The following is a 1,153,433-nucleotide window of genomic DNA, read 5'->3' as shown; positions in this document are numbered from 1 at the left end:
CTACTGTATAGTAGTGTTCTTGGCTGACTGTTGAAGTGTCCCTGGTCCTTGTCTCTTTGCCACAGTATTTCCACCCCTCAGGATGGTAGAGAGTCAGAAATGATGCATGTAGAGTACTTGGCATGGATGAAGTTATAACTGCAACACCATAAAGCTGTTAGCTGTAGTTTTCCAATAGCGAGCACGCCACAAAATATAGATTCCATGCAGTGTTGTTCAACAAAATGGCTGGAGCACTGTGGTCCCCATACCCAACACCAAGTCTAACATAAGGGTGGTATCCATAGAAAATTGCTAAAGAGTGATCAAGTGGGAAAAAGTCCAAAAATGAGAGGCCTGAGAAACCCTGCTTTGGGAGGGGGGTGTGGTTGAACCTTGTAGTTATCAACACTTCCAAATTTGTGTCACAGATCCTACCCACCCAATACTTGTGAGCTGCCTGGAGCACTATTAGAGTGAGTGAAATTCCAGCCCCTCCCTGAGGTGGAGAGATTATAGTCAGGGAGACAAATGAGTTAGAGCCTGAAGGGGCCTCCATTACAGCACTTGCCAATTTTACAAAATTCTGGGAGTGTTTTTCTTATATAAAACTGAAGCTGAACAGAGGTCATGGCAGTACATGCCTGTAATCCTAGCACTTGAGAATGAGGCAGAAGGCTCTCAAATTGGAAGCCATCCTGGTTTACTGGTTTACTCGGTAAGACCCTGTCTTTAAAAAGGGAAAGGGAAAACAAGAGATAAAATTAACTGCCTTAGAAAATGCTAATTTCACTCTCGGTATACAAAAGAAAAATAATAATTAAGAAGGAAGCTCAGATCCATGCTATAACATAGATGAACTCTGAGGACGTTATGCTAAGTGACAAAAGCTAGGCACAAATTTTTTTAAAATTTGCACAATTAGACTCTTATGAAGTACTTAAAACTACCAAATCCATAGAGACTGAAAGTAGACTGTGGTGGTCAGAACTGTGGTGGAGGGAGCACTGGTGCTCGTATGCACAGGACAGAGACTTGACGGTCACAATCAGGTACACATATTGAATTCTACTCCACGGAACTATGTGCCGTCAAATTATTAGATAGCGAGTTTCAGGCTCAGCAGGTAAAGGCGTTTGCTCCTGAGTCTAACTACCTGAACTGGATCCCCAGAACTCACATGGTCGAAAGAGAGAACTCCCACAAGCTGTCCTCTTATCTCCACATGTATGCCATGGCACACACATGAGTGGGCATGCATACACACACAAACACACGCAAACTTAATTTAACGTTTCACAGTTTAGTCATGCATGACAATGTAACTGCAGTCCCTGACCAAGGAAGAAGGATTACCAGTTCAAGGTCAGCCTGAGCTACACAGTGACTCTCTCCCAAAGTAAAAGGGAAATTAAAACAAGACAAATGTTAAACCAGCTATTGTTTTCTGATTCCCCACCCCCACCCCGCCCTGGATGGCATTGACACTTACACACTGTCGCCTCAACATCGCCAAGCGCCAAGCTTGTGTTCTACCTGGCCTGGCCTCTCAGCCACCATAACTGTTACCACTTCTTATCCACTGGGGTGGAAGGTGCTTCATGGGATGCTGTGCTTTGTCTGAGGTAGTGACTTCTCTCAGGCACTACCTCTCCTGATAGGTGAGGTTGCCAGGAGGTAGCTCAGAAAACTCGGCACACCACCGACTCCAACGGCCCTAGGCGGGGCGCTGGCCAGACACTTGGCAAAGGATCTCCTCTACTGGTGTTCTTGCACAATCCCTGCTCTACAAAATGTTTTCTTAAAGTACCTCTGCCCATAAACGCAACACAAACAACTTGCCCATGAGTCATAAGACTTGAACACACGCTAAGTCCATGTAATGATCTTTATGTAGTTTGCTTCTTAGTCATTGTCTGGCCCATTAGGCAAATATGCAGGGTGCATTTCTTTGAAAATAATCAAGGCCTCCATAGAAACTATGGCTGTAAATAGATCAAGCAATAAAGAGCTCCACATTGAGTTTAACTATAAGGAATTTTTGAACGATAAGCGCAGGCTTACAGCCTCTGAGATGAGGGAGCTCCCCAAGTCTAGCTAGGCATTGATTGTCTTTTTATGACTCAGCTGAGGACTCAGAAGAAACACAGAAGTCTTCCAGCTGAGGTCAACTCTGCCTAGGACTAAAAGCCATATGGCCAGTGGGAGGAGCATGGAGCTCACCTTCCTAGCATCCTTTGGCAAGCTTGACTCCAACCACCCCATTGTCATAGGGGGAAATGGCTAGCCTAGCAAAGAGGCTCCCAAGAAAGGCACAGCAGCTTTAGTGTATGCTCATGCAGTAAGCAGTGGACCTGCTCCTTTCTTACTGCTATAGGAACAAGCTATAGCTCCAAGCTATAGGAACAAAGCTGCTTCCATTTATCCTTTTACAGATGGCCATTTACATAATGGTTCCACTTAACATTTCTCTCTTCTACTAGTGTGAGCATGACCCCTGAATCTACTATCCTCACTTTCGGTTCGTGTTCAAGAACTTACTGGGAAATGCAAAACTCAACACCCTACTGTAAAATGGACTTGGTGTTACATGACGTTGCCTGACTCCAGCTAATGTAATCATTTGTGGTTGGCAGCCTAAGCAGTGATGTTTTATGTCATAGCTATCTGTGGGAGCTGTAGCAAATAGCTTTTTTGGCTTTTGATATTTTCAACTTACTAGGGGTCCGTTAAGTTGTAGCATCCGTATATAAGATAGAAAGAGAGCCAGCCATGGTGGTATATGCCTGGAACTGTACAACTGTAATCCCAGCCCTAGGGAGGTTAGAGGCAGGAGGTTAGAGATTTTTGAAGTTAGCTTGAGCCAAACAATCAGACCCTGTCACAGAAGAATGAACATTTTAGAAAAAGAATGATAGTCAATTTCCATTGGAAAATCAAGAAGAACTTGAGGGAGATAGACACTCGCCTACACAGTATATTCACACTTTTATACCCTCACACTCATCTTTGACAACACACACACACATACTTATACACTCTCAGGCATTCAAGCACATCATTCATAGACATATTCTTATGTACACTCATATACGCTTCACAAAACTACATATACTCCCACTCATATACTCACACACTGTACAGATAAACACAGAGATTCATACTCCCATGAATACATGATTTCCCACACACATCACATTCATACACACACACACACACACTTGTTCTCAGCTATTCTGCTGGGCAGGGCAAGAAACAGACAGCAGCATCCATATCCCCTCTGAGACCATGACAGTTCCTAACTGTGACACTCTCTTCCCCTCCTAGTCTCTGAGCCTACACCCCTTCAGGCAGCACCTACCATCCGACTTCTCACTTGATATGAAGCCCTCCTTATCCAAGTATCTTCCTTCTCGAACCTAGAAATCTTAAGAGAGTAATAAAACACAGATGAATGTCACAGCAGAACATGATTCACTTTTGCAAATCTATCATGGAGGGAAACACACATTAATATGAAAGGCAGGTTACATGAGACTTCTGCAATGTCATCCTGGTTATTTCAGTGAATAATTATTTCATGATGGCATTAACCTTGACGTCATTACTCCAAAGTGAACATGAGACTGGAATGGGACTGGTGGTTTTGATATAATGAGCTATGGAAGGAGTCTGAGTCTCAAACGTACAGGGGAATGTTGGGATAGCTCCGACACCCAAGGCTGTCAATCACCTTCCAGAGCTCCCTGCATCCAGTAAATCCCAGCTTTGATATTTGACAACCAACATGGTTAAAGACTCAGATAGGATACAAAATGCCAAAGGAAATCAAAATTTCCCCAAAAACCCTTTAAGTATCATCACCCACAAACTCCTTTGCTACTACATCACAGAAGAGTGACACAGCCCAAAGTCACCCTGGCATGCAACTATCATGTTCTTCTCACCATATCCTTGCAATGCATAGGACAGAGAGTCAAGGAACAGTGAGCTCTGCCAATATCAGCTGCTGTATCCAGAGGTAAAGGAGATTTCATGACTCCAGGTCAAGAATGTGCCTCTTAGGCCCCAGAATGAACTCCTGTGTCTCACTACCCATACAAATACTTGATCCCACTCTGGTGGAGCCCCTAATGAGTACCTGGGTCTTCCTATATGTCTATCAGTTCTACCCTTAAGTAAACATACCTCACACCTTAGTGAGATTAGTATCAAGAAACAGAGATAGGTATTAAATGGAAGTTGAAGTATACTAATTAAAAATCAAATTGAGGAAGATGTGGTATAATTCTGCAAGATGTCTGCTTGCTGTATCCCAGCCTTCTCTTTCTGGAAAGTCCTGAGTTCCTCTCATCCTTCCGGATTAGGCTGTCTCAAGGGAACTTTTGGGTGAACCTTCTTTTTTTCATCTGAGCTCCCTCTGAATCCTTGGTTTGGCACTGGCCACACCGTCTAGCAACTGCTGCCTGGTTGACTTGCTGCACTGGAATTGGAGTTCTATGAAACAAGGAATGTTCTTTCTTCATCTTCATATATCCAGCTTAGTGTCTTGTGTAACAAGTGATGGGAGAATGTCACAAAACATAGATCCAAACCAACCTACCAATAGGTACATGATGAGTGTCTGCTCTCAGACTTTAGTTCAAAGATGCTACAGGAGTCTAAAGACATGGCTGCTTTCACCTAAGCATATTATTATTTGTAGGGGAAAATGGAATATGATATCAGGCAAGAAAGGACACATTTGGGCAGCGATTGATTATAGGTAAATTTCTAAGACAAACCAAAAAAGAGGGAGAGTAATTGGTTAGAGAAGCCATGGAATACTGATAAAGATCTCCCAGATTTGGGATGTGAAAGGGTGGGCTTGGATGGAGAGGGAAGGCTTGCAAAAGCTACAAGAACCGGGAGGCTGTGGATCCAAGGGTTGTAACTTGTCCATTTTGTGTAGCTACCATGGAGTGCTTGATATTGGAGAGGATGTAAAGAAAGATATTTCTACTTCACTCATAATTCTAGTGGCTGAGGGGTCCAAAGAGCATAGCATTAGTACTCTAATGAGGACCCCTCAGCTGCATCGTGACATGTTAGAGAAGCCATAAAACACAGTCTTAGCCTTGCTTTCTAACAACACACTCCCATAGGGTGAACATCAATCCCTTCCCAGAGCAGAAGCCTTATGACATCACTATTTCACTGCACCCCATCTCTTCAAGGTCTCACAACCTGCAACATTGCCACATTGGAGCCCAAACTCCCAGCCCCCAAAACTTGGGGAGATACAACACAGCCACATTATAGCAAGTGATCCCAATGGTTGAGCCTTCCATTTAGTCTTTTTTTTTTTTTTTTAAGTTGCTGTTTTACTCTGAGTTTGTCACTCCCTATGGATGCTCCCTACCTCCCATTATCTCTAGCAAATGGGAACATGATAATAATAACAACCTCAAAGCATATGAGGATTAAAGGGGATCATCTGTGTGAAGCCCTCCATGTGATGCTGTGTGCAAGGCTCTCTCCATGACAGCGCTTGCTTACTTACTCTGTGCCATGTGGGAAAAGCTCTGAAGAGAGGAGATCCTTAGCAACCTTAGAGATATGGCAGACCTGATCATTCAGGTCTCGGAGAACCAGAAATTACCGTAACTGGAAAGAAACAGAAGGCCCTGAAGGGGTTTTCTTCCCCCACAGAAAAGAAGGAAGTGCAACCTACCGTCCTATGCAAAAGCTCTGGCCATTCTAGGATGCTCAATGGCTTGCTCAAGCTTCAACACGTCCTTCCCAACACAGCAGTCTGCCTCCTGGGAGTTCTGACAAATAAGTGTTTCTCATCTCACTGAACCTTCTGCAGCACTTTGATGGCTGAGTGGGTTTTCGTTTTGTTCCTATTAACAAAGAGTACTGCAGTGGGTCATTAAACTCTTCTCACCTCGCCTTCCTTAACTCTGCAATCTACACCATCTTTATCTCAGCTCAAAGGATGCAATCCTGTGCTTCCTCCACCTCTTTCCTGTCTGACACTGAACCCAGGGCCTCACACAGCTTGGCAAACACTTTGCTACTGAAATACCTACCCAGACTGGCTTTGTCTGTCTTTCTGTCTGTCTGACTTTCTCTCTTCTTCTTCCTTGTTTTCTGTTTCTTTCTTCCTCCCCCCTCTTTCCCTCCCTCCCTCCGTTCCTCCCTCTCTCTCTTTCTGAACTAAAGTTGCCCAGGCTAGCCTTGATCTCATTCTATATTACAAGCAAGTCTTGAATATGTGAAGTTCCTTGCCTCAGCCTCCTGGATAACTAAGTTTACAGGAATGTGCCACGAAGCTCAGGGAAATTTGCACCCACCAAACACATAGGAGCTCTGGTGATATGTAGCTATAGAATTGCTGTAGTTACTGTCTTATGAGAAGCAAAAGCCACTGTGCTTTCCCACAGCTTACAGTCTTGAGGTTTTTCCCACCCTAGACTCTCCTCATCTCCTCTCTCTTTTCACACACGTGCTTCTCCCTTTGAAAGGCAGGCACTTTTTGTCTCCTCTCCTCTCCACGTGTTTCTTTTGCTCCAGGTTTCCATGATTGCTTCACATCATGTAAATGCTGCTTTTTGCCACTGTTCCTGAAGAGCCTGTGGACGCTATCCAAGTAGGGGTGGTAGTCATTAAGTCTTCTTTTAAATTGGTCATTGGAAACCAGCCATAGTGAGATCGTGAGAATTTTGTTGTTGTTTTGGTTTGGGTTTTTTGTTTGTTTGTTTGTTGTTATTATTATTTTGACATCTTGAGGCAAAGTTGAGTTATCTGAGAAAAGGAATATCAGTAAACAAAATGCCTGCATCAGATTGCTGGTGAGCAAGTCTACAGGACATTTTCTTGAATAATGATTGATGTGGGAGAGCCCTGCCCACTATGGGTGGTGCCACCCCTAGTGCAGGAGGTCCTGGGCATTTAAGAGAGGTTGCTGAGTAAGGAAGAAAGCAAGCCGGAAGACAGCCTCCATGGGCTCTGTATCAGTTCCTGCCTCCGTGTTCCTGTTTTGGCTTCCCTCAGTGATAGACTGTGATCAGGATATGTAAGCCAGACAAACCCTTTCCTCCCCATGTTGCTTTTGGTCATGGCAGCAATAAAAAGCAAACTAAGTCAGAGTGTTTACTCATAGAAATGGACACATTATATAAATCAGTGATTGATTTATTATTTGATCAATTTCTAGACATAGGAAAATTCCAGAAAAACTATTAATGTTAATAGAGTTGGTTGCCAAACATTTAATGGTTGATAAGTTGTATTTTCAATCCAGGGCATCTATACGCACCACACTATTAACAACAGCATGTTCTCCTCCAGAGTCTAAAGACCACTGTGTGATGCGGAATTGAGTGTGCACATCATGTCTTCACTGCTGCATCTTACTAGTTAAAGATTCACAAAAATGCCATCTAATATTCCTATTGGAACGATTTTCTATGGGCTAGTTGGGACCCATCTACCAGCATCTACCCATCTGTGGGAAAGGACAAAAGTTTTGCATTTTATTTCCTGCATGGAGCCTGCACAGTATCTACATGGTAACCCCCACTGCGGACTACCTCAAGTCATAAAAACAGTCTTTCAAAATATCAGTATATCAAAGCAATCTCTGCACGCCCATATCTATTAATTGCACTGCTCATAGATTCTAAAATATCAAGTCAGCCTAGATGACTCTCAGTTGACAAAGAGTATATAGAATAACACGTGAATAACATTCAGCCATAAAAAGGATTAAACCCAGCCTTTGAAGGACCACAGATGGAACTCCAGTATACTGAGTATGATGGCCAATCTTGGTTATCACCTGGACTGCATTTGGAAGTAACTAAACCCAAGCAAATAGGCACACATGTGAAGAAAATTTGAGGTCAGAAGATCCACCCTAAACCTGGGCCACATCTTCTGGCGGCAGCCTACATAGAGAACATGAACAAAGGAAGCTTGTGCTCTTTTTCTGCCTGCCCTCACTCTCACTGGCATCTACCCTATTTCTTCCTTGCTGTTAGAGCCTACTTCTTTGGGATTCCAGTGAGGACTGAGAACTGGCATCTCTCTAGGACCCTCCTGGACTCCAGCACCTGATTAGGACTAAACAACTACTGGATTCTTGGCCTTTCTGTCAAGGATGCAAGACTTGTTGGGACACCCAGACCACAGCCCATAAGTCACTTAATAAATCCCTTACATATGCACATATATGTATATACATGTTCATACTAAGACATGTTCATACTAATAAGATGTTTAGTAAAAATGGACACAGAAGGAAAAATTGCATGTTCTCTCTTATGTGTGGATGTTTTAAATATATATGGGTAGAACATGGATTACTTCAGGCTGAGAAAGGTTGGGAGGATAGAGGGAGAGGTTGGCTGATAGGTGCCACAAAACACAGTAACATGGGAAGGATAAAATCCCGTGTTCCGTAGCTTGGGTGGGGTGGCTGCACTTCACAGCAACCGATTGTTTATCTTGTGAAGAGCTGACAGACAGGAACTTGAGCTTCCAAGTAACGATAAAGAAAATCGTCAGCCTCATGTACTCAGTCACATTGCATGAAATGTCGCACATCCTCACAAACATATAATTGTATGCATGAAAACTTTTTTAAATGTTTAAGGGGATGGAAATAGCCATCTTAACTTCAACATTGTACACTAACATCTCATAAACATTCTACTTTCCACGCAGCCTACCACATCATTACAAGGTCATTTGAACAAGCACAAAGGACTGTGGAACCAGTAGCTCCTTTTGTGGGTGCCACCATTCTTGATTTCTCTGTTCACAGGCTTCAGCATTTGAGAATTTCCCATAGTGAGAAGCCTCAGAAATCAGGAAGAAGACAGGAACACATTTTTAAGCACGTTGTTTATATACTAACGGAAAGCAAAATAAATGCTCCTGGGGTTGACATCACTAAATATCTATGGCAGTCTTTACAGATGTTCAACTAGTCTTCATTTTTCTTCACTGTTCTGCAGTCAGAAAGCTTGCATTTGAGCACAAATTTGTTTTTGCAAACCGGTTGCACCTGCAGGGGCTAATTAGAGGGGCAAGGATCCAGCCATGCTAGCAATTAGGCAGCTTCTCTGTATAATTTCTTCCCTAAGAACAATGCTCACTTTTAGACAACACTGCCCATGTCAAGTGGATCGTTGGCATGATTCAGCTGCCCTCTTCATTACCCTTGCACAGCCTGTCCATTTGCCACATGGTAAGTCAAGCAGATAGCCAGCACGCAGCCAGAACAGAGGCCTTGCTTGAGGTTTCTCCCTAGCAGAAGGGGACTTGGGAGAAATGATGTGATCTAACCCTGCAGGCAGCAGCACCTCACGATTCTGGGCCTGAAGCCAGCTACAGCACCCAGTGTTTCAGGGAGCTGTATGATCTCTTCCTCATGAACCTTGTTCTGCCTCGCCTGTCTCATCTTCCCCTTGTCCCACTTCTGAGGAGCAGTGTCTGCTCCAGCTGTGTACCCCTGTCCTTTCCTCTCCGTATGACACACTGGGTTAACACCAGGTGTTGGGAGGTGGTCAGCTGCTCTCCGATCTCATTGGCTCAGTTGTCACCACTCTTGAACAGACTTCACAACACCCCAGGTGAGGATAGTCACTAGATGTAGCTTGAGCAAAGGGGACCTCGAAGCCCGTCCTCACAGTGACACACTTCCTCCAACAAGGCCACACCTCCTTAGTGCCACTTCCTTTGGAGGCCATTTTCTTTCAAACCACCACATTGAGCAATGCTACCTCACCTACTATGTGACAATAAGTCATTTCTCTTATTTGTCTTTGCAGTTAAACTAAAAATGATCTAGAGTAGAAACAATCTTGTATTCTTTCAGTTTGTCTTTGGAGCCAGCTTACAACAGCCTACAGTGAGGGAAAAGCAAACTTGGCTTGTTCCAGGAAGTCAATGAATTTGACTCCTTTAGCCAAGCCATAGGTGCTGCTAAGAAAGTCTAAGGGTACATGTGGGAAAGGTTAAGGTATAAGATAGACCAAAGGCTGCCCCAGCCCTGTTACCCATACTCAGAGGATATGCCTTCAAAGGAGGTGTGGGAGGAGCTCTTCTCTTCGTTGGAATAGAGTGAACAATGACTGTACATCCTGAAAGGCCATCCTGTGTCCTCTGTATTATCTTAACCTTCAGTGGTAAAGTCAGCCAACTAAATATGACATTTCCATCCAAAGGTAGATTCTACAAAATTAATTTGTACTTTGTAATTTTCTTTTCTGACTTAAAGCATCATTATAGATCCAATGGCCCAAGATAGCAGGGGCTTCTTTCTACCCACCATCACAGTGTGAGCTGTCTATGAAGCGGGAACCCCATCATCACCTGCTTGCTTCCTCTTTGCCCCTTTCATTCATTTGGCCCACTGGACCTACCTCCAACTCACTTCCCGGACTCAGTCCAAATGCCTCACTGACTTCCCACTGCAATGAACTCCAAAGATGAAACTCATGTTCAGGAACAGAACCAGGGGCTTCCTGTTGGAAACCTGATCGGGGTGACTCAATGAAAGAAACCACCAGGATAATCAAAACACAACAATCTCTAGACCTTAGAATACAGTAACTGTAAAGTAACTTATCCAACCAAGGGAAATCCCCTGGCAAAGAAGGCAGGAGCTGCTACAGAGTGTTCAGTAGCAGCCAGCCAGAAGGAGAGACCCAGCAGGGCCAATGGAATTGCAGAAGAAGACATGTCTACACACATGCACGCATGCACGCTGTGGTTAGCTGGTTGCCAAGGACTAGATCCATATCTGGTCATGACATCCAGGAGCTGAAGACGGAAACAAAATGAGGTTTAACTGAGGTTTATGGGAAACTGCCAGACAAGGCCTTCCATCCACCCCCCTCTCCACCATAACCCTGAACACCCTTGGAGGGAAGAGCTGCAACAGAGCCCAGAACCTGTGGATCCAGGGCCCCAACACACTTATGTAGGCAGGGAGGAAAGGGGTTGAGGTAGCTACTTAGCAAGCTGCTTCTAAGGTCAGTGGGAACCAACAGTAAGGCCCCTCCCCTCCTGTCTCCAGCATAACACTGCTGAGCCAGAGATCCCATCAAGGAGGGAACTGACAACTATATTCAGTTGTGCTCCACTCAGCACAGCCCTGCTGAAAAGTCAGTCTAAAGGTAATTGGCCTAAACTCCATGGAGACAATGCACACCTCAAATGTGGTGTAATAAGAATGAACCAGAATTGCAAACAGTGCCTGCCACAGCAGCATAGTTTGTCACATGAAATATCACAGGAAGGACAAATTCAAAACTCATCCCACCAAGGAACAGATATTAACCACATTGGTTTAAAAAAAAATTGTGGAAATCAATGTGGTGGCCTCTCAAGTAGATGAGAATTGATCTACCTCAAGATCCAGCTATATTACTCTTAGGCATACCCAAAGGTTGCTTCATCCTAGCACAAAGATACTTGCTTAGCCATGTTCACTGCTGCTCCATTCATAATAAACAAAATTTGGGAATGACCTAGATGTCCCTCAGTGGAAAAATGGATAAAGAAAGTGTGGCACATTTACAAATGAGTTACTACTCAGACATTTTAAACATGGAAATCATGGAATTCACAGGTGAATGGATAGAACTAGAAAAATAATCATCCTGAGAGAGGTAATCCAGACCCAGAAAGATAAATATGGTATTTTTTTGTTTACATGTGGTTTTTAGATATTTAATCAATGATAACTAAGCTACAGTCTGTAGAACCTCAGAGGTCTGGTATAGAGTATGGGACAGGGTGAGAGGCACAGATATATCATCCTGGAAAAGGAAAATAGAATAGATAGTTTTGGAAGTATGAGGGGGATTGGAATGTGAGGATCAAGTAAAGAGAGGAAGAAAGTGGGGGAGGAGAGAGGGAATACAGGGAGAGAGCTAATATTAGGGCCCTAATCCAGTAGAAGCTTCCACATATACATACATATATAGGTAGGCAAATTAAATGAAATTGCCAAGCAATGAGGGAGAGAGAGCCCCAACTGGCTATCTCTTGTCACCAAATGAGACAATTTTCCAGTGCCACTATTGGGTTATATCTAATTGAGTTGTTGACCAGGAAGCTATAGGAAAAATTAACCTATGCTGAAAGAGTAGTTAAGGAGTATGAACAGGAAAACATAAACAATCAACAAAATAGCAAGCAGGAACTAATACATATCTTTATATCTTTGAACAGCAATGGTCTACACGACCCAATAAAAGAAACAGGCTAGCAGAATGAATTTAAAAAAAAAAAAAAAATCCACCTCCTTATAACCCCAGAAATGCACCTTGCCATCAATGACAATTGCAAACTTAGAGAGAAGGATGATTAAAGGTTTCAAAGTTAATGAAATTAGAAAGCAAGCATAGACCACTGTTTAACATCTGACAAAATAGGCATCAACAAAAATTAATTAAAAAAGAGAAAGATGATCACATCCTATTGATTAAATGAATATGCCATCAAGTGGACATTACAAATCTAAGCATATATGTAGCAAACTTTAATGTACCTAATTTGGTAAAACAAACAACATGTTTTAAAGACACAGATTATCCTTAACACAATGATGCTTTATTTTAGTATTACATTCTTGTCTAAAGACAGGTTATCCTAACAAAGAAATAGGAACATTCGAGATAAATGATATAATAGACCTAATGGACCTAAAAATTATCTCTAGAACATTCCATATAAACACAAAAGAATACATGTGACTCTACAGCCAGGATTTCTGCATCTTCTTAGAATCCCCCATGACAGCGCCCCTTACCAGCAGGAAGTAGTTTGGAAAGAACGATGCCCAAATTCCCAAATATTGTCTATAAATGTTTGTTTTCATTTAAATGGACTTGGTTATATAAAATAAATTAAAAAAGAAATAAACAAATTTAAAAGAAAAAAAGAATACATGTGACTTTCAGCAGCCTGTGGTACTTTGTCTAAATTACATTATATAACAGAATACAAACAAATTTCAAAAAATGTAGGAAGGTGAAATAATGTGTTGTATTCTATTTGGACTCAATAGAATAAAGCTAGAAATCAGCAGCAAGAGAAACTATAGACTACACACCAGCTCATGGAAACCAAGGAACATGCTATTGAATAACACATAGGTTATTAAAAACCTTAAGAAGGGAATTTTTAATTCATAGAAACTGAATGAAAATGAAAACACAACATGCCAAAATCCATTGAATACAATGAAAGCAGTACCAAAAATAAAGTTCACAGCTATAAGCACCTGCATTGAACAATCAGAAATATCTCTCTTGTATAAATACTACAACGCTGTACCTTTGAGCCCTGTCAAAACAAGAACAAACAAAATTCAAAGCCAGTAGACAAAAATAAGCAATCAAGATCAAGTCAATAGCCAAAAACAAGCAACCAATATCAGGTCAGAAATGAATAAAATTGCAATAAGGCTCCTGTTGCTGTGACGACAAAACCCCATGACCAAATGTAACCTGGGAAGGAAAAAGTTTACTTGGATTATATATCCTGAGTCAAGATCCACTGAGGGAAACCAAGGCAGGAACGCAGAGTGGGACGGAACCTGGGGGCTGAAGCTGATGCAGGAACTATGGAAGAGTGTTGCTTACTGCCTTGTTCCCCATGGCTTTCTCAGCCTGCTTTCTTATAGGATCAAGAACCACCAGCCCAGCAGTAACATCACCCACAGTGGTCTGGACAATCCACCATCAATCACTAGTTAAGAATATGTCCTACAGGTCTGCCTACAGCATGATCTTATGGAAGCATTTTCTCAATTGAGGTTCCTTCCTCTCAAATGACTCATTTGTGTCCAAGTTGACATAAAACCAGCCAGCACAGAAATAAACATTTAGTTCAAAGAAAAGATGAGCAACAGGTCATTGAAATGGCTTAGTGGATAAAAGCACTTGCCATGCAAACCTGTCAGCCTGTGTTAGATGCCTGGAGCTCACAGTGGAAGGAAAGACTGGCTCCTGAAAGTTGTCCTCTGACCTCTACATACATGCCATGTTACATGCCTCCCATAGATACACAGAGGAACACCCACATCTACATATATACACACAATAATGACAATAGGATGCATTTACAAGATTTTTCCAAATAAAAAGATAAAAATCAACAAATGCTTAGTGAAACTAACAAAAAGGAAAGGGAAGACCTGAATTAAGAAAAGTAGTGATAAAAGGGGAAATGTGATAACAGATCCCAATGAGATTTGGAAAATCATTAGAAAATACCTTTAAAAACCACTGAACGAAAATATAAAATAAGCCTATATATAGACTCATATGAAGTACCAACGTTAAATCAAGATGAGATAAACAATGTAAGGACAGACTAGACACACAGGAAAGGGCCTAGGCCCTACTCCAAATGATGTGACAGACTTTGAAGATCCCCCATGGGATGGCCTCACCCTCCCTGGGGAACAGAAATGGGATGGGATAGGGGGTTGGTGGGAAGCAGGGGAGGAGGGGAGGGAGAGGGAACTGGGATTGACATGTAAAACAAGATTGTTTCTAATTTAAATTTAAAAATCATTAAAACAAACAAACAATGTAAGGAGTTCAACAACAAGCAATAAGACTGAAACAGTAATAAAAACAAACTCTCCCAACCAAAAAAAAAAAACTCAAGTCTTGGGAAGATGGCTCAGTGAGTAAAGCACTTGCCCAGCAAGTGTGAAGACCAGAGTTTGGATCCACAGATCACACACAAATGCCAGGTGAACATGGTAGCTTCCTGGGCTCAGAAGGCACAGGCAGGGAGATGTCCGGAGCAAGAAGCTAGCAAGGCTAACCATTTCAGTGATCTCTGGGTTTGACTGAGAAGCGCTGCCTCTGTGAATGAGGTATAAGAGTTATGGGGCCCCTGGCTCTCCTGTTGACGGCCTGCCCTGCTATGTGGTCTCACCACCAGCAACAGTCCTTTGTCAGATGATACCAGACCGGCACTGGCTCCTCATCTCACTGGGGCCTATAGCAAAGGTGCTAAATTTTGTGTGGATGCTCAAGACTTAATACTCCAAGATGTAGACTATAGGCCTTCTACCCAATGTTGTAGGTGTTGCAATGGGGCCAAAGGAAAGAACAGAGTTTATGGAATAGAGCTGGGGAGGTCCCAAAGTAAAGTAACAAAAGATTGTGTCACTGTTGCAAAGTCAGTTGACTTAAAGGATAATTAAAAACATATATATTTGAGATAAACTTGTTCAATATGTTGCCAGTTATGCAAATAAAGAGGCTGGGCATAGTACTACCACTGCTACTGTTCTGAAATGTTCTATTACCAAGGAGGGCTTTGAGAAGGTCAGCAAAGGGGCAAATGTGGTAGAAATCCAGGGTGATGTGACATTGGCTGTTGATGCTGCAATTGCTGAACTTAGAAAACAATCTAAACCTGTGACATCCCCTAAAGGAATCTGATGGGAGATGCCATTATATGTGTGTGTGTGTGTGTGTGTGTGTGTGTGTGTGTTTCTCATACTGGTTAATGAATAAAGCACTGTTGACCAATAGGAAAGGAAGATAGGAGGGACTAGGAAACAAGGAGGAAAGAGGAAGTAAAGGGAGACAAGATGGAGAGTCTGGAGAGAGCAGTACGGCAGCCGGCTCCCCAGTAAGAGAAGACCACGTGAAAATACATAGATCAGCAGAAATGGGTTAATACTTAAGACAGAGCTAGCCGATAAGAAACTAGTACGGGGCCAACAGAATTATATCAAATACAGAGTCTCTGTGTGTTAATTGGGGCTGGGGCAGCGGCGGGACCAGACCAGCGGCGGGAGGAAAAACCCTACGCCTTACAGGAATCCTTCAGGTTGCTACCATTTCTGCAAATGGAGACAAATACATTGGAAACACCATTTCTGATGCAATGAAAAAGGTTGGAAAAAAGTGTATCATTACAGTAAAGGATGGAAAACCCCTGAATGATGAATTAGAAGTTATTGAAGGTATGAAGTCTGAGAAAGGATATGTCCTTTCCCCATATTTTATAGGCTGAAATTTGGTCTTTGGGTTGGACAGTCAAAGGTTTAGGGTTTGGAGACAACAGAAAAAAACACCTGCAAGAAGTGATTATTGCTACTGGTGGTTCAGGGTTCTGGAGAGGTGGAATCTCAACGATGTTCAAGCTCATGACTTAGGAAAAGTTGGAAAGGTCACTGTCACCAAAAATGCCATGCTTTTGAAAGGAGACAGCAACAAAGCTCAAAATGAAAAACATATCTGCGAAATAACTTAGCCATTAGATACCACTGGTGAATATAAAAAGGGAAAGCTGAATGGTTAAGTGGCTGAAGTTTCAAACGGAGTAGCTGTGCTGAAAGTTGGAGCGACAAATGATGGAGACGTGAATGAGAAGAAAACCAATAGTGTACGCTTTTTTCTCATTCCTGGACATTGTAGGTATATAAAATTGTATATGGTGTAAAAGTAGAAGCAAAATTATCTAAGGGAACAAAGGAGACTAAGGGAGGGAAGAGCATGAGGAAGGAGAGATAGGTGGATATGAGGGCAATGTGCTCAAAGTACAGTATAGAGACCAGTGCGATGGTACGAGGGTAGAGGCGTTTGCTGCTAAGCCTAAGATGACCTGAGTTTGATCCCTGGGACCCATGTGGTAAAAAGACAGAACCAGTTCCTACAAGTTGTTCTCTGACATGAGTGACTTGTCACATGAGTATCTACACACACACACACACACACACACACACACACACACACACTAATAGATGTCATTTAAAAATACTTCAAAGTTGATTATGTATCTCCATGAGGACTTCTGTTATGTAACTCTGTGTAACAACATGAAAGAAAGACCATGAAGCACATTGAAAATCTGTTCTGTTGTGTCTCCCACACTTGCCCATACCACGATTCCTCGATGCTTATAGGAAGATAGAGAGCATGTGTTCAAACATGTGCACCCTCTCATCTTCTGCTACTAGGAGTGCTATGGGCAAGGGTGCAAGGGTGCCCTGCAGAGCACAAAAGGAGACAAAATTGTTCATAGTGAGCTTTAACACCTCCCCAGACAACTCTGTTTTCTAGAATTCTTACTCCTGGGACTTGGGCTTAAGAGTTGTTTATTGGGAGAAGGTCTCAGGAAAACAGACATAATCTAATAATTTTCATATTTTAAAAATGTAAGATCACTAACTCATATTAATTAGAATTCAACTATTTTTAATCCACAGCTCAAAACACTGGAAAGAGAAACCGAAGAAGACACTAGAAGGTGGAGCAATCTCCCACGTATGAGGACTGGGATAATTTGTATTGTCAAAACATCTATGTGTGACAGACTTTCAAGATCCCCCATGGAAGGCCTTGCCCTCCCTGGGGAGCAGAAAGGGGATGGGGTGGAGGTTGGGGAGGACAAGGGAGGAGAGGAGGATAAGGGACTAGGATTGACACGTAAAACAAGCTTGTTTCAAATTTAAATAAAAAAATATTATCATAAAAAAAATTCATGCTACCTAAAGCAATCTACGAATTCAGTACAAAACTCATCAAAATTCTTCTAATAGTCTTCATAGAGCTATGGCAATACAGAGGACTTTAAATATCCAGAGCAATCCTGAACAAAAAGATCAATGCTGAAGGCATCATCATACCTGATTTCAAATCTTACAAGATCATAGTAACAAAACCAACATGTCACTGGGCTAAAAACAGCCTCACAGACTACAGAAAAAGATGAAAAAGTCAGGCAACACTTATTCTCAACAAAGAGGTCAAAAACATGCTTTGGAAGAAGGGTGACCTCTTCAACAAATGATGCTGGGAAAACAGGATATTTGTGTGTACAAGAATGAAACTAGATCTCTGGGTCTTGCCTTGTTCCGAAGCCAACTCAAAATAGATCAAAGACGTTAGTATAAGACCCACAACACTGAAAGAAAGGAAAGGAAAATATAGGAGGACAACATCAAGATACAGGCCCAGGCAAAATTTCCTGATTAGGACTCCAATAACTCAGAGAACAAGAGCAAAAAAAAAAAAAAAAAAATGATGACTGAGATTTCATGAAATTTAAAAGCTTCTATATAATAGTAACCAAGAGTGAAAAGTCAGAACAAAGACTATGGGGGAAAATCCTTGCCAGCCATTGTTCTTAGAATTAATATCCAGAATATATAAGGAACTCAAAAAAATCTTAACAAAAAAAAATCATCCAATCAATAAAACATCAAATGTCCTCAAGATATACTTCACAAAAACGTTAAGGACAAATGACCAATGGTTACAGAAAAATTGCTAAGCATATTTAAGCTATCAGGAAACTACAAACCTATCTCACAACAGTAAGAATTGCTCTTATCAGAAAGAACAAATGCAATGGGGGGGGGGGCGGTGAAACCTTTAAACACCATTGGTGGAGATGTATAAACTGGCACCACCACTCAGAAATTAGTATACAGGGTCCTCAAAAATCAAAAACTACCATTCCACTGCCAGACAGAAACATAAAGGAAATAAAGTCATCCACATATGTGTGCTTATGTTAGCCCCACTCATAGTCACCAAAGTATAGATGCAAACAGCCTATGTGCCCATCAGCAGATGAATGGATAAAGAAAATATGGTCTCTATACAAAATGCTGCACCATCCAGCCATAGAAATCAAATGCTATCATTCCCGGGAAATGAATGGGACTATAAGATACTGTGTTAAAACAAACAAGACAGTAAAACAGATATCGTGGTTTTCCTCCATGTATGGGAACAGAAGGAGAAGGGGGAGGAGGCACAAGGATGGCCTGAGAGAAGACAGAGTCTATTAGGGTCTGGAGAGGTGGTCAGGTGGATGAGTGTGAAAAGAGGGGATAGAATAAGACAAGATGGGACCAAAGGTGAAACAGGGCAGGACCAAAGCTTGTTATAATCAGGCATCATGGTACAGGCTTTTAATCTCAGCACTTGGGAGGCAGAGGCAGGCAGATCTCTGTTAAGTTGAATATTTGTGCATATGATATTTGTGTGTGTAGACCTGGTCTACAGCCTGGTAAGTTACAGACCAAGCACGGATATACAGTGAGACTCTGTCTAAATAAAAAAGAAAAGATATATTTATATGCATACACATGAAAATGCCATGGAAAAAAACATTATTATGTATTCTCAATAATTATATATAATTGTATAACTAACTTTAAATCCACCGAGACTAATAAATTGGACAGCTATGTAGACAATTCTGGTTCTTATGTACTGCTGTAAATAATATAAAATGGTACAACCTGTATGGAACATAGAATAGGGTTCCTTAACAAGTGAACAAAGACAATTACCTCCGGATCCAGCCACTCCACATGTGATATACACACACACAAGAATTGAAGGCTGGGAGCTGAAGAGACATTTCTACACCTAAACTCATGACAGCATGTGAAAGCAGCCCAAATGTCATCAGTGAGTGAAAAATATGTGTGTGTGTGTGTGTGTGTGTTACTATTCAGCCTTAAAAGGAAGGAAATCCTAACACACACCACAGCATGATGAAGCCTGAGAACATTAACCCAAGCCAGTGACAGAAAAACCAGTAGGAAACAATTCTGGGATGTGACTGTCTAAATGCTTAAATTCAAAAAAAAAAAAAGAAAAGAAAAGAAAAGAGTATTGTGGCTTCCTGGAACAGAGAGAGAGAGAGAGAGAGAGAGAGAGAGAGAGAGAGAGAGAGAGAGAGAGAGAGAGAGAGAGAGAGAGAGAACAATGGGACAAAGTTTCAGTTTGGAATGACAGAAACATTCTGGAGGTGGACGGTGATGCTAATTGCACGATGAAAACATCACTGGTGCCTCTGAACCGTGCGCTGAAATGTTTTAAACGATAAACCTCATGTTCTTGGGTCCAGATAGAACTAATGAAATCCCCCACTGAAGGTTTTTACTGAACTTCCCTTCCATTGTGATCTACATGTCTCAGCATGGTTTTAGGGTCATCATCTTTAATGTCCATTTCCCCCATTATGTTTAAATTTTAGAGGTGTGGGGACATGTCTGTCTTGCTGACTCTCAGAGCCAACATTGAGCATTCTACCACTCACTATGGGCTCCAAAAGAGCAAGAGAAGAACACAGGTGCCACACGCACAGAACTCCAATGTGAATCTCTGCACCCATTTCTTTCTCACACAGCTCCTGCTAATTCAAAGCCCAATATCTTAGTTAGGGTTTCTATTGCTGTGACCAAAAAAAAAAAAAAAATGGCCAAAAAGTAAGTTGGGGAGGAAAGGTTTTATTTGCTTTCTACTTCCATACCATAGTTCGTCATTAAAGGAAGTCAGAACAGGAACTAAAACAGGGCAGGAACCTGGAGGCAGGATCGGATGCAGAGGCCATGGAGGGGAGCTGCTTACTGGCTTGCTCAGCCTACATTCTTACAGAACCCAGGACCACCAGCCAAGGGATGGCATCATCCACCATGAGCTGTGCCATCCCTCATTAATTACGAATTGAAGAAAAACCTTACAGTTGGATCTCATGGAGGCATTTCCTCGACTGAGGCTCCTTCTCTGATGACTCTAGCTTGTGTCAAGTTGACACACAAAACCAGTTAGTACACCTACAATACAAAAAAGAAAAGGAAACGTGGGATATATGTAATACAGCTTTCTCCCTACTTTGCCTAATATGGCAGCTCTTAGCTATGAGGGGCTATTTAAATTTAAATTAATTATCACTGAATGACACTAAGAAAACTCAGCATTTTTTAATTAATTAATTTTTTTTTACATATCAATCCCATTTCCCTCTCCCTGCCTCCCTTCCTCTCTCTCTCTCTCTTTCCCTCTCTCCCCCCCTCAATGCACCCGGACTAACCTCCACTCCCATTCCCCCCCCACTCCACATGTAGAGCAATGCCATCCACATGGGGTCATGTAAATGTGTCAAGTCATTTAAAGTAGGGACTAGGACTTCTCTCCTGTCTCTAGGAAAAAGGCAGTATCCCTCCATGGGGGATGTGTCCACAAGGTCCTTTTGTGCACCAGGAATACATCCTGGTTCCACTGTCTGAGGTCTTTTAGAAAGCTCAGGCCTTCTAGCTGAGACCCATGTTCAGGGGGGTCTGAGTCAGTCCCGTGCTGGATTCCCAGCTATCAGACTGGGGGCCCGTTAGCTCCTTCTTGTTCAGGTCAGCTGTCTCTATGTGTTTCTGCAGCCTGGTCTTGTCTTCCCTCTCTGCATCTGGATTCTAGTTTGGCTACGTGTTTAGGTATGGGTGTTTGCTTCTGTTTCCAACAGGTACAAGATCAGGGCTCCATGATGGTAGATAAGTTAGTTGTTGATCCCATTATCAGGGAAGGGCATTTATGGTAGCCTTTCCACGGTTGCTCAAATTGTTAGTTGGAGTCAGTCTTGTAGGTCTCTAGATATTTCTTTAGGTTCACTTTTCTCTTCACACCAATAATGGCTCCCTTTTTATGCTCTCTCTCTCTCTCTCTCTCTGTCTCTGTCTCTCTCTCTCTCTCTCTCTCTCTCTCTTATGCCTTCTATTCCTCCCCTGACTCAATCTTTCTAGTCGCACATGCTTTCCTCTCCTCCCCTTCTCTTTCTCCTAGTTCCCTCTCCACTAAGCCCTCCATTTCCCATGTGCTCTGGGGGACTTGTACCTTCCCACTTCTGTGAGGGACTTTATATGAATCTCTTAGAATACACCTTGTATCCTAGTTCCTCTGGTGGTGTGAATTATAGGCTGGTGACCCTTTGCTCTAGGTCTAAAATCCATATATGAGTGAGTACATACCATGTTCTTTTTGTGACTGGGTTACCTCATTCAGGATGGCTTCTTCAAGTACAGTCCACTTGCCTGCGAATTTCAAGATTTCATTTTTTTTGTTTTGGTTTTTTTTTTTGTTTGTTTGTTTGTTTTTGTTTTTCCCCTCAGAGTAGTATTTCATTGTATAGATGTGCCACATCTTCTATATCCATTCTTCAGTTGAGGGGTATCTAGGTTGCTTCCAGGTTCTTACTATTACAAATGATGCTGCTATGAACATAGTTGCGCACATGTCTCTGTTGCATGGGTGCGGATCATTTCGGTATATGCCTAATAGAGGGATTGCTGGGTCCTATGGTAAACTAATTCCCATTTTCCTGAGGAACTGCCATACTGATCTCCAAAATGGCTGTATGAGTTTGCACTCCCACCACCAGTGGAGGAGTGTTCCCCTTTCTCCACATCCTCTCCAGCATGAGTCCTCATTGGTGTTTCTAATTTTAACAATTCTGGCAGGAGTAAGATGGCATCTCAAAGTTATTTAGATTTGTATTTCCCTTATAGCTAAGGATGTTGAGCACTTTAAGTGTCTTTCAGCCTTTTTGATCTCCTCTACCGAGAATTCTGTCTTCAGTTCTGTACCCCATTTTTTAATAGAGTTATTTGGTGTTTTGTTGACTAGTTTCTTGAGTTCTTTGTATATTTTGGAGATCAGCCCTTTGTCAGATGTAGGATTGGTGAAAATCTTTTCCCAGTCTGTGGGCTGCCGTTTGGTCTTGTCCACTGTGTCCTTTGCCTTAGAAGCTTCTAAGTTTGAGGAGGTCCCATTTATTAATTGTTGATCTCAGTGTCTGTGCTACTGGCGTTATGTTCAGGAAGCAGTCTCCTATTACAATTTGTTCAAGGGTACCTCCTACTTTCTCTTCAAAGAGGTTTCAGTGTGGCTGGATTGATGTTGAGGTCTTTGAACCATTTGGACTTGAGTTTTGTGTGTGGTGATAGACATGGGTCTATCTGCAGTCTTCTACACACCATCATCCAATTGTGCCAGCACCATTTCTTGAAGTTGCTTTCCTTTCCCCATTGTATTCTTTTAGATGTTTTGTCGAAAATCAAGTGTTCATAGGTGCGTGGATTAATATCAGGATTTTCAATTCGATTCCATTGGTCTACCTGTCTATTTTTGGGCCAATACCAGGCTGTTTTCTGGACTATCGCTCTATAGTAGAGCTTGAAGTCAGGGATGGTGATGCCTCCTGAAGTTCTTTTATTGTACAGGGTTATGTTGGCTATCCTAGGCCTTTTGTTTTTCCATATAAAGTTGATTATTATCCTTTCAAGGTCAGTGAAGAATTGTGCTGGGATTTTAATGGGGATTGCACTGAATCTGTAGATTGCTTTCGGCAAGATTGCCATTTTTACTATATTTATCCTACCTATCCAGGAGCATGGAAGATCTTTCCATTTTCTGATATCTTCTTTAATTTCTTTCTTTAAAGCCACAAAGTTCTTACTATATAGGTCTTTTACTTGTTTGGTAAGCATTACCCCAAGATATACTGTATGTTGTTTGTGGCTATTGTAAAGGGTGATGTTTCTCTGATTTCTTTCTCAGCCTCTTTGTCGTCTGAATAAAGTAGGGCTACTGATTTTTTTTTTTTTTTTTGAGTTTATCTTGTATCCTGCTAGTTTGCTGAAGGTGTTTATCAGCTATAGGAGTTCCCTGGTACAGTTTATTGGGTCGCTTATGTAAACTATCATATCATCTGCAAATAGAGACAGTTTGACTTCTTCCTTTCCAATTTGGATCCCCTTGATCTCCTTTTGTTGTCTTATAGCTTTAGCTAGAACTTCCAGTACGATATTGAAGAGATATGGAGAGACAGGGCAGCCTTCTTGTTCCTGATTTTAGAGGAATCGTTTTAAGCTTCTTTCCATTCAGTTTGATGTTGGTTGTTGGTTTACTGTATATTGCTCTTATTATGTTTCGTTATGTTCCTGTTATCCCTGATCTCTCCAAGACCTTTATCATGAAAGGGTGTTGAATTTTGTTGAAGGCTTTTTCAGCATCTAGGGAGATGATCATATGGTTTTTCTTTTTTCAGTTTGTTTATAGATTTTCATATGTTAAACCATCCCTGCAACCCAGGGATGAAGCCTACTTGGTCATGGTGGATGATTTCTCTGATGTATTCTTGGATTCGGTTACCAGTATTTTACTGAGTATTTTTGCATTGATGTTCATCAGGGATATTGGTCTGTAGTTTTCTTTCTTAGTTGTGTCTTTGTGAGGCTTGGGTACCAAGGTGATTGTGGCCTCGTAGAAAGAGTTTGGCAATGAACCTTCTGTTTCTATTGTGTGGAACAATTTGAGGAGTATTAGTATTAGCTCTTACTTGAATTTCTGGTAGAATTCTTCACTGAAGCCATCTGGCCCTGGGCTTTTTTTTTTTTTTTTTTTTTTTTTTTTTGGTTGGAAGGCTTTCGATGACTGCTTCTATTTCATTGTGGGTTATAGGTCTATTTAAGTTGTTTGTCCTTGATTTAATTTTGGTTAGTGGTAGATATGCAAAAATTTGTCCATTTCCTTTGAATTTTCAAATTTTGTGGAATACAGGTTTTCAAAGTATGACCTGAAAATAGTCTGGATTTCCTCTGTGTCTGTTGTTATGTCCCCCTTTTCATTTCTGATTTTGTTAATTTGCATGTTCTCTCTCTGCTTTTTGTTACTTTGAATAAAGGTTTATCTTGTTGATTTTCTCGAAAAACCAGCACTTTGTTGCATTGATATTTTTTGTATTGTTTTCCTGGTTTCTATTTTATTAATTTCAGCCCTCAAACTAATTATTTCCTGGCCTCTACTCCTCCGGGATGAGTTTGCTTCTTTTTGTCCTAAGGCTTTCACTTGTGCTGTTAATTCTCTAATGTGACTGTCCTCCGTTTTCTTCATATGGGCACTTAGTGCAATGAACTTCCCTCCTAACACTGCTTTCAAGGTGTCCCATAAGTTCGGGTATATTGTGTCCTCATTTCCATTGAATTTTAGGAAGTCCTTAATTTCTTTCTTTATTTCTTCTTTGACCCAGGTATGATGCAATTGCGCATTGTTCAGTTTCCATGAGAAAACACAGTCTTCTAACTGCATTTCACATGCACAAAAGCCACCTGTGGCTTGGAACTATATTATACAGTTCAGGTCTGGAACAATTTGTGGCTTCAGGAGATGCTACCAGATAGCACCATTCTACCAAGGCTGAGAAGAAAACATCTATTTCAGGTTTTCTTTAATGGCACATTTCTGGGTCTGTTCAATGCTGACTGTAACAGCTTGAAATTTCCAATTTTCTGAACATCCATCACCTTGTGGGTTTGGGGGAATGGTCTCAGCTGACCAGGATTCCACTGAAAAACTCCTCCCAAGTGAGGTTCCATTGCAGTAAAAAAAAAAAAAAAAATCAGGAATAGTGGACTCTAAACACATGGGAACATGGGAACAGGTAGAGACATGGTTAAGACTCACTCAACACACTCTGTAGATGGTAGAGGGAGGTGGTGCCAGGATAGTTTAACCCGGGGCTTCTCCATGCTGGCTGCATGTAAGAATCCTTAGGCTTTCCCCAATAGCAAGGGATTGAAATCCTGGAAGATGCTGAAGATGACAGGCCAGAGTTCTCCAGACTTACAATGTGAACAGTGTCCCCAGCTCACAGGGACCTAGTGATTTTTCATCATTATGATGGTTTCAGACCAATTCTCATTCAGTAGAAATAATTTTCAATGTACACCTTTCCCCAGGGTATTGATACATGCCACAACTTCTCTCAATACTGGGCACTAAGTCACTATTCCCATGAGTTCCAAGATCACTAAGGAAAGTAGATACCATGATACCCATGTCTTTGATAGCTTAGTGCCTTAAATAAATGTTTTACTTAAGAGAGCTGCATCTCACATTGGACTTAAATATAAGAATAGCCTTGGTCAAGAAGCTTTTGTGTAATTGCTACTTCTGAACATTTTCAAATGACCCTTCAAAATGTTTTTATGTTTTTTTATTTTTGAGATTGTACTATAATTATGCCATTTCCTCCCTCCCTTTCCTCTTTCTAAAGCCTCCTGTCTACTCCATTCCTTTGCTCTCTTTCAAATTCATGTCCTTTTATTCTTTGTTGTTTCATGTCTTAGTCACTGTTCTATTGTTTCAAAGGGACAATAAGACCAAGGCAACTGTTATAAAAGAAAACGTTTAATCAAAGATTTAGTTACAGTTTCAGAGAGTCAGCCCCTGATTGTCACAGTACACAGCAAACAGGCATGATACTGGAGCAGTAGCTGAAAGTTTTACATCCTGACCCACAGGCAGCAGGTGGAAAAGAAGACACTGGGCCTTGCATGAGCTTTTTGAAACCTCAAAGCTCATCCCAGGAACACACCTTCTCCAATAAGACCACAACTCTTAATCCTTCTGAAACAGTTCCATCAACTATGGACCATTCAAATATATGAGCTATGGAAAACCATTCTCATTCAAACCATTAAATTGTGTGTGTGTGTGTGTGTGTGGTATTTATACCCACAACTTTCATCAAGGAAACTTCTTTTTATAATAGATTATAGAAAACCACAACCAATAAAAATGCAGAGTTGTAGAGCCCAGTCCCAACTGATACATCTACAACACAACTTCTACACCTTAGGCTCAGGGATTATTGCAGAAGAGGGACAAGACTGTAACAGGGAGAGGAATGGGGAGTTTGCTATCAGATCGTACCTCCTATAACTGTCATAAGGTACACCCATAAATTTTCATCAACATGGCTGTCATTTTGATGGCATTTATATGGCAGTTTTCTCCTCAAAGTCACAGGAGCCCTGGGTGAACAATATCCATTCAGACTTCTTTCAGTCTCCAACTTGACCTGGGCCTCCAGCTGCTCAATACTGGAAAAGTGTGACAATGCTGTGTGTAGTCCTTTTTGTAAGTGTAGGCTGCACACATGGTTGATTCTATCACCAAATGTACCTGCAAGCAGTGGTCAGTATTTATTCATGCCTAAAGTGCAACTAAAAATAACCTGTTTTCTCATTGCTAGTGGAAACTATTTTAAGAACTAAGTTGTATAATCACCAAAAACTACCTTGTGCCAAAAAAAAGTTAGGTTCACCAGCGGCAAGGGAGGGAGTCCAGTCGTGGCATTAGAAGTGACCTGGAGCTATCACCACCCAATGACCTCCTTACCCAGGATACTTGAGCTCTGACCCTCCTATTTGAACCCAAGCTCTGGATCACTGGGATTGATTATTAACATCAATCCTAGACTTTCTAGAATAATTCAAAAAACTCACCCCAGCACTTTTGTCCATAGCTTCTTTACTTCACTATAGGTCTCAAAAGCTCCCTTTAAATACTTCAAAATATAATTTAAAAGTCCTCTTCCCTGATGGTTAAGATCCTCTGCTTCACACCCCTATTACACACTGGTTCATATATTTGGAGCCATTTACATAATCCAATAAGATTAATAACCCAAAGGAGAGCCCATTGCCCAGGCTCAGAACTGGCCTGCCTCCCAGCCCACTATATGGAGTCCTATAGGATTGGCAGTATGTCCTTCCTCAATGTCAGTCCACTCCTGCACGGATGCTCAACTCTCATATGGATTACATGCTTCACAGAAGGTACATGCATTCATGCCCACCAGTTCTTATCTTCAAGGATTAACGGAGGTTTCTCCCTTCTTGATCTCTCACACTAGACTCTGAACATAACATAACATGTACTAGGTACCCTTGGACAGAACTGCTTTCACTCAGTGTCCAAAAACACGAGGGTTATTGACTCTAACTATTACAGAGTTGTTCTCAATACAACACAGATACTGACCCTCACCAGTACACCAACAGACAGGCTAAGTATAGCTCTGTGTGGACACAGGAACACTCTCACCTACCCTCTCTGGCAACAAGATAACAGGTTGTTCCTTTAAGAATGTTTCTAATGATTCTGTGCATCTGGTCCTAAAAATGGAAAATGAATCATTATAGGGACCTTGCTAAGCTACTTTGGATAGAATGATTCCAATTGCTCATTCAATAACCTGTCATCCACTCAGATCTTGTGAGTATGTGCAGGGTCATGTTTGTGAACAACTAAGCACACATTTGCACAGGCACAGGGTGTTCTGGTTCATCCAGAACTGTTCCATAGGAAGGACCAATAGGAATCTGACAGTACGATATAAGCACAAACTGGCATGAGTCCTTGAGGGCAGAGGGGAGGTGCTGAATCTTAACCAGAAGCAGTTTTCCAGGGAGTTTTCCAGTTCCCTAAGATCCATATATACTAAAGTGCTATCCTTCAACGTGGTGGTGTTGGGAGAGGCTACTTTGGGAGGTGATGGTCATAGGGATGAAGTCTTTCTGGTTGAGCCTTATAACAGGAACTCCGGTGAGCTCTCCTGCTCTCTTTCCACTCTGCGAGAAGAAAAAGGCAGCCTGTGTGTTGGAAAGCATGGCCTCACCACACTGGACACAGACCCATGGTAACTAGCCTTGGGCTGTGGGAAATACATGTCTCTTGTTGACATGCCACTGTGTATGGTTGGAGCAGCCCACAGCAAGGTAGCAGAGACACCTGACTTGTACTTCTCACAGCTTGCCTGAGGAAGGAAGTCTATTCCAAACTAGTTAAATGAATTAACAGATGAATGAGTAGATATACAGAGGAATGACACAACAGATATGCAAACGAGAAGAGTAACCTTAAGAGCAGTTGCCCAACACATGCTGAAGATAAACAGAGCCTGGGAAATATTCTGCGCAAAGAGAGACGAGATGTCGTTTTCTTATCCATTTCCCCCCCTGCTGCTTGAAATGTGGACACAATGGCTAGAACTCAAGCATCCACTGTGGATTAGAATATGTGGGAAAGCATGAGTCCAGATCTCCCTGACTTAGAGGAGCAGCCATATTCAATCCCGGGTGCCTCTTTTCACCTTGTGGAGAAACAGCCAATGTTTTTGTGATGTGTTCGTTGTTGATTTGGACCTTCTAGCTATTACTAGTGGGGATTATTGCTAATCTTGTTGCTGCCTGATATCGGTAACAACAATGTGGACTACTGCTTTTCCCCTAAATTAAATATTTATCATCTGCCGAGTGGTGCTGATTAGTGGGACAACAGAGGCTGCTCTGCACCATGGGCATTCCTGTCCTCCACACCACATTTCACCCTGGGTCGGGGGTGACCACAATAGAAGGCAGTACATTTTGCAGCTGAATAAGCAAACCATCCAATCTGCATCATTTCTGTTCTGGTTTCTCAGGGCCTATTTCTGGCTTTTGTTCTGCCCCATTAAATACTAACGAAAACTCCATCCATCTTCTGGCCCACACAGAACCCAGAAGTCCAGCAGCCAGGGCATCTTTCTCTTCATTGAGGCAATAGAAACCCGCACATCTACACTTTACCTCCAATGACAAGGTCCTGAGAATGATCTTTTTTCATTAATGACTGACTGCATTTGTTAGGGTTATTTTCCCCCTTCCTGTTATTTCTAATGCAGATCAGAAGAATGGGGTCTTCTGGGAAGACACAGGATGATGGACAGAGCCTTCTTTGGCCTGTGAGCTACCACTCACAACACTCTGAAGCTGGCTGTCAGAGACCATTCTATGCTATATTTCTGTGGATCTTTGATTCCAGTGACTTCTACCTTCTGAACACCGGAAGCTGAGATTCTGCAAAATGCCTTTGGTCTGAGCCAGCTAGTCTAAACTCCAAACACCAGGCTCTTAGACCACAAGGAAGCTAGCTGTCCGGTCCCTGAGCTGCAGCCACAGGAGTTTTCTCAGACACTTAATCTTCACTTACAATCTGAATTCTTGCTGTATATTAAATTATAAATGTTTAAATTTATGAATAACATAAATTTTTACATGAATGATTCATGTAAAAAAAAATCTAAGAAGTTTCTGTCAAATTTGTTTTCTCTAGATGTCAAAGAAGAGCAGTGCTTTGGCAGAAAGAGGAAAATTTCAAATATCCCAGTTAAGGAGCCAGCATCTCTGGTCCAGCCAAGTACTGGCTGTTTGTTCTCATGGCAAAAATGGGGGTGGGGGGAAGCTCACCTCTGAACACTCGGGCAATGGAGTGAGGTTGCCACCTGTGAGATGCTCAGAAGAAACCCACATGGTTTCACTGGACTCTGAGTCTGACCTGATCGTTTGCAGTGTGTAACTGGAGAAAAGAAGCGTGGCATCAATAGTTAGCTGTCTGTTCTAGGAACTGAAAGGAAGGAATATACCCTAACCCTACATGTAGGTCACATAATAGACAGACCTTCAGAATAAAGCAAACACTTAATAATAGAAATACGTGTCTGCTCAGTACTATGTGGCTAGCACTGTGCTGAACATATCTATGCACAAGCTACCCCATGGGGAGGTATTAGTGTCTTTATTTTGCAGATACAGGCATAGACAGGACAATAGAGGCAGCAGAAGACTCAAGAAAAATCCAGAGCCTTGGGGCTAGGATGGAAAAAAACAGCCTAAAGACCAGACAGGCCAGCAGGGGGGGGGGTGCAGAGTGAGTGGCAGGGGTGTTTTGACACTCCATGCAGTCAAGTGTCAGACAGCTGTAATTATAAACAGCTCCAGGAAAGAGGGGGAATTGTAAGGTATTTAGCAGAAATAATGAAGAGGCCAAATCTGGGAAGCCTAAAGCAAACAGGCAAGGTGAACTTCTCCTAGTGGACTCATTTCTGTTTTTGAATTTTAGCTTCGAGGAGCCTCTGAGCTCCACACAAGGCATTTGCTTCCTTGCCTATTAAAAACAAAAGGTGGTTGGCAAGTGTCTTATTTATGTAAGTTTCCTGTGTTTATCGGATTCCAAAGTGACCTACCTGCCTGCTGAAAAAGTGAAGGACCTGCTCCAGACATCCCCCGCTGAGAGTCAGATGGCCCCTCCCTGGGAGGCTGCTCCTTAGGGTCTGCCCCCGCTGCTGGTTCAGGAAGCCCTGAAGCCAGATATGCTAGGAATAAAACAATGGTGTGGACCTCAGCTAGGTGCAGTGGATGAAACACCCCTGATTGGGCAGTGGGCTGGGGAAGCCCCCTCAGACACAGGCAGGAAAGCTGACACCAAACTCGCCAGAACACTCTAAGAAGGCAAAAGTCAGATTTCTGGCTGCCCATCCTACCGTTTCCCTCCCAGACATAGAGGAGGACGGAAGGCATAAAGGGAAACAAATGTTTTGAGATGTTCCAGGCACACCTGCCCATCACCACCTGCACCATGCTCGGCCTTAAGCCTCCCTCTTTCACACATCTCAGCTCTACACATGGAACACTGTAGCGTCCCATGCAGATGGTGGTGCTATATGCAGAATCAGATCAAAGCACCCAGGAATCCCCTAGCTTCAGATGAGTCCCCAGCATCCTCCCCGAAGTCTCTGAGAAAGAGAAGAATGGACTAAAGTGACTGATTTAAAACAGAGCTGAGTCATTGTATGGCAACATCTTAATTTTTTTTTTTTTACAACATGTGTGGGGGAGTTGGTAAAAATGGGGCACTAAGGCTGGAGAGCTGGATCATTGCTTAAGAGCACTGGCTACTCTTCTAGAGGACCCTAACTCCATTCCAGGCACCATAGGGCATCTCACAACTGTCTGTGGCACCAGTCCCAGGAAATCAGACACCCTAAACTAGCCTCCAAGGGTACATGGTGCACAAATATACATGCAGACAAGACACCCATACATATAAAAATAAATACCTTTTAAAAAGTAAACTTTCCTAAAACAATATTAAAATAAAGTAGCTCTTTACATTGTCCCAGTGCCTCTGTCTCCAGGCAGATGAGACAGTTCAGGTCACGGAGCAAGAATCCTTCTGCTGTAAGTCCTAGCCAAACAAGCAAATGAAGTTTCGAGTTTGTTTGGTTGTGGATGTCATTTGCCCTGCGGCTAGTCTTTGATAGCACCTGAATGTCTAGGGCTGACCAGTTCTTTCTGACTCATTCCACCCCTGTAGCGCCTTAGGAATCCGTGCAACCTCTTCATTATCGATGAAGCAAGGAGAGTGAGTACACACCTCTTACTGGAGCAACCCTGATGTTCTTTCTATTTCATGGAAAGGTGTTGCAAAACATTGCTTCCAATGTCTTCTCGCATGAGTCATCGAGTCAGGAATGGAGAAACACTTCTGAGTGACAAACAAGAAAGAGAGAAAAGGAAGAAAGCGCTGATGATGGGTTCTTGGAACACAACCTCGAGTCAGTTTACATGAGCGAAATCAACGTGTGGATCTCAGTACAGGGCGTGCTGCTAAAGGACAAAAAGCCCATTGGTTTTCTTCTTTGCTGATTAAAAAGATAATATTCACATAAAAGTAGAATAAGAAAATCAGTTCCCAAGGAGGAAGCACTGCCAGCATTTTAAAATATATCTTCCCACGCATGTCTCTTCTACTGAACAGGTGGCTGTATAGCAATGCTGGCAGTGTGCAGATGTTATCTGGGAAGCCACATTTGCTGTCTATCGGTGTCCAGTGACATTTTCCTCTAGTACCCCTATTTTAAAATAAAAGCAAAAGCTTACAGTGGTTGGCTTACTGGAGGCCATGAAGCCATTGAGAATCAGGCAACCCTTCCCCCAAAGCCCTTGTCTTTCCTGTTGCTATGACAAAATATTCAGATGAGAGCAAATTAAGGAGGAAAGGGTTTATTGCAGCTCACAATTTAAAGTTCATTTCTTGGGGGGGGGGGTGGATCAGAGTGGGCGGGAGCTTGAAGCAGCTAGCCACATTGTATCCACAGTAAAAAAGCAAAGAGTAGCAAATGAATGTTAGAGACCAGCTCACTTTGACCCCTTATACACCTTCCAGGATCCCCTGCTCAGAGACTGGTCTCACCCACCATAGCAAGCCATTCCCCACCCCACCCCTCGCCTCAATTAATGTCTGGTCCTACCCTTGGTGGCAGGCTACCCCCCCCCATCAATTGATGTCTGGCCCCACCCTTGGTGGCAGGCCATCCCCCCAATTGATGTCTGGCCCCACCCTTGGTGGCAGGCCATTCCCCCCTCATTTGACACAATCGGGATAATCCCCCATTGGCATGCCTAGAAGCCATCTGTTGAGTGGCCCCCAGATCTTATGAAGCTGACAATTAGTACTAACCATTACAGTCCACACCATGTCACAGCATTGTACTTCCAGCCCTGACCTTGGTTTTAGACAGTTTCCTCTTTCCTCAGCTGCTCTTTAGCTCTACTTGGTGAGATAGAAAAATGGGTTTGGACTTTGTTTAGGATTCTTGAGAAAATCTGAGACTTGGGAACTCTCTCCCTGATCGGCTTTGCCTTCTTGTCCACTTTTGGACTCTTTTGACCAGTTTGAGGGTACCTTTTAACCATCTGAGGTGGCTGCCACCTGGTGACTGGCTTTGTCTTCCAGTTCTTCTGTTAAACAGTACTGGGGTGTTGCACATCACCCATGGAAGTGGAGCAGAAAGCTGGAGAAGGCACGGGGAACCAACTCAAAGTCAGGGACATCAGAGCCAGGGAGCCCCGCTCTGCCATTGCTGCAGCCAGAGGCGTCAGGGAGACATGGTTAGATCAATCTCCCTGTCTTGGGGCTTGCTTCCTACCTGCTGAAACCAGTTCAAGGAAGGAGCCTGGGTTAAATAGACAGAATCATACTCTAACAGTGATGCCATGCCTGTACGAGGCCTTGTCAATCAGGGAGCTCCTCTGAGCAGAAGTGGAGAGCTGTTGAACTATTTGGGGAATCCACAGTGTGACAGGAGAGGTTTGGGGCTTTGCTGAGCTGTTCGGATGTTGTGGGACCATTTGGAATAGACAGAGAAACAAGGATGTTGAGATCTGCCATGATTTCTGTAATCATGAAGGCATGAAGGCATGAAGTCATCACCAGCTTGGTACCCCCTAGGGAAAAATGTGGATGACTAGTCTCCTGTAATCTTAGAATTTTGGCACAGCCGTTAACAGCTGGGCCATCTCTCCAGCCCATAGTCTCTTATAATCTTAAAATAGTCTCTAAAACAGGAATGGGGTAAAAACTCAGTCTCTGCCCCTGGATCTTCTAAAGTGAAAACTCCGGCCCAATCAGTCTTGGGGCCCAGGTTATGACCCTAAGTTTGATAACAGCCACAAGTGTGCTCATCCTATCTTTCTTCTGTGTATGTCTTCATAGATGAGTTTCATATGTCTGTCCTTTGCCCATCTTGTCTCAACTATAGTGTTTGTCTTTTTCTTGTTAGTGAGAAATAACTCTTTGTATATTAAGGACATATACTTTTGTCATTTTCTCCTATGGAATGTATTGATACTCAGTGTTCTTCCACTTTTGTTCGTGATTAGTGTAACGATGTGAGCAATGGCTGTGTTACATTCACAATGAAGCCTAAAATTCACAGGAACAAAAGAAGGTGGGTGAGCCAAGCCAATGGTACTAGTGTTGCTAGTAACCCAACCTGTCCAAGACAAAGCAGATAGCCATAAAGAAAGAAAAGAAATAAGAGAGAAAACAGGTAGACGGAATCCTCTAGCAATGACCTCCTCTTCAACAAGCTATCATAGGAAAACGCTCTCTTTCTAGGGTTTCTCTCTCTGCAAGACTTTTTCTGGCAATTTCCCACACTTTTCCCACCACCTCCCAAGAACTAGAGTTCCATGAAGCAGTGGCAATTTATAAGGCTCCAAATATTTTCATTCCCAAACGTAAAGCATCCTTTTGACCACAGTGTAGGATTCTACTACTAAACTAGTACCTCAGGATATATGGCTCCAAAATTATCCCAAGAGGCCCTGCCAGGGATGCACAAGACAGCAAGCATGATGGTTCAGTCCCAGCTCCTCTGGACTATGCCAGGCACCTTCAGCCTTCTGCTGCAGTCCACGCCTGGAATCTACAGCATCATGGCAGTCTCTGTATTCCACATGCCACTGGAGTGTCTGTCATTGTCTTTGGTTGTGAGTAACAGTGGAGTTTCATTTGAACTGATATACTGGATTCATTGCCTAACTTTAGAACTCTCTGAAAGTAAGATGAGAAAGGCTGTCTTTCTAACCCACTAGGAAGGATGAAGCCTACCTCCTTTCCTTTCTTTTCCTTTGCTGCTACCTACTACATGTCCCCAGGCATTCTTCGCATGGCTTCCCCATGGCCCTGAGTTCTGTGGTTGTGGCATAGTCTTCTTGTGTAAAGCCCTGTGGACTCAGAGGAAGTGGGACTTCCCAGGCTGCTCACTTCCTCTAAAGAGCATTGCTGACACACACTCTGTCCTAAAAGTCACCTAATGAGGCCCATATTGTTGCCTACTTAGCAAAGAAGGAAAATGGGGTTTGGGAAGGTGTGAAGTTCCTAAAGCCACATAGCTTGCCAGCAACCAGGTAAGGAATGCCACCTGCAGCCCATCCGCTCTCACCATGCCATGCCTCATCCTGCACCCTCAGCAAAGTGCTCTCCACACATTTCCTCCTGAATGCTTCAAAGTAGCACAACTTGTCCCCTGCTGATGCAAGGTCAAAAGAAGCTACAGCATACATTCCCTCATCACTGTAGGGCAGGCAGTGGGCAGGAATCAGGGCCCAGCATGGCCTCACTCTTTCCCAACTAGCCTTTCACAGCTAGGCCAATGGGATGGAGGCCTCCCCAGGAGCTCTGTAGTCCACTGTGAAAGAAGACAAAAATATTTGCACTAGTTTTGTGACCCAAAATAGTCAACTTAGAAACGCTTCTGGATCTTTCTTTCCCTCTTTCATTTTCAGTATGTGTGTGCATTCATGCACATGCTAGAGCTGCCACCCAGGACATTAAGAGAGCAAAGATGTTTTCAGTAGGATTCTGATAACTCAAGGAGTATTAGCAAGAGTTAATAACTAAGGGGAAAAAAAAGAGTTAACAACTCGGACAAAGGAAACAATCAATAGAGTAAAGAAATAGCTGCAGGATGGGAGAAAAAAAAAAATATCTGCCAGATATCCAGGGAGTTGGGATTAACATCTAAAATATATAAAGCACTAAAAAAAAAAAATCACAAAAACAACAGAAAGAAACCTGAAACTAAGTGAATAATGGAACAGAATAGAGGCTGTCAGATGAAGAAGTACAAATGAACAATCAATAGATGGAAACATACTCAGCATGTTCAGAGAAACATAAATTAAAGTGTGTTGATATTTCACTTCATCTGTCAGCCTGGCCATCAAGGAGGAAAACATCCCACAGAAGCTAGTGAGGATGGGGTGGGGTTAAGACACCCTTATTCATCCCAGTTTGGAAATGTGAATTATTCTCAGAACTATGGAAACAGGCATTCGTCAGAATAATAGTAATAATAATAATGTAATTCCTATATGATCCAGCCATACAACTCCTCCTGGGTTCCACCAAAAAAAATCAAAGTCAGATTTCCACGGAGAAGCCTGCACACCATTATATCATTCACAGTAACCACACTATGCAATCAGCCTGATACCCATCAAAGGATAGGTGGGTGAAAAAAATGTGCATATAACACAATTAAGTAAAGATTCAGCCAAAGCTAAGATCGAATATATGTTGCTTGCATGACAATAGGTGGAATTGGGAAACCATTGTGTTAAAGGAAATAAGCCCCACAAAGACAATTATCTCATGTTTTCTTTAAGATGAGGACTGTAATAGAAAAAAGACATGACAGTCCAATAGGGTCTGCTGGGAAAGATGAAAATGAAGAGGGGGTAAAGAAACTGGTGAATACAATAAAAGTACATTGTATTCATAAATGGAAATGTCAAAATAAAACAACTCATTTTGTACAATTAATATACAATAATAAAAAGAAAGAATTCTGGATGCTTTTTAAAAATGAAGTCAACACTAACCAACTCATGTGGAATCTGGACTTCAGAGGCCTTGAGCTTCCAACCCTCTTCCCTAAGGCTTCAGCAAGAAGGCTGCCCACACAGGGTATCCACCTCCCTAGAGGTAAGGTCATAGCTCAGCTTGCTTGTAAACATCTCTCAATGCAACTAGACCATGATGGTGGCATCTACCTAAAGAAGAAAAACCACCTCTATCAAAGGAGCAAGCATCAAGATGCTACCAACAAGTCTGATGAAGGATTACAATAAAACTCTAAGAAGATCTAGCTTGATAAAGCACACTCAGCCTGCCATATTCAAGGGTACATGACAGGAAGGACTATACCTCTGTGACAAACATGCCATGGTAGCCAACCTGAAGCCATTAAGCTGTTTTCAGTGAAGTGTTCCAAGCCGTGGGCTGGAATCACTAACTTTTCAAGCTGAAGATGATCTTTGGATTAATTCAGTCTAGTCCTTGTACTTAACATTTCATGAAACTAATGACCATATAAGTTCAGTGACTTCCTGAAAGGTGAACAGATGGTCAGTAACAAAAATTGTTCATAAATGAGGAGGCAGGATTCAACTAACACCCTCATACATATTGCTAATACTCAAATTTACTTTCCTCTAACTCCTGCATAAACATATACATACACATAGAGATACATTTATGCATGTGTCTATGTTTTATACATATGAGTGTGAAAATATGTGTGCATACATGTACATATAAATCTGTCCAGGTATACTTACTGTGGTGGTTTGAATGAAAATGGCCCCGATAAGCTCATAGGGAGTGGTACTATTAGAAGGTATGGCCTTGTTGGAGTGGGTGTAGCCTTGATGGAGGAAGTGTGTCACTGGGGTGGGCTTTGAGGTTCTAAATGCTTGAGCAAGGCCCAGTATCATTCTCTTTTCCTGTTACCTGAAGATCCAATGTATAACTCTTAGCTCCTTCTCCAGCAACACGTCTGCCAGGTGTGGCACCATGCTTCCCACTATGATGATAATGGACTGAACCTGTGAACTGTAAGCCAACCCCAATTAAATGCTCTCCTTTATAAGAGTTGCCATGGTCATAGTGTCTCTTCACAGCAATAAAAATCCTAAGACACCTTATTAAAAACATATATATTTGAACACATTTATCCCTTAATGCCTCAGACTAAACACTGCATGCCCCTCAGACTCTTCAGACATCTAAGCAAGAACCCAGCCCCAGGAACATGGAGCTTATGACGCTTATGAAGAGAAACATTACGCACCAGGAGGGACCCTAGTCACTGTGACATGATTGGGTTAAGGAGTATCTGAAAGATGTGTAAAGCACACCACTCTGTGAGGGCATCTCTATAGACTACTATACTATAAGGGCTGTGACTAAAGGATGGTTTAATACCCTGATGGATTCATATCACGATTACATTAAGAGAAGACAGTAAAAGGCAAGAGTTGGAATCTAATGAGAGGAACTATGTATGTTTCTAGGGGTGTATCTAAATCTTGCTCTGACCCCTTTCCTGTAGGTTTCTCTGTTTATTACCCAAAATGAACTGAAGCGGTACCTAACATATGCTCTAAAACTAAGGGGCCAAGCATAAGCATCTCTGAGTTCAACCTCCCCGCCCCCCAGAACCATGAACCAAAACAAATCCTTATTCTTTTAAGGTTTTCCTACAGCAATTGCACCACAACCACACAATAGTTACTTTTTTTTTTTTTTTTTTTTTTTTTTTGTTAACACTTGGCACCTACTGATACAGTGACACCTACAGAGCTGTCAAATGACTGAGTAAGTAAAATCTCAGGGTCCCAGACAGTGGAAGTACCTTACAGGCTGTCCTGGGGGTGAGGAATAGAGGTGACATGTGCCATTTCATAGGAGCAGGTATCCTCCATTCCTTCAGCTCTGGTATCCATGCCTACCTGACCATCAGAAGTAAATGAAATAATTTATGTTGATTGTCTGGATGTGCCAGAAAATAATACATGCTAAGCTAGAAAAACGGCAAACAACACTGAATTTTCATGTGGTGGAGATATGTACTATCCTACCTCTTCCTTTCCCCCAAATCCAGTCACCAGTTCCCTTCTAGAGAATGATATTTGCCACCTTGTGGCACCATTACAATGGGTATGGTAAGCATTCAGTACCCAATCCACTCTCAGGAAAGGGAAACTCCAAAACTTTTCCAAAATGCACCTCATCTGCAAACCTTGGCCAAAGAACTAGGAACTATGAAGCAATGTGGGTGTGTCTTTCCTGGTAGACACCAGCACTCTGCCCTGCAGTGCCTTCCTTGTGTTGCTGAGGTACTTCCTAAGAGTTTTCATTTCATCCCAGGTTGCTCTTCCCAATTGGGTCACAATGTCCCATGGGGCAATAATTAACTCTTGGCAGCTGAGAGAATACACTACCCAGTAGATGCTCAGATGTCTTGAAAGGAGGCCCCAAGCATCTTTTAAGAGGAACTGAAAAGTCATTGTTCCCTAAGAGCTAGTTAGTTCAGTGTGGCTAATAGTCTGGACCAAAGTCCATAATAGCACTGTTTCTACTTCTTCTCATATCCTCTGCCAAGGTCAAGAGTACAAGCATCCTCTACCAGAAGCAGGAAGGCAGATAGACACCTACAGAACATCTTGATACAGAGGAGATTGGGAGCTTCTTGGGGCCCACCATGCCTGACATGTTCCCAGCATAAAAAAAATCAGTTACTGTCAGCCCTCAAGTCTAGGAATATTAGAAAAAAGGGCAGTAAGACACAAAATAAATAGCTGTGTGCAAGAATTAACTCTGGAAAACCCACCCCTATAAATTAGTCTTGTTTTCTAGAACAGTGGTTCTGAACCTTTCTAATGCTGTGACCCTTTAATATAGTTCCTCATGGTATGGTGACCTCCCCCCCAACCACAAAATTATTTCATGGTTACTTCATACCCTGTAGTTGTGCCACTGTTTTGAATCATAATGTAAATATCTGATATGCATCTCCCAAAGATGTTGGGACTCACAGGTTGAGAAACATTGTTCTAAAATCTTTTACTATGCAGTAGCCCTCAGATTGTTTCAAAAACACCATAATATTTAACTGAGTCCTTGCCTTAACTCTTCTTTCCACAGAGGGGTTGTAACTGCAGAGAAAAAAAAAAAAAAAAAAAAGCACTTTGACAAGCATATGCTGCTAGAAAGTGTTAGAAACCTTGCTCAACACAAAGCAGTCCTATAAGCAAATAACCTGTTCCTGCTCACTAGCCTGGCAACTTCAAACGAGCTCCTCCTGCCTTCTTCTCCTTGTTAGGGTAAAGCCAGGGCCAATATCATCCTTGGCATTACTCATGAGGACTGACTGCTTTGAAATATGTGAAGAGGGAAACATACTGAATAGTATGTACAGTCACTGTAGACATGTTCAGTTGTTTCTGACACTTTATTCTGCCTGTGCCAGCTCACCTCTCAGTAGGACTTTAGAGACTCTGAAGGTAGTTCTCAGTGCTCCACCCACACCCAACCAAGGACATTTTGTTATTACAAAGTTACGCTGTCCTTCTAGGTGGCAAGATGCTCTCTATCATCGTAAGAGTGATAGCACAACCATCGTAGCACTAATCATCGTTAACATAACCAAATAAAGGCATTCAATTTCTATATCTCCCACCATCCAAGTCTAGTCATCATTTAAAAGACAAAGAGAAGCCCGGTGGTGGTGGTACATACCTTTAATCACAGCATGTGGGAGGCAGAGGCAGAGGCAGAGGCAGAGGCAGAGGCAGAGGCAGAGGCAGAGGCAGAGGCAGAGGCAGAGGCAGAGGCAGAGGCAGAGGCAGAGGCAGAGGCAGAGGCAGGTGGATCTCTGAGCTCAAGGCCTACCTGGTCTACGGAGCAACTTCCAGGGCAGCCAGGGATACACAGAGAAACCTTGTCTCAAACAAACAAACAAGACAAAGGTAATATCAAAAAGGACTCACAATTATCTGGAGGAGACCTTGGTTCCAGAGAAAAACTGTAGCCCCATAAAACCATATTTGTGTAGGTGATCTTGCTCTATGCATTTCCCCAGGGTGTGAGCCAAGTCTCCACTGGAAATGCACTACTTTAAAGAATGCTATGGGAGCACTTTAACGGATACTGTCAGCAGCACTGTGACAGGACAGGGGGCTGTCCTTTTTTATCTCTACTCACCATCAATGCAAACTTAAATCTGAAAGGATTTTCTTAATCTTGAAACATATACGTGCTGACCTTTTAGCCCCGTCTCCCAGTGAGTAGTAACTGATGTCTCTGGTGTGTACCACAAAACTCCTTAGCTGTGTTCATGCCCTCCTCGGTGGTGCTCCCTCCAGCTCTGCTGTGGTCACCCCGTGTAGTAGGACATCAGGACAGTAGCTCACCCAAGCTTCTCAGTGCCTCCTGGGACCCCACCCCCACCCTGCCCGGGACACTCACACACTTCTCAGTGTTGAAGTTCAGGAACTTAACTCTCATGGACACTACCCCACACATGGTCCAATGAGAGCTGAGTCTCTCAAGAATCTTCCTGTAGAAAAGCAGGCCGTTCTCAAATACATTTCTGAGGGCTGCTTAGGACATCCCCAGACTACAGGCCCCTGTTGTGACATGTCTATCTCCATCCCCCTGCTCCCTGCATTTGCTCTGTGCTGGTGGAACCCAGTGTCACACTAAAAGTCAGTAAACCGGTTGTGAGAACTTTCCATCTGTCTGCCTGCTCTTTTTAAGGTGGTCAGGGAGACTTGGACTAGGGTTGAGATGTCTGAGTTTCATTGACATTTCATTGGCCAGTGTAGACAATTACTCGGGAAGTTTGAAACATGGCTAGCCCCTAAACAGCTACTAAACTTCTTCCATGGTGAAAATCAGGTTTAGCTTAACTTCCCTCAAAGGACTGAGGTAGAGAAACCCAGAATAACCAGGTTTCATCTGGCCACAAGCCAAAGTGTGGCCACATCAAGGCTTAGAGGTTGTCACCACACCTGAGTTTAGATGGCTGAAGTAGCTTTGAAAACATAGTTTTCAGAAAGCTGAGACCAAAAATCTCATACTAAACAAATATTTTACCTCAGGAGAGAAGGTTGCCTCTGAGTGGACTTGCAGTGTTCAGGCAGAGGAAAGGGTACTAATTCCACAGTACTCCAAAAATAAACAACATAAAGATTGAGCAACTAACACTGAGCTTTACCAAATATACAAAAGATCTTGGGAACACTCCAGAAGGACAAGGGTTACCTGCAGACTTGTATGAAGAACCAGACTGACTGCCTGTATAGCTCAGAGCTGCTTCTAGGAGGCCGCCTACGCACAGGCTTATCCGGCATACCACCAAAGATCACACCAGCGGAAGGCTGTTCCGTGGTTTCCGAGGCTTCACAGCGAAATGGAGTTGACAGTAAGACACCAGCAAGCCTGACCTGCATAGCTCTGGCGAAAGTTGTTAGAAAAACAACGCCCTTGGTTCCGCACAGGTGTAGTGAACAAGGAAAAAGAGATCTTTTTCCCCACTGTGCCCAAGGCATGGAGCGCAGGTGGGCAACCACCAGGGTACTGGAGGCAGGAGGCTCTGACTAAAGGACTTCCCTCAAGTCCCCGAGTCTTCGCACTCCAGTTTCCAAGTCTTGCACAATTCATCTGATCTAATAAGAGGAAAACCTTGCAGAATTAACAAGGGGCACAAAAGAAAGTGCTTTGTAAGAACCGCTTTGTGACTACTCTCTAAGCACCGGGGCAGACATTCAGGTTTGCTGCAAAGCCCCTATGTTCACAGCTAAAATCAGTCTGAGTCATAAGTGATGAAGGAAGGAAACACAGCCACTCCTCAGGACAGCCATGGTCTCAGACTGGAAAACCTCTAAAGCCAGATTTTACAACAAAACTGTTTCTGATAACAAAACGCAAGGGTTCTTTAAATAAGTTGCTAGTTCTAGATAGATCTGCACCAAGAAATACAAAGTGAGCCTGGAGTAACTCACCTTACAAGTTCAGGACACTATGAAGGGATTTAGAGCAAATACTGTAAGATTTCAAGGATATTCGGGTCCTCTGTATACAATGACCTACTATTTGCATAGAACTCACACACCTAACTCTAGATGACTTATGATGCCTAACACAAGGAAAGTGCTAGGCAGCTGGGCTGCTATATTATGTAGGAAAGAATACCAAAGAGAAACATTCACAAGTGTTTATACAGATATAATTATTTTTCTAGTTATAATCTTAATCTGTTCTTGTTTGAGCCCATCGATATGATATGGGCCTCACTACATTTAAGTAAATTTAGACTATAACTAGCTCCTATGTAATCATAAACACTGCAGAAGCATCCTTGTTTTGTGGCTTCTGAAAAGGCCATTCTTGTCTCCTTCAGGAAGACTCAAGGTTGCCTTCTCTCCAGGCAGTACCACTAAATCCAGCTTTACTCAGAGTGTAACCTTGAAAATAACACATGGATTGACACAACTCTGGCTGGCCTCTTTCTTGCTGGCCAACTTTTTCTTGAGCAAGTTTAAAAAAAAAAAATCTGTCTTGAAATGTTTTCCAATTATACTTATTTAGGGGGGTGGCACACACACATCAAGTTCAGAGGACGCACACACACATCAAGTTCAGAGGACAACTTGTGGGAGCTGGTTATCTCTCTCTCCGCCGTGACCCTAGGGATCACACTCAGGTTATCAGGCCTGACCATAACCCTTTCACCACCCCACAATCTCTCCAACATGGCACCCCACTATTTAATATGAGCTACATTTTATTATTATTGCAATTGACATTTTTGACAATCACATGTCTAGAAATAATTAGTTCCATTTGTATAGAACGGAATCCAAGCTGCTTGAGTCTCAGACTCAGTGGGAATTATCAAACTCAATAAAGCTTCCATATTATTTGGGGAAAAATGGGTCTGATAATAAGATCAGGAAGACTAGCACATGGAATGAGTTCAAGGCCATTTAGCCTGACACACACGGTTCTTCCTTTTATGGCTCAAGTATCTCTCCTGCCTTCTTTACAGTCAAAAGACTGACTTAAAAGCAAATATACAGTCAGAAAATTCTGAGCCAACCGACAGTCAAAACATTGTCTTCCAAATAGGACCATCTCCTTGACTGCTATAGAATAATATCTAAGATATTGTATCAAGAGAAGCATAGAGAGCTATAACTATAATGAGTATTTGATACTGAGCTCAGGGAAAGAAGTATTAATATTTTGTATTTTAAATGGGCTGTGTCGTATGATGAATTCTGCCATCCCTATATTTATATATTGATGTGGCCTAATGCCCCGCACCTGAGGATGAGACCTTATAGGCAAGAATCATGGGAGAAGCCATTAAGTTAAAGTAAGGTCTTTATGCCAAGTGTGATGGTGTGTACCTTTAATGGCAGGGCTCTGGAGGCTCTCTGTGTGTCTCTGGTCACCTTTGTCTGCACAGCCCAAGCTAGCTAGGACTACACAGAAAGATCCTGTCTCAACAACAAATGAAGGGAGTCTTTAGGGTGAGAGGACTCTGATCCAATGTGGCTGATGCATTTACGACAGAAGATGAGGACATACACACCCACCCACCCCCCACACACACACACACAGTGACCCAGGAACAGGACACCACCTGCAAAGCAAGGAGAAAGGCCTCGGAAATAAGCAGCCCTGATCACACTTGAACTTGAACTTCCAGCTTTCAGAACTAAGAAAATAACATGTTCTTTAAGCTACTTGTTCTGTGGTATTTTGTGTGATAGCCCACATCAGACAGATGTGAAAATCTGTCACCAAATCATTCCCCATAAACAGATGAAGGGCAGAATAAAGAAACAAGGATGAAAACTAATTTTTTATGACTGTGCCTCATCTCACAGCTTTGACTGTAAAACCAGGTCAGTATACATAATTATGAAACAAACTCGGGGAAAATGAAGAAAATAAAAGGCAAAGCAGCAAGCAGTGTTAGCTGACTATCAAGCTGGCAGCTTAATCACTAGAGGCTAATTATCTCAAATAACTTCAGATTTAGCAATTTGACTATGTGGCCAATGGAATCTAAGCCCTAAGGGCCAAAACACAGTGAGAAAGGAAAAGCCTTGGCACGCAAACTGCTTTTAGTTATCACATTGTTACTGACTTAATTCCATTGCTGTGAAGAGACACCATGACCAAGAAAACTCTTACTAAAGACAGCGTTTAACTGGGGGCTTGCTTACTGTTTCAGAGAATTAGTCCATTACATCATGTTGGGGAATGACACATTGTCACCATGGTGGGGAGCATGGTGGCACACAGGCAGGCATGATGCTGGATGGAGTAGTAGCTCCATATCTTGATCTGTAGGCAAAGACAGAAACCCGGGCCTGGCATGGGATTTTGAAACCTCAAAACCTACCCCCAGTGACACACTTCCTCCACCAAGACTGCACCTCCTAATTTTTATAATCCTTCCAAATAGTTCCACTCCATGGCTTTGGGCGTATAAGCCTATCAGGCCTCCAGAAATATGATGCATTTTTTTCCTCTAAAAAAAAAAAAAAAAAAAAAAACTTTCTTCCTAGCACTGTCCACTGTAATGTTCTGGAAATAATAACTATTCCAGGAGCAGTGAACATGGGTATGGTCCATATTTGGCCTAAATACAATCTCTGACTATATTTAAAAGGGCTGGAGTCTGAGTATACCTCAGTCAGAAAAGTGTTGGCCTCACAATGGTGAGGACCTGAGTTCATTCTCCAGAATGATACAGAGGTGAACACTTAGCCCTGGGGAGGCAGAAATGGGTAGATCCCTGGTGTCCACTTGCCAGCCATCCTCTCGTAATCAGTAAGTTCTAAGTCAGATGAGTCATTCTGCTTTAAACACACACACACACACACACACACACACACACACACACACTGACAGCTAAAGAACCATACCCAAGGTTGACCTCTGGCTTCCACTTGTGCAAGCACACACATGGATGTACAGTCACACACATATACCTGCATACACTCATGCACACCATATAAATACAATAAATAAAAGCAAACAGTCCTTAAATGAATAGAACATACCAGGTTTGAGACAATAAATGTAAACTAACCTTGTAGTATCTTGTCACTAGAAACCCATAAAGGTTTAAATGGATGTATACCAAATGTATTAAAAGCCTCCTAGCACATGATGCATATATGAATGTGTGTGTAGGAGTGCACAAGCACAAGTGTGCACACATGTGTGCACTGTGTGTGAACTGTGTACCTGCCACAGTGAGTAGTGGAGATCTTTCTGCTGTAGATTCTAGGGAAGGGTATCAGGGCACTAGGCTTGCATAGCAAGCACTTTTACCAGTGGCCATATCACTGGCCCCATATTTTTATTTTTAATAAGACTTTGAGTATTTTAGTTAGGGTTTCTATTGCTGCAATGAAACACTATGACCATAAAGCAAGTTGAGGAGGAAAGTGTTTACTTTGCTTACACTTCTACAATGCTATTTATCACTGAAGGAAGTCAAGACTGAACTCACACAGGGCAGGATCCTGGAGGCAGGAGCTGAGCAGAGGCCATAGAGGGATGCTCCTTACTGGCTTGCTTCCCCTGGCTTGCTCAGTCTGCTTTCTTAGAGAACTCAGGACCACCAGTTCAGGGATGGCATCACCCACAATGGGATGGGCCCTCCCCCAATGATAACTAATTGAGAAAATGCCTTACAGGTGGATTTTATTTCCTCAGAGGCTCCTTCCTGTCTAATGACTCTAGCTTGAGTCAAGATGACACACAAAACCAGCCAGTACAACTGACCCCATTCAACTTGACATACAAGCATGTCACTATTAAGCTACAACCTTTCCTTTCTTATTCACCCCCAAGATCTCACATTAAAATCATAAATAATTTTAAAAGTCCCACAGTCTTCGCAAATTCAAACACACTAAAATTCCAGACTCTTTAAAATATTCAATCTCTTTTTCTTTTTTAAGTTCAAGTCTTTTATCTGGAGGCCCTTTAAAAATCAAAATTAAATTAAATACCTCTTCAAGAGTGAAGAGCCAGGACATAGTCATAATCTGAACCAAGCAAAACCAAACCCCAACGGTGTAAATAACTCAGTTCTTCTGGGCTCCTCCAAAGAGCTTGTGTCATTTCTCAGGCTCTGCTCTCTGCAACACACATGGCTGGCCTTCTGGCTCTGGCTGGCTCCATTCATTGCTGCTGCTGTTCTTGGTGGCCATCCCATGCTACCTGCATCTCCAAAATACTGGGGTCTTCTGCTGCAACCGGGTTGCACTTTTACCAACAGCCTTTCATAGACTTTTTCTTTGTGATGCCAAGCCTCACCTTCTTTGCATGACCCCTTCAGTCCTGGGCCTTCAACTGCCATTGAGGCTGCACCCTCACCAATGGCCTCTCCTGGACCCTCACAGTGCCAAGCCTCAGCTTCATGCTATTAAAACAAGTTGTAACATGGAAAATAAATGACCCAGAGACTGATATTGGAGTTCAAATTTCAAGCTGAATATCAATCAGAAAAGCAAAGCAGCCAGCCACTAGCTCTCACGCTAGCTCAGGCTGAAAGGGCTGAACCACATGCAAGCTCTTCACTGTCTCAAACTGCTGCATCTCCTCGTTGTGCCTGGAGAACTAATGCCTGTGCTCTACAGTGTGGCTGGAGACTGAATGCCTCTCAGAGACCTTGCTTCTGTCTTATATACTTCCCTGATGTTGGGATTAAAGGTGTGAGCTATAATTCTCTTTTAGACTGATTCATTCACTCTTCTGTATATCTGGGTGGCCTTAGACTCACAGAGATCTGTCTGTCTCTTAATCCTGAGTCCTAAGATTAAAGGTATGTACCACCACCTCCTAGTTCTGGCTTCTGAGATTAAAGGTATGTCCTGACTTCTAAGGTTTGTGGCTGACTTTGCTTTTTTGACTCAAGTCTTAATAAATCATGAATAATATATTACTACAATTAGTACTACCTGGGTGACTCTTACATGTTACCAAGTCCTAGTGCACAAGCTACAATCTTGGCTGCCTCTGGGACACAACTTCTCTATTCTCCCAGAAAACACTTTCCAGATTTTTATCTCGGTGATGCTGGTCTCTTCTTAATCACCATTAATTTCTTGGCTCCAGCTAGCCAACATCAATTGTCCCATAATGTTAAGGTTTCACTTCAGTAGTTCTTATATCTTGTTAATCATAGCTGATTCTTCAATCCCAGCTAATAAAAAACATGGAATATAAAATAAAAATAGCAAACTACTCTGATAGAGACTTTAATACTCCCTCTGAAATTTCACAAACCAGACCTCCATCTTCTGAACTGCTCTTAACATTCTTGTTTTTTAGCTCCTACAGAACATCCCACTGAGGTCTCAAAACTCACTGTAGTTGGAAGTGTCTCACCCCATCCCCCAGTTCCCAAATAACAACTCTAAGCTTAATATTAATTACAATTGTTTGACCGATTGCTCAGGCACATTACTGGCTAGCTCTCACAATTAAATTAACCCATATTTACTAATCTGTGTATCACCAGGTGGCCATGGCTTACCAGTAATGTTCTGGCATCTTACTCCTTCAATGGCTACATGGCATCTCCTTGACTCCACCTTCTTTCTTTCTCTATGTCTGTTTGGATTTTCTCCTAGCTATATTCTTCCCTGCCATGGACCAAAACAGCTTTATTCACCAACCAATAAAAGCAACACACATTCGAAGCATACAGAAGGGCATCTCATATCAACTCACTGGCTTTTTTAGCCCAAAGTTCCAAAGTCCTTCCAAATCCTCCCAAAAACACGATCAGGTCTGTCACAGCAATACCCCATTCCTGGTACCAACTTGACTTATTTAGGGTTTCTGTTGCTGTGATGAAACACAAGCCAGGGTGGAAAGGAATTACTTGGCTTACACATACACAATACTGTTAATCACTGAAGGAAATCAAGACAGGAACTCAAACAGGAAAGTATCCTGGAGGCAGGAGCTGATGCAGAGGCCATGGGTGTGGGGTGCTTACTGGCCTGCTTCCCCTGGCTGAAAGCCAGCATGGATTACAAAGTAGGACCCTGTCTCAAAAACAAAACAAACAAAAACCTTGGGTTACAGCTCAGTGCCAAAGTGCTTGTCTAGCACACACAGGCCCTGTATTCAATTCCCAGCACTGTGAGAGGCAAAAGGAAAAAAAAAAATGGTATGGGGAAGATAGGCTAACAAGGAGCTCACAGACTGCTAAATGCTAATCTAGATGATTGCATGGCATTTTTTAAATGCTCCCCACTCTCTTTCTCCCCTTTGGAATATATTCCAAATCTTTATAACAAGTATATAAATGGATTTTTCATGGGTGGGTGGATGGATAGGTAGGTAGGTAGGTAGGTAGATAGATAGATAGATAGATAGATATTTTCTTCACAGCTCCACCATAACCTTTCTTTCCTTTTTAACTTTCTTTTTTATTTATTCTTTGTGTCTTTCACATTATGCATCTCCATCCTATTCATTTCCCATCCCTTTGTATCTACTCTCTGCCCTTGCAACATGCCCCCCAAAATAAATAAACAAGTAAATGAAATTTAAGAAAAACTAAAGAAAAATCAGTATACTAATGGAAGCTTTAGGGTGGTACAGTGGGTACAGGGTAAACCATTTTCTCCACATAGCTTTACTTGTACATGTTCATTGCAAAAGTCACTGGCCTGGTTCAAGGACTCTGGTTTCTCCTCAATGCTGGGCCCTCACTGGGTCTCCTCTTGGTTGTCCTATGGTTGCCCTGTTTTGTGGAGATCCTGCAGCTTTGGATCTGCAGGACTTGTCCCTTCATCTGCTCCAACAGATCATATATGTGGTGGATGTTGGGATGGGTTCCGGGCCTGGGTAGTCACAGGGTTGGTCAGCCCACTGGCTCTCCCCTGTGCTCACCATCAGGGGGCGCTCTCCTGCATTGCCCTGGCTAGTTCCCCCCTTGCAGCAATGAGCAAAGGGCAGGGCCAGTTCTCCTGTTTTCACATCCTCAGGGTTGGCTCTCTCACTCCTACCCTTTCAGGGGTCAACTCTACTGTGTGGCCTAAGAGTAGCATAGGAGCCAGTCTCTCAAGTGCTGCAGCTGATGAAGGCCAGGGACAGGTCTCCCTCTCTTATGACTTCAGGGCCAGCTCTGCCACCTACCTCATGTGCTGATGAACAACGAAAGGGCATCTCTCCCCCACCCATGCCGCCACATGACTGAGAAGTAACTTCAGGACTGGCTCACCCACACCTCCACCAATAAGTCACCACAACCTTTCTTACATGATCTGCTAAATATATTTTATCCCTCTGGACGACACAACTATCAAGTCCCACCAGGTGTTCAAGCAGGAGGCCTGTGACTTTCTCTTTCTGGAATACAGGTGCTGGCCATAGACTAGGAGTAAATGGCTGAAGGAAATTGTTCATTCACCTAGGAACTTTCTTTTCCCTTTCCAGGTTTATGCCTGACAACTTTGCTGGGTTACCACAAGGAAATTGGCCATCTGTGATTCAAAAGACAGTCTCTCCCTGCAAAATGACCTCCCTAGACTTTAAGGCACAAAAAGCACCTAGAAGAGTCTAAAATCTGGTGGCTGAGGTTATTATTGGTATTAGTGCTAGTATTGGTATTATTGTTCTGTGTATGTTCTGTGTATGTTTGTGCATAGGTGTGTAGAGGCTAAAGATAATTTTTTGGATATCTGCTTTGTTTGTTGGTTTGTTTAAGACAAGGTTTCTCACTGGCCTAGAACTAAATAAGTAGGCTGGCTGGTGAGTCCTAGGGATCTACCTGTCTGTGTCTTCCCAGTGCTAGAATTAAAACTGTTTGCCACCAGACCTGGCTTTATTTTCATGCTGATTTGGGGAACTGAACTCAGGTACTTATGCTTGTATCTTACTGACTGAGCTATCCTCACAGTCTATACCATCAACTTAACAGCACCTCTTCTGAAAGATGAGAGTCACTTGTCTTCATGGAAAAACAGGCCTCTTCCCATGATAAACAACAGGAAAGGTCTGGTTTTTAATTTATTCTAGAAATAGCAACCTCAAAATTAAGAATTTTAAAGACTAGAATTAACTTATGGCAAGGACACTCAAAAGTTCTGCTTTTCAATATGAAAGTTTAAAGAACATTAGACAATAAGGAAACTGAACTAAATCTGAGCACTGAGAATTCCTCAGGTCTGGTCAGGTTTAAAGGATGGATCAGTGCCCCCAGGGTTGAAGCTAGGAGCCTATTGTAATAAAGAAGCCTAGGGCTTTCTTTCATTCCTGGATAATACCTTCCCACACCATGCTACAGTAATTGGGATTTTGTCTCTTGGTTACAGAATCAGGTCACTTTCTCAAGCATCTCTACCTTCTATCTTGCCCTAGATAATCTATTTTTTATCTTGCCCAATTTTTACTTAGCAAAACAGCTAAGAAGAATTATGGAACCAAGTGAACCCAATTTCTAGGAGGTGGGTCTTGTAGAGTGCAACTGGCCGAGAAGGAGGCCAAAAAAAAATAGTGGAAAAGAGAGAGAACTATTGGGTGATTCTGTGACTTTCCTTGTACTACAAGGCAGTTCACTATCCCGATACAGAAAACAAGTTGTCTATGTTCCTAATGGGAATCTATCCCAGTCTGCCAAGTCACCTGACTGTTTAGGGATTAAGTGCTTTCCTTTCTAGATTAATGTTTAGGAACTGGCCAGGAAAACATTAAGAAAAACATCAGTTCCTACAGATAAATTCCTGCTGGAGTCTAGAGATTGTGCCTCACTTTTCTCTTCCTAAAACCACTTCAGGGAGGAAAAAAGAGGTGTGGATGTCCCCTTTGTAGAGTTCAGCCACTTATATTCATGAAAATTAAAGGGCAAGGGGAGAGATGAGCTAATAGGTCTTCCTCACCCACAGGCACTTACTATTAATCCATCAATAACATAATCCTAAATAGACAAAATTAGAGAGGAGAAACCTCCATATTGAATTTTTCTTTTGGAAACTTGTCGAAAATGGAGATGGGAGGGTTCAGTGATGGTTCTTTTAAACTTTTCAACCCCCACCAACATCTGGATGTGTGGATAGAAATGATAGAGATGCAGAGAACAGGTATTCCTCCTGCTGCTTTCTCTTAACATCCAAAAAAGGTGAATGATTTCCCAGCTACAAAACAACCACTAATAATAATAATAATGATAATGCCAAAATCTACTGGGACAGGATAGAGTGGTTTTATTTCGGATTTTAACTGAAGACAAATAACTCCCAACACATGACATGGATGGGGCAAAGATAAGAGATAAAGCCATGAAATAAAGATAAGATCCATCTTGGTGGAAACTATATCCTAGTTCCTGGGCTCCTTTTCCCCTTCCCACATGGCTAGACCTGGCCATTTTCTCCCAGGGGTCTTCCTTTCCAAAGTCCTAGTAGTAGGCTATAGGCAGTCCCAACCTCCCAAAGGACTCATAAAGTAGAAAAAGTTGTCCTGCTGAGAATTCTCCATCCCCACTTCCCTCCCATCTGCCCAAATTTTCACAAACTCCAAACCCAATAGGAATAAGGAATGGGCAGTTCTTGACCTACCCAAGATCAAGGTAAGCAGAATGTCTGTTAGGGGCCAGAGAGGACACTGGGTAAGAAAAGTGGAAATGGAGTGCAGGATAGGTTGAGGTAGTCTGCCCTATCTGGCAGCCACCAAGGCTCCCAGAACTGGGATCTCCTCTTGGCCTTTCTGAGTCTCAACTCTCCTAGATGTATCTCCCCCATTAAACAGGCATGAGTCCTCCTGTCCTGCCCTGCCTACCCCCTGAGTTCAAACAAGGCCAACCTTCATTAAGAATGTCTTTTATCCCTGGCCAAAGCAATGCCTTGCCTCCTTGCTGGGCTAATTCCTCATCCCAATTCATTTCCCTGGCCAGGACCTGGGAACCCCCCATTCCCAGGCTAAAGTGAAGGCAAACCCCTCCAAAGTAGCTCCTTTCCAGGACTGGAGGGAGCCACACATCCCCAGAAACACAGCTTTAGCTGTGCACCACATAGTAATGTAATCCATAACATAGACTATCAGATTCCTCCCTGACTGTCATAGTGCCCACTGCATCTTGACTGAAGATAAGAGATGCTTGTGTATGTTTCCACACAAATGGTGGAAAGTAATAAAATAAACTTCAAAGATGCGCTCCCACATAGTCGCAACCTTCTACTCTGTTTGCAACAAAAGCAGGAAGAAGGAGGAAGCTGGTGTGGTAGGCACAGGGTCAGAAGTGCACACTTCCGGGTCTAAGGCCCGCTTTCCTCCTGCTCCTGCTGGAGCAGGTCTGGAGAGTCCAGGGAATAATTGAAAGGGCCTCCTTTCCTATCTGAAACCAGTGCCACTGAAGCCAAGGCAAGTCCTACAGAATGGCTAGAGACAAATGGCGCAAACGTCCCTTACTCTTGGATGAAGCTCCAAGGAACACACACTCCCCTATGACTCTGTCACTTGCCAAACCTGAGAACAGGGCTGTGGGCTCTGTCTACTGACCTGGAGACTTCAGAAGGGACTCAAGTGCAGATAGAGCCTGGCACCCTCCTGGCAACAGTCTTCCCGCAGAAGAATGGGGCGTTGCCTCCCTCCCCAGAGCCTCCAGCTAGGTAAGACAAAATAAAAGTGAAAGTCGGAGGCTGGCTAAGGAGCAACAGACATGATCAACCAAAAAAACTCATAATTTCTAGCTCAGGTTTTTAATTGTTACAAGAGTAAACGTTAGCCATAGAAAGGAAATCAATCATAAGAAGGGCGCGTGGCTCCGGGGAAAAGTCTGTTGTGCGAGGTTTCTGCAGTTCAATGATTCAGACATCACCAGAGGGGTTTGCTTTCTTAAGAATCGCGGCTCTCCCTGCCAAAACTACACATGCAGCACGCAGTTCAGTAAGGCCACCAGACCTATACAAAGTCCCAGTCCGTCGACCCGGCCCTTGAAGGTGTCCCCCTGGGAGTATCCAAATGTGTCAGCACTACCAGATACAGTAGTACGATCGTCTCAGTCAATCCCGGGAAGTAGAAACCCCTCCACGGTGGCCGCGGGAGGCCAGGAGCTCCTACCTGCCCGGGACGGGCGCGGCCGCCGCACAGGCGCACACACGCGCACACCCCGCCGCGCGCTCGCTCCCCATTGGCGAGACCGGGAGGGCGGGGCCGGCCAGACCCAAAACAAACAACCTGCGCCCGGGGAGACTCTGTGGCCGCGCCGCCGCGTGGCCTCGGCCTGGTGAGCGCCGGGGGGAGCCGCGGCCACCTTGTTCCCCCACCCCCTGGCCGTGGGCGCCCAGGCCCCGCCCCCGCCGCATGGTTATATTGGGCCGGACCGAAGGTGAAGGCGAGATTCTGCTGCGGCCGGCCAGCGCGGACATGCTGCGCGGGAGGCCGGCGGTGGCAAGGCGGCTGCGGACGCGGCGGCCACGAAGACTGTGTTCCTTGGGCTCTCGAGGCTAAAGACGTCTGATCCTCAAGAGTAGCGGGGACTCTATCGGACGTCAGTTCGGTGCCTTGAGGACGCCTGCCTGATACCTGGACGTCAAACGAAGGAATCCTTCTGGACGCCTGGACAGATAGCAGATGCACCGGCTCCTTCCTCCCAGAACGAAACCCTGAGGTTGCTTTGGCACCCGCTACGCCGGGTGGCCCCTTCATCCCTCGCTTTCTTTCCGCCTAAAGTCTCTAAACCTCGGAGTAAGGACAGCCCTGCACTAACTTCTGCTTCTCCTCCCCTCAAGTCACTCAACACTCATAACACCTCCAAAAAACACTCCAGCAGAAGAGAACCTTTCTACGGAAAAGTGCCTCTCGGGAAGAGGCAGGAGCGGTCCCTCCTGGGAGAAGCCTGCCTCCTGCGCGCGGGATCGCCACGCCGCGCGCCACTCGCTTCCTACGACCTCGCAGGAAAAGGGTACAGCACCGGACCAGAAGCATCAGCGCCGGCATGAAATTGGAGGTGTTCGCCCCACGCGCCGCCCACGGGGACAAGATGGGCAGTGACCTGGAAGGTGCTGGCAGCAGCGACGCGCCATCTCCGCTGTCCGCGGCTGGTGACGACTCCTTAGGCTCTGACGGGGACTGCGCGGCCAACAGCCCAGCAGCGGGTGGTGGCGCGGGAGATCTGGAGGGCGGTGGCGGCAAGAGGAGCTCGGGTGGCGGGCCCAGTTCCCAGGACGGTTCCGAGGTGACCGACGACAGAGCGCATACCTCCGCGGCAGGGCCGTGCGCGGGTAGCGTGGGCAGCGGCGAGGGCGCGCGCAGCAAGCCCTACACGCGGCGACCCAAGCCCCCGTACTCCTACATCGCGCTCATCGCCATGGCCATCCGCGACTCTGCGGGCGGACGCCTGACGCTGGCCGAGATCAACGAGTACCTCATGGGCAAGTTCCCGTTTTTCCGCGGCAGCTACACCGGCTGGCGCAACTCCGTGCGCCACAACCTCTCTCTCAACGACTGCTTCGTCAAGGTGCTGCGCGACCCCTCGCGGCCCTGGGGCAAGGACAACTACTGGATGCTCAACCCCAACAGCGAATACACCTTCGCAGACGGGGTCTTCCGCCGCCGCCGAAAGCGCCTCAGCCACCGGACGACAGTCCCGGCGTCGGGGCTGCGGCCCGAGGAAGTTCCACCCGGTCCCGCCGGGACCCCGCAGCCGGCTCCTGCCACCGGATCCTCCCCGATCGCGCGCTCGCCTGCTCGCCAGGAAGAGCGCTCCAGCCCCGCGACCAAGTTCTCCAGCTCCTTCGCCATCGACAGCATCCTCAGCAAGCCGTTCCGCAGTCGCCGCGACGGCGACACGGCTCTGGGGGTGCAGCTGTCTTGGGGCGCTGCTCCATGCCCGCCGCTGCGTGCTTACCCCGCGCTCCTTCCCCCGGCGCCCGGCGGCTCCCTGCTGCCGCTCTGTGCCTACGGCGCGGGCGAGCCCACGCAGCTGACATCGCGCGGAGCCGAGGTGCAGTCCGCAGCGCCTTTGCTGCTGGCACCCCTGTCCACCGCGGCCGCAGCCAAGCCATTCCGAGGTCTCGAGACCGGCGGTGCGGCGCACCTGTACTGCCCCCTACGGCTGCCCGCGGCCCTGCAAGCAGCTTCGGCCTGCGGTCCGGGCCCGCACCTGTCCTACCCCGTGGAGACGCTGCTGGCTTGAAAGGAGCTCTGAGCTCAGCAGAGGGCCTGGGATGGGATCGGGGACTTCATTTGTTGAGGAGGTTGGAAGGCAGGCTCCAGGGCTGTGCACCTTCCACTTTCCAGAGGAATAGAGATTTTTTTTTCTTTTTGTTTTTTCTCCTTGAGACGTGCCTTAAAGTTAAGCATTTTGACCCAAGTGTTTTAACTTAGTCCAGACTAGTTTCCCTTGTCTTTTGTAACTGTAAGGAGGATCAAAGCCGTTCTGTTCTATTTTTCGGCTAAGCCTGTCCTCTTCTGCATAAAGCCTTTCCTCTCCCTCCTACTCCTATTATTTTTGTTGCACCTTCCACTGATTTATCTTCCCTACCCACAAAAAAAGAAAGAAAAAAAGAAAGAAAGAAAGAGGAAGGAAGGAAGAAAGAAAGAAAGGAAGAAGTACATCAGGGAACCACTCCATGGGATAAATGATATGACTACTATTTGGGGCCTTCAGACCCCGCTGGGTGTGCGTATATGGTGTTCATAGGCATGACTGAGTGTGAGAGAGCTATCAATCTTCAGATATTTTCTCTGCTATCAACCAATGCTTCACTGTGCCAAAAAAGGGGGAAATGTTGGGTTTTGTAATTAAATTATTTATATATTTTTTTGAAAACTGAATTGAAATGTTGCAGGCAACGGCTACAGCTTTATTAGTGGTTACCCAACTGTGGTCTTCTTGGGCCAAGCAATTTCTGTAAAGGAAAAGTTAACATTATGTTTGTGGGGTGCCAGGGTCACCACCACACGAAACCCAGTGTGATTTTTATTTTAATATTATTTGTGTTTGTGTATATATTCATGTATAAATTTTATGAAGCCCAGGCATACTGCTTTTTTTTTTTAATAAAACTCACAATTGATCTACAAAACACTGTGTGGTGACAGATTGGGGTGGAGCTTTACAACCAGGCCCCCAAAATGGGTTCAGAAGTGAGTCTCAGAAAACTTCATACTGGGATCAAAATATTGCTGGCTTCATTTTCAGATATTGCTTTACAGTGTCCAAGATGAGCCTTCAATATGGTTCCCTAGACTAAAAGACATGCAGGAGTTAGCACAACACATAGATCTGCCTGTCTCTTGCCCACTAAGACTCTTTATCGGGCCAGTTGAGCAATGCAAAAAAAAAAAAAAAAAAAAAAAAAAAAAACAGTTTATACTCAGGTGGATATCTTCAAGTCAGTTGATTGAAGCTTGAAACTGGATCTTGGCATAATACTTATTGGACATACCAAAAAAAGTACCTTCAGGCAATTTTCAGGACAACTTGAATGTCGGTTTTTGTTTTTTTTTTTTTTTTTTTTTTTTTTTTGTTTTTTTATCAGAATCAAGCTATCTTTTAGTGAACTAAAACATTTGCTTGGGTGTGAACACTTGGGTGTGGACACTAGTTTCTTGGTACATTCAAAAGCAATGGGTCCTTGACAGTTTGCACATTCAGAAATTCTAAAGAATTGTGCAAGTGGTGAGAAAACCAGAGAGAAGAAACCTGGGCCTCCTTGCCATCCCTTCCAGTCTTGCTTAAATAAAGCCTATCTCATCCCAGAAAGATGACCTGGAATCTAAACATTTCAAGGTGAAGAAAGCAATTGAGTCTGTTGGAGAATGCTCCTTCTGGGGCAGGCATAGAAGAAAGATCATGTCTAAGTCTAGCTGACAGTAACAAGCCATCAGTGATTGGAGTTCTAGCTACTGAGTTATCACAAGAGCTATACTAATGGGGTTAAGTTGCACCCACAAAACTGAGAATTAGATGGGAAAATAAAACTGAAGCAGATCAACAAATGGTTCTATTCCCAGGAATCATGCTCAATGATGCTCCCAGAGTCTTCCATGAGTGTGAGAGCAGGAGTGGGTAGCTTGCACAGCTACCTCAGATTTCCACCTGTCTTCTCGCCAGTTAGGAACCCTACCTGTGCAGTGTGCTGCTGTGTTCCAAAAGCTGATGCTCATGTCCCCATTGATACTTACTCTTTTTTTTTTCCAGATGATAATATGTTTTGTCATTTCCTAAAATCACTGTTTATGTTAAAGAATACAAAATAACAATTTCAAAGAGACATGGAAAGGTGGTATTGTTTTAAATCACAACTGTTGCTCCTCCCCTCAAAAGAAACAATCCCTTCTAATAAGCCAAGAGTCAACACACTCTGGTCCCTCCTAAGCCTTTGTCCCTAGGGACTGAAGGATTTTCAAAGGAATTGTCAGAGTCCCGGGAGTTTCTTGCCTAGGTTGAGCTTTTCACAGTCAGTTCCATATCCTCTGCCTGGACTGGGAAGGCTGAGGAATGTACTTTTCAGGGTGCTGGGCTGCCAGATCCACACACAGAACAGCTTCACTGCAGGGGTTGCAGGGGTGGGGTGTGGCACTGTACCAACACTTTCATTTCAGGCTGCACTGCAGCTTTACAAGACAGAAAGACACAGGCCTTCTGATCTGATTGATCAGTCTGCTGGTAAGATCAGCTTCAAGCTCAGCAGCCCCAGGACTCATCGTCAGCATGGAGGAGATCTCAGGACATGGAGCTTCAGAAGCAGGACCAAGGTCATAACACACAGGCATAGTATCCTCTAGTCCTCTCTCTGCCCCTTCCCACAATCACCCTCCACCACCACCACTCCCATTGCCCAGAGCCCTGCTTGCTGCTGGACCACCATCCTGCATACAAATACTAGCTAGCAGGACAGGGGTGCTGACCCTGGCCAGGAAGAGGAAACTAAAAAGAATGGATATCAGGTTTGGTTGAGGAAATACCTTTTGATGCCTGCCAGGTCTGTCTGGGCCTAGGGTTGATGGTAAAGAACCTTCCTAGTTCCTGTCATCCCAGACAGCTCAGCACCCAACCACCTAGAAATTTCCAGGCCAATGAATGTCTGAGTTGTGGTGGAGAGGAAGGATCGATGTCCACTCAGTCTTCCTAGCTCAGCAGCCAAGGATCAAGGCTGTGGAAGCAAGGAGGTCTCTGGATAGTGGCATCTCCTTCTGGTCAGTCCATTCAATCTTCTGGCCCCTTGCACGGTATTATTCTCACGGTACTATTCTGGAGAGACAGAAGGTGATGAACTTGACCAATATTAGGCCAATAGAATTCAGTGTTTAGGAGCCTCTGCTGCCTGCATGAGCTGGGCGAGGGGAGAATTTCCACTATTGTGCATGGTTAACTCCAAAGGATCCTTCAAGAACTGAGTCAGATTCTTGACATCCCTCACCTTCACCATCACCACCTCCCACACACAAAAGCCAAGCACCCCATCCAGCAAATAAAGATTCTCCTAGAAGCTCAATAGAGCTCTCTGGGGTTAGCCTTGCTGGTCTGTGAGCATCAATAAGTAAAACCTATTGTGTCTACTCTCACCCCTTTGAAGTTAAACAAATTACAATTTTTTCTGCCTCTGGGAATGTATATCCACATCAACATACAAAACAAATCCACAGACTGTTGGATGGACTCATAATTTTGAATCTAAGAAAGAACACTCACTTTATAGACAAGAAAACAGAGGCCCGTGGGCTGGCTATCTTTAAGTAATCCACTCTATATAACAAATCTGGCTCTGGAATCCAGAGATTACAACTCCCAAATTAGAATTCTTTCCACAATTATCCATAGATTTCAGACCCAAACATTCTTTGGTCTGAATCTAGCTGAATAAATGAAATTGCCTCAGTCCAGTTTTACAACAATGGTGAGCAGATTTCCCAACCCGCAAGTAGTTTCTCTCATCACCAAAAACTCTTTCCTCCTTCCCCAAAACTGCACCCTCCCCCCCCAAAAAAGTGGCCACTGGCATCGCCCCATTGTGCATGATAGAGCCAACACTGCTTTCCATCCCCTTCTACAGAGTCCCAGAGGTACATTGCTGCAGACTACAACAAGCAGAATTCTGCTTGGAAAAGAGGGCCTTCAAGGACCTGCCTGTGACCCAGATGTCCCTCCTCTCTTGGAACAAGTAGCAGAGTAGGGGGCATTACCCACAGCCATTGCTTTTCCCATACCAGGTATCAACACCCCCCTCCAAAAAAAAACCCATTCTACATTAAAAAGAAAGTAGACTGTCTCTCCTTTATGTTCAATTTTTAGCTTAAAATAGCTAACTCAATATATTTACATTCACAGTATGGGGGAGGGGTGCCCACAGTCACCCAATGTAAAAGGATTTTGCTTCTCTTTGTTACTATTTTATTGTAATTCTTTTGACCACAAAAGCTGAGCTTTGCCTCAGTTCTAGAAAATAGACTCTGAAGAGACTTTTTGTAAATATTTCGTGCTTTCCAATACCACAATATTCCTCTCTTAAGTAACAGACTTTATAGCCCCCTAATGAGACCATTAAACTTTTGTTATCCTTTAACAACATAATTTGTTAATTCTTAATGTTGTCAACAAATGGCCCTAATAAGAATCTTCCAAGAAGATCATGATCAAAACCATAGAGCTGTAACTCGCCCCAGATTTGAGGATCTCTTTCAACTTGGCAAAGATTCCGGGGTCACAAAGCACTAGTGATTGCACAGTTCTAGGCCCCTGTATCTTTTCAGCATTATTAAGATGGGTGAGTGATTAGAAGCAAATGTCATTCCTAACATTGGCCAACTCCTGCACAGACTGGAAAAAGAACTGCGTCAGCCTTTGTTTTGGGGGACCTAGAGCCAAATATAAACATCCACGTGGACCACACTTCCCAGGCCTTTCCTAGACCTCTCTGGGGCTCAGGAAGTTCCACTCTGAGAACATGCGGTAACCGAGCCTTTTTATCGATAGCCTCTGTCCTATGCTCCAACTAATATACATATTCGGTGTCCCTCACATGTGTTTGTTGCATCTGATAGCCAATTTCTAACCATCAGGGAAAAGGTGGGGAGATTTTGCAATATATCAATGCTCAAGTGTCTCACACATGTGCGTACACACACACACCACACTACATACTAGGCAAAACTCACTCAAGAAAGAGATCAAAACAAAAATGCTACGGAGGCTCCATCTGACCTTCAGCTGGGTACCTTGTGGCAGTGATCACCTCTGTGGGCTTCAGTAGAACAACAGCTAGGAGAGTCATATCTTACATGCTTCTCCTCACCACTCACCTCCATGAAAACTCCAACCAAGTGTCAAAGATGGCAGGCAAATGTTTCTTTGTTTTCCCTACACTAGGTAGACTTGGAACCAAATGTATGTTTCAGTGTGGCAGTGTTTCAGAGTGTGGCAACATTGTAGTGCATGGTTAAAGTTCTCCCAGACATTGTAAAACCTATCAGCAACCATTAACTAGAAAGAACACTTCCAGCCTGTCATTCTGACTTGTCACCATATGTGTTCTTGACTGCCTTGATTTTTCACTGAAGTCTCAGTTTGGGGAAATAGGCATACAACACTGGTCTGCTTCTTTCAAGAGGCAAGAGGCAGAGGCTAAGAGACTTTGGAGCTGTTTCCAACAGATGTCATCAGAATCTGTTGGAAACAAGGCATTTAGGATGCAGACACTGAGTTGAGCTATCAAGTCAGTCCTTCGTTTTTTTATTTAAGAGGCAATTCTCAGGCCTGCAGAAATGATGCAACTTAAGACTACAGCTAGCACTCATGTCCTGAAGACATGAAAATACATATGTCCACATGTCTGTATAGATGTAACTTGAAAATATATTAGTCATTAAATGTGAGAAACCTTAAGGAAGATAAATCTTGGAACTAGCAAAGAGCCCTACCAGCCCAAATAATGACCCATATTTAGTCTTAGAAAAATATATCTCAGGCTACACAATTGTCCCTACAGAGTGAACTACTCTGGGAGGGGAAATGCTATTTTTATGGTGTAGCTCACATTTCCTTTTGCCATCTTCTGGTCCTAGAATCCTGGCTTTCCCTTCCTGGAGTAGGTATTTGACATCTGTCTCCAAAGATGGATGTTGCTCCCTAACCACAGGATGCCAGTCAGTTACAGGCAGGACTCAAAGGTTAGGCATGAGTGATGTTAGTGTATCTCCAATGCAGTTGGAAACCCTGTATCCTTTATCAAGGCTTCTATTGCTCCCAGATCTGAATCTGTTCCTCTGGCATCACTGGGCACAGTTCCAGGAAGCCAGGATTCTTTGGAGCTTTTATCCTCTTAGAAAACCATCCTTATCTCAGTGGTATCCACAGACATTTCAGTGCCCCAGCCGAAGGATGCCAGGTCCTAGAAGCCAGGAGAATTATGAAGCAAAAGTGGATGGAACTCAGCAGCTCAGCAGCTCCATACTAAGCCCGAGCACTGTGGCACTGAGAATGCTGTTCAGGGTGCTTGATGACACAGAAGGGTCTCTGAGGCTTTAAACGGTGACAGCTGTACACTCCATGCCCTTGATACCCTGAAAAAGGTCAAATCGTATCAACAATTTCCAGGGGCCAGGACAAGGGAACTCCCAGGTGATGGAGCTGCTCTCCATGTTGACCAGAATAGTTGCTACTGCTGACACTTAAGTCACATACCTCAAATAGGGTGTGTAAACCATGCCTCAATCACTCTGACTTATGAGAATGATGATACTTATAAGGCATGCTTCTTACCAACAGCTAAATAAAGGAGACAGCCCCTTCTTTGTGGAATTCAGAATTCAGTTAACTGGACCTTTTAGGGTACTCTTGGAGGTAAGATTAAACTCTCCCATAACTTTAAATTTAGACATGCTCCTCACAGCCCTTCCCAACTTGGGCAAGGCTGCACAGGTCGCTAGTGCCTATTACTCCTCAGTACATGGGCAAGAAGCACAAGCAGAACACACACTCTTCTTCAGTGGTGTGTGGGCTAGGGAAAGGTGGTCACAGGAGCACAGCAGACAGCCCAACTGGGAAGAATCTCTGTTTCTGTAGACAGATTAAAAACAAACAAACAAACAAAAAAATGAAATCAGTGGCTCCTGGGATCCCTCCCATTCCCGAGATGCAAACTGCAAGCCTAGAACCCAGAAAAGAAGGATTCCTATAAGAAGGACCTGAGCATGAACTTGCTGGGCTCTATGGCACCCCACACATGACTAAACACCCTTAGCCATCCCTGCTTTCAGAAAGCAGCCCCATATGAAAGGGGTCATGTGAACACAGCTCCCTCTGTTTCCTGACCTCACCTGCACTCTGATTCTGTAATCACAAGAATCAGAATGCTGCAGCAGTGTTGAGCAAACGTAACACTTTTGACCCCTCAGAGAAGTTACACACAGCTAGCAATCTGAAACAGAATAATTATTAGTTGTCTTATTTATTAGATGAACCCTTTTGAGTAATAGCCTCGGGGGACATTTATAAATGCAATAAAAGTCCTCATCATAGTCAAATGCACAAGGATGTGGCTCATTCGAGGTTTTTACTGAAGCAAGACCATGAAGTTAGGAATGTCTCTATAGATGTGTGAAAAGCCTTGTTCCTGCTCCCTTCCTGGGCCCGGCATCAGCATCTGCTACAGAAACATCGGTCCAACTTGGGAGATCGAATCAGTAAGATACACCTGCCAGTTTGGATCTCCTAAAGAAAATTGAGTGAGCCTGTGTTTTCTAAAATGTAACCCCAGCATGACTTGTGGAAGACAAGTGAGGTGTAATGACACTGGCTTCCCTCTCAAGCTGTGTCCCTGAGCAAAGCTGAAGTACCTGAGCGCACTTATGGGGCCCAGAAGCCTATCTTGCCCAGTGAGTCACAGGAAACGAAAACCACTGTATCTTTAGTCAGTGTTGATTCAATAGAACCCAGAGCCAGGCCCCAGCAGGGCCCATGGCAAGTAGCTTACACTGTGAGTCATGAAAGAGGGCCAAAACAAAGCCCTTTCATACACTATTCTGCTGGTTTCACCAATCCAGCTCCACCCCAACCCCTCCCACTGGAACCAGTTTGCCACAATTTAAAATGAGCAGAAATTCTACTTTAAGTGGGGAGGGGGGTGAGAGTGAATGACACTAGTAGCCACCATTTCATTAAAATGCCACTTCCCCTTTACCCCTTTGCTAAGAGCAAAGCTTAGGAGGGCTGATGTGCCGGCCTGGGAGGATTCATTTTCTTGTGTAGCATACTGATGCTACAAACAAACCACAGTCTTCAAAGACAATCATCATCTGATTGGAACCTTAAGCTTTGTCTTACACCCCCTCACTGGCAGGGGTGTCCAGGATGAATGAAATAACCCATGATCCCTCTAGGAATTAGAAATGAACAGAATTCACAAAATCAGTGTCACAATCTTCTGTACATAAATCACAATGGGTCCCCTCCCAGTGACCATTATTCCCTGTGAAAAATACTAGAGGGCGTAGCTGGAACCAATTTGCCTCGAAGCTCCTTGAACAGATTATCTTGCTCTTGTCCACAGTTTTCTCAAGAAAGGAAGCAAGTGCAGGACATGGTAGAACAGGCAACCTAGTCTAGATTCAGGCACCACAGTGGGGAAGGGTTGCAGAGTGTCCAGATCAACAATGCTGAGAACTGGAAGCCTCTCCAACCCAGCTCCTGTACCAGCCACTGCTCGGGCTCCTCAGCCCCTACTCCCCTCCTCTCTTTGCCCTTGGGGAGGATAAAATCACACTATCACCTAGCATGCCCAGTAGCCAGAGACTGATTTAGCTGTAAGTGAGAAGCAGTAAAAAGGATAAGGGGGATCAGTGTTTTCAAACATAGCAGCCCCAAACCTCTATTCTGCCAGGCTCAGGAAGCACAAATAAAACAAAACAAACAAACAAGAAGAATCAAAACAAACAAACAAAATGCTAGAGAACCCTGTGTCCATACACCTACAACCAGCATCAGCATACTTTCCTAGGGGTGAGGAGACCGACCCCTAGGGGTTCATTCTGACTGTGTCAAAAATCACCTCTCCCCTCCTCCTTCCTGTCCTAAAGCATGTCTAGACACTAGCGCATCACCTCTAGGGAAAAATGTAATTCCCTGACCAGCAAACAGTTGTCAGTCAAGCATGTAGTTATCTGGGAGTGGGTGCAGGAGTGTGGTGGGCTGGCTAGGGGTAAGTGCTACAAGCTACAAGCAAAGCCACACATCCAAGCCCCTCAGCTAAAGCCCCTGGAAAGGCCGCCATAGAGAAGGGCTGAGGTAGTCAGCTCCCTGCCCAGGAATAAAGATGGGATACAGAGCCAGACTACACCCTGGGTTGCTGAAGGACTCCCTGGCAGACAGATCTGTCTGCCCAGCCCTTCCTTCAGTTGAGGTGCCTTCAGAAGCAAACGTTCAAAAGAAACAAGGCATCAATTAATTTGACTGATACAAGTTACAGGGAGGGAAGCAAGCCTGGAGCAGTAGGCCCAGGGTGGTTGCCAAGCCAGATGTCACCAAGAATCTGTGAAGGTGACAACGGCATTCAAGAGTCTGTGAGATACTTGTTTTACAAAAACCCCTCTGGTGAGTGGGGGACAGGAGGACATTGGCTGAGACGACAGGAGAACCTGATTCTTTGGAATGTCTGAGAGTAGAGAATAGCCCAGAGTAGAGAAAGCAGTTGACAGCAAGCAATAGGCCTTCAGTCTTCACTACTCTGTCCCATTAACACAAGATATGTGTTCTCAGCAAAGACTGAGCATCTCCACCGGGCACACTGACTTGGAACATGGTCTCTGATTTATAGTACCTGCCAATGCTCATGGTGCCAATGTTTCTATGCTGGCCAGTGTTAAGACACCAATAGTTAAGACATCCTTTCCTGAACATTTGACAGCTAGTCTCTACATACTCTGTTTCTGGATGCATCATTCCTTAACAGCCATAGTTACACTGAGAGCTGATAGGGGAGTCTACTATAGGGTACCACTGATGTGGACAGAGGTTGCCATGCTAACCCTGATGTTCAGGTCCTTAGTTATACAGGCCTTAGCGTCCTTTGCTGTCATCTGGAGATAGAGGTCTTTAAAATCAGATCAATGTGATCTGATTCTACCAAGCTCTACCTTGTAAATACTCATTGCAAACTTAACGTTAATTATGTCACCTCTCTACTTAGTAACTCTTTGGAAACGGCCTTACAGTGTCCTTGTAAAAGTTGCTACATGCAAGGTGGGGAAAGCTGAGTCTAGCACACAGTGAACACTGCTTATGGCCAGCTGTGAGGAACAGCTGGGAAACTAGGACTACAGGAGTCATGAGGGTGCCTGGCTGTCCTGAAGATTCTGTATTCCTACAGCTGGCTCAATCCAGAAATCACTCTGGAAGACAGAGATACAGACCCATAGTTTGCTTTGTGAGACAGACTTTTTAATGCCACAATAAATGAGGCAGATCTATTAAACCTGGGGCCATGAAAGGATGACCTGGGTGCTTGGGAATTGGTGCCATGCAAGGCTCAGAACAAAGGTTAGTTTGTTTTTGTATGAATTATAAGATGATTGGTTCAAGCTAATTAAGATACCCATTTATTTGACATGCTTCTCATTGCTTGTAGTGAGAACATTCAAGAGCCATTATCCCAGCAAATTTCTTCTGCTTATTTATCCATCATTTTTCTGTCACTGTTGAGACAAGGTCTCGCTGCATAGCCCAAACTTCCCTTAAACCCACACTCCTCCTACCTCAGCCTTTTGAACAATGGGATTACAGGAGTGCACCACCATGCCTGACACAATTTTCAAATGTACCATGCATCACTATAGTCTGCTGTACAGTAGATGGCTTGAACTCACATAGAACTGCAACTTTGTACTTCTGATGAACACCTCCCCTCCATCTTCCTAGCAAGGGACTGGCACTCACCATTCCCAATCCTGTTTCTCCAAGTTCAACGTTTTCAGATTCCACATGTAAGTGAGAATATTTAGCATCAGTCCTTTGGTGCCAGGCTTGTCCAGAACGACACAGCATAGCCATTCTAAGATTGTTCATCCATCGAGCATTGCTGAAGAAAGGAAAAAGAATTCTAGGTCCACACATGCTGTCAAAGACTTTAGCATACTGGTTGTGTCTGTACATCATGTACTCTTTATCCTCTCATTCAGTTATGTTGACTTCACACCTAGACTACCATGACCTTCTGCATGCCAGTTTCATGGTCTTTGATAGATATTCAATTGCAGGATTGCTGGATCATAAGCAGCCCCATTTTAAATGTATGTAGGCCTCTCTATCCCACTTCCATGACAGCTGTGCTAATTTATGTCCCTGCCAACAGTGTAGAGGAGTCAGTCCCTTTTCTCCACACCCTTGCTAACGTGAATCTTTAGACATTTCTAAATTAATAATTTATTTTTTGAGATTATAATTACATCATTTTCCTCTTCCCTTCCTCCTTCTAAATCCTCCTGTATACCTCTCTTTTCTCTCTGTCAAATTCATGGCCTCTATTTTCATTAAGCATTTATATATACATATATCATATATATGTAACAACATTGTAGCATATGTGTGGTACATATGCTATAGAATACATATATACATTATATGTATGTTTGTGCATGTGTGTATAAATAGAGCAATACAATAATGCATGTTACATTTGAAAAAGTGTTGTTATACATACACACATACATATATACTCATAAATACATCCTACGTAGTCTGTATAGTGTTATATATACATGTATGTATGTATGTATTTCCATGGTTGGCCAGGTATTTAGTCCCTTTGATAGCAGCCATTCTAACAGACATGAAATAATATATCGTTGTGACTTTAATTTGCATTTTTCTGCTCATTAGTGCACATTTTATCATGTACTATTGCTCATTTGTATGTGTTCTATTGGGAAATAGCTATTCCAATGCTTTGCCCATTTTTCAGACCGGGTTATTTCTTTTCTTGCTGTTTAGTTGTTAGAGTTCTATGTACATTTTAATAATGGATGTCATATCTCTCTTTGATATCTATAGCTTTGGGGCTTGTCACACATTTGTGATAAAATAAAGGCGTTCAATTGAATTATCCAAATAGGAAAACCAAAGTTAACGTCAAGTTTTTCTCTAGCCCTAACTTCAGTCGTAAACCTTTATGAGCACCTTACCATGTCCCAGGCATGTAGCACAGAAGCAAAGGCAAGAGTGCATGCAGCATAGCCCCTGCCCCAAGGCTCTGGCTGTAAACAGGCAAGCACAGCACAGTGGCCACAAGGAGCTGAGAGGAGATGCAAGGTGTGCGGCTAAGCCGTGCATCACACTCGTGGCTCCAGGCATTCTGAAAGCACTTGCATTTGTACTGACACCAAAACCCTGACTAAGCTGAGCTGGGAGTGAAAAGAAACATTTCACGTGGAGGGAACAGTGTAAACAGCGACCCAGAGCCAAAAGAGAGCAGCGCACAAGCAGGGGACTGCAACTTGTCTACACTGAGAAGCTGTAGAGCCTGTGCTCTGCCATGGGTAGGGAGGTAATGGAGAGAGAGGGAGGCAGGCTGCATTTAGGGAGACCTTGGTATGTATTCTGAAGATATTACAGTCCCCACCGTGCGTATAACTTATAACTGGAAACTGACCTTGACCCCACAAGAGTGACACTGACTGCTCTGTGAAGTACAGAATGAAGGGGACAGAAGCAGAGGCAACCAGGAGAGCCTGTCACATGAGCAAGGTGAGTCAGGATGATCTTAATCAGCAAGGCATGATAAGGGTAGAAAGGAGACAGGTTTCAACAAGTAATGGAGGTACATCCCCAGGACTGGGAGATGACTGGACATGGAGGTTATGAGGAGGACACTGGGTGGGCAGAGAGAGCCATTCACACAATCAAGGCACCAAGCAGTGTGTGTGTGTGTGTGTGTGTGTGTGTGTATGCACAGCTGGTTTTTCAGAGCCATCACATCATGCACAAATAAAAGTGGAGACATATGAAATCATAAGCATTTTGACTATCAATTGCAGTAGTTCTTAAACCAAGAAGAATAAAGCATTTTGAGGAAAGCATATCATTTCTCTGAGTCATCAACAGCCTATGCTCAGTGCGAAGGGGCTCTGGGCACATGTGCATGTGTGTGTGTTAGGAGATGGGGATTAACACCTTTGCTGAAACTGTTAATACACTGCTTCTGAAAGGGAACAGAACAGCCAGCCATGTAAGAGTGTGAGACCTGAGTAAAGAGAGTGTGGCCATGGGTTTCATCCTTAGGATTAATTAATAAACAAATAAATAAATAATTATTGAAGGGAGAAGAGCAAGAGAGGACACTATGAAACCAAGGAGAAACTGCATGAGAACCAGGGTCTCAGCCAGTAGTTCATAACCAGGTCCCTAGCCTTCACCAATGTGTTTGGTGTGTAGCAAGATCCACATCGACCTTGGAAAACTCACTGGAGATAATGGGGTGGGAGCAGAACCAGTGAGGAGCAGCTAAGGGACTAGCTGGGCTGAGGACAGGAGCAGGGAATGGGATGGACGCTCTCAGAAGCACTAACGCAGAAGGACTCAGGAAAAGCTAGGGAAGGGGACTTGGGGGAAGGTGCTATTACTAAAGGAAACTGCAGATAGGTGACAGGTGTGATAAGAAAGCACGGGGGGGGGGTTGTTATGGTGAGAAGGGCGGGAACCGCAGGAGATGTGCAGAGGGGCACAATGGAGGGCAGCAGAGGAAAATGAGAACTAAGGATCATGGTATGTATGTAAGAAGCTATTATTATGAAACCCTACACTTACATCTGAAACTGTAGTTTGAGTAGTTACTCAAATGAGGCAGGAGAGTAGCAAAGTCCAAACCCCTGAGAGGGGCAGCATGATCAGGTATGGGAGACCACTACAATCAAGGAAGAGAACTAAACCTCCAGTGATAGGTGGGAGGTGTCAGAGACTGGGTAGACCTCTTTCTTAACTCTCCTGGCCTTCTGGTTTCTCAATTTCCACCTCAGCACCCTCACCTTCCCAGAGCCAGCCAAGGGCCATCTTAGAACAGCTAGAATAGCCATCAGGGGCAGGATGGAGGCTTATGGAATCCTTAGAGCTATGGTTTCTGTGACAACAGTTAGATAACCTACCTCATGGGGAGGCAAGCAAAAAAAAAAAAAAAAAAAAGTGAGGTTGATGCTCATTTCTTAAGCTGACATAAAATTAAGGCTCCAGCAGGATATGGTGACAAGTGCCTTTAATCCCAGAACTCAGGAAGCAGAGGTAGGTGACTCTCCATAAATTCGATGCCAGCCAGATCTACAGAGGGAATTCCAGGTTAGCCACAGGTACACAGAGGAATCCTGTCTCAAAAAACAGCCATGAAAATTCTAAAGGGAGAGCTATGGCCCTGGGGTTCACCGTCTGCTTTCGGGGAGCAGCTAGGGTCAGAGCACAGTAGTAGAATTTGGGATGAGAAAGTTCTGTTTAGAACTGAGACTCATCCTGGATGGTTGTTAGATGTCACATTGGGTAACATCCACCCGAACTTCTGTTTTATTCACAGGTGGAGACTACAGGACGAACCAAGGCTGTGGGTCTTACAAGAGGCACAGGAGTCATATTAAGATATATATACAAATTTTATATGTCATATATGTATGTGCCATTCACTCACATACACACACACACACACACACACACACACACACACACACACACTACACAGTATAGGGTGTATGCTCAACAAATGGTAATCAGTATTAACATTGGTAATACTACACCCTTAATGATGAAATCAATCCTCATCAAATCAACTTATAATTATACAAATTGCACAATTTACCATGAGGTAGACACTAGAAGGAAACAGTCCTCCAGGACCTTTTAACTAAATTACCTGGAATTTGATCTACAGGATTATATTATTTATGCTGCAAATCAAAGCTATGTAGGTTCCTGCCAACATGCATATCACATCAAGCAAGCCAAGAAATATAAACCTCTAATGTTACTGATTGTGCAATTAACTCATTTGGTCTTTAAGGAAAACACCCCACATATTTAGGAACTATGAGAGGGATACCAGAAGCTCTAGGCTGTGTATGAGATGTCTTGAGCTAGTCATTTTTGTCTATTGAGAGAATACATTGAAGAAATACTGCTAAAATCAAAGTACATATATCTTTTATAAAATCTTTTATTTTTCTTATTTCTTTCTTCAGCAAGCTCAATGAACCCAAGCTAAGCAGATTCTAGCTCCTTTTTTTTTTTTTTTTCCAGCCCAGGATTTGTACCTTTAGGTTCATACTATTAAAGCTGAAATAGGCCCAATTAGTGGCGTATTTCACTAAGAGTAGGCAACTAGACTTACTCTTCTTTTTTTGTTTGTTTGTTGTTGTTTGTTTGTTTGTTTGTTTTATTTGAATTTCTTTGTCACCAGAAAATGTCCATCTCCCTCTCACAATCTTCCTTCCATTTGCCCTATGAGCCTCCTCCAAAGATACGCTAAGTTGTCTCTTGACTGGAATAAGACAATCTTTGATCCCAGAAGTAAAAGGAATGCAGCAAGCTGTTTGCTGGGACCTTCCTCATCAGCCTAGTCACTGGAGCCTTTCTGTTTTCAAGGGGCCTGAGGCCTCCCTGGGCAGCAGGCCATAAGAGCTAACAGGTTGACCTACAAGATTGCTGAAAGCCAGTGAGATCACCTCCTGCCAGCCTCATGCCTCTCACCAAGTCTGAGAAGCAAAACCTGCCGTGCATATAGCAAAGGTATAAGGAAGAGTATCCACAGCAGCAATGAAGGACACATATCAAGTCCTTGTGTGGGAGGACACTCCAAAGAATGGCAACAAACTCCGAGTGCTATCACAGGAAGGCCAGGTCCTTTGACTACCAATTAATTTGAAAAAGCTAAGCAAGCAGAGGAAAAAATTGTGGCCTTTCTGACTAATAAAGGCTGGTGACAACTCATAGTTTGGGTGATTAATTTTAAGTAACTACAAAAAAAAAAAACGAGAAATAGACAAGATCATAGTTTCATTTACAAAAAAAAAAACAGTTTGTGGCAAATAAGCAATAAACATGTGAAACAAGGTTCATTTTGTAATTAAAATGCAAATTTAAATGATAATGACCTGCCATCTGTGCCTATTGGCAAATACTTAAAAGTTAGCCGGAACAGAGAGCTGGTGAGGCTTTGAGGAAACAGGCAGTTCACACAATGTTAATGGGGTTGTAAATTGGAGCAACCTTTTCGCAGGGCAATTTGGCAATATCTATTAAAATGTAAAGTGCACATAGCCTTTGACCCAGCAATTCCACTGCTAGGAATTTACCCGCAGGGTATGATCTCTCAAATGGGCACCAGTACACTTATACCAGGGTGTGTGCCGGAGTATTTGTGATCTCCCCAAATGAAAAAGGATGTATGCCAGTTTAAGAGGCTGGTTAAATTCCTCGGGGTATAACCACACAGTAGGCTGCCAAGCAGCTATGAAGTGCCAGGGAGGGTCTCCAGGCCGCTGTGGAAAGGAGTCTAAGAAACACTGTCAAATGGGAAAAACAAGTGTCAGAATAAGATGCTAATACTAAATGGAAAAATGCTTCACACTGGAGATCTTTAACTATAGACCCACAGATACAGCATGTATAGGAGCATTTGTACACAGAGGAACGTGTAGGAAAAATGCTGAGAAAGGCTTGGGTTGAAGGTCCAGAGAGATCTGGGGTGTAGGGAGGAACTCTTTTTACCTTTACCTCCTGATCCTAATTTTTTTTAATTGTTTTTACTGTGAGAATATGGTGATATATCATTTAAATCACTAAATTGAAGAAAACCAGAGAATGAGATAGAGGAAGTAAAGGCCTAAGGAAGTGAAGGAGGGAGGGAGAAAGGGAGAAAGAAAAGGAAAAGAAGTGGCCTTTTAAAACTCCAGCATGTTGCCGAACCTCACAGGCACTAGCTGTGGCTCCTTTCATAAATGAAAACAAGGAAAGGCTCCACAGTCGGCTTTGTGCGCACTCTTCCTTCATCTCTGCAAACCACACTGGGATAAAGTCTCCTCCAGCTTGGGCCCAGGCTGACTCCAGGAAGCCAGTGTGTTTCCTCCCCTAATGCACAAATGTGTGTTTTGCCTGATGTTTTTGTCTCTGTGCCCAGATCCCACAGTGATAGGCGCCACCAAAGCGCACAGACAGAGGACTGGACTGCTTCTGAAGAGAGGGGTCAGGCACTTGGGAGGTCAAGAGGCTAACCTTCCAAATGCCACAGAATGAGACCTGAGCTTGCAACCCTGGGCCAGGGTGAAGCCAGGTTTTCTGGTGTGTGTGTGTGTGTGTGTGTGTGTGTGTGTGTGTCTCCCCAGAAGGGATGGTTAATATTCTAGTAACTGAACAGAAGCTAAAGGAAACATTTATTTGAGGTAGTTCTTATAAAATGAGGCACTGTCCCACACTTTTTTCAAAGAAGTAAATTTTTTAATTGAGAAATTTGGGGCCTGAGGTGTGGCTCTCAATAGCATTTGGCCAGCAAGCATGAGGTTCTGGGATCCATCCCTAGTACCACAAAAAAGAAATAATCATAAAAATTGAGGATTGGTGATGCTTAATTTCTTTTCTATGGCAAAAGGAGGGAGTTTAGAACCCCTCCAGGGCCAACATTTGTAAAAGAACAAAAGTCCCCAAGGAAACCCCACTAGAACACTGTTCCCTGCCCTCCTCTAACCGGCTTGTCCTGGGTCCTAGACTGGCACTGAGTCCTGGGGCCATTCCTGAAGCTTACAAAATATTCTGCTGCTGTTCGGCAGTTTAAATATTAACGAGCATGTAAAGCCACTGGGGGTAAAGCCTGGAGCCTGTAATGAGAAGCAAGCCTCGGCTGGATTCTGTAATTACTTCTTGCGCAACTCCAAGACCCAGTCAAGGCTTCTGAGGATTACATACTTCCAGCCTCTCTGGCAGGAGGGCGGCAACTCCACCAGAGTTGCATAAGTATTTCATAGCATGATAATTAGTCATTAAGAAGCAGAACAAAGGGCCATTGGACCAAGGTGCCACTCTAACAGGGTCTCAGGGTCTGTATTTGTTTGTAACAAAGGAGACTTTTTTTTTGGCACACTCTGCCCCACAGTTGGGGGAAAGGTGATGCAAAGAAAAGGAGGTTAGCTCAAGAGGAAGCAGAGTGCAGACCCCAGGGATTGGGACACTGAAGCTGTCTTTCCTCTAGCTACAGCTGTTTGAATTCAACCAGGCCAGCATGCTCCCCTGACCGTGTTCCTGGACTGCTTAGTGGGAGGATTCCACATCAGGTCCTCTGTGCTCCTAGTGTCGGGTGTGTACCAGCCTTCTCTGATCAGCAAGAGAACTGTCTGGTGTATCTGCACAGCTAGGATTCACCCATGGAAGGAAATAGCCCAAAGCAAGGGCTAAACTCCCATTGTTCTGATCCTTTTTACTGAAATCATTACACTCGTAGGTCAACCTTCCTCACTGAAGCGTCTTTGGGCAGTAGATACCAGTTAATACAGAGACTCACGACTGGTCAGTGTGCAGAGTAGGAGACTGTGGACATCTGTATCACAGCCCTTCCTGCAAAGGCTCAGACTAGAGGAGCCAGAGGTGGTGGGTGACTACCGTCGAACAGTCTTCTCTGGAGATGAGAGAGCATGACCGTGTCCGTGAGTACAGGGACAAGGCTTTCACATGACCAAGCCAAACAAGAAGCCCAGCATGACGTGGAAACCCCACCACTAGCTGAGGAACCACTGGTAACTGACTGCTTCTGGGAAAGGAAGAGTAAGCTTTCTGCAGGAATGTGGCTGTGAAAGGATACCCATACTGCAGTGGGTGGCCCTACATGTATGCACATACTGGTGGCACTTAGTGGACTCCTGGGTTAAAAAAGAACAACACAATATGAAGTTGAGAGGAAGATGGTGAGAAGGATGAGGGAGGAAGCGGAGTGGAGGGGCGATGGGGTGGGGTGGGGGGCTGGACCTGATCAAAACACATTGTATGCATGTACAAAATCCCCTAACAATAAACAAACAAACAAAATGTACTTCCAAGAACCTCAAGTTTAAGGCTCTTTGCTTTAAATGCCCACTCACTCTACATATGAAAAGGCTGAGGCCAAAGATGCCTGTGTGGATTCAGGGCCTACCTGCAGCCTCAGCACAACCTGTTCCTACCCTTGGAAAAACCTGCTGTGCGAGGCTGGGAGATAGATAACCACGGCAACAGTGCAGCCTGCAGGCCACAGTGAGGATCACAGGGCACACCTGGAGAGCCACCTAGCAGGTAGAGGTGAGCCCTAGGCAGCCTGGTCCTGAGGATGGGGTGCCCCAATGGGAGAGTTCAGAAGCATCGGGCTGCTGCAACTGAGTCAAAAGGCATGTCTATCATTCAGTTACAGGTGTCCCCATTTACCAGGGGAGACATCAGTTCCCAAAGAATGGAGTGTTTTCTTTCTGGACAAAGTCTGTGAGAATGGAAAGTGGCCTGGGTTGCCCCTCTTCCTTTGCACCCAGCCAGAAGCCATCACTTCTCAGGGTGCCTCTTGGTAAGCGCAACTTCAAGTTAAGAAACAAAAAAGCATCTCTTTTGTTCACTTCTAAGTGTTTTACTAGATAACATCAGGGAGACACCCCCCCCCCCAATGCAGAATCCAAGTTTCAAAATGTCAAAGAACCTACACAGAAGTGGAAACAGGCTAATTAAACGTCAGGGGAATCTGATGGGTGAATCAACTGCATCCTAAAGGCACCAGAGAATGAATCAGTGTCGACCTATAGGGAGGGCTCTAGTAACAGATCAAAGAACCGTTTTCCACTGTGGTTCTCAATGAACTGTACAGAAGCATCTTCAGAAGCATATCTGCTCACACACCATTTCTTGAAACATTTTTGTTTTGGTTTGGTTTGGTTGGGTTTTACTCCCATCTACTCTAAGGTTCAAGAAGTCTCTCTTCACTTCCTGCCCCCCTCCCTGGCTTATTTTCCTCCTTGGCACTTGGAGTCATTGATGTCACACACATGACTTCCTATCTCTGCCTGGTGTCTGTGTCCTCACTCGAGGAAATCTCTAGGAAGACAAGGGTGTCTTTCTGTGTTCATTGCCACATTCTCAGCACTGAGGCCCCTACCTGACACATCCAAGGGCACCCAATGAATCTCAGTTACTGAATGAGCACACAAATGGAGACATGAAGACAATAGAAGCCCAGGAGGCCAGGGGATATACTAGATGACAAAGTCAACAACTGTAGCTATCCTGATAGGCAATAACCATAGTCTAAAGTGAACGTGATGGAATTTAACAGGCTCTGTAAATCAATCCCACACTTAAGAGTTCAGAAAAACAATTACATAAGAACTAGATAAGGGAGATAATGTGGCTGAATAACAGCAAGTATAGAAATGACAGGGTCTTGGGTGACTGCCAGCTCAATCTGAGTCCAAAAGAAATCATCCTCTCATGAAAGTGTAATTCCTAGTGTCATCACTAATGAAAATAGTCGCAGTGTCAGTGTGCAGGTGTGCTCAGATACATGCCCTCTCTGGAAGGCACATCTTTGCATGTAGCAAGGTTGTCCTCTGTGACCTGCTCTGGAGGAGCACAGATGAGAAATTCTATAAATGTCCATTAACAAGGAACAGACTGAATTCATAACAAAAGCTCTGCTGTGCAATCCATTTTCACAGGAAAACAGGAAGACTCTTTACTGACTCGTTGATGGAAAGTGACTAGGAAGGGAGAGGCCTAACAGAAAGAAAAGAAGTGTCCCTGGGTGGCGGCGAACTCACACTTGGGAGGCAGAGGCAGAGGCAGGTGGATCTCTGTGAGTGTGAGGTCAACCTGATCTCAGAGGAAGTTCCAAAACAGCCAGAACTACACAGCGAAACTGTCCCCAAAACAAAACAAAATACAAAAGAAAGAAAAGAAGTGCCAACCTTTCTTTACACTTTGAGTTTTGCTATCGAGGTAACACTTGTCCATTGGTCTGGACAATCTGGGAAGCCTATGAGAAACAGAAAATACAGAAAAATGTCCTCTGCCAGGACCCATAAACCCCACTCCAACAGAAATGACATGGTGTTGAGATTCTCAAATGATTCCTACATATATTAAAATCTGAAAAGTACTATTTTATTTTCCTATTCATAAACATGTCTATGATGATAACTACACCTGGAATAAGATTTATCACTTTAACACAAAGTCTTGCCTCTAACAAAAAAGCGAAAAATCCGTTTTCTTCAATAGAATGTCACTGGGTATTTCAACCACACTCCAGATCAGGCCCCATACCCAGGAGTAGTTGCCCAACACAAAACAGATTCCATGTGTGTGCTGTTGGTTTTGAGTAATTTTTGTTTTGTATGGGTTTTTGTTGTTTGTGTGTTTTGACCTTTGTTTTTCATGACTTTTGAAAGCAACAGAGAATATTAAGTTGGGTGGGCAGGGAGATGGGAGGATTTGACAAAGGAGAAAGAATATGCTCAAAATATATTGTATGAAAAATTCTAATTTTTAAAAAGAAGATGTACTACTTGATTTCTTTTTAAGGGTACAGTTCAGTGGTGCTTACTACATTTGCAATGCTGTACAATTCTGCCACTATTCACTTTAGAACTTATCTTGACTAGAGGGGTAACAACATTTATTGATTCTTTAAAACAGCTAATTTACTATTCTATCTTTCTCATTTGGGTCTTCACACACATCCCTGATTTGCTTAGTCACACATTCACCCAGTGTAAATCTATTGATGGTTTATACTCCTGAAGGCATAGTCATAGGCATAGAGGTCTATGCTAATAACTAGAAAGCCATGAAGCTTATAACCAGTGAGTTGGCTGGCATCATTCACTCATCAACATTTTCCAGACTTATTTGGGTATGAGATATATATTCATTATGAAAAACAATACGTATATTCCCCCAAAAAAGAAATTACAATATGATCAAAGTACTCCACTTCTAGGTGTATAAACAAGAAATATTCAGTAATATCAAAGTGTTTGCTGAGCCAGTATTAGCAATAGTCAGATAAGGAAAGAACCCCAAGGCCCATTAGCTGATGAGTAAGTAGATAAAGAAAACATGGTATGTATATTCAATGGAATAATATGCACTCTTTAAAAAGAAGGAAACCCTGCGTTAGCAACAATATGGGTGAGCCTGGAAGATACCGTGTTAAGTGATATTGGTCAGACACATACAGACATTTAGTGAGCAGCAAAGCCTGGTCCAGAGACACAGTGGGGTGAACAGGCCCAGTAGAGAGGAGCAGTGGGAGTATCTGAGAGTAAGACAGCAGATCTGAGAACAGGTGCCTGGAAGTAGGGCTCTACCAGCAGCCACTGGAAAGGAAGAAGCCACCCAGTCAAAAAGACACCTGCCGAGTTGGAACCACACCTTGCCATCGAGGAAGAAGAATTCACTTTAAAGACATGGAAAACATTTTCAGCAAAATTATAAAGAAAAATTTCCCAAAGGTAAGGAAGGAGATTAATCACCAATAGAATGGAAGATCTATTGAAGAAAAGAGTTCTGTCAGGGTGAAGTTACAGAATGGCGTGAACGTATTTAACACTACAAGTGAAATGTTCAGTAAATGGCAAGTTCTATGCTTATGTGTATTTTACCATGATTAAATATTTAAAATCCAAATTACTCTCAGAAGAAACCCCAACTGATGATGTGATCCTTGGAAGTAGAATGGTTATGTGCCGTGATGGCTGACCGTCACGGTACCAGGCCTTTTCTTTTGGACCTCCAACCAGCTAGCAAATCATGACTCAGATGCTTACTAGTTTTTAATGTTCCTCCTAGCTTAGGCATGTTTCTGGTTAGCTCTTTTAACGTAACCTGTTTTTGCTTTATCTACCTTTTGTCTCAATGCTCTTTACCTTCCCTCCTTCTGTCTATCTTACTTCTACTGCTTCTCATGTCTGTCTGGGTTCTTGCCCCAGGCACGTCCCACTTCCATTTCTCATTATTTCTTTCTTTCTTTTTTCCTCTCTTCTTCCTCTTTTGTCCACCAGACACAGCCTATCTGTACATAGTTAAACATTCATCCTTATATCATTAATCAAATGCAACACACCTTTACACAGTTAAAGTAATTTTATGCACCATAAATAAACATGACACATCTTTGACTAGTAAATGGTATTCCACAACAAATCATTGTCAAGTGAACTGAACCTGGGATCACTTAAGAAAACCCACCTCTGTCTGTCTGAAATGGGAGGCCATTTCCAGAGAGGTGTAACTGAGGAGGAGAGTCTCACCCTGAAAGTGAGCACACAGTATCACGCACTGACTGATTTAAAAGGTGAAATAGGAGTGTACATTGAGTACTGGTGCCCCCCACTTTTGCCCTGACTATAGAAGCAATATGTCCAGCCTGCTCACTCTCTGGCTGCCATACTTCCTCCACCATATGAGCTACATCCTCCCAAACTGTGAGCCAAAAGCAAGACCCCCTTTCCTTTGAGCTGCTTGTTGAAGGTGATTTGTCCCAGCAGTAAGAAGAGTAACTATCACAGACCTGGTTCTGAGGAGTAGGGTGGTTGCTGGGACAAACCTGACCATGTGCTTCTCGGGTCTTTGGAACTTCTTTTTAGGAGGAATGCAGAAGAGTTTGTGATTTCAGGCTATAGAAACCCTAAACTTCTATAAACAGAGATTAATGGACTGTATTGGTGAACATTTGAAATAACAGAATGCCAAGAGAAATGTGGATAGTGCAGTCCTAGATCATGAGGTGTCGGAAGAGAGCAATTCATATACAACTAATTAGAGCAGGACACACAGCACCAGTAACAAAAGTCACAGATTCCACCTCAGAGGGGATCTTGGTTGGCCATGTCTCTGGTGATCCACCATACTCTCTCACACTCAATCAGAACCCTGATGCACCCGCAACCTCTAGGTGACTATGGGCTGAGCCATTTCCCAATATACAGGTGACACTTGGTGTCTGCTAGATTTGTACACACAGTTTCAACCAAGTGTGAACCAAAAACTATTAGGAAAAACTGTGGTCTGTACTCGTATCTATAGGTCTTATCATTGTTCTCTAAGCAGTGTGCACAACAACCATTTTCACTGTATTTGCATTATATTAGATACTCTAAGCATCCAGAGATGAGATGCAGTACACAAGAGAATGTGCATAGACTCTATATAAACACTAACCATTTTCACAAGGAATTAGAGCACCGTTGTGCTTTAATTCTCTTGTAGGTCCTTAAAGCAACACCCCTAGATAATGAGGGTGATGGTGTACACACTTACATTGTGTACACATGGTGATGCTTCTAGAGCAGTGATGGATGTGGTCTCCTGCTATATCAACACATTCTACCCACTATCCACATCTCCTCCTCATCCTCTCACATACCACAAGGATTGGCAATGAGGGATGTATCCTAGACAACACAAGAACAGCATCATTACCCCATCAAGATGTCACTTAAATTGCACATTTGTTATAACCAAAAGAAATGAGTGAGCCTAAGAGAAAGGAGATCATCAAAAGTGGAAAGAAAAGTAGCAGGGAAGAGCAATAGCCTACTCCCAATCCCCAGACACAAACACCTTGCCATTGTTTGCCATAGAACTGTGGTTGCAGACCCTTACCTCCACAGGGTATCAGCATCACCCCAGTGCACACCCATGAAATGGCAATACCTTAGAGACAAAGAGGAGGTTGGGAGGTATTTTTGCTCTTATGGCCCAGCGAACCATAGAAAAGAGAGCATGGTCAAAGAACAGACCAGAGTTTCCACAAGACTGTCCAGGAGGTCCATCACATCTGGACCAGGCCCTCAGCACTACTCTCTCAGGTATACCCTTTGAACTTGGAACATACTCTGTGCAAGCTAAAGTAAGGTGGTAAATAACTTGGAATCTCTCCTGCAACAATTTTTTTCTCTCAGAAATAAAGAGATTCTCTCCTTGCTTTTATTGAAAAAAATTTTTTCATATAATATATTCTGACCACGGTTCCCCACCCCCCCAACTCCTCCAAGATCCTCCCCACCCACTCAACTCCATGCACCTTCTTTCTCTCCATCTTTAGAAACAGTCAACAAAAAGATTTTTTTAAGGAAGAACACAAGAAATACACATGTAAAACAAAAAAGCACAAAATCAGAAACCATAATATACAAGCAAAAGACCAGTAAGACCAAAAAAAAAATTGACCAAACAAAGCAATATGAGGCAAAATATCTACAAAAATACCATTGAGTTTGTTTTGTGTTAGCCACCTACTGCTGTCAATGAGGCCCTACCCTTACGTGTGGTTAATACTCAGTGAATCTCCATTGAAGAAAATGAACTATTCCTTTGCAAGCATATGTCAATTGCAGACAGCTTCTAAGGAGTGGGAGTCACTGTCCACTTTCCCCTCTCAACACTGGTGCCCCAACTGCCTTCAATTTGTACAGGTATAAAGGGTAGCTTTCATGTTTTTGGGTGATAAAATGTTTTAAAGTGATCACATGAAGACTAAGTGCACAGGGCAAAAGGTCCCAGGAGACCTAGCCAAGCTTGCCTGAACTGCTACTTCCCTCTCATCACATTCCGAGGATGTTTAGTGGTTGGCAGGAAACAATGCCTACAGAAGTCCTTGCCAGTAGCTTCTGCTATCATCACTTGATCATAAGACATTGGCATATTCTGGGATCTGTAAGACACCCATCTCTTCTGAGTCTAAATTTAGTACCACCAAATAGCATGCAATATTTAATTTTAAACAACGAAGCATTCAGATGTCCATGAAAAATAATCCAAACATATGTTGTGAGTGTGGGAAAGCCTAGATATGGCTATAGAAAGCAAAGGAAAAATGTTAAAATTGAAATCCCTTTGGTTGTAGAAAGATGGATAGTTTTGTCCAATAAATACATATTAAGATAATGTCATCTTCAGAAATGACAAATGTGGGGATGGGGATTTAGCTCAATGATAGGGTACTTGCCTAGCAAATGTAAAGGCCTGGGTTTGGTGCTCAACTCTAGAAAAGAAAAGGACAAAGTTACATAAAAGAAACCCCCTTAAAAAAAAAAAAAAAACAAGACAACGACAACAGAAATTGCAAATGTAACATAGCCTTCACTGTCTCAGAAATTATGTAAAAGAAGGGCAAAGCTAAGAGGCTATCATGTTCTTTCTCTACTTAGTCCAAAAATCCTTACATGCCCCACACTCAGAAGTAAATACAGGGGGCTAGGAAATGTCTCAGAGAGCCTGTTTCCAAATCTGAGGATGTGAGTTTCACCCTGGAATCTGTATGGTAGAGGGAGGGAACTGACTCCCACAAGTTGTCCTCTGACTCCATGGGCATACTGGGACATGGGGCATGGTCTCACCCACACATATAAAAACACACAGATGCCCCCAACACACACAATAAATAAATGTTTTTTTTAAACTTTATATTTCTATTTTTGGAAAGGAGAAAATGTAGACACGCAGGAGCTTTGAGTCTAAGAAACAAATGGAAGATAGATAAATACATGCAGTCATACTATATATGTGCAAGTGTTCTCTCTCTCTCTCTCTCTCTCTCTCTCTCTCTCTCAACTTTTCTCATCTAAAAAGTTACAGTCACCAGGCATAGTGGTGGTGGTAAACACTTGAAATTTCAGCATGTGGGAGGCAGAAGAATTAGATCATGTGTTCTAGGCCAGTCTGGGTTGTATAGCAAGACTTTGTCTCAGAAGAAGAAATCAAATCACAGACACCTCTCTCTCCAGGTGGAGAGACACAGCAGAGAGTGACTCCTCTAGGTACCTGCACAGTCTTCTATGAATGATCCATGGCACATTAAACTCTAGTTGATGGACCATCAAATTGTCAGGCTGTTTTCAGGCTTTTATTGAAAAGCAATGCATACATATGCGCCGTGAATGACAGACTTATAAACTCCAGAAATCTCCTCCCTGTAACAGCAACAAACACATTGGCAGAAATTGCCACAGGCAGCTCTCCTGACCTCTGGAAATTAGCCAAGGCTCACAACAACCAAGGGATCCTTGACTCAAGTAGAAGAGCAGAATCTCGACAAGAACAGAAAGCTGTGGCATTGAACTTGCCCTGTTCCCACCTCGCCCGTAGCTCCTTCAGCTCTGAACCCCAGCAGCTGTCTGTCTCAGCCTGTGGCCAGCAGATGGAGAAAGCATTGAAAGCCCTTCAAAGACACAGTCCCAGAGAATTATAGCTACTGGACTTCTCGGGTGCTTTTCTAGGAGACCCAGGCTTGCCTTCATCTGACCTGTCTCAAATAAAGGACCCCAGGGTAAAGGCCTGCTAGAAGGATGGGGCTCAACGGAGGAACAACTGCCTAGCATGCATGAGGCCACAAGTTCAGTCTCCAACACCAGAAAAAAAATGTGTGAGCACCGCTTCCTTAAGAAGCTCAACCCAACGGTCTTACCAGAAATTCACAGTCAGAACAGCTATCATTTAAAAATGAATGAGAAATTAAGAAATGTGTTTGTAGCAGACCTAGCCTGAAACAAACAGTAAGAAAGGGGTCATTGGAGGGGAAAAAAAAATGAAACGACACTGGACAATAAAAGCCCACATAAACAATGAGTACAGATAAAAGTCACCGCAAAGAGAAATGTGAGAGTGTTTTCATTTATAATTGCTTTCTGGATTTCTAATTTAAAAGATGTTCCATAAAGCAATGGCTACAGATGTAAGCCAGCAGCTATCAACTATGCCCACCCACGCATATGTAGTTTGTATGTTAACAACAGGGAGAAGGAGAGGAAGTGAGATGAGCAGCAACAGTTTTCATATGCTATTGATATTATTTGGGATTAACCAGAAGTAGGTTATCATGTGAGATACTGTTACCCCCCAGGGCAACCACTGAGAAAACAACTCCACCAAAAATGGCTCCAAGGTTGACAGCGCTGGTGGCTTTTCCAGAGGACCCCCTGTTCAATCCCTTACACCCATGTGTAACTCCAGTACTAGGGCATCCAACACCTTCTTCTAGCCTCTGGAGGCATGCAAATGGTGCATAGTCATACATGCAGGCAAAACAATTCTGCATTTTTAAATGCAGCTTTAAATGACAGGAATGTAAGGGGAACAATAAAACAAGATCTATGTAGTACAGTGTTACTTGCATAATAGAGGAATAAAGAGACATAGGACGTACAGAAAATAGTAACACAGTGAATATGAATCCACCACTAATTAAGTACAAATAAATAAAATGTCCACTAAAAGGGAGAGAATGATGAACAGACTTTCAAAACAATCCAAATAAATACATGTTGTCTAAAGTAGACATACTTTATACACAAAAACACAAATCATAAGTAAACATAGAAGAAGATTCAAGGAACAACAAAAAGAGAGCTATAATGAGCCTGGGACGATGGCTTAGTGGAAGAGTGGTTGGCTATCATGTGCAAGGTCCTGGGTTCAATGCCCAGAATGAATTAAAAAAAGAGCTACAATGGCTACATCAGTATCAGACAAAATATCTTTTAAGATAAAAAGTGTTTCCACACATGGTGCTGCAGGCCTTTAATCCCAGCTGGAGAAGCAGAGTCAGGCAGATCTCTGTGAGCTTGAAGCCAACCTGGACTATAGAATGAGTTCCAGGACAGCCAGAGCTATACAGAGAAATGCTGATGGGGGGGGGGGGGGATTACTAAAGACCAAAAAACCCATTTTTACCATGATAAAAGGAACAATTCATAAAAATATATAATGACAAAAAAACATAGGCATCTAATATGTATGTTGAATAACCAAGCTTTAAAATACAAAAAAAAAAGCAAAAGCTAACAAAAATGAAAAGAACAACTAAGCAGTAACAGTGAACTCGGAAGACTACATTCAACAACAGGTAAGACCCCAAGGCAGAAGGAAACATAACTGCACAACACTGTAAGAAACTAGACCTAGCTGAAGACTCTAGAGAATTCCATCAGCAGCAGGTGACACATTTCTTCTCCAATGGACAAGAGACAATCTCCTCTATGAACTAATCCAAAAATACAAAGGGTCTGAAATATACAAAAACTTCTTCTGAGCAAAATGTAGATTGATATTTAAAAAGTCATTGGACATAGTGGGGCCTGCCATGCTTCCTTTACCAGAGAGGTTGAAGCAAGCGAATTATGCGTTTGAGAGAAGGAAGTGTGATACAAATATATAGGAAATAAATGGCATATATCTAAGTAGCCAACGACTCCAAAAGAGAAATCAAAAAAATGTAAACAAAACACACCAACATTTGATGGGACACAGTAAAATCAGTGTTTACAAAGTAAATATATACCTATAAATGCATCTATCCCAAAGAATGAAAGACTTTTCTGATAGTACTAGTTACTTTTCCCCTTGCAGTGACAGTAACAGCTTGATGGAAGGCCTTGTTTGGGGCCTAGCTTGTATCCCCTCTGAGTTTGAGGGCATCCTGGTCTGTTCTGGTTGCACTCAAGAGTGTAATTTTCTCACACTTGAAAAAAAAAAATCTCTGGATGGGGGATAGGATGAAGGTGCATGGGAGGATGAGAGGGAAAAGGAACTGGGATTGATATGTAAAATAACAAAAAATATTTTTAAAAACCTCAAACTTTAAAAACTGAGAGCCCCAGAGAGGTTTTACATAGCTAGTTTATATGTATTCATTTTTACTGTATTTGAAATTAAACCAAATTATTCATTTATTTTTAAAGATCAACTATGGGTTCCATATTACTATTAATAAAATATTATATAGAAAATAACTATTTTCTAAAGTAAAATGTTAGTGAGACAGGTGGCATTGTCTTACATTTTCACAAATTCCTTCATTTCTGGCTTGACAGAAGATGGCTGGGGTCTCATACGAGTCATATGTTTAATTTACTGCAAGATGGTATTTTCCTTGAAATTCATAAGAAATCCAGCCTCATACAGCATGCTGGCACCAGGCAGCACTCACATGCCTTTTCAGATAATTGTTGAGTATTCATCTGTGGTATATATCAAAACTTGCAAAGTAATGGTTTCTTGAGGATCGGTTATATATGGAATCTGAAGCCACACCAATGAACTTAACACTGTCCCATAAGAACCTATGGGTCAGGACTGGTGTGATGGCTCAATGATTAAGAGCACTGGCTGCTCTTCCAGAGAACCAGGGCTCAATTCCCAGCACTCACATGGCAGCTCACAACTGTCTGTAACTCCAGTTCCAGGAGATCTAATGCCTTCACATAAAACACCAATGCACATAAAATAAAAAGTCAAAGAAGTAGGAGGAGGAGGAGAAAAAAAAAACTGGAAACACTGATTCACCAAAGCATATATATTTTTCTATATTAGCTATATTTCATGACACAGTTTTTAAAAATAACCTTTATTAATATCATCATATACTCTAGCTGAGAATCATTTAATTTTAAGGAGTCTACCAAGCTGACAATGGTCAGCACACATTTTCCAAAATTCTAGTTTGTAATAGAAAGTCAAAATTCAATCATTGGAAACCAAATGCATCAGTTATTGTTTCCCAGGCGTGATGATCTCACTGTTGATTTTTAAGAAAAAGTCTTTCAAATTCTGAGTCAGAATAACCAGGTTTTTTTTTTTGGGGGGGGGGGGGTTGGTCATTGTGCCAGGTAAAATAGTGTGACCTGTGAAGATAGCAGTTGCTTCAGCCACCAAGTTAAGTAATGACACTCTAGCTTTGGCTGGAGATGGCAGGTAGCTGGACACAGGGAAGAAGGACATGGTACTTCCCACTCTGACCTTAAGCATGCAAGAATGCATAACACCAAGGGCTGGTTTAAAAAAAAAAAAAAAAAAAAAAAAAGAATCCAGTGAGGATTTGTCAGTAGGATGGGCTGGAAGGTACCAGCAACTTGACCCTTCCTGTCTTCTGCACCCTCAGCACAAATGTCAACACAGCCCACCCAGAATAAACCGTGAGATGAGGAAAGTCACTTACTTATTTGAATGTTTCAGTACTAATCGTTTGTTCCTCAAAAGCCCCCTAGAAGAAACTTCCCTCGGTGAGTCATTCATTTGGTACCAGCTAAATATAAACAAAACAGTAAGTTCAGACTCCGTTTATAAGCCCAGTTTTTCCGACAAACTGCTAACTCAGACTTTACATTCTTAGCGTCATCCCACGGGTTCTGGCACTGATGGGAAAAGCCAGTGCCCCAGCTTCAGCTTGACTGACTTTTCCACCCATAGACGTTCAGCCAGGCTGGCTGTGCCAGCTTTGTTCTTTTCTAGACAGCTGCCCCCACATACCCCGCCCAAGTGACCGATGACTGATCGATACAGTGCTCCTGAGGCTTTTCCAGTCTGGTCTATAAATCCATAATAATGGGGGGGGAGGGGGTAAAGGAATTCATCATGTCTGTATTTCAAGTACGGAGTTTCTTTTTTCTTTATGCTCTAAACACTTGGTCCAAAAATAAGATCATAATTCAACTATCATTATAATACACTTTTATTTTCCATTAACATAAGACACAAAAACATAAAACTTTAAGATCTGTAGACCTGAGGGGGAAGTACCTTTGAACAAATTTTTCATTTCTTATTTACAGTTTGACCCAGCCTCTTTGGACTGAGTTTATGCCTTCATAAGTAACAGAATTCTCTGGTACATCAACTTTATCCTTTTTATGTCTTTTTTAAAAAAGAGCTATTTAACTTTATTTTGCCATTAAGAGTGTTTGTCTGCATGTATATAGGTACATTACATACATGTCCAGGTCCCATGGAGGCCACAAGGAATTAGGTGTCCTACAAGTGGGATTCCATGTGGGTGCTGGGAACCCAACAGGCCCTCTACAGGAGCAGCAAGTGTCCTTATGCTGAACCATCTCCCGGGTTCCTGATTTTCAGCATCTTAGCATACAATTTAAGAAAGAAAATCTTGCACATCCCTTTCCAAAACCAATCACACATCAATAAATATATTAGAAATACGTTGCAAATCTCATTTTATTTAGAACAAAATGCTAGATTTTAAAGCACTACGTTTCACATGATATGAATACCTTAAAGTTTGTCAGTGAAAACAGAATATTAAAACAAAAACATTTTTCATTTCTTTTTTTGCAACTATTTTTTTACAAAATTACATTTTGTATTCCAGTATAACTCAAAAAAAAACTATTAGAATTTGAATACAACAGTTTATGAGACTCTGGTGGGTGCAGGTAAGATGCCAGGAAGAACGGGGCAATGTTGAAAACTGAGTTTTCAGAGAGCACACACATGCATGGCAACCCCTACCAACTTTGAACAGTCTGGAGAATGTAAGACAGTGCATGTTCCGTTAGCCATCGGAGGAATAACATTGCCACATTCCACGTAGCCTCTGGAAATCTCTACTGTGTTGCCCTGTAAAGAGGGAAGGCTGTCTTAGTATTACTATGAAAATAGTATCAACCTCAAACTCTCTGAATAGGTCAGAAAGGCCCCAGACATCTTCAGGTTGCATCGTGAGAATGGCTCTCTTGGGTAGTTTGTTTTCACTCTAGTAGCACTGGGTTGAACTAGTCCTGAGAGCAGGATCCAGAAAAAGAAGTCAGTCTTGGAAGTGGATGTGAGCTCTCCTGCAGCCCTCGAGGCTTCTAAGAGGCCTGGGGAGCTTTGATTCTTCGAACAGGAAGAGTCTGTAAACAAGCATGTGCTGCTGGGCCTTCTCCAGCAGCCTCGGGCTGAAAAGACATTCAACAACAGCCCACTCCGTTGTTCTTGCTTCTCTGCAACTGTTCCCTCCACTCCTAGGGATGTGCGCAAACTGCACCATCAACCTCGCACATGTGCACACCATTCTGGAGATGGGTCATAAACACTTGAACTATCTTGGCTCCATAATGGGGACATTTTGGCTCCAGACTATGCTGAACTTTGCCCATTCCAGAAATAACCCGTAAGACATTCCCAAGGCACTGAGTGATGCAAACCACATTTATCCACTTACCATGGACAGACCAGTGAGTGCAAAGCAGCTCGCCTTAAAGAGAGGGAATGGGAACAGTGCTCATGACATTGAACCCCCTTTTCTGGAGCTTGAGGAATTGTTCCTGGGCACATGGAGTAGCCGTTCTGTTGCAGGAGCTCTCTTGTTTAGTATGAATAGCAAGTGTTCCTCTTTGCTCATCTCTAAAACATGGAATTATAGGTAAGGTCTGGCCGAGGACAGTTTGCATCCTTCGGGAGGTTCTGCTACTAAAAATAACAGCTGAAAGCAGTAACCATTGGTCCACCTCATTTGTTGTTAGGGACGCTATCAAATATTTGCATTTATTTTGCACGTACTTTTTAAATTGCACTCTTATTCAGGCCTACAGTAAGATGACAGTGCCTGTGTCTGGCCTGGAAGCCCCCAGGGCTACTACTCCCTTTCACTTTCAGTCTCACAGGAATTTTCTATCTGGATCAGCCAGCTCTCACTGCTGTAACAATATAGCACGGACTCTGCAGTTTAAACATTTATTTTATTTAGGCCAAGATTAAGGCCTGGGCAGGACTCTCCCCTTGGCTTACAGTCTTCACCCTGTGTCCTCACCTGGTCTACCTCTCTCTGGTCTCCTCTTCTTCCAAGAACATCAGTTACCTTGTGGGTAGGAACCATTCCATTCCGTTCTAATTGCCTATTACAAGACACAGTGTCCAGCCTTAGACATTCGAAGTGCTGGGTGTTATAATGTCAATAAACAGATTTTGGGGGACTCCATTCAGCCCCCAACCACTAGCTAGTCTGTTGCTGTTTTGGGTTCCATTAGATTCTTCCAGTGTGTGCCAGAAAGCAGACCAATCCACCCTGTTTACCTTATTATTGATCCCATGTGGCAAAGGTGGCTTGCACATGGCAATGGCCCTAGAAATACTTTTTTGGAAATATGAAAGTTTTATAAATGTGCACATGTAGAAATAACCAAAGATTAAACCAAAGAAGTTATTCTTAAGCCTTCAATCACTTCCTGAGTGGTAACTCAAAACACCTGTAAGAATAATCCACTTAATGTCTTTTACCCTTATTTTAAAGGGAAGAGAGCTGAGTAAACTTTCAAAAGACCCTTTCCAGGGGGGCGTCTTAGAACCACTTACCGTGTCTCTAAGAAAGTTTATGTTGGACTACGCTGTACACTGACTAACTCCTTCCATGTCGATAGGTTACTCTGCGTGTGAATACAAACTCCCACAAACCGCAGCATGTGCACATTAGAGAAGAATGCTGCTCCAGTCAAAATCCCTCCACATATGCTATCACCATCCAATTTCATATGCAAATGAGCTCATTTAAAGCACAAATGTTTAAAGCAGGAAGTTGAGCAAATCTGGGTCACTGAGTTTTGGGTTTTTCCCCCCTTTCTCTCCTTCTCTCTAAATAGAAAAACGGATGCGTCCCAAGGCATACAGGAAAAGTGGGAACATTTATATCCTCCATTCTGTGAACTCGTAAGCATCTGTGTTTGCATCTGGCATTATACGACCTGAGTATCTACACCCAAAGTCATCCCCATACGCTATCTAAAACTTCACAAGAAGGAAGAGTATTTCAAAACGTAGCCTGGTGAAGGTCACAGAAAAATTCAGGGCAGAAGGGCAGATTTGATTCTGAGTCCCACAGCATGGACTGGAAAATTCCAAAGCCCAGGATTTGTCTCTGCCACTTTTAATTCTTAAACAGCAGTGCTCTGAAATGCCTTGGGGGTGGGGGGCAACAGAGAGAAACAGAAATAGCGACACTGAGTTGGCCTCAGTGGCCAGCGATTTCCACAGAGCACAGCAATCGCTCCCACCATGTTTGGGGGGGGGGAGCACAATTTTAGGAAATCCAAACAACCTGTGAACCCACTGACCTCCAGACGACCTCGTCAACAACAATGAAGCTTGAAAGGGATTTCAGTTGGAGGAAAAAATGGAAAAGGAAAAGAAAACATATGGAAGGGAAGGATAAAAAGGCTTCCCTATTTCAGGAGACCTGAGTTTTCAGATTCCTGGGCTGGCTCTAAGCCATGTTGTGGCCCCCAATGCAGAACATAGCATTGACTAGATGGCACACAGCGGTAATCTACAAGACACGGGGAAGCATCCTTAAGATGTTTTGCTCTGTACCCAACACTACAGGACATAATCACTACGGAGCCCCTGGGCCTTTCTGAGGTAAGATATCTTCTGTGAGATAAAAGGCACAACCTTTTTATGTATGGATCTCAAGGATGAAGATTGGGGCCAAACTTCGCCCTGTGGGAAGTGCTGATGTACTGCCCTACCTCCACCCTGTAAAGACCCTAGGACTCACCTGACTCCAGCCATAACAAAATGTGCTTGAAACACTTGCACACTCTGTTTTCATATTCACATTGTGGACACCTGGAAAAGCATGAAGACTCTGACTCCAACCTCCTCCCCCACCACCCCCGCCCTGTTTGGCTAGCTTCTGCTTCAAAGTTTCATCAGGATTTCAAAACCCAAGTGAAGAAGGCTGAAATCACCACACTGAACTATTTGGTTCCAATCAAAGCAGGGGAACAAGGGGGTTTTGTTTTGCTTTGCTTTGTTTTGTTTTATTGAGACAGGGTTTCTCTGTATTGTTTTGGTGCCTGCCCTGGAACTAGCCCTGTAGACCAGGCTGGCTTGGAACTCAGAGATTCCTCTCCTCTGCCTCTCTGCCTCTCTGCCACTCTGCCTCTCTGCCTCTGCCTCCTGAGTGCTGAGATTAAAGGCATGTGCACCACCAACACCTGGCCGGGGTTTTGTTTTTTGTTTTGTTGTTGTTGTTGATTTTTGTTTTTTGTTTTTAAAGCCTTTTTACATAGAAGTGATTGGCCATGAGAGAACAAAGAAGATCCTGAATGACCCATCTCTGGTGCCAGTGCCGGAGCCGAGCAGCACAGCAAGGGTTGCTGTGGGTCCCTTCAGGATACACCTTTATGATCACCTTCTCTCCGTGTGTCTAGCTTTTAAAGGGCCAGGGAAGAGAGACTGACCCAACTGGGCCAACCAAAGAAGAGTCCCATCCACAAGGGCCAGTGCTGGCCAAGGACCTCAGAGCCAAATCACTTCTCCTCTTACATGATGCTAAAAGGGATCCCTGGGCTGATCCATCATCTCTCCACACCTTAAGATACTTGTAGATTTCAGGTCCTAAAAGATGGCCCCTGGGGCCCACATTTTATATTTTATGAGTAAAAAAAAAAAAAAAAAAAAAAAAGACCATCTATAATCCCAGGACCCAGGATTGCAAAATGCAGACCTGGATAGCATTTGAAATAAGAAACACTATTGAGTTGGGCAGAAGAACTGAGAACGTACGTTCACTCCACGGTTAATAAGTGTTTATGTGCTGAGCAGTTTGTCTGCAGTTGTGGGACATTTTGTGACCAATGGCCCACCCTGTGAAGTGGAATCATAAAACAATTCCATCAATCCCCCTTAAATTATACAAATTAAACCAGATGGCTCCTAATGCCTTGGAGGTACCAACACGACTCATTTTCATGAACTCTGATCTATTGTTCCAGTTGTCTTCATCTGTGTGCCAGAGATGTTCAGGATGGACCAGCCAAAGGTAGAGAGGCTCAACATGTCAGCCCCTGGCTTCCAACACCACTACGTGGGAAAGCTTCCTCCACTCATAAAGAACAGAATTGCTCTCTCCTTCTCTCTCTCCTTCTCTCTCTCCCTCTCCCTCTCCCCCTCTCTCTCTCCCTCACTCGCTCTCCTTTCTCATCTCTCTTACTCTGCATGCACTAAGCATGTGCTATGCCACTGAGCTACATGCCCAGCCTCATTTGTCCCACTTTCTTTGAAACTTTTCCAACTTTGCACCCCCTGCAAAAGACACACAAAGACTAACATTTGACTGTTTCCCAAGCCATCTTCCTGCACTCATGTTTCAACTTACATTCTTTCACTCATTCAAAAATAATGTCCAAATATATCAAGATTTCCAAAATTTCAGCCCAGTGTTGGTGGCTCACGCCTTTCATCCCAGCACTCAGGAGGCAGAGGCAGGTGAATCTCTGTGAGTTCCAAACCAGCCTGTTCCAGAGCCAGTTCCAGGACAGGCTCCAAAGCAATACAGAGAAACCCTGTCTCAAAAAACAAAAATATTTCCAAAATTTCATGGGTCCCAAGAGGACTAAATCCCAAAGAGACACAAGAAATAAGTTTGGCTCCATCACCCTTGGATTAGGACTACAGAGTTTCTCCTCAAATGCACCATTCTGCAGCCAGAATTGAAGACGTGTGTGATTCAGGGCTTGTGCACTGAATTCTAGCAGTCCTTAAGGAAGCATGGCAGAGGAAATTACTTGACCATGAAAAGTGACCTCACTGAAAACAGAAAATGGGGATGGATGTATAATAAGGTTTCTAATAGGACGTCCAAGTAGGGCTAGGCCTGTTGCTCAGCTTTGGGGTATGTGGCTAATAAAAGCAAGTGCTGGCCAGCCTGCTGTTTGTAAGTGCCACGGGCCTATGATGTCACAATTCATTATGCTCACAGGGGCTATTTTCTGCCTTATAAACTTGTAGACAAGGAAATTGTTAGTGAAGAAAAAGTGCGGAGGGTTCCAAACCTAAAATGCAATCACTCATTGAGCAGATTCTCCCCAAGGACCACCAATCCATTGTTAAGGACTTTTCCAGCCAAAAGCAAAATCCTGTGTCCAGAGTAATAAACCTTCCTGCCCTGGTTCTATTTTGAAAATGTATGTGGTGTTCGAGACAGGCCTGGGATAGGGTGAAGAACATTCGGTGTGTATCTGTTTCTCTATTCTGGCTAAGATGGGAGTGGGGGAGGAGAGATGGGGGAGAAAGAAAGGAATGAGAGCCAAGAAGCTCCCCATTATCAGTGGCTCTGGTGAGAGGTTGCGGGAAGCCTTGACGATATAGGCTGCCCTTTTCTTTTTAATGCTTTTATTACATTTTTATTTTATTCATTTCAAGGGGACAGAGCACATTTTTGGGGGGACAACACACATGAAGCATTCAAAAAACAACTTTCTGGAGTCAGCTCTCACCTTCCACTGTGTGTTATTTCTGAGACTGAAGCCAACTCAGCCTTCCCAGCAAGTGCCTTGAGCTATTGAGCCATCTCATTGGCCTGAGGCCAACTCTTTAAAACTTCAGTTGAACTGGTAATATTAAGTACCGCCACATACTAAATGCTATTCAAGACATGAAACCCACATTTGTACACAGTAGGCATTCAGAATTATTTACCAGATGAGTGAGAGGTAAGAGTTCTATCATCCCTAGGCTTTGGCCCAGAATGGAGGAGATAAATCAGGAATAACCCTTCTGAAGGAAAAAAAATACAAGGATGTCCCACTCATTGCAGGAGCCTTCATCTTTTATGGCCTTGGGGAGTATCACTAAGCATCAGAAACTCTGTGCAGAGGCTGAGGCATAATAGCTCTGTAGTACAGTATTCAACTAATGTGCACAAGGCTTATCTTCAACCCCCAGCTCTACAATTGAGCACATGCCTGTGTGCGACATATCCATATAAGAGTTCCTTTACTGAGTTAACAGAATACAGTTACATCTTCTCCTCTCCTTTACTTAAGAGGCTGGTGCCATATCATTAACATCCAATTCTAGTTCTGTAAGTCAAAAAATAAGAAACAGAGGATTTTTATTTAATGTAATAAATGGTATCTGAATCCGTCTTAAATACACACTCAACATAATAGTTAATGATGAAATGCTAGGAACAATCTCATTAAGCCAGGGAACAATAAAATATCCACTATCACCAATATCATTTATGCTGTCTAGACATTCTAGCCAATGCAATAAAACATGAAACAAAAAGAAAAAGAAAAAAAAATAAAAGGTACAGCACTTGGCGGCGTTTCCCAAGGCTTACCCCTTTAGAATAGTACTTTCCTGGAATGCTAAAAACAGTTTCTTAGCTGTAAAGCATCCCAAAGATTTGAATAGCCTGGTATTTGCTGTGATTCTCGAAGGATGGAAGCATTACTAGAAATTTCTTTTTTTTTTAATTTCTTAACTTTTTAAATATTGGGTTGATTTAAGTTTTTAAACTTCTCATCTGCTGAACCTGGTGATACAAACCTGTAATGTCAGCTACTCAGGAGGCTGAGGCAGGAGGATTGCCAGTTCAAGTCCTGTCTGGGCTACAGAGTTACTTCAATGTCAGCTAATGACACTATTTTTGACATTCAGACATTTTAATTCATTTGCTCAATAAGTTTCTCTGCCCTCTGTAATCTAAAACATTTGCTACCAATAAGGAATTTGGAATCAGAAAGTAAGGATGTAAATCCAACATTCCTGCTGAGGGACTTGGAGATTATTATTTTATCTTCCTAGAAATTCAGTCTTCTCAACTGTGAGATGGAGATTTTCTTTACAATATATTATAAATATTGCATTAGCTCTGAGGGTTAAGAAGAATCAAATGAGTAAAGTTCTCAGGAGTCCAAACTGTGTATAATCACAAGGACATGCCGTATGCAGCAAAAGAAAAAAAAAAAAAAAAAAAAAAAAACGTCGTTTTTCATTGTGGCAAATAAGCATTTAATTGAATCCACTACACCTGGAGGAGTATAAAAACACATTCCAAGAACAATTTCATGTTTAAAAAGCTGAGGTCACATACTTTCTGACAGCTGATTTTTAAAATTTCAAATTTAACCAATCATGAAGTACCACTTTCCTATGAAATAAGGCTGAAAAATATGACATAAAATAGGTTCTTCTTGAGGGCTGGGGAGAAGGCTCAGTGGTTAGGAGCACTGACTGTTCTTCCAGAGGATCAAGGTTCAATTCTCAGCACTCACATGGGCAGCTTACAACTGTCTGTAACTCTAGTTCCAGGGAAATCTGATACCTTCACACCCCAATGCAAGGTTAAATAATTTATTTTTTTTTAAAAATAGGTTCTTCCTTAACTGTGGCTTTGAAGCTGGAAACTCTTACTACCGCCAAAAGAAATGGTTTGACCACTTAATAAAAATAAAATAGAATACTTCCTATTTCATGGTATAAAAAATTCACTTCTGGGAAACCAGAGTATGGTAAAGATGTTTATTAGAACTGACTTGTAGGTATCAGATACTGGACAGAATACAAGCTCCATCAATAGGATCCCAGTGACAACTCAAATTTCTGGTGTTGGATATGTGTTTTTGTGAGCTTCCCTTTGGGGGCATTTCCTATGTGTAAGATCTTCTTGAGAGTTGGTGCTTGCCAACCAAAAACTGAGATAGGTATAGGGATAGCTAATAACTCAGTCACTGTTTGTAACTCAGCATGCTTTCTTGAATGAATAAATAATTAGTAGTTTATAAACTGAATTACTGGAGGAGTGGAGAGGTAGCTCTGTGTTTAAGAGCACCTGTTGCCTTTGCAGAGAACCTGAGCTCTGTTCTCATCACCCACATAGCTCACAACTGGCCAAAACGGCAGCTCCAAGTGATGGAATGCTAGGAACATTCTCATCAAATCAGAGGGGAACAATAAAATATCCACTACCACCAGTACCAGCTACTGCCATCTAGATGTCCTAGCCAATGCAATAAAACATGAAATGAAAAACAATAAAACATGACCTGCATGGGCACTGCACTAAGACACATATGCCTATCTATAATAGACAGTGTATACTGGCATATACATAATTGAAAATAAATACTTTTATGTTAAATTTAAGGGACTGGGGGTGGCTTAATCACAGAGTATATGCTTGGAAGGTCCTGAGTTTAAATCCCAAATATCCTGATGTTATGCATCAAAATAGGAAGTCTATCTTATAACTCTTTTCAAAGAAACACTGCTTCCGTAGTGACTTGACATTGCAGAAGGGGGTCTGCCATTATCTTCATTATCTCCTTCCTTCCTAAGTGTGGGAGGCATTTCTCATGCACTGCTGCTCCACCCCCACGCCCAGGGAATTTCCTCATAATGAGCTCTGTCTCCCTAGGTAGAAGCTTAAAGCTCACTTTTCCAGGCCCCTGCCCCTAGAAGTTTCACATGCAACCAGATTCTGCCCATCAGACCAAGTCCTGTCAAATTATGTTTGGAGGTAAGCAGCATAAGCACCCAAACAGCACATTTGTCACTACAATTTCCTTTCTGGCCAGGGTGATCTCAGGACGTTAGCACAGCCTGTTTCAGTGGTTATTGAACAGTACTGCCTCTGCTGCCATAGTGAGATATTCACCTTGCCTGCACCTGTGGCATAAACCACGCCCATTGGGGGTGGAGACAGGGCCTGATATGACTTGGGGGAACTAAGGCTGAGGAGGGGGCTCGGAGAGTTCCCTTGCTTGCAACACGGGGACAGGAGCACTCCCAGAGCCATCCTTGGGACCAGGAACTTGCTGGTGTTCATCTGTCTATGTTGTGAGTTATTTCTCCCTGAATAAACATCTGTTCGGCCTATTTGTTTATCCTGATCCTTATTAAACATCAATACCTGGCATCAAACACAGACAGACAGGCAGGCAGACAAAGACACAACACACACACACACACACACACACACACACACACACACAGAGAGAGAGAGAGAGAGAGAGAGAGAGAGAGAGAGAGAGAGAGAGAGAGAGAGAGAGAGAGAGAGAGAGAGAAGGGGGAAGGAAAGACTTACTAGTGTTTCTTAATTTTTGACCATTGGTGTTAGCGCTATAAAGTTCTCAAGTAATATGTTAGCTAGAATTTGAGGGAATTCTCCCAAATATGTTATTAAAATATCTTTTTTTTCATGTCGTTATAAATATGTAATTGTGGGGCTAAAGATGGCTCAGTGGTTAAGAGCACTGACTGCTCTTCCAGAGGACCCCGGTTCCATTCCCAGCACCCACATGGCAGCTCCAGTTCCAGGGGCTCGGACACCATCACACAGACACACATGCAAGTAAAACAAACACCAATGCACATAAAATAATGATAAATAAATGTAAACGTACTGCATTGTGCTGAGCACCTGCAACTCATTTGATGTTAATTCTTTGAAAATAATTGAGACATCAATGGCCTAGGACATGGCTGATCTTTATGAATATTCCAAGCTCAAAACCATATTTCTATTCTATCTTCGTTTTCGGTGTTTTCCACACGGAGCTGGCAAGCTCCATGTGACATACAAATCACTGCTTAAAAGCAGGTCACCCTGGCTCTCCCCACCTGCTGCCTTCATCTTCATCCATAAGTGAGGCTCCTCCCCCCTGTCAGGGTAAGTAGCACCTCAGGGAATCCAAATGGAAAATACAAGAATCTCTCCCTTGCTCTCACTCCACCTTGCCCCAAGTTTAGATGGAAACAATGATATAAATGAGACAAATTTCTGTCATTAAAAACAAAGAAAGCTGGTGTCACTTCATACTGTTTTCTCAATATTGCCTGTTAGCTTATCCTTCCTCATATCTGTTGTATTGTATAGCTGTTTCCTCAAAAGTGAAAAATTCCCTCTTCGAGTAGAGCAATCAAATCCACATACAATTTCATGATTCCTAACCCTGGATGAATGTACAGGATTGTGCAAGGTTTTATGAGCAGTAAATTGTTGCTAGGAGACAATACAGTTCTTCGGTGGAGTTTCTACCTCAACAGTGTGAACAGACTGCAGTGATACAGCACCCTGAAGTGATCATCTGTGCTAGGGCGGCCTTTTCGGCGAGGAAGCTGTCCAGTAAACTCTCTGGTTCACTGTGGTGATGTTTTGTTTATGTTCTCATAAAGCTTACCTGAAGATCAGAATGCAACGCTAGCCACAGCCATTGAGGCCAGGCAGTAGTGGTGCACACCTTTAATCCCAGCACTTGGGAGACAGAGGCAGACGGATCTCTGTTAGTTCAAGGCCACCATGAGCTACACAAAACTGATCCAATCTAAAAGAGAAACAGAGCTCACACGCAGGTGATCCCAGCCCTTGGGATACCATGCATTTAACCCCAGCACTAGAGCGGATAAGGCCGGAGGAGACAGGAGCTCAGTGCAGCCTAGGCAGTGTGTAGTCTGAGGTTTGATGGTGACAGATGCAAGTCGGATTCAATCTGAGGATTAATGGAGACCAAGATTGCCCTTTCAGTCTGAGGTAGAGGTAAGAACTAGTTAGTGGCTGGCCACTTTGCTTCCCTGATCTTTAGTTTAAACCCCATTATCTGTCTCTGGGTTTTTATCATTCATATTACAGTTCACAAAACTGGGGTTGGATGGAAATGATTGTTTGGACAGTCTTTGTCCTCCCTCTCTGAGGTGAAGAAACTTCCCAGGAAAAGTCACACAGCATTATTGTAGAAGTGTCATGGTCAATAAGGCTCATTGTCCATTCTGCTTGTGTAGATGCATGCTTCATTTCCTAAGCAATAAGACCCATGAGAGTACCTTAAAGGAGCTAATCCATCACCACATATGGAAGGGAGTCCTGAGCCCTGTTCTTATCCATGATGGATTATGTGAGTTGTAAACTAACTTCCTTTGAACACTAACACTGGATGCACCCTAAAAAAGAAGAGGTCCTTCATTCCACTATCAAGAGACAGAACTTTTTTCTTTCATGCTAATTTTCTTAGATGCAAACAGTGAAACACAACTCTCATTGATGTTATTGTACTCTTGCAGAGGACCCAGATTCAATTCCCAACACCTACATGGTGGCTCACAACTGTCAACAATCCAGTTGGAGAGAATTCAGCATGCTCTTCTGGCCTCCATGGCCATCAAACATGCTTGTGCTCCACAGACTTACATGCTGGCAAAACACACACATATAAAATAAATACATGTAAAAAATATTAGACGTTCAGAGCAGTTTCTAGACTGAAATGGATTCCAAAGCCAACAAGGTAGAACGGAAGAAAGAATGTGGGTCATTGGTGTCATCTCTGAGCTACCAGCACAGTATGGTTCAGATTCCCTGTGATGAAAGCTTCATCCTTCAAATCTGTGCTACTTGAGTGAGGATTTCTGTTGTTTGCAGCCTAAATCACATCAATGGAAACATTCTTGGGTTCTGTTTTACTGAGTTGAAATTCCACACACCATTTTGATTTGGGAAGCAAGACTCTATAATCTACATTAAGACCACAATAAAGCCCCACTTTTTATGTGACATGGTCTCACTGTGTAGCTCTGGCTGGCCTGGAACTCACTATGTAGACCAGGCTGGCCCCAAATCTCACAGACCTGGCTGCCTCTACCTCCCAAGGTGGGATAGTTATGTGCCACCACTCCTGACCTAAGATCCTCCTTAGTCTTATTCCACAACTGCTTTCCTTCATCTCTTTAATCAGAGTTGTGGTTCTTTTTGGACCTCCCCCAGGGCCTCCCCCAGCATCCTGAGCTCCAGGCCTGTGTGCATATATCAGCACAGTTTGAACTCGGACTCTTCACTGTAATGATCCTGAGGGCTGGCCTCAGTGCCTTCAGGATGTAGGGATAATGTGAGTGCAACTGGATTAGAGAAAAGCAATTCTCACACACACACATGCCACTAAAAAAAAAATGGGCTACCTCACAGAAAAGACTATTGGAGAGTCTGGTGACCATCAAAGGATTTAGTCAACTGTGCCATATTGAGGAAGTCTGTGGAGATATCACATGCTTGTCTTAGGGAGAGTGACTGCATAGAAACAGAAAAGGCCCCAGGCAGACCTTCTCCTTGTTTACTCATCTTTCATCTAAGTGGCACCTAGAGAGGAGAATGACTGTCCAAGCTCCCTTGTTCTTTTGACATCCTTTGGACAATCCAAGATCATTCATTGGAACCTCTGAATATCTAACTCCATCTAAATCATGTCTTCCCATAACTGGTTCCTCTTAGTCATCAACCCTCATATCAACATGACCTGAGGGCCAGGACCACCACCAGCATCTAACTGTCTAGCATACCACCCTCCTGTACTACCACCATAGTGCCTAACTTCTCACTGAGGTAGCCTCCATTCTGGAGCCACTTTATCTATCTGAAAGATTGTATGTATTTCCTTGTGGACCCTCATCTTTCGAATTTAAGCTTTGAAGACAGAGTCCTTGAAATCTTCCATGAGTATTTCCCCTATACTCAGAGCAAGCACTTACAATGCGTTTGTGGGACAAAAGAGCTGGTGATTAATGAGATCTCAGGGTGCTGTCAGCTCTCCACCTCTAATAATACTGTCCCCAAAGTCTCTAAATCCTCAACCATAAACACACACACACACACACACACACACACACACACCTGTGTGTGTTTGTGTACTGGCCTCATTTTATTCTGTTACAAAGAGCTTCTGAAAAGTCAGAAAAGTCATGTGAAAAGTATCCTCAATGCCCACATCCCAGAAAAAGGAAGGTGGAGGAAGACCCTCCCCTACTGCCTTTGCTAAGAAGCCCAGAGAATTACTCTGAGTGGTAGATGCTATTCTGTGTCTGTACTTGACGGACCACTAAGGCAGCAGAGCAGGCAGGGATTACATGACCATCCCCCCAGGTCTCATGGCTGGGTGACTGTACGCAAAGCAGGATGGAGTTCTCCTTATGGATATGGAAATGATGTTCCCTGGAGAAGAAGAAAGAAATATCAGGCAAACCCAAGGAACATGACTTCTGTCTCTGTGGGCTTCAAATCCTTAAACTCAACCAAATTTGAGTGGTAAACATTCAGAAAACGTAACTAACTGCATCTCTACTGAACATGTTCACACACTCTTCTCATCATGATTTACACATGTTTATGTTATATTAGGTTCTGTGAGTCATCTGGATGTGAGTTAAAGTTGGAAGGCTATGCACAGGCAAAATGCAAATACTGTACCCCTAAGAACTTATGCATCATAATTATATATACTTATGGCACAATGCTACATTGTAATACATGAATACATTGTGTGATAATTAAGCCCAAGTCTGGATAGGGTTTCCATCACCTCGTATTTTTATCATTTCTTTGTGGGAAACCACATAAGAACTTCTCTTTAGCTTGGTGTTGGTGGTGCATGCCTTTAATCCCAGCAGTCAGGAAGCAGAGGTAGGTGGATCTCTTGAGTTTGAGGCCAGACTGATTTACAAAGCAAGTTCCAGGACAGTCAGGATTACCTAGAGAAATCCTGTGTCAAAAAAAAGTCAATAAATAATAATAACAAAAAAGTCTTCTAGCTGTTTCAAAGTATAGACTACTATCATCACCTATAGTCACTTTACTACGCAACAGGTAGCCAAAACTTATTTCTCTCATACAACTGTAACCTGGCACCTACTGAGCAGCCTGTTCCCTTGCCCTCCTCTTCCTCTCTCCACCTACAGTCTCTAGGAATCACTGTCCCATTCTTCACTCCTGTGAGGTCACCTTTTCTAAATTCCCCCTGTGAATGAGCTACTGTTATGTATTTGCCTCTCTGCTTATTACACACAATATCTTCCAGGTCTATCCATATAGTCACAAATAAAAGAATTTTATCCTTTAAGGATACATAGTATCCCACTGTATATTTATCCTATGTTGTGTGCTTAGGTCAATTCTACACCTTAGCCATTACAAATAATGCTGCAGTGAATGAGGGAATGCAAATATCTCTTCCAACTACTGAGTTATTTCCTTTGGGAAATACCTAGAAGTGAGATTACTGTGTCTTAGGAAGGCAACTGTTTTTAGTTTCCTGAGGAACTTACGTCGTGTTTTTCATAATGGCTATACTAAAATTCTCACCAATACTATGCACTGGATCCTGGACAACAGTTTGTGTCTTTGTCTTTTTGATGACTGCTATTCTAGTAGACTAAGATGGGGTCTCCTTGTGGTTCATGAGGTTGAGCATCTCTTCCTATATTTGTTGGCTGTTTGCATGTCCTCTTTTGCAAAAATGTATTAAAGTAATGTATCCACTTTTAACAGAATGGTTTCTTTTCTGTCATGTTGCTGCTGTTACTGTTGCTTTGTTATTGTCACTTGAGTTCCATATCAGACAGATAATTCGAAAACATCTTCTCCCATTTTACAAGTTATCTTTTTGCCTACATGGTTATCTCCTTTGCATTACATCAGCTTTTTAGTTTGATATGATCCTACCAGTCTATTTTTGCTTTTGTTTAGATATATGAGACTTGAGCATCTAAGACTCTAGATTTCTCTAGGACATCCTGACACTGTACTCTATGAATGCCAGCATGTCTAGAAGATTCCCTAGGTATGAATGGGTACTGATATTTTTGTTCCATCTTTTACCATCCTTCTCTTTCAAAATTTCTGATTATTAATAGCAGTGTCAGCCTCTATTGACCTAAAGGTTTACTTTGAATCTTCCAGTGACTTCATTTTTCTAGTTTCAGAGGTTTTCCCTCTTTGAGAGGTCCTTAGATCTAACAAGTCCCTTCTAGGTCTCCAGAAAAGGGAAAGTGTATCCCATTGTGAGAAAATGCATTGTGGGTTGCCACAGCAAATCAACAATGGACTTCAGAATATCTTAGGCTCTCTTGCTTGCATTTTCAAAATTAAATCAGTAGTGGCTGTGTTTAAGAGCAAGGTAGGTTTGTTTACCTGGTTATCGGACATGATTTCTTTTGGAGAATGGTTCCCAGAGAGTAAATACTGGTTCAAGTGAACGTTTCTGCTTTGTCTGAGCACAATGATTTCCTCCACTCACATCAAATGAAATTCCACATCAACCCAAGACTGATGATGAATTTATCACAAACCTTGTATCCTTTTCACATTACTAGAAATCCACAAATGCAGACCTATGAAATCCAGTCTGAAAGTACACAACAGAACAGCAAATCTGCCTCTCCAGCCATTTCCCTCACCTGCTCTCCGTGCTTCTGAAATCCCGAAGCCACATTGTGTTGCACCTGGGAAAACCATCCTCTCCCAAGATCTTTCCAAGAGCCTCCCACTTTCAGAAAGCTTTTCCATGGGGGAGGAGGCAGGCAGAAAGCATTGAAGTTTGCCCTCCATCCATCACAGCTGGTCCATCCAGCAGGCAGCCTCTCCTATTCTGCTACCACCACCTATACCTACACAGAGCCTTTGGCTAGAGGTAGGTGAGGGTACCTCAACCTGTTTTGTGGGTAGAATGTTCTCCAGAACACCATCTGTCCTCCTCACCCCTTGCCTTTACTTCTCTTTCTGACTCCAGGCAGAGCTCCAAATGCATTCTGTCTCCCTCCTCTCTATTCCGAAGTCCATGCCTTTGCTCCAACTGGCCTGCTTAAGCCCCACACTCCTGTCCAGCACAGATTCTGCAATTAGTTTGTTTTCAGGTTATCAAGCAGGATTTCTTTGGGGGAGGGGTAGTGACACCCCATTCCTTGCTGAATGAAAAGATGACATGAAAACGACTCATAGTTTCCCAGGTTCTTAACACGCTTTGAATCCAAAGATTTGGAAGGAGGTGGGTGAATATCTGTCCCTAAGACCATGCCTAAGCAGTTAGGTGTGATGACTAAAGAGGAAACCCGAGCTCGCACAGCCAGAAAAAGAAGAAGAAAAAGGGGGGGGGGGAAGGCGCTGGGATAAAGAAAGGCTATCCCAACTAAGAGTTTACATGAATACTTTATTTAAGGGGCTATTAAAGGACAAAGGTGTTTATATATGTAAAATATGCATATGAGTGGAAGTCAAATGATAGTCTAACCCTCCCTATTGAAAAGCCAAAGTCAGTGACCAGAGGTCCTCCTACCGGAGAAGGCAGCAATCCTGGGGGGCCTGGATGTCTTAAAAGGCCATTGAAGCCTCAGGTGGACTCACAGCTCCACAGTCCCAGGCCCTTACCCTTTTGTCCTCCCTGTCCCCAACTCCCTACTCCCACACCCTGACCCTCACCATCCAGGCCTGGGCAGCATTGAGTGGATGATTCCCTCCTGGCACCCTGTGAGTCCTGCGACTTTCCCCAAGCAGTATCAGCTTGCTGGCAGCCACTGCCCTTCAAAGTGAAGCAGCAAGGCAGTCCCCAAAGGAGCAGCGGCTAGGTCTAAGCCTTGGACAGGACAAACCACTAGCCAAGGCCAGCCAGCCCTGGCAAAGAAGGAAAGGACCGTCCAGGTCCAGTTCTAGTTTCTAGGTTGTAACCTTAATGATCTCTGGCCACCTTCTTATGGTAAGGTAGGTTTTGTCCAGTGCTGCTGGGAGCATGTCATAGCCACAAGTATTTCGACATTAAGCAGGAGGCTTGTGCCTTGGAGCCAATAACATACAACCTGGACCGTTATGGGCCACCGGTCCCTTCTCCAAGAACTTTCCTGGCCATGCACCTGCTTGCCTTAGCTGACTTTCTTCCCCTGCATGTCTACTTCTCAGACCATAAAATGAGGTGAAGAGTCTGGTTAGGGACTGGCACCGGAGGCAGAACCCAGTTCTCCCCAAGCATCGAGGGCTTCCGGAAATCCCTGCGTGCGGACTGGCAGCCACAGGGATCCGCCCAGGCTCAGCCAAATCTGCTCCCTCTGTTTCAGGGCGACCTTCATCCCTTGCTGCCCACCGGCCAAGGGGGCACAAATTCGTTTAATGGTCCCACAATAACTCTCTGTCTTCACATATAGAAAAATAGCCCCACCCCACCCCCAAAAAAATCTGACCAAGGGCAAGCAACTAGCGAAACGTCGGGTGCGCAGAAGATGGAAAGGGAGCGCACAAAACCCATTTACCAGCAGCACCTTAAGTCTTCAAGGCTAAGATCAGATGTAGAGGCCTAGGGGTGATGTGGGCGGGTAGGATGCTGAGAAATAGATGCCTTTTTATGTACTGGCTAGAAATGGAGACTCATTGACCTAAAAGGACGTGATGGGGGGGGGGCGTTCCTTGGAGCTTGTGGACCTTGGGGATACCTTGCTACTCCTTGCCTTCCACCGGATGACCCTGGGGCTGTGTCTTGCACAAAAGGGAAACTTTCAGCTTCAAATTGAAGAGACTGCTTTGCGAGTACCCAAACTACCCAGCAACCCCGCAGGGTTCCCGCTGAGAGTCCACTTTGGAAGGACTGCGGGCACATTTTCTTTCCGCAGCACTTTCGCGCTTTCCGGGATGGGCCATACTCCTATAATGCAGGCCAGCAGAACGTGGCTCCTCCCACGTGAGCCCTCGCAGGACCCACAGACCAAGACAGAGCAAGACCCAATGCAACCCAACTTGCAGCGCAGGCTTTTCTGCCCGGAAAGTTTTGCTTTAGAGCTGCTGTCTGCAACTGACACAACCACCATCACTCCTGGGCGAATATGTACCCCTTTACCCCATTCTATGTACAGGAGCGCCTACAACGCGCGCGCGCGCGCGCGCACACACACACACACACACACACACACACACACACACACTCCAAGGCACAGTGCCCTGTTGCATGGTGCCAGTACACACCACCCGCTGGAGGTCTCGAATCTCTTCCCGGGTGCAACGAAGGAGTCAAAGCCTTCTGAGGGCTTCTCCGTCCCAGCCTGAACAACATCCCATCATTTCCAGAACTGATCTGGGCATTGAGTCCCACCCACAGCCTAGAAATTTCATTCCGTGAAAGAGGGATCTCCTTAAACAAACCGATAAGCATGCACTTGAGAGATTGCTGGGGGGACGCGGGGGGGCTGCAATTCTGCGTAGGAATGAAACCGGGTGACTTAAACAGAGCTTTTATTGGCTTGAGCCAAAAGTAACAGCATGGATGCCTATACATTTTTACAACCAACCATTGTTTCTTTTTTATAGTCACTGTGGGAGGGTGCATCGTCATTATCTCTTAATTTTTATTATTCTATTTTACGGAGACGGGGGGGTTAAAAACAGAAGTTTGGGTATATTTAGCAACGGATTCCAAATCAGTAAGACCAGGTGCAACTTGCAAGCAGTAAATGCAGAGCTACCTGTCACCGTCCCAGATTTGCCCGCCAAGGATTTTATTGAACAAGAAGGAACTCTTGCTGTTAGGGGTACAAAAAAAATCAGTCTATCATCAAATAATTATTAATTGTATGTATAACGACTTGACCTAGGCCAAGGAAAACAAGGCCAATAAATGCCTTCTCCAGGCAAGTGTCAAGTTCCCTTAGCCCCTCTAGCCAATTAATTACTGGTACATTCAAACTACGGGGAATGTTCTTCTTCAGCTAGTCACTGCAGAGAGAAGTATTTGAAAATGCTGTACAGCAAGAAGGATCATCTCAAGCACACACACAGAGAGAGAGAGGGGGGGGGATTCATTAGGTGCTAAAGAAAGCAATGTAGAATTGACTGATGATGGGGGAGGGGCAGGACACACCCCATTGGACAGCCCTTTCACCAGTGATGAACACACACACACACACACACACACACACACACACACACACACAATTTTCAGTGGAGAGTAGCCCAGGCAAAACCAAAATTTGGGTTTAAAGTTGCTCTGGAGGGAGCACCACACTGGAGAATTGTTTGTGAAATACAGAGAAAGGTGTCCTGCTCTGATTTCGAACTGGGGGGGGAGGGGTGGGTGCTGCTCATTTACACACCCAAAATGAAGCATTTAGTCTTGAAAGAGTCAGATCTGGGGTGTGAAGTGGAACAAGAAGGTGTGCTTTCAAAAACATGACCTTTAAGGTGTTTTAAATATTTCAGCAATAAATGAGAATAAGCGAAAATAATTAAGGAAAACGAAATAAAAACTTGATACTTAAGTGCCAGGAGTGTGGGAGGGGGTATCTTTGCACACTCTGATAACTCACCCACTGTGAATTTCTTCATAACACTAAGTACAAAGGTACCAAGGTAAAACTCGATTTATTATATGTGAAGTTTGTACCAATAAAACTCATTTTAAAGGACTTCCTTCTTTCATTCCTTTCTTCCTTCCTTCCAACTAAGTGTGATTGAGAACAAAGCCGGGTTCATTCTCAGACATCACGGCCCAGTGGGATACCTGGGTCAGAAGGTTGCTTGGGTCTCTGGTTCAAGCCCAGCATGCCGGCAGAACTTACTCCCGTGCCTCTGCTTTGGGCCCAGCCTGCCATGCCCCCAAAGGACCGGTTTCACCTTCAGAATTTCACCAGAACAAATTTAGGAAGCCACAAGTTTTCCTCCGTCAAAAAGAGTGACCTAGTCACTCAGGTCACTGAAGACAACAGGAGACCAGAGGGTTGAGGTCCAGAAAGGAAAAAGATGGTCGCTGCTGAACGCCACCATAACAGGATTGGGGGATGGTTAGTTCGTTCTTACTGAGCCAGTTGGTCGTCCATTTGTTTTCAGTTCACTGGTTTGTTTACAACAAGGTCGGAGCTCCCCTTGTAATTTGAAAACGAAAAACAAAGCGCCCCCCCCCAAAACCGCTTCTGCGAACCAAAAACTAAGAATGAATTCTTCCCGTCTACTGAGTTGATTTTCATCTGAAAACAGAACTAGAAAATGGGCCCTAAGGGCTAGTATTGGAAGGTACCTGTCAGCTCAGGGGCAACACTAGCAGGACTCAGCCAGATCCTGGGACACACACACACACACACACACACACACACACACACACACACACACACACGGCTCCAACACTAGCGGGACTCATCCAGGTGCGCAGGTCTTGGGACACACACTCACACGTGGCTCCAGCTCCCAGCAGGTGAGCCCTAGCAGTTGGTTGTGGACCGCTATGCGCTGTCCCCACAGGATGCTATTTCCAAGACCCTGGCGCCACCCAGCGGAATCAAGAGGAACTCCGGGCACCTCTCAGCCCCTCAGCTCACAAAAGCAAGCAGATATTCCTCACTCCTCCCAGTACTCAAAAAGTCCACACCCGGACTTTGCAGCTCACTCCTTTTTTTTTTTTTTTTTACCAGCAAGGACATTATGGCCAGACCCCATAAGTATGTCAGCCAGGCTATACTCTCCTCTTTGAGCCCCAAGAAGCAAAGTGTGTCCTCCCAAAACACAAAGCAAGAAGCATTCCGAGTTGATACCACTCGGAGCAGGGGTTTGGGTTGACAGAGACATGGCGAAGGTGGGAAAGAGAACGAGGAGATCAATAAATCATTTGGAGGGATTTTTGGCCTTGGTCCTTGTTTCCGAAAGGTTTCGGAGCGGCTTTGACGTTGGTTACATAGTTACTCTATTTTCTAGCACGCCCCTCCCCACCGCGGACTCTCTGGTGTCCTAGGATTGTATTTGAAAGGGAGGAAGCATTCTTGAAGTGGTGGGTGATGGATTGTCTAAACCCTCCTAAAATATTCTGGACGGGAGATTTTGAGGCAACTCAGTCATGAAGATCCCCTAGGGAGAAGGCACCCACACACAATCCATTCTGGAGCCAGAGACAACATAATTATGGAGGTGGGCAATGCCTGTCGGGAGGGGGAGGACCTGGGACAGGTGGAAGCTCTGTCCTGTACCCTTGGCAGCCGCGATCCCCAATCTTTCAGGATGGTCCCCGTGAGTGCATGGGGTGATTGGTGGGCTCTCAACACCCTGGTGTCAAGAGACAGGGGAGGGGTAGAGTTGTGGGACATTCTCGAGCCACTTTCTCATCTTTAGGATTTCACTGATTTCTTCGCCACTTTGCTACCTGTGGTTTGCCTCGCTGTTGAGTTCTTTTCCCTATGCCAGTGGAAAACATAGCTAAAGCAGAAGGCATAATTGTGGGGAGGAAGACCTTAAGGATGACCAAACTCATGCCAAACAAACACACGGGGCTGAGACTGATAACCTTGCCAGGCTACAGCCACTGACTCTGCAGATGCCCATCGCTGCTTCTGGAGAAGCAGCAGCTCTAAGGATGCCCCAAGAAGGGTCCCCTCGGCCTGATGTAGGGCATTCTGGGGTCCTCCTGGTACTACTGGAACCAGAGCCTCCTCCCAGAAGGATCAGGCTTATGCGAGTGTGGACTGAGAAACTGAAGGCTGGGTGGGGGTGTGTGTGTGGAAGAAATTGTTTAGGCCCAGGTCTCCTGGCCTCCTTTCCCCTTGGGCCAGCCTAGAAGCCATTAGCCCTCTAAGACTCCAAGAACCGAAAGACAAGCCGAAGAGGGACCCATGGCCCGGCCAGGGTGGTAACAGAGGGTGGGAGACCCAGAAGCAGCACTTTAGAGGCGGCATCTGGGCGCCCCGAGGTCCCTAGTCGGCCTCTGGGCGCCGAGCACGTTTTATTTATCCCTACAGAGGATGCTGGAGGACAAAAGAAATATTTGGACGTCAGAACTGATTTATATTTTTGGAAGAGCTACGTTTCCTTTTCTGAAGAGAGGCGAGCGCGCCCCATATCCTGCGCTCGGCAGGAGGACTGCAGCGAGTTTTGATGCGCCAGGAAGTTCATTTGCGCGGAGGCTCAGGGCCCGGCGCCCCGCCGTGATTGCTGCCCTCCCAGATATTTATTTATTTGGGGGGAAGGGAAGGCAGTGGGTGAGAAGACCCAGCCAGACAAGAGGAGAAAACCCGGCCACTGGGTTGAGACCTCCTGGGCGCTTCCGCGAAAGCCCGCCCGCCCACAGCCAGCCGGCCTCCCCGCTCCGTCGGGGGCGTCTGGGGCCAACCTTGCCGCCTCCGGGTGTTCGGTGGGTGCTTCCGTAGCAACCCCGCGCTCAATGCTTAGTGTCCTCCCGGAGTGACCACTCCAGGATCTGCAGTGCCTCCGCCTGAGCCCGGGTGGCCGGCCTACGCACCTCCCTCCCAGAAAGTTGGACGGGGGGGGGTGATGAGAAAATCCCCAAAGAGACAGGAGGGTGTACAAGAATTCCCAAGACTAAAGGTACTCAAGGGCAGGGTGGTTATCCTGGAGCAGGGTTCTGGGAAGTGCAGTGGCCCAGGGCTTCCGAGGGCGCTTGTGCTGTAAACTTGCACCCAAGAGGCCGCCAGGGTCCCACCGGTTTCCAGATATCTCAAAAGCTAGATCCTGAACCCTGAAGAAGTCCGTAAGTTTTTTTCCCAGCTGCACAAAGGACGCAGAATCAAGGTGCCTACAGACACTGCACTCACACTTGCTTCCAGGGTGTTAAGTTCAAGCTCCCCTAACTTCTTTTTCATCACCTCATTGGAGATGCAGGGGCAAGTGCCCCTAGCGTTTCCACCCCAAATACAGCAGGCTGCGGAAACCTAAAAGGCATTTGTTCCTGACACATCCCACCTTGGGTGGGGGTGGGGTGGGGTATTGTGCACTGAAAGACTGGCTCCCAGGACATTCCCACATTTCAGAATGCATAACCTCTTGGAACTCACAGTCTGGCCATCTAAAAAGGAGTGAAAGAGGCCTTGACTTCTGCATGGGAGTTTGGTAGATTAGCCCATTCTCTTCCCTCAAGCACCTCTGACCTGGCCAGCTGGGTCATGGAGTCATGCCTACAGCCAAGCCCAGGAGCTGTGGACTGATCTCTCAAGATGGGGCTATAAAAAATTCCTGCCCTGAACATACACACTTGGAGAGCTAAAGGATGGATCCAAATAATATGTGGCTCTGGGCTTTCATAACAAGGGGTTTAAGGTTCTGGACCAAGGAAAGAGAAAGACTCCAGAGAGAATATAAAATAGTGCAACCTTCTCGCTCAAGTCCCTTTCTCCAAACCCTGCTTTCGCAGCAACCACCAAACACCAGAGATAGCTGATCCTGCCTGATGTTTTAGAGGCCTCTTAGGCAGTGGTGGTGTGCAAGATCCCCACCTCTGCTCCACCACACACAAACCTGAAGCCCAATGCCATGAGTGGTTAGAACGCTATCTTGAGCAATTAGAAACCTTCTGCCCACAATGACTTAGTACCTAAACCCACGGACAAAACAGTGGGGTGTCTTCTGACTGACCAGCAAGAGGCCTTCCCCACTCAGGCTCAGGCTGAAGGAAAGAAGGGTATAAAACAAGCCAGCTCCAGGATGGCACATCCTAAATGCCCCAAGCACTGCTAGTGTAGATGGGTCTCTCCCATCTCTACTGGTTTAGTCTAAACCAATTCATGTAAAACCCACGGAACAAAGGAAACATGCTAAGAAAAGATGTGAACCACAATAACGAAGAGATTTCCTAGAATAAAATGTAGATTACAGAACAAAATCAGAGAAGCCCAATTTTCACTGAGTTTACATTCCCTTAGTCTGGGGGCAGGGGTGGGACTCTATGGGCTTGGAACAGGAAGGGAACCCGCAGCCCAGATGGAGACAGTAGACCAACTCAAAAGCCATGGGCTGAGGACTGCTCTGAGACATATATTTCTTGGTTAACGATGAAACACGATGAAACGTGGGCTGATCTAGAATCATTTAATGAGTCATACCTGTACTTCCTCATTTAAAAAAATACAAGATTTTTTTGTTGTTTACAGGGAATGAAAATCTGTGACAGTGTGACAGGCCCACACCAGAGACCTCCTAGGGAGTGGTACTGATCTAAACAAGACGGGATATGAGCAATGGGACTTCCATTTTAACCTTGCAGCGGGGCTGGGGGTCAGGTAGAGCATCTCCCTAGTTTGCTTCAATCCCCAACCCATCAAAAATAAACAAGCAAACCCTTTCTGTCCACTAGAAACGGATACTATTGCAGGGAGAAAGAAACTGACCTATTTGTTATGCGATGGATGTGTTCTTACCCAATAGATTTAGATATACCCATGGTTGAAATAGAGGTTTCGCCACAATAAAACGAAAAGAGAACTAAATTTGGAGTTCCAGAACCAGTCTATCCCTAAACCACCTGCACCACTTGCCCCTAAGCAGCCCCTGTCAAAGAACAGGTTAGAAGCGGGATCTCCTAGAATGTGTTTTGGAGAAGACCTCTTCCTGCCCAACAGCTTACCTACCAAGCTCTCCACCTTTCTGGACTTGGGAAAGGGCAGTGTATAGGCTTCTAGGAAGAAGTAGGCTTCAAGATTTCAGGATACCCCCACCCCCATCCCGGCAAACACCACTGCCTGGGATCTGCTGCAGATTACAAAAGCGATTTCTCCGAGTTAGAGAATCTTGGTAACAACGTGTGATGGATACCTAGATGATAAATGGGATTCTTTTAAAGTCTCTTGCAACTTAACCAGTAGAAACTAAAAATCAATAGAAACTAAAAATACATCAAGTTTTTTTTTTTTTGTAAAATAGGAGTTACAACTAATATTTGTAACACTCCTAAAATCTCAGGTATCCATTATAAAAGGAGCCCCTGGCTCCCAAACCGGGAGCTAACGGTATGGAAGGGTTATATTATTAAACCTTGCTGTGAGTTTAAAAGGGTTTAGTGCCTTCAGTCCCTTCAGATGCAAAACCTTTCTGGGCCAGTTTTAAAACAAGTACCAAGGGAATCAAGGGGATAGAGATACATAGACTCCCCAGGTGCAGGAAAGCAGAGCAGCTGCATAGCTGAGTTACCACAATTCTAACTTCAAGTTTTCCCAACCTGTTGCCTGACAGCAAAGTAACAGCCCATCCCACCCCTTCTCCCTGAACCAATGCGTTTCCCATCTCCAAACACACTCACACCAAACACATTTATGAACACTGAAGTATTCCCGTGGAGCTCCTTTAAGCCAATACCACCCTTTATACCCAATTTCTACTTCATTAAATAAATTATTTTCAGACACTTAGAACTTCGGTTTAATGAGCACATATTTACTTCCATCTTAAAATTTCATCAAAAAAATTGTTCAGGCAAATGACAACAGAGGATGAGGAGAAAACCCGCATGAAATAAGTGGGGACTTGCCCCCCAAATGTTCAGTCGTCACTCAAAAAAGAAAATCTTAGAAAGTCGAAACAACTTCAACCCCCAACCCAATCAAAACATCCCTTCCGGAAAAGAGCGACTTGTTTCTTTTTTTCTCTTGCAAATGAGCGGTCCACTCAGTTCTGCTTGGCGGTGTTTTCTTAGCTGACTCCCGGCTACAATCGGGCCATTTTCGGACACATTCCCATGTAGGTACCAGGGGTGCTCTGGAGGAAGCTGTCGACGCCTGTTCAGCTAATTTAGGTTTTCTTTGTCTAATTACTGTGGAGCTTAGGGAAAAGGAGCCGGGCTCAGGGCAGTAAACTGACACTCGGGCTCTGTGTGTGGTATCCAGGCAGGGTTTGATGGAAAAAGCCTGCTTCCACTCAACTTCAGGTCACTGTCTGGGGCCAGCCCCCTCCCCCCTCCCGCACCCGCCCTTTCCTCTGCTCCTCAGACCCACCAGCACTCTGTATCAGGGGCAGTCCCCATGCACTAGGGCACTGAGGGCTGCTGCAGCCCCCCACCGCGAGGGACCAGACCCCACTCCGCTCCACAAGATTCTTTGTTGCAACTTTACTGAGGTCCCTACACCTTCCTTCTTGTCCTCCCACCTTTCCAGGCTCTCCATCACACAGGGCAACCCAGTCCTTTCTGGGCTGCTACAGAAGTGTGCGCTGCTGCCTCCCATTTGCTCCCCTGGTGGGCATCTCTTTCCCTCTGGGCCTAGCCACCAGCCCTTGTGTGGCCAGGCCTGCTTCAGCCTGCAGCTCTCTTTGCAGCCCCTGTCCGGGGTCAGACTACATTTCCCCGCACGTGTAATCCAATAACTAACTGTCGGGTCTCATTGGAATGATTTCTCCCGAGGGCCATCTCTCTCTGAGACTACTTTTACCGATGAATAAGTCACAAGTGGGGAAGTGTTCTAGGATGAAGTGAGCTTGGCCATGGCTCAGAGGTGGGGGGGGGGCACCGGAAGACTGACGCTGTAAACCCACTGGCAGATGTGTGGACCTTCAGTATTGACGATAAATACAGCTATCTCCTCACCTCAGGGTCGGTGTCTCTCTCTCTCTCTCTCTCTCTCTCTCTCTCTCTCTCTCTCTCTCTCTCTCTCTCTCAGAAAACGACTAGTAGGTGGAAGCAAATGAAAACGAATCCCTTCCACTCAAGTGTCTCTAAAAGTTGGCCCAGGTTTCTGCACCCAAACTCCAGTGCTCAGCTTAAAATATGTTCACAACTGCCCCCGGGGAGCCCAATGCTTGCCCTTTACTATGAACTCTCAGAAGCCTGCATGTCCAGCCAGAGAGAGAGAGAGACCCAGCATTGGCACGTTACCTTGGGACGTCTGGTACCCTGGCGTGTGGCTGAGGGCGGCACTGTCTAAATGAAGTTGACAGATGGTGTCAGTTCGGGCACTGGGGATCGTGGCTAAGGAGGCTCTTCCAGGGCACCGCTGCCCCAAGACTCAGCCCCCACAGGGTCCAGCAGAGGTGGAGGAGGGGCAGGGTGGATCCATTCCCGAAGCGGGGATGGGGTGGGGTGGGGGGCTTCTGAGATAGTAAATGGGTTGCTGGAAGGGATAGAGAAAGAATTGCCGAAGTCAGGGGGTAGACGAGGCTTACCAAGGTTGGGAGTTCTCCTCCCAGCAGAAGGGGAAAGGGAAAGATACCAGAGAAGTGTTAGCAGAGAGAGTAGGACCCGGGAGAGTCAGGGAGGCGATAAGAGAAGGAGCCGGCCGCCAGGTCCAGAGGGGGAGGAGTGACGCGGGCCCAGTGCGCCCTCCCCGCGGCGGGCGGCGCGGAGCGAGGAGGGGGCAGGGCGGGGAGGGGTGAAGGGAGGGAGCGAGGGAGGGAGCGGGGAGGGCGCGCCAGGGAGGAAGTCCAAGAGACAGAGAGAGGAGCCCTCCTGAAAGAAGACGACTGGGTAGTCCCCGGGGTCCGGGCTGAAGTCTCGGCTCGGAGGCGCAGCTGTCCGGCTACGGGCAGCGTCGCCTTGGTGGCCTGCGAGGGGTTGCGCAAGGCGCCGGCCGGAGGCTCGGAAGAGGGATGCGCCGGGCGTTGCCTCCGACCCGCCGCCGCCGCCCGAAGCCCCAGAGGAGCTGAGGGAGGCTACGCCGAAGCGCTGGCCCGGAGTGGCCCCGGCTGCAGCGCAGCCGGCATACTAGGGCGCTCGCCCGGCTTGTGGGCCGACCCGGCTCCGGCGCCGCTGGTCCCGGTTCGGGGTCCGCCCCCCAGGCCCGGCCTCACTCCAGGGTCCCAGATGACCACCGAAGGCGGGCCCCCGCCGCCCCCGCCGCGCCCGCCGCCTGCCCCACTCCGCCGCGCGTGCAGCCCGGCAGCCGGCGCGCTCCAGGCCGCCTTGATGAGCCCGCCGCCCGCCGCCACCCTGGAGACCACCTCGTCGTCGTCATCTTCATCCTCTGCCTCCTGCGCCTCGTCCTCTTCCAACTCGGTCAGCGCCTCGGCGAGTGCCTGCAAGAGTGCAGCGGGTGGCGGTGGCGCGGGTTCCGGGAGCGGGGCCACCAAGAAGGCGACCTCGGGGCTGCGGCGGCCCGAGAAGCCGCCCTACTCATACATCGCACTCATCGTCATGGCCATCCAGAGCTCGCCCAGCAAGCGCCTGACGCTCAGCGAGATCTATCAGTTCCTGCAAGCGCGTTTCCCCTTCTTCCGCGGCGCCTACCAGGGCTGGAAGAACTCTGTGCGCCACAACCTCTCGCTCAACGAGTGCTTCATCAAGCTACCCAAGGGCCTCGGGCGACCCGGCAAGGGCCACTACTGGACCATCGACCCTGCCAGTGAGTTCATGTTCGAGGAGGGCTCGTTCCGCCGGCGGCCGCGCGGCTTCAGGCGGAAGTGCCAGGCGCTCAAGCCCATGTACCATCGCGTGGTGAGCGGCTTGGGCTTCGGGGCCTCGCTGCTGCCTCAGGGCTTCGACTTCCAAGCGCCCCCTTCAGCGCCTCTGGGCTGCCATGGCCAGGGTGGCTATGGTGGCCTCGACATGATGCCCGCAGGCTATGACACAGGCGCCGGTGCTCCGGGCCATGCGCATCCACACCACCTCCACCACCACCACGTCCCCCACATGTCGCCCAACCCGGGCTCTACTTACATGGCCAGCTGTCCGGTGCCCGCAGGTCCTGCGGGCGTCGGTGCGGGAGCGGGTAGCAGCGGTGGCGGTGGTGACTATGGGCCGGACAGCAGCAGTAGCCCAGTGCCCTCATCCCCGGCCATGGCGAGTGCAATCGAATGTCACTCGCCCTACACTAGCCCTGCGGCACATTGGAGTTCGCCTGGCGCCTCACCTTACCTCAAGCAGCCTGCCCTGACGCCAAGCAGTAACCCTGCAGCCTCTGCTGGCCTGCACCCCAGCATGTCCTCCTACTCGCTGGAGCAGAGCTACTTGCACCAGAATGCCCGCGAGGATCTCTCAGGTAAAACACAGTTCCCAGGCCCACTGCAGCCAAGGCCTGAGGGGCTGGGGCTACTTCATCCTCGTCCCCTTAGCTGGGGTCTATGGAACTGAGATGCTGGGGGGATTCTGCACCCTATTCGTGGTTAAGAGGCGAGGATTTGCTCTTATAGCCTTCTATGGATTCTTGTTGGGCTCCAGAATTCACAGACTGGAGAAGGGAGGTGCCGAGCCTTAACCTTCTTGGCCTGCATTAGGTCACTTACAGACTTTCTCCCAATTAGGCCAGACGTGGCTCTGAAAGAAGGTATGTGACTTTTGCAGACCTTGGTAGAGGAACTGGCTTTGGTTCATGTTGTTCTCCGTACTCTTTTCAAGGTTCATTTTGCTCTACTTTAATTCCAAAAGTAGATCACGAGCAAATAAGGAAGAGTCCATACCTGATCAAGTAATGAAAGGAGATGGCGGGGGGGGGGGTGAGAGAGGGAGGCAGAGCAGAGTTGAATTCCAAGGACATTGCCAGTGACAAGAGGCACCCAAGTATTAAGTCATTGAACACACACACACACACACACACACACACACACACACACACACGATATATTTATCGACAGGAGTTTGTCCTGAGCATGGGTGCCATGGTGCGACATACCCCGAGAAATGTGCCTAGAGGCCACTTGTAGTGTGGCTGGCTTATGCTGTGTGGGTTGCAGGTTATGAAAATTTATTGACTTGTGAAAAGTGGTGAAGGGTGGGAGGAGAGGAAAGAGTGGAGGAGAGAATTTTGTGTTTGGCTAACTTTATCTGAGGATAGAGATAAACCTTCATTAATTCCCCCGAGGCTTCCACGGGGTTCAGATTGAAATCTGGGAGTCTGCCTGTCAAGGGCAAAATACTTCCCACCCCAATCAGAAAATTCATAGCGTGATGCATCCCTTCATATTTGTGACTACATGTACAACAGGAGCTTGGGGGAAGGGGGAAGCCAAGAAACAGCAAAAGATCTTGGAGAAATTTCCCAAATAAGCCTTTTAACTGGGGGTCTCAGAGGTTAACTAAACAAAGACAGTCTAGGCAGGACCACACGGGAGAGGATTTTAGGCTGACTTAACCCACAGAGAACAGAGTCTTGTTCAATTTTATGGGAATTTCAACAAGTAACCAATACAGATGACCCTCTCTCATATTCCCCACCCCACCCCACCCCCACCTCCCGCCCTGTGGGCTAGCTGTCAGTCTCCCTCCTACACACTGAACTGGAACCTGTGCCTCCCTACCCCCTTCTAGGCCTACTGCTCTGGCCCTGTCCTCTGTCCCTCCCTTTTGGGTAGACCTAGCTTACATTGTACCCAGGCTTCCCGGCTATCAGGAATCTATATTCTAGGAAGAAATGAACAAATGTGCAGGAAAAATCTTTCTAGGTCCATGTCGCACGCCAAGCTTTGTAGGCCGTCCACAAAACCCCCAGAAGTTCCCGGATATAGAGGCTTAATCCTTTAACTTGGACAGAATAAGAACTGTCCAGCCAAGAAGGCAGACCTCTGATCTCTTGTCCTGTGCCTTGCCGTGACCCGCTTTTCCTGCAAGCAATAGCTTAGGCCGACATGGCCCTACTGCCTTTTCTTGCTGGGTATTTGCCCTCCTCCTCTCTTGCTAGAATATTATTACGGTTTTGTCATCTCCGGTAAAGACATTATGTAGGGGGTTTCAGAGAGCCCAGACATTGTAAATGAGTCCTCTGCAGGGCCTGGTCCCATGGGCTGCCCACATGACTGCGGCCCACTGAAACCAGAAGGTCCTGCGAGGACAGTCACAGTTAAGGTGGTGGCCCAGGAACATATGGCAGTCCCCAGCACACATCGTCAGGCACATAGTTCACGACCCTCCTTCTACCGCACGATCCGCACGCTCCAATTTTTAAAGTTTCTAAGACGATGGCAGAGGCTGGGTCCTCGGGGACGAGGTGGCACCTCGACACCGCTAAGGCCGAGAGTAGTCAGATCTCATAGCGCAGCCCTGCAGCCCTCAACAGTCTGCTCTCTATGGTCCATCCCGGCGCAACAGAGAGCCAGCAGCGGCCTTGGGTGGAGGCGTGAGCTTCGGTCCTCGCAGGCAGCGGGACGCGGTGGGCGGCTTCCTGGAGCCAACCGGCTCTGAGGGGTCCCTCCTAGCCACCGAGGCGGAGTCACACCCGCTGCTGAGCGGCCTGATCTCTGCCGGGCAGGCAGGCAGCCTTAGGGCTCAGGCATCGCCGGCCGCACGTTATGCTTTTCTTCTGCTTGCAACCGCGTCGAGGGTGACGCAGGCTTTCGGTTGATGCCTATCACATCAACCAGGTGCGTGAGGAAAGCCTCGCAAACGCCTACCCACGCGGCGGCGGAGATACGCCCAGGATCCCGGAGCCCACTGACACTCTCCCTCCCCCCGCCCCGGGGCCGAGAAAGCAAAAGCAAAAGTGGGCAGCAGGTTGGACTACCCAGGACCCGCCGGTAGTTCCCTAGGGGGCTCGGTGCGCAGCTTGACGTCCTGGCCAAAGAGCACTCCTCCATTCATTCCCTAAACCGGCTTGAAAAGGCAAGGCCTAGGGGTTCGGGGCTTCCAGTGATGGATGCCTGCTGCCTGAGGGTGGGAAGAGGCCTGCTCCCCCCGCCCTCCTCACAGGCCCTCTCCTCCAGGGTATTGTCTTTGTCATCCTCTGTTGACGGTGGGGGCAGCCCCCTGATTCCAGCGTCTTGAGCCCAGACAGAAAACAAGTCACAAAAGTAGAGATGAAGGTTTGTAGAGGTGTTGGCAGGGTGCTTGTGCCCGGTGCAGCCTGGAGGCAGAGAGATCTCCGAGCCCAAGAAAGGGAAAAAGGAATTCACGAACAGATTACCTCTCAAGGAGGGACACTTAAAACCAAAGCAGGGCAAACATCTTGGGACTTGAGGGGGGGGGACGCTCTGAGAGCTGGGGTTGTTTGTTGTTTGTTTTTCTTTTTTCTCTTTCCCGCCAGCTTTATAGCCATACACTCAAAGGCCACCCGCTGCGTTTGCTGTCTCAGTCAAAATACCACAAATTAAATTGAAATTTTAGAAGTAATATACCCCACCGTCATCGGGCTGACTTTTACTAAAAAGATTTGTTTTTTCCCTTTATTCTTTCAGTGGGACTGCCTCGTTATCAGCATCACTCCACTCCAGTGTGTGACAGGAAAGATTTCGTCCTCAATTTCAATGGCATTTCTTCTTTCCACCCCTCCGCTAGCGGCTCTTACTATCACCATCACCATCAGAGCATGTGCCAGGATATTAAGCCCTGTGTTATGTGAATGGACAGAGGCCTTGAAGGCTATTCCACTCTTCTACCCTTTCCTCCTCTCCCCTCCGAGAGGGGCAGCTAGGAACTGCAAAGGCGCTCACAAACTGTGCACGCGGACAGCAGTAAGTAGCACACCCATCACTTACCTGCGCAGGGGATCCCTGCTCCCCGATATTTGCCCACCCATGGAAGAAGGAACTGTTGGCAAGGCAATATCCCAGAGGAGGGACAGACAGAGGTGGTAACCGTTAAATGTTACTACATGTACATAAACTCTCAGTTCTGGGTGGTCACTGCATTCACTGATCAGGGTCCAGAAAGGTAGGTAGAGGGGTGTGTGTGTGTGTGTGTGTGTGTGTATGTGCGCGCGTGCGCGAGTGTGTGCACTTCTCAAACAGGCAGTGCTAAAAGCACAGTATTTCAAGAAAGCCTTGTTTAGTTGCCTGGCCCAGTAGGAGATTTTTGCCCAGCACCACCCCCAACACTCCCTTCGGATACAGGTGCCAAAGAACATTGTGAAGAAATGAACCGATGAGCCTAGCTTAAGAAAATGGCTCTCAGTATTGTGACAGTTTTTCTACCACCATATTTTAAAAAATATTTTTATGATCTTCGTATACTCACACTTCGCTTGTATTTTTAAAGGAGGGTATATTTGCACTTATGTATACTTTTACAGTTTGCCAAAATATTTTGATGTAAGTTTTTTTTCAATAAAATATGTATAACAAACGGTTGTTTTAGGGACCCTTTCCTCTGCAGTCACCCTGCCATGGCCACACCCCCAGGCAGCTTTGCAATTCTACACTGCCCATCCCCAAGCTGTAGAACTGACTCGATGTGAGGTCTCTGTTTTGAGTAAGCCAGGCCAGTCCTGATTGTGGGTCTTCTCAGGAGAGGATACTGCTGTTAATTCTTTCTCTAATTCACTCTCACTTTTTCTGGCCAAACAAAAACCAGAAGGTGAAAGAAACTTCACACAATCACACACACACACACACACACACACACACACACACACCCCAAAACAACAAAAGCAGGCGAGATACTGAAAGCTAAGGGTTTGATCTGAGGAAGCCAAGTTTTTGTGCCCCCTTCGTTTCCTTTCCTTTGCCTAAGAGTTCTGCTTTTTGTTTTTTGTTTTTTCTCTCCTTCCTCTAGCTGGAAGATTTGAGGGCAGAGCAGTGAGCCACCACCCAGAGCCTCAGAGCACCCCCCACAAGCCCCCATACAGACTGCAGTTTGCTTTGGGTGGTGGTCACATCAAAGGGACCTAGAGAGCAGACTGCTGCATGGGGGTTTTAAACTGGCACCCTCCACAAAGGCTCCCACAGGATCGCAGAGCATCTGTCTTTCTTGCTCGGTTTCCCAATCCTGAATGTTACCCACACAACTGGCAGGACATGGGGATAAAACTGAAAAAATAGTCCAGTGAGGCAGAAGGATTAACTTCCCACCCAGAACACCCTTGTTGGGAGGAGAGCCATAGTCATTTTCTCTTCAACTCAAGGCTGGATTTTTGTTTTTGCTTTTGCTTCTTGAGTGGAAAACTTTTCTTTTCAGCTTACCACCAGGTACTTATTGGTAACTCAGGAGAAAGGTTTTTTTTTTTTTTTTTTTCCTTAACTATTTCAATGACTCGAAACCTGAGGTGGTTTCCTGGATAAAACTTGTAGTTTCAAAACTCTTAGCCATATTCCTAACCCCTAGGCCTCTTTTACGTATTTTAAAAAATTAAGCACGGGGTTAAACACTTTGTCTCTTTATTTCTGCATTATCATATTTGCATTATAAATACAGTATTTTCTCCACCCACCCCCTTTTTGTCCTTTATTCTGAGTTACTCGGGGGGCCTGCTATAAATTATGAAGTCAGTCTCAGAGTTTGCTCCGACCACAGTGCTGTGTTTACATTCCTTCCAAGGCAGCCGGCATGGTCGTAATTTATATCCTAAACACTTGAACGTAACTTGTTTATACAGAGAATGACGGGACCTCAAACTCCAGGCCGATCTGGCCAACCGCATCCGGAGGACCAGCGCGCCCCCTGGTGGAGTAAGAGACAGGTGCATGAGGATGTGGGCTCAAAAAGCGCTAATAACAGGACCAAACAATACTGGTGTTTCTCAGTATAGACATTTAGAACACCTCACCGTCAGGAATTTGCTTTGTGCTTTTTAGGGATCACTCCTGATTTTCTATATTGTATCCTTTCCCATCTACAATTTCATCTTGAAAGCTGAAGGAGACTCATGAACCCTCCTGACCTTATTTACTATCTGCTAAGATCTTGACACCTTTAAGCTGCTCTCAGCTAAGGTCACTGTTTCCTTCACAATTGCTTCCCTCTTAGCTGCCTCTCTCTCCAAGACACTAGCCCACAGACATGTTAATCGTCATTTCTTTTATTTCTTCTTCAAGTTAAGAAACATGTTTAAATGTTTCTGAAATATTATTGGTAAGACTTTCTAAAATAAGTGCTGCAGTACTTTTAGGAGTGAAAATAAGTAGATAACTCAATGAGGGGGTTCTGAGTCCCTCAACTATTTGTATACTTTGGGGAGTGAACCCGGATGCTAAACACTTGCTGTGCTGCTGAGGTTACCAGCCCCACACTTTCCATCAAGAGTGTCTCCAGTCCTCAGAACTGCTCATTGGCAGAATAAAATGATACGCAAAAGGATACCGGAATATTTTCTGAAAGGATGATGACTGGCTTTTTGTGTGTCTGTTTTTAGTTGGAACGATGTAAACCAAGAAGGAAGGCAACAGGCAAAGAAGCCCATGCCAGCGCTGGGCAGTGGTTGTCAGGAAGTCCCACCAAAGTTACCTAGCTAATCCTATGTGCTTCCCCATGAGGTGGGGGCAGTGAGGTTCCATCCACACTCGTAGCTCACAAAGAGCAAAGGGTAGCCCGTGGATTTGGCAGGTGTTTTCTGGGCCTGAATGGTGTAGCATACCACAAAGTGTGTGGGGTGGAGCAAACCAACCACCCCAGATATGGCGGATTAGAAAGAAGAGAAAGGATGTAGTCCCACAACCTGTCTAGTTAAGTGATCTGAAGACCTCCCACTTAGATCCACCACCTAAAGGTCTTACAGCTCCACTAACACCAGAGACTGCACATGGGCCTTGGGGGCATTCCAGAGAGACCAACTTTAGCAGGGGGTCTTGATCCAATTTACAGAGAATCCTTAGACCATGGGTTTGAGGGGCCTGGCCCACATCCATGTGTTTTCCAGAACTTTCCAGGAAAGCTTTTTCATCTGACACTGGAGACACAGGCGGGGTGGCGTCTTCTCTCAGAAGCAATGGCTCTCAGACCCTATGGAACCTAAGAATGGCCTGGAGGGCTTACTAATAAGGGGCTGCTGTGATCCAGTGGCCCAGACAGTTCAGGAACTAGTATTTCCCATAAACTCTCAGAGATGATGAAGATATTCAGGGGCCACACTCTGAAGCCCAGGCCTCTAGAAAGACACTTGGGTAAGGTACTTTATAGGTTTGCCTGGCCCATGTTCAGGCTAACCCATTACTAAGTGAGCACAGGTATAAAAAGTTGGTTGATTAAAAAAAAAAAACAGAAACAAAACAGTTTTTCTATCCCAAGTATCTTCCCTCATTGATTACTAGAAAACACAAGGTCAAAATTTGAAGCCTATACCAACAAACATGATCTTTTCATTTTTATCCAGATGTATAAGAGTACTTGTTTTAGTCTGGCAGATACTGCAAAATAAGAGTCAAGTGACATCGTTCCACTTGTGACCTCCCCACCTTAGAACACAAACTCTCAACATACCACACAACACTGGACAGGCTTCTCCAAACAGAAGGTGGCTAAGGAAGACATTCCTCTACTTTCTGTTCAAAGGCTGAGATGGTTAATAGCGAGAAGGCTAAGCAGGCTGGGATCTCTGAAAACAAGCAGTGACAAGTAAGCCCTAGGCAAAGGGGGTCAGGCAAGAGCAGGGGTGGGCGAAGGAAGCAGGAAGGGGCGGGCGGGGGGGGGGAGAGGAAGGAGGGGAGACAAGATAAAAGAAGGGAGGGAAGTGAAAAAATGAGAAAGGGTAAGGAAAGGAAGGAGGGAAGGCAAGTCAGAGAAAAGGAGAAAGAGAAGGGGACAGGGACAAAGGGAGGGGATGGGGAGAAGGTAAAAGGAGAGGGGGAAGCTCTGGCCTGGAGGGACTGGGGACATTGGCAGCTCCAGCCCATAGGGAGAGCAGCCCCAGAGTCTGGATTCCTGTCCTCTGAGGCCCCTTGCTAGGTCTGGTCTCTACCAACCCGTTGGCTGAAAGGCCAGCACACTTGTTTCTGTGGGCTTCTTCCTGGATTCTGGAAAGGGAGTTTTCTAGCTCTGAACAGCTGCAGCCGGTTCCAGAAATTTAAGCAGAGCACTTCCTTCAGGAAGTAGGAGTCTGGCTTTTATGGAGAGATTGGTCCATCAGGACCAACACTGCATGGCATAAAATGTAGTAGGATGCGTTTTCTAAAGAAAACTTGCAGATTCCAGGCTTACTAATTACTGTGCATCATGGGGATTAGTTCAGAAAGGCACCAGCTTATTTAGGATGGAAATAATATATTCATCAGAAGGGAAATACATTTTACACAACCTGCTTATGTGAAATACAATCTTACTTAGCAAGGGAAAATACCAGAGATGTAGACATGGGGCCAGGGAGGCCACAGCAGCACACCAGCGCACAGACTGCAAGATCATGGTGCCTGGGTGGGGAGGGTGGGGGAGGAGGGTTGAGGGGATGGGGGAGGGGGGAAGAAAGCCATGGAGGCTCTTTTGGAGTTCACAGTGCTCCAAGGCCACAGCAAGCCAATCAATAATCAGTTTGCCACTCTCTAGAGGCCTTGTGTGATAGATGGAAGTTAAGGATCCTGTCCCTCCAGCCTTGGCTCACCAAGCCAGTTACTACAAATGTTTGTGAGACAACAACTAAGTTCTGAGGGGCAGTTGAGAGCCCCCAGACTGCTTTACTCACATAAAGGCCTACCACAAGCTTAAAATTGCTTTTAAATGAGCCGTGTCTGGCCAGAACGTAGGGTGGAAAAAATTGCTCCCTCTGTCTCTGTCTCTCTGTCTCTTTCTCTCTGTCTCCATCTTTCTGTCTCTGTCTCTCTCCCTCTCTGTGTATCTGTCTGTCTCTGTCTCTCTGTCTCCCTCTCTGCATGTCTGTCTCTGTCTTTGTCTCCATCTCTCTGTCTCTGTATCTCTCTCCTGTTGGTCATCAGCTACCATTCTGGTCCTTCCTGCCACTCACTTCTAATTCCTCCCAGCACCAAGCATGCTGGGACCATCAAGAGACAGTGTGGATGGACCAGCTGATCCAGGGGACCCAGTGATGGTCACAACCCACACAGCCACTCTTCCCAAAGAAGGAAAGCAGAGCACTTTGCTCCCAGAACAGAATTGCTCCATAGGGTTGAAGCACACGCTCCCCAGATTCCAGACATCAAGTAACCTAACAGACATTCACCCTCGGGGGTGGCAGTGCCCTAATGACACATCTGTGTTCACAGATGGCTAGCAGGCTATGTGAGCTTCAAGAAACTGGGAGCAGTAAATGGGTACCCATAACGGTGGAAGCCTGAGGGGCTCCTGTTTGGTCATCTCATATGGCGAGGGTTGGCCTCCATTTCTTTTTTTAGAAACTCTTAGGATGATCAGAATCTTATGGATATTTTTCTAAGTACTCCAAGGATGACCATCAACAGATGAGGAAACCTTGTATGCTAAGAGGCCCAGGAGGTCTCCTGATCATGAGACTGCCTTGCATACATGTACACCTACCTACCTGCCAAGATCTTTCATGACCAGTTACCCACCAACACCCAACTCATGACAGTCAGTGCAGCCAAAGCTGGGACTGGTTTCTTCACAGCCACAGGCCAGGCAGGCTGCTCCATCAGCTTATAGACATTTTTTGCTTTAGGATAAATTCTGCAGAGAAGGCCATCCCAGCAGGCAGCTAGCTGTGACTTAATACATTACTAAGACTTTGTAAAGGCCTTGTTGGGGTCAAGGGGATACACTAATTTGCATCCAGGACATAGGATAGTGGGACAATGGGCTCAATGGCCTGGCTTCACCTTCTCCTGGGCCTGCCAGATGCCAATATATTAATTGGTATGAAAGCCAAGACTGTAGAGACCCTAAAGCAGATATAAAGCCCTACAACCCCATTCACTGAGCTAGACCTTCTCTATCCTGGGAACTAGAGCACAACAAAGGTAACCAGGCAGGGCACTCCAGACCTTGCATGCCAAAGCTACCACTAAGAGAAAAATGTATCCAGGCAGGCACACATACACATGCTAACACATACCTGGACTTTTGTGCATGTGGTTGTGCACAAAAGGCCATGTGCGCACATCCGCAAAGAAGTACAGACATAGCGAGGCACTTGTGCACATTCAGGGTTGTAGTCATACGAACACCCACACCTGGGCTCTTGTGCATACACAGATGCACTCACAAAAAAGACATGCAGACACATTGGAACATTTGTGCGATCATAGAGACACACGAATACACATTACTCACAGGAAGGCATATAGATACATCTTTTCTTCTGGTTCTCGTCCTGCCATAACAGACTGCATCCTCTGAAACTGTGCTCTAAATAAATATAAATAAAGCCTTATCTCCATCAAAATAAAATAAAATATAGGAATTTTCTAGATGCCCAAAGTCCTAACTCTCAGGTTCAGCAGGAACATTCCTTCTCAGAGATGGAGGGGAAGGTCTGCTAAGGGCTTCTCCTTGACATGAGAGAACATCTTCTCTCTGGCCTTCTGATCTGCATGTCTCTTCTGTGTCCAAATGTTCCCTTTATATGAGGGGCTGATCAGGTTAGACTGGGGCCTGCCTTAGGGACCTGACTTAAGGACTTTCTCTGCCTCAGTAAAGATGTGGTCTTCAGATGAGACCACTGGTGATTTGGACTCTGTATTTGAGTTCTCCAGAGCAATAGGGCTATGGGAAAGGGACTCACACAGACAAAGGCTAGATGGTGCCACAGTGGTAGCATTAGAGAACTGGGAGAAACACTTGCTTCTGAGTCCTAAAGGCCAAAAGTCTTGGGATAAGAGAAACTCATGGGGGCCAGAGATAGCTAAGTGGTTAAAAGTACTGGCTGCTCTTACAGAGGGCCAGACTTCAGTTCTCAGCATCCATGTATCTCCATCTTCAGGAATCTTATGCCCTCTTATGGCCTCAAAGGGCACCCACATTTACATGAGGCTTAAGGCCTGAAAGTCCATGGGAGAGTTATTATGAGAACCCATGTTCAAAGCATAAGGAGCCTAGAGCTTAATGTCCACCATTGATGGGAGTGGGCGGTAGGGAGTTCCCACTTGGAGTCTAGCACAGGAACCTGTAAGCTTCTACTTCTACTTTTGGCCATTGGGCTACCAGCATCTGAGAAGGTGCTGCCCATATTGTAAGGGTGTTCAGTTCACTGGCCCACATGCCAGCCATCTCTGGAAACATCCTCAGGTACATCCAAAAGTCTTCCTAGGAGACTCTGTCAATCCAGTCAAACTGACAAATTAACACAAAGTCTCTAGCTTACTAGTGTGTGTGTGTGTGTGTGTGTGTGTGTGTGTGTGATGAGCTCAATTCAACCCATAACCATTGTTAATTAGGTCTGCAGCAAATCGGAGATACTCCTAATCTCCACCGTTCTCCACACAGGCTACCTGAGCAGCTCTATGCTTGTTGAAGCAGGCCCAAAGGACAGTGATGGAGGAATAGCTCACTTCCATCTCTTTCCTTGAACCCTCAGTGTCTGCATGACAGATTCTACGTCCTTTAATGTAAGCAGTGGGGTCAGGACCCTCTAGAGTGCACTCTTTGGGGCAAAGGCTGAAGTTCCTCTCCACATAGTCCTGGCAGGGGCTAGGCTGTCTGCAGCATTGAGGGCTTCTGATCCCCAAAAGAAGAAGATCAGATGGGGCAATGATGTCCCATTTTCTGAACTTGGGAAATTCCATGAGCATCATGAGCAGCAAGGCTGCCTGAATCAACTCTCCCCGGTGCTCCTGCAGCATGGTAGACATCACAAAAGAGATGCCCTGAGCACCATTCTCTGCTAATTAGCCCTATGCCACACCCTGGGTAGTCATTCAAATGTCTCATAAGGTAGAGCTCACTACTCATTTTTATTTTATTTTATTTTACATAAGCTGACTTGCTAATGGTCACAGTTCACAACTGGGGTTCCTGAGATTCCAACTTGGGTGCCCCCTACCCCCACACACATCTGAGTCAGGCACTTCGAGGGGGATAAACTGAATACAGCCACGATGTGCAGTGTGTAAGCTACTCTGGAAAGATATGCATGCCCACCAGTGTGTTCATGTCATAGACCCAAATTATGGTCAATCTCACAGTGGACTTGCTATCCTTAGCCCATAGGAACAGAATGGACAACAGCAAACTCAGTGTACTTGGCTCCAGGGTTCCTGTTTTCTCCTGAGGAGATAGGTTTTCTGTCCCCAATAGTAAGCTGACACAGTGAGCCAGATCAAGAAGCCAAACTGAAAAAGTCTACCAACAGATATTTTGAGCAAAGCAACTCTTGGGTAGATTGTCCAGTCCCAGAGATTGATGCCAAAGAAGCCACATGCCTGAACTAAAGCAGGGAGAGTCTATAGGTTGTAGGTGAGGGGTGATGACATGTCCGTCACACTGGGCTTTTCCTTTGTTTGGAGATTCTGTGTGGGCTGGGTTTGGAGGGGTAAAGGGGAGGGGGCTTTCTGGACCATGCGGGCACCAACAGCACACCAGGTCCCCCAAGCTGTCCCGTTAGCTTGAGTTGTAGCAAAGCACGTCTAGCTTGGCTGGTTAGTAATTGATGTGGAAGGGCCCAGATTCCTGTGAGTGGTGCCACCCTGGGCTGGCGCTCCTGGATTCTGTAAGGACACCGGGTAAGCTGTGAAGAACAAGCCGGTGAGCTCCATGGGCTCTGCATCAGCTTCTACTTCCAGCTGCCTTTCCAGGTTGACTTCTCGCCTTGGCTTCCTTCATTAGATTGTGACTCCAAAGAAACCCCTTCCTGCCCAAGTTGCTTCTTTCTGATCACAGTGTTTGATCACAGCGATGGTGACACTACCTAAGACAACACCTTAGGGGTAGAGGCTACTGAGTTGGGAGCTCCCAGTGAGAAGAAGCCACATTTACAGTTAGGATACAGGGCAGAACAACCTGAGGAAGACAGGCAGATCTGGAGTGGGCAGAAGGACACACTACGGATTGCTGGGTATGGGGGTGTGGGGGCAGCAGAAGCAGACCGTGGACATGTGTCCTGCCTGAGAGTATGGTCCCACCCCTGCATCCCTAGGAGAATTCCCCAGCTCCAATGATTAGATTCCCCACAACCCACTCTCCAGCTTCTTTGTTTCTCAGATCAGAGCTGAGGGTGAGTCACTGAGGGTTTTTAATTTGGAAAACAAGGTCACATAAGAAAGAAAGAAACCACAATTCTATTAACAATTATGTGCAATACAAGGGCAGGGTTACAACTTTCCTTTTTCTTCCCCGAATTCAGTGCCAACAGTAAAGAGGAGGCTTTTCAAAACCTCTGAGCAGGCTCAAGCCTTCTGGAACAAACAAGAGATGACTTCGGAGTTGGGGAGGAGGTGGGGTAGAGCACGGATAGTTTGATTCTAATATTGTATTTGTTGCCATTGCACCCCAGGTGAGGACAGTAAACCTGGCTGAACTTACCAGGTTTTTAGGAAGAGTTGGGGTACAAAGATGCTCTGGGGAATGGGCATTAAGAACTCAAATCAAGCAGCCCACATGAAGGAGATCAAATATGATAAGTTGAAATCCTCACAGCCACTCGGGGTTGTCACTTTGCACCCTAAGCAAACAGAAACAGAGGTCAGGGCGCTCAGAGAAAGGTGACTTGAAGGCCACCCTGTATCATTGACTTTGCAGTTTTGAAAATCAGTCCCGAAGCTCTGAACAGCAGGGCAGTTTGCTTTGCTTTCCTGCCCCCTCTGACTTTGTGGTAGCCCTGCATTGTTGCTACCCCGTTTGATATTGGACTGCAGCAATAGATTGGGGGATAGGGGTCCCCAGCTCTACCGACACCCCTTCGTACTGTATTCACACCCTCAGCACTGTGGAAATCTCACAAGGAGCTCAGATGTCCCCTCACACACCTATATGCCTACGGCTCAGCACAGCAGTGGTTGTCAGGAATCATCTGTGAGTACAGAAGCCTCCTCTGTCCCTGGAAAAATCACCAGCACATTATTAACTTCGGAGGCCAGACACATGTTTTCCATAGATTTCCTCAAGTGCTAGTGGCCACCGCAGAGGAACACGGCCTTTGAGAATGAAGAGCATGTAATTAAGACATAATCTCTCCCGCTTTGTAATATATGAAGCAGTAAATGGCTGCTGAGGTTGCGCCGGTACATCAGCTTCCCTGGGTACTGAAATAGCCACAAGCTGCCCACCTTCCCCTTCGGGCTTCCTTTGAAGGTTGTTGCAACACAGAGCAGCTGCACACACACAAGCCCAAAGCTTTTCTTCTGAGCCTCTGTGCTTGGTGTTGGTTGATGGAGATTTACACTCAGGCCCACCTGGGAGCCCAGCTGCATTGACAGCAGAGCCAGGGCAAAGCAGACTGCAATGCTCACTCGCAGATAGCGAGGGGGCTCTGCTTTAACTGGAGCAAGGGCTGCTGGTCAGGGAGTTTTGATTGTGTAAACATACAGCTTCCCATCAGGGCTTCCTGCATCAGGTGCGAGCCAGGAAAAAAAAAAGGCTCATATGGCGTTTTCATGTTTTCAGAACTCTGCCTTTGATAGGTCAAAAGCCCCAAGCTTCTTGGATCTTTCCATGGGAGAGAAGCTTCAACAATTTTACATTCGTCTGTGCAGAGCTAACAAGGGACTGTGACTGATCACCCAAGAATATGGGCAGGCTGTAATTGGTCATTCAAGAATATGGATTTGCATATTTTTGGCAATTTAGAGGCTCTATATTGAAATTTTTGCTAGATATCTTAAACTTTGGGGACAAATCCAATTTAAAAAAAAAAACTTCTAAATTGTTTTGCTTTTGAGATGAGTCTTACTATATTAGCCAGGCTGGCCTTAAACTCTAGGCCCAAGCAATCCTGCCTCAGGCTCCACACTGGGTGAAAGGAAGGCATGGGGCTATACTGGTCTAAAGCTAATGTCTAGGGAAGAACGTCACGCCCCCCAAGACATGCAACCCATCTACTCAACCATCCACCGTACCTCACTTACCGCCCTGTGCTGCCTTCTGAGTGGCACATGGGCAGGGATCTGAGGCCACCATGAAGGGACCGTGTTCCAAGTCAGTGAAGTTTATGTGGAAGAGGGCTCTTCCGGTCATAGCCATTCCAGGTACCAGCTGTCTTCTGGCTAGTGGAATCCAGGTCAGGTTAAGTCCTTGTCACTCTTAGCTGTGATCTAAGAAATTCTGAACCAAGTCCCCTCTTGCCCAGCTCCAGAAACTAGAAACATACAACTTGTTTCTACAGTTCACGTGTTACTTTCCTGCAGCTCTCCGATCCCCAACTTCTTGTCTTGTGACATACATTAACCTCATTTCCTTTTCCTCTCAGGAGCTTTGATCACACTGTAGGTGGTGGGAGGCGGGAGTGGGGAAGTGTGCATGTACCCATGTGAGCTTGGGTGCAGAGGTCAGAGGTCAACATCAGATGCCTTTCTGGACTGCTTTCTACCTTATTTTTGAGACAGGGTCTCTTACCAAACCTGAAGCTCACTGATGCTGCTCAGCTGGCAGGCCTGCATGCTCCAGCACCTGTCTGTCTGTCTGCTCCCCAGCACTAGCGTTACATAGGTTACTATAGGAACAGAAATAACTCAAAACAGCAGCCTGGCTTTTTATGTGGGAGCTGAGGATCTGAACCCAGGTCCTCATGCTGGCAAGGCAAGTGCCTTAGCTGTCTCTCTAGCCTTCTTGAATGTATTCTATTTTTCATGGACACATAATGACACATCGTAGTTGTATAATGTCTTACATACACAAATACATTTTGTGCAACTAAGTTGACTAGCCCCCCCAGCATCACTTTCCTTACAAAAGGATCCTGTGTCTGCATATGTGTGTGTGTTTCATTTCTTTTTGAGATAGTGTGTATAAACCCAGCATTTAGATATGCTCCTAGACTCACAGTTGGGTTGCACCCTGTTCGAGTCATCGTAACAACTTGCAAATGTCCTTAGTTGAAAACACGTTTAGTGCACCAAACTCACAGCAGATCCTAGCTAGGCAACACAGTTGCATGGAGACTTGGTTTTCTTGCCAGGTCCTGGAGCCAACAGGAAGCTGTCACTCATTGCATCAAGAGAGAGACTCAAAGGCAAACCTGCAACTATGGTTTCTACCAAATGTGTATCATTTATGCCACAATGAAGTCGAAGCACAGAGTTCAACCACTGTAAGTGGAAATCATCTACAAATAAGTAAAATTAACTTTTCTGTGTGCTATAATCTCGACACGCCCTAAAATAAAGTGTACCTCCCTCTAGCTTTGCAATTGATTCTCATGCAGCTACTGCTTAAGACACCAAGGATCTTATTGAACAAAGGGGTGATGTTCCTTGAACACAAATCACTTTCTTCCTGTATAGGAAGAGTTGACACTTCTGCCTGAATGGTGACCTGCATATATGTTGTGACACTATTCCTATGGAGATGTGTATGAATGTCTATTTTCCCCAGAGAAGGGACCAACGGCTGACCAAAATGAAGATACATGACTTGGTGAACCAATGAATTTTATTAGGATTACTTATAGAGGCAAAAATGGCTGAAAGACAGCTGTGATAACAAATCCCACTCAAGCGTGGGTCACAGTTCATGAAAACTGGAAACCTGGAATACACAGCACAGCCCAGAGCACCTCAACAACGTAGAGGGTGTCTCTCCCAGGAATCCCAGCTGGGCTCTCCTCCCAGACAGCTCCCACTGACCTGACCCTCACTAGGTAGCTCAGCTCATCTAGGTGTGTCTCTCTGTGATCTTACAGCTTATGTATGCTTGCAGGGGGAAGGGACCTAGCAAATCTGGTCAGTTTCAGGGCCCTCCTGAAGCTACTAAGTTGTTTACTTCCTGAGTTTAACGAGCTTCCTGGCAGGATGGAATGTTTCACCTTCCTTGGAAGATCCTGGATCATAAGGAACTTCCTCCAAGGGAGAAGTTTTATCCCTGAAACTGTTAACACACCACCACCAAGGGAAGAAAGGAACAGGAGTTGAAGAAATCCAGGTGCCAGGGAGCTTGCCTGGGGAAGATGTTCCCAACAGCTGCCCCGGGGAAAGTTTGGCTGGCCTTTCACAGAGACCTTTGCAGGAGCCTGCCTTGCTCCTTAGCTGCCTTTGGACTTCCTAGTCCAACCAGAGCAGAGCATTGTCTTGTGGAGCCGCTGTGCCCTGTGGTGGAAGGGCAGTGTGCACGGAAGGGAAACCTCAAGCCATGTTTTGGAGCTACAAACAGAGTTCTGTGGCTTTGGGTTTTCTTACAAGAATCCAAAAAAAAAAAAAAAAAAAAAAAAAAAACCAACACTTTATGTGTATATGCAGAAACCATTGAATGTCAGTATAAATGGCAATCTGGGGAGGGTGACACAACAAACTCCATCTGTAGACCAGTAGATGATTCCTGAATTACGGTGGTACCATTCAGCTAGGCTGGGCCACATGGATGGCCTTCCCCTTTTAGCACTGGGAGAGCATGGAGTTCAGGCATCCTTGTCTAAGTGCCCAGCATCCAAGGCCCTGGGCCAGTTGGCTGCTGGGAAATGGAGATGGAAATGCTGCTAACATTTTCTGACCTGTGTTTACCTTGCCAGGGACCCTTCATGGGCAAGAGCTGACTGAGAGGTGGGAAGGGGACAGCAAGGTGAAGAACCAGGCCCACTAACAGCACAGCCTGCCCATATGTGTCATCTCCCCAGGGGCTGCCCTTAACCTTTAGCAGAGAGGCCTCAGGCATTGTATAGAAAGAAGGGAGTGGAAGCTGAGAAAAATGAAGTGTTTTACCTAGCCATGAGGCGGCTTACCAACAGGCCAGGAAAGGTCAGCACTTAGATTTCCAAAGGGAGTCCACTGTCTCAGGGAGCCAGAGGGAATAAGGTTTTCCTAATGTCTAAATCCTGTTTGCAGTCTAATGAGCCATTCTCAGCAAAGTCAAGAGATGTCAGAAAGGACCCATGAGATGGCTTAGGAACTAAAGTGTACTTGCCTTATAATCACAATGCCGGATTCTATCCACAGAACCCACGTTAAAAAACAAAACAATCAAAAACTGGGTATGGCAGTGTGTGATTGTAATCTCAGCCCTGGGGGAGACAAAGGTAGATTCCTGGGACTTGCTGGCGACCCAGTCTCAAGCATAGCCTACTTGGTAAGTTCCAGGATAGTGAGAGACCCTTTTTAAAAAAGTGTATGACTCCAAGGTTGTCTTCTGGCACACACACACACACACACACACACACACACACACACACACGCACGCACGCACACACTCCAGAAAGACTAGTGGTTCTCCACCAGGCATAATATTGTGTGCAGAGAATATTTGTTAGTATTGAGAACATTTTGGTTGTAACCCTGTGAGGAAGGGTTTTAAAGTCCAGAGAGGCCCCGCATTGGGCAGTTCTCCACAACAAGGGCCACTTGTCCTCAAGTGCCTTTTCATAAAAGCTGAGACAATGTAGTTTACTGGGGTAAAACAAGCAAACCTTCTAATTCCTTCTAAGAAGTGTCATAAACCAGATGTGGTGACACACACCTGTAATCCCAGCTCTTGGAAAGCAGGGGAATATCTGAGTTCGAGGCCAGCCTGGTCTGCATAGTAAGTTCCAGGCCAGCTAAGACTACATAGTAAAACCTTGTTTTGAAACAAACAAAGTGTCATACATCTTTAAGGGAACCATGTCCTCTGGAGCCACATCATGTTCTTCAAATGAAACCATCTTGGTAAAAGTTTCTCTTGGTTAAAGTTTCTCTTGGTAGAAGTTGTACTGTTTTTGGTGCCTACCCTTGGAGACCATGTTGCCTAAATACATGTGCCATGGCTCCTCGATCCAAGGCTTTGCTTTCCATGGTTTCAGTTATCCACAGTTGACCACAATCTGAAAATACTAAATGGAAAATTCCAGAAATAAATAATTCATGTTTTAAATTGCCCAACATTTCTGGATAGCAGGATGAAATTTCCCACAGTCCTCTTCCCTACTGCCTGGGATCTGAATGATCTCTTTGTTCATCATATCCATTCTGTGGACACTACCCACCCGGAAGTCACTTAATGTCTTGGTTAACAGATGGGCTATGGTGGCTCCACTGCGATTCTATGCAAGCAACTTCTTATTTAACAAGAGGAGTAAAAGAGATGTAGTACTGGTAACTTTGTCACGACACATTTTCCTAATTACTCTATTTATTAGTGGTTACCGCTTTTTATCCTCTTACTGTACCTAACTGATAAATTTATCTTAAGCATGCATATTTAAGAAAAAACAATGTGCAATGTTCAGGAGCATCTGCATGTTCGGAAACCCACAGACTCTTCCCCTGAGCATGGTGAGAGTGGATTCTCAGTAACATCTCCTTAAAACAGCTAGGTCCCACTACAAGTTGATACATCATGACCTGAAGTGTCACATGAATGGAAAGGAAGGATCTGCATGGTTCAACATGAAAAGAGACAGGGTACACGTACAGGGCACTTCCTGTGCTCCAGCACAGACTTTGAAAACCCTGAAACCTCCAGTGGCAACAGTTGTTTGCAGCTCCTGATGAAGTGATGTTCCCAGAGTTCTCTGGGTTTATGATGGGATGTTAACATCCTTTCTCAATGACAGCTAGTTCATCGTCGTTCCATACCATCCCAGATGGAGGCAGCTCTAGCTGCACAAGCCCATGGGGACCTCAAGAGAAATCCCAGCCCAGGGACAGCTCTTCCTCCCCAGATGACAAAGGAGATGTTTGTGACGTGGCAGTTCCCAGCTCCACCGCTCTGGGGCATTTCTACATCTGGCAATACCAGAAACCACAAGCCAAACACAGAATAATTCAAGTCCTAACAAAGGAACCATCCAGAAGGCCTCCAGCTCATGAACCTACTATCATTTCATTTCTCTTCCTCAGCTCTCCCATTCTAAAATCTTCAATTATGGAAGGGCAATTTTAACTACCAAACATAGACATATTAATCCCTTATTCAATAAATTAAGTTTCTCCACAGCTATTTTAGTTTTTCATTAAGCAAAACTTCAATTATAATTTGAAAACAAAACAAAACCAGAAAACAGATTAACCATAATGCCACACTTCCAGGAACCTGAACAATAGGCACCAGAGGTGCTATGAGTCAGTCAGTCTGCCAGGCTCAGCTGATGAAAGCCATGGTCATGGCAGCTGTGGCCGTGTATAAGTAGGGCTGATTTGCCAGCAACTCAGACTTCGTGTAGAATCTCCAGATTTTCAAATATTGGTTTATTTATTTTAAGCTTTGTACTGGCTAATAAAAGGCATCTGCAGGTTAAGTGCAAACGACAGGCCACCCTTTTGAAAGCTGGCTATGGCGTTTAGCCTCAAACCAAGACGAATGGGAGAAACTGCCACAGGCTTGAATATTTTACACTTTTCATAATCTGAACACACTGAAAGGAATGTCCTCAATATTATTTATCAATGGACCCATCTCTGAACTTACTAAGAGACCAACAAAAGGATAATGCCACAGAAGGAAAGATGCCAGTGAATCAAAACTCCTCATTGTGTGCTTTACCAGGAAGACATCTCAACTGTCAGAGATGCATGCATGTAATTAAAACCTTTAACGAGAGGATCTGAAGATTAGAAGAGTTTCAGACAAGTAATGACATCACTATGATGCCATAAGGTCAGGACTTCTGGTGCCAACCCAAGTGTAAGGGACATCTTGAAAGGATTAGTGAATATTAAGAATAGTAAAACCCTCTTTTCAACTCTCATGCCATAAGAATTGGAATTTCCCTTTTCAGAAGTGGTTGTTGGGTAGCTGGGGCATCACACCATCATTCTGCAAAGACCTTCCCAGCTTCACTAGAGAACATCTGCAGTAACACAGGGTTCCAACTTAATTGTTCATAAGTCAAGCTCACTCATAGGCTAAAGTTTAGCTATTCCCTTTTCTTCCCCATAGAGTCCCATTGTGAAGCCTAGGCTGGCTTTGAACTCATGACCCTCCTGCCACAGCCTCCTGAGTGCTGAAATCATAATTCTGGCCACATGCCCAGCTAGTTTATCTGCTTTTTGTATGGGCATTTATGCCACAGACCCCAAGAATATAGAAATGAGAGAGCGCTGGGGTGACATATTGTTTATGATCTAATAAACAGAATGCAAAGCTAGCCACAACCAAAGAGGCCAGGCAGTGGTGGCACACACCTTTAATCCCAGGAGGCAGATAGATCTCTGTGAGTTCAAGGCCACCCAGAGCTACATGACCGTCAATCAGTCTAAAAGAGTAACAGAGCTCACGCCTTTAACCTCAGCACTGGAGAGGTATATAAGGAAGAAGCAATGAGTCTCAGGGAGATTCTGTTTCCAGTCACAGGGAAGACAGGATCTCCATTTCAGAGGTAAGAGCTAATGGATGGCTACTTTGCTTCTCTGATCTTCAGCTTGACCCCAATATCTATCTCTGGTTTTGTATTGTTTGTACTACAGAACACTTACTAACTTGATGGGAGATGTCATTCTGTAAATATGTTTCTCATACTGGTTAATGAATAAAGCACTGTTGGCCAATAGGAAAGGTAGATAGGAGGGACTAGGAGACAAGGAGGAAAGAGGAAGTAATAAGGAAGAGCCAAAATGGAGAGTCTGGAGAAAGCAGTATGCCGGCTGGCTCCCCGGTTAGAGAAATACATAGATCAGCAGAAATGGGTTAATACTTAAGACAGAGCTAGCCGATAAGAAGTAACGGGCCAACAGAATTATATCAAATACAGAGTCTCAGTGTGTTAATTAGGGCTGGCGTGGCGGCTGGACCAGACCAGCGGCGGGAGGAAAAACCGTACTCGTTACACTAACTGTGAGGATTCTTAGGGAAAAAGTGAAATTAACATGGGTACCCAAAGATCCATGGGATTGTGAAGCAGTAACTAGTTCAGGGACAGCCTCAAGCAGCCTCCAGTAGTGTGCACACAGGGTGGGAGATCAAGCTAATCAACTCTGTGGGGTGCCTGACTCTGGGAAAGTATGCAGTTTTCTCCGGGACCTCTGTGAAAATGCAGCAGTGCCATAAGCTACCGAGGTATCATTAGCAAAAGTGTGTCCATGAAAACAGTCATCTGATTACACACTGGGCCAGTTAGGAGACCTGACTGAGAGGGTACCAGGGAAAGTCATCTTCTCCATTAAGGAAAGACCGAGGGTGAACTCATTGTCGTTAGCCCTGGTGAGCCCTAGCAAAGACTGGGCTAGTCCTGAAGGGGACCTTGGAGGTGAGAGTCCCCACTTCCAGTCTCTAGGATGCCCCCTTCAAGCTCCAGGCTGAAGTGCCCTGTGCTTCTTCCAAAGCGTTCTGTAACTTGGGTTTTCTTAATGAACAGAGGAAAGAACACTCGCTGTGCAGGAGAGTAGGACTTTTCACAAACAGCTAGCTGTTTGTTCCCTGAGCTTATTTGCCAGTTACAACCCAGTTTGGCAGGAACACCAGGAGACATGCAGATGACAGCTCTAGGTCCTGGTTCACAACTCCACACCCGCACCCACAGCCCAGACCATGGATGGCAGGTGGCAGTTCTGTCCACCTTCTAGACAGTTTCAATGTACTTGTCCTTTCATGAAGCCAGCAAGAAGCAGCGTCAAGGTGGGTACCAGAAAGCCTGCCATAAAGTTCCAGGGAGATACTTCGGCCAGGTGCTTTTCCCATCACATGGCAAACTCCTTTAGTTGAGGTATCGATGGGTTACTGAAGACCAGCTGCCTAGTCACATCTCTGCTCCACTCCTTCATCAAAACCAAAACATGGGTCATGTCACTTCTGAATGTCTTCCTGGTTGCCACACTCCAGGACAGAGCTCATTCCCAGAGCCTTCAGAGCAGGAATCTCTTTTGTAAGGCTATAGCCACAGGGCTGGAGGCTAGCTCAGTAGCAGGGAGTTTGACTTGCACAGGTAAAGGCCTGGATTCCATACAGTTCCCAGCACTATGGAGAGAAAGGCAGGAAGTGGGGAGGAACAGTCAGTGTGGAGAGGTGGAAAGGGAGGGTACAAAGGAAATTACAGGGCTTCAACCCTCTGTTGGACTCTCAAGCCTCGAGTAAAGTGTGTCATTAAAATCTCATTTGATAGTGAGGTCGGAGGCTGCTCCAGACTCACCAGAATCCTTAGCAAATGTGACTACAGAAAGTATCCACTTTCTCCACGTTCAACTTGTCTCCTGTCTCATGTATTGTATGGCAATAATCCACCCTGTTTGACTGTTACAGTTAGCAAATACTCGTATGTGCTAGACAGTACAGTGAAGATTTAATCTCCCCACCCTGAACCTCTGCAACTATTACCTGGTAGGTTTTCACAGAAAAGAAAACAAGTCTTAGCAAGAGCAAGGAACTTGCCCAGAGTCACAGAGCTATTTCCACACCAAGTGACTGCTCAGTCTACATCAGGAAGGCCAGGGCTGCCAAGCTCCAAGGCCACTCTGTCCACCTGCCCCATGCCTTGCTGTTTGTTCAATACTTGTGTAGCAGGAACTTCTCATCAGTGTACACAAAACAAGCCACACCCGCTTTGCTGGCTGAGAGCCAGTGAGGATCCAGAGCCATACCCCACAGGGTGCTTGGGCACCTCTGGATGCCTGCATCCCTCCCAGAGAGGTAGCCAGGTTAGCCGAGGTAACCAAAGAGGCCCTAGATGTTGAGTGTACCGTGAAGAAAAGCCACTCTCCAATTTCTGCTCCATGTGGCTTCTCCCTGTTGGAAAAACCAAGGCTGTTGGTGTCACCCACTGCCAAAGAGCATAGCTGGAGCCCTGGGGGGGGGGGAGGGACCACCCGCAGGAGGCCTAATCAGCGGCAGGCTTCCCAGAAATAAGGACACGGGGGCACCATGATGAGACAGTCACAACCGTGAAATGCCTCCCACCCTCCTTTAGGAGACCACAAGAGCAGCACAAGGGCTGAGGCAGATTCCGAGGCTGCAGTCTTGTGGTACAGAGGTAACTCCAGGAGGCCTGGGTCCCCCACCAGGAGGCCTGGGTCCCGAGTCCCTTTACAGAGCCCAACTGGGGCCACTGCCAGCCACACACACAGACTCCAGGTTTCTTGACCCAGCTGAAGTTCACTCTTCCAGAACCACATTAAGAGCCACGTCCTTCCCAGGATCTATTCCTTAGGGGTGGTATCTTCGACTGCCTTTTACATAAGAAATGACAAAGGCTCAGAGAAAGAGTCAATTTATCTGTGCCACAGAGCATAACTGGTAGAATTTGGTTCCTGTCCTGGTCCGTCACATACAAACAGCAACATGCAGAGAACTACGTGTTAAAATGACCGTTGGGGTATGGCTCAGCGGTGCATGGCTGCTTGGCAATTGCGCCTCAGCTCTTAAGCATCACAGATAAACAGGTCAACTCCACAGCAGCAGCGATATGTTGCTGACCCTGTCACGGGCTTGGATGATGCTTCTGTGCTATCCCTAACATTCAGCAACAGAGAGGAATTTGGAAGTGGGGGATGGGGCCATTAAGAGCCTCTGCCTTCTCTGAGGACTTCACAATCTGAAGCTTCTCTCCACTTTTTCCTCCTCACTGGGACTCTCGCTCCACAGCCTCCCTCTACTCAGGTGCCATGCCTCGCCTTCATCCTCCTGGGACTGCCCCTTGGCTCTCTCCTCGGCCAGCACCAGAGCTCTGTACTACAGCTAAAGGTACACTGTATAGTGTCCTGTGTCATCAGGGTGGTGAAGAGCTCTCGGTGTCTTGTAAGAATCTGGCCTCGCTGGACCCGAACACCTTACAGTCTGGACACAGAAAGGCATCTGGCACTTTTAAGTTCCTGCCCAGTGCTGAAGGGCCAGTGGTAAGGTCAGCACAGATGTCAAACTACCAAAGGTGGTCCCCCACATAGATATTTCTTTGCAAATCTTTTTGCATTTTTTCCCCATTTGGATGAGGTTCCTTTTCTTCTGCCCTGTAGGCACGCTGGGAGGCTGAGGCAAGGCGACAGTTTGGCTAACTTTGTAGAGGCACAGGAAGCCTCTGTTAGGATGCAGGGCCAACCAGAAACACTGAGGCTGTTCCTAAAGTGTCTCAAAGCCCTTTCCTGCTCTAGCCTTCCCTCTGACACATACTTTGGGCATCCCTCATATAAACTGGAGACACTATTATTAATGCTCTCTTCCACTAATAACACCCCCCCACACACACACACACCATGCAGTTTTAGGTGGGGGTGTGTGGAGGGTTTGCCCTGTAAAGATTGGCAAATATTTCTTTGTAGGGGAAGATGGTAAATAGTTTCATGTTGCAAAAGAGTAGTCTTAGAGAATACATAAATGAATGGCCTGGTTGTGTTCCAGTAAATTTTGTTAAAACAGTGGGTTGGCCAGTCCCCGCTCTAGGGTGTTGATTTTTGATTGGATCCTTCAAGTGAACCAGAGAAAATTGCTGGCTAGAGGACTTCTGATTCCCCAGGCATGTGGTTTTTGGGTTCACATATCATCATATTAAGATGCAAATATTGCAGGATATGAAGTAAACATCTGGTAATGTAACTGTAATGCTTATACTTTTAACAGGTAACATTTATTGGACAATTCCTGAATGCTGGGCACAATGGTTTGAATGTCTCTGCCCAACCCTTCAATCTCCCCGGCCGAGTTCATAAACAGTCCCATCACAACCAAGTTGAGAGGTGGGACCCTTTAAGAAATGATTAGGCCGTGAAGGCTCTGAGTTCATACACGAACTAAGAACACACCCGCACCCTACTCCTGCCTCCCACTGACTGTCTTTCTCTTTCTGTTTGTTGTGATGTCTTCTGTGGTGCAGCCCCTAGATCTTGGGCTTCCACAGCCAAGTGAACAACCAAGTGAACCTTCCTCCCACCCCGGCCTCCCCACATCAGGTGCCATGGAGGAAGGGTGTCCTTTAACTTGCACGATACCCATCTGAAATGCCCAAGATAGACAAAACTGGAATTCCAGAGAGGACACCTTAGGCTGGGGTTGCAACTTAGTGGGAGAACGCCTGTCCAGCATGTGTAAGGCCCTGGGTTTAATACCTAGCACCTCATAAACCATGCATGGTAGTTTATGCCCATAATCCCAGCACTTAAGAGGTAAAGGCAGAGAGATCAGAAGTTCAAGGTTATCTTAGGCTACATAGAGTTTGAAGCCAGTCTGGTCTTAACAAAAAAGAAAGAAGTCGGGGAGGGTGTTTATGAAAGGGGGGTAGGTAACACAAAGAAAACAAAAGAAAAAGAAGAGGCTGCTTATCTAAAGTAAGGAGTGGTGGCTGACTCTGGGGGTGTGGAGGCTAGGTGAGACTAGGGATGTGGAGGCTGCAGGAGGCTGGGGGTGTGAGGCTGGCTGACTCTGACGATATGGAGGTTGGACATACATGCTTTCTCATAGCTCTGGGAGTTTCCTAGGCTTTGCCCAGGTTCTAGGTCAGCTGGTTGGAGCTGGACCAGCTAAAGGGTGTTGCTTTCTGCTCTGGGGTCACTTGGCAGGAGACCCTGCAAAGACAGAGGGAGGCATAGAAGTTCAGGACACCCAGGACCTAGACTTTGAAATTGGCATAACTCTGCTTGTGCTACAATTTACAAGTGAAGCGAGGGCTACCGGGCACTGGCCAGGGTGACGTTCCGCAGCATGAAGCTGTGGAATGACTGCTAGAAATCTTCACTTGCTGCAACTATGTCTTGGCTCTATGACCCCAAAGCCCAGCCTGCCACTCTCTCTGCTACTGGTTGCCATACACCTTCCCACAGTGAGTGCTACCCAGGTCATTTCCTTAGCCACCAGCCAATCAGAGATCTTCTCTTGCCCCAGAAATCTGACGACCTGTCGTTCTTTAAATGCTGTGGTCTTCATTGTGCCACAGAAGTATGAGGACACTTGTATTGTATCTGGTGAGTCCTTGCTATATAGGAGAACTTGGGTCTGGATCCCTGATGCCCCTTCAGACTCCTACAAAAGTCTGCTCTTCACTCAGCAAGCCATGAGAAAATAGACCAGGTGTCTTCGCTGCCCTCTAGTGACACTGTTGTCACTTAGCAGGATTCAATTTAAATGTGGATGGTCAAGTTAGACTAGAGAAATTAGGTTAGAATTTTAGATTAGTTTTTATTTTGAAGCACTAGGGAATGGAGGTTGGTAGTCCATATTTCTTTCTCCTTTGGAGGTGCTGGTGGGGTGCATTGAGACAGGTCTCACTATGTAGCCTCTGCTGGCCTGGAACTCACTATGTACACCAGGCTGCCCTCTAACTCACAGAGATTCTCTTGCTTCTGCCTGCCAAGTGCTAGAGTTAAAGGCCTGTGCCACTGTGCCTAGCTTAGAGCACTGGCTGCTCTTCCAAAGGACCTGGGTTCAATTTTCAGCACCCACACTGTGGCTCACAACTGTCTGCAATGTGAGTTCCAGGAGATCTGATGCCCTCTACTGGCCTCCATGGGCACCAGGCACCAAACATGCACAGCTGTATGTGCAGACAAACAAACAAACAAAAACAAACAAACAAACAAACAAAAAACACAATAAAAATATAAATAAGATAGTCCCTAGAGCCCAACTACTGATGTTGGTCCCCAGTTCTGGCACATAAGAGCTGCGTGATCTTGTTAATGCCACTTACCCTCTCTGAACTGGGCCTGCAATACTTCCTCTGTAAGACGGCTGTACATATTAATAACCTGACTATGTGGAAGTATTCAGGACAATGTGCACACAGCTTTAATTATGTCATTGCTAGGACAATTCTTCCTTCAAAAAGTTGTAGCTTTCCTCTCTTGGGCCAGAGCTTTGGTTCTTCTACACAACTAATGGCAGGTTGAACTCTTTGGCTTGGCTCTCAGAGAGCTACCCCAGTGCTGGTTACCTGGCTCCACTCTGGATGCTGTTGGAACTGCCTGTTTGATCTGCTTGCATAACAGTTTTATCTTCCATTTTTAAAACATGTGTACAGCGTCATTCAGTTCACTGAAACATCTCCTGTAGATAAGACTCCTTTAAAATGACACATTGTAATGGGGCTTTTAAAACCCATGGATTAGCACTCTTCTGGGCAAAACAAGTGAGCTTATGACAACACAGATTTTCCTGTTAAGCTGTACATAGTCATGACATGCAGTCTCTATGTGCACACATAAGGATTGGGCACCAGCAGACAGAATCCTCCAAGACAGTACCTTGGGCAGGTGCATGGGACAGTTGCTCAAGCCACACACTCAAGACAATGTTCACTCTCTTAGGGACCCAAATGAGCCTTATGATGAGCATCTGGACAGCTCATCATCTAACCACAGTACACCAAAGTTATTTCACTGAGAAATGCCAAAACCCCATACAATTCTTAAACAGGGAAATGAAACTTTCTATGGATGTCAAAAAGGCAGAAGTCATGTTAGTGACATCATCAGTCTCAAGTTGTTTCATGCAGATCTTCACCCCAAACTTCCATGTCTTTCGTAGAAACCAGCTTAAGAAGGAAGACATCGGAGTTTGGGCTGAAGGTCTCCATGTTAGCTTTTGTTCAGGATACTGTATGTGGGTTACAGTTGGCCAGCCCCACTCTCAAGCTCTGCCCCAGCTGCTGGCCCAGAGGCCTCATACATGAGCCTCCCTGACATCCTTCTCCATACGCAGTGACCTGAAACTGGTATGCTCAGCACTACACTTCGCCTAGAGACACCATCAAAAGATTCCTCTCAGACTCTTCCCACCCACTTTGCACCCTAGGGACACTGCTGGTGGGGCTGTAAACTGCTGCAGCTACTATGAAAAGCATGGCGGTGCCCCCCCCCCAAGGCTTAATGCAGAATTACCACGTGATCCGGTAATTCAGCTTTGGGTACACATACACGATAATTGAAAACAGAGACTCAAAGACATGCTCGCGCATCCAGCTAAGGGGTAGAAATGATGCAAAGGTTCATTTCTGGATGATCGTTACAAATGTGTGTGTGCGCATGCAAAGGCGTAGCGAAATAGCACTTGGTGCTAAAAACGGGAGGAATCCAATAAAGCTAACACATGTTAAACCCTGAGGTTTATAAACCTCAGGTTTTCCCTTTAAGCTGCGTGTCATCATTACATGCTGTCTCTAAGTGTGCACACATAAGGATTGGGTGCCGGCAGTCACAAAGCAAGTCACAAAGGAACACACGCTGCATTGCGCTTGAGGTACCTAGAAAAGTGAAACTCATAGGAACAGTAGAGGGGCAGGCAGTGACTGATTAAACGAGGAGGCCAGGGGAGTCAGTGTTCCATTGGGTTGGGAAAGTGGAACAGTCCCAGCGGTGGGTGGTGGGGATGGCTACACGGCAGCATGATGTACTGATGCCACCAAGCTGTGCTAAGGTGGTGAACCGCGTTCCTCCTTGAGGTCCGCGCTGAAGGGACAGCCCTCTCTAGCTCACTGGGGGCACATGGACCAGGTGAACCCCAAGGTGCAGGGAGTGTGTTTGCTGCTTCTTGCCTCCGTGCAATAGCAGAATTATTTTCCAGGAGGCTGATAGACCAGATTGGCCAGAGGAACCAGAGACGCAGAAGACACTGAAAAAGTAGTAGGAACAAACTGGGCAAACTGGATTCAAGAGTAGAACGGGTTCAAGAGCTTGTAAACCTAAAAAGAAGCCAGGGGCTGCTTAAAGTTTCAGTTAAGGAGCCAGGAATGCGGTCTCCGAGTCTTGTGAAAAGTTGGTAATGGATTGGGATAGACAGAATAATCTTTTTTAGAAAGTTGCACCTGGGTTTTGCTGAGCAATAGCTGGAAAAGGTTTCCTTTCGTGGCACAACATCGCCACCTCATGGACAACATTTATATGACACAAAGTTCTTGTAGAATGCGGTGAGACTTTTTAATGCCCTGCCTCAAATGCCATTTCTTTTCGGAGAACCCATACAGAGCAGTCTCCTATTTGCAAAATAAATATTTGGGGGCAAGATTGGACTCTCATGTTGCCTTGATTTCCAGCACTTGAATATCAGGATAAGGTGTGGGTACCATTCTGTGGGATAAAACAAAAGAAGGGGGAGGAAGATGGGGAGTAGGAAGAGGGGGGTAATGGAGGAGGAAAAGGAGGCCACTGCTCTCTTCCTACCCCGCCTCCATGTCATTTCCTGCCTACCTCTGCTCGCCCCTTCGGCAGATGCCCAGTAGCGCTGTTACGATCGATCGCAGTGCCTATTTCTCTCTAGGACTCACTCTATCTACCCAAGCACCATGGAGCTGGCTCCACCCTAGTCCTGGGGCCATCTTGGTTCTCAGCTTGTCTGGAGGAGCCCATCAGCCACGCCCCCTCTTCTGGAACCCCGGGCTCCCTGTCTTCAGCTCCCCTCTCTTCCAGCTCCCATGACCTCTTTTGGCCCTCATAGCTCCAGGCACCTCTGCTGTGTCCTATTCCCAGCTAAGTAGTCCCTGAAGTACCCTGGGTCAGGTTTCATTCCAGCAAGAAGCTAGGGTGTCTCCAACTTGTAGCTCTCATGGCTGTCATGTGGACTTCTCTGTCCTTACAGACAGCCCCCACATGCAAGCACCCCAAACCTGACCACAGTCCCAAGAAGCTTGATTACCCCCCCCCCACAGCTTTCCTGCTAGCACAGCCAGAACACTTTCTGCCTTAATATTTTTATCTCCTTTCCCCTGTCCCTCCTCTCTGACCCACCCTATCTAACCCACCAGAAAATTCTTTAAGGTTTATATTCAAAACAGGCCCAACTATTTGTATCCAACCCTGTCTAGCCATTCTGAGGTGATGATCACCCAAGATGCTCAGTTTCTCACCTCAGCTATCTGCAGAGCTTCTTCTAGGTGTTCGGTCTGTTCTCAGCCTGGCACTTGGAGTATCCCTGCACAATGCCTTTGGAGACTTCCTCTAGGGAAATCCAGGTCTTTGTTTTGCCTTCAGGGGCCAATGCAGCTCCTTCCTTCAGCAATGGCTCCCAGACCCTACCCTCTCTAACCTCTACTATTCCTAAGCATGCCAAGATGAAGTCAGTAGGACCTTCTTATCATCCATCATCATGGGGCCTCAAAGACGCTATCCCTGCCTATTCCACTTGCCATATCCTTTTCTACAGAAAGACAGCTGCCTTATTGCTGGCATGATACAAGCTCCCCTCTCCCAGCCTGGAGACACCCTGTCAGCTGCAGCTTCAGAGTCTGGCACGTGATGAAGGCTCCCACGGCAGCTGGCAAGTTCACAAGCACAGTGGTGTGAGGGGAAGCACGTGGCCTGAGAAACCAAGTCAACAGATTTGAGTCCCAAGTCCGTTTTTATTAGCCAAAGATCTTGGAAACACAGCACCAAAAACTTAAGAGATCAAAATCCACCATCTAGAGTCCTTCAAAATTAAAAATGTCTGCTCCTCCAAAAGCATTACTGGGGAACTACAAAGATCAGTCACAGACTGGGAGTAAGTTCATGAGTTACATGTCTGATTAAGGACCTGTATCTGGTTTACAGAAGGAATTCTCCACACTGGTTCTGCTTTTTAGACATTTTAGAAAATAAGACTGGGCAGTCAGGGAAAGCCTCCTGAGGCTAAGAAGAGGGATTGCTTCGGTGAGGAAACTTTGGGGATGAGGAATGTATTTATCACAGTGATTGGAGGTTCGCAGTGCTAATCTGTGGCAAGAGTTAAAGCTGCCCCGTTCTCCAGTATCCTTTCTGTGAGTGCAGACCAGTGGTGGCATTCTCTCTGGTCAGTGTGTTACCTGCTGCCTCGCTGTGGATGTATGCCATCTGCACTCTGCTAGTGAGCCAAGCTGGCGGGCTTCTGCCCTTTCAGGTAAAAGCTTAACAATTTCATGGTGCTTAAGTGTGAACAAGCTGGCCTGGCTTCTAGTTTGGACAGGTTTGGACTTAGTCATGTTCTACAGAGTCAGACACATTCTGAGCACAGCTGGTTTCATGGGTGTTCCCCGCCACCAGGCAATGGCACAGGGGCACGAACACCCTTTGATGACCTACTGTCCCTATCTGAAAATTCCTAATCAGGACAGAGTACCTTATGCTTTCGTGTTACATTGGACCCCACAAATTATGTCACCATGCCTGCCCTCAAATGAAGCCCCACAAATTTGATTCATTAATTCCAGTTCCTTTATGTTAATTGGTACTAGGTAAAGAGGAGCCATGGGGAAATTTTGAGTTAAATTAAGTCGAAAACTTTCCAACTTGGCAGGAAAACACGCCATCTTGGTTCAGATCAGGAACTAATGTTACTTCTTGTTGGTAGTGAGTCCTTGCCATCACCACACAGGTTTCTTTGGACTGCTCACACTACAGTTTCTGTTGTTAGGATGAGCGTTGGGTGAAAAAAACTTCACAGGCCTTAGGTAAGTAAAGAACGTCTCCATTGTTTCCATGATGATGCTGGTTATCTCACGCTCTGACCTGCTATCTTCAGGCTGGCCCTCAGGGAGAGCCGCTTCCAGCTCTGCAGTTTATATGCTGCTTCCTTCCTTCATTCTCTCTGAGCCTCTCGTTCTTCAAGGTGCCCAGGGCAACTTATCCTAGGATGGGGGAGTAGTCAGGATTCTCTAGAGGAATAGAATATATATATACATACATACATACATACACACATACATACATATATGGTTTTTATTATACATTTATAAAAAAAGCAAAAGAAAAAGTCCCTCACAGGCGTACCCAGCTGCTTGGGTTTTAGTTAATTCCATATGTAGTAAGTTGACAACCAAAAACAGCCACCACAACCCTTGTCAACTTGACACACAGTCATATCTCCTCATGCCATGCTTAATCTCCAAATGAAAACAATAAGCAGGTCATAATTATGCCTATGTTAACTATCCCTCATATAAATTTTAGAATAGGTGGCAACATCTCTTGAGGAACATTCTTTTGGTATCTCAAAAGTTAAAAATAGTGGCTATCAATATTTTCCTAATTGATGTTACGTTACCTGGTAGAGAAATTGAGGAAAGAAAACATAAGTATCTGTACAAACACATTATATACATATATATATGTATGTGTGTGTGTATAATTTATTTTTTTATTTTATATATCGAACTTAGTTTCCTCTCCCTCCCTCTTTCCCTCTCTTCCACCCTCTCATGCCCCCTGACCACCCTCCCCTCCCATCCACCCCACATGTAGGGTGATGCACTCCAGGAGGGGTCATCTAAATCTGTCAAGTCATATGGAGTAGGGACTAGGTCTTCTCTCCTATCTCTAGGTTAAGGGAGTATCCCTTCATGAGGGATGTGCCCCCAAAGTCCTTTCCTGCACCAGGAATACATCCTGGTTCCACTGTCTGAAGGCCCTTAGTCTGCCTAGGCCTTCTGGCTGAGACCCATGTTCAGGGTCAGTCCCATGCTAGATTCCCAGCTACCAGTCTGGGGGCCCGTTAGCTCCTCTTTGTTCAGGTCAGCTGTCTCATTGTGTTTCTGTAGCCTGGTCTTGTCCTCCCTCTCTGCATCTGGATTCCAGTGTTTAGCTGTGGGTGTCTGTTTCTGTTTCCATCAGCTACTAGATGAGGGCTCTATGATGGTGGGTAAGTTAGTCGTCGTTCTTATTATCAGGGAAGAGCATTTATGTTAGCCTTTCCACTGTTGCTCAAATTGTTAGTTGGGCTCAGTCTTGTAGGTCTCTGGACATTTGTCTAGGTTCAGTTTTTTTCTTCAAACCTATAATGGTTCCCTCTTTTATGGTCTCTCTCTCTCTCTCATCTATTCCTCCCCTGACTCAATCTTTCTAGTCCCATGTGCTTTCTTCTCCTCCCCTTCTCTTTCTCCTAGCTCCCTCTCCACTCACTGCCCCCCTACTCCCCATATGCTCTGGAGATCTTGTCCTTTTCCCCTTCTGTGAGGGACATTATATGAATCTCTTAAGTTCCTCCTTGTATCCTAGTTTCTCTGGAGGTGTGAATTTTAGGCTGATGATCCTTTGCTCTATGTCTACATCCATATATGAGTGAGTACATAGCAGGTTTCTCTTTTTGTGACTGGGTTACTGATGGGAGAGGTCATTCTGTATGTTTCTCATACTGGTTAATAATAAAGCACTGTTGGCCAATAGGAAAGGAAGATAGGAGGGACTAGGAGACAAGGAGGAAATAGGAAGTAGGAAGGAGGAGTCAAGATGGAGAGTCTGGAGAGAGCTGGACGCCAGCCGCCTCCCCGGTAAGAGAAGGCCATGTGAAAATACATAGATCAACAGAAATGGGTTAATAATTAAGACAGAGCTAGCCGATAAGAAACAAGTAACCGGGCCAACGGCATTGTATCAAATACAGAATCTCTGTGTATTATTTGGGGCTGGCGGCATGGCGGCGGGACAAGACCAGCGGTGGCGGGCGGAAAACCCATACTCGTTACAGGTTACCTCATTCAGGATGGTTTCTTCAAGTTCCATCCATTTGCCTGTGAATTTCAAGATTCCATTGTTTTGTTTTATTTTTTTCCATAGAGTAGTATTCCATTGTGTAAATATGCCACATCTTTATCCATTCTTCAGTTGAGGGGCATCTAAGTTGCTTCTAGTTTCTTGTTATTACAAATAATGCTGCTATGAACATAGTTGAGCATATGTCTTTGTTGCATGGATGTGGATCATTTGGGTATATGCCTAAGAGGGGATTGCCTGGTCCTGTGGTAGACTGATTACCATTTTCCTGAGGAACCGCCATACTGATCTCCAAAATGTCTGTACGAGTTTGCACTCCCACCAGCAGTGGAGGAGTGTTCCCCTTTCTCCACATCCTCTCCAGCATAAGTTGCCATTGGTGTTTCTAATTTTAGCCATTCTGGCAGGAGTAAGATGGTATCTCAAAGTTGTTTTGATTTGCATTTCCCTGATAACTAAGACACTTTCTTAAGTGTCTTTCAGCCTGTTTGATTTCCTCTATTGAGAGTTCTCTCTTCTGTACCCCATTTTTAAATAGGGTTATTTGGTGTTTTGTTGACTAGTTTCTTGAGTTCTTTGTATATTTTGGAGATCAGCTCTCTGTCAGATGTGGGGTTGGTGAAGATCTTTTCCCAGTCTGTGGGCTGCCGTTTGGTCTTGTCCACAGTGTCCTTTGCCTTACAGAAGCTTCTCAGTTTGAGGAGGTCCCATTTATAGTTGTCTATCTCAGTGTCTGTGCCCTTGGAGTTATGTTCAGGAAGCAGTCTCCTGTACCAATTTGTTCAAGGTACCTCCCATTTTTTCTTCTAAGAGGTTCAGTGTGGCTGGATTTATGTTGAGGTCTTTGATCCATTTGGACTATACAAACATATTCTTACCAAAATACTCACATACACTTGTCAGTTACAATCTCCATGTTTGCTACTGGCCACATGGCCTTAGCTGGTCTTTATAACTACCTTCCTCTGTTACCCATTCTGTGTTTGACTGCACACCAGGTGCTTCCTTCCACTAAACTGGTTCACGAAGTTTCCTTTTGCAGTGAAGTGTGGAGTTACTCTTACAGCATCAGATCGTTTCCCTCTGCTTAGAGGTGAGTTAGCCTCAATCAGAAGGGCTGCATTCATCATTTACAGGATCCCCAGCATGGCAAGAACAGCCCAAAGAAGTGAGGGAAATCAACATTTCCTGGAGACTGACCACTGCTCAGACACCTCTGTGTGGCTTGAGGTGAGCCATTTTAGAGGAAAATAATAGAGATGCATGCCTCTGGATAGACAATTCTCCATTCCCCACCTGGAGGTCACAGACAACAATGTCATTTTGAAAGGTTCCAAAAGAAGTTTCCATAGGACAAAGAACTCAAAACAAGCACCCTCCAGGGCTTGCACGCCTCCACTTATGCTGCTATTTCTTCGGGAACATGAGGTACCCGAGTGCGACACTCAAAGGCTGTGCAAACTGTGACCCCACTGATTTCTCACTGGTCTAGTCCCACCAGCCAGTGGATTTGGTAACCCATTGCCCTTGTCAGCCTGATGCAACAACCAAGCCAGCTGGACTTCTTCCTTTGTTCTTAATGAGCTAGCTGTCTGCTGGGTTATTTGTGAACTGCCTGATCAACATATTTTCTACATTTTCATTTGTATTTGTTCTTTTTCTTTAGTGAGTTCTTTACTTCACAATAAAGTTAATCCATTACCATATACATTGCAGATATTCCCTTGGATTAAGTTTTCAACGTGTTTATTTTTCATACAGTGGTATTTCTTTTGTACATCTTCAAATAGAGGGGATTAGGGATTTTGGACCTCCTTTAGCCAAGATTATGAAGTCATTCAAAGTTCCTTACAGTATCTTAGTGTCTATAGTTATGATATTCAGGAACAAAGATGAGCAGCCATTGTGATGAACTAAGCTCCTGCAATGGGCTCCACAGACCAGACAAGACTAAATAAAAATGGAACCTACTGTGGGAAGCTGTCTTTGTGAGGCTGCAGTCAGAGCCAGCTGACTTGCCCACGATTCATACCTGAGAGGGGCAGTGTGGATTAAGAAAGGCTAGCTAAAGACATTAAAGGAAAAGATGGAAATGCAGGATGGCTGTCAGGAGGGCAATTCACTCAATACTGAATGCTTGAGTTTATTCTTCACCATTCTTAAATACATTAACCAAAAAGGGGAACAGACATTTCCTCAGTTCTAGAAGGATTCAGTCACCACTCCTTATATTTAATTTCTCTTTATCTGGCCTTAAGGGTCAGAAGTAATCACACCCCAGACCAAGTCTGTTGTTATTTAGATAAGACACCCAAGACCAAGATCAAACATCCTACTGTAGTCAAGTCTTTGACCTTTTGTAGTGAGATATCCACCCCACCCACACCTGTAGCACTGACCACACCCATTTGGGCATGATCACAGGCTTGGAAATGATGGAGAGTGGGTTTTAGGTTTGGGGTTGGGACAGGTGGCCCTCTTTTGCTTCTGGTCAGGTCACAGAGGACAGCCTGTGTGGATCCTTGAAGAGGGACCTTGCAGCAGTCACCTGCTTCTTGTGTAAGTGACTTCTTCCCGAATAAAGCTCATTTAACCTGTACTGACTCTAGTGAATCTTGATTCCCTCGAAAAAATATTTAGGTCTTATGACTTACTAAGGACAGTTTTGAATTCTCTGATCTTTAGTCAAGATGGAGTGGAGCTATCTTTCTGGGCCCTGACAACCTACCATGTCAGATGTCAAACTAAACAGAGAGAGGAAGATAGCGCTTGTAGATCAGCCTCCACACAAGGGAGTCTAGTTTCTTGAGCTAGTACAAGGAAACTCCCTTTGCATTTAACTCACAGAAAAGAGTGGCAGCCTAGCCAGTCTTTAGCCTCCTGCTTTGTTCCCACTGCCCTGCTCTGTGTCCCCAGTGTTCTTCAAGCACTCAGAAGGATTTTCTGTTGGGTTTTACAGAAGCAGAAATTTATAAAACATCCCAGAGTCGCCATTTAGAGCTATGATTCAGTTTGATGTAATTTTGACCTCCAACCATAATTAAATCCTCAATTCAACCTTACTTTCATATGAGGTCTAAATTAGCCCACCATTACATCTAAAATTAGGTAATTTATTTTTTAACTCAAAGAGGAGATAATGTGCTTTAAATTTGTTTTCCGTTTAAATATTAAATTTAATGAAATTGACTTCGGGTGTATAGAGGTTTGTTTTGCTTTGTTTTTGTGGAGCGAGGGATGGAACCCAGGGTTCTGCTCATACCATGAAAGTGCTGTACCAGTGGCCTGCATCTCCAGATCCACCAGCTACGGTTTTGAGTCACCATAATCACAAAATGCTGAACAGTCCTGCCACCCCCAGACTCCTTCTCATGATCCCTTTGTAGTCATTCCCACCCACACCCACTCCCTCTTCAGGGCGGCCCACTAATCTCTTCTTTATCCCCATTTGTGTTTGCCAGAGTACCATAAAGAAGGAGTGGTCTGGTGTGCATCTGTCTTAGCTTCACAGTACTGAAAGGGGGTGCCTAGATTAATAAGACACAAAGGGAAAAGGCCCCTTTTGCTTCACAGTTGTGCTGGCTGGTTTTTATGTCAACTTGACACAGGCTGGAGATACAGAACCTCAACTGAGAAAATGCCACCAGATAGCATTTTCCTAAGGCCTCCCAAGTTACATAAGAAAGAAGGTTGAGTGAGCCATGGGGAGGAAGCCAGTAAGCAGCACCCTCCATGGCTTCTGCTTCAGTCCCTGACTCCAGGTTCCTGCTCTGAGTTCCTGCCCCGAGTTTCCTCAATGATGGACTGTAATGAGATATTCACTTTGTCCACACTTGTGGGATAGGCCACACCCATTGGGGGCTGGGGACAGGGGTGATGTTACCTGGGGGAACTAAGTCTGAGGAAGGGGCTCCAGGGATGCGCTTGCTTGCAGCACAGGGACAGGAGGACATCCGGAGGCATCCTTGGGACCAGGAATGTGCTGGTGTTCATCTGTCTATGTTGTGAGTTATTTCTCCCTGAATAAACATCTCTTTGGCCTATCTGTTTCTCCTGATCCTTATTAAACCCCACTGTAACTCGGAAGTGTAAATGGAAATAAACACTTCCCTCACCAGGTTGCTTTTGGTCATGGTGTTTTATTACAGCAGTAAGACCCAGAACTAAGACAAGAATTTTGGTGGTTTCAGCCCCAAATGGGGTGACGCAACACTTCTGTAGTGGGAATACAGGATGGAAGTGGTGTGTGTGTGTGTGTGTGTGTGTGTGTGTGTGTGTGTGTGTGTGCAATGGTAGAAGAAGAAGAGGACACTTTGTGGCCAGGAGGAAGCGTAAGAGGACAGACCCAGGGTCCCACAATCACAAGAGCACCTGCTCAGGAACCTCTCACTGTCTCAGAACTGAAAGAAAGAGAGGGGGAGAAGAGGGAGGAGGAAGAAGGGAAGAGGAGAGGGAGAGAGCGAGAGTACGTGCCTCACCAGACTGTATCACATCCTAGAGTGGCACTCGGGGAACCAAATATTAGTATATGGGCCCCTGGAGACATTCTGCATCTAACCTATAGCAGCCTCCTTCACTGGGCATTCACAGATACAGTCATGATCACCAGCCTGTTGCCTTTCATGGCTCCTAAGATTCTAATGTTGCCCATTTTTTTTCCTTTGTACACCAGCTGAAGGGCATGCAAGGTGTTCTCTCTCTGAACAGAGGTGCTGTGAAGGTCTACCTATGGGTTTTTATTTTACGAGCATGTGTTTTCCTCTCTCGTGGGTGTGCCCTTGGGGAAGGGGAATCAGTGACTCGTCATGTCATAAGGCAAGTAGTCTCACCTGTGTAGGAGGCAGCTGCCTGTTTTCAAAGCTATAGTGTTCTCCTGTGTTCCCTCCTGGAAGGCAGCCAGCTCCTGTTGCTAGAGTTTTCCTTGGCACTTGATTTTCTGTTACTGCATTGTTCTAGGTTTTTCTTAACTTACTCAAACAGCCATGGTGTTTCACTTTGGCCATAATTTGCATTTCCCTAATGGCTTACAGCATTGATAGCCCTTTCATGAGTTTGTCTGCAGTTTGTTAGATCTTTGGTGAGGTATCCCTTCCAATCTATGCCAAATGTCATTACGTTGGTTTTTTTTTTTTTTTTTTTTGTTTTTGTTTTGTTTTTGCCCCCATTTTTGAGTGGACAGACTAGTTTTGTTATACACAATGAGATCTGTGAGATTTTATTTCTGGATTCTCTGTCCTAGCCCATGAATCCACTTGTCTGTCTCGGGGCCAGGACCACACTGTTTTTATTGCTGTAACTGTTTTAGTGTTGCAAGAGCATATTTCATTGCTCTACGGAAAGTCCTCCCTTCATTTTCAAAACGGTGCTCAGTTATTTCTAAATAGTATTTTCAGCTCAGCATTAGCACAATTTTTGTTAAGTTCTCCCCAAATACGGATAGGACACTGACCTGAAGTGATGGGAAATTAACCAGAATAGCTTAGGGGGAATGACCATCTCCGGTAACTTCCTTCCAACACAAGGACCGACAGACAGACAGATTATGCATTTTATTAAAGTCCACATTTGTGTTGGCTGGCTGGCTTCCTCTCGGGTGTTCAGACATGCAGAGGGGCCCTTAATAAAACAGCAGGGAGCACAGGGCACACTGGCAGGACTAGGTCAGACTGGAGGCTCCATGGTCAATGATGGTTCGTACATCCAACTCTTTCAGCTATTGGTTCTAACAGCATTAAGTCTGAAGACTCGGCCAGCAAAAGGCCCCGGTATAGTGAAGGCGCCATCTCTTGATGTAGCCGTAAGTCTTGGCAGAGAACGGACTCTCTTTCAGTTCATTTTTCACTGGGGAGAGCTGACCACTGACAGAAGGGAGCCACATTCCAACATTAAGGGAGCCACATTCCAACATTTGCGACACACTGAACACTTTCTGAGATTTCAGTGTAAACACGGCCCCAGGTGGACGTCTTTGGAAAGGAGCTACTTAGCCTGATCCGGAGAAGAATTTGGGGGAGTAAAACACAAGCCTCCAGCATGCTGCTACAGCTACATGTTTGAATTCCTCCCATTGTACTCAAAGTGACAGGCCCTTCGCAGGTGCCTCTGCCCAACAGTCACTTGCACAGTCCACATCTCACTTTCAAGACACCGATTTCTGCTAACTGCTGCTTTAAAGGCAGAAAGTGGCTCTCACCCTCCAGACCGTAAGTCTCTCTATCAATGTCCAGTGACATCAATGCCTCAGCTTTTTTAAAAAAATTTATTCTTCACTCATACATTACATCCCTACCAGTTTACCCTCCCTCTGATCCTCCAAGATCCCCCATCTCCCTCTGCCCCAGATCCATTTTTCCATTTTCCTTCAGAAGGATATCAACTAAACATGGCACAAGTTACAATAAGCCTCATACCAAGGCTGGATTTGGCAACCCAGTCAGAGGAAAAGGGTCTCAGGCATAGATAAAAGAGACAAAGATATGCTCTACTCTCATTATTAGCAGCCCCATGACAGCACCAAACTACACAACTGTAGCACATAGGCAGAGAACCTTGCTCAGACCCATGCAGGCTCCATTATTGTCTTCAGTCACTATCAGCCCTGAAGAATTGTTCTCTGTGTTCTCCTGGTGTCCTTGACCCTCTGACTCCTACAATCCTTCCTTCCTCTCTTCTGGGAGTTCTCCGAGTGCCACCTAATGTTTGGCTGTGAGTCTGTGCATCTGCTCCCATCAGTTGCTGGGTGAAGCCTCTCTGATGACAGTTGGGCTAAGCATCAATCTTCGTGTATAACAGGATATCATTAGGAATCATTTCATTGACATCTGTATTTGGTTCTATCCAGGTCTCTGGGCCATCCAGCCTCTGGTTCCTGGTTCCTGGCAGTGCCAGGCATGGGCTCCCTCTCATGGCATGGGCCTCAAGTTGGACCAGTTATTGGTTGGCCAATCTCATATGTCCTGCCTTACCATTACCCCAGCACATCTTGTAGGCAAGACAAATTGTAGGTTGAAGGTTTTATAGCGGGGTTGATGTCCTTGTCCCACCCCTGGAAGCCTTGCTTGGTTACAGAAGATGCTGATTCAGGCTCTGCATCCTCCATTACTAGGATCTTCCTCTAGGGTCACCCTTGTAGATTCCAGAGAGTTTCCACTGCACTAGGTTTGCTTCTTTGAAGATTAATCCCATGACTTTTGCTTCCAGGAAGAGTTCAAGAAAGAATTACAGCAGAATTTGGGTAACTGCCTCAGCCACAATGGAGGTTCAGCTTTCTTATGTAGAAACCCCGGGTCACATAGCTTAAAGAAGACAGTGCCTGTGTTCCTTATTATTATTATTATTATTATTATTATTATTATTATTATTATTATTATCTTTTATATCATAGTCAGCTTCACAAGATAGTCAGGGATCAGGCTACTTCTCCCTTATAGCTTTATCCTCTTTCAGGTGCCTCCATTATTTCCATGGTCTGATGTGAGGCCATAGTGACATCCAGGCATTGGGGAAGAACACATTTATTACCCCCCCCCCCCCTTTCTAAAGGTCAGGGGTTTATACTTGGCTGAGCAAGGCCCCTGGTTTTAGGTCCCTTAGGAACTTTCAGAGATGCTGTCAATGGCATTCATTCCCATATGAAGCTTTGCCCAGGAGAGGGCAGGATGAACTTCCTGCAGGGCCCAGAACTGAAGGCCCCAGCCCCTCCTGACTGTGGGACAGAGGTGGCCTTTGGTTCCTTTGCCCCTGGACATATGCATAGAAAGGCTGGGAGACCAGCAGGATGCTTCCTGGAAGATAAGCAAGCAAACTTGATGGGAGACACAGCCTTTCATAATCTAACACTGGAAGGAACACCTTACTTTTTGTTCCATCTGAGGCAGGATACAGTAGAGGCAGACATACCCAGTTTCCCTGGGACAACTTGTTTTACTTATATTCAAAAAAGAAAAAAGAAAAGGAAAGGAAAGAAAAGAAAAGGGAACCACACTGATCTGGGCACAGCAGGCTGCCATGATAGCTCAGTAGCATAGCCATTTCCAAATTGTGAGGGAGGTTAAGGAAATGTCACTTTCCCTGTACATATTCATTTGCACCCAGATAAAGATGCTATGAGATTCTGAGGAGGAGAGAAAGATACTAAAGGGTGGTGGGCTGGGCCAAGATGAAAAAGTTACAAAACAACCCCCAAATCTCAGTGGCCATGAGCACTTGCAGAGAGTGTTGCCAGTATCAGACACTTTCAGTATCCTCTTTGGATGGCTTCATATTACAGGCTGCTTCATGTAGACCACCAGTACAATGCTCTGTGTGCTTCATCCTTACCAGCAGGGAAGACACACCAGCTCTGGTTCCCACCCAGCTCTGCTCCTACCCAGAGATGCTAAGCAGTGCAGTGTTTCTGTTCAGATGTCACTGGCCAGAGTGAATGGCATGCCACACCTAACCACAGTCAACTCATACTGTACACCCCTACCTGTGAACATAGAAGAAAAGAGGGCCACAAGAATGGCCTATAACAGAGTGTGATGCTATGTGGGGCTTCAACTTAGCCCTGTACAACAGAACATTCTTGGGGTGTGCAGGGAATAGGACAGCTTGGCACCTACAATGGCTCCAGAGCCAGGCTCTCATCCCAGCCCGAATTCTGGCTGATGCTACCCCCGGGGTTCCCAGGTTTGGATTCAACGAGTGTTCATTCGTTTATAGCCAAGCTCAGTTTTCAGTCTGAATGAGTTTGTGAATTTGGAACTCATCCCAAAGCAGGAACAAAAAGGATCACAGATAAATTATGTTGTTTACCCATCAAGATGGACCACCCACTTCTTAATTACTCGAGTGCTTTGCTGACGTATTAAGTAACTTAGAAAACCTTACACACAGTGAGCTTCACATGAACAGTCCTGGCAGGGGGAGCCAACATAAACACCAACATTTTTTTTTTTTTGTATTTTCTGCCCCAGCTGTTGTTTATCAGCATGGGACCCAATCATTTTTTTCTAAATGAGAATCATCCACTCAAGGTTTTAGTCCCAGATCATGGTTTCTTTCTTGTGGCATTATGAGGTTTAAACACTCACTCTCTCTTTCCTGAAGAACACGCCACAATCAAAGCACTGTCCCATTTCACCCATCTTCTCCTTGTCACCTTGGAGTGAGTGGTGACTGTGAAGGATGCCAGGTGTGGCCACTTGTCCCCCTCACGTGCCTTGAGGGTGTCTCTGTTTAGGGGGATCAATTTTAGCTGATTGATAGACTAACTGGGTCTGGGTGGCCTCATGTTTTGAGCTTATTATCCTTGTTCTTAACCAAATGGATTTCCCCGACTGCCATCAATGGCAGGCTCTAGCCCAAAGCGATTTCTAGACTCGTCTAATAGAGTCATAGAGTCATTATCTTCAATGCACTCCCAAGTTTGTCCTAAGCGCCTACCTCACACCCAGAATAGAGGGAAAGAGAGCAGAGAAAGCATGCACAGTGCACGTGTCTGTGCTGGCTGCTCTAACAAATGCCACAGACTGATATAAGTAACAGATTGTTCCTTGTAAGCCTAGAGGCTTGAAGATAAGGCAATGGTTGATTCTTCCAGAGTTATCTCATCTTAACTTCTAGATAACCATCTCCCCTCTGTCTCCTTACATGTTTCCCATTCCCCACCCCCCACTCTGTGGTATGTGTGTCCTAATCTAATCTTCATATAAGGACACTTGTCAGATTATACTGGATCATTCTATAATGACCACATTTAACCTTAAGCTTTAAAGGTCATAGCTTTACATACAGTAGCTTCTAATATACTGGGGTAATAACTTCACCATCTGAATTGAGGGGTATGCAAGCCAGACCACAGCACACTCTAAGTAATGAAATGGTATCCACGATGGCCATTGCCTGCAGGGAACTGAGCAGCTGCTCTCTCCCTCCACTGTGACAGCTGGACATTGGCCACAGCAGAAGCTCTGTCTCACACACCCACCTCTCATCAGTGGATTGTCCAGTGGAAAGAATTTGAACCTCCAGATGACTTCCACAGAATACCAAATCAAGTCAGCTCTCCCACATACTTTCTTACCTGTGCCATGTGATAAGACTGTGCTGGTAAGTTTTTGTCACTTTGTCACAACCCAGATTCTGCCTGGGAAGAGGGACTTGCATCTGAGGGGTTGCCTCCATCAGATAGGCCTATGGACAAGTCTTTGAGTTATTTTCTTAACTGATCATTGCTATAGGAGGGCCCAGCCCAGTGTGAGTAGTGCAATCCTTAGGCAGGTGGGCCAGGGTTGTACAAGAAAGGTAGGGTAGCAAGCCAGTAAGCAGTGCTCCTCCATAGTCTCTGCTTTTATTCCTGCCTCCAGGTTTCTGACTCCAGGTTCTTGCCCCAAGTTCCTCCCTTGATGGCAGGCTATAACCTGTAAGCCACAAGTTACTTCTGGTCATGGTGTTTTTATCACACCAGTAGAAAGCAAACTAAGAGGAAGACCATATACAAGTGTCCAGCTTTTTCAATTCTGTACTCAATGTAAACTAAATTCCTTTTTATTTATTTATTTATTTATTTATTTATTTATTTATTTATTTATTATTTTACATGTTGATCCCAGTTCTCTTTCCCTCCCTCCCTCTTACCTTCTCTGCCCCCTCACATGCACCCTGACCACCCTCTCCTCCCATCCCCCCACCCCAATTCCACATGTACAGCAATGCCATCCAGGTGGGGTCATGTAAAACTGTCAAGTCATTTGAAGTAGGGACTAGGATTTCTCTCCTGTCTCTAGGTTAAGGCAGTTATCTCTCCATGGGGAATGTGTTCACAAGGTCTTTTTATGCACCAGGAATACATCCTGGTTCCACTGTCTGAGGTCCCTTAGACTGCTCAGTCCTTCTAGCTGAGACCCATATTCAGGGGGTCTAAGTCAGTCCCATGCTGGCTTCCCAGCTATCAGTCTGGGGACCCGTTAGCTCCTCCTTGTTCAGGTCAGCTGTCTCTATGTGTTTCTGCAACCTGGACTAGACTCCTTTTTTAAGTTATGTCTTTGATAATTACTGTCTAATTTGATGTCTTCATCAAAAAAAGAAAAAGAAAAAGAAAAGAAAGAAAGAAAAGAAAAAAGAGTAAATGCTATGACTAAAGAGAGCTGATATTTTTTTAAAAAAAATTCTTTTAACCCTACATAATAGCTAGGAAAGAATGTTCCAAATGCCTGCCTTAATTCTCATCTTTATATTATAACCTCACAAAAAACTTCAGCCCATCAAGCAGTGGGACTTTTCAGATGCCTGTGAAATACTAGCTGATGTTGAGAGCAGCTACATGATCCCATTATGAACCTTAGCTTAAATGTCATCCAAGAGGGTTCCATATACACAAGCTCCCATTCTAACAGGCAATCAACAGAGAACAAGTCTTAACAAAGACACTGGGGTAAGCGGAAGTGGTGTGAGCCAAAGCCTAACTATTTGTTTACCATAGAGCTTAGTTGTTAGTCAACCCTTTCCATCCTGTATGACCCTCAAAATCACACGGAAACTGTACCAAAATGAGATATGATATCTGTCAAAAGTGGTGATCATCTATCAATGCAGAATTTTCTTTAATCCACAGGTTTCCCCTCAAACTGTACATGTAGAAATACTGTGTGTGTGTGTGTGTGTGTGTGTGTATGTGTGTTTTAAATGGAATTAGATTCATTGAGTGTATGTTCATCTACTGTAAACCTTTTGACTTAATAATGTATCTACTTTATTGTATATCTTGCCAGTTTATGAAGCTCAAGACCTCTTTAATTATTTGGTAGATGGTTGGTTGGATGGATGGATGGACAGATGGATGGATGGATGGATGGATGGATAGACGGTTGGATGGAGGGATAGATGGATAGATAGGTGGATGGAGGGATGGGTGGATGGAGGGATGGGTGGATGGAGGGATGGGTGGATGGAGGGATGGGTGGATGGAGGGATGGATGATGGATGGATGGAGGGATGGATGCATGGATGATGGATAGATGTATGATGGAGGGAGGGAGGGATGGATGATGGATGGAAACTGATTGGCTCTTATATAAATGAAGTTACATCAGAAATATTTTCATCTGTTTCCTTTCTGTTTGCCCCTCTACCTGTTTGCTCTTTATGACACCTTCTCTTTGCCCCAGTCCAAGTTGAGGACCTGGCACATATTCTTGGCACTTCATCCATGTGGTAGTTTGAAAGAAAATGGCCCCATAAGGGAGTGGCACTATTAGTAAGTGTGGCTTTGTTGGAGTAGGTGTGACCTTGCTGGAGGAAGTGTGTTGCTATGGGGGTGGGCTTTGAGTTCTCCTATGCTCAAGCTACTCCCAGTGTCATCAGTCAACTTCCTGTTGCCTGTAAGATGTAGGACTCTCAACTACTTTTCCAGCGCCACATCTATGTTCATGCTGCCATGTTTCCTGTCATGGTGATGATGGACTGAACCTCTGAACTGCAAGCCACCATCTCAATTAAATGTTTTTCTTTATAAGAGGTGCCATGCTCATGGTGTTTCTTCAGATTAATAAAAATACTAATCAAGACAATCCATGTTTGTCTAACCATCTGTGCCTATACTCTGTCTCACATAGACATTATGTAGAGCCATATTCCTGTTTGTGTCACAAGTGTAGAGTCACAGTATTCACTTCCCTTGCCTCACTCTTTCTACTGACACACATAGAAACCCGTCAGGTTAGTTGTCAGGGCAACTGCCTTTTATTCCTAGTGGCTGCATAACACTCCATAGTGTGGATTTTTCATAATTTCTATGTCAAAAGCCATTTGGTTCACAATACTACACAATTTTCTGTAAGAAGATAATTATTGGAAATTTCACAACACGTACAAATGTGTACAAGTAAAGCATCATCTTCATTAGCTAGGTGAACACTTTTCTTATTTCAGGGCTTAGCATTTTTTAAATTACTTTATACCATTTATTTAATTATTTGTTTGGTTTTTAGAGACAGGGTTTCTCTGTGTAGTTCTGGCCATCCTGGAACTACCTCTGTAAACCAGGCTGACCTCAAATTGATCCACCTGCCTCTGCCTGCTGACTGTTTGGATTAAAGGTGTGCACCACCACTGTCTGGCTCATTATTTCTTTTCTTTCTTTCTTTATCTGGTTGGGCTTGAACTTGCCGGCCTTGAACTCACAGAGATCTTCCTATTTCTGCCTCCCAAGTGATGAGATTATAGGCATGCACCACTACACCCAGCCATGGCTTAGCATGCGTATAACCAGATTCCTTACAGTAGAACCAAAGTTCTCTGTGGGAACCACATATGTTAAAGGTCGTGAAGACAACTTGACCTTAGCTGAGTAGAGTATCATGACTGTGCAGAATTGGGATGTTAGGTATAGAAAACAGACATCATCTTGTATAGCTCAACCTCTGTGTCTGACCTCTGACCTCACATCTTTATGGGTATTGGGCAAAACTCTCAACTAACCCCAGAGCTGAGAATGCTATAAGGTAACACCAGGAACTTGTAGAAAGGTTTCCTTGTGTCAGGTGTAGTGGTACACACCTGTAGTCTCTGCATCCAGAAGGCTGAGGCATGAGGATCAAGAGTTCAAGGCCAGCCTGGATCACTTGGCAAGACTGCCTCAAAAGCAAAGTTTTCTCCTGTAACACAAATAATAAAACTCAGAGACAGACATTGTGGTTTAAGATGAAGATCAGAAGAGCAAAGCAGACAGCCACTAGCTCTTACCTCTTCCTTAGACCAAAGGGGTGAGCCTGTCCTCAGACTGCATGTCCAGACCTTGCTCCTCAGACTCCTAGACTGCACGGCTCTCCACCAACCCTCTTCTGCCTAGACTGCACTGTCTCCTCCTATCTTATATTTCTCTCCAGTGCTGAGATTCAGGCATAGGATCCCAAGTACTAAGATGACCTTTGTGTGAGCTCTTGTTTTTTAGACTTATTTACTATCATGTAGCCAAGGGTGGCCTTGAACTCACAGAGATCTGTCTGCCTCTGCTTTTGAGAGTTGAGATTAAATGTGTACACCACCACTGCCTGGCCTGAGTGGCTAGCTTTGCACTCTAACCTTCAGGCAAGTTTTATTTGTTATATCATAAATGAAGATATCACCACATTCTTCACTCTGCTGTGGCCTGTCCATCTGGTTCCCCACCAATATATTTGGCAAATGAATAGATTTATAGCTTTCTTTTGTTCTGTGACAATGAAAGTTCATGTCACACCTTCCACAGTACAGCACACTGTGCCAGGTAACCCTAGTCCACCTGAGTCTGCATTGCAGACCTTGTTAACTTATATCAGCTCAGAACAAAGTATCTGATGTTGTCTTTGAGGAAAGAGTTATGCTCTCACAACCACTTGGATGGTGTAAATGTTACCCTCCTTTGGACTATAGCAGGCCTCCTACTATGCACATTATGTCCCGCACAGTCTCATCTTTCCTCAGTGTTTGCTTTCTATGTTTCCTGCTTGCCCAGCTCTGAGCTTTCTCACCCCCTCCATGAATTCCCTAAGACTTGCATTTTTGAAAGGTAGCAAAATTCTGGGGCTCCAACAAGCATACAAAGCAGCAACGCACTTGGGGGATACCTGGGATTGTACAGGGCTTCCCTGCCTGCTCTTAAGGGGCTTCAGCTGGAACTCATCATCTGGCAGCTATTAGACCCCTCACAGAGGTCTTTTCCTACCTGATTTTTATCCCTGCAGTGGTTAACACCTCTGCCCTGGTTCCACGCTCCCCCACCTCCAGTCTATGTTCCATGTAGCTGGTGAATGGGAACTGCTTCCTTGTTCTGCTTGGACAGACAAACATCCCCAAGCCCTTCAGAGAGAAATTCAAGTGGTCCCCCACTTACTCTAAATCATTTTCAACAGTAGATTTCTTCTTTAGTGGAGATAAGCAGAACTGGGTGGAAAAGGCAGCATAGACCTGGGCGTTCAATCTGGTGGGAGCATTTTCTGTATTGTGGTTCCTTCTTCCAAGTGACTCTAGCTTGTGTCAAGGTAACACAGCTACACAATTCTATTTCAGTAATTTAACTACCTATTACTCTTCTTGACAAGATTTAATAAAGTAGTCTTTTATCTGTTAGGTGAAGAGTAATAGACTGATGCAAATATTAATGTTACTGTCTAGAGGCTGGTATCTTCTGTAATCTTATCACGGAAAAGCAATCTTATGCCATACAGATTTAACACAGAAATGTTTAACAAACATGTATATCTGTCATTTTATATAAATAGCAGCCTTAGGAAATCTTCACAGAAATACAGAGATGCATGGGAATGTCATAAACATTGTGTGTGTGTGTGTTATGCAAACTTCTGCTACTTGGAGTGAAAATGCTCTCCTCTTTTATCCTCAAAAGTATAAAACAGTATTTAAAAGCGGCTCTTGTATACCTTAAACATCTAGTGAATTGTCCTTACAGTAATTAGAGACTCTGGTTGTTGATGGACAAATGTAACTCATGATTCTCTTAAAGCTCCATTTCCTAGGTTCTATTTCTTTTCAGTTATTAGCTCTTGTTTAGGTAAAGCTCTGCTTTAGAGACTTTCTCTCTTCAGAACCTTCCTGCTGTTAGGATTTACAATATTCCCTCTGTGCACCCCCTTTCTCTTCTCAGGTCCAGGGGGATTTCATCTGCATTTCAGTTAAGTCTCAGACAACAGTTCCGGAGACAGTAACAAAACCAAACCAAACAGAAGAGGAAATGGAAAAAGAAAAACAGTTGGAAAGAGAGAGGAGGAAAGGGCAGGGTAGAGGGAGAGAGAGAGGAAGAAGGAGGAGAGGAAGACAGGGAGAGGAAGAGGGAGAGGGGGAAGGAGAGAAGAAGGAGGGACACATACACACACACACACACACACACACAGAGAGAGAGAGAGAGAGAGAGAGAGAGAGAGAGAGAGAATCTATTTATTAGCCCTGTCATTACTTCAATGAGTACAAAAGGAAAGAAAAGCCTCCAACCTCTTTTTAAGGAATCAGTATTACTTCAAAACCAAAACTAAACAGATATTACAACAGCAAAAAAGAAGATTACAGAATGAATATACAAAATTTCATACAAATGAACATACAAAACTTCCCAACAAAATACTGGCAAACTAACCCAAAATCATATTTAAAAGCTAATTCATTCATCATGGCCAAGTTGGCATCATTCCAGAGATGCAAGAATGGCCTTGCATGTGCAAATCAATAAACACTATCCATCATAAATACAAAAAGAAAAAAAATCACATTATCATCTTATTAGATGCACAAAAGCCTTTGACTATATCCGATATTATTACCTCATGATAAAAGTCATGGAGAGGGTAGGAATGGAGGGAACATATCTGAACATAAAAAAGACTGCATTCAACAAACCTATAGACAACATCATGGTGAGTGGAGAAAAAGTCAAAGTATTCCCATTAAAATTAGGAATAAAATCAGTCTCCATTATCTCCCCATATTTAGCATAGCACTTGAAATCTTAGCTAGAGCAATAAGACAAGAAATGGAAATAAAAATGACTCACATAGGAAAATAAGTCAAAGTAGCCCTTCTTGCTGATGATAGGATTCTATACATTAGCAATCCAAAAGACAGACAGACAGAAACACCACACACACACACACACACACACACACACACACACACACACACACACACACACCCTCTGGCTTGCTCAGTTTTTTTTTTTTCTTTTTCATTTTTATACATCCCAGCATAAGGTGGGTTGAGCCCTGCCATGTCAATCACCAAACAAGAAAATCCCCCACAGGCTTGCCTCAGGCCAATCTGATGCAGGCCATTTATTTTTCAAATGAGGTTCCCTCTTCCAATGATCCTAGATTATGTCAAATTGAAAAAAAAAAAGTTCAACCAGGATAATTAGCTCTTGTCAATTTGACATACAAATGCATCACTATCCAACTGTAACTGTTCCTTTCTTGTTCACCTCCAAGATCTCATATTAATATCAATATCACAATGTGAAACATCCCAACCTTTAAAAGTCTGATAGTCTTCAAAAGTTCAAACACTTTAAAATTCCAGTCTTTTAACTGTGGGCTCCTGTAAAATAAAAAGTGAGCCACATGCTATGTCATAAAGGAAGAGGCAGGGCACAGTTATAATCATATTAAGGCAATATCAAAGTTCAACAGTGTAAATCTCAGTAGTGGATGCCTGAGACTCACGCATGACCCCAGCTAAGACTCCTAGCAATAGGGGATATATAGCCTGAACTGGCCAACTCTTGTGGCCAGGCAAGGCTTCCAGTAGAGGGGTTAGGACACAAACCAGCCACACAATCTTTGACCTACAGCCTGTCCTGCCTATGGGATGTGCTGGGGTAAGGATGTCATAGAGAGTGGTCAACCAATGACTGGTCCAGCCTCAGACCCATGCCATGAGAGTGAACCCACTCCTGACACTGCCTGGGGACTAGGACTCAGAGGCTAGATGGCCCAGAGACCTAGGATAGAGCCAAACACAATTAGAGAAAACAAATGTCAATGTAATGATGCCTAGCAATATTCTGTTACATTCATAGATTGGTTATTACCACAATTATCATCAGAGAGCCTTCATCTGGTAACTGACAAAAACCAATGCAGAGACCCACAGCCGAACATCAGGCCAAACTCTGAGAATTCTGCTGAACAGAGGGAGGAAAGTTTGTAGGAGCCAGAGAGGTCAAGGACATCACAAGAAAACCCACAGACTAATAGCTGGGAAACCAGCATAGGACTGACCCAGACCCCTTGAACGTGGGTCTCAGTTAGAAGGCCTGGGCAGTCTATGAGGCCTCTGACAGTGGAACCAGGATGTAACCCTGATGCACAAAAGGGCGTCAGGAGCATATTCCCCAAGGAGAGATACTCCCTTAGCCTAGAGACACCAGAGAGGGCCTAGGCCCTACCCACAAATGACTTGACAGATTTTGATGATTCCTCCTAGAAGGCCTTACCCTCCCTGTGGATGGGTGGGGAATGGGATGGGGGGGCAGGGGACATAGGAAGATGGGAGGGAGAGGGAACTGGAACGATATGTAAAATAAGAAAAAAAATAATAAAAACAAATAAAAAAAAAAAGGGAACCCATAGAAACAACTAAACTAGGCTCAGTGGAGCTCACAGAACCTGAACCAACCAGAGAGCCTGCATGGGACCAACTTAGGTCCTCTACATATATGAGACAGTTGTGTAGCTTGGTCTATCCATGGGACTCCTAACAGTGGGAATAGACGCTGTCCCTAATGCTTTGGCTGGCTTTTGGGAACCTATTCCTCATACTGGGTTTCCTTGCCCAGCTTCAATATAAGTGGAAGTGCTTAGTCTCACTGCAACCTGATAATGGCATGCTTTGTTGATACCCATGGGAGGTCTGCCCCTTTCTGAACAGAAACAGGAGGAGTGGAGCAGAGGGAATGGGAGAGGGAAGGGAAGGGAAGGAGGAGGGGAAACTGCATTCAGGGTATTACATAATTTTTTTTTTTTTAATAAAAAAGACTCTGTAGTGAGATATCCACCCTGCCCTCACCTGTTGCACTGACCACACCCATTGGGAGCATGGGGACAGGTGTGGACATAACCTGTGGTGTGTAGGTCTGGGGTCTTACTTCCTGGTCAGAGACAGAGCATCCGGGGGCATCCTGCAGCGGTCATTTGTTTCTAGTGTAAGTGATTTCTCCATGAATAAACATCAATCAGCCTATATTGTGTCCCAGAATCTTATTTCCCAAGCAATAATTCTATTAGGATCAATAGATGTTTTGACTTAGGACAATATGCTTCTGGTCATCTGGAGCTGAAGAATTGGTTGTGACTATCAAGGGATAAGAACCACTAAAACGAAACCTTTGCTTTACCTGGACAACTGGTACACACTGATGACCTGGGACTAAAGAGTCAGCACTGATGAGAAAAGTGTCCTAGTTATTATTAACTGTCAACTTGACACGGCCTGATGTCATCTGAGAGGTCTCAGTTGGGGAATTGCCTAGACCAGGTTAGTCTGGAGGCACGTCTGTAAGGGACTGGCTTGATTCTCTTAATTGATTTAGGAGGGCCCAGCCCTCTGTGGGAGATGCTGTTTTGGGGGCAGATTGCCCTAGGCTAAATAAGAAATCTAGCTAAGCACAGTGAGAGTGTGAGCCAACAAACAGCTTTCCTCGGGGTTCCTGTCTTGAGTACCCGTCCCCACTTTCCTCAGTGATAGACTGTGATCTGGAAGTGTAAGTCACACAAACCTTTACCTTCCCCAGGTTGCTTTTTTGTTTGTTTGTTTTCCAAGACAGCGTCTCTCCCTGTAATGGCCCTAGCTGTCCTGGAACTTGCCTGGTAGACCAGGCTGTTCTCAGACTCACAGAGATATGTCTCCCTGTGCCTCCCGAGTGGTGGCATTAAAGGCATGCACCACAATGCCTGACTTCCCCAAGTTGCTTTTTAAAAAGTTATTTGTTTTTGTGTGTATGTATGAATGTTTTGCCTGCATGTATGTTTGTGTGCTACATGTGTGCCTGATGCTTGTGGAAGTCAGAAGGGGGCATCAGATCCCCTGGAACTGGAGTTATAGGTGGTTATGAGCCACCATGTGGGTGCTGGGAATTGAACCTTGATCCTCTGAAAGAACAGCCATGCTCTTAACGTCTGAGTCATCTCTCAAGCCCCATACTCTTACCCAAGTTTCTTTTGATCAGAGTGTTTGTCATAGCAACAGAGAAGCAAAATAGGACAAAAGGCATCCATCTCCTTGGAGAATTCAAAGGAGTGCTTGTACTTTATGTGAACCCATCAACTCCAAAAAGCTGAAGATCACCACTGTCTACTCAGGGAAGATCAAAAGTGCTCCTCCTGGAAGTAGGGATTGTCCAGCCTTCCCATCACAGCGTCAACAGAAATCGGGGCAAAGACTCAGAAGGGTGATGGAGAAAGGTGGGCCTTCTGGGAATGAGAAGTGAGTGTAGGCCTGTGTGGGTGCATAATGTTTGTATGAAAGTATGAGAGGTAATGAGAGAGGACATTCCTGGTCAGGGAGTTTCCAGTTATCTCTTTTCTCCAGAGCTGCCCCCCACACACACACAGAGCCAGCGCTATCTTGAGCTAGTTCAAGTTTCCAGGTACCGTGTCTTGCATTTAGTTCAGTTTTATTTCAAATCTGTGGAATGTCTTTCATCCCCCTTTTTCCAAAGGAGCTAGGAATGGAACAGTAGGGAATGTGTGAAGTACCACCACAGGGAACCCATAATATTAATAAAGAAGCAGGACCATGTGAGGCCAGCTCTCTGAGCACCTGTGTTAAGAGTTACACTCAGTTCTCTAGCACCTTGCAAGCCCCTGTGCAAGGTGCTTACCCACCTCATTTTTTTTCTTTTTCTTTTTGGTTTTTCAAGACAGAGTTTCTTTGATAATACAGCCCTAGCTGTTCTGGAACTCACTCTGTAGACCAGGCTGACCTTGAATTTACAGAAATCTGCCCGCCTCTGCCTCCCAAGTGCTGGGATTAAAGGTGTGTGCCACCACTGACTGCCCTGTCCACCTCATATTTTTCCAGAGCATTTGATAAGCTTACAAATCTTAATAATTGCCTGACATGGCGGGGCATGGTAGAGCACACCTTTAATCCTAGAATTTGGAAAGGAGGAGGCAGGTGAATCTCTGTGAGTTTGAGGCCAGCCTGCTTTACATATTAAGTTTCAGGATGCCAGGGCTACACAGAGAGACTTTATCTCAAAAAAACAATCTGACAAAAACAAACAAACAAACAACAACAACAACAAAAATGCCTGCCAGAATACCTATACCAGGAAAGAGGTTAGCGCCAGGAGTACAGCTCTGCCTTAGACATTTTCACAGCTTGCATGAGGACATTGCCTTGGTTATCACAACAAGATAAGAAAAAAAGGTAGAGGGAACCCTGAAAACAGCACCAGATGCCCATTTTTATGTGCCAAAATAAAGCTAAGTCTGGCATGTGACTTCATTGTCATTAAATGTCTTCTGTACTGAGCATTAATCATAATTACTGAAAATTTAACCCTTAACCCACCCACCCCCCAAAAAATCCATGTCTTGGAGTTGGGCTTCTTAAAATACTCAAAAGAGAAAGAAGAAAGTCTTAGTGACGGTAGATAAAGCACAGAACTGTTTCCATTCATCCAGCTAGAATGGTGCACCAGGAAAAGTGACAACAAAGAGTAGATAAAACCACAGTGAGCATCAGCACAAAGCAGACCAGAAACATACAACACTCATCAAATGAGGGTTTGGCTGAACTGCACAGTTATACGCCAACTAGGACCTGATTCTGACATATGATCCACAACAGAATGTCCTGTTTGGAAGGATTTCATAACCAATGGCTGGCAAATTCGGGGTTTAAATCTTCCAAGAAGATTGTTCAATATAAGCCTGAGGCGTCCAAGCACTGCTAACAATTTGTTCGAACTTTTAGCTTAAGCTATCTGCCCTGAACTTTGAGGATGAGATGGTGATAATGGTGCTGCTGCTGACAGTGATAATAGTGGTGATGATGTTAATGGTGGTGGTGATGATGGCAATGGTTGTCATGGTGACAGTGGGGGTGACGATAACAGTGCTGGTGATGACATAGGCAATGATGGCATAACCTTCTGTAGTAGCATCAGTGTAGGGCATGACCTTAGAATGAGATACAATGACGTGCCCAATTCTCCTTACAGAAGTCTCCAATACCCAGGACTGGTTATAATGGCACATACCTTTAATCTCAGCATAGAGCAGGCAGATCTCTTTGGGTTTGAGGCCAACCTGACCTATAAAGAGAATCACAGGCCATCCAGCACTACACAGTAAACCCTATCTCAGAAGTGTACCCCCTCACAAAAAACACAAAACAACTGCAGAGTTAAATATCAAATTAAACAGATAAAGCCTGGAGATTTCCAATCAGGCTCCTCCCTCCTTTTTCCCACCACTCCCTCCCTTCCCCAGAGTTCAGTAACCTCTTTGGTTCACATTTAGTTTTGCACTGTAAGCCAGCATACATTTTCAGAACATTTGTTGCCAACTTGGTTTGGCTTTGCCTGCTGCCCAACCTAGAGTGAACTTAGATAAATGGCACTGTCACACAGAGTTTTGTGCTCTGGGGTATATGCCCCTTTACCCTACAGAGGAGCCTATGTGGTCTTTTGGGAGAACATTTGGAATCAGACACATCTGTTTGAAGTTATTCTGAACATAGAGATTCCAAGCCTTAGGAAAATGGAAAAACGATTTTGTGTGGTTTTCAAAGCAAGTTAAGGAGCCAAAATCACTTATGTTTCTTAATCCTCGGCATAGCCACTGGGGCCTTCAATCTTCCATTTAAGTCCCTTCCAAATCAGTTACTTCCATAATTGGATGTCTTTAATCTTTTCTCTCAGCTTTTCCCTCGGCATAGTTGTAGGATGTGTAGGTGCAACACAAATCTCTGATCCCAACAAAACTTACTGGCAAGGACCTTCCAATTTGTTTTAAAATTTATGTTTCAGGCCTTTGAGTCCAAAGAGAAAATACCTGGAGAGTGGGCACAGCTTAGAAACCCAGTGGCCAGCTTGAAACAATTTAAATGAACTTTATTCTGAGCTGAAGTTTTTGTTCATTCTCAAAAAGGAAAAGCCAATTCAGAATGCAAGCCATTAAAGTCTCCATAGGAAATGCCATGGCTACAAGTGCTTTTCTCTTCAGTTTTAGAAAAGATGGGGAAAGAGAAAGAGGAAGAAGAGGAGGAAATTGTGTGCATGGAATTTTCTGGAAAGTCTAATGTCCTAGACCATCTATTCTTCCGTTACCAAAACTAGATATTAACTAGTTGTTTTGGATCCAGAATCATCAAAATATCAAAAAAAAAAAAAAAAAAAAAAAAAAAAAAAAAACTTCTACTAGGGACAAAGTGGTGGAGTGCACACTTGTGATCTCAGCACTTGGGGGACTAAGGTTGGGGATAGCAAGTTTGGGGTCAGTATAGGCTACCTAGAAAGACCCCATCTCAAAAAAAATAGTCTTCCTTTAGGAAAATATAGTCTATGACTGTGCATGAAATCCATATCATCCATTCATCTAATACAAAACGACTGCATGCAGACAATGTTCTAAGTCCACACTGAAGGATAGTGATGCTTTTCTCTGTAAAGATATCTTCCTAGATTCTCTTCCATCTTGAAGTACACTGCAATGCTTGCTGGATGGCTCTGCTTAGATGCCAGCTCAACAAAAAAGTCACTTCCCTCTAGCTGCAGTCTGAGTAAGGTCTGTCCCTCAGTGGCTCCTGTACAGGAGGCTTGGTCCCCAGGGCAGCACTGTGGGGTAGTGGGACCTTTAATAAGCGGGGCCCAGTGGAGCTGGATTTGGTCACAGGCTCAGTTCTCATGGATGGATTAATGCTGTCTCTCAGGAGTGGGTTAGGAGTCCTGTAATTTGTTTGGTTCTTTTGAGAACCTATTGTTCTAAGTAAAGTCACTCCACAATCTCAGCTGACCTTTCCTCCTCTGCTTCTCCACCGAGCTGTGATATATCATGAACACTGCAACACCAGTGTCACACTGTGAGGATCTTTCCAGCCACTAGGTCCACAAGGCAAATATACAACATTTCTAAGATGTAATGTCTATCCTTGTGTCCTAGTTTGCTTTCTCTTGCTACGATAAAGACCTTAACCTAAAACAATGCATGGGAAGAAAAGGGTTTATCTTATGCTTCCATGTAGTGGTCCATGGGTGAAGGAAGTCAGGGCAGGAACCCAAGACAGGAATGCAGCTTTCTGGCTAACTTCTCATGGCTCACTCAGCTCACATTTAAAAACAACACAGGACCACCCACATAGGAGTGACATCATCTACAATGGGATGGATTCTCCTGTATCGACCATTAATCAAGAAAATGCCCCATAGACGTTCCTAGAAGTCAACCTGACGGAGGCATTGTCTCAATTGAGATCCCTTCTTTCCAGATTACTCTAGCTGTGTCAAGTTGTCAAAAAACAAAACAAAACAAAAAACAAACAAAAAACTAACCAACATGCCTCTGGTAGCTCATTGTAGCAGCACAAAATGAGTTAAGATATTCCCAAACACACTCTTCTTCATCGGCCTTGCAAATAATAAAAACTGGTTAAAACTGGCTTCAGAAAAAAAATCACTTACCATAAGGACATAGAGAACAAGAGATCAAAGACAAGGAGTACATACAATCAGTCCCCAAGGGGACAAGAAATCAGAAATGCAAATCACATAAGGAAGACAAGTCTGTCCTCCACAGATATACACATATACCAAACCAATCAATCAATCTTTTTTTTTTCAAAAAAAGAGACGTAACAGAGATGAGTCTCAGATACACTGTGCTAAGTTAAAAATAGAGTCAAACAGAAATCCACATACTGCATTATTTTATTCTGTAATTTGAATGCTAGATATTCTCCCAAGGCCCATGTTTAAGCCTTAATCCACAGCAAAGCTCTTGGGGGGGGGGTGCTTTCATGAAATTGGACCTACCAGCAGGTCTTCAGTCACTGTGGGAATGCACTCAAAGAACACTGTGATCTTCCTTTTTCCCACCCATGAGGTGATTTTGCTCAATGGCACACTCCCACCGTAATGTGCAGCCCCAGCCAAGGCAATGGGCCCATTGATTGTGGCCTGGGACCTCTAAAAGTGTGAGCCAAAATAAACATTTTCTTTGCCAGTTATCCCAAGACAGAAAGATGACTAACACATGCTCTGTGTGTGAAGTGTCCAGAGTGGCAAGTCTATAGAGTCAGAAAGATACTAACTGTTTGGGGATCGCACAGAAGTGAGAGACAAAAATGCAAATGGGTACTTTCCAAAGCTGAGTGGCATAACTGTGAACTTGTTAAAAATGTCATTGAATTATTCCCTTACAATGGGAACAATTTATTTTATGTACATTATATTTTAGAAATGTCCTTGTTAAATGTAAATAGTCTGTGTGTGTGTGTGTGTGTGTGTGTGTGTGTGTGTGTGTGTTTAGTGAGATAGCTCATATTAAAAGTGTGTGGTGGGGCTGGAAAGATGACATACTGCTCATGCAGAGAATACAAGTTCAGTTCCCAGCACCCAAGTCAGGTGGTTCACAATGGCCTGTAACTCTAGCTTCAGGGAGATGTAATGCCTCTGACCTTCACAGGATCTTGCACTCATATGCACATACTCCTACACACATATACACACAACTTTTTTTTGTAATAATGTATACAATAAAGTTCTCAGCCAGTATGGATCTTAGCAGTGATGATGATGATTGTGGTGATGATAATGATGGAGATAGTGCTGATTACAGTCACAAGGTGGTACTGTAAGATGTCATGTTTGTAAAAATCTAAATAAGGTATTTATTATTTTAAGTAAGGTAGTTCCTCCAAATAGTTGGAAGAATTTGGGTTAAATATAAAGTGAAACATGAATGCTTTTTTCAAAAAAAAATTATTGTTAAACCCCACACAATTCAGAATCATCCCAGTTGCTATGTATTCTATTCTTGAAGTGAGTGACCCTTCATCTTGACTTACTAGCTTGCAGGGATGTGAAGGAAAAGAATGTTTGTAATTTTTGACTGTTCTCTTAATTCATGTTCTTAGGATCCTTAGCCACCATCATAAACATTTTACAAACAGATGGCATTGAATTCTTGTCAGTTTTGTCATCCATTATTCATTTACCCCATCTTTGTATTTAATTACTATTTCTCAGACTTCTGTGCTTCCAGTCATATTCAGGATATTTTGCACATATTTACCATTTGCATGCATTACAAGCTCATCTGAGGTCCAACCAAATAAAAATTCCCTCAGGAGGTTTCCGCAGGGTGATAGGCATTCAGGAACTCACAGGACACAGTACTAGGAAAGGACAGTGACAAGCTTTCCACGCCCAAGTGTTAGATGACAACTTTGGACCTGACCACCTACCAACCTTTCCCAAATAGGTTAACTCCTTTCTCTTATTTTTGTCCTTGTTTTTCCAGAACCCACTTCTTGTTTTTAAGTCCCGACTCTTCTTTCCTAGGGGATTCATTTATTTTTAATAATAGTATCTGGACCAACTTAATGACAAAAGACAAGGAACCCCTTCCTGTAATGGAACAAGCAGCTAAGAGCATGAAAAAGACATGATGGTAGAATAAATCACTTAAAAAAAATAAGGGATTTTATGGGTGAATGATGGGATATGTCATTTTGTAAATATGTTTCTCTTATTGGTTAATGAATAAAGCACTGTTGGTCAATAGGAAAGCAAGATAGGTGGGACTAGGAGACTAGGAGGAGAGAGGAAGTAGTAGGGAGGAGATTCAAGATGGAGGACAGGGAGAAGAACACTAGCCCCTCTCTCCAGTAACATAAGACCACGTGGAAGTACTTAGATTAATAGAAATGGGTTAATATTTAAGACAGAGCTAGCCAATAAGAAACAAGTAACTGGCCAACAGAATTATATCCAATACAATGTCTCAGTGTGTTATTTGGGGCTGGTGTGGTGGTGGGACCAGACTGGTGGCAAAAACCTACTCAAAACAGGTGAACTCTATGATATTCTGCAACAGATAAAACTATGCTGATGTCTAAAGGTCAGTGGTTGACAGGGATTCAAGGAGGACAGATGAGCAGATGGATCAGAGGAAAAATGCTTCAGTATGATAGTATAAATGTTGACATATGCCATCATACAGTTGCCAAACTACAGAATATCTCACAATAAGAGTAGCTGAATTGGGAGACCACTAGAAGAGTATTTACACCCTCTGAATGAATCTGTCACAGTGTTTCCAGAAACAGATCATGAGGCCTCTGACCTAATATGAATGAATTAATCCCTTGGTGGCATTATTGAAAAGCAAGAAGATGATGTGCTTGTAGCTGAAGAAGCCATGAATAAATATGTAAGGAGTGGATGGAATCCTGAGTGTATGTATATTGTTGACATGGGCATAGCCATATCAAAGATGCCAATGTTTCAGACCCATGGGAGTGTCAAAGTCTTCCCCAGTGAGGCTCAGAGGGATGGCAAAGCCTGCCTCTGGTCCAACATGAATGTTTAGGAAAGACCAATCAGTGTATGCAAAAACTAGCAATGGCAGCCTTTTTTCTTCCATATGACTTTAACTTAAGACTGCTTCCCCGCAGAGACCTCCTTCAGAGATTAGCTAGCCTCTCCTTCTGTTCTGAACTGAAGAAATGTTCTGACATTTCTGCTTATGATGCACCATCCAAGTGAGCACAGTCCATCTGATACCAGCTTTTCTATACCTTTGTCTGTGTGTCTGTCCTTTCTTTATTCCCCCTTTTCTCAAGTCTGATCTCTAGAACCAAGCTGTAGAGGTTGAAGTGACAGGCACCCAAAGTAGGGACAACTGGACTATTCTATGGTCAGATGAGAAAACACTTCAAAGAGAAGTGAATAAATAAATGTAACCATAGAGGTAGAAATAAAGGAAAGAGGGGGAGCACAACTGTAAGTGGTGGGTACTTTATTGTCAACAGGGAAATGCTATGTTGCTTGCTTTTGTATGAAATTGTTACATTCGATACTCTCCAATACGTTTTAAATCAAGTACCCACTTAAGCAGATCACCAAACCCACAGGGAGCCCATACTTAGAGATATACAAGGTTATCTCAAGATATGTTTCTTCCTCCATTTATAAAATACTACACACATGGTCCATTCAAAGACCACATTATTACAGGTATGATCTGCAACAAAATAAGAGAGTAGCTAGGGAGGGAACAGGGTCCCCAACATTGTACCAAGGACTGTGAGGTACTCCCTGCAGCCATGCTTTTTTAATGGGAGGGGGGAAGACTTTTATTTAATGATACTTCTGATGAGACGGAACCTAGGGGTTTGTGTCCTAGACTCCTAGAGAGATGTCCTTGGCTGTGACCGACATGGTTTGTAACCCAGAATTGATGCTTATTTGGAGAAGAACCTTGGGTGCAGGACAAAGGGTCTCCTTAGTGCACTTGCACCCTGTACAGAGCTGTCAATTTTGTAAGACCTTTAGCACACTGATTAAGGTGCAATAAGCATATTATAAAGATAGAAGCAGGATATAATAAACATTGATAAAATTCAGAGAAATATTGGAGCTCTAGTGTACTGCTGATAGAAAAGTAAAATGTTCCAGTTGCTATGAAAAATTACATGGTAATCCCTTAAAAAGTTAAACATATAAAACAATATGATGCAGCAATTAAATTTCTGGGAATGTTATACACAAAGATTAAAAGAAAGTGATCAAATATACACAAGGATTAAAAGAAGGTGATCAAATAGATGTTTGTATGTCCATGTTTATAACAGCATTCTTCATAACACCAATTGGTAGATGCAACTTGTGTCTATCTTTGAATTAATGGACAAACAAAATTTGGCATATATAAAAATTAAAATATTATTCATCTCTTAAAAGTAAATTTCTTACATATTTTATAGCATTGTTTTGTGTTGAATATGAAATGCTCACCACCATAGGTTCATGGGTTGAAGGATTGGTAATTAGCTGGTAAGTCCAGCCATTATGAAGTAACTGGATCTCATAAGCTCTTACCTAATCAGCAGATTAATGCCTTGATGAATTCATAAGATGATGTCATTGAGGAGGTTGAGCCTGCTTGGAGAAAGTAGCTCACTGTAGATATGTGGGAAGATATACCATGTCTGGGCCATTCGTATCTCTGTGCATCCTGGACACCATGAGGTGAAGAAATTTGTTCATCCGGCTAAAGCAATAAGACAACAAAAGGAGATCAAGGGAATACAAATTGGAAAGGAAGAAGTCAAACTGTCACTATTTGCAGATGATATGATAGTTTACATAAGTGACCCAAAAACCTCTATCAGGGAACTCCTACTGCTGATAAACACCTTCAGCAAACTAGCAGGATACAAGATGAACTCAAAAAAATCAGTAGCCCTACTATATACTGAGGACAAAGGGGCTGAGAAAGAAATCAGAGAAACATCCCCCTTTACAATAACATAAAGTATCTTGGGGTAATGCTTACCAAACAAGTAAAAGACCTATATAGCAAGAACTTTGTGTCATTAAAGAAAGAAATTAAAGAAGATACCAGAAAATGGAAAAATCTTCCATGCTCTTGGATAGGTAGGATAAACATAGTAAAAACGGAAGTCTTGCCAAAAGCAATCTACAGATTCAATGCAATCCCCATCAAAATCCCAGCATAATTCTTCACTGACCTTGAAAGGATAATAATCAACTTCATATGGAAAAACAAAAGACCTAGGATAGCCAAAACAACCCTGTACAATAAAGGATCTTCAGGAGGCATCACCATCCCTGACTTCAAGCTCTACTACAGAGCTATAGTCCTGAAAACAGCTTGGTACTGGCACAAAAATAGACAAGTAGACCAATGGAATCAAATAAAAAAATCCTGATATCAACCCACACACCTCAAACACCTGATTTTTGACAAAACAGCTAAAAGTATACAATGGAAGGAGGAAAGCATCTTCAACAAATGGTGCTGGCACAATTGGATGGTGGTATGTAGAAGACTGCAGATAGACCCATATCTGTCGCCATGCACAAAACTCAAGTCCAAATGGATCAAAGACCTCAACATAAATTCAGCCACACTGAACCTCTTAGAAGAGAAAGTGGGAAGTACCCTTGAACAAATTTGTACAGGAGACCGCTTCCTGACCATAACTCCAGTAGCACAGACACTGAGATAGACAACTATAAATGGGATCTCCTCAAACTGAGAAGCTTCTGTAAGGAAAAGGACACAGTGGACAAGACCAAATGGCAGCTCACAGACTGGGAAAAGATATTCACCAGTCCTACATCTGACAGAGGGCTGATCTCCAAAATACACAAAGAACTCAAGAAACTAGTCAACAAAACACCAAATAACACTATTATAAAATGGGGTACAGAACTGAAGAGAGAATTCTCAATAGAGAAAATCAAAAAGGCTAAAAGACACTTAAGAAAGTGCTCAACATCCTTAGTTATTAGGGAAATGCAAATCAAAACAACTTTGAGATACCATCTTACTCTTGCCAGAATGGCTAAAATTAGAAACACCAATGACAACTTATGCTGGAGAGGATATGAAGGAAGAGGACCACTCCTCCACTGCTGGTGGGAGTGCAAACTCATACAGCGATTTTGGGGATCAGTATGGCAGTTCCTCAAGAAAATGGGAATCAGTCTACCACAGGACCCAGCAATCCCACTCTTAGGCATACACCCAAATGATCTGCATCCAAGCAACAAAAACATCTATATGTTCAACTATGTTCATAGCAGCATTATTTGTAATAGCAAGAACCTGGAAGCAATCTAGATGCTCCTCAACTGAAGGAATGGATAAAGAAGAAGTGGCACATTTACACAATGGAATACTACTCAGTGGAAAAAAACAAAACAAACAAACAAACAAAAAACAAAAAACAATGGAATCTTGAAATTCGCAGGCAAATGGATGGAACTTGAAGAAACCATCCTGAGTGAGGTAACCCAGTCACAAAGAACCTGCTATGTACTCACTCATATATGGATTTTAGACATAGAGCAAAGGATCACCAGCCTATAATTCACACCACCAGAGAAACTTGGATACAAGGAGGAACCTAAGAGTTTCATACAAGGTGCCTCATAGAAGGGGAAAGGAACAAAAATCTCCTGAGCATATTGGAAGTGTGGGGGTGGCAGTGAGTGGAGAGGGAGCTAGGAGAAAGAGAAGGGGAGGAGAGGGAAGCACATGGGACTAGGAAGATTGAGTCAGGGGAGGAATAAATGAGAGAACACACAAGAGAGAGACAGAGAGAGACAAAGAGAGCATAAAAGAGGGAGCCATTATAGGTTTGAAGAGAAAAGTGCCTCTAGAGAAATGACCAGAGACCTACAACGATGACCCCAACTAACATGACGAGGCCAGAGATCAATGGCAACTGTCTTCCACTATCACTCTCCACAGTATTCATTGAAATGAAATCTCTCTCTGAGCTGGGAGCTCATGGTTGGTTAGAATAAGTAGCCATTGAGCTGTGGAGCTCTCTGCCTACACCCCAGCTCTCACTTACAGATGCATGCTGCTGCACCTGCCTTTTGCATGGGTCCTGGAGAAGTCAAACTCAGATCCCCATGCTTGTGTGTCAGTCACTTTACTGACCCAGCCATCTCTATAGAGCCTATTGATTGGTTTTCAAGGTGACCTCAAAATGCTTTCAATTGATACCTAGAACTGATCAGTGGGGTCATATTTTACTTCAGAGAGTACTGGTTGTTAAGGCTACCAAACATAATTATCAAGATCCAGCAGCTTATACAACTGGCATCTAGGCCCTTAGAAAACTCAAAATTAGTGGACACAGGGTACAGAATGTGAGTTTCCAGGTGTTGGGGTGGGGGTGATAGAACTGGGAGTTGGTGTTTAATGAGAACAGTCCCCTCATGGTCCTGAAGGCTGGGGTCCAAGATCAAGTCTTGACAGGCTTCCCCTGATACTGTATCCTCGGCTTGTAAATAGCATCCTTTCCTGTGTCCTTACATAATCTCAGTGTGTGTGTGTGTGTGTGTGTGTGTGTGTGTGTGTTCCATGCCTCTTTTTTCAAGGCCATCAGTCATCTTGGGTGAGGATCCACCCTATCATAATGAACCTTAATTACTTCTTTAAGGGTAATTACCTTCCCAGTTCAGTCACATTCTGAAACATTAAAGTTGGCATAACCACAGGATCTTGGGACAGAGGACACAACTGAGCCCATAACATGAATAGAGGACCCTGAAAGTCTGCCTGTTTGTATAAATTCAGGTCAACCCAGACCCACACCAACTACTTCTTTCACAGTAGCAGATTCCCTGATTTGTACATCCCTTTGGATATCGAAGAACATTTTTCAAGTATGTTTATCTGAGCATCCTCATTGACTGACAGACAATGGTGGAGCCTCTTCAAGCCTTTCCAAGTCAAAATCCTCTCTTGCTTTCACCATCACATCTAAGGCTGATCTTATCTCAAGGCTTTGTGGGCACAGAGTCTTTGGATTACTGGGGGCTCTTGAGGAAGCTGCATGTGTCCAGAACTCTAGCCTCCCTTTTGGTAACCAGATTGATATGTGATACTCTTCATCATCTTGTTTTTCAGCTTCAGTCATATATTCCCCAAGTCCCTGGCTGAATAAATACATTGCATTAAGGATGGGGGGGTGCTCCATTTGCATACCATTGGTCCTTCTCTGGGAAACTTGAGAGGCCTTTGTCTAAGACCTAAACCAGTGGTTCTTGCTGGGCATAATGCTTGAATTCTCAAATTAATCTTCTTAGTTTGATAAAGGGCCAAGAAGTGCAGACTCAGCTCTGAAATGACCATTTCCTAGCAAGGCCCTGGCAAAGCCAGCTATCTGTGGGACATGGGAAAGGGCTTTTGCTTCTATTTTTGTGGTCTCCCAAAGGATAAAGTGTTCCTTTCATGTACACTTTGATGTAGAAATAAAAGGGTACTTCTACATCAGTGTGCCTTAGCATGTACATTTTATAGGAGACTCTCTGTCCCCATGGTTCCAAACTTCAATGGTTTTGCAAGTCATGGAAAACAATGACCAACTCAAGCCAGGTAAGGGGCACAGCTGGGAATCAAGCCCTGTCACTCATCTGCCCCATCCCCATCTCCATGTCTCTAGACCACTCCACCAGCCCAGAGACTTAACAGTTTGCAGCAAAGTCTCACCATAGATAAAACTAACTGGCTGGACATCCCCATTCCCAGGAGGCTGGCATGAAAGTTGGGTCTAGGGCAAGCTTTTTAGGAAAGCAGGAAGTCCTTCCTGTGGGCTTCAGGGCTGAGGGGTCTCACTAGTGTGTTTTGTGAGTGAAAGTCGGAACTTGGGGTAAAGAATAGAAAAGCTGTTCGGGCCAAAGGCCAAGATAAAGCGAGGAACTCATGGTTGCAAGCAAGCAGGGGCTATGTGCAGATTGGCATGGACAAATCTGAATTTGCCTACTTGAGCTGTCTCAAATGGGCTTTATCATAGCCACCCCCAACTGGGAACAAAGTCCAGAGGCAGCAGAATCTGGGCCTGATGCTAAAGACTCTTTAGAACTTGTGAAGTTCCATATTCCTGGGGTTTCCTAACCAAGACTCACTTCCCTCAGATGCCTCCTATTTCTTGGGATCAGTTTCAGCTCTTACCCATGCCAGGGTTAAGTCCTAAGATCTTGGTTAAAATACTACCTTTGCCATTTGCAAGCTATGTCACCCTAGGCAAAGCAATTGCCCCATGATTTTCTCACAGCGCTCTCAAATCTCTACTATAAAATAATGTGTATTTGTGAGGAACCTACACGCATCCCCTTTCATAAACTTTCAGTCATCTAGATGACATATGACACAATATAATGCAAAATCTGGGCAAATACTTGTTAGACCATATTGTTAAGAAACAATCACCAGGAAGAGAAATCTTTTCATGTCCTCTACAAGCTACAAGTGAAACCTCTCTCTCTCTCTCTCTCTCATACACACACACACACACACACACACACACACACACACACACACACACATTATTTTAGCCATTGATGGTTGATTTCAAAGAGGCAGAACCTATGGATGTGAAAGGCTGACTGTAGTCACTATAATTTATTTCTTCATTACTGAATTAGTGCTCATTACCCCTTCCTAAGGATGCTGTGTGGATTGCATAGAGTACTGACCAAACCTGGTGCCCAATGTTAAAGTCATTATGCTCCTGAGGATATGTTTCCAGAAGAACTAGTGCAGCATGGTGCTCCTTGGGTGGCCTGCACAGCAGACAATGTGCTAGTGCCCCCAGGGTTCACGTCTCTATGTTATCTCATGCTCAGAGGCCTCTAGCTCTTTTTTGATCATAGAAGGACCTACCATGTGTCCATTGACCCCTGGCACTGGAGACATCAAATAGGAGGTCCTGGTAAACAAAGGGTGTCCATCTCTTCTTGCCATGCTATGCCCTCTGGAGTGTTGAGGAGGACACTGGAGTTCTGAGTGAGGTAGCTCCAGATAAATATTGTCTTAGTCTATTGGGAACTGCTGTAACAGAATACCTGAGACTATTTCATTTATAACACAGAGGTTTACTTTTTGCAATCCTAAAGACTATCAAATCAAAGATTAAGGGGCCAAGTCTAGCAAAAGACTCCTTCTATGTCACATCATGGTGGAAGGTGTCACATAGGTCACACCTTCCAAAATGGTTGCATGGGGGCTAAGACTTCCAATACATGAGCTATGAGCATATATTCAAGCCATGTACTTTGTTTTATGAGAACCCAGGCAAATCCAACTATAGTGAGATATCCACCCTGCCCCGCCCACACCTGTTGCACTGACCACGCCCATTGGGGCATGGGGACAGATGCCGATGAGACCTGTGGGGTCTGGGACCCCAGCTCACTCTTACTTCCTGGTCAGAGACAGGGAGCATTCAGGGGCATCCTTGGAGCAGGAACCCTTGCGGTCATCTGTTTCTGGTGTAAGTGATTTCTTCTCGAATAAACATCGATCAGCCTATATTGTGTCCCAGAATCGTATTTCCCATACAATATCCAACAGGATACTTACTTGCCAAAGTCTCTCCTCCATGTTATACAAATGAAGTTCAAGTTTCTAAAACTCAATACCCAGGGAATGCTGAAGAAACAGCCTGACATTTAATTGGTTCTCATCTCTCAGACTGAGAGATCCATGAGAGGTGGGGGAATGGGATCTATCATAAACTTCTGTATCCATAGGACAGCAGCATCTGGCACGCAGTAATGGCATGATCAATAATGACTGATTGATTGCACATGAACATATATGGATACACACTGAATTTAAACTTCTTGGATCTCATTTCTCTAATAATTAAAACTAGGACAATTTATCAAAGGCTTGATTTTTGCCATCTGTATAATGGGGCTAAACTATACCTAAATTTTAGAATTGACTTCAGAATATCTAACTCTAGATCTCATCCCACTTGCATATCACAAAATCAATGTGGTGGTTTTAATGAGAATGGCACCCAAGACTAATATGTTTGAATGCTTGGTCCCTTGTTGGTGCAACTGTTTTGGAAAGGATTAGGAGATGTGGCCTTGTTGGAGGTGTGTGACTGAGGACAGACTTTGAGGTTGCAAAAACTTATACCAGGCCCAGGCTCTCTCTCTGTCTCTCTTTCTCTCTCTCTCTCTCTCTCTCTCTCTCTCTCTCTCTCTCTCTCTCTCTGCCTGCCTGCAAGCATGCTGCCACACTCTCCATCATGATGGGCATGAACTCACCCTCTAAAACTCTAAGCAAGCCCCTAATTCAGTGTTTTCTTTTATACGTTGCCTTAGTCATGGTATCTCTTTTCAGCAATAGAAAAGTAACTAAGACAGTTGGCTTGAATCAGCTGCTGGAGACCATGTCAGAGGAGCATCAAGTGGCAGTTGAAGTTCTCTGATGTGGGAATCTAAGAATGTCTTTTGCTTCCGCTGTGCCTTTACATGTTTGTTATTGCAATATTCCTCTGGTATCTAGCATGGTGTGGGTGGATGTGGGGACTTCTGCACTGCTTGTAATACAGTGTGTTTATCTCATGGAAACATCCATTTTACTGGGCATTTTTAATCTGTGGATTGTCAGGAAGATGACCTCTCCCTAACTGTATTGTCTAAATTGATAATAATAATAATAATAGCTTATACAGTTTTGGTGAATAAAAATAAATACAAGGATATGTTTCACAGCCAGGACCTGTGAGTTTCACCTAAGAAGCTGCATAGATTGTAGCATAAGCTAATGATTAAGGAAAAAAATTGATACCAAGTAGCCTAGCTAGTTTAAATTCTTTTAACCTTAGTGTCTGGAGATGTGTTCACAGGTTTCAGAGTACATCATGGCTGAAACAAAGCTTTGAAAATAACAAAGTTAGACTAAGATGTTCTTGTTAAATAGCTTTGAGGTGAATAACCCAAGAAGACAATCTAAAGTTCTAGAAAGGCACTTAGTTAAATGAGGGACTGGATAAGGTCAGGGGACAATTACCCTTGACTGATGTACCTTTCTTGATAGGACTGATGGGTGATCAAAGGTGATTATTAGTTCCTTATACCCATTTCTGTCCTCAGTCTCCTGATATGAAAAACTATTGATGAGTGGGTATGTACCCAAAAATTTAAAGTAGAACTGACTGAACCTTTTTTTACATATAAAAGATTAAGATTGTGATTCCTTTAAGATTCCTTATAAGATTACCTTTCAAGATAAGCAATAAAATAATTGGTCCTTTCTTTATAAATGTAAAATTCAGCCTACCAGTAAAAGACCTGACAAAAATAGCTTGCTTGCCTACATGATTATTCTATAGCAAGTTGCTTGTGTATGAATGTATATGGGTTCTTGGGATAATTTTTTTTCACTTATATAGAATGTAAAATGTTTAATCATGTAAGGAAAGTTTAAAAAACACCCTTGTTTTTAAGCTGTATTCACTATAATCATTCACTTGAAAAATAAAATGTAACCACATGTAATACCTATATTTCCCAAAAAACTTTTGTTGTGTATATAAGCTGTAGAAAAAAGTCTACATTAAAGTGAGAACATGGAAAGAACATGAGAAGAACAGAGAATAAAGAAAGAAGCCATCAAGAGAGTGTGTGAGTGTCTATTCCCTAACCCGCCTCAGAAAAGCCTTAGCTTACACTGATTCAGTGGACTCTTTTCAAGGTCCGGTTCTGCTGGAGGTTGGGCCCCCAGACAGCGGTGATCAGCATTTTCTAATGAGATGAAAGATAAAGTCATGGCAGAAAAATTTGATTAGATGTATCAGGGAAGATTCATAGGATATTAGATCTGAAATAAATCGCTGTTTTGTGAGATGTTTGCTCTGATACAGTATGCACTGGATTGCAATGTCATATTTTCTTCTTTCAGTGCTGAGATGGAGCCTACAATCCCAAGCAGATAGGCGATCCACCACTGAGCCATACCCCAAACCCTAAACTGTATTTCTTGATGTCCACTCTGGGAAAGGGATTGAAAGTCGCCATTCTCTGGTCTCAGCTCTGCCTGGATGGAACCACCACCTGTGGAGCCCCATTGTCCCTTGGAATCAAAGAACATTTTTCTAAGATCTTGGGATAGCTGCTGCTATCTCTGGATGTGTTTGCTTTACCACACTGCAAAGATAGATTTCACCAAAAAAAAAAAAGTTTCTGGGTGAAAAGCTGAGACACATGGAGGTCTGGCATATTTACTACTGAGAGGTAAAGAAACCTTGATTCAGGTTAATTTTCTCATACCCCAGAACATTCTGGAAGGAACTTTTGGCATATTTTGGAGATCCCACGAGAAGATTTTGAATCTCAAAGTTTATCTAAAGAGAAGCTTAAGTTTGGGGCTGTATAACTCCCCAAGCTTGAAGGGGGAAAGGGCCTAGGAGTCAAATGGCAGCCATCTTGCCAGTGTAAGGATGGAAAAATTTAGCCTAACTCTCCCTAGACTCTGCCCCCTAGCAGTGAGTAGGCAAAAGGTCATATTCTTAACTTTACAACAGGGTGGTTTACCGATAGCACATGTGAGTGAATGAACACAGGAAATGAGCCTTGTCACACCACCCAGAAGCCCTAGCGAAAGCAGACTTCCTGGGCTAAGCGCGGGCTTGGATAGTTCAATTAATTGGTCTGCACTGGATGCTATGAGATGATTGGTTAGTGATGCGTGGGCTTTGTTGTAACCCTATAAAAGCTGTCTGAACCCTGTACCCAGGGTTCCCAGTCCCCTACTTCCACATGGAGTATGGCTGTGGACCCCAGTGCACTGGAATATAAAAGACCTCATGCATTTGCATCAAGACTCTTCTCATGAGTGATTTGGGGGGGGCACCTTTCCTGAGTCGGGGTGTGAGGGTCCACACCCTTTCACTTAGTCATCATTAAGTTCTCCTTTTCTCTTGCTTATTTTGTCACTGAATATGACTTCACACAACACAAACTGAATTGGAAACTGGAGACTGTCATTACCTGAATGTAACACAAATAGTCACAAAGAGGGCCTATGCAGATACCACCTGACTCCAGCCCCAGTCTCCCTGGGGAAGAACTGAACAGAGGTCTGAGAAGAGGACATATCTGAAGATAGGCAGGACAGATGGGAGGTAGCCCCTTCCCCTTGGTGAGTCTGAAAAACTACCCACTGCCCTCCATATTTACACTGTAGGACCTCTTATGAGAATGTGTGGGCATTCCCTGGACTCTTTGAGGACAGTTGAGATGCAATGGAATCTTCTCTATTGAGGTCAACCCCCACTGTGCAAGAACAACAAGGGAAATTCACTTGAGCTGTGGTGTTGCATCTTGGAGTGTTGCTTTCCCAGGCCTGCCTGCGACCCTGCACTGGTTCTTTCCAGACTAACTCCATCTGCTCTATCCCATCTGGAATCTGAGTTAGGAAACTGTGTCTTAAAATGTTAGCACCTTAACCTCTGTGTTCTGCATCCAGAGCCTCCCAGCCCAGTCCTGACACACAACTCTCTCATGTGTGAGCGGCTATGCTGTCAGAAGGTTTATTTGGTAGCTGAGTCTATTCATAGCAATGTATACAATGTTGATCATCTTTGGATCCCATAGATAAGCCATCGAGCAGCCATCTTGTCATTCCAGGCCTGCCCTCCCATAAGAGAAAGCTGCAGATTGCCTTCTCCAAGATTATAAAAACTATTGCTGTGGATGAACACACTGAAGGGTTGACTTACTGGCTTTTTGTTGACATGGTGAAATGTTCAAGGTGGTTACTTTATAAAGAAAACAAATTTTTTTATTAAAATTGGATTATATCAATTATATGAAATGATGGATTTGAAAACATTTTCTATGTGTATACAGCATATTTCAATCATACTATGAATAATTTCCTTTATTTAAAATTTTTTTTCAAAATATATTTTCTCATACAATGTATTCTGACTATGGTTCCCCTTCCTCCACTCCTGTATATCCTCCCCACCAGCCCAAATCCATAACCTTTCTTGAACCTTCTCATTATAAAACAGACAGGCACCTAAATAAAGAAAACTAATAATTAAATAAGTTAAAAATACAAATAAACAAAAAGAAAAACCACAAGAAATGCATATAGTTGCAAACACACTTGCATTGACAAATACAGAAATTCTGTAAGATTTGAAACTACAATATATAAGCAAAAGACCTGTAGGGTAAGTGCAAGAAGAGAAAAACAAAACAAATAAAACAAAACAAAAAGACCAGACAAAGCATTATGAGACAAAACAAACAAAAATTCCAAAACCACCATTGAGTTTGTTTTATGTTGGGCATCTACTTAGAGGAATGAGGCTCAGATTAAGAGTGATTTGTATCCCCATCCCCTACTTTCACAACCTCTAAGTAGTGCCACAGGCTGGGGACCAAGCATTCAGAACATGAGCCTCTGAAGAGCATTTTGGATGCAAATCCTAGCACTGAAGTCCCAAGCTCTTATTGTTTCTCGATGTTATGCATATTAAAGGGACAGTCGATCAATAACTGCTGAACAAAATAGCTGGTAAAGGAGATTTTGGAATGTTTACAACACAAAGAAATGATAGATGATCTGAGTAGCTGTGATGTCAATCATCCTGATCTGATTGTTACTCACTGTATCTGCATATTGAAATGTCACACTGTCTATATATCATATGTAAATATGAGTTCATTGCATCAAGTGAAATTAAAACAAATATTTATTGAATGAATGAGTGAATAAATGACTTTCCAGGCCCCAGTTTAAAAAAAAGGGGGGGGTGATTTGTATACCCAGTGAAACTCAATTGGAGATAGATTTTGGGTTAGTTGGGTTAGGGATAGGGATTGCCTACTTCTACTCTCAGTTCTGGGACCTCACACAGGCCTTGTGCATGCTACCACAGTCTCTGTGAATACATGTGGACATTGGTCCTGCTGGGTTTAAAGGCCTTGTTTCCAAACTGTTCTCCATCCCCTCTGGAGCTCACAGTCCTGCCTCTTCTTCCTCAGGGTTCCCTGAGCTGTGAAGGGAGGAAATTGATGGAGACATCTCATTTAGGATCAAATGTCTCAAGGCTTCTCACTCGCTACACATTGTCCAGCTGTGGTCTCTGTGTTTGTTTGTTCCCACATGCTGCAGAAGGAAGCTTCTCTAATGATGGCTGAGCAAGACACTGATCTATGAGTATAGCAGAATGTTATTAGGGGACATTTGGTTGTTACATCTCCTTAGCAAAATGGTAGTATTTGGTTTTCTCCTAGGTCCCTTGGCCTATATAGTTTCAGGTTGTTGACTACCTGCACAGTGTTGGGGATGGGTTCTAGCTCATAGAGTGGGCCTTAAATCCAAGCAGATATTGGTTTGTTTTATGAAACGCTTTTATGCCATGGTTGAATAGAACATCTTACATGCAGGTCACTATTGTAGATAGTAGGATTTGTACCTGGGTTGGTGTTTACCTTTTTCCTTTGGTAACAATCAGAGTATGAAATAATGCCTTTCTATTTTCACGATTTTTGTCTTGTATTGTTTTGCTTTTTAGTTGAGACAAGATTTCTTTGTGCAGCCCTGTCTGTCCTGGAAATTACTCTGTAGCCCAGGCTGGCCTCAAACTCACAGAGATCTGTCTGCCTCTACCTCCCAAGTGCTGGGATTGAAGGTGTGAACCACCACTGCTGGGATATTTTCATGGTTTTTTTTTTTAAATGTTTTCTGCCATTTGTTCATTTCATTTAAAAATTTTAATGTTAGCATCTTGTGGAATATTCCTTTACCCTGTGTGGAAATATGTTGCTGTAACTAGTTTAATAAAAGACTAAAGAGTCAAAAGCTAGGCAGGAATCCAAGGCACAGAGGGCCCTGGGAAGAACTGAGGAAACACCAGGACACAGGGCAAGCAGCAGGGACATTAAAATAAAGGTGACAAAGTCACATAAAAGAACATAGATTAAAAGATATGGGCTAATTTAAATTATGAGAGCTCATTAGAAACAAGACTAAGCTACTGGCCAAGCTTCCATAATTAATAATAAGTCTCTGCCATTATTGGGGAGCTGACAGTCCCGACAAAAAGTCTAACTACATCACCACACAAAGTAATGGCTTCCATTCTGGCATTCCCAGGCTGTGCCATACTCTTTCTTCTTTCTTCTTGTTTAATCCCCTTCCCCAATTTTCCTCTCCCATCTCCCTAACACATGCACACACACAAACAAGCATACACATGAACATGTACACAAACATACATATATGCACACAAGTACAGTTATACACACACTCAAGTATATGTGCATATACACAACCACACACAGAAACACATGTAGCACAAATAATAAAATCCCAGAGACGGATATTGGGGTTCAAGCTGAAGATAAGAAAAGCAAAGCAACCAGCCAGTAGTTCTTACCTCTACCAAGGATGAAATAGAGACCCTGTCTTCCCTGTGACTGGAAACTAAATCTCTCATAAGACCTTTTGCCTCTCTTCCTTATATACTTCTATAATTCTGCTATTAAAGCCATGAGCTCTGTTTCTCTTTTAGACTGATTCACTCTCAGGTAGCTCTGGGTGGCCTTGAACTCACTGAGATCCATCTGTCTCTGTCTCCTGAGTCCTGGGATTAAAAGTGTGTGCCACAACTGCCAAGCTTCTATGGATGTGGCTAGCTTTGAATTCTGATCTTCAGTGACTCTATTAGACCATAAACAATCTCTCTCTCTCTCTCTCTCTCTCTCTCTCTCTCTCTCTCTCTCACACACACACACACACACACACACACGCACACACACGCACATACACTCAAATAGACATACATATTCATGCAATCATTTACTTTCTAGTTCCTGCACTAGTTTCCATCCCACCCCCCCCCAAAAAAAATCATAAGAGTGTTTTTTCCCGGGGAAAACCACTGCTATATGTGCCTGCATTAAAACAAAAATCAGAAAGAATCTCAAGTTAGTAACTCAGTGGTGCATTTTAGGGTTTTGGAAGAGTAAGAATGAGCCCAAATCCACAAGCAGTGTGCAGAAAGACCAGAGAAGAAATTAATGAAGTTAAGATTAAAAAAATAATAGTGCAAAGAATCAATGAAATGAAGAGGTTCTTTGAAAAGACAAACAAGATTGATGAATTCTTAGCTAACTGGCCAATGGAAAGTGAAAAAGGACCCAGATTAACAGAAAACAGATAGGAAAGGGGAGCTGTTACCACAGACACAAATGAATTCAGAAAGTAATTAAGAAAATTATTAAAAACATACTCCAGGAAATGGAAAAATCTAAATGGATAAATTTCTAGGCTCATGATCGATCAAAAGAAAATAAAAATGAGATAAACAACTTAAATAGATCTTTAATGAGCAAGGAAATTGAATCGGCTATTATAAAACAAAATCTTCTAACTAACAAATGGGCAGGCCCAAATGAACTCACTGCTGAATTCTTCCAAACCTTTAAAACAAAATGAATACCAGTATTCCTCAAACTATTCATAACATAAGGACACTACCAAACTCATTTTATAGAAAGAGTATTATCCTTATATCCAATACACACACACACACACACACACACACACACACACACACACACACACACACACACCCCTACCTAAAGGTCAAGCTCCCCAATGTACATAGGTTAAAAATGTCTCAAAAAAGTACAGGCAAATCAAATTCAAGAGCACATCAAATATATTTATTTATCATGATCAAGATGACCTCATTATAGAGATTCAGGGGTCATTTGACAAATGAAAATCAGTAAATATAACACATCACATGAAAGGATTCAAGGACAAAATCATGTGAACATATTAAGAGAGGCAGAAAAGTCCTTCGCCAAAAGCCAACATTGCTGAAGAGATCCACATGTGTGAACTGTATCACAACTCAGCCGAGGCAATCCTGAGCAAAAAGAACAATGCTGGAGGGTCATCACACATGACTTCAAATTATTGCCAGAGGGAAACAACACAGTGCTTGCTCAACAGGACACACTGGACAGTGGGACAGTGGGACAGAACACCCAGATAGGAGGCCATGAAGCTACAGCAACAGGCTTTTTGACAAAGATGCCACATGTACACATTGAAAAAAAAAAAAAAAGACAACTATATCAAAGGCTTTGATGTTAAGACCTGAAACTGAAACTAACAGAGGAAAAAGTAGGGTGAATTCATCAAGATAGAGGCATAAGCAAGAACTTTCTCAATAGGATTTTAGTTCCTCAGGAAACCAGGCCAACAATTGACAAATTGGACCTCGTGAAATTAAACAGCTTCTGTATAGCAAAGGAAACAATTAATCCCATGAAGAGACAGTCTACAGAATGGGAGGAAATTGTTGCTACAGTTAACCAGAGTTCCTGGGAAGACACTGTGACAAGGCTGGGTGACTGGGACTTCAGTAATTGTGGAGAAGGTGGAAAGCCGCAGGCCCATAGCCACACTATTATAAAGCATCTTTGTCATCTTACACAGACATTTATTGTCCTCCTCTATGTATGACATAACATCCTTGTGAAAAAGCCAACGGTGTTATTAGCATCTGAGGCCTATGGCATTTCCCTGATTTGCTCTAACAGCTCTATTAAGAAGTATGTAGTTTATGATTTTCTTTGTTCTGTTACTATAAAAGCTTATCTCATTCAAACATGGCATTTGGCACAATCTGACTGTTAGAAGCCATGGTCATTCATATTTGGCTTCAGAATAAATTATGTTTTTTTCATTTGATTTTAGAAATGCATCTTCATGTCAACATAGATATATGAATGATATATATACATATATGTATGTGTGTGTATGTGCGTATATTTAAAATATTTACAATATGTAGATAACTTAAAAGAACTAGACAAGAAGTTAAACAATACTGTTAATAAATGGACTATGAAATGAGAAAATTTCAAAAAATGAAGTAAAACTGGATAAGTATGTGGGAAAGGTCTGATTTCACTATCAGAGAAATGAAAATTAGAATGACATTGATATCTATCTTACCTCAGTTGGAATGGCAGTCATTAACAAAAACAAGTGTTGGTTTACTTCTAGTAAAAATGTAAACCAACATAACCACTGTGGAAATCAGTGTGGAGTTTTCTCAAAATATTAAAAGTAATCCCACCATATGATCCAGCTATCACAGTCCTGGGTATGAACCTAAAAGATTCCAAATTAATACATAACAGAGATATTTTCATGTTGATTTTTACTTCAGTACTATTCATAATAGCGAAGATATGGCAGCAACTTAGGTGTCCATTACCTCATGACTAAGGAAAATGTGATGTAAAATACACACATATAAATAATATATATAGTATTTTCAGTCATGAAGAATGGAGTTATGACATTTGCAGAGAAATGGATGGAATTGGAGACAATTATATTAAATAAATTGAGTTTCAGAAAGATAAACCGTGTGTTTTCTCTCATTTGTGGGTTCTAGGTTTTATGTAGTCACATAAATTCATATAATATCCTAGTTTGGTTTCTGTTGCTATGACAAAACGCTGATTAAAACCAACTTGGGAAGAAAGAATTTATTTCAGATTAAAGGTATAAGTCCATCATCAAGGGAGGACAGAACAGGGGATCAAAGCAGGAACCTTCAGGCTGTAACTGATGCTGGGACCATGGAGCAATGCTACTATTGACTTGTTCCCCATGGCTTTTTCAACTTAGATTTTGATATAACCTGGGACCACCTCCCCAGGGAAGGTACCACCCACAGTGAGTCAGTCACTCCAACATCAATTAGCAATTAAGATAGACAAGTCCACGGACTAATTTGGTAGGAGCAATTCTTCAATCAAGTTTCTCTCTTCCCAGCTGTTTTAAGTTGATAACTGAAGCTCACGATGACATGCATGCACAAATGACATGAGAACAGACATGAAAGTATGTAAAGAACAAAGGGAGGAGAGGGTGGGGAGTCAAGAAGGGGACTGGGATTGGTTAATTGGGATGTTATGCTCAGAATACATTATATACTTATGTGAAAATGGCCGTATGTAACCCAGCTATAAAATTTAATGAAATGGTCCTCTTTCCATGCATTCCCACCAGGATTTGTTTTTTCTTTTCTTGATAAGGGCTATTCCGACTAGGGTGAAATCTCTAAGTAATTTAATACTGCCTTTCCTTGATAGATAAGGATGCCGAACAGTTTTTAAAGGATTTATTGAATTTTTATATTTCACCTCTTGAGAACTGCCTGTTCATTTTTTGATTGTTTGACCCATTCATTGATTAGATAGTTGAGGTAAAGCATAAATAGCATGTACACACCCAGCATGAACACACTTCTCATGACCTCCCAGAATGCTGTACACAGCAGCTGGAGAAATGTAGCCAAATACTTTTTGTCCTTCTTTATAATGAGAGATGGCACCCTCAATAGCGTAAGGTGAAAATATGCTCATTCTACTGTTAGGTCAAAAATAGCCATCTAGTATCCATTTGCTTGGTAGAACACTCACTCTTAGAATCCCTAAGCCACCATATTTGAACTCTAGCTCTCCACATGCTGTGGCAAGTCATACAGATACTCTTCAGCCTTCAGGCCTGTTGTTGAGGAGCTATTTCTCGAAGCTGTGACATGACTAACGGCCATCGTGAAGTGGAGCTACTGTGGTGGCCTACAGCATAACTTGGCCAGCATAGCAATGAAATAAACAGAAGAATGCAATGATAGCAAGGTCTATGGCAATGCTACTGAGACTTCTAACATCCTCTTAGGAGAAATGGGGAGGCTCATCAGACTCTCACCTGAGATGCAAGTTGGCCCTCTTTTCTCCCCACCCAGCTGGGGATGCTAAAGGAGACAGGAGGTGGAAGGCTGCCTCAAGCTGGGGAGTCTTTGCTTGCGCACCTCTCATGAGTCCTCAATCATGTTGGGTGGGCCATTTCTGTGGTGCAACTGTCTTCGAGAACCACACCACTGTAATTCCTCCCTAAAGTCTTTTTTAACTTATGACTTCATCAATCAGTTAGTGCCCTATCTGAGGTAAACAGATGTCTTTATTCCCTTATGAAAGGTGACATAAATACAACCTCACTGACATGTGACTCTTAAACTATCTAGACCAGCTAATACCACCAAGAAACTTTGGTTAGTCACATGTAGAGTGAAGGGATTCCTCTCCTGGCTAGATTTTGTCAACACAAGTTAGAGTTATCTTGGAAGAGGAACCTCAGCTGAGAAAGTGCCTTTATCAGATTACAGACATCACTATTGAGCATTTTTTTAAAAATTAATGATTGACTGTGGGAGGGTGCAGCCCAGGGCAGTGCCACCCTGGGCTTGTGTTCCTGGATGGTATTTTTTAAAAAAGGAGGCTAAGTCCACCCTTTACTGCAACTCTTCATAGTACTGGAAGGTGCTCTGCACACTACCAGAGGAGAAAGATAAACACCAACCCAGCTGGAAATCCTGCCATTTGCAATGGTGAATTACATGCAAGATATGCTGGTGTAACAGTGGCACGAAAGTTGTGGGACCAACCAACCAATATTCAATAGGATTTAAGGCCCGCTCTATGAGATGGAACCCATTCCCAATATTGCCCATGTGGCCAAGAACCTGGAAGTAGATAGGTCAGGGAAAAATAGACTACTATTATACTAAGAGAAGATAGCATCACAATAATTCCTAATGGGTTCTGCTATATTCATAGATCAGTGTTTTGCTCACTTATCAGAGAAACTTCTTCCTCCTGTAGATGGGAACAAATACAGTGATTCATAGCTGGACAATGAGCAGATAGTGAGAGGCCTTGGGATACTCAGTCCTAAATGGGATTCTCCAAATCTCTCCCCCTCAAGGCTCTGGGAACTTTGTGAAAGAGGAGGCATAAAGACTGTAAGAGCCAGTGAGGATGGAGGATACCAAGAAGCCTTCTGGACACAATAGGACTGATTCACATGTGAACTCCCAGAGCCGGGAGCATGCACAGGACCTGCACAAGTCTAAGCCAGATGGGGTGCCGGTGCCGAGATTAAAAGTGGACACAAGTTCCTATTCCAAACTAGAAGCTATTTACAGTTGATAACTGCTCACAAAGAAAATTTTAGATTTTTTACACTAATATATGTGGAATTTATACTATGTGTGGATATACAAACCACACTTAAGACCAGAACTGAACAAGGGAAAGACCTATATAATAAGAACTTTGTGCCTTTAAAGAAAAAATTAAAGAAGATACCAGAAAATGGAAAGATCTCCCATGCTCTTAGATAGGTATGATAAACATAGTAAAAATGGCAGTCTTACCAAAAGCAATCTACAGATTCAATGCAATCCCCATCAGAATCCCAGCATAATTCTTCACTGACCTTGAAAGGATAATAATCAACTTCATATGGAAAAACAAAAGACCCAGGATAGCCAAAATAACCCTGTACAATAAAGGATCTTCAGGAAGCATCACCATCCCCAACTTCAAGCTCTACTACAGAGCTATAGTCCTGAAAACAGCTTGGTACTGGCACATAAATAGGCAGATAGACCAATGGAATCAAATTGAAAATCCTGATATTAACCCATACACCTACGAACACCTGAGTTTTGACAAAACAGCTAAAAGTTTACAATGGAAGGAGGAAAGCACAGTTGTGCCGGCACAACTGGATGATGGTGTGTAGAAGACTGCAGATAGACCCATGTCTATCGCCATGCACAAAACTCAAGTCCAAATGGATCAAAGACCTCAACATAAATTCAGCCACACTGAACCTCTTAGAAGAGAAAGTAGGAGGTACCTTTGAACAAAGTGGTACAGGAGACTGCTTCTTGAACATAACTCTAGTAGCACAGACACTGAGATAGATAATTAATAAATGGTACCTCTTCAAACTTAGAAGCTTCTGTAAGGCAAAGGACACATTGGACTAGACCAAATGGCAGCTCACAGACTGGGAAAAGATCTTCACCAACCCTACATCTGTCAGAGGGCTGATCTCCAAAATATACAAAGAACTCAAGAAACTAGTCAACAAAACACCAAATAACACTATTATAAAATGGGGTACAGAACTGAAGAGAGAATTCTCAATAGAGGAAATCAAACAGGCTGAAAGACACTTAAGAAAGTGCTCAACATCCTTAGCTATCAGGGAAATGCAAATCAAAACAACTCTGAGATACTATCTTACTCCTGTCAGAATAGCTAAAATGAGAAACACCAGTGACAGCTTATGCTGGAACACCCCTCCACTGCTGGTGAGAGTGCAAACTTGTACAGCCACTTTGGAGATCAGTATGGTGGTTCCTCAGGAAAATGGGAATCAGTCTACCACAGGACCCGGCAATTCTGCTCTTAGGCATATACCCAAATGATCCACATCCATGCAACAAAGACATCAGTTCAACTACATTTGTAGCAGCATTATTTGTAATAGCAAGAACCTGAAAGCAACCTAGATTCCCCTCAACTGAAGAATGGATAAAGAAGATATGGTACATTTACACAATGTAACCTAGACCCTACTACAAATTACTTGACAGCAGAAAAAAACAATGGAATCTTGAAATTTGCAGGCAAATGGATGGAACTTGAAGAAACCATCCTGAGTGAGGTAACCTAGTCACAAAAATAGTAACATGGTATGTACTCACTCATATATGGGTTTTAGATTAGACATAGAGCAAAGGATCACCAGCCTATAATTCACACCATCAGAGAAACTAGGGTACAAGGAGAAACCTAAGAGATTCATTCATACAAGGTCCCTCATAGAAGGAGAAGGGAACAAGATCTCCTGAACATATTGGGAGGGGGTGCAGTGAGTGAAGAGGGAGTTAGGAGAAAGAGAAGGGGAGGAGAGGAGAACATGTGGGACCAGGAAGATTGAGTCAGGGAAATAGATGAAAGCAAAATAGAGAGAGAGGGGAGAGAGAGAGAGAGAGAGAGAGAGAGAGAGAGAGAGAGAGAGAGAGAGAGAGAGAAAGAAAGAAAGAGATTGAGAGATCCCATAATAGAGGGAGTCATTATAGATTTGAAGAGAAAACTGACTCTAAAAGAAGTGTCCAGAGACTTACAAGGATGACCCCAACTAACAATCTGAGCAACAGTGGAGAGGCTACCTTAAATGCCCTTCCCTGATAATGAGGTTGATAACTAACTTATATGTCATAATAGAGCACTCATCTAGTAGCTGATGGAAACAGAAGCAGACACCCACAGCTAAACACTGAGCCAAACTGAAATCCAGTTGCAGAGAGGGAGAAGTGATAAGAAAAGGTGTCAAGACCAGGCTACAGAAACCCACAGGCAGCTGACCTGAACAAAGGAAAGCTAATGGAGACCCCTGCCACAGACTGATAGCTGGGAAACCAGCATTAGACTTACCCAGATCCCCTGTACATGGGTCTCAGTTAGAAGGCCTGGACAGTCTAAGGGACCTCTGACAGTGGAACCAGGACATATCCCTGGTTCACAAAAGGACTTTGGGAGCACATTCCCCCATGGAGGGATACTCCCTTAGCCTAGAGGCAGGAGGGAGGGCCTAGACACTACTACAAATTACTTGAAAGATTTTGATGATCCCTCCTGGAAGGCATCACCTTCCCTGTGGAGGGGGGGGGGAAGAAATGAGATGGGAGGGGGCAGGGGCATAGGAAGGAGGGAGGGAGAGGGATCAATATGTAAAATAAGAAAAACTCATATATATATATATGTATATATGTATATGTATATATGTATATGTATATGTATATGTATATGTAGCCAATGGCTAAGCAGAAGAAATCCAGGTGGAAAATCTGAAGAGAGATAGAGAAAAAGAAAGAATTGTGTGTGTGTGTGTGTGTGTGTGTGAGAGAGAGAGAGAGAGAGAGAGAGAGAGAGAGAGAGAGAGAGAGAAGGCAGAGTGGAGGAGATAAAACCATGTAGCAGCCAGGGAGGCCAGATGCTAGGACATCATCAGTAAACCACAGCTACATGGTGATACACAGATTAGTAGAAATGGGTTAATTTGTAAGAGAGAGAGCTACAATAATAAGCATAAGCCATTGCAATACCAAACAATTATAAATGTATATTAAACCTCAGAGTGGCTATCTTACAAGTGGCTACGGGGCCCCGGTGGGTAGAAAGAAGATGGTTCAGGGGGACCGGACTGAGGGGAAAAAGGTCTCCACTCCATAATCTCATAGGGAGTGTCATTATTAGGAGATGGAGCTTTGTTGGAATAGGCATGGCCTTGTTGGAGGAGGTGTGTCACTGTGGGGATGGGCTTTGAGGTTTCTTATACTCAGGATACCTGCCAGCCTGTCAGTTGATTTCCTGTGGTCTGCAAGATGTAGTAGTCTCAGCTCCAGCCTCACATTTACCTGCACACTGCCATGCTCCCCTTCATGATCATAATGGACTGAACCTCTGAAAATGTGAGCAAGCCACCCTCAATTAAATGTTTTCTTTGTAAGAGTTGCCAGGGTCATGGTGTCTCTTCACAGCAGTAGTAAACCCTAACTAAGACAGTGCATAAATTTAACTTCAGTTAATATGTAGTTTCTCTGTAATCTCTTCATTAGAAGCAAGAAGCAAGAGGCTCTCCATCAACTAAGCCCACCCTCAAAATTACATTTAGTCCACAGGCAGCTTTCTGGAGCCTCAGCTTCAGTCAACCATGGATCAAAGAAAAACCATAAAACTGTATGACATGGCTATCCCATTCTTGGGTATATATCGGAAGGACCCTAAGTCAACATGCCACAGAGACACTTGCACACCCAAATTTAACTGTACCGTTCAAAGTAGTAGCCAGCTTAAATGTCCATCAACAGGTAAGTGGATAAAAAAAGTGTAGCACATAAACAAGTAGGAATTTTATGAAACCATAAAGAAAAACAAAGTCATGGCATTTGTAAGGAGATGGCTACTACTGCAAATATTTGTGAAGCAAAATAAGCTTTGTCTGAAGAACAAATTCTTTGTGTTTTCTCATATGCAGGGCCTAGGTTTAAAATTGTGTGCTGTCCCAGAAAGACAAATAGTGTGTGTTTTTATTTATGGATCCTAATCTTTAGATTTTAGCCTATAACCTGGAGTAACCACAGAAAGAAGGAAAGAAAAGGGAACCCATGTGTGGAGTGAGAAAGAGCTCTAGAGAGAGGGATAGTAGAACACAGGTGCTATGAGGGGGAAATTTAGAAAAGGGGTATAACTGGGAAAGGGAAGGACAATGCAGAATAAGAAGGTGAGGGACAAATATGGATATTTGAAAAAGGCATAGAGAAACAAATTTTATGTTTATTTAAAATACATATTTTGGGGTTGAAGGATGACTTAGCCATTAAAGGCTAGGCTCACAATCAAAAAATAAAATACATATTTTGTGCATGTGTGTCTGCATGTGTGTGTGTGTGTGTGTGTGTGTGTGTGTGTGTGTGTGTGTGTGTTTTGCCACTTGGAGTGAAAATGCTCCCCTAAGAGCCATAGACCATTTAACAAGACTCCAGCAGCGGGCATGAGAAATCTCCCCTTTGAGTTGTTAGCCAGGGGAATCAAATAGACTCCCTACATCATAGAGGCTATCTATCGTTGCCCTTGCCCTTGGTTGTCTCCTAAAGACCTTATATCTGAAGAAACCACAAACCTTGGACACAGGATTTGGAGGGATAACCCTGAAACTAGTCCAAAAGCTTCCTCCTTGAGGACTAGCTCTCATAGTATTCAATGGTGCTCCACAACCTGCCAAGGGGAAAAAGCAGTCAATCATCCTTCTGGTTCTAACACCTATGAACCACAATAACATGGAGTATTGAAAGATATCCCCAAGGGTGCAATAGTTACATTTATTTCTTGGGGGTAACAAACAGCTGTCTAACTGGACTGAGGACCCATTCAACAGGAAGGAATTCATATCCAAGATGAGTGAGGTCATGAGCCCCACACAACTGCCACATTCATAAACCAGTGTTTAACTGCATTCATACTTACCCTTATACGCACCAGTAAGTAGCGCTCTCTCCCTTCATCAAAGAAACTTCTTCTTTGTCCAGTTGTTCATTTTTAAAAAGCTACATGCATAGGTGAGTTTTTAATCCATAGGGTTGTCCTTCATGCTTCTATATATTTTCTATATTTTTGTAACTTCTTTTATGCTGAGACATGCTTTTTGTTGATAGAATTTTTCACTTATCAAAATACAAATTCTCTCGTGGTTTTAAAAAAATAAAGAAAAATTAAGGTTATGTGTCTGTGTGTTTTTATAGATGTATATGTCTATGGGCTACAAAACTCAGAAGATGGTCATGAGAAGGGTTGAAAACCTCTTAAGGGGAGGGGAAGTAAGGAGCGTAGTGAAGTACGTGTAATGAGAAAGCAGAAAGAAGGCTGATCAGAAGAAGATGAGGAACTAAAGGAAGGAGGGAGGAGGGAGAAGGGAGGATGAAGAACGGAATGGATGACAGCAATGTGACACTTAAGATGAAGACTCCATGTTGAAATCCATTGTTTTGTCTACAACTCTAAAAAAAATAAGGAGAAAGCATTGGAGGAAGAAAAAGTGCACCAGTACTGGGTGGGTAGATTACTTATCATCTTCCCCTAAACTACGTCATGATGACTATCTGCTTGACAGTTACACTATAATAAGTGTAACTAGGCATCTGGAGACAGTCTGCAGTAGGATCTATGCAAATACTTCCCCATTAGATATGATGGACTTGAACATCCCCAGACTTGGTGTCTGTGGGGAAGGGTGGTCTTAGAACTAATTTCCTGTGGATAAAAAGGGTTACTGTGTTGCTAGTGCTAAATAACCAAGCCAGTGCTCATACCTGTACTTTGCCTTCAGGTGCTCTCTCTCACTTGGGCTTAACATTTACCCGGATTTAGCAGTATAAAGCCTTGGCTCATTTTATGAAGATCCCACATCTGGCTTCTGAAAGGTCATCAAGCTGGGTATGAAGCAGTCTGCAGTCACTGAGGACAGGATGCCATCTCTTTGGTCTTAGCCTTGGTAGAGGTAATAACTCTGTAGTGGTTGGCTGCTTTTCTGATCTTCATCTTGAATCCCAATATCTGTCTCTGGGGGTTTATTTATCATACTAGAGGCAGGGTTAGGAAGGGAAGGATGTGGGTCTAGGCTCTTCCCCCAACATCTGCCACCCCAGGCCTTTGAGTTATTTCATTTTCTCTTGATATGAGCATCTGCCCATCCCATAGGTTTCCCTCCTGCCCAAGGAGGGAATGAAGCAGAGACCCAGGACAGGCTCAGGAATGCCATCCTGAAATGACCCCAAACCATGTAAACATGTTCTGCACATGATGTCAGATTGTCATTAGCTCCAAGTTCACCCTTAATGGCCTGCTTGAGAAAGCAGAGAAGCCTTCCCCCCCCCCCCATCACAGTTAGTAATTCTTTATAGTCAGCCTTCCCTGTTCAAAGTGGTCAATGGCTTCTGTCTCCTGATTGTTGTTCTGTTGTTCTGCTGTTCTGGTTGACATATCACCTATGTGGTTCTTGTTTTCGCCATAAAACTCCAAAGGGCTCATCCCAGTGCAGAGAAGGGATGGGCAAGCCAGCTGCAGATGTGAAATCACACCATGCTAGTTATAACTGTGCAAACAGATTGACCAAATAAGCTGCCTTGTGAAAATGGACTTGGTCTTGGCCTGTTGGACTGGGAATTCAGAGAGTGTCAGGAAGCAGACACTGTAGAGAAGGGCAAATTCCTATTTCACACCGTAAGAGCTTTCTAATCCAGCTGCTAGGACTGCCAGGTCTGCATCTGCCCAAACAAATGTTGGGCACAGGAGGTACATGCTGAACAATCACTAGGGAGAGCATTATGGAGAATTGAAATGTGATAAGTGAGATTTCTAAGAATCCATGACTATAAGGTAATAGGTGAAATACAGAGTAAAGAATTGCAGTAAGAAAAGCTAAATGAAAATATTGTACATGTTTAATTTAAAATCAGAGTCTCCATGATATTCTAACATGGTGGTAATTGATAGTCGTTGTGATAATGACTTTTCTTTATTTTTTGTTTATTTTTAATTTGTGTGCACGTGTGTGTGCACATGGCATGTGTATGTGTGTGCAGAGGTCAATGTTGAGAGTCTTCCTATGTGGCTCTCCTCTTTTTATATTGAGATGGGGTCTCTTACTAAGCCTGAAGCTCACTGTCAGCTAGTTGGTTGGCAAGTGAGTCACCCCTCCCTCCACAGTGGGATCTTCCCATCTCTACCTCCCCAGTATGAGGAGTACAACTGCGTGTCTTCACACCCAGCTATCTACAGGTCCAAGAACTCCAAATTCATGTCTTTACACAGGAGTACTTTACCAACAGAGCCATCTCTTCGGTCCCAGTTTTCAATATCTTAGAATATATCTAGCCTGACAAAATCACAAGAAAAAAAATTATATTGGTGTTTGGACCATATCAAACACACAGAAAAATACTTATTCAACTAAAATGAAAAATGGTACTGCTAAAATTTACACTTTTCAAGGCTCTACAACTGAATTTTCAGTTTGATCCTCAACATGTCTGATGGTTTTTTGTTTGTTTGTTTGTTTTTGTTTTGTTTTTTGTTATGTCAGAAACACTAAAGCTGTTTAATGTAGACATTTATGATGTACCAAAGTCACCAAGAGACTTTTTAAACAGTATTAGAGGATGTGAATTTATGGTTCTATAAATGTCTTCTTGAATTGTAGAAAAGTTAGCACTACTGGAAACCTAGCTGTCACCTTCAAGTCCAGATAATCATTTTTCTTTTTAAGCAAGAAGCAGTGTTTTCTTCTTGCTGGTATAAGAAAAATCACTCGAACCTTATACGGAAAAGCTTGATAATTTTACAAATACGCAGTGCTTGGTTTTGGGAAAACAATCATTTTCTTCGTATGTGTTCTGTATGATCCAAAGTATGATCTAAATAGCTGTGCTTGGACTTGGATAAATGAGCTTATTAATAATAATATAGCAAGGAGAGCAAAAACATAAATAGTATCAGTTAGAGGAAGCAGATAGATAGCGTCAGTAAACCAATTTATAATATCTGGCTAACAGTACTGCTAACACCGGTGATGTCGTCCAAACCAGGGTTTACAAAATCCAACGGAAACTGACTGAGGCCAAGGGGCAGCTGAGGCCATCAGCTGGGTTTCCTAATTGAGTTTCTCTAGGTGGATGAGCTCCCAGCTGCCCCTTCCCACCATGGCCATTTATAAACCATGGTGTAAACACCTTGAACCTCTGTTGGAGATGAGTCACCTTCTAGCTGTCATCCAGTAGTATTTTAATAGCCTTAAAACTGCTGTTTCTCCTTCTTTCTTCTACAAGGACAGGAGGCCAGCTGATCAAGGACAAGGGGCTCTGGGGGAAGAAAGGGGACCCTCATCATTCCCAGAGTCTACTTTCAATAAACTTAAATAGCACACAAATGTTCAGGAAATGTGGACATCAGAGGCCCAGCTCATGAGGTTTTAGAGGATAACTCTACCAGGATCTAGACTGGGGGCCCTTTGTGTGATACTTTGGTCAAGAATCTGAGTTTATTTTGCCTGGGTCCTGAGTACTTTAGAGAAGTTGAATGGAAGAAATATGGTTGCCAGAGAGTATTACTGGAAAGGAGAATGTTCAGGCTGGTGCTGAGCAGGCAGCTGTGATTGTGAGAGACCAACATCAATGAAGAGAAACCTGTGGGACAATAAGAAATACATAAAGAGGCTAAAACCCCAACCTTCATGGGCTTCTTTCAAAGGAAATATGCCTAAGCTGAAAAGGTTTCCTACCATTCAAAAACACCCGCCTAGAAAAGCATCTCTGCAGGGTCAGCATCCAAAAGTAGATGGAGGTGTGCTCCAATGGGCTAGGCTGCATCTTGAGCCAGCAGCAGAACTTTGCAACATCATCCTGGTTTCACAGGAATGAAAAATGCAGGACTGAAGGATTCACGGAAAGCAGCTGAGGACAGGTGTATGGGGGTTTGCAAAGAGGTCCCAAGAGGCCATCGTACAAAGCTGTGAGAGGGAAGCCTTAGTTCCAGTAGAGACCCTAGAATTTTGAGATGCCGAATCATAGGACATCCACCAAAGAGAGCTATGGGATATGGAGTAGAGCTGACCTAGGAGAAACTCTATGTGGGCCGGAAGAGGCAGAGCTGGAGTGGGGCCTTCCTAAGCCATTTGGAGCCCATTATATCATGTTGAGTCCTATATGCTGGACATGGAGTAGCAAGATTTAGTGTTTACCTTTCTGGATTTTAGTTTTGCTTTGTTGTATTTGTGTCCCAGTTTTTTCATTTGGGGACAGAAGTATTTGTTCTGTGCCATTGTTTGTTAGAGGCATGCAACTTGATTTTTGTTTTAAAGGAAGAAGCACACAGTTAAACTTTGAACAATTTAAAGTGTTGGAATTGTTAAAGACTATGGGGACTTTTAAAGTTGGACTGCATGCATTTAGAGTATAACATGGTCATGAGCCTATGGCGACAAGCCATGGGAGATTATGGCTTAAAAGTGACATGTTTGGGTGTCGATTAACAAGGAGTGGCTTGTCAGCTTAATAGAGTCTAGACCCATCTGAGAGGCAGAAATCTGGGCATGCCATTGTGGATATATTGATTATGCTAGTTGATGTGAGAAAACCCATCTTACTTGTGGGTGGCACCATTCCCTAGGCAAGGGATCCTGGAGAGTATAAAATGGGAAAAAACAAAAAAACAAGCTGCAGTTCTCTACTTCTTGAGTGAATGCAACATGACCCGCTCCCTCAAGCTTCTGTCACTGTGACTTTCCCCAGATGGTGGACTATAACCTTGAACTGTGAACTCTTAAGTTGCATTTGTCAACTTGTTTTATCACAGCAACAGAAGAGAAACTAGAACAATGGGAACAACATACGCTGTTTGTATTGATATTAACTTCTTGCTTCTGATTCTTGTGATTCTGATGATGAGGTGTCAGGATTAGGACAAGCTGGGAAACAGGTATACAAGTATTTTCTCTTTTTGCTTTTTCAGCTTTTCTGAGTCTAAATTCCTTTTAAAATGGAAAGCACGGGGTAGCGATAACAGAGTGGTTAAGAGCACTGGCTGCTCTTGCAGAGAACCAGGTTGGTTCCCAGAACTCACACGGTGGCTCACAACTATCTATAATGCTAGTTCCAGGGGATATAACGCCCTTGTGTATTGCATGTTTGTGGCACACAGACATACATGCAGGCAAGACACTTTATACACATCAAATCAGCTTATGTGCTTAATTCAAAGAAATGGGCAAAAACACTTTGAAGGGGAAACTAACCAAGACTTTAAATCCTCAGAGCAGGTCTCAGATCTGTAAATATTTCCTAAAGATTTCTTTCTGGAGGACTCTATGACTAACATCAGCAAGGACAACTTCACATCTGTGGCATCACTGAAAATCTTCACAATGTTTTGACAGTTCTGTTGGCTTTGCCCTTATTTATTTATTCATTGTACCTTTGCATAGCCACTTAACCTCATCTGAGCCCATGGTATTGAGAATACTGTATTCCACCCACTGCTAATAAGTGAGATAGCTTTATTGGCTCTTTGAAAAATGAGATTCTGTATCTTTTTGTTTTGTTTAAAATTCTCTGTGTCACTTTAATAAAGTGTTGTGTGTGTTGCTTTTTTAAATATCTACAGCAGTCTCTTTTCTCCACCCCACCATTTCCTTTCTACAACCGCAAATAGTCCTAATGATCATATACATACGCGGTCTCTGCTCTCAAAGACGACATGAGTACATGGCCACTCCACACAGTAGCCGTCTCTGTGCTCTGGTTCACGCAGGGAAAACATGGTAAAAACAACACATGGTGAGCCAAACACTGGGTCGCCTCTTGTCATAGCAAAAACAATGAAGCCTTACTGTATCACCAGGAAACACTCGCTCTCCTGTCCCAGCTCACTCTATTATTTGTACATGTACTAAGTGTTAGGAGGGAGAGAGTTTGCCAAAATCAGCAAACTCTATTTAAAAAAATAGTCCTGCTATTTGGCTCCATCAGGTTTCTCTGGCCAGATTCTGGTGGTATTTTTTTTTTTCCCAGCCCAAGACCTGCCTTGTAATCACAGGGCACCTAGAGGTCTGGCAATCCCAGAAACAGCTATGGTAGATAGATGCATGGATGCCCAAAGCATTTCACAATGGAAATGCATCTCAGCAGTATAGAACTCACTTGAAGTCTCAGATACAAGAAAATGAATTCCACAGGAAAATGCATTACCCAGAATAGCCTTGATCAGACAAAAATGGCTTCATCAAACAAGCACTGACCCACCCACCTTAAGGACAAGTTTTCTGAAGAAACCACCAAGAAGAATAGCTCCAACTATAATACAGCAGAGAGAGAAAAAGGCCAGATGGTTTGGGACTGAATGTACAGAGACCCTGCTACTTGGGACAGTGCCCTTTCCATCAATCCCTTCCAGTCCCTCAGCTGGTTCATTAATGAACCAGCATGTTCCAGCGGGAGTTGAGGATGGCATCCAAGGAAGCTCTCAACTGCCCTGTAAGCTGGGTAAGTGGTTTTCTTCGAGAGGCCTTCCACCACCAAATTCTCTACTTCCTGCTTAGCTGAAAGTGTTGATGCCTCAAGGTTCACAGGGCGGTCCAATCCAGTCCAGCCACCAGAAACACAAAATTAAGTTTTCACTGAGGCGTATGAGAGACTCCTCATCAGGACCATCACAACACCCCTCCACCTACAGACTAGTTCTGAAGGAAGAGTCATGAAATACAATGGGAGTGTAGCTTAAGCTCTTGAGGAGACACTGTGAGGACCAGTAATCCCTGTGTGAGTGCTGAGAGGGTTTTAGTTCTGCTGATTGTGAGAAGACAGTCCACAAGAGTATAACTATGCAGCACATGTCAAAAGTATCAACTAAGCTAGACAGCCAGAAATCTTAAAATAGGGTGCTAACCCAGCCTCACTGAATCAAAAAGTACTCATGTTCTGTGGCATCTAGGGATCAGAGGAGAAACCCTAAAGGCTTCAAAGGCCCAGGCAGAGCTAGGACAGCAGGGGGCAACATTGACCCACGCTGGTGGACTGCCCCAACACCTGCAGTGGCTGAGGGAGTGCTTTGTCTGGTGACAGCCTTGAGCAGAGAGAACAAAACAGTCATGGCAAATCCTTTTGTCCACACAAACATTGTGAGAGTCTCCTTGGCCCTCTACCTAAGATCAAGTACAGGAACAAGGCTGGGCACAGACTAGAACATTTCTGTTTTCTTGATCAGTTTGCTCTCACTCAGACTGAATGAAGAAGATGGACACAACAGGTGTCTGGGACTTACAGAGGCTGCTGCAAGTCAAGGTCACTCAGAGGCATCAGAGCATGGGACACCTCCCTCTCTGGACCTGTGACTGGCTTCCTTTTTAAAACAAGGTCTTGGTGCTCGGGTGGCCCCTATTTTAGTCAAGTTTCTCTCAGGTCTCTGCTCCATGGGATGAGACTTGAGAAGATACTTCGGTGTCTGAGGATAGTGCCCTGTGGCTCTGCATTGGACTCACAGCTGGTCTCCAGGCAAATCCCATGTGGCCCACCTTCAAAGTGGTCCACATGCTGCTACCACCCTGGGTCATCTTTTGTCCCCTCTTTTCTCCTAAAACATTACAGCAGCCTTCCTGGTTAGTCTGCCTGGATCTGTCTGTGTTCCTGTCAATGACCAATTAGATCATTTGGTCACCGCACTGCTCAAACTGATGTTGACGTCCCACCATCCATCCATACTAGAAAAGCTGAAGACCTCCTTTGATCCTAGCACCTCTCTTCCTGCTGTCCTCCCCAGTCATTCTGCCCTCTTCTTGCCTCTTCTCAGACTTTTCCAGGCATGGCCCCTCTTTGGAGCCCTTGCATGTGCTGCTCCCACCACCTTTGAGACCTTTCCCCAACATACTACCTTGCTCATTCCGCACCTCTCAGAGCTGTACTTAAAGACATACCCATGGCTCCTGTCTCCATCACCTTTATTTTACTTGCTACCACACATTAGCATATAACAGACACTGGTTTCACTTATTTCTCTTGTTTAATATATGGTTCTCTTAACCAGAATGTGAAGACCAAGAGTCAAGATACTGTCTTATTTTGTTCAATGATGCACCCCTAGTGCCTGGAACTGAAATGTGTGTGGTGTCCAAACAGTGCTTAGTAACTCACTTACTCCTTTGCTAGTGGAATAAATGAATCTCAGATGGGCTGCATACAGAAGAAGATGCATAGCAGGATAAAACTGGGCCAAAGGATGCCAAAAGTGCTGAGTAACCCAGACCGTGCCAAGCTTGGTCTTCCTGCTCCTTCCTTTCCTTCCTTCTCAGCACTGGGAATTGAACCTAGAACCTCAGAAGCTAAGCTATATTCCCAGTCCCATTTTCTTATTTTTTATTGATCTCACTAAATTGTTCAAAAATTGTCCACTGAGTAGCTAGGACTGCAGGCCTACTGCCAGCCCCAAACAGCTTGTGCTCTCAGCCAGTTCCATTTTCTCTGTTTAATATAGGGCCCCTGAGTGTAGCCTAGATCCTGCCTTCATGGTGTGTGTGTTTTTGGTCATTCTCTGTCTCCCACCAAGGTTAGCAGATCCTGGATTGTCCTTCATGAAAAGGTATTACTAGACAGCCAAGAGTAGTGACTGTATGCACCTGGCTTCCCTGAGTTGCCCTTGATTTACTCTGGGACAGGGTAATTTTTTTTAGCTTGCATTTGGTCAGAGGTTGTGCATGAGTTCCTGAACCTTCCTGGGTCCTCTAATGGGCTCTCTGTGGCTGGTCTCGCATCCTGGAGTGATGCCCCACAAGTACAGATAGGGATAGTTCTGTCTGATCTCCTTGCCTGTCCTTGCTGTTGGGAGTTCTACCCTACTGACAGATGAGAACCGGACAATTGGGCCTTAGTATTCTTGTCCAAAACACACACACCATGAAGGCAGGATCTAGGCTACACTCAGGGGCCCTATATTAAACAGAGAAAATGGAACTGGCTGAGAGCACAAGCTGTTTGGGGCTGGCAGTAGGCCTGCAGTCCTAGCTACTCAGTGGACAATTTTTGAACAATTTAGTGAGATCAATAAAAAATAAGAAAATGGGACTGGGAATATAGCTTAGCTTCTGAGGTTCTAGGTTCAATTCCCAGTGCTGAGAAGGAAGGAAAGGAAGGAGCAGGAAGACCAAGCTTGGCACGGTCTGGGTTACTCAGCACTTTTGGCTGAGTTATCCTGTGGCCTGTTAGATGACAACCCCATGAGAGGCTTCATGGGGGAGACCCAACCTTATAGATCATGGTTTGAGGCAAGACTACATCCCAACTTCTTGGTTCTACCAGCTGCAATGCTGACATCTTGCTCTTCCTTCCACATTGTCATAGGTTTCCCTGAATAACTGGTCTCCCTTTGCTATGTGGCCTTGAAAACATTAAGTGAAGAGTTTCCAAAGCAACTCGTAGCTATTTTCTCATGGATGGAGTGCAGAGTGTTACCATGGGATCCAGGCCCTCAGCATATCCACCTCACTCATCACGTCTCTCCGTTAAGTCCTTATATTCCCACTGTTTATTCCTATACATGTGTAACAAATTGATGTGGCCTGTCTGTCCTCACCCTGCCACGTCATAGAAACTAGACCTCTTCCCTCCAATCCAAGTGTAATTTGTTATCTATTATTCCTCCTTTACCCCCTCTCTCCTACCTGTTCTGCCTCTAATGATCTCTACCCTGTTCTTTCTTCAGTAGAACCATTGAGCGATGTGGAAGACAGATGTGGTCATACAGGAGGATTTCAAGTTCAAGGCTATCCTAAGTGTCACAGCAAGACAGTGCCTTAAAGACATATAGTCATCAGGTTGCATTTTTTTCTTTTAAAAATTATTTTCGCCAACTAAATGACTGTTGTGCGGAGGTCTGGGGCTTATTGGAACCTCACTCTGTCTTTTTAGGAGTCCTGGCTTACACAGGATCATCTGCACCATCTACACCCAGTCTTGTCTGAGAGTAGCTCTCTAAGAAAAGTCTGGAAAGAGATACCTGGACCAGCCCCTCCCCTAACTTTCTGCAGGTACCTGTGCTATGTGACTCTCGCACCTAAATTCTTTGGCTTGACTCACTGAGGCACTGGGGGAGAGTGAGGCAGAAAGGGAGTACATAGCTCCTCCACAGAGCTCTGCCTCAGCCCCAAAAGGCAAACATACAGAGGTGTATTCCAGTTTCTCAGCCCTCAGTGATTGTCCCTTCCTTTCATATGTCCACCTCTTTCAGATGTGAAGGTTGGAAGGGAGGGTGTTGTTCATATTGCCCAGTAGCTCTGTTTACTTTGTGCATCCCTGGATTATAGTGCTTGATACAGCTGAGTATACACTGTTTGTGGAGCGAATAGCTACTTCCTCCAGCCACTGGTGACTAGAGGCAAGAGGGCGAGGATTCTTCAGATGACCTTAAGTGTCTTTACCCTGATACCTGCTCTGGGATGCCATCAATTGCCACATCCCATCATGGCTGCCATCCATAGCATTTGAGGGGATTCATGTGTCTCACCAAAACACTAGCAGAGCCACTGCCTAATGGCAATGCTTCTTCTCCCTTGCATATAGACCTTAGCTGTCTGGGTGCAACAGAGAAAATGGCTAGAAGAAACGCTCTAGGAAAGGAGGAGAAATGAGTCACCCACTCTGCTATTAAAAATAATTATTGACCAGGCTAAGGAGATGGCCCAGCAGAGGACCTGATTTCAGTTCCCAGCACCCACACTGGGTGGGCCACAATCATCTGTAACTATGTCATCTGGTCTCTGAGGGCACTGCATTCACACATGTGCGTGCATGTGTGTGAGCATGGACAGACACAGATGCACGCGTGCACATGCGCGCACGCACACACACGCACACAAATAAAACTGCTCTTCCAGAGGACTCGAGTTCCATTCCCAGCACCCACATGATGGCTTACAACCACCATGATCCAGGGGATCTGATGCCTTCTGACCTCCACAGGCACCGGACATGCAAGTAAGGCACAGATTTACATGCAGACAAATGCCTATGCACAGAAAATAAAGCTAAAGAGAAACCAAATACTTTTTATAAAGAATAATTAAAATAGGCTATAAAATTTCAAAAACATTGACAAATACATTTTGTGCCATGGGCATCAAGCATGGAGGAACTGTTCTGTGTGATAGTTAATCTAAGCATGGCCAAGGTGAGGAGTACCAGACCTTTCATAGTTGAGGAATTGAGGATTACAGAGGAAATTGCTTTAACATCACAAGACCAGCAGGTTTAGCAGGCACAGGACTACAGTCTGGCATATCTTCCTCAAAGCACCTGTCCTTCCTACTGTTCATTCTTTGTCTTCTGGTGAGAAGGGAATGGTCCTGAATTATCCTCATGGGTGTGAAGTACAGGCAGAAACATCTCCCCTTTTTTTTTTTTTTTTTTTTTTTTTCATTCAACTGTGAATTTTTTTTTTTTTAAAGACAGGGTTTCTCCTCTGTCTTGGAACTCCCTCTGTAGACTAGGCTGACTTCGAACTCACTGAGATCTGCCTGCCTCTACCTCCCTAGTGCTGGGATTAAAGATGTGTGCCACCACTACCTGGCCCATACCCTTACTTTTACACAAGCTTGAGGACCCATTGTCAGAAAATAATTATCTATTGTCTGATCTGGAGTGGCCATGGTGGGCTGTAATTTGCCTTTATTGATTCCCTGACTCCCATCTCATAGACTGTCGTCTCAAATTTTATTTTTATCAAGTACATAGCACCTTCCTCTGATTGAGGTTTGAAGGCTGGCATCGGAGGCTACTGGCCTTTGTTGTTGTCATCTATTGCTACCTCTAGAGAAGTCAGAAGCTGTGGCTGGCAGTTGAACAGACTGGGATCTGAGTGGCAGATTTTACCTTACTCAAAACTCCATGGAAGCAAAGAGCACACAGGTTGAGTGAACATTTTTAGTTTCCAAACTCAAACTTTGAAAATGTTCCAAAATCCCAAACTTTTTGAGTGCTGGAATGACAACCCAAGTGGAAAATTCCACATCATAAAACTTGGTTTCATGCACAAAATTATTTAAATTATTGTATTAACTTACCTGCAGGCTATGTCTACAAGGTGTATATAAAATATAAATGAATTTTGTGTTTAAACTTGGTTCTTGTTGCCAATGTGTTGCACTATGTACATGCAAATTATTCAAAAATCTAAAAAAAAAAAAAATCCCAAATCAAAACCACTTTGGTCTGAAACATGTGGGATAAGGGTTATTCAATCTATTTTATATAGTCTTTCTAACCCACTATTGAACTGTCATTTTCCCTATGAAAGACAGCTTTTCTTTGTTATTTAATATTAATTCTATCATATGCCTGAACCAGAACTGGTCAAAAACAAACTCTCTCGAGGCTACTGAGCCCTGGGTTTTGACTACACAGGAGAGTCCCTCTAATGACCATGCAGTTTTTCTGTGACCCTTCAGCCTGGCCAAGAAACTCCCCTCTGCCTCTGTGTAAGGGGCCCACCGCCCAGAGCACATGGTCACACTGGGATCTGGAGCTCTGGCCAGAAGCAAAGACTGCCAATTGTACTGTGTCGAACTTAATTAAGTAATAGTTTTATGAGGTGGGCGGCAATCCCCCAGGGAACAACTTAAGGCCACAGGATTTATTGAGCTCTAACTGCAAGCTGACAGTCTCCAGCATACACACAAGAGAGCCTGTGTTACCAGAAAGTTAACGTTGCAAGAGAATACTCTTAAGGCAAAGTGAAGTGCCACTCTCTAGCTGAGGCCTCTACACCACGAAGGATTTCAGGTGGACACCAGCAAGTGACATGCACATCGACAATGAGGAGGCACAATTCCAGATGAAGGCTCTTTCTCAGGAATACCGAGAGCAGGGGCAGGGAGGAGGCAGTGTCACTCTTGCAGAGAACCCAGGTTCAGTTTCCAGTCCCCAGGTCAGGTGGCTAATGACGGTCTGTAACTCCAGCTCCAGGGAATTGATGTCCTCTTCTGGCCTCCCAAACACCTGCACTCATTTGATGCACATGAGACAGACAGACAGACAGACAGACACACCTTTTAACAATAATGATATAGCCTGGAGGTGGTGGCATACACCTTTAATCCTAGCACCTAGACTGAGGCAAGAAGATCTCTGAGTTCAAAGCCAGCCTGGTCTACAGAGTACGTTCCAGGACAACCAGGATTACACAGAGACACCCTGTCTCAAACAACCACAACAAATAATCATAATAATGAGGAGGAGGAAGAGGAGGATGATATTTAAGAGAGAGAGAGAGTGAGAGAGAGAGTACCTTGAACAGTAGGGTTTTAATGGGGGTGCTGGGGGAAGACTAGGGACAAGACTGGCCAGGCAGGGGCAAGCTAATTAAGTTTGGCTTCTCTAACAGAAGACCAGAAAACCACCAAGTGCTGAGAATCTATCCTCCACCAGATAGATAACGGGGAACAGGCAGAAAGGCAACTATGAAAACCTGACTCACCCCTTTCATCACGTCAGGTTTGGGAACTCATTTTTGAGTCCTGATTTTAAGACAACACCGAAAGTCTAAGAGTCACAGCCCTTGTATAGGTCACATCTATTAGAACCGCCTTTGATGCCCTGATTTTCATTTTCTGTGCCATGCCACAATGTTGATCCCTCTACAAGGACCCAGGAGGAAAGTAAATGTGAAGCTTGGTAAGTAGTTCTATTCCTGGCAATGCTACTAAGCCCCAGCCTGGGAGCATCTCTATCATCTATGACCCAGGACTTCCAAGGTTGCTGGGAGAATTTGTTTCCTTGCGACTTGTATGAAAAATAAAGGCTTTGTGTATTCTTTTTATGAATCAATAGAATTGCAACTCGAGTCAAAACAAACAAATGAAAACACATGGGGAACATATGGGAGGAAAGACATTTGCTGGAGGAGACCTTAGAGACACTCACATATTTAAGCCAGGGCACTGGTGAGGACCCTTTGGGCCTTTGTGGGAGCTCATGGATGTTGAGGCAAAGCCCATCCATCCTAGTTTGTCCAAGGCTATATTATTCCTTTCTGCTCCAGGATTCACTGATAATCTCAAGTATTTTGAAAGGTGTCCCAGTTTGAACATTAAATTATATGATGGCCTGGAACTGGAAACCTGTCCTCTAATGAAGGCTCAAACATCTAGCAAGGTCATTCAAATTGGACCATGATCAGCAGCCCCAGGAACATCTGAGGAGCAAAGCCATCTCAGCCACAGTGCTCACCAAGAATGGTGTCTGTCTAGTACTAGTATCCAGGGTCACAGTGTGGTTTCTGTGCCATCTGCCTCCTGACTCACCTCTGGTAGATGGTACTAACCTGAAGACAGGAGGTATTTTCCAGGTATATGACTTGGAATTGAAGACTTTCTTCTCCCATCTCAGTTAAAGAATCCTTTTTTAAAATTTGCCCATTTGGTAATCATGGAAAACAGTACTTTAAAATCCCATCTGGGTAAGAAATATCATAGGGGCTGGAGAGATGGTTCAGGGGTTAAGAGCATGTGTTATTCTTGTAGAGGATCTGGGTTCAGTTCCCATAACTCACATGGTAGCTCACAACTGTCTGCATCTCTAGTTTCAGGGGACCCAATGCCTGGTACACCTACGTACTCATACATGTAAAATAAACACATTTAATAAAAATAAAATTCAAAAAGTCAGGTTTAGTGGTACAAACCTTCAGTCCCAGCACTTGAGAGGTAGAGAGAAGCAGGTGGATATCTGTGTGTTCAAGACCAGCCTGGTCTATAGAGTGTTCCAGGACAGCCAGAGCTAGATAGTGAAACCCTGTCTCAAATAAATAAACAAACAAACAAACAAACAAACAAACAGACAGACAGATTTTAAAAATAGACCTGGGAAGTCACTTCCCAGAAAGTCTGGAAAACTGGGCAGAACTCACATGGAAGATGGATGAGCTTGGTGTATGTGACCCTGGAAGGGCACATTTGGGATGTGGGCACCAAACAGTACCTTCTCCTCATGGTTTCTAGGAAGACCTCTGCTTCCTACAGTTGCCAGTGCTACCCTGGGGCACGAATCGCATAAACTATGTGTGAGCTTTCCTTTACTGTGACAAAATACCTGAGATAACCCACTCAGAGGAAAAGGAGCCATGCCTGATGTTGCAAACCTATAATCCCAGCTGCTCAGTGGGAAGAGAAGGAAAATCATGAGTTCAAAGCCTGCCTCTGCTACAGAGAGAGTTCAAAACCAACCTGATCGACTTAGCAAGGTCATTTCTTTAAAAAAAATGTGTATATATATATATATATATATATATATATATATATACACACATATGTATATATATATATGTATGTGTGTATGTGTATATATATGTGTGTACATATGTGTATGTGTATATAGATATGTGTGTATGTATATGTGTGTTTATGTGTGTGTATGTATATATGTGTGTGTTCATGTGTATAAATATGTGTGTGTTCATGTGTATATACATGTGTGTATATGTATATTTATGTGTGTGTATGTATAGTGTGTATATGTATATAAATGTGTGTGTGCATGTGTATATACATGTGTGTATATGTATATTTATGTGTGTGTATGTATGTGTGTATATGTATATAAATGTGTGTATATGTGTACGTGTGTGTATGTGTGTGTGCATGCGTATATATGTGTGTATATGTATATATGTATATATATGTGTGTGTATATATATATAAATATATGTATATATGTGTGTGTGTATATATGTGTGTGTGTATATACATATACATATATACATTTGTATATGTATATATATCTGGGGATACATCTAAGCAGTAGAACACCTGCTTTGTTAATATATGTGAACCATAAGTTCCTTTAACACACATACACACACAATAAGTAAACATGAAAATAAAATAAAGTACTTTAAAGTACCCAATGTTGGCTTATAAAAAAAAAGAAACAGGAAATATGTATAGCACCACACTGACCTTCTAAGTCTCAGAAGAGGCAAGCAGCTCCTTTCACATGTCTTAAGTCCAATGTCTTCCTGGGGTGAGAGAGAGAGAGAGACTGTGATTGGTTATGCACCAGCCCCAAGGCAAAGAATGAAGGGCAGACACACAGAAAACTGGTGCTGTGCCATAGTCTGCCAAAGGTCATTGCAGCTGCCCCAGGGACAAACAACAGCACCCAGCCACCCTTGCCAGCAGCCAGCAGCCAGCCACCAGATGGTCTGTGCTGTGGTGGGAAGTGTGTGTGTGGTGTGGGGGAGGCGGGGGGGGGGGGGGTAAGTCCTCAGGACAGGCAGTTGGAAAATCAAGGAGGAGCCTGAAGTATGTTAGCCAGTGAACGAGCCAGCTACAAAAGGACCCACTTTGTAAGGCTGATTATGCAGTCAGCTGCTTGTCACTGTGGTCAGAGCTGCATTAACACAATGCCACAGGCCAGGTGGCTTGTAAACAGTAAAAGCTTGCCTCACAGAGCCCCAGCTGTGTCTTCTGGAGGCTGAAAGTCCAAGGCTAAGCCACCAACAGAGGTGAGGTCCAAAGAAGGCCATCTTTTCATTGTAGCCTTGCATAGCAGAAGGCACAATGGGTCTCTTTTACAATGGCACTCATCAGGATTCCACTTCTGCCTTAGTTACTTTTCTGTTGCTGTGATGAAACACTACGACCAAGGTAACTTATAGAAGAAAGCATTCATTTGGGTTTGAGGTGCCAGGGGGCTAAGAGTCCATGAGAGCAGAGAATGGGGCACAGGCATGGCCTCAGGGACAGGAAGCTGACAGCTCACCTCCCAACCATGAGAGCAGAGGGCAAATGGAAATGGCAAATGCTTAAACTCTCGAAGCCTGCCTCCAGTGGCATCCCTCCTCCAACAAACTGGGGACCAAGTGTTCAAATACATGAGTCTCGGGGAAACATCCTCCTTCAAACCCCACAGCCTCTAATAACCTTCCCAAATGGATGGAACTAGGAAAAAGCAAACAACAACAACCAAAAAATACCATTCCGAGTGAGGTAACTCAGACCCAGAAAGGCAAATACAATTATGTACTCACTCATAAGTGGATAGTAGTCATAAAGCAAAGGACAACCAGCATAACGGCCCACAGAAAGACATACATGTGTAACACGAACTAATAAGTGACCCAGAGGCTGATATTGGAGTTCAAACTTCAAGCTGAATATCAAAAAGCAAAGCAGTGGGCCACTAACTCACACCTCTAGCTCAAGCTGAAAGAGCTTTACCAAGACTCTTTACCAAGACTCAGACTGCTGCCTCTCCTCAGTGTGGCTGGAGAATGAAGATCCTATCTTCAGTGTGGCTGGCTGGAGAATGATTGCCCAAGACCTTGACTCTCTCTTATGTACTTCCCTAATGTTGGGTGTGAGCTCTAATTCTCTTTTAGACTGATTCACTCTTGTGTAGCTCTGGGTGGCCTTGGACTCACAGAGATCCATCTATCTCTTAATCCTGGGTCCTAGGATTAAAGGTGTGAACCACCACCTCCTAGCTTCTGGATGCTGGGATTAAAGGTGTATGCCTGGCTTCTATAGCCCGTGACTGACTTTGCTTTCTGAATCCTGAGGCAAGTTTTAATAAATCATAAACAATATCTCACCACACACATGGATCCACCTAGGAAGGCGGGAGGAAAGACAAGATCTCCTGAGTAAATTGGGAGCATGGGGGGATATGGGAGGGCATGGGGGAGGGTGGAAGGGGAGAGGAGAAGAGGGAATGGGAGTGAGGAAAAATATATATAGCTCAATAAAAACAAGTTTAAAAAAAGCAAGTTGGGGAGGAAAGGGTTTTTCCAGCTTACACTTCAGCATTGCTGTTCATCACTGAAGGAAGTCAGGACAGGAGTTCAAACAGGGCAGGAACCTGGAGGCAGGAGCTGATGCAGAGGCGATGGAGAGGGGCTGCTTGCTGGCTTGCTTCCCTGGCTTGCTCAGCCTGCTTTCTTACAGAACCCAGGACCAGCAGCCCAGGGATGACATCACCCACCATGGGCTGGGTCCTCCCACATCGATTACTAATTGAGAAAATGCCTCACAGCTGGGTCTCATGGCAGCATTCACAGCTGAGGCTCCTTCCTCTGATGACTCTAGCTTGTGTCAAGTTGCACACAAAACCACCCCACCTTTGGTGTTAGGACTTCAAATCCAGAATAGAGTACAGGCCTTCAGACCGTTGCATAGATGTTACTCAACTCAGACAGAAAAAGCAGAATGGTGGGTACCAGGTACTCAGCAGAGGGTGTTGGCAATCATTTCAGTTCTGACAGAAACTGCATTGGGTGGGTAATAATGATGGAGCCACTACAGTGTGGATTTTCTAAGGCCATTTTCTGAAAATTCTTAAGATGAAAAATTTTACAGTGTGCATTATATGATTTTAGCATGAAAGAATCAATTCCCACCTGTCCCAGGTTTAGGGAAACACATTGGCAAAGGCGGGTGAATATCCATGCCCAGCCCTTGTGTATTACATGTTGCCCAAGCCCTAGGGTATATTCTATATCTCCTGTCCCAAGGCCTATTTTTGGACTCCTTCCCTCAGAAGATAACATCAGTCTCTTGGCCTGCACAGTACCTGCTGGTCCTACCGGGACGGTGGGGATGGTGCACTGGGTAGGCAGTAGCTCACCATTCACCGTTGCCAAGGCAGAGCAAGTGTGCCCAAACTTCGGTAGTCACACTCTTCAGAGGAGTCAGAGAATTCCTTAAATTTACAACTGCTCTGACCTTAGGACCTATGTGAGAAACTGGAGAAAGTTCCACAGTTTGGAAACATCTGCCTCCCAGGCCTGCTATCTAGTCTCTGGGAGTCCTGCAAACTCTCACAGCCTTGGGTCCCTTGTTGGTACAACGAGAGTACTAAAATCACAGCATGGGGGGGGGGGGCTTACACAGGAGGCTTGCTGTATGCAGGAAGCCTGGGCTACATAGTGAGTTCTGGGTCAGCCTGGGCTATGCAGTAAGAAAGAACTTGTCTTTAAAAAAGAAAAAGAAAAAAAAAAAGATGCTGATGCTGGTATGAGTCAGGGGCATCCCCAAGCTTCCCAAGCACAGAATGGGTTTGTCCTGTCCTGTCTATCCAGTCCCTACGGGTTCCCTGGAAGCGTATTTAAGGGGACCATGCCCCCTCCCCCAGGCAGTCCAGCCTGCCTAGCTCCTGTCACTTACAAAGTGGGATTGAGACTCAGCCTGCACTGCTTAGATTCCTCAGAGTGACCCAACAGGCCCCCTCCCAAACAGCCAGCCTGCCTGGATCAGCATGGCCATTAATTAGGCAGTGGTTTTATGAGGTGAATGGAGTCCTCCAGGGCTGAGGTTGGAACTGTAGATTTATGGAGCTTTCCCAGCTGACCCAAGACTAGCTGGGTCTCCTAGGGGCAACCCCGTGGGAGGCAGATATCTCTTGGCCTTTCCTCTGTGGGGTGTCATGTGGAATGCACTCGGAGTGGAGAGAGTGAACCACGAGGGTGGCAGCAAAGCTGTCCTTGGCCTCTGAAATACAGCTTTCTCAGAAGGAATGCTGAGAAACCGCAAACTCCAAGTGTAGCAGAGTGGTCAGCACTTGCCTGCCTGGTGTGCCCAAAACCTGGGTGTGGCCAGCAATGAATAAAGAAAAGAAGGAAGAGAAGGAGGGAGGGATGAAGGGAGAGAGAGAGGGGCAGGGAGAGAAGAGGGAGAGAAGGAAGGGCAGGTAGGTTAAACAATAATTCAGCACATGGCTGGGCTCACACTATAGCATGGCTTCTAAGTAATAATGGTCTTCATTTACCTATAGGATGAAAAGGGGGATGTGAGTCTGTCACCCCGTAGAGAGGCTCTCAAGGCAGCCTTCTGCCTACAGCAAGCACCTCAGACCAATCACAACCACGGGGCAGTCTAAAGAGAGGCCAGAAGCGCATGAGTGGCATAGCATGTACACATCCATGCTATTGTGGGGGCATACAAATACACTTGTGTGCATGCATTTAACTGCGCATACACGTGACAAGTTTCTAGAGGTGGTAGGCACTCCCATGTGGAGGATGAAAGTTTGGTTGTCTGTTCTTGTGATATTAGTGTAGCTTTGAATGTGTGCACAGTTTGAAGTGTTATTGGGCCACTCGGGCTTTTTGGAAGCAAGCTGACGCAGGGGCCGGTCTGCATGTTCTGCCCTGAAAAGGGCCATTCTTCTCTCTGTGCCTGCCCTGCCCTGCCCCCTCCACAACCCTCCTCCAGTGAAACCTGAGTGTTTCCTTTCCCAGAAGGCTTCTAGAAGCCTTTTCACCCCCACCAAGCCCTGCAGCTCAAGCAGGCCCACGTGACTCCTGAATGGTAGACCCAGGTCCCAAGGTGGGAAACGGTTTGTCAACAACCCCTATCTCTATTAATGACCACAAGCCCCCAGCTGCTCTCCGGTATAGCAATGTAGTTCAAACCACCAATCACGCAGAAAAGGCCTAGGACTTTGGAGTTTCACTTCCAGAAAAGAAGCTTTTCACCTGCCCAGAGATCATTGTGATTTGGGGTTTCAGTTTAGGAGGCACCCACAGTCTCTCTGTGAAAAGAAGCTCCCCCCTTAAACTTAGGTCACAAAATCCCTGATGTTTTCTTTGTCTTTGACACTTTGCTTTCAGCCAGAGAGATCCCCTTGGGGCTAGACACTCTCGATTTCTCCCAGTAGACATCATGGCTGGGTTTCCTAAAATACCAAGTGGGTTCTAAGGATCTGCAAAGGGCTTGCTTTCAGAGTGCCCCGGGATGCCAAGATTGTCAAGCAGCTCTTATTCTTTATGGAATAACACATAACACAGCGCTTACATAGAACCTGCACACATCCACTCGTGGACTTTAAATCATCTCCAGATGACTTGTGAGACTTGGCACAGTGTAAATGCTAAACACATGGCTGTTGCTACTGTACCATTTAGGAATGATGACGGTTAGGTTTTTGTTGTTATTGCTGTTGTTATCAATTTGACACAAGCTAGAATTATCTAGGAGAGGGAAACTCAATTTGAGAAAATGCCCTTGACAGATTGCCCTGTAAGCAAGTCTGAGGAAACATTTTCTAAATTAACGATTGGGGTAGAAGGGCCTGACATAGTTGGGTATTGCCACCCCTGGGCGTACAAAAGCAGACTGTGCAAGCTTTCTTCCATGATCCCTGCTTCAGTTCCTGCCTCCAAGTTCCTGCCCTGACTTCCTGCTCTCTGTGATAGATTATAAATCTTAAGCTCAGGTGAACCCTTTTCTCTCCAAGTTGCTTTTTACGAATGTATCGTAGTAGTAAAAACCTAAGGAAGACAGAAATTGGTACCAGATTTGTTGAGTACTGCTGTGACAGACCTGACCATCCTCTTTTGAAGATTATGGAAGTGTTTGCAACTTTGGGCTAGAAAAGCCTTTGAGTTCTTACAGTTTAATGAGTTTTTCTGAGAACTTGGGAGATCATTATTAATCCCAAAGATGGGAGGAGAAAGACCACCAATCCAAGTCATCGTGGCCAAATTAATTAAAGCAAGCAATGAATTAAAGCAAGCTCTTTTATTCTTGTGCACTGTCTGTCTTCCTCTAAGATGGAGTTCAAGAGATCTGAAATGGATGTGAAGAAGACAAGGATTTTATAGTTCAAGAGTAGGGGGTTTCCAAATGGATTTGGTGAACACAATAGACAGGTTTACAGGAGCAGGCCCAGTTAATTCCTCCTGAAACAAAGACATGGTTGCAAAATAATCATTGGTTGCAAGATGGTTATAAACAATATATTGAAACAAAGACATGATTGCCATTCCAAGGACATGCTGTACAGAACTATTTGTAGTTAAGGGTTATTGGTGGGCATAGCCCAATCTTTGAGAAACAGAGGTCTAATCATAAACATGAATTAACTTCCTTTGATTTTACTATAAAATGGCTTTTAAGACAAAGATGGAGGCAGGCTGGTTCTTCAATAATATTGAAAAAAGAGCAAGTGATGAAGGTCTGGTTTATGCAGTTTCAAAGGAAAGTTTGAGGTCCCCTCAAAGACTCTGTTAGGGCAGTTTGTATGGCGTATTTGAAATAAGACTCTCAGTGTCTGCTCAGCTGGAATCAGAACATCAGCTGTGATTAACAAGAGACCAGAACCACAAAGTAGAACCTAAACTTTACCAGGACAAATGATGCTGGAGCTGAGACATTAGCTGTGATTAAGAAGAAATCAGAATCACTGAGGCGAGATCTTCCAGGAGCATTTCCTCAGGGTCAGGAAAAGGAAGATGTCTGTGGTCCAGTGGAAGGTGAGACTGCGCCTAATGTTGGCAGCTGAACTTAATAATGTGAAGAATTAGCTTTGTGCTACTGGTTTTGAGAGCATGGAAGAGTCATGGAGAACATCTGAGGCTTGGCACTGTGTGGCAGGGCTCGAATCCCAGAAGAAAGACTAGAAGAAACCATTGACGAAAGTACAACCTCAGTAGTTCCAGAGACCCCAGCATATTGGAGGAAATAGTACCAGGGGAAGGCCACCACCAGCAGCCACAGCTGAGCGTAGAACCAAGCTGAATCCTTGAGACTGTGGCTAGCACAGCTGGAGAAATGGAGCTACCCAAGACCTTTGGAGCCCAGAAGTTCATGAGTTATTCACACTTCTGGGATGACTTGGGTTTTTTACTTTGATTGTAACTGTGCCCAGGCTCTTCCCTGTTGCAACAGAAAGTATAAAGCTTATTTTGATTTTACAGGAGCCTACAGTTAAGAGACTTTGGATCTTAAAGTGATTAAACTTTTTTATTTTTTTTTAGATTTATTTATTTATTGTGATTAAAGTGTTTGAATTTTTAAAGACTGTGGGATTCTTAAAAGTTGGAGTGTATTTTGTATTGTGATACTGATATTCATATGAGGTCTTGGGGATAAACAAGAAAGGAACGGTTATGGTTTAATAGTAATTGTGTGATAAGTTAATAAATGACCAGTTATCCTGATTAGTTTTTTGTCAACTTGATATAAGCTGGAGGCATCTGGGAAGAAGAACTTCAACTGAGAAAATACTCCTATTTTATTGGCCTATAGGCAAGCCTATGGATCATTTTCTTAATTAATGACTGATATTGGGGGGGGCTCCATTCCACTGTAGGCAGTGCTACCACCAGGCAAATAGTGCTTGGCAGTATAAGATAGCAAACTTAGTAAGCCACGAGAAGCAAGCAAGTAAGAAATATTTCTCAAGCCCAGTGGTGGTGGCGCATGCCTTTAATCCCAGCACTCAGGAGGCAGAGGCAGGTAGATCTCTGTGAGTTCGAGTTCAGCCTGGTCTACAAAGCTACACAGAGAAACCCTGTATCGAAAAACAAACAGAAGAAGAAGAAGAGGAAGAGGAAGAAGAAAGAAAGAAAATGAAGTTTTTCTCCATGACCTCTGCTTCAGTTCCTGCCTTTGGGTTCCTGTCTTTGCTTTTCCTCTGATGATGGACTTGGCGCTTCATCTGTGAGCCAAATTAGTAAATAACCAGTAGTATTATATACAGACTGAAAAGCCTGAGAGGGGAGCTCAAGGGTAAAACCAGACAATTTTGGGTGATATGGACTTTATTAGAAGAATTACTAATGCTGTGGACAGACAGACAGAAAGATAGTAGGATGGTTGAGGCTCTGAGAATTCAGGTCCTGGCACCAGAGACAGACAGTATAGCAGGAACACTGAAGAAAGGAACCAGAGTCCACATTGGCAGAAGTGAGAGTCTCTTCCTTCTCCTTTCTGAGGATGAGGGTGGCATTATATTACCAATCTGTAGTCAAGCTCGCTGATTCTCAGAAAGGAGTTGCAGAAGCAGGTGGGAAGCAGGTTGTGTAGCCATCAATGCCGCTTAGATGAAAACTTATTTCCCCAGGTGAGAGACCCTTCACGTGGTAGCTAGGGTGCCTGTCAGTAGGGTGCCTGTCAGTAGCTGAGAGAGAAGAAAGGCAGGGGCATGTAGCATGGTCTGTGCAGCAGCTGGATTCTAACAATCCATTCTTGCACATATATTACATATTACACACACATTACATATATGCATTATTTAAAGCCATCTCCAGTTGTATTCTGCTCACTTTCACTTCTAGTGCTCCCCTGCTGCATTCAGAAAACATGATGGATAGTGAGGGCTTTGTTTTGTGTTGGGCTTTGAGGGTTTTATTTTGCTTTGGTCCCCCTCCCCCAAACTCCATGCATTTTTAATAGCCTCTGGCTGTACCTTCATCTTACATCCCTAACTCTAGCTTCAAAGCCAAGAATGCCTGAGGGTGAGAAGGGAGTCTACAGACTGAAGCCTGGATAAAATATGTGCTTGGCTTTCTCCGGTTTTCTGAGGTAATCAAAGATTGTGTGAGGCAATGGAGCCAAAGTACAGACGGTTTTCAACCTAGATTGCATGAGGCCCTGAGTTCAAAGCCTAGTACCACGAAAGGGAGGGGGAAATAAGGGCAGAGCAGGGCTCATAGGAGGGGCATGTTCCACTCACCCCAGGCTTGGGCATCTGTGGGGATTTCTTCTTGTGAGTTGTTAATCCAGATACACTAATCTCTCTATTCAGACATCAGACAGCACTTTTGAAGAAAGCTTTTGCATTCTCCTAAAATGGATATATCCGTCTATGAACCATCAGCATGGTCCTAGGGACAGCCTAAGCTCCAGGTTCCTGCTCAGGGACATGCATTCCTCTGGCACAGCAATGTCACCCACATTGGCTATTTCTGCATGCCTATATCTCTCCCACTGAACCAATTCCTGAAGAAAAGCACAGTTCTCACCCCCTTATCATCAGTATAGGCTGATGGCTCTTCTTGGATTAGTAGCAGATAAAGCTCTGAGCCCCTGGGACCAACAGGACATTTACACCATCCCAGGAGGTCCTGCTGAGATGGATCATTTGTGACAAACTTGCTAATATAGCTACTGGGCCCGAGCAGTAGCAAGCTTCTTTGAGAATCCTGGCCTAGTCTCTCAAACTGGATGTCATAAGAAACAATCTTTTCCACTTGGTTTGAATTTATTTGAATGTCACCCCCCCTCCCCCGAAAGCCTCAGGTCACCACCTGTTTGTGCTTTGTTCTGGTTTTATTTCACTGTATTGCACACCACTACTGTTCGTTCATAGCACTCTGCATAGTTTTTAAGGGGCATGTGTGGGGAGAGAGAAAGAAAGTGATAGAGTGGAGGAGTGAAGAAGGGAAGGAAATAGAGAGGGAGTAAAAGATGGGGGTTAAAATGTGTTTGAGCACCTAGTGCAGTTTTGGAAGGTTGTGGATAGGTGGCATGGCTTTCAGAAGTAATTCACCGTGGAAGAGCCATTGGGATTATAATTTGGTCTTTCTGCCAGCCCTAGCACTTTATTTGTCTGGCTGTCATTGGATGCATCTCCCCTCCCCAGACAGAAGAGACTCTTGATGCCAGAGCTCTACTCCCTACACTATGAACCAAAACCAAGCTTTGCTTCCTTACATTGCTTCTCTTAGGAGGAAAGAAACCAATACAGAAAATTAACACCAAGAAATGGGGTGTTGTGATCAACCAGGACATGTGGCTCATAGGCCTTTGGAAATTGTTTGCAAGAGGAAGGTGAAAGAATTTGAACCTGTGGACTACAGAAGCTTTAGAATGCTGTCAGGAGAGCTTAACGGGCCATTCTAGTGGGAGTTTAGAAGACCAGAGTGCCCATAGAAATGTGGACAGCTCATGAGGTTTCAGAGGGATTGGGATAGAGGACATTATATTCTAGCAAAGACTCTGGCCACATTTCATCCAAGGCCTCAGATTTGGAGTAAGGATGAGTTAAGAAGTGATGGACAAACGTTTTTGGTCAAGGGAATTTCATGACAGAATAACATGGATATTGCTGTGTCTGGTTACTGCTAGATCAATTTAGCCAGATTTACAGTGAGAATGGAGAGGGGAGAGTAGAAAGGAAGGGAAAAGCACACAGTTGAGAGCATCAGCCTGTTTAAAGTAGTGACAAGGTAGACAAAGCAAGTACGTATAAAGAACAGAACAATTGTTCAAGAGGTTATCACTATTGATTGATATGTAAAATAAGAAAAATATTCAAAAAAGAGATTATCACCATTAGGATAAATTGCAGTCTTTGGAAAGTAAACATAAGAAAGATATATCCAGATCAATATCTCACCCACAGAAGGCACTCAGGGTATAAAAATGCAAATTCATTAGAAGGCAGAGAGAGAAAGATGTTTGCTTCTGGGGGTTCCCTGATTGAACAGGGTTGCCTTGAGAAACGTTGTCCTGGGTTCAGCCAAGCTGGCATTTACCGTCACAGGAGGCATGGCTACATTCCAGACTGGCAGCAGAATTGACATTGTCCTCATGATGCTGGTTTTGCTAGCAGTAGAATCTAAGAGTTATAGGTCATCAAGGCTTATATCAGTTTTCCAGGAAAAAATAAAGCCAGGCAGTATGTAGATGTTTTGATTTTTCTGAAAAGGGGCCTGAGTGACCAATGTGTTAGGTTATGAAGGTGAAGCCTAAGTTGCAATAAAGCACGAGACATGTTGAAGATCATAAGAATAGAGAATGTCTGCTAAAGAAAGTTGAAGGTATTAAACGGAGCCAGCTCAAAAGGGAGCTCATTTATGTTGCAGAGGCCGCAACATCCCCGGGTGCTGTACATGTGCTGTTGGGGCTTGACTTACTTTGTCCTAGCCTTTCTTTGCTAAGTCCATATTCTCTTCTGGAATGGAAATATTTACCCTGTACGGTGATATATTGAAAGCATGAGACTTGCTATTTATTTATTTTAATTTTACCAAGGCTCATAGTTAAGAGGTGGTCTTGAATCTCAGAAGAGACTTCAGAATTACAGAGAATATTGAGGATTTTAAGACTATGGAAACTTTTAGAAGTTGACTGGATGCAGGTTTCAGTCTGAGATGCCCATTAAGCTATGGAGCTCTGGGATGAGATGAAATGTCATGGCTTGAATATGAAATGCCTCCCAGAGGCCGATATCGAACACTTGGTCATCAGCTTGCGGTATATATTGAAGGCTTTGAACTTCTGAGATGAGAGGCATGGCTTTTGAAGATGGGTCACCACCGAGGGATATAAACCTACCCTGCTTCAAGCCTTCATTCTCTACTTCCTGACTGTCACCAGTGTGGGTGGCCACCTCATGCTTCCTCTTCCACTGCCAATAACTAGTCCCACCACCATTTCTTCCCATAATAGGCTGTTCCCTTTAAACTTTGAGCCCAAACAAACCCAAACCTTCCCTTCCTTCAGTTACTTCTGTGGAGTATCTGGCCACAGCAGTGAGCAAAAAAAGCTAATAAAATACAGTTTCTATTTGGGACATGGCAGCACAATGTTACCTGTTATTTTGTCTTGAAGCTTATTATATATTGATATGTTTAAAGCTTATTTCTTTTTCCTGGCTGTGTGCTATTCCCTTGTGTGTGTTTACTACAATATTTTCACCAACCCCCCCCATGGATAGATATTTAAGTTGTTCTCAGTTTTTTGCTATTGCAACTAATGTTCATATTCTTGTGAGATTATATCTGCAGGATATGTCTCTTTTGCAGGGTTGCTGGGGTAGAGGGCATGTGTGTTTTTAGACTGGGTAGGAATTGTCTAGATGCTCTTCATGGACCCTACTAAATTTCTCTCAAACTCACCACTTATGAGTGCCTGTCTTTCTAAACCCAGGCTGCGTAGTTTCTCTGAACAATTAGTGGAAAGAATTCCAAGGATGTTTTGAGCTGTAATTCTTATATGAAGGTGCATACATTTCCTCATGTTTGAGAGTCACTAATTCTCATTACTTGTCTTTCATTTCACCTACTTTGCCCAGGTGCCTACTGAGTTCTTCATTACTTGTAAGAACTCTGGAGTTATATATTAAGAACAGTAGGTCTCTGTGTGGTGTGTATTCAAGTGCCTCCCCATTTTGCTTGTTATGCATTCAGTAGAAAGTGACATTTAATTGTGAATTGTACCTTTCCCTAGGCTAGTGATGCGGTACAACCCTCCCTCATTGTACTAGGTATCAGCCACTAGATACAGCTCTCAGTAAGCCTGGGACAGTCTGGGGACAGGACCACCACTCCATAATGTTCCATGGCTAAGCTGTGATCTACACAAGACGGGTGCATGCATTTCCATCTCAACAAGGCTTACCCAGAGCTAGCCTCTCCATAAACTCAGAACTGTCTGGAAACTGGTGAGATGATAGCATCATCTTTAAGGAATGTATATGAAAATGTTTGTAGGTGAAATGATAAGGGCATGGGCAGGGAGTGAGCAAGCCACAGATGAAGCTGTGTAGTAGACACAGAGATTCCATTACACCACTTCACTGGCTTTTGTGTCTGAAATCCTCCACCTAGTTGTATGTGTTTATGAGGTGCGATGTGCTAGTTTAACACATGAATACAATGCATGAGCCAGCACTTCTAACCCCATAAACATTTTCTGATTTGACTCATATGTAAGTGTACATATTTGGGGTGTATCAGTGAATGTATAATGAAGATGGAAGTTTCTGCACCGCCTGGGCCAATAGCCATTTGGACCCAAATAAACACACAGAGATTTACATTAATTACAAATTATTTGGCTGATAACTTAGGCTTCTTATTGGTTAGCTCTCTCTTAATTATTAATCCGTTTCTATTAAACTATGTATTGCCACAAGGCTGTGTCTTACTTGTAATGTTAGGAGTAAGGTTTTTCTCCTGCCAACCTGGGCCCAGAGCTGCACCAGCCCCAAATAACACACAGAGACCCTGTATTTGATATAAAGCTGTTGGCCAGGTACTAATTTCTTATTGGCTAGCTCTGTCTTAATGATTAACCCATTTCTAGTAATCTAAGTATTTCCACATGGTCTCATCTTACCGGAGAGAGGGGCCAGTGTTCTGCACTCTACAGTCTCTCCATGTTGACTCCTCCTTATTACTTCTTCTCTCCTCCTTGTCTCCTAGTCCCGCCTATCTTGCTTTCCTATTGGCCAACAGTGCTTTATTCATTAACCATTAAGAGAAACATATTTACAGAATGACATCTCCCATAACTTCTACATGTAACTCTTTCGGCGGCTACATGCTGTCTCCCTCATAAATCACTCTCTGCATTCCTCTTCCTAGCATCTCCTAGTCTGATCACCTTAGCTATACTTCCTACCTGGGTACTGGCCAGTCACCATTTATTCATCAACCAATAAGAGAAACATTTATATTCACAGCATACCAATGGCTATCCCCCATCAGTATAAGATGTGCACTGACCAAAGTACACTAATGAATATTTATGTCTTATCATTACTTTGTGTTCAGAGTCTTGTAATTCTTGGTAAAGCATATAATAGATCATCACACACTGTTGTTACTCCTGCTCTGTCAACACTGGAACTGATTCCTTTTTGTCATGCATCTCCCCTCTGTCCTCTCCTGTCCACTCCAGCTGCTGGAGCATACTACAGCACATTCAGATGGACTTTGTTTTACCCACATACGAGACAGAACATGCAGTGTTTGTCTTCCTGTGCCTGGCTTATTTCACTTAACTGTGTGAACAGTTCCATACTGAATAACACATTTTCACAAACTTGATCTTGGAATCTGTACAACAACCAAACTATTTTATCTTATGTGTTATTAATATGTAGAGTTATCATTAGTGATCCAAACTTGACTTCCGGGGGGGGGGAATCTACTTTATCATGGTTTATCTTTGTACGAATGAGTTATAGAGTTTTCTCTCCTGATATTTTAATAGGGACTTTGGGACAAAGTCTCATGATACATCCTCAGCTGACCTCAAACTTTCAGTCCTCCTGCCTCAGCCTCTTGAACGCTGGAATTTTAGGCATGCACTAGTGAAGACCTTGCTTTCAGAGTAAATCCAAATGTTGAAGGAATCTGGGGTCCTTGTAGTTATGATGGCACCAGTAAGTACCAATTATCTGTTACTTGGCCTTTTAGCTGCCCTCCTCTATCTTATTGGTTCCCAAGGCCAGCATTCACCAGTGATCCCTGGAGTCAGGCTTCTAGAATATCTTGAGACTCCCGTTTCCTGGCACTGTGGTGGCCTCTCATGAAAAATAACATTATGAATTTAACTGACAATGTAATCTCATGCATTTAATTAACATAAATATAACACAATGACTGTGGTAGGCAGGCAGAGGTGTCTTGATGTGATATTGAATGAAAACAAGGTTAAAGGCTTGGGAGATTGCTCAGTGGGTAAAGGATATTGCTGCCAAGCCTGACCACCTGAGTTTGATCCCCAGGACCTATATGATGAAAGGTGAGACCTGACTCCAGTTTGTTCTCTGACCTCCATAGGTTTGCCATGGCAGGTGTGCATCCAAACACACACATCCCAAATCTGAATTCAGGTTCATACCATAGCATTTCTACCTCCTCAAATGTTTTCTGACATTAGCATGAACATGGCCATGGTTACTAGCTTGGCTCCTGGGATGGTTTACAGTGTTGGGAAAATATCTCGGATGTTTCTTCCGAGATAAACTATGCCAGGAGTCCCTGTGGCCCTTCCTGAAGATTTGGCTCCTTTCAGTTTGAAATAATTACTGTACCATCAGGTCATATTTGAGGACAAAGGCTCTACAGTCCTTCACAATCTGTGATGAGCTGACATTCTTCCTCTTGACCATGAGACTGAGGGAGAAGACACACACAGGCTGGAGGACTGTCACCACTCCATGAACAAACTTACAGGACCATGGCCATGTGGGCACCATCACCAGCAGAAAAAAAATAGAAAAGAAAAATACTAAACCATGAGCAATGACTCTATTGGATAACTGGAGAGGGGAGTTAGATGTGGATTTTTTTTTTTTTTACAAATATTCTACAATGAATGTACCTTAATTTTAAAAAGTCAAATAACAGAGCAGGCAGTCAGTCAAAAGCCAGCAGCTAGCTCTTTCTACTTATCGGATGTTTATCCTGTTTAGTTAGATTTCCAGAAACAATCTATTGGCTCTGCATTAATTTTTAAATTGTTTTATATTTTCTGTTCCTTCCATTGCAAGATACTATAAATATCTCCTTATAAACAAAAACCCAAAACCTTTAAAGGAAGCTATAAGCAGCCATGAACTGCCAGGATTCACAAGTGTCACCCTTGGAGGTCAACTTCCACCTGACCACGGCTCACACACACACACACACACACACACACACACACACACACACACACACACACACACTGCAGAATGGATCTCTGTGCTGACTTTTTGTGTCTCTTTGTTCTTTTTTCCCCCAGTACTGAGGACTGAATTGGGCCTTTCATATGCCAGTCTCCTACTAAACTGTGTCCTCGGCCCTTTTTTTTTAACCTTTTATTTAGAAACAAAGTCTCACAGAGTTGCGCAGGCTGGCCTAGAACTCACTCTGTAGCCCTCTTGGAACTTGCAATTCTCTTGCTTCAGCTTCTGGAGTAGCTGGAATTTCAGGTCTGTGTCACTAGGCTGGCAAAGGCTCTATTCATGTAACTCGTGGACCCACATTTCTAGCCTTTTACTAGGCCACTGCCCACATATACATAGAAACCACACAAAGATCCAGGGCTTTTTTTTTTTTTTTTTTTTTTTTTTTTTTTTTTTTGAAACTACAAAATAGGCCAACACTGGGCCACTGAAATTCGTTTGCCTCCTTCGGCAACATAAATCATTGATGCAATAGTACCCTGAGTTTTCAGGTGCCTCATCTGAAGGAAACCCAAGGTCTCCATCCTTCAGGGAGCCCTATGTGTAAACCACAGGAAGGGCCCACAAGCTGATTTCCTGCTGGCTTTTATGAAATTTGGGGTTTCTGCTTGTCAAAGACACCTCAAATCAACTGGCATGCTACAGTGTCAGAAAAAAGCAGGGTCAGAAATAAGACCCCAAACCATCAGATCCAAAGGTTTGGGGGCAGAGCAGGGGATGCCTGGGAAGCTGCTCACACACCACCCAAAACCAGGCTAGCTCAGTCAGGCACAGCTGAGTGCCAAATAAATGACCCTCTTTTTAAAGAAAAAATCCTAAGAGGGCTGGGGATGTGTCTCAGTGGTAAAGCACCTGCCTAGTGTATGTGAGTTTCCAGTATTACCCCTTCCACAAAAGGACAGAGGGAGAGAAAGATGGAAAGGGAGAGGGAAAGAAAGAGACGGCGTCTGGTCCAGGAGAAACAAAGGTTCGCCTATAAAAGGAAGAAGTGAAATACTTTGGCTCTCTTCTTAGTACCAATAGTGCCATTTACAAAAATAACAGAGGCCTCAAAATTGTCCCAATCCATCCCTCTGGGTTGCCAAGGCAGGATTCCAGGAGCTTGGGTGGTCAGCGAGCTGAGGCAAAGGCAAGCAGCCCAGGAAACTGTGGAAAGAAGTATTTCTTCAGACAGAACACTGCTGGGGAATGTTGCTGGGAACTGTGGGACAATGGCTACATTTAAAGTGGGGTGCAGAGATGGAGGAACCCCTGAGACACTGATGGGTGATCGGCATGGAGCCCGTGTGTAGACTCCCTGCAGTAGTGGAGTCTTCGTCGGAAACGCTTGCTCTTATGTGCTCAGGCCACATTTAACTGTGCACTGGGACGCAGTCAATTTTGAGATCTAATGCATCCAAAGTGGCAGTGGATTAGGATTAAGGTCTCTGTCACCGCCAAGTTAAGTTTTGTTTTGTTTTGTTTTAATTATAATCCATGGTGACAGCTTTAGGGAATTGGCACTTTTCAGATACTCCATGATAGAGCAAAAGATGTTAACCAAATAAAAAAATACATACCTCAGTGATTATCTTAATTTATGGACACAATAAGCAGGCACAGTTCAAAGAAGCTCCCATCTCTTGGCTTTCCTGTATACAAACTGGCTTCTGGGTACAACCAGGCCTGAAAGCAGTTATGTGTCCCCTGGCCAGTGGGTCTAGAATAGGAAAAGGGTCTACAACCAGAGGAAGCAGCAGGGAGGCCTATTAGACACCCATGACTACACTCATCTCCTCTTGCTGGTGAAACCCCTGCCTCTGCATCTCCATTGGCCATGTCCACAGCAACAGTCTGAACAAACTGTATGCAAGGCAATGTGAGCTCAAGGTCTTCATGAACTCCCTGTCACAGGCATCCCCTCCTCCCGAGACAGGAGGGCTGACTTTCCAGAGTTGGTGTTGTCAGGAATTGCTGAATTCAGCTGAGTCCACTGTCTGGGAACCTGGGGTCCCTCGCTGTGCCAATGCTCCTTCAAGGATGTGAGACTTTGGGGGAAGAAAGCGGGGGAAAGATGACTACATTGCAGCCACACTAGTACAGTGCCTGGATATCAAGATAAGCCTGAATACCCTTTGTGCAGACACACTTACCTGTCCCCATGACTGAGGAGTCCCTGAGTGAAGCTTTTGCAAGCCATCACCTCTGATTCATGATTTAAGAGAATTTGGCCATGGTTATTTTGCCTGTTGTTTTGGGCCTACAACAACACAGTGTATTATGGAAGGAGACTGTGGTACGGTAGCCTGAGCCCCAGTGAACCCAGCAAGGCACGCTTTCGTTAAATAAGATCTTCCTACTATACCTCACTTTCCAATAGCGCCAAAGAATGGAGATCATGCCTTCAGCACAGCGGCCTTTTGGGGACACTCAAGATACAAACTATAGGCCATGTTCCCAAACAGCACTAGAGTTCACAAAGCCTCTCTTCTACTTTGACAGTTTGACAGAGAGAGTAATATTAATAACTTATACTCTTATATATTTCACCATAGTGAACTATATCACAAAAAATGTTTTTGTTTGTTTTGTTTTTTTCTGTGCAACTATTGCCATTCTCCCCTTTCCCAATCCCTGGCTACCATTCCTCTGCTTTCTATCCAAGAGTCGCCTTCCAAAGCCAGGAAACCCTAGTTCACAGCTGAGTGGGCACAGGCCCCATCATCCTCTGTGTGACATTGAATCTGGAGGGTGAGGCTGGTCTAAAAACTGTTCTTGGTGGGAGGCACTGTAGTGTTCAGATGGGGAATAGAGTCTGGTATCAACTTCTAATAACTTTTCTTATTATATTCTTCGACTCTCAGATAGATCAGGATTACGACCCAAAAGCCAGAGCATAAAGAACCTGGAAGTGGGAAAGGAGAGGAAAGCAGGCATGCCCACTCCTGCAAGACCATGAGACATTTGGTCACAGCAGGGAACACACTATTCTGAGTTCTCCATCATCCGATCACAGCTTCCCAGATGTATCAGGTTACAGAGAAAGTTCAGTAATACGAAGAAATGGAAAGCCTGGTCCAGTCCCCCAAACCTCACGGTATTTTATTTCCTCTTCTGTCCTTGGGGGGAACACTGAGCCCTCCCTGCAGGGCACTGTAGCCCAGAGATAGAGAAGTGAATTCCACAGAGTCCCAGGCACTTGGGGGCTATCATTTCCAAAGAGGCAAAGGGCACATTAATAAAACAAAGTGTGGAGAAAATAATAATTTTATAGTAAATGTGTCCCTTTGCTTAATTTCATCATTGACAGTTACTGATAGCCCATGATTCTGGAAGTTGTGAGAACATACCTCTGGATGTGATGGCCCCTAACAATCAGTTGCTAGAAAATAGTTCCTTTCTTATTATCTGAGGTGTTTTGGAATTGATGATGTATCATAAACCATGGATGTCAAAAATAAAGTGGCAAATTCTCTTAATTGTCTTATCCTGTCCCTTCTTTTCCTTGGGCAACATACCCAAACAATAAGCGCCTTTCCTACCCTCTTATGTCACTATTCATCACTGCCAAGAACTGCATTCTAAGCACTGAGAGTGTCCATGAGGGACTTCCTGGAAGATTTCTTAATGAAAGCTAATTCAGTTGGGTAATGAACCCATTTTGCCTTTTCATGGCTCCCTGGAACACATGTGCACTGACAGGAGACCCATGCAGCTGCCCTGAAATTGAACTCGATGCATTGAGGGTATAGAGATCAGAAAGGCAGAAGTTTTGGATCTCTACTGAAAAGAAGTTGGCCATAGCAATGCAGAATGCAAAAAGAACACTTATAGGTCAATTTGTTTTTCCTGGGGATTTTCTTTAAATGCACTGGAGTTTGCTTGTTAACCAAAGAAATCAGAGTAGCCACTTGAGAGAGTTTATTGACACTTCTCATGTCAGGGATCTGGCCATCTTTCCAATAACCTTCCATCTTCCCAGCTGCTACCCCAACTAAAACATTGCCTGATAACGAACAGCAAAACTCCTTTCTGTCTAGGGATTCCTCCTCACCCCAGATGTGGCCCATGGCCCCTTTGTCCTTTCTGCAGGATGGACCTATAGTTTCCTGGCCAGATTCCTTACACAGCTACAGTCCCGAGTTCCCACCAGTCTTTGCTTTCACAATGAGTGTTTCTCCCGTAAATCTTAATTGCATTTACTTGTGTGTCTCCCATTTGGACAGAGGCTCTCGCCATGAGGTTGCCATGTCACTTGGCAGTGATGTTTTCTACAGGTTTGTACCACTTTCTCTCCATTTGTCAGGAATAGAGTTTCCAGTAAGAGGAAGTTTCTTTCTGATGCAGTCAATTGATGTAAAATGAGGAGAAAACAACTGTGGTTGGGACATATTTGCCTAGATACCTTTTCCAGCTGTCTGACCCGGTTCCAAAACTTGTTATATATCTCTATGCATAAAATAAAAATAAAGCAAGGCCTGTTATAGAAATAAATGGCTTTTCAGAGCAGAAGTATTTGATCCTTTATCTCAGAAATGATTGCATCTAAGGAAATAGTCTCCAGCTAAATGTGGCATACACATCTGTGAGTGTGTGTGTGTGTGTGTGATGTATGTGCTTGTGTAGATTATGCACAAAGGTGAGCATATATGCATATGTGTTTAAAGATCAATGTTTCGTGCTTCTTTTATATCTCTCGGCCTTCTTTTTTTGAGAAAGGGCTCTCACTGAACCAGAGGCTATTAATTGACTAATCTGGCTGGCCAGTGAGCCATAGGAATATCCTGTGTCTGCCTTGCCACCCCCCCCCAATGCTGGGTTTACAATCATGTGTCACTACACTCAGCTCTTACATAGGTGCTGTGGATCCAAGCTCCGTTCTGAATGCTTATATGGCAAGCATTTTACCAACAGTCCTCTCCAGCCTCTGCTTTCTTCTTTTACACATTTATATACAATACGGAGTGAAGCATTCGAGCTGGACTTTATGCAAACATGGCAGTTTGATTGCTAGAGGAGAATAGATGGCTAGAGATTGATAGATAATTATTGACAGGAAGAAAGAGAGAGAAATGTGTGGGAGGGTAGACGGGTGGGTGAGTGGATGAATGGATGAGAGGAAAGCATGAAATATTAAGTTATAAGCTGACTGAGAGAAAATGTAGCTCAATTCTCTGCCACTATTGTAAGAAAGTGGAAGAGATCAAATGTGTATTTCCCTTAGCAACACCTGAAGTCTAGTTCAGAAGTCCATGGTTGATACTTTCCCGCATCCTTAATAAACTTAGCTCAATTATCCCACAATAGGAAGCACTCCCCAAACTTTATGATTCACAATGACAGTTAATGTTCATGTGCACATCTGTCAAGCAGGAGGAGCCTTGTTCCTCTCAGTTGTTAGCCTAGGGAGGGTCATTTGAAGCTAAAAACATCCTCTCCTCCATTTCCACACGTCTTCATTCTTATACCACCAAGAAAATTCACTTGGTCCCTCAACAGCTCTTTGGTGTCCCCTGAAAAGAGATCTGACACAGCCAACAGCCTCTAGAAATAATCTTCTTTTGGAGAGGAGAGTATTCTAGAATGAGAGAGTTAGACACTGGGAGGGAGGTGCCAGAGATGTTTTCTTCCTTAGATCACTACATAGGCCCCATCTAATAACTCACAGTCCATGTATGGAACTGTCCACACCAGCCATATTGTGTTTCACAAAAAACAAGGCAGGAGCGGGGGGGGGGGGCAAAAGCTAGGTTTACCTAGTAAAGCCTTTAGTCTTTCTCCAGATGGCATAGGATTGATCAGTCATAAAGGCTTAGTAAAATCCCAAGCCAAAGCCATAGGGCACCCTTGGCATCTCTAATTCTGATTCTTCATTACCAAGTCTATAATAGTGATGGTAAGAGTTTACACAATGACATTGTGATCATACAGGGAACTGGTTTTAGGGGATAATGCATTTCTAAGATCAACGGTCTTCAGAAGATGTTCAACCCATCCTGTAACCAGCCCCATTCACCTCCCAAGGAGATGTCATTGTCATAGTTTATGGGTGATGAAGGTATAGAAGACTAAGAAGAGTTGATCAAGTTTATCAACAAGATAATTTGGGGTACCCCAGGACAACAAAAATAAAAATTGCACTCTGACAGCCCAGAGAAGCATAGGTACACTCCTGCTCACACTACATTTACCTCAGGTTGCCAGGGAGTTCTCCTCTACGCCATCACTTGGGAGTCTGAGGCAATGTTTGTGCCCCGCCCTGTGGTCACAGCATCAATGGCACAGTCTGTTCAGTTATCACAGCAGGGAGACAGGCAGATACCAACACCAACATGTCCCTGCCTGCACAGAGCACCAGTCATTTCTGCTCCCAGAACATTAAGCCAAACCAGCACATGGCTCCAGCCCCCAGCAGTCTAGAGGTACATGCCCCTGTGTGCATGCAACACGTGAGTACTGCCATCTTTGCTGAGTCAGGTCACTCCAGAGCAGAGTGTGGTCCAGAGTCCAACACCCCTGCATTTTTCTCAGGCTCAACTTGGTGCTGAGTTAGCTGGGGTCTGACTCAGTGGCCTTGGGTGAGCTGCTTCTTATGAAGGTTCAGCACCTTTGTAAATAACTGTAGCTTCCAAGGGTCATTTCCCTTTGCCTGAGATCACTGACATTAAGCTCTGCGGCATATGACCCAAAGTGACCCTCGTGTAACAGTGATAGACGTTGTCATTTTAAAGCCATGTGGCACATCAAGCCTATCACTTTGGTGTCAGAAGTAGATAATGTTGTTAATGTGATGGACACACTGGTCTCTTCTCTGTAGATCTTGGACTTGTTCAAAAGAACCCACTGGAGCCAGGCATAGTGGGTCACATTCCCAGTAAGCTCAGGACTCGGGAGGCAGAGGAAGGAGTGCTCTGAGTTGCAAGACTGCCTGAGAAAGCCTCTTAGTTTCTTTTCTTGTAGCTGTGATAAATTATTTTGATAACAGTTCAGGATACAGGCCATCATGACAGGTAAGTCACAGCAGCAGGAGCTTGTCACATTGCATCTGCCATCAAGAAGCAGAGTGTTGAATTCTTACATGCTTGTGCTCAGCTCACTTTCTCCACTTTATACAGTTCAGAATCCCCTGCCTGGGGAATGGTGCCACCCACAGTGGATGGGCCTTCCAGATCAATTAATATAACCCCGCATAGACATGCCCAGAGAATGGTCTCCCAGAAGATTCTAGACCCTGTCAAGTTGACAGTTAATACTAGACACTAAAACTCTGCCCCTTGACAACTTGACACCCAAATACATCACTATTGAGCCACAACTTTCCACCTCCTGCCCCCATAGGCTCATAACCATGTTATAATGTAAATGTACTCAGTCCAACTTTAAAAGTCCCCATGGTCTTTAACAATTCCAACACTTTAAATTGTCCAAAGTCTCTTAACTGTGAGCTCCTATAAAATAAAAAACAAGTTACATACTTCCAACATATGGCACAAAGTAAACATTCTTCTTCCAAAAGGGAAGAACTGGGACATAAAACAATTACAACAAAGCTAAACCAAAATCCAGCTGGGCAAATAGCAAATCTTGCAACTCCATGGCAGGTATACTGGGCTCCTGATGACTCTGGCTAGGCTCCAAAGGGCTTGCATAGCCCCGCCTCTTCAGCTCTACAGCCCCCAACACACATAAATTCTCTCCTGGGGTTCCATCCCATGCTCATGGCTCTCCTTAGCACACATGGTCTAGGAATCAGAACACCCAGTTCTTTGCGATGACACCATGCTGGGCTGGCAATCTGTCACACAGTCATTAGAAAAAAAAAAAAAAAAAAAAAAAGTCATCGTAGATAGGCCAACAAGTCTTCTGAATTAATTTTATCAGTTAATTTAGTCCCCATGCTCCTCCTTCATGTAATTACATCTAGTTAAATCTGTGGTAAATGGAAACTATCTCAAGCCAAGACTGCATTTAATGCTCCCTCCTGTCATACATGTGGGCCTGACAGCCCAATTGTATCATAGAGTCAGTTGCTTCCTCTGAAGATCACAGGGCTGAGGGGGAGCTGCTGACCACTGGCTGCTCAGCATCACCAAAGGGGATTGGACCTCATATAGCTAGTGCAGGGAAGACCCAGGTTTTAGTATGCGTGCTTCTGGGTATGTCTTGATTTTATACCACCACCAAGGTGAATCTCAGCTGAACCATTGTAAGGTGGGAACAGTCTGTTTATTAAGCACTTCCAGTGTCTTGGGCTGTATTCTGTATGACTGGATAATGGAAAACCCACAAACAACAACAGTAACAACAATAACAATCCCCCCTCCCCCAAAGAAACCAAAATAACCCTGCCCTGAGGTTATGTGGAAATGTGAGGTTACGCAGTACGTCCTTTGGAGATGTGAGGAGATGAGCAGACAAACTGAAGTGACTAGGAAGCTGTCCAGCAAACACCAAGGCTCAGATCTGTGTCTCCCGAGAACCCAGCTCTGTGCTTAGAGGCACCAACTCTTCCATGTAGGTGAAGATGGACACACAGAACCTGTTGTTGCTGCCTTAATGCTGAGCCCCTGGAGAAGTGCATTCCCTTCTTCATCAGATTGTACTTCTCCCAAAAACCACGGCAAGATAGGCAACTTTGACCCTCTCAGTTTCTTCCTTCTCCCTTACTATACTTCCCTAACTCTGCTACGTCTCAGAGTCTTCTCAGAAACCCTGGGGAAATGTGGCCTCCATATCTGACCCTCCATCTGGTTGCTAGACAGAATGTGGGCATTTCAATCCTTTTATAATGTACCTACTTTACACAAGGGCCAGAAATAGGGTGGTGACAGCACCCTGGGCTGAAGCCATACTATAAAACGTTTCAAATGGCCAGGAAGCTGTTTGGCCAGAAAAGGATCACATGCTCCGACTGTGTGGGACTCTGGATACACCTTAGAGGAGCCAGGAAGCACCTATTCGCTCCCCTTCCTCGACAGGTCCCCGGCCCAATAACACCCTATAGCACATTCCTTTCTGCTCCAACTACCGAGAGGATTCTGTCTGGTAGGTGAACCCTGACAGGCACCAGACTGATGTCAGGAGGGCTGGCAGGCAGACCTAAGTGACAGAAAGCTAAGATCTACTAACTCGATGACTCCCGAACTGCATCCAAGGGTTACACAGACAATGTGGAGAATCTGTCCTCTCACCTGAGTGTGCTAGCCTCAAGAATGTGCTTTAACACACACTTTACAAAGGAAAGTAACACTCTGAGCCTCCCCAGACTTCCTCAGTGCTTCAGGAATATTCAAAGGCACAAAATAGCTACCAACAGGGCCAGACGTCCTGGCACCCTCCATCTGTCTGGTCTCGTTCCTCTCTGTTAGGAAAGGGGCTTGCTTTAGGAACAATGTTCTGGTTTCAGTTGACATGTTCTGAACTGAGATGCAAGGAAAGGGGAAATGATGAAGAGCAGCTCTTGTCAATAGCTTTATCCCTGGTGTCCCTTTGCTGCATCTTTGGGAGGGGCATCTAAGGAAAATCCAGGTGAGGAATGCTGTGTATTTCCAATGCACATTTTGCCTGTATCAGGAGTACAATAGTGTTTTATCGATGTTGACGGTTTTGGTGTGGCCTTCATCAGTTGTGCTTGACAGTAACCAATGCGATGATGACTCAAGATAGAAGATATTTTAATCCTCTAAAGCCTTCAGTCACAGGAAATAAATATAACTGAAAAACATTAATTCGTATTCATGTTTGGATCACAGAAAGTAAAGAGTAATAAAATTTTTCAAGCATAAACACAAGGTAAACCTTGAAAATGTTGCACTAACACAAGGAAGCCAGGTATAGGTGACCATGTGTTCCAAGCCTGACATGAAATCTTCATGAAAGGAGCTCCACAGAAACAGAAATAGATGAATGGATGCCTAGTCCAGGTATCTAACTGGTGTTGACTATCCCAGTAAAGCAAAGATTCATTTGAGTGTCACTGGATAATCACAGCTATTTCTTCAGTCCCAGATGACCAGAAACCACAGATTGTTAATTCAATTATCACACAAACAGTCTCAATAGAGTCTTTGCCTACCTCTAAAACTGAACAAATCAGGTCTCTTCTTGCACCTCTCAGTCTTATTATCCAAGTTCACATGGAACAATTAACTAATCTCCAAGCATTCAACAGCTTTTGTAGCTCCAAGTTTCAAACAGTTCCACAGTCCTCCCCCAAAACATGGTCAGGCCACACACACATTGACACCCCACTCTTGGTACTAGTTTCTGCTTCAGTTTGCTATCCATTACTGTGATAAACACCAAGGTCAAACCATCTTGAAAGGGGAGACTTTATTTTATCTTACAGCTCATAGTCCATCTCTGAAGGAAGCCAAAGAGGAAACTGGAGGAAAGAACCTAGAGGCTAGGATGGAAGCAAAGGCTTGCTCTCTATGACTCATCTAGTTTGCTTTTTATACAACCCTGGGCCATGTGCACAGGGATAACACCATGTACAGTGGGACTGGGACCTCCCACATCAATCATTTATTTAAAAAGTGCCTCCACATACTTGCCTACAGGCCAATCTGATAGAAGCATTTTCTCAATTAAGACATCCTCCTAAGGCACAAAGAAGACCAAGCTTTCTGACTTGAGTTAAAAGCACAAAGGTCTCACTGGCATTCAAAGGTGGAACACTGATGTTCCACAGCCTAGAATGACAATTATCTGAACTCTGCTTTGCAAAATTGGAGCTATAGGAGCCAAGTGATAGTTTTGAACTCAAGTCCTCATCACAAACACTGTGAGTCTACAAATGTATGCCACAATTCTCAGTTTAGAACATTTTCTATGCACTCAATGTTCTGATCCTAGAGAAAGATCCTAAGTACAAAATGTCCACTTTCATCCCTTGCCTGAGAAGTGAGAACTACACTTCACTCTACAGACTTACAGCCACAGACTGACTAGAAGAAAGAAAGTCTATAAAGTACTTGCCTACTGTGTAGATAGCCTAGGTTCTATGCCCAACACTTAGGAAGCTTCCAGTACTAGGACTGGGTTACAGCTAGTTGAATTGTTGACCAAAGGGGGTCTCTTGGGAATCCTCAAACAATCCAGGCTTGCTTTCCACAAACTGTCAGCTATTGCTGAAGACAACATCTACATAACCCATTGAACACAGAGGAGAAGTAAAACTGGTGCCTACATAGAGCATTCACTCCTACTTTCCAGCACTTTTGGCACAGAAAAGTACTCTGCTCACTATCAAAAGAGAAACATAAATACCAACCCCACCATAAACCCTTTGATCTAACAACGCTGTCCTTCCTACAAAATATGCTAGGGCAATGGTGGCAAAGCTTGTTGGAGTAACTAACCAATATCTGAATGTAGCAGTAAGGTGACTCCTAATGGCATTCTACCATACTCATAAATCACTGCCTTGCTCAGTCATCATTAGAGAAGCTGCCCCTGAATACAAATACATTTAGAGACCCACAATTGGACAATGTGCAGAGAATGAGAGATCTTGGAACACCTAGCCCTAAATGGGATGTCTCTATCCAGTGCCTTTCTTCAGAGCTCAGGGAACCCCAAGAAAGAGGCAACAGAAAGAGTATAAGAGCAAGGGGGCATGGAAGGATACCAAGAAAAAAGGTTCTCTAAACCAACATGATCAAAGCTCATAGAGACTGAAGCAGCATGCACAGGGCCTGCACCGGTCTGTACCAATTCCTTTGCATATTTATTATGGCTTCCAGTTTTGTGTTTTTATGGGATTCCTAAATGCACAGAATGAGTGTGTTTCTGACTCTTGGGCCTTCTCTTGGGATCTTTTCCTTCTGTTTGTTTATCTCGCCCAACTCTGTTGTGATTGTTTTTGTTTTGGCTTTTATTTTATCTTACTATATTCTACTGTTATACTTTAGAAGCCTGTTTGTTTTTTATTGGGAGGGAGAAAGGGAGTGGATCCATATCGGAGGTGAGGTGAGGAGGAACTTGGAGGAGTAGAGAGAGGGGAAACTGTAATCAGGGTATATAATGTGAGGGGAAAACGGTTTTCAATAAAAGTGGGGGGGGAGAAGTTTGTTCCCCAGCATTGCAATAAGATAAAAAAGGATAGTAAGCCATCCAACCATTGACTCCAAATCTTAATAAGCTCCAAAATGCCATCGTTGTTTTCTGACATATCTAATGTGTTCTTCACATTCATAGTCTAATTGGATCAAATATCAACCCAGCCCCCAATCCTCTCTAACTTTATTACACATCATCGACCATCCTCCTCAAAGTCTTCCTCAGGTGCTTTGAAGTTTTCACTGCAGAAATCTCTTCTTTCCGTGATTAGGTTTAATCCAAGGTTTTTTGTTTTATTCTATTTTGAGGTAATGGTGAATAGGATTGTATCCTTGCTTTCTCCCTCAGCGTGTTAGTTATTGATACAGAATGAGGCTGTTTTCTGTGTGTTAATTTTTATCTGGTCACTTTGATGAAAGTGTTTATCAGCTCTAAAGAGTTTTCTGTGGAATCTTTAGGGTCTTGTATATAAAATTATGTCTATAAACAAGATAACTGTGACAACTTTGCTACATGTATTCCATTTACCTCCCTTTCTTGTCTTATTGCTCTAGCAAAGACTTTAAGCACTATATTAAATAAGAGTGGAGAAAGTGGGCCCCTTGTTTTGAGTGATATAGTAGAATTTTCCTCTATTTAGCATGATGTTGGCTATCGGTTTGCTATTTATGGCCTTTATTATGTTGAGATATGTTCCCTGCATTCCTAGTTTCTTCAAGATTTTCTCTTTTTGTTTGTTTTGTTTTTCGAGACAGGGTTTCTCTGTGTAGCTTTGGAACCTATCCTGGCACTTGCTCAATAGCCCAGGCTGGCCTCGAACTCACGAGATCCACCTGCCTCTGCCTCCTGAGTGCTGGGATTAAAGGCATGCAGCGCCATTACCCAGCCCAGGATTTTCATCATGAAAGGATGTTAGATTTTTATTTTAAAAAAAAAAAAAAACCTTTTCATTGACATTATGAGACTTATGTCCTTGAGCCCGTTCATGTAATGTATTACATTTATTGATTTGTACATACTAATAAACCATTTTTGGATCTTTGGACTGAAGTCAATTTTATCATGATGAATGGTGCTTTTGATGTCATCTTAAATTCATTTTTCAAGTACTTTACTGAGAATTTTTGCATCTATATTCACCAGGGAGATTGGTCTATAACAACTCCCCTCTCCTCCCAACCCCCGTGTGTGTGTGTGTGTGTGTGTGTGTGTGTGTGTGTGTGTGTGTGAGTGAGTTTGGGAGCATACCTTCCTTTTCCATTTAGTGGAATAATTTGAGAAGGATTGGTGTTAGAATATCTTTAATGGTTGCTAGTCCCCCTGGCCCTGAACTTCTTTTATCTGAGAGAGTATTATGATTATTACCACTATTATTGTTATTATTATTTCGGTTTCCTTCTTACATTTGCTTCAACTATTTTTCTCTTTGAAGCTTAGGTTTTGTTTTTAGTAAATTGTCCTGGTGAGGAATTGAAAACATAGTTTTCTTGTCAGTGTTGATTTGTTCTGGGAACCTTTCTATTATGTGGCAATGTAGGTCTTAAAAACTATGCAGATAATTTTTATTCTCAAAAAAGGCTTTAAAATTACATCCTAGTCTTACATAATTCAATGAGCCAAATACTACAGTGTTTTGTTTGTCTGTTTAATGTGTAGGGTGTTTTGCTTGCATGTGTGTCTGTGTATATCTGGAAGAGTGGGTCTGATCACCTAGAATTGGAGTTACAGATGGCTGTGAACAATTACATCGGTGGTGGAAAGCAAGGCCTGCCCCCTAGCAGGGCAACCGGGGCTCTTAACTGCTGAGCCAACTCTGCATCAAATACTGCAGTTTTTACTGAATTCAGTTAATGCATAAGTCTTAATTTCTAAGTTCGTGAAAAGCTCTTTAGTGATAGATTGCTGTAGAAAATTCCCACAGATGAAGCAAATCCTAAAGCCCCTTTTATTTTAGCATATCAACACGATTTTATTTCACGACCATCCTCACATTTTCTAGGTGCTCACTGAAATTGGGATAGTGCTTTTCTATTCATCAGCTAATGATGCTGTAAAAGGCAACAACGTGATGGTGAATCACCAGGTGCCAGCACTCAAGAGATCTGGGCTGGAATCTCTTAAGCCTTCACTTTAGTGTGTTTGCTGTTAAGTCTTCATATGCTCAAAAGAGCGATAGAATGATAGCATCACAGCAGCCTCCTAAGACTTTTGTGAGGTAAGCCTGTGGGAGAATGCATGCACCCCACATAGACAATTTTCACATTATTAATGTGGGAGCCCCTTTGTGCATTATAAAGACAATACAGGAGTAGCAGGACAGGCACAAGGTGAGCCATGAGATTCTGGCTCATCACACAAGCTGAAAGCAAGCAGCTACTGTGTCTGGTGCTTGCAAAATGTGTTCCTCAAATACAGCATGGTGAGAACCCAGGTCCTTCCTGTTCTTAGGTAACCGTCACCATGCTGAGCTTGCCATCTAGCCATAAAAAGGATACATTCATTTAGGATGATCCCACATGCTTATGGGCAGGAAATTGAAAGTTTTTCTCCAAAAATGCTGGAAAAGTGTTGCTTCTTCTGCTTTTTTGTTTGTTCGTTCGTCTTTGAGACAAGGTCTCTCTACATAACTCTGACTACCTAGAACTCACTATGTATGCCACATTGGTCTTGAACTCACAGAGATCTGCCTGAGTGCTGGGATTCACAGTGTGCACCACAAAGCCCAGAAAATGGAATTTCAAGAGTATGTATTCACACTCTGTAGTAGCAGCCATACATGCTATACTTATCACTACATTTAATTTTCAGTTGAGGACTGTAGCTTATCGGCATGCATGTGTATGCCCATGCATGATAATAAAAAACCCAGGACTTTGTACAAGCCACGCATGAACTCTGCCAGGATCTGGGACCCAGTCTTTAAAAAAGAAAAAAAGAAAAAAGAAAAAGAAAGACCTTCTCAAAACAGGATGTTAGAAATATATCTCAACCTTTCCTTTTAGTCAGCATAAAGGAGAACCTCCTGGGTGGCATGTGACTTTTGCATATTCATGCCTTCCAAACACTGAGTTTCCAGGATTTGTCTTTTTCTAACTGAAGATGAAATTGTAGAAGGAGTGGGCAGCTGCTGGCTTTCTGACACCCACCCTTTGTTTTTACAGTATCTTTGAGGAGACTACACTTCAGGATGGTTGGTTCCTTTGATGTATCAAGTTTATGGGCCAGATTTTATGTCTAATAGGGAGCTTTTCATGAGAAATCTCAAGTGGAGATGTTCTGGGCCCCTTCTATGCCTCAGTGTTGACAACATGACCAGAGAGCCAGTGACAAAATGGTTAGCATGACACAAAACAAAACCTCTTTCAATGTTTAGCTGATTCCTGCTAAGGCAATCTCTCTGTCTCTTTCTCTCTCTGTGTGTGTGTGTGTGTGCAAAAGTCATTGCTGATTTGTGTAAATGTTCCCCAAAAACCTATGTGTTGAAGGCTTGGCTCCTGCTAATGGGGGTGGAGCCTAGTTGAAAAAGTGAGGTCATCGGGCATGTGTCTTGAATGGGATGTTGGGTCCCACCCCTTCCCCACAGTCTCTGTTTTTCCATGGTGAGGGGAACAGTTTTCTGTATCATCTGCTCCCATCATGATAAGATATCTTACCATGGACTCAAAAGCAATAGGAACAGAGACCCTGAACTGAAACCTCTGAAAATGTACCCACATCTGTCCTCTCAATAAGTTGGTCTTCTCTGGTGTTTTGTCACACCACAGAAAAGTTACAGTTTTGTAATATAATCCAGCCATTAAAGGAAAGACGAATGTGAAAACAGAGTAGGGAAGCACACTTTCCAATTAAGGAATCTTTTCACATGTTTTTGTTTAAAATCCTAAATTTTGATTTAGGGACTCAAATTCCTAGAAAAGTTCGCTTTATTATTCAATGAATATTGAGTTTTGGAACTGACATATGACCAACTAGTATGTCTGACATTTTCTTTAGTTTTGCAAAATCTGAATGTAGATTGTGTTTTTAATTGCTAATTACTATCTTGTTAAAATTTTCTGTATCGTTGGTAGTGCTGGTATCAATCACTGAAGTGTAGTAGCACCACTTTGGGCAAGGTGGGAATGATTTTATTTTATTTAAATCAGAATTTTGAAAAGAAATGGCAGGTAGAAGGAAACACATTTTAGGTATATCTATGATTTTTCATGTATTTAATGGATTACATATGATGTTTGCTTGAATAACCACTGTTCATTTGATTGTCATTTACATTTTTTTTCTTGCAAAATGCTCTGTGAGTTTGTTTCTGTGTTCTTATAACCAGAAGGACAGTCTACAGCTATGAAATGGACCAATGATACCCAGGGCAGCCCAGGAGCAGTGCCAGCACTCAGCCACAAGGGTGCTGTATACCACCTGTAGGGCCTCTGGTACCACTGGACTCTTGGGAATGTGTGTGCTGTAGAGCATTCCACACCTTGGAGGTTGAGGCCTCCTAAAGGGATGTGTTTTGCCCACAGATTTGCGTATTAGATCTGAATGACTCTTCTCATTGATGTAATAAACTACTCTGTCTCTGCTGCCAAGAGCTTAGGGACAGAGCAAACAAGGGAAAGGAGAGAAGTTGTTTGGCCTTAAACCCACATTTTTTTGTCTTTGTCTGCCTAGTAAAGGTCAGAGCACTTTTGACTTGATATAAAAAATGCTTCCCAGGGAAGATGTCTGCATCCAGTTTTGAAGATGATTGATATTCTCAAGGCCCAGAACTGTTGCTGAAGGTCTGGACTACAGATTCCCAAGAAATGGGATGCACTTTTGAAGCCATCTAAATAACTTTGCAGAGGGTAAATCTCAAGTTGATTTTTTTTTCTTTAAAGAAGGGAAATCCTGTGGTTTGGCCATGAGGACTGAATAATGCGTTCTAGATCCGTGAGTAGTGACTTGGTTTGTGGGCAGAAGTATATATTTGGACAGGAACAATGAAGAGGATTGTGTGGTATATAGATCAGGTTTGTTTGCAAAGTACAGAAGTCAGTAGAATTAGTTTAAGCAGACAGGGATTTGTGACAGGATATGCAGTTGTTTCCAGACACTGGGAAAGACTGAAAAATCAGATTCCAGACTGATCCTATAAGAACACCACCCAATGCCGTCCTGAAGAATTCACAGAGCAGTTGCCTCTTCTCTGACTCAGCAGGCATCAACCATGTAGACAGTGACAGCCACCATGTCTATCCACAGAACCATAACACCTGCCAGAATGAGGTGCCTGACGGTTCATTGGCATAATGCTGATGCCAATATAAAACAGCTTTCGGTACTGCGGCTCCAAAACCTGCCCCACCTGACATTTATATCATGAGCAAACGGCTTTCCTGGGTTGTGTTTAAACACCCACACCCACACACACACCCACACACACACACACACACACACACACACACACACACACACACAAAGCCAGACAACAGATGCCGTCATAGAGCAAGCTTTGTACTCTCCTGAAGAAGCCAGATGCCAGCAAGCAGTACTTGTGAGCCGACGTTAGATGTTCGTTCAGTCTCTCTACTCCTGCAGTTAGTGTTTTGCCCCTTGTGGGGTTTTGTTTGGTTTGTTTTAAAGCCTTAGTCTAAATCTCGGCACTATTGGAAGATGTGGAAATTTAAGAAGACAGGACCCATTGGGTGGTCACTAGAGGAGTGTCCATGAAGTAGGACCCTGTCCCTTACTTTCTTTCTCATGTTCTAGTCATGAGCAGCTTCCTTTCCCACGTTACTGCTGTGGTACACTGTCATACTACATTCCCCAAAGCAACAGGCCAACCCATCATCCTCCTGAAAACGCTCATTTTATAAATTGGTTATCTCAGATGTTTGTTACAGTACAAAGGATCTACCAACACAATGGTCCTGAGACATGGGACCCAGTCACTAGGGGATCCTAGGTACAAGGAATATGGAGAGGTATTGTAAGAACACTCAGTGTTCTACCCCTCAGGACATGAGACACACTAGAAGGATGTTGTCATGGACACTGATTTATCCAAATTGGTCACATCAACACTTTCTCCTTGGTGACTGTGACAGCTAATCTTGGTTGTCAACTTGACAGCATCTGGAATCAACTAAAATGTAAGCTGCCAGGCATACTTGTGAGGGGTTTCCTTAATCAGATTTTCCAAAACAGGGAGACCCATCCTAAATGGGGGCAGCGCCTTCTGGTGACAGCCCCGATAAAAGACATGGAAGAAGGAAACTGCTTTTTGCCTGCTTGTCCTCACCTTCCCTGGCAAGTCCATCTATCCTGTTGCTATGGCCTTCCTTCATCAATATTAGAATCAGCTTCTCCAGCAGACTGAAGACCAGCAGCTCTCCAGGAATCCTTTAGCCTCCCAGCACCAGATTGGGACTGAGCTACCCTACCTCATGGACTGAGCACTGAGCAACTACTGGATTTTCGTCATCTCCAGTGTGAGATAGCCACTGTTGGACCACAGGACTGCCTCCTGTAAGCCACTCTAGTAAATCCCCCTCTAATATATAATAAGTACACATTTTAATGACTATTCATTCTAACAGGTCTATTCTTTCAGAGAACCCTAACATAGTATCCTTAAACATGTAAACATTAATTATTATTTACTAATAAAAATTGGTGCTGGGCAGTGGTGGCACACGCCCTTAATCCCAGCACTTGAGAGACAGAAACAGGCAGATTTCCCAAGATGAGGCCAGCCTGGTCTACAAGTGAGTTAAAAAAAACAAAACAGAAAACAAACAGCAACTACAGCAAAAACAAAAAGGGAAGGAAGGAAGGAAGGAAGGAAAGAAGGAAGGAAAGAAGGAAGAAAAGAAGGATGAATGGAAGGAAGGAAGAAAATACTAGTGATTATTTCTTCCCCTGAGACCAAAGTTCTATCAACCATTGTGTCATTTTTCTTAGAAGTTACACATTGTCATATAAATACTGCACACTAACCAATTGTTCCACTAGTCTGTGTGTTCTGTCTTCCTAGTTTACATATAATCCCATCTTGATATGTTATAGATAAGCCCAGATCTCTACTCCTCTTCTTATAGGGTTCCAAGCTTATCTCGGGAGGCTCCCACATGACTCCATCTACCCCTACTTGCTGTACACATGTCTCATGGACACATAAACTTGAGGGTTGCATTTCTAGCATGTGAACTTGAGAAACACATTCAAATCACAACAGTTCTGTCCTCAAATTTGTTTCCTTCACTCATATATCTTTATCAACAGGTGGAAATTACTGGAACATTGTGAAATGCTGGAAGATCCAGTGCCACTTGCCACCATGCTGGGAATCCCCAAGCCAGTGTTCAGTGAGTTAGAGCTGTTAACCCACGTGGTCTCAGGTCATAGATACCAAAAGAAGGTCTGATGAGGTAGGGGGCCCAGACATCTCACAAGGAAGAGTTTACCTAGTTGTGTTCATGGTCAGATATGATACTCAGCCTCAAAGCTCATGAATATCCAGGAATCAACAATCACAGAACCAACAAGGGACCAATGAATGGTGTACTCAGAAGTGTGTGCCTCCTCATAACAGGACCACCACACTGCAAGTCCTCTCTCACTCAGGGTGGTATGCTATTGAAGGTAAATTAGACTTGAGTTTTATAAACAAAGGATCAAAACAAAGGCTGTTATTTTAAAGTGCTGGGCTGGGGAGAAGCTCAGTAGTAAAGTCTTAGCCAGCATTTCTGAGAGCCTGGGCTCTCAGCCCAGCATTGCAATAACAGAAGCAAAACAACAAAATCAAAAATATTGAATCTGGGGGTGGGGGCTGGATTCAAAGAGATGGGAGGACCCACAGAGGTAGAGGTGGGGAGCTCAGGCATTGTGCCTGCTGTGTTCACACCCGTTTCCTATCTGATCCTATCTACAGATGTGTAGATTCCTCTCCCAGGCTGGTAGGGGCTTCCCACAGCGAGCATCACGTGGGCTGCAGGTGCAGTACTGTCTGATAATTCTGAGTTTTGGAACAGAATCTAGAAACTCAAGTCTAGGTTTTTAAAATAATGACTCAGAATGTTTGGAAATTCTAGTGGATCCAACTAAACATGTCTGCAGAAGGAATGTGACCTGCAGGGCTGCCAGGATTCAACCTCTAGGTGAAAAGCCGGTCTCCTCAGAGGGCAAGGCGGGACCAGACCTGCTCATGGAAAGCCCCTAGCAGGCTTCATAGGGAAACTCCCACTCCAAGGAGGCTGACAGCCTAGAACTAACTCTATCCACACAAACCTCAGCCTCAGGATGTGTGACATGCCAGCGCATTGCCTTGTAAGGTTGTATCTGCTGTTTCTGGTACAGATGTGGCTGGAAATATATGAGACAGGGAACAAACGCACCATTCAGTGTTCCTCCACACTGGCAGACACACTATACCCTGCACCGTGCAGGCTGCCAACAGTTAGGAGCTGCACAGCTCTGAGACCCCACGTGGGCAATAGGAGCCACAGCCACCATCTGCAGCCTGTCTCTTATGCACTTCTCACTGCTTCAAGACAAGGCAAAATAAAGTGATAACATTGTCCCAACTGTACAGGGAAACATTCCTGAACCCCAGTGGACCATGGGAACTACAGATACAGATATGTAAGGAGTTGGGTTTTTCCTCCCGCCACCGAGTCTTGTCCCTGCCGCGCCAGCCCCAAATAACACACAGAGACTCTGTATATGATATGATTCTGTTGGCCAGTTACTAGTTTCTTATCAGCTAGCTCTGTGTTAATTATTAACCCATTTCTATGTATTTCCACGTGGTCTTACCAGCGAGAGGCGGCTGGCGGTTCTATTTTCTCCAGAGTCTCCATCTTGACTCCTCCCTACTACTTCCTCTTTCCTCCTCATCTCCTAGTCCGGCCTATCTAGCTTTCCTATTGGCTAACAGTGCTTTATTCATTAACCAGTATGAGAAACATATACAGAATGACATCTCCCATCACAGATACAGCTGGGCTCTCTTTCCATCTGTGTGTATGTCTATGATGAAGCTTAACAACAATAACATACTACATAGGACAATTATAGCAATGACCTATAATTTAAAACAACTATGTGAATGTAAGATACCTCTTATTGTACCTTATCTTTTTTAGTTAAGGAAGACTTCTTGGCTTCTCTTTGGCACCTATGAATTGCCCAGATCAGTACCCTGGTGCCTTGGGATCATGTTTTTGGGAAATAAGTTATTGGTTTGATTATGACATGTCATCTAGCACTGAGTGCTCCAAAGTCCCTCAAGGCTCAGGGAACTCTGTGTAAGAGGAGGTAGAAAGCTTATAAGAGTCACTGGTGAGGGACGACTCCAAGAAAACAGTGTTTTCCAGAATCAACAGGACCCTCAGAGGACATGGCAGCATGCATATGCCCTTAACAGATCCAAGTCAGATGGGCTCACAACACTGAGATGGAGAATTGAACACAGGGCCCCACCTAGAGCCAAGAAATTATTTTCAATTGATACTACCCACTGCCAAAGGGAAAATCGGTTTTCTCCAATGGAGTGTCAACCACACTCCAGGACAGACTCCATTCCCTGGAGTTCACGAAAAATGAACTTCAAGGGTATGTTTTGTGAATTTTTTTTTCATTTTGTTTTGTTTTTGGATTTTATGTTGTCTTATTGCTTTTTGTTTGCTCTGATTTTAATTTTTGTTTTTGGTTTTTATTTTAAAGAAAGAACAAGAGAGAGAGAGAGAAAGCATAGTTGGGATAAGGAAAAGACAATCAAAATACATTATATTTAAAAAACTTTTAAAATATATAAAGAAAGAAAATAAGTTATTGGGACATGATCACTAAAACACCTCAACAGTCTGAGGACAAGACTGCTTCCAGGTATGGTTGAGGAGAAGGTTTCTATTGTAGAAGTGAGGGAGAGCATAGCCAGAGACATCTGGAAGAGTCCAGAGCAGGGAGAGAAGTAATAAACTGAACATGGCCAGCAGACTGGACCAGTCCATGAGAGGAGAAAGGGGAGGACAAGAGAGTAAGAGAAAGAGAGTGGAGCCAAAGAGACCAAGAGAGCGAGCCCAGAGAGCGGTTTGAGAGAGGAAGACAAAACAGAGAATGCATAGATTAAATGGCAGAAACAAGGAATGGGGGGAAGAGGAGAGCCCATGCACTGGAGTTTAGGGGAGGGGTGGGGTGATAAGAACTGAGAGGAGCCACAAGTACTTGTGCTACTGAGTGAGCCTGAAGGCCAGCTTGCACTTTACTATGCTAATAAGCACCAGGGGTAGCCATTTGTCCCTGCTGACAGCCATGTGGAAATGGCTCCTTTGGTAGGGGAATAGGCCCCAGGATTTGGGGAGTGGGGCTTCCATTGGACCTGACATTCCTGCCTTTTGTTGGTAGTAAGGGGCAACATAATCTCCTCTATAACTGCTTCTTAGCTGAAATTAGTGTCATTGCCAGGGCCCAGGAAAGCTGGAAGCCCAGGCAAAGGCCAGGAGTAGGACAGGAGTGCAGGCTAGGGACATCTGTCTTGCTCACTGCCCAGGTTCTGTGGGAACACCTGAGGCTAGCAAAGTGCAGACCACTTCGGAGAAGTCTGGAATGCTGGTCCAAACAGAGGCTCAAGCTGGTGGAAATTAATCAAAAGCATTGGTTTATACTGGCTTTCAGCAAGTTCACAACTTTCTGGTTCTGAAGGATGACCGGGGGTTGGCATGTGGTTTTGGAGCATTTGGCAGTCTGTAGTTGACTAGAAATCTTCTAGCACAGATAAACACTAGGAACAGAAGGTAAGGTTAAGGAACGTATGGGAAAATCTTTTATTATGGGTGCATACTTGAAACTTCCAGGCCTGTGGTCTGGGTGGTTGTAGGGGAAATAAAGAGATAGTTCACCTTCAGGCTGGGAAGCTTATGCTGTTGATTGACAAGGTTACTTATCTGGAGTTCTGTGACAGTAGATTCAAGCATTGGCTCCCTAAGACTTACATATTTTTTAAGTTTATAAAAAGAGATAAAAGTTATAATATATTAGCATTACCACTGTTTATAATCTGCACAAAGATAAATCCTCATTGTAGAAAAAGCAGTTAATGATATTTGTAAACATCTGGAATACACTCACACCTTTAAGTCATAACAAAACATCGTGCACCCAGAAAATGGTTCTGAGTTAAAAGTATGAACACTCTTTCCTCTGTATGAAGGTGATAGATATAGATAGATAGATGATAGATAGAACAGATATGGTTTCTGCAAAGTGAGAAGCACTTTAAGTCTATTCTTTGAAAACAACCAAAGGAAATTTAAAATTTTGAGCTTATGATTAAGACAATAGTCAGTGCATTACCAGGGCTATATTAATAGCTTATCAGAACTCCATTGATTAATGTTAAAACTCTTAACTTTTGAAGTCTTAATATAACAATAGCATAGTAAGAGTTAAAGAAATCTGAAATGTTTCTTATTTTTATATACTGTCTTAGGGCTCTTATTACTATGACAACCATGACCAAAAAGCAAGATGGGAAGGAAAGGATTTATCTGACTTACTGTTCCATATTACCGTTCATCATCAAAGAACATCAGGACAGGAACTCAAACTGAATATGATCTAGAGATTGGAGCTGATGCAGAGTCTATAGAGGGATGCTTCTTACTGGCTTGCTCTCCATGGCTTGCTCTACCTGTTTCCTTCCAGACCATCAGCCCAGGAATGGCACCACCCACAATGGGCTGAGCTCTCCCATATCAATCACTAATTAAGAAAGTGTCCTACAGGCTTGCCTGAAGAATGATTTTATGGAGGCATTTTCTCAATTGAGGCTCCCTCCTCTCTGATGATTTTAGCTTATGTAGCTTGTAGTATAGACACATACCTTAAATCACTTCCTCAGACATTTACAATTTGCATTTATACACATTGTTACTTTCTTAGCTCCTCACAACTTATATAACTTTAAAACTTTTCTTTTCCCATAGGAATTAGTTTACCACAGGACCCCGCAATCCCCCTCTTAGGCATATACCGAAATGATCCACATACATGCAACAAAGACATCTATCTGTTCAACTATGTTCATAGCAACACTATTTGTAATAGCAAGAACCTGGAAGCAACCTAGATGCCCCTCAATTGAAGAATGGATAATGAAGATGTGGCACATCCACACAATGGAATACTACCCTGCAGAAAAAAAAAATGGTATCTTGAAATTCGCAGGCAAGTGGATGGCACTTGAAGAAACCATCCTGAATGAGGTGACCCAGTCACAAAAAGAGGAATATAGTATGTACTCACTCATATATGGATTTTAGACCTAGAGCAAAGGATCACCAGCCTATATTCACACCACCAGAGGAACTAGGATACAAGGTGTATTCTAAGAGATTCATATAAAGTCCCTCATAGAACCAGGAAGGGACAAGTCCCCCAGAGCTCAGGTGAAGTGTGGGGGGGGGCAGTGAATGGAGAGAGAAGTAGGAGAAAGAGAGGGGGAGGAGAGGAAAACACATGCGACCAGGAAGATTGAGCCCAGTTAGGAATAGAAGACAGGAGAGAGAGAGAGAGAGAGAGAGAGAGAGAGAGAGAGAGAGAGAGAGAGACATAAAAGAAGGAGCCAATATTGGTTTGAAGATAAAATTGAACACAAAGAAAGGTCTAGAGAACTACAAGACTGCCGCCAACTAACAATTTGAGCATCCGTGGAAAGGCTACCATAAATATCCTTCCCGGATAGTGAGATCAACAACTAACTTATCCATGGAGCCCTCATCTAATGCCTGTTGGAAACAGGAGCAAACACCCATACATAAACACTGAGTCAAACTAGAACCCAGATGCAGATGGAGAGGACAAGACCAGGCTGCAGAAACACATAGAGACAGCTTACCTGAACAAGGAGGAGCTAATGGGCCACCAGACTAATAGCTGGGAAGCCAGCATGGGACTGACTCAGACCCCCCTGAATATGGGTCTCAGCCAGAAGGACTGAGCAGTCTAAGAGACCTCAGACAGTGGAGCCAGGATGTATCTCTGGTGCACAAAAGGACCTTGCTAACACATCCCCCATGGAAGGATACTGCCTTAACCTAGAGATAGGAGAGAAGCCCTGGTCCCTACTTCACATGATCTGTCAGATCTACATGACCCCAACTGGATGGCATTCTCCTACATATGGAATTGGGATGGGGGGATGGGAGGGGAGTGTGGTTAGGGTGCATGTGAGAGGGCAGAGAGGGTAAAAGAGAGGGAGGGAGGGAAGGAAGGAGGGAGAGAGGGAGGGAGAGGGAGCTGGGATTGACATGTAAAATAATAAATTAAATTTTAAAAAATGCTTTGACTCCAAAATTTAAGTTCAAGGACAAGTTACTGGGGAAAAGGATTTCTATTTTTGTTTCCACAGAAAATGAAAAGATGTGGATTCCTTCCAAACTAATGTGGTTTGATCACGCCAGACCGCCTGAAACAGAGTACCAGGTGATCCTACATTCCAAACAGCTGGACAAAGCAGCCTTACAGACTACAGCCAGGATTTCTGCATCTTCTTAGAATCACCCATAACAGCGCCCCTTACCAGCAGGAAGTAGTTTGGAAAGAACAACACCCAAATTCCCAAATATTGTCTATAAAGATTTGTTTTCATTTAAATGGACTTGGCTATATAAAATAAAAAAAAAAGAAAAGAAAACTTTTCCCATTCAGTCATTTACCAGGAAACACGGGTAGGTGATTGCTGAGAGCAGTCATTGGAAAGCACGTTCCTTTAAATACAGGAATTGTGAAAAGTTACACTGAAGCCTGTTTTGTGAGTTTATCAGTGTGAGCCTGTCTGAAAAAGCAAGGCCTGAATTTTACATATGAAATAAAAGACCAGACAGCTGCAGTTGTTGGGCAGAGAGCTGGTTACTTGCTGTGGTTAAACTAAGAACGCTATAGTTAGGCATCAACACCATCAGAGATCTGAGAAGGATAAATTTTAACAGGCAGTATAATCCAAATGGCCTCTGTATAAGTTAAAACGACAGAGACTTTCCCACAACCTGGATAGTTACCCTAGGCTCCTCTTGATGACCTTGATGGTTCTGGGGCAGACGGAGAGCATTAACTCTTTAGCTTCCACACAGGGCAGTATTGGCCTTTGGCCACCAGACCCAAAAGGTCTGAGAAATTTTCCTCTGGACAAGGAACCGGGGAAAACTGACCCACAGTGGTCAGGCAGATAGGGCAGTCAACTGAAAACTGTCCCCATTTTGTCAGGGTCTTGGCAGCAGGCAAGGCATGGGGCAGCTTTTTGCCCAGTAGCTGGCTTTGCCACATCTGAAGCAAGTTCTTGATAGAGTTCATTTGTGCCCCATCATCTTCTTTGGGGGAAACCTTAGGGCCAATTCAAGGACCTGGCATTTCTATCTACCATAGGAAGCTTTTTCATTAAACACTTAATTACCATAGTCAGCAGATCTATCAAGAGTTTTGAGGGCTATTTACTAAATATACATGCTTTTAAACAATTTTAATTGTTTTTAGTCACTTGCTTCAGGCTTTAATTTTGAAAACATATACAGGAAGCTAAATAAACTATCCCTGGAGGGCTAGAGAGATGGCTGAGGTTAAGAACATTGGCTATTCTTCTAAAGGTCCTGAGTTCAGTTCCCAGCAACACCTTGGTGGCTCACAACCATCTGCAATGAAATCTGGTGCCCTCTTCTGGTCTGGAGGCATGCATGCTGGCAGAATACTGTAAACATAATAAATAAATAAATCTTAAAAAAAAAAAAAAAAAAAAAAAACTTGTCCATGGGTATGAATTACATTTGTACTTAGCATGGCTATGAATATAATTCTAAGCATATTAAAGAAATTTGATCATTTACAAGGTGACTGACCATTAACTTGCCTGCTTTAATTATATTTTAACAGTTTGCAATAACTTAGTAGCTTTTATAAGATTAGAATTTTATGGTTTAATTTGCTAAGTTTGAGCCTTAAAAATTTGAGTTGAAGATCTAATTAAAGATCATTAGCATCAAAATAAAACTTTAAACCATCAATACAGTTCATAGAAAGCCTGGGAGCCCGATCCATTCAAAGTACACCATTAGAGAATATCAGTTTCTTGCCTGACTCAGTTTATTCAAATAGCTAAAGCGCAACAAAGTTAGCAAAGACAAAGAGGCTAGACATAGACCTGTGTCAGTTACTGTTAACCTGAGTAGACCTTGGGAATTTATAGAACTTATTTATCAAACATGCCTTATTTACCAAACATACATTGTTTCTCAACTAAAATTTTATAAACCTGGTGTTGAACAGTTAGCAAAGACATAAGTGGTTAGATATACATCCCTAAGTCAGTTTCTGTTCAGCCGAGTATGCCTTGGTAACCTTAGAAATTTGTAAACCTTATTTATCAAATATACCTTATTATTCAAACATGTTGTTTCTTATCTAAAATGTTTGCTCTCAGGACAAAAATCATCATACAAAAAAAAAAACCATTCTAATCCAAAATATCTTGGAGATCTGCTGTTGCCTCCTTAGCCTAAAAGGCAATACAAGAATAAACAGAGGGCTCAATAGGACTAAGAAGTTTTATGAGTGCTTCCTTAATTGCTTTATACTGCTGGTGAAGTTACATGACACATACTCTTTTTTAACCTTAGTAAAGATGGCTGCCAGTCATATGATTTCTTCCTTCACCATGTTCTCCTAGCATCCCTCAGTCCCTACCTGCTACAGAGTCCTTCTGGCTGCCATACTCCATCGCCTACCCTAAACTTCTCTAGCTAAGGGGCTGGACTGCCCTGGCCCCAACTGCCCTTCCCTATATAATCCAGCCATTTTTGTTACTTGGCCTTTTTGTCTACTTTTTACTCTCCTGACTCTTCCCTCTGCCCCCCCTTACATGGCCCGGCTCAGGGTCATGTCCACTCTGTACTGTCCCAGATGTCCCTGCCTCTGGTTATGCTCTCCCTTTTATCTATAATAAACCTTCTCCTCCACCATACCTAGCATGTCCCTCCTTTCCTTTTTCTTTTTTTCATTCAATATATAATATGCTGAAGCAAATTAAGGACACCTATGTATAGATTTTTAAACTATCAACCTAGTGTCACAAGTTTTAACCTGTTTTTGTTACTGGTTTTATGTATTTTAATCATACCCAATTAATTTACAAATTCTGAGATAAAGAGAGTTTATATAATAGTACTGTGAGATTTATTTTTTGAACAGAGAGCAAAGAAATCATACAGAGAGACAATTTTAAGAGTGGAAAGTAGCCAGGCTGTAGTGTATGCCTTGGGAGGCAGAGGCAAGTAGATCTCTGAGTTTGAGGCCAGCCTGGTCTACAAAGTTCCAAGGCAAGCCAGGACTACACAGAGAAACCCTAGCTCCAAAAACAAAACATACAAACAACCACAACAATGACAAAAAGTGGAAAATAGAAAAGGCTTAGAGATAAGAGAACTTGGGGATCATTTGCTTATCCTGTGGTAGAAGTTGTTACAATCTAAAAGAATTTGTCAAAGTTACCAGAGGGAAGGTCCCAACAAGTTTCAGAAGGAGGCTGAGAGACACAGGGACAAGGGCCACAAACAGGAACTCCCCCAGATGGAGGAGTCCAATAGCTTAGAAGCTCGGAAGGGTGTAAGGCAGCTTTGGGACTTAAAGAGCAGGCTCCAGTGAGCCAGAGACAGAGCAGTCAATTCCTAGGGACAGGCAAGGAAACTCCAGGAGCTGAGCACTTAGCGGGTAGGGGTGAGAAGGGTGGCAGAGACAAAGTGTAGGAGAGAGTATATCAGGGAGAGACAGTCTTTCATATGCCAGGTATCTGGGAGGGCCTAGCAGGCTCTGGGAACCAAAGCCACCAGGAGATGCCCAGATTCACTTGGGAGACACATAATAGGTGGAGGGGGGAAGCAGTTGGAGACAGCCTCTAGAGTTCAGATTGGAACATGATGGGTGTAGAAGGCAGCAGGAACTGATGACCCATACCTACCTCAGGAGAGCCGAATCAGCAGCTCTGTACAGTTAGGAGAGGCCAGGCCCCTTGGCCCCTTTCCACGGACCCCCTTTGTCCATGTATGCCCCACCCAAACGTTTTCTCTCAAGATGCATAAACTGAGGCCATGACCATTTCAAGGTATGACTGAGGGGAAGGATTTGTTGTAGATCTGAGGGACAGTAAAGCCAGAGTCCAGAGCAGGGAGAGAAAGTAGATTTTGAACATGGCCGGCAGACCAGACATGACTCTGAGGGGTAGCGGGGGAGAAGGAGCGAGGGCAAAGGAAACCAAGGGAGAGGGCCCAGAGAGAGGGGTCCAAGGCCCAGAGAGAGGTGGGAGTGAGCAGCTGGGGGAAGGGAGCCCAGGAACTGGAGAAGTTTAAGGTAGGGGGAGGGGTGAGAAGAGCCACAGGGCCTGGTGGCACTGAGCGATCCTGGAGACCAGTGTGTACTTTGGTGCTAATAAGCGGTGCTAATAAGCACTGCAGATAGCCATTTGCCCCCTCTGACGGTGATGAGGAATGGCTCCTCTGGTAGGGGTACCAGAATTTGGGGGAGTAGAGTTTCCTTGGACATGTGACTAGTGGGTGAAATTCTCAGCATGGACACGCTGCAGAAACAGCTCAGCAGTAGAGAGTACTTACTGTTCTTGCAGAGGACCCAGGTTCCCAGCACTCACACTGGACAACTGCTGTAACTCCAGTTCCAGGGGATCCTACTGCTTCTTCTGGCTTCCCTGGGCACTGGCATACATGGAACACACAAGCATGCATGCAGGCAAGTGCATACTCATAAGCTAAAATTTGATTTGTTTTAAAAGGTTAATTGGAGTCCTGGGTGGGTAAAGCCAATGGACAAGACATTATCACAATATTCAGAATAATGTGCTGTTTATGAATTGTTTATTTCTGGAAGTTGTCATGTGATATTTTTGGACCTCTGTGGGACACAGTCAATACAGCTCCAGATCCACGCAAAAAGGTTCCTCAGCTGGACCATTTTCAATTTTAAGTAATCCTGAGTAAGTTGGCGTCTCCTGTCCCAGAGTTCCTGGCTCTCACAGGCATCCAGGTTAAAAGGAAAAGTGTTCCCTGCCTTGACTCTCAGGAGGCTCTGCATCTGGTCCACAGTCCTAGTACTTGAACTAAGCCCGCCTTTCCCATCATGGCCAAATGGCCACAGTGTCAACTATCTGTGGTAGTTTCCACAATGAATAGTGTGTGTGTGTGTGTGTGTGTGTGTGTGTGTGTGTGTGTGTGTGTGGTGTTTCCAGATCAAGACTGCAAAAGCTGCCCCTGTAGGGATAAAAATGCAAGAATCTGGGGACAAATTCCAGCCTTCCCCAGTGCCAAGTCCTCCAGCTCAGCATGAACCCTCCTACAGTCTCTGGTTTCTGCTCTGTGAACTGGAGATTAGAGGCAGCACTTGTCCAGCTAAGGCCCCAGGTTCCATCCCAGCACCACAAAAAGAGACCCCGATCCACCTTTCCCACAGTACTGCTGCTGCTTGGGGTCTTTTCAGGGTCTGGAAACTGCAAGAGACTGACTCACATTTGCACTCAGTGGGTCCCTCCCCTCCTGCACATGGAAGTGTTAATCGTGGTCCCAGGTCAGCAGCTCAATAAACCAATAAACGCCCCCTTCCTCCTAATCCTCCCTCCCAGATTGCATCTCCACATGAACCCCTTAGCTTCTCAGGGCAAAGCTAAATTATTGCCCTGTGCTTGCCCTGGGGTTGGCCGACCACACAGGAGCCTGGAGCCTGGGATGGCCTCTGGGGCTGCGACCCCTTCTGGACCTTCCCTCCCACTGGCTCTGTAGGTGTGGGTAGGTGTGGGAACCCAGGCCTTTAATAGCCCTAGAGGGCTTTGCTGAAGGAGTAGAGTTGGGACAATAAAACTTCCAGCCTCCCAGTTCCCAGGCTCTTTGTCAACCACCCAGCCATGTCACCTGACAGCTAAGACTGTGGCTCTTTGCTCCCCTGAGATGAGGCTTTAAAACACAAGTCTGGTTTGTAGAAAATCCAGAGGCTGACAGTTCTTGGCAGTTCCAAGCTGTGAGCAGCTAACAGGAAGAAGGGAGCTGGAGCCTTCAGCGGGACTCTCAGGAGACACCATTTCTACCTGGGAAAGGAGGCAGTCTCTTCCTCTATCTAAGAGCCAAAACCCAAAGCATCCATCCTCCTCCAGCTAGCAACTAGTCACACTGGGCCAGTGCTCAGTCAACACACCCACAGCCCACCAAGCCACAGTCTGAGAGTTCTGGTCTCAACTGGTTCCTTTGCACAAATCAAGGTTTCCAAAAAGTTCTCTTTCCAAGACAGTAAACCTAGATGCTCTGTTTTGGTTTCTTCACACCCAGACCTCAGCCAGTGTTGGGGGGCAGAGCCTGCACTGTCTGCAGTCAGCCCCACAGGGAAAGAAAGGCTGCCCTTGTTCCACCGGGAAAGTGGCTGTGGCTCCCCACAATGGAGAGGCAGTGTATGATGAAATGCATTTCAACAGGCTTTGTGAGAGGCCTTCCGGGTGGGAGGTGGGTGAGGTCCAGGGAGGAGGCTGCCAGTGGGTGCCTGCCAGTCCTGCTTTCTCTGAACTTCTGGCCCCAGTGGGAAAGGAAATTCAAACTTTGTTTTTAATTTTTAGTGTGACCCACAGTGCTGAGGGATCAAGGTCTGGGGTTTGGGAAACTTAGAGGTGCTGCAAAAAGCTCATGAAATGTATTGGAGGTCAGTTCAGGAGCTGAGGGTCCCCGCTACCACAGAAAACTCAAAGGCACGACCAGGGGTAGTGACATCTCTGCGTCACTCTGCAGTCAGGAGGTGAGATGAGCATTCCTTAAGCGATGAAAGTAGAGGGATTCTTACACTGGTAACTTCCCTAATGATGCCTCCAGTCCTGGTCTGCGCTGCACAGAGATTGGACAATGTGAGGCACATATGCTTACATACTTAGTAGCTTACAGAGCTCAGTACAGTAACGTGTATTTAGGTTCATAGCCAACAAGTGATGACCTGGGAGTCCTCAGATGTGCCAGAAGGTTTGCGTGGTGTGCTCTGGCACAATGAAAACTCTTGACTATAGCATCCTTGGCACACAACCCATCACTAAGCAACCCCATGACTGTATGTGACTGCTTGCGATTTACCTAATGAGAGCCACTGTATGTTTGCCCTTGGAATTTCACTCTCACTTGGCAGGCTCCTAGTTCTTAAACCCTAACAAGATACTGTCATTGCAAAAGCAAGCAGGGGCCTTCTAATGTGCATTTTGTCAAGATCACTCTGTGCAGCGTCGTACAGGACAACCCGTCCCGGAAATAACAAAAGAGAAGTCACGGCTCAGTGGATTGCTGCGTGCCATGTGTGACTCACATCTCAGTGACATGGGCCAGGGGTACAGCTCAGCATTTTCCCAGTGTGTCTGAGGCCCGTGTTTCATCCCCAGCATTGCATCCAAACAACAACAAAACAAAACCCTCCCTGGAACATAGGAGGAGTGACTGATGTGCTCTCTATTCCTGACACCAGGAGGCACTCAAGGAAAAACCGAGAGGAAGCAGACAGACCCCAGAGCTCAGGTGGCCTCCCTTGCTTTCCTAGCTGGCTTGTGTTACTGTTGCCTGTGGTTCTTCTGGGACCTTGCCCCGCTTCTAGGCAAGCGCTTTACCACCGAATGGGGTCACACACCGGACCTGCAGTTTTCTTGTTTCCTTTCTGAAAGACCTTGGATTGGAAGTTCAAGAGGGACAGTGTGGGATGAATTGTCATTGGAATAGAATTTATTTTAAAAAATGTATTAGTGTCATACAGACCAAGTGTGGCTAGGGGAGGTTTCACAGCACAAACTTGTACTCAGGCTTTCTGATTCATGGGCAGAGACAGAGAAGGTAGGGAGCAGGGTGTGTGGCTGCCAGTCCCGCTCCCATATAAAGCCACTTCTTCAGGTGATGTATCCTGGCACCTGGGAGTCTGTTAGGGCCCTCTTATGGCATCTACATCCTCTGTGCCCTCACCCTCTGGTCCTCATCTCTGATGCCTCCATTGCCAGCTCCTTCAGCAAAAAGAGGACTCTCGTTCTTCGTCCAAGACCCCCACTGTTCAGACCTGCAGTCTCACAGCCAGGGCTCTGAACTGAAGTTGTGCATTGATGGTATCCATGCTCCTCCCCATTGCAGAAGTCCCACCCACTGCTATCCAACTAGAGGGGAGACTCCTAATGGCTATTTATATCCATTAAGGGTAGCAATGCAGACTTGGCCAGTGGCTGTAGTAAAACTGCCTGCCCTGCCTGTGGCCGTGGCACAAGGCAATACCCTTACCCAGGACACAGCCCTCCTATGAAGCCTGGGGCTTGCCAGGTTCCAATGATGGGTCATAAGTCCCAAATAAGGGAGAGTATCTGAAAATGGTCACCAAAAAAGAGAGGAACACTTGGTCATAAAACTGAGTTTCCCTGCCTGACATTTGGAAATATTAACAAGCCCCAATGTTTTCACGTCCTGATCTTTAAAGTGTAAGAAATAACTATGCAGAGGACAAAGAGAACCTTGGATTCTGCTCATGTCCCTAGAAAGAAGGAACAAGGAGTCTTAACGACAGAGGAACAAAGGCTGTCCTACCCAGAGCAGTCTAGGACTGGCATCAACAACACAGCTCGCTGGTTAGGCACAGAGCATCTTAATTAAACTCTTTAGGTGGCATTTGACACTCAGGGTTTATTGAATATCTAGAAAAACTGAAACAAAGGAACCACGAGGTAAAATCAATAAGACAAGGAGAGAGTTTGGGTGTGGGGCACGGTAGGACAAGTGTAAGAAGATCCCAGAATTCTTTATTTTTTTGCTGGAATGTATTATCCACCCAAGAATAATGGATCATCAAAAAAGGGTATCCCACCACCTCTCCAAAAACAATAATGCTACATTTCCAAAATTTCACAGTTGCAAAAGCCCTGTATCCAGAAACTTGTGGAGGTCCTCCCCTCTCCACCCCATGGTAACCACCTCATACCAAATAAATCCTGCTGCCGTCACAGGCTGGTTGTAATTCTTTCCATTTCTTACATGGGCCCTGCACAGACCATAAATTCATTGATGAGTGAGTCAGATTTTGACCACAATCCTTTCCACAAAGGCTGGGTGAGGTATGATGAATTTAAGCTTCTTGGCCATCTACAGGAAAAACCATATGAATTCCCTCTCCATAAATTGAGAGTGGGACATTGAAAGAAGATGCCTGGTGGCTTCACTTATATCCAGACCCACTAAACCTTTCTTTAATAGCTGTCTGGATGAACAACCAGAAATGCCTGGTCTAGTCCAGTAGCCACCAGCCATGACTGTGGCTGGCTCACCCGTCTTCTGACCTTAGAGGCCTTGTCCTAAGGTTGGTCTCACATATGCATGCCAGGCTTCCATCTCTGAGACAGTTCAATTTCACCTTGAGATTTTTTTTTTTTCAAGAGGCAGAATACCTCAGAGACATGAACAGTAAGCTTGAAGATAAGTTGAAATGTCATGAGTGGGTAGCCCTGCCTCATGTGACCCAAGAGAGAGCAAGCCCTCTGAACTCTGGCTGCCGTGAAGGTGTATCAGGTAATCCCAGGAGATGAGGAAATCTTGCTCTAAAGTACATCATCTGCAGCTGAAGACTGAGCAGCATACGACATAACTATGCATAGGGACCTAAGCATAACACAGCAGAGGTCCACAAGATGAGAGGCCAGCAGGTTATTGGTTCATTTTTGTAGCAGAGACACAAAGGAGAGGTGTCAAAGGGCCAGCATGTCTAAGGAAAGGTCCAGGGGTATCAGTGAACAGACAGTCTTTCTAAATCCGTGATATCATACAGCTACTAACAGGGCTTGAGGGGAAAATGACACACAGTGCACACAAAGAAGCAAAACGCTGTGGCCTGAGAAGGAACAAGGCTTTCTTTATTCTGCAGATCATAGCCTTGGTTCAGCCCCATAAGAAGACCGCAGACAGTGTGGAGCACCCCAAGTTCAGAGGAACATTGACACCTTGGAAGCTGTCCAGACGGGAACCGCAAAGCTGAGTTACAGGCTGTGAAGGCTGGAGCAGTGGAGAGGTCAGTGACATTAAATACTGATTGAGGGCAGCAGCTGTAAGTCACTGGGGCCAGAGGACCTAAAAATAATGACAAGTTCTCCCCCAGGAAGGAGGAGTGGGACCTAGGCAGCTACAACCCTCACCGAAGCTCTTGGCCAAAGAGCCACAAATACATTTAACATGCAGCTGCCACGGCCCTTGGTTGGTGGCCTCCCTGTACCAGAATTAGATGGGTCATCTGTCAGAGACATGGTGCTATGTAAGGTGACAGCACAGACCAATGAAGTCTCCAGGAGAAGAGAGCCTAGAAAAGGATAGATATGGTTAGCTCTCCCTTTCAGCCCATCTCTCTCTCTTTCTCTCTCATGTCCTCTTTCCTTCCTCCTCATCCATGCTGCAATTCCCTATGACCTCCTATGTCAGCTGGACATCTCCATCTTGGACTATAGAGATGGTACAAGAGGATGCTCAGATCAAGAGTGGCAACTCTGAGGTATGGATGACTCTGCAGAACACAAAAAGCCATGAGGCCTAGGGGACCAGCAGCTGCTGAGGAGGTCACTGCAAACCTCCTTTACCATGACCTCTCCTTCCCCCAGTCCCTTCACAGCCTGTTGGGACAAGAGCAACACAGGCCAGATCATGAGATCTAAATTTGGAAGTCAAATGAAAATAGGTGCAAAAAGATGCTGGAGAATTTCTTGTAATTTTTAGCTTTGAAGCCAATGTTATGGAAGGGGGATGACTTTTAGGTGCAATTTGAACAATTTAAAGATTCATAATTTATCTTCAGCTAATGAAATATCTAAAGAATAGTTTGTTTTAGTTTGATAATATGAGGTAGCACCCTGGAGTCTCAGTTTCCTCATTGAAGATTCTACCAAACACCAATGAAATCAACCACAGATTGAAAATATAGGGCAAAATATTACAACTTTCATGCATTTTATTTTCATTACTCTTACAATGGCTATCGCATGGTGCATATATTATGTTAGGCATTACAAGTTAGCTAGACATGAAGCAGAGAAGAGGCTATATGTGGCTTATCTACAAATACTATAACACTTTATACAAAGTCTTGAACATCAGTGTTAGGCATATGCTTTCCTCTAGCCTGGTCACACAGCCGTGGCACCAACCCCAATTAATACACACAGAGACACTGTATTTGATATAACGCTGTTGGCCAGGTACTAGTTTTTTATCAGCTATCTCTGTCCTAATTATTAACCCATTTCTATTAATCTAAGTACTTCCACGTGGTCTTATCTTACTGGAGAGAGGGGCCAGCGGTTCTGCTCTCTCCAGTCTCTCCATGTTGACTCCTCCTTACTCCTTCCTCCAATCCTCCTTGTCTCCTAGTCCTGCCTATCTTGCTTTCCTATTGGCCAACAGTGCTTTATTCATTAACCAGTATGAGAAACATATTTACAGAATGGCATCTCCCATCACATCAGGGGACTGGGTGTCTAAGAAGATACTGAATCCAATCCATAGCAGATTGCCGAAGATTGACTGCATCTTAAGGACCAAAACCAAGCTACACTTCCATCTTGAGATAAAACCAGTGTGAAGAAAATCCTCCAGCCACAGAGCTGGAGAAAGAGATGCCTAGTGCTGTCATAGAAATTGGGACACACACACACACACACCACACCACACACATATACCACACACACACATATCACACCACACACATACACCACACACACCACACCACACACACACCACACCACACACACACACACCACACCACACACACACACACACACACCACACCACACCACACACATATACCACACACCACACACCACACACACACACACCATACCACACACACCACACCACACACACACACACACACCACACACCACACCACACACACCACACCACACCACACCACACACATATACCACACACACACCATACCACACACATATACCACACACCACACACACACACACACACCACACACATATACCACACACCACACCACACACACACACACACACACACACACCACACCACACACATATACCACACACACACACCACACCACACACATACACCACACACACCACACCACACACACACACACCACACCACACACACACACACACACACCACACCACACCACACACACACATATACCACCCTTGCATGCCCATAAGTCCTTACTTCCCAAGTGCATTAGTGAAACTGAAGACCACGAAAGGGACATCACACTGTAGGCAGCCATGGTTCTGAAAATCTTCCAAACCTATGTCCACTTCCTTGCTTGGAACATAACCTCAAAAATCACCCATGTCACATGTGATCATGAGCCATCGTCATTCATGATTTCACATCTTGGGCTAGAATATTTGTTGACAAGCTCCAGATGAATAGAGGTTAAGAGGCCAGCAAGGTTCCAGTGAACAGTGTTTCCCTAGAGCAGGAGCCAGTGAGTTGTGCTCCAACCACCTCTTTCCTCCTGCTACCCCACATGTGGATCTCTGTTATTGTGTCACAACAGCTTGTGACTCGAGGGCACTGTGACTATTGTGAGATGAATATGATACTGTTTATACTGAAGAAACCCTTGAATACACATCATCTGAGGACCACGAGAGGGATTCATGAGTAGTTAAAGGCTAGAGCCTTGCAGATGAGAGTAAAAAGATAATAATCTGGCATTACGGCTCCCAGACAATGGAGTGGCTTGAGCCACTCATGGAGACTGAGTAGACCACAGGTGAACCCTTGTGGGAAGAAAAGCTCTGTAGCCACTATCAAGCAAGCTGACCCACCAATGAGACACTGTGGTGTTATTAGGATTGCTAGCCACCATGGATGAGCTCAGCCTGACAGCAGACCCTGGATGACAGCTGTGTCTCACACACTTCTGCTCTGCACATGTCTTGGCTCTGTCTTCTCAAGACATCCCACTCTTCATATGTGACTGCCTACCTGCTCAGCAGTAGTAACACCACCATGGCCTCTCCAGTGCCCACAGGTTTTTGACTGAAGGAAAGCATGGGGGCTCTTGGGACCCAAAACTAGATGAAGCAATGTCCAGAGAAGGAGAAATGACACAGAAAACAGAAGCTGAGCCTTTAGTCAAGACACTCAAGATTGGGATTCGGAGCTGCCTGGAGTCTTAGGGAAGGCATGAACCATCAGTAACTCAGCTATGGTCTAAGGAGCCTACACTACATTGAAAATATCAATGCCAATATGTATACCTTCTGACCTAATACTTCCACCTCTTGGAATATGCATAACATTAACAGGCGCGTGTGTACATTATAAATTTCTCAGAGGACAGTTCACTGCTGCACTGAAGTGAAAACAACACAAACAAACATCTAGCGGGGATAAATAAATATGACCAAGGAATGTTATAAGCAATTCATGCAATAAGCTTCAGCTACACACACTAAAAAGGGTCAGTCTCATGAGCCAACTGTTGAGGAAAAGCAAGACTCCAGGGATAGAACTTGATTTATATAAAATCAAAGAAGGTGAAAGATGAACCTGTGTGGCTTGGGCATTATAACTGGGTGATGATGTACGAGAAAGAGAGAGAGAGAGAGAGAGAGAGAGGCAGACTGTCCAGAGAGGGGAGTAAGGATGGAACTAAGAATGACCCCTGGTACCTCTCAAACAGGTAGGAAGAGGTCCTGGGGGTTGGCCGTTTTGATTATTCATTTTCATTGTAGATTTGATTGTATTTAGGCATGGGAATCTCTATGCTTATCTGTGAGAATGTGTCAAGCGATGTTTAACTGAGGAGAAACGACCCACCTTGAATGTGAGACGCACTATTCTGTGTGCTGCTGCCCTGGACTGAACAAATAGGAAGAAGAAAGAGGAAGCACAGCTCCAGCATCCATCTCTCCTTCCGTGTGTGTGGTTGAAGTACAACAGGCTGCCCCCTGTCCCTACTGAGGGGTCCTTCCTGCAAGATGGGCAAGACCCCTTCTTAAAGCGGGAGCCCAAATAAGTCTTTTCCCCCGAGCTGCTTTGATTAGCTATTTTCTTACAACAAGGAGGAAAATAACTAACATAGAAAACTGGTAACAAGGAGTGGGGCTTCTGTAATAAATCTGACCATGTGGTTCATAGGCCATCAGAACTGGTTTGCAAGAAGCATATGTACAATTTAGAGATGTGAGATAGAAAAATTCTAGAACACACTAATCAGAGTTAAATGGGCCACTCTGACAGAAGTTCAGAAAATTAGAAACAGAGACAAATGCAATAGGAAATGAGGACTCTACCACAAACCATTCATGTTACATTCTGGAAAATAATTCAGCTATGTCCTGTGATTGCTCTGAATTTTTGAATGAATCTGAATTTAAAAGCAACGGACAAATTGTTTGACAGAGGATATTTCAACATTGCATACTATCCAAGGATAGTTACAAGTCACCGCTGTTAGCCAAATCTACAGTGGAAGAAAGCAAAAAATAGTGAAAATGTACAGTTTGGCAAGTGGAAAAAAAATGCCAAGAGTGAGTTTACCAATTCAGGTAATGCTGGTGAGTCCAGAGAAAACACTTGAAATTGTTGGATTTGTGCCATTAAAGAGAAACCTTGTAGCAAGACAGCTAATCTCTGTGAGTTCCAGGACAAGGAGGACTCCATAGATAAACGCTGTCTCAGAGAGAGAGAGAGAGAGAGAGAGAGAGAGAGAGAGAGAGAGAGAGAGAGAGAGAGAGAGAACATGTGCTCTGCTGCACTGGGACAATAGGATCAGAGTCCTGAGGATAAGACCCAGCTATCAAGGGCTCTAACATGTGAAAATACAAGTATATTTGAAAGAAGGAAGCTCTGAGTTAGGAAGAGTTAGGAACACCACTGAAAGGGCTCCTTCCCCAAAATAAGCCACACCAAAGGAAACATTTCCCAAATTCAGCAGTGAAGGTAAGCACACAGAGTCTTGAAGGAAGAAGTCAGATGGTGTCCCTCACTGGCAGGAGATCTTGGCAGCATTAAGGACTGGTGCTGCTTTTGCAGACAGGCAAAATGCCAAAGGGCTGGTATCATGGAAGTTTCCATCAAGGTCCCAGGCTGCCAGGAGACCAGATAATGTGTGGCAGGGCCATTTCCCCTGTGGGCCATTGAGTGAAGTAAAGCCTAAGTTGCATGGAGACACCAGGATATTGAAAATACTCAAACCGTGGAATTTCCAACAAGAAAACATAGCGGCTAAATGGAGCTGGCCCAAGAGAAAGGCTATGTGCACTGGAGGTATGAGACTACCACAGCCCTTTCGGGTTCCAGATGATGAATGGCCTTTAAAATTTGGAAATTCTGGCACATGTATGACCTGGACCCATCAGCAATAAAGACAGGGCTCTACACCAGCACCACTACTGCCTAACACTGTAGTGGATGTGCTAGCCAAATCAGTTAAACATTGGATGCCTAAAAAGTAAATGGTTGACTGAGGCTCTGGGAGACAGATGTAAAGTCAAAGACCTTTACCAGGCCTTTGCTCAATTTATCCAAAGTATCCCAACTACAAGTGTGCCTCATTCTGATGTTCATAGGTCTGTGGGCATGGCTTCCATACAGCAGGCTGAATTTCAGCTCCGTGTCCCTTCCACCAGATGTCCTGTGCAGGGATATAAGTCCATAAATGCAGCATCTCAGTGATGGGAGACGTCATTCTGAAAATATGTTTCTCTTATTGGTTAATGAATAAAGTACTGTTGGCCAATAGGAAAGCAAGATAGGCGGGACTAGGAGACAAGGAGAATTCCGGGACAGGTCAACATATAAGACCAAGAGAGCAGAGGTCTGAGCCCTCTCTCCGGTAAGCCAAGACTACATGGAAATACTTAGATTGATAGAAATGGGTTAATATTTAAGACAGAGCTAGGCAATAAGAAACACTAGTAACAGGCCAACAGCTTTATATCTAATACAGCGTTTCTGTGTATTATTTGGGGCTGGGGGGAAAACCTGCTCATAACATCTCAGTGGAATTGTTTGGGAAGGATTACAGGTTATGGCCTTGTTGAAGGAGGTGTGTCACTGAGGGTAGAATATGAGGTTTCAAAGCCTGCGCATGGTATTTCCAGTTAGCTTTCTCTCTCTGCCTCATACTTGCAGATCAAATGTAGGCTGTCACCTACTTCCCAAATGCCATTCCTACCTGCTTGCTGCCACACTCCACACCATGGTGGTCATGGTCTTGAACCCCCTGAAACCTCAAGCCTCAGTAACTCTTTCATCTTTGAGTTTACTTGGTCATGGGGTCTTATCACAGTAACAGAAAGTAACTAAGACATCCATTAAGTTGTTGCTATAGCAAAAAAATTGGCAGCAACCTATGAATGTGTCTATAGGGAAATTTGTAAATAAGATAGCATTTCCGCCCCCATGGAACCCTGGCAGCTTTAATAGTGAAGTTCCTAGGTACAAAGGAGACAGCAAGAGGATTCAATGCCACATGAAAAATTAAGGTTGTATTAATTTTGGAATTAAGGAAATTCAGAATTTTTACTATTTATTTACTTTTGATAATTTCATTGATTCACTGAGAAATTCATTAACCTATATAGGAAAAAATGAAAAAATTTGAAAATGTTTATTTCTATAATGGAAGCATGTGCTTCCTCCACACCCCTTACAAACTGATAAAAATATTCTACCAAGGGTAGGGTTGGACTAGAGGCTGGTATCTCAATATCTACCTTGTTTTGCCTTTTTCTTATTTTGGTCATACTTGTGGTTTGCTTCTTCAGATTAAAAAAAAAAAAAAAGAATTTAAAGGTCCCCAAGAGTGTTTTCTAACTTTTAAATAAGGATTTTTTTTCCTATTTATTTATTTATTTATTTTGATTTTCTGAGACAGGCTCTCTCTGTGTAGCCCTAGATATCTTGGAACTCACTCTGTAGACCAGGCTGGCCTCGAACTCATTGAGATCCACCTTCCTCTGCCTCCCAAGTGCCGGAATTAAAGGCATTCACCAGCAGGATTTATTACATGTTAATGATACCTTCTTTGCAGGTTATGTTGTTGGTTTCCTGAGCAAAATGTTGATTTTCACCATCCTATAACACTAGTCATCCCTCAATTTTGCAAACTAATGAGCCACCTGGGCCATGGGGAGAGGCCCACTCAGAAATTCAGGGCTGAAAACATGAGGCTGTCATCAAGGTACCCCACTGACTTTGTCAATTGAGTTTGCTTGTGGAAACAGCAGCACTTTTCAGCCAAGTTCCTCTGAGCGCTTCATCTCAGACAAATGGAGCCGCCTTCCCAGACCGTTCTTAGACAAAGATGGAGGTGAAAAGTCAACAGTGCAGGAGGGCTGGCTGCTGTCCAGGAAGGGAGGGGGTAAGCATTGCTCCATGAGAGCCTCACCCAAAACACGGCCACACCCTCTGAGCCACCCACATGCAGACCGTCACACGTGCTGACTCCAGCTCTGTTGTTGAGAAAGAAGTTTGTATGTGTCTCTCCAGTGCCTCCAAGGTATGCGGTGAACTCGTCGGAAACCCACCGCCCTCTGCCAGGTTCTGCTTGAAAACACGCTACTCTGCAGAACCCAGCTGCCCATCCAGACAGTGCCTCCCAACTGCTCTCCTCCCTGACGGGGGCATTACGGGGAAGGAAGCCAGGGTAGGCCATTCGTGTCCCCTCACCCCAGGATCTCCTGCTGTGCGCTATCACATCTATATCAAGGTCTAGACACATAGTTTCTGAGAGAACAAACAATGCAATGCACTCTCTCAACAGAAGGGATAGTCTGCAGACCCAAGGAGTTGCATTTCCCAGGGTGCCACGGGATAACAAACAGGTGGCCTGTGGGAGAAAGCACCTTTGTAGGTGTGTGGTAATGTCAGTGTCACACACCTGACCAATTTAGTAGAAACTGACTGGCTGGCTGGCTGCAGGGCAGAGCCCTACAAGAATGTGGCCTTGAAGAATCCTCAGGATTCTTCCCTGTTCAGCCTGGATTGAGCCATTCTCTGGATTTTCCATTCCCTATCAGGGCACAGACCAATCAAGGTCAGACCGCATTTGACCCTTCGGGGACTCAGCCCGCTAACTCAGCTATGTGCCCCTGGAACACATTGCCCCAGACATTTAATTTTTGTCCTTCAGTTTACGTTCCTATTTTTTTTGCCCTCATCACTCTGTGACTTAAGTCCATCTGTTTTCCTTTGTAAAGTAAAACCACACAGGGCAATGAAAGATTTGATATTTTCTTTTTTTAATTAGAGGCCAGTTTTTTCCCAAATCAGGTAATGTTCGTGTTTATTGTTCAGAACCCATCTGAAGAGAGCTGCAGGTTATAAAAGGGGGAGAAATGAAGGCGCTGTCTTGGAGACAGCAGCAAACGCCTCAGCCTTTGCTCCAATCATGTCCTATGCCTTCCTCCTTCCTTTTCCCCCCAAAGGTCATTGGTCCCTACCAGCACAAAGCACAAGACCTTGGTGATGAGATAGGGGTGGCATCCTCACCCTGAGCCCCCCTCTTCAGGTGACAGCAGAGTTGTGGGGTGTGGCCCAACTTCCACACTGCCACTATGTCCTTCCAGCCCTCCCTCCCCCTCAGACTTAACTTTCCCCGTGTCAGAACCTGGAAGAGCGGTGTCTTTGTTGGTGTGAGAAATTACCACAGGCAGCCAAGCCCTGCTCTTCTGACTGCCCTCCCTCCTCCCTCTTAGAACTGTCACACAGCCATCATCTACTGCCCACAGAAGAATGACCCTTCATCACCATTTGTGTGTCCAAACTGAGAAGTGTGAGCTCTGGTCAGTGTGTCCACACGTGAGAGTGCAAGTGTGTGTGTGTGAGCTGGATTAGGAATGCCTGCACACACACACGTGTGTGTGTGTGTGTGTGTGTGTGTGTGTGTGTGTGTGAACACTGATTCCTGTCTTCACTCAGGCTTAGTCCCCTGTAATCAGCAGACTTGACTCACCTGGCTTGGTGACTGTAACAGGATGCCCCATGAAGATGTCTGTGAGACTATGTGATGTGTCCTTTATGTAAATACAATGTAAACTGAGTCTCCAGGGAAAGCTGCCATACACACCTGTTCTTCCCATGCCCCCTCCCCTGAACACTCACTCTTCCTACACAACTCAAGCATAATTGAGAGTGCTACACGGTTTGGTTCGTGTTTACACTTTCATGTCCCAGAACATTTCCAAGCCATAGGATCACTTTCTAACTACTCCGTGACATCAAGCTTCAAGTATGAATACAAAGCAAGAAGGTGTCTGCCAGGGGCTGGAGAGATGGCTCAGAGGGTAAGAGCACTGACTGCTCTTCCAGAGGTCCTGAGTCAATTCCCAGCAACCACATGGTGGCTCACAACCATCTATCGCGGGTTCTGATGCCCTCTTCTGGCATAACGGTGTACAGGCAGATAGAGTGCTCATACATAAAATAAATCTTTTTTTTAAAAAAAGGTGTCTGCTACAGACTGACACATTTTCTACTTCACTTTACATGTGTCACCACTCTCCTAAGTGACAAAAATGACCCATGGCCACTCTGTTTTACTGAGGTGACTGTCCTATACTCTCTAAGTCATCATCATTTGTCCTTAGAAGACAAAGATGAGTAAGAAAGAGATGCAGGGGTGGAAAGATGGCTCTGCAGTTAAGTAGAACACTTGCTGGTCTTGCAGTGTGCATGCGCATGTGCACGATGCACATAAAGACGAATACAAAATACTCCAACACATCAAGAACTGAAATGAAGAGTCAGATGTCTCCCTGTGTTGCGGCTACGTCAGCTGGATTTCCCGTACCACTGCTTTGTGTTGATACTGCACTTGGAGTTTTACACTTTCTTATCCCAAGCAATTATAGTCAAGTCCTCTCAAAAACCCTCTGTTACAAACACTTGAGAATCACAGTTTCTGTGTGGAGCATAAGGCATGGAGTGGATATGGAGAAAAGGCAGCCAACATTGTCACTGCTAAGTGCAAACCTTTGTTTCAATGGGGACAGGGACAAAATGTTGTTTATCTTGTTTACTAGGCCTCTGAATACCTAGCATAGTGACTGGCGCACACTAGACATTTGCTATCAATGCTATCATCGTTTTTCATATACAGAGATGACTAATACCAAGTGTCACATTTTATCAACTAAAAGAGGAACATTAAGAATCTGTGGCCACCAGGGACAATGCTACATGCCTTTAATCCCACACTGGTGAAGTAGAGGCAGGCAGGTAGGCAGGTGGGTCTCTGTGATTGTAAGGTTAGCCTGATCTACATTGTCTATGTAATGATTCTAGGCTAGCCAGAGATACCCTGTCTCAAAACAATAAAAATTCAAAGAGAAAGCAAGGAAAGAAAGCAGAAAATAAAAAGGTTTCCAGTCATGGACAGAAACCTTCAAAATCATGAAACAAAATAATCTTTCCATGCATGTGAGTGAGTGTCTATCTATGTGGTATATAGGTATGATTTATGTGCATATCAGGAGACATGCATGCCCACACTTGCATACAGAGGTCAGGGGAGGGTTTGGGCTATCTGAGTCTATCACTCACTACCTTGTTATTTGGAGAGAGTCTCTCACTAGATGTAGAACTAAGCTGGTAGTTATCCTCCTGTCTCAGCCCCCCCCCCATAGTTCTGGAGTCATGAGCATAAGTGCACACATGACTGTGGGTTCTAGCGATTTAAACTCAGGTCTTCCTGTTTATACAGCAAGTATAAATTTCTCTATGGAGCCATCTCCGTGCCTGCATGCGTGACTCTGTGTGTGTGTGTGTGTGTGTGTAGATAGGGTCTCACCATGTAGATCAGACTGATCTGCAGCTTGTCCCTCATCCTGCCATCCTGCCTCAGCATCCTGAGGGCTGTGATTACAGGCTCATGCCACTGTATGGACTCAGCTTCTACTCGTTCTATGCTGATCATCTCTGTTGTTTGTAGGGTGGCAAGTCTCCTGATGCACCCTGTGTATACTGTACCAGACAATCCCTAACTTAAGTTTTCCTAGAAAAGGACTCTACCCGTTTTCTTTAAGGGTGTGGCCCCGAGTAGGTCTACCAGGTGTTGCATCAGAATAGGCTCTACATCCAAGAGGATTTGGACAGCACAAATTGGATTGGATGGGTTTGAAGCAAAAAGGACAGGAAGGTGGGTAGGCAGGGTGGTGGGGGTGGATCTGGGAGGACTTGAGGTGAATATGATTAAAACATATTATATGAAATTCACAATTTGATTAATTAAAATATTTGTGTTTTAAAGGGGGCCCCCTCCTCTCAAAAAAAGGCCCCTTTAGAGTAGTTTTTAAGCATATTATCATCTGTTCCCTCTGCATGCTCTGCTGTCTACGGGAGGAAGGCGAAAGGAGAGAGGAGAGCAAGGTCAACAGCTACAAACCTGGTACCCATCCCACTTAGGCTCAACGGGGTTCAAAGACAGGTGAATTTGTGCCAAGGCTCTTCTCCAAATATTTGCTTTGGTAACTGAGGTTGAGATGATTATCGATGCCATGAAAAACAAGATCAAAGGGAAGTCACTGTGAGTCCCTAATAGTGGCAACTCAGCACTCTGCTCTTGGCATGACCCTGACCAAGCACAGCTTCTGCTCCCTGGCGGTTACTGATGAGCTTCTTGTGAAATCGCCTGTGAGACAGTGGCATGGCTGTTTCAGAACCTCAGAACCAGGAAGCCATTCCGTGGAAGAACAGAGGGAGGCTCAGTGTGGTTGCCCTGGAAGAGGGGAGAGGTTTCCAATTTCCACAGAACTGTGGCCCAGCCTGCCCCTGTGCATCTCTCTGTGGGGAACCACGCCCCAGCCCACACCCCACAGGCAGTGCCTCAGCACAGACAGTCCTTGTGTGGCGTCTCAAATGACCTCAGAGGTCCACGTGGTCCTCAGAATGGCACTATGGACAGGCATGCTCTCAAAGGGGATACTGGAGTCTATTCCCCCACACACACTCAGCTATGGAGAGAATGGCTTTGCTCCACCACACTCTACCTCACCACAGTTCCAAAAGTAACAGGGGCAACAAGTGGTGGACTAGAACCTCTAATAATGTGGACCAAAATAAACCCCATCCCTTTAGGTGTTCATCATCTTAAGTAACTAATTCCCACAGGCTCAGAAAGCTCACTAATAACCACTGTGTACACTGTGCCCTGCCATCCCCATCCCCTGAGGTCATCCCAAGGTGCCTTCTATGTGCACCTTGCTCAAGGCTACTACGCCACTGGCCAAACATTGGCTTTGCTCTGAAATGACAAAGCTCTTCTTTCTGGGACTTCACAGAACTCACTCTAGGCAATGGTGCCATAGAGTAGGAGCTTTAAAGCCTCAAGTTAAAAATCCCCGGTAAAAGTTTCTTAATATAAAAAATATAAAAACGATACCTGAAAAAGACCTTTTCTTAGCAACATATTCTCTAAGGACAGAAACACTTGCAACTACTTACCCCTAGTGCATTAGAAACACTCATCACAGTCCATTAATGGCAAAATTCTCATCCTGAGGACATCCCTAAACCCTGTCATTGTGACTAGTTAATGAGGCTTAAAACTAGGACCAGAGCTGCAGGAGTTTTTGATCGTGTAGAAAGCTCAAGAGAGAGGCATCACTATTCAAGGGTGAGATAGGGCAAAAGCTTCCAAAATGCATCTTTATGGGAAAACCCATAGAAGTGTAGTTCATTTTTAAAATGTTTTATGCTGCATAAATATAAAATTAAATGTCAGGTAGATATCCATTATCCATGTCAACCAGCCTTCAAAATGCCTGTTGGCATCATCAATATGTTGTCAGTTTTCATTACTCTTGGGTTTTGTTTACAGATCTTTTATTCATTAAAATGTATTTCTTACCCCAAAATAGAAGTTTAATTCTGTTTTCACAACTGGTTACAGACATATGAAGGACAGTTAAAGTTGTCCAAGTGTGACCCCAACTGAACCAGGCCACACCCTGCCCTCATGTTTCAGACTACAAGCAGAAGTCCTGGCTGCTTCGGCCTTAGGTCCTATTTTCACACTTCTGGTTGGGTTTTCACTGCTCTCAACAGCCCCCACCTGTACTAATGGGGCTCGTCTAAAGTTTGTGAGCACACGAGGCAGGATGAGCCCAAGGGAAGACTAGTGTGCTGCAGAAACTATACAGAGGGGACCAGAACAACTCAGTGACATTAGCATCAGCAAAGCCTTGTATTCGATCCCAAACACGACAAAAGATGAATGCCGTTCGGGCCTACCTTACAGAGCTTGCAGCTATGAGTTCCATGTGTCAAAGTAGTCTTCAAATGAAGCCCTAGAGGACAAGATTGCACTCCGGTCAGTTGATGGAAACGTGAGCAAGTACTTGAAGGAGCCTAACACTGTAGCTCCCCTAGGAACAACTGTTCTAAGGTACCCCAAAGCCCCAAGGAAGCATGCCAAATCTTCCCAGACCCCTGAAAGTACAGCTAGTACCAAACTGTGTTTATGTGGTGTGGCCTAACATGTTTAAAAGAAAGCACAACATGCAAATTAGATGAAGCAAGAAGCACAGTCAATAATACAACAGACTGATTATAGGAATATATTATAACAAATGTTATTAAGACCTTATGAAATGCTTCTGTCTAGAAATTTCTTTATAATTTATTTTCAGGGGATGGTTTTTCAAGGGACACTGGATTAAGAAAGGGGCCTATATTTGCTACTTTGGGGGTTTCAGTCTATAACTGGTGATTACAGCTGGACTGAGAGTGTTCAGGTCCACGCTACCTTATTCAAGAGAAATAAGTACGCAAATAATACAAAATAGAAAACCCAAAGGCAAATAATAGCACGTATCAGAAAGAAATATGCAATCGTGAGTAACAGCAGCCCCCAGGGGTGAGCACACTCAATGACCCCAGTTTGTGTTTGAGCTCTTTTTATGGGGTTTGAGAGAGGAGTTTGGTTCCTATGGGACATGGAATAGGTGGGTCTCTTATTTTGATCAATAGGTTTGGATCATGTAAGCCTTAGCTCATTGCACATATCTCTTCCTGTGATACATCTGATTTTAATCATATCCATGCCCAGTTATGCATAGGCACTCAGGTCACTCAGAGGACATAGTGTGTCTTAGTGCACATGCATCCAAAGCCAGTCTAAGTCAAACTGGTCTCCTGCCTTCCATACCTGGCTATGTTCTGAAATATGTTTGAATAGAAACTATCTGTGAAAGGGGAGTTTTTGAGAGTGGTTAGAAGGAGTTATTCCATTGTTCCAAGGGGAATGTATGCACAGACCAGTGCAGATGGAGTCCTGGACCACCGTGTACTGTCAGAAGTGCTGTCCTGGTTAGTTGTCAACTAGACACAAACTAGAAGCTGGGAAGAGGGATGTCAGTGGAGAAAATGCCTCCTTTGTATTGCCAGCAGGCCAGCCTGTATTGCATTTTCTGATGAATGAATGATGTGGGAGAGCCCAAGCCACAGGACAGTGTCATCCCCAGGCACGTGGTTCTGGGGTGTATAAAAAGCAAGCAATGGCTTTAATCCCAGAACTTGGGAGGAAGAGACAGGCGGATCTCTGTGGGTTTGAGACCAGCTTGGTCCATATAGTGTGTTTCAGGACAGCCAGGCTTATATAGTGAGGCCCTGTCTCAAAAACAATAATAAAAATAAACAAGCAAAAAAAGGAAGAAAGAGGGAGGGAGGGAAGGAGAAAGGGAGGGGGAAGGAAGGAAGGAGGGAAGGAAGGGAAGAAGGACGGAAGGAAGGAAGGACCCTTGAGTGCCATTCAGTAAGCCGAGTCCCTCTATGGCTTCTGCTCCTGTCCCTACCTTGAGTTCCCTCAAAGACAAACTGTGATATGGAAGCAGAAGCCAAATAAACCCTTTCCAGTTGGAGCGGCTTTTGGTCACGGTCTTCAATACCTCAGCTAACATAGGTTACACGCATGTGCAAGCCAGGTAGAGCTCCAGGTCACTAACCTGTCTCCTCTGCTTGCCTGCCTAGCACATGGCTGCCAGCCTTCCTAATACTTCAACCCTTTAACACAGTTCCTCATGTTGTGGTGACCCCAACCATAAAATTATTTTTGTTGCTACTTTGTAATTGTCATTTTGCTACTGTTGTGAATTGTCATGTAAATATTTGTGTTTTCCATGGTTTTGAGCAACCCTTGTGAAAGGGGAACAGCCCACAAGTTGTGAACAACTGCATTAGATGCAAGTATGGTGGTTTAATATGGATCAGGAGAAACAAATAGGTCAAATAGATGTTTATTCAGGGAGAAATAACTTACAACCTAGACAGATGAACACCAGCAGGCTCCTGGTCTCAAGGATGTCTCCAGATGCTCCTCTGTCCCTGTCCTGCAAGCAAGAGAGCTCCCCAGCTCCCCCCCCCCCCCACCTAGTTCCCCCAGGTAACATCCGCCCCTGTCCCCACCCCCAATGGGCGTGGTCAGTGCCACAGGTGCTGACAAAGTGAATATCTCACTACAAGCAAGGGAGCAGTACTTTTGTGTAGGTACTGTACACTGCAAAATCTTTGGGCGGAAACCACCATCTGCCACCCACAAAATATTGCTGGTGGATCACAAAGGCCAACCTGCTGCTCCGACAAGATCTTCAACCAGTTGGAAGCGTGATCAGCCTGCTCCTTCCTCCATCCTTCCACAGTTCTTTCTGGTTCCTGGGAGAAGCAGCCAAGGGCAGCTTCCTTAGAAGGCAAACTTTCATTCACACTGGTGAGGAACTCTGTTCTCTCCCTGGCTCACATTCGGCCAAGATCTATTGAGTCAGAAACATGGTGCTGGAAGCTGAGTTACAGCTCAGTGGGCCAGCACACGCCCAGCAGGCACCAGGCTCTGGCTCTACCCTCAGAATCGTCATCATCTCTTAAGGAGCATAATCAGATACACACCAATCTGTGATTGCACTTTTTCCAGCTCCAGTTTCCCATGCCTAAACACTGATTTAAAAAAAAAAAAAAAAAAAAAAAAAAAAAAAAAAGAAAGTTCTAGAAACACATAGTTCATAAGGTTGGCTTTTTAAATTTGTTTTCTATGCATTTGGGTGTTTTGCCTGAGTGCATGTCTGTGTACAATGTGCATGCATGATGCCGGAGGAAGCCATAAAAGGGTGTCAGATCCCATAGCTGGAGTTACATGTGGTTGTGGGCAGCAGCCATCTGGGTGCTGAGAATCAAGCCTGAGTCCTCCAGAAAAGCTGTCGGTGACCTTAATCATAGAGCCATCTCTCCAGCTCCTAGTTCACAAGTTTTAAATGTTTTTATTTGGTTATTCGGTTGTTGTTGGTTTGTTGTTGTTGTTGTTTTTCAAAACAGGGTTTCTCTGTGTAGCCCTGACTGTCCTAGAACTTGCTCTGTAGACCAGCCCGGTCTCAGACTCAGAAATCCTCCTGCCTTTGCCTTCTGAGTGCTGGGATTAAAGGTTTGAGACTTTACATTGTATTTATATTAAGTTATGCATTCTATTAGAATTGCTCTGTTGACTACCGGTTGCTAATTTATAATATTTATCATGAGTGCACATGCAGGGAGAAGCAGCATGGGCAGCATTTCCTCTGCCCTCCTTCTCCTGTATCCTTGCCTTGGAACGTGTGCCTCACAGCGGAGAGGGGCGGGCCGCAACCTCCATGAATGCTTTTCTTTAGTGATTCTGGTTGGAAGTTGGCTATGGCTGCATGTATGTATAGTCTCAGCATTTAGGTGTCGGAGGCTGGAGGATAAGGAGTTTAAGGTCCTCCTCCACCGAGAAAGTTTGAGCGACACGAGACTATCTAAAAATGAGAAGTAAATAAAAGTTACTCTAGTTGGTCTTTAACATGAACCACATTCAGACGCCATAGCTCGTCTCAGCTGTGTCAACCACAGCTATTGGTTGAGCATATCTCAGCTGTGTCAGCCACAGCTATTGGTTGAGCATGTCTCAGCTGTGTCAGCCACAGCTATTGGTTGAGCATGTCTCAGCTGTGTCAGCCACAGCTATTGGTTGAGCATGGCTTTGCCCGACTTTAAAGAGCTCTAAGACAGTGGTTCTCAACTGTGGGTCTCAGCCCTTTTGGAGGTCAAATGACTCTTTCACAGGATGTCAGATATCCTGCATAACAGATATTTACATTATGATTCATAACAATAGGAAAATTACAGTTATGAAGTATCAATGAAAATAATTTTATGGTTGGGGTCACCACAACACGAGGAACTGTATTAAGGGTCACAGCCTTGGGAAGTGTGAGACCACTGCTCTAGGACACAGGTATTGCCTAATGACAAAGACAAAGCTCAAGGATACCTCCTACTACCGCAGTTTGGCCAACTTGGCATTTTACAGGTTAAGAAGAAAATTCACCTCTATGTGTCCATCTCACCTGGCTTGTCTTCCTACTTCCCATACACACACAGAAAAAGAAAAAAAAAAAGTAAAAATAAAGAAACACTCCAGCCACACTGATCTTATACAGCCTTTTTAAAAAAGGAAAAGAAGCCTGGGTCTAAGCCCGAAAACTGAAGGGTACAGCCAAGGCAGCATGGTTATTAACTATACTCACTGTACTCACTGGAAAATCCATAACACACACACACACACACACACACACAGAGCATAATGTTCCCACCCCCAACCCCCAGGTGCAGCATGCATATTACATGACGTGATAGCTCCACAGCTCTAAAGAGATACATTAGTAGATTGAAATAACACATTTTTCCTTTGAACTGACGAAAAGATCCCAGGGCAATTTTGAAGGCTGGGCTGGGTGTTTGTGAAGAGTGAAGTAATTCACAAGAGGTTTGCTAGGCTTGTGCAAATACACCACAGGCGGAAGGAAAACAGATGCAAAAACTTGGCTTCATGGGCATGAGGAGGAGCTTTTGCTCCTTGGGTGAGTTTTCTGGAAGCCCGGCAGAGGGTATGTCTACCCCACACATGCCCAATGCGCTGGGCATCTTGGGCTCACCAGGCCCGTTTGTGGACAACATGTGCCAAACCAAAGAAACACAGAGCCTGATGCCTGTGGGACAAAGTCACAGGTGAGTGCTTGGAGTGGATCCTAACTGCCTGCTGCAGGGCAGCCTTGGAAACGGCTTCTGTTCAGGAAAGAAAGGAGTTGGGAGAAGACTGTGGCAGGGCCAGAAGGTGTCCTCCTCTCCTTTGGCCTTTTACCAACAGAACGGATCTCTGGGAAGAGATTGCTGGAAAAGGAAGAGTCTCCAATTTCACTGGTCTTCATTTCTCTGCCCTGGCCTCTGCAGAAGAGCGCAGCATACGTTTGTGTGACGCCTGTGGGTGAGTGTAGGTATGTGTGTGTGTGTGTGCATGTGTGCTTAGGTGTATGTGTGTGTGTGCATATGTGTGTAGGAATGTGTGTGTAGGATTGTGTGTGCATGTGTGTATGTGTAGGTATGTATGTCTGTGTGTATAGGGATGGGTGTGTTTGTGAGTGTGTGTGTGTGTAAGTATGTGTGTGTGTGCATGTGTGTTTAGGTGTGTGTATGTGTGTGTGTGTGTATAAGTATGTGTGTATAGGAATGTGTGTGTGTGTGTGTCTGAGGGCACTCATGCTTTCTAAAGTTATTATTTTGCTGTCTTTGAAATGTACCCGGGGGTGGGGAGGGCTGGAGAGGTGACTCAAGCGTTCAGGGTATTGGTACTCCTGCAGAGGGAGCTGGGTGGGACTGCCAGCACCCACAGGGGTACAGGTTACAACCAACAACCTGCAACTCCAGCTCCAGGGGATCTGACACCTTCTGATTTCTCCAGGTACCTGCACACATGTGCATACATATAGACAAGACACTCACACACATAAAACAAAAATTAAAAAAAATATTTAAAAAGAAAAACAAGGACAAAAGCACAAAAACTAATTACCTGGAGGGGGTGCAAAAATGCTAGAAGCCCAGGTTAGCCCAGGTTAGCCCAAGTTAGCCCAGGGTCAGGGTTCCTTGCCGTTGCTTCTCTTGCCTCAGCGACGCTTCATCAGGCCAGCAAGGAGGCAAACTTTTCTTGCTGTGGACTCTCCCTGTTAAGAGGGCGAATGAGCCGTAATATATCTGGCAAGCTGCAAGTCTGCCCGGCTGAAACCCAAACTTGAGAATGTACTTACATTGAAAGTTTCTACTCCAGAGAGGGTGGGTTGTGTTATGAATAACAGGATCCAAAGGGGGGTTAGCACTCACCTGCTTGGGCCAGGCCCTGGGTTCCAGATTCACCAGAAATAAAAAGGGGTTAGCCTTCAATAATTTCCCTTTCTAAACACAGAGGAGGGAAAGCCAGCCCTGCTTCCTCTTCATAAATGCCCTGTGAAAGCTGTGCTGTGGCTGAGACTTCTAGCATGCCTAACAGACAGGTTGAGCTGACTGGAGCACCAGTCAGGGGGAGACCATGCTACATGCACTCTCTCTCTCCCTCTCTCTCTCCCTCCCTCTCTCTAAGGCCTTTAACCAAATGTTGCCAGGAAGTCCCTGGGCAGGCATCCCCCAGCCTCAGCATCTGGGCAGCAGGAGCCACTGGTACCTTGTTCTGACTTGTGTCCTCAGGTGAAGCCCTTCCCCAGCCCTGGCCACATTTAATCAGGCCCACTCTGCCTCAGGTCTGTTCTGCAAACTCACCCAGCTCCTCTGGCTTGGTCTGGGTTTCAGAAGTTTACAACATCCCAACCAATGACCAAGACAGCAAAGCAAACCCCTGGAACCCAGAACCCTGGAAATCAACCAAGTCTTCGGGGCTGGTGGTAGAACAGTGTCCTTGTGGGGGTGCTGGATCCTGTGTGGATGATTAGAGGGAGGAGGGAAGCTAGTGAGGAAGGGAAGAAGTCTGCCTTCTCACAGAAAAGATTAAATTAGTCAGGCTCTGTCTAACCTCTCAGCCAATAAAACAATTCTCAAAACTACAGCCATCCCAAGGTCGCACTGCCCTCTGCCTGTCCACCTAAATAGTCGTCGCTTTCCTGTCCAGTATTTGGTGCCTTGTGGCAGTGCTGAGGCTGAAAGAAAAGACAGCTGGTTGAATGCACCTGCCACCTGCCACCTGCCACCAGAAATGCTCAGGAAGTCTTCCTGGGGACCCAGACTGAAGAGGCCCCAGGGAGATGAACTTACAGCTGAAAGCGGCCTTCCCACGGGCATCGTCTGTTTCGTTTGTTCATGTGTCTGTCCTTGTATGGTATTCCATTGCTGTGATAAAACATTGAGAGGGAAGGCTGGATCCTACTTTATCTTACAACTTCTGGGGGTCACGATCCATCACTGAGGGATGTCAAGGCTGAGACCAGGAAGCAGGAACTCAAGTGGAGGCTCTGGAGGGATGTTGCTTGCTGACTTGGTCTCCGTGGCTTGCTCAGCTTGCTTTCTTATACAACCTAGGGGCCACCAGCCCATGAATGGCACCACCACCCCCATTAATTATTAATCAAGAAAATACCCTACAGACTTGCCTATAGTCCAGTCTATTGGAGGCATTAGTTTCAATTGAGATTTCCTTCCCCCGGATAACCCTAGCTTGTGTCAAGCTGATGAAAACCTAGCCTGCATGGTGGCTACTCATGGCCCTTGTCACTTACCGGCATGGATTTTTGGTGGCACACATAAATTTACAGCTTCCAGGATGCTCAGAAAACATGAGCCAACTGAACTGAGCTTGCTGGAATATCCTGGCTGGAACACAGCCTGGCCAAGGTGAATGACCCTCTACCCCTACCTCCTCTGTCCAGGCATCTGGGTGAAATGAGGACGGCCCCCTCCTCACACAGACTTTTCCCTGAGAACACATCCTGGAAAGGTCTGAGCCTTGGGGTCTGTGTGTCCCGCACAGCAGGTGCCTGGGCAAGGGGTGGTTTTTGAGAACTCTGCTACAACCTCCCCCACACTCATCTTCCTGAGGCTATTCTTTAGACTCCCTTCCCGACCCCGGGTCTGAGCCAGCCTGTGTTTTTTCAGAGCACAGGCAAAAGCTCTGCCCACCCGCATTCTAGCTCCTTTCACACACTGAAGCTTACCAAAGGGACAGTTTGCTGTGATGAGGGGCCAAATATCAGTGTGGGGGCATGACCTGTCCAAAGGCCATGCTACAGCACCGCAGTTGCACCACTCCAAGACCTCCGTGTCTTGTGGAAACAGGAGTTCAGAACCAGGGTGTGGGGATTTCATTTGGAACTCTTTTTGCCCGCTTTGGAGAAACAAGCCCTAGAGTAGACCTCAGTTGGATATCATGGTATTCAGTTATTCTGATGACGAGGCTCTCTGAAGATCCAACCTTAAGCTCAGGAAGTATGTTGCCACCCTAGACCCAGTGGGAAATTTTAGCTCAAACAGACAGGCAGCACAGAGTTTTTTGCCTTGGACTTTTCGGAGGCTTCCACATGCACAGCTCATTTGCAGCCACTAGATGACGCCAGAGCTCCACCCTAGTCCCTGTAGATGGTCAGTGAAAAAGGACCCACCACCTAGATTCCTAGGGGAAGACAGAGAAGCAAAAAGTTGGTGGAAAGGTGAGAAATAACTTTCGGCCAGGCATACGTAAAATCACTTGTTTGTGTCTTCCAAACTGATGTCCGATTATAGCTTATTTGGAGCCACAAGCAGACACACAACAGAACACATCCTAACCACACAATTCAGGGCAACTGCGGCAATTGCACGTGTGACATCAGACAAGAAACCCTAACCAAACAGCTCTGGTGGCATTCTGTGTGTCAAACATAAGCTGTGTAGAAGTTGTTTTGGCTGTCACTGAGCACAACCCTCTTGATTTTTCACCCCTTTCCTAGTCCTCGTCACAAAATAAGTCTTCGATTTAAGATTGGCATGTAAGAACCCTGGCTCTTCCTTCCTGTGTAACATCACAGCAAAGCTCCAACAATCATGAAAATTCTCCTATAGAGGAAGCCAGAGTCATGCCTGCTGCAGGTGCGCGCGCATGCCCCCCCCCTCCGCGCGCGCGCACACACACACACACACACACACACACACACACAGAGAGAGAGAGAGAGAGAGAGAGAGAGAGAGAGAGAGAGAGAGAGAGAGAGAGAGAGAGCGAAACTAGGAGAGCAGCCTAGATAACCAGGCTGCCCCCCTCTTCTACCACAGCCTCACCCCCCTTTCCTGCTGCCTTGCTTCCCAACACATAGTCTTCCTACAACTAACAGAAGTCCTTAGTCCTGGCAGTGCGGCCTGAGACCCACTCACATTAAGTTAATTCACTGCACCTTCATTTTGTGAAGCAGCAAATGTTATATAAACGATTTACCATTTTTGAGCTGTGATAACATCAGACCCTGGGGAGATAAAGGGCTTTGTGTGAAACCCAATGCCTGGTGTTGGGAGTAAGCAAGGCTTTGCTTCTAGCTGCAGGAGCTTTAGGCTGGTTTATCTCTCCTCTCACCACATTACCTCAGGCCGTTCACACCTCTCCTTCCCCCACCAACACTGGCTTCTTTCTCTTCCCAGCCCTCACTCCCTTGTTCATGGGGGACTTACTGGAAGGCTCTAGATGGGATCTCATGTCTCACGTTGCAATCAGCCTCTGAATCCCAGCGGCCTACTCAGTAATCAACAATTGACACCAATGTGTGCCACGAAGCAGTGCTTTCCAGGGGTGCAAACATCAATCTTCTTCCCAGAGTCAAATTTTGACAGTTTGTTGTTGTTGTTGTTGTTGTTTTTCTTTTCTTTTCTTTCTTTTTTTTTTGTTTTTTTTTTTGTTGTTGTTGTTGTTTTGTTTTGTTTTGTTTTTGTTTTTGCCTAAAGGAACTTAGCAGCAAAGTGTTCACCCTCTGTTCTGCCATCTCAGGAAGCCAATGTTTTTTGTTAATGCACATATAGTTAACTTCAAAATTTTTATGTTAACAGAAAAAAAAAAATGTATGGCTCAGACCCAGTGTTTGCTTACTGTGCTTGTGCTAGAGGTCTTTGGTTCTGTTCTACAACGCTGCAAGAAAGGAAAAAATTCTCATGTGTGTGCCAACCAGCTCACGCTACAGTAGACAAGGCTAGCATGTGCACCGGTAACTCTGTGCCTTCACAGATCTAAGTAGCAGATCTGTGTTCCCCAGCCTTCCACAGATGCTTCTAGTACATTTCAGAGGCTAATTGGAATGTGACAGGACCTGTTCTCATTTGTCAGTCTTTATTTTAAGCTTCCTTGTCTTTGCAATTTCTCTTTGCAGAGGTATATTGAAGGTTCCCCGCTGAGACTATATATAGAATTTCAGTCAGACACACATTTCAGTGTAAACTGAGGCACAACTAAGCACTTCATGTGGGGGCCTTGAACCAACCTGGCCACCAGGGCCTTGTAGTGGAAGGAATAATGCTACCCAAAGGTAGCCTGAGCCCTTGGGACACCTCAGGGTCTCACAGCCCTTGCGCTTTAATGGAGGAAAAGTTATTTTCCTGTCAGATCTGCCCTGACCAGCCTACTACTTTGTTCCATTGAGATTCCTGGGACAAGCTACTTTCCCCATAGGCGTCCTGCCTGCACTTCATTGCGTGTGTTGTTTTGGATCTGCTTCAAAAAGGAAAATGGCCTTTCATAGTATATACTGCATGTTAGCAGAATTTGGACCAGGCTCTTAGAGCTCTGTGCCCAGATGGAAACTATTCATGAACACCCACATTCTCCCCAAGGGAGGGGGAAGAGCCTTTCAGATGGAGCCTCTAAGTCATGGCACCAAAATGTGGCCCCACGCTTGCTAGATGAGTAGACCATGGACTCCTACATCACCCAGAATGTTGCTGTGAGTTTTTCTCCTGCCCTGTGGCGAAAATGTCCCAGAAGTTTCTCAAATTCTGCCAGGTATAAAAGCCTGAGCTACAAGGGGCAACTAGGGACCACAAATCTGCTGTCTGGTGTGTCACCAGCTCCCGATGGCAAGGGCAAACTCTGGATCTCACGCTTAGATCACGGCTGTTAGGACAATGGACATGGGTCTTGCTGGATCTCTGCAAACAGGATCAACTGGCCACAGATAGGATGGGAAGCTGTGCTACCCTCTATTATCCCCTTTCGTTCCTGGGCCCAGAGTCTCTGATGAATGAAAGCCTTAGTATAAAAACAACTTGCCCTGATGTTCCAGAGGCATCATGCAGCTTTTGAAAACAGAAAACAGCAGCAGGGGTCTGTTCCAGGGATAGAACCTGGGGCCCTGGATTCAATTCCCAGCCCCTCAAAAGCAAAGAAAGATGAGGGCTCACACTTGGAAAATAACCCCCTACTATCCCAGGAAAGCAATTCAGCTAATCTAATTGGGGGAGCACCCTGTGTCCCCTGTGCCCAGTCCTAGGGACTCCTACCTACCAGATTCTGCCTCAGTTGTCTACTAACAAATCCTTCAAAATATGGGAAAGTCACCGTTATCATCACAAATCACCCAGTCCAGCAAGATGGTGCATTTGCTAAAGGTGCCTGCTGCCAAGCCTGATGACCTGTGTTCCATCCCCAGCACTCACATGATGGGAGAGAACCAATTCAGCAAAGTTGTTCTCTAGTGTTCACACACACACTTAAGTTTATGAAAAATTAAAATATATCTTTCATATTTCCTTCAGAACTGTGGGCCTTATTTTGTTTTGTTTTATTTAATTTGACACATAATAATATTCAGCACTGCTTGAATTGGTGCAAACACAGATCACTTGCCGCCTATAAATAGTGTTGTGATCTTTCTGGCCACACCTTCATTTCGCCTCCCAAAGCCCACATCTGCTTAACAGAGTTTTCAAATGATAGTAAATCGCTAGAAATGGGTCAAAATAGGAGATGGTTACTAAAACCTAGTAAGATGTACAAAACCCCATAAATTTTCCTAAGAGGACATTACTCACCCAACATTCTTTTCCCCAAATATAGACACGATATTTGTTTAGTGGGTAGACGGGAAAGCATAGCCAAGAGCTTCTGAAGCCAGCACTTGACCTGTGTCTAATGTCGCTTGGATCTGCTTCGGAATGCTTTCTGGGTTCTAAATACTTTCTTAGAAAATGTCTGGCAGAGCTGCAAAATGAGCTCCAACTCTTCATTTGTGAGATTTACAACAGACTGTCAACACCATCTGATAACCGATTCTCCTGGAAATCGGCAGGGCTGTAGAGATATCATCAGAATGCTGATGTGCAAGCCATCAAGAAAGGAAGAAACGAGGAAGGGAAAATCATGTATCACCAGGGAAACACAAAAGTTGCCAAACTTAACTCAGGAAAAATAGGCTATACAGGTTTCATTTTCAACTTCCATTCACAAGTAAGAATTTACTGTTATCACAATGCATTCACATCTGGTATTCAATTGTTTCTTTTCTGTTTTGTGGTATTACTTATGGAATCCAGGGCCTTACACAAGCTAGGCAAGAGGTTTTTGTTTTGTTTTGTTTTTGTATTTTTTTACCACCGGAAAAACTCTTACCAAAGAATTTGGGATTTTTTGTTTTTTTAATCTCATTGAACTTTTCCTGCCTGCGTATGGATTCATATCTACTGTGCACACACGCGCGCGCTCGCGCGCACACACACACACACACACATACACACTCACGCACGCACGCACGGGCATACATGCACACATAATAAGGATTGAATATGAATCATACATCTCCACCACTGAAGTACATTCAACCCAAATCTCTTAAAACAGCCAACGATAAACTAAAATCTGGAGTGAACAGAGAGCAGTGTGGAACCTGAGCGAATCTATGAGCCCATTCCAGGAAAAACAAAACAAAAAAAAAAGCAGTTGGCATGACTGACAGTGGTGTTTACTAGAAAACTAGCTGGCTTCCAGCACACAGTAGACAATGCACTGCTACTAAACAAAATGCGTGAGTGTCCTGGCCTTGCGTCGGGAGGGCTGGCTCTGAAGGCCTTCCCTGCCCACTGCCAAAACATTTCCCAGCGCCTCGTCAGCCTGCCTTTGGACACGTTCCTTACTAAAACAAATAGGTCTAACAAATAATCTTTGATAGCAAATACTCATAAAGACAAACAATGAAAACTACTATGTTGTATGTCTTAGAGCAGCCAGCGTGGTGTAGAATTGCCACACAGAAGCAAAACAGCCAGGCTTGCCAGACCAGCTCCCAGAAGTCAGCAGCTCATAGCAACCTGCTCCTTTTAGGTGAGTAATTTTTCTGGCTTCGGGCAATGGTGGTCTTCTCCTTGGGCAGTCACAGTGTACCTCTATGTTGTCTGTTTGTGAGAGGGGGCAACTACCTAAAACCAAATTGAGTAGTAGCATTCACTCTGGCAAATTGAAGGCTCTCGTCTCGTGGGCCACCCTGGCACCCTATGAAAGCCTGTTTAGCGTTATCTAATCTCCTGGCTGTTTCATCACAGGGGTAGCCAATAATGTAAACCTTTGTGTTGAAGGAAGGAGGAAAAGAGCACCTAGCCGGCCAGCCGGGCTGCTCCCTGGTGACCCAGCCCCCACTCTGCCCAATAGTCAGGAGTTTGCCATCCTGTGACGTTACGGTAAGTGAGAAAATGATGGATGGGCAGGGGTACTGGGAGGCAGAATGGCTAAGAGACTCGTTTCCTTTTCCCATCTGTTCAGGAAGGACATCGGCGAGGTAGACTAAACACAGGTCCTGCTCAGGGTTCCGAGTGCGTGCCTGTGGCCTGTGTGAACGCAGCAGCCGCCTGCAAAGGGACCTTCCTCCACGCTGTGGCAAACAAAGGCACTCAGATGCCAGCCTGCTGGGCTTGAAGAGAAGCAGAGCAGTCCTAGACTGTCGCAGTAGTCAGCAAGGACTGGGGGTGGCTCCTCTGGCAGCCTGGCTTGGTAGTGGCCACAACCTGTACTGGCCACTGTAGGAATACAGTGGGTTAGGACTGGCGCTCATGTGCCCTTTCAGGCCCTCTGAGCATCACCTTAGTGGTCCCTACAGCCCCCGACACAAATCTTGGTCCATGGGAAGGCTGAGCCCCTGCTACCCTTCTTGGTAGATGGTGTCCAAGCACCTCCACTCCAGCATTGCGCTGGGCCCTGGTCCTGCCTGAGGTCTTAGGGCCCCTTTCAGTCTTCTGCCCCAGGCGCCTTCACCCCGTCCTGGCCTCAATCTTCCAGACCAAATCTTCAGTTGAGTAATGAAATACTTCTGAGGGAAGGCCTTGTGTCATTGGCTCTCCTCCTCTCCTGCCCACCTTTCTCCGCGGCTGTGACCTGCTCCTACTCTCTTCTCCAAGCAACCTGAAGTTGTCACCTGCACCAGACATTAGAGCCTTGGTGGGATTTAAGGTGGAGGAGCTCAGTGGTGTGCTGTGGCAAGGCTAGGCCAGACTTTGCCAGTACTAAGTATTAGTATCCCTGCCTTATCATGGGCCACTTTACTCTCCCAAGCCTCGGTCCCAGTTCCGCACACCCTCTCCCCGCCCTGTGATTCAAACAGTCTGATTTTGATGAGTTGGGGGAGCCTGGCATGAGACCCTAGAGATAACCACAGTTATTACGGGTCATGCCTTCCCAACCCCCTTGGACTGAGTCCTGTAATAAGGACTGAGATAAACGCTCCCAACCTAGCCATGGGGTTCTGCAGTTTCCTAGGTGCAAGATCCTATCTGGCTGGTCCCTGAGATCAGTGGCTATAGCTAAGTGTAAAGACGGAGACCATACACTGGAGAAACTACATAGGGAGAGTCACCAAATAGCTTCCAAAGAGCCAGGTTCAGGAGGCTGAGGAAAGAGAATCTTGAGTTCAAAGCCAGCCTGGGCAACTTGGTGGTGAGATATTTGCCTAATGTGTGCAGTCCTGAGTTCATTCACTAATATACACATTTATAAATTAACATGCTTGTACTTTATAGCATTTATCCAGCTTATGCCCATCCCCCCCATGTGAGCAGCTCTGAAGTCATGTATAGGTGTGCAGATAAACTAGCCCAGCCAAGGCCAATGCATTTCACATACACAGAATATTAAGTATTGATATGTGTAGGTGTTCTTTCCATAGTTACTCAAATAGAGCTTTGAAGAGAAGTGCTGAAAAGGGCATCCTGTGTGTGCCCGGCTGCTGGAATCAGCCCAAAGGAAAAGAAAAAGCATGTCCCACATGCATGATGACTAATTGTTTAGTATAGGTATCACTGATCTGAAATGTACTTTAAAATTGACACCTGAAGAAAAGGTAAAATGGGCCATTGTGACACTGAATAATTTAAACTTCCCTCTCTTGTTGGCACATAAACTGTGTAGTTACAGGTGGCATGTTAAGGCCCAAAGAGTCACAGTGAGTCAAACTGGGAGGTTATATAGCCTCTTGGCAGGATATTTATTCTCTTTAAGCTTCCCTTTCTCACGTGTAAGATGCAGATAATAGCATCAATGTCAGGGTCCTTGGGAGTGTTAAATGGAGTGCTTATTTGTAGCACTTGGCAGGATGGCAACATAAGTGCTCCAAGCATCTTAAGTATCCTTATTAGTGTGCTTATTAGTGTCTATGCTTAAGAAGAGAGAAACAGCCTATGGAACAAGTTCACCTTTCATTACCATTGGTAGTATTGCCCTAAACCAAGCTTTGGGGGCAGGGGTTGGGGTGGGGCGTAGTAGCTTCATTCCTGGGGTAGAGAGATTTTCTAATTCCAGCTGGGGTCTTTGTGACCTCTAACCAAAGGAAACCTTTCCTAAAAGTAATTGGGGGTGGGGGCAGTTGGGGGTGTAATTCACGGTTGCAGCCAGCTAGGGGCGCTGGAGTCTATGCTCAACACCAAAGGGGAGAAAAACCAATTCTGGATTTGTTGTCCTATCTTACAGTTCACACATGATCAACTATTGGTGTTTAAATGTATTGTGGCAGCCATAGCTAAGCACTATGGAGTAAATGTCTCCTTTCTTTGCGCACATTTATTTCTGTCCAATATTCTGCTGCCACTTGCTTCTGTATTGTGCCGTAGTTTGTCTTTTCTTAAAGCCTCACTTCCAAACTAAACAGCATTCACTAATCCGAATGCATACCTCCTCGTGTGCCAGCGCTGAGCCTGTGTCTATGTCTGCAGTGTATGTAAATACTGGCGCGCCTCTGCATTGGTAAGGCCGTAGGTGTGCATGGTCTGTTCTCACGCGGCGAGTTCGGGTGTGTAAATGCATGCGTGGGTGTGAGACCTCACCAACAGCCACCATCACTGCCACTCACTAGTCCTGTTCTTTAAACCGGTTTTTTGGAGGTCCAGTTTTTGGTAATGAAGACTAAGGAGTGTTTTAAAAAGTACATTTTCCTGGAAACCAGCAGTCTTCATTTGCAACTTTTATTGGCAGACCTGGCGGCCAGTAAATGCATTCCTTGGCATCTCCCAGAAAGTAATTCACTCTGTGAAGGCGCTTTGCTTTTTCTGTAATGTGTACATCCATTTAAAGGGGCCCCCTGGAAGGAATGTGTCGCCGGTGGCTGAGAGCCCCAATATCAGGTCACTTCCGGCTCTAGGAAGACCGTCCTAAATATATGCCTGGGGAAATGCTCACCGGGATGGGATGGACTAGTCCCGGGGGTCTCTGGGGAAGTGAGAGTTGCTGCCTGAGAAAACAGGGAGCCAGAGCCCGTGGGGCTTCCTTCCATCCTCAAGGTCCTGGATCAACCCGCTTCCCCCGAGAGGCTCGGAAAAGAAAAGGACCGTCCTCCGCCAGCCTCTGGAATCGGGACGCTCAGAGAGGCGATGCGGAGGTGAAGACTCGGGCGGCAGGGGGCGCTCAGGGCACGCGCAGTGTCCCGGACCGTTCTTGCTGCTCGGGAGGCTCGAGACAGGCAGAGAGATTCGCTCGCCCAGCCGGGGAGCTCTGTCCCCGGCTGCCCAGCGGCCCGGGGTTCCACACGTTCCCTCCTTTCTTGCCTTTGCCGCCGGGGTAGTGGAAAGCATGTGGAGGTGGGAAGGAGCTGCGGGTCCCCGCGCCACCAATTCCATTTCAGATCTTCTGGGAGTGTCCTTCCTTGAGCAAAACTCGCGGCGCTGAGCCAAATGTTAATTTTCTTATGTTGAATCTTAAGAGGTGCAAACACCTAGCTTTATCTCAGGTCCCCTCGTCTGCCTCCCAGAAAACTAGGGTTCTGCAGCAGACCTTCTTGCGCACTGGAGGTACCCATGGCGGCTGGCCCCAGAGTACAGCGAGGTGTACTATGGGTAGAGTCCCAGAGCCGGGGTCAGTGGGGACCTCAAGCCAGCTGGGAGCATCTGAGAAGGGTACCCTGGGAAGCAGAAAGACTCTCGTTGTGGCAGTGGTGCTTGGGTTTGGGGCAGGTGACCTGGGACCAGTCCTCAGTTTATAAGGTGCATCCATCTTCACCGGCCTGGGCATCCCGAATCATTTGCGGGCCAGCTTCTCTGAGCACAGCAGTTCCTCGCAGAACCTATGGCTCAGCGGTGTGGGTTCGGGAGCGCAAACTTTCCTCTTGCAGCCCGGGGAAGGCGCTGGCCTTCGCCCCACTACCCGACAGCCGGCTGTGGCAGCTCGAACCCGCAGTCTCCCGGGTCTGGGGGCCTGCTTGCATTTTACAGATCACCAGCGATGAGCGCGGAGATTGGGAAATGAAGGATCCTGTGCCTTCTCGGGTCTTAAAGTTTGACTGCCACCATGAATCTATTGGGAATCTATATCATGAGGAATCTAGGCGCGGGCATACACAATCCACCCTTTCCCGTTGCCCACCGTCCTTCTTTTTTAAAAAAAGAGGTGCCAGTTTGGCTTTTTATCCACCTCTTCCTAGACAAAGAAAGGCCCGACTCTTTTGTGACCAGGCTCCAAAGTTAAAGATTCATTTTTCCCATGGTTTGTGGCCCTTTTATGGTTCAACTCCGCTCTGAACCCGGGAACAGCTCAGGAAGAGTGGCACTTTCCCGCAGAGGGGTGACAAATGGGTCCACCCCAGGGGTTAAAGAGCAGGTGTTGGGTCTCTCTCCCTCCCTCCCTGTAAGCAATTAGAGAGGCCAAGAAGACTAACCTTGAGGACTTGGAATATGACATTAAATTATCTCATACAAAGTTCCCATGGAGGGCCACGTCTAAATGGGCGACTATCGGATTAATTTAGCCGTATAGACAAGCAATGCGATCATTTTGTGTTAGATGTAATCGAAAAATAAACGCTGTTTTCGTTTTTTGTAGGAATTATTCAAAGAAAGGGTTGGATTAGAGGAACCTCGTTAAGAACGAATGCTCTGCTGTCAAGCCTCCAAGGGAGGAAGTCGACCGGCCCCGAAGTCGCAGCCACCCAGGTGTCTCCCCCACGCCCTGCCTCCTCCCTCTGGTGAAAATTCACACTAATGACAAACTCTACATGCCGCCTGACGTTTGATAACGAATAACGGGCTTTGACCCCAGGACATCCTCCCCTCCCGCCGACTTCGGGTAAGGAAAAGGGCCAAATGGAGAACTAAGGAAATTCTTTAAATAGTTTAAGACACCTCCAAACGGACTTTGCCCTGCTTGTCTGTCGTGGTAGCCTCGTGGGAAGTTTTCCACACGCACTTCTGGGACAATTGTTCACGTCTCACTTCATCTTTGGGGGGGGGGGTGCAGCCTCTAATAACCACAGCCTCCTGGGAAGCCCAGCAGAATTGGCCCCTCTCTCAAACCTGGGACTACGGTTGGGCCACTGGGACCAGCACGCAGGACCCTCAATACCCACTCATGGGCTTCCAGGGCTAAACTCTGAACCAAGAGAGAGAAACTCCCTCAAACTGGCGAAGGAGTCGTATAGGTCGGCCTGGACTGAGCCGGCCTGGAGGGTACCTCACAGCGAACACCAGTGGATCTGCTTCACACCCTGTAGGAGTGAGTATCTGCACTCCCTACTTCGCTAACTAGAAGACAAAAAAAAAAAAAAATTGCTTTTCCAGGTTCTGATGACCCGCCTTGGTGTTGCTGGCCCTTGGCCCCACTCCCCATTCCTGTGGTGTCACCACGTCCCCAATCCGGGCATTCCAGAAGCTCGGGCCACATCCCGGTTCCCGGTGTTTTTGTGCAGGAGGGGCCCACAGAGGCCTTGTTTTTTAACCATTACTGTGACGTCATGACCCCCACCCCCGTCTCCAAGCTAAGATCCCTTCGGTGGGCCCGGGGAATTGTAACCTCTCCTGGCGGGTCAGAGAGGAGAATGAGGGTCGGCTGCTCCCAGCCACCATTCCGCCAAACATTCATTACTGCTGTCGCCTGCGGGGGCTTTCAAGCTGCCAGTACCCAAGGTGTCAAAAAAGATGCCCAAGGGGTCCTGTGGTATTTCTTCCAATCAAGGCTTGGGTTGTAGGGAAGGTGGCAGAATGATTACCCGTGGCACAACAGAAAAGGGGTACCCAAACTTCAGTTCGAAAATGAAAACTTTAGTTTGTGACCCAGCCTTTCAAGACTGCATCTTCACGTTCAAGCAACCAACAGCCAGTAACAACAATAATAAAACAGCGAGTGCTTGAAATACAATCAAACCGTTCACTTGAGGTTTGCTTCCGAGTAAGCATATAAAAACCAAATGCAAATATCTTTTCCTGGCGATTATCCAGAGCCAAACCATGGAAAGTTGATCTCTGAAAAACCGAGCCCCCCCCACACACACACACACTCCCACATGCCAAATACGAATTTCACAATGGTAATTTTTATGCCCAAAGCCGGGAGGGCAACAGAGAACACCACTGCTGTTCGATTTGTTGTTTACAGGACAAACTGTTTACACTTCTCTGTGCTGGGGATGAGAGGGCAACCAGGGACTGGGGGAGGGTAGTTCAGCACATTGTCTATTGCAGAGCCCCGCCCGCTGGAATGTGAAAACCCCACATTCGGAAAACAAACAAGTTGCTAAAAGCTGCGTTCATCACCCCGCACAGATGGTTGTACACACACAGCTTAAAAACCAAATGCCAAGGTGTCAAGGACGATAACTTTCTAATTGTATTCCAGCTACAGCAGGACCCAGAACTTAAAGTGGCTGGTGAGGCCGTAGGTGACACGAATTTATTTTTTAATGCTCCGGACTTTCACGATACTCTCTCCACATCCAAGTATCTTCAGGAAATCAACTGCTGACCCTTCCTCTGAGAAATCTGGTCCTCCTCCCAAAGCAAGAGTGCCTTGGGATTGAAAACTTTTGGGAGCAGGGTCTCAAGTGAGCCCAAATGTGCTGGAGGTTAGGATGCAACTGTGTGTGTGTGTGTGTTCTAGAAACATAGTTCTTCCTCTTCCCTTGATATAAATGCCCATTTTGAAATTACATATACATGTATGGTATGGTATATATGTATGTTTAAGCAACTCCTAGCTATTCCTACTACATAAATTAGCATCCTTGTCATCTACCAAGGGGGCTACAGTGGTGTGTGTGTGTGTGTGTGTGTGTGTGTGTGTGTGTGTGAATGAGGGAAGGAGAGTTCAAGCTGGCAAACCAAAAAGAACTCCCAGCAAGTCCCTGAGTTAAAAATTTCCAGAAATCAGAGGAACCCAGGTGTAAAATGAGTCACAGATGCTTTTTTATAGGTTCCCAAAGCCATCGACCCCCTGCTTCTAGTAAACGACCTGGTGTCCACTCCGAGCCAGAGTTTTTTCTGCAACAGTTGCTGAAATGCAAGGTCCCTTTGCAGGCAGAGGGGGAGGCCCGGCCTCTGGGATCCTCCATTTCCCCCCTCACCTCGTTCCTCATCACGCTCTAGTCACCCAGAGGCTGCAGCCCTCGGGTACAACCGCAAATATCTAGGATCATTCAAGGCTTATCTCTTCAGAATCTTGAGCTGTCTTGTAGGTGCGATTCTGAACACTTCCCCCGACACAGACTAATCTCTATGAGACAGCTGCCCCAGGATGGGTAAAGATGGAGGGTGGCTTGGGGAAACCTTAAGTTCTGGGACATACTTATCTGACTCTTTTTCATCATCATGCCTGCTGAACTGACCCCTTTTAACTTAACTGGCCCTTTGAACCAAAACGTGCTGGGCAGGACAGAGGGGCTGCGCCTGCTTTGCCAAGGAAACTTCTGGAATCCTCCTAGTCCGAACTCTCTGGCCCCTTTTTAAGCCATGGAACGCCCAACAAACCCGAGCTCCTCAACGTGGCCTACACAGTGTATCAGCTTAACCAAGTTTCGGGAGGTTTCTATCCCCTCCTCTTACTGCGAGTAGGGTGTGGGGCTAGATATCCGAAATTCCACCTTCGTCCTCACTGGAAACCCGACGACTGTGACTGAACCTTCGTACCCTAGAGCCGGACTGGAGAACCTGCCGGCGGAGAAAGGATGGGACGTCGGTGTGACCGATGATAGCCTGGGGAGGGAAGTTCGGCAAGCAGAAGTGGGGGTGGGTAGGGGGAGGGCTGTGAAGACCGGAGAAAGCCGGGTGCTGGAGCCAGCCAGCCAGACTACGGATTGAGGCAGATCCTGTGCAGGGGAGAATCGAGGGCTCCGTGGAGGCCTGGGAACGGTGGACGCGAGAAGGGTCCTGGGGCCCCGTGAGGAACAATGGGAGTCCCCGAGGATGGCAGGCAGTGAGGGGCAGTGTTTGGCAGTGAATGGGTGGGTGCGGTGGGAGAACCGACCGCGAGCGGCGGGCAGGGGTGCGGGCGCCGGGCCCGGGCAGCCGGCGCGCGTGTGGTCAGCCCCGCGGTCCTCCAGCCGCCGGGAGCGGGCCGGCAGGGCTCGGCCTCTGGCTCATTCAGAGGCGGCTCTCGCCTCCCATTGGCTGCCGCCTCTGTGGCGGGGCGGGGCTCCGCTGCCCGGAAAAAATGTAACTGCGTAAAAAAGTCCTCGCCTGGGTGACGGATGCTCAAAAGTTCAGAAGTTTTCCCAATGCTTCCTTAAGCGGCCGGCGCAAGAGACTGAGAAAGGTGACGCGGGGGCCCGGGAAGGCGGCCGGCGCGCTGCCCCCGCCCCTGGTTATTTGGCCGCCTTCGCCAGCAGCCCCGAGCAGTGTCTCCTGGAAGGCGCAAGCAGTGTGGCGAGCCGGGCGCCTTCTTGTTTTTTTGGATTTTTTTTTTTTTTTTTTTTAACTTTTGTCTCTCTTTCTTTTTTTTTTTTTTTTTTTTTTTTTTTTTTTTTTTTTTTTTTTTTTTTTTTTTTTTGCGCGGACTGCGCCTGGAAGTTACTCTGAGCGTTCCTCCGAGGCAGCTTGCGGCTTCTCGTCCGGCCCCCTCCCTGTGCAACTCCCCTCCCTAGCTGCCCGCGCGGGAACTGAGGGGGGTGCGAGGCGCCGGGCGAGCGCAGGGACAGGCCGAGCGGCCCCGGGTAGAAGGAGGCCTCCGCGGCCGGGACAGACGCAGCCCGGCGGGGCCCGCAGCAGCTCGGCGCGGCCCGGACTCGGACTCGGCGGCCGGTGCGGCGCGGCCCGGCCCGAGCGAGGGTGGGGGGAAGCGGGCTGCGCCGGGCGGCGGCGAGCCGGGGCCATGCAGGCGCGCTACTCCGTGTCCAGCCCCAACTCCCTGGGAGTGGTGCCCTACCTCGGCGGCGAGCAGAGCTACTACCGCGCGGCGGCGGCGGCGGCCGGGGGCGGCTACACCGCCATGCCGGCCCCTATGAGCGTGTACTCGCACCCCGCGCACGCTGAACAGTACCCGGGCAGCATGGCGCGCGCCTACGGGCCTTACACGCCGCAGCCGCAGCCCAAGGACATGGTGAAGCCGCCCTACAGCTACATCGCTCTTATCACCATGGCCATCCAGAATGCCCCGGACAAGAAGATCACCCTGAATGGCATCTACCAGTTTATCATGGACCGCTTCCCTTTCTACCGGGACAATAAACAGGGCTGGCAGAACAGCATCCGCCACAACCTCTCGCTCAACGAGTGCTTCGTCAAGGTGCCCCGCGACGACAAGAAGCCGGGCAAGGGCAGCTACTGGACGCTCGACCCGGACTCCTACAACATGTTCGAGAACGGTAGCTTCCTGCGGCGGCGGCGGCGCTTCAAGAAGAAGGACGCGGTGAAGGACAAGGAGGAGAAGGGCCGGCTGCACCTTCAGGACCCGCCGCCGCCGCAGGCCGCTCGCCAGCCCGCGCCCGCGCCCCCGGAACAGGCCGAGGGCTCCGCTGCCGGGCCGCAGCCGCCGCCCGTGCGCATCCAGGACATCAAGACGGAGAACGGTACGTGTCCCTCGCCGCCCCAGCCCCTGTCCCCGGCTGCCGCCCTAGGCAGCGGCGGCGCCGCCACGGTGCCCAAAATCGAGAGCCCCGACAGCAGCAGCAGCAGCCTGTCGAGCGGGAGCAGCCCCCCGGGCAGCCTGCCGTCGGCGCGGCCGCTCAGCCTGGACACTGCGGAACCCGCGCCGCCTCCACAGCCCGCTCAGCCGCCGCATCACAGCCAGGGCTTCAGCGTGGACAACATCATGACGTCGTTGCGGGGGTCGCCCCAGGGCTCGGCCGCTGAGCTGGGCTCCGGCCTGCTGGCCTCGGCGGCGGCAGCGTCCTCGCGCGCGGGCATCGCGCCCCCGCTGGCGCTGGGCGCCTACTCTCCGGGCCAGAGCTCCCTCTACAGCTCCCCCTGCAGCCAGAGCTCCAGTGCGGGCAGCTCGGGAGGCGGCGGCGGCGGTGGCGGCGGCGGCGCGGGGGGCACAGGGGGCGCGGGCACCTATCACTGCAACCTGCAGGCCATGAGTCTGTACGCGGCGGGCGAGCGCGGCGGCCACTTGCAGGGCCCGCCCGGGGGCGCGGGCAGCGCGGCGGTAGACGACCCCCTGCCCGACTACTCGCTGCCCCCAGTCACCAGCAGCAGCTCTTCGTCCCTGAGTCACGGAGGGGGCGGCCAGGAGGCCAGCCACCATCCTGCAGCCCACCAAGGTCGGCTCACATCATGGTACCTGAACCAGGCAGGTGGAGACCTGGGCCACTTGGCGAGCGCGGCTGCGGCGGCGGCAGCCGCGGGCTATCCTGGGCAGCAGCAGAACTTCCACTCGGTGCGGGAGATGTTCGAGTCGCAGCGGATAGGGTTGAACAACTCTCCGGTGAATGGGAATAATAGCTGTCAGATGGCCTTTCCTACCAGCCAGTCCCTGTACCGCACGTCGGGGGCGTTCGTCTATGACTGTAGTAAATTTTGACTCCATCCTCAGAACCCTCAGAGCCGAACGGAAAGGAACCCCAGAGCAGGAACACTAAAAGAACCCAGCAGTGCAAAATCGAAACTAAAAACATACAAATTTTAAAACTTGAGAAAATTCATCACACCAGCGAACAGAATCTCTCCCGGTATTCAACTCACCAGCAGCAGCTCCAAGAAAATTGATTTTCCCAACAGGTTAACTCAGAGCCTCCTCCACTTTGCCTTATCTAAGTAAGCAAAAACGGTAAACTATTTTGTACAGACAGCAAAAACCATGGTTTATTAAAGGACAGTTTACTGCAGATACCACGTAAGTTTCCTCTTGCGTTCAGAGACTTTCCTGCTCCTTCGTCTTGTCGCTCTGCCTTGCCTCTCACCTGTAAGATAGTATTTTATCCTATGATGAAAGAAGGGGAAAGTCCCTGTTTATGAAAATCGCTTTCTTTTTATTCATGGACTTGTTTTTAAATGTAAATTGCAACATAGTAATTTATTTTTAATTTGTAGTTGGATGTTACGGACCAAACACCAAGAAAGTGTTCCAAAAGCTTTTAAAGTTAAATTGCCTGAAACTTTAAAATGTGCCTTTTCTCTCGTTATAAAAAAGGGAAACTGTATTAATCTCATTCTATCATTCTTTTCTTTTTGTTGATCATATCCATTGTTCGTTTATAAATAAATTGCCATTCAGTTTGAATAAGACCTATATGTCTGGATACTTTAATACAGCTTTAATATAAAGGAAAGATTTCAGAGCAGAAATTGTAGAGTTCCCTAATCTCTGCCACATCTCTGAAATGTAGAGAAAACCTCCTCTAGTTCATGCCACATTTCGCTGAAAGCATTTTAAAAATTATTTACTAGATTTTTTTTCCTACAGTATTTTCTGCAAAACGTGCTATATAGTCAGCTTGCTTTGTGGCTATTAAAAAGATAATTTCCTAAACAGATCTGAGTTGGCATATGAACAAATACTTTTCCTCAGTAACTACAAAACATGATTTGGCAATTTTTAAGGCCATGAATCAGCAGCAGTGTTACCACAGTGGGACCTGTGCGCAGAAATGTAGAGATGCCTCAAGATACTCACAGCTGGGCAGTGGCTTTCCTGTCCCACAGAGATGGCAATGGGGTTATACATACCTGTGAGCCAGATGCCAAATAGTTTTTTTTTTTCTGTCAATTTCATTCCTTCGTAAGAGGAAAAATAAACTAGTTTTAAAACGTATGTATATAACTCACCCACAGTTACAATTCTTCACGTAGCACACAGAAGGATTTAATATAAATATACTGTGGGTTGGAAATGGATATTTAATCCTGGGGAAACTTTTAGAAGGTATGTTTGTAGAACAATTATTTTTGAACATTTACAGCAATAACCAGAAAGAAGCGTGAGAAGGCAGAAAGAATATTAGTCTAGGGTGGCTTCTTTTCAAACCAATTTTTCTTGTTAATTTACAGTTAAACCTAGAGGGCAATCCGGACTGGCCCTTCCCCCTTTTGTAAATAACCCAGGAAATGTAATAAATTCATTATCTTAGGGTGATCTGCCCTGTCAATCAGACTTGGGGAGATGGCGGTTTGATTACAGACATTCAGGCCTTCAGTTTGTTTTCGAGATAAAGCAGGTTCCTATCTGCCGCTCCTATCTAGAGGCAACACTTAAGCAGTAATTGCTGTTGCTTGTTGTCAAAATTTGATCATTGTTAAAGGATTGCTGCAAATAAATACACTCTAATTTCAGTCAAAAACTGCCTTACGTGGCCTCTGATTCTCTCGGTTCCCTCCGCTCAGAGCGGTAACCTAATAGCCAGGGAAGTTCACAGTGGTGCTGGCAGGGCGTCTCCTCCGGGCAGGCCGGCTGGGACTGGCCTCACTGGGCGTTAAGTGTTTTCTGGGCTGTCCTAGCCTTGAGTGTCTAGGCTGCCCCCTCCTCCTCAGGTTACCCCTTTCAGGGGATGGGGTGGGAAGAGGAGAAGGTAGAGTCTGTTTACAGATCTCCAGGAGTTGGAGCCCAACTCTACTTTGGGGAGTCCAGCGTGGAGCTGGGAATTAAACACCCAGAGTGGTCGCCTGAGCTGGGCATTGCCTAGGCCCACGGGAGACCTGAGCAGGTGGCCGATGGCCCTGTCCCTTTGCTTGAGCGACCCGAGGCCGGATCGGAGAAGGCTGGCCGGTTCTCGGGATGTCCGTTTCATCTGTTTGGACTAGGGGTGGCGAGCGGAGACCCGGCGGCCTCGGGCTTTGCAGCTGGGCCCCTACGGGCGCCGGTGCATTTCCGAGTGGCGTCCAGCCCCGACGCCGGCCTCCAGGACGCCGCTCGGGGCCGGGAAGGCTCCTGAGCTAATGAGCTGTAATTACCCGCGGTGGCGGCCGGCTTCTGTTTGCGTTCGCAGCGGCTTCCTCCTCCCCCGCGCGCCCCCGCCCCGCCGCCGCCCTCCGCTTCCCGCTCGGGTCCCCGTGGCCTCTTCCCGAAAGAAGTGGTCCGTGGGACAAATGGCGTCAATGGAGACCCCGACACCCCCTCTCCCCAGCCTGAGTTGGGGTGCCCAGAAGACTGCGCCGAGGGAAGGTCGGGAGCTGGAGCGTGGGGACCGGGGTCGCAGTGGCAGAAGCAGTGGCCTCGAGGGCCTCGGTGTCCCGCACCCGCGGCGCCCTCTCCCTTCCTCGCCCCGCGGCTGTAGCTGGCCCGCGGCCTCGCTGCTCCTGTTTCCTCCGCGCTCGCCGCCTTTGTTTTGGAGACACACGTGTGTTTAGGAGCCTAGACCTGATGTAAAGGTCACAGGCACTTCATTGCTCACGGGTGACAACGTGTCCCGCAGCCTCGGCAGGCGCAGGAGCCCAGTTGTTTTGTCCAATCAGTCCCTGCTGGCTGCACCGACCTGCCCCAGGCGGCCTTGCCCGCACAATGCGACCTACTGTGACAGGGACGCGAATTATTTGATCCACAAACTCCCTAGGCAGCAGGAGGGTGAGCGGGGTTCTGCAAGCTCGGGTCTAAGAGCCCAGACCCTTGCATCTACTCTACCTAGGCTTTGTGATTCTGAGGACGTCTAGGCCGCAGCTCCAGGCCCAGGCGACCAAGGGAAAGCTGGTTGTCCCCGAGTTTTGTCGTCTTTGTAGCTGTATTGGGGTGCAGCGAGGGAAAGAATGTCTGCCTCCTAGGAGTGGTATTCTGTGGGTGCCCCTTGCTTTTCCTTCTCTGGGCTAGGCAGCTGGTGGAGCAGATTTCTAGTGTGAGCTTGTGGCTTCCGAGGAACCCTCGCAGCAACTCCATGCTTGCTTCATACTGTCCAGAGGAGAGAGGAGAGCTTCCTCTTCTGTTTGGAGGTTTGAAAAATTAAGAATGGAAGATGTGCATGTTTAGGAAGGTTTTGTGTTAGACACACATTGCTATTAATGCAAGAATTGCCACTGCAGTAGTTTTGACTCGTGTGCTAGTTGAAGAAAAGAGCTACTCGAGACTTTTTAAAAAAAAAATGCATGTGTAATGTTTTCTATTGTCTATACACTTGCTTTTTTTCTGTTTTGATTTGTTTTGTTTTTTGGACTTGGAATGTCTTATTCCTCAGTGGCTTGTATGGTTGGTTTGCAGTTTTTCAGTAAAGTCTTGTAAGAAAAACTGCTTGATAGTTAACAGATAGCCAGCACATTTGGAAATTAGCCTACTGGTGACATGCAGGATGCAGGTGACAAGTCCGCTCATTTTGTAAATTGTCTCTGTCGAAATCATTAGGATAGTATTTTGTCCCAAAAGGAGAAGCAGAGCACATTTATTTTCTTAGTAATTCGTACGCAAATGCCAGCATGGTATGTGCCATGTAAAATCTTGCATTTGGCATCCTACATGTGGTAGGAACACGTGCTGTTTTCCAGGATAGTGTAGTTAGCAGGCCCTTTTCAACAGGCTGCACACAAACAACCATGCATTTTACAATTTATCATTCCACATAGTTTGTGTCATTAATAATAGATGCTAGCAGAGTAATAAGGCGCGGTTGTGCTGGTCCTATGTGAGCTCTGGGCTGCTTTCTGCCACTAGAGTGTCTTATAGCCCTTTTGGGTGTCCTTAACTTTGAGAGGTGAAGAACACAGCACTTTTTCCCCCCTCCCATCCTGGTTACTGGGATTCTTTGTCTTGAAGGTAGAGGGCCATTTGTTTTGTTCAAAGTGGTATAGAACGCTGAGGCCCCAAACTCTGATGGTTCAGGCCACCTGGTCAGGCAGCTCTGGAAAGCCAAGAGGCAACCTTACTTACTAGGCCATGTCCTCATCCAAGGAAGAATAGTTGGAGTAACAGGTCCCCTCTTTACCCTTCCCCACACCTTACTGAGAAAGCCTTTGCAGCCCTACCCTAAAGACCCTACCATGGCATACTGTGGTATTATAGGGCCTTCATTTTTGACTCCTGTCTACTCATCTCATGACTCGCTCATGAAGCCATTAGCTTTTCCCACCAGTGAATAAACAAATATGCTGTTAGGGGTAAGATTGATGATAGTTAAGTAATAAAGCCAGCTAGGCAAGGCAGACGATGATGGTGGGGCCAGTCAGAGAGATTGGGGCTTGGGGAGGAAGGGACCAAGGGACTTGCCAGAGGCCTCATTGTACTGCCTGAGGATCAGGAGCAGAGAAGAGGGTTCCAGAAGCTCAAAGCTCTTGGCAAGTGAAATCTGATATATTCAGATAGTGGACACTTGGCAGGAAGGGAAACCCACAGAAATTTGCCAGAGGGATCAATTGCCAGCTTCAAGAAATTCTACTGCCCTGGATTTTCCTATCTGGATTGATAATATGGCCCAAAGCCCCCCCTCCTGGCAGTTTTCCTTGCTATATAGGCACATAGGCTCTACAATCACAGCTGGAACTTCTCTAGGCTGAATTCCCCACCCCTTTATTTCAACACCTTATTTTCTATACACCATTTGATTCTCTGTGTTTATGTCCCTGTCCCTTTGTCTCCCTGTCACTTTATCCCATCCTTCCTCTTCCCCACAGAAAATTCTTGGGTCCCCCAAAGTGCCTCTGAATGTGATGCCCCCCCACTCCCAGCCTGTACCACCTCTGGTGGTCCCACTGCTCACCCTCCACTAAGACTTCTGGGGGATGGGCTAGATATGACCCTAGTTAGTGTCCAGGTATGGGATAGAGTTGGGGCCACAGGAGAGCCAGATGGGCAGGTGCTGTATCCAAGTCAGGCTGAGAAACGAACAATACCCAATTAAATGACTTCCAGCTCCAAAACCCATCCAAGGTTCTCAACATGATTAGGGGTGGAAAATTGAGCAAAATGTACCATGTCCATCTTATTGGAAACCAAAATAAGGCACAGAGAACTCAACTTCAGACCTTTATTGCCTCCTCCTTCCATCTTACCTTGCTCCCAGAGAAACTCTGTTTTATATTAGTTTTTTGTTGTTTACTTGATTTTTTCCTTCACTGGTTTTAAATTTGTAGCATATTGAGCGTATTATAGGCAATGCAGTAGGAGCTGGAATTTCCTTCCACGTACATGAGGGCTAGAGCTGCCCCTAAGTGGGGAGGTCTGCCTGCAGTGACTTAAGATTGGGCTTGTGTGGCATTGCTTCTAGGTCAGAGTCCCTGGGCCTGGGTTTGAGAGTGACTCCGAAAGTCACTGGGGCCCTTCTTCAGGCCCTAGGCTCTCAGGAAAGCCTCTTCCTATCTTCTCCCAGACAGCATCTTTTTGCTCTACACTGACTGCCCAAGGGCCTCCTTGAGTGCAGAAGGTCTGGTAGTGCCTCATTTGGACTAGTCTTTTCTGCTCCTTCCAGCTGCCGAGGTAGGGGACTCCTGAGAAGGGGACTGTGGGCAAGCCTGTCCTTTGTTCTTAAGTGAACATAGATAGCATCATCTATGTGAGAGCAATTTGTGAGCTCAAGACCAGCAGTGGGTGGATAGTCAAGGCTGGGAGGTAGAGAGGTCTGGCGTTCCACCCTAAAGAAGCATAAAAGACTGAAGGGGAGGGTCTTGGTTTCGGGGGAATTTGAGTTTGGGAAATCCAAGTATTTAAAGGGCTTTGGGAATGATTTAAGGGAGGGGAGAGAGAAGCCCTCCCATTTTCTACCCTAGGGTAAAAGCAGGAAAACCAATACGTTTAGTGCCTGTAACTCTCTAGGCCTCTGAATTTCCATCATTATCAAAAAAACAAAAACAAAAACAACAAAAAACGGGTAGTTGTTCCCCTGCTGTGCACGGATCCTTCAGGGCTGCCGGCCTGCAAGCCATCAGGGATAGGGTACTGGTTTCAGCGCCGAGATCGCATTCTTTAAAAATCTGCTGGTAGAGGGAGCGATGAAAACTGACCTCTGAGTTGGGCAAGATCAGCGCTGCAAGCTGCTCAGATGGGGCCTTGGCAAGCCTGCCGGGGAAGGCCTGTGTGAGCTGCAGTTCCCCAAGTTAAGCTCAGTTCCGCCTGAAGTTCTCCAGCAGCCTGTTCTGGGCCTGGGAGATTTTTCTGGAGTCTCAGAAGCCACAGCAGCAGTGCCCCAGGAGCCCTTGCTGCCTCCAAAGAGAAGTTTATCATACTACCTAGGAAGGACACTAATAATGGCAAGCACAGCAGCCAAGGCTTCCTCTTCAAGTGTCCTTTAAGTGTCCTGAAGAGAGCCTTCTTCGGGGAAGCAAAGGGCAGTGTGGGTACTAGATTTTCCGAGAAAACTAGGACAGTGAAAACCCCGGACCGCAAGGGGGTCTCTCTGCAGCCTCCTTGACCCACTCACACCCAGCTCAGCATCCAGACTATCTGGGAGGTGCAGGAAAGTGATTTACAGCAATGTATTTGGTGACAGTAGAGAATGTGGCATTTCCCGTATTTGTGTATTTGTCCATTGGTTCCAGGGTAGGTCGTGCCCACCCTGAACACAGTCACTACCCGGCTACGGTCCCTGATCCTGGACCTCGACGCCAGGGAAAAAGCCTCCCCCCATCTCTGGGGCAACCATGCACTGCAAACAGCGCTGCCAGGAGGGGCGGGGGCGGGGGATAAAGTGGCACAACAGGAAAGCCAGAAGGCCCTTCCCAGTCAGTTTCCTCGCCATAAAAAGCCAGACTCCAGTCGAGGTCCTGACCCCTTCCAAATATACATTCCCTCGCCCATGGCCCGCCACTGCAGTCCGACCTCGGGCTGCTCTGCTTCCTCCCCGTCAGCCTGGGCCCAGTGGCTCCCTTGGAGCAGTGAGGTTGGTGGAGCCTTGGTTTTCAGTTGACTTCCCAAGCGTCCCAGCTTTGTGCCTTCGACCCAGGGCTGTGATTCTCCCCAGTATCCAGGCCAAAGCATATTTTACAGCCAGGGCTCTTTTCTTTGAAGGACATTGCTTCCTCTCTACCTCTCCTCTGCTGGGTTTAGGGTATGAAGTTGGAGGGTGGATGGTGGGTGAGGTTGGATAGGTGCATCCCCAGGAATCTTTGGTTGATCCAGGATTGCAACAACTTCCCCCTCCCACCTGCCCCAAGGTCACAGCTAGGAAGCCAGGAGACTCAGAACCTCAGTGAGATGAGGTGACCAGTAGAGGACAAGCCTTTGGCATCAGCAGGTTACCGTTTTTCACCAGCAAGCAGATGGGTGCACTCCAGCTGTGTACACTCTAGCAGGTACCCAGGAATTCAGAGGCCAGAGGAGCAGCCAAGACTCTGAATTGGCTGGCAGCATATGGCCCCTTGATGCTGGAAGATGGGCAGGGACTGGGAATTAGGCCACAGGGCAAGGGGTCGGGCTAGGAGAGATGAGATTGTTTGCTAGGGGCATACCCTTTGGTAGAGGACAGAAAGGACTTGAGTGAGGGTGGATGGGGTGGGACCTTGGAAAGTCCCTGGGTCTTTGGGAGAGAGTTGACTCTGAATACATTTGGAGGGAGGAACCTGTAGGGTGGGGTGGTGAGGGAAGGGCACAGTATCACCCCCTAAGAACAGCCAAAGGTTTCAGGCCTAGTGGCCATAGCCTGGCACACTCCCTGAATGCTTATTCCTTGTAGCCCAGATGAGCATATGGGAGACCTAGGGGAGGGTGGAACCTCAAGGCTTAGTGCTCTCAGAAGACACTTTGGTCCATGGGAAGGCAGGGCTGAGCTTCTAGAACTGCAGTGTGTCTCAGATGCTATTGTTACTTGTGGAAGTGTTTAGTGCTCTCCCTGAGGTACTTTTGGAGAGGTACGGACGTCATATGACATGTTGATCTCTTGTAAGACAAGCACATAGGAACACACAATCTTTGTGTAAAAGCTGGGTGGACGTTCTCTCCACCCATGCTGCCTGCTGGGTAGTTAAGGGTGAAGCAAAGATGCCCGGAGATATGAAAAAGTAAAGTTGGACTAATTAGAGCACAACTAAATAGACAGCCGTTCTAATCCCCAAATAGGAAGAAGGTGCCTGAACGCTTTTTTTCTCTTTTGTGGTAGAACCGAAGTTGTTTTTGAATGATCCATTTAAGGTCTTTTATGTATGTAGTGATGTTATGTATAAATTCGCAGTCTATCTAACTAGATGAGTCTTCCACACTGAGGTATGTCCCCAGTACCCAGGGCAGTCATTGTAAGATGGAAGGCGACAGTGCTGCTTGAACAACATTCCTGTGAAGACCTTGTCTTGACTGACAGGCTTCTGCTGGGTTCGGAGGCTGGCTTTGGTGAAGGCCATGTAAGGCAATGAAAAGAAGCCCAAAGCAACTCTGCTGGATGTGCCCTCACCTCACACACCTTCTGTTCATTTAGGGCCCCTTCTGGTTCCTCTCCCAGGGGAGCACAGCTTTCCCAACTTTCCCTTCAGATTGACAGTCCCAACTATGCCTGCTCCCTATGCAGTTGCAGAAGCTGGCAGGGCCAGGATTAAAGACAAAGGGCACCATACATACATAGGCGGGTCTGAAGGATACTAAGCCAGTATACTAAGCCCTAGTGCCCAAGCACTTGCCCTTTCTCTGAGAAACAAACGTGGACTTGCCTCAGGAATATCTGAGAGTACTAATAACTCTCAGTTTTTATGGCAGTTTCAAGCTTGGAGAGGTGTTATAGTATCTAAAATACCCAATGCTTGCAGAGTGAGGTGAGCGGAGGGGAGAAGTGTGGACATACAAAAATCCCTGAAAATAAGGTAAGATAGAAGAAACCTTTTAATTAGGTATTGAAGATGGCCACATGAAATTCTTTCAGCTAATAAAGTTAAATTCTGGAGTGCAATTGCTGTTTTCCTTTTAAACACACACACAATCAAGAATCCAAAGGAGTCCCCAACAGTGATTGAGAGGCCGCCACTAGTGACAAGGTTGCCATTAAAAAGACTTCTGTCAGAAATCCATGCTTGTGCCCACTTAGCTTCTCTGGAGTCATACAGAACCCCTGCCCAGGGCTTCTCCTGGTCTGCCCCAAGGAGCTCATTATGGCTTTGGGCTAGAAAGCCACCAAACATTGAATTAAACACCACAGTAGGCCTGCAGCCTTTGGGATAGCTTTTCCTGGACATTGAATGAGGGACTTACATGGTCAGAGAAAGGCTTGTGCATCAAAGTCAAGTCCAGGGTGCATGTGATTAGCTATGAGACTTGACAGTATGTGTGATGGGACAGTAGACGTCTGAGTATGTTTGCATGTGTTTGCCTGTGATAGTGTGTGAGATGGCATATTTGTGAGTGAGTTTGTATGTGTGAGTGGATGTGTATTTTAGATTGTACGTGACAGTGCATGCCTATGTGTGAGGGCACATGTATGTATGCCCCCCAGTCTTCCCAGTCCTACAAGCCCCCCTCCCAGAGACCATCTGCTTCTAATTAGCAGCATCCCATGTGGGAATAGAAACAGCAGGCTCTTCTTGGGGTGGCTTCTGAGAACCGGGTGGGCCAGCCTGGCTGCCCTCATTCTGCTGCATGGGGGCTGAGGCTCACAATGTAGAGAGCTTCACAAAGAGCCCTCTCTGCACCAGCCCCGGAGCCCTAGTCCTCCCTCAGATCATAAACCTGCCTGTGAAGACATTCGGAAATCGTTCACCCTCAGTCTCATGCATGTGCAAAGATTGGAATGCCATTCGCTCAAGTTTTATTTTATTTTGTTTGGAAGGGGGGTGAGGGGGAGAAGAGTCCTGACCTAATTTGTTCTAGGCCAAAATGCTATTTCATGCAAGAGTGTATACCTGCAAACAAATCCTTGCTTGCCCTCTGGAGGTATTCATCTGTAGCAGCGCAATGCACAGCGGCCCAGGGATGCAGGCCTGTGGTCACAATTCTAGTACTTAAATGATAAACTCAGCGAAGCTGGATCCTGGGTTTTAAGTCTTTTTATCATAACTTCTAATTCATGTTGATGCAGTTGAAGTATCAGCATAATATCCGCTATGTATTAGGCAGTGGATTGAATTAATGAGTCAAAACTCAGTTTAAAAAGCGATCTAGTGCCAATGGGAAGAGGTTGGGAATAAATATTGTTGGAAAGACCATAGAAGAGGATTAAGTTAGGGGGAAGCCTAGGTCTGGGCTTAGGTCTGGGTAGCCCTGGGGCTTTCACATGTATGCTCCAACAATATTTACTTACCACCAAGTCCCTTCTTTTAACCTTTGTTTCATGAGCCTTTCTCTCTGAGTGGGTGAGAGCTCAGTGGTTCTAGTTAAAATCAGCAGAAACCAGAAGAGCCATGCATGCTTCAATTCAGCAGGGGATAGGCATGTCCAAGGCAGACACTGAACCAGGTGCTCTGCCTAGGGCAGCTCAGGCTCTGGTCTTCTCAGCAGGCCCATTCCTAAAGGAACCCAGACTATTTCATCCCCAGCTGTGGATTTTGTTATTGTTCAGGGCCATAAACTGCCTGCATTATAACCTGGAGAAAACGCACACAAGTGACTCTGTTAGTGCTGGTTCATAGAAAGATCATTTAATAAGAAAAGAGAAAAACAATCTCAAGACTCCAAAATTTAAGTTGTCTACTGACATAATTTCAAGTAAAATGAGCATGTGATTTAAATTTCTTGATTTCCCAAAATCATTCAGAGGAGCCTTCGACAAAAGCAAAGTGGCCTTAGCTCTGGAGTGTCCTGTCCTGGTGCCTACAAACCTGTGGCCCAGCTCTTAGCTTTGGGGACAACACAGGAGGTCGAGGGTCTATGGTCAATGGTCGCAGGAGTGGCTGGCTCTGCACTATAGTCCATGCCTCGCGAATTTTTGCAGAGGTGCTCAGGCGTTGGGGTTGGTCCTCATGAGCTCCACGTCGGCCTGTACCATCTCTCTCACCAGCTCCTGCACCAAGATCCAGGGGATTGGGGGGCGGTGAGGGTGGAGTTTCTGACACCCTCTCCCGCAATACCTCCTCCCAGGGCCCTGAAAGGTCTCCAGCTTGAACATAGCAAGGTCTCAAAACCAACAGCCATGAGAACTTGCACTGGAGATATAACTTACGTCAAAGGCAACGCGGGGCTTCCAGTTCAACTTCTGCTGCGCCTTGGAGCAGTCTCCCTGCAAGAAGTCCTAAGGAGAGAGAGAAGAAGAGGTGTTCTTGCGGGTGCTCTGGCATGTGCACCCCTTTCCCAATCTGTCACAGCAGGTATGGTACAGTCAGTCTGGTTTAAGCTAGGACTTTGCCATCCCCAACTCCGGCTGGGCTCAATCCCCTAGCTCTACTTCGTCTAGTGATGCTGATAGTTTTTTTTTTTTTTTTTTGATATTAAGTTGTTAGGAGAGCTACTGGGAAAACTGTTTCGAATTACTGCACTTCTCCAGAAGGGCTTGAATGTCCAAGACTCGAAGTTCAATTCAGAATGGCCATTCCAGGTCCTCGACTCACAGGACTCCAACCCCATCGGTGGGGCCTGGTCCCTAGAACCCACCCACTCTCCTCCAGATCCAGCCTTAGGTCTACTGACTTTGCCCTGTCCCTGGCACTTGAGTCTCCGTCCTGGATTCGGAATCTTCGGAAACCCCGCCTCCCCTTCAGTCTCCAGCTTTTGGGACTGGCAGCAGGCAGTTGCAGGCGGCCAGGCATGCAGGCCAGCTAGGGAGCTCCGACCTTGCAGTTGCTCAGCTCTGGCTTTGCTGAGGTGAACACAGTTCTTTGCCAGCTAGCAGCTCACCCGAAAGCTCCTAAACTGAAAGTTCCATTTCCCGGCTACAGTAGAGGGTCTGTTATAATCTACTCTTCTCTTTCTTCCTTAGAAATCCGGGCTTTCTTTCTCGACTCTGGGGACAAACCTCAGTTTCAGACCCTGTGCATCTGAGACCATGCATCTCTGGTCAGCCCAGGCTCCTTCTCTAGTTCTTTGTCACCTCCATCTGCTCCTTCAAGGTTGACTTTCAGAGGAGACGACTGACCACTGTTTCAGTCCAGGGCTGAGCCTTACCAACATATAAAGCTGAGGTCAAGCCTCCTGGTCTCCTTGCACAGTTCTGACTTTATGGGGAGGGAAACACATAAGTACTCGAGCTTCCTGGATAATCTAGCAAGAGAAGTTCACTTTCGTTTAATAGCCTCCCTTGGAAGGAAGAAGACTGGCAACAAACGAGAATGGGTAAAGACCAAAATCCTGTGCTTTTCCTCACTCAGTTCTTTATTGTAGGTCTCAAGACTAAATGGGGATTTCAAGACCAGTTTAAACGGAAGAAAGGGAGGAAAGGAGCGGGGAAAGAGCCAGAAAAAGTCAGTTAGGTATATTCACATGAGTGCATCAATGGTGCATACGCAGCAATGCAAAATAAACAGGGGCCAGGAAGGCAGGAGGTACGAAAGGGGATCTTTATGATGATAAGTACTCCATCAAGATGCTCTATTTTAGCTGTCCACTATTGGACAGCAAGTGAAGCAGCTGCTCTGAGTGATAGCCACAGATAACCAAGCTGCAGTAAAAGGCCTCTCTTGAACTTGGCAGGCAAAGCCACTTTCTTCTGGGTTTCAGATGGGTAGGCCAAGAGTGTTAGGTGCTCACCTGTATTCCATTTCCCTGCCTGAGTCCTTCCTCTGGCAGAGGACACTCAGGGACTCACATTCTCAATCATCCATCATTGCTTCTTAGGCTTGAATACATCAAATTCCCAAAGGTTTTGCATTGCACAATATGCTGAAGTACCCACTTCCTCCCCAGAGTGTTAACCAAAGTGAAGCAAGTTATTTCTGCTGGCCTAAAAGCCCATTTCCAGACTCCCTGGGAAAGGTAGGATGCAAGAATTAGTAATTAGCATTTTTAGCACAGCACTACCTGGAGCTGCCAATGCAAGTGGAAAAACAAACCAAGTAATTTATTTCTCTTTACTCTCCCTAAATAAACTTGTATATACTTTTACAATGCTTCCCTTTTAGTGTAAAAGCCGCACAAAGATATTCCTTCTTTTTCCCCAGAGCAAGCTGTGTAACTTGGGGTCATGAAGCACTGTTCGCCTGCCCCTCTCTCAGTCCTACAGCAGCTTCAGGAGAACATGGTTACTACTGAATCACATTCCACCGGCTGTAAATCAACCAGCACAGCATGGATGCAATTCATGGCTGTGAACATACAGTTTTAAAAAAAGCCCTAAAATTCAGTTTGGTTTCAAATGATCTCAGTAGGCTTGGGAAAGGGAGCTTTGTATTGTGATTATGTTTCCTGTATTTTTCTACAAGTAGCTCATAATATAAAAACAACCAGGCATCTACAATTAAGGAAACAGAAAAATGGTTTTCAAAAGCTTAGCAACAGACACTACTAAATACACTGTAAAAGTATTTCATTGAAACCAGAGACAGGCCCGCTGAACTTCCCAATTTAGTTCTGAGCCCTCTCTTAGGCTATGGCCTCAGAGCTTCCTTAGCCTTCTGCCAAAGCTCGGTCTCCCTGAAAGCTAATTAGATCAAGAGGCCTTGGGAAGGGAGAGTATGTGGTCCTATTAGAACAAAACAGTCACTCAAAAAGTTTCTGTCCCATCAACTCTTCTGTTAGGCAAATGCTTTACCACTGAGCTCTCCCTTGTCCCACCACCCCAGCGTGCATTGTACTTCACTGTCCTAAGGGAAACATCTTAAGGGTGGTGGCACATGTCTTTAATCTCAGCAATCAAGAGGCAGAGGCAGGCAGATCTCTGAGTTCAAGAGCAGCCTGGTCTACAGAGTGAGTTCCAGGCCAGCTAGGGCTACACAGAGAAACCCTGTCTCACAAAGAAAAAAAAAAAATCTTATTTTCTACCATGGGTTATAGCCAATGGTTTGTTCCATTTGCAAAATCCTGGCTCAGGCACCCTTCAGGGGTGGCATGACAAGGCCTGCCTGCGTGTGAAGGCGCAGTGCTGTACAGGAGGGCAGACAGGAAATGCTCCTTTAAACATCGTTTCCTCTGACCCACAGAGAAGTCAGGGTTGGGAGCTGGACTCCTACAGGGAAGGGAGGAGTTGCTGTGCTCACACAGGGATGTGGGGAGAAAGGCCTTGGTATGCATGCCTTTTATATTTAAGTCTTTTAAGACACCTGAACTTCCACAAAAACCCTCCAACAGGCCCAACCAGCTCCTAAGGACAAATGAAAAGAATGAGTTTGTGTATATTGTCCTACATTTTGAATTATTTGGTTTTCATAGGTTTACAGCCAGCATATGACAACAGAGGCAAAACTGTAATTAAAGTGATTTTTATGTTGCATTTCCATAGAATGTCTGAATTTCTAGAAAGAACTTCATAAAATGGGTGGTCTGGAGTTTTTCTGGAAAAAACAAAACAAAACAAAACAAAACAAAAAAAAAAAAAAAAAAAAAAAAAAAAAAAAAAAACCAAAACAGGCAACAAAACTCTAAGAAAAATTTAAAGCATTTTAATGTGAATATGACATTTCCTAAATCTGGCTTCTGGTACCTTGCCATTTTCACTGCTATTCCTTAGGTGAACTATACAGTTTCAATATGTAATTTATTATTGTCAAATTCAATTAGGCTTAACTAAGCATTTTACAGCACCTAAACAGCACGAGGAACAGGGAAACCTGTGGACAAGCTCTCTCTCACAGACCCCAGCTTGTTTACCCCTCCGAGTGTGTCCTGCAGCTTTCAAGGCAATGGAGATGCAAGCATCAGCCTGAGAAAAGGGCATGGTTTGTTGCAACAAAATCTGGGCTTTCCTGGCTCTCAGTCTTGTTATAGTGGATAGATAAAGTGCCAGACCGAGTCCCGGGGAAGTCATTAGGCCAGTTCCTGAGCCCACAGCAGTTAACGCAATCCAGAAAAGGAGGGTTCACCCTGCCATTATTGTCTCCTCTAATTAGAGGCCACTTCTGTGAAGGTCTCTGGGTTCCCTGTGCATTGCTGTCAAGATAACAAGACACCTTTCAGCCACACAGGTTACTTTTCTTCCCCTAATGTGATTTTGATTGTTCTTATACAAATTAAGTCCCTTCAGTACACTAAACTGGATCATGCAGGGTAACTCCAAGCTCACACCCTCATTTCTTTTTCTTCCCTTTCTCTAAGTTTGATTTGGGGGAAATTATAACATTTAGATTGAATTACAAGTTGGATTGGGTTTCCTCAGTAGGTTTGTGGTAAGGTTGGAAGGAACGTCTGCTAGGGCAGGGACTTTAAGAACATGAGAGCTTCTGGCAGGATGCTGTTAAATTTCTAATGTACATATGGAAAGAGATTGAGTTTTGAGTGCCATAGACAAGAAGGTGCAAAGACAGGGATGTGACTAAGGAGAACCTCGCTCTCGCTCGATGGAAACCTTGGCTAAGCATCTTCAGGGATTTAAGACATGGAGCTGTGAGTGGCACAAAAATACTCATTTTCCCCTCCTGCTTTTCTTAGCAAAGTGAAATTGAAGACTAGCTTAGGTTCCAAGGGAATAGAAGAATGCCAATGAGTTAGGTCCTTGATCTGACTTTATGCTAATGGAGTGAGGAGGCAACTTCCCTCCTAGGATAAAGCTTCTCTTGGGAAACATAGAACTGCTAAAAACAAAACAAAACAACAGAACTTCAGGGAAGTCTTTGAAGTTGCACTACACATCCCAATCAAGATTCTAGACAGGCAGGGAGGGGGGCATGGAGGAAAGGGGAGAAAGAAGCCTGAAGAGTCCCCCCTCCCCCACTGCAATGCTCTTTTCAAGGACCCATGTAGTTTTAGCTCTCATATGCTGGAATTTACCCATGGCTTAATCCTACCCAGGGACAGAGCTAACCTCAGAGCATTTCCCACTCCTCCCCTGGACTGCTTTAGAATAGCAAAGACTGAAGTGGTCACCAGGCCTCTCCTTTAATGACAAGGGTGATAAGAGACAATGAGAGAAGAGCAGGTTGTCTCAGCCTGTTCAGGAAGTGGGCTCAGGGGACTGCCCATCCAGCAGGGCTGACAGAGCACCATTCCAGAGTGTAGCACAGCATGGGACATAAAGCAGAGGGGCAGGCCTGTAAAAGCCGTCCATTTTCTGCACAAAGGACACTGTAGGCCCATCGGCTACGTGCAGTCCCACATGGCCTTAGACTAAAACCACTGCTCAGAGTTCAACACTTCCACTGTGCACTCTACAAGGGGCTCACTCAAGAACCTGTTAGTCATGCTGCCTGTTCTTCTGGATGATGTCTCCTCTTACGGGGTCTTTAAGATCCTGTGGTTCCTTTACTGATCCCATTTTTCTGTGAGAGACTATGCAGCAGCTACTAAGAGGTACCAAACAAAGAAAAGAAACATCCATTTACATGTGGGCCTCACACACTTATAAAAGAGGCTACAACTTTCTGGAAAGTGAATGAGGATGTATCTTTTTCCTAATGTGTCTATTCATCAATATAACATGATATAAAAACATATTCCATTATACTTTAAAAATATAGTTAGCATAAGTAGAGAAATACAGTTAGGCGCAAAAAAAAAAGGCTCTACAAATTACACAGAAAATATATTTATAGCTGGTCCTTCAAATCTGTGGACTTTGCATAGATAGAATCAAGTAAGCATTGGTTAAAAATAATAGAGAAAATAACAGAGAAATAGACACCTGTATTGAAGATGTGCAGATGCCATGTTTGTCATTGTTGCTTAGTGATCATAATACTTGCTGACAGCATCCACACTGTATTAGACACTAAATTTCCTAGGATGATTCACTGAGTATATCAAGACATGCATAGGTCTGCAAGTCATCTTGCACAGGGGCTTAAAAGTCTGAGGATTTTGGTGTCAGAGGGGGATCTCTGACTATGCTGAGGGATGACTGTATTGGGCAGGGGAGAAGGGCTCTCAGATTATTAATTTCCCTTTAGAGTTTTAATGAGTCATGAGAAAGTCCTCCCAGGCCAACAAGTTTGAGACATGGGCAGATGTCCATTCTTCCCTGTGAACTGGATCATATACCCCACACCATTCACACTAATCAAACTGTAGCACCTCCCTGCCTGTCTGCCTATTACCCATCACCCACCTACTACAGAGCTTCCCCTGGGGCATAGAAAGGGGAACCAACCCAGGAACACTTTTACCAGTCTGTCTGACCTTATGGGGCCTAGGCTTAGCCCATTCCAACAGGGCCACTCTGAATGAACAAGCAAAGGAAATAATTTCTCAGGCGCAATGCCCAGTAACTTGGGCGAGTTACCTGCTCACAGGTAGAGATCTAACAGGTTACAGGTGAGACTCTGAGGATGTCACCTTGCAACATCCAGATTTATGACCCCCCTGTACCTGTTCTTTGTCTATAGTTTCAGTCATGGAATTAACTCCCCCCCCCCCTCCTGTTAACCTGGGGTTTTGAAGCCTAGTGCTTACAGCAGCATGGATGCAGGGAAAGTAAACTGTATGATTCACTATAACTGAGGCCCTTTGGTCCTAATCCCTTCCCTAAAGTTCATCCTAACCAGCTGATGGGGGTGGTGGTGGTGACTCACACTTTTAATGTAAGGGCCACTTAATGACAGGGAGATAAGATTGTTAGTGACCTCAGCATTCCAGGCTTCAAAGTCAGCACCATCTTCTTAGAAAATTACTGGCTACTGTTAATAACTGGATCTCGGGTGTAAAGATTTGCCCATGCTAGTAGGAGGTGGCATAAACCCCGAGGAAAGGAGATAAAGTACCTTTAAGTGGACCGATTAGGGACTGTTGTGACATAATTGGCAAGTGGCGTTCTGGACATAAGATGCAGGCTGCATTTCTTTTGCCACTTAGCACTTTTTGCCCTCAAAGCACTTTGCAGAGTTCAGCTAATTAAACTTGAAGACAGCTACACTCAAGATGCAACTCAGGAGATCTTATATCTGCTTCAGAGGCCTCTTTCTAGAGATGAAAGTTCTCTACAAAGTGTCTTAGAGCTAAAAGCCCAACTCTGTTATCCAGCTTATCTTGAGCCTGCACCCTCTTATCCAGGAAGACAACTGAGGCCATCCCGGATTGCATAAGACAAAGGCAATTTTCCTTAAGCTCGCTTCCTTCTTGTTTGTTAGGCAATCTATCATCTTAGAGAAAATCCCTATCCTTATTTCGAACACACATGGAAAAGAACATTGTAACTAATACAAAGCTCCTTACAATAAAAATGGGATTGTTTTTCCTTTAGGTGTTTCTCAATTTATATAGTATAAAGATCTCCTAATTCAGGAGATCTCTCTTCAGTAACTTACCTATCTACCCATGCTTTGCCTCCTCCTCTCTCTTTCCCCAAATTAGATGGAAATGGCTTCAGAGGGCTACAGCCACACGTTCAGGCACCACTTCCCCAGAAGCTTATGACTCAAGGGCTAGCTGCACAAACAAGGGCAGCTACCACACTAGACCCTGAATTTGGTTGCTTCCTCACCCAAGGAACTTCTTGAGGAAAAAAACTTAAACTACCCGGCATTTGTGAGTTTCTTGAGGTTCACAGAGGAAAGGTAAGCATTAATACAGATCCTTAGGTTTTCCACTGTTTGACTTCTTTAGTTATGTTCCCACCACCGAGGCTAAGAAAGATCCAGCAGGCTGTGGGGATCTGTACTGCATGGCTACCTGTTACTCTTCATCTTTCCATGAGAAGAACAGAATCCCCATGTCTATCTGTAGATATATTTTAGCCAGATGTCATGAAGCCATCTAGTGGCAGAGGCTTGGACTAGAAGGCAGCATTTCTGATTCTTGGTCTAGCAGTCTCCATGTTCAAAGGACCAAGCCCTCCAAGGAAAACAGTGTACTTGTGCCACATTAATGTGAGAGGCAAAGAGACTTCCAAATAATATGTCAGCATATGATGGTGTCAGTACATGCCAATGGGGATAGATGTTGACACAGAAATGCAGCCATTGTATAACTCAATGACTGTATTGTTATAGAACAAACTCAGCCACGGTGATGAAACAAGAGTAGGGACTAAGGGAGGATACTGACTAGCAAGATGCTAGGGTTAGAGACCTTGGGGGAAATTAAATAAATGTCCCCTAGGTGGGCAGAAGCATGTTACAGGAGCCCATGCTTTTGTTAGAACCAATCCAACTGCAGTAAAAATCTGCTCATTTCAGCCTAAGTTTTGTCTCAACAATATTGTTCTTAAACATTACTAAAGACACAGAGATATCACTGGAGGGAACTGGACTCCTATCCAGGGCTCAGTGAACTCAGCTGTTTCTGAGCATTTCTGAGATTTGGTTCTAAATCTATAAAACTGAGATCAACACTGTCTATGCTGCAGGATGGATGTAAGAATTCAAGGCTACACACAAACAGCTGCTGGCACCAGATTTCTCCCCTTGAAGTGCTGGAGATCAAGCCTAGGGCCTAATTCATGTTAGGGAAGTAAGCATTCCATCCCAGAAATATCCAGTCTTTCTTTCATTGTTAGGCTCAGGTCTTTTTTTTTTTTTTTTTTTTTTTTGCTGAACAGTTCTACCCAGGATTTTACACTGTTATTGCACACACATTTTGCAACTTTGTGGTCTGTTGCTAGACACTGATTTTGTCAGGCATCGGGAAGCAATTGTGGATTGCTTGTCTGTCCTTGGCTGTCATGGCACCTGTGCTGGGTTGGGGAGATGGCAAGAAGAGCACAGGGATACGAGGAGGACATCAGCTAATGGGCAGTGTGGCGACAAGGCTGTGGAGGTGGGGACTTGACAACCCTGATGGCTAAGGGACTTCCAAAGAGTAACAATTGATTAGAGGCCTGAATAGTAAGAAAAGATCTGGGTAAGAAGGTGTCTTTGGGGACACCACTGATAGGAAGTACTTTAGGGAGCAGCTCTTCAGCTCTGAGGAATACAGATCTGGTCGCTGCTTATAGACACATGAACAAGGGTAAGACGGCTCGTGGTGAGGCCAGAGAAGGTTAAAAAGACTTGCTATGGATCCGAGGTCTTCCTCTACAGAAGCCATGCTGTGCCAAGGCTTTATTCTCTGAACCACACCTGACTGACCCTTAGAGTCCAAGCCCATGGGCCATGGTTAAAACACTGGGTGATGTAAGTCATTTAGACAGAAGCCTGAATTTGTTGGGGGGTGGTGGGGATTTCAAAAATATGACACTGACTTGTAACTGTTCATACTGATTTATGGACGAATTGATTTTTCTCTCCATACTAGACTCTTAGGCACAACCCTCTGCCTCTTATAGTCAGCTACTCTTTGATGTTTGGGTATGAGACCTAACTACTCTGTAGGGGCCAGGTTTGGGCTACTGCAGTGAAGACTCAGCATGATACCCAGATGGCTCTGGGAGGCTAGAGACCCCACTGCTGAGCTCAGACACCCCCTGGAGGGCGCATTAGCAAGGCTGCCTTTCTGGCCAAAGGAGGACAGCAAGAGCCTCTGAAGGTTAACTGAGATGTCTCCTCCTTTTACATCCTTTCTGGTTAGTGGAAAGCAGGAGCCCTAAACACCCCTTGGTGGCTAAGGAGTCTTCTTTCTGACCAGCTTCTCAGGGTGGGACACATTACTGGAAACTAGTTTCCTTTAGAGTTTTCACCATATGGTATATGCCTTTGTGTTAGTATGTGTGTATCTTTGAAAGGCCAGAGAAGCAGTCCCTTACCATCTTAGCACTGATAAGCAGGAAATCTGGACTTTGCTCTGGGTCCTGGAGAGTTTAAGCACTAGATGTTTTCAGAGACATCTGTGAATTCTGTTCTATATCAGAGGAGTCAAAGACAGGAGAGGGGACCAGTCAAGATGTCTGGGCCACAGTGGTGAAGAGGGGTTCCTAGATGACAGTGGTGGCAGAGTGTAGCCATGGAAAGATAACTGGGAAAATAGAACACAGAAAGACGTAGGGATTGATGGGATGCAAATGAGGAGACGAAGACACAGGGTCCTGGATCCTGGCTTAAATGAGAACCCTCCCATTGTCACAAAGGCATTTATGAATTTATAATGCTAGGAGACATTCCATTATAGTTCACTGGTTTTATGAGTAGCTCTGCTCCAAGGCAACTTCTTATTTCCAACATTATAGAACAGGGGCTCTAACAGTCACTTTTGTTAAGCTGCTGATAACCCTTCCTGTCATACTCTATGGGAGATACTTTCTGGTCATGACTTGATAAGATGCCAAAGGCCAGAAACTACTCACCACCCAGAAAGCAACTTTGCTTTCATGAATCCTGTGTACTCATGTGAAAGAAATACTGACCTTCTTCTGTGATCTGAGCTGGTGGACAAGTGAGGAAAGGGTTAAGCCAAGCTGTGTCTACTGTGCTCTACCAACACGTCCTACTTTTATTCTCCACTTGCAGCTAGAGGAAGTCCGAGAGGTGGCCTTTCACATGACATCATAAAAGCCTGATTTATCGCCAGCCACCAAACATCTAGAAAATCATAACATCCTTTCAGGAAAATGCAGTGGAAAATAATCAGGTTGGCTTTGATGAAAGCTTTGGTGGGGACTCCAAGTGTGACACCCTGCACAGTCGCCCTTGGCAGGTGCTTTGTTTGCCCTCAGTGCTGGCCTTGCTGACAAGGCCGAGGGTCTGATATAAATGACGGCCTGTGATGGAGTGCGGCTTCCTGTCCACAGACCAAATAAGTTGGGATCACAGTCTGCCAGCTTGATGAAAACAGCACTTCGGTGTATGTGAATATGCTTTGGAAATGACAGCTCAGTCCAGATGTGAGAAATTATTGGCTATGAGAACATTAAAAAAAAAAAAAACATGCCTTGTTACATAATTCATTGCCATCTCCTAAGAACATGGCTGCCACACATCCTGTATTGTACCAATGATCTGTCCTCTGTTTCTGTCTTTACTGATTGATTTAATGACTTATTATTATTATTATTTTTGCTGTGCTGGGGATGATCTAAAAACCTCTTGCATGCTGCACAAGAGCTCTACTGTGGAGGTACTAAGCTCTATGCCTGTCTTTAGGATACAACTCTTCAGCGAGACATTTTCATCTCAAGACACTTTCCCCACAGAATATTTCCAGAGCACTATGCCACTACATCATGTTTCTAATGACAAAGGGGGCTAAAAGATGATGAAGCAGAGATCTCTCCCTGCCAAATGGTAGAGGACATAAAGGGACAAATGAGTTCCTCATAGCACAAGCTATGCATTCAAGGAAGGGTCACCTCCATAGAGATTCTTCTGTTTGTCAGTTGGCAAAACCACTAAGCAGGAGCCTTTTGTCTCTGATGCACATGATGTACTCTGCAAATCAACCCAGGAAGGAAGGTTAGAGTAGCATGGTCTTCAGATTCTGGCCACATCCATTTTTCAGAAGCTTGTTGGTGGAAAAAGTTGGCCTGTCTACACAGAGCAACGCAAGCTATGGAAGTCTTGGGATCTTGAGTTTTGGGAAGGAAAGCTGCTATAATGATTTATCCAAGGCTGAAAGGGCTAGTTTGGATTTGAAGGTGGCACAGATGTTACCTTCACAGCCAAGTCAGCAAGTGCTGCACACAAAGACCATGCCCAGATCTAAGGACTTAGAAGGGAACATCTCTCTGGCCACCATAAACTTTCCTGAAAGGCTAGTATTGGTGTGTCTCCTTAGGAAGGATGAGTTCCCAGTGGTTGAGGTGCTGGGCCCAAGCCTGATACACCAGCCATATTAATTGAGTGCATACAAGAGGCCTTGGTGCCTACCGTTATAGTTTAGTTTTTCTTAACTGCTCTATCTATGAGGCCTACAGTGGGCCTGCTCAGATCATCCATATCTAGCTGGGACCACATGAGGAATGACAATGCCTCTCAACTGAATGCTCTTGGCCTGCTCCCCCTGCACAGCCTGTTCTCAGAGCCTGCTCCAACACATGTGGCTCATCTTGATCCCCATCCACTGAAATCCCATAGTGGTGGCTGCAGTGGCCATGCAGCAGGTCCCATTTTCTTCCATTTGTCTAGACTTGTTAGTGCCCAGCACTGAGACTGAGTCAAACAGGGTGACCAGGGAAGCCAGGTAACTTAGAACATTGTAAGCTGAGGGTGGTGGATCAGGATGGGTTCTTGCTTGGTTTAGTAGTAAGGGAATCAGGAACCGGTTAGAGTGAGTACTGATTTATTGGGATTTTCTTTGGATCTATCTATTCAATCCATTGAATGTTCCATGTTGTTTATCCATGCTAAGAGTCTTACATGGAAGGTAGGGAAAAATAGGCCCAGCAAATTAGATAACTTGCTCATTTTGACTTGGAATGGGGCCTAGACTCAAATCCAGAACTGAATACAAGGGTTGGGCTTGCTAGTCTGTATCATGTCTCTCAGGAATCTTCTCTCTTAGTTGGACAACTGAGAACAGTATACAGAGTCATGTGTTCATCTCTCACATAGAAGCTGGGAATGGGGACCAATTACGCACCCTGGAAAAGAACTACTAAAGACCCACATAGAGCTACTGTGATACATACCCATAACCCCAGCACTTAGAAGGCAGGGGTAGGAAGATCATGAGTTGGAGGTTAAAATGGGTTATGCAGAGAATTATAGACAAGCTGGGTGGGGCAATAAAACCCTGACTCAAAAAAGTAAGGTCTGAGGATATAGCTCAGGGGTAGAAAACTTGCCTAACAAGTACAAGGCTGAGTTCTCAGCACTAAAAACAAAAAGACAAACATAAAATAAATACGTTTCTATTCCACAGAGGCCCAGAAAAACTATGGCTGCTAGTAACCACTTGTATCAATTAGAATAGGTCACTTATGGAGATGGGAATCTTAGTGAGAAAGCAAGGGTGGGCTATTATGACATACAGGGCTGAAATCGGTGTCTCGAGGAAGAGCTTGAAGAAAGTTTGGGAATCTCAAAATAAAAACTGATTTCATTCCCTCCCATCCATAGATAAATGGTTTTTTGTTTGTTTATTTTTGTTTGTTTGTTTGTTGTTTTTGAGATGGTTTTGTAGAGATAGAAGATAAAACATCTTTGATAAGATTACTTTGGATTCCTTATACATCAGGAATGATTATGACCTTGAACTTTGTATTTAAAAGCAAACAAAGACCAAGTAATTTTTCCATGGAAGGTTAGTTCTCTGCCTAGCAGGCTCTAGTGCTCTAAGGCTAAGATGCTCCCAGTGAACTTTCTCCAGGAACTTGAAGGACTTTCTAGGACTACAAAGAATATTTAGAATGGCTTGGCATGAGAACTTAGAGGGCTTGCGAAATGCTTAGAATCTGACTCCATCAGAACACCCTTTCTTTGAAAATACTTCCACACAGAACTAAAGCAAAAGGCCTGGATCTTACTTATCCATTACTGCGACCATTCCCAACAGAAATAAATTGGTTCTGAGGATGCAGACTTCTATAGTTTGCAGGGTCTACAGTATGAAGAAGACTTCATTGTCAGGGTCTGTGCACCTAGGCAGTAGGAGAGCGAATCTACAGAATGCAAGATAGCTGAAGGCTCCAGCAAAAGCAACTTGATTTTTGAGCTTGGCTACTGAGAATTCAGATTCAGAAAGAAAGGGTTGCCTTAAATTATCACTGCCCTATAGTGATAGCAACAGTTACCACAAAGGACCTCCCAATCTATTTTCTCAAGGAATCCTAGCAACATTCGCAACATTCATTCATCCACCCATCATTTATGAGCCAATGGTCATAGATATGTGAGTCCAAGGAGCTCAAAGTCAATGATGGAGACTAACAAGCAGATGGTAATAAGTTACAAGGAGCATGCTCTGGGCAAGGGGAGGAGCAGGGATGGTAGAGCCTGCAGGGCAGGGTTGCAACTTGAAGAGGGTACAGTGAAAATGGACACTGTAGTGGACAATAACAGTACCTATGCTCAGCAGGCTACTTACTGAAGCACATGTAAAAATAAACAATGAGATAACATGTCAAGAACTCCCTCCAGGAAACTTCCAGGATTTAGGCCCCTTCATGAGAAACAGAGGAAGGGTACACAAACTATAGCAGTGGTGGCACTCAGAAAAAACATTTTCTAGTTCTTAAGAGGATAGTGAGGTATGGACATGGGTCAGGAGGACAAGAGTAAGGTATCAAAGTGCAAGAATGTAGTGCAAGGCCTAGGGAGGGGTCTGAGAACCTTTTAGGAATTTCTATAAGGCGTGGGGGTGGCCCAGGGTGTGGTGGAGCTCTCCCCTCTTACTAGGGGTGGACCTCAGATGCACAGCAATTAGCACTAGCTCAGCATGGACCTTGTTGCCAGAGTTTCCTAAGCAGAGTTCCAGTTCTTTCTAGTGTTTTCTGGATGACCTGATTCTCAATGGGCCTATAATACAATATCTGCTATTGATAAAGAGGCAAGATAACAGAAATGGTTGGTGTGAGCAGATACTCAAATATCAGCTACTGTATGCATATATCTTTATGGCTTTACCAGAGCCAAGAGAATCAAACTAACTCCCTTGGAAGGACACTCAGCCCTTCAAAGCTGCTCTGTGATGTTGGCTTCAAATATCTGCCCATGTGAATGCTGCAGTTCTAGCAAGGTGCAGCCCTTATAGATATTTGCATATAGGGGATTCTTCCAAGCTGGAACCCTCTTCTTCCTACTCATACGTTAACACCATAAAAGCCTGATGAATTTGGGGTCAAAGAGGCTTCGGTTGAAATTCTGGATTCATACTTTACTGTAGATTTCACTGTAGGTGTTCCAGCACCTATTTCATGGCCTAGATGCTGAGTTGCTGAGCACTTGCCACAGGGTGAGACCACACAAAGCCAGTCATCCCCAACCTCCCATGTCTCTAGTTCTAGCCTCAGCCATCTCCCATGCCTACATCTATCTGGACCCACCTCCTTCCCTGCTGTATACCCCACATAAGAAGCCAAGTCAGACAGGGTCATGCCTCTAGGTATGTTTCTTATGAGCTGTAGGGTGGTCTTCTTAGCCAGCACGTGGCTAATGCCCCTTATAGTGTCACTCCACAGGCAAAGAGAAACGAGATAGGACTAAGTAGTGTAAGGAAAATTAAATAATGGTGATAAGGAATGTCTTGGCTGATGGGATGACAGAACTTCAGGGGAAGAACATACACCTAGGGAGAAATCAATCCCCTGGGACTGGGCCCAGGGGCTGGGACTGATAATCAGAAGCCTTGAATTTCAGAGTGCTGAAACTCTGATGAGGAAGTTGTTATGGGAGACAGTGACTCCAGGGTGGTGTAGTGATTTATGGCTTTGCCAAGACAGATCTGTGAGCTGGGTGTGGTGCTCCATACCTGCTACCCCAACTCTAAGGAGGCAGAGGCAGGAAGATGGTGAGATGGATGCCAGCCTAGTCCACACAGCAAGTTCTGGGCCAGTGACTTTGTCTCAGAAAAAGATAAATAAAAACATAGGACAAGGGAATGATTCAGTAGGAAAAGTGCTTGGAGCACAAGCTTGAGGATGGGAGTTCAGATCCCCAGACACAGCTGAATAGGCTGTTACAGTTGGTGAGAGACTTTCTCAAAAGATAAAGTGGAAAGCAATAGAGGAGGAAATCTTATATCAGCTTCTGGCTTATGTATGCCCATGCAAGGGTGAGTGTACCCACACATACATGTGCACACACATGCAGGCACACATGCACCAAATAAATCAATAACAAAAACAAAACAAAACCCCCAAAACCTCAAACAAACCTTTCTCCCCAAAAGGCTCTGGAATAAATTTCTTTCTTTAGACATACTGCCTGCGGGTGATCTTGGAGGCCAATGTGAAGGTCTTTGTGGTTGAACTCATTTTAGGAGGCCCTGGGCCTTAGACAGTATCCTGTCTATAAGGCGTTCCAAATTCTGGAAGAACTGAGGAGTCACAGGGCTCATCCAGTTCTCACTCATTTCTGTGTATCCTGTATTTCTGTGTATCCTGTAATTCCTTAGGGGCATAAGACACTTTAGGGGGTGATGTTCTCATGTTCCTCAGGGACAACCCATTCCATGCCACCACTTTAGCAAAGGAAAATGGAATGCAGAGAGTGCCACAGGAGACCACACCCAGGTCACAGATAGAGCAGGTCTTTCAAGAAAAAGATTTATCTTTTGTTATAGGAGGGCAATACCTCTCAGGAAGTCAGGGTGGTGTCCAGCACAGAAAGGACCGGCTGGACCCTACCAGTGGCTGAACCTGAAGGGCCACTTTGATCCTTACCAGGCGACTCAACTTCCCAATGTGCAAAGGTCGAGATTCTAAGCTGTCACAGAAGGTGAATATGAGAACAGGCTGCTACCCTTGCAGCCTGTGAGCAACCCTGAGCATCATATTTCAGCAGCTAATCACTGATGACTTGTTTCTCTTGGACAGTTTTCCTCTGTCTCCTAGTTCTTCTTTGCTTTTTAAGTTTTAACTAATGAACTCTTACTACAACTTTTTATTTTTAAATTCCATAAACTTTATTATAAAAAACTTTTCAGACAAATAAAAACATACTCTAACGTATAATAGATCACTAAGTTATACAGACTTTGAGTCTGGTTAGTTTAGGTGTGTGATTTTTTTTTAAAGTTTAACAATGCATTATTTATGTTTTATTTAAATCAGCATTGAAAGTAATAAGTTTCATTATGGTATTTTTCTTTTCTCCTGAGACAAGGTTTCACTATATGTAGCCCTAACTGGCCTGAAACTTGTTTTGTAGACTAGGCTGGTCGCAAACTCCCAGATATCTACCTACCTGCTGGTATCTGCCAAATCCTGAGTCTAAAGGCAGGCATCACAATGCCCAGCTTCTCTTATTATGGCATTTTAAACCAATTTTTGTTTTTGTTGATTTCCCTCTTCCCGCTTTCCCCTCACTTCCCTGCATCCCCTTATATCCTTCTACCCCAGTACTCTTTTTGGTTTCATGTCCCATGAAACCCTTCTTTTTCCTTGTCATGGTCTCCTTTCTAGTTTCATAGCCCGTACAGAATGTATCCTGGCAAAAGGCATGTGAATGAAAGTTGCTGGAAAAACTGGATATACACCTGCAGAAGAAGAAAATTAGATTCATGTCTTTCACCCTGAACAAGAATCAATTCAAAGTAACTAAAGATCTTAATTTAAAATCTGAAATACTGTCAGGTGTGGTGACATACACCTTTAACCCCAACACTACGAGGGAGAGGCAGGGGCATCTCTGTGAGTTCAACAGCAGCCTCTTCTATATAGTGACTTCCAGGCTAGCTAGGGATATACATTAAGACACTTTCTCAAAAAGCAAAAAGAAAAGGAAACAAAACAAAACCCTGAAACACTGATATTTCTAGAGTAAAACAGGAAGTATGATACAGGCAAGAAGATTCCAAACAGAACTTCAGCAGCATAGAATATGGCTTTAAAAATAGCCAAACAGAGAAAACTATCAGCACAGTAAGCAGCTGGCCTATAGGATAAAAGAAAAGCAAGCTAAATGCCAGGTAGGGGATTAATATCTACAATATGTAAAGAAGCACAAAAACTAGACACCAAAACCCCAAAAAGGCTAATGAAATGGACAGTTATCCAAAGAAGAAAAGCAAATGGCCAGTTCATATTTTGCAAAGTGTTCAACATCCCTAGCTATCAATAAAATGCAAATTAGAGTACTTGGAGTTTCCATTTATCAAGCCATAACAGCTATCATTAAAAGACAACAAATGGCCTTGCGGTGGTGCCAGCAGTTGGGAGGCAAAAGCAGGTGAATCTCTGAGTCCGAGAAACCCTGCCTCAAAAAAAAAACCAACCAACCAACCAACCAACCAACCAGCCAGCCAGCCAGCCAGCCAGCCAGCCAGCCAGCCAGCCAGCAACCCAACCAACCAACCAACCAACCAACCAGCCAGCCAGCCAGCCAGCCAGCCAGCCAGCCAGCCAGCCAGCCAGCCAGCCAGCCAGCCAACCAACCAACCAACCAACCAACCAACCAACCAGCCAACCAACTAACCAACCAAACTATGCTCATGAGCAGTGGAGAAAGAACAATCCTTATTTACCTCTAGGGGAAGTGGAAACTAGCACAGCTACTATAGACACCAGCATGGTGTTTCTCAAAACAATTAAAGCTAGAACTACCATTTGATTTGGCTCTTCCCTTCATGTTTGAAGGTCTCAGTTGGCTCACACATTTGGGGTCCACTTTCACGCCAGGGGAAGTAGGAATGCAGCACCCTTCTTTCCCTCACACAATGGTAACACTTTGGGATGCTCCCTTACTTAGCTCTTCCATGGGTGGGGCCCGGCTTTTCTGTTCCCTATACAGCCTCTCTCTTTTGTGTGTGTCCTCTCTGCTTGGGAATCACACCTCAGATATTGGTGCACAGGGCAAACTTCATTTCAGGTAAAGTCTGGCTAATCTCTGTCTTTAAGAGTACCCCAAGCTGGGCAGTGGTAGAGAATGTCTTTAATCCTAGCACATGGGAGACAGAGTTCGAGGCCATCATGGTCTACAAAGCTACTCAGAGAAACCTTGACTAAAAAACAACAACAACAACAACAACAAAACAAAACAAACAAACAAACAAACAAACAAAACACCCTCCAAAGCTATCGGTTCTATGACAGGCTTTCTGGTCCACTTGAAAATTTGGAGGTAGTCTCTAGTCAGACACTCTTTCCCAGGGACCTGCCAGGAAGGCCCTCACCACACCTGAGAGTATAGGTAGACTGTGCCTGTGGCCTGTGGCCACTGTTCCGGTAGCCACTGCTCCCTGCTTTCACGTATTCTTCAAGTCACAGCTCTGCTCCTGGCTGCTGGAAAGTATTAAGAGGACTTCTTTCTATCAATGGCTTCTGCTGTTACATCTCCTGGGAACTTCACCATCTCTGCCTTCAGCCTCATTTCTCCCAGTGCCAGGCCTTTATTTCTTTCTTGCTTCTCAGTTTCATGGTACTCAAAGACATGGTACCATGTCTTTATGCAGGGTACCAGGCCTTTATGCAGGGTATAACCCACCGCTCTCATAGTGGCCCCTCATTTCCAGAAAGCTTCTGCAGTGTTGGAAATCATTCTGTCACTTATTTGCTGTTTTGTCATTGGCCAGCACAGACTGTAAACTCTGTGCAGCCACAGCTGTTCAAGTTTTGTGTTGCTCTATCCTCAGGCAGAGCTTTATGCACAACAGGCATTTAACTGCAATTTGCTGACTAGATACAGGGATGACGGTATTAAAACTGATGACAGTATTTCTTCCAACTAAACACACTAGCTCTTTCCCCTAATGCTTTGTTAACATTTATGCCCACGCCCAACACCTAGACTTAACACCATGGCCGGCTTAGCTCTTCCTGTGTCTTGCTGTAATCCATCCTTAACATTGTTTTTGCCCTCAGACCTTCCTTTCTTCTCTCTTTGTTGTCACAGTGGCCCAAGCTCTCGAGTGCTCACACAGCAACACTATATTGTCTTACACACACACACACACACACACCCACACACACACCCACACACCCCTGCTTGAGGGCCTGCCTGTCTGAGACTTTACCCATCTCTTAGTCTTTCTGATTCCCCACCCAGGAACCTTGATTTCCTGGCAAATATAATCCAGACTCTTACCCTGATTTTAAAATTTCTGATAACTTGATCCCAACCTTCTTTCATACTTTACTGTTAGTTCCTTTCCTGTATTCCTGATGAGATGGGTTCATCAGGATCTAGCACCTTCTGAGAGCTCTAACACCTATGCTTAGACACTCACTGGAGCAGCATCAAAGCCTGCTGTATTCCAGGTTCTAGCAGCCTGGCACACCTACTCAACTGCAGTGGGGTAGTGTGGAGAGATTGGTTCAAACCAGGTCTGAGGAGCCTGTCGGTCTCAGCCTCTCTCAAGTAGACACCTTGCTGCATCCCTTGGGATGAAGCAGTTAGGTCTTCTGTCCCCTTTCTGGCTTGGCTGGGCAGAAGTTTCAGGAAGAATGTACTGAACTACTCTACGTAGATGTGACAAGAGCTAGCCAGGAAGCCGGGCAGATGGTAGAAAAAGATCAATGTTCTGCAAGAAACACTGAGCAGGTAACTTCCTGAATAGGCTTGTGTAGCAAGCATATCCTGTTAAAATGGGATCATAGCTGAGATGTAACCCTTCCACCCAGCCTTTCACCCTCCAGAGAGCTTCACTTGTGTGTGCAACATGGAAAATGGAAGATATGGGAGGCAGAGAGCAAGGGCCAGGACATTAGTGGAAGTTAGGTAATTCTCAGGTTTTGGAGAGACATGGGTTTCTGGATGTATGTGGAGACAGGGATTCAGAAACAACAACCCCCCACTCCCCACCCCCACCCCACCCCTGCCAAAACAACACACAAAAACTTCAGAAACAGTGTTCTCTACAGGCTGAAAAGAACAGTATCCTTGGCAGGCTGAAGGCAGAAAAGCATCAAGAACACTATTTCCAGATGTGCAGAGCAGGGAACAGACACCTGTCAACAATAACAATCCATTGCAATGAGATGCTAATGACCAGTGACTGAGCAGACTGAAGGGACAGCATTATGCAGAAGAGACAGCACAGTGCAGAGGAGGGAGAGTCCCACAGGGGATGGGTGTCATCCTTCAGAGGAGAGGTTATCTGGGCTGAGTCCTGATGAGGTCTGGAAACTTTCTTAGGCCCGGGTGGAGAGGGACATAACCGTTAGACTGTCTCCATCGATACCTACTGTCATGGCTCTGTCACTCCAGGGACAGCCTGATGCTATCATCTCCCAGGGTACTAGAGCCTAAGTGACCTGCTCTCCCCATGCCTGGGCTTACCTTGCTACCTTTATAAGGCAGGTGGTCTAAACTGCAGGGACTCCATCGTGAGGAGCCCTCTGCCTTATTTATTATCCATTCAGAGCTAGGCCTGTGCTTCCTAAAGGAAACACCCACATAACATCATTTTCTCCTGGTTATGTGGCCTTCAATTCCATGCTTTGGGCAGTGGTTTGTGGCCCCCTCTTTTCAAGATCTCTCACTGTAGTTCTTGGAAGCAACAACTTAAGCGTTGCGATGTTCTGTGTGGCAGTCTAAAGGGCAGTAAGGCTGTATGGAATTTCTCATCTGGCCATTCAATACTGACCTAATTAGGAAGGAACCTTCTTTTCCAGTGTCCTGCTAATCTGAGCTGTCCACTTACTTGGTATCATAGGAGGCTCTTAAGAGTGATTTTACATTGCTCTGAGGGCTGCTCCCTGAGCACGACTTTCAATTCTACAACTGGCACCAATCACACAGCCTGTGTGAAGGACTAAGACAGCACAGTCCTGCCGAGCCCCAGTTTTCTACCTTCACTGTAAGGCACAGCCTTGAACACATGGTAGGAATTAACAATTAAGTTTTTCTGTAAACAAGGAAAAGCATGGTTTCCCTCACCTCAATAAAACGCATGGTGGTTTTGCCTAGAGAACTGTCAGATCGGTTAAGCTTGGTAATATTTCAACTCATAGGTCAGTTAGCTAATTACAACTCTGAAATAAGGAAATGTAACTATGAACAATTTTAAATAAAACCCTTTTTGTAAAATAGCTGTATTTTACTGGTCTCAATGTAAAGCCACTATGGTGGTCCTGGGCCTACACAGCGTTGACTGGCTTTTCTGCCAGCTGTTGTAGAGGACTTTCTGATAATGATTCTAAACCACAGCACGTCTTTAACTCCTGTTGGAACCTGTACTGCTCTTTAATTCATGACACGAGGGCTGTGAACGTGACATTATACAGAACCCAAAAGAAGGAGCATCACAAGCTTATTGTTAAGGAAAAAAAATCTAAAAGTAAAACATTGTACATTTCTTATCTTAAAAAAGATGGCTCTGACACTTGCCTCAAAATACTCTTCACATGTGAGGTTTCAGATTGCATGCAAACAGCTGTCATAGTCTGGGTTCATGGGTGTGTGTCACATTAACCCTTTCTAGCCACCGAGGCTTTGCTTTTGAGTAGTGGCTGTCTACTCTCAAGAAGTAAGCTTGCGGAAAAGGAGAAATGTTGGAGCATTCCAGCTAGCCTTGCCATGACTCTCCTCATAGCACATTTCATGTCACATCAGAAACTTTTCAACAGATGGGACAAGCTCACTCAGAAGCCTATTGCTACCTGTGTTTTGCATACAGGAGGCCAGAATGTCTAATAACTTTTTAAAACTTTCTTTTGATTTATTCTTTGTGTGGTTCACATCATGCACCTTGAACTGTTCCTTTTCCTGTCCTACCCTTGAAACCTCTCCCCCTACAAATAAAATAAAATTTAAGGTAAAAAAAGAAAAAAGGACAAATCCCACCATGGAACCCTTCTGTCCATACATCATTACTTGCAAGTGTTCACTGAAAAGTCATTGGTCTGGTTCAGGGCCTCTGGTTTCTGTTGTACTTAGAGCTGGGCTCTAAGTGGGCCTCCTCTGGGAAACCCTGTTGTTGACCTGTGTTGCGGAGACCCTGCAGCTTTGAGTCTGTGAGTCAGGCCCCTTCACATGGGGTGGATGTTGGTGTAGGCTAACTCATAACCCTGGGTCTGAGTAATTTCAGGGTTGGCCAGCCCACTAGCTTTCCCCCATCCTCAACATCAGGGTGAGTTCTCCAGTGTTGTCCCAGCTAGTTCACCCCTTGTGCCAGTGGGTAAGGGGCAGACAGGGCCAGTTCTCCTGCTTTCACGCCCTCAGCTCAGCTCTCCCAAACCTGCACCATCAGGGCCAGCTCTACTGTGTTGCCCAGGGAAGGTGCAGGGGCCACTCTCCCAAGTGCTACATCCTGTGAGGGTCAGGGACAGTCCTGCTCTTATGACAGTCAGCTCTCCCACCCACAGGGCCAGCTCCTTTGCCCCCACAGGTGGCAGGGGCCAGGGGCATGGCATCTTTCCCTCACCCTCTTCACCACATGGCAGATGAGGGTGTGTAGCCAGCAATCCCACTCTTGTATCCTCAATGCCAGGTCAGCTGGCCCTCCGCCAACAGGGCCAGCTCTCCTGTGCAAGGTGCAGTGCTGGTTTTCCTGAGTGCTGCAGCTTGTATGGGGACACAGAGGGGTAAGGGACATCTCTTTCCATCCCACACTGCTGCGTGATGGAGGAGTAGAGGGAACAGCTCTTCATGCTCCTGATTTCAGGGCTGCCTCACCCACACTTCTGCCAACAGGGTCCCTCTCTTATAATTTCTTAACTCTAAATTTAATACATCTTATGGATGCCATGGGCATTAAAAGTATGGGTCTCACCCCCTCAAAGGGCATTCGAATTCAAGGTTAGTTTTCCTAGTCACATACACAAGAAACTTGGCTCCTATAGATCCTAATGTAGTCACCGTACCTTGCAACAGAAAGCATGTCAATTGAGGTGTAAGTACACAGGTTCTAATGTCCCTGCCCTAATTACTATGTCTTTCTTACAGGACAAAAGACCCCCCTCTTTTTTTTTTTGCTACATTTCAACTCATTCTCAAACCCAAACTCAAAATGATCTCATCTTTATTTCTGAAAAACATTTACTGCATCCTAATAAAAAGTTTTATTGTGTTTCAAAGATGTCTCCCAGATTTCATGTTCACTGTGGCCCCTTTAAAAAAATTTAACATGTCTTGTTCCTTTGTATGGGCGTTTGGTGCTGAGTGACACAGAGTTTTCTAAGTCCAATTGACAGAACATTCTGAAAGCAGCAGAATGGAATTTTAGAGCACATCTTCTGGATGTTGGATTCTTCCCTTTCTGAAAGTAATTTCCGGACTGACCACATATCTGCCAACTGTGGGCAATTCACAGATTCTGTGGGTCTCATTTGCTTCAACTGGAAGGTGGAAAATTGAATTTAATACCCGAGGCCTTTCCTAGCAATGCTGATCTTAGATGAGACCCTCTTCTTCCTCATCTGTATCGGCAGCTGGTTCTCAAAAAACACCTACTCTGCATAGAGCTCCATCAGACCTCCCTTGACCAGGGTATGTGTCAAGAGAGCAGCTAGGAGTTCTATGATAATTAATTCATTTAAAAGAGTGCCTTATCAGGAGCCCTGTTAAAGTGGTACCCATTTAAGGCCAAAGCATGAGCCATGCATGACATAGCCCATGTGACTGGGCAGCACTAACCACACTCAAAGATTTTTCCATCAGTTTCCCTTCCGATTTGATCATAAGCATACAGGAAAACCCTCTTTTTTTACTGTCTCTTGATAAAAAGCTTTGAAGAACAATGACTGTTCTTATAGATGAAACCACAAAAGAATGAATGAATGAATGAATGAATGAATGAATGAATGAATGAAAGAGAGCAATAGCATCAATGCAGCATGGCCCAGGGGAGACATGGCTAATTCTGTGTGGAAGGCGGCTGGAGGTTTTCTTGGACCCTTCATGAAAATGAAAACTAGGCTTGGCATTTAGCAGGAATATCATACTACTTTAAGAGCAAATCAAGTCTTATTTCTGTTGGGGATCTAACCCAGGATCTTAGGCATACTAATTCTACCACTGAACTTGACTGCTGGCCCTTGGGCAATATATCTAAATGATGACAGTTCCTGGCCATTATGAATACAATTGTCACATAAAGGTCCAGGAAGATTGAATATGCTGGACAGTAGCTGCTATATTGCAAGTATTACATTTTGTTGACAGACCAATGATGGTGCTTTACTTACAACAAGACTTCAAAAACACATGTAAGAAAAAAATACAAGTAAGAGACAAATGTAAATGGACCGAAAGGTTTACTGTTGTTGGGAGCAGGAAGATCACCACCCCAGGTTATCAATGGATTCAGCACATCCCTCTCCAAAATCTTGGAAGTAAATAGTGAGCCACTGCAGGTGGTAAGGAAAGGGTGACTTGATGTTTGCAAGCGTTAAGTTCACTCTTCCAGATCTAGGCTGGGTTCCTAGATGCATACTGCACAAATGAGATTCTGTTAGCAAAAGGACTGGATGTACACCACGCACACTGTGTTGGAGCACGGCTGAAGAGGCCTTTATGGAAGCCAATTTTACAGTGATTTATAGGAGTCACAAGGAAAGAGTGGTGTGGCTTCCCACTGTCCCATGCTGGAAACTGTGTGTGTGTGTGTGTGTGTGTGTGTGTGTGTGTGTGTGTGTGTGTGTGTGTGTGTGTATGTGTGTGTGTATAGGATAGTATGCACAGGTGCAGTGTTTCCCAACCCTTCTTGCCCCCTTCCTGTTGCAGAGGGGCCCTCAGTGAGGGGACACCTAAAAAAGTTTGCTTCTTAATAGGATGGATGTCAGTTACCTAGGAGCCTGGTTCTCTTGAGTGATTTATGGTGTCTGATCAGGAAGCACTCACAGAGATCTTTGAAGCCACTAGATTTCTGATGAGCATGAAGCCCATCATACTGGGCCCCAAGGGTACAGCGGAGTAACTGCTTCATGGATATTTCCCACAGCTGGGAGTGAGAAGGATATAGTGCAGGGCTGTGTGTGTGTGTGTGTGTGTGTGTGTGTGTGCGCGCGCGCGCGCGCATGTACGCTGCAGATGCAGACAGCCTATTAGTTTCGTTGCTGAGTGTGGTGCTTATGCACTTAGGCAGGTGCTGAAATGAGAAGCTGAGCTGTGGACAAGTGTGGCTGGTGGAATCTGCATGACAGTTACCTCAGGGATCATAAAAACCAGATGAGCTAGTAGATAACTGCTATATAGTAACTTATGCCACAATAAAGATGTCAGACTTCTCTATTATTTTATAACATTGGCTAGCTTAGGAATGCTTTCAAGCAGGACACTGATACCCTCCACTGTTAAAACCAGACCTAGGCATTTATTAACTGGTATTCACACGGCTTTTTCACTGCCCAGGTTTGTGAAGCGAGACCAGATTTCCTGTCCTCAGAATTCCTTCAGCACACGGTGGAGGGAGTAAGGCATTTCCATCCTAAATGACAGCCAGGGCAGGCTGCACTCACGCATTCCTATCCCTCCCTCTGTCTTTCTCCTGGGAGAGTTAAGCAAAATTCTTGTCCATTAATTTTATTCATTATGTCTAAGAAAAAAAAAAAAAAAACCTGTAACAAAAGGAATTCTAGACCCTTCCCCCAGCTACTAACACCTTCCCTCACTTTTCAGTTAGTGCTGAGTTCTGGGAACAGCAGACTTTTAAAGGCTGGGCCTCTCCTCAGCCCTGCCTCACCCTTGCTGGGGCCAGCAATTTTAGAGAATTCTCATGGAATGACTCAGGGAGGGGACTTTGAGGACTGTGTGTGTGGGGGGGATAAATTTCAGAATGATTATCTAGAAAACGTGCCCCTGAATCCTAAATGAAAAGACTCTGAGGGTTATTTGCCTCTCTTCTGTTTGTTCAGTCCATCAGGTACCAACTTTATGCAGACTATGATCCTTCATAATGAAAGTGTATATGGTGCTATTTCCATCTAGAGGTTTGAGTAAAATACTGATTTTTATTTGGCAGTTGCTTCTTTAATGCTATTGTTTCCAAGCTGAAGTTACCATTTGTCAAGTCATATTTCACTCAACTGTTCACTGAAGCTCAGAGTCCCACCAACTGCTGATGGCTGCCTTTCCCAGCAGAGCCCAGACACACAGGTGCCTGCATAAAGAGGAGATATGGCATAGGCATCATGGGACAGGTGGATAGCAAGCTGCTCCCTATTTCAATCCAGTACTTGACCTGTTCATGGTCAAGTTCATAATACTCATCCAGATGGCAGTTACTGAGCATGAACAACAGTAGCAATTTCTCTTGTTTTAAAGGCTGGGGATACATTTTAGTAGTAGAATATGCATTTGGCGCGCATGAGGTTAGGTTCATCTCCTACTACCACATACAAAGGCAAAACCAAAATGCTTGAATTTATGTAGCCCAGCTTTCCTTTCAGATATAGGGCACCGGGGCACCAGGCTTGGAACATCCTAAGGCATGATACTCTGCTAGCACAAGTTGTCACTAACTGAGCTGATGGTTAAACATACCCAAGGAAAAGGGTTTGCTTAGAGAAGAGGTCCCCATGTAGGGTTGCCAAGGGAGAGGCAATGGGCTAGCTTGGGGTAGGTGAATGCAGATAGTACATGCAGGTAGATTTTAGTTTAATAGCAGCTTCTGAGGGTGTGAAGGGCCACCTGGTTAGCTAATAAGGAATTCTTCACTCCTAGGGCACAAATCAGACCCTGGCTAGAGAGATATATCAGCATTCCTGTGTCAGTGGAGGGAGCAGGGAATGCTTCCAGCTAGGTTGGGAGTCCCGGAGAAGATCCTACACTGGGGAATCTCAGGATTTTCTGTTTTCTCTCAAACTTCATTGTTGTATGTTTTATATACCATAGAGCTCATACCATAGAGCTCATATATTCAATCACGTAATTTCATGGTCTTTAGTAACTCTTTTGCAATCATCTTTGTAAGTTAATTTTAGACTGCTTATCCTTGTAAGATTATTAGTAAGTTAATTTTAGAACACCTGCCCTAATAAGATCTTTGAGCAGAGTTTTCTTACTGGGCCATGACATTTTGTGACGGGTCGAATCATGAGCACCCTACTTTGATGTTGCTTTCCACTGCATCTGATACTTGGCTCTGAACATGAACTACATGTTCAACTATGTGTGCAACTCCACGTTGTACCCATGAACTACATTCAGTGTACCTGCTCAGACACAGTAAGGGACAATCGGGGTGGACACAGAGCAAGAAAGTGGTAACAAGGTGGCTGAAGCCAAGAGTGGTCAAAGGGGAGGTGCTATTAGTGGCAACAAGAGTCGGATCCTTCCTCTCTGATCGTCTCCAATCCCACAAAGGTTCTAGTGAAAACAAATGGATATAAGGTAGTAGACATATTTCATTCCAGTGTTTATTACAATAAACTCCAGGTTACCTAAAAAAAAAAAAGAAACTTCAGCCTCCAGCAAAAAGATCAATATAGTTATTACATAACCTGCATTTTCAGTTTGAAATATAACACACATTTAAAAATCCAGCTTATTTTCCTAACAAGTTTAACATGTTGTCTAGAAAGGGAGTTTTAAACTGGGTACTCTGTGGTACCCTATGAGAAGTCAATCTAGAGTGAACTAGCTTGGCTGCAAGCTCAGCATGACTGTGACAATACCACTCCCCATCTCAAAGGACTTGCCATGTTCTCAAAGCAGGTGCCTAAGCACCTTGAACAAAATGAGGTGCTCTCTTGTTCACTCATGAGCTCTAGCTCCCTTGCTGATGACTGCCTGGAAAGCAAGCCTCTGCTAATTACCTCTGGATGATAAGCACAGAGTAGGCTTCCGCAGGCCACCTCTCCATGTGCCCATTATATTCCAAGAGGTCCTAATGGGACTGGAAAAGTCCTTTACAGTAAAACTAGGACTGGAGCTGTTGCAGGAGTCTTACAAGTCTAAGTTTTAATTCCTTTTTATTATTTATTTAAAAGTGTGTGTGTGTGTGTGTGTGTGTGTGTGTGTGTGTGTGTGTGCGCGCGCGCGCGCGCGTGTTTACCAAGTTGGTTATCTTTTACTAGCTTCTGGGGTAATCAACTTTACCCACTGAACCATTCTGTAGACCTCACTGATAATATTAAGCTTAAAACATCAAATATCTGAGGGCAACTAAAGTACCAAGAAAAACCAAGGAGAAAAACCTGGGAAACCCACGGGGTTCTGCATCTCCAAAGCCCTTTATAAACATTAACTAATATACACAACACTCCTATCCCGCAGAATAGAAATGAAAATTCATGTCTTTGGTTAGAGAGTTAAGACAAAGTATGATCAAATGTGCTAATGCTAGGTGGATTTTGATCCTGATCACTTTGTAGACTACTTGAGTAATAGCTCAAACTCTAAAAACATTTGGGAATGCTGTTTTTAATTCTAATTATTAGCTATATAGTTAGTATCTGAATCTAAACCATTTACTTGGGTTGTGAGATATGTGTAGGATGACATTACATAGGATGTTGCTGTACATCTAACATCCAAACCAAACCCTGCTCTGAAGTCTTTTTATGACAGATGTGGCCACACAGGAGGAGTGGTCAAGAATATTCACACTCAGCACCTGGACTCTCTCAGAGAGCTGCCTAGAAGACAAGGACATTAGGGACTTTCTAGCAGATTTCATGCATTTGTATATAAATCAGTGCTGGTCACACCATATGGCCTCTATTTTCCCCACTGTGACCTTGAGATATGGCCTGAGGAGACCACAAGTCCCAGCAAGCAGTTTTCAATCTCTATCTGAGTAGCACCACATAAAAGATGAAAGCAATTACAGCGAGCGCCATTTACAGCCAATGCCTCTATGCAGTCCTCCTGGCTTCTGGAAAATTGTTAGCAAGCTCCACAACTGGCTCAGAGTTTGGGCACAGACTGAACAACATCTTTTTCAAATTATAAATCCATTTAGATTCAATTCTCAGGGGTAATGCTGTAGAGCACTGCATGGATTGCACAGCAGGTGCTATTAGATCCTGGTTGTAATCAGTGAGTGATGGTCCAGGAACCTGGGAAGGCTCTAATCATAAGCAAGGACTATCATCAGAATACTTAAACACTTAGGCAGCTCCGCGTCTTCAAAGCTCTTTACAAACATTAATTAATTAATATACACTACACCCCTGTGATGTCGTTAAGTATTATTATCTCTGTTTGACATATAAGGAAGCAGACAGGTTAAGTGGCTTGCTTGCGGCCACACAACAAACCTAGAGTGGGTCTGGGAATGTAAATTAGAAGCACCTGATCCACTGCACATAGAGCTGTGTGATGGTGGGGTCAGCCGGCTCACTTGTTCAGCTGCCCAGAACAGGTGAGCCTGTGGCCACAGGCAGGACACTCGCTGGCATGCTGTGGGAGCGGGCAAGTCCTCAGGTGCTGGCAGTCCTTGTCTCACTCCACCCCAGCCTTACTTTAACCTGGAAGAATTGTCATGAGGATTGTGACAGACAGCACCTGTGTCAGCAAGCTACCTCCACATGCAAGCTATGGTCTGCGTGTTTGTGCCCCAGCATTCCTGCTGAAAGCCCCAAGTTGTACATTAATGGTACCTGAAAATAGGGCCTTTGGGAGGTACTGGGAAAGCAGAATACTCATAAGCAGATTACTCCAATCACAGATTAACGCACAGTAGTCCAGAGAGTAGCTATTATAAGAAGAAGAAGCTTGCTAAGGATACTTGCTATCTTCAGAATGTGCAGAGCTTCCCTACAAGAAGAAGGCCCAGACGGGTCCAGAAGTTGTGTTACCAGATGTTAGGGCTAAAGAGTGTGCAAGTGAGGAAGAAGAACACAGAGAAAAAGAGGAAACATGGGCCAAAGAAGTCCCTTATCTGAGACATCAAAACTAAAGCAAACCACAACAAAACCACCAGAAACCCACACCGAGGAACTGAAGGCATTGCTGAGAGGTGGCACTGGCAGGAATGTGACTCTGGAAAGTTAGGTGCTGGTGTTGGGGGTGGTGCCTGGGTGACTGGAAAGGACCTGGGGGAGAGCAAAGCAGGCCACTTGGCAATTGCTCCACCAGTGAAAATCACCATAGACTTCTTGTAAACTTGAGAAATAATAGTCCAATGCTCACACAGCATTAGAATCGAGTCTAGGTGTTAGGGCTCACACCCTAGGAGATAGAGAGGTGAGAGCTGGGAGGTGTGGACTTAGGAGCATAAGGCGTGGCAAAAGGAGACAGCTGACCTGAAACAAGGGGGAGCTCATGGACCCCCAGACTGATAGCTGAATGCGGGTCTCGGTTGGAAGGCCTGGGGACCTCTGACAGTGGAACCAGGATGTATTCCTGGTACATGAAAGGACTTTGGGAGCACATTCCCCATGGAGGGATGCTACCTTAGCTTAGAGGCAGGAGGGAGGGCCTAGTCCCTACTCCAAATGACTGGACAGATTTTGATGATCTCTCCTGGAAGGCATCACCCTCCCTTTGGAGTGGGTGGGGGGATGGGATAGGAGAGGGTCCAGGGGGTATGGGAGGGAGGGAACTGGGATCAATATGTAAAATAAAATGTATGTATGTATATATAATGGTGGCAGATATGGCTGTGGATGATTGACAACCTGGCATTAAGGGGTTAAAACTCACTTTAAAATCACCATTGTTGGTCTGAGGACAGAGCTGGGGCAGGGGCAGGGCTGTGGGAAAGATAGAGGTATCTGCATCACTAGTTTTTTAGCACATTCATTCTTAGGATTAGTCTAATGCTGTCAGTATAACTCAATGAAATCCTCCAGGAGTAGTGATGTAGATGGTGATGTCACATCAACTGGTTTATGTTAATATATTCAGACTGTCCCTATCAGGGAAAATGCCTAGACTCCTCCCATTGGCTACTGGGGGACAGGTGGCCCAGGTGGCACAGGACTTGTTACTACTGCCTGACAGGCATTTGGGCCAGGTGTTGAGGGCTGCTGGCTGCTCTGGAGAGAGGTTTGTGGATTAATGAATAAGTGAAGATTCAGATGCAAAGCTTGTACAAATCCCCCCTGAAGAAACTGCCAGAGGACACTAGCTTTCATTACTTTTAATAAAATATTCCTACGTCCCACTTTCCTGGATATTATAGGAAAGCATTAATGCCTTCCTTTCAAAAATGACCTTTCTCTGATGTCCTTTAGGGAAATGTCAAACCTAAAGAATCTGTCCATAGAACTTACTGCTGAAAGCTGGGCATGGACACATGCTTTTGATCCCAGCAGAGGCAGGCTGATCTCTGAGTTTGAGGCCAGTCTGGTCTGCAGAGCAAGTTGCAGGATAGCCAGGGCTATGAAGAGACCTTGTCCTGAAAAACAACAGGGAATTTACTGCTTGGACTGAGGTGTGTGATCAGATTGCAGCCTGACTTAGCTCTCACAGCTTTCCTAGAGTATGCACTGAGAAGGGAAGGGCAGGGCAGGGAAGGGCAGGGGGAGGGGAGGGGAGGGAAGGGGAGGGAAGGGGGAGGGAAGGGGAGGGAAAGCAAGGGAAGGGCAGGGCAGGGGAGGGCAAGGAAGGGAAGGGGAGGGAAGGGAGGGGAGGGGAGGGAAGGGGAAGGGGAGGGAAGGGAGGGGAGGGGAGGGAAGGGGAAGGGGAGGGGAGGGAAAGCAAGGGAAGGGCAGGGCAGGGGAGGGAAGGGAAAGCAAGGGAAGGGCAGGGCAGGGGAGGGCAGGGAAGGGAAGGGGAGGGAAGGGAGGGGAGGGAAGGGAAAACAAGGGAAGGGCAGGGCAGGGGAGGGCAGGGAAGGGAAGGGGAGGGAAGGGAGAGGAGGATTTCAACTCCAACAACTTTGCAATCTTTGTTGAGGCGTCTGGGAAGCACTGGTCAAGTAAGAGCCCGTGAGAATCCTACAGTTGGAGCACTAGGAAGTAGGCTGAGTGTGCTGGCTCCACAGATAGTTGCTGCCTCCACAGTTTAGCAACAAAGCACACCTACACTGCCTCCTGTTCTGACTGACTCAAGGGAAATTTCCCAAAGAGCCCATCTCTTTTAGGACAGCACTGCAAAGCCAGCTCTTCTCTCATCCCTACAGCTCCCAAGGTGGCACTCCGGTGACAGCAACCCTGGGGCTCAAGGTGTCTTATGTGAGTGGTTTATGACTTTTTACCACCTGCTTCATTGTTTATGTCCTGCCAAGTACACTGGCCCGGCTGCAGTTTCCTTCACTTGAGAAAGAAGTTCACACTTGCCCCAGGGCCTTTACACTGTCCTCTTTGGAACCTCTCTTCCCCTGGAGAGGGGAGTGGCTTGTCCCTTCACTTTCAGCACTGATCTACTACATCGTCTCATTGTTAGAGAAGCCTTCCCTCATCACCATTTACTCCAATTCATTGTTCTTTATAGAGCACACTCAACTAGATATGTTGCTAATGTATTTACGGTATCTGAGGTCCCTTCCAGCTGTAAGCATCCTAAAGCAAGCCTCAGCCTGAAGCAGTGCTAACACACAGTAAGCAGAAGAACATAGCCCATAAATGTTTGTATCTAACCAACAAAGAAACGTCATATACCATGAAAGCAGAGGGGTTTCTTTTTGGCCAGGGAAGTGGTGAGTGAGAGGGAGGAGAAAGGGAAAAGTAGTGGCTGGGGGAAATATAAACAAAGCACAATTTCATGTATGAAAATGTCATGATGGAACCCATGATTTTGTAAACTAAAAAAAAAAAAATGTACTAAAAAAGAAAAGAAAGTAACCCAGTTACATAGGTGATTTATCAAATTAATTCTGAAAAGTTACTTATTCCTTTTCCCCAAACCAGTTTAAAGGATCTTCAGAATTTTTTACAGGAAAAGAATCTACTCAGTGAAAACCGGGCAAAGTCTGCCCTGGCCTTCTGGCCATGAGAGTTTTTGATCATCATGGGTGTCCTGGACTCTCAGGGTTCCTGCTTGCTCCCCTATGACTCCACTGTCCTGCGTGACCAAGCGTCAGGATGTGGAGGGCTGTTACCTTACCATGAGAACTGAGGTGAATGAGGGGCGTGACTGTGCTAGAAGTGAGACACTCTCTAGAGCCATAACCCACTGCTAGGAAGGGATCTGCAGGCAGGCAGACGGCTGGGCAGGTAAAGGTGCTTCCTGCCAAGCCTGACGACTTCTAGGACTCACACAGTAAAATGAGAGAACAGACTCCTGCAAGTTGTCCTCTGACTTCTACATCCATGCCCACTCCCACATACATTAATAGAGAACACACACACATACACACACAAACAAAACAGTGGTCTGCCATATTGGAGCATTTGAACTTCAAGTAAATTACTCCCTTTGCAACTGTGGTTCCAGACTCACAATTGGGTCAGGGGATGCAAATATTTAATGTTTAAACCTAATATTTAATTTGGAAGATCCTAGTTATTTTATACCAATAAAGACTTCACAGGCAGGAAGAGACTTTTCAAGATCTCATTGATAGCAAGGGTATAAGACAGAAAAAACATTCTAAAACTGAAGTTAAAATTGTCTTCAATATGGATTACTGTACTTTACTTCAGTAGTGTGCATCACAATCCTGTACCCCATGACCCACATGCTATGTAAATATATATACCCTTCTGTATACACAGTTGGCTTTGCACATCTTTAACACCCTTGGACATGCCCGATTCATGGAACGGGCAGTTGGCAGTTCATCTCTGACTGGTGTATAAGGTTGTACATGTGTTTATAACCACCATGACTTTAGGTAACACTAAAAGTAAAATATTAAGAGTAGAGGGAGACAGTCCTTCTTTGTTATAGTGTACCAGCCAACAAAGGCTTAGGTGATGTTATTAAGGAGTTGCCAAAATTCCTTATCAGTAGGAATGGGTATCAGACAGGGTGCTTCAGGAAACTTTGCCAGTATGAGGAGCTAGGTTTCCCTTCTTCTCACTGGTGGCCACATATTGTTGCTGTAACAGACAGTTGGGTGGAACCATGTTGCTGTAACAGGTAATAGGTTGGGACCATGTTTTAAATGTGGTGTTGAGAATGCTCTGTGAAAAAGTCCCAACTTTATAAATAGCATCTTAGACTATGGCCATACTTCCCTGAATATGCCTCATCTAAATAGCACCTTAGCAGATCTGTTTGGTGTGTTTGTATTTAGAATGTCCAGTTATTTTAAGGCCTACAATAGGGAGAATGTTTCCATACGGGGACATTAACAACTCTGCTGTCTCAGAGGAATTAGTGACCTCTGGCATGCTAACAGGGTCCAGTCACATGAACTGTCAATGGAGCACCCTACTGACATCATGCAGGTAGTCTTCAAGCTTATGGAGAGCTTTTACATACAACATTATGGTCTCTCCTATGCACAGGAAGAGTATGTAGCTGGCATACAGACTGAGCACCTTTCCTTTGTATTAGGTGTAAAGACAGATGCCTTGTGAGTCATAAGAAGACCAAAAGTTGTTAGGTACTAGAGAGGCCATCTAATGTACATCTCAAAGTCCTATCACCTCAGCACCATGCCTGTCTCTGTCCTCTGCACCATCCATCTCACATGACAGGCAGGCAGGCTGGGCTTCCTCTCCTGCTCAGAGTTAGTGAACGGGTTTGTCTTTGCATGTTGTATGGTTTGAATCTGAAGTCCCTCACAGGCTCATGTTTGAATGCATGTTCCCTAGTTGGTGGTGCTAATCTGTGAAGCCATGAAGCCTCTAGGAGGTTGGGGGGTGAGGACTGGTGGCAGAGATGAATTACTAAGAGTAGGGTTTTGATATGAAAAGCCTCCACCATATGCCTCTGACTCCATGAACTGAACTGCTCTATTTTCCCAGTGTTGGACTGAAACTCTCTGAAATTGTGGACCCAAATAAATCTTTCCACCTTCAAATTGTTTCTGTTGGGGTCAGGTGTTGGTGGTGCACACCTTTAACCCCAGCATTTGGGAGGCAGAGGCAGGAGGATCTGTGTGAGTTTGAGGCCAGCCTGGTCTACAGAGGGAGTTCCAGGATAGGCTCCTAAATAATACAGAGAAACCCTGTCTAACTCCCCGCCCCCAAAAATGTTTCTGTTGGGTATTGTAGTCACAGTGATGAAAAAGGTAACTAATATATTTGTCTATTTCCTTATTTTACAATAGACTTAAAAAGTTATGAAGACACTCAATGACTCAAAGGTAAAAGTCAAGAATTTTTTAAACCTCTAGAGAAAATTTAGGACACATTTATTTGTGTTTTTAGTTCTTGAGGCCACAGTGTCCTTGTGTCCCTGGCACTAAGTAAGTTTACAGGAATGGTGGGGGCTAACTTCTAAGCTCCTTTTCTTTGACAACATGAACTCAGCCAGACAACAGCCATTTATTCATCCTCTGTCCAGCGCTCCATGTAGTCACCTCCTCCAGCCGGTCAATAACATTTGTAGAGCATCCTAAGAGGCAGGGTTGTCACTTCCACTGAGCGTAAGTAACCTTGGAGTCCCTAAGGAGCAATGAATCAGAGCTCAGATGGACAATCAAAAAGAGGAATTTGAGAAAGGCTAGCAAGACTTGGTGGCAGTACCCATGACAGCTTGCCCCTGTCCTGCGGGATGGCTGGCTGTCTTAACTGGATGGAGGAGGTGAAGCTGTAAGAACAAATCTCATCAACAAACTGCTTCATGGCCAGACCTGAGTGGATCAAAGCCTGCTGTTTTGCCTTTTCTATCTGGAACCATATCTCAAGAACGAAATTGCCCTAGGTCCCCCCCCCCCCAAACCATTAAATTCCCTTCAATCATGGCAGGCAAAACACAGTCAAACTCAAGCAGCCAGATGTTATCATTACAGACCCCTCCTTATAAACCCATGCCGAAACCTGAGTGGTTGATGAGACCAGCTAAGCAGTTGTACCTTTGACCCAATTGCATTAAACTTGCCCTATCAATTTGAGCTTAGTATAAACACCATTTCCCAGAGCCCCTCATGCAGTCAGCAGCAAGAAGAAGCTGACTAAGCCTAAACATTTTTTAACAGCAATCTTGTCTTACAACACCAAGGGGATTTGCTGGGCATCTGGGGCTTCATAAAACCATATGAACATGCTGAAAGAATTAGAATCCTTTAAAGAGGAAAAATTGATGGTGACAGTCCTTTCTTGGAACTAGTTGGTATAATGGCAGCCTACAAGTGGGTAGAAGGTGGTCTGAAACACTTTTTCATTTTTAGAAATACATTTTAATTACTTTCTTCTCTTTTTAATGTGTATTCTAAGATAGCTATTAAAAATGTGATTGGGACATTTAGAGGAAAGAAACACATTCACTGTCCTTGTTAGGCTTCTTTGTAATGAAGACTGGAACTGTTCCCTATTTATGCATCTTAGATAAAGTTATCATACTTTTCCCTGACATTCCACAGGACTGATTCTCCATAGTGCCTGATCTATACACATGCTCTGGGATGGATGAAGGCAGTAAGTGGATGGTTATTTATGTGTTAATATTTATCTTTTTTTTCTCTTTGGTAGTGGCTATCAAATCCAGGGCCTGATACATGCTAGGTTAGCATTTTACCACTAAGCTATACTCCTAGCCCACAGAATTTTTTAAGTAAAAGAAACTTAGATATTCCATGAAATTTTTAGAATTTATCAATGACTTGTAAATTAATAAATATACTCCAGTGGGGAACTGGGAGATGGCTCAGTAATTCATCAAGTACTTGGTGCACAGGCATATGGACCTAAGTTTGGATTCTAAACTTCTATAAAAAGCCGAGTGTGGCCTTGAATGCTTATAATCTCAGCACTAGAAGGCAAAGGCAGGATGCACGAGGCCCACAGGCCTGCCAGTCTAGTAAACTGGTAAACTCAAGGTTGAGTAACAGACCCTGTCTCAAAGAACAAAGTAAAGACAACTATTCAGAACCCAGAAAACAAGTGATTGTGGGATGCCCAGTCACAAAAGGGACATCTGTAACACAATCCTATAACAAAGACTCAGGGAATACTAAGAAGAGTGGACAGATAGACAGACAGAGCCTGAGGGCCAGGGTTACTGATGTGTGACTGCTTCTTCTGGACAGCACAGGGATACTGTATCTGCAAACTTTCAGGAATATGACTGCCAGCTTACTCTTACAAGAATTATCAACTTAAAAATATCTATTGATTGTTGTGCATGAGTGTTGTGCCTACATGTATGTGTGTACTACATGTGTGCTCGGTGCCTATAGAGGCCACAAAAGGCAATCAGATTCCCTGAAACTTGAGTTACAGATGTTTGTGAGCTACATGTGGGTGCTGGGAACTGAACCCAGGTCTTTTGCAAGATCAGCAAGTGCTCTTAACTACTGAGACATATCTCCAGTGCTCTATGAAAATTACTATGAAAACATCAGTCTGGGAAAAAACATCTTTGAGTTAGAAATGTGAAATTATAGAAAATAGGTAGAATGTGTCAACATTTTAAGAGACACATGAGTTGCAGAGGAATCCAAATACTGAAATACACTTGTCTCCATTAAGGGGGAAATGCCTATAAATTTAGAAATAAAAATTCCTGAAACATATAGAAAGATAGGTAATTCAAGAATCAATACATCCTCTAAATTCTGCCAAGTCTAATGAATTTAAAAAGATTGGAATCATAGCTGGGTGAGTTGGCACTGGCCTTCAATCCCAGCACTTGGGAGGCAGAGCCAGGTGGATCTTTTTGAGTTTAAGGCTACCCTGGTTTTCAAAGAGAGTTTCAGGACAGCCAAAACTACACAGAGAGACTCCTGTCTCCACATCACACAAAAGTGTAGACCCAGAAAAACAAGAGGGATTTTGTCAAACCTGACACATTGGACTCAAAAAAAAAAAAAAAAAAAAAAAAAAACCATGGATGACACATAGTTCTAACTTAAGTCCATATTGTTATAATTCATCAATACCTTTCCACAGCCTTAAATGGAATACCCAGCTCTAAGAAACTGTCAATGTCTTGCTGTCTGACCAGAAGTACTATAGATTAGGTGTAGTTACACATACTGTTATAACAATACTTGTGAGGCTTGGGCAGGAGGATTGTGTGTTCAAGGTCAATTTGGGCTACTTAATGATATATATATATATATGTATGTATATATATATATATATATATATATATATATATATATATATATATATATATTTTTCCAAAACACAAAACAGCTATTCTAATCTCTAAAGAGGGAGGAGATATCTCTGTCAAGCTGGCCAATGAAAATCTGGGATCTATCCATGGATACCAGGATTTTTGGAGACTCTGGCAAGCATCATCAGATCTCTCTCTGGAATGAGGCTTCCTTACTTCTGTGAACTTACAGGAGAAAGTATCTCAGGTTCTTTCAGGCTCACTGTTCTGATCCCGTGACCATCACACAAGTTCTGCCTTTATGGACTTTACAACTGATCATCTTTCAGGCTCTTTCTGACTCTGACTCAGTAAACATCCAAATAATTTGTTTAGAGAAAAGTGTACTTTGCAAACAATGCCTTCTGACATAAATAAGCAGGGACACATGTGGACACTGTCCCATTCCCTTGAGAACCGAGAATGAGGTCCTGGCATTCTGCAGCACTTCAGCAAGCTCTGAAGCCATCACGTCGAGCTGAAGGCAGGACACCAAGAACCGCCAACAGCAGCTACATGATGAAAGAGAACACGGGGTTTCCCAGGGGCTGAAGATGGTGGGGTGTGGCTGGTAGGCTTCAGAAATACACATTTGGTATTAAAAAGGAGGTGATCTTGAATGTGACCCTGGTCTCCTGGAAGAATCTAATAAGGAAAGATCTGGGGCAGCCTAAGGTGGCCCAGGGAAGGATGGGGGCTTCTCCAGGTGGAGAAGTAGCTGCTGTTGAGATGTGGAAAGAAAAGGATGTCCTGACTACAAGTGCTACATATGCCTTTCAGGAATCATCAATGAACAATAATATTCTTCTTGTCATGATTTAAAAGAGCTATTTCAAAACTAGGTGTGTTTATTTGACACATGAGCTTTCTGTGTAGCCTAGGCTGGCCTGGTACCTGAGATTCCTCTGAATGTATATTACAGGCATGTACAGTGCCTATCTCAAAATTTTTGTTTCATGTAATCTAACACTGAGAAAACTGCACATTCAGACTTTCAGGTAAGAAGATAAAGCTTAAAAAAGTAAAAAAAGAAGAATAAGATTTTTTACTGAATGGTAATACAAGCTGGAACGTGGAACCTTCATTTCTAAGGCATAGTAATAAGGGTTTTTTTTTTTTTTTTTTTTTTTTGGTAGTGTTGGATGGCACCTGAGGCTTTGTACATGATTTATACTAAACAATACCCTCAGCTTAGGTTTTTCCTGTGTCCTGTGTGTGTGTGTGTGTGTGTGTGTGGTGTGCATGTATGCATGAGAACATATAAGCACAACAAGTTTGCACTCACACAAAGGTACACTTATGCAACATGGAGGTCAGAAGTCAACTTAAAGGTGTCATTCCTTAGGTGCCTTCCACTTTGTTTTATGAAACAAGGTCTTTCACTTGACTTGGACGTCATCCATTAGGCTAGGCTGCCTGGACAGTGTGCCTCAGGGATCTTCTAGTCTCTGCCTCAGTAGTGTTCGTCCTACAAAGGTATCCCACCATGCCTGGGTTTTTTACATGGGTTCTGAGGACTCAATTCAGGTCCTCATGTTTACACGGCAGGCACTTCATTATGTCCTCATCCCAGGCCAAGGAAGTTTTAAACAAACACTTTTAAATGAAGTCAGTTTCTTTACACTGGGATAAGTAAGAGAAAAATATAACATAAAACTTAGGCTATTTTCTAGGTGGTGTGGAAGAGAAGACACAAAATAAGAAAGAGCTAATAAAGCTATCCCACTGAGGTAGTTTTCTCAGGGTACAGTTCACTAGCACTGGAGATAACCATCTCTTGTGTCTTTTGTCTACAGCTATATTTTTAGTTTTCATTCTACATTCCACAATTCCAAAAGCTGGAGTCATCTGCAGGTCAAACCAATGCCTGGGGTAAGTACCCAGTACATCTTAAAACAATGCATCTTCACTCTGAAAACATGAAGACTCTTGCTCTGAGGCGGGATGCGATGAGCCACACCTCTTACAAGTTGTTCATCTTTCACTTCTGCTGCCGGGCGGGCTCTTGCTCAGAGCTCCGCTGTCACCATGTAGCTACAGGGCTTTTTGAAATTTGAGACAATGCAGCTCATTTCCATTTTGCTCACCTCTAGGTAGTAATGGAGTGAAGGAGCATGGGTGGGGAGAGATAGGGGTTTCATAAAGCAAAGATCTGCTCTCCTACAAACCACAGGAACCTGTGAAGTGCCCCTCACCCCACAAACATCCAAGCATCTCCAAGTGCTCCAAGGTGTCAATCAGCCACCCTGAGCTCGACTTTCTCAGCAACTTGTGACCAACAGAGTTGCCAGCCTGCCTGAGCCTGATGACAGGCAGGCTTGTCACTCTGTATGGAGGTTATAGATATAGGCATGTTGGTACATGTATTTAAAAGGCTGCTTTTGCTCATGCTCTGTTTGGAGTAAGCAAGCAAGTGCAGGCAGCTTTCCTGTGGGGCCATTCTTTTATTTGAGGCACCGCAATGACCAGAAAGTGAATGCCTTTTCCTGTGGAATCAGGCCTGGCACACTACCACCACCCACAAACCTACAACCAGAGGATACTGATGAAGAGCATGTCATCACAAATGTATATAAGTGTAATCTACAAAGAAAGACATGAAAGTACCGAATTAACTGCTGTCAAGCATTATGTCAATTCCTAAATATGTATATGATAAATTAAAACAATTGACAAAGTTACAGATCTAACATCATATTCTTCCTCATTGTATTTCTATAGAAACATTTTTTTCCCCCTGCATTAGAGTCTTCCATGCTACCATGTTCTGGCTTGACAATGATGTGTGTGGGCTAATTTGCATAGTATTAGCCAACTTGAAGTCATTGTTATAATAGGCTTCCCTAGATAACAAAAGGGATCAGTGGCCAAGTCATGGTGCACGAATGACAAGGTAGATAGGACAACAAAAGATAGGGGAGAACTGGGAGGCAAAGGAGGGTGAGCTGCAGGGATAAAAGTGGGTTAGAAAAGAAAGTGTCAAAAGATATGAGAAAAGATAAAGGTGATAGAAGGCAGTTTATGAGCAACTCATGATGGTTTGTGTAGGCATGCAGAAACATAAGCAGCATTTTGGATAGTTTCTGTAGTAGTGGTAATTCTTAGACACTGAACCCCTGCCCCTGAACTTTCCAATTCCAAGCCAGACATTCTCTGCCACAATATCCACAGTACAGGTAAAGTGTAAAAGGAGGCATTTCATAACGGCTGGTGAGGAGAACACAATGACCCTCCCTGCCTTGGGTTACTTGATGTTGTATCTAATAGCTTTGGCCTGAGTTATCCCATTTTAAAAGTAAGTGACAAGAAAGAATGCTCTATCTGGTTGACCCAAGCAAGCGATCACCATCAGCACAATAGGAGGCACACACCAATAATTGTTTTGTGCCAACAAACAATGACACCTATGGATATATCAAATCATATTAAAAACACAAGTGTATCAATCACACCAGATGTAACACTCTCCCCTGGGACTATAAAACAAACATCAAGACTGAGATGTGGCAAGCACCCTGACCTGCCACCTGGTCACTTATCATGAGCCTTCATCAGCAAAATTGCCACACTGAAGGACCTGTGCCTTTGTCTTTAGGCTCTAGCTTGTGAACAGTTTCTCCTTCCTATGATACTCAGCTTACTTCACACCGACACTTGACACTGCTTGCCACACAGGCCTGCATCTGACAACTGTGTCTTAAATAGCTCTGTGTCTATAGTTTGTAAAACTTATTTTCTGGCCCTCTACAATCCTAGGGAGTTTAGTTCTGACCTCAAGATAGCAGCCTCTTTAACCCTTCCGTAGCCATTCTGTAACACACACACACACACACACACACACACACACACACACACACACAGAGAGAGAGAGAGAGAGAGAGAGAAACACATTGTGTGAATGTAATATATGATCTGAAAATACTAGTAATTAAGACTAGAATGAAAAAACCTACTGATTACCAATGGCCATTTCTATGAAACAAAATAGTATTTGGTGATTTAGAGGCAGTGAATCTCATAGAGTTTGCAAGTTTACTGTAACTGTAATATTGCATAAAATCCTATGTTTGCCTATCATTTCTAACACAGTACAATCATGACAGCTGGTGTCCTTGGTAAATGAAATCTGATGTTGGGAGATAAGGAGTCCAAAAATGAGATCAGAGAGGGCCCTTGGGATTAAAGAAAGGAATGCATTCATTGCCAGCAGGTGAGTTAGCACATTCCCAGAAGGCAGGATCCCTTCAACTCAGATGGCACCTCCAGAGCATCTAAGCACTGCGGCACACATCTTGGATCTGCTTTTTTACAGGTTATGTGTCCTGCCTCATGCTGCCCTCTTCGGATTCTTTTTAAAGAAACAGCCCCATGATGCTTTCTGTGCTATGTTGCTTGGAAGTTGGAGTTGCCACTGGGCTACAGATGATTCCTTCTATCCATCTGTATGCAGAAGGAAGACAACATTGTCTTCTCTGCTTACCCAGGAACCCCATTTCAGCAGGCCTTAAGTACCACCCAATTCCTCAGTCCATGTTGTTACATGCAGCACGGAACAAGCTATTCATCAGCCAACTACAGCTGGCAGAAGATCAAGCAGATCTACCACCAGCTTGAACTTTGGTGAAAACAAATGCAATTCAGGATTTGGTGTGTGTGGGGCACTCTTCAGTTTCACTCTAGTTGCCTTCTCTTGGCCATCCAGTCTGCTAACCCTAGGCATAGTGAGGCCTCCATAGACTCACACCTCCCCGATCCCTAGGAATGACGATGCGGACAGCCTCATCAGACCCACTCTCCCCTCCCCACTATTTCACTGTCATGATGACTTTCTCCATTTGCTCCCCATTTAGCTTATCACAGTGACTAATGATTTTTAAAAGCGTACCTACATTTTTAGCTTTACCAAAAAAAAAAAAAAAAATTGCATAGAGGTAATGGAGGTCTGGCAAGATGATTCAATGAAGGCAAAGGTGCTAGCCATGGCAGTCTGGCAACCTGCGTTTGATCCCCAGAGCCCTTTTAAAGGGCTGTGATGCATGCTTCCACATATATAGAGGCAGACCTCCACACAATTTAAAAACAGCTACACAGAAAGCACAGTCCTTCTGCATCCCCTTCCCCTTGTCCTGAATAATTAACATCTTCCACTGTAGTATGTTTGTTACAACTGCTGAACCAAAATTGATGCGCTCTTTCAATGAGTCCACGGCTCCCGCAGGTTCAGTTTGTATTGTGCACTTCTGTGATTTCTGATCACATGTGATGTCATATTGCACATAGAACAGTGCTGTGCTCCAAATAACCCTGTGCTTTGCTTGTTCACCTTGACCCCTCCCCCCCATCATCAGTTTTTTTATTCTCTCTAGCTCTGCCTTGCCATACACTTGGTGTCACACAGTATACAGCCTTCTTAGACTAGTTTTTCTCACAGTAATATGCACTTAACATTCTACCATGGTTTCTTCTTTTAATGACTGACAACTCAATTAATGCAATACATCACTTTTGTAGTCCAAAGAATTATACGAAGTACATAAAGCACTTGACAAAACTCATTTGTAATTTTAACATGTTCTCAGCAAATTTGAAAAGCATCAACAAAACAGCTTCATCTAACATTATACTTAAAAATAAGAAAGTAGATTCTTTTTGTTTGTGGTGGGGATTACTATGTAGCCCATGCTGGCTTCAAATTTGTGATTCTTCTGTCTCTGCCTCCAAAGAGCTGGGATTATAGGTATGTGGCCACACCCTTGCCCTGATCTTATTTGCATATCAGTGAATAGCATTCCCCTGTAGGAACACAGTTTGTCAGTCACAGCAGGGGACCCTCATGGTTTCAGTACTTGTCAATTTTATAGCAATGAAGTTGCTATAAAGGGTATGTGCAGGTTTTTGTGTAGATATTAGTTTTAATGTAATTGGGCATCTGCCTATTGGCACAATTGTGTTTTGGATGATAAAACATTTAGCTTTTCAATGAAGTGGGTGTACCACTTGCATTTGTCAACAGCAGTGAATGAGCCAGGTGGTGGTGGCACACACCTTTAATCCTAGCACTCAGGAGGCAGAGGCAGGTGGATCTCTGTGAGTTTGATACCAGCGAAGTGTACAAGAGCTAGTTCCAGGACAGCCTCCAAAGCCACAGAGGAACCCTGTCCCGAAAAACAAACAAACAAATAAACAAACAAACAAAAACAAACAAACAAACAAAAAACTAGCAGAGAATGAGAGTACTTACTTTCTCACACGACCTAGCACTTGGTAGTGTTGAGTGTTCTGAATATTAAAAATTCACTGACTTTCTATTTCTCACCCTTTTCTTTCAAGAATAGTGTTTTTTTGCATTGTAAAAATTCACCAGCAAAAAATTTGCTCTTATGATATTGTCCAGAAGCTTCATAGTTGCACAATTTATATTAAAACACATGACACATTTTCACTTTGTTTTACAAACAACATAAGAACTGTGTCTGTATTCATTACTTGCATTTGGACATTCAAATGGTTTAGTAAAAGTCATTCAAATGAATGCCTACTCTTATCGTTTTCCCCTTTGTCAAAATTCAGCTGGATAGGTTTGTATGCATCTAAGTTTCTGTTTATTCTTTATTTGCCTGTGCTTTTACCAGTACCGACTTGTCCCGATAATTTTAGCTTTATGATAAGTCCTGAAGTCAGGTATGCCAGTTTCCAACTTTGCTCTTCAGTATTGTGTTGACATTTTGGGACTTAGGCCTTTCTATTTAAACTGTTATCAATTAATAATATCCAAAAGTTATTTTGAGGATTTTATTTGAGATTTAATTACATCTATAGCTCAAGTTTGGAAAAGTCTCAGCAATAGGTAATTAATACTGAGTTTTTCTATCATTATTATGGAATTTCTCCCCTTTTATTTAGAACATCTTTCATTTCATTAGAGTACTGTATATTCCCTTATATATCCTTATACATGCTTTGCCAACTTAGATATAAGTATTTCTCCATTTATAGTTTTAATGTAAATGATATTTTATGTTTTAATTTGCAATTGTTCATTGCTGGAGTATAAGAAAATAAGTAATGTTTATGTAATCACCCTGTACCCTGCAACATTGCTAAAATTTCCTATGAATTAGCTGATTTTTTTTTTTTTTTTTATTTTTTAAGATTTCCTATATAGGAGCTGGAGAGATGGCTCAGTGGTTAAGAGCACTGGCTGGTCTTCCATAGTACCCAGGTTCAATTCCCAGCATCCACATGGCAGCTCACAAACTGTAACTTTCCAATATCCTTATACAGACATAATACAGTCAAAATACCAATATACATAAAATAAAAAATTATATAAAAAGACTTCCTATGCAGACCTTCATAACATCTGTGAACAGTGTTATTTCTTCCATCCAATCTACATTTCCCATTGAACTCACAGAGATCCACCTGTTACTGCCTCCTGAGTGCTGGAATGAAAGGAGTGTGTCATCACGCCAGGCGATTATTTATTCCTTTATCTTATTCTACAATATTACCAGTGACTACCACTGCAATGTTGAATGCTAGTGGTGAGAAGGGACATCCTTGCCCTATTCCTGATCTTTAAAATTTAAATGTCGTTTTTACATTACTGTGCATATACATGCCCATGCACGGGGAGGTCAGAGAACAGCTGGTGGGAGTCTATTCTCTCCTTCTACTAAGTGAGTACTGGAGACTGAATTCAGGCTGTCCGAGGTGCAGGCAAGTATTAGCTGTATTTTTGTAGATACTTTTAATGATTTTAAGGGAGTTATCCTATATTCCTAACTTAAGAAAAATGTTGATTATATATCTGATTTAGCCAAATGCTTTGCACATTCTCTTTTCATGTGATTTTCTTCTTTAACCTACTGATGTTATGTATATTTCTTTTCATATATAGTTGTATTTGATTTGCTAAATTTGGTTTGAAAAGTTTGCACCTATGTTTGTGATAGATATTGGTTCAAATTTTCCTTTCTTTCTCTGGGTTAGTACTAGGTTTATAACAATTTAGGAAGTTTCCTACTGTTTCTATTTTCTGAGAGATGTTGTAGAGAATAGGTACAATTTATTTTTCAAACACCTGGTAGAATTCAGCAGTGAAGTCACTTAGCCTGTTGCTTTCTGCGTTATAAGGGCATTTATTCTCAATTCAAACTCTTCTGCATACAGGCTTATTCAAATGAGCTGTTTCATATTTGACTGTTGCTTTTACAGTATCTCATAATTTTTGATTAGTCTCATTTAAAATATTGTAGAAACTGATGGTCTCTCTTGATACCTCTTTGATCATATTATTTAATCAACAAACCTTTTAAATTATCCAGATATATATATATATATATATATATATATATATATTTTATCGATTTGTAGTTTTATTTCACTGTTGTCTGATAACATAGGTCAACTGATGTCTAGCTTTTTAGATTTCTTGGGTTCATTCTATGACCCTAGTGAAAATTTCTCGTGAGCTTGAGAAGAATGTATTTTTGGCTTTGTTGATTGAACTATTCTACAAATGTCAAGCAGACTTCCTTTGAATGATTTTTGATATACTATATCCTTACTCATTTTATACCTAATGGATGGATTTGTCTATTTCTTGTAAAAGAGCATTGACATGTGCAACTTTAATAGAGGATTTATCTACTTTTCCTGTGGTTTTAGGCATTTACCCTTGTGAACTTTGTCGAATAACTGTTATGTCTTCTTGGAAAATTTACTTCCTTATCACTACATAATATCTCTCTTTTCATTGGATGCTTTTTTTGTTAATGAGTCTGTCCTGTCTAAAAGGAACCATTCTAGTTTTCTGTTCTTTTGCTGAGTGTTAGCATCTACATATACAGTGTTCTTCACTCCTTTATTCTTAATTTTTCTTCAAGTTTAATTTAAAGTGTGTGTGCTTTTTGTTTGCTTTATTTTGGTTTTTATTTATGTATTTATTTTTGGACAAGCCTGAGAAAGGAAAGTAGACACAAAGTCCTGCTCCTAACCAAGAAGGTACTTGCAATTGATATTTGCTGGGAAAGGGAAAATCAGTTTTCACCAGTGGAGTGTCAGTAGGTATATCAACTACACTCCAGGACAGGCTTGGTGTCCAGAGGCAGTTGGCCAACACAAAGTGAATTCTGTGGTTTTTCTGTGTGACTTTTGTTTTGTTTTTGTCTTACTGAGTTTTCTTTTTCAGTTTATCTGTTTTGATTTTTGTTGTTTTTCCTGTATTTTGGTGGAGGGGTATAGGTCATGAAGTTGGGCCAGGGATATGGGAGGATCTGGGGAAGGGGAAATAATATAATTAAATATACTGTAGGAAAAAATAAGACCAGTCAGGTGTAGTAGCATATGCCTTTAATACTAGTGCTTAGAAGGCAGAGGAAGACCCACCTGGTTTACAGAGATAAGCCTTGTCTCAACAAAACAAAACAAACAAACAAACAAACAACAACAAATTAAAAAAAGAAGAAAGTTTTAAAAACAAAAATAAAGTAGGTTTTTTTTAAATAGACAGCCTGTACTTGAAAACTTATCAGCTGCTTTTCCCATTCATTATTTCTATTTCCTTCTTTGGTTGGTCTAGTATTCGCACTATGTATGTGTTATACCTCCTGCAAATAGTTTACTGTCTCAGTTTTAGTTGTTCTGTTCCTTCTGCTTACTTTGAAATACTATAAATTTCTACTTACAAGTCTCAGTCTGTTTTGTTTTGATTTTTTTTGTTTTTTCTTTTCAGTGTCCGGTGTTTTCATGAGCCCACCTAGGGCATTTTTCACTTTTGTTGTAATGTTTCTTATTTCTGATATCTCTTTTTGATGCTAGTTCCCAGATTTCTGCCTACATTACCTACCTGTTCTTGCATACTGTCCCTCTGCCCCCTTTTACACAGAGCACTTAGTATATAACCATAGTAACAATTTTAAGGACCAGATTTGATGATTCATTTATAAGTGAATATGTTTCTTATGTTTGCTTTGCCTGTTCACACTGTGTTTACTGCCTTTTAGCACGCTCAATAGTTAGAAGCCAGATGGCATATTGGGATTAAAACCCTGATGGTTAGTTTGATGGCCAGGAACTGGACTGTGCTTACTAATGGACACAGCCCTGACAGAGGCTACACTCTCTTACATTGCCTTTTCTTTTGTCCACCCACCCCGCCCACATTTTCTCTGATTTCGCTTTCTTCAACAGAGTCTGGAATGAGGGTAAAGCTGGTGTTTCCTTCCTTTAGGTCAGTTAGGCTGGAGTAAATCTCTCCTTGAGGGGAAGCTGTTGTTATGGAGGAGTTGTGGTTGTTATGTTCCTTCTCTTCTTCCCCAAAACATAAGAGTTTTCCTCCCACTGAGCTTTCCTTTGGGAAACTGGTAGGAGGTAACATTGGTTCATGTATAGGAGAGTTTCAACTATTAGTCTACCTGATCCACTCCCTTTGTCTCTGGCCTCCAGAGGCTCCTGGGACTTCAACACCAGCTTCTGCTCTGGGTAAACTCTTCCCTGTGTTTATAGACTTCTCCAACTGGGGGGCAGTGGTCTGCTCAGCAACCTTGATTTTCTAATGTTTCCAGAACGGTTTCTTACCTTTCAGTAATTTCATTTTCTACCTTTGCCGAGGACATAGTAATGGCTTCCTGTCCTCATATATGTTATATGTGTTAGACTGAAACCTGAAGCGTGTTCAGAGGACTTTTAGCATCATTTTGTCCTTGACATAATACAACTTGGACAGCACACATGCATACAAATTACTCTCTTTCTACATACTGTCTGATAAAGGAAAGTACCATCTTGCTGTGAATCAAAAGTTACATACAAGACAGGGACAGGAACAGAAAGTAAGCAGGATTTATACAGCATTTTAACTTCAGTTTCAGCTGGTGAGTGAAGTACTAAAATGAGTTTTCTAATCATTTTTCCATATAATACTATTATAATTCTTATCAGGAGGGTTTCCCCTGTGTCAAAATATTTTTTCAGTATTTCTTTTGATCATGTGGAACCCATCATTAATAACCCTAAACATGGGCTAGCTGGATGGCTCAGCAGGGAGAAGTTCTTGCTGCCAACACTGACAATTTGACTTCAACCATTTGGCCCCACACAATGGAAGAAGAGAACCGACTCCCACAACTTGTCCTCCAACCTAGAGATACACTCACACACCACCATCAAGCCTCTAAGTCTTTTTATTTATACACACAGTGGAATGCAGCACAGGTGCTAACACTGGGAAGACTGGAGTTAGTTTTTCAAATAAAGTACACAGCATAACATATCCCGATACCTGGATATAATATCAGTGAAAAACTGATTCAATCAGTGCCATTTGCTAAAATGACTCTCACTGAAAAGCACACCTCAGAAGATTTATGTGACCAAAGCCCCACCTCCACACACACACCTACACCTCCACACACGCACGCACACACGCACTCATGCACGCACATATGCAGGCACACAGGTACACACACATACACACACACACACACACACACACACACACATCTCTTTCTCACACACTGTGCTAATGAAGGAAGGCAATGTTTTTCTGTGGCTCTTTTGTGGTCCTCAAAACCTTCTGCACTGAATACACTATACCTCAGAGAAGTAGCAGCCGGTATGAAGCTCCACTTTGACTCTAAACTGGCATACAGGCCTCTGACACCCTGTTCTACTGTGGTACATGGATTGTTCCAGGCTGTGGGGGTGGGTGGGAAAGAGTTTTAAAATATAAATAGAGATCAGGACAATGACTATATTTATTTAGAGGTGACAACATCATTAAATAATTTAGGTCAGCTGATGCAAGAGAAGGCAAACCTTTAGAACAACTGGCATGGGACTCTCTCATAATTACCAGGCAAGGTGAGTGTGCCCTGGCTAATGCCACACTTCAGTTTTGAGCTGTTTCCATACTGGTTGGCAATGACCTTGGGGAGGCTCAGATGCATGAAAGGCTCCCAGAGAGGTTTACATTCTAAATGGATAGGGAGAAAAGCATAGCTTTCTGTGCTATAGGGTCCACTCATGGTGGACACCTCCAAAGGGAATTCAGTCACTGTGAGTTGCCACAGTTCAATGTGCATCGTATTTTGATAACACACAGAGAGTGTTTTATTGCAGTCAAATAATATCTTGAGCTCTCACAACAGCAAACTGCAGGAACTTCAAAGGGATTCCAGTCCAACTGGAACCGTCATTACAAAACAAATTCTAGCTTTATTGTCAGCCAGACCACAAAGGGGCACAGTCTGTGCCAAAGTAAACGCTCTTGAAATCTCCTCTGTATATTACCTTTGAACAATTAATTGGTCTCCTGGAGACAAGAGAGTGAAAAAAAAAGAAAGAAAACAAAATAAAAGATTGACAATAGAATATATTGTTCTTAGATGACATAGCACAGACAACCATAGACACACTGCACAAAATCCTGCTACCCTGATCATTAATTTCAGCTAGTCTATAATTTCACACTTTAGGCTGAATGCTGCGTGGTGAAATGATGCCTACTTTGTAGATTACAGTTTTAGTTAGTCACAAAGAGGTGAGTCTGCTACCTAGGAGAATATACTGTATTTAATATCAGGGGTTCACTGTCATCAAGCCTCAGAGGCAACTTCCACTGATGAGACATTTCTTGGAAGCTGTTACCCATCAATCTGCCTCCTTCTGGTATCTTCCAAAAAGATAAGACATGGTTCCGATAGTACAGTTAGTGGGCAGAATGTGTTGGAAGGTATCAGTGAATATGGTCTGAAGTATACTGGTAACTAAATGTCCTAGGTCCCAACCACAACTATCAGCACCCCTGATCATCTGCCTTTTGACAGTTTCTTGTCACCCAGACATGCCGGTACCCGCTAAACTGTGGCAAAACATTCTGCCTGACTGAGTTGTGTGACATCACATTGTAAATCCTGTCACATGGTTGGGTAACTTGATTATTTCTCAATCTGCTGTGTTTTTGCACACAGATCCAAAAGTGGCACAGGAAGAAAACAGCCTTTAGGGTTTAGAACTGAAGTTGTTAGAAATGATGGAAGATCTTGTGTTCAGAATAAAGGTGGAAAACAGAGTGTGTGCCAGGTGAAGTGGCCCAGGTGGCAGCAGGGGCATATACAGGAGGGGTCTATCCTTGCCAGAGAGGCCCTAAGCTGACAGTGGGTGGCACCAGGTCCCACAGCAAACCAGGCTATAGAAGGAACATCAAATCCCATCAGGTGTTCTGATCTGAACCATCACAATAAAGCCCTTCTATAAATTTCTAAAAACATCACCAATCAACCCACCGACTGACCCACCGATCAACCAACAGACTGACTGGTTAGTTAACTTGTCTGTGTGAGAACATTATGGACTGTCTGTCTTCAAGCCAGGGTTCATTCACTGACAAGCTTCTCAGCCTGTGTGGTTTTTTTTCCATCTACATTTAATGTTCTTCCTTCCAAATCTTTTATGTGTACTAAAAAGTTACACCTTAACTTTCCAAAGTAGATGCAATTGAAATGTGATGAGATTCATTAATTTTAGTTTATAATTTATTCCTTTTATTAATTACTACTTTATAAAGGCTTTTAAAATAGTATTTGTGTGTATGCATGTGTGTGTATATATATTTGGGGTGGGTGGGTGTGTTTGAGTGTGCAAGTAGAGGAAAACTTGCTGGAGTCAGTTTTTTCCTTCCACCATTTGGGTTCCAGGTATTGAACTCAGGTCATCAGGCCTGGTTCCAAGTGTCTTTACTTGTTAAGCCATCTCCCTGGCCAAACTCTACAATTTTATTCTAAGACAAACATGAAGCAAAGAGGACATGGAGCTTGTCCCAACAGACCTTCTCACACTCTGCACCGTGCCGCACCTTTAGCAGTACTGAGAGCCAAGCAAGTGCCACCTTGCACCTTCCCCCATCCTCCACCCCACTTAGCTGTTGTCTCATTCCTAGCACTACTGGTCAAGCACACAAACACAGAACAGATTCTTCTGGGTGCCCTTTGGCTGCTCTAGTCCCTTTGCCAGTTGTCAATCTACTCTGACCCAGGCCAGGTTGCAGCCAGCTCAGCCAGGAAATGTAGAACCAGTGTTGAAAGGCTTATTTTACAGAAACTAAATCTGAAACATGGAGTATGTGTGAATTTTGCTGGCACTTAAATTCAATTAAGGGAAACTCCTCTATTGTCCAAGTTTGCCCTGGAGCTCCCCAACATGGGGCTCTGTATGGATCCCCCAAAGGAGGGAACAGCCACATACACATTGTAGCCCTGTTGGAATAATTGCCCGGAGTTGCCTGTATCAGTTTCCTGTGGCTTCTGAACCGCTCCTACAGCATACATCTGCCACACCGGGGTCTTTAGTTTATAAGGATCTCTTCCCTAAGCTCCATCACAATGTAACCCAGTAACTTTATTGATGTCAGAAGCCCAGGCAGGTATCCTAGCTCTGGTGCTAGACTTTCTCATAAATTCAGCAATTATAATGTGGTTGGTTATTTAATTGCTTTTGAGGAAGGAGGGCTGTGAGCATATAGAAATGACACAATTTGATTTTCAGAATAAAATCCAAAGATAGGAGAGGTATTTTGTCTCCCTTGTCTTATCTCTAAACTTACTTTTTGGTTCCTTTTTGTATATTCAGCTTTGAACCTATACTTCATGAAATGAGGTTAGTAAGCTCTTGCCTTTGTACATGTAACTAATCAAATTATATCCCAAATCCTCTTAGATTATCAATAAAACTGCTCTACATTGAGGTGTAGTAATTGTGGCTCTAAAGTGGCCACAACTGACTTTACCCTCTTTTAGTTAAGCATTTCACACCAGTCACCTGTTTTTTAATATCCTCTTCTACAAAACGGGAACACTAGAACGGTGCTGAACTTCGTAGTGCTGCTGAGATGACTCCTAAAGTAACACGTGAGTACCAGGATGTGGGGCAACCCTCATGTTGCTGGTGAGAATGGGAAAGGGCAGAGTCACTTTGGGGAATGTTTGGGCAGACTCTTCTTACCAAGTTACACATATCTTCCCATATGTGCATATCATCAATCCCATCCACAAGTATTTACACCAGAGGAACAAAAACATGTGTTAGCACAAGCCTTGCATGTGAATATTTACAGCACAAATGTTCAGATTCCCAAAGAAAACAGCCCTGAAACCTTCAGTTTGTGAGTGTGCAAACAGCACTTAACCACACATGTAAATATAAGGTGACTCAAAGAAAACATGCATGAAATGCAAGGAACAGGCACGAAAGACAGATGACATGGGTCAAATGATTCCATCCCTGTGACAGTCTCAGGTGGCTGAACCGGGAAGACGCTGCTGCAGAAAGGGAAGAAGCTTCTGGGTAGGAAATGGCTCTGCTTCATGGTGGTAGGAACAGGAGAGGGTGTGCAATGAGCCTAGGCAAACAACCCTGCTAGACTCCCTGACGTGTGCACTGAAAGTGGGTGATTTGATTGGAACTTATTTATGCCCAAACACCTTGGGGTAATCAACTACTGTACTTGGTACCAAGCGAATATGCTTGGTAAACTGCCAATCGTCTTCTAGCTAGTGGTCACAGATCACAGGCCTGTGCCTGAGTTACAATCACTCATTATTGAAGCCACACTGTTCTTAAGTCTATATGTTGCTTATGTCCTGCAAGCACATCAGACACAAAAGTGTCCTAAAAATTATTTCCATGAAAGTAAAAACAACCGCCAGCCAAACCAGACTTATGGAACCTAATTACCATATGTAAGCCACCCCCCTTAGAGAAAGGGAGATATAAGAATGCAAAGTATAGTTATTACTCTTGAGTTTTAGTTATACAAACAATGTGGTTCTCTTTTGCTAAGTAATTTTAATAAAATAAAAACTTTCTCATAATTAAAATGCTATTTGACAGTAGTATATTCTTTATCTCTACATTGACATTACAAAGCTGTTGACATTTCCAGACTTAAATGGGGCCTATATACTGAGATATTATCCACTCATTTGTGTGTGTGTTTGCATGTTCATGCTGTGATGCACAGATATCCATTCTTGGACTTGCAGTGACAGTGGAATTGAGGGTGTGACATTCACCTGAGAATATTTTATAAAGGATATAGAGAGGTAGTAGACAGGTCAGGTGGCAATTTTAGGCACTGACTCTCAACAGGAATGAATTATGACCATGTCACTCAACATTTCTTGGCTTCAGTAATTTCTTAAGTGTTAATAATCAATGACAGTATGTGGATACCACATACTGAAGTCTTTTTTGGTACAAAGATAAACATGAATCTAGATTTCTTCCCATGTCCAGTCACAATGCCTTAAGGCAGAGGACACAGTCATTTTTAAAGCCACAAAGCCAATCTATACTAGAAACTCTCTGGAGGGGTCTGGTGTGCCTTGGAATTATGTGGAGGTGGTGGAGGAAGAGGCATCAGTCACTCTTATTACCAAGCCTTTCCTGGCCGTAGGCAGAAGCTGCAAGCTGAGTTTCTCAAGCTCTGCACTCTGAAACCCGAGATGACGCGGCCTCTTTCCTGCACAACAGTGTAAAGTGCTCATGGAGTTATGACTTGTCTAGTTCCCACAGAGGGAGGAATCCTGCCAAATATTTGTAATCTGTGCTTAAGTATGCAATCAGGGGGTGAGAGGGCAGGAGCCAGGCTCGGTCCTGGAAGTTAGTAGCCTTGACAACATTGACCTCTGTGGGATTCCTTTCTGGTGGAGACAGGAACCTACAAGGAGGTCTGCAGAAAGGACTACAAAGGTCTTTTTATTCTGGCTGCTGTCTTAAGAACATGCTCTGAGAGGGAAGGAGGGCAGTGAGGATGCTCCCAGGCAAGTCCAGGAAGATGAAATGGCAGCGCCATCTGGCAAGGCTGGATAAGGAAAGGAAAGCCTGGTTCTGGGTTTGTTTCTAAAGGACAGAGAACTTTAAGAGTATTAAAGAGAGAAAGAGGACTCAGAGTTGACTTGTGTTCAATAGAAGGCATTCCCATGTTCTGGGACTCAGGCATATCACCTCTAATAGTTTTGTAGATTGCAAGGGTTGCCTTTCCCCATAGTACAGATTCAATTAGACACAGGCCTGTCTACAAAGCTTTTGAACTCTCTTTTACTTGGATCTTTCTCTAGTAGTCAAGTATATCAGTTTCCTGTACCACCTAAGTTTAATGTTTCTCACAGCATCTATGTGATTCTTTACTGCCCTATTTAAAGCACACAGTGGCTGCCCAGTCACAGTCCACAGAGCCCGTTGACCATCACCTCCTGAACAGAGGCTGGCCAGGGAACTTTACATTCCATTTACAGCCTGGCCACATCATTGAAACAGTCTTACTAGGCATAAAGAGGAAAAAGTTACAATTCTATAAACATAGCTACCAATAATCTTGGGACATATGTAGATTTCTGAGGTGGTACCTTTGTTAGCATATGACATATTTTTTTTCAAGAAGTAAGTTTTTCAGGAAAATCAGTCACCTCTCCACATAGTCATACAAGTTTTGAGAGGAAGAAAATAAATGATAAAAATTTAAAGTACTATCAATTACCCGGGAGATAGCATGAACTACATCAGTGTGTGTGTGTGTGTGTAGATTACATTTTATGCTGTGGTCTTGTTAGAAGGGTTGCACTTATAACTTTGATGTCTTCATTAGCTCTGATAGCCTATATATGGACAGGCAAGTTTTTTTGGCCTTTCAGTAAATATTCAGCATAAGAAGGAAGACTCTTTAAAGCAATGGTTTCTCAACTTAATGCTGTGACCTTTTAATAGAGTTCCTCATGTTGTGGTGACCTCCCAACCATAAAATTATTTTTGTTGCTACTTCATAACTTTTGTAATGTAGATATCTGTGTTTTTCAATGGTCTTAGGTGACCCCTGTGAAAGAGTCGTTTGATCCCCAAAGGGGTCATGACCCATGGACTGAGAACCACTGCTTTAAAGCTTGTAATAATATGCCTTAGCACAGCTGATTAGCAGAACAAATGTAAAAGTACTGTGACTACGCCATCTAAAACGTGTGTGCGTGTGTGTGTGTGTGTGTGTGTGTGTGTGTGTGTGTGTGTGTGTGTGTATGAATGTGTGTTTTTTTGAGGGGGTTAAGATAAACCCAGGGTCTTGCATGAGCCAAGCAAGTGCTACTGAACTATTGTAACAGACACATGTTTAGCCAGTGGAGACAGGAGGTGTGGCCTATGGGGCACCTGCATTTCAAATGATCACAGAAGGACTCATGACCGAGTGCCATTCTTCATCTCAATCTCACTTTGTCCACGCCCAACACTACACACATGAGCCAAGAGAGCTCATAAAATTACTTAAGTGCAGGCCTTTAAAACTACCTCTCAATGAATGCCTGAAAGCTTTCACTAGCTATTATAAAGTAACTTTTTATTTTCTGAACGACTTACCTATGACTAATGTCATCTAGCAGTGGAGCAATTGAGAGACACTCCCCCTGAATTACAACCTGGGCAGAATCGCAATTCAAAGCTAAACATAAGCAACCAGGTATTCAGGGCGTTTATGTTCTGGGCATCCCTGAGCAGTGAACCCAAAGCTCCCTGGGTACAGTCATTGTATGACACATTTCCCCTCTCCTTTTGCTTCCTTTATGATTTCCCTTCCCAGGGCTTTTGCTCAAGTTGTCATTCTGTCACTCATAAGTCTGACTTGAGGACTACCTTACAGTTCAAGCTCCTAGAGCACAGGTTTATCTATATAGTAGAATCAAAACAAGCAGGACTCCATAAATTCTAATAAATAAGAGCCATGATTTTCTCGAGTCAAATGGACTATACACTTGACCTAATCTTAAAAAAATATTCAGAATCACTTTGCAACAGCGTAGAGACCAAGTTGAAATACTTGTAGGTATATTCAAAGCCTAACCAAAAATAATAAGACTGTTCTTGTTACACAAAATAAAACTTTGTACATATTTACATATACAAATGAACTATGAAATCATTTTGGAAGCCTAAGGTTATACCAGTCTTAGTTCCAGGTATTTCTGGAATATTTCCTTGGGAACTGCTTTAATGGTGAGTCTACATACAAGTCAGACTGAAAATAAGGTTTAGGAACTGGGATGTAGCTCCATCTAGTTTACTTGGCTCATGCAAGGCCCTGGCTTCATCCTAGCACCCCTAAACACACAAACCATTTTAGATGTCGTACTTACAGAGCTTTTAAGTTGTTCTACTCACCATCTTTCCTAGGGTGCATTTGTTCTATGCACTGAAGAGTCTTCTTCCTCAGTGTAGTTTCAATATTGAGTATTTATTGCTGTTTTCAATCTGTCTGCCTTTAGCATCTCTCTTGTTAGTGCCCCACTGTGCTGTTTGATCAAAAGGCCAGTTTTCCTCATATTGCTTGGGTTCCAGGTTTGTTTTTTTCCTTCCCTTTTCTTCTTGGATCTTTGTGTTTATACTTTTCATAAAAGTTGGAAAAAAATTGTTGTTATTTTTTTCTTAAAATAATTTATGTTGTTTTCCATCTTTTTTTAGGTAGTATAATCGCATGTGCATTAAGGTGACCAGGAGTTGTTTGCACTGTTTAATAACCTGTGATTGCCATCTTACAGATTTTCTCTGCCAGTTGTAAGTTCGTTCTTCCTTCTACTGACTTTAATATATAGGTTAGTTTTGATTGGTTCTTTCCACACTGTACTTTTTTTTGGTAAGTATAGTAATTTTCTTTTGGGCAGTCGTGTTTTTGAAGAAAGGGTCATCTTGGCTATCTCGGCACTTACTGTGTAGACCAGGCTATCCTTGAACATACAGTAACCCTTTGCCTCTGCCTCCCAAGTACTGGGATTACAAGCATCTGCCACCTTACTTGACTTAGTATATCATATTTTGATCAGACATTATAAATTATAAGCTGTCATATAGGGCAGTATGTACTTTCGCATTCCTATATTCTTGGATACTGTTTTGGGAAACAGTGAAGTTATTTGAAACTAGGTACTTTGGGTGCTTCTTTCATGATTTGTTAAGGCCGCAGGGTTGTGCCCCGCCCTTGATTATAAATCCTCACTACAGAGGAGAGACCCTGCCCACCTTCTCACCCCTCTATGCAAGACCTTAGCTTTTCCAGTCTGGCTGGTAGGATCAGGCAGCATCATCAGCCCTGTGTGAACACTTAGTGCTTTTTTTTTTTTTTTTTTTTTTTTGATAATCTCTTTGGGTGGCTCTCCTTAGCCTTGGATTGGTCCTTACATTCTCATGTTGATCAGCAGGCTCTGTAGAAGTGAGGACATTTAGAGGAGTTGGCAGCTGTTCAGCCAAAGCTCCTTCTTCCTATTTGTTTTGCCTTTCTCCTTCTTCTTGTTCTTCATCCTCAACTTTTACTCTGCCCTCTCAGTGTAGGATCTTGCCCCATGGTACATCTGAGAACTCTTCCACAGTGGGCTGGGGCAAATGAAAGCTCCACCTCATTTGTTCTACATTTTTAAGAGACCCTAAACTCTGACGTCTAACATGTTATATGGAAACCAATTTTCTCATATGTTTTGTAGTGTTTGCTCTGTTTTCCTTCAAGTAGTAGGTAAACCTAGTCTCTGGCACCCATTTTAGCGTAATCACACCAAACATTCAGTGTGATCACCAATTTGGCAAGGGTTGACTTTGGATTACTTTCTTCTTCCTTTTTTAAATTTATCATGTGTTTATTTTACATACCACCCACAGTTTCCCTTCCCTCCTCTCCTCCTGTTCCTTCCCTCCACCTCCCTTCTACCCCCACCCCCATCCACTCCTCCCCCCATCTCCATTCAGATGGGGTAAGGCTTCCCATGGAAATCAACAAAGCACAGCATATCAAGTTGAGGCAGTACCAAGCTCATCCCCCTTGCATCCCAGCTGAACAAGGCATCCCACCATAGGGAATAGGTTCTAAGAGCCAGCTCATGCATCAGAGACAGGTCCTGGTTCCACTGCTAGGAGCCCCACAAAAGACCAAACTATACAATTGTCACCCACATGCAGAGGGCTTAGGTCAGTCCCATGTTGGCTACCTGGCTGTCTGTTAAGAATCTGTGAGTTCCCTCAAGCTGAGGTCAGCACCTCTGTGTGTTTCCCCATCATGATCTTGACCTCTCCTTGCTCATAAAATCCCTCTTCCCTCTCTTCAACTGGACTCCCAGAGCTTGGATCAGTGCCTGGATGTGGATTTCTGTATCTACTTCCATCAGGTACTGGATGAAGGCTCTATGATGACAAATAGGGTAGTCACCAATCCAATTACAGGAGGCCAGTTCAGGCACCCTCTTAACTATTGCTAGGGGTCTTAGCTGGGGTTATCCTTGTGGTGGGTTCCTGATAGTTTCCCTGGCACCAGGTTTCTCCATAAACCCATAATGTTCCACTGTCAATATATCTCTTTCATTCTTCTCTCCCTCCCTTCTGTCCCATTCCCAATCCTGATCTCATGTTCCCATCCCGCCATCTCTTCCCCCCTACTTCCCTCCCCCAGTTTACCCAGGACATCTCATCTAGTTCCTTTTCCCAGGGAGATTCATGTGTCCCTCTTAGGATCCTACTTGTTACCTACCTTCCCTGGGGCTGAGTTTTTAGTATTTTAACATGGTTATCCTTTGCTTTACATCTAATATCCACTTATGAGTAAGTACATACCATCTTTGTCTTTCTTGGTCTGGGTTACCTCATTCAGGATGATTTTTTTTTCTGGTCCTAGAATTTGGATGACTTTTGTGTCTTTCAGGAAAATTAAACTAAATGGCAAAGGATAATTCTGTATTACTCTCAAGCATATTTATTAGTATATGTCCCTATGATTTACTGAGCATGTGTTACATACCACCCCTTAATGATGCTGTTTAAATATGCTATGTCAGCTTGTTAGAACAGTGTTATAAAGCAAATATTTAAAAGTATAAAGTTATGCTTACAAGGCCATGTAACTTGATCAAGATTATATAGCTAGTGATAGGGTTGAGAAACTTGATTTGTCAGATTCCAAAGACTGTGTTCCTATCCCCTGACCTCTTAATGCAACAAAGAAAATATCTAGGGCTTACACTTTTACAAGCATACTCTCCACCATGTGCATGTACACACACATGCACACACACAAATATACACATATGCACACACATCCACAGTTATTAGAATGACAGCACATCATCATCACTGAAGTGTATGGAACCTTCTCAGATGACAGGACAGAACAGTGATCGCTATTTATTCAACTCTCAGCTGCCACTGAATTTCAAAGGTATTATTAATCTTATTATTCACCCCTAAGGGTGGAAAACTTCCCATTAAACCATGATACAGTGCAGTAATCATCATCAACTTTTGTAAAGATCTCAATTTTAGGGTTGTTAAAAAGATTTTCATGTTAAAGTCAATGAAGTATTACACTGCTATTTGCTAAGTTCCCGTTATGTGCCATTATCATAGCTGATTCACTCAACAACCCTCAAAGACAAGCACTGCATTCTGTATTTTATACAGGTAGAAACTGAGGTTCACAGTAAAAGTTAATGTGCAGGAAGTCACAGAACAAGCAAATGTGTTTGTCAAGCATTTGATGTAGCACATTAACTTGTGTGTGTACATGTGAGTATGAGTGTGCATATATGTTTCTGAGAGTGTCCTATGAGTTAGAAGCCCTGGATATTGCTGAATGGAATTTCTTTTCTGCCCCTGATTTAATGAATGAACAATATGCCATGAATGTTCTATGAACTTACACAGAGGTTGTAAGATCTTTTAAAAACTGGGCTTATTTTCTTTTAAAAAGACTTAGTTTTGTGTGTATGAGTATTTTATTTTGATGGAGCCCTCAGAGGTCAGAAGAGGACACGGGGTCTCCTGGAACTGGAGTGAAGGATGGCTGTGAGCTGCAGTGTGGCACTCGAACCAGACCCGGGTCTTCAAGAGTGGAGTATGCTCTTAATTGCTGTTTAATCTTTTACTCTTAATCATTGCTTTTCTAGATTCCTGCTTAGGTTGAATATGGTAAGGCCAGCTCTGCTTCATGGGTGTAATTAATGCCTTTGAAATATAGAATATCTTCATAGTATTACAGAGAAAAATGTCCAACAGTCCTTTCTGGATATGAACATCAACATATATGGCCATGACAAATGGAGGGGTGTAGCTGTTAGCAAAATCCTCAGAGGACTTTTTCTGTTCCTCCGAGACTCCTGCACCTCCTGTCCTGGGATCCAGGTTTGCTCTGGTACATATTTAGTGCCTTAGCATGAAGACACACATTTGCTAAGGCAGCCCAGGACCTGGAAGCAGGCTGAATGTGACCGTTAGATAAAATGTGCTTTTAAAGCTGAAGATTTTTAGAGGAAACCTGAGTGCTTGGTGGATAGCAGGGGTGTGTTTAGTGTGTGAACTGGATGCCAAGACCCTATTCACAAAGGAAATGGAAAAGAGAAGAAAGTATGCACTGGTTGGCTTTGTCCTGTGATCTTGGTCTGCTGTTCTAGGGCTCCCAATGTTTTCGGCACAAAGAAAATGAGTGCAGTGAATATGTTAAAGTGTTACTACTTCAAAGAAGCATATGCCTAACCTTCTACGACATACCTCTAACCTGTGCTATAAGAGTACACTGCAAAGCTAGCCACTTCCTCAATCTGACTTGATGTGCTACTTGGGGATGGGCCACAGAAGTGCTAGATACTTGTAAAAAATAGTTAAAAGTAGCCTGGCAGTGGTGGTGCACGCCTTTAATTCCAGCACTCATGAGTAAGGCAGGTGGATCTCTGAGTTCCAGGACAGCCAGGGCCATACAGAAAAACCCTATTTCGAAAAACCAAAAAGAATAGTTAGAGGACCATCTCTCTCCCTGAGAAGTTTATTCTGTTCTTTGCTAATTCTGGCTTCTTTAGCTATGTTGTTTCTCGTCCACATAAGCCAAACCTTGCACTGGGAATAGCAGAAGGTTTAATAACTGGTAGTGCTTTGATAGGTTAGTGACAATTTCACAAACCTCATTTCCATTCTCCCTAAGACAAGCTAAAGAGTAAGGTGGAATATAAATTTTGTGCTCACTTCACAGATGAGGAAAGTAAGTAAGGAGGTAAAAGATGACTCAGGGATAGCCCAATGGCAGAATGTATAATTAGCATATGCTAAGCAGGTGTCCAAATTCCAACACATACACAAAGATGGCTGGATGTACATTATGCAGTCAGCAGCTGGAAGAGGCAGGACCATAGCCCGGAGATATGCTGATGCTGTCTGATACATTCTGTCCCAGAATGACTTTCTCTCCATTAAAGAATAGGAGTGGCTGAAGAAAAGCATTTAAAATTATAAATATATAAAGACTTAGATAAGAACCAAGATATTCTTTACTATAAAAAATGAAAAAGTCCTTGGACCACTACACTATGACTCTGATTCTTTAGACTTATGGTTTTCAAAATGTGGTCCGCAGAAGCATCATCTAAATCGTTGAGAGAACCAGGGTTTGGGAAGTGCATGAACCAAAGGCTGTGGGTATATGGGTAGGTCAAGTTCAGAAGTGCTGATGTGGAGTTGAGGTAGAAATCAGAGCAGCCACCAAGTAAAATGGAATCCACAGCCATTGATAAGGCAGTTTTTCCTCCACCCACTTCATGGTTTCTAGTTACAACTGCTCAGACCCACCTGCAGGAAACAACCAGCATAATTTGGCTTCCTTCATCCCCAGGAATTTAATATGACTGGGGTATATGAAATACAAACTACAGAAAGTATGCCCACAATAAAGGCATCTTCAAGGGGCAAGTCATGAATGTTACATTGTCTGTGGCCACATGCAAACATTATTTATGCATGTGAACTAAGAGCAGAGACAGAAAAGGAAGAGGAGCTTCTAGCCTGACAGTGTTGGGGTTCCTTTCTTCAGCTGGTACGTGGTTTGCTCCTCCTGGGGAGATTAAAGCTTTGGCAAGTGCTTTATCTTGGGTAATGTATACTTTAGTTCTGTGTATATAGACACACATATATACACACTGCTGTGTTTATATAGGATATGCATGTGAAATATTCCTGGAGATGAGGCTTGGAATGGGCAGTGACACCTAGGAAGTTGGAACCTAAATCTTTAAAATGTAACCTGGTTTCTCTGAAGGGCCCTGCCCTATGTACCACAAATCCATAGGGACGTAAGGAATGGTCTCTTCTTCACTGCATGTAAATTTAGCAAGATCTGTCTTCTGTTTGCAGGAGGACAGAGTAGCTTGTAGTGGCATCCTTTCATCTCCGGAGACTTTAAAGACATGAATAGGGATATGGGAAGTTATGGAGATAGCTTACTCAGGCTTCTGCTTTAAATCAAGTCCAGAAAGTTGAGATGGAAGAGCAAAAGCACTTGGTGCCAGGAGTCTGGCACTAAGACAGCTGCCAGTGGCGCCTTTGAGCCACGGCTCTGTGTATGTATGACCCCATACATCTAGACAGAGGTCAGCAATGGCTGGACATGCCTGTTAGAACACTCTGGGTCTGGTTTCTTCCTTCTCTATTTCCCTTCCTTCCCTCTTTCTTTGTTGGTGGAGATGAGTATTTCCTTGGGAAGGAACAGTTAAGTTCTTCTTACTGCTAAAGGAAATTCCAAAAGTATTCCGACACATTGCCAGAAGATTCCATGTATATGTTCATGACAACAGATTAACACAGTATCCTGAAGAAAACTTACATGGAAACAAACAAACAAAAAAAAAGTGGCTCACCTGTTAGAAATGTTTCAAAGTTAGAGTGTAGGGAGACAGCTCAGTCAGTAAAGTGCTTGGTAAACAAGCATCCTGAGTCTGGATCCCTAGCACTCTTGTTAAAAATAAAAAAGCTGGCATAGTAGCATATACTTGTAATCCCACCAACAGAATCAAGGAAAGAAGGATCTCTGGAGCTTACCAGCTGCAAGTCCAGCCCAAGCAGCAAGCAGCAGGTCCCAATGAGGGATCTTGTTTCAAAACAAAGCAAAACCAAAATTAAAAAAAAAAAAAAACAACCTACCAACAAAATAAAACAAAATGGACAAAACAAAACAAACAAACAAACAAACAAAAGGTGGAGGATGGCTCCTAAGGAAAACACATACAAGGTTGATTGCCTCTATATACACACATGCAGACAGACAGACAGACAGACAGACACACACACACACACATACACACACACACACACACACACACACACACACACACACACACACGAGTGAGCACACTCAAGAAATGTTACAAAGGTGGAAATATGTGATAGATGCTGGTTCGCTTGACAAGACCTGCTAGTCCATGTACAGACTAAACAGTATGTGCTCAGACTTGTTAACTGGTTGAGTGTGGTATTCTGAATTGCTCTTCTATCTTGTAATTGGTCACAGAAAAACAGGAATGAAGAAATAGAAGACACTGTTTCAGGCTGGAAATGAACCAAAAGAAGATAAGAACATCAAAGAGGAGCTGGAAAGATGGCTCAGTGGTTAACACTCTTGCTGCTTGTGTAAAGGGCCCCAGCTAGGTTCTTAGCACCCATATCTGGTGGCTCATAACTGACTGCAACTCTAGTTTCATGGGCTCCAACACCTTCTTCTGGCCTCTGTGCATACATGTGGTATACATACACACACTCAGGCACACATAAATGCTCAAATAAATATTTTAAAAAGGAGGAGGAACTGAGAAATGAGGGTAGAGAAAAAGAAAAGCAGCTAGGACTTGCAGGAGTGAGGGCGGGGCCCTTGGAGGCATGAGATGGACTGGGCTAGAGGTAATGCCGGCAGGGGTGGGCAGGGGCTATGTTCCTGGGGCTGCCAGCCCTAACAGATGACTCTTGGCTCTGAGGACAGGCCTGAGGAAGGTCCCAGGAGAATCTGTCCTCTCACCTTATGTCCCCTGAGGCTGCCCATTTCATAGCACCTCTTCATGCCACTAGGACCACTGCTCCTGACCTCTAATCTTCTCTGCCTTGACTCTTTTGACTGCTTCATAAATGGTCCCCACAGCTTCTGAAGTACCCTTTATCACAAGTACAAAGGTCACAGTGGATGCCAGACTCCATGGATGGAGCTGAGCCCTATACATTTTAGGCATTACCTATTCATGCATGTCTGTAACAAAGCTTCTTTTCATTTCTATTTTATTTTTTGAGGCATGCTCTCAGCTTATGCTGTCCTCAAGCTCGAGATCTTTCTGCCTTTAACTCTTGAATGCTGGAAGTACAGATAGCTTACAATATAATTCTGCTTATCACATACTTCTGCTTAGAAACAGTGACAGAACAACAAACGTGTAAGGTATCAGACCAGTCCTAACAAAACACTGTAAGTTATATGACATGTACTTCTCAAATTATCCATTTAATACTTTTGCATTATGAGTGGCCAAGGGCAGGAGGAATGACACTAGGAAAAGGGATGTGGCTACCTTATAGCCAGGGCTGCTTGAATACCCAGAACCATTTCCTGATCTGAGATCCTTCACAAGATCCGACATAGGTGTCTGCTGTCTTTACCATGCAAGGTAATATTCCAGCTCTCAGACTAGGGTGAGACACTGCTCTGTTCACCACAGACATCTGGTGCAGCACCTAATAGGTCCAGTGTTCTTCCTGGTGTGGCTCTAGAGCACAACTAGTTCCTCATGCACAGCAGGAGCAAGCCTGAGGTAGGATCTCACACCAGGTCACAGGAGTTTTTGGGAAATCTATAAAAGTCAAATAATGCAGCATTCTTTAGCTATGGGGACCCTCTTCTTAAACACATGAGCTCCCAGAAAAATGAAGCAGCCCCTACTTGACATTTTCTTCCTTTATTTAGAGAAGCTGCTATTTTATTTGAAATACTACATGGTTAATAATGACAGAAACATCAAGAAAAGAAGCATTTCTTAAATGGAAAATCTAAACACACTAACTTATTTGTATAAGAAAAAATTTAAAAACATTTGTGCATTAAATTATTTCTTAAAATTATTTATTTATTTTTATTTTATGTACATTGGTGTTTTGCCTGTATGTTTGTTTGTGTGAGGGTGTCTGATCCCCAGGAATGGGAGTTACAGACAGTTGTGAGCTGCCGTGTGGGTACTAGGAATTGAACTTGGGTCCTGTGAAAGACAAGCTAGTGCTCTTAATCCCTGAGCCATCTCTCCAGCCCCAGTGTATTCAACTACTTTTATGGGAAGTTTTAATTAAGTTATGAATTGCATTATTCTGCTTCCTGGGAAAAACTGTAGTCCCTCAATTCCATTTTTATAGTCACAGAAGCATCACCAGAAACTGAACTTAGGCTCACCTCAAATGACCTCCTTAGACCCACAAGGAAGAGGAAATCAGAGAGCCTGTATAAGCTTCACAGAATCCAAACCATGAGTTTAACCCTGGTGGGCAGCAAAGCTACAATCTTTGAATCCTAGTGACTCTGAGACAAGTCAGAAGCCACTCAGGGAGGAGTCCATATTATACTTTAAATACTTGTGGCTGGACAAAAGAGGATGGGGTTTGAGGTGACCTGGGTATGGGGCTAAGACTCAGGGGAAGATGGGTATATAGGACAATGGTGCCTGCTTCTGGTTTACTGCCAAGTCAAGCTGTGCTTTCTGATGCAGCCACTGTACATAAGATGGACTGAGATGGCAGGGAGTGGGCAAAGGAGCCACACATTATGAGGTCCTCATTTCTCCTGGGGCTATGATGCCAGCTTGAGCATCACTTTCTTGGGCACAAAAATGTGGGATTCAAAGATCCATCTCAGATTTCCAGAAAGAAATCTGAGATCCCGACTGTACTTTGAAAGATAATTGATGGGAAGCAGAGGGAGTCAAGAGGGGTCAATGGTAATTTACCCCACTCATAAATCTGAATAGCAAAGTACACAAAACCCCAGCTTAGGCTGAGGCCAGTGCTATGGCCGGGACCCAGTACACCCCCGAAGTCTGCTGAAGAAGCACGAGGAAATCCTCTGTACACTGGCTGCAGGTCTGTCTGTACCATGTTTGCCATGCTATCCCTGCCAGTCTTCTCCCTCTCTCTGCTTCTACCATCCCTCCCCTCACAGGGGAGCATCATTATTGGTGCAAACTGGACTTGTGGTAAGACTGATTTATAATTAACTGACTCTTATTTGTTACTTAATCTATATTTATCATTAAAACTACAGCTGCATCTCTTGACTGTCACTGTATATACACAATGTTCTCATTTCAAAGTGATTGAAATGAAACCATAAAATCTCTGTCCTTCCCTGATGAATATATGTCCCATCTCCCTTTATGGCCTGGCCACACACTCCCAGGATGGAAGGCCCACCTGGCAACAGTCTCTCCAGTTTATCCATAGAGTTAAAACTTAAATACGGTTCTGCACAATTTTAAAGGATACATATACTGTCATTGATAAAGGAGTATTTTTGTTCATCACAGAATAAAAATGACCTAATTTATTATATTTTATTTTGTAATACTAGGGCATCAAATCTAAGGCCCCTAGATTAGAGTTCTTATTTTCATATTATACATAAATAAAGAGGAAAAGGCTACAAGATGATTCATGACAGGCAGACTGGATGTAATTGATATTACACATCCAAGTTCTCTGAGCAGAGTGTGCAAAGACCTGAATCTGAATGACTCTGACCAAACAGATTCTGAAGCAGGGACACACAACAACACGTTCAAACTGGCCTATTTCTAAGCAAAGTCAGACATGATATGACTAATAGTGGCACAAGATTGACTTTCTCTGAGAAACAGATACTGTTCATGCCCTACTCACTGTAGAATATAAAAGTCTTTTGTGAGCATCAGAGACCCTCACCATGGCTTGGTTATGGAGTCAGAATAAGATTTAAACACAGCAATGGTGGCAGGGCCAAGGCTGAGTTACTGAAGAGTATCTACTTTTCTATGTCAACTTGATTGATTAAACTCTCTCTGACCACTCAAGAGCTCAATGCATCACACCTCTTTCTGGGAACGCTGCTGAATGCGGAGGAACCTCACACATTTCTGTAGAAAAGATTTTGCAGGCATTCAAGCTAAGTGCTAAGGGACACTGGGCATCAACAGTGAGGTGCAGAGAACTAGTTTCCCTCCTACCTGGGGAAGTGTCTTTAGCTCTAGACAACTCTGCCCCGGTCCATACTAAGACGAGAGACAATGCATTGTGTTGATTTATGACTGTAGGTTTTTGTGTTCCAGATTACTATCCAAGGAGGATTTCTTAATGCATTTGGACCAAAGCCCATACAGCCAATGAGGCGCTCAAGTGCCAACTTGTGCCTTCATGGAGATGCAGATGCATCCACACAGCTCGAGTGAGGATGCTGAATTCTCTCTTAAGCTCAAGGTTCCCTAGTTGGACAATGACAGAGCTGGGGTGAGAGCACAGGAAGGTCCACTTAACATCATCTCTCTTCCCATGCCTCTGTCTCACTTGCTGCCTCTAGGAAAGCAGATGCTTTAGCTACTAGTTTGTAAATATTTTTACTGATTCACCTTTTTTTTTTTTTAACCTTCCTTTCCAGAATATAATATAGTATATCCAGACATGCCCTGTCACTCCAAAGGAGCTGGCAGCTCATATAGAGAGTTTCATTTAAAAAAGCCCAAAAGAATTAAAAGTTGCTTTTGGAAAATGCCCATTCTGTTCTGAGTGGAATTTGATAAAAAACTATTTTGTGAGCTGGCGGGATAAGTCAATGATAGAGTGTATGCTTAGTATGCACAAGACTCTGAGATCAACTCACAGCTCATCTGCATTTTTAAAATACAACAGTCCCCCACCCCAGTGCTTTATTTATAAACATAGAAATACCCTTCCCCATTCCACAGTGAAGTTGTGGGGCAGCATGCTGGCCACTCTTCTCAGTATCTCCACAGCCTAAACAGCAGGGTGAATGAGAGGGTCATGGTCTGCCTTTGAGCATCACAACGCTGTGGACATAGCCTGAGATTTATGTACACTTTGGGGAACTTCAGTAAGCACTTGGGTCACAGGGAGCATACTGACCATTGAGGAACCCAGGGTTTTCCTGGTACTCCTCAGTGTAGGAGAAACTGCTGCCAGCCTACCCAAGTCGCTGTCACCCTGCCCAGGTGCCCAGGACAGCTTGCATGAGCATGCGCATCAGGCACTTCATCCCTGAGCCAAGCCTGCCTCTGCGCCCAGAGACTGCTGAGAAAGAGACACCTGACCAGATACACCAATGAGGGAAGGACATTAGGATCTTGGGAGGGGTATAAAGGCAGATCTAACTTAATAACCGAGTCTGCTGCATGCTCTGCTCCTCACTGACTCCCAGTGCCTGAGTCTTGGTACTGCATATTCTCACCCCCTCCCCCAAGGCGTGTCCCAGCAGGGTCACCTGCAACACCTCAGCATACCTCTGTTCCTCTCTTCCCATCTTTGATGTGGGCTTCTTTAATAACAAATTCAAAGATACAGTCATCACAGTACAGAAACATGTTTCTGAAAATCTTTGCTGTCTGGCTTTCTTAGGATTATCATTCACAGGCTTTATTATGTGTCAGTTTTCCACTGTATTGCCAGGTATTGTGGAAAATATAATAGCAAAACAAGATACAGTTTTTAACTGTAACAAGTTACCATTTTTGGAAGGGAATGAGAGTAATATTGATGATAGCACTCATCAACACAAAGCTGTCTTTAAAGATTGGGTTGGGTGATGCTGGCTATCAACACAATAGTGTGATCCAAAAGAAAAATGAAGGCTATAGGAGGTAGGACCAGCTCTAGCATAAGAACAGAAGAATCACAGGCTGGTAGAGATGAGGTATATAGACAGCACTTGTGAAGGCTGGCAAAACAATGCAGACTCCATGTGTAAGGCAGAAGGGAATGCGTGGAGTGCAAGGAGTGGGGAAGCCAGGAGACAGTGAGCATATGCAGAAAAAAGGTCCGTACAGACTGAGTTAAGATTGCCTATTGGAGAAACGAGATAAATGCTGCATGGCTAAATAGAAAGAAACGTCAGGAAATTAGAGGCACACCACAGAAGAAGACCTGAACAAGTGGATATGGCAACATTACCGAAGGTATGAAATGGCTCATTAGGTAATTGCTTACAACCATGAGGACCTAAGTTCAGATCCTCAGGACTCATGGAAAAGCTGGGCTTTGTGGCACCTGTTTATAACGCCAGTGCTGGGAGCGGAGATAAGCAGGGCCTAGGAGCTCACTGGCAGTTAGTCAAGCCAAAACAGTGTGCTTCATCTCCTTGAATGAAAAAAATAGAAAACCCAAAGCCTACACACACACACACACACACACACACACACACACAGAGAGAGAGAGAGAGAGAGAGAGAGAGAGAGAGAGAAAGAGAGAGAGAGAAATTAAATAAGCAAATAGTGCTTAGGATGCAATATATACTCAGTAATGCATCATATTGGTATTGGATCTCTCATAGTCATTTCTAACATCTGAAGGAAAATTAAAAAAAAAAAAAACAAGCAAGCAGGAAGTAATTAACTTTAGCATAGTCCCTCCCTGCTGGGGCTTGCTTTGTGACTAATATTCTGGATACCTGATTATGATAGCTCTTGTTCTATTTTTTTTTTTTAGGAGATGGGTAATTTTACCTTTGTTTGACTTAAAATGTCCCTTTAGAACTGGACCATGAAGTGGATTTAGGATCACTGATGTGTGGTTAAAATGCACATCCCATAAAGATGTTTCCTCTTTCCTTATCTGTGACTTTGGATGAGTTGCTGGTCCTATAGAGAATACTAAACCCCACTGAAGAATAACGATGGACTAACAGAGTTTAATTCCATTCGTAGGTTTTGATAGCCTGTCACATGTTAGGCATGGTGTTGGAAATACAGTGGAAAAGCATGCAGAGACAGCAACTGGGACAATGGCTCTCAGGCTCCATGTAAAGGTCTCTGGAACAGTTAGAACTGCAGTGCTGCGGCTGCAAAAAGCTCAGGTGGGCAGTGAAGCCTATGTAGGGCAATGTACCCATGTGCACAGACATCCTTGGCCTACACTAGCCCTAGGCTACATCTGACTATGTCCCCCTTCCACTTTCAATATCAAGGTGGTTAATTTCTGTTTGTCCTAATCCTATCTTGTCAACCCAGAAGTGCCTTGATGATGCCTTAAAATCAAACCTTAGATCATTCTTTTAGAAAGATATAGGCATACTAAACATGGAATGATAAAAAGATATTGCTAGGAATAGTGGCATATGTCTTTAATCCTAGCACTTGGAGGCAGAGGCATACATATTTCTATGAGTTTGAGGCAAGCATGGTCTGTCTATATAGCAACTCTGAGGCCAGCAAAGACTAGAAAGGGAGACCTGTCTCAAACTGTAACAAAATGATAAAAATAAGCCAATGAATAGTCTTGTGTCAGATGTTTTGTAGTCAAATGAACTATGGGAAAATATTTGTAACTCTTAAGTACCTTGGAGTGATGGCTGAGAGATACAGAAAGCAGGAGCTGTAAGCACAAATCTCATGGGATTGAAATGTTTATCTCTCTTGGGAAATTGTACAATTTCTAGAAAGTGGCCAGAAATAAGGAGGATAGAAAGGATGATGAAATTCAGGTCCTGGGAGGTAGCAGGTACCATCAGATCATCCACAGCTGGAGCCAGACAGTGAAAGAAAGCACTGCACATCTGTGGGTATTGGGCAATGGAGAACAGGGTCAGTTTGTGGGTATGCTGGTAGCATCAGGCTTTTGGGGCTGAGAAGGGTTTGGGGCAAAGGCCAAGTCAGATTTGGAGGATGGTACAAAAATGAGAGATGAAGGGCAATGAGCTTGAGTGTCAAAAGGTAAAAAGGATCAAGGTTTAGGTTAGAGGACAGAGTGATGAGGGGAAGGACAGAGTGATGAGGCAGGTTTTCTTGCCTGTTTGTTCTAACTTGGAGCTTATGAAAGATAGAATAACTAACTGATAAGAATAACATGAGATCTCCCTAAAGAAGTACATGTTTTGAAAGTCTTTTGCACTCGCCAGTAACATATAGAAAACACAGAAAGATAAGGGAGCCCTCTTGGAGGCCTACCTTCTAACCACCACAGACCCTGATAGTTCTATAGGAATAAGGCTCCTCTTGTACGGACATTGAGGGATGTGTCTGACCATAATACCCTACCTGTATACAGTATTTTTCACACAATTTTGGCCATACTATTGCATATTTGTTACACCTCCTTTTTCACCCAGCACGTTAGCACTAAAGGGAAGCATTATGCTTAATGATCCCTGTGGCTGGCCATCATGTCGTCCAACAGATCTCAAAAATCAAAGGAAATTACTTTAAAGGCAAATGCTCATGCCAATACTTTAGGGGAAGGCGAGGAAGCATTTGGCATCTCTCACTGGTTCCTAGCTTGTAACTTTCCAAATTCGCTTGCTGTCAACTGAACCGGGCATGGAACCACTTACAACTGGTGGTTTGTGGATAACAGAGTAGTATTTTAGCAGTTAAGTGGCTCTCAGATTTCAGTACCTCTCAAATGCTGTTTACTCAAAATTTCAATATTATTATTGGTTGGGAATAGAAGGAATTAAAATTACATCTCCACGGTACCCACCAGAACCACGTCTCTGCTAACCGTATTTATGTGACTTTAAAGAAACAAAATCAAGTTGTAAGGTTTTAAGGTAAAAATGGGTTGAGAAGATTTTGATTTTAAAAAGCATTTATCTGTCCATCCATATATTGATACATGACTTAAAAATATTTACTGGTAAAGAAGGGTTAATGACAGATTGAAGATACACAAAATGAGAGAAGGAACTAGAGGACAATTCTGTCAAAGGCCCTGCTTCAGAGCATTGTTACCCTTTGCTGGGGAAGATGCTGGAAAGATGTGGCCATGTGTTTGTCTTTGTCTCCCCAGGGCTGCCCTTGCATAGGCTTGCCATAATATGCTAGGAACACACTGCTGGCTTCCTGTCTTCTCTGTCTCCACTCTTCCTGAGAGACACATGCCATCATTTTTCAGATGTGGAACTTGGGACATATATGGACAATGAGTTTATACACAGTAACTAAGTGCAGACACAATATTTTTTGTCTTTATTCTAGATATGTTATTAGGAAAACAGATTTTCCCTGGAAGTGCTGTGGTGGTACTGTCATGAAAACAAGTTTCCCGGAAGAGAGATGTTTTCAGGTTCAACATTTATTCCTGCACTAGACTTCCCTTATAGCCCCCATGGATAATTAAGTACTCCGAAACATATTTTTTAAATAACTAGTGTAAGATATGGTGAAAAGACAATAAACAAATCACTACTCATTCAACTTTAATAGCATAGAGATGAGGCATCCTGAAGTGTCAGGAGACCATCCACACCCTCCTAACAACAGAAAGACAAGAAAGGAGCCATTTATTTATTCAACACTTTTTGAAATGCATGTGAAACAAGACATGGAATCTTTATGTATCTCAAAGCTAGGAAGGGAAATAACTAGAAGTCTTTAACTTTGCTGACACTTGAGGTGTCACCCTTCTGCAAGGCAGCATTCCCTTCAAGCAGTGAAGCGTGTTCAGGGAAACTAAAGGGCAGACAAGAGTAAAGGGAGGGATGGTGGGGTGGGCTTGCAATCAGAACCCTCCTGGGGCCTTGTCAGTCTAGGAATAGATTCATAGAGGAACACACCACATACATGGGTCTGAAGCTCCTCTACATGGATAAGCAAGTCACTGCAGCATGAAAGAGCATATTAACAACACAGTTTAGGGCTGAAGACAGCACCTGAGAGAAGGCTGTAATATTGGATCACAGTTGGGTAAGGCTTTAGAACTTGGCAAAGTGTGTTTGTGTTTTCCTCACACTGTCTACTATAACTGCACTAGCTGAGTATCCTTTATTTTGTTTTTGCTTTTGGCACTGTTAGTAATCAGCCCAGGGATGTAATCATGCTGGGCCAGTGCTCTATAACTGAACCCTACAATATCCCCAGTGCTAGAATATTTTAAATTGAAAGGTTAGGATCTATGCTGGAAATCCCAAGGACACCGTGAAGACAGACAGTGACAATAGGTTAGCCTTCATCACACCTCTTGGGCACTGGGAACTCAAAGGGCCAATGTGTGTAGTGGCTGTATAGTCACATCCTATATCCCACACATTTGGTTTTCTTTTAGTTTTTATCCATTTAAAATTTTCTTACATTTTATGTATTTGGGTGTGTGTGGTGCATGCATACACATATATATGCCATGGTCCCCTTATGGAGGTCAGAATTTAGCAGGGTTGGTGGCAATAACCTTTATCTGCTGAGCCATCTCACTGGCTCTGGACTTTCCTTTCAATGTAATTGAAGTAGCTCTACTCAGTAAGAGAATGTGTCAGTCACACACAGAAAGGACAAAGCCTTTGTTGGGCCTTGACACTTCTCACTCTCAGAAAATTGTCCAGAGGCTCCAGGCTTGGTGCTTATGCTGCTGGTAGACACATGGCCAGCTGATATCTCCAAGTACACAGGCAGTCATGCCAAGTTATGTCTGAGTATGGTTTGTAGTTTCAGCCTACTAAGGAGGTACCCCAGAGACTGAGCAAGACAGGACAGTCTTCAGAGAAGTAGGAAAGAGGCATCCGTCTCCTTAGTGCGTGTGAGATCCTAGCCAGAAGAACTGAGAAAGGGATGCACAGCAGTTGGGGAGAAGCTATTCCTGAAGGGGTAGAAGAAAAAAGATTTTAGGCAGCTCTATGGTGATATATTATTTATGAAGGATCAGAATGTAAAGCCAGCCACAGCCATAGAAGCTGGGCAGTGGTGTCACACACCTTTAATCCCAGGACTCAGGAGACAGACATATGGATCTTTTGGGGTTCAAGGGCACCCAGGGCTACATAAGAGTGAACCAGTTTAAAATAACACAGCTCACCCTTTTAATCCCAGCACTAGGGATATGGAGACAGGAATGATACAGCTGGGTAGAGAGAGGAAGATAAGACAGGAGGATACAGGAACTCACTGCAGCCTGAGTGAATCTGAAGAGCAGTCTAGGATTCAGAGGCTTGGTGGAGAGCAGTGCAGTCTGGAGATACATTCTGAGGTTCGGTGGATCATCCCTTTTGGTCTGAGCATTGGCAGAGGTGAGAACTCTCTAGTGTCTAGCTGTGTTGCTTCTCTGATCTTCAGCTTGAAACCCAGTATCCGTCCCTGAGTTCTTTTATTATTTGGGATATATAGCCTAGGTAACATGGTCCTGGGGGAAGGAAAGGATGGTGAAGGATAGCACAGCAAATGACTGTGTAACAGAGTACAGCCTTGGAAAAATCATTTGGCCCTTTGTTGGACTAGCCTCCTCATCTGAAATGAAGATAGTAAAGACAATACTCTTAGGTCTGAGGTAGGAAATCATAATAGGCTCCATGCTACAGAAAGTAGGAAAAGAAGCCATATTCTCAAACCATGACACAAGCCACCACCTCCACAATGGTCTTCATTGCTTGTCCTCAGGAGCCAGGGGAACAGTTTCACTTAACTCATATTTTTAGTTACCACCACAGAAGAGAAATAACAAGTGACATTGCCAACGTCTTGGCCTCTCTATTTTCTAAAGCAAGAACTTGGTTTTCTGGCTATGCACACAGAGCTAGTGAGTCAGTTGCTTGTTCACATTAAAGAAAAGAAAGCGAGATGACCAAGAAAAAAATGCTGTAAGTAGGATTTAGAGTTGGAACTGAGAGGTATGCTCCAAAGTAAGTGTTCGGGGGGAGGGAAGCAGGAGAGATAGATGGCTTAGAGGTTAAGAGGACTTGAAGAGTCACAAAAAACTGCACTCTAGTTCTAGAGGATCTGACAGCCTCTTCTGACCTCCATGGGCACGAGGCATGCACACACATGGTATTCAGTCATACACGCAGGCAACACACACACATTATATACTATTATTTTATCTTATAAAAACAAATCTATAAATTACATCAAAATAGGCACTTGAGATTTGGGGAGAGAAAGAGATTGTCCCCTCTCCCTGGTTGTAACTCTGTCTGGCTTAGCTGAGTGAGGCAAAGCCTAAGAACCAAGAGTTAGTGCCTTGTATGGAAGCTCTTGCTTAATTGCACATTAATTCTTGAAATGCTAAATGAAATGTACATCTGTATCTAAAAAGATTACATCAGACCCCAACCTAACAAGTAAACTTCATGTAAGTGAGTTCAGGTCTTGAAAATTACTCTTATGATGCCTGAGTCTGAAGCCAGGGCTCCTGCTAAAGTTGGATATATCCCAAGAAAGACTCATGGCTCATCAACCCTCTTGCAGAAGGGCTGCTCACAGCACCCTATATGTCACCGTGTCTTTGTTTCAGTATGCTCAGCTTCTATTCTACTGTCTACCAGATGAGGGGAGACTGAGCACATTCCCAAGACACTTCACTACAGGCTGGCCAAGGAACCCAGTAGGTCTACTCACAGGCTTGCTAAAGAGTCCATCTGTCTCACAGATCAGATGCCTTAATAGCCAGCGGATCCCTGATTTTTCTTATCAATGTGTATCTATGGCATTCATTAGTACTTAGATACTTAGTGGCCCCTTCTTCACCAGTTGTGGTATAAATATGGCCATGGTCTCAGTCTAATAGAGCTGCAGCATTTTAGGGGATTGTATTACTGCATGTGGCCTCACCAGAGTAGCCTACACATGCTTGCAAAACATACTAGTCCTCTGAGTTCCTCCTTAGCTCTGATACCCTAGGACAATGAGAGGGCCTAGAGCAGTGAGAGCCAAGACTGCCTATGGACTTCCAAGACTAGACCATTAGTTTAGTTTTAACTGTGATTCGGTACAGGAAGTAAGGCCCAACATGCAAGCTCTGTTGGGCATAGGCCTTCTGCTCCATTGGGGAGGGGACAACACCAAGCTCTTCTATAGCAGCCATATTAGCTTATAAAGGATTTAACTACAAACTTAGGAAGGCTTAGCCACAGACCAGAAGGGATTCGGGTATAAGTAAGTAAGATCAGCAAAATTATATATTTATAAAATAAGAAATTCTTTCTATTCTAAGACAAAACCTTGGGGCTAGAGAAGAGAGGGGCCATAGGTGGCCCTGCAATCTGATTTTCTAAGCATGGGGTACCATTAGACACACAAAGCTGAATTGTGAGTAGTTTCCCCAGACAGAACCAGTTTTTATCTTATTTTCAATGAAGTTAATGGAACCGAAAGGGTCAAAGACAACTAATCCATCTCTGTTGCTCTGAATGCAGATCAAGGGCACATAGCTCAATAGCACATGCTTGGATGGCCTTGAAGCTGGCTGCTCAGATTCTTGTCTTGGGTTGTCAAAGTTACTGCCCTACTGGCGAGTGGGCAAACCCTGGCAAAATGTGCATTTATGGCTTTCCATCTGAGTCTGAGGGACCACTTTAAGAACTACTGATTAGGGTGGTGACCCTTTATAAAATAAGACAGTAATTCCACTTAGGTTAGTAGTATTGCCCGAGGAGATTTGGGTTGTGGGTCGTCTTATAAGAACTCACGGCAAACACTAGGACTATATTTGCAGTAATTTTAAGTCACAACGAAACACTAGGTGGGAAATAAAAGAGAAACCCATCTTGCCCCTTTCACAATGAACTTGCTATGTATGTGGCTTGTGGTGTTAATGTGCCCCTTAACATTCTTCACACATAGTAAGTGTGGGTATGGTTTGTAAATCACCTTGTTTATCTCCACACGAACAGTCTATCTGCCTGTGAGGAACCAAGCTGCCTGTCACTCCTCTTCTTGCATTGGAAGTGACTAGGGAATCTTGTGGAGATCAATCTTTCCAGCCAGTTTTGGGGAAGTATAGATTTAAGACACTGTTGGCTACATGGGATGAGCTGGATAAAGAGCTTTTTCTGGCATGGGAAACACTACAGTGAGCATTTGGGGTTGACATGTTGGCTATGTGATGCCTGCATTTTGGCAGTCAACAGAACACGCCCTGCAAACCTTGGCTAAGTTTTCACCTGAGCTTTAGCTAATGCTTGATATATCCCATGACAGTGACTTACTCTTTAACCCTCTCCAACACTTGGAAACAGAATCTAGGATCAAGGGAGAGAAGGATATTAGAGGTTTGAAGCTTTTGACAGATAGAAAAGATGATGGATAATTTAGATTAATTCTGACCCCTTTGGGGAGTCCTTTTTTTTTTTTTATAGAAATCAAATTGATTCTATATAATTTCTTTGATCATATGATCTCAACACATTCACAAAACACTAGTTTAACTGCCTGCTGTTTAGTGAAATTTAGAATGGTCATTCTTCATTCAGATGATGGAGAAACAGATGATGTACAGAGTTGAAGATACAGGTAACCAAACACAGAACTTAGCAATGCTGCCTTCCATCACTACACCTAATTATCCTGACCAAAGTATCTTTCATTGTTTCCTTCAGATGAATAAACCAACATCATTGCCAAAGGTCCATATATATACGGACAGTTGTGTGCAAAATGTCAAACAGGATATGCAGAATAAATCGTGACATAATCAACCCATGATGGCTCCAAAGGGGATTAGAAATAAAGTTATACTGGTTGGCATAACTATAAAGATGGAGAGGGGAAAAAAAGAAGAGTTGAATTCTTTCAGAATTCTCTTTCTCTTTCTCTCTCTCTCTCTCTCTCTCTCACACACACACACACATACATACACATACACACACACACATACACACACACACACAGAGAGAGAGAGAGAGAGAGAGAGAGAACTATTTATAGTAAGCCAAAGTTTTTGTTAAGTTTGGATTTCAACAGAGGTAAAGGGAAAGTAATATGAATCAGAAAGCTTGGCAAACATTCACCAGTAAATGGGGACAGAGAACAGACAGGTAAAACTGAAAACTATACCACTGAATTTATACTTCTTCAAATACATGATTCTGTAAACATAGACTACACAGAGTCAGCCACTGACACGAGGCTGAGAAGATAGCAGGACCATGGTAGACTCACTGTGAGCACTGTCAATGGATAAGCAACTAACTACAATATGTTTTGCAGATAAACCTGAACAATGGGGTAGGCATTAGTCTTTTCCTAGGTGAGTTATATGAAACCATGATTAGAAACACCCCTTTAGCCACTGCTTTCTGCACTGACTAGAATGTCCTACTTCACCAATGGATTCCTGTGTTATCTTCTCACCTCCTTTCTGGAATCACTTAGTAAGATTGCTCAGCATCACATGTGACAACTGGTCACAAACCCTGGCTGCTCCTGGCACCCACCACCCACCCACACTGGGATCCAGGGCTTAGGCTGTTTGTTCAGAGTCTCCTCCCTGTGGTTGCCTCCCACTCCCCTCCTCATCAGCTGAATGAGGAGACAATGCATTGGCATAAGCAACCATCCCACCTTTGAGACAAGTGGGAGGTGCTGATTCACCAAGACAGTATTTCATCTCTCCAACAGGAAAACAGGATTGGATCAATGGACTTCCCTATGCCCCATACTCACATGTTATCCAAAACAGATAGACACAGCTGGCAGCACAAAGCACAAGAAACCAAAAGGAAAAGTACTGTTTAGACCCATGTCCCCTCCATTCATTTGATTGGTAGATCAAAAAGGATTATTTCTTTGTGTTTTCACTGCAAATTAACATTTTTGGCAAGATACTTTCTTTAGCTAGAATTCACTTAAGATCCCTTTATATGTATGATATTATTGGTACGGGATCCCTAATCTTCACAGACATTGTCAGACTGTTCACTCTGTCCTCATACTGTGGGTGCAGAGGCATCTTACTCTGATCAAATTATAGGGTAGGGCTGGCTTCACTATTGTCACCACCAGCTCTGCCTATGAAGAAGAACCAAAAATAACTAAGGTTGAGCTTGTATGAGATGAATGGAATAAAGTAAAGGGAAAACTGCAAGGATGGGTGTATGGAAACTATTCATGAAGGCCAAAGTTTTAGAATATAAGAAGAAAAATGAAAGGGATATCTGCAAAAATTGATAGAAAGTAAGGGTCACAAAATGAAAGAACTACCAGAGAAGAATATATAGGTGGAAAGGTTTAAAGATGGAATCAGGATATTTTATAGGTTGGATGTGTGTGTGTATGTGTGTGTGTGTACACATGTAAGCTTGAAATGAATATTGGCAGTCATTTTACTACAGAATATCAAATGGAAAGAAAACCAGAGAACTTTCTTCTTCCTTTTGCTATCTGGGGTTTCATTATAATTTAATATATGGCTTGGAGTTGACCGGAAACCATGAGATTGGCTCTCTGTTGATGTGTACACATTTATCATCAAGGATATTGCTGTCATTCTTTCCCCAGGTGAAAAGGACACATCCTACTGTGATGTACAAGTGCTCTACAATGGTGTCAGGTGATTTTGCTTCAGGTAGTGACAGCTTCACCAAGGGGATGACATTTGTACAGTACCTCAAAACTAAGAATTCACTCACTACTATAATGTGTCCACTGAAGTATGAGGTCAATATATCCATTTCTATGCCACAGGGAAAAACAGAAGTAAAACGAGGCCAGGAGCTTTTAGAAGATCTACTAAAGTATGGAAAGTGGTAAAAAAAAAAAAAGTGTTGAGACATATATTTTTAAAATATAAGCAAATACAATATATTCAAATTGCCACTATATTTTCCTTAAAATACAATTCCAATAAGGAACTACAGTACTTTCTAATAATCTGAAATGCAGACTCATTCAGAAACAACTTATCAAAGTGTTTCAGAGAAAACTTATACTTCCCAAGTTCCAGCAGATGGCCATGTTAAGAACACTTCTGTCTCATCTATTTTTAAAACTGAATGGGAACAACCTGGCTTTGAAATGCAAACTATCTTTCTAACATCACTAAGAAACTTGGGATCAAATTTGTTCTCAATAAAATTCATGTAAGAGAGGGAAACTTTATTATGACACCAAAGGAATATGTAAAAAAGAAAATGATGGAAAAAAGCATGATTTTCTTGAAAGGACTATTAAGGACTGTTGCTTATGATATAAACAATTCTCTCATGCAAGGAAGGTTCTCTCCACTCTGCCTTTGAATTTCTAGAACAGCTGGGAACTGTTTAAGAATCTGTCTCGAACACAAAAGTGTTTAACTAACTTAATGAAACAAGTGAGGGGACATTCTCTGGGATTTGAGCACATCAGGGTCAGATGGCAGTTCTCAAAAGACAGGCTGCAGGTCTCAGAATCAGCTATGTCATGTGCAGCCTAAAAAAGTCATATGGCTGCTGTGAGGACTCAGCATGAAGTGAAGAGAAGCGACAAACAAAAGGAGGTTAAAACAAAGAAAGAAAATATAGGAAGGAGGGAAGGTACAAAAGAAAGGGAGGGATATCTAGAAGGCCATATCTGTCAGAGGTGCAGACAAAAGAACTTGCTTCAGGCCAGGTAAGGTATAGGCAAAGGTAGGTGGGGTGATGTGGTGACCAGTCTCCCTTTTTAGGCTTCCTGGCAGCCTGGCTCTAACTGCTGGTATATAATAGTGGCATCTACCCAACTGGAAGCAGCCTTCTTTTCTCTTCCTGACTTCTAACTCTTTAGATAGAAAATTCATTAAATGTACTTTCAATTTCTCTTTCACTAGGAAGCTGGTCCTGGGGCTTTGGAGGGATCTCCCTCTGACTTCATGAAGGTCTGCTACCATTTGTATGTACAAAAGTGGATATTATTAATAATCAATGGACAACGAGTCATTGTCAATGTCTCACCTTCCTACTCAAAGTGATTTCTGACAGGCTTTCTGAACAACTAATAACCATCCTAGTAATGAACAGAAAATCTTCCATTGAGTTTTCAGAAGGAACATGATCCTGTCAACAGTGGGACTTAGCCAAGATATGGATTTCTGACTGCCCTCTGTTAAATGGTAAGAGTTCACGCTAACAAAGTTTAGAAGTTCTTATGATTTGTTACAGCAGCAATAGGAAATTAAACCCAGTTTTTTTTTTTTTTTTTTTTTGGATTATTGAAGGGACATCTTTAAGGCACAAGCCGCAAGCACAGACATGAGTTTGGAACACTGATGAGCCATAAGTGAATGGGGTGGTTGTAAGTTAAATACTGAGTGGATGTCAGTCAGCTGTCCTAGGTGACTGCTTTCACCTGATGGGGACATTAGGACTGTAGGAGCAGCAAAAGAATGTTATCTTAGCAGTATTCACAAAGTTCAAGAGTATACAGTGTAGGCAGAACCGGAAGAGGGTTAACAGTCCAACATGATCCTGCCTTTACCATGGTCCTCCTCTTAGTCCTGAGTCCAGGAACACAAATCTGTCAATACTAAGTAGCTGCTATTTTCCCCTCTAGTAGGTTGTCTAAGTATAAAGTAAGTACTTAAGAGAAAATCTTAGGAGTTGAAGACCAAGTTCCAGAAGGTGTTGTTTGATAACTACTGACCTCACGAGAGTAAATGAGGAGGAAGAGGATAATTATTAGCAGGTAGAGTAATGAAAAAGATAATACATAGTGCAAGAAGTTAATATTTACGTAGCCCTTTTATTTTCCAAACTCTAAAACACTTTCAACTCAAATTCTAGGTGATATATACAATAACTATGTACCTGCTTACCTGTGTAACTCGGTTTACCATAGCTTGGTTATTGTCCCCATCAACCAGCTAATAGAAAGTCTTTTTAGCCCTTGAGCCTGAAGGATGTCAGACAGTTTTGTCTTGGCCTATGCATCTGGGATGTGTGTGTGTGTGTGTGTGTGTGTGTGTGTGTGTGTGTTTGGTTCTTTTTGAGAAAAGGTCTTTCTACATAGCCCTGGCTGTCCTGGAACTAGCAATGTGTACCAAGTTGGCCTCAAACTCACAGAGATCTGCCTGCCTCAGCTTCTTGAGTGCCAGGACTTCAGATCTGCCTAGATTTGAGACTAACTCCCTGTGTGTACCCTCCCCCCATGCTTCCAGAAATGCTATTTTGGGGAGGTCATCTCATGGCTGTACTCATGCCTCTTGCACATCTGACCCTAGTCCTGACCTCCTTCCTTTACCCTAGGCCTCCAGCCCAGTCTGCCTCTTTGTTCTTGCCACATGGATATTCTCAAGACATCACAATGTGACAAAGTCACTCCCTGCAAGCTCTTCTCCACCTCTTCTCTGGGCTGTCCCTTACCCCCCATTCTCTGGTACTGGTGTCTCTTTCTGCTCAGGCTGTTTCCCACATGCTGCTCTTCCTTCTGATCTCTAATCCCACAGCTCGTCTTTGCAATGGTCTGTTTGTCTCACCAATATTGCTCTATATCAGTGCAAGTCTTGTTAATCTTTCCTGTAGTCTTTGCTGTTTGGCTTCAGGGTGCTACAATTAGAACTAGTTCCCATGATAGGAATTCAATAAACACTCTTTCCATTGGATCTCTAAGACCATATTTTTATACAGATCCAACATATTTTTATATCTTGATGTAATATTGAGGAGACTGGAGAGATGGCTCAGTGATTAAGAGTACTGATTACTATTCCAGCAGACCAAGTTTTCATTCCCAGCTCCCACATGGGAGCTGACAGCTACTTATAACTCTAGCCCCAGGGGACCCTATGCCCTCTTCTGGCCTCTGATGGTATGGAACACACATGTAGGTAAAATAGACATATAAAATTAAATATTAAAAAAAAAATCTAGCTGGGCATTGGTGGCGTATTTCTTTAATCCAAGCAGAGGCAGAGGCAGGTGGATCTCTGTGAGTTTGAGGCCAGCCTGGTCTACAGAGGGAGTTCCAGGACAGGCTCCAAAATAATACAGAGAAACCCTGTCTCGGGGGAAAAAAATCTATAGGGTCCCTGCAATGAACACTAAAACCTAAGATACGTTTTACTCCCTGTGTTCCACTCAGTTTACTCTTGGCTGGACTTTTAGTCTAGCATTTTCACACCTGATTTTCTGACTCAGCCAGGAAGCTAGCCATTTATCTCTGCATGACCAAACACATAAACTGAATTTTGCTATCAAGGACGATGCTTATCCCTGAACAAAGGTCAATGGAACCACATGTTGAACATTTTTGTCCATGAGGCAGATTGGAGCTATATCAAGGAATAATCATTTGTGGATATTTCACCTTGCAGCATTATGGAAAATTAGCTAGATGACATACCAATTTTGCTAGTAGATGTAATAGTAAACGTAGAAATCAGACTCCTGAGGCAAGGGTTCAAGGAGCAAGGCAAGGGAAAGCATCCAGAGCAACAGCAGGTAGAGCCCAAAGGAGATACATAGGCTACATTTAGTAGACTTAGTATAGTTGATACCTGGACAGCAAAACTCTTTCCAAATTGGACCTGGAGAGAGGGTTCAGCAGTTAATAGCACTGGCTGCTCTTCCATAGGTCCTGAGTTCAATCCCCAGAACCCACATGGCACAACTATATATAACCGCAGTTCCATGGGATCCCATGCCTTCTTCTGGTATGCAGGTGTAGGTGCAAGCAAAACACCTGTATACATAAACAAATGAACATTAAATAAAAGTGTTCCCAAAAGGAAGAATATGATAGGAAGGAATTACATTTGGTAAAGAAAAAATACCTTAGCCTAGTTGTGTTACATGTCCTTAATATCAGCACTCTGGAGGCAGAGGCAGTTTGATCTCTGAATTTAAGGCCAGCCTGGTTTACAGAGTAAGTTCCAGGGAGGCCAGGATCACACAGAGAAACCCTATTTCAAAAGCAACAACAACTAAAACCAAAACAACAACAATAAAATGATAACCTTATTAGAAGCATAAGCAGAGAGAGTAAGAGAAGAATACTTCAGTACTGCAAACAATATTCCTTATAAACTCTTTATGAGCTGGGCAGTGGTGGCTCATACCTTTAATCGCAGCATGCAGGAAGCAGAGGCAGGTGGATCTCTGAGTTTAAGGCCAGTCTGGCCTACAGAGTGAGTTCCAAGAAAGTGAAGGTTATACAGAGAAACCCTGCCTTGAAAAACAAACAAACAAACAAACAAACAAAAAAGCCTGTATGAAAAGGTTTTGTTTGTTTGTTTGTTTTGATTGGTTAATTCAGAAGGTAAGTATGGCTTGGCAGAACAGAAAGAGTATTGTTGATTTTAAAGATTAGCAAATGGTATATGGGTTTAAATTTCAGAATAATTTCTAGGATGAGAAGGATTTCTCATAGGAAACTGCAGCACTCTAGTCATTCATAATCTCTGGCTGGCATACGAAGTTTCCTTCAGAAGGCTTTTGTTGTAAGGCTTTGTACCACACTGGATGATTCAATCACTGAGAGCTGATTGGATCTGGAGGTCTCCCATCTAATCAACTCATTCTTTCACTGGTAGATTCCTGGTATTATTGTGGTATACCTTGTCCCTGCCTTCTTCTGACCCCTCTTCTGCCTTCCCTTTCTTTCTTTTCCTGGCTGCAATAAGGAGAGCAGCTCTACTTCAGCTCAACCTTTGCCACAGTGCTTTGCTTTACCACCAACTCAGAAACATAGTGCACCAGCCATGGGCTGAAACCATGAGACAGAATAATCTCTCCTTCTTTAAAATGCTTCTCCTTGGTGTTTGTCATAGTAATGGAGAACTACACATCAAATTTAATCTAAGCATGAGCCATGCTCAGCCTAACTGTCCTCCCTGCAGTAAACAGGCAGATGCTAAAATAACATTCTGGAAATTATCTTATAGATGTGAAACAGTCAGTATTAGGATTATAAATGAAGATGATAATTACCTGGATATATATATGTGTGTATATATATATGTACGTACATATATATATATATACACACATATATATATATATATTATGTATATATTTTTTTTGAAAAATTGTCCCCTATATATTGAAAATGGGACAGATTCCAGAGAGGTTCACTACTGATGCAAGTCATAAAAGTACTGACAATAAAGATACCAGCTAAGCTTAAGGATAAGTCAAAACAAAATTTTAAGTAATGGAATGTATATAGCTATATAGATAGATTTTTGAGTTTTTAATGATATTATAAGAAAAATATAAAAGAGGCAGGAGAAAAGCTGAGGACACTGTTCTCTGTACACAATTATAATTGCTATTTCATTAGATATGAATTGCTCTCAGGGGGCCAGCTGCGGGGAACGATCACAGGCTTCAGCAGGAAAGGTATATGCCCCCAAGGGTTTTCAATGCGATTTTATGAAGGATAGAAAACACACAGTGGAATATTTGAGAATCAACAGAGGAGACTGAAATTTAAAGCTCTTTCGGTTAAGTCCAAGGAAGGAAAGGGGCAGGAAAGGGCAATGTGATTAAGGAAGGATATAAAGATTAGAATGAGGAGCCTAAGAGGGAGGCTTAAAAAAATAAACAGTGATTTAGAGATATAAACTATTTATAAAATCAAGTAGTGAGAAGCCCAAGAATAATTCAGAAGAGGAAGCATTATGACTGGGCACTACTGACAGCATTCCAACCACCAATGGTTTTGTAGCTGTGAAAGCAGAGTGTGGCAAGATGTTAAAACTGCAAGGACCTTCCCGAACCAGCAGCCTAACTTCTTTTACAGGTCCAGCAGTGCCGGAAGAGACGCACTAGCCCATAATCAGGTCTCTATGCCTCCTCTGACCTCAGCTCTCACCAGTCAGAGCAAAGAACAAAAGCAAGCAGGAGTGGAAGGGGGCATGAGAACTTTAAGGTCACAGGTTCAGGACCTAAGCCATGGGCTGACCACCACCAGGGCTGGAGCGAGGGATAGCACAGAGGGATCTCATTTCCTGCCCTAAGAGCCAAGTGTGAGAAGGTGGTGAGAACAGCGATGGAGGGCAGGGGAGTTTCAGGACAAAAGGCCAGCCGGGTGAACACAAGAGCTTTTTACCCCAGGTACTTAGAGACAGAGTGGAGAGACGCTTGAACTGCTACTTATACACATCCTCTGATGACAGATCAGATTCCTGGGGTCTGGAAAGTGTTACATACCATTATTCTAAACAAGGCTATGAGATAGAGCAAGCAATTATAGGCCATTTAGCTTAACATCATTTACAGAAAAATATTAGGAAAAGTTTATGGGGGGCAGAGGGGACAACTGGGCAAGCATATGGTAATTTGATTAGGAACAGGCCACATGCTCTCACTGGAGGAAAGCTAGCTGGCCTGATGGACTTCTTTGAAGTTACTGCCTTCTTAGTTTTATACAGTAATCCATGGATTTTTCCCTCAATATCTATAGCAATTAGAAATGAATTTAAGATGTCTAAATAAAACAAATCCCAATTGTAACCAAGGACATAAAAACACAATGGGAAGAAAATGAAAGTTAAATATTAATGATTTTATGAAGGAAATGCTAATAAATGCCATCAGAGTTTAAGTCAAGATGTTTCCCTTTTCCTTTTCCTTTTTTTTTTTTTTTTTTTTTTTTTAAAGAGAAATACTTGATTTTTGGTCCTTTGCCTCATTTCCTAAAGTTCTCTGTAGAAAAAGAAAAAATGGAAAGGAAAAATGGATTTTAGGCTTTTCCATGAAAACAAAGCAAAATACTTCTTTTCTTTTTTTGTGCACTGATCTGGTCATTTGATGTCATTAAAAACCTGGCACAAGAGAATGGGTACTAGATTAATCTCTCTTTTTTGGAATATTTCAACCTAAAAATTTTCAAAGAAAAAGAAGATATCTTTGTAGTTCTGGAAGTATTAGGTCAATATCAATTACTCATATTTCTTTGATATGTCTATAACACTGAACAGCTACCGAATGTTAAGGAAAAAATAAAAAGTTAAGCACCAAGAGAGAAAAAGCATTGATGCTTAAATATATAATTTAATATATACTTTATAACACACACAACACACAGTAGCTGAAGCCTCGGTGACCCTTACTAGATTCCTATGATTTATCTGTACATATTTCTGATGGTAATAGTATATTTTTCAGACTGATGGCATCTACATATCTACTTCATTTACTGAGGATGAGTTAGTCTGTTTACCATTTCATTATCAGAATCTAGGAGTGTGGGGTAAATATTTAGGGAATGAATAAGAAATGAATGCAGCTAGAATATTAGATATTGTTTTTCAGATACTATAACTGACTCCTCAAATAATTGTTTTAAAGAAATTCTCTAATTAATCATATTCTTAACAGTTAAGAAAGAGAAACACTGAGAAATATAAGTAATTCACCCAAGGTTATATATACATCTAGTAACTGATGGGCAAAATGCAGACAGTCTTGTCAAAGATGCACATTTAATAGAATATGACTTTCTCCTCGAACTAAAAACACTGGGGCTGCAGAGATGGTTCTGTAGTTAGGAGCATTTGCTATTCTTTCAGAAGATCTGGGTTTGACTCCTAGCCCCCACATGGCAGCTCACAACTGACTGTAATTCCAGTTTTAGGAGATTTTTCCTTGTCTTCTGACCTCCATGGGCACCATGTGGTACACAGACATACATTCAGGCCAAATACCCATACACACACAAAAAAAATAATAATAAAACCAGAAATGAGTATATTGTATAATAAATCTGTGTGTCAGTAAGAGTTTATAAGGAAATTACATGTAAGGCTGGAGTGTTTTGTTTTGTTTTCTTTTACAGGTCTGGGGATGGAAAATGGGGCTTTGCACAGGCAGAAAAGGGATTTACACTGAGCTATCATCCAGCCCAAGAGAGTAGTCCCAAGTACCACAGAACTCAGGCATCTGTATCACCATTACCGAATCCTCTTGAACTCAGAGGCAGTGGGAAGTGGAAAGCTTAATTTCCCAGCCTAAGCTTTCTGTGTAAGCAAAACTCCTCAGTACCCAAAGGAGTTATAAAGACTCATAGGTAGGGTACCAAAAGACATGACTCCATTCACAAGTTGAAGCCCTTGATCCAAAAGAAAAACCTATATCCTTCATGCTAATACAGAAATCTAACAAGAAGCCCCTGGGACGAACAGGACAGATTGAGCCTCTAGTCTGGAAGTCTGGATAGAGGAACTGATGTCTGTTCTTCCTTTACTTCTACTCATTTCACACGTCTCTGAGGCTGGGCCTAGCTGCCCACCTCAGAGAGATCTAGTGCTTCTCTGGATTCAAAGGAAATGAATTCTTATGGCTGACAGGGCTCCACATTTGGAAAAAGCTTGTTTACAATGTAGTCACCTTTCAGCTGGAAGAACACTGTCACCCTGGAGGCAACTCCACAGAAAGCCTGTCACTTCAGGTTGATCCAAGTTTCAGAGAACTTGTTTTGAGGAACGGGGTTAAAAGTTTAGTTTCACTATGGAAGGGAAGTATGGCCAATTGAAAAGGGGGGGGGGTGAAGTGTGGTAAATGAACTGAGTGCAGCCTACAGGTTCATAAAGACGAAACACAGAATAGGATCTATAACCCTGGAGTAAAGGTAGTCTGTGGGAGAGCCAGCCCAGGGAAAGGGGGCAGCAAGCCTGCATATGAAATCAGACACCACTCTTATGTTCAAACAATGCTGGTGTCAAGAGAGTTGCAGAACAGGTACGATGATAGCATTTGAATGAACAAAGAGTAGGAAGGCAGGGATGCAGTGGGAAAGGAAAGGGGGCCGGTGGGGACTCAAGAAAGGCCTAGTTACTCAGAGGGTCCTCTTCCTGTTCTACAAATTCTTTTGTTCTGGGTCCTTATCAATCCCACACCTTGCCTAAATGAGAATGACAGACAAGCCATTCTAAATGACTTCCTAGTTTTTGAAACTATTTTGGTGTCAGGGAAAGAGCCGTGTCCAAGTGGTAGTGAGAACACAATTTTTGCTGTCATGGTAAAGTTTCCACTCTGAAGTGACTATCTTTATTTGCGAGAAGAGAAATTTGTCCCTATAAATGCCTTGTGAATTATCTCAGAGAAATGGTGCCCTTGAAGCCCTTTAGGACAGCATGTTGGAGGAGGTCCTTGCTGTGTCAGCAGCAGCATGGCTAGTATCTTCCTCCTCCAGGGACAGGCACATCCTCTCCTAGGCACACCCACTCACCATTAGCTAAGAACAATCATTCTCTGTGTCAAAGCGTGGCCACGCCCTGTGGGGACAATTCAGGACTCCACAGCCCTACCTCTCCTAAGCCACTGTTTGCTTCCTTTGTATGGATTTCATTTTGTGTGTAAGAGGCACACACTGCTCATAGCCCTTTTGAGGGTGGACAACATAAAACAACACATTTCAGAGTGGCCATTGACCACACATTTTAATATGTCTTCCCTGGCTTATCCCAATCACTGAAAGTTGTACGACACACCAGAATTTGGTTCTCAACCCGGAGAAAAAAGTTTCTAAAGGTACTATTCCACACCCACTCACTGCATACTTCCTGACCTCCTCTCTGCAAAGACACTGCTTTCTATTATTTTTAAGAATTAATTTTAAACACCTTTAGTTTTGCCATCATAATGAGCACGGATTACATCAAAGCAGTGATATCATGCCATACATTTATATAAACTTAGAATAGATGTTTTGTCCAACAGTATATAATGTTGACACTAACAATCTATTTCTTTTCTTTTCTTTTTTAACACTCTGTATATGTGTATGCATATTGTGTAACACCTGCCTGTGGAAGGGCAGGTGTTGGTTCTTTCTTTCCACCATATGGGTTCTGAGGATCAAATTCAGGTCATTAGCCTTGGCAGCAAGCACCTTTACCCACTGGATCATTCCCCTGGCCTTTCTTTCCTAACATGGGAAATTTTCTATTTAAAAATTTATCTGTCTACCTACCAGTCAGTTAGTATTAAACAACTATCTTGTTAGACTTTTGTCCTTTTTTCCTCCCCAAAAATCTCTATTGTCAAACAATTTAGAATCTGGCAAAAGGAGGAAAACATGAAAACAAATGATTGTAACAGGTCGTGAAGCAATGATTCTCTACCAGTGGGTCGTGACCCCTTGGTGGGTTGAATGACCCTTTCACAGCAGCTATCTAAGACCACTGGAAAACACCAATATTTATATTATCATTCATAACATTAGCAAAAATACACTTATGGGATGGCAACGAAAATAATGTTATGGTTGGGGGGGGGGGGGTCACCACAATGTGAGAAACTATATTAAAGGGCCACAGCATTAGGAAGGTTAAAAACCACTGTCCTAGAGTGTACAAGGTAATTACAGAGACAAGGGAGAAACGTTAGTGGTAGTGGAATAATATTGGCTAGAAACGGATCCGTGAATAGGGTGGCATCTGAGCCGAGCTGTATAGTATGTGGGAGGTCTTTTACGACTTGTATGCATGTGACTTTGTGCCAGATGCATAAGCATGTTAGTGATTTGTGTGAGAGTGCACAGCTGGCAAGGTGGCAGGTAAAAATGGCTTCTTGCCCTAGAAACCCTGCATGTCTAGGGCTTGGGAAAGCAGACATCTTGTGGGTGTCAGGGATCATTCTCCAGAGCAGACCAATGAGATGAGATTTGTCCAAACTCTGCTCTCCATTTCTGAAATCAACTATTTTCCCGGGTGTGTTTTACTCGTGTTTTCCTTTATAGAGCAATGGGTTTTTGTGGTGAGAATGGTATCTCAATCTTAATTCTCCCTGTTCTCGTTTGGGAAGTGCCCTGTGGAGTATGCCAGAGAGGCGTGTTACAGAGCTTTAGAGGTTGGCAGCAGGCATTCCATGAGGGCATTTTCCCAGCCAGCTGGCCAAGTGCGGTCACACATTGGGTGGTGAGGGTGTCCTTACCACTTCAGTTGGTCGGTAGTATTTCAGATCCACAGTCACATGAATTTTGCCGGTCTCTTTACATCTGCCCACTTCATTTTCATTCTTTCCTTCCCACCTGCAAAGAAGACAAACAATCAATTCTTAATTGCTTGGTAGCATGTGGCCACACTGTGGTGCTCAGGATGGCTTGCCGGTCTTCTCCCTGCAGGAGGGCATAAGCGCATTAACAGCAGGGGCAGGCCAGCCCTCAACCTTGTTATTAGAGCAATTGTAGCTTTCAAAACTTTCTGTATTTGTTTGAAAGGAAGTTTCGCCACCCCACTCCTTCCTTTTAAAGAAAAATCAAGATGAATTCAAAACTGAGACATAAATAAATGAGAGGGAGAGAGAGAAAAAGGAATTGGATAACTTTCAGGAGGCTCAAAAGGTTTTTTTAAATTTTTTTTTTTTTTTTTTGGTATTTTTAAGATTATTCTTTGTAGCCAATTATTGTTAATTAATTATTGTCATTTATTTCCCCTTTTACTTTCTTTTCGTCTGTATTGTAGGCACACTTAGTATCAGGCCAGGGCACCCTATTTCAGGAGAAATTCCATACCTTGCTGGCCAGTGTTCATCCCCACATTATGTGCATGTGAAGGAGGCCTCAACATTTCACCACAGACGAGGAAGCCTCTCCAGAGTATACAATTAGTTGATCATTTCTTGTCCTCTAGCATGATCTCCCTGACTTGACTGGGATGTTCTGAGACTGGAGCTTGCCTCAATAAACATTTGAGGCTGACAGCAGGAAGGATAGGTCTACCATGACCCTCCAGGTGTGCTCTGTATAGGATTCATAAACTGTGAGGCTCCAAGAGCAGCTTTTCATAGGAAACTCTACTTACCTGCTTTATGTTCTCATTTTTCATAAATGGAGCAACTAGAGTTGGGCCTGGTGGTGCAATCTGCAATCCCAGATATTTGGGAGGCTGGGTCAGGGATCAGGAGATCTTAAATTCAAGGGCAACATAGAGACCTCCCCAGAGAAGAGAGTAAAGGAAGAGGAAGGCCTTGATATACTGCTGACCTTGGATTTCTATAATCTAATATCCCAATAAAAGAATATAGTATAAAGTTTATTTTTATATATTTTTTTTGGCAAGGAAAGAAATGAAAATTCTGACAAGTTTGACTTCAGTGTTTATCCTTAGAATGAGTTGGAATTATCAGCTGAGATAAACACAGACAATTTTGTGTGCTCCCCAGATCACTCTGAGAGGACCAAAGGGAAGGACAGAACATTCAATGGTTACTTGACTATGTCACAGATGCCTTTGAAAATGAACATTAAACACTGAAGAAGAAGATATTTCAAAACAGGATGAGTAAAGACTGGGCTTAAAAACTTTATTTTTGATTAATGATATGAATATTTTGTCAAGTCACCTCTTGGCAGAAAAGGGGAACTATATATCTATTGACACAGAGAATAATAGTATACTATATTGAACTATATAAACTATATAAGCACTCTCTTCCCATTAATAGTATCTTGATCAGCCAAAACAGAAGTATCTGGTAATCTACTCATTAGGCTTAACTTCTTCATGTTGATTAGATAGTTTGACAAGTAATATAGAGTAGAAAATTTCAAAGCAATTTGTTTAGAAAACTCACATCACGACAGTGTACAGGTATGTTGGGCAGAAAAGGTATCTTAAAATTAGATGGTCTGACATACTGACCTCACTGTCTCTCACATTTGACCTATATCTCACAAAAGAGGATATTTGGTTGTCATAATTTTGGGGAAATAACAATCTAACTGCAAAGTTGAATATTTTGATAGAATCTTATTGATTAAGCTTTCAATAAACAAAAGAACACACTCTATTTACCTGAAAGCCATTATACAGTTAATACCCATAATAATGGGAATATGGCACCTATGCTCTATTTACTAGACATCATTTAACTATATTTTTTGTTTACATTTCATACTGTACAGAGACATAGTCCTAACACATAGATACCTCTAAGAAAGGTATTTCCAGCCAAGCCAAAGGGCTAACGGAAACAACATTCATGACATTTCCCCCCATTTGTACCTAAGCTGAATCTACAACAAGCAATCTGAGTTAATATATATATTTCCCCAACCCCATTTCTTCCACTTCCCCATCTTTTCTCAAAGCTACCCTTTGAATCTGTAAACTCCATTCTTTTCCTCAAGGACAGTAAAAACCAGGCATCAGCTGGACTTTGGGCCAAGGTTATAGCTGTTCCTATGATTCAGTAGATTTGGCCATGGCATCTTTCATAGTCATGAAAGAAAGCATTTTAAAATTCTTTTTACATTCATTTACTCCCCACCCCCTCTGTGTGTGTGTGTGTGTGTGTGTGTGTGTGTGTGTGTGTGAGAGAGAGAGAGAGAGAGAGAGAGAGAGAGAGAGAGAGAGAGAGAGAGAGCACTCCTGTAAAGGTCAGGAGATAACTTTTAGAGTTGGTTTGCTGTTTCCACTATGTGGATTTCAGGGACCAAACCTAGGCCATTATGATTGGAGGCAAGCACCCTTTACACATGATGCATCTTGCTGGCCAGCATTTCATTCTTATTTACAGCAGATGTATTTTAGAATTGACTACTATTTCTCTGTGGTTGGTTTGCTATCACAACAAACACTTGAGATTTGTAACACTAGTCAAAAAGGGCAAGGTTGAAGGAAAGCTCCTCCTCACCTCAGGAGCTCATTAAATGCAAGCCTACAGGCAGGCTCCAGATTAAAATGACTTTGGTACTTTGGGATCCAAGAACCCAACAAGCCTCTCTTGCGGCTGTCTGAACACTGTCTGCTGGGCTTCCAACTTATAAACTGTTGACTAGAGTTAAAAAAAAAGTCTTGCCCTCCATAATTGATTCAGTCATACTGAAAAATCAAATGGAAACCATGAAATGGGTCACAGCAGAATGAGTTCAAAGAAACCATCTTCTCACTTGCACTAGATCTGCATGAGGGCACTAAGCAAAAGTTTCAGCCAAGGGCCAAAATCATTCAGTTACAATACAAGAAACACTTGTGTTAACACATGAACGGTAATAGCTAACTTGTCCTAACAAGCGAGGCTGTAACTCAAAGCAGAACTTCAGTGTCAAAGAAATGACCATGTCTTGACAGGGAGTAGAGGATTCAGCTAATTAACAGGAATTACTACCCACTAATTTAGATTGGCAGCTCCTTGGGCAGGAATCCTGTATAATTCATTTTTAAAACTAAATTGTCAGTTCCTAATAAGCATTAATAAATAAAAAAACAAACAAACAAACAAAACAAGCCAGAAAGCAAGAAGAGTAACCAAACCACTCCAATGAATACAAGGTTCTATTAAAATCTAGTCAATGAATATTTTGTTCCTGTAAGCAGCCCTAATGAAAACCACACACACACACACACACACACACACACACACACACACACACACACACACAAATCAGAAGGAGGGACTAGACAATAAGAGGAAGTGGGTCAGCTCAGCAAGACTGTCAAGGGAACAAGAAAAAGTAATGGAGGTGAATATGATAAAAAAACACACTACTCCTGTGTCACACTAAAACCCATTATTATAGTATATACAATAGATGCTAAAAATAAACACAAAACCCCACTAACTTATGGGGCTAAGGATTTCTTGTGGCTCAGGGGTATAGCATTTGCATTTCATGTTCAAGGTCCTGGCTTCCATTATCAGCACAGTAAGAAATGGACTCACTCAGGAGTCCTGTTGAGGTAACAAGAGAAAGAAATCAATTTTAGGACTACTGCATTTGATAACTGGAGAGGCAACACTTATCTTTGTGACAGAAAAGTCCTAGGAACTCAATATTTAACTTCAAGATAGGCTGCTTCATGTGGCTACAGAAGGAGATGGCGGTGCTTAGTGTATGAAATGACACAGACAGATCCTGGTCCCGCCAATACCTGAAGAGGGATGATGGTTTTTTCATCCTGCAGGTTCCTTTCAAAATAAGTAAATTCATGAGTGCTGAAAGATCAGGGAAGAGACTACAAGAATCCGGTTTTGAAAACTAGAAGACAAATGGATGAGTGCTAGAAGATTCAGTGGAAGCCACAGTGGGAGAGTTGAGAATGAACCCCGTTTGCATTTGCAGAAATGTTAGCATGCTCAGGGAGTGCAACTTGTTCCTCATCTCCCCCTTTTTCCTCAGTGGGCAACTGCCTCACCCAAACTGGTAAAGAAGGTCATTGGCCAGAGGTCCAAGTAAGGGTAGGTTCCAACACTGAAAACTGAGGACATTTAGTGAATGCTGAGACTCCTGTCCATGTTCCAGCAGGTGGCAGTCAGGGTTACTTCCTTCCAAAAGGTAGACTGGGAGGTGTCCCCTGGGCATCAGAGACTTTATACCTAAATGGCCCTGTCAGGTCACCTCATAGTGACACAGATAAATACAGGTAAGTTCTAACTATGTTTTCAAAGCTCCCAATTAGAGTCTTAGAGCTCCATTTTCAAACATAACCCCAAAACCAAGGATTATTAGACCTGATAAGTGAGAAAAGCCACAGGAGAGAGGCTGAACAACAAAACAAATAAAAAAAGACCTTTGAGGAAATAGAACAACTAGAAGAGAATTAAAAACAAAACAGGAGCAAACTTCCATATATACCACTATCCATTGTCTCAGAGATAATAGTAAAGATGACAAAGATGTAATATAAACTAGTACATTTAAAAAGGACAGCTTGGGGGCTGGAGAGATGACTCAGTGGTTAAGAGCACTGCTGCTCTTCCCAGGACCCCAGTTGCATTCCCAGCACCCACATGGCAACTCACCATTGTCTGTAACTCCAGCTTCAGGATATCCAACATAATGTATACATAAGATAAAAATAAGCAAATGGTTTTTTAAAAAAGGATAATTTTGAAACAGAAGAGCTTTTAGAACACAAATAAGAAAACAAGGAACTCAAAATTGAGAAGATGTTGAAGACAAAAATTGAAGAGATTTCCTAGAAAATAGTGCAAAAAGATATAGCCATGAAAAGACAGAAGGGATAAGAAAATATGAGGCCACACAGGAGCCAGTATAATAGAGTGCCAGAAAGACAGTACATAAGAAATGGAGCATGGCAAATTATCTTAAGGAAGAAGGAAGTTAGGAGAATTTGAAGACTGCTCAGGAGCTTGGTATAATAGGATATCTAGGAAGAAAATACAGAAAAATAGAGCTAAGTTAATTATCTTAAGATAAGTCAAGAAAGTTAGCCAGAGCACATGCATTTGTAGACAAAGCGTGGCTCATGTCCATGTGAGTAAACACACCTCACATGGAATTTCGGAGTACTGAGAACAAGGAAAGACTACAGCCACCTTTCCAAATGAAGAGACAAGGTTGGGAGTCAGATGGCTCCTTGAGACTCAGCTTAACATCACAAATGCAAAGGCGATAGATAGAGGAGTACTTTCAAAGTTCTGAAAGAAAACTATTTCTACCCTGGAAACAAGAATGGGTCCATTGCTGATTCTGAGGACAGACTAAAGGATGTTTTTTTTTTTTTTTTTTTTTTTTTTTTTACACCAGAGTTTTGAAATGGTTGTCGGAAAATAGGGGTTACAACTTAAGAGAGAAGCTGTGAGTCCTTTGGATGGGTGTGAAGGAAGTCTATGGATGCCAATACTTCTGGCAGTTCAGAGTGAGTCAGACCAGAAGGTTTCTGCTAGAGGAAAACATGACCAATAGGCTAACATGGGTGATCTGAAATCCTGATGGGTGATCCTGATAGGAAAACTAGGACAATGTTTAGGGTGAAGTTGGTGATAAACACATAGAAAATGAACCAGAAAGACAAAATACATCCAAGAGGAGTGTAGTAAACAAATGATAATTGTTCATAAAACTAAAAGTAGTCAATGTTTTCTGGAAGTTTCAATCATGAAAACACAGAATATTGAGCTCACAAAAATTAAAATATAAAAATAGAGTACTACAAAAATGGAGGTTTGGGGCATGTTAAGGAAAAGAGAACAATGATACCATGCTGGACAAGAACAGCCAACAGATAATGCCTAAAGGGGAAATACCAAGAGCCAGAATCACAAGTCATTTAAAAGCGCAGACATAAATGCCATGATAACCAGCTGAAAGAGTAAAAAGGCACAATAGGATTTATGCAAAGAAGCATAGAATGAAGCGAATAGTTACCTTATAATAAATCAAGACAATTTACCACAGAAAGCGCTGAAAGAGTTCCCCTATAACATAACACATGGGGCTGGCTAGGAAAATGGAGACAGAGGGAGAGACAATGATGTGGATTGTGACAATTCTTATAGAAAGAATGGAGATTAAGTTATGTGATTAAAACAAAAAATAAAACAAACAAAAAAACAACTAAAAACTTGTAAGTTGAAGTAAGAAATGAAGTAAGAAAACCATAAACAAATAATGAGCTTGACAAGTCTTGGGCCAAGACAGGACAGCTCTTCCTGGCAACCTTTTTGTATGTCAGATAAAGACATCATAGGATGATTTATGATGAGCTTCATCCTGGCCTAGTCAGAACTTTGCTCCAGGCAAAGGGTTTCTCTCCCATGCCTTCCTTACCAATTTGACTTCCCCCTAGGTCTCCTGTCACTTTGCCTCTGACACAGGGAAGGCTAATACTTTTGGACGTAGAAACATGCTGGCAGCTATAGTATCTAAGAAATGTCTTTCGGGTGGGAACTGAATTTTTGAGAATACTGGGAAGGAGCTGCCTGTAGGAGACAGGTAGAAAGTGGCCTCAGAAATTTAGTCGAGAGAGGCACTTGATCGTGGGTAGTCAGCGGTATCAAATGGCAATGGTCAAATCTGAAAGAGAATGTGGGGCTCGTAGAAAAGCTGTTGGCACAGTATGTCGAGAGTCTGAAATTAGTGGAAGAGGAACTGTGGGTTACCTGTTATCCAGGTACAGGGGAAGGGCAGCATAGGTTAGAGGAGTGCATACCCAATGTACTGGGGGGGGGGGGAGGAGAGGAGAGGGAGAGCTTGATTCCCAATGGTCAGAAAAGAAGACTAAAGAGAAATGGAGAGCATATGCTTAAAAAAAAAAAAAAAACACTTCTATATGGGTTTGAAGAGAAAACTGACTCTAGGGAAATGTCCAGAGACCTACAAGGATGACCCCAACTAACAATCTGAACAGTAGTAGAGAGGCTACCTTAAATACCCTTCCATGATAATGAGATTGATTACTAACTTTTATGTCATCCTAGAACCCTCATCTAGTAGCTGTTGGGAACAGAAGCAGACACCCACAGCTAAACACTGAACCGAACTCCTGGAATCCAGTTGCAGAGAGGGAGGAGTGATAAGCAAAGTGGTCAAGACCAGACTACAGAAACCCACAGTGACAGCTGACCTGAACAAGGGGGAGCTCATGGACCCCAGACTGATAGCTGGGAAACCCAGACCCCCTGAACATGGATCTCAATTAGAAGGCCTGGGCAGTTGAAGGGACCTCTGACAGTGGATCCCTGATGCACAAAAGGACTTTGGGAGCACATTCCCCATGGAGGGATACTCCCTTAATCTAGAGACAGGAGGGAGGGCCTAGACCCTACTCCAAATGACTTGACAGATTTTGTTGATCCCTCCTGGAAGGCCTCACCCTCCCTGTGGATGGGTGGGGAATGGGATGGGAGGGGGAGTTCAGGAGGATGGGAGGGAGAAGGAACTGAGATCACTATGTAAAATAAGAAAAAAAAATAAGAAAAAATAAATAAATAAAAAAGGAAACAGATCTAGCCATGGTCCTTTGTGCTCCCAATGTTAGAAGACAGTACTTTTCTACTTGGCGCAATGCACAGACTAGTGTATCAGCCACATACATTCTTTCCCATTGCTGCTAAAATAGACAATAGCCTTCCTCATCCCTCCTCAGAATTCTCCCACCTCACGACATTAATGGCCATAATTTTTCATAAGGGTTTCTGGCATCACCGAGTCCAGCTGTTTATGCTGTGGTTAGTGAATAACAATGACAAATTGTAAAATTTGAAACAACCTGAATGTACAAGGTGCTTCCTAATAGTTAACAGTTATCTTGCACTCTTTGTTTCAGGTCCTTAAGAAAGTTAACTTAAATCCTGCCAGCTGTCAGGCTGATAGTGTAATCTGAAGTTGCTAAATGGCAGAAAGAAGTTCCAGTGATTTATGGGAGCCAGGGGAGTAAGGGGTACTGTAACCAAGACAGCAAGGCCCGGCCTTGGAGTCAGGGTATCAACTTGGACTCACGTGCCTTTCTTCCTATGGCTGGCATGAGATGATTGGGGCTGGTGCTCTATGATATGAGCACCACATGTTTTTTTTTTTTTTTTTTTGTGTGTGTGTGTGTGTGTGTGTGAGCAGGTGATACTCAACACTTTTAGTAAAGGTGATCCATCTTTTCCTCATGTTCCATCCCTATCACTGAGATACTGTTACAGAGGCAAACTCTACTTTTAAGTCATCTTTTCTTATGCTTTATCTCCAGGAAATACATCGTACTGGCATATTCAAAAAGGTGAATGCCTATGGAAAGAAAGGAAAGAGATGAAAAGAACAGAAGAGCAGAGATGAGTCTCCTCAGCTGAGACTGGTAGCGAGAATTCTGAGTGCTTCTGCACTCAGATTTACAGGATTTACAGGACTGCTGAACATGCTTTGGCCCTTTGCTTTACTTTTACTTATTTTCTTTTATTCTGTTTGGGTGTTACTATCTATCCCAAAGGGTATAGGGAGAGCTACCATGCTTTACAATAAAAAGAAAAGTGTCAGTCTTACTATAGGACTGGGAGGAGGAATGCTCTTAGCCATAGTCCTGGCCTTAGTGACATCTATACATACAACCCTATAAATCTATCTGTCTTCCTACCACCTCTATAAATCTGTGCCTGTTCACTCTGCTAAGCCAAGTACATTTCTGATACCTTAGGACTTTAGAACTTACTGTCACACCATCTCGTGAGTGAATGATGGTAGGAGACAGACATGACACTGTCGAAGCCCAGAAGAGGCCCCTGGCAGAGCTGGCTGAGGTGAGGGTGTTGGCAATGTAAGATGTCTGAGCTAAGAGCTGAGAGATGTGTGGGTAGTAGCTGGGGAAAGAGAGGAGAATGTAGGAGCATGTAGCTCTTTGTATGCCCATGTGGTCAAGCTGGTCCACCCAGCTTACTGGCTTGCCTGGTAAACACATAGTTCACTGACATATGCTGTTGTACATTCTCATATGACCCACCCACCCGGGCTACTTTCCTTCATCTCAACTGCCACCCACATCTCCCTTTTGGGCAAAAGCCGGATTCAGTCTATCCTGCATGCATCCCTCTCATCTTGATCACGCTGCCCTAACTTTGGGATTGATGTTAGATAATTTTTTGCATGAGGCCACACCAATTTATTCATGTTTATAAATTATGCGTTTCTATTAACTGCCAACTAATTAGAGTCTATTTTTATACTCTAGGACAAAAAAATATTTTCTGATTCTTTTTGAGGAGTGTGGCCTTGAGAGAAAAAGAGGAAGGCAAGGACATAAGCGCTGAATGTCTACATATGGTAGGTATGAGCTGGGAGTCAGGGAGTCAGTTACTTCAGGACCTACTAGATTCAGCCTGAACTGATCTTCTACCTAATGAACCGAAGCAACTGTATAGGGACTGGAAATAGGGCTGCCTAAGTAGTGTGTCCATCACCTAAGGCTTAGAAACACCAGTGACCACATCTTGAGTTAAAACTCCAAGGCAAACACCATGAGGACAAAGGCTTTTCTGTTAATGGTAGCACTGATGAACCTAGAACCTTTGGTTATTATCCCGTGCCTCATCAAATCCTGCTGATTCTGTCTTCTGAGCCAATCCTATTCTTTCTTCTCCATGCCTTGAACTGAATTCTATTTCTTATCTTCCCTTTTGAGTAGAGTAGTTTGTATAGTCCCTAGGGAGGTAGCATGGTGGCTTCCTATAATTTTACCACCATGCCAGAGTGAATCATGCTAACCACGCACCTAGAGAAATTAGAGTAATGATGGGCAATGCTGGAAGGACTCTCGCCCAGGCTGGCTTTGGGAAACATCCATTGTGCTCAATTAAATATTTATAGAATGACTGCCATGGCAGCTGCTGTGAGTACTGAGGCTATGAGACAGATGCTGGTCATCTTCTGACCGCACACCCAAGGTAGCAGGGAGGAGCTGAGCAACTTGGGAAAGGGGTTGGGGTTTAGGGGATTTGTTTCTAGTAAAAGCACTTAAGATTGAACTACTCAGGGAAAACTTCTCTTCACAAAACCTTTAGGTCTTACTGACTTTCATCAAAGTTCAAGCTCTTGAAAGCCTCCAAAGCAAGTATAGTTTCTTTGTTCTCTTGTATTCAGCTGGGCCCACAGGTGTATAAGCACAGTTCTGATGCCCTGTCAGTACCATTGCCAAGTCTTTGAAAAGCTCAGAAGAACTCTGTAAGATTATAAAAGGATATGGCCAAGAAGGATGAAAAGTGCAAGTAAATCAGGGTGCATCTGTGGTAGCTGTGTATGTGCATGTGTGTGACTGTATGTATGTCTGTGAGTGAGTATGTGGTGTATTATGTATGTGCATGCAGGTATGTGCACACGTGTGTATGAATATATGGTGTATATATGTACATGTATGTATGTGCATGCGTGTGATATGTGTGTGAGCATGCATATGCATGTATATGTGCATGTGTATATGTGTGTCAGTGCATGTGCATGTGTGTGTGTGTTTGCAGTGCTAAGTTTCTAACTCAGGGCCTTACATGCTAGAAAAGTGCGGATAGCTACCAGTGCTTACCTCTAGTGCAAGCTCCTAGAGATGACTCTTGAACCAGAAACTGTGCAGTCAGATTCTGCCTCTTCCACTCTTGATGGGAAGGGCACTGAACTTCTTACCTAGCTTTGTTCCTCATTCAAACAGTACTCTAGTTCTGGAACTAACCTGTGCGCACATGCAGCCTTTGTCTACCCCACAACTTGAAGTCTTTCTTTAGTAACAGCACCCTACTCTCCACAGAGGGAGTGGTCCATCACAGACTTCCTCCCTTTACCACAGGACAAAGCCTGGGATCCAGCCCCATGCTTTGGCTATGGGGACCGGTCTACAGATGATCACAAGACCATAATTGTCCTTTTTAGTCATTAACAGCAGATGCTTATGCAGCGCTTAAGCTTGGTCAGGCACTGACAGATGCTATTAGCTCGTTCCCTTCTTACCTCATCTCTGTGGTAAACTCTTAGTAGCTCTGTGTTACAGTTGGGAAAACAAAGACAGGGAGGAAAAATAGCTGCCCTAGAAAGTCATTAATCTGGGATTCCAGCCCAGGAAAGTGGCACAATGCCTGGTTTACAACCATGGTATTACATCACATGTGTACAGATAGGGATGAGCTTTCAAATGCAACTGATCAGGCCATGAGATAAATGAAGTATTCTTAGGAGAGAGAAGTATGTGTAGCAGTCTCCCTAACTTTTGGTGACACACCCTAAAATTGCCATGGACTGCACTGAACACAGAATACTGTTGTGTTCCACACATACACACTTATGATAAAGTTTGTTAGGTGCAATAAGAGATTTGCAACTATTGAATAAAACAGAACATATGTAATGATATTCTACAATACAATTGCTAGCATTACCACTCTTGCATGTTAGAGCTATTATTAAGTGAAAGAGGCGTTACTTGATCATGGCAATTAATCTGACAATCATATAGTTGTAGCTACTATATGACTTTTCGGTGAGGAGCACAGAAAGTGCAGATACAGTGGACAAAGAGATGATCTGTGTCTTGTCAGGATATATATTGAGTGAGATTGTTTCATGCTGCTTATACTTCTGAACTGTCAATCTGAAAATTTTCACTTGCTACTTCAGATTGTAGTTGACTGTCACTTAGTGAAACTCAGATACTGACACTACAGATAAGGGGACAACTGCATTCTAGAAGTCCTATAAAAGCATGTTTCTCAAATCATTCAAAACAGCCATCCAAGGTTTGTTTAGACCCTAGTGTGCCTTCTTTAGCTAGTTTTTCCTAGATTTTTTTTTCTTTTTAACTATGGACACTATTCCCAAGAAAGCCTAGCTGCCCCTTTAAAGGCTCACAGCTATGGCTTACAGTAAACAGGTGGCATTGCCTATGGCTTCCTTGAGATTGGTATGCTGATGCATGGGGTGCAGGAGGGTCCAGAGGACAGGGACTGGAAAAAGATACAGTAAAAAATAAGTTGTAGATAAATAGCTTTAATGTGTGAGCTTGAGATATAAGTCTATATATGTTGGAAAACTATAGGTTGAATATCACTTTATCTGAAACACCCAACACTAGAATTTGGGGCACTTCTTTAGAGGAATTCTAGAATATTTACACACATATAGAGTAATATATATATACTGGGATAAGGCTATAGTATAAATTAAAAGTTCATTTAGTTTTTATAAACACATGTATAATATGACTGAAACTTTATTATGTATGTATGTATGTATGTATGTGGGGAGCACCCATGTAGAAGTCAGATGACAATTTTCAGGAGTTTATTTTTTCTTCTATCACATGAGTCTTCAGGAACTGAAATCGGGTCATCGGGCTTGGCCACATATTGTTCCTTTATATGTTGTTATCTCACTAGACAATGAGATGGTAATTTTCAATAGTATTCTTAGGATAGCTGTGATCAATGTGACTCTTCCTGTGAAGTCAAATGTGGGATTTTTCTCCTGCTTGAAGAACATATGTTGGGGGAATTTGTTTCTAGATGCTCGACTCCATTGATAAGACAGAAAACCCTGCACAGGCATGAGATGCACCCTGTCAATGAGGCTGCTACTAAGCAGGCTCATCCTAAAGGGATACTTCCTTACACACAAAAAATTAAATAAATCTAAGAAAAAAAATTCAATAAAGAAAAGTATAGGGCAGAAAGCTAAAAGCCACCAGAGTGCCACCACATAGAAACCATCCTCAAAGCTCGACAGAGAGGACTAAGAGGTGAGTGATCAGCTTCCCATGCAGGCTACACCAACAGCCCCCTACGGGACCCTGTAACCTGCAAATCCCACACTTTCCTGTGATGTGTTACATGGGCATCTGCAGCGTATGCAGATTATATCAAAACCTGATTCCTGACTTATTTTTTTCATTTAATGTCACCATAGCCATTTTTAAAAATCATATTTGGGTTCTCATAGCACTATTTTCAATAGTTACAAAATAAATTAACTAACTTACACTTTTCTACAATGATGTCTCAGAAGTTTCTTATTTTCTATTTATATAAAATCAATTAAGTTGAGGTATAATTTACAGGTAAAAAAATCTGTAATAGATATATAATTTGATGAGTTCTGAAAAATTCATGTACTCCTGTAACCACCACCACAATCAAGATTCCTATCAGCCAGAAGATTCCCAGTCACTCGCCCCATATTTAGATATGTGTTTCTAGGCTGTAATTTGGTGTGGAGATGGCCGTTTACATAGTAGTCATGCTTGGGCAAACACTGCTTGGATTTCAGGCATACTACATCATCTTTCTTAGGATATCATGTAAATCATATGGTATTGCTTAAATCTTATAGTATTTGCTTCCTTATGTCTTATTCTTTCATTTAGGCATAATTAAGATTTTAATGACTCATTGATATTATTACATATATCATTAATTTATACCTTTTCTTCACTGAGTAGTGTTACATTTGATTATCTACATATTGGTTGATTAGATATTGGGAGCGATAATGTGTCATTAGAAATAACTTTAAAATATAGCAGTGAGTGTTCTATAGTTTTGGCCTTTTCTAAAACAACAATGGATCCTCTGCATTTCCATGTGAAATTTATAATTGCCTCCCACTTCCTCCTCTTTCATCTGAAGTTTTTGCTTGTAATATAGCTCAGGCTGGCTTCACATTTGCAATCTGCTTGCTTCAGCTTCCCTGTGGCAGGAATATAGATGTGATCTGCTGGGACACACTCATCTTGCAATTTCTGTCTTAAAAACATCATGCCGCTCTGACTGGATTACACTGAATCTATCCATTGATTCAAAGAAAGCAAATATCAACATTGAGTTTTTCAAGATGTATTTCTTATTACTTAGGGTTTTGCCAAACTCTTCTAAAAATTTGAATACACAAATATTTCATGTGTTGTTAAGGTCACCTCTGAAGTGTCATGTTTTCTAATCTCCCAAGAGTGGCATTTTTATTTCAGTTGTAATTGTTTTTATACTTAAATATAATTGACTTTTATGGATAGACCCTGCATCTTGTGACTGTGCTAAATAACATGAAGGCTGGATCCCTAGCACAGAATAAAACAAACTGTAATGGCACACTTTTTTAACCCTAGGACTCTGAAGGACAGCCTTTAGAATGGGGAAAGATCTTCACCAACCCCACATCTGAAAGACGGCTGATATCCAAAAATAGATAAAGAACTCAAGAAACTAGACTTCAAAATACCAAATAATACAATTTAAAAAAATGGGATACAGAGCTAAGCAGAGAATTCTCAACAGAAGAAACTCAAATAGTCAAAAGACATTGAAGGACTTGTTCAACATCCTTAATCATCAGCAAAATGTAAATCAAAAATGACTGTGAGATACAAACTTATAGCTACCAGAACAGTTAAGATAAAAATACTGAGGATAGCTTATGTTGGAGAGAAGATGGAGTCAGGGGAACACTCCTCCATAGTTGGTGGGAGTGCAAACTTGTACAGCCATTTTGGAAATCAGTATGGCAGTTTCTCAGAAAATTTGGAATCAATCTACATCAAGAACCAGCTATACCACTTAATGGGCATATACCCAAAGGATGCACATTCATATCACAAGGACACTTGCTCAACTATGTTCATAGCAGCATTATTTGTAATAGCCGGAACCTGCAACAACCTAGATGCCCCTCAACTGAAGAAAGGATAAAGAAAATGTGGTACATTTACACAATGGAGTACTACTCAGTTCTAAAAACCATGACATCATGAAAATTGCAGGCAAATGGATGGAATTAGACTCAGAAAGACAAACAGGGTACGCACTCACTCCTAAGTGGATATTAGATGTAAAGCAAAGGATAACCAGACTATAACACATAGCTCCAGAGAAGCTAGACTTTATCTAGTAATGGATGGAACCAGATGCAGAGATCCACAACAAAGCACCAGGCCAAACTTTGGGATTCCAGGCAAAGAGAGGGAGGAGGGAATACATGAGTAAGGGAGATCAAGATCATGAAGGGGAAATATACAAAAACAGCTGAACCAAGCTTGTGGAAACTCATGAACTTTGGACCAACAGCTGTGGAGTTTCCATGGGACCGAAATAGGCCCTCTGCATGTGGGAGACAATTATGAAGCTTGGGCTAGCTGAGCGGCCCCTGGCAGTAGGTTCAGGGTCTATTCCTGGTGCATGAGCTATCTTGTTGGAGCAGCCCATTCCCTATGAGGGATCCATACTCAGCTTTAATGCAGTGGGGAGAGGTTTGGTCCTGCCCCAACTACATATGCCAGACGTTCTCCCCATGAGACAAACCCCTTATCTGTTGGGAGGAATGGATGAGAGTTAGGCTACAGGGGAAGTGAGGGGGTGGGAGGAAGAACTTTGGTTGAATGAAAATGAAATTTTAAAAATATAATAAAAGAAAAAATAATATTTTTTTTTCTCCAAAGTGGCTATGTCTTTCTAAAAGTAAATGTACACAGTTACAACAGTTGTGGGTTTACATCATCTTTATTAGTCCTTAGCCTATTTGGTGTTTGACTACTATTTTGGCTGTGGGTTATATGAATATGTTTTCTTGCTTTTTCACTTACCTACAATATTGGACTGAAACCTGAATTTAAATGAATTATATATAGTCTAGTGTCAAGATTTTACCATTCCCTTTGAAGATTGTTGGGCTTCATAATGGCCAGAAGCTGTTATTTGAGTAACTTTGTTACTCTGACTCTAGAGCAGCCTCTCCTGTTAGTGAGGCAGAGCTTTCTGCAATTTTAACTACACTATGAAGTCTTCAGGATGCTCTCTTGAAGATGTATGCATCTATTCTTGAGTGAACCAGAAGAAACAGTCAGCTCTTTGCTTCAAAGCTGCTCTTTGTCTAAGCTTGTAGAACTTGTCATACACCTATGCCTTAGTATTATTAAGCAAAGATTCAAGAGGATCTCTGTGCAGCTCTCTAGAGCGTTTTTATTTCTTATTTTAAATAAAGTCCATCTTTCTAAAGCTTTGCATCACAAAGTCTAGGTCCTTCAGATTCTTAGTACAATTCTCAGTTTGATGTGTGTGTGTAAGTGTGTGTGTGTGTGTGTGTGTGTGTGTGTGTGTTTGTGTGTGTGTGTGTGTGGGGGTCAGTCCATTTCTTTTACTTATTTTTCTTTTTTTATTTAAAAATATTTTTTTTCATTTTACATACTAACCCCACTTCCCCCTCCCTCCTCTTCTCCCACTCTCCATCCTTTCTTCCCAGCTTGAATCCACTCCTCAGAGGGGGTAAAGTCTTCCTTGGGAAATCAATAAAGTCTGACATATCAAGTTGAGGCTGGGCCCAGTCCCTCCCCACTGTGTCAACGCTGAACAAAGTATACCACCATAGGGAATGGGCTCCAAACATCCAGTCCATGCACCCCAGATAGGTCCTGGTTCCACTGCCAGAACCCCCTAACAGATTAAGCCACAAAACTGTCATCCACATTCAGTAAAAAATGGGATATAGATCTAAACAGAATTCTCAACAGAAGAAACTCAAACGAATGAAAAACTTTTAAGGAAATGTTCAACATCCTTACTCACCAGGGAAATGCAAATCAAAATGACTCTGAAGTACCTTCTTATACCTATCAGAATGGCTAAGATCAAAAACATTGATGAGAGCTGCTGAAAAGGATGTGGAGTAAAGGGAACATCCTCCATCATACAGCCACTTTGCAAATCAGGATGTAAGTTTCTCAGAAAATTGGGAATCAATTTACCTCAAGACCCAGCTATATCATTTTTGGGTATATACACAAAGGATGCACAATCAGACCCTAAGGACAGTTGCTCAACTATGTTCATAGCAGCTTTATTTGTAATAGTCAAAACCTGGAAACAACCTAGATGCCCCTCAACCAAAGAATAGGTAAAGAAAATGTGGTACATTTACACAATGGAGCATCACTCATCAGGATTCATTTCTAAACTCTTGGTTCACTATGACCCCAAGAAAGAGGTCATGGCAATTCAGAACTTGACCCTGATATTCTATTAGGTACCACAGTCCTGTAGTTTCTTTGTTCAATGCCTAAAACAACAGTTTTACATATTTATGTAGTTTACCAGTTAAGTTAAAAGGTTAAGTATAGCCAGGTGTGTGTATGTAGGGGGACACTTTAATTTCAGCACTCTTGGAAGCAGAAGCAGATGAATCCCTGAGAGTTCAAGGCCAGCCTTGTCATTACAGAGAGTTCCAGGACAGTTAGGGCTCTGTAAAGAGACCCTGTCTCAAAACAAACAAACAAACAATAAATAAATAAATAAAATGTTAAGCCAAATTTCTTTTATTTCATCATAACTAGGAACCATAATCTTTTTCAGTTTTAAAAAGGAGGATTGTAAAATAGCTTATTTGCACCTTAAAAAGTTAAACATATTACCATATGACAAACCAATTCTACACTCAAATAGAACACATGAAAAAACGGAAGGCAGGACCAACATAAGCATTTGTGAATTAATACTCACGTCAGCGTTATTGGTAATAGTTTACAAGATAAAAAGAACTCAGGTGTCCAAGCAACAGAGAAATGAATTAATAAAATATGGACATATAGCCACAAAGTATTGTTCAGTTTTTTGTCTTTAAGAAAAAGGATCTTGATAGGTATGTAGCTCAGGCTGGCTTTGCACCCCTAATATTCCTGACAGCTCCCTGAGTTCAGGGATTATAGGCTTCTATAACTACAACCAGCTACTTATCAGTCTTTAAAGAAAAAAAGAAATGAAATGCGCCCACACAGATGAATTTTTAAAGCATTATGATAAGCAAAAAAGGATAGGCACAAACACTGCCAGGAGCTACCTAGAACCTGCAAATTCATAGAGTAGACATTACCAGGTAGGGTAATGGAAGGGGGAGTTATTGTTTTTATTGCTTATTGTGCTGGAAAAGTTTGGAAATGGATAGTGGTGATGATCGTATAACACTGTGACTGTAATAAATACCATCAAACTGTATATTATAATTAAACAGGAAAGAGAATTCTCTGTAGTTATTTATCACAATTGTTTTCATATTCCAATAAAATTGTGTGCGATGCCACAAGCATGAGTGTTGCATGTGCTGCCCTGGGTGAGCATGTATGAAGGCTGCACACCACCTGCTGCAATGCAGATCAGTCTCGGCTTCCAGAGATTGATAGATAGATAGATTATTGTATTTAGGGAAGAGAAAGTTGTTGTTTGTAAGACATACAAACAAGTAGAGTGTAGCAGAGTATTAGGTCACATCTGAAACTCTTCTCTAAATTTTTGGTGGTTTCTGATTTTTAAAATATAAAATGTAACCTGGGTAGTGGTGCACACAGTTTTAATCCTAGCACTCAGGAGGCAGAGGCAGATGAATCTCTGAGTCTGAGGCCAGTCTTGTATACAGAGAAAGTTCCCAGTACAGCCAGGGTTACACAGAGAAATCTTATGTCCAAAGAAAAAGAAAAATCCCATTTTATGTGTGTGTGTATGTATACATATATGTATGTATATATGAAAATACTGAAAAATATTGGGTAATGTCTTCATGTTGGTCTCATAAAAGTATACAGTTACCTTAGTAAAGTCATTATATAACACAGGATTTACCTTATCATCAATTAAGTTGAAAAATATAATAAAATTTTTTAAAAAAGCACATCTTGATTAGACTTGTTTCAAAACTGACAGAGAATTGATGCGCTAACTAGAGCTGGGTATGAGCCTCACAAAGGACCTCCTGTATTGTTTTACAAGAGCCCGAGAGAGGGAGACAGGAAGCAGAATGGAGTGGAGGAGGATGGACCACACACTTGGTGAGAAAGCAGCAAGCAGCAGCAGGTGTACTTACACAATGGTTTTTCCGATGTGCATGAATGACTTCTCAACAAATTCACGGACACTATGAACTTCCCCAGTAGCTATGACAAAGTCCTCTGGCTCATCATTTTGTAACATCAGCCACATAGCCTACAGAGAAAGAAGTAAAATCACGTGAAAGTTACTTTGTGATCAAAGCACATGATTAGATATGGGAGTTAGAGTTTGAAAATGAGTGTGAACTTAATGCAGTATTATAATTACTGAAGGTGGCTCTCATAATTTAATTTACATCACAAAAATTTGGGGGACATCTTAGTGTGAACACTTGGCCCAGTCATGAACTCTAGGAATCTTTATCTTTAGCAGACCAGGAGATTTCTATACAGCAGGTCTCCAGACCACAACTTAAGAGGGAAATGTTTATCAATATCCAGTGAATATAATATATAATTATAACATATAACCTTTGTATAGAACATCTATGTGAGAATAATCCCAGAACATTGTTTAATTTTCCTTCATGTCACAGATGACAGGCAAGAAAAAATTCTTTTTTAAAGTCCTCAAAAGTAGAATCCCATTTCTCAACAATGAAGTGGAAAGCTTAGCAGTAAAAAAAGAATATCATTAACAGAGTACATAATAGAAACTACAAGCACTTTAACAAGTTGTCAACATCAGATTTTTAATCTTCATAGTGAGACATAAATGTACATACTGAGAGTTAGAAAAGATAGTTGGCACATTTTGAACCATGGACTAGGATCAACTTCCACTATCGACTCTATTTGCTTAGAAAAGCATTATTAGCAACTTGTAGGCCTACAGTTTCTGTAACTTAAACTTACACATCAACTGTACACGATATATATATATATATATATATATATATATATATATGTATGTATGTATGTATGTATGTATGTATGGGCTGGAGAAATGATTAGTGTCAGACTACTCACTGCTCTTCCAGAAGACAGGAATTTGATTCCCAGTGCTCACATCAGGCAGGGCCAACTGCCTGCTCCAGTGTTCCAGATATCTGACCTCTTCTCTCTACCTTCCATGGGCACTGACACACACACACACACACACACACACACACACACACACACACACACACACACACGTTTTGGCTTTTGTCATTCTATTTATAGAGTTTTGGAGAAAATTATGTTTCTAGCTAGAATTTCTGTTTGAACAATTGTCTGAGGGATTAGATGTGAACAGGGTAAATACAATCAAGTGTTTTTTGACTCAGATTTCCATTCTAAAAATAACATTTATTAGACATTTCAGGACCACTCAGCTGATTTTTTTCTTTAAATATCCTATGGCTCCCTTTCTCCCTCCCTCCCTCCCTCCCTCCCTCCCTCCCTCCCTCCCTCCCTCCCTCCCTCTCTCCATCCCTTCCTGTTTCACATGGAAGGAAACAAAGGCTTAGTAGAGATGAAAGGTCAAGAGTGGCTTCTGGTTGCTATAGGTCTGTCTATATGAGGCAAGACCAAGTCCTTAAGATCATCCACCATGATCAAGTAGGCTTCATACCTGGATTGCAGGGATGGTTTAACATACGAAAATCTATCAACGTGATCCACCATATAAACAAACTGAAAAAGAAAAACCATATGATTATCTCCCTAGATGCAGAAAAAGCCTTCGATAAAATTCAACACCCTTTCATGATAAAGGTATTAGAGAGGTCAGGGATAACAGGAACATACCTAAACATAATAAGAGCAATATACAGCAAACCAACTGCCAACATCAAACTGAATGGAGAGAAACTTAAGCCAATTCCTCTAAAATCAGGAAGAAGACAAGGCTGTCCTCTCTCTCCATATCTCTTCAATATCGTACTAGAAGTTCTAGCTAATGCTATAAGACAACAAAAGGAGATCAAGGGCATCCAAATTGGAAAGGAAGAAGTCAAACTGTCTCTATTTGCAGATGATATGATAGTTTACATAAGCGACCCAATAAACTCTACCAGGGAACTCCTACAGCTGATAAACACCTTCAGCAAACTAGCAGGATACAAGATAAACTCAAAAAAATCAGTAGCCCTATTTTTTTCAGATGACAAAGAGGCAGAGAAAGAAATCAGAGAAACATCACCCTTTACAATAGCCACAAGCAACATAAAGTATCTTGGTGTAACGCTTACTAAACAAGTAAAAGATCTATATAATAAGAACTTTGTGACTCTAAAGAAAGAAATTAAAGAAGATACCAGAAAATGGAAAGACCTCCCATGCTCTTGGATAGGTAGGATAAACATAGTAAAAATGGCAATCTTACCAAAAGCAATCTACAGATTCAATGCAATCCCCATTAAAATCCCACCACAATTCTTCACCGACCTTGAAAGGATAATAATCAACTTTATATGGAAAAACAAAAGACCCAGGATAGCCAAAACAACCCTATACAATAAAAGAACATCAGGAGGCATCACCATTCCTGACTTTAAGCTCTACTACAGAGCTATAGTTCTGAAAACAGCCTGGTATTGGCATAAAAATAGACAGGTAGACCAATGGAATCGAATTGAAAATCCTGATATTAATCCACGCACCTATGAACACCTGATTTTCGACAAAACAGCTAAAATTATACAATGGGGCAAAGACAGCATCTTCAACAAATGGTGCTGGCACAATTGGATGAGGGTGTGTAGAAGACTGCAGATAGACCCATGTCTGTCGCCATGCACAAAACTCAAGTCCAAATGGATCAAAGACCTCAACATCAATCCAGCCACATTGAACCTCTTAGAAGAGAAAGTAGGAGGTACCCTTGAACAAATTGGTATAGGAGACCGCTTCTTGAACATAACTCCAGGGGCACAGACACTGAAAGAAACAATTAATAAATGGGACCTCTTCAAACTTAGAAGCTTCTGTAAGGCAAAGGACACAGTTGACAAGACCAAACGGCAGCCCACTGACTGGGAAAAGATTTTCACTAATCCTATATCCGACAAAGGACTGATCTCCAAAATATACAAAGAACTCAAGAAACTAGTCAACAAAACACCAAATAACCCTATTAAAAAATGGGGTACAGAACTGAAGAAAGAATTCTCAATGGAGGAAATCAAAAAGGCTGAAAGACACTTAAGAAAATGCTCCACATCCTTAGCTATCAGGGAAATGCAAATCAAAACAACTTTGAGATACCATCTTACCCCTGCCAGAATGGCTAAAATTAGAAACACCAGTGATGACTTATGTTGGAGAGGATGTGGAGAAAGTGGAACACTCCTCCACTGCTGGTGGGAGTGCAAACTCATACAGCCACTTTGGAGATCAGTATGGCGGTTCCTCAGGAAAATGGGAATTAGTTTACCACAGGACCCGGCAATCCCCCTCTTAGGCATATACCCAAAGGATTCACATCAATGCAACAAAGACATCTGTTCAACTATGTTCATAGCAGCACTATTTGTAATAGCAAGAACCTGGAAGCAACCTAGATGCCCTTCAATTGAAGAATGGTTAATGAAGATGTGGCACATCTACACAATGGAATACTACTCTGCAGAAAAAAATAATGGTATCTTGAAATTCGCAGGCAAGTGGATGGCACTTGAAGAAACCATCCTGAATGAGGTAACCCAGTCACAAAAAGAGGAACACAGTATGTACTCACTCATATATGGATTTTAGACCTAGATCAAATGATCACCAGCCTTTAATTCACATCACCAGAGGAACTAGGATACAAGTTGTATTCTAAGAGATTCATATAAAGTCCCTCACAGAACTGGGAAGGGACAAGTCCCCCAGACCTCAGGTATAGTGGGGGAGGACAGCTAATGGAGAGAGAAGTAGGAGAAAATGAGAGGGAGGAGAGGAAGGCATGTGCGACCAGGAGGATTGAGCCTGGTTAGGAATGGAAAATAGGAAAGAGAGAGAGAGACAGAGACAGAGAGAGAGAACATAAAAGAGGGAGCCAATATTGGTTTGAAGATAAAGTTGAACACAAAGAAAGGTCAAGGGAACTACAAGACTGCTCCCAACTAACAATCTCAGCTTCCGTGGAAAGGCTATCATAAATGCCCTTCCCGGAGAGTGAGATCAACAACTAACTTCTCCATGGAGTCCTCAACTAATGCCTGTTGAAAACAGGAGCAAACACCCATACATAAACACTGAGTCAAACTAGAACCCAGAAGCAGATGGAGAGGACAAGACCATGCGGTAGAAGTACATAGAGACAGCTTACCTGAACAAGGAGGAGCTAAGGGCCACTAGACTGATAGCTGGGAAGCCAACAGGGGTCTGACTCGGGCCCCCCTGAATATGGGTCTCAGCCAGAAGGTCTGAGCAGTCTAAGAGACCTCAGACAGTGGAGCCAGGATGTATCCCTGGTGCACAAAAGGACTTTGCAAACATATCCCCCATGGAGGGATAACTGCCTTATTCTAGAGATAGGAGAGAAGCCCTAGTCCCTACTTCACAGGACCTGTCAGATCTACATGACCCCAACTGGATGGCATTCCCCTACATATTGTATTGTGGTTGGGGGTTGGGAGGGGAGGGTGTTTAGAGTGCATGGGAGAGGGTAGAGAGGGCAAAAGGGAGGGAAGGAGGGAGGGAGGGCTTGGGGGGAGGGAGGGAGGGAGGGAGAGGGAACTGGGATTGACATGTAAAATAAAAAAAAAAAAAAAAAATGCTTTGACTCCAAAATTTAAGTTGAAGAACAAGTTACTGGGGAAAAGTATTTCTATTTTTGTTTCCACAGAAAATGAAAAGATGTGGATTCCTTCCAGACTAATGTGGTTTGATCACACCAGACCGTCTGAAACAGAGTACAAGCTGATCCTACATTCCAAACAGCTGGACAAAACAGCCCTACGACTACAGCTAGGATATCTGAATCTTCTTCGAATCCCCCAAGACAGCGCCCCTTACCAGCAGGAAGTAGTTTGGAAAGAACGACGCCCAAATTCCCAAATATTGTGTATAAATGTTTGTTTTCATTTAATTGGACTTTGTTATATAAAATTAAATAAAAAATACTCTATATGCATAAAAAAAAAAGACCTGTATATTTCTGGCAGGCATGGAGATCAGTGGGAGCCTCTTGCTTTCAAGGGGGCCAGAGCCAAGAGTCTGCTCTTTTCTTTCCATCAGACTATCTGGGGCCTTTGACCTATCAATTTCTAGGCATTTCCTCTATAGTTCATTCTGTGCCAGACTCTGGTCTGGGAATGGGGAGGGAAAGGATATACAATTCCAGATCTATTTGTTATTGCTAAAGTGTTTACTGGTTTTTAACAGAGGGAAAGGCCTTTGTTTAAATTTCCACAGAGCATAATTAATGATTATTGACTGGTAAATGAAGAACAGGTGACACTCTGGATTAGAAGATAAACGATCCTGTGTTCTAGTGTGATAATGGGTTAGTAATTTGCTACAAAGTCGAGGCCCAGTGCATCCCTTGCTAATGCTAGATCATGTCCGGGAGACAAAGGCCCCTGTGTGAGGAGGACACAGCCCTCACCTCCGTGTTCAGCTGCACACATGGATCTGCTCCATTTGCTCTCTGATGGATGGCATAACCGAGGAGAGAGTTCACCCATTCTCACCTTCCTGTTCACATGTGGGACCACACGACCCATGACAGGATGGGCCATGGGCTATGAGCAAATCACCACCTAGATTCGGCTTTTGAAGGCAGAAGCAGTTATGAGGTTACATGTTTTAGAGGCCAGTGTTCTCTTCTGTCTCTCAAGGAATCAAAAAGGAAAAGCAGGAGTCACCAGACATTCTTCTGGTGCCCTTTAAGGATGTGACTGACTTAGCCACTTCCTCAGATATTTATTTACTTTCATTCTTGACCTGATTACCAGCCCCCATACAACGCATCAGCACACACACACACACACACACACACACACACACACACACACACACACACACACACACACACACACTCCTCCTGTTTTTTCATTCATTGCACTGGGAGGAAAGCAAATCACTTAAGGGATGTACCAGATTAAGATTCTTCTCTGTGAAAATGTCCTTCAGTGTCAAGAGAACAATACAGTGTTCAACTCATACCTCAATATATTTTGCATCCAAAGCCCATGTTAAGGGAAATCTGATGCTGTACAAGTGACATTTGACAACCAACTTGAGATGGGTGTAGATATTATATTTGTAATATATTTTCTGGCAACTATGTAGTTAACCTGTTTTAAAAATCTGATTTAGAGAAATAAAAACTTTGCATTTGGAAGTTTCAGACAAAAGCACCCTTTCATAGTCTTCTGTTCAGCTCTTCAGATGACAGTTGTGAATACAAGGGTTTCAGGAGGTTCTGGTGAGAGGTCAGTCTTCCTTGTGCAGTACGTTGCCAGCTCCAGTGGCTGCTCACAGTGGCCCAGTGAAGGAGAACACCAAAAACACATCACCACAGACCACTGACTACACTGATTCCATGCATGCCTTTTGGGGTATGATGTGTGTTTGTCTTAAAAATCTGGATCCTACAATTGTTTCCACTTTGCCATTAATCTCCAGTTCAGTATCCAAGCCACGAACACTGATTAACTGAGTTGGCACCATGAATAACAAGATTGGTTAATCAAGGTGATGTTTAACTATATTCATTTGACTGCTGCTTTGTAAAGCTTGGGATTTTTGTGCTTATAAGCTATTTATTTATTATGTGTGTATTTATGTGCTAATTGTCATAAGAACAATAATTACATAGATATATGCACATAATATAGGGGAGAAAATCTAGGAAATAATTCTAATACAAACCATCCAGCTGGAGTTACAGCTCAGTGTAGAGAATTTGGACACCAAATACAAGGCGGTGGGTTTAATATTCAGTAAGAAAAAAACAAAACAAAACAAAACAACAACAACAAAAAAACTAACTGACTAACCTACCAACCAACTAAACAAAACTCTATGGTAAAACAATGATTAAGAAAAGGTGAATTTTCTGGGCAGAGGTGGCATCTGCCTTTAACCCCAGCACTCAGCAGGCAGAGGCAGGTGAATCTCTGAGTTTGAGGACAGACTGGTCTACAGAGGGAATTTCAGGACAGCTAGGACTACACAGAGAAACTATGATTGAATCCCCTTCCCCTCAAAAGGAGAATTTGAACAAAGCAAAAGTAAAGTTTAAAATGAAAGATGCCATGTGGGACTCCTTTCATGTATATTTTATATTTAGATTTTACTTTTTCCTCATGATAGCCTGGTAGTTACAGTCTGGGTTGGCACCTCAATGGATTAAGGTAGGCAAAGCCTTAGGCTCTGTGTAACTCATGGTGGTAAGTCTCAGGATTAGCTCAGGAAAACCTGTCTTCTATGACTTTAGTTTGTATTGAGACAGGCTCTCATAAAGTTCAGGCTGGTCTCAAATTTACCATGTAGCTAAAGCTGGCCATGAACTCCTGATCATCCTTGCCTCTACCTCCCAAGTACTAGAACTGCAGACAGGTGCCTCCATGCCTAGTTCCTCAACATTTCTGAGAAAAAAATCCAATAACCCAAACAAACAAAACTCTTTTAAACAGGACCAAGCATATAAATATAGCATAGCATGATAGGCCTCTCAACTTATACATGGGCAAAACCAGAGACATGTATACAGATGGCATTGAGTGGAAGGTCCTTTAGATATTTTAAAGATATGGTTATTGAGCAGAAAGAACCAACAGATAAATTCTTAAGATCAACAATTAATAAACTGGACCTCATGAAACTGAAAAACTTCTGAAAGGCAAAGGATAATGTCATTCAGTGGCAGCCTACAGAGTAGAAAAGATTTTTAATAACTTCATATGCAGTAGAAGATTAATATCCAAAAATATATAAAGAACTTAAGAAACTAGATACCAAATACCCCAAATAATCCAATTTTAAAAACGGGGGTACAGACCTAAACAGAAAACTCCCAATAAAGGAAACTCAAATGGCTGAGAATACTTTAAGAAATGTGTAGTATCCTTAGTCATCAGTGGATCATAAATCAAAATTACTTTGAGATTTCATCTTACACCTGTCAGAATGGCTAAGATCAGTAACTCAAATGACAGCTCATGTTATTGAGGATGTGGAGCAAGAGGAACACTGCAGAAAGAGCAAACTTGTATAGCCACCATAGAAATCCATATTGAGATTCCTTGGAAATATGGGACTTGATCTACCTCAAGATTCACCTATTCCACTCTTGGGCATATACACAAAGGACACTTCACCATACCACAAGGACACTTACTTAACCATGTTCATTGCTACTCTATTCACAACAGCCAGAAACTTGACACAACCTAGTTGTCTCTCAGTGTTAAGAATGGCCACAGAAAATGTAGTACATTTACACAGTGAATTATTACTCAGCTGTGTGTGTGTGTGTGTGTGTGTGTGTGTGTACATATGTATTTTCCTACTAAATTTAATGGCATCTGACCCACTTTGAATAGTATCTTGTAATTTGTTATGGCCAATTTCACTGTTAAAACAAGTCTTTTGTTGTTATTTATTTCATAATGCTTAGAGAATGCTGAATTCAAATAGTTTGGTCATTTAGATATGATATTTCTTCTTTACATTCATTTTAAAGCACAATGTCTCAAAAGATTAGCGCTATATAACAAACTGGATATAATGTTCAACATCATATGCCATGAATGAGTATATAAAGAATTGTCCTTTATTATTTTAAAGCAGGTATTGTGACTCAAACTTACAATTCTAGTACTTGAAAGGCAGAGGCAGAAGGATCAGGAATTGAAAACTAATCTCAGCTATATCAAAGTTGTAAATAATATATGAAAGATTGTACTCCCATAACCCAAAGGCTGTCAAATAAACAAGTGTTATAATGTATGACTGACCCCCCCTCCCTTGAGATGTTGATTAGGGGTATTCTGGATATCCCCCAAACAATACTGATTACTCCCATTTCTCTTAGTTGTCCACTGGAACTTGACCTTATTGCTGAAGACACCAACTACTTTGGACATGAGACATTGAGAAATTACATGGTACCAACCAGGAAGAATACTCCCTGCTAACTAGCTTTCATGGTTCCAGAAGATGCTATGTAGACTGCTGAAGGAGGGGGTATCATCAACAGTCTTACCCAGCTATCAACCCTGTGACTTACAATAATGACAGGCTGTAGCAATGTAAGTATAATATTGTCACAGATGATATGGGGGTAACCAACCACATTAAGATTGGACTTGATGCCTATTCCACAGAAGGTGAAATTTGCCTGGTACTGTAAATATGGCCAAAAATACATGGCTGCACAGCTCACAGGACCTATGGGTAAATCTACTAATGTTATTTTGTTAAATGGAAATAGTATTACACTGCTTTCTAAATTCATATCTCTATTTTTATAGATTATTGCAGCTTTCATACCTTCTTAGAGAATTTTCTTTGCACAGTAGATATTGGATACAGCAGAAATTCCCAATTGATCAAACAGCAGAAAATAAATATCAGGGCAGTGTTCAGTCACAAATGAGATATCTCTATCATTTCTCTAACCCCTGGTTGCAGGGTCATCAAGGAAGGTAGGGTGGAAATATTGTAAGAGCAGTGGTTAGGGAGGACTGAAGCGAACAGTGTCCTCTGTACATGACAGGACTGCTATATCCATGAACTCACAGCATCTGTGGTTGCCTATGAGATCAAACCAGCCAAAACCCCAGCATGGAATGGGGAGGGCTCATTAGCCCCCATCCCTAACCAAGAAGTTCCTGGAAACCCATGGCTTCTGAGGGAAGGAGAGTCAGTTTTCTTTAAGGGTGTGGTCCTTGATAGTTCTACCATGTTGGAATGTGGTGATTTCATGGCTAGAGACTAAAAGTATATGAGCAGCATACACTGAACTTAGTGGGCCATCAAAAAATTAAAAAAAAAGAACACAAAGGATAAAACATATTGTGTGAAATTCTCAAAGAATTAATAAACATATTAATTAAAATAGTACATATCTAGGAAAACATTATAAAAGTTAACATTATTAAATATAAATGACTGTGCTTAAGAGATCTATAGAATAAAAATGCCTCCAACCAGTAAACCCCATTTGCCCAAGGATAGATAACTTTCTGGAATGGTAGGGGATGTTGTTCATGTAAAATAACAAGCCACTGTTTTCACTTCTACAAACAATCTTGGTTGTCCCACTGCACAGGACGTGTGCTTGGACAATGTACATAGGGAGAAAGTATGTCAGGATATATGTTTGCCTCTGACTGGACAAAGGCTTGTGGGGTTCACCTTTATAAGCCCTTGACTAATGTAATCCAGGGTTTAAAATGTAATTCATACTCTGGGAATCCCAGGGGTGGACCTGGCCAGTGTCCACTGTCCTGGCCAGGATTTAATAAAGCTTGCTTCGAATTTGGCTCAAAAAGTGTGGTAGTGATCTTATTCTCATCCAGTGGGATTAACAATATCTTTAAAACACTTTTGGCTAACTGTCAGTGGATAAGCCTTAACGATAAGGATAACTGAGATAATACTAACACATATGTAATTAAGTGTCTATGAGTAATTTCTATGGTGTTTTTAATTATTTTTTTTTCAGATTTAAAAAAGTGATGTATAAAAGAACTTGATTGAGACATTAAACGTGAAAATAAATGTTAAGTTGATCAAGTATGGCTGCATAAACCATTCTAAAACATAGTGACTTTTGTTTTTGTTGCTCAGAACTTCTGGAGGACTCAGAGGACACAGGTCATGCTGATTCCTGGTGATACTGGCTATGGGGCAGGCTGGACTATGGAATAGTGATGGCTTCCCTTCCCAGATCTAAGTGCTTAGGCTTACCTACATTCAGGACTCATCATGGTCCTTCTTCAATGACATGGCCTCCCATCATTCATCAGCTTGTCTCAAGTTTCTTTACATTGTATCTGTTCCCATTGTGAACAGAGCTAAAGGCCTTAAAAGAGCTTGTCCTAGAAATTCATGTTCCTTGGAACCTCTAGTTCACCCCTTCATGATCCTGGAAGCCTCATTCCCCGCCATGCCTCCCTCCCTCCCTCCATACCTTCTTCCCTCCCTTTCCTCCTTTCCCCCTCATCTCTTCAAACCCTGTCAGCTCAGAGACTCTCCTAACAACTGGACCAAAAGCCCAGTTCCGCATTCTTGGGACTACTGCAGCTTCCTCCACTGTTGCTGCCAAGCTTCCAAGTCTCCATCTAAGTGCTCTAGTTTGACTATGCTTGGGTACAAATCCAGCTTGTGGCAGACACATCATCACCCCTTGCCTACAACCTATAAAACTTTCCTGCCCTGGCTCAGTGTGCAAGACTTTTCTGGCCTCTCTGGGGCCAGTGAAACCACTCAAGAGTTGCTTTGCTCAATGTACCTGTTGTCATACTTTTTCAATTGGGGGGAAAACCTAATTATGGGAGGAAGGGAGCAGCAAACCTATTAGCTGCTATCTATCATTTTCTATGCAAGCTTTTGGTTACAATCAGCCCACTATCAAACATAGGGGAAATAGAATTTCTCTTCTTAATGGATATAGTCATACTGCAAAAAGATGTGATGGATGGGTGGGGTTATATCATTGATTTCTAGAGGAATTTATCACAAAAGAATATTGTGTAAGGGCTGTAATGCCAGATGATTGTTTAGGTATTGCAGCAAATTCCTACAGCTGTGTGTATTTGTGTGAGACAGGGTCTCAGGATGGCTTGGAACTCTCTGTGTAGCCCAGGCTGTCCTGATGCTGGAAAAGAGTCCTGCTCTGCCTCTAGATGACATAACAGGAATGCAGCAGCATTCCTGGATCTGCACTTTCAGTTTCTTTGCAAAGTTCCATATTTCCTTAAATTGCCCAACCACTGGTTTATATGATGGAAAAATAACTCAAAGACTAGCACCTGGGATGTAGAAGCTCACTTTCAGGTTACTATAATTTGACAAGTGTTCTAACTTGGCCCCAACATCACTACTGTCACAACATACTTCCCAGAAGTAGTTGTTTCCTGGAGCACACCCAGCCACCTACCTCAGCCAGGTGTTTCCAATTACCTGCTCCCACTCAAATACTCAGGTAAGCCATTCTAGAATTAGTGTCTGGCTCAGCAGGGGCAATATAGAAGCTCTAAGAACGGTGGAGGAAGTTTCTTTACACTTATGAACACCTTATTGGCCACCTCCTTGCTTTTAGCTCCTGGCTATGCTATGTAAATCTCTTCTAATCTATTTGTCTTTTAATGACCATACTCATCAAGCTGGTCCAAACCACCAAGTCTGACCTTGAGAATCTAAATTCTGGGCTGGTCCCACATTTCTTTCTAGTAGGTCCCAGTGTTGCCATAGGCCTGTCCTTTCTAATAACTACTATCTCATGTACTATATATGGAGAAGGGTCAGCCCAAATATAAAGGGTTTAAAATTTTCTATCTAAAAAAATAAATAAATAAAATTTTCTATCTGCTGCATTATAAAAGCAAGATAAGCTAGTTTTAATGTTTTACTTAACCCAATATAATTAGTATTTTATCCTGATATAAACACCACATAGGTATTTTACATATCTTTACTATTTTCTAAATCTTTGTATTAATAGCACAGCTCAAATCAGAAGAGTTCTGTGGCCACATGAGGGCTTGCCATGCTGAGCAGTGCCAGACAAAGAGCAGACTTCAGATTAAGGATAGAAGGTTGGCATACTATATGATACACTACTCTAATCCTGCCTGCAAAATTCTGCTGGGAGACTGCAGGGTTTTGTGAAGGAAAAACACTTCTGGAGAAATAATTCTACCTGTCTCTCATCTTTACTCACTGTGCTCACCCTCTGACTTCTGCATCCATTTCATCAGTCATGTTAACCTAGGGAAGTAAACGAGCTTGACAAATAGCATATCCAGGTTCACCTGTATTGGCAGTGGCATTTGAGTGCTTGCCTCAATTATCCACAAATAGACAGAGAGCATAAATCCTATTTCCTGTCAGGGGTTTGGTGTGATGTGATAAAGGGGGCAGAATTCTCAAATTTTAGCATACATCAGAATCATCTGGAAGACCAAAAGAGATGGTTGGTCCTCCTTAGCCCAGAGGGTTCTAACTGAAAGGCCTGGATGGCTCCAGAGAGCATGTATATACAACAAGTCCATGGGGAGCCTGCAGTGCTGCTCTGAGCATATCCAGGCCTCTCTTGGGGAAGGCTTGGCACTAGACTACCCTGAGTTCAATTCCAGCCTGCTGCTTACAGGTAACTAATGGTAAACTAACCCGATACTCAGTTAAAGAATATCCTATCTTATGGGGTTGGTTTAAGAATAAATTAGCTAACATCTAAAGTGTCTGCAAGTGTGCCATGGCATAGGAAGTGCTAAAAAAAGAAACCCCTATTATTTATCATCAGGAGAAGGGTGATGGCAATGATTATGTAGCTTGGGAGAATGACTGGTTCATCCCCGTGACAAAACTCTTGTACCCATAAATGGCAAAGGGAAGGACAGCCTATAGGGTGGGTTGAGTTAAATCCCGAGTCAGTTAGTCAGAGCCACAGAATTTTATAGCTGGAAGGGGCCTCAGAGGTGTTCTCATTCAATTCAACTCACTCTAAAGATGAAGCAACTGAAACCAGAGAGATTAAGTGGCTCGCCTACAGCCACACACCCACTTCAGTGCAGAGCTGGGTCTGGAGCTCCAGCTCCCTCAAGCGCTTTCTGCTGCACTGTGCTAAAGCATTTCCTAGAGAAAATGTCAGAAGAGCAGGTGAGGAACTGTTGTAGGCTGACCCAGACAGCAGACCAAACAGTTAAAACATGTATGGACTGTCTGCTAGATGCTCGGCTCTGGAGATGTTTTTAGGAAGGGACAGACAGAACAGATACTGTGCCTTGGTTGGGGACTTTCAAAACTTAGGTAGAAAAGGTATAAACTCCGTGTGGTGTCTGTGAGCCAGCAGTCAAGGCTACTTTCTAAATAAAGCTTTCCTCGCAGTAAGTAAGACTGGCCCTGAGCACCACTCCAGCTGTCAGACCAGGTGACTTGTCCCTGTGCTTCCTGACTAACTGACTTCCTTATAATGGATGGAGACCTGACAAGTCTTGATTGCTATTAGTGTCAAAGATGCCGGCATCAGACATAGACACTGAACCAAGCCAATAAGGAGGTGTGCACTAAGGCTGCTGGAGACTGCTCCATCCTGATAGAGAGGGAAGGGTTGCCCAGGGGACAGAAGCCCAGTACAAAGGAGGAAACTTGTAAGAGTAGAGTAATCAGAAAGGAGAATGAGAGAAGAGGACAGAAGCGTTGAACAAAGTAGAAAGTCTTACATTCTGAACCTGAGAAGTATACCCAAGGCTCCTATGACAGTTCTCTTTCTGCTTTTAGTTGGTTTCTGTTCTGTGTGCCAACAAACTCAGACAAAGACGGCTAGAGGCCACACATGAGTTAGGGACAAGTCATATATCTGTTCTAAGGGGTGAATGGAGGATTCAGTTGTGAAGCACCATGTGCCTAGTGGCATCTCAGTTGTACCCTGGAAGAGATGCCAGCATGAGAGCAGGGTTGTTGCTAATCAGTGTGCTACTGTCTGTGACCATCCTTCAGTGAGCAAGGTTGATGACCATGTTAGTAATCGGGAACCTAGTGTCTCATTTGACTTATTCATGGAAAGTCTTCAAATATGTATCCCTGGGACAAAAGTCACAGTGTCCAGTTTAAAGTCACTTTTCTACCTGTGCTTTTAAAAATGCTTGTATAGAATAGCTGTAATACGTCCTGTAATTTTATTTGCTAAATTTGCAAATGCCCACTATAATCAGTAATTGAGTTCTGTTCCTATGAGTGGCCAAACTGCTCCACCTGCCTTGGGTTAGCCTGTGTTCCTCGTGTATCTGTTACAAAGACTCCTAGCTGCTGGCTCTACAGTGTTTTTGTTCAACACAGATAAAAAGGAGGCCTCCACATTTAAGAATATATTGATCCTAACAGTTATGTATGAGTACACTGACACAGGAGAAATTACTCATCATTCAACACACACACACACACACACACACACACCTACCTTCCTCAATAAGAGCAAATCCATACTAAACAATAAAAAGAACAAAATAGTCCATTTTGTTCTTCAATATTTAAGATACAAATAAAAATTCTGTTCTAAATACACAATTATTAAAACATATATAGAGAGGGTGACATAGAGAATAAGCCTACATAACTATACAAAATCTAGAAAAACAAGCCTATGCTAAATCAGAATTATCATAACATATCTTGAGTATTTGACAACTTTGAGATAGCTAAAAATATATTTTAAGAATCTTCAAAGAAATTCATAATTTATTATATCATGGGAAGTTATTACTTATTTTTTGGGGACTAAAATTTCAATAGTATGACCAGCATCAATATTGAGCATCAATATTGTTAACCAAAAATCTATTACTATATAACACAATAAGTAATGTTAAAGACTAAGATCTAAAAGAACTCTTTTATGTTAATATAATAATTTTAACATTCATTTCATGTGAGTGAATGAACAGTATCTTCATTGCTTTCTTGAACACTATTTTTTGTGTTGTATATTTTTGCTTGTGACAATGAGTATCAAAATATTGTTCTTTTAATATATTAAAGTATTTGCACAGTGCTTTATTATAGATCATCAGATGTTGGCTGGAGGCAAAATAAAACAGAGACACTCCAGTTGGGCAATCTTATTAGTAGTGAAAAGCAAGAATCTTTAACACATTCAGTTTTCCTCCCACTTTTTTCCCTCAAGTATACAATGATTTATTTACCCCTCAACTGGTGATATTAAATGCCAGAGGAAAAAACAAACAAAAAGCTAAAAAAGACAAAACTAAAACCTTTACTTAATTAAAAATGAAACAGAAAGCTAGTAAGAAGAATGCAAAAACTCCAAGATGGAGCTCTAAGATTTTGACATAAATTGGAAGAAACACAATGGAAATCAATTTAAGAAAAGCCAAGGAACCCTGTCTTTTAGCATCGACAAAGACACATTGATAGTTTCTACCAAGTTAACCTCTGAGTTGTTACACATTCAATGCTTGCTGTTCTCATTTATCTCTACCAAAGGTGAAGTGTCCATAATCAGGTATCAGAAGTAGTTTCTATTCATTTTTTTTCTCCTCCCTAATACTAATTATCTTGTCATTTGGTACTGACTGAAAAGACAAAATGCCCATTCTTTCACAGAAGTGCAGGCTCTGGCTGATGGGTTACTCACGATGAAACTGAGGGCTGTACCCAGGCTGCGGTTGGGACAGCGCAGCTCAGAGCTGGCTGCCAGGCAGGCTAGCGAAGGCCACGCTCACACAGCGAGCAGCCAGACCAGCCTTTCAAGTCAAGTGTTGGCTTGTAGACACATCAGTTAATCAGCTATGAAATCACCACCACAATGTACTTATTGATCACACAGGGCTAATGACGCAACTCTTGGCTTGGAGAGGATGTGTGCTTCATTCTCTCAGTCTCCAACCTTCAGAGAAAGAGCACTTTGAGTGGTGTTTATGAAAGGCAGATACTAACTGTGATCTGAACCTTCCTGGGGAGCTGGGCTATGTTCAGTCTTCCAGTGGCATGTTCTGTGCCTAGCATTTTCACATGCACTGCACTCAAAGAACTAGATGGTGTTTTCACTGCATTGTACTTTGGTGGAAAGTTTTCAGAAAGACTCAAATTGACAGGACTAAAACTAAATTTTAACGCCATTCCTCTCGATTTTAGTCTTTGCTTTGAGATCCCATGGGATGTTGATCACTTTATTAAATAATGGCATTAAAGAGAAAAGAGAATCTACTTACTGTTCTAGGAAATTAAAAATCAACAATTTAAAATGCTGGCAATTTTGTAGTAGTAGTCTACATGTCTCCAGACCACTGGCACACTTTCACTGCTCCAGCCAGTGAGCTAGTAGACATACATGGTAATCTCGATGCACATCTTACAGAACTTTGTTCTGAGGCTGGAGAGGGGAAAACAAGGCAGGTGAGGGTGATAAGGCTGCCAGTCCTGCTTTGAGACGCTCTAAAGTAGAGCATGGGTCATTCAGAATACAAACCCGGCTGTCTCTTCCCAGCTTACTAGCTCCTATGTTCTGTCCTCTAGAGTGCAAGCTCTGAGCTAAAAGAGAAAAGAACCAATTTGTTTTCGGGGGGAATACAAAGATTGTGCAATTAGACTGAAGAATCATCAAATTAAGTCTTACAGATAAACTTCCAGTAAATCAATTCTCCAAAGACACAGGAATAAAGCCCCAGAGTCTCTCTGAGAGTAATGTGACTGCATGGTGAGAAATGCCCCCTTCAGGGTCCTCTTCTTGCTATCAGGCTGTGTTACAGATGGAGTGCGCAGATATTAGAGAGTGGGGTCAGTGTGAGAAGAAACTTGATTAAATGACAGCACCATGATTGCTCCTTCCTTTCTATTTTCTTTCACATAAATTGCCCTGTGTATAACGCTCTCCAGGAAAAACAGGAATTAAAAAAAAAAAGAAGAAGAAGCAGAAAAAAGCCCAAATATTGTGTTCCTACCAGTACAGTGTGTGTTTGCTTTGGGGGTAATCAATAGGGACAACAGGACATTCTAGTTGGCATCATGATGGCTGTAAGGCAGTGGGAACCAGTTTTTTCCTGAAGGACATATTGCTGTCTCCCACTTAGTGTTAGACCAGAACTTTGCTAGAACCACCATGGAAAGGGGCGGGGACTAACCATTTGCTCCTAAATATGCACAGTGGCAGGGCTCAGGAGGACACAGCGCCACCTGCTGGTCCTGCCCCTGCAATCCCCTACCAATTGGAAGGTACTTAGAAGCCAATAGGAAAGGAGAGGGGAGGGGAGGGGAGAGAAGAGGAGATGAGAGGAGAGGAAAGGAGAGATACTCTAGTCCTCACTGCTCTTGTCTAGCCCATTTCGGAGTACAACCATGAGGGCTGGAGGTTAAGAGTGAAGACAATGTTGTGTTTATTTGTCTGAAATAATTTTGTTCTTAGCAACAAAAGCAGCACCAGCAGCGTAGGAAGCTTTTCTATAATAATGTATGTACTTTTATACATGATAGACGGTTCTCTTTACACCCGTGGAAGGATTTGGGAGCAGAAATGTAAAAACATGAACTCAAAACAAAACTGTAGACATGGAGAGATGGCTTGTTTGAAGACTTGAGTTGTTTTTCCAGCACCAACATGAAAAGCCGGGAATGGTGGCCTGTGTTTGTAATGGAGGTCTGGGGCAGGGACAGAGACAGGGGAATCCCCAAGGGTCACTGCTCAGCTCACCTAGTAGAACCATGAGCTCTAGGTTCAGGGAGAGACTGTCTAAAAAAGAAAGGTAGAGATGGTTCCTAAGGAAAGATACCCAAGTTTGTCCTCTGGTCCCCACACATACGTGTACTTAACAACTCCCCGGGGCACGTATAGGAGGAGGGTCAAACTGAAATGGCCACAGAGACAAGAGGTAAGGCATGCAGGTGTGTTCATCTATACAAATGGAGAATTTTTATAGAAAATGAATGGACATGAAGGGACAATTTTCCTACTATATTGTGAAAAGAACTTAACTAGGTTTGTGGCTGAGTAGGCTTTTGCTTTAGACTACTTCCTTAACTTATTTCACCCATAATTTTCTTACACAGGTTTGAGGGTTTTAGATATCCCATCCAATAATAAATGGAGAGCACTTTGTGATCTACGAAATATTATTGCTATTATAAACAATAATATTATTGGAAAGAATTCCTGGGTTACTATCTGAGAGATCAGTGTTCCATAATGATCCTCAAGATATGATGTGATAATTCCCTGGGATGTTATCATACCAAACATAGAAACTCAGTCTTTTTCAGAGAGCCAATTCTTTTAAAGTGCATTTTAGAACAGAATCTGGGCCTTCAACATTTCATCCTTAGGAATTTCTGACGCTATGCCCAAAATGGGTAGGGTAGGATCAAACTTTGAAAAAAGCACAAATCTCTGGCTCTGTGTGTGTGGGCCCACACATGCACACATGCATGCACATCTTATATGTAGCTTCTGCTATTTCTAGAAAATAAGTTTATATTATACAAGGAGGTGTTTCCAAGTGGGTGGCTTGTTTTCTCAATAGTGAGATGCATTATTTGTTGATAAGTGCCATTCTTTTGTTACAGAGAATTTTTAAATAGTAATTAAATAGTAATCACCCAGACTTCTCAGTGAGGAAGAAAAACCTGTAAGAAGAGTCCAAACAGAAGGGTGCAAAAGACTTAAACAAATCAAATCCCCTAACAGGTAGACACCAAATTAAACCAAACCAAAATAAAACAAAGAAATAAAACAAAAAAAAAAAAATGATCACACACTGCAGATTGTGCTGTTTGGAACCAGATTGTAATGTAAGCATACCAGAACCCTAATGCCATCCTTTATTCAACATCATTTTCCTAATTATCTTGGCCCAAGTGTTTCCAAGCTTTACTGTTTATTTTGGCAAAAGGCCTCTTAGCTCCTCCACTGTCTTCCTAGAGCTGGGATAGTGTTAACAAGGTTAGGTAGGAATACAACCCATTAGCAAGCATTGAAGGCTGAAAACTTTTCAAACAGATAAGAGGGTGACTGGGTAGCCTGAACCCAGGAGAGAGCAGAACCAAACTCCTAAGTTCTTTTGACATAGCTCTGGAGAGAATAATCAGGAGGCTCTCTCCAGCACTCTTGTAAGAAAACCTGTAAGGTTCACTCATTGTTTAAGTTTACAGATGGAGAAACTGAGACATGCTTACAAGTCTGACCTGCAACAGGGTCACATGGTGGCTGAGCAGGAACACCAGGCAAATTTCCTGCTCCCTCGGCCAGTTTTCCACCCCATCTACCCGTCGAAACGAAACAGCAGAAGCTTAGTTTTTGATAAGCAGTTCCATGAAAACACATCCTGTGCCAGATTCTCTCTGGTGCCCAGAGACACTCCCTGGTGGGGGTGAGGGCTCACATAGCCCTTTAACTCCTTCACACCCTGGGGACTGGGCTTGGAGATAGCAGTGAAGCTAGGCTTCTCTGAGATTCCACTCAGAGCTATTCTTTCTTCCTGTCCCACACGGTTTCTACTGTCGAAGGCTGAGATGTGGAAGCCTTTTTTGCTGGCTCCTTTGAAATATGCCTGCTTCCCTGATTAGCTTCTTGACTTCAGCCCCCAACTGCACACATCCTCTCTCACTATTGCCACACAGCTACCCTCTCTGAAAGCTACATGAATGTCTGAAGCAGAGATGATTTTTGTCTTTATAAAGAAATCCACTCCCCCCTTGGGCACCGCATCAGGACGCTTGACTTTGTAATGGTGCTGATTACTGTGATGGCTCTCTCCCTCTCCCCCCACCCCCTCTGGCTTTCTCCATTTGGACAGAGAAACTAGAAGTTAGGAACTTAAGCGAATGGGAATGGTATCGCAGAGAACTCTTGAGAGTTGGTAGGTTTGTTTGGGCTTTGGCAGTAAGGAAAGTGGGCTTTTAAGAGGTGTTCCTTCCAGCTGGGAACAGGCTCAGTGTCAGGATCCACACCTGTCTTGGAAGCCAGCTCCTAGATCAAACAGTGAAGAAAGAATGCCTTCGGGGTCACAATGGAAGTCAAGGAAGAAATGGGCAGCATATTTACATCTCACATCTCAAACTCTGCTTTTTCTACTGAACAAGTTGTCTTTTTTGAAAAGTGGGTCTGAGATGGGCCAGGATACTGCCTACAGTGAATCCCTTCCTGAGATGCAATCAGCTTGGTTTTCCAGAAGATTGTTCCCACAAAGGGAGTTGAATCAGCCTCACCAGAACTTCTGACTACATGTGGTATGGGCTGCCATTGAAAAAATCAAAACAAAACAAAACAAAAAAACCAGGGTTATGTTGGAAACAAAATTTCAAACCATAATAACTGGTTGACACCCTGAATGCACCGAAGGGTGAGATCTGGGGCATCTGGCCTTACAGGAATTCTCTGAGACATTATTTTCTCTAAGGAATCTGACTCTAAATGTAAAGTTGTGCAGGGATCCCACACTACCCTCTCACACCATCAATTCAACAAGCACTGAACGTAATCCAGGTTAGGAGAAAATAAAATGAACAGTTTATAAAATGTGACTCTTTAGGTGGACTCCACAATTACTAATACTAATTTTCCTACTTTTCTTAATTTCTTTACATAGGAAACATAAACCATAATAGGGAATATGATTTTAGAACTGGAAACATTTCCCAGATCCCTCTCCCATTTTGTTAGATGCATAAGAGAAAACATCCTCTTCAGCATACATAGTTATGAAGCAACTGTCATAGATGTCTATGCAATGCAAACAACAAGAAGTCTTAAGTTCTAGCCCCAAAGAATAAAGCTTAAGTACTAGTTCATCTAACGTCAATTCTGAGTGTTTCAAAGAAGAAAGACAGCCAGGACTTAACTGTACTCTGCCCATCTTCTTGAATGTACTTCAGATAATAGCAAAAGATAAAAACAGAATGTGCCTCAGCTGGACCTCCCTTGAATTCTTCTCTGAACTGCCACTTCTCCCTAGTCCCCGGGCTGACCTCTGAGTCAAGCCAGATGGGACTGAGAGAGACGTCAAGTAAGTGCTGAAAAGGTGACTTGAGGCTCTGGCAGCTGAGTCTGGAGCTAGTTTCTTTGCAAACTCTCTAGGGGGTTGCTGCTTTCCAATTTCTTAGGAATGTTTAATTCTCCTCATCCCTTCACTGCATCTCCTCTGGAGAGGTCAGGGAAGCCTGTGACATCCCCGGAGGGCACTGCCTAACTAAATTAGCATGAGATAACTTTGGACTCTCTCCCAAACATGAAAATACAAGGGAGGGAATTTCATTAAAAGCAGAAGACTAGGTGATCCAAGTTAATCCCAGCTTTAAGCTGCTGTGGCAATGCTGGCTGCTTGTATTTTGACTTTCCTGTGACAGTTCATTGATTGCAATGCCATCCTTGTGATGCATTCATTGACCACTGATGGCCAAACCTTGGCTTTGCAATAGAGCTATAAAGTGAATATACTGCTGTTAAAATAAATATACGGTTTGTTTTTCTGTTACTTTATGAAGCAGAAGATTCGGAGGTAAAGAAAATAAACATTTTATTACTTTGATTTTTAAATATCTTTAAAATCATGAAAAGAGCAAACTTTCATAAGCAATATGAGTCATTAATTGTATGTATGTGTGTAAACATAGGAATATCTAATGTCAGTTTAGTAAGGCAAGGCATAAAATGTTATGGGAAAGCCTTTCTGTTAAATCTAGAAATAGTTGAAAGAATACTTTGCAAATAATTAAAATGACAACACAGTGAGATAAGCATAAACCTAGTGATTTCATCATTTGCTTCTAAATTTAAATTTTTGAGAGGATTATATTAATATTATATCAGTTCCCTTTCCTTTTCTTCCCCTCAAACCTTCTTATATACTCTTTCAAATTCATGGTCCATTTTTCTTTAATTGTTGCTTTATGTGTGTGTATGTTTTTAAATATATAAAAAGTATAATGTTACTTGTATGTATATACTTTTAGGGCTCATCATTTGGTACTGGATAATGAATTGGTATGATCTTCCTCCAGGGAAGACTATTTCTTCTGCTCTCAGAATTCATTAGTTGCTTGTAGTTCTTTGTCTGGGCTTGAGGTCTCATGAGTTTTCCTCTTTTTTTTGTATTTGTTACGTCTATTGTTATCATCCTTGTTCAGTCATGTTTATGCAGCCATGTTGGTTTGACTTTATGGGTGTAGCTACTGACATTTCTAGGAGACAGTCTCACAGCAAACTTACTGTTTCTCTAGTTTTTATATTCTTTCCATCTTTCTTCTGAAATGATCCCTAATCCTTAGGTGTAGGAGTTGTGTTATAGATGTATCTGTTGGGACTGGGCTTGACAACTCTGTGTTCTAAATATTTTAATTTCAGAAGTGCAGTTGTCTACAAGATCTGGAAAATAAAATACTAAAGAATACAAATTTATATACACATCTTGGATTTTCATCTACTAAGGATATGCTATGTCTGTTCATTCTTCAATGAAGGGATGTTCTTTATTAGGTACTGTCTCACTGTATGTTTTACTTTGTTTTCTAGTAGGCTATGGACAGCACAAACTGGAAATAGTGGATGGAAAAGAAAAGAAGACAGTAAGTTAGGAGGGGATAGAGGTGGATGTGGGAAGAGTGGGGAGTGAATATGACTAAATACAGTATATACATGTATGAAATTCTCAAAAGTTAATATTATATTTAAAGTGTGAAGACAACAATTAATTTTTGAACTGGCTGAAAAAAACCTTGCCCTCAGCAATCAGCATCTTTTCTTTCATCTGAATATTTGTAATTTGTGAAAATGGAATGTGTAACTATTTGTAACTATTATTTACCTACTGACAATTTATAGACTATAGACATATGCTTGGATTTCTCATTTTTATAGTTTTAGACATTTTTTATTTAAAAATATATGTGTGTGTGTATGTGTGCGTACGCGCGCAAGCATGTACATATAAGTGTGGATACCCATGGAGGCCAGAAAAGAGCATTGGATCCTGTGCGATTGGTGTTACAAGTAGTTATGAGCCACTTGACACAGGAGCTACCTGCAAAAGCACCAGACACTTTTTACTGCTGAGTCATCTCTTTAGCCCCAACATTTTCCATTTTGGATTCCTTTCACTATTGCTTGACTACTGTAAAAGATAAAATGCAGTATATACATGTTGAGAGAAGTGGCTTACAAGGATTGTTTTACATTCCATAGGCAACAAAGTAAGCAATGATAAAAATGGTTTGCTACAACATCATACTTTAAGTTAGTTATCTATTGGTGTAATTAGTTTCTAGAAAAGTCCTCTATTTTGATGTGGTGATTCTGTGTACTGTGCCAACTAACACTTCATGATGACTAACATGAAGCAACACACATTACATAATGGCACCAGGAAGGTGAAAATAAAGAGGAAATAGATCATACTTCTAGAAACCTGAGTATAGAGGAGGTATACAGTATAATCTGTGAGTAAATAAAATTAAACTGCCTTAATGTCAAGTGTCAAAAAGTGAGTTAAGAAACTCCTCCAATTCAGGGAAGTAAAGGGTGTCAGAGCCTATGTTGAATTACTTCTCACATAAAGTACAAGTTAAACACACAATGCAGAAATAAAAACAAGCCAGGAAATGTAGGGATGGGGGTTAGTCGTTATTCCTGCTCCCTCAATCATGGGTATTTTGAAGATGTATAAAATGTTCAAGCATTTCATAGCTATCTACTTAATTGTTAAAAGCGGTTATTAACTTTCCTAGGTCATGGTCATGGACCCCTTTGAGAATAGAGGAAAGTAAAACTCCCCTTTTTCATGAAAATGATATGAATGTGTGAATGCACACATGGGTTTGTTCCTAAGTAAGGTTTCATGGGATTGAATGATTGATCTCTTTAGACCTTGTGTTATACATTTTTGAATTATGGAAATAAAACCATGATTTCCACTGGGCTTTGCTGAACTAAAAGCTATGAGGGTTCAAAGGAGTATGAAAGACAAGTCTCGTGGGTAGAGACTTGACTGTGGGACAGGCACAGGCTAAAATTGGAGACACTGTCCACAGGACTGCCCAGAGTGGTTGTGGGATGGCAGCATCCTCCTCACAGATAGAGAGTTTGTGATATGACCTCCAGCACAGGGGAGAGACAGGGTATGGAACAGTGCTTGCTTTGTCAGTGGAAGCCACTGTGTAAATGTTAGTTGTTGGTTTTATGAAGCCAAACTTGCCTTCCTGTGTTGAGAGCCAACTATTGAGTAGTAAAGCAAAAATTTCTACTAGAAAAGTGAAAGCAAGATGTCAGAGTATTAACTGTGATCTTTCAACGTGTCTTCTTTATGAGCACAAAGGACCCATTTAATCAGATGAAGCAAAAGCAACCAGTCAACTGTTCTGATAATGTTTCTTTAAAATTGCAATCTAGTAAAAAACAGAATTGCCACAGTGCTAACTGAATGAATCTTCCTAAGTGCTTCAGCTAATGCTCAGTCTGTGGTTTGATATAAACTTTCACACGGGCTTTCTTCCTCATTTTCAGACAATCCTGAGAATGTTTGTTCTGTGAATAAGTTATTCAAGTATCCTTTATTAGTTTCACATACAATACAAACTAAAACGAAGTAAAAGTGACATAGGCACTTTTAAAATGTAATTATTTGACACATTTTACAAGCTAAAGAGATCCTGATCCTCCCCCCAAATATCATATTCTTTTGGAACTCTGACCCCTCAGTATGAATGTTCAACTACTCTGGAGTACAGCAGCTGCTGGAACAGAGGTTCTCAATCTTCTTAATGCTGTGACCCTTTAATATAGTTGTTGTGGTGACCATAAAGGGGTCACAACCCACAACCCCCCACTTTGCTAGACAGTCAAAGACACCATGTTTACTTTCAGCTGTAGCCAATGAGGATGGCTGTGCTGGGACCTACTGTCTGTTCTTCCTAAAAGGACAGAGGAGACACAAGGAAGGTCAAAGTTTGGATTGCAGCTTTGTTACTTAGTGAAGGGATGCCGGACAAGTCATCTCCCTTGTTAAGTAAGAATAATAATGCCTCTTTTATAGGTGTATTAAAAAAATAAAATGAGAAAAGAATGTAAAGTTTCTATAGTGGTGGCTGGCATACAGTATCGGATCACTGACATCAGGTACTACAGTTTGCAGTTGATGCTGTTTTCCTACCAAACTACCCAAAATGTCATATTGTTATAACATACTGCACTTAAGACTCTCTAGAATCATGTGCTGGAATGACCAGAACATGTTAAGGACAAGAGAAAAGTGCTTTGTAGCGCACGTGGAAATAACCTGATGTACACAGCTTCCTGAGTTGTTCTTTCCAATTCCAGTAAGACAAGAGAGAGATGATGGCTTGACTTTTTATGCAAATTAAAAAGACAACTGTAAGTGCAGCAGGATTTTCAGAATTCCAGTGAGTAAGCCCCAGGAGTGTCCACAAGGGACAGTTAGACACTTCATAAATCACTTAGTCACAGAGTGAAAAGAGCCTGAGCAGAGACTTGGTGGACAAGGATGCTCATCTGGAGTACTGTACCTCCACTGTCCTGCACTGTGCTGTCTCATTAGCACTGGGGATAGTTTATAAGCACTTGGATATAGTCAAGAGTTTGTGGAGAGGATATCTCAGAGGATTCTGTGACATTACCAAAGCCCCAAATAATCATCACTTTGCTCAGAGAAGTCAGAGAACTCAGGCTGTTTTATAAACTCAAGAAAAGGCTAACCAGATGAAGGGGCTTGCTGGTTGATCTGGATTAAGTACAATCTTTTCAGCAGTTGTGACATTCTTGTAAAGCATTACTATTTAATCCAGTAACAATGCCTCAAGTAAAGCTCCAGTCTTTAAACAGGATTATTAACCAAACCTCAGGGTGCACAACACTCAGTATGTATTTGCATTAAGTGTTTCATGAAAGGGTTTCACGATCTGGGAGCAATAAGCAGAATGATAAAGGGAGCTACGTTGTGGCCAGGTGTATTCGCATAGAAGGAAACCTTAACATATATGATATGCCAGCTTTAGCATGTGGCAAGAAAAGTGAGCATTTCACTATGGCACAGACCTGAAACCAACTGGATATGCATTGGGCAGTTTGGCAGCTACTGGAAGGATGGCTCAGTTTTCCAAAGTAGCACCTGACCCAAGAGTTCTAACTACTCCATTCCTGTTAAGAGAGAATGGAAATAGCCAAGAATTCAGTCTTCTTGGGAAGCAGAGAGAGAGAGATTAACATCACAGTCTTGTTTTTGAGGGTCATCAAATCCTTATACCTTTTATGAGAATACTTCAAATACCAGCAGCAGGTCAAAAGCTCAACTAATTCTATACTATACATTTTTGAACACAAAGGAGAAAAACTGAATTTCTGAGTAGTTGTTTCAATTAGGATACAGAAATTACAAAACTATATGAAATCAACAGGATAACATAAAAAAAAAAATAAAGGAATGGAAATCTTGAAAGTAGAATGCCATATCCATTGTTGTTTTCTTCAGAATTCTCAAAGTACACTGTCTATGCCACAGGAAAAGATCTTTTAACAGACAAATCAAATCCTTTAGCTTTTCTCTTAGCTGTCTCACTAATACAAATGTAGGCGCAGAATGAAAGACAGTATATTATCTGGTGTGGAGAGATATACTGTCTTTCCAACTCACTTGTGCCTCATCACTCAGATGTCGCAGGGTTTAACTTCCCCTGCTGTGGAAATGACATGCTTGTTTTACATCATCTATCATGTGATCTTCCTACATCAGTGAGTTGATATGAGATATGGAATATATCCCACAAGTAAGAGAGGCAGCCTCTTGGATGAATTACGTGGGTTATTCCTTCACAGCTGCAGATAGTTTTCATATTTTGTAAAACAAAGCATGATGCAATCTCTCACTACATTATTAAAGTGGATTAGGGTCTATCAGCATCCTCAAATGATGACTGTGTGTAAATGTGCCGACACAGACAAGCGTGTGCACCAGTGCACACACTCTGTCCTTCCGTCTAACCATTAGCTAGGAAAGATGATTCAGGCCACGGTCACATTGAAAACATATGTGCAGCAAGTTCCTGTTCAGAAACTCACATCAGGGTAAACATGACTTGACTCAAAGAGAAAAAGGACCGGACTCTCTTCTCAATTTCTCTTTTGTGCTTGTAAAGCAGCAAAATTGGAGTGGGTGGGAGGTCAGCTCCAAGATGCACTGTTTTTTAAGCTACTGTGCACAATACTCTGGTTTTAATAACAAGCTAAGAAACAAGTCCCGTCCTTACTGCAGTAACCTTTCTGTACCCACCACTTTGATTAAATACGGATGCAGATCCTTTAACAGTAAGCAACACAGGCTTTTTTTTTTTTTTTTTTTTTTTTTGGTGGGGGATAAGTCAGTTTCTTTCATCTCATTTCACAGCTCCATGGAAAGTGTGTAACAAGGGACTACCTCTTTTCTGTTCCTAGACTTAGGCATCAGACTATCTATGAATAGCTCTATGTGCACAGGCTTCAAAGTGATGTGCCTGGGTCCCAGCTAAGCAGACCAGAAGATTGCATGGTTTTGATACACTGTCTTTCAGGCATTTTTCTTAACCCATGTTCTGTCTTCTCAGTTGACCCTAGCTTGTATTAAATTGACAAAAAGACTTGCCCAGGTTTTCCTCAAAGATCAAATGTAGTAGAGATAACTATTTAGTTAGAAGACTTAATAACATATACAGACAATTGAGAAAAGTAGCATTAAGTTCCAGGGTCCTGGGAAATTCCTCGTATCGACCCATTCAGCCATATAATAGCTTGAGCATGTTCTGATTGTGTGTGTGTGTGTGCTTTTAAAATCCGTTTCTTCAGAAGTAGACACCCACAGTTAAACACTGAGCCCAACTCCTAGAATCCAGTTGCAGAGAGGGAGGAGTGATAAGAAAATGGGGACAAGACCAGGCTTCAGAAACCCACAGAGACAGCTGACCTGAAAAAGGGGGAGCTCATGGACCCCCCAGACTGATAGCTAGGAAACCATCATTGGACAGTCTCAGACCACCTGAACATGGGGTCTGAGTTAGAAGGCCTGGGCTGTCTAAGGGACCTCTGACAGTGGAACCAGGATGTATTCCTGAAGCACAAAAGGACTTTGGGAGCACATTCCCCATGGAGGGATACTCCCTTAGCCTAGAGGCAGGAGGGAAGACCTAGACCCTACTCCAAATGACTTGACAGATTTTGATGATCCCTCCTGGAAGGCATCACCCTCCCTGTGGAGTGGGGGAGAAGGGGGACCAGGGGCAGGGGGTTATGGGAGGGAAGGAGAGGGAACCGGGATCAATATGTACAGTAAGGAAAAATAATAAATAAATATATATAATAAAATACATTTCCTTTTTCCCCTTTTTTAATTTAAATTTGAAACAAGCTTGTTTTACATGTCAATCTCAGTTCCCTCTCCCTTCCCTACTCCCCTGTAAAAATAGGTTTTTTAATTTATTTTAATGTAGTAAGTGTTTGCATGTATGTTTTTATGTGTATCATGTGCATGTCTGGTGCCTGAGACTAAGAGTGTCAGATCCCCTGGAACTGGACTAATAAATGGTCAAGATCTGCTATGTGAGTGCTTCTTTTTAAGAGCAGCAAGCGAGTGTTCTTAGACACTGAGTCATCCCTTCAGCTCCAAGGTAGGGAGTTTTCTGAGCAACTCCAGTGAGATCTTCTGAGTCATCTTTATTCTCAACACAATTTCACGTCTTTGAGATAGAGGAAGAGCAAGGGCTATGGCACTGCCAATGATAGCCATCACATAACCATTACATAAGTGGCTACTAATAATATGGTAAATTCTTCTGCTTGCTTGAAAATTATCCCAAGTGTACAAACTGAATTGTCTATAAGACTGACACCCATATAAACATGTCCAGCTTCAGCTTCCTAGTCTTATGCCTAACTGGGTCCAAACATTATTTTAAAGCCTGTGCATATATAGCTACTTACAAACACACACACACAAATGAACACAGGGAAGGGCTCCATGGGGATAATCTAGTGATTGTATAGCATGTACAAGGTCCTGGGTTAGATTGATGGGATAAAGAAATCAACTAATGATTTTAAAAAGTATGAGCAATAGATGTTTTTTCCAAAGGATGGTTATTCTGTCTTTCAACTTCTCTAAGTGTTCTATTTAAAAGTATTTATTTTTTTATGTAGCATAAAAGAAAAACAAATGTGTACTTGACAGGTATGTGGGGTTTTATGGCCATAGTATTCTAAGTGCACATTTTGTCACCTGCCTTCCTGTTCTTGCTGAACCTCTTCATTGCTACCACCCTGGGCTGAACTATGAAGCACAGTCCCTTTATCCTTAGCTACATAGAAAACTATGACCATTCAGGACTGGAACTACTCTAGGGACATGGAGTACAGACCTGTCTTAACCATTTCTGAGTGAGCAATGAATACATTCATCTTTATTTTCATTTGAGGTTGGAAAGTCATGATGCAACTGCTGTTTTTCTTTAAATGAATTATGGTAAAATACAATGAATTGCAATTTAACCTAAATTGTTTCTGTTATCATGACAACATACACAGAATCTGCAGAATGATACAGGTTTGGTCTGTGGTGCAGTAATGTTGCCACTCAAGAGTCAAATACTAACAGCGCATACTCTGTTTCAGACCTTCATTGAGCTAGGTGCTAAAAGACTACTCTATGTCCATCTCTCTGGCATTCAACAAGTCTGCCAGCAAAAGACTGTGAATCCAGGAAGCCCTGGGATAGGTGAGTAAAGACTGATGTATTTTCTTCCAAGTTCTGGGAGACATTGTTCCAACCCCAACAGCAGCAGAAATAACCGGTACATCAGAGGGCAGTGCTTTAGTAATGGGTCACAGGTGATTAGGTATCAGATAACCAATATTAAAACAAATGGCTTTAGAAATGAGTTCTAGGCCTCTCTTACCTGCCGGATAGATGCCTATCAGGTGCTAGGTACCACACAGATTTCCCACACATCCAAGTCCTCACACCACCACTGAAGAGATGGCACTGTTCTCATGGGATGCAGAAGAAACAGCGGTCAAATGCACCACTCTTGCTAACATCACAGGGCAGCTTCTATCCAACCTAGGCATCTGACTCCTACCAGTAACATTCCATTAACACATGTCACCGCCTTAAAGCCCACACTGTCATAGGGAAGGTGTGAATCCTTGGTTTCCTAGTGTGGGAAATTCTACAAAGAGAGCTAGTTGTATTTTTATTTTGTTTTTTGTTTTATTTTATTTTTACTTCTTGTTGGTGTACACTCATGTCACGGTGGAAGGCTGAAGTGTGTACACATATCAGCTCCCACCAAGCACTTCCCCTTCAATGGTGCTTAACAGCACTACTCTGAGAAGTTTCCCAAGACCCAAGAGTCAAACCAGTAACATTGATATTTCTGGGAAATGGGGGCATTAATATTTCTAGGAAATGAGGAATGATGTGAAGCATGCCTCTCCTCCTGGAGGACAATAAAGTACATTCAGCAGCCATAGGCAGTGGACAAAACTAAAGTTTAACTTGGTGTTCTCTGGGTGAAGCTCACATTTGTGGGACATTCTTCTTTGGAAGATGGAGGAGGGATAACAAGAGAGTACAGCATGCCTTCCTTATTATGAGCTGCAATCTGTTCTCTTTAGTCTGCACATGGGGAATAACGAACCTGGGAATTAAAAGCGCTAACCCTGTTAAAGAAGCAATATTAAGCTTGGCATAAATATAGCTGAAATAATCCAGACAGTTTTATGACCTTACACCCCAAATAAAGGTGAAATGCTGAATTCTTTCCCTAGAAATAGAGGTAAACACAGCTAACAGATGGAAGAGCTGAATGGAAATTTCAATAAAGAGGACCACAAAGAAGCATTTGTAAGCTCAGAGGTGCATGCATTAAAAAAAAAAAAAAGAAGCTGAAAAATGGAACTTTGTTTTATTTTGATAGAGTGCCAAAACAGTACTGCATTCCTTAAAGAGCGGAATAAAGGATCGAGTTAGACTGGCCTTCTCAACACCTCTCCAAAAGCCCCCTTGGGTCTCATTTTGCTGGGATGACTATTTATATGACAGGTAAGGGAATAATTTTGCTGGATTCTGTTACACTAGGGCCTCTGTGACCCCTAGGTCAAAAGAGCAAATGCAAAAGTGACAATGTGGATAATTGCCTGTTTAGGATAATGGAATACTGATTGAAGTCAATTATTATAACACCTGAAAGATAAATGAGCTGATGTGAAAGGTTCAGGGGAGAAGGCTGCAGAGTGAAGCAGCAGGCACCACACAGAGGGGTGGGGAGCAACTGTGGAATGCAAGAGGGGGCAGGTTTCCCGACCTAGAGCTCCCTCCAGCCTAGAGCAGGCCAAGATCTAAAGCAGGTTAGTTTGTAAAACATGCTGTAAAACAGAAATTCTGCCCAATGCCCCAAACTGCAGGATTAGAGTAACATTAGTTAATGTGGCCCTCCATTAATTTTCACTATAACCTCTCAAGACCTAGACTTGCCCCAAATCTATTACTTTTGTCTGTCACTGGAGGGAACTTTCCCTTCCCAGCAGCAGGAAAAAGCCTGCTGATGTAGGCAGCCTAGACCACTGTGGGCCTGGGCTCAACCAGCTCCACACTTAGAGCTCTGCTCTTTGAGTTTTCTTTTCTTTCTTTCTTTTTTTCCCCCTTATGGCAGAAAAAAGTCACAAATGTTTTTCCAACCTCAACACCCCCGCTGCCCTCCCAGTTCTGGTTTCTTATTGCCAGAGCCTGGCCCTTCAAAGGCCTGCCAGTCACCTCGCCGAGCTGGCACTGCCTCCGGGCTGTTCCCTGGACCAGGCCTGGTGGGATGGGGCAGTGGGAAGTGGTGCTCATGGGATCTAAGGGGCAAAGAGCCTCAGTCTGTTTACAAATGAGAGTAGAGTTGGTCATCACCATCTGTCCCCACAACCTGGTTGTGGGCCGGCCTTTCTAACACTTTCTAACACTGTGGTCATGCCACAGGTTTCCTATTTAAAACCCAAGATTCTCTAAGCCCCCAGAAGTTCCATCTGAGCCCTGAGCCCTAAGCCTTTTCACCAGTCCCAGCGACACTGCATAATCTGCATGCTGGTGGAGTTGCAAGAGTCCTTGTGGCTTCCAGATGACCTCTCTGAGGCTAGAGTTCACACTCTTGGGAAATTAACAGCCTGAGATTCATCGGGGCCTCTTTCTCTGGCTCCTCTTCAAAACTGACCACAGATAAAGATAACCTTTTGGTTAATTGGGACTGTGAGTGACTTGAGACATTTCTAGAAATGATGACTTACATAGAAAAGATCCTGACTGAGTCTGTAGTTTTCCAGTAAGAGATGATGTAGTTGTGTTGCAGATTATTTATTTACACTATGTGAAGATGTGTCACTGTGATTGATTTTATAAAAAGCTGAATGGTCAGTAGGTAGGCAGAAGAGATAGGATGGGATAGATTTCTGGGGAGAGAGATAGAGGAGGAGAAATCTAGGCCCTTGATTTTGCCAGCAGACGCGGAACAAGTCGGATGGATGTTCCTTACTAAGAAAAGGAAAGCAAGCCACTTGGTGGAATGTAGATTAAACAAACAAACAAATACCCCCCCACAACAACAACAAAATAACCCATGGATTAAGTAATAAGGGCTAATTGGGAAAAGGCCTAAGGTAAGTGCAAGCTTTGATATTTAACAATAAATGTTGGCCATTATTTGCAGGCTGGTGGTCCAATGACAGTTAGACAAGAAAACTTGCTATACACTCGACCTCTGCAGACCTTTGCAGAAAAAAGGAATGTTTCTGACAGGAAATGTCCAGGAAATGCTCTTTTGCTGTCTGTCACCAGAAGAACAGTATCTAAGCAGAAATTGAGAAAATTTGTAAATCTTCCTCTAAGAGATATATAATGAAAACATAACTAGCCAAGTTCAATTTCTTTTTTAATTTATTGAGGGTCATAGATTTAATTACACTAACTGCATTTTTGTTGCTTGAAATTCTGTAGAGGAGTTGGAACATCAACAGACACATCAGCCTGATACCAAAGTTGCTGGAAAAATTACCCTTCCCCAGAGTCTACCTTATGCCTTGTGAGTCCAATTTTGAGTTTAGCATGAACATAAAACTCTCCAACAATTCCTGTAAGCCAGGAACTAAAGAAAGAAGCATGTGTGTGTGTGTGTGTGTGTGTGTGTGTGTGTGTGTGTGTGTGTGTCTGTCTGTCTGTCTGTCTGTCTGTCTATATATACATAGGGCATATTTTTTTTATTTTATATGTATGAGTGCTTTGCTTTCATGTATGTCTGTGGACCCTCAGAGGCTAGAGGCTAGAAATGGCTTGCTGTGAGCCACTATGTGTGGTCTGGGATTGAGTCTGGATGCTCTGGAAGACCATCTAGTGCTCTTTTCTGGTAAGTCTGGTAAGTGGGGTGTCCTAGTAGGAAGCCTTCTTGTTAACTGCCTGACAAGAACAGAAGACTGCTCCTTCCCTCTGCCTACATGTTGGTATTCAACATGGAACAGTTCACTGGCTCCTCCACAAGCTCATGTTGCATGTATGCCTGGCAACTGATAGGATGACAGACCCAGTGAAGGGCTTGCTGTGTCACGTGCAATAGTATTCATTCAGGTGAAGTGCCATTTAATTATAGACCCCAAATAAACTGGAGGCATCTTTTATATGTACAGCCAGGTAGGTTTACTGGGTTCTACACATTTTCATATACTACAATTTAACCCATGGATTTTTTTATTTTTATTTTTTTTTTTTTCATCTATGAGTTTCATACTCTCACATCAAGGAATCAAACTTAAAGCTAAACCAACCAACCAAACAAATAAACAAATGAAGTAGAACCAGATTCTTCTTTCCCTTTACATCTGGAGTGGGGCACTTCTGTGGGAAGTAGATTTCAGCTAGACAACCACTGATCTGCTCTGTAAAACCCCCATGTTGGCAAACACTGCTCATAGGCTTGTAAGAGATAGGAATCAGAGAGGGGAAACACAAAAACCTGATGATCATAAAAAGCTTCCTGGCCAGGCCAGTGGTACAGGCCTTCAATTCCAGCACTCTGAAGGCAGAGGCAGGTGAATTTCTATGTTTGAGGCCAGCCTGGTCTATACAGTGAGCTCCAGTACAGCCAGGGCTATGTAGAGAGACCCTGGTTTTTGTTTGTTTGTTTGTTTTTGTGTTTTTAATCAACCAAAACAAAAAAGAACAAAAGAACCAGTGATAAGCTAGTGGTCTTCTGCTTTGGGATTAGAGGTGGGTCTGGTTTCTTGACCTTACTTGGAGGTGCCTTGTTCCCACTCAGGTTCTGGAGTTAAGTGACAAAGTTCAGTGTGGGTTCTATTGCCGGTGATAAAACTTCCTGGTTGGTTGTTCTCTCTACAGTAGATTCCTGGTGCTGTGTTACTGAGGTCTTGGTAAGAGCTGCCCTGTTTTGCAGTCTGGGCTGGCTTTGTCCTACCTCCCACCTATTCCCTAGAGGGTATTGACCACTTGACCTCAGGTGGATCCAGTGATGTGGCTAGAGGCCAACTCCAGACTGTTCTAGACCAACTTTTAGCTTGGGATAATGTCCCCCTCATTCCCTCAAGTAAATCACTCAGTGGCTAAGCCTACTGAATTGTCAAGGCCTTAACATCCTGCTGTGATTCTCCTCAGGAATGAACCCTGCTGGTTAGAGCTTCCTTTCCTTTCAACTTAGTACTGGAAGATGAGTCACCAGATTCAAAATTCTTAATGGTCCTGGGGCCTTTTTACAACTTTACATTGTAGGAATAACAATTTAAGTGGCACAATCCTTTCAAGCTAATCCCCCCCCCAAAAAAAAAAATTTGATTTTCAGAGAATCCCAGCTGTCCTGAAATACTGATGAGCACGGTGTAATAGGCAAACTTCAAATAGGAATCCCAGCCCCTGGGCCTAGCTGCCAAGTTCAACAGACTGCACAGCAACAGGCTGTTGTGCTTGGATCAAGAGGATCTGAGTCTTGAGGCAGCCTTGAAACACCATGGATTTTATTATGAGTAAAATTAATTCAATGGAATTCTATTGAAACTTCAAGGGGTTGGGGAGAGAACTCAGCCTCTTTAGTCCACACACAGGGTTTGACCTGATTCTCTTATTAACTTCCTCACTCCAATTCAGTCCAAAAGAAAATTCTAGCAAAGACCCAATTAACATTTAGCTTAAAGCAAGAGAGAAAACAAAGCACTGAAGACTTCACACCTACCTTAGGTGAATACTAAGAAACACTTTCCCCAGCTCTTCCTGAAGTTCGAACTTTGAGAACAAATAATTTTTTTCTGACAGAGAACTTATTTACTATCTCATCAGAGGCCACCAAAAGCCCCAGAACCTTAATCTCCTAATAGCTTCTTTTAAGTTCCTGACTTTTATTGGTCCTAACAATTATTCTAAATTTAGATTTTTATTGGCTAGGACCAATAAAAATCCACATTTATAGTAAATGGGACCACATCAAACACAATTTTTGCATCACCCACAGGGGGATGAAAGGTCTTCACCAGGAGACTTGGGACAAAAATGCCTTAAAGCTTCATGCCTGAATCTTTGTGCTTGTTCAGTCTAAATCTTGACAAAAGCAAATATTAGAAATTATTAGGAAGGGATAAATAAGGGTGAGATGACAACATAGATCATAATAAAACGAATACTTGTAAAACACTTTTACTGAATTCCTACAGTGTGGTTGATATACCGCGACTCAGAAGATATTTTACTATCTTCAGTGCAAGCCTATGAGAGGTATTACTACTTCTACCAGAAAGAGCAAAAGGAAGTGCCTGGGAAGCTGAATTTTAAACAGCTTACCAGTGGATTTGTCTTTTCTGTGTCAGATCTTTGTTCTGATGTGTCTGGGGCTGGAAGTGCTGACATTTTAGTTGTCTACACACTTAGATATGGCTCCAGGAGGCTGCAGACCACCTAAGGATGGGGCAACACTGTCTCAACTCATGCTCAACTCAATGAATAAGATACTCATTATCCCCATTCCCTGGGATAATGAAAAGAAAAATGACCATTCTGCTGGACTAGATACAACTAAGCTATTGTAAGAGCTGGCAATCTGAGGGCTGAAGAGATGGCTCCTGGTTAAGAGCACTGGCTTCTCTTCCAGAGGATTCAGGTTTGACTCCCAGCAGGTATATGGCACCTTAAAATTTTTGCAACTCCAGTTTCAGGGTATTGCAGGTCCTTTTCTGGCCTCTGTGGGCAACAGGCACACAATTACACAAACACACATGCAGGCAACACACACACACACACACACACACACACACACACACATAAACACTAATAAAATGTAAATATTTTAAAAAAGCTGACAATTTTAACATATAGCAGAGAAAATTTGAAAATATTGGGTAGAGGCTATCTGACAATGCAATTTAGTACAACATACTAATAAAATCAGATTCACACAAAAAGGTCGCAGGCTTTTTGTTGATTTGTGACAAAAAAGATGTAATACTTTAAGGTTAGTTTGGGTAAATTATGAGGCCTTGCCCTTTCTAGTCCTTGAGTTCTGATGGTGGGGTAGATTGTTAGGATTTAGATCCTTTAATCCCAGCACACCTGAGGCAGAGGCAGGTGGATCTCTGAGTTGGAGGCTAGCCTGCTTTACAGAGGGAGTTCTAGTATAGCTAGAGCTACACAGGGAAACCCTGTCTCAAACAAACAAACAAACAAACAAACAAACAAATGCCAAACCAACCAAACAAACAAAACTAAGACTAAAACCCCAACAACCACAAGATAGTAAGAAGTCAAATCTGTTGTAATAAAAGCAGATTTTCTTTTTTCTTCCCTTTCATTTTAGTGGTGCTAGAGATCAAATCCAGGTCCTTACTCCTGGTAGGCAAATGGTCATATACCAGCCCCTAAAAGGTATACTTTGTGTGTTACCAGTGGGCTATGTATAACTGTCCTTTTAAAAAGAAAATTTCTAAGTATGTTGATACCTTGTTTGTACAAATAAAGCTTCTCTGAGGGTCAGAGATGGAGTTTGCCACTAGCTAACCACAGAGGTCTGGAGGTCTGTACAGAGAGACAGAAAGTGAGGTAGTTGGGCAGAAACAGGGTATAAGCAGGGAGACACAGGAACTTGCTCTTTTGTCTGCTGAGACACTAAGGAAGTAAGGTGTGGTGGTGGTTTGCTCCTTCTTCTCTCTGACCTCTCAGCATTTTCCTCTATATCTGATTCCAGGTTTTTATGACTTAGACCAATTAAAAACTCCTTTTATATTTTGGTACCCAATGTGGGGCTCAAACCCAGGACCCTGAGATTACAAGCAAGACATCACCACATCTAAGCATGGCATTTGACAGTTCATCTGTACATGCTCACAATCCCTCTCTTGCCATTGCCAGTAAGTTGCTTGTCTTCCTGCTCCTAGGTCTATCTGGTGTTGAAAGCAGAGCAGAAACTGGTGTCAGAATAGACAAAAGAGCTGCAGGGCTGCCTGAGGCAGAGCCCAGCCTGCCTGAGTAGAGATGCCTTAAACAGTGCAAAAAATGAAAGGCTCCTCGGGAGGTAGACTGTTGAAGAGGGACTCTTGGACACAAGGGTCTGTCCTGTGTCTTGTACCATTTGGCACCTCCTCTAGAGAACACAGAGTAAAACTACTCAATGCTTCCATAGAATTAGGCTCAGGCCTCTTTTGGATGAGAAAGTTAACTAAGACAAACACAGGGCAGCTAGTTTTCTTTGCATTTTATGTAACTCATATTATTCTTCATTTACTACCAATGCATCTTGCAGATGCCAACAATGAACCAACACAAATTTAAACTAAAATCCTTCTTGAACACTATTATTCAGAAAGTACTAAGAGAGTAAAGATTTCCACTGTATGTTTGGTATGAAAATGATCTGTATTATACTGATAATTTATCTCTTAAAAAAAAAAGCACAGAAGGTGACTTTGTAATCTCACAGGGAAAGGGATAAAAATGTTAGAAAGCAGGATTAAGGAAATAATTCATGAAGTTCCTTGTTTGGCTACATCCAATCCAGATGGTTTATAATTGAAAAATAAGATTGAACAATGTTTTTTGTACTCTTATTAAATCTTGAGCATGAAGTTAGGAAGAAACACAGAACTATAGTTAGTAGGTTAAGAAAAATGCTGACAAGGAGCAAGAAAAACATTTTACCTGGTAAATCATAAATTATACACAATTGGATGCCATTTTGGGATCCAACCATTCTGTTTCTATAAAAAAGTACAAATCTGAGATGAGGTTTCAGGAAATGTTCCTTGGCATTGAGTGACATGACAGAATTATATATATATATATATATATATATATATATATATATATATATATATTTTTTTTTTTAAATTTACTTTTTCTTATTCTTCAGAGTGTAAGTCTAAAGTCATTACAAATTTAGATTGTATTGTTAGAATGTTTGAATTACTGATTTGTGATTTCACAAAAAGTAGTTAAATAAATTTTGGCTTAGGATAAGGATAAAGTTTCAAATAATTTCTGAAATTCACATGTACTTTTGGCATTTTATATTATAAGTTTATAGGAAGTGATACGTTCAGTACTGATTATTATAAAATCAGAATACTGACCAACTCTGAAAAGCACTGAAGAAGCTGTGTCCTATAGTATCAAATATTCAGGCAATATTTAATTCTTTATGTAAAATGTCTTACATCTGTCTCAATAATATTTAAATTTGAGTTGATCTTTAATACACAGTAAAATTATATGTATGCCAAGAAATTATATTATAATTAATTTGTTCATAAATTAATATCAATGTTTGAATTGTGTACATATTTTATATTCCTATATATTGGGGACCATAAATACATTCCTTGAGCAAGAAGGAGTTACAATTGGAAAAGCTTAAGAAGTCATGTTCCAGAAGAATTGGTCAGTGAACCAACTCATTTGCTAAGATTATATTCTGCTCTAACAGAGGAACCCTGAAAGTTCTGCCTTATCACAGCCTTGGGTACCAGAGATGCAGTTAGCTATATATGAATCATTAGTAGCCACATTTAAAAAATAAGAAGAAATGAGTGCCATGACTTTAATGTTAATTAACCTAATATGTTGAAAATATTATTTTAATTTTTGTCATTCACATAATTAATTTTTTACTTATTTATTTTTTTTTGACTTTGAAATCCAATCTGATATGTATTTTATATTCGTATGTCACTAAACTATGCTAAACTGGCCTTACTTCAAGTGTTCAATAGCCAAAAGTGACTGTGATTACAAGTGCTGGAGCTCGGAGGCAGCCCTCTCTATTCTTGCTCTTGATTCAGCTAGAGTCACATATATTTTTAGTTACTTTATGATTTGTGTACATGTTTTGTCGGTATGCATGTCTGTGCACTATTTGCATGTGTGGTACCTATGAAAGTCAATAGAGACTATCAGATCTCCTGTGGACTGGAGTTACAGAGGACTGTGAACCATCATGTAGGTGCTGATTTAGGTCAGGGTCCTTCCTTTCAAACTGGGAATCTTTCTACTCCTAGGGGCTTAGAGACTTTCATTTTCAGTCAATGAATAACAAAAGAAAGGGAGAAGAAAGACTGGAAATTACCAAGGCCATTCTACTCTAAATAGGCACCAGGAAAGAGCCCAAAGGAGCATGGGTCATAGAAATCAAAGTCTGTGGTGGCTAATCTTGATTGTCAACTTGATATATCTGGTAAGAGGGAACTTCAACTGAAGAACTGCTTGCACCAGACTGTCCACTGAGCATATCTTTGATGGTATTTTCTTGATTGTTAATTGATATGAGAGGGCCCAGCCCACTATGGCCATACCATCCCCAGACAGGTGGGCCTGGGCTAGATAAGAAAGGAAGCAAAACTTGAGCTAGACACAAGCCTATCTTACCTCCATGACTTCTGCTGCTGTTTCTCAACCTGACTCCTTCAATGATGGATTGTGAGTTGGATGTGTGATGAAATAAACCCTTTCTGTCCCAAATGCTTTTGTTCATGGTGTTTATCAAATCAACATAAAAGCAAATTAGAACAGAGTGCAAGCCTGTTTTCATCTTCCTCAGATAGGGGGATAGCAAAGTTTATCTTAAAGTGCCCAGTGTCTAATCCTGACTTTCTCAGGTGCTTTATCATCAGAAAGAAGATAAAGTTTTCTAGTTTCAGGTTGATGTGGCTCAGGCTTGGCATCTTGGGTGACAGTGTGTGCAGCCAGCACTTTCACTAATGGAGGACATATGGTGCCATGGTGTGCTAAGTGTGGAAGTGTGTTGAGGCTTAGATCTGAACCTTATTCACTTAGTGGGACTGGTCTATAGAAATGATGACCTGGTAAACTATTGCCATATAACAGAAATAAAACAGAAAAATTTCTTCCTCAAAATTTAGCTTCCTAAAATAGCTGTTTCCATGTCCAGGAATCCTTTGTTTTGGCCTTATTATATAAAGCCTGATTTGGAAGATGCTGAGGTTGGTGGTTTGACTATTTGCAAAGATGGCCTGTATTTATGTGGAGATCAATGATGACTCTCTGCTGTGAGCTCCTTCTCATGTAGTGCTCTCTCTCTCTCTCTCTCTCTCTCTCTCTCTCTCTCTCTCTCTCTCTCTCTCTCTCTCTCTCTGTGTGTTAAACTGAGATACTTCATTTGATAGTTGCCTAGGTTCCCATGGGAACAGATCAGCTGGGGCTTGCATCACTTTTTATTACTAGTCACTCTAGTCTAGCCAGTGGAAAGACACTTTGGAAGAGGTTTTAGAACAAATTGGACTGTAGAGATAACTATGACAATTGTTGGAGCTATCACTCTGCCAACATAACTGGATCAAGCTATGTACAAGGCAGGTTTCAGAAGGGATCTAATCTCTACTCACCATCCAGGACCCACTTACTCCCATGAAAGAATGAAGTACCCTTGGTGGAAATGTCCTTTGTTCCTGGAAACAAAGCTAAGTGCATATACTAATGATGGGAGATGTCATTCTATAAATATGTTTCTCGTATTGATTAATGAATAAAGCACTGTTGGCAAATAGGAAAGCAAGATAGGTGGGACTAGGAGACAAGGAGGATTCAGGGAGATGTAGTGGAGAGGAGTCAAGATGTAGGATGTGAGAGAAGAGATCCAGACCCTCTCTCTGGAAAGATAAGACCACATGGAAACATTTAGATTAATAGAAATGAGTTAACATTTAAGATAGAGCTAGCCAATAGGAAACACTAGTAACTGGTTAACAATTTCATAATTAATACAGTGTCTCTGCATGTTATTTTGGGACTGATGCAGTTCTGGGACCAGGCTGGTGGGAAAGTGCATGTAACATACTAATACAGAAGGAAGAGGTCTATAGAGGTAGTTCAACAAGGCAGTTCAAGTATTTCATTGAGTGAGACAACAGCAAATATGAATGTGGTAAAGGAAAAACACCCATTCAGCGTGCTACTATTTCTGCATGATGTCATCGTGCAGACTGAGCATTTGGAGACTGAAGACCTAGATCTTAGGAAAAACACCCATTCAGCGTGCTACTATTTCTGCATGATGTCATCGTGCAGACTGAGCATTTGGAGACTGAAGACCTAGATCTTAGATCTTAAACTGTCTAAGGTATATGATGGTTGAGGAGGGTTCAAAGCCATATATCCTGTACAGAATGATGTTATTTTAGTAGAAAGGCAAATAAATAAATAAATAAATAAATAAATAAATAAATAAATAATGCCAGCAGTACAGCAAAACTGAAATTCAACTTAGTTTACCAGTGTTCTTTGAATCACAGTCATTATGAAGTTGGTAACTACTATCTAGAAAGAATAGAAATGGCAGTGTCCACCACAAGTATGGCTGAGGCAGAGATCACAGGAGGGCAAGTCTGCTAACTAGGGCCTGGAGGCTAGGACAAGAGGAAGGCTCTACCTCTGGGAATGAGATGCTTATGCCATTGCTGTAAGGCCACACTGTCAAAGCTTCTTGGAAAGGAGTAGGATCTCAGAATCCCAGGCTCATAAGCCATCTCTTGGGATGAGCAGCCTCAATTCTGGATGTTACCTCTACCCAGGTGTTGCCTACGTTTGATCTAAGTAGTGTGCTTCCTATGGACTGAGATCAGCTGGGGGTCAAAATAGCATTCACAAACCCTTCTACTGGCTTCTACTGTGACAGAAGGAGTGAGACATTATACTGTGGAAGTATTACAATTAAGACAATATGTCAATAATTTGTGCATTTATCATTTATAATAATTTTAAAATAATTTTTTCTGTAAAACAAAGCAAAGGAAAGAATGACTATTGATTCCTCAGAAAAAGAAATATAATCAGGGAGGTGACTGACCATGGTGTTTATGATGCCTGAACTGACACTGACAGTCTTTCCACTACTCTACCACTCATACACAGTGATGGATCCACTAGCAAATGCAAGCCTGCAGTTACTCATGACTCTCCACACTCACTTGGGCAAAACAAAATGGAAGTTTCCCACTTAATAAAAACAAAAGGCTAATAGACTTGAACATTTACTGCATTTTTGGGGGCATGCCTTAGTCTCCCCCTGGCCAAGTTGCCATCATATAAATCAGACCCTTAAGTTATCATTGTTATAGTAGCAATAAAAATAATAATAAAAGTACTGCGAGGTCAGAAAATGTCAAGAACAGAAAAGAAAAATGGGAAAGGCATAAAGCAAAGTAGCAAAGAGCAGTGAGGATTGTGAGAGCTCAGGTACTGTACTTCCCAGTGTACTCAGCAGGAGGGAGCCGCCACTGCTGTTTTATTTAATGGGCCTCTATGTAAATCCCAGCTGCTACCCTTGCGATAAGTCCATCTTGGATCAGGAGAGGCCCCTTGTCCTTGGTGCTCTGACCTGACTGCACGAATGGGGAGTTCAATTAAAAGAATGGGGAAAACGGGCCTTAAAATAGTCATTTGGCTTTAAGTTGCTTGTTTTTTACATTAATTGGTTTGACTTTTTTTTTTTTCTCAGAACAATCAATGTGTAGTCTCTCAAGGCAGATACATGAGAATGGAAGCTGAATCCTCAAATGGAGGGTTGTGTGTAAAGTTATTTTCCTGGCTACCAAAGAGAGAAGATAGACCAGAACAGAAATAAATAAAATCCAAAAGTGGTTCCAAATGCTTGACTAGAGAAAAGAGAATATTAATTAAAATGTTTTTCTTGTGCTACAAATGCTCATTAACCCCTTCACTCAAGGCCTTGGTTTTACAGAAGAACTTGCACAGAGGATGGAAATGCAGATACTTACTGGTGTCTCAGGCTGGGCTAGTGGGAGACAACACAGAGGAGGGGGAGAAGGTGGCCTTGGGGCAGCAGAGCCAGAGATCCAGTTTTAATCTACACCCTGTCTAACCTTGGCAGGAGGCTTATTCTCTTCCCTTTTAGTCATCTAGACGTCAGGTTGGAATAGTCAATACATAGAGGTCAGAACAGGCAATGAGGAAAGATTTGGCAAGCAAGGTAGAAGTAGGCACTGAGGAAATTGTCACAAGGCATGGAGACAGAGCAGAGACTAAAGTCTATATATATATATATATATATATATATATATATATATATATATATTTGCTTTTCAAGACAGGGTTTATCTATGTAGTTTTAGAATCTGTTCTAGCACTTGATCTGTAGACCAGGCTGGCCTTGAACTCACACAGATCTGTCTGCTTGCTGGGATCAAAGGTGTGTACCACCACCACCTGGCTCCACTAAGCATCTTAATCAGAATTCTTACTAGGGCTTCATTTCCTAGTCATGGCCATTGGAAACACTGACTGTGAGGTTGGATTCAATAGCCAGCTCCTGTACTCTTTAGAGGTCTAGGCTGACCCTACGTTGCTCAATACCCCAACTAGGAGGGATACAGTTGGTCTTTCCAGCAAGACCTGTCCTGGTCCAAAAACTACCAGTCCCTCTACCCCACAATGATCTGAGAAAGATTATTCAAGAAATCCCAAGAAGTTGCTTTTGCTTCCTCCAAGGAAATAGGGAAGAGGTCAAATGGTGATGATGATGACATCATCAACAACAATAATTCTTTTTTGAGACAGAGTTCTGCCATTTTCAAGAAAGCTTCCAAAATGTCAGCATTTAGGCCATGAACTGACTATAACCCCTAGCATTATAGGCACTCTTAAGTTCTTCTTTCTTCTTCTTTCTTTCTTTCTCCTCCTCTTTCTCCTTCTTCTTTTTAAATAAATTAGCAGAGAGAGATTTATGAAGGTTAAGAAGCCTGTCAAGCCAATGCAGAATAATGGCAGGATTGCCTTTCACACTTAGTTGTTTGGCTTTAGACCCTAAACTCTTTATTAACATTGGCTTGTCTAGGAGGAAGCCAATTCGCACATTGTGGGAGAAAGAGGGCTGGGTGTTGGGAGCACAGCATGAAGGTCCTTGTGCCCACAGATCTCCAGGGAGACCAGGAATGTTCAGCAGGCAGGATAGTCTTTCCAATGGGAAAGATGGAAAAACCTGTTCTTCTGTCCAGAAAGCTGGGAGCTGGAGGTGATTAACTGCCTGGTGATCTGTATTATATGTTGGGCCAGGCCATACCAAGCTCCCACAACCAGGCCTGAAGGTAGCTAGTAATCTAAATGACTCTTAAATTATCTGTATAGTCAGAGGCTCCTGCAAGCTCCCACAACCAGGACCAGAGGTGACTAATAGCCCAGAAGACCTCTACGTTATCTCCATGACTGAGACTAGGCAATATCCATCCTTAGGCCCTCAACCTAATACAGGTAGCCTATCTCTAGAATCCATCTTCTTGGAAGAAATAAAATGTATCCTGATCAAGTTTTGTTATGATTCACTTCCTAGTGCATCAGGGATTGTATTACACCAGGAAACTATTTTTCCAAATTATACTTTGTTTAAATATGTTGGGAATAAACCACCTGGCACCAGACTCCCCAAATTTGATTCAGGTTGACATTGTAAAAAAAACAAAAACAAAACAACACACACACACACACAAAGGAAAAAAAAAAAACACCTCAAAACATTGGCTTGGTTTACCTGTTTGAAAATAGACAATTTTATAAGTCAAATTTTCTATGAAATTAACATAATATCCAAGTTTTCAATAATAGTTATAGCCATATTAAATGTTGCAGGATATTTGACCTTGCTGTGTGAAAGGTGCCTTCTGAATGGTTTAGTAAAGAGATTAATGGCCAAAAGCTAGGCAGGAGAGAATAGGTTGGACTTCCAGGGAGAGAGAGGAACTGGAGAAAAATCAGAGACAGGGGAGAGACATGGAGAGAGTCAGACATACAGAATGGAGGAGAGGTAAAAGCCATGTGACAGAATGTAGATTAATAGAAAAAGGTTAATTTGAGTCATAAGAGCTAGTTGGGAATAAACCCAAGCTAAAGGCCAAGCTTTCATAACTAATAATAAGTCTGTGAGTCACTATTTGCTGGCTGATGGTCCCAAGTACAAGAAAGTCTGACTGTAATTAAATCTGAGTTTTCATGTGTATTCACAGGTAGCAAAGACTGTGTGCATGGTTTTAAATGAATTTTCAATTCACGGACAGCAATCCTAGGCAGAGGTCTTGCTGCTGCTCCTTTCACCTTTTGTGGCAGGATGAACATGGCCCCCCAGCTGCTCTGTACTTTAATCTCCAAACTAGTGAGAACGTTACTTCACATGACTAAAGGGAGCTATAGAAGTGAGGAAGGATTCTGAGTGGGAGAGATGATCCTAGTTGTCTTAAAGGTCCAATGATAGGCAGAGTTGTAAGAGACTTGGGCCGGTCACCAAGGGCAAAGTGATGACTACAGCAGAGGGTGAAGGATGTACTGTGAATGATGCTGGGAAAGACAAGGAAATAGTTTCTGTTCCGCCAGAGTGTTTCCAGCTCTGCTTCAGACACTGGTGTAGACTTGTGAGATCAATTTGAACTTCCAACTTTCGAACTGCAAGCTGATGAGTTTGTCTGTTTGTAAGGGTGGGTAGTGATTCTTGTGGTACTACAATCATCCCTAGCGCCTAGACATCACATGGCCTCACTATGGGGCCATATCCCTAGCTCTGTGTTTCTCTTAGCTTGCTTGAGTTGCCCAAATAAAATAGCTTATATTGAGTAGCTCACATTTCTGCATAACCTTCTGTGTCCTTAAACCCAGAGAGTATTTTTTTTTTATTATTTTTAATCCCTGGAGATATCAAACCCTTTATGTTTAATACTGAATGTTTGAGCCAGGTCTGAAGCTTTTGCCCTCTTGGAATTGTCTTTAATGTCATCCTCCGAATTTCCTTCTCTCTGAGTTATCTCAGCTATTCCTGGTAATATACCTTCATGTTTTTATTGGTATATTATTCCCTTGTTTAGTGTTGTATATTCTTGAGTAGCTCTTTCAGAAAAGTGTAAGGAAGACTATTACTTTAAAATGATTCACATTTGCAAATCTCAGTTTAGAATTTCTAAAAAACATTGTCAAAATTTAGATGGTTTTATTTTACTGGCTTCTCATTCAATTATACAATGCTATATTTGCTCTTGATCATTTTTTCTGATATGAGATCCCTAGAAATTTTAGGATTTTTGTTTAATTCTAATGGTGAATTTCACAGGAATGTTATTAGCTAAGAAACATGTGTTCATCTACAGTCCCTAGCTACTATGATCTCAAGATTCATCATCTTTAATAATAATAAAGAACATAATATGGGAAATTTTCTTTAAAATTAATTTAATAATTTCCTATTTTCCATTTTCTTTAAGATATTTCTTAAATATCTTAAATTGTATTTATTATTATTCTATGTGTATGAATGATGTGTATGTGGGCATGATGTGTCACAGTGCATGTATGGAGGTCAGAAGACAATTTTGGGAGTCAGTTTTTTCCTGTAATTTTTATACGTGGTTTGGGGCTCAAGCTCAGGTCCATAGCCTTGCCTAGCAAATGTCTTTACTCAGTGTGCGATTTGTTCAGCCCCTTGTATTGTTGTTGTTGTTATTATTATTAGTTTGTTTTTGAGACATGTTGTCATGGGAGCTACATGTAGCCTTCCTCAACTTCTTATTCTTCTGCTTCTACCCAAGTTCAGGGTTTTCAGCTATGCACCAGCATGCTCAGATCTCTTAGGGAAATCTTATTAGATGCTTTCAGTCCTCACCATTTTCTATAGTCCTCATATCTTTAGTCTTCAGACCTTTCTTAATTCTTTTCATGTGTATCCTCATGATTTCCTGAGGTCTCTTTTGAGAGCACTGTGGGAAATTTCCTGGGAATTCTCACGTATCCTATGGTCTATAATATTCATCTTGATAAAATGATGTATTTTCAAGATGGTTTTAGGAAATATGAGACAATTCAAGGGGTAAACCCAAGTCTAAGAATTCTAGCTGACTTCAGAACAGTTATAAGAAATTCAGGTAAACTCATAAATTCCCTTTTAAGTAAATGTGAACCAGAATAGGGAAGTATATACACTTCTTGACAGAAGTTCTTGAGATTAAAATCTACCTTAGGACATTAAGCTATATATGACCCTGAGGAATCTGGCCTGTGTCTAGTGAATGATATTAACTCTAGGACATCTGTATGCTTTTGAGCCATTCCAGAAAATGCTTGGGTTGCCTTCTGTGCAGAGATACTTCTCACTTTAAAATGGTGTAATTACCATCAGTTTCCCCTATATTCTACAATTTTATGGCCACCTGGAATTTTAGATATTTATTTTGTTTAGTGTTCCTGAATCCATATAAACTCCCAGCTAGCACAGCTCACCTCTCAGAGCTTCTCTAAAATGTCCATGATTTAAAAGTTAAAAACAAAAAAAAGTTTTGCATCCCAAATGAACTGGTATCTTTATTTAGCTAAAAGCAAGATGTACCTGGGTCTAGAAGAATCAGGAGTTCCCAAAAGATGGTAAGAGCTGAAGTGATAGAAAGGGTTTTGTAGGTAAGACTAGTTTAGGTTTAAATGGAAAGAAAATAATGGTGACATATGCCTCTAAAGAAAGATGGGGCTTCAGCAGGGTAAGGGGACACTTAACTTTAATTTTGCTACTTCAGAGGCAGAGGCAGGTGGATCTCTCTAGTTTTTGAGACTCCAGGCCTGCCATGGCTATGCAATGGGACTATCTCACATTAAAAAACAAAACAAAACAAAACAAAACAAAACAAAACAAAACAAAACAAAATAAAGAAGAGCAACCCAAGCAGGCAGGCAGGCAGAAAAGCACATGCCTTTCATAAGAGGGCAAATTCAACAAGGAAAACGCTCACTAGCTACTTTCCCATGTTGTACCCACACAGTGGCTTCTGTCCTGTTTCATGATAAACTCATGGAAGCTTCTACAGTAAACAGATACATTCCTAATTTTTATACTTATAGCTATAACTTCATACATGTATAGCTAGCTATTCTCCTGAGAATTACATAGTCTTTAATGTTCTAAAAACCAATTCATGAAGACAAACATTGGGGACAGCAGTACCATACAAACTGAAGTGGCACAGAGCATTTAAATAAACAAGGACATCTGCATCTGGATCTATGAACCCCCTTTTCTTTCTTTTATGTGGGGGTGGGGTAGAGATCAGAACAGGGATGCATGCTGGACAAGTGGTCAGTCACTGAGATACATCCCACCTCTTCCCCAAATGCTGTTAGCATTCATGTTACTTTAGGAGTTCACATTTGATGTGGTCTTCCAAATTTGCCTTGGGATAACACAGCCCCTCAAATCACAACAGTCAAATTTATTTCAATTCTTGAATACATTTGTTCCATTGTGACATAATAATTAATCAATTACCATCTTACTTCAGTTAAGATAACTAACATATAATATTAATCTGATGCATTTTCCGTCGAAAAGCTGCCTGTTTTAGAAGCTGGAAACTTCGAAGCAGACAGCCAGGTTTTCCTTCCTCAGCATTTCCTCAGATTTGTTCCCTCTAACTATAGTTTATTTGATATGCTCACTGGGATTTTTCAGCCTTTCACTAATAACATGTCAGAGAAAGTTTTCTTGCTTCTGATGAGAAGTGCTCATTCAAATTGCTCAGGAATCTAGGAAGGATGGTGTTAGTCTACATACAACAGAGAACTATGACTAATGTTTACAGCTACACAAGAAATGTCCAGGTAGTTCACCATGGGGAAAAGACATCAGGAATGCTCTCTTGAATTTAGGCCAGACACCATCATAGGCTTGACTTTGCTTATGCTGACTCTCTTCTAATCTGTCTGGAAACATGGTGGCAGGTAAATCAGTACAATCATGACCCTCTTCATCTGGTCACTATCACTTTAAACACTCTTAGATCCAGCAGCTCACATATATTACTATGTTCCTCCCTTCTAGGGTCCTGTGAAATAAGTACTGTCTTTACAAATGCAGAGGACAGAAGAAGCACAAAGAACTTTGATCTACCTGGCATTTCACAGCTAGGAAGTTGCAGAGCCAGTATCTGTACCTGGGAAGTCTGGTTCTAAAGGACAATGACTCCAAAGAACACCAGGGAAGGCTACAGTCAGGGCTTCTCCACGATTAGAAGACCATGCCTTAGCACAGACCAGGACAGATTTGCTAAAAGACCAGGGATCTTATGTTCTGGTGATAGCCAGGGCACTGAGGTTTTCTATTTCAATTTTGTCTCTAACTCATTTTTCTGGTTCTAATGCTAGGAATGTCACAGTTATTTCCTGGTATTGCACATTCATAAGTCCTTCTGGAATCAGGCAGCTTCTGAACAAAGTAGCTAAAGAAGATCATACTGCCACATTTCAGCTCTGGTTCCACTCCGTCTGTACTATCGTCAGACAAACATTCTTTCTGTAGTTCCAGAAACTTCATTACTGTTACTGCATAGTGAGGAAGCTCGACCTTTCCTAAATTTTGATTTACTGTTTTATTTTTAATTGTATATCATAAACACACACACACACACTCCTCCTGTCTTCAGGGAAATGCTTTAGGGCTGTAGAAGCTCCATGGAAAAACTTACTTCTACATGGTAAGTGACTATAATGGATAAATATAAAAGCAACTATACTTTAAAAGAAGTACAAAGACAATCTCTTTGCTCCATGTTCATGTACAAGGTCTGCAGAACCAGAAGTCCTGTGCAGGCCTCTGGCCTCTGTGAGGGTTCCTGGCTACACTAAAACTGAAATATGGTGTGGAGTGTACAGGTCTCTTATTAGAAGCAGCAGAACATTCCCCCTCCTAACAGCTCCAAACATCTAATACCTTCCTTTTTTGAGTGTGTTATGCATTTTGGATCCTCCAAATGAATTTCCTGTAAATGACAAACAGAAGAAGGTATTATAAAGTTCTGCTTGCCAGCACATTCTTTGCAATCAGAGCCATTTTTTTTTATTTTTTTGGCAGTTGATGCCCTTGGGGAGTAAGCAACAGTTTTGTTGACACCCACACTTTGAGTGTGAACTACAGGCTATGACACATCAACGGCAACACAAACTTGCACTTTGCTTGCTTCAAACCATGCTTCTTAAGGGAGCAGCCACATGAGTTTTGTTAGGCAGGAAGCAGAACCGGCTTAGAAACCTCTACTTATTTTTGTCGTACATACTATATTCAGGCTGGTAACAGTCCATTAGCAACCAGAGACATTTGGTGGCCACTACCTACTTTAAAATCCAAATCCATAAACTTTCACTCCTGCCAGCCCCCAGGATATCTTGCAGGACAAAGAAGAGCTAGAGAAAAGATAGGAGCAAGGGCCTGTGGTGAGGGGCAGGGAGAAGGATGGACCCTCAGGCCCAATATGCTGCCCCTCCATGTACACACAGTTAAAAGCAGGTTCTCTTTAAAACCTTGGACTTAGTATGCATCCATTTCCTAATGATAAATGTGAAAGCCTACATATAGAGGTGGCTATGACCGGCTAGGAAGGCCTACGATTTAGCATGAAGTGCTTTAGAGGAAAGTGAGGCACATTAAGGTCTCTGCCCTAAAGCACTTAAGTCAGTTAACTAAGATCTGATTTTGCCTTGAAACTGTGATAACTTGATCAGAGTATTAAAAAATAAGGTTATTTATATATTTATTTTACTTATTGTATATATATGCATGTATATTTGTATATAAGCCACGGGATGTCTGTGGAAGTCAGAGATTAACTTGCAGGGCTCAATTCTCTCATTCTATTACATGGTACCCAGGGGTTAAATTCAGGTTATCAGGCTTGGTAGCCTGCTGAGCCATCTCACTATCCCAGGAACATTGTTTTAAAGTACATATTAGTTACTTTTCTATGGCTGTGATAAAACAACTTGACCAGGGCAAGTTATAAAAGACTTTAGTTGGGCTTATGGTTCCAGAGGATTAGAGTCTATGGCATCACAGTGAAGGCATGGCAGCTGGTGGCCTGAACAGCCGCTCAAAGCTCACATCTTGAATTGCAAGAAGAAGGCAGAAACAGAAAGCATAGTGGGGATGATGTGAGCCTTTTTACATTGTTATTATTTTTCTGATAAATTTTGTTCCTGCAATAATTTCTTATTATGTTTTTGTCCTTCACCCAACTTTTCCCAGATCCTCTCCACTTCCCTATGTACCAAACTTTGTTCTTGCCTTCTCTCAAAAAACAAAACAAAAAACTCAATAAAACCCCCATGAAAATGAAAATCAAAATAAACAATCAAATGACGTTGACAAAAATGTGCCAAAAGAAAACAAAACATAACAAAAGTCATAAACATACCAATGGAATGTGTTTTGTGCTGACCAACTAATCCTGGGCATGAGCCTGCCCTTGAGCCTGCCTATGTTACTCCATTGTAGAATACTGACTTCTCCTTTGCCAATGGATATCAATTGCAAAAGTCTTCTTGGTTAGAGGTGGGAACCCATTTTCACACCCCTTCTCTAGGACCTTACTGGCTTGAACCTGTACATGTCTTGTGCATGCTACATAGTCTCTGCAAGTTCATATGTGCATCTGGCCTGTTTTGTCTAGGAGTTATCCACTACCTTCTGCCTTTACAATCTTTCTACCTCCTCTTTCCCATATATCCCTAACCTTGTGGAGAGGGATAAAAACATCCCATTTAGGATTGAGTGCTACAAAGTCTCTTCCTCACTGCATGTTGTCCAGTTGTGGGTCTCTGTGTTAACTCCCATCTACTGTAAGAAGAAGCTTCTCTGAAGTGACTAGGGCAAGGCACTGATTTATGGGGTACAGCAGTTTGCCATTAGTCATCATTTTGTTTATATGTATCTTTAGCAGAATAATAGTGTGAGGTTCCTCATAGGCCTATGACCAATCTCATCTCAGGTTCTTGGGCACTTTAGCAGGGTCAGGTATGGGTTCCATCTCATAGAGTAAGCTTCGAATCCAGCTTTAAAGAGCAATTGGTTACAACCATAGCATATGTGCCACTCCAGTACCAGGATATCTTACAAGGTTTGTAGTTGAGTGTTATGGATGATTATCTTTTCCCCCTAGCAGTGTGCAAGTACTTCCTAGCACCATGGATGATAATTAATAGTAGTGAACCAGTTCAACTCAGTGTTTCGTGAGTTTTTTGAAGCCTCAAAGCCAGTTCCCTGTGACACACTTCCTCCAACAAGGCCTTACCATAAGTTTCACAAACTAGGAACCAAGTACTGAAACATAGGATACTGTAGGGGCCATTCTCATTCAAGCCAACATAGTAGGAAAATTATGATCAAACCATACTTTCATTTTTCTTTATTTTATGGATATGTGTATGTTTACATATATACACCTGACATACATAGAACATGAGTAGTGAGTGGTCAGAGGACAACTTAAGGATTTACTTATCTCTTTCCACCATCTGTTTATGGAGATAGAATTTGAGTTTTCAGGCTTGTTGGCAGATATTTTTACATGCTTAGCCATTTCAGTGCCCCTAGAAGGTTAATGAGATGAAGTTAAACTGAGAAGATGTAAGGATGAAGGGGATTAGACCCAGAGAAAAGACACTAGAAAGATGGTTCCAGAAAGCTCATATTCTATGTCCTTATAACTATGAATTACTCTGACAGGCATGTGGAAGTTCAGGAACTACCAAGCCATCAACAAGTATTCTATGCCATCAAGTAGTCTATGTGCTGGCTGGAGGACACCCTTTCTTAATAGACAGAAACATGTCTGTGTCCTCACATTCACATGGCTGGAGATTAATTAGGATCTACAAATTCTCCATGGGTTCTGTTAGGTCATACATGCCCACATTTTTTTTTAAATAAGTATTTTTCCTTGATGGGATTTTCAGGTCAGCTTTGGGAGAGAAGATCAGGAGAATGGTCATGGAGTCAGCTTCTTGGAGCTACCTTTATCCTCTCCTTTTTGCCTATGGAAACCATTCTATCTGAAAATCAAGGTCTTCATTGTCAAAGTAAAGGGGTCCAATTTAAGTAATGTGATACCAGAATAATGAATCATTTGGGTCTAAGGATCCTGGGTGTGAATTCCAGCAACTCCAGGTTTCTAGTCACTGTTCAGACCACAATACTGGTCCTTTTGCGAAGCCTCTATGTCTCAGTTTACTCATCTGTGAAAGTGCATAGTAACAGCAACTTTTTTTTTTTTTTCTTTCAGGAAGGCTACTGTGAAGCCCAAAGAACTTGCTGTTTACAAGCAAATGGCATAAAGTTCTGCAGATCTCACTATCATTACTTTTTTCAGGGTAACTACATTGGGATCGGCTTTTCTGCAGAGGTAAACAGACATAGCCACTTCACAGCAAAGAAATAAATAGATATAATTCTGAATCTGAATGCAGTCACAGGTCTGGCATCCAAGGACAAGCCCCGCCAAAGGACATCCTGTTATTAGAGGCAACTTTTGGGAAGAATGGCTGAGGAGAGGTCTTAGGGTTGCAAATCCTCATGCGCATGTCTGTGCTTAGGTCTACTGAGGTGATCGATCTCAGCAGCCGGCCTTGCTGCTCCACACTAGCTCCTGAAAGTGACACTCTGAAGACACAATCTACTTTGTTGTGCTCCCTGGAATGGCTCGATCCTGGCAAGTTATGAGAACAATGTTCATAGTTTTCAGAAACCAGTGTTCTCTGTAAAATACTCTCATTCTTTGAGATTTATGTTGAAATTACTTTTCAAGAATGGAGAAATATCCTCTGTGAGGTAGCAATGCTAGGCGGTCTTTAGGGTGGATTTTCAGCTTGCTCTTTTTAGGTTTATAAAGGCAAGCTCCCTCAGAATGAGAATGCTGTCTTGTTGGAGAATACTCAGTACATATATTTTGTTTTTGCTGTTGTCCAAGTTGCTGATCCTGGTAGCTGTTCAGTAGATAATTGGTAACAGTTTTGTTGGACCATGAGTATCAGAGATTCATACCCTTTGAACAGAACTTAATGCAGCAATAAAGGTTTATAGCTGTATAAAGCTGTCCAGCTGGAGTGGAAACAACCCACAATATTTTCCATGCAAAGCCTACTCACATGATGCTGCCCAGTCTCACTTCACTCTCATCAGGGCAAATGAAGTAGATGTCAGCATGGGAATTTTCCCAGGGCTCAAGTCAAGAAGCTTAACAGACATCACACCTGAGCAAAAGAGACCTGCCTCCATGCCAGCCCCATGCAGAAGGGCCATGCTCCACTAATACTGTGGCATGCGCTCTCAGAAAGTCATCAAAGGTAGAAGAGTCCTCAATCTTCAGAGCAAAAGTCCACCTATTATTTATTAGCTTTGAGAAGACAATGAAGGAAAATGAGATTTCTGAGCCTATTGAAGTCTCCATACATCACATATCCATCTCAGAGCAAGGTCCTTGTCTATTGTTACTTGCCCTACCTTATTAAGGGCACCAGGTCCTAGAATGCTGATATGTGCACTGATCTTAAAAGGTAGTGTCTTAGTCACTTTCAGCAACAAATTTGGAATTAGATATTTAAAGCAAATTTTGTTAAGTAGAGGCTGTATTTACTTAAATAGAAGGAGATGTAGAAACACATCAGGGAAGAGAAACAAGAAAATGCTGACCCAGTTTCAGTAGCTAAGTCCAGTGTAAAATAGAAAAAAAATCCTTAAAACACAAGTCTTCACTTAGGAATATGAACTGCACATATATTACACAGTTTAGTTCTTGTATACAGTTGGTACTCAGTAAATGCCAAATGAACTGAAGGAGTAGACAGAATTCCATGAGATCAAAAGGAAAGAAGAAAGTTCCTACAAAGCATGCATTATCTATAATAGGCATATCTCAAACTAATAGGCAGGAAGTATATTTAAAAAAATGTTTTTGCTTTAGGTCTAAAAGATTTTCTTTTCTAACTATAAAACAGCTGAAATCATGTATCCTCAGCCCAACATAATTTCACGCCTAATTTATGGAAATAGAATACCAAAGGCCTCTAAGAAGGAGAGGGCAGGCAGGAGGGAGAGGATAGTGTGACATTAAGGCAGGGACCTGTTCACTGTTGTTTGGCAGCATCAAGCAGTGCGGAGGCTGCCCTACAGGGCGGCCCAGTGAGATTCCAGCAAAAACATGTGTAGTGTGAGGAGGAGGGGGCTCAACTGAATGAACTTACTGTTACCTTTCCCCCCTCTCACATAAGTCTTCTTTTTCCTGATACTGTCTGAATCTGAAACATCTAATTTAATCCGTTGGAGGGCCAGTCTTCCTTTTATTTCCTGTCTGTACTGTGCAGTCGCCTGTTTCAATTATGACTTTCTCCAGCTCCTCCATTTCTCCTGCTCCAGCTGGCTCAAAGTGCACTTCCTTGGAAGGTAAAATGCACTAACTGTGCTGATCGGAGACTGATAGCCGGAGAGCCACAATATTTAATAGCTGCACTGATAAGGAGGTTTAAAAAAATCCATTTTTGAGCCTAAACAAAGGGATATTATGTAGCTGTACGTTCAATTAAGATCTAGTTAACTTCTTTTTTCCCATTATGTGAAACCTCACAAAGGCAGCCGACATAATTCATAGTGTTATGGCAAATTTCATCAGCACTGTGCATTTGAGCAATGTTTCCCTCTTGCCTCGCAGTCAGTTACTGCTGATTTGGGACCAGCTTGGTGCAATTATTTCAAAGCACAGAACTGTGGGACTGATACGGCATTCTTGCAAAACCTTGGCTGGCTAAAAATAAGACTGTTTTGTAGTCAAGAAGGGAAAAAAAGTTTCGGGGCTGTAAACACCAGTCAATGTACTGCCTTTCTGCTTTATGAAAACCACAGGTTTTTTTTTTTCCTACTCCCCCCCAACTCTCCTTTATTCATAGTGTAGTTTAATTATACTTTAATCTCTTTCAGTGAGCAGCTATGGAGACTGTATTGTTCAGCCATGGTGTTATCAAGGCTACAGCTACAATTTATGGGAAGAAGTAGAGGTTTCTTTTAGAAAAACTAAAATGCTTCCTCCCCCACAAATAAATAAATATAATAGTCACTTTATTACTAACTCTCACTGCAAATTTTTATTAGGCCCCAGAGATGCCAGTCCAATAATTAAAGAAATACCTGTGAGGTGTTGATCAACACTTACTCTGTTTAACTCTACTGGGTCAATAAATCTGCAGGAAAACTTTTAAGTTAACAAGATTGTTTGGGCCTCCAGTTGCTGGGCGGATTTGGTTACATGGAAGGGAAATGAGGTGGGAGAGAGTGGAGGGGCATTCATAAGCAAAATCTAACCCTGCACACACTGAGCCACAGGATACAGTGGCTGTGCTGCGACTGAGGGAGTCCATTCTTTTTGCTGCTTTTAGCTCACATGTGCCATTTAGTGTCTCTGAGTGTGAGTAGGCAGTTTGAAAGAGTTGCCAAAATCCTAGGGGTTTCAGTGGAAGGGTAAGTGAAATGTGGTTGTTCATCAGAACAAGCCAGATCCCCCAAGTATAGACCACTACTGGGCTGGAGAGAGCTTGTTACTTTTTTTTTTTTTTTTTTTTTTTTTTGTTTCTTTTATAGTCTTCATGCTGTAACTGCTTTATGGTCAATTTGATTCAGAAATGCATTTGCTCTGAAGAAGCAGGAACAATAAAACTCTTCTTGCAGCTTGCCAGTGCTTATAAGCTCCTTGGAGGGTTTAACCTATCACACCCTACATGTTTCAAACGGAAGCTGTTGGAATGCCCTGCACTGCCCTTCAGTCTGAAATCACATCCAGCTAGTGGCCTAAGGCCCCTGGCATACCAGTACCACGTTGGCGTACTCTGAGGTTTGACATCACCATCGGAACTTGGTCTCAACACCACCACTCCCCTTGCTACTCTCTGTTTTCCTCTTAGATACTTGTAGGATTGTGAGTTCAAACCACAGTCTGTATGCCAGTTTTGCTAAGCAATGAGACCTTCAGAGCATACTGTGCCTTTCAGCTGTTGCCAGCAGGCTGACAGGTGCTTCTTCTGCCAGATCGCTAGAGCCCTCTACCTCCATATATGCTTTCATTTCAAAATATGGAATTTGATTTTTACACGCCTTGGTGGTTTTTTTTTTGCTATTTATTTTGTGTTTAAAAATTTTTTAAATTGTTTACTATTACCTGCTTGTTTCCAATGATAGCTGAAATGTTACTAGAATATCTTATTTAAACCTTTTTACTATATTTTAGATGTGTACACACACACACACACACACACACACTAAAAGAATGTGTCACAGAGATTATGTGTGAGTCTGAGGACAACTTGCAGGAGTCAGCCCTAGCCTGTGTGGAACCATAATATCTAACTCAGGTTGTCAGGGTTTACCCAGAGAGCCATCTTCCTGGCCTGTCTTAACATCTCCTTGACATTCTTTGTCAAGCATTAAGATACAGAACTTTAGGAACACAGCAGAAGTTTCCAAGTGCTTCAACAACACTAAAGCTTTTGTTTGAGAGAAAACACTAGGCTAGGCTCCAGTTATCCTGTATTCAACCTTCTAAATAGGTCAAATGGCTTTGTATCTCAAATCTCAAAGTACTATGAAGATAGGTATTTTAGTAGCTCTGAGGTGGGGGGGGGGCAATTAGCATCCATTATATCTTATTTGTGAGGTGATAGGTCTGTCTTCAATCACACAAAACTTAGAGCTCTATCTTTATATTGCCTTTTTATTTTAAATTTATTTTTTGAGATTTCATATCTGTGTTCTGTATTTACATTTCCAACCTCTCCTTCCCCTGCAACTCTTCATGGCCTCTTTCAAATACATGGCCTCTTCTTTAGTTATTGTTTTTTACACACACACACACACACACACACACTTATTTAGGATTGGGTAACCTATCATGGATCTAGTCCCTGAGGAAGATTGATTTTCCATTTTCAGCAGCTATTAATTTCATGTAGCTTTTCATCTCAGGGTAAGACTGTGAGCTTTTCCTCATCCACATTGGCATGTCAAACGGTATTGCTACTGTGTGGGTCTTGTTTAGTGACTATATTCTTTAAATTTCATGGGTGTAGCTTCCCTGTCATATGTGGAAGACACTATCTCACAGCAGATGTTCTGGTCCTCTGGCTCTTATGATCTTCCCTCCAACTCTTCTTCAATGTTTCCCGGGTCTTAGATGTAGGTGGATCATATGAGAGAGGGTACCCCATCATCAGTTTTCCCCGAATATTGACCAGTCATCTATAGTAAGTTCTATAAGCACCTTATTTGCTTATCCCTTTCAGATGTTCAATGTTATATACATTTATTTTATTATATACTGATTTTTTGTGAATTGATATTTATATGCTATTTTCCTACTATGATTTTTTAAAGCAGGAAAAGCATAGACAGCGCCCCTTACCAGCAGGAAGTAGTTTGGAAAGAACGACGCCCAAATTCCCAAATATTGTGTATAAATGTTTGTTTTCATTTAATTGGACTTTGTTATATAAAATTAAATAAAAATAAATAAATAAATAAAAAAAATTGGATTTTGCAGCTGACCTGAACAAGAGGGAGTTCATGGATCCCAGACTGATAGCTAGGAAACCAGCATAGGACCAACCTAGACCCCCTGAATGTGATATTAGTTAGGAGGATTGGACAGTCTATGGGGCCTCTGGTACTGGATCAGTATTTATCCCTAGTATATGAATGGACTTTGGGAGCCCATCCCACACAAAGGGATACTCTCTCAGCCTAGACACATGGGGGGCGGGGAGGGACTAGGCCCTGCTCCAAATGATACGACAGACTTTGAAGACTCCCCATGGAAGGCCTCACTCTCCATGAGGAGCAGAAATAGGATGGGATAGGGGTTGGTGGGGGTGGGCAGGGGAGGAAGGGAGAGAGAGGGAACTGGGATTGACATGTGAAAAAAGCTTGATTCTAATTTAAATAAGTAACTAACTAAATAAATAATTAAATAATTTGTTTTGATGTATTGTCAGGCTCCACATATGTGTTGTTTTTACAGGGTCACAGGTATTTTGTTCAACTGCCATATGTAGTTCCCACTAGGCACTCTAACTGCACCAGGCAGTGCTTCTCCAAGCATGATCCTGGAACTTCTGGATCCAGGACTGCTTTTTATCGGGCCTATAGAGCAAAAAGTTTTACAAACTGCTTGTATGATTGCAACTCTAATATACAGGAGGTCTCTAGATCATGCTTGTGAAACTTAAAGATACCTAGTGTGACTCAGGAAGGGAATCCAACTGCCTCCTGCCAATCAAACTTTAAAAAGATTTTCATTAAAAAGTCTTGTTACAATGTTACCTTCCAGTTGGGATATATACATATTTGAAAATACAGACTTTTTGTTGTAATGTTACTCATATGACTATACCATGTTTTAATAAATTATTATCTTTTAAGGTTATAGGTTTATTACCTAGTATGGTTGATAAAATAATCCACACAAACCAACATGTTTGGTTCTCCATTATATTTTAGAGTGGAAAAGGATTAAGAGACAACCATACTTTGACTTAACTTTGTACAGGGTCTGAAGGCTGTAGCCAATTTCAGTTATTCTACTGTGCAGTTACAATTTACATAAAATGCAGATGACATGACTGCACAATGTATGTAAAATGCACCTCGCAAAATATTTTTGTTTTGGGTAAAGGGCATCATACACTAGGAGAAGTATGTAGCACTTTAAAATGTAGTTGCACAGTTTTGAAAGAAAGGTACTTTTATTTCTACCCCAAAAGTATTAGTTCTGTTTTCTACAGGTTGCTTAAAGTACTGAACATTACTAAAAGTTCTTATAAACTCAGCTTTGGACTATCTTGTGTAAGGCTTAATGGAGTCTTGAGTTTGTAGTTCTTTTTGCAATTTAACAAATTAGTGCTTTGGATACTTCATGTTTTTTTGTAACTAAAGATTTCTGTTAGTATAGCCATTAATATCGTTAGCAATGTAGAACAAATTGATTTTGCACAGGTTAGATTTTGTAATGACTGCAAACAAGGAAAGGGCTCTTCTACCACCACATGCTGACACTTACTATCACAACACAGGGTTTGATTTAAGTTAAGTCATCTTTCAAAACTAGAAGCATATCTACCCCTCGCCTGAGGAATCAGTAAACAGTTCTTCCTTTTGGCTGGTAGACTCTGTCCAGTTTGCATACATATTGTCATGTTCAGGGTTGAAAGAAATCTCAGGGTTTGGCCACTCTATCCTTGGAAATTATTGATATATATTATCCTAATGATATAAAGAGAGCCTGAATACTGGTATACTGATTTGGGTCAGAAATCATTATGCATACTGGTTGGTGGATGTATGCATATTTGGTAAGTAAGTGCATTTTCAGTACTCTAATGGCTTTGTTTTAGACACTATTTATTTAGATGCAGTGATTTTACCGACTGGAGTTTTATACCCACAATTTAAGATTTTTATTCTTCAATACAATTCCCTCCCCACTTCAGCCTTAAACATAGGTCTGTACTGTAAACTCCACAAAGGACTGTGTCTACTTTTCACACTTCTTTTGGCAATGTATTATAGTACACAAAAAGATGTGATGTACCAAGGAAAGCCTTAAAATTTTTTAACCATTCCATTTTTCCTTTCTGGAGACATGGAAATCTCACATAGCCTAAGCTAGTCTACAACTCACAATCATCCTGCTTCAGCCTCTTCTCTGTCTCTCTCTGTCTCTGTCTCTGTCTCTGTCTCTCTCTCTCTCTCTCTCTCTTTCTCTCCCTCTCTCATTTTTCAAGACAGGGTTTCTCTGTATTGCTTCAGAGCCTGTTGTCCTGGAACTCAATCTGAGATCCGCCTGCCTCTGCCTGCAAGTGTGCCACCAATGCCCAGCTCCTGCTTCAGCCTCTTAAGTGTCATGATTACAGGTGTCTACCACAATGCTTAGCATGTCTGTAGTAATTATAATTTTTATTTTATCAAAGGTGTCAAGAGTCATTCACTGGTGGAAGAGAAAACATCTCTGGTCAGGTTGTAGAGCAACTGGCTGGAAAGAATGCTAGTCCACTTCACCATGAATAAAATTAACGGGTAGATTACAGCAATGCATAGCAATGGTAAAATCATAGTTACTCAAGGAAGCAGAGTAGCTTCTCACAACTGAAAGCCAACCCAGGGTTTCTTAGGAAGAATCATAAAGAAAAATGACTAACTTTCTGACATTAAAAACTGTTCTTCAGAAGAAAGTGAATATATAGCTCAGTGACTATTGCCACAACTAGAAGAGAACATTGTTTTCTAGACAATATAAAAACTAGGTATTGACAAGGAAAAGCTAAGAGGCCAGTCATTTTCCTAATAAGGACTGCCATTTGTCTTGAGAAGTGGACCAAAGTGTTGGCAACAAAGTAACTTGTTCATTTGCTCAGGCAAGTTCCTGGTATCTGTCCCTGTTAGGAAATCTGCAAACAGCAGATAAATATGAGGATGGAGAAGAACATCATAGCATACCTATATGTACATTCAACTTTGATGCATCAGTTTTATGGAGTAAATAGCAAGAAGCTTTCATCTTAGTCACTGGGGAGAAAATGGGAAACTCTGACCAGATTTTTGAGATCATTTCAACCTGGTTAAGTTTGAAATAACAAAAGAAGATAGATTCCTAGCTTTAAAAATATGAGAACTAGTAAGCACTGTCCAATGTTACTATTTAGAAAAAGATTAACTAACTTTATTGAGAATTTCAAGATTTCCTTTCCCCATACACACCAAAGGTAAAGACGGTTGGAATGGTATCAATTATTAAGATGAAGTCAAGCTTAAAACATAGGGTAGAGATGAAAGTGTCAAGTGAAGTTCTAAGTATGTTCATTCGTACTTGTGCTGGTATATGCATACTCTTATATAAGTAACCACACACCAACTACATATCTGTACCTAACTGTATTTATTATTTTTCTCCATTGGGCAAGTTAACAGCTTTAGGTTCTTGTCTTTTCTTTCTCTAAGATACCTTTATACCAGTGTTTCCACAAACACATCTGGTATTTTTTTATGGCTTGGATTAACTAAATGTCATATCTAAGAAAGAGGGATTTATGTTTTTAAAAAATATATATTAATTTCATTTTCTTCAAGCTCCTCCTTCACTACTCAAGTTGATGACATCTTAAATGAAAGCGGTTGGTTAGAATCCAATCAAGAATATAAAGGCAACTGAACAAATAAAACCATGAAGTAAGTGTAAAATATTAGTGTCCAGACATCTGAGATGTATGTGACTAGTATGAAACTTCTACAGCTGTACGGGTCTGGAGCTCAATGGTTCCCAAGATTTAACAGGACCCATTACCAGTGCAACTTTTATTTGCTTAATAAATTACATTCTAAAGCACAATAGCTTAGGTTCATAGCTGTAAAATTGCCAAATATTGTCAATGACCACTCTCTGATCATAAATAACAAAATAATCTATGACTCATTGAATTTTTGATTCCCAGGGCAATTTTTTCTTGCCATTACTCAAAAATGTAAAAAAAAAAATGCCTCTTTGTGGATTTTATAGAGGTTATAAATTACTCAAAGGAGATGACATAGGACAGATTTGTAGGCCAAGTAACAGGAACCAGCCAAGCACATGTGTAAATGACAGACACAGCAAGGAAGGGGTCTAGAGAAGGATACAGAACCCTAAGAAGAAGTGGTATTTTGGAGGAAGGAAAGTGATGGGACAACCATGCAGGAAAAACTTGTCACTTGGTGGGAATGTATTATAATGACTGAACTCACCTGGTAGCTTTAAAATGGGGAAACTGGGCCCAGACTTGAAATAATCCCCACAGTTTGAAAATTCACAGAAAATGTCAGAAAGTAAACACTGCATCTCACTGTCCCAAAGACAAATCTGGATCTGTGATATTTGAACACCGTAATGCTTTTTAAATACAGCGAGGAATTCTTCCTCTTATACAGGATAGATATACAGAACACTTGCTATATGACAGTACCTGGGTCAGAACAGTGTGGAAAATTAATAGGGTATGCCCTGCCCCCTACCAGTGGAGGTTCTTACATTCTGAAGAAAGATCTGACTGTAATAGCTTAAGATGTGTCCCATGTGTTTTTAAAGGGCAGGTCCCTGTGGTATGGCTGGCAGCGTGCAAGAGGTAGCTAAGATCTCAGCAGGAAATAGGTGGGCAAAACAGGAGGGGAGAAATGGGGCAAAGCAGAGGAACAGCGCTTTGGACAGGTGGGGCAGATTGGGTGAAAGTGGCATGAAGAGCCCGAGAAGAGATGGCGGGGGGAGCAGGAAGGTATGTGTGTGAAGGGAGAAACAAATCTGGGTGGGGGGCTCCTTAGCCAAGGAGGGGTCAGTCTTACCTTGTAGTGTATTAACAAGATCATATTGAATTTAGAGGGATTATTCCTTCAGTGATGCAGCTAATTTCTTCATGACATCATTTAATGGTTAAAATGAAGTATCTTTACATTTAAGAAGAATGATCATGGAAACTCTAGTTTATGCAGCGATTATGATACTGTGTGTGTTCACAGTCTTTCCCCCTCACACTTCCCTATTCTTTCCTCTCAAATTCTGCAAAATGATTTGCAATGGTTTGGTGAACATTCAGACAAGACAGAGTACAGCCTTGTTGATGAGTTCATCATGTGTTGAGAGGAGAGATTTTAAAGACTTCTTTTGCTGTACCTATTTCTTAGAGGGACTGCAAAGGCAATGTTAGGTAAATTCAATTCGCTCTGAGATTAAGATGATGAGTTAATTATTTTAAGTGTCTTTGACCTTCATCAAAGAGAAACTTGTGCTTGTTCATAGAAACTCTCTAAGAACACAGTTCTCAGATTGTTTCTACTATTTGCTATTATGCTTGCTATGAGCACTTCATACTGAGCAGCATCAACTAGGTGCTATGCAGGACTGTCTGTGGAGTCTTACAGGGTGGGTGATGCAACACACCTTTAGTGAATGAAAATGAAAGAGTATTGATTTCAATTACAATGATTTTCATTCTATTTCTCTTGAATGTTTGAAAAAAAAAAAAAAAGCCATGCTATATATCCCAGGGTGGCCTCAAACTTTAAGTCTTTCTACTTATCTTTCAAGTGTGGGGATTATAGCCATGTGTCACCAGTCACATATTAACATTCTAGTGTATCTTTAATGCACAAAATTATTTTTATAATTAAAAATATTTTGATCAAACTTTTAAAAAACTAATTTGTTTTTATTTAATTGACATTGGTGATTGGCCTGCATGTATATCTTTGTGAGGGTGTTAGACCCTCTAAAACTGGCATTACAGACAGTTGTGAGCTGCCATGTGGGTGATGAGAATTAAATCCAGGTCCTCTGGAAAAGGATCCAGTGCTTTTAACTGCGGAGCCATCTCTCCAACTCCCCCCTCCCAATTCATTTAAAAGGAAGATGACAATGATTTTGAGGGATTACTGGAAATTGGTGTCTTGCTTCTTGCTACAAGTTCTTAGAATAATTTCTTGCATATCCTTCTGTCTCACTGGAAGACTATCCATCCTCTACATCACCACATAGTAGGTACTTCAAATTTAATGGTGGTACAGCCTTAACTACTATTTCTATTTTGCTGTTATCCTCTGTTTAAGTATGGCGATTGACTGAAGTAAGGACCTTTTCTTTCTTTCTTTTTTTTTTTTTTTTCATGAAACTATTATCCTTGGATAGCTAATCCAGAAATTAAGTACCTAATTTTAAACTGCTCTGCTTCTATACTTTAAAATTAGAAGCTTTTATTCAATGAATGATTATAATGTACTATTTTTTCAAAGCACAGGACTACATGTATACAAACAGAATTGCCTTTCTACTATAGTGGGAATCACAGTTGAGACAGGCCTCTAATTACAACTATATTTGATGAATTCTAGAAGCACCTACATGCAGTCTATGGTAGCACAGTGGAGGGAAGAGTCAAATTTGAATGACGGAAGAGGTAGAGTTTTTAGCAGAGGACCTTTCATAATGAAGAGCTGTTCACAAGCAGAGAGGTTGTAGAACAAAGGCAGGAGAATGATGGAAAGATCACTTAAGAAGATGATTTGAGTTAACAAATCAGAACCAGATGAAGAGACAGAGGATTCTAGACTTTCCATAGCTAAAGGGATCATGAGAAAAAGAAGGAAAACTAGAGGTTCCCATCACTGGCAGCTGTAGAACCACTGAGGAATTCCAGGAAGAAAAAATATGAAGGACAACATTAAGAGGAAGAGGAAAAAAGGCAGGGAAAATGAGCAGAGGAAGCCAGGGGCACAGAGAGACCATCGTTAGCCAGAGGCATGGGAATGGAGGACAGATGAGTTCAGCCCTCTTTCCCAGTGGCTTACATGCAGTCCACAAATCGGCACTGAAGAACCAGCACAGCTCAGCACTTTGAGATATGTTTCATACATTGTAAGACCCAAAGGGAGGAAAGTAGATTTCTTTTAGTGGGGGGGGGGACGTCATTGTTTGATGTAGAAAAACAAAGATCCACCTCCCACCACCACAAAAAGGAAAAAACACACACACACACAGACACACACTGGGAATGGAACTCAATTTTTCTATTTTGAATAAGTGTTCTCCAATTTATCTTATATATAAGTATTTGCAACTATGCTTCAGAAATTAGATTAAAAATAAGTACAGGAATCTTGGAAAAAATGATGACTATGTTCTTCTAAAAGCTAATTATTGCAAATGTTCTTAGAAAAAGGACCAGAAGTGAAACCTGGAACTCAACAGCCAGCGGAGGCTACTTGGGAAAATGTTATCTTTAAGCTATGCCTAACTCCATCTAAGAAATAGTACAGGCTGATTTGGGCTTCCCTTTTGCATGATGTCCCAGAAGACAATGAGAATCATAAAATGCCTAAAGCAGAGCCCTGGGAGTTATTAGTTCTTGATAGCTAATAATGTTATGGCTGTGAATGCAAAGAACACTCCCAGAAGTTTTAAAATGAACATCTTTCCAAGGATTACAACATCCCCAGGAGACACTGCCAATCTTCCAGGCAGAGAAGAAACAATCTGCTTTTCCGGTAGTAATCAGGGCTCTAGTAGTTTGTGATCTGCATGTATGGTTTAACACAACCTTCCTCACTCGGAGAGTTTTCATAGCATAAGACAACTAAATACAGAATATGTTGTTTTATCACTGCAAAATGAATTACTGGGAGGAAATCACAGACTAGCACACAATAGCACACATTGTTTAACACTAACAGCAATATTTGGTTTCACAGAAGGAAATAAATGCAAATTATAAAACTGAGTATGATGGAGGCAGCACTGTAATTCCAGAATGAAACAGAGCTCCAAGGCAATGTAAAATCTACTCAACCTTTTTGTTTCCATTTCCATTTTAGCAGATTCTGACATGCTAACTAGAAAAACTAAGATTGATGGTGTGATTTTAAGCCAGATCAGAGCGTCAGTGTTGGTCTAACAGCTCAAGTAAAGCTGTAGCATCTGAAGAAGGCTTGCTACGAGCAGAGCTGGGAAAAATTCCTCCTCCTGCAGCCAAGATAGGAGCCTCTGCAACAAGAAGCACTCCACAGCCCAGGGACCATGGCTACAAGATCTGCCTCCTACTTCCTAAGGACATGTACATTTGGGGATCTAAAGTATATTGGGACCTTATGAGAAGTCTAACAATGTTTTTAACATTTAATGCCCAAGATAAGAATACCCAGAGAAAAAAATGAATGCAGCTGCTTTTGGAGCTCTTGGGACCACCCAAGCTGTATCCTCTATGTTTGTGGATGTGCCATGAGGTGAAAGAGCAATTTAAACATGTGTGGGATATTATGAAGACTTAAATAACGAAGACAATATGAGGAAGCAATGTAATGTATGTAGTTTAAAAGAACTATGAGGTAGAAGAACAAATTTTATCTGAAGGTACTTTATGCTTTTATGAAGTAATAGTATATGAGTGTGATATGCATATTTGGTTTATGGTATTTTTAAAGTTACACATTCACATTTAATGAAATTCTACTGATTTTTTTTTTGAGGTGCCAAATCTATTTCTCCCCAAATTACTTGCACAAAGCAAATTTTCTGTTTTAGCTTCTAAACTTTGTTAAACAAAACCAATACATTATTGTTGTTTATTTCTAAATTGTTGTTTATTTTTCTAAAATATCCCAGTATTTTTCCAATTAAAAATAATAGAATGGAGGATTCTGGATTCAACTCATCTGTCCTAAGAAAACGAAAACACCAGGTAATATTTGGGGACAATATAGGAAAAGAATAGAAGACCACAAATTAAAAGACAAAATATATGTTATAAAATACCTCTTTCTAAACATGATACATTTGTTTTTAAAAAAATCCACTCTTTAATGTTAAGCAAATTCTGTTGTCTCAAATTCCTCATGAAGATAGTGTATCACTTTCATACACAAACCTGACACCCCTTTGTATGAGGAAAAACTGCATTTAAGGTATTTTCTTCTTTATGTATACATCTTTTGCCATTAAAACAAAAACAAACAAACCAAAAAAAAAAAAAAAAACAATTCATCTGCTGAAGTTCAGTAGTTCACCTTAGACATGACATTTTTTTTTTTTTTTTTTTTTTTTGCTTCAATGAGGTATTTAGTACAAATGAAACAAAATAGGTGTTAGGTCCACAAAGCCAAACACTAGTAGCTTCCTCGTGTCTGTAGAAGAGTTGTGGTAGAAAATGTCAGGGCTTTCATTTTCCCTGCCACTTTTGAGAGAAGGCAGTGCATGGTCCTGTTCTGTGACTGAATGTGAGATCACGCCTGGACATGGGCAATGGCTCTATGTGGTCCTAATAGTTGACCTTCTACATGGTTATTGAAAGCAGGGGATAATCCACATTTTTGGGAAACAAAAAGAAGAGAATTGGAATTTGTTTTTCTTTGTGATGAGTCACAAACTTTCAAACATTTTTTTATTAAAAAAAAAAAAAAACAGTAAGGGTGCTCAAGTGAGAGTTTTTAAAATAAACTGATTCCTATTCACATAGAATGAGCCTTCCAACTCCCTTTTTTACTTTTTATTTTTAATTTTAGATAGAAAAGAACCCCAGTCGTAGGGCAATGAAGACATGTCCTACAATAGCTGGCTGTGCCGATGCCAGTCATCTGGAAGGCCCTGGCTTATTGTAGACCTTACCGTGGTATCTAGCTTTGTTTTCACTTTTCATTTTCCTCCATGAGAGAAAACTGAGCTAACAAAACATCACAGAGCAAAAAGGAAAAGCAAGAACTTTGGATGAAAAAAAAAAAATCTTCCTCTGTGGTACCAATATACTTCTCACTTCTGACAAGCCATGCTCCTTAAGAGTCCTTTCTGTCAACAATAAGAAATGTGTGAGTCTCAGAAGCTAGGGGTGAGAATGTATGTTAAGGCACATATTTAACAGGTGTGCGAACTCCGGGTTTAACTAATGAAGGGAAGGAAGCAGGCAAAAAGTGGGTGTGGGGGGAAGGTGAGAGTGCTCCTCATGATATACCCAAGGGAGCTGAGAAACTGCTGGAGCTGATCTGCTACAGTGATTGGGAAGGATGGGGAGTGTAGAACAGTCATCATTAGAGAGTGCTCCTCATGATATACCCAAGGGAGCTGAGAAACTGCTGGAGCTGATGTGCTAGGGTGATTGGGAAGGATGGGGAGTGTGAAGAACAGTCATCATTAGAGAGTGCTCCTCATGATATACCCAAGGGAGCTGAGAAACTGCTGGAGCTGATTGGGAAGGATGGGGAGTGTGAAGAACAGTCATCATTAATTAATCAACTCACACTTGCTCAGTATTCAGAGAGCCATCCTGTTCTTAGGAAAGTCCTGGGTGACATCTGAATGAGCTCTGTCATGTGCCAGCAGGAGTAGCCGTCATCTCTTTTCATCATTGTTACATCTTAGGCCAATTGTTTCATGACTTAGATAAGGAAACTAGGTCCAGAGAGCTTCCTTAGCTATCTTGGATCATGTCAAATAAGGAACAGACTCCAATTTTGTCCCATTCCAAATCTCAGGACTCCCGGATCACTACACCACAGTGGCCCCCAAAGCAACAGTTCTATATAGTCACCTTCAATTGCAGCACTTGTTTCTTCATGCCCCCCCCCTTGAGAATTTCATGTCTGAGTGCAATGTGTTTCAATCATATCAACTCGCCTCCCCCAAACTGCTCTAGGGCCTCCACTTTAATACCTCCCCCCTTTCACCTGAAAGTCCTGTAATTTATTCTTTAAACCCAGAAAGAATAACTAGAGTTGCCCATGTGGGCATGGATGCGGGTGTGTGGTTATCTACCAGAGTATGGGCAACCTAACAGGGGCCATACTTCCAAAGTAAAACAGCTTTGTTTTGTTCCCTCCCAGTCCCATCAACTGCCAATTGCTCCTCACCTAACAGTGGGGTCTCGGATAGAACTCTCTTCTAAAATACTGATATATAATCAAGATGTATAATATGGTAAACTGGTACTGATCATTCAGAATATGCCATAAAACATTTTGGTATATAGTCTACTTTTATAATTTTACTGTGAATAATTCTTTAATATTCCTATAATAATTAACCAAAGGTCACAGAATTACATTAAGAATTATTAAGCTTACCCTATCTGTCTCAACTAATGTTGGGTTCATCCAAATGCTGTCTGAACTCCAATATTTCTTTTCTTCCCTTCTTCCCTCCCTCCCTCCCTCCCTCCCTCCCTCTCTCCTTCCCTCCCTCCCTTTTGTTTTTTTTTTTTTTAAGATGGGGTGTTCTCTGTGTAGCACTGGATGTTCTGGAACTCGATCTGTAAACCAGGCTGGACTTGAACTCACAGAGATTTCCCTGTCTCTGTCTCCCAAGTGCTGGGATTAAAGGTGTGTGCCACTCACTAGTGCCTGGTCTTTTCATCCATTTTGCTTGAAAATATAGCAGGCATACAATCATTATTTTTAAGTTGTTGCTGTTTGTTTTATTTTTAAATTGTGGAGTTTTTCTTTTCATCTGTTGAGCATAAGGCATTCTTTGATGGTTTCAGGAGAGAGAGAGAGAGAGAGAGAGAGAGAGAGAGAGAGAGAGAGAGAGAGAGAGAGAGAGAGAGGGAGGGAGGGACCTGGGGAAAGTGCCAGAGGGAAACAAGGCCAGAGGCGGGGGCTGTAAGAGTTTAACATTTCATGAAGAAAACTTTTTTCTTTCTTACAAAGAAGTATATAGAAAATTAGTAATTAGCAAATTAGTAGTGACCACATCTAAGAAAAGTAGCCATGTAAGCCAGCATGCATGTATGCATGCTTAATCTACTACTCGCTTTCATATGTTCCCCACCCCCACACACGATGCTACTGACAGATTGCAATCTAGAACATGCTTTCCTGTTCTAATACAAATGGGTCTGCATTTTCTTTTAACTTGGCACGGTTAAAAAACAGACTCGTCATAAGTGTGTAATGTCTTGAACCAAAATAGACTTCCTTAATGATTTGTTTTCTCCAATTTCACCACAAAATGTAATACAGCCAACAAAAGAACTATTCTTCCCCCTCGTATAATAACATGTTATTCAACAATCATGTAAGAAAACCTATACATAAGACTGCCAAGGGTATGAAATTGAGTTTCTAACTGAAATGTTTGGGAAAAAAATCTTTTTTCTTCCCCCCCAAAAGTTTTAGTCTAAGGGCTTGAGTGAAATGATATAAATATCTAGGAATATACAGTTTTGCCTTACTACTGTAACATGCTTATAGAAGTAGTTATGGTTTACTTTATAACATGGGCCACTGAAAACATTAACCATACAAACATATAAAAGTACAAACAAGTGCTCAGTATGCTGTTTACTCTGCAGCACATCAAATGATTTAATTGCTTCGATCCTTGTGAGGGTAGAGAAGCACCTTGTGGGGAGCTTGTTCATCCTACTTCTCCCAAAGTGTCAAAGTGATTGCACCTCAGGAAGACGGGGCAAACAATGTTAGAAGGGAAAACAGAAAGCCTGTCTGGTACAGAAGATTATAGTAGAAGGGTGTACTTATAGTAGAAGTCTGTTTCTTTCTCCTGTGTTTTCAAAGAGAATTACAAAGAGAAATGATAATGCCAGGACTCTGCAAACAGAAAAACAAAACTGAAGGCACTAGATCTTGGGAATACAGTGTGAGCCTTAAAAACATACCTCATAATCACCAACCAACAGAAATCTACAGTCTAAAGAGCGTAAACACAACATCTGAATGCACATGAATGCATGTCTACCTGTGGTATAAATACGGCAATGGGTACTCAGAATACCAAATACAAAAGTATCCTCTAAATCTGGTACATTTCTACAGAACCTAAGTAGGCCTATTAAAATATGTTTTCCAAGGCAAAAGTTAAAAAAACAAAACAAAAAAACAAAAAACAAACTAGAGAATAAATGACAGATTGCTTGAATGACTCCAAGTCATATTTTCTCAAAGTAAGAAATATTTCCTTCAGAAAAATGAGAAAAGAAATACTGGCTATTATAGTAAAACCACTAATACAAGTACATATACCTATATAAATGTATATGCAAACACACACACATGCACATATAATATCAAATAAATGGCATTTTCATTTGCATTTTAGAGTTAGGTGGAGAACTTGGGCTTCAATCCTAGATCACTGACTTATTACTTACATGACCTTACATAAATTGCTTTATCCTGCTACTTAAAATAAAGATTAACCCACCTATTTTACATAGCTACTAAGAGAAACAGCCTTAGCAAAAAACATAGTATTCTACAGTGCAACTACTGGTAGCATTCACAATACTTGTGAAAAGCCTTTGGAAAAGTCTTTGGTTGTATCTTGCCATACCAGGATGGTAATGTGGAAGAGATTTTTTTTTTTTTATTAAAAGGACATTTCTTCACGCCCATTTAAAGATTTATATTAGGGACTAGACTTCCCATAGAGTCAGACTATAAGAAATGAATTCAATAGGGATAATGATATCATCACTCCATTGAGATAGTGAAAATAAAGAGGGAAAATAAAGATTAGGATGCTTCACACTAAGTAGAAATTAATGCTGTAAACTTGAGTTTTTATTTTGATAATCTGTGAAACAATTAATATAGGCATCACATAAAAATCTGTCTGGAGCAAATATGAAAGCTCTTTGATCACAAGACCATGAGAATGCATGTTTCTTAATATCTGAAGTACATAAGCTGTGTATCTTTGACTCAGCATTAATGAAATGAAACTTAAAGTCTTGAAATATATTTAGCAGAAATTTTAAATGGGGAAAGTATTTAGAGTAGTTATCTATTATGTTATTGATAGAAAAGAAATAAACTTTGTGAGGAAAAAGAAGAATATGGATAAAGAATCATTTGGTAATAAAAACATGTGCACAAAAGCATTGGGTTTCACAATCAAAATCCAGTGAGAATTTTCTTCTTTGGCAGTCAAACAAAAATTCCAGGAAAATAGTTTAAATTCCCTTCACAAAGTTCCAGAGTAACTATTAGATATTAATTTGTAAGAATAAGAAAATTTTCATGTGAATCTCATGAATGATGGCTTATGTATCCTATAATGTTTGAATTTTTATTTAATACATTCAATATGTAACTACTGATTGTTGCAGCGGGCCAAGACTTATTTACTTTGTGCAAGTTCATGTATAAGAACTTACACATACCTATATTGTAATTCTAACTAAGACTCCTAAAATTCTATTTAAAATTTAAGGTAAACAATTCATCTACAGGAATAAGCAATGTTCTTGATGTTCCAAGAAAAAGATGTTTATAGGTGTGCAACTCATTTGTGCCCAATGGAGAATAAATTCATTTAATTTCTAAAATTCTGATAAACAACATAATATACATAATGCCCTGTAAGTATTTAAGTCTGAAACTTTGAAACATGCAGTCTCCCAAATCACCATTTCATCAATATGCGTCATCAGTTAAAGGTCTCTCTGCCTATACCCCTGTGAGGATGGAGGGCTCTACAAAGATTTTAGTGGCTCTCTGCACTTGGGTATAAATGGGATTTAAGCCAGACTCATCTGCCTTTAACTTTTTGCTCAACATCAGAAAGTTATGTAGCCAGTATGTTTCATATAGGAATTTAAAACAAAATAAAAACCTTGTGGAAAGTGTTTCTAAGAAGGTACCCATTAAGATTTACATTTGGATACAATGGATACGTACATTAGATCCAATTATTGCTATCTCAGAGAGCAAGGTTATCTTGACAGAAATAATCATTACGTCAAATAGACAGAAACATTCCTTTTCTTCACTGGAAGGACAGATGTTTGTTTCTTGTCCCCTGGTAAAACTGCAGATGCCTAGGATGTTAGAAGACGGCAGGTCTTCTCAGATGCCCCAGAAGAGCCTGAGTTAAATAATCCTAAATTATGAATCCCCCACCTCTACCACTGGCTCTTTTAGAGCTAGGAAGCCAGTTTTAGCACCAGAAAGTCCAGGGCTCTGGCAGAGCCACCGCTGCTGGCATCAGACAACAAGCCCTAGCAGGCCAAGATGGACAGGAGTAAGGAGGAGACTGGAGTTCTTTGGTAATGAAATCCCGGTGTATATAAACTATAGGAGACTTGGTGAAAAAGTAAAAGAAGTGACTGTCCACATTCCAAATGCCTTAGTGTATAAACTGTGAAACCATCACTCACAGGCAGCCCGGCTGCAAACAATTTTGTTCTTTCTTTCCTTTTAAAAATCATGCTGAAGACAGAGATGTTTCTTTAGTAAATGGTATTTCAAAACTCTGTCAAAACATAACCATGACATAATACAATTTTTTTAAGAAATCATGAAAGTTTGTAGTCTGAAATTTGAAAGAAGACCTGGCTTGTTCTCCAACTGAGAAGGAAAGCCTAAGCCTTTGACATTTGACTACAGTGGCAAGCTCAGTCTTTGAGGGGAAGAAGAGGCCAGTTCTGCATGCACATCTGTTTCCAGTGTGATGCTGGTATGCAAACTATTGTCTATTGGAAGTGTGTTGTGGTAACGTTTGCCAGGGTTAAAGGCTGGGTCAATTTGATCAAGAAGCTAAAATTAGCTTCTGTGTGTTTTCCTGAAAAGAAAAAAAAATACTGTAAAGCTCTTTGTTTTCTTTCAAGTGCCGTTCTCAGATTTCAGCTTCTGGTGTGTAAACTACCAGGAAACAGACAGCCATGACAACAGACTGCTTGTTCACTGAGTCCTGTGTAATAAAATGGTGCCACTCTCCACAGGGCAGGACAGATGTAGAAAAGACTAGCTTTCAACATAATTTGCATGTTTCCACACAAAACATCAATATTACAAAATTACTTAACTCGGATGCATTCAAGATACATTCTAAATTGTGTGATGGTTTAGAAAAGCTGAAAGACATTAAGAAACTCATTCTGAGAAACACTGGGTAAAGGTTAGGTTACATATTCCTGGTAGTCTTGACAGTAGCCTGATTCTTTCCTCAGGAAGTAAGTTTCTTAAGATGAAAATGAGGGAGAAATACATTTAAAAATACCTCAAAATCAGGAATAATTTGACAAATTTTAGAAAAAAGTAATCATGGAAACATATCATGCTCTATTTGATATTAATTTTGCTTCATTAGATAATTCCAGAAAAATATTAAGCTTTTTCTAGATGAGAATGAGTGCTTTAAAAAAAAATATCTTGAGAAGTTAAAGTTGCAGCAGGCAGAAGAGAGGAATTAAGAAGTGAAATTATCTGTTAAGGGGATATAGCTCACCAAGAAAGCACTTGTCTAGCATGTGCAAGGCCCTGGGTTCAATCCCTAACACTTCAAAACAAAATACAATTTAGTAGATTATCTGTTAAAACATCATGATGCACACATGAACTAAAAACAGAAGCATGTTTGAATTTTTTTTTAATTCTTAAGGGAGGTAACATATATAATCTAGGATGACTTCTAATGCCAACTCTCTGTAACTCAGGTTGATGTTCAAATTTCAATGCTTCTGTCTCAGTCTCCGAAGCACTGGAATTACTGGCATGTGCTACCACACCTGCATTATTTCGTCTTTGTCTCCCAAGTGTTAGAACAATAAGAATGTGCTACTACACCTGGCTTATGGTTGAAACAGATTTACATCCTCAGAGACTAGTGTTTTTTTACATGAAGTCAGATTACATACTATTCCGACTTTAGTAAAAGGACATTTAAATATTTTAAGCTCTTAAGTATTATTATTTTTAAAATAGTCTACACTGTAAAATTACCTTAAATACAACAAAGCATTACATATATATTTTATCTAAAAATGTTTCCTCTACAAAGAGAAATTTGGGAGAAGACACAGATTTTCTAAATTATAAAATATCAGCAAATATATTTCAACCTAGTCTGTCATGTGAAAAAACTACTGTGTCACTTACACATCAGGATTTCCACTTTTCTAAATACCCTCTCAATTTCAATAGCCTTTCATGCCTTTTAAATTTAAAACTCACTAAAAAGATTTAGTACAGATATAGAAATGTGTACTTAGAAAAGTTTATTTACAAACAAAATCCACCTATTTGCAAAAGCTAACTTTGCATAAAAACATTACTTAACTTTTATAACTTGTAGAATTTCATGCACTACAGTAAGTAACCACTAGTTGTTGATCCTTTCCTTGGGTCAGAGCTTGCTATAAGGAAATAGATACTATATAGTTTTAAATCAAACCGATAACATTCCATATTATCTCTTCTTTGTCATTACAGATTAAAAACTGGCATCTTCTCCTGTAGCTCTGTGTAACAGTAGGAATGACAATATACACATGAATCTACAGTTTTTCAGAAGTCATCTTCCTGATAAAACAGCTGACCATAGCCTTGCTGGGAGAAAACCTGGTCTCTAAGGCCCCGCCCAATGAAGGAATCATCATTTCCTTCTTGGTACCCAGCATTTCAGCTCTCTGAATTTATGAACAAGTTGCTGCTGTTTCACAGACTGTTTCCTACTAAATTCACCAACTAATATGTCTTGAAATATTTGTATTTCTAGATCTTTTGGTTTGTTCATTTGAGAGAGTTTTACTGTGTAGTTCAGGCTGGTCTAGAACTGGTGGTCCTCTTGCCTCAGCCTCCTAAGAGCTGGGATTACAACTGCATGCCACCACTCCCAGTTCAAGAATGTTTAACCCAGGCCCATGGAAGAGACTTCAGAGAGTCTATCAGATTCTTGAAATCTGTCAAAATCTCTTAGTAAATGTACATTTTCAAATAAGAATCTAAAAATTCCTTTGAAAGTTAATGACTCATAAAACACCCCCAACACCCTTGCCTTCTTCCCACACCACAATAGCACATCTTAAATATTTTCATATTTTAGTGCTGCCTGTGTATTTTGGGGTGGGGTGCAGTGGGGTGGTATGTGCATGTGAGTACAGATGTACTTGGAGGCCAGAAGAGGACAGCAGATCCCCTAGAGCTGGAATTATTAGCTGGTTATGAACTGCCATATAGGTCCTGGGACTTGAACTTGAGTCCTCTTCAAGGGCAGCATGTGCTCTTAACCCCTGAACCACCTCTCTAAGCCCAGAATGGCATTTCAAATATATTCACTTGTTCTGAGCACTAACAGTATTTTAAAAGCAAGAATTCTTTGTTTGCCTTCCTGAGAAACCCACCTCTGCAGTATCTCATATTTGAAGTTACCATCTGACCCTGTGGGTCTCCTTTCTTTCTGTCATCCAACAACACACCTTGATTCTCCATTCTCATCTGCTTTCACTGCCACTTCTTTAGTTCAGGACCCTTGGACTTTGCTATGTGATGATGTTCCTTTTTGAATCACTATCTAGGGTAGTCACTGCTGCTCAAGGGCAATTTGTATTTCATACTCTGCACATCTAATATCTCTCCACACTACACTACTGGACTGAAGTGCCAGGGCTGTGCACATCTAAGGGATTGATAGGTAGTCTCATTCTTTTTATAGCATCATTCTCACTTCCATCTGGGGCCTGTAGCAATCAACTATTCCTATGCCTGCATATCTATATCTATATCTATATCCACACCTTTAAAAAATACTGTCATTCCATCATTTCTGCTGTGTTTCAGAAAAGGAACACCATATTTCGTATGACCCTCTATTCTTCTGCTTGTCTCCCCTGTGAGGTTCTCAGGGCAGCAAAGTGCTTGCAGTAAAAGTGCGGGTATTGAATTAGGATCAGTCTCCCCATCCACTATGAACTACCTAAATATTGTAAATATTTGAATTGCCCATACTCAGAATTTTCCTTCCAAGTGGAGATAAAAGAGTAAGGATGGAAGGATTAAATTGACTTACGGCATGTTAGGTGCCTACTATGTTTCAAATTCTCAGTATTTGGGAGTTATTATTAACATATCCATTCTCAGCAATGATTTGACTGCCTTGAATGGAGTGCTGGGCATTTGCTATTTTTCATCTCTCAGATATGGTTTTAGATGTCAGTGTATATGCTTAATAAATAAGTGGTTGCTTTTTTTTTTTTTTTTGAAATTACACTTTTGTGGGTCACAAGTTGTTAAAGATGGTAAAGGGATAGAGAATGGGAAGATACCACATAAGAGTTTTTAATTTTTTCCCCCCTCATCCAAATCCTTTACTTGAAAATAAATAAAGCTATTCCTGAGACCAGTCACAACTTTAGAATTACACAAAGTACATGTCTTGCACCAAAGCAAAGGATTAGCGGAAAATATTGTCGAAGAAGTTTAAATTGTATGATATTCTTCCGAACACCTGAGTTTTGCAAGGACACATTCACAGGGTGTGTAGCATTTACTAATTAAAAAATAAACTTCTTTTAAATTTATTAGCATATAGCAAGCTAAATGCAATATAAAACTTTAGGTTTGAAATTCAGCAGACAAACTGAAAACTGGCCCTGTTAATTAAGCTATTCCACAAAAAAAGCAAGTTTAATTGTCAAGCTACTTAAAAATATCTGTTGAAAGAGGAGCAGCAAGAGCTTCTGCATATGGGGTTATGAGATATGTATTGATACATAAGTGCATCATTTACGTTATTAAACTGTTCCAATGCAAATGCAAACTTCTTAAGATTACTAGGATGCTTAACTGTGTTGTTAGTATGCATACTTGCACATTACTAAATTGTGAACACCATCAGCAAGTTATTACCAGGTATTATAAAGATAGGTATTTCTGATCTCCAAATTAATGAGGAAGTTTAAACAGCCTCACTTTATAGTATATGTAACATTCAATTGCATTTTCCAGCTTTTAAGTCCTATTTGTACAATCGAAACCCTAAAGAAGCTTCAAGTTGCTCTGTGAAATGGTTTCCGATCTATGATGATAATGTCATATCCTTCAATCACAGCTATTAGCTTTGGGCTTCTCTTTTCAGGATCCTGCGTGTACCATTCCTGCATTTTACATCTCTGAATGAGTCTTTATGTTAAGGCATGTCTTAAAACTAAATGATGATCTTTTTACTAACCAACAGTGGCTGGATAAAGAAAGTCTCATCAAATATAAGTTTTATATGAGGACAAAATTTTAGTTTTTTTTTCAGAATTCTAAAAGCCTTGTTCAATGGCTTCTGCTGTTGGTAACAGGAAGCATCTATGTTGGTCTGTTTGTTTGGCTGGGTATGGCCTTTGTTTATCTTCCTGACCTTTTTGTTATGCATAGTGGTTGAGTAGATGGAAGGACTAGCCTCATTCATCTTCATCAGCTTTCACAGGCCCTTTCCTCCTATGACTTTTACTTAGAAACTTGAGCCCCCTTGATTTATTTGCTATGCACTTATCTTTGCCCTCAATTTTCTATGTATCTTTTTTATGTCCTGGCATAGTTTTAGTTCTGTCTACCCATGTTTCTGTAGAAATATTTATTTTAGTAATTATATGTTTTGCTATTCAAGTACTTTCTCTTGTCCTTTGATTATTGTTTTAACAGTATCTAATTCTGTGTAATGAAGATTTTGTTCTGTTGAATCTATGGATATTAATGATTGAAAAGAGGGGTAAGGTAAGCTGCAGATCTCTGTATGAAGCTGTACTCTGACAATGGGAGTAGAGTCAGCTATATACTGATGACCCCTCCAAAACCAGACCAAACACTTAGTTTTAGTACTGGACTATGATGGTTTTACCCTGTGTGCTCTGGGATCTTCTATCTTCCTCCACCTTCCACCTTCTTGATCCTCAAGATGTGGTCCACAAACAGAACCATATGTGTCACCTGGGAACCACTCAGCATGGAAAGTCTCAGTGCTGCCTGGACCGCTACTATGGAGTGTGAAAGCTTGGCAATCACTGTTTTAAACCATAGCTTATAGTTTGTTTAGTCCATTCAAATAATTGTTCTTTTTTTGAACAAATGGATAAAACCCCTTGTCCATTCTTTATTTTGATAAGTTATAGAAAGCTTTTATTCTTCTATGTGTTTCGAAAGGAGCCTACAGAGTTAGAAATCAATGCATGTGTTGATCCTACTTCCTAACTGGTATCTTACCTCATTTAAGAAAAGACCTCTCACATACTCTTAATTAATCCATTTGGAATATGATTCAGATATCTGAAAATAAAACTTTTTGGATGCTCATTTTAAATACCAGAGTACAATTGGCATATAACTTGCAATAAAGGAGGGCAAGGAATTTATCAAAAGATGCATTAAATACTACAAGATCTCATAACTGTAGATATTGAGTGGTGTAAAGTCCCTTAAAGATAAGATTAAAATGCAATGTGCGGGGGAACAAAAGAAAAAAAAGAAAGACCTAAATCAATGTTGTACAGGATTGCTTACACTATAGAATAAACTCTCCAAAGATTAAGTCAGGTACAAGTTTAACTAGTGTTTCTCAAATAATTTAGATGGTCTTAGCAGATATGTTCTTGCAAAACTTGCTAAGTAACTTCAGGGGATGAGAGGAGACAGCACAGGTGACACCAAAGAACTAGGGGAAACCTGCTTTAGAAAACGAGAAGTGAGGGAAAAACATGGTATACATATTTCTCAATGAATATATATATATATGTGTGTGTGTGTGTGTGTGTGTATGTATATATCCATGTATATATGTGATTCTATAGATTATTCTTTTTTTTTATTTTATGTGCATTGGTATTTTGCCTGTATGTCTGTCTGTCTGAGGATGCAGGATCCCCTGGAAATGGAGTTACAGACAGTTGTGAATTGCCATGTGGGTGCTGGGAATTGAACCAGTCTCCTTTGGAAGAGCAGCCAGTGCTCTTAACCACTGAGCATATGTGTGATTTTAAATGTCAACATGAACATGTTGAAAATATATCATGAGTATACAATTACCTCAAGCCCATATCTTCATGTGTGTATATATGTGTATGTTGTTGCTGGAGGACAAACCTGTATATAATTTCTCAAGAGCAATCTATTTACCCTGGTGGATTTTGTTTTTGTTTTGAGACAGGGTCTCTCACTGGATGGGAACTGACTGAGTTGGCTAGGTTAACTGACTAGTGAGACTCAGGGATGCAATGGTTCTCATCATCCTAAAGGAAGATAGCATGTGCCACTATGCACTGCAAGCACTTCACTGACTGAAGTATCTCCTAAGTGACACCTAATTTTATTGTTTAGTGAATGAATATTTTCTCTGGGAAAGTGAGGGAATCATGTCACACCATATTCTAGGTTACTTTAAATAGTCACAAATGGTACTTAATACTTCAAGAACCATCCTCTAAAGGCAGAAGTGATTATATTACAGTCTTAGAAATTTAAAAAAAATCTCTGTATTCTGTTTCTGAAATTTTTTTCCAGCCCTCACTCAGGTTGGTTGGTCTGTCTGTGTGTCTGCCTCTGTCCGTCTCTCTGTACAAGCACATGCACATATATGTGTACCATCGTATCGTCTCCCTCAGCCTTTGGTTTTAACAATTATCTTCCAGGGAATCATGATCATTTTTAAATGCCAGTGCTATGCTGTCTTTGATACTGTATCAAACTTTTGAACTGATATGGGGTAATTGATACAAACATTCCATAAAAAGTACCTCCCCCTTCACTTAAATCTAGAAAATGACAGGATATTATCATTCATTTTAAATTGTTCTTCAAAAGCAACTCCACAAACACAAACATAATCCTGTTGGCTTTATTTCACCAATGAAGAGCAGATTTAATGTTTCCAAAGCAGACGACCCAGCAGTTACTCTTTTGAGGCCATTTGTAAATTGTATCTGATATGCTACAAAAGCCATAGCATTATTATAGGATTAGAAGAAGTTAATGGCTTTCCTCCCTCTAAATGACACCATTGGCCACACTCGCCTCCTGAACATGAGCTTGATGCTCTAAAACGAATGGTTATGCTTCTTCAAGTTATACTTCTGGAACCAAAGGATAAATCAGTGGCGGAGTCCTTTTGCCCGTTGGTTGGGTGATAACATCATGAAAGCCTTGGCCTTGGACTCTTCACTTGCTGCTTAACAGTGGGGCCATTTCTCTGTCTCTCCAGTAAAACGAGGAATCAAAATAATAATTCCTCATATTGGAGTGGGAAGTATGAGCTGTAAAATGTTAAATAGAGACTCTTTTCAATGTCAATATGCTTGGTATGATTATGTAATACTCAGCTAAAATATTATGGGAGATGGGAAATTCCCAGAGGCAACTTTTAGGGCAAACACTACTTAATAGGCAAAAAACCCAAACCAAACCAAACCAAACAAACAAACAAAAACTTTTATAGAATGTCAGGTCACTAGAGGTAGTAAAAAACAGTACTTTATTCTAGCCTGCTGAGGATTCATTGGTTTAAAAAGGCCAGGGCAAGGTAACACACTGCAAAGCCACATGTCCCATCTGTGACAGACTAGTTCTTTTGTACGCTAGGATCTATGGGGTCAGGGTATAAGGGCGTTGGAGGTAGTTGCAGCAACTTTTATCTGCTTCACTTCTATCTCTTCGTGAATTTTCAAAATTATTCTAAGGCATAGTTTCTTCATAGTCACAGCTGATCAGTCACACAAAAAACAGACAGTTACAAGGAAGCTGGAAAATTTGAGAAGTAAATGATGACTAGTACTTAGAGAGTTGGGCTAGAACTGAATGAGGGTAAGAGGTTCCATTGAGTTTCATCTTGTCCTTTTCTGTTTTAGGGAGAAGCATGCACACAACAGCCAGTTTTGGGATGGTGGTTGAATAGGCATTGCTACATAGTAACAATTGACTACAGGACTAACTAGATGTTCAGGATGAAAAATCAAGGGGGAAAAGGTGAAGGTAGAGACAGCCAAAGACTATGTGAGCTTAAATAAAAACCCTTCTGGTATCTGATGGTTAGCTTGACTGTAAACATTTCGGGTGGGTGGGGGTGGATGAACAAGGATTACCATGGGAGTATATTGCATTTCAGAAAACCTTTAACTCGAAGTGAACTTTTCATTCTCTCTCTTTGAGCAGAGCTTGGCCTGCTATAGACCAGAAGGTGTGAAGCATACAATGAACTTTATCAGACTGTCTCTGTGGCGACTTTCCAAATCACACACTTCCCTAGCAGAACGTTCAGGCCACAGGAGGAAGGAAGTCTTCTGCTACTGAAGATCATTAGCAACACTGAGTACAACCACTGTCAGTGGCTTCGGGTTGGCCTCTGATCACTCATACAAAGGACGGAAAATTGCTGGCGCCGCTGGCCCTGTGCCCAGCCTGCCGGGCAGTGCAACAGCCTATGAAAGACACTTTTTTTTTTCTTTTTTATAGCTAACACACTGGAAGGGGGGTAAAGGATGGCATGGCCCCTTAGGCACATTAATCAGCAGGGGAATTGATCAAATGTCACCACCCACTGGGATTCACTACCAAAACTCCATGTATAAGAGACTGTTAGAAAAGGGGGAAGCCCCAGAATAACACTGGATGTATGAAATGTCCTCCCTTCCTTCATATGGAAAGCTCATCTCTGAGGTGTCAGGATAAAACATGAGAACAGCAACTGTCCTTGGAGACCAGGGCAGTGATTCACTATTTCATGGCACAGAGAGGGGAGGAGGACACTGCAATAAAATTTTATAAGGTGAAATCTAAATCCTGAATGTCCTGAACCTTAAAAAAAAATTAAAAAAAAAAAACTTTTTTTATTGTTTTTTTTCTTCCTTTTCCTTCCCCTCCCCTTCCTGAGAGAACATAACACAATGTAATTAAATGGTAAATTACTCAAGAAAGAAATGTCCAGACTCATGAAAAAAATCTTTGTGAAGAAAACAAAACTTTACACTCCACACATATTTTGGATGGCCTCATTCTTCCAGCAAAGTTTAAAGCTATAACCAAGGTTGTTTAAAGAATAATTTTGTCAGATGAAAGGGTAGTGAGTTGGAAAATTTTCACAATTCTAGGGTAAGACAATTTATGGATACAGAAATTAACATTAAAACTGAGTTTTTCCTTAAGTAAACAGAGCAAAATTTGCAGATGGATGAGCTTTTCTGTATTTCTAGTCCATCTCTATACAGGAAACGTGCTGCCTGAGAATCACAATGTGAACATCCTACCTAACCTGAGAACAACCCCAGTGTTGCTCCTATCTATTCATGAAGGAAGATGCATGCATACCTACAACTGAACTAATAAGGCAGAGCTTAGATCTTGGTGAAAATTTACAATAAATAAATAAATTTTATTTAATTATCTTTATTTAGACAAGGATTAGTATTTTAAAACACAGTGGTCAGAGCTGGATATAGTGGCACACGCCGCTTTCCACCCCAGTGCTCAAGAGGCCAAGGCAGAAAAATATCTGAGTTCCAAGTCAGTATGGTCTACAGAGCAAATTCCACACCAGACAACAGTACACAGAGAGCTGTGTGTGTGTGTGTGTGCACTTGAGTGTATGTGAACATATGTGCACTCTAGTGTGGGCACATATGTGTGTGTGGTTAGTTAAAATGTTTCACATTGTTTGAAATTAAACCATCTATTAGGGATTTCATCAATTAGCACAAACATACAAGATCTTGTACAAGGTTTTATTAATGGACTACTGAGGGCACAAAAGCATTTAAATGTGAAAGGGATTCCATTTAAAATGCTCGCAATAGAAAGGCTGTGCTATTTTAAGGTACTAATTTCCATCTGGCAGAGTAGAACCAGACCTATAATGCTGAACTTCTGAGCAATTGCTCTGAGGTCCCAGGGTGCCAGGGGTTACTGAGTGTCACAGGCACCATGATACATCTTCTGTCCAGTGGTTCCAGTTGGGATCCATCTTGTCTTAGTGAATGACATCTATGTGAGAGGCAGCAACTCCCTCTTTCATTAAAGAACAGAACACACACACACAAAAAGCCTTTATTTACTGTGCTTTTGTAAGATTTGGTTTAAGCAACAGCACATTACCGATCTGAACATAGGACACTGTGCTTAAAGCAAACTAATTGAAGAGCAATCAATTAAGTTACATCACATGCAAGAATTCCTAAGTAACTACTTTTTGAAAACCAGATGTTGCTTTCATATGGTAAAAACTTCAAAAATTAACAAGGCATGTCCTTGGGATTCTCTCCTGATTGCTTTTCTTCCTGCTGCAACCAAGTAGCTACAGTTTAATTCTTACTCTGCTCCCTGTTTGGCACTACAGAATCTGCATGCTATCCCAACCTTGCCATCTCAATTTATCATCTCTGAAAGGAGTTTGTTTCATGAATATCCTTTTACGTTTTGACAGCTGTAAGAAACCACATTATAAATATGTCATCATTTGAAATATTGAATTTAGATATTAGCTTTCTATTGATGGGGATGGGCTCTCCTTTTCTTGGCTAGAAAAAAGGAAAAGAAAAACCCAGAAGTAGATCATGGGTTTTTAAAATCATGCTATGATTCTATTCTATAACTGTGATTCAAAGCCTGTATTTAGTGTTTTAGGACTTTAAGTTTGTCCCATAATAGAATTTTGTCATCTATATGTCTGTGACAAACACTGCTGTATCCTGAATTTTTTGTATCTTTTACGATGTAGTTCTTACCAGTCCTCTAGGTAACAAGTGGAAGAGGTAAGATAGTAATCAACACCATCTATAAAAGGTTCCAATGCTGTCTAAGCAATGTGTCTTGAGTCCCATATCAAAGCAGCCTGAGCTCAGATGTCCTGCAGCAAACTTGTGAAACATTTTTAAGCTATTTAAGACATCAGGGCTTTTGGTCAGAAGTACTAAGTTCAAATACAGAAGCTGCCATTTGTTGCCTATATTTTCCTGGAAATTCCCTTTAATCTCTGAAGTCTTCAGTTTCATACATATGAATAAAACCTCCTACCTCAGAGGTCTGCTAGGAGGAGTGGATGGGGCAACGCACAACTTTGTAAGAGGTGATAGCTCCCAAAACCTTGAGATAAAGTATGTATATATATATGTATTATCTGTCTGTCTGTCTGTCTGTCTGTCTGTCTGTCTGTCTGTCTATCTATCTATCTCTCTCTCTCTTTATTCATTCATTTATTTTTGAGTCAGGTCTCGCCATGTGACTCTGGCTGACCTGGAATTCACAGAGACCTGCCTGCCTCTATATTCCTTCCTAGTGCCAAAGGCATGCTCTACCTCACTAGCTAAAAGCATATATATATATATATATATATATATATATATATATATATATATATATTTTCCCTTTCTCCTTACTAGGAGGACTGGCCAAGAAAGAGAGGGGAGGGGAGGGGATAGAAGCCCAGGGTTGAGTGCTCCCTTGGGCTAACAACCAGAGCAGTAGTGCTAGGTGGAGTCTTTCACGATGCCTTTTTGAGGACATGAGTCTACACTGGCTGGAGAAAATGAGGAGTCAGCCAGATGAAGAACACATAGGACGGATGGTTTGGGGCAGGGCAGAGATAGCTAAGGTTGAAGTGGGGAGGAATCCAGGGCAGTGATCTACATTTTCTATTTTTAGAGCAAAAAAAGTAAATGTCTAACTTGTGGGGAAGGCTAATACAAAACTTTGTTTTGCCTTTACAGGAAATAATGTGAGTGAAATAAAGTTGAAATAGGGAGATATGTAAGGCAAGCATGGTAGCTAATACTTAGAAGGCTGAGTGAAAAGACACCATGAGTTCTAGGTCAGTCTGGTTATATATAGTGAGTTCTAGGCCAGCCCCAGCTACAGTGCAAGATTCTGTCTTAACAAACAAACAAATGACCATCAGCAATAACAAAAAACAAAAAAATCAAGCTAAATCAGGAGATGATGATACGACGAGTGAGCAAACAAACAAAAAAAATCCCAATATTCTCTTTTTGATTACTGAATTAGGCTTGTAATCCTTTAGTCTAGATGACCTATTTTATAAACGTTTATATTTAAAAACTATTCTTAGCTGAGTGATGGTGGCACATGCTGGAGGATCTCTTGTGAGTTCAAGGCCAACTGGCTCTATATAGCTAGTTCTAAGATAGCCAAGGCGACACAAAGAAAACCTGTCTTCAGGTTGGGGGCAGAAATATCATTTGAATAGTTGACGAAGACTCATAAACAACATTTTAATAAGTGCCATTGACTGTGGCAATATTTCAAAGCAGCAATTGCTAATATGGTAAAAAAGTAGTATATCCAGAAGGATGACAGTCTTAGTTTAATGTTCAAGAGGGTCAGGGGTTTTTTCATTTGCTTTTACTTTTTATGTTTTTCTTTCTTTCTTTCTTTCCTTTTTTTTTTTTTTTTAATTTCAATGTGTTATCAGGCTGAACAGATTCAAATCTCTTTTCCCAGTGGTTTTGTTATGTTGTTGAAAACAATGTTTTCACACATAAAGGGCAGCAGAGGCCTAAGAAGTGCTTGTCGAGGAGCTACAACTGCTGTGCTGTAGCTCTTTCTTATTCTGACCTGTATTTCTGGTGAGACACCCAGCTTAGAATTTTCTATTATGTTACTACGTAAAAGCATTTCAGAGTTTCACTACATCTGCAAAACACTTGGAAAGTGCTGCTGCTCAGGTCTTTAAGCAGAAATGCAATCTACCAGTTATTTCAGTCTGCACAAAAATAGTCTCATTTTGAAAGTTGTGTTTGAAAGGGAGACTGGGTAACGGTGTTTGATGAACTGGTTACATTAAATTTTGCTTCTTCATTGAAGTGTTTAGAATCCTCCTTTTCTCCTCTTACAAAATTCTATGGTCTCTTGCAAATCCCTCATTCTTCTAAGCCAAGCTCCCCTTCAGAATTGAGGACACCTGAATTACATAAATCTCTATCACAAAGTTACATTTTCTGTGCAGAGCAAGTGCTGTCAGGAGGAAGGTAATGAAGAAGAATAGCTTGACAGAGGGATTTAATGGGATCCAGCTGCAACTCTATGCTACTTGCTGATAAGGCTTTGTCTTAAGTTTACAATAGAGAAAGTTTGAGAAAAGGCTAAAAAAAATCACATAGAGGAAGTGAAGGTCTTCATATTTTATTTGTTCAATTTCCTCTAACTCTTGTGATTATGTTCATAACAGGTTTAACATTCAGAATGTTCTATTGTGCTGTTTTAAGTCTTTTAAAAATAAAATTTAAAAAACCATTAAAATGAGTAGAAATAGTGCACCTGGGCAAGGATGTTTAGTTTATTTAGGCACACCACTAGTTCAGATTCAGATAAACTTGGAAAACAGAGGATTGTCAAATATTTAGTACATTTGTATATTCAAGCAGAGGAGAAAAGGCCCTTTTATTGTGGAAGAGTGGTACTTATTTCTTTGCAGCATATTGTTTGCTATCATAAAATTATATAAATGCAGAATGGAAAATCCCAAATTTTATTTAGGATTCAGATTCCAGTAAAACACAATGTATTAGCTTCTTAATATGTCATTTGTTTAACAGAATTATTCAAAGTAAAAACCAGAGTGGGAATCCCTGGACACAAACTTGCCTTTTCTAAAGACAGGAATGCAGGAGGATTAACCCTTGTCTGCTAAAGAAAGATACTGAGAAAATTCTCTGTAGGAGCCAAGCAATACAGATTAAGAAAAGGACTTCAGCTTTTGACAGGAGATACTCATACCTGATCAGTGGAATACTGTAGAGGAGCCAAAGAGTTAAAGCTCAGGCTGAAATCTCAGTTCTTTTCAGGATAATGAAGCCTTCCTGTCTGGGAGTTCCTTCCCCAGTGATGGGGAAGAGGCCCAGGATGCATTCACACTGGGGCTTCGCATTTTCCCACAGCAATACACAGGACCTGCAACTCTGGTTGCACCTCTCAAAGGAAGGGACATTCAGGACTCACAGAGAGTAGAGGGGAGGGCTGAGAACCCCAGGTTCACTTGCTCAACAAGTTCTCTGAAGAAACTGATAAACACAAACACTGAAGGAAGTGAGTAAGGGTTAGGGGCAGGTGCCAGTCTGGAGGTAATGCACACTGTAAGTGCAAACCTCCCACCAACTGAACTTAACAGGAATGTTTAGTCCTTGCAAGAAGCCTCCAGACTCAGGAAAAGGTAATAAAACGAAAAGGGAGGAGGTTCTGCTCTCCTTTCCAACAAGGCTCCTCCAACATCTCATGTTACAAATTTGCAAACTAATTACTTAGACCCAGACATAGTTTAAAAAAAAAAAAAAAAAAAAGTCCCTTTACAGCTAAGTGAATACAGATAGAGTTAAAACAAAGTAGCTGGCTCCAGACTTAGATAAGACTCTGAATTTGAAAGTTTAATTAAGGGGAATCCTATTTGCCATGTAGTTCTCTCAAACACTAGAATTATTGAAATTATTCCTAACAACTTAATTGATTTAGCAAATACCTCAAGTAAAGATTATGCAGCAATTAGTTCAGCCCGAAGAAACTAGAATCCTAGGGGCGACTTTACCTCCCTCCACCCCATTAATTGATCTCTGAAATTCAGGGCTTGACAATTTTTTCATCAAGAAAATAAAATATCAAAAGCATTTTTCAAAAAACAAAAACGTATGCTCTTTTACATAGGGCGATCTCTGCATTGAAGCTAGGGCTGGGAGGAGGGGAGTCATTCCTTCTCTTTCTCCCCCGAAGGAAGAGGAAGGGGGCAAGGGCAACATTTGGTGACTCATCCTTTGCAACAGCATTCCAAGTGTGATTTACTTAATATAGGCCCATAAATCACCTAATGCAGCAATAATCTCAAGATCTGCATGTAAACACAGCTATTAAAATATTACAATTACTCTGTTTACTTAGTGTTCATAAGGTATATCTCATCATAGCTTCTTCCCTGAGGTGGGGCATCCAAAGTAGCGTCCAAATTACATATCCCTCTAGGAATGCTGAGCCTACACAAATGCAGTAGTACCCACATATAATGACAAGTGTGTGACTAGGAAAGAGATGCTTAGGCCTTTTTAGAGCTATTTATTCTGCTGCATCAAGTTGCTGTACTGGTTTGTAAGTCTAATTCACTTAAAATCAAGCTTGGCTATGGCTATAGTTGGCAATAATTAATCACTGCATTTTCAGCTCAAGGGGGAAAAAAAAAGTAGGTATACCCTTTGACTGCATTTGTTTCTGAGATTTGCTCTGGAACAGCCACAGGCATTTATTTTTAAACAAGAAGTGAGCAGGGGACCTGGATATGTATGCCTTTTGGTAACACTTACTTTTGGCTCACGAGACTTAACTTTGTGTAGTGTGGTAATCTGTAACTGTAAGCAATCATCCTCTCGATTAGTACCGGGTTAAACACTGAAAACCACCTACAATTACTAACATGATCCCTAACCTCTATAAGGTGGTAATCCAGTATTGGTTGTTAGCTGTCAAATTTATTTCCCTTTGGTGAAATATACCCTGTATTTAATTAGCAGTCATTCTTGATACTTTATGGAGCTGAGCCCAAGCGCGGTGGCTTTAACATTTAACCTCTGACCCTTAAATATTTACCAGCTTTTAAAATGGTTGTGTACAATTATCCCTTCAAGTATATCCCAGATCCATCATTCTGACCACTCTGGCCAACTCCGAGTCATATGCAATGGACACAAAATCCTGTTGTTCCAACAAGGAGCTCCATGAGGTAAAGCTGAAAGCACTGGCTGGCTGTGCACATGCCACGGAGGAAAGGGCAAGCTGTCAAGACCACAGGAGGAGCCTGCTCACAGGATGGACAGGTGGAGCAGATTTGCTGCTTTAGGAGCTCTGGGCAGCCCAGTAAGCCTTGTGGGGATCCTCAGAACCTGTGCCATTTCTACTTGTTTGGGAGGTATACTTTTTAAACTGCCTAGAGTTCTCCTAGGCAGCAGGATACCCCATTAAAAGCATTTCTAGGAAGGAGCTGTTTATGTCTACACTCACATAAAACTCCTACTATATCTATACATAAAGTCTTCTTCCCATGCTAGAATTTTAGAAATGAATTTTACTCAAAATAAGGAGGAGTGAGGGAAAGACTCTCATTAAAAATGCCCAGTTTACAAAGGGAAACGAATTCTGGATGCTGCTCTGATGACATGTCGCCAGGTGTCATACTCAGAAGGCACCTCCGCCTGTTCTCGATTTCAGAGTAACTTTTTAAGTAGGCATGAAATAAGCACAGTAGCCACGAAAAGAGCTTTAAAATGGCAAATACACCAAAAAGAAATGTCAATTGGGTTTTTGTAAGCAGAAAGAAGTGAGAAAGAATTAGAGCCAGAAAAATAGAAGCTCATATCCAGATACCCTTCTACAGTGCCGACCTGGTAGAAGGGAGGGAAGAAGAGATGTGTGTGCTGCTAATGAGGGGCCAGAGCTGGATCTAAATTGAAGCCAGGTGCTTGTTTTGGGCTACTTTAATGCTTGTCTGGGTCGGTGGCACTTCCACAGAGAACACAAATGGAGGCTCTAAGTGCTGAGGGCCAGCTGATCCAAAAGTGCACTTCCTGGAGGGAGCCAAAACCTGCATGTGAGTCAACTAAACTTTAAAAAGAAAATAGAAACCTGTAAGCTAATGGCAATATGTGTGTTGTTGACTGGAACCGCAGGGAGTTTTGGGGGTCAGGTGAAGTATTTCAGTAGCTGTCTGATGCTTCCTGGTGCTTCCTAGATGTGCAGTTTCTTGGTTAAGAGGGTATCTTAACTAAGGGAATGTTATCAAAGCCTGTGGGGCACTTTCTGAATTAGTGATTAAAGTGGGAATGTCCAGTGCATTGTGGGTAGTACCACCCCTGGGCAGGTGGTCCTGGGGTATATTGGAAAGCAGCTCCAAGCAAGTCATAAGAGCAAGCCAGTAGGCATCATTCTTTTATGGCTTTTGCTTCAGTTCCTGCCTCCAGATTCCTGGCATGATTTCCTGTTCTTACTTCCCTCAGTGATTCAGTGTGCTCTGAGGGTTGTAACAAACCCTTTCCTCCCCAAGTTGCTTTTGGTCATGGTTTTATCACTGCAATAGAAACCCTAAGCGAGTGCATGTAGCTACCAGTTATTCTTTGGTGTGGTGGACTACTATATCACCTCATCATACGCATTTACAGTTCAAATTCAACTAACTAGCAGGGACTAAATTTATGAGTCGAGTTTCTTTCATGTTTCCCCAAGGAAGACACACTGGACAACAGTGCACAGAATCTAGGTATGAGAAACTCAACAACGGTTCCCTGGAATTCTTTTTTAAGCGTTAGTAAGTAAGGTCCTGATAATGAGAAAAGACCCTATGCAGTAAAAGACATGGCTGCTAAGTTACACAGATTTGTCTTTGGGGAGTGCTAACACGCTGTGAGTGCTAAAAAGGAAACTGACTCCAGTCTTCTATAATCCCCTGCTTTCAGAACATCCTGGAATATTTCAAGGCGTTCTTTGCTTGGCCTTAGTTCAAAGGTGAACTTCATGTAGCCAGGAGGCCAACTAAGTATATTTCAGTCATTTTAGGAAACATGATACTGGAAAATGGTATGCTTTCTTTGACATTCCAATCAAAAACATAAAACTTAGTGTGGAACTCAAAAATTAACAAGTAACTGGGAATCAAATGCTTAGGTCTCTGCAGATACTGATTCTTACTTAAAATCAGTATTACAGCTAATTAAAAGTCACCCAATCATTTTTTAAAGTGAGTTGCTTTTAACATCCCCCAAACAAGTATACTGGTTAACACACTTCCATGAACAGGGTAAGGTAAAGTTATTAATAAGAAAATAAATTAGAGCTACTATTTTACATATATTTCCCTACTTAGCTTCAATATCACTACCACAGGATTTTCTCCAAGATCATGCAGGTATAGAAGTATGCACCTGCATAAGGTACAGTAACAAAGGGAGGAAGCCTGAGATAAGACCCCACTCAGGTACTTTTCAGTGGCTAAGAACTAAGGCCTGATTCTAAGCCATCATTTGCCTCCTTCTCCACCCTAGGTCTTATCCCACTGTCCAGGAAGTCCTGCTGCTACCTCATAAGATTGCTGTAAATGCCACTTCCTCCATTTTCCATTGTGCTAATTCAGGAACTTCCTCCTATCTGGTCTGAATACTCCCAGGAATGGTGCTCACATTTGGGTGTGACACACACAGGCTTATTATCTTCCCCTTTTAACTATTTTCTATAGCACATACTTAGGTTTCTCTTCAAAAGACTTTCTACTTCAAACTTCTGAACTTATTGTACAATAGAGTTAAAGTTGCTTCCTTTCCTGCTCCTGACTATTTACTAAAAGGTAGCATGCAAACTTCTTTTCAGAAGTCTTTTGTAGTTACTGTGTTAAGGTGACCTGGGTATATTCTACCCCCTTCTTTCTAAAGGAAATCCAGTCTGAGTGTTCATTCTTATCCCCATGCTTCTCAGGGGCTGTTCATGGGTCTAGTCTGGGAGCATGGGAATAATCCCATTCCTCTGATTAGAAAGTGATGCAATTCTATCTAAGGAGATGGAAGAACAGGTCTGTAGGGACTATGGGGAAAGCCAAGGTCAGAGCCCCCTGTTCTTCCAGAGGAAGAAAAGGATTCTCACTATTCCTGCCAGCTGGCCTATGGCCACAACAAGGACCACACTGCAAACAGTAGAGAGAAGAGACAGCTTGGGTCATACATAGTTCTAGATCTGCCAATAGGAAGGACAAGTCCAACTCCAGATGTCACAGGAGGTAATATATATATATATATATATATATATATATATATATATATATATATATATTATGATTAAGGTCAGAGATCTGGCCTTAATATGTTCTTGCACTTGAAGGAGGCTAAAAATACCCTAATTTCTAAGGGAGAAACCTAATGCAGTAAGGTATAGAGGCTCACATTTCAGGGTTTTAAAAAATTAGCAAATCCTTTTCTGTGGCTGAAGTCAGCCTAAGTAGTAGAAGACATAGCCAAGAGGAACCGTCAAAGTGTCAGGTGATACCAGCTTCCACTAGGCATGTCTATACATGAACAAAGCAGGCAATACCTATGTGAGTCAACAGAGACAGCTGTTAACCCTGCCATGGCTATATGGATTTCTACACTAGAAAAGAGCCACATCAATGAGAGATCAGGAAGGGAAAGCTACAATACCAGAGACTGGGATGTACAGGGGCTCTCTCCAATGCAAGAGGTCTAATGGCTAAAATCAACCTGGCTAAGTACAAGGTGGCCTCTCACACTATTATGTCCCATACCATGGGCCTTGATGTTCTGTCAGAAAAGGGACAGGAAGAGAGACTTCATAGACTTGTGTGGGCTACTGGGAGCTGTGGTATCAGTCTTCAGTTAACTTAAGCAATTTTTCCTTACCATGGCAGGAAGCTTTATCTTCAGTATGAGTGCACAGATATTCATGACAGCAAGAACTATAAATTCAGTGGGAGAGCCAATTGCCCATGTTTTCCTTGATAACAGAAGATGGACAATCAGCATATATTCCAAACACCATGATTTATAATGTCATATAGTTCTCAAATCCAAGCAAAAGAAACAAAACTACAACAATGAAATAAAACAAGACATAACTTATTTTAAAATTCTGAACATTTCTCTCTGTAGAGGACAGAAAAGAGGGGCAAGCTAAGTTGAAAGTAATAGGAGAATGGTTCAGGAAGCAGAAGTTCTCTGCATAGTCTAAAATTCCTTTGTAAATAAAAAATGCAACTTGTAATAAGTAGGAAAGGGGGACTGAACCAGGCCAAGCATGAAGAGGAGACATTCTGGGTGGAGAAAGGGAGCTGGAAGTATGTGTGGAACCAAGAGCACACATCACACAGCATGGCTACATACACTTCAAACACTTAGGACTTTTACAACTGTGTCTTCCAGGATGTTCCAAATTCATCAGAGCTAACTCCATTAAAGCAAGAGGGCAGACAGGGCAAAATAATACAAATGGAAAGGACCCTTTTAAACAAAGAAAATGCATCAGAAAAGCAGTTGGATTCATCCTTGACACACTGTATACACATGGGAGCATTATAATGTGTTCATTGGAAAGGGAAGGTATCTAGAAGGTGGCAAGAAAGTTGACAGGAGCTGTGGTGAAATCCTCATTGTTGGAAATGCTCAGGAGATCAAGAAAACAGAAGCCATATAGACAGCTTGTATTTTTAAAGTTTATTTTTATTATTTTAATTTTGCATATGTGTGGGTATGTGCATGTGGGTGGAGGTGTCCATGGAGGTCAGAGGCACTAGATCCTTCTGGAGCTGGAGTTACAGGCTGTTGTTAGCCAGCCCATGTAGATACTCTTGTCCTCCGTGACAGTGCATGTCCTTAACCTCTGGAGATTCACTCCAGCATATTACTTGGGGTTTTAAGTATTGCTGAGCTAATTCTCACATTCTGCAGTCTTTCCCACATTTCCACCTTTACTATCTCTCTCCACAATATCCCAATTAACATGTCAAGCTCAGTATATCCAGCATAAAACATGACATCTTTAATGTTGAACACAAGTCAACCCATGTATTTCTTATAAAGCATCACCTGCCTCCTGTAAGGATAGCTTCAAATGTCGGAGTCATTGTTAATTCCATTTGCCCTGCACTAATTAATTAATTACTTGATACATTTTATGCAGTATCTCTGTCAATGCAGGCTAAGCCTCTTGTTTGTGCCACTTGCTGTTTGGACAGATGTGTTCCCTGTCCCCAGGGTTCTATGCTTTAGAGGAAGAAACGTGTGAGACAAGATTTATGAAAGAGACATAAAGATACTAAAGACATAGACAGCTACACGTTGTATTGGGGAAGCTTCTCTGATGAAGTATCACTGAAATGAGTCCTTAAGCTGGGAGATGGAAGGAAGTGGGTGGTCCAGGTACTGCCTTTGGTTTAATCTTCTTGGAGTATGCTGCAAATCCTGCTAAGGTCTAATCTGCATGGCTCCTCAATGCCTGTGGAGTGGCATGTAGACTTCTTAGCTTTGTTTCAATTTTCTGTATTCCCCTTCCATCATCTCATTCTGCCTTCTTCCAGGAAGGGCATGAGGCTTGAATGTGTGTTTCATGTTGCAGTCTGTTTCTAGCCCTCACACTCTATCTCTGTTCTACAGTTCTTGAACCCAGAATTTTAATGGTGCATGACTCAGTCTTCGATGCTTTTAAATTGGGAAGCACTTTTTTCTAACTTTGATATCCTAAGTACTGCTTTTGACACTTACTAATCTCCACTTTTGGTCATTTATTTACGTAGTTTAAGAAAGTGCTCTCTCTTCTAGCTCTCTTACTTATTCTCTACCAGGTATCCAGCAGTGTGCCTGTCCTAGATTTGTAGGTGAGGGTAAAGCATGGCTCTTTATTCATGTGATTTGCTTACACTTTGACTGAATTGTTAAGCAAATACTCAGTGAGCATTTGCTATCAGGCACACTGAAGGTCCTGTGTTTGATTCTTAATACTTAGCAAATAGAAAACTGGTGAATTTCAGAAAAAAATCTTCTAATACAAACCTTGGTGCTCATAAAGGAATATTACCCATGTAAGTATATAGGCTATATGATTTTATAGTTATACATCTCTAAGCTATGTGTGCCATTGTGCAAACAACACATGAAAGAAGCAACTTAACGACCTGATGTCTATGTCACCCTTTCATGTAGGAGATGACACAGGGTAAAGAATGAAATGATATTATTATTTCTTCTATTCTCTCAGAAATTTATTGAAAAGAATGCATGAAGTCTGTTTATTTGCAACCAGCTTCTAAATCTCCAGTAAATGTTTCAAGTTATACATTCATTGTAAAACAAATCATAGAATTACTGTTGCTATTTTCCCTTGAATTTGATTTTCCTAATCTTTTCTGCTCATTCTGAAGAGTATACTATAAGTTTTATCCTATTATATGAGGATAAGCAATAGATGAGGTGGGAGTTCTTTGCTATATTATGTAAACCACACATTGAGATTGTTATACCATAGTTTTGTAATCTTTTTACTCTGGCTAACAATGAACTTTTCAAAACCTGTTCACGGAGCTAGAATTGCTCAGGAAAAGTAGGTGTTCTTTGCAAAATATGAGTTCATTTTTCATAAGAAGGAAGTTAAGTCTTAAAGAACATTTGTACTCAAAGACTTTGCCTGAATATAAGACACTGTTTGTTTCCTCTCTTTCACCCCATGTGTTCCTGTGTGGAATGTCAGATCCATCCTCTTCCTCCTGATGCACTTCAATGCTGCTACCCTTCTTGTAGGTCCTGGTACTTCTGGGCAATCAGACGACAACCTCCTGAATAGTCCTTCCTGTGCCAAGCTGCTATTGGATATAATGCATTCCCAGACAGTGTCTATTACCCCAGTTGTGTTCATTACAAACTCATTACCATGGACATAAGTGTTAAAATACCTGTGGCAATGAAGCTTCCCTGCCCCTGCATGGTAAAACTTTATCTCAGCCACCAAATACCACTTCTTATCTTCCAAAGTTTTCAATTAATTTACAATGCTGGCTTGTTTATCACAACTGGAAATGGGCCAGGCCTTCAGGGTATTTGATGAGCTTTACAATAACCCTGAATGCACCTGTTAATTTTGCCTCTGGGTAAATAGTTGAAAACTCCTCAGCTATTTCCTTAAATTGGGTGGAAACAAAGAAACATGAGGTTTTTTTTTTTTTTTTTTTTCCAAGGCTAGATTAGGGAATTGGAGATGCATTAATTCAAAAAGTGAACAGGGTCAAATGAGGGCTAGGAGGCTAATAAGCACAGAGCACACAGCAGAAAGCTCCCAGCAGGGTAAGAGTTCACTTAATTTATCCAGCGATCTATTCCAGACGCAGTCAATGATACATTATTGGATCCAGACCTGCAACTGCTTCCTAAGACCAACCCTGCTGGTGTCACTGCCCTCCCTTTGAGAAATATTGCTGTTACCCAAACCTGTGCACAGGGCGGGCTTGCTCAGCTGGCAACCCGCTGACTTTTGTTCTCCAGGATGTGATGCTCTCTTGCACTCCCCTCTCTGCTGTGGGAATTAGGCAGAACCACCACCATGCAAACCGCAGAACACCCAAGTTGATCCTACTTGACGAGATTTTTAGTACTTTATTACATGGAAAGCCAATCTCGGGGATAAGAGACTATAAACAACAGCAAATGCTCTATCCAGCAGGCTGCACAAGGTTAAGGGCTTTGAGAGATTTACCAGGAGAGTTGTGGACAGGGATGTCCTATCAATCACTATTTCTTACATATCAGAAAAAAAAAAATGAAAAAGAAAAAGAAAAGAGAGAAAGAAAGGATGAAAGAAATTAAGAAAGAAAGAAAAACAGGAGTGAAGCATAAGACATTTTCATTAAGATATTTTGAAAACCTGCATGTCTGTTCTAAACAATAAGAACAAGGCTGAGAGATTAATTGTAATTAAGGCTGTCTTCCAACCTTTCACTTGCCATCAATGTGGAGAGTAGTAAAAACAAGAAAATAGGTGTTTTATTGCAACAGGAAAGTTTTAGATGTTTGCTCATTTCATTTCACCATGAAATAGCATTTTATTTATTTGTTTGTTTGTTTGTTTATTTATTTATTAAAGAACTGAAGACAAGTAATATTGGACCAGGGGAATAACTCAGGGTAGAATGTTTGTTCATTGTACATGAAGCCCTCAATTGTCCTTTAGGATTGCAGAATCAACTCCTACCACTCATTGCTTTCCAAAAGAACAAAACAAAACAAAAAACAGAAAGAAATCCTGTAACTAGGAAGCATCACAGACCATGAAATGTTTTTGATGTCCATAATACCTTCATATTTGAGAAGTATCAATGCTTTTAAATGAGCAAACATCAGGCTATGGAATAGACCCCGAACCACAGACCATAGGCATGTTTTCCAGTCTGGGCAGTTTCTAACCCAGGAATAACTGTTTCCTTGCTCTGCCAATAACAGACTGAATAACTTTTCACCAGGGCACCAAGGAGGGAGACAGGGATGTGCCTTTGTGGATATTGCCTTTTTACTTTACTCTGGATCACATGCATTCCTCCTTTATGGTTAATAATACTACAGCTCTAGGGGGAGGCTGAACCCACAGTCATATGTCTATACTTCTTACCCCATATTTCTCTGAAAGCTGACATTTCAAGGGCTCACAAAATGTTTTTCGAATGGACTCAAAGCAAGTGTAAAGTATTCAGCTGAGAACTCAGGCACAAATAAACCTCCCAGTGTTTCTTTTTCTGTTAAAATCCTTAGAATGCTTTGATGGGAGATGTCATTCTGTAAATGTTTCTCATACTGGTTTAATGAACAAAGCACTGTTGGCCAATAGGAAAGCTAGATAGGAAGGACTAGGAGACAAGGAGGAAAGAGGAAGTAGTAAGGAAGAGTCAGCATGGACAGACCGGGGAGACCAGACGCCTGCCTCACTCCCCGGTAAGGAGACCACGTGGAAATACATAGAAATGGGTTAATATTTAAGACAGAGCTAGCCTATAAGAAACAAGTAACTGGCCAACAGTATAATATCAAATACAGAGTCTCTGTGTATTATTTGGGGCTGGCGTGGTGGCGGGACAAGACTTGGCGGCAGGCTGAAAAAACCATACTCTTACAATGCTTTTTTTTTTAAACCCATAACAATAAAAGGCTTTCTTGATAAGGACAGAACTCAAGAGGATTTTTTTTTTTTTTTTTAAGGCAAAATCTCAAGCAGCCCATACTATCTTCAGTGGAGGATGACTTGACCTTCTGATACTGGAATTACAGGTCAGAGTCGGTGGGGTTTTGTGGCTTTGTACTTGTTGGGCAAGCTCTCTTCCAACTGAGCTATCTCCCTTCAGGGTCACAATACATAGGAAACTTTGCTCTCCTTTTCATTCTACCTAGTGAAACACTTCCTGCCCTATGCCAGACAGCATACCAGTTAAGGAAACAAACAAACAAACAAACAAACAAACGAACAAAAACCCAGCTAGTTGGGCATAGTGGCTTACACCTTTAATCCTAGCATTTGGGAGATAGAAGCAGGTGGAACTCTGTGCGTTCCAGGCTAGTTTGGTCTAGAAAGTGAGCTCTTGGGCAACCAGGGCTGTTATACATAGAAACCCTGTCTCAAAAAACCCAAAAAGACATAGCCATCCAGCCTGCCTTCTTCCTTTCCTGGATCAACCAGTGAATCCCACTCAGCCAGTTTACCACTGAGATTCTCTTAAACTCATTCCCAATGTTCTTTGAAAATTTAGTATTCTAATACTTTAGTGTTTTATTTTCTTCATTTTTTTCTCTTGAATTTTTAAACTAGCTACCTTCTAGTTTTCCTTGTTGCTGAGAAAGGAAGAGGGGCAGTGTGAAATTGAAACAGTAGGACAGTCTGTTCACTTAAGAGAATTTTGGTTTTGTTGAGAAGGAAGAGAAATGTAGGTGCTCTGTGAAAAATCCCTTTCACGTTCATTCCTCTTTATCAATTATAAAAAGGAAACTGAGACATGCATTATTCCCATTACCAAGCACAAAGAATCAGGACTTTTGTGTCAAAGCTTGGCTCAAGATTATATGGTGTGTGTGTGTGTGTGTGTGTGTGTGTGTGTGTGTGTGTGTGTGTGTGTGTGTGTGTTTTCATGCACTTATTTAGAGAAAGAAAGAAAACAAAAATTCAAGCTTTCCAGATAACCCATTTAGAGCTATTAAGCATACCTAAATTTCAAATAATAAGTGACCGAACAAAGCAGTGATTAGTTTATTAAACAGAATACTCATAAGTAGGGTTAGGGTTTAAAGTAGTTCAAAATTTAATTTGAAACATGTACCTAAACAGCATTATTATCAACTTGATTTACACATAGATGTGAAACATATAAGTCCTATGTGGATCAAACCTACTTATTCCTTTTACAAAATCCCTTGAGTTGAATGAATGAGTCATGCATGCAAGGTGTATTTTTTATTCTAAGTTATTTCCCCTACTCTGATATCAGTGCCAAATTTTTTCTCCACCACAGTCCTTTAGCACTATTCAGAGGTAGACAATGCCACCTCTGTTCTTAGACCATGTACACAGTCAAGAAAGAAATAATATAATGATGCCATTTGGAGTAGGGTGCTAAGGTTGTGTCAGCATTTCCATTATAAAAAAAAAAAAAAATCTCTTCTCAAGGATTAATATCTTAGTTGTAAAACTTCACACCCAGGAAAATCTGGTGGTAGAAATCATTTCCAGTGTGTAAAACTAGAAAATGTGTTCTTCTTAAAAGTCTTATTTATAATGCATATCATTTTGAACTTAAGGGAATGATGACTTGTGTGTGCGTTTGTGTGTGTGTGTGTGTATGTGTCCCTGAGTATAACTTAATGGCATAATTTTACAGAAATCAAGGGGAAAATACAATCTACCAGATCAGGACATCATACTTAAATTCTTTGATACTGTGGTTACAAACACCCAAATTCAACAGTCTAGTGACAAAAAACAAACAAACAAAAAGTGTTATCTTTCATCATTAATCTGAAATATAATGTCCATCCTTTTTAAACAGTGTTTGTCAACTAGGGGAGATTTTTTTTCCCCAGAGGGACACATGGAAATCTCTGGAGACATTTGTGGTCCCTTCACCAGGGTTGGGTGCTCAAGTGGGTGCTATAAGCCACATTTGAAACGAGCCCCTTACCTACTGTCTGGGATGCTCCTTCATTTTGTTTCCCTTTCTATTTAAGTTTAAGGAAAGGAGACTTGGAAGCCTCGGATTAGTTTTTCCTGGAATATTTCTTTTGTCATACTTTCTTTTGAAGCATAGAGATGACAGTGGGAAAAGAAAGAGAAAGTGAGCAATAGTGCCTGTATGCTATGGTTATTTTTTCTTCTTTCTTAGAGGAAGGGGAAAGGCTGAGAGGCCAGAGTGTGGAGGTTAAAGTCCTTATTCACAGCAGATACCCATTTGGCCTTTAAACACCTTCAGTTCCTCCTTGGCTTATGTATGACAGATTCATCTGGAATTTGGCAGATTCCACAAACCAGTTGGTGCTCTACTTTGTGTTAGGCAAGATCTTGGGTAGCTAGCTTTACGTGCCTTAATAATCACCCATAGAGTAGACACAAAACCAGCACAGTTGAAAATGTTAAAACAAAATACCCATTCTGTTCTTGAGCATCAATGTCAATATTGCTCAAACCATGACTCAAGGAGCAAGTCTTACTGACCCTGTAATGGACCATTACAGGGAAAAAAGGCTTCCATAGTAAAGAAGGTATGTATACAGTAAGAAACCGGAAGTTGGCTGGGGTTGTCCAGTCAGTAGTAACCAGGATGTAGCTCTAGTCTAGTGAGTCAAAAGGTCAAATTTACAGAAGGTTAACCTCATTTACTGAGAATGTTAGTTACTTTGCCATCCACAGTGTCACAGATTTAAATGAAATAAAAATATCATCTTTATTGAACAAAATACAGTCTATAAGGGGACCAACTAGCAAATTGACAAGGAAACAATATTTTTGAGGAAAAGTACATATTTAGTCTTACAGAAAAAGGAATATTTGAAAATATATTTTAAATTCAGGTTTTAAAATTTTTAGGCACAGTATCATCTGTCCATTCTACTTACTACTACGTTGTAACACATTCAAGTAAATACATGTATACATGGATTTGGGAGGTGGGACAATGCATTTGTAAACAGCTAGTCTCTCAACTGCAAAGTATCCCCCACAATCATGTCAACACCATCTAGAATTCTATATGGTTGTACAATGATCATCTTAACATTTAGGAATATCTAAATTTCTCTGTAATCAGAAGACTGTCACAGTGAGTTTGTTTTATATTTCACAGCTAGCAGTATCAGGAATCAAGCACAGTATCTGACATGATGATGCAGAATGTGTGTTTAAAGTGTCTTAACTATTTTTATCCACTGATTTTAGTGAGTATAAGTGCTTGATGAAAGCCTTTATAATTCACCAGGCCAATGCTACAGCACAGAAATATACACCTACTTCAGAGAGACTACATACTTGCCTCTTGGCTGAAATGCCCAAGACTTCTTAGAAAATATTGACTCCATTACCCTCTTATAAAGTCTGATGGGAACAGGCTCTTAGACATGACACAAAGGAAACATTTGTCTAACTTCAATCTAGTGCAACCAAATAGGTATTGCATTTTCTAATTTTGAAAATGAGATGACCTGAATTTACTCAGGTCATCTTAGGGAAGTACACACAGGATTGTTCAGGCAGTATTTTCCAATGCAGTGATGTAAGGGAGTGGTCTTGGCTACTCTTGCCATGGTCCTGGTCTGATGGTGGATGCCTATTCCAGGAACCTCAGCTCTTTGAATCTTGGACATTATAACTCTGGCTAGTGGCTGGTTGATTTTAAGGTCACAGTATGAGTTAATTTTCAAAGGTCTCCTAAGTTCTTTCTATGAGCATGCCTCTTGAGGTTAAAAATATCATATTCTTTTGTTTGGGTCTGAAAGTCAGAGAGAGATGCAACCGTCTGGGCAAATTGAGAATGAGTCTTTCTGCTTTTCTTTCATTTCAAGGGATAAGATGTATTAGTGTTATTAATTACATTTTACAGTGGAACTTATTCATGGTCCATGTGTAGATTCCCTGTCTTTATTAATTAAAGTCATAAATACAGCTGCAGCCATTTGACAGTCTAGTAGATGCCACAGCTGTTAGAGCTGTATTTCTGTGACTTCAATCAAAACACACTGAGGTAGCAATGCTCAGCCTGAAGGTACACTAAAGCAAGCCTAAGGTGAAGCCCTACCACACCAACTATCCACTCCATGTGCTCACAATTCCTGGAGCATATCATGTAAATATCTAATGCATAATTTTATAAAGATCACTGTTACCTGTTAGAAGAACAAAGTACCTCCTATATTGATAAAGCTCTCTATCACACTGTATAAAAGTAAGGTTATGGAGCTGAGCATTGGGAATCTTATCCAATTACCCTACAATTGCAAATAACTGAATATAAAAACAACAAGAAAAGAAAATATAATGTAAAATCGGTAAAAAAATAATAAAATCTATGTTACCCTTCATTTCTTGCAAAGTAAGCTCACATGTAAGTTCATATGGACTGGGTTAACAACCACTATTTTTAATGTTAAAATGCCCCAGGGAAGTTATAAACTCACCAAATATGTTGTTAACCTGACTTTATATTGTGTGCAGCTGTATGGCTTTCTACCAGAGGCCAAGCTTCCTAACTGGGCCAGCAATGTGAAAGAGGCTTTTCCCCCAAATCCTTTCAATAACAATGCTTTGCTTGTCATTACATTTCCATTTCTTTCCCTACAACTTCACACTAGTATTTGGTTAAGGCTATACTTATTTCCAGTTGCTTAGTTTGGTTTTCTTTTTGCTAAGAAGAGCATTGTATGGTGCTAAAGAGTAATAGAGGGGGCAAAGAAATATACTGAACAGGGTCAAGAAAATAAAACACACTGAAATGTTTATTTCTGACACCCTGGGACAATGGGTGTGGAGTTCCTATAGCTCTCCTCTAGGTGGGATGAAGACATTGACATTCCACAGGTTTCTGGGATCACTGATATGAAGAATGATCAGCTGACCTCAGTAGAACCCAACAAAGATGCTATTTTTCTTACTGACCATATGAGTGGTTAAAATGCACCTAACCTTCTTTAGTGGTGTATTTCATTTGAAAATGATGATGATGTGTGTGTTTGTGTGTGTGTGTGAGTGTGTGTGTGTATGCACACACGCATGTGTGTATGCAGGTGCCCTCAGAGTCCACAAGGCCCTGTTGGATTCCCTGGAACTGCGGATGGCTATCAGCTGTCTGATGAAGGTGCTATTAACAGAACTCAGGTCCTCTGCTGGAGCAGTACTGATCCATTTCTCCTGTCCCCTACCAACTTTTTCAAAACAGAATTTTAATGGGTTTAGATTGTTCACAGCATTCACAGAGGACATTAAAGGGGGGAAATGTTCTCTACATTTCAGTGTTTTATTCTGTTTGTATGGGACCTGAATGAAATCAGAAGCACTGTGATCAGGTTCTCAAATATGAGCTCTATGGATTTGCACTTCCACTGTATTGAGACCTTTGTAATAAAACACTTCAGGGAAGTTCTGCCTCCCGAGAAGTGACTAATTGCCAAGCATGCTATCACATAATCCTTGTTGTCAGTTAGACACTGATTTGTGTAGGAGACTGGCCATAGACATTATACCTTATCGAAAAAGTATTCTGACTGGGAATCATGCGCTATTTTAGGGCTGCTGACAAACATGGTGTCTTCAGATGTTCCTGTTTGGACAATAACCCCCTAAAAAGTATCAATGAAAATGTACCTCATGACAAAGAACAGACAAAACAAAGCATTTCTTAGGAATAAGATTAAATGAAACTAATCTGTAATACAGTATGCCAGCTAAAACTTTTAGTACATTTAATTTGGAAAAGAAGGAACTAACAGTTTAGGTATAAGAAGCCACTTATAGAGAAGTTTATGCCTCATTAAAATACTAATTCTAAAGTCACATTAGATTATTTTTTCTGTATGGAGAAAGGGCCTCTTCTGTAGCCAGGGCTAACCTTAAACTTACGGTTCCTTTGCTTTAGCCTCTTAAACCTGGGATTATAGATATCAACCACAAGGTATGGCTCATATTTTTTATCCTTTAAGATGAAGAGGAATGAACTGAAGCCATTCTTTCTAAGTAGCCCAACAAAAGGCAAGAGTTATGAAAGAGCTGGGAAGCATCTCAAGTCACTGAAGACACAAAAGCATGTACCAGCCACAAAGCCTGGAACTTATCCTGGTGATTTCTACAGTATCACGACAGTCACAGTTGAACTGTGACTAGACTGCATACGGACAACAAGCACACTGAGTTTAAATTATCTTCATTATGATTTATTTATTAGAATCCTTCAGATGCATCCTGTCTTTATTTTATTCTTGTCACAGTGTTTAGGATAGGACCCAGGACCTTGTAGATAATGAACACTTTACTACTGAGCTATATACTAGACCCCTAATTCAGCCCTTATTTTAAGGAAAGAAAGCTTAAGTAAAACTGTTAGGGGAGAGAGAAATCCTATTTTAACATTACTGGATTAGGCACTTACAATCTAGACAGACCCTCTACTTTGGCACGAAGACTGTCCTAGGCTTTTATTTGCCAAGAAAAAGAAATTGAGAAAAAAAAAAAAAAAAGGAATGTAAAACAACATCAAGCCCTAAATAATAACAGTGTTAACAGAAGGGATGCAAGTCTAAAACTAATCAATGTATCACAGATTTTGATTATCTATATATGTTTTATTTATATATATATATTAAAATGTGTTGGGAAAACAAATTGGAAATAGAATAAAATCATTTCACCTTTTCAGGTAAAATGGTTATAGGACTGGCTATTCCTTTTTAAGATTTATTATTTTTATTTCATGAGCACGAGTGTTTGCTTGAATGTATGTACATGTGTCACATGAAGATATCCTGGACCTAGAGTTACAGATGGTTGTGAATTGTGATGCGGGTGTGGGGAAATGAACCCTCTGGAAGAGAAACAAGTGCTCTTAACTGCTGCCCCATCTCTCCATACCCCACTGTGGTTAACAGCACTAAAGGAATGAAGCAGTGATATAGCAGCCTGGGTGAATCTCACATGCACATGCTAAGAGGAAAATAGCTCTAAGAAGCTGCCTACTGTACAATTTCAGTTCTATGATATTTTGGAAATTCTGTAAAAGGAACAAAACATAGAAATAGAAATTGATATGTCCGAAATGGACTATGAAGTCGTCAGGGTTGAGGGAAGATGTGGGTGATGGGATGTTTTATATCTTGTTTATGTTGATGAGTATACAACTATATGGCATTAAAAAAACACTTGTACTCCATGTTTATTGCTGCTTTTTATAGCAAATAAATGGAATAAACCTAGTTGACTATCAACAGCTGACTAATGAGAATTTGGTATATATTACATATACATGTATATATATATAATTTTTTCATTATTCATATAATAGTCTTCATATATATGTGTATACATACACATACATACATACATATATATGTGTGTATATATATATATATATATATATATATAAGTGCTATTGAGGTTTAAAGAAAAATGAACATGCAAAAATTATGGGGAAATGGATGGACTCACATTTACATATGAAGTAGTCATTGTAGGAAGAAACAGACACAGATACACACAGACACACACACAGATGTGGTGTATTTAAACAAAAAGGTACACACAATGAACAAGGAGCACTACAAGGAGCTCAGGGTCTAAAGAACCAGCAAGATCTACTCTGGCACCATACACCTGAACTTTCATGTGACTATACAGCTGACATTGGTGGGTCAGGGTTTTACGAGTTAGGGGAAAATGTTCCCAGGAATTTCCTGACCACCTTGACAAAATTCCTTAAATGTCAAGGCATGAAGCACAGATGCCAGTAACAAAAGATTATTATTGCTTCTCCCCCTCCCACCAAAAAAAAAAAAAAAAAAAAAAAAAAAAAAAAAAAAAAAAAAAAAGGTATCCCAAGAATCACAAAGGAATTGGAATCAATCAGCTGATTGGCTAGGAGATGTCTGGCTGCTCTCAAATCTCCAACTTACTGCTTTACCCTCTTTTGTGTATTACAGTATTACAGACAATTTGAAACCATTAAACCAGTTCCAAAGGACAGGTGAACAGAGGTCTTGTAAACACATTGTCCCTGTTGACTTCAATTCTGAACAACAAAATGCCAAAATTACAAAGACATATCAAACATTTTATAATTATAAATGATAACATGATTTATCTCTGTTAAAGTAAGAGCTGCAGGGTTGGGCAAATGGCCTGTGTGTAAGGTACTGGCTGTGTAAGCATGAGGACCTGAATTCAGACCCTGCACTCATGGAAAAAAGCCCTCATGTAATTCCCAGGGCTCTGGCGGTGGGATAAGGAGGATCCCTGGGGTGTGCTAGAGCCAGGCTAGCAGTAAGCAAACATGGAGAATGGTGGAGTAAGACACCAGATGTTGACCTCTAGCTCCATGCATACAACATGAACAAAATACGTATCTCTTCTTCTGTCCTGTGGCCACCCCGGCAAGGATAAACAGTCACTTCTATCACCTTCTTAACCATCTTCATTTTAGTTACATTAAATTTTTGAGTATTTAAGGAATTTACAGAAAATAATTTGAACAAAGAGATAATGATAATAAGAGTATAGACACAACAGCACTAGATAGGACCCCATAGGACTCATCATAAGTCATACCAAAAATAATAATTTCTGTAATGACTTAAATTTCTTTCAATATTTCAGAGGTTGTGATCAATTAGTACTGAGATAGAAAAAAATATTTTTTAAAAATCTTTTAAACTAAAAGAATGATTCTCCCTTTACATAAACATACTCTGAATGACAGGCAATGAAGACAAAGGCCATTTTTGCATGAATGTGGCTCCAGTACAGCCATCACAGACACATCTTACCTACAGATCACAGCTCCACAAGCAGCAGGTACAGAATTCCAAGCTACCTCTAGAATTTTCTGAATTAGTTACAATAGGTTAGCAGACAGTAAACACTGCCATATGAGGATTCAGTGACTTACAAATTTCCACAGCTTGCTAGAGCTTGCACTGACTGGTCTCTGCCAAAGAATCTCTCCCAGCTGCATGCAGCGATACTTAGGATTGACAACCTTGTCAAATTAACTTGAAAACACCTAGCACTCTACTCATATAATATTTCCCTAGGTAAAAATTCTGAATTTATTATTATTTTGTCCCAGTGAGGTATACTCTTCTTTGGGATAAAATAATAGCCATAACATGAAAACCTCCAGGTGGAGAGCAAGTTATAAATTTTAGACACACTGTTTATAATACACTATTGAGAGTTTTTCCAGGCAGTTATCTCTTCCAAACGAAATGCCTGTGTAAACAACTTACACAGGGAGCAAACTCCCTGAAGTTAGAAATGAAACTACTGCAGGCATGGATAATTTACTAGCGGCAGTAACTACTCAAAGGCCAAACTAGCTACGTCTTTTTAACACGTTACTCGGACGGGGAAGAAGCCGCTTCAGAAAGGGACCCCTGCACATTGTTTCCTGCTTTGAGGGCCTTGGAGACAGAGACTAACGAAGCTCCTGAGATCCTCACTCAGTGATGCATGCGTTAGTCCAGGAGGTGTTAAACACATACATAACCTAGTGTTTAGTTTGGTTTTTTTTTAACATGTAGGGAAAATTCTTCATAGGAAAAATTCCATCAAGTAAAAAGGAAAACGTTTTCAAGTTTCACTTTAGAGGGTACACTTTCCCAGCTTAAGGACACTTTAATGTGAAAGGGGGATGGGGTTGGAAATGGCTCCAGCTGAAAAACTAATAGATCATGTAACATGGCCATATACTATATCCTCATATGACATTTCTAAACATAGAAACAATTCTCTGTGTGTGTGTCTCATGATTACAGTGTAAATAGGATACAAAATAACTTTCTAATAAATTTAACCCTTCTAAATTTACATGAAGCACCAGGCTGGCATGTTTATCTGTCTGTTTTTTTAAAAAATGTCACAGGAATAAGATATTTATTTTATTACTAAGTGCTTCTTTTAATTTAATACATACATATTTAAACACTAAAGAACTAGAGATTAATGTCTTCATAGATGGGTATAAATCAGTGTAGTAGCTAGACAATCTATAAATTATTACCTTTTCCACCATTTCAAACATATTTTTAATTAATAAATGTAAGAATTATCACTTATCTCAAAAATTTCAAAACTGTATTTTCTAGTATGTGTCATTTAATAGACACTAATCAATTTTGAGCAAATTAGGTAGTGAACCTGCATTGGGGAAAAGGTGGCCACTTCCAACTGAAATAATTAAATTATCTAAGAGCAGTAGGTCATAACATTAAGCCACTTTTTACAAATTAAGAATTGCATTTTCTAGTTTGTCATCAGTTCAAGATGGAATCCCAAAGAGATGAAACATAATATATTTCTGTTGGATTTTTACCATTATTTGTTGTTATTGGCACATGTAACAATGACATGTGGATCAATTTTTTAAAAGCATGGATTTGGGAAGCTATTATTGATGCTTATCTTAGAAAACAAGGTACTTTTAGCATATTGGGACATACATAGTTCTCTGAAATATGTTTATAAGCAATGTAAATTAGGATAACCATGACAAAAGGAAAATAAACTGAACAGTACTTGATTATTAATTCAAAGTTTAACATTATTTTAGTTTTACTATAATAATAAATGTTAAGCCAGGCAGTAATGGTGCATCCCTTTCATCAAGAGGCAGAGGCAGGCAGATCTCTTTGTTCTAGGCCAGCCAGGTCTACAGATTGAGTTCCAAGACTGCCTGGTCTACAGAATGAATTCCGGGACAGCCAGGGGTATACAAAGAAATCCTGTCTGAAAAAACAAACAAACAAACAAAAAACCAAAACAACAACAAAAACAAAACAAAAAAGAAAACCAAAAAACAACAGCAACAAGAAAAACAAACAAACGAACAAAATGTTAATTGGACATCTCAACTATTAGAGAACTAACCCTGTGGCACAGAATTTTAAATGATGAGAACTTTTCTTTTTAGTGGCGGTGGGGGTGAGGTTCCTCTAGAGAAGGGAAATACTCATGTTATACATTTCTCGTTTTCGTTCATTTAATGGGGCAAAGGTAGATTTGCTGGTGATGAACTCAGGATAAAATGGGAAAAATGTGAACCCTGACCTTTTTAACACCACTTAAAAATCAGAACCAGACCTGTCAGCGTACCACCACACTGCCTTTAGCTTAACAAATTGGAAACCTGATCTCTCCTCATCCCATGAAGAACAGAGCTTGTCAAAGGCTAAGCTGCTGCACACTCTGATGCTGCCAGGTTGCCAGTTCCCTGCAGACCAGATACACAAAAAGACATTGAGCCGGGTCCACCTTAACATGCATCCTGGGTTCATAGCAATATGGTTTAGGATTGACTCCTTTGCTGTGTTTTCACATTTCATATGGGAAACATCATAAAGAAGAAGATGTAAGCGTACATAACAAGAATCATTTTTATTGTCGGGTCATGGGCATTTCACCATTCATACTCCAGTCATGCTCTGCTCAGTCTTAAAATGTAAAATTGACCAAAACCTCCCATATTAGTCAGCTGGCTCTATTCACTTACATGCAATGCTTTTGGAAAGAAGTGCATGAGGAATTTTTTTTCAGAGCCCCCCCACCCCTCCTCCTTGACTAGAGAGCCTTGACTAGAGAGCCTTTCATTTTACATCTGCACCTCTAGCCTGGTGGATTTGCAATAGCTGCAAAAGCATAAGGGAAACAACACTACTTCGTATGATATCTAATAAAGGAAGACCTCTGTAAACATCTGTTGGCCTGTTTGTCCAAATGTGAAGACCTGGGGTAAATTTTACAACAGAGTAAGTCAGAATGATGAACACCATGGTGAGGAAGAGGAGGAGAATAAAGGACATTACAGCACATCCCAGTCTTCATTTGATTAAATTTAATCTGGTTATAGAGAGTTACTGCTCAGCTTTCTACCAAACAAGAGACCTCAGAAGGCTTAAGGAAAAAAGGAAGGAAAAAAGGAAGGGAAGGAGGGAGGAGGAAAGGAGAAAAAAAAAAAGAGAGGTTAGAGAAGAAAATAAAATAGTGACTTAAAGCACTTGGAGGCCAGTGGCTTTGAACCTGGGCTCTGTCGCCATTCCACCCAGCGAGGCTGTCTGCACCAGCTGAGGTCTTGTTCACAGAGCCCTCATTGTTCTTACAGCAGCTAGAAAAATGCTGTACTATATCTCCTTGCACCACACACTCCATGCACAGCCCCAGGAAAGGGCGGCTGAGAGAGTACAATCCACAGGAAGAGAAAAGGCACAGGGATGTATGTACAGCCCATAACCCACCTACCTCACCCCCAACCAACACAGAAAAACACATTTTTTTTTTTTTTTCTGGTACAAACTGACCCATACTCAATTCCTGGCTAGCAATCTGTGGTAACGGATGTTATGATGGTGCATAATTTATAACCAGAAATTTCTGATTCATGTGGGATTTGGGGCATTTCTTTGCCGCCAATCCAGGGAGGTAAAAGCCGTCAGGCAGAGAGAGGTCTATGCCATCAGGCATGCAGGAGATAAACACAGCATTTTTGAGAGTGCAGTTATTCCACACCTGTTTAAAATGTTTATATAGTAATTAGAGATTAATGCTTCTTCCAGACCAGATAAATATTAACTCTCTCTCTCTCTCTCTCTCTCTCTCTCTCTCTCTCTCTCTCTCTCTCTCTCTGTGTGTGTGTGTGTGTGTGTGTGTGTGTGTACACTCATGAATCTGCAATGCTGCAGAGAACAAAGATGTTATTGTATTAAACTCACTTAGTGAAGGGCATACACTTTTAAAAGGCCCAAGCTTCACAGAGTTTACATTACAGAGGAGGGAAAGGTTTAAAAATGTTAAGTGGTTGGAGCTACTGAGTGCTATCCAGAAAGCAGGTAGTTAGAAGTATGAGCTAACTGCAGCTAATCATTTGGCTTTCCCTGTGTAAAGGGAGAAGGTCTCAGATCTGAAGAGTTCTTTGAAGTCCAACAACTAAACCTACTGAAACCAAGAAAAAGAATATGGTGATGCTCAAAAAATTATAATTACAGTATATTTTTGTTTTTAATTTCAGGGAAGGTAATACAATAAAAAATGCATTTGTTAAGCGAAAGTGTTTTAGAGTATGGAGTCATCTAGGGCAGCTTCATTCCAGGAGGCTGCAAGCTACCACAGATGCAGGGGCTCTGGAGGCCACTTGCCACCATGTCTGGTCTAGCAGAGCAGTGGCTTGCTCATGGCCTCTCAAGGATGAAAATCACCTAACTCACATGACACTCATTGCATCACAACACAGGCAAGCTTCCTGCTTTCTAATACAATAACTGTTCTACTTATTTTTCAGTCAACAACGGCAACAAAATGAACTAGTATTTTCATATTGATTCAAAATTAGGCTCCTGACAAATTGCCAGAATCTATGTAGCCACATTTACAAATTTACTTACAATAATCCACGCTGATTCTTAGCTTTCTTCAGATATTAATTCTGGAGAGTTCTTCAAAGAAACAACTTTGAATTTGAAATGGTTATAAATTCTGACAATGTCTAATGTTTAAAAGGTTCGCATAACTGCATTTTTTTATTTTATATGCATGTAAAAAAACCATTTACTTTGTGTTCCTGTTTTGCCTACATGTATGTCTATGAACCATGTGTGTACAATGACCAGAGGCCAAAAGAGGGTGTTGGAGCCCCTGGATTTGGAGTTACAAGTGGTTGGGGGTGAGCATTTGAATGCTGGGCACAAAACCCAAGTCCTCTTAAGAAGAAGCTCTCTACTGCCAAGCCACCTCTCCAGCTCCAGTAACTGCATTTTCTTAAAGAATAGTCTAATTTGGTTAAATAAGGGTGACCTTAGAAAAATAGACACTGTGTTTTTGGAACTGTTAATCAAAACATTTACACTATTATAAGGTACTACAAGCCCAAGTTTGTCAAAATAACAGTAAGGTTGTATCTGATATAGTTGATAGTGTTTGCAAGTAAGTACACACATTATCATAAGGACCAATCTGGGACCCATCAATTCTGACTCCAGCACACAGTGGACATGGTGGCATCAAGGCATATCAGCACCCTAACGTTCCCTGGTTATCAACATAAGACTCATGATAGATGCACAGATCTTCATTCTTTGAATAATTTTGAACTATTCATAAGAATGACTAGGATGACATATTAGCTCACAAATCAAAATCCTGAGAAAACAAGTTAGAATACAAACTGAACTAGGCTTAGAAGAACACTTATTAAGAAAACACACTTGGGTTGGGCCATGGTGGCACAAGACTTTTTCTCCAGCACTAGGGAGGCAGAGGCAGGTGGATCTTTGAGACTAGCCTGGTCCACAGAACTATTTCCAGGACAGCCAGGGCTACAAAGTGAAAACTTGTCTCAAACACACACACACACACACACACACACACACACACACACACACACACACACACACACCATTCGGGAATAATAATATTAAAGCATAGATGTTTTGGGGTTATAAAATCATAACACCTCATTACCTGCAGGTCCCCTCTCGTCTGCAGAAGAGCAAAGGAAGGGAGGATCCTAAATGTATTCCCCCTCAGCAGCTGTTCAGCTTTTAGTAGATGGTCTACCCTGGCTAATCGGGGAAACTGGAAAGTTTTTCTCCACTGAGAAAGTAAATATGGGACAATTCTCCATGCCCAGAGAGACAGCTGTGACTTGTGTGGAGTGTGCCTAGTTTCCTCATTTAATTATAATTTATGGAGCATTTTACTCAATCTAGTGCCAGGATTAATAGAAGGACATTGAAAGCCACCATCTTGAGAACACTAAGGTGCCATTTCTACTTACTTTATTGTGTTTAATGATTTTTAAGATTCTTTAAGAATTTTATATATGAAAATTTGTCTCTGTGATATCAAAAGTATCAGAGTGAAGATTTACTCCCAAAGCCATAAATTTAAATTTAGGCATCTTTACTGTATGTTGTACTATGAAAGTTATGATAATGTTTGGTGGTTCTAGAACATGTAAAATATGACTGAAAATTCAGAGGCTCAACATTCAATTGAAGTTCAACAATTCAGACTGTTATAAAAGGAAAAATTTGCATATTACCTGATATCAAGACTAGGTTCTGTGTGTATATTTTATGTTTTAAATGTTCATATATTTTAAATAACCATTTAGAATTTATATCTACTTTTAAAGACAGCTAAAAATATGTTACTACAAGAGACAAGATAAAGTGCAAATGGAAAATAAAAATAGGGATCTGGAGTGTATTGTGGCGGTGGAAAAGGTGTTTCAGAGCCGTAAGTGAGGTCCCAGCCACTAAGAAAGTGGGGCAAGCAAGGTAGAGCCTGCTGCTTTATGCAGGACACACCGCTGGGCTAAAAAACAGAAGCAGTTCTTCAGGGATGCTTTTTTTTTTCTGACAAAAAATATGTGAAGTCTTAAAGGGACAATGATTAACACAACTGCTACAGTTTCCAAAAGCTCCTAGATGCTAAGTCATTCTTTTGTTGTGATTTTGAAATCATATTCCTAAACAAGAGGCACAGGCATACATTACAGCCTAGGGTAAACTCACAAGGAAGATTCTCTGTGGGGATCATATTAAGAGTCAGAAGCAGGGTTCTGCATTTTCAAGCCGTAACTTCAGATGTTTTTTGGCACAAGCTGAAGGGTTGTCAGACCCTGCTCCTTGGCAAAGGCCTTGACTGTTTGAGGGTTCAGAGAGTAACTGACATAGTTGGGGACACAATCTGAAACCAAGGAGGAAGGAGATTAAAATAACAAAAGTGCTTATATAGGAAACTATTTTCAATGTTAAAGAACAAGGAGAAAAAGGTACAGATCTGCATAAAAATCAAGCAGCGCTGAATCCAGTTGGGGATCACAACCCTGGAAAGAAACACGCCTTCCCTCTCACATTGCAGAACACCTAGTACTTGAGGCTTCTGTTGCTCCCCAGTCTGCTTGGCATATTTTATTGTCACAAGCACATGGAGAAATCCCATAGGGAGGAGCAGTTGTGTGCCTTGCAGTGGAACTTTCCTCCATAGCATGGGGCTGAGCCATGGTACACATACCAAAGGATTGCTGTCTGCTTTCTATGTAGAACAGAGAATGCGCTCACAACATGTGGACATATGACTGTGATGTTGCCAGACATTCTGCCTGTATTAGTTACCTTTTTGTTGTTGTGATAAAACATCATGACCAGGGAGACCCAAGGAAGAAAGAATTTATTTTGGCTTATGGTTCTAGAAGATAAGGGCCCAGGATAGTAGAATGGAAACATGGTGGATGAGGCAGGAAGATGTGTACTCACATTTCCAAATTGCAAGTATGAACAGAGGGAGGGGGGAAGGAGAGAGGGGCAGAGGGAGAAAAGAAGGGATGGAGAGAAGATGGGAGGGAGAGAGGGAAGGAAAGAGGGGCAGAGGGAGAGAAGGAGGGAGGGGAAAGACTAAGAATGTTGAGAGCCTTTGAAACTACAAAGCCCACCCTTCCAGTGACTTACTTCCTCCAACCCCCCCCCCCCCAAACAGTACCACTGAACAGTGATCAAGAGTTCAAATGCCAGAGAGTCTACTGGTACACTTCACATTCTAAGTACTATACAGTTTTTGGTACTTGAGTATGGAGATTTTCAACTCTACTTTGATTTAGTAGCTATCTAGAAAGGTTTTCCCTTTGGAAGAAACAGTAAAACCCACCTGGTTTCTTCCTGCCTCTCCTTGCTCCTCAGAGCTGGATGATGAAAAAGAAAACAATGCCAGCTCAATATTCCAATATCATCCCTCAGACTTATTTGGAGCTCAGTTGCAGAGCAATTCAAGATGAACTACCACAGATTCTTTGATGGTGATCTGAGGAATCTCAGGTTGGATGTGAGCATGGTCTCCATATGCTGTCATTTGAAGGAAGGAAGGATTTGCTGCCAATTGCCTTCAGATATGTGTTTCTAAATATAATTTTCCTTACATGCATTTCTATAGTAGAATAATTGTTTTCCTTATATTCAAGACATAAACATATAAATTAAGAAGTCATTTAGGAATCAAGATGCAAAATACACACCATTAGTGAAATAATTTAAAATATATGATAGAGTTTTAAAAAGATTATAGGTTTTAAGAGAAATCTGGGACTAGGGAAAGCCCAACAAGGATGACCCCAACTAACAATTTGAGCCCTTCCCTGATAATGAAATTGATAACTACCTTATATGCCATCCTAGAGCCCTCATCTAGTAGCTGTTGGAAACAGAAGCAGACACCCACAGATAAACACTGAGTCAAACTCCTGGAATTCAGTTTCAGACAGGGAGGAATGATGAGCAAAGGGGGTCAAGACTAGGCTACAGAAACCCAGAGACAGCTGACCTGAACAAGGGGGAGCTCATGGACCCCCAGACTGATAGCTGGGAAACCAGCATTGGACTGACTCATACCCCCTGACTGTGGGTCTCAGAAGGCCTGGGAAGTCTATGGGACCTCTGACAGTGGAACCTGGATGTATCCCTGGTGCACGAAAGAACTTGGGGAGCTCATTCCCACGGAGAGGGTACTCTCTTAACCTAGAGACAGGAGGGAGGGCCTAGGCCCTACCCCAAATGACCTGACAGATTCTGATGATCCCTCCTGGAAGGCCTCACCCTACCTGGGGAGTGGATGGGGAATGGGGCAAGAGGGGTAGTCGGGTGGGGCATGGGAGGGAGAGGGAACTGGGATCTATATGTAAAATAAGAAAATATAATAATAAAATAAAAAGTAAAAACAAACAAAACTATGTTTTTGAGAAGGCAGAAATAATACATTTTGATAAACACCTTACAGATATAAATAAAGATAATAGCAACCAGAGAACTAACAATGTCACACTTTCCATATGTTGGAGGGAAGTCTGAGCTGTTGTAGACATTCTCTACATTGCATCTAAAACAATTTGGTTTGGGGGTTATCCCTAACTAGAAATCAAAGGGGGATTCCTTTCCCAAAGGAGTACATACATCCAGAGCCCTATCCATATACAAATCATTATCTAATCACAAACAGCATCCACAGGAGAGTTAGCAGAAAGGCTGTCCAGGAAAAGGAGGAGTAGGTAGCCTGGGACCTACAAGCTGGGACCTGTGTGTGACTTCTGAGGCCTCACTGTTTTGAGGCTTTCTGGCATTTTTATTGCTTGTTGTCTGTGATAACACTCAAATATAGTGATATAGTAATACCCTAAGTAATTATATTCAAAGAATAGGTTCTTAGAGGAGATACAATTTAATTTAAAACTAAGAGAATGCAGATTTTAATTTTTAAAAAACACACCATTAGAAAGCATTAGTTGCAGCTACTATTACTTCAGTTAAAAACACAGGCAAATAGTTACGGAATGAAAAGCTGAAGAAACAACTGGTAAGTTGCACATTGCCTTTTCCTCCTTTGTTGCAGAAATCACCACTTCATGAAACTGTAAAAGGGTCATCTCCCAATTTCTAAAAGAAAACCCTAGTCAACTTTGCTTAAGACACACTTCTCCCATGTTAAACACAAGGCAACTGCTGTTCTTACCTGCGATGGCTAATAATAAAATCATTTATGTATCCTTGCATGGGAACATGGCTCAGATTGAGAGTAACAATATGATGAGGTAGCTCTTTCTATCTCTCCCTCTCTTCATCCCTCTTTCTTCTCTTGCCCTCTCCCTCTCTCTTCTCTTTCTCTCCCTTTCTCTCTCTTCCCTCCCCCCACTCCTCTCCCCTTCAGTCTCTTCTCTTACTCCCTCCCTCCATCCCTTCTTTTTCTGAATGTGGATATTATCATCTTACTGATATTGAAGTCAGTAGCACAGTGGTGCTGGCACCTTTCATGCTCTAGACTAGGATTGTTAAGACAACTGATGCATCATTCTAGTTGTTTGTGGCCAAGCATTCTTCCTCTTAGGATTAAGTAGTCACCTTTCCCATATCCTCCCTTCAATGGATCACTAGCCCCTTCTTTCTTCTTCCTATAGATGACAATGCCCTCACAACAGTCAAATGCAGGCAGATGTGGGCTAACCTGGGGACATCCCCTAGGCTGGATGGTAAGTACAGCTTGTATTCACCAGGGGGAATAGACAACATTTTAATATTTGAACCATAATAACTCAGTTCAGATTATGTGTAAGAATTCAACATTTATGTATTTATTAGCCTATGACTTTCATGACATGTGACATATTTGCCTAATATTCAGAGGACATGATAATGCTTTGTGGAAAAGTTGAAGAAGTGAATACATTTGTTTGCAACCAGACTCCTTTTAAAAATTTCCCCAATTGCTCCTTCAAAATGAACTGTTTTTTTTTTTTGTGGGGGGGGATGTGATAGTTCTGAGGATAAAATAGCCCACATTTGCTAGCTACATGTGACAACATCCAAAAGGGGTACAATATATCACTGAAACAGCTCGCAAACTGACTAGTCACATTATTTATTACGAGCCACACATGTGACAAATTATTTAACTCAGTTGATCCTAATAAGTCAAAGAGCAAGCAATTAGCTAACTCAGTCAGAGGGCTGTTTGTGGCAATTTATAGATGCGCTCAAGCTGTCCAGGCACTTCAAAGCCCCATTAAGACGAAACCTTTTAATGACTCGCTTGAGATGACAAGCATTACACAGCACATATGGCAGTCAAGAATTTGGCAGCCTATTCTGTTACACTCGCCTCTGCCACCCCTAACAGCTGTTTACGTGTTTGCAGGCTATGCTTTGCTGCTGTAAGCTGCCCCGGGACTGCAGAGCCAGGATGCTTGGTATTTCCAAGAGCAACAAGTGGTGTAGGACTCTTGCATCACAGAGTTTTCTGGAAACTAGTAAACTTTTGACTTTGGTGGCTCTGTGTGAACTGTTTCAGAGAAGAAAGTGACACCAGGACAGTGAGGACTATACCCACAGCAACTTACCCACTCCACTATCTCACAGGCCGTATTTGTCACCATCTTTATAGGCAAAGCGAAGGTGGTAAAAACCTATCTCACAGGGTGTCAGAATTAAGGAACTGAATGTTAAGATGCTTTGAAGATCAAAGGGTGTCTGTGCAAGGACTAAGGGTCAAGAATACTGCAACATTAACTCTGCACATCACACAGTGAACACACTGAGACCACCCCCTACCGTTTTTCTAACAAAAATGTTCACTTGAGATGAGTTCACATCCACATCACTCACTCCACATTCAACCACGTACATAAGAATGCCTGTCTAGGGCTACTTTCCCCTAGAAACAGGGTACACATCCCAAGTGCAGACAGGAAGCTTGGGAACTCTTTCTCATTGCCTGCAACACCCAGGAAGCACTGAAGAAAGCAAAACTAAGAGAAGGACCAAGAAAGAGAAAGACTAAGAGTAGAAAGCTATTACCTACTCTGAATGGTACAGGGTCTACACCATATAAGGGGATTCAAGCATCTTGGTGAGGCTTGTGTGGGGAAAGATTAGCTTAGTGGATAGAAGTTGGTGACAGTAGAAAAACATAACAACCTATCCTGTTTACATGAGGCCATAATTTACTTAGACAAGTGTCAACCTCTTCCAAAGTTGTGGCAACCAGAGCCCATTAAGGCCTCTTATACTATATGTCCACTTCAGTCATATGAAGCTCCCCATGACTATACTTTCATGGTCCAGGAATTCCTGAAGCCCCATTATAATTACAGTTTATAGAAGAAAGATGATCACTGTCCATAATAGGGTGGTAGACACCCTGAGACAGCAAGCTCAGAGGTATGACAACCCAAAATGGTCTCCACTGCCAGGAATTACTAGGTTTTAGACTTAATTTTTCATTTCAGCTTGAATTTCAGGCTTTAGTTTGCTGGCATGAAAAATAAATTTAAAATATGTGAAAACTAATAACTGTTACTGAAGAGAACAGTGGAGAGATAGATGTTTTCTTTCAGCTTTGATTTAAATTTTTACATCTCCAGCTCAATTCTTTTTGACAAAAAGGGGATAACCCTATAATCTCTACTACTAACAGCCTGGAGACAATGGGCTGTTTTGTTAATATTATTTTTAATAACCAGGCACCATGTAGGGACCATGGAGGGATGGCATGTCCTTTGTAACAACATAATTCATGCTACTTCTATGCTTCAAGGCTCCCGTAAGAGAAATAAAAAAAAAAAAAATAAGTAGCAAAATATTTATCTGTAATTATTATGCCTATTAATTCCCAAGTATGAAAGCAGGATATAAAGCAGGATATATGGACTTGGTATCTCAATTTTAAAATTCCACCACTGAAGAGTCTGAACCAGAAAGATCATTGCAAGTGCAAGGGCAGCCTGGAATACACAGTAGGTCCCTATCTCCTCCTGGCCTCTCCAAAGCAGGACATGTTATCTGCTCTTTAAAAAAGCAAAAGCATATTAAATAGCTTAAAATAGCATATTAAGAGGCTAGGTGGGCATGGCTGTGTGTGTGTGTTCAGTAGCAGAGGCCTTTAGTTTGATCTCTAGTACTGGAAGCAAAATACAAACTCACTGACTTATAAAAACAGTGTAAGGATTTCAGTAAAGTTCTGTTCACAGAACTGCTTTTTAAGTTAATACATTTTAATTCCCTTAAAAGAAAAACCAATCTTAATTGTTGTAATTCAAATCTCATAGAAAATATGTGAATACGCTTATATAATCAAATATACTTTACAAGGTAGTGCTTTTTTTCTACTCATACAAAACTAGAAAAAATGTACACAAAATAATCTTTTAGTAATGAATTAGAAAGGTTTAAAGATGTATGTAAATGGTAAATTATATAATACTTTTAGTTGCTTAATTAATGTATATTCACAACAACAAAACCCATTCTCTATTCAGATTTTTATGCATCAGAACTTCACAGGCAGGAGAATACCTAAGAAAGCATGTTCTAGCAGTCTTGCTATCATGCATGCTGAAGATCACCACATTCTGTGACATGCTGCTTTCTGTATTTTCTTCTTGCACTGTTGCCATATGTTTTCACAACATCTATTGGTCAAGTAGTACATTAAAATAAACTTTACAAAGTCAAATTTCCTCAAAATAGTAATAACACATGATGACACCCACAATGGCAACTGGCTGGTGACAAACAGGAGACCAGGTTAGGTCTCCTGAACAAGCAGGATAAGTAGGGAGTATAGTCTCTCACTGGGGTTTATAAATCTTGACTGGGATTCCATCCTATCCTCACCTAGTGAGTGGCGAGCAAGTGCAAGTTAAGTATTTATGTTAAAGATTACCTGAATTCTATGGTACTGAATTTATCTGCCAGTACATTCAAATGAAAGAACTCAAATAAAATATCCAATAAATGAAAGAGAATAGCATATAATTATGTTTTAATATATGTAAGCATCCATACTTCTAAACACACATTAGAAATATTTATATTATTTAAAAACTACATGCATGGGTGTATGACTAGGTGTGCATATGTGCATGTGAGTATAGGTGCTCACAAGGGCCAGAAGCATCAGAACCCGGTCATAGGGAGTTGAGAGCTACCTCATGTGGGTTCTGGAAACAGAACTCTGGTCCTTTTAGGAGTAATGTGTGTTCTTCATCTCTGAGCCATGTCCAGCTCTGTGTCTTCATTTTTTTTTCCAAAAAGAAAGAGAATTTATGCTAGCAGTGTTAAGGAAAATTTCCAGCTGTGGTGTCTGTCTGTTGGGCTCAGAGCTGAAGTGGTAAAGAGAAGGGGGTCTTGCAATGAAATGTAAGAGGGATGTTTTGCTGATTTACACATTCTTTTATGTGAGGATGTAATCTGCAGCACAGATAAAATCTATGAGGCAATTTGTTAGAGAAACAAATTTGACTCAGTTTTTCAGGGAGCTGAGGTACTGAGCCGGTAGGATGCTCAGGAGGCTGAAGGAGACCAGGTGACCTAGGTCAAGCCTGGCTCCCGAAGCTGAACTTCTGTACTTTGTCCCTTTCTCCACTGTATATAAAATCACTGAGTATCATTCTGAGCATTGGTGAAAGGAAATGCCTTCTGGAAACCAACTCACAACACAAATGCTAGCATTCCCAGAGGTATTTTGGTTTGCTCACTCACCAAATGATTTTTTGGAAATATACTGTAAGGGCAAACAAAAATGATTAGTTGTCTGATGTGAAGATGTCTCTGATCAGTTTCACATGTCCCTACACTGGGAAAACCAGACCCGAGGGTCTTGGTAGGAAAGATTTCCCGGTGCCATCTATAGTGGGAGGCTTCAATGCCACAATGTCCTTCTCCTAACATGTCTCATAGCCATGGTCCTCAGAGTAACAGCAGAATGTCAGCTCTGGGATAGGTTTCTCACAAGCTGATGACCTCGGGGCCAGTCTTCTCTTCCCCTGCATGTCCTTAAGGGAAGTCATGCTGCTGGGGCTGACTAGCGAGGTCACTCTTGGGGAGGTCTGACTTTGGAGAATTCTGAAGTCTCACAGCTAGAGGCACAAAAATGTGGTCTCACTTTACAATAGGATCCCAGATGGTCAGTGAAACTACCCGTGGGAAAAATCAAAAGGGGCCCAATAAAAAACAGAAAGGCTGAAGGTATGTCTTTCTCTGTCAAAACTCTCACTTTCCTACTGAGAATGTAAAGCTCATTGTGGTAGATAGGAGCACAAGTAAGACAGACCAAATACAGGTCACTTGTAATACACTCAGAATGACTCATGGACTAAATGTTTGGCAACTGCATTGCTTGCTTAACCATCCAGTATTAAGCATCTCTGTTATGAATATCCTGGGATGTGGTGGGGTTCTTAGGGGTCTTCATACTTTGTCTGGGCAGTTAACTGTATGAACTGGAAGATTTTTAAGTAAAAAAGAAAAAAAATCGCTTGTCATTTGGAGCAAAAGTTTACAATTAAGGAGTTAGCCATCCCTCACCTCCCTGATCACATGACTGGCTACCTTCTTGTTCCCAGCAGCTGAGACACACAACTGCAGAAATGCCATCTCTTTGAAAAATCCTTAAACTTTGCTTGCAAAGCAATAAGAACTAATCTATTCCCTAGACATGTGGCTTCCATTTTCACTACCACAAATTTCTCAGGGATTAGGTGACATGTTAACCTTCATAAACAGAAGTAGCAGCCATGGAGGAATTCTTGGCTCTACAAATTTTCCCCAAGAGGTGCACAGACACATGTACATGACATTTAGTTCTATGGGACTAGGCTAGAACATTTCTGCTGGCAACATAGAACCCCAAAATGGAAAGCTTTACATGTAGAAGTCTGAGATGCATATGTTAATGATTTAAACAGATGTTACTTAATCCAGAAAAATATGAATTGAAGCACCTACAAAGTATATTTTCTAGAAAATCTCTGAAGAACTAGGTAAGATTATCAGGTAAATGGAAAATCACTTATGAACAAAATTCATTAAGCCTTAAAGCAGTGATGCTTTCCTCATGGGCTCTCCAGCAGACAAGTAAGAGAAAGGAGTCACACACTAGCCTTTTCACAATAGATCTAGGTTTCAGGTACCAGCTCACCAGTGCATGCAGCTGGCATCAGTGAGCATGCTCTTTGTTACACTGTGTCTGTGCAGTCCGGGGTCAGAGCCTGCTCGGCATTCATTATACCATCTTTCTCTTGTGTAGAATGGGAAAGTCTTAACAAATAGCTGGTATTTAAGAAATAACTGCTAAATAAATGAGCACAAAAGATAGACAAGAGTGGAGGTGGTAAGCACAGCTCCCAGTGCCGGCGGTAAACATACCCCCACCATCTTGGAAAGCCAGCAGCTAAAATATCTGCTTTAATTTTAGCAATGTTGTTTAGTAGATAAAAGACTTGTGTCCAGAAGGAGATAGATATACAGTAAAGACAGATTCACGGGGGAAAATAAAAACTGCTTAACGGTTTATAGTGTGTTAAAAAATATATGTAGGCTTGGGAGAAAAAAGAAAAAAGGATAGAGTCCTTAAAAATGAAATAGAGTAGCTGAGTGTAGTGGCACATGCCTTTAATCCCAGCACTCAGGATGTAGACAAGCAGATCTCTGTGATTTCAAGGCCAGCCTGGCATACACAGTAAATTCCAGGACAGACCAAAGTTACACAAAGAAACCTGTCTCAAAAAGCAGAAAAATGTTAAAGATTATTTCTAGCATTTCACTGTACATGCAGAACACAATTAACTAGCTACTTTCTATTTAAATGAAAATTGCCCCCCCCCCAAAAAACTTGAAAAATGTTTAGATATAAATGAGAAGGACTTCTTGGCTATTAAAAGATGTAAAGAAGGCCAAAAGAAAGACCATGGGAATTCTCAGAATTCTAGGTAACTTTAGAATGAAGAACACTGTACTGAATCACTGGGGATACAAAGTGGATTCGAGTGATTTCACGGCCAAAGTAAGCCCAAATTATCACTTTAATAATACAAAGATGAAGTCCTACTGTGGTGGTACATACCTGTAAGCCCAGCACATAGTTTCCAGATACTGGTGGTGATTCGGGTCTGGAGAAGCACTGCTTATTCTACCTATGTCAGAGTCACTATTCAATTCATTGAAATAAATCACTATGTGTTTAGGCATGTGTTTAGAAAACTCACACTAGAAAAAGAATATAAATTATTGGTGAAATATGAGAGTACAAACCAAAATTAGCTGGAAAAATCACTACTGAAGTACATTTCAGGGATAGCAAAATGGGAAATGTGTGCCTTTCTGTTTGGTAAATTAATGAGTTGAGCCAGGCAGGAGGAAAGAGGGAGGACACTAAGAAATTATAGAGACCAGTTGGAAAAGTTGCCTCTTCCTCATAAAAGAGAGCTAGCGACAAAATCAACTTGGGACACACAGCAGAACATGCAAGAATCAAAAAAATAAAATAAAATATAGAAGCTATGCAGTTCCAGTGTCTTAACCCATTTATAACCAAACCCTTGTCTTGAAAAATAAGCATATAAAAGAAAGGAGAAGCAAGAAGAGGACAAATAAGAGGGGAGGGGGCGAGGAGAAGAGGAGGATCCAAAGCCTAAGTAAAAGTTGGGATAGCAATGAGAGTCTGTAACCCCAGTGCATTTATTACAAAACGGGAGGCAGAGAGAGGAGACACTTGCGGACCAGCTATGGGCATGCATGGCAGGGAACAACAAAGAGTCTCTGTCCCATACAAAGTGGAAGGTGAAGGAGACCTGAGGCTGTGAGTAGTTGTCTCATAGACAGGTAAGTGCTCTCCCTCCCTCCCTCTCTCCCTCCCTCCCTCCCTCCCTCCCTCCCTCCCTCCCTCCCTCCCTCCCTCCCTCCCTCCCTCCCTCCCTCCCTCTTTCTCTCTCTCTCTCCTCTCTTTCTTTTTTCTCTCTCTCTTTCAAAGCGACAGATTGGAAATTAAAATGACTTATCTTCTGGGAAAAAATAAAAGTTGGAGGCATTTTCAAGGTAAGTGACTCAACATCTACTTAAGGTACAAGGGCAATGCTGATAGATTCAAATAAACATCTCTTGAGGTATAATGTATTGTACGTGAAACTACAAAGCATGTAATTCCAGTTAAAGTAAGGTAAACAAGACAGATGAAACTATCAAGAAATTGCTATGTTTTCAGCAAACCTCTCATCTCACATCCCAGTTTTTGAGCAGACTTAGAAATGAGCTCAGAAATCCCGTGGAGTTTACTGGAAATAACAGGATTCAGATTACTTAAAAGATCAAGAGTGATGGCTTTCCTGCAAGATGCACAGCAGGATGAAACAAAAGACATCACTCAAGATCTGGCAAGTTGGCCAACAGTCAAAGGAGGATCTGGTAAGAATTACTGGTAGAAGAAGGCAGACAAAACTGCCCAGAACTACAGACAGCAGGCAACTCAAAGCCTCACATGTCACTGAAAAGTCTAAAGACTTTTCCTCCAGACAAGCTCCTATGCCAGTGAACCTTTTGGACAAAAGATAATAAAAATGATTATTTTTGAATATACATACAAGCAGGTTTATTTTGGGTTAAGTGTTTTATTTTTAGAACTACTTTTCTAAGTCAACCGAGGAAGGCATTTGGCTTAAATACATGGTGTGGCATTTTCAAACTAGAACATACAGTTTATGCTGTCTAAATTGGGCATTCTCTCTCTCTCTCTCTCTCTCTCTCTCTCTCTCTCTCTCTCTCTCTCTCTCTCTCTCTTTCTTCCCCCCTTTTTTTTCCAGGCAAAAGGGGCTGAGAATTCTTTGCATCCTTTGGTTCCTTTGGTTGTGTTTTCATTTAATATTTTCCAAAATCGGCATTTACTCTGAAGCTTCAGCATCTCCCTGGAATTGTGGTCATCTTACCTCTGCTTCTTTTCATTCTTTTGAACTTGACACAGAAAGAAATAAGGCACAGGTGCTTTTGACAGGGGACCATAATGCTTTCTATCCTCTTTTTAAAACATGGAAATATAAGCATAAAATTTCTTAGAAATTGGTAACACTGAATATGTACAAGGATATTTATACATGTGGACACACATAAGTACATACATGAACATTCAAGTATGAAGAAAATACTGGAAATAAAACAAAAGCCCCTGGTGTCAGAGGTGCTCTCAGGACAGGACAACAAACTGATTAAAACATTTTTTAAACCAATATTGGCTGCCTCTTTTATGTTCTCTCTCTCTTTCCTATCTTCTATTCCTAACCAGGCTCAATCTTCCTGGTCGCACAGGTTTTCCTCTCCTCCCCCTCATTTTCTCCTACTTCTCTCTCCATTCGCTGCCCCCCCCCCCCACTTCACCTGAGCTCTGGGGGACTTGTCCCTTCCCAGTTCTGTGAGGGACTTTATATGAATCTCTTAGAATACACCTTGTATCCTAGTTCGTTTGGTGATGTGAATTATAGGCTGGTGATCATTTGATCTAGGTCTAAAATCCATATATGAGTGAGTACATACTGTGTTCCTCTTTGAAAATAAAATTGAACACAAAGAAAGGTCGAGAGAACTACAAGACTGCTCCCAACTAACAATCTCAGCTTCCATGGAAAGGCTATCATAAATGCCCTTCCCGGAGAGTGAGATCAACAACTAACTTCTCCATGGAGTCCTCAACTAATGCCTGTTGAAAACAGGAGCAAACACCCATACATAAACACTGAGTCGAACTAGAACCCAGAAGCAGATGGAGAGGACAAGACCACGCAGCAGAAGCACATAGAGACAGCTTACCTGAACAAGGAGGAGCTAACGGGCCCCCAGACTGATAGCTGGAAAGCCAGCATGGGACTGACTCAGGCCCCCCTGAATATGGGTCTCAGCCAGAAGGACTGAGCAGTCTAAGGGACCTCAGACAGTGGAGACAGGATGTATCCCTGGTGCACAAAAGGACTTTGTGAACACATCCCCCATGGAGGGATAACTGCCTTAATCTAGAGACAGGATAGAAGCCCTAGTCCCTACTTCACAGGACCTGTCAGATCTACATGGCCCCGACTAGATGGCATTCCCCTACACATGGAATTGGGGTGGGGGGATGGGAGGGGAGGGTGTTTAGAGTGCATGTGAGAGGGCAGAGAGGGTAAAAGGGAGGGAAGGAGGGAGGGAGGGAAGGAAGGAGGGAGGAAAGGAAGGAGGGAGGGTTGGGGGGAGGGAGGGAGGGGGAACGGGATCGACATGTAAAACAATAAATTAAATTAAAAAAATGCTTTGACTCCAAAATTTAAGTTGAAGGACAAGTTACTGGGGAAAAGGATTTCTATTTTTATTTCCACAGAAAATGAAAAGATGTGGATTCCTTCCAGACTAATGAGGTTTGATCACGCCAGACCGCCTGAAACAGAGTACAAGCTAATCCTACATTCAAAACAGCTGGACAAAACAGCCCTACAAGACTACAGCCAGGATATCTGAATCCCTCCAAGACAGCGCCCCTTACCAGCAGGAAGTAGCTTGGAAAGAATGACGCCCAAATTCCCAAATATTGTGTATAAATGTTTGTTTTCATTTAATTGGACTTTGTTATATAAAATTAAATAAAATAAAAAAATAAATATAAAAAAAAGATTTACAATAAAAAAAACATTTTTTAAAATTAAATTGAATATTACCCAGGATCCATCAAAAACAAAAGAATTGAAAAATGATAGATTTCACATAGGTTCTGTTTTAAGAATGGTAGCTCTACTAGCAATACCTAGCAGAGAGTGTTTGATCAATATATAGGTCTTCCTTATCCCCACCCCCCCTCTGATTTCTTCATTCTCTTGTTTTGAGCAACATTTAAATCATAACATGTTTTACCATTCTATTCTGGACTTTAAAAGTTGATCTGAGCTAGGTGAACATGGCCTCAAAATTGCAGGAGCATGTCTACCAGCTGTCCTTTATTAGGCCCCTAACTTAGATCCACCATATCCTTTCAGCTAACACAGTTATTAATCCTAGTTCATAACTACTACTATGGTTACAGACAAATTTAAATTACCTCTCTGGAATTCTCTTGAAGATATTATAAGATGATGTCTAAGAATATATTTAGAAGGTTATGCCACAAGATATAACAACAACAGCAAAAATCACAGGTCACCCAGCACTTTTTATCTTTTTAGCTTAGTTTTTCCCACCTATAAAACTAAACTTATGATATCTATCACAACAGACAGTTAAGGATTTAATGATCTTCAAGGATGGTCAATAACAGTAACTATATTGTCAGAAGTAAGATAAGCCACTATACATAGAAAGAGAATATACTTTCTATATATATGCACTTTGTGACACTGAAAATTGGTAAACATTTAAAATCTTAATGTCTTATCACAACTCTATGTTGTACTTTAAATCTTTTTCATTTCTGGGAATCAAACGTAGCCTCTTGAACGGTAGGCAAGTGCTCTATTATTCAACCATATTCCAAGTGCCCATCTCTCCACTGATCTAAGTTATTTTCATATTTTAAAAGCTGCTAATAAGGGAAACATTAATTATTTTAGGGACCAATTTCAACAGAAATAAATCTTATCATACATAATAAAACAGTAGACTCTGAGAGCTAAAAGGACTCTTAGAAAACTTTATTTACTGAGAGAACTTAGGAGAGTCATTAACTTATACATATACAGTTAAGTGGATTCAAGTACGCAAGGCAGTCTCTGACATTCAGAGATTGTTTCTTGGACTTAAAAAGCATACATACTATTTTTTATACTGATCCAAGTAATTTTCAAAATTTCACAATTAAAATACCAACATTAAAATTTTAAAGCTATTTGAATTAAATATAAAATACAAATGGTGACTGAATACCTTTTATAGTCTACACTATTTTAAATTATTTTAAGATTTATTTTATGATTTTAAATTATGGGATGTGTCTATGTATGGGTATGTACATATGAGAGAAGGTGTTCACAGAGGCAGTATCAGAAACCTTTGAAACTGGAGTTACAGGGGGTTTGTGAGGTACCTGATGTGGGTGCTGGGAGTAACTTGGGTCCTCTGAAAGAGAAATATGTGTGCTTAACCACTGAGCCATTTCTCCCACACTATATTCTACATTATTGACCAAATAAAATTTAGAAGGCAAATAAAATGTCATATGGTTAGTTAAAATATTTTCCAATTGTTACCTAGTTTTGAGGATTGTTCATTCAGAATTAATGAATCATGGCCACCTATATAATATTTAGTCTACAGTTTTCAATTAGCAAAGATTTTTATTTAATGGAATTACAGAGTCTCTAAGAAAAAGAACACTGATCATGTATAATATTTCTTGTACACACAGGAATATGCAATATCATGTGTAAGCACCTGAATACTTAATCATCTTCATTCCATTCCATGTATCTTATTTTCCCCATCAACTTGTGCAGGAACCATGTCAAATATTTATGTGACAATCTCCTAACTATTCATGAAACTTACATGAGAATGTCCTTTGAGAGAATGACTCACAGATCAAAATAGCCGATAAGGAGAAACATCATATAGGAAGGTAATATATATATAATTCAAAAAATCACATTTAAAAAAGTTTAAATCACAAAGATCTGGGGGAGTAAATGCTGCAATGTCATACAGGGATGGTCTACAAATAAGAATGGCAGTCAGTGATGTCTTAATCAAAGTGGCTTTTTTTTTTTTTTAACCAAGGGGACACTGTCAGCCCTTAGAGGGCCAAGCTAGTTAAATCTACCAAATATGTAGGGAATGTGCAACATTATAGATACCAGCATTTATTTTTGTGGATAACATAATGCAGACCATAGGCCAGCCACCAGAACCCTCAGCCAGTAAGTGATAACTGACTCTGGAATGCAAATAACCCATTGGTTGATGTTAGTGTCATGTTCTTTTGTGAATGTTCACAATCCTCCTCAGGCCCTGAAGATATTTCACCTGATTTTCAGGGGATATAATATGTGAGTAGTATTTGTTTTTCTTTTTGTTTTGTTTGTTGAGACAGAGTTTCTCTGTATTGCTTTGGAGCCTTTCCTGGAACTCCCTCTGTAGATCAGGCTGACCTCAAACTCACAGAGATCCTCCCGCCTCTTCCTCCCAAGTTCTGGGATTAAAGGCATGCACCACCAACACCCAGCTGTGGGTAGTATATTTTAAAAGCAGCTAATTATAAGTGTTCCGGTTAGCAAGGATTTATTCATTAAGAAGTACATTCAGATATGGTGCTCCAAGCTCCTGGACTGCAGAGATCATCATTTCTATATTGCTTGAAGAGAAAAAAGACATTTACTAGCAGACGCTCAAAATTTATTCAAGTCACACCCTCATCCATCAACTCACTGCTCAATGTTAAATTCTGAAATGCTGACTTAACTATTGGAGGAAATCATATTGAAGTGACTGAAAAATGGATGCAGTACTCTGATAAAACGGGAACCTGTTTAAGCAATCTTGCACCTTTTCCCTGAGAAGTTAAAGGATGTTTCCAATAATTTATAGATCTGAGAGGATACAGCTCTTGTTGTAGAGAAGTGGGGTCAGAAGGCTCAGAGCACTTGACCTCAAGATGCCATGCTGGACTTCTGGTTCTGGAAAGCGTAAAACTAAAATTTATTAGAAAAGCCTACACGGAAATTAATTTACAGTCCAGTTATCACCATGCCATGGAGATAAATATAATTATTTCTCATTTTGAAGTTGAAAAAGGAAAGCTATCTTAGAATAAGTGGATTCTCCCACTCAGTCTCTAGTTCTGCTGTTTATCTTAGCCATATATCAAATGAATGTGTCTGTGAATCCAAGGAAAGAAGAAAAGTGCTTAATCTGGACCTCATGTCACTTCTCATACCAGGAAGAATAGAAGAAATGATGACATATATCTAAACTGACACTGGCTGGAGACTACAAAGGCAACAGGACAGAGCAGTGTTTTCATTGTGTAGAAACATAAAGGTTTGGTGTGTAAAGATCACATGAGAAGTATGAGATCATGTTATCATTGCCTTGGGCTGGTCAAGTTCTCTGTGTCCTAGGACAAGCAAATGCTGTTAGTCCCTGGCTGGCTGATTCCCTGAAATGGCTTTGTCCTTTGTGTTCTATATCACCACCTCCCCATGTAGCCCTGCTCTGCAGTAGGTCTGGAAAGTGAAGACTTTGCCTTGCACTATAGGTGGGGGTCTGTCTGAGGCACAAAGATGAGCACACTACAAGAAAAGGGGCCAGTGGCATGTTTTCTTCTTGCCCTATGTCTCCAAATAAAGGAGACTTCTGGATCTTGGGCTGTGCTGGCACAGACCATGAGTAGTTCCCATACAGCTCTCAATATTGCTGTCTACAGAAATGCCAAGGACACGCTGAAACTAAGTCACTGGGCTGGGAACCACAGCATGCTATTTAAACTGAATGTTTCTGTAATTTATTAATTTTTTTTTTACTTGGTCACTTGTCTGAGAAAAGAAGAAAAGTTATGATATTCATCCTCTCCTCCTCTGAAACAGTAAAAGCAATGCCAAGAATGTCCCCTAAAAATATAACATTAATTTCCAACTTCAAGAAGTTAACATACTGCCATCAAGTTCAATCTCCATCAGAAATCCATTAGGGTATACACTTTTAGGACCTATCAAATCATTCTTTCTCAGTTGTGTAATCCTGTTGGAATTTTACTGTAACAAGCACTAAAATATCAATGGAAAAATGATAATGACCAGAATTGGCACAGATTTTATTCTGCAATAAATCAAGTAACTTCATCACGTATCAGAGATGGAAAGGTAAACACAAATTAGAAACCCTGTTTCTGTGAACACAAAGAGGCTTTATAGTAAGACATTTCATTTATAGAGGCCTATAAATCTGGCAGTTTCTTCATTAGTATTATCCTAAATAAGAAAATGAATGATTAGATTACTTGCTAGAATATTTTATAGCCCACAAAGCTTGTGGTATAGACAACTACCTATTTCATTTTATTTATACTTAACTACTTAACTAAAAAATTACCATCAGGAGTTTTACTTGTTTTATTTATCAATATTAGTGACTAAAGGGAAGAACATTAAAGTCTTAATGATGGAGACAACACTGTGTAGGCATTGTAGTAACAAATGAGATGTGGTTCGTAGGAAGCTCTAACTCTATCATGGTATGACTTTACTTAGTGTCAATGATGAAATCAGTAGTGCTCACTCTTACTGGTAGTCCTCATCAGCAGCTGGCAGAAATCTTTCCTTTGTTTTTCTTCTATTGTTAGCATTTTTACTCTCAATAGTAATGGAAGCAGCCGCTGTTAATATAAATTGTTAAACAACCTTAGAGGACAATAGACTATGCATTAGTGAGTGTTTTTATTTATTCATTTTAATAGGTACTTGAGGTCCATACCTCTATCATACTAATTTCAGAGGAGAAAATAGACACAGTGTGGGAAGACATCTTCCCTGGGATGGAATTCAGGAAAGATTTCATTCTAAGGCCTTATTCTGTATCGGTTACTTAATGGCTGTGTAATTCATTATTATTCTTCATAGTAATCCTAACAGAAACTTTACAAGTAGGTGTTTGAGAAGCAAGAACATATGCCTATAGAAATACACAGAATGATGGCAACAAAAGTCACAGTGAAACCCCAGGTGCCAGGCAACCCTCAAGTATGGGGACAGTTACAAGTTATCAACATATGTGAGTATATTTTTCACTAGGAAAGACAAGTTTACCCTATAATTTTTCCTGCCTCCATAAAGAAAAAAAAAGGTATTTGAAGGTATGTACATAGCACTAAATGTTCCTAACACTTGGATTCTTAGTTTTATTTGAGTATCCCTATGCTCTGCCATTGTTTTCAATCATCACTCTGCTGACTCTACCCTTCTTCTAAATGTTTGTCTTTCCTCTATAACTATCAACAATATAAACTTTCCTTAACCTTCAGCAACTTCTCTTTTTCAGGCTAAACCCTGTAAAGTTCTGCAATTTTCCTTAAGCCCTCACTCATGCTGCACACAACCACTAAAACCTGATTGTCACCTTCCAAACATCACCCAACTCTGGTGTCACTGTGGTTTCAAGCTGCTTCTGCAAGCCCGAACTCTTTATCAGTATGCCTCTCCTTTACTTCCAAAGCTTTATGCCATCTTGGCTCTCTCCTTACTCTGAGAGGTGTCCATCTGATTCTTTTGATCCTTAAAAAAAGGAGTTGTGCTCCCAAGTTTGCATTCAAATAGCTTCAGTTTTCTATGTTCTTCATGGGCACATCATTCCTGTCCACAGCCTTACTTAAGTCAGAAGAAGAGAGCCACACATGCTTCCTAACTTCCAAACACACACTAGATTTCACCCACGACAGAACAGTGTTAAGGTTCAAATAATACCTTCTAAAGTCATCTTCATAGATATGTAATTTATAGACCATAAATATTCACTCATTTAATCACAAATAATTCAGTGGATGTTGAAATAGTCATAGAATTGTATAACCATACTACTTTTATCTTGGGACATCTCATAACTCCCAAGGACATTTTGTACTTACTTGCAGCCATTTTCTATCCCTAATCCTACATCTTTAGTAGTTATAAATCTACTTTCTATAGAAATAAATATTTAAAAATTCTAGACAATTTACATACATAGGGTATGTTTTGGTGTCTGAGTCTCATCCATATTGTAAAATGCTTTAGTACTTCATTCTTTTCATGACTGAATAATATGCCATTGTGTGTACATAGTACATTCATTTATCTATTCAGGAGTTGATGGATATTATGCCAACTAATGTTCTACTTTTGGATCACTGAAGGTGATGTGGCTATACACATCCCTCCACAAGTTTATTTTTAAATGTGTTTTGCCCTCAAAGCTAAGGTTTTGTGTATGGTATAAGGTTATTTTTCTCATGATTATCACTATGTTGGTATCCTTGTGGATAATTAATCAACTATAAGAATACAGATTAATATGTTAAAAATTAAATATCACTTCTTCCAAAGCCAGCTTCTACATATATTTCTTTAATGCTACTGCTCCACATTTTCCTGGTCTTACTCATGAAATCATCTCTAATTCTTTCCTTTCCTTCCCATGGGAAAGCACTTGTCAAACCATATGATTTCTATTCTACAGGTTTTTTTTCCCATGTCCTTTCCAGTCTTAGTTACACTTCACTTAATCAAAATCTCACTCATGCATTATCAAAAAAGCTGAGAAACAATTCCATTATTTAACCTGGTCTCCAAATCTGCCAGGTATCCAAGGAGCAGGCATGAAGGATGCTAGACAAATTGGTATTACAAATGCCTGTGTAATTATTATAAAACAACTATCCACTTTCTGTAAACACTTGAGCCTCTAGTTTAGCTAGGTTTTTGTGACTTTCTTGCCTTTCCGTGATCATGGTTTATGCTGAAGATGAGCTAGAACTGTAGTCTTGAAAATGAAGGCAACAATTGCATGGCCAGGGAAGTTGTTATGAATGCAGATTTTTAGGTTCCACTCAAATCTACCATATGAGACAATCTGGGACAAGGACCAAAAACAGTGTTTCAATGCACCGTCCAGGTCACTGCTATGCATACTAGAAGTTCGAGAAGCAATGGGTAAGGATAGTAGGAGGCTGACAAGAACTAAGACATCAGCGGAGTTTGTAGCTTACTTGGCCAGGCCAGTACCCTTCTATATGCTCTAGAAACTCAGATTATTACCAACATGCAGGGACTATTCCTCAATAATAGGGCTGAACATGTTACACTATAGTTAGTGATTACCTTTGAAAGTTATTAGACATTTGAAATTATTTAAAATTTAGCATTTTCTGAGGGAAGATTTGTTCATTGTGATATTACAAATCCTGTAAAGTGGAATCAGTGTAGTAGAAATGCAAGAAACGTATGTTATTAAAGTATACGTACATTTAAATTTGGCATTTGTTTCTTTTGAGGAACATTATACACCTGGAAAACAAAGCCACAGTGCCTAGACAACCTTTATCTAGAAGATGTCTTCCCCAGACTAGAAAACTATTAGCCATGGGAATCCAGAATCTGCTGGCGTGCATTTGTATAATATATTATTACTAAAGTTTGCAATAAACATGCCTTTAACTAGCCTTTTAGCATCCCATATGAATCATTTAAAATAACCTTTGGATCCAACAGACAGGTCCCAATTTAGCAGGGTGCCTTTGGGTTCAATGGAGCTTGCCAAAGGAACATTGCTGTTTCTCACTGTACATGGCTGACCTGGCCCACTTTGGTCAGCCACTTGATCAGAGTCAGTCTCTCAGTCACAGCTCCAGCTGCCCAACTTCTGCTTCCCATGGGTTCCTAAATAACAGAGTACAACTTCACTTCTGTACGGAGCTTCATCCTGACATTGGGGCTCCTTTCCTTCCAGCTGCCTGTGGGTTTCACATTAGCCCCTTGTTTCTAGAGTCCTGGGATAAAAACTATCATAGCTGCTAAATCCCAGTGAGGGCCATGAAAGTGCAAGGCCAAATAATGGTTCTGGCTTTAGTCCCCTCCTCCCCACCAACCTACCTGGTTTGGAGAGAGAATGCAGAAGGCCAGTGAGGGGAAGGAAAGCTACAGCAGGAAGAGAAGCGTGAAGTTCTTCATCTTTTCTCTGACAGCCTCCCTTCTAAACCTGTTCCATCCTTTCTCATTCTCAGTTACCATGTTGGGCTTTCCTCACAAATTGAATCCTGTTTTCCAAATTGGCCAGTGAAAAGATTTTGCCATGCTGAAATCATTCCCAGAGCTAAATCAGGAAACCTGAGGCAGCCAGGCAACCTTACAGCTGGCCGGAACGCAGCTTGCAATAAAAGGCACTGTGAATAAGGTGTATTGAAAGTAAATTGGATTCGTGTGAAGGGCCGTTTATTCAGAAGGGGGTGGAGGTGGAAGGAGAGGAATTAATGAACATAAGAAATTAAATTAGCTCAGCCAAGCCCTTAAAAAACACACTGAAAAATGCATAACCTGCCACGAACCTTTTTACAAAACACAGACCTTTGGGTTTATTTCTGGCCCAAAGGAAGCTCCTGGAAGGAGGTGCTCCTGAGTCAGGTTAAGACTTGGCAGGAAGGGGGTTCACACACTGCATTCAGATGGGCAGAAGGTATCACTGGGAAAATCAGTATACATAGAAACAAAAAGTCACCAAACTGATAAAAATATTTAGGTAACTAACCACAGGACACCTGAGAAAAATAAATGCAACTTTTCATTTTAATTCAATAAATTAAAAAATTGTGATCTATCATGTTCTTGAAAAATTATTGATCAATTTAAGAACGTAATGCTTTAAATGATTGTAATATTATACTCACAATTCTGATCTTCCTTTCAAAGATAAGTAAAAAATTACAAGCAAAGGGGTTTTTGTTTTTGCATTTTATATGGTAGGTACACATATTTTGTGTTAGGTATTTTATATTGACATTATTAGTATATTATTCTACTAAAGTAATCTGGGGCCAGGCATAGTGGTGCATGCCTTTAATCCCAGCCCTCCTAAAGTAGAGGCAGGTGGATCGCTGTCAGTTCAAAGCTTGCCTAGTCTACACAGTACAGCCAGGTCTATGTAAAGAGATCCTGTCTCAAAAATTAAAATGAAATAATCTGGTTGTAGAATGTATCTCCTTCTTTAAGTAATCACCTAATTTTTATATCAAAACATTTAGTAACAGTAAAACAGCAATGGAAGAGAGTAGCAATGGTGTTAAGTATCGTGAATGCTGCTTTTTTTCCCTCTCAGTCTCTTTCAGATTTGAGCTAGGTTTTCAGAATATACTAGGTTAGCCTTGATCTTCCAGCAGTCCTAACTCAGACTCGCACTGTTGGGATTAAAACTTTGCACCATCACACATGCCTTCTTAATAGGTTCAGAGTATTAACGTACGTTTATTTCATTTTCACTAAATATTTATTATCACATAGAAACAGATTATTATCACATAGAAAACACTTATATTTTTAATTCAATAAACAGAAACATTCAAACACCACAGAATAGCTTTCCAAAAGTATTAGTCAGCAAAAGGTAAGGATGTTAAATTTTTTTTTAAAGTTATAATTTATATAAGAGACTGAGCTCCATGAAGTTTGAGGTCTGTCTAGTAGTATACATATTCTAAGGCCAAGTTATAAAGCATTCACCAGCACTAGATATAGAAATATTCACAGAGCTGACCTAAATCTGAAATGTGAAGAGATGAAATTTGTCATTCCCATCTTCCACCACCCATTTTCTTCCTTCATTTGTTGTACAGAGGTAGTCATGTTTAGTACAATGATATTCTAGTCAGCAGGCTAAATGCATGGTGATGGCCTTGCAAAATTATACAGCCTTTGGATGTGACAACCATCTTAATTTGTGGATATGTACTCTATGATATTTTCAAGGGTAAAATTTCCAAATGACACAAGTCTGAAAAAATACTCCATGTCCTTGAGTGAAGCATGACTATGTATGATATTGCTTGCTGAGCCACAGTGAAAGGTCTGAGGTTAACAGCTGATTTAATTGTGGATTTGAACACCAAGGAGCACAGCCTATAAGGGATATGGAAGAGTAAAACTGTGTATCAAAAAGAATTTCCCAAGAGCCACAAGAAGGCACAGTAAAGCTGAGGTAGGAAGGGGCTTGGGCTGAAAGACACTTCCCTAAAGAGTGGAAGTTTAGCGTAATCTTGAAAATATGATGATGGGAGATGTCATTCTGTATATGGTTCTCATACTGGTTAATGAATAAAGCACTGTTGGCCAATAGGAAAGGAAAATAGGAGGGACTAGGAGACAAGGAGGAAAGAGGAAGTAGTAAGGAGGAGTCAAGATGGAGAGTCTGGAGAAGGCAGAACCGCCAGAAGCCTCTCCCTGGTAAGACCATGTGGAAATACATAGAAATGGGTTAATACTTAAGACAGAGCTAGGCAATAAGAAACAAGTAACTGGTCAACAGAATTATATCTAATACAGAGTCTCGGTGTGTTAATTGGGGCTGGCGCTGTGGCGGGACAAGACCAGCGGCGGGTGGAAAAACCATACTTCTTACAATATGATACATTGAACTAGATATTTTTTTTTTTTTAAAAAATATATATCCTGTGTTTGAAGGACACTTAGAAACATGTTTGGCTTCTATATACTGGATGGCTTTCTACCTCCCCATTGTACCAAGCAAAAATGAAAAGTAAATGTCTCCTGACATTGCTAGGAGGTGAGAATTACTCCTTTTGGAGAAGAGAGGTCAGCTGGAGGATGACCAGAAAGAACAGGGTTCCCACACTAAGGGGAACCAAGAATGGACAGGCAGGATGAAGGTGACTCCAAACTGGGCACCATGCAGGAGGGCCAGATATTAACAAACTCTCTGAACTTTCCAGCATGTTAAGTGTATTTTTCCTGTTAGGAAAGGAGACATGCAAGGCAGATGCCAGAGATGAAGGGAAACTGAACCAGAACTGGGGCATGAAGGGATCTGTATGATGCCTGGTACCATCTGAACTAGGTGGCACTGAGGAAATCTGAGATGGGTATTAAATGATCAGGTTTACACTTCAGATGATGGTATGGGCTCTGTGTCATCAAAAGTGTCATCAAACACCTAACCCTGAGACATAGGGGTTAGAAGTCCATGTCCCAGTCCTAAATAAATGATAGTCACAGGGAGTGGGATCTGAGTGTCTCTGGAAGTGGAGTTGTGCCAGTTTGAACAAGAAGTGCGCTCCACAGGCTCAGGAACTTAAAGTTCTCAGTTGGTCCTCAGCTGGTGGAACTGTTTGAATAGGTTAGGGAACCTTTAAGAGGTAAGGTTTTGAGGGCTTCCCTTACCTCATCTGAGTTCTCCCCCAGCCCCTGCATTCTGGATGTGACCTCTCAGTTTCTGGTTCCAGCCATCTGCTGCCATGCACCCCCTACGAGTACATACCTTTTCTATAGTATTATCATCTCAGTATGAATGACTCCACAGTTATTTCAGGGTTTGCAGGTATGATTAAAATGTTTAGGGTGAAAGTGCATATACTGACTAAAAATCAGCAATTACAGTTTTCAGAGTAAAATTGAAAAAAGAAGTATTCTAATGATTAAAAAAAAGTAGAGCCAAATGTTAGCATTAAAAAAACAAAATGTAAGCTTTGGAAAAAATGAACTTTTCACCATTCAAATGGCAATGGAAAACTGAAGCATATAAAATATACCTATAAGTGAGTAAATTATTTTTTATAATAAGAATAATTATGTACGTGTGGACTTCTTAATTTTAATGGTTGCAATTTACCCAAATCTCTCCTTTAACAATTATATAGCATCAACTTAGGTTGGCTGCTGTGAAATCTATTTTGACACACAAAGGTTACCATGAAAAATAGCTAAGAACTCCTTTGTGGTCCAGGATTTGCATGTTTGAGACTATTTCCTGAAGAAAAATAGACTTTCAGAGTTTCAGTGAGAAAACCCACTAGAATAAGACTGCCTTTTCACAACTTCTTCAATTAATAACACTAAAGAAGAGGCTCCTGTAGACTCAACCCCACTGTCTACTGAGTTAAGAAACCTTACACTAGTCTGTACTGCAGCATGCCTGTTGGACTGTTGGACAAAGAGGGCAGATTAGGCTGCTGTTCTAGTCTATCTGATACAGTGGATGAGAAAGATCAAGGGCAATGAGTCAATTACAATGGGGATGGATGCCATGAAAGAAGAGAACTGAATGCATGTACACACAAGTGTGGCATGAACTTTCACACCCCTCACAAATGCTGCTTTTCTCAAGAGAGTGGAAAGGGTCAGCAGAAGCATTAAATTAGAATGAAAGCTTGCTTACTTCCCCATTGACTCCCTCTCTTCCTCAGTTCTTCTACCTAACCTATCTGTGTAGTGAATGGTAAACAGGGCAGGCACATGGCTAATAGTCATTGCTGGTGTTTTTCTTTTCTATGGTCGTACTTAGTGTATTGTGTCAGATATAACTGATAATTGTGCTTTTTGCCTTTTGAATGGTTTGGTTTCATACAGATGTGCTGGCACACAAAATAGCATCTAACTTCATAGGAGAAAACTTTAAAATAGCACCACACATTCTTGCTACAGATTAAGGCAAGCAGGTCACCAAGAAGCATACTAAAGCTACTAAACCATGAGAGAAAACCCTCAGGCCATTTCAGGAAATGATGGAAGAAAACAGAACTTTAATAAGTTTACTATAAAAAATATTACATTTCAAAGCCCAGACTCAGTCCCTTCAAACCTCAGTAGAACTGTAGCTCACTCTGCTCTGTAAGCATGACCTCATCTTGTTAAGGACAAGGAAAGTTGAGATTGGCAGGGAAGAAAGGGTGAGAGCAGTAACTCCTTGAAAGCCATGAGAAGACCCAAGTCAGGTGTTATGTGGTCAGTCACAGGAGAAGGGCCCTCCTACCTACACATTTGTAACAAGCAGTGGACATGCATTCTATTCTCTACGTAAAATGTCCTTTTCCTAGAGAGCAGAGCTTTGAGGGGCAGGGAGCCATACTGGCGCCAAAAGAAAAAAAAAAAAAAAAACCCATCCAACACCCAGGGCCAATGGCCTAGAAAATAAAGAGAAAGCCTGGAGGTATGGACAGACTCCTCAGGGTGGATGGCCACCCAAGAACAAGCAGTATTCAAGCAGACATTGAGAATGTAATAATGACTACCATGTAAAGCCTATAAGAAACAGCATCAAAAATATTTTGTGAAGGAAACAAAGTAAATTGCTGATGTTCTAGTACAAAACTTAGTGGCAATCATGCATCTTTTAATATATAACTCTTCTATCTTACAAAACAGGCACATTATTATTATTGATATTATTATCATTGTGTTGCAAGGAACCCATCCAGGAAAATATGTCATTTCATAAATTATGAAGTTTGTAAGTTGTCATATTGAAATATAGTGCAAATAAGCAGATAGCCATATCGTGAGCACATGTCAGTGCATTTTCAGAAAGGAAGCGTAGGCCAGCTTCATTTTACACTGTGAAAATGAAAATGTAGGCTGTTACCTGCACGGAACTTAAATATGCAGCTGTGTCAAAAAGTTGCACTAACCCAGTGTCATGCTAGTGAGTCAGGCCATTTCCTTAAACATTTACTGCCAACAAAAATGTTTCTCCAGTAAACACCAAAAAGAGAAACAAGGGCTGGGGAAATGGATCAACAGGTAAGAGCACTTGCCATGTAAACATGAATACCAGAGTTCAAATCCCCAACACCCATGCAAAAGCCACACATGGCTCTGTGTACTTGTAACCTCAGCACTGGGGAACAGAGACAGGTAGGTACTGAGAGCTCACTGGCTAGCCAGCTTAGCTGAAATGTGAGTTTTAGGTTCTCTGAAGACCCTTTCTCAAGTGAATAAGAAAGACAGAAGTGGATGAAGATGCACCATCCTCTGGTCTCTGCATAACCTCACATACATACATCAAATGAGAGAAGAAACCTATCAGCAGCAGAATCAAACTGCTTTCCATTGAGCCAAGTGACAGAGATGTAGGATCCTTGTTCCTGAGGCCTTGGCTCCCACTCCAGAGGACAAACATGGGTCTCTCTTTTCAGTTGACAGACTTGCATTTGATTTTTAATTTAACGAAGTTTTAAGATAGTCTTTTGACTTTTTGTATTTAGTGTTAATTCTAACAATGTATGTGATAACTCTTATTAAAGCTACACCAAGGCTGGTAAACTCAGCTTTTTTTTTTTTTTTTTTTTTTTTTTTTTAAGGATATATAATGAAAAGACAATTCTAGGAACTATGCCACCATTTCCTTCAGATCAGCTGAGGATTATTATTAGTGCTTACATGGGTTAAAAGCCAACCAAATAAAAGAGCTAACATATCTTCCAAAATACTTTATAGACTATAAATTCTGTTGCTCCTTTTATAAGATGGTTTTAAAGGCTGTCAGAGAAATCTTTGGTGCCTCAGTATGTTGAGACAATGACACACCAAACTGTTCCTCTGTAGCTTAAAAGAGTAGACAGAAGTCTGCCTTTGCCTATCCCGTCATCCTGTGTGTTTTAAATTCCACAGAGACACATGAAGAATACTCTGCCTCTTGAGGATTCAGCTGAGTTAGCAGATTTCGTGAACAATTAAGTGATTAATAATGCTACTAAGTCCATGTGCACAATAATGTGAAGAGGGCAAGGAGTACTGTGGAACTAGGGGATTTTGGCTGAGGATAATTTTATCTAAAGGTGGAAATATCCCTAAAAAATAAATATGAAAGAACAATCTAGTGGTAAGAGTAGGAAAGTACACAAGACCCTTTGCCACTTTCCCAGTGATAAGTGACCCAAAATTCTACAAGTGTAGAATTAAAGCTAAAGCCCATATGTTGAGGAACAAACATGGGCATTTAAAATGAACAATGTGGACAGCTAATATCTCTAAATTTTTTTGACTCCTAAAATGCAGTCTTCTCTCTGCCACTGGCTTTTAAACTTCACTTAAATTAAAATATGGATTAAAAGGCATTGATGAATACAAGTTATTTATTGACTAAAACAATAAAGCATGAAATGGTAATTATTCCAAATACATTAACATCTAGACTAATGGAAATGCACATTTGTAGTAAGTTATTTTTTCTAGATAACTACACCAAGAGCCCTTGAAGACACACTTTAGAAAAATATGCTGTTAGGTACTTAATAATCTTAAATGATCAACCAGTCTTCAGCAATCAGAAGAAAAACATGTAGAATATTTGAGAAAGTGCTGAAATTGCTGTAGAGTTCTGATCCAACCTCAATATTTGAGCAACTATATGGGACAAAACCACTAAGATGTTATACAAGGTCATCTGTGAGTGGAGAAGTCCAAAAGACTAACAAATCCTTATGCAACAGACTTCAGATTCCTTAAGGTCACTTCTGTAGATTAAATGTCAATGTAACACTGTGAACAGCTCTGTTCTTTTGGGTAACTTGAATTTCTACTGCTAACTATTTATGTTAACATAACGATATGCTTTATAAAATTTTAAGTCCTAGTCACAGAGAATCTTATTTCTCCTAAAGAACTACCTGGCAAAATTCTGCATAGTAATCAGTAGCTTTACTCTATGTTATCTACAGTTTCTAAACAGGTGATTTTTAGTGTTCAGCAAGTGTACAAATCACCACAGAGAGACTTTCATATCTTTGATGCATTCCTTACAACTTCTGAATCAAATTTCTAACCAATAGTGGTAAGTCTTAAGTTTAAAGTTATACAACAGCATAGCTATTTCACAGGGTTTTGAATAAATTATTTTTCATTTCTATATCAATGCAGTACTGTATACACAAGGAGAACCAGCTCAGACTGAATGGATATTTTCATTTTAATTATTCTACTAGGAACTTAGTGAAGTGCCTTTATGAATGGTTATGTGGAATGACGTAGGCCTGGGCAGAACTTGGAGAAATTAACAACCTAAACCTCCTCTTATCAAAGTGAGCTTCCTTTGACAACAACACAGAAACAAATGAAAAAACACCTTAATCTACACAGTGTCCTTGTCAATGAAATGTACATCAGTACAAATCATACATCAATCTCAGAACATTAGTTTTACAGTAATAAAACACTTACTTCATTCTTGTTCTTCAGTATCCTTGATTAAGCACTGAGTGTACATAGCCTAAAGGCCTTTATTTTGTTATTTTATTTGTTTTGCTTCATTGGAAAATCCTATTTTCTGAATACTAGATAAAGGCCATCCAAATGCGCTGATGGGTGCCTCCCTTTTTGTACCCTCCCAGTCCTGAATGCCTTTCTATCTGCCTCCTCCATGTTCTTGGGTGGGCAGGAACCTGGGAGACATGGCCACCAGGCAGCCGGCTGCTCTCCTGCCGCACATCTGGGCTTTATATCAGGCCTTTAATTAATCCTCAGTGAAAGCCACAGTATGACATTTTGACTGGGCAGGCTCCAGCTTTGGACAGGTCTTGATTTATTACGACTGAGTCTCAACCAACTTTGATTTATTTCAGCTTTGGGGAGGAGGGCAGGCACAGAACAGAAAAGCGCTGTTGATTGTTGAGCACGTGGTGTCAGGACAAGACCTCCAGACTTCCTAGGGCCATAGGGCATTAGGGGTGGAGGAAAATGGCCTCTGAGAAAGGTGCTTTTAAAAACCTAAGGTTTAAATAACATGAAAATGCACGGAATAGAATAAATGTAATCAATGGTGAGAAAATAGTTAATTGTCCCTGCAATTGTTGGCTGACAGGTTTAGTATGGGATGTCTTACTCTGGAGAAAGGGCTGCCCTGAAGTGAGTATAAGTCAAAGCCCTCATTTTCATTTTGAAAGGCTGGGTAGAACTGGGGAGATGTGAAACTCCCCTTTGCCATCTTCAGGAGGACCAAGGCTTCTTGCTTTTTATCTCAGATATCCTTTCCTCAGGCAGTCAGCATAAGGCAAAAGAAGGCAGGGCTATTTGATTAAACAAAGACAAAAAAATTAGTTGACTTAACCAGTGAATTCTGTCCTGGATAAATTTTCAGGCTGAGGCCTTAACCTTGTACCCACCGCCCTGTCCTTGAGCAAGGTCTACCAGAATGGTGACAACCCTTCACCCATAATCATCTCTCAGAGTCTTGTCCACTGATGGATTTCTACAACTTTCCCAGGGCCTAGATATTGCCTGGTGTGCTTCAGATGTTCTTTGTTACAACATCTTTGTTAAAGCCCTACCTCTTCCCTGGCCACGGGTGTACTTGGAATAGGCCTGACCCCATTACTGCAAAGAGTACATGGCTGATGGAGGACAGTACCAGAAATCTTCAGAAACAAAATTAAGTTCCCTCAAAGTAGCCGCAAAGTGAGCCAATGGTGGTAGAAATGGGTTATCAGAGAAAGGGGGAGTTGAGAAAGGACAGAGGCACAAGAAATGGAGGAAGCAACATGGCTCACAGCGTAAGGGAGAGCAGCATAGCTTTGTCCTTTTATGGGCACCATATATGTCCTAGATAGTTTATTTAACCAAAATGAGCCTCTGATTCTTCAGGAAAAATAATGGGGATCGAATACTCATTCTGTAGAGCTGCCGGGAGAACTCAAGGAAAGGCCTGTAAAGTGTTTTCAATGTAGTGGCATCTTGTTCAACCTATAGTATTTAAGTCCAGCCTTTGTATATGCTAGTGCTAAGGATCCAGGCTACCACATTAGGGCCAATATATAGCCCTAAGGTATGAGTGTTGGTGTGTGAGAATGACTCTACAAGGTATTGTGTAACTGTGCAAGGCATCTCTGAGAAGAAACTTGGAGATAACAGTGAATTCTCGAGGTTCTCAGTCCCCAGAGAAACACGAGTCTCTAGTACACACTCCTGTATCTGTGAGGCTGATTTTTGCTGGAATCCCCAAGTTCCTACTAGTGTTCAGACAGGAGACTGAGGGCTAAGGACCATGATATGCATGTTTGTGTCTGTAAGCACACAATCTGACATCAGCTTTCTATGGGTATTTTCTCTCATTTAGTTACAGGTTTCTGAGAACCATGGAGCCCCTCCAAGCCCTCCCTCTCTCTCTCTCTGTGTGTATGTTTCTTTGAGACACATACAATTTGAATTGTGACATTACTCCAATACACCTACATTTCATCAGTAAAGCACACAAACAAGCAGGCATGCAAAGCTTAGTGTACCCATCTGCATTCTTTCTTTATTTCCAGTCACCTCTTCTAATTATCACTGTGACACTATGCTGTTCCTCATGTCAAGGTTCCTGAGGTCCTGGGAAAGCATAGAGTGCTTCATGCTGCTTGCTAGCAGATAGCTAGACACTTAAGAAATCTATCATACTCTCTGTTCTTCAAAGTTTTAAGTAACTAAAGATTAAAGCAGAATCAGGTGTCCTGGATAAAAACCTTTGAGTTACCTCAGATTTAAGGTTAGCCATGAAGGTAAGGAATGTTAGACCCATAGAAGTGACAACATGCACTTTCTGTGTTGAAATGTGCCTGGAATCTATGGCCATACCACCATGAATGCACCCGTTCTTGTCTGATCTCCGAAGCTAAACAGGGTTGGGCCTGGTTAGTACTTGGATGGGAGAAATGTGCCTGGAGAACTTTGTAATGATGTGGCTCAGTAAATGGGAAGCACATCAGAACGACAGTGAAAAACTTAGATGTGTGCTACAACAGTAAAGTTACAAATGTTTGTAAAAATGTCATTAAGAAAATAACTAACCTAAGTCTTGGTACATATCCTTTGTACCAATGAGGGCTTCTGCAAGCAGTGTGGTGTGGCAGTCTTCAAATGAAGTACACAATCCAAGGAGAAAAGTGCTGCATAAAAGCCTCTGAGGAGAATAGCTACTCAATCTGTTTGATAACTGAGGTTCTGCACACTTCCGAATTTACCATCAGAAAGAACAGTACAAAGAGTAAAACACACAGTCGTTCTTACAGTTGATTCAATGTCAGCAACTAGATGTTTTCTTAGGTTCTTTGCTTAAAAACTCAAGAGTTAGAGAGAGAACTCAGTAGTTGAGAGAGTCTTAGTGCTCTTGCAATGGGCCTGGGCTCAGTTCTCAGCACCCACAACAGCCTATAACTCCAGCTCTAGGGAGTTCAACCCACTCTGGTCCCCCAAAGCACCAGCTCTCACATGTACATATCTGTATCAATATATACACACATACGTAATTAAGAATTTAGAAAACTACAAGCTCCTAATGACCTCCCAAGGTCTTGCTGTGAGCTGTAAACTGCTCCGTCTTAGACTAGTATCCAGCAGTCCCTCAATGAGATTCCCTAGTGACTGTGCTTACCCACAGACGATAAGGATTCTACAAGACTGAGGCTTTTAACTACATGTGGATATGGTCACTTCTAAACTGCCTAAACATTCCCCTTGAGGACACCACAGGGGATAGGGTTGGTATGGCAGGGGCCCATCAGCTGATCAGTGGAGACAAGGTAAGAATCAGTGAGACATTAGTGAAAAGGGCAAAGTGCACAAGCTAGTATTTGACCTATCAGAAAGAAAACTTTAAATAAACAAATACCCAGCATTCATGATGACAGGTATTGTCTCATAATGCATCAAAGTTAGTTTGTTTCATGTGGAAATGAACTATACAGTATTAAATTTTACTGAAGTTTTAACACATAAAACAAAAAATATATAACATTTCTCAATAATTTAAAAATATCCATTACTTATTTAAGTAATATTGGAAGTTGGTTGAGTTAAATATAGTAGTAGCATTAATAGTAGCATTAATGTTATGTTTTTATTATTTAAAAAATTTTATTAATATTCCTCTCTCTCTCTCTCTTCCTCTCTCTCTCTCTCTCTCTCGTGGTTGTGTGTGTGTGTGTGTGTGTACGCACGCACACGCGCGTGAACACACACGACCTCTGAGGTGGTCAGGGGCGTGTCAGATTCCCCTGGAGCTGGAGTTACAGGCAGTTGGGAGCTGCCCGATGTAAATGCTGGGCATCAAACTCAGACCTCTTTAAGAACTACATATACTCTTAACTTTTGAGCCATTACTCTGGACTATTTTATTATTTAATATTTTAGTGTGGTTGCCAGAGGTTTTCTTTTTTAGAACTAACAATACTTATTATTGTTACTAGAGATCAAATCCTGGGCCTTCAAAAAGCTAAGTATGTATTTTAGCACTGAGTTACCACACAGCTAGAATATGCAGCATTATATAAAATTATGTACTTTATATATAGCTTAAATTACATTTCTATCAGAGGGTACTTTAATTAACATCTTTCATCCAGTGCTGTAAACAAAAATAGGTATCAGCTTTCAATAGTCCAAAATAATTGGTGAAAGTTGTGGGACTGAGTGAAGGGAGATGGTATCAGGCTATATAAACCTTTTGTCACTCAGTAAATGTACAACATTAGAACAAAAAAGTATACTCTGTAGTACAGAGTACTGTTCTATAACAGGTTTAAAAAAATCATTTATTTTATAATGCCTACATGGGAAGGCTGTGTTTTTAGCTGAAATCACATACATAGACTATGAATCTAAACTTACACAGAAGTCTAGTGATTAACCGAAGGGGGCAAAATTAGAGTGGTTTTTCCTAAGTAGAAATAGTGGCATCAGAAAGCTGAATACCCCAAACCTCACAGGAGGGCACTCCTCACTATGGCACACAAGCAGCTGGCATCAGCCCACATAATCAATGTCACCTCCATATTTATACTTCAAGAAGACAGCAGGTACTAAAATGGAAGATTAAGGTCCCATGAAGATATAATTTGTGGAAGTATGTGCTTATTCATTTACCTAAAAAGCAAAAACAACCATCCAACCACATGATGAGGTTGATATTTGCTGGGAAATATGACAGTTGTTTTTAGAACAGTTAAGAATTTAACTTCAAACATTTACAATAGAAAAGCTGGTTTGATGCCTTCAAGAAAAACATAGATGACCAAGGATGCAATTTAATGATATAGCATTTGCTTCCCATATGCTATATCATAAGGAGGCCCTGTGTTTCTTCTCTAGCATCCTTCCCCAAAGAAAAGAAATAAGAAAAATGAAAATAATACAAAAAAAAAAAAACCATATCTCTGGAAATCAATTGATCAATTAAATTAGAACAGCTACTTTCTTTGCTGTGTTTCCTGGAAATGGCTTACAACCCTTCTGTTTCATGTAGCTGATCTGACCTCCTTTTATTTCGTAGTCACTGAAACACCTTTCTAAAGGGATCTGACATGAGATAGTCTCCCATAGCCTGGACAGTTTTTAAGCAAGGGAAGTAGCAAGAATTACACACCTAAACTTGATGTGGGTCATAGGAGAGTAGGAACATGGAAAAGTAGCATTTCTAAAAGGGATCATCTCTGCAAGCATGTTTATATCTCACAGAGAACAGCAGGCAAAACTCGAGTTGTTCTATCTTTAGACCATTAATATAGGATGATGAGTCAGGGCACCTCTCCTAACACCTACAACTAAAAAGAAATTCTCAAAACAAGTACACAAAAACGATAACAACAAAATAAAAACAAACAAACAGACAAACCCTGGCATATTAAGTGTACTCTCTGGGTTTGAAGAATGTTTCCCATCCATAAATAAAAAATTAAGCACAAAGAGGCAGCACTGGTCACTTAGATGACCATATGAATATATATATACACATTAATAGTTATAGGTTAATAATTAAGGCAAAGCTATCCAATAAGAAGCCCTAGCTATCAGCCAACCATTTTATAATTAATATATTGTTTGTGTGTTTATTTGGGGCTAAAGGGTGGTAGGACCTGGCGGGACAGAAACCTCCATCATCAAACAACAATAAAAAGAACAGACTCTCACCTACTGCACAGTTGTGTAACAAAGGAAGAGATCCCCTCCCCCCACACACAATCTGCAGCAAATGGGAGAGCTGGGCACGAGGTCATGAAAATGGGGGAGCTGGCCTGCTACCCTACTTGCTGTAGCGCTCTGGAAAGCAGGCCCTGCACCTTGCACGGTCAGTACAATAGAGCCAACCTTGTTGGTGAATGCACGGATGAGCCAGCCCTGAGGTTTTTGAGAGTGGCAGAGTTGGCTCCAAATCCCTCATCTACCATGTGGTGGCAAGGATAAAGGAAAGATGCCCTCTCCAACCTTGTCCCTCACCAGCTGCAGTAATCTGGAAAGTGGACCCAGCGCCTCACATGGGCAGCATAGTAGACTAACCCTGTTGATAGTGGCTTGGTGGTGTGGGCCAGATCTTCCCCCCCTCTACAGTCTGTGGCATGTGTGAGAGCTGTCCCTGAGGTCACAAAAGGAAGAAAGCTGGCCCTGACTCTTGCCAGTGGCAGCACTAGGGGAAGTGTCTCCTGCACCTCACCTGGGCAATACAGAAGAGCTAGCTCTGGTGGTGTATGTATGAGTGAGCCAGCCCAAGTGTGAGAGCAGGACAACTGGCCCCACCCCTTGCTGATTATTGCTTAGGGTGAGCTAGCCAGGGAGGTGCTGGAGAACTCACCCTGGTGGTGAGGATAAGGGAGGGCTGGCAGGCTCACCAACCCAGCAACCACCCATGCCCAGAACCTAGCCTATAAGTTAGCCATCTCAACATCTACCTAATCTAAGATCTGCTAGAGCAAGTGAAGGGGTCACTCCTGCAGATCCAGAGCTCCATGACACAGGACAAGAAGAGGATATATAAGAGGAGTCCCAGAGAGAGCCCCTTAACAATACTGTAGAAGAAACCAGAGGCCCTGAAGGAGGCCAATGCCTCATTGCATTGAACACTTACTTGCTAGATAAGTGGACTAAAAGGTACACTGTGTGACTCATGGTATCATACTACAGCTCCCAGGAAGATATTTTTCTTTCTTTCCTTTAAAATTGTATTTTGTATTATCATGGAGTGGGGGAGTTTGCAAAGGCAACGGATGGATGCAAAGAAACAGGGAGATGAGTGAGATTGAGATTTAGAATGTGAAATCTATATTAAAAAGAACAAAAAAACCAACCCCCCCACCTAATACTGATCTCAGTGTGAATTCTAGAGTGTATTTGTTATGAATCAGGGAAGGGTGTCTTCATGTGAGTATGCACATATGTGTGGGTGTTGCAGAGGCCAGAAGAGGGCATCAGATTCTTTGGAACTGTAGTTAGACAACTGTGAACCGCACATCATGGTTTCTGGGAATCAAATTCCTGTCCTCTAGAAGGACAGCAAACATTCTTAACAGCTCTGCTGCCATCTCTGCAAACTGTCTTTGAAAATTAGGCTCATCTCACTTCTGTCATACAGAATGTGGACTTTGTACAATCCTTTCATTATATAATTTGCATGTTTTTAATGATTCATTATAAATTCCATCATTTATTGTTAATAGACCCTAGTTTTGTTACCAGCACTCACACTGGGTAGCTTACAAACAGTCTATAACTCCAGCTCCTGGAGGATACCATACCTCAGGTCCCCGTGGATACCTGCACACATTTGCACATACCCACAGGTAGACAGATACAACATATACTCATATGTACAATTGGAATAAACATTAAAAAGAAAATATATATTCTAGCAGAAATCTTTTCCCTTAAAGAACAGAACTGTGTGATTTTTTTTGAAAAGACAATACTCTAGCTACCAGGGAAAAATACAGAATACTATGTGAAGAATGACAGCATGCAATCTTGCACCTTGGAAACAGTAGACTTTAAAGGAACCCATAGTATAAGTTTTCCCATCACTGCAGTTGAGATGCAAGACCACCAGTGTAACGCCAGCTCTCAGAAAGCTGCAGGGTGGCCTTGCAAAAGTACACAAAGCAGCACAGGAACAGGAAATAAGCCAGATGGTTCTGCTGAGAAAGCATTTTTCCCCATATAAATCTAGAAAAGTACTAATAGGTCAAAAGCAAAAATGCAGAGAGAGTAAAATAGAAATCTAGATGGAGATGTATATAAATGAAGCATAGTTGGTGTTGCATTATTATATCATAACCTGCACTGATACATACATGTTAAGAGAAGTTATACAATAGGCCTATGGTTCTGTTGACAGAAAAAGGCTCCTGAGGATGCTCTGTGGGTACTGCTGCAATGAACTGAAGGTAATATCCCTGAGCATCTGCAAATGTCCTGAAATAAGTTTTTAGAGGAGCCTTTAAAGATTTGTTTTTATTATTTTAAATTATGTACATGTGTGCCATGTGTCCACTATGAGTATATGCCTGTGAGTGCAGGTGCCCTCTAGATATAGAAGATTATGGAATCTCCAGGAGCCCTCTAGATATAGAAGACTATGGAATCTCCAGGAGCTGGAGTTCCATATGGCTGTAAGCTATCTGAGATGAGTGCTTAGAACTGAACTTGGCTCCTGTGTAAAGCAGTAGGTGCTCTTAACCATTGAACCAACTCACCAACCCTACTCAAAAAACAAGCCCCCCAAAATATTTTTTTTAATTCTTAGAAATTCTATGCTAGTGTGTTATGCTATGTGTAGGTGTGTGACATGTATGCTGGTGTCTCCACAGGCCGGAGACACCGCTTCTCCTGAAGCTGGAGTTACAAATGAAACTGCTAGATATGAATGTTTGGAATAGAACACTTGAGGTTTTGCAAGGTGAAGCTTTAAATACAGTTTCAAGTAACTGCAGTGTGTACTCTGGCTTCTTATACCCCATGTAAAATGTGATTGTTCTCCAGTACATAAAGTCTATAGGCAGGAGGACACTTGACACAGAAATCTAAGCTGGTTTCTTGGGAGGAAAAACAAGGCTCCCCTGGTCTATACCTGTGCCATACAAGGCACTTGAACTTGGGCAAGTATCTTCTAGGGCACCCTTTTTTTTTTTTTTTTTTTTTTTGGTGTGTGTGTGTACAAACTCTCAGGATCTCTTGGAGAACACTTATCCCGTATCTTCAATTAGATTCCGTGAAGCACAACACCAGGCTGCCTAAGATGCCCTTCCAGCAGATTGGCCTGAGACATACATGTGGCTAATGAAATACTTGAGCAGGAATTTGGAGCTCTGTGTCCTTCTTTGCCCTAACCCTGGCCACTCCTGTCTGCCTGGCTCAGGTGAAAAGTGCTTAGGACAACAAGAGTTGCTATCTGCCTGGGATCACAGAAGGCTTGGAATGATACCAAACACCCTGCCCCTGGCATCTGAGGCATGTGCTGGCCACTAATTGCCAACCCTTGGACTTCATACATGCCACTATTGACATATGAAGCAAGTGTGACAACCAGTCTGCATGGCCACTGGGAACATCAGATTGTGAAACTTTTTTTTTTTACTGTGAACTAATAGTGGCTCTGAATAATGAAAATCTATACTGTCAGCAGAGGAGGCTGGGAGACAATACACAGGCTTCTTCAGTGTCTGAATTAGACAAACCCGTGAGGCTGATCTGGTAGGGGACTGCTGATGTAATTGGGCACTCATTAATCAATGAGCAGAGTACTAGGGCCCTGGGAAGGAACAAATGAAGATTAGCCAGAGGACCAATGAGGCAACAGTGAGTTGTTTGGGTAAGTTATGGGGACAGAATGAAAAGAGGTCTGTCTCTAAGAAAAAAATCAAGAGGCAGCTTAGGGCTGACTCTGAAATATCCCATAACCTTAAGAAAACACTAGTAGTAGGGCACAGTGACACCCCAAGGAGTCCGAACGGTCAATAGAAGCAGAAAGGCCTCGGTATATGGAACAGAACTCCAAAGGAGAAAGGTGGTCCTGGCCCAGGACATGAAACACCGTTAATGAATCTGCATCTTGGAGAAATGACAAGGCAGCAGGAGTGAGAACATATCCAGGTGAAGGGCAGGTAGAGTCCAGTGAGATCTAAAGTATGACGCTCAGAAAATATGATGCTCACAAAAGGGCCTCCCCAGTGACTAGTGACTTACATTCTGTCTTCTCTCTGGGCTTGACTGGGAAAGAAGGACAGTATTTACAAGACTTTTGTGAAAAACAAAATTAAAATGGTAAAGTTTAGCAGTTTACACAGTGAACAATAACGAGTAACATTTTTAAGCTCATGAAAAGCTGAGTCAATATTTTAACTTAATGATATTTCAGATCTGGGAAAGGTATTTTCCCCCCTTCCCAGGATATACACCCTGGATCTGAGGGCCAAACCAAGAGCCTTGAGCTTCCTAGGAAAGCCCTCTACTACTGAGCTAAATCCCCAACACTAAAAGGTATTTTCTAAAAAGCAATGACAATAAAAACTAGAGTTGTTCTCAAATATGGGAATGGGAAGGCCTTCTATGTGCTCAAATTTGGCTGCCTAACCACTAAGGAAATTCTCAAGAATCCACGGATGACCCCAGCTAAGACCCGCAGTAATAGTGGAGAGGGTACTTGTACTGACTTCCCCTGTAATCAGATTGATGACCACCTGAATTATCATCATAAAATATTCATCCAGAAACTGATGGAAGCAGATACAGAGATCCACAGCTAAGCACTGGGCTGAGCTCCCAGAGTCCAGTTGAAGAGAGGGAGGAGGGATAATACAGGCAAAGACTCAAGACCATTTTGGGGACACCCACAGAAACAGCTGACCTGAGCTAGTGGGAGCTCACTGACTCTTAAATGACAGATGGGTAACTTGCATAAGATCAAACTAGGCCCTCTGAATGTGGGTGACATTCAGTTTGAGGGGCCACTGGCAGTGGGATCCTTATCCCTAGTACTTGAACTGGCTTTTAGAAGCCCATTGTCTTTGAAGAAATACCTTGCTCAGCGTTGATAAAGGGGAGGGCCTTGGTCCTGCCTCAAAGTAATGAGGCAGACTTCATTGACTCCCGATGGGAAGGCTTACTCTCTCTGAGGAGTGGACAGGGGTGAGGGGTGGGGGGGGAAGGTAGGGAGAGCAAAAGGAGGGGAAGGCATGAGAACTGGGATTGGTATATAAGAAGATAAAAGATTGTTTTAAAAGGAAAGTCAAGAGCTGTGCTGAAAACCCCAGGTTCTTGCAGCTGTGAATACTGTTGCAAAAGACTTTCAAGTAGACGGTTATCTATCCAGCTCTGACTTGTGTAATCTAGCCTTTTATTCTCATGTGGACTTTTCTTCCATTCTACATGGGAAGCACAGCTGCAGAAGAAAGAAATGAGTGAGTGCCTGTATAATGCAATGCTTTGCATGCTGCTCATGGTCTGCTGATGCACAAAGGGATGGGGTAAGGAGCCTCACAACTCAAGCCACTGTCTGCCTGCCCTGTCACAGATATCTTGCTGGGAGAATAGGGCCTTAACTGATACTCTGGAGGGAGGGAGAAGCAAGAGAAGAAAGGAATGAAGGGAGCGAAAAAGAGATACATGAAAGAATGAGCAGCTAAGGACAGAAAAAGTCAGGGTCTAGGGAGTTAGGTGAGATCCCATTCAAGTGTCTAAGCCACTCTGCTTTCTTACAGCCTCATTACACTTTTATGATCCCAGGGTCCTATGCCATACATACTTAAGCTAGCAAACCTGTAATTCATCAGGGATAATATTAATAGATGACTCACTGGCCCAAGCCAGTCAAGGATGCTGTTTCCCAAAGGCCCTGACAGATAGTTAATCACAATGTAACTTTCAGCTCCACTGTCAAAAGGCAATGGAATTTAAACCACCCTGCTACTTCTTGAGTCTTCTTCAGTGGTTTTTGTTTGTTTGTTTGTTTGTTTTTGTGTTTTGAGTTTTTTTTAAGATAAGGATTAAATGACATGATCCTTATCTGCAAAACTTGTATTTCCTGTACAGAGGTGATATCTTCCTCAATTGTTTGACTGTACAATAATTAACTTAATACTGAAGAGGAAGTCTCCTATTTAGAATGTAGTACTTTGCCTTGTAATTTCTAGATCTTCAATGATTTCAGAGTGGTTCTCATTCTCACTTCTCATGCTGGAGTTGAATAAAGGGAGAACTCAGAAGCTCAGTGACCAGACATATAATTTTAAAAATTATTGTGATTATTTGTACAACTGAAATGTATACACCTGTGCAATGGCTACCCTTTTTGGGACAGTGAAGTGTGCTGGAGACATGGTTAAATTGTTAAGAGCAGTTATTGTTCTTGCAGAGGATTTAGGTTTAGCTTCCAGAAACCAAATGGCAGCTCACAACTTGAGTTCTAGGGTAGCTGACATCTGCTTCTGGCCATGGCAGGCATTAGACACACACACAGGATACATATATCCATGCAGGCAAACACTCACACAAATAAATGAATATGTACAGTCAGTGAAAAGAAGCTTTGGAATCTTACAAGGATAGCCCAGATACCAAAACTGGACCTGGAAACTAAGAACTAAAGAGTCAGGAGACAGGAATGAACCCCAGCACAGGTACTGAAAAAGACTTCAGGGAAGGAGGGGTAGCTTCTTGAAGTGCCAGCCCTTTCTCTTGCCTGTCCTAGTCAAATGTTTTTTTGGGAGAAACCAAATGCAAAAATGTAAATCACAGGATATCAAAAGCCAGGAGTACAATATTCTTTCAGGGTTTAAGAAAAGATCTGATGAAACTTCCTGTATTTATGTTTAAACTTGAAATTTAAGATATAGCTACAATCATTAAGTCATTGTTGACATAAAGGACACATGGTGTGAAGAAAACAGAAAAAGAACTGTAAACTACTGGGATCATAATGTTTGTCTTTCCCTGGTGAATAGGAGGTAGGTATTATGTGCCATGTGCTTGGTGGCTAGAGGTGGGAGGTTAGTCATCTTCCTGGAATGCCTCCTGTCCCTTCCAACACAGGTGCCCAGCCACCATCATTAATCTGTGAGTCAGAGGCTTTGTAACAGACTGAGGAACTGGCATCTGTCATCTCAACATGTAGGAGTCAAGGAACGAGCAGGAAATGAGGTCACACCCACCAAGAGCCTCATCCAACACTGTAGAGAGTTCTCCTTTCTTATTCCTGTACAGCCTCCTTTGTTTTTTAACCCTCCTGTGAAGTAAGTCTGAATAGAAACCTCTAAGATTCCAGGGATGCAGTTCTACATCCCAGTGCATACTCAAGCATAGCACAGCCCTGGATTCCATGCCAAGCACCCTACACACAAGGACCTGTAAGTACAATGCTATGTATGTTTAAAAACAAAGCCCCTTCTTAGGTGACCTGCTCCCAAATTTTGTGTGTTGGAATTAATATATGATGGGAAGGGAAGAAACATGAAACTCTAAAGATTTTTAGTAACCTGCAACAGAAATCTCTGTCTACTTAGAGGGACTCTCCAGGAAAGGAGACCCTTAGAAGCAGGGCTAGCCCATCAATAAAGAGGGTTCTAAACTGCCACATTATTAGACACAGGACACATAGGGTTTATTAAGTAAGTGTTATTTTTGTGATTTTATTTTATTGTAAATCAGGGCCTGTGGACTTGCATTTTTATATTTTGGTCTACTCAGGTAACACATTAAAAATAGGAGTAAAGTCTAATAGTTGAATCTAAATTCTAATTTTCTTCTGTTAGAAGAAGCTGATAGCATAAGAGCATACAGTTAGAACTGTGTTTTCTTTACAGCAGGTCCTTGAACTCATCTTGCTGGAATCCTGGAAACCCATCATACATCCATCAACAAAAATGTGGTAAAATCATATTCAGTGAGTGGAAATACCTTAGGCTAGGAAAATGTCTATAATAACACATCTCATGTGTACATCTCATTTTTATAAAATTTAAAAGGATGACAATTTAGTAAAAAATAATCATATATTTACTGGAACTTGCTCTGTACTATGTAAATTGGGTTTCAAATAAAGATGGAATTCAAAATTAAAATGAGAAAGATTGAGAACCAACCTTAAGGGTTCCCTGTGAAACCATACATAGTCTCAGGCCTATGGGAAGTCTATTGTGACCTCAAGCAAACATTTACGGAAAATCTAATATTGACCATCTTATGCCTATGCATAATTGGGCATGCATGTGGTCAAAACCAGATGAGATACGGAGAAAGAATGTACAAAGTAAGCAAAGGTTTATATGATCTAAACCTATCAGTTTAAACAGAGAGCCACTGGAATTATGTCCTTAGTAAGAATTAAAAAAAAAAAAATGCCCCAAACAATAATCAAAGTCCTTGAGTATCTTCATTCTTGTGTCCCTGACACTGCAGTATAGCCTGACACATTCTACAGCTTTGCTTTAAATAAAGTCTCACTGTTACATTACAATCTGTGTGCACCTTTACTGTAATTTGTGTTAGCCTTTATTTCAATTCTTTAAAGGAGAGGACAGGAAACTGAAGGGTCTTGCCCATACCCTTGCCCAACACTCTTGTTGTTATGATCCCACTGAAAAGAATGAGCAGAAGAGTAAATAGCATGGAGTAAATAGGAATAAAAAATAAAGTAAGTTTCTTTACTTAAAGGGGATGTTAGGCTTAGAACATATGGTTTTGTGGGTTTGGATAAAGGGCACAATTAACTGTTTGTATTAAAGGTCCCCTGAGGCCAAGCCCAGGAACCTGGGCCCAGCGTGGGCACTCTAGTGGTCCAGAAAGCTACAGGGCACATCCCTAAGCCTCACTGCCGGACTCCATGAAGACAAACCATGTAATTTAGGTAAATGATTTCCTGCAATAGAGGTGACCTTAAGTAGAATAAAGCCAAATTATGCCTGACAATGAATTTAAAACAGGGATTTTGCCTTTTAGTATTTTTGATGGGGGAGGGCAGAGAAGAAAGAGAGAATAAGAGAGGGGAAGACAAGGAAAAGGGAAAGAAAAGAAAAGAGAGGAGACAAGAAATTTAGAGAGACACAATTATAGTATTTGTATGTATGTAGCACATGAATATAAAAATACTGATTGCAAATACATTTTTCCCTTTCCACAATGCTCTAGTGTAACTACCTGCGAGTGTAGATGGTATTATATGTGATGAGGATATTCCTTCTACATTGCACATATAATCTTGCTATTAGAATTAAAGAGCTTTCATTCATTCATGGAAGGAAGTAGTTATTAGGTAAGTGAAGCTGAAAGTGGACCCAGGAAAGAGTTGGTGCCTATATACAACAATGGAGGTGGAAGGTAGGTGGATGGGTAGAAGAGATGGAGAAGCCTTCTGTACACAGGGAATGTGACTGTATCATTTAATTGTGAAGAGAATTTTTAACACTTTCCCTGGAGATTAATCTTGAGGACCAGAACCACAGTTCTCTTTAGTTTAACATGTCAGGTCCATGTGTAGGGTATGACATCTTGTCTCATTAATGAGAATGGCTAGAGAGCAGAGAACAAGTAATGTTACATGTTACTCCTGAGAACTCTAAATGCCAATTATAGTTTCCTATACCATGTCCATAGGCTCTATACCTATAGAATCTGCAAATCCATTCTGTGTGCTTTTTTAATTTCTCACATGTATATATATATATATATATATATATATATATATATATATATATATGTATACCCAGACATATGCATGTTCAAATATGTGTGTGTGGAAGCCACATGTTGAAATCAGGTGTTTAATTAAGAAATACATTAGGACAAGTGTCTTTCACCAAGACTATAACTAGATGGAGCCTATACTTTCTTATTCCCAACTTACCAAGATCTGACAATATGAAACAAAGAGTGATGACTTCCTATATATTTCTTGTCTTAAAAGAATATAATACATAGAAAACTTTAAAGTTTTTTCCACAGGCTAGGATGTAGCTCAGTTATAGAACACTAGCCCATCAGGTAGAAAGTTCCATCCCTAGCAACACACACAAACACAAAAACATACTATACACATATAACTATACACATCATACTCTTTACACAACACACCCCATAGAATGAAGTCTTTGAAAAATACCACAGGAACACATCTTTATCTAAAAGAATAGTGTCATTTCCATGTTTTTCTAATAAACTAAACATTTCTAGAAAGACAACTGAAATTTTCTTCTGTCAGGTTTTGGAAAGGTGGTACCACTCAAGGGAAAGGGAATCTCTTGTGGTAAGAGTGTACTTCTGGATGGCTCCTGCCAATGAGCTTATCCAATATTTTCTGGCTAGAATTATGTTCCAGAAAATTTTACCAACATGGACCAATGTCAGAGCTTATTAATTAAAGTGTTGTCAAATTTTTGATGTAAGGACATGGCACCACTTTGTAGAGTATTATTAGGTATCTATACTTGTTTTGTTTAAAGGGTTCCTAGGTCAAGAAAGCCTGGGTCCCTACCTCAACCTAAACCACAAAGCAGTCAGATGTCATGTGTTTGAGGCAGTCATCCTAAAAAAAATTCTTAACTTTGCATATTATCGCTTTCTTTTCAGTATTATATGGCTTTAAGTAAAGCATATAAAATTGTGATTAATGGCAATTAGAATTGTGACCATGACATTTCTTCTGAGTCTATGTTGAAGTAAATTTATTCAAAAGCTCCTTCTTTGACAATATTCCACCATCTTTGCTACAACATTGACCATGGGAATTGGCTTGCCTAGACTGTCCATGACCAAGTGCCCTGTCACACTCCCTATGAGTTCCTTCAGTGTTCACGAAGGAAGGCAAACATGAAAACATACAAAGGCCCAGTTTGGGGAACAGATGAAGCTCTGAGTGAATATGTGCTGACAGTGTGAGCGGAAAACATTAACTAGGAAAATGCCAACTGCAAATAGCCCCAACTTCTCCTTTCTAGATATTTACAGCCTGATTTGCTCCCCTACAGAGATCCTCTCTACCAAGATTAGCTAAATCTACCTCCTTATTCAACTCTATATAATAACTCGCACCCTTATTAATACAATAGACCTGACTCTTCTATTTGGATGTACAATACAAACTTGCTGAATTTTCAGACTGTTGGTGTATTTGCATCAGAGTACACAACCCATCCAATCCCAGATTTTCTATGTACATGTCTGTGTGTCTGTCCTTTCTTCATGAATCTCAGTCCAGTCAGGTTAATCCCAAAGCTGTACAGGTCACACCAGCCCAGAGAAATAGTAAAGAAAATAATAAAAATATGTGGAAAGTTTCAGGGATCTAACTATGTTTTATGAAAAATATGAAAACTTGATAGCTTACGTTTGCATAAATATTTAAAACATCCAGCCATTAGCTCTAAGGTAATTAGTAAATTGTACTTTTTAAAATGCTGTTGGTTGACATTCTGAATACTTTAAAATGTTTATAAAAAGACCCTGGAAAAGTTGTAACAACTTGTTTATCCAGAATAGATTATAATTTAATGCAATTTTAACATTTGTTCTTCAAGTTGAAATATATTTTTTCCATTTAAATTATTCTTAAAGTATTTTGATCTATGAAACAGGACTTTAACAGGAACAGGAAATGACTGTATAAATTGATATAAAAATGTTTATTAGACAAAGGGAGTCTGTATCACATTCCTAACATAGTAGCTAGCATTGTATTAGAGCTGTCACATCTTTTTCATAGATGGGTAAATTGAGGTATAACCTCACTGTTGGGGTCTACTATGTTGAAGCAATTGTTCTCCATACATAAATGCAAAACCTCTAGATTTACCAACAGTTTTATGTTTAAATGAGAGGCACTGTGTGCAATTAATATTGGTCAATAAGACACCGGCATGACCTGTCTGATCTACACATGTCAATAACCTGATCACTTGTCAGAAAACACATGTTTCTTACACAAGACATGCTTCTCTCTATTTTTATGACTGTTGCCTTTAATTTTGGCAAAAAATGTAATCACAAGTCCCTACAGTAATCTCATTTTAATAAACTTAGAAACAAAAGAAATTCGCTAAATAAAAAGTAGCAAACTACAGATTTTCAAATAATGGTATTTCTTTTTTCAGGGACCAACTAATTTAGACTTATTTCAGAACATTTAAGTGAGAACTATAAAAAAGCTTCCTATGCCAGCAAATATGTTATTGTTGGAACCCTAGGAGCATCCTCCATATACAAAACCATTTGTCTTCTAGAATGAAAAAGCCTGAGCTGTCAAGTAGATGGCCTTACTGTGTGTGAGTGGCTGGGTTCCGTGCCATGCAACACTTGCCCATTTTTATTAAAAGATCTAATCACTGTAATCTCAGGTGGATCTTTTCATATTTTGGCTTTGGGGCATATTGTACTACACCATGTTGTCAAGCACTTATAACAGTGACTTCATTTGAGACAACCTTCTAAAAGTATTTAAGCCAAAATGTTTATGGACTTTTAATTTTTATATGAACACAAACAGGCCTTTGTGTGCATATCTGGCTGTACCTCTTAGAAGTGGTACTTGATCTTTCCAGTGTGAGAAGGAAACAGGGCCACTGGTTTTTCACAAAAGTCTCATATTTAACAGTCACTGCTTTATATTGGATTTTTGGTCGAATTAAAATGTCATTTCTCATTCCTTCTGCAAAGGGTTACATATGTTCATCTCAAAAGCATGCTGATAAAGAAAGAATGAAGAGAAAACATAAACAAGTTGAACTGTTTTCAAAATGTTCCTTTTGTACCTTTAAAATTCAGTGAATTTCTGAATTCTAAGTACAGTCTTTTTTTTCCCTCAAAGTAAAAAAACTAATGAATTGAATGTAATCCAGTCTATTTGATTCTGGAAGCAAGTAAGTTTAGAGATAGTATTCTCAGCATCTCTAAATATATGCAGACGAATAGCAGCAGGTTAAACATCTTGAATATTATTGAGAAAATAACATGCTAATTGCCATAAAACTTGTTTCCATTTAAGGTTTCAATTTCTCCAGCAATAGATATTTAAAAGCATGGTAATCAGAGGAAAGGAAAACTGGCTTAAAAGAAAGCAAAAAGAAAATTATACTATTTGCTTGTAAATCAGTAAACAAAAAGTAAGCTTAACATAATTTATAGGAATTCCAAGAGTGGAAACCCTTAACTATACCATAGCTAACTTTCTAACTCTACCATAATATTTTGTAACAGTACCATGATGGGTAAAGCTCAGCTGTGTGCAACGGCAATAAGTATGTAAGCTTATAATCTAGACTCTTTAGCATAGAACCTAAAACTTCATGACACCAGTATTCTGAGAACTACTTGAGAGACTGCATATTAAAGATCTTAGATTAAATAAACCAAAATTGGATATTATTTGTTGAAGATTTGAGAACCGGTAAATGTTGTGGTAGGAAAGGAGGAAAAGATGAAACCAGTCAGGTAGGATAAATACTTTTGAAAGTGAAGAATAATCTTCCAACACTATAAATACAACTTACACACCCATCATTCAAAGTACTAGCCAACACTTTTGTTTCAATCAAATAAAAAGAAAAACATTTTGAAAGATGTCTTTGTTAAATAACATACAGCATGCTCAATCTATGCTCCTGAGCTATGCAGCCTTACACAGAGTGTAACATGTTTAACCATATTTGTGACAGCAGAAGCTTGTATCTGACCACTTCTCGGTCAAGCTTCTCACTGCAGGCCTGGCATTTAATGTGTCAACCGATACAGACACTTTTAATGTAATGAGTCAGTTCCTACCTCTACATAGTCCTTGGCATGGCCCCAGTCTCGTTTGGCATCCAGATTTCCCAAACTGAAACATTCCAGTTGTCCAAGGTAAATCTTAGCTACTGACCGGCTAATTTTTCGAGTAACAAAATTAGCTCCTAAAAAGAGACAAAAGATGTATTATCAGTAGAGTACATTTGACATTTAAGAGTTTGGTGAACCAAACCCAGTATCAGCCTCTGGGCATTTCTTTCATCCCATCTCCCCCCTAAAATAATAATATAAAAAGAGGAACGATCATTAGCTGTCATTTAGAGAAGTTAAGAAGCTCTAATTCTAAGTGTCATATCAGCTCTACTTTCATAACAAACATTTCTTCTTTGGAGGATGTCTTAACATTCCTAATTTGCTGTTTCAATGTGTAACCCAGGCTTTAGGCCAAAGAAAAGCTATTGGAATGCCAGTTTTTAAACAGAAAATTCTAAAGGGTTGTATAAAGGGAAATGCCAGAATGGAAGACAGACATCTAAGACCACCCTGATTTTTTTTAAAACAAAAACATCATATATTTCTATTAATAAGGCTATTTTGGGGCCCATGGGAAGAGGGAGGAAAGTAACCATTCACAGGGTGAAACTAGTTACAGGAAACCCAACAGGAATTTCTTTGGACTGCCTTTCGCTTAACAAAATAAGTGGTGCTCACTCTCATCCAGAAACTTGCACATCCAATCAAATACAAAGTATAATATAGTTCCAAGTCAAGAGTTTCTTTGTACCAAACTTACTGTAAGATCATTTTCCAACTTCATGTAAATGCCATCTACAAAAACAGACTTCTGAATTTTGTACAAATATTTTGAAAAGTGTGGATAAATGTACCATAAATTAACAAATGCATTGTAATTTTTTAATTTTCTGTTTCTTAATGATAGCTTCCATCCACCTTTACTTTATTATTCTTCTTTACTTATTCTCAAGTAAAGAGATGAAGCCTCAAGTTAGATAGGGTGGTAGAGACCTGTAGTATCACCATGAGATACCAGGATACCCTGGCCTATATAGTAAGAGCCTATTCTCAAAACACACACGCACGCACACAAACACACACACACACACGTATAACATGTATGTTATAATTTAATATATATTTGCTAGAAATATATCTACATTTATATGGGGAAAGGGAAGAAGGGAGGAATGGAGGGAGGAAGAAGGGAGGGAAACATACATAGGAACAATTGAGATATTTCTAAATCGTTTTTTGTAAACTTTGGCAAGAATATAGACTACAAGTTCAAACACAAGCTCGAAACATTCACAGAGCTCTTGTATCATTTAAAGCACAATGAGAACAACAGGGGAAAGCAAGTGTTTAAAACCTTGAGCATCTCATGGGGGCCTTAAGAAACTGAAGGTGGGGGAAGTGATACACAGCTTAAGTCCCAGCTCTCAAGAAGTGGAGGCAAGACGATTAAAGCTTGAGTCACATTGAACACAACCTGATAACAACAAAAGAAATCATTCAGCTTTCCATGTCAACTGACAAAACACAAAGGACCATCAAGAAAGAACCTTTACAAATAAAACATTTAGTGGAATTTTTGTTTTGAAAATTTTTAATCTTCTATGGAATTACCATAAACTTAAGTTTGTAATTAAATACAGATTTATGTCTTAACTGTCAGGACTAAGCTATCATCTCAGAGCACACGAATATAACAAATTATTAGAGTAAGATCCCAATAAGAATTAGTGAGAGTTTTCTATTACTATTAAACTAATGTTCTTTGGAGTCCAAAGGAACATCTGACTACATCTGACTCACCTTCCACCCAGGATAACCTCAGCACTCACTCCACATCTGGAAATACATAGGTATAGCCTACTGTTAGGCAGTGCAGAGAGGAGAAGAGGGCCAGAGGACCATGCTGAAACATTTATCTTTAGATTTGCCTATTCTAGATACTTCATGGAATTCTTTTGTGATCATTTTTTAATTTAGAATAATAAGAAGGTTAAACATGTTGTACTTTGATTCAGACATCATTAAAATTGTATGGCTAATATTCCTCAGTAGGAAAACAACACATTTTATTTGCACAGCCATTAGCAGGTAAACACAGAATTTCTTTGTTAGGTTATTGCGAATAAAGCTTGATGGGAGATGTCATTCTGTATGTTTCTCATACTGGTTAATAAATAAAGCACTGTTGGCCAATAGGAAAGGAAGGTAGGAGGGACTAGGAGACAAGAAGGAAGTAGTACGGAGGAGTCAGCATGGAGAGCCTGGAGAGAACAGAACCGCCATTCCTCCACTCTCGGTAAGACCATGTGGAAATACATAGAAATGGGTTAATAATTAAGATAGAGCTAGCCGATAAGAAACTAGTAACTGGCCAACAGGATTATATCTAATACAGAGTCTCTGTGCATTATTTGGGGCTGGCGGCGTGGCGGCAGGACAATACCAGGCGGCAGGTGAAAAAACAGTACTCGTTAAAAGCTGATAGGAACATTTATGTACAAGTTTTTGCATGGACATATGTTTAATTTCTTTTAGGACTATACATAGGAGTGGAATTGGTAGGTCACAGAGTTGCTGTATGTTATAGCCTACAAAGAGCTGTGAACAATTTTTCAAAGGGGATGAGCCATTTTATATTTCCACAGCAGTGAAGCAGACCTCTGATTCCTCAGCAATCTCAACACTTGCCTTGGTGTGTGCTCTTTACTACAGTCACCTCAGGAGGTACTGGATTGGCTTTGACTTGTCTATCTCTAAAAAGTAACCAGCAATCATGTTTTTGTATTCTTATTGGGATGTTTTAACTGGTTTGCTAAAAACTCTTGATTGCAGAATTGTATGCACTCTGGATCCTAGTCTATGAAAACATTTTCTCACTGTGCACACTATCTTCACTCTTTCACTGATGCTCATTAAAGTATGAATTTTGTTGGTGTTGGGGTTTTTGTTTGTTTTTGTTTTGATGAAGTTCAATTTGCCTATTTTGGGTTGGTTATATGACACTGTGATGCTGCTCAAGGTTTTGTCCAATCTCAAGTTGTGGAGACATTTACATTTTCCTTTTATGCACTTGACCTGTTTGTTCCATATTTGGATTTGTACCATTACTAATTTTGTATCTGCTATAGTGAAAACACCCAGGTTTCATCATCTGCATGTAGATTGCCAGCTGTCCCACTGCCTACTAGGAAAGTAATTCTTCCTTCACTGAACTGGCATCTTTCTAAAACCAAACCACAAAGAAAAGCTTATTTCTGACCTTCGACACCACTCCTATGACAAATGTGTCTATTATTATATTAGCAATAACACCTTGTTGACTGCAGGTTCTTGGTAAGTTTTAAAAAGAGGACGTATGACTCGGTTCTTTTAAGGACTTCCTTGGCTATTTTCATCCCTTGTATTTTCATAAGATTTTTAGGATCAACTTCGAAGGTCTGCAAAAATGAATATTGTGGCTTTGATGGATTGCATTAAAACTTGTAACTCAATATGAAGAATACTTCCATTGCAACAACTGTTTGCTTTCCAGTTGATAAGTACAGGAGATACTTTTCTATTTAATTTAAGTCACTAAATTTCACAAGTAATTAAGTAATTAGTAATTTCCAGAGAGGAAGAGTAGTATTTCCTTTTAAAATATGTTTCTAAATACTTTTATTCATTGTGATGTATTTGTGAATGATTTTTATTTTCATGTTTAATTTTTAAAATTACTTTTGTAACCATATGCTTCACTAGTTAAGTCTTGAGAAGTTTACAATAATTTTTTAAAAAATCAATTCTTTTAATTGTTATTCTTTATCACATGGATACTAAGTCTTTAGAACAAAATTATATAAATTTACAAAATGAGATCTGAGACATTTGACAACTACTCCAAATGTATAGGTATCTGTAAAGATTAAAAAAAAAAAAAAAGCTCTATGAGGCTGAAGATCTGCCTATGGACAGGACTGATGAGGGGGGGATATTCTTCTGTGTGTGTGTGTGTGTGTGTGTGTGTGTGTGTGTGTGTGTGTATTTCTCTTATTGGTTGATGAATAAAACACTGTTTAGCCAATAGCCAGTAGAGGCAGGAAGATAGGTGGGGTGAGGAGATGAGGAGAATTCTGGGAAAGGTAGGCAGAAAGAGACCAAGGAGGGTCACCATGTAGAGACCGGGAGGATAGGATGCACCAGGCCTCCTCTGGTAAGATAAAGCCATGTAGGATAATAGACTTGGCTGGGTGTTGGTGTTGCACGCCTTTAATCCCAGCACTTGGAAGGCAGAGGCAGGAAGATCTCTGTGAGTTTGAGGCCAGCCTGGTCTACAGAGTGAGTGCTAGGACAGGCTCCAAAGCAATGCAAAGAAACCCTGTCTCAAAAAACCAAAAGAAAAAAATACACAGATTTAAAAAAATGGTTAATAATTAAGACAGAGCTAGCCAATAAGAAGTCCAAGCCATAGCCAACATTTTAATAATTAATATAGGGTCTGTGTGTTTATTTGGGGCAAGGTGGTGACAGGACCTGGTAGGACAAAAGAAATTACAGCAGCACAGGACAAGTGTCCAAGTGTTTGCCCACCCTGTCCCACCGAAGGAGAAGAAATATGATTAAAAAATACACTGTGTGCATGCATTAAATTCTTAAAGATAAATAAAAATATTAAATAAGAGAGGTAAAATTAATAGAGAGACAAGAGCTAAGTACCTGATTTTTCATTAAAACTGAATTTTGGCTTAGGATTAGAATAGAATTCCAGTAATTTATGAAATAGCCCTTCTTATGTCTTTTTTTTTTTTTTACTATATATTTATGTAGGGTGGCATTCCCAGTATTAACAAGTTTACTATTAAAACATTGATCAACTGTGAAAAACACTGAAGATGCTTTTCAATAAATATTTATAGATATCCTGCATTACTAGAATTTTAGCCAAGATTTCATCAGGAGAAATGAACATATATATTTATCTCATTAGTATGCAAGATTGGTATAATCTTTAGTAAACAGTATATTTATGTGTATAACACAGTACTGGTTTAAAATAACTGATTTATTAGTAGTAATGCTTGATATAATACATTTATTTCATATGTCTGTATGTGTGAATTTCTATAAAAATGTCTCTGGTGTAAGCTGGGTATGGTGACAGCTTTTAAATCCGAGCACTCATACTTACCTCTATGAGTTCAGGGTCAGCCTGGTCTACACAGAGAGCTCTAGTATTACATAGAAAGACCCTGTCTCCAAAAGACAACAAAACAAAACTCTCCCTTGATGTTGATAAGGTCAAGGATGGAGAGATGTCTTAAGCAGCTCTGCTCTAAGCAAGCACTGGAAGTTCTCACCTGTCTCACTTACAGGTTGGGCACATGGGACCAAGTAAGATTAACAGTTCAAAGGCCAAATCAATGAAAATATAACTTCTGTTATATAACATTTGATGCCTTGGCCATGTTTAAAATAAACCTTTCTTTCTCTTTCACCTGTCTTTATATGACCTCCACAGCAGTGGAGAAAAGGCAGCTGAGGGGAAGTTTTTGAGTTTACATCAACCCTTTTCAAACCAAATCACTTCAGATATAACAGTAAATTAAGAAGATTTAAGGAATCCTGGGTGGGGGTGGGGTGGGGTGGGGAGTTTGAGGGGGCAGACCATCACCCTGCTTTGTATTTGGGGGACATTATTTTAGTACCACAAGCTATTCTCAATTAATTTATTTGTTACTGTTGATGATTTTGACTAACAGTAGACTGCAGCCCTGTCCCTTCAGTGAGACTTCCTATTTAGCAACTGTATTTTGAAAAGGTCAGAAAAGATTAGGAGAATGATTTGTATTTTCTACTAAAGTCATTATTCACTTTTCATACAACCTAAGAGAAATATACAGAAGGTCTCATATCCATCTTTAACTCACACATAGGTTCTGTGCTTCTATCCATTGCCACATGCAAGCATTTCTTACATACATGAGCACTGCCTAATAGCAGTGAGAGTATGAAATGTGATGCCCTGTTGATGTCCAGGAGCTCCCTGACTAACAGCAGAAAGGCAATGTCAGGATGACAGATCTCCAGGAAGATGACTTGCCCTGTAGTTCTGGGTGGTTTAAGGATACCATGACACCTCTGATACATTTATTTATTTTTATTTTCACCTTGGAGGTTCAGAAACCTGTTTTCTATGTTTTTATATGCTGAATCCATGTACAAAAAGTAAAACCCATGTGCAAAGCTAAAATTTGTTTCACTTTTTTTGGTCTATACCATTACTTTTAATTTTTGTTTATACTATTACTTATAATACCAAAACTTAGAATTGCAATTATTTATAATTTTCCACATTCTAGGTGACTATACTTTGTTTCTTATGAGGTTCTGAAAACCATCATGTTGACTGTGGTTGTATCCTGGATACTGCCTCATTCCTGTGACAATAGGTGATCAGATGGCTGAGAAGCTAAACTAGATCAAAAAATTAGAAACTGGGTTAGCCCCCCAGCTTCAGCAAACTCCTAGTTTCCTGGTGTTGTTTCTATGTCTGATCTTGACATCAATGTATATACATGTGCTAGTGTATACACATATACACATAACTACCACTAATTTAGACTTTCTAGTATGATGTCATTGGGTACATCAACCTAATAGCCTTGTAGTCATATACCTTTTAAAACAAAAGCTGAAGGAGAAGAAGTGACAAAATTAATAAGAACACATCACTTAAATGGCCAGTATTACACCAGAGATACTGGATTCCCTTTTGTGTATGAATAGCATATTTACTGAAATCAATAAATTTGATAGTCTCCATGTATATATGTAGACAAATGCAGAAGAGGACAAGAAAGGATAAACATGATAAATGGATCGAAATCCCACAACAGATAAGTAAGGACCAAGCTAGGACACAAGCTAGGAAAGTGCTGAGATACAAGGCTGTTTTTCTAGTTCTACTTTTGTCACAGATTTTTTTTTTTTTGCTTGTTTGTTTTGGCAGTGGATAAGTACATAAAATATACTGGATACTGACGGTGTAAATCTGAACATGAAGTTTCACAACTTTAGTTCTGAATGCCATTCTAACTACACATAAGGTCATTAAGTTGTATACACTTTGGGTCAGATTAATTTTGACTTGTGATGTTTGTATTTCCAAGTGTTTGTTTTGCTATTAATAAAAAAGTTGATTTAGCCGGGTGGTGGTGGCACATGCCTTTAATTCCAGCATTGGGGAGGCAGAGGCAGGTGGATCTCTGTGAGCTCAAGACCAGCCTGGTCTACAAGGGCTACACAGAGAAACCCTGTCTCGAAAAAAACAAAACAAAACAAACAAAAAAACTAAAATGAAAAAGTTGATTTAATATCAGCTGCTAATCACAATATATTTACAACATTCTACTTCCATAGAGACTTTTTTAAAAGACAGAATGTGATGCAAGTCACTCTATTTTGACTCTCTGAAAATAGTGAAGAAACGGTGTAGCATGCTAATCAAAATGAATGTATTTCAAAGAGATATTCTTTACAATTCTAAAATTGACTAATTTTCCCCCAGAAGTATAGCAATTATGAGTATGTTGTAATATTTGCTATGTGAATGTAAATATACAGACAAGATTGTATGTGCACATGGGTCCATACACGTATTTATACAGTTTTACCTGTCACCATACAAATTGTATTTGAAGAAGCAGTAGTTTCTCTTATAAAAAGTCTATTCCAATGCCCAATACTTCATTTAAAACTTTTCTGAGGCTACATAAAAAGTACAAAGTTTGCAAACAAGAAGTCATTCCAATTCATCCTGAACCCCAGGTGAACCTCTGGTTGGGGCCCTGCGTTTCCCCTGTGGCGATCTCTGGCCACCCGACTGAGAGCTGCCTGGGCTATGGCTTGGTGTAGACAGGGTGTGGAAAGAAGAGGCACTGAGAAGGTCATGGCTGGCTGAGCACATACTGAGATCAGAGAGACCATACCTCATTTCGCTCACCAAGCCTTGCCAAGAGCAACACTATTTAACTGCAGGTACTCACAATGCAGCGGGCATGTTTAAAAGAATCCCAGGCTTGAAAGAGGACAATGTACAATGTGCATTTTTTAGGAGGGGTGCTATCTTTTGGCAAGTGCTTCTAAGTATGTGCTTAGAGTGCTGTTCAAACAATTTTGTTATTTTCATCACATTTTCAGTGCATTACCACAGATAGATTCAAAAATTCATAAACCCTTGTTTAAGAGTTTCTCTTAACTTTGGTATTGTTGACCTTGGGGCCAGAAACTCCTTTGGGGGACTATCCTGTGTATCCCTTAGGTTTTATACCCTCAGCTGAGACAACCAAGTATTCTACAAAGTTGCCACAGTCTCCAAGGAGACAAAAACAGCACTTTAGTCAAACAGATCACTGACAAATAAATCCCAAGCAATCAAAACAAATTTACATATAAAAGCAACTTCACCCACAGATAAGCTGTTATTTCAAGTCTTTCCATTCATTGTATGCACTAATACAGTTCTCAGAGAGTTGGTGAATATGAAATCTTTAAATTGTGACTACACAAAGGTGAATTTTAATCTCTAAATTAGTGTGACTCTTAGTCTGGCCCTATGAGAGGGGTGGCAGCTGAGAGTACACATTTGGGAACCATCCGTTTCCAGTCCGGAGACTGGCTGAGACCACCAAGAGGGAAGTGAACAATAAAACAAATGGTCCACAAACCAAGTTCACTGACACTGACCCATTTAGGGTCAGACAGAGGAGGAGGAAAAGTCTGCAAACCTGTGTCCAGGGAGTGCCCAAAAATCTTCTGTGTAATGAAAAAAACAGATGGTGAACTAGCCACAGGTACAGCAGCCCAAAGGTGACTCAGGCCTGAATCAGACAGCTTCTGAGGAGTCTGGAAAAACTTCTGGAGAGGACAGGACTGAAGATGGGATGAAGGATGTGACCAGAAGGACCTGTTTAGCATGTTCATGGTCCTTGGTTCCATCCCCAGCACCACTGTGTAGGATGGGGAAAGAAGAGCAGGCTAGAATAAAAATACCTCAGACAATACATGTAGACGACACTTTCCTGAAAGCTTTTTCTGCAAGGTAGAAAAGTAGTGATGATTTTCAGAAAGGGAGACAAAGTAACATTTGCAAGCTGGAAGGAAAGACATAGTGATGAGGGAGAAACTGGACTGGGAGCACCAAAAACCCTTGGCATCAGAGAGTGAGGGAGGGAGCTGGGAGAGGAGGAAGGCTCTGTGGACAGTTCATTTCTGGGCACTTGAAAAGGCAGAAAGAATACACACACATAGGTGTCATGTGCACAAATGAAGACTGAAGGCTTCTATTTGCTCTGGAAGTCTAAAACACTCCCTTTCCCTAGTCTCTGCAATGTGACTGCTCAACTTCCCAAACACTCTTAGTTAAGCAGCTTTTCTGAACCCCTTCTAGTAGGCCACAATCAGAGCAGATAACTGGTTTACATATCACACCAAGGGTATTACTGTGCTCTTCCCCCTTTTGCCTAGTGCTAGTGGGGGCTTGCCTGACTCTACCAATCTGATTGCACCAAATTTTGTTTCAGAGGGACAGCCTACTTGTGTTTGCCCAAAGAATCCTCTCTCCTGCTATGTGACTGAGGATCAGCTGCAGCCATGGCAGGACCTTGTGGTGATGTATTTTTATGATCTAATAAAGCCATTAGAGATCAAAACACTAAGCAGCTACAGCCATAGAGCCAGGCAGTGGTGACACACACCTTTAATCCAGCAGCCACACTAGCCAGCTGTAGAGGCCAGGTGATGATGGTACACATCTTTAATCCCAGGACTCAGAAGACAGGCAGACAGAACTCCGTTAGTTCAAGGCCACACTGAGCTACACAAAACTGATCCAGTCTAAAAGAGAAACAGCTCACACAAAGGTGATCTCATTACTTGGGATCACATGCCTTTAATCCCAGCACTAGGGAGGTGGAATGAGGAGTGATGTGGCTGGGTAGAGAGAGAAATATAAGGTGGGAGGAGACAGGAGCTCAGAAGATTGAAGTCTGAGGCTTGGTGGAGAGCAGTGCAGTCAACATTGTACTCTGAAGATTCGTGGAGACAGGATCACCCATTTTGGTCTGAGTTCTGTAAGAGCTAGTGGCTTGACTGCTTTGCTTTTCTGATCTTCAGCTTGAACTCCAATATCTTTTTCTGGGTTTTCATTATTCATGTTATAGGACCCGTATGAACATTCTTTGGGTCTTTCTCAAACAGCATTAAAAGAAACCCATTTCTTCTGCAATGAAGGATACAAAGGTGCTGGTGACCCTCGCTTTGGCTTCATAGAAACAGAGCTTAAAAAAATTGAGACCAAGATTAAAGCTACACACACAAAGAGATAAAGGACAGCCAAACAGACAACAGCCAAGTTTTGGCTCTAAATAACTTTAATGTCATTGTGCCATTGCTACACTTGAAAAATGTCCATACAAACCTGTTTGCCTATACTTAATTAGTTATTTTCCATAAAACTAACATGAGGTCTTACATTTCTAAAGCCAGAGTCTTAGAAAGCCCAAAAGTCCAAACTTGATGAGCAATTCCATCTGGGTCAGAACTTCAGCATTATTCCTTCGGGAATTCCTGTCATTGCTATTATGTGCCATTCTTGTCCCCACATTTCTTTCTTCCAAATATCTATTTAAAAAATCTACATTTTCTAAATAATCCAGCTACAATACTCTCTCTTCAGTGGTCATGGAGGCCAGAATAGTCCCATGTGATCTGTAACCTGTCACCTCCCCAGTGTGTCTTCTTTACCGTGTGCACCTTAACAGTTGTGCCATGTGGTACATGTATCCCAGTCGTGTCTTTATGTGTAGACCCCTCAACAAGAAGGAGTCTCCCCTCTTCTAGAGATGCCATCTATTGGCAGGAAAGTTTTGTTTACACTGTGCCCCTTTTACTGCTGGACACCTCAGTTATCATCTCTGTAGGTATCCCAGGCTATTCCACAAGGGGTAGAGCTACTTCTCCTCTGTCTTCCTCAGCCCTTGCGAAGACTACACGCTCTTATTATACACCAAGCTATAGTTTTCTTGTCCCAACTGCAAGTTTTTAATGACAAGCATAATGTTTGTCACTTTCAATGGTATCTGGCATGGCACCCAACACTTGATAGATGTTTAGTCACCCTTTTCCTAGCAAGGGGAGAAAAGAAGCAGAGCTATTCAGTGGTTTAAATAGCAAAAAGAAAAAAAAATCCTTTTAAAAACAATATACAGTGAGCTTGATTATTTCTTCCATGATAGCTCCAAATTCTCAGGCATGCTTAAACTCTGAATGGGATATGCTTGTTTCTCAAGGCCACACATAGTTCAACACATCAAGACAGGGCCACTGATGGCAAGTAATGACGAAGAAATCACCTGGCTATATCAGACAGCTTGTGTCCATACTGAAGACATGTAAATTTACTGACTGCCTTCCTAAGGGTAGGGATTTCTACAAAGGACTAGGCCCCCACTGGAAAAACTTGGGAATAATCTAAACAAGAAGGAGCATCTCTTTTTCATAAGTACATTCAATATATCTAAGAAACACAAGCTCCTGGGATTAATATAGAGATACAAATATCATCTTGTGAAATCAACTTCCCCTACCCCCCCCTTTTTTTTTTAAAGGAATGACATTAGCATTAAACAAATGACTTAACCACATATCATTTTATATTTGTGGTTTATTTTAGAATTCATACAGCTATTTCACAGAATGACAAGTGTTTATATATTTAGTTGACAGTGCTCAAACTTAAAACTATTTGACTAAAATTTTATTTCAGCTTCCATCCCAGGTCAAGAGTGTAGTGACATTTAAGAAGTAAAGCAGGGCCACTTTATGTGAATTTCATGTTCAAAGTAACTCTAAAGAAAAACCACTGGCTTACAGCCATCCCAGCATGAAGCCTGCAAAGTAAGAAACTCTTCAAAAGGCCTTTGATTCCAATTCTTCATCTGATAGGAAATTAGGACAAATATCTATAAAATGAGCAACTGTGTCTCTGTCCACGATGATTTTACTTAGCTCTTTGAAATGGTTTTATTGTTCTTTCCTGTCACAGAGAAGGAAATGCATGCAAAATCCTGAAGGGGGATTTATAAGGAAAGCAAGCAACATTGTGTCCTCTGTAGTCACTGTCACTAGAAAGTTTGCTTGGTTCTAAGAGCAAGAATAATTAGAAATAAATGCTGACCACTAAGTATTCATATGAAAAATGTGTGTGTGTGTGTGTGTGTGTGTGTGTGTGTGTGTGTGTGTGTGTAAATGATCAGAGAACAAAAATAAAAGGAAAGGAATTTTTGATATTCCTACTTGTCATATGTCTTTTTCTTACAAGATTATCTACCCCTTCTTGATGTACCCATTCCTTTGGACTTCCCATTCAAAGGCCCGAGGAGAGAGGAATGTATAGTGTTGTAATTTTTAAAAAGTGGCTCGAGAAAGACACCAGGGCCTTGAGTATGATAGTCAAGTAACTACCACTGTAATATATTCCACCTATAGTATTCTGCTTTACTCTTATTGTATTTTAAGTTGTGAGGAGACACAAACTGAATCCATTTCTCTAGGTGGGAGACTAGTAGTGGTCACAGTAGTAATGATAATGTGTTAATAAGCACATTATCACATAGTATAAGCATACACTATTTCCTCTAATGCCCATAACAAACTTAAGTGAAGTCTATTATCATCCAATTTCACAGATGAGTAAACCATAGCTCACAAAGCTTGAGAAATTAATGTAAAGTCACTTCTTTAATAAGTGGTAGGGCCTGACTGAATCTGAGCAGGTGACTAGGTCCGTATCTCAGCCTGAGGCAATTAGAAGGAGGGGCTAAGGGTGTGGATCAGTGGTAGAGCAAGTGCTAGGAATACTTGAAGTGTAGGGTTCTAGTCTAAGCACCCAAGAAACGGTAGATGAGGATAAAGTTCCATAGCAAGCACTGAAAGGGAAAGTGCAGACTCGATGTTTTGAAAAGAAAACCCAATATGGCATTTTGATTCAAAACAAAATGTAGAATAGCAGTGTACAAGTGGAGGGGGTAAACAGGGATGAGGGACTCCAGTTGGGTAGAGGAAAGGGAATAAATACTGAAGAAGGAGATGGACGAGTAAAATAACTAATGATTTCTGAAAAAGTCTTAAGGAATCATACTATTAACTACACACACACACACACACACACACACACACACCATACCACACCACACCACACCTGTATAGTTTAAACGAAATTTTCCTATCTAGGTTGACTGCTTTCCCCTAAGAGCCACAGACCATGTAACAGTAACAATTATAAACAACATCAGGCATGAGAAATCCTCTTTTGAGTTGTTTGTAATGATTGTTCAAGAGACTCCCAAACTATATGCTATTGGTATTGCCCTGGTTGCACTACAAAGGTAGAAGTTTAAGTCCTATTATGTAAGACAGCATTAACTTCAGACACAGAGCCCAGAGGCCCCTGAGTTGGAAACTGACCTAAAAACCACCTCCATGAGGTCAGGCTTTCATGGTACCAGAAGGAAGGAAACAACCAATAGTCCTATCCAGGTATGACACCTATGAACAATAATGCCAGGCATGGCACAATAATCCTAAAAGTAATGTAGTGGCAAGCATACCTTGACAGTAAGTAGCAGTTCTCTAAATGGACTTAAGACCCCTCAATTAGAGGCAAATTATGCATGGTACTGGAACCCCAGCAAACTACCCTGGATTAGTTAAGCCATGGATCTTGGAGGAAAACCTGCAGGCACAACTTTACTAAACTAGAATAATATCTAACTATATTCTAAATGTTTGTCCTTATATCCACAGATAAGTCCTTATATCCATCCCTCATCAAGGAAAGTCTCTTTGTAACAGACAGCAATCATTATAGAAAACCACAACCAATCAAAATGCAGGATTTTAGAGCCCACCTGAAACATCTACAGCAGAGCTCCTGCATCTAAGGCTCAGGGATTATTACAAAAGACAGAACAAAAGGTTATAAGGGCAAGAGGAACCTGGAGTTTTCTGTGAGGTTGTGTCTCCTAGAAATAACAAAAGCACACCCATGAAGTCTCACTAACACGGCTATCTAAATATGACTAGAACTCAGCACCAAATTCTAACATGGAAAGAGGAAGGCCCACGAGGCCTCAACACCACACAAGGAACTACAGGCAACTAAAGAATGCTGAGAGCTGGAGAAAATCTTCTCTTGAGAAAAGCACACCAACTAGTTATCCAAAACCAAATGGTCAACCCTAAAAACATGTACATACAAGTTTCATTACATACAAGTATATTATAAACATGAGCATACAAGTAACATTATATGGGGGGCTGTATTCATATATTTAGAAACATACACAACAACAATTAAAGAAAACGAGGCCACAATTTTGAAAGGGGAGTGTAAAATAATATAATTATCTTTTAGTCTGAAAAACAAATTTTAAAGTCATAAGAGTGTAATTTAAATCATATACATGGGCCCGAGACACAGTTCCATGGTAGTGCTTCCATTAGTATGTGTGTGCACATTAGTATTGTGTGTACACTGCACTGCACAAATGTATACCTATATGCTTTTCAATAGTATACCTAAAAGGGAAAATGGTAGTTCTTTTTCTGAATTCTACTTTTTAAATAAAGTCTTATGTTCTTCACAAATGATTTTCAAAGGATCATTAATAAAAGTACATGGAGAGGATGTGGAGAAAGGGGCACACTCCTCCAATGCTGGTGGAAGTACAAACTCGTAAAGCCACTTCGGAAATTGGAATGGCAGTTCCTCAGGAAAATGGGAATTAATCTACCACAAGATACAGCAATTCCACTCTTAGGCATATACCCAAAAGATGCACATTCATGCAACAAGTACATCTGTTCAAGTACGTTCATAGGAGCATTATTTGTAATAGACAGAACTTGGAAGTAACCTAGACACCCCTCAACTGAAGAGTGGATGGAGAAAATGTGTTACATTTACACAATGGAGTATTACTCAGTGGAAAAAAAAAATGGAATCTTGAAATTTGCAGGCAAATGGATGAAACTAGAAGAAACCTCCTGAGTGAGATAACCAACTCACAAAAAGACAAACATGGTATGTACTCACTTATATATGGATTTTTAGACATAGAGCAAAGGATCACCAGCCTACAATCCACACTGCCAGAGAAGCTAGGAAACAAGGTGGACCCTAAGAGAGACATACATGGTCCCGCACAGAAGGGGAAATGGACAAGATCTCCTGAGCAAATTGGGAGCTGGGATGGGGGGGTTAGGAAAAAGAGAAAGGGAGAAGAGAACATGAGGGAAGAGGAAGATTGAGTCAGGGAAAGAATAGAGCAAGAAAAATGATACCATAATAGAGGGCACCATTATATGTTTAAAGAGAAATCTGGTGTTAGGGAAATGTCCAGAGACCTATGAGGATGATACCAACTAAAAATCTAAGCAATAGTGGAGAGGATACCTTAAATGCCCTTCCCTGATAATGAGAATGATGTCTACCTTATATGCCATCCTAGAGCCTTCATCCAGTAACTGAGGGAAGTAGAAGCAGACACCCAAAGCTAAACACTGAGCTGAACTCCTAGAATCCAGTTGCAGAGAGGGAGAAGTAATGAGAAAATGGGTCAAGATCAGGCTAGAGAAACCCACAGAGACAGCTGACCTGAACAAGGAGGAGCTCATGGACCTCCAAACTGATAGCTGGGAAACCAGTATAGAACTGACCCAGACCCCCTGAATGTGGGTTTCAGTTAGGAGGCCTGGTCAGTCTATGGTTCCTCTGGCAGTATAACAAATGCACTTTAGGAGCCCACTTCCCATGGAGGGATATTCCCTTAGCCTAGAGACATGACAGAGGGCCTAGTCCCTATCTCAAATGACTTGACAGATTTTGATGTTCCCTCATAGAAGGCCTCACCCTCCCTGGGGAGTTGATGGGAGATGGGATGGGGGGGTGTGAGTGGGTGGCATGGGAGGACAGGAGAGGAAACTGGGATTGATATGTAAAATAAGAAAAACATATTAAACAAAAAAAATCACAAAAAAAGGGAAAAGAAAAAAGTTAATGTTTACACGTACAAGGCATGGTGATAAGCTTTCTCGTATATTCTCCCTTATTGCCTGCACATGATCTGATTAGGAGGATGACTCTCAATAGGTGACTCTGAGGTATGGTCATTCTTTCCGTGTACAAATGAGGAAGAGTAACCTGACATAGAACTTTCAAGTAGCCTGAGCAAAATCCTACGTGGACATTCTGCAGGAAGGTGTGGCATCAGTTAACAGTGTGGTTTCAAAATAATGTTACATATAAATTATGAAACATTATGGAGAAAAACACCTTTGATTCAACTAGACAATTGTGTTAAGTATCATCTCACTTAGCAGGAAGGAATATTTTGTTTGATGGTAATAACCATTTCCATTAAAACAAAGATCACTTCAGAAGCTTTTCATGGCTAAGCAATTATACTACATCTATCCACAGAGAATAAGATGGGCCAGACAGCACTGTAATACCCACAGGTACATGTCATCTGTGGACTATCATAGTCCACTCTTAGAATGGCAAATGAGACGGTATCACTTTGTACTCCAACCAGAAAGGCAAGGCTTGTAGCCAACAATTAACCACTTGTGAACAGGCAAAACGGTTTTTAAAATCTATTAAGGTGTATGAACTCCAATAGATTACTTCACACCTTTATTTCAAAATGGGTAACAACTGTTGTCCCCACCATTACCACCAACGAGTTAAGGTTCCAATACTCATCTACAAAAGAAATCACAAAGCACTTTTGATAAAAGTACAAATAAAATAAGGAGCTGGTGGCACTGGTTTGCTCATTCCTTGGTGTTACTATACAAAGTGACTGTAATTTTCAAATTGCAATTCTGTGGAGTAATCTACTTCACAGTATTCTTCACACAGGGAGACAGGGTGCTTTCTATCCATTGTATTATCACCTAAAGTGTCAAATTGGACATGAACTTCAAAAATTTTGAAGGAAAACTCTCATTTATACGAAACCTCTCACACTTTATTGCTGTAATTATGTGTGTAGTAAAAGATTACCTGCAACCTGTTTTAATGGCTGTCTATTAACAAACACTGAGAGATTTTTTTTTTCTTGTTGAAGGTAACAGCTAAAGATAAGTGGGGGGTGGGGGTCTTATGGATCACCATGTGGCTAAAGTGAGAGCTCAATCTTGAAAGAATAGGTCAAAGTTCTTATATTACAGCTCTGCTGACTGCTTTCCTGAATTACATTTGCCATGTATGACTCAATGACCCATAACCAGAATAGTCTGATATGGAGCTATAGCAACAAGAGTGTTAAATACTTGCTGTAGCTCCATAAAAGTTTCCAAAACAGCGAAAGCAGTGTTCAAAGAAAAACAGTATCTTACTTTTTTGTTCCTTGTTTTTTTTTTTTTTTTTTTTTTCAGACAGATTCTTGCTATGTAGCTCCTGTTGGCCCCAGAACTCACTTTATAGTTACATTCAAGCTGACATTGAACTCACACAGATCTCCCTGCCTCCTCTGCATCCAGGGGGCTGGGACTAAAGGCATCCAACTGCAATAATATCAACTGTTATGAAGGACATTCATACAGTTTCTCCAAGAATATTTTTTTCCAAAATGATTTTTTTTTAAGTGAAGCTGTAGGGCATTGGTTTCTTATGTTCAACTTGACTGCTATTTTATTGGGTGGTTTTGCTGTTATTTTATTTTGTTTTATGTTGTAAGATATTGTTCAGCAGAGTCCCCAGTGTCTACCTATTTAGCAAGTATCAGGCAGTTGTGACAACCAGAAATATCTTCATACACTGGACATGTTCCCCTAGGGGACAAAGTTACTCTCCCAACTTCTCACTCCCCTAGCTTCACCAAGAGTATGAAACAGATCTTTAAAGCAAAAACTAACCAGTATAATTTAGAACAGAAGAAATAGGAAATTATTTTAAGATTTACCCTAATTTATGTAATTAATTTTGTATAGGAATGACAGCTTAAAAATTCTGAAGATTAATTTATAATAATAAACTTTTACAAAACAGACACTTGGCATCTAAAAATGCTCAAGACTACTACTAAACCCACAAGTTCATGAACCTGAAAATGTCACCGAGGTAAACACTGTGTTTAGACAGATATATATGATTTCTTATGAAGCCCATATTTAGAGGAATGTGCTATATCATCTAAATCTGGCTCAAAATCCAAACAGTGGCAGCACACCATCCATTTGTGGGTAGTCCTAAACTGCTAGTTATCTTAAGTACTTTATAAACTGGGTATTACCTCATGATTTTTAATGCATTTTATTAGTTTTATTTCATTTACTGACAGCTTATTGATACTCTAATCATTTGTTTCATATCACATTTATATTTTATTAAAAATAATGCTTTATGGGCTAGGGAGATATTTCAGTGTTTAAGAGCACTTGCTGCTCTTGCATGGGACCCAGGTTTATTTCTCAGAACCCACATAGTGGCTTACAAGCATCTATAGTTCCAAAAGATCAAACAGGCTCTTCTCAACTCTGAGGGCACCAGGAATGCAAAGCTGTAGGCCAGTGACAGACTATCTCAAACAAAAAGTAGAAGGTGCTTGACGACCAACAATCACAGTTATATACATGTGCCAGGCACACATGTACCCTTTCCCACAAAAATATACTTGTATGCATGCATATATCATACACTCACACAAATTTTTTAAATTCTTACACACAGATTTCATATCTAAACAAGGTTATTATGGCTCCCCTCTCCCAGGACCATTTTCAGACTCAGTTGACATTTGTTAGATTTATGATCTTAGTTCTTTCCTTCATGAAAAAAATAGGATGAATGATTTGAAAATGTTTTTCTCCCATAAATTCTCAAAGTATTTTGGGAGAGCTTGCTATTCACTAGTTCTTCCATTAGAATTATTGTATAATTTTAGTTATAAAATTTAGAAAAATAGAAGTATAATGGGGATGTCCTTCAGTATATATGTTTCTCTTATTGGTTGACGATAAAACACTGTTTGGCCAATAGAGTCAAGAAGACAGGCAGGACTATGTGACAAGGTGAATTCTGGGAAAGGTAGGCAGAGGGAGACCACAAAGAAACATTAGTAGAGACCAGGAGGATGGGACATGCTGGGTGTTCTCTGGTAAGATGAGGCCATGTAGGAATACATAGATTAGTAATTATGGATTAATAATTAAGACAGCTAGCCAATAAGAAGCCCTAGCCATTGGCCAACAGTTTATAAATTATTGTAAGTCTCGGTGTTTATGGGACTGAGAAGGGTGATGGGACCTGGTGGGACAAGAAACTCCAGCAACAAAAATATGCATGAATATGCCCACATATATAAAGAATACATGTTAAACAAAGCAGCCAAAATGTCTCCCAAAGAACTTTTTGAGTGTTAAACCACCAATCAGTTATTCCTAAGTTTTTCAACAGTACTTTCTGATGAAGATGATAATGAAAAGCAAACTACTGATTCCTCAGCTCAGTGAAGATGAGTGATGAAATACACAGTAAGATAAGCACAGGATACCCTTTGATGGTACACACTAGGCTTCAGCAGAATAGGGAAATTCTAGGGAAACTAAGGAATTGTAGTGGAAGACACAATTGTAGAGGAGACTACAAGCAGAGAAGAAGCTATGTTACATGTGTCATACATTATTGTTCCAACAAACATGGAAGGGAAATGAAAAACTCAAAACTCTCTGAGAAGAGAGAATGTTTTACCCTAGCTGAGTAAATGTCCTATTCTTGATTTCTGTAAAACTAGAACCCAAGACTACATGTATGCTAACTATGCAGGTGTTCTGCTATTGAGGTACATTCCTAGCTCCAAATGCTGTTAAGCACTTAAAAGAAAGAGTGGGAGGAAAGTAGAAAAACCATGCCATCTACATGGAACATAATTTTTAATCAGGGCCAGGGATGTCTTGGGATAAAGTCAATCACTGTATGTCCCTTACCACGGATTAACTAACTAGCAGCCAAGGAGGTAGGTATATTTGTTCTAACTTCACCTCTTCAGTCTACTGTCTACTCTAGAAGTAGCTGCCGCTACAGTGCCCAGACTTTCCTACTGAGTCACCATAAGAAACACATCCTTATCCAAACAGGTGGACTAAAATATGCTTCCCACATCTCACAGGGGTGATGTCTTCAGAATGGGAGCCTAGTCTGGACATTGTGCACTGGGTAGTGTTTACTAGGCATACCCTGGCCTGACCATTCTTTTCCTAGTCTGGACCCTGGCCAGTCTTACTGAAGACTCAGCCTCTAATTCTACAGTCAAATTGAAAACAAAAACCAAGAGCATTCAATATTATATTAATTTCACCCTTTAATTATGATGCCATAATTATCAGAGTTAGGAAATCCAGTTTAACTTAATCACTTAATTTTTTCAACGTTTTGAACTTAGATGTAGGATATGTCTTGTTTTTGTTTCTCCATAATGTTAATATAAATACATTTTATTTTATTTATAATAAATTTGTGTTAATATTATTTACAAATTGACAAATCTGTAATCATGACATGCTAAAGTATTCTGGAGATGTACTAATTAAAATATAGTGGACTGATTGCAAGACATAGGTGATAGTTTTATTTAACCTTCTAATGCAATGAATAATAAAAGCAAATATAAATATTATTGCTATATTTACTAAGTAGACTTCATTATAATATTCTAATTTACAAAGCAGTCTCGAATATAAGAGTAATTTGCAGATATGGTGGAACAAGCCTGTAATTCTGAGGCAGGATGATCTCATATTTTGAAATCACCCTGGGCCATATGGTGAAGTGAGACCAGGTAGGGGTCGGTGGTGGAGAAAGAATCAACAACTGGCAAATAGTGTATTTGAAAAACATTCAAGTGTCAATATGTATGAGAAACTTTAATGAAGCAAAGACTCTTTGTCATATATTTACCTCATGCTTTAATCTATATCAATAATATCCTTCAAGACAGCATCACAGTTTTCCTAATTCTAGTTTTTCAAATAAATCTAAGAATACAGGCAAAATTTTGCATGTCAATTTTCTTCTAGAAACTGAATAGCTTAAATAATAAACAATATTTTTTTCCCAATGAATAATTAAGTTTGAATTTCCAAAAGAAAGGGGATCATCACTGCCATACCTATGGCAAGAGTATACTAAGCTGTAGTTGTACATATTAAGAGTTTTTAAAGTGTATAGTGCTCATCAGGGTATCGCAGTTAAATAAGGATCAGGATAAACAAATAGGCCGAATAGATGTTTATTCAGGGAGAAATAACTTACAACCTAGACAGATGAACACCAGGAAATTCAACCCGATCCTCTCCTGTCCGAGTCACGCCAGAAAGAGAGCCTTTCCTCGCTCCCCTCCAACCTCCTTCCACAGGTCACTCCGCCCATGGCTCCACCCCCAATGGGCGTGGTCAGTGCCACAGATGGACTATCTCACTACAATTCCCCTTTTAGTCTAAAGAAAAGATTTAGGCTTAATACAAAACTATATACAAAACAGTGAATAACAAGTGTGCTCTAAGAAAAGGAAAATTGAGAACAAAATGACCTACATATCTAGTCCTAGGGTGAGGGCATAATGGAGTTTACAATAGAGTTGTCCTAAACTGGAAAACGTAAGTCTAGTACCTAATATATCTAACTAGGAAGAGAGAATAATAGTTGTGATAGTTTAATCTTCAACCTCATCCAGACCTGAGAAGGAAATTAACAATACTAGAGTAGACAGGAAATGCGGATGGACAACTTCCAAAAGGTGCAGCAAGGACAGAAACAGCAAGCCACCTGAACAGTCACCCTAGGTCTCACAGTCACGTTGGTACACCCAGATTTGGCTAAGGCCAAGAGAACTTGACAGACCACAACAACAGCAGGGAGGTAGAATGGCTGTCTTACCCTGACTTGGCAAGGTCAAGCAGTCTTTTATATTTGTCTCCTGCAAGCATATAGGACTGCATGTCCAAATCAGTGGTCAAGGTGGGGGCAATTCTTTGCCCAACAGGCCATTAGCTGAGGCGAGATTGAACTCTAGCAGGAGCAACAACAGTGTCCAACATATTTTCGGGAAAGTGCACGGTGCTGTCAGGAGCAACAATGTCTCATGTCAATGGAGTACTAATATTAAAACATTTAAATGCCATGTTCTGCATGTCTATGAAGTGATTGAAGATTAAGCATCTATATCTGACTAATCTCATAGGTACAGGAAATGTGAGTGAAGATAATCTGTAATACTCGGGAACTTAGCTAAAAAGACTGATTAAAACTTCCCTGAGTAAAGCAGGAACAAATACTTAAACAATATAACTATTACAATTACATACATGTAAATCCATAAAATAGAGGTAGAGTATAAGTGTCAAGACAAGAGGTAGAACTATAAAGGGCAGCAAGATAAATATCCCAAATTGTATCAATATACAAAATGTCTTGAATACAAGAAAAGTATACATACATAGAATATGGTAAAAAAAATAATGTGCATAAAACATTGTAAGTGGAAAGATTTAACACAATATAACAAAATATGAACTTAATTTTACATAGCTTACCACATAAGAATATACAACAATGTAAGCTGTAAAATACTATCTCATTCTTACTCAAATTCTCAAGAAAATAGGCTAATCTACCTATATCCCATCTAAACCATAACTTTCCCAACCATTCCCTATTCCTGTCTAAAAGATAAACCCGAGTGTAAGCATCACCCAATCCCAAATAACTAAAACCAACCCAAAGACGATGACTATTATCCCAAAATTCCAAGGGTAGGGAAAGGGGGCGTTGTTATTTTAAGATTACTTCCTGCTGAAATGGGACGATGATTGCTCCAATGGATCCTGTAGGAAGAAAATTTTTAGCAACCAAATTTCTCAACAGAACTGGCTGTGACATATGTAGCTAGTCACTGTGTGGCAGAAAATTCTTGACTGTAGTTCTATTTGAAACTCTGGCCAGGGTGTAATAAAAAGGTGCACCATTACAGCTAGCTAGTCATGAGTTGTCTCGAGCAAAACAGTCTCAAACCGGTTTTAGGGTGATGTTTGTAGTTCCGGTCCCTGTAGAATAGCTCTTAACAAACTATGGCAAGCAGAATTTTGTTAAAAGGGGATTTTTGGAGTAACTTGGAACACAAGACAAAACGTGTGCAAGCCGAGTGCCCAAGGGCGGGTGCCGCCGAGCAGCTCTGCGCAAATGCAAAGTCCCGTGCGGAAATGGGCAAAAAATGTTAAGCGGTGAGTGTCTTTAGGTCTGCTTTAGTGGCAAAGATCTCCTTTGCGGTAAGGAAGAGGCAAATGTCCCAAAGCTGTGGTGAGTCCACCTGGTTAAACCCTGCCCATTGGGGAAGGTGGGGGCGGGGGCGGCTTCTGCCGCCTGGGTGAAACCCAGGTAATCCCACTTCTGACACCAGATATCTCGGTTAAATAAGGATCAGGATAAACAAATAGGCCGAATAGATGTTTATTCAGGGAGAAATAACTTACAACCTAGACAGATGAACACCAGGAAATTCAACCCGATTCTCTCCTGTCCAAGTCATGCCAGAAAGAGAGCCTTTCCTCGCTCCCCTCCGACCTCCTTCCACAGGTCACTCCGCCCATGGCTCCACCCCCCAATGGGCATGGTCAGTGCCACAGAAGGACTATCTCACTACATCAGGGTATATCAGACTAAATCATTACTACAAATAGTTTGTGTTAGTTTTATTACTAAATGCGTGGAACCTTAAAACAACATTCACTAACCTAAAAACTTTTACTTGTTTTTCATTCTAATATTCTAAATTTAAGTCAATAGAGTTTTATTGAAATAGGAAACACTCATTCTTTCTTTAAAAATATTTACCTAATGCCTATTAGCACAATGGTATGTCTTCAGAGTAAAAACACAGTTTAGTCTTCTTAGCTTCAATCTGCCACAAATGTCCCCAAAGAAAACAATGCTTAATTTTTAAAAGAATTACTTTCATATTAACTTTATTTTAATTTTCAAGTTTTAAAAATGTTGTATAAGAGTTCAAGAGTTTTATCAAAGCTAGTATTAACAAATATTCATATTTCTATTTTTAATTATTTGATTATGTAAATGGAATACCACCAATTTCTGTATATGTAATAAAAAATAAAATAGCTTATATTACAAGGTCAAGTTTTCTTTAATTTAATAAACTTAATGTGATAACCATTTTGGTAATTTTTATTTTAGTCTGTGTCTGTCTATTTGTATTTGTGTATGCATACACAGGAAGACACAAGTATGTAATAGCATATTTGAAGAGGTTAGAGGACAATTTTTGAGGGTTAGTTCTCCCCTCCTGTTTTGGGTTCTGGATGCCCAAGATTAAGTCTAACAGACTCAACAGACACCCACACTGCAGGATGACATATAGAAAAACTCTCTTTGCAGGTCAGTAAGCATGAAGAGCATCTCTGGACATGTTTATAGTGACTTTGATGACAGGAAATTTAATTTAAATGAGGAATATAATTTTTTGTTTTTACTTTCTACATCATTTTAAAATAATTTCCTTTGAAATTCATATTACTTTTTAAAATTCAGAAAACAACCAATATTGATGAAAAATGCTTCATTTATAGGGTACAAATAGAGGTCAGGCAAAGACATTATATTTAAATTATTTTTTTACTGTACAACTTAAGAATGCTTTTTTTCCTCTCTTAACCTGACTTGCAGCAATTAATTTTCACTTTGTGCATGGTGGAGTTAGGGGAGGAGTAGAAGAATGGGTCAGGTTGAAAAGCATGTTTGTGATAAGAGAGACAGCAAGCAGATTCCTACAGTGGCCGTACACCCACCCCACCTTGCCCTGCTGCACACACCAGATGCTACAAGGGAAAAAGAAACTCTCCTATTTTCCCATGTCCCCTTACCATCAATACCCAGGACACAAAACTAATTAAAGACATGGTATGTATGTGTTTTTCTGTTTGTGATTAGAGATGGCAGGTTGGCGTTCATGCCTTAACAGCCCGTCATGGGAATTGTTAACTTAAGCAATTATAAAATAAAAATATGTGATGCTAAAGATACCTTTATAAACCTGTCACTTTAATCTTTCTCTATGACTTGTTGGTTTAATTAGGTGAGTATTCAGTCACATAAAATTTCACTGAAATAGTTATGTCTTACTAGTTGTTGGGCAAGAAGCAAATTATAATATAGGGCTTCTTATTTATTCTCACACTCTAAAACAAAATGGCCACTAAATGTAATACAATGTCTTTGATTTAAATTATACAAATAAGTTTTACTTTGTATAGTATGATATTGTGGGTTCTCTTTCCAATAAGAACACACTTAGAATGGTTAATATTTCTCATGTCTCACTACATCAGAAGAAATGGTGGGAGTATATATTTTTCTTACTTAAAACCTAATGTTGAAAATAGAAATGATATTGCCAATAGTCTCAATGAAAACTAAGCCCATGTAACCAAATAAAGTTTTCATGAAAACAAACAAGCAAAACCAATAATGCTTAAGAACTTGTTTCAAAATGGTTTTAGAATATTTTTTAGAAACAATAGTTTCTGTTGTCTCTCTAATGGAATGTAAAGGAAGAGGCTTACTTTTCAGCTGGTTGAGTCAAAGTAAACAGTAATGAGTGACAGAAACCACCAGTAACTTATTTTATTCTTTGCATTCACAGAGAAATTTGCCAGTACTTGGGTTGAAAACTACTAACGAAACTAGTAAATTTGGCACACTGTCCAGCTTTTCACATAGAATTTTAAAAGTTCTTATAAATTAAAGCTGGGTTTATATTTCTTTATTTTTTACCACAGACATTTATTACATAAGTAGAAGTAAACTTTTTCAACCTATAGAACATCAACAAAATATACATACACCATTTTCTGTGGTTAAAGTCTCAAATTTTCCTTTGGTAACATACTCACTGACCTCTTCTAGGACTCTCATGATTGAAGAGAATGCCATTCACTGCAAAGAGATTATAAGCCTCGCGAAAGTTCACCACGATCCAATAGGCATAGAGTTTGGCTGCTCCTGTTGGAACATTTTTAAAGACAAAGTTTACTCTAAAGGACTGTGATTTTCGTTCACCTTAATCAGTAATAACTAACAAAATATTATTCATAATGCATCAAAATGGCAAATATGAATAACAAACTAAAAGAAACATTGTGTGCCAAGTAATCATGTGCATTAGAAATAAAATTCCTTACTTTCTAACATTCATAATTAACTCTTTCATTAACTCATTTATTCAACCATACTATACAATAAATCAAGTTCATCTTTCTTAGCTCTCTCTGTCTCTTTCACTGACTGTAACTGTCTCTGCCTCCCATAATCTCTCACATGCACACACACACACACACACACACTTTGAGATAGTGATAAAGAAAATATTTGGGATCTTAATATTCAGACTGTTTTAAATGTTATCATATACATTTTTCATGAATATTTTCTTTACAAATGTAGTACATATGTCTATTTTTTTTTCTTCCTAGATTTGAGCTCCGAGAAATTTTCATGGGGAAAATTACAAAACAAACAAACAAACCAAAAACATAAATGCAAAAGCTCATTGCCCCAGCACAATCTAAACAGCTTAGAAAAAGAAACACAGCATCCACTTTCTATTTAAAGTGATATGTGTAGAAAGGTTGGATGAACAGGGATTAGTGAATGAGGTGCTAATTCATCTGGAAGCAATGGCAATAATGCATACAGTATATTTCCCAACAAGTCCAGTCCCTTTAGTCTATCTGAATGTCAATCTCATACCCAAAGGACTTCACCTATGAAACATGTGCAGAAGGAAAGCAGAACCATCCCCACCCCTGCAGGGAGCATTACATGCAGCTGGGTACATGTAATCTTACCATAGGGTGACCTTGGGTAGAAAGGAGTGGTCTCTTTCTGGGGTATTTCCTGCACTTTTCCATATAGTTCACTAGTTGAGGCTTGGTAGAACTTCACAGAATTTATAAGGCCACAAGTTTTAATTGCATCCAGAAGCCGCAAGGTGCCAACTCCATCGACATCTGCAGTATACTCTGCTAGGTCAAAGGAAATCTGGAAAGAGAAGGCAGAGATGAGCTGCACTAAAGGCCATCAGTGAGAGACAATGGCAAGGGTGACAAACACAAGTTTTACATTCTGGGGTTTTCTGCTGGTCAAAAGACAAGAAGTATTATTTATTTCCTAACAGAATTTCCAATGTGGATATCATCTACATCCAATTTTGAATAGCTGAAACCTATGTCAATATTCATTCGGCACTTGTGACAATTTAATACCCTTGTGTTTTCTCAGCATGCTGGCATGATGGGGTAATGCTCTATTCTTCAAAAGGCATTCATTAAAAAAAATAAGTTTAAACAAAACTCTTGGAGGTAGGGGGCTAGAAAAAGTCATGTTCCAAAAGATCTAGTTGATGTTTGTGCACCGAAGACTGCGAACATGCAAATGACTTTTGACTGTTTTTAAAAAGGGCAAAGTATCTAATATATATACATATATATATATATTAACACACACACATATATATATATATGTATATATTAAACCACACAGTGACAGTGATGTAGTAAAATGCTAATGTGTATATAAACTGATTTTAAACGAGGTACTGAGATGTAATACAACATATTCCAGATTTTCAAAATTTATTTTTTTAAAGGAAACAGGTATATTCTTAGTTAGGTTTCTATTTCTGTGATAGCAAACATAACCAAAAGCAACCTGGGAAGGAAAAAGTTTATTGGGCTTATATGTCCAAATCACAGCCCATTGTAGAGGGAAGCCAGGGCAGGAACTCAAGGCAGGAACCTAGAAATGGGAACTGAAGCAGAAGCCACAGAGGAATGGCTTGATGTCCTTGTCTTACTTAGTCATCCTCCCATCTTATACAACCCAGGATCAAAGTCCAGGGCTGGCACTGCCTGATGGGCTATGCTTACCCAGATCAATCATTAAGCAAGTGAACAACACTACTGACTTGCCTATACGCAATCTGACAAAGCATATTTTCTCAATTTGGGTTCCTTTTCTCAGATAACTTTAGTGTGTATCAAGCTGACAAAAGAACAAAACAAAACAAAAAATTACCCAGGATCATGTAATTTCTACATTTATTTCTTAAATAACTTCTATATCCTGGTATATGACTGTAGTATAAAATATCTTAGTCTTCATATGTACAGACTTCTCAAGAGGGTAACTAAGACTATTGATTGGCTTTCATTATTTGCTGGCCACTGAGTATCCCTTGGAGAGAAGTCATGATCTATAGATGGGTACATGGCACCATCAGAAGCTCATTAAGGATTCTACCAACTGCATCCTTATCATCTGGAGTAGTATGCAAAACTTAGGGAAAGCCTATAAAGTAAAAAGAAAAACCATGCATTTCACTCATAATGTTTAAAAAGGTGCAAAGGAAAACTAAGGCCATTTTATACCCCTCATTGTGTATGTTTGTGTTTTGTATAAACACATATATAGGTGTAGACACCACTCAGAGGCCTAAGGAGGACATTGTATATTGTCCTCTATGTTTATCCATCTTATTTTCTGAGACAAGGTACACTTGAAGCTCATGTTTGAGCTAGGCCTACTGGCTAGTAGGCTCACAAAACCTGTTGATCCCCCAAACTAGTATTACAGATTTACATGACCATAACTAGTTTTTACATAGGTGCAGGGGATTTGAATTGAGGTCCGCTTGCTGGCAAGGCAAATGCTTTTACAAATTGAGGCATCTTTCTAGCATTTTGTTTTATTTTAGTGTGATAGGTCTTACTATATAGCCCTGGTTGACCTGGATCACTTTATGCAGATCAGGAAAGCCCTAAATTCCCAGAAATCCACCTGCCCCTGCCTCTGAGTGCTAAGATTAAAAGTATGCACCACCATTCCCAACCCATTTTATTTTTTTTAAATAATACTTTATAGAGATACATAAAGTATACTATAAAATAGTTTATAGAGATCCTATAAAACTTGCCATTTTAAAGTTTACAATTTAATGGTTTTCATAATTCACAGCACTATGCAATCATCATTACCATCTTACTTTAGAACATTTTATCACTCCGCAAACACTCTGTAGCTATCAGCAGTCATTCCCCAGCTCCCAGATCCCACTCAGATCATTCTTCTTTTTCCTTTATCCATTTACCTACTGTAAACATTTCTTATGAATGAGATTATGCAATATGTAGGCTTCTGCAATTAGCTTCCTTCTCTTATTGTTTTCATCTCTTTTAGATGCAATTACCTAGGCAAACAGGTGCTGGAGCATGCGACAACACAATGTTTAATGTTTTACCAAAGTTGCTGCACCATTTCACAGACTCACTTACTAATACAAATAAGGGTTCTGGTCTCTCCATATCCTAACCAACAATTTTTTTTTTTTTTTTTTGTGGTCTTAGGTTACAATCATGCTTGTGGTCTAAAGTGCTTTCTCACTGTGGTCTTGATATGCATTTTACTGGGACTAAGGACATTGAGAGTCTTCTCATACACTCAGTGACCATCTGTGTAAATTGAATCGTTTGCACATTTTTTAAAGCTGGGTTCCTTATCATTTCCCACTGGGGTGTGATGGCGTCTACATTCTAGCACAAGTCCCCTGCCAGATACGTAACTTATAAACTCTTCACATCATGAGCGTTCCCATCTCATCATTTTAAACAGTGGCTTGTGAACAAAATAATGTATAATTTATCTGTTTTTTAAAATATATGCTTTTTGTGTTATATTTAGGAATATATTTGCATTAGCTGGAAATGAATATACGGACATATGTTATTTTTCATGTTTAAATTTTAGTCCCTTACATTTACTTCTATGATTATTTTGAATTAATTTTGTATATAATTAGGGGTCCAACTTCATTATTTGCAGATGGAGATCCAATTGTCCCAACACTATATTTTGAAAGGGCTATTATATTTCTGTAGAATGGTCTGGACACAGAAGGTTTTGTTCTTAGGAAAAGCCCTGGCCCTATGTTGATGGGAACACACACTGAAAAGGCCTCAGGACAGGCGTGTCAACAGCTCTATTAAAACAATAACAGTACTATTGAAATCCTCAGCGTGGGGCAGATATCATTCTAAGCAGTTTGAGTGAACACATGATTCAGGTAAAAGAACAGGTAAGCATTTCATCTGAAACTGAAAGGGTAGCGTGGTAAATGTAACATGGAGAACACAGCACATGTGTTCTATTCTCAGTGAACCAAATGTCCCTGCAGACTCTGCAGGATAGGAAGGAAACTTTTCTACTTGACAGAAGCATGGGACACCATTCAGAGGACAGACTTATGGAAAAGCATCACTGCAGTTAAGATGATGGTAGCTTATGCAGCAGGGAATGATGGGGGATGATGGCTGTCTGTTAGCTCTTTAAAAACATTTTCCCCACAATTTTTACATAACTCTACTAAAAAGAATGCATATATTTGGTAGCCAAAACTTTGTAGAATAAGATTAGTTTACAAGACAATTGGTTAAAAAGTATTTTTTAACATAAAGTAACAAATTAAATGTCTATGCCAGTAAAAACAGCACTTTATAGCTTCAACTTTCAAAGGTTAAGAGTATGAGTCTCAAAACACTAGAGGTCTGGAGAGTTACAGCCCATGGACCAAATCTGGCCAGCTGCCCACAGTGAAATAAAGTTTTATAGGACACAGCCACACTCACTCTCTTACATGTTTTCCACAATTGTTTTCATGCTACATCACTGGGCTGAATGAATTTGATCCATAGAATGTAACTCTCACAAATGCTGAGAGTATTATCTGGTTCACCACAGAAACAGCTTTCCAAAGTCTGAATTAAAACTGTAGTTATACTGAATAGCCAAAGGAAGTAGTTTAAAAATTAATGCTTCTTTCCTATATTCTCAACACTAATATTCCAGGATTTATAATTTTATGACCCACCCTACCTTCAAAAACACTCTCTCAACCGGAAGTGCAGATACTCTGCCACACATTGCACATCCTAGCTCAAGAAATGGTTCCCACTGGAGATTATAGGGCTGCCTGTACTCCACACATAGCATGTGGGCCCCATATCACTAACTCAGTGAAGACCTAACTTCAGAATTTAAAGTTCAGATTCTACTGAATGCCTGTATTTTTGCATCACTCTAAAGTAAAATATACATGTTCTATATTTTGACTAGTCATTAAAAAAGAGCTGTATTTTTCAGAGGAATGGTGTCTTGGTGAGCAGCATCTTACTTCATATGCTAAAGAGAACAGACAAATAAGACTATTATGAAAGAAAACAAAGTACGGAAAAAAACTCAACTCTACCAAACCTCCCCCTCCAGAACATCTCTTTCCTGCTTCTGGAGACCTCATGTTCTTCCAAATCCCTTCACACTATATTGATGGCAACCCTCCAGTTTGTGATGCTGTTCAACAGGTCCAGGACATGTCTTCTTCAGGCCCAGAACTCAATATCCATGTTTAGGAGAAGTGGCTTTTCTCCTTCTACCCACATCCTAGGCATGTGACCATGTCAATACCCACCTCACCATCACTATGAACATGACTCCGAAGTCCCAACACTGATTACTTTGTCTGCCAAATACCACCTCAGTTAAACTGAATTCAAGATGTTCTTTCCAAAGCTATTTCTACTTCCATCCCTGTCTCCATGTGAATGCCATCTATCTAAAACAAAGCTTAGGACTCATCCAACTATTCCTTCCCTTCGCAGTTCACAAAGAACGAAGCCTTCTCACCACTTCACCCTATCCCCCCCAATGCTCACATCATGGAAAATGACAAAGTGGTCCCAATCACTTCAGATGATTCCCTCCCTACTCATCTCAGGCAATACTCCCTCTTTACTGATGCAGTTGGCCACCCTGGCCATTTATCTGTTCTCACATTGAGATTAGCCTATTCTGTTTCAAGTCTATCTCTGCTGTCCCTACAGTGAATGAAGGCACCCTTCCCTTTCCTTTCACTATCCTTCAGTTCTCGTAAACCCTCTAACACAGGATTATCAACCTTCCTAAGGCTGTGACCCTTTAATACAGATCCTCATGCTGTGATGAACCCCAACCATAAAATTATTTCTTCTGCTTCATAACCAAGTTTGCTACTGTTATGAATCATAATGCAAATATCTGAGATGCAGGATATGAGAATCTCCAAAGGGTTGAGAAGCACTGCTCTAAAGGAAGCCAGCACTAATCCCCTCTATATTTATCTACATTATCATTTCTTCTTCTTTGCAAATTTTTATGTCTGCTTATTACCTAGCTGTGCACATGAAAGCTTCACAATGATAGACTTGTATCTTATCTGCAATATGTCATATATCTGCACAGTATCTGAAGACTGTATATAAATTAATGAGATTTAAACACCAAATTCACAAATATAAAAATAAAGCCACAAATACCAGGAAAAAAGAAGATTGAGCAAGTTCAACAGGAAAGAAATTTCCTTTGAAGCAACAGAGAACTATGTAAAGGGAAATGATGAATAACCCTGAAGCTTTAAGGCTCCTCAACTGGAAGATGAAAATATGGCAAAATTTGCAGACAGACACATTTGCTGTTTGTCTCTTCAGCTATGTACAACTCATTGGCTCCCTAGTTTGAGTCACCTGGCCTACCCAGAGGCACTGCAGGGTCAGTATGATCTCTGTCCTCTCCTCAGTCTTCCTATTCCTTTCCTGGATCTGCTCACCTGGAATATCTAGGTGCCCCCCACCCACTCCAGAGCACTGTGACTTGGAGCAGTCACTGCACTGGACCCTAGGCCTCCTTCAGTAAACTGGCCTACAGGCATCCTGAAGACAGCTCTGCTGCTGGTGTTTGTTTGTTTAATTGTTTTGTTTTTGTGGTTGTTCCCACTACACAGAGGAGTATCTGTTACATAGAGGCTCCTAAGAAATCTAACTAGAATGATTAAGAAGCCTTTAAGCCTGCAGTTTAGTACTTGACCCTAAATGGCATCATTACACAACTAATAATAGAACAAACCACATATGGAGCAAATTCCACTTTAAAAGTCTCAGTGGGGAAATGGCTCAGTGGGTAAAGTATTTGCCATGCAAACATAAGAACCTGGGCTCTAGCTCCAGCACCCACATAAAAAGTCTGGGTGCAGTAGTCCTGTGCCTGTTATACCATCAATAGAGAGGTAGAGAAGGAGGATTCCTCCAGCTTGCTGGCTTGCTACTCCAATAGAATCAGTGAGCTCCAGGTTCAATGAGAGGTGGGGAGTGTGTGAGGATGACACATATGCACACATGTGGACACACACACCTCAATAAAAACTATCGAAATTTCATGATTCCATGTCATCTCTTTGAAAAGAACTAAATATAGTAAAACAAAGCCAGAAGACAAGAAAAATGCTTCCTCTAACAAAAATTCAAGGGAACCTCATGACACCCTGTGTAGAAAATGTCTCAGACCACACAAGTAGTTGCAGTGTGCACTGTTTACAGAGAAAGTTATGAATCAAAGACAGCAACAATAAAACATTGCTTTCCATCTTGAGTTAGTTGTTCTTAGTAAACAGGAGCAAGTAGGGAGAGCTAGCCCTTACTTAATAGTTGGGACCACATACAAATCTTTCGCCAGGGTTGGTAGAGTCAAGCAGGTGTGGGTCTGACTCAATGGGAAATGAGGACTGGTTACAAGAAACACAGGGTGGGAAAACAGAACCCTGCCTCTAGCTACCCTGCTTGTTCTTTTGTGGGTGTAGATGAGTAAGAGGCAGAAAAAAAGATACAAAAGACACTGTAGGGACTCTATGGCGAAAGGGTTACAATGTGTGGCCATGGCACTCTGAGACTTAAAAAGAAAAATCAAAAGGCTCATGGAAGAAATAGCTACATGAGGAAGTAGATGTGGAGAACAAGCTGTGGATATGCATAGCAACAGTGATGTGTGGGGCTGTAATGGGGATTAAGAAGAAGCAACAGGAGAAAAGCACATTGGCCATGTATGTTCAGTAGTGGCTATGTTTCAGGAGGGGGCAGTTCTGGGTTTGCATATATGTGAGTAGATGCTATTCTAGAGCACTCTCTAAGCCTCTATAGCTTAACAAGGGGCTCTGAGGTGACAGCTATGGTCATGGCCATGTAGAACAAGACTAGTTCAAAATGGCTAACTCACTATGTGTGGTGCTCTGAACCTACATTTGAATTCTCCCGGCCTACATCAAGGCCTGCATTCACACACAATTTTATATGATCTTTTTCTTACCTTGTAGATACAGTTTTATTTAAAAAGACTTGTAATTATAGGCCTGAAATACATTAATAAGTTAGTCAACCAGTTAAAAATTCCAGCCACAAAAAGAAGTGAAATCTTTGTTAACCTTTATAAACTCAAAGGTAAACTGAGATGTATATGTAAAGTTTTCATGGGAATTACACTGGACAAAGTTAAAAACACTACAATGCACAATGCTTTAAAGGAAAGGCTATGTGAGGTATTACCCATGTCCATTGCCTTTTCCACCATCCCATTAACAAGATACCAAGATATCTGTTCAACAAAAAATGTTTTGATGAGTTTATTTATTTATTTTTTTGCTAATAAGATCATATTGGAAGATACCAGTGAAGTCAAAGGACATAGGATGCTGTAATTTTATTACATTGTAAAGTTGGTTCATCCTATAAGGAATTTACCTTCTTCTAGGAAAGCTAATCTCATTGTGATCCTTTACCAAGTCTGTTGGCTCTTATTGCTAACATAAGGAAGATTAGAGGCCCCAGGATGTCTGGTAATCGTCATTTCTAAAATGTTGGTATTTTTCTTTCCTACTTCAGTATTAATGCTTCAGTCATGAATCCCTGCTACTTTCATATTCTCCAACAATCTTCAGTCTATTCCTTAAAATCTGTCCTGAATTGCTTTTGCAAGTGAAACATAAATTTAACCATGCTTTGTTTCAATTAAAATTAGTACAAAATAAATACTAAACTAAAACACTATTTTGTGAGATGCTGTTATGGTATAAGCTTTTAATCTCAATTCTTGGAATGCTAAAGTGGGAGCGGCAAGAGTTTGATGCCAGGCAGAGCTACTTGGAAAGAGTGGGAGGAGGAGGAAGAGGCAAAAAAAAAAAAAAAAAAAAAAATACATAAATATGCAACTTCAATGATTACAAATTAGATATCCCTTCTGTGATGTCTTTTACAATGCTTATAAGGTAGAAAATCTGTCATGATTTCTGCATGACAAAACAGTACCAAATGAAACTATTCAGTTTCTTGATAGCAAAGCATACATAAATTATTTCTTAGATCTGCAGGAATAATGAGCCAGGTGTCTATCATTCTACTTGCCAATATAGACCTGGAAGTCTGATAGCTGGAGTGAAAACCTGTTAGCTCAGAAAGGCCAAGAAGCAGCCTTCCTTTTTGGCCAGATGCCCAGCAAGAGAGCATCTTTCCAGCCACCCCTAACCAAAAGGACCACTCCCTCCCTACTAGTTCCTGTGCATCTCTTTATCTATATTTCTGGCTCATTCCTATTCTCTATGGCTAATTTCTGTCAATTATTCACTGGCTCTGTGCTCTGATCCAAGGTTGATTTCATTAACACAGTCTCATGGTTTCACCCTGCGATCAAATGTCGACAACACCAAGTTACCTAATGAAATGAATAATATTGAACTAATCAGGGATCTACAAGGTCTGTAGATAAATTCAGGAAGGTATGCAATTTGAATAATAATAACATATATGTATATATGCACATATATCTATCTTAATTTTCACTAAGTTCTATATGAAACTTCAGAGTTTCCTTCAGTTGAAAATGCATGCCACATTTCCTGACAGCCATTGAAGGTAATGGGACAGTTGTAATGGGACAGTGTTTTGAGTATCATTCCTTGCTTTGAAGTGGCAGCAGAAATTAGGTCCGCTGGATTTTGTTCTGTAATGTTTCATGTATATTACTGAGCTATTACCTTGCTCTTAAAAATTGTACTATTAACATGTTTATTGTTAACAATGCCATTTTCCTGCTTCACTTGGCACCATTATAGATATGGGGAAAATAAGACTGTGTCACACCATGTTGCTAAATTCTATAGCAAAGGATTTTTAAAAATGACTGCCTCCTTTTTAGTGGGAACAACGGTATTTTAGTATTTTAAAAGGTACTTAAAGAAAAGAAGCTCTGAAACGTATCTTCACCTCTATCCATTGGCACAAGTTACACTCACAAGCTCTCATAACTACCATCAACTCCAGACACCAAATTCTAAGTGTATTATTGTTTCACACTCTAAGGATCTATGGTACAAATCCATTTGGCGGGTATCTAGTCTCAATGACAAAGTATCAAAAGTAATGTAAGTACAGTACATTAATGTGACACTAGAGTTGTGAACAAATTATCTCTGATAACCATTTTTTTTTTGAATTTTACTTTAGTCATATGAAGAATTCTAATTATTAATTGGGGTGAGTTAGCACTCCCCAATTTTTTGCTAGCAGGCACTGAATGGTAAAGACTGGATAATAAAGTGTTGGTATTAAACAGGGATTCTTAACCAAGGGCCTCAAAATATTAAATAAAATATTTGTTGAAGAGTGGCTCAGTGGTTATGATCACTTGTTGCTCTTGCCAAGGACCAAAGCTCTGTTCTCAGTAGCCATATCAGAGGATTCCCAGGTATCTGTAACTCCAGTTCCAGATTTTCTAAGTCAATACACAAAATAACTGAACAAAAGATAATAATCTATCAAATGGCTCATAGTCTATATAGTGAAGTTTCAAGCATCTACAGATTTATGTGGGGGTTTTGTATAAACAGATGTGGAGCCAAACTAGTAGGCATGACAGTAACATAATTTAAGGAATTTTCAACTAGCAACTGGCTTGTATAAGTATGCTTCAGTTAGATGCATTGTTTAGATGTTTGTTCAGTACTTCATTCTTGTTCTGGTGTAGCAGCAGTGCCTATTCCATATTTAATTATAGGAATGTTTAAGAGAAAGAAAAGGGACATTACAGTAATGATGACAATAATGCATCTGACATGGTTCAACCTCCTTGTTTCCAAATGGAGAGCACAGGTGAATTAAGATAACACTGTGGTAGAAAGTCAAGAAGCTTTTGGGGAATTAAAGTGCATTGCTACTACTTCAAAATTATTTAAAAGCCCAAGAACCACATGGACAAGGAGAGATGGGGGTAAACTCTGGATATAATTAACCAAATTATCAGAGGCCTGACAAATACCATATCAAAGAAAGCAATTACTGACAGTGTGACCCGAGAGAAGACCCTCCCCAACTCCTTTAACTAACTGCCAACAGCAGACATGATGCTTGCTCTAAAGTTACACTCCTAATTCAATCAAACAAGACCCACAGAGAGAAGTAAAATGAATATAAAATGGTGCATCCTGCAAAGGTGAAACGGAAAAAGTAGGGGCTGTCTGCATTTCAAAGTTTGCAAAATTTCGGGGAAAGAGTTCACAGTGTAAGTTTCTAAATGCCCCTTGATTATTCCAAAAAGTGTAAAGCTTTGTTAGAACATAATACTCAAGACCACAATTGGCAAGACAAAACAATAATGAAATATGCTGACATTTCAAAATAGACCATTTCAAGATTTTAAGTACACTCCACTCATATTCAAAAGAGAACAGGACAAAGCTTAGGTGAGAATCTGTTCCAAATGCTGAGTCTTAGGCTAGATACACATAGACTCTCCTAGAGCCTAGGTATACATTTAAAATCTACAGAACCATTGACAATATAGATAGAGTGGAATGGAGCAAGGAATTCTGCTGGATATAGACTCATAATTCTTTTTCTTTTCCTTTTGATACTGATGATCTAATTCAGGGCTTTGTTCTTTCTAGACAAATAATCTTCCACAGAGTAAGTGACATTTCCAGCACACAAGTTTTAAAAAGTGAGTATCAATATTAAGAACAATAACCAGTAAGCTCTGTAATTAAGAAGTGATCTAGAAGAAATAAAACTTCTAAAAATGACTTTAAAGTTTAAACTTGCTCTGTAGACCAGACTGGCATTAAACTCAAAGAGATCTGTCTTCCAGGTGCTACAATTAAGGGACATACCACAACAGCTGACTAGAAACCATGTTTAAAACAGGCCAAAATGAAGAGGATAAAAAGAACAGATTTCTTAAAGAATCAAAAACAATTATTAGAAAGAAAATATACAATTAGCAAGGCTCAGGTTATGAGAACTGAAGAATGAGGCATGAACCCAAAATACATTTAGCAGTCTCTCAGCAAGAAAAGTGGCCAAAGACACCCATGCTCTTCAGACCCACAGCTTCCAGCAAAAACATTAGTAAAACAGCCCAAAGCTTGTAAGTTTGCTGAAGAGGGAACAAAGAGAGGAAGAGGGTCTGCTCAAACAGAAAGAGATGGGCTATGGGGTTCGTCTTTAAGAAAGGTGGCAGAAATTTGCCAGTCTTGAAACCTGCTTTGAAGAAGAAAGGCAAGTTAGAATTTGCACCTGGCTTCAAGTGCTCACTTGGCATTTGACAAATGGGCACATTTCCATATTCTAAATGGAATCACTTTGTTCTTCCAGAACTTCATGGTGTTCAGCCTGGTACAGTGGCATATTTATGACAGCATGAAAAATGACTTAGAAAATGAGCAAATGCCTACAATTTCAATTGTCAACATTTATTTATAAGAACCTTGTTTTCCTTCGAGATTTATTACAATGAGTTGAGGTCTTAAAGCATAGGCTGTTCTTCCTGACTGAGAAAATTACCTTCCTTGGGAGTTTACTAAGGTCAAATGAGCACTTACAACCCTCTTTCCCTACTACAGGGTACTCTTGCTTTTTTTTTCTTTTTCTTCAAGATTAACTGCCCAGGTAAGTGACACTGCAGTATGACTGGTATACAATACAAATGGCGCGCACACACACACATCCACACATGTTCAGACTCCACACAGACAAACTGATGAAACTTCTAACTTGCCATCAACAAGCACCCAGAATGTATAGTACATAGTTTTAACCACTTATTTTATTTTTCTATGAAATCGAGACTTCATTTTTTTGATGAGTGCAAAAAACACACAAATAAATCTGCCTTATTCCAATAGGAATGAACGTGATACTACATAATCACAATGTGCTACTATCAACAAACTCCTTTATAGATGGAAGACTTCACATAAGTGAACTCTGCAACACAACAACAGTTTAAGAATGATAGAGACCACCACACTCAAAATTATTAAATTTCTATCCCCAAACTTGAATTTTGCCTCTAGTTCTGTTTATTCCCCCATTTGTTGTTACTAATTTAATGGTCTACAGAGCTGCCACAGATTATTCTGCTAAAGCCTTACTTGTAAAGAACAATATTGACAGAATCGGCCACAAGGACAGCCTAGGAAGCTCAAAGGGACTAAGTGGAACTTCATAAGATGAGTGAAAAGTCAGAGTAGAGAGGGCCAAGTTCTGGATTTCTTATATTTTTGAGAATAAAGATAAACACATTTAGGGAAGTTGACTTCATGTGACAGATTTTTTTGATGTTAAGACTGAGATATGGGAGCTTAGGAAATTCTAAGAATTACAATATGGTTAAGACAGTGATTTTCAAGACATATTTTGTAACCAAAGAGAAAAAGAAGAAATAAATGGAGCTGGACAGCTAGGACCCTGGAGCTACAGAATCTCAGGTGCTGGTAGGAGGCAGAGCAAAGACAGTATCTGAAAATACTGTGCACGCTCCTACACAGAATGGACAGGCTGCAGAGTTCTCGGGCTAGAGAGAGGAAAAAAAAGAATGAAGGATTGCTCTGGGATGAAGAGGGTCTCAGAGTTCCCCAAAGAAGAAGGAGCCTGTTTATATAGACTTGTACCTTTACTCCAAAGGGAAGCTTTGTCTTTAAATCAGAAAGAGGACACTCACTGTAAGCATGGAAGGATCCAGGAGACTGTGTAGTATCTGGATAACTGAAACACTCTGAGTACCCAGAAAAAGGATTTTCACACACAACTGAAAAGGAAGAATGGGAGACAGACAGAATGGCACTGGCTTCCATGGAGAAAAGGGGGGCTGGACAGGCGCATTGGGTAATGGCTACTCACCAAGTGTAGGGAGGTTCCTCTTTGTCTCCCAGAGTCCAAAAAGATGAGACCTTCACAATATAGTCAGCTACTTTAGCTCTCCAGCAATTAGAAATCCTTATTTTAGTAGGCAATGAATTGATTTTCCTGATTATTTGAATGTCATAATATTTAGGTCTCTTGATGTTTATATTTCTAAAATTCTCACTACTATCTAAAGCAGCAGAAATAGCATAACACCATGACTCTTATGTGTCAAGGCTATGACTGTAAACATCAATAACTAACATTGAAACTGCAGAAAGATTTGTGAGCTTTCTCCCATATCGAGAGTATGCCAAGCTCTATGCTGAACCATGACACAGTACATACAGACCTAGTGGCTCCTTGTGTACTCCTGCCTGGCAAGGTTAAGTGTGCCCTGAAGCTGAGATCTGTCCTCAGAGCCACAGCATGCTTGGCACAGGCCTCAGCCTATCCCCACAGCCTCTCAAGCAGGGAAAAAGGTTCAACGTACAGAAAACTTATTGAATAAATAAAAGATAAAAAGGCCCTTTGTGATAACAGACACTAAAAGAAACAAAGAATAATTACCTTTTAGAGGGAATATTCTAAGAGAAAATGATCCATGGAAGTACCTTCCTTTCCAGTGAAGAATTATAACCACAAATGTCCAAAATCCACACTCTTGTGGTCATTCTGACACAAGCAGAGCTGTTTAGGATGACTTGAGCAGACCAAACAAGGAAGCAAAATAGGAAACAGAAATCCCAAAGATGCCAGTACATTTTAGATTAATTCTTCCAAATATATACAAAATGGATCAGCAAAATCAAAGAATTTGAAAATTTACGACTCATAACATATTTCCTTCTTGGTTTTAAGATAAAAATATAACAAAAATAGCAGTTAAAAAGTTGTATGTAAGAACGACGCCCAAATTCCCAAATATTGTCTATAAATGTTTGTTTTCATTTAAATGGACTTGGTTATATAAAATAAAAAAAATGAAAAAAAAGAAAATAACAAAAAATGTTGTATGTATTGCATATAGTTTCTTGTATTCTGTTTATTCTTAAGCCAAAAGTGGTAGAAAATATGCAAGAAATGAATGCCTGCATAAGGACCAGTGAGATGGTTCAGCAAGTAAAGGTTCATGGCACCAAACCTGAGGACCTGGGTTCAATCTGTGTGACTCAGAGGAGACAACCAATTGTCTGGGTTATCCTCTGGCTTCTATATGTGGACACTGTGACCTGCATCTGTAGATAGTGGCAAATGTGTGCCCAAACTTGCACACACAATAAATAAAGAAAGGTTTGTTGATGGAGGTGGGCATGCTAAGTGAAGATGATGTACTCAGGTATCTGCCTCAAACACATGTAACTTTTATGGGTTACAGCAGAGATGTAAGGTTTGGAATCACTACATGCTTATGATTCTGTATTAGTAAGAAAAAGGATGATTAGGACCTGGTAACAGGTCAGCCTTACAGAATGTTTTTTATACAAGACAGAGGAAGAAGTCCAGTGAAGTCAAATGCCTACATTTTGCCATGATTCCTACAACAGAAATCCTCTGTGTATTTTCCTATGGCCATATATGATGCAGTCCATATTCTAAGGGAAAACAACTAAATATCAATTGATTCAAAATAAAATAGAAAATGGAGCTGAAGACAGGAGATTAATAGGGATCTAGGGCTGTATACCAAACAGTTGATGCTTCTCTGACTTTACACCTTGACAGCTGCTTTTTCTATAAACTGTGACAAACGCCATAACTCCTGTCCTATGAATGAATCAGTCAGAGTTTTACTATGTATAAATATCCTTGCAAAGAAAATGAACAAAAGCCCTTCATTCAGGCACGGCATATGACAGAGAGCATTATCTACAGGGAGGGGCCAACCTATTAACTTGCTGTCATGGAGTTTATCACATTAATGGCAGCGGTTTTGTTGGTTGGTTCATTTTTGTTTTTGAAGCAGGGTTCCATGCATAGCAGGCTGATCTTGAAGTAGTTATGTTGGAAAGGACTTTGAACTCTGATCCTCATATCTCTATCATCTGTGAGTGCTAGCATTACATTTTTATGCTACCATACTGGGTTTAGATTGTGGCAGTTTATGCAAGTTCCTATAAATACACCCTAGGCCTCCATCTCTTTCCTTAGCATGACATTAAGAAATGTCTGGCAAGTCTTTGTCCAGAAGCTGCAGACAATTTATATTAACTTTGAGATAAATTCTGAATTCACCAGATGTTCAGATCATTCCATCTCTGTCCATTCAGTTATAAGTAACACAGACTCCTGTGAAAACAGATTCTATAGCACTTGGGGATGAAGGGTACACAGAGAAATCATCTAGCTTGTTATATAAAATGATGAGGAAAGGAACATCTGTTTCATCATGATACCCCCCCCCCACATAAAACAACAACAACAACAAAATCCTTGCACTGGAGATAGGTCCCAGGGTCTCGTATATGCTAAGCAAGTACTCCGCCCTGAGATACCAATGTATGTTTTTGATCTTAAGAAATATTTCCTTCCATTTTCTTTTCCCCCTTTTATTGCAAATAGATCCTCCTCACACACATATCACGATTATGCCCCTGCCTCTATTTCCCCCAGTTCCTTGCCACATCCTCTTCCATCCAGATCCACTCACTCTCTCTCTCATTAGAAAGCAAAGAGGTTCCTAAGGGATGATAATAATAAAATGTAACAAAATAAAATATAAAACAAAACTATCACAATAGAGTAGGGCAAACAAAACAAAAAGAAGGGGGAAAAACAAGAGAAGGCACAAGAATCAGAAATTCATTTGTTTGCATTTAGGAATCCCATGAAATACTATACTGTAAACCATAATACATACACAGAGGACCTGCTGCAGACATAAACAGGCCTGATGCATACTGTCCCAGTCTCTGTGAGTTCATATGACCTTTAATCATGTTGACTTAGAAGGCCATGTTTCCTTGGTGTCTTTCATCTGCTCTAGCTCTTAGACTCTTTCTTCCTCCTCTTCATTGGGGCTCCGTGAGTCCTGAGGGGTTCCTCAATTTTCTTATACAATACAAACTGTTTCTCAAGAATATGCATGGCAGAATGCTGGCTACTAAGCTGAAGTTGCTACTTTCCAAACCAAGGAAGGTAAAACAATGGCCAACTTGCTCCCTTTCAATCCCTACTCTCTAATTCCAGTATCTTGTACACCGATCCAGGATCCACAGTCATTCCCAAGGAACACTCTTTGCCCAAACTGGCTCGAACCCCCATGATCTGGGGAATATCAGCAGTAAGGGAAAAGGCACAGTCTGGAGCTACGTTGAACACAGAACCATTCCATGCTTTAGATACTTTAAATGTAAAAGAGGGATATTCGTATTTCTTGCCTCACAATACACCATGAATGATCCTCACAACTAAGGACTTAAGTACCATCACCAACTAAGATGACGATCTCCAGCTGCTGACGTTGGCAGTCCACGTTTTTGATGAAGAAAATCCCCCATGGATTTATTAACCTTTTGCTCAGAAGATGTCTGTATTTTACTGACACAAGACACAAACCAAATCCCAGAATCTGAACCAACTAATTATGTTCTTCCCCAAATTTTAATCCCTTCACTGACTAAGATTGAGCCTAAATTTACTGTAGACTTGCAGACACCAATGCCAGTAGAGTAGTCAATGTGCCATGTAGGTTTGTGGCTTTCAGTCCTCCCATGCCTCAAGCTCGGTGTGAAACTCGGGGCCTCATCAGCTGTCCAATTGCTCTACCACTGAGTTACAGACCTAGAACCTCTATCTGTCATTTAAGAGGCTCAATTTTGACTTACCTAGCATGCCACTCACATTCTTATCAGTTTTCCAGTTTATCTCACTTTCCAGCAGACTATCTCACTATACACACAGAAATAATCAAAAGGTTCACTTCCTTCATACATTAAACATCATTTCCCTCTTTCTTCCTGACCCTATCGCAGGAGAATACTCCTTTTTCTTACTAGGGAAGTCATTTCTTTGCCGATTCTCAGCCCCTTGTCTCATATATACACAGCCCTCAAGTGTACACTAGGAAACCCTACTTCTTTTTCCTCAGGGAGCCCACTATTCACATTCTAGCATTATCAAATGCTTTGGGAAGAATAATATTGGGCTAAAGAGATGGTTCAGCTCAGTTAAGTATGTGTTCTGCTCTTCTCTTGTACCCAATTTCAGTTTCCAACACCCAAACTGGGTGGCTTCCAACTACCTGTAACTCCAGTTCCAGGTAATCTGCCCAGTTTTAGCCTCTGCAAGCAATGTGCACTCATGTTCATATTCTCCAACAAAGGCAGACATACATTGTGTGTGTGTATGAAAATAATAAAATATCAACTGGAGATATGTTCAGTAGTTAAGGGTGTGTTCTGCTCTTCCAGAAGACCTGAATTCCATTCCTAATACTTAGACCACTCAGAACTGCCTCAAATTCCAACTCCTCCTTATCGCAGAATGGGGAGGTTTATCACTGGCTATGACAGACATATACTTCTGTATATGCTACTTCAGAACTAATTTCACCTTTATTTATTCTTCAGTCTCAAACATTACCAAAACTACTTATACATGTTTTCAAAGTTTCACTAGAATTTGCTAGAAGATTCTTTAAGTCTATGCTCCAGAACTCAATCTTATATGATTTCTTCATTTTAACTTCAGCTTGACTTGCCGTGTTACAAAAGTTACTCCAGCTATTCATATTTAGTGCCAGTGCTAAGGGCACTATGATAAGAAAACACATTGCTATGAACTTCTGCCCAATTATGGTTTGGATATAAAATATCCCATAGGCTGATGTATTTCAATACTTGGTTCCTAGTTGGTGACATTGCTTTGGGAAGTATTCACTCTTCAGTAGGTGGGGACTTGTTGCAGGAACTAGATCACTGGGAGAGTGTATATTGCAGGTTCTATCACAACTGTTCATGTCTGAGCTCTTTTGTTTCCTGATTTGACAGGCTGTGAGAAAGCTACCTTACACTCCTGCCACCATGAAACTGTGAGACTGCATATATCCCTCCTTCCTTTAATTGTTTCCATAAGACACTGCATCACAGCAATGAGCAATTAACTACCCCCACCCCCCCAATCCACACCTCTCATCTCACAACTTTCCTTTAGCTGGGTAGGATATAACATATGATGGTTGCTTTTAATTGTCAATTTCACACAACTTGGAACCACCTTGGAAAAGGGCCTTTCGGCAATTTCCATATCTTAATTGAGATAGAAAAAACTGCCCAGTGTCAGATGCAATATTCCTTGAGCTTGATGTGCTGAAATACATAAAAAGTGAAGTGAACATAGGTCTAGATGCTTTAATTCATTGCCCTTTGCTCTTGGCTGTGATTGGCTGCTTCAAATTTCTGCTACGTCTACACAATAATGTACTGTAACCTGGAAACCTGGAATTGTGAGTCAAATAAATTATTTCTCCCTTAAGTCATGTTTGTTATGGTATCTCATCGCAATAATAAGAAATAAAACTAATTTAATACACAACCTAAAATTCTTGGCTTAAAAACATTAACTATGGACCCAAGAAGGAGAAGGCAGCAACCTTTAACATGATCCATAACAGCAGGTGCTCTATTGCCACGGCTGTGGGAAGCTTACAGAAGGAATGTCAGAGATGGTTTTATCAGTATATGCACACTCAGGAATCTGAACAATTTCCACCTTCCTTCAGTTCACACACAGAATCTTCTCAAATACAAACTTACACTGTCTATTTTTCACAGTGTCAGAAGGAATAAAGAAATTCAATAAACAAGTATGTAGCACTAAACCTGGAGGCATTGTGAAGGGTCTGAGAACAGAAAGACATGAATAAAGTAAATTTTTGACTTTAAGGAATGTATAGGACATATATGTGCAAACAAAAAAATATCAAAATTTATTTAAGGTAAAAGAAGAACTAGAGACTAAAAATAAACATAGAGATGAAGGTCAGGCAGGTCTGGAACCTCACACAGGACTGTATTGATGCTTAGTCCTAATAGTGGACAGCCTATCTTGGCCAGACAGGGCCATACTCAGAGACACAGGCAATTGTCTTCAGGAAGAAACAGTGACTGCATGTATTTGTCCCATTTACTTTAAAGATCAATTGAAATTGCTACAGTAACAAAAACTTAAGGAAAATTTTTCTATGGAGAAAGCAGAGAAGACCACATTCTAAGAAAGAAAACTAAATAAAGACATTCTGTAGTACAGAAAGCCTGAATTGGCAAAAGTACCAAGTGCTAAGCTGGTTATCGTTTTACACAGACAGATGTTGAAGCATTACCCTTGAAAGCCCTAGAACAGTGTTTCTCAGCCTGTGAGTCATGACCTCTTTGTGAGTCTAATGATCCTTTCACAGGGGTTGTCTAAGACCACCCGAAAAAACAGATATTTATATGACAATTTATAGCAGTAGCGAAATTACAGTCATGAAGTACCAACAAAAGTAATTTTACCTCCACAGTATGAGAAATTGTATCAAAGGGTTGAAGTGTTTGGAAGGCTGGCAGCCCTGTTATAGAATAATGTACAAGCCCAAGAAAGCCTCAGCTAAGTTGTATCCTTTGCACAATCCCTGAACTACTAAGATACCTGGAGAGGACAAATGAACAAATAATGTGGCTGTGTCACAAGTGGTTTATAGTGGGAGGCAGAGTTCATGTGACAAACAGGAGAAGCAGGAACCTGCTCACCTCATCTCTACATACCTGTCCATCCTTTACACTCTGATTTCAACTCTGACCTGAGACTCCATCCCCAAGTCTTAAGGCAATTTCTTGGAATCTATACCTATCTATTAGGAGACCTTGAAATGTTATTACAGAAGAATATATGTGCATTCAGATAGAAATGAAGAATTCCATTATATAGAAGAGGAAACAGAAATTCAGGATAATCAACAGCTTTGATATACTATCTAAACATAAATCCATCCAGGCGGATGCTTTTTTTGTTCTGGAATAATTTCAGGCAATTACTTTGACTTCCCCTCTGCTAAACTTGGAGTGAAAGGAAAAGCCACAGCCCTGCTAAGTGGGCTGATGACTCAAGTCCCAAGATTCTCCCCTTTTCTCACTCAGCCACGATGATAGGGTGGGAGAAGATGGTATTAAGTAGAAAAGGAAGTGTGGAGAAATGGTATAGGTGGCTGCTGGTGTTTTTCTTAAACATGGGAGACTTTATGGCCCTGAAGTCTCTATTTCAGACAGCAACCACCAATATACACGGATGGGAACCATTCTTTTCACCATCTTGTGATATATCCCTGGCCTTGCTTATTCCTAGCAGATGCACTTAGAAGGTCATCTCTTGGCCTATCAAGTTCTAGTGACGTGAAGCAAAAAAAAGTAAAACGAGTTCTACTTCTTTCTTTCTTTTTTTTTTTTTTATTTTACATATTGATGCCAGTTCCCAGTCCATCCCATCCTTCCATGCCCCCCTACCCCCTTCCCATCCCATTCCCCACCCACTCCACAGGGAGGGAGAGATCTTGCAGGAGGGATCATCAAAATCTGCCTAGTCATTTGGTATAGAGCCTAGTCCCTCCCTCCTGTCTCTAGGTTAAGGGAGTATCCATCCATGGGAAATGGGCTCCCAAAGTCCTTTCGTGCACCAGGGATACGTCGCATAGACTGCCCAGGCCTTCTAACTGAGACCCACATTCAGCAGGTCAGGGTCAGTCCTATGCTGGTTTCCCAGCTATCAGTCTGGGGTCTCTGATCTCCCACTGTTCAGGTCAGCTGTTTCTGTGGGTTTCTCCAGCCTGGTCTTGACCCCTTTGCTCATCACTCCTTCCTCTCTGCTACTGGATTCCAGGAGTTTGGCTCAGTGTTTAGCTGTGGGTGTCTGCTTCTGTTTCCTTCAGCTACTAGATCTCCACATAAATCCAGCTACCCTGAAAACCTCTTAGAAGAGAAAGTGGAAGGTACCCTTAAACAAAATGGTACAGGAGACCACATCCTGAACATAAAACTCCAGTAGCACAGACACTGACATCAACAATTAATAAATGGGGCCTCCAGAAACTGAAAAGCTTCTATAAGGCAAAAGACACAGCTGGCAAGACCAAATGGTAGCCCCTAGAGTGGGAAAAGATCTTTACCAACCCTACATCTGACAGAAGACTGTTCTTTTTTTTTTTTTTTTGAAAACTGATCTCCAAAATATAAAATATAAAAAGAACTCAAGAAGCTAGTCACCAAAACATCAAATAATTCAATTAAAAAGTGGGGTATAAAACTGAATAGAGAACTCTCAATGGAGTGATCCAAAATGGCCGAAAGACACTTAAGAAAGTGCTCAACATCCTTAGCCACCAGTGAAATACAAATCAAGGCAACTCTGAGATACCATCTTACTCCCATCAGAATGGCTACAATCAGAAACACCAATGTTGAAGAGGATGTGGAAAAAGGGGAATATTCCTCCACTGCTGGTGGGAGTGCAAGCTTGAACAGCCATTTTGAAGATCAGTATGGATGTTCTTTGGGAAAATATACTTTAAAAAATAGATCTGAAATCTAGGAGAAGTAGTACAGGCCTTTATAATCTCATCTCTTGGGAGGTTGTGGTAAGAAAATGCTGAAGGTATGAATTAACCTGAGCTATATAGTGAGTTCTAACAGCCTGGTCTGCAGAATAATAAGCTGTCTCAAAAATTAAAAAATCACAAAAGAAAAAAAAAGGAAACAACTAGATCTTTAAAATCAAATAAAACAAATAATAATAAAAAGCAACAAAAGTAAAATATAAATTTACAGCTAAGAAATGAAGTAACAGGAATAGAAGAAATATATTAAAATGTTTTAAATGATTATAAACTCTTCATTTTGTTAAGATACAAGCATACATTAAGTATTAAAGAAAAATGATACACTACTTTCAGAAATAATATAATACAGAAAGATTAAAAACAATGAAATGCCAATAAAAATAAAGTAAAAGCAGGATTATCTATCAACATTAAAAAAGTGTCATTCAAGAAAAGAGCATAATCAGGAGAAATGTATTTATAAGATATAATATAATGTGATGCTTAAAACTGTGGACTACATGAGCTGGAGAGATGGCTCAGTGGTTAAGAGCAGGGATCCCAGTTACTGAAGAGCAGGCAAGATATGTTCTACACCAGTAATGAAGAGAGAGCTCAAGAGACAAACCAATGAGAGTGGAGAGTAGACAAATTCTTTGGGGCACTGGAAACCAGGCTAGAACAGCTACACCATGATGTCTCTAAGTCAGAAAATGAATTGGTGACAAGGAGCCAGACAAACCCAAATAAGTCCTGCAAAGCTAGGGCCTGATCCTAGATGCAAATAAGGAAAGGAAAAGCATGCTGAGAGCTGCAGACTGAGATCTGCAGGCTGTATGACCTCTCTGTGTGCAACATAGTATTAAATCTCAGTTTGGGAAACAACAGAAGATGTACAATATACAGCCCAGAGGTTTCCACTTAAGAAAAACTTATACAGAGCTTTACTGAAGTGCAAGAGGAAAACTTCAGTTAGGAAATGAAGTTTGAATTACAGGATAAAATGAACTGGGAGCATACATAATTCACTTGGAAAAATGTTTATGTGGCATGCACAAAGATTTAGGTTCCAACTCTAGCATGATATAAAATCAGAATAATAGTGCACACCTCTAATCCCAGCACTCTGGAAGTAGAGGCAAAAGACCAGAAGTTCAAGGTCATCCTTAGAAACATGGAGTTCAAAACCAGTCTGGGCTACTGAAAATATGTCTCAAATATAAAGGATAAAACTATCAAGACTGCAAAAACAACTGTAATATATAAATATATATGTGTGTATATATATATATATATGTTTATGTGTTAAGATGTGAATTAATATTTTATTTGTAAATATTTAAATCTTTTATAAAATCCCTGTCATATTTATATTTTTATAACCCTTCTTTTTATAGAATACATAGTATTTGCTTCACTTGTTAAATGATCTTCAAAAAGAATAATAAGACTTAAAAAAGGAAAGCAAATTTAAATGTTTACCTAGCCATATTAATAATATGGTTATTATTATAGGTTTATTAATAATAATGTTGTGGTATTTTGTTTATAATCTAACAAATAAAGCTTGCCTGAAGATCAAAGAAGCAAAGTCACCAGCCACTAGTTCTTACCTCTACTTCAGACCAAAATAAACAATCCTGTCTCCATGAATCCATCACACTTCAGACTGCACTGAGCTCCCATCTCTTCCCGCCTTAGATTCCTCTCTAGTGCTGGGATTAAAGGCCTGGGATCCCAAGTGCTGGGATCACCATTGTGTGAGCTTCTGTTTCTCTTTTAGTATGGATTAATTGCATGTAGCTCAGGGTGACCTGGAAATAACAGAGATCTATCTGTCTCTGTCTCCCCAGTGCTGGGATTAAAGGTGTGTACCACCACTGTCTGGCCTCTAAGTCTAACCAGTGCAGCTAGCATATTTCCCTTTTCTTTCTTTTCTTCTTTTTTCTTTTTGTCTAAAATATAAAAGGTTATAACTAATATAAGAAAAACTATATACAATAGGTACAATAACTACATATAACATATAGGCAATAAATACATCAACAATGTTTAGTCCATTTGCATTTGAAAAATTCAGAGAAAATACTCTGTATTTATCCTAGCTCAGTGAGTCTAAAAGGCTCTATGTTATTCACTTTCTATTCTAATTTACATTATCAAATTATCTTTTAATGTCTCTCAACCTTATGCACTTTATACTTCTTTAGTGAGATTCTTTTGTGAATCTGGTAAACAAGGAAAACTATAACTGTCTAGTCTTCAACTCCCTCAGATACCCAAGAAGGAAATATTATTACCTGAGTAAGCAGGAAGTGTGAGCAAGTGACTTCCAAAAATTATGAGAAATGACAGAAACAGTTGGCTGCCTGGACAATCACCCAAGTTTCCGCTGCAATGTTGGAGCATCCATCTTTGGCCTATAGCCCTAGAATATCTGACAGACTTTTCTGTGAAGCAGGACTTTTGAAGGACTGCCAGAATTGTCTTGGCAATGTTTGGCAGTCAGCCTCTTTTATGCCCTGCTTGTCCAACTTGGACAGCACACTGTCAGCAGTCGAGGCAAGGGCACTTTCTTCCCAAGTGGCTTATTTTTGCCACAAAAAAAGTAAATTCAATGTGGTGTTTCTTTGATGCCCATCATCTTCTCTGAAGTAAATTTGTGCTGCCAGGAGAAGACTTGTCTCATTGTCATAAAAAAGAACCTACGTTATTAAAAAAATATTAAATGTCATATTCTATAGATCTATGAAATATTTGAACATGACCTGACTTTCTAAAATATATCTCTGTTTTACCTTGAAAACATACCTAATGTGACTATATATTCAACTGTAATAGGTGACTAATCAGTGATGGGAGATGTCATTCTGTATATGTTTCTCATACTGGTTAATGAATAAAGCACTGTTGGCCAATAGGAAAGGAGATAGGAGGGACTAGGAGACAAAAAGGAAGAAGGAAGTAGGGAGGGAAGCCAAGATGGAGAGTCTGGAGAAAGCAGAATGCCGGCCAGCTCCACGGTAAGAGAAATACATAGATCAGCAGAAATGGGTTAATACTTAAGACAGAACTAGCCAATAACACACTAGTACCTGGCCAACAGAATCATATCAAATACAGAGTCTCAGTGTGTTAATTGGGGCTGGTGTGGCGGCGGGACCTGACCAGCGGCGGGAGGAAAAACCGTACTCCTTACAAATGGCGCCCACATGGCTAATAAGAACTTCCACTTAAAATTTAACAAAAGCTTAAAAAGGGTTTTAGAAATAAAAGAACAGAGACAAGCAAGGTTTCTTGGTAGCAGCATTTTTCTCGGTTGGACTCTGCTTTTCGAGAGACAAGCAGATATTCGCGCGGCTCCTTTAAGGAAAATTTCCTGACTCAGCATTAGCGGCAAACAACAGCAGGGCTTTTAAAAAGCACTAACAATTTATTGGTGTGTATCAGAGCTGGCAATGGCAGTGACCACATCTCCAAGCCGGCAGCATGGGGCTGGATGGCAGTGCAGACCAAGGCAGTAAGCACAGCTCTCACTGCTGGCACCATCTTTGATAAACCTAGGCAGAAACAACAATGACTTCCATTTTAGCAATGTTGTTTCCCAGATAAAAGAATCGTGGCCAGAAAAAGATAAAGATTTACAGTAAAGACAGATTCACATTAAGAAAACGCGTTAAAGGTTTACAGTGTTTTTTAAAATGTATGTAGACATGGGGGAAAAAAAAGAATAAAATGGTTTTAAAAAGACAAAGAGGAACTGGGTGTGGTGGCACATGCCTTTAATCCCAGCACTCAGGAGACAGAGATCTCTGTAATTGCAAAGTGAATTCCAGGACAGATCAAAGTTACATAGAGAAACTCTGTCTCAAAAAATGAAAAAATAGAAGAAAGAGAGTAATAAAAAAGCCACGTAAAAATGGAGATAATCTGGATACTGTACAATATTATATTGTCTTTGTATTGTTTAATTGCTGAGGAAATAACAACTGTTAAAACAAATGCTACTGAATCAATCCAATTTATACATTTTAAAAATGCGTTGACTCCAAAATTTAAGTCTAAGGACAAGTTACTGGGGAAAAGGATTTCTATTGTTGTTTCCACAGAAAATAAAATGCTGTGGATTCTTTCCAGACTAATGTGGTTTGATCAAGCCAGGCCCCCTGAAACAGAGTCGCTGGTGATCCAACATTCAAAACAGCTTGGACAAAGCAGCCTTGCAGGATTTCCGTGTCTTCTTAGGATTCCCCCATGACAGCGCCCTTTACCAGCAGGAAGTAGTTTGGAAAGAACCACGCCAAAATTCCCAAATATTGTTTATAAATGTTTTTTATCATTTAAATGGAGTTGGTTATAAATAGTTAATGATAACAACCAATATGTTTTTAAAGGTAAAAAGGGAATTATGGTATAGATATGAATTATGGTATAGATATGAATACTTGGTGTTGGAATGGATTTTCATTTATTGATACAATTTAAGATCAATTGTGTGATATCTATATTTATCTTGTTTAGATATTGTGTTTATATAGCTCATTTAGAAATGTAATGTATAATTTAGGACAGATTATAGATAGTTACCCATAATTGTCAAAACTTATAGTGTTAGTTAGGTTTTCTAGATATATAGAGATGTATTTGAGATGTATAAGAATTCTTCAAACCTTTCAAAGCCCTACAGAATATGGCATTTAATGGTTTAGGGTTTTTCTTGACAGTGAGACATAATTGTTCCTGGCAATACCACCTGCATCAGAAGGACATTGAAGAAACTCGTTATGGAGTTTGCTTCCAATATGGCAAGACTAGCCATTTGGACAAGATACTGCTCTTGTCTGGACTGTTTGACTTTATGCTGTATAAACTGGACATGCAGGACCCACAGAAAAATGACTGCTGATTCAAGATGGTCATTGCTACAGAGTTCCTGCTTCATGGAAGAGTCTGCCAGATAGTCTGCAGGACACAGAGAAAAATGACTGACAAACTGCCAATACAAGAAGACAGTTTAAAGTTTCCTGCCAGACACACTATGGCCTATGGGCTGAAGATGGAAGATTACAAAAGAACTTCAGGTGACCAGGCACTGAGTTGTCTCTGTCATTTCTAGAGTGTATATACTATCCTTCTGTGGTCTTTGAAGGAGTTGAAGACAGATAGTTATGGTTATAGTTTTCCTTAGTTAAGCTTAAAGATAAGTTACATATAAGACTTTAGACTCACAAATATAGGATAGATGATAGAATAGTTTTTTAAATCTTGCTAAATGTTAATGGACTAAATAGTGTTAACTGTGATTCTTATTTGATAACTGTTATGTGATATATTTTGCTATATTAAGGTTAAAACCCTTCTTTTTATTTTAGACAGAAAAGAGGAGATGATGGGAGATGTCATTCTGTATATGTTTCTCATACTGGTTAATGAATAAAGCACTGTTGGCCAACAGGAAAGGAGATAGGAGGGACTAGGAGACAAGAAGGAAGAAGGAAGTAGTAAGGGGGGGCATGATGGAGAGTCTGGAGAGAATAGAACCGCCAGCCGCCTCTCGCTGGTAAGACCATGTGGAAATACATAGAAATGGGTTAATAATCAACACAGAGCTAGCCGATAAGAAACTAGTAACTGGCCAACAGAATTATATCATACACAGAGTCTCTGTGTGTTATTTGGGGCTGGCGCGGTGGCGGGACAAGACTCGGCGGTGGGCGGAAAAAAAACATACTTCTTACAAATCAGTAATCTGCATTTCCTTATTATCCTATATAGTTGGTAATAATAAATTCAAGGACTAGAAATGTGCATTACATTGTTAAATGAGTTGTATAGGTACAACACCTGGAACAAGATAAGAAACCTATATTCAGTATGTTTGAAAAAATTAATCTCAAATTTGTAAATTCAAACCAATATAAAATATTTAAAGCCAATAGTTCCTTTTTAGAATTTGATTGAATAATCTATATTTTTCTGTTAACCATGTCTATATCCTCCTTTTTTTTTCCTTTTCAGAGTAGATATAATAATCTACCATCTTATGCTATCATGTTTGTACAGTGGGTTAGCGTTAGTATTAGAGTGTTAGGGCCAGGGTTAGGGTTACAGGATCACCCCTGTGGTCTGAGTATGGAAAGAGGTAAGAAATTTCTAGTGGCTGGCCGCTTTGCTTCTCTGATCTTCAGGCAAGCTTTATTTGTTATAAACAAAGTATCACCACATTCCAGTGATGTAAAGTTAGGAAAAGAATCTTAATGAAAGGTATGCTTCCTGATTAGACTCGTTCCTTATCCTGCAACAAGTATGCGAGGCAGCATCACAAGGTTCTTGTGGGGCTTCTAATAAGCCATGGGTGCTTTGACATTCTTCACTCACACTGGCTGCAGGGACAGACATAAAGAAAGAAGTGGAAATGTCTGGGATTGAGACACTGAGAGGTACCATTCTCCCCTCAGGAAACTGGATGGGTCTCAGGCACTTTATGTCGCTACTACCTGTATTCAAAATAGCATGTAGAGATGCCCATTTGTGACTGTTTTCTTTTGTTTTCAAGTTTTACCAGCACTGCAGCATGAAATGGTACTTTATGCCCTTTTAAGAACAAAATATGACATTGGGCCATTTCCCTTTTTTAGCTGCTAAGAATAACACTGCTATAAATATTTTTGTCCAAAATTGTGGAAGGGCCTATACTTTCATTTCTTTGGGTAGATACCTAAAAGTGAACTTGTTAGACCATACGATAGCTTTTTATTAAATTTGAGGAGCTGCTGTTTCCAAGACTGCCAGTATGATTTAACATTTCCAGAAGCAGAATATTAAGGTCCCAGCTCTCTAGTTTGCCAATACTTTGTAATTTCATACTTCTGAATCTACCTCTACTATAGTGGATATGAAGTGGTTTCCCATCATGGGTTTACTTCAGGTACTTCAATCTGCTTCCTATCCCATTAAATGAGACAATCAACCTCCAAAGAGGTCTTTCAATATTACTACTATTCCTTCAACTGAAAAAAAAAACTTATTACAAAACCCAAATCCCTACTAATATCACATACATAAAGAAGGCTCTTGCCACACAGCATTATTTCATAAGTATAAACCATATCAGATCTAAGCATCCCAGGTCCAATATCAAGGAGAAGCTTTTAACCTATTTACAGAAATTACTAACACCATGCTTAGAAAATAAAATTAAATCCAATACGTGCTTGACAAGTAGTACCTTTCAAGGATTATGCCTAAAATGGATTTCAACCACAATACAGTGTTTTTGTTTTCACAAATTGGTACTTCAAAAACAATGTCAGAAAAATGGGTTATTTGTCAGATTTCCTAGATAGGGATTTCCTAGAACAGGTTATATGACTACCTAACGTAGGGGATGCAAAGGATAAGAATACATTTAAACTCATAATCCCTGTCAAAAAAAATGTAGAAGAATTCTTGCTAGCATGAAACCATCATCTACAAGAGTACATGACAATAAACTACATGTTCCCCAAGCTAACATTCTTGTAGAGGAACCTTAGAGTAAAAATTCAAGTCCAACTATTGTATGGCTTATTCTGTATCATAAGGACATGGGTGTAGAGACACTCAAGAACAGTGATATTAATGGATGCCAAAGATGCTTACTCATGAGCACTGAACGTTACTAAGCCACAGCTGACATGTTAATATCCTAAACATGCCTCTGAGGTAAGGGGATTCTATATAAAATTTCAATTTTGTAAATTGGGAAGCAATAAACAAAATAATTTACTTAAAATGTCAACAAATCAAAGTCACACAGAGTTCAGTGCCCAATGTAAGCATTGTGGCCATTAAACAGTAAATTTGGAATGTACTTGTCATTTAAACGACACCCAAAAGAACATTAAAGCAGGGATCTCAAAGGGGCAGCAACAGTAGATTCCAAAGACACTTGATGGACAAGACTTCCTAGAAATAAGGGGCTGCAGCAAGGAATTCTCTAACTGACAGTATTTCCTTTATAAACTCAAAGCAGGCAGTGTGGAGAACAACAGAATTTAACAAGTTGTTGCAGTTTCTACTTAGTCTTGTGGTATGTGACTTGGTTCATTTTTGGTCAACTTGACATCAATTAGGGAACTTCAATTTAGAAACTGTCTCTATCAGATTAGCATATGGGCAGGCCTGTGGAACATTTTCTTGACTGCGATTGATGTAGGGGGGTAACAACCTACTATGGGCAGTGCTGTCCCTGGCCAGGTGGCCCTGGACTATGTAGGAAAGCAGGCTGAGCAAGCCATGGGGAGCTAGCCAGGAAGCAGCATTCCTCCATGGCCTCTGCTTCACTTCCTGTCTCCAACTTCCCATCTTGGCTTCCTCAGGAATAGAGTGTGACCTGAGCTATGTAAGCCAAAGATGCTTTTAATCATAGTGTTTTACCACAGCAATGGAATTCTAACTAAGACAATGTGGAAATATAAAATTACTTCAGCAATAATCAACACTTTTCAAAGCACTGCCAGGCTCATTATTTTAACTGCTATTGGACTCAAATGCTGTTGATGCGTAAGATGGTTGTTAGGCCCTAAGTTTCTGGCACAGATTAAAACATATTTGTGCTTTAGCATTTAGACTCCTATACCATTTGTTGTTATGACCTGCTGGAGGGCTGGGAGTTCCATATTAGTGTTAATGCACTCATTGGTCTAGCATGTCCATTACCTGGGAACAATTTGAAGCATAAAAATGGAAGAGAATGAGAGACAAGAAGGACATAGAGGACATGAAGTGAGGATGAGCAAAGGGGAGTAAAGAGAAGAGGGAGAGGACAGGAGGAAATGGCCAATATATATAATACCTAATCAAAAATTAATGATTACTTCAACTTAGAATTTGAGAATTTAGCCATTTTTAAAACTTTTGTAACTAAATGTTGACTTTAAAAATTAAAGATTTCATGTTTTAAGTCCTTCTTTAGAATAAGCATTATATATCAAGGTTGTCTGACAGACACTGAAGACCTGATACAGATTTATCCTCTTGTGTGTGTGTGTGGGGGGGGGGGTCAGTCTTCTATTTCTATGTAGAAGGCTTTCTGGACTGGAAGATATAACATTGTACATGTCTGATAAGTCAACCGAGCACCTTTAAAGAAATCCTGAATATTTTCTTTTCTGGATTTTATAAACCTTGTGTGGGAAGACGCAGAATGAAACACTGCAGGGTGAAGTAGCAGATGGTCAAGCAGACCCTCCCTTCTTTAACAAAGAATCAATTTCTTGTGTCTGAACTTAATGCTACTTTTGAAAAAAACTGTATGAGCTAATGTTTGACATTAGCTGATGAAACCCATTTATAAAACACAGAAACTAGAATTAAACTAATAAAATATTATGTATTGTCAATCTATACATTTCACAACTAGAGAAGTGTGATTTGTAATGAATACATAGTTTATAAGTAGGTGAGCATTCTCTAGTACTTAAGAGGCACTTAAGGGTACTTATCAACAAAGTCCTACTTTAAGTAGTTTGAACAGTCTCTCTAAAATCTTGTTTGCACTATTAGTTTTCTTAGTGGAACTTTTTCAGAAAATGTTATGCTGAGTTCTAATAATGAGTGTATCTGGAATAGCTCAAATCCTGACTCAATGGGGCTAGGATTAATAAGGTTTTAAATTACCTCAAAATACAAGGCCTCATGCAAGATGTTAGGTACCACTAGCATTCAGAGAATTCATCTGTACAGTCTAAGCTAGAGGTAAGAAAATTCTTGTCAGAGGTATTCTATAATGGCCACTTACTTCTCATAAAACAACTGCTTCTTTATGACTTCAACTCTGTAAGGGAAAAGGCAGAGACAAATTTATGTGTCCTGGAACAGACAGAGACTGGAGTTACATCCTAAATCACCTGGCAGTTTGACATGTGAATGCTGGTTTAACAGTTTTAGTTTCTTCTGGTTTCTTTTCCATCAGAAAAATTGATATATTAAAAAAAAAAAAAAAGCAGCCTGTATACATTAGGTATGTCACCTTCCTTACTCTACCAGGACTATTTCACCTCATGACCTCATGTTAATCCAGTTTAAACCTAACCATTTGTCTTCTCCATTCCCAAGCAGTGTCCAACCTCTCAGAAGATCACAGAGATACACCAACTGGCCACCACGTAAATTCAGGGCTTCAGATTTTGGATCCCTAAGACAACACGATGTTTCCTTGGGCTGTATTTGATTCATGCCCCTTAAAACAGAGTCTCCCCTCCCACTGGTTTCTGGATACAACTTGAGCTGTTTTCTACTTCTCTGTCATTCTATCAAAGATACTCTTAACTCTGGTTATCACCACAGAATTCACCCCATATCACAGATTTCTCCAAATGGCTAACACTGAATGTACACACTAGCAATCTCTCGATGCACATCTCTAACACAACTCTCAGTCATAACTGTCACCACTGCCATGGGCAGGCATGCCCTTCATTTCCCTCTACCTGCTTGTCTCTTGCTTCATTTACCGAGCCGCACAGACAGAACTATGGAAACCCACTGTTTTCAGGGGTAAAAGAAAAAAAAGCCAGGTTGTAAATTTCTGCTCATAGTAACAGATCTCTTAACAACTATCATAAAATAGAAATTGTATGTATTGAAATGAAAACCTAAACATGAATACTTTACATGTGTATATACTCTAAATTACCTAAGAACAAAAACATTCAGCAATATCACATCATTCTATTTTGTCTACCTTTAAGAATTTCAACTATTTTTTCTATTGTTTAACACCCACCCCACAAAAAGTTGTTTCAGATAATATAAAGAAATATGTTCTACATAGAGAAAAAAAGTAATCTGCTAATAATTAGGCATCATATAATTTTCCCTGAGTTAACAAAAGGTGGCATAGGACTTTAAGGTTAAAGAAAGAAAGAAAAAAAAAAAGAATGTTCTGACTTGACATTATCAGCCAACAAATTTCCAAAGATGTCCTTTGAGTATATTTTATGGCTTCAATTTTTGTGTTTTTATTGGACTCGTGTGTGTGTGTGTTTTCTCTATATGTCTTTCTGGTGCTTTTTCTTCTGTTCATTTGTCTTGTCCCATTCCAATTTATTTTTGTTTTATCTTATTTCATTTTATTATTATTTCTTAGATACCTGTTTGTTTTCAAGTGATAGACAGAAAGGGTATGAATCTTGAAGGGAAGAGTAGGAGGAGAAACCCTAATCAGAATATAATGAATGGAAAAGAAAACCTTATTTTCTATAGAAAGAAGAAGAGGTGGAGGGAGGAGGAAGAAGCAGGTAGAGAGAAGAAAAAGGGGCATGTAAGAAATTCTCACAGAGCATTCTATGTTCCCCTAAACACACAATAGAAAACAGAAAATGACTTGAAGACTTCCAAACTGATCTCAGCAGGTTCTGACGGGGTAGAGTGATTTCATGAAACTCTCATGCTTTAATAATTACGAGGCATGAAATGGAGAAGTGTTCCCACTGCCATGAAACCACACCCTTGAGAGCTTGCTTGTTTTCTCCTTTGGGAAAGTGAGGCCATTGGTAGTGCTGAAGAATATAGAGTGCCCTACTGAGTGATCAAATGACTAAAGCAAGTAACAAGCCTAACACACTCTGAGCTTTCCTATCATTAAAAGACAACATTATTGTACAGTTCTAGCCACAGAAATCTCTAGAGAGCATTCCCTCACTGGTTCTTTGCATTGCAGAATGTATTTAAAATTCAAGTCTTTTGGTGTGACAGGCTACTAAAATGAAGAAAATAGATATAATATTAACATATGAAAGAAGTCAACTGGCAGAAAAGACAGGAAACCCTTCCCAACCCAGTGTTACATGTAAGAACATGAAATATGAAATATGAAAATTCTGGAGATGGCTCATAAAGGGTCACTACTCTCATAACATAAGCTCATTTGAAGTTTAGAACTTTTCCCAGCTTTCTGCTCACTTCCTTAGAGTAAACTGTCTCTATTTCTATTATCATCCATAGTTCTTTGTCCAATTCTTTGTTCTGGGACACAAGAACCTGAGAATCACAGCAAGTGGCCTCTAGACTCTGAGCCATGCCTATAATATTACTATTTCTAGTTTTTATCTTTCACATTTAAAAATATTACAAAATATTACATATTGTGATGATGTATTCCCACTGTGTTCTTAAATTACCTTGAGATTCTTTTTCTTTTCATAAAAGGGCCTGACTTTTCCTTTTGAAGTTTGAAGTTGTTTGTTCTCATCTCCTTATCTACTTAGCTAATTACCATATGAAAAGAAAGTTGCTTGAGTCATAGCCCAATTTGTAAAAATAAAAACAGGAAATAGTAGTATCTGCTACCATTAAACTCATTATGCTGTATCCAGAATTTCTTTTAATTCTGATAATAATCAAATATAGTGGGCATCTATATCCTATACTAAAGGGAGAAATGATTAAGTGTGTATTCAGTTCCAATTCTTGGTTGAGCAGTCACATTTGGGAATATATATTTTCAAACTATTCCTTAAGGTATACTCACACATTCTGAGACCTCTACACTCTATGAAATCATACAGGGGTATTTTTTAAAGAGTTATATCCAATTTCCCAAGACTCACATGAAGTAGAGGCATGCAAACATTATGTCTAAGCATATGGCCAAATTTCAGAACCAATAGATTTGAATCTCAAAGATCTTAGGTCTTATTATTGATGGTAGTCTTGAAGGCTGCCAAGGATGGCTATTTCCTTCAACAAAAAAAAAAAAAAAAAAAAAAAAAAAAAAAAGAAAAAGAAAAAAAGAAAGAAAGAAAGAAAAAGAAAAAAAGGAATAATATATCTCTGTCTCTAAATATAAAAATGGTTCAAAGTTAAATGGCTCAAAGTTAGAATATTGTATACCATTGTTTCCTTCTTGAGTTAATCCTCCTCAAAAAGGCTGATACCTCCAAAGTTGTGACTAAAAAGTTGAGAGAAATAATTATCCTCTCAATGAGAAACCCAGAAATCCCTCTCTTAGTACAGTTGCTTAAAGAGCAGTGCAACACAGTTATGTTAAGCCTGCACATTTTATTTATTTTTTTCAGACACTGGCCAAAGGCTGAACATGTTTTCTCTGGCACCTTGGGCTTTCTCATTCTAACTCTGAAGCTACCATCTTTAGCCACAAAGTACCTGGCTACCATGTGGCTGCTTGCTGACCTACACTGCTGACCATGCTATCCCAACTCAGAGATGTGGATTTCTCTCCTCCCCTACACCTCCCACCTCTTCCAGGTGGTTGCTGATATTTACAGCTTGCCTGTCCTCCTGTTTTCTCCTAAACTGTAAAAAACTTATTCACAAGCTTCAAATCGAGTTCAATTTAAAATTATTTTCTTGATGCAACTAAAAACTCAAGAGGGCTCCATGGAGTTTCTAGAAACCCTGTGACTTATGTCTAATGAAACCAGACAGAACCCAAAACACCTGGACCTTCCCTATGAGACATGCTTTCAAAGGAGTGAGGGAATCTGTTCTACAATGTTTTTTAGGTCTGAGCACAGGGGCCTCTCAATCTTGTATGCACTAACCTCTGTAAACAGTTTTCTAGTAAATCACTGTGTGTAACTATAAGAACATACAATTATATAAATACATAAACTGGATAAAGGACAGCCTTTCCCTAAGTCAGGGCCTATATTTTCAAAATCATGTTTTCCACCTTTTAACTTTAAGAAAAAAGATTTTATATCTTTTCCACTCTAAATATCAACTACAGCGCAGAAACCACAGCTTCCCATGACTCGCACATCCTATACAAATACACACTGTAATTAAGTCGAAATACCAGCTGTAAAACTTAAGCAGACAGAAAAGAGCTGGTGTTACCTCAGGATCTTCTATTGAAATATGCTGAATGACTTTTTACAATTTAATTCTCTCTCTCTCTCTCTCTCTCTCTCTCTCTCTCTCTCTCTCTCTCTCCCCCTCTCTCTCTTTCCCTCTCTCTCCCCCCCTCCTCTCTCTCTATTTCTCTGTGTGTGTGTGTGTGTGTGTACTCATGAGGCCTGATATTGGCAGAAACCAAATCCCCTAAGGCTATAGATATAGGCAAACTAAGTCCTCTGAAAAAGCAGGACTCTTCCATAAGTGATAAACCATCTCTGTAATCCCCTGAATAACCTTAAGAATCACTAGGTATGTTTTTGTTCTAGTGAGAAGACAAGGGTGAATATGCACATTAATTATAACTTATAGCAGAAGAAAACCATCCTAACAACATTTAAGTCATGTCATATTAGTTCGTGATAAATATCTACATCTATGTAAATGCAATCATAGAAACAGCCAACCAGAAAACAGAATCTCTAAGAATATGTGTGTCTTGCGTTGGAAGCATTACAAAGTTGTTTTCTCTTTTGCATTAGAGTTAAATAGCAAGGAGTTCACAGCTATAGAGGGTTCAGGGGATTTTATGGCTCTAATATTTCAAAAAGAAATCTATTGTTTGGTGTTTTTAAATTGTATGCACTGATGTGTGTGTGTGTGGGGGGGTGTTTACAGGTACAACAAGCCCACATATGAGCACAGGAGATCAGAGGGCCATACTTCCAAGTCTGTGAATGGTTTGTGAGTACACAAACACACACCATATGCATCTCTGGTTACTGTGAAGAACAGAAGACAACAAATCATGGCATTATAGGCAGTTGTGAACCACCTGACATGGGTACTGGGAACCAAATTCATGTCCTCAGCCAGAGCAGCAAGTGCTTTTAACTACTAAGCCTCTCCAGCCCCACTTTGTTTTTGTGAGATAGGTTCTTCTACTGACCCTGAAGCTTACCATTCTGGATAGGTAGGGTGATGACTAGAGAGACCCTGGTATCTGCCTGTCTCTCTGTCCCCAGCACTAGGGTTAAAGATATATACTATCATACTCAACTTTTCTATGGGCTACAAGCACCCAAACCAGGTCTTCATACTTACTCAGTAAGCACCTTATGCATGGAGTCATCTCCTCATGCCCTACACTCTTAAATAAAGAAAAACTTACAAAGGAGACAGGGCGATACAAAAAGAAAATTAATCCCTTTCTCTCTAGCAGGAACTCCAGATAAAAAGCTAGGATTGCTTAGGGGAAGGACATATAAACTGTACCACTACAATGTATATCTCCTAAAACACACACACACACACACACACACAGAGAGAGAGAGAGAGAGAGAGAGAGAGAGAGAGAGAGAGAGAGAGAGAGAGAGAGAGAGAAAAGAGAAAAGATAGCTCAGTGCTCTAAAGTGCTTGCTCCACAACTATGAGGGCTGGAGCACAGATCTCAGAACTCATGTGGATGACAAAGAGAATAATTTAAAAACACCTACTTCAACCCAAATACAGACAAGAAAAGGTTGGAAGAAGGAACCAAGAAAAATTTAACATATAAGAACAAAATATTAAAAGGGCTTTGCTCTGACTATGGATATATAAAATTACTTTAACTGAAATTTCTGGGGTATGCAAGGAGTTATGAAGTTGGGAGAAGAAAAGGATTCCCAAAGTGGCAACTCAAAACTTCCAGTCACTACGGTTTACTTCCCTGTGATCTCTCAACTGCTTCTCAGGAAATCAGATCCCCTAAGCCACAGGGAAAGCAGAGATGAAATAAATGAAGGCAAAAAGAAACTTTTCTTATTCCTAATTGACCTAATAAGTAATCATTTACAGACAACCAAGTCAACATTGTGCTGGGTGGTTACAGGTACACAAAGAAAGGGAGCATGTTCTCAGGCGGGGGAAATGGGAACGTTCTGTTATGAGACATTCATCGCATCTATGAAGTAGATCCTACTTCAGAGTGTACTTAGATTACCTGTAGAGGAATGTCAGGTAACTAAGAGCAACTTTTAAAGTGCTTGAAAACAGAATCATGGCTTACTTAATAAAAACTCAAGAAAGCAAAGGGTGGAGGGAAGCAAGAGATGGTGCAATCTGAGAAATGGAATTCAAATACAAACACAAGACAACCCAATTTGCTACTTTATATGAGGATGGTCTGATAGACCAATTAAAATTCAGAGAATGACAGAAGAAAGGGAGCAGCACAGAACTCTATGTGAGCTATAAGAAACTCAATTCAGGGCCAGGAGATAGCTGAACTGCTATGGGTTCTAACTGCCACAACCTAAAACCCGAGTCCATTCCCTCGGACCTACACAGAGAAGGACATAACCAAGTCTCTCAACTTATCTGACCTTCACAGGTGTGCCACAATACCCAAACAAGAATATACACGCACACTAAAATAAATAAATGCACACAAGAAAAAAGGTATTTTAAAATATAAAGGCTCGGGTAGTTCAAAGGAAAAAATGGAGAGAATATATAAATACTAAACAAGATAACGTTATAGAAGGTATATTTATCTTTGAGAAAACAAGAATTTTCAGGGATAAAGAGAGCATTAGGTAGCAGGAAAATGTTAATTGTCCAAGAATTCATAAGAAGTATCCAAAAAAGCAGGCAACTAGACAGGAACTGATGGTAAGCAGAAAGATAAGCAAATGTATTAGTGGGGATAGAGGCTATTCACACTTTTCTGTTCAGGAATTTACAAGCAGGCAGCAGAAATTTACTAAGGCTTAAAGATACAATTGAAATGAACATTGTCAATCAACAAACTAGATATAATTGACACCTAAAGACCACCTTACCCAACAAGCATGATTCACACTGTCTCTGTATTTTCATGAAACATTTGTTAAGAAAGACCATATCTAAGGCCATTTCATAGCTGAACAGTTTTTAAATCATAATGGAACACATTTATTAAACATCTGAAAATTTAACAGGACATTTATAAATAACAAATGGACAAGGGGAAAAATAAAGAATATTTAAATAATTTTTGACTCAGTGAAAACAATGTATTAACAATTTATGAAGGGCAGGTGGGGAGATGGCTCCATGGATAAGAGCACTGACTTCTTTTCCAGAGGACAGAGGATCTAAAGCTGCTATATGGCAACATACAACCATGTATAACTCAGTCCTAGGAGATCAAATGCTGTCACTTGGACTCCATGGAGCCTGCACTTATGTGGTACAGAGGCATACATACAGGCAAACACCCATTCACAACTTTAAAATATATGAAGGGAAAGGAAAGTTGGCTCAGCAGTTACTAGCACTTGCTGCTCTTGCAGAGAACCTTGGTTCAGTTCCCAGCACTCAGAACAGGTGACAAACTCCAGTGCTTAATAGTGAGTAGCATAATTGTAGAACTTGACTGGAAATAGTATTTAATTTTAATCAAATTCAAACATAATCCAGTTGTGTTAACTAAGTAATCATTGTGAGTATCTCCATTAAAAAATAAAAAGTTGTTACAGTATCTTTCCCTGATTTCATTTGTGAGTTACATGATTCATGCACAACAGCATAATTAATTCATCAACGATGTGATGCCTGATTTGAATCACTGTGGTAGCTAAAGGCTGAGCTAAACCAAATAGGTTATCTAAACCTTACAGTGTCACTAAGGAGTATTGGTTCATTTGAGTAAAATGCATAATACGCTTAATCAAGTCACCAGCTAAGAGTACTGAAAAAATGACTGGGTGGATAGATGGATGAATGAATGAAATACACTAGTCCTGCTGAAGAATAGCAGAAGTAATGGAACTTGCAAACACCTTTCTGTTTTTGAGCGGAGGTAACAATGACCATGTTTCCAACCTTAGTCACTCGCTTTACAGTTAAGATGCCTGTATTCTAGAGCTTTAAAGCAAAAACAAGTCTGGTCCTGAGCGTCCACATAAACAATCTGCTATTATTTTACCAAAATGTCAAAAAGAAACCAAGCACACTACAGGATATATAATAAAAATGTACAGAAAGAACAAAGTGTCCCTTTGGCTATTAACTATAGTAATTTATCATCATTCCACAAATACAACTTTATAAAAGACAGCAGCAGGCCTGCTCAGTGGTAAAGAGGGCTTGCTACGTTTCCAGATGATCAAAGTTCAGTTCCCAGCAACCAAGTCAGGTAGCTCACAATAACCTGTAACTGACTTCCAGGGGATTTGAGGCCTTGTTCTGGACTGTGCAGGGGCCCACATATGTGGCTTATATACATAGACAGACAGACACAAAGTAAAGAAATGTTTAAAAAGACTGTCTGGAGGGAAGACAGAGGCGGCCCATAGGAAAATGGTGGTTTATAAAGGAGAAAGGGGAAACCCCTTATTAGGATGAGGTGTTTAATTTTAATTGGGTATGTTAATTGGGTGAGCCAAAGGGGGCTTTTGACTACTGGATCTCCATATTTGGATAGGTGAACATTGGTAGTCAGCCACAGGATGAGGAAGTGGCCAAATAAGGGGATGGTCCTTGAGGGCTAGCTTCAGAGAGAATGGCAGAGAAAGGCAAGGCCTGCCTCTTAGAGCCATGTTTGTCATGTTCGAGCTGGCTACAGTCCTTTCATTGTGTGTATATTCTTAATTTTTCACATTAATATCAGTTGTTTTAAATTCAAATAATACTTTTATGTTATAAAATATTTCTGTCTAACTCACCCTAATACTCTCTTATTCCCTGCTCTCTGTTCCTCTGGGGCAAATAAATCTTCATGTTGAGAACTTGGTCTTGGGGATCCTAGGTAAATACTGCTGCTCCTTTACAAATAAAACATCTTCTAAGTCTAGGAAATGATTTGTGCCTTACGAGTCAGATGGCCATGAGACAATACTGTGAAAACTGTGTGGCACTTAACTGAGAGCACAGCAAGGAACAAACTGGCCAGGACAGAGTGTTAGCATCCAGGCACACCTTGGCCCTACCCCTTGTGGCACATGGCAAGCAGTACCCTGGCTCCTTATGCAGGCACAAAAGGTTCCTTTGAGAGACAAGCTCCTCCTGCTCCCTCTCTCTCTTTCCCTCTGTTCCTCTGAAGACCTTTTCCTGTTTCTCCTATCTCTCTTCCTCCTCCCTCTCCATCTCTCCAATTCTTTTTCCCCTCTCTCCCTGACCTTTCCTCACTCCCTTCTCCTAAAAATTCCCCACAAGCTCAGTCTGAATGGCCTGTGTGGGGCTTCCCGCCAAGGTCCCTGTTGCACCCTATAATAACACAGAGCACTGAGAAAACCCTTATAGGCACCAGACAATGTAAAGAGACACAGGATGCACCAAAACATCAGGCGATAAATGGATGCACAAAGACCACCCCAGTTAAGATTTTAAAGGGCTCCTGCACTGACAAAATATTCAAGTAAAACATGGGGCTATACTGTTACTCAATCTACAGAACCTGAATTCTTCACTATATCCAAGAAGGACTAGGCATCACCTTTATTTTTAATCTATAAAGTTTAACAATGCAGCATGTTTTTCCTGTCATCCACTAACTTCCTATGATCCTTGATCAATAACATTCTTCCCATTCTTTGGTTTCCTATTGACTCTTCAGTTATAAGTTCTTTATAGCTTTCATTTTCTCAATATTGCTTGTTTTTTCAGTTTTGGGGAACAAAATTACATGCTAAGCAAGGGCTCTATCACCGAGCTACATCTCCATCCCTCAAAGTATTAACCTTGACAATCTATTTTTAGTACCAGCAGTTTAATATGTAATCTGCTTCAAATTTTTAAAGTTTACACTAATTCTTCAAGAATAGAATTACATTAGTGTATCCAAGTCATACTTAAATATACAAAGCCTCAAACAATAAAAATATGTAGGGCTATTTATAATACTGTCACATACCATATAATTAATTTGTTTAAAAATATGTAGTTTTGGGGCTAGTGAGATGGCTCAGTGGATAAAGGCACTTGCCACTAAGCCTGACAAGCTTAACAAATAAATGTAAAATATTTAAATGTATAATTCAATAGCTTCTCATATATAGAATTATATAATGGCCAATGTAATCAATTTTAGTACACTTTTGTCATACTTAAAAGAAGTCCCACACCTTTTATCAACAACTAGTAATTTCTCTCCAAGCCCACAGCCTACAAAAATATTAATTAATGTTTGCTCTCTTTAGATTTGCTGGCTCAGGACATTTTATAAAAATGGAATCACATATGTTCTGTACTAATTGACATTTTTATTTATGATGTTTTCAAGGTATATCCAAGTTGTATCATAAATATATGCTCCACTGCCATTTGGCAGCCCAATAATATTTGTTGTACATATATACACATTTATACTGATATATTTGTCCACAGTTGGGCACTTATCTTCTAGCTACTAAGCCTATTTTTAGAGCCATTAAAACACCCACATACAAGTTTTTGTATGAATATACAAAATGCCACAGAGTAACAATTAACTTTTTGAAGAGCCAACAGAATAACCGAATGAGTCCACAGTGCCCACAAATCTCTACATTTATAGAGATTTTACAAGTATAGAAGTGCAGTACTATTTCCACGTTGGTCTTTCCATTACAGTAGTCCTGGTAGGCATGACACAGGTATCTTCTTGTGATTTCCTTTGCATTTCCCTCTTGGTTTTATGTACTTGTTGTCCATTGACAATGGTTAGAAAACAAATGATTTTTACCTTAGATTCTTAATTTTGCTTGAACTCACTTACCAGTAGAAATAGCTTCTAATCTCTTCCCTAGTGGCATCTATATATAATATACAAGATAATGTCAACATCATTTAAAGGTAGTTTTCCTTCTAAGTACCTGCCCCCTACTTCTTTTTCTTACCTAATAACCTAGACTACAACCTTCACAAAAAAGAGGGGATCCACAGCCTTCTCTTGTTCCTTTTTCCAAAGGAAAAGGATCTATCTTTATTAGATCAGGTGTCGGTAATAGGAATTTTGTAGGTATCTTTTATAAGTTAAGGAAAATCTTTTCTTGCCCTAGTGTGTTGAGTATCATGACACCGATATGGATTATTTTATTTTTTGAAATTTCAAGGTTTTTTCTGTCTTTTAAAATTATAATGTTTTCAATTATTTTTCTACACATTGGGTATATTACATTATATTATATTAGCCAGTTTTCAATGTGAAATAAAACTTTCATTCCTGAAATAAATCTCATTTGTTACTGGATTCGGTTTCTGAGTATGTTGTCCAGGATTTTTTTTTATTTGTTCAGTGTGATCCTGGTATAAGTTCCCTTTCCTGTGATGCCTCTATGGATCTTGATAGCTGAAATTACATGTTCAATGTAAAGATCTTAATTATAAAGTACAGAAAACTGCTTTGGAGTCTTATAAGGTTGTTTATACAGGAGTCTTATAAGGTTGAATTATCAACAGAGATTTGTAATATCTAGCGAAATGAAATGACACTACAAGAAGATTATCTAAAGGAATAATTAAGTCCATATAAAACCATGACAATTAAAGACATTCACATATCAAAATGCAACATATACACAGAAAGCATGCAGTTAAGAATAAAAAGGTAATGCATATATGTATATATATTAAATCATACATACTACATACATAAATATGTATATATATTAAAATCATACAAAAACAAAGACACAGAAATTAGTATAAAAATCTCAAGCTTTTAAATACTTCCTCAGATATATACTTTAAGTTGGAAGAAGTAGAAAGCTTCCATTTAAAAACCAAGAACTTATTTTTAGGGAAGCAGAGCTTTAGCTCTGAAAACTCTATAAAAGTGTTAAAATAACAACAGCACATTTTCACAGTGCTTTGCTGCAGTGTGGGAAAACACCACAATGAATCCAGATGTTTTAAAAAAAAATCATAATCAGAGAGCCCTTATTAGAAAAAAATGCTTAATAGATATTTAAAGGTGAAAACCATTAATATTTAATAAAAGTCAAGAGAGTGGTTGTTTTAAAAGTTTCAATAAATGCCTAAAGGGACCATCCAGTAAAATTAGGACAATAAAGCATTATCCAAAAATAACACATCTACAGGAAGAAATTTTGCTTAAATCATACATCAATAGATTTATTGTTTTCCTTAAATAGTGCATGTTGTGTCCCTTTGAGAAAAAGCCACCGTAACCCTGGGACTGAATATGTGCTTATCTACTAAGCATATCTGGAAAATAAAACATACGTAGAAAGTATTTTTAAAGCCATTTTCCTCTAACTTTCTGTGGCCGTTCTGCCCCCAGCTGAGATGGTCCTGGGCTTCCTCCTGGGGCAGCTGCTCCTCCTCCATTTGGCTTTAATCAGGTGCAGAGCAGGAACTCTGCATCCTGTTGCTTCACTCTGATTAGGAGGAGTCAAATTCTACAAATCGGCATGTTTCTGCTTGTAGTGATTCTACTTGATGAATCATTTGCTTTTAAGTATTTGAAAAAAAGGCCATTAGTGAAACAGCAGCCCAGCTTATTGCTAGTTTCTGGTCTATTTATAATCAGTCACTCCAAAGAGCCAAATGTTCATCTTCTTAATCCACTGAGCATAAAATTTAAGAACTCAACAGAGGAGAACAGACATAAAGCAGCTAACTCTGAAATAAAAAACAGTAGTCACCAACAGCTGAGACCCAAGTTGTAGTGGCTTTAATAATGATAATAAACTAATTAATTTACGTTTTCCCAATATACCAAGAAGCACAGAATGAATATTTAAATGCTCAGTCCAAAAGTAAATGGACTCAATCATTATTAACCATATGGAATTAAAGATACAAAGTAAAAAAAAAATGGCAAAAATTAATATGACCAAGCAAGATATTTATAATTTTCTTTATCTTTGTATTCTCTTTATATTTATAAATTTATAAAACTCAATTTCCTAGATAAAGCTAAGCTAGTTCCCAATTCATTGTACATTATGATTTTTTTTGTTTGTTGAGACAAGGTATTGTTGTGTAACAGTCCTTACTGTCCTGGAACTCACTTTGTAAACCTAAATGACCTTGAACTTATGGAGATCCATCTGCCTCTGACTCTTGAGGGCTGGGATTAAAGGCATGTATTATCAGGTCTATCTTGTAGATACAATTTAAAAAGTATATATCTGGGTTCATTGGCATGCAGCTATATCCATTTTAACAATGTCCCAAGCAAGCTCTCATCTTTACCTACCAATACAAAGCTGCCCTAGTATACTACAGAATTTTTTGTGCTCCAGTCACCAAAGAAGGTGACAATGACAATACACATGCTACCAGCTGAAAGCCAAACTTGGAAGACTATAGATTTGGAAGTTGCCAGATGGCACTCTTCACTAAGAGTTGGCCAATGTCTCTTTCTCAACATCACGAAATTGCTAATATCAAATGATCTTTGAGTAACGCTATTAAGCCCAAGGTCAAGAAAGGCTGGTCCTGATGTTTAAGAAAGGCTTTCAGTTGAAACCTACCTAAGCTTTATAAAACCTCACAACAGGTGGCAACAGAAACAGTACATGTAAGCCATGGCATCCTCAGGCAGACACAGCATCACAAGAATGGGAAGCAATGGAACCAACATGGAGCAAAACTTAAAAGCAACCTCACTGTGTGATGGATGAAGAGTTTATAGCACATAAACTGGGTGGGCATATCTCCACCACACTAAATGGAAATGAATGGGTGTAGAACATAAGCCCAAGAACAGTAGTATCTGATGGGCTTCCATCGAGGTCTTTAAAGAAAACAGATAATTCTGTGGCATTTTTCTATTATTATCTGATATTTATTTAAGGTAAAAAGTAGCATAATGATACTTTCCAATTTATTTAAAATAATGTCAGGATTTAATAATTTCTAAAATGTTTTTGATTATCATATTAAGTGTACGACTGCTGTCTTAATGTATATATGATCATGAGTGTGCAGTGTCTATGGAGGTCAGAAGAGGACATCAGAGTCCCTGGAACTGGTGTTAGACAGTTGTGAGCCTCCATGTGGAAATAGAACTGGAAATAGAACCTGGGTCCTCTATAAAAGCAACAAATGCTCTTAAGCACTGAGCTATCTCTGCATCCTCAGGGGTCAGTAATTTTTTAAAAATGTAATATTGCAACAGACAGAGAGGATACTACAGAGATCCACAGCTAGTCAAAACGCAGAGAATAAGTGACTGTGGAGTGCCCAGCTCTATGTGGTACATTCACATGCTGTATATGTAAGGCTGGGAAATATCATGAAAGAAGGGAGAAAGAGTCTAAGAACCAGAGGATCAGGATGTCTGTTGTAAGATAATGTGCTCTGGACATTAGAGGGATGCTGTACCCATGAAATTGCAATGATATGGTTACTAAACTAGACCTGCAGAAGATCAGACAACATCAGCTGACATGCTAACATGGATAGGGGAAATTTCACAAGACCCTGCCCCTCAATGAAGAGCCACACAAAATCAACAACTGCCAAGGAGACTCTGTTTTCTCTAGAGACAAACTGCCTGATAGGTTAACCACACCCAAGTGGTCAGCCTAAACATGCCTACTACGTCTACAGGAGAACAACCAAAACTCAAAATAGGCTCAGGGAAAGTCAGTAGTGGAAATAGCATAAATAAAAGACTTGTGTATGAAAATTTTATAAACAAATATTTTAAAGAAAAGAAGTAGAAATCAAATAAAAATAACTTATTAAGAGAGAGAGAGACAGAGACAGAGAGTGAGAACCAACATAAAAGAGGGAGCCATTATTGGTTTGAAGAGAAAACTGAACCTAAAGAAAGGTCTAGAGACCTACAAGACTGCTGCCGACTAACAATTTGAGCAACCGAGGAAAGGCTACCAGAAATGCCCTTCCCAGATAGTGAGATCAACAACTAACTTATCCACCATCATGGAGCCCTCATCTAGTACCTGTTGGAAACAGAAGCAAACACCCATAACTAAACACTGAGTCGAACTTGAATCCAGATGCAGAGGGAGAGGACAAGACTAGGTTTTAGAAACACAAGGAGACAGCTGACCTGAACAAGGAAAAGCTAATGAGCCCCCAGACTGATAGCTGGGAATCCAGCATGGGACTGACTCGGGCCCCCCTGAATATGGATCTCAGCTAGAAGTACTGAACAGTCTAAGGGACCTCAAACAGTGGAACCAGGATGCATTCCTGGTGCACAAAAGGACCTTGTGGACACATCCCCCATGGAGGGATACTGCCTTAACCTAGAGAGAGACAGGAGAGAAGTCCTAGTCCCTACTTCAAATGATTTGATGGATTTACATGACCCCACCTGGATGGCATTGCTCTACAGGTGGAATTGGGGTGGGGGGATGGGAAGGGAGGATGGTCAGGGTGCATGTGAGGCAGCAGAGAGGGTAAGAGGGAAGGAGGGAGGAAGGGAGGGAGAGGGAACTGGGATCAACATGTAAAATAAAAAATAAAAGCAAAACAAAAAAAAAAAAAACAAAAACAAAAAACAGCAGTGGATAATTGTAAGGAAATTGAACAGAAGTGTTCTAAAGATAATTTTTAATGAAAAATGAAACAGATGATTGAAAATTAAATACAACTAGTCTAACCAAATATTTTAGCAAATTAGAAAATTTGGAAAAAATAACTTATTAAGTCCACTAGTAATAACAGACACCACAAAGTAAAACTACTTCACTTACCAGCATTAAATCGAACTTATTCGTTACACAATATTTTAAAAGTATACCACTAAATATGCTGTTTCAATTTTCATTCTATCAACTGTGTATCTGACTAAATTGAGGACATTAAGATTTTACTTCATATGTAGTGATGTCAGCATCAGTGAAATTTAAGTATGCTAATCATATAAGATTAAAACCTTAGAGCACACAAATGGAAAAACCCAAAGTTCTAATAAGTTTAAAGCAGTATAACTACTTTCAGGAGTTTTTCTGAACCTGTGTGTCAGGACCCCTTTAAGAGTTGCCTAGAAGATATGCCACATATCAGATTTTACATTTGATTTATAACATTAGCAAAATTACAATTACGAAGTAGCAATGAAATAATTTTATTGCTGGGGATCACCACAACATGAGGAACTGTATTAAAGAGTTATAGCATTATGAGGGTAGAGACTTGTCCCTTAAAAACTAGATCCATATGGTCTATTGCTATTGGTCTTGGCTGCCCATCAGAATCAGACTATAAGACACTACTGATGATAGATACATAATAAGCTTCAGTTGCAGGATATGGAGAAATCATCTGGAACTGAGCTGGAAGCAAGCTGGAAACTTCTCCTTGCTAGCTTTCACAGTACTAGAGGTTGCCACACAGGCTGCTTGAAGAACTGACATCAATAACTTTGTTTAGTTGTGGACCCTGTGTGCTACACTAACAACCTTCCAAGCAAGACATGCTCACAGACTCAATAGTGGTGAGACTGCTGTAGCAGTAACCAACAGTTCTCTTGAATTTATTTGAGGATAAGTTCACGTGAGGGAATTCATGCCTGGTACTGTAAACACATTCAAGAACTCATGGTTATGAAGGTCACGGGTCCTACAGGGAAGTTAGAATTGTTGTTTTGGTAAACTGTACAAGGAGTCAAACTACTTTCTAAATATTTATATTGATCATACCCATAGACAAATGCTGCTCTCAGTCTTGATCAGAGAAGCTTCCTTTTGCAGTGTGGGTACTGAATACAGAGACTCCTGTGTTCAAAATACTGAGACTAAATACTCTTAAGTGCTCAGTTCTAAACAGGACATATACAACACCCCTTCTAAGCAACAGGTAACACCATGGAAGAGACAGCATAAAGAAAATAAGAGTTAAATGACAGTAGATACTGAGTTTACACAAAAGTGTCTACCAACAGGGCTATCAAAGTGGCTATTAACTGATTCTAATGATGGGGCAATGATTGCCTTTAGTTTAGTCACTAGTAGGTCTACCATGCTGCGGTTTCACATGGACATTCACATGGACAACTCTAGTTAAATTCAGTGGGTCACCAAAAAAAAAAAAAAAAGAATAATATACCAAGTCCTGGAAAAAACATCTTCCAATAGATATGATAATCATAGAAAAAATGTACAAAGAAATAGTGAGAAGATATTATACTCTGAGATAATATGACATTCAATGTACTTATGATGTAGAAACATACTGAAACAAATGATCATTGCATCCAGGAGACAAAGAAATAGAATAAAATAGCTCAAGAAAATTAGAAGATAGTAAAGTTTATTTTTTATTTTCAAAATAAATGTAATTTCTTTCCACTTGTATTTAATGCTGTTAATCCATAAATTAAATTCTGATATAAAATATTGAAAGAACTGAAAAAAACCTAATGTACCATCTTCCTTCTCTAAATATGAAGACAATAATGTTTGCACATCCAATAACTATTTCCTGAATGCCTGGAAAATGGCCAGGATATGACAATTCTTCTGGGAGTTTGCTTTAGAGCCTCATGGAAATAAAATTCACAAGTCTTAATAGAGACATATACACCACACTACATCCATACAAGAACTTTTTGTACTTGAAAACATTCAAATCAGACATTCATATAAATTGACAGGTGCCACTATTAACCAAAGCAAATGAAACTGACATTCTGTACAAATGATGAAGGTAAAACACATTCTACTGTTTATACCTTAAGCACAGTTCTGGAGAACTGTGTATGTTTCCTTCTGAAAATGGGTTAGTTCTTTCCTATGGCTCAGAAACTTACACAGGAAATGAAGAATGAGCTCCAGAAATTATACAACTTGATTAGTCAGATGTTGAATTATCAAGATATGCTGACCCTAAGATGTTGTACTGCTTGAAAAATGACTTTAAAATATTCACATATTCTTCGTAATTCTTATAATAAATGAATACTTTGATTTAATCTTAAGATATCAGTTCATTTTGGTCAAATCCCCAGTTTGTTATATTTTAAATATGAAAGGTTTAGTAGTCGGAAATTTATTTCAATGTCTACCCACTAAAAACTGTTCAAAAAGTGAAGAAAAGCCAAAGAGCCACCACCTGGTCCTGGGCCACAGACACCCTGGGGCTGATGAACAAGTGTCTCTCTTTATCTCAAGGTGTAGAAAGTGCCCTGTGTTTTCTTACTTCACACCCAAAAGTCTCCAAAGGACATTCCCAAAGGTTCCCAGGCATTCACCTTCACTCCCTATACCAGGTCCCATCTGTTCTGCTTTCCCAGCCCTGTACTAACACCTTCAGTATGCACCCTGAATTAAAGAAGTAGAAAATAAGCCTAAGGTGATCTTCTTCAAACATAAAAGTCAAGTAAAAAGGAATTTATAATTTATAAGCAAGACAAAGTTTAAACCACAGATATTATTTCTTAGCAAGGAAAAAAAAACCTACATAATTTTGAAGACCAATAGCACCTCAGAGGTCAGTTTTATTTTCTCTCATTTGCTACAGATGCAAGCTTACTGCGGATACCATTTTTGTCTTTGTAGAAATTTTTTACATGCCATAAACAAAACATGCAATTTTAGCATGAACATTTTCTTCACTCCTCATAATATTTCCTAGGCAAATTTCCCAGTGACTAGTTTGAAAGCATAGCAAAATGAGCTTTGGCTAGGTAAATGGAATAGCGCTTATTAAACATGTCTAAATTAGTTGCTTTGCAACACAAATTGCATACCTTAATTATTTTACTGAATATTGTCTACATAAAAATCTTGATACTAATTCTGAGTTGTTATCCAGAAATAGGACTGCAAGGGCTGCCAATAAATCTCTAAAGGTTTGATGTCCTGAGCTCAACCCTCAAGATCCATATAAAAGGTGGAAGGAGAAAGGAAAATAGAAAATATGGAATTAGTAGAATAAGAGGCTATTGTGTACAGTTTATATAGTTTACAAATCAAGTTATCTTACTAAAGATGGACTGAAAATGAAAAGCAAGAAGTCCATAAATAGTCTAGAAAATAAGAACAAGTGTAGAAGAACACTAAAACTCTATTGTGGCAAATACAAGACTTCTATCATGGCAGGGCACATGAAATGGGCACAAGAAACCTTTTCTGCCCTTGTAGTCTCTCTCACCAAAAGTCCAGTGTCTATGGTTCTCTGAACAAAGGTTCTAAAAGCCTTCAAATTGTTAAAGAAATACAAATTTCTGGGAAGGAGCATGCTTAAAGACAGCTATTATAAAAGGCCTACTTCAAAAAGTCTAACCTATAAGTAAACATTTTAAGCATTTCAATATACTTTGTTTTTATTTCTATTTTAGCAATTGTGAAGTATGAAGATACTTCCATGTAAGCCAACTCTCTCATTCTATTTAGAACAGCTAATGAAAGTTAGCTTTCTTAGCATCATGATGTGGATATAGAACACCCTTCAAGAGGAAAAGATCACTTAACTGGAGTTAAACATATTTTAGGTTTCTGAGTGGAGAAAAGGTAAACATAGTTTTATATCCCAAATCATTTACCCCTATGATTATCTCCTCTACCAGAACACCAAAATCAGTTTCACTGGACTTTCATTTATGCTTTATAATGGGAAAAAATGACACATTTCCAAATTTAATTAACCAAAACAAAAATTCCTAGGATACTCCATGCAATTCTGAGTGGACTGAACAATACATCTTAGCCATTCAGGACAAAAGGTCATTTGGAAGGGATGTGCCTTTAAGGACTTACAAAGGCTTCATCTCCAGCCCTGTAATGAAAAAGGAAGCACATCTCAGTGGAGGAAGGATGCCCACTTTAAATAAGGAAATGGGTCTGCAGGATGCACACACACTGCTTTCTGTCAACGATAAGCACAGTCCACAAAACCAGCCCCAGACGGCTTGAGCTTTCATGCAGAAGACCCGCAGAGCATGCCTAAAATAAACAAAACGACAAGCAATGTGTCCACTCACTGTTTTATTAAATGATTTATGTCTTCATAACAAGGGCTAGTAAATACTGAAGACTATATTCCAGTTAAGAGCTGTAATTACTGGTGTGATGACTGTATGCCAGGATCAACGCCAATAATGTTTTGGAGAGGCATACTTTAAAGTTTATGAGGATAATTATGCAAGATAAATGGCTTTGCTGTGCATTTTTTTTAACCATGGGGAATAAGAAGACAGAGATTCCCTATGACTTTTACCCTAATTAAAAAAATGTTAGCTATGAACTGTAAAGCAATGTACTAAGGTTTAAAACTGAATAAATCTAATATCTGAGCAAACACTTATTTGGTTTAATTTTAGCAATCTTCCATCTCTGTGTGTCAGTATCTCTTCCTCTTGCATACATACAAACAATTTCCTCAGACGCCCTTCACCAACAATAAATTCTAATAGTTATTTAATTGCTCTGGAGATGACTGCCCAACTATCAAGCTGCCTTGCCTGAATCATTCCCACTTCCTCTCACTGCATAGTGACTTATCACCTCAACTAAAACTATGCTAAACAGGTAAACTGTGGGGATGGCAAAACCCACTAGAATCGGTACAGAGTACTGGAAATTCCTAAAAACTGCCCCTGTGATCAAAGGGTATGTTTCATAAACTCATTCATGGTGCTTCTTGGTGTCCATGGAGAACTTTATAATTCTGGAAGATTATTCATCCTGAAAGACTTATATCAAGCATGACTTTTATAAAATAATTTTAATTGTATTCTGAGGCCAACTTGGGTTGTGGTACAAAACAGCTGTGTATATACACACACATAATGTTTCACTGTGACAGTCCAAAACCAGGGAATCCACCTTAAAACATTTACCTGTAACTGAGATAGCAGCACTTTTAAAAAGGTTATTTTCATTAAGTTTAAGGTTAGAGGGTATATGAAATACTACTTTCTACATGGTGCTCTCTTAGAGGAATTTTACCCTGGTCCTAGTCACACTCTCTACTATAAGACTGACAGCATTGCCTTATATCAACCCATTAACCTCTTTCACTCCCTATGAGATGGCAAGGGTAAGTGCTATGGGAACAGTACAGACAGGTACCTGGAAGAGTCATGTACCCGTATGAACATGCACACAGATCCATGTCACTTCCATACTGTCCAAATGTGCACGAGCCAGAGGCCATCTCTGTGAGTTGTTGTCTCTTTCTTCCGTGAGATCCCAAACCTTGCATCTGGCCTTCTTTAAAAGATCACTTTAAAAATGGAAGCAAACAAGAATAGATGTATGCTCATTTTTTAAAAGAAGTACATTAAAGATACAATGCAGGAACACTGTGTTGGGCTACTGTAGTGAGAAAGCTAAGAAAAAAGACAACTAAGGCAAATGCTAACTTGGTGCTCTCAAAGCACCTGAAGGGTATTTTGGTGCTCTTATTTTAGCATCTAAGAATTTGTAGGGAGAGTTTAAGAGGGGACACACAATTTCAAGTGGCCCATTTTTTTAAAATTTTACATGACGCTTACTCCATATATAAAATGACTTATCTTAAATTTCCCAAGGATTTGCAGCAAATAATGTGTACAACTGACTTGACCAATGTAGGTCTTGGAGATCTAACTCCTCTCTGGGGATTAATACCTTTTATACCAAGAAGAATTTATAAAACTTACTATAACGTTCCTTTGCAACTCTTACTTTCTGATGGTGAAGCTAATATATATCTTTACAAAACAGTGCACTTGCCAAAATATGTACTGGCTCCAAACAAGACCATGTGCACAAGACAAATATAGTAAGACTGCTATAATGTGGTTCACTAAATTGTGAATACACTTTAGGTCAAAGCACATTGCTGAGCGATGTGGTGTTAGCCAGCCCACATTTCACTAAAATGTGAAAAGCCCAAGACAAGAGTATTACCATAAGGACACAACTTGAATACAATAAGAGTTTCTCCAATTGCTTTAGTATAAGCAAAAATCAATTATTACTGTGTCAACTCTCTCACACGTAAAAATGATCATATTACTCCCAATGCCAGGGTCGAAAATTCAAATGCCTATGGGACGAAGCATGTAATATAAGTAAGTGAAACAGGCCAGGTGCAGGATATGCTAAACTCGATGTTCTCTGCTCTAATGTGCATAAAGGAACGTGCTGTTAAAATGCATCTCCTGAAGTAGCAGATGTTGGTGAAGTCTACAACTGTGCTTTTCTAGTAAGTTCCACAGAGAGGCAGAAAACTAGAAAGCTTCTCCCTCTCCATGGACGCCTGCACTCAGGAAGTCACAAAGATCCACATCTAACATTCACTCACTTGGTCCATTCCCCATAGAAGTAAATTAACAGATAGAAGGGAATACCAACCTTACTAGAATTAATAGAAGGGAAAGGCACTTAGTAGGATAAGCAAATGAAGAGTTTAACCTATTACTATCTGGAAAAAAATCACCAAGTGGAAGCATCTGTTAGAATGAAAGATGGAAGGAATTTAGATGAGAAGCCAAGATATAGTCTCCTTCGGAATATGACATTTGAATACCTAAAAAATGGTAAAGAAGAAAGCAATTATGATGCTATGATGCATGGGTAAATAACAAAGAAAGCATATGTATACAGCCAGGCTGGAAGTACTCATGGATTAGTAGAGAGGCCAGGCGAGTGAGCAGAAGTGTGCAAGCAGAGTGCAGCACATAGAGGTTCATAGTGTGCTTTTGATTTCTTGTCATAGTCACCTTTATCCGGCCTCTGTAGAGTTCATAAATAGGATATCATGTTAGTGAAATATTTCATGAATTATTAGCCATTTTTAATCACTGCCTAATTCTTTCTGTTAAACAACATTGGAAGTACAGAATTGCAATGCTGGGGGTAATGGTAGTGTGTGTGTTTAATATAAAATAGAGGAGGGAGAAAAATATGAGAACAAAACATAATTATATAATCAGAATGTTTATAGAAAATGTGCATAAATAAAGATCCATAAGAAGTGAGAAAAGACAATGTGAGGGTCTCTAAAGAATCAAATGTAGAGTAAAATTGCAGGAAAGGTAATTCTCAGTTGCCCTTCATCTCTGACTTGGTAACCAATTCATAACCCATGCACTGTTTCTGGGCCTGGTGGTACCCAGGACACAGAGCAGTGCCTCTAACTCTCAGTGACCTGAGTTGAACATTTAAAAGGAGAGTAATCCAGTTTAAAGATACAAGAATCAGTAAACCGAGTAAACCTAATTCCCTTTTTACCTTTTTGATATGGTGGACATATGGAATTTATGGTGGGCCAAATCTTCACTCCTACCTCTTCCGACAAAATTGCATGAATGCCATCTTTACCAATCTTGTTTTTAACACCTATCTTATTTTACTATCTATACTTTCTCACTATCCACTTTCTTCTTCACCAATACTAAACATATTTTCCATTAGCTAATTATATTCTCATAATCACTAAGGCTCCTTAATCATTTTTGAAATTAGGTCTGAAATCCATTCATTCATTAAAAATTAGCTGTATGCCTACCAGGTATTACTTTCAGATATTAGATACATACATAATAATACATACATACATATATACATACAGAGAGACATTCATGAACAAGTAATTTCTTCCCTAAAAGGTGTACAAAAATAAATATACAGACATAGGCAAAGGGAAAGATAGGGGCTCGCTCACAAAGCATCTGACTTGGCCAACAACGTTAATGGCACTAATTCTTCATGGCACAATGTCTTCACTAACTGGCATAAAATATTCACAGTTCATTGACACATCTTCCCCCAAAGTCATGGTAAAACTTAATGCAAGTCATATTTCTAGATATAATATAGTTCTTCTCACTGATTTCCTATCAACTTGTTGATTCTTATAAAACAGTGACATTATGAAAAAACACCAATTTGGGACTTTTCAGCTTAAAATATTTTATTTAATAAAAAAGAACTTATTATATACAATACTCAAGGTATATAGAAAAGATGCTTCCATCACAAGAAGAGGCTGGCCATCATATTCTACTATGAAATGTTTGTTATGCACATGCTGCAATGTTAAGCATAAATTATTTTAATTATTCAAGCTAAGTTCTGGATTTTATACCAGATCTGCATATATATGACATTCATCTAAGTTTAAGATTGGTAATGGCAATGTCCAGCTGTGTGTATTTATGAGAAAAAGTTTCACCATTACAAATATGTGATGTTAACACACAAAACAGTGATCTTTTGTACTGACTGATTTTGTGTCAATTTGACACAAGCTAGAGTCATCACAGAGGAAGGAGCCTCAGTTGAGAAAATGCCTCCATGAGATCCAGGTATAAGGCATTTTCTCCATTAGTGATTCATGAACGGGGGCAGTCCATTGTGGGTGGTGCCATCCCTGGGCTGGTGATCCTGTGTTCTATAAGAAAGAAGACTGAGAAAGCCATGGGAAGCAAGCCCTTAAGCAGCTGTCCTCCATGGCCTCTGCATCAGCTACTGCCTCTAACTTCCAGCCCTGCTTGTGTTAGTGTTCAGACTTTCTCCAATGATGGACTATGATCTAGAACTATAAGCCAAGTCAATACTTTCCTCCCAACATTTTGTCACAGCAACAGAAACCTTAAATAAGACACCTTTTAATGGTCTTCTCACCCCATATTTATACATTTGCAATCTGAGTTCATTTGCAAATTACTCTACTGATGGTTGAATTATCAAATCACAGTGGTTCAGCATGCAGTTCCTCATGTTTCTCATCCATCTCCTCATCTTTTGCCAATTCCTGCCTTGTAGAAATAAGTAGTACAACCCCAGCAAAGACTGAGGCCCTTCCATCTCATTTTTTAAAAATTCTGAATTAAAAATCACAAATGATTAAATAAAACACATGGTTAAACTAATTATAAGTATTTATTCAAAGATAAATGTATATTAAATCATGTGAAAAGATAAATGAATGATCATTCAGGATAAGATTGAGATCTTCAGAATTTCTTATTTTCAGTTACTGGATCAAGCCAATGTTTATTTCCTTAATTTGTAGTTTAAATCAATCTTTTGACCAATGGAATGATAATTACATAAAAACATTAAATTAATAATTTGATGTCTCATTAACAAATAATAACCATTGAAAGATACCAAAAACCCAAGCATACTGTCACAAATAAAATGGTTCTTAACCTAAGTCATACCATATTTAAATTAAGAAATGGGAGCAATTATGCACTCAACAACTATGAATTTATTTGAGGGAAGGCACTAATTACTTTTGTAATAGACCCTAAGAAAAACTTTGCAGATTTTCTGACAAAAGCTGTAAGTATGGAGCAATTGTCTTGATTTACTCTGATAAGCCTTCTCTGTTCCTTAGTATTTGCATCTCTCAAAGAAAAGGGTGGCAATGTTGACACATAAGAATAAATGTCCACACAAAATGTACTCTTGCAAAAAGAGACCCTTCTAGACATTCCTTTGGGGCCTAATCATCAGTGTTCATTGTTACAGCCTTTATTTCATTATTTGCACCATGATGAGCCTAGACTGGATTTCTCAGAGCCAAAAGTAGGAAGGGGTGGCACCCAAACCAGATCACATGTTAGAGTCTCTAGGCAGACTTAAACACCAGTTCCTGGGTTCTGTTCTGCTTCTAATGAGTCTCTTTAAGAATCCTTGAGATTGAGAAGCACTTTTTTTTTTTTTTTTTTTTTTTGACAAATACCAAGGTAAATCTAAAAAAGCCTATCTACTAGCAAATGCTCCAGTCATTAATCTGAAGCAGATTACAGTCATAGACATATATTTATTTTTACCAAACCCACTTCAATTCTTGAATTTAAGACCATGCAACATATATTCACATATTCTATCCAGGTTCAAACCTGTAACCCTGGCCCTCAGAAGAGTGACACAATTGAACTGCCTTGAATATAAGGCTTCACTGTCTGGTCTACATAGCAAATTCATGCCAACCTAGGCTACAGAGTGACAACCTATCTTAATACATCATCCCAAAATAAAGGGAGGAAAAATAGAAAATCATTTTAAACAAAAACATTCTGAAAAAGCTATTGTGAAGCATATTCTTTTCTTTTATGTTTCCTTAAAAATATGTACATGCACTGATTAGGGTTATTTGTCAACCTAGCTAAGCTGGAGTCATCTGGGAAGAAAGAGACTCATCTGAGAAGATGCCCCAGCAGACTGGCTTCCAGGCAATTATGTGAGGCATTTTCTTGATTAATGATTGATGTGGGAGGATCCAGCTCACTGTGGATGGTGTCACCCCTGGGCAAGTAGCCATGGGTTTATCTATAAAAAAAATTAAGCTAAGTGAGCCATGAGAACAAGCTAGTAAGCAGCATTGCTCCATAGTCTCTGCTTTAATTCCACCCTGAGCTCCAGTCCTGATTTCCCTCAGTGATGGACTACATGGAAGTGTAAGATAAATTCTTTTTGCCAAGTTGCTTTTGGTCATGGGGTTTACCACAGTAATCAAAAGCAAACTAAGGTATGTGTGTGTGTGTGCGTGTGTGTGTGTGTGTGTGTGTGTGTGTAAGTAAACACATATATGTGTATGCATGCTTATATATACATGTATGTTCCTTATTTATGAAGTTATATTAGTTCAGGGGATAATATTCCAAAACCCAATATCAATATCAGGCATGAGAATCTTGCCTTCAATTCCTAGTCAGTACTGTTGAAGATGCTCCAAATAGTATATTTCATTGCTGCTGTCCTTGTTTCTTTCCCAGATCCTGAAGGTAAGAACCATATACTCAAGGCACTACATACTTTGAACACAGGAATTGGCAGAATCCAGCAGGAACTGACCTGAAAGTTTTCTCCCTGATAGGTAGCTCTCTTAGTATCCAAAAGTGCCATGAAAGCTGCCATGGGGAAAAAGTAATACTGGGTAGACCAAAACTCCAACTGGCCTTTTTTTTTTGTCACTAAATGAAGATTCCAGTACCAGGATTGAATTACATCTAATTGAGTTGTTGGCCAAAAGGGTCCCATGGGAATCTCCAAACATCCCAGGCTGTTGCCAAGACTATAGGTTGCTTTCCACAAACTGACAGCAATCACCATGGCTGAAGACACCCCCTCAATTCATTGAACATGGAGAAGTCAAAGTGTACCCACATAGAACCATCACTCCTGTGTTCAAGTTTCTTTGGGTACTGGAAGGCATTCTGCAGGCCATCAAAAGAGAAAGGTATACACCAACCCAGCCACAAAGTCTCTGATCTGTAATGCTGTCCTGCCTGCAAAATATGCTAAGGCAATGGTGGAACAAAGGAACAAAGTTTGTGGGAGTAACCAGCCAATGTCTAATCTGACCTAAGGCCCAATCAACTGAATGAAAGAAAGGAAGGAAGGAAGAAAGAAAGAAAGAAAGAAAGAAAGAAAGAAAGAAAGAAAGAAAGAAAGAAAGGGAAGGAAGGAGGGAGGAAAGAAAGGAAGGAAGGAAGGAAGGAAGGAAGAAAGAAAGAAAGAAAGAAAGAAAGGAAGAAAGAAAGAGGAAGGACATAATTGCTCCTAGGTATGGCAAAGGGGATTTATTGTAGATAAAAAGGAGAGCATAGCCAGAGGCAAGGACATCTGAGACAGTCCAGAGTGAACATGGTTCCTGAGCAGGGCTAAGTGAGGAAACGGGGAGAGGGAGAGGGGAAAGCAAGGAGAGTAAAGAATAAATAAAAAGGGCAATTTGGGGAAGGGCATACTAGTCCCCGGGCTGCAGAAGTTTAGGGTAGGAAGTGGGGTGTGCCATCCATAGCCTATAGCAGGTAGAGACTGAGGGATGCTGGGAAAACCTGGCTGCTTTGATATGTTAAATAGGCACCTTAGCCATTTGTCCTGGGTTTAAGACCAAACAACCAGGAGATGGAAGGAACACACACCTGACACTGCTTGGGTAACCAAGAACCTGAGAAGAAATAACCCAGGGAACTAGGGTAAAACCAAATGCTACCAGTTCTACAAAATAAACAAACAAGTCATATAAATAAAAATAGCACTTAAATGACTCTTAATGAGATTTTGCTATACTCAGATCAGTACCTTTTTCAGCTATCATCAGAGAAGCTTGCTCCCACAGCACATGGGAACAAAGACCCACAACCAGACAATGCAGACAGTGAGAGACTTTGGAACACTCAGTCTTAAATCGGATGTGTCCAGAAAATTCTTTACCTCAAGGCTCAGGAAGTCCTGAAGACCAGGAGGTAAAAAGAGTAGCATTTGTATATATAGCGTGGCTTCCAGATTAGTGTTTTTAATGGGATTCCTGAGTGTATAAACAAGTGGGTCTCCTTTTCTTGTGCCTTCTTTTGGGTTCTTTTCCTTCTGTTTGTTTTGTCCAATTTTGCTGTATCAGTTTTCTTTATCTTATTATATTGTATTATTATCCCTTACAGTCCTGCCTGCTTTCTAATGAGACAGAAAGAGAATGAATTGGATGGGGGAATGAATGGAAGGGAATACAGAGGAACCAGGAGGAGTAGAGGGAGGGGAAACCATAGTCAGGATATATTATGTGAAGAAAAATATTTTCAATAAAGGGAAAACTTATCTGATAAAAATTAAACCTTAAAATTACAACAGTGAAATCTATTGAAGACTTGAAAACTAGTATGAACATTTATGCAATTTCAGTTGAGTTTATCCATCAGGTAATACACACACTCATATACACAGACATTTTAGATGTGTAAAAGTTATAAAAGTAAACATAAAATTGTAGAAATTATTGGATGACATGAGGGTATGTCTGATTTTTTTTTAAGTTTTTTTAACTGGAATTTTACTATTTAAACTGCATAATAAATATAACTTTTGTAATTAAAAGAAACCCAGCAAACATTTTCTGTTCAGATAGTAAAAAATTTTAAATTACATATAAAATTGTTGTTGCTTTTTTAAAATCTCTTTAAAAATAAAATAATTATTAGTCACAAAAGAAATACTGAATAATTTCATTACTATGGCTTGTCTAGACAAAAGTAATCCATGTAACTTTCATCACTGAACCTAAGTTGCATGTTTGCATGTGGCCTGTGGGCCTAATCAGCACCATGCAAAAAGAGTGTGGCCTGAGAACATGTGAGAAGCCTTTAAAGCACTCAGGGAGGCTGGAAAGTGAAAAGAATATTATCCCAAAACATTAAGGCATTAATTCATCTCTGGAGGGATGGGACTGTCACATACTAATCACATTTATCTACCTTCAATCTGCCACTGTAGACCCAGTATGTGTCCTTTTCATCTTTAAATTCTCACATGTATATCAAAATCTACATGATATATCATATTAAAGAGACAAAATTCAAGAGCAGGTGTAAAAATTCAACCAAGTTATTCCTTGCCTGGAAGCTGAACATGGTGTCTGTCTGAGCCTGCTGTACCCACTCTGGCTGGATGAGGGCAAGAGCATATGAGCTGAGGACAGCAAGTGGAAGGCGGCCTCTGATATCTTTGTGGGACCCACTACATTTCACTATGTCCCTCTAGACTTCCCGCTACATTATCAAGAACCTGTGACATGGAGCTGAATAAAACCCCTTACTTATATAGCATGAAATTACCCCAGAATTCATATGTAGTCCACGTCTGTAACAAATGTCTGCTCTCAGGTGTCCTCGTGTAGACTGGAAACTTGGGGCCACAGGATGACATAGAACTGGTTATCAAAGTGAGTGAGTCAAGTCTTCTCACTCAGACATACTTCTCTTAATTTCCCAAATCCCATAGCTTATCAGTTCTTTTGGCCCTAACCAACTAAGGGAACCTCCGCATATGCCTCCCTCTATCTGCCAAGGAATCAAGGAATTGCCTATTGCCCTTCCCTCATACATCACAACCTTACTTCATTTCTATTTCAGTGTCTCTATTAAAATATCGTTTTTACTTGTGTATCCCATTACACTCACCACAACCCTACAGGCTTAAATAATTGAGTTTTTTTTTTTTTTTAAGAAAAGAAAATACCATAGAATGGTAGAGTAAACTCTTCTCTAGGAATCACCCCACTATTGACAGGGTTGGCCTGTAGTACCTCTCAGCCTTCAGTTTAATAAGCCATGAAGGCTTAGATGACAGTATTCTCTCCTGACTTTAATAGTTAAGAAATTGAGTGTCTAATGAAAATTTAGTCAACCCTGAATGCCCTTTTAAAGTCAATGAAGGAAACCAGGAAGACTTAATTAAGTGGCAAAATATGACCCTGCTAAGTAAAGTATTTAAGATAACAAGGTGTTGGTAAATTGTGTCTTGGCTGGATAACCATCTAAACACATGAACATAAGACTATGAATCTGTGTTTACATCTCAGGAATAAACTAGTTTATTGATTCTTTCTGGAGCTTGCTAACTGAAAACAAAACCATTGCTTTCCAGAGCCTTACTACCTACTGGTACTAAGAAACCTAAGTCTCACTTCCTTCATAGGAAGGCCTTCTAGGCCTAGGTGTTAGCTGTCCCACAAAGGTAACCTATTACAGTATTTGTCATTCGAAAGAGCCTTGCGTCAGGCAAAATGCTAATGGATGTTAAACAGCATTGTATATAATCATCAATGATAATTCTCATCTTATAAATATCAGGAAATAAATATTGGATATACTGAAGGTAAGCAGTTATCCTCACCTTCAGGATTCTATGTGGAAAATAAGCTGTAAATAAGGGAAAAATAAGCAGCTTTTAAAGAAGATTTCAGAGCCTCCTACATACTAATTTGTACAATGAAATTTGCCACATAAACTTTGTACTTAAATAAAGACAGCCCAGTTTACAGTACATATCCTGAGCCAGTGACCACGAGTTGCCTTGGTTTCTATTTATCCTTTATGGAAATGGTCTCTGGAGATAATCAGACACTACAGTATGAGCAACCTAACTGGTGAGGGGAAAGGAAAAAGCCTCTGATAGGCACAATGTGGATCACATACGATTTTTCTGACAAAGGCATTACCACTGACAGAGTTAGGAAAGGAGCCAATACTTAAAAAGCGTTGTGCTCTGGTGTAAACTTGCTCAGGACACTTCAACTTCAACTCACTAAGTCTTTTCAGCTTATGCTTTCTCAACCTTGTTTTTTACATAATGAAAAGGTAGGAAAGAGATGAAAATCCTAGCAGAGAAAAATGAATAGCCCAATAGGGAGGCAAGCTGAATCAATCTGATCTGTGAAACTAGCCAAATAACTGCTATGCTATGTTACAAGATTTTGAATGAAACTTTACTTTTGAAATATGTTGGCTCAAGATGTATGGCCCTCCTTAGTCAGCTGAGCAAAGGATTCAGGCTCATTCTGCCCTAGAATGAGCCATCCAGACACTACTTCCAGCCATGCATGACCTGGAAAAAAACCGTGGTGCAGGTTAGTGAATTCCAATCTGAGATGCAACCCTACATTGCACCCTGAGGAAAAAACTGTTCATCCATCACATCAGTTTCTACCACATCATTAAATTACATGGTGTTTGTTTTGTTTCTTTAAAGAAGCCCACATATTAGTGATTTAACATAGAGTGAATGTATTGATTGAGATCAGTTCTGTTGCTCTTATGAATTTACAGGGACTGAAACTAGTTTTTCTTTATCACTACCATCTAAAAGTTGTTGGTAACTTATACATTATTTCAACATAGACTGAAGAGAAGACAGAAAGACAATAGTATGTGAAAACAAAGGAAAAAAAGGAATGAAGAGAAAGGGGAAAGTGGCAGAAAGAAGTCAGGCAGCACAGCCATGGCTTATAGAGATAAAGCTGTACCATGCCTTCCACAATATATCTACAGTCTACCTGTCTCAGTAAGCCATGCTTTTAAAGTTAACCTCGAACCTTGAAATAAAAAAGAGGGTATGCATAGCTCACCAAAGAACCTTTATAAATTAAAGTTTGAAGTTGGGCTTAGCCACTTTCCACTGAAGGTCGGCTCCTTCCTGCCCCCTTCCTGACACAAAGCTGGCTTTGTCCCCAGCCAGGCATCAGCTACACAGTACAGGGCGTACATGTTGAAAAGCAGCTGTTTGCTGACAGATTGTGAGCTGGGAAGTTAAAGCTAAGTGAAGTGGTTAACCCACATCCCTTCTCCACTGATAAAGTGCTTTGATAAGCAAGCTATACTGGCAAAAGCTGGAAAGGCTGCCAGAAGGACCCGCTCCCAGGAATGAATGTTGGCTTGTTTGGGAATCTGTGCTTTCACATCGTGTTCATTTGGCAGAAACCTCTGGTCCTGAATCTCCTGGACCTGCCTGCTTCAGTGCTCCTTCGGGTAGCAGTAAGACCAATTCTTTGATATGTCAAAGCAATATATATACATATTTTAAAACTACATGAAACCTTTCTTTATATGCTCTTTTTTCAAAAGCATTCTTCCCAATTCAAGCTCCCCTAGACATAAAGTATGAAAGGCAACATTTTCCCTGAAAATGATCAGATCACTAGCTGTGGAGTAACACAGGAACAAAAAATTTTCTCTAAACTTTTATTAACGAAATGAAACTTGAAGTTGTAAAACTATAGTTAATTTGGAATTTCAACTAGTTGGGCAACAACATTCCACACTAACCATAATGAATGTTTTCCTTTAAAAATGTGCCCCTCTTTTAGATATGTGGGCCTAGAGAGCTCATACTCTAACAGCAGGCTTTCTATGAATCCAACAGCTCCAGCTATGGTTTGAAATTCATCTAGGAAATTCATGTTGAAATTCAATTGCCATTGATATAACGTTGGAAGCTGTGGCCATAAAAAATAAAGGGGAGTGAATTAACAAAATGGGTTAATATCCTGTGAATGCTAGTTAACAAAACAGTGCTTTGCTACAAACCAAAAAAATCTCTGAGATTCCTTTCATCACATTACAACATACCAAGAAGGTCCTTCTCAGACGCACCTCCTGGATCCTAGACTTCCAAGCCTCCAAAAATATGAGCTAAATATATTTCTCTTGTCCATGATTTACACACACAGTGGTATTCTGTTCCGGCAGTACAACACAGACTGAGGCACATTTTCATCTACATAACAGTCCAGAGACAGTGGAGGAGGGCAGGCAGGTATCCACATCCACAGAAGGGTTGAAAACAGGTTCAGTAGTGGTTGACCATTTGCAAGAATACATGAAAGCTTAGGAATGTCAAGTTCTGTATTTAGCACCTGCTTGACAAAGATCCATTAAAGGATTTATAATTTTATAAGCAAGAATGTTTTTAAAGAAAGAATCAGTGACTATGTGAAATTAGAGGTGGTTTGTTATTCAGAACATGTACCATGTAACAGGAAAATACTTAGAGGTGATCTACTTAGCTTGCAATCAGGAAGGACTATTATTTATAACAAACACATGAGTACCATTATCTATGTATTCAATATTCATATATTGTTTTTTAGAAGAGACATACATTAACTTTTAAGGGGAACTAAGAATGCTTGCAAAGTTGTAGAGTATTCTATGAGGTGGAACAAAGGTTCCAGACTGGACTGAGAATGTTGCACTACCAGTTTGCATCTTGGTACTGAGAACCAAACAGGTGAAGCAGGAAGATCCCTCTCAGCTGAAGCATCTTGTCTATGTCAAATGAGCTTGCTAACAAATTAGATCCCAGCAATGTTTTTCAATCAGACTTTCTGCTACTGCCCATCCCTCATCTTGCTCAGAATTTTTAAAAGAAAGAAAGAAAAGAAAAAGAGGCACCAGATTTCCTTTCTTTAGGGTTTCAGTTCCAAATTTCTTTGTAACACTAAACTTGTTAGAATAAAACTGTATAGCTATTTTTCTTGTTCATTTACTCAGTTACAAAAACCTCAGCCATGAACCTTAAGTTATGTTTTCCCTTCTAAATTAAGAAGCTTTACTTGCAGAATTTTTGCTCTATGGTCCTACGCAGAAATGTTTAAAAAATTACTGCATTGTGTATAAATGTATGCCCCTATGTGTATAAAAATGCACATATGTACATGTACCTGTATATATAATTTCTAATTACTGCAAGCCTACTTTAGAAAAAAGAAAAAATTTACACTGGCAAGTGGCTGAGAACTGTAGTATACCCAAGGAGAAGCAATGAGCAGAAAAAATGAAATGGAATGGAATAGAAAGAGATACACTAACTAATATGATCACAAATGACAATTCAGAACCTATGGCATTTTTTTCCCTCAGCTCAATTAATTCAACTGTTTTTTTTTTTTTTTTTTGACAAATATTTACAGGGTAATCTTGACACCAATGGCATTTTATAAAATTTATAGAAAACATTCAAGTGAAATGTTTCAACTATTAAAATACTACCTATTAACACACATTTGGAGAGACAGATGATGCAACCCATCACCTTAGCCTTCCATGCCTGGGCCTGGGAGAGAGGTGAAGAACTGAGAAAGGTGGGTGGGGATCAGCAGACGGCATCAAGAGGACACAAAGTTCTCTTTTGAATATACTACTTGATAAAATTTTAAATAGCAACATAATTTAAATACCATAACAGTGTTTTGAACAAATATACAAATTTGTAAAGTATTACAGATATTTTAAGTAAAAGTGATACAAAGCATGGAACTATAAGTAATGTGTGAAGAAACAAAGGTAAACAAAGCAAAATAAACTTTACAAAAGTATATATATATATATAAATACATATACATACACACACGCATATATATATATATATATATATATATATATATATATATATAATTGTAGAGAAGATATCATCCTTTCTGTGGCTACTTTCTCTCATGGTAGACATACGTGTTAGATATATTCTACCTTACCAAGGAAGTCACTTTATTGGATGAGATATGGCTTCTTTTTCTGTTGCTGTAATAATATATCCTGCCAAATTCAACATATGGGAGACATGTTTATTTTAGGCTACAGTTCCAGGTTAGCATAGTGGGAAATTAAGAGTGGCAGGAACTTCAGGGAGCTGATCATGTTTTATTTGTAATCAGCGAGGACTGACAGTATTCAGCTTACCTTTTCTACTTTATACAGTTTAGAATACAACATAAAGAATGGTTCCCCTCACAATTAAGACAGATTTTCCTACACTGACCGATGCAATGGCAAACAAGGCAATACCCTAAAATGGTGGTTCTCAACCCTTCTCATGTTGAAATCCTTTAATACAGTTCTTTATGTTGTGGTGACCCCAACCATAAATAATTTTCATTAAAACTTCATAACTATAATTATGCTACTGGTTTGAATTGAAACATAAATATCTTTTAAGTAGGATATCTTCTATGTGACCCCTATAAAATGATCATTATATCCCAAGGGGCTCATGACCCACATATTGACAACCTCTGCCCTAGATGATGGCAGAGCACCCCCCCAATATGATATGAAATTATGACAAATTGACAATTCGTACTAATGACAGACTATCACCAAAATTGGCACCAAACACACTAAACAATGAATTAATTTTTTTCAAAAAAGATAACAAGTGGAAATCATGAGAAAATGACTTCCAACTTTAGAAAGTGACAAAACAACTTCTGCATCAACTCTGAATAATTGTTTTTTTTTTTTTTTTGCAATGAATGCTATTTGTACTTACTTATGTATTAGTTTATATTACCAGTTTCATGAGTAACTTTTAACTTAAACAATCATTATCATGAATGTTAAATGTTTTATTATTTAACAGCTAAATTCATAGGTTTAAAAATATCTACTCAGAGCAATTAAGAACATTTGCTATTCTTGCAGAAGAAGTTCAGGTTCCTGCACCCACGTGGTGGCTCACTACCATCCAAACTCCAGTTGCTGAGGATCCTATGCCTTCTGATCTCCACAAACACCAGACACACACATGGTGCAAATGCATACATCAAGGCAAAAACTCAACACACACACACACACACACACACACACACACATTTTTTTAAAAAAAACACTTTAGAAAAATACATAATTAATAAAAGACGTTTAATTCCCTTATTCTTGAACCAAACCTACAACTCTGGGATGAAGCCTACTTGGTTATGAATGATTTCTCTCATGTGTTCTTGGTTTCCGTTTGCCAGTATTTTATTGAACATTTGCATCAATGCTCATGAGGGAGATAGGTCTGTAGTTCTCTTTCTTTATTGCATCTTTGTATGGTTTGGGTATCAGGGTTCCTTCTGTTTCTATTGTATGAGGAGTATACATATTAGCTCTTTTTTGACATTCTGGTAGAATTCTGCACTGAAACCTTCCGGCCCTGGGCTTTTTTTTTTTTTTTTTTTGATTAGGAGACTTTGGATGACTGCTTCTATTTCTTTCGGGGTTATAGGTCTGTTTAATTTTTTTTTTTACCTGGTCTTGATTTAATTTTGTTATGTGGTACCTATCCTTAAAGTTGTCCATTTCCTTTAATGATTCCAATTTTGTGAAGTACAGGTTTTCAAAGTATGTCCTGATGATTCTTTGGATTTCCTTAGTGTCTGTTATTACGTCCCCCTTTTCATTTCTGATTTTATTAATTTGGATATTCTTTCTCTGCCTTCTGGTTAGTTTGGATAAGGGTTTTACTGTCTTGTTGATTTTCTCAAAGAGCCAACCCTTTGTTTTACTATTGTTCTCTTTGTTTCTATTTTATTGATTTCAGCCCTCAATTTGATTATTTCCTGTTGTCTACTCCTCCTGGGTGAGTTTGCTTCTTTTTGTTCTAGAGCTTTCAGGTGTTATGTTAACTTGCTAGTGTGTAATTTCCCTCATTCTACTATTAAACAATCATTTCTTCTGTTTTGGATTTGAACTGTCAACCAATAACCATACTTTTTACATGTTGCTCCTTAAAGTTTTAAAATTCATTAATTCATTCTCCCAGTAGGAACTATAGGCTCTTTTATTCACCTCATCTATAAGTGGATGTCATTTGTTGTTATTCTTCCTTATTTCAAGATTAAATTTCAGTATGACTAATAATCTCAATAGTGATATCAGAAAATCAGACCCTGAAGCTTAAATTACTCTGTTCATGAAGAAAAAAATCAAAAGGCAAACTGTGGCTCTGCTTTTTTGCCACTAACAGGAAAGCAGACTTTTTCTGAAGTCACTTTAAATGTTATGACAGGATCCTTAATCAGGCTCTAAATCAATTTATAAAAGCTGGATTCATACATTACAGCTCATGCATCTGTAACTTCAGTGTCCCTGTGGAGAGATGAGAAGCAGAGACAGGAGAATCCCTGCACACTTTGCCACAGTAGACACAGCAGAAAAAGTACCATAGAGCCCTTGTTTCAAAATATAGAAGGAATTCACAACAGAAGTTGTTCTCTAACCTCCATGTGAATGGCATGGCGCAATGTGACTGAATTCAAAACATAAGTTTGTACCATATACAGAGATTGAAAATAAACAGAAATATTTTAAACTTAAAATTGAATTATTTTGGGTTTTTTATGATTTTTATTTCAACACCCCTGTTTATAAGCACTCAAACCAGTGCCAAAGAATATGAATGAAAACTGTAGTTCATTCAAAACAGTACTTCAGTTAATTTAAAAATAAAATAGTTTAAACGGAAGAACATTGTGTGAGTGAATAAAGCTTCTCCCAGAAATTATAATGTTGTTAAATGCAAATCTAAGTACCAGGAGTAGACAACCTACCTACAAGCTGTTGGGTATGGGAGGCCCTGAATCTCCTACAAAACTGCTCCTTCAGTTGGTTGCCTACCATAACTAGATGGTAAGATCCTACTGCTGAAGACACTACATGTTTTATTTTCAGAACAGAGGAAAATCAAGCTGGAACTCATTTAGAAACACAATGCCTAGCTAGCTTTCATAGTGTTAGAAAGTGCTATATGGAATAATTTAACTCAGCTTTAGACACTATCTGCTATACTAGCAACCTGCCAGGGAAGACATATCCACTGAAGCAATAGTGGCATGACTGTTAAAGGGTAACCAACAACTTTTAAGAATTGCATGCGAGGTCTACGCCACATGGTTTTGTAAACCTAGTCAACTTTTGGCTGGGGAAGTAATAGGCTCTAGTGTGGGAATGGCTATGGTTGTTTTCTTAAATGAACAGGATTTTTCTACCAATATTTATTTTTGTGCACATTGATTAGTGCTGCTTTTGGATTTGATCAAAGAAACTTATTTTTGTAATGAGAGGTGGTTACTACCAATTCATAACTCGCCAAAGTGATGAGAAAAATAGTCTAGTGAATACTCAGCTCCTTAAACACCACCTCCAACACTCAGCGAACACAGAGGAAGAGGATGCAGAAAGAATGTTATGAGTCAGAGGAAAAGGTATAGTGTTATGGAATAGTGTTATCTGGGAATGACATAATAGCTGGACTCTTATCTGCACAAGACCTGTATGAAACAGAGCCCTCCAAAATACTGTCATAGGTGGGTTCAAAAATTCCTCAAGATGTATAGACAGTTAAAAAAATGTTAGGGATTTCATCATGCCCTTAACTCTCTTGACATACATAGGCCGTTAATAGTAGGTAACAGGAAGGATCTCAAAAGCCCCAGATCTATAGGCATTTAATGGTTGCTGGCAAGGGAGAGATATTTTCTTCAGTAGTGTGGCTATGGTTAAACAGATCATATATTTATAAATTATCTCTCATCCAGGCTCCTGTGGGTATCCCTAACTAAACCCATTGCCCTTCCTCCAAAAGAATGAAAGAAAATCAAGTAGAAGAGAAACTAGAAGGAATGGGTACAGAGAAAGTAATGGAGGGTAAAAATATGCAGAACACATTACATAGACATCTGGAAATGTAATAACAAGCTCATTCTTATGGATAAAATGTCAATAAAATCTTAGAAGATATTAAGGTAGCTTCCTATTTAAAATTGTAAACCCAAGAAAACAAAATAAACCAGTTTGCATAAAATTTTTATGATTTAAATGATTAAATTGAAAAATACCTCAGAGTACATTTGTTTAGTAAAATTTTATTTTGATCTTTAGCTGGAAAAATGCCATTATCATGAAAATAGTCATTATTCAATCCTAAAGGAGAACAATAACCAGAAAATACTTAATTATCACTGACAAAAACCCCTACAATGCTCACTGAATCTGCATATCATTCCTGTCCAGAGGCTAAACTGATCTGTAGAATTCATATTTGTACATTACTTGAATAGAGAAATGTTAGAATTACTTTTGATATATTTTCCATACTTGTTGAAGGGACAATGATAAAGTAAAATGAATAATGGTTATATGATTATAAGAATCTACCAAATCCACCCTAAACCTAATATTAAATGTGGTTAGTTTTACATTCAAGTAAAAATATTTTTCTATATGTATGTATATATTTTATATAGACCTGTATCTGTGTAAAACACATAAGCTCAAATGCACATGAGAATAACCAGAAATTTGCTGATGCCCAACATAAATTCCATGGTTTAGTTTTTTTTTTTTTAAATTCCAGATGCTAAAAAATGAGAAGCACCCTAAATATATGCTAAAAACAAATGGCTAATTCACATCCTAGATTATAGTCTTATTGCAATTGACATTTGATATAACCCCCTGGATGACTGTCTGGCACAGTGAACACTAAGACTTCTGAGCACACAACTCTGGCAGTATCCCCCAGCTAACCTGGATCAATAAAAGTAACTTTACCATACAATGAGCTAGACTGGGAAGCAGGGAAATTACTATGGTCATATAGGACATATAACTGAAGAAAATTTATTATGGAGCTTTTAAAAATAACAAGGGACAGAGAACAATGTTTTAAACTATTACACTCCAATCATTCACAGACTCCTCTTATCAGGAATTATTAATACTGAAGGTCTTACAAAGATCCCCAGGAGGGTGATCCTTGATCATTGGTAGCAGCCTTACACTGCCACTAATTTTTAATATCTAAGTTTGCAGCTAGAACAAGTTCCCAAAGTGTTTCCTGGTCAACTCTCAGAAATCACTGGCTTATAGTATGTTATCATCTTCTAGGAAAAAAGAGAAAACTTGAGAGTGAGGTATACGATTGAATGTCCTCTAAAAAACTCCTTCATTAAAATGTGCTAGAGAAACTGAGCAGATAGTGGTACCACTATTGTCCATTGCTGTCCTTTCCAGTGCAACCTTGTTTGAATCTCTGTCAACTTGAAACTTACTCCCAATTTGAAGTATGGTTTTCAGTCTCAAGGTGATAGCAATTCAGAGGATGATGAGAGTAGGCAATACTCACATAAGAGACATGGAGAAAAAGGCCATCTTCCACCTAGGGACTTTTAAGCATCTACTTTAATGTTAATAAAGAAATTTTTAAAGTATGTTAAAACTGAATGAAATAAAAAACAACATAAATAAGGAAACAGCGTTATTTTAGAAGGGATATGGCAAAATATGTTCATTATTTCACTTCGATTACCCCCAGGGAGTAGAAGCTCACGAGTCTGAGGCCAGCCTGGGTTACACAGCAAGATCTTGTCTCAGAAAGAAAAAAAAAAAATCTGTAATGGAAACCATTATTTTAAAATAGAATATGCTTTGTTATGCAGCAAATGAAATTAGTACAGGTTTCTGTAAGACCAAGTAAGATAACTACAATAATGAAATCTGTGAAATTTCAGTAATAGAAAAAAAAATGTGAACAAGAAAAATGAGATTTGGGAATATGAGAGGCAATATTAAAACATTTCTATAAAACATTTCAGGAAGAAGCAATAAGACAAAAGAAATAAATTTCCTGATTATAGCAAAATTACCACTTTTTAACTTTTAGTTCATAAAGATTATTAAGTTCCAAGAAGGATAAATACAAAGATAACCACACCTGAATGTATTGGTTTAAATACTCAAAACTAGCCATACTGACAACTACCAGCTGTTCTTAGCCTGCTGTTCACTGCATGGCATCCACAGTCCTCTACCATGCCATCACATCTGTGTACAATGCCTCTCATATTTCACTGGCCAGATCCTGCTGTAAGGATATGAAATTACTTTTCTCCTCCTGAACTATGTCCTCTATTAACTTATACGTCACAATTTTGTACAAATGACTACACTGCTCATGAAGAAAGTATGAACTTGGATTTCCCATGGTATAGTTCTTGATAATTAATCTTAAAATAAGTCCTTGTGGATTATGCATATATCTATATATTAAATAGTAAATTCAGTACAACATAATGATTAGTAGACTGATTTTTGAAGCCCAATGTGTTTAAATATTAGTTTAGAATTTTCTACCTACTTCAAAATAACTGCTTAAAATAAAACTTTTATTATATTATGAAAACTGAATACTTAATACAGTCTCCACCATATAAAAATGCTTAATAGTTGTTGAAGCTGTAATTAGGATTGTTTGCTTGAGCTATTTGTTTATTTATTTACTTGCTTTTCAGACACAGTTTCATATATCCCAGGCTTGCCTCTAACTCCTGATGTTGCTGAGGCTGATAACCAAACTGATCTTCATGCTTCTACCTATGAACTGCTGGAATTATGGGTATCTGCTGCTGTGCTTTTTAATTATTTAAAATTATAATTATAATCACAATCATTAAGTTTAAAGGAGAAACTCAGGCATTCTCTTTATCAACAGAATTATGTCTCATCATTTGTGTTCATAAAATAAATGAACCCAAGATATCAATAATTTTAAAACAGCCCCACAGTATGTGTTCCAAACAGTAAGAAAACCCTTGCCAAGTGAACAAGTACATTCTAGTAGTTCAACATCTCTTCCTAAGCACATAGATCTGGTAGCATGTACAACTTAGAGTCAACAAAATGAGGTGCTATACAGTAGGGATTCCCTCCTCTAAAATTTCAGTTAGCAGTTCAAAATATATTAAATGGAAAATTCTAGGAATAAGCAATTCTTAAGTTTTAGATTTCACAGTATTCTGTGAAACTTCATTCAATCCCTCTCCACGCTTTCTGGGGATATGTATTTGACAGGCATATGCATGGTCTATGTGATCCCTATTTTCACTTTTACTCCTGGGCTATTGAGGTTCTGGTGTTCCATTAACACTCAAGCTAGTAACCTAATGCTATCTCATACTGGCAATGTCATTCACCTCACTTCATACCATCTTATACGCAGTGTAGGATATCACAAAAACTAAAGTGACTATAGTATAAATAGAAAATACTGGGATTCAAATAAGTTTTGCAGTACATTAAATCTCTATGCCATTATGTTATTGTTAATCTTAGTATCCAGAAATTATACTTTCTTGTAGGCATACAAGACTAAATACAACACATTTAGGGTGCAATACTATCTACACTTTTAGGCATCTATTGGAGGTCTTGGAATGTATCCACCTCCATTAAGGGGGAATGGGGTAAGGATACTGAATAAGTTAACTCTAAAAGTCCTGTAAGATCAATACTATTTGTCCACTTCGGAGATAAAGAAATCGAGGTTCAAAAGGGAAAGATCACAGAGATGGAATATGATGAGACAGAATTTAAATCAGAGGCAATCTGATTTCATTGATTTTGCCATGGGCATCTGTAATTTAATGCCTCTATTTTTGTTTGGTTCTGTTATTTTATAAACTTATTATATATTACATAATTCTACAAAGAAGACTAGAGAGTGGCTTCAACTATAGCTGCCCATAATAATCACCTCAAATGTATTAAAAACAAATGATGATGATGATGATAATCCCACAGCTGAGAAAATAATGCTAATCTTAACTTGCTTTTAATCTTCCTCACAAGAAACAAAATTTTGCATATCCATCAGTGGTTCCTAAATTTTGTAAGTATACAAATCTCTTCATTCACTCATTCAAACAATTATACCTGAGCACCTACCAGAGATCCTTGCCACCCCAGAAACAGGACACTTTTTAAAGAAGAGGCTTCAGAGACAAATTTTTGCATTCATGGGTCTTGTATTTCAAAGGAAAGGACAGGCAACACAGAAACAAAATATATGGAGTATACTGAGTGCTATGGAGAAAGGGGCTACAAACTGGCAGCTGGCATAGTGTAAGTTCCACAAGGTAATGAGGTCTCAAAGAGTAGGTAAATTCTTGGTGGGGGGCACAAAAAAAACAGGAAGAGGAAAGCCAACCTCTAAACTGCCAGGCAAAAGAGGCCCTTAGGCAGAAGCAAGACTGATGGTCCCAAGGTCAGCAGAAAAGTCAATATGGCATGCCCCTTAAGGTAGAAGGAGAAGGGACAATAAGTGTGCAGGCAGGCCCTGCAAATGCTGACAGAAGAATGGACCAGATTTTAATCCACTAGCTTCTCTAGTCACCCTACATGCCTTATACCTCATAGAAACAAAAGGCTGCAAGATATTTTGTAAATAAAGGAAATATTTTTTCTGTAGATTAGTTGTTTCCCCCAAAACCTATCTGCAAGTACAATATGCTATTCTAGAGAGTGAAGATGACATTATATATTAATCAAAATAGAGATTTAGAGTAATTACATAAAATTGCTTATAACTCATTTGGGGAATCACAAATCCTTACCATAGACCCAAATAAAAAGGAGGCAAGAGGATAAATGAGGATAGGATGTATGTACACTTAAACTATTTCATAAGTCACTCTTCATCTTTGCAATAAATTAAAAACTTTTCAGATGCTTTTATAGCTATGAGTTCTGACTTTAAAACCTGAAATCTTAAACCAATGCAAGGTTGTTGGCTTGGGTTATTTCCTACTGCTAAAAGTTTGGCAGCTGAGTAAAATTGAGAACTATATGTTAATCATTCTTGACCACAGTTATGCACAGATCAGCATAAGAAACCAAAGAAAGCACCGCCAGCAATATTCCCTGCATTTGGCCTTAGAGTAATTTCCCATCTGTGGTCATAGGAGGGGGCCTGAGAGAAGAATCTTCCTCATTCCCTGGAGGGGTACTGGGGAGGCCCACAAAGTAAGTTCAACAGCCCCTTTTCTGGTGTCTTTCTCTCCTCGATAAATATATAGTACTCTTTGTTCCCAGGTTATTGGTTCCAAGACCTCTTTAAAACACTAAAACTCTTGAATGTTTAAATCTTTTATATAAAAAGTGCATAATTTACAAATGGCCTATATACACCATACTGCATACTTAAATACCAGAAAGTGATTGGCTACCCCCAAACATTCCAATCATTATTGAACCAATGATGGCATATTTTGTCACAGGATGATATTGTAGCTCACAAGTTTCACAGTTTAGTAAGAATGTTGATGAGCACCTCCCAACCCCCACCAGTATTCTGTGTAAAACACCTTACAGTATTGTGAACGACGACCAGCAAGGAGGAACAATCTTGGTCATTATCAACTTCTTTCTCCATGCCCTATGATTAAAATGTGTCTGTTGGAAAACCAAGGGCAATAGCAATAGCTTGTACTGCTTTAAGGGTCTGCATAACACCTTTGTCCAATCATTTGAAGGAAGCTATCACCCTCCTGGCATTTATTGGAATTATGACCCACTCAGCAAAAGAAAACATATGCTTGGTACTATAAATCTAGTAAAGAATCCATGGTTGGAGAGCTCATATTTCCCAGGGACAAACTTAGCAATGTTTTGTTAAATAGGCATAGTATCAAACTATCCTCGAAACTCTTACCTCTATCTCCATAGATTACTAAAGCTCTCACAGTTCTTCAGAGAAGTTTTGTACAGAAAAACTTACAGCTAGTCAGAATATAGAGACTAATTGTCAGTGAAATACACAGTCACAGATGGAGCATTTATAGCACATCCTTTGCCCCCAAGGCTCATGGTACACATCCAAAGGGACAGAAAACTCTTAATAGGCATCTGTCAAGAAGGACTAGAGAAAAGCAGTGACTTTGGTATGACAGGACCACCACTCATGAGCTCACAGCAAGTGTTTACCTGCAACAAGATCTGCACAAAATCAAGTCAATCGACACGGTGGAGGGCCAAGGGGCCTAAGAGCTTCACCCCTAGCTTAGAAGCTACTGAAAGCTGATGGCTTATTGGGGAGAAAAAGTCAGTTTTCTACATAGGTGTGGCCCCTTGAAGGTGGCCCATGCTCCAGTGGATGCCTCCTTACCTGTGAGTGTATATGTACCCATAAATTATACTTGATGGGGAAGGGCAGGAAAAATACAAAGATAGAAGTATGTAGAGGAGTAAATCTGGGAGAAATTATGAGAAGGCAGGTGGGAGCAAATATGGTCAAAATATACCATATGCAAATATGAAATTCTCAAAGAATAAAAATAATCTTTAAAATAAATTTCAAGGGGCTGCAGGGATAGTTCTATTAAGGCCCTTTCCTACTTTTGCAGATAACCCAGGCTTGTTTCCCAGCATCCACATGGCTCCTCACACCATCTGTAACTCTAGTTCTTGGGGATCTTGTACCCTCTTCTGGCCTTCACAAAGTTTGAACACAGGTGATGCACATCAATTCATACAGGTACACATACATACACACTTAATAATTCATCAGTTCATTACTTATAATACCTAATGCAATACAAAGGTAAAGGTGTGTTACAGTGCATTGCCCAGGAATGAATGAAAATACAATTTCTTTTCTTTCAATTATTTTCCATCTTTGGTTGAATCCAGAAAAGCAAAACCCACAAAATCAGAGGATCAACTTATTCATACATAAGAAGTTCCACAGAGCTATACAAGTAGATCTAATTGAAAAACAAAATTTTAAATATATTAGATATTAATTTGCTTGATTATGATAAAAATAAGAAAAAGATTATGGGATTAACATAGTTATTTCTGAAGATTGTAAGAATTAATGGCAGGTATTATTATTTTGCACTAATGTAAGAAAAATGTTTTAGAATACACATTTAAATCACATTATAAATGTGTATCCTAAAATTCCACACTAATTGTTTTCATTATTTATTTTTAAAAAGTAAGAATCAAATTACAAAAAATAATACATTTCTTCATTGAATGACCAAAGAACTAAGTTTTTAGTTATAGTATTCACTTAATCTTTAAAAACTGTACTAAAGACTATACTGAGAAACGAGGCATAACGTAGAGACCTGGCAACAAACAGCATGGAACTGTTTTAATTCTCAGCAAAATTTTGAGACAAATTCAGTAACTTCCTCAGCCTTAGTTCATGTATTAATAGTTCCTTCACACTTGAAAAATTAGAGGTACCATAAAAAGAATATTCAACATTTAATAAATTATATCCACTACTATCAGTCTAATTTGTTTGGATATTTGTTTGTTTGTTCGTTTGTTCTGGTCAGCCCCTATAAACATAGCACTTGCCCTAAAAGCCAAAAGCAAAAGTTATGACACCCAAGTGCAAGAGAACAGAGAATCTGCATAACAGCTACCTCTTGATCCTGCTATAGTCCTCGCAATTTAAAAGATACTAAATAAGAATGTTTCCATCTGAAGAAGATAGACCACTCCTCTTGTGGGCTACTTTAATATGCTGCAGAGTTGAGATTAACCTACTAGTTTTTACAGCATTTCTTGCTGCAACAGTTTATCCTGTTATTTCTTATGTTAATTATACAATGTGAGAGAAATTTTTAATTTTTTTGAAGTTCATTCACCTAAAGTAGTGGAGGTTTGTTGTGGCTTTTAACTTGCAAGTAAGGTTAAAAAATAAATCTATTTGGAAACATAAAAGACCAAGAGTAAAAGCACAAACATTAATTACCATAAATACAGTTGTTACACTTTTCATAATGGAATACTCTATAGAGAAAGAATAAAAAATATAATAAAAGCTAAAAATAAAACCAATAGTATGATCAGACTGATAAACAGGATATAAGAAATGATGAAGATACTGGTAACCCTGTAGTTACGCTCTGTAAGGTCAGTTCTTGCTGACATATTCCAACCTCCATAAAGGACCTTATTGCCACAATGGCTACCTGAAACATGAAAGTCAAAACACAACTTGGAGGAAACAAAGCAATTGTGGAACTCAATGTCTCAATAGGCCTACATAAGGTCTCACCTGTCATCATGTCAAGCAATTTGGCCTGAGTCCATAACAAGACAAAAGTTACTTTTTTTGTTATATGTCAAAGGTGCTTAGAGAACCCCAGAAAAGGCTGTATGAAGGTTAGCAATAGGCAAGTATAAAAAGAGCAGTAATGAATAAAACTAGTTAATGCCTCTAAATTTACTGGTTAGAAGTAGTAATGAATTAACACACCTATTAGTCTGCTACATATACCAGTGATGGACAAGTTACATAAACAGGCAATATACAAATAAAGATATGAGGAATGAATAATTAATTATAGACCATATGGAAAAGATACCTCACAACAACTGGCACTTAACAAAGTGATTTTCAAATGCTAAGAATATTTTCCATCACCCCCAAAACAGATACTGATATGAATTATATTATGATACCAAATTGAAACTAATAGGTAATTCAGCTTTAGAACTATTTTAGTATGTTAGATTTTTAAAACTTTGGTGTCAAATTCTAATAAAGTATACTTAAAATGGTAATAAGAAATAACAAGATAAAGAAAAGTTTAAAAGAAATCCAAATAGAGGGAGCAGAAGAAGAACAGAGGGAGCAGACAGGGTAAGGGGCCATCTTAACCAACTCCATTTATATATTTGAAACACACTTCTTTCTTTGCTGAACATTTCTCCTGGGTGCTAGCTGACATTTCGCTCATGAGACATCTCTGGCAATCTAGGAAGCCTATGAAATTCATTCATTCATTCATTCATTCATTTATTATTTTGCATGTCCATCCCTCTCCCTTCCTCCCTCTCTCCCTCTTACTCTCTCTGCCCCCTCACATGCACCCTGACCACCCTCCCCTCCAATCCCCCATCTCAATTCCACATGTAGGGCAATGACATCCAGGTGGGGTCATGTAGATCTGACAGGTCATTTGAAGTAGGGACTAGGACTTCTCTCCTGTTTCTAGGTTAAGGCAGTATCCCTCCATGGGGGATGTGTCTGCAAGTCCTTTTGTGCACCTGGAATACATCCTGGTTCCACTGTCTGAGGTCCCTTAGACTGCTCAGTCCTTCTAGCTGAGACCCATATTCAGGGGAGGCCTGAGTCAGTCCCATGCTGGATTCCCAGCTATCAGTCTGGGGGCCCGTTAGCTTTTCCTTGTTCAGGTCAGCTGTCTTTATGTGTTTCTAAAACCTGGTCTTGTCCTCTCCCTCTGCATTTGGATTCTAGTTTGACTAAGTGTTTAGTTATGGGTGTTTGCTTCTGTTTCCAACAGGTACTAGATGAGGGCTCCATGATGGTGAATAAGTTCGTTGTTGATCTCACTATCTGGGAAGGGCATTTATGGTAGCCTTTCCACAGTTGCTCAAATTGTTAGTTGGCAGCAGTCATGTAGGTCTCTAGACCTTTCTTTAGGTTCAGTTTTCAAACCAATAATGGCTCCCTCTTTTATGTTCTCTCTCTCTCTCTTTCTCCCTCCCTCTCTCTTCTGTCCTTTATTCCTACCCTGACTCAATCTTCCTAGTCGCATGTGCTTTCCTCTCCTCCCCTTCTCTTTCTCCTACTTCTCTCTCCATTCACTGCCCCCTCTGACTTGCCATGTGCTCTGGGGGACTTGTCCCTTCCCCTTCTGTGAATCTCTTAGAATACACCTTGTATCCTGATTCCTCTGGTGGTATGAATTATAGGCTGGTGATCCTCTGCACTAGGTCTAAAATCCATATATGAATGAGTACATACCATGTTTCTCTTTTTGTGACTGGGTTACCTCATTCAGGATGGTTTGTTCAAGTGCCATCTGGTGGGAACCAGCAGTCTGCTGACCCCGCCCCCAACAATGGGCAGGACGCTCATGGCCATGTCATGGCTATGTCAGGCTTACCTGGCTGCTCAAGCTTTACCTGGCTGTGCAGGGGACTCAGTTACGCATGTGCAAGCCCCCCTTTTAAAGCAAGCGCACCAAGCGTGCATCTCTCTCTGGCCCCCTCTCTCTGGCCTCTCTCTCTCTCTCTCTCTCTCTCTCTCTCTCTCTCTCAGCTCTTTCTGTCTTTCTCTTTCTTTTCTCTCTCTTTCTCCCCTGCTTTTGGTTGGCCACCAGCTACCCTCTTTTTTCTCCCCTCTCTCAATAAACTCCACATGGGCACTGAGTCTCGTGTTTGCATTTCATAGGCGATAGCTGCAGCAAAAGAACAACACCATCCACTTACCTGCTAACAGGGAAATGCAAAGCAAAACAACTTTGAGATACCATCTTACTCCTGCCAGAATGGCTAAAATTAGAAACACCAATAACAACTTATGCTAGAGAGGATGTGGAGAAAGGGGAACATTCCTCCACTGCTGGTGGAAATGCAAACTCGTACAGCAATTTTGGAGTTCAGTATGGCGGTTCCTCAGGAAAATGGGAATTAGTTTACCACAGGACCTGGCAATCCCCCTCTTAGGCATATACCCAAATGATCCACATCCATACAACAAAGACATCTGCTCAACTATGTTCATAGCAGCATTATTTGTAATAGCAAGAACCTGGAAGCAACGTAGATGCCCCTCAACTGAAAAATGGATAAAGAAGATGTGGCACATCTACACAATGGAATACTACTCTGCAGAAAAAAATAATGGAATCTTGAAAAGATTCTTTGAGTAACATTTTTTGTTTTGTTTTGTTTTGCTATTGTTATTCAAAATATAAACTGTATGAAATTACAAATGTAATATACTATACACTTTTAAAGCTTTCAAAATATTTTTAAAAGTAAATCATGATGTATTAATAATGCATATGTCCTTTAACATATAGCAATTTAATGGGAAAAGTGACTGAGCTAAGACCAAGATTCAAATATATCAACAGAATTCACTTTCATCTTTATGTTTATTACAACATCAATACTAACACAACTATAGGCTGGAAGGCACATGATCCTAAACTAGGCCCCAGAGACAGCTGGGGCTCTCTAATATGCAACTGTTAGACAGTGTCAATACCTTTGCCCTCATCAACACTTTAAAGTCAAGACATTCTCAATCTTGACTCCTGAGGTGTCACAATTTCTTGCTTCTCTACCATCCTTTCTTACCATACAGACTCTGCTTTCTCTGAAGTCCTGTTTTCTGAATGCAGGTGGGTCCCAGGGATTCCTAGCAGCAAAAGCACTACATGACAGCATCTCACAGGATACTCCCTGGCTATTAACTCATGACTGGCTCAACTGCTATCATGTCCCATTAGCACATAGTTACTCTTAGGTAATGCTTCTTCATTCTTGCTTACCATGGAAGCCATGGCCTTACTCCAGAACATATCACACCCAAGTCAAGCCAAGGTACAGAACCCTATATGTTTTCCTAATGGCTTGTATTGTTCACTGTCCAATTACTCACAGCTACTCTGAAAATTCTGAGCTTCTCAGTGGATGTGTCCCATCAACTCCACATCCCAGAAGTTAATAGGATCAAAACCAGAATTATAAACTGCCAACCCTAAATTCCTATTTCAACTGTCTATAAAAGCTAAATTAGAATCTTTGAGGCTATACTGCATGGGAATATCATCTATCTTTACTCATTTTTCTATTTGTAAGAGCAACAAAAACCAGAGTGAATAAAGCACTTAATAATTCCTTTCCTTGAATCCATTTGCCCTGAATGGGTAATCAATTTCTTAAGGACAAAAGCCATGTCTCTCAAATGTATATAACCCACACAATACCTCACATTTAACAGGAACTCAATTAAGGAGTAACAAAATAAACATAGGATAATATAATAGAGACTGGATTTCTAGCAGAGACTTGGCATCCCATATTCAATTAAACTGAACTGGCTATGAAAAACAAGGATAAAAGATACCTTGCATTCATAACAATTAAAATTCTAAACCATCAATCTCCAAACCTCTATGGAAAAAAACTAAATAACATATGCCCCTGTTTCTCACCTTATGTGAGACACATTAACTGTCTGTGGCTGTCCACATCACACATCCAGGCCTTATTTTCATTTCTGAAATGCAGATTCTTTCATTAAAGCCACAAAGGAAAGAAAACAAGAACAAGTGATTGGAAAGTCAGCTACTAACTATAGAACTCTATTGATGAAGAAATCAGCAAAGAGTCAGAAGGTTCACTCCAAACAGGAATATATTTCATGTTTTAGACATTGAACTTTTCCTTCACTTATGCTATTGGAAAAAGTTACTGTCAATTTATTATTTAAATTAATAATTCATCTTAAGAACAATTATATAGATCCCCTAAACTGTTCAAGATCCAAAAGAATAAAGGAGAAACATATTTAGCCTCTATGGTGGTTTGAATAAAAATAGACTCCACAGGCTCACAAATCTGAAGGCCTAGTCACCAAGGAGTAGCACTATTTAAAAGAATTAGGAGGTGTGGCCTTATTGGAGAAAATGTGTCTCTCTGCCTGTGTATCAGGATCTAACAAGTACTGCTACAGTGCCTTCCTGCACGCCACCATGCTCCCCACCTTGATAATGACTAAACCTCTGAAACTGTAAGCAAGCTCCCAATTACTTTCTTTTATAAGATCTGTTTTGGTAATGGTCTCTTCAAAGCATTAGAGTAGTGACTAAGACAGTCTCCAACCCTGATACTTTAGTTATTCAAGGTTTCATGAGCTACTTCTCATGACTAATCTGGAGGGATATACCCACAGAGCATTATAGTACCTAAGGTAACTTACCTCGTTATTTGTTTAAAGAAAACTGGTCAAACACAAGTAATGTTGCTATGTAAAACATGTTGAAATTTCCAATTCTCTCCAAGATCTACGAGCATAATCTGTGATTTCTGCCTTCATAGCAGCAGGGAATAGATTGTAAAGCTATGACTTGTATTTGAATAACTAATTTCTGAAAAGTGAAGTTTAAGGAAAGATACTGGAAGTTATCCAAAACCAATCTTCTCTCAATTTCATCATTTTAGGACAAGCAATATCCCTTGCACTGTGTGGGACAAAATCAATAAATGCTAAGAGCAACAGGCATCATTTTTTCAAAGATAATTGCATTGGATTGCAGCAGAGGTAAATAAAATAAAATATCTATAAGCCGCCAGAACATTTCACTTAGTTATCCACTGTGCTCTAATGTGGGTCCTATTTTCCTATTCTGAATGTCATTTCAATAACTATTTGAAATTTCTATAGCTGGTCAAATCCAGTCACATCTATTTTTCCTAACTGTAAGAATTAGCTGAAGATGACCTTTGCTGGATAAATCAGGATCATCATGGCGGGAAGCATGCTGGCACCCAGGAAGGCACTGGTGCAGTACCTGAGGCTATACTCTTATTCATGGGTTTAGATAGTCTGAATACATATATTTATGTTTCCTTTTAAGCCATTTGAGCCTCCATGATACATCCTTAGAAATACATCTAGTAGTTTTGTTATCTAGGGACCCTGGATAGGCAGAACATTTGTTTGCATAGAGAAGTCACTCAGCAGGAGTCTGGGAAAGTAACTTGTTTACTCCTTTAAAAAATGGTATTTCTGGTTAGAAAGTTGCTTTACAACTGTTATTTAACAAACCATATTTTAGATTAAAATTTTATAAATTTTGTTTAAAAATTATAAAACATAGAAACTTTACTTAGCATCTATTAAGAACAGTGAAACCACTCTTCCTTCAGAAATACTAAATTTGATCTCAATCGCTATCAGCTACTTTTGAGTACCTTATGGCCAATAAAACTTCAGTGGCTAAACTCTGGCATTTACGGTATGTATTACTTCAAGCGTACATTAGCTTCTTCTGAAGACACATCCATGGGGGCTTTGGGGGAAATGGGTGTCAATCATTTCCCATGATGCTGACAACTGTGAGACCCAAGGAAATGAAATGCTGTTTTGCTGTTTGCTTCCAATGATTCTCTCTCTCCATCTCTCTCTCTCTCTCTCTCACTCTCTCTCTTTTTCTCTGTCTCTCCTGTCTCTCAAACACACCAGATACACACAAACACAGGGTGAGAGGAAAAAGTGTTTAAAATTATTTTTATGAAAAGTCTATAAAATTTGTGGATATCTGCATTCAATGAGTATGTCTATATATATACATAATAATCAAGTTTCATTTTGATCATGTTTCTTGTTTCTGTTAGAATATGCTATTATGGTACAATATCATCTCTTAGTTGCTTTTTTTTGTTGTTTTTGTTTTTTGAGACAGGGTTTCTCTGTGTTGCCCCATTTAGTTTGTTTTTATAATTGAATAAATTCTATTCTTGAAACAGTGAAGAACAGTGGAAAATGAAGATGAGGTACTGGGATCCGTGCATTTCTGTAACTTACTGGGTTCTTACTTTAGCTACTGTGTTGAAAAATTAAACACTAATGCTAAAAGATTATTTAGGAATACAAATAATAGAAATTTCATGTGGATCAACCAAGTAATAGGAGCCTCAATTTTCTGTAACATTAAGGCACTTAACATAGCTGTTAATGTGGAAGCTTCACCTCCAATGCCTGGCATCATCCATACACCCAAAGAGTCTGGGATGTTATGGTGGAAATTCTACCCAAACCCCCTCCCCCATCTTCTTCCAAACACTGCTGCATCTCAGAAAGCCCACCAAATGATGATCCCTCCCCCCAGAGATGCTCAAGACCACTCCCACAGGGTATTTAAACTGGCTCCCAGAAACCAGATTCGGGGTTTTTCCAGTCTTCCTTTCCCTTCTCCTCTCGGGGGTGGGGGGGCTGGAAGGCCTTCCTGGAGCATTGTATCCATTAAACATGGGCTTTTTCTAATTTGGTTTGATTTGGCTGATTTGGATTGCTGCATTGGTGGAGAGGCTTAACCGGATGTAAAAATATTTCAATAGCAGTGTATAATCACATATAGTAATAAAGCTTCCTTACAATATATGTTAATCAATGCTATATCTCAGAGATACTTTGTGTTTTTAAAACTTCACTCTGAAGAAAGGTAAAAATAATGGTAAACTGAGGGCTTCTGAAAAAGACAGAAATACAAACTACAACAGGAATGTCCTAAGAACAAGGCTTTCCTTTGATGGCATATCCAGCAAGCTGTCACCTTCTTCACTGAGAAACTCAAAAGGATGGCCATCACTTGCACTGACTGCTCAAGTGATACATAGGGGATTTCACAGGGCCACTGTGGCAACAATGGCTGTATCTAGATTCTTCTTCCAAATTACCAGGAAGCTGCTTGTCTGTACTAGAGGCCTCTGGTCCCCTCCTGTCTGGACTCTTCTAGCTCTGCAGCTCCTCTCCTCTTGGGGGTCAGAATTGCTACTGTTTGCCTCTTACCTGTAAGGCCATCCATGCATCCCCAAGGCACATGCTGACAGGCTCAACAATGAGCATTTCATGGAAGGCCTCTCCCTTTCTGAGAGGATGTTCAGAATGAAAACTTGCCACGGTTTCTCTCTACTCAGTGAGGCCTCGGAAGTTTGAAATTGACATGCTTATCCCTCAGAACTTCCTTTCCCGAAACAAAATGGCATCACATATCCACAAAGACAGGCTTCCAAGAACCATTCATGCTACAAAGGTATAATAACTAGAAAAAGAATTAGCTTCAAAAGCCAGCAGTATAACTGGCTCAGCATCCTGTCCAACCTTACCTTAACCATAAATACAGGAGACAGACAAAGGCACAGGGAAAGAACCTCATGTCTAATGTGACAGAAACTTAGATGCACTCTTTCCCACCCCTGAAGAAGCCAATATGTAAACAAAGGTATTCACAATGGATAAAAGTAATGTGATAAAATGCACATGATAGAGTCACCATATTGCATGCACAATCAAACACCAGATAATTTATGCAATTCGAACAGCTATTCCCATGCTTAGCATTAATGGTACATTGGAATCTCTAACAACTTCCCCTGTTGCTCTTCAACTTCTTTCCACTATTAGGAAAAGACAGGTATCATACACTAATGGCACATCTCTCTCCTTTTCTTAGCCCATCTGCTATTCCAATCCTGCTTTTTCTCTAAAGAATGAGAGCCTGCCAGCACAAAGCACAGTCAACAAAGACAAGAAGTCTGTCTCTGCCTGCTGTTGACTGTTCATGGCCTATCATGACAGTCGTCCCCTCACATTTGTCCCAGGACACAGCTGTCATGGCTGCCCTCCTCACTTTAATGAGGTTTACAATTCATCATTGCTAAAAAGCTCAATTTGCTCTTTGGAAGCAAAAATACTAAATGAAAATATTTAATATTCTTCATTTTAGTTACTAAATCTGAAAAGATAATCAATCAGAACATTTAACCAGTGTTGTCAAATCAATAAAGTGACTGTAACAGGTGAAATCAGTCTACTAAATGGTACTTAAAAAGAAAGTACAGTGTACATTGTAATGTCAAATATTTTATAAGCCTTTTGTTTTTAAATACACATGTGCTGAAATGATTTTAAAAATATATTCCTTGTAACCACAATGGGAAGGCAAGTGGAGAATATATATATGTTTGAAAGCATTGATCTCATTCAACATCCTAATTTGACAAATAATAAGTAATAAGTATGAAGCTTTCAGGGCATGGTGGTACAAACCTGTAATCCACACATTCTATACAGTGAGTGAGGAGACTCTAGAATCCTAGGTCATCCAGGAAAGTGTAGTATGAGACCTTGTCAAATGTACAAAAAAAAAAAAAAAAAAAAGAAAGAAAGAAAAAAAAAACAAAGCTGCAATATGGTTTAAAGACACAACTGTCCAATTTGCTTCCTGGTAAAGACTTTAAACCTGACTATGCTTTATAACAAGGTATCTTTTTAGAGGTATAATTTTCTAACAATCACTATATTCATCATGAGAAAAAAAAATTAGATTTGTCTTCAAAACACCTAGCAAATTCAGGCTCTAAGGGTAAATCAGACAGTGGAGTTAAAAACCAGGAACTGTTTTTTTTTTTTTTATTAATACAAGATGAGATGTCTCAAAAACATAAAGACTTCAGCATAATGTCAGGCACTTAATAAATGCTAATATCTTCCATAATCACTCTTTCTTAAAATCTCATCCAAATGGCTTAAGCCTAAATCAAGACCAGATCTCCAAAGACAATAGAAAATCTGCCATCAAAGTTAATTGGGGAAAGTAGGACATAGCATTAAATAATCTGTAATTCTTTAAGTATTTATATCATCTCAGAGAAGTTACAAATTCTAAAACAACCTGAGCTGTTCTAATAGTTTACATTATAGAATTAAATCAAATAGGAAGAAAAAGTCAAAACCAAGTACTTGAAAAAGAAGACTCAGATAAAATTAATTACATGTGATATATATCTTCAGGGTATCAACTGAATAGTTCTTTTGATATTTTGGTTAGTTCTATATGCTTTGGAAAAAATGGCCTAGATACCTTCCAAATGACTAGGAGATGAAGGTCATGCCTATGGCTTCAAAAAGCAAAATCTGTCTTAATTTTACACAAAGTTTCTCATGTCTTCACAACATTTGAGTATTCTTCAAGTAGCAATAGTTTTATATGCAAGTCTATCAAGTAATTTAAAAATTGCAGTACACTTATAATTTGCTATTGAGTCCAAACAGCTACATGCAAGTGGAAGTATATTATCAAAATATTAACAAAAAGTTAATTTGGAGACAAGTATTTCAAATATCCCACATTAATAGAAATGACTCTAGACTAAATAGAAACAGATGAGATAAAAATAAACAATATTAAAAAGATCCAATATTCAAAATTATACGGCATTCAATCATAGTTGTATATCTCCAGGGTAGTTATGGGCAGAGAAAACAAAATTAACATGTATTTCATTAACTATTCTCTATGTCCACAGAATAAAGATCACCATAATTTACATTAATGTAGATGACATTTTCCTGATTACAGTATTCAGGTCAAATTATAAAGGCTACATTTGGTCCTATGTGTGACTTAGCTTTTCTTTTTGCCTCCATAGATAGTTCTTACAAGATTTTCTTAACAAACACCAACATCTATAATGCACTGACAAAGAATTTCTGAATTTGACAAGTTTGAGGAAGTGGGACAAATGATTGTCTAAATCATAAAGATCATAAGCCAATGATCACAGACAGTTCTATAAACAAATCCTTTCATATCAACTGCTTGGGCCTACATCTGAAAAGTTGCTTATTTATTCAAGTGGCAGATGGAGATCCAATTTTCCCATCTCTAAAATAGCTCCCAGACCCTAGATTAGCCAATTACTCTTCATTTTTCAAATAGTAGGTATAATAAAATAATCCAAATAAGATTCTTCAATTCAACTTTCTAATGACGGTTAGATATGTATAGTTTGAACAAACCAAAAAGAGCTATAACCTGCTTCAAAACCTTTTTAAACACAACTAAGGGAAGAATTACCCTTGCAATTAGTCAAACAAGTCTACAAGCAAATTCATTAGTCAAAAAAATAAAGAAATTCAGTCACTCTTTTTTTTTTTTTATTCAGTGTTATTCCTAGTTAAAAGGAAAGTAACAACATAAGCACAGCATCATTTCTAAGTATTACTTTTCTGTAACAGTGTTTGGTCAATGCTGAGGCTTAAATTTGTAAAAATCATAGTTTAAAAATATCTATACAACAGGCCCATCGACATAATACTACTTCTCATTCTATTCCCTTTCCTGAATATATATCATATGCTCATATCATTTTCATTACTTGCATAGTTTTGTTATTCTGAACTACCTAGAACTTTCTAGCATAGTATATTAATCAAATTTGTTTTCTCACTTAGTCAAGTAATTCTGAATATAACATTCCATCTTCAATTAAGAACATTTTTAATTGATTAACTGTCTATGCACCTTGCCTAACAACATTCTTTTAAGATTCTTACTTTTTCACAATTTCATCAGAAAAAAATTAATCTACCACAAAAAACCTGAACATATTCAGGGTCAAATAATGACATATTCAAATTTAAGCTCTCTGCTCATTCATTAATCTTTTGGTCCTAAAACACAAATGCTCTCTGAGTTTGTCTCCCAACTAATAAAAAATATGCCTGTAAATCAATACAGAGAATGAATCTAAGTAGACGGCTCAATAGTATGCTATTACAGCTCTCTTCTTTGTTTGATGGGCTATGGACATGAAAATTGACACTATCTAAAACATATATGCCTCTACTTCTTAATATGACACCAAGAAGAACATTTCACTAATGAAAAGTCTAAGTCAACCTCAAGTTTTATCTGTCCTGCCATTATGCATCTTGAATCAGTGAGTATGTACCCTGATACTCTCAGGAGTAGGCAAATCTATAAAAATCCTACACAAGGGGTGGTTTTAAGACATGACTCAAAGAAAATGATGGTCTACATATCTTACTCAAGTAATTATGAATATATATTCCATCTTCAATTCTCATTCTAATATAATACAAATACTAGATTGTGACCCAGGACCTTTCAAAGCAAGGTAGTGTATTCACTGAAGTAATCAGGGAATAGCTTACCAAGAATTACTAGCATGCTGCCATTCCTCTTCAAAATTGCTACTGTGAAACTTCTTCATTAGTAGAAAGTGCTGCTTGTAACCTTTGTACAGTTTGATTCAAATAACAGACTTTTTACAAGAAGTTGTTGATATACTTCATTGTGCCTGTGCACATCAGTTAAGTGGGTTTTATTCCCTTCTGGGCTACATGTTGGCAAAACAACTGACATAAGGAAGATGTGGCACTGTGTATTTCAAAGCACTTATGGGTATAACTATTAAAGAAGAGCTTTGAACGAGAATTATAGGGTAAACCCTCATGACATTTAAATACATTATTATTGCCATGTGTTTGTTACTGTCTGGTACAATTAACAACAACAACAACAACAACAAAGGCTCTGAAATATCTCTCCATGTACTTCATAGACTCAGAGCTTCCATAAAACAAATTACTTTGAAAATCATAACACTGCTCCAACATAAAAAAAAAAAAAACTTGTTGAAATGTTTAACTGAAGTACTGAAGATTATAACCACAGATGTACTTTATGAGGATCTGAGTTCATAGAGGCTTTTCTAGTACCACTATAGGAACAGGGGTTAAATTGTTCTTCACACAAAATCTATGCTGCTGCCACTATGGATTGATTTGGAGATACTCAGAAGTTCTGGCAGGGCTGATTATAAGAACAATAAAAAGAAGTCATAGTCCATTCTGTTGTGGAATATTTGTTTACACTGTGTGAAGATGTGTCAGCATGATTGGATTAATAAAGAGCTGAATGGCTAATAGCTAGTCAGGAGAGAATATGTGAGACTTCAGGGTAGAGAGAGGAACATGGGATGAATCTAGATTCATGAGAGACACCAACAAGACACTGATGTTGAACTTATGGAACAGAGGAGCAGTAACTGAGCCATGTTGCAGAATATAGAGTAACAGAAATAGGTTAATTTAAGTTTACAAGAGTTAGCTGGAGAAAAGCATAAGCTAAAGCCAAGCTTTCATAATTAATAAGTCTCTATGTTGTTATTCATGAGTTAGTGGCCCAAAAGAAAGCCCAACTATACCAGTCCCTGAACACTTGTACATTAAAGAAGCTAGACATTAAAATTCTGTTTAAAAAAAAATTAAAATTGCTTCTTTTCTGAGTAAAAATGTAGGTTTTTTTTTTTTTACTTTCTTTCCATCATCCTAATTGTAGATGTAGAATTTATCCTTGCAAATGTAGCAAGTTACCAGTAATGATATTAATCTGAAGAATGGGAAGGTTTTGGGGTATCTATGAATTATTTTCTGAATTTAATCTTAGCAGAAATTTACTTCTGAGAATCTCCTCCTCTAAAAGATGTTTATCATGTATGTAGAACCATCATTTCATTCCTTCTTCTCATGTTTATTGGGTAGAACAGCAGGTACTTCATAAATGCTTTCCTGGCTTAACTATGGGTATTAGCACTTAGTCAAAACCAAAGATTAGATTCTCTGAGAGTCACCTTTTTTTCTGCCAAAATCAGTATAGGATTGTTGGTTATCCTAAAACTAACAGACTATGCCTATGAGTCCATAAGCTGTATCATCATCAAAGATTTTTTTTTGTCAAAATATCATTTTAAATGAAGTATCTACAAACAAGATTGACTATCATATTTTTCAAGTTTAATGTCCTTGGATTCTTAATTGATAGTACTGGATAAATTCTACTGACATGTTTATTTATAATTAGGTAAAGCTTTTGTTTTTATTAACCCCACAGGAATTGAACATCTGTGGACTTATATAATTCAGGAGTTGGGTGTTGTGGCACATCCCTATAATCACAGGTAGAAGGATTAGGTGATTTCAAGGCAATACTGGGCTACATGAGACCATAATCTTTAAAAAAATAATAATAAAAAGTCAAGTAAAATAAAATAATGAGATAAATAAATTAAGAAAGGGGCACAGTGGGAAGATGGTTGGTGGGATTTTTTTAGTGATATAGCAATCTATGAGTCGCTCATCCTTCTCTAACACTAATAAATTCATCTAAGGAAAAAAAGAAAAATTTGATTGATTGATTGATTGATCGATCAAATGATCATCTGGTTCAGGTATCAACTTTCTACTTCTTTGCTAAATAATAAAATCTACCCAGAGACTAGAAGAATGAGATTGTGTAGAAAGGAGATTAAATGAAACATATACCAATAATAAAATAATACAACATGAAATATGGGTCTGCATATGAGAACACCATGGAAACAGAGGTAATTGTCATACTAAAGGTACAAGGCTACCTTAGACATGGCAACAGAATTTTTTTTTGTTTGTTTGTTTTTGTTTTTTGAGACAAGGTTTCTCTGTATTGCTTTTGGAGCATGTCCTGAAACTAACTTTTAACAGATTTTTTTTTTTAAAATGCAGGATTGATGAGACTATATAGGGATGATAGTAATGGTGTGTGATCAATAAAACCACCTATAAAATGATCTAAAAACATTTACAAAAAACAAGATTGGCTAGATATCATATTGCCTATAAAATGACAATATATAGGAATCTATTTCGCTCATGTCATAGAATTTATAATTTTGATTGTTCGTTTTTGTTTTGTTCCAGACGGGGCCTCACTGTTTAAGCACTGGCTGTCCTAGGACTCATTATACAGACTAAGCTGTCCTGGAACTCACAGAGATCTGCCTGCCTTTGCCTCCAAAGTGCTGGTATCAAAGGTGTGCACCTTTATGTCTGAATTAATATAAAGATTCTAGAAGACAGGACTTATTTTGAAAACCACCAAGTTCCAGTGAAAGTGGATGATGTCTATCATCATAAATGTTGCCTGAGTTAAAAACTCATTTTTCCAGCCTCAACATTACCAAAATTGGGTTGTGTAAAATAATTTCATGCTTTTATTTTGTGCAAATCTAACTTTTTTTTAAATCTTTGGTTTATCATGTGGGAAATAAGATTCAGTGGGACATAGTATAGGTTGAGTAATGTTTATTTGGGGAGAAATCACTTATACCTGAAACAGTTGACTGCTGCTGGTACCTGCTCCAAGGATGCCACCCAGATACTCTCTGAAACCTGATCAGGAAGTAAGAATGAGAGCTGGGGTCCTGGAACCCAGACCTAGCCTCCCCACAGGTCACATCTGCACCTGTGTCCATGCCCCAATGGGCATGGTCAGTGCAACAGGTATGGGTGGGGTAGATATTTCATTACATTGGTTTAAATGAAATAAAGTATATACCCTATCAGTTCTAGAGATAACATTCTTCTCTAAAACTGGTCATTTCTGAATACATATTTGATTCTAATACTGGGAAATTTCAATGGGGAAAAAACCCAAAACAATCCAAGCCTTATGCCATCCATTACCAGTGTTCTCAAACTTCCCAATGCTGTGACTCTTTAATACAGTTCCTCATACTGTGGTGACTCCATACCATAAAATTATTTTCATTACCTTTTCATAGCCATAATTTTGCTACCGTTATGAATCATAATGTAAATATCTGATATTCAGGATATCTGATATGTGACCCCTGTTAAAGGGTCATTCAACCTCCCAAATTGGTTGAGACCCACAACAGAGGTTAAGAATCTCTGCTAGGTGCTGTTGGCACTACTTTGCTTCATTCCATTGCTAAGAGAGAATGCTGATGAGCTAAGTAATAACACAATGGTGGCACATGGAAAAATGGGTAGGTCAATTGATAGCCTACAGTGTGACAATAAGCATGTCAGTACTGACACTTCTTTCAAAACCAATCCCCAAATAAACTACAGGTGAATTTCTACTAAACTAATATGGAAATGAACCACACTCATAAGTGGTTTTCAGCCATACTCCAAACAGCAAGTCTATCAAGTGTCACACTTAGAAACCTTTAGAAAGAAACTCCCAAAAGACTGAAACAACTTACTGACCCTGCACTAGATTTACTAATGAATTTAGGAAGAAAAATTTAGGGATTAGGACTAAAAACTTTATCAACCAGAAATACGCAGTAACAAATATGAAAAATTATAAGGAACAAACTAACAGTAAGAGTATTCAAAAGTAAAATAACTGCCAATGAAATTACACTGAACAGCTATTAAGCTTAATAAGAGTGAGTAGGTAGTAGGGAAGAGAATAGGAATTGAAAACGTAAGAGCAGAAAGAAAATATGAGAAGAGAACTCTTAGTAGAAACATCTTTTTCTTGAGTGCTTTGTTATTTTTTGCTATGTACTGTTCATGGCCTTTTAAAAATTACTCTTGGATCTAATTGGTAGCAATTCTCTCCAGAGAAAATTCTGTTAGCTTCTGTCAGGAACCAAGTGGTTCTACAAATTCCTAAATGCCTGTAACTAAATCCTAGGCTTAAAGGTTTGCAGATGCCCAAAGGAAAGGATGTTCTGCTCTCAATAGGCTGAAGGCTTAGACACAGCCACACCATCTCAGAAATTTCCTACACCTCAACTCTACTAGCACAAAAGCAAGTGTTCCTTGGCTCCTTGGGGGAGATGAGAGGGCTTAAATCTAATTTTCCCTAAAACCTGATTTTGCTCTCCCCTTTCATCACATGGGACTGCCAAAAATGAAGTCCCATTTGCCAAAAAGGGCAAAACCCCCATGATTTAAACGGCCTACAGTAGAAAATTACTATCCCATTAGCATTTACAGATAACAGCTTTCTATTTCTTTAGTTCTCAGTTATTTGTTAGGGTTTCTGTTTTGTTTTGTTTTGTTTGAGACAGGGCCTTGATATGTAACCCATAGCAAGCATGTGCCTAGCTTAGTTCTTTGATTATCTCTTAGGTACTGTAAAGAATTTCATACCCTGCATTCATAATTGTATTCAAAGGATGACTTGATCAAAACAAACATACATAGTAAACTTTATTATAAAACAAAACAAAAAATTTAAATTTCTATGCACAAAAAGAACTATAGTCAACTAAGGAAATACCCAGTCTCAAATGTGCTGGAAAATAAGTAGTGAACAAGTACAGGAAACTCTTACACTTAAGAAAATAAATATCTACAAAACTGAGAATAGCATATTCTTCTCATAGTTGTAAAGCAACTTTACCACTGAACTGTTCTACTACCAGACCAGCAATCATACAGAAATGTACTTGTAATGATGCACATTCTACATATCATAAATAGCAATTGATTTTTAAAATTTAGAATCCTATAAAATGAACCACTTTCACTGCTTTCTAGAATTCCAATCACAACTAAAACAACAAAAACAACCCTTTTTTCTCAGACTTAATCATGGTAACATAAAAGCCCAGTTTTTAGAACGATACTTTGATTTATGCTGATGCCACTTCAAATTAAAACAAATATTTTAAAACATTTGAGATCTTACTATGTTTATAATAACATAAAATAATTTGAACAACCCCTCATAACCAAAGTATAATACATGTTTTGGAGTATCAAAGGATTTAGCTGACGTTTCAAGGTCTCATCACTTATTAGTTCAAACTATCAGAACTAAAGACAAAATGACACTATATTCATTATGGGATTTAAGTATTAAATATTGCCATGATAAATATTTGGAAATTCTAAGCTTTTATAAAAGCACCCTTTATGTACAATACCAGCAGTCATCCCTACAGGGTGTACAATGTGGACTGCCTCTAGGGGGAATTTATCTCATTTCATTTTCATTCTACATTCCACTTTTGCATTGCCAACTAAATTGCTCCTTGGTTTATAGTACAGACGACTTCATAATGTTTAGCTGAATTGCTTACTTTTAAAGCATGCTGATAGAAAACCCAATGTGGTCTAAAATATCCACACCAGATGTTTGGATGGATGTGAAACCAACACATATCAAAAGGAGATCCAAAATACCATTAGCTATATAAAACACAGGCTCATGCATTTAACAAGTTCAATAGATCAAAACACATTAAAACTCCAGGGGAAATGAATTTAGTTCTTGCATTTTCCACTATAAGGTACTCAAATTTTCTTCAGTTTTCTTTGGACTCCCAGGAATAATTCATTAAACGTCAGGTAACAACAGGATACAAGTACAGTTAATGTGACTAGACAAGAGGGCAGTCTGGAATGGTCACTGAAACAGAACAGGGAATCACCACCATAGTCTAAAAGACAATAGTTCAAAAGACAAAAAACAAAAACAAAACAAAGGGAAAGATACTCTTGTTTGCAGTCCTAGTCAAACTACATCTATGTAAGGTATTTCACATTTTCACTCTGACCTTTACTCCTGATAAAGGCAAAAGATGTGCTGAACAGATAAGAACTAGGAGACTATGGCCTTTAAATCTGTGACAATAAGAAAAAGCCTAGAAAAACAGGACCACATGGCTTTGAACAGAAATAGTCAGGCAGCGCCAGAGTTAGGGAGCTGGCTGTCTATATAGGAAAATCACCCTTTCCAAATATTTTAAGAGTAGAAACATAACAGCATAATTAAACTTGTTTCACATGAATTCCTAAGGCAGGTGAGTTGGGGAAGGGGATAAAAATAAGGCTAGTAAACGTGCTACAGAGAGAAGTAGATTTTATTTGTTTTATCCAGGTTTGTTTGAGGATAGAATGGACTGCCATGACAAGTGGTCATAATGAATTAGCTTAAGTTAGCTCTCAGGGTATACTTGCTAATCCTGATGAAGTATCTACATACCATCAAGCAAGCCTGTCTCAGAAAGGCTGCTACCTCTGTTCCTCTCTCCTTTGTTGACCCCCTAGCAAAAAATAACTTTAATCATTCTAGCTAAAACAAAGCCGTATCTAAAAATTTCCTTGAAAATTCCCTTTTCTCATCTCTCTCATCTTTAGAAGGAATCATCCTCTCATTTTGTATCACACAGTGCTTTTTGTTTTCTTCTGCTACAATGATGGCTGGCATTAAGGTGTGATAACAGAAGACAAAGGCCATTACAGTCTTAACATTCCTGGCATCTATATGGGGCCCGGTATAGCTTAGTGCCTGTCCTGTTGTAAACACTTAAATTGAAATTTAATTCAGATGCAGAGTAAGGCTTCTTCACAATTGAGATACTGAGATTATATAGCATTAGCAAATACAATAAATACACAGTGATGTCTTATCTCTGGTATTCCTAAAAATGGACTTGAGTTTTTCTTTAGAAGCAGAAAAGACTCAAATCCAATGCCCCCTCCTCCAAAATAAAAATAAAAATTCATCCATAGACTAAAAGGTATAAATTTGGTACACACCAGGGTGGCTTTAACCAAACAGCAGTATGGATATATTCTAAAGAAGGCAAACTGGCAGATAAGGGAAAATAATTTGAAATTACCAGAAAAATTGAGGGACTATCGGTATAAAGCTGATAGTTATAATTATAAATTTATAAATTAAAAAGTCATTATTTTGTTTTCTCAGGTACATATTGAAATCTTAGTTGAAACTGTATAAAAGGAAATGCAAACCAAACAAAAACCTGTAGTGTTCCTAACCAAGCTAAATATTAATGCCATGGCCTTTCTATAACTAAATGAAGCAAGAATTAAGTGCAAACTCAGTATCTGCCATTACTCTTTAGCACTTAAATTTTTTCTTCTTAAAAAAGATCACAACATATTCTTTCTCATGATTAAAACAACACAGAGAAATATTGGAACTATTACAAGAGGCCAAATTTCTCTGTAACACTGTTCTACTTTCTGTAAAATAAGGAACATGGAGGGATAACTGCCTTAACCTAGAGACAGGAGAGAAGCCCTAGTCCCTACTTCACATGACCTGTCAGATCTACATGAGCCCAACTGGATGGCATTCCCCTACATATGGAATTGGGGTGGGGGGATGGGAGGGGAGGGTGGTTAGGGTGCATGTGAGAGGGCAGAGAGGGTAAAAGGGAGGGAAGGAGGGAGGGAGGGATGGAGGGAGGGAAGGAGGGAGGGAGGGAGGGAGGGAGGGAGAGGGAACTGGGATCAACATGTAAAATTATAAATTAAAAAAAAAAATGCTTTGACTCCAAAATTTAAGTTCAAGGACAAGTTACTGGGGAAAAGGATTTCTATTTTTGTTTCTACAGAAAATGAAAAGCTGTGGATTCCTTCCAGACTAATGTGGTTTGATCAAGTCAGACATCCTGAAACAGAGTACCAGGTGATCCTACATTCAAAACAGCTGGACAAAGTAGCCTTGCAGACTACAGCCAGGATTTCTGCATCTTCTTAGAATCCCCCATGACAGCGCCCCTTACCAGCAGGAAGTAGTTTGGAAAGAAGGATGCCCAAATTCCCAAACATTGTCTATAAATGTTTGTTTTCATTTAAATGGACTTGGTTATAAAAAAAAATAAGGAACTACAATATTAAGAAAACAAAAGCAGGGTTATCTCTTAAAATGACATATACAGAAAATTCCAAATGTCAGCACATACCCTCTGACATTCCTCTGACAAGAGATGGACTAGCTACCACCTTTAACTGTACTTATTTCAGATGATCAGGAAGAAAACTCAAAATAAAAAATAATCTTTAAGAAAACCTTTTAATTATAATGATCATTATAAACAAAGTTAAAATTCATTATTCTGAGTGATTCTTCAAGATGAAGGACTCATGTAAAAGTATGCACTCAATAAAATTACATATTATGAATTTCTAATAAAATTTTAATTCTCAAAAATAAATAAGCATTTATTATGATTTTATATATTTCAAAAAATATTTGAAAAATATTACAAAGAAAAACAGCAAAGCAAAAATCTCAACAGCAAGCTATATGTACCTATTCCCCCCAAATATGCTATCATATTTCTGTAATTTAGAAACAAGTTTTCATTTAAAAGTTTTAGACAAAAGGAAAGCAATCAGAAACAGGTTTAAGAAACTTTTGTTGTTATTTTCGTTTGTGTTTTGTCCTTGCAGGTGCCACAGGAGGCAATAACAGAGAGCATCTGCATGCATGAGAGAACATAATGCCTGGAATGAATTTATACTGGATGCTCACCAGGAGCTTGAGTTTAATTTCAACAGACCAAAAATAAAATTAAAGTTACACCTACAAAATGGTAACAAGAAAATATCCTGTTGCCAGGTGCCATAGGTCACACTATACAACACATTCCACACTTCACCCATACACCAAGAATGTGGGGAAAGAATAAATTTCAGGGTATAGTCAAGATCTTAAGTAGAAATAGATGTACTGAGGACAGGGGCAAGCAGATGTGGTATAGTCTGGGAGGCAGGCAGGGAGAGCTGGGATCAATGGGAAAGAGATTAGAAAGAAGCATATCTCAGCTCAATGTAAAAACAGCCTTCTTGGCAAGAAAGAGGGGCTATGGGCAAAGACCATCAGTTTCACAAGTAGAGAAGCCCACATAAGCAGGAACCAGAGTGAATCGAAGAAGCCCACAGCTCTAGGGAAGACTTACTACAAAGGTAAATAAAATAAAATGGTAAGAACAAAATGCCTAGGAAGACACTTGTGACTGCTAGGGTCTATGACAACTCAGCCAACAGTGTATAATATGGGAGGTACCGGTATATGAACATGAGGGATAAAGGATTCCATGTGGGATTTTCTCATTACCAATCAAACAAGTAGGCACTTCTGGTGATAGGGAAGACATGGAACAAATGACACTGTTTCTCAAACAACAAATATATAAGCCTAGAGTGACAATACAATGCAGGAGGCCATTAATTCCAAGTGTGGCTTTTCTCCAATTTTGACATATGTGAAATCATGTAGTGCCTTATAGTCATGATTATTCAAGTGACAGTAGTTCCACAGATGTCATTGCTTAACAATTTATGACATAAATCACACCTGTTAAGGCTTCAGTTACTTTCATGTAATGGCACATCTTGTATTATGTATCTTACTCTCAATGACACTACAATTCAATGTTACCATACATAATAAGGAACCAAAATAAAGAACAAATTTAGTATTAAGAAACAGTCATCTCTCACTAGAAGAATGCCCACAATTCTATTCAAGAGCTGAAGATAGGACTCAGTGGTAGCATATGTGTGTTGATAACACATAGCCCTAAATTAAATACTCTGTGCTAAATACAATGATTCAGGTTGCTTATTTTTGAGATGGGCATATAAGAATAAGTCATGATAAAATCAACATTTTGATAGAGCTGCATGAATCCATCAGTAAGAAAGCATCAAAGTGGTAAGAAAAAATTTTATCACAGTTTCATCAGAAAGCTGTCAAACAATGATGCAGCTGAGAATCAATGATGTCACACAATGTCTAAAACATTGGGTGCTGTTAACAAATGTGATACTTTATACTACACAGAACATTATCTTTAGTCTATCTGTAATAGACTAAGAATTATAGATTTACAGGAAACTTAGAAGGTCACTTAGACTAATTCAATTTAGTGCATGTATTCTTTCAATAATAGATTGAATGTGCCAGATGACAACTTTTTACAGCATTGAAATGTTCTCTGCATTGTGAAAAGCATGCTATTCAAGAGGATTTCTCAAACACATCACAGATGGACCCATAAAAGGAGAGTCGACCTCAACAAAACTCAAGATTTATGTTGTGTGAAGGATAGCACAAAGCTAGCATAGAACTAGCAAAGTGAAGGAATGTACTTGCTACACATACAACTGATACAAAGATTAATAGGGATTCCTACAAATCAGCAAGTTAAAAAGCTGAAAAACTGAATAGGCAGAGGCTACAGAAATGCATGTCACAAGAAGGAACAACAAGACAATGAATAATCTGTAAAGTGATGCAACACCATTATTAATCAGAGACATACTAAGTAATATTATATATTGCTCTTCTGATTCAGTAAAGACTAAAGGGTAATATTGAAATGACACAGAAAATTCATTAAAAGTAATTCTGAAATTAATAAAATACTCATTCTCAAACTTATTTTCTAAATTCAGGTATTTACATATCCAGTTATCTTAAAGCAGGGCATACCCACATAGAGAAAGAAAATATATTTTATAAATTCTAGGTAAATATACATATTCTTTTTTATCTCTAGAACTGGGTTTTGTTGACAAAAAAAAAAACATAATTATAAATGTGAGCACTGTTCAAGTACAACCTAATCAGGGAACCATTCTGTGTGCTTCAGAATTAAGAAACGTGGTGTTCGTTGACATGGAAACAGCTACAGCAACAGTTGGCCATTTTAAGGTAAATGGTAAGTTGAGTAACAGCTGTTAGTAGGTCAGATCACAATCATAAAGAGCAATCAATGGTTACTTCTGAAAGGCATCTCAACAGTTACTCGCAGTGAACTAGTGCATTACTTGGCAATTATAGGACTAATGTAGAATGGGAAGCAGGGAGGAAGGGAGGAAAGGATTAATACATGCGCACGTGCACACAAACACACCACAAGCCTGGGAACAATGAAAACCTTCTTGACCTGTGACAAACAGGGAAGGATTCCCAGCTCAAACAGAGAGGGAGTACTAAAGCAAGTATCTGTCTCACCAAACCCCAACAATTCCTAATGAACACGTCATCAGAATCTGCTATCCATTTTGTATTTTAGCAGTGTTTGTGCATATGCATATCTATTTGAGTTAGTGCTTGTCAATTGTAATACTAAGAAATATATATATGAACCAAGAAAGTTGTCTTTTTCAAAACATAGTTACTAAACACAGATATATATTTTATGTATTAATAGTACACTTAATAATAAGTAGCACCTTAGTAATACTACACTTTGCAAAAACAAAGAAAATAATTTTATTTGGAAAAAACCATAAAGTTTGCAAGTTATAGGTAATAAGTGAACAAAAATGAGAACAAAGAAATTTAAAATTACCTAAACCCAAATAGCAGAGACTGATACAGATTACTGGATGGTTTATAATCTCAAAACTCACTTCAATATTTTATTATTACAAATAATTGTATACTTGAGCTCTGATGGAAGAAGACCTACACCATTATTTGTGGAGGAGCTGAGCAGATGGTTCTAGTCAAAGCCCTCTAAAGACTCAGCTACCACCTATCTGCTGGGGGGAGGGCCCAGGGTCAGCCACAGCAGGATGAATGCTTCTGAGAAGAGAGTGGAGTAGCAGCTAAATCACAGACAGACAGGTGACTGGATGAGGCTGAAACTGCATGTAAATTATGTTTGGCTTTAAATATAAGGGTTTTAATGTTTTATTGGTAATAAATCCACCTTCCCCCCCCCCTTAAACTGCTGTCACAACATGTATTAGTGGCCCCTGACAAATGCTTGAAATTGCTGCCATCATTATTACACAGGAAAGGCTTTGAAAGAATTCCAAGCAATCCATCCATGTCATACTTTGACAAAGCAAGTGAGAGGCCATGAGTAGAGAAGATTTAGCTCTGAATGACTAGTAGGAAAGTAAGCCTCCACTCTGATCACAGTGCTGCCCCACAGAACCAGGCTGTTTGACCTAGGGACACTCAAAAGGAGGAATTTAATATCCTTGCAATTCAGTCACCTAATATACAAGATGAAGGAATTAGGCTAGGATATTCCAGTTGTTGGGAGGTAATCACCAGTGACGATAAAAAGAAGTATGTCAAAAACAAAAACTATTGGCATTAATTATAGCTGATGACTATTTCCAGGTACGATGAAACTCAGCTTTGTAAAAAGAACATAACAACAAAAAGTATTAGAAACTCCCAGAGAAGCAGAGTAAATACTTCTGTATTTTTATTTTTAAAAAGTTAATCTATAAAAGAAATTATATGTTTTTTTTATTTTTTAGTTGTTCTTTATTATAATGAAACTTCAGTGACAAAGAAAGTAATCTAACTACGGTTGTTCTAGATTTTCTTGAGGAAAACAAAGAACAAAGATCAAGCTGAAAATTTAATATATAAGTTAAAGCTATAGTTTAAAACATTTTAACTCCTTAAGACAATTTCAGAGAAGGCGAAAGACCGGAATATCACATTTTCTGAGTTGTATTTAGAGCAATTCTTCTATAAAACTTACAATTTTCTACAAGACTTATAAGGAAACTTATACGAAGTGTACAGCAGTAAATATCTTCAGAATGCCTTAATTAAAGCCAAGATGAACTAAAACATAATATTGATAATAAGCTTTTAAAAACTTAAGGACAAGTTTGCCACCTTGACTATATGAAATGATGGAAAGTTAGAAGCAGAATTAGCATAACTTAAAAATAACTAAATCTATGTAGTTACAATGTTGGGAACTTTTATTTGAGAATACAAAGTTTAAAAAGAATTATAAGAAAGAAACTAAGTGCTTTTAACAGATGTATTTTTTGTCTTTTATAAACCAAAGGAATCAATAACAACTCCTCATTCAATAAATAAATAAATAAGTAAATGAGCTGGAGGTGTACCTTGGGGATAGCTTGCTTACCATGTACAAGACCCTGAGTATCATAATCCAATCAACCAGTCCAAACTAACAGAATTAAAATTTTAATTCTTAGCATCTTTGGGGAGGGGAAAGCTGGTTTACAAAAAACCTTTAAAAACATTTTAAAATAATTTCAGTTTGTTCTTTAAGGTCATTTATAATGAACCAATACACTTCACATTAACTCTCATTGAGTAGACAGTCAGTGAAACGCCAATACTGTCTTACAATCCAACAAACAAACCAAACACGTACTTTAAGAATAACTAAGTTGTCACACAAATGTCTTTCTTCTTTAAAAATGTATTAATAATTCATTACCCAGAAACTTCCAGAAAACTGTACTTGAATAAAAGTCATCTACAATATTTAGATGTTTGCTTTCTATAACCACATCCTCCTTAACTGGAGCATGAAAATGGTTTGTTTATTTGTTTCTAGTTTTCTCTTTTGGTCATATTTAGGCCACAATACATTCTCTGCAATAGTCCCCAATTTTTAAGAAAGACATATAGAGATATTAAAGTTAAATGTAGAAAAATTAACACTGACATTTAAATTTACTCATATGAATAAATAAATTTATGGAAATGCTCATATATGTATTTTCTTAAAGAAAAATCAGCATGTAGTATTCAGAAAAAAAATATACATAAATTTTTAATTTGTAGAAAATATTTACAAACTAATTTTTTTTTTTGAAAAATATTTCAACAGTAATAAATGTGCTGCTGATGCTCATGGAGCAATCAAGTTTAATTTGTCTTGTGAAAAAATGCAGCAAGTTTCCATTATTCTGCAATAAACATTTAAAAAGATATAAGCCTACTCTTAAAATTAAATAATTCTAGAGAAAAATCATTTTATACTAAACTCTGTCAAGAAATTATTCCCCCAAATAATACTTTTAAAAGATATTAAATCTTCTAACCTTAGATATGATTTGTACTTAGCTTAGATAAGATTGTATAAATAATTTATACTATAAACATAATGGCATTTTAAAAGATAATAACAGAATGATAGAACTTGACTTTGAAACCAATCTTACAGAGCATGTGACAAAATTCTTCTCCACTTACCCATTCCATAGATGAGGAAAATTAATCCTGTCAAGGCTATGTGTTTTATTAGGAGTCTTATTTTACATCATATAAAAATTAGCAAGTATAGTTCTCTTTTTTTTTTTACACACACACACACGCACGCACGCATGCACACATGCATGCACACAGGCACACATGCACAAATACCCCATTCTAACATGTAGAACGCTTTCTATTTCAGTATACCAATGACAGCTGTATATCAATAAGGCCTAAACTGAAGGATTTTATTATCTAAACCATGTAAATAAATGTATACAAATTGTTCTTAGAGTGAAACTCTTAGTTCCTATGTCAGCTTTTGAGTTACCTTGGAGATTTATGATTAATTCTTAATAGATAACTGTGAATTTTCAGAAGTTTGTCATATTTAGTTCCTCTAATGTTCTGAAAGCTATAATAATCAATATTTTACCATATACTAATATGCCATTAAGATATGTTTATATGCAACAAATTATTTTACTTTATTTTATAAAGTAGACTTATAAAGGTCTACATTCAGTAGAATTTAAATAAACTATGGATTATCCAGTAAGAGATTTGATATGCAGCAGCAAACATATGTCTTTAGTTTAAATTTGACTAGTGCAGATGGAAGAGTGGAGAAAAAAAATAGAGGAAGTACATGACAGCAACAAAGCCTGCATCAATGAGAAGTCTAAATGCTGTGTAGCTTTTGGTTCAAGGAGCTAGTATTTTAAAAATTCAAGCCCGGAACAGAGTAGCATACAAGATATCCTATGCTGAGCTGTGCTCAAAGCTCTTTCCGTAAGCAAAAAAAAAAAGAAATATTTCAAAGCACGAAACCTCGGCCTTTATGGCTGCCTTATTCACGTGTGAGTAAAAAAATGTAATTCTTATTCAATAGTTAATTTTACTAAAAGAAAAAATTCAAGTGTACTAGTATTTTATATAAATTCAAGAAAATTTAAACAGATGAATTAGAAACCATCTAATTTCAATTTTAATATGAATGAAAAGAAAAATAATATGAACCATTTCTATTAAATCTACATGAGCATGTGTTCTAACACTAAGTTCCTTTAAAAGACCTTTAAATTTCACGGAAAAGATTTCACTAGAAGTAATATTTAGTACTTAACTGGTGCTACATAGTAAAGAATATATTTTTATTAATTTCTGACTATGCTCTCCAATCAGATTTAAGTGTTTAACTTGGATGTTTATGTTGTCCATTAAGACACATCTTTCCCACCATGATATACCTATAAATACTTCCCAGATATGCTCCACAGTCAACACACTTTAAAAAAGAAAATCTATGAAAGCCATCTAAATAATAAAAATGCAAGCTAGCATTTAACACTTTGGAAACTTGTATCTGTTTTATGGATTAGTCTCTAAATCTTGGGCAATAAAGTTGCACCATCAAGACACACATAATGTAAGATTTTTTGACCTAATAGGATCCTCAGTAAGAAAACCAGGGGGGAAGCAGCAGAGTATTTGCTGAAGTTTGGAAGAATTTCTCACGATAAAAGGGCACATTCTTTGTGAAAGCACTCCCCAAAGAATACAAACACTGGCAATACACTTCTAAATGTGGGCGTTTGGTACCCTGGACCCTATAAAAAAGTAAATAGGAAATGCAGTTTGGGCCCAAAATTGAACCCTATAATATTCACATTTCCTTTTCCCACTGCTCATTAGTATTTGGTGAAAGATAATGAACAAATGCAAAATAATAATAATAATAATAATAATAATTTAACGATTACCACCCCTCATCTGTCAATTTACTTTTAAAAGTATTTATCATTTTGAATTATTTTATATCAGATAACAGAACACATTTGGAGTAAAACAACAACAAAAAAGCTAAGAATAGTATTTAAAAATTCTGGTATCATAACTCAAACAATAGAGTGCATTCCGTTTTACTATCAACTGAGACACTATTTCATGAAGAATATTAATGTTGACATAATTTGGAAAATCAACTAACACAAATATTACTTAAGCTATAATGTTAAAAACATTTTCAAATGTTTACTCATATAAACAAATTTAAAGTGGTCATAAATTAAAATTTGTTGTAAGATGCCAATAAAACATTGAAATCTTCTTCTATAACTCATATAAAATCCATTTTAGCTTGAAAAAAGAATCAAAAGTTACTTATAAAATGTATCCTTTTCAAAATGTATTTAAGAGGCTATAAGTAAATCAAAATATTTTATTAATTATTCAACACTTAACTGCTCATATAAAACAGTATTATCAGGAAAAAAATAATATACCAAATATAACTAATAAAAGCAGCAGTTTGTTTTTAAGGAGAGAACAATGTTCTTCTGTTAGTAAGCAATACAAATCACTCATATTTGGCTGGGTGAGACATGAGACTTTTGAAACCAAGGAGTTTGAGGAAGTGGTGTTGCAATCCTGTCCTTTTTATGAAAACCGTGGCAAAGAAAAGGTCAAATAAATAATACGTAAGATGCCATTCTACTAAGAAAGAGCATACAGTCTTAACCTAACGTCTGCCAAATGAGCGAAAAGGAATACAGTTACCTATAAATTATATTATAATCTGATTAAAAATTATTTTCCAAGTAGAACACAGTAATCTAAAACTCATTAACAAACATTTGCTATTTCACTAATGGCTTACCAAAGAATCTGTATATAACTGTTAATTAAAACAACTTATATTTTGGTTTTTAAACATGTAGGATGTTTATTATATTAAATTAAATTAAAATCATCAAATAATTATGTGTTTACAAATCAAAATTTGTATAGTTTATTATATTCGTGTAGCCATGCTAAAAACAAGAGTAACACAGAACTTCCTGGGTATACAGATTAAAGTTAACACAGTAGATAGTTTCAGAGAAAAAGACTACCTAAGTATATATCATCAAAAACTACTTAAGGATATATCATTTCTTACCAATATATATCAGTGAAAAATTATTTAATCATTAATGAGTAATAATCAGCAGTCAAAATATGTTTTATACATCATTATGAGCCCACTGAGGCCATTACAGTCCCCAGCAGAGTGATGCTGGAAACCGCCTTCCCCTGGCTACCACATTCCCTCCTGACCTCACTCGGTTCAGCCAGCTAGAGGGTGAACGGCAACACTCCCAAATAAGCCTTTATTAACTATGAGAAATAAATTATATTAAGTGTTACTTTTTGAACTCTGAAATGAGGGAAAGGGTTGTTAAGATATCAAATTTACTAGGAAAATAATTATGTGAGAAATAAGTTGCTGTCACAAGAGAGACTTGCCAGATACTGCATTTAAACAAGTTGTTATACACACCTTTCGAATCAATTTTGTGACACATAGATTAGTCTATGATACTAAGTTGCCTGAGGAGATAAAGAAAAAATTAAGGGTGGGGAAATTGTTTTCTTGAATAACATTGCCATCCCTTGAGCAGTGTTTGTAAGCAGTAAGAGACCACTGTAATTTGATTGTTCAGGACTTGTTATAAACTGCGATTCTGTAACTCACTTCCAGACTGCAGTCTCTAATGAGCATGCTTCCACTTCCTCCGCTCCTCCTGTCTGCTCGTGACTGTGATTTTACTGAATGCAATTCTAAAACTTGAAAATTACCTAGAAGTTTGTGAGAACACACAGAAAGGTCGTCAGAACCAGACACATATTAAATATTAATTATAATGATGACTGTCATCCTCTACAGTTATTATGTCATTATATAGGAATGCTAATTAAGGCATAAAATGACTTGTTAATTGAGAACGTGTTCGGAACAAACACATTTGTACTTGTGTATTTAATAGAAAATCCAACCTGGAGACTGGGCCATAATGGACGGCAGTTCTATTTTCTAAAATGCTGACATTTGAGCAAATGTTCCCATGGAATGTTTGCCTGATTCGTGGACTGACATTTCCTCTTTGTAACTTGCTTAACTAAAAAGGAGCCATGCAGGCCAAACCCTACAGTACTCATAGGCAGCAGACCATTGCTGGCTGCTGAGACTTTTGTCAAGTTTCTCTTTTACTTCCCTCTTCCCTTACGCCACTCTACCCTCACTGTCTTTTTATTTTGACATGAACAATATCGTAACTCTTCCAGTCATCTTACAATAGAAGACATACCTGAAAGGATTAAGATTTCCCACCTGGGATCTGTCCAGAAATTCAGTGTGTTATAGTTTCCCCACAGCTCCCTCCATCCTGCTATACATCCACGTTATCTATAGTAGCTTTCTTTCTTATTTTAGATTTACTTACAGAAAGAACCCAGGGAGCTAAACTGATGGAAATCAGATTGTATTGTCACTCATCTTCTATGCTAAAGACAAGCTGACCTCATTTGTCTGTGACACTTTGCTGCCATCTATGTGTATAAAAAAGCATAACAATCATCCGTCCCATAGAAACTTATGAATTCTTGAGTCCCAAAAGGAATTTCGTTTTTCATCTAGATAAAGGACAGTCAGCAATAATCTGACCTCCTACCCAAGAGCAAAAGTTTTCTGGGAATTTCTATGATTTCCTCTGTAAAGCAAATTCATTAAAACTGACTTGTAAAAGTACAAGTACACTATTTAACCTAATATTTTTTTTAATCACAGCCAACAGTTTATGAACACTGATAAGTTTTCATTAATGCAGTAACTTTTAAAAAGTTAACAATTAAAAAGGATAAAAGTAAAAGATTGAGATACTGGAGACACTTAAATAAATAATTTCAATATGTTAGTTTTTACAAAATTGCCAATTGACAGAATTAAATGACCACTTAGCCAAAACACTTTTTATAATATTTAATATAAAGTAAAAAGAAAAGCAGTATTTGCTCTTGTGATATAAAAAAAATACTGTGGTGTAATCATTTTCCTTTTCATCAACACCAAAATGCTTGTCTCCAGAAGAGACTCTCTGAGCCTGGCTGTAAATGATCATAACAAATGCACAACAGGCTCAACTTCAGAGTGAGCTACACAGGAGTAGAACGACAGGAAAGAAGGCCAACTGAGAGTCAGGACAAGAGACGGTCCTGAAAAGTGTCTTTAAAAACTGGAGGTTGGATTTGTTGATACTAAAAGAGAAAAGCAGCAGGGAGATGGGCACTGCCCTGAGTCACCAAACAAAGAAAAGCCCTAATAATGATCTTTCCAAGACTCCAACAGTATCTCTGTAAAATTTCATTTTACTCATCAGTTCTAGACCCATATGAAAGACAGCCCATCCTTGAAATGCAACATCTGCTACAGAGTTCTCAATTTCTAATAATGAACTTAACAGTTACAATAGACCAAGAAAGACTTCATACAGGCTTATAAATACAGCAATTCTAACTAATTGCATATTATAAAATAAACATGCCAAAATTACATAGGTTATTATTTAAAAGAAATTATGTCTATTAATCTTTGATATTAATGTTTCTAAAAACACACCATGCAATACATTAAAGTTTTCTTGTTGTGAGGTACTGACAAAGAATCAGTTAATGATTTATATAGAAACTAAAACAAAAGGTCCTTATACATTAAGTTTATTTAAATTAGAAAAGTTTTCATCTTATCTTTTCATCCCAATTTTAAGGATTCAACTTTAACAAAATAAATTTCATAAACACTATATGTATTAAAATGATGAAGTATGAATTGTGCTTAAAACCAAATTCTATTAATATTTTAAAAGAAAACTTAATTTCTCAACTATGTTTCCAACCTGAGAGGAAAGAAAATATATCTGCCTCCAAATAGTAAATATTATTATTATTTGTATATTCATCTAACTAGGAATCCTCAAATCTGTTTTCATTCATCATAAAAGTAAAAAAAAAAAATCAGTTAGTTTCACTCACAATAGTGATTTAAAATTTCCTTCCATTAGTATTTATGAATTCATCTGGACATGGACATTTAGATAAACATGAACACTCACCCATTTTAATTAATTTTAGCTTAATATGCATAAACTGCACTGAAATATTAAGTTTTTTTTTTAATAAAAAGCTACTACTGTAAATAAAGGTTGGAAAAGCTAACAAATACACCTTTGTGTGGTCCATTAATTATATACAAAATTCCAAACATTATTAGCTGTTATCAAAATTACAATACCACCTAGATCTAATAAAACAGAACAATCTGTTTGAACAGGGAAAGGAGAACTTTCATAGAGTGTTCTCTCCCATAAAAATTCTTAATGGACTATAAAGGACTTTTTAAGTGGTTTTAGATTTGAATTCAATTGCTTAAATCTATAACAGGCTTCCAAGAAAAATGTGAGCCAGATGACACACAGAGACCCCTACCAACAGTGTACATGCCTGCCTATCCCCCAAGAATATAGGATTTTAAAAGGACAAATTGCATCCTAGGTATCAGGAAACTGACTGGCCATATTCATATTATTAAAGTTTATGTAGTGAAAACACAATGTTAAATTATAAAATAAAAAGGTGTCCTTATCACAAGTTCTCCTTATAATAAAGTGATTACCAAGTATTTTAAATATTATAGGGACTGTGCCTACACAGAAGAGGGAACAACAACTATTCAGAAAGAAATGGGGGCTGCAGAACAAAAACAAAGAAAAGGCAACAGACCTCGGTCATATCAGAAGTTTACCACCTATCACATAGATGTTGTTCATGTCACCTACTTACTTCTTTAAAGGAGTCACATTTTTTTAAGAAATAGTAAGTCTGCATGAACCCACACATGCATAGCAATGTAGATGAAAAACAATATAAATCCTTATATTCTCAATACAGAACTGATGGCTCTCTATCAAACTACACCTTTCTGCTCCTTAGGCCTCTGAGTTATTTCAATATTTACAGTGTGCTAACAAACTGGGGAATTATTATGCTGCTCTGAGCACATTCAAGAACTGCATATGATAATAAAACAATTTCCTCAAATAATATATGACTATCAGTTCAGGTACTATTGAGCAAAATACATTATCTTCAGAGTCTTTACAGTTGTAATGTATACATATTAATAAGTAGACAAAATGTGATCATTTCAGATGAGTTAATTCTATACATCTGTACTTTCCCTGTACACTAATTTATTTTAATATTATTGGTATGTTCATGCAGCACCCTACATTATATTCAGAGAGCTTCCTAGTTGTAAAAATACCACTCATATGGGATTAATTATAAACAGTTCCCTCCAGCAAGGAAAATGTCTTAATTCAACCTATTATACTGAAACTTCATTTTTCATAGTAAATGATAGCAATGACAACAGAGGTAAGACTTCTGTCATAGTTCAATTGCATCTATGTCCTATTCCCACCTTTGGTCATCTCAGCTTAATACTACAAGAAGACAGACTGGAATCAGCTCAGTATTCAAAGGTAGATCTTGGCTGCCCATCAACTGGCAATCTCAGGCAAGCACTTGTGAAACAAGGGCATGACCTGGATTATTGCCAAGAGCACTGCCACCTTAGAATTCTATGGTCCATGTAATAGAAAACAAAGGGTCCCATACATCATTTCCCCTTTTAGAATATGCTATATAAGCTTATATTTCAGCACAGGAACTATAGGCATTTGACCAAGGAAAACAGTCTTGCCTATCATTTCAAAGCTCAGCTAAAGCAAACCACAACCTTCATCCTGTGCAGAAACAGTACTGACTAGAATGTTGACCATGGAATTTTAGCCCCATCCACTTCACTTCTCAGGGTATTCTGACTCATGTTAGCCTGAACAGAGAGCACAGGAAGACTGGGATAGGCAGGTGTAAGGATAGGCAATTTGCATTTCCTCATTGCCTAAAGCATTCATTGCTGACCTACTCACTGAGAGTGATGGCACATACTGCAAACAGGTTAAATGTGGCATCAAGGTGAACTTTCAATAAAGGTTGGTATTGTCAAGAAACTGAAGCAGACAGTGTCTAAGGAGTGTTACAGTCCATTGAAAGAAGGAAGGTTCACAGAAGAACAACAGTAGAAGAGACTACAATCTAAGGAAAGCAGCTCACTGGAGAAAACAGGCAGTTTTAAGAAGCCCCTGTCAGTTCAGGATATGACCAGGACTTGAAATAATGGAAAACCCAGGTCAGTCTCGGAAGAGATATGGCAGGCCATTGGATGTGAAGTTATCATGAAAAAATCCCAAGGCACCATTTATTACATTTAATCTCTATCCTGATGATGATTATAACTACCTACCACCACCATGAACTCGTCACTGGGTCTATTACAAGGTAGCCACTAGTGAAGAGAGATAGATGACCATGTTCATCTACAGTGACATTATGAACTCTACCATGTAACTGTGTAGACCATGGGGCCAGGCCCTGACTCACATTTAAGGATATTTCTTCTAACCACAATTGCAATGTTCCCTGTCTACTCATTTTCCTGCTCACACCTCCCTGCTAGGCCTCCAGAGTCCAAAATAAATAAATGAATGAGTAACAAGACAGAAAAACAGTCCCTTTCAGATGTTGGTTGTGGAGTTTTAATGGTCTACCCCCTGTTCTGCAATAATCATACAATTAAGGACCATGTTGCTACAGTTTTGTTTTGTGTTATAACTAGTCCAGCCATATACTAACCAAGTAAAGCTTCCTTTCCCACCATAATGAATTCTCTCAGTGCAAAATATGATTAGTTATCAAGCTGTAAACTGCAATTCAGGACCTTCAGGAAAGAGATGACTATTGAATTAAATTGTTTGGACCCTTTCCCAGAGTTTACTAGTATAATTGTCATGCCTGTTTTTATTCCTAATTTCATTTGCTGGACTTGCTTTTCTGTCATCTCTCTCCCTGATTCTGACTTAGGTACTGGTCACTACTACAACTAGCCCCTCGACTCACAAGCAATTCTGCTTCATGACTAGCTTCCAGAGCCCACACAGGCTCATTCCCCTTGGGCTTTTCTATTCAGACCTACCAGCTGATCTGCACAAGTATGGAAAAGAAACTGTAGCTCACACCCACCTGGTCTGCTCTAACTTATCCCAAAAACCAAAGCAGTGTGGCCTCCTTACTATTATAGAAACAAATAGAAGTAACTCTGAGTACTGAAAGGGAAAGTAAGACAGATAATTAAAGGATTAGATGAGGAATGCAAACTATGGCATCAGTCATGTTGAATAAGAGAATATCTATCTGAAGGAGATATAATGATCTTTAGTACTGAAAGGGGATTGAAAAATCCTTCTCAAAACTAAACTGAGACGAATATCTACACCACAGACACTAGGGAAGAAGTTTGTTCAAGAAGAAACAGCAATGTAAGAGAAAGGTAATTTTATGAAGACAACTTTATGTCAGAATTACAACTGGTAGAGATAATTGTTTTCTTTATTGGTCTTTCAAATAAATTACATAATAAGAAAACCTGAGTTCTCATCTTGGATTTGGCAGTAACCAAATGTACAATTTGAGCAGATGATCATATTTGTAAAGTTGAAAGTCATATTAAATTATTTCTCAAGTTAATGACTGCCTTACAACTGAATAATTTTCATATGTTTGAAAACGTCAAGCCAATTCCAGCATGATGTTGTGAGATAAATTCAACCCACACTGGACTAGGTTCACTGTGGAAAGATCTCATCAATACTATGTAGGAGATGCAAGAGCATCAAAGAAGCTATGAAAAAACAGTAGATAAATTCCAAAAGTGTAACCACAGTAAATGCTGAGCAGATAAGAAACATTATTCACAAGGAATTAAGAAAATAGCATCTCAAAAAAAGTTCCTAAAACATTTTTTTTTTCTCTCAAGTTGGACAGGACTATAAATTGTATCATTTATTCCTATTGGGATGATGTCATTATGCTAGGTTTAACTGCTTTTAATAACTGGCACATTGCAGTCATCTTTCACTTTCTCCCACGTAAGAGCCAATCAGCCTTTCAATGAACTACTTCATGAGTCATAATTTTACTGTTTATGATTCAGAAAAATGTCTTCAGTCAGAATTTCCCAGACTGCTATGGGTTCATTCCAAGAAGCAATTTCATCTTCATTGGTTTCCTACAGGAAGCCAGACCAGCTTCCTATTATTTTATTTTCCTTACTTTTAGCATACTATGGCCCATATCAAATTAACTGTAAGTGTGAGTGATAGAAGAGTTTATTCTGTACAACATGAGTCCAACACAAACAATGCCCAGTCTAGAAGTCAAGAATTCAGATTTAAATATAAAATCTGCTAATATTAGAACATTTCACAAAATATTACAAAATAGCATGTTATTTTATGTTCATATTACTAAAAACAAATTTTTCAGTTAAAAATTTTGTGATCACTGAAAATACTTTAAAATATTAACATGGAGAATTTATAACAAATTTACTATTTTAATCCCTTGATAGTAAAACAGACCAAAATCTGAAACCTGAAGTACAACTTTGAGTGATCAAAGAAGAAAGTAGCAGGTAGAGTTATGTGAGCTGTGAGTATCCTAGGGCCTTGGCCAACCCCTTCTCAGTGTCTACTACCCATGCTTAAGAATCAATTTACTTTAGCTCACAGCACAGGGGTATAAAAAGGTGTGGGCTAGGGGACATTGGTATAAGGAGAGTTCTGAGAAGTACCAATTCTCATAGGCTACTTGGAGAAAGATTTCTGAGTTGGGAGAGCTTGGGTACACAAGATTCACTCCAGCCTCTTCCCATTCTCACCATTCTTGATTGTAGGTGTCCTTACGACTTAGTCTCACATTGTCATGAACTGGTGATTAGCAGAAGGATTTGACATCAAACTCAGAAGGTGGTACATTAAAAGGGGAAAGTCTAAGACAAATGCATTTAAAGCAACTGTATGAATGAACCAAGACACCTGAAATGCTAAAGAAATGTTTCCCAAAACATGGCCACAAAACTAGGCTCAGAACTAACTAGTAAGAGAATACTCATCTACCATGCTTGAGGTCCTATTTTCCAACCCCAACAATGCAAAAGCAAACTAACAGAACCATTACAAGTGGATCTCAGCATTGTGGCCAAGACCACTGATCTACTCCTGTCCTCTATCCCCTTCCTAGGAAGGTCTACCTTTTTAACTTATGAGACTTAACTCCACCCACTGCCTCTTGTCTCCCTGCTTCCTGCTATCCTACTTTGCCTCTCCATACCTTCGACAGAGCAAGTTCCCTACAGTCTTCTATCTCCTTTTCTCCAGCCACCAATCACCATCTTAAGGACTCTGAGAGCTGAATTTACAACCAAACAGACTATCAAGTCCCACAGTGTGTATCATCCAAGTATTCATCAAGTGCTGCTAGTAAAATCCCTCATAGCTGTTGCATCAACTTTCTGGTCCCTGAGCACTAGTGCTTTACCTCCTCTCTAGAGACCATAGAAGAGTCCACTCATCCCACCAGGTGATCATTATGTCCTTATCCCCTTTAAAACGTCATCATACTTGTGTAATACATCTTTGTAACCTCATCTGTAGATTCTAGCCTCTAACATTCATGTCTAAATACGGTTCTTCTTTGTTCAACACACACAAAAGCTTCATGGCATAGCCCAGCTCCATGCCTACTCACTTTGACATTTCTTTTCAGTATTCATGGCCCCTTCTGACTCTTTGCTTTATGTTATTACCTCCATTTCAATGTTCCACTTCCTAACACATCTGTAAATAGCATCCATATGCTATTTACCAGAGCTAATGTTCTCCCTCTCCTCCTCGATGCCATTTAGTCCCTCAGACTGAATTCCCTCTCACCTGCCACTACAGACTCAAAGCTACTGTGCAAGTTTCTGACACTTTCACCAGTCACCCCTACTAAGATTAATCCCTCAACAGCACAAGTAGATTTTGTATACCTCTTTCTCTACTATACCTTACTTTGTTTGAAGTATATGTACAATAAATATTTGTTGAAAGATGAAATTATTTAAAAAACCAAAATTCTTAGGCATGAAATGACTCAGTATATAAAGGCACATAGCAGAAGGAGAGATCCAAGTACTGAAAATTGTTTTCTGTCCTCCTCATATGCACTGTGGCATACACAAGTCCACATAACACACATGTACAAGCCTCACATGAATGAATACATAAATGTCTTCTAAATTCCAATTAAGCACCATTCCTGTCAATTAACTCACATTTTAAGAAAAGCAGCTAAAATACCATAAAACAGATAAATTTACATTTGTATTAATTTAGAATAAATAAAACCAATGATCTCTGCTTGCAATTTTTTATAGAACAATCACTCCAGAATGATACCTAAGCACTATTGTACAAACTACAATTCAAGAAATGGAGAACCTTAATATATTTTGAAGAAAGGAAAAGACAATTACATTTGATACTAAGATGGTACAGAGAAGGGGACTATAGATAAACATACATTTTCCCCATCGTGTCATAATATTAGTTTATGGCTTCTGGATCAAAAAGGAAAAATTCTGAAACTTAAGGAAACTGAAAAGCAAAATGGGAATTCCCAAACACCCAATTTTTCTCTGGAATATACTTTTGTGGTGATCAGAATATCAAAAGAAGTATGGAAGATAAGCTAAGTGCTTCAATTTGGGGGAAAGATTACTGGAATAATAAAATAATACTCCTCCATAGAAAATAATCTCTGAAACACAGAATCCTAAGACATAACTTTACCATGGAGACAGAAAGATTAAAAATCCCTAGGAAAACAGCTCTACCTGTAGAATATAAAGCCTCTCATGCTTTCACAGGCCAGATTTTTAGCCCACATATAACACAGAATGACTTGTATATGAAGAAACCAAGAGGGCAAAGGATGTAGCTCCTGGCATGTGTTTGGCACATATGAGGTCCTATATTCCATCCTCAGTACCCGAAGAAAAAACAGGAAAAAAGAAAGAGAAAGATAGGGTTTTGCTTGTTTTTCTAATCAGTAAAGGCAGATAAGAAATCTCTTTATAAATCTTCAGGTATATCTCAGAGCAAAAATGGGCCAATTTCAAATTGAATACTATAATAGTAGTAATAATAATAATAGTATACAACTTACTATATGTTTTTATTTTTAATACATATTTATTTTATGTGTGTGTTTTCCATGTATGTATTACATGTGTTTCTGGTGCCTCGTGAAGTCAGAAGAGGATGTTGGATGTCTTGAGATTTAGTTTCAGACGTTTGTAAGCCATCATGTTGGTTCCAGGTATCAAACCCAAGTACACTGCAAAAGCAGTCAGTGCTTTTAACTGTTGAGCCCAAGGACTTGCCCTCAATTTTCTAAAATTTGCTGTTTTAATGATTAGGCTTATACCATTTTCATTAACTCGGGTCCTAATTCCTGTCTTAGCACCAGAGGTGTAGAAAGCAGGCATATTGCCCCCATTCTGTAAAAATATAAATATAGAGAAATATTAAAATACCTTAAAAAGTCCAATGAAATTGTTGTATTTTTTTTGAACAGAGGGAAAAACATGGATAGATATTTATAAAGTTTTCTTAAAAAAAAAAAAAAAAAAACCTAAAGCCATTTGCTTTTATTTCTAATCTCTACTAACCACTTAATTAAACAGGTACCTAAATAGAAGGAATCAACCCTGGCTTCAAATTTCATTCACCCAAGGAAGCATTAAAGAGCACAGTCACAAAAACCTGAGTCAAGCAGAAGCTGGAAGGCTCAGGAGAGAGTCTCAAGTTTACTATGACTTGCTCCAGATAGAATGACTGAAGAAAGGGGCAGAGCACCAGATAATCTGAATACAGGGAAGAAATCAACAGTAAGAGTATCACAACAAGAGAAAAAGGCGGGGGAAAAAGCTTACTCTACTCTTTTCACAATTCACAGCAAAAAATTAAGCTAACTTTAACATATGATTGCAACCCACAGAATTATCATCTTTAAGAATATTACAACATAAGTATATCCATTAACACAGACATATAGCCACTACCAAAAATTAACATTAAAATAAAGATTTCAATGAGCTACTCCTTCTAATATTTTAACAAATACTTCTCACACGTTGATATAAAATGTCTGAACAGGGGCTCTTGAATATTGGGAGCAACCTAAAAGGAATGCAAATTGCTACAACAATTTTATTTGAAAGATTTTATTTTACTGTTGAGTAACAGAAACCTCAGCTTAAAATTTTCTAAGCATTTTTATTAGAATAAATCCGCAAACTAATACTGAAGACTAAACTTAAACTAGTAGTTGTTACTGTATTGAGACACAATCAATATGGGTGAATAGAGAACACAAGGACACAGGCAGAGAAGCCATGGCAATGAGTACAACTTACCTTGACATGGCTCTGGGCACCAAGATTGTAGATCTCTGTAGGTTTGACTTCATTGATGATTTTCACCAGGCAGGTGCTGTCGGTGAGGTCACCATAGTGCAACTTCATATCTTTAAGATTTAGAAAAAGATCAAGATATGAGATAACAAGAGAAGCATTCAATATTAAAACTGAAATATGTATTATTCATGTATGAAAATGAACGTCAAACTGGTATCCCCAGGTGTGACAGCCCATCCATGCAAACCCAGTACTTGGAACACTGAGAGAGATGGGTCTATGAATTTGAAGATAGCCTGAACTACTTAGCAAGATCCTACCTGCCTGCCATGTGTTACAATCCTGGTCCACCAACACAGAAACATTGTATGTGATGGTCCTTGAGTATCAAGAGTATTACTTTCATCTTTAAGAAACACATAATGTATAAAGAAAGGTTTTTGTGGATTTATAATAGTAGAATCAAATGGACTTGTTGTAAAAAATGGTAATATCCTGAAGATGTTAGACAATTAGCATATGGTTGTTAAGAATTTAAAACCTGTTATATAAAAGTATATCCACCATCATAGAGCCCTTATCTAGTAGCTGTTGGAAACAGAAGCAGACACCCACTAAACACTGAGCTGAACTAGAATCAGGATGCAGAGAGGGAAGACAAGACCAGGCTACAGAAACCCACAGAGACAGCTGACCTGAACTGGGAGGAGCTAATGGACCCCCCGGACTGATAGATGGGAAACCAGCATTGGACCGACTCAGGCCCCCCTGAACATGGGTCTCACTTAGAAGGCCTGGGAAGTCTAAGGGACCTCTGACAGTGGAACCAGGATGTATCCCTGATGCACAAGAGGATTTTGGGAGCACATTCCTCATGGAGGGAAACTCCTTTAACCTAGAGAAAGGAGGGAAGGCCTAATCCCTACTACAAATGACTTGACAGATTTTGTTGATCCTTCCTGTGGAGTAAGGGGTGGCATGGGAGGGAGGGAGAAAGGGAGGGAGACAGGGAGAGGGAAGTGGGATCAATATGTAAAATAAGAAAACAAATTAAAAAAATGTAATAGGGGCTAGAGAAAAAATAAAAAACAAAAACAAAAACAAAAAAAAAAAAAAAACAAAAACAAAAAACAAAATAAAAGTGAAATCTGGCAAACATCACCCTGGAATAATGTATATACCCTCTAAAGAAATCTACAACACACTGGTAAAGAGAAGATAGCTCTTTGGGGGTAATTGTGTTTAGATACCATCTTGTAATTTTAAAGACTCTTACAGTATATGTCCTTAAGATGGCTATGATATGCCTGTTATAGTAACATAACTCTTTAATGGACAATCAATCTATCTAAACTCATACAATGAAGCTGACCCTTATACTGACTTCATTGTGAGCAGTTTGCTAGCTTGGTCTACATCTAGATTCAATGGTGGTATCATTGTGCACACACACAAAAATATATAATTGAGTATTGCTCATCTGAAATTTCAAAATGTGACGTGATCCAAAACCCTAAAAATTTTACAATACTGACAATGTAATGTCACAAATGAAAATAACCATACCATGAAAACTGTTTGTGCACAAAATAATTTGAAATATTGTCTAAATTATGTATATAATACATATGAAACATTATAAATCCTATGTGAATAGTTGGGTCCTATTTATAAGTCATCTTACTATAAGCCTTAAAAAAAATCCAAATCTAAAATTCTCAAGTTCTTATCACTTTGTATAAGAGCTATTCAACACATAGTAACTTTCAAGAAGATACACAAGTAATTTAAACATCAGGTAGAAAGCCTATTCCATGGAAAATTGAATAACCTTCCTAATGATATAAATACCTAAAAGCAACCAAAACTTCGACTCTTTTTACAACTAAAACCTAAATCATTTGGGGGTTACAACCTCACTGTATCATCCCTGATAGCTAGAGACACTAAATAATACACAAACTTAAAAGCCCCATGTCCTAGACTGAGCTCTGCCCTTATCATGGCATGTGATCCTGATAAAGTCACTATTTCTCTGTGTCTCCATGTACAAAATAGTCTCTTTAACTACCTGAGTGAGGAGGTCAAGTGAGAAAGTATGTGCTATCTAAATGATACTTCCCCACACGGGCAAATTAATTAATAGCAACAAAAGTAAGAAAGCCAGTAAGTCCTGATAGTGATCTTTAAAGCAATTTAAATATAATTTGAATCACTATCAAGATTTGAAAACATCTTTGAGAATCATTTTAAAATTCAATGTGCATGAATTATGTGGGTAGGGAGGACCTGGGAGGATTTGGAATAGGGAGAAAATATTATCAAAATAAATTGTATACAAATTTTTAAATAATGCTTTTAACTTTTAATAAAAATCGTAATACTCTTAGAATAAAACATGAATGAATATTCAAAAATGTCAATGTGCAAAGATCAATTAACTTGAATAAATTAAGTCAAATAAATAAAAACAAAGAGTGTTCTTTTAATACAGAACTGGTGTTACTTAAAGGAACAGGGACCTGAACTGATGAAGGCTGAGCAAAGTTATGTTTTATCTATTTCTCTGAAAGTCATCTACCGAATATCACTCTAATAATCAAATCAAGATGGCATTAAGCCTGAGGCAGCTACAAGGAAGTTTTCCCCATCTTTTAGGTAAGGTGCTATTCACTGAAGTAATTCCTGGGTAAAAAACTGTGACTAGATAAGCTATGAATAATGGTATTTGAAAATATCTAAAGAGAAGAAGCAACAAGAAGAAAATTACTTACTTCCTTCAATATGAGCCTGTGGATTCTTATATAAATGTTCAATTCGACCTGTATTAAATGAACTGGATCGCCGTACAATTCCATGGACCTGAGTTTTAAGTATAAAGAGATAAAAGAAAATAATAAATATAAAATCAGGGTTAATAAGCAACTCAGAATTTCATCTGCTAATGTATAATTCAATAAAAAGAATGGGTAGCGCTTCTAGATGGTATTTTTAAATTATGAGAAACAGCTCCACTGGTTACTTTCTGCCTAACTACTGCCTGTGTGCTACCAGCACCCTGCTTCTGACCTTATACATGGTTTGCACTGCCAATCCCAATGTAAGTAATTAGATAATTACAAGTCTTCACGCATAGTTGCAGATACTCAAGTTTGTCTTCCAAACATACACACTCATACTGATGACAAAAGTATCTCTGGTTTGAAAGTGAAGGCAAACTTAAGACTGCAGCTGTGAAACTGCTTTTGACCTGTTAAACACAGAACATACAGTTTCCACGTTACCCTGAGTTCCCAGTGCTACTTCATGTTATTCTATTAATTTCTGGAGGCACACAAACAATCAGAAAGGAGCTGCTATTATGAAGCTGTATGGTAAAGTTAGAAAGTCAAACTATAAAGATTAAAGAAAAGATTAAATATTACAAACTTAAGACATAAAAGACTAAAAGGTTAAAAAAAAAAGACTTAAATAAAAAAAGTTTTGATGTGGCCATGGTCAGAGTGAAGGGATAAAGTCACTGAACAGCAAGGCATACCTGGCTGATATTAAAGAAAGACCACTGTGTCTGACACATGAGAGAAATTGCTCCACTTCCTCCTTGTGTCAAGATTTCTCCCTCCGTGCTGCCAAGGCTAACACTGGCTTATGTCACCAACTGCCGAAGTTCCAGTTGCACTGGTGGCAGTTTTAATCCTTGACTTATTTTAGAAGTGTTCTTTCTAATGTTGGGCAGATTCATTTACAGCTGAATACACTTCTATATTTTAACTCAATCGTTTTCTGTCTATTTCAAACCAAAATTAATCCCCAGCATGACTCAAACATTCCAAGTGCAAAGGGGAATTATAAGCACATAAGGTTTTCTTTCAAACAGAAAGAAATGTCATCTCTGCTTTACATGGCATACACAAGAAACTGACTTCTCTAAGGCCATGGCATGCCCACGATTAACAATTCTGTTAGTTAACTGCTTTGCCAAGAGAAAAGCACTCAACGACACTTTCCAAAAGAATAAAACCCAAGAAAAGTTGGTAAATATGAAAATACCTTAGAAATGTTGTAAACTCGGCTGACATTTTAGGAAGCAAATATTAAAGTTTAGGAAGCATTAAATAGAAATGTGTTATTATTAACCTTATAATTAATTGTATTTTATGATCTCCACTTTACAAGTTGTTACTGGATTATAAAGTCAAACTGATATACAAAATGAATGAATATTTTTAAGTAAGTGGCAATTTTATATATATACTAGTGCATAAGAAACTTGGTGTTTATACCAAAGCTATTCCTAATATTCAAATTTCTCCAATGTAAGTACATGGCTGTATTCAGTGGAAACTTTCTTTGTTCTAAAACTGTAACAGTTATTTGATAATTAAAATATAATCATTATTTGGACAGGTTTTTCTTAATTTTATTAAATTCTAGAGAAATCACATATTCCTATAGACAAAAGCACAGAGAAATGCCCTAAACATTCATACTTGCAAGGCTTGATGAGGATATTCCACAATCTTAACAGACTGGGATACCAAATCAGAGCAAATACAAGCTATATCTTTAATGTCACACTACACAGACAATCAAAAAACACTAGTTTTTGTTTTGGTTTTCCCTAACAAAAAAATGTGTTTGAATTTCCACTACTCCCAAATTTGGCATTTGTGTAGATGGGAAGAAAGACTTGCCAAATACTTAATCCATGACAGCAGGTATTATTCTAAGAACTAATGAAAGCTGAGTCTGTCTGCTTCTGAGGCAGGTGAAATAAAAACAGTAAGACAAGCCAAAATGTGTGCAAACTGTATAATCTAGTTAAGAATTTGAGATTAGCAGCTTTCTCTTTACAGAAAGACATAGGTAGGTCTTTTTCCAAGATATGGAGAGAAAAGGAGATGTGGATTAGGAAAGCAAACAGAAAACAAACAGGCCAAGTGACCTTTACATAAATGTAATCAGTATTATCATTAGTTAATAGCTAGGAATACCCAAGTTCTCAAGTGGAAGAGGATGTTTTAACAAACAAATCTCATGCCTCAGTCAACTGTCACAGAGGAAAATTTCAGGTTGTCTCAATATCAAAGATGGCTTGATTTCAAAATGCTGAGTTCAAAGTAGGTGCAAAAACAAAGAAAATTACTTCATTACTTAGCAAAAGAGATGATTCACACCACTGGATTACCAATTCTCCAGTGTCTAAATTGTTCTTGGAGGAGGATGGCTCCTAAGGATGGTTAATGACATTCATCTTTGGAAAGCATGGATCACCTAGATTGTATCAGCAGCTGACATTTACACAGCAGTGACCACATAGCAGACTGTAGTGAGATAGTTACATTGTCTCCTTCTGTGGCACTGACCACGCCCATTGGGGGGTGGAGCCATGGGCGGAAGTGGCCGGAAGTGACCTGTGGAAGGAGGTCTCAGGAAGAACCCGGAATGCGCTTTGGCTGGGGGAACTGGGATAGGAGAGCATCCCGTGGAACTTGCTGGTGTTCATCTATCCAGGTTGTAAGTTATTTCTCCCTAAATAAACATCTATTAGGCCTATTTGTTTATCCTGATCCTTATTTAACCGCAATAGCAGACACTGGCCTTAACTAGTGGTAAGGCCAATCTTCACAATTACCATACCACAAGTGACACGCTGCGTAGTTTACACCATGGCAATCAAGGGGCACACTTGTACTATGGTGTCAGTATACAGTGCAGTTTGAAAATGAAATCTATATGAAGAATGGCTTTTTCTCTAGCCAAAGTACCAAGCGTCTGAAACAAGAAAAAAAAGCCTCTCAGATCAAGGAAGAATCAGGAAAAAGTCCATATTCTAAAACACTCCCCACACATAACAGCAGTGTTTGAATTCAATCTTTTCTGCTTTGATATCCATCTCAGGAGAGGCAGTCATGGTTTCTTTCACGGAAAGGAAACCCATGATGTACCTACATTCTGATATGCAGTGTTGTCGTTGTCGGATTATTAAGAAAGATTCTCTTATATTCACAGATACATGTTATCTTTTGGAGACTTTGGTGATTTTTTTTTTTTTTTTTGTCCTTATATCTCACATTTTTCTCTGTGCAAACTGAGCACACATTGCAGTGGTCACCCTATGTTGTTATCTATCTAAAACTGCGGTGCTGAGAAAGTACTTGAAGCTAGAATGTACTTCCATGGCAGGGTTCTCTCCTGTTGATCTTCCTTTTTCCCTGAAAATGAGAGAGAATGCACAGCTCTAGGATCCTAGGCATGAAAACTTTGAATGTTGTAATTAATGAGTTACACTAAAGTACCTGCCACCCTTCACTCTCTCTGCCTCTCCTGTATCAAGAGGCACCCTCTGTCTCACAAAGCTCCACTGGCTAAGTGTTTCACACATGTTCTCTCACCTCATTCTCCAAAGAATCTTGGACAATAGACAGATATGGTCACCACCCCTACTTATAAAACAACAACAAAAATAGGAAGGAAGGAAGGAAGGAAGGAAGGAAGGAAGGAAGGAAGGAAGGAAGGAAACACTGTTTTAGATGGGTCAAGAAATTGGACTGACGACATGGAGCCAGCAAGAACAGAGAAAGGATTTAGATATAAGCCACCCACTACCCAAGTCCCAGGGCTGAACACTGTAAGGATTAGACGGCTTATTCAGCTCCATGATCTGTCCTAGTCAACAGGGAATAAAAGAAAATTTACTTTTAGTTTTAGCAAGCTACAGAATATATAATGCATCTAAAGTATCTTCAGGGTAACTGCCCAAAAAGCCAGATAATACTTGATTCTCCTCACTATGAAGACATCTGCAGATACTAAAGGAAGAAGGAGATAGTCAGACATGGTGGCACATTCCTGTAATTCCAGAACATGGTAGGTAAATTCCAAGCAAGCCTAGGCTATTTAGCAAGACCCTTTCTCTAATAATAAGAATAATGTTAATTATAAAAATAATAACAATAAACAAGGATGGATGTGACACCTTTTTTTGATGTAAAAGCTAAGAATCAAGCAACTATAAAAACTATTATTCCTTATGTCTTCTCAGTAAGAACTGAGACAGAAATAAAGATTATAGATGATTCTCAATATCCATAGGCTCTGCAACCATGCACATGATAAACTGCAGCTGCATCTATCTGTCTTGAACAAAGACAGACTTTTCTTTGTTGCACAATTAATATAGCTAGTTATAGAATATCTGTATTGCATTGGGTATAATAACTATCTTAGTGATGATTTAAAGTATACAAAAGAATATATATAAGCAATGCACAAATACTATAACATTTTCTATATGTAACTTGAGTATCCTCAGACTTTGATATGTGCAGAGACTCATGCACATATCCCCATGCAGATTATCAAAAGGCAATTAATTGTATTTTACTTTAGAGGACCCATTCAGAATGTGACCAAATGAAAAAGTTGCAGCAACCACATTAAACATGTTCCAAGCTTCAGGAAATGAAAGGTACATGGACAAAGGAATAATTAAATCTTAGCATTCTGTTAATAAATGCTATTCCTGGGGATCTGATGCTCTTCAGAGACCCAGCCTCTCTGTCTGGTACTGGAGTCTGAACTTTCCTTGGAGTACCTGTCATGCTCTGTCTGTCTGTTCTTGGCTTTAATGATCCTAATAAACTCCTTGGTCCCCAGTAATTAAAAAAAGTTATTCATTTGCATACATACTGTTCTTTGATATAAATTTTCTATGCCTGTTATAATTATAGTAAAAGCAAAGGAGCTTAATTGACTGTGTTATTTTCCCCACTGAATTGGCTGTACTCCTCTACTGGCCTCCTTCTATATGTCAGGCTGACTGTGTCACTAACAGCAAATTAAAGTCTGCCTCTTCTAGTAGAAGAACAAAGCAGCCAGAGCATCATGCCTCTTACAGAGCTGCTCCTGGCCCACACTTTGCTACCAAACCTATGTTGTTTTTAGTTATTTCTAAGCTTCCTACTATTTCTGAATAGTAACTGAATCTGAATGAAGTCAAAGTAGTTCAGAGAGTAAAGTCAGCAAGATGGTTAGAACATAAAACTATGTGCTGCCAAGCCTGATGGCCTGAGGCCAATCTCCCAGAAAACAGAATTAGCTGCCACAAGTTGTCTTGTGACCTTCACACACACACACACACACACACACACACACACACACACACACACACACACACGCTGAAGCATATACACATATGCACACAAAGAATAAAAAATAATGTAATAAAAAGTTCTTAAATAGTTTAGAAGTAAGGCTCCTACTCGCTCACCCAGTCAAGTCATTCATTAGACTTCATCTGGTCCTTTGTACAGTAGTACCCTATCTGTTCACAGGGAAGCAGCATCAACAATGCCCAGAGACATGTAAGAAAAAACAATCCCAAACTTCTGAGCCAGCCTCTAACAGAACCTGAGATGGGTCCACACAAAAGACTGAGTCTATTGGGGAAGATGTGTGTATTCATCCAAAATTGCTGCCACTGACCTCTGAATTCAAATGTGGTCAGACATGTTCCTAATCATTCAACTACACATATGCTAACCCCATACTAAGAACAGTAGCTGATATCCTGAAAATTTTCCAATGCTTTCTGGTTTTTGTTAATCTCTCTAATGTTTACTGTGACCTAAGCTAAAAGGATAAAGCCTGATTTACCATCAGAACATTCTACAATAATATGAATTATCTCCTAAAACTGAGGAAAGCAGACCACTGAAATTAATATAGCACACACAAAAACTCTTTACTCTTACCACATCCATAAAGCTCATGCTTTAACCACATAGAATGGAAGACCTTCCGCTTGTCCTCTCTGACCTGTCTTATCCTTTCATCCTACCAATCACAGTTTCTAATAATTTTTGGCTCTCACTACTCTCATCGCAACATGTCTATGATAATTTCTCTCGATTAACTGTGATTGCCAAGTAAGTCTTCTGTTGCATTTCTGTAAAGGAATCAGATTGGCTCTTTTAACTTCAAGTGTTAATGAAATTAAAACATTTGCAGCTTACCAATATGTCTTAAATTCTCACTGCATCTAATTTGCAAATAATGCATCCCCCTTGTGCTCTGAAGCCGTATTCCTCAATGAGATACCTCAATAGAACTTTACTTTCCCGTGCCAGTCTTCCCTGCCTTCTTCAATAGCACTAACAGCAACACATTTGCAGCCCTCCTACCTGCAAATGATTAATGCCTACACAACATGACTAGCATAACAGCATACAGCCACACACACACTTTCTTGTCACCAGACTATACTCAGTCACTGATTAGTACTTCCAACTTCATTTCTACTCATAGTCCCACAGGTCCACTTCAAAGTATATCTCAACACCCTTGTGATTAGAGCATCACTCAACATATCATCTCCATCTTCAACAACTCAATAACTTGGCTTACACAGCTACGTATTCTGATTCCCTGGCAACTCATTCACATCACTGGCTACCATACATCTTTCTTTAGCAGCAGACCCTATATATCTGTACAGCACTTCAGATTTATCTCCACCATATATTTCTGTTCTTTATTAACATTTAGGTTAGCAACTTGCCTAAACAACAGCATTTCCCTAAAACCAATGTTTTTGTACTACTTATGACCTGTTCTAAGATACTTTCTTTTGTTGAATTTTCAGCCTCTCTATTACTATAGCAATCTATTCCTATAGACATATATTTACATAGGTATTCCGATAATTATACTTGTTTTACTTTGGTATTGCAAGGCATAGAACTACTATACAAGAAAGCAGAAGGTTCTACACACTGCTATGACTTATTATAGTCAAAGCTATCATGAAAATATTGACTAACAATAAGAAAACTATTCCCTTTTTCATCAAATCCTGTCAACAAGCCAAATTCTTTGCAGTTTTTTTTTTATATTTGTCCAACTGAATATTTTTATACAAATTGCTGCAACTGATGGAAGTAAAGAGAAAATGTACAAACTAATAATACAAACATTGCCAAAGTACACCAGAAATGAGTCAATGTATAAGATTTTATTCTCTATAGATCATAAACTGACACATAGGTACATCCAGAAAATGTTCTTGAAAAGCACTCACTAAACCACATAAAATTTAATAGAAATTTTTTATTTCTAATGTTGAAGAACAAAACACAACGATAATAGAACCAACATGAATCACACAGATTCATCTTCCATAAAATATGCAGCTTCCTGTTAGAAAGCAAACACCTCCAGATGTAAATCTTTCATGCAAGTTTGCCGAAGATCATCTTGGTTTTTATTGCTCTGTGCAATTTCCAAATTAAGTGACTTCACCATAAGTGGAACTTTTTAATGTAGCACATTACATCATAAACTACATCATTAACCCTAACACTGTTGCAGTCAGGCTCACGCAGGCTGTTGCTTTATCAGAAAACAAGGGAGACATGCAGAACAGCCGAACCCCGTGTGCTCACCAGCAGATAGACAGCACAATGAGCTGGCAACATCACCGGCGCCATGGCAGAGTCGTGCTTGGATTCTGATTTGTTATCAGAGTTTCCGTGGAAAGCACACACAGAGGAAGCAAAGCAGCTGCATCCTAACAGTGCAGGGCAACCCCAGGAGCACTGAGTCACTCACCTCGTATCCTTTCTCCAGCAGGAATTCTGCCAAGTATGAGCCATCCTGGAAAGAGAGGGAAAATTGAGAAGTGTTAGACCAATGGTTGCTGGGACAGAATTGTGATCTATACTAAGAGTTTTGAGACCATCATTTGAAATGCAATTTGAACAGAATAAAAATCACAGGAACCAAAGTAAAAACAAAAGTGATAAGGACAACAAACACCAAATGGTGTTTGACTATTAACAAAGTAGACAAGGACATATATAAGCATTGCTGAAGACAGGAAGAAATCAAAACCCAAGCAAATAACAAGAGCAACAGAGAGAGTACAAAGTTTCAGTATCACATGGATCTGGGTTCAAGTTTTACCATTTACAGGCTATGTGAAATACACAAATATGTTAGCAAAGCAAAATGTCTTAGTGCCATAGGAATACAACAAATTTCTCATGGGGATGATATTTATTTTTATTTTGTTGTTGTTGATGATGATGATTTTTATCCTTTTAGAGAGGCAAAAAACAGCTTCCCAGAATTAAATGCAACATAGAAGAATGCAACACATCTTTGTATCATTAAACAAATGTTCCACACCGTAAACAACTGCAACACATCTTAAAACAACCCAAAGCCTCCCCCACCTCTTATGGGAATGTAGTCACAATGTTCTCCAATCTGCTTCCTGTTGTCTGTGGGTGAAGGAATCTTTAGGGTACAAGAGAGAAAATTGGATACAATGACCAAGTCCTGGGAAGACCAGGTGTAATCTTTATTGATAGATAGAGGGTGATATTTAAAAAGGAAAGTGGCAAATTCAAAAGGAGAGGGTGAGCACAAGGTGTTGCCATTACTAAGAATGACTCCACAGAACTGTGGAGAAGGCTGGAAGTACTATGTAGTAAGGTAAGAACCTCCACAGGAGGTTTCAGGAACCAGTTAGCAGCTAAGCCCTAGGGCTGTAGAAAGCCACTGAGTTTAGAGGATTTGAGGTATAGAGGGTTAATGGGATAGGATTCAATTAAAACTGCTTTATCATATATGTGTGCATATATACAAACACATTTCTAAAGAAGAAACAACTACTTCTATGAGTTGATCTTAAAACATGCAGTGATTCCTGCCTTAAGGAGGAGATAGCTGAATAAACACGGAGAGACTCAACTGGTAATAAAAATTGTTTTAGAAATTTCCAGATGGGACTTTCTAGTTAAATAATTTCATGACACTAAGAGAGAAATATGTATGACAGAGATCTAATTAAATTAGTCTGAGGCCAATGGTTGAACTATTACTATTTGAGGAATACTAGCAACTCTCAGAGAAAGGACTAAGTCTTACATTTTGGAGCCAATTCCATAATTGCTCTTCAGCGTTTTACCCCAATGGCGAGTCCCTTCGATTCAACTCAGACTTAAATATAAAACTAAGGCTCCAATTAACACAAACTTGTGTTCTGTAAAGCAGCTAGAGTATTGAGGTTTTTCTTATGTTTCACAAGTTTGAAAAAGCTTAAAATATCCCTTTGAGGTTTAGAAATCCCTTCCACATATTTCAGTGGGGGGGGGGGAAATGACACAAATTTTAGTATTGTCATGATCTGACCTAAAGTTGGTAAGGGAGCCACCAATGGGTCCTGAAAAATGACAGGGCTGCCAAGTGAGTGTTTACAAGGTTAATTCAGAAGTCCTGCATGAATTCATGCAGAATGGCAAGGCCAGGTGTACAAAGAGCACATTCTGTGGTTCATTAAAAACTCAAGCAGATTTTATTCTGACTTTTTGACATAAATATTCTGGTTTATAGACTTGCGTGGAGAAGAGCTTGGCCTTTTCATCTCAATCTTACAATGTGTATAGGTTTTACACACGTTTAGATGTTAGCCAAATCAAATTGCAAGGCTGAACTGATTCAAGCCAGGATAAACCAAGCTGGCCTATATGATCACTGGAAGGTTGTAATTTGTTGCAGGTGTGTGTGGAGGGAAGCGCTGTGAATCAACAGCTAACAAAGCAGTCTTAAAGAAAATAGCTGTACTGATAATAATTTGACTAAAGATTTCTAGGAAGCAGACTTGCTTTTCTTACAGCATTGTTACCTTGAAGCATCCAATACTATACTCTCCACACTATCCACATGGCATAAAACGGAATGTTTTATGTTCTACCATACTCATACAGAAGGGATGGGGGTGTTACTGGCTACTGGAGAGCTGTGATTATTCAGAAAGCTGATGTGAAACAGACCTGACCAGGACTGAACCCTGTCAATAAGGTCTTGTTCTTCTCACCCAGCCTGCTCCTCAAACTTTCCAACCACACTGGAACATTCTGAACCAGCAGTGGCATTCACTTCCTCCTCATTTCCTTGCCAGGCCCCTCTAGTGATAGGGCCCAGGCTGCACAATGAGTGGGAAACGAGCCGAGCAAGGGCTCTTGGTCTCTAGCCCAGGAGCTCAGCTGGCCTCCCCCTCATCCTCCCCACTGGCCCTTGGGGACTCCTAGGAGACATGGTATCTGAGCATGCAGCCAAACCAGAGGGATGGGTGATATCAAGAATGCTCCAATCAGACTAATGACTAAGATGTCACATCAAGAACCTAAAAAGTCACATTAAGTTCTACCAGCTAACTCTTGAAACCAAAGGAAACAGGCTAGATCTGCTCATTTGCTAGGACCCAGTGGTAAATTCCAGCCAGGTTCAAAAGTCATTTTTTAAAAAGGCATTTTAATTAGAGAGATAATATCCCACCTGTGACTTTTTAAAATTTAATTCTTCATATTGTTATTAGAGGCACTGACTTTATATGAAATTCCAGAGCATTCAAGACAATCACTATGGTTTACTATTTTCAAGACACAGAAACATTTTCTGTTTTTTCTCTCACGTAAGAACTCGGAGAGGAGGGTAAACAACCATTTGGCATCTCAGGTAACCAAGATATCACACAACTAGTTATTGATGAAAGCAGAACTAGAATCTAACTCTTTTATTATCTGAACTAGAAAATAATCTTCCCCACTACTCCCCCTGGGAGCTACCAAAACATGTCAAACCCCAACAAAGTAATCAAAGACCATTAAAGGGTTCATTTTTCACACTAACTTGATTTGGCCCTTTTCCATTACAGGATGTTTTATAGATTAAACAGAGCTTCCAACTTTAATCAAATGACCCCCACAAAGAGAAACCCTGTAATTCTAGAATACTCCAGAGCTCAGAAGAGAAAGAAAAGATGGAAGCCTAAGATTTCCCAGGTCTTGGCTCTGTCCAAGCACATGCCCATAAGGCAGCACAGAGCAATGCAGAAAGGGATCCTCTGGGGATAAATATATGTGAGAGAGATGAGGCTTCTTTATATGTTTTTGTGTGCCTCGTATCTATCACACATTTACATACTCATCAGTTTCCATGAGGCAGTGAGAAATATCCCACAGAGAGCCACATAAAAAATTAGCCATTATTCTAGGAATCAGCAGGCTCATACTTCAACTATTACAGGAAAACTATGTAATACCCCAGATCTACAAACACAGAAAGCTTTATCCCCTCTTATCAATAGCCAGAGATGGGAAATGACTGGGAATGTACTAACAGGATTTCTAACTCAATGGGCAGACAAATAAACAAGTACTACTATCCTATAACCAAGGTGATAGCGTTTCTTTTCTGTTTTCTACCAATGTATTTGCAGCCAACATGAAGAACTGAAAAGGAGAAAAACATGACTGTGATGTGCAGGACAGTGTGCCTCTGGAACGCATGCTAACTCACATCTCACATGGCTTCCCTTAAGGCACAATTGGATAGCAGCTTTGAAAGAGTAAGATGGAGAAAACTACACTGCCGAGTGACATCAGTCTCACTCAGACATGTCTCAGCATGGGGCTGAGGATAACTATGAATGTGGCATAAAACAAATAAAAATTTCTTAAAATGTTATGACATATAACTTTGGCTTTTTTTTTGTAATTAAACTGCAAATGGTTCTCAATTGTGAACTCCATGCATGCAAAGTAACAATACCAAAAGGTTAAACACTCCTAGTAAGAGATAGAATACAACGTATTTATGAGAAGAAAGTACTTGTTTGCATACCTTTCTAGTCTCTTTCCCTCTATATATTTTAATTATTATAAAAAGAAACATCTTTTGCTGAGAATTCCCAAGAGTTTGAAGCCAGTCTGGGCTGAGTAGTTTACAGGAAACTCTGGGCTCCACTGTGAGACTTTCAAGCAACAACAATAATAATAGACATGCACCCCAAAAAGCATCTTTTCAGCTAATCACTACTATAATATCAAGGCATTATGTACTTACAATAAGAACTATGTATCACATCAATTATTAGGGAAGAATGCTGTTTTAAATCAGAATGAAATTTTCCATTTATTTAATCACTGGGCTATGAAACATCCAGGAGAAGAATATATTTAACAAGTATTGACACCTGGCTCATGTTTTTAGCAAATCACTGGATAATATCTATGTCAAACTCAGGATTCAAAAGCCCGTAGGGACCAGTTAATATAATGCTGTCGTTTTACAGATCAGGAAATTGAGATGCAAAACAATGAAGTGTTTAGTGTAAAGTCACACACTGGGAGAGTAGAACCGGCATGCCCTCACATACTAAAAAAATAATAATAAAAAGCAAGTCTCTAGAACCCTAGAGCCCAGAATTCTGCACTAAAATCTAAACAATTCAGCATGAAAGTGTACATCTATGCCTCAGCACTCAGAAGGTTGAGGCAAAAGGACTGAAAGAGGTAGCCTGGACTACATTAAAACCCTGCCTCAATGAAACAAAACTCAAAACCTAACTCTGTAAAAGGAAAAGAACAAACTAATGATTACAGTTGAGCAAACAGGATACTTAGTCTAACACATTACTGCAAGAATAACAAAAACAAAGTCAATAGTGATTAATAAAATAATAACTGACTGAATAGTAAAAAGACATCTCAAAGATATATTTCCATCTCATAATCTTTATAATTCAAAATTATTTCTCTATACAAGTTGCTATTACCAAGGAATACACTTTCACTTCCACTTACTTTTTTTGTAGGGAAAATCATAGAAACACAAAATGATAGTCAACTATATCTGAACAAAAGAGATGACTATGCCCAGCCAATACCCTCTGTAGCCACATTTCTTTCTCTACCAGGAAAGGGACCCTCTAGGCATATGCTCATTGGCTCATACATGCTAGGAAGGAAGAACGGCTCTGCAGCCAAATCCTGGCTTCCCAATGATGGGCGGTGAGTACAAGGTTAATATTAATAGTCAGTTTCCAGAAAGGTAAATCACCTCCAGTCATCCTATAAGTAAGAAAATGAAGGAGAAAGCACCAATTATACCTACTATTTGAATCTGTCAAGTAGCAAACACCTTTTTAAAAAGTAATCCTTTATTGTTATTGTTTTTCTTTATTTCCCACATGTGGTGTGTGCATGTGTGTGCGCATGCGCACAACACTGGACACAAAGTTCAACATCACAACTTTATGAAACAGTGTTCTTTCAGGGAAATGAAGCACTGTAAGAACTAGTGGAATAGAATGTCTACTGTGAGATGGTCTCTCCTAGGAATGACAGAGATATTACAACCAGGATATGGCAAAAGCATGGCTGCCTATACAAGACCCAAATGATGACAATACAATAAACATGCTAACATGAGAGGGGGAGTCTCAAAGTGCCCTACTCGGGGACAAAGAACTATAAGATACTAATGTCTGCTGAGAGGAGAATTAGTCTTCCCCAGAGATACTAAGTGGTCAGCCTTGAAATCACATACATACAAGCAACATTAAATGGACTCAGGAGGTTATATTTATATACGTATGTGTGTGTATATATATATGTGTGTGTATATATATATACATATATATGTATGTGTATATAAATACATATATATTTATATAAATAAAAGGCATGTGAGCGTAACAATAATAATCAAAGAAAAAAGGTCATGAGTTTGAAAGGGAGTTGGGGGAAGAATGGGAAAAGTAGAAGGGAGGGAAGGGGAAGGGAGATATTATATAATTATACTTTAATTACAATTTTAAAACTATTAAAACAACAATGCTTGCCATCAAAGGAGCATGAACAGACTTTTAAAGTAATCAAATTACTGACAAAACATGCCTTGATTTTAGTGGTGTGGTATCTATCCAATACATTGTCAGAACTCATGCACTAACATCTAAAAATGGCAAATTTAATTCTTTGGTGAGTCCTCCCAGCAAAGCCAGCTGGAGAGTTTTATTTATTTATTTTTTAACTGAAAACAACATTTAATGTTTACAGGAAACACAAGTTCAAGGTAAGAACATTAGACAACATGCCTTTTACCAGGAACAAAAAAAAAAGTTCTGCAGATGAAAAACCTGTGTTTTGGACTCCCCAATCAGAAGTGATACTAGGACCGACACATTCGCCCATCACAGTTATTTAGTATACAGTACAATGGACAGTAAAGAGTGTTTGTTTTTAAATATCATTTATTATGTGTGTATGTGCATGCATACGTGTGCAATGATGCAGATGTGGAGGTAGAAAAACCCTCTGGATTAAATTCTTTCCTGCCAATTTTTTGGGATCCAACTTCAAATTCAGACCAGAAGGCCTTTGTGCAAGCTTCCTCTGTACCTGCTGAATCACCCCTCTGGCTCTGCAAACAGTAAAAGGCTTAATAGCGAGTAATGGAATATGTATGTATGTATGTATGTATGTATGTATGTATGTATACACCATGTGTACTTGAGGTGTTCCTCATCTAGTCACTTGCATACTCACACATGCCACTCTTATTACCTCCACTTAAAGAGGAAAAAACAAGGCATGTTCAGATTAATCAGCTTAAGGTCTAAGAGTTCAGATTAATCAGTTTAAGGTCTAAGAGTGTGATGGTCAATCTTGAGTGTCAACTTGACACATATGAGGAGAACCACAAACAGAAACTGCCTTCATCAGACTTGCATGTCGGCATACCTGTTGAGCATTTTCTTTATTACTATTAATATTGGTGGGTACAACATGTTGTGAGCAGTGCCATCCATTAGCAGTTCTGCACCTACAAATACTTTAACATGGAACTGACTCCTGTAGACTATTAGTAATTTAAAGCAAACAGAATTAATGGGTATCAAACACCTACTTGAGGGCATGGGTATAATGAAATGGAGAAGGACAGGAAGGAAGTAAGAGATTCAGTTCCTGCTGTATTGCTCTGAAGTATCTGGGCAGCCAGGCATTTCCTGGCTTAGATAACATAATGCTTCAATCCTGGCTAGGTCCTCCAGCTTTCACATGCATCAGCACACTCACATGTGGATAGGATGAAAATAATAAGCAGTAACCTGTACAGCTATCTGAGAATTGCGGTAGATGCATGAGTCATGGGTAGGGATGGGGAAAGCTCTATGGATAAAAGAAAAGCTATCTTCTATGCTGGATGGCACAGTGCCCTGAAGAAATCAATCACCCCACCTGAGCATGAAATCAGGAACCGCAGGGGGAAAAAAAGAAAAAGAAAAAACAGGGAAGCATATCCATCTAAGAGGCTAGTTCAGTGTGCTCGTATGAATACCTCCTTTCAAATTCAGAACAGTATAGTTGCTAAAAGTTTCTATATATCAGTAATCCAGATAAGGGCCATTATTAAGTTACAGGAATGCCAATAATAAATTAACAGTAAGCTTCACACATAACTATATAGTACACAGCTATAACTACACAAAACTAAAACTGTATAAATTTTACAAATTAAATTCCTTTCCCTTTCCTTTTCCTTTCCTCACTATCTGTCAAAGTTACTGTCCATACAATGCAAGGCTGTTTCTTTAGCGCTAATAACTCAAGTACTGGCCAGAAGAGATGAATATTTTTGGTTCCTTTAAGAAAAATAGAGTGGCCTCTGACCAATGCTCGAGGCCACAAGGAATGAAACCCAAAAAAAAAATTAAAAAAAAAAAAAAAAAAACACACATTTCCTATTGAAGAGAAAAATTATGAAATTTTAGTATTTACTTGATTTATTTATGTCTTCTTGTGTGTTTTTTATAATCTGTGCCATAGCTTTGGAAGAAAAGCAAAAAAAAATATTTTGTTTGATTATGGTAACTAAAAGTCAATAGAGTAATACAAGATGAACACAATTATCCTTCCATGTTTTGCTGACATCTGTTAAAAAGGTTGTCGTTAAAATGTCACTATTGCTTCCAAAAGGGTTTGTTTACATATAATACCATTATTTTAAACTATTTCTTTGAGACATATAATTAATTTGTTTAATCAGTTAAGATTGCTCATAGTTAGCATAGATAGATAGATAGATAGATAGATAGATAGATAGATAGATAGATAGATAGATAAATCTCAGTTTCTGGCTCCCTAATATGCTACAGATCTGCTCTGCTCTATCCCAATGTAATGTTTGCTATGCAGAAAACAAAATCAATACAGAAAGATATAAGTTAATAACTATGATTTGTGGAGTTAAAGACATAGCTCAGCAGTAAAGCGCTTGCTTACTGGCAAACAGAAAACTTTAGGATAAAAAAAAAAAACACAAAATACATGTTATACTTTAAGCATATTAAAAAACCATTTAAACAGCCAGGTGCTGTGGCACCTGCCTTTACTCCCAGCACTAGGGAGGCAGAGACAGGCTAATCTATAAGAGTTCAAGACCAGCCTGGTCTACAGAGTGAGTCCCAGGTAAGCCAGGGCTACAGCAAAACCCTGTCTCGAAAACCAAATAAAAGAAAATAAAATCACTTAAAGACAGTTTACACTCAATTGTGTGTATGTGAGTGTAATGCAGAAATGTGTTAGCATCCACCCAGAAAGCTTCAGGTGATAAAACTAATGCCATCAAGAACAGATGGTGTATTCTACATAAACGAAACAAACAAATGTAGGAACAAAGAATACTGATTTCTTTGGATGCTGAGTTCTGTGGCAAGTTCATCTGATAAAATTAAATTTGTGTATTCAATGTGTTAGGTTGTAGTATATTATACCACACATTTTGATGAAGGGGTGATAGGGCTCTCTACGAGGGAAAATGTAGTTCCCAACAGGTACTGGGCACCATCCCTATGTGGATCTCAGTAGCATCAAGCTCTAAATTTCCCAAAAGGCCAGAGATTTGAGCTGAAATGGAAGTTTAATTAACTTCAGTGTTGAAGCTAAAGAGCAGCTGCCTCTGATTTTCACATACCTTTTAGTCTAATCTCATAATTCCTAAGTGTCCAGCCACTGCTTTTGCTTCCCAGCTAACCTCTCTCCTGGGACTTGCAAGACAATTGGCATATGACTACATATTATAGGTTTAGGTCACATATCTAAACTACCTAGCCTTATAGGTATGATTCATTCAACTTCACATCATAGCATATATTTTTACTATTTAGCATTATAGCATCTATTATATAGTATTGTGCTATTTATTGTTTTTTGCTAAATGAGACCTTCTAAAATATTATAATTACTACAGTTGCTAAGTACGCTATGTAATTTTTGTCACATACGTTTAGCAATATCTTTTTGAGTAGTTAAGATATCTCCATTTTTCCCGATTATAAAAACTGAAATCTGGATCAGCGAGATAGTTCAGTAGCTACAGGCACTTGTCAAAGTTGAGACCTGAATTTGATTCCTGCAACCCACATAGTATTAGGAGAGAATCTTGTCCTGCAACTTGTCCTCTGAACTCTGCCATACCCACACACACACATACAATTAACATATTTTAAAACAAAAATTAAGAGTTCATAAAAAGAAATCCATTGTTCAAGGTCATAGAGAAAAAGAACTTAGCAAAATGAAAACCAAATTATCACATCCTAACTACAATGTAGCTTCCACAACACTTCTGCCTTAATCAAAATCAAATATTTCAGAATATGATTTCATAGCACTTTAAGTCTTCTAATCAATGAGTAAATTTATATGAAAACTCGTGCCAAAAAAAAACCCAACTAAATTATGTGTCAAAAATTCATTTTTTCTTTAAGTTTCACAGGACTTGATGGTTTGTTGTTGTTTTTAAATACCTGATTTGACTGTGATATAAAAGCATTCACTTTCAAAACTATATTTATTGGGAATGGAAAGGCTGCTCAGAGGCTAAGAATACCTGCTGCTTTTCAAAAGGACCTGGGTTCAATTCCCAGCAGCCCCATGACTGCTCATAACCTGTAACTCCAGTCCCAGGGGATCTGAAACCTTCTTCTAGTCTCTGCAGGCACTGCACACAGAGTGCACAAATATAAATGCAGGCAAAACACACAAACACATAAATAAAAATAAAGATAAGAAATACAAATAAAAGTTAAAAAAATACATGTTGATGCTAGCTCAATAATTCTTGTGCCAAGTCCGTACATTTACATAAGTTGAAAAGTAATCCCCAATGGATCAGCACTGACAATATCTTTAAATTCTTTTCAGGTTCTGTAGTCAAATGATAAAATAGTATTTTTAAAAATAAATGTATTGTGTCAATAGAAATATGTGTAAAAAATCACAGTATTGACTCCTACCATGAAAAAACTTCAATTTAACATAAATTCTCATACTTGCTTAACAAGGTCACAGATTACTTTTTCCTTTCTTGAAAATTTCAAATTAAACTCATTCAAAACAGTGCAATCTAAGTTTAAAATGCAAAACTACTCAATGCCATGTTTTCTTTGTAAGAACTGAAAGTCTTGCAAACATTCCTATCTTAAACAAACAAACAAACAAAAAAGATCATGTGTTGGGCACATACTGCAGTACAAGTTGTAAAATCACCCATAATTCCATCAATGAATGCCTGACATTTCCAAACTCCTAAGTACTAGGTCTCCAAGAAATGCACTAATGGTCTAATGATATTGGAAACTTAAATATCAAAACTTTATTATTCATCACTTGGCCTCCTTGTCTGCAAATGAGAACTCAGATTCTTACCTTTAGCACTGGCAATGCTTTCTCTTCAGGACCACACAGGCTAACACTACCTATAATGTACTCTCAGACTCACTGCTGTATCCACTCCATCTATATTACCCAGGGCAAAGTCCCGGGTCTTCACACTTCTAAAATCTAGGCTGCAGCAGGCCTTTCTACTCCTAAGTCATAATCTACATGATTTCTATAGCCTTTATTAAAGGTTATCTTTTCCTTATTCTGTTTGATTTTTTTCCCCCTCCAAGTAAATGCCTTTTCCAAAGATACTTACATAGGAATCAAATGTAGGCTAGAAGTATCACTCAGTGGTGAACACTTCACCTAGCACATGCAAAGACAAGTTTCAACATCAAGGGAGGGAGGGAAGGAAGGAGAAAGAGAGGGAGGGAGGGACTGAGGGAGGGAGGAAAGAAAGGAAGGAGGGAGGTTCAATAAATGCAAGTGCTTAGTATATAATGGTCTAGTTGCCATGTGGGGGAGCTAGGCTTATCAAACCATAGTTTGGAACCATGGGCTTATATGAAGAGATGACAGTTCTTTATAGTAAATGAGTTAAAGAGTTATGGTTGTCAATTAACTATTTCCTCATTCTCAAAAGCCTAGGCAAATGAAAACAATCATTTTAATAAGCATTTCAGATCCTGGCTCTAACTCTTCATGCCATGTTTATTATTCTGCTCACTCATGTGTCAGATATCTGCTGATGTCTCAACAAGTATTCTGGATGCAGAGCAAGAGATGAGAGTCACTTCTATCAATAGATGCAACAACTGTCAGTGGTAATATGAACTGGAGTCAGTATTTACCATGAGCAGCAAGCTAGGAGCAGTTTCTAAGTATTAGCCCTCTAAATAACTGAATGCGTTCCATGGATATTCTGATTTTATGGATGAGGATGGCTACACAGCTACAAAGAGATGACTTGAAGGTCCAAAACCAGACAGTCTGTTTTCTGTTGATGATGGTCAGTCAGGTGCAGCCACAAGAAGAAATACAGCAGTAGGGACTAAGTAAAACAAAGTTTACTATCCTCAAAGGTCCCACACAAATGGCCAAGTACACACCATTCAGAGCCAGATGGAGAAGTACTGGAACAATCAGAGGCAGAAAGAACAGGAGTAAGGGGAAAGCCAAGGCCAAGAGTGCCTTTTCTGGATTTCCAGGAAAGCAAGGCAGACAATATGAGCAGCCCAAGGTTCACTAGTATAAGAAACTTTGATGGGCTCTGAGCCATGAGGATGGTACCTCGCTGCCCAGAACATGGCCGTGGAAAGAAGATGGTCTCCTAAAGTGCCTGATAAGAGAAAGGATACTTTGCCACAGTTAGTTTCATATCAAGGACATGCTCACAGTTGACCCTGGCTGTCTAAAACCAGCTAGGTTTGGGAGAAACAGACTCTCTTCCACAAGAAATATTTACAAGGTGTCAAAATTTGAAGAGAATTAACAAACACAGACTGCTTGACTTCACATATCCCACCACCATGCCTGTCCCCAGAAGAGAGTGAGTGTGATACCAGAGCAGCCCCAAGTATGGCTGTGATGGACACAGTAAATGAATCTGGAAGAGTAGAAGGATTCGCAAAGAGGGTAGCACTTTAAATAAATACTAAAAGAAAAGTGGGACCCTCAAAGAGGATAAAGTAGAAGAAAGGCTTTCAGGAATATAAATTGCCCTATGGAAAGGAACCCTGGCCATCTCTGGAAGCTGCAAGTACTGCATGTTACTGGAGCCAGTGTCCTGGGAAAACAGAAAACAAGGATAGAGATAAAGGCTGAAAGTGGTATGAAAAGGTTCGTATTTTAACTCCATTTATCAAGAGTTTATTAAATATAGTCTGTGTACACCCATAACAGGACCATTCAATACCCTGAATACATAAGAAGTACTAAATATCAATTTTTAAAAGATTACAGGATAAAAAAAAAATCTACTTGCAAATGCACAAGTAAATGTGCTATTTGAGATCAATCATAGACTTCTGGCAATCCTATGAAAGATGCTCAGCGCCATTCTTTGGATGTGGCTTAGATACCAATGTTTCCCAAACAATTCATGTGATGGAAGCTTAGTCCTCAGTACATCAGAGCTGAAAGGTTTAAGAGATTCATGTAATGAAAGGTTTAAGAGTGGGGTTCTAGGAAGAAGTAGCTAGGGAGTACAGGCACTGACCTCTGAAAAAACTAATGGGCTTTCACAAAGTAACCTAGCCTCTTCCATAACAGGCTCTTAGAAAACAAGGCAGTAACAAATGCTTGGCCTCTTCTCTTCACAATCAGTTCCCTTTCTATTTCTCTGCAAGGCAATGATGCAGCCAAAGGAGTCCTTACCAGGGTGACAAACAGATGAGGTCATTTCATCTTAAACTTTTAGCCTCCAAAACTATGAGCTAATGAACTTCTCTTCATAAGCACATGCATCAGGTGTTTTTCTAAGAACAGAAGATGAACTACCACACTTATCTCCACCAGCAATCATGGAAATGAAAATTATATTTCATATGCACTACATTGGGCAAAATGTAAAACATCTACCAATATCAACTATCAAAAAAGATGTGTTCTTACAAAAATATAGAGTATGGAACATATTCTTGTGGACTTTAAATGGGCAAAACACTTTACAAGACAAAAATTACTTATTTTCCAGTATTGATGTTGTTCATGCCTTAAGATATAGGCTATAGGCCTGAGAGATATGAAGGTGTTTACAGAATTGTAACAATGAAAAATATCTGAGAAAGGCAAAATCATCAAACCTAGCAGGTTACCTCTGGTTAAGTAAGGAAGGCAAGAATTAAAATAAGTTAAATCAATTGTAGATCTAAGGCTCTGCAATTCTATGATAATATCTAAAAAGGTCAACTCCATAGCTTCTTCAGGTAATACACTATGACGTATTTCTTCCTTTAAACACTCTTTTTTTAATTCCTTCCCCAAATTTCTTTCTAATGGAATATCAGTGTTTCTCAGTTCTTAACTATATAATGGGTTCCCCCATAGGTAAGACAAGTATCTTTATTCTGAAAATACTTTCTGAAGTTAATATGTTCTTCTTGAAAAGTGTAACTAGCTAATTTTCCCCTAAACATAGAACAGAAATAGATTTAGCTATTAGGCAATATCTGCCAAAAGTCACAATAATGATTACCACTCTCAAAGATGATATGCTGATCTTTTGAAGATTTAAAGACACTTAGTTAACAGAAAGAAGAAAAGATAAATTTTCACAAGACAGAAGATGCATCCCAAGGATAGAAAAACCTACAAGTGGAAGCTGCTAACAGATATGATATAGTATGAACTAGCACTAAGGAGCGGAAAGCAAAAGAAATGGTCCTATTTGACTTGTTCTTCCCAAGTGCTTCACCTGGACTGAAGAGAAAAACAACTATTTAGAAAACCGTTTAGATTTGATGAAGCCTAAAGAAAAAGTAAACAGTTGGCCAAAATGTGAAGGTGATGAGATATAGATATATATATATATATATATATATATATATATATATATATATATATATGACAATCAATTCGGTAATTACTGAAACCTCTGATATGACAGGCTCTGCCAAGAGTGGAAAAGCAATACTGCTTCCCCTCACTCTCAGAGTCCCTAATTTCAGTGGTACGTGATGCTGGTTGCCAGCCCAAAAGAGATGCATGAGACACTGAACTTAAAGTTTCCAGTGACTTGTTCCAGAAGGAGATTTTGATAAATTTCCAAACGGGGAAGAAAAACCTACAGACATTAGATTGCTATGATTTTGGAAGTTTGACATTAATTATCTCTAGTCTGGCGTGAAGGCACTGGAAACCTCTGCATCATTCCCAGATCATCATACTGCATTTACCACATGTATCTATTTGCCCCCATCCACCCATATGCCATCGTCATCCATCAAGAGAATGGCAATAATCTTGTTGGTTTCACAGGGTTTCATTTCTTAATGAGATCCTTATAAAACAAATCATACTAATAACACAGAATTTTTCTCTGTGATTCTCCAAAAAAATATAAAAATGTATCCAAGTCTATCTAGTAAATGCTATAAGTTTACAGCAATCCCCCCATCACACTAGATAAATCAGCAACTTAAAAATTAAAAGTAGCTACATTGAAACAGATGTGCTGCTGACAGTTATTTTTAAAGTATTTAAATACAAATTCTATTTGAAATATACTAGAATAGCCAATGCAAAAGAATGTGATGTACAATCCCATATAAAGGTTGCTCTCAAGTGAGGCACCCTATAAAGGTTGCTCTCAAGTGAGGCACCCGTACCATAGAATTAAACTCCCTGTCTCAACCCAGTGTTCAGAAACACATTTTTACTATTCCTGGAAACATTTTTACATTTTTGTCAGATGTTGAGTGAGCAAAAGGGTAAATAACTTTCAAAAGCATTTTTGGAATAGTAAAACCTTAAGTTCCTTGCTAAAGGAGCTGATCCAAAATAAATTAAATGCTGGTGTGACTAAGCCGAGTGTGGTAAATACAGATTTGTAGTGTGAAAACCTCCAGTTAATGGGTCTTTCAGTGATTCAACATGTACTTCGAAGTCCTAAGTAGAGCAGCAAAGTATAAACAGGAGACTTCAAAGTCTCCTCTGGCCTATGGATTTGGGCTCATAACTAAGAAAACTAAGAGCACTGAGCACAGGGATTCACCAAAACATCACCTCCTGGTGGGATGCCCTGCTGTGGGAAAAGCAGACTTAGAGAGCAAAACCCCCAATTCTGAGTAACCCTCTGGGCAGCACACATGGATAAGCAGAGTACTGTACAAAGCAGAGGAACTCTCTTCCAAGCTCAGCACATCCCAGGCCCCAGCTCTGTCAGCTGCATTTAAAATCACAAAAGGACACCTGGAGAAGACCTAGAGGTCAACTCAATGACATCATTTAACCAATAGTGAAGCAAAAACTTCAGCAATATAAAACACAGGGGGAAGCAAAACACCAGAACCACAACTGTCCTTTGGCTTGCCTAAAATTACCTCAGATAGTTTACATTTGAATGATTAAAAGAGAAAAGGTAGTTTCTCATCTATTGGGAGTAAATCAGTGATACAGTAAGAAAAAGAACTGGAGTACAGGTAAAGCTCAGGGGCCAAATGCCTGCTCAGCATCTGCAAGGCCTGGGTTCCACTATCAATCATGCAAATGGAAATCATTTTTTAATTTTAGAAACAGAGCAAAGAGAACAAGATGTATCTTTTTAAAAAAAAAAAAAAAAAAATCAAACCACTAGCAAATATTGGTTCATTTACACGTATTTCCTCCTATTAAAAACCTAATAGGTGGATAATTTAACCACAACACTCCTGTGAACACGCACACAGGAAACATGCACATGAGGATTATGTAAAATCCTGCCACAGAAAGTTCTAGCCACCTGAGTTTGGGACCTTTAAAAGGAACAGGGCAGTACACAAGGGGAGCAGCTGTCCCAACACAGGCCACGACTGAGCTGAAAGTGTTCCCACGCCAGTTCTCCTGAATACAGCCTATTTTATGCTTTTGCGTGGATTCAAGGAAACAGAACTACTATTTAAAAGTACATTTACAAAGAAGCCTTTTAAACACGTCAAAAGAAATTACTTTGAAGTATATTTCACCAACATGCCTCCAGCTTTCCCTATTTGCTGGTCAACAGACCCCAAATGAGACTATTTTTAGCCACCTTTACAAGCTGTGGGGAGACTCAGGACACAGCAGATCCCATCTGGTGCAGTGGGCATTAACTAAGTCCCAAGGCTTGGGCCATGAAGTTGTCTTTTCCCTTTTCTTCTTTTGCTTTTCAATCTGTCTTCAACTTACCTTACATACTAGAAGTGGAAGGGAAATGTTTTTAAGACTATCTTCATTTACAGTGTGTGTGTGTGTGTGTGTGTGTGTACACACATGTGTACACCTGCACCCTAATTTCTATCACAGTAATAACAATATGCTCGAGATAAATACTAAGAGGCCATAGTATATCATTTCTTTCAAATTTTTTTTACATAAGAAAAATGCAGACTTGAACAATGCTTTCCATTTGGAAACAAGTACAAACACACACGTGCCACTGAGAACTCACAAGGATGGCAACAAACTGAATAATCTCTAATCAATGTTGAAATACAATTAAAATTTTCATTGAGTGTGATATTTCTAGTTCTTACACTCACTTCTCAAACTTCTACAAAGCTGTCTCCAATGTTTCAAGAGTGGAAAGTTTAACAACAGATTGGTTTTTAACCATTTACTGTACTGTCTCTGGATAAAAATCTATTCTTTTGGTTTCCATTTAAACCTACAAAATTAGGGCATGAAATTGTAAACTGGTCTCTAAAGTTATTTCCACCTATCATAAGCAAGCAATTACTCGGGAATAAGAGTGGGTAATAACTGAAACTGAAGAACCTTCAAAAGACTGTATGTCTCTGCATTTTATAGATGATGGCCAAAAACTTAGTTCTATTTCTAACTATTAAGTAAATTTGAAAACCTTTTTGGTTGACTAAAATGTCTACGTGTTATCATTACTTCTACCATTATGTAATACTTAAAATACACTATCTCTTTCTACTCCACAATAAATGTACATTGACAACTCTAAGTTCACAGCTCCTAATTAGTTTGAAACTGTTGAATACGAATGTGATTGGAAAGCATGACACTCACAAACGTTCTTTAGAGATATCTGAGCATCCTCAGAGATACTGAGGCAGCAAATTTGTATGCCATTTGTCTAGGTATAACAAAGGTAAAGTTGATTCTGGGAAGGGGAGGAAGATGGCTCAGTGTTTAGGAATGCTTACAGTGCTTGCAGAGGACTCAAAGTTGATTGCCAGCACCCATGATGAACAGCTCACAACCTCCTTTCCTCTAGCCCCAGAGGCTCTAACACCCTCTTCTGACCTAGGAAAGCACCTGCAGTTATATTTTCATACACAAAGATATGCATGCATGTGTGTGCGCACACACACACACACACACAGTTAAGAATAATAGAATTTTGAGCCAACAAGATGTCTCAGTAAGTAAAGGCAGTTCCCAAGCAAGCCTAATAACCTGAGTTTGGTTCCTAGATCCCATGGCACAAAGAATGTGCTCTCCAAAGTCATGTGTGCACGATCCTGTGTGTGTGTGTGTGTGTGTGTGTGTGTGTGTGTACACATACACAAAAAACACACAAAGAAATAAATAATTTTGAAATACATTATCTATTTAATGTTGCTTCATTGAATATCCCCAAAGGCAAATATTATAGTCACACAGTCTCTATAAACATGAATAATCAGAGTGAATTTTAAGTGTATACTGTTATCAATAATTTTTTTTTAGAAATCCAGTGGCTAGCAGCATAGTCAGATACAAATAAACTACATAATTCAAGATAGTAGTAATAAATGATTTCTATAATCAGTGAGGTGACAAACAAATGTTCTCAGTATAACTTCTTATTCATAATGATCTTCAAGTAATGTATTATTTTCTATAAGTACTGCTTCTAAGGAAATACACATAAACAGCTCTTGAACCCTAAAAACATATATACTTATATATGTATAGGTTTTCCATATTTAAAAGGTTAAGAGTTTTAGAAATTTTTATACTGTTTTTAAACTTTTCTTTAATCAAGTCATTTAGGCTCATTTTAAGTATTAACCATAAGCACAGGATAGAAATGGAGTAAACAAATCTTTGCTAAGATGAATTGAAGTAAATATATCATTACTAATTTTATATGAACTCTTTAAAATGTAATAGCACTGTACAAATAATTTTGAGAAATACTAATTAAAATAGGCATTTATTTAACTATAATCTCCTCAAGCTAAAGTTCACATCTTCTAGAAGGAACCCAGGAAGCTTTATAAATCTATGTCATAAATATTTCTTTAGTATGAAAACATTAATGTGATGCAAATGTCTAAGTCCATAATTTTTTTTCAACTTTGTTAGAATGTGACCTTATTATTGACAAACATTTAAAATGCTTTTGTTAAAAGAAAGCTAAAGTTGGGGATAACTTTCTGGAAAGGCTGTTTAAATCAAATTAAACTCAGTAAAGGTTTGGCCAACTTGTAACTTGTAAAGTATTTAAGAGGCACTGACTTGGTTACTGCTACTAACCAGTGGAATTGAAAGAAAAGCTAAAAGTGAACATCATTCTATTGATGTAACTGTTTACCTTAAAAAAAATAAGAAAGAAAAGAAAAAGAAAAATCAAGCTTTTAAAGTTAATTAACTATAAAACTGTTAAGTGCTTTCAACTTAAATGTAGTATCATCACTTAAGTATACTGGGGGAAAGAATCCAATCAAAATATGAATGAAATCTGAATATATAAAAACAGAGTAAGCAAGATATTGGTAAGAACTAAACAAAAAAGAAAAAGAAAATTTCCCTAAATTCTTCTCACATGTAATAAAATTATTACAGTATGTAAAACAAAAAACATTTAACAACATTGTGATACAGCATTGGTCTTTGAAGACTCAACATTAGGAAGATACACATTGTACTCTAATTAACCTTCAACTAGTTATTGAGTGAGAGGTTGGGAACAAAGTGACAAGATTATATATTCTAGTTATAGAAACAGGCAGGAATAACCTGAAAATTCTGGGGGAAATATATGAACAGGAAAGATGGAATTATACAAGTAATGAAAATTGCATGCTACAAAAACAAAGACAGCAACAATTCAATCAAATCCTAGACACAGTCACAAATACAAGAATGCTATGTAACATGAGTAGCATCTTCTAATCAATAGGAAAAACTAGGCCATTCAATAAATGACAGTGGAAACTGTCATTCTGAAAATATAATGAATTTATTCTTCACATCAAAATGAATTTCAGATACAACACAAGTTAAAATTATATCATGGACTGGAGAAGTGGCTCAACAGTTAAGAGTAGAGTACCTGTGTCTCTTCTAGAGGACCAAGTTTGGTTCTAGCACTGGGTCACAACCGCAAGTAATCTTGGCTCCAAGTGATCTCACCCCTGCTCTGGCTAAGTGGTCACCCATACACATGGGGAAAACTCACATAGATGCATGCATATAAATCAAAATAAAAAATATTTTTAAAAAAGAGAAAATAAAGCAACTAAGCTACTAGGTAACAAATGGACATATGAACAAATAATCTTAAAGCAGAAAATATTTTAATCACTCTCAAATTCCAGATATCAGAAAAGCAAAAGACTGATGATTTTAGCTAATTACAAGCTAATTTTAGCTAAATTTTAGTTAAAATGTCTGTATAGTCAAAAACAATACAAAAGAACCAAAAACCTTAGAAATCAAATTAGGAAAATTAACATCAATATAAACACAGAAAGCATCACCACAAAAAAAAAAAAATTAAAAATACATAGTAAGCAAGTGGCAGTTGACTGACAGTTAATAGTTTATAAAGACTCTTATATAGAAATGGAAGTCTCACATGCAACATAATGCTCACAGACATTGAACCCATAAGCCCTCCCTCACTGCCTAGGTGCCTGCTGGGATCGAGGGCATATACCATCACATCTTGGGCTTTTAAAAGAGATTTTCAATTTTTGAGCTTACATTTTTATGTAAAATGTGGGAAAAGATATATTAAAGCTACTTTTAATGTTTCCCAGTGATTCATACAATCCCAAGTCACAAGATTTTGATATTTCATGGTAAACTTTATACACAGTAGTGGAAAATAGGTATTTCTTATAAGCTATTGCTCCAGTAAACATTTTTCTAGAGCTACAGGGAAACTGGTTTGTGAATTCATAAAACAATGCTACTTGAGGATTCTTTTACCTCTGTTTTAGAAATTCTACTCAGTATCAAAATAACATGCTAAATTCCTTTCTATTCAGATTGTTGTTAATAATTTGTATTTATACACAAAAGCTAATGTTCAAAAGGCACTCATATTCAAAATTAAATTAAGATAGAAGGAAGTGGTTAAGATCTCTACTTCAGATGCTGGCACATAGAGTAGGAAAGAAGGGCAATGACCACAAGTATGCACCTACTCTTTTCCAACTCAAAGTCAGTAAAAGATTTTCCACCTCGGGTTATACCACTTGCCCCCAGACAATCACTGTCTGGTGCCACCCAAAATGTGTACTGTTAATTTTTCTTCTCAGAGTGCTAGTCACAAATGAAACCTATATATATATATATATAGATAGATAGATAGATAGATAGATATAGATATAGATATATCATATATATACACATATATATGTATATATATGCATATACATATGCATAAAATTGTTATATGATCAAGGTAAAAACTGAATGTTTTTCAAAGTATTTATCATTAAGGACCTGAACTTCTGAGTTAACCGAATGCTCTGTTGATTTTTATCTGGCTATAGGCAAGTTCAATAAAAGTCTCTCACTGAGGAGATTAACAATGACAACTAAAATTGAGCTTACACTAGTATATTTTAAAAATCTACAAAATTCCCAAAGTTCAAAAGTATATTTCATATGAATATTATAGTCTTAAGGATTACAGGTAATACTTCTTTATTTTCAACTTATAATACATGTAGTCACACTTTATTTTATTTTTATTTTATGCACGTGGGTATACCCCATGTATGTGTCAACTGCAGAAGCCAGAGATAATCATATGTTTCCAAATCTTTCCTAAGGTAAGACTCTTCTTTGTAAGATGATTTCCTTCTGTTTCATAAGCTCTTGATAAAGGTTGGCAACAAAGAAAGATGCTAATTTCTTTAAATGAGTCTTTCTATATCCAGTATCATATAGCACAAAATCATCATAAATATGTTTGTTCCTATAAATCAATTAAAGATTACCTATAGCAGTGGCTCACAACCTTGCTTACAACCTTTAATACCATTGTTGTGACCCCCCAACCACAAAATTATTTTCATTACAACTTCAGAACTGCAATTTTTCTATTGCTATGAACTATAATATAAATATCTGTGTTTTCAAATGGTGACCCCTGTGAAATGGTCGTTCAGCCTCATAGGATGCAACTCACAGTTTAAGAACCACTGACCTACAGCTAAGTTGGCTTTCCTATCTTCATTGTTTTCTATTAACTATATTTAATAGACAAACACCACAGGAACTAACTGCAGAAAAGACAATGATTTTTCCTCCTAACCTGGAAGATAACAAAGAAGGCAGAAAGTTGGATAGTTTTCAAGTCTGAAGCAGACGCAGTGCCTGACATCAATGGTAATTACCATTTGGGAGATGACTTTCGGGGACTGAACCTTATAACAAAATGCTCAAAAAAAAAAAAAAAAAAAAAAAAAAAAAAGATAGAAAGAAAGAAAAGTTGACCTGTCTTACAGTCTTTTTTTTTTTTTTTAAGATGAAGCATTTTACTTCCTTACCACCAATGTATGACAACTCAACATTTTAACCTAATTGCATGTGACTAACAAGAAAAAATCAGTGTGTCCCAACCACTAGATTACACGTACATAGCTATTTTAGATTTTTCAAATTCAGAAATTGTGTTCATAAGACTTCCATGTCAATGGAGCCTTTAGCCACCATATGCTTAGGACAAAGGAAACACAAAAGTGTCCCAATGCCAAGCCCTGCTTACTTAGCACTTCCATCCTGGCACTGACTCATTCTTCAGTGAAGAACAAGAGAAACTTGTCAATATTCCACAAATGTCAGTTACAATTGTGTAAATAAAATCAAGTATACAGGTCATAATGTGAAAACATGCCTTAACCTACTTATACAATCACAACGAAACATACAAATATAAATCACCAAAGAAATTTTGAAGCACCCATTATTACTTCTGGCATTTATTACATGAGTCAGCATGGATTTTAATTTTTTTTTAACAAATCAAGAAAGGCAAGATACTTAAAAGGTATGATAGTGGTGAGCTTTGTCAGTAGTTAAGAAATGTCTAAATAAATAGCATGGTGCTTTCTTTTTTCAAATCTTTTCAGTTGCTACCACTACCTGATTCAGTGTTTAGAAGATTAATATACAATACCTAAAAGCTGCTCACTCTTCCATTCATATAAGCTGTATGTCATCATTTAAAGGAAAAAAAATCTATAGACAGATTAACTACCAATCACCCAAAAAACATCTTCCAGTGGTGATGCATACCATTACTGATAATGTAAGACGTTCTCACCAAACAAATGACAATCTAATGAAGTTCTGTTCTGGACAGACTTGGCCCACTGAACATGATAATAGATAAGAAGTGAGATACGTAAGTAAACAAACAGGACTCAAACACAGAGACAAACAATTACTGGCTTTTACAGGATACCTGAAACTCACTGACTTTTAAATTTAAATTTTAGCCTTAGATTATTTCTTTGGTAAATATAAAATTAAGATTGCATTAGCACTTAAGTTTTATTTTAAAATATAGTATTTTTAAATGTCATTATATAGCCTATAAATTATTTTCTTTATAATCTAACATCAGTAAAAACAGAGACTATGAGTAAAACTTTTCACTACTAATATTCACATACATATATCTGTGACGTAGGATAAACATTATTTTTGTCTCTCAGCTTAAGATCTTTTCAATTTCTACTCAATATGTTTTCTTTACACACAGCCAGCAGCTCAGGCTTCCTTCAATATCCTATTAAAATAAATACAAATAAAAAAATAATTCACGATTTTAAGTAAAAGAAACAAATGCCATGAGTTTTCTCTGCTAATGTTATAGAAAAATAAAAACTAATCATCAAATGGCTATCAAACATAGCAGCAGCAGATTTCTTTGCTCTGGTCCTACAGATAACAGACCTCTGTTCTCTACACTGTAAGGTGGTTTCGCTCTGGTGAAGAATGCTGCAGTGACTAGCAGACACACTAAAACCCCCACTAACTATAGGGCAGCACAGTAGGTCTTCTTTATTACCTGAACATTTTCTAGAGCACAGAATCAGGCTGGAACAGAGATTCTGGGTCTCACTGGCTCTCAGGGGATATCGTTCATGTATTTGGACAGCTAGTTCTAGGAAAACACCCCTCTAAAACTTTCAGGTGCATTCATATTTCTTGGATTGTTGAATGTGGGTATGATATTCTAATTTCTGTGCTAGAATGAAGACTGCTAGGTTCAGAATCATTCTATGCAATCCTAGACATGAGAAAGCAACCATAAATCAATAGCTCAGCCCAGTAACCAATGGCAGCTAGTCTGCTGGACATGTATAGAAAAGATTATCTCGCTGTGGCTAATCCATCAGTGTACAAGTGTTAACCTCCACCAGACCAGGAATACTAGTGTTCATCATGGCATGTGAGTAAACATGTTTGCTGCCAAAAGGAAAATCTACACACAGAGTAAAGAGTTGCCAAAGAAATTAGGGCTCCAGTAATTATGAAACCACAAGGCATTAGGCTTCTTACATCAGTCAGAGATGAATGGGAACACTTGCTAAAGTATTTCACCATTAGTCTGATTTGTGAAAGAAAGCCACAGAAAAAACAACAAGAATTTTTAAATTCCTTTATTACCCAATACAATTATATGTTTCAGCCTAAACTGATGCTGGCAGTGTTCCGCAGGATTCTTTCATTCCTCAAGGGTAAAATGAGAAGCAGAACAAATATGCACAGTCTATATTAGTCTTCCCTGTGTATCTTAGAGAGACATCTCTGTTTGGAAATGGGCATTAAAACCTGCCTGCCAATAGAGTTTTGAGTCACCATTGTCTCAAGGATAGTGGCTGAGATGAAAACAAACCTCAGGTCCCAAAACCACATCAATACTTCTCAATACTTCTCTCCTCACAAAAGCACCATTCTTTCATGTTCAAATTCCACAGTGGCCTTCTCATCACCTTTCTGGTTCCACTATTATTTCCCCTTCATGTCAGCAATGCTGCACACACACACACACACACACACACACACACACACACGAGACAGAAGGGGGGGAAGAAGCCAAAACTCTAGTTCAGTTTAAATTTAAATACCAACCCCTTCCCCCGACAATGTAATGATTCTTTAGCTTAGAATAAAAAACACTTTCTAGAAAATATTAAAATCTGTAACACAAAAGTAAAACATAAATATTCCTTGGAAAATTTGGTTTATCTGAAAAATGAAAAAAGAATTATGAAGCAAAATTTCCCATCAACTATAACGAATAACATCTAGAAGTCGAAATAAAATGGTGTGCCCCATGTTATATGGACATTATAATGTCCACAGAACCTCAGGATACAAACTTCCAAACCTCAGTAAAAGGCATGAACCCAAACTGTTTACACAGTATAAACTGCTTTGGATACTTGGTAACCATTTGACTACCACTAAGTCATTATGACTTCCCAGGTCCTAGGGGAGAAGGAAGGACCTTGGGAAATTGTGACTGATGCCCCAGCAACTTTCACATAGGCCTCCTTTAAAGACCCAAGCCAACACACCCAGTAACACTGCACCTTTTTCTTCCTCAACTGGCATATGGATGTGTCTTAACAACTCATTCCTTACAAGACTGCAGGACATGACACTGAAAACCTTTAGTTACTGCTCACAAACACGCCTGCTTAGACTGGGAATCACAAAAGTTAGTCTTACAAGGAGAGAGATCACAGAAAGAAAAGAAAGAAGAAAGGATCAATTATAAGCTAGAGAGGACAAAGAGTCAAACCAGGTCTAACAGCTTCTAATAATAATTATTATTATTAAAGTAATAATAATTCAATAAGAAAAATTTTTCAAATCAGAGGGAAAAGCTATTAAAAAAACAAAAACTGTAATTCAGTTGCAATACTGGAATAAGCATATGAAGAACTTGATGTAACACTGGTAAAACTGAAATTTCAAAAAAAAAATAAAATTACAAATAACTTCTCCAAATATATACTTTCAGTTAATCATGCAACCTGAATTTAAAAATTTCTTTGAAACCTTTTAAGTAAACATTTGTCAAAAGTATTATGCTAAATTAATTTTGAATAATAACTGACATTTAATTCTATGTATGTATTAGTTTCAGTTATTGATGACAAGCCATTTACATGGCAACAAAGTGATTTAAGAAGCCATGGTACCCATTTCCAGATAAGATTTCCACATAAGGCAAGAGGCAGATCCCCCAGGAAATTTCAAAGAAGTTTTGGGGTTGGTTTGTCTGTTTGTCTGTTTTGAGGGTTTGGGGGTTTGGTTTTTTTGTTTTGTTTTGTTTTGTTTTGTTTTTCTATTAGAGTGCCATTGAGAATCACATCCCTCAAACCTTGTATTATAGGAAAGAACGAGAATACACAAGATGGCAGGTGAGACCTTTATTATTCCATAGAAAACCAGGCACTCCTGTTTTGGGTAAAGTTGTCATTTCCTAAACTAGCTCTCAAATACAAATAAGAGCTAAAAGGTTAGCTTCAGAGGACTTCCTCATTGTGGCTCAGGCTGCTAAAAGTCAGAATAAAGGGAGAGAAAGCCAAAACTTCATCCAAGCAAGTCACTAACTACAGGAGTGGCTGTCAGTAAACTTAAAAACAAGATCTGCCACAGATAAATGACAATACATCTAATTCACTCAGAAAAACATCTGGCTCTGTATGTGTTTTATACCATGTTACGTTCACCAAGAAAAATAATATTCTGCCAAGGAACATCTTAATGGCACAGGAAATTGTCTATGCCTGATAAGGTCACTGTGTTCATAAACAAAATCTCTTGAAACTAAATTGGCTCCTGAGCCATACCAGGATATACATTCCAGAAGCTATTTAAGAAATACAAACACGGTCAATTTTCTAATGAACAAAAAGAATACCTGACCACAGTAAGTACCCAGGGCCCAGTCCTATATACACCCCCAACTGAGTAGGTCACAGTATAGGAAAAGGTACTGACTTTGCAGGTTCAGTGATTCTTAAACTCTCCTCCCATGAAACAAAATGCTAGAGCGCCATAAATCAAGAGTGTGGTTTTCTATAGCTAAATCAAACAGTAGGTATCTGTCCTCAACGTTTTTTCCCATCATTTTTTTTTTCTTATACTTTTGGAACATGAAACTACTAGTCTGGTTAGAAAAGCAGAAATTTATTACTAACATAAAAGAGCATATTTGGATTTTTATTTTTCCAGTTTCATGTGTTCAAGGTTGGAATTTTAAACTTCATACCTAAAATAGTCATAGTAGTAGTAGCATTATTGCTGGTTCAAATAACAGAATCAAACATACCAAGTTTTCATAACATTCCAACAAATAAAAAGTAAACATATCCTCCATACATCTCCCTTGTAGTGTAGCTCACTTTACAATCTGATTTGGAGCATACAAGTTTCAGAACTTTTAAGAGAAGGTGTTGGTTACAGGAAATATTATCCACACTGCTTCGCAGGAGGCTGAGGTCCCTCCCGATCTCCAGGGTCTGGAGCCACTGCAGCTCCCCTTGCTCCTATCATCCTGTGTGCCAGCATCACTCCACTCTATCACCTTATCTGCTCTTATCACAATTTCAAAATGATTGCTTTTAATATTGCTTTCTAATTGTCTCTCTGATCCAGCACTACCATGCAGATGTGAAGTTATCCAAGAACAGTCTGAGCAAAGCCTTCATATGTCAAATTGAGATTGGTGACATTTACCTTAGAAATTAGTATAAAATGATGAATGATGGTAAATCACCCTAACAATGAACCAGAACTAAAACAATCACCTCCAAGCCAGTAGAAATACTGAACCATGTAGCTGTTTAAAATTTCCATCAAGAGTGTCTACACCTAGCTGGCCAGGCTGGGGGGTTCAGAACTCTAAGAATTCTAGCAGCTCTTATCTCCTTGTCCCCCACAAGTTGCATATACTTCCACTGGCAAAACGTTCAACAATACCAAACTGCTCAAACTGGTCTTTTCACCAGTCCCTTCATACTCTGGGGATTATATTTTGACTATTCCTTTTTCATTCTCCATCCACAGAGTTACCCAGTACTTTTTAGGTTGACAAATGAAAAACTGGAAGTCTAAAGAACTATATTTAGAATATTTATAAGGTCTTGTCAATTTCTAAAATGTGCCCGAGGTAAATGTGAGCAATACTGAAACAAGTGACCAAATAAAGCTCTATTTCAGAGACATCGCTTCTTTTCTCCAAAGAGTAATGACCAATTTTCCTGAGTCTTTATCTTTTATTATTTCGAATTCCTTTTCTCCCTTTTCAAAAGATACGATTTATGAGTAATAGTCATGTTTCAATTATTTCCCCTCTTTGAGCTTCTACAAACTGCACAGAGTAGATATGTAGGGTAAGCTATTTACCACAAAATTATCCACGAACAAACATGCCTTTATTCCTGGACATTGTACCTGTATCATTTCAGGCCTGAGAACAACAGTTAGAAGAACCTTGGAGTAAGACAAAGACCATTTTACTGCTAATGAAATGTAAACCTCAGACTGAGGAACCAGAAATTTCATATCAACTATCAAATGGAACAACAAATAATTAGTAAGTAATTTGTACAGTGTATTTATATGCTGACCGCATAGAGGATATGCTAAAAAAAAAAAAAAAAAAAAAAGCTATGCCTTTATCAAACAAATAACAAAATTTTTTCTTCTTTGATTTTTCTTTTCCTTGATGTTCTTTCTTAAGTTGACTGAGTCCATTACATTCTCCAAATACTAGCGAGAATACATCAACTGCTTATTTTAAAAGAAACTCCAAAAATGGGATAAAGACTCAATGTCTAAATAAAAGTTTAATGCATGAATTGAAATTAAAATTGTTAAAAGGAAATTATTGAAATTAAAATTGTTAAAAGAAAATTACTAAATATTTAAAGGAAAAAAAGGTCTGTTCTCTATCTTGTATATTCTTAAGCATTTATACTCAAGAAAAAGACAAAAATACTCATTTATATTTTAAATTATATCTGGATACATTATAATGACAAGATACATGAATATAATAAGGGTTATATCATACATAGTAAAAACTATAAAATAGATTGATAGAATAATTGAAAAAGCATACTGAGATTCAGATACATCTGTAGATTTTGTTTTATACTTCACAATCTATATAGTCTCTGAAGATAAAAGTGGAGTTTACTTGCTATTTTATATCTAGAACAACCTCAAATATAAACACTGTTCAACTTACCCAACATAAACCAAGGCCAAGATAAAAGCTAGAAGGCACGCCAAGAAACTTGGTGGAAAGAGTTACTACAAATATAATGAATTGTGAACATTAACAAGGAGCTAGAAAAATCGCTCAGTAGTTGAAAGAGCTTGCTGTTCTTCCAGGGGACCCAAGTTCAGTTTCCATTATGCCACATACAGGCAGCTCAGAAAGTATAATGGCAGCTCCAGAGTATCCAGTGCCCTCTCCTGGCCTCTGCAGGAACCAGTACATTCACAGTACTCACTCATGCAGACGTACACACATATACAAGAATAAAACTAATTTTTTTTTTTTTTAAAAAAAAATGACCTTTTAAAAAGTTGACAGTTCAGTTGAAAAGTACCCTTCCAAAAAGACTAAAATAGTGTGGCAGGCTTTCTTTTGAACCACCAACCAGCTCCCTAAAACATGACATGGAGACTTATTATTAGTTAAGAATGCTAGGCCTTATCTTAAGTTTATCTCACTAGCTCAATTTAACCTGTATCTCTTCATGTATGTTTTGCCTCAAGACATTTTTTTTTCTATCTTTCATTCTGTATGTCCTACTCCAAGACTGTCTGTCCGGCAGCTACCTGGATCTAGACGTCTCCCTCTTTCCTCCTTCTCTCTTCACCTACTTATTCTCTCTGCCCACCAGCCCCACATCTCTCTACTGCCTAGTTACTGGCCATTCACCTCATTTACTTTTCGCAATGTTTTTATTTTTAAAACAATCCTATTTTTACATACCAATCCCAGTTCCCTCTCCCTTCCATCCTTCCGTTCCCCATCTTTTCCCCACCCTACCTGCCATCCCCTCAACAGGGATGATCCCAGCTAAGAATCTAGTCAATAGTGGAGAGGGTACCTGAACTGGCATTCAGATTTTTAATAGATAAATCATGTGTGTGCCTTAGGCAGGCAAAGCAACACATCTTTACTTTGTCAAACAAATGCAGCATAAATAAATGTAACACATCTTTACATAGTTAAAGTAATATTGAAACATAAACAAATGTAACAAGTTTTCAGATAGTTAAAGTAATACTATATTCCACAACAAAAAAGAGCTCATGCAACAACTTTACAATTCTTTAAATCAACTATAGGGCAAATGGAAAACACAATATTTTGTCTTCTTGGACAGTAGGGCAAATGGAAAACACAATATTTTGTCTTCTTGGACAGCAGAAGTAATTAAGAGTAACATTTCTCTCTTTACTTCCTACAAGACTTTCGAAGACCTGGCAGTATTAACTCACATAGCCTCTCTAGCAGAACATAACTACCATATACAGACCAAAGAAAAATGCCCAAGAAACTGCAGACTCCAACTGCTGCTTACAGAATTCCAGGCTGTTGCAGAATGTGCTGTCTGATGGCATCAAAGAAAAATGAATCCTACTTTTTCTATAAAATTGTAGAAACATACAGTTACTTTCTGATTATTTCAGGTCTATTCCTCCTATTACATATATTTCCAAAACTAATTGAAGCACAATTATGTTTAAGGCTCACTATTTATCCTATTTATCCAGTTACCTTCTTTTTTTTTTTTTTTTTTTTTTTTTTTTTTTTTGGCCAGTAACTTTTCTTTCAAAGTGAAAAAAAAAAATTATTGTACGTATGAAAATCAAACACCAAGTACTAAAACTGGGAAATATCAATCAGTAAATTCAGTAACTTGTAAGCATTAACTAAGGAGTTTATGTTTTTAAATAGGAGGAATAAAACACGCACACAAAAAAAATCACACAAGTGTAAAAGTTTTCTCAGTCACTCAGTCAAATGGAGCTACACACAAATACATACAAGCATATAGACGCACACATGTGGGGGCTAATAAAATATTTCTATAGCATTGTGTTCAGCCCACTTAAGCTACTATAACAAAAGAACACATACTGAGTATATACTAAACAAAAGTATCTCATTTCTGTAGGCTAAGAAGGTAGATGAAGGTAGTAAAGGATTTAGGATCTAGTTAAGCCCAGCTTTCTGGTTTGCAGATGGGGACTTCTACCTACATATTTACATGATAAAAGATGCAAGAGATATATATGTAGTGAGATAGTCCTTCTGTAGCACTGACCACGCCCATTGGGGGTGGAGCGATGGGCGGAGGTGACCTGAAGAAGAAGGTCGGAGGGGGCGAGGAAGGCACTCTCTTTCTGGCGTGACTCGGACAGGAGAGGATCCGGTTGAATTTCCTGGTGTTCATCTGTCTAGGTTGTAAGTTATTTCTCCCTGAATAAACATCTATTCGGCCTATTTGTTTATCCTGATCCTTATTTACCGCAATATATATAAGACCTTTTTATAAAGACACTAATTGTATTAATGACTGCTGCTCCCAGAGAGCCCATCTCATAATATCACCACACTGGTAATGAAGTATCAGAAAGTAAATTTTCAAAAAATACAATATTCAGATCATAGCAAACATGGAGTCTCATTAGCAAGAGAAAATAACAGAAATCACTAGCACTATGTACCCAACTGTCAGGCAAATCGAAAAGAAAGGAAAGTAGGGGCACATTTAGCTACCTGACAAAACCTAAAATATAATACAGAGATTGCTGAATTAAAAAGGGGCTATAATTTTAAAACCCACTTAAAATTAATTCAGTAACCTAAATTAAGAAATCAAATTATGGTGAATGTGCCAGAAACAAAACACAAATCCAGGAGTATTGTAAGATAAAATGGAAATGTCGTTAGGAAACCCAACACAGTGTCCAATGAACAGAGACTGAAACAAGGAGAGATAGAGATTGATATTTGGAGGAATAAAAGACTATCTCTTAGAGCTAGAGAGATGGCTCAGCAATCAAGAACCCATACTACTATTGCAGAGATCTAGAATTCTTTTCCTAACACCCACATCAGGTGACTTCACAACTACCTTAACGTCAGCTCCAGGGCATCTGATGCCAACTTCTAGTCTACAATAATGTGGATACATGCACACACAGGTACACACAAACACACACACACACACACACACACACACACACACACACACAAAATTAAAACCCTTAAGTATATTCTCAAGTATAAGAATGTAGTATATGAAATCAAAAAGCTACAAATGTTAAAAAAAAAAAAAAAAAAAAGATGTTGGATTGAGACAAATAGATCTGATATATTCAATAATATATTCAATAACAATAAATTTAAGAAAACAGAAAAATTAAAAAGAAAGAGTAAAGAACAGTAAAGAAACCTATTTCAGTATGCTGATTTTCCTTAAGCAGTACTGCAAATAAACTGTGAGATAGAAATAATCATAGAAATCTAAACACCATTTTGTAATGCTTTAGGATGGCCATATTTTGACATGGTAAATAATTTTTCTTTTTTTATAGAGACCTTATTATCAAAAAGAACATTTTATAAAATTTATCAGTAAAATAAATATTGTATCTTGGAGTTTCAAAAAATAAAGATGAAATAATATTAGTAATGTATCGCGGATTTGGATAAACAATTAGGCCTAACAGATGTTTATTCAGGGAGAAATAACTCACAACATAGACAAGTGAACACCAGCAGGTTCCTGCTTCCAAGAATGCCTCCGGAAGTCCTCTTGTTCCCAGGTAGCTTTCAAGAGAGCATTCCCCAGCTCCTCCTCTGACCTAGTTCCCCATCACTACCGCCCCTGGCTCCACCCCTCAATGGGCGTGGTCAGTGCCACAGAAGGAGACAAACTGAATATCCCACTACAATTCCCCTTTTAGTCTAAAGAAAAGATTTAGGCTTTATATAAAACTATATACAAAACAGTGAATAACAAGTGTACTCTAAGAAAAGGAAAATTGAGAACAAAATGACCTACATATCTAGTCCTAGGGTAAAGGCATAACGGAGTTTACAATAGAGTTGTCCTAAGCTGGAAAACTTAAGTCTAGTGCCTAATATATCTAACTAGGAAGAGAGAATAATAGTTGTGATAGTTTAATCTCCAACCTCATCAAGACCTGAGAAGGAAAATAATGATACTAGGGTAGACAGGAAGTGTGGATGGGAAACTTCCAAAAGGTACAGTGAGGACAGAAACAGCAAGCTACCTGGACAGTCACCCAAGGTCTCACAGCAACGTTGATACAGCCAGTTTTGGCTAAGGCTAAGAGTACTTGACAGACCACAACAACAGCAGGGAGGATAAAAGGCTGTCTTACCCTGACTTGGCAAGGTTCAGCAGTCTTCTATGTTTGTCTCCTGCAAGCACATAGGACTGCATGTCCAAATCAGTGGTCAAGGTGGGGGCAGTTCTTTGCCCAAGAGGCCATTAGCCGAAGAGAGGATGAACTCCAGAAGGAGCAACAACAGTGTCCAACATATTTTCAGGAAAGTGCACGGTGCTGTCAGGAGCAATAGTGTCTCTTGTCAATGGAGTACTAATATTAAAACATTTAAATTCCATGTTCTACATGTCTATGAAGTGATTGAAGATTAAGTATCTATGTCTGACTAATCTTATAATTAAAGGAAACATGGGTGAAGATAATCTGTAATACTCAGGAACTGATATGCTGGTTTCCCAGATATCAGTCTGGGTTCCATGAGCTCCTCCTTGTTCATGTCAGCTGTCTCTGTGGTTTCTGTAGCCTGGTCTTGACCCCTTTGTTCATCACTCTTCCTTCTCAGCAACTGGATTCCAAAGTTCAGCTCAGTGTTTAGCTGTGAGTGGTTGCTTCTGCTTCCATTAGCTACTGGATGAAGGCTAATGCATATAAGGCATTTAAGGTAGACTCTCCACTACTGCTTAGATTATTAGTTGGGGTTATTCTTATAGGTCTCTGGACATTTCCCTAGTGGCTGCTTTCTCGTTCACTAAGCCCTTATAAATCAGGAAATGTAAGACAAGATGTCACAGATCTAAAAGGAAATCAATTTCAGTCTAGAAAATGCACACACCAAAAGTACACCCTGACTCCAAGGTCTACAGCAGCAACCCAATTAGGCTATAACAACCAATACTAACCTACCCTGTCCCCTCTTGGTTGGCCAGAGGATAAAGCTCAAGATCAACCTCTTGCCCACTCATATAGACCTAGAAGGATCCCAGTCAGACATATGTGATATCTTTCCATGTGTGTCCAATCCCATCAAGTTAATTTACATCAGACTTTAACACAAAGGTAGCTCCTGAGACGTTCTCCAAAAAAACAGCCTAGCTGATACCATATTCCCAAAAATAAATACAATCACATTTATGAAGAGAAAATAAAAATAACACAATAGTGTTCTTATAAGTGGATAGCTGTCACAGGAAAAGTGAATGTCATGATCATAATAAAGACAAGATATTACATTATCTAAAATAATCATATTATATATTATAGACAGTGCCTTTAATCATAGCACTCAAGAGGCAGAGAGGTAGGAAGGTCTCTGTGATTTCAAGGCCAGTCAGGTCATCATAGTGACTTTTAGGACAGCCAGGACTAAATAGAAAGCTCCTGTCTCAAAATAATAAACAAACAAAAAACAAACAAACAAACAAATAAATAAATGTAATGATAATAATAACAACAGCAATGCCTGGAGGTGATTACACATACTTTTAATACCAACATTCAGGAAGCAGATGCAGGTGGATTTCTGAGTTGGAAGCCAACCTGGTCTACAGAGCCAGGGCTTTGTAGCCAGGGCTACAAAGAGAAACCTGTCTCAAAAACTAGTAATAATAATAATAACAGTAACATTAACAACAAAAACATAATGTAGGAGACAGAAGCCAGTATCACAAAGCCCTACTATTCTCTCTTGGATGTACAAAGACAACTTAAAAAAAAAAATGCAAACAACTACCCAAAAGAATTTCAGGGGGGAAAAATGGAGATGTAAAAAATAGAAAATGACAGGATCCAAGAGCCAGATGTGGTGGTACCTGCCAGAGGCAGAGACAAGCTTATTTCTATGAGTTCAAATCCAGTTTGGTCTACAAAGTGAGTTCCAAGACAGCCAGGGATGTTACACAGAGAAATCCTATTTTGAAAAAAACAATCAATCAATCAATAAAATAAAAAATAAACATGAGAGAACTAAAATTGCAAAAACAAAATTTAAATCCAGACAGAACAAGAGACAAGACCCACACAAGTAAAGGTCAAAGGAACAATCTACATGACAGACAAATCTAAAATGCTTTCTCTCTCAGATTACAGAAAAAGAAATACATGCCCTACAAGTAATGCAGAAGGCATCACAAAAAATGACAACACACACTACACTAGCCAAGAATACATAAAAAGCAAAACTAAGAAGACAGAAATATGTCTACACTTATCTGTAATGATGGACATTATTAATATTTACCTCTTCGTTAAAGACAAGCCTCTAAAATTGAGAGGAAAAGGTAAGATACAATTACAGAAAATAACCACATCAGGTATCTACAAACAGATAACAAAAAAAAAAAAAAAAAAAAAAAAAAAAGGACTGACTGGCAATATTAACACAAGACACAGTCGAATTCAAAGCAAAAGTATTATATGGAATAATAATTAAGATATAATAACTATGAATTGCTGTGTGAAGTATCAGTGCCCTGAAAGAATTAAAAGGATAACAAGCAAAGCTTATTAGAAGAGCATGAGAACCTCCCAAATCTCCTAGATTCAAAAGAGTACACATCTTTCATTCTAATGTGCTCCACAGGGAAATCTTACCAATCACAGAGAATTATAAATCGCATGCACACACAACACACGCATGCACGCGTGCACACACAAACACCTTACTTTTAAGCATCCACAGAGCTCTTTTAAAATTGCTAATCTACTCAGACACTAGGAAAATCCAGAATTCCAGTACACAGAGCCACATTCTCAATTGAAAAAACAGTAAAATTAGTAAATAGTTTTAAAGGAAATACATTAGAAATGTCATAAAACTAGTACAAAAATTAAAGTACAAGATTTTAGGTTACTTATAAAACAAGTCTGTCATTTATCTATAATCAGAAAATGAAATCAAATGTAGGCAGGAGAAAACATACAGCTTTGGTGCTGTTCTTACTAGACAAAAATCTTCCTGCCTACTCCTATACCAACAATTGTTTTCCAAAAGGAGAATGAATGATTCACAGAAAAATACCATAGAAGTTAAAGTACAAATCCAGAGATCGTGACAAGATGTTTTGAATAAAAATAAGAAAGAAGGGCTGAAAATGTTAATCCAAAAGATAATCCCAACTTCATAATGAGCAGTTTCCAGACACCTGCACCTAGAGGGTGAGCTGCTTACACTAACACATACCAGATGCTTCCATGTTTTCACAAGGCATGGAAGGGAAGAGGGCGGGCAAGGACACAAAGCCAGGTATTTAGAAGGGTTCAAAAAGCAGACACTGGAGACACATAAGAGTTTAAATGTATCCAAATTTTTCTTAGGCAATTTAATTCTAACTAACTAGACACTAAATTAAGTTACAAATAGAAGGACAAACATCAAGTTCTATTTTACATGAAGAACTGTATGTATTAAAGGGTCACAGCATTAGAGGGGTTGACAACCACTGTGATAAAGGCTCAATGATCTACATCAACCCTTGCTGTTATAACAACATAAACAGACACTGCAAAAAAAAAAAAAAAATCAATCAATTAAATCATCATCTAGAAATAGAAACAAACTTTTAAGGTGAGTCTTCCATCTTATCACACTAAAACTAAAAATGATTTAGTAACTCAACTTTTTGACAAGGACCAACAAGGAAACAAAAGTTAGTTTCCATTGGATAAATCATGCAGTGCATTTGGGCCTATAGTCTGCAGTGACAGCAGCTACAGGACTGCTCTGAGAAACATGAGAGTGAACCCAAAAAGCTAGACTGGCAAAACTGTCTACTAGCACAGGCAAGAGACACAAGAACCTGTGCAAAATTAAGGCATATCTGAAAATATCAAAGGCATCATCTCAGATAATAAAAGGAGAAAGGCTATCACTCTGCACAACCCACAAGTCAAACTCTGGTATTTATTCCTGAGAGACTCACACCACAAGAAAGGGAATTACCAATATGAATGTTTTCTCAGCTGTACCCATGCCAGTATAGTCCTAACACAATAAATAAATGATCCAGAACAACTGGTATTGGGGTTCAAGCTTCAAGCTGAAGATCAGAAAAGCAAGGCAGCCAGCCACTAGCTCTTATCTCTACCTCAGCTCAGACCAAAGGAGTGATCCTCAAACTGCTCCTAACTTCAATGTTCCTCAGATTCACTCAGACTGTTATGCTCTCCTCAACATGGCTACAGACTAATCCTGAGTTTGAATGCCTCTACCTTTTCTACCTCTCAAATCCTGTGATTAAAGGTCTGAACTCTGATTCGCTCTCTGGTAGCCCAGGGTGATCTTGGACACAAGGATCCATCTGCCTTTCTCCTGTGTCACGACTGTGCCTGTCTCCTGTGTCTAGTTTCTACAGCTAACTAGAGTGACTGGCTTTGCAAACTGATCTCAGTGGCTATACTAGATCATAAAGAATATACCATCACACTGTAGTAATTCTAATTTGGTGATAAATTTTAATTTTTTTTCTTCTTTTGCATTGACTAAATTTAAAAAAAAATAGCCTAGAAAACAAAGATGACCTGGAAAATAAAGTTTTGAAAAATAAAAAACAAGAACTTTTAAGTTTCTCTCATTAACATAATCATGATATAGCTGTATCATAACCCACAATGTTTATTGATACTTCATGACTTTAGTTATTTGTTCATTTAGTAATTAAGACAAACAATATCACTTTGAAACAAATATCTAAAATGAACAACCCCCATCTTAATTCCAAAAATATTACTGAGGTTTTCTAAAATAACAAATAAACAGGGTTTATTTTTTTCCAAGGATTTTAAGTCATTAAAGCTAGCTGGAGACCCCTGGAAAGTGCGTTCCACTGGACACTTCCTCTTCACAGCACAAGTGGAAACAGAACTGAGAAGGAACTGGGAGATAACATGCAGCTCTCATCTCTCATCACAGAGGCTTCTTTATGCAGGAGATAGACTGCTGGATCCACACCTGGTCAAAATGTAGAGAGTAAGTGACCACAGGAGCCAGCCCCAATAGGGACATTAATAATGTAATCCCTACACCTAAGGCTCAGGGGACACTGTGGAAGAGTGGAGTGTGAAGATTGTAAGAGCCTGAGGACCTGGACTACCGCTGCCTGATGGTGTCTTCTAGACAGAGCAGGGAACTCCACTCTCCTATTTATGGCTTTCAGCACAAGACCCACAAAAACCACAGCTCTCAATTTCAAGCCAACACAGATGGAAAAAAATTTTACAAGGTTCCATGCCTAGGTAATGAGCTACAGAGACTCATGGTTGAGGGAGTGATAACCAGTTTGGTTTACGGTTGTTTATTGGTTAAGGTTGTTTATTTGGTTTATTGTTTTGAGGGAAAAGACCTCAATACTAAGGGATCAACCCTGGACACATGCAATTAAAGGCAACACTAACTGGATTCAGAAGGGTGTGTGTGTGTGTGTGTGTGTGTGTGTGTGTGTGTGTGTGTGTGTGTGTAAAATAAACACAAAAATAGGAGGTCAGTGCATATCCGAGGAACACAGTAGGACCTGGAGAAGGGAAAAGAATGGAAATGGAAAGGATGCAAATACAATGTACTCATTTTTAAAAGCCTCAAAGAAAGAAATAAAAGATCCATGAAATTCCATATAGAAAAATAGACCATAGCAGTGCACAGAGGCTGGGTATGGTGATGCCCATTCATCTCTCTCCTTATAAGTACCTCTTTTCCTCAGAAATACAAAAGAAATGTAGAAAACAATAGCTACTGATTTTTAAAACTGTGAAAACTATTGCAAAGCTTTGGTGTATAATGTTATTAGAATATTGTTCATGGAACAATTCAAGAACTACTACCAGTGTTCATGTTATTGCAACCAAAGACCAGGTCCATCCTTTAGAAAAAGGCAATAGCACCAATTAATAGAAACTGGCATAAGCCTGCCTATTCGAATTTAGCCAAAATAAGGCTAAGGGCATTGTTTAGAGATTTACATTTAAACACCTAAATATCTGAAACAACTCAAGATGAATGGAATCTGTAACAAGCCTCTACAATTACTTATAGAAAAATGTACTAGCTAGTCTTCTCATAATAAATTGAACATGCTAGAAGAATTTTAGCTCTAGGTTTGGTGTTCTTTTCAGATACCTTTAAGCATTTTCTCTAAAGACCACTGTCTAAGCTTGTTTTTATTAATTTAATTTTTTTAAAGATCTATTTGTCAAGCAGGAACTTAAAACCATACAACCACCTACCCAAGTTCAATTATCCAGATGCAACTATTGAGGTGAAGGCATAAAATTACTAAAAATACTAAGGCTCTCTATTAGGTGTTTTAAATTAAATGGGTACTCCTTTGACTATCACCACTTTTCAGACACATACACATATAAAATATGCACACACCATATATGCATGTATATGTACGCATAATACAAGTATGTATATATAATACATATTAAAATATTTTTGACTGTTTATTAAAACATCTTAACTGATTTCTGATCTCTAGATAATCATGTGTTTATACTTTACCCTGTACCATTTCTGACTTATAGACTTTACAGTGTTATCATTTGTTATCAGAGGCAGTCTTCCTTCGCCAGTCACATTCATAAAAGTAACAGTGGGTATCTACCAGCAGTGGGACAGGAAGAAAGAACCATTGGCCAGCTAGTAAAGCATTCCTGTCTCAAAACAAGAAGCCACCTTTACACGTCATCAAATTTGACTTCGTAGGTACTTTATTGATCTGGGTGGATTATAAGTAACCAGGAAAACCTGTGACTTGCTTGGAAAACAAGTCTCATTCTTGTGTCAATCATTCATAGTTCTATGTATTTGACTTAACTATGCTACCCATTAGCCACAGTAACAGGCCTGACTCCCATCCAAATGAACACAAGCCATTCCTTGTAAAGGCACCAAATCATTCCACAATATTCAAAATGGAAGCAGCAACACAAGAGAGGGAGGGAGGAAGGAGGGAGGGAGGGAGGGAGGGAGGGAGGAGGGAGGGAGGGAGGGAGGGAGGGAGGGAGGGAGGAAGGAAGGAAGGAAGGAAGGGAGGAAGGAAGGAAGGAGAAAGAGGGCATGGAAGAGGAGCAGGAACAAGAGGAAGAATAAGTGTTGCAGGATATCTGATCTCACTGTGAGCCCTGAGATTGCATTATTTGCTGGAAAAACCTGTTTCTAGTTGTGGTGTGGTGGTATGGCTCTCTGTCCTAGCACAAACCTTTAATCTAAGAGCTTTCTGTCTGAGTATTATAAACAGGATTAAATAAAGTCAACCACAGGTTAAGAGGCGGAACAAGCAACCAGTTGACAGGAAGTGAACATTAGGGTTATTAAGAAAAAAGTACATAGAGTAAGAGGGAGTCAGGAGGATAGATAGAGGGACACACAGGAAGTAGAAAGGAGGGACATTTTAGTTAGAGAGGGTTTTTGAGAAGGCATAAAAGGGACAGTCTGCTAGGCCAGTGGTGGATGAAGGTCACCTGGGTGCTTTCTCTGCTTCTCTGAGCTAGCAGGCTTTTGACCCCAGCCATCTGGCTACAGGGTCTCTATTGGTAAAATCCAACAATTGAGATTTTGCTAAAAACAACAAAAAAGGGGGAAAAGCCTCAAGGTTTCATGTCAAAACAGTTTCATTTAATCAAATGGAGCTTCTGCCCTATGAAAACTGATGTTGTTCACTGGAAGTGATTAGCTGACCAACTTTTTTTTTTTTTTTTTTTTTTTAGATTTTTTAAGACAGAAGCTGTCTTTGGAACTAGAAGCTTTGGAAGCTGTCCTGGAACCTGGAACTAGCTCTTGTAGACCAGGCTGTCATCAAACTCACAGAGATCTGCCTGCTTCTGCCTCTAGAGTGCTGGGATTAAAGGCATTAGCCACCACTGCCTGGCTGACCAACTTTTATAATAAAAATATTTAAAAAGACTGTACCTTTTCTCTTGGTGGGAGACAATATATAATGGTATCACATTAGAATGAATGAGCAATAGCTTCTCAAATTAAGTGGTTTTATTCAAAGGGGGGTTGATACACACCATTAATGCTTGCACTAAGGCTGAGATGTGGGGATTTGATGACTAGCTGGACTATATAGCAAGAACACAATTAAAACAAACAAATAAGAATTGGTATCAAAAGGGTTTTCTTTTTTTTTTTTTTTTGTTTGCTTTTTTTGTTTTGTTTTGTTTTTAAGACAGGGTTTCTCTGTGTAGCCCTGGCTGTCCTGGACTCTCTTTGCAGATCAGGCTGGCCTCAAACCCAGAAATCCACCTGTCTCTACTTCCTGCGTGCTGGGATTAAATTTATGCTCCCCACACCTGGCTTCAAAGAGGTTTTCAACACATGCCTTAGTTAGTTTTTTATTGCTGTAACAAGACATCACGCCCAAGGCAATTTATAGAAGGAAGGGTTTATTGGGGCTTAAAGTTTCAGAGGGCGGGTCTATAACCATCATGGCAGGGAACATGGCAGCCAGCAAGCAGGCATGACGCTAGAACAGTAGCTGAAAGCTCCAATCTTAATTCTCAAGCATGAGGCTGAGAAAGAGTAATTGGGAATGACTGGGCTTTTGAAACCTCAAAGCCACCCTCACCCCTGTGACACACCTCCCCCAACAAGGCCATAGCTTCAAGTCCTTCCCCAACAGTTCCACCAACTGGGGACCAAGTATTCAAAAATATGTGTGGATGGGGCCACTTTATTTAAACCACCATAATTACTAACTGGCAGAAGATTTGGAATTAAACCAACACTCTCATTTATAAATCACTTCCAATTTTGTCTCAAGTCCTAGAAAACAATACCCACAAGTTATTTGTCCATGATAACAGGCACCCTGCAGAGCATCAAGTATAGTGCAGAAATACAAAATCTGTGGCACCTCAGCCAAGGTCCACTGGTACCCAAAGAATCAGATCCTCAGCTACTCAAGCTAGATCTCTCCTCATTCCTACAACTTTCTTAGAGGAAAAAAAAAAAAAAAAACATGTCCACAAGAGAGAAAGAATTGAAAATGAGAGAGGTAATTTAGTCAATAAAAACTAATTGAAAGTCATCTCTACTTTAGTCTCTTTAGCTGCCTCATCTGAAAAAATTGGAAACCATCATTTGTTAGTCACTCAGCTTTCATACTGAGATGAGAAGTACCACTGAAGAATTCAACAATTATGTCCCATCTACAATGACCAGGGTTAACCCAGTGCTGCAGAGGTACCAAATTCCTGAGAGAGAGAGAGAAAGAGAGAGAGAGAGACAGAGAGAATATAATATGTGCATGTATGTGAGTGTATGAGGATTGGAACATGTGTTTCGTGTCATAGAAAACATGAACAACTTTGGGTGCTGATCCTTGCCCTCCGCCTTATTTGAGGGAGGGGCTCTGGTTGCTCATTGCTATGCAAGCTTGGTTCTTTAGCCAGTGAGTTTCTGGGGAGTCTCTTTCTCTGACTCCCACCTCCACACAGGAGTACTGGGATCACAGGCATTTGCAATTGCCTTGATTTGTGTGTAGGATCTGGGTATTCATACTCAAGCTCTCACACTTGCACAGCACGGACTTCAGCCACTGAGCCATCTCCCCAGCTCATTCTAGGCAGTTTGGTGTGCAGTGACAAGACTAAAGTAATACCATTAAACCCTTGAGAAAGTACTGGGGTGGACAAACAAGCATATGGCAAAGAGAGGGATATGACTCTTTCCTTGAGGGCAAAAATTGAACTGAATTATAAAGAACAGCACAGTAAGAGATTAAAAGGCAAGGCCTTAGGAGGGAGGACACCACCTATAAGCAACAATGTGCTGTACTTCGGAAAAGTGTGGTTGGTAAAAGGACAGCAAATTGTTCTTTATGGCCAAAGCTTGAGACAGATACATGGAAAAGAAACAACTGGAATGACAGTATAGTTGTCAACAGCATGCTAGACTACAGGGTGTAATTTACAATGTCAGGCTACTGCCCTAAGAAAACAATTACACAGTTATATAAACTAATAGAGAAGACTAAACCCACCCATCAGTAAACTAGAAAGACTCAAGTAAGGGTTAACAAAAATAGCCAGAAAAGAGAACAGAATAGATAGGAAAAAAGGAAGAGACAGAACCCAGGTAACTGGCTGTTGAGAGGGGTAAAGGAACAGAAAACTATACAAAGGACAGTGTTTGTGGCCTGGGTACTAGGAACCTAAGTAAAGCAAGTTAATAGAACTGGGAGCTGGAGGCAAGGGGGTGCTTAGAAATGTGGGTGTTATGTTTTACCATCATTTGAGGTTCAGGGAGAGCATTTCAGTTAGAGATATCAAACAGACAACTAGAAATGCAAGGGACCTTATATTTGAAGCATTAGTTTCTGATCCATAATGACAATTCCCAAATATACATGATTATCAGAACCAACTGAAGAATCTACTCAAGGCAAAGATCTCCCAGGTCCTACCCTAAGAAATCATAAGTACATCGCAGATGGAGTCCAAGAAGCCAAGAGTGAACCACTGCTATTATAGTCTACTTATATATACTGCAGGTTGTAATATGCAGCCTTTGCCATCAGAATACACTTATAAAGCATATTCACTTTGATGGCATTTGCAGAATGTGAAACTACACCTCACTGGAAGCCTGGAAACATACTTCATATTTTAAAATAATTACTTCCCCGTCTATATTCCTGCCTGTGCCGAACCCACAGGCTGGATGCCCCAGAGACCTCAGATAGAATCAAACACAACTAGAGGGAGAAAAAAAATGTCAATGCCATGATGCCTAACAATATTCTGCTGTACTCAGAGATTGGTACTAGCCCAATTGTCATCAAAGAGTCTTCATCCAGCAACTGATGGAAGCAGGTGCAGACTCACAGCCAAACATTAGGCAGAGGGTGGGGAATCCTGCTGAAAAGAGGGAGATAGGATCGTAGGAGCCAGAGGGGTCAAGGACACCACAAGAAAACCCACAGAAACAAGAAAGCTCACAGAAACTTAATGAAAAACTAGGAAGCCTACGTGGGGCTGACCCAGGCACTCTGCATATGTTACAGTTATGTAGCTTGGTCCTCTTGTGGGACTCCTAACAGTGGGAGCAGGGGGTGTCTCTGACATTTTTTACTGGCTTTTGGAACCCTACTCCTCATATTGGATTGCCTTGCCCAACCTTAATACAAGGGGAGATGCTTACTCTTACTGCAACTTAACATGCCATGTTTTATTGATATCCATGGGAGACCTGCCCTTTCATGAACAGAAACAGAGGAGGACTGGATTGTGAGATGGGAATAGAGGGCTGGGAGGGGGGACTGGGAGGAGAGGAGGGAGCAGAAATTACATCCGGGATATAAAATAAATACATTTTTAAAAAATAATGACATAGGCTGGAGAGATCTCAGTAGTTAAGAATACTTGTTGCTCTTGCAAAGGACCTGGTTCAATTCCCAGCACCCACATGATAGCTCACCCCCATCAGTAATTCCAATTCCAGGAGATCCAACACAACACTCTTCTGACCTCTGCAGGTACACAGTACACAAACATCCATTCAAGCAAAGCATTTATACACATAAAAATAGAGGGTTTTTTTTTTTTAAGAATTATGAAACAACCAAGAGCTAGATGAAGAGCTACCAGTCTTCAATCATATTACCAAAATGTTCCAGGGTGGCAACATAATATACCATGCAAGTGCTCTGGGCCAATGACTCTGTCTCTCTTTTTGTGTAATAAAAACATTAAACAGATTTTTTTTTAATAATGTGCAATCAAATGATATTATCTAGGGGTTGGGGATTTAGTTCCCAAATACAGCACTTGCCCGGCAAGCATAAGGCTCAGTCCTCAGCTCCAAGGAAGAAGATATTACCTACAAATTCTATTCCATATCTAGAAAAGTGGCAAATGCGCGCAAAATAACCACATGAACACCAGAATAATGGAAGCTTAGTGAATTTCTGGGACTTGTGGGGAGACCATTATAAATATCTGTCTTTTGTAATTCATCATAATGTAAATCAAGTTACTTGGTTCCCAAGGCCCAGGAAAGCCCAGTTTGGACTGAAGAGGTGGAGGAGAATCTACCAATCAAAGTCCCACAAAGTCTACACACTTGAATTCTTTCCCAGTTAGAATTTAAATTTTAAGTTCACAGTAATCTCTGAAGCAATATGCCAACCAAAACCGCAAAGAACGTTAATGCAAAGAGAAATGACATTACGACATGCAAAAAAAAAAAATTCATGATGTGAGATTTTTTTAAGCTGTGGAAAATAACCTCATGATTTTTTCTTTCTTTTTTTTTTTGGGGGGGGGGGTTCAAGACAGGGCTTCTCTGTATTGTTTTGGAGCCTGTCCTGGAACTTGCTCTGTAGACCAGGCTGGCTTCGAACTAACAGAAATCCACCTGCCTCTACCTCCTGAGTGTTGGGATTAAAGGCATTTGCCACCAACACCCAGCTAACCTCATGATTCTTAAAGATCAGAATTAACTCCTCATGGAAAGATGTCATTGTTGATCTCTGTAGAGTACTGAGAGTCAGACTCACTACCTCTCACATGCAATGTAAGAACTGTACTACTGAACACAGTTCAATAAAACACACACAAACTTGTAGTTTAAACCCAATACACAAAGTAACATTAAACTGTACCTTAAAGCACTTTCTACTAAATTTATTCTCATCCTTATTGATCAAGATGTTCGACAATCCAATCCCTTTGTCACTATAACAAAATAGTTCCATTTTCATACCAACCCAAGCTCACATACTTTTTGGTTGTTTTTTTTTTTTTTTTTTTTTTCCTAATCATGAAGGAAGGGGGAAATTCAAACAGCTTTCATTATACAATTCATAAGCAGAACAGTTCTTTAAAACCATATTAATTTCCATGGCAAAAATAAAGACCTTAACAAGGATCCATTGTTTAGATTTCTTAGTTACTACTTGACTAACCATGTACAAAAGGGGAAAATTAACATAGTCATATATATATATATATATATATATATACTTTTAAACACAGTATCACTGCTTCTGCCAAGTACAGTAGCAATGTTTAATAAACATCATGCTGCTAGCCACAGTCACTTCTTAAATTATCTTTGGAATTATCAGCCTTCACTATGAAGAAAAGAAAACATTATTTTTAATAATGCCAGTAAAGACCTTGGTTTCCTTTCTAAGATAATTATACTTACATAGAGTTGATAGGAAAGCCTTTTTCTACAAAAAAAAAACTATAATTCATACAAATAAAAACGATTGTTCCTGTTCTGTAACGTAAGTGATAAAAACCTAATGATTCTGCCTAAAATATAAGGTCTAAATAAACAGGAAAGTGGACAACAAAGTTTTGATAAGGTATATTACTTTCCAATAAGCTTTAAGCTTACCAGAAAGAAATTAATTCCAGGGATTCTTAAGTAAAGAAATAAAAAAAAAAAAACAAAATGATTATCTTGGTCTCCTGAGGGGAATGGGTAATATATGTGAATTTTAATGCATGCATGTGTGCTAAAACAAAGTAAATACTTTTTTTAGACTTTCTACTGACATTAAGTGGGAAGCTATATAGATATTTTTCATGGGATAAAATTGGAATATTTAACTCTTCAGAGAGCATAATAAATCCATAAAACTGGCATGCTAATTTCCTAACTATAATGTAACTTCTTTATTTTCTAAAGAACGTATGTATAGAAATTATATAATATAAACCAACTCACAGTTTACATTGAAAAGGCATATTTAGGACTAGAGATGTAGCTCAGTGAGACAGTGTTTACCCATATGCATGAGGCACTAAATTCAGATCCCAATAATGAAAAGGGGGGGAGTCAAAACATCTATTTGTTTTATCTACAAATGAGGAAAAGTATAGATAAAAATAAGTCATAAATATATAAGTAAATTGTCACAACAATGACATTCCAAGATGGCAATTTAGTACTTAATCCCAGGAGGGGAAAGTCCAATCTGTTTTATTATTCTAACAGAAGTCTCTGTATGCAAAACACTTGTAAACGTCAGTCAGTGATGATTCAAAACAACCAGCCTTCTGCCATAGCATTCTGAGACTATGTGGAAATCTAAATAATCTCTACAGTGGCTCACATCAAATTCCCTCTCTGAAGTACCAGTAACTCCAACTTAATTAGCCAGGACTAAACACTGAAGACACTATATCCTGGAGCCACCTGGTGGTCTGTTTTCCTATAGCACTGATAAACACCTGGCACTGTGCACATAGCATGATGCCTTCGATGCCAACCACACAAAGAAGATTCCCACTTACTGAAAGTTAGTAACAGTGAGCATCACAAGCCCCATCAGCATGCAGAACCATTAAGAGTGCACTTCTAAGTAGGAAAGACATTCCCAAAAATCTACACTAGGCTTCTCCAAGTTGTGTTATATTTTCTCAACATGAATTCTAACAACTCAAAAGATACACAAATATTTAAAAACATTATAGGATTGCCTGTGGATGATTTATTTCTTCCCTAGTTCTAGGAAGTCCACGACAAGGTTAATTTAGCTTCAAAGGGATGACAGGCCTGTCAGGAACACAGAAGTAGGTGGTAGTGCACTGATCTCTGTAACTTTCTGGACACAGGGACAATTTGCCTATAGACACAACTACTAAGACAGGCTAAGGCAGGAATATTGTCTGAGCCCAAAATTTCAAGACCAGCCTAAGTAACAGAGCAAGAATAAATTAATTACACACATACTCCAAAGATATAACAGAGTTCTGGATCTACTTGGTCAACCAAACCTTTGTAAGAATAGAAATGTTTTGCCTTCAAACTCTACTAGCTTAACAGCTGGGGTACCTTATATGAGACCTATAACAATTCCACTCATGTTGATAATATAAAATTTGACTTCTTAGAACAATCCAGGGATGCCAAGGCAAGATGAGTCTGCTGGCACAATAGTGGCAAGTAGGTAGGTAAGTGCTTTCTAACTGAATCCCAATGTCCAACCCACAGGAAGGAATTCAAGTTTGCTACTACAAACCCAGTTAAAAGCCTGTTGTTAAGGAGGTCACAGTACTCAAAAAGAAAGCTATTGCTGTTTGGTTTTGTCTTTTGTTTTTGTTTTGCTAAATGGACATGATACGTCCGTCAAACTGTCTTCTAAAAACCTATGTTTGTGCCCACAGAATAGTGCTACATACAGCTTTGGTCAGAGATGCTTCTTTTCACAGTGGTGAGTGGTATCTGCAGGAACTCATAACTAGTCAAATTATTGAGAAGAAAGAGCTATTGAATATCCAGCCATAAATAGCACATCTAGACTATGTTCTCCAATGTTCAGGGAACAACAAGAAAAATGGAGAGGAAAGAATAAAAAAGCTGGAAGAAGTGGTAGATGTGTGAAACATGTGGCAATGTACACACACACACACACACACACACACACACACACACACACACACACGAGATAATTAGGAAAAAGAATGGGATTAGCAGGAGTAGGAAAGGTGACAAAAAAAGATTCAGAAAAACGAGGTCAATAAGATTGAAATATATTATGTACATGTATGAAAATGCCATAATGAAAGTTATTATTATGCATAATTAATATATGCTAAAATTGTTTTAAGAAGCCAAGGACTTCAAGGTAAAACTTTGAACTATTAAATAAGTGAATTCTAGCAGCAATCTATAGCTTCCTGCAACTTCCTCATTCCCCTTCAGTGTAGAATCAATAAACTCCACATTAAAGAAATGCAATTTACCATAACCATTACAGGCTCTATTCCCACCTCTGGATGTACTGGGATGTATACTGGGCCCAGATGCCAAAGGCTTCCCTTCAGGCTCCTCTCAAAGCACTCCACATTCCTAACTCATCCCAGAGACTCAAAGACCACAGAGCTCATTGAGTGGAAATGCTGAATGGAAAGAAGTCTTCGTAGGATGCCTCTCTATTCATTGCCTAGCCCAGGTCCTCAGTGCAGGGTGGACTGCTATTAAAAGACTCGTTTCCTGAGGAAAGCAGACAGTTTCAGGGAAAGACCATTTGGCTGGAAGGAGGGGTCTTCGTTGCCAGCTGTTCCTGCAGCTCTGCTCGCTGTGTGGTCTCCAAAGTTGCTAAACCTGACCACTTCAGGGGCCAGGTCTATAAAAATGAAGATATTTCCAGTAAAAGGCCTGCTTGGCTCTGCACTGCTCCCCTTCACAAGAGAACACTGTTGCTAGAGAAGCTCTGGCTATGCAGTGAGCATATCAAATGTGTGAGGGACACTTGACATTTACCCCAGTGAAAATCTAAGTATCATACTTCCCAGAAGCACTCCATCAGGATGTCACAATTTTGTCACAATTCCTAATCACAAGTGCTCCTTGACACAGCCAGCATTAGCAGATCAATGGCAGAACTGTCATAAAGTCTAAAGGACAGTATAAATAACCAAGTACAGTCATCTACATAGATGAAGGGCCACTCACTGCCTTCTCACAAGTGAGAGATCCCACTGTGAGTCCACTTTCTCAGGGTGTGATCCAGAAACAACACAAACACTACTGGAAGGTAATACACACCAGAATCAGAATGCCTGGGTTCAAATGACAACAGTGTCATTTATCAAAGAAATGCTGCACAGAGTAACCTTTCTAACCATCCTTACCCATCTATAACCTGGAAATAATGTGCGCGTGCACACGCGCGCACACGCGCGCACACACACACACACACACACACACTCCTGAACTCCCTGTAAGTAGAAGAGAAAGTTTGTGAAATTCACTAAAGAAAGTGACCACTAGGGGCAATAGTAAGCAAAAAAAAAGACCAATCTCTAAGACTACCTTAAAATGAGAGAAAGGTTTTGTTTTTCCTGCAAAGATGCATACACAGTGAGAAAACTGTCTTTATTCACAAAGCTGAATCTCTTCTTTACAGCTCTTAGCTTTCTATATATCGTGGTATGTGTGTCTCAGAGGACAATTCGAAGAAGCCAGGTTCTCTGCTTTCACCATTTAACCCAGTGATTAAACTCGGGTCATCATGCTTGGAAGCAAATACCTTTAGAACTATCTTACCAGCCTCAAATCTCTAGTTTCAAACCATCTGTTCATCTTCCTACTCTATAATATTTGAAATATAACTTCCTTTTTCAAAAAATCTTTATAATTCAACACTGTACATTTCATTTCTTTTTTTGGGGGGGTGAGGGGGTGGGGTGCTGAGGGGATGGTTCAAGACAAGGTTTCTCTGTGGCTTTAGAAGCTGTCATGAAACTAGCTCTTGTAGGCCAGGCTGGTCTCAAAGTCACAGAGATCTGATTGCCTCTGCCTCCCGTGCTGGGATTAAAGGCATGCGCCACCACTGCCCAGGCCCACTGAACATTTCTTATTGAACATAATGGTAAAAAATATTTTGAGTATTTACTTTGTGTTTAAACTTTTATATCCACAACATACACTGCTGTTTATTCAACGATCAACATTTTCCTAAAAGCCACTTATTAAAAAACAATTTTAATTTCATGAATGACAGAAAAATTAAGTATCGTACTAAAATCTGTGAGATATTAATAGGATCCCAAAGTAAATTTAGACTCTGACACAACTCCTCCCAGTGAGACAGTGATCTCTATAAAATGTAAATCAGATGTAAAAATATAAATACTATTACTTGACTATAAAATCAAACACAGAAATGTCTCCTGCTTACTTTCACCTCTCAACAGCTCCTCTCCTTTCCTCCCTCCCTACACTCCTCTCTTTCTCTCTTTCTTACTCCTATAAACATTGCAAAAATGTCAGCCCTCCTAGGACACAACTTGCTGCCTGATACACATCTTCTAGATTGCTGTCCCTTGATTTCATTTTCATTTCCTATGACATCTCTTCAAAAAGACTTCTGGGGCTGGAGAGATGGCTAGATGCTTAAGAACACTTAGGACTTGGGTTCTATTAACAGCACCCAGATGGTAGTTCACAATCGAATGTAACTACAGTTCCAGAGGATCTGATGCCCTCTTGTGGCCTCTGAGAGTACCAGGCATGCAAGTGTTGCACATACATGCATGCAGATAAAACACTCATATACTCAAAATAATAGTAAATTTTTAAATCTTCTTTCAAATAGCCTAATGCAATGTCCTGGCTCCAAGCAAATTAAATTTATATTCACAAAATTCTTTTCATATATTTATCATTTATTGAAATTAGCCTCACTTATTATTCTTCATTTGAGAACAAACTCCTGAACGAAGATGCTTTTATCACTTGCTAACCACTCTTTTAGCCATACCTACAATTAGCACTCAGTCCAGAGAAGATGCAGAAAAATATCTATCAAAAACAAATAGAACCTTAAAAGATAAATAGTAAAAAGCCTAAGCCAGATAATAAATACTGAATGTTATTCCAATAAATGCAGACAGAAAGCACTGAGAGATCATATATGATTTGGGGATGGGGTATCTGACATTTGGAAGCTGACAAGTGCCTCTACTCACTTATTAGACAAATATTCATTGCACATTTACTGTGTGTCAGATGCTATTATAGGCTATAGAAATTCTATTGGTAAACACATTACATCCCCACATTTAGGAAGCTTAACTCTCTCTGAGGGAGACAGAGCAGCATAAGTGAAGCCAGCTAGGGAAGTAGGGGAAAAGGGAGGACAACGATGTGACAGGAACAACTGTTCAGAGGGTTTCAGCAGACAAGAGGAAAGTGTTGGTTTTTACTGGATGAGTTTTTAAATCAATGAAGTATGGGGAGAAAGGATAAGACCTAGCTTACAACTTAAAGCCACACTTTACTGTGTTGAGATTCTAGAGATTAAGACAGGGCACTGGGGTACTTGAAGCATATAGCACTTCTTCTCATTACCAGACAATTTTATGATTTTCTCGGGAGTTAATTATTTCCACATGATGGAACTTTCCAGGAGTTTAAAACCTACATGAATAGAATAGACTATTATGTTCTGCCACAATCAACCAAAATTGCATTAGATATGCAATGCAAGCACTAAATGGCATGGCTAATTAATATCCAAGAAGATTTCCAAACAATATTATCAGAGATTTAAAACTACAGCATTTTGTCAGACAGTAGTGGCCCACGCCTTTAATCCCAGCACTTGGGAGGCAGAGAGAGGCAGGTGGATCTCTTTGAGTACCAGACCATTCTGGTCTACAAGAGCTAGTTCCAGGACAGGCTCTAAAGCTACACAGAGAAACCCTGTCTTGAAAAACCAAAGTGAAAAAATAAAAAAAATACAGCATTTTTAACAAATAAAAGGATGACTTCATTTAAAAAAAAAAAAAAAAAGGCGTTTCCTAAAGGAGAACTGCACTAATGACATCTTAAAATATATCAAACAAAACAGTGGGAGTGGGCATGGATTCTTACAAGAGATGTGTGTATTCTTGAGGGAGAAGGTGTGGCTCTTTGGTGCTTCCCTAGTGATTGCTTAAGCAACCACAGAATGTGTCATTGAATGCTGCAGCCTTGGGGCAAGAACTAAAAAAAAAAAAAAACAAAACAAAAAGAAAGAAAGAAAAGAAAAGAAATCACAATATATTCTGAATATGGAAAGTGACTCCCATAGCTTAAGAGACTGATGTTGTATGTGGATCCTATGAGCCTCAGCAGTTCTATAATCTTAGGATGGAGTCAGTGACCTCATCATCAGGCCAGTAGCAGCCTGGCCACAGCCCACCATGGCATACTTAATTAAAACTGGGACAATTAATTAGTAAACAAGTGAGCACAACAGCAAGTACTTCTCTGAACTCAATATAAAATTGCATATATACTGTCAAGGATGTTGAATATGGTGAATTCATATGCCACACTCTATTATATGTTGTAAAGAATAAAATACAAATAATCTCAGCTGATGGCAATTGTATTTAATAAATTTATTTGGGGGTTATTCTTAAAGCTGACCATAAGGTAGAGATTTCCAAATGACTTCACTACCCTTATACATGCACACATGAACACCCTCCCCCAGTTTCAACAGTAATTTCAAGTTAGCATAAACAAGCTCTTAATATAGTCTGCCTAATTTCTGGTGTGCCAATTAAGCAATACTGATCTTATTAATATAACAATCTCTCAAATACTTCAAGCAAAAATGTAATTTGAACAAATGAAAAGATGAATGTAACTGTGAAGAAGAAGGCAAAGCTCGTCAGAAGTTCTCAGGTGCCTCCCACAACTAAAGACTAAAATGTCTTCAGCTTTATGTGGTAAATGTGCTAGAGCCAAGTCCATCCCGTGAGTCATCAACTATCCAGGTCCATGTAATGACATATAGTTCCATGACAAGAGGCAAGGCAGATGATACTTAAAATATTTTAAGAATGAAAAGACATGAAAAATTTAAAGCTATTATTAAGCATACAGAAATAAGTTTTAGAGGGGGAAATATTTATTTGGGCTCAACTTAGTATTTTTCCAATGCTATGTCATTTAACCATTATTATTGTTGTTCACAATAATGATGTGACTGCATAACCTTAAACAATCACAATAACAAAGTGAGCTAGCTGGTTCTGGGTAATTTAAAATGACCTTAACTGTCATGTAATACTATTGCCAAGTTCCTCTCCACCCTCCACCAACTACTCCCCATCCCACCCTCCCAACAAACAACACTCTCTTAACATTAGGTGTACTTGAATGTTTAGTTTCAACTCAAACACTTCTACGACTCCTGAGTATCTGTTTGCCTTAGCCTGGTAACTCAGGAAGAGTCATAGAATCTGCAGAGGCTAAGACTGACCTTGTGGCTTAAGTGCTAGTACTTTCTGGCATAGGCAGGAGGTCCAAGAGGAGGTATACCTGAGTAACATAAGCTACTTCTGGTCTAAAAACCCCTGACTGATATAAGAAAGACAAGCTGAGTCCTTCAGTCTAGACTGGGCCAAATAGCTGTAGCAAAGATGAAAAATAAAGTGTACACACACACACACACACACACACACACACACACACACACACACACACAGAGAGAGAGACAACAGAAGAAGCAATCCACACCCTCTCACACTTGACAGGGCCTGGAGAAAGTCACCTGAGTCAAGTAACAAAGGTGCCTGAATGAGGCTAAGCACCCCATTTGCCATGGGAGTTATGTTCTATTTTCATTTGAAAGGTTTCTATGAACTGTTCTTGTGTGTCGTGAATAGTTCCTACTTGTTAACTTTATAGGAATGTGTGTTCATAGGAAGCCTGTTAATCAAATTGCCAACATAAATTACTTTCTCTCGTTTTTTGAAGGCCTGTCCAATTAATAAAAGGCTGATGCTTATGTAGTAGAGCTATTTTAGGTCACTGGGAGGCTGGAAGACAGTTAACATTTATTGATTCAATATAGTTTTTCCTGTCACTATGAAGACATTTGTTCAATATTAAAATGAAAAATGATGGTAAAATTGGAAAAGAGTATGTAAGAAAAGAAATTTATGAAAAACAATTCCTCAATTTGAGAATAATACTGCCTTCCCTGTCAGGCCCTGCAGCCAGCTATTATTTAAACTTGTAACTAGTGAGAGTCAGCCTCTGAGAGGCATATATTCTCAGGAAACCAAGGCATTTATGATTAAGTTCCTGTTATTGACTTACGCTTAGACAAAGTGCCAAGTTTCTTTGGAATGGGACAGTGGGCCCACTGTGAAACCACAGTATGAATACTACTGTGACATGTAAATAAAGTTTTTGCTTTTTATGTCAAGACTTCTAAAGATTTTTAAAACAATGTTTTCTGTAATGATATGGAGAAAGTGGTTAGCTTTAAAAAGAAGTTTGCTTTTAAAATACATTTGGATAGCACAAAACTATAAATGGCTGAGGCTGACCCCAGGGACTTTGTCACATTTTCTTAGTAGATAGGTGTACTTCACTAAAAAGTCATGTGGTAAGGTAAAAGTTTGGGGAGTGGGGGTTCATGGGGAAAACATCTTCACAACAGAAGAAACAAAACAACTTTATGTGACTGTATAACTTTTTAAGAAGGCAAATATTTTTATAAAAATGAAAATAATCACTAAGATAAAACTATTGTGAATCAATCTAGACCTGCATTTTGTCTTTTCCTTACATGTAAGAAGAGAAGCGGGTACAATTTGCCTTGAGTATAAGTATCTTCTTACTATCTAATTATCCAAACCTCCTTAACTGGAATGACATATTCCTACAGAAGTATGTTTCAAGCAACTACAAAACTAGGCCTGCAGCTATTTGAATGGTTTTATCCCTCACAATATTCTCCAAGTTCTAGGATACATCATGCATTAATTCCCCATCATGTATTCAACAGCAGTTTCCTGGCTATCTTTAGGCTTCTGCCTCAGAGGTATATCCCAAATCAGACCCATTCTCACCATCTCCCCAGGTCCAAGTTACCAAAGCATTCAAAAAGCCTGTTCGCTCATCCTCTATAGCCTACCACCCAAACAGCAAAGGAGGGTTGTTGAGTTATGAATCTGGCTCAAATTTTTCCTAACTTAATTGACTGGTGCTTGTTTGCACTTATATTAGAATAATGCACAAACAGCTCACGAAATTTTCATGGGTCCTTCACAATGTGGTGAATAAACATTGACACCTTACCAAGCAGGTTTTTAGGCTGGTGCTTCTATGCCTGCTATTCTCAATTCCTGCATTTGACTCCTTTGTCAACATTTAGTAAAAGCCTCCCAGTGTTGGACTGTTTATTTGTTCATTGGACTCCTCTATATGTGTGAGACAGGATTTTTATGACATCAATGTCTTTAATAGATAGAGTACAGCACATGTGTTTTACTCATTGTGAATCAATTTGAGTAGGCTGTCTTTTTTAAGCAACCTGTCCACATCTGTTGAAATAGTTTTACAGTCATACAGAGGAACATTAAAAGCACAAATAACTCAAACATGTTATCAGCGTTTCCCCTTGAAGCAACATGTATTTGCCTTTGGTTCTAAATGGTTCTAGGTTTTTGTCTTGATGGCCACATTAACTGACAGAGGTGCCTTTGGAGACACTGAGTTGTGTTTTTACTGCATGGCAAGTATACTTAATCTTTTGCATGAATTATTCCATTTTCTGAAACATTCATTCATATGTTTAGTAATAAATATGGAGAAATAATTGAGTAGTCATTCCCAGCAACTTCAAACCTACTCACCCACTGTTCCCTGGCCATGTTCATGTCACATTTTCTGAATAACAAAATGTAGAAGATCGAACAGCAATGCTCTCGTCTGGGCATGGTGGTGGTGGTGGTGACAACGATAGCTTTTTTATTTGTTTCTCTGCTTGTTTTTCAGTGCTAGGAACTGAGCCTGCCATGTGCTAGGCAAATGCTCTACCAATAATCTACACCTCTGTCCCACAACAGTGGTCATTAAACTTTAGCGTACAAAGCAAATCACTCATTAAAACACAAATTATGTTCAACACACTGAGTTGTGATCCACTTTGTTCAAAGAACAGCTTTGAAATCCCTAAGACATCCCTAGGCTTCATCCAGTGTTACTGATCTGGAGGGTAAGGGTTAGAATTCACTATTTTGTTGTATTTTCCAGAATGTTTGTTTAGGAGCAATCCAGCTGACAGTCCATTATTAATCTGAATACTTCCTTACCTGCAATCTGAAATGAGAGATAAGTCAGTGGTTAGGAGTGGTAGCTGTTCTTCCAAATGACTTGGCACCTACTATGGGCAGCTAAAACTGCCTATAATTCCAGCTTCAGGGTATCTAACACCCTCTTCTGGTCTCTGTGTTCACCCACACTCAAACCCAGCACATATACACATACATACACATACCTATGCATAAATTAAATATTTAAATAATGAATTAAATAGGATCTGAAGAGCAAGGAAGTTGAATGTGCATGTGCTTGTTATGAGGCAGTAATAGTTCAGGAATGCAAAATGCTTGGGCAGAAGAAGTAAGGCAGGAAAGACAGACACTCCTTTCTTAGATCATTAAGGACTCTACCACCATTTTCAGGAAGCCAATTCTGTCTCCAAGGCAACACGAATGAACAACATGATTAGCTTATTTGCACTCAGGAGCCCAGACTTCAGAAATAACAAAACAATCACAAGGAGCAGTTATACAATTCACTTAAGAATAATTATCAAATCAGTGGAAGAGCTTTAAATATCAGCTACTACTCCTCACCCCCAATGCCTACACTTAACAGTCACACAGAGCCATACAGTGTTAGCATGGTGGCCATACAACTTTGCAGGACCATGGAGAGGTGGGACAGGTAGATTTTTGGTCCACTGATCTTGGATGCTCAAAAGGAACTCTCTACATATTAATCAAAACATTCTGCCAAACTGTGGAAGAGCATGGGTTAGGGTTACCCAAAGGGAAATAAACGCACACTAGAAAATAGTATGTCCAAGATGTGGAAAGTTAAAACAGAGCATGTTTTACATTGCACTGAATCCTTAAGCCTGGACTACAGTAAGAAGGTTATGAAACATGTTTCAGAACACTCATTATTGCCCCTCTTTAAGGAGATATGAAGGTATAACTTCTGTGGTGAAACTATCTGCTGTTGTCAATGACCCAGCAACTGCTAGCAAAGATGCTAACCTGAGCCCGTCTCCAAAACAAGAGTGGGAATCTTACTCAACTTTATCTCACGCTTAGTGAAGAAGCCACTTCTAATGTTCTAAGATCACTATTGTAGACTTTCATCTCCCCAATTGTTAATTGTATTCCTCTTTCTCCAAATGAGTACCAGTTCATTATAGAAAAAAATTAAATAAATCAAGATAATAAATAAACCAACAACTCATCTTATCTTATACAATATTCTACTTGATATTACTTCCTAATTTTCTGGTGTTAAACACTTTGTATTTTAAATGACAACAAGCATTTAAAGCTATTATATAACAGGAAGGCTTCTGGTTTGTTTTTAATGTAACTAAAAAGGAATATTAGTAGCCTCACAATGAGCCAGAGGACTACATGAAAGTAAAGGAAATCAAAAAGCTTGGGCCACTGAACAAGACCTAATGGTTTGTTTCCTCAGATGGGTGACTAATCCCTAAGCTGGATGGCTTGCTCAATTTCCCCCTCTAGGGGGAGCAGTCCTACACAGCAGAGAGCTGTTCATTAGTAAAGACCAACTTTTTTTTTTCACAACTATAGAAACCACCAACATGCTTGTGATCTGGTAGCAGGTACTAAGGGAAAGGATAAAAGACATGATCAATATCCTGTATCTGATGTGTATTATTAACACATATTAACAAGTGTTTAAAAGATTAAATTTAAGAAAAACTACATACGCTAGTACTAGCAAAACAGCTCAGTGGGTAAAAGACCTTACCATACAAGCCTGACCACCTGAGTCAAAAGAAAACTTACTCCTGAAAGTTATCCTATGAACTGTACACAAGCTCTGAGGCAACAGAGAGAGAGAGAGAGAGAGAGAGAGAGAGAGAGAGAGAGAGAGAGAGAGAGAGAGAGAATTGGGGGAGGGATAAATACAACTGTTATAAAAGAAAATTTATATTCAGAAAAATGAAGCATGCATTTATTGAAACTTCTAAAAACTTGATGGGTGGTTTTAAAAAAAGTACACAGTAAATTAAAAGCCTGGGGGGAATCCTACCTTGTGCATATATCACATTATTTACACAGTTTATCACAGTGTTTAATGCCACTCAAATGACCTCATAGGAAACAAGTGATCCCTGAGCTCAGAGCCTCAGAACATGCTACACATGCTACCACCATCACCCACATTCATGAAAGCGAAGAAAAAGAGCCCAATACCCCAGTAAAACATGAAAACAGCTTATGTCATAGTATGTCATAAATTAGTGAAAGACAATCATTGTCATGCACTACAGTTTTCAAACAACTGAGTTTTCTACCTATGAAGTGAGCACACTTTCTATTTTCTATGGGCTGCACTTTGGGGATATAAACTCTGGAATCAAGAGTTCAGTAGTAGAATCCAAGGTCTGTGGTTCAAAGCTAGCCAATCTCATTCCTACTTGCCTCTGTTTCTGTACCTATCCTAGCATAGTAGGAAAAAAAATAAAGCAATTATCCTAAAAAGACACTTAGAATGCAGCCTGACATATAGAAAATGCTCAAGAAATATTGACTATGAGGCTTTCTAAATCTCCATTATGTTTAACCATTCTACCCAAGTCCAAGTCCCAGCTCCAACCCAAGAGTGACTCTTAAATAGATGAGTTAGGAAAGGGGAGGTTGCTCAATGGGTGCCCATGAAATAAGAAAGGAAGTCACCTGAAAATATTTGAGAGGTTTTATAAACACAAAGAGAGACAGAAAGCAACATGCCCATGGTGGTGGATATGGCAGTGGAGGCTTTCTCCTTACTCCTTATCACTGATATTGAGATTTTAATATAAAATGTCCTCTATAAGCTCACATTTGAATACCTGATCCCTAGTTGAGTAGCACTATTTGGAGATGTTTTAGAAACTGTAGACAGTGAGGCCTTGAGGGAAGATCACTGTGTGGGGTAGATGCTTAGAAGACATCTTCTTGGTCACTTCCTGACTCACTTCCTGCTTCCTGACCCACCATGACATGAACTGATACTCCACCATGCCTTTTCCATCTTGACAGCCTGAACCCTCAAAAATACGTTCAGCCAAGTAAGTCCTCCTTTCGGTTGTCTCTGTCGGGCAGGTCGGTCAAGCTGACAAAAAAACTACCTACTAATATAACTTCTACATGTTACACTTAGAAATACTTCCCCTTCCACTTCTTTGTGCTTCCCCATAACACATGCAGTTTCCACTCTCTGGTTCATCTATTTATATCTCTCTCACACATGCACCAGAGAGTAAGAGGAAAATGTCTCTTTTGGATGCATTCACAATGAACCTTTCTAAAGTAATAAATTTACCATCATGTGTGTTTCTGCTTATGGTAGATATATGACAAACACTAGTTGAGGAAATAGTTTCATTCCAGAGCAAAAAAAAAAAAAAAAAACTTAACAATATACCTACTGGCTTGTTACTAAAATACTGTCAATTACTCATTCTCTTACAGTTCTTCAATCTGCATTTTAAACTTTAAGCCAAGTCAAACCAAAGTAGTATGATAAATAAATATATATGTATGTACCATACCAATGTTTCCCTCTTTGTTGAGGCCCCTTACCACCAAAAGCTGCAAAGGGAAACGTTGTAAAGCTCCCAAGAGACTGGACAGGCTGGAAAGGAAAGGTGCTTTCACATTAGCATCCCACAATAATCCATGCTGTAGGATAAGAAAATCAGTGTAGGAAATCGCTACAGAATTCTAAAGACCCAGGAAATAAATCCTCTGCTAAAAATAAATAAATATAAGGCTGCCAAGTTTGTGTTTCTCTCATAGGTGAGCCCAAGTGGAACCACAATTGAGCCCTGTAAACCCTAACACATATACATTCCAAAACTGTAACTTTCCTGTCACTTTTCCCAGTAAAATCACCCAATATTTAACTGAAATTTCACAATAGGCAATAATTTAACCCATCCCCTTTGAATTACAATGCAGCTCATTCTATTAAGTAAATATAGTAAAGGTATGTGGGGGGTTAATGTTCTAGTGCCTACTTATTTTTCATTGAGAAGCTGTGTTACTGTTTTCTGTAATTCAATTGATTAAAAAGCCAACTAGAAGTGACATTTTCTGAGTAATAAAGAAAAGGCCTACTAGCCCAAGCATAGATTTTTAAGGCACATGGATTCAATTATAAAACAGCAATACCTCAATTACTAACTTCTTAAGTGGCTCTAGTTTTAGCTATTTTCTACTTGGGAAAGTTGGAGTTCAAGGCCTTCCTTCAGGATTTAAAGAAGTGTACATATGAACATATTGCCGATTTAACATCTTCCCAAACTATTTGGGAACAAATAGAGAGCATTTTCAGGAAGACCACCTCAAAGAATTTGCATAGTCTCTGAAAACTGCCTGCCTCCACATTTATGTTTGACAAGGAAATAAAAATTGTGAAATCATTATAAAGATTGCAATTCCTGGGGGTTATGTGGTGACATACCTCAGCAGAAGAGCATGTGCTTAGCATGTGTGAAGTCCTGAGTTCTGTCCACTAACGGGACTCAGAAGATTATATTTATAACCTTCTAAGCTTACATATGTAACAATTAACGAATAAGAATCTGTGAATTTAAAGAGTTTGAAGGGCAAAGAAGGAATTGAAAAGAAGAGAAAGATGGTGGGAATGATGTAAACACAATATTCACACACAAAACTCTCAAAAGTTAAATGCAATAAAAATAAATTATATCATCTAAAAAATTTTTTCAGGAACACAATTGGTGAACTTTATAGTATGAGAGGAAAAACAGAAACTTATTCACATTATAGAAATGCCAAACAAACCAACAAACCAAAGTTCTTACAGTGCTATGAAGGATGAAAAGAAACCTCAGACTATAGTCACTATCAGCACAGTGAACAGGAATCTGGTTCTGCCCCTTTAAAAGGCTGCCCCATAATTAAGGACAAAATAAGAAAGTGAAAACTTAAGAGCCATAATAGGACAGGCTCTAGTAAACAGGAAATGCAAATATCATGTATGTTCCACCTGTGCTATTCTCCACCTTAAGAAAAACAACAGATGGGCAAGTTTCTGCAGGAGCTGATTGAGCAGCAAACGCCTAATACTGAGCTCCAAAGAGCACAAATGCTCTGGGTATCACTAGACCAGCACTTCTGGAAGAAGTATGTTCTGGGACCCAGTTCAGAGCTTCTTGGGGCTCATTCTGATCATCTCTATTGCAAACAGTTATTTCCTTGGGAATCTGCATACATGGGCTCCCGTGAAGCCTACAGCTTACTCTGTGCCTCAAGATAACTCCACAACCACTGCCTTACTCCTCCACAGCTTCCATTCTCATGCCTGCCTCAGGCCTTTCCAACCACTTATCCCCAATCATTCATTCATTCATTCATTTGCTCACTCACTCACTTATACAAGCATCAGACATCCCACTGTTTACTGCATGGTGAATATAAACAGAACAGATTTGCCCTTAAAGCATGTATAATGTGAGGACTACAGACAAGGCAACAATGGTTACAGCAAAGCAACTGTAATAGAGGTAACCTTTAGTCAATTAGAACAGAAAAAGGAAATTCTATCCTGGTCTGAAAAGGTCAAGGCAGGCAAAGATAAGTGGCAGGCTTCCAAATGGCCAGAGGATATCACAGTAATTTTGGGGGCAACTTGGGCATAGGCCAAGTGGAGGAAAACATTACAATGGTTAGCTTTGCATGTCAACTTAGCTAGGCTATCATACCCAGACCATTGGTTCAATACAAGCCCAGATGCTGGTGGGAAGTTATTTTTCAGATACATTAACATTTACATCAGTAGACTGCCTCAATTAACTGGAGAAGCAAGGTTTCCAGAGAGACAGGGAGCTGCCCCATCAATTCCTCTCCGGGTCTACAGCATGCCAGCCAGTCCTCCCTCCCCCTACCTCAAAGGCAGAAACCAATCCCTTAAGATAAACTTGTCTTTTTCTGGTTATACACAGTCTACTGGTTCTGTTTCTCTAGAGAACTGATATTCTGAGTTCAGGAAATTGTCAGTAGTACAAAATGACTAGATTACAAAGGACACACATCAACAAAGGGCCTGAGCTTCACTCCGGGACAAGGAGACTTAGGCAAAGGAATAATACGCTTAGATGGTCATTTCAGCTAGAATTCTAACGACAAATGAATAGAGAGAAAGACAAAAGAAAGAGTGACCAGGTAAATGGTGAGTGTAATAACCAGGATGGAACATAGAAATTGATTTGGGCTAAAAGGACCAGTCATGAAGCAACTGCCAGAGCAACATCAGTGAGATAAAATGAATAGGACTTTCTGACAAGACACAAAGGTAGAGAAAGAAAATGACTCCTGGATTTTTGACTGTGGCTGGATAATGGTGCTAGGTGTTACTCCGCATGAGAATGGGTGATTTGGGGAGGGGGTATAGAAGGACTGATTTGTGGAGCATGAAATACTTTCATAGATATATTGAGGCATGTTATCAGTAGTTTTTCCCTGCCGGTCAGGACCCATTGCCTCACCAGCCCCAAATAACACACAGAGACACTGTACTGGATATAATTTTGTTGGCCAGTTACTAGTTTTTTATCTGCTAGCTCTGTCTTAAATATTAACCCATTTCTATCAATCTAAGTATTTCCACACAGTCTCTTCTTATCGAAGAGAGTGGCTGGCATTCTTCTCTCTCAGTCCTCCATCTTGGATCTCCTCCCTACTACTTCCTCCAATCCTCCTTGTCTCCTAGTCCTGCCTATCTTGCTTTCCTTTTGGCCAACAGTGCTTTATTCATTAACCAATAAGAGAAACATATTTACAGAATGACATCTCCCATCAGAGGCATTTCAGTTAAGGGTCTTGAACTCAGAAACAAACTTAGGCTACAAGCAGTACTGAGGTATTAACAAAACAGACAGATTGCAGCTATACACAAAAACAAAACAAAGTAGATCAGGGAGCTAGGAATAGGACATTGGCGTGAGTCCACCTTCAAACACAAGCTGAAAGTAGACAATGAGATAGAGAGTAAGCCAGTCAGAAATGGACATTCAAGGGTCAAAAAAAAAAAAAAAAAAAAAGTCCAGCAATGACAAGAGGTGTAACAAAGCTAGTAAATAAACAATTTAACACTGTTTCAGCATGAAATGTGAATGATACACCTGTATGATAACATTGTAGGTGATGGGGAAACATAACCAAATGCAGTGATATATAAGAAGTAGTCCCTGTGATTAAAGACAAAAGTTCAGGATAGCCTTGAGTAAATGTGAGGACAAACCATCATATTGACACAAATGCTGGGCCACTGACTTCTACTTTAGCTCTACTTTCAGGAGAGAGATCTCTAAATTACAATACTGATCACCAGTCCAGTTCTTATCTCTGGGCATCAGACCTAGACAATTCAGCACTTTCATTTAAGTTATGATATTGAGAATCCTACCAATGTGTTAAGAAGTTGGAAACTATTTCAACTTGCAAGCAAATTATTTCAAACTTAAAGAACACAGTTTAAGTTCTAGAAAAGAAATTATTCTCAAACGAATTTGTTGACAAGTTTTTAAATATTTTATATATGCTTACATTTATGAGGCAAAGAGATCAGCTATGAGAACTATTCTGTATACAAGTTTGGTACCGTGTCACAAAAGAAACCGTGATAAAGAATAAAGCTATAGTCTAGCGTTTACTGACTAACATCACACCCTGCATAAAAGCAAACTTGCCTGGATATGTGTAAAAAAAAAAAAATAGTTCAATCTTCCTCTCAATGGTTCTTCAGGAAAAGAACTGGATGTAAACTAACATCCAGAATAATTCAAAGTAAATTGCCAGTAAGTATTAATTATGTGTCAGACTGTGTCCTTTAACTCCTACCATGAGATAGATTTTACATAAAAAAAAAAAAAAAAAAAAAAAACCAAGGTAAGGGTCGTTAACAATTTCCTCGACTTCTCACTCTTAAGAACAGACACAAAAAAGATTTCCATACACATGTATCCACACAACTTCAAACACTGGAGTTAAGGACTGTCCTTTGCCAAGCTGGCTTTGTTAAAGACAGATGCAGAGCAAGCTGCCATTACAACTTGTACTGTCTCCTGCTCCTACACCACAACCGTCTTCTGACATTCATTTTAATGGGTATTATGTGCAAATGATGACTCATCTGCTAACCCTTAGATTTTCCAGCTTGCACACAGATCAATATTTGTCATAAAACAATACTTATGATAAATAACACAGCACAAAGAAGTTAGAAAAGCACCTGCAACTGTCCAGGAAGTTGGCATCAGAAGGAAATGGTTGCAAAACCCTAATACAGAACAGAATAAGGAAATGATTCAAGGGTAATAGGAGAGTGCAGCTTTCCATCTGGACTCTGACCTACAAACACTACATATGTTCTTTATGGAGCTATTAACATAAATTTCCAATGTTTGCTCCATAAACTTTTCTGAAGCATAATGACCACCCACTGGTAATCATACCTGAACCACAGGAAGGCAAGGCTGCCACTACAACTCTCCAGTCACTGCTACTTCTTGGCATGTAAACTTTACCCCCAGATGATAAGCTGTTCCCCCTCTAACCCCAGAAGGCCTAAACTGAAAGGGAAAAGGAGAAACAGCAAAATGGGAACAACAAAAAGGAAGAGAGAAAGATAATTAGGACAGGAGACCAACATAGTGCTCTCTAACCAATGGAAGAACAATACTGTACAGGTTAATGGTTACTTGATTTATACTTTTACCCTTTACTAAAGTTTTCCAAGATGCTACTGTGGCTATGTAACACAAGGCTCTCCCTCTTCAACCCTCCTAGGATAAAGGGCCCCTAGTTTTCAACATGTAGGAACTAGCCAATTGCATATAGCATCCCTTATCCACACAGGATTTGTTCCAAGACACTTCACAGATGTGTCTGTGCATGTTTATGTGTGTGTGTTTATATATATATATATATATATATATATATATGCTTATATATGTTTGACCTCCTTATATAAAACAATGTAATATCTACATAGGCTGGGCATATCTTCCTATATACTTTAAATCTAGCTTCAGTTTCTTTACAATGCCTACAGCTAAATAAATGCTGTCTCAACAGTTATGTTACCTTGCATAGGGGACAAGTAAAAAGTTTCCATGTTCAGTACAGGTGCAATTTTTTAAGCATTTTTGTTCCATGATTAACTGGATACACAAAGATATAGACGCCACAACTACAGAGGACTACGTGTAATGGATTTTATACCAAACAGCTTGAATGAAGAATCCTGATTTCTAGGGAAGTTTAGGATCACACTGCATAGGTATCAGTCACACTGCATAGGTGAGTATTATTAGTCCACTGCATAGGTGAGTATTAGTAGTCACACTGCATAGGTGAGTATTAGTCACACTGCAGCTGAAAGGCTGATGTGAGTAGGACAGGAATACTACTGCCCTAGGTTCCACCACCCTTTAGATCACAATGGCAGCTGAATCTTACTGGTCATACAAGCAGGTGAAAAGATAGGACCCAATCCCCTTAGGATGGAAGGATGACAGACAGACAGACAGACACACACACACACACACACACACACACACACACACACACACACACACACACGTTGCAGAGAACACCAGGCCACTATCTAATGCAGGCCTCCCCAGTTTTCATTTTCTCAGTTCTGTGCTGCATTCATAGACAAGGTGGGAAATGGACACATGCCCATAATCAGAACCAAGACACAGCTGTGTGAAACCTTTGTCAGCACTTGGCTCAGGTCTTCGCAGAGTCCATATTATGAAATATGAAGTCAAAGGAAAATGGGTAATTCCTCAGACCTCCCTTTCAAAACCAAACCTGGAAAAAATGTATGTTTCAAGCTCAGCAAAGTACAATTTACCTAAACTAACTTTTCCTATAGAAATAAGGATGACAGATACCGCCTAAGAGTTCTAGGCTTTACCTTGATATAAGCAGGAAGAATATGTCAACATAAATGTCATTCAGCTTCATACTGAAGATCTTTCTGCCTCAGCCCCCCAAGTATTAAGATTATAGGCAATTCACCAGTATGCCCAGCATGGCGAGCCCTTCATTAAATGGGCAAAACTGCTTCAAAAAAAAAAAAAAAAAGAGTTAAGACCACCTGTTGCTCTTGCAGAGGACCTAGGTATGGTTCTCAGTGTCCAAGGCCAGTTTCAGACAAAATAAAATACAAGTTATCTCTAGCTATGGCTTCTATATCTGTGTAATCAGATCAGTTAACTGTGGAACAAAAATACTTAGTAAAATAATTGTGAACTGCTAGATAAAAGTGATGTCAAAGGTTAGTATATAGCTAGCATAAAGCATAGTATAACTAGAAAACCCAAAATGACAGATAGTAATGTTCCCACAATTACATAAGGTACTTTCACTTCCTGGTAGAGAAAATGTTTTATTTACAGAAAAACAATGGTGTATAGAGAATCAAGGATCATAACATTCATCCGGTTCTCTCATGATCTCTCTTAGGACAAGTGGTCAAACACCAGAAATAGATTCTTTGCCTATTTTCTTAACATAATCTTACAATTAAATAGAACACAAAACTATTAAATTATAGGCCTGGGAAGATGACTAAGCAATTAAGTAATTGTCACATGGCCTGACAATCTCAGTTTGACCTCCAGAGCCCACATAAAGGTAGAAGAAGAGCCCACATAAAGGTGGCACCACGAAGTTGTTCTCTGATCTCCAAAAGCATGCCTTGGCACTGGCACACCTACACATACACAAGCACACACAAGCACACTTGCACGCACACACGCACGCATGCACATGCAAGCACACTTGTGTGGTTTAAAATAACTGTTGAGAGTTAGGAGGCTCAGCAGTTAGAACTCTGCTGCTCTGCTAGAAGACCTGAGCTCCATCCCCATGACTCAGATGATCCAGCTCACAACCACCTCTTAACTCTGGCTCTAGGGACTCTGGTGCCCTTTTCTGGTCTCTTAGTGTACCAGCATATACTTACACAGACACATAAACATAAATACAAATAAAACTCTTTTTTTAAGTTACATTAAAAGATAAGCTTTCAAAGCACACTAGGCTATTCTGGCTGAGGAAAACTAAACAGCACCTGTTGCTCTAAATGGGATCTACTCTGTAACCCTCAAGGCTTATTCTTCCCCACAGTACATTAAGGGCAACCTCAGACTATGATGTTCCAGCAACAAAAGTTCCGCCTCTCCCACAACAGCCTCCTCAGTAGAGATAATGACTTGCTTCCTCTTCTGAGTTCCATCAGAAGATTCATTCCTGAAATACCTCCCAAACCAAAGAATTAACAATGATCCACATCACTCAATGTCCCACTAAATTTTAGATTATATAATGCATACTGTAAAATTTAATCCTAAAAAGCTAAAAGAAAATTAGATGCCTTCTCTCTATATATTTACATTTATTTTCTGAAATGTATATTTACAGAGATGATTGAGGAAAAACAAAACTCTCATGAAGGCTAACTGATCTGCACTTTTCAAAGAGCAAAACAATAATTTCAGGTTTCCTAGACTCAACCTTAAGCACCCTACTAACCACTATGTCTTACCCTATAAGCCTCCTAAGGTTTCCAGTCCAGTTTCTGATCATTTCCTTAGCCTAGATTAGAGAATTTATTTGTATTCCCTAGTTATTAGTGATTAAAGCCAAAATTCTCTTAAGTCTGTCAAAAATACAAGCTTGGGATTATGCTTAAAGCGGTTAAAAACAACATGTTCAGCATCAATAAAAATTAAAAGCTCAACAGACAGAAAACTAAATAAGTCGAAATTCCTTAAACTAGTCAAAATAACAAAACAGATGAGAGACGAAATTTTAAAAGAATATGATGTGATATACTATAATGTATTGAAAAGCTGAAAGAAGAAAGGGAATTCTAATACTTGCCCTATTCAATTTCAAAACATGTTTAAAGCCAGAATACACAGAGCATATACCCAAAGGTTACCATGTAATAAAATCAATCGAATGTCTATATTTAATATAAACATCATTAAAACATGGTGGGGGAACAAAAGCCCCTGATAAAAATTACAATATTTATCACTTCCTAGAAGCACCCCAAAATTTTATTTCAGTTTCAAGATACTGATAACAATACAATAGTTTGAATTTTCTTTCTATAAATATTCATATACTTAGCATGGCTGCATAACCAGAACTGGAAGGAATCAATGAGGCTCCTGACTCTCTTAGCTTTATGGAAAAAAAATGAAACCCGTGTAATTAGCTACCTAATGCTTCCAAAGCACCGTGTATGGTGCTCAATATCAAATGGTCTCCAGGAAGGATGAAGTTTTACATGCTACAAACAGTGTCCTCCTAGATAGCATCAGTACCCAGTACTGGGCTCAACTTTAGGTCATATATTCATGAGCTGATGTGTTTTGTATTTTATTATAGACTACAACAATGTCACCAGAGATTTAAGAAAAGCTGCCTACTTGTAGGAAGTCTTTATTAGAGTTCTAAGAATCAGCCAAGTGATTTTTTTTCTTTCTTTGTTTTGCTTCAGTAAACCACTGAGGTGGTTCCAAAGCTTTACAGACTAATCCTTGACATATTTTTAATCCATTCTTTGAAAAGAAATTAATGTATAATAAAGTAATTTACATAACTAAAAGTATAACCTATTGGTCATACATGCCTGACAGCATGCCCTTACTACACTTTAGTGAATAAAATATCCTTTTTAACTAAATGACTGACAGCAGATAATAATCTGTCCTTCCTAAGTTTGTTATTGTCAATTATTTCAAATTTGGCCACTATATATCAATCTTGAGGTTTTTTTTTAAAACTTGCCTATATAAAAAGTAGAAACTATTGACATTCAAGATTCATATTACTTCATTCTCATTCTCTCAGATGCAAAAGGCTATGACTCAAGAAATACCTTATCTCTAGTCCTACAGATCACTTCTGAAACATCAGACCCCAAGATTATCAGCACTCACACCCATGAAATTTACTGGCCCACACTAAGCAAATCCCAAACTCCCTATGTGGCCTCGTCAACTACCATATGTTCTTGAAGCACCTGATCCCCTTTCTCAATAGTCAAGCACTATTATAATCCATTACTTTTTATCCTATCTCAGTCAAAGAACTTATTGGGAAGAAATAGAAACCAATCTATTGCAAAACAGAAAAGAAATCCATGAAACCCAACATGCAGACTGAAGAGCTGACTCAGAGGCTTCACAACCAGAACACCCACAAGCTCAAAGCAGAGTAGTCCCCCAAGGACCAGCACTACTGCAGAGACAGAGCCTCCAGACCTCCTTTTTTCCTCTCACTGCAAAAAATATTTTTTCCTCCTGTCATGATACATACAAAGTGTTCCTAAGGGTCAGATACAGTAGCACACACCTATGACCCCAGTACTGAGGAAGTATAAGTAGGGAGATTGAGAATTCAAGATCAGCCAGGGCTACACACAAAGACCCTAACTAAAGCGAAAAAAAAAAAAAAAAAATGGAGAATTCAATGTCTTCAACAGAAGAGAAACTGTCTACTGAGCTAAGAGGACTTATAAGTTAAGCCCACCTCCTTGTTTACTGTATGTGATAATTCCACTTCTTTGTTCAAGTGTTTGTAGAAATCCTGCCTATCTGTCCAACGCTATATAATAAGTGTGCTGACCGTCTTTAAAAAAAAGAAGAGAAACTGTCCTTCCCTTCTCAGACAAACCTTACAAAAAGAGCCAAGACCTGCTTGCACTAACTGTACTCTGGCTGCTGTTTCCTTAACTCCACTGAAATCCCCATATAACTTCCTGGATGCCAAATCAAAAGGCACTTTCCAGGCTTAGTTCTTCCTGATGGTGTGTGAAGCACCTGTAACACTAAGCCCCCTGAAAACTTTGTCCTGCAATTCTTCCAAGGGTATATACCAACAAGAATTGAAAACAGCTACTCAAACAGGTTCCTGTACAGAAATGTTCAATGTATTATTATTCCCAAGGGCCAAAGGTGAACAGCAACCCATATTACCATCAACAATAAACAAGATGTGGCACGTCTACAGTAGAATACTATTTAGCCATAAAAGGAAATGAAGTTATGACCCATGTTATAACATAAAAACATAACTGCTATTGTTCATTGTCACCCAAAATTATGTTGGAACCTAATTCTTCAATATGGCAGGATGGAAAGTAGAACTAAGTAGGCAATGTTTGGGTTGTAGTGGCACAGCCTTCATGATATATGAGTGTCATCTTTATCTCAGGGGACTAAACTAGTTACTACAAGAGCACATTATTATAAAATTATAAAAAAGCTTCCTCTTGCTTCCTCTGATGTCATGTGATGCCTCCTATCTACACAAGCCTAATTTCCTCAATGAACTACAGCAGCAGCAAAAGGCCCTTATAAAAATGCAAATCCTACACTTCCCAGTCTAAAACTATAAGCCAAAAATAAACCTTTTTCCTTTGGAAATGTATCTGGTCTCAGTATGTGCTACAGCAATAGAAAACAAGGCAAGACAATTTGACTAAGTGAAAGAAGCTACACACAAAGATCATATATTACATAATCAATGAGAATGGGGTTACATTTTAGAGTTATAGAAATTATGGAACTAGACAGTGATAAGTGGCTGTACAACAAGATCATGATAAATATACTAAATGTATCACTAACAGTAAATTTATATTATTTCATAGTTTTTAACCCATCCATCCCCCCAAAAAAATCCAAATACTCAGGCTTCCCTAGTCTATAATATTCACTATTCTCCCACCTTCATGAGGAACATAGCTCTATAGTACATTTGGCAAAAGGCTTCAGTAATGAGCCATATTGTAAATACTTGAGGCCTTGGAAGTCACAGTATTTGCTATAGCTAACAACTCTGGAAACAGAAACTATTGAAACAAACAGATATCACTATGCTCCAACACAAGTATTTGCAAAAACGCATGACAACTAGATTCGGTCCAGGGGTTCTAGTTATCTGTTCCCTTCCAAAGTATTACACCTCCAATCCCATTCCTCTTTCACCCAGTACATTTTTCCAGTTTTATAGTGGTGACAGCAACTTGAGAGTATTCAACAAGCATTTATTTGGGATCTACCATATTCTAAGCACTGTGCTAAGAACATAGTAGTGAAATGGTCCTTCTCATGGAGACCAACAACCTAAAAGTCACTTGTGCTATATATAAACACAAAGTAAGACGAAGTGCAGTGAGATATTCACTTTGTCCACACCTGTGGCACTGACAATGCCCACTGGGGGTGGGGACAGGAGCAGACTTGACCTGGGGGAACTAGGTCTGGGGAAGGGGCCCCAGAGCTCTCTCTTGCTTGCAGAATGGGACAGAGGAGCATCCAGAGGCATCCTTGGGATCAGGAACTTGCTGGTGTTCATCTGCCTCTGTTGTAAGTTATTTCTCCCTGAATAAACACCTATTAAGTCTGTTTTTCCTGATCCTTATTAAACCACGTTAACAAAGCCCTTCCTTCCCTCTTTAGACTTCCCTCTAGCAAATCCAGTGGGCAAGGTTCTCCCTTCATAGTCTTTCTTATTCCTAGGAAGTCCCACTTACCTAAAGAAAGCATACCTTTGCTTTAGTTTTGTTGTTGATGATTTTTTCCTTTGGGAGAGGTTGCTTTGGTGGCTCTGTATAAATTGAATCCAGGGCATCATGTGTGGCAGGCAATACTCTATCACTTAGCTACATGCCCAACCCTAGAAAAATATCCTTTGGGTACCACAGCAGACTCCTTTAATAAAATGTGTGGCTAGACTACACTGGAGCATTTCTAGATTATATACCAAAGATAACATCAAAACTTAACAAAGATCAAATCATAATTTAAAGATCTGTTTTCTTACATTGAGGAAAAAACCTATCAGCATATAGTAAACACAAGATATTCTCAAAAACTATTATCAGTGACATCAAAACTTAAGGTAAGAGTTTAAATTAGATATGTTTCTAAAAAAACAACAACAGCACCAGCAGCAAGAGGGGCTGGAAAGGTGACTCAGTGGTTCAGAGAAGGTCTTGATCTTACAGGGGATTCAAGATTAATATCCAGCATCCATGTGGTAGCTGTCCACTATTGTAACTCCACTAATTCTTTGGGTCTCTTAAGGGATTAGATACGCATGTGATACCCAGACATGCATACAGCCAAAACAATCACACACACAAAATAAAATTAATTAATAAACCTTTTTTAAGTAACAAGAGAAATTATTTAGTAAATACATTTGATAGCATGCTTTCTTCTCTCCCAGGACCAAAAATGTGAGGCTATATCTAAGCCTTAGCTGTAATCACCCAACTAGAGGACCATTTAAGGAAAGTGATGACAAAGGCTCTTCTTTAACAGGATTATTCAAGCCGCAGAGACTAATATATCAGATTAGATAGTAAGTGTTTCACCACAGGAAAGCCTAGTCTAGCACCACTCTTCTATACAGAAGAAAATGTGCCTCCAGTCCACACTAGGCATCTGGACTGAGGGCTGCCTCAACATTGCAAAGCATTCCGAACATGTACAAGACCCTGAGAACAGTCACCAGCGCCTAAGGAGGGGGCCAGGGAGAGGGCACACTAAGCACCTAAGTCCAGATCTTAGCAGTCTGTTCTTAAAGGACAGAGAAAAAAGAAAGCATACAAGTGAAGCTCACATGTCCTAGAGAGACCCATAAAAAGCTGTGTTACACCATTAAGCTGGGAATTTCTGTAACATAATGAGCCAGGTGAGGCAGTTCTCCAAGGGTGTCATATTTAGGGTTTCTGTTTCAGTGATGAAACACTATGACTAACAGTGACTTGGGGAGGAAAGAGTTTGTTTGGCTTCCACATTGTAGTCCATCATTGAAGGAAGCCAGGATAGGAGCTCAAGCACAGCAAGAACCTGGAGACAGGATCTGATGCAGAGACCATGGACGAGTGATGCTTCCTGGCTTCCTCCCCAAGGCTTGCTCAGTCTGCCTTCTTATAGTACCCAAGACCACCAGTGCAAGGACAGCACCACCCACAATGGGCCGGGCCCTCCCCATCAATCACTAATAAAGAAAATGCCTTATAGCTAGATCCTATAGAGGTATTTTCTCAGTTGAGATTCACTCCTTTCAGATGACTCTAGCTTGTGTCAAATTAACAAAACCAGAAGTTCAAAGGGCAATCTCCTTTTCCGCCTCATAAGCAAAAGCACTGGTCACTTTTGTTCTGTGCCATCTTTTCAGAACACATATAAAGTTGATAGCCTTTAAGATAGAATCAGTGTCTGCCTCTAGAGCAGAGATATTTTTGTCCTATTGAAAACAATAAAGTTAATGTCCTCCCCTCTTCCCCAGCAAAGACTGGGCAGGTTTACTAGCTGTCTGCTTTCTGTTGCTGATAAAACATCATGACCTAAGGCAACATGAGAAGGAGGGAGTTTATTTCATCTTACATCTTACAGTCCATCATGAAGGGGAGGCAAGACAAGAACCTGGAAGCAGGAACTGAAATATAACCAAGGAGGAATGCTGCTTACTGACTTACTCTTCGTGACTTGCTCTGCCTGCTCATTTGTACAACCCAGAACACCCTGACCAGGCTAGGCACTCCCACACCAATCATTAACCAAGAAAATGCCCACAGACTTGTCTACTGGCCAACCTGACTGAGGCATGTTCTCAATTGAGGTTCCTTTTCCCAAGATGACTCTAGTCTGTGTCAAGTTGAGCATACCAACAGACTCCCTGTTAAAAGGTGTTTTCTAGCTGGGTATGGAAGCACATGCCAGTAACTCAAGATGCATAGAGCCATTTGTTTCTACTAGTTCAAAATCAGTCTGGGAAAACATAACAAGATTCCATATCACTAATAATAATATAATTGGGAGTTCCCTAACCTCAGATTTTCTCAACTGTGGTGCATAACCAAAGAATAGACACTGTTCATCTAAGCTCACCATGCCACCCCAACAGATCTTAGGAGCAAAGCAGGAGAATGCTATGAAAACAACTGCACAAATATGAATTAATACTCCTTAGAGTATTAATAAGAAACAATGTCATTTGTCCCTGACCCTGATGTCTTCTGTCACAGAACTGTAGGTTACTTTGTAAGTCTGCAACTGTAGAAAAATATCAGAATTCCAACAACTCTTGACAATCAAGGTTCCTGTTACTTTTCTCCTTTGAATAGCTTTACTCAAGCAGAAGCACTTTCCATATTTTGCACTTTGACCTATGGGTCTCTTCCAACTATGATTACATGTTAAAAGAGTCCACTATACATCAATAAAGGGACCTACATTTACCAGTATTGATCACTGAAAAATTCTACTGGCACCTGAATACATCTACAAAATTCCAATTTATCATGGTTAAAGAAGTGTTTAAATACTAGGCTGCTGGGATGGCTCAGTGGGTAAAGGATCTTGTCCCCAAACCCATCAACCTGAGTTCAACCCCCAGATCCCACAGAGTGGAATGATAGATACTACTCCCCCAAGTTGTCCTCTGACCTCCATACATGAGTTATGACTTACATGACACACCACCAATACAGTCATACTGCAAGAACAGTATATGCTCTAACCAACCCCCTTCAGATCCCAAGCCCTTCACAATAAATTCTTTCTCAAACATGGCATTTAAAATCATAAGCTTCCTTGATAAAAGATGTTCAATTCAGCCATGCCTGCTGATGTCCAGTCACTCAGGAGGGAGAGGAGAAAAAAAGATAGCAAGTTCAAGGTTTGCCTGGGCAATATAATGAAAGCCTTCTTTGAAGAAGAAAAAGTGAAAATGAACTTTCAGTGAGAGATCTCGGTGGAGATCATCAACTAACCTGTTACATTAATGGTATTTTACAAGATTCTTAAGGGCAGGTCTTCTTGTAATGCAATACTTTCTTACTAGCATGGCAATAAGATTATTCATCTCGCAGCTACTCCATTAGTCTATCAATTCCTTGAAAATAAAATTGCACTTCCTTTATCCATTGCCACATCTCCAGCACCTAGCTCTACACACAGTGCATCTCCATAAATATTTGCTAAACTAAAACTTTCAACTATATGAACCTGAGATTCAAACAAATGTTTGTATATTTTAATAATTCATAGAAAAAGAGATAAAAGGACTTTTGAAACCCCTCATTACTCCCCCCCCCAAATACACACTGTGTTGATTTGGTACATTCTACAAAGATGAATAGCTCAGATTTTTCACTCTAGCCTCACTAACAAATTCTAGCCAAATACAATTCTTACATGATTTCTTCCTAGTTTACACACTTAAGAATAAATGCAATAAATAGTTAACTGGTTCCATTTTTTTAATATTAAATGATTGTACTGCTAAATATAAAAGTATTTTTTAAATTTAACACAAAACTGCAATCAGCATATAATGACAGTCATTATAGTAGTAACAGACTAGAATCACATGGTAACCACATTGCAAGCTGAGAAACTAAGGAAACAGTAAGGCCACACAAGTAACTGGAGTTAAAACCCAGCCTCTGACCCTCTATATACAGCACTTCATTACATGTAATGTAAAAACACATAGCAGAGTCTTTGATAAAGGCGAGACAATGCTCAAGACATCCCTTTCATCTCCAATTATGACAAACCTTTCATCCAAGGATTGTAAATCCCAGCAAGAAGATTTAAGAGTGGAAGTTACTGCTCACAATCCTCTTATGAGAAGATAAGACAAGATACGCTTTGCAAACTCAGTCCACAAGACAAACTGGAAACAAGTCAGATGGTGTAACAGAACTCTGTTCTTTTGTGTTTATTTCAAATACCACAAAACTTTCCCTTATGGCTATGCATTCCTCATGGAAAGCATTTGGCTTCCTTTTCTAAAATGCAAGAAACATTATTGTTATCTCTGGGAAGAAAGATATATTCTCATAATAAAGCAAAGACTCCTATTATGTTGCAAACTTACCTAAAGCCTTGTATCCTAGAATTAATATCACAGGAATTCAAATTCAAGTTGGTCTTGAAACCCAAATCATTCTATTCAACTCTGCAACAGTCTCCATCTTCAGTGTTTATTATCAACATGTTCATTCCAAAGAATTAACTCACATAACTCAAACATCTGTACAATAAGTGATCCCACAAAAAAATTAAATGTAGACATAATAGAGTCTAATAAATGATCAGGCTTAGTTACTATAATCTGCCAATCTATATGTGATAAAGACTCTTGGAAGTTGGGAATGTAGCTTGGTCCATAAACGTGTTTGCTTAGCATACCAGTGTGCTTAGTTTGACCTCTAGCACTAAATATACCATAGACCAGGTATGCAGTGAATGCCTGAAATCTTAGTATTGGGAAGGGGAAATGGATAGAAGCAGGAGCATAAGGAATTCAAGGTCATCCTTGACTCCATAATGAGTCTGAGGCCAGCCTGAACTACACAAAACCTAATCTCAAAAACAGATTTGAAAATATTTAAATTTGATATATAATTTTATAATTTAATTATTTACTCTTAGAATTTGTTTACTGATGCTAATTATGTTAATTCTAAGCCTAGTAGAAAATAGAAGTACTGAGATTTCTACTTGAAATCTGACTTTGCAAACTGACTCAGCAACATTTGGGAATAACCTTAACTTCTGTGCCCCTTGAGGTTAATAAGTGTCCTGTTGCTTCAACAAGTAATGATTTTGACCAAAATGTAAAGCACTTTGAAAAGCATCTGGCATAAAGTAAATGCTCAACACAGGTTCATTATTATAATCTATTTATTATCATCATTATTAGTACACCAATATCATAAATGGCAACTTAAATCTGTTCCTATTTATTATAACCCCAGTACCTGACACATAGTTAGAACTCCAAATATGGTAGAATGGATTAATCATCGTTACTAACAACTTCTATAATCAAGTATAGGATATTTGACTAGAATGTAATCTATTCCATAAGAAAAGATAAATTAATTATGGAGAAAACCCTAGATTAGTACTTAGATCTATTTAAGGGGGAAAAAATAAGAAAGAAAAAAAAAGTGAATAGGCCAAATGTAAAGTTTAAAGCTAAGTGCCTAGTATGGGAACTGCAACACTCCCATCATCATTATGCAAGTGGGAATAGGCTAGAAACAACTTGTAATGACCACACAATCAAATATCTGCTTCCCTCCACCACACTGGATGCTGACATGAACACATGATCTCAGAACTCACAGCACTCTCTGGGCATAAATTCCCTCCAACAATGTACTTCTGAGGGGCAGCCCAGGCAATAACTACCTTTGAGGATCACATGAATTGCCTACTGCCAACCCCAAACTCTCCCATCTCCAAAAATAATAATAATGAATTGCATTATTGGCTACTGCTCTTGAACTTTAGCAATAATAAGTTTATGGGTGAGGAAAAGCCCCTCACTGTGACCACTTGTGGTAGCCTGAATGTAAATAGCCCCCATAAGCTCACTGGAAGTGGCACTATTAGGAAGTGGCTTTGTTGGAGTAAGTGTGGCCTTGTTGGAGGAAGTGTGTCACGTGGGGTGGGCTTTGAGGTTTCCTATGTTCAAGATATATCCAGTGTTATAGACTACTTCCTGTTGCCTGCAGGTCCATATAGGACTCTTAGCTCCTTCTCCAGTACCATGTCTACCTGCACACCATCATGTTACACTATGATGATAATGGACTAAACCTCTGAAAAGATAAGCCACCCCAATTAAATGTGTTTCCTTTATAAGAGTTGCCATCATCATGGTGTCTCTTCACAGCAACTCTTTACTGTTAAAGCCCTCAAAAGTAAACCAAGAAAAAAAGGTGGAGCCTCAGTATACCTTTCAGAAGTCACAGTACTCCACTTCCAGGCCTATCCTTACTGCAGCTTTCTGTATTAGCTGATCATAGTAACATTGCACAGTGAGTACAAAAAGCACTTCTCAGATTTACAGACATTTTAAAAACCAAACTAGTAGACAAATGCATATAATCATGACATTCAAGAAGCTGAAGGAGGAAAAATGCTATGAATTTAAAGCTATTCTAGGTTACATAGTAAATTATAGGTCTGCTTGCACTATACAGGCCTGTCTTTTAAAGAAATTTCTTGAGACCAGCAAACATAGTTTCTAAAACTAGGTCCCATCTGTGGTCATGTAAGACAATCTATACAAAGTATTAGTCCTCAATAATCATTCTACTAACGTTTATGACTGTTCTCCTGAACCCTTGCCCAAATAATTACCTACCAAGCATCCATAATGCTGACAGGTAAATTGTAGGCCTCACCCCTCATATAAGATTTCTGCCAAGGAATCATAGCCAAATAATTCTGGTTTGCCTATACACCTAGTGATGGTTTTTGTCTAATAAAAAGATTTAGAGATTCTTTCAATGGATAAGCAAGAACAAGAACTATAGCTCAGTGAGAATGCTCTATTCCCAGCACCCCTCCCCCAGTACTAACATATACACACACAAATATGGGAACATATTATATAGGCATATTGTGGACTTTATAATGGTCAGTATCACAAGGACAGGTAAGATGGTGACTGTCAAGGTCTGAAAGAGAATGGCCCCTACAGGCTCATATATGTGAATGCTTACTCACCAGAGAGTGGTGCTATTTGAGAAGGATTGGAAGGTATAGCCTTGTTAAAGTGGGTGTGGCCTTGCTGGAGGAAGTATGTCACTGGGAGTGGGCTCTGAAGTTTTAAAAGCCCGCATCAGGATCTCTCTCTCCCTCTCTGCCTATGGATCAAGATATAGGTCTTAACTACTTCTCCGGCACCACACCTGCCTACTGCCATACTTCCTGCTATCATGTTCCCTGCCATTATGATAACTGTAAGCAAGTCCCTAATTAAATGCTTTCCTTTATAGATTTTTCTTAGTTGGGGTTTCTCTCTTTACAGAAACAAACAAACAAACAAACAAAAAAAGAAGTAACTAAGACAGTGCCCTTTATAATCTGTGAAATTAAGTCAGGAACTAGTAAAACATACTAATAAAATTTGACCTTATTTTTAACTGTAGAGTTCTGGGACCAAATATAGAAGAAGCTATGCCAAAGAGGGTCTAGAAATAAAAGCACTGGCCACAAACCACCAAACAAGGTCACGCATATCTGAGGGCTACACACAAGTGTGGTCTCAGACCCCTTTTTTGGTTCCCATATCTTAATTTAGGTTTCATATAGCTCAAATCCTAAAGATTTCTAAATATTCTACATTCCTCAATCTTTTAAAACTACAAATATTTTGTTAAAATACAATTTTAAATGTTGTGTATTTCATTCTTGAATACTGAAATAGATTCCACTACTTATTCATATCTTTATTTACACAAATTTATAAAATATTGTAATATTCATTTTATTAATACAACTCTTCAATTTCTGTGGCTCATAGCAGTATCTCTTTCTTGGTATTAATGTGGAACAATGTTAGTCAGAGGCTTAAGACAACAGAAAACCAACAGCCTATCATGTAGGAGTATGAGATTCAAATCCCAATGCTAGGACAACTTGCTTGTGACCTATGGATAGATACCGCATTCTGTCTCCTTCCCTCTTCTGTGACTATAATAATTTAACTTTAGATTTAAAGTCCTAATATGTAAACCAAGGGAAGTTGGTTTGTTTGTAGATAGGGTCTTGTGTGGCTCAGACCAGCCTTGAACTCACTACATAGGTGAAGATGACCTTGAGTTTATGGTCTTTCTGCCTCCACCTCTCAAGTGAAAGGACTACAGGCATGAGCCATCTAGCAATTAAACTCAGGGTTCCTTGCATACTAAGCAAATACTTTCCTAAGTGAGTTACATCACCAGTCATGGCAGGGGGTTAATTCTGAGGTTAACCTACCAAAAAACTAGACATGTTATTTTTCCCTTAAATGTGTGTAATTCCTTTAAGTTTATAAGCCATGTTTCCCTAAATGTGAACTGGGTCATCAGGTGTGAGCTATCCAATTCTACTCTGTACCCTAAAAATTTCTTGCCTATAATCAACCAACCACCCACAGGAACTTTGGAAATTACAGAAAATAAAAATCAAGGCCATTCAATATATTTTGAGAAAAAGTTATGGCTTGAATAATCTAACTTTATGTCAAACAACCCACTCTATCAATGAAAGGCTCACCTATATTTCAAGCCATCATTGTACAAACAAGTTACCAGCTCTTGACCATGACTAAGTAGTCTACTGTTTAAAGGGCACTACATGAGAATGACCCACATAGGTTTATATGTTGGAATATTGATCTACAGTTGGTAGAACTATTTAAGAAGGAGTTGAAGGTGTGACCTCATTGGTGGAAAAGGTATATCAATGGCCGCAGACTTTGAGGCTTCAAATTTCTCTGCTACTCCGTGTGTGTGTGTGTGTGTGTGTGTGTGTGTGTGTCCATTTCCCACCTCCAACTTAAATAACCAAATATAAGCTCTTAACTGTTCCTGCCACCATATCTTTACTCTGCCACTGTGGACTCTAACCCTCTGAAACTATAAGCCTCAGACTAAATGTTTTCTTCTTTAAATTGTCTTGGTCATGGTGTTTAATCACAGCAATAGGAAAGTAACTAAGACAGATGCTCTGTCTTCAGTGTTTCACAGTATAGACACCTAGAGCCTTGAATTAGTTTTCCTCTTAGACTCAGCCAGACCTTAACTACCTCCTTAAACTGTCAGAGGCTTGCTACTACGTGGAAGGGACCTCACCATTTCAATGCTTTCATATTTAAACATCAATGTTAACACTACTATCAAACACACTGCTGTTCACAGGATAAGACTCTCTCTCCCCAAGAGCAACACAAAGTAATGTTCTATTTTACTACTCTCCTGGCAGGGAACTACTCAAGACAATGGATTTTTGAAAGGGGGTAATCTACATATATTCTAACCACTCATTTCTCTAAATCTCACGCAAAAAGTGTTTTTTTTTTTTTTCCTTCTCTCAGAAAGTTATAAAGAGTTTTGTCATAAGGCATTTCTGTCTTCTAAAAGCTACTAGGAGAGAGGTAACTCAGTGTTTCGTACTGCTCTTGCAGAGGACCTGGTTTTAGTTCCTAATACCCACATTGGAGCTTGCAACCATTTGTAACTATAGTTCCAGAGCACTTAACACCTTCTTTGGCCTCTGCAGGCTCCTGAAATATGTATTATTTCATATAGGGATACTACCATACACAAAAAATAAATAATTTTAATTAAATAAATATAAGATTGTCTTCTATGCCAGATGTAGTAATACATGCGTGTAATTACAACATAGTCAGTGGGGCTGAAGCAGGACAACTTAGCGTTTGGGGTCAGCTGGGAGGGACAGATTCTAAAGAGGAAAAACACTAAGAATATTATATCATCAGGCACTTGCCTGTCAGTTCTGAAGTGACTTTCAAGAGTCTCAAAGATAAATTTTACTCCACTGAGGGCAACTGTCCTCAATCCTGGATATGGCGTAATATTTCCCTCATTCTCCTAAGGGTTCCTAGTCTTTGATTTGATTTTGAGGGTGTTTGTTTGTTTGTTTTCAATGCACAAGATTGAAGCCAGGGTTTCATGCATTCTAACCATGTACCATATGCACCAAGCTGCAACCTCAGCTCATGCTTCTGTCTGATGAGTCCAGCGATGTATATTTCATTGAAACCACCTCAAAATACTTTTTTTGAAGTGACAGGAGACAGCTTAGTAGTAAAGTGTGTGCTACTGCACAAGGCCTTAGGTTCAACCCACTATATAAAACAAAACAAAAAAAAAAAAAAAAAAAAAAAAGACCAACAACAAAACTTTGATACAGCATTGGCCCCCTTCCTACACACCTTTATCTGCTGCTTACCTAGTCTCCTCTGTTTCTAGTATTCAATGCTTCAATGCCTTCTCCTTAGTTAGGGATATCTTAGTTAGGAATTCTATTGATGTGATAAACACCATAACCAAAAGCAACTTGGGGAGGAGAGCATTTATTTCATCTTACAATTTTCAAGTCATTCACCATCACACCATCACTGAGGATGTCAGGACCACCTCACCCACTGTGCATTTATCCTGCCCACATCAATCATTAATCAAAAAAAAATGCCTTACAGACTTGCCAAAAGCAATCTGATGGAGCCACTGTCTCAGCTGACACAACTCTAGTTTGTGTCACAAGTAGGTACTCACTCATACTCTAAATTCCTTTACAATCTTGTGTAATATTGTGATGGGGGATGTCCTTCTGTACCCTGTGAATAGGGTTCTCTTATTGGTTGGTGAATAAATGCTGATTGGCCAATAGCCAGGCAGAAAGTATAGGTGGGGCTACCAGACTAGGAATGCTGGGAAGAGAAAACTCAGAGTGGCCAGAGAGACACCAAAGGAGTAACATTCTGGAGCATTACTGGTAAGCCACAGTCTCCTGGCAATACATAGTTCAATAGAAGTGGGTTAGTAATTAAGAAAGAGCTAGCCAGTAAGATGCCTAAGCCATTGGCCAAACAGCTTATAATTACTTGAGCTTATATTTACTTGAGACTAAACAGCTGCTGGCCCGGGTAGGACAACAATACTGTTTTATGGGTGCTATCTTTTCATGTGCACTGTCTTCAGCTCCTCAAAGATCTTTGTGGTACAGAATATATGTTACAGATCTTTGTACCACCAGCAACCTCAAAACTAACCTGCACACTACAAATACACATTTAAGATGTGTTTTGTTAATGGGGAAAGGAAGACAACATTTTTCAAAGCCCACTGAAACCCATGTGGGAGATAACAGGGTGAAAATGAGATTTCTGTTTTAAAGCTGTTTATAATAACATATATGTAAATCACCTATAGAACCAACAGAAATAAGTATGTACTAACAAAATTCCTTATGTGGCTGCTTGGCAGGATTAGTGTCAGAACACTGAAGCATCTAGTAAAAATAAAAAAAGAATAGGACTTACCCATTCAACTTCAAATAATGGCTCCAATGAGGTACACGGCAATAATTAATACTCAAAGGACACCAAGATCATTTCCATGAGCACAATAAAAGGACAGCAAACATCATTAGACAATGAGGGCAAGCTCTGGGAATGGCTGGCAGAGAGCCCAAACAGCAGTGCAAAGCCAGAGCCTGGTTTTCTTTGAAGGTGATACAATAAGGGGCACACTTTGGAAAAGGAAACACAACTATTACTGAGTCAAGAATAGACAGGAGGGGAGAGTCCAAATAAGAAGCTGGAAAGTAAGACTACAAATACAGAGCCAACAAGATACCTTGCCTGTCTGCACTAGTAACAAGTAGATATCTGAGACCCATTTAAGACCTTCACATGAAACCCTAAGTGCCAGGGCAGGGCCACTTGACTCAACTACCACACACACACACACACTCTCTCTCTCTCCTCTCTCTCAATGTAAATGTATGTGACTTACTAAAGATAACATAAGAAGGTGGCTTAGAGCAATGGAGTGTCTCTTGCAGATCTGAGCTCTCATGTTCATTAGGTATATGACCTAAAGGACACAATCTTACTTGGTTAGCCTCCAGGAGAAACTCCAGGGGAGGGTCCACGAAAACACTACTTCAAGCCTTCCAGGCCACTCAGTGCCAGCCAATCAGCCAAATACAATTTACTACTGTGTCTTGGGTGAGGATAAGTGGAGTATCTACAAAAGTGAGTAGTTCAGTAAGTCTCCAGCCCATATTATTAAGAAAATGTGCAATACGGTATTGATCCTTGGATTAATGTCACAGTCCCTCAAGGGTCCTCAGAACTCAAGGTGAGAATCACTATCCTAGAAATAAGCCAAACAGAAGAGCATTCAACTTACTGGCAAACAGCTATGGCAGCTACAGAATTTGGTACAGTGTTGTAGGTATACCAGTAAGCCTAGGCAGCACCAAGCAAGCAAGGAAAAAATACGAGACATGTGGCAAGGAAGTGATGGGCAGCAGGATGTGATTTTCAAACATGAGACCAAAGCAGGTGTTTGGAGTTTGAAACGAAGTGAGAAGCCAAAAGGTTTTGGACCACAAGTAATATGTGGTCCAAGAACTCTTACTTGGGGTTGGCGTGTGGGGTCACTTCCAAGCCTTCCTCTCCATGAAGAATCCAACACAGTTTTCAACTATTTAATAAGATTCAATTTCTAAACTGCATTGATTCAAAATGTTGGCCACTTAAATTCATACAAGCTACACTAATGAGGCCCACAGCATCCCAACTAAATTTCTTGACAATACTAAATAAAAGTCTACTGAATGTAGCAAATATCTTAGCTTAAGAATCAATCTGAGAACTTGGGAGAAAAGAATCACCTGCAAGAGACTTCTAGCATTAGGAGAGAGAGAGAGAGAGAGAGAGAGAGAGAGAGAGAGAGAGAGAGAGAGAGAGAGAGGGAGGACATCTCTGAGGAGAGTTCAATAGTAGAGTACCTCCTGGGGGGTCCTAGGTTTGATGTTTTCTTCCTCAACCTTTGGTCCTTTTCCCTCCCTTCTATTTTACTAGTTTTTAAACATTTATTCATTGTAAGTACTTTAAACAAGATGCAGTAATAACTGAAAAGAAAATCAGTATCCAGTATTGAAATATTCTAATGTGAGAGGACTATGTATCTGCTTGTTTATATTATAAACTGGAGACTTTTGAGACTAGGTGCAGTCCCAACCAGATACTTCCTAACTGTGGGGACTCAGAAAAGTCAAACTCCTAGGCCTCGAAATTCTGCATTTAAAAATGGAAATAAGGATTGTTACGTGGAAACTACTATGGTGTTAGTATTAACCAAGTGACTACTCTACAGTAAGAACGAAAGCGTGGTGCATATTTAGCTATTACCATCCTTGTTTAGTATCACTTTGGCGGCCATCGGAAGACATTAATTTGACATGGCTGAATCTCACACTGTACTGTCAGATAAGGCAGCGGTTGGCCCTACCTGTTGCAACACCTCTAGGAGATGACTACCACAAATTTGCCAAGTGCAGCTTTGCACATTGGGTCCCAGCACAGCCTAATTACCTCACCGAAGATGTCCATGTCTTGGGTATTAGAAACACTGCTCTCCAGAATTATAAACTTTTGGACCACTTAGTCAAGCTATGTCCCGAAATGTATGAAAACAAGACTCTCACAAAATTTGTGTATAAACATTATGATGTATAAACATTAAGAATAAAAATAATCTATAACTCCCATTATCTCTTTTCCACCCTCAACTCTGTCTGATAAGGGGTAACCAAACCGGGGCACTGCTGGGCTGGTGTCCCAAGCAGGGCAGGTGAGTGAGGTTGGGGGAAGTGACTTCACACACATATTGACAGATCACTGATATTGACATCACTGGCCCTTTTCCTTCCTGGCACCTGGATCTGCAAAGTACGAGATTCCTTCCAAGCCCTCCCTTTGGCTCCGTGGGAGAAATCCCGCTGTCACCCAGAGGACAGGTGAGACAGGGTGGTCCCATGCGCAGCACAAGCTCACACCCCCAGAGCCAGCAGAGAGCTAGGCAGCTCCGGCTGGAGCCCTCCCCTCCTGGGGCCGCGCACACCTTCCGGGACGCGCCAAGCGCAGTTCCCCGTGCCTCGGTGGCCCTGCCCGGGGAGGTGGCCCACGTGCCCTGGGGCCACAGGCCGCTCGTCCCCGCCCCGCACTTACCTGGCCGGTGATGCCCGTGATGAGCGCCACCTTCCTGAGCTTGCCCATCTCGCCGTCCCCGGAGCCCCTGGAGATCCGGCAGCCAGCCGGAGCCTGAGCCATGTCGCCGTGGGCGGGTGAGCGTGCAGCGGAGAGGAAGGAGTAGTGGAACGGGCGGCCGGCCGGCAGAGACGTGGGTGCGCGCGCCTGTCGCCTCACCAAACTGCAGCGGCCGCCACAGTCTGACAGGGCGCGCGGGAGGCCGGGCGTGGAGCGAGGGGCGGGCCGGCCCAGCCGGGGCGGGCAGGCGGCGGGAGCGGGGCTGCGGCCTGGCTGGTGCGGCGTCACTCGTCCCGGCAGCGACGCGTCAGCGGCGCCCCCTGCAGCCCCGCCCCCGCCGGGGTCTCCACGCTGAGCCACGCCTCCCTAGGAGGCGGGGCCTGAGGACGCCGGGCTCCTGGAAGAGGAAGGATGCCTGACTGTGACGGACCTGTTAGAGGGTGCTGCCTGCCTGGGCCTAGGTCTCCAGGAATCCCGATATCGCCACGTGATTGATTGCAGGAGGAATGGACAAGCTGACCTTCTCGGTAGGGAAAAGCCCTGAATTACAAATCCAGGCACCAGAAGCCTGGGGTCATCGACTTTATTAAATAATTTCTGGAACCCTGCTGCAGTGTCTTTGTGAGAAATCAGTTTTACATTTCTTGAGGCACTAGCGGTTCAAGGCTCTTAAGTGGGGTTACAGATATGGGATACAGATACAGATAAGGGATACCTTAACCCTAACCTGACTTTCTGAATCTTCTGGCAGTTTCCTAAAGTTTGGAACTAGTTTGGAGGTTCCCAGTAACTCCATTCAAGAAACAGTATTTACTTAGATAGAGGGCTGGGAGTTCTTAGCAGTAAAGCTTCTGGCCCCACCCGACCTGCATAAGGAAACAATTGAAAAAAATGCACAGGTCAGTAAACCTGTAAGTGACAAACTTCATGAGATGGGGTTCCCGCTGTGTCTGTTGGATTCACTTCCCTTTGGCACATAGATGCACATTGACTGAGAAAGGTCTGGTGAAGGACTGAGACATAGGAGAGGGAGGGGAAGAAACACACTCGACTCTCACTGCCCTGCTTGTCTCTACAATAAATATGCTCAAATTGTCTTTTCAGCTGCACATGGAGCTACCAGGACAGTGCTCAGTAGAACATGCAGAATGTGAAGGATATGTTACAAACCTGGGGTCCCTAGACCAAGGTGCCCAGACTCCTTAGAAACTTTCCACACTTTATACATAGGCTTGTCTGGCTTACTATTTTGCCTTTTCTCTGGTGCAATCTATATGGAAAATAGATCCAGATGTTTTTATGTAAATATGTTGTAATGCAAGGATAAATAATGCCAACACTTTTAAATTTGCAGATGAAAATTGATACCTAGGGAAGTTGTGTCCCATTTGTTCTTAGCTCTGACACCTCATTCATACTAACGAATACTGGAAATTCATCTGTCCATTAAGAAATATAACAATAGAAAAAATTCATAGAAATCAAATATGTATTGGATGAGCTGAAATGTGGCTTAGTGGTAGGTCACTTGCCTAATGGGTGAGCTTCTCTGTTTGATCCCAAACACTTCAAAGTAAATAGATAAAACCAGTGTTTTTAGGGCCTGTAAATGCACAAAATAGTAAGGAAAATATTTGGAAAATATTTGAGATGAAAAACAGACTGTGTAACTTGAACAAGCAAACTGTATTACCATTCTGGAATCTGGAAGGTCAATATCAAGATTTCTTCTGAGGCCATCTCCTTTGCTTGTAATTGTTACCTTGCATCTTCTCCTGATGTTCTTCCTCTATATGTGCTTATGTTAGATTAGATTAGAGACTACCCTAATGACCTTGTTTTACCTTAGTTACCTTATTAAAAATGCTATTTCCCACCAGTAATATGGCTATGTAGGTAAAGGCACTTGCCACCAAGTCTGTCATCGTGAACCCCACATGGTGAAAGAAAAGAACTCAAATGTTATCTGCAAGTTTTCCTCTGACCCCTACATGGTATACACATGCTCACACATTTTTAAAAAAATAAATGAAATGATTAAAAATAAAAAGTACCCTATTTCCAATTAATTTTTCATTCTATATATTTTTAAATTTTTTTGTTTGGTTTATGGCTTTTGATTAAGTTTTTTTTTTTTTGTTTTATTTTTTGAGATAGGATCTCATGTAGTCCAAGGCTGGCCTGCAAATCATTATATAGCTGAGAATGACTTTCCATCCTCCAGTCTCTACCCCTTGAATGCTCAGATTAGGACCACCACACTATGTTTATGTGGTTCTGGGGATCGAACCTGGGACATTATTCATCCTAGGCAAATAGTCTACCAACTGAACTAGTCCCCCAGTTACCTTTTTTAAAGACTCAATTTTGAGACAATGAATTCTATCATTTCAACATATAAATTATAGAGAGATATGATATATCTCATAACAACAGAGGGAAAAAAGAGATTTTTCTTGTTGGTTTGGTTTGGAAGTTTAAAAGATAGCTGGTGGTGGGTGTCATTGTTGTAATTTTCCCAGTGACCTTCCCAGAGCACAGTCAGCACAGGATCTGGACAACATGAGATGCCATTAGCCAAAGGGGAAGTGTGTTACTCTAGCATAGTAATTCTCAACTTTGGGACATCTTGTAACCTACACCGTATTTGACAATGCCTGAGAACATTTGTTTTACTGTAACAACTGGAACTGCACTATTGGTATTTAGTAATTAAAGAACAGGTCTATTATTGAACATCCTACAATGTACAGCCCAGCTGACCCAAACTATCAACCAAGCCCATTCCCTGAATCCATTTATTCTGCATCCATCTACTCAACCAAATTTGGATTATGAATATAAAGTCAATACGCAGTGTTTGTGATGATCAGTCTTCTTTTAATTGCATGTATTTATTTTTGTGGGGCGTGGGAGTGCTATGGATACATGGTGCTCTTGTGGAGGTCATGGGACATGTTATAGAAGTCCTTCTGCCATGTAAATTCCAGGAGCGGATCTCAAGTTGTCAGCAAATGCCTTAATCAGTTGAGTCAACTGGCCAGTCAGTCCTGTGATGATTAATCTTAATTATTACCTTGATCAGATCTGGAATCAGTCTAAAAGACTTGCTTCTAGGTTGGTTATTAGGGTATTTCCAGGAAGGGTTGCATTTGCTGCTACTATTGTCTTCTACTGCTGTGGCCAGCATACAGCTTCTCCAGAAATCTTCCAAGAAAGCATGATTAGAACTTCTGAGACATTCATCTTCATGAACTAAGTAGCTACTGGCTTCTCGGTCTCTGCATTATACAGACAGACATTGGAACTATGCAGCTCCTACCAGTTATAAGCCATTCTAATTCAGCTTTAGAGAACCCATTAGCAATATAATCCCTTTCTGCTCGAAATACATTTGTCTTTAGCAGTCTATGTGTCAGGCTTTGACTCCTGACTGACATAGTGGTACAAAAGATTTAAACTCTAGACTTGACTGTCTTAACTATGACTGAAAGATCAATGAGATGGTCACACCATGTGTGAGTTTCATTGAGATGGAAGAATTAAAGCAAGAGAAAGTCTATGGGGGAGACACAGGTCTCATTTCCACTTAACTTCCTTCTCATTCAGAATCATACATTTTCTAGTTTAGACAAGAAACAGGGTATAAGAGCTAGATTTTGAGATTAAAGTCATCTGATATCAATCTCTGCTTGGCATGAGACAATGAAATACCTGCTCTTCTATTTGAAAAAATTATATTACATCAGTCTTCCATAGAGAATATAGCAGAAGCAGCAGGTTGCAAGCAAAATTGGAAAGCAAGGAGATAGCCCTGAAATTCCTAGGAACTCCTAAGATCCATCATTTTGACTTCAGAGTATACCAGTCTATTAATGAACTCACACAATTAAGTGTGTTTTATTGATATTATGTTTTAATTTTATTTTATTTTATTTTATTTTGAAATGGAATCTCTTTGTGTTGCCCAAGCTGGACTTTATAATTCCTGTCTCAGCCTCCCAGACTGCTTGGATTTTCAACACATGCCACCACACCCACAAGTGTTAATAAAAAGGAAGGAGACCTTTATCTTACATGACCATTCATACAGCTTTTCATTGGGTAGACCTTTAACTTCAAGAACATGGCTACTGAAAGTATAAGATTCAGACCATATGCCTCTATAGGTGTGTCTATACCTTGCAAGAATGTGTTGCACCTAAACGTATTTTGTCTCTTGCCTCTTCATTTTCATTTGATTGAATTTTTTAAATGAATCAATAATTATCAAGGTAAAAGAATTTAGGGAAGATTTCCATTCTGATAATCTCAGTTTATCAATGCACATGAGCAATGCCTTAGAATCATTGCTGCAGTGTTCAATTAGAATATACTCTGGCAAAGCTCAGCCTCATTTTTCCATCCATGGCAGAAAACCCAGAGGAGAAAACCATATGATGTGTTAAGTCTATTTTGGCTCCTATTTTCAGCATTCACCTTGCAGAATTTGAGAATATAGCCATGTCCACGCCTTCCTTTATGCCATTAATTAAAGCCCTGCCCAATAAAAGTGGATCTCCAATAACATAAAACACTAGAGATGAAGTAATACATTGTTCTTTAGATTAGATGAGGTAATAAAACACCCTAGACTGCCTGTGGAAACTTGCCAGGATCTGGCTACCAGTCTGATCCTTATAATATGTCAAAACTGCCTCAAGGTTAAGATACTGGTCTCATTTTAAATTCTCATTCTCTTCCTACCAAGGAGACTTCACCATTTTGTACTAACATGTTTAACATGTTCAAGATGCTATCATAAATCCCAAGCTCTTTCAGTTGTAGTCCACTGCACTATGTAATAGGTTCTACTCTTCCTTCTTGTATTTGATGCCCAGTAAAGGTATTGAATATGTCCTAATCTGCAGCTAGGATTATAAAGGGAAGAACCTTGAAGTCTATGCACTATAGAATCGGATAGAGCTCCTGGGATGATCAATAAAGACAACTTCAATTATAATGATTCTTAAATGTTTTATATATTTCTATTGCTTGAAGATTTAATTACTTATTTTATGTACTTGCCTTCCTGAGTTTATACATGCCACATGTGTGCAGGAGTCCTCAGAGTACCTAAGACAACACCATATCACCTAGAACTGGAGATGTAAGCAGTTGGGGGACACCATGCAGGTAACAGAACTGAACCTGGGTCCTCTGCAAGAGCAGGAAGTTCTTTTAACCACTGGCCTCTCTCCAGTTTATATAGTGTGGTCTTCTTTTGTTATTGTTTTACTCACATCTCCATCCTAGAGAGTTTCTTTCCACTTCTGGGAGTCGTGTTTTGGACATTCACCTCAGGACCAAAATGTACTGAATTGTGTTTCAGCTGTACCCTGATCCTTAGTGAAATGACACTCTTTTGAGATGACATAACATAGTCCTCAGACACAGCTTTAGGGTAACTTAACTCAAATTCTCAGAGAAAATAAATAGCAATAAAGAGAGGTAGGGACACAGCTTTCAGCCATCGGCATCAATGGAAATAGTGGTGACTAAATCAGTGTCAACTGTAGCCGTGATGAGATGACCTTGGTAACAAATGATCGCTGGGACATCGCTGCATGTTGACTTCAAAGGAAAGGTAATTGGCAAGGATTCTGGGAACAACCAATGAAGATGTGAATGGTGATGAAACTAAAGCTATCAGGTTAACTCCATTCTCCTTGCCAAGAGTGTGGTGGAAGTAGAAATGGTACATCCCTAGTCATGGAGATACAATGAATGGGATTTCTCTGCCTGGTGAGTCTCTCTCACCTACTCACGGCAAGCATCCTCAGTTCAGGGTCATTACCAGGGAATACAGAGTCCCTTTGGCAGGTTTTTAGGCTTCTAGAAAAAAGCATTGAAAATCAGACTCAGAAGGAAACTTAAGGACAATATTATCTGAATCTGAGAGAAAAAAAAATCATAAGGCAGACAGCTGAAAATTTTGGCAGCTGCCAGGAAGAAGACTGAGGAGAAGAGGAGGCAAAATCATGCTTTCTAAGATCAACATTAAAGAATCAGGATGGCTCAGCAATGGGAGTCAGTATCTGCCTGGCCAGGAATCTTCTGCAAAGAATGAACATGCTGGAGTCAGACCATCTGCCTGGCTGGGAGGTTTCTTCAAAAAATGAACATGCTATGAGTGCCAGGGCAAGCATGTTGAGGATTTTTGTCAGCACTCAAAAAATGTGAAATAGAGGGAAAAGAAATCCCCAAATCAGATGGGCTTAAGAGTGAGGTCTGCATGAAGGAAGGTGTTGACCATGTGAATTCACTATCATCATGGTTATGTATCACATGACATGAACCAAAATGGCAGCACTCGTTAAATTTCCTGGTACCAGTGAGCTCTCAGAGGATCACAAGGCCCTTAAAAATTTCTGGAACAGAGGCATTTGGTCACATGTCCCAATCCTCTTCTCCCAGTTTAGTTTGTTTTCTCCTTTCATTTTGTGTTTCACCATCCTGGATGCCAATGGGATGGTGGAAATGGGAGATCAAGGGAAGACTTTCAGTATGGCTTGTATTGCCAAGAAATAAATTTAATGTAAGTTTATATCAGACCTCAATGGTAGGTTTGGGGATTTTGTTTGTCTGTTTCATTGATTATTTTATTTTAATTTTGACACACTCTTTATATATTTCCTCATTTGTAGACATGTGCTTTCAACACTATCCAGCTATATAAGGCAGCTGACATTTTTTGAGCTTTTTGAGATAGCTGGACACTTTGGAAAACTCAGGTGAATTTGTATCAGCCCAGGGGAAACTTGGGAAAAATACCAATCCCAACTGGGTTCCAAATGATAGATTTCCAAGAACTAGACAAGCTACTCCCAGTTGGCTGCTACAACAGCTGAAGGCAAAGAGAAATCATCCTGCTTACTCAGGAGCCTGGAGAAATAGGCTGCTCTGAGTCTTAATGCCAATGAACAAGTCTGACTACACCTTACCCAATGTGGGGACACGTATATCCTCCTAACACCTGAGAAAGCTTTAAAAAGCTTCCAAACACACAAAAATGGAGCTGAATGCAGCTTGCTAGTTCTGCAATCTCTCTTTAGGGCCACAGTACAGAGACACACTACTGCCTGCAGGTTTGAGCCACCAATGCACCACAAGCTAAGCTGCATTGTGATGTAAGGTATTGCTTATGCAGACAGAAAAGGTTATAGATATGCAGTAAAGCAGGCTCAATGGGGAAAAAAAAACACTAAACAGGTTACAGTGTGTTCAACAATGTGAGTAAGTTTAAGGAAAAAAAAAGAAAGAAAAAAGTTATAGACAATCATAAAAAAAATAAAGTTTAAAAATAATAAAGCCTTTAAAAAGAGAAGACACATAAGGATGGGAAATACTGTTACACAGGGAGTTTTATTACACATGGTGCTTTGTTAACTTTGAATATTTTGAATACTAATAAGCAGACAACAGCGGCTGAGGGACATTGGATTATGGGAAGAGACTGCTAAGTTAAGCCAGCGTAGATACTTTAGGAATGCCATAACTTTAAAATAGAAGTCATTTCTATAGTTTTGGAAGTTGCTTTCTCTGCACTTCCTGTTTATTCAAATAATATTTTGTACTTCTTGGGTCATTGATGGAGACTGAAGACTAGATAGTTGTAGTTTTACAGTTCTCCTTGTTACAAAATTCAGAAAATAAATTTACATAAGAGATGTAGTATCATGGTTTACTAAGGATAATGAGAAACAAATAGATGTTTATTCAGAGAGAAATAACTTACAACATAGACAGATGAACACCAGCAGGTTCCTCCAGATGCTTTCCTGTCCACATGCTGCAAACATTAGAGCACTCTGGGGCTCCTCCTCAGACCTAGTTCCCCCAGGTCACTTCCACCCCTGTCTCCACCCCCAAGGGGCGTGGTCAGTGCCACAGATGTGGAAAAAGTGAATATCTCGCTACAATTCCCCTTTTAGTCTAAAGAAAAGATTTAGTCTTGATACAAAACTATATACAAAATAGTGAATAACAAGTGTGTTCTAAGAAAAGGAAAATCCAGAACATACAAACTTAAGACCTACATATCTAGTCCTAGGGTGAAAGCATAATGAGTTTACAATGGAGTTGTCCCAAGTCATAAAGCTTAAGAACCTAATATATCTAACTAGGAAGAGAGAATAATAGTTGTGATAGTTTAATCTTCAACCTCATCAAAGACCCTACATTACTAGGGTAGACAGGAAGTATAGATGGGCAACTTCCAAAAAGTGCAGCGAGGACAGAAATAGCAGGCTACCTAGACAGTCACCCAAGGTCTCACAGCAACGTTGATACAGCCAGTTTTGGCTAAGGTCGAGAGTACCTGACAGACCACAACAAAAGCAGGGAGGTAGAAAGTGTCTTACCCTGACTTGGCAAGGTCCAGCAGTCTTCTATGTTTGTCTCCTGCAAGCACATAGGACCACATGTCCAAAACAGTGGTCAAGTTGTGGGCAGTTCTTTGCCCAAGAGGCCATTAGCCAAAGTAAGGATGGCCTCCAGAAGGAGTGACAACAGTATCCAACATATTTTCAGGAAAGTGCATGGTGCTGTCAGGAGCAATAGTGTCTCATGTCAATGGAGTACTAATAAAACATTTAAATGCCATGTTCCGCAGGTCTATGAAGTGTTTGAAGAATAAGCATTTATGTATGAATAATCTCATAGGTAAAGGAAACATGGGTGAAGATAATCTGTAATACTCAGGAACTTAGCTAAAAACTGATTGAAACTTCCCTGAGTAAAGCAGGGACAAATATCTAAGCAATATAACTATGTACATATATATATATATACATGTAAATCCCTAAAATAGAGGTAGAGTAGAAATGTCTAGACCAGAGGTAGAACTATAAAGTGCAGCATGATAAAAATATCCTAAATTGTATCAATATACAAAATGTCTTAAACATAAGTAAAAGTATACATACATAGAATATGGTAAGGATAATGTGCATAAAATATCATAAATGGAAAGATTTTACACACTATGACAAAACATAATATACAATTCTTCTGAGAAGGGAATATAAACTTAATTTACATAGGTTACCACATATAAGAATTTATAACAATGTAAGCTTATACAGCTAATATCTCACTATTACTAAAATAATTCACAAGAAGATAGGCTAATTTACCTATATCCCATCTAAACCATACCTTTCCCAACCATACCCTATCCCTGTCTAAAAGAGATACCCGAGTCTAAGCATCACCTTCCATACCGAACCCTAAATAACTAAAACCAACCCTAAGAAGATGAATATTATCCCTAAATGCCAAGAGTAGGGAAAGGGTGTGTCGTTATCTTAAGATTACTTCCTGCTGAAATGGGATGATGATTGCTCCATGGGATCCTGTAGGAAGAAAATTTTTAGCAACCAAATTTCTTGACAGAACTGGCTGTGACATACCTAGCTAATCTCTGTGTGGCAGGAAATGCTTGACTGGAGTTCTATCTGAAACTCTGGCCAGGGTGTAATAAGAAGGTGTGCCATTACAGCTAGCTAGTCAGGAGTTGTCTCGAGCAAGACAGTGTCAAACTGGTTTTAGGGTGATGTTTGTAGTCCAGATGCATCAGATTGAGTCAAGTGGAAATGATGAAGTGGGACCCCATCTTCTTTCTGGAGAGTTCAAAGATTGCTGTTAGGAATTATTATTATTCCTCGTGGAAAACTTAAACATCAATATCAAAGTAAAATTTTCAAGTTTTAAGGTATGCGTAAGGGAAAGGCAATAATAAGCATTAAAATACATATGAGAAAATTAGGATTTCAGAGAAAAAATTGTGTATAAGCAAATGAGTCCCCAGATTTGTTTTCTTCTGCCTTATACCAATTGGCTTCTTGATAGAAGGCAGAAACTATGAATTTAATCTTAACAACATGCTTGAATTTAAAGAAGGAAAGCCAAATCCAACACCAAAGCCAGTATTTGGTTTACATGAATTGGGACTAGAGGAATACTAGATAGTAAAGAGAAATAGATTCCTGTGTAGAAATAGTTTATTAGAATATAGTATTTTTTACCATAAATCAGATTACTCTTCATTAAATGATTCTTTCTGGAGAGATATCTTCTCTTTTGTGTCTGGCTGTTTGAAGATGGGTGTTCTCTGTTTTCCTATAAGGACAAGAACAGAACACTTCCCCTACCTTTCAGAGGTCTCTGCACATCTCATGGGAACCAATTTGTTGGATGACTTGTCATTTCTCTTCATTTAAGATGTTTCTCTTGTTCAACTCATATCTGGATCAACTTAGATGGTATTCATAGCTTTCCTTCTCCTGTAGATACAAATGTGAAACTCCTACTGCAACATAACACATATCCTAGATGCCATACTGAGGTCAATACATTCTTGAAGTACATCGGCTGATTTAGTTCAGAAGTTTTTTCTATTGTCCAGTGTCTTTCTGCAGCTGTTTTTCCTTTTTCATTAGCATTAAGAAAGTTTAATGTTAATAAAGCATTATGTAATCTGTGTTTGGGTGTCTTGGTTCCTCCTGCCTGTTTATGGAGCATTTCCTTTAAAGAAGGATTGGATCTCTAAACTATTGCTTGTCCTGTAGGATTGTGTGGTATACTAGTTATATGCTTTATGTTATAATACTAAAAAAAATTGTTTCAATTGGCTGGAGACAAATCCCGGAGCAGTGTCAGTTTTTATTTGTGCTGGTATGCCCATAATGGCCATTACCTCTAATAGGTGTGTGATAACAGAATCTTTTTTTTTCCAGAGCTCAGAGCAGTGGCCCATTGAAACCCTGAAAATGTATCTATAGTGTGGTGCACGTATTTTAATTTTCCAAATTCTGCAAAATGAAACACATCCATTGCCATATTTCATTCCTATTTATACCTTTAGGGTTACTGCCTGATGGTAAAGGAGTTTGGTTATAGAATGAGCAAGTAGGACATTTCCTTACTATTTCCTTACCTTGTTGCCAAGTGATAGAAAAATCCTTTTTTAAAACTTTGCTGTTCACATGGTGTTTTTATGAAACTCCGAGACTTCTAGCATACTTCCTATTAATAACTGATCAATTTCATCATTGCCTTGTGCTAGAAGACCTGGCAGACCCTTATGGGATCTGATGTGTGTTAAATATATAGGATGAGTCCTATTTCTGATAGTATCTTGTAACTGTATAAACAATGAAGTTAATTCTGTATCGTTGGGAATAAATTCTGCAGTCTCAATGTGTAAGATGACTCTCTCTGCATATTGAGAGTCAGTAACTATATTGAGGGGTTCTGTAAAATCCATAAGTAATATGAGAATGACGTACAATTCTGCCTTTTGGACAGAATTGTAAGGGCTTTGAACTACTTTACTTATTTTTCCTGATTTATATCCTGCCTTACCAGATTTTTTTGCATCAGTGTAGAATTTAGGAACTCCAGAGATAGGTGTTTTTCTTACAAAGCATGGAAGGACCCAAATCATTTTCTTTATGAATTTGCTTCTTTCAATTTTGGGATAATTATTGCTAATTATTCCCCAAAAATTACTGCATGGTCTCTGCCAATATTCATTATCTTTCCATAAGGAGGAAATTTCCTCATTAGTTAAAGGTACTATAATTTCTGTTGGGTCCCTTCCTGTTTGTTGACGAAGTCTTAATTTACCTTTTATAATCAAGTCAGAGATCTTTTCTTATGTGTTTTTAATTTTGTATTCTGTTTATGTGGTGGAAATATCCATTTTAATATGGTATCTTCCCTCTGCATCAAAATCCCTGAAGGATATTCTCTAGATGGTAAGATAACCAGAATACTGTCTAGTTTGGGATCTACACAGTCCACATGTGCTCCTAGTATCCTCTTTTCTACCCATTCTAATTCCTTTTCAGCTTCAGCTGATAGGATTCATGGACTATTCAAGTTCTTGTCCCCTTTTAGGGCCATTTTCAAGTTTTTCAAATCATGCCCCTCTACTCCAATAATGGCTTGCAGTTGAGAGATCTCTCCTAGTAATTTTTGAAAATAAATGCATTAAGAGTCTGGTAGCGGTCTCTCCTGATCTGTACTTTTTGTGGTCTAATTTTTTGTAGACCTATTTTATATCCTAAGTAGTTGATAAAATCTCCTTTTTGTATTTTTTCCGGTGCAATTTGTAATCCCCAGCAAGGCAAAACTTCCTTTACTTTCTCAAACATTTTTTCCTAAAATTTCTACTTTAGAATCAGCTAACAATATATCATCTATGTAATGGTAAATTATGGATTGTGGAAACTGTTTACAAATTATTTCCAATAGTTTTTGCACAAAATATTGGCACAGGGTGGGACTATTTAGCATTCCCTGTGGGCAAAACCTTCCATTGATATCTCTTCACTGGTTGAGAATTATTGTAATTATTTACCATGAAGGCAAAATTCTCTTTATCTTGTTTTTGTAAAGGTATAGTGAAGAAGCAATACTTTAAATCAAAAACTAAAATAGGCCATTCTTTGGGTATCAAAGAAGGCAAGAACACTCCAGGCTGTAGAGGGTCTATTGGCTGGATAACTTTAATGATGGCTCTCAGGTCTATAAGCATTCTCCTTTTACCAGATTAATTTTTGATAACAAATACAGGAGAGTTTCAAGGGCTGGTAGATTCCTTGATATGTCCAGCATTTAGCTGTTCCTAAACTAGGTTTTCTAAAGCCTCTAACTTCTCAGAGGTCATAGGCCATTATCCTACCAGACAGGTTCATCTGTTAGCCATTTTAAGGGTAGGGCTTTTGGTTCCTCTGCTTGTTTTGCACTTGTATTCTCTTTTTGTACACTCAAACTATGATAAAATTATCTTTCTGATCCATTCTTAAGTTATTTTATCTACAAGATCAAGAAATGCAAAAGGAACCTTCTACTTTCCAGTAACACTAATGTTTAGGGGGTGTGTGAGAGGTGAGAACATCATAAAGCTGTCCAAATAGTGTTTTCCCAGAAAAAGAGAGATGGCTCATCTTCTCCTTAAGTTTGCTTTGCCATTCAGTGTCATAGAGCAGGAAGAACCTTTTATCATTGTCCTGTCTCTAATCCTTTCACATTGTGTTTTAAATTCTAAAGAGAAGCATCTATAATATCTTCTCCTAACTTCAACACAGTTGAATTGACTAGTAGAAAAGTAATGTGTTTGAAAAAAAAACAAAAGCAGATGCTGTCCTAGGAGGTCCCAGATCCAGAGGACCTTTGAGAAAGAAAGGGTTAATAAAGCCATTCTGCAGACAAGAGTGCAGAAATACCCTGGGTCTTTCCCATCTGTTGTCTCATTATAGCATGTAGTATCCTTTGAAAGCCTGTAACACACTTAGCTCCTTTCCAAGGCAGAGAGCTCAGAAATAAACTCTACTTTGTTTTCTCCAAATATAGAGGTTTCTTTCTTCAGGAAACCACTTCAGATGGCTATCCTGGGCTTCCTCACAGAAAGAGTCCCATAGTCTCTAGACTTCCCACATGGTAAGCAGACTCCCAAAGGCAGATGTTTCTATGTTCTCTCCTTTTCCAGACATGACTTGAAGTGAGCAAAATATTGTTTGTAGGCAATTCATCCATAATTATCCAAAACCTGTTGTTGTCTCTATCTGTATTAGTTACATTTCACTGTGATCAAATACCCCCAGAAGCAAAATAAGACAGAGAAGAAGAAGGCTTATTTTGGCTTAGAGTTTGAAGGAGTCCAGTCTATCCTGATAGAAAAGACACAGTGAAGTTCAGGCCAGGTGCCAGAGAGTCTGAGGCAGAAGCAAGTATAGCCTTCAGATATATCTCCTAGTGACCTACTTCATCCAGCTAAGCCCTTCCTTCCAACACTGTAGACCAAGTGTTCAAACACATGAGCATGTTGGGGGGGGCTTTCAGCTCCAAACTATATAATCCATTTAACAAATTATTACCAAATCCAAAATTAAAGTCATTTAACCTCATAGGGCTGCTGTAACAAAACTTGCTGAATTGAAACAAACAAACAAAAAAAAAAAAAAAAAAGTATGGACTAAAAGTCCCAAGTTAAGGTGCCATAGGTAGGAAATCTCCCTGTAGGCTCAAATGAAATCTCCTAGTATTCTTCTCCCTTTTTTTTTTTTAATTGCTGGCAACCTTGGTTTGTTTGGCTTGTTAAACATATGACCCTATTATCTGCCTTTGACATCACAAGGTGTTCTTTTTGTATGTTTAGATTTCCTTCTTTATATAAAGACACTATTAATACTGGTTTTGCAGTCTCTGGTAATCTAGTGTGATCTTAACCTAACTTCATAATATCTAAAAAGACTCAGTTTCCAAATAAAGTCACATTTATGGGTAGTAGTAGCTGGGAACTTGAATGCATATTTTGGGTCATTTAATTTAACTCACAAATGGCACATTTGTCAAAGGATTGATACAGTAATGAACAGCAACTTTGTTTGGAAGATTCTAATGAACTATGTTGGGAACATGATAGAGAAGAGGCCAAGGGCAGATCTAGGAAGACTAGGTTTAAATATCAAAGGAGTTCAGATGTGAAAGAAAGAGAAGCTTAAAAAGAACTGGGTATAACTTTCTGAGAAAATCATAAGGGAGAGAATAAAAATGACTATATTGAGCACTTACAGCATGGCAGGCACTGGATGGAACACTGAATATATTGTTTCATTATTCCTCACAACCTTAAGAAGTAGGAAGTAACTGTATTTTCTAGATAAGGAAGTTTGAGCACAGGAAAGTTAAGTCACTTGTTCAAAGATTTCTTAGCAAATAAAGGACAATGCCAAGAATAAAACCAAGCCCATGTCTATTGTACAACAAAACCATGACTTGTTGTTTGCAGAATAAGCATGCATAAAGTCAACAAAAAAGTATGGTCTGTTTGCCATATGCTGGGTTTCTGACCCAAAGGTGTGCCAGGCTAAATTCCACCAATTCCCTTCAAATACGGTATTTGTGGTGTGCATTTCCACCCAGAGCAAACATCCCATCACAGGAAACCAGGTGTCAGAGCATTTTGGTTGAAAATAGGACTGGATTTAACCTTCAAATGCATCTCCCAGTGGCCTAATGTAAAGTACTTGATTTGTTAGACCATTCCCAACATGAAAGATCCTACTGGGATATTTTTTAGGACCAATGACTAAGCCTGGTAGTTCATTTAAATTAGCATGTTTCTGATGACTTGTGAAGTTGAACACTTCCTTCTAATGATTATCTCTCTAATTTTATTTTATTTTTTCTGAATTTCCATGTCTTTTGCTTATTTTTTATTGGCTTAATCTTTTCATAGCATTTTATAGTGTTGAAAGTATTTTATTTTAAGTATGGTAAATTCACCCCTATTAAGTTGTTTTCCAGTTTGTTTCCTTTCTGGTAACTTGTTTAAAATCATAATCCTTCAAGAAAATTAAATGACTATCCTCCAATCTTTTCTTGTGTTTGTATTTTTATGTAAAACATAACAATGTTCTTAAATTGACAAAGATCTCAAAGCTATGTATTGTTTGTCCTTTCCACATTGATTCAATATTTTGCCTTCATTTATCTTAAATTGCAATTTATATGAATTTTATATGAGACTTTTTCCATTAGCTTAATTAGCTATCCCCTTTTCAATACTAATTTTAAAATAAAAGCTGTGTCAAGTTCTTAGCGTCTATGATATCTCTTATTTTATAATATCTCTATTAGTTTTCAAATTTTATTTTCCTTTATGCATTTTCTTTTCTTCCTAAAAAATATCAGAATCTTGGCTAAGTGTAGCTTTAACACCACAGCCAAGTCCTGGGTTCCTTGCCCAGCCCTCACCCTGCTCTCTTCTGCCCTTCTCCCCTCCTCCTTTCCCACCCCACCCCCGCCAAAAAAAAAAAAAAGGAAGAAAAGGGAAGCAGAATCATCATCATCTTGCTAAAGTCATTAAATTGGGATTTTTTTTTCATAGCAAGAATAACATTAACTTAATGGGGTAACATAACATTTATATAAATATTTATAAATTTGCTTCCCACCCATTTAAAGTTTTTGACACAGAGTACTTATATTTTTTTGTATTATTATTTCTGATTTACAGGAAATATTTTTCCTGATATTTCCTACTTATTGTTGCTGGAAAAATAAAAACAACAGCAAAATATTAGGTCTTACAACTCTGTTCCTTTGTTTGCTTGTTTGGTTGGTTTTTCAAGAGAGGATTTCTCTGTGTAGCTCTGGCTGCCCTGGAACTCACTCTGTAGACCAGGCTGGCCTTGAACTCAGAGAGTCACCTAACGCTGCATCCCAAGTCCTGGAATTAAAAGTGTGTTCTTTATATATGTGTGAAAGTCCTCTCTGATCTAATGAGTTAGTTAAACCTAACTTGTCTTTATAATGCTGATAACAGTTGGTTTGCTTGCTTGCCTGTTAGAGAAAAGGATCAAGCCAGTTACAATTCTAGCATGAACAAGTACAGAGCAATAGACAGTGGATGGTTGCTGAGAAAGGGAGAGTCACTCTCCTTTGGGGAGTGGCTACTAGTAGGTGCCCATGTCCTAGTTGTTGGTCACACTCGTGTGTATATAGGAGGTATCATCTGAACTTAAAGGTTATTAATTTTATAAAGGAGAACATGAAGTTGGGAGGGTAATGGTAGATGGATATGATAAAAAAAAACACATTGTACAAATACACTAAATTTTAAACAAATAAATGAGGTTATTTTAAACTCCCTATTTATAAAGGTGACTTGGGTGGTTTATTCTTAAACAGGGAATAACAATAATTTAAGAAGTGCCAGCCTCCATCTTTTTCCTTTCACAAACTCTTTCCTGCATCTTAGAAATATAAAGATGTGGACGTTGGACTTTATCTCACTAAGAAGTGAGTATATTGTATGTTATATGTGCTCATGGAAATTGTTTTTACATACTCGTCTCTGTCATCTCGTATCCAAAGACAGAATTAACAATATCTGTGACCACTTTATTTACACATTTTAAGTTCTTGAATAATATTAAGACATGTGTATATGTATATAATTATGTCATGTATACTAATACAGTTACTCATTTTACTACTGCTCTTTTGAAATATATGTTTTGCAGGTTCTTATATTTGTTGAGCTAAAGTAAATACAACTCTAACAACTTGAAACTAAATGGGAAAAGTGTTCATTTTGAAAGCCTGCTAAATACTTAAAAAGCCATCAGACTATCCTCATGTCTCAGTGAATAAAAATAAAACTTCTCTTTTACATGGATTTGGGAAAACATATTACAAAATGTCTTGGTTTGAAAGAAAATGGCCTGCAAAGGGAATAGCACTATTAGGAGATGCAGCCTTATTGGAGTAAGTGTGCTCTTGCTGGAAGAAGTACATCACTGTGGTGGCAGGCTTTGAGGTCTCCTATATAATGCTCAAGCCAAGATGTAGGATGCTCAGCTCCTACTCCAAAACCATGTCTGCCTTCATAGGACACAACCATGTCGCATCTTGGAGATAATGGACTAAACCTCTGAAAATGTAAGCCAACCCAGTTAAACGTTTCCCCTTTCTAAGATTTGCTATGATCATGGTATCTCTTCACAGCTGTAGAAACCCTAAGACAAAAAGTACACACACACACACACACACACACACACACACACACACACACACAGTGCATCTTAAATCAATGACAGTTTCTAAATGCCTATTATAATAAGACTTAACTCTTCAATAAATAATTTGTTTAAAAAACATAGAACAAATCTTACCAATATTTACAATAGGTATTTACGATTTTAAGATATTATATGTATATATGATTTCTATGCTTCAACTGTGGCTTCCTGGTTTTCATTCATATTATATCTGCTTTATTAGAACAATATTTTCTAAATTTTATTAAGGAAAATTATACAAAAAAAGAACCACCAAATAAGAAAATGATATATAAAAGTTATAAAATTGTTTTTGGTAAAGAATGATTAAAAAAAGAAACCTACATGTTTTATATGATACATTGTTGTTAAGTGCCCAAGTGTTAAGTTATAAACTTTTTTCTAGACAAACAAAATGTAAATTTAAAATATTTTTAAAAGAAAACAAAATTTACTGACCAATATATAAGGATTTTTAATACAATTTCCTGAGCTTATCCCCCATAAACCTTCTACCTTCTAGCTGAAATCTATGATGACTGAAAAATACGTCTTCTGATTAAGCCAAATTTCTATTCAGTTTTGGTTTGGTTTTTGTGTTTATTTATTGCTTTCTTTCACTACTGGGTTTGAACCTAAGTTTCATTACAAATCATTTCTTGAGATCCTAAAGTAAAAATGTTATTGCAATTTTTCTTGCTTCTTAATCACATATTTTATGAGATGATCCGGAGAAAACCCAAAAAATCTCTACTTTGGGGGAAAGGGAAGAAAATCAATGCATTATTAGGTGACAAGTTTTCAAATAAACAATATAAGTTAATAAAATTGAAAAAGCTTCATTTAAAATAAGAAAAATAGAAGTTTTACAATGTTGTTTCAATGGCTATTGTAATTGTAGATGGACACTACCTTTTTAAAGTCCTATAACATCTGGGTAGTGGTAGTGTATTCCTTTAAAGCCCAGCACTCTGGAGCAGATCTCTTTGAGTTCAAGGCCAACTTGGTCTACAGGGCAAGTTCCAGTACAGCCAAGGTTACACAAAGAAGTGGTGTCTCAAAAAACCAGAATAAATAAATAGAATAAAAATAATGTCCTATAACAAAACCAACCTCACATAAAGAGAGTTAATGAATATAAAATGTGATGAGAATATGCAAAAAGCAGAAATTACAAAGTGTTTACTCACTTTGTAAACACTGTAGTCACCTACCCTGGCGGTTTATATGAATATCTCTAGGGTACAATACAAATCTTATAGAATTTAGGGAGGTAAGGAAAAGAAAAAGGAGATAGAAAAGTAGGGAGAATTCAAAGTGAATGGAAAGTCTCAGTCATTTTAGGAAAATATTCACACCTCCTTAACTGCCTTTCTCTTTATCTTGATTCAAAGTTCTCAGGCAGGTAAGCACTAGAAACTCTGTTTGCTATAGAGGACTCCAGGTTCTGCTCCATCAAAACAGAGACATGAATTTATACTGCTGAAAAAAAAGTAGAGAACCCAGGCTTCCAGCTCCTGAGGACTGTATGCCTTATTTCGTCAAACATGCCCAGAACAAATCCATAGATTCCCAGCTAATGCTTGCTGAATTGAAACTTGATGGGAAACAGATAGCACAGTTCTCTTATTAGTTGTGTTTTGTGAGGGTAGCTTAACAATTAATCCATTTGGACTATGACATTCAAGGTCAGGAATGTCTTTTCTCACTCCATATTCCTGGAAGCCCTTCCCAGCTTATTGTATTCAGTATTCATCTCTGGGTCTATGTTAGAGACAAGTCATCAGAACTACTATAAAAAGAAAACAGAGATTCAAGGGCTAAGGATGACAGAGTGCTTGTCTAACTTGCACAAAGCTAACACCATATAAACTAGGTGTGATGGCAACACATGTAATATCAGTTCTAAAGTTGAGGCCAGTTTGGGATAGAGGACACCTCTTCTTACACACACACACACACACACACACACACACACACACACAGAGAGAGAGAGAGAGAGAGAGAGAGAGAGGCAGAGACATACACACATGGGGGGGGAGATAGAAAGAGACAGACAAAACAGAACACAGAGACAGAGACACATGCACAGAGAGACACTCAGAGAGACACAAAGAAAGACACATACAGAGAGACAAAGAGAGAATGTCAAGCTGGGCCAGGCTGGACTACAAAATAAGACACTGTCTCAAGTAGCAAAATAAAAAATAAATAAATAACAAAAAAAAAAAAAAAACAAAAAACAATTCAAGAGAATCAAATGCTGCCCTAAAAGTTGAATGTCAGGAGTAATATTTCTTTACTGTTCTCTTAAAGTCCAGTCAGTTTTTATGAAAAATGGTGAGCTTTTCTTTTGGCTGACATTCAAGAAAAACAAAAGAGAACTAGTTTTAAATGTTGATTGAAGATTTTATAAACTCAGCCTTCACAGCGGATTTCTATGTACCTGTGTAGACCTGGCACTGTTACAGCTAGGTAATGCTGACCTTCAGATTCAATACACTAGAAAACACAACTCAGAAGATCTGGAGATGATACCCCTACAAAAAAAAAAAAAACCTTTTTGCTTTTTGGCATATTAATTATTTAAACTTGGTTAATTTGAGTAATTTTGGACATAGCTCTAAAAAGCTAACTGTTGCACAAATAAGGTTTTTTTAATCTAAAATATAATTTTCCACTAACAAAGGTTTCTCAAAAGTTGATCCCACATAACTCATCACCTGAGAGAATTTTTTCCCCAGCACTGGGATCCAGGTCCAAGGCCTCATGAACCCTAGGTGTGCATTATACCTTTGGATTACACCCCTCCCACAAGACTGTTGTCTTCATAAAAAGAAACTTTCATTCACAAAACAAGCCCTTCTTGTGGACATCCTGGGTATGGACCTAAGTTGGAGGTCTATGGCTAGCTCTTTCACAAGCCTTGGTCCTGCTCTGTGTGTCCATTCACTCAAGCCCCATCCTGAAAGAATCTGGTGAGCCTTGAAGGCAGTACAGATATAACCCTGGCATCTATTTCCAGGAACAGCTGGCCTGCTTTTGTCCCTTCTCTTTCTCTGGTCACAAGCCTGAAGCCCGTCCTTCATGTCACCTAGACTGTAAAGGAACACACACCCATGCAGTCCCACCAAAGACCTTCTCTTTGGATTTCAGGAGAGTGGCCAGCCATGCATTTCTACAGGGAGCCAGCAGGGTAGCCACATCACATCAGTAGTTCTCATCAGTAAAGTCTTCCAAGTACTCTGCAACTTGCACTTCTGGTCCCCTTTGGCCTTTGCATAGGTTCTGGCCCTCCTGTTTACCTAATCGGGGTCATACTAACCCTTGACACCAAGTGTGCAGTGTTTCATGTACTTAACTGAATATTCTCTTGAACATCCGGTTTTCTCTGTCTGTCTGTCTGTCTGTCTCTCTCTCTCTGGTGTGTGTGTGTGTGTGTGTGTGTGTGTGTGTGTGTGTGTGTGTGTGTGCATACACTGTACTGTGGTACTTGACTGGATGACATAGGATAACTTCCAACAGTCATTTCTCTTCTTCTAAAGACTGAACAGGTTTTTTGAGCCCTGCAGCAAGTGCCTTACTAGCTGAGCCATCTCACCAGCCTGAAGATTCTTTATTCATTAGAGTCTTCAGCTGGTACACTGTAGCAGGCTGCTGAGGGAAATGACCAGACATAACAGTAAAAACAAGAGCACACGTACTATGCAGGCCTGTGCCCCTGCTGCTATGATTGCATTTCTAGAGACTTGACTTACCTCCGTGCACCCATTCCCTTTAACCCCACCATTACCTGCTTCTCTGTTAGTGAGTTGTAGCTCTGCTTATTGGAAACCCATTGTGAACTCAGTTCTATTTGTCTCAGTTTTCAGGCAGGAGAGAAGAGCCAGGGGCTGGTTTGTAGAGCCACTATAGTCCTTGCAGAGCTAAGGGGAGGAGAAGCCAGGTCACAACAGACTGCAAATGCCAAAGTCCAATGAAAAGGGCAAGATGCAATCAGGGGCTCTGAAATCTAAGCTGTCAAGAGGGGTTCTGGGTTGTACCTCTGCAGTATACTCAAGGCCCTGGGGTGGATCCATAGCACTGTGAAAAGAAACCAAGTAAGATAAAAATAAAGTTTCAAGATGGAATATTGCCAGATTATTAGGGCATGGTTACCAGAGGAGAGCCCTGGAGGTGAAATACAAAACCGAGCAGTGATTTTTTTAAAAAGAAATGTTTGTTTGCATAGCTTGTAGCAATTTTTCAAAATTTATTTGTATTCATTATCTAAATATCAAAAATAATATTAGTAAATTATCTTGTTACATTTTTGTGTATTTTTATCAGATTCTTAACTATACCTGTTTCCAATACCAGTCAGCCGTATTACCATAAAGAGTTTGGATTTTGGTTGGCATTATTGTCATTGATTTTCTCTCACTAAGTTGCTTGTAATCTTCAGGATAGCATCTTGTGGTTAAGACTTTGGTAGTGGGGGGTAGCATTTAAACTCCAATTGATCTTCCCTGGGGATCATACTATCTTAGACTGAGAAAGTGTTCTCCCTATGGGACATAAAGTACTGGGTAAGGTCCAAGAAGGTTCTCTTAGTTATGGATATATTCAGTTCTAATTATTTTGATATAGAATTTTATAGATAGTTCAGATCAGATGTGTCCACAAGTGCTGTCCTCTACCATCACAGCCCAACTCTCACAACCTTGGTCTTGTCGTGAGCATCTAAACTATGAGAACTCTGTAATTTTTGGTTGCTTATTTGCTATTTGTTTGTGGTAACCGAGCTCAAACCCAGTGGCTCACAGATGCTAATCTTCTCTCCAGTCCTTCACCTTGATATCTCTGTGTTACTTGCCATGGCCTATGACTTTCCAGGAATCTGATCTGCATTGTCCCTCCCACAGATTCTTATCAGATTTCCTTTAATATTTAGTCTGCCCAATTTCAAGGTGCTTTACCCAATTTTTGGTAGTTTGGGGGCTGAAGTATAGAAATCAAAAGCCCATTGTATAAGACAATTTTATAAATGTTCAAACAAACAAACAACAACAAAACACACACATTAAATAAAATAGAATGGCTGGCTACAGGAAGCCAGGATGAAGCATAGTGCCAGCATTAATAATTCCCCTGGTAAACCACATACTCCAATGATTCATCGCAGTGTTCCTCTTGAATGCCCATCTGGGACCTTTTAGTCTCTGGTCTTTGGACATGCAAAACTGATGAGATCAAGGGTATGACAGGGGAGGTCCAGAGCCCCTCACATAAAAATAAACACTACTGAATAGAAAGAGTTCCCACATGCCTCTAGTCTCATTGTATTGTCCAGCCGGCATGAAACTAACATCCTTGGGTTTCAACGTTCCAAACACAGGGATTACAGGCTCATGCCACCATGCCCAGATGATTCAATTTTCTCATTAAAACTTTGACCATCGGCTAGTGTTTAGCTGTGGATATCTACTTCTGCTTCCATCAGTTTCTAGATGAAGGCTCTAGGAGGATTGCATATAAGGTATCAATCTCATTATCATGGAAGGTCATTAAAAGTAGCCTGTCCACTATTGCTTAGATTGTTAGTTGGGTTCATCCTTGTAGATATGTGGGCATTTCCCTAGTTCCAGATTTCTCCTTAAATCTATAATTTCCCCCTCTATTCTGCTATCTCTTTTCTTGTTCTCTTCCATTCTTTCCCTCTCAGTCTTCCTGTTCCATCATGCCCACCTCTCCCCTCTTCTTCTCCCCTTCTCTTTCTCCTAACTCCCTCTTCCCTCTCTCCATGCTCCCAATTTGCTCTGGAGATCTTGTCCCTTTCCCTTTCTCTAGGGGACCATGTATATCTCACTTAGAGTCCTTGTTTCCTAGCTTATCTGGCTGTGTGGATTGTATGCTAGTAATCCTTTGCTCTATGTCTAAAATCTATATACGAGTGAGTACATACCTACCATGTTTGTCTTTTTGTGATTTGGTTACCTTACTCAGGATGGTTTCTTCTAGTTCCATCTATTTGCCTGCGAATTTCAGGATTATATTGTGTTTTTCCGCTGAGTAGTACTCCTGAACTCCAGGAATCTAGTTACAGATGAGTAAAGTGGTCAAGATCAGGCTGGAGAAACCCACAGAATCAGTTGACCTGAACAAGGGGGAGATCATGCACCCCATTCTGATAGCTGGGAAACCAGCATAGGACTGGCCCAGACTCCCTGAACATGGGTGTTAGTTAGGACTTGGCAGTCTATGGGGCTCTATCCCTAGTTTATGAATGGATTTTGGGAGCCCATCCCACATAGAGGGATACTTTCTCAGGCAGGACATATGGGGGAGAGCCTAGGCCCTGCCCCAAATGATATGACAGACTTTGAAGACACTCCATGGAAAGCCTCAACCTCCCTAGGGAGCAGAAAGGGGATGGGCTGGGTTTGGTGGTGGTAATAGGGGAGGATGGGAGGGTGAGGAAACTGGGATTGACATGTAAAACAACCTTGTTTCAAATCTAAATTTAAAAAAGGAAAAAAATAAAAATTAAAAAAAATTAACCATCATCCACACAAGTGTCCTTGACTGTCCCCTGTAGTTTCCTAATGTATGGGAAAACTCAGTAAGCTTATTTGGGTTCCACATCAAGAGATTCAACTAACAAAGACCACAAAATATTTGAGAAAGAAATTTCATCTTCGGGTAATGTAGATGCTTATTCTTTAAGTGTGCAATGCATTTGCAGCTATTACAAGTGTTCATTGTACCTGGCACCATAAGTGATCTAGAGAGGAATTCACAGGAAGATGTGCATGGGTTCTATCAATTTTGATGCCATTTTACACAAGGGACTCGAGTATCTGTGAGTTGTGATAGCTAAGGAGATTCTGGATCCAACTCCCTCATCCACTCCCATTGATACCATGGACTGATTATTCCACTAATGCCATGAGTTCAAACTCTTGTGAAGCCCTGATAGACTTCGGTTAATTTGTTCAAATCCTTTATATCTAAAATGCACACATTGGTTATCTTCAGCTTAGATGGTTTTAGAAATTTGGTGGTTATTTTTGCCTGAGGAACCCCTACACTTGGCTGCCCAGATCTAGGACAGTGCGACACAGCAGAATTTACAGGCTTTTGTTGCTGTGTTTCAGTTAGCTACTTATCCTCCCCTCTGGCTCTGAGGATAAGGGCTCTGCTTTGCAAAAACCTGTTTCTGTTGCCAATACCCTTCCCTGTGTGCTGTATGCATGCCGTTCACTGCCAGGAGTGGTTAAAAATGAACTCCCTCTTTTGGCATGGAATCATCTCTTACCTTTCCTGCTGTGTCTTGAGTAAGAGCAGGGGCAATAAACCTGCTTATGCACTTATCACAGCTATGAGGTTGGGTCTCCTCTGTATAAAGAATAATTCTTCCAGCAGTGATGACGATACATTTGAATCATCTGGGGAACTTTACAAGTTCACCAGTGCCTGGGCTGGGCCAGATAAATGGATCTGGAACCACTGGGGTTACTCTGGGCACCAATAAGTGTTAAGTTCCCAGTTGCTTCCACACACAGCTTAAGTTGGGCTCTGCTACATTCATTGTTTTTGCAACTGAGTAGTTAGTTGTTGATTCAGCAATAAAACAACTAACTTAGAAAATAGTTAAATCTTCTTGTCACTGGCATGAGATTATTCTTTGTAATCCTAATAAAAAATTTCAATGAATTCTTCTTCTTGTCCACCAGCTCTTTATAAATTCTTCCCCTTCTGATTGCTAAATCTTATGTGGTCCTTGGGGAAAAGGCTGAATGTCTACCTCATCACATTCTTATGAGACAGACACAGGGAATATGACTAATCCACACTCGGGCCACAAGCAGTGCCAGAGTCATAGACTCATTCTTCCCCTTTTTTAGCACTTCTCATCTTCTCACTCCATGAATAATGATGGGCTGCCAATTAGGTGTAAGGAAAGGTATACTCTTCCATATAGTGGTCATAAACGGTGCTTAGGACACTACTTTGCCTTTCAAAGTGTCCATAGTCCAGTTTTTCTTGTACTAACTAAACCCAAGAGTATATAGTGTCTTAAGAGCGGTTCAGAGTTTTACACTTTGGGATGGTGAGGCCACATTACAAAAGGTCATGGGGCCAAGAGAAAAGCACCTGCCTAGTATGTGCAAAGCCTTCCTTCCATCTGGAGTCCTAAACAAATGGAAAAGTTTTAAATGCTGGTCTCTTGGACTTCATAAGCAGTGGTTTGTGGAATATGACAGGTGGCACAGTATAACAAAACCATGTGTTAGATTATTTTAGCATATGGGAGAGGGTAAATTATGACAGGTGAAGTATAGTTCTAGTTAAGGCAGGGGGTCCTGTGAAAGACTACTTAGTAGTTATTGATAAGGGCCAGACAAAACCTATTGATGGTGGAAAGAAATCAGAACAAAGATTGCTTTGAGTAGAAAAGGTCAAGAAAGCAAAGATGAGCAGAGTTCAGGACAACGGTAATATATTCTTGCCTTTAAACTTTTTATTTATGTTTCAATGGTGCTAGGGATTGATCCCAGGGCCACACAATGCTACATTATTTAGAATGTAATTGGCCCCCATAACCCCATAGGGAGTATTGGGAAGTGTGGCCTTGTTGGAGTAGGTATGGCCTTCTTGAAGGAAGTATCACTGTGGGGGTAGGGTTTGAAGTCTCTTTTTGCTTAAGCATCACTCATTGTGACAGTCCATTTCCTGTTTCGTCCTGATCAAGATATCGCCAGCACCTTGTCTGACTACACACCTCCATGGTCCCCACCATGATGATAATGAACTAAATCTCTGAAACTATAAGCCTGTATCTCAATTAAATGTTTCCCTCATAAGAGTTGTGGTCAAGAGCACAACAAAAAATGATGGTGTCTCTCTTCACAGCAATAGAAACCCTAACCGAGACACATGCTAAGTATGTGTTCTACCTCTGTGCCACCCTGTTAGCTCCACAGACCTTGATAAGGAGCTTGTTTGTAAACATCAGTGGATATATATGTAAGATGTGCGTGTTATATGTATATTTAATATAATACAAACACTACAAACAAATATAGAACTCAGTTGAAGATTTGAATTTTGAAGTGTTGAAAGTCCATCAAAATCTATAATTTACTTTGAAGTGTATTAAAAGTAAGAAAGAACAGAAGGATGGAGGAGTGGGAAAAGGGACTTGAGTACATGTTAGGATCAGAGTTTGAGTCCCTAGCACCACCCAAATGCCAGGTGAGCATGGTAAACACCTCTATTCCTAGCACTTGGGAGACAGAGACAGCAGATCCCCAGAGCAAGTTGGTTAGTTCCACTAGTCAACATGATGAACTCTCCATGAGAGTGGAAGGGGATTGAGGAAGACATGTGACATCTGACCTCTGTACACAGACATGTGCATATTTACTAACACATACAGATCTACTCATATATGTGAGCATGTATACACACATGCAATTTACCACAAACACATAGCATATGCAAAAGAGAGAGAGAGAGGAGGAAGGAAGAAAGGAGGAGGAAAGGAAGAAGGGAAGAAAAAAGAAAGAAGGAAAGGATGAAGGAAGAAAGAAGGAAAGAAGAGAAAGAGAGAGAAAGGAAGGAAGGAAGGGAGGGAGGGAGGAAGGAAGGAAAGAAAGCAAGGGTAGTGGCATGACTATAGCAAAGCTCAGGTACTGGGTATGCTTGCAATGTTGGCTTTAAAATTCTTCTAACTTTGCTATATGACTCTTTAAAAAAATAATAATAACAAAATGTGTGAGACAACAGGTCACAACTAGAGTGAGGCCTGTATGATTTTACAGCTTGAGTCAGTAACTGAAGGCATAAGGAGTATGGACATAACTAAATGTAGGGAAGGATGGACACAAGGCAGTGCAAGTTGCTGAGAACTTGAGTGACAAGTCGACCAGGAAAATATGTTCAGGTGCCATTGATTGAGTCACACTATGCATCAGGTCCTGACATAGGTGTTTTGTGTAGCTTCTCATCCTCGAAATCCTTGGGAAATACTATCAGATCCATTTACCATGGGAGGAAATAAAAGGTGTTTAAGTAGTAAAAGGATTAAGGAAATCAGGTGAGGTCGGATAAGAAAAGTTATTCTCATGTGGAGCTGAAAGTACACGGAGATAATTGTTTCTAAATTTTCCATATCTGAGGTACAAAGACCTCAGTGTCTCCATGAACTCTGTGAATGCTTTCTACGTGCAAACAAACAAATCCATCTTTTTTAAAAAATACTAATTATTATTGTGGAGGAGCAGAACACAAGTGGAGGTCATCGGACAACTTAGTATATCCATTCTTTCCTTCCACCTTCATATGGGTCCCAGGGATTTAACTCAGGTCACTAGGCTTGCAGAGCAAGCATCATTACCCACTGAGCCATCTCACCAGCCACAACACATCCTTTTGCTTCCTTTGTTCCCTACCCATACCCTTGAGTTTGTAGAACAAGTAGCTGAGATCTGCTCTCTGTTAGCAATATCCAGTACAGAATACAGTGCGGCATTATTCTCTTTATTGACTGTGCTGTGCGTCAGATCACCAGGTTGACTCACTGTGCACAGTTGCAGCTCTGTACCCTTTCAGCAACAACTTCCTGCTTCCTTCAGTTCTGCCTCTGATGAACACCACTCAACCCTGATAGGAGCCCACAGTGACGCCATTCCATCTTGACTTAAAGCCAGAGGGTTCAAGCTTGTTCTTGCTCCGCACGGCTAAATAACAGGATGCTTGGTCAAAGGCATGATTACTAGAGTTTTGAGAACTAAGGAGGTAAGTATGATTGTTTGTTCCTTGAACCATGGTAAGGAAGTCTCCCCCCACCCCACCTTTTGCTTTAGTTATAAAAAAAAGCCATGAGAAATAAATTTGGGGACTGCTGCAGTAACCACTGAGAGCCCTCCTAATTCTATCTTCTGTCTTTTGTCTCTTTCTTTCTTAATCCACACTCCCCTATTCAGGTACTGTCCAACAGGTGTTCTGCCCCAACAGACCCTCTGTTTATAAGTATTCAATTTATGATTTATTAATCTCACAGCTCTGGGAATTAGACCATGTGTGTTTGGGAATTCTAACTCAGGTCCTCATGAATTAGGAACATTCACTCTCATCCACTGCTCCATCTCCTCAGCCTCACACTATTCAATTGGTTTTTGGCAGCACATGTCGGTGAGATGATGTACTGGTTTTCTTTATGCTCCTTTGCTTGTTGCACTTGGTATGCTCGAGGTTCACCTATGTTATCACAAACGACAAGATGACCTCTTCTAAGGCTGATTGTTATTTCATTATATACATATGTACACCATATTTCCTCTATTTACCAAAGGACAGCGGTGTCTTGGTTATTGTGAATAAAGCTACAATGAACATATGGCTATCTCTTTGAAATGATGAAATAAGGGCTGAAGAGATGACTCAGTGGTTTGGAATACTTGCTGTGCTTACAAAAGGTCTGAATTTGGTTGCCAGTCCCATGTCAGGTGGCTCATAACTGCCGGTAACTCTGGCTCTAAGGAATCGGGCACGCTCACCCTCTTCTTGCCTGTGTGAGCACGCACGCGCGCGCGCACACACACACACACACACACACACACACACACACACACACACAATCTTTAAAGACACTGATCTAATTTCCTACGTCACATATCCAGAAATGCATGGCTAGATCACCTGGCAGTTTCATGTTTAAGTTTTTCAGGAAGCTCTATGCTATGTTCTGGGCCTGGCTTGTGGTCTTCTCAGCAGTGGTCGACTTTTTTGCCCACACCTTTCCTATTCGTGCCATCTTGTGGCTTTTTGCAAAAGCATCATAACAGATCATGCATCTTGATCCCATTCATTTCCCCGTTCCTTTGTGTCGGCTCCCTTCCCTTGGCAACCTCTCCTCCAAAATAAAACAAAATTTAAGAGAAAAAATATCATCATGGAAGTTATAGTGTGACACAGTGACTCTCTCTCTCTCTCTCTCTCTCTATGAGACAGGGCTTCACTATTTATCCCTGGCCTGGAACTGGCTATAAAGACTAGGCTGGCCTTAAACTTACAGAGATCTACCTGTCTCCATCTGCCTCTGCCTCTCAAGTGCTAGGATTAAAGGCATGTGCTACCACACATAGCTCTTCTGTTAAGTTCTTTGCTAATTTTAAATTGAGGTGATTTTTTTCCATTTTTTCTTTTTGTGTACTGGATGCTAAGCTTGTATCAGATAAATGCTTTGTAAATGCTCCTTTGCCCCCAAGGCAGCTGCTTACTGCCCTGCACGGCTCTAATCCATGCAGCTCCACTTGGTTCTTCTAGTTTTGCTTCTGTGGCCTGAGTTCTTGGTGTCATATACAAAAAGCTATGGCCAAAGCCAATACCAAGATCCTCCCAAATTAGCGCCTAAGGTTTTGTGTTTTAATTCTAACAGTTCAGTATTTTCTGCCTTTTGAAGCCACCATAAAGCTGTTTCTTGTTTTCTTTTTGCATATATATATATATATATATATATATATATATATATATATCAATGCAGTTGAACTTTATGTGTTGATTTTTGTATTTTTCAGTTTCAGTAGATTTGTCTGTTGATTTTAACAAATGTTTTTGTAGATCCTTTAGGTTTTAGTTTTTAATGTAATGTATTTTATGTGCATTGGTATTTTGCCTGCATGTGTGTCTATGTGAGAGTGCCAGATCATCTGGAGTTACAGACAGTTGTGAGCTGCCATGTGGGTTCTGAGAATTGAACCTGGGTCCTCTGGAAGAGCAGCTGGTGCTCTTAACCTCTGAGCCATCTCTCCAGTCCCATAGGTTTTATTTTTAACAGATAAAATAATGTCACTTGAAAATGTGATGACTGTAGTAACCCCTGTTTATTTGTGTCCCACTTTGAGGAGTCATCTGTAGGAACCCATCTTTGGGAGGCTTTAGTTGGATCCAGCCGGCTTGCCCAGTTTCTGCCTGAGGGCAGATTGTGGATTAAGAAAATGGCAGGTAAAGACACTAAGAAAAAGGTCGAGACACAGAATAAAGTCAGAATGGCAATCCAGTGAATACTGAATGTCCTACGTTTGTTCTTCAACATTCTTATATACCCCAACCAAAAAAGAGGACATGGCAAAAGTATTCTTTACCATGATATAAGGAACAAACTTTCTTCCTTATTCTCCAAACATTTAGTAACTATGCCTCAGACTAAATCTCTCATTATCTGACCTTGGGATTAAAAGTAACCACACCTTAGACCAAGTCTGTTGTCATTTAGGGATTACAGCACACCTTTGACCAAACATCTACAGTAGCCACACCTTAGATATTTGGGTCTTATGACTTTAACCTTGGAAGAGTAATGATATTTTGAACTCTCTGACCTTAAGCCATAGACAGGACCATCTGCCAAAATAAAAACAAAGACCTAATCCATTGAAGTCCATAACAGTTCTGGGAAAGTCTCTAAATGTACTAACTTGTATTTTGTCTTCTGTAGTTCTGCTTTTGGCTATCTGTTCTTGTTAACTTTTTTTTTTTTAATCTGGTTTTTTTGAGACAGGGTTTGTGTGTGTAGCTTTGGAGCCTGTCCTAGAACTAGCTCTTGTAGACCAAGCTGGTCTCAAACTCACAAAGATCTGCCTGCCTCTGCCTCCTGAGTGCTGGGATTAAAGGCGTGCATCACCACTTCCCAGCTATGTTCTTGTTAACTTAAATATGTTAATCCAGAATATGATTTTTGTGCTTAAAATCTCATCCTGAGAAAGGTCTGATTCTACACTGGGACTCCAAACACCTAGTATAGTCACTGGCTAGCTGATAAACAAAGACTTTCTATTGGATTAAACCTGTGTCCAAGCAGTCTTCTCTGGTGAATATTCCACAACAACCTGGGAGGAGGTAAAAGAAAAAGAGAATTTCTAGCAAAAGAAGTATAGGAAGGAATTCTGCAGACAGAAGTAAAATGGAAAGCGATCAGGAGAAATGAAAGGATCATGTGGGAGTACACAAACAAGAGCTCATCTGTTTGAGGCTTGACGGGCAATGTGGCCTGAATGAGACAACATCAGGTGTGACTACAAAGATGTGCTGGAGTCTGATGGCTAAAGGGAAACTGACTTGACAAGAATTGAGATCTTAGTTTGTAGGCAATAACAAACTCAAGCTGTGTAGAAAATAATCAAATGCTTCTTCCAAAAAGATAATTGGCTTCCAGTTAGTAACAGAATTAGCATAGTCTGAACAATATTTCTTCTAATAAAAGCTAACACATTGCATGTATATTTACCTTTTAAGTAAACGTTTTATACAAAACATTTATGTACATTTATGTTTATATATACACCTGTTTCAATGGCATCAAATAACTGCTGAGTTAAACAGAATTAAAAGGACAAAACCCTGGAGAAAAGAGACTCATGTAGACTACTGCACTGACATTATACAACCATTTTTTCTCTCTCTCTCTCCTCAGGACATTATTGGGAAAGAAAAGAAGACTTCAAGCAGAAGGGTGTAAGGTGTAAGGTTTTTCCTCCTGCTGCTGGTCTTGTCACACCACCTCGCCAGCCCCAAATAACACACTGAGCCTCTGTATTTGATATAATGCTGTTGGCCAGTTACTTGTTTCTTATCGGCTAGCTCTGTCTTAAGTATTAACCCATTTCTGTTAATCTACATTTTTCCACATGGTCTTACCTTACCGGGGAGTGGGGCAGGCGCCTGGTATCCCCAGTCTCTCCATGCTGACTCCTCCCTACTACTTCCTGGAATCATCCTTGTCTCCTAGCTCTGCCAATCTTGATTTCCTATTGGCCAACAGTGCTTTATTCATTAACCAGTATGAGAAATATATTTACAGAATGACATTTCCCATCATCTCCTCTTTTCTGTCTAAAATAAAAAGAAGAGTTTTAACCTTAACATAGCAAAATATATAACATAATACTTATCAAGTAAGAATCACAGTTAACAATATTTAGTCTGTTAATATTTAGCAAGATTTGAAGAAAATATTCCATCATCTATCCTATTTTTGTGTGTCTAAAGTCTACATGTAACTTATCTTCAATCCTAACTAAAGAAAAGTATAACCATAACTATTTGTCTTCAACTCCATCAAAGACCACAGAAGGATAGTAATTAAACTCTAGAAATGACAGAAACAACTCACTGCCTGGTCAGTCACCCGAAGTTTTTCTGTAATCTTCCATCTTCAGCCCATACGCCATAGTGTGTCTGGCAGACTCTTTAGCAAAGCAGGAAAGTTTAAACTGTCTGCCTGTGTTGGCAGTTTTTTAGTCACTTTTCTCTGTGTCCTGTAGACTGTCTGGCAGACTCTTCCATGAAGCAGGAACTCTGTAGCAATGTAATCTTGAATCAGCAGTCACTTTTCTATGGGTCCTGCATGTCAAGTTTATACAGCATAAAGTCAAACAGTCCAGACAAGAGCAGTGTCGTGTCCAAATGGCTAGTCTTGCCATATTGGAAGTAAACTCCATAACGAGTTTCTTCAAACACCATCTTCCTTTCTGACGCAGATGATGTCGCCAGGAGCAATTGTGCCTCTTTGTCAAGAAAACCCTAAGCCATTTTAAATGCCATATTCTGTAGGTCTTTGAAAGGTTTGAAGAATGCCTATCTATCTCAAATACATCTCTGCATATCTGGAAAACCTAACTTACCTAGCTATAAGTTTTGACTATCATAGGTAACTATCTAAAATCTGTACTAAATTATACATTAAATTTTAAATGAGCTATATAAACACAATATCTAAACAAGAGGAGAAATATACGTATCACAAATTTGACCTTAAATTTGTATCAATAAATGAAAATCCATTCCAAAATAAAGTATTCATATCTATGCCATAATTCCCTTTTTACCTTTAAAAAGATATTGGTTGTGATCGTTAAGCATTTATAACCAAGTCCTTTTAAATGAAAACAAACATTTATAAATAATATTTGGGAATTTGGGCGTCGTTCTTTCCAAACTGCTTCCTGCTGGTAGGGGGCGCTGTCTTGGGGGGGATCCTAAGAAGATGCAGAAATCCTGGCTGTAGTCTGCAAGGCTGCTTTATCCAACTTGTTTTGAATGTTGGATCACCAGCGACTCTGTTTCAGGGGGTCTGGCTTGATCAAACCACATTAGTCTGGAAGGAATTCACAGCTTTTTATTTTCTGTAGAAACAAAAATAGAAATCCTTTTCCCCAGTAACTTGTCCTTAGACTTAAATTTTGGAGTCAAAGCATTTTTAAAATATATAAATTGAATTAATCCAGCAGTATTTACTTTAACAGTTGTTGTTTCCTCAGCAGTCAAACAATACAAAGACAATATAATGCCATACAGTATGTAGATTCTCTCCATCTTTATGTGGCCTTTTTATTATTATTTTTTTTTTTTTTTTACTTGTATTTTTTTTTATTTTTTGAGACAGGGTTTCTCTGTGTAACTTTTATCTATCCTGGAATTAACTCTATATATCAGGTTTACTTTGAAATCACAGAGATCTGCTTGCCTCTGCCTCTCAAGTGCTGGGATTAAAGGCATGCCACCACACCCAGTTTCTCTTTGTCTTTTTTACAAACCATTTTATTCTTTTTTTTCATATCTACGTATATTTTAAAACACACTGTAAACCTTTAGAGTTTTTTCTTAATATGAATCTGTCTTTACAGTAAATCTTTATCTTTTTCTGGTCACGAGTCTTTTATCTGGTAAACAACAACATTGCTAAAATGAAAGTAATAGTCGTTTCTGCCGCGGTTTATCAAAGATGGTGGCGGCTATTTTACTGCCAGCACTAAGAGCTGTGGTCACTGTCTTGGTCTACGCTACCATCCAGCCTCATGTTGCCAGCTTGGAGATGTAGTCACTGCCATTGCCAGCTCTCATACACACCAATAAATTGTTAGCAGTGCTTTTTTAAAGCCGTGTGGGTTTTTTTTTTGTTGCTTATGCTGAGTCAGGAAACTTTTCTTAAAGGAGCCGTGCAATTATCTGCAAAGCAGAGTCCAACCAAGAAAAATGCTGCTACCAAGAAACCTTGCTTGTCTCTGTTCTTTTGTTTCTAAAACCCTTTTTTAAGCTTTTGTTAAATTTTAAATGGAAGGTTTAATTTGCCATGCAGGCACCATATGTAAGGAGTAAGGTTTTTCCATCTCCCATCAGAAGGGTTGAAGAGAAAATGAGAGCTAAGAAGCAGAAAAATTAGCTGGACCTAGTAGATGATGGGAGATGTCATTCTGTAAATATATTTCTTGTATTGGTTAATGAATAAAGCACTGTTGGCCAATAAGAAAGCAAGATAGGCGGGACTAGGAGACAAGGAGGAAAGAGGAAGTAGTGAGGAGATCCAAGATGGAGGACAGAGAGAGAAGAATGCCAGCCCCTCTCTCCGGTAAGATAAGACCACGTGGAAGTACTTAGATTAATAGAAATGGGTTAATATTTAAGACAGAGCTAGCCGATAAGAAATTATAGTAACAGACTAACAGCATTATTTCAAATACAGAGTCTCTGTGTATTATTTGGGGCTGGTGCAGCAGTGGGACCAGACCAGCAGGGAAAAACGTACCCATAACAGGACATAGTAGCTAATGCCTTTAAATCCAGCACATGGAAGGCAGAGGAAGGTGAATATCTGTGAGTTCAAGGCTAGCCTGGTCAATATAGTGAGTTCCAGGACAACCAGAGCTAGTGAGAGCCTGTCTTAAACAAACAAACAAATAAACAAACAAAACCAAGCAAACGAAGGGGAAAAGCTGCCACAGCTACCCTTGTTTCACCAAAATTACAGGATAGATGTTTGTATTTATAGGGAAAGAGGTGGGGACAGAACCCAGTGCTCTTGGACTTTTCACAAAGCATTTACTGAATTCTCAAGTTGTCCTGAGATTGTGGTTAATAGTCATGTGGCTTTTTTATATTTCCTTACTTTTGGTTAACCTTCCTCCTGTGCCCCTATATCCCTATTCCGTACCCCTTCCGTCTGTAACTTTTCTATCACCTCTACTTTCAAGGGTGTCCTGCCTCTGCTTCCTGAGGGCTGGGGATTGCAGGTATGTATCGTTGTATCTTGCTAAAATAATCTTTAGGGGGCTGGCACTTTGAGGATGCATAGAGGCTTAGAATGCATAAAGCCCTAGGTTAAATACCCAGAATGAAAAATTATTTTTAACCCCAAACTTATCTGATTAATGTAAGCATACCCTCCTCTCTTTGTTTATATGCCAAATTCTGATTTTTCTCTCTATTTAAAATCTCTCCAGAGAGTTCATACCACATTGCCTAAGATGAAGTCTTCATTGCTAAAATTTCAAAGACCATGTCTCACCTTGTAAAGCACAGAATTGAGTTTTATTGTGATAATTTAATATGTTAAATCATACTAAGTGACATGGGTAGCATTGTCCAATAACAATGATGTTTAACCTTTGTAATACTATATTTGTATAGGCATGTGAGTAATACTAATATAATTATTTCAGGTATTTTGTCACAGGAATGGAGAGCTGACTAACACAAGTGGACAAGGATTTCTAGAACTTAAGTGGAAAAAGTCATAAACTGCTAACTCAAAATCAATCTGAGTAAATGTCAGGTGTTTGCAACTACAAAAACTTATGCAGATGATAATTTCTTATGACTTTGGCTTGAAACATTGGTGTCTCTTTAAATTTTTGTTCTCCAGATTCAAGGGAACCTTTTCTCTGATGCTGTTCATCTGATGCTGTGCTATTTAGCACAGGCTGGGCTCTTCTTGAAAACTTTCTGTTTGCTTCCTGACTACTGAGATTACATTAGAGGTTTACAACATATGTCTGGCAAATCAGGTCATATTTAATGGAACTAAATCAGCTTTGCAAGCAAATGAGTCTTTCTCTGACTGTACTTGGAGTCTTATGGTAGGTTCTGGAAACCTTGGCAGGCTAGAATTGGCCAACCATACCAATTTGGTAATTAAGATGAAATGAGTATTGGTGTAGAGAGAGAAAGTGTAAATAGCACACAGAGGAGAGAAAAAGTGGTCTTGTGACCCCAAGTTTATATTTAAGGAGCTGATATGAACAGCAAGATTAGAGGGGAACATGGGCAAGGAGCAAGAGGTGTGCGTATAATTAAGCAATCTGGGTCAAGGTGCACTGATTATTACCTCAGTTCTGATTCTTCTAGATGGTCTAAGGAAATACTTATTGCTTTTATGGGAGGGATCAGTCTGGTTCCCAGAACACAATAAATGAGTTCAGGGTAGTACAGTCTCACCCTGGTTGATAATCATCTCACAGTGGGGTGGAGTTCTGCCCTACAAGTTTCTGCTCTTCCTGGAATCCAAGGTGACTTAGCAGGTTTAGGACCAGGTCGTTCCTTTGTGTCTCCAGCTGCAAGGAAGATAAGCCAGGTTAGGTAGCCACACTGAGTGGTGAGCACGCCTATGCAGCATGGAGGAGGAGTTTGGCAAAAGCAGTTTCTAAGTGACCATTTCATGGTTTCCTTGGTAGAACTGAGGGTAATCTTGACTGTAGACAGTAAAATGACCTTTCTGGCAGAGACCTATAGAGCACCTGTCACTAGATTCTAGTGCTGTTCACTGTTGAGGGTAGGGTTATTATCTAGCTGTAAGGTGAACTTGCTTGAATTTCAGTTTCCAGTATCTGGCTACAACTCTCCGGACTGGCATTTCCAGTTTATCTCTTCCCTTCTTGTCTTTTTTTTTTAATCACCCAAAACTCAAACTCACCCTTTCCCCACGTCCTACAAGCTGATAGTGTGTGATAGAATGTGTAATAATAATCCAGTCAAACCTGGCCTCACCCCTCGGAGGCCTGGCAAAGTATGCTACCTCTGAGGGTGGCAAGCAGCCCCCTGGTTCTGTACACAGGTGTGGAGATCCCTTTAAGAGGCAAACTCTACCTACTTCCCCTCCTCTCTTTCCTGCCATTTCACTGAGGAGGCAGCTGTCTGTCTCTCTATCTCTTTCTCTTTTCTCTCTTTCCTTCCCTTACTCACTTACCTTCCTCCAATAAACTTTCCACTTAAGTTACATCTGCAGACCTCTGTCTTTATTTTTCCACCCATTGTTTGTCCCTCACCTGCCATGGGACCCGAGGAAGGTCCCACATTCAGCCATATCCCTGACAGAGCCCTCACAGTTATTTAGCCTTAGCAGACCTATCTTGGTAGCTGTTATACCTGCTGTCCTTGGGCCACTCAGGCAGTTCATCAAAACAGACAATATCATCACCAAAGACACTGAAACCCCACGCTGGGAATATAGAAGACAACTGTCATCCTCATTCTGCTACCAAAGCATACACTGGCTGCTCTGTGGACTCAGGTGCTGGCTGGGAACACTAATCTTTGCTTTTCTCTTTGAGTTCCTATGAATCTCTGTCATTAAGTGCTTACCCACACCTGTGATCCAGCTATCTTGTGTTGTTTTATCTCCTTAGCTGACTTGGCTGAGCTTTCTCAGGGGGTTCTGTGTGGATTTAATAGAGAAAGAACCAACGTGTTGTGCTTGGTACTGACAAAAACTGGGTTGTTTATTAGTAAGGGATTGAATATGGACTTAGCCTCTCCGCACGCACATTGGGGGAAAGAATTCTTTATTTAGAAAGTCAGTAGAAATTAACAGAAGAGTGTTAAAGGGTCAGCTCATATGGAAGAGCAGGATTATCTGCAGTTTCATTTAAAGACTCAGCTGTGGATGTGTTTGAATGACAGTGACCTCCCAACTCCATTCCAAGTATCTTAAACACGTGCTATGCCATTTGAACTCCCCCTCCACCCCCACCTGCCCAGCCGCCCACCCAATTTCCTTGTTAGTCTTGATTATCAACTTGGTAGGAGTAAGAGCTCTCTAGGACTACAGAAACCTGCCTGCATGCCTATGTGAGCATTTCTAGGGAGACTGACCTGATAATCACTAACGAAAATTTCTTTTCCTGTCAGGATTTCCTGTCTCCTATCTCAAGACCTGGAACCAAGGAGGTGCTCATTAAATGCCATTTAAGTGGAATCCCTGAAAACTGACTGATCTGGTTTCATAATCCTCACACAGCAAACCTCAGAACTGGCTTAAGGGGGAAAGCACAGGAGAAAATGCAAACAGAACAGTCGAACCCACAGAAAACAAGTGACCCCCTAAATAAACAAAAACCAGAAATATTCCTGTCTGCTAAAGCTCTTCATTTACAGTATTTTAGTCTGGACAGGTTGGTTTTATGTCTTTAAATATGCATATTTTGTTGCTCCTGCCACCCAGATCATGTCTCAAAGGCTCAAAATCTTCACTACCATGTGAAGTTAGAAAGGTCAGGGGTCAGTGAGTTAACTAACATACACAGTAAAAGGATAAGTAGGATAAATAGAAGTCCTGATAAAGAGGGGATGGGGTGAGGTGAGGTGAGTAGTTTCCATGCTAACCAGAATGCATGGAAAGTGTGCTATTGGTAATAAATGGAGTTATTAATTGACCTAAGTAATAAAAACCTGGAGTGAGATATAGAGGGAAAAGCTGAAAGATCAGAGAGAAGAAGGAGCAAGCCACTGCAGACCTCACCTTCTTATCATCTCAGCAAACAAAGGAGCACATTCCTGTTTCTCCCTGCTTATATCCTGTTTCCACCCAGCTCTCTCATTTCCTGTCTCTCTGTACAGACCTCCAGACCTCTATGGTTAGCTAGTGGCAAGTTCCATTCTCTGACCTTCAGACAGGCTTTATTTGTACAAGCAAGATATCACCACAGTTGGTCTTTTTTATGCTAATCTCGTGGACAATCTTTGGTGGTTGATTTCACAGGGAATTCCCTGAGAATGAGGTTATTGGTGGTAGTGTTTTTCAGAGGGTCTTCTGCAGTTGGAAAAGCAAGATTCAGACAAGATTTTCTGCATATTTGTGGTTCTATACATTTTCACCTTAAAATAATTTTTATAGCAAGTGTGAAGATCTGAATGGTTCTTCACAGAAGTATGGCTTAGATCTCAGAGATCTATAAACTCGAGGTTTTAAAGAAGCAACATGATTTAATGACTCTCTAAAAATGCAAACCAAAGTAGCTGGTGGTAGATATCTTATTTTTGTTCAGAATAATGAGGTATGCATCCAAAAATGGATTGGAATGTTCCTATCTCCTGCCTCCCCTCCCTCCCAACCTCCCTCCCTCCCTCCCTTCCTTATTTCTTTTCTTCTTTCCTTCCTTCCTCCCCTTCATTTTCTTATTTTTTAATTGTTTAATTTATTTTACATACCAATACCTCTCCCTTATATCCTGCCCTTCATCAAGTTGTTGAAGTTGTTGATGGAAGAAAATCTCCCAACTCAAGGGCCAAACTGTCTTAGTAACCTAATTATCAGCCTGTTGAAAACATTGATTTTCCTTAGAAGGGTCTAAAGTGTTAAAAGTCTCCAGTCTAGGCTGAATTGTATGTGCATTTAAAAAAAAGAATTCTCTTTGTTTAGAATTAATCTTAATACTTGTGAGACAGGATATTGTTCTGGGGGTATTAAAAAGAAATGTGCCTTGAGTTTTACTGTTTGAAGATTTATTGAGTGCTGTAGAACAGAGCCCTTTAGAAAGGTCTTATTACTAAAAGAACCTCAGGGCTGAGTATTTGTTTTCCAAAAGCAAAAACACACAAAAGATGATGAGAATCCATAGAAAGCACACAAGACTTTGTATATAATCAACCTGGTTCTATTTCATCTGCACCATAGTATTCCTGAGCTATCCATCTTATGGACATTCCAGCAAAAATTCCATGTGTCTTTTGGCCCTTGAAATGTTAGTTTTACTATTTCCCCTCTATTTCTCATGCTGGATTTCTTTAGTTCATATACCAGTTTTAGATCAATTCTGAAGTTTTATGGGATAAGGCTGACTTGCCATTTTCCACCCCAGAAGTTACTTTATTTGAATACCAGGGTGTGTTTCTGCTTGCATATTGGCATAGCCTATTGGAAAAATAAAAGTGTGAAATTCAATTTTATTGCTACCAGAAAATATTAGCCATAGGGTGGAAATGTGAGAAACCTCCCACTTTGCAAGAGGAAGCCAGGATATCACCCAACTTCCCAAAGAACTTTGCTTCCTTCTATTGGGCTAAGATTATATGTGGATCTGTAACATTGGCTGCTGGGGAATGCTGATATCTAGGCTCATCTGGAAGCTAAAATGCCAGCAGATGCCACAGATGGAGGAATGTCAGCCACTTGAGTCCATGTAGAGCTATAGTTCTTATGGAGCTAAGGGTCCTGATACCCGAGGACTGTAACATTAGAGAACATATTGCTGGCCTTACCTGCTGTCTCTGCCCTCTACTGTGTAATACTAAGGGATGCAAAAATTTCTAAGGAACCACTCTACCTACTCATGACTTCCATATGGGTGGAGCCAAAGGATCCCAGACAATTGACTGGCAACAGATAATTTTTAAACTTCATTTGTTATGCTTTATTTTCAACTCATAGAGGTTTTTGGAAATGTATTTTTTTGATTAAAATTGTGCTTCAAATTCAAATATATTGCATAACTTGTAATAAAAAATATGAATATGTGAGGTTATATTGTGGTGATGTTTTGCTTATGTTATAACAAATAAAGCTTGCCTGAAGATCAGAGGGCAGAGCTAAGCCACTAGTTAGCCATAGAGCACAGGTAGTGGGGGCATACACCTTTAATATCAGCACTTGAGAGACAAAGGCAGAGGGATCTCTGTGAGTTCAAGGCCACCCTGGGCTACACAGATTGAATTTCTCAAAAAGAGAAACAGAGCTTTCACAAAGGTGATCCCAGCACTTGGGATCACGTGCCTTTAATCCCAGCACTAGGGAAGTGGAATCAGGAGTGGCATAGCTGGGCAGACAGAGGAATATGAGGAGTGAGGAAACAGGAGCTCAGATCAGTCTGAGGGTTCATGGGGGTGGAGGCAGTCAGTTTGAAGCAGTCTGAGGAGCAGTGCAGTCTGAGGCAGTCAGTCTGACCATGCAGTCTGAGCTAGCAGTCTGAAGACAGGACCACCCCTTTTGTCAGAGCATTGGTAGAGGTAAGAACTCTCTACTGGCTGGCTGCTTTGCTTCTCTGGTCCTTAAGCTTTCATCCCCTGATATCTGACTCTTGAGTTTTATTATTAAGACCTATTATCATGCTACATTACATGATAAAACTGAATGTAGTTACAGGTGGAATTAAGGTGCTAATCAGCTGGCTTTACAATAGGAAGAGTGTCTCAGATTTAATATGTCATCTCAGTGTCACCACCAGGTCCCTAAAAAGTGGCATTGGACACAGAAGAGAACATACCAGAGAGATGGTAGAGAAGGGCTTCACCAGATGATGCTGGCCTTGAATTTGAGGAAGAGTCAGGAGCCAAGTGAAGTCAGAAGTTTGGAGAAGCCAAGAAATGCAAGAGAATATACATGAACCATGGGAAGTAGGCAGTCAGTGGAAGCTGAGAAAGGCAAGAGAAGATATCCAACATCCCACTGAAAACCATGATTTATGAACTACAAGATATGCTTTTTAAATCTCTAAGTTTGTGGTAACTTGTTATAGCAGTAGTAAATTAATAGAAAGCTATATTGAACTTTTTTCTTATTTCTATCTCTTCTGTACTACTTTTTCTTTTAAAAAATAATTTTAAATAATTTTTCTGGTTTACCTTTACAATTGTTTTCAGTTAACATAATATGCATTTCATTTCCCTCCTGTGTAGTTACCTGATAGCAGATGATACCTACCAGGACATTGAGTGTCTCTGGAGAAAGAAATAGAACATATATATGTAAAAGGGGGTACATGCAAGGACCACCTCACACAGTCACAGAGGCTGAAAACTTCCATGAGCCAGAGAAGCCAACAGAAGCTCAGCCTAACAAGATGAAAGCCTTAGGACCAGGGGAGCCAGCGATGAGTCCTAGTCTCAGATTGAGCCTCAAGTGTCCATGGAGGATGTTTGGTGCCACTCACCGATTCCAAAGCCCAAAGAACATGGAGACTTTCCCTACTCTGGAAGGAAAAACAAGAATGTTTCCCTCTTCTTACATTTTCCCGTTCCACTGGGATCTCCAGCTGGTTGGATGCTGTTTGTTCATATTGAGAGCCAGTTTTCCCCACTCATATGCTGATATTCTCTGGAAACACCATCACAGACACTACTGGAAGTAATGTTTTACCAGTCCTTTAAGTACTCCTCCATTGAGTCCAGCTGACACCCACAATTAACCAACCACACTGATATTTCTCTACCTCTTTCTTACTTAAAAACATACTATGAGGACCAGTCCATAACAGCACATGACTTTGCCAGGGAGGGCTGTGTGATGATTAATCTCAATTGTCAAGTTGATGTGGCCTAGAATCAGTTAGGAGAAGAGACTGTGAGTATGCTGCTAAAACACTATCTTACGTGAGTTCGTTGAAGTGGTAAGAACTGTCTCCTGTGGGTAGCACCATTCCCTGGCCTGGTCTCCCAAACTGTATAAAAAAAGAGAAGGTAAACAGTCATTAAGTGTTCCTTGCTTCTGTTTCTTGACTGTGGACACATGTGATCAGCTTCCTTAAGCTCCTGTTGCCATGACTCCCCAGGATACTGTGAAGGACTATACCCTAGAGTGTGAGCCAAAAATAAAACACTTCTCCTTTATGCTGATTTTTGTCGGGGTATTTTATCACAGCAACAGAAACGTAACTTGAGATGGAGTGCTATAACAAAATACTATAGACCAAGTGGCTTACACAACAGCCATTTGTTTCTCACAGTTTGGAGGCTGCAAGTCCAAAATCAAAGTGCCGGCAGACTCAGTTTTCACAGAGGTCTGTTTCCTGTGTTAGGGAGGATATTGTGAGGTATCATGTAGAGGTGTCTTCATATGGTGGGGAGAAAGAGGCTGATTTCTCATCCTCTTTTTATTAGGATAGTTTTCCTGTCTGGGATCCAATCCCTCATTATCTCCTCTGAACCTAGTTAACTCCCAAAATATTCCATCTCCAAATACCATTACATCAGGAGTTAAATAAAGCTTTAACAAATGTGACTGAAACACATATAGTCAGTCCCTAGGCACCATGACTCTCTAATTCTTTTTGCGCATCATATACATAGTATTTCATTATGTTTTGGTTTTGGTATTACAATATTCCATTGTGGAATCATTTTGTGCAGTGCCTTTTTATTCTATGCTAATGTATCACAGGATAGATCCTAGAGATAGGACTGCTAGTCCAAGGTTTCAAAGTGGGAATCTGTGTGAGATATTGACAAATATATACCAAAAACTTACTTTGCCTTGTTATCAAAGTATATTATTGTTTTGTCCTAATATAGTTGGCCTTTTTGGTGGCTGCTAGTAATAACAGATTTTTTTATTGTCATAAAAGACATATAACATGAAGTACATGCTCTCAGTAAGCTTTTTATGTGTCTAGTGTACTATTATTTGTACATTATTGTACAGTAGATATGTAGGTAATTTTCATCTTGGATGAATGTAATTCTGTATTTATGAAATAATGATTCCCTGTTTCCTATTTTTTCCATTCCTTGACAAATATCAATCTACTTTCTATGGGCTTTACTACTAGAAACCTTGTTAAAAAGTAATATAGTATTTGTCCTACCATGACTTATGGCGATACATTGTTTATGATTTATTAAAACCACTGGAGATCAAAGTAGCAAAGCAGCCATACTAGTTAGTCATAGAAGCAAGGCACACTCCTTTAATCCCAGGACTCAGGAGACAAAGGCAAATGGATCTCTCTGAGTTCAAGGCTACCCAGGGCTACATGAGATTCAATCAGTCTAAAATAGTAACGGATCACACTCCTTTAATCCCAGCACTAGAGAGATATAAAAGATAGGAACAGGGTCTTCAGAAGTCAAAGTTCTCCAGCCACACTGAGGAGAGGTTACAGTCTGAGGCTTGGTGAGAGTTCATGGAGACAGGTTCAGCCCTTTCAGCCTGAGATAGAGGCAAGAGCTAGTGGTTTGGCTGCTTTGCTTCTCTGATCTTCGGCTTAAAGCCTGTACCCAAACATCAGTCTCTGGGCCTTTTAGTTTTCATGTTACAGTGACTGGCTTATTTCATTTACCATAATGTCCTCCAGTTCATTTCTGTTGTACCATATATATATACCACTTTCTTCTTTTTCAGGCATGAATAATAGTCTATTGTATAGACACAATATACTGCATTTTAATCACCCTTCAGTGGACATTTAGGTCATTTCCATGTCTTGGTTATTGTGACTAATGCTTGAGTGAATATGACACTGTTAATATATCTTCAAGGTCTTATTTTAAATTCTTTTAGATAGATACCCAGAAATGGGTTTATTGGATTCTATGATGTTTTTTTTTTTAATTGTTTGAGGAGCTTCCATAAAATATTTTAGCAACTACACAAGATTCTATTTTACCAATTAAACATGTATTCCAGTTTTTATCTTTTCAACAACAACAACAAAAAGCATGTATTCCCCTATCTCAGTCTCCCATCTCACCACAGGAGTGCTGGGATTATAGATGCCCACTTCCATGTCTGGCCTTGTGTGGATTCTGGGATCCTGAACTTAAGACCATAATGTTTGCATGGCAAATGCTTTGCCCACTGACTCCTTGCTCCATCTCTGTGCTCAGTGTCTTTGTATGTACCCATTGGATGTTGGTGCCTTCTTTGGACAAAGATTTCTTTTTTTCAAGTCCATTGTTTCATTTGTAATGTTTTTCCCCCACTGTGAGTTGTGGGAATTCCTTACGTGTTTTGAATGTTAACCTCTTATCAAATATATGGTTGCAAATATTTTCTTTCAGTACATACATTAGTTTCATTGTGTTGTGCATTTTGTTTGCTATATGAAGAATTTGGTACCATTGTCAAGCTCACTGTCCTGAAGCTTACCCATTATGTTTTCACTGATGAATATGTTCATTTCAGGTCTTTGATAAACTTTGAGTTTCATTTTGGATCCACTTTTATTATTTTGAAGATGGATATTCAGGTTTATCATCACAATTTGTTAAAGAGACTATTGATTCCTCATTGAAAGAAGAACGTCTCACTCTGGCCCCCAACTCACATTATGCTCTTCCTGTGTCCTCTGTCTGTATTTTTCTTTCCTTGTGGTATACTGGTAATTTAGATTAAGGACCTAACCTACTCCATCATGACTTTATCTTAATTATGTCTGAAAAGAATGCATTTCTAAATAAGGCCACATCTGGGGATGTGGGAGCTTATAACTTATTTATTCCTAAGGACTACTCTGATTTCATGTCTACTATCTTGGGTGTCCCCTTCTTGCCCTCACTCAACCTCTAATTTCAGGACACAAATGATAGCTCCCTCTTGTAACAGAAACAGGGAAAATATACTTCTCCTTCTTGTAGTTTTCCACAATGGCTTTGTAGAAAAACAAGGCAAAGATTATTTTTAGAAAAATTTACAGATAACCATAAGTAGATTTTTTTCAATTTGGAAATATCTATTATTTTTTGTAGATTACAAGTGGAATGCATACCTATTATAATAAACATTCAAGCAATTTAGAAACATGGTTAGAAAATAAAGCAGATCTGTCTGCAGATATAACAGAAGTCAAAGAAAAGAATAAATTGATACAGAGTAGGTTATTGGAACTAACTTTCTTATGAAAACTCAAGACCAAATGTAAATGATCTAAAAATCTACAATCTGCCAAGGTGCAAAGCATTGCCTGTCCAGAATCTAGGGGGAAATGAAGCCCAGGAGCTAGGAAGCAGAATACAGCAGTGTTTGGTAATATCTACTGTAGATGGAGTTTTTCCATGGGGACTGCAATTAGCTCTATTCTGCTAGCTACATTACAAATAACCACTCAGAGGCTTATAATTAATTATAAACACTTGACTAATATCTCAGGCTTATTACTAATTAGCTCTTACAACTTAACCCATTTCTATTAATCTAAGTGCTGCCTGAGGCTTGTGGCTTTTACATGTCCTGCTTCCTTTCCATATGGCTGGTGACTCCTCTGCCCTTCTTCCCAGTGCCCCCCATCTGGTTCTCTCACCTAGCCTTATCCTGTCCAGTTATTGGCCAGTCAGCTTCTTTATTAAGCCAATCACAGAGACATATATTCACACAATGTAAAGGAATATTCCACAATCTGCAGGTCTGGTAAATCAAATCTTTTGGTTTTAATCACCTCATGAATTGACAAGTAGAAAAAAAAAATCTTATGGTCTACCCATAAAAGGGAGACTTCCCCACACTAAGATAGGAATGAGTGCTAGAGACCTGTTGTAGTTTAAATAGGAATGATCCCCCCCCCCCATAGACTCACAGATTTAAACGCTTAGGAAGTGGTATTAGGAGGTATGGCTTTGTTGGAGTAGGTATGACTTTGTTGGGACAAGTGTAGCCTTATTGGAGGAAATTGCTGGGGTTTGGCATTAGGGTTTCAAAAGCAGTGCTCTGGCTCTTTCTGCTTCCTGTGGATCTGGATGTAGAACTCTCAGCTCTTTTTCCAGCAACATGTCTGTCTGCATGCCACCATGCTTCCTACCATGGTGATTTTGAACTAAACCTCTGAAACTGTAAGCAAACCTCAATTAAATGCTTTCTTTCTTAAAAACTGCCATAGCTTTCGTGTCTCTTCACAGCAACAGAACATTGATTAAGACAGAATATGGTACCAGGAGTAGGGTATGGCTGTGAAAGCCTGACCATTCTTTTGTTTGGAGGAATAGGAAACACTTTGGAAATTTGGATTATGTGGAGGGAAGTCTCTGTCCTGTCCAGGAGAAAAATGTCCTATTCATCATCACCCATGCCTAGACAAATCAGATATTCATAAACTGGTGAATAGATGTCTATATTTTTGTTATGTTTATTATATCATGAATAATATCTCAGGAATAAGATGAACAAATTACTGATACATATAATAACTTGGCTCTATCTCAAAAATATGTCAACTATACATAAGTAGACACAAAGAGCACAGTCTACATAATTCTATTTTTGAAATTCTAGATCATTCTAAATCATCCAAGATGTCAGAAAACAGCCTAGGGGTTGTTTGTGACTGAGGGTTGAGTAACAAACACAAGAGAGATTTCTAAGAGAAAAAAAAAAGTGCTGCATATATAACAGTGGCAGTTGTTCCACAGTTGTGAGCATTTGTCAAAAGTCACTGATCTACATAATGAAAGCATGCACATTTCACTGCATATGCTGCACAATGCAATAACATTCTTTTACTAATGCCATAGACTTTGGAGTCACTAGGGATCTGGCACTGGAGAGCAATGACATTAATTTCATGGATAACCCTTAGCACATTCTTTTTAAAAGTCAGATGCAGCAACGTATGTCAACTTCTGGGAAGGGTGAGGCGGGATGGTTGTTGATCAGGATTTTGAGCCCAGTGTGGACAGCAGAGTGAAATACTATCACAAGCAAACAAATAAACAAAATCATGAGTATAGTGTGTGTCATGGCTATTCTTGGTTGTCAACTTGACTGCATTTAATCCAGTTCTTTGAGGTTGGGAAACATACTTTTATGCCAGATCTTTGAGATATGAAAAGATATCTGGATCCTGAAGCAAGAAGACACACCTTTAAACCAGATTTTAATCCATATGTAATCTGGGTCAATCCTTTTGTTGGCAGTCTATATAAAGACATGGAAGAAGGAGGCTTTTGTTTTTTGCTTGCTTGCTCTGATCTTGCTAGCAAATCCTTCACTGACATAGAGCCTTCTTTGGGATTCCAGTGAATACTGAAGACCAGCTGAGACATCAAGCCTTGTGGACTAACTACTCAACTACTGGATTCTAAGACTTAATATTCATAGCCAGGATTTGTTGGATTAGCTAGATCATAGCCTATCAGCCAAAGTCATTCTAATAAATCCTCTATCTATCTATCTATCTATCTATCTATCTATCTATCTATCCATCTCATCTATCAGCATATGTATGTATGTATGTACATACAGAGAAAGGGAGAAGAGAGATTCATTCTATAAGTTCTGTTACTCTAGAGAAGCCTGACTAATACAGTGTGTCATTGGCAGGAATATGACAGAAACAAACAGGATGATTAAACATTTAAATGGCAAAGTGATCAGGTATAGATTGTATAACAATCATAGGCACAGATTTTTATGCAGGTTTATGAATGCAGAGAAGTGAAATCAATTGAGAATGCATGCGGCACACAGACATACACACAGTATTTTAAAACTGATCAAAGAAAAGACTATTGACTAGCAGTAGGATGACAGAAAGAAAGTACTATATGATATAAATAAGAGGGGGAATTGTCGGGATAACAAGAACTGTGGCTAGAAGTAAACTAGGGGCTATCACATAACATAGAACAGTGCCATTGCCCAGAAAGCTGAGGCACAGATACACTGCAAACCAGGCCAGACTTATTTTGGAGAAGAAAAATCAAAAGGAAAGAATGAAGGATGGGGGGGGGTATAAAATATGGTGTTATGGGTGATTGTCCTCTGAGCCAAACAACTGCCATGGTGGGGAGTTCAGCTTCATCCTTTGCAAAATGGTTATCCCATCTGGGCTTTTTAACTGCTAACACCCAATCATGGAGCATGGAGCCGCTGGCCTCTCCCTACCACCTGTTGTATGCAACTCTGCCGTATTTGCAGGAGCCTTATGGAGGGCCTAGAGTTTATTGACAGGTTGTGGGGGACAACAGATGACTAGAAGAGGGAGGTAACATCTAGAGGGAAGGCCTCATCCCTATATGATAAAGACTTTCCAGGTGTGATACACTGGTGTGGGCAGGGTGGGGTGGTGTGGGGGGAGTCTACACCTTTGTCTGTAACATTTCACTTGTGGTCTATAAGGGAATCCAATAAACTCATTGGTTCTTCAGAATGAACCTCAGTGGTATTGTACCCTGGTTTGTCATTGAAACCTGAGGAGATAATAGATACTGATTGCATCTCCCTTTAGGAAGAAAGTTTAGCAAAATAGAGCACAAACAGATCAGGGATAAGATGGACTGCTCAAGTGACCTTGGGCATTAAACACCAATGGGACAGATCTGAAGGATAGAGAGCTTGGTGGTAATACAGGCTATGAAAACTAACTGGTTTGATTGTTTGCTTTCACCTGGATTCTCTTGTGTTCCTTCCCTGCCTTTGACAGGTTTTCTGTACTGGGCAATCCTATTTCACCATCTAAGTCTTCCTTTGGATTCTTGGATTACAGATTTTGTCCAGGTCTAGAGACTGAGCTTCACATGTGGAGTGTAGATCTGGTCACACCTTTTCAAATTGTGTCAGAGTTCCAGATGTTCATGCTGCCTCTGGCCCTGGGCAGCTCTTGCCAGGGTCCTCTACACCTCTTAGAGTCCATGTGAAAATACTTCAGTTCTACCAGATTTTCTGTCAGAATGCTATTTAGATAAAATTAGTTTCTCTTCTACAGTCTCACAGTATTGTGTTTGTCAGGGTTCAGCATATATTCACATTGCACTTGGTCTGAGTTTCCCAAGAATGAGGTATACAAATGGTCTTGGGCTCCTGAGATTCAATGAGAAGTCTTTGAAACGATGTCCTGAACCTGCTCTGTCAGTTGCCAGTGATAAGCACCAAGTGCCCAGGAGAGGGGGAGGGGAGGATTTTGGGACTTCTTTTTTCTGCTATTGCTGCTGCCGCTGTGATGGGAGATGTCATTCTGTATATGTTTCTCTTACTGGTTAATGGATAAAGCACTGTTGTCCAATAGGAAAGGAAGATAGGAGGGACAAGGAGACAAGGAGGAAAGAGGCAGTAGAGGAGGATTCAAGATGGAGAGACTGGGGAGACGAGATGCCTGCCCCATTCCCCGGTAAGAAGATCACGTGGAAATATTAGATGAACAGAAATGGGTTAATAATTAAGACAGAGCTAGCCAATAAGAAACTAGTACCTGGCCAATAGCATTATATCAAATACAGGGTCTCAGTGTGTTAATTGGGGCTGGCGCAGCGGCGGGACAAGACCAGCGGCAGGAAGAAAAACCGTACTCCTTACATATGTCACCCACGTGGCAAATAAAAACTTCCATTTAAAATTTAACAAAAGCTTTAAAAAAAAGGGTTTTAGAAACAAAAGAACAGAGACAAGCAAGGTTTCTTGATAGCAGCATTTTTCTTGGTTGGATTCTGCTTTGCGAGAGACAAGCAGATAATTGCGCGGTTCCTTTAAGGAAAGTTCCTGACTCAGCATAAGCGGCAAAAAACAAACAAACAAACAAACAAACCACTCGGCTTTTAAGAAGCACTGCTAACAATTTATTGGTGTGTATCAGAGGCAGTGACCACATTTCCAAGCCTGCAGCATGCTGCTGAATGGCAGCATAGACCAAGACAGTGACCACCGCTCTCAGTGCTGGCTATAAAATAGCTGCCGCCATCTTTGATAAACCGTGGCAGAAACAACTATTACTTTCATTTTAGCAATGTTGTTGTTTACCAGATAAAAGACTCATGGCCAGCAAAATATAAAGATTTACAGTAAAGACAGATTCACATTAAGAAAATGCGCTAAAGGTTTACAGTGTGTTCTAAAATATATGAGAAAAGAAATAAAATGGTTTTAAATAGACAGAGAGGAGTTGGGTGTGGTGGAACACGCCTTTAATCCCAGCACTGCAGAGACAGAGGCAAGCAGATCTCTTGTGATACTAAAGTAAACCTGGCATGCAGAGTGAATTCCAGGACAGATAAGAGTTACACAGAGAAACCCTGTCTCAAAAAGTGAAAACTAAAAAGTAAAAGAAGCAGAGTAATAATATAGCCACGTAATCTTTTGACTGCTGAGTAAATAACAACAACTGTTAAAATAAATGCCGCTGAATCAATCCAATTTATATATTTTAAAAATGCTTTGACTCTAAAATTTAAGTCTAAGGACAAGTTACTGGGGAAAAGGATTTGTATTTTTGTTTCCACAGAAAATGAAAAGCTGTGAATTCCTTCCAGACTAATGTGGTTTGATCAAGCCAGACACCTTGAAACAGAGTATCAGGTGATCCTACATTCAAAACAGCTGGACAAAGCAGCCTTGCAGACTACAGCCAGGATTTCTGCATCTTCTTAGAATCCCCCATGACAGCGCCCTTTACCAGAAGGAAGTAGTTTGGAAAGAATGACGCCCAAATTCCCAAATATTATCTATAAATGTTTGTTTTCATTTTTGGTTATAAATGGTTAATGACCACAACCAATCTTTTTAAAGGTAAAAAGGGAATTATGGTATAGATATGAATTATGGTATAGATATGAATACATTGTTTTGGAATGGATTTTCATTTATTGATACAATTTAAGGTCAATTTTGTGATATGTATATTTCTCCTCTTGTTTAGGTACTGTGTTTATATAGCTCATTTAGAAATGTAATGTATAATGTAGTACAGATTATAGATAATTACCTACGATAGTCAAAGCTAGAGTTTAGTTAGGTTTTCTAGATATACAGAGCTGTATTTGAGAGGAATAGGCATTCTTTAAACCTTTCAAAGACCTACAGAATATGGCGTTTAAAATGGTTTAGGGTTTTTCATGATAGTGAGACATAATTGTTCCTGGCAACACCACCTGCGTCAGAAAGGAAAATGGACCTTGAAGGAAGGAGTTATGAACTTTGCTCCCAATATGGCAAGACTAGCCAATTGGACACGATACTGCTCTTGTCTGGACTGTTTGACTTTGTGATGTATAAACTGGACATGCAGGACCTACAGGAAAGTGACTGCTGATTTGAGATGGACATTGCTACAGAGTTCCTGCTTCATAGAAGAGTCTGCCAGACAGTCTACAGGACACAGAGAAAAGTGATTGACAAACTGCCAATACAGGTGGACAGTTTAAACTTTCCTATTGCCTATGGGCTGAAGATGGAAGATTACAGAAGAACTTCATGTGACTGACAGGCAAGATGTCTCTGTCATTTCTAGAGTTTATATATTATCCTTCTGTGGTCTTTGGAGGTGAAGACAGATAGTTATGGTTATAGTTTTCCTTAGTTAGGATTAAAGATAAGTTACTTAGACTTTGGACACACAAAGATAGAATAGATGATGGAATATTTTCTTAAATCTTGCTAAATGTTAATGGACTAAATATTGTTAACTGTGATTCTTACTTGATAACTGTTGTGTTATGTATTTTGCTATGTTAAGGTTAAAACCCTTTTTATTTAGACAGAAAAGAGGAGACAATGGGAGATGTCAGTCTGTAAATATGTTTCTCATACTGGTTAATGAATAAAGCACTGTTGGCCAATAGGAAAGCAAGATAGGCAGGACTAGGAGACAAGGAGGAAAGAGGAAGTAGTAGGGAGGAGTCAACATGGAGAGTCTGGAGAAGGCAGGACCACCAGCTGCCTCTCACTGGTAAGACCACGTGGAAATACATAGAAATGGGTTAATAATTAAGACAGAGCTAGCCGATAAGAAACTAGTACCTGGCCAACAGCATTGTATCTAATACAGAGTCTCTCTGTGTTAATTGGGGCTGGCGCAGCGGAGGGTCAAGACTGGCAGCAGGCAGAAAAACCTTACTCCTTACACTGCTGCCCTAGGTGTGGTCTTTCCCCCAGATGTTTGGAGGGTTTGGTCCTTTTCTGACAGCTGGTTTTCAGCTTTCCCAAAATTATTCACTGAAGATTCTAACTGACCTTGTCTGGGTGTCAACACCATATCATCTTGCAAGCCCAGACTGCATATTTCTTTGGGGGAATTTATCATGATATTCATGGGGGATTTAGAGCTTAGTAAGGTAGGTCAAAGGGTCATTGACTAGATGGTTCTGTACATGTCTGTTCATGAAAAGTCTGTTTCATGATTATCTTGGAACACAGTTTAAACACCTTGTTATGTAAGGGGTTTATGTCTAGATATGTCCAGGACTTAGATATTTTAAATGTTTAAAAGGAAAATGATGGAAAGCGTCAGTCACATTTCGCACAGACAAAACACATACACACACACACACACATACACACACACACATCCAAAGGGTTGCATTTGAAAGTAAAAATATGAATAAGAGTAAATACTGTTATGTAGGGAATTGGGTTAAATTAACTGATTATAAAGATAATCTTTCATATTCATGGGCCTTATGAATCTGTCTATCTATACTTAATACTATTTTTAAAAATACAGCAAACATTTTCATTCCCATAATTTCACAGATTCAGTAGGCAAAATAAACAAGGCTTCGGGGAATGTGGAGAGAATACACTCAGAATGAACTATATGTTACACACTTGTGTATCGATCACCCAAGGATGCTGCTTATTTTTTTCCCAAATGGATTGAGAATGAAACAAATTTCACCATTAAGTATTTCATTTCTTCTTTAGTATGCCCCGGTTTTATAGAAGGGATTAGTTTTCATCCATTGTGAAATGGAATAGGTTTCCACCCTGTGAGATAAACATTGAGCTTTTCTTGCTGGGACTGTTCTCACCTCCCACCCCACCCACCACGGTCACCATGGCAAAGCGTTCCTCACTTACATAGACTGGGAAGCTCCACATTTTGCTCTTTCACAGACCAGTATCAATTTTCTGATCTGTGGTGAGCCCAGTGATTCTCAGTTATCACTATTTCTATGGTAAAATGACACAATAAAAGTATGCTGATTAAACAATTTTAAGTGTGTGATTCAATTGCATTGAACAGATTTACAATGGTGGATGCTATTGCTATTCTGACAACATTAAATCTTTCAGTCTATGAACAGGAGGTCCTTCTGGGTATTTGTCTTCCTTTATTCTGCAGTGTTTTGCAGTTTTAAGTATAGCAGTCTTTTACTTCTTTGGTTAACAATCAACTCTTTTGTTCTTTTTGGATGCCATGTAAATGGAGTTGTTGTAAAGGGAGGTTTCTCTGTCCTGCCCCATCCCACAGCCACTTTTAAACAATCGTTCAGAGGCTTAATATTCATTGCAAAATGTTTGGCCTATTAGCTCAGGCTTATTACTAACTAGTTCTTACTTCTAAATTAACCCATTTCTATTAATCTATGTATTGCCATGTGGCTATAGTTTTACTGGTCCTCTGGTATCTTGTTTCTTGGGCTGCTGGCTCAAATCTCCCTGGACTCCACTCTTCTGTTTTCCTCTATCTCCGTTTGGCTCTCCCACCTATCATAAGTTTTCTTGATTTCCTTTTCAGATTGTTCATTGTTAATGCTCAGAAATGCACCAAATTTTGGTGTGTTGATTCCATACCATGTCGTTCTTTGGGTTATTTATTGGGCTATTCCATTCATTGCCTCTGTGTGTGTGTGTGTGTGTGTGTGTGTGTGTGTGTGTGTGTGTGTTTCTGTATGTTTGTCTGAGCTTACACATGCCATCATGGGTATGTGGAGGCTAGAGGACAACTTTAGAGTGTCAGTTCTCTTTTTCTACCTTGTGGGTACTGGGGACTGCACTCAGGTCACTGGGCTGGGCAGTAAGTACATTTCCTCACTGCATCAGCTCATCAGCCCCTGACTATAGTTTTAAGTGTGCTGGCTCCACCACACATTTGGATATTAGCTACATTGAGGGATAGTGTATTGGAAAAAGAGTTGTTCATCTGAGAAAATGGGGATAATATGGGGCCAATAGGCAGCCGTTTTTTATTAGTATGTCAAGGCCTCAAAACAGAATCCTAATTCGAAAATAACTGCACTAAAAGATTCTTTGGCTGAAGCTAATGAGCAATTTGACAAATGTTAGCTAGAAAAATCTAGATACCTTTCCCTAGGAAAGTAATCTTCATTCCCTTCTCTAGTTGCCTTCTATATCCAGTTCTTTCTCCCTCACACATACCATGTGCACATCCTCCCTCATCTTCCTTCTGTCCACACTTTTTATCCACTGCATTTTACAGCCTCTAAATACAACTTACCTAAAGCTTTATCACCTCATGAGCTAGGATGCAGGCAACTCTAAAATTTAAATGTTGGGTCTGGCTGAGAGTGTTGCTCAGTGGTAGAGAGCTTACCTGGCATATGGCAGGCCTTATGTTTTATCCCCACAAAAGTGAAACCTGGGACCTGAGCTGAATTAAAAGCTATAATTCACCTGCCCACTTAAATGACTAGTACATAGTCATAGGTGAATTTAGAATTCTTTGGAGGCATAGGATCCACGGATACTTAACTCATACATGTGTTGAACACATGTTGGTTGGAACCTCAGGTGTTAAGTCCTGATGATAGAGATTTTCCTAGTTGGGGTTACTATTGTTATGATGGAACACCATGAACAAAAGCAAGTTGAGGTGGAAAGGGAATTTTTGGTTTACTCTGTTATATCCATAGTCCATTACAGAAGGAGGCTAGGACAGGAACTCAAACAGGGCAGGAACCTGGAGGCAGAAGCTGATGCAAAGGCCATGGAAGGGTGCTGCTTACTGGCTTGCTTATCATTGATTACTCAGTCTGCTTTCTTGCAGAACCCAGGACCGCCAGTGTAGGTATGGCACCACCCACAAGGAGCTGAGCCTTCCCCTATCAATCACTAATTAAGAAAATACCTTACAGGCTTGCCTGAAGCTTGATCTTATGGTGGCACTTCAACTGGGGTAGTCTCCTCTCAGATGACTTTAGCTTGCATCAAGTTGACATAAAATTAGCCAGAATGGAAGCCAGATGGATAGACACAGAAAGAAGCCCAGAGAATCCACCTTTTCATAGTAAACTTAAGACCAAACCAATTTGATCAGAAGAAACAAACAATGAAGCAGACAATGGAGTAAATTAAAGAGGCTGACCTAGCTGCAGCCCTTACATCTCATTTTGTTGGTGGAGTTGAACCTGATATGGAGACCTAATTTGAAAACAGAAAGTAGAACGGAAGCAAGTCTTGTTAGCTCAGCTCTAACCCTGGCTGAGGTACAGCATGTTGAAAGAGCTTTAGAACAACAACAACAACAAAAAGACTAGATCCAAAGTAAACCATGGAAATGCAGATCAAACTGCTAGGGCTCAGTCCCCAGGCCACACCTATGGATGAAGACATTTGTACCTCTCTCTCTCTCTCTCTCTCTCTCTCTCTCTCTCTCTCTCTCTCTCACACACACACACACACACACACACACACACACACACACACTCACACATTCATGCATGGGATAGGACAAGAGTAACAAAATAAAAATGAAGACAAGAGAAGGCTTAAAAGGAAAGCAAGAAGACCCTGCTATTTGCCATACAGTTTTCTTTACAGAGCACATATTCTTTGCAGAAAAAACTGAGTTCCTCTTTGACAGTTTCATAATGCTTACCATGTGCATTGCCACTCTTCACCCCACCGCTATCTATTGTATTCCCCCTCTCCTCCTTTTGGCCCCCATTCTTGCCATACATAGTCTCCTTTCTACATTGGTGTCCTTTTTGTTTTGTGAAACAGGGTCCCACACTGTACCCTACAATGAATTGAAACTTGCTATATAGACTATATAGACTAGGTTAGCCCTGAGCTTGCAATAATTCTCTTGCCTCGGCCTCCAAGTGCTAAGATTATAGATGTAAGCCACTATGCTAAGCAGTGTGTGTGTGTGTGTGTGTGTGTGTGTGTGTGTGTGTGTGTTTGAGAGAGTCAGAGAGAGATCATGATTTAAGATGTGTAAAATATATCTTTGTTAGAATTACATGTGATGCATGTGTTTCTTCATCTGGCTTATTTAGCTTAGCATGATGATCCTCAACTCTGTTTGGTCTCCTGCAAAGGACATAAGTTTGTTTTTCTTTTGGGCTAAACAGAACCCCATTTGCATATATGTACATTTTCTTCAATTATTTATCTGTTGATGAACATCCAAGTTATATATAGTGTTGCAGTGTATGCAAATGCAGTGCCTCTGTGTATGCTGACTTAGACTCCTTAGGGTGTGTACCTACTCTCTGTGCACTTGGATATTTGTTCTTTGAAAAACTTCAATGCTGTTCACATAGTGGCTGTACTAATTTACATTGTACCCACAAGTTCCTTTATCCCTCCCCGTCTCTCTACCTTTCTGTCATATTCCACACACTCTCCATCCCAAAGCAGGGTCAGTTAGAATATTCAGATCTACTTCTTAAAACCATACAGGAAAAAATGAGACACTTGATTCAGGCCAGTTTCAGCAAAAGACTTTGCTCTGTGAGGTCTGATTGGCCCTGCCCCTAGCTAGGGTACATGGTTTAAAGGAACATTTGCCAGAAGCTGTTTGGTGTCATTCTCTGCACACAAAGTAATTGAAGTCTTTAGCACAATGACCCACAAAGGGCCCACGTGCGAATAGTGAGTAACTTTAGAGCACACAGTCCTAAATGGGATGTCTTCATCAAACCCCTCCCCTCGGGGATCTACATGGAGAAAGTGGAAAGGCTGTAAAATCCGGAGGCCATGAATGAGTCCAAGGAAACAGTAACTTTCAGAACCTACAGAATAGATAGGAACACAGAGACTGTGGGAGCATGCATAAAACCTGCACAGGTTCCAGCTTGGTGGGATCTCAACATTGAGAGAGGGAAGTGGACATATTGTCCAACAAGGTCTAACTCCCAATCAAGAAGCTTTTTGCAATTGGTACCCATTTGCAAATGGAAAAACCAGTTTTTGTCAGTGGAGTGTCACTGGGTGTATCAACCACATTCCAGGGCAGACTATAAGCCCAAGAGTAGTTGACAAACACAGAACAAACTCTGTGGTAGGTTTTGTTTTTGGTTTTGGTGTGTGGGCACTTCTTGTTTTATTTCGGTGATTTGTTTACTTTTTTGTTTGATTTGTGCTTTGTGGTTTCCTATTTTGAAAGAGAGAGCATGTAAAGTTGGGTGGGTAGGGAGGTGGGGAAGATCTGGGAGGAGCTAGGGGAGGGGATACAATCAAAATGTATGAAAAATTTGAATAAAAACGAATGAAAGTGAATTCTCAGGGACCACTGGTAATTTTGTGTGGTGGCATGTGACCACTTGCTAGAGAGAAAATATTTCTTTGCCTTCTAGAAGTCATCTTGCTCTAGGCAAAATTTTGGAGCGTGCACATGTGGGGTTAGAGGGCAATTCACAGGAGTCAGCTTTCTCCTTCTACAGCATGGGTGCTGAAGATCAAATTCAGATCACAAGGCCTGGGGCCAGTCCTTTTACCCACCCAGCCGCATCTCATTGGCGATGCTCTGCATCTTTAAACAAGAAACTTCTTTAAATGGGGAAAATTTTAGTCTAGTACAGTACAGGGCTTCAGGGTTGGGAGTTGGTGATTTGTTTGTAGCAGGGCTGATCCTCTGCTTCAATCTATTGAAAGTCAGTTCTTCACAGGAGTTTAGGTTCTCTCTCTCTCTCTCTCTCTCTCTCTCTCTCTCTCTCTCTCTCTCTCTCTCTCTCTCTCTCTCTCTCTCCTGGTTCCCAAAGCCCAAAATGTTTGTTATTAAGAAAAGCCATTAAGAAAAGTCTGCCAACTGGTTGTACAGAGAAGACAGATAACTCAGCTTTTTGAGGGGATTGGTAAGGCAAAGGGAAAAGTCTTCCAGTGAAAAAGATTGAGTAAGCCCAGTGGTAGCACAAGCCTTTAAGCTGAGCACTTGAGAGGCAGGGACAGGTGAATCCCTGTGAGTTCGAGGCCAGCCTGGTCCACAGAGTGAGTTCCAGAATAGCCAGGACTACACAGAGAAACCCTTCTTAAGAAAAAAAAAATGGAGTAAACTTTACCCTATGATACAATAGTGTTTTCATTAATATGTGTCTTTGACAATATGATGGGTCTTGGGTTATCTTCAGGGTGTGATTCAAAGTCATGATGTCTGAGATTGTTCCATTTAGTAAGCAAAGAAAAACAAAACAAAGTAAAACACAGATAAAGACCTATCAAATAAAAATACAATGATAGAGAATTCTCAGGGCGGCGGGGGGAGAGGAGGGAGTGATTGGAATGGCTGTAATGGGTATGCAGTACATAATCCTGGAGCCATAGGGATTGTTTCAACCAGTCAAGGTTCAAACCCGTGTGTATTTCACATCCACAAGTTGCTCAGTGTTTTGCTTTTAGGAAGTTCCCATGCAGGTCTGGGATTCTGTCCTGGGCAAGGTAAACATTGGTGCTTTGCTAGCTGCGGAACAGATAAAGTGTCTATCCATTTAACTAGCACTTGGAAACCAAACATGTCCCATCATTTCAATGTCGTGCCCAGAGCCAAGAGAAATAGATGGATCATCAGGCTTTACAAAGGGAGTTCACAGTAGTTTCTGATATGATGGAATAATATCTTTGAAAGTTTCAAAACACAGATAAGATGAACTCATTTGTATTTCTTGGGAATTACTCTTTTGAAACAATACGTTCTAGCCTCTGGTACACAGTCAATCCTGCCACCTGCTGGCTGCAATGAGGAAGGCTGTTTTGTCAACATCACAGAATGTGATAAAAGGGACCTGGATGGTGTAAACTGTCATTCTAAAATGTAAACTCCTTTATTTTCTTTGACGATAGTGTTCTTGGAATTATGCCTTGTGTTAGACTGTTGTTTTGAATGTGTGTTTACAACGCACATCCACAGAACGTTTCTGGTGTGCTTATGTTAAAGTTTACTGGTTATGAATGTTTGTGGTGATACTGTTGTCATTTTTCTTCATTCTCCCTCTTCTACACCCTAACCCCTTCTCCTGTCTCTTTTAAAGAAACAAGGTCCAGTTTGGCTGGCCGGGCTGGCTTTGTGGCCTTGGGCTGATGTGACCATCCAGTGCAGCTGGGACTGTAGGCATTCACCACGGTGTGACTGTTCATTTAAAAGAACACACACTCAGTAGAGACACATGAAGGAAGAGAAGCAAAACATTCCTACCCACAGAATTTCTGTTGTGGTGGCAGGATTCACCACCGAGTGTTTGGTAGAGGGGGTTAAAGTGAGTGAGGGCTGTGGTTGCTGATGACTTTAAAGAAACTCTTCACTGGCACACACAGAACATTATCTTAATGGTGACTTCATTACAAAGGCTCTGTGCTTTTTATTTGTGCATACTCTTCACGCACATTTTCTTCTCACAAATATGTTTGAACCACGATCGTTTCAGAGTAGCCAGTTGAACCGAATGTTTTTCCTTCTTTTTCTGGAGTGTGACTGTGCTTCCCATTTGCTCTCGTCTTTGAACAGAGCGTTCATAAACACTGGTAACTGCCTGGGGAAATGCATGCAAGCAACGTTTCTGCCACTGCAACAGCTGCAAAGGGCTTTTAAGCCCCGAAACAAGCAGTGTGGGTTCGCGGTGTACTTCAGACGTAGATCACTTGTCTATCCAAGAAGCTCTTGGTTTTGTCCTCAGCATCACACATCGATACACACACCAAAGAAACTCAGACCCAAAAATAGGCATCAATAATGGTATTGAGAGAACTGATTTAGAGAATTCTGAATATGTGTGTGAAGAACACATGTAGATTTCCTTACAAACAACAATGCAGGCAAGTTCCCCACTGTACTTAACTTCAAGTACAGCCTGTATGTCCCAAAGACAGAAGTTCAGGATTGCAAGTTTTAAAAATGAAACAATCCCCACTCGAGCAATGATTATAAAACCCTAAAAGCAATATAGCATAAAAACCCGATTAGAGGCTCAGCCTTCAAAATAACTTATATAAAATTGAATGCTGAGTGCCAATAACTGTAAGTGTGGCTATAAGCACAAAAAGATTACACATTTTGGCTAAAGAATATTTTGTTCCTGTCCATCAGGCAGCACAAGCTGTTCTCAGTACTTTGACTGCAAGTTTTAAGGCTCTTGGGGAGCTGCCAGGCTTTGTTTGTAGTTAAGGCATAGTTCCTTTGTCCATTGCTTCCAGACTACCACCCTAGAAGATGGTGCTCAATTTGTGAGCTGGGAGACATGGTCTTGGCAGTACCACATCCCACCTTATTCTGTCAGAGTACTAGAGGATGCCAGTCTGTCTGAGGAGGACGCTTTAACTTCAAAACATAGGATGGTAGTTTATATCAGCAGCGGGTGCCCGAGTTTCATGTCCTAATGGCATGAGTGCTCTTATTTGGGAATGATTGAATTAAGATATTTTAATTTTTCATATTTACTGTTAATATATTAATTATTCTACTCTGTTCCTACCATATTCTTTTTTATTAAAATTATAGATTTAAAAAAATTAATTTTTAAAAGTCCATCATTTCCCTCTTTGCTTTCTTCCCTTTAACCTCTTTGATGCCCACCCTCCTCTAGAAGTTGTAGTTTCTTTTTCCTTAACTGATTGTTACACACAATGTTTCCTCCACTTAGTGTTATTTGTATGTATGTATTTTCAGGACTGACCACTTGGTATTCAATATCCAATGCAGGATCTCATCTTTAGGGAAGACTACTTCTCACATTCTCAGCGTTCTGTAGATGCTTGTAGTTCTTTGTCTAAGGGTGGTGCCCCATAAGATTTCCCCCTATGACATTAGCATGGCCATTGGTGTTGTACTTCTTTAGACCTTGTTTAGGCAGCCATGTTGAAGTATCATGGGTGAAGCTTTCCTGTCAGTTTGAGTAGACACAGTCTCAAAGCAGATTTTCTGGTCTTCTTGCTCTTACAACCTTGCTTCTATCTCCCACTTCCTTGATGTTCCCGGAGCCTTGGGCACAGGAGTTGTGTTGTAGATCCATCTATCGGTTGAGGTTGGGCACTGCATGATCACATGTTTTCTGCATTTTTAATGGTTATGGGTTTTCTGTTACAGAGAGAAGTTGTCTTTAATGAGTGGCGAGAGCTGTATTTATCTGTAGGTATAAGGACAAGTATTTATAATTGTGTTAGGAATTATGCTGGTTTAGTAAAGCGGGGTAGTAGGTTCACCTCCCAGGTCCATGACCTCACCAGCCTGAGGTATTTGGCTAGATTCCCAGTACCAAGAATGATTTTCATCCTGTTGAGTGATCCGTAAGTGTGCTTAGAAGGTCATTGGTTTCCACTAAGATATGATGCCACTGCTGCGCCCTTAGGGTTATTGTGCTATGCCACTGTTGCAGTTCATATGTGCTGGAGTTGGCTAGGACTATTGTTTGTGTCCCTCCTTTGGCAGCTTGCATAGCTTGTGTATCTTCAGATATTGGGAAAGTTGTCTTCAAAGTTCCAAGTTATATCTAGCTTGGGTCTCCCAGGTCTTTGTCCGAAGTGCATGCTACCATATTCTTAATTTAAAAATTATTGTAGATAAGTCACAAAAAAAAAAACAACAAACACAAAGCCAGACACAATGTCTATACAATTCAGTGAGCTTTTATACAGTTAAGTGGAGCTATTTGAAATGGAAGCTATGGAACTTCACACTGGGTTTCATAGCTTCTCTATTGAATGTATTTTTATAACTTTTTTGCCATCAAGACCAAAAGTCATGACAAAATTAGAATTAGAAAAAAACAATTATCATTATATCTTCTTTTATAGCTCGTGTTCATTGCCTGTATTCAGCTTTTCCTTAACTTAGTTTTTGTGATGGAGTTTCATTATGTAACCCAGGCTGGCCTCCCATTCCTGAGCTTATAATCCTTCTGCCTCAGCCTCCTGAGTCCCCAGGAATGCTCCTAAGTGCCCCAAAGTATTTTAAAACAATCCTTTAGGTCAATATATTTTAAAAGTTTATATTGTCACCAGCATAAAAATTATATTGCATGCTGATATATAAAATATAAAAAATAAATCAACAGTCTGTGTGATTTCAAAATAGGGTCCTTCACCAAAGGTTGAATTCATGATTAGACATGAGTGCTGCACAGAGTTGTTAGATCTGAAGAGGGTAGAGATTGTACAGCCACCGATAGGTGAGGAAGGCAAATTAGTAAAACCTCAGGCTCCTGAATATTGCCTCATGCTTTCTACTGTTCTCTTATTGATGATGCCAAGGGAAACTAGGGCTTCATGCACTTCATGCCACTATGACCAAACCTCATCCTTTCTTTACAACTCTCTGCAGGACAACCCCACAGTGAGTTCTCTTAACTATTTACTCTTTGATTCAGTCAGTCATTCAACCACTGGCTTGTTCAGTGGCTCATCATACAGTGTCTCCTGTGTGACTATTATGTTAAACTACGTTAAATATGTGTACATAGAAAAGTACAGTGGCTAAAAAGGAAGACAGTGCTGATGCATTGTTTCTATTATTATTATTATTATTATTATTACTGGTATTGGTATTCTGAGACAGGGCCTTTCTCCCAAGTGCTGGCATACAAGCGTGCACCACTGCACTCAGCTTCTTGTGAATATTTTGAATTCTCTTTTGAGAATAGACTGAAATTTCATCACCGTGGTTTTCTTTGGGGGCCACTGCTCAGGGCTTCTTTCAGTGTGAAGAAATACGCTGCTTTGTTATATGGAGTGTTGGGATTATTCTAGGGTAAACTTAGAGAATTTGGGCTGCAATATTTCCATAGTAAGTTCCTGTGAATAAACTGATGGGTAGTCAGCTGTGCTTCCATTTCAACCTTTCCAGTGAATTCAGGAGTCATTTCTTCCTCTTAATGATGTGCTCTAATGATAAAGATTAATATTGAGTTCTTCAAAGCAGTTATTAGATTAGGTGGACTGTGTTTTGGAATAATATTTTAGAATGTGTTACATTCATTTATGATGTGGAATATTTGTTTAGTGATACAAAGATGTGTTGCCTTCTTTTATGTTGCATTTGTTTAACTTTGTGAAGCTGTTACTTTGCCTGCCTATGACACCTGATTAGTTTAATAAGGAGCTGAATGGCCAGTAGCCAGGCAGGAGAGAGAAACTGGTGGGGCTGGAATGCAGAAAGAATAAATAGAAGGAGAAAAAGAGAGAAGAGAGATCAAGGAGCGAAAGAAGGGAGGATGCTAGGGACCAGCTACCCAGCTACATAGCCAACCATGGAGTAAGAAGTAAAGAAAGGTATACAGGAATAGAGGAATAAAAAGCCCAGTGGCAAAAGGTACATGGGATAATTTTAAAAATGCTGGCTAGAAACAAGCTAAGCTAAAATCAGGCATTCACAAGAAAGAATAAGACTCCATGTGGTTTATTTGGGAGCTGAGTGGAGGCACCCCCAAAGAGGCAAGGAGTAAAGAAAATGAACAACAATAGGATTGTCCACAGACAAGTGTCCCCGCCCCGCCCATGTAGTTTATGACAACAGGAAATAATGTCTTAGTGCTACTGCAGAGAACAGAACATTTTCCGAAACTGATGACATCAAGTGGGAACTGTGGGGTAAACCCAAATGTTAGTCCCACCTGTATCTTCACCTTCTAGCCTTAACTACTCTCTGGCCTAAGTTACCACGGTCATATTTTGGTCGACACTCTACTTTCCACCTGCCGACTTCTCTTCCACAAAACAACCAGAGTGAGTTTAAAACAAATTTCAAACAAGTAAACCACACAAAAGCCTTCATTTTAACCATTTTAGGGTGTTGATTCAGTAGCATCAAGCATGTTCACTTTGCTGTGTGAGTCACATCCCATTTCAAGGATTTTTTTTTTCATTTTTTTCAGGCTAAAACTTTGCACGTACTAAACTCAAACTCCATAGGTCCCTTCCTCATTCTGTAGAAACCACTACACTATGTTTTTTTTTTGTCAGAAAGATTTTTTCTATTCTATGTACCCCCCCAGAAGTAGAACCAGCCTACGGGTTACCTCACTCAGGATCCATTTGCCTGCGAATTTTAAGATTCCATTTTTTTTCCCTACTAAGTAGTACTCCATTGTGTAAATGTACCACATCTTCTCCATTCATTTTTCAGTTGAGGGGCATCTAGGTTGCTTCCAGGTTCTGGCTATTACAAATAATGGATCTATGAACATAGTTGAACAGATGTCCTTGTATGAATGTGCATCTTTGGGGTATATGCCTAAGAGTGGAATTGCTACTTCTTATGGTAGGATGATTCCCATTTTCCTGAGGAACTGCCATACTGATTACCAAAGTGGCTGTATATGTACTCCCACCAGTAGTGGAGGAGTGCACCCCTTTCTCCACATCCTCTCCATCATAAACTGTCTTTGGTGTTTTTGATTTTAGCCATTCTGACAGGAGTAAGATGGTATCTCAGAGTTTGCATTTCTCTGATGGCTAAGGATGTTGAGCACTTTCTTAAGTGTCTTTCAGCCATTTTAGATTCCTCTATTGAAAATTTTCTATTTAGTTCTGTACCCCACTTTTTAATTGGATTATTTGGTGTTTTGGTGACTAGCTTCTTGAGTTCCTTGTATAGTTGGGAAATCAGCCCTCTGTCAGATATGGGATTGGTGAAGATCTTTTCTCATTCTGTGGGCTGCCGTTTTGTCTTGTTGACTGTGTCCTTAGCCTTACAGAAGCTTTTCAATTTCAGGAGGTCCCAAAAGGCAAACATGGTATGTACTCATTCATTATATGACTTTTAGACATAGAACAAAGGATTATCAGCCTACAATTCACACCACCAGAAAAGCTAGGAAACAAGGGGGACATAAGAGAGACATACAGGGTCCCCTGAAGAAGGAGAAAGGGACAAAATCTCCCAAGAAAATTGGGAGCGTGGGGGGAGGAGAGAGGGAGATAGGAGGAAGAGGAGGGGAGAGGTAGGCATGAGGGAGCAGGAAGATGGAGTCAGAGAAAGAATAGAGGAGAAAAGAGATACCATAATAAAGGGAGGCATTATAGGTTTTAAGAGAAATCTGGCACTAGGGAAATGCCCAGAGATCTACAAGGATGACCCCCAACTAACAATCTAAGCAATAGTGGAGAGGCTTCCTTAAATGTCCTTCCATGAAAATGAGATTGATGACTACCTTATACACCATCCTAGAGCCTTCATCTAGTAGCTGATGGAAGCAGAAACATACACCCACAGCTAAACACTGAGCCAAACTCCTAGAATCCAGTTTCAGAGATGGAGGAGTGATAAGCAAAGGGGCCAAGATCAGGCTGGAGAAACCTACAGAAACAGCCGACCTGAACAAGGAGGAACACATAGACTCCAGTCTGAGAGCTGGGAAACCAGCATAGAACCGACCCAGACTCCCTGAATGTGGTGTTAGTTAGGAGGACTGGGCAGTCTATGGGGCCTCTGGTAATGTATCAGTATTTATCTCTAGTATATGAATGGACTTTAGGAGCCCATTCCACATAGAGGGATACTATCAGCCTAGACACGTGGGGGAGGGCCTAGGCCCTGCTCCAAATGATATAACAGACTTTGAAGACTCCCCACGAAAGTCTGCTCCCTGGGTAACAGAAAGGGGATGGGCTGGGGTTTGGTGGGGATGAGGGGGGAGGACAGGAGGGTAAGGGAACTAGTATTGACATGTAAAACAAGCTTGTTTCAAATTTAAATTTAAAAAATTATAAAAGATAAAGTAGAACCAGGCAATATTTGTCCTCTATGGTTGGCTTCTTTTTCTTAGCATAATAACTGCAAAGCTCATATTGCTGTATTTGCCAGAACATCACTTCTATTTGTGGCTGAATAATATTCCACAGATGCCACACTCTATTTACTCATCTATGGATGGACAGGAATTACTTCTCCTTTTTGCTTGTTGTGATTAACACTGCTGTGTGTGTGTGTGTGTGTGTGTGTGTGTGTGTGTGTGTGTGTGTACACTTATCTGTTTCAATGTCTGCTTTCAATTATCTGTAGTAATTCTGTGTGTAGCCTTTTGGGGAATCACCTAATTATATGCATGCCTTACAACTGCAACTGTAGCATCTCACATTGCTACAGGCAATGCACAAGCCCTTCATTTCTCTATATCTCTTAACATTTGCTAGCACCACGCTCTCTCTCTCTCTCTCTCTCTCTCTCTCTCTCTCTCTCTCTCTCTCTGTGTGTGTGTGTGTGTGTTGCCTGGGGAGAAAGCTAAGGGCTTTTTGCATGCTAAGGCCATGTTCTGTTAGGGTTCTGTAGAAGAATAGAAATGATAGGGTATCTATCTATCTATCTATCTATCTATCTATCTCTTGAAAGGGGATTTATTAGAGTGGCTTATAGGCTGTGTAGTCCAGCTAGTCTGAAAATGGTTGTTTATCAATGGAAGGACCAAGGATTCAGTAGTTGTTCAGTCCATGAGGCTAGATATCTTAACTGTTCTTCAATATGCACTGGAATTCCAAAACATTATGCTCTAATGCCAGTGGGAAAGTAACTTGTCAGTGAGAACATGGGCAAGTAGGCAAAGAGCTGCCTTTATATGATGCCAGAAGATGTGGCCCCTTTAAGGTGGATCTTTCCAATGCCAAGATCCAGATTTAAGGTGGTTCTTCTTACTTCAAATGATTTAATTAGGAAAAATTCCTCATAGGTGTGCTCAGCTGCTTGAGTTTTAGTTAATTGCATATGTAGTCAAGTTGCCACTAAGAATGGCCATCAGGTAGCCATGTACATCCCCTTTGAAAAATAGTGCAATCCCAGTGGCTGTAATAATTATGGTAAGTTTTGTGCCATGCACTTAGTACCTTTGGAGGAACATCTAATCAAGTCTGTCCCGCTTCTGAATTCTTTGATGTTGTTGAGTTTTAGGAAATAAATAAATGCATTTTTACTTACTTGTTTTCTTGACTTCCAAGACATGCTACTAAATTGCACTAGTAAGTTGCAAAGCAATTGTCAAGATTTGGCCCATGTATATCATCCTGAATAGGATATTATTACAGTTGATTTTATTTTACAAATACTGAGGGTGTTGATGAGTGATTTGATTATTTGATGTAAGTATACTCTGTGATATGCTTTCTCTGTAATTCCCAAGTTTGTCCTTCCTTGGAAACACTGGGCATGTCTGAATGCCTAAGCCTCTGGGCTTGTGAAGGTTTTTCCACTATAGATCAGGCTGTCTTCAGATTTCTCCAAAGAGAGTCTTTGCACTTTGCAAGGATGTTCACTTGCTGTGCTTTTTAATAATGTCAACATTCTATCACCCAATTTTCTTTCTCAATCTTTCTCAAGCTTTACTATGCTTTTTTGTACCTGAAATTGATCCAGTCCTTTATGAAATATGAGAAAACACTTAATAAAATGTTCCACTTAATTCTCTCTTATGAAATTGGGGGGAGGAAGTAATGACTGAGTTACTGAGTCACAGAGGAACATATTCCCTGGCCTTCTCTTGCCTTCAGAACCTGCTCTGGTTGTTGTCATCTCTGGGTTTGCTTTATTGGCATGGCCTGGTTGTGCGGGTGTCCTACTCTATTGCTATGGCTACTCCATGGCTCTGGACTGTCTGTCACCTTTGCCAATAGAGAAAAGCAGGGAGGAGTCAGAAATGATGAAACTCAAGCCAGCTCCATGTCTGTTAGCCACTGCTTCCTCATCTGTGTAGGATGGAGGTTTGTTGGTTGGATGATGTGCTTCTGTGCCTTCTTCCTGTCAAAGACTGGATTGTGTTAGCCTGCCAAATTCATATGTGGTCATATTTGGAGACAGAGGTCTTTACCAAGGAAACCAAATTATACTGAAGCCATGAGAATGGGCCCTAATTCAATGAGATTTATGTTCTTATATGAAGAGAAGACAGTGCTTAGACACAGGCAGAGGGGTGACCATGTGAGGACATAGAGGGAGGATATCTTTTACAAGCAAAGGGGCTACCACAGGGTGCAAAGTAGATTCATCCTTCTGCTGATCAGGGAGAGGTACATGTCTCTGCCATGTTTCTATATGCTTGGCAGAGGCTAGAAGCTCAGGATGACAAGGAGTGGGTACCACTATGCCTCTAAGGCCCACCTCCTGTTAGGTTGGGATGAGTAGCTATACTTAGCTGCCCATGGCTCTATTAAGTCCAGTCCACAAAACTGCTACCCATATCCCTCTTGCAACATGGCAAAGGGCTGCACATTTGCATGGGGAACTTTGTCCTTGGGTACTGGAAAAAAGATAATGGTTCCAACACTCTGACGTCTGGGCCTGTCTATAATGTGATGACATTTTAAAGTTATATTCATTTCTCCTCTAGAGAAAGGGAGTTCCTAGAGACCCCATATTTTGTAGTGCCCTGTCATTTGCATATATAATAAAGCCTGGCATTCTAGAAATGTTTATTAAATGAGAATGTAAATATGGGATAAGAAAAAGTATATAATATAGATAATTTAAACAATTAGTTTAAGCAATATTATTGCTGAATTCAGTGCAAATCTCATGTTTATGTTGTTGCTCCCAATCCTGTGCATCTGCAGCACCTGTTTAAGAGTATATGTACCTCACCAGTCACAAAAAGAAACATGATGTGTCATGAGTTCCACAGTGTGGCTGTAAGGGCCAAGTGGATGAAGCATTCCAAGGAATTCGAAAGAAATGATAGTTGGGGAGGGAATGACTAATCCATTTTTTGTTATCCTTAACATACTCTACATAGATGATGTTGCTGGAGTACTCATGAAAGCTTAGAACCCTCTAGTTGTTATAGACTATGTAGCTTATAAACAGTACATGTCTATTCCCATGCTTCTGGGGACAGGAAGTCCGAGAGCTGTGTGCCAGCATGGTTGGATTCTGGTGAGGGCTGTCATCTTGGTTTACAGATGGTTGTCTTGGGTCTTCACATTCTAGGAGGGCCTTGTTCAGTAAGTAAGGGCACTGCTTTCATCATGAGGGATCCCTCTCATGGTGAAGGCCTCACCTCTTATAACCATTGCTTTGGTTTGGATTCCAACATAGGAGTTACGGTAGGACATGAATGTTCCTCCCATAGCAATTCATGACCAAGACAGATTACAGATGATAAGATCCCAGCATCACCAGTGGGCCAGAGATCATGGTGATAGAAGCCATTTCCTACCCAATATTTAGAAGGACATATGACTCAAGAGTTGACAAGGATGTGTAGAGACAGGACATTGCTCATGGGTCTGAAAACTGGCACAGTCATTCTGGTAAACCATCCATTTCTTTGTGTAATTTGTGTGCATCTGTCCTCTGCCCAGGATTCCTTGTCTTGAAGTTGTGCAATGTACAACTTTCACAACAGCAAGTGGTGGCCCAGGTTCAAGACCACAAAATGAGCTGCTGGAACATCTGGGAAGAGGACCTCCTGCTTGCCAGGTAGTTCACAGACCAGGGTTTGTCACGGCAGCAGTTCATGGAAAACAGAAAACATAAAGCCTTTGTATGTCAGGGGCTGAAAAGGAAAATAACTATTCCACTGGAGAAGCCCTCAGGTCCAGAAGGAGGATGGGTCATTGTGATTCCATGAAGGTGCCTAGAGGAAGTTAAACTCTGTAAGAGCATGTAGGCAGCCAGTCTGGAAGGACTGAGTTTCTAAAGCCATAGCTCACTGAGGCTGGTGATGTACAGGACAGAGGAGTATAGAGACCTGCAGTAGAAACCTGATGAGCAAAGACCATCTCTTTGGAAGGACCTCACCTTCCACAGCATGGATTAGCAAAAACCAGATCAGACCTGGAGACCAATGGGCTGACTGTTCCTCCCCAGGCTGTCCCTCCTCGGGAAAAAGCTCCAGGACCCCTAGGTAATTTAGGAGAACAAGAAGGTGCATGTTTGTGACCTGGAATTCCCGTCGGTCTGCAGGTGCAGGCTTGAGCAGGGTCTGATTTCATCTGGAAACTGGAGAAGTTCTTGCGGGCTGTGCTAGTTTTCTCATTCATTTCTTCACCACAGCATGACTCCTTCCAAAACAGGGCCCAGGTTCGTGGCTGCTTTGTATTGTCCTGACCTGGCGATGGATCTGGTTAACTGGATGCTCTTAGTAAACACAGTCAGACAGTGCCAATAGGGGAGGGCACAGAGGGTTTGTGAAGCCAGAAAGAGGCAGAGGGGAGCAACATCTGAGCTCCAAAGGGAAGACTTTCTCCACCCTCTAAAAGCAGACTCCTCAGATCGTCTGCTCCATACACCTTTTTTGAGGAGACAAACTGTGGGGGAGGCTGTTGATTGAGCACAAATAATAATTATTTAGCAGCACCCCAATTTGCAGACTTCACAAACCTTGGAAAATCCCAAACTGCACTTCTAACTCATGCTTCACACTGACCCACTGAATAGCTTATGCACTTGTGAATAATGATTGGGTGCAAGTGGGGCATTGGTGTCACACGCCGTTGGTGTCACATGCTTTTAATCCCAGCACTTGGGAGGCAGAGGCAGGTGGGTCTCTATGGGTTCAAGGCCAGCATGGTCTACAAGAGCTAGTTCCAGGACAGCTAAGGCTACACAGAGAAACCCTGTCTCAAAGCAACAACAACAAAAGTTATTGGGTGGGAAACAAATTAACTGCACACAGTAAGTATATAATTCACAATTATGTCCATCACAGAAGTCATCTTGGACTCATATTTTTTACAAGTATATATATATATATATATATATATATATATATATATATATGTATCTTTTGTAGATGCTAGTTCATAAGAAAAAAATAATGTTTTCTAAAATTTTGGAGGGTTCTATTGAAAATGTAATCATTTAAAAAGACCACAAGGCTGTCCCTCCTTGGGAAAAAACTCCAGAAACCCAGGCATTGTGGTGCACTCCTTAATCCCAGCACTTGGGAGGCAGAGGTAGGATGATTTCTGTGGGTTCCAGGCCAGCCTGGAGTTCTAGGACAACCAGGCCTACATAGTGAGACCCTGTCTCACAAAACTAAAACAAACCAAAAAAATTAATTTCCATGAAATGTGATATTTCCTAACAGAGAGCTTAGCCTTGTCATCTCTGTGGTACTTGAGAGATTCCCAAGTGAAATTAAAACCATTACTCACAGAGTGCTTTAGTCCCAGGAATGGAGGCTTATGAAATGGTCTAGTCATGTTTAAGGACCAACTTGTTAGCCAATGTATGTTAAGAGAAAGAGAAGGGGGGAAGATGAGGGGAGAGGTGGGTATGAGGGAACAGGAGTATTGAGACAGGGAAATAATAGAGGAGAACAAGAAAAGAGATACCATATTAGAGGGAACCATTATATATTTAAGGAGAAATCTGGCACTAGGGAAATGCCCAGAGATCTACAAGGATGACCCCAACTAACAATCTAAGCAATAGTGGAGAGGCTACCTTAAATGCCCTTCCATGAAAATAAGATTGATGACTACCTTATCTGCCATCCTAGAGCCTTCATCTAGTAGCTGATAGAAGCAGAAGCAACACCCACAGCTAAGCCCTGAGCTGAACTCCTGGAATCCAGTTTCAGAGAGGGAGGAGTGATGAGCAAAGGGGTCAAGATCAGGCTGGAGAAACCCACAGAATCAGCTGACCTGAACAAAGGGGGAGCTCATGAACTCCAGTCTGAGAGCTGGGAATTCAGCATAGAACCCATCCAGACTCCCTGAATGTGGTGTTAGTTAGAAGGACTTGGCAGTCTATGGGGCTGGGACCTCTGGTAATGTATCAATATTTATCCCTAGTATGTGAATGGACTTTGGGAGCCCATCCCACACAGAGGGATACTTTCTCAGCCGAGACACATGGGGGAGGGCATAAGCCCTGCCCCAAATGATATGACAGTCTTTGAAGACTCCCAATGGAAGGCCTCACCCTCCCTGGGGAACAGAAAGGGAATGGGCAGGGATTTGGTGGGAGTGATAGGGGAGGGTAGGAGAGTGAGGGAACTGGGATTGACATATAAAATAACCTTGTTTCAAATTTAAATAAAAAAGGAAAAAAATAATAAGCAAGTAGACATGCTTTCTCTAGCAGGCTCTGCTGTTTAGTGGCTGCTGGGATGGATATACAGCCTTGAACCAATCAAGCTGTAAAGGTTTTAATGATATCTTACTTTTTAAGTTTATTTTTATTATTTTCAATCAGGTGAATACGTATGTGTCTGGGACTATGAACATGTGAAGGCTGGGATCTAGAGACCAGAGGTATTAATTTCCCCTGGAGGTAGATTTACAGGTGACCCAACATGCAGTCACTTTTTACTAGGATCCACCTATTAAAGATCACACAATTTCCCAAAAGTCACTACACTATTAGCTAAGCTTCAAATACATGAATCCTGGGTGAGAAACTGCATCCAAATTGTAGCACCTGCTCTAGTTACCATGGATATATTTGTCAGATGGTTCCTCTATCAATCTGGATTTTTTAATGACCAGGACAGGCAGAACTGCTCCTCTGTGTAGGGTACATGAACCTTTGAGATAAATAAGATGGGAAATTCAGATTTTTTTTACTACCATCCCAACAGATTCAATAAACAATATATTTATACCTGCAAAAGTACATATATAGATGACAAGCACACAGGAGGGCAGAAAATTATGAGAACAATGGATATAGAAAATGTTTTCTGATCTTTCTTTTCCTTCCTGGGCACAAACATCACATTCCTTTTGTCAATAGACACTTAAGCAAAGAAACACAGAAATACTACTGACCTCTGCAAAGCCTGGATCTCAGGGCATCTCTGGTACAGTTGCCAGCGTGTTCTCTCCCTTTCTTGTCAGAGGTGAAGAATCAGAACAGCCTCTGGGCAGTAGGGATGGCAGGCAGAGCACAAGGCCCTACAGGACTGCAAGGATGAAAAGTCTTCATGTAGCTGTCAGGCCCAAAATGTACTGTGTTTAAGGAGAAAAACAGTAACAGCAACTTTTCTTTATTAAGTCTCTGAGGTTTGGGCATTGTTTCAGAAGTTAGCAATACCCAAATATATCCTTAAAATAAAGCATGCTAGCTTCAGCCTCAAGCTAGTGCCACACTTAGTGGAAAATACCACACTTAGTGGTATTCTAACCAAAGTTAGATACATATATGTATGTATGTATGTATGTGTGTGTGTCACTTATACATAGTCTTAAAAATTATTGTCTCTGTGTATGAAGATGTGCATTATGGTGTGTGTGTGTGTGTGTGTGTGTGTGTGTGTGTGTGTGTGTGTGTTTGAGGGGGGTAATTTTCATGGCAATTGTGGAAGTCATATGAAAACTTTATGGAGTCATTTCTTTCCTCTGTTTTGTGTTCTAGGTCCTTAGGCTTACATTGTATGGCAGCAAGCACTTTTACCTACAGAGTCATCCCACTGATCCAGCATATGTACTTTAGCATGCTCATTTCACAGACTGTTCCATCCTGTTTTGTGGCACTAGCCAATCTAGTTAGACAGGAAGAAAAAAATGTGAGTTTTAACCATCCCAGTAACAGAGGGAACACTGACTCATGAGTAACACCTCATACCTGTAGAGAGTCAGAATGTGACAAAAGGGACACGGAGTCAATGAAGAATTGATGGGCCAAATTACACATGAGGTTGAGCTTACAGGAACATTGAGTAAAACTGGGTCCTTGCCTCAAACACTGGCTCCATCTAGCTTGCACATCAATCAAAATGTTCATTGTAAGTGCCCAAAACAAAACTCAATACTGTACAAGAGCAGAAAGTAATTCAAAAGGTAATACTCGGCATGGGGAGATGGCTCAGGTGTTAAGAGCATTTCTTCTTGCAGAGGAATCTGGTTCAATTTCCAGCACTCACAGGGCTCCTCACAACCATTCATAACTAACTCCAGGGGATCTGATGCTCTCATTTGATTACTGATTTCTGCAGGGCACATATGGGATGTATAGACATTCATTGAGGCAAAACACTCATACACATAAAATAAAATAAATAAACTTTAAAAATCTAAATAATATGTGAGTGGGGAAGATCTTTCTGGTTATGATAAAAAGCTAAGAAGCTGTAAAATAAATCATCAAAGTAAAACATAAAAGTAATTCGGCCAGCTGAAAAGGTAAATTTCTGACTAGGAAAATATTTAGAAATTCTTTCAAAAGCAAATGGCCAATCTTGCATTTAAACTCATCCTTCAGAACCAATAGGAAAGTTTCAAAACAAAGTAAAAATGGAGAAAGAAGAACGACACAGGATCCAGCAGAGAATGGAATTCCTTCCTAAAGGAAGGGATATCTCTCCCCAAAGTCTCCTCAACCAGCTGCCCCCCCTTGATGGCCTCAAATAGGGGTCTCAGTAGTCCAACCCTGGAGTGGAACACAGACTAATTTAACAAGTATTTTATTTTAGAAAACTTTAAAGCTATATGTGCTAAAGTAGGCTATCACGATGAACTTCCCTATTTGAATCCACCATGCAGCTTTAGTATTTTCATCTCATGACTAATGTTGTTTTATCTCTTCTGCTTCCCTTCATATTTTACCCAGAAGCACCTATTCCATCTCTTGGACAGACAAAGGATTAAAACATTGAGGGGTGGGGAAATGGCTCAGCAGCAGAATGCAAGCAGGATGCCCCAAGTTCAGATCACCAGCACACACATAAAAACACTGACCCAGTGGCACTGGGGCAAGGATGGAGATGGTGAGGTCCTGGATGCTTACTGGCCAGCCAACCTGGCAGAAATGGTGATCTCTATATTCAGTGAAAGAGCATGAGGCAAAAACAAAGTCAGTCTGGAGAGATGGTTCTAAAGTTAAGATCCCTTACTGCTCTTGCAAAGGACCCGGGTTCCATTCTTAGCACCCACATGAAGCTCAAGGCCATCTGTAACTCCACTTTCAGATGGAGATCCTGCACACACATGGCGTACATACACACACACGCTCAGACACATATATGTATAAAATTAAATAAGTATATATTTAAAAAGAGGAAGAAGAAAGCAAAGAGCAATAGAAGACAGTTAATAACAACTCATGGCTGATGGGAGATGTCATTCTGTATATGTTTCTCATACTGGTTATTGAATAAAGCACTGTTGGCCAATAGGAAAGGAAGATAGGCGGGACTAGGAGACAAGGAGGAAAGAGTAAGTAGATAGGAGGAGTCAGCATGGAGAGACCGGGGAGACCAGACGCCTGCCTCACTCCCCGGTAAGGAGACCACGTGGAAATACATAGAAATGGGTTAATACTTAAGACAGAGCTAGCCTATAAGAAACAAATAATGGGATAACAGCATTATATCAAATAAAGACTCTATGTGTGTTATTTGGGGCTGGCGCGGCAGAAAAACCGTACTCCTTACTCATGGCTACTACATTAACAAACTGAGAAAGTTTATTGGAGAAAAAAATAAAACCATAGGAAGTCTCTTATATTAGAGGGAATATAAGTCAGTTATAATCTCCAGAGAAGAAAGTTCCTCCTTACCTATCAAAATTATGAACCTGTGGAACACAAATTCCATCTCCGGGATGTTTTAAGTGGCTATATTTCTACATGTGCAAGCACATTTACAAAGTTTGCAATAGCTAACAATTGGACATGCCTTATATGCTAATACTTTGTAGCTATGAAAAATGGGGTAATTGTTGATATGGGGTGTTCTTTAAGGTATATTCAGAAAAGAAGTGCAAATAAAGTTGTTTTGAACCTGGTTTAATGCAAACATTACATGCAATGTAATGCAATGCAAATATGTATCAAAGCATCACATGGTAACACATGTGTTACCAGTTAAAATAAGTTTAATTATATGTGTCTGAAGAGATAAAGGTCATCATGATTGTGTTTGTCACTGGTGCCTATATGTTGCCAATACAGGAAAGTCAATGGGCACTGGTTTTAAGATAAAGCAGCTTAGGTCTCCCAGGGGGCATTTGGCAATGTTTAGAGACACTTTTGATTGTCATAGCTGATGAGAGGATGCTACTGGTGTCTGTGGGTAGAAGATGAGGTATCATTCAATATCCTTCAATGTGCAGGAGCATGCTTAACAATAATCTGTGTATCAGTAGAGCCGACTTTGAGAGACATTGATGTTAATGACAGGCGCAGCCATGGGCTTCACATCCTCCCAAGGAGGGATAAAGGAATTCCTTCCTAAAGGAGGGGATATTTTCCTCCAAAGTCTCCTCAAACAGCTGCTCACCTTGCTGGTCTCAGACAGGGGCCTCAGTAGTCTAAGCCTGGAATGGAACACACTGATGGTTTTGCTTAAGCACTGGCAGCCTTCAGAGTCGGAAAACAAGTCAAAAGAAAAGTAAAAGCAGTGTTTGGAGTGGTGGGGCATATGCCTAGCATACTTGAGGTCCTGAGTTCCATTCCTACCACTGCAAAAAGAAGCTGTCTTCCTCTGACAAAGACCATTTCAAAGACTCTATAGCAGCAAGCATCACACCTCCAAGACACTGATAACTTTGAGGGAAAGTTGAGGTTTTCAACAACTAGGTTCCAAACACACCACCAAAGCTAGTCTACTTGTGGCGCAAGTGTGAGTACCCTAGCTCAAAAACATGATAATTTTTTTTTCTCCAAAACACCACGGGAGACTGTGTGTGTTAATTAAAATACAGAAATTGTGGGAAATTTTGTTGAAACAATAAAACCAGAAGTTGGCTATCTGGTAGGATGAAGCTGTTTTGATGGTGGGGAGTACTGGCATTGATTGAATCATGCCTTTGCAATCAAATGCCAGGTAGCCACTGGCACCGTGCTGTGTTCACAGCCCCCTTTTTATTTCAAAATAGTTTGTGCATATGAGTGTGTACCTGCATTATGTATGTGTGCCATGTATGTTCCTGGTGCCCAGGGAAGCCAGAAGGAGGCATGAGATCTCTTGGAACTGGAGTTACAGACTGTTTGGAGCTGTCATGTAGGTGCCAGGAACTGAACTCTGGTTCTCTGCAAGATCAGCAAGTAGTCTTAAACATTGAACCATATCTCCAGCCTTACCTTTTTATTTGATACAGGGTCTTGCTATATAGACGAAGCAGGCTTCAAACTCACATTTCTCTAGCCTCAGACTCTGGATTGCTTAGTAACAGGAATGGACTACCTGCCAGGCAACTTCAAATGTACCAGGACCATGGTACATTTGAAGGAGTTCTCCAGCTGAGACCTGGTTTTCAACTTCAGTGGAGACTTTGAGTTAAAAAAAAAAAAAAAAAAAAAAAAAAAAGAGTTCATGTTCATGGGATGTATGGAGATTTTGTTGAAATACCGCTAGATAAACTTCTAAGGAAGAAAATGCTCAGCTCATGTTTAGGCAGTCACATTGGTGAGACTGTTTGGGTGTAGCTTCTAACACTACTAGGAGACACAATCTCACAGCAAACTCCCTGTTCTGGCTCTTACAATCTTCCTGCTCCCTCTTCCACAATGTTCCCTGAGCCTTAGGAGTAGGAATGTTCCGTAGATATAGCCACTGGGACTGGGCTCCACGATTGTGCATTTTGATTGGTTGAGGGTTTTTTTGTTTTTGTTTTTTTTTTTTTTTTGTTTTTTATTTTTACTTTGTAGTGTTTCCCATCTGTTGCAAAGAGAAGTTTCCTTGATGAGGGTTGAATGCTACACTTATCTGTGGGTATAAGGACAAATGTTCAGATTGTTGTTAGGCATTGTCCTGGTTTAGTAAAGTAGTGGTTGTAGGTTCTCCTCCAACATCCATGACTTCATGAGGCAAAGTGAATAGGAAGAAGCCCACAAGACCTCTACCCCATACAAAGAACTATAGACAACTAAGGAATGCTGGGAGCAAGAAAATAGTCTTCCCAGGCAAGTGCACCCCAATTGGTTATCTAATACAAACGGTTGGCCCTGAAAATATACACAAAATAACATTATATAATTGAACATGTTATGTTTAGGAATATATATCTATGTACATATATGCATGTAATAACAATTAGTGAAAAAATGGACCATGATTTTGAAGAAGGGTTTGTAGGTTAAAGGCGAAAAGTGAAATATGATTATATTGTAATCTCAAAATTAAAAATGTAAAATAAATTGAAGATGAAAATGTTTTTCTAATATTTGAAATCTTTTGATTCTGAAGATGAGACTTCCAGGGTCTTGGATTGGAAATTTTAGATGAGGGATTTTTAAGTGAGAAATCCATGCAAAAATTCCCAAAGCCTCTATCCCCCAAATTTTCAGCCTCTGGTCTCCTGTGTCAGGGAATTAATATTTAAACTGAATTTTGGTTGTAACCTCTGACCCAAGAAAGGACATGCACCCCCTCTTTATCCAGAAAATACAAGCTATTTTCCACATGTTGAGCATTGTGCCAGGTGTACTGCTTGAGTGGGGACAGTTGTAAACAGGACTGAGCTGCTTCCTGCTCTCCTGTAAGTCTAGCAAGGGGGTGGCTTTACACAGTATGCTGGGATGTGAGGGACACCATGAGAGCATCCTTACAGGGATGCTCAGGTATTCCCAGAAGTGTGAGGGTTAACCTTGTTTCACTGAGAGCCACCTAGAAAATAGTTAGCCACACCCTTGACTGTGTCTAGAGGGTGTTTCCAGAAAGTACTAACAGATGAGGAAAGACATACCCTGTATGTGGGTGGCATCGTCCAATGGGCTGGAAGCCCAGATAGGATAAAAGAGGGAAAAGAGAAAGCTGGCAGAGGACCGGTATTCGCTCTGCTTCTTGAACCGCTGGGATGAGAGCATCCTTGCACTTCTGTCTCTTTGCCTCCCCCACCCTGATTGACTGTCAGCCAGAGTAACTCCTTTCTGCTTCATCAAATCTGAGCTGTGACAGTTAGCACGAGGGTGGAAAAGAGTTCCAGGCAAGAGCCTGTGTTCAAACACATTACCAACACCTTTTGAGGATGAGAAAGAAGAAAACCCACAGATATTTGGGCCATATACATGTGAGTGACCTGAAAACTGCATTTCTGCTCCTTTCTGTCTGCCCAGGGTGTGGGTTAAATTGTCTGGATACTATTGCTGGTGTTGCTGTGGCACACTGGCATTCATTTCTATGACATTTTTAGGAGAAGTGCATTTTTTCCATCCAGTTTGTCCCATATAATCTCAAAAAGTAAGAGAAGACAGAGCAGTTTGTACCTGCCAAACTTTCTTATGCTCAGAGCTTGTGATATATTGGCATATTTCACCTTACCACCAAAGAAGGTGACTTTGCTCTCGTTTCTGGGCAAGACAGGCTCACATATCCCACAGGAGTTTCAAAATATTAACTTCAAATTCCAGAATGTTCCTCCTTTTTCCATCAGTCCCAACTAGATCCGATGGCCTCAGACGAATGTGGGAAAGGGAATGCTATTCTATAAAGGGCTTATTTTTAAGACAATGAATTACGAATAAGTCCCTCTTGGGCAAATTTTGGTTAATGGCCTTGAGCATCTTTACTCAAGACAAACCAAGCAGCCTCTTTCCCAGAGTTGGCCATGGATGAATTGGGAGTAGGTGTTTGCAAACTGGTCCTCTTAGAAGTCCCTCATTAGTTGAAATCTGTGTTAACCACCTTCCCACAAAAGACAGTCCTGAGCCAGCTGGCTTTTAGCCCCTTGGTATTCTCATCCTAAATGGGTTCTGGGGAAGCTGGGTGCTGAGGACACAATTCTGCTTCTAATCAGTTCCCTGTAACACGCCAAGGCCCCAGACAGGTCACCGCATGCACTGGGGCCTGAGGTGTTTGCAGCAGACGATCATGACCATCCCTGTAGTTGAAACAATTTGTGAATGAGCCTTTTGAACATGTTCACAATCCTTATACAAATGGAACAGAGGTTAGAAGTTTATGTAGCACAGCTTTTTACAGGGAAGGCAGCTCAACTGCAAAAAGCTTGCATGCTGCTATAATTTACACTAGAATACTGTATGGCAGTTGCAATTGTTTTGGCTCCTCTGAAGGAAAACAGATTAAAGGAAGGCTTAAAATAGGTTAAAGGAAGGTTTGGGTACAGGTCTGGAGGATCGCATCTGGTGAGTGTGTCCCATGCTTATCTGAGAGACCACTGTTCCAGAACACCTGGAGTTCCCTTACTCGAATATTATGTTATTCTCATTAAGCTGAAGAACACGCAACAATTTTGTAGAAGTGTGCATGTGGGGAACATTCAACACGTTCCACAAGGGAGTGGGTATACAAAGCTGGCTTTGAACTTGAAAACCTGAGCCAGCCAGCATGTCACAGGTGAGAACGCGTGAGTGAGGGGGCGATGACAGTTCTGGAACCATTAATTCACTTACTCTTAGGCACACTCGGGCGATTGTTCTCAGTTTCCGGGTGGTTGGAGGGTGTTGGTCCTTAGAAACATGTGCCAGACCCACAATGCCAGCCAAGAAATGCCTGCTCAGCCCTCTCCCTATCTCTGTCTCATGTGCTATCTCTACCCTCCTTTCCACTTGATCTCCCTCGCTTCCTCCAAAGGTTTCCTTTGTGTCATTGTGACAACAGTACCAACCAGGAGAAATGTCAGGTAGCACAGATTGACATTAGCTCAGGGTTTCAGAATATCCACTCCATCATGGTGGGGGGCATAGTGGAGTCTGTGGTTTGGGGATAGCAGTTGGGGTGGGGGAGCATGTGGCAGGGCCTATTCACATCATGGGGAACAGAGAGTGGCTGAAATCTAGCCAGGTTATATAAACCTTCAAAGATCCACTGGTAGGCATAACCTCCCAAAGGCTCCACAACCTCCCAAGACTGTGTCCCTTCTAAGGATAAACAGGAGCCCATAGAGGCCATTTCAGATTCAAACCTTAACATTTCCATATTTGTCTCCTTTTCTGGATGTTTCCTCTTATGTTCTGGAGTGAGAAACAGGGACAAAAGAGAAAGGAATAGTAAAAACATGGAAATGTCTTGTCCTGGCATGTTACAGCCACAGCATAGCACCATAGTTGGCACCATCCAGTTGATATGTGTATGTTATTATCCTTGAGATATGGGCCATTAGTTTGGTGGAGAGCCTTCTCCGAATTATTCATGAGTAGAAAATTTAGACTTGAAGTTGCTGTAGAAGGTTGCAGATAGAAATACTTCCTATCTGTGCTAGGATCTTGGCAAATCCTTTACACACACACACACACACACACAAACACACATGCACACACACACAGACACACATGCACGCATGCATCTCTTCATCCTCACTACAATCCAAACACATACACGTAGAACACATATATACCCAACTCATATATAACAAATATACCTTCATGCCATGCCATATATACTCAAAGTCCCTGACCCCCTATATACAAATACATTATAAGCCACACTATAATACCCAACACATACATATACTTCACACTCAACAGATGGACAGATAGATGCACACACACACACACACACACACACACACACACACACACCAGATTGATAAAAACAGCAGAACTCTTAGGAATGACAACCAGAGGTTGAGTAGTTTTCCAAATTACTGCTGCCATGTTCCAGGCCCTGGAAACAGCAGAGTGACTGAAACCTCTCTTGTAACCATTTGCCTCTGAAACGAGAACCCAAACAATCCATACATTTAGCAAAGGCTGCTACCCATTAGGCTCCTAGACACAGGCTTATGCTTCAGGGTTTGCGGCCCTGAAACAAGGAGTTGCTTCATGCAACCTTGGAATGCAGAAGGCCTTTTCTTTTGCCACCAAGTAGACTTCTGGTCCGACCAATAACAAAGTGAGAAGCCATTGTGAGAATACTTTCTCGACAAAGGCCAAAAACCAGTTCACGGAAATCTTCCCCCACCCCAAGGGCCAGTGTGTGTAAAGAATTTCCACGGCAACGGTATTTTATGAGCATGACTCACTTTTCTGTTTTTCAGAAAGTGTTTCACTCTGCCCATCTCTTTTAGTACATTTCCATTTGGTGTGGTTTGGCTTGTGATCGGGATGCAGCGGTGAGCTGCTTGAAGCTAGACTCCCCAACCCTGGCGTACCTGAGGACCACATGTATGGCTGTAATTGCAAACAGCTGCCCACCCACCCATGGAACAGTGAGCAAGGCCATTTTTAAAAACAGTAAAAATAGCATGCCCTAGGGGCAGCCAGTTCATTTGTTGATTCAAAAAATATTTGCCACCAAAAGAATGTTCTGAACATATACTGCAGTTGGTGTTTCAAAGAAGCCTCACACGGTTAACCTTAGTAATTAACAACAATAACAACAACAATACAGCGACCATCTACATATTTATTGAGCATTTACTCTGGGCTTGGTGCTGCTCTGAGTGTTTTGTGTGCAACGACTCAGTGAATCTTCTCAAGGCCATCCTGTCACATGGAGAAAGCAGGTGTTGGCGTAGGGCCTTTTGAGATGTGAGGAAGGCTTTGCTGGTTAAGAGGGATCCTCTTTGTAATTCACATTTCACATATGTCTACCTACCTGACTTTCAGTCTTGGGAAAACAGACAAGAGTATCTGTCTCTGTCTCTCTCTCCGTGTTTATGTGTGTGCCTGTCTGTCTCTCTCTGTCCCCCCCCCAATTTTGTTTTTGTGACAGTGTTGCCCTATATACCCAGGCTGGTATCAAACTCCAGGGCTCAAGTGAATGCCATGCCTCAGCAGCTGGAAGCACCAGTATTTTTCCATTTTAGCAAACTACAAATGTTTATGAAGCACTGTATAGTGTTCCAATACATCTCTGTGGTGTATTGATCAACTAGAGTGACCATTATAAAAAAGACAAAAACATCAAGTCTAAGTAAAGGCCTGTATTAGATACCTGCTTAGATACAAGTTCAGGGGAGAAGGATTTATTCTGGTTCTCATTTCGAAAGGACACACAGTCAGTCTACTGTGGTGGGGGAAGGTATGGTGACAGGCACATCCTGTCTGTGTCCATGAGCACATGCATTCAATTGCTCACATCTCAGTGGATCAGGAAGCAAGAGTTTAGGTCAGAAGCAGGGCTGTTTTATAACCCCCAAGTCTAACTCTAATAGCTGTTTTTCACGATGCCCTCAGGAAGACCTCTTTTAAATGTAATTCTTTTTAAAAATCATTTCAGTGTTTCTTTGTAGATTTCACATTATGCATCTTGATCTCACTCATCTCCCTGTCCCTCCGCATCTGCCTTCTGCCCTTGAGAACCCCCCCCCCAAGATGAAACAAAATAAAACATATAAGGAAAGAAAAAAACAACGAAATGAAAATCTTATCGTGGAAACTGTAGTGTAACACAGTATACCCTTTGGTCCATAAGTATTTAACCTGCCAAGTACTCATTGCAAGGTGTTTGGGGGTGGAGAGGGCATCTTTCCCTCACCCTCACCTCCAAGAGGCAGATGAGAGGTATGGGTCCCACTCTCATGATGTCAGGGCAGGCTCATCTGCATCCCGACCAGCAGAGTCAGTGCTAAGGTGCTGACCAGGTGAGGTCCAGGACCTGCATTCCCAAGTACTGCAGTCAGTGAAGAGCAGGGACAGCTCTTTCACTCTTGTGACCCAGGGGCTGGCTTTCCTGCCTGCCGCAGGTGGGCGGAGGGTGAGGGGCAAGGGGCAAGGAGGGGCATCTTTCCCTCGCCCACGCTGCTGCATGACCAGCAAGTAGTCGGGCCAGCTCTCCCAGGCTCACACCCTGGGCCACTCACCCGCACACTGGCCAGCAGGGTCAGAATCTCTGTGTTGCTCAGGTGAGGCGTTCCTGAGTGCTGCAGCAGGTGAGGAGCTGGCCCAACTCTCTGATTCTCATGATTTTGGGGCCAGCTCTCCCACCTGCCACAGGTGGTGAGGGGTGGGAGGGGCATCTGTCCCTCGTTCACACTGCCATTTGGTGGATGAGGGGTGGGGCTGGATGTCCAGTGCTCACCCTCTCAGGGAAGGCTCACCTGCACCCCCAACAGGGTCAGTTCTTCCGTGCCCAGGCAAAGTGAAGGGCTCATTCTCCTGAGCGCTGCAGCTCGTGAAGGGCTAAATCAGCTCTCCTGCCTGCCACAGGTGGTAAGAGGTGAGGTGAGTCGGGCAGGGCATCTTTCCCTTGGCCGTGCTACTACATGGAAGGTGGGGGGAGGCAGGACCACGTCTGCCACTCTCACAGCCTCAGGGCCAGCAGGCTATGCTCCCACCAACAGGGTCAGCTCCATCATGCTGCCCAGACAAACTACAGGACCAACTCTCTTGAGTGTTGTAGCAGCTGGCCTGGGCCAGCTCTCTCTCCTGTTGCAGCCAGTGAGGGCAGGGCCACCTCTGCACAGCCCCATCATCTCAGCCTTCAGCAGTAACAGGAGTCACAGACATCAACACACAGACCATGGCTGTGTCAGAGCCACAGGTGCAGACATGGTGCTTGGTGGCAGGCCAGGTCTGGCCATCACCATGGCCCTGGGTGGCAAACTAGCCTCCCACCTTACCCCACTTCTTACCCCCCTTCACCTCTTTGGATCTGCCTCTCTCTACAGGGTGTGAACCATTCTCTCTCTCCTCTCTCTCTCTCTCTCTCTCTCTCTCTCTCTCTCTCTCTCTCTCTCTCTCTCACTCCACCCTATATTTGCTCACCATAATAGAGCCATAAGGTGCTGGGCAGCCTGTGTTGTCTTCTCCCAGCCCAGGGCAGAGAGCCAGCATGTGGATCTTTGTCTCCCATTCACCAGACGATTAAAGGATTCTTTAATCGTCTGGTGAATGGGAATTAAAGAATTCTGTTGTGAAGGGCAGATAAGCAAATGTATGTAATTCTTAATAGCTCTTGAGCATTTCTTGAGCATTTTTCTTCATGGTGGTAGGGAAATGAAATACTTAAGCAAGATTGTTCATCCTTCTTGCAATGCATGTTAAGCACCTACTCCATATGTTAGGAGACTTGGAGAAGGCATGCTTAAGAGAAACTAGTGAGCGTGTGAAGGGGATTAAAGATGAACAGAGCTGTACAAAGAAATGAAAGGGTCTTCCCAAATTCTTGGGGATTTTTATAGACATAGACAAACCAACCAATAGTTTTATAAGTCATGGGTCTTTGTCAGCCCTTAAGGCTGGTTGCCACCAGGACATAGGGAAGTGCAGGAAATGTAAGTTATATGTGTGTTGAATGTGCTACTGTAGAAATTGTCTGATTCATTACAGGTTGATAGTGATTATGATGAATGACAACAAATAAACAATAAATGTATAAGTTTATTAAATTCCCCCAATCACTCTCTGAGGTAGAAAAAGTAGTTTTAAATCTTGGTTTTCAATTTGACTACAATTGGAATCAATTAAAACCCATGCATCTTGGTGTGCTCCATAGGATTTTCTTAATTGGATTGAAGCAGGAAGATCCATGTTAAGTCTGGACCAAGCCTGCTTGTGACAACCCTATAACAGAATGTGGAAGAAGGAAGTTTTTGTTTATTTTGCCTGCTTTCTCTCACTATCACTGGTAAGTTCATTTTCCCCATTCCCAAAGCATTCCATTGCTGGAATTAGAACCTACTTTTTCATGATTCCAATTAGACTCTGTGGGGTCTCCCTATTTATCATGGTCTATTGACCACCAAGTATAAGGGAGCAGAGCCAGTGGGCAAGGGTTGGCTGGCTGTGAGTATGACAGAAATAGCCTTCTGGGAGTCACCTTCAGCGAGACATCTCAACTTTATTCCAAAGTGAGGGAATACACCGGATGGAGACAGCAGCTGGGGCATCAGCTAACAGGTCTCATGGTGTGCTTTATTTGCATTTGGCAGCACAGTTCCATCATAGAGACGGGAGTACAACACCTAGTTATCTTCCTTTTTATACTGAGCTTGGAGATCCGTCCAGACACGGTGGACTGCAACCTTAAACAGCAGGGTCTTCCAACAGACTGAAGACCAGCAGCTCTCTAGGAACCCTCATGGACTCCAGCACCAAACTTGGATTGCTGAAACATACAGTCTCTTGAACTGATCAATTACTGAATTCTTGGCTTTCCTGTCTGGAGACAGCCACTATTGAACTACAGCTTAAGACACTCTAATAAGTCATATTTGTCACACACACACACACACATACACACACACACACACACACACACACGCACACACGCACACACACACATGTATGCGCACGCGTGTGTGGGCGTGTGTGTGCGTGTCTTTAGAGAACCATGGTGAATATACTAATACAAGTGGTAGAAACACTTAAGTAACCTACTGCAAAGCTATTTTCACTAAGAATACTCATTATTCTATTCACACTAAGGATACAACCTAAAAGAAGTGCACAGGAAATCCATTTGTATTCTCTGATGGCCTGTTAGAGTCCTAGCTTTTCCCATTTCGTAGTTCACCTGCATAAGCCAAGTGGGCGAAGGGTCCTGGGACTTCTTGTTCAGGTCTTCGTTGCTCTGCTTTCTTGGCTTTGCTTTAAATGGCCCTTGACTTCAGTGTTAGACTTTAATATAACTTTCGGCTCTATTTACACAATTTGAGGATGATTTGCAAAAACAAACAACAGAACAATTCACAGGACAGCAAGATGTCATGGTGACTTAAATACTCCACAGAACTAAAGCATCTTCATGCATGAGATTTTAAGCAAGAAAGTAAGACTGTGAGAACAGAACACGGCAGGTCTTAGATGCTAAGCAGAGAAAGGCTCTGGATGGAGCTGAGTGAGGAAGGATGGAACCATTGAAGGTAGAAAGTCATGGGGAGTAGCACAGTCTGCAGCTGCCTCTTCAGGTTTCACTGTGTAACCTGGGATAACCTCTAATTCATTTTTCTTTTCAGCCTCCTTAGTACTAGAATTGCAGACATGTGTCTAAGCCCAGCTTGAAGACTATTGCTTACAATGGCTGCATAATACACCATGACCAAAAGCATCTTGGGGAGGAAATTATTTATTTCAGATTCCCAGTTACAGTCTACCATCCAGGGAGTCAGGGCAGGAACTCAAAGGAGGAACGTAGAGGCAGGAACAGAAGCAGAGGCCATAGAGTAGTGCTGCTTACTGGTTTGTTATCATGATTTATTCAGCCCTCTTTCTTATACTATCTAGGAATATTTGGCCAGTATGGCAGTGCCCATGTGAGCTTGGCCTTCCCACATCAGTCATCAATTAAGACTATGTCCTATGGAAACATTTTCTTGATTAATATTCCTTCTTTTCAGATGACTCTGGCTTGTGTCAAGTTGACATAAAAACTAGTCAACACAGCTACATTATCTCAACTTTAATTCTCAGACTCCAGCATGCCAGTGGATGTATAATAACATTTAGTGTAGGATTTTGGTAATAAAACACAGAATTTTAGTGCTCATTGATAGGGGACTGTTAGGGAAGCTGGAGAATTGACTCTGCTGGAAAAGGTGCTTGATGCAAAAAATCTAATGAACCTGGGTTTCATCTCCAAGACCCACATGATGGAAGGTGAGAACTCATTCATGCAAAGTGTACTCATATACCCTTCCCATCCACACAAATAAATGCAATTAAAAAAAATAAATAGGAGATTTGTTAGATTGTGGTTTTCTGTCTTATGGAAGATCATGTCATGGTCACTATTGAAACAGGTTTGCTTATGTAGGTGCAGATGATACACTATCCTAGAATAAGGTTGTAGAACAATGTACACACATTAAATAAAGTATCTAGGGCTGAAGGTGTAGCTCAGTGGTAGAACTCAGTGTGCCCAAGGCCTTGGGCTCAATCCACAGCCTTGTAAAAGCACTGCAAAAACCAAAACCAAAAAGGAGTAATAAGGGCAGATGGGGAGACATGAACTCACCTGTGATAGCATTGATGGGTACAAGGTATGTGCCCATGGAGGGCACATAATCAGCAATGTAAACATCAAATGCCTACACATTAACATGTGTGTTCAATTTTTGCTTGGTCAAGTTCATCTCACTTTCATCTCACTAGGACAGAAAATGTACACATGCACAGCAGAATGCTATTCAGTCCCCCAAATGGATGAAGTCCTGTCATTTGTTTCAACATGGGTGGAACTATAACTCTTAATTACAAGAAGTAAGCCGAACACATAAAGACAAATATCAAACAATCTTATTCATATGCAGATTATAAAATAGTGGATCTCATAGTTCCCAGAGCCTGGGGAGAGAAGGAGGTGGGACAGGGTGATGTTGACCTGGGGTACTGAGTTACAGTTATAGAGGAGAAACAGGCTTGACATTTCACTAAAGCAGTGACAGATGATGGATAATAATGTATATGTTACCATAGTGACAGATGTTTGATAATGCATATTTCAACATAGAGACAGATGATAAGCGTTTGAGGCACTAGATGGGTGCACTTTGATTTAAGCATTTCACAATGTGCACATGTATGGCAACGTTACACAGCAATCCTTAAGTTTTTTAAAAGAATCTATTAAAACAAGGGTGCACAAAGAAAGTCACTCTAATAAAATCCAATGCAAGCAGAATTAGAGGAGAGGGAAGCCTGCCAGCCACCACCTCCTAGATCTTGGAATGGAGCTGGTCACCTCTCTTGGAAATGATCATTTCCTTATTTAGAAAATAGCACATGTAGGTGAGGTGCTGAGATGGCTCCATAGATAAGGGTGCTTACTGCCAAAATTGATGACCTGAGTTCAATTCTCAGGTTTTACCTGGTGGATGGAGACAACAGACTTACACAAATTGTCCTTTGACCTCCATGTGTGTAACACACACACCACACAAAGATATGATAATTTAAACAAAAATGAAAATAGCCCAAGTATATCCATCTCATGGAATTCTGTGACGATCTCAGTAGTTCTTATCCTGTTCAGTTCCACAGAAATGAAAACAGATGTACAAAATGATTGCCTTCTTACACCACCCTGCTTTGAAGCCCTGAGGTTCTGTGGATATGCAAAGCGTTAGTGATAATTATGTCAGCGAAAGGCAGAATTCTAAATAGTCCAGAGTTTAATACAAGACCAGAAGCAAGGATTCTTATGTGCTAAACATCTTAAGGTCTTCAGTAACTTGGAATATTTCATATTTCAGTTGCTAGGATGGCTTTAGGTTGTTGCACCAGGCAAGAACTTAGGGAAATACAGTATGTAACTCTCCTAATATTCTCCAAGGGCCATAATGTGAGCTTACCACTTAGATTGTCATAATACACTTTAGGGCCTGTCTCGCATACAGAATGTTTGGTGTCGTGAAGGCAGGGGCCACGTTCGTTTTGTTCACTTGCTATGACTAGAGCCTATCTGATGCATCATGAGCACTCTCTGGTGCTCCTTGAATAAAGGAACCAATGGTGTAGTGATGAGCCCATCATCTCCTTTGCTGCTATTTCCTCTTCTTCCTCCTTCTCCTCTTCTTGGTAATGGCTATGAATTTGCCAGGGCTTTGCCCATGCTAGGAGAGGGAACTCCAGTAAACTATACTTCAGCAATGGAGCAAAGCAGGCAGGCAGCATCAGGGAAAAAGCTAACTACAGTGAAGAGTTGGAGGGGGAGGTCCAGAAAAGGGCTCAGGCAGTTAGAGCACGCTCCCCATTTGTGCAGGCACCTCCCTGGCTAGGTGCCATTCTGCACTCTGGGTAATTTGTGTCTGTTCTGGCCATGCTCTGTTGAAATGGAATCATAGTATCTTATTCCCCTCTCCAAACACAGAGCTGGTGTGAATGGCTTTCCCAGCAGCCTTAGCGAACAGAGAGAATGGAGAGTGTGATGCAACTCCAGGCTTGTGAGCCTTCAGGATAAGCAAATGCAATAGAACTCAAATTATGTGTACACTGTGAAATCACATGTGTACATGTGGACATGCATCCCATGCGTGTGTGTGTGTGTGCACGCGAGGGCACGTGTACGCATGCACACGCGTGTACAGAGGAGTGCTTGAATCACATTAAGGAATCCATTAAGTTAGGGACAAAGGATTGATGATAAAGGGAATGTAGATCTTTACACATACAAGGTCAGAAAGGTGGTGGGAGATGAGATGTAAGATGTACATACTCTGACTTGGGAAGTGATGTATGTGGAATGTGGAAGAAATGAGCGTGAGGAAAAAAGTATGTTCCTCTTTGAGGTCAGATAGACCCACACTTCACTTCCTTTTGCAGCACCGGTAACAGCTAGTGATTATGCATGAACATATGTCAGTCTAATTTGGTAGGGAAAGTTTCCTTGATTTGAAATAAAGTTAAATTTTTTTTAATAAGGAGGTCATGGTTTGGATATTGTGGTTTCTAAGAGCAGGATACAAAAATCACTAAGGAATGTAACCCAATAGGATGAATAAAGTGGTCTCTACCTCATTATTACCAGTGACGGTTAGGGGAATATTAATCTTTAGATGACGATCTTAAGCTTGACAGCCAGGCCTGTTCAAGTCTGGTTTCTCCTTTACAATCTCTTCTTTTTGGAAATGAAACCACACATCCACCAAATGAGTGGGTAACTCTGAAATTAACCAGGCAAAACGACTGTTCGTGAAAGCCCAAGATATTGCTTTGTGTTAAAATAAGAGGTGCAATGTGCCTTTACATACATGGATGGAGTAAGAGAGAGGAACTGTGTTGAATATCATCCCGTAAACAAAATGCATTCTGGGATCATGTCATTTTTAGGAATGCCTTGTTATAGACAAATGTCAGCTTCCAGAAATGAAGATGGATGACATGTGTCATCCAGGAAGCAAGCCAACGCCAGGCTGATGAGGGACAAAGCTAGTGGCTCTAATTTGATCCTGGCTTACTTCTCTTTACCGTACTCCCCACTGCTTATGACCTTCGTGCCTTGAGACATGATTTTAGCCTGTGGTCATTCTCTGGTTTAGGTCCTGGCTTCCTAATCCCCTCTCGCCAGATTCTTGTCATATTCTAATAACCCCTGTCACTCCTCACGCACCAAGGACAGACAATTACTGTTCATGAGCCCTTCTCCCCTTCATGCTCTTCAACTTTGGTCTTTGGCAAATCCAAGGTTGGGAAAAGCAGGTAGTGGTCCAGACAACGCTAAGTAGGGTGTGATTAGCTGCCACGTCTGAATGACCACGGGCAAACTTAGCAAGACTGTCGTGTTCCAGGAATGAGGCAGACGATGACCACGAATAGGGGAAAATTGGTTAGCAACACTTCAGGCATTCTCTGGCTGTGGGGGCATGCGGGCAGAAGTGGGCAGGGCACCAAGCCCTGTCTCTACAGGTCTGCCCAGGTATGTGCTCAGCAGAATACACACTCACATGACTGGTGGCATCATTTCTGTATTTATTTCAGGACAGCAGGCTTCAAAAAAACTGCACAGAAATTATTTTTCAGATTTTGTGGTTTCCCCCATGCTGTGAGATTTGGGGGAAAGAAAAGATAATAGGCGTATATAATGTTTGCACAGAGAACTTGGTTTCTTTGTCTAAAATTCCTTGAATTTCTTAATAATTTTGTTTTTATCATTTATTTTGCTTTAGCATGGACAGATGGCATTGTGGATTCTCAGATAGATTTTGCTTAAAACTATAAAACTTCTGAAGAACACTTTTCCCGTGCCAGCTAGATTTTGTTTCAATTCCTGCTGATGTTTCTAGCCAGGGTACTTCCTTAGCCAACCTTTTTTGGTCAGTTCTATAGATGTTGGCTTGTCTGGGCTCATCAAAAGACCCTTCAAAGTCATTTGACTGATGGTATTAATCTGGATTCAGGCAACACTCTAATGATATAAAAATAAGATTTACATATCCTTGGTAAATCTCTCTCTCTCTCTCTCTCTCTCTCTCTCTCTCTCTCTCTATCTATCTATCTATCTATCTCGCTAAGCAAGTTGTCTGCCATTGAGCTACATCCCCATCCTGACTTTTTCACTTATTAGTTCATTTATTTTTCCAACATAAAGTGTTTATCTTTTTTAAGATTTATTATTGTTGTTTTATTTACCTGTGTGTGTGTGTGTGTGTGTGTGTGTAGGTAGGTAGGTAGGTAGGTAGGTAGGTATCTGAAGAGGATATTGAAGCCTCTGGAGCTAGAGTTATAGAAGGTTGTAAGTCACCCAGTGTAAGAGCTGGGAACTGAAATGGGGTCCTCTGGAAGATCAGCAAATGCTCTTAATCAGTGCTCCTTCCCTCCAGTCCCCAGACTTCTGTTTTATGGGTATGTTATCCAATGAATCATATTTCATTACATTTCCTGTTTATTATAAAAATTTCATCATGGTTTTGTTCATTTTTGATGCTCAAACAAACTGAACAAATAATGGGAGATAAGTGGTGTATGCACCAAGCAGGCTGTGTGCTAGTCTTCATGTTATCTGGAAAGTAGTCTTCAAGGGCATTTTCTCCTGAAATATATTGGTTATAGGGGCAATGCAAAGATGTAGGAATGGAGTATATAGCTCAGAGGTAGCGCTTTGCCTAGCTTGTGAGGACCTGGGTATCATTTCCAGCAGAGGAGAGAGAGAGAGAGAGAGAGAGAGAGAGAGAGAGAGAGAGAGAGAGAGAGAGAGAGAGAGAGAGAATCTGTCTGCATTTTCTGAATAAAAAGCTTGGATCTTCATTATGCTCCAAGTTTGCAAAGTTGCCCATTTGATTTTAAAAAATAGTCTCTGCTCAGGTGTGAGTTAGGACACTACTGGCTGTGAATTCAATGTCAACAAGTCAATACATATGAAGGAAGGAAAGGCATCTTAAATGTAAACACACAAAGATCAAGACTCTATCTTAGCCAGTTTATAAATACATGACTAGAGGAATGTGGAAATCCAACCCAGTGTCTAAAGATTGCACGTGCTTATGTATCTAATGGGTGGGAACTATTTTGAAAAAAAAATATAAGTGCTGAAAATGTATAGATTTCTTTTTCTCATCCTTATTCTATGATCAATGTAACATAATAACTATTTACACAGCATTTCCATTGTATTAGATATGTTAAGCCTTCTAGTGATGACTAAGACCCTAAGGGAGGAAGTGTAACAGTTTTTAATCAAGTGCCATGCTATTTTATAGACAGGATTGGAGAATCAGCTTTTCATATAAGCCAGGGTTACTGGTTATTTTCCCTTAAGAGGAAATGGGTTAACATTCCATCTACCTTGAATAATAATATATATATATATATGTATATATATATATACATATATATATATATTGCATGTAAGTATGTCTCATCTGCATCTAAGTAGCATTGAGGCAGCTCTGATGAAGCTGTGAATCTGTGCGCAATGCATGCATGCCCAGCTGCAAACACTGCTTCTTTCTGTTCACTGGAATAGAATTCTAACCCAATAAAATTAAATGGTATTGCTGTTTATGGTGTTCTTCAAATCTTATTGTCATTTTCCTCATCTTACAGTGATTGACATTTTTCATCTCCATGGTAAAGAGTTCTTGTTTGAAATGATCTTTAGAGTAAAGCAAGAAGGTACATGCATTATGAAAAAAAAATTCTGACAAACCCAGGTTTGAATATCGAGTTGTCTTCCTTATAGGTTCTAGAAGCAGGCAGAAATCTAAACCAAAAATGGACCAGAAAGCCCTCTTTCACTACAGTGGCATCTATTTATAGCCAGATAAAATGGACGTGAGACGCAAATAGCCCGATTACTTACAGCTCATGTGGACCTTATTTGAGCATAGTTTAAACAGTTGTTTGCTTGCGATTTAGACTCAGCTATTTATTGTAAGAGTAAGTTACAGTCTGTTTACATGACAAATTAGCTTGCTGTTCATCATATATGGAGGCAGCTTTAGGCCAAACTTAATTCATTTAAGCAATGGCCATTACCCCTACTCCGATTTCAGTATCCAAATGCATCTGGAATCTTAGAAAGTCTATATTGGGCATGATCAGGAAGTCTGAGTCTTCCTTAACTGGGAAGATCTTACTTAGCTCCCACAGAGCACCTGGCACCTAGCACATACCAAATTGGAAGGCTGAGCAGAATACTAATTAAATGCACAGCCATAAAACTTATTAAATTAAAAAAAATCTTACAATTAAGTAGTAACCAAGTTTAATGCAACAGCTGGGAAATGGTGCCTTCAGGGCAGACACTGTTGCAGATATTTAGAGCCTTGGTATCAGTTACAAAACCTATAAAGTGCACAGAAAAAATACCATATATGTCCATAAAGCCACACAGTATTTTGTGATAAATAGTAGAGTTCATGTATTTTATTGGTTTGGTAACTGACAGTCGTAACTGTCAATAAACAACAGAAGTAACCTTTATTAGCTAAACGTAAAATCATAAAGTAGTGCCCAGGGGAAAGACAAAGAATTTAAATGCTGATATCTTGGCTTGGGAATTATTTCACAATTAAAGTAACTTCTGTCAAGAGGACAATATTTTCCAGCTGTTTTCTGAAAAATTTACTGTTTATATTATGCTTTATATTTTTGTTGGGTAATAGAAGCAATTTAGCATTATAGTTTATTCTGCATTTGGGCATTGTGATTTTAAGGAATATATTTTTTTATTCAGTCAGTTCAACAGGACATAAATGCCATTTTACTAATAGGAACTGAAAATTTAATAATATGGCATTAAACTGTTAAGTATAAGTGAATAACAGTAGTCCTAGCTCACTTTATTTCCTACATAATTCTGATCTATTAATGGAATTTTTAGTCAAAGGAATGTTTTACTACAAGATTTTTTTCAAGTAAAGAAGCTTTTAATAGAAACTCAGAGGAGAAAATGAAGAGACGTCGAGACATGGCAAAGACTCTTGTAGTAAAAATATTTTCTTTGTATTAAGTATTTGGGAACCGTTAGAGAGGTAAAGGAGCTCCATTCAGGGAATGGTCATAGCTGTCAGTGTAGAGGAAATGTGGAACTACAGGAGGCCTTAATCATACACACACATGCATACACTCATGCAAACACACATACACACAGATATGCGCACATGCATATTGAATAAAAAATGTGCAGTACATCCAAAGCATTTGCATAAAATTAAAAATAAAATAAAACAGAAACTTTTCCTACCAAGCAGACACAAGCCAGATGCCAAGAAGTGTCCTAGAGAGGAGGAGCTGTGGAAGGTCCACCTCTATTGCAGGGGCAAGCATGCTCCGTGCTACATGGCTAAGCAGATGTTGTACAGTGGCTGAATGAATTCCTTGTAAAAATAAAAATGGTAATTTCTCTTGGATTTTGGCACACTGACGTGAATGTGGCTGGCTGGTGGCAATATATAAACAGTGCCTATTTGCTGTCTTATCGGCAGAATCATAGAATTTTTTGCCAAAAGGAAGAAATATGTGATGTTACAAATGGGCGATGTTTGATTGATTAAAATGAGAAACATACTTGTTATGCCTAACTACTGTATGTTTAAATATCTTCCTGCTTTAAACTTTAAAAAAAGAAAACAACTTTTCCTTTTTCATTTCAGCCATTTCACATTCTCCCCTCTCTTCAGAGCAAGGCACAGTGTGTGCCAACTGGGCTGCTATTTAATCCAGATGCAAATGCCCACTCTGACTAATCAGGAAGGCAAAGAGAACCAAAGGTACTCCTTCAGATCTTTGCACTTGGGAAATGAAGCAGGAAAGAAATCTTTAGCATTCCCTTCTCATTGGTGCAAGCAGCATTTTCTTTTTGGAACTCCCTCAGCAACGAAAACCATCAGATTAAAGAAAAGTGGATACTCTTTCAAAAATACCTCTTTTCTGCAGACATACCTTACGTGACAGGAACCACATGCACTGGGAGGATATGGGCATGGAGACTATTTCTTGGCAGACAAACATTTCAAGTAAGCACTCTCTGCACGTCCACTTGAACAGGTTCTAGAGAGTCAGCCGCTTTCAGGTGATGGGGCCTTTGTGTGCCTATGCGTGTAGAAGGCCATGGGGAGCTGCACACAATACAGTTATTATAGGACTGGCCTTCTTAAAACACAGCCCGGGGGGCTCATGATTTGAATTATAGGGTGTCTTACTGAAGTTCTGGCATCTGGTTTGGCAATTATCTTTTTACAAATGTAGGCTGTCGTAAGCTTGTGACCCAACTTGATATGGTAAAATGAACACAACTGACTCACAGGTGCTTAAGTTGCAATGGTGACAAAACTAAGGGGAAAGAAAAGTAAAACTGGACACTGGGTGAAATTTAATAAAGTGTGTGTGTGTGTGTGTGTGTGTGTGTGTGTGTGTGTGTATGTATGTATACACGTACAGAAGGCCTGAAGATGCTCAATGGTGATCCCGAACCCCACATACACATAGAATTGAAAAAACAAAAACACATGAGTCCTTCATTCCTGGAGCCTGAAAATGTGACCAGAGGGTCTTTGCAGGTATAATCAAGTGATAAGTCTGGAGATGAGAACATTCTGGATGAGGTGGACAGACCTTAAATTTAATGATAAATGTCCTTGTAAGAGCTATGCAGAGAAGGGATAGTAGACACAGAGGAGACCACATGGCCACCACAGGTAGATGTAGAGTAAGTTTCTGTCCCACCTGGTCCTGCAGCCATTTAGTCCCAAATAAACACACTGAAGCTTATATTAATTAGAAACTGTTTGGCCGATGGCTTGGGCTTCTTATTGGCTAGCTCTCTCTTAATTATTAACCAATTTCTATTAAACTATGTGTTTGCATGTAGTCTTGGTCTACCAGAGAATGCCCCGACCTGTTACTCCTTCTGTGGCTTCATGGCTTCTCTTAGCCTGATCCTCTCTTCTTCTCTCCCCAGAATCCTCCTCATCTGGTAACTTCACCTATATTTCTGGCCTGGCTGCAGTTTTATTCATCAACAAATAAGAGAAACATATATTAACAGCATACAGAAGGACATCACCCATTAGGGAAATGGGAGTTGGAGTTGATGTAGCCATAAGCCAAGAAACACCTAGAGCTACATACATCAAAAAACCCAAAACAAACCAAAACAAAACCCCAACACCACCACCAACAACAAGTCAAAACCAATCACACAAAACAAAACAAAACAAAAAAAAAAAAAAAAAAAAAAAAAACGAGAAAGGGAAGACTTTTCCTAAGGCTACAGAGGCAGCAAGGCTCTACCAATGAATTTATTTCTGACTTCTGTGCTTGGAGACAACAGATTTCTGCTGTATGAAGCAACAAGTATTTACTTTGGCATTAATTTCTCAGCATTGTGACCAAAGTACCTGACAACCTAAGTGGGGAGAGGCTTTATCTTGGCTCATAGCTTTAAAGGGTTCTGTCTGTGCTGAGTGGTTCTGAGTGCTTGGGAAGGACATTATGTAGAGTAGTGTGTAATAGAGGACAGTTATTCATTTCATGGTGACAAGAAGCAACACAAAAGGAGCCACAGCATATATTCCCAAGGACTCTGTACCAGTGACCTACTTCCTGCAGGTAGGCCCAACATCCTAAAGTTTCCTCAACCTCTTAAAACTATCCTACTGTTTGGGGAACAAGTATTTAAAATGTGAACCCATAAAGAACATTTCATATTCCCACAATCACAGCAGCTTATAGGAAGCTCATCTGTCTATCTATCTATCTATCTATCTATCTATCTATCTATCTATCTACCTACCTATCCATCTATCTACTCATTCATCCACTCATTCCTCCATCATATATCTATCATCTATGTATCCATCTATATTTAATCTATCTACCCATCTTTATATGCCACCTTAATACATTCATTGATTATCCTTTTACCATATTTCTGTTTTTTAAACCATTTCTTTTTTAGTTATACATATTTGCCAGTCATAGTGGCTTATGCTTGTAATCCCAGCACTAAGGAGGCAGAAGCAGGCAGATCTCAGTGAGTTCAAGGCCAGTCTGTTCTACATAGTGAGTTTCAGGACAGCCAAGCATACATAGTGAGACAATTTTTTCAAAAACTAAAATAGCATATTTATCCCATTTAAGCTTTACTAACTGAAAAAGAAAATTCCAGTAAATTCTAGCCATTCTCATTTTGAGATAATTTTACATACCTGTATATATCCACACACTAAAATAAATACATATGTTAAAAATAAGCTTTGCTTGTGTCTCTGCATCCTCTCAGATTGTTCTTCAGTGCTGTCTCTGTCAGGTGTCAATGCCTCCAAGAAGAGGAAACAGTGTGAGTCAGATCCGTGTATTGCCTCCCGATGACATTGTTTAATGATCGCTATTTACAAGCATGTCTTTTTGACCTAAAAGAAAACAAGACAGATAAAATCAAAATGCAAAAGCCATATATAATGCAACCTGCTTCTATTTTATCACTACTTCTTTCAATGAAGATTAAGAAGTCACCTCCAATCTCCCAAGCCAACACCCTGGAGCACTACGTTATCTCTCACTAGTCCCTGAGCTCTTCCCCACCCGCATCCCTCAACTTAATACCTCTTATGTCCTCCTGGGTTTAGTTTATCATAGGACCATTCATTCTTGACTAGCAAATGGATGGTGATGTGGATAAGACAGGACACCTTTGAAGGAATGTGTATAAAGGACAAAACACACCGTAGGTGATCAGAGAAAGTAGAGACTTTTCTCTCTTGCACTGTCTTGCTTTGGAGCATTATTGTAGCATGAAACCATGCATGGTTTCATGAAATAATCATTCTCTAAAATTCCAGCCACAGACTCAGGAAAGCCGGGATGACAGCATCAGGTCTCTTGCCCAATTCTCACCACACTCTTTAACAGTGGTCACTGCACTGTGAGTATTCTCCAGGATGGATGAGCTCATGCCAACGATGAGGGCACTGCCCAGTCCTTTACTTTAGACTGGGGAATAGAGAGGTTGCCCATAAAGGGGGAGGAAGTTGAATGCAAGAAGAGATGCCAGGAAGGGCAACCTTTGCATCTGGCCAGGCTCAGGCACACTTTTGTGCTTCTGAATTACATCTGATCCTGTGGTGGGAAGTGGTTTGAGGGACTGGAGCTCTGTGTATCAAGGGCTATCATTGCAAAGTCCTTCCATGTTCTAACCTCACTCTCAAAAATCTCTCAGGATGCCTTCAGTGAAAAGGAAACTTATCTTCTGTGAAGTGTCCTCAAAAGGCTCCAGAAGGGAGGAAGTGCCACAGACTAAGAAATGAGCACCACTCCCAAGGGAAAGTCTTGAGCCAAAAGCCCCATTTTGGGCTGCCTTAGATGACCCAGAATGACCTTAGGATATCTTTAGAGGTAGCTTTCTCTCTTCCATAGTGTATATGGCACACGCTTTTGTGTTGGGGCAAGGAAGCTGGCATGTTCTTGTTCTTAGGGACTGGTTTTGTTGTTGTTGTTTGTTTTTATTTTTAATGGGAAACTGGGCCAATCAAAGGGTTTTAAAAACATAAAAGATGGGTACGAGTATAGTAGAGTGCTTAGGACCTACTGTTGGGTATTGTAGAACTCTTAGGACCCACTGTTTGATAGTAGTCATAGAGTTGATAGTCACTTTCCTTTGCTCTTCTTCTTAGTCCTGGAACCTAGAACTTGTGCTCTTAATAGGAAGAATGTGAGAAGTCTAGGCAACAAAGTGGAGATGAGTGTAGACAACACCAAGCAGATGTCAAGACTTTGAGTGGTTGACTGTCTTCCTTGAACTGGAGCCATCTAGGAAGATGGGACCTCAATTGAGATGTGTTTGTCAAACTGGGCAAGTCTATGGGGGTATTTTCTTGATTAATGGTTGATGTTGGAGGGTCCAGCCCACTGTGAGTAGTATCATCTCTGAGTAAGTGGTATGGAGTTACATGAGAAAAGCAATCTGAGCAAGCCATGGAAAGCAAACCAGTAAGTAGCCTTTCTCCAGGGTTCCTGCCTCTACTTTTGCTTGAGTTCTTGCTCTAACTTCTCTCAATGATGGACTGTATAACATAGAAATAAAAGCCAAACACTTTCCTCTCCAAGTTGCTTTAGTTGTGGTATTTACCACAGCAATAGGAAGCAAACTAAGACACTCACAGACCTTGGCAAAGTGGGTATAGGTGAGAAACAGCTCATTCTTGTGGTTTCACTGGTGTTTTTATTTAATTAATGTTACTATTTCTCTGCTACTAAAGGAATTAATGAATTTTCAGCTTATAAGTACAACATGTTTTAAATGTAACAGCTATGGTTCTAAATTTTAGATACTCTGAACAATGTCTTCTAGAACAAAATCCTGCCCTAGATATCTGGGTATGTATTGAGACTACAGATGCCACATGGACTCTTCCTAGGATTGGGGTGACATAGATGTGACATGGCTTCAGAGTCCCTTGAAAGTGTCCTCAGTGGTGAATCAGGTACTGGAGCAGTGTCAGGATGGGGGGCAGACTTCCTAGTTTAGCTGCAGAACTGGCCAACACTTATGAGAGGATACATATAGCAGGGATAGTAGGAGTACTAGCTCAAGGCCACACTTGGCACACCTATGAGCTCCATGTCACTTGAGTTTATAATTTGCAGTCTGCTTTGTTAGGTCTCTTTGCCTTTAAGGAAAAAAATTCTCCTTTCTGATAAAAACCCTTGAAGTTTTTGCCATATAACTTTGACACCATAGTAAATAAATTATGTTGTCCATATTGATTAGGTGGTCAGGGCAGATACGAGGAAGACTGCATAGGTGAAATGGTCAGAGATGATTTTTTGCCATGATATTTTTCGTGTTTTATTCAGAAGTGAAGAACTCCAGTGTTATTTCATGAGTTTTCATGGTGGTAATCACTCAGTTATTCTTGGGCAAAGTCAACTATCCACAAATTTAGATAACCATCAGAGATAATGTCAGGAAAGTCTAAACAAAGTATTTCTGTGCTTTTTCATGCACCCAGCTTTGTTCCAGATAGCCAGAGCACACTGGCATAGTGCCCAGTGGTGCCATCATTTAGCCAGCAAGTGGCTCCTTGCTCCATTGAGCCTTGTATTAATAATCATCGTTTGGGGACCATTCCCCTAACTTCATGTCAGGGCAGTCCTATTATCTACTGTTGAATATTGCATCTGTGGCTGCCATATGGATTGTGTGTTCTTGGGGAATCATTTCAATGTTTCAGATGCTCTTGAGGCCTGAAGCCATTTCTCAGATAATAAAATCCATAAAGAGCTTTCACTTTCCCCTCAATGACTGGAGTACTCCAAGTGAGCATGGTCTCTTTGGCCAAAACAATTATGATTGCATTATTTCTTTATTTCTCTGGCCATATATCAAAAGGGACTTCCTGATTCATGTATCTGGGGGTGACTGTCTACATCTCAGCTTTTTACTTCTGACCAGGCAATGATCTAAAATGAATTCAAGGTGTTTCTGATAGTGCTTGCCCATGTTGCATGTAAGACTTCACTGTAGCCTTTGTTCAGAATAGACAACACACACACTTTGTTTTGCATGGGCCACACCATGTACCCCCACAAAGAACATTGCTTAGAACACTATGACTCAGATTTGAGACCATATACTATGAATTGCAGTGTCTAACTGTACACATAAAGTTTCCTGCTCTTATAGAAACACAGTGACTTAATTCCAAAAACAAAGCCTTTTATATTTTCTAATATCATCTCTCAACATGCAACTATAAAAATTATTATTATACCTTTGAATTATATTATGTTAGAAATTTCAATTTTAGAAGTTGTTTGATTTGCTAATTTGAGTTTCATTTTAAAAACTAGTAAATTAATTTTGGCTTGGGATTAAGACAGAATTCTGGCAACTTCTGAAACTGCCCTAAACATACTTCATATTCACTTCATATTATACTACATACTTAAGCTAAACAGCATTTTCTCAGCACTGACTTTAAAAAAATCCAAATTTGATCAGATATGAAAATTGTTAAAGATAACTCTGCATCCTGCCTCATCAAATATCAGCCAGCATTTCATTTTTTATGTAAAAACAAATGTTCTACCTTTCTTTAATAGGTGGTAAAATCACATGCATACCAAAAATTATTTTATTTTCTTAGTGATTATTTTCAGTAAGTGTTTGATTTATATACTTATTTTATATTACTCTATAGGATGGGATCACATAGAAATTCTCAGGGGAAACCCAATGGGGAGTGCCTGGGGTTTGAGATGCATACCATGAAGCTTTCGAGAGTCTCTTCAACAGCAGTTTTCCTTGCCCTTCTTCATGCTAATTTGAAGTGGTACTGCTTCAAATTAGAAAGCAATTATCCTAAGGTGGAGCTCACAGAAATGCCTGCTTTATGACTTTTTTTTAATAGAGAAGAGTCTGAGTTTGGGAGGATTTAGTAAAATGGCTGTAAGAGAATAATAGCTACTAACTTTATTGCATATATAAGTTATATATGTTAAATGTGTCAAGTCGTTTTCATTCAAACCTTTTGGCAACCCAAAGTTCATAGCATGGGAGTTTTGGAGAATTTAATTTCCTTGCTCAGGGTTTTATAACAAGAACATGATGGAGTCTGGATTTTAATCTGTGGCCAGAGGATGCTGGAGCATTCCTTTGTGTCTTTTCAATGACAGATGATCAACATTACTGGAAATCTGTCATTAGAGCTTGCCAGACACAAGAGGCTGGAAACAGCAAGACCACATATCCTGATATCCACTTTGTATAATGGAAAGAAAGAGGGAGAAAAAGTGTGGCCCAGTGGTCAAGCACTCCCTTAGCAGATGGGAAAACCTATTACCAGCTGGGGTAGGGGTGATCTGAAAATCTGTCTATGTTCATTTCAACCCATCAACTGGCTTCTGAAATCCCGACCCCATTGTCTCCCCATTTATCTTTGTCCTATTCTAGAAGAACACAAACTCTTTTAGGAGCCTTGTTGAAAAGTCACAGACATTTCACAACTCTCAACAAACAAGCTGTAGTTTCTTTTTTTAAAAAAAATATCCTTGGGTACCTGGGTCCTGGGCAGCTTTAACAATCCTTTAGTTTTTGCCAACAGACTGAAGAGAAGAAACTGAAGTCACTAGAGACGAAGGGGCAAAGTCGAGGGCTTGGGGTTGGCTCTGGGTGACAGTGTACTCTTGCTCCAAAGACCTTAATTGGCTGATAGAATGATTGTTTTGGCCAAGGGTCCAATTAATACCCAAGATTTGAGGATTGGTTTTCCAACCTCGGTTGGATGAGTTTCCTGGCAAGAAAAGGCTATCGCTGTAAATTCAATTCACATCCTTAACTCCGCACCCACTCTATAATGTAAGGAGATCACTGTCTGGTTAATTCCAGACAAGGCTCTGTGAGTAGATGGGGAATTAAGTTTTTCAAATTTGAAAAAAAAGAAAAAAGAAAAGAAAGGGATAAGTGAGTGTGAGTTTTATGTAGTTACCCTGATGTTCCATCTTGTGGAAAATGTACTAAATCCCAACAGCACAGAAGGCAAGATGGCAAATTGAAACACAGCTTGGAGGCTTATTCTTGCTGGGAATGGTACATCAGTAGCCTGCTGTGACTGGGGTCCAGTGGCCCAGCAAATACCAGTTAGAGCTAGAAACCAAAGTCATACAGCCCTGTGTGAAAAGTGGCATAAAATGATGTTGTGTTTGTAGAACCAGAAGACAGTGTGGACTCTGTAAAGCAAAGGGGGGTGGGTGGGTTTGGTTCTTGACTTGGGAATGCTCTAATTGTGTGGACTTAATTCTACGGCATGAAGTCAACATGGCAACACCTCCTTAGTCATGAATATCATACTAGTGATATATGTAAATGTATGAGGACATCCAACTACTGTTAGAGCCTTTTTGCTTACCCAGGGACAGCTGTAGTCAATTGGTCTGACACTATATGCTTTGGTAACAAGCCTGTATTGGAGAACCACAGACAGCCTTTGGCAAATTCCAGTGCAGCAAACTTAAGAGTGTGGAGTTGCTTCCCACTCTGCTTAGCACCTCAGCAGACAAGCTGTCGCAGAGGCTGTTTCGCTATTTACTCCCCCTGAATGGACTGCTGGCTGCCCATTCAAGCCCAGCTCCTGTTTCTAAGGCTTCCTCATTTCCTTGCCCTTTTTCTGGTTTACCAGATGGAATGAAGTCTTCTTATTACAACATCTTTCCCTTCTACTTACTTTGACCTGATTTAAAAGTAGCAAGTCACTTTATTTGGGCTGCAGCAAAGAGCACTAAACCAGATGTCGGGTGACTGAGATTTCTGGAAGACATTCTTTCCCTTGTCTTCAACCATGAAGTAGGAGTCCTTGGCACCCAGCCACAGGCCCCTGCTACAGCACGCGTGCTCACTCATGCCTCCAATCATCCAGAGGGCCAGCTGCTTCAGCATCTGTCTGCTAATCATTCTCTGGTGTGTCAGCCAGCCTGTCTGACTACCCAGGGCTGTGTCTGCAGGTGGGTCATGCAGTAGCAGAGAGCCGACCTCTGCTGGGCAGAATCTGTTGGTACTGGAGTTTGTCAAAGAGTCCAGCCCCAGTCTGTCATATTGTTTCCAAAAGAAAGCAAGAAGTTCAAGACTTGGTCCTTTTCTCTTTGATGTCTTAAGCAATCTTTGTAGACAGATGGCAGGATGTTCTGTATGAGTTATTGCCACCCCTGGTCTCTTGTGAGGACAGGTGCTTCCAATGCTATGGAGGAGCCTGTCCATTGTGGTCAACCTCTGGGTGTCCTGAGCAAGGAAGAGCTCTGGGGTCCTTGCCTTGCTTTCCCTTCACTGGCTTATCAGCTGAGCAAACTATACCATTCACACATTTTGTTTTGCTTTCCAAATGTCTGGTTTTGGAAAAATCAAACAGAGTATAAGGACATTTATCTGCCTGTTTATTCGTTTAACCAGTGAGTATATAACTTATATATTATATATATAATATATATATTATATTATATTATATATATAAAATATATAACTTAGTGAGTATATATTACGAGGTGCCGTCATGGGGCTCTATGGAAAGAGGGCTGAGTAAGAACACTCATGGGCTTATGTATACTGCTGTTTGCTGGTGGGGCAATCAAGAGAGGAAGCCTTGACAGAGAAGCACTACCAGGGTAGACACCAAGCTCAAGAACAGCTCCCTAGAGTCTGCAGAATTTTCTATAGGGAGCTTAGTTGTGATATAGACCTGAAAGCTGAGAAAGAGTGGGTGGTGTGTTCGTTATGGTTTGAATATGGAATGTCTGCCAAAGCCTTTTGTATTTGAATACTTGTTCCTCAACTGGTGAGGCTAGTTTGGGAGGTGATAGAATATTTTGGATATAGGATCTAGCTGGCAGCTGTAGGCTACTAGGTGTGGATCTTGAGGTTTATAACTGAACCTTGTTTCTGGGCTCATACGTTTCTTCATTCCCCAAGATGTGAACAAATTGTATCATGGGCTCTTGATGCCAAAAATGAACCAACTTAGCTGCCATAATTGATCGTGTTCCCTCAAACCATGAGCCAAAATGAACCTTTCCTCCCTTAAGTTGCTTCTGTGTGCATTTGTAGAGATGCTCAGAGAGGAAAAGGCTAGAGACACAAACTCTAGGTAGGCCTGAAAGAGGATGCTCCTAAGAATGGTAGGCTTTGAGGAGTCTGAGACATGTTTGGGGTTGTCAGAAGGACCACGAGGGACAGTCAGGACCCTGACTGGCAAGGGCCTCTGAGGTCAGATGAGGGCTGGTATAGGCATTTTTTTCTTGTGGAGTTGCATTTTTGTTAGTATATTAATTATGGATGATGACTGACATCCCTAATTTTGTTATATGAACACATATATTATTCTTATAATCAGAATAAACATACTTAAACATTCTTTTGGCATGTGTGTGTGTGTGGTGTATGTGCATGTGTGTATTAATGGTTGTATGTGTGGGGGTATGTGTGTGTGTGTGTGCAGGTGCTCTTGTGGCTATCTGCATCTGTGTGTGGAGGCCAGAGGACAACATCCGTTATCTTCTGCAATTGCTCTCCATCTTAGGTACTGAGGAAAAGTTCCCTATTTGAAACCAGAGCTCTCCAGCTGGTCTAGATAGTCAGCTTGTCCTGTGATCCCCTGTCTCCACCTCCCAAATCCTGGGATTACAAGAAGGATGCTGTGATAGCCTGAGCATTTGTGCCAGGATCCAAACACCAGTACTCACACTTGTGTGGCAATGCTTTATTCATTGAGTCATCACCCCAGCCTTCTAAATGCGTTAAAGGGCACTAATAAACACAAATGGCTGTTTCTTGGAACTCCACTTAGGAATTTATTGAAAAACAACCTGTGTGTTCAGATGTTTCACTAGGTGAAATGCACACTGTTACTAATAGGCACAATTACACACAGAATGATACATTACATTGTGTGTGCAAACACATAAGCCATTTCCTGGAACTAACAGAAATTAGAGAGTTTAGGAAACCAGAGATGGCAACAGTAAGTAAGATGTTGGAGAGAAGATGAATGGAAAATACTTGGGATGAATTTTACCCAGTCCTAGTGCAGTGCTGCTGGGTGGTCCATGTTAACTGAAAGGGATTGGAATGGAGCACTCACAAGACTTTCTGGATCTTAGCTACCACATTTGTGAAAATAGGGGGCCATACTGCTACTTATGCTTACTCTATAGCGATAATGGAGAAAACAAATGGGAAACTGCTTGAAGAAGTGTAAAATCTTAAACCAGAGGAAAGTACTCTTGTCCATTATTCTAGCTACTGGCTCCAGAGAGGCACGTGGGGGGTGGTGCTGCTGCTACCAGACCACGGAGGCCTAGTGCTTCCACAGGCCCTGGGGGCCTCCCTCTAGCTGTACTAGCCACATGCCTTTTTCCAGTTTTCCAAACACCTTGACCACTGTATTTTCTTAAACTCTGCTACCAGGTGCTTCTGGAAAAGTGTGGTTCTGTGGGTAGAAAGAAAGCCGCTGGCAGAGCCTTTTGCTTATGTCTGCCTGGATGGAGGGTCAGGTGGGGCTAGGTGTGCACGAGTCTGCCACCTGGTACTGGTGTGTATGCAGGACTGGCACCAGTCCACAGCACTCCAAGAGATGCAAGTATAAATGGTTTTAAAGGCAGTAAATGAAACTTGCACGTAAACCTCTAACACTTTTTCACATTCCTGTCACATCACCAAGGTCCCAAACAGGAGGAAAACTGAGTTTCTTTGACAATATTCCTTTTTTACTTCTCCTCTAATAAAATTATTCCCAACCTGTCCAGAGAGTCTGGCAGCCATTCGTGCGTCAATAAGAGGCAGCTTCATGGGGCGGGCATGAGCAAATTCTGTGCTAAGACCTTCAGCTCTGTGTGAAAAATGACTTGCTACTTAATAAAGCATAGCTGAGAACTTGCAGCTGCTGCCCAATGACACCCAAACCTATATCTCTGCTTCCAGAATGGTGTGCTGGTCAACAGGTAGCAAGCCACCTTCCAGAGGAAAAAGAACCACACCTCTGTGAATTGTCACATTTGCCAGATACCAAGGTATAAATAACCTCCCCACAATATCAGTGTAACCTGTACGCAGAATTAGGAAGAGTAGACAAGTGGCCCCATGAATCAGTGTAAGCAGTGCCAGCACACCAACAAATCTAAGTTTATTCATCAAACACATTCGAATAAGCATATAAATAGCTAATTAGTGTCACAGAATCAACACCTTTCAAAATGAACTTAATGTCATCTTCTACTGCTTCTCATCTTCGTGGATGGAAACATCACTGGCTTTACAAGCCAGACCCCTAACACTAGAGGAGCCTTTCTTTAAGTTTTCTTTCCTCACTATCATGAACAAAACCCCAAGGTCAGCTAACAGTGTTTTGAATATTCATAATCAGTTCACACCCCTATAGACTGTGCCACCATTACTAATGCCTTGAATTATTTCTAGGTTTGCCCTTACATGTACACACACACACACACACACACACATATTCACATACACGCAATTCATTTTCCTAGTGTTGACCAGAGTGGTCTTTGGAAAATGCAAATATGATATTGTCACTTCTTTTAATGGCTTCTCATTAGTTTGGGGATAATGATAAAAATTTTTAGAACGATCTGAAAAATCATGACCACAGCTGACTGTAATCCTGTGCCATTCTGGCCATGTACCCCAACTCCTTTTGCCCCAGCCACAATGGCTAGAGTTCAAACCTTCAGACATGCCAAGCCACTTACCATTGGGCCTTTTTTTTCTCACAAAATTGTCCTCTTCCTAGAATTACTTGATGTGACCAACTCAGTCTCAGTTTTCAACCTCAACTAAAGTTTTTTGAAAATTGTCTCAAAGTTCCCAACCTGAGAAAATGCCTCTCAGTTCCACACCCCATTGTTAGCCCACACTCCCTACAACAGTGAAGTCCCAGACGCTTCCTCCACAGCCAGCATTTGCTGTCATCAAACTTCAACAAATTTGACAGACTAGAGTATTATTTCATTGTATCTTTAGTTTTCATGCCCTGTATTACTCCAAGTTTGAGTAGCTGAAAATATGTTTATTGCCCAATTGAATTTCCTGTCCTGCTCAAGTCACTTGCCCACTTTTAACATTGTGTTGTTTTGCTCTTATCAGTAGCAGGGCACTTGGTTACCAAGCTTTGTGGCTGTGTAGGCTGTGAGTATCTTCTCCCAACCTTTCCCTTGTTGTTTGCACTCTCTTCAAGAAGTTCTTTGATTAAAAAAAAATAAGTTCTGAATTTTAGGGTCATAAAATATGTTGCTTCAAGTACAATATTAAAGACATATGGAGAGAGTGGACAGCCTTGTCTTGTTCCTGATTTTAGAAGAATCACATTGAATTTCTCTCCATTTTGTTTGATGTTGGCTGTTGGTTTACTGTATATTGCTTTTATTATGTTTAGGCATGTTTCTGTTATCCCTGATCTCTCCAAGACCTTTATCATGAAAGGGTGTTGAATTTTGTCGAAGGCTTTTTCAGCATCTAGTGAGATGATCATGTGGTTTTTCTTTTTCAGTTTGTTTATGTGGTGGATCACATTGATAGATTTTCATATGTTGAACCATCCTTGCATCCCTGTGATGAAGCCTAATTGGTCATGGTGGATGATTTCTCTGATGTGTTCTTGGATTTGATTTGCCAGAGCATTTTTTCATCAATGTTCATGAGTGATATTAGTCTGTAGTTCTCTTTCTAGTTGTGTCTTTGTGTGGCTTGAGTACCAAGATAATTGTAAAAAGTTTGGCAATGACCCTTCTCTGCTTCTATTGCGTGGAACACTTTGAGGAGTATTACTATTAGCTGTCCTTTGAATTTCTGGTAGAATTCTACACTGAAACCATCTGGCCCTGGGCATTTTTTGGTTGGGAGACTTTTGATGACTGCTTCTATTTCATTAGGGTTATAGGTCTATTTAAGTTGCTTATCTATTCATGTTAGCTTGCCACCAGGGCCTAGGTGAGAATCTCAGGGCTGGTTTGACCCCAGTGTTAGACATCCAATAAGCAGTTTTCTTACCAGGTCCTCCCTGCTGGGCTATGTGGCTTTTACTAAAGTTTCATTGCAGTTTGCCTTCTCCTTCTGTTTAGTCTTGCTCCCTCTTTCCTTTCAGAGTTGTTGACCTTAGAAATATTTTATATCCCAAGGTTTGGTCTTTTGACTCCTTTCAGTGGCCTCAGTCTGCAATGTGTGTGTCTATGTGAATGTGTGTATATGTGTGATCTGGTATTATTGCTTATGATGATATTAAAAATTAAAGTTTCAGGGGAGTGTGGAGATAACTTTGTGGGCAAAGTGCTTATGTGTGAAAATCATTCAAGATCTAGATCCTCCTCACCCACATAAGAGCCACTGCAATTCCAGCACTTGGGAGGCTAAGACAGAATTCCCCAGGGGAAGATGGCTAGCTAAACCAGCTGAGTGGTGAGCTTTGGCTTCTAGTGAGAGACCCTGCCTCAAAATATAAAGAGGAGAGTAATTGAGAAAGATAGCTAAATGTCAGTCTCTGGCCTCCACACACATGTTTACACTACACACTAACACACACACACAAACACACACACACTACATATGCATAAATTTTTTTAAATCAGGTAAATTAAATTTTATAGAATTTATTTATGCATGGAAATGCTTTATGAACACAGCCGTTCAGATTGAAAATAGTTCAGAATGTTCCACTTCACTCTGTTCAGGATTCTTTATAGTCAGAGAAAAATAAATACACACAGAAACAGCCTGATTGGCTGCAGTTCGCATTTGCTATCTATGGCTGCTTTCAGACTATGATTGGCTAGAAGTTCAGCAGTTCTGATTGGTTGAGACTCAACTGCTTCTACTTCTAGTTTGGGCACTGTCCTCTTACACTTTAATGCAAACTCATTACATGCTAAGTTACAGTGCAGGATGCACAGAGAAACCCTTAAGCTAAAATTAAAATATAGGTGGAAGTGGCCTTTAGCCAAACTTAATTCAATTTAACAGTACCATGTTCCCTTCTGTGTTTACGTTCCTTGAAACTTTGTTGGGATTTTTTAAAAGACTTGTACTGAAATTGGGTTCTTTTTGAGAGTCTATGGGAATGTATTATTGGGTGGGGTGGCAGATTCCAGTTGCCTAGGGGCATGGTGGATTTAAGAGCAGATTGAGTTAAAATTATCTGTGTTCAAAATATCAATGCATCTGTGTATGTGAAGGGATTGTAGTTAAGCCAGGCATGTTTTTAACTTTCCCTTTCTTCACTGGATTTGTTCCTGGTCTCAGCATAGAATGCTGTGGCCTTACAGACCTCACTCTATGTGGCAGTCTCTTCACCTTGGGTGGGCTCAAGGCTTAATTTCCTGTTTCTCATGTCACTATGTAGCCCTCAGATGGAAAGGAAAGGTCATTGGAGTTCAGTACATAGCTTCAGATCAAGGGTTTGGATCTTGGTTACTTTCTGTGGTTCCCAGGCTCTCTGTCTTACTTTGAAACTGGAAACTCCGGGATGGTTCCAAGTTTCAAAGTGAGATAGACTCCTCACTTTATTGCCAGCACGTTGATTCATTAAAATGTTATTTTCTTTTTGGTTTATATTTATCTAGGCTTCATTTATTTTCCTTTTCTGAATGGGGGCTTGGTCATTTAGGGTTTCTGAGAGCTCCATATAGATGGAGATAAATGTACAGAGTCATAATGAAGTAGGCTTTGCAGGAAAAGACTGCCTGCAGGGTGGAAGATCTCAATAGAGAGACAAGATAATCTCTGTTGATTGTAACATCAAGAATACAAAGTGGCTCAAGGAAGCATGACTCAAAAGTCTGAGAGGCACACATCTGGAGGACTAGTCCTATGAGCAGACACCAAGAAAGACAGTCAGTTTTGCATGTTCAAAGATCAGAGACTGGAAGATCTCAGATGGACATTCAAGGGGAATACCTTGATGAATCGTTGGCGGATATGGAATTTACTTAGGAGAGTTATTAATGCCACAGACAGACAAAAAAACAGCATGACAGGGAATATGACAAGAGTTCAAACTCCAGCACCAAAGATAGACAACATGGTGGTGACTGTAAAGACAGGAAATCGAGGCCCACATGGCTGAAGTGGGAGTCTCTTCTCATACATTTCTGAGGGTGAAGGTGATTGCACGCAGGGGCTTCCTCCTTCCCAGGAGGAATTCCTGCAGGAGGCAAAAAACTGGAAGGGAGCAGGATGTAAGATTTCTTTCATGTAAATCCATTTCCCTTGAGAAACTCTGGCACCTGGAAGTCTGCTAGCTAGAGATTCACAGGCAATGCCTCAGTAGGTGCCTGTCAGTGAAGAACAAGTAGAGGGCCAGATAGGGACAGGTAGATTTCTTCATGTGGAGGAGGGGAGGCTCTGCTAATCCGCAAGAGGTAATCAGAACTGAGTGGTGTCTTTTATCTTCAGAATAAGAAAGGCTGTATGATGAGGCAATGCATTTTGGTAAGTTAAGATGACATGAAAGAACTTCACTGGAGGGCAGGGGGCCACCAGACTGAGGACAAATTGGGGATAAAAGAACTTACTCTTGATCCAACCAAGGCTGAAAATCAAGAATTCATGGTAGCTCTCCTCTGCATCTTTGAGAGTTTCCCCTCAGCAGCTTGGCCACTTTTTACAAGAGGTAAGGAGAGGGCAGCTGAAGGCCCTATGCAGATACTGTCTTTCTAGTGTTAGAGCTCTTGGTCATTCACACAAAAATCTCTACCTCCACAATGACTCATTTCCCCTTCATTCTGTCCTTCCTCACCCTCCCCCCAATTTCCTGTCTTCCTCCCTCCTTCATCTCTCTCTTCTTTACTTCCAGATCTGGGGATTGAACCCAAGACCTTGCACGGGCTAAGCAAGCACTCTACCACTGAGGAACATTCCCAACCCCATGATTCATTTTTCTTTATACAAGTTGTAATTTGGTTGCTAGAGTGTTTTTCTCCACTGCATCCCTCTCCTGTGATGTGACTGGAGAAATACACTCTTATGTGTGGCCTGACACCTCTCCTAGAACAGATTGCTTATGAGCATAACAAACTTATTCCTGCTGATTTTATCTTTAAAAATCAGTGATATTAAAATCTTGGAAACTTCTTTATGATCAAAGAGGTTATAGAAAGGTTAAAGTTCTCTCGGGCAAAGGGTCATCACACTTTATCCTGTGCCATAGTTACATGGCACACAATTGGACTTGCCAGGACACAGACTACTGAATCCTGCTCTGAGAACTTCTCTTTCATTCAGATTGAGATAGGAATAGGGGAATCATTAATTTATGTATCTATTTATGGGATATATATATATACATATATATATATACACACACACACATATGTGTGTATATGTATACACATGCATGTGAGTGCACATGAATATGTGTATGTGTACATGTAGAGGTTAGAGGGTTCACATCAGATATCATCCTCATTTATTCTACAACTTTGAAATGTTAATTTAATTTATTATTATTGGCTATATGTATGATATATGTACATATATGATATATGTGTGGGAATGATGGAGTGGCCTCCTTGCTTTGGGCCTTTGTTGAGGCAGCACAGAGTAACTCACCCATTCATAAACTAGGAAGTAAGGAGGAGGAGACTAGAGATTTGTAATTCCTTTCATAGGCATATTCCCAATGACCTGAACACCTACCTACCTCAAGGCTTTACATGCTCAGGGCCCATGCTATCTTTTGCTGCATCTTGTGTCATTCTGTAAATGTTTCTCTTATTGGTTAATGAATAAAGCACTGTTGGCCAATAGCAAAGCAAGATAGGCGGGACTAGGAGACTAGGAGGAGAGAGGAAGTAGGAGGGAGGAGATCCAAGATGGTGGGCTGACAGAGAGAACGCCAGCCCCTCTCTCCGAAACAAGCAGAGATTTGTGTGATTCCGGCTCCTTTATGGGAGGTTTCCTGATTCAGCATAAGTGGCAAAAAACCTCAAGGCTTTTAAAGAGCTCTGCTAACAACTGAATCGTGTGTACAAGAGCTAGCAATGGCAGTGACCACATCTCCAAGCTGGCAGCATGCTGCTGGATGGCAGTGTAGACCAAGGCAGCGAGCATAGCTCTCAGTTCTGTCAGTCAAAGTACCTGCCACCATCTTGGATAGACCGTGGCTAACACAGCTATGGTTTTCATTTTAGCAGTGTTGTTGTTTCCCAGATAAAGACTCGTGGCCAGAAAAAGATAAAGATTTACAGTAAAGACAGATTCACATTAAGAAAAACCGCTAAAGGTTTACAGTGTGTTCTAAAATATATGTAGGCTTGGAAGAGAAAAAGAATAAAATGGTTTTAAACAGACAGAGTAGCTGGGTGTGGTGGCACACACCTTTAATCCCAGCACTTAGGAGACAGAGGCAAGCAGATCTCTGTGATTTCAAAGTAAACCTGGTATACTAGTTAATTCCAGGACAGATAAAAGTTACACAGAGAAACCCTGTCTCAAAAAATGAAAAAAAAAAAAAAAAAAGAAGAAGTAGAAGAAATAGAGTAATAAAAAAAGCTAAAAAAGCCACAAAAAGATGGGAAGCACAAAAAGAGTGTGGATACTATATGCTGTTCTGTTATCTTTGTATCATTTGACTGCTGAGGAAATAACAACAACTGTTAAAAGAAATGCTGCTGGATCAATCCAATTTACATAATTTAAAAATGCTTTGACTTCAAAATTTAAGTCTAAGGACAAGTTACTGGGGAAAAGGATTTGTATTTTTGTTTCCACAGAAAATGAAAAGCTGTGGATTCCTTCCAGACCAATGTGGTTTGATCAAGCCAGACCACCTGAAACAGAGTCCCAGGTGATCCAACATTCAAAACAGTTGGGACAAGGCAGCCTTGGTCTGCCAGGATTTCTGCATCTCCTTCAGATCCCCCATGATAGCGCCCCCTACCAGCAGGAAGCAGTTTGGAAAGAATGACGCCCAAATTCCCAAATATTGTTTATAAATGTTTGTTTTTATTTAAATGGGGTGGTTATGAATGGTTAATGATCACAACCAATCTTTATAAAGGTAAAAAGGGAATTATGGTATAGATATGAATACTTTGTTTTGGAATGGATTTTCATTTATTGGTACAAATTTAAGGTCAATTTTGTGATATGTATATTTCTCCTCTTGTTTAGGTATTGTGTTTATAAAGCTCATTTAGAAATGTAATGTATAAATTAGTACAGATTATAGATAGTTACATATGGTAGTCAAAACTTAGAGTTAAGTTACTTAGGTTTTCAAAATGTATTTGAGATGAAAAGGCCTTCTTCAAACCTTTCAAAGACCTACTGAATATGGCATTTAAAATGGCTTAGGGTTTTTCTTGACAGTGAGGTACAACTGCTCCTGGCAACACCACCTGCGTCAGAAAGGAAGATGGACATCAAAGAAACTTGTTATGGAGTTTACTCTCAATATGGCAAGACTAGCCATCTGGGCAAGAGTAGTTCGACTTTATGCTATATAAATTGGACATGCAGTACCCACAGGAAAATGACTGCTGATACAAGATGGACATTGCTACAGGGTTTCTGCTTCATGGAAGAGTCTGCCAGACAGTCTGCAGGACACAGAGAAAAGTGACTGGCAAACTGCCAATACAGGTGGACAGTTTAAAGTTTCCTGCTTTGCTGAGGTGCCTGCCAGACACACTATGGCCTATGGGCTGAAGATGGAAGATTACAGAAGAACTTCTGGTGACTGACCAGGCGAGTTGTCTCTGTCATTTCTAGAGTTTATATACTATCCTTCTGTGGTCTTTGATGGAGTTGAAGACAGATAGTTATGGTTATAGTTTTCCTTAGTTAGGATTAAAGTTAAGTTACATATAGGACTTTAGAGTCACAAAGATAGGATAAATGATAAAATATTTTCTTTAAATCTTACTAAATGTTAATGAACTGAACATTGTTAACTATGGTTCTTATTTGATAACTCTTTTATTATATATTTTACTATGTTAAGGTTAAAACCCTTTTCATTTAGACAGAAAAGAGTAGATGATGGGAGATGTCATTCTGTAAATATGTTTCTCTTATTGGTTAATGAATAAAGCACTGTTGGCCAATAGGAAAGCAAGATAGGTGGGACTAGGGGACTAGGAGGAGAATGGAGATAGTAGGGAGGAGTTCCAAGATGGAGGATGGAGAGCAGAACACCAGCCCCTCTCTCTGGTAAGATAAGACCATGTGGAAATATTTAGATTAATAGAAATGGGTTAATAATTAAGACAGAGCTATCTGATATCAAACAAGTAACTGGCCAACAGCTTTATATCAAATACAGAGTCTCTGTGTGTTATTTGGGGCTGACGCAGCTGTGGGTCCAGACCAGCAGGGAAAAACATACTCTAACAGAGGAGACTGGACATTTGTAATTCCTTTCATAGGTATATTCTCAATGACTTGAACACCTACCTGCCTTGAGGCTTTACATGCTCAGGGCTCATGGTATCTTTTGCTGCATCTTGCAAGGCTTGCTCTTGGAAACTTGAGTAGGGCATTGAGGGTATGAAGAAAGGACAGACACTTAAAAAAGGGCTGACATATGTACCTAAATGCTGGGATCTGGTGCACTATACTTGTTCTGATGGAGAGCACCAACTGCAACAGCAACCCAGAACTTCAGTGTGTTTATTTCATTCATTTGAGTGGAGAAGACAGACTTATAAAATACATCTGAATACAGGAAGTGGGTTAGCTAATCATGTTGGGGGTCTCTCTACAGATTAGTCTCTGGCTGTGGTCTTCCCAGAAGAGGAAGCTGCGGTAGAGTTTCTGTGTACATTGTCAATATTTGTACTTGGACTAGAGGAAGACTTTTCCATCCCTCTGTGCTTCACCTGAGGAAGGGTTTACCTCTCCCATGGGTCAGAGGCATTTGGGTCCTTAACATGGCTGTGCCCATGTCAACAGCACATATTCACTCCACTCCTCACAACCTCCTAATGGTACCACACTGGGAACAGAATCTTTTATACCTGGACCCACATTTGGGAACACTTCCCATATTCAAATAATAGCAAAGCCTGTATTGGATAGTCAAAAATGCTAAATAATTATTTTGGTATTGGTAAAAAGGTGATTATGATCATGAAAGGTCAAAACACATTCCACTTTTCAAAACCAATGAAAGGGGAAATTTCTATATTAATGGATTAAGTAAAGTCGTCTCGAGAGATTAGAAGAAGTGGCCTGGCAACACTTTTCTTTAAAATTGCCTAATTTTATCTTTGGTCCCAAAATTCATATCTACAATCATATCTAATCTAAGGCAACCTGGTTTTCTTGGCTGAATTAGTGAAATTTGTACTCTAGAAAGAAATTAGAATACACGCAAAATAACTGGGAAGTAACTTCAGAGAAGGAATTTAAATTTTAGAGAATTAGTTAATTTATAAGTATACTGATTCACTTTGACAAAAATTTTTAACCTACCTAACAAATCAATAAGACTCATGCATATTAAATCTTTGGGACATTCACTTAATTTTAATATAGAAATAAATGTTTAGATAAACAGAAATTCAAATGTGTTAAATTCATAACTGTTGCTAATGTTTCTAGCACAGGACCTTAGACATGGGAGGGAGTACTCTACCACTGATTTCCACTCCACTCCTTACAGCCTTGAATTTTAATGGAGATTTAATAATTTTCCTTTAACATTAACATTTAGAAAAACTGTGTAAGTACTCAGAGAAACTTTAGTGTCTTGAAACTAATGACCAGTAAAACATAGAGACCACTGGAACACATTTCCTCTATGCATGTGATAATGACATTGATGATTCAGTATTGTACATATGGGCCAGGTGAGGACCCAACTGCTCTTTCTTACAGGGAAAAGGGTAGTGCTTATTGAGCATCGAACATACATATTTTCACTGAGAGATCCCCCTTTCCATTGATAACTGTCTGCTTATGTCATTTCCATGAAGGTTCTGCTGCTTCCCTGTACCTCCTTGCTGAAGCTATAATCTCCGGTGGCTTCTAAAAGACATGATTACTTATTGCCTGTGACCATTCTTTAGTTTCACAAGAGAACAAATGGACTGAGCATTCACTATAGTCTTGTAAGTGTACTTGGCCAAAAGGAGGCTTGTTGGCTGTGTGCCTTGTTTAGGTAATTTGCTCAACTTTATCGAAGTGGCTTGGGCTGGAGAGATGACTCAGGGTTAAGAGCACTTGCTGCCCTTACAGGGGACCTTGGTTAAGTTCCCAGCACTCATAACAAGCAGCTCACAATGGTCTCTAGCTCCAGTTTCAGGGGGTCTGACTCCCCTCTTCTGGTCTCTGTAGGCACCAGGCAGCACATGGTAATCATATAGAGACAGAGATACACATATACATAAAATAAAAGCAAAGCTTTTTTTAATTAATTGGCTCAGTTTTAGTCTCAAGATGAAATTTACGAAAAGCCACCCCAAGGAAGGACTAGGATCCGCGAGAGGCCGTGGTGTGAACCATGAAAAGAAAAGACTTGTCCTGTGTGTTTACTAATCTGATCAACTGTATCAAGCCACTGAATTGAAAGTCATCTTGGGAAGCCACTTGGCAGGCAATCCTGGAAGTCTCTGGTTCAGAAAACTAGCAGGTAGATGGTGATCCTTAGCCTGTGTTTTATTTTCCTCTTTCTCTTTTCCTTTTTTCTCCCCTCTCTTGCCTCCTTTCATTTTTGGCGATGGAAGATTTATGCCGTTCAGCACTCACAGAGGATGTTTTCATAGGCTCTAATGAGGTCCCAGCAGTTTTTAACAATAACAGGACATTACTGTTCCTAAGATATATTATGTGTTTTTCCTCATCTTTCTCCTTTGAATGAAATGTAGAGAAGTATGCTAACTCCCAATTCCCATTCCTTTACTATGACAAATGGTGCAGTTACTTAGTAAGGCTAACTACCTTGCTTCGATTTTTATACAGTCGTTTAAATAAAATCTCAAAAACAGCATGCTTTGCATGTGTTTTCTGTTGGATTACCTGAGTTCACGTGAACAGCTGTTTCTTAGTGGCTGTGGAAGTCTTGGCTAATGCCACCCTTGCTACCTCTGCATCCTAAGAATGTCTTGTGCAAAGAGAGCTACCCCTGAGAATGTGCTAAATCTTCTATGTCTGTTTTGTTTTGCTATCCCAGAATACCTGAGTCTGTGCAGTAAATAAGGAAATGAGGTCTCACTGGCTCACTGTCCTGGAAAGTCTAAAAGCATGAGCTGAGGGTGCTGGATGTGCTACAATACAGTGGCTGAACAGGTGCATGCAGGAGGTATATGCATGTGAGAAAACAAGACATTTAAGAAAATTGAACGTGGCTCTTACCAATCCATATTGATGAAATAATGCAGTCCCACCAGACCTGACACGTTCCCTCAAAAGCTTTGATCCCTTCGCTAGGAAATGTTCAGAGCCTCACAATGGAGCCCAGCCTCCCAGCACATCAGCTCTTGGAGAACAAAATACAACCAAACCACAGTGCCAATGTCCTCCCACTTCTTGGGTTTGGGGGGCAGTCCACAGTGTCACCCATGGCTTCATGCTATGGGACTCACCCCTTTCTCTGAGCTGTCTGGGAAAGCCAGCCTTCTCTATCACTGTGATGCAAGCCATGACTGCACAGGGGTTTTTAAGGGAAATACACTTTCAACAAGAGAGTGCCTTGACCTTGCGTGACTTAACTTGTGACTTAACTTGGGCACCCCCGGCATTTGTTCTTGTGGTGACTGCTTTTGGAGCCAAGTCTAGGGTCTCCCCCCCCCCCCCGTTTTCTTAAAGGTCAGACAGATTAGACATAAAGGAACCAAGATGTGGCCCACAATGTAACGGAGAGATTCCAAAGAAATCAGGCATTTTCCTCTGAGGAACACAGACTGGAGGGAAAGCTTTTCAGCAGCAGGGGTGCGGTGAGGGTCGAGGCGGGCACCAGGCAGGAAAAGCTCACAACCTGTATTAGTGTGTTCTATTTTGGTTCTGGGTTGGAGCTAGCTTTGGAGCTTTGGATCTGTGGCTTTCTCTCTGCCCTGAAATTAACATGTTATAAATGGACGGGTTGCGTCTCCCACCCAGCAGAGGAACAAGCTTGAAAAACCATTCTGGGAAATGTGCTGAATCATTTGTTCCAGGCACAGAAAGTCACCATGCCCTGAGAAACGGACCGTTGGAAAAGTCTCCGGGACAAGAACCCTGATTCTATGGCTTTCACCTCACTGGTCCTGTTATTTGGGTTTGGTTTCTACTAATAAAGTCTCCTGGGAGACTATCTGGAAGCAGCTTTTGAAAGGCCTTCCCTTTCTGGATTCCTCTGGGACAGAAACTGCAGAGCTATTTGATCTGTCTGCGATAGCTCTGTTTTCTGGGCAACTCTTTGCAAGTGTGTTTGTACACACACACACACACACACACACACACACACGCTGATGAGTTCCAGGAGCACTGACATTGGATGTTGGATGCTGTGCGCTCTGTGTAGGGTCTGATGGCAGTTCTGTGTGGTCGGTACTCTCTGTGCTGCTTCACAGGCTGGTTCGAGAGTCCCATTCTAGATAAGACACATTGCACCCTTGGGTGGGAAGGCAGTGTTGATGAGTTGTGGGTAACTCCAGGTCCTGGGTGCTCTACCCCAGTCAGCCATCCCTTCGTCCTTTCACTTTTTCCAAATGAACAGTCTGTCCAAAAAAAGGGATCAAATGGAAAACTTTATAAATACTCTAAGTGATGGAAACAGGAAGTGGAATAAAAATGATGTGGCTATTCACAGAACACATACTGTCATTTTTTTCCCCTCTGTAAATATATACTGTTCATTCCAGAAAGGGCTGCACCTAAAGAAAGAAAGGCACAGCACCGTGACTTAGTGACTGCTCAGGAAACTTGCCTTGGGTGAGCGGAACTCCTCAGGGAGCTATAGTTGGGACGTGATGTAAAATGATGCTTTGCGGAGTAAAAGCTGAGTCCACTTTCCATGGCTACAACAAACTGCTCCAGATCAGTTCTTTTTTATTTTATTTTATTTTATTTTTACTTTTCTTGATTCTCTGTAGATTTCACATCATGCACTCTGATCCCCCTTATCTTCCGGTCCCCTCACATGTGCCCTCTGCCCTTGCAACTCCCCCGCCCCCGCCCCACCAATATAACCAAATATAATAGAAATCCAAAAAACAAAAGCAAGACAAAACAAAAAACGAGAAGCATCTTGTCATGGAAACTGCAGTGGGGCCCACTGAGTCACACAGTTTACCCTTTCGTCCTTGCCTCTGATACTTGCAAGTTCATTGCCAGCAGTCATTGGTCTGGCTCAAGGCCTCTGGCTTCCACTCTGCCACTGCCGCTGATAATGGGCTCTGTCTGGGGCTGCTCCTGCACATTCTGCTGCTGTCCAGTGTCATGGAGATCCATTTGTTTTGGATCTGTGGGTTCATCCCCTTCACATTCTCCAGCAGTTCATAGATGAGGTGGATGTTGGGGTGGGCCAACTCATAGCCCTGGTTCTGGGCCTGGGCAGTAGCTGGGTTGGTCAGCCCACCAGCTTTCACTCATTGTCACTACCTGAGTGAGCTCTCCAGGACTGCCTTGGATAGCTCACCCAGTGCAGCCTGCAGCAAGGAGCCGAGTGGGGCCAGTTCTGCTCTCAGGTCCTCAGATCTGGGTCACCACACTCACACCACCAGGGCAGCTCTTCTGTTTTGCCCAGGTAGGCCCTCTCTCCTGATTGCTGGATGGGACAAACAAAGGAAGGGGCCAGTTCTCCTGCTCTCACACCCTCAGGGATGGCTCATCTGTGCCCTTGACAGCAGGGTCAGCTCCAGAATGCTGATCAGGGTCCCTCTCTCCCGTGTGTTGCATCCAGTGAGGGGCAGGACTAGTTTTCTTGCTCTTAGGATCCCAGGACCAGCTCTCTCATCTGCCACAGGTGGTAATGGGGAGGGGGAGGGCATCTTTCTCTCACCCATGCCTCTACATGCCACATTAGGTGGGGACATTATGCCAATTCCTTATAAGGGAAGAGAGTTCATGTAGGTCATGGTTCTGTATTATGTTGGAAGCCCCACCCCCAATCTCTATCCACGTGATATTCATTCTGTTGTAAAATGTTCTGACTGAAATATATATGAAGGAAAAATTGCCTCATACAGACATATAATTGTGAATGGCAGTATTTAAATAGTCTTTTGGATGCTCATAAATATGTTCTTTAACCCAACATAAGTTTAGAAAAATTTTGGACAGAGATATCATGCATGGTAGATAATGCATATTCCAGAAGCCATGAGTTATTAAAAAAAAAAGCAAGCTTCAGGGGTGGGATACATCCCTAGGAATTGTTGGAGAGGAAGCTTGAAGAGGCCTTCCCACACCATCCAGGCTATGATTGTTGTCCTTGGTTGCTTACCAAAACTGGATGAGAAGGTCCTGCTGCTGAGAAATCCCATACATTTTAACTGCAGAAAACCAAGAAGCCATGCTGGAACTAAACTGGAATATTCCTCTGTGCTGACTCCTTTCACAGTGCCGGAAGTGGCTATGCAGGCAGCTGGGAGAGAAATGACAGCAGTCAACTTACCCAGCCTTAGACCTTGCATGCTACAATACCAAATTGCCAGGCAAAATGTGCTTACTGGTACAATAATGGGCACAAATGATAAGGGAGGGCCACCACCTGATCTGACTGTGAGCAAGGAAGGAGTTCATACCTGGTCCTATAAACTTCATCAAAGACATGTGACTGAGAAAGTTATGGGTAGTAGGGAAGAACCTAACACTCTTGTTTCAATAAATGGACACATTATGGAACTGTATACTTATGTTCATCTCTATAGAGTAATACTGTCCTATTGCGGATAAATAAGGAACAGGATAAACAAACAGGCCGAATAGATGTTTATTCAGGGAGAAATAACTTGCAACCTAGACAGATGAACACCAGCAGGTTCCATGGGATGCTCTCCTGTCCGAGTCCCTCCAGCAAGAGAGAGTTCCTGGCTCTTCCTCAGACCTCCTTCTACAGGTCACTTCTGCCCATGGCTCCACCCCCAATGGGCGTGGTCAGTGCCGCAGAAGGAGACAAAGTAAATATCTCGCTACACTGTCCTCAGTCTTGATCAAAGAGACTTCTTTGTAGCAAACAGTGGTTTATGTAGAGACTTGTGGCTGGTGAGGATGCTGAAAACAAGGGACTATCAAGTACCCATCCCTAAGTGGAAAATTCATATCACCCACTTCACAATCCAAAAAACTGGCAGGGGAAAGTGTAAGAAAGAGTGGGAAGGAGGGCCATGAAATTCTGTCTTCTGGGCATGTTGTGGCTGTGGCACCATGAGTTTATAACAGCTGTGGTGCCTGAATACAGCCTGAGCAAGAGTGAACCCATAAAAATTCAGCCATATGAGAGGTCCTACTCCACCCTTCCCAGGATGCTGGGGACATAGGTAGTCATTGCTTTCAGTGATGTAGTGACTAGTAGAGTATTCATGCTCTGGTGAATACCTTTATTCCTATGCCTAAGTGAGTGGTTTGAGTCAAAGCAAGCAGATCACAAAAACAAAACCAAAGAGACATGAAAGTGGGTGAAATGGACAACATGTGGAAGGGTTGGGGTAGGGGAAGGAGGAGAAGAGAGGGTAAAGAGGTTGGTATGACCAAAACATATTACCTATATAAACAAAATTAAGAGAATAAACAAATGATACTTTTTGTTTTGACACAACATACAACTATATTTATTCCCAGGCTGGCCTTACCATTACAGCAATTTTCCTGCCTCTGTTTCTCAGGTGCTAAGATCACAAACATTTGCCATCATGGCTAACACAAATGATAATTTTTAAAGGTTATTTGCAATGTTGACTCTAAAGCAACATTTGGCATTTTGCTATTTTGCTTTGGCCTGCATGTCTAGTGGCATTAACCATATAGGATTCAGTACTAATACTTACTGGTCACTCTGAAAATGTTTCATGGTGATTTTCATACTTTCAAGATGCTGAATGTTTGACTTATGAAACTAAAATGTCACATTCCTCAGTGTCAGCAGCAATCTCCTTATAGAATATTTATCAGATTTCAGCCGGCCATGTTGACACATCCCTATAGATCCCAGTACTCAGGAGTCTGAGACAGAAGGATAGTCATGAGTTTGAAGCCAGCTGAACTACACAGTCTGTTCCAAGTTATTTTGAGCTAAAGGTGAAGTAGTATCTAAAAAAATTAGAGAATTAAAAAATAATAATAATAAATGAAAGTAAAGGACTACTAAGCTGTCAGGCCTCTTGCACTTATGGTGGTGAATAAAAGTTTTTCAAAATTCTAAACTTTGCTCAAAGGATCATATTCCATCACTGCACACCAAATTGACAGCATGTTTCCTTGAAGTGGCAGGTCCCCTGCACTCATTTCAAGGTGATTTCTACCATGTACCCAAGCCTAACAACCATTAGGCTTTGGGCACAATCAATCATTTCTTCACTTTGGAACTGACTTTTGTTTTACAGGGTATGCTATTCCCCTGTTTTCCTTTTCCCGTACTGACAACAGTTTTCAACCTCTGTTGGCTACTTACACAGCTTTGGTGGGTGTGCTCTGGTTGTGATCCTGTGTCTTCAGTGTTGCTAGATTTGTAGATACTTAGGTGATTGCCCCGGTTTTGTAGTTTATAGATGCAACCTGTGCCTGAATCTTTCTTTCTCACTCTCTCCCTCTATCTCAAATCTGTCTCCACTCAGCCAACAAACTCTAGTAATCTGGGGAATAGCTCCATTTAGAAATCATATAGTTGTTTTCAATCAAAGGTGACCACAGCAGAATTCTCGATAACATTTCCCCAGTCAATAATTGACACCAACACCAAAGCCAAGAGTTTGAAGTAATTTGGGGGTGGGGGTATGTGATGTGTGTGTGTGTATGTGTGTGTGTGTTATGTATGGTATATGTGTGTATTGAATCTGTGAGGTACACTCATGTAAGTGTGTAGGTATGTGAACCCGTGTATACACAGCTGGAGGTAGAACATGACATCAAGCATCTTCCTTTATTACTTATAACCTTAATGCTTTGAGATAGAATTTTCTATTTAACAATTTAAACTAAGCTGGTTGACTAGACAGCTCTTGGGCTCTGTCTCTCTCTGCTCCTCACTCCCAGTGGTGGGGTTGCAGGCATGCCCAGCCATGTTCAGCTTTTCTGTGGGTGTTAGAGATTTGAATTTGGGTCCTCATGCTTGCATAACAAGCACTTTATGAGCTACTTTCACAATGCCTAAAATGATTTAAACCGTTTCCTACCTCTTATACTCCACAACCAAAGCACCAGGGGGCCATACATTCTAAATCCATCTTGAATCACTTCTCTGCTCATCCAGCCCAGGGCCCCTATTCTTGACCAAGATGTCTTCAAGAGAGAAAAAAAAAATGTCAGATGCCTAGTAGCAAGCTCTTTAATAGGCATCCCCAACATGAGTTTCCAGTTATTTTACAGTATGGTCCTTGGTGTTGTGCCATCAACTTAGGATGTCTTATAAAGAAGGTCTTTCTAGGTAGGAGCCCCATGAACTATCTGTGGTAAGGGCACATGTTTCAGTCTCCTTGAAGAATCCAAGTCTCCTTGAACATTTCTGTTCAAGATAATGGGAAGAGTGATTTGCACATTGGCTTGGATTCCTTGGTCATAAGTAGAATAGTCAAATAGCTTATTACCTAAAAACTAACTTACTTTGAGCAATGAAAGGACACTCTCTCCATCTTCATACTGGGAAAATCTGAAGCAAACAAAGGTGCGTGTCCATCCTAGCTATAATAAAGAAATACACTTTAGCTGAACACATGGGGAATTGAGGGCTTTGCTGAGAGCACCAGGCCATCGCAACCACAAGGGCAAGACTCAGCCAAAGTTGGGTCTGGGAGCCAAGAGCTTCCTCTGTGTTCTTGGTGAGTTGGCCTCCTCCTTCCAGGCCAACTTGCCCTTTCCCAAGTCCACATGGTTATATCGGTTCCAGAGGTTATATCAGGTTAAACCAGAATACCACCATTCCCCTTCAATTTATTAGCATTCTTCAGTTTTATAAGTCCACATTTACAACACTTATTAAAACAATATTGAGAGCCACTTGATGTTTTGATGGCACACATCAGAAATTCAAGTCTGGATCGTCAATTACATAAGCAACCACTTCAGACTATAAATTTACATGTTGATTTGGTTGTACAGAATTTAATAGGATTCTCATTTTACATCGAGAATGTTTAACAACTTGGCCATTGCTCACAATGTTAGTCATCAATGTAAAAATAGTACACACCTGAGAGAGTGGCAGTGAACTTCATGGATGGAGGAAGATAAGGGAACTGGCCAGATATGGTTATTATGCAGGTCCTATTTCCCATAAAGACTAAGTAAGAAGCATGAGTTAGTAACGGCTGACAATGCCATTTTCCTTAGTAACATTTGATACACTGAGAAAGCATAATAGAGAAAAGGAATAAGCAGAGTGGTGAGTGGGATTAGCATAGTCCAGGACAGCAAGATCCATATGGCCAGAGGCTGACAATGGGCCAGAATGGTCAGAAGACAGGAGAGACTGACATGCCTGGGTGGAGGTGAGGCTGGGAGAGTAGAAAATTGTTTACCATAGGAAGCTTGCATTTTACATGTTTGAATGTCAGTCAGTAAAAACTCATTTAACAAAGATGCAAGAGTTAAGTAGAGTAATGCCAATAAAAGTTTCCTAAAGGAAGCAGGTCTGGGGCTGCCTTGGGGAGGCCAGCCCTGCCCTTCTAGAGGCCACACAGGAGTCTGGGTTTAAAAGGGAAATCCTTCTGGTCCTGCCTTTCCCTTTTTTCTGAAATCAAAGTGCAGCTTCCCATTTTCACCTCCAGAGACCCATTTCTTAACTGTGATGAGGCATCATTTGCATTTTGACAATTGCCCAAAGAAAAGTGGGTTCTTGAAGTCTAAGGAGACTGTCTCGTTCAAGACAATTTGGCACACATGGCATTTAGAACTACTCTAGGTGTTTGGAGAACAATGGCAAGCAAACAGGCCCTTTCAGCTTATCTTCTAGAGAAAGAAGACAGGCAATTAACAAAATAAATGAATAGGCTATATGGTCTATTAGTAGGTGAGGAAGGAGAAATAGACCAAGGCATGAGTGATAGACTCATGATCCAGGCAGGCTGCTCTATAAAACTGAGAGGCCAGAACAAGCATTGGTGCTTAGGACAAAGTGATGATTTGGGGAAGCAGAGGCAACAGAATCCCCACTTGGACAGGATAGAATACATAAGAGAATGAAATATGAACAACTCTATAGATAAACACCTTCAACTGAGACAGGAGGCTGATGTTGGGAGAAGAAAGCCCGTGTGTCTGTGTTTATCACAGGGGAGTTGAGATGTGCATTAGACATCTATGGGATGTCTTTGGGATGAGTTTCTGAGGGGCAGGTTAGAGATCTGAGGCACGAATATAGATCTGAGGGATAGGAAAGGATAGAGGTGTGACCCTCAGAAGAGAGTAGAGGAGAACAAGCAGAGGAGACTGGAATGGGAGTGAGAGGAAACGGGACAGAGAATGTGTAGCATCTTGATATCCAAAGGAAGAAAGTGAAACAAAGAGAAAAGAGTGATGCGTGATGGATGAACCTGCTCACAGCCACGTGAGAGATCTGAAAATTAGCCATGGAGTTTAGCCAAGTGAAGGACAATAGTGTCCTTGAGTAGGGCAGTTCCAGCAGAGTGGTGGGAACAAAAAGAACTGGGATTGGGCCAGAGAAAGAAAGGGAAAGTGATTGTCAGAACTAAGTGTTCAAGTGTCACTAGAATAAGGTGAATTCCTCAGAAACTAAGCCTTAGGTATATGACTGAGGGTCATAATAGCTTCAAGTATAAAACTGTTTACTCATCGTCTACTTCTTAGCAGACTGTGTGCTTGCCTTTTGCAGGGAGTGTTGATTTACTTGGACCTGCACCTTCTATTTCTAGCCAAGCAGTGCACAGTGCTCTATGGACTGTCTGGAATTCCAGGTGCATAGAGAAGGAGGATGGTGCTGGCAGCAGAGATGTTCTGGGGGTTTATTTGGTGGGTAAACACTAAGATTCTGTAACCCTTCCAGCCCCTCTCTTTGTAAGCTTAATTGTTCGTATGTATTCAAAGCTCCAAGTCATGGCTTTATGACCCCGACACAACTGAATAAATCTACTAAGGCAATGCAATAACCAACTTAAAACCCAGTGGTATCCAGTAAGACAACACAGCCATTGTGATAATATTCAATTTCATTCTGGTCCCCATGAGACCCCAACACAAATGGTACCCCTGCAGTTGTCTCTGGGTCCTCATATAATTTCTAACTTGTGAGAGAAGAGCTCCTCAGAAATCTGGTGCCCAACACCAGCAAGCTGCCCATTCATCGTCTCGGTATCACAACTTCCTCAGAGTCTTCTACCACAGTGACAAACAATGTCTTTGTTTCCCAGAATGCATTTTTCCCAGGCCATTTTCTTATGAAATCCTGGTATGGTATCAATGTGGGATGGTGGCGCAAATGAATGTACTGTTGTGTTTAGCTAGCAATGAATGAGATGAGTTGAGTGTTGAGAGACACCTGCATCTGTTCCCTCTGGAGACAGACCCCAGGCCACATGGCCTAACCTCTCTCTGTGCTCTTTTGTTTTCTTTCAAACTTCTCCTCAATTTCTTACCCACATCTGCCAGCCACCAAGGATGAATGACCCTGAATTCATCAGCACCCCATTGGGTAAATTATTTCTCTAATTACTTTGTATCAACATTATAAGCTAAATATTCAGGGGCTTACTTCCCCCCTTGGGATGGTTTCCAAGGAGGCTGAGCAGACTTAGAAAAACACCCATAAATCCCTTTGGATCGGAGCCGTGCCCCAGGGTGCTGGGCTGGGCAGGTGTGAGAGCAATGAGATGGGATGAGGGAAAAGGCTTGGGTCCAAACCAGAAGTCACATCGTATGCAGTTCCTCTTATCCTTTCTTTAAGGTGAATTTCACATCTTCTCTCTCAGACCCAGGCCAAACTTGTGGTCAGAGTCTGTTCTTGAAAGAGACAGGAGGGAGTGGCAGTCACTTCAAACCATGGTGTCTGAGAGCCTCTGTCCCAGAGACATCTGAGGCTTTTCTTTGTATCCCAGAAGTATTTACCTCCAGCCAGTGAAAACTGGAGCAGCTACTCACAAGAAATACAGAATCCAATGTGTTGACTGTCATGCTACTACCCAGGCATTTGCCAAAGGCATGGCTTGGACATATTTGTGTGTGTGTGTGTGTGTGTGTGTGTGAGAGAGAGAGAGAGAGAGAGAGAGAGAGAGAGAGAGAGAGAGAGAGAAAGAAAAAAGAAAGAAAGAAAGAAAGAAAGAAAGAAAGTAGTTGCATTAACCCAGGGAGGAATATGAATCCCATTGCTTTTCTGGCCAGCCTCATCTGCCTAAGTAGCTTTGACTTCAAATTGAATGTTGCCCATTTATTTCCATTTTCACTTTGAGAAATGCATACAGCCGTACTATCTGTACACCAGCATCTGGAAGTCTTTTAGACTGCTCAAAAATTTAACATTCCTAATAATATTGACTAAGAAGGTTCAGGGCAGGAATGTGGGGTCCCAGAAATGTGTTAATCTGGATCTGGGTGGGCCTATGAAGATGAACATGTATGAAAAAATAGATTTTCACAGTGCATTTTGCTACTTGTAAGTTATATCTAAATCTAAAGAAAACAATGAAGACTACAGAATCTCAACCTGGAGGGGCTCATATCTAGTAAGAGAGGAAAATGTTTGAAGGAACTATTTCCTTCAGTGTGGTAGGTGCTGCTTCAAAGATGAAGTGTACCACAGAGAGAGTCAAAGAGACATCCATGAAGCATGGAGAAGAGCAGAAAAGAGGAGAGAAAGAGAGAGGTGGAGTGAAGAGGAAGAGGGAGAGAGGGAAAGATAGATTATGGTCTTGGGAGTTGTAGCGGATTTCAGGAGGGGCACTGTTCCGTATACCCAGTGTAGCTGATGGCATCATTATGCTGAGGAAAGGCTAGTCAGAAGGTTCCTGACACTGGGGATGTTTCAGTGTTCCCATTCTATGACATTTCTGTGGCTCTTGGTTTTGCCAATGGATTTCATCCTTTAAAGTTCTCTATTTTCCTGTATCCAGTGATATTTCCCACTGCCTTCCTTTCTCTTTCCTCCTCTTCCTCCCTCTGCCTGTCTCTTTACTATTATTTTTCTTTTCTTTCCTGGCTCTTGCTCTCTAGTCATGATCTATAGATGTGCCTGTCCTGCAAAGACACATTTTGTAGTCTTTCTCTCCCCTTCTTTTCTCTGGCTAACATCGCCTGCCTCTTCAGTAGTCTTAGCTGCCTATTGTCCACATGGCATTCATTCCAAATCTGACATTCCCAACTTCCATTTCCACCCTTACTCTCAGAGCAGAGTGTCGTCTGCATGACATCTGGATATACCATTGAGAAGTCCTACAGACAGCTCGAAATCTAGCATTGCTCACTCCAAGCCTTCAAGTCCCTCCCCTCCAAATGTCCTCATTCTTTCTCCATATCTAGCATCTGGTCTGAGTTCTGCCTTTTCTAGCAGGCTCAGTTAAGTGGCCTTCCTCTGACCTTTTGTCATGGTCTGTATATGTGTTGCCATAGCATAGTTCATGCTCTACTGAAAGCAGGAATATACTGGAACCTGCCATTGTGTCTTCACCTTACTTCCAAGCAAGGCTGAAGACAGCTTTAGCAAGAAGGCGACCCCTTTGGTGTATGGTGGAATTAGGCTTAACATTCTCTGCATAACATTCTCAGACATAATCTAAGAAAATCTGAAATTGCTTCAGAAATGTCCTGTCCTTTCCCACAGATATGTGTGGAAGTTAACATTATGGTGCTTTTATTAGTCTGGTCAAGTGAAAGACTATAACTATTCAGTTAAGGAAAGAAGAAAGAAAGAAATGCATTGATTATATTTAATTTGCTCTTGGGCACAATGAATCCAAAGGCTTATCTTTATTTTCTGTTGCTATAACAAAATACTTGAGACTGGATAGCTAATAAAGAATAGAATTTTAGGGCTAGGGAGATTGCTCAGTCAATAAAATATGAAGATCTGAGTTTGGATTCCCAGTGCCCATGTGTGTGTGGAGGTTCCTCTGTCTTTAGCCCCAGAGCCAGGGGGCTGGGGAGAGATAGATCCCTGGAGTTCATTGGCAGCCATCCTAACCAATCGGTGAGCTACAGTTTCAGTGAGAAATCTTGTCTCAAAAAAACAAAGTGGAGAATGATTGAGGAAGACACTGGACATTATGCTCTGGCCTCAACATGCATGTGCACACACCAACATATGTGCAAAACATGCATGCACATACATACACACAAATAGAATAGAATGGCTCTGGGGTCTAGGAAGCTCAACAGTGTGGCATCAGCATCATCAAAAGCTTTCTCATTGCATCATAACGTGGAAGGCATTCCATGGAGAGAGCAAGTGTACCGATGCGTTCTCTCCTTATCTTAGACAGTCACTAATGGGATGCATCACTAGTCTCATGACCTTACTTTATTCTAACACCTTCCAAAGGCCCCAGCCTCCATATGTCATGAACATATACATTTAGAATTATGTTGGGGTTTGTTTGCAACACAAAAACTTTTGAGAGACACATTTGAACTATAGTTAACGAAGTCATTTAGATATGTCCCTCTTTGTTCCTCTGCCCTCTGTACCTCTGTTTTGCCTTTGTACTTCCTGGATTTGTACTTATGTAAAGTTTATGGACTCACATTATCTTCATGGATGGTAGAAATTCCTTTCTAGTAAACTTCCCAGAGAGAGTCTCTTTGACTTGGGTTGGCCAATCAACTCACCCTAAGCACATTATTGAGGCCAGGCAGATGGAATGCTCTGGTGGTCCAGTATGTGTTCCAAGTCCCAGAAGCTGGGTGTCCAACCAACCCTCAAAATACCTGAGTTGGTGAAGGGAGGCTCCCTGCCCCCATCCTCTCTCAGTGAGGAACTGTTTGCAGAAGAAAGACTCTTGGCTGGGCAAAATAACACATACCTATCAGGAGCCCCATGGAAAGAGAAGTTAGGGATGCCACAGTGCTGGCAAATACTCCATGGTCTTCTGGGCCTACTCCTGATTTCTTGATTGTGGTTTAGCCTTTGATTCACTCCATCTGTCAGCTTGTCTCTCCTGTCAGCATCATACTTCCTAGTAAGCCAGCCATTGTCAGGGGATCAGGCAATAAAGAAAGGAGCCATTGAACCTGTACTTTCAATTCACCCTCTGTCTTTATCTGTCATGCCCTGTCCTGTGTTATGGGAATGAGGAAGGATAGTACATCCAGCCGGCTCTGGCCAGTGTGTGTGAATCACCTGTAAGTCATGCAGAACAATGCTACAGAGGGCTCAGGTTTCCAGGAACTGCAGCTCACATATCCCTCTTACTCCACATGGGATCTGGCCCAGGGCTCTGGCTCTCACCTCCTGTCCCTCATCCCTCAATGCTGTTCAAACTTTATGGTGTTTTTTTTTTTTCTCAAACTTTATGAAGGGGTGCTTGGAGAAAAGAAAGAGCCACTTCCCTGAATGCAAAGCCTAGATGAGATTTGGCAATGGGCAGAATTTTGAGGTGGCCAGGGTACCTATGGCTCCTGTGTGTGTGTGTTACTGGTGTTACTGTGTTTCTCCTGGTGTCTGGTGTTACTAAATACTGCCATATTTCCAGTCCTGGCTACGCTGCTACATGAAATTGCATGCTCCTGTGTCTCTGGCCCCTGCCCAGGTTTTGGGTTTTCTAATCAGTAGAATGAGAACCTGGGGCTGAAACACTAAAAGTTTGAAGAGTGAGCCCATGATTCTGAGACATTTATAGAGAAAACCACAACACACACACACACACACACACACACACAGACACACTGCAAATGCCATGTTTTCGGGGGGTAGATTTGATAAAAATTACTACCCACCATCTCAACCATCCAGTTGTTTCCTAGTAATGCATTTCCTGAGAAGAGGATGGGAGGCCACAGTTCCTCTCTCTTACTGATTCAGTGTGTTCTGTTCTCTAAAATAAAAATCAGCCTCTTCTAAAGCTGCTGAAAGTTTTATTTCATCTTAGCACACACCACACCTAACCTCAGCAGGACATTGTTTCCTTGTCAGGGGGGATGCTGAGCAGAGAGGGCCAAATAATGGCTCAGTTGTCCGATGTCTACTTACTGGATTAGCAGAGTTAACAAGTGATATCTTATTCCTGGCTCCTCAGTTGCAATGTGATACTTCCAAAGGCGTAGAAGCCGTTCCCACTTGGTGACCTTCCTCCTTTCAGGGAATGAACATATTTACTTCTCTCAGCCTAGGCTTTTCTCCTCCCTGTAGGATAACCCAAAACATCTGGAGATGCTGTGGGGTCTTTCTCAAGATGAGTACGTGTTCCCTTTGGCTCCTATATTGTAGGAATGAATCCTGACAACTAGAAATTGGAAGCTAGAATTATGGCGATGCAGGGCCAGGAACATCTCCCTGCCCTCCTGTGTATCATGAGTTGACCCTCCCTGTATCCCTTTGCTCTCTTCCATTCTTTTCTCTTTTTTACCTAGTGGCATTTTTTTTTACTGGTCTTTGAGAATGGAAGGCTCAGACAGAGGCTTTCCTCTCCCCCATTTCAAGCCCAGGAAGAGGCCTTATGCTCCGGGTGTGTTTCTTCCTCTGGGCTCTGCTTTCAGGCTGGGGCTAGTGGTTAATTGGGCAGGTTTGCCTCCACACTGGAGATGCCTGAAGGTTAGTAAGCATTGCCTCTGCGAGTAGAAACCACAGCTGAAGACCTAGAAGGTGTTTGGAACTGGCCCCTCCGACCCTCCTCTAGTTAGTAGCTGTGTGAAGTTTCTGAGTGTCATCTCTGATCACTCATTGCCTTTATTCCAAGGTGCCCTTTCTATGTTCTTTAAAGGGGACCTGAGTGTCTTGACTGAAGCTCTAGGACCACTTCCAGTTGAGATATAAGATACAATGGCAGGCTTTCTTCTCCATCGCCCTTGAGTCTCTCCTCAAAAGTTGCAGGCAAGGCTCTGGAAAGTTAACGTTCACCACCAGTTACAAAGAAAGATGGGTAAAAATCCTCATTTGAACGTTCATGGGCCCCAGACCTTCCACCTGCTATATTGTGCCCATGGGGACAGCAGGATATTGTAAGGATGACACACATTGGTAAGAGACACATTTTCTCTTGGATGTGGACAGTAGCCATTGTGTGTATTAGAGGAGAAAAGCGAGATGCTGGCATAACAAGAAGACAGATGGGAAGACAGCCATGGCTGAGGTGGGGAGGCTCTAGAGAATCTCCCTGCTTTGGTGGATTGTACTGTAGGTGGGGTGTGAAATATTAACTGTTTACAAGGCTCACATTTCCATGTACAGAGAAAAACAGGAAAGCTGAGCATGGGCTGTCAGGCCAACTTCCCTCTTAGCTCCGCACTGCTTTAAAATGGATTGTCAGGTCTTGGAGAAAGCTGTTTTCCACGAGCTCTGGTAGTCCTGGAGCAGAGTGTGTCCTCCAGCTGAGCAAACAAACCCAGAAGAGAAACGGTACTCAGGTTCACAGTCCCTAGACAAGAAGGCCTCCTTCCCTCCCCAGGGCTGGAACCCTGGCTTTGGCAGTGAGGTCCTTAGGCAGGGATGAGGACCTGCTTTTTGCCCTGGAGCTGCATACAACATAAAGAGATTTACAGTCTTCTACTCTTGACTTTTATTTAATGAAAACCAGAGGCATAAAAATGAGGCAGCAGAAAACACCATAACAGGAAATAAAGGGGGGGAGAAGGGGGGCACCTCGCTCTGCACACAGAGTGCACATTTGCACACAGGTGCTCACAAGTGCAGCTTTTACCAGCCACACTTTCTTGAGGTGACTCGAGAGTGAATGAGTAGAATTGGCTAGTCCATGGTCTGACCTCTGGCTCTAGTACCCATTGAGAAAGGGACTCATTTTGATAGCATCGTAAGGGGCTTGACAGCTTCTTTTGCTTGGAAATCTTTGCACATTCAAAGACCCATTGTCATATTTACTTCTGATTTTCCCCACACTTCTCGAGAAGTAACTGAGTTTGAAAACAACCCAATGTTAAAAGTCCCCTTATGGACAGTGTACGTGGACGTGTCTGTGTGGACCAGAGAAAATAGACATACTTTCCTCTCCATGTAGCTAGTAATTTAGCTAACCCTGGTTTTGCAAACCCTCACCCATAGTTTCCTAGTTAGTGTTTTGTTTTGTTCTTTTTTTGGGGGGGGGGCAACTCACAACCCCTCCTAATGACAGAATGTATACTGGATTGGAATCTTTGCTAAAGAATAAATCCAGATGTAGATGCCACAAGCCTGTCTTCTCTTTCAGTATACATACCTGGACTTTGATTCATCAGCTAGATTCAGGTGGAAGATACCAGATGCTTATAAAAATATCCGAAAACCATGTCTAACCTTTAAGCGGGAAAAGTATAGATGTAACATTTATCACTTCTTTTTTGTAAGGAAATTAGTTTGTTTTCTTCTCTTGGGGAATTACCCAGAAGCAATGAAATACTAGTTTATAACGGAATATCCCAGTTTACATCTTGTGCAACGAAGCAAAATAAATACAAACTCTAAAAATATGGTCATGGTCCATATATTTTAAAAAGTGTTGTCACCATGGACCAATACAGCTCAAATATGTTTCTTTCATGTTTAACCAAATGGGGTAGGGAGACTTCCCTTCAGAATCAGCCTTAGTCCACCCACGAACTGCTTGGTTTCTGGTTCACGCTTTCTTCAGTACAAACAAATAACAATGGAGTCTTCTGTCTTCCTTAAAAATGTAAAATAAAATTCTGAGGCTAGTCCTTAGGGATAGGTCTGTTTCTTCTCCATGGGGTTCACGCTCTTCAGCCCCTCCTGCACTCTTCCCAACACGGTTTTACTTTCATTTTTCTCAGCTGTTAATTTCCCTTGGAGTAAAGATGGAGCTTCCTGGAGCAGATTCTCCCCTCCTCCGCACATTTCTTCAGGGTGACCAAGGGAATGTTCCCAGATCTGGATTCTGCTTCAAAACTATTTAGTGGAGTGAGGTAGTGGGTGGCCCCGGGAAGGGAGGGTCTAGGCAAAACTAGCTTGGTCATCAACTAATTGTTATTGAAGCCTGCTGGGGGTTATTATGTCATGTTTTTGTATATATGATTGAAGTTTTTTTTTTTTTTTTTTTTTTAATAAAAGATGTTTCTTCATTTCTCTCCAGGATTAGAAACTTTCTTTACCAGTCTCTGGCTTATTGATCCATAATTTTCTTTTCTACATTTTGATTTTTTCTTTTCCTGAAACAGTCATCATATTTTCCGTAGTTAATTATCTCTGACAAAGAAGTCCCAACAGGATACAACAGTGTTGTTTATTCTGTGTGTGGTGTTAGATGGACCCTGGCTGTGTTGGACAATGGCACAGGTTGGCCTCATAAGAGCCTAGGCTGATGGGGCCAGGGGTAGGTTCTGCTGGGTCACTCTGTTTCCTTTCCTTCTCTTCACATTCCTTTTCTTCTGCTTTTCCTCCTTTGATGTCATTTGGCTCTCTGTCTCACATCCTCCAGAGGAAGTTGTCCCAAAACTTTCTCAAATCCCCTTTCTTCCACTGTAGGTGGTGGGTTAGAGATCCATACAACTTCAGGTATCCACCTGTTAGGCTTTGAAAACTCGTAGGCTCTTCAGTCATTGAAACACATAGCTCCAGTTTGACAAGGGAGATGTGCTCTGGGAATTAGATATGTTCACGGAAGGAGTGCATGGGTCGTGTTATAGGGGTTGAGGGAAGTCAGTATGGAAGGAAGGATGCCTTTTCAACCTCTCTTCACTCCATGGCTTCCTTAGAATACATAAAGCTGACTTGTGTTTGCTACGTAAAACCCAGACAGCCCACAGAGCACATGATAGTGTCAGAATTCCCAATGACATCAGTATGCAAGAATGACAATGACAGCCAAAACTGAATGTTAACAGTTCCAAATTCCTGCAATCGAGAGAAAATGGTCCAATGCAGTAGAGTAACAAAGGCCTGATCTTCACATGCAAAAGACGCAGGGTTCTAAAATTTAGTTCAAGCGAATAAGGAAATGTAGTTACTGACAAAACTAGCACACACCCAACTCCTTTAATAGCTTTACAGTGTCTGGACTGAGGGAGACAATAGCCTAAAATTATTCAAATTTGGGTATAAAGTCCAGGGGGATGAATATGTGACAAAGGAGAATCTAGTAAGGACAAATTCAAAGGAGTCACATTTTAAAATATGGGGTTTTACAAAAACAGAATAGCTAGCAGCCTCCTTCAGGAGGACAGGAGATGGCAGAGAGCCCCGGATGGAGAGCAGCCTGGAGCCTGGATGTATAGTAGTAGGCTCCTTCCTGCCCTCACTGAATGTGGCTGTGGTGCTAGGGCAGAGGTGTGAGGCTCTTCAAGGAGTCCTAAGTGGGAAGCTGATGAGGAAAAGAAGGGACACAAGGCATGACTACCTTTACCGTTCTCCTTTCCTCTCTCTTCTGTGTCTAGTATGTGGGTGCAGCTGTGGAAGGGCTCAACCAGCCAAGTGAAGTAACTAAAGTTCTAGCATCCCAGATGGATGATCAAAAAGCACAGCCCCAAGGAGCTAGGGAAGGCTCAAGAGACCCCAGGAGAGGAGTCTGGGAAAGCAACCCTGTCAAGTTATGAACAAATTCTAGGTTTGCTCCTGAGCTTTGCAGAATAAAATCTGATTTTAATCAGCACATGGGATTTTGAGGACTCAAGTTGCAGATCATGGTCTAGGTCAGAGGTTAGTTACCACATGCCACACAAGGAAGACACAGCCACCTAATACTGCATGGCCTTGAAAAACTGAACTAATCCCCAAGCCATGGACTGAAGACTATGGTTTAGAACTTATAACTGCACCTGTGTAGTTTTGACCGTTCCCCAAAACTAGAATAACAGTTTTCCATAAGAGTCAGGTAAGATCCTGTCAAGTCTTATCCACAGCAGCCAAGAATGTCTAGGACACAATCGTTGGCATACTAAGAATAGGGCAAAAGTCTCAAGTGGTGAAAGGTGATCCAAAGACTCTAATGAAATGACACAAATTCTGAATCATGTGACAGATGTTAGGGACACCATTATTAAAATAATACAATAAGCAATTATGAACACAGGATAAAAATGAAAGACTAGGCTGAAAAAATAATATCTAAAATAAATACATCACTGGACAGGCTTATTACTGGTTTATAATATAGCTTATTTAATTGTAAGCCTATATTATTTTTTTAATAATAACTGCTTTTGGAAACTTATTTGTAAATTCCTGAAAATTAAGTAATCCATTGTGACAGAATGGCTCCATGAATAGTCCGCCATAAATAAAGAACTTAACATCCCATCCTGTAGGAACATATAGAACTCTGTTTAAAAAATGTATCATGATGTATCACTTGAGGGATGAATGTAGTTAACTCATGGTCCAGGGGCTGTACATGGTTATTGATGAAGTAAACAATTGACCTTGAGATGCCCTGATTGGCAGGGATGTATGCAACACGGTCACCCAGTCCCCTCCCTTTTGTTGTTCCCAATGTGCTTGTCCTTTTTTCCAAGCTATTGCTCACCCTGTGGCACCAAACATGCCCTTTTTTCTTGTTTTTGTACGGACAGTAGCCAAGTTTAAAATCTAGACTTATAAAATTTTACTGCATTTTCTTTCTTTCCTCGCCTATTGCTTGCCCCACACTTCTTACAATACTTACACATATGTTTCAAAATTGTCTCACAGCATTCATGCTCTTAGCAGCTACTAAATCACAGAGGAGTTGGGGACTGTCTTGTGTGTTTGGCAAGGCCAACCTCTGGGACAACCTAAGATATCAGCTCCCTTCTGGGAGTCAGAAGCATATAATCTATCCTCATATCTCCACCTGGGGTGACCTTCCTCCCACCACTTAATTGCAGAGCTCGGGTACCCCGTTACATGAGTGGGAACAGCCAGATAGTTAGAGATGATGTGATTTCTCCAGCTTCGTTCTCAGATGGGCCATAGATCACACACGTGCTATCACTGGTATCTCTGGATCTCATTTGGGAAACACTATTTTTTTATGACTTTAGAATACAGTATGTTTATGTCAATGGAAATCATCCTCAACTACAGGAATTTGACGCAATAGCTAATTTCTCTTAATTTGCACACAGCTGTTTTACCTGTGCTGACAATTTTTCTGAAGAGAAATGTTGCCCCTTGTGGGATTGAAGCCTCTTTCAGCTTTGCCAGCATTTCAGAAATAAATGGAGTGCTAGTGCAAAGCCGCTTTCAGTGAGCCCAGGCCTGCCAAAGCTGCTGGTCCTCCCACAGCCTCAGGGATGCAGAGGTGAACCTTTACAAGCATGCCTGAGGACTGGGCTGGAGAGAAAAACAAGAGGAGGCAACTGGCTTTGAAACTGCAGCTGGGGCTGTCCCCATTTGGGAACTCATATTTTCACTTAGAATGGTTGAAATTCTTAATTAAGTTCAAAGTGGAATCTGACCTCCACCAAGGCATCCTCGCCATTTCTTTGTGTACGGTTTAAAGCCATCATCTGAACTTCCGTTTTAAGGGAAATTTGTTAACCTACTTGAGGATGACTTAGATAGGCAGTTTGGTTTGCGCATCCCCTGGAAGAGAGATGGCACCACTCAGTGTGAGGGGCTCATAACCATTGTCACTTGAAACCATTTTCTTTTTAGTAGCATGACAGTTCTCTACATTTGATGGTTGAATTTATTTTTACTTTTTAATTAACAGTGACATGAAAACATGACATGTTATGAAAACAATTACATGTGGCAGAAACCATACTTAAAATTCTGAATTTGTATTTTGTCCTGGACTATGGAAACACTATTCCATACTGAGCTGCTTCTGAGTCTACTCAAAGGGTGGATCACACTTTCTCTACATTCTATGTGTTTCAGGACATGTATAACTGCTTACTTCTTCAAATCACTTAGGATATTTGTGCTCTCTTTAGTGGGTGAGTAAGTTCAAATTGAGGGTCATTCAGCTTCAAATCTTTGTCTCCTAATATGGAGGTTGTTGGGAATGTAAACCATTGAATAAGTGGATGGTGAGCAAAGGAGGTATGGACCTATAGTCCATGTGGATTCTGGGTCAATACTGACTTTCAGTTAATACAGATCCATTGTTCTATGATTGCAACTGGTATCTTTAAGGGGAAAAAATCAGCTCAGAATTGAAATTATTTTCTCCACCCAAATACAAATAAATGTGAATTTATTATTTTAATTTATTCTTATTCTTTTGACACTAATAAAGGAAAAGTAGAATAAACTTCTTTCCACATGGCACTTTGGTGGCTACTACCTTTCTCTACAATTTTAAGCCCTCAAAATCAACAGGGCAATGCGTTCTGCAAAGGGAGTAAACTTCAGTTTCTGAGGGTAGTGGTAAAAATTTCTGTTCTTTCCTGTATGTCACAAACACATAGAACACTAGCACGATAGTATGCTTTCAGAAATTCATGGAGGGTTTCTTTAGGGAGAAAGTATGAGGAAGGGCTCCTTACTCAGAGTAGCAATAGAGAAAGGCTCTGGGTTTATATAGTTTTTGATAACTTGCTCCTTGTAACACTAGTCATAATTTCATAATCAGTGATTCCATTTAGTCTTAAAGAGATTTCATATAGTTTGAACAGGATATAAATAAATGGTCTATCCAATATTCTTGCCTAACAATCTTAATGCATAAAATATGACTATTTAATTTCAACTAACTTTAGTATTGCTAACAATTGTTATGTTACTATAATCCCTGTGCTTAGGTGGCATTTATCAATACAAATACGGTATATTTCTATATAATGATATAGCCTCTTTAAAAGAAAAAGATTTATAAAGAACAAGTCATCTTATTTTAGGCAACATTGGGTCTAACATAATAATAGATGTTTTAACTATGAACAACTAAAACTGAAGTTATCATTATTATACAAATATGCTGAAATGTATTAGTAAAATCCTAGGACAAAGTGTATGGTTGCTGCTACTATTGAGCTCTGAAGCCCTAAGAAAAACCTTGCCTTTTATTCACCAAGACCCTGTGCTTCACGGTAAAAAAAAAAAAAAAAAAAAAAAAAAAATAGTGCCATTTGCCCTAAAACAATTCTGTTTTCCATAGAAGACTGGGAAAGGCATAAGACAAACAGAAAACCCTGTTAAAAAGAAAACATGCATCCAAGCTGTACATTTAAAATAGAGCAGATAGCTCTTCCCAAAGCAAATGAAGGAGTTAGTCTTTGTTTCTCAGGAAGGGACGGTTTCAAAGAAGTGAGCACATCCAAGGTAGTGATAGATTCACTGTATATTTTATAGTAGCATGGAATTTAAAAAACGGGGACGCCCACAATATTATTTCATCCGAAGCATAATAAATATGGAGAGCAAGGTCACTGGAGCCGATGATTTAAACAAACAGTGCAGTTAACAGGCATCCAACACAAGGAGGGAAAGGTTGAAAAACAGCATTAATCGGCTCAGTGTTTAAAACATTCTTCCTTCGTGATTAACATGAAGAACTAAGTGAGGCCAGTTTGCATTTTTCTTTTGGGTCAAAGGAAGTCACTGAGATATAATTTCATGTCTGACTTTGAAAACTGAGGGCTTGGTGTTATCATGACTTAGGCCATGTTTTTGATGGATTACCCTGGGAAAGAGGAGTTGCTACAGTGCTCAAACCATTTCATTCCTTAGGAAAGTAAGCCCATAGTTTCTCAAGCTTCAGATGAAATCTAAAAGGCAATTTCTGAGCAGCAAGCTGGGGCTGGAAGCTGGGTTTGGGGATGTTGGTAGCATTCTGCTTCAGGGTTAATAGAATAGACAGAGTTAAGTGAGTGAGCCAGATGGTGAACTTCTAGCAGAAACTGTCATGTTCCTCATTGCAAGAAGTACTCAAAAGGAGGGAAAGTTTCCAGACAGAGGTTCAAGGAAGCCAGCTTCGCATCCTTCAGTCCTAATCATTGCTAAAGACTAAGGTGAAAAGCTTAAACCCTGCCTCAGTTTCTGTCTGTGCCAGGCCCAATATTTTGCTTGTCAATCTTAATGAACAAAATATAACTCCCTAATTACCAATAGCTTTAGTATTGCTAATAATTGTCATGTTTCTACAGCACCTATGTTTACACTTTATCTGAGCAAACACAGTATATTTCTACTATAATGAATAAGATAGACATAATTGCAAAGTCTAGATTATCAGTTAGTGACTGGTCCAAGAGGGCTTTGCAGATAACTCAGTGTCTTTCAGACTTGTTTCTTTACCAAGCAATAGGAACATCAAAGACACCTTTGCATATGAAATACAGAAAGAACACAGTAGGTGTTCTCTAAGTAATAACTACATTTGGGCTGTAGGGAAACAAAAGGTTGCCATGTGAAGACAGCCTTGGGTCCACTTACACTGTCCACACTGTTTCAGGGAAATAGTACGAGGCAGATGAGGCTGAAATCAAAGCTTAATTTTCACTCTTTATTTCAAGAAATTCCTACAATCACTTATTGTTTAAAACAAAACTCTGCTCACCTGGGTAAAAGCTTAGTTATTAGGACATCAATTTACTCATCAAAAGCACATCAAAACAACCATTCCATTGAACCCACCAACCCCAATGATGATTCCTATACCTGAAAGATCTGCAAACCTGCACCCAGAGCTTTAAGCTCTATAGATGTTCTGTTCCTGACCTCACCCCGCCCCCAAGACAGCTGGAATTCTATGAAGGTGGTGGTAGCCTTTGTTACCCTTCTGAGTTCAAATGCATCAGATGCTGCTTAATAGTCAATTAGCCAGTTTTGAGTTCCTTGATTTGCATGTCACCTGTGTGGGGCAGCAAATGCAACAGCTTTTGTAATGCAAAGGCCATATGTGACTCTGCTTCTATTAGTTAGAAATTCTTTATCTTTTAAAAGGAAAGCTGATGTTATTGCAGCTCAGTGGTAAAGCATTTTCTTGACACATGTGAGGTCCTGGGTTCAATTCCCAAAAGTACAAAGAAAAAAGAAAAATGGTAAGTGACATCTAAAATTTTGTCTGTTGGCTTAATTTTTAAAATTTAGAATAGAATTGTATTTTTCTATTAATTTCAAGTGCTTTAAAATTTTTGCCATTTAAAATTTTTTATTTTAAATTGAATATATATATATATGTATATACATATACATACATATATATATTATATATATGCATACAAGGTGAGGCATATTATTAAGTCAGGACAATTAACATATCCTTTACTTACATACCTAGTGACTTTGAAGCATGCAACATGTTTTTGTAACTCTAACCATCACTCTGGGCTACAGACCTCATAAACCTGTCCCTTTTGCCTGAGAATTGTTCTCTACAATCATTAGCTCCCCACCCTTTCTTGCCTCTCCCATTTCAGCCACCATTATGCTTTCTATCATGAGTTTGGCCATTGTTCATCCCACATATAATTGATACCCAACAGTGGATTTCTTTTTGTATATGGTTTATTTCAGTTAACATACTGTCCCCAGGTTCATCTATGTCTAACGGTAATGGATAGTGGGCCATATGTTTGTGTGTGCATATCACATTTTCTTCATCTGGCCACCTGTCAACAGACACTTGGGTTCAGCTTTATCTCTTGCCTACTTTGGACCATGATGTAGTGAATTCAGGGGCCAAGACAGCAGACATACTGACTACAGTCCCCTTAAATGCACACACAGAAGAGTATTGATGGAACATAAAAGTCTCTCTATCCTTTAGTTCTTAAGAACCTTTAGGCTGAATGGTTACACTGGTTACAAACTCATCAATAGTACACAAGGGTTCCCTTCTCTCTGTTTTTACACCAAGGAGACATAAAACTTGGGGATGAGGTGGGGCAGAGGGCGGTGTCATGGAGGTCACATTGCCTTTTGTTTGCTGCCTGTCTGTGTGAAAGCCTATGGAACATTTTTAAATGCTTAATTCCCTTGACTGCTCTGTGTCCAGCTAAGTTAGCAATGAAGTTCATGAGCAGTAGATGCCATGCTAGCTATGATCTGAGATGGGCTATTTGCTCTGCCTCCTATGTTCGGTGGAAGGGCATCCACACCTTTTATTCTCATTCTGTGACTTGCCGTGGAGCAGCTCAGTTCGTGGCCATGAAAGCATGGCAGAAGCTGCTAGTCTCTATAGTGGAGCAGGAAGTAGACAATGGGGCCGGAACTGGAGGCCAGGTTTAATGCTAGTAACCTATGTGGGCTGCTGGCTGGGACCCACCTCCTACATTTTCCACAGCTCCTTAAATAGTACCGCAGTACTCCCAACAGGGAACAGACACACAAAACCCAGCCTGTGGGGAAACATTTTGCATTCAAACTATCACAAATATTAAATCAGCCAAATTATCTTCATCGGGCTCTTGGCAGCAGCAAACTTTCTGGGTAATGAAGGGAAAAAAAAAGAGACCTGTCTCCTGTCTCTCCCCAAGCCTACACAGAAGGCATTTTTTTTTAAATGCATGTAAATGCATAGACTTCTCTTTCTATTTCCACACAGCACAACTCCATTTTTGTACTCCTGCTATCTTAGAGTGTCTATCTTTCCTGGGAGAGAACAATTAAATATGAGTTCCAGACAAACAACAGACACTTTTAAAGTGTTAAGTGGGGCTCACCCATAACTGGGATCTACTTATACTAAAAAAAATCTTATTTATCTGAAAACCAAATTGAAGTGTGTGTCCTGTATTCTACCTGGCAATCCTCCTAGGAATTATGAAAGTGTGCTTGAATTAAAGCCAGCTTTCTCTGCTTGTACTTCTAGAATATTCTGAGCATGCCATAAACTTGCCTGTGCTTCTTAAATTGATTTATTAAGTTACCTGTGTGGTGTGGAGCAGTATCCGACCAGACTAGTAAGGAACTACAAAGGAACCCCTGTAAGCAGAAGCAAGTTTGCTGTGGGAACGGAAAAGGCAGGAATTAAATTGGGTCTTTGGAGTTAGGCTTCGGGGAGGGAATGGAGAAGTGGCTAGCAAGGATCTTAAGTGTAGCAGTTGAAAATAACATTCAGCTGTCACAGCTCTCGGTTTAGAAGTGTATCTTTCTGTCATTCTTGCCAGGTTTGTGCCCGGAGAAATGCAGTCAGCACGTCTCGTTTACAACACCAGGATGATTGTGGCCAGATGTTAATCTGAGTGTTTCTATGTTTTATTGCTGTTATATTATCTTTAAACTGCTGAACAATGGTTTGTAATGAGACTCCTAATATACAGTAGTCGTAGTCATCAAGTTACAGGGTCTGGGAATCCCGTCTTGAAAGTATTTTCAATGCTTTCCACTCTTTTCAGAAATCCATTCATTTATCTCGGCATCTCATAGTTAAAGGGTCCTACATTCACACTCTGAACAAATAAAAAGAACTTCTGGGGAAAGTATGTTGGTGTAGTTATTGTTTTCATTACCGTTCATCATGTTCGTATTACTGTGGGAAAGAGCCCTTTTCCCTTGGAAAGGAAGTTTCCCGAGAGGCAGATGTGTGGAAACACATCGGTACAACATCGCCCTCCACTGTCTGCTATAGGGAGTGCACACTTTTGTGAGAGCGTGCGGAGAAAGCCATAGCCAGGTGTTTAAGTAGGTCTGTCAAATTAGAGGTGGTTCCCCTGGCTGTTGGAAACACAGGTGTGAGAATGTCAACAGAAGTGATGGGCTGGGGCTGGGCCATTAGTTTTCTAAAAAGCAAAACAATGTGAAGTGTGCGCAGACTCTGGATGGGAATTCAGAAAGGGACTGAAAATCAATCGTCTCTAGTGAGTTTCAGCAGAGCATTGTCACAGAGGATGTAAGGCTCTTACAGGGTTTGTCCCCCTCCCTCACATTGCAGCACATTTTGACACCCGAGGCAATTCTCAGCAGCCAACCCAGGAGCTGCATGAATGCTGACTCGGGTCTTGCAACATCCAAGCATTTGCTGTGTCCTCTACCCAGTCTGTTTGGCAGGGCAGATATGTCTGTTTATGTTATAGTCACTGAGGTCTGGGAGCAGTGCCTCCTCCCAAGGGTGACTACCACTTAGGCTGACCTCTGGAGTCATCTAGTATTCTAACTGTGACACGGAGTAAACACCCGGCGTTAGGGACGTGTGGCTTTCAAAAGCCTCTGGGTCCTGTGCTGCATTTTGTATACCTTAAGTCTGAAGTCTTTTATTCTAGAATCTCCTATTTCTTCCAGTGCAACACTGCTAGAGTTTAGTTAGCGTTGGTGGCAAAATGGGTTCCCAAAGTGTTTCATCAATGTCTCGTTATAAGAAGGGATTGGGAGTTAGGCTACCTTCCAGAGCTTACTGCTCTGTAAGTCTGTTTTATTCAAGAAAATGTGTAAAGTCACACCCAAGAAAGATGAACACTTAGTTTGCTTCTGTTGGTAAATTATTCTTCACCACGGTGGTGTGGGAGGCGGAAGTGGAGAATTACAGCTCAGGTGTTTTTGGAAGGTTAGAGTCTTTCAGGACTCACAAGACACTGTTGGATCAGGCTGTGGCCTGAATGATACGGAGTGACATTTTAGCACACTTCATAAAAGGAAGATGCTGGTAAGCATCATGGGCATTTTCATCTCTTATAGACCCAAATTCTGTTATATCTTTGTCTGGTTCTTTTGAGCTTTGACTTCAAGGGAAACTGCATGGGGCAGAAGCCAAGCCAAGCAGACGTGATTCCTTACAGGCCTGCAAAACGTCTTCTGAAGAGAGGCTGTGCAGCCAAACACTACTGAAAACCCGTAGTACGCCACAGACTTAAACAATCCTGCTGGACAGCAGGCTGTGAGAAATCTAGTTAGGAAACCCGGTTAGAAATCCACTGCCAAGCCACGTCGTTCACCTATACTGTTGGGTTGTTTTGCCACTGCAGCCCAGGGGCAGTTTAGCCCTGCTTCTCCAAAGGTGCCGAATATGCTTCTGTGACCAATTTCCATAAAGTTCGCTTCGCAGTTCAAACTTTATTAAGACTCTTGACAAAAACAGCTGCTAGAATTGCAAAGGAATGTAATAATAATAATAATAATAATAATAATAATAATAATAATAATAATAAAAAAACCAGAGTCAGAAACAAGCAGAGTCTATAAAAGCAATATCCACAGAGGCCAAGTCCCCTTGGGGCACAAACTGATCCCAGTGTCTGTCCATACCATGTGGATCCCCAAATGGGCAGACAGCAGGACACCCTGGCCCAGCGGAAGCTCCCTGCCCCAGGCTGTGGCCATCGCTCCACTGAACATGGAGCTGAGGTCAAGGCAGGATGCCAGATAAAGAATAGGGCAAGGGAGGAAGGCACGGTGGTTTTAAAGAGTGGGGACACACTGGGGCGAGTTCGTTTTCTGCTGGTTTTATTATGCAATAAAAAAATCAACAACACATACTCATTTACTAAAGAGAAAACAAAAAATGTTTAGCTGCCTGGAGTTTCCATATTAGCATGCAGGGAGGTAGGTACACAGTGGACTGGTTAGGCCCTGTGACTCCTGGGGCAATCTTTGGGTGGATTTCAGATTAGAGTAGGAATTTGACTAGTGTTGATGACTGGCTATTGTTAAGCATCTCTGATCTGGGAAGCTGTCTGATGTATAGTTCATATCCTATTAGAAGGACCTCTGTCATGACAAGGAAAAGAATACATTCACTGTCGCTGCCTTTCATGTTCAACTATAATATGTAGAAAATATGGTTTCCCCCTCTCCTCTTTTATTTCTTGCTACCCTTTTTCTTCATTATAATTATTTTCTTTTAATAAAAAAAAAAACTCATGATCATCCAGCCTCAATTTCCCCAGGGTTGAGATGGACTCTACCATGCCTGGAATTTTATTTCTGTGGTTTTGACTGAAAGCCATAGATGAGGCATCTTGGAGAGGTTACTGTGATAAAGGAAGAAAAGGAATCAAAAGCTAACCCCCCCCCCCCGCCTTTGCACTACCCACTGAACACACATGCCCAGTGTGACAGAGAAGCCATGTGGGAGGTCCTAGAGAAAAGCATCTAATCTGTCATGTGAGTACAGATGGAGAATTATATGTAGCAACTTGTCTTTAGTGATTTGAAAACTAAGGGAGGGAGGCATATACCCCATGATGGTCTGAAGAGAGTGGGACTCCCTGGGGGGGGGGGAACCACCAAATGGTCAGAAAAGTGATCTTACTCAGTTTCTTCTAGGTGTGCAGGACCAGGGTCTACCCACACCGTTTTCTAAGGGAAAGGCAGTGATGCCTGTCCTCCTTCAGAACAAGTGTCATCTTGGGTAGAACAAGGCAGTGATTCTGCTTTCCATCCATTCATACATCATTTATTCACACATCAAACACTCAGAAGCTCTTTATGTGTCAGCTCCTGTGCCAAGGAATAAAGGGATGGACATGCGTCCCTGTCCTCCAGACCTCCACTGACCAAGGAGAGACAGAGTGTTCTGAGCTGTGTGGAAGGTGAGAACACAGGGGAATGCTAACTAAGTGGGCCTAGGGCCTTGAAAGGTTTCAGGATGAGGAAACGGTGACTATTACCTGAACACAGTGGTGTTAATCAGGCAGAACATGTTTGTGAGACGCATCTCCTGCACTTGGAGGCAGAGCGGGGCCTTTGTCACTGGAGTGAGGGCATCTGCAGAGGTGTTATTGGGGCAGAGAAAGGAGAAGAGTCTAGGGGCAGGGCAGAAGGCCACAGTGGAAGGACAAAGTTGATCTTCATAGGACTCCACCAGCCTAAATTATGCAACAAAGACCAAAGCCCTCTTAGAGGAAGACACTGTCACCCAGCGGCTCATCTTGCCTACAGATGAGTCATTGCTTAGGTCGTTCAAATCATCAGAGTGAGATGCAAGCTGAGTGTGTTAATGCTGGCCTTTGTTGGCAAAGGGGCTGAGGCACAAAGGGAGGCCCTTCCCTGAAAGTGGTAGACACTTGCCTTGGAACCTGGTTCATCTGCATTGCTGTTCAGGGCACAGATGGACTTCATTCCCACGGAGAAGTGGCTGCACAGCTCTGATGATCAGATGATCAGAAATGGTACCACTGGGGGGGGGGGCTGAGACCATCTCATTAGCACTGGGTGTCTGCTGACTCCCTTTCTGGAGCCACAGCCTTCATGGACGCCAGGCTAACAATATATGCTTCTGTTACCATTAAAGTTTTTGGTTTACTTGAGATGTAAGTCACATCTTATAAAGCTCACCTGCTTTTACGTGTACAATTAAAATAAATTTATAATACATTTTCAAAATGTAGTAAAATGTACCGTAACTAAATGTGCCATTTTAGCAATCCTGAGGTGTGCAGTCCTGTGACATTAGTTATGCTTACAGTGTTGTGCAGACACCATCACCATTTCTATTTTTAATAGATTTCCATAATCACAAACAGGCTCTGCTTAACCCTTTCCTAGCCCACTTGTAACTTTTACTTTCTTTTGTCTTGTTTCTCAAGACAGGGTTTCTTTGTGCAGCATTGGTGGTCTTGGAAGTAGCTCTGTAGACCAGGCTGGACTCGAACTCACAGAGATCTGCCTGCCTCTGCCTCCGAATGCTGGGATTAAAGGTGTGTGCCACCACCTAGCCTTTACTCTACTTTTTACCTATATGTTTTCCTGTGTTAGTATTTCTTGGAAGAGAATCCACATAACACTTATGTTTTTGTATATTGTCTTCTTGGCTTAATATTTTCAAGTTTCAGCCACATAGACTATCAAAATTTATTTTTTTTTAAGACTGAGTAGTACTTCATCTCGCATGCACTCTGCATTTTGTTTATTCATTCATTTGTTGATGGCCATATGGTGTCAGGACTGATGTACAATTATCCTTCCAAGTTCTAGCATTCAGTGCCTCAGAGTTCGCATGGTAATTCTATGTTTAGGTTTTAGGGGAATTATTATACTGTTCCCACCACAGCTGTGCCATCCCAGGCTCCCTCCAGCCATGTGTGAGGGCTCTGATTTCTCCACATCCTCATCAGTACTCGTTTTCTGTGCTTAAAACAATATTATTGCAGTCAATCTCAGAGGATATAAAGTGATATGTCCTTGTGGCTTTCATTTGCATGTCCCTGGTGACCAAAGGGACTGGCATCATTTCATGTGCAGAATGGGCGGGCATTTGTGTATCTTCCTTGAAGACACATCTGAGACCTTTTTCTATCTCAGAATCGGGTTGTCTTTTTGACGTGCCATAGAAATTCTTTAGATTGTCTCGATATTAAAATTTAATTGGAGATTAATAGTAGAGATATGAAGCTTTAATTGAAACTCCTTAGCAGAAATCCCAGATGTTTCCTTCCACCCTACAGAGCTTCACTCTCTTGGAAATGTCTCTTGATACTTTCTTCAAAGTAGGTGAGCGGATCATTCCTCCATCTTCACCACAACTTTGCTGTGTTCAGACACACGGTCCAGGTCCCATGAGGGTGGGAAGGAAGGGACTTCATTGTGCCTGGACACATAGAGCTGTCTCAATTGGCTCCTCTCACAGAGGCCCTCTCTTCCTGAGGGCATCCCCCTGTAGAATTCTAAATTCCTCATGGTTGAATTAATCATTTCCCATCCACAGAGGCTACTTTTCAAAGTAAATATTCCACTCATCTGCTCACTCCTGGGCAAAGTCCTGGGCCCTTCCCAACCACATCTGCTTCAGTATTGCGTGTCAGGTCGCCACATTCCAGGCAGAATTACCCTGTGCATTTGCAGCGCCTGCCTGGCTGTTCTAAAACCCTCACATCCCCACCTCTTTGCAACGGGGCAGAGATGTTTCAAATTAAGTCAGGATGTGGGAATTTATCCTACCCAAAGATGACACAGGCCTCCAAGCTGTCACTGCAACAATGTCACTCAGAGTTCCCACCAGAGTCCAGCATTCAACTTGTCAGAGCTGTCAGGTTACATAGTGGTGTCACCTAGATTCCCCATGTCCCTTCTCAATTCTGTTTGCCAAACTTACCACCAGTCCCCAGACATCTCAGTTGTCCTGGACTTAATGGGTCCTGAGGACAGCAAGAATTCAAGGTGGGGCCAGGGAAACAGTTAAAGCTGCATGCTCTTTTCTTTTTTTAAATTTTGTTATGGAAAATTCCAAGTACATGCGGCAGCGAAGCTCCAGTGATCCTCGAGGCATCGTCAAGGACAATTATCCACGCATTCATGATCAGTCCTGTTCCAGTCTCAGTTCTACACACTCTCCCCTGCCCAGTGCCATTTTGAAACAAATCCCAGAGTTTATGTGATCACATTCATTATGGTCTCCTAAGACATAAAGATTCATAAATACACAGACACGAATCATGAACCCCTTGTCACATGTCATTCTCATTGCCATTCTCATGTCCCATTGGGGCTCACATTTGACGTGGCCTCAGTCATGTCCTTTCATTGTGCTACTGTTGTTTTGTTCGCATCAGGGATCCAGAGGAGGCACATGAACTGCATTTGGTCAATATCTTCCTTTTAACTTATAACTTTTATGGTTTTTAAATTAACCATTTCTGGCCCTTGAGGGGAGGGCAGCAGTTCATGTATTCAAGAAACATAGATCTCATCGCAGTGGAGGTCCTGAGGGAAGGTGCATAGGTGTTGATTCTCAGGCAATGTTCAGGTGGGGTATCGGGGGAAGCTTGGGTGGGATATTCACATCATAGCATTTGAAGTTTTTATAATGTGAATATACTGTCACTGAAATTAAAAAAATAGTTTAAAAGCAAGGAAAGAAATGAAATGAACACAGTTGACCAGGTAGCCTATAATCTACATGGGGATAGAGACAGGATGGAAATATAAGACTATGAAAAGCATCAGCATCATGCCTGTCTTCTGTAGGCTGAGTGGGCAAGGGCCATACATTCTCTGCTCCTAGAGCATGAAGCCCCTGTTCTTTTGTCTACATTCTTTGCACATGGATTTTGATCCTTCGCCTCGGACCCCATCTCTTGGTACTCAGCAGAGCTAGGTTGCAATTAAATTCTTTACAGACTTCAGAGGGTAGGCTGAGCCTTCCTGTTTCTCTTGTGGGCATTTATCACTTCTAAAGGTCTTTTCACATTTATACCATGCAAAAGGTATGTCTAATGTTCCAAAACTTTATCTTGGCTTTTAAATTCCATGGAAATTCTTATTCAACTAGTTAGCTTTTTCTTACACTTGCTATTTATTGAGTAAGTACGTGTAGTTACTAATGAACTCCAGTTTTCTGTTGCTAAAGGGACACTTCATAGTACATAGGTGATACCATACATGTAGACTTATACCTGTTCTTTGTGGCATGATTTTAGATTATCTATGTTTAAAATCTAATGGTTAGACTAGATTTTAAAAATAAGTTTTCAGAGCAGTTGTAGGTTCACAGCAAACATGACCAGCAAGTACAAAGCATTTCCATGCCTCATTGTACACAGCCTCCCTGCTGCCAGCACCCCGACCAGGCCAGCACATTCATTACAGCCGATGACCCCACATTGACATGTCATTATCCCCTGGAGTCCAAGAATTGCATTAGGGTTTGCTTTTGATACTGTACAGTCTATGGGTTTGGAAACATGTATAATGGCAGGTAGCCACTGTTGCAGGATCCAACAGAGTGGGTTTTGGCCCACTCATCTTTCCCATCTGCTAATCTCACCCATCAGTTTTCCAGGACCTAGACTTTTAACTGCTCTTTCCAGACTCTGGCATCTTTCATGCTTTCATGGGGATCTTGAGTTTCCATTCTTAGACCATTTTAGACCTTCGAGAATTCTGGTCCTGAAGTCTTTTTGTGCCTTATTCAATCTCCTACTGTCCCTCCTCTTTTTGTCTCAGTAGATGACATTGTAACTTATTCCTGTAAATGAAGGAATCACAAAAAAATCGAGGCATATGAACGGAGTGATGGAATGCTTGGAATAAAGGAGCATATGGTAATTATATGGGGGGCATTTTGATGCTTTAAAAGCCATTACCCTCTGCCCCCAGGCTGTGAACAAAGGTCGTTGATTTGTGTGGATGGGCTGTACTCTGTTGGAATATGGTTCTGTATTTTAATTTTATAATTGCAACTTCTAGAACTCAATCATCTCACACACAAATAGAGCGGAATAACAATTAGTTCATTGAAAAATGTGAGTGGTTTAAAGTTACCAGCTTAAAATTCAGTAAAACATATGAAAATCTTTCTTACTTATACAAATTAAGACCAAAAGGTTATGTTGTCTTGGCCAAGAACCCAGTTGCAAAAGTTGAGGGTAATTCAACCTCACATAATTCCCCATCTCACGCTGGGATGATGGATGTCCATGACACTCATTTTATGTTGACACAGAGTGGTTTAACCTAAGCACAAATGTTCGATAAAAACAGTGTCGATAGCAGGCTTGGAAATATGAAGCTTCTTCACTATTTTAGAGTTAACATTTATAGGCGAGCAAGCTGAGGAGGGAGGGACAGAAGGAGGAGCAGAAGGAGGAAGAAAAGAACAGGAAACATTTTTGGCATTCATTGTCCATCAACAGGCGATTTTCATTAAACTAGAGTTTGGATCAACGCAGGGAAAGCTTGATAAATCCCTGATAAGGTGCCAGATGTTCTAATGAACTTTCTTGGGGGTTTTGCCATTTCAAGTTGATGTGTTTTGCCCAAGGGCCAAGATTGGGATGGTCCTCACATCTGATGTTGATTCTTCAACCCTCCCCCACACCCCTGGACATCAAGTACCCACTGGAGAGGCAGTAAATTGGACCAACCTAATAGAAACTGTAGTCAAGCCTGGAAGCAATATCCTGGCTCATATTTCCAGAAAAAAAAAAGTGTCCTGAGAAATAAAGGGTTCTTGGGATCTTTTCACTGTTTAGCAGTGGGGAATATGCATCTCAGGATGCAGGCCACTTTCTAAAGCTCCTCCATACTTTCAAGGCTGTTTCCTAGAGGAACAATTAATAGCACCGGTCACTCAGAAAGCACCAGCGATGGATTGAGTGCTGCCCCAGGCTCCAGGATTTAGAGATGGACTCAGCATGGTCCTCTCTCTTCAGAGCTTTCAGACCTATGGAATGAGATTAATGGAAAGTATCAGTCCCCATGATGTGACAGGCCGAAAGAACATACTATACTTCTAAGTTTGGAGATCCTCAGCCTAATGTTCCAATCAGCAACTTGGAAGGTTCTCACCTTTACAACACATGAGTGGACTACTAGATACATTCACTTGTTTGATGGGTGGAATGATCTTTCATGCTGTCCATCTGATACCTCTAGATTTTGAAAAGTTGACATCAGGAAGAAGAAAGAGATCTTGAATAATATGATCAGAGATGGTCACTTGAGCAATGAAATGGCACTTTGCAGGAGGGACCCATGTCCCTCCACTGGACTGGAGACTGACACTACAGGTCCCACCATGCCTGGTATGACACATCTTTTTTGGGAACAAGTTCAAAGTACGTGAAGAGATGCTACAGTTCTGACTAAACAGCATGAGGTTTTACCGCTGAATTTAGAGTTAGCTTACCAAAATGTTAAAAGAATTTGATAATTTCTTTCTGTCCTTTCCTTCCATTTTCTCTCTACCCCTTGTTCTCCCTGTGTGTTTAGGATCAAATCCAGGACTGTGTGCTTGCAAAGACAGTGTCCTGTCATGGAACTGCATATCTCCTTAGTCACTAGAGACTGGGAAGCATAAGGGGAGGATGGGTGGAAGGAAGGCCAGAGAAAAATCATTCCTGGTTAACTTTAGCATGCATAGCAACTATTAGTGAAAATATCTATGCTATATTTCTAAATGACTATAAAAGAAGACCAGGGAATTCCCAAGACTCCTGATGACTGGAAGGGCAGAAATGCTTAATGTACTTCATAAAGACATACAATTAAAAAATAAAAAAGGAATTTGGTTGGCATTCACTTAATGTTAATGACAGAAAGATGGACACATCATTAAGTCTGTCACACCCTTCTTAATATTATATTGTCATTACAATCCTCTAATGCAGTAATAGATCATTTGATCTGGGAGGAAGCTTGGTCCCAGGATTAAATGCCTATTATTTTTTACTTTATTTTACAGAGCTTAGGTATGGGTCAAATCCAGAGCCAAGTATATTCTTTGTTGTTGTTTTCAAGACTGGGTTTCTCTGTGTAGCCTTGGCTGTCCTGGAACTAGCTGTGTAGACCAGGCTGGTCTCGAACTCACGGAGATTCATCTGCCTTTAACTCTTAAGTGCTGGGATTAAAGGTGTGCACCACCAATGCCCGGGGAGCCAAATGCATTCTAGGAAAGAACTTTACCATTGAGTTACATCCTCAGCCCACAGATCATTTTTATTTTTAATTAAATTAAAAAGTCAATAGAGTTGGCTGGTTGCTTATAGCCATGGGTTGGTTGAAAAGGATATGACTTCATAATGGATCTTATAAGAGGTAGATTAATGATGTCTTCATGGGCATGGAAATGGGAAGTGTTAGCATGCCATATATTTGCCAGTTTTTATGGATAAAGAAGTGTACTACCCACACTCTGTTTTTGCACAAGGTACTTGAGCAAAATATCTCTCCCAAGACCGGGACTCTTAAAGTCACCCAGAGATAGCAGTTGTCAGCATAGTTATGCATGTGATCAACTCCTGGCACACTGTAGACCTGGATAGACATGTATGGCCCTACATGAAATTACTGTCCACTAGCGGCATTTTCTTGGAGGTAGATGGGTCAGGACATGACTACGTAGAGAAAGAAGGTGGGGATTGCATGGGTGGCAGTGATTGGTCACACTTGATTCCAACTCTTGTTCAAAACCTGGCTTATCATTAACAAGATTAACAATATGAAGGGGAAATAAAAAATAGGGAACCATTTGAAATACTTGCATCACAGCTTAATCACCAAATGCTTGCTAGGGCTGTGGAATGGAAGGAGGTGGCAAGAGGCTTATCTCCTCACTCCAGACCCTTACCCTTTCTCCCATGTGAAAAGGCACCTTCAACAGGCATTCCTCATCAGTGTTTAGCAATGCGATTTCTTTCCAGAAGTTCTTTCTCCTGTTGTTCCTTTTAAGCAGGCAATTGTCCCCAGTGTGCAGAGACACTAGGAATTCTAATACCTGAACTCACTGAAAAGAATAGCATATTTGGGAAGAAGAAACAATTTAATTATGGGAGTCCACAAGCTACAGAAAAAGCAACATTTGAGACCCAGAATAATCAGAAATTTTAAAAAAGAAGTTATATATGAAACAAAAGGCCAAGCTCCATGAGATTGGTCATGTAGACACAGAGATACAGTTGTTAAACATAATTCACAAGTTCTCTAATTTGTGAGATCAAAATGGAATATCTGAATTCTGTCCTGAAATCTTGAGATGAAGTCATTCCCAGTAGCTGGTTAATTGATCAAAGTGTATGGTAGGTATCTCCTGTGTTAACTGTGAGGTGACCTCTGCTCTAACTTGTGCTCCCAATTCTTTCCCACTGTCTGTGACTTTAGCTCTCAATTCCTTCCTAGTTTTCAATGCTTTGCCACTATGTGGCCTGAGGGTAGTCACTTGTTGGGAGCACCGGTCAAATGCTCTTCTTTAAAAAGCCTGGGCTCACAGGTCACCTGCACTGAAACTCTATTTCAGTTTTCTGACCAGCCATTGCATTTTCCCGACACTTGCAGTACCACTTGGGATTGGTGTAACATGGGTGTCTTGACTACAGTTTGTGATGCAATGTGAAGATTTGTCTGAAAATGCTCATGGAGTAGGATTATCTTGCACTGCCTGACAGGTAGCCTCTATGAGGGCTCAGGCTGGTTAACTTTCATGGTAGCTGGTGGATTTTAACCTTTTGTTGGATCTTGTCCTTCCTGCTTCCATCTCTCCATGAACTTCTGTCATTTCGGCCTCAACTGGCGAGAAAATGCTGAAGTTTAGCATCTGTCCAGACAGATGAAATCTCTGTCCTGTCCACTTTTTCTGCCCTCAGCATCCAGCCTCTGCCTGGCAGGTGAGAGCCCCCATCCTGTTGCTGGCTTGTAGTCAACAGAGCAGGAGTTTGATAAGAGACACTGGTTCAGCTTTTAGTAACACATTTATTTGCTTGTTTTCTGTAATTTTGGTATTCCTCTCAGGCCGCAGTTGTGTATCTCTGCTCTCAGAGCTGTTCAGCAAGTACAAGACTACCATGCTTGGGGAGCATCTTACTTCCAAAGAGCAGGAGCCTCCTCAGTCTGCCCTATTTTTTTTTTTTTTGGCCAGTAGATTCTCTCTTACCTGTGGAGTTGCTTTCTTGGAATTCTGCTACCCATGGTCAACGGCAGTCTTGAAATATAAAATGGAAAGTGTTGGAAGTAAACAATTAGTACGATTTAGGTGATTTACCACTTTTGAATAGTGTTGTAAACATCTCACTCTGTCATCCTCTGCATTTGAACATGAACACCCCTTGTCCAGTACAGTTATAGTATACAAGCTCCCCATCCAGTAGTCAATATCGTCTTAAATTCCTGATTAACGGTCACAGCATTGCACTGCTTGGGCATAGGTACTGGACCCAAAGTGCCAAAGTGGTGGAGCTGATTATGTGTATATGAGAAGCTCTAAAGTATTTCTTTTAGGTATAACCCTGAAAGTCTATATTGATAGTTGTGCATAAAACATAATATCTGTGGTTTCAGGAACTACTGTGAGAAACATAGCAGCTTCTTGGATAAGTGGAAATGACTGTGTTGTCATGAGGCAAGGTAGGCTCATTTATACCCATGCAACTTTCAGGAATCTGAGCATACTAGAACTGGAATGATTTCTTCTCCTGGATGACGCATGTCATTACTTCTTATGAGTTGACCCTTCTATAACTTTAAAAGAATGTCGTAAACATTTTGCCTTGTATAAAAGAGGTATGGTCATGTAGACATGTTAGATAAGCAAATAAAATGGAGAAAAAATATTTTTAAAGTAGCATTATTTCATCACCCAAAGATAAACATTGTCTACCCTGTTGTTACTGACATATCTGTCCCCAGTGTCCTGATAGCCTTTTGGAGACCTGGGACGCTACTGTTATCCCTCACAGGCAGTGGTACCACAGGTTGGAGGTTTGTGCTCTTATAAAGGCGTTCATGGTGCTATTGACTAATAACTGCTTTCCCATTTGTCACAACACACAGTGACAAGTCCTTTACCTCTTCATTTGAGATTCTGAGTTATACATGGTTCTTTTCTCTTTTTTTGCATATGTATATGTGTGGTATGCGTGTTTGTATGTATGTGGATACAAATGTGTGGATACATGTGCAGAGGTTCCTGTTGCATCTTCGTTAATCACTTCCCACCTTATACACTGAGGCAGAGTCTACACTGACTCGTGCTCACATAGGCTGTTCTGGCTAGTTAGTTTGTTAAGGTAATTTTCCTTCTCTGCCTCCCATAGGTTTGCTAGGATTATAGGTGGGCCAGCATGGCCACCCAGCTTTTCCATGGACTCTGGGAATCCAAAATCCTGTCCTCACATTTGCACAGCCAGGGTTTTAGCTGAAGAGTCATATTCCCAGGCTCACCTGGCTATGTTCATTGATTCTATCAGTTTATAAAGGTTTCTCTGTAGTAACTTTTTAAACTAAACTTTCATTCCAAACATTGCAAAACATTAACACATTTTAACGGAGCAACGGCACCCCATACACCCCATATTCTCTGTTACCATTGCTTTCTGAGTTTGCTGTTACTAGCTATTCAATTGGTGATCTTGCCTCTCTCACTTTATCAATTGCAAACTAAACTTCCAGGACGATCATGTTGCTATGTACTTTAGTTTTTCTTTAAGAAATTCTCAAAGGGCAAATTTCTGGATCAAATGTTATGTGCATTTTTAAGTCTTTAAATACTTGTGCCAGGGGCCCAGGGAGTGCTGGCAGAATGGATAAAGTGCTGCATAAGAACAAGGACCCAAGAATGGACACCCAGCACCCATGGCGAAAGCTTGGTATGGTGACGCGAGGCTGTATTCCCAGCACCAGGAAGGTAGTGACAGGAGAGTCTCTGGGACCTGCTGGCCAGCCAGTCTAGCTGAATTGGCAAGCTCTAAGTTCAGTAAGAAAGTCTGTCTCAAAAACAAAGAAACAAAACAAAACCAAAGCAACAAAAAACTCAAAGAATACATAAAGATATAAGTCAATGAATAGTTGGAAAGTAGTTGAAGGAGATACCTGCCATCAGCCTATAGCCTCCATATGCACACAGAAGCATGTGCATCCATACACATGTGTAAGAACATATATACACACACACATATACACACCATACTTTTCCCAAATTGCTTTCCAGAGAAGTATTTCTAATGTTCTCATAGAGATCTATGGATGGCCCCTTTACCTACATTGGTTTCTTATAATATATATACATTATTGCAAATGTAAAGATATCTTATTGTCCTTTCTTTCTCCCTTTCCTCTAATCAGTTTTCTGGAAAGTGGAGACTTGCTCTTCCTGAGAAGCTAATTCCTGAGTCACTGATGTGTGTGACTGGAAACACCTGTGCTTTCAAAAGTGAATTTTGTCATCATTCAAGGGCATCGAGGCCACTGGGTCCATAAATGATTGCTGTTTCAGGGACATGTTATTGGTCTCAGTTCTTGAAATGGGGATAGGCCATGTAAGGGATGGGAGAAGAACTGGAATTCTCAGGAGGCAGAGGCGAATTGTAGCAAGAGACTGCTTCTGTGGGAAGGAACGGATGAGGCAGTAGAAAAGGCTGTGGGCCAGTTTGAGTGATTTGGGACTCAGGACCAAATATTAGCGAGGACAGGTAGATAGTGTCTCAGGGTGTGGCGCCCAATACAGGTTGAGTTTAGGCTATGTTGTTTGGTTGCATGTAAATGTGGGTTCTCTGGCCTCACTGCCTCCAACAAATTAGAGTTAGCCAACAATTGTGGCGAGGGAACACACCAAAGTCAGTGAAGCCCTGTATGTGGAAACATCTGAGTATGGAGAAAAAAAGCATGGTAGATGAAGTACAATGCAGGCTCACAGATGGTATCTGGAGAGAGAGGGAGGGAGGGAGGGAGGGGAGAGAGACAGAGACAGAGAGAGAGAGAGAGAGAGAGAGAGAGAGAGAGAGAGAGAGAGAGTGTGTGGTCTTCTAGTGTCTTGTGAGGTTCTCAGGCTTCGTCACCTTTGTCACCAATGCTGGTGGCTCGGGATCCCTTTTACTACTTGTATCTGGGTGGGACTGAGGGTTCACCCTGCCTTCTAACTCCAGGATCAATTAGCCACAGGCAGGGGAAGCCATAGAATTCATTAAAAAAAAAAGGAAAACAGCCATTGACAATATTACCCAACCGCCAACCTCCATTTACCATGGAGCCCTTGGCATATCTTAAGATGGGAGGGGGACATCATGGTATTTAGAGTTCATTTTCCCTCACCACACATTCTATTTTTGAGGCTCTTCTTATACATTTTATGCAGCTGAGGCTCTTTGCCAAGGATTTTCCAACCCCCCCCCCCATACACACACCACCATTTAAGGATATGGGCTCAGTGTCTGTAATGCCTCTCCTGGGTTTACCCTCTCTGTGAAGAACACAGCTAATTGATGGTGAATTTGACCTCAGAAGCCTATTATTGGAAGTGATTGGATACAGCAGGATTTATGGACTAGATTTTTTTTTCTTTTTCAGGAATTATAAGCTAACCCCAAATTACAGCAGGAATTCTTAAAACTCAATAATTAAAAGCAAAAAGGCAGTCCCTATGGAAAAGAACCATGTGGTCTGGAAGCTATCTTTTAAATTGAAGCAGAGCAAGTAACTCCCAAGAATTATGGGTACAAATTAGCTATATTTGATCACTGGATCGTATCTGTTCTAATTGTTCTCCATCCTGTGGTTTCTGCTTGGTGAATACTGCACTTGGGTTGGAAGCTCAGTGTTGGGGGCTGCACTGTAGGAGTGGTGAGGACAGGCTTCGGGGTTGGGGAATGGGGAGGAAAACAGAGGAGAGAGGGAGAGAGAGAAGACAGGCATGGAGAAAAGAGAGGGGGAGGAAAAATAAACGGGCTGAGAAAGACACACACAGGCATGAAGATGCACAGAAAGGGCAAAAGAAAGAGAGGAGGAAAAGAGATGGAGGGAAGGAGAGGCATGACAGAAGAGAAAAAGGAGCAGAGGGAGAGGAGAAAAGCAGAGGGAGGAGAGCGAAGGAAATGACAGGGAAAAGAAAAGCGAGAGCGGTCAGAAGATTGAGGAAAGGAAGTGAGGAGAGAGGGAGAGGGGGAGGGGAGGGGAGGGGGAAGGTAGGAGGAGAGGAAGGAGGGAAGGGTGGGAGACTGAGTCCTGAGATACACGCTTTTCCACAGAATGAAGCCTTACAAACCCAGACCAAAGACAACATATTCTCTTATGTGCAATGTTTTGATTGTCTGTGGGAATGATTGATGTGAACCTGAGAAGAATTTGAACTTGACCAGCAAACAGCCAAGAATGATGACCTTATCTGCGACTGAGGCAAAACCTTCCAGACCACAGTGATTAGGAAATCGGTGGTGGCAGGGGGCATGGTGCAGGGAGGTCTCTGAAGGGGAGGCTTTCCCACAAGAGTCCTGACACTCTGGAGTTCTCAATGGATGAGAAATATGGCAAGAATGTGCATCACGTTTGGTGCCTTTTGTCCTCTCTGATTTGGAGTAAAAGTAGCACACCAAGGGATGTGAACCGCAAGTAAACAAGTGCTCTCTAGGGAAGTGCATGGAGCAGGGCCCACTGGCCTGGCTTGGGGAATGTTGAGCTGGTTCTCTGTTCCCAGCTGCCTCTTTCCCAGAACCTCAGCCTGAAGTAGATGTGGCACTTATTATTACAGAGGACAGGGTGGCTTGGCACGTGCTCCTGAATTCAGTTCTGGCCTGACTGTGAGGGAAAAACAAGTCTTGTAGTCTCAACCCAGTCCTCAAGGGTATGTGTCACACAGCCCTCTCACACACTTGCACACACACACACACACACACACACACACACACATCCATGACAAATCATTGGCTTGCTCTGCTGAGATTTGAGCATCTCAGGAAAATCCCAGGTGAGATTTGAGAAGTGGGGGGGGGGCGCAGGATGGAGAAAGAGATGGTAGAATCCAAGCCTTCTGCTGCGAAAAAGCAATCTGTGTTTTTGTTTTTGAGACAAGGGCTCAACATGTAGCCCAGGCAGGAGCCTTTTGTGTTTGATTAACCTCTTGTTTAGCTTCTCTGTGCCCTGTGTGACAATACACCTGACCTCAAAGGAACAAACGCTGTGAGATACAGAAGCTTCTTATGGAAGGCAACTCCCAACCACTAGAAGGGAGCAGAACAGTGTATGTACAGGACCTTGTGTGTATGTCTGTGTGTGTGCATGCAAGGTGGGGTTATGTTGCTCCTTGGCAATGGACAATCTCGGAAAATCTCATTGCTTCCTGAATCTTCCTAAAACACTAAAAATGCTTGTATCAAATCAGACCCCCCCCCACACACACACACCATGTCCTCTTCCTGAGGAAACAAGTCATTTTTTGGTTCCTCAGCAAAGGATAGTGTCCACAGTTCTTCATGTGTGCAGCCAGTCCCCAGCGCAGGCTTATAGACCTTCTCTGGCTGTCTGGCTGCAGGGTGTGTTTATGTTGCCTGCAGGTGAGGGTAGGGCAGGCTTTCTCCAGTTACTTCCACAGGGCACAAAGCCTCAACCCAAGGGGAAGAGTGGAAAAAGGTTCTGTGGATAATCACCCCCCCCCTTTAGAACAACACTACATATTGTAGACGAAAGGAAGAATTGTATCTTGTTTTCTTCATGATACAGGTGAGTTGTGTCTCACAGGCTTTTCTGATTGACATTGAAGACAAGTCATTTTGACTCTAATGAGATATTCACTGTCACCTCCACAAGAGGAAGAGACAAAGAGAAAGTGTGTCTGGGTGAAAGTAAGCAAGATTTACTGAAGCCGATTCAGAAATTGTTTGCTCATGGCGTTGGAACTGGCAGAGAATTCTCTAAAGATCACAGGAGCTTGCCAAAGTCTCCTGTTTCCAGGAGGAATTTGTTTCAAGTCTAATGCTTTACTTTCAGATAGTTACATTTTAAAATAAAGGTCTGGGGGGGGGCGGTGACTTGGTGGGCGAGCATTTGCCTAGCGCTCTCGATTCTCAGCACCTCACACACAGAAATGACCTTGTACTAGGCAGTGTGTATTCATTCATTCATTTATTTATGCTGCAATTTTTTGTTGTATTTTCTCCCCTAATCATAGTTTATTATGTATTTAGTATATGAAAATAGCATGCAAAAATTTATTTGCATGTATTTTATAACCCCACTATCTGGTGACAACAACAAATACACAATCTCTCTTCAAACCTCCCATTTTTCTTTCATTATTTCAAACTGTAGTGTGTATCTTTTTATTTGTCTTCAACACGAGGCAACACATTCTTCCATAGCTCCTCCCTGCTCTAATACTATGAATCAAACCCAGGACCTTATGCAGATTAGATAGGTTCTCTACCAGCAAGCTATAAACACAGCAATAAAATAAATCTTAAAAGAAAAATTATTCCTAACAGCTTGTACTCTAAATGTACAAGCATTCTCAAAACCAGTGATAACTTAAGCTCATTAGTTTTAATTTTAGATGTGTTTCTACCACTGAGAAGCCTGTTACATTCTTAACATAAATGGGTCTGTTCCCTCTTTTTTTCCATGACTACATTTACTGTGTAACTATTAATTGTGAATTAATGGCATAAATCAGACCTTGGCACTATGTCATTATTTATCACCTATCACATGGTTGGGAATATCTGAAATAGTGACTTGTATTGAAACTAAATATCATGTTCATGAAGTGTATTTGTGAGTTTAATATAAAGGAAAGCCAATTTAAAACCATGATCCTGCTGCCAATGCACATGAACGTGTTTCAGTGAACTGAGGTGGAGGTCCTGGATGCATGGTATCTCCAGCAGGTGAGAAAACACATGTGTTTCACTGTAATGCATCTCTGAGCTGAGCTGAATCTAGGGCTTAGAGAGAAAAGGTCCCCACATCCACATCTTAGACTGGTGTTTAAAGTAAAACCAAGGCTTCCAATAGTGTAGCAAACAGCCAAAGAACCCCCTGTAGGCTCTTAGAGGGTTCTGCAATGATGTGGCCTCCTTCCCACTTAAGGTCTAATATGCAGAGCTTCATGCAGGTCGTTCGTGATCACACTACAAAATTAGTGACAGGTACATGGTACTTTCAGAACAATGTGATGTCTTGGCTTTTTCTCAATTTTTACTTTCTGGATGTTTCTGTCAGTGTATTTTCATGGAACCAGTATACCAAGAACACCCAAGGCTGAAAGTAATAATGTGTTAGGGACAGAAGAGCCAGCAAGCCAGGGACTCAGCATGGATCCAGGGCATACCTTCATGTGGTGGTAGCTGTGTTTGAAATGCAAGGTAATTCTTTTCTGTTCTACATGCAATCCTTACAGAAACATCTCTGGTTTTAAGGGCCCCTTTTCTAAGCTACGGAGGAGGCAGTCTTGCCCTGTGTGAGCATTAGGGCTGTTCTGCCTTTGACTCAGGTATTGTAAAAGTATCCCTTAAAGAAATTATGTCATTCTAGCTGAGACCCATATTCAGAGGGGCCTGAGTCAGTCCCATGCTGGATTACCAGCTATCAGTCTGGGGGCCGTTAGGACCTTGGGGACACATTCCCCATGGAGGAATACTGCCTTAACCTAGAGACAGAATTTCTAGTCCCTACTTCAAATGACTTGATAGATTTACATGACCCCACCTGAATGGCATTGCCCTACATGTGGAATTGGGGTGGGGGGATGGGATGGGAGGGTGGTCAGGGTCATGTGAGGGGGCAAAGAGGCTAAGAGGGAGGGAGGGAGGGGGAACTGGGATCGACATGCAAAATAAAAAATAAATTAAAAAAAAGAAATTATGTCATGATCTGAATTGATTTGGGACTGTAGATTTTTATTGTTTTTTTCCCCCATAGGTGTTAGTTGTCAGAGTTAATTACTTTCAAATTTTTGAAGTTTCTACTTGTAATTAAATATTAAAATATAGCACTAAAATTATAGAGAGAATATAGGTATTTCTGAGCACATGACAAGCTTTTTATTTTTGAGCCAGTGATCAAAGCTGTCTGCTTTTTGTTTTTTTTTTTTTTTTTGGTTGTTTTGTTTTTTGTTGTTGTTGCTTATTTGTTTGTTTTCGATTCTCTCTTGGTGCTAGGAGTAGAAACCAGGGCCTCATGTAGTATATGCTATACAAATGAACAACACCCTCTAGTAGGATAATAATGTATATAATCAATGGGACTAATTTTCTCTTTATTGGTCTCAGTAGTTGTCTAACTTTAAAATTTCTTTTCTTTCTTCCTTTTTTTTCTTTTCTTTTCTTTCTTTCTTTCTTTTTTTTCTGTGATGAATGTCATCTGATGTTAGCCGAATGATTCCTAGATCTGCAGGAGATTTCCAGCTATATAGATATTCTGATAAAAGAGAGAGAGAGAGACACTTCCTGGGAAAATGAAAGCATACATAATCTCTGTGTCTTCACAGATATTCTACTTTGGTGGGTTGGGCACACTGTGTTGTCTAGAATTGAATTATTAACAAGTGTTGATTAGCCACTAAAATGGGGGAAGTACCTGTTTCTCCCTGGGTATATAGAGAGAATATCTTCTCTCCTGAACAGTTCCCTTCCTATGTTTATTGTCTTGTAAGACCTTAACTAGGGTTACCTGAAGCTGTCTGTCCTTTGTATTTACTCTCTCTTCTCATCTCCTGGCTCTTATGTAGCAACAGTAGGGGTCTATGCACCACAGGAGGGTCAAAAATCCTCTCTTCTATCCCCAACTCACCTTCTGGCTCCAGCTCAAGGCTCATTACATCCACCTGGGTTCCCATCTCAACAGCAAGAGTGATAATCCTGAGAGAAACATTTGCTTGGGGGAGGGAACAATGTAAGAGTTATGTTAATTTTAGAAAATATCTTCCACAAATTCATGTCCACCTAACACTCATGGATGTAAATTTATTTGGAAATAACGTCTTTTAAAATGCAATGAAGTCAAGGCGAGGTCATGTGGGAGAAGGTGGAACCCAAGCCCAACATACATGGTGTCCTTAAGAAAGGGGAATTTGGACACAAGCACTCACAGGCAGAGCATCATGGGAAGGAGTGAGATTGACATGACATTCCTACAAGCAAGGGATGTCAGGGATTGCCAGAAGCTGGGCAAAGGGCAAAGAGCTAACCATCTCTGGAAGATCCTGAAGGGAACGGTCCACTCTCCACTTGGATTCAGACTTCTGGCTATAAAGATGCTGAGAGAATAAATGATATTTTTGAAACCACACTGCTTGAGATAATCCAATAGTGTAGCCCATGGAAATTAATATAGGGGTTCAGAGCTGTGAATAAATGTGAAGGGACCTTATTAAGTTATCTGTGCTATAAAACCAAACACAGATACTCCATACTAGTCAGATTCCAGTAGCTGTTAATCATCTTGTTGAAAATTGTGTGTGTGCCTTGTGGGGGAGGGGGTCTCTACAATTGTTTTTCATTTATTATTCCTTATCCAATAACATTTCCCTATATACCCATCACAATGAGAACGGATGTGTGTTTCCCTTCTTGGCAAATGATGAAAGCAAAAGGCAGCTCATTCTGGAAGAACACCACACACCCACTCCTCACCCCAGCTGGATGCTACAAAGAGTGGACAGTCTTAAGGACTGGATTAATCTGTTTTGTTTTGTTTTGTTTCTTCAATTGTTTTCCAACTCACTTCCAAAAGTCTACACTCTTTCTCCTGTCCAAGTGCTGGTCAGAGGGGAGCATGAGGAGTCTGGGGGAGCACGAGGATCACGGGCTAGGAAAGGAAAGAATGGAGAGCTACTGGTCCACTGCTCCAAGAAAATGATGATTTACCTGCCAAGTTTGTTTGAGAGTTCTCAACAGAATGCCCCAGGGCCTTGGAATGTCTTTGCATAAGGGTCTTAAACCAGGGCCTTTCTTTGGCCCAGAATCATAACAAAAGGGATTTAACATAAGCATATGTTAAGGAAGTTACTAAAACCATACGTCTGCTGAACATAGAAAATACTACAGTCATTCAGAAAATTGTTGGAATCTCCCAATACCTGAGTTTAAATAGTTCAACACATGCCCACAACAGAAAATTCTGGAACCCCATTCAACAAAAAACACATGGAAGAGTAACGCATTTTTTCCTAACCTTCAGCACAGAAAGAAGCCACCTGTTATAGAATATGATAGATACCTAAGGCTATTGTGATATGTTCATAAGATGCAATGCTGCAGAGCTATGTTAGCAAGCAACACAACATTACCGATGACTGCCATAGTCACAATGTGATCAGATATCAAAACTACAAAAGGCACACAAACCCAAAGCCAGGAAAACAACCATGGCTGAAAGCATACTTTAGGGCACTGTTGGTAGTGGTGTGACTAGGGCCATGAGCAGCTTGGAGGGTGCCAGTAACATCTGTTTGTCAGTCTGGTGTTGTTGACATTGTGAAATCCCTGTTTGAAATCTTACACAGCTAATCACTTGAACATACAGAGCGTGCATTGTCTGTTTGCTGTTTGGGACTCTGTTGGCCAGCCACCTTCTTCTACCTCCCAGTGAGGCCATAACACTCAGTACTACAATGTAGACACCCCAGAATAGTGAGGTGCACTGTCAACTTGGACAAAAGTTGGACACTCTGAGATATGTAGACTTTGAATGGACACTTTGGAGGACAGCAGTTTCTATCTACCTGAGCCTTGGGGAAACTAAAATCTGTGGGATGAGCTTGATAAGAGTTTTAGTTTTTTTGTTTGTTTGTTTGTTTTTTGTTTTTTGGTTTTTTTTTTGACTGGTAGCAATTTGGGTCACCACAGGAAATTATGACCACCCCAATGTTAATAACCTGATGGGAAGTTAATAAGGTATATTGATAAAGGTGTCAGTAGAGTGCAAGGAAATAAGGTCAAGAGTTACTATGGTTACAGCTGGGACTACTGTATTCCTAAACCTAATGGGCTGGGAGTGGCTAGTGGTCACCTTGAGAAGGAAGAGCTGTCATCTCACTTCAAGGACCCCAAACCAATTTTTGTTACTGTAATGAAATACCTGAAGCAGGCTCACTTTTTAAAATAAGAAAGGAGTTGACTCAGGTCACAATTTTGAAGGGTGGAAGGCCAGAATTGATTGGGCCTTATTGATTCGTGTCTTGCAAGTTCCTAGCTGCTGTAGATGGCGCCCTGCTGGGAGCAGGTGGGGGAGGAAAGATCACACTTCACACACAGAGTAAGAGAATGATTCATGGGCCATGCTCGCTCTTAAAATAACTTGTCCCATGAAAGGTCATGAGTCTTATGGGATCTGCTTAATCCCTCCCAAAGATGGATGGCTATACCAAAATCTTAAAGCTGAACCCCTCAAAAGTTCTATACTATCCCTAATACCACCAGCTTGAGGGCCAAGCATGCAATCATGAATGCTCAGGGGAGGAACCACATCTGAGCCATGGAATCCCATCAAGCAGCTCTCAGGAAGGGGGCTGAGCCTAATTTCATCCTCCATACAAGTTCCAGGGGGCAGAGAATAGAGGCTGCACACAGGCAAGGCCTGGGTGGGATGGAGAAGGCATCAGAGCAGCTCTTCAGAGACCAGAACAGAAGTTATATGAAAACTCAGCCTGCTTGTCTAGAACCCTGGGCCTGGGGGGCACTGGAAAAATTTTTCTGCAACCTGAATCAGGAGGTCCATGACTGTGCTTGGAAAACAAAATGGGGCTGAGCTCTTCAGCTTTAGGTACCATCTTAGAAGTATGTTGCCAGGTGACACAACATGGTAGCACACACTTGTAATCCCATAATTTGAGAGGCCAAGGGCAAAGGCCAGTTTAAGGCCAGCCTGGGCTATATAGTGAGACAATGCCTCAAAAAGCAGAGAGAGGGGGAAGAGAGAGACAGAAACAGACAGAGAAAGGGAGAGAGAGAGAGGAAGAGAGAGAGAGAGAGAGAGAGCACAAAATGGTATTTAGCTAAATTAAACAGAATGGAAGAGCCAGGGGTGGTAGCACTTGCTTTAATTCTAAAATTCTAGAGGCAGAGTCAGGAGAATTTTTACGAGTTTGAGGCCAGCCTGGTCTACACATTAAGTTTTAGAGACTCTGTCTCAAAAAACCAAACAACTAAAAGTCAATATCAAAACAAAATACCAGAATTAATTCCTTGGATATGTTTACCCAAGGAAAAATACATAGAAATATAATTTGGATTTTCCCCTTTCTTGAAGTTAGTTAAGCACAAATGAAATAAAACTTAAAACAGAAAGGAGTAGAAATTGAACAGAATGGGCAAACAGTCAATGAGTAAATGCATTTGGGTTGTGTGTGTGTGCATGTATGCATGTGCGTGTGTTTGTGAGTGTGTATATTGTGTGTGTGTTTGTGTGTGTGTGTGTATTTGTGTGTTTGTGTGTATGTGTATGTATGTGTGCTTGTGTGTGTATATGTGTTTGTGTGTGTGTTTGTGTGTGTATGTGTTTGTGTGTTTGTATGTATGTGTCTCTGTATGTGATTGTGTGTATGTGTGTGTGCTTATGTATATGTGTTTGTGTGTATGTGTGTGTGTATATGTGTGTATGTGTTTGTGTATGTGTGTGTGTTTGTGTGTGTATGTGTGTGTATGTGTGTGTATGTGTGTGTATGTGTGTATTTGTGTGTATATATGCTTGTGTATGTGTGTGTGTATATGTGTGTGTGTGTGTGTGTGTGCGTGTTTGTGTGTAGTGCTGAAGAATCCAAACCTAGGGCTTCACACATGCTAGACAGGAGTTGTACCACTGAGACACACCCCTAGCCTTAAGAGCTGATGTGTGAGATGGAGACAAGAACTGGAAATAGCACAGAAGGAATGGGGGGATGGGATTCCCGCCCCTGAATCCCCCACACCTGTTCTCTTCAATATGACAAGCTGCACCCGCATTGCCAACATCTCAGTAAGCATTGCAGGACATTGCCTGCCTTTTATTGTCCTCAGCCTTAAAAGCAAGGAAGAGACAGTGAGGGCACTTCCGTGGTTATGGTTCATGTACATTGAAAACACGAATTATTCTCTTGGGGTATGCATTAAACTCAGAAATATGCCCACATAAGCAAACAGTTCAGTGAATTTTTATACTGTGGACATGCCTGAAGAGACAGACATCAGGCTTTGACGTCTTCTAGAGTCTTGTGGGCACTCAGCCGACAAGTCAGACATAGAACCCTGGGTGGGGGAAGAGAGGTGTATGGCAGCCACCATGAGGTTGAAGAGGCATAAATCAGAGCAGCCCTGTTTCTGGTGTTTTTGGGAAAATGATGGGTTTTCCTGGGGAGAAAAATGATTGGTAAAAGATGCTTGCAAAGTCCTGGAAAGGAAAGAAAAACAAGACAGTTAACTGCTTTGGACTGAACCAAAGATTACCCAGGAAGCATTATGCCATATTTTATAAGAATAGTCCCTAGCACTCAGTTGTGTCTGATACCTTTTACTTATCTGAATGAAGCGCGAAACATTAAAAGCGTCACTTGTAGACAGGTTAGGCAGAAATATTTAATATTTTGGGTGGCTTCATGTAAAAGGGGATGTGTTTGCAGAAACTGAGTTGAAATCTTGAGGCTGACAATGGACTTAATAAAACTGTCCAGCTTGGTTTTCCTTACTTTATCACCTGAAATGTAGTAGAATGCATCAGAGGAAAAGTAATCTAATACATAGTGCCACTCCATCAAATTCGCTGTCACAGTGGGCCGTAGATTTAATGATACTGACCAGACTTTACAAGTATTGGGTTCTCTTGGCCCATTAATAATATTTAGGGTGTGTAGTAACCACAAATGAAGTTATGGTGGTGAGCCCTATAATAACGAGCCCTCAGGTCTCAGGGCTTTTCCTACTTCTGGTTATGTTTTCCATATAGGATTACATAATTGGCAAGAGAACGTATAATGGTTTGGATGTAATAATGGCATAGCCTGACTTAATAGTGGTCTCTCACTCCTGAAACCCAGATTCATCCAAAAACTTTAAAAACCAAATAAATATCCCGTCAAGTGATTACTGCATTCCAGTTGTCATCTGGCTTGTAATGACTGCTTGTCAGTGTTCTGTGATGGCCTGGGCATAAAATAAATCTTGTCCCGATCCTCTATGTCAGCACAGGCATTAAAGACCATAAACCATCGTCTGACTCGCCTGTCAGTCGCACGAATGTCCTCAGCCCTGGCTAACATAAACCTGGCTCCCTGGCCCCAGCAGTTGCCAGACACACATTTTATGCCTGTGTTTCCCTAAGCCAGATGAAAGTGATTATAAACTACAAGGGCTCTTTTGATAGGTCCTTTTAATAGCCATGTTATTTTTGATGGGGATGGCAGGAGTATTGAACACAAGGTGGGTGACAAGTGGGCACTGTCCCCTGACCCCTCCCCTCCAGGAGACACCTTGAGGTCTTTTCTGCGTCCAGCTGAGGACAGGTCTCCCACACTTCTGTGTGCAGCCCTCCCTCTGTCGTTCCACTGGGAAAGAATGTTCGACATCCAAGCTATTCCAAGCAGCATCCTTGATGACTCGTTTCATGGGTTCGCTTCACACCGCAGTGCGCCCGAGCTGTTAACTCTCATACCTCAGTTGTTTGTCTTGGCAGCTCCCCCTGTTTTGCTAACTTGGCAGGAACAGGCCAAAACAGCCTCCCTAGCACACAAGGGAAGAAGTAACATCTGTCATCCAGTGGCCAGTGCAGCACCCTGCTGAGGCCTCGGGCCGGGGCCAGAAGGCTCATGCCCTTCATCTTCCTCTTTCTCTCAGCTGCAAAGAAAATGTGGAAGAAAAGACTTCTCACAGCCCTTTGGAGAAGCTTTGAGGCAAAATAGATGAGAGAGTTAGTAAAGCGGAGTCGGCAGGGCATACGTGGCAGCAGGTGGGAGGTGAAGGGCACCTAGGACTGCTTCTTGCTCTTGGCCATCTCTGTGAGGAAGCTCTTGACTCGCTATCTACAAGAAAGGTGTCTGTGTGGGAGGTGGTGTGATTTCAACATGTCATTTGCCACTGCTCACTCAGGGGCCAAGGACATTGGGCCAGGCAAACTCGTCTCTTAACTTCAGAGCTCAGAGCTCACTCTTAACTTCAGAGCTCAGAGCTCACGAAAACAGACGATGAGTACTACACCATGCTCTCACATGGTGGCTCACAACCAGTTGTAACTCAAGTTAGAGGATCCAGTGCCATTTTGGTCTCCACAGGCACCAGGCACACAGGTGGCATATTTACATATACGTGCAGGCAGAACACTCAAAGACATAAAATAAAAAGAATCGATGAATTAAAAAAAGAATATGTGAAAGTGAAACTTTTAAATAAAGCAGTGTTGTACCAGACTTTTTCTCTTGGGCCACCAACCAGCTCCCAAACCACGACAGAGACTTATTGTTAATTTTGAATACTTGACCTAGCTTAGGCACATTTCTGGCTAGGTCTTTCAACTTAAATTAACCCGTTTCTCTCCATCTACCTTTTGCCTTGAGGCTTGTTACCTTTCATACTCCCGAGTGGCATCTACCTGGCTTCTTGCCCCGGGGAATCTCCCTCATTCTTTCTATCTTTTCGTGTTTTCCTTTCCTCTCTCTAAAGCCTAGAGTTCTCCTATTTGGTCTCTCTGTTCGCCAGTACCACTATCCTCTCTCTGCCTAGCTATTGGCCATTCAGCTCTTTATTAGACCAATCAGGTGCCTTAGGCAGGCAGGGGGAAATAAATGCAACACATCTTTCCATAATTAAACAAATGCAGCACATCTTTGCTGAGTTAAAATAATATTCCACAACACAGAGTTGCTTTAGACACAGTTAGCTTTTGTTTTACATCCATGCATTTTGATCTTATCCCAGAACTCAATTTTGAAACATCTGTTACAAATTCTTTTAATAGTAGCATCTATGACCATAAATAGACCTATCACCTCTTGTATAAGTATTTCTCATTCATGTGACAGTCCTATTAACCAGATATATCACATAGCCATTGAACGATTTTCATCTAAACAATAAACTTCAGTGAACCTTAATACTGTTAAAAGTCTGCCAAACAAACAAACAATCAATCAATCAAAGAAAAAACAAACAAACAAACAAAAAACAAACAAAGCATCTCAGGAAACATCAAACATTAAATTCTGGTTTTTGAAAGGTATCCCTTTTAAAATCTTACTGAGAGCAGGCCAACATTCTAACAAAGTAAAATTGCCTTTAATATAAAGCATAAAATACATCCTTACAATCAACATTTTGGCCCATTCTACATAGAGGGGTACTCTCTCAGCCTAGACACACAGGGAGGGCCTAGACCCTGCTCCAAATGGTATGACAGACTTTGAAGACTCCCTTGGAAGGCCTTACCCTCCCTGGAGAGCAAAAAGGGGTGGAATAAGTGGGGGGGGGGAGCAGGGGAGGAGAGGAGGGGCAGGGAACTGGTATTGACATGTAAAACAAGCTAGTTTCTAATTTAAACTTTAGGAAAACAAGGGGGGGAGGAACCCAGTATTTTGTTAAGGTCAACTTAATTACCTATAAATCTTTTCTTATAGATGCAGTTTTATAAGCTTCATATAAATTTATATCTATACTCCAGACAAATTGTGAATGTCACTTAAGGATGTAGCCATTGTGTATTCATTCATTAAAACACAACACCTAAAAAGCAAGAAGAAAAGAAAGATCAAAATTTCAAATGCCATTTACTATATTGTAACTGTCAACTTTTCTGTCACATTATATTACATAGTCTATAAAAATTTTTTCTGCTAAGGCTTGAACTGGCCTGAACAAGCTAATGAGCACAAAGGCTCTAAATCTAATCTTGCCTTTTTTGTGAATAAGAGTTTTAGTTTGATAATTTTATTATGTATATATATATATATATGTGTATATATATATACATACCAGGTTAGATATTAATTGTGTAATTTCATAAAATAACAAAATGTATTATATAATTAGCAATGGATTGATGTTGAATGAAACTTTTTTATTCTAGAAACAAAATTAACCCATCCCAATATTGATAAAACACATGTATGTTTCATAGACACAAAGCCCAGACAGAAGCCATGTAAAAATGTCTCTCAACATAGGCAGACCAAAGATCCATCTTTTATATTTACATCTTAAATGTAAATATACCTAGTAAAAAGCAGTTTCAACTTTTTTCTGATGAAAAAAAAAAAGATGTTCTGAGGATTTAACAAAAGCTCATCTTAACAATGTAGTTATCTTTTAAATATAAGACAGTAATCACCATCTCTCTTTTGGGAAACACTCAATGGCATCCCTTTTTCTGTTTCACTTGGAGTAATGAAATAGCTCACTCAGATTCCAATGTTAATGGCTTTAGGAGCTATATCTCCCGTAATTCTCATTATGACAAGGAAATTTAACAAATTTGTCTTTAACAAAGACAAGGTCTTTGACAAACAAACTTACCCATCTTTTAAAAAGAATATTTATTTGTGTGTGTGTGTGTGTGTGTGTGTGTATGTATGTATGTGTGTGTGAAGCATGCTCACATGTGTACAAGAGCACATAGTGTGTGCATATGGAGGTCAGAGGAGAAGTGATGACTTGTGTGAGAGTAAGGTTCCCATCCATCCTGTGAGTCCTGAGGATAGAATTCAGGCCTTTAGGTCCAGGCCTTTACCTTTTGAATTATCTCATTAGCCCATATGTCCATCATTTTATATGTAACAGTCACAATAAGAAAACATTTCATAAAATCAATTGCATATATGAGTATTCCTAGAAATTCCTTAAAGGAATTTGATACCCCCTTCTCTAAAGACTCAGGATCATTGCTGAAGAAGGAGTAGAAAGAATGTAAGAGCCAGAAATGGGGGATGACTACAAGGGAACAGAGTCTCCTGGACCCAGCAGGGCAGTTCCCCATATGAGCTCACAGTAGGTATGAGAGTATTCACAAGATGTTGTGCAAGCCCAAGCCAGACCAAATCCTAGCATGAAGAGGAGGATTTGGCGAGAAGGTCTAGCCCCTACTTTGGGCCTAGTTGACAATTGTTAGATGCTAAGAAAGGAAGACTTAGTTTTCTCTAAGAATATAGCACTTGTCAAGTCAACCATGCTCCAATGAAAGGCCATGCATCCAAGAATATTTGAGTATTACATATTGGCCTTTGTTGGGAGAATGGGAAGGATAAAAAGTTGGGCCGGTAGGTAAGGAGACTGGGTCTAGAAAGAGTTGGGGATGGAGAGAAGAACAGAGGCTGAATATGATTGAAAATTACTGTGCAAACTTTTAAAGGAACTTTTAAAAAAGGCATTCCTGGAAAAGAGCCCATGACAGTAATACAATAAAGTAATTTCACTTGTAATATTTTGATTAACATAAAACACCTTTTTCTTCTTACTTCTGTTGTTTTTTATTATTTAAAATGAATACACTTAATATATTTCTAGAATCCATTTGGGAAGAAAATATTTACCAAAATCTCTAGCGCCAATAATAAATTTTGTAACTTAACAAAAAGTAATTTTACATTTCAATGAAGTTTTATAGAAACAGATTGTACTTTCAGTGGGACATCTTTGATGGTTATTGTCTTTCTTCAAGGCTAGCTTTAGGAGATCAGCTACCCTTTAATGCTATATTCAGAGCATTTTCATGACTTATGAAACATTTTAATAGATCCCCAAATACCATTTGAATAAGTTTCAAGAAGTTAAGAGCACTTAAGTTTCTAAGGCTCTAAGGTAGGTTTATCAGGTCTTGGAACACATGGTAAAATTCCAGCTATTGATGAGAAATGGTGATTATCTGCTTTAGATCTGTGTCACAAATCATTTTGTGCCCCCTCTACCCTCCCCAACATTTTTTTGCCAACCTCAGCTTCCATTATTTATATCTGAAAGCACAATAGCTACCACAAAGATCAAAGTTAAGATTTCACTTTGTATATTTTTGTCAGAGATGACTGAGATGAAGACCTTTAATTGCCAATTTTTCATTCTAGAGTTAAATCTTTTTTGTTGTCATTCTTTTTGACAGGGTCTCTCTATGTAGCTCTGGCTGGCCTGGAAGTCCTTACACATACCAAGCTAGCCTCTAATTCCCAGAGATCTGCCTGCCTCTACTTAGCTAGGGTTAAAGGCTGGTGCTATAGTTAACTCTTAAATGCCTGCATTTCAGCTACCTGATGTCTGTGTGTCTAGGGTGAGCAGCTTCTGCGTGCATATTAATACATTAAAAAACTCATTACCCAAGCACTCAAACATCTACAAGGTAAAATCAGGCATTGCAAGGATAGTAATTTTAGTGTGCAAAGAGTTGAAAATAGGTAAAAATGAAACAGGCACATTAGTCAGTTATTATTATTTTCAGGAATTCTAGAGGTGGATTAAATTTTGCCTTACACTATTTTAGACGCAAAATATCACATCAAAACAATACCCTCAATCCACAGTAGACAATCAGAGAGGACATAAGTTTACGAATGATTATTCAGCTAGAACCCTTTTTGGGGGCACCAGGACAGGACAGACTTTACACTTTTCATAGTTATACAAATTACAAAAGAGATTGTCTTGATGCCTCATTTCTCTGTGTTCCTTTAGCCCTTCCATGTTAATTATTAGCAGAAGCTTTCCTGCCATATGCAAATGGAAGTACTCAAAAAATAGTTCACCAGTATTCTAGATTTACTCAAGAATTTCCAAAGATAACTCCTTCCACATAAGCAATACTTACCCAAGTGTCTCAGTGGAACCTTAAGGGCTCAGAAGTCCCAAAATGACAAGGAACCCAGATGTCCTGACAGACAGATGGCAGAAATTCAACTTAGTTCATAAAGAATCCAGCTCAAATGAGCCTAGAAAAGAAAAGGTAAGTGCTAAGGTACATGGGCCATGAAAAATTTACCACAGGCCAGTTTCTGGGCCCAGAATACCTTGGTAGTAAACAGCCATGCCAGTCAAAGTGGAATGATAAATGCCTGGAATAAAGTAAGTCCACCAACTGAATGGGACTGTTAGTCTTTCACCTGGAATCAACTGGCTGTGAATGGCTTGACACCTGAAAGGTGTCCTTTCCTCCTGGCTAACTCAACAGAGTTGTTCCTCAAACTTTTTAGTTTGAAAACCTGACCCCCTGGAGGCCCTAGTAAACTAGACTTGCTTGTCTTTCTCCAACAAGCCAATTAAAGAGATAAGTCAGAGTGAAAACCAGAGAAAGGAGATTTATTCAATGTGGTCACACTGGGAGGAGAAAGAAAGGTACATCTTTAGTGTCTAACCTGGGGTTTACATTTAAATAGATGGCAAGAGGCATGCGTAACTGGACAGTGCTGGCCAAGGTATGACTCTTCATCATCAACCTATCTTTGAGCTCCATGTGTCCTCCAAAGCGAGTGACCAGTCTGTTTAGTCATCAGAGCTGTATAGATCCCTCTTCTTGGAAGACAAATTTCTCCTCTGGCTGGGACTCAGCTTCTGCTTCTCTCTTGTTCCATAACGGGAATTTCTGGGGAATTTTTAATTTGGGGGACTCCATTGTTTCTGAAGTCTGGTAGACAAAGCCCGAGAGACACAATTGTCTGTCTACAGTTGCATCTCTCCTTCCAGGACGGTTGTGGATAACAGGAAGCCATATGATAAGACCTTTTCAAAAGTATGGCTTTTTTACAAACCACGAGCAATGCTTTAAATCACACCACAGCTTGACATGTCCCCAAGAGGCTTCTGCACCTATTTTGTTTGTGTCTTTTTTTATTATTGCCTCTCCTTGGCAATACAAGTGTTGTTAGTACATCTCCTACAGAGATAATGGAAAGATAGTCTTTTAGGGTGATTGATGTAAAATTAATTTTTGTTATTTAATATTTAGATAAAACAACTTTTATGTTTCAACTCAATTCTGGTTATAAAATGGACAGTTTAAAAATGTTGTCAAAATTTGGGCAATCATCTATCAAAAACTTTCAGCTTAGTGAAATGTATTTAACTGCTTTCTTCTACTGAAAGCTTCTTATCGCTAAGCTTCTGAGTTTTGCCCAAAGATAAGAATGAAAACATTTTGAAGAACCTAATTGCATTTATTTCCAATTCTAGAATCAGGGGACGCTGGTTTACAAAACAGAATGTGTTCTGATGTGGCCTGAGAGTTTGAATTTATTTGTTTATTTATTTACTTATTTATTTAAGGTTTTTTTCAAGACAGGGTTTCTCTGTGTAGCCTTGGAACCTGTCCTGGAATTCTCTCTGTAGACCAGGTGGGCCTCGAACTCATAGAAATTTGCCTGCCTCTGACTCCCAAGTGCTGGGATTAAAGGTGTACACCACCACAGCCCAACTGAGTCTGGTTTTTACAAACAGTGAAAGACTGAAAAAGGCAAAGACAAAATCAACAATGTGTAGTTCATCTCAACATTTTCATTGAAGGGCTGGGACCTGGAGACTGACAGAGAAAATGCTGATTAGTTAGCATCTGATAGTTAAGCCACTTCTCTTGCACAAAGATTCAAGCAAGAGGATTTCATTAGCATGCTGATTGAAAATGCCATGCTTGGGAAATTTAGTTGTTACCTATAATTCTCAGAAGTTCAGACACATAGTTTCGTGCCAGCTAGATGTCCTGGAACTTTATTGAGAATCTCTTTTGGTCTCTCTGTCTCTTTCTGTGTCTCTCTGTCTTTCTTCCTAACTCTCTGTCCTTTCCTTTCTCCCTCCCCCCCCCCTTCTTCTTTTATTTTTGGTCTGTTAATGCCCAGCAAAGAGTTTAAGTCCAACACAATAACCTCCTATAACTCTTAATTCCTTGGTGCTATTTTCATTAATGTAACTAATTTGTCTCAGATCAACAAGACTGAATGTCTGTACACTGGCCTGCTCACAATTTTGATTCCGAATCTATTCATCTTGGTGAAAATATTTTGAATGTCCTGAATATTCTTTGGTTAATATTCAGTTCTCTGGTTTAGAATAATCTCCATTCGCTCTCATGCCTTGTTCACACTGGCTCTTAATTCCACTACACTTAGGCCTGACAAAAGATGACACTTTGTATTTATCCACACCAATGCTTCACTTATTTAAACAGTTCCTCGCTGGACTAGAGAAATGGCTCAGTAGTTAAGAGCACATATGGTGTTTTCAGAGGACCCAAGTTTTGTTCCCAGCACCTGTGTGGGAACTACCTTTAACTCCAGCTTCAGGGGACCTGATGCTCTCTTCTGATACTCAGGTACCTGCACCTTTCTGCACCTACCTCCACATATGTAGGTAATTAAAATAAATAAAATTAAATCTTGAATGTTTACTCTTCCTACATTGTAAGACTGTATCCACAACTTATCAACTATGTCACTCAATTGAAAAAGAAAAAAGGAGACACAATGAGCTTTTGTTGTGACAAGATGCTAACAAGCTTGCCGATACAATGAGATGTAAGTAAAGATTGGAGAAAGAGTCCTTCAACTAGTATTTTCAATTGTACCTACTGGAGCTGCTTGCTTTTCTACTAGGCACAGCTGGGTGCTGCAGTGGTCACCTTCCTCTCTGCTCCTGCATCTTCAGGTGTTCCTGCTGGATGGCCAGAAGGTGCACCATGGGGACATTCCTAGACACTGTTTCTGTAATAGGATAAGTGCAATAATTGCAATAAATGTATCTATCTACGAGGGACAGTGCATCTGCCTTCTTTAACTGGATTCCAAGAGGCAGCAGCTAAGACCTCAATTCATTGGTGTTAAAGGGTCTTGCTTTTATGATTTTTATAATGTAGCATTTTTATAATCTTGGAACACATGGACATGGTGTTAAGGATCCCTCAAATAACAAGCTTCTGTGGACACTTTCCTCTGGTATACAACATGGACACAGAAGGAAATCCACAAGCTAAGGACCTGAAACTTGAACCTTGTTTGTTTTGTAGTAAGCCTGTTCTTGACATCTATTCATTCTTTGATTTTGATTCCTGTTAGGTTTTTGCTTTAATCCTATATGTGCCAGTCACAGAGAGATAACAAGAAAGATAGACTCGAGTGGATAAAACCAGTTCGCACGAGTCAGACTCTATTTTACGAACGGAGAACTGTGCTGGGGTAACAGGTCCCTGGGGCACTAGAATATTGTTGAGAAAGTAATGACTCAGATAAGGATAACAAGCAGATTATTTCTAATTCTTTGCTTTTCATAAAGTGTAATTAGTTTAGTGAAAATATAGATTGACAGGTGAATGATCATTAAGTAATTTCTATCATGGATCACAATGTAGTTTTTGGCATATAATCAGAATTTCAAAGAATTGAGTAGAATTGCTTCAGTACATCCCTCACTGTGACTTACTTATGGCAACAGCATTTCTTTGTTTTTCCTTATTAATTTGTTTTAGTTAAAGTTAATGGGATTCATTATGACAATTTCATACATACACATCATTGTACTTTTCTCATGTTCACCCCTTCCTGGTTCCCTTCCCCCATAGCTTTCATGCTATAGTAACTGGTAGATTTAGATACGTATTTAAATGTAAGTTCCACATATAGATAAAACTATATTTGTCTTTATTCTGTTATTACCATCCCTTGCTCTTCCCCCTTCTTTTAGACTCCTTTTCCCTCAACATGGTTTCATTCCTAGTTTCATTATGCACGTGTGCATGCACGCATGCACGCATGTGCATACACACACACACACACACACTCACAAATGGATATGAAGATTTGCCTGTTAGCTTTTCACACAGAGTTTTAATATATAGCCTGGAACTTACTATGTAGACCAGCCTCAACTTGTGAGGATTCTCCTGTTTCTGTCTCCCAAGTGCTAGGATGTCAGGTGTGGACCACCGTGCCTGTTTTTTGTATGTATATGTTAAATCTAGCTTTGCCATGGGAGAACACAGGAGAACGCTTGTCTTTCCGATTTCCAAGGCAGGCTTACTTTGCTTGATATGATAACCTCCTATTTTCTACACATTTTTTGTAAATGATATAATTTTATTCTTCTTTGTAAACACGTTTCTCTAATTTTTTGCATAAAATCAAAATTAGTTAAACAGTTATTGTTGAGTTGTTTCTTGCTCTAACAACAAGTAGCTTTTGTCCAAGGATACAGAATTTTAATAAAAATGGCATATACACACACACAAAATGGAAATTTTTTCACAAGTTTGAAATAGGCAAACAAGTTCTGGATGCCCTTTGTAGGGTGCCTTTTTAAGTTAGCTCTGAGTGTCATCATATTTGAGCTGATTTTAGGGGTCTCTAACTGAACAAATCAATAATAGTGAATGTTGATTATGTCTGCAGATGCAAGAGGTTACTACTGTCTTTGCAGACCTGGCAGACTTTGCAGCTATTGGTAGATGTATTGAATTCATGGAGTTTCTTCAACTGGAATGTTGAAGATTTTCCTGTTTTGTTTGAGTAATTAAGGTTGACAGCAAGGGACAGGGAGGCTACTGGGGATTGTCATACTTGAAAGGCATTGTCATACCTTAATCTCTCTCTTCCCTCCCTATCCCCTCCCTCCCCTCTTACACTTCTCTCCTCCATCCTTGTTACACTCTTATTTTGAACAGTTGTAAATAGCCCCTTATTGGTTACTGCATTGGTTAAAGACATTAAACATCTCTGATGTGTTTATTTTGTGGGGGTTATGACGATTTCATTTTTTACAAACGTTGTGATAGAGATTGAAGAGATGACTCGGTGGTTTAGAGCACTCACTGGTCTTGCAGAGGACCCCGGTTCCGTTCCCAACACCTAACTCAGGCAGCTCACAGTCACCTATAACTCCAGTTTGAGGAAATCTGACACCTTCCGTCCTTTGAAGGCTAGCAGCATGTATGTGGTATATGGTGTACATATTGGCACACACACACATAGATCTTACAACTGTAATATGTTATTATATAATTATGTATTATCGTGATAGAAAACAAACACAACTTGCACCATTTCTACTTTGGAATAACCAGTTTGGATGGTTTTTGCTTTTTTCTTTTTCTTTTCTTTTTTTTTTTTTGGTATGACACTCCAGTCATGCATTTGCATCTGACCAGTATCCTTTCTGACTGGACATGCATGGGTTTGAAATTAAAGGGGAGAGACAGTGGGCCTGAGTCGCTATTCTAGGAATGGGTTTGAAGTGGAATGGAGAATAGCAGAAGACAGTATTGAGGCTGGGTTGACTGTGTACTTGAAGGAAATTGGAGATAGTAGGTAACTGAAGGGAAGAGCACAGAGAACTCTTCAGAGCAGCTGTAGGAGAAACACACACACACTTCCACTTTCATACACTTATGTCAAAGCCCCAAATACCTGAAGATCCCTTTAGCATCCTCTTGACTAAGGATGTCCTATGGTGCTAGAGAATCTATGCTTGTCAGAGCCATTCTTGCTCAGGGTACCCTTCCCTGTTCTCATGACCAAGGTTTAGTTACATTACAGGGCTGCCAGTGAAGTCTGTTTGTGAACTTGAGGCCCAGTCCAGCCCCTTCACATGTTTTCCCCAACCCGGAGTCTTTTTATCTGCTTTCCACCCAGGACTGGAGACTTCCAGGTGTTAATTGCAAAGGCTGGCTTGGCAAGAGATTCAGGTGGGGCAAGCTGATCACAATCTGGTTGGCTAAAACACATGCTGGCAGTTTCTTTCTTAATGCCTCTTGCCAATGGAAAACAAGCCCACTGCCAAACTCCATTCAGTAAGAGAGTGCTAATGAACTTCCAGCAATTGGCCCATTTGTGTTAGACCTGTTAGCTGGAGCCAGAGTTTGTTAGCTTTGATTTCTAGCCAGCTTTCACACATGCACACACGTGCACCCACGACATGTACCATACACCCTTCCACCATTATACACACACACACACTCACATGCGTGCGCGCGTGCCCACACACACACACACACACACACACACACTCACACACTCACACCACGTTCATGCACACTTCTACAACACAGATGGCTCACATTTTCACTCTCCTCTAACTTACCTGTTTATGATCCTACCTTTCCACCACCTTCTGGAAATCTTTTATCTCCTCCTGAAAAGGGTATTGTATGATTTAGTCTGTTAACAAGGAGGCAGACTCCTGGTCTTCAAAGAGATATACAGTTAGTGTGTTATTTTCAAAACAGGAGTCTGCCACCAGTGCAAAATCTGGACACACCTTGGGGAACAGACTATCAGGGGTGTCACCTATGCTCTGGGTACTTTTGTCCACTCCGAGTTTAATAACCAGTTATCCAGGAGTAAAAAAGTTCCAGTATGCAATATCTGCCCATTTCTGTGCTGTTAAACTCCCTCCACAGTTGATTTCAAGCAACCAATATAAGTCTACTAAATGCGCGGCTGTAAAAGAAGCAGATACTTGTCTCTCGGGTCAGTGAGTCTAATATGCAGCAATCTCTACCTGCAAACTATGTAGAGGAAGAACAAAGTTTACAAACTAATTGGCATCAGACCTAAAAATGGCATGGAAGGGTTCAGACCTGCGAATGGCATGGAAGGAATTGAAAGTGGTTTCACACTTGAATTTCTTAAAAAACTATCTTTGGCAAATCAAGAGGATGCTCGGTCTACTGGCACAGGAATGATCAGTCACTCACATCAGGCTGTGACTATCACAGACCTCTCATCTAGCAAAGTTGAATAGAAGTTTAAACCCCAAAATGCCAACTTGTGTGCTCTATGCATATATATAACTTTGGCTAGTTACTTATCTGTTTATAGCTACTGCCTCAAGATTCCTCATATAACAGTAATGTAAGTGGGGCAACTTTTTTGAACTGGGGGAAGACCTAATCAAGTGGCTGTGAAATTTGTCAGATCCAAGTCTCTTCCCTAGACACTATGACATTGGCAATGTGATGGGAGCAGGTGACTCAGGATTTAACTAGTTTGTACACACACACACACACACACACACACACACACCTTATGACCACCACCACCACTACTGTCTTTTGAAAACACCCTGAGATCTCCCACACAAGAAATTAATAGATGATATAGCCCCCCCAAACAGATTTGAAAAATCGACATAATTATCAGTTACAACTGCTCAGTAGTGCTTTCCCAGGAGGCACTGTGAAGTCAGGCAGGTGATTTGTAGTGTCATCTGGGTTGCAACAGTGCTGAAGGGAACACATTCGTGGGGGCTGCTGCACATCCAGCAACTTTCCAGTCTTCCAAATGACTTTCCAAGAGTGTATATGTGTTGGGACCACTCCAGCAATGAAGGAAAAAAGGGCCCCAGATGTTGTGATGCCCACAGAGTGAGCCTATGCCAAGACAGTTGGAGCTTTTTTTCTAACACTTCATTATCTGCAAAGGACATGTTCCAAGACCTTCACTGGATGCCTGAAATTAAGAAATTAAGAATAGTGCCTCTGTGTGTGTATTATATTTTCCCAATACATATCCCATTCCCAATACATTACCAATACATTGTTTTCTGTATACCTTAGTCACATTAACTTTAGAATATTTATAATAATACATTATAATAAAATTGTTCAAGACTTAAGAATTATTCTTTCCTAGAATTTTCTGCTTACTGTTTTCCTATTGTGATTAATTTGGGTAACTGATGTCATGGAAAACTAAAACCTCATAAAAGGGGTTTCTATTGTATATTACTATAGAACTAAATTCTAGACATATTCAAGGTTATGATCAAGATTTCACTGTCAGAATTGTATTGCAGAACATTCTAGAATCCTGTTGAATGTGCAACAATAGTTATTTTGGTAACAGGCTTATACTTCATAATATATATTCCCTTTAATTATTGTGAGAACTAAAAACATCCCCACCGCTCCTGCAAAGATACAGATCCAATCTAATCCATATTTTGTGGAAGCAATCCTGTGATCTGGATATATTGAATGTTTTTGATGATAAATAACAGTAAGGTCTGGTTTAACTAGTTTGAACAGCTTAAGCATTTACAACCTCATGAACAGCACCTCATTAATTTCACTGGAGACTCAGGTTCCCCTACAGTCTGTCCTGCCACCCACTGGCTAACTGCGTGGAGGCTGCACAGACTAGCACCCATCAGAGAGGTGTTACATCCAAAAGAAAAGGGAATAGCACAAGACTCACCTTTATCAATGAACCCATGACCTCCTGGGAGAAATGGGATGAACAAAATGGATTACAATAAATTAGAATATTTCCTGGGGAGCTGCAATGGTTTGAATGAGAATGAACACTTGGCCCCAGGTTTGTGGTACTGTTTGGGTAAGTTTAGGAGGTGTGGCCTTGCTGGAGGAAGTATGTCACTGGGGGTGTGCTCTGAAGTTTCAAAGCATTGCGCCATTCATTCCCAGTGCTCTGCCTGCTTCCTGCTTGAGATTCAAGAAGAAAAGTGCTCAGGATTCTACTCCAGCTGCTGAGCCTGCTGCTTTCTGCTCATTCTCCTCATGGCGATGGACACCTTTCTCCGGAATCATAAGCCCAAGTAAACCCTTCCTTTTGTAAGTTGCCTTGGTCATGGTATTTCAACAGAAAATTAACTAATACAGTATCTTAGTCCATCTGGTCAGCTGTAGCTTCCTTCCTTCACAAATGCCTGGCTTCTTATTGTGCTCATGCTTGAAGGGATGAAGGATGTTTTGTAGCATTTAACAAGGTCACATGGAGCTCTAGGCTCCATGATCTGGCATGTTCACTTTCAAAGTCCTGACTCTTAAGACTATCACATTGAGGACTGGTTTCAGCACACATTTGGATCACAGTATTAGGATGAGAGATGATGTCACCATGGATGGAATGGGTCACTGCACAAAATGGGTGTTCTCCAAAGAAGAAACAAGACCTTTGGCTGTAACTTAGGCAGAATAGTGAGTGCCTGATAATACACTGATCCTCAGATGGTTGTGTTCAGAGTGGAGATTTGCCGCCCTCGGGTCTCATTCAGAATCATGTTTTCCATGAAGATAATATGAGCATGCTGGACTCAGCACTTTTTTGTGACCATTACATGTAAGACAACTGACAGTACTTACCAATCTTCTCCACTATATCTCAGAGCCATGCAGCTCCTGTTGGAGTTGGCTGAGGACATGGCTTCTTAAGAATTAACTGCAGACATCTTCTTAGGTGTGTGTCTAGGTGGACATGCTGGTTTATAAAGATGGTGGTATGGCCTGTAGGTCAGGGTATGATTCAATCAGGGTATGATTCAGAAATAGATAAACTGTCTTGTATGAGAAGTGAATGAATACTGTAGTTAGACATCAGCAGTGTACACACACACACACACACACACACACACACACACACACACACACACAAATGTGAGAAATTGAAAACATTTCCAATGGGCAGTTCAGGGATGACAGAGGGAAAAGTCATCCAAGGAAGTATTTATTGGAACAGCAATGGGAGAGGATGTGTAACTTCTCTTAACTTACCTGCTCTACACCCACAGCTAAACACTGAGCCAAATTCCTGGAATCCAGTTGCAGAGAGGGAGGAGTGATGAGCAAAGGGTCAAGACCAAGCTGGAGAAACCCTTAGAAATATCTGACCTGAACAAGGGGGAGCTCATGGACCCCAGTCTGACAGCTGGGAAACCAGCATAGGGCAGACCCAGACCACCTGAATGTGGGTGTTAGTTAGGAGGACTGGGCAGTCTATGGGGCCTCTGGTAATAGATCAGTATTGATCCCTAGTATACAAATGGACTTTGGGAGCCCATTCCACATAAATGGATACTTTCAGCCTAGACACATGGGGGAAAGCTGAGGCCCTGCTCCAAATGATATGTCAGACTTTGAAGATCCCCCATGGAATACCTCACCATCACTGGGGAGCAGAAAGGGGATAAGATGGGGGTTGGGAGGAACAGGGGAGGTGGGGGGGGGAGAGGGAACTGGGATTGACATGTAATACAAGCTTGTTTCAAATTTAAATAAAAAATTAAAAAAGCATAAAAAAAACCCTACCTGCTCATTAGAGTTCCCATAACAAAACATCACAAGCCAAATAGCTGCTTCTAGTTCTCTTGATCTAGTTTTTTCCATGCCTATTGACTACTGTGAGTTGGATGAAGCTGAGCAAAGGTTTGGACATTTCTAGGCTGACACAGGGCAAAGAGAAGAAAACACTGGCAGGAGGTAAGGTAAGGATGATATAGGGAGATCAATGGGACAGGAAATTTGAGCAAGAGATGACCTTGGAAATGCCACTCTATGGAGTCTGCAGCACTTTGGGGCAGAGCTGTGAGCTTCTCACATGATGTGGGACTGAGGCTTTGCCAGTTCTGTTTGAGTCTCAGGGGAATCTGGAAACCCCAGGTGATTCTCACATCACACTCTTCACTCTATGCTGTCCAAAAGTAGACACAGAAGATAAAGAATCTCAGACTCTTCAGGCCACTGTAGATACAAAGTAGGACACAGCAAGCAACTGGGACCTCCGTCCACACCCTGTCCATGTGCTCAGGCCATCACTAGTTTTCCAGGGGTGGTGACTGTGCCATGGTTCCAAGAATACAAAGGCACATGAATTAGTCACCCATTTCATAGAGGACTAGTTACTTTCACACAGTAATAGTTAGAGAGAGAAACACATGTAGAAGAACAGTTGTGCACTCCCAAGGGTAGTGTAGGCTTCTCAAGAAACCTCACTTCTCTGCTGTATAATTAATGAGTATATTGTTAAGAGGGTAAGTCGATGTTTTTATAATGAGGTTTATGGAAACTTTTGATTTTTTTTATAAAACAGATATCTTAATAGTGACATATTACAACAGTGGTTAAGAATACCGAGAATACTTAAGATTAAAAATATATATTTTATGTATATAGGTGTTTTTCATGCATGTGTGTCTTTGCACCATGTGTGGGCATTGCCTGGAGAGACCACAGTGGGCATGGAGTCCCCTGGAACTAGGGTTACAAATGATGCTAGTTGTTATATGGGTGCTAGGAATAGAAACTGGGTCTTCTGGAAGTGCAGCCAGTGCTCTCAAGTGCTCAGCCCCAATATTTAAGAATTTCTAATCTTACAATGGCACAAGAGCAAACTCATACAACTATTGCTTTTTGCCTTCAGTCCAGCATTCAATGAGTCATGTGTGATACCTTGTACCTTGCTTTATAGTGAGTGTTGCATTAGATGATTTGGCTCAATATAACATATGTGTGTTAAGTGTGTTTATGAAGTATGTTTATAGCAGGCTCAGATAAACTGGAAGCTGGATAGATTGAATGTATTCACATGCTTTTTAAATAAACAGTGGTGCCCACCTGCATGAATTCAGCAGGATGTAACCCCTTCTGCGCTTACTTCAAATGCACAAATTAATGACTGGAATATGGCTGAATTCAAGCTACATGAGCTGCTGCTTAGTTCCTCTGCACCTTGCTTTGCTTCCAGTGGAAAGCAAACCTGATAAAGTCCAGCTCACTGGTGATCACGAGGAGGGAATGAGATGACACAGGTGACATATTGGGAGCAGTGCTTGGTACATGGGAAGTATTCTCTGAACATAGTACTGAAGACTACTTTTACTGAGAGAAATTGATGTGAAAATAACCTTTTATTTTTTTGGCTCATAGAGTAGCATTATGCATTTGCCTCAGGATCCAAGAGCAAAGTCCTTTTACTTCAATTATTTCCCCATCACCCTGTGCAATACTTAAATGCTGGCTGCTCTCTTGAGGAGCAATCAAACATTGCCCAGGAAAGCACAGAATGTCCTTGAGAAATCACATATTAGTAAAGTCCCCAAGGAACCTTCAAGTGTATGTGTCTTCAGAGTTAAGAGGTCTGAGTTTGGGTAAGTGTCTTGCCCCTGGGACTCGGTTTTCCGCCACTTTAAGTTATATTTTGTTTAGTTTTTGTGATTTGTATACAACACAAATGGGAATGTATGAAAAAACTATGTGGCCCATTCTCCCTTGATGTTGTTCTGTCCAGAAGCAACACTTTATTCAAGAATTTACGCCACACAAGGGAGAATTGGCTGTAATAATTTTTCCATGGTTGCCAAGCCTTTGGCAGATGAAAGGTTTTTTTGTCAGATATAATATACCCTGTTGTCTTTAGTGACTGACAATCTTAAGCTGCCACAATTCAACAGCAGGCAGCTTGTCCTTGGACTGCCATTGGGAGTTCTGAAATAGAGGGAGACTGAACATGACTTCTATTGGTCGATGTAACTAACATTTTTCCCCAGAAGTCTCCAGGACAGGCCCTTCTGGGTGATTGAGAGAGGTCCGCAAGGAACGCAGGACCCAGGACTAGTTTTCCCACAAACTATTCCCAGTGTAAAATTAGATGTATATCTCTTGAACCAGCCACTTTGAATGGCTCTGTAATTAGGAAAGAATTTAGTGATCTTAAACTAATACAAACTAATGGATTCTGGAGGATTTGTGAGCTGCAAATAACAGATTTAAGTACCCTTCTGAGAAGTCTGAACAATGTTATAAGGTCTGAAGCCCCTGATAACAGTGTCTCTGCAATAGAAGTCTTGGTGATGGGACTTAATTAAATGGGGTTCTCTTAAAAATGTTAGCTTCAACTAAAGCAATAAGACAACAAAAGGAGATCAAGGAGATACAAATTGGAAAGGAAGAAGTCAACTTTCTCTATTTGCAGATGATATGATAATTTACATAAGCAACCCAAAAAGCTGTACCAGGGAACTCCTACAGCTGATAAACATCTTCAGCAAACTAGCAGGATACAAGATAAACTAAAAAAAAAAAAAAAAAAAAAAAAGTAGCCCTACTTTATTCAGATGACAAAGGGGCTGAGAAAGAAATCAAAGAAACATCACCCTTTACAATAGCCACAAGCAACATAAAGTATCTTGGGGTAATGCTTACCAAACAAGTGAAAGACCTATATAATAAGAACTTTATGTCTTTAAAGAAAGAAATTAAAGATGATATCAGAAAATTGAAAGATCTCCCATGCTCTTGGATAGGTAGAATAAACATAGTAAAAATGACAATCTTGCCAAAAGCAATCTACAGATTCAAGGAAATCCCCATTAAAATTCCAGCACAATTCTTCACTGACCTTGAAAGGATAATAATCAACTTTATATTGAAAAACAAAAGACCCAGGATAGCCAAAACAACCCTGTACAATAAAGGAACTTCAGGAGGCATCACCATCCCCAACTTTAAGCTCTACTACAGAGCTATAGTCCTGAAAACAGCCTGGTATTGGCACAAAAATAGACAGGTAGACCAATGGAATCAAATTGAAAATCCTGATATTAACACACACACACCTATGAACACCTGATTTTTGACAAAACAGCTGAAAGTATACAATGGGAGGAGGAAACCATCTTCAATGGTGCTGGCACAATTGGATGGTGGTGTGTAGAAGACTGCAGATAGACCCATGTCTATTGCCACTCATGAAAGTCAAATCCAAATGGATTAAAGACCTCAACATAAATCCAGCCACACTGAACCTCTTAGAAGAGAAAGTGGGAGGTACCCTTGAACAAATTGGTACAGAAGACCACTTCCTGAACATAACTCCAGTAGCACAGACACTGAGATCGACAATTAATAAATGGGACCTCCTCAAACTTAGAAGCTTCTGTAAGGCAAAGGACACAGTTGATAAGACCAAACAGCAGCCCATAGACTGGGAAAAAAAAATCTTCATCAATCCTATATATGACAAAAGGCTTATCTCCAAAATATACAAAGAACTTAAGAAACTATCAACAAAACACCAAATAACCCTATTAAAAATATAAATAGAGGAAATCAAAAACGCTGAAAGACACTTAAGAAAGTCTCAACAACCTTAGCTATCAGGGAAATGTAAATCAAATGAGATACCACCTTACTCTTGCCAGAATGGATAAAATTAGAAATACCAATGACAACTTATGCTGGAGAGGATGTGGAGAAAGGGGAACACTCCTCCACTGCTGGTGGGTGTGCAAACTCATACAGCCATTTTGGAGATCAGTATGGCGGTTCCTCGGGAAAATGGGAATTAGTTTACCACAGGACCCGGCAATCCCCCTCTTAGGCATATACCCAAATGATCCACATCCATGCAACAAAGACATGTGCTCAACTATATTCATAGCAGCATTATTTGTAATAGCAAGAACCTGGAATCAACCTAGATGCCCCTCAGCTGAAGAATGGATAAAGAAGATGTGGCACATTTACACAATAGAATACTACTCTGAGGAAAAAACAATGGAATCTTGAAATTCGCAGGCAAGTGGATGGAACTTGAAGAAACTATCCCGAATGAAGTAACCCAGTCACAAAGAGAGGAGCGTGGTATGTACTCGCTCATATATGGATTTTAGACATAGAACAAAGTATCACCAGCCTATAATTCACACCGCCAAGAAACTAGGATACAAGGAGGATTCTAAGAGATTCCTATAAGGTCCCTCACAGAAAGGGAAAGGGACAAGATCTCCAGAGCATATGGGGAGTAGGGGGCAGTGAGTGGAGAGGAAGCTAGGAGAAAGAGAAGGGGAGGAGAGGAAAGCACATGGTACTAGGAAAATTGTGTAATGTGAGGAATAGATGAAAGGAAAGAGAGAGAGAGAGAGAGAGAGAGAGAGAGAGAGAGAGAGAGAGAGAGAGAGAGAGAGAGAAACAGAGACCATAAAAGAGGGAGCCATTATAGGTTTGAAGAGAAACTGAACCTAGAGAAATGTCTGGAGACCTACAAGACTAACCCCAACTAACAATTTGAGCTACCATAAATGCCCTTTCCTGATAATGAGATTGATGACTAACTTATCCACCATCATGGAGCCCTCATCTGGTAGCCAATGGAAACAGAAGCAAACACCCATAACTAAACACTGAGTCGAACTGGAATCCAGATGCAGAGAGGAAGGACAAGACCAGGCTGCAGAAACACATAGAGACAGCTGACCTGAACAAGGAGGAGCTAATGGGACCCCAGACTGATAGCTGGGAATCCAGCATGGGTCTGACTCAGACCCTCTGAACATGGGTCTCGGCCAGAAGGACTGAGCAGTCTAAAGGGCCTCAGACAGTGGAGCCAGGATGTATTCCTGGTGCACAAAAGGACCTTGCGGACACATCCCCCATGGAGGGATACTGCCTTAACCTAGAGACAGGAGAGAAGTCCTAGTCCTTACTCCAAATGACTTGACAGATGTAGATGACCCCTCCTGGAGGGCATCACCTACATGTGGAGTGGGGGGGGGATGGGACAGGAGGGTGGTTGGGGGGCATGAGAGGCGGGAGAGAGCGAAAGAGGGAGGGAGGGAGGGTGAGGAAACTAGATCGATATGTGAAATAAAAATAAATTAAAATAAAAAAAATGCTAGCTTCATTTTCATTTCACAGGTCCTCACAGGATAGGCATTGCATGCATATTCGTACAAGGGAGAAGATCGAGATGAGTCCACGGGGACAATGGTTTTAATGGATACATATGTGTAACAGAAACATAGACATCAGGTCAGGATACTAAGCCCTGAAACGTAGTGGGAACACTTTGGTGAGAATTTAAAATGTTTTTTTTTTTCTTGATTCTTAAAATATCTTTCCTTTGTATTTTATACCAATAAATAATACAAAAACCATAACCATACATATTAACATACATAGCATAGAATTTATCAGCTTAACCATTTTCTTTAGTTAATTGTACTTGGTTCTGAGCAACACTAAAGATATTTGTAATGTGGTGCAGCCATCAGCACCATCGTCTGTCTTCCCTAACTAGCACTCAGCACCCATTAAGCACTTGTTTTCCCTTTTTATTAGGAAATAGATGTTGAGAATGACAGATCACCACAGTGCAGAAATATACAGACAATATTGGAGTGACAATAATGTGAGTTTCATCTATATGGGAAGGACAGTCATAGAGAAGGCCACTTGGAGCCCAGGCACATGGATGGGAAACTTAGGTAAGTCTCCAGCCAACCAGAAGAAGCTAGCTACACTGCTTAGATTTTCTTTGACTCTGAAGAACAATGTGGAGGAGAATGTGCTACTAAGGTTTATGTGGCTGTGACCAAAATGTCTGAGAAGACAACTTAAAGGAAGAAAGATTACTTTTGTCCTTGTTTTTCAGAGACTTCTGCCTGTGGTCGCTCAGTCCCATATATGATGACAGCAGGAGTATATCTCACAGTGGACTGGAAATAGGGAGACAGAGAGGGACAGGGACTATGTATAATATTTGAAATCATATCCATGGTGACCAACTTCTTTCAATCAGGCTCCCACTTTGTAGCCAAATCATAAAAAAGGACAAGCCCCATGATTCTATCCAAAGCCAAGAGACTACCAAGGTTCTGGGCTATCACCTGGGGCCGTGTTGGAGTCCGGGGACAATGCTTCTTCCGGGCCCATGCCAATCTGAGAGACCTGTGCTGCCACCGGGGCCATGGTGACATCTGAGCCCAAGCTGCTGCTGCTTAACATGGCTGAGTCCATGGTCCTGCCTCAGCTGAGATCTGTGCTGAAGTCTGTTGCCACAGGGGCCCATGGAAACCATGTGTTGAACCACATGTTGAATCATGTGTTGAGGTGAGATGGCTGTGCACAGCTGGCTCTGCCCCTCACTGGCCCAGAGAGAGCCCTGTCCCACCCTGCCAGGAGAGCTGACCCTGCCCCTCACCAACCCCGAGATAGTGGACCCCAATGATCCCAGGATGGGAGAGCTGGTGCTGCTCCTCGCCTGAGGGGAGTGGTCCCAGCAAACCAGTCAGGGGTCAGACCAACTCATTTACCACCCAGACATACACCCAGAGCTTTGAATTGTCACTCCCCATCATCTGTGACCTGCTGGAGCACATGACGGGTCCTGCAGAACCACAGGCACAGGACCTCCATGGCTCATCAATAGCAGGATATCTGAGAGGAATTTTAGTGAGGGTCCAGTATTATTGTACTGGAAGTCAGAGGCCTTGAACCTGGCCAGCAACACATCACGCAATGAACATTTGCAAGGAAAGCAGTTTAGACAGAAGGACAGACTGCATGACACACAGCAGCTCCCACTGCCACAAAGACAAAGAGGTGATGGGGAGGCAGGAAAGATGGAAGTGTGGAGGGGTGAAGTGGCTCTTTCTTTGTTATGTTGTTATTTGTTTGTTTGCTGTTTTTTTGTTTGTTTTTAAATTAACATTCTTATTGGTATTTTTATTTTTATCTTGTTTACTATCATTTCATTTTTAGCTTCCCTTTGGTTGTGGGGGGGGCACCACAAGGGTAAATGGTGGATAGGGAGGGACTGGGAAATGAGTGGGACGGGGCACATGTGAAATTCCCAAAGAATCAATTAAAAAAAAAAACATGTCAATCAGAAAAAATAGGACAGCTGCACATCCTGGTGGTCTTAACAACTTCCTTTTGTTCCTCTAAGTTGGCTGGTAGATCATGGTGTGGCATCTGGTGAGAGCTCTGAACTTGGGTTATGACATGATGGGACATCAGGCAGCCTGAAGGATAAAATCACTGCCTTGATAATTCACCAGTCTCTTAATCACACATGGATGAATCTCCATGAGAGCAGTCTTCTGGATTCAAGCACCCCACACATATCTTTAACATGTGAATTTGAGGTTTAGGTACCAACATGTGAAGTTGGGAAACAACTGTAAGCCATCACCCACCCTCTCTTCAAACCCCTGGGGACTGAACAATATATCACACGGCCCCTAAGCAAGTTTCACACAATGATCCTTTGAAAAAAAATTACCTTGATATTTGGTTCTTGCCACATCGCCCCCAAAGAAGTGAGAATGAAAAGTATTTCTCATTCTTCGCCTGATGACTTTTATTTTATTTTTTTCCCAAAGCAAACATCATTGCTTTCCAAAAATAACCATCCTGCCCATGGGTTTGTGCCTATTTATGCTGGGTCAGAGTCATAAAGAGCTTGGCAAACAGCCAGGAACACTAAGGCTACAGCATCCCTGGTGCAGGGAAGGGACAGAGACTCACAGCAAAGAGGAAGGAAGCAGCAGACTGAGCTCAGAGCAAGTTCAATGGAAACATCAGGTGCCGAAGGCTTTGGTTTGGATGCTGCACCCTGATGAAGAGCTGGCATCGGGTGGCTTAGCAGGGCCAGCTGTGGGGCTGCTGACACCACAAAGAAGAGTGTGTGGCCAGGGTGCAGTATTTCTGGGGAGTTAAAGGCGTTTAGAAATGATTTTCTGAAAGCTGTCTAATGTTTCATGTTTTTATGATCTGGAATTGCCCAGGGAGACTTGTGGGGTTCATGAACTCTCTCAGGGTGTTGAGCATACTGTGTGTAGAAATTGTGGTCAGTAGGCAGGAACTCATGGAGGCAGATACTTCCCAGGGTTCCCAACATTGAGAAATATGAAACATCTTTCTGTGTAGGACACACTCAAGCGAGCACACACACACACACACACACACACACACACACCATAGAAGGAAACTGGGGAAGAGCAGAAAAAGCAGAGGAAAGTGGGGCTGGAAAGATGGCTCAGCAGTTAAGGGTATTGACTACTCTCCCAAAGGACCCAGGTTCAAATCCCAGCATCCAAATGGCAGCTAATGGTCTGTAATTCCAAGATCTGACACTCTCACACAGACTTACCTGAAGGCAAAACACCAATGCACATAAAGTAAAAGTAAATAAATTAAGTTTAAAAAAAAAGGACTAAAGAGAAATTAATGATGTGACTACTCTATTAAGAGGCACTTTGCTGAATTTTGATGTCCGCTGAGGTTGGGTTGTATTAAGGACTGTGTGAAGGAGGCTAAATATTTGTTCCAGGACACAGCTGAGGGTGAAGGTGTGTCTAACCACTGTTGCTTTGACTTCAAAGGCCACAATTGTGTGTGTGTGTGTGTGTGTGTGTGTGTGGTGTGTGTGTTTGTATGTGTGTGTGTGGTGTGTGTGTGTATGTCTGTATGTGTGTGTGTGTGTGTATGTGTGTGTATGTGTATATGTCTTTGTGTATGTATATGTGTGTGTGTATGGTGTGTGTGTGTGTGTGTGTGTGTGTGTGTGTGTGCATGCATGCTCTCACTGGAGACCCAAATTCAGGTCCTCGTGCTCACACAGCAAGCACTTTACCCATCGAATCCTCTCATCAGTTCAACTTATAAAAGAAAAAAAACACAACTTATATTTTTATTTAATTTTTTATTGGGCAAAAGTGGGGGTATATGAACCACAGTGTGTGTGTGTGTGTTGTATGTGTAATATGAGTACATATGCACAAGTGTGTGTAGGCCAGAGTAAAATTTTCTGGAGTCCTTTCTCTCTTCCACCATGTTGATCTTGGGGCTTGAGCTCAGATAGTTAGGCTTGGCTTCATACGGTAAGTTATCTCACTGACCTCAAACTCCAATCTTTTTAATCCCATAGTATTACAAAACAGCTCAAGCCCTTAACTCCAATCTTTTTAATCCCATAGTATTACAAGACAGCTCAAGCCCTCTGGTTATCCTACGTGTAGCTACAGGAAGGATGCAGATGATAATACTATCAGATCATTTCAAGAAGAAACGGACATTAAGAAAGCTACAGAAATAAAGATTTAGGACCTGTATTAATAATAATGGTTTGCCTTACTATGGTAATAAAATAATAGTAATATATGTGTAAACCCACCAGATGCTCACAAACATGCAATTTAAAAAAATCATGTCCTATGGAGCTAGCTGTTAGCATCTGTATTCTATAGAAGCACAGACAGAGGGTCAAAGAGTTAAATATGTCTAGTGCTACATGCATATCATCCCAGCCATTTGAAGTGCCAGAATTTAGTGATATTCTGTGGAAGAGATCAGTATAATATGACTTCCGAGACTGATTGTAATTCCTGTTTCTAACTGAGAACAGGAAAATAATTTTTAGGGGCTGGGAAGATGGCTCAGTGGTTAAGTGCCCAGGTTCTGTTTTTAGCATCCAACCGTCTGCAACTCCATTTTCAAGGGATCCAATGCCTTCTTTTGGTGTCCTTGGACATCAGACACACATGTGGTGCACAGACATACATGCAAGCAAAACATTCATATGCATAACATAAAAATATCAAAAATTTAAGGAGACCTTTTGTAGTGTGAAAGCAGAGGCAGATTCTCCCGGTGCATTGCCCTCTGGAGTCATAATGAAATGATGGATTGGAGGGGCACACATGTGGCCTTATGGACTATGTCACCCCTCCAAGCCCCAGGCAGTGTGCTAATGACTAGCAACAGAGATACTTGGTGGCTTTGACATTTTAGGCTTTGCTCCCCCACTCTTTACTGCAGCCAGAGAGATTAATAATCTGGGTTATATTTCTGCTTCACCTTTGCAAGTATAAGACTCACTCACACCTGTATCTCTTGGCCTGGCCCTCCCCATTGAGATACAAGTCACTTGGCTCACCTTTGAGATATTGTCAGCAGGCGCTTTTCCATCTGTGTATGTTCTAGACAGCTGCCCTTAGGAGCCCAGGGCTTTCTGGGTTCATTATCTTAAAGAGTGTATAACTTCCAACCCACACAGGGTGAAAGCAAGTAGGCATGTTGACTCGTCCATCCTCCCTGCCTCTTGTCCCTGCCCTTTTCCTCCCCTTCACTACTCCTTTACTCTCCTTACCCCTCCACCCTTCTTCTCTTCTCATTCCTACCCTCCCTCCATGCTCTTCTTTCTGCTCATCTTTTTACCCTCTCTTCCATCCTCAACTCTATGAACCTCTGGACCTCTCTCCTTCTCTGTATCTCTGGACATGTCTCCCTCTCCTCACATTTCTAAACCCTATTCTCTTTCACCTCTTCTCATCTCTTCTCAACCTGACGTTCCTCCTCCTATGCCCACACCTGCCTCACCTTTCCATATTCCTCCCCATACTCTCTCTCTTCCTTATGCTTTCTCCTTGCATCAGGACCCCCATCTCTCCAGTCTGAAGTGTTGGGCATTCTAGCTCACTATAATTGATTTCACTCTCCTTATTTAAACCAGGTTTTGATAAACCCAACTGAGTCCCTACCTGAAGGTAGAATGAGCTCAAAACTAGGTGGCCATAATTATTTCATATTGTCTCTGTATTTTGAAATATTAAGTTGTACAGCATATACATACTAATTGCTTGTCTGGGTGCTATGACACAGAACCTGGCATGAATAACTTGAAGGAAGGAGTTATTTTGGCTCATACTTTCAGAGGAGTCAGGACCTGGTTGCTTCAGAAACACTTGGAAAAAGATACCAGTGTGACAAACAGGACCATGTGTAGGGGGAAATTCTTGACATCACAATGGATAAGAAACAGAAGGCAAGAGGGACCTAGAAAAAGATGCTGTTCCTTAAAAGATGCCTTTAGCCAGGACTACTTCAGAAAGATTCCAGAATCTTACCAAAGAGTGTCATGCTATTGTTTTGCTTGAGGATCAGCACTTCAATGCATAAGGCATATGAGGAAAACATATGTCCAAACTGTAACAACAGGCTTATACCATTTCTATTTATGACTAATGTCCCAGTAAAACATATGCGCAGACACTCAAAACCATCAGTTTCTCTTGTTTGTCCTCAGGAGAACACGGTGTTCCTGTGGCTTAACAGCCTGTCATCTTTGCAGTCACCTCTTATGTGTTTTAACCCTCCTAACTGAATGCCAGACCCAGCCTCACCCTTTGACACGTTCCTTCTCAAATATTCATCTGTGCCGGGACAGTGATTTCCTCCTAGCTTTACCTAATTGAATCCTATCCCTGTTCATTCCTCAGGCTCAGCAGGGAGTCAATTCTTGATTTTGCCAATGGGCTAAATTCCATGCTGGAAGACCTTGGCGCTATCTATTCTTTGAAGTCCCTTTCACAACTGTAATTTAACTCCATCCCTCTTATATGGAATGGCTGTCTCCACCCTGGGACAGTTATTGGTATTGCATTCTGTATTTCCAGACTGAAACAGCAAATGATAAGTGAAACCACCACTGAGTAGGATATTGTTAATTGCATTTTATGATCACTGTGCACATGAAAAGACTGGTCATTCAGTTCCCAACCACACTTACCCTTAGTGGTTTGCTGAATTTGGGGGGGGGGGAGAAAGAGAAAGGAAGGAAAGAAGGAGAGAGGGAGGGAGGAAGGAAGAAAGGAAGGAAGAAAGGGGGAAACAGTTGTTTTAAGAATATCTTTGGAAACACAAACCTAAAAAAATAATTATATTAAAAATGTCACTAGGGCCGGGTGGTGGTGGCACATGCCTTTAATCCCAGAACTCAGGAGGCAGAGGCAGAAGAAGGCGGATCTCTGTGAGTTCAAGACCAGCCTGGTCTATAAGAGCTAGTTCCAGAACAGCCTCCAAAAGCCACAGAGAAACCCTGTCTCGTAACCCGCCCCCCCCCCCCAAATGTCACTAGGAAATGAATCTGTAAAATCATTCCCCGATATTAACTTTGAACATTTACCCAGACCTTTTAATTCTCCCTTTCTGGCATTTTAATCACAAGACAGTCAGGAATGCATGCCTTCTGCATGAGAATCTCCAGCGGACTTTCCCTCTGCTCCTCTTTGGTTTGTTTTCTTTTGGCTTTCTTGCTACAATTGGACCTTACCTGAGAATGCGCTGAGAGAAAGCTGTCTCAAGAGCTTGGAGAACACCAACTTTAAGGACAGCTTTGCACAAAACCCAGCCCTAAAATGTCTTGAAACTCAAGCTAACTCACCTCAGAGCCAGCCCAACGGGCTCTGTAAGATTTCCGTTGTTTTTCACCAATGTCATTCACATAACCTACCTGAAACTTTGGGAACAAATGTAGTACATGAAGCCAAATTTGTCATCAAGTGTCTGGTTTCACCAGCATGCTAGAGATGGAAGGTAATCGCTAGCTGGAGCTACTAACTGAGAGGAAGCTGGAGCTCGGGGCAAAGCTTGATTTGTGTTTGCTGGTGTTTGCCTCGTAGTCTATATCTGCATTAAAATTCTTAAGTTACACAACATGTTCAAGGGCGGTGGGAACAAGACATGATTATATGTCCGTGGGGAATTTGGCCATGCTATAAATCAGTCGCTCTGGCTCCCAGGATGGACCTGACAGCTCAGCCTTTACATTTTCAAACATAATTCAGCACATAATTCAGCTTCAGCCCCAGGTCCATCTTCTTCCCAGAAGACCACCGAGAACATCTTGAGAGCTTTTGGATTGCAGTTTATTAAAATTCCTAAATCATCTCAAAAGGAAATATGACCTGAGGAAAAAAACAAACATGTTTTAAAAATGCCAATCTGAGCATTTTACACCAAACAGCTAATTGTGAATTGGGCAGCAACAGCAACAGTAAATAGACAAATGAACAAACAAACAAATGAATAAATAAATACACCAGACAGTCATTCGAGGCTTATGTCACAGATGCATCATCATATAATAAGTATATTGTACTTAAATGCATGTCTATACATTCATCGTGTAACATAATATGGAGAAACTCGAGGCGGACTTTCAACATCTGTAGCAGACATGTCAGCAATTTTCCTGTGAATTAGGACCTGTCTGAATTAGCAGCCCAGTTAGACAGCCAGTTTGGATAATTCAGATCCAAAGTGGTATCTCAGGTCTGATTTATTTTCTTTGGCTGTCTAGATAATTCAAATTACTAGACAGTCACCAGTGGATAGTCACTCATTGGGAAGTGTGTTTCTCCTGTGGATGTCTCCTTCCTAGCTAGTGTTTAAGTGAGAGGGTGAGGCACCCCCTTCCCTGTGACGGAGTGAAAGCCTTCAGAAGGGATCACATTTTTCTTCTCATTCTTGAAATCCAGACAGCAGCGGGAACCTCCTGAGCCCTGGAAAGCCCCTGGTGGCAATTGTGGAATGAAATGTCTTAATTGACGAAAGAGCCCCTTGGCTAAATTCTCATCTTTGTAGAACTTGTCACAAGTGTTCAGTTTCAAGCCAGAAACCTGCCAGAGTGAGGGCCAATCACTAATGACAGAAAGATTAGGAGGGTGTGGATCAGTTGGCTGCTCCACAGTACATAATGAGACAAAATGCTGGTGAGTCAACTCAGGGCAGTTGACCCCTGGCCAATGTATAACAGGAGGGGGCCACAGTATCAAATGCCTACCACCTCACACTGGCATTTTCAGCACAGAAAGCAGCAATCTGTCTTTCTCTTGTGAAAATAAAAGTGTGGTACTCTAGCATGTTCCTTGTGCATATCCACACTGTTCAGACGATGAGGAAGATGGAGCAATGAGGACAACTAGATGATTCCATGCTACTGACTTAAATGATTCCATGGGACTAGATCCCCCATTTAGTCCAGTACCACATGGATTATATCCCAGCCGTGAATTGTCTTCCAGAAAAAATCCTTGTATCTCTGAATTACATGTGAGGGTAAAAGCAATCCATTTAGGAGGTGGAGGATTTAACAAGGCGGAGTTAAGGACGGACCTGACCATCACTGCCATGCTTCAGTCTGTGGTCCCACCCTGTTCCTGATCATACCTTTGTGTTAGGAAGATAGAGTGAGGAATATTTCCCACTTAACCTCCTTGTAGCCAGTTCTGTGGGAAGAAGCCAGGAGAGAAAGTTAGTAGAAGGGATTGGATCCAGTCTATTCATTCTACTCTATCCTTAGCCTAGAAAAGGGGTTAGAATTTAGCTAAGGAAACTTTTTGAATACTTATATAGTCACTTTAGTCAATATTATATGTATAACTATATCACATAGCCCAAGTGTATAGAGACATTTGTAGGCACACTGTGTGATATTTGCACATGATGCAACAGTCCCAGTACCACAGTTATCACAATGACATTATGACATTTTTTTTTTTGCTTTGTGGCACAGCTGAGTCTTTATCCTCATCAACATAGATGTGATGGGAAAATCACAAATATGTATTTCTGACTCCCTCTTACCAAGGGGATGCTGTCTTGGACTACTCCTTTTGTAAGCATTTACTGGACAAAGATAAAATCATGGAAGAGTGATGGAGAATCTAGAAGGAGCTGGTTGATTTCCACAGAGCAGTAGGAAAAGAAAAAAGGGGAGATGAACCAAAGGAATTGATCAGTTAGTCAATTAATCCTGGCATGGAGTAATTTGTAGAGAACTAGGAGAGAAGTTATAGGGAGACAATGTTCTTCTGTTGGCTTAGCAGCTGCACATGAATCTAATATTTTAATTATCTGCACAGGGGGTGGGCATTGTCCCTCAATCAGTGCCGCACTGTTCAGTCAGGCAGCAGCCTGGTGAAGCTTCAGCTTCTGGTCCTGCAGCCCCGGTTCTGCTGCTGCCACAAATTAAGTCTCTTTCATTCTGTTTATCAATAATAATCGGAAGTCAAAGGCTGAGGTGAAACCCTGCCGGTACAGAGGAGCTGATTAGCAACTAGCTGACCTTGTTTTTTGGCTGCAGATACCACAAGGGACTCATCTCTTCCCTCTTTCCAGAACCAAGAAGAATCCCTAACTCTCATTGATACCCATTCTTTCCTGTGAATCTCTATCCAAATTGCTGGCTTCTCTGTGACCAATTCCAGTCAGCTAGTCACTGGCTCTGCCCCCTGATTCTAGGTATAACTTTATTGGGCAGTCTCGAGAGTATAAGGATATGATGAAAATATCCCACAACAGGGACTGACATTTTATTGGGATCTTAAAAGGAAGGGAACTGTGGGGAAGAACTTTGCTGAGTCTGTTGTGTGCCTGATTCACTGTTTAATGAACAGAACTCAGTTCACATCTTACGGCATTCTACCAAAACAATTTCTAAGGATTTTCTAATTTAAATTGTATTTGCATATATATTCATACCTCACTAAAATAGGCGTCAAAGCAACAGAGTTGCTGTAGGTGATACAGGGCACAAGCCATGTCTAAATGATGTTAAACATCAGTGGAAACTAAGCAACTGTGTCAAAGATCTACACACCCAGATGACTGCATTGAGCTGAGTTCAACTTCCCACACTTGAAGTTGAGGTGATGATTATGTAGACATCCAACAATCTAAGCTCTGTGCTCACTCCATTACTAAAGTTAGAGCCCAGTATAATTGCTGACTGACTAACTTGAGGATAAATGTAGTCACATATCACTTAGTGATGGGCTGTGCCCTGAGAAATCTTCGGCTAGGAGATTTTGCTAGGCTGTATGAAACACACACACACACACACACACAACTACAGTCTATTCTATTCTTCTAGGGATATAATGAACAAAATAGATAACATGTGATTACATGAGGCACATGAGGAAATAATGCAAAGAGACAGAGTAAACAGGAGATGGCAGAGGCAACTGCTGCTGCCACACAGATGGCTTTGAAGCTACCTATCTTTCTAAGCAGAAGGAGCACACTCTAAAACAGGGGAATGTATGGTGTCCTGATCTCATAAACTGACAGTGCATTTTTTCTTTATCATTATCAAGCATCACACGATGTAATCGAAGCTACCTATCTTTCTAAGCAGAAGGAGCACACTCTAAAACAGGGGAATGTATGGTGTCCTGATCTCATAAACTGACAGTGCATTTTTTCTTTATCATTATCAAGCATCACACGATGTAATCCTAATGCTGTACCTCTGCAATGCTGACTGCAGTGTGTTCACGTCTGTGTTGCCATGCACAAGAGGAAGGAATTGGACCACAAAGCTATGGCACCTCTGATGTCACTGGGTAATGGGAATGTCCAGTTTGACTGAGATTGTCTGTGGCCACCCATTGCATATGCACCCGTTGCACATGCACCAATTGCAATGTACCCATCGCAATGCACCCAACGCACATGCATCCACCACTGGCTGAAATAAAGTGGCTCCTTATAAACCTTGTGTATGACTAAGGGAGGGCAAAAATTTTAAACCCAAAACAACAGCTGTTTAAAAATCTGTTGTTCTCAAAACCAAAAGAGGGCAAAACAACTAACTACCATAAAATGACACCATCGGTGTTTATCTGGCAATTTTCCATCCTTATAAAACAATTTTCACTAATACCTTAAAAAATCCTTTCTAGGCATAACACAGGTTTGGCCATGAAAAAGATCACCTTTTTGCTCTTGATTGAATGTGACTTGCAGATTCATGACCTCACAAGTCACTCGCTTCCCTTGTCAACGTGGTAAAGTTTGACTTTGGAGAATCTGTACAGTATCTTAAGTTTGATTAATAAGCAAGTGGCCAGTGGCATTCTCCACGTGGATTCCAGGATGCCACCACTGCCTGGCATGCTCTGACTGTGTTCCATTGTTCACTGCCCAACACCTTGCCAAGTGTTGCCACCCTTCTTGACGGCAACTTTAAGCAATCTCAGCACAATACCATGCTCAATTTCAGGATGCTGAAAGACTGAACTGTCCTGCATACTGGTGCTCAATGACGCCATCCCTCCTAAAAACATGAGCAGATAGGAGTTTTACACGTGCCATGGGCAGGGAGCCAACAGTTTCTGGGAAACATGAAAGGAAAAGATCTCTATCTGGTCTGTTTTTGTAGAGGGAGATCTCATTTTGCTCAAATAATTGCTCTTAAACCTAGCCAAAATGCTTGGGATTGGAGAGGAGAGGCCACACCTACAGAATCACCAGGCTGTCCTCATTTGCCTTTCTCCTGGTGAGCCCAGCTCTGGATGCAATCAGATTTGACATCATTGTCAAGATATCAATGGGTGCAGCATGCTTTTACTTTCAGATCCCATACAACTGATTTTGGCTACCAAATGCCGTCATCTACTGGGCACGGATACTGGGGTTAGAAGTTGGCATGTAAGAATTCCCCATAGGATTGGAGAGATAGCTCAGCAGTTACCACTGTTCCAGAGAACCTGAGTTTAATTCCCAACACCCACACCAGGCAGCTTACAACTGCTTGTAACTATAGTTCTAGGGGAATCCAACTGCTCTGTTCTCTACAAGCTCCCACACGCACATGCGCACACCCATAAGCACACACATCCACACAGTTTAAAACAGTAAAAAATAATTTAAAAAGAATCCCCCTTGGGTCTTCATGCATCTCCATATGTACAACTAATAAAACCCTGGAGTTAGCCACTTATTAACGATTTTCTCTATTCATTTTATAACCCATTCCTGGCCTCTCCTGGGACTTCCTAGACATTGAATCTTTAGGCATCCACTCACCTCTCACAGCTATCATTTGCTGCACAAAGTATCTAGCTTCTGTACTGGAGGAGGGAGTTGTCTGCACCATGAGAAGTTTCTAAAAAATTATTTTATTATCTCATATATATATATTTCCTGCATGTATGTCTGTATCAGCAAAGCCAGAAGAGAGAATCAGATCCCCTAAAACTGGAGTTATAGACTGTTGTAAGCCATCCTGTGGGTGCTGAGAATCCAATCTAGGTCCTCAGGAAGAGAAACAATGCTTTTAGTTTTTTTTTTTTTAATCACCAACACTTTGATAGATATGTAGGTAATCTAGAGGAAATATGTATCTTAGCCTTCTGAGAGTGGGTTTGAGAAATGTTTAATTAAAGAAGCAGGATTTCTGCATCTAAGATAGTGCTGTGTCTAGTTTGTCTGAGACATTTTGAACTTTGGTCTGTGGCCCTGGCCTGGTAGCTACCTGTGCATCTCTGATGCTCACTGTAACTGCTCATTATGGGGAATCTGACTCTATCAAGAGACGGTTAAAGGGGCTTAATGGAAAAGCATATATTCACTATTCACATTTTACTGTGCTTATATTGTCACTCTCTGCCCCTCAAGCTATCTTATTTCTGGATGCATTTAATCGTAAATCCAGATATCAATACATTTCTCTTTAATTACATCATTGACTGGAGTTTTACACAGTTTTTCTCTTTTGACATAAAATCAACATAAAGTGCAATGTACATCCTATTGAAAAAATATGTAACCCAAATCCTTGAGATGATATAAAACATTACCATCTGTCACCCCAGAATATTCCCTGTGGCCCTTCCTCATCAATCTCTCCACATTCTAACTAGATCAATCTATTGTTATGAACTTCTTTGTTTGGATTTTTCAAATATAGATTATTTTACCTGTTCTAAGTTTTTAGATAAACCAAGTAGATACCCATTTGGGTAAGATCTCTTTACTGCAGTTTAATTATTTTTGAAAATTATTCTTTTTGTTTCATGTAACACATAGAAATATATTTTTTATTTTTTTTCTGTAAGAACCCATAGACAATGAACCTAATTGATTCCAAGTAATTTGTTTTTAAGGTTGATTTAAAATAACAACAACAACAAAACCTCTACAAGCCATCAGATGTCTTTAATCCCAACACTTGGGAGGCTAATGCACGTGGATTTCTCTGAGTTTATAGCCAGTCTGGACAAGTTCCAGGCAAGCCAGGGCTACATAGTAAGACTCTGTTTCAAAAAAAATTTTTTTGATGCATGCCTTTAATCCCAGGACGCAAAGGATCTCTGTGAGTTCGAGGCCAGCCTGGTCTACAGATCGAGTTCCAGGGGATCCAAAGCAATACCGAGAAACCCTGTCTTCAAAAACCAAAACCCTAAAATTCCAGCAGAATTTCTCTCTGCGACAAAGTACACAAACCTCAGGAAATAAACATTTGGTTCTTGATCCATAAAAAGGGAGTCAGAACCTGTGAGTGCACCATTGTCAATGTAATGTGTCTTTAAGAGATACATTAACATTCCCCACCCCAGTAAGTTCAAGCTTGTCTAGCTGTTTGGTGGTGCTTAGCCATACTAGAGTTGTTAAATATTTTATGGTAACTAAATGTACTTGAGACTGTGGGCACCATCCCTGCCCCTACCCTCTGACACATTTTTCTTCGAGTGAGAAGGGGAATGGCTGAGAGTGCACATAAAAATATTCCCAGTTAACAGAAGTTGAAATGAATTAAGGACATAAAGAACACACATGTTTGCATTTAGACATGGTATATGGCCAATTTTTTTTTCATGAAGAGAAGCCTTATTACTTTTGCTTTAAGCAGTATTCTAAATGTTTGACATTTGACAAGGGGAATTTCCCTTCCCTTCTCTCCTTTCCCTACAGTATATATTAAACTAATTGCTTTGTTTTAACAAGAGGGACCCTGTTTCCCTAACCATCCTCTCAACCCACAGCTCGACCTTCAATTCACGGATTTTTGCTGGGAGATAATTGTGCTGTGATATGATTTAGTACAGGTTGGCTTCTGCACATCAGATCTTCTCTGTCTCGGGAACATTTGTAACTCTCAAAGGGTCAGGCTCCCATCATGGAGAGTCACATAAAACTTAAATTTGGCTCAGAGTGTTCTTATCATTTATAATTTCCATAATTCTCTCAGAGTCACAAAACTATCTCGAGTTTCAAAGAGGGACAATTTACTGTGTTTCATGGATAAAAGATTCTCTGAAAAGTAAGGTAAGGAGGGCCAATAGGATTAAAACTGCTATGGGAAATTGTAAATAAAATCTACACCACAGTCTACACACTTCCCTTTATGAGCACTCATTTCTTTAACTGCTTTTCAAGAGCTATTCACAATTGAACATGCATTAGAAACTAGTGACACCATCTTCCTTGCCATGGATGGATGGGGATATAGAGTTGAGGACTAAACAGCCTTTCCATCCTCCAGGCTCAGAATCCTCCTCTCTGAGCAACTCTCAGCTGTTGCCAGGTCTGCAGCATTCCAGTCAAGGTGACTTGTGTGTTCCCTTCTATCTCCCTTTTCTCTTGATATTTACAATAGGTTACTTGGTCCAGCCTTTTGCTGTCCTCAAACAGAGGGACCACACACCCTTTTTAAATATATACACATCATAGAATGTCCATATTCATTGTGTGCCTTCATTATGTGTTTCATGAGCCTCAGAATTTGAGGCCAAGGCTGTCAGCTCACTGAATTCACTCTGTGGTTTTAATATGAGAAATTTCAGCATGTAATTATGGTCCTCAACCCTTATTGGTTTTAGTGAGTTAGTATCAACATTGATTCTCCTCCTCCCTTGCCACTGGCCCTCTTTAATTCTTTTGCATGAGAACAGCCCTCAGGTTAGGACACCCAATTAGTCTTGCATTTGAATATCAGAATGGAACAAGGACATATACTAGGCTTGGATTTCTGTTCCACTACCTCCATTCCATTGACCAGTTACTTATCCTGTCTGTGAAATGGGCACAGTAGTATGAAGAGAGTGTGGATCTACATTTGTAAGGTGCTTAGAACAATATTCAGTTTGCAATGAATACCACTAAGAATTTGCATATGGGGGCTTGTTTGTTTGTTTGTTTGTTTAAATAAAAACAGCTCAGACCTTCAACCTTCAGGAAGGAGCCTTGCACACACCTCACACTTCAGGAGCACAAGGAAGCAGTGTATAGAAATGATACTCTAAGAATGGGTATGGCTCTATGGGAATAGGCTAAGGGTGTGACTTTGAACCTTTTTGCCTTCTAAAATATTTTCTCCTTGGCTCACTGAAGCCTGAAATCCCAACCATACTAACCCATGCCTTTGAAGTCTGCTGGCCAAGGACTTTGTCCTCCTGAGAGACAGAATGCATTTGATCCTTCAATGAGTTTATTGGGTCTTTTCTGAGAGCATGGACTCAAAAGAAAACAAGACAAGAGAGTAGTGGGCACCTGCCTTCCATATAGATAGCAAAAAAAAAGAACTAGGAAGATTGGGATCTTTGCCTTCTTCTCTGGGAAGAGTGGTGCCCTGACACAGGTGGAAAAGAGTTGGCGTTTCTTCTGCAAGTGTCCATGCCAGGCAGAGCACTCTGAGGACAGCTCCACCACTTTTCAGTTAGGTGCTCTTAGGCAAAGTCCTAGCATTAAACTCCAGACTTCTGACTTCCATCTGCAAACATGGATCAGTTCAGTGGCCTTGTGTTCAGTTACCGAAAATGCTTGCCGGTGCCTCTCTACAGTGTGTACTCAATACACCATCTCCAGCAATGCTCACTTGAGGCATTTAGGTCACCTTTGACCCTCAGAAGGCATTTGGCATTTAGGAAAAAAAGGCAACTTTAAAATAGTCGCATTATTTCAGAGTTTAGAGCTCCCAATGGAATTTCTTAAGTGAAAAATAAAAATTGATGAATCATTCAGTGCAGATCGTTTCCAAGGAAAATTGTTAGTGGCTCTCTAGTTCACTTCAGGTAGCTCCCTGGACAAAAGATCATTCAAATTCATGCTGTCTACCACCCCAGAGCACTGTGATTCTGTCACTCTCAGGTACCAGAGAAAACTGAAAACAGTAGCAGGTCTTTCCATCCAGGGACACTGAGCACGCGGATGTAGTAAGTGAAAAGTGACAAAGGGGATGGGTGGGCAACATCTATGCAGAAGACTTTCTCAGCCAACGGGGCCATACTCAACGTGCCCATCACCCAGCTGCTATTTCCTCCTAAAGGATACACCAGTTCTTTGAGGATGGGCACATGGACATGCAGTCACCTGCCATTGTCATTGGCGATGATTTCAGGACTCTCAGCATATGCCTGGGACTACGGCTCACAGACAGCCCTATAAGACAGATACTTGAGTTCCCCTATATACGCACCTAAAGCCTAAAGCTTAATTTGTAACAGTTTAGTAACAGTAACTAATAATAAAATGATTATTACAAATTGTACTGTAGTGCTAATAAAAATCTATTTAAAAGTTATGAATTATTCATTTAGGGGATTTTTCCATGTGATATTTTTAAGTTGTATTTGACCTCAGGTAATTGAAATGGAAGTCAAACCACAGACAAGCAGGACTAACATAAATCCTAAGAGTCACTGCTGTGGAATGCACTGGGTTCCTGCAGCCTGGGATTGGGAACTGATGAGGACTGATGAAGAGTCAGGCATGCCTTGACTCCACTACTCACCATACAGCTTCTAGGTCAAATCACTTTGCCTGCCTGTTATGAGTACGGTTTTTCCTGCCTGCCTGGACCCACCACAGCGCTAGCCCCAATTAACACAAAGAGACTCTGTATAGATATAATTTTGTTTGCCAGTTACTTGTTTCTTATCGGCTAGCCCTGTCTTAAGTATTAACCCATTTCTATTTCCACATGGTCTCATCTTACCGGAGAGTGGGCCCAGACCTCTGTTCTCCAGTCTCTACAAGCTGACTCCTCCATACTACTTCCTCTTTCCTCCTTGTCTCCTAGTCCCTCCTATCTTTCCTTCCTATTGGCCAACAGTGCTTTATTCATTAACCAGTAAGAGAAACATATTTACAGAATGACATCTCCCATCACCTGCCTGGCCCTCAGTTGTCTCATCCATAAAGTAGGAATAAATGTTGACTGTAGCATTATAATAAATCTGCATATGTAAACCTTTGACATCGGTGAAATACTATAGACCAGCTCTGTTGTAGTTAAGGATGGAGTCTTGACAAGGTTCCCACGTAACTCCTAGCTAAGTGTCATGGGGTTAAAGGCGGGAATGGAGCATAGTTTCTGGGGAACAGAAATAAACTGGGGCACTGGGTGAAGAATCCTTAGCTCTTTTCTATAATGGAGTTGGGAAGATGAGAAAGGACAGTGTTCATAGGGAGTGTTGGGGCTGGGCTATAGTATGGCTCCTCTGACTAGCTCATTTCACAGTAAGCAAAGGCAAGTGGGTGTTTAAGGCTAGCCCTTTGGAGCTTAGGTAGGAGAATGCTTCCACAGAGCCTTTCAGTAGAACCCACGTTGCCCTTACACTCCCCTTCCCTGAGGTAGGGTTTACTGTGAATCTGTGTTCTTGTCAAATGTCCTTTTCCTTCTGATATTGTTTGAGAATCTTTCCCTGTTCCCATCAGAAGCCATCCCCCTATCTGCATCTGTCTCCATGAAGTGTGTAACAAGTAGAACACAAGCACTGTCACCAGGACCAAACTGTCTCATAGAAAACGGCATCGGAACTGTTAGCCCATTTCAACCAAGTGGCCTTCCTCATGTCATGATTGGGATAGGAAAAAGACATGAGTTTCCTGTATCCTGCCTGCTTCAGGGCTTGTGTTCTGAGATGTCCCTTGGCAGCCTGCTCTCTTTGGCATGGCATTCGCTAGATTCTCTTCTGCCCTTAATCATGGCTTTTAGCTCCCAGTCACAGACCTTCCTTGAGTGGGAGATACCTTCTGGGTTTCATTTTTTGTTTTTGTTTGTTTTTTTTTTTTTTTGATTTCTTTTGTTTTGTTTTTAAAATCTTTGAGTTTTCATGAAGTGATGTGCCATTTCCCAACCAATTATTTTGGCTATTCTATATCTGTGAACCCCCTCCAATGACAAATTCCCTTCTGTTATCTGTAACTTGACAGCGTGCTTGATGACATTTCATTGACAAATGCAAAGAGTGGAATGGCTTCTATTTCTGGATGATTCTGTCAGATTCAGTGTCTCAAAAATGTCTTGACATCTATTAACCTAGCAGTACAGCAAGTGCACAGCCAGCGAAAAGAATGGCTCTTTGGTAGGACCTCTATAAACCAGCACCGGCCTTGGAAACTTACTCCAAGAAAGTCCTGCAGCTGCGCACATTCCTCAGATCAGTCTTTTGTTGTGGTGGTGGTTTTACTTGTTTTTTGTTTGTTTTTTGTTTTTGTTGTTGTTGTTCACTTACTTATTTTGAACCAGAGTCTCACTGTGTTTCCCAGGCTGGCAAGAAAATCCTCCTGCCTGGGTTTTCTGAGTAGCCCAGATTACAGGCAAGTATATTCTTAAAAGACAAACCCCATTTCCAGCTCCCCTTGCTTAATCCCTTTACCTTGCACATGCAAAGACACTTTTTCCCTGTCGTTCATAAATAAACTTGACTCATACTAGCTGAAGGTATTTGTTTCAAGTTTAGTCTTTTACTCAGCAATATTTTTCCTGTAAAGGAGCAGCTAATAACTATTTTTGTCTTCAAACCACAGTCTTGGTCTTGATGGCTCACCCTGTGGTTACAACTCCAAATTGCAATAGTCAACAGTAAACGCATAGACAGTGTTCCAAGGAAACATTTATTTATGGACAAAAAAATGTGTATTTTGCATAATTTTTATGTCATGAATTACTGGCTTTCTTTGGATTAAAGTCTATTTAAAATGGTAAGAATGATTTGGCTCACTGATGAGTGTTCTTACCTCCAGACTTCCTGGGCTCCTCATGCATGTGTAAGTAGAGTCTTGGGCCACCACAGGTACTTGCTAAAAGTCTGTCTGGGAAGTGTATACATTAAATAATTTCTTTGGAATATATAAGCAAATAACATGACCTTATGTTTGCCTAGGTCGTTTTATTTGAACAGACACTTTCACAAATGTGATTTGATTTCATTTGTCTGCCTGTGGTCTTGCAGGGATGGTGGCAGTCCTGATTTACAATGGTATAGTTTGTCTTTGGAGTGCATTGGCTTTGTGCTTTCTGTGCTGACTTCCTTGGGAACCCAAGCAAAACTATCACGGAAAATGACTGGGCTGTTTCCTTTTGAGTTTCTACTCCCATGCATGGTATTTGGAGTGGTTTTGCTCTCATAATTACACATTAGCCTTCTATAGCTCACTTCAACTAGCTAGACTGTTTTTACCTAAAAGATAGTGATCCCATCAGTCTCTCGAGAACATTAATTAAGAGAGAAGCCTAGAAGTTCTACTTGGGTTGTAACAGCTAAATGACTGAGATTGGTGAAAAAAAGCTTGTTAATCACCTTCCCAGATTTATTCTTCTTTCTTCTTTGGTCAATTCTGTGTCCTTGGTCAGCTCTGTGTCCTTTTACCCAGGTGAGTTTGAGGAATAGGAAATGCCAGTGAGGTACACAGGGTGGTGGGAACTGAGACAGGATGCTCATCTTTATACTAGATGCGAAGACCCTTGGCATCAATCTCTTCTGGATGTGCTGTGGCTATGTCTCCCATGGAGGGGGCATTCTTCTACCTGATATAGGTGTGCTGTGGCTATGTCCTCCATAGGGAATATTCTCTTGCTTGTCCTGAGAGTGCAGGGTCCTTATCCTTCATGATCATTATTTTCCTACCTGTCCTGAGTATGGAATGGTTATATCACCCATACGGAGCACTCCACTACCAGTTGTGGCTGGGTTCTCCATTGAGAGCTCTCTTCCTTGAGGAAAAGAATCCTAGAGGTGTCCTTAGGCTCCAAAGCCCAAGGTGCCCTCCATGAGAAGGCCATGCCACCATGCCCTGTGACCATTCTCCTCATAAGACTTAGCCTTTGGAGTGCCAAGGGTGGATTGGGCTCTGGCTCTGTCCACACTTACTTCAGCTTGGCTTATCAGCTAGGCTCCAAGCACACAGCTGGTGAATGGGTTTGCCACATGCCTAACTGATAGAAGAAGACCTCTTCCTATGCCTCAGTCCTAGATTCTGCCTGAGGATGATAGTCTGTGCTGACAGAGAAGAGGCAGGTGAGGCCTGACATGGACATGACAGCTCTCTGCTGAGCCTTTGAAGGCCCAACTACTTGTGAAATGAAAAGATTCAAATATCAAACTCAAAGAACTATGGAGTAGCTAGAAAAGGTGATATATGTGTAGCATATAGCAGACTACAACACACTGGCTAAATACATGAGAAACGGGATGGTATGTGTAAAAAATGATGTCTGGGGTCCCCATCTCCAGTACTTTGTGTGATCTTGCATCGATCTTCACATCATCTCTAAAGCTTTTGTACTTTAACTTCTCAGAGAACAAAGAACAAAAAAGGCAGGTGTGGATTTTGTTCCCAAAGAAATATTATGCATAGATTTGTCAAATATTCAAAAACTGCACAAGCATTTATAGTGAAAGGTGTTGCCTGCTGGCTTCTGCACCCAGAACTTCCATCACTAGCTCATGGCCACATTATACTTCTTGGAGACAAGCTGAGTGCCATGACTGTCCAAGCCCATTGTACATGGGCTTGCTTAGTTTCTAGCTAAGTCATTAGCACATTAGCATACTGCTCTGCATCTTTTTAGCTTTTTCAACCTAAGAATTTACCTCTAAAACTATTAGAATCAGTTCACAAAGACATGCTTTTTTAAAACAAATGTTGTAAGCATGAATCCCTATTAGCACAAGTCTTCTGTCAGGCTTGTTACATTAATTTATGGTGCAGGCAGCCAACAATCATATCCAAATATATACATACATATATAAGTTTACATATATATGTAAAGTTCTGAAATGCATGAAATATGTGCCACATTTTAAAAACTTTATTTCCTAGTTCAGTATAGTATTCACCTTCATTTTCCTTTTTTATTAATTTTTATTTAAATTAAAAACAATCTTATTTTACATACCAATTCCAGTTCCCTTTCCCTACCATTCTCCCACTCACCCCAACACCTCCCCATCCCACCCCAATCCATGATCGACTCCTCATAGAGGGTTAGGCTTCCCATGGGGGATCATCAAAGTCTGCCCCATCATTTGGGGCAGGACAGAAGCCCTCCCCTGTGTATCTAGGCTGAGAGAGTATTCCTCCGTAGAAAATTGGCTTAAAAAAGCCATTTCATGCACTAGAGATAAATACTGGTTCCACTGCCAGAGGCCCCATAGACTGCCCAAGTCCCCCAACTGAGACCCATGTTCAGGGGCCTAGTTTGGTCTTACGCAGGTTCCCCAGCTATTTGTCTAGAGTCTGTGAGCTCTTACTTGCTCAGGTCAGCTGTTTCTGTAGATTACCCCAGCATGGTCTTGACTCCTTTGCTCATCATTCCTCCCTCTCTACAACTGGATTCCAGGAGTTCAGCTCAGTGCTTAGCTGTTAATCTCCGCTTCTGCTTCCATCAGCTACTGGATGAAGACATTTAAGGTAGCCCAGAAATTACACTCTTAGGCATAAACCCAAAGAATGCACATTCATACCACAGGACATCTGTCCAACTATGTTCATAAGAGCATTATTTGTAATAGCCAGAACCTGGAAGCAACTGAGATGACCCTCATCTGAAGAATTGATAAAGAAAATGTGGTACATATACACAATGAAGTACTACTCAGCATTAAAAAACAATAACATTTTCATTTTCTTACTTTAAGTGAAATTGTACATCTCACCTATATATTTAGAAACCATTTATACATATGCTTTTTGGTGGACTTTTGTTTTTTATCTTTGCCTCTTTGTCCTTTGGTGTTTTCCTCTTTTTATTAATGCTTTGTGGGGATTCCTCCTGTATTACGGAAATTATAGAAATGATTAGTTAATGACTTGTGAGGGTATTTCATTACTTAGTGCTTTGATTTTGTTTGTAGAGTTCTTTCCTGAGAATAATTTTAAAATGTTTATATAACAAGATTCCCCAATCTGTTGTTTTTGTGGCTTCTGTATTGTGTGGTACAGAAAAGGACTTTCTTCTGAGAGCTACTATATTGTGCTATCATGGGTTTGGGATTTTATCAATGCATTTCATTATCCCTGGAGAGCATGTACCATCTCTTTGTAACATATCAATATGGCGAATTATATTCAGTGATGCTATCCCTAGAACTGAATTATCTTTGAATCCTTGGCATAAGTGCCTTTTATTCTTTCAGTATTTTTTGCATGTTGTTTACTAATTGGCAGGTAAATGTTAATTGATTCAGCTCTTCGATGGTGAAATCTGGCTTCCAGAAATGGAACTTTTCCTGCACACTACATGGAAAGTGGCTTTAGGACAGTGTTTTAGACTCAGTTCTGGCTAATTACAAAGTCTTAGCTCCATTTTGTCATAACCGTAGTGTAGGTATTGCTATTTCCTAATCATTATTGTTGATATAACAAATGATGCTTGTTATTATTTGGATAAGTGTCCCTGAAAGGTCCATGTACTGAAGGTTTCCTCATCAGCCCCTAATGCTATTGGGAGATCCTTTAAAAAAAAATGGGTTCAGTTGCAAGAAGTTAGCTCACTGGAGTATGCCTTGAAGGAGTTATTTGCAAACACCCAGTGTGGCCTTTGAAGGCAGGAATTTTATTCCAGTCCCCAGTTGCAGAGGGCTGTAGTCTGTGATGGTGAGAAAAGAATGGCAAAGACTTTCTGATGGACAGTGCTAGAGATTGTTCACATCACACCAGGAGCACACAGCAAGACAGGAAATAGGCCTACCTCCAGTGACCTATTTCAGCCATCTGGTTTGCCTTGTAAAAGTTTGGCTAACCTCAAACTAGCACTGCCAACTGGGGAGGAGGTATTCGAGACACCAGGTTGAGTGGAACATTATGGATTTATAGCTATTTCTCTCCCTAGCTGCTTCCTGGCTGCCAGGAACTGAGCTCCTTTCCTATCATAAGTTCCACCATGATATGCTGCTACATGCCCAGAAGAAACAGGTCCCTGATGCGGACTGAAATCTCCAAAACTGTGGACCAAAATCAACAACTCCTCTCACCCCACGGCGCCCCCAGCCCATCTCTTTCTTCGGTGCTGTGGATTAATGGAGAGCTTGCACAAGTACCATCACTGAACTACATCCTTAATCAGCCTCTTTCTCCCTTGGAAGTTGGTTGTTTCAGGTGAGGTGTTTTGTAACAGCAACAGAATGCTAACTAACACTTGCTGGAGCCTTCATTATGGGTAGCTGCAAGTTGAACTCAAGAACTCAGGGATCAATGCTTTTATCAATCCTGCCACTGCATGAGCCCTGGGCTAGCAGGCTGTGAACCAGGTTACACTGAGCCTGACCGGTATTGTATTTTGGCCCAAGTAATGGTATGTCCCATTTTAAAAATTTGGCATATCAGGTCCTTGTCCATGCTCCTCAGGTCTTACACCTGACTCTACCAGAACTTTCTGTAGCACTTCCCAAGTATGGTCGATGACAAGAGCCCTGCGTTCTCACTCTCAGTGTTCCCAGTGCATTCTGCTTCAGGAGAGCATGTACCCTTATGTACACTACCGTATATGTTCTCTCCATGATAATTCATAAATTAAATTGACAAGTGGCTTCTTTAATGTGATTGTTTTGCAGAACTTTTGTTATCAATGTTAGGCTATTTGCATATAAAGAATATGAATATTTTGAAACAATATACATGGCATTGGAGTTTCCTATTCCTTAACATTTGTTAGAAATCTATAAGCTAGCTGGCAGACCATGCCCGCACTGGAAGGTGGAGGTCAGAGGACTTTGATTCTACTCTGAAGCGAGTTTGAACTATATACCAAGATCATGGAAAAAAATCCATGATAGGGTAGGGAGGAAATCTGTTCAGATTTAGGGTACTTTAAAAATGCATGTAATAATAATTTTAATTCTATGTCAACTGGTCTGGATGGTTTTCAATGTTTGGAGGTCAATTTTGATAGTGAACACACAGTTATATGCATTAATTTAATATAAATTTATATGAAGTTTTATCTTATAATTCAATAATTCCCTTCTGTGTTTGCTTTATCTTTTCTAATGTTTTGTATTTGTATTTCTCCCCTCATTGCTTTTAGTGCTTTTGAAGGGAGTTTGAATAAAATTAGCACTTGGGTTTATTAACTGACATTACTGATTTTCTGTTTTGCACTTTGGTCATTTATGTTTTTATCCATAGGAACGCTCTTTCTAATTTCTTTCAGTCTATTCTGTTATTTTCCAGGTTCTTAAATACATGTGTAACCTCCCCAGCTTTTATAGTTTATTTTATTTTTTTATAAATGTTGTTTAAATTAGAAACAATCTTATTTTACATATCAATCCCAGTTCCCTTTCCCTCCCATCCTCCAATTCCCCCATAAGGAACCCCTATCCCATCCTCCATCCACTCTCCAGGGAGGGTGAGGCCTTCCATGAGAGATCACCATCAAGTCATTTGGGGCAGGGTCTAGGCCCTCCACCGTATATCCAGTCTAAGAGAGTATCCTCCATAGGAAATGGGCTCCTGAAGTCCGTTCATGCACTAGGGATACATCCGGGTTCCACTGTCAGAGGCCCCATAGACTACCTAGTCCTCTTTGCTGACATCCACATTCATGGGGTCTGGTTTGGTCCTATGTTGGTTCCCCAGTAGTCAGACTGGGGTCCATGAGTTCCCACTTGCTGAGGTCAGCTGTTTCTGTGGGTTTTCCCAGATCCCTTTAGTCATCACTCTTCCCTCTCTGAAACTGGATTCCAGAAGTTTGGCTCAATGCTTGGCTGTCTGCTTCTGCTTCCACTGACTACTGGATGAAGGCTCTAGGATGGCATTTAAGGCAGTCATCAATCTCATTATAAGGGAAGAGTATTTAGGGTAGCTTCTCCACAATTGCTTAGATTGTTAGTTGAGGTCATCCTTATGGATCTCTGTACAAACCCCTAGGGCCAGATTTCTCTTTAAAACTATAATGGCTCCCTCTATTGATGTGTCTTTTTTCTTGCTCTCCTCTATTCATCTCCCCACTCAATCTTCCTGATCCCTGTTGTTCTTCTCCCCACTCCTCCCCTCTTCTTTTTCCTCCCTCCTCCCCTCCCATGCTCCCAATTTGTTCAGGGGCTCTTGTCCCTTTACCTTTCACTAAGGGACTGTGTATTTTTTACCACACAAATAGCAAAATAAATATTTTCTTTGATCACTGCTTTAATTATGCTCCATATGCCATAACCCATCTTGTTTTCATTAACATTTTTTACTTTTAAACCTTAGTTTACATTTATAATGGATTGTTATTATTGAAGATGGTGAACAACTAAATTGAATATATAAACATTCATTAACATGGTTTTCTAAATATCCTATGATTTGGGGTTTGATTTTTTCAGTGGTTGAAGAATTAAGAAGATGTTTAAAATAGTTCTAAATAGTAGGTTCATTCCTAAACAGGCATTTTTAGTTTGTATTTTTATTATTTGTGTCTAATTTTACTGCATGACAACCACAAGGCATAATTTCCCTTTTTAAATTATAACAGGGAGTTTGATATATAGCAATCAGAACTGCCTCATGATTAGTTGCTTAGGTCTTCTGTTGTATACTGTGTGCATGTACACACAAGGTGTGCCTGTGTGAGATTTAACATTAACTCCTACTCAGTGAATTTCTGCATATTGCTTTGTACATCTCCTGTGCGTTACTTTAATATGTTGTGCTGTGTTTTGTGATGTGTGCTTACAGCCATTATATTAGTATTGGGGACTGCAAGCTCAATTGTTTTAAAGTAGATTCCTTTGGGAATTCTGCAGTTCTTTCTGTATATAGGTCTTTCTGAATATATGTTTCTCTTATTGGTTGATGAATAAAACACTGATTACCCAGTAGCCAGCCAGGAAGTATAGGCAGGGCTATGAGACAAGGAAAATTCTAGGGAGAAGGCAGATAGAAGCCCCCAGGGAGATGCCATGTAGCGGCCAAAAGGAGTAGCATGATGGAGTATTACTGGAGCATTACTATGAAGCCACAGCCTTTTTTCAATACATAGTTTAACAGAAATTGCTTAATAATTAAGAGAGAGCTATCCAGTAAGAATCCTGAGCCATCTGCCAAACAGTTTCTAATTAATTAATGTAAGTCTTTGTGTGTTTATTTGGGGCTACATGGTTATGGGACCAGATGGGACAGAAACTCCCGCCTATGATTCCCTAATGTTTGAAGGTATATTTTTGTTTTACTCCATAGCTATTTCAAAACATGAACCATGCAAGCCCACAGAGAGACAAAAGTCTGGTTCTGCCATGTCTGTGGTGATAGGACTGAAATCCCTGCTATACAGTATGCTTTTCCAAACCTCAGAAAAATCCGTTTCATTTAAGTCTCAGCAATTGTTTGGGGAAAATGTATCTTATGCATATATTTTACATATACAGTAAAAAAATCAAAACTCAATAAATAGATACATAAAAGCTGATTACACAAAGCTGATCATCCAACTACACATGGAATTTCCTTCCCTTCCACTCTCTGCATCCTTCACATCTTCTCTCTCTCCCTTCTCTCTGTCTGTCTTCTCTCTCTTGTTCTTTGTTTCCTTCTTCCATCACTTCCCCTACTCCTCTCAACCCTCCCCCCACTGCCTTCTGTCTGTTCTGACGCCGCCTCTTAAATAACATTCTATTGTCACATAAACCTTAACTACAGCTGTAGCCCCTTGCATTCCAACCAGTGCTATTCACGAGTGTGCATTTTCCTAGGACAAAATATCAAGAGTGCAGTAGCTTAAGGGATCTTGTCGATCCAATTTATGGAAAGCGACACTTCACTCTAGGTTTAATTTGCATTTCTTTTATAGATATGATTAACATTTTTCCACACTTCACATATTCTATTTTCCCTTTCCTACAAACTATCTGTTCATATCCTAAGCTCACTTCTATTGGAAGTTAGTCTCGATTTTTTATTTTTAACACAACTGAAAAATGTTAAGCACTATAAATTATTTGGGGCCTAAAATACTTCCAGTGCATTTTTAATGTAATAAAATTTACAATAAGTCTGCCATTTAAATTCTAGTAAATATGTCTTGTTATACTACAAACTAGTCTTTGTTCAGGCTGGAATTAGAAAATTCAAATATGGCTCATATGTACATGTGAGAGCATATAATGGTGTCCTTCTTACAAAGTCACATGTGGCCATAAAACTTGATGCCAAAAAGGGAAACCAAACTCAAATGGGGTCTCTAAGACATAGCTATTTTGAAGCTTAAATGTAAAGGCTACGCTTAGCCTGGGCCTTGTTCATTTACTTGGGATAACATCTAATTATTTTAAACCCTCTTGCTGAAGAGTTTACAGGCTAAACCATTAATCTCCAGCCAGATTTCTTCATTGACTATTTGGTGCACTGTGTGTTATAAATATAAATTAAACTCCATTTAATGAACAATTTTCAAAAACATAAGCATCGTGAAGTAGGATGTCAGAGCTGGAAGGCCCTCATCATCTTACCTTTCACAAACTCTTACATGGCTTTGGCTTTTAGTGCTCCTCCTTCTGTTTGTCTTCAACTTTTGAAATGTTATCGATATTTGTCATCACACATATGGATTACTCAGCCACATACCTAAAGTTTTCCCTGTCTAGTTGTCTACTCCAAAATCTAATGGTCTCTAGAACACATTCTCTAGGACAGTAGAAATTCTTTTGGGGTGTAGATTGCACATTTTCTTTAGATGTAGTCTGAAGTTCCTGAGATCCAACCTTCTGTGGGTTCCTGGGCAGACAAAAAGGCAGGGTGATGGGGTGGGGTGGGGTGGGGTGATGGGATAGGGTGGGGTGGGGTAATAGGGGTGGGATAAGATGATGGGGGTGGGTCTTCTACATTCTCTGAGGCAAGGGCTGCCCTGCTTTGCAGTGAAGTTAATATTTCTGCATAGCTTTGCTACACCCTATTTCCTGAGGTCATAACAGTCTGAGTTCCAATTACATTTTTAGAATAATGAGGCTGCTACAGTAAATGAAGATTTTTCAAGTGCAATCAAATCTATTGAATGTGCCGGCACCTAATAATTCTCTTCTTGGCAGGGGAATGAGTGGGCATTTTGGATGATGAGGTGGGTTTGTGAAATGTGATAAAGGAAGGGTCAGAATATGAGGTGGCTCTCTCCCTCTCAGGGCCTGTATTTAATCGAGGAACCAGGAAGATAAAGATAATGTGTCTTTACTGCAAATAGTGAGGCCCCTGACTCTGAACCGCCTCAGGGTTGGTGATAATCTGACCTCAGAAGTCTTCTCTTCTATGTTTGTCTCCTTTCTCCTTTTTAAAGTTGTAACTGCTATAAAATGTAGCACAAGCAATGTGACTCTTGGATTAGAGCTACTACAATGAATGGAGTGGAATTGTGTAGCCTGGATTGAATGACTATGTCATAGGAAAAGATAGTTTTAAAATGTTAAAACTGTGGTTTATGACAAAATACACTTTATGCAGCAGAACCCCCTTTGGCTGTGTGGTATTTTCATATGGTTTTTATCAAGGCAACTTGGCAACTTGATGTAATCAGGCCCACTGTTCTGCTAAAAACACAGAGAAAACTAGTTGGTAGTTGGTTACTATCTGAGCAGCAAGACCTAATTGAGGAATTTCCGTCAGCAGGAACTGAGGCAGGGCCCCAACCAATGACCAAAGAGGAAAAACTTAAGGTGTTACCATTGACAAGCAACTGTGCACCTTTCTGCACATACTCATTCTGGCCCTGTAATTTTCCATGTAATGTTAAACACATTTACTACTTCTTCTGTATTATGGGAACTCCCTAAGTTCAATGAAGTAGCAGCTTCATTTATAAGTGCTGTCCTGGGATCAGATGTGGTACTGTTGCTAGGAGATGTGTACAAGGCCTCAGGTCATTGATTTTGAGTTGGGGGTATATTTCTTTTTTCCATTCAAAACAATAGACCAGAACCATTTTTATTTATGTGAAATAAACATGAGTGTACATTTGTAGTTTTAGTTACTTTCTTCTGTTAAGCCAAGTAATTAAAGACACTGGATAACCTGGGAAAAAAATGTATACTGCCTCATTCAATTGATAACTACACACCCTCAATAAGGACAAGGAGCTTAGAGGCCAATGCAGGGGAAAACTAGATATACATGTGTAAGGAGTAGTTTTTCCACCCGCCGCCCGGTCTTGTCCCGCCACTGTGCTAGCCCCAAATAACACACTGAGACTCTGTATTAGATATAATTCTGTTGGCCCGGTTACTTGTTTCTTATTGGCTAGCTCTGCCTTAATTATTAACCCATTTTTGCTGATCTATGTATTTTTCTTACCGGGGAGCCGGCCGGCATACTGCTTTCTCCTGACTCTTCATCTTGGCTCCTCCTTACTACCTCCTCTTTTCTCCTTGTCTCCTAGTCCCTCCTATCTTGCTTTCCTATTGGCCAACAGTGCTTTATTCATTAACCAGTATGAGAAGCATATATACATAATGGCATCTCCCATCATCCATGCTTCAAAAAGTAGAGGCTACATCATCTAAAACTTCAAGACTGACAGGTGAGTAAATGGTTAGCAGTCCAGGAGTCAGTGAAATGCTAACATATCTTCTCCAAAGGAACAAATGAGTGATTGCATCTTGTATTCTAACCCCAGAGGAGGGAGCATGCTGCATGGTGAGCCTCTGAGACTTTCAGGTAGCATTGCACATCAAGGCTATGCTTTGGCCAAGCACTGGCTAGGGTAGAAGGCTGCTAGCTAGATGCCTGTAACAAGACTATATCATAGAGAAATCAGCCAGACTTTGTGGTGTATGTGATGTGAGACTATATGTGTGTAGTGGGAAATTACATGGAACCCCAGTAGAAATATCAGAATGTTTCTCAAAGGTCCTGAGTGAAGCTGTGTTAACCACAAATGTAGCATGGCACTGAATCCCTGGTTAAAGATAGCTTTTACCAGGAAACCAGGACCTGGTAAAGTTAAGATACTTTGTCACGAGTGGCACTATCTGCTGTCATTGGAGTCACTTAGTCATGACACTGAATGGGCTTAGAGCAGTTCTCCATCACTGGATAGGGTTGGCACATCTGGAATCCAATGCTCAGCATGATAGAAGAATGTGGAAAGTTGCGCACATACGTAGCCATATCCACTTATCACTAACCATAGTTGTTTAATCCACCAAACTCATCTTTCAGCTCCTATCTATAGGTGATGTGTCCTATCTATAGGTATGTGAGCTAGATGAGGCTCACATACAAAATTGAACATGGCAAGCAAGAAATAAACAATGAACGATGGTTGCACTGCAGTTACTTTCGGGGGTGCAACCAAAGTGAGTGCTGTTCCCCAGTAGGCTGAATTGTGGGTGGCGTCTTTGCTTATCCACCTTCTGTTGTCTAAGGTATGAATATATAGTGACAAATGGTTGTACCACCTGAATGAGAGCATGGGAAGACAGGGCAAGGTCATAGATATAGAGGTCTCATTCCAACTATAGATGTCAAGGTCAGACTCAAACAATGACAGTTTTACACCTGTGTTACTGTCCGTCATGAATCATACTCCAAAGAAGTAGCTAAATCACTCAGTTGAGGTTAGCCAGCCTTTATTATTGGTCTTCTTCAAGCATTAGCCTTAAAAGCTAATATTTTCCCTTCACAAGGCTATCCCAGCTACTGTTACCTGTTAATGTTCAATCTCAAAAAGGAGAGCTACTCAGTGTTCTCAGTATGATTCTCTGTCTCCAGGAGATCCCTCCGTGTTTTGGTGGTAAGATCCACATCAGATCCTCTGCTGGCTAATCTTCATTGCCAAATAGATTAGATTTAGAGTCATTTAAGGGGAACCAGTGGGATGACTCAGCAGGTCTAAATGTTTACTGCCAAGCCCAACAACCTGATTTCAATCCCAGGGAACCACATGATAGAAAGAGAAATCTACTCCTTCCATTCTTGACTTCCACACACAGTCTGTGCAATGTGTACATCTGTACATGTAGGCATGAATAAATAAATAAACCTTAAAATACATTTACTTAATGTATATATAATGTATATATGATTATGAGGGCATTTCTAGAATGTTTGACAGATGTAGAAAAACCTGAATATGGATGGTGCCATGCTATAAACTTTAATCTTGAACTGAATAAAAATGGAGAAACAAACTGAATGTCAGCATTATTTTCTACTTGCTTTACAACTGTGGGCATAATGTCACCTGTTGCTCCATATTGTTGTTGCCATGCCTTCCACAGCATGATAAGCTGTACCTCCAAACTGTGATCCAAAATAAAAACCTTCCCTTTTTAAAGTTGTTTCTGTCAGGTCTTTTCATCAACACAATGAGAAAAGTTAATACAGGTCCTCTTTCCTCCTGGAAGAGCCTTTAGTTTGTCTTTCTAAGGGTGGGTGCCCCTTCCAGGCATGGGTTGCCTCCCCTGCCTCGTGAGTCTTGGGAATTACCACTATCCAGGTGCTTGCAGAGTGCTTGACCCATAGAAGCACAGACCTATGCACTGAGAATTGTCTGCAGAAAGTACTTCAGAGGAAGGAGGCACAGATATATCTACTGGTTGTTCCTACCAGATGTTGTGGCCACAGCAGCACAGATGTGTTTAATATCCCCGAATATGATGGTATTTCTACAGCCAGATGAGTAAAGTCTGTTGTTCCACAGTGAAGTCAGCAGGACTATGCACAAAGCTCAAGTGGTCCAGTCAAGCATCCAAATACAAGTGGAAGTGGAAATGTGGATGCCATTCACTTAGATGCCAAATTTTGAGTCCCATCACCAGTCCACAAAGGCCATCATGACAACATGAATCCAAGATTGAAGTATTGTATATAGATGAAAAAGAGGTGCTAAGTATTAATTGTGACAACTAACAACTAATTGCATTATTGAAGGTTGCAGTTCACTATCTACCAGTTAGAGTTTACTACAGAAGCAGGACACAGTGTTTGGAATGATGATGTATTAGTAACTTTTCTATTAATGTGATAATAGACCAAGAGCAACTTATAGAAGGATGAGTTTATTTTAACTTGGTTTCAGAGGAATAAGAATCCATCATAATGGAGAGGGTTGGCAGTTGGCAGATAGCAGAAGACATAGCAACTGGTGCAGGAAGCTGAAAGGTCACATCTTCAATCACAAACAAATCAGAAAGCCAATACAAGTGTGGCCATACTATGAACCCTCAAACCCTGGCCCCAGTGACATATTTCATATAGCACCTCAAATATCACCACCAAATGGGGATCAAGCGCTTGAGCCTTGGTAGATAATTCTCATTAAACTACCATGGGGATAGATGGGTAGACAGACAGACAGACAGTCAAGCAAGTAAACAGTCAGATGGAGAGACAGGCAAATAACAAGGGGTTGGTCTGCATAAGTATGGAGACTTAGAAGTACCATAATCTAGCAAACTGGAGACACACAAAAGTGTTGATCTAGGTAGCTGTGGCTCTGTTAAGTCAACAAAGAAGGTTCAGTGTAACCATCTAATTAGCCATTCTTCTTACACCTAATGATGTTAGTCTGGCTCTCTATGTGCTCAGAGATGTACACAACATAGATATGTGATCTTCAAACACTTTAAAGACCTACAGAATATGACACTTAAATGTTTTAAGAGTTTAGAACTACAATGATATGAGACACAATTGCTCCTGGCAGCACCAAGCTATTCCCAAGAGTATAATAGGCACTGATGACACTCCATTCTGAGTTTGTTTTCTTCTTGGCAATAATAGTCTTTTGGGCAAAGAACTTCCCCTGCCTCTACTGCTGACTTTGTACATGCTGTCTTAATTGGGCTATTAGGAAATAAACACAAAGAGATTGCTAAGCTTTGCCAAGGCAGAGTAGGACAGTCTTTCAAATTCTCCTGCTTCTGAGATGCTCTGTCAGATACTCTAGGCCTTAGCCAAAGTTGATTGCCCTGACATTACTGTGAGATCTTGGTGACTTTCCAGGTAGCCTGCTGTTTCTGTCATTTCTTGCACCTTTAGGAAGTCGCCCGCTTGCACTTCCTGCTTACCTTAGTAATGTCATTTTCCTTCTCAGGTCTTTGATCGGGTTGAAGACTAGATAGTAACAGGTAAGATAAGATAGGCTATTAGCTGTTACTATCTAGTAACATATTAGGTACAAGACTCAGACTTTCCAGAATAGGACAACTATTAGAGTAATATCTGTTATATGTCATTACCCTGGGACTGGACATTTAGTATGTGTTTCTTGCTTAATGTTGCTCTTGCTAGTTGTAGGTCTAAATTTGTGTATGTTTTTTCCTTCTCCTGGACTACATTTGATATTTGTTATGATTGTATACAGTTTTTGTATCAGGCTCAAACCCTCTTATTTAGACAAAAAGGGGAAATGTCCTGACATCTTGCTTTGCCAGTGAACTTGTGGTGGGGTCACACCCTATGGGCATGGCTTTGGGTGTACAGATGTGAACCCTTATAAAGTACGGGAGGGACTGGATTGCTTTCTTGGGTTGTGGTGAGAGCACTGGAAGGGCAGAGACTGCATATTCTGGATCAGGAAGAACACAGCAGTTATTTACTATTATTTGTGTAAGTGCTTCCCTAATAAATACCTATTTGTCATTTATCTTGGGTCTGGTGGACTCATTTAAATTCCACCTTCAGTTAAGCATCATACTTCAGTGAAGGAAAGGTCACAGAAGCCATGAGTAACTCCTACAATGTGCATGTAGAAATGGATTATTGTGGCAGCTATAGTGAAATAGTCCTTAGACATTGCCTTCCAGGAAATCTACTGTAGCAAACCTAACCTCAAGCCTCATCTCCTGTGTTCTCACCAATGAGGGCATTGCTTAGAATGTGTTTTCCAAAATCTGTGGCTCAAAAATCGATTAAGAATGGCTGGAGTTAGTTCTCGAGCTCCTCCAGAAATGGGATTCTTCCAATAAGAAGCTTTAGTAAAAGTTACCTCATGATCTTGCCTCAGATGCTCTGATTCTCAGAGGAGTTGGACTGGTGTCAGTTACAAATACCAATAAAGACAAAGGGTGGATAAGAGAAGGCAGCCATCCTCCTTTGTTGTTCAGAAATACTTTATTGATGGTTTGATAATATCACATCTATTTGTTTTGTTTTGGGTCCCATACCCAAATTTCATTACCTAAGCCAACATCAAGGAGCTTCCCCCAGATTTTTTGGTGGCTATTTTGTGTCTTCAAATATTATATATAAGTCTTTGATTCATTTGAGTTTATTTTGTGTGTATTCTGAGATCAAGTGACTATAACCAATAACTATCCTTTGTAAACTCAAAGTAGAATAACATTTTTTTTTTTGCCATGTATACACCCATGGGTAGTTAGGTGAGTTGATGGATGTGTTAATTAGCTTGTTGATGCATCAACACATCACACTATACACCTAAATCTTTGTGATTTTTTTTTTTTTTTTTTTTGTCAATCATACTTGAGTAGAACTAAAGCAAGCTTCACAAAGTATTAGGACAGAATTTAAAACAAGGTATCTTCAACTTGGCGTATAAAGCTGTGAACTAGAGAACCAAGAAAGAAAGAAAGGAAGAAGGAAGGAAGGAAGGAAGGAAGGAAGGAAGGAAGGAAAGAAGGAAGGAAAGAAGGAAGGAAAGAAGGAAGGAAAGCTGTGGGAAGCAGCTACCATGGCCAAGAAAAAGATTTAAGGTAAAATTGGAGTCGTTATGTTTAGAGTTTGGAGAAACCTTGGGTTACTGTCCAGGCAGCCAGAGCCTCTGTTGTTTTTATAGTTTTGGAAGTTTCTTGCTCTATACTGTCTGTTTACTCAGGTAATATTTTATCTTTCTGAGGTCTTTGATAGAGTTTAAGACTGTATAACTGTAGTTACGGTTGTCCATAGTTATGACAGAAGGTAAATTAGGTACAGAGCTTTGAACTCATCAAGATAGGATAAACAATAGAGTATGTTCTTTGAATTTGCCAAATACTAATTGACTGAACATTGTGAATGTAGTTCTTACTTGATTATTGTTATTATTGTGTATAGTTTTACTATGTTAGAGTTAAAAACCTTTCCTTTTTTTATTTACACACACCAAAAAAAAAGAGGAAATGTTGCAGAATTGTTTGTGCAGACTTCCCACAGTGCCATTAGAGCCACCTAAATCAAAGAATAGAATCTGACTAAGATTAGCATAGAGTTCTTGGATGAATGATGAGAATTGTTAGAGAGGGACAGGAAGGGTAAAGAGGAATTTCCAAGGAGAATTTCTGGACTGATGGTTCCAGGAAAACATGGAGAGAGAGTCAGCCAATTGACATTCTGATGTGGATTTATCAGGTTTTTATCTCAATTTCTGACACCTGGGTTTTTATTTTACTGGAGAATTTAGATATTTGTTACACTAAATATGTCAAAAGATCTCAAAGAGAACAAAAAGAAATGCATGAATGAATTTAGAAGACACAAATCATCTCCTGAATGAATTCCAAGAAAACAAAAATAGCTGAATTAAGTAAAGATGTCAATTTGGGACATAAAACTAGAATTCAATGAAAATATAGAAATACTGAAGAAAAACCAAGCTGAAATGATACTTGAAAAGAAAGTCAACAAGCCAAGTAAAAACTTCAATGGAAATCCTCACCAATAGAATGAGTCATATAAAGGTTAGATTATCAGGCCCTTGGGTAAGATAGGAGAACAAGATTGTTCAATTAAAATCAATGATAATTTTTAAAATATATGAATTAGAACCTACAGGATCAGTGAAGTGATACGGAAAGATGAAATTTACAAATCAAATTATTCACATATAAGGAGAAGAATCGATAGAATTGATTTTTTTCTTTACAAAATAAAAAAATAAATTCTCAAATCTAAGGAAAGATAGCTATTCAAGTACCAGAGGCTTGCAGTATATCAAACAGACAGGATAAGAAAAGAAAGTCATCAAGCAATATTATAGTTGAGACACTGAACATCTAGGGGAAAAGTGTTGAAAGCTACAAAAGAAGACACCTAAGTCACACATAAAAGTAGAATCATCCAAATAACAGCTTATTTCACAATGGAAAATTTAAAAAGAAATGCATTTCAAGTCCTACAAGACTTGACAAAAACCCAGAATACTATATTCAAGAAAACTATTAGTCATAATGGAAAGCAAAATAAAAACTTTCCATAACAAAACTTGAAGCAATTCATATCCAATAAGCCATCTCTACAAAGATAAGTAAGCTTTACCAGAGGGAATACTTTGAGCAGAAGAGAATGATAAAAACGCCCTAAAACTATGCATGAATAACAAAAGAAGTTAAGACATTAGTTAAACAAATGAAAACTAAGAAAAACACCAAACAGTGCAAAAACAAAAAAGTGACAGAAATTAAAATACACTCTTTAATAATAACTCTGAGCTTCATCTCTGAGTATCATTGGTCCCAAATCCCCAAGCGAGAGGCACAGATGGATCAGAAAATAAGAGCCCACTTTTTGCTGCCTACCAGAAACACACCACAACAAGGAAAACAGATACCATCTTAGCTTGAAGAGAGTAGAAAAATTTATTGCCAGCAGATAGATTCAAGAAACAAGCAGGAATCATCACTCTTATAACTGACAGAATAGAATTCAAGCCAACACATATCAGAAAAGACAAAAAAAAAAATCATACTTCATACTGACAAGGATAACAGCCAGACAAGGTGACATAGCCATTCTAATTATATACACTACACACTGAACCCAGTCATACTCAATTTCATAACAAATACTAGCAGATATAAAGTTACATTAACTCCAACACAGTGGTATCAGGTAACTTCAATAACCCACTCTCTAATAAACTAATCATCTAGGTGAAAAATGAACAAACAGTAGAATTAATTGGCACCATTGATCAAATGGACCTAATACATCTACAGAATGTGCAATCCAAATACTACAGAACATATATTCTTTTCAACAGTATGTGAATACACTCTAAAATTGGCACATTAGTACACAAATCTGGTCTCAACAAATGCAGAAAAATTAAAACAATGATCTGCATTCTATTTGACCACAACGGAACAAAGCCAGAAATCAACAGTGGAAGAAACCACAGAAAAGTACATGAACTCATGGAGACTCAACAGTATAGTATTGAACAACAATTGGGTTGCTGGTGAAGTCAAAAGTAAATTAAAATATTACTAGAAGGAATAAGAAATTTTAAAAAATATATCAAAATTTGTAGAATACAGTGAAGAATGAGGTTTTTAGTTCCAAATGCCTATGTTACAAAATCATACTGATCTCAAATAAATAACTTAATGATACATCTCAAGGCCTTGAGAAAAAAATTAAACCCAAGAAAATAATCAATACAAGGGGAAAAATCAATGAAGCAGAAATAGGTAATAATAATGAAAATCAATAAAATCTGGTAGGCAGGAGAACTGGCCCTAGAGTCATTGTAGCAGGAGAGCTGGTCCTGCCCCTCACTGGCTCCAGTACTTGGGAGATCAGACCCTGTACTTCACATGGGCAGCACAGTAGAGCCCACCCTGTTGCAGGGGTACAAGTGAGCCAGACCCGGTGGCATTAGAGTAGGAGAGCTGGCTCCTGCCCCTTGTCTGCCATGTGGTGGCATGAGTTCGGGAAAGATGCCCTCCACCCTTGCCCCTCACCACCTGAGGCAGGCAGGAGAGCTGGTCTCAGGGGCATGAGAGTGGAAGAGCTAGTCCTACACCTCACTGGCTGTAGCACTCAGGAAAGCCAGCCCTGCACCTTGCCAGGGCAGCACAGTAGAGCTGGCTGGTGATGTGGATGTTAGTGAGCCAGCCTTGAGGACCCTGCTGCTTGCTGCCTGTGGCATTGGATGAGCTAGCTGTGGCCGTGCCGGAGAGCTTGCTGTGGTAGTAAGGATGCAGGACAGGTGGCAAACTGACCAACTCAGCTACCACTCAGATACTGATCCAGGACTATGAGTTGGCTCACCCTAACATCCACCCCATCTATGAACTGCTGGATCATATACATTGCTGCAAAGGTGTCAGATCCTTTGAAAATGGAGTTGCAGACAGTTGTGAACTTTAATGGGGGTCCTCTGAAAGAGCAGTCAGTGCTCTTCACTGCTGAGCCATCTCTCCAGCCCCCTCTCATCAACTCTTATAAAGGAAAACATTTAATGAGGTGGCAGCTTACAGTTTCAGTGGTTTAATCCATTATCATCTTGTCAGAGAGGCAGACATAGTGCCAGGGAATTCTACATCTTGATCTAAAAGCAACAGGAAGTGTTCTGTCTCACTGAGTGTGGCTTGAGTATATAAGAGATCTCAAAACCCACCTCCACAATGACATACTTCCTCCAAAAGACCACACCTACTCCAGCAAGGCTGCACCTATTAATATCCCCACTATCTTTGGGGGTTATTTTCTATCAAACCACCATGAGGAGGGCAGACATAGAAAGACCGGTAATTAGTGGACTTGGGGTACATCATGTGAAATTCCCAAAGAATCGATTAAAAATTATGTTAAAAAAGAGGAAAAGTTGTCTGAGAATACCCCCAGTGGGGGTGGTCAGTGCCACAGAAGGAGACAAAGTGAATATCCCACTATAATTCCCATTTTAGTCTAAAGAAAAGATACAGGCTTTATACAAAACTATATACAAAACAGTGAAAAACAAGTGTGCTCTACGAAAAGGAAAATCAAGAACAAAACGACCTACGTATCTAGTCCTAGGGTGAAGGCATAACGGAGTTTACAATGGAGTTGTCCTAAGCTGGAAAACTTAAGTCCAGCACCTAATATATCTAACTAGGAAGAGAGAATAATAGTTGTGATAGTTTAATCTTCAACCTCAACAAGACCTGAGAAGGAAAATAATGATACTAGGGTAGACAGGAAGTGTGGATGGGCAACTTCCAAAAGGTGCAGCAAGGACAGAAACATCAGGCTACATGGACAGCCACCCTAGTTCTCACAGCAACGTTGGTACACCAAGTTTTGGCTAAGGCCACAGACCACAACAGCAGGGAGGTAGAAAGACTGTCTTACCCTAACTTGGCAAGGTTCAGCAGTTTTTTATATTTGTCTCCTGCAAGCACATAGGACCACATGTCCAAATCAGTGGTCAAGGTGGGGGCAGTTTTTTGCCCAAGAGGCCATTAGCCGAAGCGAGGATGAACTCCAGAAGGAGCAACAACAGTATCCAACATATTTTCAGGAAAATGCACTGTGCTGTCAGGAGCAATAGTGTCTCATGTCGACGGAATACTAATATTAAAACATTTAAATGCCATGTTCTGCATGTCTATGAAGTGATTGAAGATTAAGCAACTATGTTTGACTAATCTCATAGGTAAAGGAAACATGGGTGGAGATAATCTGTAATACTCAGAAAGTTAGCTAAAAAAAATTGACTAAAACTTCCTTGAGTAAAGCAGGGATAAATATCTAAACAATATAACTATGTACATATATATATATATATATATACATATATATATGTAAATCCCTAAAATAGAGGTAGAGTAGAAATGTCTAGACAAGAGGTAGAACTATTTGATAAATATTCCCAAATGTATCAATATACAAAATGTCTTCAATACAAGAAAAAGTATACATACATAGAATACGGCAAGAATAAATGTACATAAATTGTATCAATATACGAAATGTCTTGAACCTAAGTAAAAGTATATATAAATAGAATATGGTAAGAATAATGTGCATAAAACATCATAAGTGGAAAGATTTCACACAATATGACAAAATATAATATACAATTCTTCCAGGAAGGGAATATAAACTTAATTTTACATAGCTTACCACAAATAAGAATATATAACAATGTAAGCTGTATAATACTATTATCTCATGCTTACTCAATAATTCACAAGAAGATAGGCTAATCTACCTATATCCCATCTAAACCATATCTTTTCCAACCATACCCTATTCCAGTCTAAGATAAACCCGAGTCTAAGCATCACCTTCCATACCCAACCCTAAATAAGTAAAACCAACCCAAAGAAGATGAATATTATCCCCAAATTCCAAGCGTAGGGAAAGGGGGCATCATTATCTCAAGATTACTTCCTGCTTAAATGGGACAATGATTGCTCCATGGGATCCTGTAGGAAGAAAATTTTTAGCAACCAAATTTCTCAACAGAACTGGCTGTGACATATGTAGCTAGTCACTGTGTAACAGAAAATAATTCACTGTAGTTCTATTTGAAACTCTGGCCAGGGTGTAATAAGAAGGTGCACCATTACAGCTAGCTAGTCATGAGTTGACTCAAGCAAAACAGTCTCAAACCGGTTTTAGGGTGATGTTTGTAGTCCAGATGCATCAGGTTGAGTCAAATGGAAATGACGACGTGGGGCCCATCTTTTTTCCGGAGAGTTCAAAGATTGCTGTTAGGAATTATTATTATTCCTTATACCTGTTTTCATGATCCCAAATACAGTTTCCATCTAATTTAGTTAATAAAAACTTACATAAAATATTTGCATAAATATACATGTAACTGTGTGGTATTTGACTGTCACTGTTACAAGAACTGAATTAAATCAATTTAAAAAAGAGGCAACCTCTATTTTAGCTCACAGTTTGAAGGTATAAAGCCATGACTGGTTAACTCTACTGGCTAGGGCAGATATAGGATGGCATCACATGGCAGAGTCTATTTACCTCACTACTGGGATCAAATGAGGAAAAGAAAGACCATCATCCCAGCATGCCCACTGGGAGCACATATTACAATGACCTAAATTCCTCCCATTAGGCCCTAACCCTTAAGGACTCAGCCTTTAATGTATGAACTTTGGGGAAAATATAGCAAGCTGCTACTAGCTTGGTCTCTGTAACTGATCACAAAGCCATAATTGGGATGTTTAAAGTGTACAGTTCAATAGTTCTTAGTATATTCACAGTCATACAACTATCACCACAACTATTTTAATCATTCCCAAAAGAAACCCTGAACCCACCAGTAGTCATTCTTCATTCCACCCTCTCCCAGTCCCTGGCAACCGCCACTCTATTTCTGTCTCTCTAGATTTGCATCTTTCTGACATTCCATACTTAATACACGTGCAGTCATGCAATACGTGGTGTTTTCTGATCAGCTTCACAGACTTATTTTAACATGTCCAAGGTTCTTGATGGTTTTCAGAGTTGGTTTTATAATGGCTTAGTAACTGCCACAGAGGATAACAACACTCACGTCCTACAGTTGTTATGGGAACGAAATGGGGTAACACATAAAATAACAATGCTTGATGGCTAGTGTTTAATACATTATCAACTGTTTGGCTCAGCACAGAGGTACTTACAGAGATAAACAAGACTGAGTATCTGTGCTCTGGCCAAACTGAAAGCCGAGAAAAATATGAGCATGTGCCTAGCAAGGAAGTGGTGTTTACCAAGACACTTGATGGGGATTGAAGTTTCCCCTGGGCTTCTATCTGTATACATCACACGTTTCATTATGTTCTGTCCTAACAGCTTCAGGGTAAGGTCAACAGGCAGCTGTTCATCTCACTTCATAGTAGAAATATGAAAAAGCACTCTAAGTTGTTGTATCTTATGTTTCACTTCAACGTACAGACTCACTAAATGTGTTCTACATATCGGAACTAAAACATATTTAAGGTGTCTTCTTGTTGTATAGATTGTTATACTCAAACTAGCTCAATGAAGTCAGAAAAGTGGTTCTCCTGTTATATAACATTATGATTTAAACCTTAAAATAATATTTAAGATGTTGCAATCTCATCAAATGTTATATTGCCTTTAGAATAACTGAGTACAGATAGACGACTTTGTTTTTGTAAATGTAATATAATGCATAAATGTATTTCAAACAATTAAATTGAAAAGATGCTGTTTAATGGGTACAGAGTTTATGCTTAGAAAAACAAGAAAGTTCTGAAGATGGAAGGTTTGATGGCTGAACTGGCATGTGAATAAGACTTACCGTCCCTGAGCTGTGCACTCGAAAGTGATTAAGATGGTAAATTCTATTTCATGCTATATTCTACACTTAAGGATAAAGAACAAGTTTAAATAAAGATATTGAGTAAGATGCAAACATAAATAGCATTCTTTTATTTAGTTGTTTGTACTCTGAAAGCCTAGTTTTTGATTTATAAAATGAGATAATATTTTCTCCCTCATACAGCCATTACAGTCATTAAATGAGAAATGAACACAGTTGGCTCACAATAGCTACACATCCTATTTTTAGTTCAACCAACAGTGGGTCAAATTACTTGTAAATTTTTCCATGAATTGAAGATGGACAGAATCTTTTTTCTCATCATTTTACTGAAAACAAAGCAAAACAAACAACACAGCACAGTAAGGTGTGGTAGTACATGCCCAGAGTCCCAGCACTTTGAGAATAGAAACAGAAGAACTGTGAATTTCAGGCCAGCCTGTGTTCTTTTGAGACAAGCCAACCTTGTCTCAAAAACACAAGTGTTTATGTTTCCTTTGAAACAGGGTCTTCAAACAAACAAAAATAATGGTGATTTCTATAGCATTTACATTGTATTAGGTATTAGAGAAAATAGAGAAGTAATTTAACAATTAAAATACAAGAGAAAATATACTTACATTCTATGTGAATGACATACCATCTTGTACAAGATGCTTGAGCACATAAGGATTTGGGTACCCACAGATCTATGAACAAATCCTCTTAAGATAATGAGGGACAACTATAAGCAAAATTGGAAAGTAAACCAGTCTGTCCCATGTATATATACCTAGTGTTGCTGTAGCCTCTTACTTCTGTCCAAGGCACAGGATTCCACACCATGAGCATCACTACCAGCTTTTTTTTCTGGGTCACTCCCATGGACTCCCCAAATGGAGTTATGCTGCTCCCTTTGTCCCTGTGTTTTCTCACCATTATAATGGATCTCTCAGTCCCACTGGAATGTGAGCCGCACTACACTGCTCCACTGCTGCTCCCAGGCCTGAAGATGTGCCCCAAAGCTCCGTGAAATCGGATACATCCTTATTACCTCTAGGTAGATGCTCTCTGGGACTTTTCAGCTCTCCTTAACAGTCTAGGTCTTCTGCATCTCAGGGTTGCTGGCTGGAATGTTCGTTGTCCCAGATCCACATCTGTAACACCATTACATCTGAGAAAGCCAGTGGCATTGAAATGAAGTCATTTGTGTCAAAATCTAATGAAAAAAATAATGAAGCTAAAAATTCATATTATCATGCAAACGTGATAACAAGAACTATCACAAAGACTCTTCTAGAACCACATCAACCTTGCACAAAATCATCTCCTAAGGACTTCTGCACAGCAAACGCCAGTTTACCCTTGGGCTGGCTTGAGCTTTGAGTAATTGACTCAAAATAGTTTGTAAAGCTCTCCTCAGTTTTGCCTCTAAACTTGTGCTTGGCTCACCACATTTTAATGTGCTTACGTTTTACTGTGGCATGATGTTCCCACTGAGATATTAAACTCCCTAGCATCAGAAACTTTCCTTCTTGTCATTTAGGCTGACACTCCCATGCAGGATTTGATCAGACCTCACATTCTCAAGGCCAAGTGTTATATATCACCCGCCTGCTCTATTTATGGTTATTAGCATACTTTTTTACACTGTAGTGGTTCTTAACTTAATGCTGTGATCTTTGATACAGTTCCTCATGTTGTGTTGACCCCTATAGCTGACTATTGAGGGGACAGTCCCCTGTCAGCACTAGGGTATGTAATAAAATACACTAATGTGGCGAGGGCTAGACTTTTCTATCTGAAGGGGGAAAAAATAAGAAAACACAAATGCTTTCGAATGGCAACTTTCTCTTTACTTCATCTCTCTCTGCCTTTCTCTTTCTCTCTCTTTCTTCCTCTCTCTCTCTCTCTCTCTCTCTGTGTGTGTGTGTGTGTGTGTGTGTATGTGTGTGTGTGTGTGTGTGTGTTCTCCCTGTTCTTCTGTCTCCTGTCTCTTCTACACTGTCTCTTCGCTCACAGCAAACTCTAGGCAGTTATAGGTTGTTTTACAGAGCTCTACCCAAACTCAAAATGTAAGTTAAATCATGCAGTTCCTCTCAGGGTAGGAATGTCACATTGACCCATGCATGTAGCTCTAAGTTGATGAGGGTTTCCAGACAGAAAATGACGTTAGAAATCAAGACTCAACAATAACCATTAGATAGCTGGACCTTGAGCCAGAGACTGGGACTATATGCAGACAAAGGTTGCTTCATGCTCTGGCTTTGAATCAAGAAAAAACACCTGGGAGAATGACCTTGTGTATTTGTATCTAGGGGTAGCCAGATATTGTCTCCAGGGCCAATCAGCCTGCTAAGAATTTGTTCTGAAGTCTAAAGTTAGCTTGTCTGTGTAAAAAGGCTGCCTTTGTGACTAAGAATTATTATTTCTGTTCCTCAATATTATACAACTTAAACAGAAAATCACCTTCTGGCCTTCCACAGTTATATGTGTACCCAACAGGTTTAAAACACACCACCAAAGGAAAGAACCCCACAGCTGTTCTTATTAGGGATGCACAGAAGTGATAGTCCAGAAAGTTATAGACAGAAAACAACCATTCATTTACTGTCAATAAACCCACAACTTTGCCAAGTAGGGGTCCCCAATAACACCAGGTGAGTTGACTTTGCCAAGTAGGACTCCCCAACAATGGCTAGTGGGTTGGCTTGTTAAATACTAGTTGTCACTGCTTACAGTCCCATGGCCCTCTGCAGCTCCCCAGCCATAACATTATTTTTGTTGCTACGTCATAACTGTAATTTTAATACTGTTATAAATAGTAATGTTCTCTGTAGATCAGGAAATTTTTTCTGCTTTGTGTATCGATGTTCCTCATGTGCTGAAATATGGCCTGAAACCCAAGACACATTCCAAAAACTGTTTGATAATGAAAGAGTGAATAAAAACAGTGATATCAAAAATTTAGAGACCTTCTCATCTTCATGCGTTGTCTTCTTTGTGATATTTCACTAACAGGTTTTATATACAGATGTTCCTTGACTTACCATGAATGGGAAGTTATGGATGGGGTGCTTGCAGCACATGTATGAGGACTGGAGTTCTAATCTCTAGCTATCCTGTAAAAAGCTAAGTGAGATAGCACGTGCCTGCAACTCCAGTACTGGGCAGGCAGAGACAGGATTATACCTAGAACTTGTTCACCAGTCAATTTAATCAAATTGACAAGCTCCAGACTCAGTGAGAAATCCTGTCTAAAAATATAATGATGATGATGATGATAATAATAATAATAATAATAATAATATGAAGAGTGGTAGATAGATGAAGAACCATGACACCCCTACACATGTATCTATATACACACAAACACATACATGTACATATAGCATACATGCATGTTCTCTCTGTGTATGTGTCTCTCTCTGTCTCTCTTACACACACACACAGAAAGAGAGAGAGGGGAGAGGGAGGGAAAAAGAGAGAGGGAGGGAGGAAGAAGAAGAAGAGAGAGATCCAGGGAGAAGACATCATCTGCAAGCCAATGTCAGAGGCCTCCATGCAAACCAGCCCTGCCCATACCTTGATATTAAATTTAGGATTCCAGAACTGTGAGGAATAAAACCCAGTTCTGTGTTTTCTCCACCAGACTGACGGTATTGGCTATCAGCTCTGCAGACCAGGACTCGTAGCAGACTATGTGACTGTCTCACTGGACCATGGCACACACACCCTTCTGATTTCCATGCAGGCAGAGCAGTACTGTAAGTGTGCAGCTCAGCATATCACTCTTCAGCCTAAAGACTAGGTCCTCACCTCAGCCTCAGGGCTCATTTTTATCCTTCCCTGCATCCCTCTCCTCTTCTCCCTTTTTTTCTGTCCATTCTTCACATGTGCCTCTTTTGCCAGCCTCGGGACATCAGCACATCCTGACCTCTGTCCACGGACAGTTCTCTTTGCTCATTAGATATTGTGTGTGACTTTCTACCCATAATACCCAAAGACCCCTTCTCCAAGGAGGCTTTCCTTACTAGTCCATCCCACAACTTCTTGAATGATCATTTCATGCCATGCAACACAATCATAATTATTACAGTTAATGAACTGAAAGCCTAATCATTCCATATTTGTTTCCCTCAGAAACCTGCTGTTCCACAGGTCTGTGATACTCTGGGAAATGTTATATAATTGATGCTACCATTAGCCCCCACATGACCAGATACCGAGTACTTAAAATGTGACTTGCTTGCAGTTTATTTATTTAATTTAATTTTTGTCCTGGTGAGAATGAATCCAGGAGCCTAACATGCAGTATGTAGTAGGCCAGTGTATTAGCACTGAACTACACTCACAGTCCTACATGTGACTATTATTAACAAAGTTTAAAGTGGCCACACAAGGTTGGCAGTCATGAGGCTTCATCATGGCTCTGGTCCATTACTCTACAAAAGCAGGCTCTCTAGAACAGTGGTTCTCAGCCTTCAAAATGCACTGACCCTTTAATACATTTCTTCATGTTGTGGTGACCTCCCCCCAACCTTAAATTTATTTGCCTTGCCACTTCATAACTGTAATTTTACTACTGTCCTGAATTGTAATGTAAATACAGATATACAGAGTATCTGATATTGAACCACTGTGAAAGGGTTGTTCAGCCTCCAAAGGGTCAAGGCACACAGGTTGAGAACTAGGTCTTTACTATGTCTAGTGTGGTGCTTCCTACATGGGCCTTCAAACACAGCCGAGCAAATAACTAGGTCTAACTAGTCAGAGTCAGAATAGAGATTATATCTGAAAGCAAATGTGCTGTCTGGAGAGTGTTCTAGTCCCACACCCTCAGCAGAACATTTCCTAATGTTCTTCTTCCTTTTCTGGGTCTTTTTTTTTTTTCAGACAAATTTAGGTCATTGACAAGTGTTTTTTCCAGCATGTTCTATGCATTATTTCCCATGCACCATTAATTCACTGATTTCACACATAACAATAGGGTTTTTTTTTTCACATAATAAGGAAACGAACAATTTGATAGAGGCCAAATGAAACTGACTGAGAAGCATGGAATCGGTAGGAAAAAAAAATAACATAACAGGCTACAGACATCCTCACAGAAACAGGCATACATTTTTGGCTTATATTAAAAACGAATAAAATTAAAATATCAGTGAGCAAGACTAGGGTTAGTGGAGAAATACTGAGAAAGTTCCAGCAGAGAGCTTACTCCACCAAATGCAACATAATCCCTCCATACTCAGTACTGTCTTCCTGTGGAGGGTCGGTTGTAATTAGGGTTAGTGGATTCCATACAGGACACTCAGCTGAATCTGAATTTTGTATGAGGAACTTTGTTTGGAATTGAAATTTAGTTGCATGTCTTGCTTTTGCTCTTTGGTTTTGCAGTTGCTGTTTGCTAAACCTTGCAGCTTATTTTAGAACACGGAAGCCATTAGCCTTGGACGATAAAAGTGGCTGACCCTGGGTGTATGCTTTAAACCTCAGACTTCAACATTCAGAAGTGGCTGGGGATTTTTCTCTATTTCTCTGACTTCGCTATTTGGTTTTCTCTTCTCAGTCAGATTGCTCAAAGCTAGACTGTTTTAACAATGTTCAGACCTCTGTAATGGTTCTACAGGATGACCTTTTCAGCCCTGAGAGGTCGTGTACTCTTAAAATGGCAGAAACAAAGGCAGTAGTCATGTAGCTGCAAGCTCCTGGGGATGAGCTTTAATATTTGTCCCAGTAAACTTTATAGCCTCAGGGTCTAGATAGTCCCTGGCTCAGAGTTGGTGACCAACTGAAATTTGCCATTCCCATGGCTATGTTGCCTTTGGCTCATGTGAGAAACAGAGAAGGACTAAGTATGTGTGACTCATCTTTTTACTCCTGTTGTTTTTTGAAGCACCTCAGCTATAGGAAGATGGTGATAAATGCCCTTGAAATGGAATCAACTGATTTAATGGCATGGGATTCCTTCCTATTAGGATAGATGTATCTTGAGAAAGATTTTTTTATTATTATTTTTCATCTCATGGAAATTTGGATTTGCTAAACACCTCATAACCATGATTATTATTTTATTACTTTTCTATTCCTCTGGGCTTCTTGTTCACAGTACACAATTCGAGCCAGTGTGACAGATCTTGGCATCAGTAATTCCAAACCTCACCATGCTCTCATCATCTAGGCCAGTACAATTACATGAGAACGTGTGATTCTGGCTGAGTTGGGAAAGTGGATGTAAACGAAGCAGACAAGGTAGAAATGAACTGAACAACAGCTGGGCAGGACCATGGCCAGGACTCAACTCCAGCCTGGCTGTAGCTGACCTCCCTCTCCACTGCCAGCTCCTCTGTACCAGTGCTGATGATTGCAGGACAACTCACACAGCCGAGCTGGTGTCCCCACACAACCTTCACCTCTCCAGATAAGCAGCACCAGGGCAGATTGTGGGTCATTTTTCCAAGCCTTGGGCTAAATTTGGGTCTGGCTTGTAACCCCTGAAAATGATCCTATGTGTAAACTCTTAAATAATCTTTAAAAGTCTCAGATTTCTTTGAATTTCCTACACAAAGTTCACATACAAGAATTCCAGCTTGGCCATGGTTGCCTTAATTAAATTAAAGGTAGAAGGAAAATGAGACTACTAGCCGTCCAGGTGGTAGAATGTTTGGATTTAAGGTATGCTCACTCTTTCCTGGACCTCTAAGATAGATTTTATGGTTTTAATCAAAAGTATAAGCTTTCAGGATAATTCTGAGAGATGGTCCATTGAACTGCATTCTTAAACTATGAAAGACATCCAATGGCCCTACAATCCCTGTATTGTAAAATTTTATGTCTCAACTATATTTAATTTTCCATCACCCAAGCTCTTGGCTGGACTTTCACATTTTCTCAATAATGACTTTTACTTGGCAAGTCGTGCTAAATTTAGCAGAGGCTCAGATGCTAAGCACCTCTGCCCTAAGTCCTCTTGGTAGGGTCACTACTGAGGCTGTCCTGAGGCCTCTTTCATCATGTTTGCATCTCTGCATCACTAATGCTCTGTGTTCATAGAAGGTGGACTATTTGAAAACCCACCCAAATAGCCCCATCAGGCCTTTTATATCCATTACTTTATAGTTCAAACTGGTGGCTACACAAAAGTGGCCTTGTATGCTTGCAACAGTACTGGGGAGTGTAGTATAGTGTCTATTAAAACATTTATTCCGATGTCTCATCCTACTTGAATGTCTTCTGTCTTAGGTATTTATTTTTCTGGTGCTGGGGCTTGAACTCAGGAACTTGTGCATGTCAGCAAGAGCAATACTATTGAACTGCAAGCACAGCTTTGCTCGGATGTTTTATAAGATGAAAATAGAAGCAATCATTGTTAGCAAAAGTATATGGCTTCAGTGAAGGTAAAGGCCAAAACTCCTCCTCTGTCTCACACCTGCCACAATTAGATCTTTCTGTGTCTTGCACAATGCTTACACCAAGGAGGGGTGGAGACAAAGTTTGAAGATTTTCAGGTTCTACCAGGAACAAGCACATCAGAGTCTTGCAGGGGTTATTATACCAGCTGCAGGTAAGTTCCTTCAGCCTGGGTCTTTGTTTGTCTCCCCCATGTTGGACCTCACAGGTTTCCTGAGCCGCACTCAAGATCTGTATTCATTCATAAACAGTCTCTCCTTGGGCCTCTGATAAAATTGTTCCTTTGATAAAACACTTTTGCTCCTCCTATGCATTGTCTGGCTGTATGTTCCTGTTTATCTTGTCTTTCAAGTCCCAGTATGGGCGTCGCTCCAAGAGAAGTCTTTATCTTCTAAACCTTATGTTCTAGCCTGGCATCTGCTGTTCTCTGGTGTGATGTTTACCTCAAACCTGTGAGCACACTCCTTACTTACATGCATGGGCAATTTCATAAACATGCACCCACAGATGCACACCAGGCACACGTACATTGGGACAGACATTCCAATTTCAGTGCATGTTCACATACCATTACAGTTGTGTGTACAGAGAGTACATACTTCATGGATCAAAACACTGTATGTTTCACCACAGTAACTAAGATCCTTGCTCATAGTAGGTAGTCAGTAGCCAGCTGTTAGCTAAGTAGTAGACAAGGAATAACTTACTGAAGCATGCATTTGTTCTTAGAATCAGCTGCTACAACCATTTGATCAGAGCTTCTCTATTCACTTTTGTTCCAGCCAAGTCTACTGATAACAATTCGGTCTTGGAAGCCCCGTTTCTTCTCTGCAGTTCTCTAGACATATCCAATCAGATAAAGTACAAAGTTTCTGATAAGAACTAGGGAATTCCACCCCCCCCCAACACACACACAAAGAATTTCCATTAGCGATTCAGACAAATAAAAACAAATTTCCCACTCTTGAGCACACGCTGTTGCTGTTGACAGTGGAAAGCTGTGTCCCTGCTCACTGTCCAAGATCAACGCACAATACAGATGGAAACAGCAGAATAAAATAAATCACCATGAGTCCCATGTAAATTTAAGGACCAAGAAATTTCAGCCTCGTGAAACTGTAAATGTAGAGCAAAATGAATACATACATACATACCTCCACACACATGAGTAAATAGATAGTAACCAGGTAAACAGACAGATAGATGGTTAAGAAATCTAGATGGCGGTGGGGAGCAGACACAAGCCTGCCTACTTAAGTCTGATGATAAACAAACTCATTCATGCTCTGCTTGATAAGAAGGAAGTAAAAGCTTGCATTGTAGCCAAAGCCTTTGCCACACTAAGTCCTTGTTAAAGATCTCCAGTGCCACCCAGTGTTTTCCAGAGGAGGAATAGTTTGTCTTTTATATTCAAACTCACTAACACAGCACCCAGTAGTACACTGTGCAAGATAATGGTGATGATAATGTCATCTGACATTTATTTTGTACACTTCATATCTCAGTTGGCCTATGTGTTCCAAGGAATGTTACTTCCACACCCTACCTACAAGGCTTTGAGCTGCCAAACCATCCCTTATTCATGGCAACTCCCAGCCCCAAGGGCTTTTGTGATAGGCTAGTCTCATGTGTGCTGGAACAGTGACTCAACCTTGCACAGCTTTCCAAAGACGAAATTCCCACGTGCATCTCCGAGTACTCCCGGAGGCACATTTTTATGCTTCACAAGGGAACGTCTTTATTTTTGACAGTTCAGAGCTGCCCTCCAATGCTCTTATTTCTCGTTATAAAATTAATCTGAAGATCCTTGTTGCTTAAAATGGGGCTCATAGGCTGGTGGTAATAGCAACACCTGGGTGGGGGGGTCTTGCTACATGGACATAGTCAGGACCCTCTTCCCAGACTTAAGAGGCTCCCAGGAGTTTATGTACACATAAAAGCTGGAGCAGCTGTATTACAAGCACTTTACAACCATTTCACATATACACATGCATTGTTTTATATATGTACATGTGTTTTATATATTGCTATATATAGTATCTATATACATATGTGGTACATGCATTCAGACATATACTATAATGTTTGTACAATGTTACCTCTACTGAACACACACTGCAGGTACATTTGTATGTACATTGAACATATAGAATAATATTTACATTGTGCCTACATGAAAATATTTAGCATACACAGGAAATTTAAAGAATATTTTCTTGATAGATATAGTATGTATTCTAGGAGTTCACCCCATAGATTTTGCTAGCTTTGCAAAAACTAGTTGAGAGTCTTCTAAACTGGTAATAAACTGAGAAGAGGATTTTATTATTGATATTATATATTTTAAACACTAGGATATTGTTTCTGAACCCCAAGAATCAAAGACTGGCCCTCAAAGTGTCATTGAATGAAAGTATCAGGGGAAACTATGAGCTAATAGTTGTGTGCTGTTAGGAGTAAGCACAATACTCTTAATCCTGGGTGATCCTAACTACTCTAGTGCTAATGTTTTATTAATAGAATAATATGTGCTTTCTGGATTGTCTTAGACAGTGTTCTTTTGTTAGGGAGAGACACTGTGACCCTGGGAAATTATAAAAGAAAGTATTTGATTGGGGCTTTCTTACAGTTTCAGAGGTTTATTTCATTATTATGGCAGGAAGCTTGACAGACCACAGGCAGTTATGATGCTGGAGAAGTAGCCGATAATTCTACATCTGGATCCACAGGCAGCGGGAAGAGAGAGGGCCACTGGGCCTGGCTTGACCTTTTGAAACCTCAAATCACACCTCCAGTGACACACTTCCTCCAAAAAAGCCACACCTCTGAATCCCTCCCAAGTTGTGCCATTCCCTGATAACTAAGCATTCAAGTATATGAACCTATGGGGCCATTCTTACTCAAATCACCACATGCATGCAGTTTTCTTTATATACCATTAAGGAGACTAGAGGAAGCAATGGTCTATGATCTCACCTGTGTTCTCTTAACCACAGACATTTCACATGATTTACAAACACAAGAGAGATGTTGCATTTTATTGGGTAGGGTACATGTAAAGTTTACCTAAAATAGTAAGAAAGGAGAGTGGCTGAGGCACAGAAATTCACAGTGGCAAGACCCGCAGAAGGGAGGAACCCTACTGTCTCCCCTTTCTGCGGCCATCTCTGAAACACCAGTCTTGCTCAGTGTTTTATACCTCTATCCTGCAGCTTGGGTTCCCACCACATCGTGCCACACTGAACATGCTCAGCAAATACATTTGAATTTAAGATGCCAAGGTCATTTATCAGGAGCTGTGCTAGTCTGTGCAGAAATGTGAACTGACATTTCTGAGAACCATTTTGCTAGACACAGTCTCCAAAAGAAAGAGAACCCCATGGTAATGAATGCTTGTTATCCCATCACTCTACAGGCAAAGGCTGTAGTCTGAAACTAGCTTGGGCTACATACTTAGGCCCTGTTTCAAACAAAAAGAAACAAAAAAAAGAAGGTGAAGGACTGAGATGTACCTCAGTGGTATAAATGCTTCCCTGCCATCTGAGATGCAGCAACAGGAAGCCACAAACTTTCTCTCTCTCTCTCTCTCTCTCTCTCTCTCTCTCTCTCTCTCTCTGTGTGTGTGTATGTGTGTGTGTGTGTGTGTGTGTTTGTGTGTGTGTCTAGTTCATACTTCCAAACTGAATTGTTAAACATAAAAAGACAAAGAAAAATACTAAAAGTATTTTCTGAACCAACAAACAAATGGATTCATCTTTTCAAGTCCCTTTACTTGCTTTGCTTGTGAAGTTGATATAGTCACAGCCTAGTTACAGACACAGCAAGTAGTTCAGCAGATGACCAGCAACTTGGTTTCCAAAGAGGGGCTGGGCTAGGAAAATAGTCCAGAGACTAAGTGTCTGTCTAGTCTATTGAGACTACTGGTTCATTCCCCAGCGCTGAAAAGAACAAAAGCTACAGAAAGGTCAGCCAATGTTGACAAAGTAAATTCTTACATTTCACAGATTCATTGTTCAGTCAGATAAACCTACAATTTTGAAAAAAGACTTGCCAGATAAAAACAACAGTCCCATTAGAACACATAATTATTACAGAAAAATCTATATAACCCAGAAAGGCATTGAATTTTCTCATATCCATTACGAGACAGTGGTCATGATTTTACTCACTATTTTTCCCTCCTTTCTTCCCCTTGTTCTCTTTCCCTTCCCTCCTGATTTCCTTCCTTCCTTCCTTTCTATCTCTCACTCTTTCTTTCTTCTTCTGTTTTGGATATGCTATTGCTAGGTAGCCCAGGTTGACCTTGACCTTTCAATTATCTTCTGTCATGTGAGGCAGGTTTATAAACATTATTACCATGCTTATATTTTAAAATATATTTTCAACAGTATAATCTGTTACCCACACATCTATTTTGGGGCCTGTGCTTATGTATATGAATATGTGTATACTCCAGTGGTAGGGAGTGTGAAAGCCAGAGGTCAGCTTCAGGCACCATCCTCGGCAACACTGAGTTTCTCACTAGCCTGGAACCCATGAAGTAAGCCAAGACTAGCTATCCAGTGAGCCTCAGGGACTCAACCATCTCTGCTTTGTGAGTGTTGGGATTACACATGTGTGTCACTGCACCTTGCTTTTTTTTTCATGTAAGTTCTGGGGACTAAACTCAGGCCTTCATGCTTACAAGGCAAGCATTTAACCAGTAAAGCTGTCTCTAGGTCTACCTTGCCAACACACACACCTTTGAAGAATTAGCATTAAACCACCCTCTTTCAATCTTTGTATTTCCCCATGCACATTTACATTTCTAAAACCTGAGTCCTTATATTCTTTATCTTACACTTTGGAGCTTTTGGCAGACATTGTAGCATGAAGTTTTCCAACCCTAGTAAACTGTGTCAATGACTGTACATATGCATGCAAAAAATATTACAACAGCCTTTTGTTGCTATTCTGAACATACTCTGATTCATAGCCTTGTGTGTGAGTCTTGCCCATATTCTGATTATATTCTTGGATTGCCTTTCTAGAAAGTAGAAGAGGCTTCCGGAATCCAGCACGGCACTTGTGGCTTCTGATGAACTCGATGAAAGGGCTGGGGAGCTCTCACTCCTGCCCATCTTTGAGCAGCAGCACCGACCTCGGGGAGCCTGGAGGCCTTGGCTTTAGGCCTGTGAAATCACTGAGTGCCTTCCTGTGTGTGTCTTAAATTTAAAGGTGAGAGGACATCTCCAATGTTTGCAATGTTTGCAATCTAAGCAAAAACATAAAAAGGACAGGGGCCATACATTCTTTGAAAGAGAAAGTAATTTATTTTCCAGCCATCAGATTGGTCTCCATCCTATACAAAGCCTGTTCAGGATCACAAATCGTGCTGTTCCTTATGGAGAACTTTTGTGTCTGGGGCTTGGTCTTACAGACAGGAATTGAATGAGAAGCACATTAAGAAATCTCTTTTTAAAAATTAATACAGTTCTACTGGGCCAAAGGCAAAAAAGTATTTTTTGGCAAAAGTCAGAAAATAATTTTACCTTTATGAAATGAGATGACTTAACCTTAATTTTAGTAAGAATGCATTCATATATATGAATATATATATATATATATATTCATATATATCATATAGAAAACGCTTAGCAATAAAACACATAGTAATAGTGTGGACTTATATACAGAAGTGGATAGTAATTTAGATTTCACAAAACATTTTCCAGCCATCATTTCTTTTGATAGGCAGCACACTGAAATCTCAAGGCTTGTGATGAGGAAGTTGTCAAAAGTTATGGTGCTAATTTATTAGTTACTGACAGGCTCTATTTGCATCCCCAAAGTCCCTTGCGAACTAGTCAACTGATTAATCAGCCTTGCTTTGTGTTGCCTCCTGAAGTGAAGTATGATCTCTTCTCACTTTCCCCTCATAGAGATATTGTAACAGTAAGTGAATCAGTTTTACAATTGACCTTGTGCATACCCACATGTGCTTGCAAGTAAGGCCCTGTTTATACAAAGGGATTAAGATGGTTGACAGTCTCATTAGGGATAAGACTAGGGTTTTTTTTTTTTTTTTTTTTTTCCTGATTTTTTTTTTCTGCAATGGACAACGGATTTGGATTTAAAACTTAAAATTACAGTGCCAATGAAATGATTCAGCAGCTAAAAACATTCATGTCGAGCATGACCAGCTCAGGGAGTTTGATGCCTGAAACCCACATCAAGGCGGATGAGAGTAATGATCCCACAGAGTCCACTTCTGACCACTGTACAAAGACCACGGCGTCTCTTACACACACAATGATAAATAGATAATTTTAAAATTAAAATCACAGACTTTCTACTTATTTCTTTATTAGGTTTGAAATGCTCAAACTCTGACCTAACTTTAAATGGGCACTTTTCCTCATCAATACTTCTTTAAAAATTTAAGGGAGGATTACAAAAAAAAAAAAAATGTAAAGAAAATACGTACAAAACAAAACAAACAACAATAAGAAAAAAACAAGCCCCACCCCTGCACTGGGATGCTGCACATGGAGAGAAGAGGAACAGCTCCATGGTTGAAAAGATAAACCCCCAACTCAGAAGTCCAAACTCCAAAAATTATATGTGAATTGCCAATAAAAGCTTCAATTTTCTGGTCTAACTTTATCTATAGCAAAACATATTTCATATAGATGGCTCATGTGAGAGAGTTTGCTAAATTTCTACTGTAATTTTGTTAACCAAAATCTTTAAAATAGTTTGGGACAAAAGTATGAAATGTGGACTAATACTCAGCTGTAAAGGGCTGTGAAAACGCTTCCTGATGGACCGTGGCACTATTCCGTGCCTCCTCACTGCTGGCCCATCCAGTGTTGCACACATCAGATACAAAGGAAAAGGACACGAATACAATACAAAAGTCTTTCTGACTGACTGACATCATCTCTCTGAACTTCACCTGATGTGAAAGTTTCAAATAATACGAAAACAGATTGGTTGCTTGGTGTCCGGCCTGGAATAGACACCTATCGCGGTTAAATAAGGATCAGGATAAACAAATAGGCCAAATAGATGTTTATTCAGGGAGAAATAACTTACGACCTAGACAGATGAACACCAGGAAATTCAACCTGATCCTCTCCAGAGTCAGCCAGCCAAGAGAGCTTTTCCCAGCTCTCCCTCCCTCGGGGGCTTCCTTCCACAGGTCACTTCCGCCCATGGCTCCACCAATGGGCGTGGTCATTGCCACAGAAGTACTATCTCACTACAGACACCTCTCCAATCACCTGCAGCAGTGAAGTTCAATGCCCTGCACACAAGACCTGCTCTACTGACAGCATGGGCAGAAGCAGCTGCTGTGATTTTCTTCTTAAAAATATGTTGTTTTGTTTATGTGTAAGGTGTACCATATATTCTGTGATTTAGGTGGATGGATGAATGGATGGATGGATGGACGGACAGACAGATGGATGGATAGATGATTAGTAGAAGTAAACAGTTAAAAAGATTTGTTATCTTTCATAGCTCATTGTCTTTTCCTTTCCTCTTTGTGTGGTAAGAGCCTCTGAAATCTTTTCTATGGATTTCTAGGTGCTTCCAGAGCTGGCTACTTCAGAAGTTCTATGGCATTTGCTACCAACATCAGGAGTCATGCTTTTGCTGTTTGTAGGTTTCTAGATACATCTTGGTCCAGGCCTCTTTTTTTTTTTTTTTTTTTTTTTTTTTTTTTTTTTTTTTTTTTTTTTTTTTTTGCATATAGAGTATTTTTTATTTAATTTTATATAACAAAGTCCAATTAAATGAAAACAAACATTTATACACAATATTTGGGAATTTGGGCGTCGTTCTTTCCAAACTACTTCCTGCTGGTAAGGGGCGCTGTCTTGGGGGATTCGAAGAAGATTCAGATATCCTAGCTGTAGTCTGTAGGGCTGTTTTGTCCAGCTGTTTGGAATGTAGGATCAGCTTGTACTCTGTTTCAGGCGGTCTGGTGTGATCAAACCACATTAGTCTGGAAGGAATCCACATCTTTTCATTTTCTGTGGAAACAAAAATAGAAATACTTTTCCCCAGTAACTTGTTCTTCAACTTAAATTTTGGAGTCAAAGCGTTTTTTTTTTTTTTTTTTTTTATTATTATTTTACATGTCGATCCCAGTTCCCTCTCCCTCCCTCCCTCCCTCCCCCCAAGCCCTCCCTCCCTCCTTCCCTCCCTTTTGCCCTCTCTACCCTCTCCCATGCACTCTAAACACCCTCCCCTCCCAACCCCCCACCACAATACAATATGTAGGGGGAATGCCATCCAGTTGGGGTCATGTAGATCTGACAGGTCCTGTGAAGTAGGGACTAGGGCTTCTCTCCTATCTCTAGAATAAGGCAGTTATCCCTCCATGGGGGATATGTTTGCAAAGTCCTTTTGTGCACCAGGGATACATCCTGGCTCCACTGTCTGAGGTCTCTTAGACTGCTCAGACCTTCTGGCTGAGACCCATATTCAGGGGAGTCCGAGTCAGACCTCTGTTGGCTTCCCAGCTATCAGTCTAGTGGCCCTTAGCTCCTCCTTGTTCAGGTAAGCTGTCTCTATGTACTTCTACCGCATGGTCTTGTCCTCTCCATCTGCTTCTGGGTTCTATTTTGACTCAGTGTTTATGTATGGGTGTTTGCTCCTGTTTTCAACAGGCATTAGTTGAGGACTCCATGGAGAAGTTAGTTGTTGATCTCACTCTCCGGGAAGGGCATTTATGATAGCCTTTCCACGGAAGCTGAGATTGTTAGTTGGGAGCAGTCTTGTAGTTCCCTCGACCTTTCTTTGTGTTCAACTTTATCTTCAAACCAATATTGGCTCCCTCTTTTATGTTCTCTCTCTCTGTCTCTGTCTCTCTCTCTCTTTCCTATTTTCCATTCCTAACCAGGCTCAATCCTCCTAGTCACACATGCCTTCCTCTCCTCCCTCTCATTTTCTCCTACTTCTCTCTCCATTAGCTGTCCTCCCCCACTATACCTGAGGTCTGGGGGACTTGTCCCTTCCCAGTTCTGTGAGGGACTTTATATGAATCTCTTAGAATACAACTTGTATCCTAGTTCCTCTGGTGATGTGAATTATAGGCTGGTGATCATTTGATCTAGGTCTCTTTTAAAGGAATCTTTTCTCCCTCCCACTCATCCCTTTCTCTGTTTCCTTCAAAGTATAAAAATAAGCTGCAAGAGTAATTATTTGTCCTTGCTGTTTGCTGTAGGATCACTGGCATCCTCTGCAGCTGGAGCAGGCTGGGTACCAACACTGCCAAAGCAAGTATGGGAAGAATGAGAAATGTTCCCCATAGAAGGCTCAGGTGTTTGAATACTCGGTCCCCAGTTGTCAATGCTGCTTGAGTCGGTGTAGGCAGTGTGCCCTTGCTGAAGGAAGTGCTTCACTGACTGTGGACTTTGGGGTTTAATTCTCTTGCTATTCCCAGGTTGTTCTCTGTTTCCTGCTGGCCGTTCATCATGTGAGCTCTCAGTTTGCTGTTTCAGCCACTGTCTGCTGCCTCAGCTCAGCCATCATGGACTCTTACCTTCTGGAACTGGAAGCCCAAATAAACCCTGTGTAATTTTCCTTGGTCGTGGTGTTTTGTCACAGCAGTAAAAATTGACTAATACGGAGTAGGGGGAGCTATTGTTTCAGTATCTACTTCCTTTCCTTCCTTTTTAACCTCTCAAGCCTGGTAAAGTGATAGTTTCAGTTTATCCACACACGTAAGCACTTGAAGTATATATATGCAAAGTATATGTAGTGTGTGTACACATATGTATCTGCAAGTGTGTCTGCTTCCTAACACTCACATGGCTATTCTGGCAGCAACTATTGTCTTTGCTGCGAGTGGTACCTACCTTTCTCTTGGATCAACATCTTGAGCTTCTCCTTATTTCCATCACCCTAATGGCATCACAAAGAAAACTAGGCTGGCAAATATGGCAGCCTAGGAGGTAGCTGTCTGCCATGATGATGCCTGAGGTCCCTCACCAACTCTATCTACCATCTGTATAGATGAGCTCCCCATCATAGCTCAAACACTTTCTGCAAGCCTGTTATTCTCATGCGAGGGCATATAATAAAAGCTGCTGTGAGAATTAAAACAATGTACAGCGAGCACCAACAAAGCACCAGGCATGTAGGACTGTGCCATATGCCACAGAGGTTCAGGAAGTGCTCTCTAAGAATCTTCATCTCCTGTTTCCTGGAACACAGAGCCTTCCCAATATGCCCATCCCTCAAATTTACCCTTCTCAGTGGTCCTTTGTATGCAGCGGCAATTGGGACATCCCTCTTCCTGGGTCAGACTCTGAGGCAGAAGTCTACTTTATTTCTATTTCAGTGTCAGTGAGACCCTGACTTTAGGCACAGTCCTCTGGGAGCCTTGTTTGCAGAGAGGATGCTTGCCTGCAGGCCTTCCCCTTTCTGTCCCAGATGTCAAAGACTCACATTTCTGCACTGCAGATAAGCAATATGATGCACCACCTGCACTTACTTCTTGCTATGAGGCAAGAGAAGAGATAGGGAGGACAAAGCCCCACTAAGCCTGTTTCTCTCTCTTGGGGAAGTAAATGCAGGTGCTTGGGTCAGGCAGGGTGTGTTGGCTACAAGGCACTGGCCCCTATGCCTGCACCAGGTCCCCAGCCCAGCACACTTCAGCTGTCCCTGAAGTCAGCAGGGATTTCTTGATTACTTTCAGTGTTGAGACCCAGGTCAGAGCTTGGGCAACATGAGGAAAATTCCCAAGTCCACCCTGGGATGTAACCTGAATGCACGATCTATGCCTTGAGTACCCAAATGAGTGACTTACACTTCGAATAGATAATGAAGCCAAGCTCCCCAAATTCTTGGGGCCTTTTCCAGCTTTGTTTTTACAGTGGAGATGGGGTTGGTGACTCATGGAGATTCTTAGGGCTCTCCTGAGTCTCTGGTATGACACAGAAATGTAACAATAGGCTCGTGGGAGGAAGAAAGGTGTGTTTTGGAGATAACCCGTGTGACTGGGGTCCGCAAATAAACCCAGCTACTGAGAAAACAGCTTATGTGACTCCCTCTTTCTTTTTCAAAAGTGATTTTGAAAGAAACTTCTGGACATTCCCAATTTTTGTTATAAGGCCCCATTTCGATGATCAGCTCATGGCTCACATTTCACAGTCTTCATGTTGAAATTCTCACCTCCCTTGTTTTCAGAAAGACAGAGCCTTATTTTCTAGCTGCTCTGGTAATTCCAGTGGGCCAGGCCGGGGTTGTGAGTGGGCTGCCCCCTCCTTCAGGAATCTCGGAGCTCAGGATATTCAGTGTGTGGGTGGCAGATGGATCAGCTGACAGGAAGTGTGTGTGTGAAGGCGGCCACCCAAGACTTTGGGTCACCGCGGACTCCTGACTGATGGAGCTCAGATCTCAAAGCTGGGAGGGCACCTGCTTGCTCTGCCAAAGCAAACCTGTCCCTGCACGGGGCAGATGGCAAAGGAAGTGAGGCTCAGCGCACAGGGGTTCCGTGCTTCTCTTGAACGGTCTCAAATAACCGGTTTACAATGATGGGATGTTCTTTGGCACCAAGCAGGAGGGCTGAGGCTCCACTCCCGATCTGCTGAACATTAATATGCATCGCAGCGGAGTTCTAGAAGCCAGCCAGCTGCATGTCTGGCTGGCCCTTGCTCTGGTGGTCCTCTGCCGACAGAACTCTGAACTGCTATTTGTTATCTTTAGGCCTGAGAAACCATCTGGTTTTGATTCAGGTGGCCTCGGGCTTGCCTCAGGGGTGAAAAGGGTGCACATTCAAATTGAATTTCTCACAATTTCCAAGTCAGAAAGATCCTAGTCTTCCCACATGGTGGGCAGCCCCTGGCCTCTGCAGCCTGGCATAAATCAGTTTCACCTGTGTGGCTGGCTGGCCGTGCACATGTTAACCTAATGGAACCAACTGTGCAATCAGATAGCTTCTGCACATGTTCTGATGTGATGAGAAGAGGTGACCTCTGGTTGACCTCTGGTATCCCATCTCTTGGGGTGGAGGCTGTAGTTCTGGGCACAGGTAGACCTGGTAGGGGTCCTTGGACCAGGCTCAGCTTTGGCAGGTCTGGACACAGAACAAAGCCTTATGTCACAACTGAATTCGTGGAGGAAAAGGAAGGTTTCTGTCTAAGTTCGAAACAGGCCTGATTGTGAACCAATGAAACTGAAATGTTTCCTGACTTCAGATGAAAAGTGCTTACACACTTCTAATGTTTACTTTCAAGGTCAAAGCTTGAGCAAGCTCTGGCCATCTTGCTGAGTGATGATATGAGGGGTCTGTTCAGCAGGGCAGGCTAGGCTGACACATCTGCATGTTATAAGGAAAATTCCCTTACATGTAAAAAAATAAATCTAAAATAATTATGTATGTTTAAATGATTCCTGGGCAACCTAAACTATAGTTTATCATCATGGTTCATATTCCTTTATCAAAATCGTGTCAAATAAATAAATAAAGAGAAGTTGAATCTAGGGCTGGAGGTAAAGAAAAGCTTCTCGTAGTTAAACTCTCAACACTGAAATAAAAAGGGGAAAAAAACAAGAAAAAATAGTTTAATCTAAAACAGGGATAAGCAAATAACTGATAGGCCAAATCTGTTCTGCAGCCTGTTTTTATTAATAAAGTTTTATTGTAACATGGTGATACCGTTTGTTTAATCATTAGCTACAGCTGTTTTTCTCAGTAGTGAGTAGTTATAGTAGTCTGCTATCTAGTTATTTGTAGATGTTCTGACATGCTGTGACTTTATTTTCTTCCAGTTCAAGGGGACATCAGCCTTCTTTTGTAAACAATAATCAGTATAGTCTGGGGCTATAGATTGGTGACAGAACACGCCTAGGATGTTTTCTATCCTGTGAACCCTGCTTTTGATGCCAGCAGCAGAGAAAATAAAGGGCACTGAAGCAATGAAAGTTTAGCAAAAGCAGCCAATTCCTCAGGGTGAGACTGGGAGGCCCAGGGAGAGCTCTAGGTGAGGCAGCTGCTCACTCACTGTAGCCGTCTCTTTGTGAATTGTCCTTGTACACAGATAAAAAACGAAGCCAGTTTCCCATTCAGAAACACGGCAGCGCATCATGGAAGCAGACATCTGGAAAGACCTCAGCACTGGCCAAAATCTTGGAAGCTTTTAGTACCAAATGTACACAGGCTGGAGTTCTGTTTGATTGCTTGTTTTTGTTTTGTTTGTTTGTTTTGCCAGCGCCATCGTCAGCATCTTGGGAGGCTATCATTAGACTGCTAAAGGCAGTCTGGAAAGGCAGCTTGAAGCAATGCTGTCTCTCTCCGTAGGAGAGGCCAGTCCTTGAAGGAGTTGGCCATTTGGAGTTTTCTGGGAGGAAATGTGGAAAACAGAAGCAGCATCTGACTCCGAATGGATGCTTACTCGATTCTTCTGTGCCTTTAGAAGGCTGTACGCAGCCGGATTCTGGGCTCATTCAGTGATGAACAGACCACACAAAACAAAGATGGTAAGGCTCTGAGCTAGCAGTGCCACCCGTGGTCTGATCTCCAGGGTACAATTTCAAGGAGTCAGTTAATGGCCTCACTACAAAAGAGCCCCAGGGGTCCCCCAAGCTTGACCCCCAAACTTGAACTCTACCTGAACTGATCGTTTTCATTTCTCTTCTTCTTCTTCTTTTTTTTTTTTTTTTTTTTTTTTTTTTTTTTTTGAGTTTGAAAACATTTAATCAACTCCCCTCCCAGGACATTTGATTTCTGTGCACTTTTGCACTTCTGGGCTCCATCTGGGGGAAGAAGTGCCAAAACCGCCATGCAAAAGGCTGCCCTGGAGGTATTTTCAGTCGGACTAGAAGCAGCAGGTAACGGAAATCTTCTGAGACAGCTTGTTCTCGGGAGGGTTTCCTGTCCGGTTTTGCTGACTGAGGCGTTCCCAGGGTTTGGATAAACTTTGGCTTAGCAAATGCACTTTGATAGCTGCCTGGTGGTTCTAATTGCAATTAAAATTAAAATGCTAGAAACCCTGGTGTCCTTCTCACTGTGCCTGGTTTTGTCCCATGATATAAGAGCATCCTCCAGGACAAAACCAGACCCTTGAAATCCTGTAGCTTCCCTTGCAAAAACTCTAGACTACAGCTGCAGCACCTAGCATCAGACACTTTCAGTTTGGTCACTGAACATCCACAAGGCATCAGCAATGTTCCCAGCCTGTTCTTGGAGCTAGAAACAGAGCCTGGTATCCCTAAATTGCAGGGAATCCACTTGGCAGAAGAGGCAAATGGCTCTTCCACAGACTGCAAGTAACATTAGCCGCTCAAATTAAGGCCACTGGGAAGGGCAAGAACAGAAGACAGACAGGCATTTCAGAATTGGGTGTTTTGTTTTGTTTTACCTAATGGAGTCCAAAGTTGCTTTCCCCAAACCAACTGTTTTAAGGAGTAATTTGCTTGAATTATCTAAGTAAATAGCCTGGAAAGCCGTGGGTAGGTGGCAATGCCGAGCTAACTTAATGGATTGCTGATGTAGCTAAGGAGGCTGGCTGAGAAGGATTCTGAAGCCATTCTTGCTCTCACCAGGAAATAAGGCACACACCAAGTTGGTGTGTGCCTTGTGTGGAGAGGAGAGCCGCATGCATGCCAATCCCGCAGAAGCAAACCACAGCCCAAGGATGAATCGATGCAGGGTGAAATCAAAGCTCAAAGCAGACTAACCCACCACATGTGTGAATGCAACAGAATCTCTTGTACCACGGACCCTTCTTACATTGCTTTGTGTGAACCATGGATCAAATGCTCATTCTCAAAATGCAAACAAGTCTTAGAGGCAAAGTCAAAAGCAGTAACAGATTATAATAGCAATGTATACCGAGACACCCTAGTCTGTGATTTTGTTTGTTTGTTTGTTTGTTTTTTCCTAGTCTGCGATTTTATAAAGGATCTCTGTTGGGTTTGTATACTATGTCCCAAAAACAGTAAAAAGAAGAGCCGTGTATAACTGTACTGTAAGAGCCTGCAGATAATCTGCTGTGTGTTGGGCAAAATCAGAGAATTACTCTCAAATGTGAGATCTGCCAAGACCAAGTGGGGGACTTTTGAGTAGAAACATTGCATTGCCTAGAGATGTGGCATAATCGTGCTCATTGAGAAGTGAAATTCCCAATTAATTTTGGAAGATTGAAAGGCCAGCCAGGGCCATCCTGACAGCCAGTTACCAGGCAGCTGCTGCTGGTGACACACAAGAGTGTATTTGTCATCCCCAGGGCTCCAAAGGGAAAGTGGGATACTCTGACTGGAGTGCTATAAAACTGTCTGGGTATTTTGCGTATTATTCTTATTAAGTTAGAGTCTGTTAGAGGGAAACATGTTACTATTTAGATTTCTGTCTGCTTGGCAGCCTTTGCTTCATAAATCTCACAGAAGAAAATTGGCCCACTGGAATTGGACTTTGGATATAGCATTTCTTCAACATCAAGAAAATGGCCACACATTTTTTTCAAATTGTTTCCCTTGCAAATAATTTTTAAACAGCCTTACAAAAATGTTTTCCTTGCTTCACTCCCCAGTGAATTAAAAATGCAATCCACAGTTGCCAACTGGCAGGATGGAAATCGCCTGTGATTCCAGCAGACAGCAATGGGAATGTATGAGGTGATTGTTGGGGCAGACAGGCAACTGCTTTTCTTTGTGGGATGCAAAATGATCCTTTTTATTCTTAACTAATTCCCGAAGCAGAAGTCCTTCCCGCCCACATGTGTGGCCTAAATAAGAGACAGAAAATGAGCGATGCGGGAAGCCACAAACTGACTGTTTGCTGCTTCCATTTTAGCACTAATTAATATTAATAACATTGTCAGTAAACTGAAAGGGCAGAAGGGATTACATTATTCAGAGCCTTTACCTGAGCTTAAAAGGGACTTGTGGAAGTGGCTCCAGGCTCTGAAATGTGGCTGAAGCCTGGTAGCTGCCTGCAGGAGCTCAGGCGCATGCGCCTTTTGTATAAAGAATGATGTGTGTCAACGCTGGTTTGTGGTTGCGCAGTGAGATACTTTTCTACTCCAGTTACATAGTAGTGGATCAAATGTTACAATCCAAGCCCCCGACAGACTGGCAGTCGAACCAGAAACAAAAACAGGTGCTTGAGGTTCTAGATACAGTGGCTATGTGTTGATACCTTGAAGTATCACCCAAAATGTCCCATATCTGGGTTTTAAGATAACTACAAACTTTAAAGAAGACAGAAATTCGGTGCCATGTTCCTACAATAGTTACTTTTCTGTTACTGTGATAAAATTGACAATAGGAACATAGGGAGACCATGGTAGCCCCAGATCGTCCTGGCAGGCATAAGGCAGATTGATAACATTTTTCCACACACATGAATCGGAGAAAGGGAACGCACATGTAGTGAGACCGGGCTCAAAGCCAGCCTAAGGCTATATCTCCTAAACTTTCCATAAGCTTGCAAACAGCACTGCCCGCTAAATACCAAGTGTGTACATACAAGAGCTTAAAAGGGACATTTCTCATTCAAGCCTCAATTCCCAACTCTCGTGCATGCTTCTTTTTAAATTGTTTCTTTGCTTTTCCACCCAATGAGAGTCATTTTTGTATTTTCTTCTTTCTCAACTCCAGGCTTTATGTGCTCTGATCTTTAGGGGTATAACTAGAAGGTGAAAAATGTCACGGGGCAGGAACTGATTTTATTAATTGATTATTCAATAAACATTTGAATACCTATTGACCTTTGGGCTCTGTGCTGGGCACTGTACGCAATGCTAAGTAAAGTAGCATATGTGCTCCCTGATCTGAAACCATATAATGCTGGAGAGAAACAATCATATAACAGGCACTAACAGGATTGTTGCTGTCAACCTTGAAAAGATCAAGAACATAAAAGAAAGACCGCGCTGACAGAAATATGAAGTAATGGTAGTTCATAGAGGTTCTTTAGGAAATCTATAGCTTTCTGGGTTACTAGGTGGCATGTTAAGAGCACTAGATGGCCTTACATTACTAAAATGCTGGCTATCTGTTTTCTCAATAGATTAAAAAACATGAAATACCAATCAATAGTTCCAAAGCAAAGCCAAATAAACAAATACCCCCTCCCCATAAATACCAGGCTTGGCATGCTACATAGGTCCCAAGAAGTGGGTCACATGCCTAAGGCTCAACAATGAAGGGGGTTTTGAGTTCTTTAACTCTGAGCATCCAGAAATACAGACATCTGGTCACAAGATCAAGGATATGTGGGTTTATTGAGAATCAGGATTATTTCTTACTTAGCATAGTGTTGAACTTGGAGACAGGCTCCAAATGGAAGTTGAAAACATAGATACTGTGTTACCTTATATAAATATGTCTATGTCTAACTTTATACCAATAATCTTATTTGCAGATCTTTAATATAAATACTAGTTCTTTTTAAAAGGATAGATTATTGCTTTAAAAATTAAATAAACTTTTTATTAGAAATAGACTTGAATGTATGAGTTTCCAAGACAGTGCAGAGCCAAGATCATCCGAAATATTTCCTTCCCCAACCCTAGGACTAGCAACTTCTCCAAGTGTTGTAGGGTCCTCTGTGAGAGAAATAGCCTATCTTTTGGTTCAGGCTGCCTTGGTCTAGAGAACTAGGGTACTGGAAACTCAACAACCACCCAAGTCAGTCAGTCTGAGCCAGTGGCTCCCAGGTTCACTGTGTTATGATCACAAACAATGCCAATAAAGAACAGTGGTGGGGTGGAGGAAACAACAAAGTTTTACTGAGTAGAAGAGCAGCTTCCTACAGCAAGGGAGGAGGTCAAGGCTTAGGTCCAGCCTGGGTCCTCAGTGGGATAACTTTATGCCCAATATCTGAACCTGTCTTGGCTAGTTTTATGTCAACTTGACACAAGCTAGAGTCATTTTGGAAGAAAGTCTCAATTGAGAAAATGCCTCCATGAGATTTGCTCATAGGCTAGTCTGTGGTGCATTTTCTTAGTGATTGATGTGGGAAGTCCCAGCCTATTGTGGGTGGGGCCATCTCTGAGCTGGTGGCAAGCTAAGAAAGAGCATTCCTCCATGGCTTCTGCTTCAGCTCCTGCCTCCAGGTTCCTACACTACTTGAATTCCTGCTCTGACTTCCTTCAGTGATGAGCTATGGTGTAGAAGTATGAGATGAATTAAATCCTTTCCTTCCCAAATTGCTTCTGGACTTGATGTTGTACCACAGCAATAGAAATCTTAACTAAGACAGCCTGATTAACTTGGATCTCCTGTATGGAAAGGCTGCAGTGACTTGCACGAATTTGCATTGACCTGACTGTGGTAACAGAGAAGGAAACAGCAACAGGTACAGGCACAGAAAAGCTGGGATCAGGTGTCATGAGCCAACAGTGCAGAAACTCAGTGAGTTAGCTAATCTCTGTAGGGGATCTCATCCCTCTGTCAGTGAGTTTACTATATACAGCTGAACTAGGAGGGGTTAGCCAATTTTAGCAGCGGATCTGTCAGAAAGTAGTTTTCCATTGCAGTCCCCAGAGGAGGAAACTGTGTTGTGATATATTGTTTATGATTTAATAAAACTTGCCTGGGGATCAGAATGCAAAGCCAGGCACACTACTAGTTAGCTATAGAAGCCGGACAGTGGTGGCATACACCTTTAATTCTCAGGACTTGGGAGACAGAGACGGATGGATCTCCAAGAGTTCAAGGCCTCCAAGGGCTACTGAGAGTGAACCAGTCTAAAACAGTAACAGAGCTCACGCCTTTAATCCCAGCGCAGGAGAAGTATATAAGAAGCAAAGGGTCTCATGGGAGATTCAGTTTCCAGTCACAGGGAAGACAGGATCTCCATTTCTTGATAGAGGTAAGAGCTACTGGCTGACTGCTTTGCTTTTCTGATCTTCAGCTTGAACCCCAGTATCTGTTTCTAGGTTTTTTATTATTTGTGTTATAAAACTGTGTGCTTTGAATAAGAATGCCCCTACAGACTCATATATTTATTTGACTGTTTAGTCACCAGGAATTGGCACCAGTTGGGAAGGATTAGGAGACATGACCTTCTTAGAGGAAGTGTGTCACTGGGGTAGGTGTTGAGGTTTCAGAAACCCATACTAAGTCCAATCTCTCTCTCTCTCTCTCTCTCTCTCTCTCTCTCTCTCTCTCTCTCTCTCTCCTCTCTCTCTCTCTCTCTCTCTCTCTCTCTCTCTCTCTCTCTCTCTGCCTGCCTCCCAGTTTGTAGATAAGGATGTAGCTCTCAGCTACTGTTCCAGCCAGGGCCATGCTTGCTGCTGTGCTCACTGACATGATAATAATGGACTGACCCCCTGAAACTGTCAGCAAGCCCCGTGTTAACTGTTTTTTATAAGAATTTCAGTGGTCATGGGCTCTTTTCACAGCAATAGAATAGTGACTAAGATACCATGATTGATACTTTCTGTACACACTGCCAGTATCTGTACTCAGACCAGGAAAAGGCCTTGTTCCCATGAGTCTGAGGCGTGGCCTTAGCATGGTCCTATTGTTCTTACAGGCCTCACTCATCCCCACAAGAGGCTTCTCCTTTTTTTTTTTTTTTTTTTTTGACCTGAACGATGTAAGGAACTTGGTTGGATGGGAGACAAGGTAGGAGAACAGAGAACCAGGAAATGCTCACCTGAAGGGAGAAAAGCCCACAAGGAATTTCAAGGAGGAAGAAGAACCATGAAGCCAAGGAAAGCAAGGGCTTGTGGTCATGGTCAAACATCTTATGATAGTGAGCCAGTGCCTTTTTAACATCCATAGCTTCTGAACTACATCTGCAGACAGGGCATTTTATTCAATAGAAGCTATGCTGGTATTCATATGCAGTCTGGTATTCATATGCAGTGGGGGTGTCTGAGCTAAAATTACAACTTCTGAGCTAAGTTCAGCTAATTTAGGTTCTGGGTCCAGCTTCTGCATTCAGTGTCTATTGGTGTAGAGCTCAGACAGAAGCCAGTTCAGATTATTTGCAGAGGTCTCCTTCTGAGATTAGTTTAAGGCTTCATGTCAAACTCACATAGAAATCAGCTCTGCTAGTTCCTAAATGCCTTTTGTTTACACTGGCCACTTATCCTGTATCCAACTTCCTAAAAAAAGAAGCTACCTGACTCCTATTCTCTATGGCAAGGATGTGTTACTAGAGAATAGATCTGGGTGCTAGAGTTGTGTCTTGCATCATAGCTTCTGGGCATTCTTAGATAACAGAACAAGACAGCCTGTGTATATGCAGACACCCAAAGCCATTTCTCAGTCTGTCATTTGTATATTTATCTAACAAACCATACATTTCTTTCAATGTGTCTAGTTCCAGTTATATACATCATTCTGACCTTTCCCCATCATTGCCTACAACCTCCAACAGTACATCTACTTCCAACAGTTTCATCTACTTTAATTGTTCAATTAGCAGAATGCACGAAGTTTTAGTTCAACTAATGTTGGAGAGTGTTGTTTTAAGGTGTGTTGCTTTTATTTATGCTCTGGAACATTTGTTTAATGATGTAACGATATGTTTGGTTAAATAAAATTCACCTGCAGTCAGGAGGCTGAAAGCAACTAACTGACAGGAAGCGGTAGGGAGGAGCCAGGTGGAGATGGGTTTCTCAGTAGAGGTGAGGAGAAGCAGTAGAACTTCTGGGAAAACTCGAGAAGGAGAGGAGGTGAGCAACTTGCTATTCAGCCTCTCTGAGTGGCAGAATTCCATCTCAACCTTTGAATCTTGAGTTGTTTACAGGGACAAAGATTTAGACACAGTCCCTTTGTAGCTTAGAAAGAGTAGAATCCCTCAGGCTGCTGCTGCTCTTGCAGGTCCTTCTGCTGCTGTTTCAGACAGCCAGGGCTTAAAAGGCAGCAACAATTTAAAAAGAGGACAGCAAGCTAACATCTTCACCGAAAGAACTCTATCAGCTACAGTCAGGTACATTCGTAGTTAATTTACCTTAGTTTTCCATTTGTTTTGAGTAGCTTAGATCAGCACCCTTTCTGGTTAGACTTCTCAATGAAGTTTCATACATTTTCTTAGATTGTTTGCTTGTTGCCTATATTCCATTAAAGGCTCTTTAGACCTATTTTCAAAAATTCTTATGCAATAAGGTTCATTCCTCCAGGATTATTTTATTAACTAAAGAGAATCCTTGTCTGATCTATTAAGTTTTGACAAAGACGTGGGATCATTGTCCACCACAAAAATGTCTTAACTCTAAAACATTATGTTTAATCTATTCAAATCTCTCTATACCCCAAACCATCTACTTGTTCACCACTTTTATGGTTTTATATTTTCTAAAATGTCATATAAATAGAATCATAATAGGCAGTCTTTTAAAAATTGTCTCCTTTTACTCAGAAATCAGCATTTTAGGTGCCTCTTTCTCTTAAGATTTCATGTGTCTATGAATATCAGTGTGGATGCCTCCAGTGTATTGTATGATGCCTATGGAGGCAAAAAAAAAAAAAAAAAGAGTCTGAGCCCTTTAGATCTAGAGTCAGAGGCAGTCAGGATCCTCACAACCTGGATGCTAACAACGGAATTTGGGTCCTCTGGAAGGGCACTATCCCCACCATCTCCGAATCACTGAATCCTATCCCATTGTACAAACCCATGTACTGACACAAGCAAGAGACATCTTGGAAGAAGGAATCACAGCTGAAGAATTCCCTCTATCAGACTGACCTGTGGGCATATCTGTGAGACATATTCTTGATCAATAGTTGACACAGGAGGGTTTAGCCCACTGTGGGTAGTGCTATCTCTGGGCAGTTGGTCCTGGGTTCTATGAGAAATGTAGTGGAGAAACCCAGAAGAAATAAGGTAGTCATCAGTGTTCCTCTTTGGTTTCTGTTTCAGTTATCTTCCACAAGGTTGATTCTTGTCAGCGTTTTATCTAAATGACAGAAAGAAAACTAGAACAAAACACCACATTTTCCTGACTCATTCATCTACTTACTAGACATCTTCATCTTTGGCAGTTAAGAATAAGACTATGGCTATGTGACCAGGCTATATACTACTATAAGAAACTCTGTATTGTATAAAACAGTGGGTTTTTCCCCCTGTGAGTGCCTTGCCCAGGGTAACTCCGTTTTACAAAACTGACCATATTTTGAAGATAGAGGATGACAGGATCCCTGAGTAGAACTGCAGACAGAACCACTGTTCAGTACCACACGTGTAGGACAGACTGATACACAATTTAACCATGAGAATGCTGCTCTAAAAAGCTTGGGGGGGTGAAATAAGTCTGAGTGTATTAAAATAATATCAGGGCAACCAGACTCAAGAACTTATTAGACATGCCAAACCAAGTGAAAGCTACAACTTCCTCATATGGACTCCATTACATGATAAAAATTTAGCACTGTGGTGCCTGGGCCCCACCAACTGACCATCTGATGTGTGTCAAGGACCAACATGCAGGGGATTTCTAACTGTTAGAGAGTTCCTGCTTGACTTGGTCTCCTACTGTTTACAATGCAGACTCAATACCACCATTTAAAATGTGGTCAGTTTTGTAAAACGAAGTCACCGAGGGCAAAGCACACACGAAACACAACACTGCTTTATATGCTATGGAATTACTTATAGTAGTATGTATCCTGAAAGTAACAGGTATAGAAGTATTATACACAGTCTTCCACCATCTGTCTGTCCAGATACTTTCTTGTCCTAATACATGCCTACTTTTGCTCTAATCTAGTTCTGCCCTCTTGTTTCTATGACTGACTACATCGTCACCCTCAACCCTTACTATTTTGCAGCCTGATCCCTACAGCAATAGCTTTTCCTCTGCAGCTAGTCAGATTTGTTACCTTATTGCTTTCAAAGTAAACTTTGACTCTCACCTTGAAGGGTGTAAGAGATATTTTATTCTGAAGCCAAAGATGAATGACAATAGCCAAGGAGCATGGATTCAGATGATCCAAAATTTCGTGTTCCAAAGAGATAGAATTTAAAAAGCTTTTACAGAAATAGAATGATGGGGAATGTCCTTCTGTGTGTATATGTCTCTCTTATAGGTTGATGAAGAAAACACTGGTTGGCCAGTAAGAATAGGCAGGAAGAATAGGCAGGCCTCCCAGATGAGGAAAATTCTGTGTAGAGGAGAGACACGCTTCTAGGGAGAGACACCATGTAGCTGTTGGAAAGGTAGGATCCTGGGCATTCTCCGATAAGACCATGTAGAAATATACAGATTAGTAGTGAGAGAGAGCCAATAAGAAGCCTGAGCCACCAGCCAAACAGTTTATAATTAATATAAGCTTTTGTGTGTTTATTTGGGGCAGATGGGTGGCAGGACCAGGTGGGATCAAGCGCAACAGAAACTCTATCTTCAATAGAACAATGAAAATCATTAATCAACATTCTTTTCAAATACATTGGCAGAAATAGCCAGGTCACATAAAAGCAGAAAAATCTCAGCTGTTGTCCTCTGATGATCTCTGATGGCATTTTTAGCACATTGGTTGGTATAAGTTACACATCTATTTGTATATTACAAGAGGTTTACCTAAGGGTCGTGAGGAACAAGCACACATGGGTGAATATGTAGACAAATGAGTGTAGTAGAAGCCGGATTTTGTAATGATAGTCTTGTAAGAATGGATTTCCAGTGTGCAGAAACTCATGAGTCAGTTACAGCAAACAATTTGTCCACTACCACGTAGGTCCCTCTCCTGGTCCTCCATTGAATGAGTTCTATGAAGTATGCAATCTTACCTAGAATTGCCTGAATTTTATTATTTCCTTATAGATCATTCTTGCGTTTCTTCTTTTATACGTACATCCCTCAACAACGAGCCTACTCCGCGCTTCCACTGCCATGGTGGTTTGAATGAGAAATGCCCCCTGTAGATTCTTGTATTTGAACACTCGGTCCCCAGTTAGTGGTACTGTTTGGGAGGTTTGTGGAACCTTTAGATGATCAAGCCTCACTGGAGGAAGTACTTCACCACAGGGGATAAGAGACACTTGGCCTCACTTCCTATTCTATTTCTGCTTCCTGTATGCAGATAAAATGTGATCTCTTCCAAACACCAGGACCAGCCTTACACCCCACTGCCATGCCTGCCTTCTTCGTCATTGGGGACTTTATCTCACTGGAACGGTAAGCCAAAACAAACCCTTCGTCCCAGGTTGCTTTTGGACAGAGTGTTTTATCAGAGCAAAAGAAAAGCAACCCAAATAGAACTGGCTCTTTGCTTTATGTTGTTAAGTTTTAGCATTCTTTGCATTTTGGATAGAGGTTCTTCATCAGATGAACATTTTACATACATTCTTATTCTCTCAAGAATGTCTTTTGGGGAGAAATAGTAATTTAAGCAAAACCAACATGATTTTATTTCCTAGATTTTGCTTTTGATGCTGCACCTGAAAGCTTGTCATTAAGCCAAGACCAAATTCTCTTCTGGATGCTTTAGAATTTTGAACTGTTTTCATTTAGGTCTATGATCCATTTTAAATTAAGGTGATAGGGCTGCATTGAGAATCTGTGTCAAATATCTTTTTGTAAGGACACAAATAAATATAATTTGGCCCAATACACACATAACAAATTATGAATGATCTTCTGTTATGTGCAGCTGTTTTCTGTTTTTTGGGGGTTTTGGGGTTTTTTTTTTTTTTGTGTGTGTGTGTGTGTGTGTGTGTGTGTGTGTTTGTTTGTTTGTTTGTTTTTCCCATCATCTGGAACTTTACCCTGGAGCCATGGCAGCTAAAGCAGAAAAATACAATAGTAACCAGGTCTATGGTAATGGAAATGCCCTATGAACACTCATTAAGGACATCCATGAAACTCACCTTGGATTACAACACTGACTGACTTCTTTAGATGCAAGGAATCCTGCGAGATGCTGGAATATATAGGAAGTAGGAGGTTAATTGAGAGTGCTTCTATGAGGTAATCCATGATGGTGTGGGTCTTTGCAGTGATGGAGTTGGAGTCTTTTGGGGGAGAGGAGGGCACTCCTATTACTGTAACTGTTTGTTCATGCTCTGCAAAGCTCAATGAATTTATTGGTGTTACCAAGTTGCACTTGGGCGAAATTGTATTCATCTTGATCTGCTAGTTGATGTTCTTCTGTGGTGAACAGACACTTGTTCACATCTCTTCAGGAAAAGTTAATGCAGAATCTCTCTATCTAAAACACTTTGTTTAATCACACATGGCAAGCTTATTTTATTGTAGGAGGGAATATTTACAGGCTCCCAGAATCATGAGCTAGATTTTTAAAATAATTTTTCTTAGTCTACCACAACCTGCATCTCAATCTAAAGAGAGCTGACATCTTAATTATGGTGGTTCTTCCACTCTGTTAACATAGGGCCTGTCTTCACATGTATTTGATTGCTGTTCATTGCTTTCCTTATCAGCTTGTAGCTTTCTACATGCAGGTCCCACACAGTTTTTTGTTTTTTGTTTTTTTTTTTTTTTTTTTTTTTTTTTTTTTTACATTTATATTGCAGAATTTCTTATTTTTAGTGATTATAATTGTGTTGTATTTTACATTTGTTTTTCTGTGTTCTTGGCTAGTAAATAGAAATTCAGTTGACTTTTGTAAGTCCTATAACATTCCTGGATTTTTTAGCTTACTGCTAATATTGTTAATTTAGGAGTTTGTATTGATACCTTGGAGATTTTCCCTTAGATCATTGTATCTAAGTGATACAATGAAGCAATTGTTTTACTTCTGCTGTGATCTCTTTTCCTTTTGTTTCACTTCCTTGCTTTATTTCACTGGAAAAACCTTCTTGTATTTTGAGGGAGAGTTGCCTTACTTCTGATGTAAGGATGGAAGCATGATGCCTTTTATACATAAGTGTACTGTTAACTTGATGCTTTATATAGATATTCTTTATCACCTTGAAGAAATTCTCTGGGCTGGAGAGATGGCTCAGCAGTCGAAAGTACTGTCTGCTCTTTCAGACCACACACTTGTGCTCACAACTGGTTGTGCCTGCAAGTCCCAGGGAAATCCAACATCCTCTTTTGGAATCTGAGGACAACAGGAACGCATGTGACGCATAGATATACGTGCAGGCAAAACACCCATACAGTCAAATAATAAAAATAACTTTTTAAAGTTGAAGAAGTTCTATGTTCATATTTTTCTGAGTTTTTATGAATTGGTTTAGAATTTCTTTAATCATCTTCTCTAATTAATTTGATATTAATTTATCTGATTATGTGCTTTTAAATACCATAATAATTGTTAATTATAATATGTAATAATTAATTCTTTTTGAATACTTAATAGGTTTATACTACTGAAATAAACCTTATTTGATCATGATGTATATTTTTAATAAGTTACCAAGCTTTATTTGCTAATATTTTACTAATAGATTTTATATCTATACTGGTCTTTTATTTTCTGGGTATTTTGTGATATCTTTTTTCTGAATTTTTAGTCAGAGTAATATTACCTTTATAAAATTATTTGTGATGGTATGGGGATATAGCTGAGTGGTAGAATCCATGCTTAGCACATATGAAGGCCACATACTCTATCAATTAAATATAATACCTAGTTGGGAAGAGTTTCCTTAATTCAATTTTGCAGGTGAGCTGCCTATTCAAATAATGTATTTTGTTTCGGACAAGTTCTAGAATATTGTGGTTCATTTGGTCTATTTATTTAAGTTGGCAAACTCCTGTTTTGTATTAATTGCTTCCTTGCCCTACTGGTAGATCCAGGAACTCTTGTGATAACCCATGCCATTTTGGGTATTCACAATGATGTCTTCTTTCTTCTTTCACTGAACAGTTTAAGCAGGCTGCCAATTTTGTTGATCCCCTCCCCCCCCCATGAGTTTTTATCAATTGATTCTTTTTAACTTTTTTCAATTTTATTGCTTGATACTTTTGCCCTTTTAATTTCTTTTTCTTAATTAAAAAAAAAGTTCTAGATTCCTTATATGGGAGCTAATGCTATTGACCTGAAGCCATTTCTTATTTTTCTATTTGATTTTCTTCCTAGATCCATGACTTTACTGCTTCTGGCTAGATTTCCAGTAACAGGAATATTTTCCCCCTTTTGAGTACTCCTTAAGTCCAATTATAGAGCAGTGAAAAAGTATGTGTGTCACTATTGAACCTTGTGCCATGTTGGCAATTGCTGTAGTTCATAGGCATTGTAGCTGGGAAGGACTGTAGTTTACCTCCTTCCTTTGGAAGCTTGTATGATGCCTTCTCCTATCTTCAGAGAGGAAGCTTTCAGGTCAGATCCAGCTCAGAGCCCTCTGGGCCCTATGTCTTAAGTGCATGGAATCTTCAGTGATAGAGATTTACCTTCTAGCTCTGGGTGGGGGGAGACAACCAAGGGCACTAGAAATAGCCTGTAGTGTTTTGGAAGTCTCTTGAACCACTTTGAGCAACCAGTCAAATGAGGACACTCTCATGCCTAGCAGCAATGTGGCAGGACACAGTATCTACTTGTACAAATCAACACTCTTTTTAATAGACCAACAACTACCAGAGAAGGGCATACTCTGTAAATGGATGGAACTAGAAAAAAACATCCTGAGTGAAGTAACCCAGACCCAGAAAGACAAACATGGTATGCACTCACTTATAAGTAGATAATAGGCATAAAACAAAGGATAGCCAACCTACACTCCACAACCCCAGAGAACCTAGGTAACAAAGAGGAGCCTAAGAGAGACATACATGAATATACCTAGTAAGGGGAAATGAACAAGATCTCCTGAGGAAACTGGGAGCATGAGAGGGAAGGAAAGGATGGGAAGAGAGAGGGGAGGGAGAAAGGGGAGTGGCAAGGTGAACAAGAGGGAATGGGATGGTCCAGTTAGGGGAAGGACAGAGAGGGAAAGAGGGAGAGCAAGGAAAGAATTACCTTGATAGAGGAAACCTGGCGCTAGGGAAATTTCCAAGAATACACAAGGATGACGACCCCAGATAAAAATCTAAGCAATAGTTGAGAGGGTGCCTGAACTGGCCTTCCCCTGCAATCAGATTGAAGACTACTGTAATTGTCATTAAAGAACCTTCATCTAGTAACTGAGGGACGCAGATGAAGAAGTCCACAGCCAAGCACTGGGCCAAGCTCCCAGAGTCCAGTTGAAGAGATTGAGGAGAGAAAATACAAACAAAAGACAAAACCTGGATGGGGAAACCCACAGAAACAGCTGACACAGGCTAGTGGGAGCTCACTGACTCTAGATTGGCAGCTGGAGAATCTACAAAAGTCCAAACTAGACCCCCTGAATGAAGGTGATAGTGGGTGGCTTGGGCAGTTTGTGGGGCCATTGGCAACAGGACCAAGATCAAGCCCTAATGTATGAACTGGCTTTTTGGAGCCCATTTCCTATGGAAAGATAACTTGCTCAGCCTAGACAGAGTGGAGGACCTTGGTCCTGCTTCAATGTTGTTATGGGACAGACTTTGTTGACTCCCCATGGGAGGCCTTACCCTCTCTGAAGAGTAAAGGGGGGGGGAGTGAGGTGAGGGCAATGTGGCTGGAGTTGGAGGAATGGAGAGGGGGAATGGGAATTAGTAAGTAAAAATAATAATAAATTGTGAGTAGCACAAACAAAGGAAACTTTAAGCATCTGAAGAAAGGGATAATGGCACTAGAAAAATGGAAAGGCATCCCAAGCTAATGAATTGGTAGAATTAATACAGTGAAAATGGCCATTTTACCAAAAGCTATTTAAATATTTAATGCAGTTCCCGTCAAAATCCCCATTTTCTTTTTCTTTTTTTATTTATTTTATATAACCAAGTCCATTTCCCCATTTTATTTTTCAAGAAGTAGAAAAAAAAAAATCCTAAAATTCATATGAAACCACAAAAGACCCTAAAAAACCCAAACAAACATACAATGCTGGAGAGATTAGCATTCTAGATCCTATGTTATATCACAAATCTACAGGAATATTGACAACTTAGTACTGACACAAAAAGAGACAAGTAGGCTAGTGGAACAAAATCATAGACCCTAACACAACTACATGTATTTTCAGCCATTTAATACTTGACAAAGATGCCAAAAAAGACATATGCTGGAAGAAAAAGAAATCATCTTCAACAAATGGTTCTAGAAAACTGGATGCTCATGAAAAGTGGATGTCCACATGCAGAAAAATTAAATTAGACCGGTATCTATCACTTTACACAACCATCAAGTCCAAATGGATCAAGGACCTGAATGTGAAACCTGACACAATAAACTGGTAGGAAAACAAGATAAGCAAGACCCCAGGTGGACCTTCTCAAAAGGATTCCACTTGTCCAAGAATTAAAGCCAATAACTGACAAATATGACTTCATAAAACTAAAATACTTCTGCACAGTTAAAGAAACCATCTGTTTGGTGAAGAGGAAGCCCGCAGAATGGGAGAGAATCCTTTCTAGCTATGTCTGTCAGAGGATTAATATCAAGAATAAATAAAGAATTCAAAAACCAAAACATTCAAAAACCTGAACAGAGCACTCTCAAAAGAAAAAAAAATCTAAGAAATGTCTATGAGAAGGTTTGTTTCCCTAGAAAATAGAGAAATGCAAATCAAAACGATTTCAAGATTTCATCGTACTCCAATTCTAATGACAATGATATTCAGGGAAAGGGGAGCCTTCATTCATCGTTCGTGGGAGTGAAAACTGGAATAGCCGCTCTGAAAATCAGTGTGGAGGATTCTCAAAAAGCTAAAAATAAATTTACCAAATGACTCAGCCATATCGCTCCTTGGCATATGCCCACAGGACTGAACATCCCACCTCCATAAATATTTATTTGCTCAGCCATGTCCATTGATGCAATGTTCACAGTAGCTAGGGAAAGGAAACATCTAAATGTCCTTCATCTGACAGACAAATAATGAAAATATGTGCCCTGTTTTAAAACAAAATTTTGTTTCTCAAATAGTTTTCAAAGGTCTGATTTTTTCAATTTCCATATGTAAAATTTATTAAATGATTTACATTTTTTATTGTTTGAGAATTCCATACGTACATATAATGTTTTTTTCTATCATCTCCAGTCCCCATTCTCTCCTCCCTCATTTCTCCTCTAACCTCCCTCCCCACGCTTTCCTCCCAACTCCATAAGGTTCTTTAAAAAATCCACTGAATCTACTTAGTGCCGCCTGTAAGCACAGGGAAGTAGTGCCCTCTCCCAAGGGCCAATAGCTACAATAGCTCCTTGGCTATGGGCGGGGACTCATTAGCTCCTCCCCTATCCATGCTGTTATTTTTACTGGCTCTATTTTGTACAGGTCTTAACCCATGCAGTTGCTGTGAATTCAAAGGTACAACAGGTCTGTTGTGATCAGCAAATAACGTTTTTCTGCACAGGTCCACTACCTTCAGCTTTTGTAATCTTGTGACCACTTTTCCCATATTCTTTGTGTGTGTGTTTGTTTGTTTGTTTTTTGGGGTTTTTTTTTTGGTTTTTTTTTTTTTTTTTTTTTTTTGAGGATTTCTCTGTGGCTTTGGAGGCTGTCCTAGTGTTCTAGAACTAGCCCTTGTAGACCAGGCTGGTCTCGAACTCACAGAGCTCCACCTGCCTCTGCCTCTCAAGGGCGCCACCACCGCCGAGCTCTTTCTCACATTCTTGGCAGGGACTAGATGTTACCTAGATGCCCAAGTTAGAGCTGAGCACCTCACAGTCACTTACTGTCTACACATGGATCAGCTATGAGTCCTTCTGTTGGTTGAAAAAGAAACTGGAGTCTGCTGTAGCAGAGGATTCCAACAGCAGCAATAAACACACTCACTCAGAGAAAGAAGTCAGGGGCAGCCTTGTTGCCTTTTCCTCAGGCCTCTTCTTACCAGAAGCAACTATCCATACCAAGAGCATACCCCTCGGTAACAGTACCACATGTCAGCCTCTCTGAAACACACACGTCTTTCACCACCAGCCTAAGGTAGTTCCGAATCCAGGCAAGGTAAACCACCAAGACAGTCATTTTCCTTTTCAGTTAATTCTAACCTTCGATTTGTTAAACGCCTACTGTTCAGTCTTCAACATCGCTGAACTATTGAGAATGCCCAGCGAGTTTTAAATGTTAGGCTATTGATGGGTTTTTAGCTCTAATGTCTAATTCTGCTTTGTGCCAAACAAACAAACAAAAATCGCATAGACTTAGGAAATGTTTCAAGGGTGCTTAGAACTGAGCTACTGCTGAAGTGTTTGTTACTAACTTTAAAATTTTTGTCAGACAATCCCGGCATTTTCATAATCAGTGTGGGCATCTATTGGTTGTTTGTTCTATTCAAATTGTGGGTTTCCTGGTTTTTAGCAATATGAGTGATTAAAAAAAAAATTCAGGGCTGGACACTTTGAGCATTGCACTATGGGATCATGTCTCTTAAGCCTTCTGCTGTACCTAGCTTCCGCTACACTGCTTCACCTGAGGCAAAGAGGGTCAAAAGTTCAGCTCCCTGAAGAATATCCACTGACTCTCGGAAAATGGAGAGTGGGAAGCATTGCCCTGTAGCATGGACAGAGAAACAACAGCTCCTCATCTGCTCCTTCATTCCTGACAGCACTCCGGCCCAGAGGTTTTAGTTGTACTTAGAGGGGGGGGTTAGGAAAAAGGACAAATAGTCTTGAGGTTAAAGACTATTGAGTCACATTTGTCCTATTTTTTTAGGTATAAAATATGCATGTTAATTAGAGAAAAATTTTAATCTTGGAGAATTTTATACAAGTTGTTTATTTATTTATTTATTTATTATGTATATGTGTTGTGGTCAGCAGCATTTACAGCTATGTGCCACACGTGTGCCACACGTGTGCAGTGCCCATGAGGTCAGAAGAGGGTGATGGATCGCCTGGGACTGGGGTTACAGATACTTTTGGTACTGGGAAGCAAACCAGGATCTTTGGGAAGGGTAGCCACTGCTCTTGGCCTAGAAGTCATCTCTCCAACCCCTATGAAGAATTTTTTAGACTCAAGTGAGTTTTCTGAGATAATGACTTTAACACTTATTTTCAGCTTTTTGAAGTTCACATTTATGTTGCTCAACTCTTTTTTTCTAAATGTAAGGACTACTATAAATTTACTTTTACATATTGTATTTAACATATAACATAAGAATGTTTCTTATAAACATTCTGTTACAGTGTAGATTTTGTATGTTATTCATGTGTCTTGATTTAACCACTACCTCCTTTTAGATGTTAAATTGTTTCTAATTCTCTGTAGAGACAGAATGTATAATAAATAGACATATATCTTATTTGCACTTCAGTTTATTTCTTTGGGATAGATTCTTTTCCTACTCCAATGAATATATATTTATTAAGCCCGTACAAGGTAAGAGCATAGCTCAGAAATGCTTGTCCCATTACCACGCAATATACAATAGTCCTTACCCAGTATCTCTTCGTCATTCCTCACTTTCTCTCTTTTGCTGGAGCATCTCAGACTACATCATTTTCTGCAATCACAATATCCAGAAAGGTAGTGGTAGGCTTGTTCATAAATCAGAGTGTTCTCAATAAGTAGAGAAGAAGCTCAATAATAGTAGAAACTTTGTCTTGTTTTAAAGCTATACTGAGGTATCTCTTTCCATTTAGGTGCCAGTCTGGTTAAAATCTTTGCTTGAGAAGTTCTCTGCCTGTAATATAACCATCTCTGTTTTCATTGGCTTTTTCTGGAAAGCTGGAGATGACTGTCTCAATGTCAGTAGAGGACACAGAGTCTGTGTGATTTCCTGATTCATATCTTTGCTTGACATGAGGTCTGTAGCCTGGTCAAATTCAGTAATTGAATCTCTATCCATGTTAACCCCCAGACCAGTGATTCTCACCTGTGGGTTGTGACCCCACTGTGGGGTCACATATCAAATATCATACTTATCAGATGTTTACATTACAATTCATGACAGTAATAAACTTGTAGCTATGATGTAGCAACAAAATAATTTTATGGTTGGGGGGGGGACCACCACAACATAAGGAACTGCATTAAAGGGTCACAGCAGTGGGAAGGTTGAGAACCACTGCTCTAGACCATCTGTTAACACCACTTCATCTAAAATCTCCTGATCAGCAGTCAATTCTAATGAGGGATGTCCTTCTGTATGCTGTGAATATATGTTTCTCTTATTGACTTATGAATAAAGCTGTTTTGGTCTGTGAAAGTGCAGGGTCTAGGCAGGCAGGAAATATAGGCAGGACTACCAGACTAGGAAAATGCTGGGAAGAGGAAGGGAGTGAGTCATCAGGAAGATGCCATGTAGCTACCAGGAATGTAAAATGCCTAGGCATTCTCTGCTAAGCCAAGACCATGAGGAGACACACAGATTAATAGAAATGGGTTTATAATTAAGAGAAAGCTAGCTTATAAGAAGCCAGAGCCATTGGCCAAACAGTTTATAATTAGTATATAGTCTCTGTGTGTTTTATTTGGGACCAAACACCTGTGGGACTGGGCAGGACAGAAATTTCCATCAATTCAACTTGTGGGACTGGGCAGGACAGAAATTTCCATCAATTCAACTCTACTGTGTCACCATTTGATTCTGGTTGTGCACTGATTAGGTATAACAGGTAATGCCTGACTACAGATCATCACTGATTGAGTCTAGTAGGTCATCACTGATTGATTCTGGAAAGTCATTTGTTGACTCTGATGGCTTATAACTATAAGTTTATTCTAGTGGGTATTCATTAGTAGATTCTTACAAATCAGTAGTTGACACTATATATACACTAGGGAAAGTCACAGGCAGGGTGCACAACCTTATAGATCATGACCTTGTAAAGTGGGGGCAACTAATGGGCAGGAGAAAGGAATTTAGGATAGATTTTTACAAGGTAAAAACTTATGTACCACTTTTATTTTTTGTTTTAATTCACATTGCCAGGCAAATTTCTAGAAAGTTCCAATGAATATTCAGTTTATCGAAGTTCAAGGGCCTCCACTACCATTGCCAGCTTCGGGTATTAGCTTGTTTAAAATGTGCTTTGATTAAGGTTCACTAATGGCCTAGTTTTTACAGAAATAATGTAATTTGAGATTTTAAGAGAATTTTGGAGGTCTAATAATGTGATAGATGAGAAGAAAGTAACCAGGGAGGTAGAAGTGAACAAACCATCTCTTCTCACTTAAATCCAAAGCTGCCTCTTGAAGAGAAGACATAAGCCATTCTTGGAGCACTTTCTAAAGTTATGCGTCATTGGAGTTTATGATGAAGGGTGTTTGCCGTTTACAAGTAACCTGGCAGGGAGAAGACACATCACTGTGAAGGAGAACGCAGGCATGGCCCCTGCCACAGCAAACTGCAGGCCGTAGGAAATAATTAGCCCCAATTCCAGATAGTTTTAAAAAGATTTATGAAAGTATGGTAAAGGCACTTCAGAAATGGGCCAAAGTTCTGTCTTCTGTGCCCATTAAGACAGTACACAAAGCTTTTGTGTGCAAATGGTCAAAAATAAAAAATAAAAAAAGCAAAAAACAAAAAAAAACTATTGTATAAATCTAGTTGTTGCTGTTATTTGATGTTTATGAATCATGCAAGCCTCTATTCTTAAAAGATAAAAAATAATAGAATGCAAACTTCCATGTATAGTGACAGAATGGTGGCTTTTGTGATGGGAGATTATGAAAACAGAGCACTAGAAAGACACATGGCCTGTTGGTGTGTAAGACCAGGTTACTTGAGGTTACATTTTCCCTTGAGTTAAAGTAGATCCATCTGCTTCCTTTAGGTTTCAGTTCACTTATGAGGCATTTAGCAAGAAAGACTCCATTTTGCTTAGGTCTGGTTTGCTGGACCCAGTGCAGGAACCCAGCTGAAACAATTGGCTTTCATAATTTTTGTTAAACACTGTATTTTCTTAAGCCACTTTCAGAGCTGTAACCTAAGCCTTTCCAGGGCTGGGGAGGTTGGTAGGAGACTCTGGAACACAGGAAGTATATTCTCAGCACTAAAAGACTTTCATGGAGTCTTCCAGGCCTCATGGGGATGGAGGCTGATGGGATGAAGTGTTGCTGACAGGGTCCATATTTCAGTCAGTGCATTCACAGCTCCCATTGCCACAGGGCCTGGGTCCTGACCTCTGCCTAGCACAGGCCTGTACAGTCACACATTGTGGCTGTGGTTTCATAGTGAGTCCGCTGGTCCTGACAGGATCCACATTTCCAGTCAGCAGCCACACACATGATATTATCTGTGAAAGGAAACTGTCACTGTATGTTTCTGCTCGGATTTTGGCAGCCAACCCTGCTGGAATAGTGTATCATCGCAGCCTAACTGAAGTCAGAGACCTCTCTGTGAAGATAGCAGGAATTCAACAGATAATGAATGAGCCATAATCCCAGAGCACCAAAGGAGTCTGTGGCTGCTGAAGAGATGGCCTGGCCAGGAATCAGGACTGCTTTCCCCAGAGGGGCAGATTTACCAAGCTTGTGATAGAGGCAAAGATATAGAGGCAGGACTACAAGTGTCTGGAAGCTTCTAAAAAAAACTCTGGTAGCCATCCTTAAGAGAAAGATTTTTGTTTTTAATGAGAGAACGGAGGAGTGGTGGTATAGGACTTCTTGGAAACAGGAAGAAAATACACATCTGTATCATTAGCAATGATCTCCCACCCTATCACCAGCTGTTGTCTGGATGGCTCCCCATGGCCTTCTTGGTGTCACATAGACTTACATTATCCAAGAATGAGATCATCCTTCCCCAAATTGTCTCTGTTTCCTAATTCTGCCAGCAGGAACACGCTCCCAGACACTCAGGCAGAACCTTTGATATTTCCTTTTCTTCCCACTATATCTGTGTCTAACCTTCTGGGTGATCAATCTCCTCATGTCTCTTTTTCTGACTTCTGGGTCATGATCTCAAAGCCATTGCTCAGACACATGCTAAAATTAAAGTTACTGTAAAAGAAAAGGAATTTCAAAAAGGAGAAGTTGGAATAAACTGGGAGATTTCACATATCTGTGCTGTAGGCAGGAGTCTCACCCAGGACAGTACAGGCTCAGGCCTGCAGAACCCTAGACTTTGATAAGCCAAAGACCATCTCTTGGGACCTGCGCTATGCCTTGCCAGTCCCTGTACCTAGGCCCTATGATGCTCTTCTCAGCAAGTGTTCCTTTTCATGACATACATACAGCATCTTCCTCCTGTCCATGGGATGCTCTGACTTTGTACCTTTGATTTCTGAGTGTTTCTCAAGACCTGGGCTCAGCCATTATGAATCCTCTACCTTATACCTCTCTGTTATTCTGTCACACGCAGCAACAACCTGACTGTGTCTACAAGCTCAGACTCCAGAACAAAATGTCACCAGTTTGCAGGGACTGTACAATTTGGCCAAAATCATTTGAAAATTTAGAGTCTTCATCATCTAACCTGGGAAGTGGGGCCAATCACAGTTCCTAACTTAAAAAAAATAAAAAGGAATATTTCATAGGCTATTACACACAATGTGGTTTAAACAATGCCTGGCAACTAGCTGTTAATTACTCAACAAATACTCATTGTCACTGTTAGTATTTTTCTTATTCCCTCACTCCAGCTTTTCCATCTTTGATTGCTTTATTTAATACTGCCATCTTGTCTACCCCACTAAATTGTGTGTTCTCAAAGAATAAAGATAATGATATCTTTCTACTGTGTCCTGTTTTGGCTGGTACCTCCCACCACACAGAAAGAGAGAGGGGGGGGGAAGGAAGGAAGGGGAAGGAAGGAAGGGAGAAAGAAAGAAAAGAAAAGAAAGGAAGAAAGAAGAGGGACAGGATATTGTTGCTGGAAAATATTGGGAACTGAGTAAGTAGTTGAAAGTATAAACTTCTGATCACCCATGTACATGAAGGAGGGAGGAGGGGGTACTTCATTGTAACAATGGACATGAACCCTGAGAAATAGAGGATGAGGTAGTGAGGGGGTCACAGTTATGTAATCAAATATGTCAATGAAGGGTGGGAAAATGTGATTTTATTTCATGGAATTTATAAAATAGGTGACAAGAAAACCACTAGAGTAACACCAGCTCCTAGATTCGCCACTTCAGACCCCACATGAGCAAGGATTAAAGATGGCAGGAGAGAGCCCCAAACCACAGCACTTGGCAACAGCTGTCTCGCGATTTTATTGGGTCCAGGAAAAAACACACAAAGAATCTCTCCATTTCTGATCTATAATTCCAAAACCACTTTTCATCAAACAAAACTAAACTAAAGGTATAAAGTTGAAGGAGAAACCAATAAAAGGGAATTAAGGACAGGAAAAGTGAACCAAAACACTGAAAGGCTCTTTTATCATGTTGTGCCTTAAAACAAAATTGAAAGACATGCAAACACAGCCCTCAAATCCCTCACTGCTTTCCAGTCTGGGACTTACCCAAGAGTTCCTGCTTGCCCTAGTGTTGTCTTAGTCAAGCCCCCAGGCACCGATGCTATCTCTCCCCTGACTTATTCATTTCGTCTTTATTTTCCTATCGCTAAAATGAACCATTGTACAGAATCTGGGCACAGCTACAAAGACTATCCCACAATTCAGCAATTATCTACACCAAATCCCTAGTCTGTCTCCTTCTAGTCTCCAATGTAACGACAATGAATGAGTCTGAGACCCAGGCTGCAGTCCCCTTTTCTAGCTACTAGATGTAGGTCATTGGACAAAAGTAGGTCAAAACACACAAACACACAAATCACACACACACACACACTCACACAATACACACACAAATCACACACACACACACACACAAATCACACACACACACAACTAAAGAAGGCTGGAAAGTTAGTTCAGTTGGTAAAGTACTTGAAAGTACTTGTCTCTCAAAGAGAAAGAGTAAGGGCCTGACTTTAAAGCCGGGCATGCTGGTGCCCACTTGTGGCTTAATGATTGGCCAGCCTAAATTATGTGGTGATATCCAGGCCAGTGAGAAACCTGTCTGAAATAAAAATGAGACAGCGCCTGAGGAATGGCACTATAGTTTGTTTTCTGGCCTCACAAATTCACACGAACAGGCACACATTTTCACAGACCCACTGGAAGTCATTATGTCTGTTCCTGATGGTAATATTTGAACTCACAATTTGGTTAACAATTTATTTTCCTATTCCTAAAATGTACCACTGGTCATTAGAGTCAGATCTGTTATGGAGAAAGCCATGTGGAAGTCTCAGAAACTGCCCCTCTCCCAGAGAAGAGTCAGTAAAGAGACACTGCATTCTATAGAAATAGCAGAAATGAGGCTGGGTCATCATTTAAAGCATGCATGACATAGATAGAGTCAGTAACCCCATTCACGTTTTCATTTCACCTACCAGTATTGCTGCGTAGGGGCACAGAGTTCTTCAAAGGGTAAAGTTCAAAATCATTGTCCCGATTTTAGTTGCTTCATGAGCTGTGGAATTTTTAAAAAGCAGGTGAACAATGTATCCACTGATATGTATCTCTCTATATAAAGGAATACAATCACAGCTACCTTGATCAGCCAGCAGTATATATGGACAACTCTACCCAAAGCTTTAACCACTCATCTGCTCTACCTGATAATACAGAATCTGGGGGAAGCTAGACTTCTTGGGTACCTATGGGATATCACAGTAGCAAAATTAGCAATGGAATGATTTTATGGTTGGGGGGATCACTGTTTTAAAGGGTCACAGCATTAGGAAGGTTGAGAAAACTATTTTAGAGGATTATAATTCAATCTACTACATCAAATTAAATAAAAAGACTGCCAGCTTGGAATACTGTACAAAGTAGACTATGGTACAAGGTAAGGGGTCTTGCTGCTATCAAATTACCAGCTATCAAATTTCTATCAGCTTCCATGGTCCAGAAGGAATCTGTGGAGGGATACATGTTGTGTGGATTGTGTGACAAGCCCCATTGGGAAAACTGCCCTGTACTCTTCCCAGGCCTTTGGATTAGGCCTATCTAAAGAGAATTACATGCATCATGAAAAACATTGCTCCTTGTAAGCTTCTAGTCCCAGGTAGAGGGAGTTGTGTCATTGAGTGACCTCAAAGCTTAACCTGCCCTTCATATCTGAATTCTGTCAGATCCTCCAAATTGTGGAGTTGCATGAGCCCAGCTTAGCTATCCATTGTAACATGAGAGTGGCATCTTAGGGATAAGATGTGAGCAAGGTACAGGAGGTCTCATAAGTAGGTGCCAGCACAATGCCAACCTCAGGGCACAATGCCAACCTGAGGCTTCTTCCTAAGTCACTTGCTGAAACCCCATGGTATACAGCATGATGTTGCATGGTTGGGGACATGTTGTTATCCTCGAAGTACACAACAATTAGTTTATTGCAGTTGTGAGAAGTGTCGTGTTGGACAAGCGCAATCTCCTGTACACCATTCCTGGTGAGGGTTGGGGTGAGGGAGGTACTAGGGAACCACTAAAACCATAGCCCCCACCCACACTCCTCAGTGTGTGAAGCCGTTTTCTATTTGAAACTCTGCTACCAGTCAAAGAAAACAGGCCACAGACACATGGCTTCCTCCAAATACAAAACCACACTTCCTTCACATAGAAATAGCTCCAGAAAAAAAATCATTAAGAGAAAAAAAACTGCTGTTAAAATAAAGTGAATGGAAACATAAGGAGGTCCTTTACAGCCTTAAAAAAATAAAGCAAAATCCAAAATATTCTAAGGCACACATTAGAGAATTAGAGTGGATCAAAAAGTCCACAAAGGGGCCAGTTATGTGTCAGGCTCGGAAACCGATTTCATTCCACACCAGCAAGAACCTCAGTGATATTCCCAGCACGCTCTGACTCAGAGGAACTCACATTGGCCTTCTGGGTTCTGTCAGAATAATGAAGAAACTGGGCCTGTCAATGTGGGCAGAAATCCTTTCAGAGTCTTTTGAACTGGCTGTTTTGGAAACGCAAATTCCTGCTACCCAATGGAAGATGTCCTAAGGTTAGTGGACACTACCCGGCCCACACACTGTGGTAGATGCAGACTCTATGCAAGGCCTCACCATGATTGACAAAAGCTAACCAAATCTTCTTAAGTGCCTAGGACCTCATCTTGACAGGACCTGTGCTCTAGCCAAGTGTTTGGGAAAGGGTGTGTGTGTGTGTGTGTGTGTGTGTGTGTGCATCCTCCATAGCCAATTAAATAGGAATGAATGTTGTCAGTCAATTATATACATCTCTTACAAAAAAACACAACTTTTTCACAGGCAAGCAAAGCAACACCAATGGCTGTGTGTATGGTCCTTGGGCACCATGGTGACTGTGTATGGCTTCCTAGCAGGGAGTACTCCATCTTAGATACTGCTAATGTTATTCCCATTCACCGTCATATTCTCTTCCATTGTAGAATAGAAGTCAGAACACTAAAGGTTCTCAGAATTTTGAGGTCAGGAGGATCATAACCTGGTGACTTCCATGCTATATGGGAATAGGGAATTCTTTATGGAGGCAGGGCATGCATACATATATGTATATATGTGTTTTGTTTTGTTTTGTTTTACTAAGGGATACATACATACATACACATATATGTGTGTATGTATATGCATGCATATATATGTGTGTGTGTAGAATGTTGTAAAATAATAGGTTTCCAGCCTTTAATTCCAGCAGAGGCAGAGACAGGTGAATCTCTATGAATTCGAGGGTGGTCTCCTCTACAGCCATGCTACAGAGTAATTCATTCTCTCTCTCTCTCTCTCTCTCTCTCTCTCTCTCTCTCTCACACACACACACACACACACACACACACACACACACACATACATTTTCATATGTTTTTTTTTTCAAATCTCCTTAGTGGTAGTTTCTCTGCCCACCTTCCCATCTCTCTCCCCTTCTAAGCCCCCTTCACCATTGTCCTCCATTTCCCTTTCATGTCTCCTGTACGCTACTATTTCCCCTCCATCAAGGTCTTTCCTCCAACTCCCCCTGCCCCCAACACATACACCAATGGTCCATTTCCAGCTTCAAGGATTCTATAGATACTCCAAATGAAACACACACATCTACAGGTTAAATGGCTTTATGGTTCTATGTAGTAGCAACCGCTCTCCTTGAAAAGTTTGGGAAAGTATTAGTTACTGGTTTTATTGTTTAAAATGGGGAAACTTTCAGATCTGCATCCTCGGTCATTGAATTCTTTGCTCTTTTTTTCTTGGATGCCTTAATAAATGTTTCTGGCTTTTTTTAAGGACCTTAGTGAGGAAGGGAGCTTTGGTGGGGACTGTAAGCCAGGTGTGTTGTATAGTTGGCTTAGGGAGTGACACATCTCCTGGGTTCACAGGTCATTAGACAGTACTCGTAAAGGGAGCTGGGCTGAGAATGTAGAAGATATGAAAACAGAGCTCTGTGTGCTTGAGCTTGGGTTTCCCTCACAGGTTCACAGCTAAATCACATATTCTGCCACTCTGTTGTGAATGGAAGCCCAGGATCATTGATAGATCTTGCAGGGAGCACTTTCAGATGCTTTTAAACTCCATTTCGTCTTGTTATGGATGGTGAAAAGGCAAGCTTTGAGAACCTCGGGTGCCTCCACAGAAAGTGTGTGAAAAACCATTTGTCAAGAATGAATTGTGTGGTCTGAGATGCTCAGGTACAGGGTTATTAGAAGATCACACACACACACACACATACACACACGACTCTTGCAATGATGCTTCACCATCATTATATTTCTGTTGTAACTGTGTCACCTGATCCTTAAATTCAACATAGTTGTTCTGTGTCCCTTTCTAAGCTAAAAGTCATCACACTTCCTATATGGGTGACAAAGAATAAACATTTTTGGCTCTGCAGGAGCAGGTAATCTCTGCTGTAGTAGTGAATGCTTCCATCTGCAAGTAGCCATAGACAACCCCACCAAGAGTGGATTGTGGGGCAGAGTTGGTACAGGCCACAGCTTGCTCATTCCTTTTGTACCCAAACTCCTGGGTGTTGTGTCCTGTCTGTTACTTGGTCCATCTTCACCTTCTTGTAAATGTCATAAATCACCTAATGAAGTTGGGCTTGGAACATTTTTGTACCTGCTGTAGCTGAGAACCTGCCTCATGATATTCCTGCTCCTAAGGTAGTATCATGGCCATATCTTTAAAGTTTTCATTGTATTCCTGAGACTAGTTTGAACTGATTGGTGCTGTTGAGTCAGGACTCCATGACCTATGATCCTCTCTGGCAAGCCCTTGTATCCTGAAGCTGAGGTTATGCATATGCATGCTCTGATGGTCTCCATGGAACATGAACCCTTATAGGACTGGATTGAAAATAACTCCTCAATTGAGAGTTAGATGTAAGTGCAAAGGTATTTTTGAGCCACTCTGACATTTTTATATCATATAATCACCCCTGCTGTGCTATCCTGACTCTGCTCCTCTTTTCCAGGGGAGATGCTAGACTCTGGATACTTGAGAACATCATTCAGTGAAAGAATCAGAGCTGATCCCTACAAGTGTCTGACCCCAAGCACCATGTTTATTATCATTATTATTAACTCACCTGCCAGTTGCTACTGTCATCCAATAAGCATTGATGGGGATTCTACTGTTTACTAGCCACTTGATGGGCTGCGTGCATGCAGCAGTCTGCAAGCAAACACAGTCCTGACCCCAGAGACTCTTGGATGTTTACCATCTGTCCCCAAATAACCACATGGTGCATGGTTCAAAGGGAAGTCCACAGGGCCATATGGGCAATCACAATGGGTTGATTAGGGTTATTTCTTTGCCCCTCATGGGGGTTGTCCACTGACTCAGGGCCAGAGATCTGCTCTTGTATTACCTGCTACTGTGTGTGGCTGTGCCTGTTCTAACACCCACTCTAGAAGATCTGTGCTTCCCTTTGTCAGTATTTGGAGGGAGCCTGGTGGCACCATGGCCTATAAGCAGTGGCCAGTGAGCAACTGGCAGTACGAGCTGTGTGCACACCAAGATAGACAATTTCTAAAAGCATAGCCTTATAAGAGAAAAATAAAATGAGAAATGATTTATACTACATGCCACCTACAGAAGCTGATGTATTTTGGGAATGACCTACACAACTGTAATATATATATTACAGTTGTGTAGCTTGGTCCTCTTGTGGAACTCCTAACAGTGGGAGCAGGAGCTGTATCTGACTTTTTCTGGCTTGTAGGACTCAATTCCCCATACTGGGTTGCCTTATCCAAACTTAATACCAGGGGAGGTGCTTAGTCTCACTGCAACCTGATATGACATGTTTTGTTGACATCCATGGGCAGAAACAGAGGAGCAGATTGAGGGGTGATGGCTGAGGGTGGCTATTAGGAGAGGAGAGAGGGAAAACTGCAGCTGGGATATAAAATAAATAAATAATTTAATTATTTTTTTAAAGGTGATGTATATGCATCCAAACTAATTTACACACAATTGAAAAGATTGTATGACTAACTAATCCTTAAAGACTATAAAAGTCTTACACGATGCCCAAAGATATGAGTGGGAAAATAGCTGGGAAATAGGGAATAAAAGATAAAAAATGAGTCAAGCAAAGAGGCTAGTGCTAGCTGGACTGAGAAATGTGATGGATTAAATCTCTGCCTGTGAGCAGTCCAAAATGAACAAGAACAACCATCTTAGAAAGCAGGCATTCTGGGCAGAGTTTCTTGGTGTTAGTCAGTTTCCGTTGCCGTGATGAAGGACCTGAGATAATCAACTCACAAAGAGAAAAGGGTGAATTTGGGGCCCAGGCTGTGACTGATTGCCTCATTGCTTTGGATCTGTGGTAGCATGTTATGGAGGGACCACATGTCAGAGCAAAACTGCTCACCCTAGGACCACAAAGCAAAGGAGAAAGAGAGAGAGCGGCCCCACAATCCGTCAAGGGAACGCCCCCAGGGACACAAGGACCTCAAGGCTGGGCCATCCAAAGGTTGCACAATCTCCCAGTAACAGCACCCTAGAAGCCAAGCCTTGAACATATGAGGTTACTGGGCATCTGTCCAAACCGTAGCAAGAGACTGGGAAAGATAGAAACAGGAAAAAAAAAAAAAAAAAAAAAAAAAAAAAAAAAAAAAAAAAGGAAGGAGGTGGGAGGCATGGCAGAAGGGAGTCAAAGGAAAGGCATTAGAGAGATTTAAATTTAACTGAGTTTGAGAAAAATAAAACAAAAACAAAACAAGACCCTCCCCTCCCCCACCCCACACCTGCAAAAGAGGCTTGGGTTGAGCAGAGGTTGTGTATTGGGCAGCTGTCGGAACCAGAACATTCTGGCTTGCATTGTGGTCAGGCAGTATTTATAGGCAGAGAAATGGAATCGGGCAAAAGGACAGTTTAATTGGTTACAATGCCACAATCTTGTTCCAATCAGCCAACCCTTATAATTGACTAAATCTCCAGTGCTGAAACTGCCAGAAACACTCTTGCAGGAATTGGTTGCTGCCGTTAGTACAAACATCTCCATATTGGTTCAGTGTGCTTGGTCCAGTACAAGAATACCATCCAAATCCTTGCCCTACTACAGATTTTATTTATCAGTAGGAAGACTGAGAGAACAGAACTCAAGGAACAAGAGTGGATACTGTTGGGTTTCCATAAACATGTTTCTGTAAGGCAAAATGCTTTTCAGGTAAGGGTCATGGCCTCAGTAGCTCCCAAAAAAAGTTCTCTGCAAACACCAGCCAAGTGTGAGGTACCTGGTGCTCTCAGATCTCTTCAGACATGGCAGTTATGCCAGTGTGAGCTCTTCTTAATGGACTGTTACTTCTTAAGTCCACTCTGTAGCATGCAATGGGAACCCCACTCCAGGGTCAATAGACTCAAGGCAGAAGTCTATCCGAGAAGAGCAAACCCTGACCCTGCAGAGCTGGAAGCATCCCATGCCTGCTTCCTGAGCAGACTGTTCCAAGTGAGGGAATACCGTTTCAGTTATTTGTAGTAATGAAACCGATGCATTTGTTCGGAGACACCATATATATCTTTCCACATTCCCTACCTCCCACCCTACCCGAGGTAATGAATATCAAACTTGGAAAGGAAAAGAATGAAGCCCCACCCCAACCCGGCAGTTAAGGGCCAAAAAAATTAAGCCATTTCTCTTGACTCCAAATAAAATCTTGGACAAGATGGCAGTTACATTTAGAGCGATCACGGAACTGTTTTTTATTTGCCAGCATTCCACTTGGAGAGCTGATTTGTAGGTTAAAAATATGCAATGTATGAAAGAGGGACTCATTTATTTCTTTCCCCTCTTGACTGACCTTGGGGCTTGATTTATCTAAAAACCAAGAGAATTTTCCTTTTGGTAAAGGAGGCTAATTCTGTCAGTTAGTCCTTGATAGCTCATGCCATCAAAAACAGCCCATACGCTGAATATGCAAAAATGTTCTGAAGGTAACTTGTTGTTGGGAGCAAAGAGGAAATGGAGGGGCATGAAGTGGAAAGGAAGCTTGGAAAAACAGGGAGGACAAGCTGTTTAACTGTATTCTTTTCGATATGTTATAGAAGGCACATCATTGGAAAATAGATATCATCCTTGTCATGTGAGGCAAATCTTCTCTCATTCCTAGTAACTGTCTTGAAGTCCCAGTGTAGTCCTGGCTAAGGCTCTGGCTGACCTTCCTCTGACTCTGAGAGTGAAGGAATAGTGAGGTTCTGTATCCTCCAAGCCAGGCCTTCTTCTGACCTCACAAACCTCCCTGCCTTTCTCCCACAATCCTCCAGTGCAGCTTTGCCAGGGCTCTTGGTTTATTTTTTCAGGTGAGTAAACTCTGGATCGAATACTAGCCTCTCAGTTGCTTTTAATTAGGCTTCTGGGTTCCACTCTTTCATCTCGCTGAAGTGTGCGTCACTTTGCTTCAGCTAGTTCATGTTCCAAAGCCATGGGTTTGCTTTTATTCAGCTAATTGAAGGCACACAGGAAAGGAGAGATGGGATAATCCCGGTCATTGGCATTTTTTAGGGTTGTGATAAACCACACATTTTTAACAACAGAAAATCATTCAAAATGTTAACCTTGTAACCTCTTCCCTCTGGGAGTAGAATGCTGTTCCACTACGCCTCCCTGGTTAAGGTCATGGGCTTCTCTGAGGCTCCCAGATGCCAGTAGAAAGCATGAATAAAGCAGGTGGGATAGGATGTGTCCCTCCCTAACTTTCCCTTTCTGATATCCAGCAACTAGGACCCTTGCTGCTGAGAGATGTACATGCAGAATTCTGGAACGGGGGCTCTGCCTGACGCAGCTTTACAACACAACTCAGTGCAGAGTTGCCAGTGATGACCCAGTGACTGGCAGTCAGTACAGATGCTTTTGACTTGTGGTAGGAGTTATGCAACAGTGAGCTCATCTTCCATTGAAATATCATGAACTGATATGCAGTTACTCTACCTAACTCACTGAGTGTCCTAGCCTAGTGAAGAGATAGTGAGTGTATTAGTGGAGGGATTGTGGGACTGACTGGGAGTTGTGGTTTACTGGAATGGAGGATTGGATTGCTTATCATTGATTTGTAAAGGCTCAGATTCAAAATTCACAGCATAGTTTATTACCTTGGCACTACCATAAAATTAAAAAATTTAAGTGGAATGATTCCAAGTCAGTGGTCACATCCCTATATGTTTTCAGTAAAGCTTTAATGAATTCTAATGTTTTTGTTTTCTTCTTTGAACCGAAATATATTAAAATTATACTCATGAGTTATGAATCAGTTTTTTGTGAGTCAATATTCTTTAATTAGCAAATTTTAGATTTTTTCAGGGTGAAAAAGATTGTTTTATGCAGAAAAATGTTGAATATTATTTTATTTGAATGACTGGTGGAAAATATTGCAAGGTTACATAGATATTCTTCCAAATGAGGGAAACCCTACTCTTTTGTTACCAAAAAAAAAATCAAATAAAACACACACACACACATACACACACACACACACAGACACACAGACACACACACTAGTAACAGCATATATTCGGTCTGTGGAGTAGTCCCAGCAGTCCCAGAGCCTTGCAGGTACTAGGCAAATATGCAATCACTGAGCTCATCTTTATTTTTATATATCAATTACAAGTCATCCCAGAGGATGAAAGAGTATAAGCCACCAACTTCTAATGTATAGAACAGAATTCTCAAGTAGATCCAAAATACAGGCCAATCCAAATCCAGGTTAGAGTAATCTCCATAAGCCAAATGGGGACAGTACTAGCAATTCACACAGAGGTGAAGGGATGATTTGCCTAATTCCAATAGGTCCCACATGACAGAAAAAAAAAATTCTTAGTAGATTACTGGGAGAATGACCGTTTTAAGCAGCTTTCCATCACCAACAATTACCTGAGATCAATCAACCTGACAAGTGGGAAGGTTTTAGCACATGATTTCAGTGGTATCAAGACACTCTCCCACTTGACTTTAGTAATGCCTTTGGGCCTTCGGGGAGGTAAGTCATCAAGGCAGGAACACAGGATAGAGCAAGATACTCATCTCATGGTACCCAAGAAAAGAAGAAAGAAATCAGAAGGGCTGGAGTGCCAGGATCCCTTCATTCACACCCCCCAGTGACCTAGCTTCCTTCTGTTGAGCTCTAAACATTCCATCACCTCCCCATGGCCTGGGGGGGTCAAGTCTTTAACAGGTGGGGCTTGGGAACTACAGATCCAAACTGTATAGACAAATAAATAAATAAATAAGTGCATGATACAATCAACTTCAGTCACAATAATTAAAATGTAAATAAAACTATTCTTAAATTCTATTTTCCAGCTCTAACTAATTCCTAAAAGATATCATGGTGACAAAGGAATAAAACAGTCATTTATAAAATCTGATAGGAAATATATTGTGTTCAACTTTTACAGGAAATTTACAACTATCTACTAAAATTATAGGTATATAGACCCTTTGATCCCACATTATTTTCCTAATGATTTATTCTGCAAGTATATATTCCTTGAGGAAAAATTATCGCTCTGCCCATCCCCACCCCAGTTTCTGTAATTTTAGAAGTGTGTGTTATTTGAGCTCAAATTCATTATGGGGAGTTAGTTTCTCCCTCCTTCAGGGCAGAGTATCTATACAAATTATTTGAAATTTTCTGTTCAAAAGGTTTGTATTCTTTACCATTTATTTATTTAGTCATTTGTTTATTATCAGTATGGGTTCATAGATATTTAATCCTTTGGGTTATAACCCAGTGAGACGTTGTTTATCTAGCTGTGTTTTGATGAAATAGGATTGCTTTGACATCCTGTGCATATCAACTTAGAACCCAATTATGTGCCCTGGTTATTGTCTCTTTTTTTATGTGTTTGCATGATAACCATTGTTTCTAGTCATTCCTTGATTCTGGCACTGTGTCATGTGCCTTTATTGTGGCAGGTGCTGGGTGCTTGGTACAATGCTCAATGAACATACCATGCCTTGGGAGCTGTCCATCTACACTTTAACAACTCTATGATGAACATAGCATAGCATGGTAAATCTGGAGCAACATGAGGCATTGCCATCTCCATCCTCAAGCAGACCTAATGGTCAAATGGGGGCAAGGAGTGGATACCAGACTCATGGAAGACTAAAGGGGAAAGTAAATGTGGTTATCCACCTCACTCTTGGGGACTTGGCCATATAAGGGGCTATGCTCACAGGCTTCAGGTACTAAGAAGTGAACGGACATCTTTAGGTCCTTTAAATAAGGCAGTCTCTGAGTTAATGAGGCCTATCTGTGATCCAGCTAAGAAAAGTTAGACACAAAGGATGGAATGGGCCCTGAGACCGCAGGAAGGGGTATGACATTCAGCAATGTCAGAACTACTGATTTAAGATGTAAGGAAGTGAACATTTTATGAAAACACTTAAGGTTTTTTCATTTAAAAAAAAAAAAAACAGTAACACAGACTCAAAAGAATAAAAGTCAAGAAAAATCCAGATGCCATTGTTTCTTCTTTGTGTTTCCCATCTCTGTGACAAAATGCATAACAACAGCAACTTGAGGAGGGAAGAGTTTACTGGGTTTGTGACTTAGAATTTTAATTTCAATCCATTGTAGTAAGGAAGAAATAGTATGGACAAGATGCAGACAGTTCAGGACAGAACCAGAAATGTGGATAAATGGGAAGGACCCACCCACAGTGAGCTTATGCCCACCAAGGCCATCTCTGATAGCTCCACAGTCTTCAAAATAACACCTCAAGCTGAGGTCCAAAAATTCAAAGCATGAGCTGTATGTTCAAACTGTTATAACCCCCAAAGGCATCCATTATGAGTATAGTTCCGCACTTCTTAAACTGTGGATTCTAACACCATGTTCAGGTCACATAACTGAATCTGGGGGACAAAAACTTAGCAACAGTAAAAGATCTCTGCACCCAGAGCCAAAAATAATTTCAAAATCAAAAGTAAAAGAATCCAGGATGTTTCTGCACCACTTGCCTGTGTTACATCATGTCACTCCTCTGCAACCTGGAATCCTGAACACACAACATGGACACACTGAGATGCTCATGCCAGCACACCAGCATCACCAGTAAAGCCTCTTACAATACTTTGACTCAGAGTCAAGACTTCTGTAGATTATGAATCATGATGCTTTTACTTTAAATACAGTGTTCTGCTTTCATGGAAACGTGGTGTTTTAATTATGTAAGACAGATGCTAAATAGTTTCTGACTGAAAGTATCAAATTAATGTGACCATGGATTGCATCATAATATTTCAAGATGTGAAAAACTCGCTGTTGTGTTACTGTGAGAATATTATTTTTCTTGTATCTGTATGTGTACAGGTGCTGATAGGTGTATATGTTCATGTGCATGTATGTGTGTGAGTGTACATATGTGAATGTGTGTATGTGTGTATAAGCATGTGTGTGTGTGTTTGTGTGTGTGTGTGTGTGAGTGTGTGTGTACAAGTGGAGCTGGGTATGTGCCATGTAGGCCAGAAGTCAACCTTGGATATTGTTCTCCAAGAACTATCCATTTGAGTTTTTGAGACGGGGCCCCCATGAGTACCTGAAGCTCACTGATTAAGCTAGGAGAGTTGGCTAGTGAACCCCAGCATCCTCACCCTCCTCCCCAGTGTTGGGATTAAGAGTGTGCAACATTGTATTCAGCCTTTTTCATGTAGGTGTTTGGTGTTTGCATTCAGGTCTTCATGTTTTTGTGGTGAGCACTAATCACACTGAGATGTCACCCTTGAAATATTATTTCTTATAGAAATTCTGCAGTCAGGGCTCAGATGTCCAAGCTCCTTCATACCACACATGTAGGAAGGAGAACACTGTCACAATAAAGAGCTTCCCACAACACCAGGGAAGACAGCACTGGGCTGTGGCAGGAATGGCATGGGTGGAATCTACATTTACTTGGTAAGGGTTTTCTTTCATAGTTTTTTGTTTTATTTTGTTTTGTTTTTACAATAGTATTATTGTGTTAGGATAGCTTTAAAAGTTGCTGTTTGGATTGCCTACTTTCCATTATAAAAAGACTGATAATTTTGGCATAGGATTAAGACAAAATTTTCAACAATTTCAAAAATGGCACTAACTTTACTTCTTTGATTTCATACTATGTATTTATGCAAAAGATTTCTTAGTATTGACTGTCATAAAATCAAAATATTGATCAATGTAAAAAGGCTCAAGATTCTCTGTGTTCTGTAGTATTAAGTACAAACCAAGATTTAACTCGTTATGTAGCCATAAACAAGCAATCCCCCTCATTGACTTTTATCTTTAAAAAAAATAAAATTATATATATGCATATATATGTATATATGAAACTATTTGAAACTTATTAATAGTAGTAGTGATGATTATATAGCAGTGGTATTAGGGGGCTCATGTGCCATGGCATGCATGTGGAGATCAGAGGTCAACTTTGTAGAGTCAGTTCTGGGAGTTGAACTTGGGTCATTACGCCTATATGGCAAATACTTTTAGGCACTGAATCACCTTGACAGCACCAAAGAATTATTTTAACATGTTTGTTTTATGTTTTGCTATCAGTTAAAGTTTGGTTTATATACCTATCTTATATACTTATATATCTGGGAATTTGCAAATATTTTCTCAGGCATAAAGATTTGGGGGTGTTCTAGCTGATGTTTTCATTTTGCTTTGTTTCATTTTGTGGTGCTGAGCCTGGAGCGCAGGACCATGTGTGTGCTAAGAAGTGATCTGTCTCTGAGCAACATATCCAGCCCACATACATTATCTCTAGAAATGATGTTTCTGAAATATTTTGAAAATGTAACTAAAATTCTTCGCTTGAAAAGACACTTTGAGGTTATTTTATAATATACTTTATTTGAACTACAGAAATTGTCTTGCTGCTGTGAAGAGACATCATGCCAAGAGTACAAAATGAATAAATCATCTAATTGAGCACTTTCTTACAGTTTCAGAGGGTGAGTGCATGCCTATCATGGCAGGGGGCATGGCAGCAGGCAGGCAGGGATCACCAGAGTAGTAGCTAAGAGCTTACATCTATCTGATCCATAAGCACATGGCAAAGAGAGATGGAGACTGAGTCTGGAGTGGGCTTTTGTAACCTCCACGCCCACTCCCAGTGACACACCTCCTCCACTAAGACCACGCCTCCTAATCCTTCCTAACGAACCCACCAACTGGGAACCAAATTAAAACGTATGAGGCTACGGGGGCCATTAGTATTCAGCTGCCACAGAAAGGTTTTCCCCCTACAAAATAAATATTCTCCTTGAGAACAGGCAAGTCTATGTGGATTCCTTGGGTTTACCTTTATATAAAAAGGGGAAGGAATAGGCATAAGGTGTTTTAGCAGGCTGAAAACATTTCCACCAAGCCTGATTATCTGAGTTCAATCCCTGGAGTCCACATGGTGGACTGATTCCAAGTTGTCCTCTGATTCTTACATGTGTGCTAGTGTACAAGTGTGCCCCCCCCCACACACACACACATTTTTAACAGGTTAAAGCCTCTCCATCCCCACCCCTGCCATCCCTGAGTATTTGTGTTCCATAGAACTAAAGAAAGCTCTTCACTGTGGCTGAAGTTTGTCTCCACTCAGTCTATGTGGCAAATGAAACCAGGCTCTTGCTGTTTCAGGATAACTATAGGAGACTATTTCATAGGAGGCTCGTTCCTGATGCTTAGAAACTAAAGGGACTGAGAAAAACAAATGTGCTCCAAAAAGAGGAAGAGCCCCCATCAGCTTCTAAGTTCTGAAACCCCTCTGCCCCTCTTTAAAGCTCTCTGGGCAAATCTAGAGCTACCAGTGCTCTTGCATACACCTCATGGAGCCTCCTGTGCATCGAGCAACAGGCACACAAAATAGAGCTGTTTTTACTTAAGGAAAAAAAAAATGGGAACACATCACCTTTGTGCTGCATGACCTCAACCAAAGGAGACAGGTATTTCATGAACCAAACTTGCCACTGGGAGCCGCTGGGATTTAACCACACCAGTGTGGTTTCCCTGTGGTAGCTAGGATGCCTGGGACCTGGGAGTTAGCTTTGCAGTAATGGACTCCAGCTGAGTTAGGTGGAAGACTGGCATACAACAAAGACCCTATGTACATTCAACATAGCAGTGTGTCCTCAAGGGTAGTTAGTGTGCAGGTCAGTAAGTGTGGTAAGCCACCGCCCTTTCGTGGAATTGCTGAGAGATACGCATGGCAATCTGTCCCACCTTACAATCTTCTGACTGGAGTAGCTGGGGCCGGAAGGCTCAGGTGGCTGGCTGGGGCTGTGGTGTACTTAGTGGCACCACCAGGATGTGCCTGGGACTGATGACTCACAGCAGACTTTCCTGGGCTCTGAATTCAGCCGAGGAAACGCTTTGTTTTCAAAGCTATTTTTTTCCCCCTTCAAAACTGAACTTCCTGCATCTATAGGGAAAATAACACTTTTTTAGAGAATGTGGTCAAAACAACAGCAAAATGTGGTGGTATAAACACCGCATCGCTGAAGAATTTGATGATGGTATCAGGACAATAATAGGAATTGAGAAGAAGTATTTTTAAAGTGTAGAAAACATCCCAGATGGAAGTTAATGTTTACATATATAAATATGGTGCTTGTGCAGGTCTTACACGCCCAATAGCTACATCCTTGTCCCACTTCCTAGCCACTGGTCTCCTATCCCAAACCCCAATTCCACTTTCAAATCATAGACTTCAGGTATACCAATGGTGTCATACTCACCAAATGTGCCACTATCCCCACCCCCTATACATTATGCAAACAGCTGTCCCTTTGTATCCTCAGAAGATCAGGATTGGTCCAGGATGCAGACTAGCAGGATATGCCTATCCCCTACATAAAACGCAATAGGGTTTTTAATAACCATTCATATTTCCTGTGTCTTTAAAAATCACCTCTGGATGACGTGTAATAACTAACACACTGTGATGCTGCAAAATTAATTCTGCTGCATTGTGTGGGGAATAATGGCAAGGAAAGGTTTGTGCATGTTCAGTGTATGTAGATGCACTACTCTGGCTGGGGAATATTTTCTATGCTGAATTTGTGCAGACCCAGAGGTATGAAGGACCAGCTATCCTCCATCACTCTTCATTGAGGTATCCCTATAATACCTGTTAAGTACCAGTCCAAGCAACATCTCCTAGGGCCATCCTTCCATGACACACAGGCAGAATTTATTAATTCCTGCTGTGCCACTTTGTTGTACCCATGGTGACTTCTACTATATCACTTGGAGCCTTTGGTTACTGCTATTTGAGTACTAATTTTCGTCATTTCCTTTTTGGTGCAAGGAGGCATATCTGATAAAGAAGTGAATTCATGAAAGCTTCTGGCTTTAGCTTGGAGCAGAAGCCATGAAAAAGAAATCCTTGTCAAACAAGCAGCAATTACAAAGGACAAAGTTCAACTTGAGGACACTTGACATTTTTAAAGAGTATTGTGCTCTGTTTGGCTTTAGAGAAGGTGGGTATTACGGATTCTAAAGGTAACCACGGGCACTGTCACCCTCCGGCATTTTGACTGGAGTGGAAATCCAGAGGAGGTTGAGTCTGGGAAGTTTCTCATACTTTGTTCTTTCCAGTTCTTTAATCTCACTACAATACTCCATGTAGCAAAACTGTGCCAGACACAACCCTGGGAGAAAATGGTCTGTCGAGGTGTGTGGAGTCTACAGATGATACACATGGTGTTTGCTAAAATCCCACAGTGAGCTGAAGACCGGCCTATGCCTAGGGAATTCCTTGGCTCCATTTGAAGGTATACAGAATAATATTTCTTATACACATTTGATGAGAGGCTAAGTGGTTAAGTCCATAGACTCTGATCAAACTCTAGCTTGAGTCTCAAGACCAACACTGCCACCTGCTGATAGGTGACACTGGTAAGCCTCCATTTCTTCCTCTTTGGGGGGGGGAGAGAAGGAAGGCTGTAACTATGAATATGCAGAACACATGTGTACAGATATTAAATGTTCTGCTGTGGAACAGAGAGCTGTTGAGAGTATTTTCACAATGATCATGAAACTGAATTTTCCTATTTCTGAGAAAGTTGCTGGCTTGACCAGTTGTAAACAAATGCAGAGTGCACGCGACACACATATAGCCAAGATTATTCCAAGATATGAAAATATGAAGAAAATCACCTTTTTCCTACAAATGGTGGTATTGGGTCTCAATTAATGGAAGCACATGCGTAGAGTCCATTTGGTCACTGTTGTGGTTTGAATATAAAACATCCCCTATCTGCTCGAACACCATTTGGGAAGGTGATAGAATGCTTAGGAGGTGGAGCTTTGGTGGAGAAAGCACATCACCGGAGGCAGGCTTTGAGGTTAAACGCTCTAGCTCCACTTCTGCTTCCTGTGTAGAGATGCAATGTGAACAGCCAGCTTCCTGACTGCCCACCCTGTCTAACATTCCTGCTGCCATATCTTCCCCATCATTACCGACTGTGCCTGCTGGGGAGCTGTGAGCCAGAGTAAATCCTTCCTTCCTTCCCTCGTTCAGTTGCTTTTGTCGGGGGTATTTTTATTGCAGCAGCGGAAAGGAGGCTAATGCAGCCACCTAAGTGGCAGACGGTCATTTTCTTAGTATATCGCGCATTAGCTGTGTGTTACCAGGTGAAAGGCGCAAACCTGAAAATGCTACACACAAAGTGATACCAACCGTGAAACACTCTGGCAAATGCAAAAGTATAACGGCTGTAAAAATGTCAGTGCTGCCAAGGGTTGGGAGAGAGGGAGGGGTGAGTCTGTGAACACACGTGATTTCCAGGGCAGTAAACCTACAAGACACCATGCACTTATCAAGCCTATAGAGTTATAACAAGGAGAATGAACCTCAGCAGGAACTCCAGAACACACAATCCTCATGGTAGTCAGTGTCGAATCGTTGTACCAACTAACATGAGAAAGGGTTTGTTGGGGGTTTGGCTCATGATTTTAGAGGTTCTAGTCTCTGTAGCTTTGGCAGGGCAGAATACTGTGGCTGGGGGTATGCAGCAGAGCAGCCTTTCCCTCACAGCAGCTGGGAAGAAAAGAGAGAAGAGACCAAGGTACCTGAATCCATTTTAAAGCCTTCAGTCCTTAGCACTACACACACACACACACACACACACACACACACACACACACACACACACACACACGGGGAGAGAGAGAGAAATAAAATCATTATTCTTAAGTCTGAACAAGGAAGATTTCCCAAGATGTTTTATAAGAAATCTAAATGAACACTTCAAAGGCTTTAACCATAACCTAGCACTATAAAATATACAAACAAAGATTGCTGAATGTGTTCACACAGGCTGTATAGATAGAATTTAGAGAGAATCTAGCAAATATGTGGCATGGTATAATGACTTTGACACAAGGATTCATTTCCAACGGCCCCAGGACAGCTGGGCAGGAACATGCTTTGTCCTCTGGATGGTACGACAGTCTCTTAAGTGATAGTTTTATAAGGGCTTTGTAGATCTCTAGTGGTAAGATTTGTACCTGCAGAGCCTGCCCCCCCACCCTGAACAATACACTTGGTGCATCACTTAAGTGGGGAGAAGAGGCAGGACATAGAGCCCATGATGGGCTTAATTTCTGGAAAGTTCACTGATAGCTGGAGACAGTTTCATTCACAAAAGCTACTTCAAAGTCAAGTGGAAGAAGCCCCCTTCTTGGCACGGGTATGATGGGAAGCAAGCACAAAGCACTTCATCCAAGTAAATGGTTGATACTTAGTGCATGGATTACTTAGAAATGGTTTTTAATCCTTTACAGCATTTTAGGCAGAATAATCAGCCATGTTTTTACAATTAGCATAGTCTTTCTCCACTGAGAACAAAAGCAAACTTTAGTTAATGCCCCTGACCCAAATCACAATTTTGGTAATCGACACACTTCCCTTTCTCTTTGCACCATCCATTAGAAAGATATACACCTCTGTTCTATTATCTCAGAGCAGTCATCACCAGCACCACCAACGTGTGCTACACGTATGGAGAATGGGGGGACCAAACCAAACGCATTTTTCAAGGACTTAGGAAGGGCTCTGCCTCTCTAGAGCACACTTACTTAAGGTCCACAAATCATTTCCATCTGAGGAGGGGTGGAGGCTGAATGTGACAAGAGGGGATGGGATCAGCCAGTAATCTGATCTCAAAGAAAATTGTCACAATTACCACCTGTGCTGGTGGTCTTGGCCCAAGTTCACACTGCCTGGGAAGAGAGACAGACTCCACAGCTCTCCTTCTAGGCCTTGGAGGTGTAGCTCTTGTGGCTTCAGGGCTGTCTGCAGTAGCAAAACATGGAGGTCAAGCATGCCACCCAGGTGGAAAGAACATGCACAGGACGAGAGGACCCCAAAGCCACTCACCCAATACCCTCACACATTCCAAAGGCCCCTAGGGCAGGCAGAAGTCTGGGCATTCTCTGCATACATCTCCCTGTCACTTGGGTCAACACTAAGTACTGCTGTGAAAAGTTTTTATAGATGTCATTAAGGTCCAGGACCCCTTCACCTTAAGACAGAAAACTTGCCACCTGACCCAATCACCTCCATCCCTTGAATCTAAGTAAGAGACCCTAGCTGGAATGACTCAAAGATGAAAGACACAGAGGAAAACCCAACTCATCCTTAGAAGATGGAGGGAGATGTCTTAGAGGGTTAAGCAGTTGCCAGAAAAGCATGAGGACTAGAGTTCAAGTCCTCAGAACATATGTTAAAAGCTGGGTGGGATGGTGGCCAAGTCCAGCTGGGTAGTCAAAACCAGGGTGAGCTCCAGGTTCAGGGAAAGAGCCTGTTTCATTGTTTAAGATAGAGGGTGATATGGAAAGGCATGTGACACCATCAAAGACATGTGACATCAGCCTCAGGTCTCCACTCTTGCATGTGCACACAAATCCATGTACATCACATTTGTGCAATTGCACAATGCAAACGCACATCCATGCCCCTCTCTCTCTCTCACGCGCGCACGCGCGCGCGCGCGCGCACACACACACACACACACACACACACACACTGAGGGGGGGCTTAAAAATGATGAGCAGCCATGGTTTGAATCTGCAGTACTTTACAGAGGTTGAAGGTTTGAATGCCTGCTTCCAGCTGGTCATGCTATTTGAGCAGACTGTGAAACCTTTGGCGGGAGACCTGGAAGGTACTAGTCAGTCACTAGGAGTGATCCTTTGAATATAGGACCCAGCCCCAGCCCCTAGTCACAGCCACTTGCTGCTTCCTAGCCCACTTTGATGTGAGGGGCTTCTGCTATATGCCCCCACAACCATGAACATGTCTTCCCACCATGATGAATTAAGCCTGAGCTTTCCTTTGGAAGCCATCCATAATTCACCACTGTGCCACAAAGGAATTAATACACGTCATGGAGGAGCAACACAATGACTAGTGGGGAAATGGCGCCTTCAGTTCTACAATGACAGGCACTGGGTTCTGTCCATCATGTAAAGGAGATGGAAAGACACTTTCCCCAGAACCTCCAGGGACCAAGCTCAGCCTTATCTTAAACTCAACCTTTACTGAGAACAAAAGCCCAGCCAGCCCTCCATGCTGCAGACTCGGTGAACTGCAGGCCTATCCTGCACATGTGTTGCTTTGAGCTAGTAAGCTGGGCCATCCATCACTCCTTAACAAATGCCCATTAGCTGCTTTGTCATCGTTCCGTTAGCCCCCTAACCTTCAGGTTCTAAATCCTCCACTTAGACCAAGCAGTGATGCAAAATATTTGAAAATAAATATTTAGCTTTTGTTGAACATATGAAGACTTATCTTCATTATTCCTTAAATAATCCAGGATAACAAGATTAATGTTCCTGGTATTACATATTGTAAGTCAGCTAGACATGATTTAAAGTGCAAAGAAAGGTCTGGGTGGGTTCTATGCAAACATTTATTTATGTCACATATGGGACTTGGGCATGTGTGGGCTTTGGTGTTCTTTTAGGATCTTGGAACCAGTGTCCCATGGAGACCAGGGGCCGCTGTGTTTGTCTTTCTCCCTCTGCCTCACTTATTCTGATTCTCTCTACCTTTGATGTACATATAATAAAAAGTAGCAAGACATGCGAGGATTATTTTATTTCTCTAAGTCTAAAAAAAAAAAAAAAAAAGAAATGAAAAAGAGAATCCCTTGTGTGCTTTAAGGTAAAACAGTATTTATTTAACAAGGTTTTGGTGATCAAGTCTGTAACAGCCGAACAGTTTGGTGTCTGCATACAATATAGATATTGACAATATAGATATCGACAATATAGATATCGATGTGGGTAGCGCTCTACCATAACACCCTACAGCTACTGCTTCTGAGGCAGGAGAGCAGAGCCAGGGCCAGAGGGAGGCTGGTGAGGCATCATAGAGCTGAAGGGGACATCCAAAAGTCAGTCACCAAAATAAATGATAATATTTAATTACAGTGAAACACACACTATAAAATACACTAAGTGTGCAGTTCAGTGGTGGCAAGTACATCCACAGTGTTGCATGGACACCACTCCCTTCATCAACACAAGCTCCGCGAGTCCACAAGCACTACTTCCCGAGATATTGAGCGTTTATTTAATTGTCTGATTGTTTTTTAGAGAGGGATTCTTGAACTTTGCCATAGCTCAGCCTACCCCCAAACTTGCATGGGCCCATCTATCTTAGCATCAAAGAGTGCTGGAATTACAGTTAAACATTACCATTGCCCAACACAGATGATGTTTTTAATTCACTGTTATCAGACTTTATTTTTTAGAGCTATCTTAGGATCAAGCCACTATTGGACAGAAGGTATAAAGACTTACCCATACTTTCCTATCCCCACATTCACTGTCATTCCCTCATCAACACTCACCCTATGTTAAAACTAATGAGTCTACATAGATATATCATCATCCCCAAGCTCACCAGAGTTTGCATGAGCTTTTACTCTGGGTATTATAGTGCTCAGATTTGGACAAATGCATAGTGGCATGTGTCCACCACATTAGCATCTCACTGGATAATTTCATTCTGAATAATGGCTTAAGCCTCTCTCTCTCCTTTTTTGCTTTTTGCTTTTTCACTTTTTCCTTCATTTTGTCCTTCCCAGGGTGACATTTTGTTGGAATTACATGTTATGGCCATTATCAAACTGGCTTCTCTTCACTGAGCAACATGCATTTAAGTTTTCTAATGCAAATTTCTCTGTTCTGTTTTTCAGTCTTGGAACATAAAGCATTGCACAAGCTGGGCAAGTGCTTTACCAGTAAGTGACACCTCAAGTTCCAGTAACTTTTAAGGATCAGAATGAATGCAAACAAATCCAAGGGAAAAGGACCAGAACGTAAGTCCTGGTCCCTGTGTGTGGCCACTCACTCTCTGATAAAGTCATACCTCTGTCGTCTTATAAAATTGGAACATCCTCCGCTGATTATTTGTTGGCAACATAGTTTTCTTATTGTAAATCTGCTGTGACAGTCTGGGAATAGTCTTTAGGCTGCATGGACACTGCCTAAGAGTGGGGTACATTCTTCCTCGTTCCTGCCCCTCCCCTGCTGGACACTTCTGGGAAGCTGCTAGGTGGTGGGCGGTGTAGATTACAGCTGAGAAATTAGTTCAGATCATGCAAATAAATAAGAGGAATAGGGAATCAGCATGGGGCTCTGTCCTGGCTTCCAGCACAAGCTCCCATCCCTGTTTCCAGAGCTTTTACTGGCATGACTTCAAATACCTTCGCCCTGAATCTCAGCAGTAAAGCGCCTGCAGGGATGAGAGAATTGCTTAGTGACTGGGGAAAAAGGCAAAGCCTGGCGCCTTCACCAGCTGGCGCTTCTTTCAGGCCTTCTCGCCGCCCACAGGGTGCTGTGAGGCTGGGAGCAAGTGGCTGCAGGCACTGGCAGGTGCTTATTCCCTCCCATAACAAGGAAGGACTCAGAGAGGTGACCCCTCTGGGAAGGCAGCCAGAGAACCTCTCCTCTAGGTGCTGGGTGGGCAGCTGGGGTCTCACATCTCAAATGAACCAGTACGTGCATTTGAGACTGATACAGGGAGGAATCTCAGCAAATGTCGCTCTCATCTCCCTTGTATGGAAGATGTCTCTACAGCCTTCTCTAAAATCAGACAGTAACCTGGTTGCTATTTTGGGACTCATGGGTAAAGGATGGCATGTCCAGGTCTCGCAGAAACTGCTGTGGGTAGAGATGAGGCAGGACCAGAGAAAGGATAAAAGAGCTTAAAAGCCACTTGTAGGCACCAAAGTAGCAGACATTTGGACGTGGCCCAACGGTGTGTTTAGATGCCACCACAAGCCCTTGGGTCTTACGAGATAAGAAAGCATGATTCCATTCTCTGGGGGAGAGAGTGGAATGTTCTGAAATAGACCAAGCATAGCTCCATGAATGCTGGTGAGAGGCAAACACGCCCATGTTTGTCCAACCACTTTGTTGGTCATCCCACATCTATCCCGGACGGGCCAATTTAAAAGAGAACTTTGTTGATCTCCTGGGAACACTTGCTCCGCTGATAGAGCAGAGACTGATCTGCAAGGGTCTTTCTTAGCAAGGTGATGGCTGGAAATTGTGCAACCACTCCCCCAATTGTCAGCCTATACTGAGAGGGACCAGTCCCTTCTGTCACTGGATTTGTCAGCCATTCTCCAGAACAGAAAAAGGACAAAACTATTGTCTTTGGGGTGTCTGGTTGGTGGTTGGAAGCAAACCTTAGTTCTTGGACATTTCACTAGATTCTCTACACTAGCTTTATGTCTGCCGTGGGGATTGGGTTATAAGAAAACTAGGCTCAGTGATCTGAGTCCCCTTCATAGTTAATAGCTGCAAGTAGAGAGAAGTAGAGCTGTGTATGTGGTGCTTGCCCTGGCCAGTGCCCTTCACTGACTGACCCAGAAATGGTGGATTTCCCAGAACAGACCAGGTGGGGATCCCAGGCTCTCCATGCTTTGTGAATCGAGTCCAATATGCATCAGTGTTTGACACTTCCTTGGAAGAAATGGAATGCTTTGGGCCATGTGTTTGGTTGGTTGTTTTTACCCAGGGCCTCACAAACATTAAGCAAGTGCTCTATGACTGAGCAATATCCTCAGCCATGGAGTGTTTTCTGTTATGGATTTTGCAGCTTTTGTGGGATACAATGAAAAGGAAAAGCTGGGGTTTGTTTTTTTTTTTTTTTTATAAATGGTCATTAGAAAACTCTTGGGGTCCAATTTTAGCTAGACCCTCCTTCAAGAACAGTGAGAAATAGTGCAGTTTCATCACCCCATGGTGCTTTGTGACTCTATCCTGCATGTGCCCAAGGTCAGAAGGCATGAAACTGAAACCCTATCTCCTTTGAAGCCTATTGAAATGATGTTTGTGGGAGTCATCAGGAACCCACGCTTCCAACCCTATCCCCAACCTTCAAACCAAGTTTCCTGGCAGCGTGATTCCATCCCAGATATTGCTGCAGAACGCAGTGTTCGTCTGGAGGGTAAGCAATGGGTGTTTGCTGGAGTCTGGCATTCCCAAAGCCTAGCTCCCAAGAGAGCAGAGTGTAGCTCCCCTCTTCTCCCCCAAGAGCTTGGATTGGAGCTAGGGCATCCAAAGAGGTCTACATATAAACCTTCCTATATATGTTGGTTTGTCCTACAACAGAGGTGACACCAGGTTACCTCTTTGCTTGTTTTAAATAAATAAATGAGGAAACGAAAGTAAATATACACCCTGGCGCTACACCATCTATTTTACTACAGAAACTGTCCATGGAATGGCAGATCAGAGCCACCAAGGACTTCTCTTCCTGTCTGAACTGCAAGGGAAAGGAAGGGAAGCAGGGCAGACCCGCAGGTGTCCTCCGTTTCCTCTTACCACACAGTCTCCACACAAAAACAAACAGCACCAAACACAGACCCTCAGGAGCTGTATGTTTGTCCCCATTTGTCACAGTCTGTGTGGCCCTTTTGCTATGTCTCTGCTGCATCCCAAGCCCCTGGTTGTAATTTTCCCTTTTCCTTAGATTTTTCTGGTCTTTTGAACTTAGGAAATGTTAGTGGTGTGTCTCAGGCATCATTGGGCACGGACAAGACTTTTTTTCTCTTTCTTTAGAGTCAGAGCAGGAAAGGCCATTCAGCTTATCTTGCTCACTTCCTGAAATCTAAACAACTCTCAAAAAACTACCTCACACCTATTCATTCAAATATGTCTCTGCCCTTGGACATGAGAGTCAGAGCCATTTCAACTTGACAAAAATATTTGGAACTGGTTTGAAAACCTCCATAGACTTTGAGAAATAGCCTAGAAAGTCTAAAAAAAAAAAAAAATGGTGTGGTTAGTTCACTCCTATGGAAACAATTTAGAAAAACCTTTCTTTCTTCAGTGAATGGCACCCCAGTTGGCTACCCAGAGCTCCCCAGTAGACTGACAGTTGATATGTTCAAACTCTGCCCCAAAGACTATGTGTCCACGGAGTGGGAGATGTCTGCTTATCCTCACAGCTTCCCTTGTCTGAGCTGAGAAATGTGCTTTAAGATTTATGTGTGATTAAAATGAAAGGTTTTGACTATATCTCCTTGCCTTCAAACAGATCAGATACATTTTAAAATCATTAAAAGAACATGAGGGCTTGTAACGTGTACTGTTTTTCCGCCTGCCGCCGCTGGTCTTGTCCTGCTGCCGCACCAGCCCCAAATAATGCACAGAGACTTTGTATTTGATACAATGCTGTTGGCCCTGTTACTTGTTTCTTATCGGCTAGCTCTGCCTTAATTATTAACCCATTTCTGCTGATCTATGTATTTCTCTTACCGGGGAGCCGGTGGCATACTGCTTTCTCCAGACTCTCCATCTTGACTCCTCCTTCCTACTTCCTATTTCCTCCTTGTCTCCTAGTCCCTCCTATCTTCCTTTCCTATTGGCCAACAGTTCTTTATTATTAACCAGTATGAGAAACATATATACATAATGGCATCTCCCATCATCTCCTCTTTTCTGTTTAAATACAAAGAAGTGTTTTAACCTTAACCTAGCAAAATATATAACACATCAGTTATCAAATAAGAATCACAGCTAATAATATTTAGTCCATTAACATTTAGCAAGACTAAAAGAAACTATTCTATCATCTATCCTATATTTGTGAATCTAAAGTCCTATATGTAACTTATCTTTAAACCTAACTAAGGAAAACTATAACCATAACTATTTGTCTTCAACTCCATCAAAGACCACAGAAGGATAGTATATAAACTCTAGAAATGACAGAGACAACTCACTGCCTGGTCACCCAAGGTTCTTTTGTAATCTTCCATCTTCAGCCATAGCCATAGGCCATAGTGTATCTAGCAGACTCTTCAGCAACACAGGAAACTTTAAACTGTCTTCTTGTATTGGCAGTTTATCAGTCACTTTTCTCTGTGTCCTGCATACTGTCTCGCAGACTCTTCCATGAAGCAGGAACTCTGTAGCAATGTCCATCTTGAATCAGAAGTCACTTTCCTGTGGGTCCTGCATGTCCAGTTTATACATCACAAGTCAAACAGTCCAGACAAGAGCAGTATCTTGTCCACATGGCTAGTCTTGCCATATTGAAAGCAAACTCCATAACGAGTTTCTTCAATGTTCATCTTCCTTTCTGTTGCAGGTGGTATTGCCAAGAGCAATTATGTCTCACTGTCATGAAAACCCTAAACCATTTTAAATGCCATATTCTGTAGGCCTTTGAAAGGTTTGAAGAATGCCTATCTATCTCAAATATATCTCTGTATATCTAGAAAACTTAACTAACTTAACTATATCTGACTATCATAGATACTATCTATAATCTGTATTGAATTATACATTACATTTCTAAACAATACTTAAACAAGAGGAGAAATATATATATATATCACAAAATTGACCTTAAATTGTATCAATAAATGAAAATCCATTCCAAAACAAAGTATTCATATCTATACCATAATTCCCTTTATACCTTTAAAAAGAATTTGGCTGTGATCATTAACCATTTATAACCAAGTCCATTTAAATGAAAACAAACTTATAAACAATATTTGGGAATTTGGGCGTCGTTCTTTCCAAACTACTTCCTGCTGACAGGGGGCACTGTCATGGGGATCCTAAGAAGTTGCAGAAATCTTGGCTGTAGTCTGCAAGGCTGCTTTGTCCAAGCTGTTTTGAATGTTGGATCATCAGCGACTGTTTCAGGGGGCCTGGCTTGCTCAAACCACATTAGTCTGCAAGGAATCCACAGCTTTTCATTTTCTGTGGAAACAAAAATAGAAATCCTTTTCCCCAGTAACTTGTCCTTGAACTTAAATGTTGGAGTCAAAGCATTTTTAAAATATATAAATTGAATTAATCCAGCAGCATTTCCTTTATCAGTTGTTATTTTCTCAGCAGTCAAACAATGTAGAGACAACACAATAGCATACAGTAACCAGATTCTCTCTGAGCTTTTCATCTTTATGTGGCTTTATTATTACTCTGTTTCTTTTACTTTTTATTTTTTATTTTTTGAGACAGGGTTTCTCTGTGTAATTCTTATCTGTCCTGGGATTCACTCTGCATACCAGGTTTACTTTGAAATCACAGAGATCTGCTTGCCTCTGTCTCCTGAGTGCTGGGATTAAAGGCGTGTGCCACCACACCCAGTTCCTCTTTGTCTATTTAAAACCATTTTATTTTTCTCTCCCAAGCCTATGTATTTTTTTTTTTAAACACACTGTAAACTTTTAGCACCTTTTCTTAATGTGAATCTGTCTCTACTGTAAATCTTTATCTTTTTCTGGCCACAAGTCTTTTATCTGGTAAACAACAACATTGCTAAAATGAAAGTCATAGCTGTGTCAGACGCGGTTTACCAAAGATGGTGGCGGGTACTTTTAGCGCCAGCACGGAAAGCTGTGCTCACCGCCTTGGTCTGCGCTGCCACCCAGAAAGCATGCTGCAGGCTTGGAGATATGGTCACTGCCATTGCCATCTCTCATACACACCAATAAATTGTTAGCAGAGTTTCTTGAAAGCCTTGCGGTTTTTTGCCACATATGCTGAGTCAGGAATCTTCCCTTAAAGGAGCCACGCGAATATCTGCTTGTCTCTAGCAAAGCAGAGTCCAACAGAGAAAAATGCTGATACCAAGAAACCTTGCTTGTCTCTGTTCTTTTGTTTCTAAAATCCTTTTTTTTAAGCTTTTGTTAAATTTTAAGTATAAGTTCTTAGCCACGTTGGGCGCCATTTGTAACGTGTACTGTTTTTCCGCCTGCCGCCGCTGGTCTTGTCCTGCTGCCGCACCAGCCCCAAATAATGCACAGAGACTTTGTATTTGATACAATGCTGTTGGCCCTGTTACTTGTTTCTTATCGGCTAGCTCTGCCTTAATTATTAACCCATTTCTGCTGATCTATGTATTTCTCTTACCGGGGAGCCGGTGGCATACTGCTTTCTCCAGACTCTCCATCTTGACTCCTCCTTCCTACTTCCTATTTCCTCCTTGTCTCCTAGTCCCTCCTATCTTCCTTTCCTATTGGCCAACAGTTCTTTATTATTAACCAGTATGAGAAACATATATACATAATGGCATCTCCCATCAAGGGCTCTCGGATGTTTAAGGGGGAAAAAAGTAAGGGTTCTAATGCAAACCTTTCTGTCTTAAAAACAAAAACCAAATAACAACAATAAAAAGAGTTAGCACCCAGATAGGGTCATCTGTACAAATCAATACATTTCCAGACACAGTGTGTGCCTTGCCAATGATCTATTTCCTTTCTGCAGCTTTCTTCCAGCTTTTCTGGGGACCACAGAAGTGTAGAGGGAAATACACAGTCAGGCCCACGTTCAGAAAGTAGGCATGAGCCACTTTCTCACTCTACACAACACTAAGATACACCTGCACACTTGACAATGTACCAAGACAGTGTGTGTGGTCTTGGGAATATGACAGTGGTGTGGGTTTATTGCGTCAACGCCTTAAGCCTGGCCATCAACTGCTGGTAAGTCTCTACAGCCAAGCCTCTGAATCCAGAGACTTGTGATGGATACTCTGGCTGGTTTGTGCCACCGGCAATCTGTTCATTGTTATCAACTGAGACAGTGGATGTATTCATCCATCAGCTCTCACTGCTCATGTGGAAACCCTTAGCCAACACTCATCAGAGGAGCCAGCCTTAGAGTATGGGAAAGTTCCATTATCAAACCACTAGATTTGTAGTCATATTTCATTGTCAGAGTTAAAAATAAAACCCAGTCACCCAAAACCATGACATCTCATTCTTTTTATTAGAATATGATTATTTACTATTTTTGAATAAATTCCAGTGGCATTTTACTTACTAGATTGTTTTTATAAAGACTTAATGAGGGAGCCATCAAAGCAATTCTTTTTAACCCCTTAAGTGCTTATTTATTTTATACTTATTTTTGCCATAGTCATGGAGGTCTATTTTATTTGTTTGCTTTTTATTGAAAATAGATTTTTTTCTCACATCATATGTCCTGATTACAGTTTCCTTTCACTCTACTCCTCCCAGTTATTCCCCACATCTCCTCCCATCTAGATCCACTCCCCCTCTCTCTCTCGTTAGAAAAAAAAACAAGCTTCTATGAGATAATAATAAAATATAGCAAGATAAAGCAAAAACCGTCACATTGGGGTTGGACAAGACAAAGAGAAGGAAAGGAGCCCAGGAAGACACAAGGAATCAGATTGTTTGCACACTCAGGAGTCCCATTAAAACACTGGAAGACATAATACACACCCAGAAGACCGGATGCAGACCTGGGCCGGCCCTGTACATGCCGCTTCAGTCTCTGAGTCCATATGAGCTTTGTTCGTGTTGATTTAGAAGGCTTTTTTTTTTTTTCTTGGAGTCCTCCATCTCCTCTGGCTTCCCATTATTTGGCAGTTTCATTTAGATTGCCTTCATATATGTGTACATTTAAAGAAACTTCTTCTGCAATAGTTTTCCATACTACTCTTCAATTAGCCCTTCATCTTAGCTGTCTCTCCCCATATTCCCTCTCTCTCACACCACTGCCCTTGCTTGATCTTCCCACACTAGCCCTCCTCCATCCATCCATAACTGTATATTCTATTTCTGTTTCTTAATAAGACCTATCTGTGCCTTCTAGTCTCTCATTCTATACCTAACCTTTGGGTTCTATGAGTTGTAGATTGGTTATCATTGACTTAAGAGCTAATATCCTCATATAAGTGAATACATAATGTATTTGTCTTTCTGGGTCTGAAATACCTCAATCAGGATTTTTTTCTAGTTTAATCCATTTACCTGATGGTATAGCTTATTTATTTATTTAGTTTTGGTGCTGGGGATTAAACTCAACCTTATGCTAAGCACATCCTCTACCACTGACCTGCACACCCAGCTCAGCACATTTATTTTTCACTTTAACCATTTGGATTATATTTTTTCCCCCTGAAATACATTGGGAAACCCTCTTATAAACTGAAGTTTTTAAACTATGGTCAATTCAAAACAGCTGGGAAGAATGATACATTCCTATAATCCCAGACAGTTGGGAAGACAAAGCTAGGAGATAAAATAATTTCAGGCCATAGAAGTTCAATTGTTCCTGGCTAGCTTTCATAGTTCTGGAAAGTACTATGAACATTATCAGAGGAGAAATGTGACCAGCTACAAACATTGTGATCTATCCACCAGTACAACAGGAGCACAAATGTTGTTAGAGCAACCAAGCATTTTCTGATTGGCTTTAAGGTTTGATACCTGGCACTGTTAGTGGGGTCAAGAACCTATGGCTAGCCAGTAGTAGTAAGGAGCTATCAACTACTATTATTCTGCTAAATGGTTATATTAACTGACTCCTAATGACTTATTGTTGCATACATAGAGTAGTATATCTCTCGATCTTCATTAGAGAAGCTTCCTCCTGTAGTAGATGGCAATCTATTCAGAGATGTGCAATTAATTAACACATAGAGAATAAGAGACTGCACAGTTCTCAGCTCTGAGTGGAGCTTCTATATCAAACTCCTTTCCCAAAGCTCAGGAATCATCACCAACAAGGGATTGGAATGACTATAGGAGCCACAGGCAGTGGGTGACTACAACAAAACAGTATTTTCTGGACACAACCGGTAGCTGCACACATGAACTCAAAGCAGTTTCAACAGCATGTTCAAAACCCACACAAGTTCAAACCAGGCAAAGTCCCAGCATGGAGGAGAGGTTAACCCGAAGTCACACCCCTAGCTGAAGCGCTATCAGCAATTGATATCTGTTGAGAGATAGTAAGGCAGTTTTCTTTCAGGGTGTGACTCCTGCTACAGCAACCAAACTCCAGGGTAGATAACACACCCAAGAGTATTTGGACAGCACAAATTGGGCTCCATGTATTTTTAAAAAAAAAAAAAAAGAAAACATAAAATTGGGTTGGTGAGGGGTTAGGCGTAGATCTGAGAGGAAATAGTATTGAGGTGAACTTATATTCATAAAATATATTATGAATTTCACAAAGAAATAATTAAAATATTTTTAGAGGTTTATAAAATTATAAGTTACAAAAAATAAAAATGAAAGGATCTCAGGTCAAGCTATGGTACACAGAAAGTTCAAGGCCAACTTGGACAACTTAGTGAGACCCTGTCCCAAAATAAAAATAAAAACAAGCTGGGAAATGGAGCTCAATGGCAGCATTCTTGCCTAGCACACAGGGCCTTGCATTCAACCCCTAATACTGAAAGAAAATAATTCCTGCTCATTTTTAATTCTAGAGACAAGTGGCATGAAGAATGTGGTGTGTGTGTGGAGGGGGTGTGTGTGTGGGTGTATGTGTGTGTGTGTGTGTGTGTGAATACCTGTGCACATATGTGTATGGAAACCAGAGGTCAATGTTGTATGTCTTTCTTGCTTTTTGAGAAATAGTCTCTCACTGAACTGAAGCTAAATGATCTGGACTGGCTGCCCAACAAGCCCCTGTGACACTGTGACCCTGTGACCCTGTGGTCCTGTGACCCTCCTAGCACCAGGATTATAATTGCACACTACTAAACCTGACTTTTTACATGGCTCCTGGGAATCCAGAATTTCATGCTTCATGCTTTTGTAGCAAGCACATAACCCATAGAGCCATCTCCCTAACCTCATGAAGTATATATCTGTTGTTGTCCAATCATTGCACTGTTCTTTAATAAATCATATTTAAGATGTCTTAACATTGCCTTGACATAAGAGCTGATTAAATTTAATGTAAATTAAGTCTGTCTTGATCACTCCCTGTGGCTGTTTATCTCGTATACTAAGGAGGAATTTAAATCGAGCTTCTTTTAGAGGTGTTTTTGTTTTGTTTTGTTTTGGTTTGGTTTTTGGTTTTTCAAGACAAAGTTTCTCTGTGTAGCTTTGGAGCTTGCTCTGGAACTCTGTAGACCAGGCTGGCCTTGAATCCACAGAGATTCACCTGCCTCTGCTAGGATCAAAGGTGTGGGCCACCACCTGAGTTCCAGTCTCAGCAACCATGTGGTGGCTCACAACCATCTATAATGAGATCTGGTGCCCTCTTCTGGTGTGTAGGCATACATGCAGACAGAACACTGTATACATAGTAAATAAATAAATATAATTTTTAAAGATACTATTGTCTTACTACTCTTATTTGTTGTTTCTTGTTTGTTTTTGTTACTTATCTTCTCCCAGTGGGGTATAAGAAATAATTTTTCTCTACTTACTGTGACAGTTACTGTTTCCTGAATTGCTACAGGGACAGTCAACAGCTGAACTACAAGCCTAACTATATAAATCTGTCTGTGAGCACAGTTACAAATTCTCTGTGAATGCATAGTGTGCATCTTGGTAATGAGAAAATATCTTTGCTTCTTCTGGGATCTTTGCCTCCCACTGCAATGACTGACAGATAGCTGACCTATAAATAAAGGATGACTCTTATTCCTATTTATCTTGGTTGCCTTAAACTTCCCTTAACATCAAAGGGCAGAGTGCAATAATAACATCTGCTAGCTTAGTCCCCACTGTGAAAGCAAAGGAGAAAATTCAATTAAGGAGACAGAAAATTTCAGCAAAACTCCCTGTTAGGTTACTATCATTTCCTGCCATCAAAATAAAAGACAGATTCTTTCTGTATTTACTCTTGATTTGTCTTGCTCATGAAGTTATTATTCCACTCTACAAACCAGGCAGAAAATTCTGCTTAGAACCTAAATCTAACCAGAAAGCAGGTACTGTTGGAGAAGGCACCAGGTGGTGGTAGGAATGCCTCTCTCTCTCTCTCTCTCTCTCTCTCTCTCTCTCTCTCTCTCTCTCTCTCTTTCTCTGCCTCCCTCTCTCCCTTCTTCCCTCCCTCCATCCATCCATCCCTCTCTCCGTCTCTCACCCCTCTCCCCCTCTATGTCCCAGATGGAAGACAATTTCCTGGGAGTATCTGTCACCATTGCTGTATTTCAGACATTTCAGAGTTTCCCTTGTCTCTGGTTCTCACTGTGGGTGATTTGGCTGGCCTGGATCACAATGTCTGTAGACATTTGTGATCATCACACACACACACACAAAAGGAGGGTAAGTACTCCTGCATCCAATGGGTAGAGTCACAGACACTGCAAACATCCTACAGTGCACAGGTCGACCCTTCCACTCCGAAACGGTTCTCTGTCCCCAGTTGCCAAGAATATCAAGGCTAAGGAACTCTAGTGTTGGGATTACAGAGAGCATTGGAAAGAAGGCACAGAAACACAGACAGGGACTGGAAAGGAAGCAAGGAATCATCTCTGAATAGTAACAAGAATGCCAGGAAGATTCCTGAAATGTCCGTGGGTGGCTAGAGTCCCTGAAAATGGATAAGGGAACTAGGGAGCTGCTGTCGCTTTGAGTTTGAACCTAGAAAATGCAAGTGAGCCTGAAAGAAGTTGTGGCTGCCAGGGTGAGCTGCCTGGAGCTTGTGGTGGTATCTCCTCTAAATGTGTCAGCAGTTTTCTTCCACCCTAACAGTGCAGCTCACGTGATGAAGTAAGGGTGGCGAACTCTACATATAGTGACATAGTCACAGATCTTTGAAGGAACGCCCTGCTTTGGTTCATAGTTTTGAAAGAAGCTGCCGTTCAAGGTCTCTTCTGCTTCTGCTGCTTTTGGAATTGTGGGGAGACAGAAAAACAGGGTGGAGGAGGCTAAAGAATCAAAGGGCAGAGAGGGAGGTAGCGGGTCCTGCTTCAAGGGCACACTCCCAGTAACCTAGGTTGACTTTCAAAGGCTCCAGCACCTCCCAGGGACCGTGGGTCAGGACCAAGCCTTTAACATACAGGTCCATGGGAGGATTGAGCTCGAAACTGCAGTGTACGAGGACAGGACACACTTGTCTCTTACATCTCCTGCTTCAGGTCCTCTCCTTCCTCTCTTCTTCCCTCCTCCACCTCCTCTTCTTTTTTCTTGCCTCTATTTCTGTCTGTGTTAGAGATACAGATAACTTAAGTCCTATGTATAGCTTCTTGATTCTGTTTCTCTGACGAGCCCTAGTAAAGTCTGTAAGAAAAAACAAGTCAGTCTAAATTGCTAACATCAATGGATTTGATAAGTGGCACTTAGCACATTCATATGACATAATACAGAAGATTCATCAGGATGAATAGATTAAGTTTGTGACTTTCCATATGAACAGTTCTTGCCAATGAAATGCTGACTATGCAAAATAGCCTTAAATAGTACTCCAACAAGATGCCAATTATGCAAATATTTTAAAAGACAAAGCATTCCTAAGCTTCAATCCTGGAAAATAAAAGTTGGGAAAAAAGTACAAAAATGTGGGCTGGCAGAATGCATATCTGACTAAGCAGGGTTTATGATCTGCTAGGAAACATGTAAATGAGTGGAACCAAATGGGAACCCCAAGAAGGTTCCAGTTTTAACAGAAAAGCTTAGTTCTGTAGTGAAACTGTCTGGGCCATATATGAATGACATGGTGGTAACATTTGTCCTTCCCAAAGGGTGTTTGTGTTGGGTTGAATAATGACTTTTCTTTGCCCAAAACACACATCCACCTTAACCTATAAATGGGGCATTGTTTAGAAAAAGAAGTTGTAATCAGGGACTTGCCTGTGACATCAGTCTGGCTCAGGTGCATGCTGAGTCCACTGATGAACTTTACCAGCACAGAATTCAGTTCTGATTCCAAAATTCCAGAACCAATACCCTCAAGTTGTGCCAAAACATCCTAGAGAAAATAAGACCCCACACACACACACACACTTAAAGCTGGTGCTGAAAGCCGGCTGGCTTAGTAATCCCCACTGACTCCTGTCCTTCTTGGGCAGGTCACAAACTCAACCTTGACATTAGGCTATGATCACAAAAGCTGCCACCTGCCCTCTGAGTCTCTGTTCCTTGCCTTAGTGACCTTGGAGGCCATGTAGTACCAAGGCTATAGGTAGACCAGAGCTGTCCTGGAGAGTAACCTAACTTTGCCTTTAATGAGCAAGAAGTACACTTTTATATTTTTATTTATTTGTTTGGCTTTTTGAGACAGTCTCCTGAAGACTAGACTGGCCTTGGACTTGCTACACAGTTGAAGCTGAACTCCTGATTCTTCTAACTCCATTATCTCCCAACTGCAGGGAGTGTAGGTGTGCTTGACCACACACAACAAGGACCCTTGTATTATGTAACTGAGACCTCTGGATGTATTTGCTCTGCAAGCAAACCCTCCTTTTCCTGACACATACAAAGCCTAAGAGCAACTATCTCATCTTTAATCTACTAACCTCCCTGGATATCACAATTTTCAGATCTTGCAACCCAAATTCTAGTTCTATTATCAGGGTTCTGTCAGTTCTCTTTAGGAGTATTAAGCCATCAGTCAATGTGCATTAAAATCAAATCACAGCCTCTTCCACTGGGACCTCACAAATACTCCATAGTCAAATAATAGTTTGTGTCTCTCCTCTGAGAGTAACACAGCACATTTTGTCAACCGTAAAAACAAAGTCACTTTCACTGAGGTGCTGGATGCCAAGTGTTGTAAAGCCACTCAGCCTGCCCTGAGATGCCTGCGGGTTGGTTTGTTTACTGACACTCCAGAAAGAGGAAGGGACACTTCACCATGGCAGTGTGGAGCTGTTTGTTAGTTGTAACTGATGAGGCCTTGCCCTAATCTTACTCTTTTCTCTTACATTTTTCTTTCCTTTTCCCATCATTAATCTATCATTTATCTATCATCTATCTATCATCATCTACCAACTGTCTATTATCTATCATCTATCTATCTATCTATCTATGTATTTATCTATCATATATAGATATGTCTATCAAAGCCAAGGCTGTCTTTGAACTCACAATCTTCTGCCTCACATTTCCAAGTGATAGGATTATCAGCACGGGCAAACTCATTCTTTATCCCCGATTATCCACAGAAAGTGGCATTTGGGTTAAGTTTTCACTATACTCTACCAAATCCATGAATTGGGATTTTTTGTTTGTTTGTTTGTTTGTTTGTTTGTTTTTTATTGAGAAGAAAACATGGGAATAAGGAGTAGGTAGGAAGGTTGGGAATCAGAAACCTGACTTTCCAAGCCTGCCCCCATCAGCTGTGACCTGCATGAGCCATACAGCTACTGAGGGCCTTGGTTTCTACATCTGTAGAATGGCTTTAATAGTATATATCTCCGTGGGTTATCTGAAAGAGAAAGTCAGTTATATGCCAGGCATCTAGAAGCAGGCTCAGAAAGTGATGAAGGTTTTGAACAAATTGTTTTAAACACTCCAAGCCAAGTCCTCAGAGAGACTCACTTTCCACAGCCATGCTTTTCCCAGGGGAGACAACCCCAGGAAAGTTGGATCTGGCAAGTTTGGTGCCGCTCTCTAATGCTCTGACATGGGTTGCAAGGGTACCAGGGGGTCTCTGGGCACTGACAGAGAATGTTGTTTCCACACATTTAGCTTTTAGTGTGGATGCCAACCCAAGTCACAAGCACATACCCCCACATGTCACGCCAGGCCATCTTGCCCTGCCAGCACCACCCTCCGAGGGCAGAGCCGGTGGCTGTGACTCAAACCTGTCTTCATTTTAACCTGGCACCACAGAGCTATTGAATGGAGTCCATGAATGCGTTAGACAAAAATAGGCCAGTGAGCCTTCAGCGAGCTCCATTGTTGAGAGATGACAGTTGGCTGCTAGTTACACAACCGAAACCTGGGCCCACCATGGAAACGCCAGCTCAGTCACACACACGGCCGAGCCTTCTACCCACTGCGCCTGCCTTTGTTCTTTATTTTCTCTGCCACGCCCCCGCCTTCCATTCTTTGGGATCCAATTTTTAGAAAGTTGACAGGTTAGCTGGTGATAAATCTCCCTGGCCAGCTTGCCTGTCTTTAGAGAGGCCCGGGGAATCTCAGTGGGGTGTCATCCACACCTGAATCCCAGTGGAGTGGAGGGTACACTGACACCTGCTTCTACACCTCTAGCTGAACTTGTTTCTCTGGGGCCTCACATGTCCTTCTTTGTGTCACCCCACACACACACCCAGAGACACAGTCGTGCTTTATTGTGCCAGCAACTATTCCTGGTGACTTTTCCCACACGTCTTACAATTTTGTAGCAGAGAGAGAGTTCTCAGTCCGCTGAAGTACTGGTCTTGTTTAAATAGTAAAAGGAGATATTCTACATGGCTCACATATCCACCCCCCCCCCCATAGCCATCATTTGCCCATTCCTCTAACCTGGGTTACATGCCACCTGCTGGTCCCGGCCATCAATGGCCTATGTCACCCTCTGAGGCTTGTTCTCACGGGTCTGTGAATGTGTGCTCAGACAAGATCTTCTCCTTGTCCTTCTAGATGGTGACTTCTCCCACCTTCCCCTACTTATTGAGCAGAGAAGGACGAACAAGAGCAGGGCGGAACTCAGGCCACTTTAGACCATTGCCACCCAGGCCACCTGTCACCCTTGGGCAGGGACAGCAAGAAGTACAGACAAGGCCAGCACTAGACATCCTTCCTTCTCTCAGTTGGCAAGAACTATCATGAGATAAAGGTGAACATCCTTCACGCGCCTCACCCTTGGGTGCTCAGTCACACAGCCTTGTTCGGGAAGCCAGCAAAGCACTTGCCAGAAGCTGCTGTTTTGGAGCCACTGGGAGTGTGGGTCCCAGCTTCTCGTGTTTGGCTGTGTAGCCGTGAACATCTGACCTACAGTTTTTTCATCTGGAAAACAATGATGCTAACACGCAATTTGGTGGAGGGTTGTGAGGGCTGCTGAAAATAAAACGTGCAGCCTGGTGGTGGAGATAGGGGATTTGGGACGGATACTTTGGAGGGACCCTGATCTCCCTGGCGGGGTACAACCAC

General features: G+C 41.0%; 4 protein-coding genes and 1 pseudogene across 4 annotated transcripts; 4 read left to right on the top strand and 1 right to left on the bottom strand.

The window, feature by feature from the left end:
- The first annotated feature begins 5,577 nt into the window (after positions 1–5,577).
- LOC127229100 (60 kDa heat shock protein, mitochondrial-like) lies at positions 5,578–16,026 on the top strand (annotated as a pseudogene).
- A 38,357-nt stretch (positions 16,027–54,383) lies between these two features.
- Positions 54,384–56,629, top strand: Foxq1 (forkhead box Q1). The gene has a single exon (XM_051194485.1). It carries the CDS (start codon positions 54,586–54,588, stop codon positions 55,783–55,785), a length of 1,200 nt encoding a protein of 399 aa, XP_051050442.1. The 5' UTR covers positions 54,384–54,585; the 3' UTR covers positions 55,786–56,629.
- Positions 56,630–115,042: 58,413 nt separating this feature from the next.
- Positions 115,043–120,618, top strand: Foxf2 (forkhead box F2). Its single transcript, XM_051194484.1, has 2 exons — positions 115,043–116,589; positions 119,714–120,618. The coding sequence occupies exons 1-2, from the start codon at positions 115,416–115,418 to the stop codon at positions 119,875–119,877; spliced, it is 1,338 nt and encodes a 445-aa protein (XP_051050441.1). The 5' UTR covers positions 115,043–115,415; the 3' UTR covers positions 119,878–120,618.
- Positions 120,619–303,743: 183,125 nt separating this feature from the next.
- On the top strand, positions 303,744–307,526 carry Foxc1 (forkhead box C1). The gene has a single exon (XM_051194483.1). The coding sequence runs from the start codon at positions 304,121–304,123 to the stop codon at positions 305,768–305,770; it is 1,650 nt and encodes a 549-aa protein (XP_051050440.1). The 5' UTR covers positions 303,744–304,120; the 3' UTR covers positions 305,771–307,526.
- A 9,099-nt stretch (positions 307,527–316,625) lies between these two features.
- Positions 316,626–835,034, bottom strand: Gmds (GDP-mannose 4,6-dehydratase). The gene is made up of 11 exons (XM_051194481.1): positions 834,732–835,034; positions 748,429–748,473; positions 740,592–740,679; positions 737,818–737,927; positions 619,286–619,478; positions 618,336–618,440; positions 592,328–592,455; positions 428,163–428,281; positions 409,061–409,157; positions 317,169–317,237; positions 316,626–317,009 (listed from the first exon to the last, which is right to left on the bottom strand). Exons 1-11 carry the CDS (start codon positions 834,831–834,833, stop codon positions 316,947–316,949), a joined length of 1,119 nt encoding a protein of 372 aa, XP_051050438.1. The 5' UTR covers positions 834,834–835,034; the 3' UTR covers positions 316,626–316,946.
- Between the last annotated feature and the right edge of the window lie 318,399 nt (positions 835,035–1,153,433).

This window comes from Phodopus roborovskii, unplaced genomic scaffold (assembly GCF_943737965.1).
Source record: "Phodopus roborovskii unplaced genomic scaffold, PHOROB, whole genome shotgun sequence".
Lineage (NCBI taxonomy): Eukaryota > Metazoa > Chordata > Mammalia > Rodentia > Cricetidae > Phodopus > Phodopus roborovskii.
The sequence above is the reverse complement of the archived record's forward strand: the minus strand, read 5'-3'. Positions and strand labels throughout refer to the sequence as shown.

Excerpts from the sequence above, each read along its gene's own strand:
- Foxc1 (XM_051194483.1), top strand. The coding sequence starts at position 304,121 with ATGCAGGCGCGCTACTCCGTGTCCAGCCCCAACTCCCTGGGAGTGGTG.
- Foxq1 (XM_051194485.1), top strand. The coding sequence starts at position 54,586 with ATGAAATTGGAGGTGTTCGCCCCACGCGCCGCCCACGGGGACAAGATG.
- Gmds (XM_051194481.1), bottom strand. The coding sequence starts at position 834,833 with ATGGCTCAGGCTCCGGCTGGCTGCCGGATCTCCAGGGGCTCCGGGGAC. Across the intron at positions 740,680-748,428 it reads TGCTGGAGAAAGGATACGAG|GTCCATGGAATTGTACGGCG; the intron begins GTGAGTGACTCA and ends CTTAAAACTCAG. Across the intron at positions 737,928-740,591 it reads ACAGGCTCATATTGAAGGAA|ATATGAAGTTGCACTATGGT; the intron begins GTAAGTAATTTT and ends TAAATCTTAAAG.
- Foxf2 (XM_051194484.1), top strand. The coding sequence starts at position 115,416 with ATGACCACCGAAGGCGGGCCCCCGCCGCCCCCGCCGCGCCCGCCGCCT. Across the intron at positions 116,590-119,713 it reads TGCCCGCGAGGATCTCTCAG|TGGGACTGCCTCGTTATCAG; the intron begins GTAAAACACAGT and ends TTATTCTTTCAG.